This window comes from Pleurodeles waltl, chromosome 7 (assembly GCF_031143425.1).
Source record: "Pleurodeles waltl isolate 20211129_DDA chromosome 7, aPleWal1.hap1.20221129, whole genome shotgun sequence".
Taxonomy (NCBI): Eukaryota; Metazoa; Chordata; class Amphibia; order Caudata; family Salamandridae; genus Pleurodeles; species Pleurodeles waltl.
Genome location: NC_090446.1, coordinates 314,243,846 through 315,397,278, shown reverse-complemented (window position 1 = coordinate 315,397,278; position 1,153,433 = coordinate 314,243,846). Strand labels below are relative to the sequence as shown.

The window sequence follows — 1,153,433 nt, the reverse complement described above, 5'->3', positions numbered from 1 at the left end:
TCTCAACCAATTTTGGACTGTCAATGTGGCCAAACTTCCCTATTGGCAATGTACTCATTCTCTTCGTCACTGAAGCATTCCTCTTACACATATGTACAATGCAATGTATCCCCCATGGACTCTGTCTGTACATTCTATGGCTCTGATAAAATGTTGGGGTTGTTGAACTGAGGACTGCCACTTACAACCTACTCCTATGCTCACTTGTAAATAAAATCACTTCCCGCATACAGCTTGTTGTATATCTGTTAGTGATCGGATGGAGTAGACCATGTTTGATGTGCTGGCCCAATAGACTCTACATATCCTCAAAATGGGCTTGTGTATAATAGAACCATTACAAAATTAGCACAGAGCAAGAGCCAAAATATATATGTGTACTATATGTGCATCGGAACTAGCATGTATCAAGGTCACAAGCATGAAGTTCTACAAGTAACAATCTGTCACTGGTCAGACCAAAGTATTTGACTGCCCCGGTGGCACACTTAATAATTGATACTAGCCCTCAATCTACTGTGATGTGACAATAAATTGGTGCAAGGGAGTGTGTGTAAGTTTCTGGGAACAGTGCCTGAGCCAACACATCCTTGATTGCGCACTATTGCATCACTTATTTGTTGTTACATACCAAGTAGCTGCACTTACGCCCACAGTACAACAGTTGGATCAGTACCTGTATGTGGCCAGTTGTCCATTCACGGCAAGAATGCCACTTTTTGTGAACAACCATGTTGGACACCCTTAAGTTATTCCATTACAAACTTACCAGTATTTAGTCCTTTGGGGCTTCACCCAATTAACCATGCATACAAGTACTGTCATGGAAACACACATCATGGGCTTAATCCAGGATTTGCATATTTGACAGCTGTTACATTGTTAGTAATGAAGAAGTATTGAAAGTTAATAACTGTTCTTTATTATTAACTCTATTCTCACATACAAATCTAAAACAAAACTAACCTACTCTACATTAAAACCTAAGTTAACTATGCCTGACTTAACCTATGCTAACTAATCTGTCCTAACTTAACAAATAACCTACCTATTCTTAACTTATCAATATCCACACATAGACCATATCAGATCTCTTAAACATCAACCCCCACCCCCCTTAATACACAATAAGATAGAAGACAAATATACTTTAGACCTATACATAAACTAAACATTGAAACCTAAATATCACATTTCCTATATATTTTTTAAAACAATGTATTATTTTTTTACACAGAAACTAAATATCAACACCCCACCCACCCATATGAAACATGAAAAGCCAAAAAATCTTTACAAGCTACCTAGCCCATCCCTAATCTAATACCTACACTCAGTTATGCTAAAATCCCATTAAAAAAAGGGGGGTATGTGCAACATGTCAAAGTTGTCTACAATTGCTCTAAAATCATGTCCACCAATTTTTGCTGTTTGTCCTTTTTCTGTAATACTGTTTCCACCTGATGTTGTAGGCCTGCCATTCTCCTCTTTATGTCCTCATTGTGAGTGTTGGCCTGCTGGTCAACACTGGAACTGGCCATTGATATCGGTTGGACTCTCTGTGGTGCAAACGGTGGCTGTACAGTTGAGGGCCCAGGTACAGTCCCAAGATCTCTGAAAAGTGTTTCATCTCCCCCTACACTAGTGCATGCCTTCTATGCCACTTGGTGGTGACATCCAAAACCCGGCAGCCTTGCATTTCTCCAATTTCCTCCCCATTTTGCAGAAGGCCTGGCTTACATGAAAAATGTGGCAGTACCTCTCCAACCTCAGGCAATATGCTTTTTTCTGCTCTTGGGTCATGTTGTCTGTTGGAGAGGAAGAACATACGTATCCAACCAAGTTGAGGTTGTCTCCATTGTCATCAATTACATGCATGAAGAAGTATTGGCAGCACAAGTCGCGTATCCAGAGCAAAAAAGGACTCCTATGTAAAGACTCATGAACAACCGTCATAAGAAGCATGCCATTCTCCTAAACTTAAAATGTTAAAGTTCTAATGTCTTGCTCTTGTAAGTATATGAAATGGTGTGTCTGGCCCAAAAAATTTATACACATGAAATTATTATCAATGATGCTTTATACACATGGAATTGTGCACATAATACATCATGGTACTCTCTGAAAGAGGATTTAAAATGGGCCAGTCACCTATGTGAAATGAGTAAAGTTTTGCAAGTACACATGTCATGCCTCAGCAAAGTGTCACTGTAATTGGAAAGACACAAGCCCACAAACATTGCAGCACTGACTGACTCTGTGCCAGGTACTTCTAACATAGTGTGACTAGCCAACCCCAAATCAACAGATCTGCTGGGCACTCTTCCAATATTGACTTATGGACATACTTGGAACACTTTCACATAGATCACATAATGAAATTCCAACATTGGTATGTGTTCCTTTACATCTCCAAGTGTCTGTCCACACAGATCTGTACATGATGACTAATGAAATCAACTAATAATGAAATATTAATGTACTAATGTATAATTCTGTATTAGCATTAAGAGTTATATGTTAAGGTTTTTGCTGAAATTACTTACTAGGCCTTAGTTAGCATGAGTTGGGCCTAGCTGCCCGGTTTCATATTAAATGTGTTTTTTTAACATGCAATGTGCTGACTTTCTGAAGGACATGTAGTTGTACTTTCCAGAAGCTAGAAAATGAATGTAACCGTAGTAAATTCATTTTCATGAGACTCGACTTGCTCAAGGAGACATTCTTGCCAAATGCAACAGTGTAAACTTGCAACAGGTACAAGGTCGCCTAAACTGGTATGGACAATGCAACTACTGACTGAGCTTCAGAAACTAAAAGTTTGTACCTGACATTTTACCAGTTGGAGACGTCATTTACAGAAGCCAATCAACTACGTGAGAACTGTTATGGGGTGACAATCTTAATGAGACAACATGTAAACTATTGGATGGCGATAGTGGTGCACCAAAAACTTGCCCAATTGGAAATTAGGGGACTGTACAACAAGTTCGATATAACTCTTGGACACGAGGAGAAATGAGCCATTATACGCCATTATTTGCTATTACCCAGCTACTCTGTTACTCTGCTTAAAGACTTTGCTGTTTGATTCTTCAAACCATCCTCACCTTTGCCTTGCCTGATTCATACTTTTCCTCCTTATGAGGGAAGTGTTCCTTATTGCCCGTCTTGCTGAACTTTGCTGTGTTTCCTGGCTGATGGCGAATCAACTGATGTCCTGAGGATGAAGACTTACTCTGTATGCTGACCCATTACAAAGGGTAACTATATGATGATGAAATTGTAATTGTCTGTTTGCCTTTTCTTCTAGGTACCAACTGCTTCTTTTGATAAAGACCATGGTTAGATGTTTTCAAAATTGTTGTTGCTAAATTGTTTTGCATGAAGCCCAACATGCTAATGCTAATTCAAGGTTAGTTAAGGAGTTCACTAAACTGACGCAAGTAGACAAATTACTTAATCTATGCTTTGTTGAATAATGCGTTAATGTTACTCTGCTAAAGTTAACCCATGTTGACGTCGTACTATGTTCTAATGTTTATGATCTTTGCTTTGATTAAATCTTATTCGAGTTGCCATATTGTGACATTGCTAATGTGTTTTATGGTTTTGAGACTAATAAACTTGCTAGTAGATTATAATCAATAGGGAATAAATGTCATAAATTTAACTAAATTCGGTGTGGTTATTCATGACTGATAGGTCATGGTGTGCTTCAATTCTTCCTAATGTCATGGATTAATCTTGATTGATTTGCTATTGTGATTATTGATGAGGTTATTGACATATTGATCGGCATGTTGATTAGTTATCTCGTACTAAGGTGTCTTCAATCAGGGTCAAAAGATTCATTGGCCTAAAACGAGTCCCAGACTAAATAAATTATCTAGAGAGGGATGCGTTATCAGTCCTGGTAGCAGAGGACGGTTTAGGCCCTTTGGGGCCCTAAGACGAGGGACCATTGTTTTAGAATTGTTTTTTTGAGATAATGCAAATTGAAGGTATGATGTGCCCTAAGTCCCAAATGACTTTCCCGGAATCTCGGAGCTTGCCGAAGTGAGTTGGGTATGTTCTCGCCGTTCTAGTGATAGTATGTGTGACGTAGAATTTGCGCTTGCTCAGCTTATGCATATCGCAGGTGAATTGTGAGGTTTGGAAACATTTAGGCCAGGTAATGTTTTAGTAGGAGTGGGCGTACTCCGCAGTATGAGAGTAGTGAAGTCGGCGAACTTCATGTGAGTGTGGAGCTTTGTGCTATAAAATTGTCCACGTGGTTGTTGATGATGTACGGACCCGGCGTGGTCTAAGACTCCGGAGTATATTGATAAGTGTATGAGACACTTGGTTTATGTTGTAATTTGTGCGGTTTAATAGGTCAATCGGGCGTGGTTGACAAGTCGAGTTTGAGTCAAAGAGTGTGAGTGAAACCTTCGATGGAGATTTGGCAAGTTCTAAAGTGTACTAGAATGAACCATTGACAAGTCGAGAGTAGGATTTTGCGGGTCTAATTCTGCTTGCGAGTGCGGGATCTGAGAAGGAGAGAGTAGCGGCCGAGGCTTCAAGTGAAATCTCTGTAAAGTTCAGAAGTGATTGTGTTCCCCTTCCTGTAGTAAACCGGCAAATTTGAGATTTTTGTTAAGGTGCTCGCAATATATTGCATTAGTTCTGTGCGGATCTAGAGTAAGGAAGACCAGCCACAAGACCTTGTCAGCGGCAGTATGTGTGAGTGTGACATCATTGGAGCCGCGCTGGGATAGGTCAGTTGTCGAGAGGGGTCGCGCACGGATTGGCAGCCGTCTGTGAGAGGCAATTGGTTGAGAAGGTAGGCGAAGAGTGTTCTGGGAATTAAAGTCCTAAACAAAATAAAGGACGCAAAAATGAAGTTTTTCAAGGCTTTAAAGAGTGCTTTGAGGGGAGATACATACGTTACTGCGAGTGTTGGGGAGCCTACACTGCCAGAGGATACTCCGGCTTCTGCCATAATGGAGGAGCAGGGAGTAGCACCATGCCTTTGGCTAAAGCAATGGTGCAAAATGACAGAAAAGGAAGGATATTTGGTGTTTCCGGAGCACGGAACGTTCAATATAAGGATTCTGGAAAATTTGCAGAGGGTGTTAAATGAGCAGAAGCCGCCTCTGAGACCAGCTCAGTTTGAGGTGTTAGCAATTTGGGAACTGGCGGCAATTCAGAAACAGCGGCAAAAATTTGAGAGGAGAATGAGGAAAGCAGAAAAGACTAGTGGAAGCTAGATGGGATATTGAGACCAGGATGTGGAGAAGGGAAATAATAGACGGAGTTAGGATGTTTCCGGCAATAACCCAAGAAGCCGAAACACTGGGAAGAAAGGCAACTTGTGAAACAGACAAGGGGTCTAGTAAGCGGAAGGAGACTCAGAAGTCTTGGGTAGATGCAGATGATTCAGATGATGATGAATTTCTTAATCAGTTGTTACATGATCGACCACCACCATATGCCATAAACGACAACAGACCGGGTACTAGTGCAGATCCTGTAAATACGACACAAAATGAGGGAACCACAAGCGCAACACAGGGAAATAATGTTATCACATCAGCCCCGATACAGAATGGTGCTAGTGTATCCACCACACCAGAGACACAGATACAGTTGCAGCCGCCACCAATTCAGAGGCTTTACCCTGATGTCCCAGTATTAGAGACGACTACGAGTTTGATGGTGCCACCTGATCCAGTGTACGCAAGATCAAAATTAGTGCAGATTGAGCCAACTCCACAATTGCTGCTGCAGCAACATGGGGTCCCAAATTACACTTCGGTCACAGGACCGCAGTCAGTTACAGCACCTATGATGAATCAAGGTATGGGAGTTAATGCTCCACCGGGATTGGGAAACGGACAGGCACCAGCTGCTATATCATTGCCGATTACCGTTGGTCCGCCAGTACCATTGTATGCGCAGGCAAAGCCTAGTGTATGTGACCAAGGAGTAATGACTCAAGAGATGATAAGAGGAGGGTTCACAGGAAATTCCCAAGGGACGACACTGGGAGAACAGACAGTCGAGGGATCTAGGTCCTTGTTGGACTTCAGTCCGATTGGGGTTCCTTTAGAGACAATGAGACAAGCAGGTTTGGGTATGCTGACTCCACAGGTAATGAGTGCAAACACCTCACAGACACGGATGGTACAGGCTAGAAATATCTTGTTGCAAGGCTTAACCGTGCAACAGTTGAATGAATGGTTAGACAGGCTTAACACACCACAGACTACTCCTGCGACAGCAGAGCGATCATAGAGAGAGGAATACCAGAATTTTGTGAGATTGGGCGTAGAAGCAACAGAGCTAGTTGAAGGGACTATGGGAGTGAACAGATTGGAATCATACACTGAAGCAGAACTGAGATATCTGTGCCCAAAAATAACAAAAGAAGTGAGTAAGGTGCAGCAGAGGTTAGCGAACTTGGCAGATAAATATGGTATAGACTTAGACAACACTAAGCATCTGAAGAGGAGTTACAGGTTAGACTTTGATCATATGAGGTCTACTGGAATGAAGGCACACCTCAAAGAGATACTACAGAGTGCTCAGGTTTGGGGAGCATTAGAGAAGTGGGAAGGCAGATGGGCAAAGAAAAGAGATAAGAGGAAAAGTGACTGCCTGGAACCGCAGCATGCGAAAGCTGCACCAGACACGGGAACAATAAAGATGTTACCGATGAGAGAGACTGCTGGAGGGGTTCTAGTTCATGAACATGGTCTAGAGGTGATATTCTGTCATTCACAAATGATTCTCCCAGGTTGAGGGAAAAGCCAATAGAGTGGTATCAGCAGGCAGACCGGTTTGTGAGGCTTGCGAAGTGTCTCTTGGAAGACTTGAGCACATTGTTTGAGATTATAGTTCCAGCTGATTTGTGGCTTGAGTGCAAGAGGGGTGTGGATTGGCCGACAGAAAAACCGGCAAGGGACAAGATTCCCGGAGCACCGTCTCCTGAAGTAATGAGGTATTACTATAAGGTGATTGAGTTTTTGAAGGAGAAGGTGTTGCCGAAAGTTACTGATTGGCAGAAAATTGATCGGACGGCACATGAGGGCAAAGAGTCAATACATGCTTACTAGGAGAGGTTGTTAAAGGCATTCAAACACTACAGTGGCACAGAGGTCATAGAACCCGAAAGACATGAATCATCTTGTGTTCAGGTTTGTTGAAGGACTGCGGCCGGAAATTAGCCAGATGATTAAGAGTCATTTGATCTGTTGGCAAGCCAAACCGATTGATGAAGTGTTGCAGTATGCGAAATACTTTAGTGATGAGATTGAATTGAAGCAGAAAAAGCTGAAAGAGAAGGTAATGGTAATTCAGATTAAGGCAGCTCAGGCAGGGATGCAGGGAAATGGAGTACAGCAACCTCATGGAAACTGAATGTTTCAGGCGCAACCAAGAGGTCGGGGAGGTTTTGTGAACCGTGGTCCAGACTTGAATACTGTTGTGGTTCAAAATGATGTGCAAGGGATGAAAAAGATGTTACCATGCCATGGGTGCGGGGGTGTGGGACACTGGAAGCGGGAGTGCCCAATGATGGTGCAGGTTGGTGTTGTTCAACAAAGCAATGATGTCGATACATTTCAAAATGTGAGGGGTCCAAGAATGAGGGGTCCAAATCCGAACTTTCCAGAATAACATGGTACAGATGCAGGTTCTCCAGCCCATGCAACAGATGCAAATGCCACGTGTACAACCAGTGCAGGTGCAGCAAGTGCAACAGCAGGTTCCCATGGTACCTAGACAGCAAATGCAGTTGCCTTTAGCTCCGATGGGACAGCAACAGGTGATGCTTCCTCAACAGGTCACAGGCCAAACGATGAGTCAAAATAATACAGTACAACAGTTCCCATTGCGTGGTGAGAATGGAATAAACGATGAATGGTCGGATGATTGTTCAGATAGTGAGGTGTGCAGGCTTGCAGCATCCCTAGGAGTAGATCAGAGGGGACCTTACGTGCAATGGAAGGTGATGGGTCACAAGGTTTTGTTTCTGGTTGATACAGGAGCTACACGCTCTACAGTCAGAAGTGCAGAGGTTCCAAAATTGCCACTTTCGAGGCGGACCAAAAAGGTGGTAGGAGTAGCAAATCAGCTCTTGACAAATCCGATTACAGATCCGGTCCAAGTTGAGATTGGTACCTTTCAGGGATTGCACCGGTTTGTAGTTTGTGATTCAAGTCCCGCATCCCTACTGGGAAGAGTTTTACTGTGTAAAACGAGGTGTTCGATCACCTGTTCCAATGAAGGGATTGAGGTGCAGACAAACAGTGACGATAAAGGAGACGATGGTCAGATCTCAGAGATGGAGACCACAGATGAGGAGTACCCTTTGATGAGCTTCTTCCCGATGTTCACAGTGACCGATTTGCCAACCGAATTACAGGGGACAGTGACAGAGAAAGTGTGGGACCTGCAGGAAAGGAAGTGGGACTGGTAAAAGGAGTAGAACCAGTCAAGGTAGATGTGAAGCCAAATGCCGTGTTTCCCCAGGTACCGCAGTACCACATGGCACAAGATGTCCTCATACATGTGACGCAGATAATTGCAGATTTTGTCAAGCAAGGGGTCCTGAAAGAAGTAATGAGCAGCCCATGTAATTCACCAATTATGGGCCTGAGAAAGCCTTGTGGGAAAGTTCGAATTGTTCAAGACCTGAGAAAAATTAATGAGATAGTGGTAAAATGTTGCCCTATAGTGCCAAATCCATCCGTGATTATGTTCCAAGTTCCATGTGATGCAGAGTGGTTCACAGTTGTGGACTTGTCCCAAGCGTTCTTTTCGGTGCCTCTTCATGAGGATAGCCAATTTCTCTTCAGTTTCAAATTCCTGGACAAGGTTTACAGTTGGTGTTGAATTCCTCAAGGGTTTTCAGAATCACCTTCCATCTTCAATCAGATATTGAAAAAGGACTTGGAAGCATTAGAATTGCCTTTTAATTCGCATCTAGTACAGTACATTGATGACTTGCTGATCGCGTCCAAAACGAAAGATGACTGCAGGTATGATACTATTGCCTTACTGAATCATTTGGGAAAGAACGGACATAAAGGGGGTCATTCTGAGTTTGGCTGGCGGCGGGCGCCGCCAGCCAAACGGGAACCGGCAGAATACCGCTGCGCGGTCAAAAGACCGCCGCGGTTATTCTGAGTTTCCCGCTGGGCGGGTGGGTGACCACCAGAAGGCCGCCTGCCCGCCCGCCCAGCGGGAAACCCCTTCCCACGAGGAAGCCGGCTCCGAATGGAGCCGGCGGAGTGGGAAGGGTGCGACGGGTGCAGTTGCACCCGTCGCTTTTCAGTGTCTGCTATGCAGACACTGAAAATCTTAGTGGGGCCCTGTTAGGGGGCCCCACGACATCCGTTACCGCCAGCCAGGTTCTGGCGGTCAAAACCGCCAGAACCAGGCTGGCAGTAAGGGGGTCGGAATCCCCATGGCGGCGCTGCCTGCAGCGCCGCCATGGAGGATTCCCCAGGGCAGCAGAAAACCGGCGGGACACCGCCGGTTTTCCGTTTCTGATCGCAGCTGTACCGCCGCGGTCAGAATGCCCATGGGAGCACCGCCAGCCTGTTGGCGGTGCTCCCGCGGTCGTTGGCCCTGGCGGTCCATGACCGCCAGGGTCAGAATGACCCCCAAAGTGTCCCCAAGGAAGCTACAGTGCTGTCAAAACGAGGTGAAGTACTTAGGTCACCTGATTGAAAAGGGGTCAAGGAGAATATCCAAAGAAAAAGCGACAGCCATACTGCAGATGAATCCCCCGACATCCAAAAGAGACGTGAGGATGTTTTTGGGAATGGTGGGCTACTGTCGCCAGTGGATTCCCAACTTCTCGATTATCTCTAAGCCTTTGCTGAGGTTGACTGTCAAGGAGATTAAGGATGGTCAGGGTACTCTAACTATGTCCGAGAAAGAGATGAGGGCATTCATTGAACTGAGAGAGTGCATATGCAGGGCTCCAGCTTTAGGTATGCCTGACTACACAAAGCCATTTGTATTGTTTTTTCATGAACTTGATGCTTGTTCTTTGTCTGTCCTGACACAGGTCGATGGAGGTGCAAACTACCCAGTAGCATATTTTTCAGCTACTTTGGACCCAGTCGCAGCATCCTTACCGGGTTGTTTGTGTGCAGTTGCAGCAGTTGGTCAAAGCCTTACTCAATGTGAAGGTATAGTGATGGGACATCCCTTAACAGTAATAGTCGCACATTCAGTCGAAATACTACTTACCCGAACCAAGACGCAGCATATGACAAATGCTCGCCTGACCAAATATAAGACGATTATACTGGGGTCACCTAATATGTCTTTGAAACGATGTACTGTGTTGAACCCGGCAACTTTGCTTCCTAATGAGAATACAGATGTTGATGATGCTGAGGAGGTAGAACATGATTTTATTTTTGTCCTCATTCACTTGTCCAGCCTCTCAATGAGGGAGATCAGTTCAAATAACAAACAATCTCCCCCTAGAGACTCTTGTCTAGGACAACCGGCGTCTCTGATTAGCAGAGCCTCACCGGCCTGCCTTCAAAGCTGCCGGGAACCCGCATTGACGTAATCACAGGACAATACTTCCGTTTAGCGATTCCAACCAACTGTTCAGTGGGTCCCAAAATTTGTGCTTTTTGTTTGATTCTTTATCCCTTACATCCAAAGTTAAATTATATATTAACGAATCCTTCCACTCTATCGCCGTCGGGGGAGAAGCACTTATCCATTTCTTACATATCTCCCGCCTTGCTAACAGCATCATATAGAAAAGTAGTGTAGCATCATCTTTTGTTTTAATTCCTGGAGTCCAATTGACAACCAAAAATAACTAAGGAGGGGCTTACCTGGTACTCTAGGGGTATAATTCTGTTCACTATCTCACCAACCTCTTTCCAGAACAAACTGAGCTGGGGACACTCCGAAAACATGAGGATGTTGCTTGCTCGATCCTTGCCGCACTTTTTGCAGCTAACCGGGGTTAATTCTCCATCCACCGTTTCCATCAATGTCCAATACCATTTTGCTACTTCTTTCTTTCCCACAGGGTCTTGAAATAATAGTTCTTCCAATTCATTGGAGCCGCCCACCTTTTCCTTGACACTCTTCAGCCAACTCCATATTTGCAAGTATTTAAATTTGGAAAGATGTCCATCTACCGTTATATTAAGATCCTCACAGGGGAGTAGCTCCCCGTCAATACAAAACTGTCCCCATTGCACCAGCCCAGCCTCCTTCAGAGGTTTAGCCAAAATGTCTCTTGTCCATTCTGGTGAGCCCCGAGCATCCCAGAGAGGCGCATATTTACTATAAAACGGTAGCTTGGTAGCCCTCCTTAGGTCATACCAGATATTAGCAGAGTCTTGCAATATTTTAAACCTCACCTTTTTAAAATATCCCGAAATTTATAAAGGAACCCTGACTGTGTGTCATAATTGGATTCCATCATAACTTTAAGGACCTGCCCCAAATCTGAAATCTTTGACACATTCAATGCCCCCCTCATGTTCTTAATGAAGACCACCCAGGCATAATATTGAAGATCAGGCAGAGATAACCCTCCCTTCTCCTTCCTCCGTATCAATTTCTTCCATGCAATTCGCGCACCTTTGGAGGCCCAAATAAAACTACTAATTCTACTTTGTAATTTACCCAACCATTCTTTCTTATATTTCAATGGGACCGCATTGAAAATAAATAATAACTTTGGTAATATCGTCATCTTCACTAGATTAACACTCCCATAAATAGTAAGAGGTAGACTAATCCAACTCTTCATTAATTTGCTTACATCTGACATAACTCTAAAAAAATTAACCTCTGCTATTTTGTCTATATCTTGTGTGATCACGATGCCCAGATATTTCAATTGCTTCTTAATTAAAACACTCTCCTCTCGCATATTCCAAGTCATAATTTCAGTCTTTTCCTTATTAACCGCATATCCAGCAATTTCCCCAAATTCCCTTGTCAGTTCTTCCAAAACCGGTAGGGTTTGCTGCAGGCTCGCTGTATACACCATCAGGTCATCTGCAAACAAAGCAATTTTCCTACCCCAAGCCCCACCCCGAAACGGGATTATCTTCTGTTCTCTTCTAATCTTGCAAGCCAAGGGTTCAGTATATATGTTAAATAGCAGTGGTGATAATGGACAACCCTGTCTAGTTCCCCTCCCAAATTTAAAGGGGCGCGTTAAAGTACCGTTGACCAGGATTTTTGCCTCCGCATTCTGATATATTATCTGCAATGCCCTAGCAAATTTCTCTCCCAAATTAAGGGGCATATTTATACTCCGTTTGCGCCGAATTAGCGTCGTTTTTTTCGACGCAAATTCGGCGCAAAACTAACGCCATATTTATACTTTGGCGTTAGACGCGTCTAGCGCCAAAGTATGAGGAAAGAGCGTCATTTTTTTGTGTGAACGCCTTCCTTGCGTTAATGAGATGCAAGGTAGGCGTTCCCGTCTAAAAAAATGACTGCGCCGCAAATGCGTCGTATTTATACTCCCGGGCAAAAATGACGCCCGGGAGTGGGCAGGGCAAAAAACCCCGCATTTGCGCCGGATTTTAGCGCCTGGGTCAGGGCAGGCGTTAAGGGACCTGTGGGCTCAAAATGAGCCCACAGCTGCCCTCCCATGCCCCCAGGGACCCCCCTGCCACCCTTGCCCACCCCAGGAGGACACCCAAGGATGGAGGGACCCACCCCAGGGACATTCAGGTAAGTTCAGGTAAGTATAATTTTATTTTTTTAAATATTTTTTTTGGCATAGGGGGGCCTGATTTGTGCCCCCCTACATGCCTCAATGCCCAATGACCATGCCCAGGGGACATAAGTCCCCTGGGCATGGCCATTGGGCAAGGGGGCATGACTCCTGTCTTTACTAAGACAGGAGTCATGTAAATGGCGTCTGGGCATCGTTAAAAATGGCGCAAATCGGGTGGAGGCGATTTTTTGCGTCAACCTGACTTGCACCATTTTTAAGACGCCCTAGCGCCATTTTTCCCAACGCCGGCGCTGCCTGGTGTACGTGGTTTTTTTCCACGCACACCAGGCAGCGCCGGTCTGCTTGCGCCGGCTAACGCCATTCAATAAATACGGCGCCAGCATGGCGCTTCAGAATGGCGTTAGCCGGCGAAAAAAATTTTGACGCTAAACTGCGTTAGCGCAGTTTAGCGTCAAAAAGTATAAATACGGGCCTAAGAGCCTCACCCAAAGACCCAAATAGACCCAGTTAACTTTATCAAAAGCTTTTGTAGCATCGATCATTACTAAGGCCAAAGGCTCCTTGTATACTTTAGCCATGTCTATGGAGCCTATCAGGCACTGAGTCAGCTCTTGCATGTATCTCCCCTTAATGAAACCTTTCTGATCTTCCTGAATCAATTTACCTAAGGCTCCCCCCAATCTCTTTGCCAGAACTTTTGTAAATATTTTATAATCACAATTTAGTAGAGAGATTGTCCTGTACGAATCACAACTTTTTGGGTCCTTTTGTGGTTTTAAAATCAGGGTAATAATGGCCTCCTTCAAAGAAGCGGGACATGTACCCCCCTCCAACAAGAAATCATTACATAACTCAGTTAGGAATGTTATTATACTACCTCCTAGAGCTCTATAAACCTCAAAAGGTAATCCTTCTGGCCCAGGGGCTTTCGCCAACTTCCCTGCCTGTATACACTGCTCCACTTTTCCTTGCCCAAATGGGATCATTCAAAACTTTATTATCCTCCTCCTCCAGGGCCACTAAGTCTAAGTCCCTCAACCATTCTTTAACTTTCTCTGGAGACCCTTCTAAGTCTTCTGTATATAGCTCCTTAAAGTGATTTTGAAAGATCTCCCGGATCTTGTCGTTACTATTAGAAACGAGGCCTGACTCTTTATCCAGAATCCTAACTACATTAATCCTACCTAAATTTGTGCTTATTTTCCAGGCCAACAATTTCCCACAATTCTCACCATACTCAAAGTGGGCAGATCTATTTGCCTCGCACCTTGCCTTAATCCTTTTGTCCAGCACTACTAGGATTTCATACCTTAACTTTTGATGTAATTTAGCAAGTTTCCCAATTTTTTCCTCTTCTTCAGGAGCTAGATCTATCAGCTCCTGCTCCACTTGTTGTATGCACCCTTCCAACCAACTGATTTCTTCCTTATGCTCTTTCCTTTTAACCCAGGCTGCTCTTATCAGTCTACCTCTCAGGAAAGCCTTAAAAGTATCCCACACCATAACAAGTGACGATGACCCCACATTAAACTTGAAAAACTCCTCTGCATCTGCTCTTATTCCTGCAACTATGCCATTGTCTAATAATAAAGTTCTATCTAACGTCCACCTATCCTGGGCAACTCTACCTTTTAACCGAACGCTCAAACTGACTGCAGAGTGGTCCGATAGGTGAACTCCAACATGAGCTATTTCCCCTACGCAGTCTCTTATCCTCTCATCTACCAAACCATAATCTATTCTTGATTGATGCCTATATTTTTTATTATTGTATGTATATCCCCGTTTTAATCCCATCCTTTCCCTCCATACATCGTGTAAGCCCAACTGCGACATCATAGTTAGTAGACGGGAGCGCATCTTTTGATTAAATATCGATCTACTACAAGAGGATCTGTCAAGTTGATAACTTAACATAACATTAAAATCGCCCATCCCTATTATTGGATCTGGAAATTGAATCAACTGCTGAAATAGATCCTTCAAAGGTGCAGGGTCATCTTTATTAGGCCCATAATAAGCGACCAGAGTAAACGTTGAATCGAACGCTACCAATTTTCCGATAACCCACCTTCCAGCCTTATCGACTGGTCCACACTGGAAGGAAATCCTAGGGTGTTTTTTAATTATAATAGCCACCCCTTTACTTCCGCCGGCCTGAGTAGTACTCGAAATCTGCTGTGCCCACCTACATGGTCTAAACACCTTAATGCATTCTTCATTAGACAGATGTGTTTCCTGCAAAACCAACACGTTAAATTGTGCATCCCTGAAATATTGCAGCAATCTTTTTTGCCTCTTTACTACCCGAAGACCATTGATATTCCAGGACAAAAGTCTCAGCTCATTCTCATCCATCATCCGAACCACGAAAGAATCTACTGAATGAGGACATATTTTTGTTGATTTTTCCCCCATGCTCCCCACCCTGTGATTACCCCCATCTTCCCCCTCCACCCCTGATCTAACCCCCACCTCCATCCCCTCCCCCTACTCCCTAGGAGAACCCACCCTATTCCTAATCTAGGGGAAAACGTCTCAGGAGGGCTCCCCAGACCCGTAAATTTAATTGTGAGAAAGGAAAAAAAAAAAACTCACATCCCCCCCTACCTTAGTCTCTTTTTTCCAAAGTTTTGATCAGCTCATCTACCTCTTTACAGTCTCAAAAATTATGCATTTTGTTACTCGCCATTACCTTCAAAGTGGCTGGGAATTTTAATTGGGCGGTGGCGCCAAACCCCTTTAAAACCTCAATTCTTCCCCCCGAGTTCCCATTGCTTATTTAAAGTCACACTTGATAAGTCTGACCTGATCTCAAAGTTCGTAGCTTACACAGTTAACAAACTCTTTTTTAGTGCGGCAGACAGAATACGCTCCTTAATCGCATACGTCTGAAAGCAAACCAGGATTTTCCTGGCCTTATCCTTAGTGGGCAATTTCTGAAACGGGTCCCTGTGCACCCTTTGAATATCTCTCGCGATGGCATCTTCTGTATCTTCAACCTGTACTTCTTGTTTGATCAGACGAACTATGAACCCTTTCAGGTCCCCCCCTTCCATACCTTCTGGTAACTTTAAGAATCTCAGATTATTCCTTCTCTGATTATTCTCTAGAGATTCCAATTCAATAAAACACTTTCTTCTCCTGTTCTTAACCTCTGTATTTCCACCTTGCTTTTTTCCACAGCCCTCCAACTTCTTCCTCTAGGGCGGCCGTCCTACCTGCCAATTCGTCTATCTTTTCCCCAAGGGTCTCACACAGACCTCTTATCTCCTTCTGGTTAGCATTCAAAGTCTCAAAACCACCCCTGACCTCCAGCGAGAGTGCTATCAGCATTCCTGTTGTTCCAAGGGTTCCTCTGCCGACACCCGCTCATGCCCTTCTGTGCCCCGGGGAGGAATTCTCAGGGGGACCTCACGTCTCTGATCCACCAGCTGGTGCCCCGAAACCAAACCGAGCTGCTGATTACCCCCTCTAGGCCCTGGTACATCATTTGTGTCAGATTCCTGCAATCCACCATTATGCACACCATTAGTACAATGGACCACCGCTCCTTGCCCTGGGGGGCCAGGGACATCCAACTCGCCCCCATGTGCTTCTTCCAGCGCTCGAAACATATTCGGGCTACACTGAATTTGCCCAATTCGAGTTGCCCCATCTTCCAAAACTGCCCCTTGTCCAGGTTCACTCCCCTCCATACTTAGGGTACTGGGTAAGACTCTGAAATATGTTTTTAAAGAGGGAGTAATTCTGCGCTCTTTATTCAATAAATTCCCTCCTTTTAAACTCGGGAGGACCTTTTCACTCCTTCTGTCGTTGCGCCTGATGTGACTCTCTTGTTCCGAAAAACTTCCCCCAGTATTCAGGTCTTCCCCCTTGGACCCCAAAATCCTCTTGCCGCTCCTAAGAGAGTATACTATGTCAGGTTTACTTACTCCTGTCGCCCCTCCCGCTATATTTCCTGTCTTTTTACTCACCCCCCTAGGGCCATGCATTCCGATGTAATTAGATTTTTTTAAACTCTATTCCTTCATGCATGGCCCTAAGTGGGGCAGTACTACAATTGGGGGGGGGGCGCATTACCTTTCCTGCCAGTCTCCTCTACCAGCCAGGGATGTGAAGTTTCTGCAAAATCACCCACCTCTAGGGTGGCACCGCGACTTGTGCTGCCTCTGCCGCCTCTTCCCCAGAGGGGTTTCCTAATCACTGCCTCCCTGCCACGCTGAAGCTCCCATGCAGCCCGGGACCACAGAGCCGGCGCCGCCTTGCTCAGGCTTCCTCCGTGCCGGACCCCCTCCACCTCGGCCCATCCGTTGAAATTCCGGTAAGGAGAGAAGGACTGCAGAACTAGCGCGTTTTCTGCGCGTTATTTTCCTTATTTCCCCATGCGATATAATAAGACAGGGTCGGGCCCTGAGATCCTCCCGCGGCCCGCGTGCTAGCCGTCCGCCATGTTCTCCTCACCGAGGTAGAACATGATTGTCTTGAGGTAACCGAACTGTGCACCAAACCGAGACCTGACATTAAAGATACCCAATTGGAAGAAAATGATTACATTATCTTTTTTGATGGTTCATGTCTGAGAGACTCAGTAGGAGTACTGAGGGCCGGATACTCTGTGTGTACAATTACCGGTATCTTGGAAGCGTCTTGGCTTGAAAGGGTGTATTCTGCTCAAGTGGCTGAATTGGTTGCTCTTACTAGGGCATGCCATGCCGCTGACAAATTGAACGTCACTATTTATACTGACAGCAGATACAGATTTGGGATTGTCCATGATTTTGGCCAGCTATGTTCACAGAGGGGTTTCATGACCTCTTCTGGTTCTCCAGTGAAAAATGGTGAAAGAATTAAGGAGTTGGGGCTCGCGATTCAGTTACCTCTTAAAATTGCCGTGGTGAAATGCAGTGCTCATGTTAAATCGCAAGACTTTGTGTCAATGGGAAACGGATATGCAGATCAAGTCGCAAGGTTTTGTGCATTGAACTGTATATCGTTTAGGGTTCAGTGGGAATTGTTACCCGAAACTGAAAATGAAACATGCACAGGTTATGCATTGAGGGTGGTTGACACAATGGAAGAGTTAAAATTGTTGCAGGGACGTGCCAGCAAAGATGAGAAACACTCTTGGCTCAAAATGCAATGCGTACAAAGACCTGATGATTTGTGGGTTTCAGATGAGGGGAAAATGGTTTTGCCAAACAGTCTTTTGTCACAATTTGTAAGGTTTTACCATGGTCAAGCACATATTGGGAGAGACGCCATGATCAGGTTGTTCAAAGTCGATTGGTTTGATCCAAAATTCAGACAAGCAGCAGAAGTAATCTGTCACAGGTGCATCATCTGTCAGCAGATGAATGCGGGGAAAGGGACCGTGGTGAATTTGAGCCACATTGGGAGAGCAGGAGGTCCATTTAGCAGGATGCAGATGGATTTTATCGAGATGCCTGTGTGTGGAGGTCTGATATACGTGTTGGTGATTGTGTGCATTTTTTGTCACTGGATTGAAGCTTACCCTACACATAGGAATAACAGTCTCACAGTAGCGAAGTTGCTGCTTAGGGAGTTGATACCACGTTTCGGATTTCCGATCTCATTAGAATCAGATAGGGAAAGTCACTTCAACAACAAGGTGGCTAAGCTTTTGTGTGCCGCACTGAACATTGAACAGAAGCTGCATTGTAGCTACCGTCCTGAAGCCTCAGGACTAGTGGAACAGATGAATGGTACCTTGAAGTCGAGAATGGCAAAAATGTGTGCAGCTACAAATCTGAAATGGCCAGATGCATTGCCCTTAGTGCTAATGTCAATGAGAAATACACCCAACAAGAAAACAGAACTGTCTCCTCATGAAATTCTCATGGGCGAGCCATGAGATTGCCCGCAGTGCCTGCAAATACTCTTGTGAATATCACGGATGATATGGTGGTGGACTACTGCAAGGGTCTGGCTGACGTGGTCCCCTCTTTCTCTCACCAGGTGGAAGCAACCACACTGCCACCGATAAATGATCCAGGTCACAATCTGAAAGCCGGTGACTGAGTTGTTGTCAAGAAACACGCGAGGAAGTGGTGTTTGGAGCCACGTTGGAAGGGGCCGTATCAAGTGATACTGACAACTACTACTGCTGTGAAATGTGCAGGACTTCCAAACTGGATACATGCCAGTCACACAAAGAAGGTGACGTGTCCAACTGATGAGGAACTTGAGTGGTCAAAAATAACAGCTACAGAGAAGGAAGTCCCATGGCCGGAGAGTAATCAAAGGGGAACTGAGACTGAAGGAAAGCCTGTTGAGGACAGCTTGGTCACTCAACCAGCAAACAAGATCTAGAGGGGTGACGGGGAGCCTATCTCAACTGAGGCACCAGGAGGACCGACACAAAGAGAGGTTCTCCCAGAAGCAGATGGATTTGGGTTTGAAGTTGAACCCCTGACAGACCCGGAAGGCGAAGGAGGTGAAACAGAGGGAAGTCAAAGTGTTCAGACTTTCCTGAGCCGCTTGCAGATCCATCAAGAGAAAACACCATAGCGCAATAGAAGGGCATTGACCAGCATCCGGAAAAGCAGAGCGGTAGGAGATCGCTTAAAGGAGATAAATGGCCAGAGTCGCAAGCTGCGAAAGAGAAAGTGGTCATACATGAAACAATAGAGGAAGAAGTTGATACTACGAGGAAAGAAGATCTCAGTGAGGGAGAAGTGCAGGGTGATCTCAAACTGAAAAGAAAGAGAATTGCAAACAGAAGATACTCAGGTCCTGAATGGGCTTATGCAACAACAGCTGAGTGGCAACAAGAGTTCTTGGCATTCTGTTTTGATCGAGAGGTGCCAGCTCAATATTATGGCACTTGAAGTTGATCACAAATAAAAGAGACTGTGTTAAGCTGAAATTGAATTAAGAAAGATCCTGAGAAAAGAGACTGATAAATTACCGGATATGAGACTGTTAACCCAATTTAATTTTGAAAAACGATTGTGACAAGCTGCTAGCCTGATTTGACAAAGATCCTGGGAGTGAGTGAAACGCTGTAAATACTTGCTATAAGAAAGACTTTGCTTAAAGAAAAGAAAGAAAAAAAAAAGAGCTTTAGACCTTCCTCAGTTGATTGTTTGCCTTTATATTGTTCTGCTTTCCGATTATTTACGGATCATGACTAACACTAGAGAAAATAATAAGGGGAATAGGATTTGTAGATGGTTGGGTATTATTTTGGGTGTTGTGTGTGCGATAGTTATAATAGCTGTGATTGTGGGAATGCCATTGGTGCATAAGAGTGAGACTAACAATGCTACGATTCCTGAGACTGCTACACTAACACCATGGGAGAGGGTTGAGCAGGATACGAAATATTTGCATGAGGGAACTAACACAACAGGGGAACTATCTACTAATGTTTTCTATCGCTTGTTGAATGAGTATGTTGAAACAATGGATGCAAAAATTGTTATGTGTGCATGAAAATTCCTTCGTCAGTACAAGAAGGGGTTACCTATCATAGTTTGCCATTAACCTACGGGATAAGTTGTAGCTTGTTATTTACAAGGCTTTATCAACAAGAATATATTCAGTACTTCTATTCTAATCTAGATGTAGTGTTTTCTCTTGTGCCTATAAATGAATATTTGAGTAAGATAGCTAGAGATCATAGTACAAAAATAGTTAGGGGTTTCTTTGAGCCCACACTGACGTTTGGTACAGCGTATGCGCATCGCAATAATCTAACCTGCTTACTAACGCCTATAGAGAAGAGCTTCTTAGATTACACTGATGATAGAAGAAAAGCGTTAAAGGAAAAGCTAGAAAAGGGATTAGAGAAGCTGACATTTGCAAATGATTATGCTTATAGTGCAATAAAGACACAAGGCAAATTAGCTATAGATGCATTACACGTAGGAAAGCTTTGTATATATAGGGCAAAATCTGACCATGACACTTTATTTTTGGGAACGAGTGAGTGCAGACATGTGTTTTTGTTTCAGAGTAAGTGGACGTTCATGTTAAATGGACAGGATCCAGCGATCCCGGGGATCTATTACATATGTGGACTTAATGCTTATTACCGTCTTCCAAAGGGATGGTATGGGACATGTTATTTGGGAATAGTTTTTCCAAAGATGTACCAGTTTGATGACTTAAGGAAGTTTCCTAAAATGTCTGAATTACATCATACTAGACAGAAAAGAGAGACAGCTGCTGCTGTTGTGGGTGATATATTTGGAGCAATAATTCCTTCAGTGGGAGTTATCTTAAACTCCATAAAGATTAGAAAGTTGTCTACTATTGTGGATAAAATGCTGACGAACTTCACAGGGGCTATACTCCTGATGGATACTGAACTTGCTGCGGAGAGGGCTATGGCTCTTCAAAACTGGCTTGCTTTAGACATTCTTTTAGCGAAAAGTAGCCGAGTCTGTAAGATGATTAGTGAGCTCCACTGTTGTGCTTTTATTCCAGATAATAGCAATAAGATTAGAAGTATGCTTACTAACCGAACAAGAGATAGTACAGATTTGAAGGAGCTGAAAGAACCTGGAGTTTGGGAAAAGGTTGGAAAGGGACTTGCTAAAGTGGGAAGTTGGTTTAGTAGTATTTGGCATGGGATATTGGGAAAATTAATATGGGGAATACTGATTGTTTTAGCTTGTTTATTTGGACTATGGTTATGATCTAAAATTGGTAAAAGGATTAAAGCAAAATTGGCAAAACATAATGCGAGGAGGGAAGAAAAGGGAGAAAATATTCAAAGCAAAATATGAAAAGTAAAAAATGGGGGAAGAGATTGAAATGAACGAACTAAGAAAGTGAAATGTTGTGAAGGGAAAGGATTTGTGTGATGACAAGTGTCATCAGAGGAGGGATTGATGGAGTGTGATTAAAATCTACTAATTAACATGAAATGTTTACGAATTAATGAATAATGATGCCGCATAGAAAATGTATTAATGTGTTTTACTAAACGTGTGTTTGAAGTGTGCCCACGGGTAGTGGCCACCAATATATACGATGACTACTGAAATTGACTAATAATGAAATATTAATGTACTAATGTATAATTCTGTATTAGCATTAAGAATTATATGTTAAGGTTTTTGCTGAAATTACTTACTAGGCCTTAGTTAGCATGAGTCAGGGCCTAGCTGCCCGGTTTCATATTAAGTGTGTTTTTCTAACGTACAATGTGCTGTTTTGCTGAAGGACATGTAGTTGTACTTTTCCAGAAGCTAGAAGATGAATGTAACCGTAGTAGATTCGTTCTCATGAGACTCGACTTGCTCAAGGAGAGATTCTTGTCAAATGCAACAGTGTAAACTTGCAACAGGTACAAGGTCGCCTAAACTGGTATGGACAATGGAACTACTGACTGAGCTTGAGAAACTAAGTTTGTACCTGACATTTTACCTGTTGGAGACGTCAATTACAGAAGCCAATCAACTACGTGAGAACTGTTATGGGGTGACAATCTAAATGAGACGACAAGTAAACTATTGGATGGCGATAGTGGTGCGCCAAAAACTTGCCCAATTGGAAATTAGGGGACTGTACAACAAGTTCGATATAACTCTTGGACACGAGGAGAAATGAGCCATTATAAGCCATTATTTGCTATTACACAGCCATTCTGTTACTCTTCTTAAAGACTTTGCTGTTTGATTCTTCAAACCATCCTCACCTTTGCCTTGCCTGATTCATACTTTTCCTCCTTATGAAGGAAGTGTACCTTATTGCCTGTCTTGCTGAACTTTGCTGTGTTTCCTGGCTGATGGTGAATCAACTGATGTCCTGAGGACGAAGACTGACTCTGTATGCTGACCCATTATGGAAGGTAACTATATGATGATGAAATTGTAATTGTCTGTATGCCTTTTCTTCTAGGTACCAACTGCTTCTTTTGATAGAGACAATAGTTAGATGTTTTCTAAATTTTTTTTGCTAAATTGTTTTGCATGAAGCCCAACATGCTAATGCTAATTCGAGGTTAGTTAAGGAATTCACTAAACTGACGCAAATAGACAAATGACTGAATCTATGCTTTGTTGAATAATCCGTTAATGTTACTCTGCTAAAGTTAACCCATGTTGACGTCGTACTATGTTCTAATGTTTATGATCTTTGCTTTGATGAAATCTTATTCGAGTTGCCATATTGTGACATAGCTGATGTGTTTTATGGTTTTGAGACTAATAAACTTGCTAGTAGATTGTAATCAATAGGGAATAAATGTCATAAATGTTATTAAATTCGGTGTGGTTATTCATGACTGACAGGTCATGGTGTGCTTCAATTCTTCCTAATGTCATTGATTAATCTTGATTGATTTGCTATTGTGATTATTGATGAGGTTATTGACATATTGATCGGCATGTTGATTTGTTATCTCGTCCTAAGGTGTCTTCACTCACGGTCAAAAGATTCATTGGCCTAAAACGAGTCCCAGACTAAATAAATTATCTAGAAAGGGACGCGTTATCAGTACTAACGTTGTTTAGGCAGTGAACGACTGGTACATGTATAAATCTCAGAACAATTTGCATTTTGAGTGGCATGAATGTCTGACATGCCTTCTATCAATCAGACTTTACCATACAATATTTATGCTACTTATTTCGGGTAACATGTTGTCACCTACTTTCCATACTATGTGTGACATACTTACGAACTAATGCACATGTGTTGATATCTAGGGCAGGTGATGGTACATGTACCATAAACATCAACAATCATCAATAAACAATGAGGACACTCACTGGTAGCATCAGGTACCCAGAAGGTGTCCACCTCGCCATGGGTGGAGTGATCAGGTCCCCTTAAAAGACAGAAAAGGTGCAATGCTCTGTGAATGCTGAACATCTACACTATATACATATGGAGCACAGTACATTGACTACACTAATGCCTGGTATTGCCAGTACATTGGACATGTACCATAGAGCTAATTTTGGATGTCCAGATAATGGATGTATGTTTGCCATGTTGATTAACTTTAAGTGATACCTGGAATCTCACATATGAGGTGCACAGCATGCAGACAGGGTACAAGATGAACCTCGCTTGGTACATGTGTAAGGGTAACTTGATTTGATGGTGATGTGAACAAGCCAGTTTGACTGACCAAACTCTTCATAGAATGATGATGCTTAGGCCTTCTCAAGTCAGTACATGATCTTCACTGTGATACACAAATCAGACAATAACCATGCTTATTAGTCTTCTTCACTTAGCTCCATAAATGTAAACAGTGCACTGTGAATAATCAATGCTCATTCCAGCCCTGTATAGGCTCCTAATGGAATCATAAACACTACTCGTAATATACATATACATTTTTGAATTTGGGGCATCCAAACATCCTGTCTAACCTGTGGCATGATGACATGTGAGTGTGCTCCCCAGCAACAAGCATGCAAGCTGGCCCCCACACTTTTGAGTCAGTAATGACCTACCAGACTGGGTGAAAATGCTCCCTGAACAGTTTTAGATGTCTCAAATAGCACCAATGGGCCTAGACTTCAGAGCATGATCTGTTTATGCAATTGTAATGCCACAGTGAACAGGCCCTGTGGAATGTTATGTCCGTCAGAGTTATGGCGTGTCATGACATCCCAACCAAAATAAATATCTCACCCTTCCTGACAAATATTTAGGGGTGTATTTACAAGCCCCTGTGCACTGCTGGAAAATCACTTTTAATTACGATCTGGCAGAGCGCACTGCAGTGCTACATCTATAAGGCCACGTCAAGCCACCCTGCATAGTTTTTCATGGCCTAGTAGATACAAAGTGACGCAATGCAGTGCAGTTTGCAGCGTTGCCGCAAACTGCAATAGAAAGCTATGTCATGGGTGTTATAATGGGTGTTCCCAAGTAACACCCATGGGATTTGAGCCATTACCTGATTTACAACATGTGGTCAACTTAAGAATGCATCAAAAGTCTATGCCTCCCCAGAGGAGGCATAAGGGAAGTGTAAGCAGGAGAAATAACATATTTTCAAATGTAATGTGTGCTGCATTCTGCAACACAAACAGTATGAGGAAATCACCTCCATTGATTATTTTGTGAAGGGAGGTGTCCCTTCCTGCACAAAAACAATCATACCTACGATGCTGACACCATTGCACCATGGTGCAAGATTGCCTGCATTGGCACATGGAAACCTATTGGGCGTGAGTGCTGTGGAAGAGAACATGAATGAGCCATATCTTAGCGATAAGGAACATTCCTAGTCTATTCTTCTGATGCAGGACAGTGCAGCATGAATGCTTGCAGCGCTGCCTTGCACCAAAAACTGTACTTAATTATTTTTTTACCTTTTTGCAAAAGACACAAAGTTACAAACTCAGGCTATTTAGGGACTTAGCAGTAGGTCCACCAACTTCGATAACAAGGTGATCAAGGAGATCCCCTTCTTGGCTGACAATGTTTACCCAACAGTGTTTGAGTTGGTGGATTCTCGGCTGTACATTGAAGATCTGTGACATTTGGTACTGACCTTGGCCGGAAGTTGTCCTCTCTCTTGTGTTGGGTAGCTTTTGCTAACCCATTCTCCAGTGCCTATCGTGTTGGGCAATTAGTGAATCAGCAACCACAGAAGGCCCCCGAACTCCTCCTCAGATACGTTTTTTGCTTTGGCCTTTCATGACATATCAAATAAGAAAACCCCCACCCTAAACCCACAACAAACAAGAATCTGACCCTTTCCCCTTTCCCTAAAACTACAAAACCCCTAAATGGACAGACACTTGACAAGGGTAGGTTGCTCCCCCTGCAGCTGCTGCTCCTCCAGCTCCTCCAGGTTCCTGAGTTCCTGAGACCCACCTCACAGTAAGTACCCCCCTTCTATCTTCTGTCTTCGGCTCCTCTGCCTCCTCCGTCTTCTTCTCCCCGCGCCTGCCCTCCTGCTCTTGCCTCATCCCCCTCCCTCACTCGCCTCCCCCTCTCCATCACCCCTACCTACCCCGTTCGCTATCTACCTCCCTCACTCCTCCTATCTACCTATCTCTCTATCTACCTATCTCTCTATCTATTTCTCTATCTATCTATTTCTCTATCTATCTACTTTCTCTATCTATTTCTCTATCTCCCCCCTTCCAGCCACCCCCTCTATTACCTATCTTCCTATCCTCTCACTCTACCTCTCACCCTCACCCACCTCTACAACCCCCCCTCCCCTATCTTCACAACCCTACTCATATCTCTCTCCCTAATCTCCTAAACCTCCTAACACTCACCCCCCTCCACCCTTAAACCCCCCTCCCCCAGCTCTTCTCACTCTACCTATCCCCCCCCTCCCTCGCGCTTTCCCGCTGCGACCTCCTGCACGCCCCCGCCCCCCAGCTCCCATTCGACCCCAGCTGACCCCTCCTACCTCATATGGCGGCCGCTGCGCGACAGTGGTAGCGACCCTTGACCCAAGGGTAGGTTGCTCCCCCTGCCACTGCAGCTCCTCCAGCTCCTCCAGGTTCCTGAATTCCTGAGACCCACCTCACAGTAAGTACCCCCCACCTCCCTGCCCCTTGCCCTGCCCCGCGCTACTCACCCTCTCTCCTGCTCCTGCTTCATTTCTTCTTTTCTTCTTCTCTGTTCTTCCTCCTCGCTCCTCCTCTGTAATCTTCTTCTGTACTCTTCTTTTCCCCGTCTGCTCTCTTCTTCGGGGTGCTTCTCTGCCTCTCCTGTTCGCCTCTCTTCTTCTTCATCTTCTTCTGTGGTCTTCTGCTTGTCTTCTGCCTTCTGTTCTTCGTATCTTCATCTGTGATCTTCTGGACTCCTGTTCTTCTGTTCTTCTGTTCTTCTTTTCTTCCGGTCTTCCGGTCTTCTGTTCTCCTGTTCTTCTGTTCTTCTGTTCTTCCGGTCTTCTGTTCTTCTGTTCTTCTGTTCTTCCGGTCTTCTGTTCTCCTGTTCTTCTGTTCTTCTGTTCTTCCGGTCTTCCGGTCTTCTGTTCTCCTGGTCTTCTGTTCTCCTGTTCTTCTGTTCTTCCGGTCTTCTGTTTTTCTGTCTTCTGTCTTCTGTCTTCTATCTTCTGTCTTCGGCTCCTCTGCCTCCTCCGTCTTCTTCTCCCCGCGCCTGCCCTCCTGCTCTTGCCTCATCCCCCTCCCTCACTCGCCTCCCCCTCTCCATCACCCCTACCTACCCCGTTCGCTATCTACCTCACTCACTCCTCCTATCTACCTATCTCTCTATCTACCTACCTATCTCTCTATCTATCTATTTCTCTATCTATCTATTTCTCTATCTATCTACTTTCTCTATCTATTTCTCTATCTCCCCCCTTCCCGCCACCCCCTCTATTACCTATCTTCCTATCCTCTCACTCTACCTCTCACCCTCACCCACCTCTACAACCCCCCCTCCCCTATCTTCACAACCCTACTCATATCTCTCTCCCTAATCTCCTAAACCTCCTAACACTCACCCCCCTCCACCCTTAAACCCCCCTCCCCCAGCTCTTCTCACTCTACCTGTCCCCCCTCCCTCGCGCTTTCCCGCCGCGACCTCCTGCACGCCCCGCCCCCCCAGCTCCCATTCGACCCCAGCTGACCCCTCCTACCTCATATGGCAGCCGCTGCTCGACAGTGGTAGCGACCCTTGACCCAAGGGTAGGTTGCTCCCCCTGCCGCTGCAGCTCCTCCAGCTCCTCCAGGTTCCTGAGTTCCTGAGACCCACCTCACAGTAAGTACCCCCCACCTCCCTGCCCCTCGCCCTGCCCCGCGCTACTCACCCTCTCTCCTGCTCCTGCTTCATTTCTTCTTTTCTTCTTCTCTGTTCTTCCTCCTCGCTCCTCCTCTGTAATCTTCTTCTGTACTCTTCTTTTCCCCGTCTGCTCTCTTCTTTTGGGTGCTTCTCTGCCTCTCCTGTTCGCCTCTCTTCTTCTTCATCTTCTTCTGTGGTCTTCTGCCTATCTTCTGCCTTCTGTTCTTCGTATCTTCATCTGTGATCTTCTGGACTCCTGTTCTTCTGTTCTTCTGTTCTTCTGTTCTTCCGGTCTTCCGGCTTCTGTTCTTCTGTTCTTCCGGTCTTCTGTTCTCCTGTTCTTCTGTTCTTCCGGTCTTCTGTTCTCCTGTTCTTCTGTTCTCCTGTTCTTCTGTTCTTCCGGTCTTCTGTTCTTCTGTCTTCGGCTCCTCTGCCTCCCCCGTCTTCTTCTCCCCGCGCCTGCCCTCCTGCTCCTGCCTCATCCCCCTCCCTCACTCGCCTCCCCCTCTCCATCACCCCTACCTACCCCGTTCGCTATCTACCTCCCTCACTCCTCCTATCTACCTATCTCTCTATCTACCTATCTCTCTATCTATCTATTTCTCTATCTATCTATTTCTCTATCTATCTACTTTCTCTATCTATTTCTCTATCTCTCCCCCCTCCCGCCACCCCCTCTATTACCTATCTTCCTATCCTCTCACTCTACCTCTCACCCTCACCCACCTCTACAACCCCCCCTCCCCTATCTTCACAACCCTACTCCTATCTCTCTCCCTAATCTCCTAAACCTCCTAACACTCACCCCCCTCCACCCTTAAATCCCCCTCCCCAGCTCTTCTCACTCTACCTGTCCCCCCCTCCCTCGCGCTTTCCCGCCGTGACCTCCAGTACGCCCCCGTCCCCAGCTCCCATTCGACACCAGCTGACCCCTCCCCCTCCCTCCTACCTCATATGGCTGCCGCTGCGCGACCGCGCCGCTGGCGCGCCAGAGGCAAGCCCGTCCGCACCTGGCCCGCGCCCAGCGCCACGACCCCTGGTCCCCAGCTCTCCCAAGCCCCGCTGATCCGCTACGACCCCACCACCCTCCACGCCCTCAACCCAGGGCACTCCAACACCTGCTTCCAAGCTCACCCCAAACGCACCCATGGACCCTTTGCCTGCAACTCCTGCAAACGCATCTTCCACCACGCAACTACCACGACCACAAGCCCACACGCCATCAACCACCTCAAGTGCATCCTGGTCAACGCTCATTCCGTCCACAAGCACGCCGTTGAACTCTGGGACCTCCTGGACTCCACAGCACCGGACGTCGCCTTCATCACGGAGACCTGGATGAACGCCTCCTCTGCTCCAGACATCGCCACCGCCATCCCCGAAGGCTACAAGATCTCCAGAAAAGACCGCACCAACCAAGTAGGAGGAGGTATCGCCATCGTCTTCAAAGACTCCATCAGCGTCACCACCTCCACCGAAGACACCCCTCTCGCCGCTGAACACCTGCATTTTCAGATTCGCACCGACCCCAGGACCACCCTCAGAGGATCCCTCGTCTACCGTCCTCCCGGACCGCACGCCCCTTTCAGCGACGCCATCGCCGACTTCATCTCCCCGCACGCCCTCGCCTCGCCGGACTACATCCTCCTAGGCGACCTCAACTTCCATCTGGAACAAAACAACGACCCCTACACCACCACCCTGCTCGACAACCTCGCCAACCTCGGCCTCAAGCAACTGGTGAACACCGCCACCCACATCGCCGGACACACGCTTGACCCCATCTTCTCCGCCAGCAAACACGTCTTCTTCAGCCACACCTCCGCTCTACACTGGACCGACCACAACTGTGTACATTTCACATTCCGACGCGAGACCTGCCACCTCCGCACTCAACCCATCCCTCTTCGACAGTGGAACAAAATCCCTGAAGAGCAACTCTTCTCCGCACTCGCCGCCAACCAACCCACCCTCACCACCGACCCCAACGACGCAGCCCTCAGCCTCACGAACTGGATCTCCAACTGCGCAGACAACCTTGCTCCCCTCAAACGCACGCATCGACAGGCCAACACCAAAAAACCTCTCTGGTTCTCTGACACCCTCAAAGAATCGAAGAAAACTTGTTGCGCCCTCGAGAAGGCCTGGCCCAAGGACCACACCGCTGACAACATGACCGCCCTCAAGAACGCTACCCGCGAACACCACCACCTGATCCGCGCTGCCAAAAGGAACTTTTTTACCGACAGACTGGACAAAAATAGCCACAACAGCAGAGAACTTTTTAGCATCGTCAAGGAGTTCTCCAACCCCAACGCCAACGCCGTCACACCCTCACAAGATCTGTGCAACTCCCTCGCCATCTTCTTCCATCGCAAGATCAGCGACCTCCACAACAGCTTCGGACACCAGACCCAACCAAGCATCACCGAACCCACACCTCCGACCATCACCCTCAACGACTGGACCCACATCAACACCGAAGAAACCAAAACCACCATGAACTCGATCCACTCTGGCGCTCCATCGGACCCCTGCCCTCACTTCATCTTCAATAAAGCCGACGACATCATCGCCCCGCACCTCCAGGCCGTCATCAACTCCTCTTTTTCTTCTGCTACCTTCCCCGAATGCTGGAAACACGCCGAAGTCAACGCACCACTAAAGAAACCTACGGCTGACCCGAGCGACCTGAAAAACTTCCGCCCCATCTCGCTCCTCCCCTTCCCCGCCAAGGTAATAGAGAAGGCCGTCAACAAACAGCTGACCACCTTCCTGGAAGACAACAACCTGCTCGACCCTTCACAAACCGGATTCCGAACCAACCACACCACTGAAACCGCCCTCATCTCAGTCACAGACGACATCAGAACCCTGATGGACAACGGTGAAACATTCGCCCTCATCCTCCTCGACCTCTCGGCTGCCTTCGACACCGTCTGCCACCGCACCATAATAACCCGCCTCCGCTCCACCGGGATCCAAGGCCAGGCCCTGGACTGGATCGCCTCCTTCCTCTGAAACCGATCCCAAAGAGTCTACCTCCCTCTGTTTCGCTCAGACCCCACCGAGATCATCTGCGGCGTACCTCAAGGCTCATCACTCAGCCCGACAGTCTTTAATGTCTACATGAGCCCCCTCGCCGACATCGTACGCAAGCACGACATCATCATCACCTCCTACGCCGACAACACCCAACTTATACTCTCCCTCACCAAGGACCCCGCCAGCGCCAACACCAACCTACAAGAGGGCATGAAGGACGTCGCAGATTGGATGAGGCTCAGCCGCCTAAAGCTGAACTCTGACAAAACAGAAGTCCTCATCCTCGGCAACACCCCGTCCGCTTGGGACGACTCCTGGTGGCCCACGGCCCTCGGCACCGCACCGACCCCCGCAAACCACACCCGCAACCTCGGCTTCATCTTGGACCCTCTTCTCACCATGACCAAGCAAGTCAACGCCGTGTCCTCCGCCTGCTTCCTCACCCTCCGCATGCTCCGCAAGATCTTCCGCTGGATCCCCGCCGACACTAGAAAAACCGTGACCCACGCCCTCGTCACGAGCCGCCTGGACTACGGCAACACCCTCTATGCTGGGACCACCGCCAAGCTCCAAAAACACCTGCAACGTATTCAAAACGCCTCGGCCCGCCTCATCCTCGACGTACCCCGCAACAGCCACATCTCCGCACACCTGAGACACCTGCATTGGCTCCCAGTCAGCAAAAGGATCACCTTCCGACTTCTCACCCACGCACACAAAGCCCTCCACAACAAGGGACCGGATTACCTCAACCGTCGCCTCAGCTTCTACGCCGCTCTACGGCGGGTGGGAGGTCCTTCTCCTTCCTGGCAGCCAAGACCTGGAACTCCCTCCCCACCAGCCTCAGGACCACCCAGGACCACTCCGCATTCCGGAGACTCCTAAAAACCTGGCTCTTCGAGCAGCAGTAACCTCCCCCCCGCCTTTTTTCCCCTAGTGCCTTGAGACCCGCACGGGTGAATAGCGCGCTTTATAAATATTAATGATTTGATTTGATTTGAAGACTGAACAGAACAACACACAATTACACCAATGACAGTAAACATACACAACAAGGACAGCCGAAAAAAACATAGGACAAAAAACACACCATTTCCAGAAAGCACACACCAAACACCTCCACTTCAGCCAGCACAGAGTCAAAGACTCTAATTGAAAGTGAAAGCAACTTCACACTTCCTGGTTTCAGCACGGCTGAGACATTATGGGGGTAATTCTGACCCTGGCGGTCTACGACCGCCAGGGCCAAGAACGACGGAAGCACCGCCAACAGGCTGGCGGTGCTTCCTTGCCCATTCTGACCGTGGCGGTAAAGCCGCGGTCAGAAAACCGGGGCCGGCGGTTTCCCGCCGATTTAGCCCCGGTTGGGCGAATCCGCCATGGCAGCGCTGCAAGCAGCGCTGCCATGGGGATTCTGACCCCCTTCCCGCCAGCCTGTTTCTGGCGGTTGTCACTGCCAGGAAGAGGCTGGTGGGAACGGGTGTCCTGGGGCCCCTGGGGGCCCCTGCACTGCCCATGCCACTGGCATGGGCAGTGCAGGGGCCCCCTAACAGGGCCCCAGCCAGCATTTCCCTGTCTGCCTAGCAGACAGTGAAAAGCGCGATGGGTGCAACTGCACCCGTCGCACGGCCGCAACACCGCCGGCTCCATTTGGAGCCGGCTCCTGTGTTGCAGCCCTCCTTCCCGCTGGGCCGGCGGGCGCTAACATAGTTAGCGCCGGCCGGCCCAGCGGGAAGGTCTGAATGCCGTCAGCGGTCTTTTGACCGCGTAGCGGCCAATAGGCGGTTCCCGCCTGGCGGGCGGCGACCGCCGCCCGCCAGAGTAGGAATGAGGGCCTATATACCTTTCTGGGTGAATGTGTCATATTGTCTAATGAAGCATCACTTTTCCTACTGGTACGTCAAGTTTTGGAAAGAAGCATCACTTTTTCAAACACAAGCATCCAAAGCATCATGTTATCTCATAAAGCTTCAAATTTCCAACTCAGCCATCAAAAACATCATGTTTGGGATATGACATCACATTTCCAAGTCAACCATCTGAAACATCACATTTCGGGAATAAGGGTCACTTTTCGAACCCAAACATCAAGAGTGTCATGTTTCATGATAAAGCCTCACATTTCCTACACAAGCATCAAAAGCATCACTTCCTTTCAAAAAGCATCACTTTTCTACTAAAGTGTTGTTTTTATGACATATTGCTTGTTAAATCACCTCTGTGGTATTTACATTTTTCTTTTTGTTTCTTGCTCAATACCTCTTTATTGACATTCTTTTAGACTTGGGCTGTGTTGCATGTGTATGTTGACTTCACGCAGGTATGTGCTTCCTTGCGTTCATGGTTCAGACACTAAGGGGGTCATTCCGATCCCGGCGGGCGGCGGGCGCTGCCCGCTGGGCGGAGACCGCCAAAAGACCGTACCGCGGTCAAATGACCGTGGCGGTCATTTTGACTTTCCCGCTGGGCAGGCGGGCGACCGCCAAAATGCTGCCCTCCCGCCCAGCGGGAAAGCCCCAGCAACGATGAAGCCGGCTCCGAATGGAGCCGGCAGAGTTGCTGGTGTGCGACGGGTGCAGTGGCACCCGTCGCAATTTTCAGTGTCTGCTTTGCGGACACTGAAAATCTTAATGGGGCCCTGTTAGGGGCCCCTGCAGTGCCCATGCCAGTAGCATGGGCACTGCAGGGGCCCCCAGGGGCCCCACGACACCCGTTCCCGCCAGCCTCTTCCTGGCGGTGTAAACCGCCAGGAACAGGCTGGCGGGAAGGGGGTCGGAATCCCCACGGTGGCGCTGCTTGCAGCGCCACCGTGGAGGATTCCCTGGGGCAGGGGAAAACCGGCGGGAAACCGCTGGTTTCCCTTTTCTGACCGCGGCTTTACCACCGCGGTCAGAATTGCCCCTGAAGCATCACCAGCCTGTTGGCGGTGCTTCCTCCGTCCCCGGCCCTGGCGGTCCATGACCGCCAGGGTCGGAATGACCCCCTAAGACAGGCAAGATATTGTTGTGACATGCACAGATTTGTTGTCTTCTTTGCATAACTTAACTATATTGTATCTTTTGTGTATGTATTATGCTTGCCTTGATGTAGGTCTCTGCATAGTATGCATCCTTGGTTCACATATGAGGACCTCATATGACCCCAAATGCAAATGGCCTCCTTATAGTAAAATGTGAAAGTGGCCACATTGGAAGATCTCACTTTATGTCTGCATTACAGATAAAGTTATGAGGTTTTGCAGCACTCATAGAAAGAGGAAAAAACCTCCATTAATTGTGTCCCTTCCTGCACAAAACAAATGTGCCAACAATGCACATACCATGGTGCAAGGGTGCCTGCATTTGCGCTATGCACCAATTTGTGCACCTGTGCAGTCAAAAAGGACAGGAATGCACAGTATCTCATTATTACGGTGCAATCCTGCCCTTTTTTGATGCAGGGTAGCATAGCAAGAAGCTTTCTGGCACTGCCCTCTACCAAAATGTTGTAAATGAAGCCCTTTGTGGGATACCACGCACAGATATGTCCATTGGGTTATTCCACATTTGCTGTTGTTGGGTTAGTCCTGTACTTCATATGTACTTTCCAACCAGTAGGCCGTTCCCATAAGGGCCATTCTGGAATTTCTCATCAATGATAAAGTGATGGAAGAAGTATGCATCATGAACGCGCCCAGGAAATTGGACCAGGACGGTAGTAAGGAGACCACAATGAGCCACGATGGCCTGGACATTCATGGAGTGGGTGTGTTTTCAGTTCCAGTATGTGTGATGTAGCTGCTGAGGGAACAAGTTGCATGTGTGTGCAGTCAATGGCACACAGCATATATGGGAAGCTGGTGATAATTTAAAATCCTTGTATGATCTCCAACTGTAGCTGTTGTGTGTTGGGGAAGAGGCGGTACTACAGTGTTAAGGATATGATGGCATCCAGGACAGTGATGAGGAAAGCAGAAAAGGATGGTTGCGGGAAACCACCCACTGTGGCTGTGGTGTCCTGGAAAGAATTAAATGTCAACGTGTGGAGTACAGCCATGAGCTTCACTTGTGGTGGATGTTGGTGGACCACCCAGTTGGTGTTTAGAGCCTAGGTGCTATTTATGAAACAACTGGATGATTGATTGCCTCCATAGCCAGTAGTGGATGATGACCTCATCCTCCCTTAGGTCAAGGATGCTAACCCACTATCGATATATGTGCTCCTTTGCCCTGCACTGTATTTGTGGTGAGGGGGTTGGAGGAGGTACATGTGGTTGGTGTGGCGGGAGTTGTGGTCTTTTCCGTGCCACTCCCAGATTCAAAATGCAGAGCTCCATGTTGTCGTTGAGCTTACCAGACTGTTTTGTCTGAGTTCTCTTTATGTTCCATTGCCAACGCATCATTTTCTACGCCTGCATTACCGATGAACAGGTTTTTTGACACTTTTGTTCAATTGCGGTAAACCCCCATTCAATGTATCACTTTTGAGTTTCCTTGTAAATATTCATGCATTGTTTTTGTGAGGAAATTTATGTAGGAACACCTACCTTGCATACATTAATACTTACGTGAGGCAGCTGATCAAGCTCAGGAAACGTCCGACGCAGGTCAACTAAACGTGATGCAAAAACCTAGATGCATCACCTTGTAAATATGGAATACTGACTGCGCCACCAGTGCCACAAACATTTTGATGCATTGGAGAAATAAGCTCCGTGTTAATAAACCCCTTAGATGGGCTGTTTCCGAGGAGCAGAGGCTGTGATTTTGTGACTCGCAGAAGCTGCAAGTACAAAACGGTTTCATATACCAGGCCATAAACCCATTAATTCCCAAAGAACATGTAATATTGTATTTTTGTTCAATAGTATTATGTCATGTTGTTACACTAGTGAAAGAAATGGGTCTGTACAAACCATCAGTCCTCAAAAAAGGATTTATTAACATGTTTATATGACAACTAATTCCTCACAAGAATGTCCCAGCTGTCACAACCGAACCTTCAGCCATCCCATGTTCAAATCTTGTGGCAGGAAAAACCAACATAAGGGAACTGTAGGGGGCAGGGAAAGGAAAAAGGAAAGAAAAGAAAGCAAGAAGAACATAAATGCCATGGAAAACAATGCAGAATATAACACATTGTCCTTCGTTAATTAGAACAACAAGCACTCAATCTTCAAATAAAACTTTCTTGGTTCTTGATGCAAACTTCACCTTGTCAGTCAATGTGTTTCCTTCCATGCTAGATGCAGCACCTCACAGGAGGTTCTCTTACCATCACTCCAACCACCAGTCTAGTTTACACTTGCATAGATACCCTTCTCTAGGAATTCCTACATGAATTATATTCACCTGGGGGGATGGCATGAAACACGTGCATGAATTACATGATTGCTAAAGGCAGGAGGTTCAGTCTCTCTAACTCCAAACACAAGCCCAGTGTGCATCTGTCCAAATACCCCTGTTCATTAACTCACAATGGAAGTGTACTCACCTGGGAGGATAACTTATGTATATTGTGTGTGGTACATGAAGAAACATGACTATAAATACCAAGAGGGCCAGTCCTTGTAACTCCAATCACCAGGCCAGTGTCCATTTACCATTATGCTTTTGTCTGTGAACTCAAAAATGAAGTTTACTCACCTGGGAGGTACCAAGACACAGATCATGGAACAGGAACACTAAGGCCCTCATTCTGACCTTGGCGGGCGGCGGAGGCCGCCCGCCAAAGTCCCGCCGTCAGGTTACCGTTCCGCGGTCGAAAGACCGCGGCGGTAATTCTGACTTTCCCGCTGGGCTGGCGGGCGGTCTCCTTCAGACCGCCAGCCAGCCCAGCGGGAAAGAGGCTTCCACGATGAAGCCGGCTCGGAATCGAGCCGGCGGAGTGGAAGCTGTGCGACGGGTGCAGTTGCACCCGTCGCGTATTTCACTGTCTGCGCAGCAGACAGTGAAATACATGTAGGGGCCCTCTTACGGGGGCCCCTGCAATGCCCATGCCAGTGGCATGGGCACTGCAGGGGCCCCCAGGGGCCCCGCGACCCCCCCTACCGCCATCCGGATCTCGGCGGTCCGACCGCCGGGATCTGGATGGCGGTAGGGGGGGTCAGAATCCCCGCGGCGGTGCAGCAAGCTGCGCCGCCGCGGAGGATTCAATGGGGCCGCGGTACACTGGCGGGACCCCGCCAGTGGTGCCGGTCCGACCGCGGCTTTACCGCCGCGGTCGGAATCCCCATTGGAGCACCGCCGGCTTGTCGGCGGTGCTCCCGCGGTCCTCCGCCCTGGCGGTCAAAGACCGCCAGGGTCAGAATGAGGGCCTAAGTGATGTGGCTAAACATCTAGATTCATCTTGAGAAGCTAAGCCATGATTAAATTATTGTGGACAGGAAGGGCAGCTTAACCTTTGTGCAACACAATAAAAGAACCCAAGGCCTCAAGATTTATCACCTGAATTGTATTAGCAGAAGACGCATTCACAATGCACTGACCACATGATGACTCCAACCACATATGTAACAAAGAACTGGGTCTACCTGCATAATAGTCAACCAGGTCCGAAAATGATCAAAGCCACATCCTGCCCAGCTACTGTTTTGCCTGCACTGGTGGTAGAATATAAGTATCTGCCCATCCTCCCAAGTACTAACAAACTCCTAAATTCTGCAGCTGGTTGACTGAAATGGAATTGGTATGTTTCACAAATGTCAGGTCATTATAATTGATAGCATGTGTACCTGTCACATAAGGAAAACCTGCATATCCAGTGTGTACAAAGCCTTTGTGTGAGAAAAGGCATCTTTTTGACAAGGTTAGCCCCCACTTTTTGCCTGATGTTTGATGTAGCCTAGAAATTGTAGGGCCCAGGGCCCCTGCTAACCAGGTTCCCTGGGCAAACGTTCTTTCCCTAAAACTGTTATGATGCATTGGCACAATTGGAAACACCCTTAGCTACCACTATAAGTACCTAGTAAAAGGACATTTAGGTACCCAGGGCATGAGGGACTTTGGGTAGGCCCCTGAGGACAGCAGCACAGATGGAGCCTCCCTCTACGGCCATGCATCCAGATGTACCCAGCACTGCCATTGCAGGTTGAGTGTCCTGGTGCAAATCTAAAACAAAACCTTGACATGGCACCCTCCCTGTGTGCCCTTTCCACCATGCACTGCATTTACCCTGGGTAAGACACCCCTGTGGCATGCCTTACAGCCCTAAGGCACGGTGCACCACATTATATGTGAGGGTATAGTTGCATGATCAATATGTCCCCACTGTGTCTTTGCCACACCTGGGACATAGTGAGTGAACAGAGCAGCCATTCTAATTAATGTGCTGGACACTGGTCAACACTAGTTTCCCAGGTACACAATGGCCACTCTGCACCTTGGGTTGTTGGGTATCAAGCAACTCTGAATGATAAATCCAAACTTGTACAAGTATTAGATTTATCCTTAAATGTACCCACTGGCCACCTCAGAGGTGCCTCCTGCAAAAACTAACTACCCTGGCATGGTTGCTGACTGGTTCTATCCAGCCTGCCACCTCCAGAAACACAATCTACAAACTTGGTGAAAGCCCTGTCTCTCTGCTTTGTAAATCAAAGCCTTGCCTGGGTGGAGGTGCTAACACCCCCACCCTCAGGAATCTGCACTGCCCTGGTATAGAGCTTCAAAGGGCTTGTCACCTTTGAAACTCATCTCCCAACCCTCCTGCTAGCAGCAGATGGTCTGCCCCTTTGCAAACCCCCACTTTTGGTGGGGGCAAAGGCGGGAAAAAACAAAAAGGGTAGGAGGAGTGGCCCCACCTGGCATACACCAGCCCTAAGGTGTTGCCTGCGAGGTGGACGCTCCATTTCATTTTCTTCCATCTTAGATAGAAGCAGAAAAGCCAATCAGGGTTAGGGAAGAGACCCTTCTATAGGAGGTGGTCATTGTAGTGGGTGTAGCCACTCAAAGGTAAGTGTCCCATTGAACACTAATAGGTTCCCCCATAAAACATCCACTATATTCAGTAATCAGTGGGCATCCCTAAACCAATCACTGGTTTTGTATGTATTTTTAAAGGTGGCTTTCTATTTTTTCCTATGGTGCGTAATTACGCACAAAAAGACTATGGGGGTCATTACGACCTCGGCGGTCTTTTTGCAAGACCGCTGAGGGACCGCCGTGCGGAAGATCGCCTGTGCAGGCGGTTTGCCGCTCGGCGTATTATGACTGTTGGCTGCTCTCCGTCGTTATTCCGATGGAGAGCCACCAACAGCCATACTTGCGGGCGGCGGGGAAGTGGAGGTTGCTCCACCTCCACCGCCACGCCAACAGAACACCGCCCAGCGAATCACGTCCTGTGATTCGCCCTGGCAGTGTTCTGTTGACGGTGTGGTGTCAGCAGAGCTGCCCCCATGGTTCCCGTCCCCACCTGGAGGATCGACGGACCAGGTAAGTCGATCGTCCATTAGGGGAGGCGGGTGTGGAGATGTTGTGTGTTGTGTGCGTGCATGGGGGTGTGCATCTGTGTATGTAGAGGGGGTGTGTGAGTGCGTGTATGCTTGCGGGGGTGTTGTGTGTATGGGAATGAGTGCGTGTATGGCTGTGTGTATGTCTGTATGGATGTGTGCGTGTATGTTTGAATGTGGGTGTGCGTGTCTGACTGTGTGTGTGGATGTAGGCATGTATGTCAGGGTGTGTGCGTTTGTGTGTTGGTGGTGCCTGCATGTGTGTCGGTTGTGTGTGAGTAATGTTATGTTGGGTTCGGGTGGGGAGGGGGGCCCTGCCACCTTTGGGGGGTGGCAGGGGTGGTGGGGGGTGTAGGGGAGGGAGTCGGGTGGGGGTGGGGGGTGGGGGAGACCCCTATCAATGCCAGGGAAGGAATTCCCTGGCACTGATAGTGCTTACCGCCATGGATTTCATGGCGGTTGAAACCGCTGGAAATCAACGGTGGTAAGCCGGGTCCAAATACCGCCGGCGGTATACTGACGGCCGCCGGGCTGGAGACCCAGGTCTCCAGCACGGTGGTCGTCTCCGCCCTGGCGGGCGGGACGGAGAACCGGCGGATGACCATGGCAGTAACCGCCATGGTCATAATACACCAAGGTAAGACCGCCAGCCTGTTGGCGGCCTTACCGTCGGTTCTCCGCCATCCGCCAGGGTTGTAATGACCCCCTATTTTTATTAAGCCTCAAAAATTCATATCTCCAAAAGTACTTAACCAATTTTGATAATCTTGGTCTTAAAATGTATATAAAAATGTGAAGTATTTTTATAAATTAGTCTCAAAATATTCCTTCGAATGTATGAGTTGCATGATTGATACTGTGAGTCTAAAAAATGCTTTGCACTTCTCCAAGATTGGCCTAACGTCTTAACCAAGCTACCATAAAAATTAGAGCATCACATGATCTAGTGTCTACCTCTGTAAACCAACACGTGGTTCCCTGGACCCCTGCACAGTGTGCCTAGCTTTGCACACTAAAGAGGGCCAGCCTCCTCTACTTTGCTAAATGTCACTGTAAACTATTGAAGGTAGATGTCACAATATAACCATTAACATTGTATCTTTCACATCAACAGATCGAGCTGACACTGGGAACACTGAGTCCACTGAAGAGACTGCGTCTACTCCCATGGATGAAGCCCTTACTGATGACAATAGTCCTGGACGTCTGGATGTTGAGAACAGTTATGGCCCATCAGGGCAACTTGGTCAGATGACATCAGTGAGCCTCACCGTGACCAAATCGAGTCCTCCCAGCCCAGTTTCATAAACATTGCAGGCAGCCGATTGCCTCCCAACCTGAGTCCCTAGGACAGTGACAACCATCTCATGCCCTCCAGTCCAGGATCCTGAGTCAAAGCAACACATCTCTGACAATGATGGTCCTGGAACTAGTGTTAGGGGCAATCTGTGGCAAGGGCACAGGCACAGGCACATGGGGGGTAGAGTGAGTGAGAGGGATGTTGAGGGCCAGCGGCATGAGGCCACTGGGGATGGTCCTGGTCAGGACACCTTCAGCCAAGTCTTGGGAGCCTATCAAGAATCCCAAGGCAAAGTCAGGGAAAAGAAGCAGCTGCAGAGGGACTTCCATCTTTAGTCACTGGAAAAGTGAAAGGCACCCAACACCATCCTGGCCTCCCCATAGGGGTGTTCAGGGTGATAAGCAATATCCTGAGCAGGGACTGTGAGCAACAGCACACCCCTTCCTTTGGCGAAGCAACACCAGTCCCTTCAACATACGTGGCAACCACAGGAAGGGAGGCATGTCAGGGGAAGGACCCACCTGAGATGCCCCTGTCTTTGTAGCAGCAGAACCCCTCCCCCCCCACCAGAAGCAGGGACATCAAGGAGAGAATCCAGGAGCATCAGATGACAAGACACCAACCACTGCCTTCAAGTAACCTCTTCCAGAAGGAACTACTTTGTATGCCACATATTCACTCTGTTGACTCGTCTTAAACCACCTTCCATTTTCTATGGTAGTAGGAGACTGGACGTTGGACTTAAAATGTTGTGGCATCTGCTAAAATGATTACATTCACCATGACTGATCCCTTAACTTTCCTTTTGTATTGCATCTCATTATTATTTCCTGCACCTATGTCAATAAACTCACCTATCAGAAAATCAGTGCCTGCTTGCTTCTGTTCCACATTTTGAAATGTAGAGATGTAAGCCTATGTGAATCGCATGAGGAAGACACAAGATGGTAATGGAAGGAGGGATATGTCACAAGTAGTGTCATGCTGATGATTAGTAGCAACACACTGATTTCAGTGTCTGGTCACACAAAACAGTTTATTACACTGTACAGCACATAGGCTGTAAAAATGTCTGAACTGTCATAGCCAGGAATGGCTGATCCATATTGAGTTTGGATAGATATAACAAGGTACAGTCCCCCAGACCACAGAAGAAAGGGCTTTGTCAGACCTCATCCCATAAAATAGGCTAACAGACAAGTGGATGTTGTCACCAGCTTTTGCCTTATCACATACCAAAACCAGATTTACTTACATCACATAAACCTTGGCACAGCCAGAGGGCAGTACAACAGCCCCTGATCATAGATCCATCCTATTACAATGACCAAGCATCTGGTGGTATGACACAAACCTGTTTCAGTGTTGTGGCAGAGGCACTGGGGCCTGCAATGAGGAAACGCATCTACAGCTACAAACAGGTCATACAAGATCACTGTCAACACAATGTGAAGGGTGAATGCATAGATTACACTTTATGACAACATATGTAAAGGCCACATGATCAGACACATGAGACAATTGGCCCAACACACCACATCAAACAAGTATGTTGTGCCCTTCAGACTTCCACCCACACACTGTCCTAGCTACCTTGGCACATAACTCATTCGCCCTAAATCTGTGACCAACATTACCTGGATCAATCCATGTCTACTTCCTATGTCAGACCAGCAACAGATGCCTGTTGTCACACCTCTAAAATACCAACATGAAGATGTCATGGTGAAGGTACCTGGATAAAAAGCAATACAAGGAGTTTAGACTTGAAAATGATACCTATGGCCAAAACCTCATATCAAACATCAGTAGATCCACTTACATTGCAACATGGCTGACACAAACGAAGCAGCTAATCAAGGTAGTGAAATGTTCAAGTCTGACTTAGCATGCATCCTTTGGCTATATACTGCAAAGCATTAGGTCACCAGTATTGCTGTCTTGTCCAGTATTGTTGTATTGTTGTCTTGTCCAGACACCTAAATCTGGCCTTCAGGAACCCAAAAGCCTGCTCCACGACATGCCATGTTCTTCGATGGGCATCATTGAAGTGGACTTCCCCTGGTGTAGATGGGTTCCTCAGTGGTGGCAACAACCATCGACGGTTTGAGTATGCAGAGTCCCCTGATATGGAACGGGACATGTGCAGCTATGAGTGCCTCTCATTGGAATAGTTGCAGCAGACACTGCGCACACACAAACAGGACATATGTGACTTACCAACCATCTAGGCCCTCTCTGGGTACAGTTGTGACATCAGTTGGGGGATTGTGCTGTTCCACTTAATGAAGGCATCAGGAACTGAACCCAGATAACAGGCACAGACCTGTGTCATGTAGAGATCCATCAAACACACAACTTGGACATTGATGGAATGGAAGGTCTTTCTGTTGTGGTATACTTGGTCATTGCCATGCGGTGGGACCAAGGCAACATCTGTGGTACTTGTTCATTGCCATGCAGTGGGACCAAGGCTACATCTCTGCCATCAATGGCTCCCATCACATGTGGGATGTGTGCCAAACCATAGACTTCAGCCTTCACATGGGCAAAATCCTCACGTTGAGGAAACCGGATATAGCTATCCAGGTGTTTTAACATTGCTGAGAGAAAATCCTTCAAAACCAAACTGAACATAGGCTGGGACACCCCAGCAGATAGGGCAATTGTATTTTGGAAGGACTCTGTGGACAGTGAGTGCAACATTGTCATTACTTGTGCAATGGGTGGTATGCTTGTTGGATTAATAATGGATGACATCAGATCTGGCTCCCACTGACGACATAAGTCCACAATAGTTTGCTAACTCGGGCGATAGATCTGGATGATGTGGCGTTCTTGTATGATCTGAAGGTCTTGCAGTGGATGATAGACAGGAGGCTGTCTGATCCTCCCAGATGTGTGTCAATAATGAAATGTGACAAGGTGTGGACATGATACACAGTACACATCACAGCTGATAATCACACAGATGTCATATGTTACCCCCTTGCTTTGCCATGCACGTGTACACAGGTGAGTGGTGCGCTTTACAAATGCTTTGATTGATCAACAATTTGTGTATTACAAATGCCAACCGGACTGTGACTAGATATCCCAAGCGTTAAAATGACCTTTGACGGGGGGCTGTGCCCAAGTGCAGATTGCCATATGTGCCTAGCAAGGTACAACAATGGTATTTGAGTAGTAGGACCTACATGGTAAGACAAAACCAGAAGTTTTTAATGGCAAAAACAACATTTTCAGAGGTGCAACGTTTTTTTAGATGCCTAAAACACATTCCAGGGCTCTACAATGGCGGCTGTCTGATCTATTCCACTTGACATTAGGAACCACCCGAAACTGCCGGCAGAATTCCTCACGGCAGTTGCAACCATGGTAGACACAGCCATAGGCTAACATTATTACCAGTGGGAGTCGCAAGCCTATGTCTGTGTCCGCCGCCAGTGACAACCATGTATGTGGCAGATGTGACTCTGTACTTCACCATATATTCCCTCCTCAAAGGCTGGATTGTTCACATGAGTGCCAGAATGTAAACTTGAGGCCTTTTAGGTGCAGTCAGTGTGGCATCAATGGGAGAGTCTTTGTGCATGTGTTTGTGTTCAGTGCCAGATGTTGACTTCTAATACATGATGGTGTGTGTGTTTCAAGTGTTCCCTGATCCCATCCAGTGTTTGATGCAGATAACTAGGTGAGGTGACATTACAACCATCCACAGACATCTCTTACCTCATGAATGTTGTAATGTGAGACAACATGTATGTGCATGGCAACAGGAGCTGTGTATGCATGTTTCATGTGTCAGTAGTGTGTAAAGTGAGCTATGTGTACGTTGCCATAGAGATTTCTTCACACATCTGCCCTTACTAGACTGTTGTTAAGAAGACACGTCATCACTCTCAATGGCCTTAAGGTTTCCATATACACGCCACTTGCCAAACTGCTGCTGGCTACATGATGTGCTGTCATGCATGGAAGTGATGGAAATAGAGTGTGATGTAGGTTCTGTTTGCTCAGCCTACAGAGACCAGGACCTGTGACATGTATCTCACAGTATGAGTCCAAGTCTAGGCTGGTGTCGAGTCACTTTTGCTGTGCAACTGTGGCACTGTACCCACTCTCTGTATCACAACAGGTCCTGTCATGTGGACAAATGTAGGCTCTGTGCTAACATGCATTTTATTGAGGCTCTCTCCTTTGATAAGATTGTAAATGGTTCTAGAGGAGAGTTACTGATCTGTGACTTATGTGCACTTGGCAACATTGTCAATGTGTGACTCTGACCGCTGACAGGTCCCTTAGTCCCACAGCCAGGTTGTCACCTTCACACAGGTCACACATGTCTTGTGCAGGGTCATTGCATTATTGACATTCCCAAAGTGCAAACAGTGTGTTGTTTCCAGGGAACTCATGATATGTGACTCAGTAGTTTAGTCACTTTGCAAAAAATGGACAATCTGTGCCTATGTTATTTTGAATGCAAACTATGTAATATGGACACATATGTCCAAAAGTGTGTTCTGTGTTAATAAGTCACACATAGCCGCACCCCCTGAAGTGGCATGAGTCTGACATTGCACTTGCACATGTCCACACTTGGACAAGCAAGACTCTTTCAGTACCTACCATGTCAGCCCCTTCATTGTTACTCATGTTTAATGTTTGAGATTGTAATATTTCTGTAGCCTGTATGGACAGTATGCAGAGAATCATTCTCACAAACCGTGAGTGCGTTTTGATGCATTTATGCCTTAGGAGATCATCCTTCTGAAGCCACAGAGGTGTGATGTGTCTCATAGTTTCTCAGATCTCAGATTGCAAGAGCTTGTCCCACAAGATCTCAGTTGACCTACCTAATCAGTGCAGGACCTGAGCAGGGTTGTGTGTTGGTCTGCAGATTGGGAAGAGTTTGTAGCCATGTCCCTGTACTCAATGGCTAGTATGGGCCACCCTTGGGCAGTATGGGCAAAACAGAATGTTCTTAGCAGGTGTACTGGCATATATGTAACTCAGCCATTTTGGATGAGACTTGTGGACATAATTTATTTTGCATCTATGAAGGTCCAGGCCCATCAGAAGAAAGGGATATACTGTCCACAAGCACGCCGTAGAACTGTGGGACCTAGTCACCTCATCATCCCCAGATGTCGCCTTCCCCACCGAAACCTGAATGAATCCCTCCTCGGAACCAGACATCACCATAGCCATCCCCAAAGGCTATAAGATCAACCGCAGAGACCGCACCAACAGACCGGGAGGAGGAATCGCCATAGTCCACAAGAACACCATCAGAATCTCAACTAACACCAATGACACCCTCAATGCTACCGAACACCTACTCTTCCAGATTCTCATCAACACCAACACCACCCTCAGAAGAAACCTTGTCTACAGGCCCCCAGGGCCCAGACCACAGTTCAGTGACTCCATCGCTGACATAATCAGCACCCAGGCCCTTGCCTCTACAGATTACATTCTCTTCAGCGACTTGAGTTTTCACCTCGAGAATGCCAACGACAGCAACTCCACCACTCTGATCGACAACCTCGCTAACCTCAGTCTCAAACAACTGGTCACGACACCCACCCACTCCGCCAGCCACACGCTCAACCCTGTTTTCACCGCCAGCATCCACGTCACCTTCAGCCATACCACAGAACTCCACTGGATCGACCACCGCTGCGTCCACTTCACCCTCCAGAAACCCACCACTCACTGGCCACTCACTACCGCCCACGACAGATCCCCCGCCGCAGGTGGAACAAGATCTCGGAAGACCAGCTGATCTCCACCCTAACCCAGACCCCACCACCTAGCACCACCGACCCCAACACAGCCGCCCTCAACCTCAGACATTGGCTAGATGACTGCGCCAACACCCTTCCTCCGCACAGGAAACCCTCCAACAACCGCACCATCACCAAAGCTATCTGGTTCTTTGCCTCCAAGCAAGAGTGCTGGAAAATCAAGAAGAAGTGGCGCCACGAACCAACAGAGAGCAACCACATCGCCCTCAAGACAGCCATCCACGAACACCACCAGCTCATCCGAACCACCAAAAGATCCTTCTACAAAGATCGCATCGACAACAACGCCCACAACAGCAAAGAGCTCTTCAGCATCGTCAAAGAACTCACCAACCCCAGGTCATGCTCCATCTACCCCCCTCCATCGCAAGACCTCTGCGACTCCCTCGCCACCTTTTTCCATCGCAAGATCATGGAAATCTGCGACAGCTTCAACTCCTCGCCCCCCACTACCACCACGGCCACCACCAACCCCAACGCACCCAGCCACCCCAACCTCTTGCTCTCCTGGACCCACATCAACGACGAGGACACCATCAAAACCATGAGCACCATCCACTCCGGATCTCCCTCCGACCCCTGCCCCCACCATGTCTTCAACAAAGGGAACCCCATCATCGCCCCCCAACTCCGTACTCCCAGCTCCATATGATCATCAATAGCTCCTTCGAGACTGCCACCTTCCCGAAGAGCTGGAAGCACGCCGGAGTCAACGCCCTGCTAAAGAAACCCAAAGAGGACCCTGAAGACCTCAAGACTTACCAAACCATCTCCCTCCTCCCCTTTGCTTGGTGAAGGTCAACGAGAAGATTATCAATGGCCAACTGACCTGCTTCCTGGAGGACAACAACACGCTGGACATCTCCCAATCCGAATTCCGTAGGAACCACAGCACTGAGACCGCCCTCATTGCCGCAACGACGACATCAGGACCATGCTCGACAAAGGCAAAATTGCGGCCCTCATCCTCCTGGACCTCTCGGCTGCTTTGACACCATCTGCCACCACACCCTCTGTACTCACCTCTACGATGCTGGGATCCGCCACAAGACCCTGGACTGGTTCATATCCTTCCTCTCCGGCAGAACTCAGAGAGTCTACCTCCCTCCCTTCCTGTCGGGAGCCACCAAAACCATCTGCTGCGTTCCCCAAGGGTCTTCCCTCAGCCCAACTCTTTTTAAGATCTACATGGCACCGCTTGCCAACATCATCCGATCCCACAACCTGAACATTGTCTCCAACGCCGACGACACCCAGCTGATCCTCTCACTCACCAACCTCCACAATGGACTGCATGCCATCGCCAACTGGACGGAGAAGAACAGCCTGAAACTTAACTCGGACAAGGCAGAGATCCTCATCCTCTTCTCCTAGCGCTCTGCATGAGATGACTCCTGGTGGCCAGCCACCCTAGGAACCGCACCAACACCCACCACCCACGCATGCAACCTAGGTTTCATCCTAGACTCATCGCTCACCATGACCCAGCAAGTCAACGCTGTCTCATCTTCCTGCTTCAACACCCTCCGCATGCTTCGCAAGTTCTTCAGATGGATCCCCACCGAAACAAGAGGGACGGTCACCCACGCCCTCGTCAGCAGCAGACTGGACTATGGCAATGTGCTCTACGCAGGAACCACAGCCAAGCTCCAGAAGAATCTACAACGTATACAGAACACCTCCGCATGTCTCATCCTTAACATCCCACGCCATGACCACATCTCAGCCCACCTCAGAGACCTTCCTCATCCACGCCCACAAAGCTCTTCTCAACACGGGCCCGGCCTACCTCAACGAGCAACTCACCTTCCACTCTCCCACCCGCCAACTAAGCTCCGCCAACCTTGCCCTCGCCTCTATCCCTCACATCCATCGAACTACAGCCAGCAGCAGATCCTTCTCCCACCTGGAACACCCTCCCTGCCCACCTACATCAGACCCAGGACCGCCTGACCTTCAGGAAACGCCTCAAAACCTGGTTATTCGAGCAGCAGAAGTCCTTCCCTCCCCCTTTCAGTGCCTTGAGACCCTAGCAGGTGAGTAGTGCGCTTTAGAAATGTTTGATTGTTGTTCTTGATACATGGAGAGCCATCGACAAAAAGGTGTGGACCCTAGAGGTCCACAGCCAGCAGAGCGCCCACTGTCGCAAGAGGTGGGAGGACCTGCGATGCTGGGCCCAGAAGATCGCAGATGCCCAGCTGGGGCTGTCCTCTCAACATGGGTGGGGTACCTGTCAGACAATGCCCCCCCCCCCAATGGCCCACATTCTGGTGGTGGACTATCTGGAGCTGGATGTGTAGCACAGGAGCCACAAGGAGGTGAGTAAACAGCAAATCCCTGCCTGTCCCATTGCCAGGTGATTGACTGAGGTTCTGGCTGCTCCCCCTGACAATTAGGGACGAGCCATGTGTCACACAGTAGATGGGAAACTGTTTGTGTTGACATTTAATGTATATGAAACTGATGTGCCTTGCCTTTTGGACCTGGGACCAGGACAAAACTGGGGGGGAATCTTCAAACCACTTGATCTGCAGGGACCACACATGGCTGTTTACAGTGATCATTCATGTACTGTTTGCAGTTGTAGTGAATGCAATTTCTATACAAAAGATCACTACTTCTAAATGGTGCAGGCCAAAGGTAGGTATGTGATAGATCATTGTCCTCTGCCGTGTGGCTGGGTTTATGTGTATGCAGACATCTGCCACCCAGAAGCTAGTTATCATCAGTATATGATGGGTGCTGGTGTCTCACTGCAGTCTGTGATGTGTAGGTGTCCATCATACATGTGACACGGCTAACATGGCTAATTGTTTGCAGCTATAGCAAACTACTTTCCCTTGGTAACTGGGGAATGTCTATTGCCATGAAAGATGTGCCATCACTGTTGCCTACATTCCTTGTGCCTACAGGTCAGCATGTGTCCCTTTCTCTTATGTAGGTATGTGTAGGCTACAGTTCCATGCATAGTCTACCTCTGTTGATGGGATGATGTCTGTCTTTCCTCTCATATATGTGCATGTCCAACTGTTTGTGAAATATCACTTTTACAATGGGGTGCATTTCATGTTGTGCCCCAGACAGGAGTGTGTCACCATTGTTTATTTTCTGATAGATACCTTTGTGTGTCATAGTGTGTCATTTGGCATGTAGGCAGTAGCAATAAACGTCATAACAGATAGGCCCAGAGTGTGGAACCACTTTGTGTTTATCCATGTCTTGATGTGGAATCATGTGGAAAAGTGCACTGCACATGTGTAATGGTTACAGATTGTGCCCTGACTGTTGGCATGCATCATGGAGTGACTTGCAGTGATGTTGACATCACATGTGTATGGGTACAGACATTCATTCCCAGACAAACACCAGGGTTGGCATGTCCAAGATGTGTATGGTGATGTTGCTTCTCAATGGGCAACAGGTTGAGGGCCTTCTATTAGTCCTTGCAAATTCTGTGTCTCTTCAACATGCAAAGGACAGATGGCTTCTACAGAAGAAGCACTCAGAAAAAGTCATTGTTATGGGTGTCAGACATTAGTGGTGACTATCCTGCGGTTTGCTGATTCATTGTTATATTGTCATATTGGATATGATGTCAACAGTGTTCCTTTCAATGCCACGGGGGAGACTGGAACATCATCTTCATCATCGGATTCTTCCACCAGTGGCCACTCCCTAGTGGTGACAGACCCATTGGGGCACCCCCAGTACCCTCTTTGTCCACCACCCCCTGTTCTATCACCACTCTCCCTGTTGCTCCCCACCAAGTTGGCCGTGCCCGCTCTCCTGCGCCACAGGCACCTCTGCCCCACCCAGTTACCCCTGCTGCCCTTTAATGCAGAGGCTATTGACCTTCAGAGGATGATCTCTGTGGGTCAGTCAGCAATTGTGAATGCCATCCAGGGATTGGTCCCACAACTCCAACAAACCAACGCATTCTTGGAACGCATTCATGTGAAATGGTTGGCCTACAGAGATCTTTTCAGGCTCTAGCTGACTCAGTGATGGCAGCCGGTCCCCACCACCTTCCATCCCCTCTCCAACTCCCTCTTCCCAAATCCAAATCCCTCCTCCCCTTACCTACCTAAGACACACAACAGATTTGCAGACATTCACCTCAACACCCAAGAGTAGCTCACACAAACACAATCACCACAAAGCACACTGGCCTACAGACAGAACAACATTCACTACTTCCCTGGACCCTCCCACCACCCCTAGCATCACAGACACAACATCAAGCACACCCACAGGCACAACACCAACAGTCACTGACACACTCACTGCACCCATCAAACCCACAGACAGCACCCAGCAGTCCTGCAGACATCCACCAGAAGCACCACACTTGCAGACACCTCAACTAGAGACACACATACATTCACCACATCCAGCCAACCCACAGTCACCACCCTAGCTGACACACACACACATCCACCACTCCCACATACCCCCGCACCTATACCTCCCAACTCCTCTAGACACACAAACACCCACACTCACCCACTCAACAGACACCCACGACACACAAGCATACCTCGCAAAAGCACGCACCAATGACATCCACAACATCACAGCCTTCAACCACTCCCACCACTCCCAGCATCATAGACACAATATCAAGCACACCCACAGGCACAACACCAACAGTCACTGACACACCCACTACACCCATCAAACCTGCAGACACCAGCCCAGCAGTCCCGCAGACATCCACCAGAAGCACCACATCCACAGACACCACAACTACAGACACACATATGTCTACCACATCCAGCCAACCCACAGTCACCACCCCAACAGACACATACACATCCACCTCTCCCACATACCCCAGCACCTACACCTCCCATCCCACCAAGACACACAAATGCCCACACTCACCCACCCAACAGACACCCACGACACACAAACATACCTCGCAGAAGCACGCACCCATGGCATCCACAACAACACAGCCTACAACCACTCTCTCAAACTCCAAATTCTGACTTTGTTCTGATGACTGTCCCCATGTGACAAAGAAACTTTTTTGTGTAACCTTAAACTTTGCCTAGTTACCCCCCTCCCAGAACCAGAAGGACCTCTCCCAGCTCTCAGGCCATCCCTTGCACCTCCAAGGCCTTCCCTGCCCCCCCACAAGTAGCCATACCTCCACCCAACAAGGATAAGCCCACTCTCTCATGGAGATGACCACCCCTCCCAAGACCAAGTCCTAACCCCGCTCCCAAATCTTATCCTCCCAACCCCCTCACTCCCAGATAATCCTGAGGTGCCTACATGCCTGCCACCTTGATGCCCCTTCATGTGGAGGATCCAGGGCAGTAAATGGAGTCAAGTGTTGGCACAGTACTGTGCACTTTAATAAATTGATTGTGTGGCAATGACTTTGGACATTTTCCTTTTTGTTATTGCAATAAACCCGAAGAGTTGTCTTGTTTTGGATACACATTTGTCATGCAACTCCTTTTCTAGCTTTATGTTCTTCCTGAGTGACTTTGGCTGTGTGCCTCCAGTTGTATGTGTTTCAGCCTGCTTGCTGCTCCATGTGCCGTTGTTTGCAGTATGTGACTTTGCAGCCAGTGCTGGTGTCCCCCAAGAAAAGTGTAAATATGTTTCTATAAGTATGTGTGTTTAAATGCAATGGTGATATCATAGCATTGTGTACAGTCTGGTATATAAGTGTGTCTTTTTGTGTTGTCTCATGTGGCCATGTATGGTGTTAGACTTGTCCCCTGATACGGCTAATTTTTTCATGTGATGTGTGTGTTTGTGCAGACATGGAGTGAGTTAAGTTGTGCTAGCTGTGTTTGAATTAGACTGTCCATGCGTTCATTTAGGTGTGTCTCCCTTGCAGCTAGTTCCTGTAGAACTACCCCATACGTTAGGAATTGTATGTTCTTTGTTGACTTGCCCTTCCCCATTGTGCAGATGTGCATGAAATCTGGGTTTAGTATTGTTTGCCCCTGATACCCATGTAGGGCCATTTCCTGCACATGTTGTTTGAGAGCCCTGTTCAATGTGATATTTGTTCCACTGAAGTCTCTTTCCCTGGATGTCCCAGATGGCCCCATCACAATTCTGCAGGTATAGTTGACATTGTGTTTTTTGTCTATTTGTCGCTCTGTGTTTTGTGCATGCTATTGTTCTTCCATTGTGCTGTGATGTATGCGATGTGTGTGTCCATTGCAGGGGTGTTTAATGGTGGTGTTGTTTGTGTTTTATGCCACATCAATACATAGGTGTGTTGTAAGTCCATGGACAGTGTGGAATATGGGTGTGTGAGTTGTATTTGTATATGTGCTGTAGGTGTGTTGTTGTTGATGTGTGTGACAATGTTGTGTAGACTTCAGTCTCCCTGTGCCTGAGCTGTGTGGCTGTGTGTATTTGTGTAGTGTTGCAGAGCAGTTTGAGTGTGCTGCCTTAAGGGGGCATATTGTGACTTTGTATGTGTCAGCGTTCATGTATGTTAATGAGTGTGTATAGGTTGAGACTTGTACCTGCTGCCCATGGCGTGCCCTCCATGTTGTGTAAGCTGGTGCTACAAGCTGTTTTCAAGGTTAATGATACAGGTAGGTGTATGCACTTATGTTGTTGGCATCCATGGCAGCATGGATTTTGTTGTCCTTCAATAATCAGCAGCAACAGCATGAGGTTTGTGAAGGGCTCCATGGTGGCACCGGATGTGTAAGGCTGTCCTTTATAGTGTCCGTTCCCACCAGCATGTACGGTGTGCAACCTCATAATGAATCCGGCGGAAACACAGGCTCCGCCGACCTTTTCGTGCTTCCTTGTTGCCATGGTAGGCTGTGCTGCCTGGTGGTGCCAGCGGATCCCTGGCAGTCTTTTGTTGGTATGACCCCCAAACTCGTAATACCAATGACGGGCAGACCACCAACTCCACCATGGTGGTCCCAGGACTGCCAAACTCGTAATTAGCCCCTTAATGTCCCCTGCCACTTATAGAGTCTAGTAACTATCACCAAATTCTAGGGGTCTTATCATGAATTTGGAGGTATTGTCACTGCCGTCACTGCAGTGGCGGAAACTCCAACCGCTGGATAGGAGGTCCGCCAGTCGAATTATAATGGTGGCGGTTTGCTGAACTAGAGACAGCCAGCATCCAGCTGACCTTGCCAACCATTTACCAACCGCCTTGATGGCTGCTGGGGAAAGGCAGCTTTCAGAGGGCAGTACAGACAAGGGTACCGCCGTCCACATTATGATGTGCTTTTCCGCAGAGCTGACTGGGGTTTGGAGACCGCCTACTTCAGGATGGCCGAATCAAAGGAAATGGGGTCCTAGCTCCATCATTTCCTTTTTTTCCTTCAGTCTCTGACATGGACCCCTTCATCCAACACCCCCCTCACAGCAGCAATGTCACCCCAAAAAAGAAAAAAATATATGTTATTGTATTGTTTTTCATTTCTTTTTCATTTTCCTGCCACTGACTGGACTGGTCATATATGGCCCAGACTCCAGCAATGGAATGGTACTTGTACAAAGTATTTTTACACACATGAGATGCATATGTGTACATTTTGGAATCATTTAGTCAAAATGTACACACTTGCCTCGACACATATGGAAAATATTCCTTGTATGGCTGACCATATCCCCCTCCGGTCCACCACCATCAGATGGCCTGCCGCTGGGCCAGCAGTAACGATGTAATACGGTGGATGGGAGCCTGCCGACTCAGCAGTCTTCTTGGGACCGCTGTGTTGCAGTGGGAAGACAGACAAACTCTTAAGCAGGAAAAAAACTGCCTGATAAAAAAAAAATTATAACCGTTAAAGCAGCACAAGGAAATCAACTGTTTAAAAACAAATACAAAACAAACAATTGACATTTTGGCTTTTATTTTGGAAACCAAATTGTAGCAACAGATTTCCATGCAGGCAAGGCAATGGAGAGTAGCTGGACATGTTCCAAACACTGCACAAGGCTGTTATTTCTTGGCATTCCAAGAAGTAAAGCAGCAGAATTTCTCAGCACTCTAAAACCATTCTTAGTTCGATAATGAGACAAGCTGCAAGTCTCTAAAAAAGAGGTATATCCTCAATAAGCAACCCACTGCACAAAGAACATCAATTTTGTGGTGTACCTCTCAGGCACCACCTAATGCCAGCCATCTCCAAAGAACACAGGGCCTGATTACGACCTTGGCGGAGAGGATTACTTCACCCCAAATGTGACGGATATCCCGTACGTCATATTACAAGTTCCATTATGTTCTATGGAACTTGTAAAATGGCGGGTGAGATATCTGTCACGTTTGGGACGGAGTAATCCTCTCCGCCAAGGTCGTAATCAGGCCCATAAGGTTTAAAGGAGCCATTGTAGATGTAGCAGAATTAATCAGGTAGGTTGAACTTGAGGAACAGTGCAAAATGTGTGCTATGAATCAAGAGCTGCATTTCAACTCTTGTCCCCATTCTCTCCACCTCTCCCTCTCTGGTGACCTGTCTGATGTTCTGTGATTTTGGATATATCAATTAAATACATGCAGGAAGATACCAAAGCATGCTAATTAGGGTGTAATTTAGTGGTAGTTTCTACCACAGGTTTTCAAATGAAATTATAGAATTTGAAAGTGTCGCGTGGGCTCTCATTCTTCTAAATGAGACTACTGGATTTCTAGGCAGCAGGATCTATAACAGTGTGGGGGACTGAGTCTGACCCACGTGTAAAGAACTCTGTCACCCTAAATCCGGTTTTTGCTCCGGCTAACTAGCAGTGCCTCATTTCTCCCATGTGGAAGGAATGATTTGGCAGCCGAGCGCATGACATCTTTGGAACTTCTCAGGGAAGTCATGGTTACTCAGATCCAAACCAACTCTCTTATTTCCAATATGATCTCATATACAAATGACAAAGACAGTATAAGTTTTATATAATGTTTTAATAAAACAACTGTATTTTAGATATTAAGGCGTGAGCCGCAATAACCAGAACGATACAACACAGTAGGATTGTAATAGTTACCAGGAGAGTAAAACATAAAAACAAAGCTATCATATTGTCAAACAGTTTCTACTCTCCCTCTGCTTGTTCTATCTAGAGCACAGCATGTTAAGCTTCTAGTTTGCCTATAAGAATCACTATGGGGATATCAGCCCTCATACCTGAGCAAAGACCTGTGATCTTGGTTCAGCATCTGCAACGAGGCAGTCAACGTCAAGTTGTGGTTCCCTGGTCGGAATCTCCCTCTTGCGTGTATTGGGACAAGGAAGTGATTTTATAACTAACATGTCAACGTGATCACAAAATGTCCCTATGCAGGAATGCCAAGTCTAAACTCTTACCACGTCTATCGGCAATGTACCAGACTGTATCCTTGACTGAAGCACAGAGTAAATATGTTATGGAGATCTCCAGTGCTGAAGTATGCAAAACAGTGTGATATGAATAAAAAACAACACCGTAGAACTGGCTATTTGAAAAATAACAGTACGAAGCCTAATAAAAAGCATGTAGAGCAGAATGCACAGAGGCTCTAAGCTGTCAGCAAATGAATAAAATATATTCAGGGCAAAATGCACAAAGGCCTAAAGCCTGAAGCTAAAGCGCAATGAATACGTAAAACTAACCACACTACACCCTCCCCTTGTCGGTAGCAAGTGGTTCCAATAATATAAAAGGATGCCCTAAATATAAACAATATCTAAAACAAATATTTCGACAAGGTGAGAAGACAACAAAGTCATAAATTTAGGTAACATGTGAGCATAAAACCAAATTCAATAAAGTGTCAATTTCGTAAAAATCCAATCGTCAGACAGAAGCAATAGAACGCAGGAGTTCCTCCACTTCGATATATGTCAATATCGGAAGATCCACGCCACAAAGTACCATGGAGCAGGTGTGATCCAAAGCCCCAAAACCAGTCAGGGCGGCACCCCGTGCAGGGCCTATGAAAGAGACAATACCATCTTCCTCCAGGAAGGGAATCTCATAAACTGCCTCACGAAGCAAGCGCATCCGTAGTGCACAAGTCTGGGAATGAACCCTAATCGGGAACATCAACAGATCAGTATCGACCATTGGAGGGCGCTGCAATGAGAGACAGAGAGCCAGTGCATGTTCAAACGAGCACCAAAGGCATCGAAACACGGGTTGCACACAATCCAAAACCGGTCTGAATGACAGAGACCAGTCGCACTCCAAATGTCCCAGGAGTGTCGCTCCAAAATGCTGCATCATGCGTTCACGACACAGCTGCGCTGATGGGAGCAGCAGTACAGGATCTCGTCGTGACGGGACAGCCATTGCGAAAAAATAGCAACAACAGCAAGACTCCAGCCAACAAAGCCAAAGTAATCGGGAAACCCCAAAAAATGCTTCCGAAAATAGAATGTATAGCCGAAGGTATCAAACCGAATATGGAAGAGAAGGTATGAGCAAAACCAACACCAACGACTTTGAAAAAATGTGCAATACCAGCGGTGCTGGATGCATTAAATATACGTCCCACAAGTTCACCGAAGTGATTCGGAAAGTTAGTATTCAAAAGGGACTGTATCTCAGCTGATGACCTTGCCACCTGAAGTGCGTAGGTCTCGCTAGCAGATGTAAGGGCCACATGCTTTTGAAACAATAAAGCTTTTAGCCGACTCAACTTGTCGAAATCAACCTTGGAAGTAGCAATATGAGGCCAGATGTCTGCTACCTCCCTAAATTGAGTGGGCGGAAACAACACATTCCCGCAGCACGTAACGGCCTTGTTGACAATGACGATGTAAACTATTCCGGCACGCATGCCACAGCAGCGTTCGCTGTTAAGAACAATGTAACTGCCGTTAGAAAGCACCTGGAAAGTGTTTTTAATAACCGGGACTGGAACTCCCTTCAGATAACAAGCTAAGTTAGCAATCGAAGCGTTACACACCCCGTGCAAGGACAGCTGTTTACAAACCATTGAATGGCTGACAGAAGCTTCGCATTCGCTGCCGCTAAGAAAAACCTCTTTCAAACCATTAACACATCTGTACTGAAAGGGAAGGTCCCATACCTCGTGTATGTAACTGTCTCCCAATAGTTCATATCTACCCACCGGAATGTGCTTCAAACACGAAGTAAATTCCAAAGTAAAGATAGGCAAATTAATAACCCCATGGATCAACCATTCAGCTGACGGAATCTCAGCTACTGTGAAAGGCAGTTTCTCTAATTTCTCAATATTTAACATAACATATGTTGCTTACTTTTTAGCCATCAGTTGTTGTTGACGAGTTAAATTAAAAGAGATAAAGATCTCTCTGGCACGAACGTGCTGCCATGGAACGCGACCCGCCTTCAAGGTCTGAAGAGTCCAACCCAGCTGCATGATGGACCGCGTCTGACTCTGCCCATGATATAAAGAAGACATGTCCGATTTAATAATGTCAATGGCAGAGGAAACAATGCTGTCAATCGTGTAAACACGTTCAGAAAGGGTATGCATGCCATTATCTACAACAGACAAAGGTGGTCATTCTGACCTCGGCGGTAAAAGGCGCCTACCGCCGGTCAGAAATCCTCCATAATCCCGCCGCGGTCGCGGAAACCCGCCACGGTCATTCTGACCCGCAGAAGGCAAACCTCCGAAAATCCGACAGCCACAACAGACCGCCAGACCAGCGATCGGCGGAAAAGTGGAGGTGACAAAACCTCCACCGTCACGCCAACAGAAATGCGCCCATGCCATTACGACCCACGAATCCACGCGGCGGTCATTCAAACGCGGTATTCCATTGGCGGGACACACCGCCGCGGTCAGAATACACACAAACGAACAAAACTCAGCCACATTGGATGATTTGAATTCCACACACCTGATACACATACACACACCACTCCCACACACACAATACAATATAAAACACACACCCACATCACCCACAAACCCCTACGCTTAAAAATTCTGAAAGAAGGCCAGAGCGAGACACCACCATCCACAAACTAGCAGCCACAGCCACTCCACACCATCACCCACACACTATCCACACACAAAACAACACACACCACCACACTCAACACACTTAACTACACATACTCCACCCCACACATCATACACACCACCCCATGGCACCCCAAAGACACCCCCGCTTCTCAGACGAAGAACTCAGGGTCATGGTGGAGGAAATCGTTCGGGTAGAGCCCCAGCTGTTCGGCACACAGATACAATACACCAGCATTGCCCGGAGGACGGAGCTATGGCAGAGGATTGTCGACAGGGTCAACGCTGTGGGACAGCACCCCAGAAATCAGGAAGACATCAGGAAGCGATGGAACGACCTACGGGGGAAGGTGCGTTCCATGGTATCCAGGTACAACATCGCCGTGCAGAAGACTGGCGGAGGACCCCCACCTCAACCCCCACAATTTACAACATGGGAGGAGGAAGTCTTGAACATCCTGCATCCTGACGGCCTCGCAGGAGTCGGCGGAGGAATGGATACTGGTAAGTTGAAGCTTCACTACTGCTTCCCCCCCACCTGCATGCCAAATCATACCCCAACCCTCACCCCCATCCTCGAACCCCACCCTCACCCCCACCCCCATCCTCACCCCCACCCTCACCCCCACCACCATCCTCACCCCCACCACCATCCTCACCCCCACCCCCAGCACACCTATTCCCTGCCAATGTCTCACCATCACAACCCACACATCCCAAAACCTAGGCCTGCATGCGTCCACTAAGCATGGACACCCATCACCAAAGCATGCCCAATGCATATACACATCCCCCCCACAAGCCACCCTCACCAAAGCCCCCACACACGAATGCCAGCACTTGGGGACACGGGAACCCACAGATACACCCATATGCCACACATTGAAACTATAACCATACCTCTATACCCCTGCAGGACCCGACCGTCAACACACCGCCGCGGAGGGCCCAGAATTCTCCACACCCCCCACCCAAGAGGCCGTCAGCGATGACAGCAGCTCTGTCGACCTGGACACCGATGACCAGCCCGGACCATCGGGGACCTCTGGACAGTCGGTTCCCCTCACACAGGCCCAGGCCACTACGGACCCAAACCCCTCTGGGAACACCAGCACAGCTCCCACCCAGCGGGCCCATGCCTCTGTCTCCAGGGCGCGTCAATCTGCGGTGTGTCTACCACCACAGGGCACCCAGGATAACCCACCACCCCAACAACAACAGGGACCTGGGGGCAGTGGTAGTGGGCACACCGGCCAGGGGGCAGAGGCCCAGGGAAACAGGGCAACTCGGAGGGCAGCTGTGCGACAGGGGGGGGACGGGCCCAGGGAACCCACTCTCCACGAGGCCCTCACCACCATCATGGGAGCATACAACCGCTCCCAGGAGACGATGGCGACGGTACTGGCCCGGTTCCAGGAGATCCAGGTACTGCAGGAGGAACACTATCGGGGGTACAGGGAGGACATCAGAGCCCTCACCTCCACCCTGGTTACCATGGTAGGGCTGCTGCAGGACCTCGTCAACACCAGGACGGACACTCAACAACACCCAAGGGCCCCTGCCACTAGCCTGGACCAAGAACAGCCAACCACCTCCGCCGGCGCTAGTGGACAGGAGGCCCCCGCACAGCAGCAGCCCACCAGACCCCCACCTCCTGCAGGAGAAGAACCACCCCGCAAGAGGGCCCTGAGATCTCGCAAGAAGACAGAGTAGGATGTCAAGACCCCCGCCAGCAATGGATACCACCTGATGTCATCCCACTGTCCCACATTGTCACCCTGTCCATCCTTGAACTGCCCATGCTCCATCTCTCCACAGGCCTCTGGACAATGCACCTGTGTGACTGTTACTCTGGACTCTGCCATGGACATTCCTTCACCATAGCCCCCACCCACTTGAAACCACCCATCCCATTTTGAGCACTTAAATAAACACCTATTTTGCACAAAACTATCTGGAGTCTGGCTGTGATTTCAATATATTGTAATTGACATGACAGTGCAAATATGTCCTTGTACATAGTGAAGTCAACAAACAGCTGCCACAAAGCTGTAGTCCATGGGGAAACGAAGCACAGGACTCGTAGTGGGGACCCCAGATCTGAAATAGGGAGGGAAAAGCCACAACTCAGTCATCATACACTGGGGCAAATAGACAGGCAGCAGAGATGCAGGAGAGTAGTTCACATTTACTAAATTATCTTTGAATTGTTACCTGTGTCCTATTGGAAGTACTGTTCAATGATTCTGTCCCTGTTGTCTGTTTCAGCCCCGTTGTCTTCCTCCTCGTCACTCTCCTCAGGTTCCACCGCTGCCACAACACCACCGTCTCGACCATCCTCCTGCAGGAAAGGCACCTGGCGGCGCAAAGCCAGGTTGTGAAGCATGCAGCAGGCCACGATGATGTGACACACCTTCTTAGGTGAGTACATTAGGGATCCACCTGTCATATGCAGGCACCGAAACCTGGCCTTTAGGAGGCCAAAGGTGCGTTCGATCACCCTCCTAGTACGCCCATGGGCCTCATTGTACCGTTCCTCTGCCCTGGTCCGGGGATTCCTTACTGGGGTCAGTAGCCACGACAGGTTGGGGTACCCAGAGTCCCCCAATAGCCATACACGGTGTCTCTCTAGCTGTTCCATCACGTAAGGGATGCTGCTATTCCTCAGGATGTAGGCGTCATGCACTGACCCAGGGAATTTGGCATTTACATGCGAGATGTACTGGTCAGCCAAACACACCACCTGGATGTTCATTGAATGGTAACTTTTTCTGTTCCTGTACACCTGCTCCCTGTCTCTTGGGGGAACCAAAGCCACATGGGTCCCATCAATGGCACCAATGACGTTGGGAATATGTCCAAGGGTGTAGAAATCACCCTTCACTGCAGCCAATTCGCCCACCTCAGGGAAAATGATGTAGCTCCTCACGTATTTCATCAGGGCAGACAACACTCTGGATAACACCTTCGAAAACATGGGCTGAGACATCCCAGAAGCAATTCCCACTGTTGTCTGAAATGAACCACTTGCCAAGAAATGGAGTACTGACATGACCTGCACCAGAGGGGGAATCCCTGTGGGTTGGCGGATGGGGGACATCAGGTCGGGCTCCAGCTGGGCACACAGTTCATGTATAGTGGCACGGTTAAGACGGTAGGTCAGGATAATGTGGCGTTCTTCCATTGTCGACAGGTCCACCAGCGGTCGGTACACGGGAGGATTCATCCGTCTCCTCGCCAAACCCAGCGGACGGTGCCTAGGAAGGACAACATGGAGCACACAGTCAAGCAACCCACAGGTACGTACTCACAGCTAGCACAGTAAACGATTCTCTATGCAGTGAATGGCGTGTCTGAGTGGCTATGCAAGGCCTAGGCCTGTGTGACGCAGTTGAAATTGAGCCATGTGGGCCCTGGAAATGGCGGCTGCCTGACCTGTGAAGTGTGACAATGGGATGTGAGGTCAATGCGCTGGCGTGGCACACCGCGGCGGGCGGCGGGCGAAGACCGCGGCGGGAAGCCGCATTGGTTAACATTGAAGCCTATGGGTTTCAGGAGCCAATGGCGAAGGGCGCCGGCGGTGGCGGGACGCACCGCCGCGGTACGCACCGCCGCGGACGTGACCGCCATTTTCTATCTACTTATCCACTTGCGACTTGAACTTTCACAGGAGAGGACCTATACTGCAAGTGTTGCTGTGACCTCGGTCTGGAAGGGACAATGGCTGCTGCGCCTGGGGAAAGGGCCCCTGCCTTCACTGGAGAGGAGTTGGAGAAACTTGTGGATGGGGTCCTCCCCCAGTATGCGCTACTCTACGGTCCTCCAGACCAACAAGTGAGTTTAATTCAATCTGGATTTGGGGCCACTGGCTGGCTTGGGGGCCTGGCGGGGGGGCCTGGCGGGGATGGGGGGCATGTTGGGCCTGGCGGGGGGCATGGCGGGGGGCATGGCGGGGATGGGGGGGCATGTTGGGGCTGGCGGGGGGCATGGCGGGGGCCTGGCGGGGATGGGGGGCATGTTGGGCCTGGCGGGGGGCCTGGCGGGGATGGGGGGCATGTTGGGCCTGGCGGGGGGCATGGCGGGGGGCATGGCGGGGATGGGGGGGCATGTTGGGGCTGGCGGGGGCCTGGCGGGGATGGGGGGCATGTTGGGCCTGGTGGGGGGCATGGCGGGGGGCATGGCGGGGATGGGGGGGCATGTTGGGCCTGGCGGGGGGCATGGCGGGGGCATGGCGGGGATGGGGGGGCATGTTGGGCCTGGCGGGGGGCCTGGCGGGGATGGGGGGCATGTTGGGCCTGGCGGGGGGCATGGCGGGGATGGGGGGGCATGTTGGGGCTGGCGGGGGGCCTGGCGGGGATGGGGGGCATGTTGGGCCTGGTGGGGGGCATGGCGGGGGGTATGGGGGGATGGGGGGCATGTTGGGGCTGGAGGGGGGCCTGGCGGGGATGGGGGGCATGTTGGGCCTGGCGGGGGGCCTGGCGGGGGGCCTGGCGGGGATGGGGGGCGTTGGGCCACTGGCAACGAAAATGCAGACAAACTTGAACGTGGTATTTCTCCCTCCCTGTACGTGTCACATAGGTCCGCGCCCATGAGAAGATCGGGATTTGGCGTGCCATAGCTAAGGAAGTCCGGACCCTGGGGGTCCACCATCGACGGGGCACCCACTGCCGCAAGAGGTGGGAGGACATCCGCCGCGGGACCAAGAAGACCGCCGAGTCTCTGCTGGGGATGGCCTCCCAACGTAGGCGGGGTGCCTGCCGTCAACTGACCCCCCTGATGTTCCGGATCCTGGCGGTGGCCTACCCTGATTTGGATGTGCGCGTGAGGGCAGCACAGCAGACACAAGGGGGTGAGTACAAGCATTATCTACTCTGTTGTCGCGCAGTGGAGGTGTCTGGGTGGGGGAGGAGGGCTGTGGGTCCCCCTAGGCCAGGGCGATATCTGTAGGCTGGGCACCCCCGTAAGCCCCTGTGTCCCCAGCCACCACCCTCAGTAGTTTGTCAGTACAGCCATCCCTGGGCCGTGTCATCCATGGGTGCAGTTGTCAACTCTAGGCGTGTAGGGCATGTTCCACGGAATGCGTAGCGGACCCCAAGTGCGCAACTTAGTGCAGGGGGCATCTGTGTCTGTCATGTCCGCTAACTGTACCGGAGATCCATGTACTCAATATCCCTTTATTTCTCTCTCCCCCCCCTTTTTGTTTGTCTTTCTGTGCTTGTGTGCATCAGCATCATCAGGCGGAGGAGAAGTGGCATCGGGGCAGGAGGGAGCTGCATCTCACATGGCCCAGGAGGGCCATGCCACAGAGTCAGACTGGACCAGTGAGACGGAGGGCGAGGGGAGCTCCACAACGGGGACGACTGGACCCTGCAGCGACACGGACACGTCCTCGGAAGGGAGCTCCCTTGCGGGGGTGGCACCATCCGTGCCCCCCGCCATTACAGGTACAGCCGCCACCCAGCGCACCATCTCCGCCCTCCCAGCAGCCCCTCAGCGTTCGCCCCGTGCCCGCTCTGCCAGGAAGCCGGGCATCTCCTTCGCCCCAGGCACCTCAGGCCCTGCCCCTGTTACCCCCGCTGCCCTCAGTGAGGAGGTCATTGACCTCCTCCGAACGCTCATTGTTGGGCAGACTACCCTTTTGAATGCCATCCAGGGGGTGGAGAGGGAGGTTCATCGCAGCAATGCGTACCTGGAGGGCATTCATTCGGGTCAGGCTGCCCATCAGCGATCGTTCCAGGCTCTGGCCTCAGCACTGACGGCAGCCATTGTCCCTGTCTCCTGCCTCCCTCTACTAACTCCCTCCTCCCAGTCTCCTGTTCCTCTGCCTGTCCCACCCACACCATCAGACCAGCCTGCATACACCTCAACACCCAAGAGAAGCTCATCCAAACATAAGCACCACAGATCACGCAGACATTCACACACGCAACATTCCGATGCAGACATGCCAACAGTCACTACCACCTCTGTGACCCCCACCTCCTCGTCTCCCTCCTCCCTCCCTGTGACGTCTACACTCACACCTCCATTCACCTCACCATCAGCCAGTGTTTCCATCACCAGCACACCCTCCACTCCAGTCCGCACACGTGCAGTCACCACCCCCACTGCCATTTACACGTCCCCTGTGTCCTCTCCCACTGTGTCTGTCACCCCCTCTTCCACACCACACAAACGCAGCCACCCACCCACCCAACAGCCATCCACCTCACGACAGCCTATCCCTCCTGCACCTGCACCCAAAGACAGCAAACGTGACTCACCTACAACCACATCCTCTCCCTCCACTCCCATTCCCACTGTACCTACCACTCTCCATTGTCCCAAGAAACTCTTCCTCGCCACTGCTAACTTCTTTCCTGACCCTGAGCCCCCCCCTCCTTCTCGTCGGGGTAAGAAGAGCACCTCAGCCACCACCAGCCCTGCAGCCCCCTTGACAAGGGTGCAGGGGTATTGGAGCCCACCAGCCCGCATGTCTGGATCTTCGCCCAGCAGCAAGGGGACAGCCAGCCCCCCCCCTGGGAAGAGGAGCAGAAGGCGGAAGGGGCGCCGCAGGAGCCCGGCTTCTACATCCCCCCCGGACACCACCCAGAGACAGTCACCAGCCACAGCTCCAAAGGGAGGAAAGGGCCACAGACTCCCGACTAAGGAGGGCAAGGGCAGCAAGTCGGAGAGGTCAGACAGCAGGCCTGCTGCCCAGGAGGAGCCCACCACCCCCATAGCCGCTGCCCAGGGAGGACCCAGCCCAGCTGGCCAGGAGGGCCCCACCACCCACAGCCCAGGTGGGCATTGAAGGAGCACCATCCCCGCTGCCCAGGAGGGCACCACCAGGCAATGAGCAGTTGGCCATAGACCGGCCGCCGTCTCAAGCCCCGCTGAACAGGGCCCCGCCGTCTCAAGCACCGCTCCGCTGGGCCCCGCCGTCTCCAGCACCGCTGAACTGGGCCCCGCCGTCTCAAGAACCGCTGAACTGGGCCCCGCCGTCTCAAGAACCGCTGAACTGGGCCCCGCCGTCTCAAGAACCGCTGAACTGGGCCCCGCCGTCTCAAGAACCGCTCCGCTGGGCCCCGGCGTCTCAAGAACCGCTGAACTGGGCCCCGCCGTCTCCAGCACCGCTGAACTGGGCCCCGCCGTCTCAAGAACCGCTGAACTGGGCCCCGCCGTCTCAAGAACCGCTGAACTGGGCCCCGCCGTCTCAAGAACCGCTGAACTGGGCCCCGCCGTCTCCAGCACCGCTGAACTGGGCCCCGCCGTCTCAAGAACCGCTGAACTGGGCCCGCCGTCTCAAGAACCGCTCCGCTGGGCCCCGCCGTCTCAAGAACCGCTGAACTAGGCCCCGCCGTCTCAAGAACCGCTGAACTGGGCCCCGCCGTCTCAAGAACCGCTGAACTGGGCCCCGCCGTCTCCAGCACCGCTGAACTGGGCCCCGCCGTCTCAAGAACCGCTGAACTGGGCCCCGCCGTCTCAAGAACCGCTGAACTGGGCCCCGCCGTCTCAAGAACCGCTGAACTGGGCCCCGCCGTCTCCAGCACCGCTGAACTGGGCCCCGCCGTCTCAAGAACCGCTGAACTGGGCCCGCCGTCTCAAGAACCGCTGATCTGGGCCCCGCCGTCTCAAGAACCGCTGAACTGGGCCCCGCCGTCTCCAGCACCGCTAAACTGGGCCCCGCCGTCTCAAGAACCGCTGAACTGGGCCCCGCCGTCTCAAGAACCGCTCCGCTGGTCCCCGCCGTCTCAAGAACCGCTGAACTGGGCCCCGCCGTCTCAAGAACCGCTGAACTGGGCCCCGCCGTCTCAAGAACCGCTGAACTGGGCCCTGCCGTCTCCAGCACCGCTGAACTGGGCCCCGCCGTCTCAAGAACCGCTGAACTGGGCCCCGCCGTCTCAAGAACCGCTGAACTGGGCCCCGCCGTCTCAAGAACCGCTGAACTGGGCCCTTCAAGGCAAGACCCGCTGAACTGGGCCCTTCAAGGCAAGAGGCGCTGAACTGGGCCCTTCAAGGCAAGAAGCGCTGAACTGGGCCCTTCCAGGCAAGAACCGCTGGCCCTTTGGCAGACGTGGCAGGGCAGGATCTATCTCGGGCAGGGCTGCAGGATGTCCTCTGGCCACCATGCCTCCTCCAGTGGCAGTGGGGTCTGTTATGGACTGTTTGGACTGTGGCTTTGCACTCCCCAGGATGGCCCAGTGGGCAGGCCACCCACTGTATGGACTGTATGGACTGTGGCTTTGCACTCCCCAGGATGGCCCAGTGGGCAGGCCACCCACTGTATGGACTGTATGGACTGTGGCTTTGCACTCCCCAGGATGGCCCAGTGGGCAGGCCACCCACTGTATGGACTGTATGGACTGTGGCTTTGCACTCCCCAGGATGGCCCAGTGGTCATGGAGTCCCCTTGTGGATCTGGCGTCGTGTACCCAAGTTGCTGAGGTGCCCCCCCTTCCCTTCCCCCTGAGGTGCCTGTCCTATTTTCTTTCTGATGCCCCTGCAGTGTTCTCTCCGTGGAGTTCTTGTCGTGGGACTGGGCCTTGCCCCTTTGCACAGGACCCCTGTGGTCCACGGACAGTGGTTGGACTACATTTAGTAGCTGTATATATTTTGTACATAGTTTATTTATTTATTGGGATTACTGCTGTCCATATTTCAATATATCTGCCCGTTTATGATCTCTTCTTTTGGTCTTTGCATTATTTCGGGGGGGGGGGGTTTGTGGGTTGTGACAGTGATCTGTGGGAATGCATTGATGTGTGTGTTGTAGTGGGTATGGGTGGGTGGGTGTGTGCCGGTAATCTTTTCCCTCCCCTGTGTCGTAGGTGCAGTACTCACCGATGTCTTCCGCGCCGCCGGGCGTGCTCCTGGTATATGAGCAGGTATAGGAGTGCGGGGATGACCTGCAACTCGGGTTCCATACTGCCGGAATCTCGCGTGGAGTGCGTAGAGGTGAGCGTTTTCCCGTTCGTAGTCTGTTTCCGCCGTGTTTTTATCGGCGGTGCTCCCGCCCCGGAAAAGGTGGCGGATTGGTGGGTCGTGATAGGGTGGGCGGTACATTGTCTGCCGCCTGGCTGTTGGCGGGGACCGCCGCGCTGTTTGTTTGTTCCGCCGTGGCGGGCGGAGTGTTAATGCGGCGGGCTGTGTTGGCGGTTCCCGCCAGGGTCAGAATTGCATATTTTGGACTGCCGGCCTGTTGGCGGCTTGGCCGCCGCATTATCACCGACCGCCAGGGTCAGAATGAGGGCCAAAGTCTGCATCAGATTTTTTTGATCAATCTGCCTCAAACGGGCTGCAGCTTCTTGTTGTGAAAGCTTCCAAATCTCATTATAAACCTCGTATAAGAACCTTTTCTTCCGTGGTACTCTGGGACCTGACAAAAAATCTTGTAAATCAGTATTATTAGACAGTAACATGAGATGTGACTTAACTGCATCCAGCGTGGATGACTTCAACCATTGCTGACAAAGCTTCCCCACACTGTAAGTAGTTATAATATCAGCATGTTCTGGTGAAACGTAACGAGGGTCCGCCCTACTAGTCCTGAACCCCCCTGAAGAGGTGACAAAACGTTGATGACACTTATTAGTGTCTACAGGCCATAATAACCACCCGCCTGGATGTAACGATGAAGTGTTAAGCGTACCATTCTGGACCCAATGTGTAAAGTCACTGAAAGTAGCATTCACATAGTGCTGCCAATTTTTTAATTTAGAAGGGACAGGTATACTAGGCAAAGTTATCATGCCCAGTAAAATATGCACATTTTTCATAATACGTTTTTGAACTCCCTTGCTGAGGAGTCGAGCAATGTTCCCATTGCACATAATTAAACATGGACTTAGGGCTACTAACTTTATGAATAAAATGGTGTCCATAATAGTTGTAACAAAACATGTCACCATGATTATCTCTAAACTGGTAAGCATCTTCATCATCATAGACAGTATAATATTGCAAATCCGTTAGCATAGAATCTACTGTCTTCACATCCCAATCATCAGAAACAATGCCAGGTATAACAATATCATTCATTGATAATTTGAGGACATACGGTATTTGAATCAATTCAGTGGGACCATATATTTCAAACATTACTTTATCCCACACAATTCCATCCGGAACTGGTATAGCAGAAATGTTCACTGTGGACAAGTCTCTTCGAACCATATGAGACGAAAAATGTGGTTTTAACACAGTCTCCACGTGCTCAATGTCAGATCGATCAGGAAGAAAATGACCATGTATTATCAGAAAAAAAGTAACCACAAATCCCAACCATAATAAAATAGTCATCACGGCCAAAAACAGCCAAAAATAGTTCCAAGGAAAAACAAAATATGTTTGTTTAAGCCATCCCAGCAGCCGTCGTGGACCGTGGACAGAAGACATCGAAGACAAGGAGCCGGACCCATCATTATCAGCGTCGTTGAAGCAGCCAGAAGCAGTTCTAGCAAAAGGTGCAACTGTGAACGAAGAAGCAGACGGAGGCTCTCGCCGTGGCACGCTATAAACCACATGTTCAGAAACGTCAGTAGAACGTACAACAATTTGATCACAAGATTCCATATTAATCGCCGTCGGTGGAACAATCACAAGATCATCATCCACCCTCTCCAAGCTCGGAGAGGAAACAGTGTCGGTGAATATCACCTGCAGCGGGACTTCTTCCCCAGTAGTGAGAGGGATTCCGGAACTACTGGGTGTCCCTCTTGGTCTGCTGTGCAGAATCGGCCACATGTTGTAACTTGACATTATCAATGGAAACAAAGCGATTTCCTTTGGCCCCTCGCAGCGGCGGTAAAATCACAGTTCTCGTGCCGCTCACCCCCAACACAGGGACAGGTTCTCGATAAGAAGGACCAAATTATTTTTTAACTGCGACCTTTTCACGCACCAGATCCCCAATCCTGGGTATCCAACCAGTAGGTGTTACTGGCTCATCCTTAATTCCTGAGGAGGCAGCACTGGCAGAAGAGTTAACTTCACGGAATTGTTGTAAATCCTGCAAAACAGTGACACAATCATTTATGTCAAAGGGCGTATCTGCCGCCTCCACACCAGGACCATCTAGATCAGGAACATACATTCGTGTTCCAAACAGGCACTCATATGAAGTACGACCCCCCAGTGACCTTCTAGGCAAGTTATTAAGTGCTCTCTGTACTCCATATAGGTGGGCTAGCCAACCACGACCCGTACCTATAACTCTGGCCGTTAAGGACTGCTTTAAATCACGATTTAAACGCTCCACAACAGAATTTCCCTCGGGATGAAATGGAGACGAGAATTGGAGTTGGACCCCCAACGAAGCCATGGTGTCCCTGAATGCCTTAGAGGCAAAGCAGGGCCCTGGTCAGAATGAAAAGCCGCAACTGCAAATATATCGACAAAGATGCGCAAATCTTTAATAACAGTGCGAGCGTCAGCCGAGCGTTGTGGCCATACCCATACAAATCTGGAGCACGAATCTACAGCCACCAATATATACTTGTATGCACTATCTGGCGTCAGTGGACCACAATGATCCAAGTACACACACTGTAATGGTTTGTTTGAAATCAGAAGGGGCGTCTGCTGCGGGCGTCTAACCGACGATGCCTTAATTTGTTGACAAATGTCACAACAAAGGACATACTGCTTCGTCTCTTTATAGAGACCAGGCCACCAGTAACGAGCCTGTAAAAGTGAAATTGTGGCAGCCACCCCAGCATGTGCAGAAGCCACCCCCTCATGGGCTGCAGAAATCAATCGAGGTCTCTCTATTTTATTCGGAATTTCACGTACACCAATGCCTGGAATTGTAACAGTAGCATTTAGCGCACTATTCAAGCAGTAACTATATTTTGAAGGAAATCCTTTAGGAAAGGGCGTGCCATCAGCAGTAGCTTTTATGGCAGCTGATATTTCTGTGTCTGGTTTGGAACTCGAACGAGTCACTGCGGCCACAGTGGCGACAGCCACTGCCGATTTCGCGGCTTCATCAGCCAAAGTATTCCCAGCAACGTGTATTCCAACGCGCTGGTGTCCAAGTGTATGCACAACATGGACTCTAGGAAGCGTTTCCTTCAGATCCGCAACCTTACCCCACAACATTTTATGCTTAATGGTGTTGCCTTTAGAATCTCTGAACCCATTCATCTTCCAATAGTGTAAATATTCGTTGAAAGACTGCACACAGTAGTAGGAGTCACAGACCAGCAAGGTTAAAAGTGCCGGATCCGCATGCTCCAACGCTAACAATAGAGCTTTGAGCTCAGCCAGCTGTGCCGTGCAATCTCCCAAGGTTTTAGCATAAGTATGTCGGGGGCAGAACACTTCCCCCTCCATAGTGCCGCTCACCACCGCACATGCAGCAGAATACTGTTGTTTAGTCCCAACCGCTGGTTGCGCAGAGCCATCTGTATACATGACCACTTCATATTGGTCAATAGGCAATGTACCAGCAGGAACAGGGTATTCTATTTCGTATTGAAGAAATTCTTGAGTCTGCAGTTTAGGGTCAAATACATAATCTACATCAGTGGCTGTCAAAGACGTAGCCCATTGTATCCATCGCGGGTGTAAAGCTTTCGAATTAGGAACACTCGCTTTTGTAACAGCCTCTAAGGCCGGAACCGGGGAAACGACAACTATGCGTTGACCCTGGGCCAGCGGTCTTTCTTTAATAACAGCCATCTGTACTGCAGTGAGAATCTTCTCAGTTTGTGCAAAACGTTGCTCTGCAGCTGAATACAAGTGAGACTTGTATGCAATCGGGACAGTCTCCCCTTCATTAAAGGTGACATAAGTAAACCCAACAGCCCCAGGTATCACCCTGATCACTAAATGTGTCTTATTGTCCCGTGTGTGTAAGTGTTTAACTGCTAAGAGATCACTCTGCAATTCTCGCAGTATGTGTGTATGTTCAATCGTCCAAAGTTTACTCGAAAAATTCGGGCGAATCAACTCGTATAAGGGTTTTATACGCGTTGCATAATCAGGAATGTAAGTTCTGCCAAAATTCAGAAACCCCAACAATGACTGGAGCTTCCGAACCGTATTAGGAGGCTGCAATAAAGCACATTTCTCCCAAAAATGTGGCGCTAAGCTCTTGCCCTCACTCGACAACTCATATCCCAGGAAAATGACGCTGAGGAAGGCAATCTTTGATTTCTTAAAATTAAACTTATAGCCAATATTAGCAAACCCCACAACAATGCGCGATACGCGCCTTAGATGTTGCAGAATCTCATCATCTGTCAGATATATGTCATCAACATATGATAATGCTTCAGGGTCGAACTCATGCAGCAGTTCAGTTGCACGAGCCGAAAACAGTCCTGGGCTATTCTTATACCCCTGAGGCAAACGACAAAAAAATTTCTGAGAGCCAAACGCACTGAAACAGGTATAGTCCCGACTCTCGGGCGCTATATTCTGGCAGAAAAATCCATTCGAGATATCTAATGTTGTCTTGTATTTTTTACGCACTATATTATTCATAAGCGCTGCGCTGTGTGAATTCTGTATTGCATATGTGCGTGTATGACTATTTAAATGTCGGTAATCCACCACTATCCTATATGAATGGTCCGGTTTAGCAACCGGAAACAAGGGATTATTCATCGGCGAGACACAGGGCTCAATTACACCCTGATACTCCAATTCTGTAAGAATTTGTCTAACCGATGCCCTAGCTTCAAATTTGATAGGATATTGCGGTTGTGGCTGAGGTTCGCCCTTTATCGGTATTACATGATAAGGTGATTGTCTGTCCCACACCACGTTATTTCTATACAAGGCGGGAGCCTGTGCTAGAGCCCATGATTTACTATAGGACTCTGCGAGTTCTCTCGGAACAAGTGGTGAGAAGGAAGGTGTAATAACCTCCTCCCCAACTGGACAGTCGCGAACAAAGTCAGGTGGCCAATCTTGTTCGGCCAACAGAACATCATATGATTTTACCACATGGTCCCAAAAAATTGCGTTTATAATACGGTCAATGTCCCCCTCCAATCGCAGAGTTACTTCATATACTCTATCAGGATCAGAGACTCGCATATCCGCCGTTTCGACTTGTATGAAGTCATCAGTTGCTTTCACCTCCAGATGCTCTAGAAGACTCCGGCGAACTATTGTGACCTCTGCCGCGCTGTCTAACAGTGCTAACGCCCATGTCTTGTTCGTCAAGAGAACTCTCTTCTTGAGCGGCATGTCTAACTGAGACTGCTGCCACCTTCTTCTTTTTGAATTGCTGTTTCTGTTGCAGCGGTTTCTCTTCTTGTTTAATAGAAACCTCCGCTGAGCGTTGTGAATCCTGTCTCGGTTTCACGTACTCCGTCCTCCGCTCTGACCTCTCTTTTCCGAGGAGTCCTGAAAGGAACGAGATTGGCGTGTATCAGTATATTGATATCTATCAGGCGTCTTCAAAGTATCCCTATTCCTGAGATTATACTTATTCTGTGGGGTCTCCGGTTGCGGAGACTGCCCATCATCCTTCTTAGGTGTTTGCTGTTTCTTTTCCCAGCGCTTTTTCGAACCCTCAGGTTGTTGCTGTTTAGCATTATCTTTATTATTTTTACCCTGTAACTGGTGTTATTGTGGTCTAGCCCCTAAGCTATCACGACCAATACTAGAATATGTTTCCGCTATTATTCTCGGAAGCTCCCGCTCCTGTTGAAGCAGCGGAACATCCCGAAGACTCATACGCACTGCTAGTGCTACTGCCTCTCCTTTGAGATTACTCAAAATAATAGAAGAAACTGTGGCAAAATTGCCCAGCAACTGCATGCCCAAATCCAAGGCAGGGGCAGCCCCATATTCATCCTGAATCTGTTTAAGTACGTCTGGTAAATTAGCTAATGTCGGTGTACCGTGTGCCGTAGTGTAGAGCGCGGCAAACACCGTGCCCCAGGTATTACAAAGGTCCACCGGAGGAACCATCCCGTACGGCAAACACATCGTCAAAATTCTATGTTTATCCTGAGGTCCCGTATGGGGAAATACTGCCTCCAGCGTATTAATTTTTTGCGCCAGCCAAGAGGGAGTTTCCTCTCGTTTAGCCGGTACTTTACCCATAACTCAGTGTACAGTGGCCGGATTAAGACCCGGAACCACCGCCTGTGGGTGCGCTGGAGCAGCACGCGCTGCATTCGTATTTAATGTCTGCATCACAAACTGAACTAATCGTCTATATGTAGCCGTTAATTCTGTATATAAACGACGAACTTCAACCACTGCCAATTGAGCAACCGCAGGATGTGGTGTATATGTAGCCAATAAAGGCCAGGTAGGACCATCATTACTCAGTGGCCCTAACCTTACTTGTGCTTTTGTGTGTGGGAGGGCGCTATCAAGCCAATTATGGTGTTCTTGATAAGATAGAGGTATTTCTAAATAAGCGTAAGCCCTGTATTGTCCAGGGACATTCGCAACTGTGTATTCGTGAAAAGTATTTGTTCCCCCATCCACTGCTGGAAAAGCGACCCAAGAATAAAAAAGTTCCGTTCTATAGGCTGCATGGGCGTCCACCACAAAAGTGACTGGACCCCCCTGGACTGTCAGTCCATGTGTCAATAGATGTCCCGTGAGCGGATGTCGCATATTAATTGCTATGTTCACTACATTAGGATTCGCCATTTTATTAAAAAACAGCTGCAGGTCAGAGAAGGCACACCAATATCGGGGTTTTTTCCTTTCAAAGTTCAAGCTTGAACAACCAACCACTAAGCAATAGGAAGCACCTATGCCGTGGCGGCGGAAACCCTCAGCCCCACGGACGTCTCCGTATACGGAACCGAGTAGTCAAAATATATATGAGACCAAGAGAGTCAGTCGGACCTAATCATTAGAGCCAGACCAAACGTTGGTGGCGCCATGTCGCGTGGGCTCTCATTCTTCTAAATGAGACTACTGGATTTCTAGGCAGCAGGATCTATAACGGTGTGGGGGACTGAGTCTGACCCACGTGTAAAGAACTCTGTCACCCTAAATCCGGTTTTTGCTCCGGCTAACTAGCAGTGCCTCATTTCTCCCATGTGGAAGGAATGATTTGGCAGCCGAGCGCATGACATCTTTGGAACTTCTCAGGGAAGTCGTGGTTACTCAGATCCAAACCAACTCTCTTATTTCCAATATGATCTCATATACAAATGACAAAGACAGTATAAGTTTTATATAATGTTTTAATAAAATGACTGTATTTTAGATATTAAGGCGTGAGCCGCAATAACCAGAACGATACAACACAGTAGGATTGTAATAGTTACCAGGAGTGTAAAACATAAAAACAAAGCTATCATATTGTCAAACAGTTTCTACTCTCCCTCTGCTTGTTCTATCTAGAGCACAGCATGTTAAGCTTCTAGTTTGCCTATTAGAATCACTATGGGGATATCAGCCCTCATACCTGAGCAAAGACCTGTGATCTTGGTTCAGCATCTGCAACGAGGCAGTCAACGTCAAGTTGTGGTTCCCTGGTCGGAATCTCCCTCCTGCGTGTATTGGGACAAGGAAGTGATTTTATAACTAACATGTCAACGTGATCACAAAATGTCCCTATGCAGGAATGCCAAGTCTAAACTCTTACCACGTCTATCGGCAATGTACCAGACTGTATCCTTGACTGAAGCACAGAGTAAATATGTTATGGAGAACTCCAGTGCTGAAGTATGCAAAACAGTGTGATATGAATAAAAAACAACACCGTAGAACTGGCTATTTGAAAAATAACAGTACGAAGCCTAATAAAAAGCATGTAGAGCAGAGTGCACAGAGGCTCTAAGCTGTCAGCAAATGAATAAAATATATTCAGGGCAAAATGCACAAAGGCCTAAAGCCTGAAGCTAAAGCGCAATGAATACGTAAAACTAATCACACTACAAAAGTGAAGCCTGAGTTGTCCATGAGAACAACTGGATCCTTAAGGAGAATAACTACATATTGATGCAATTTCTAAAGCACAGGAAACTCCTTAGATGTTATAATCTGGAGACAACAATCAGCCTAGTAGCTCGACCATGGTTAGACTGAACATCAAACAAGAACATGCACTAGTTGTATTGCCTCTCCTGCAGTATCTGGTCATTGAGGACTGGAATCAGTGCCGGAATGGGGAACTGAAAGGAGCCCTGGAAAAAATACTCTAACCAGCCCCTCTCCAATCACCTACTCACGGAACCTCCCTCTTTGCATCCTTCCATCCATCCATACATTCTCTTGCGCTCTCTCTCCATGTGTCCACTCTCTCTTTGCCCCCTCAGATCACCTTTTCTCTACCTTACCTATCTTTCACACTCTCTTGAAGCCTCCTGTGGTATTGCCAGTCGCACTTCGTAGTGTTAGAAGGGGTGGGTGGCACGCACACGGGGGTATTAAAAAAAGGAAAATAAACTTATCCACTCCTCTGCTGGCAGCAACAGGCTCCCATCCTGCCCTGTGTCCAATCCTGACGCTGCCCAAAGCACCGTCAGGATTGGCTGGGAGCGCCCAGCCAGGGCACTCCCAGGCAGAGTAGAAGCCTGTTGCTGGGCTGGAAAAAAGCCCTGTGTGCATGTGTGTTTGACCGGCCTGAGACGGCCAGCCAAACACACATGCACTCTGACGGGGAGTGCTCAGCACTCCACCTCACAATTGTAACCCCAGGGGCCCGTCCCTTTACATGGAAACAATAATAAACACTGTTTATTATTGTTTCCTTATAAAGGTTTTGCAGCTGCCGCTGCTGGTGGGGTGGGTGATACTTCTACACCCTCATAGAGCAGCAACCCTTGCGTATTGCAAGGGAGTTGCCCGCTGAGCTGTGAAGAGTGTGCTTTTAAAAAGACATTCAGAAAAATAAATTGCAGTACCTGAAGTCTGTGTACTGAAATCTATATTTTGGAAGCACCTTTTTATCTGAAAATATTTGCGCACATTTTGCAGCAGCCTATCTTACACTGTATGTAATGCAATTTTCTAAAAAATTACTTACATATTCACAGTACGTTCTGTCACAGACTGGGACCTCAAAGCACCAAACATAAACAAGTCTCTGTTCTTCTCTGCCCCAATCAGGATTCATTTTCCATTGAATAACTTAACCAGCATTTATTTTTCATTTAAGCTGTGTGTTATTTATACGTAGTTACCTGAGTGAAAGACCGAAAAAATGACAAAATATTTTTGGGCATATTTACAAGCCCCCCGCAACACCTTGAGCTTCCATAGCATAATTATTTTTTACCTTAACCCCTTCATTGCCAGGCTTTTTGCCCTCAGGTAACGAGCCTTTTTTTGGCTATTTGGGGCAGTTCACGCTTAGGCCCTCATAACATTTTGTCCACATAAGCTACTCATGCCAAATTTGCGTCTTTTTTTCCCAACATCTTAGGGATTCTAGAGGTACCCAGAGTTTGTGAGTTTCCTTGGAGGAGACCAAGAAATTAGGTAAAAACAGCTAACATTTCCATTTTTTTTTAAATGGGAAAAAAGGGCTACAGAAAAAAGCTTGTGTTTTTTTTTTTTCCTGAAATGGGTTTGCGGTACTAATATCAACATCTTCCCAGCTTTCAGGAACAAGCAGACTTATATCAGAAAACTACATTTTTCAACACAATTTTGGCATTTGACTGGGACATACCCCATTTTCACAACTTTTTGTGCTTTCATCCTCCTTCCAGTTAGTGACAGACATGGGTATGAAACCAATGCTGGATCCTGAACAGCTAAACATTTCTGAAAAGGAGATAAAATTCTGAGTTCAGCAGGGGTCATTTGTGTAACTCATTCAAGGTTTTCTTAAAGAGAGTAACAGCAAAAAAAAAAAATAATAATTGAGGTAAAAGAAAAAGCCATTTCTGTCCACCTTTTCTTCTATAACTTTCTACAGCTATGGAAGATTTTTTAAAGCAATATACCGTTACATCTGCTGGACTCTTCTGGTTGTGGGGATATATAGGGCTTGTCGGTTCATCAAGAACCCTAGGTACCCAGAGCCAATAAAGGAGCTGCACCTTGCAATGGGTTTACATTGTTTACCAGGTTTACAGCAATTCATTTGGTGAAATATAAAGAGTGAAAAATAGGTGTCAAGGAAACCTTTGTATTTCCAAAATGGGCACAAGATAAGGTGCTGAGAAGCAGTGGTTATTTGCACATCTCTGAACTCCGGGGTCCCATTACTAGCATGTGAATTACAAGGCATTTCTCAAATAGACATCTTTTTTACACACTGTTGTACATTTGGAAGGAAACAATGTAGAGAATGACAAGGGGCAATAACACTTGTTCTTCTATTCTGTGTTCCCTCAAGTCTCCCAATAAAAATGGTACTTCACTTGTGTGGGTAGGCCTAATGCTCGCGACAGGAAACGCAACATGAACACATCACATTTTTACATTAAACCTGACTTGTTTTTTGGAAAGTGCCTAACTGAGGGTGTTGGCCTCTAGTTCAGCTGGCACCTAGGGAAACCTACCAAACCTGTTCATTTTTGAAGACTAGACACCTAGGCGAATCCAGGATGGGGTGACTTGTGGGGATCTCACCAGGTTCTGTTACCCAGAATCCTTTGCAAACCTCAAAATTTAGCAAAAAAAACACTTTTTCCTCACATTTCGGTGATAGAAAGTTCTGGAATCTGAGAGGAGACACAAATTTCCTTCCACCCAGCATTCTCCCAAGTCTCCCAATAAAAATAGTACCTCACTTGTGTGGATAGACCTAGTGCTCGTGATAGGAAATGCTCCAAAACACAACATGGACACATCACATTTTCCCGAAGAAAACTGACCTGTTTTTTGCAAAGTGCCTAGCTGTGGATGTTGGCCTCTAGCTCATCTGGCACCTAGAAAAACCTATCAAACCTGGACATTTATGAAAACTAGATATTTAAGGGAACCCAGGATGGGGTAACTTGTGGCGCTCTCATCCGGTTCTGTTACCCAGAATCCTTAGCAAACCTCACAATTTAGCAAAAAAATACTTTTTCCTCACATTTCAGTGATGAAATGTTATGGAATCTGAGGGGAGCCACAAACTTCCTTCTACCCAACATTCCCCCATGTCTCCTGATAAAAATGGTACTTCACTTGTGAGGGTAGGTCAGTATCCGCAACAAGAACTGCCCCAAAACACTATATGACACATCAAAATTATCAAACACAAAACTACCTGTTTTTGTGGGGGCACGTACGTTTTTGGTCGTGGGCTCAGCAGCCATCTATGTCAACTTACCAAACCCAGATATTTCTGAAAGCTAGACACCCAAAGGAGTCCAGGGAGGTGTGACTTGAGTGAATCTCCCAGTGTTTTCTTACCCAGTATCATCAGCAAACCTCAAATTTATCTAAAGAAAATCACATTTTCCCCACATTTCTATGTGAGATCACCGCACTGGCACACATTTCTTACCACCATTCCCCTCAGTCTCACAATAAAAATGATACCTCACTTGTGTAGGTGGGCCAAGTGCCTGTGATAGGGAAGAGCCAAAAACATGTTGAAATTGAGGGGGATCTAAACACAACGGGAGAGGAGTGGAGAGAGATTTGAGACCCGGTATTGCCTCCCCTGAGTGCACTCCAAACACACAAAGAGTATGGGGTATCACATAGGTACAAAATAAAGTTAGATTGTCCTAGACCATCTGTGTATCCCGGGATTGTCCCTCTGCGCTTTTGACATAACTGTTCGGATGTAATGAATTACACCAAACATGCAGACAGATTGTCAAACAAACTCTTTGAGAGAAACTACCCGGCCCATCTCATCAGGAGAGCCGAAATGAGGACATGCAATGACAACAGAGACCAGCTCTTAGAATTATCACGAATAATGCAAAAGAAAGAGCAAGTCATTTGCGTGACCACTTTCATCCCCTTATCAAACAAAATCCAGAAGATAATAAGGGAAGATTGGAAAATCCTGATTTCAGAAGGACTTCCCTTAGATCAACTTTTACATGCCTTCAAGAGAGCAATCAGCATACGAGACATGGTGGTACACACACGACCCCAGATGAGGACACCAGCAAACAAACAATTGACCTTGTGGCAACTGCCTCCCCTTCAGGATACCATCCATGTGGGAAATGTAGTGTTTGTCAGTTCGCATGCAAAATAACTACTCTAGATTTAGGTTTAAAAACCCCTTGGGAATGTAAATCACTCACGAATTGCAACAGCAAAAATGTCCCTGTCTGTTAAAATACACTGGGATGATGATGAGGAGAGTCGGAACTCGCATATGTGAACACAGATGCACCATCCGCGGCAAACGTGATGCCACGAAACTCACCAGCCACTTCATCGGAGCAACCACTCCCTGAACATTACACAGGTGGTTGATGAGGTGATTTTAGATTTTCCATAGTACAACTGGATCCCGATCCTATCCAGATAATATTTATCTCTGTACTTCATCCAAGTTCTTTTAAAGTCCAGGATACACAGACGGTCCAGGACAATTTAAGTTTATTTTGTACCTACGTGATACCCCATACTCTTTGTGTATTTTGGAATTGTGTGCGGACCAAAGCGGGTCCAAAAGGGCAGTTTGAAAAAAAAAAGTTTTTAGGCTGACAAGTGGGGCAGAATTTTTATCGGTATAGATGCAACAATGCTGGGTGGTCGGAATTTTGTGGATTCCTGCAGAACCGCAAGGTTCCATCACAAAAATGTGGGGAAAATGTGTGATTTCAAGTAAAGTTGGAGGTTTGCAGGGCATTGTGGGTAAGAAAATGGTGCAGATGCATGTAAAGCATACCACTCTGGACTCACCCAGATGTTTCATTTTCAGATGTGTCTAGGTCTCGTAGATTTTTCTACATGGCAGTGTCCCAAAATCCAAAAAGTGCAGCCCTCACCATTCCAAGTGGGATGATTTTGAGAGTTAGACAAGCTCTCATGGCCCAAATGTAAAACCAAAACCCAAAATAATCAAATGTCCTCTTGATTGCCGTTCGGATAAGATCTTTTAGTGTGTGGGGGAGAGCTGAAAGACTTTTACTTTTACCCCCTTCAGTTGTGGTGGGGCATAACCATGCCCAAACTGGTTGGTAGCCACCACCCCACTATTTTATTTTTAATTCCCTGGCTTCTAGTAGGCTTTCTGCCCCCTCCCTGGGGAATGGATCGCAGGTAATTTCCCCATCTGCCCACTGGTGGACACAACAACTTTGTCCCCATTTATTTGGTGTGGGGGTATTGCCATACCCCTACCCTCTTTTTTTAAAATAATTCTTCCCTGGTGTCTGGTGGGCTTTCTGTGGGCTTTCTGTGCCCCTTGGGGGCAGATGGGCCTTACAGAAATGGGCAACAGTATTGTGCCCCCATGGGAAGCGACCCTTGGCCAAGGAGCTGCCCCCCCCAAACCAAACACACACACACCAATCTTATGTGCCTAAGTGGTTTCTGCCCCACCCCCCCCCGGGGGCAGATCGGCCTAAATAGAAATAGGCCGATCTGCCCCAAAGGTGACAGAAATTACCTAAAATAAATTCACCCCCAGGGGAGTGATCCTTGCCTAAGCTGTCTCTCTCCACCAGTAAAAAAAAAAAAAAAAAAAAAATCCCTGGTGCCTAGTGGTTTCTGCCCCCTTGGGGGCAGATCGGCCTAATTAAAATAGACAGATCTGCCCCCAAGGGAGACAGAAATGGCCTATAATAATTTGCCCCAGGGGAGCGACCCTTGCCTAAGGTACTTGAGGGATCTCAGGCACCTGAGGGGTTAAGGCGGCACTAAGGTGGCTTTTCCTTCATGCTGCATTTACAAAGTGGCGCATGCTTGCATTGTGCCCCTTTGTAACCCCTAGCGCCACATTATGCCTGCCTCGGGCATTATGCCTGCCCTTTTGCTTTACAGCAACGCATTTGACCCCGCCAACTCTCCTCACCCCCTTTGTGCGCAGCATCAAAGTTCTCATGTTTTTTTTAATACATTTTGACCGCTAGTTTCTGCTATGAAATTACCCATTTTATGCACGGGTCTGAAAATTCTCATATTGCAATCTGCAAACATTGCTTCTGCAGTTATAAAAAATTCCCTCTCCACCGTTACAGGTAAACTAGGCCGTATTATAGCACCGATGACCTCCTTGATAGAAATAACCTGATTGACAACAAAGTAATGTGAAATTCTGTCGACGCGTGTCTAAAAGACTGCCCGAGGTGGAACATGCTCCACCAAGCCCTGAGAGTGAACTCCCCCGCCGCCTGTTTCACAATGACAATACTCTTAAGCAGTCCCAACGGAGAACACTGGAGATGAGTATTTAATATTCTCTTTATCGAATGAGAATAATAATATTGTCAAGGCGATAAAAGACAGGGCTTCATTTGTATGTAAAACAGCTGCCCCTATCAGGCGACTTTATCTCTGTCTTCACTCCCAGCTACAAAGATGTGTGATTCATTGCCCAAGGGGCCTTAATACATCTTTCCCAATTCATGCATTTTTTCCATTAACCTGTGTACTCTCGCCTTGTTCAACATGGCGGGAAAAAGCGATACACTGTTATTTTTGTCCATACCCAAGCTTCAAAGGCGGAGACAATCTTTTAGCTTATAAAGTTTGGAACAGAGCTGCAGTGAACTTGATTTGAAGATGTGAAATGCAGGAATTCCGATCTCCTCGTACGGAATGTGTATATATATTTCGAGTTCGTTATTAAGCTATACAGTGCTGTACTTTGATTTTTTTAAAATGTTTTTGCTGCCTTTCGTCCTTTCAACCTTGGGTTTTGAAAATTACAGTGCTAACTTAAAACTAAGTTCTACTATATCTGTTTGTGGGAAGCATGAGTTTAGACCTGTTGAAATTTATCAGGGGAAAATTGTGGGGAAGCGGATATTATTATAAAATTCACACAATTCACTCTACCTTCTTTAAGCTTTCTGATTTTCCCCTCCAACGTTTTAGCCTCTCTACCATACACATACACACTCCTTAAGCTGAGCTGGTGGTTGAGCTGGTGGTTGTCGGTGCGGGTCACGGGCACTCATTTTTGGGGCTGGTGGCCACACTGGCACTCATTATTTGAAACTGTCATTTATTTTTCCTCATACAACAGGGTGGACCCGCCTAAAGACCCCTGTCCCCACCAGGAAGATGTTTCCCAATATGATGATGGCGCTCGTGCCTGTAACCAGCCAGGGTGGCGCTGAGCTCTGCACCGCCTGGCTTACCACAACCCCACTTTCCGCTACCCTTTTCATGGCGGGGACTCTGCCATTAAAAGGCTGGTGGAAATCCAGTTCCTGCGGCCCCACGTGCTAAGCCCATGTCCCCCCGGCCCAGCACCATCAGAATGCACACTGTTAGCTCTGGGGGTACATTGTAATTCACTCGGCAAGGACATCACAGCCATGGCAGTGGCGTCCTCCCCTTAAGTTTGTCAGTCCCGCTGTGGGACCACAAAATTCATAATGAGGCCCATAGTTTGTATAAGGATATAATAATTTATTAACATGTTTAGTTAAATTTCCATGTTCACATGAACAATAAGGTTGTTATTTTTGATGGGTGAGAAACCCATTACCTAATGCTGTAATGTAGAACATGACCATGAACTGTTTTTGTTTGGGATTAAGCGAATGATGGGAAGCATACATCAACTCACTAAATGTAACCACAATGTCTCTTGTTAGAAGTTTAATAATTGAGAATCATTGTCTTCAGACTGCTTAGACGATAGAAGCTTTCCTATTCCTGTGATGACAGCGCTGCCAGACTGGATGAACTGCTGAGAGATTCCAACAAGTTGTAGAGAACTGCTGTTATGAGAAATCATATAAGTGCTTGTTCCTAGAGTAGATACTACTTCTTCACTTGAGGCCCTTCACTTCAGATCTATTCTGCCCCAGACTTTTTTCTGACGCATCTCAGATTCAGTCTGAGAGACCCTTTATTTCCCCTACCTGAATCTATGTTGCTCTGATACTCTACAGAGTTTCTTGAACCTCTCTTTATGGGAAGTTCTGCTTCATTAATTTGAGATTTTATGCTAAAACTTCATGCTTTCACCTCCCGAATTTAGAGTTCTTTATCAGTTGGGAATGATGCTTTTCTCTCATTCTCTACAACTTAGAATAGGGATTTTTCCTTTATGCAACTCACTTTTTACATTTACTCTGAAATTAATTATTTGTATTGATTAATTGACTGGGTTTCTCTTATGATGAGTAATAAAGATATACCTACTAAAGATTTTAAATAAAGCTTTGAAACTCATACCAACTCTCATCATTGACTCCCAAAGATACTCCTTCAATATACTGGAGTAAAACACATATATGAAGGTATGCAAAAATATAAAATTGAATTAATTATTTCTAGTCTCTAAAAACCTCATGGTTTATTTTGCAAATTCCTCAGAGTAAACTCAACAGAATTTAAATGTGATCCAGTTTAAAATATAGCAGAGGGCTATATGCAGACATTCAAAAGAACATATTAGCTGTCTGCATAAGTACCATAATTTAAAGGATGATGCCCGACATTTACTTTCCATATGACTAGGAATTGGAACAAATGTTTTAGACATTTGGGACTAGATGTGAGAAGCCTTTTTGCAGTCCCAAACAGACCAATTTACGGAGTCGGGACATTTGCAAACGCCAACAGGCTTTTTCTAATGTATCAAACCCAACTTGTGATTCAGTAACCCATTACTGCATCACAATTCGGGTTTGTGACCTACTAACTATTCAATATTTAGAAGGGGCCTGTTTAGGGCGACCCTTCTAAATACCATTTTGAGTTGTATTGTCAAAATTTGGTGCAAACAAAATGCAGTCTCAAAATATTTGTAATTTACCACCAACACAAATGGGAAGGGGTCGCCTAGGGATTCCTTCCCTTTTGAAAGTGTTTTAAAAAATATTTTTTAAGAGCAGGCAGTTGTCCCACAGACCACTGCCTACCCTTAAAAAATAAGAAGAAAACATTTCATTTTTTATTTTTAAACATATCCTGTTATCGTTTTGGGAAAATTGGATGCATAAAAAGAATGTTTTTTTTTTTTTTAAACCAATCGCTGACATGGTGGTCTGCTGTTATGACATAGAATCATAGATGGATACAAATTGCGGCCTACTTCAATTATATTCATGAAGTAGGTCGAATTGTGACTCACTATGAATCAGTAATTTGCAAAATGACCTATTAGTGCACAGCTCACTTTGCTAATTACCACAGTGGTCACAAAAGTACTGGACGCAAACTGTAACCAGCATGTTGTGACCAATTGTATGTATATCTGCCCCTAGGTGCTTTGCATCTTCCTGGGAAGAAGATTTTTGTAGACAGAAGTGATGGTCACCCATCTATGAATTAAATTGTAAAGGTACATTAAGATTCAATCTTGACATTAACAATGATGAGTAGAGCAGTATCCATTTAGTTTGAAAAAGGCCTACCAGATAGAGCTTGACTGATTTATGAAACTTTAGAAGAGGCATCTTTCAATCACTATTCTGTCTGAAATGCAGGTTGAGTGAATGCAGAAACCTCCAATACCACCAATGCTGCCTTTGTGTGCCAAGGCTGGGAGTGGTGGAGAGCAGCTCATACAATGCAGGGCAGTTGGGATCTGAGAAGGATGTAGCATTGGGGAGAGAGCAAGAAGATGCACACACTCCAATGGAGTGCTGAAAGAAACTAAATAAGGAGTTCATTGGTGTGAGCCATGGGAGGATGCAGGTTACCCAGTCAAAAGGATGGTAAAAATGCTATGATCCAGGGAGGGATAAAAACACAAAGAGAATGGAGAGAAGCAAACAAATGAGACTGCCAAGAATGGAAAAGTGATAAGCAATGGGTTGACTCAAATCCCACTCTAAGCACTGGCATTGTCCACAATAGACAGGGCCCATGGAATTATGTGGAACAGGAGGGTCAAATTATGTGGCAGGGTTGAGTAAATTATGCAGCAAGAAAAGGCACATTATGTGGCATAATGCAGCACATTTTGTGATAGCATTACTTCATTATTTTGTAATTTGTATGCTTGTTAACACAATCTGACTATTGCTTGAACCTCATTAGTACAAGTTTACATCCCAAATAGAGCAATAGACAACAGAAAGATGACCAGCCAACCTTTGGAAAGTTCTTTCTACTGCACGGGATATTTGTCACTGCATTTTTAATAACCTTTGAACCGTTTGAGCTAGAAACATTTTTTGTTGAAGTCTGCAGGCTGTGGCAAATGCAGCAAATCAATGATTATGTGAAAAATGAAACAGCAGCACAATCACACAATTCCAGTGGCCCTGTTGTGTAAAGAACTTGTTAAACCTTCCATTCACATTACTTTGTTTAATCTCTTGGGTAATACTGCAGTAAACTGTGTTTAAAGCTGGACTTTCTCCTTTTCCATTTGTTACACCTGTTTGTAGGCAATATAAATGACAACTAGTATGGAAAATGTTGCTTTTGAATCAAGTTAGCGCACCCACAGATCCCTAAAGCCATCTAAAATATCAAACTATACTTGAAATACGTGACCTGGTATATCACTGTATATGCCTGTATTAGCCATCTGAGCTAGGATGTTTACTTAGCAACCAGCAGATAATGAGGGGCACTGAAATTATGTGGCAGATGAGGACCAAATTATGCCACAGGGCTGAATAAATTATGTTGCACAAAACAGCAAATGATGTGGTGTAATGTGGCACATATTATGATGGTATTACTTCATTATTTTTTCTTTTATATACTTGTTAACACTAGCTGGGTATTAGTTGCAACGCAGTAGTACCATTTTATCTACATGGATAACTGCTTTTATTACAGAGATCCTTCATAAATGTATAAATTGTAATCCTTCTAATGTAGCACAGTGAGCTATGAAGGGAATATGACTCCCACACCCAAATATAGTAATAAGCAACAGAAAGGTCATCTAAAAGCTGTCTGGAGGTGAGGCATAAAAAGACACACTTGCTTCATCAGCAAACCTCCTCCAATACCAAGAAAATTCCTATAGCAGAAATTGCCTCAAAACTCTCCAGCAGCTCGCCAAAAGGTATTGTCAACTCAGAGGAAAGCACCTTCAAGTTTTTAAGGCATTTTGCTCTGAAATTATTTAGGTAAAAAATATACTGCTTTTAAAATCCATTAGGATGTTAATATACCTGCTGTGCAGATTTATGTTGAACAGTATAATACTGGTAAAATATCTCAGGTGGTAAACGCATCTGCTAGACTGATCTGTTTTGCATTGTCTTCTCATAGGTTTGAACAATTAAATAGCTCAGAGAGTAGATGTGTATGTTGCAGAAATTTACATGCAATAGTAAGGTAACATTTCTATTTGACATCAGATAGGTGGGTAAGCCTGTTATTGCGTCTGTTGTAGAGATCTGTATTTACAACACGTCATGTGGTATAATCAATAAGAATTACTGAATTATGTACCCACTTAAGATACCTGGAAAGCATAAATTTGAATCCTTGAAGATTTTAGCTCAATATTTAAATTTTTTGAGTTGATAAAATGGGTTGGAGTGGATAGTAATACATACTTTGGGTCTCATCTACAAGGAAATGGCACAGCGCGGTGCTGCTCATTCTTGCTGCGCTGAGCGGCGTCATTTCCAACACTCAGGGATTAGCTGTATTTTTAAAGAATACGGCGCATCTCCATGTTTTTCCCTGCACCAGTGCTAAAGTAGCTGCATAGTGCCAATGCACCCACCCTTGCACCATTGTGCAAGGATGGCTCCGTTATGGAGGAGATTGTTTTGTGTGGAAAGGGACACCTCCCTGTACAAAAACAATCTTTAGTGGCAATTTGGTCCTTCTACATAGCTGCAGAATGCAACACACATAGAAAGAGCAAAAATGTGTGAAGAAATAAAAGTATTCTCCTCATTGTGCCACTCTAACGCCTTCCCTGGGGAGGCGTAAGTTTTTGGTGCTGCCCCAGGTTTCAATTTCTCGTAAATCTGAGTCAGTGTCAAAAAGCAATGGGTGTTGTGTGGTTACACCGATTGGATGCCACTTAGCCACAGAAAACTGCGTAGAGCGGCCCATATCCACAAGTCTGTGTTAAGCGAGGAAAAATGGCTTAACGCTGCCTTGTAGATATGATGCACTGCACAGCGCCACCGGAGAATTGCAAAAAGTGACCCTAAATGTTGTAACCTTTCACTTTGAAGTTTGTGCTATACTATTTAGTTGTTAATGCAAATAGAAACAGAGACATACCTAACATTCTGACAGAACCCTTACAAATTCAGAAAACGTTTATCAAAAATACTTTTGAAACTCACTTTTTTCTTGGAAATTTGTAAAGGGACGTCAGAGTTTATCTTTGTTTTTAACTGAATATTTCAGCTGTGTTCCTTTTGACTCCCAGCAGGACACTTAACCTACACATGCGGAATCAGTGAGTGTCTGCAATGTCTGCCTTGTACTGCTGGGGCGTGCCTCCTGTGCAGGTTCTATCTATGCACAGCAAAGGAAACTAGAAATACACGTATCCTACCAAGGGGCCTTGAGACACTACAGAGGCATTTTGAAAGATCCAATGGGAGGACTCTGGATCCTAGTCTAGATAAAGATTAGCGGCCAGAAAAGGAATCAGCTGGTTTAATGCTGGACTACACTGACTGCACGTTTAAACATCTTTGGTCGTAGGATACAACGCAGCTCTTAAGCTCCTTAAGTCTATGCCTTAGAAGTTGATCACATACAGTTTTTGTCTTTATTTTCTGGGACATGTAGTACTAATTATTTAGTTACAAAATAAGAACTACGAGTCTTCAAATGCAAAGCAAAACCCTGGACTAGATGATCTACTACCTATAGACCTTGCAAACTTGGGACATCTGGCACAAACTGACCGAAGACTCAATGCACAATAAAACGGACCCCGTCTTCTCTTCCTTCTGACTAATTGGTACCGCCTTCTCCTCTAAAAGTAGTGAAGAGGCACCATCCACTTTCTCCATCCTTCAATTCACTTGTGACTTGACAGAGTTTGAATTCCATCACAACGCCTAATAAGAACAGGCACTTGTCTAGCCCCAGGCTATTATCAGTGACATGAAATATATCCTTTTAAAAATATGTAAAGTGAAAAAATAAAAATAATAAAAAATTGAGTTTACACTTCATATTACTGGTGGTGCAGGTCAAAAGTCAAAATCTGCCATCTTTGGGCAGGAAGAACTGGAAGAATAGGGTCTGAGGAAAATGTTTCATATGTTTCATAATTAAAACAAAATGTCAAAAAGCTGTTATATACCGAATAAAAAGGATCCCACAGGAGCCGGGATTATGGGAGAACTGGTGCCTCTACCATACAGGAACAGAAACCACAGCAGTGGGAATAAAACCGGAAGTAAAATGCAGTGGCATATTTTGCTGACTAGGACAGAGACTGAAACTCCATATTCATCCCACTGTCATTATGTAACATACTGTACTACCTGTATCTAGGTATGATGAAACCATGAAAGCTTGATTTTAAGTGCTATATAGGATAAAATACAAGCAACAGTGCCTTATATAGATATTGCAAGTCACAGCGGACTTCTGTGACTATATAGCGGAACGAGGCAGAATGCAGAGTTCCCTTACAAGGTCATGATTTTCCGAGATGACTTTCAACATCCTTATAATGTTTGCAAGGGATACTTTAATTCTTATAATCCGTGGTTACTCCAAGACTCATCCCACACACCACTTAAATCCTTGGTGTTGAGTTGTTTCGTATGAAAGCGATAGGATGTTTGTGACAATGAAGAATAAAAAGCAGAATATCTAATGACATCAAAGAACAGATGTTTGTGGCAAAAAATGTTATAAACAGTTCAATACAAGACAGACTTAAAAATTATGCTGTAGTTTAGGATGTATAGAAACAAGCAGAACAATTCTATAATTCGTATAACTACCTACAGTGTGGAAAAAATGAGCATGTTGCTAGAACTAGCTGTCACTGTTCATCTAGAAAAATAGAACAGAAAAAATAGCAAAGTATCACTGCTTTCATTGTGCTCAGTGACCAGTCTTTCCCCAGAGCTGCTAGTGCTGGCATCACGCATTATGACATTAGAACTCAACTGTAATACGTTGTTAGAGTTAATCACATACACTATTTCTTTATTACAGGCAACTAGAGATGTCAGAAGTAATAAGGAAATTAGAGACGGGCTTTTATACGGGGATAGCAGACTCCGATGTATTGTAATATTTCGCTCACAACATTAAAGGATGATTTTCCTGATTATGTTAAAGGTATCCTATGGGCAATGGCTAGCGTGCCACCTAGATAGTCTATGCTTCCGGCAACCCTGCCCATCACCTTTTAGGTACACTATGGCCCAGGTACCTAGAGATTATTCTGATCACAATTTGCACAACATTAAAATTGTGCTCTATCACTTGTGCCCTTTTACAGATTAAAATATTGTGGCACCAATGGTTGTTCTGTATCCAAAGACAATACAAATGTGTCAATAAACACCTTCACTCTGTGGTATCATTGGCCCCTCTGCTCTCTCCAATGTGGCGCCTTTATATGGTCCTTGATTACAACTTAAATTCAGTGCTTAATATGTGCTTGTTGTTTCCGGTGCTGAGCACCGGGACTTATTGAAGGAAGAGAAAACAAAAAAAGCGTCACAAAGGTGGAAAGCAGAAAGCTGCTAGAGTGAGCTGAAGGGGCAGGGAGTGGCTGTAAATAGATTGAAGAGCCCCGAGATGGCTTCAGGATTACGCTGCTTCAGTATTCCATGCCCGCACATTTAAATGCAGCAGCCGCGTGTTTAAGAAAAGGGTTTTACGCTCCGGCACCTTTTTGTTTACAAATTAAGCACTGCTTAAAATCCACTTAGCACACTTATCATCAGGACAAAGTTGTTACATCTAACCTTCTGACTGCAGAAACAACAGATTTGATTTTTCTGGCCAGAAAACCTGCTTTTGGATAGGGCTTATTAGTAGTTCTGATCTAGTCCCAGCCTCTACATGACAAGGTACACGCAGCAAATAATGATTGTCCTTGCCAGGCAATATCCACTTCTACCATTTCCCAACCTCCTCCTACCCGACCTCACACAGGAGATCTCACTTACATTTACCACCTACTTAGGGTGCAAGTCCTAAAATAAGAAGTAGGGGAACTAACCAAGTTAGGAGGTATGCAAGTGACATCATGGCACATCACTTCACAGTGTGTGACATTGTGGCGCATGACATTGCACGTAGCATCACAGGAAGTGGCATCACAACTCATGACCTTACAGGAAATGATATCAAAATAAGTTACATCAGATCTTAAGACCTCATACATATGTTTAGCAGGACTATCATGAGTACATTTGAATGCATTACAATATTAAACAAATGAGATTTTGAATCTGGGTTGTGCGAAAAAAGTGATGCATTTGTTTTTTAAAATTCTGCCACAAAAATTGGCAACAGGGAGGAACATAGAAGTAAATCTGTTCTGTTTAATTGGCTGCAAATTTTGAACTTTAAAACATCTTATGGGGTTAAGGCATTTGCTACAGAGATCTTTGTAGGCCCAATAAATATGAGGAAATTATAATAATGGTAAGATAACCGTGGAAGTTATCACATTTGCTGGAGAAACCTGTATTTCGTCTAGTCTCAGTTTTTAATCAAAGTAGAATTGAGGGTTGATATGTATTCCACAAAACACCTCATGTAACACGCAGAGGGCAGATTTTTAGTTTATTTATTTAGGTAAGAGGGTCACTGCTTTTAACTCAGGTAATCTTTCATCACTTTCAGGTTATAGGTTGTAATCCTTCTAATATAGCACAGTGAGCTATGAAGGACGCATGACTGTTACACCCTGTAGCTCTCACTGTCTCGTGCAACACATCCTGTACATTGATTTACATGCACATGATTTATTGTCAATGTTTAATGTGTACGTATGCTGTAAAGCAATCCGATACCCTGCATTGGGATGAGCAGCGCAAAAAAAACAAAAAAACTGTGGTATTTGAATTTTTATTTGTGTAAATACTGGGACAGACCACACATCTGCCATTCCTACAGAGCATGCATTTCTCTTATACACAGGGACTGAAAATAGTCAAATGCATGCCTCGCTTAAGTAGTTGTGAAGTACTAACAAGCTCTGCACCTTTGTTTCTACTCCTTTGCATGTGGGTGTAGATGTGAGGGTCCAGAAAGCTCCCAGCAATTATACTGAAACAAAAGGAGACCTGATGGACCCTTGAATTTGACCTTTGCTTTAGGCCCAGCTGGAATTTAAAATAACAAAGCCACCTCGCATGCACATTGGTGCTCAGAACAAAAAAAGACAATGCTCAGGTCCCGCTGAATGTGTCTAAAAATTACAATGGGTTGAGTTCAGCGTATTTCTGCAAAGTCCACCTTATTGGCAGGGTAGAAGGCATCTGACCTGTGAAAAGAGTGAGTAAAAGCTGTCTTCAGGTTTACCCTCAACTTGTGCCGTGCACCTACTTAAAGTAACAATGTTTGTGTTACACTTCAGGATCAGGAACGCTATGTGGAATTCCTATCTATCTATCTATCTATCTATCTATCTATCTATCTATCTATCTATCTATCTATCTATCTATCTATCTATCTATCTATCTATCAAACCAATCAGTGTACACGTGTACGTATGTCTCTATTTCATTTCTTTACACTGTTCTGCGACTGTAGTTCACCTCACTATTGCTATAGAACCTCTTTTACCTCTCTCACTTTTGTGTTATCCTTCAGCCCTCTTTATTCTCCTTGTAAACTATATCCCGTTTAAATTATTTAGAAGTTCCGAGAACAAAATGAATAATTGTACATGGTCTTGCTTGCTTCCCGCCTGTAGGACGCCTGTTAGAAGCAGATTTTTTCTTCACCAACTAGATAGATACAAACATTGAATACAACCCGACATTCTAGCTGCAGATTACCCCTTAACCTTCCAAGATAGGAGAGGGTGGTACAATAAATAGCACCTTGTTGTTGAAGGTCCAATAATGCTCAAAAGGATAATTCACAAAACATCCTTATGTCTTATTAGAAAAGTAGAACTCTAGATCACCACCAGTCATGAGTCGCCTTGTCGCGTGGCACAGATAATAGCTTTTAATTAATATATAACCCATTAGTTACTCATTTTATTAGTCTCCGAAGGAAGAAGGTTTGTCAGGACACACCAGAAGTCGAATCTTTGACCTTCATGTTGCATATAGATGTTTACAATAGATGCATTAATTAATTGGCGCCTGTTACTGGCTTGTATCAATTGTTATCAAATGGGCTGCGCTTGGATGGCACAGATGAGAAATTCCCACCCGATTCATGCTAAACAGCCACTGCAAGAGCGAACTACGTTCATCAGCTACGCGTCCCTCTGTAATCCAGATAAAATGAGTATATAATGGTGGCGAGTAAACCTTGGTAAGAAGAATAAACATGCCTGTCATTTCACATTCTCATTCTCCTCTTTCTGTTCACAATAATCACCATCATTAGCCCCTCTTTTGTTCATCCTCTTACTGCTGAGGTGTGAGATGGGCTGGTGTCAGCTCTGCATCTCAGATAAAAAGCACAACCAATCCTCACTGCAATCGTGTCTCATTCTCTCTGTCAGTGTGAAGGACTGCATCAACTAGAGCCGTGTGCGGAACCTTGGTGCAAACTGTAACACCCTGTGCTCGAGGAACCCGATATATGAATTGTCGATACAGCATAAGCGAGCACAGCTAATCCTACATTTGATCATATTATTCCATACATGAAGAACCTTTACAGGCATCCAGTGGAATCAATGATAGGTTGTATGTCGCATTATTGAGGTCATTAATATCATAAACATTAAATAGCAGAGTTGAAAGATTATGCATCTGGTTCTCCACATGTGTATGTGTTAAAAGGACAGAGATAAGAGAGGGATGGATATAATCTAGGAGTGTACTTAAAATAATGAATTATTAACTATTGCACTGCTTCAGCTCTGCACAGTTTCTATGCAATGCCGCGTGGTGCGCTAAGGGGCAGTGTTAATGGCTGCGGAGAAATCCAAGAGGGCGAGATCTGCCATAAATACAGACCAAGCATGTTGAGATTTGTAGAATAAGTCTTGGACATGATCGAAGTGATTGTGTTCTTCAAGCAACTGTGAAAGTTTTTAGTTGACAATGCACGATACCCGTTACAGAGAATAGGACCACGGAGATGAGATCATAGTTAGCAAAGATGGAACAAGTGTCAAAGAGAGACTTGAAGGTGGGGAGTTTAGTAAGAAACTAAGCGCTGAAAAGGAAGTGTGTAGAAAGGCGGCTTTATGTTCCAGGGATTAATAACAGCAGGCACATGAAAGCTGATCAGTGATCGAATATTCTCAGTCATAGAGTTGCATGATGTGATGCTCAGACTGTGTGGATCAAAGCTATACTGCATCCCACGTTAGTCCGATAAGTGACAAAACCTCCTTAGTGGGGTTCGGTACACCATAAACAGGATGTATTAGAGCTCAGAGTGGAACTTTTAGATTGCAGTTTCCGAGAATGTGGTAGTAACAAAACAAGTGACTTTGTCAACTAGACTGTATATTTGCATCGACAGTGAGTTCCTCAGCATACAACTCTGCCTTAGGTATGGATTATTTTTAAAGGAACCTTCTGTTTAAAGAATTCTCTGTTGCCCCTGAGACCATGTTCTGAGTTTTAGTTTTTGAAGCTAGAGAGTCAAAATGGAAGTTGATAAAGGGAAATAAAGATCGGGCTTAATTGCTTTACATGTAAGTTGGTCAACAATACATCTGGGGTTGAAAGACATTAGAATAAGCACTAGTGTCAGAAGAAAGGATGACTGATACCTGATTGAGGATAACAAATGGATGGAATGAATGCTGGAATTAACCTCATCTACTGGCTCAGGCCTCATTCCACTGCACTGCGCCACTCTAGACAGAGACCAGGCATCTGCAACTCCCTTTTAATCCTGTTCCTAAAAGGAACAGTCCATTTTAAGATGACAGGCCAGGTCCCCTCCAGGCACTATCATAAGCACCCATGGACCGATTTTAACTTACTTGGGGGCTCATTTATTCAGTAATGTTCAGCTTAAGCCCTATGGACAGTGACATAGGGCCTGTGTATGCACATTACTCCTGCACTTATGAAATTTACTTCGACAAACAACAAAGTGATGGAAGGAGTGTTTGAATATTGAGAACTAGAATGCAGCTGCTTGAAATTACAGGTGGCTGAGATTAACAAAATAATTACACCCATCACTTTGTTGTTTTCTCACTTAATTGAGTGCAGGCAGAGTTGCTGCAAAACATCTGCTTTTAATTAAAAAAAACAAGGTCGAACTCCAGCACTGGTGCATAGGTCAATGGGATGGGAATGCCAGGGCTGACTGTAAGAATGTCAGCTGAAGAAAAAATTACTTCCAGCATTATGGCCTATCTGATGAATGTGACCGAGAGTGTTTTTTATAACTGCTAATGACGAACAGACATGCTGGAGCAAGGAGACCTCTGAGTAATACCTGACTTGAGCCAACAAATTAAAGTGTCACGGTAATAGGAATTTAGCATCTTATAGAATGAAGGTTTAGCCAAGGATGTATCAAACCTGCTAAATAACCTGAGGTCTCAAACAATAGAAAGTAGGATCTGTTGCAATTAAGCGTAACCAGTTTCTTTGTCTATCATAATCACTTAACACTTATGGGTTAAATGCTGGGAGTCCAAGTAGCGAAATATCAAATACTTTGTTAATTACGATGGCAAGAATACACTTGCAGTGTGATGTGTTCTCCCAGTGAGTGTTTTTGTAAAAGACAGGGTCCACCACTTGGGCATCTAGGCCTGACAACTGATGGTGTCCAAAATTTGCTTTTGCATAGTTACATAAAAATCTCAGGGGAATTACGTGAAATTACACATAATTACCCAAAATGCAAATGCATCATTTAGTATTTATTTTGGTGCACCATGTGTCATTGTGTCAATTTTTGGATGCGAGCATGCATTTCACTCTACAAACATAGCACAAGAAACATCCTTGTCATGACTGACAGCAACTCATTTTGATTATTAGCGTAACTCTTTGGGTTGCGTATTTTTTAAGTGTCTTCTGACATTTGTTTCTGTTGATGCATCAGTCAGTTAAACCTAAGGGGCCCAAAATGCAACAACTTTTTCTCTTTATAATATGGACAGGATACCATTTGCTAAAATTGTATACATTTCAAAATTGTGTATGGCTCATAATGAGTTACTGCATAATATGTTATCAAAGGCAGCCTATTGCAGATATTTAATAGTCTCTTGTCTTTTTGTATGTAAACCATATTGCATTTGGCCTTCACAAATTTGCCCTGTGAGGTCTTACTATTGCATTGCACCACCAGCACAAACTCTTTACATTGTGAATTATAACCCTTAACTCAATTTGAATGCATTCCACAGTTTGGTCCCATAATTGTTTTCTAATTCTTTTACTCAGTACACGTGGGGTTACATTTTCTTAATTGTGCTTATTTTTTGTTTGCCAAATATCCATATTTTTTTTCCAGAAATACCAGTAGTCCCTCCAGCCCAGCCCTCCACCCACCCCCACCTCGGTGAACAACTGTTACTTGATGAATTTTAAGAACACTGGTTCTTAGAGTTATATTGTCTAAATGTTCTACTATTCTGTGTTTCTACATTTCGCCTAATAACCACAGTACCCCACTTGTGTGGGAGGGCCTATCACCAACGACAGGAAATGCTTAAAACACAGTATATAGGCATTAATCCACCTTTTTTGTTGAAGTTTGTTGATGTGAGTAGCTGTTCAATTTAACCCAGGTTCGACCACCATGGAAACCTATCAAGCACAGACATGTCTGAAAACTAATCACTCTGGGGTGTCAGGGGAAGCATGACTTGCATGGATCTAGCTACGTTTTCAAACCTACAATGTCCTACAATCCTTGAACATTGTCTAAAACCACACTCTTTCTTCACACTTCTATGAGGGAAGGTTCCAGAATTTGTGGGGGTCTACAAAAGTCCTCCTACCTAACACTCTGACAAATCTCCAAGCGCCCAGTGATCTAGTGGGCTTTCAGCAGATTGGGAGTAAACAACTAGTTTTTCAAAAGTCAGAAGTGAGCAAAGGCCCATGCCTAGAGGCATACCCTTCCCTAAAACAGTAAACCCAACAATTTATTGGTGATTTTGTGAACTTTCTGCCATCCAAGGGGACAGTATAGGGATTAATCCCCCCTTTGATGCTACGCCACAGGAGGAAAAAGACTGTTATGGACAGAGATGGTAGGAGCACAGGTTCATGCCTTGAGGGGCCGCACACTTATACAAACAATAAACACAACAACTCCTTGGTGGTCTAGTGTGATCTCAGCCACCTCTGTTGAGTAAATACCTCCTAGCCATCTTCGGGGAGGCATAAAGACAGTGGCGCCTCGTGGGTGGGGGTACAGGTCCATGCTCAGGGGGCATTCGCACTAAACAGTGTCCTGGGTGTCTACTGGATTGTCCTGACTTTCATTTTAGAAAAGAAAATGTTTCTGGTATTTAGTCCAGAAATACCGTTTACATCCACCACACTATGAATTTAGTACTGTAGACCTAAACGGGTCATCAACACACTAAAGTGGATATACTTACTCACTACAATGTCATTGAAAGCGATCTGTCCTTAAGCCCCACTCTGAGTAAGGGTTTGGCAGCTTGGTACTGACTGGCCACTAAATGTGCATGTGCACAAGTATGTAAGATTGCACCCTTGTACAGCTGATTTTCATGCAAGAATTATAATTGCTCGGAAATGCAGATAAAAGTTAAGTTGGCCGTGCCTGCGGTATCTCTACTAATGCTCAAGTCTGCAGCCTACTTCATACATAGGCATTCCCTAAACTACTTGGCACAGGCTGGGACAAGGTCACTGAGTCTCACTGACACCACTAATCTGTGGTACAAGTGGAAATGTTTGGGGCTAAGAAAAGTCACTGAGGCCGTTTTATCAATCACATAAAAGGAGGAATCCTTCTGATTGTGTAACCGTTGGAAATTGACTGGTCTGGGGTTGCTTGTGCAACCTTTTCTGTGAATCCTGTCACACCTTAAATGGATAAGACTATTCCTAAGCATCGGGCCCTTTGCTCACTGTGCCATAAGATCCATGATATTCTTCACTAACGAGGACTAATAAGGCCAAAACCAGTCTGGGGTTGCTAGTGTTCCCTTCTGGAGGTTGCCTCGTCTGGCAGTTCGGGTGAACTGTTCCAAGGAGGACCAGGGTAAGTATTGATTTTGCATAAAGTAGGCATTTGTCTAGAGTGCACAAGGGACAAAAAACAGTGGGTTGGAATGGTACCCCAAAGGATTGGCAGTGGTTAGACTTTTTTGAAAGTATTTGTCCAAATAACTTTTGTGTGGTTGAGCCAGCATTCATAAACATGGAAGTGTCTTGGAGCTTGAATGAAGTAGCATAACACATCCAGCCAAGACTAATATGGTCCTAAGAAAAAGCAGGTGTGTGAGTCAGTCAGAAGAGATAGTACATAAATATAATGCAAGTGAATTCCAAAGCAAATGCATCACCTTCCAAGACCTCGGTTTTGTTTGGCTTTACCTAGAGCATATAGCTGCTCTACCAAACCCAGATCTACCTCAAACAGATTTTGAAAGCACCCACCAATGACACACGTCCACCCAAATGAATGATGAGCTTCGTTTCTCTAGTGTATTAATAAAATCGTAAGACTCCAGTATGGATGAGTTTGGTTCACTGTAGATGCTCAATACAAGGCAGAAAAGTGTCGGTCCCCATATTGAAGGATAGATCTATGGCACTATAAAGAGGGAGATGGATTCATTAGATCCAGTTTCAAAATATAACTTAAACCATAAAAAGGCAAGGGTGGACATCCCAGCAAGCTAATGCTGGTCCAACAATGCAGAAAGATCAATGGCGTCAAATGACACTAACAGATTGAGAAAAATTATGGTCCAACAAATCGATTGTCTCTTTCTATTGTGAGTACCTCCAGGGCCAGGGCTACCAGGAAGACCTAACTGCATGCTACACCAGGTGGAAGTTTTTACACATATTTACAATTTTTACAATGTTTACAGTTTTGTGTATGTACTTTGAGGCGGTAAGAATAGATAAGGTTAGTAGGTCATGTGGTCATTTTCTAAAACCTTTGATTAAGTGAAGTGGAGTCAGACTAATCTGATGATGGAGAGACTAGCCACAATTTGAATGTATGTTATGGTATTGGTGTCTACCTAGCGTACATTCTATTGTTGAAGTGCCTTAAGTCAGTGACCTTTTCAATTGGTTCAAACCGTACAGATGCGTTGGTGACTCTAAAAAGACATTTGGGGTGTGGAAGACAAGTCACAAGTGGGGAGTTAAGCAAGGCAGATCCAACCTTATTAGTACTAGTCTTTCACAGGCACTAACATACGGATTTCTATACAACTCTGGTTCTGTGGATGCTCCCACTTAACTCCCTTACCTGGGAAATATTCCATGATGTAAAACTTCTTTGATCTTCCCTTCCCCTACGCCAATGAAAGTGTCTTCCCTGGGACTTTCCAAGTCAACCGTGGACTTAGTGCCAATATCCTGGCAAGTATGGGACACAGCAGGCTTTAGCAGTGACATTTGGCATTAGGGAGTCTGAAAGCTGAAGTAGACAGAAGGGCTACCAATGTGTTCAAGACCTGACTTTCTCTGGCGCACACACTGTATGAGTGTACCATAGAGGCTGCTCTTTATATATTGATACCTTCAGGTATTCCGGGCCATTAATTTGTCTTTTCATCATGGAGCCTATGCTGATGCTACAGATTGTAATGGGAAGTTGTCCAAAATCACACTGCCAGCATGCTGCCAACTGGGGACCAGGGCTGCTTTCCCTTCAGTGAAGAAATATTGTCTCCCTAGCGCGCTGAATGCTGCTTATCTGGCAATATGCTCTCCCTCCACCTGCCACATGCCGATTTCATTGACGAGGAGCCTGATTCTTCCAGCACTACTAGACAGTGGCCAGTAAATGTCAGGAAGCCATGCTTCCTCTATTTCGTGCTCTCTGCCCTTCTTTACCTTTGCTACGTTCTCCAAATTCCCTGGTTGGATCGGTTTTCTCCAGAGAGATTGTCGTTCTAGGAACATGTTGAACATTGCATATATAAACACTATGAAAATAATTCAGATGTACTGTTCTGTCTAGGAAGGAAAACTGCTATTTTCAGATGGTAATCTTAATATCCACATTAAGATGTTCCATTCATTTTAGAATACGATGTTATACTTTCTGTGCACTTGCACATGCTAAACATGGAGCGTCAGTCAGAAGGAAGGCTCAAAAAGACGCACATTCGGTGCTTAACCCATGGTGGTATTCAAACCATGAACTGAAATCCTGGCAACGCAGACTCACCTGTTTGTGCAGCCCTAGAAACGGCAAATGTGTGGTATGAAGTAAGTGTTGTGTCAATAACAGGTTATTGTCATAATTGTAGGAAATTCCAAGCCTATAGCAATTCAAAACTGATATAACCAGCTCAATGATGTACAATAAATTAATATAGAAGGACCATTTCACAAAGGTACTTAAGTGTAGTAAAGTTATAAGTGCAGAGTCTCTGCACATGTGGCAAAGTCTCCACACTCGCGACAGAACCTCCGCAGTCAGGTGGAATCTCCCCATGGTGTGCTCGTAAATTCACTACATGTAAGTATCTTTGTGAATGGGGCCACAGAGCACAATTTTGCTACCATTTTAAAAGGAAGCAGTCAGGGGCATATTTATACTTGGTTTGCTCTGAATTAGCGTCATTTTTTTAATGTTAATTCAGTGCAAACCTAACTCCATATTTATAAGTTATGGAGTTAACGTAATTTTTGGGACGTTGAAACCTATCTTGCGTCAATGAGATGCAAGGTAGGCGTTCTAGTGCAGAAAATGACGAAATGGCCTTAATGCCATATATTTATCCCCCATGCTAAATTCAAGCATGGGAGAATGGGGGCCTTAAATAATGGGGCTAAGCTTGCTTAGCACCATTATTTAATGTCTGGGTATGGGCAGGCGTTAAGGGAATTTGTGGGCATGTTTCCATGGTCAGAGACCATGGAAAGTGCCCACAGGTGACCTTTCCTGTCACCAGGGACACCACCACCCACCCCCACCCACACCAGAGGGACACCACAGAATGGGGGACCCATCCCAGGTCCCGATAAGTATATATTTTGTTTTTTTTCCCCTCTCTGGGCCCTAACCTGGGGCCCCCTGCATCGCACTGGGCCCAATGGCCATGCCCAGGGAATATTTGTCCCCATGGCATGGCCATTGGGGTGGTGGGCATGACTCCTGTGTTTACTAAGACAGGAGCCATGTCCATGGGGGTTGTGTGCCAGGAAACAACGTTACTCTGCTTAGAGGCATTTTTTTGCCTCTAAAGAGTGTTGGGCCATAATTCAGCGCACAACCTCCGGTTCCCCCTACGCCTCCCCCACCCAGTTTGCATCATTTACAATGACACTAACCGGGCATTACTGCCAGCTAGCTCCATTCTATAAATATGGCGCCTGGCCGGCATTCAGGGATGGCTCTAGCCGGCGCTATACTTTTACACACAAAACTGCACAAACGCAGTTTTGGGTGTAAAAGTATAAATATGGGCCGAAATCTTTCTGTGCTATGGAGTAAGTCTTTGAGTAAGTGTATGAGTAAAGCTGGAGTCCCAGGCTCCATGCTTAATATAATTAAAGATCTTTACTCTGGCAATTGTGCCAAAGTACGATGGGGCCCGGCAGGTAATCTGACTCCAGCATTCCCCACTGTTCGCAGTGTGAGGCAGGGTTGTGTTCTTGCGCCCACCCTGTTTCTCCTATTTATCAATGCTTGTATTCCCTACCTTTTGGATTGTCCTGGTGATGCCCCCAGTATGGGTGGGCAGAAGTTCCCATGTCTTCTATTTGCTGATGATACCTTGCTACTTTCTCGAACAGCCATGGGCCTTTCAAGCTTGCTTGCAAGGTTCATGGAGTTCTGCAAGGATCATGGTCTGGAAATCAACTCAGCAAAAACTAAATACATGGTGTTTGGGGACAAATAGCAGAAAATGAAGAGACCTGTTTACTTAGAAGGCGTTTCCTTGTAAAGAATGGGCACTTTTGATTATCTAGGCATAAAATTAGAAGATTCACACTATTGGCACCCCCATCGCCAGAAAACATTAATGTGCCTGAAGCAAAGGGCAGGTGGCATCGTGAGATTTGCAACCAGATCCCCCAGTTTTGCTATGACTCCTGCTCTTGAAATATATAAATCACAAGCCGGTGGGGGGGCTCTGTATTGTGCTGAGCTATGGGGTCATTGCAATCTGGAGAATCTGGTCAGGACGGAAAACCAGCTTTTGAAGATGCTGTTAAAAGTTCCTTCTAGCACTCCATCTCTGCCTATCTGAATTGATCTAAATCTTTTTTCCAATCAACCAGATTGCTGCTTTAAGGCCTCTTCTGTTTTGGATTCAGCTATGGTCATCAGATGCCCTCATTCCATTCAGATGTGGGCTGTTCAATCTGGTGGGCCCCAACCTCAATACTAAAATTAATTGGTGTGTCTATGTTGAACAGTCTCTATTGCATCTTGGTGTGGGGTCCTATTGGAAGGATCCCTCTTCTATTCCCAAAAATGCTGTTCAGACAAGGACGCTTTCTTGCTCAAAGTTCAAACTGTTCAATTGGCCGATGTGCCGTTCTCTATGTCTGATAGCTTTTTGCAATTTAAATGTCACTATGAGTTTGAGCCCTTCATGGATGCAGCACTTTCTCCATCCGCATGTGCCCTTTTTATTAGATTTAGATTAGGGTCCCTCCCTCTGTGTTCTCTAACTTATAAATGGTCTAATTCCATCAATAAGTCTAAGTTATGCCGATAGGATGTAAGAACGAAGAGTCTGTCCTACACGTCCTTTTTCAATGTCGTGCATATGACAAACAGAGGGCCTATTGGATTAGTCCCCTATGCAAACAAATGGGTTTTAGGAACTGTTTATTTGCCGAGAGAATTTTCAAATCTGATTCATCTGTTCATATATATTCTATCCTGTGGCAACATTTTTTTAATCAATATGGCGTTTTAGACTAGCAATTTTAAAGAATAAGATTGGGTAGCTGTTTTTAGATTTAGATCTCTTTATGTATATTTATTGTATTTTGGCGTATGATTAGCTTGACATTTTGTGGGACTGGAGGTGTTGTTTTTTTATATTATTGGAGAAATAAATCTTTTTTATGTCTATTTTACCATGGTTTTAACACTTTTCTTTTTAATGTCTCCTACTCATTTACTGCGTATTTTCTCTTATAACCTCTTTTTCGTATTGTTATGTATTGCACTTTTATGGAATGTTTTCTCTTACCGAAAAAAAGTAAAATGATGATGATGATGAAGTCTTTGCCATAGCTCTGGTGTTGTTTGTTAGCGCTGCTTTTTTACATAGCTCTTCAGTATTTATTTCACACTGTTCTGAGGTAAGTCTTTCACTCTGCTCGTGGATAAGTATTTCACAGTGTTCTTTGGCAGGGCTGGCCTTCAGCATGGGTAAGCTGGGCCAAGACCCAGGGCGCCAATTTTCTGAGGGGCACATGGAGCTGTGAGAATTAAGGTTATGCCAGCAGCCGTGCCCTTCTCATCTTGCTCCAGCTTTGCCTTTGTCCCTGCCTATTCGTTTCTGTTTCAATTTGCCAGTTTAAAGTGGTTTTATTCCTTCATTATCATACCATCAGTGATGGTTTTAACACCCTTTTAGCCCCCTTTATTGCCCTCCCTTCGGCCTCTGACCCCTGCTGACACACATCAAGAAAACCATCATTGCAGTGAGGCAGCTAAGCTATTCATGATGTTTTGTGACCTGGCGGATGTTTGTGTTCAGGGATCAGTCACTGCTCATCGTAGTACTGACCAGTGAAAACAAAAGGTATCCCCTCCTACCTCATTTAATCCACTGCCATCAATAAGGGCGCCTTTCTCTCTGTCCATGTCCAGGGCACTATCTTAGCAAAGGCCAGCTCTGTTCTTTGGTAAGTTTTTCCCACTGCCTTGTGGTAAGTGTTTTGCAGCACTCTTGGGAAGTGCTTTTCTAGGGTAAGTCTTTTGCAGTTTCAGGAGGTGATTCTAAAGCATTTTTCTGTGGTAATGAGTTAGCAGTGTTCTTGGTAAAGTCTTTTGCAGTGCTGTGCAGTAAACCTTTTAAGGTGCAGAAAGGTAAGTCTTTTTCAATCAGGGTTAGACTGATCTATAGGGTACCAAGAAGTTCTGAAGTGCTGGTCTAAGAGATCAGTGTGTTGGCCAGTTGTTTGGCTGTTTGTGAGTCTGTTTTCTGGTCTGCTGGGCCAGTGTTTTTAGGATCGAGCCTGCGAGGGCATGCGTTAGCGCATGCATCTTGCTTGCAGGACTCTCTTATGTTCAGTAAGGGGTTTGGAGCCCACCTGTCGCTCACCATTTGTTGGTTTGTGGGGCACTCTTTTTTACAGCCATGTAATTTGTCGAGGTTCACCTGGCATAATTTCCCTTTCTCTGTTTGGAGCAGGGATCTAGCACTAGTTGATTCAACTTAATTAGTGTCCGTCAGTTGCTCCTGACGTGATCTAGGTACTATTTGTTCTTTTTAACTTCTAGTGCCCTGCAAACAGAGGGCATGGGACCGGCAAAAACATGCCCAGCAGTACAAACAAAATTGCAAAGTTTTATTTTTTAAAGCTATCTTTCTTTCATTTTGCCAAACATCTTTTCTCAATTTCCACTCATGTTTTCTTTTGCTTTTGCTCGTGGGCGCTGTTGTTAAAAGTTGACAATTAACTTGTTCTAAATATGCGAGACCTATTGCATTGCAAATGCTTGTATTGTTGACGTCCTAGATTTTAAAAGGAACACTGCCTGCAACAAACACAACTCTGTGTAGTCTTAAATTCCCTGCAAACCACTGATACATCTGTCTTTACAAGTTCAAAACTACTCCAGTTTGCAAGCATGGCCCACTTTTGTTAACTAATTCACTAATGTGTAATCTGCTGCCCCGGCCTATTTTCTGTCCCATTCCGACCTTCTTTTCGATATTCTGCAGTCTTTTGCAGGTAGGCATCAGTGATAACTGTTTTGCAATGCTCTGGGGTAGCTCTTTAACAGTTATGTTCACTAAGGAACAGATGTGTTAAGGTTCACATTTAGGAATACCAAATAGTGATTTTTACCGAATCCCTAACTGGGATTCGCAAAATGCGATGTAACAACACCATCGCAGATTTTTTTGTGATTCCTTGAAATTCGCAATCACAAATAGCAAGTACCAAATAGCGATTCGGTAAAATAGTGAATCGGTATTTGGAAATTGCAAATTGTGATTCCTGGATTCAGGGGAAGCTTGATGACATCCCAACCAGGAAGAGGGTCAGTGCATGCTTTTTCCAGAAGCCTGAGCCACAGGAGCAGGCAAAGAGACCCAGCACAGCACCAGGGAGCCACTCAGGAGAGTCAGCCAAGACCAGAAAAAACAATGGCCACTGATGGGAATGGGAAGGACACAGGAGAGAGAAAGAGAAAACTGAAATTCAGTGAGCAGGAATTAGAGGTGCTCACAGAGGAGATGGTCAAGAACCATAACCAGTTATTTTGCAAACACTCACTACAGGTCCCAGAAAGTAAGAAGAGGGAAATGTGGACTGACATCCAGACTAAAATATGCGTGGTGGGTGTTGTGCAGTGTTCTATCGAGGAGATACACAAGCGCTGGAACGACTTGCAATCATGTGCCAAAGAGAGGATAGCAAGCAGGCTGAAGGAGGAAAGGAGCACCGTAGGAGGACCACCCACCCAGACATCGTCCACCCTCATGGAAGACATGGTGGAGTCAACACCTCTGCCTGAAGCAGTTAGTGGGGTAATTGACATTGACACCTCAGGCACAGCCAGCACCAGGAAAGATAAGGGCAGTAATGATTTGAATCACCATATGTGCATGTACAAATGCACCTTAGAAAATTGCAATGGCACTATGCACAGTGATACGTAGTCCATGCCACATATTCCATTCAACACAGCAATGTCTTATGGGAGTGGTAGTCCATACCCCAAAAGTTAATCTACTACATAAATAGCAATATAGTGTAAAACCAAACAGAGAAATGACACAAGAGACAATTAGAGACACTATGCCAGGGAAATGTTTATCATGAAAGTAACTGTAAGATTACAAATCCAAGGTGAACATCATGAATGACATGCTGCGCATTGTTGTTGCAGCTGTTCCGGGCCCTAACACAGCAGAAAGAGGAAAAGGGGGGAATGACAAAAGTCAGCCACAGTCAGATTCAAACACCAGTGAGTCCATCGTACATGCACCGACTACACACAGGGCAATAGTGCTATCCCTCCCTGAGTTTATTCTGGACTTCGATGTATGGCAGGAAGAAGTACCCAAACCACCTTTAGAGGTTAGAAGCACTGACAGACAGCAGTTCCTGTTTCAGTGTCAGTCAATTCCCCTCAGGAGGTGTCATGAAGAAGGCAGAGAGTGCACAGAGGAAGGTGAGGGCCCATCATTGTTCGGTGGCCTTGAGGCATCCATGATGAAAGTGCAGCACCTGCAATGTAAGCACATGAGATCAATGCACAGGCAGTTGGTGTCTCTCAGTAAAAACATGTGCAAGCTGCATGAGGGACAGAAATCTACAGCAGAAAACATAAGGGAGATGACAAATGCCATTAAGGAACTCTGCACTGTAATGCAGCAGGAGCATGTCCCCACCGTAGGAGCCATTACCAATTGATGGTTAAGTTGGATGCGTTCAGCAGATCTGTCATTCGGCTCACTGCCACAACTGCTTTGGTGTCACAACGTGCTGTGGGCATGCAAGTGGAAATGGGACGTTGTACGAGGACTGGTGCAAGTCACAAATGTATTGGAGACAATGCAGACAGCCTGGAGTTCTACAAACAGCGAACTGGGTGGTGGGGGTAGTGAGGAGCTCTCGCTAGCCTCAGCAGTGTCACAGCTCATGTGATGGATCCTAGGCGTCACAGTTCCAGACACAGTACTGTCTCTGAACACGCAACAAGAGTTGCCACTGAGCCCACTGAGCGTTCAAGTGGAGTGCGTGGATTTAAAAAGTAATGTGGAGAAGGACAGGGGACTTGCATATCATGTAGCAATGTATTGATACTGTGATGTCAATAGTGTCACACTGTAATTGGGACCTCCTTGTGTATTTTGTCTGGCTATGTCCTATTCACACATATATTTCCTGAAGTTAAGGCAATAAATGTGATACCTACAGAAATAAATGAAAGTAGACGTGGTGTTGTCATTACTTACATCAGAAATAGTTGTGTGTAATCTCAGCACCTCTTTGCCTGCCCTCTACTGCACTGGTTCTGTCTGCTGGGTGAAGGGGTGGCAAGGGGTCATCATCCTCATTGGAGTTCGGCTCTGTGGGTTACACTGGCATGCCTCTTGTCATTGCGATGTTGTGCAACATTGCACATGTGGCTACAATTTTGCAGGTGGTTTCCGGACTATATTGCAGTGCCCCCCCACTCTTGGGCAGGCATCGGAAATGACTGTTCAGCAGGACAGAGGTCCTCTCAATCGCGTTATGTGTTCTCATGTGTGCTGCATTGTAACTCCTTTTACTTGGCATGGCAGGATTGAGGTAGGGTTTCAAGATGAAGGACTGCACTGCCTTAGCACTGTCTCCTAGAATGACAGAAGAGTAAAATAAGTTATTGTTAACTGTGACATCACATAGACGTTATGCAACATTGTTCACTGTTACATTACTAAGTAGGTATCCTTCGCCAAACTCCCCTGCAAGAAGTCTTGTGTGTATTCCACCGTATCTGAAGATGTATGAATCATGCGTGCTACCTGGGTATCTGGCCAAAAGATCAGTTATTATGTTGGAAGCATTGCATATGACCTGGATGTTCAGAAGAATGTGTACTCTTCCTATTCCGATATACATACTCTGTGGCAGATGGTGGACAGATTGCTACATGTGTCCCATCAATGGAGCCAATGACATGTGGAAATTGGGCTTCCTGGTAGAAATCAGATTTGTTTTTTTGCAAATCCTGTGGGCTGTTGGGGAATTTTATGTGCAGATGGATTTTGGTTAACATTGCATTTAGGAATGCATTAAAGAAGCGTGAAACCGCACTTTGAGATACACCTCCAGCTGCTGCTATGACCCCTTGATAGCTTCCTGAGGCTAGGAGGTGCAGGGAGCATAATACCTGCACATGAGTAGGCATGGCATTGGTTCTGTGTGTGTGTCGCTGCAGTTGGGGTTGTAAATCAACTATTAAGTCAACTATTAAGGCAGAGTTCAACCTTTACTTGTCAAAAATCTCCTCCTCTGTCTGTTCAAATAGGGTAATGATTACTCTAAAAATGCGCTCCTGTCTCCTCCTTCCTCTCCTCAAACCTGCCAGGATCCTCATCCACCTCGCCATGACGTAGAGTGCAGCCATTGTTGAAAAGAGCTGATGCATTCTGGGCCTCTTCATTTAGGTTGCGCCTGTTTACCACTTGATTTCAATTTGTGGTAAATTACACACGCAAAAAACAATTTACGACTAATCGCAATTTGAAAATGCTTGATACATGGAATTGTGATTTGGTATTTGCGAATCGCAGTCTGCAAATCGCAATATATAGTCGCAATTTTAAGGAATTGCTATTTTAGCGATTCCTCAAATTGCACTGTGAATGCCTTTCATACATCGTGAAAGGTGATTTTGCATTCGCAAACGGTGGAATTTACAGGTTTGCACCCTTTGCGAATGCAAAATCATTTGATACATCTGGCCCTAAGTCCGTTGCTATGCATAGAGGTAATTGTTTTGCAGTGCTCTACAGTAAGTTGTTGCCCCTGCTCGGTGGTGGCACTTTTGCAGTGCTCTGTAGTCTTTCAGTTTTCTGTTGCATGTCTTTGACAGTTGTGGTGTAGGTCAGTCTTTCACAGTCATCTTACGTCAGATTTTCCAGTCTGTGTTATCTCTTTTACGAATCTATGTCATTTGTCTTCTGAAGGCCCCCAAGGTCAGTCTCTCACAGCGCGCTGTGGCATGTCGCTGTGCACTGTACCAAGCCTTTCCAGAGCTTCGTGTTAAGTTTTTGGCAGTGTACTGAGGTACATCTTTCACAGGTCCCTGGAATTAGTCTTTCTCATGCTCTGTGGTTATTCATATTACTGCACCATGGCCTTTTGCACATTCTTGTTGTAAGTCTTTAGCATTGCTCCATGGTGGGGTAGTCTCAATCAGGGGTGGCTCTCTGCTAAGGCGGAGGAGCATCGCCCCACTGTGTTTTCCAAAAAGGAAAAAGGAAATTATAATAACGTACATTACATGCTTATCATTTTATTTTTCCTTGTTGGGCGGGTTGGGGCGGCGCTAGGGTGGCGGGAGGGGGCCTGAGGAGGTCTATGTGCACACAAAGTGCGCATGTCTTTTTGGACGGAAGTGTTCGGCCGTCCAAAAAGACATGCACCCTGTGCATGTTCTCTACCTTGCTGTATATCACAGCCGGTTAGAGAACATGCACATGCTCTCACTCCCAGTCTGAGCGGTGAAGAAAGCAGCTCAGACCAATCTCGACGCTGCTTTCAGCAGCATCGTGATTGGCTGGCGGCCTGTGCAGCTTGAAAGAGGAAGAGGACGGAGAGGAAACAAATGCATCTCCCCTTGAAGGTAAGTGTTTTTTTTTTATCTAAGTAATGTTTTTAACCCCCCCTTCCTTTTGTGCCCTGTCCTGCCCCACCATCCCTTGTTCAGTGGTGGGTGCCACTGGTCTCAATATAATAAAACACAGCTTCCAAAACAAAGCACCACTTTGTAGACCCTAACAATAAAACACTAGCATTGTGCAGTGTGGGGGCCCTTTTTTACCCTTGTACAACTCAAGGACTTTAATGCACCATGTCTAACTACTGTCTCCCCACAGTCACACACACCAACTATCACCCATCCAAACTCCGGCTGTTCTCTTTGCATCAGGTTTAGCATGCATCTTTTCATGATCTCGATGGCTGACTTCTTTCATTGCCTGCCAGCAGAGGTCACTACTGGTTCCATCAGAGCTTCATACTTTACTTCCTGTACCCCCGTGTAGTGACCTGATGAGTTCTGTTGCTCCTTTACTCCTCTCATTTAGGGTTGGCACTTTTGCTACAAAAATAATTACTGCCCATTTACTTATAATCCAGTTTTAACTAGAAACTTGCATTTAGGCAGCATTTACAATTTATATTCAGGCAGATGTAGAGAGGGGGCAGGGAGAAAATACATGAAATTATTTAATAAAAATATAAAAACTTACTTTAACTCGTCGCTCCTCCGTCACAGGCTGCAGGCACAGGTGCCCAGCCTGCCCCACGCCAGCAGCATCAGGATTGGCTGGGAGTGTCCAGCCAGGGCGCTCCCAGGCAGACTGGGGGCCTGTGCAGGCTCTCTCCAGCCTGGCAACACAGTTGCCGAGCTTGAGACAGCCTAATGAGCAAATGTGTTTGGCCGGCCCATGACGGCCGGCCAAAGACACATGCACTCTGAGGGGGAGTGCTGAGCACTCTCCCTTAGTGCACATCACCCGTGGCCCCGCTCATTTCAGAATGTAGGGATAATAAATATAGTTTATTATCATTTTGTTCTGAAAGGTTTGCAGCTTCTGCTGCTGGCGGGGGCGACGCTCCTCCGCCCATATGGAGGAGACTCCCATGGGACTGGGCTGCTCCAAGTGACACAGAGAGTTGGGGACTTGCCCTCACACAGGAGGCACTAGATCTCGGGATGCTCCTCTGCCAGAGGCCAACCCTCATTCCTTCTGGCAGAGTATATTGTCTCTGCCTGATTTCACAAAGCCCCTCTGGGCATGTGTCAGAGCGAGAGAGCTCGACGTCAGCTTATCACCTATCTACACCTAATTACAAAAAGTGCAAAATCTTACCATGTTTTAGAAAAATAATTTAAGTATAAAATAAATGAAAAGTGCACCCACGAGAAAGATGGATTGAAAAAGGGAAGGGGGTTGGAGAGAGGATGGATAGCTGGAGAGACAGACTGAGACAGGATAACACAAATGCAGATTCAGAATGAGTGACAACTGTGTTTTTGGAATATATGGGGAAAACATAGGTCAAAGTTCCAAAAATATAGTTTTATAATCACATTAACCAACGCAGTAATGTCATTGTTGCCCAAGTTCTACATTTACATCACCTGCAACAAAATGCAGCCTGACAGGGCCTTTGCTCAGAGGCTTAATGAACCTATGGCAGAGGGAAGACATGAATGAAAAGGAGGAGAGTGGTCTTGCTTGGTGACTGGTTTGAGAGCAGATAAAACTGGGAGGAAGCATTGAGTGAGGTGCAGCCACTGGAGACAAGCAGTGGTTTGTAACTTTGACAGATCACTCTGCAGTTCACATATAAGAAACAGAGATTGTCCTGGCATCCAGAAATAACAATGTGCTGTGCCCTGTAAGCGGGACCACTGAAATTATCAGGCAGAGCCAAATTATGTGGCAGATTTGACTAACTTCAAGGGTCTAATGTAAGCGTGGCTTACTCCACTGTTGAATAAACAGTTAAAGGGAAGATAGTCACACAGCAGTTGGTGAGACAGTAAGGGCCTTATTTAGTCCTTGGAGGACTGGTTACTCCCTCACAAGGGTGACAAATTTCCGGTACACCGAAATATAAATCCAATTATAGCCTATGGTATTTATAGTTCACCGGACAGGAAATCGTTCACCGTTGTGAAAGAGATACCCATCCACCAAGAACTAAGGCCCTGATTACGAGTACCGTGTTCCTAAGACCGACATACCCGTGGTTGTGGTCTGACCGTTGCATTCTTGGCGGTCTGTACTTCAGATTAGGATTCTGGCGGTCGGATCATGGCAAGACTGCTGTCACTGTTAGGGTCATTAATCCCAAAGTGTTGGCGGCGGTGCTAGTCGTAGTCAAGCCAGGAAGTGCCAATTTCGGCACCACCGTGCTGTTCATGACTTGCCTTTCCACCTGCTTTTCCATGGCGGGGATCCTGCCATGAAAACGCCAGCAGAAAGGCAGAGACGGAGCCACATTGGGGCTCCTGCACTGCCTATGTCCATGTCATGCACAGTGCAGAGGCCCCACTGTCAGCACACTTGGAATGGTGACAGTGCACATTCTGAGTGTGCTGGCGGCACCAATAGTGAGATGGCTCCCTGAAAGCCAAAGCCAAGGCAGCCGTACTATTTCTGCTGGCCAGCACAGTGGGGTGCTCATGATATGGCAGTGGAGAGGCCTCTGGCTTGATCCTCCCCACTGCCGTATTTGGGGTCTGGCCGTCTGACCACCTATATCGTAATCAGGCCCTAAGGGCCTGATTTAGAATATCATCCCATAGGAAATAATGGGATTCATATTTAAGCGGTTGAAATATCCATCATCTTTGTGACAGTTACCCTTCTACTGAAATCTAAATCAAGCCCTAAATGAGGCCATAAGTCTCTTTTTCCGAGAGCAGTAGTGAATTCTGATCCATGCCTAAAGAGGAGTTTGTGCAGGGATCAATATTTTGAATTTTGCAGTAAACATTGCACACACACAATTTTCCATTGACTATTTTTAGCTGGTCCACATTTGTGAGGGAAAATGTTTGAAAAAATTAATTATTGGTGGCAATGCACCTATGTCCGCAAAGAAATCCTTATTTGTAATCAGATGTATATCCTGCACCCAGTAAATAATTAGCCTGGGAAACAGGTATGCTTTATGTGGTAAATAGCCCACCAAATTTCACAAAACTCAGACTCAATGGTCTAAGAAGGGTCTAAGATATCTATAACCTACTTGGTAAACAAGCATGATTTAAACCATAAGCATGTCAGGTGACTACTCTTCTTGATCTGAAAGGCAGCCTTTGAAGGTTGATAAGTGTGGTGCAGTCTTGGAATTGGCTAATCCTCCTGTCCTTGGCTTTCAATATGATGGAAGATGAGGTCTTGTTCCTCAGGCTTTAGAAGAGGATAGGTTTTTTGGAAGATATCTGGATTACATCTTCATGGTTGCCAAGTACCATTCAACAGAGATTAGATTAACGCATTTGAGTAATGGTGTCAGCATCAACGCTCAAAAATGGATAGTCAAGCATTTCTAGCTCCTAACAGCATGAAGAGGCATTGCAGAAGCTCTCTGGGATATTGATATTTAAGAAAAGCAGACAGCACACTTTGTGTGTACTGTTGCCTCAGGCAATAAGGATCCGGGTCCAGGTTGTTGAGAAGTGACTTTGTGACTTCCAATTTCCTCAGTCTTTGGAGGGCCCATCTTCCTCTATTAACTGTGGCTTTTCTTGCACCACAAGTTCCCTTGTGGAGACGGCAAGTTTAGGAGAGGAGCTGGGCACAATTCTACCAATAAGAGGTCACAATGGGAGAAGAATATTCTTCCTGATCCTAGAGAACGTCATCCCTTACTCTTCAGCAAATCTGGAAACCTTAAAGGTCTTCATGTAATGTCAGGTCCATTCTCAAACATGTGACTCAACTCTGGGAATTTTTATCGACTCATCAACCAGATATCTGTTTAATCAGCAAAACATGGCTCCACCCCCTAGCCCTTCTGTGCATCACCATGGAAGTGATACACGGCTATCGCCTTTTTGGATTTCTTAAAGGTTGTGATCATCTACCCCTTTCTCTCAGAGTGGGTGGAGACGTGTGTCTTTAAGATGTAGACGCCTTCTGGAGATTTCTGGAAGGGTGCCTTAGTTTACTGTCCTAAAGGCTCCAAGAAAAACTTCAGTCATATGTTGGTGGAACTCCTTGCCCCGCATGCCCTTACTATGAAAATGTCCTTTTGGTGGGTCATTTTAACTAATCTAATGTTTACCAAATCTCAGCCACTGAACACAGATTCATCTCAGCTTTAAGGTTCGACTGACCACTATTCTATTAGCTTTCAACTTCCGAGGTCCGCTGGGTATCAAGAGTATAGGTGGGTGGGCAGAAGAATATTTGGACACTGGAAACGAGTAAGCCCCCCACTCACTTTTAAAACAGCTTTTCATTCTCCTGAGATAAATAATGGTGATGACATAAACACTGCCTAATAGAGTACCAAATCTCCCTCCTGCATGCCTTTGGCCCCAAAAAACAGCGCATCTCCAAACCCAATAGACACCATGCCGCTTGCTATTCAGAGGAGTTGGGGAATAAAAAAATGTCCAGTACAGGACTGGAAAGGAGATTACGTATGACCAAATCCCCCCTGATAAAAAAGGAATACAAACTAGCACTTGCCATTTATCATAGGAATATCAGAGAAGCATGCAGACTTCACATTATTAACAGGATAAAAAGGCAGCAATTCTGCCAAAGAACTATTTAAATAGCTTAATGAACTCACCAAGCCTTTAGCCTGCAAATCAGCTGTTCCTGCTTCACAAGAATTATATGAGACACTTGCTGAACACTTTGATGGGAAAATCGCTAAAATATATATTAGAATGTTCCCATCTCATTAGTGGAACCTGTTGACTCACCCAACTATAATTCTCCACCTACAAACCTCCATGCACTGGTAGAGAAGTTTGCAGCCATCTCCCAAGAGCAACTGCAGGATATTCTAAACAAAGTCAAATCCGGCTCCACCTCAAACCACTGCCCTTCTCACATAGCACGCACTTTGTCAGCATTATTAGCACCTTCCATCACCTCTTTATTTAACCTATCATTGAACTCAGAAAAATTGCAGGTGAACTGGAAATCAGTATGTGTTACGGCAGGGCAATGCTGGCCCCAACAAATTGCCAACTACAGGACCATTTTGTTCCTTCCCCTTTTGGGTAAGGTTTTGGAGGGTCTTGTTAATAAACAACTTTCTTCTTATATGGAGACCGCCTTGGTACAGTAGTTGATTCCATCAGACTTTTATTGGATGCTGACACTCCGGCCATGCAGGTTTTACTTGATTTGTCAGCTGCATTCAGTACAGTCTCTCGTTCCCTCCTGGTTTGAATATTCTATGAGATAGGTATTTACAGAAAGGCTTTGGACTAGTTCAAAGATATAAAGATATTTTGGAAAATAGGACCCAGGTGATCCACTTTACCCTTTTAAAATGTGAACTATGTCCATGGACAACAGGGTCCTTTAAGGCCCTCCCTGAGCCCCACTCTCTTTGACATCAATGTGGCCCCCCTTGCTCAGATTGTTAAATCCTACTGCTTTGACCTAATATCTTATACAGACGATTCCCAATTAATTATCTAATTTGGGCAAGATCCAGAGAACACTAAAATCAGATTTCTTGACTGCATGAGGAAGATAGCCACTTGGATGACTCTCAACTGTATGCAACTGGATGAAGTCAAGACAGATGCTCTACTGATTGACAATAAAAAGGTCTTCCAGTCCGAAGACTGGTGGCCTTCTGAGTTTTTGCAATAGGTCCTCCACGTGGACTCATCTTGGGCACAGGAATCAGCATCCAATAAGATTTCCACACACCTATCAGGTTTGCAACTATTCTAGATTTTCTCAGAGAATAAACATGACCATCTTGATGAATTCATACAGTTCCAACAAAATATTAATTTTTTTAATTGATTGCAACTTCAGGATCCTTTCTCATGGTACACAGGATGAGTTGAACAATTCTCACACAAAATTAATAAGGCTCCCTGTCTTGTTTGACAGCTGGACCAAATATTGTTACTTTGTTGATATCAAAACATGGTCTCAGTCTTTAATACAATAGGACATTCAACATCATGTCAGCATCCTAAGAAATAATTCAGGTCAGAGGGAAACAGAATGAACCAGTATTTTTCCTCTCTGGTGCAAAAATGCATCTTCAGGCCTAGTCCAGCTAAGAAAGCCTAAGTACATTCTAATGCAATTTAATGTGTATAAATCCAATTGTGCACCTCACAATTTGAAATCAACTATGCAAAGCAAATTATTTAATTGCAACCATTGTTTACGACATATTAGAACACAGTTTAAACACGCATTATTTTCTGCGCACATGTAACTCACGTCAATAAACTAATTTCAATTAATCTAAGTACGATTATTTCATGTTGATTTAACACTCATAATATACTTCCTTTTGACTGTTTCTCTAAAAATAGTACTTTCAATACTAATTTTTCAATATTAATTCATATCAGTAGCTCACTCTAATATGATTGCACAATATTTTTCATGTTAAAATAAAATGTCAAATATGAGTGAACCCACATTGTTCATAATTTGAACATGCACATTTTACATTTTGTGTTAATTTCTCTATTAGGCTTTTAAATGAAGGTTTACAAGTCACCATATGCTAACGTCTAGGCCACAAGTATATTAGTAAAATTTGATCTCTATCAGTCCCTCCTCTGTAGGCAATATATGCCGCTACAATAGGGCATTCTAATTTACAATGACACAACTCAAAATCTTGTAGTCTGACAACGCAGAGGTCTAGGTCTGTGATAATTATCAATTCTCATCATGGTCTGGTAATATCAGTTTCTCATATTTTCCATTTCCATTTCTTCCCCTCCTCTGACTATTCTGTACTCTTTCTCTCCTCCAGAAATTGTAACACTTGTAAAAGCCACATGCACAAATCATGAATACTATCACAATCAATAAAGGTTTCAGGATCATTTTCAGAAATCCATTTCCCAAATTTACAATCCAAGATCCTACTTTGGAGAATCCTTCACCTACTTTTTCCCCAAATATTGGTCTCTTCCAAGTCATTCATTTTTTAGACTTGTCAGATAGAAAGGTATCTCCTTATCTCCTTACTACTATCAGTTATGTAAGTACAGTAGTGTTGCATTTCTAAAACTCAACAGACCCCACCTTCCTTTGCTAAAAGTATGTCTAACGCAAAAGACGATTCTGCAAAACCATTGATCTTACCACAGTCATATGTTGTGCCAAACGTTAGTGTAGGTTCAAATAACCCACCTACTATATCTATGTTCTTAGCTTTTGCAATGCTGCTCAAATGTTGATTAATGGGAATAAACAAGAAAACAAGATTGAAGTTGAATAAAAATACTGAATGCACTCTTGATTGTAAAACTTGTTAACAATAGACTGCAACTAATGCCATACGTTAGTGGTAAGCTGTGATGGGTGATTCTTTCTTGTGTTGATGAAGAAATTTGCGTACCACGTAACAAATACACACATTCACTGTATCCACATACTCATACAGCAGACTATAACAAACATTGGAAGACAAATCTCCCTTTGTGTCATCTAAATGAAGCAATCCCTCATCCTTATTTAACTTATCCTGCTTGGATAGTGTTATTCCCTGCACTGGAGTTGCTATGCTTTGCATCTCTCCTTTCATTGAAACACTCATTCCTGCAATCAATAAGATGAAGGCAAGTATATATACTATACTTAAACCAATGCACACATATTTACATTTACTGCATTCACCCCGTCCTGGGTTCAGGGCTTCTGTAGAATCACAAAAGTAAAAGTAAAAACTAAGTTCAAAAGCAAAAGCGAACAAAAATCAATTCCAAATCATCTTTTCAAAATGTCTTTTTGCACTTATTTACAACAATTCTTGGCCATCTAGGAAGTTCATCAAGTTTTAAACTAAATGGTTTTCATAAATAGTTCAGAATGTTCGTCTTCAATATATCATAGTCTGATGATCACACCTTGTTACTTCCAATGCGTAATGTCTCTGTTGATCAATTGGCAAGGTTATTTCAAAACTCAGTCCAAATGTGATTTCAAGTTCCAGAATGCTTAACTGAAATCTCAAGGTCAAAACAAAAGGCCATACATTTGTTTTCCCATTTGTTTGCAACAAGATAGATCCATTCTGGTGAAGAGTATTTGTGGCTTAGCACTCTTTTCCTTTTTTGTTCTCCTCCAGGCACAAACTTCATTTTCACTCTGAATTGACTTGTCAGCTGCTTCTGTTATTGTTGGGAGTTTATCAGTAACCATTTCAGTTGCAGATACAGGCCATTCATCTCCTTTTACAGTTCTCAGTTCAAGTGCGACTGGACTTACAACATTTGCTGTGTTGGCAGGAGTCAGGTGGCTTTGACTTTGCTCACCTGCACTCTTATCTGCATTCGGAATACTTCAATTTTCACCATTTTCCACAAGCTCTGCTTCAGCCATTTGTTCATTCCTCACATCTTTTTCAATCTGAACAATTTCTTCTTCTTCTTCTGTTATCACTCTTACGGGATCAGACCCTGTGTTTCCAAGAGGACGTGGAACTTTGCGTGTGGGGCTTGAAAGAATCCAGTTCGGAAGACCAGAACACTTCACAACTGTTGCCGTCACCAAGAAGACTTGATACGGTCCTTTCCAGCTTGGCTCTAGGCAAGTCTTCCTCACATGCTTTCCTATAAGTACCCACTCTCCAGCCTTCTAGCTGTGGCACTGTTTCTGAGAAGTTTGAACTGTTTCTGCTTCAACCTGATGAGATAAAGATCGAACCACAACAGCCAGACCTCTGCAATAATCCAGCACTAAGTAATCTGTTATGCTCACAAGTATATTTGCAGGCACTGTTGGTAGCCTCACTGCATGCCCCATAGGGATGTCATGTGGTGACAGTTGTGTCTTCCCGTCAGGGATGCTATGGATGCTCTTCAGGACAAGTGGTAATGCATCAGGCCATTTCAACGTTCCAGAGGCACAAACCTTTGCCAATCGAGCTTTCAGTGTTCCTTTCATTTGTTCCACCAATCCAGATGCCTCTAGTCGGTAACTGCAGTGCAATTTCTATTCAATGTTCAGTGCTGCACACAACAACTTTATGATCTCATTATAAAAATTAGTTCCTCGATCTGATTCCAAAAATGTTGGGAAAATAAACCTTGGTATTAGTTCCCTAAGCAGCAGCTTTGCTATAGTAAGACTTTCCTTCCTACATGTTGGATAGGCCTCTATCTAGTGGGAAAACACGCACACAATTATCAACACATACTTCAATCCATTACAAGCAGGCATCTCAATACAATTAAGTTGTATTCTGTTAAATTGAACTCTTGATCTGCCTATGTGGCTTAAATTAACTACATTGTGCTTTCTTCCATTCATCTGTTGACATGGAACACATCTGTGACATACCACTTCTGCAATCAACCTAAATCTGGGGTTGTACCATGTCTGTTTAAATGTGCAAATCATTGCATCTTTGCCGAGATAAACTTGACCATGATAATATCTAGCCAAAGAGCTCAACAAACAATCTTGCAATACAACTTTCCCTTCATTTAGAATCCAGACATCATCTTCCTCCCTTTGTACACAACCTGATCTACTCCAGCTTCTGTATTCTTCCTCTGTTGCCTCTTCCTGCAATCTTTTAATTTCATCCCAGATATCAACCACTGATATCAAGAAATTGTGATTTGTCTCAACGGTGTCACTTCCACCACCCTACTCTTCAATGAAGGTGACGCAATGGAGTACACAATATCTGGCAATTTGGTCAGCATAGACATTACCTAACAAGACATAGGCCCTCATTATGACATTGGCGGTGAGTGATAAAGTGGCGGTAATACTGCCAACAGGCTGGCGGTAATTACTGTCAAATTATGACCATAGCGGTGGGAACTCCCATAGACAGCCATTATACCACACCAACCGGCAGGACGTTAACACCACTGACACCACATGGTTGGAGCCGTCAACAGGCAGGCGAAAGACTAAGTACCGCCCACCATCTCATTACCCAGGAAATCGCCATGATTTCTGGGGGCGGTACCAATGCCATCAAAAGCCTGGCGGAAACAGAACACAGAAGACCAAAGACTCACTATCAGACACACAGGGAAGAACAATGTCGCTGTGGAACCGAAACTGCAAGTCTTCCAGATGCTAATTAATGTCATGCGCTACCTGGAACACCAACGCCGATGAAGACGACGACGGTGAGTACAGCCACTCAGCACACAAGGTAGGGAGGGAGGAAAAGGAGAGTGACACACACACACGCACAACCCACACACACCATACACACAACCGGCTGCAGACGAAAAACAATGGCACACGGCACACAGCAGAATAACGCAAGGACAACAAGAAGGCATGAATGAGAATGTATTGATTGTAACAGCTACCAAAATAACCAATTGTATGAAAAACAGATATGATCAAATGTATGCAAAGGGCCACTGCCCAGTCCAAAATACTAAGGGCCCACATGGCCAAGGGCACAGTCCAGGGCCCAACTCGAATCCTGACTTCCTCAGGATAGAACTCTGCAGAGGCATCAGTTTGCAAGTGGGCAGGCACCTCAGGGGGATGGGGAGTGGGGGCACCTCAGCAGAATATGGGAAAAAGCCCACTGGTTCTGGAGGGGGCTCCATGTCCATGTCTCTCTGTTGGGGAGTGCAAGGCCACAGTCTCTCAGGTGGGTGACTTTCCCACTAGTTCTGGAGGGGGCTCCATGCCCACATCTCTGTGCTGGGGAGTGTAAGGCCACAGTCTCTGGAGTGGGTGACTTTCCCACTGGTTCTGGAGGGGGCTCCCTGCCCATATCTCTGTGCTGAGGAGTCCAAGGCCAGAGTCTCAGGAGTGGGTGACTTTCCCACTGGTTCTGGAGGGGGCTCCATGCCCATTTGCCTATTCTGGGGAGTACAAGGCCACAGTCTCTCAGGTGGGTGATTTTCCCACTGGTTCTGGAGGGGGTTCCATGCCCATATGTCTGTGCTGGGGAGTGCAAGGCCAGAGTCTCTGGAGTGGGTGACTTTCCCACTGGTTCCGGAAGGGGCTCCATGTCCATTTACCTATGCTGGGGAGTGAAAGGCCACAGTCTCACAGGTGGGGGACTTTCCCACTGTTTCTGGAGGGGGGCCCTTGTACAGCAGTCCCTGGAGGGCGGACTACATGGTTTCCACTGGTGGTGCTGGCTGTACTGTCATCTGGAGCTGAGGGCTGTACTGTGTCAGTAGGTGAAGGTGCCTCCTGGGCAGCCTCTGCTGGAGGTGAGGGCTGCACTGTCTCAGCAGATGAAGGTGACTCTTGGGCAGCCTCGGCAGGAGGAGTAGGCTGTACTTCCTCAGCTGGCTGTGAGGGCCCTGTGACCACTGGTGGTGGCGGTGGTAGCGTCACCCTGACAGCCTAAGCTGGAGGGAAAGGCTGCACTGTGTTAGCAGGTGAAGATGCCTCCTGAGCAGCCTCTGCTGGAGGTGAGGGCTGCACTGTCTCAGCAGGTGAAGGTGACTCCTGGGCAGCCTCTGCAGAAGGGGCAGGCTGCACTTCCTTAGCTGGCGGTGAAGGCATCGTGACCACTGGTGGTGGTGGTTGAGTTGTCACCCTCACAGCCTCCGCTGTAGTCGAGGGCTTCTTCCCCTTCATGGCAGGAGGTGTTGGATCCTAACCTTTCCTGGCAGGGGTTGAGGGCTTCTTCCCCTTCATGGCAGCATGTGTGGGCTCCTTAGCCTTCCTGGCTGGTGGAGTAGGATCCTTCAACGACTTGCCACCATGACTAGTCCACTATCCGTGTGGACTGTTTGGCTGAGGTGCTGGGATGGGTCGTTGGGACCCTGCTCTTACGTGCAAGAGGTGGAGGGGGAGGGGAGAGGTCAAGTGGGGCAAGGAAAAGCTTCTTAGTGATGGTGGGGTGGGATGAGGGAGGAGGGATAGGAGTGGAGGTTGAGTGAGTGGTTGTTGGAGGTGTTTCTCTGCTGGATTTGGGTGCAGGTGCATGGGCAGTATACTGATGTGAGGTGGATGGCTGTTGGGTGTGTGAGTGCTTGTGTTTGTTTTCTTTAGAAGGGGCAGGGACAGACAGGGTAGGAAAGGACACAGGGAACATGTGCATGGATGCTGTGGAGGTGCCTGCTAGTGAGGTGTGTGATGCTTGGTATGGTGATGCTGGTGGTGGATGTTGATGCAGTGCATGCAGGTGTGAGTGTGAACGTGACTGTGAGGGAGATGGAGGAGGAGGAGGAGGAGGGGGTGACAGTGGAGGCAGTGGATGTGGTTGTGTCTGCAACTGTCTGGTGTTTGCGTCTGTGATTGTGGGATGAAGTGTGGTGCCTTTGTTTGACTGTGCCACTCTTGGGTGTTGTCTTGTGTGCATGCTAGTCTGTATGTGTGCATGGGATGGGTTGAGGTTGAAGAGACTGGGACTGGGAAGTGATAGTTGGAGGGGGGACTTTCGGAACAGGGACAATGGCTGCCATCAGAGAGGAGGCCAGAGCCTGAATCGATCTCTGTTGGGCCGCCAATCCACCATGGATGCCCTCCAGGAATGTATTGCATTGCATTGCTGCATCTGGGATGCCAGCCCCTAGATGGCATGCACAATGGTTGACTACCTTACAGAGATGGATCTCAGGAGGTCAATAGCCTCCTCACTCAGGGCAGCAGGGCTCACTGGGGCAGGGCCTGATGTGCCTGGGGTGAAGGATATGCCCACCCTCCTGGGTGAGTGGGCACGGGCAACTCACTGAGGGGCTACTTGTTGGGTCTGTGTTGTCACCTCCTGCCTCAGCCGTGGTGCTCCCCTCTCCCTCCGTCCCATTGGTTCACTTGGCTTCGGTGGACTCTGCCTCCAGGATCCTGTGGGATGCAGCTCCGTCTGTTGCTGGTGCCCCTGGTCCTCCACCAGATGATGCTAATGCACACATGGACAGGATGACAGTATAAAAAAGGGGGGAGAGAGAAAAAGGAAATACTTGTTCAATTACTGCACGAACATCACAGTTGGCATACACAGCCCTGTCACACACAGGGATCAGGATTGACCATTATGCATTGCACTGCCAGTGATTTGGCTAGATGCCACGGCAATATGAGGGCCACACACCGCCACACCCCTCCTGGGACCCACAAAGCCCGGACTGACATGGAATGCTAACAAGCTAGGTTACCTGCTTTTGCCACACACCCATTACCATTGGCCTGGATCACGCTGCAATGTCTGACCTGGCATTAAGGGGCACCCACTAACTCACACCCACCACCCAGATCCCATGCCACCTACCAATTATTGTAGTAATGCCCACTGTACTCACCCACTGTACTCACCCGCTTGTGGCTGCTGTGATGTCTTCAAGCGCCCATCCAGCTCTATGTAGGCCACCACCAGTATGCAGGCCACCGGTTGGGTCAGGTTCTGATGGGCACCCCTTCCTCGATGGAAGACCATCCCCAGCTGGGCCTCCGCTGTCTTCCATGCCCAGCGTCTCATGTCCTCCCACTGTTTCTGACACTGTGTGCTCTGCCTGCCATAGACCCCCAGGGTCCACACATCCTTTGCAATGGCATGCCATAATCCCTTCTTTTGATGGGTGCTGATCTGCAGAGGTAATGCAGACAGGAGGACACCATTAAACATGCAATCCAGCCTGTCACACATTTGGCCCACCAATCCCGTTTCCGTCACCATTGGCACACACATCAGCCCGCGGCCACCATGTACACCACCACATTACACCCCCCTGATGATACAATGCATGCACACACATCTCCATGCAGCCTTCTCACATGCCTCATGCCCAAGGTGTACCACCCTGTTGGTCTGGAGGACCATACAGCAGTCCGTACTGGGGTAGGACCTCATCCACCAATCACTCCAACTCCTCTGAAGTAAAGGCAGGGGCCCTTTCCCCGGTCACACGGGCCATGGTAGGTTCCAGACACAGATCACAGCAGCACACACAGTGGAGGTGTTCTCCTGTTAAAGGTCAGGAAACAAGTGAGGAATCAGATAGAAAATGGCGGTCATGTCCACGGCAGTGTACACCGCCACCGACGGCGCTGATCTCTATTGCCCATTGTACTCCATAGAGCCCCATATTATCCAATAAGGAATTGCATGATGGGGCAAGACCGCCTTCCGCCACGACACCCAATGTCGGCGGAATTACCTCACTTCCACCTGTCTCTGCATTCAGGAGAGGCGGTCGACATTTCATGGTGGACTACAGTCATATCAACCTTAACTGCGTCACAGCCTAGATTAACACATACCTCGCCATTCCTACTGTCCCATCACATAAATGCACTATGTGCACTGAGGTTGTGGTTCCATTGTTCATATTGTGACAGCCTACTCACTCTTGTGTCCCTTAGATACCTACCGCTGTGGATGAATAAGAGGAGGAGACAAACCCCCGTGCACAGACCCTTTGTGGACTTGGCTACACTGGAGGACAGGCACATTATATTCACCTATAGACTGGACAGGACCACAATCACAGAGCTGTATGCCCAATTGGAGTCTGACCTGATATCTGCTATCCGTCATCCGACTGGGATCCCCTTTCTTGTGCAAGTGCTATCAGTGTTCCATTTCCTGGCAACTGGTTCTTTCCAAGTGACAGTGGGCTTGGCAGCAGGAATGTCACAGCCAATGGTTTCAATGGTGCTGGCAAGTGTTTTGACTGCCCTGGTGAAACACTTGTGCAGCTACATAGCTTTCCCCCAGGCAGAAGATGTGGCCACTGTGAAGGCGGATTCTATGCAATGAGACGTATCCCCAATATTGTAGGGGTGATTGACGGGACACATATTGCATTAGTCCCCACCCCGCCAAATAAACAGGTGTTCAGGAATCATAAGATTTTCCACTCCCTGAATGTGAAAATGTGTGCCTGGCAGACCAGTACATCTCCCACGTCACTGCTAAGTATCCTGGGTTGGTGCATGACGCCTTTGTCCTGAGGAATAGCAGCGTCCCAGATGTGATGGCCCAACTACAGAGGCACAGGGTGTGACTAATAGGTGAGCCATGGTCGACACACACTGTATGTTAGAGTATGCCTTCTACTGTCATCCCCATAGCATTGTGTGAGGCTAAATGTCGTCTCTCAATACTTGCAGGTGACTCTGGCTACCCAAACCTATTGTGGCTGCCGACCCCTGTGAGGAATGCCATGACAAGGGCTAAGGAACATTATAATGAGGCACATGGGCGAACCAGAAGGATCACCGAGAGGACTTTTGGGCTCCTGAAGGCGAGGTTCAGGTGCCTCCATCTGACAGGTGGGTCCCTGTGCTACTCACCAGGGAAGGTCTGCTAGATAGTAGTGGCATGCTGCATGTTACACAACCTGGCCCTCAGATGACATGTACCTTTTCTGTAGGAGGAGGAGACTGGAGATGCCCCTGTGGCAGCAGTTAACCCTGAGGACAGTGAGGATGAGGAGGATGAGGATGATAACCAAACATCAGGTATACTTCAATACTTCCAATGACACACAGGTGAGACAGTGCAATTGACCATTCCTGTGACTATTGATGTTTTCTGTGTGGCTGTAGCATGATGGCATTAACTTCCATCGCATCTCAACTTACTGTCGCCTATGGCTTGTCACTTTACAGATGTTGGTGAGATAACAACTGTGTACTGATGTGATTAGTACAGGCAGCTACAGGTCATTTTTTCTATTATCTCACAGTGTTCAGATCATTTGCCCTAAATGTGACTGTTTCCATAGATTCTATAAACGCACATTTTTAACACATAAAATAATAGTAGTTAAGCTGTGTTCAAGGGTGTTTATTGTAGTGCTATGAAATTGAGGGAAAAGTGTAATGGAATGGATTGATGATGGAGGAAAGCCCAGGGTATTGTTCCAGTCTGTTTGTAGCACAGGCCCAGTGTCCAAGGGGCCACAGGAAGGGGATCAAAGGCAGTTCAAAGTGGACAAGGTGACAGAGTGTGACACAAGGGGGACAATCAGGAGAGCCTAATTTCCTGGTGTTGGTCTTGGCAAGTGTCTCTGGCTTCAGTCTGGGTCACAGGGAATGTTTTGCTGGGTGGTTCACCTTCTGTAGGTGGAGAGGTGCTGGTGGCCTGTGGGTCCTGTGGTGGGGCATGCTGCCCACTAGCTGCAGCGGAAGTGGAGGGCTGGTCAATGGACTGGCTAGTGGTAGGGGCTCGCTGGTGTGCTGTTGCTTCCCTCATGATGGTGGCCATGTCTGCCAGCACCCCTGCTATGGAGATCAAGGTAGTGTTGATGGCCTGCAAGTCCTCCCTGATCCCCAGATGCTGTTCCTCTCCGCCCCCTGTTATCCTGCATGTTGTCATGGATCTGACCCATCATATCCTGGGAATGTTGGTAGGCTCCCAGGATTTCAGTGAGTGCCTCCTGGAGAGTCGGTTCCCAGGGCCTGTCCTCCCCTATGTGCACAGTGGAGTGATGGAAGTGAGGGTGAGGGTGTGTGATGGGATGCAGGTATGGGGGGGTGATAAGTAGTAAATATTGACTCACGAGTGTCCAGTCCTACGGCTACTCCAGTGAGTCACTCAGGATGCAGTATTGCCAAGACTTGCTCCTCCCATGCTGTGAGCTGTGGGGGAGTAGGTGGGGGTCCACTGCCAATCCTCTGTATGGCGAGCTGATGCCTTGCTGCCACAGAGCGTACCTTTCCCCGTAGGTCGTTCCACCTCTTCCTGATGTCATCCCTTGTTCTTGGGTGCTGTCCCATGGCGTTCACCCTGTCCACGATTCTCCACTATAGCTCCATCTTCCTTGCAATGGATATTTGCTGTACCTGTGCTCCAAACAGCTGTGGCTCTACCCTGATAATTTTCTCCACCATGACCCTTAACTCCTCATCAGTGAAATGGGAGTGCCTTTGTGGGGACATCGGTGTTGTGTGGTGTGTGTGGTCAGAGTGTGTTGAGTAATGTGGTGGTGTGTGTGATGTGAGGTGTGTGAGGGGTATATGGGTGTATGTGGTGTGTGTCTCTAGTTGTCTCTGTGCTCGTTGTGTCAATCTCCTGGCAGTAATTGTTGTTCATAAAGGGTTGTGGGTAATGTGGGTGTGTGTCTTATGGTGCTGTAGGTGGGTGGGTGTGGTGTGTGTATGAGTGTCAGGTGTGTGTTTTTAGTATTGGCCAATGTAGTATTGCTTTGTATGTGGGTGGCATGCACCGCCAATGGTTTACTGCTGTTGAAAGTCTGCCATGGTGTTTGGTGAGTCATAATGTGGTGGGCATTGTTTTGTTGGCGTAACCGTGTGGGTGTTGGTACTGCCACTTTAGCACTGACCTTTAGGCTGGCAGATTTGTGTTTGTATCTGTATTCTGTTGGACTGGTGTGCATGTGTCATAATATGGGGAACGGATATTCGCCACTGTGGCGGTATGTTGGTGGCGGTCACCGTGGCGGTAAGTGGGATTTACAGCCAATGTCATAATGAGGGCAATATTAATTTGACCTTTGGTGGGCTGTGCACTTTACAACCACAATTTTCTCACGTAACTTCAGTGCATTCAGTAAACTATGAAGTCTCTCACAATTTTGAATGGGTGATCCTGAAGAGATCATAAAACCTCACTGGCGCCATAACTGCCCTAAGTTGTGAAAAATACCATGTACATACTGGCTATCTATTGATATTGCCACTTTCAGCTGCTCAGATACCCAGCATGCTCTTGGAAAGGCAACTAATTCAGCTACTTGTGCAGAAATGAGATCTTGAAGCCATGAAGCTTCGACTACTCCTGAGATGGTGCAGGCTACATAACCAGCTCTCAGTGTACCCTTGTCTCTTAAACAGGAGCCAACAACAAATACAACTTGGTCATTCTCCTCTAAAGAAGTATCCTGAATATCAGATCTGGGTTTGGTGCATAGCTCAGTCACATCGAGGCAGTCATGTTCCACTTCATTAACATCATTTGCATTATCAACATTAACAGGTAATAATGCTGCTGGGTTCGGTCGAACACTTCTTGATTGGCACATTGGGTGAACAATGAATTAATAACTCATAAGTTAGGTTTTTGTTTGGGTCAAAAGGACATCAACCGAATGTGGGACATAAACAGTTAAAGGGTGTCCCATCGGAACACCTTCACACTGACTGATGCTTGTACTAGGGCAAACCACAGCTTTTCAACAGCCTGGCAAAGCTGCAGCGACAGGATCCAATGTGGTGGAATAGGTCTGTTTGTCCCTCCATGCACCTGTGTCAAAACAGAGAGAGCACATCCATCACGTTCATGACAAATAACTAAAAAGCTTTTAGTGTAATGAGACATTCCCAAAGCTGGAGCCCTACCCAAACTCTCTCTCCACCCAGTGAAAGCTTTCATGTATTCTTCATCAAAGGTAAGTTAGCTTCTGCAGAGGTTTGGAAATTACTAATAAATTTGGGGTCCATTGGCGACAATAGCTCACCATGCCTAAAAACGTTTTGATATCTCTATGTGTAACTGGAGTATTCAACTGCAAACTAGCTGCAACTCTCTCTGGACACTTTCCTCGCACCTTTCTCAGTTTGGTGACCTAAATATCCTGCTTCCTTCTGGAAATTTCATCCAAATGAATCAACACTGCTATGGTATCTTGTCTACAAGTTTCTTGTGTATTACAAACAACCATCAGATCATCAATGTATTGCACTAAAGCAGACTGAAATGACATGTTTAAGGACTATAAATTATTTTTCAACATCTAATTAAAAATGGACGGTCATTCTGAAAACTTCCATGGAGTATGGCACCATGATTACACACGGGTGCCGAATTTGAATGAGAAAAGTAACTGATTATCCTCAAGCAAGGGCATGGAAAAGGGCGCTTGTGACAAATCAATTAAAGAAAACCATTCTACTTGACATGGGATCTGGAATAAAATCACAGCTGGTTTCGGTACCACAGGACAACAGGATACCACAATTTTGTTCACCTTTCTCAAATCCTGTACTATGTGGCATTTCCCACTTGGCTTTTGCAATCCCATAATTGGAGAATTGCATGGGCTACTACTCATCAAAACTCCCTGCTCGACAAAGTCTGTAATTATTGGAGTAATTCCCAATGTCACTTCTGAGGTCATGTTATATTGTGGCATTCTGGTAAAGACTGCATTTGGCTTCATGGTTACTTTTACTGGAAAAGGGCTTATTAGGGATTTCTGCAGATCTGACAATGGAATGAGCTGTTCCAGTATTAATCAGAAATGAAGCATTGTCACCCATAACACTTGCATTTACATAAGGGCCATGCTGATCTACCCCCATTGAGGCAGCCACCACACATGCTTCCTCTTCTGAACTCTCACTTAAATATTCCTCACTCACTTCATCTTCACTGAAATCCATCAATGGGTATTGTGTGATTAACTGATTTACATTTGCATTTGCTCTTTGGTTTGCATTCTGCAGGGGAACCATTTCCTTTTGCTATGCCTTCAGAGTTTGAGGAATCTGTATTTGTTGTGGAGCTTGAAGTTGCTATTGGGAAAACTGTACTTGTTGTTGGAGAACTTGCATTTTTACTGCTCCAGTAGCAACATTCATGTTTTGAATTCAGGGCACTTGAACTCTTTTGATTTTGAAAGTGACTGTTGTCAACCATCTGCACAACACCACCACCTTGCACCAAATTATGTACATTATTATATGGACACTCCCATTTTCAGTGTCTGACATTGCCGCATGCATGACAAGGAAGCACATTCTTCATATTTTGAACATCGGCCACATTAACATTCTGATCTACTCGAATTCCATGACCTTTACCTCTGAACTGACGCACCATATTGCTCTGCTGTTGTGCTCCCTGCGTTCCTCCTATGTTTGCCATTCCTTGTGATCCCTGCATACATGCTGCTTGGGCAGACTTAACTTGCATCACCATTGCCTTCTCCCTTAACCTTTTCTGCTTCAATTCAATTTCATCACTGCAGTATTTTGTGCACTGCAGTGCTTGATTAATTGGTTTTCCCTGCCAGCAAATCAAATGATTCTGAATCATATTGCTAACTTCAGACTTCAAACCTTGAACAACTCTTAACACAAAATGAATAATATCCCTCAGTTCAATAATCTCTGTGCGACTGTATTGTTTATATGCTTGCAACAATCTCTCATAATAAGCATGAACAGACTCCATTGTCTCCTGAGCTGTCCTGTCAATCCTCTGCCAATCAACTTCTTTGGGGGAACCTCTAGTTTTCAAAAACTCAATCACCTTCTAGTAGCTTTTCATCATCTCTTCAGATGGCGCACCTGCTACTGCATCCTTTAGCGGCTTATGCATTGGACAATCAACACTCCGCTTACACTCAACCCACAAACCTGCTGGAACCACAATTTCAAATAAAGTGTTCAAATCTTCCCACAAACAATTTGCAAGTTTAACAAACCTCTCCATCTGCTGGTACCATTCCACTGGTTTCTTCCTCAACCTTGGGCAATCATTTGTGAATGACAATATGTCACTTCTACTCCATGGACCATGAACAAAATTCCCTCCCAGAATTTCTCTCTTTGGCATCATTTTTACAGCTCCCTCAGCCTGCTGTACACAATTTGAAGATGTAGTCAGCTTTTTCTTCCATTCTGTTTTCTTTGCCCATTTGCCTCCCCATTTATCTAATGGTCCCCATGCCTGGATGCTCTGAATCAATTCCTTAATGTGAATTTTCATAACAGGTGATCTCATGTTTGCAATGTCTCTAGAATCGAATTCTAACCTGTAACTTATTTTTAACTGTTTTGATTTATTCGTCCCAAATTCATACCTTTCTGCCAAATCAGCTAATTTACAAAAGATCTGTCCTGCTCAAGGTGTAAGAACCTTTCACATGAATTGCAATTTGTTTTCTCTGTAAGAATCTAATCTGTCTAATACAAGTGTTCCTTCAATCAATTCATTCAATTCCAATTTTATTCTAACCGTGTTCAATGTCTTCTCTCCTTCTGGCGTGTTTCCTGAAACTGATATTCCACTTAGACTATCTAACCAGTCAGTTAGTTGTTGAGCTGTCAATCCTTGTAAACTAATATTGTTATTACTATCTCAAGATAATCTGTGGAATATTATATAGAGTTCTCATGGCCAGCACAGATGACCCCACTGAACATGGGGGACATGTCATATCAGCCAACGGACCTACTTTATCATACGTCTAGTTCGAACCAAAATAATTAATAGGAGTCATGACTGGCTAGGTAGTGCTCAGTTTCTCCATCTTCACATTAGTTCCAAAAGGAGAAGTCATTACTGATAATTGTTTTGGAATCTGGGGACCACCCTTGCCATCACCCTGGGCATACAATGGGACAACTGGACCTATTGTCACAGAAAGTGATACAGACTCTTGTTGTACACTCAGGATTCACCTAATACCATCCAACAACTCACACACTCAAGGAATCTACTGGTATTGTCAACAGTGCTCAATCAACCAACTCCCTACTGCAGACAATAAATTAACTAAGTGTCTCTATACACTTGTGAGGTACTCCGAAGTCTTCAGCCACACAGGACCCATACACAACAACAACCATGTAAGCAATTTGTAGCACAAAGCGCAACATTTACTTGGAGTACGCAAACTCCCCACTCTCTTACTTGGAGTACGCAAACTCCCTACTCATTTACTTGGAGTATGCAACCTCGCTACTCACTTCATACATTTCATTTCACAACAGTTTAACAAAGAGCATTGCAAGTGCAAACCCTACTTAAAACTCACACTGTACACTTATATCACAATGCTGGAACATCATCAACCCCAATACTTCAGCAAGAACAACTCAAAATGTGGGCAAAATACAATTCCCCTCCTCATAAGGCACAAACCTAACTCTGCTACCAAAACTGCTGGAGTGCCCACAGAGGTCTTCTTCCTGCCTCGAGTTCAGAAACCCCAAGCACTATAGTGAGACACAATACCTCATCTCACTACTAGAAGTTGACTGGATCTTGGGTCTCAGTGATGAGTATGGTAAGTGGATTCATTCAATTTAAACCAGCAACATGAGATGAACATAAACATTTTAAACACCATGACCAGATTAATCAAGAACAACCTCCAAACTGAATAAAGATTCAAAGTTTTACTACAACCACAAAGCTAGTGTAACGTAAATGGTGCATAGGACTAAATTGTAAACATACATGAAAACCATAAGCTGACCAAAACATCTAAAGAGATTAAGCCTACCAAGCATCCACACTGTTAAACACTCCTGAAGAATAACACAAATTAACAAGACTATGATATGCACATTAAAGTCAGATTTCAAAGGAGATGATGGTGACAACAGTAAATCATAAAACCTCAGTTAATAACATTTAGGGTCTCATTATGACCCTGGCAGTCTTGAGACCTCCAGGGTGGCGGTGGCCATCTGACTTCCACATTATGACCTTGACAGTTGCACCATGGTTGGACCGCCAGCACCGCCAGTTTTCTCCCACAGGAGAGACTGGCGGTGCCGGCAGTCACAATCCGCTGTAGCACCGCCATGTAAAGGCTGGTGGAGATGAGGTGCAGGGGGCCCAAGTGGGCCCCAGCAAAGCTCATGCACTTGACATGGGCAGTGCAGGGGCCCCCATGGCCAGTCCCATCACTTTGTTCACTGTCTGCTTTGCAAGTCTACTTTGCAGACAGTGAGCAGCGCAACAGGTGCTGGTGCACCCCACGCATTGCAGCATTGCTGCTGGCTCAATTATGTGCTGGCGTCAATGTTGTAGGCTGTTTCCCACTGGGCCAGCGGGCAAAAATTGTGTTTCCCAGTGGGAAACTCCCAATGGGGCCCGCAGGAAGGTGGCCTCACTGGCAGCAACCAGACCACGGTAGTTTGGTGGATGGCCTTTTCCAGCCTTCGTTTCCAGATCTGGGCCATCCTTATCTCTCGCATGAATTTGGAGTTACATGTGTGGTAACAGGCTATCACATGTGGGCAAAACAAAAAGAAAGACAACAATAATTTGGAAAGTCATCTAACTAAGGTAACTCACTCTAAAAATACACCGGTGTAATTAACTAAGCTGAAAAGGAAACAAGAAACCACATTTAGTTTATACCTCTTCCCATAGGACAGCATGCAGGAATGTTTCATCAAGCAAAGCATTCACCTTTGCGCATCATCAGTAGATAGCAGCATCAGAACAGTGCAGAACACGGGCTGCACATAGGGTGGGTCAGCAGTTCAGAACTGGTTGGGCATATTAGTACTGAACAGCATAAACACATTGGGCACTTAGAAAAGATAACTCTAATTCTTCAGAAGACATCTAAGGATCATAGGGTTTAAAGAGAAGAGAGAGAGAGCAGCACCAAGTCCAAGATCACCAGCAAGTCAAGACTGACTCAAAGTTTCAAAAGTCTCTCCCTAACTAGAAATGTCCATGGGGTACAGGTTTGCAATTAGTCCTCCAGGTGGGCTCATCTTGCGCACAAGAATCAACATCCAATAAGATCACCACATACCCATCAGCAACTATTCTGGATCTTCTCAGAGAATATGCATGATCATCTTGATGAATTCATACAGTTCTGCCAAAATATTACATTTTCTAATTGATTGCAACTTCAGGATCCTTTCCCACGGTGCACAGGATGAGTTGAAAAATTTGCACACAAAATTAATAGCTTGTTTGACAGCTAGAACAAATATTGCTACTATGTTGACATCGAAACATCTTCTCAGTCTTTAATACAATAGAACATTCAACGTCAGGAACCTAGAAAATAATTCAGGTCAGTGGGAAACTGAATGATCAAGTAATTTTTCTTTACTGCTGCAACAATGAATCTTCAGGCGAAGTCCAGCTAAGAAAGCCTAAGCACACTCTAATGCAATTATATACGTATAAAACCTATTGCACACCTTACAATTTGAAATCAACCATGCAAAGCAAATTGTTTAATTACAACCATTTATACGACACATTAGAACACGGTTTAAACGTGTAATTATTTTCTGCACATGTAACTCACTTCAATAAACTCATTGAAATTTATTATGAGTGATTGATTCATGTTCATTTAACGCTCATAATACACTTCCTTTCTACTGTTTCTCTAAAAATAATACTGTCAATAATAATTCATACCAGTAGCTCACTCTAATATGAATACAATATTTTTCATGTTAAAACACGATGTCAAATGAGAGTGGAGCCACATTGTCCACCATATTTCAAACATGCACATTTTGCATTTTGTGTTAATTTCTCTGTTAGGCTTTTAAATGAAGGTTTATAAGTTATGGTATGCTAACTTCTATGCCACTAATATAGTAATAAAATGTGATCTCTACCCCCCACCTTTGGAAAAAGCTCCCCCACTGCATTTGTTCTTGTTCTGACTTTGGTCGGTTTAAAAAACTTCTGAAGACTTGGCTCTTTTGATTAGTCATCCTGTCTTGGTTATGTGGAGCGGCAAGATACCCCTTTGGGAGTAAGTCATTTGCTCTACACTAAGTGCTTATGAAAGGTGCCCCCAGCCTGCCCATAAGACACAAAACCTCAGCTTGGCAGACAGTAACTGGGTAATATTTGACTCCCGGCACAGATGAGTTAGTGCAACGTTGGAAAGATTACTTTTTAACTTAAGACGCATCCTGTTACAACCCCATTGCTCGGTTTTACTTGTGAGAATGTGAATCTCGAATTATCCCATGCTTAGCAGCAGAATGTCACTCATAAATGCACAGAAAAAATCAAAATGACACACACATGCAAGGTGAAAACTTAGCAGCTATGCATATTGCCTAGCAAACATTACAATAAAACAGAGAATTCTTGGTACAAAAGATAAGATGAAATCATAAAACACCCCAGGCTCGCCATTGACACTAATTCCCTAAATTATATACATGAAAGCTTTGCATGATTTGCAAGTAAACAAAGGTGTCAGATGATACGTTCATTCTAATGATGTACAGTTAATGTTCAGGTTTTAGAAAGCATACAATAAGCTTTGAGATCGTGAATGTTCAAAGTGGGACTGTTAGTAGCTTTAGGAAGAGGAAAAGACTGGCACAGACTGTCAGCACAACAGAGCTACCTTGGCAAAGCTAGTCTCAAACTTCAATTGCATGAAAAATGACAACACTATTCTGTCACACTAAATAAAAGCAATTGGTCTCACCTTTTACCTTTGGCAGAGATCACATTGGCCTATGTGATGGCATATACACTGGTTATTTTTTTTTTATTCTACGATGGAGATGCCAACCTAGGAGAGGAAAATTATTTAAAAAAATAAATAAATAAAGCATTGTCAGTGGCATCAAGTCTGGCTTTAAAATAATGGAGAATGGTAATCTTAACTATTACAAGCAGATTGCATGGGAATTGCTATGTATTTATGTAGAAACAAAGAACTGTACGATAATATTGGTTAAGGTTAAATGGTCTGTTGATAGTTGCACTGTCAAGCCAGACCTAAAAACCCATGTAGGTTAGTGACTATATCCCTCTGATCTGTGCTTCTGGCAGAGAAAAACACCATTAATTATCTAGTTATCTAAGACAATTGAAAGTTCAACCCCAGGCATCTGGATAAATAAACAAAATGATCACAGGTGTGTGAAGAGCCTGCATTTTTTGTGGAAGCCCACAATAACTGTCCAATGAGAAAACATGTACTCTGAGCTCGCCAAAGCTCCTCTCCTGCTGTTCTCATATAATTGTCTGGCGGCAGCTCCGCTGTCAAGCCAGACTGTAAAAATTAAGATCATTGCTCACAAAGGAGGATCAGCTCAAACAAATAACAGAAAACCTGCTTATTTAATAACAATAACACTAGCAAAAATTACACTAGCTAGAAGAAAATGAGAAGGTAATAGCTCACAGTGCCATCAATGCCTTCAGCACTGAATGTAATGAATTGATGACGAGTGCCCACAAAAAACAATCACATGGCATTAAAAAAAAAAAAAAAAATCATAATTATGCCGAGAAGGTGGTTAGTGAAGTAGCAAGAATGGAGCAGATATCTCTAACCTGGAGCAGGCTTGGGGTCCCCAGCTAAAGAGCTGAGGGCAATCCACGGTCACAACATATTAAACCATCCATATTCTAGGTCAGTTTTAAGTGCATAATACGGTGCTGACACTGGTGCACTTTATGAAATTTGAGTGACGCTTTAGGGTAGTTCATAAGGTGTGACATCGACCCCACAATGTAGATCGGTCACTATATTGAGGACAAAAGATTGAAAAAAAGTACTGTCATATGAGTAAGACCAGATTTTATATATCAAACTGTACATATTTGTACCTAGGTGGAACATATATTTCCAAGGTATGTAGATGTGGTGCTAGAAATAGTAAATCTATACTTACTATACATACCCAACTTTCAATATTTTGTCCCTCGAAATTCTGTAACTGATATTCTTGCACAATGATAATATGTTGGTTGATATTCAGTGTTACAATCGTTCATATGTCACTTTTCACGAATAAGAAAGTTGTGGGGGTAATTCTATGGGCATATAAGGCAGCTGCTGTTATTTCTCACCTGATCAGTTACTATGGCTGCAACGTCACGGAAGCGCTCAATAAATGATATAAAATGAAACCAAGTGAAAAACATATCAAAAGACTTTGTCAGTGCTTTCCAGCAGAATTGAATGAACCATCTTCTTCAGTTTTTCATCTTGAGGAATAGTCGTTGCCTAATTTACTTGTCCCCTGAAGGCTGCAGAAAACATTTAAAAGAGAAAATTAGATTTTCGCATGTTAACTTCCGTAGTAGAGAAACCCGTTATAATCCTATCTTGCGAGGAGGGGGAAGAGGCGGGAGTGGGATGAAGGAGAGAAAGCTTCATGATATGATATGGTACCTTGCACACAGTAACACTTGCAGAGTAAATTGGGGCTACAAGGGACACTTCTGGCTTACATCGAATTTAAATATTCATTCAGAGCATTGTTTTACCGGAGGCTTTCTATAATTCGTTATTAGGACCATGACCCGTGCGTTGTGTTCATTTTCGCTAGCAGTCCTGATTCTCTGTAGCCAGTATGTTACAATAAACAGCCCCTCATGTGCTAACCACCCACTCAACACAGACAATTCTGTTAAATATAAACTTTTAACAAACTGTTCCTAAACCAGCTAAACTAACATATGTCTAGCATATAGGGCCAAATGTATCAAACATTTTTGCGATCAGGCCATTTGCGGTCGCAAAAATGCATTTTGGTATGTCTCAAGTCCAATTTGTGATTCAGTAACTTGTTACCTTATCGTAGATTGGATTTGCGACTACATACCAATTTGGTATTAGATAGGGCATGTCAAGGGCGTCCCTTCCTAATACCGAATCGCAGAGGTACGTATGATTGTTTTGTGACCGTGAATGCTGTCGCAAAACAATCACAGTTACCACCAACTTCAAATTAGCGGTAACGCATTCGCAAAGGGGGAAGGGTCCCCAAGGGACACCTTCCACTTTGTGAATGCATGCAAAAACATTTTTTAGGCAAGGCCTTAAAAAAATGTAAAGAAAACTTTGGAATTTTCTTTTTTAAATGCATCCGGTTTTCCTTTAAGGAAACGGGATGTATTTAAAAAGAAAGATTGCTTTATTTAAAAGCAATCACAGACATGGTGGTTTGCTGAGCCCAGCAAGCCACCATCACTGTGATTGTAGCCATTCGCAATGGGTCGCAAATTGCGACCTAACTCATGAATAATAATGAGGCAGGTCCATTTGCGAGCCCTTGCGAATCTCTATATGAAACCATTCCAGTAGAGATTACTTAATTGCAGTTCTCAAAAAAATCACAATTTGGTAATCACTATTGGAATTAATGGTACATTTGGCCCATAGTCCCTTAGCAATATCCTCTACCAACATTTGGTTTAGTGTAGCTTCACAGAGGTGAGACTAAATCACTATTTAGATGATGCAGTGGTTAGGATGGTCTGTGTATTTCAGGTAACTTTTAAATGTTTTGAAAAAATAAGAGAAGTAGCCTATAAATTCTTTGTTGTATTAGCACTAGTTTACAGTTTAGAAGACATTTAGCTCAGGGCCTGATGGCGCAACTATGAGACTGCGATATACTCTTAGTAAACTTGAGCCTGACAGCTGTAAGACCACACAGACTCTTGAATAAATGTTACTAATTCAAACATTAAAACATTATTGTATTTCTTTGACTCTCCAATAAACTTATGATTCAAAAATGGGAATGTTTTACAAGAATGGAAAACACCGAGAGAGTTCCTTTGGCCAACTCCGTCCATACTTAGTGAAAAACGTGTCAGCAGTACCCAACCAACAATCTTTGAAGGAACATTCATTGTAAGTGGTTAGGTAACTTTGTAAAACAAAGACTAGAATGCAAAATGAACACAGGATAACTTTAAGAGTGCTCTCCTTGCATTAATTTAGAGAAATACAAACAATGTATGTACGACATACAGATTAAGATATATCATGTTAATGAATTTAGGTACCACTTGCCTGATTTTTTCAAAATGTGTAAGCGTTCAAAACACATTTCCCGATAAGGCTACCAAAAGACACTGAGTGATTTCAAATGGGTTAGTCAAATTAAAAGGACTTATTAGCAAATGAATACATTTTTCCAGAGCGCTTCACAGTAAAACAAATCTTTCCTTCTGTAATGTTGCAGATTTTCGTGGATATTGGCATTTACTTACATGCTGTTGTGGGCATCTTGAAGTGATTATAGATTGTGAGCTGAGAGATGATGGAGATGATGGTGAAAGTGATAAGCTCTGACTTGAGTGGGTTCAATGCATATTCAATATATTAAATTGTATCAGCAACATACTTTACAATAATATAAAAGTACACATCATGAAAGATTCAAACAAATCACAATAGCCCCATAGTCACAGTTTGAAATACAATAGCAGCAGTCTCTCTATTCATAAAAAATCACATATTCCCAAACAATTAAATATAAATGATTGATTTAAGAATGACTGCCTCCCACAAAGAGGGGCAGCTCTTTGTCAGTGTCTGTCCTCTACTCGTGGGGGAACTCGAAGGCAAAGCGCTTGTGCTCCCAGTATTTTGTATTGGCAGTAATAACTCACAAAGATACCAGGACTTTTAAAGGAGAAGGAGGGACCGTAACGTTAGCGGGGGCAGACCTTATTTCATCATACCGTTATCGCCTAGGGCCCTATTAGAATTTATAAAATTTTGAAAGTTTAAAAAAAACAGCGACCCCTAGTTTGGCTGGGAGTTCCCTTAGCCTGGGCCAAGTGGCCCATATATATGAGGCGACCAGGTTATGGTCGCTCATAGTACCCAGCCTTGCGCAAAGTGTGAGTGCAGTTTTCGTGGAATTTACTCCACTAGCCTTAAAAAGAGGGAGAAGCCACCAAGAGAAGCCACCAACACCTTGCCTCATCAAATTTCTTACAGGCCAGGGTGAAATGAGCCACATTTTCCACCTCCCCAGGGGTGCAGTCACAAAACTCCAAACCTTCTGTCAGCCTACGAGTGCGGACCAGATATCCTCCTAAGGACAACACTTCCACCTGTATTTCATATAGAGGGTCCGCTTCAATTACGGATACAGCATGTCCAAGTATGCTTGGGGAGCTGGGTCATAGACTTTGTTAAAATAGTAGTGCTTGATTGAATGAGGCCTGAGTTCCTGATACATCCTCGTCTTACTGAGTTCCCAGTATCGATCTCTTATCTGGCTCACCATATCTTTGGTAACTCTACCTGGATCCTCCCACAAATGCTTCAACCGGAGGTTCTCCAGAGTCTTTTTAACATAAGCTCCCCAGGAACACCTCCAAGGACCATCATACGAGATGACTTCCTCTAAAGTTTCTAAATACACAGCTGCCCTAGGTTTGCGCACTACTCTCGTCCAGTATAATATTGGCCTTATAGCTTCAAGTTCTGAAATCGATGTCCAATTTAGTTCTGCATAGAGAGCTTTGAGGGGGGTTCCTGGTCCCAGCCCCAGTAAAGTTCTAATGAAGTTATTCTCAGCAACCTGCAGCACTCTAACGTTCATTAATCCCCAGAGTTCTGCTCCATAGAGTGCAGCAGCCACTGCTTTTCTAGCATATATCTACAGGATGATACTAGCACTATGGCCTCCAGCTTTTTGCTTAAATCTCAATATTGCCCCAGCCGCTTGTTTAAGGGCTATGGCTGCAATCCGGACTTTGCAGTCCCAACTTAAGTTCTCAGAAAACTGCACCGTTAGATAATCAAAGAGCTTGATAACCTCAATTGGGGCCTGGTTAATCATCAACTTTCTCCGTAGGCTAAGGGAGGGCCACAAAGTCATCCCTATGGTCTTCATGGAATTAATAGTTAATGATTTTCCCTCACAGTATTCCACAAAGCGGGCAAGGAGCCTACGGACTGCATTTTCAGTGTGTGCCATAAGAACTGCATTGTCCGCGAACAACAATATTTGCACCCTCCTACCCGCTACAGTGGGGACATCTATCTGCACCCCTAAAAGGATTTGGGTCACATCATAAAAAAAGGCTAAACAGTAGGGGTGCCAGGATGCAGCCCTGCCGTATGCCCTTTCATACGTGTAAAGGGTCTGTACATCCCCCACCTATCCCATACCTTACAGTAGCCATGTTGTCCGAATGCAAAGATGCTATAGCTTTCACTAGGGAGGCATCAGCCCCCAAACTGAACAGTGATCTCCATAGTTTACCCCTATCTACTGAATCAAAGGCGGCTTTCAGATCTATAAAGACCAGATATAACAAGCACTTCTTGATTACAGTAAATTTACACGAGATCAGGTAGAGATGAATGATCTGGTTGATGGTTCCAATTCGGGAACGAAAACCCACTTGCGCTTCTGATAACACACCCTGGGCGTCATCCCACCCCTGGAGGCGATTGAGCAGAACTTTCCCTAGGACCTTCCCAGCCCCGTCAAGCAAAGAGATAGGCCAGTAATTAGCAGGGCACCCTCTGTCACACTTCTTATAAATCGGAACAATAACGGCAGGGCGCCAGTACTGCGGTACTATATTCCTCTCCAAGGCTGCATTAAACACCTTGGTGAGTATTTTGTCTCAATAAGGGGATGCCTCATGGTAAAGGTCCACCGGCACCATATCTGGGCCCGGGGCCCTATTCCTCTTCATTGCTCCCAGTGCTTTAATTACCTCTGGGATTAAAATTCTTATCTCACAAAGGGCAGTAGGAGGGGCAGCAGCCACGGGGGTATTGTATAAAGTACTAAAGTAATCAACCCAGGCAATGGGCCTATGCAAGTTTCTACAACAGTGGCTGCCACCTTCTCCACTCTTGCCACCAATGCCCAGAACCTTTTAGGGTCGTGGTCAGCGGTAGTTTCTTTAAGTTCAGTCCAGTGTTTACTTTGATACATCTGTTTCTTAGTTGCCAATAAATTCTTATAGCCCATTCTATGTGCTCTAAATTTCTCTTCGGCAGTAGCACTATCATGGCGCCGGGATAGGGCAAGTGAGACCTCTCTTTTCACCATTATACACTCCTCGTCAAACCAGCGTTTGCGACCCATCTGCCCTTTTCTACCAATATCACAAGCCTTAGATGTTGCATGTTTGGACTACAAGGCCCTCAACTCCCCTATCATTGTGTCATAATCCGCCAGGATAATGCAGCTGACAGTGGGCAAAGCATCTGAGATAAATTGGCCATAATCAGCCAATATGAGTTGGGGGAGGTCCTGCAGGTACTTTCCCTCATCCCACCATATTCTATTTCTGCAATTGGTCAGGACAATCTCCCTCTCATAAAACCCTGGTGCCTACCCCATCATATTACAAAGCCCCAAAACATTTAGCCTCATGCTGAGAGCAAGTGGGTTGTGATCACTTTCTACCCTACTAACCACAGCCATATCAAGGATAGCTGACCATGCTTCCTCATTGACAATAACATAATCGATGACAGATTGAGATCTGCCATTGTCAAAGGTTACCTTTGCAGCACTATCTGACTTGGGGCGGCCATTAATAAAGCGAAGGCGGTTGTTGAGCATAAGGTCAGTGAAGGCCTCAGCTTTTTTTGTAGACTTTGGACAATTCATTGCTGTCTCCGGGATTCCCATACACCGATCTTCTGTCACAATTTCACTGCTATTAATGGCATCACAAGCTGATGTAGGAATGTCTCCACATACCAGTATCACATCCCTATCGCTATCATGACCCCTTGGTGTTTTATCATTTGCAGTACCTCTTCTAATTTTGCCAATGTATGAGGAGCATTCTTCCCAGATTACCTGTCCCTTCGGGGACCATCCCGGGGGGATACATACATTCAAGATATCCAGTACACTCCCTTTATCCCTTGCTGCCCAAGGTCTCACATGTTGGATATCAGCATGAGCCAGCAGGTGTAGCACATCTATTTGTTCTATTTTGCAGTTTAGCCTGCCACACTGTTTGTGCAATTATCTGGCCAAGGGTAGTAAACTTGATCTGAAATCTGTTTATTATTTCCCGCAGACTTGAGTGTGTTGATGGGGAAGCCATTTCATTAAAACATGGTACAGTCTACCAGGTGGTTTGGGATGTCTTTGGTGAGGGGTTTGTGCGTGACTGATGAAAACAGAAATAGCACAATGATTTAAATTGGATTGGTGTGCGACAACTGATGAGGGGAATGGAAATAATAACAAAGGGAAGGGGTGTTGTTTGCATGGTATGAAGGATTGTGTGTGCACTTAGTGATCCAAGGGTGTCTAGGTGATGGAAGGGTGTGGTTTGAATTGTTTAGCTGTGTTGTTTATTGGTACATCAAAATCCAAGAGGTAGACAGTGTTGCTGTGATTGAAAGATGGGCTGGTCATGGATTTAGTGAACTCATTAATGACATTTTTGCTGGTTCCAGAATGTCCACAGATTAGATTAACATTGTTGGTTTGTTCTATAGAGAATGCAAGTTAGCCAATATATTGAGATGTATATCCAGATAAGTATCGATGTGAGTGTAAGCTATTTCTTTTTAGTGCCAAAGACATCAGGAAGTTATGCTCTGGTTGTGTAAGCACCGCTGGCTGTGTGCCAACCAGCAGAGTGATCGTGTAATTGCATACATGCAACGGTTTGTTTGATAGATGTATTTGTATGGTGATAGGGTGAATGTGGATGAGGTTGCTGATGTTGGAGTGCAGTGTGGGTTTGGAATTGGGATATGTTTTTATAATGGGCTGACTACTGGAAATGTGTGTTGTGTGCCTGGGATCTGACACTTGATTGTGCCTTTGTGACTTTCCTGTGGTTCAGGATTCAGAGGCTCTGGCCCTATTCCCTTCCAAACCCCAACAATACCAAACAGGAATTACTCTTGAGGTCGTCTGTCCCTTGCTTCACATGCCTGGCCATGGCAATCATGGATGAATCCTAGGTATTTGTCCTTTGCAGAAGGATTAGAAAACCTACTGCTAGGGCCCAATTTGTGTGGTTCTGATGGAGAGTCATTTTGTTTGTTTTGTACTGAAAGATGGTAAAATATGATGCATCTTGGTATTGGAGTGGTTGGAATACTGAGCTGATGAGTCCTCAATAGTTTGTGGAGATGCTGGAATGCACAGGTATATGTCCTGTTTTGAACAGCAGGAAAACCAATTTGTTGGGTTCCCATTTGATGTGGAGCTACTGGGGCGTGGGTAAATCATGTTGCTGCCCCCTGATTGGTTGTGGAGCTAATGAGAATCATATGCTGGCTGTCTAATAATTGTTTGCACCTATAAACTCATCAGTGCCTTTGTATGTTTTAGGACATTAAGGGGGTCATTCCAACCCTGGCGGTCATCGACCTCCAGGGTGGAGGACCACGGAAGCACCGCCAACAGGCTGGCGGTGCTTCCCTGCCCATTCTGACCGTGGCGGTAAAGCCACGGTCAGAAAAGGGGATCCGGCGGTTTCCTGCCGGATTTCCCCTGTCTGGGCTGAATCTCCCTGGCGGCACTGCAAGCAGCGCCGCCATGGAGATTCCAACCCCCTTCCCGCCACCCTGTTTCTGGCGGTTTTTACCGCTAGGAACAGGATGGCGGGAACAGATGTCGTGGGGCCCCCTAACAGGGTCCCAGCATGATTTTCACTGTCTGCTTAGCAGACAGTGAAAATCGCGACGGGTGCAACTGCACCCGTCGCACCCCTGCAACACCGCCGGCTCCATTCGGAGCCGGCTTCTGTGTTGCAGGGCCTTTCCCGCTGGGCCGGCGGGCGCTCCTTTGGCGGGCGCCCGCCGGCCCAGCAGGAAAGCCAGAATGGCCTCCGCGGTCTTTTGACCGCGGAGCAGCCAAATGGCAGTGACCGCATGGCGGGCGGCTACCGCCGCCCGCCGCGGTCAGAATGACCGCCTAAGTAGCTTGCCCCGAATAACAGGAAGTTGAACCAGCTCTGAGAGTCAAACCTTGTTCCCCAGTGCCAAAGGTGACTGCTCGAGCCATAACGCCACATCCTTTCCCTGTGTCGTTGTGACTTCATGTATTGTTCTATCCAAGCCCCACTGCGACTCTTCCATCCATTAACCCAACACTTGGTTGCTGGTTCTGAGAGATATTTGTTCCATTATACTGCATCTTGTAGTGTCTTGCATTCGTCTACCCATGCACTTAGCATCCTCTATGGCATCCATTATCTTACACATATGTTGTCGTACTCATCAGAAAGTCTGCCATATCCATAACTTTGCATCTTTGTATCTTTGTGGCACCGCAAATTATTTTATGTTTGTTTCCAACATTTCCGGGCATACATGTTACCCTCAAGACCACTGACATTATCCGGCAATTAATGCTCAAGTAATGCGCCATGGTTGACTAAATTATGCAGTAATAAAGAGCAAATTATGTGGCATGATGCAGTACATTTTGTGGCAGTGTTATTTCAGTATTTTGGTGAGTTAACACACAATAATAATGTATTAAACAAATGTGTCCCCTCCTTAGTACCAGTTTCACACCAAAATAAAACAATCAGCAAAACAATACCAGTCAACTTTTGCAAATGATCTTCTATTGCATGGCACAACGTGTGGCACGTTTTCTTAGTAGCTTTTGACCTGTTTGAGGTAAAAAAACACGTTTTTAGCTGAACTCTCTAGATTTTAACTAGAGGATGAAATATTTGGCAAATGTGGTAAATTCAAAATGATTGCATAATATACAGAATCTCAAGATCCCTTTGGCCTTGCTTATAATTAGGCTCATTTATGTTTGTAAACCACTAAGCAGTGCCTCTTAGTCTCCAATAGATTGTGTGTAGAGTTTGTTGCTTAGTTTGTGTTGCATGCTGGTAGCTCCTACAAAGATGCAGGCCATCACCTTTGTGGAGTCGAACCACAAGCCATTTAAGCTATGTGCCCTCACCTCTACTTAAGTCCGTGACTGGGTCCATTTATATTAAAACAGGACATCGTGGCTATTTTCCTTACAAGCGAAAAGGAAAAGAAAGGTTATGTGATTGTGAGAGCAGAATTTCAACTTTGTTTTCTAAAACATCTAAACTGCTAAAGCCATCATATTTAAATAAAGAAGAAATTACCATTTGTTTTGAGACCACAAGTTAATAAATATGTGAAGACATTAAGACATTTTGACTTATTTGTTAAACGAAATTATAAATCACGAAATTGGTAAAAAGAGATTGTTGGCAATGACTTATCATAGTAAGTGCATGATAAAAATGCCTTTCAACAACGTTTATGCAAAACTCAGTGACGTTCTAAATGCTCAATTCACAGGACTGTGAAAGATGTGCAAATCTCTCAACTATTTTTGCAAAAACGCAAGATAACAAATCTGCAATATTTTGGGGGAGAAAACTGAACAAATTAGTTCGTTGAAGATTTATTTTTAGGAATAAGTGGCATATCCTAAAAAAAGAATTTAATTTCAAAATTCAGAATTCAAGCAAAAGTTAACACAGGCTTAACTGAGCTGAAACCTGAAACCCTTATCCAGTCAAAAAAATCAAGGTTTCTAAATTACATATCAGTCATACATCGCCCATTGACATTTTGCAAAACAAATACATTTAGAAATAAGGTTTACCAAGATGCGAAATGATTATTCAAAGATGAAACTGATGATAATTAAAAAGGAATACATTGAAGTTTTACATGAAAAACAGAGTGGAAGTCAGGACAACCGAATCAGATGAATTGAGTCACATAGGGTCCCATTGCTTAGAAGCAAAATAAGGGCCTGATTTAAGAAAAGTGGCGCTGCACCCAGTGCTGCGCCACTTTTTCTGTGCCACTTAGTGCCCCCATAACGCCACCCTGTGTGCACCGTATCTCAGATATGGTGCGCCATGGCAGTAGTTAGAGAACTAGCGTCAGAATTTTTTATGATAGTTCGGAGCTTTGCAGGATTAGCATAAAAAATGTTGACGGCAATCCTGCAAAGCCTTTGAGGCCCATTGTAAACAACAGTGTGCTTCCTTTTAACACCTGTTCTGAGCAGGAGTTAAAAGTGCCAAAATAAATGACACAAAGAGGTCTCTTAGATTTCTTTGTGCCATTTTCTAGACCCCCCTAATGGAGAACGCCCCCTTTGAATACTGTTAGAAAATGGGGTATTGGTAAGGGCAGGTAAGTACCTACACTTAGCAATAGGCCACTAACCTCCACTTAGGTCCATTTAGGTCTCTATAAATCAAACCCAGTTCAACCCTTGGTAGCTTGTCAACGAGCGACAAGGCTTAAATTAGGAGACGTGTAAAGCATTTAAAAATCACAAAACAGTAAATAAGTAAAACACAAAACAAGATAAAAATCCAATACAAATTAATAAACATATATTATATTTTTATCTTTAAAATGACACCAAAACAATTAAAATCGGATTAGGGGAACCGGAGATATGAATTTTTAAAGAATTCCTGTTTTATAGCACATGGAAATGAAAAGCGCCAATCTGGTCACCTGGTCGCACCTCGACCTGGGCAGAGTCAAAGTTTGAGGCCAACTGCGATAGAGCACTGCTTAGCTACAGCTTGCGGGAGGCCTCAGTCAAAGGTTCACCTTCGGACTTAGTCGTTTTCTTGAAGGTTTTCTTCAGCGGGACCAAGTCGCCAATCCAATCCAATCCAACCTCCTGGAACTCTTCCTCGGATGCGCATTGCGGGAGCCCTCAGTGGAGATTTTTACCTTCGGCATAGTCGTTTTTTCTAGATGAAAATCCTTTGACGGGGGCAAACCTAAATCTTGATCCGATGTCCCTGGAGCCCTCTTCGGATACACTGCCTGGGAGGTCCCGGTCAACTTTCTATGTTTGGACTTAGTCACTTTTTCAGAGATTTTCTTCACCAGGACAAACCTGCAAGTCAGGCCGGGTCGCGGTTGAGGCAAGCCGGCTAGAGTTTCTGCAGCAGGTCGGTCCCTTTAAGGAGCTTTTTTCCAAAAGTTCTCCAAACTTCTGGATCTTCTACCAGATGTTCTTTTAAGGTTCTTTTGAGGTCCACAGCTCACCCCAAGGTTCCAGAAGCTTTGAGATGCTTATTGAGGGTGTGGGCTACAACTCACAGAATGCACCTGATGCAAACTCCAAATTGGCTACTGGACAGTGGTCAGCAGGTCAGTTTCTTCAGGAGTTGGAGCAGGGGACTCTGGTTAGCAATTATTCACCTTTAGCAAACAGGGACTCCGTCCTTGAACCAGTTGAATTCAGTCAAAGTCCTTCTTGTGGTGGAGCCCAAGAGTGCAGATGGTGCAGTCCTTCAGAGTGCAGTGTCCAGGTGCAGGTCAGGGGTCTAGCAGGGCAGTCCTTCTTCTTCTGTAGTTCTTCCTTGTTGGAATCTGGTAAGGATCTGAGGTGTGGGTGTGGGGCTGCCAGTTTTATCCTTGCTCCTGGGTGAAAAACAGGGGGTCCTGGTTCTCCAATCAGGTGCAGGGTCCTTCCCCTTGTGATGACCAATGCCTGGGAAGTGTGCCAAAAATAAATCCCAGGGAGCAACATTCCTCAAAAATCCATCATGGCTGAAAGTGATTTTTGGAAATTCCATCTGGCTGAGCCCACCCACCAGTGTGGCTAAATATCTTAAACAGACCCTTCTCCTGCCCTCTCCTAATCTAATTGGGGGGTCACCTAATTATCTGGGTTTGCAGGATATGAGGGAGGTGCTGGGTTGCTCCAAATGTCCTTCTCTGCCTTTGAAGACCAGTTTGGCAGCCCTCCCCCCTTCCTGCCTTTCCATCTGCTGAGGGAAGACCTCCTCCCCCAGGCTCAACTCATTATGTTTAGCCCAGGCTACTTCATACCTCATCAAGATAGCCTGGCCAGGCTGCCAGAGGCTGGCCAATCAGAGCAAAGCACTACAGGGCTTAAGTTGGCAACTTTTTAGGTAAAGTTTAAAACTCTTTACCTGAACAAGTTATATTAAATCCAACAATTGTAAGTTGTGGGGTTTATTATAACAATTCATTTGATACCAAACTTGATATATCTGTCACTTAATGGGACTTTATGCATTAAAATAAAGTCTCCTCATTCTAGCCTATGGAGGTCATTCACTACAATGAGGGAAAAACGAAATTGGCTGTTTTACCTCACCAAGGCTTTTAAAACTATTTTTATAAGGTTCCAAAGTCGAATTTGAATGTAAAATTTATTTAAAAGCAGCCAGCAAGGCAGGTCTACATTTAATAGGCACTGGGCACCTTAGCAGTGCACCTATGGGTGCACTACCTATGCTGGGGTCCCTAAAGCTACATGCCATACCATATACTAGGGACCTTTGGGTAGGTTAATATAGCCAATTATAATTAGCCTAATTTGCATACTGATTTTATACAGATCTCAGGCCCTGGGTCTGGTTAGCAATACCCAAGACACCACCAGAGTCAGGAAAACACCAACAAAAAGTGAAAAATGGGAGAAGTTAGGGGGCCCCTGCAATCAGTCCTGTTTTCTCAGACATACATTATGCCTGACAAGGGCATAATGTAGCACAAAGGGTCACAAAGTGGTGCAAGGCATGCATTGTGCCACTTTGTAAATCTGGCATGGCGATTTTGATCTCGGTGGGCCACATGAGCGTAAAAGAAATGACGCTTTGTGGCACATGAAGAAGCAAGGGCTCTTAAATCTGCCCCTAAATATTTTACTCTCCTTTTTTGGCTTGTAGCTTTGATTCATAACTCTGCTTTCTTCCCTTCCCATTGGGGTCCAGGACTGAAAGATAGGAAAGGCATGGTCAGTGATGCTGAAACAATCTTCACAGTAGGGTTGCTGCAATTAGTGTTTTATTACTGCAATCATAGGGATTGTGAAAAATCCAAACAAATGTGTCACACCCTTTCAGCCGAAGAGTGGTAAGGATGTGAAATGTTGTCAGTGGTGTGTTGATTAGTAGTAGGGAACTCGTTACAGCTAGCACATTTGGAGTAGAAATGATCAAAAAAAATTCACAACAATAATAATGTGAAGAGATCGGGTTTCAGCTAATATTTATCATTTGTGCTACATCAAGAAAAGTGTCATATTTGTTTGGATCCAATAGAAATCTTTGTTTCCATCATATTTCAGAATTACAAATAAATGTGTTTCATTTGTGCTTTCCTAATTGCTGATCATTTTTTAATTATGAGACCAGCTTATTTACAGGGATTTGATTTGACATCCTACAGCTTTTTTTTTTCCTTTAAACATATTTTTATTGAGGTCATAAGTGAGACACAGTAATACGCAATACAATAAATTCCATCAGTTGGCAGTGGGAAGGTGAGGAAGCATAACAATCGTAGGAATGTAACTGGGTGCATCACATAAAATGCAACAAGGAACATAAGAAAAAACTAAAAAATGAAACCTAAGCATCCTATATTGTAGGGCCCCTACAAAAGGCTTTCACAGCATCCCAAACCATAAGAATAGACGTCAAACCCAGATTACACTCCAAGAAAAAGCTGGCTTTCTTAACCATAGTATAACTAAATGCTTCCTCTAAAAGGAATTTCTGATCAAACGTCCAAGATTTTGAATTTAGTAGAGAACCCTTAGCCTGAATAAAAAGGGACAATGAATTGTGGTCTGATATAACTCTAGGGTTCAGAGAGATACTAATATGGGATATGAGGGAGTTGCTAGCAAGGAACATATCTATCCGGGAAAAAGACTTGTGAGAAGCAGAAAAGTATATAAACCCATGTTCTTTCATCCGTGGGTGTCGACAGAAATCTACCAGAGCATAGGATTCCATCATTAGCCACAAGGCAGCCCTGGTCAATTTCTTTAAGCAATAGATAGTCCCCCGGTGGAGTTATCCCGGACCTCAATAGGAAGAGTCCACGCGTAGGTTGAGAGTGACGTTAAAGTCACCACAAATTATCAATAGTTGTGACCATTGATGTAACTCAGGCAACAGACTATTAAAGACCACAGGGTCTTCAATATTGACCCCACAGAGTACACATAACGTGAAGTGAAGTTAGCCCATTTGAACCTTTGCAACGAGCCATCATCCACCCACATCTATGCTGTGGCCTTTGAGTACCCGGCTCTTATGCCGAGCCATTAGGGCCATCTCTCTCTGGAAAGAAGTACAACAGGCTGAGACTAAGACCTGGCACCCAAGGTCATCCAAGAGAGAGTCCTGTGTATTCAGGAGATGAGTTTCCTGTTCACCAACTAATTGGGATGAAGATAGTGTAGCTCCTCTTTTATTAATTTACACTTGTGAGATGCCTTCAAACCATTGCTATTCCAAGAAAGAATGTGAATCCACTGATCAAGACCGCCCACCTAGCTCAACCTTGACATACTCAAACGGACATCCAGCAACCCTATTAGGTAATAAGAAATCATTCTTGATCCCAACTTTCCCGACCACAAGTGATAACATAGGGCTTCATTTTAGTTTTTTTGCACAACATCCCCCCAAAGCCCATCCCCAAAAAAAAATCCAAATGAAGGGAAAAGCGGTCCAAAAGCCTCTCCCTGCCCCAACACCACCCCCTCCCCAGACCCCAGATTCCCAAAGGGGGAACCCGACCCTCCCCCCTGAAATATGCACCATTGAAAAAAGAACCCTAACCCCCATCCTTTATGATTATTAATTATCACAGATCAAAGCTGGTGGCAGCACAGGAGGGCTAGCACACCCTGGTCAGCACATAATCAATAGCACAGAAAAAAAGTAATCAGTAATAGCCACCAGACAATAATAATATGTGCAGTTGTAGAAGTGCTATCATATGCTAAATGCATTTTTGATAAGCGAATAAAGTACTGCTGTCCCGTTCAATAGCAGAGAAAATAGAAGAATAAGGGGTGCAGCCAATACCAACGAGAGAGAGAGAGAGAGAGAGAGAGAGAGAGGAAGGGGAAATAGAGGAGAATATAGAAAGAAGAGAACTCAGCCCACTAAGCCCCACCGAACCTCTCTACCTAGGTGCAGAAATAGGCACAAGCCAATTTAAAAAATATGACAAAAGGATTTACCCAACACTAAACTCCTGTTGACACAAGCCAACCCATTGAACCCCTCCTGACCACATACAATACATAAACCAGGCGGCAGTAGTAAACAGCACTAATTATTTAAGCCGAATCAGAACGTGGCAAGCATGAGGGAGTCCCTCTCATCCACTGGACTGCCATTTCAATAACAACTCCTGGGCTTTCGGACCCTTGTAGCAGAAAAAAGTGTGGCCCTGCAGATGGATCTGCAAGGTTGCCAGTTCCATTAGCAAGACCGCTGTGCCAAACGTTTGGAGTGCTGAGATATGCTCCTGAAGCTGCTATCATCTCACAACTGTTTGGTGGCAAAAATGAGAGCTGACAACAAATTCTACCCACAGGCTTTGACTAGGAGGTAAGGAGTAGCAGCTCCATAATCTCTTGTTACAGGATGACATCCCCTATATATATCATGATTGCCTGCAGATAACAAGAGGGCTTGCTGGGTAGTTTAAAGAAAAATTGATGAGCCCTCTGAATCATGCAATCCATGTCCCAGTCGCTCAAAGCAAGATGTGCATCTTGAAGCAGGTTCACAACAAACCCCCTGCGGTTGTCTCCTTCTGTGCCTCCTAGAATGCCTCGGACAAGGAGAGGGTTCCTGCATCACCTGTTCTCCAGGTCTTCCAGCCTGGCTGAAAACGTAGTAAACTGTGAGTCCTGCTGGGCAGTCTTCGAGCTATTTTCTTCCACCACCTTTGAGAGGGCTGATTGAGATGATTCTACTGTGACCACTCGGGATTGTAAAATGTCAATATTTTTTGTGAGTTTGCAAAGGACCACTTGTGTTTTCAAATGAGCAGCCTTCAATGGCAGTGTCATTCCTGTACTCTTCCCAGCTTGAGGAACAGACAATTCATATATATTTGACAACTCTGTCTCCTGTACAGCAGGGAGATTATCTGTAAGAGTGATACACTCCTTGTTGTCTGTATGGGGCACCACTAGGGAGGGAAAAGAAGAAACTTGTGTTGTCACCTGGGCTTGAGCTAGGGCCTGGACAGCGCTCACTTTTCCCCATGAGCCAACATTGCTGATCATGATGGTAGCCCCAGAAGACGAGAGAGGAGTGATGAAAGAATTCAATATCTACGGTGATCGAGGGGCAACCCTGCACTTCCTTAAACCGCTCACTCCGGGTGGTGTGGTATCCTCAGATGGATTCTCCCTCATTTCTCCCTTCTCGACTGGTGCCAGGTCTGTGTTCGAATCAGACATCTGCTGCAAATGTTAGTGTCTGAAGTCCCCTTGCCCCCCTGAAGCCCACTGCGATTGCTGTAGGTGCCCTCGCTCTTTCTGCCGGACAGCAGACTCTTCTTCTCTGCCCTTGAAGCCATCTGAGACCTTGTAGTGTCCAGCCATCCTCCTATCCTCCTCTCTTTGCTCCACCCAGCTGGCATCTTCCCCCAATACCAGTGTGCTACAGAACCAACTCTGAGCAAAAGTAATAAAAGTTTAAAGGCTGGGATCACCTCTCCCTGCCACAAATTCGGAAATTACCCAACTAGCATAGAACTTATGAGAAAAGTGAAAATAATAGGACTCCAGAATGCAACAGTGTATCCATCAGGAGCCTGAATATGTGTCTGAGCGAACAGTCATCTGCTGCACAGAGAGGACTTGAAACAACAGCAGAATAGCAGCTACAGCAGAGGATAATCAACTTCTTCCCTCTCATGTAAGATTGCCTGCAGTTGAGGCGGAGCCTGGAATCACTGGCCTGATGAATGTGGACTCCCCTCCAGTATCGAACATGCATGAGCAGGCATGGGACCCAATCGACTGATCTTCCAAGTGAGCACCGAGGCCCACCGTCCTGTGATGACACAGCCCGAGCTGCCATTTTCCCTCAGTGCCCCCTACAGCTCTTCTCTTCACCTCCTGTACCTCATCAAGAGTGTCACCTGAGCCACTTTTACAAAATCCTCTTACTTTGCAGTCAGAGAAATAAAAGTAAATACGTTTCAAAATATTTGTCAGAAGACATAGCCTGACATTTGACCTTTTTCTTCTAACACAGCACAAATGTGACAAGATAGACACTAATTTCAAAGGCATCTTTATTGCTCATTTCCCTTCTGAAATCCAGCATGATTACTTTTGTGGGTGCTACCGCACCCCTTCGGTCCCCCCGCCCAACTTCCAGAGCATATGACCATGTTGTACTCAGACCTCTATTCTAGATGGCTACTAGGGATAATGATTACTGCAGGTGTGTGACTGCCATATCAGCACCAATGAAAGATGTTGTTGTCATTGTTGCACATGTTGGGCTCCATCTCACCTGCAGAGGTTCTAACTCTATAATGCAATGGTGAGGTGTTGGTTGGGAGGGGTGATCTTTAACTTCTGGGTCCTGGAAGCCTGCTCCTGCTCAGAGTTACTTCCTTGGACTAATTTTGAGAAAGTTGCTGGCTTGTCAACTGATGCCTCAATGCAACTTTTGCTTTCTTCTCCCTCTTCTTCCACTTCTGGCCTTGCTGAGGAGCTCCGGTGCAGTTTTATCATTGACTATGGCCTAACTTTTGGCATCAGAATAGCTTGCTAGTGGAATTATGCGGCAACGGATGACTAATTTATGGGAAGAGTTTAACTAAAATATGTGATATAACGTTGCACATTTTGAGGCAGAATTACTTAGCCCCTGTGTCATTTTAACATACATTAATGCTCAGAACAAATGTTTCACCTCATAATTAAACATTGTATTTCATAATACAGTGATCAGCAATTGAAACGTGACTGGTTAAAGTTTGCAAACGGTCTTCCACTGCGAGAAACGGCATGTGGCGCTTTTCCTGTTAAGTTGTGTTGGAGTGTAGCTTTTAGAATCAAAATTAACATGAAATGGTCGCAAATTAATGTATAATGATGCCGCATAGAAAATGTATTAATGCACTTTTTACTAAACGCGTGTGAAATGTGCCCACGGGGAGTGGCCACCAATGTATACGATGATTAATGAAATTGACTTATAAAGAATTATTAATATACTAATGTATGATTCTGTATTAGCATTGAAAGTTATATGTAAAAGTTTGCTAAATTATTCACTAGGCCTAGTTAGCATGAGTCGGGACCTAGCTGCCCGGTTTCATATTAAATGTGTTTTTCTAACATGCAATGTGCTGACTTGCTGAAGGACATGTAGCCGTACTTTTCCAGAAGTTAGAAGATGTGTGTAATCATAGTAAAATTCTTTCTCATCAGACCCAACTTGCTCAAGGAGGCATTCCTGCCGAATGCAACAGTGTAAACTTGCAACAGGTACAAGGTCGCCTGAACTGGTAAAGACAATGGAACTACTGAATGAGCTTGAGTGAATAAAAACTTGTACCTGACATTCTACTCGTTGGAGACGTCAATTACAGGAGCCAATAAACTACGTGAGCACTGTTCTATAGTGACAATCTTAATGGGGTGAATACTTGATTATTGGATGGAGATAATGATGCACCAAAAGTTACCCAATTGGAAATTAGGGGACTGTACGACAAGAATTGATATAACCCTTTGACACAAGGAGAAATCAGCCATTCCATGCTACCTTCTTGCCATAACGTGCCTTTTGCTATAGACACTTTGTCACTCTTACTTAAAGACTTGCTGTTTGATTCCTCAAACCATCCTTATCTTTGTCCTGCCCGATTCATACTTTTCCTCCTTATGAGGGAGGTATTCCTTATTGCCTGTCTTGCTGAACTTTGCTGTGTTTCCTGGTTGATGGTGAATCAACTGATGTCCTGAGGACGAAGACTGACTCTTTACGGAGGGTAACTATATGATAATGAAATTGTAATTGTCTGTTTGCCTTTCCTTTCTAGGTACCAACTGCTCTTTTGATAGAGACCATAGTTAGATGTTTTCTAAATTTGTGTTGCTAAATTGTTTTGCATGAAGCCCAACGTGCTAATGCTAATTCGAGGTTAGTTACGGAGTTCACTAAGACGGACACAAATAGACAAATGACTGAATCTATATTTTGTTGAATAATGCGTTAATGACACTCTGCTAAAGTAATCCATGTTGACGTTGTCCTTTGTCCTAATGTTTATGATTTTTGCTTTGTTGAAATCCTATTCGAGTTGCCATATTGTGACAGTGCTAATGTGTTTTACGGTTTTGAGACTAATAAGCCTGCTGGTAGAGTGTAATCAATAGGGAATAAATATAATAACTCTTACAAATCTCATGTGTTTTTTTTCCATGACTGAGAGGTCATGGTGTGTTCCGATTCTTACTAATGTTATTAACTAGTTTGATTGATTTGTTATTGTGAATGTTGATGAAGTTATCAATCTATTAGCTGACATGCTGATTAGTTATCTCGTCTTAAGGTGTCTCCAATCAGGGTCAAAAGATTCATTGGCCTAAAACGTGTCCCAGACAAATTAAATTATCTAAGACGGGACGCGTTATCAGTTGTGACCCGATGGTTATTGAAAAGCATTTTTTCGAATGCCACTAATTATGCAGTAGGTGGTCGATTATTTGTAAAGTGCAGGCACAGAACAAAATATTCAAAGAAGCCCTGCCATTTAGAAACATGAGCATTAACAGAGGGGCCGTAGCCTGACTCACTCTTCTTACTTTACTTCGTGGGATAGTGGCCAAGACTGTTTTTATTATTTTAGTTCATTTTTGCTATGACTATGATTGCACTGTTTCTTTATACTCATGTCATCTTGCTTTTGCTAGCTTTGTGTACTTTCTAAACAACCATAAAATATTTTCCACTATCTCATTAGTTATACCCAGCGCTTTGTTTGAAATGCTACAGAAAATTAAATAAATCAAATGAACCCAACTAGTTGCTTTCTGTCCCTCCAACAGTCTAGTGTCTGGGTGTAAAAATTAAATATTGGCATCCCATCTCGGCCCATCCTGCCAACTCATAGAGAGTTTGCTCATGTTTTTCAACATAGGGAAATGCATGTCACTTTGTTGTGTGATTTTCTAATATACAGTCGGACTCGGGGAGAAATTTGCTTTGTATGTTCTAAGTATCTTAGAGAAGGGAGAGTCATTTGGCGAGATATCTCAGTCTCTCTATTTTCAACGAAAGTTGTTTAACCCCTTGGCTACTGGGCCCTCCCCCGCTCTAGGGCTGAGCCCTTTTTTGGCTATTTGGGGTAGTTCGCACTTAGGCCTTCATAACTTATTGTCCACATAAACTATCCACGCCAAATTTATGTCCTTTTTTCCAACATCCTAGGGATTCAAAAGGTACCTAGAGTTTGTGGGTTCCCCTGGAGGAGACCAAGAAATTTGCCAAAATTCAGCGAAAATATTGTTTTTTAAAACAAAATGGGAAAAAAGGGCTGCCGAAGGAGGCTTGTTTTTCCCCCCTGAAAATGGCATCACAAAGGGTTTATGGTGCTAAAATCACCATCTTTCCAGCTTTCAGGAACAGGCAGACTTGAATCAGAAAAACACATTTTTCAACACAATTTTGGCATTTTACTGGGACATACCCCATTTCCACTATTTCTTGTGCTTTCAGCCTCCTTCCAGTTAGTGACAGGAATGGGTGTGAAACCACTGCTGGATCCCAGAAACCTAAACATTTCTGAAAAGTAGACAATATTCTGAATTCAGCAAGGGGTCATTTGTGTAGATCCTACAAGGTTTTCCTACAGAAAGTAACAGCTTGAATAAAAGATATTGAAATTGAGGTAAACAAAACAGCAATTTCTCTCAATGTTTTACTCTGTAATTTTTTCCTGCAATGTCAGATTTTTTAAAGCAACATACCGTTACATCTGCTGGACTCTTTTGGTTGCCTGGATATATATGGCCTGTAGGTTCATCAAGATCCCTAGGTACCCAGAGCCAATAAATGAGCTGCACCCTGCAATGGGTTTTCATTCTCCACTGGGTATACAGCAATTCATTTGCTGAAATATAAAGAGTGAAAAATAGGTATCAAGAGAACCTTTGCATTTCCAAAATGGGCACAAGATAAGGTGTTGAGAAGCAGTTACTTGTACATATCTGAATTCCGGGGTGCCCATATTAGCATGTGAATTACAGGGCATTTCTCTAATAGACATCTTTTTTACATACTGGCTTACGTTTGGAAGGAAACAATGTAGAGAAAAACAAGGGGCAATAACACTTGTTCTGCTATTCTGATTTTCCCTAAGTCTCCCAATAAAAATGGTACCTCACTTGCGTGGGTAGGCCTAATGCCTGGAACAGGAAACGCAACATGGACATATCACATTTTTACATTGAAAACTGTTATGTTTTTTGGAAAGTGCCCAGCTGTGGATTTTGGCCTCTAGCTCAGCCGGCACCTAGGGGAAACCTACCAAACCTGTGCATTTTTAAAAACTAGACAACTAGGGGAATCCAAGATGGGGTGACTTGTGGGGCTCTCACCAGGTTCTGTTACCCAGAATCCTTTGCAAACCTCAATATTTGGCAAAAAAAACACTTTTTCCTCACATTTCGGTGACAGAAAGTTTTGGAATCTGAGAGGAGCTACAAATTTCCTTCCACCCAGCATTTCCCTAACTCTCCTGATAAAAATGGTACCTCACTTGTGTGGGTAGGCCTAGTACCCGCGACAGGAAATGCCTCAAAACACAACGTGGACACATCACTTTTTCCCAAAGAAAACAGAGCTGTTTTTTGCAAAGTGCCTAGCTGTGGATTTTGGCCTCTGGCTCAACCGGCACCTATGGAAACCTACCAAACCTGTGCATTTTTGAAAACTAGACACCCAGGGGAATCCAAGATGGGGTGACTTGTGGGGCTTTCACCAGGTTCTGTTACCCAGAGCCCTTTGCAAACCTCAATATTTGGCGAAAAAAACCACTTTTTCCTAACATTTTGGTGATAGAAAGTACTGGAATCTGAGACGCGCCACAAAATTCCTTCCACCCAGCGTTCCCCCAAGCCTCCTGATAAAAATGGTACCTCACTTGTGTGGGTAGGCCTAGTGCCTGCGACAGGAATAGATATCACAATGGTCAATGTTGGTCCTTACATGAGGGCATCTGTTGACCCTGGGATGATCCATTCCTGACGCAGACACTAGGTACAGGCACTCAAGTGGGGTAGCATTTTTATCAGGACAGGTGAGGAAACACTGTGTGAAAGAATTTTGTGGATCCCAGCATATTCCTGTAGTTTGCGTGACAGACATGCAAGAAAAAATAGAGTTTTTATTCAACATTTCACTTTGGGGAATCCACACAAGTGAAACCTCTGCGGACTCCCCTGGATGTCTATTTTCCAGAAATGTCTGGGTTTGGTATGTTTCCCTATATGGCCACCAAGCCCAGGACTAAAAACATAGGTGCCTGCCTTACAAAACCAGTTTGTTTTGTGATAGATAATTTTGATGTCTCCACAATACGATTTGGATGGTGGAATTTGGTGCTGAACTAAATTGGGGAGCTCCCAAGAGAGCACTCTCTCTGTGCTTGCCGCCTCATGCACCTGCTCTCTGGGTTGGGCTAACCCACTATTGTCCCGCTGCACAGACCATGCTTGCGAAGGGACAACAGGACTGTCTCTCATCACCTCCCTCATAATCACTGGAAGAGGAGTTATCGAATGGGACTCCTCCGACTGAAAAATCACTCCCAGAGTCTGCATCATTGCCAATCCCTCAGATGCTGTCTCAGTATCTGCTGTCTCAGTCTCTGATCCTACATCAGAGCTGTCCTCTATAACCCGAGTTAGGGCTTGAGCAGCAGTCATCCAACGAGATGCCATCTCTGCTACTGGCTAAACTGTCGCTCCAAAACACTAGCCTATGTAGACAGTCACAAAATTGCTGGTGAGTGTGTGTGTGATACCCCTCAACAGTAGAGGCCACCTTACCTTCGCTTCTTCCCTCAGTCAGCAAGTTCTCTCAAGACACTTAAAAAAACAAAAAAAGACACACTATTACAGTGGTTCCCTACCTTTTGACTTCTGTGGACCCCCACATCATCATTACTGGAACACGGGGACCCCAACTGAATCATTGGAATCCAGCCCCCCCCACTGAGTCATTACTGAAAGCTGGGGACCTAATCTGATAATGTTATTTAATTTTCCAAGCAGTCACGGACCCCTTGAGGAGGGTTTGCGGACCCCCACGGGCCCCCGGACCACAGGTTGGGAACCACTGCACTATTACATCACCTTGTCACATACCAATCGTCACAGTCCTTAGTGCCTCTAGCACCCAGTCCAACAATTATTATTGGTTCTCCCACTCCCATTACCTCCTCCTCAGATTCCCTCACTCCACCAAGCAAAAGTGCATTTCATCTCTCCATAGCTCCCCTCTCACATACATTGCATTTGCATTGTAGTGCAGCTTTACTAATCCACTTAGTTATTCACATATAATACAGTTTTGATCCTTTCGGTAGACATATCAATCTGCGCTACTTTATGGCATCAAAACTGCCACTAGACAAAAGTCAGATCCTTTTCTAACTGAAACATAATCAGAGGAGTTACTTGACTTTTTTATTACTGCCTAAAAGCTGCAGTTGAAACGCGTCAGTTGTAGTATGTGCATTGCTTTCAAGACGCAAGCTGCAACTGCAAGAGAACATGTGACGAATATATATATATATACGTAAAGAGATCACTTTTATACTTGGGTGTGGTTTTCCTGGGGGCAGGACACACACGTTGACAAAAGTGATCGCTATATATATTTCTATAGACATATCTAGATAGATATATCTATCTGAATAGATAGATATATCTATATATAGATAGACATATTTATACAGAGATAGACCTATCTATTTATAGATAGGTATACATACAGTATATATATATATATATATATATATATATATAAATATATATATATCATTTTTTTTGTAAACAGCTGTATGGTTCCCTTGGGGGCCATTGTGACCCCCAGGGAAACCATTTAGCTGTTAATAAAAAAATATTGCCTCCACTGGGGGTCGCCCTGCCCACGGATGACTCCCCGTCCATTTAATTTTGTTTTAAAATTGTTTTTTTGTGTCATTTTTGCACCCCTGTGGGGGTGCGATGGAGTGCGTCTTCCGTGTCTCCTGGGGTATTTTTAAATAAAAAAATAGATTTTTTGAACCCCTCCCTGTTGTCGGCCACTGGTCGTGCCCCGCACCAGGGAGGTAGTGTAGCATCGGCCAGTGGCCGATGCCCATACTAAAGCGGTTAACAGTCATCATTTTGTCACCATCATAAGTCACTGTATAATATCAATGCTGGCAAAGCTTAAGAAAAAAAAGAGTATTTGCTATGACACTCGATGCAGCATTAAACTCTTCAGGTGGATTGGCAAGGAAACCCTGACCACCAGGGACCCTCTGTGCAAGCCCCCACACACTGTCCTAGAACTCCAATCTCTCCAACACATTCTCTTCATATCTTTTAGTCAATAGCAGTTTACGAGTTCCAGGGTTCTGTGGAGTTTACAGGCTTTTTCACTGCTTTCCGTCGTATCACTTCACAATGTGGCAAAGTAAATCCGGCTCCAAGTTAGGAAGCACGCATGTGTGGGGATCTGGGAAAGAAGCTGGAAGTCAGGCAGCGAGGTGCGAGGATGTGCCAAGGGTTTTACAGTGGCAACAAGGGCAGGCAAACACGTGTGCTGTCCGATCACCGTAGTGGCTGACATCTAACGCACCCTGCTCTGTACATCCTGTCTACATGAATGTCTGCAGATGACAAACAAGTTTCTTCATGCACAAAATTGGACAGTCTTTAGCACCTGTGATTGTTGCTGCTCAAGAAAAGCTGTCTTTGGGAGAGCCCCAGCCTTTCAATCTAGCTGATAACAACAACCTTTGTCCCAGATGGTGTTGCTGGATAAAAGACTTCAGCTTATACTCCATCGCTCATCGCATTGAGAATGATAAAACACCTAGGTGGACATTCTAAGTTTGGCGGGCGGTGGTCGCCGCCCGCCAAACTTACGCTGCCAATTGGCCGCTCCGCGGTCAAAAGACCGCGGGGGCCATTCAGACTTTCCCGCTGGGCCGGCGGGCGCCCGCCAAGGGAGCACCCGACGGCCCAGCGGGAAAGGCCCTGCAACACAGAAGCCGGCTCCGAATGGAGCCGGCGGTGTTGCAGGGGTGCGACGGGTGCAGTTGCACCCGTTGCGATTTTCACTGTCTGCTATGCAGACAGAGAAAATCATGCTGGGGCCCTGTTAGGGGGCCCCTGCACTGCCCATGCCAGTGGCATGGGCAGTGCCGGGGCCCCCAGGGGCCCCACGACACCCGTTCCCGCCATCCTGTTCCTGGCGATAAAAACCGCCAGAAACAGGCTGGCGGGAAGGGGGCTCGGAATCCCCATGCAGCGCCTCCATGGAGGTTCAGCCCAGCCAGGGGAAATCCGGCGGGAAACCGCTGGATGCCCTTTTCTGACCGCGGCGGTAGAATGGGCAGGAAAGCACCGCCAGCCTGTTGGCGGTGCTTTCTGTCGTTCACGGCCCTGGCGGGTTTTACCGCCAGGGTCGGAATGACCCCCCGAATTTGTTAAGATGCACTGAATAAGGCTCAAAACCTGTGGCATCAACTACCAATTAGAGGCAATGGAGTGATCAGCATAAGAGGGTGTAAAACAGCTTGAAGATGTACTCTCTGCCTGAAAAGAATATTGACTATGAAAGTTACTTATTTCACTCGACTAAACAGAAGCCAAGTGAGGCAATCGGCTCTTTTGTCACCAGACTTAAGGAACATGTACAACATGACACTTCAAAGATAATAATAGAGAAGAGGCCTTCAGGTCACAATTCATTGGAGTATGTGAATGTGCTGTTTTTAGACGGGAGCTATTCCAAAAACCATTAAAACTAGATGACTAGATGCCATTGTCAGGACTTCCCACAGAGTTGAATACTAACCTGAAGTCATAAGTTGACCTAAGATCAATCCTGAAGTACAGGAGTCAGTACATTGCATTGAAACGTGTTTTCCAGAGAGCAAAGCCAACTGCACCTACTCCATGTTTGGATTTAGCTTTCTACATGCTGGAAGCTCCCCTACAGCTGAGGACATGTGCCACAACTGATCATCAAACGTACCCGTTTGAGGATCCACAGAAGCCACAGCGAGAACAAGCTAGTAATGTATGACCCAGCCATAGCCATGACCACTTCGAGCCTACCAACTCACCTAGTAAGTCACTTCACTTCACTTTCACAAATCTTTATTCGGATAACAATCCATAAAATATATTATAAAAAAGAAAATTGAAGATTGCCTCACTTTACAATGAATTTAACATATTCAAATATCAGTTCAAATTTAAAGATCTCTGTCTGTCGATAGACCATTTACATGGAGGCAAGCGGAGTTAAAGTGAAAGCTGAGTTAAAGTGCAAAAAAAGAAGAACCAACAAAAGTTTCATGTATTAACATCATTAACTTTGTACCAATATCTTATAATATCAGTGCCTCCAATTACATTTTGATGCATAGACCACAGGCCTTAATATTAATCAGTCAAACCTTCTGGAACCAAGAAAAAATGAATGAAGAAAGGTATATTCGCCATACAGTACATTAGACACCATCAGGAAAGACTTCTCATAACAAAAAACAAGAAAGTGTGCAAAAATGCAAACGGGCTACATTCTGTAAGCATATCCTTATAGTCAATACTCGTGCTATAGCAATAATTAGTATCTATAAAACTAATCTTAAAGCTTCATACCATTATAAAGAGATGGTGTATGCAGTAAACAAGATTTGTAGGCCCTCCAGGAAACAAAATCAATTTCACAGTGTTGGAAGGTGGATTATTAGTAGGGGTAAGTATGCACCTACCACTAGCAATAAGGCCATCAATGCATTGTAAGGTACAGTCAAGGTCTCAGTACATTAGCTCCTGGCTCAACCCTTGGTAGCTGGCTGCGATCAGGCAGGCTTAACTCAGGAGACAGGTATGTATAGCATTTAAACCAATACATTAAATAGGTAAGAAAGAACACACAATAAAAATCCCACACCAATTTATAAAAATAGCGAATATTGTTATCTTTAAAATGGCAGCACAATGTCAAAAATCCAATATAGGGAACCCGAGATTCGATTTTTTTTAGAATAAATAAAAAAAAAGTGGTTTATAGTCCTTAAAAGCCAGTAGGGCCAACCAGGGACATCGGGTTGGACTAGACTGGTAGCAAGTCACAAATTGAGGCGGACCGCCCTAAAGCCATGCTCGGATACACTTAGCGGGTGCCCTCGGTCAAAATTTTACCTTTGGACTTAGAAACTTTTCTGGAGGATTTTTCTCTTGACGTAGTGCTCTTCTGCAAGCCGATTTCAGTGCAACATCATTGGATTGCTTTTCTGCGAGGCCCCGGTCCAACCCAGAAGTCTTGAGCTCCAGAGTTTTCAGCAGGATGAACCTGAAATTCATGCATGGTCGCGGTTGAAGGTAGTCGACTTGACTATCGATGGCGGGTCTGTCCACTTACGGAGCTTTTTCCTAAAGTTGCTCCAAACTCCTCCAAATTTCTGTAACTTGTTCCTGAAGTTCCCCTTGAGGGTTCAAAGTGTCCAAAACACAAATCCAAGGGTCTAGCAGCTCTGAGATGCTCCTTGGAAGTTTGGAACTACAATTTCCACAATGCATCTGGACAAATCTTCAAAGTCCACTGGACGCACCCCACACTGGGGGCTTCTTGTGGGAAATGGTGCAGGGAAGCTCTGTTAACCTGATGCTTTCAGGGAATCCACTCCTTATTCCCTTTGGAAGCAAGTCAAAGTCCTCAGGGCTGTAGTTCCCAGTGTGCAGCAGGAGCAGTCCTTCAGAGTGCAGTCCTTTGGCATGCAGACCAAGGTTCCAGCAGGGCCATCCTTCTTCTCCTGGTAGTTTCAGGCAGCAGATATGAGTTGCTATGCAGCTCTCACATATTTATTCAATGATCTAGGAGAACAAGCAGAGAGGCACTCCAGTCCAATGAGATGCAGGGTGTCACCCAAAAGCATGACAGCTTCCTCCAAAGTGTGCCATAATCTTGTCCCACAAAGCACTTTAAAAATCCAAAATGGAGGATTCTTATCCAGGAGCACAAGGCCTCGCTGAACAAACCTACGGTGTGGCTCATTTCCATTAACACTCTGCCTCCAGACCATCTGAAAACTCCATTCCTGGGCCTGCAATCTGATTGGGGGCATAGGAGGAGAAGTAGACCTGGATGGCATTCCTTAATGTCCTGTTCCCTTTGAAGCTCAGTTTGATTTATCCAGCCCCCTTTCTGGTCTTTGCTCTGCAGCTGTGTAGCTCTCCCCACAAGTTAACCTCTGCTCAATGGAGGCCACTTATCACCACATAAAAGCAGTTTGGCTAAGCCTGCTAAGGCTGGCCAATCAGGAGAAACTGTTAGAAAGCCGGATTTTGGCTCATAGAAAAGAAAGTCCTATAACTTCTCCTGTATTAGTTATGATAAATGCAACAGTGGCAAGTTGTTACATTTATCATTAACAATCTATTGAGTCCTTAAATGACATTTCTAGCTCCTTCATGCAATATTCATACTTAGATGACATATTCCAATGTTAGTCTATAAATAGAAGTATCTACAATGTGGAAACATGAAATGGGCAGTTTTTCCCCATCAGAATGTATAAAACATGTTTTATAATGTCCCTGTTTATAGTTACATGGCACCCCACCCCTAGGGGCACCTAGGTGAGACCTCAGAGGTGACATATGTAATGATAAGGTGTTGCATAGGAACTCATTATTCTAATGAGACTACTGGATTTGAGCAGCAAAATCGCCTGTAGTCTTAACCCACTACAGGTGACACCTGTCACTCTAATCCGTGTTTTGCTCCAGCTAACTAGCAGTGCCTCATCTCTACCCAAGAGCAGGGATGATTGGGCAGCTAAGCACATGACACTATTGATTCCTCTGGGAAATCGTGGTCACTCAGATCTCATCCGTTTCTCTCAATTACATTGGTCTCACATATACAATGACAAACAGAGGCAGTATATGTTTCAATAAAGTTTTATTGAAGCAACTGCATCTTAAATAGCAAAGCATGTACTGCAATAACCAGGACGATAAAGCATGGCAGGATTAAAATTGTGAGAGAGTTAAGGATAGAAATAACGCTACTATGTTGTCCATAAAGTCAATAGACTAACTCCTACCTAGGCTACAATAGAGCACAGCATGTTAAGCTCTAATTCTGCCCTTAAGGTTCCCCTGCGAAGACATCATCCCCCATACCTGAGCAAAGGCCTAAAATCTGCATAAGCAGCTGTAGCGAAGAGTTTAGAAATCAGCATACAGTCGTGGTCATCTGGCTAGTATCTCCCTCTAACATGTATGGGACAAGGAGTGTTCTTATAATAAAACAGCTGATGTTCTGAGAAAATGTCCCTATGTAAGGATGTGTATATCTGTATGAATGCCACAGACAAAGCGTTACCACGTTTTACTGGCAACCTATCTTACTGCAGCCTTTGAAGAAGCACAGAGTGAACAAGAATGTCTTGTTAAGAACTTAGTGCTGGCCTAAGCAAAGAACAGCTAGACAGAGAGAAATAAAACAAGACCACAAAAGTGTCTATTGTTAAAATAATAAACAAAGCTGAATAAAATATATCTAGGTTAAAGTGCACAGCGGCAGGCCTAGTGTGCTGAAATAACATGCATGGAGCTAAAACTGAAATCTCTACACAACACCCTCCACTTGCCAGTTTAAAGGTGGTTCAAAGCCTAATTATATTTAAAAGCTATTAAAACTCAACCTGAGATAAATATAAAAATATCAATAATGACAAGTTAAAGGGACACTTGAGCGTATATAAAAGGACAATTTAAAATGTGAACTTGTGGTATAAAATAGCCGAATTTCAAGAGTAAGAATAATGTTGGAAGTTGCGCATTGAATCCAGGATAATTGAAGACAGGAAATCTTCCACTTGTGTTAAAGTAGGAAATGCATCTCCAAGAAGGACCAAGAAGCATTCGTGTTCCATAGCCTGAGCTTCAGCCGAGGCAGCAGCATTCCGTGGTGTGCCCAATAATGAGTTCAGAGCCACATCCTCCAGAAAGGGCAACTCATAAGCAGCTACCCGTAGCAAACGCACCCTCAACATGCATGTCCGGTAATGAACCCTTAGTGAGAACATCAACACATCAGTGTATAATGAAAGCAAGCGCTGCGTAGAAAGACAAACTTTCAGTGCATGTTCAAACGAGCACCAGAGGCACTGAAACACGGGCTGCACACAATGCAAAACCAGTCTGAATGACAGAGACGAGTCACACTCCAACTGCTCCAGGAGTGTTGCTCCGAAGTACTGCATCATGCGTTCACAACACAGCTGCACTGATGGAAGCGCTTTCATTCATTCATCCTCTTTGTTGCGGCGGGACAGCCATTCCGCAGAAAAAGTAGCAATAGCAAAATGCCACCTATTATAGCCAAAGTTATTGAAAATCCCCCGAAAATACTGAAGAATATTGAGTGGATGGCTGATGGTATTAAACCAAAAATGTAGGAGAAGATGTGAATGAAACCAGAACCAACAGCCTTAAAGAAATTTGCAGTTCCAGTAGTACTGGATGCATTAAATATTTGTCCCACAAGCTCACCAAAGTGTCTCGGAAAGTTGGTACTTAAAAGGGACTGTATCTCTACTGATGACCTCGCCACCTGAAGTGTGTAGGTCTCACATGCAGATGTGAGCACCACATGTTTTTGGAACAATAAAGCCTTGATTCGGCTCAACTTGTCAAAATTCACATTAGTAGTAGCAAAACAGGGCCAAATGTCAGCTACCTCTTTTTGTCTAGTGGGAGGAAAAAGTACGTTCCCGCCGCATGTAACAATCTTAGAGACCGAAACAACATAAACTATTCCGGCTCGCATCCCACAACAGTCTTCACTATTAAGGAGAACATAACTGCCATTTGAAAGCACCTGGAACGCAGGTCTAATCAAGGGGACTGGAACTTCCTTGAGATGACAAGCCAAGTTTGCTGCCAAAGCATTACACACCCCGTGCAAGGACAGCTGTTTACAAACCATCGAATTGCTGACAGAAGTCTCGTGTTCACTACTGCTAAGAAAGACCTCTTTCATGCCACTGACACATTGCTCCCACACCTCATGGATAAAACTATCTCCCAGTCTTTCATATCTGCCTACCAGAATGTGTTTTAAGCAGGACGTGAATTGAAGTGTTGAAATAGGCAGATTAATGACCCCGTGCATTAACCATTCACCAGATGGTATTTCAGCCACAGAAAAGGCAACTTTTCTTACATTTCGATGTTTAGCATGACATAAGTTGCTTCTTTCTTAGCCAATAGTTGTTGTTGCTGCGTTAAGTTGAATGTGGAAAACATATCCCTTGCGCAAATGTGTTGCCAGGGAATGTGACCTGCCTTCAATGTTTGAAGTGTCCAACCCAACTGCATAATGGACCTGAGTTGACTCTGCCCATAGTGTAAAGAAGACATATCACTTTGTATTATGTCTATTGCAGAAGAGACAATGGTTTTCAGGGAGTATATCCGGTAAGACAGGGTATTAATCCCATTATCTACAACAGCTAATGCCTTCTGTAAGTTTTCCTGGTCTATTTCCCTTAACCGGGCAGCGTCTTCTTGTTGGGAAAGCTTCCAAATTTCATTATATACTTCTTATACGAAGTGCTTTCTGCGTTGTTTCCTGGGGTCTAACAGGAAATCCTGTAAGTCAGTGTTATTAGACAGGAGTCTAAGGTGTTCTCTAACCGCATCAAGTGAGGAACTCTTCAACCATTGCTGGCATAGTTTTCCTATACTGTATGTTGTTACTATACCTGCATGTTCAGATGATACATATCAAGGGTCCGGCCTACCAGTTCTAAAGCCCTCTGTGGAGTTTATAAAACGTTTATGACAACCATTTGTCTCTATTGACCATTATAACCACCCGCCAGGGCGTGACAGTGAAGCATTAAACGTACCATTCTGGACCCATTCATGGAGCTGATCCTCATATACATTTGCATATTTTTGCCATTTGTGAAATTTTGCAGGGACAGGAATACTGGGCGCATTCGATTCCTTAATCTTTGCTAAGCCTAAACAACTTGTTTGTTGTACAGTTTCATTTAAAAATATCATTTGAACAGGTATCAGGCATGCTCTAAATAAAACTTTCTTACCCAAAATTCATAGCCTTCTATAGTCAACCGGGAAACAGAGGAATTGATTAAATAAATTTTGTGTCTGTCAATAATATGTATACATTTTCCATCAATGGCAATTTAAAATAATATGACTCAGCATTTTTAGCATTGTGCCCAGAAAAATATGCAGACTTTTCATAATATGTTTTAGAACTCCCCTGTGGTGGAGTCGGACAATGTTCTCATTTTCTATAATTAAAAATAGTTTATGGGATACTTGCTCTGTGAATGAAATGGTGCCCATAATAATTATAGCAAAACATATCTCCATAATTCTCTATAGATTGGTAAACATCTTCGTTTTCAAATACAGTATAATACTGCTATTCAGTAATCATGGAATCAACTGTTTTCACATCCCAGTCATCAAAAACAAGTCCGGTATTATTACATTGTTCATTGACAGTTTAAACACATATGGTATTTGAATGGCCTCTGACGGGCAGTATATATAAAATGGTACTTTATCCTAAACAACCCCATTAGGAATTGGTATAGCGGGAATGTTGACAAAGGACAAGTCTCTGCTGATCATGTTAGAAGAAAAATTGGGTTTTAGGACCTCATCCACCAGTTCAACTGTTGATCCTTCAGGAAGAAAATGACCATGTATTTATAAAAAGAATGTTATGACAAACCCAATCCAAAGGAGGAAAGCTAGTACAGCTAAAGAAAGCCACAGATAGTTACACGGAATAATAAAGTAATTTGTTTTAAGCCAGTGTCTCAGCTTACGTGGTCTTGACAGTTCAGATGTAGAAGAGGCGAATGAGTCCGAAAAGGTATCGTTGATGTCGCAAAATATCCAAAAGCAGTTCGTGCAAAAGCTGGAGCCATGTTTGTAAGTGAAGAACCAGTGGGTGTTTACCGCTGTGGTTCAGGATAAATGCCGCCATCCATCTGTGTTGAAGTTGTGTCAAATCAATCAATTATTTCTTTATTGGTTGTTGAAACGGATGTCAGTGGAACCAATGCAAGATAATTTTCCACCCTCCCCAAGCTCGGGGAGGTGTCAGTGTTGCTGCTAACAACTTTTAGAGGAACTTCTTGACCAGTAGTGAGAGGGATTCGGAAACTACTGGCTGTTCCTCTTGGTCTGCTGTGCAGGATTGGCCACATGGTGTAACTTGACATCGTCGATAGATACAAAGCGGTTTTCTTTTGCACAAGCCAACAGTGATAGAATTACAATTCTGGTACAGTACATTCCCAAGACTGAGACCGGTGCACGATAAGGACCAAACTCCTTTTTCACAGTGACTTTTTCACATACTAGATCCCAAACTTTAGGAATCCAGCGTGTAGGCGTTACAAGTACATCCTTAATTCCTGTGGAGGCAGCACTGGCAGAGGCGTTGTCATCATCGAACTGTTGTAATTCCTGTATGACAGTGACACGTTCATTTATGTCAAAGGATGTTTCTGCTGCCTCCACGCCAGGACCATCAAGATCTAGAACATACATTTAAGTCCTGAACAGGCACTCATATGAAGTACGTCCCTCCCAGGGACCTTCTAGGCAGATTGTTAAGTGCTCTCTGGACTCCATACAGGTGGTTAAGTCAACTACAACCTGTACTTAAGACTCTGGCTGTTAATGACTGCTTTAAATCATGGTTTAGTCACTTCACAACACTATTTCCTTCAGGATGAAATGAAGACGAGTAATGGAGTTGGACCCCTAACAAACCCATGGTGTCCCTGAATGCCCTTGAGGCAAAAGTAGGGACCTGGTCCGAGTGGAAAGCCGCAACTGCATATGTACCAAAAAAGACTTGCAAATCTTTTAAAACAGTCTGAGCGTCAGCCGAGCGTTGTGGCCACATCCATAGAAATCTGGAGCAGGAGCCAGCAGCGACTAAAATATATTTGTATGCACTATCCGGTGTTAGGGGACCACAATGGTCCAAGTACACAAATTGTAACAGTTTGTTTGAAATTAGGAGGGGTGTCTGCGGTGGGCATTTAGCAGTGGAAACCTTAATTTGTTGACAGATGTCACAGCAGAGGACTACTGCATGGCCTGTTTGTATATACCTGGCAACCAATTACGTGCTTACAACAATGAAATTGTAGCTGCCACACCAGCGTGGGCAGATGTTACCCTCTCATGTGCTGCTTTAATCAACTCTGATTTCATATCCTTGTTAGGAATTGATCGAACCCCTACACCTGATATTTTTACCTCAACATTTAGGCAGCCTCCCATTCGGTAGGAATATTTAGCAGGAAATGCTTTTGGGTAGGGCGTGCCTTCAGCCATAGCTTTCACGGCAGCCCATATGTCATCGTCCGGTTTCGCACCTAAGCGGGTTACTGCCGCAACAGTGGCTGTAGCTACTGCTGACATTGCGGCTTCATCAGCCAGTGTATTTCCAGCAACGTTTGTTTGTAACTTTGGGTCAAGGATGTAATCTACATCAGTGGCTGTCAGAGAAGTTGCCCATTGAATCCATCATGGATATAATGCTTTGGCATTTGGAACGCTGGCTTTGGTAACAGCCTCAAGGGCTGGAATAGGGGAAACAATAATAATGCGTTTGCCTTGGTCTCAGGGTCTTTCTTTAATGACAGCCACCTGGACAGCAGTGAGAATTGTCTCAGTGGGAGCAAAGCGTTGTTCTGCTGCTGAGTACAAATGTGATTTGTATGCAATCGGGACTTTCTCACTCTCATTGAAAGTTACATAGGGGAAACCAATGGCACCAGCAATTACTCTGATGACCAGATGTTTTTTGTTGTCCCTTGTGTTGAGGTGTTGTGTTTCAAGCATGTCTGTTTGCAAAGCTGTGAGAATGTGTGTGTTCGATTGTCCAAAGTTTACTTGAAAAGTCAGGATGTGTCAAGTCATATAATGGTTTTATGCGTGATGCATAATCAGGAATGTAAGTTCTATCAAAATGTAGGGAACCCAGTAGAGATTGGAGCTTTTTAATGGTATTTGGAGGTTGTAATTGTGTGCATTTTTCCAAGGCCCTGGACTGGATCGCTTCCTTCGTCTCCAATCGCTCCCAAAGAGTCTACCTCCCACCTTTTCGCTCAGACCCCACCGAGATCATTTGCAGCATCCCACAAGGCTCCTCGCTCAGCCCGACACTCTTCAATGTCTACATGAGCCCCCTCGCCGACATCGTACGCAAACACAGCATCATCATCACCTCCTACGCCGACGACACTCAACTGATACTTTCCCTCACCAAGGACCCCACCAGCGCCAAGACCAACCTGCAAGATGGAATGAAAGACGTCGCAGATTGGATGAAACTCAGCCGTCTGAAACTGAACTCAGACAAAACGGAAGTCCTCATCCTCGGTAACACCCCGACCGCCTGGGATGACTCCTGGTGGCCCACGGCCCTTGGCACCGCACCGACCCCGTCAGACCACGCACGCAACCTCGGCTTCATCTTGGACCCACTTCTCACCATGACCAAACAAGTCAACGCCGTATCATCCTCCTGCTTCCTCACCCTCCGCATGCTCCGAAAGATCTTCCGTTGGATCCCCGCCGACACCAGAAAGACCGTGACCCACGTCCTCGTCACGAGCCGCCTGGACTACGGCAACACCCTATACGCAGGAACCACCGCTAAACTCCAGAAACGTCTGCAACGTATTCAAAACGCCTCCACCCGCCTCATCCTCAACATACCCCGCAACAGCCACATCTCTGCACACCTGAGACACCTGCACTGGCTTCCCGTCAGCAAAAGGATCACCTTCCGTCTCCTCACCCACGCACACAAAGCACTCCACAACAAGGGACCAGAATACCTCAACCGTCGCCTCAGCTTCTACGCTCCCACCCGTCTTCTCCGCTCCACCAGCCTCGCTCTCGCCACCGTCCCTCGCATACGCCGCTCCACGGCGGGTGGGAGGTCCTTCTCCTACCTGGCGGCCAAGACTTGGAACACCCTCCCCACCTTCCTCAGGACCACCCAGGACTACTCCGCATTCCGGAGACTACTCAAGACCTGGCTCTTCGAGCAGCAGTAACTCCTTCCACCTAGCTCCTTGAGACCCGCACGGGTGAGTAGCGCGCTTTATAAATGTTAATGATTTGAAGAATTGTGGTGCTAGGCTATTTCCTTCTCTCATATCCCAGAAACAGGACGCTAAGGAAGGCTGTTTTTGTTTTTTTAAATTGAATTTGTAGCCAAACTCAGCAAATCCTACAACAATGTGGGCTACCCGTCTTAAGCGTTGTAGTTGATCACCCGTGACATTGATATCATCTACATAGGACAATGCTTCAGGGTAAATGTTGTGCAATATTGAAGTCACACGAGCTGCGAACAGTCCTGGACTGTTCTTCTAACCCTGGGGTAAACAACAGAATTTTTTCTGGGAGCCTGGTGTGCTGAAACCTGTTAAGTCTCTACTCTCAGGCTCTATATTTTGGTAGAAGAAACCATTGGAAATATCAAGGGTTGTTTTGTATTTTTTGCGCACTATGTTGTTCATGAGTGCTCTGCTATGTGAGTTCTGTATAGCATATGTGTGTTTATGACTGTTTAAGTGTCTGTATTCTAAGACTATTCGGTACGAATGATCCGGTTTAGCTACTGGGAATAAGGGATTATTCATAGGTGAGACACAAGTTTTGATTATGCCCTGGTACTCCAATTGTGTGAGGATTTCCCTCAATGGTTTTATTGGATATTGGGGTTGAGGTTGGGATTGATTTTTAATAGGTATTACATGGTAGGGAGAATCTTTATCCCATCCTATGTGGTTGTGATATAATACAGGTGCCTGCGCCAATGCCCAATCAATGGCATAGGATTCAGCGAGCTCCGCGGGAATAAGGGGTGAGAAAGAAGGTTTAATAACATCTTCTCCATATGGGTATGTACGGACAAATTCAGGTGGGCAATCCTGTTCGGCCAGTAAAATATCATACATGTTTACAACGCAATCCCAAAAGATTGCGTCTATTGTGCGCTGTATGTCTCCTTCTAACTGTAACGTTACTATGTACACCCTATCAGGCTTGGACACACGCATGTCCGCATTTTCTACCTGTACGAAGTCATTAGTTGCTTTCACCTCCAGGTGCTCTAGAAGACTCCGGCGAACTATTGTGACCTCTGCTGCGCTGTCTAACAGTTCTAGTGCCCATTTCTTGTTCTTCAAGAGAGCCCTCTTCTTGAGTGGCATGTTGAACTGCAACCGCTGTTTTTCTTTTTTTAAATGGGGTTTTTGTTGGGGAAGTTTCTCTTCTTTTTAACAGAAACTTTGGTTGAGCATTGTGATTCCTGTTTCGGTTTCACGTACTCAGTTCTCCGCTCTGACCACCCACTTCTCTCACTGCGTTTTTCCAATGAGTCCTGAAAGGAACGACATTGGCGTGTATCAGTATATTGATATCTGTCAGGCGTTTTTATGTTATCTGTATTTCTGAGATTATATCTATTCTGTGGGGTCTCCGTTTGTGGAGATTCACCCCTTTCTTTCTTTGTCTGTTGTTTTTTATCCCAGCGTTTCTTATTACCCTCAGGAGCTTGCCTGGTAGAATCTTTATTAGATTTACCTTGAAATTGTGGTTTTGTTGGTCTGGCCCTAAGAGTATCTCGACCAATACCAGAGGAGGTCTCCGCAATAATCTTTGACAGCACGCATTCTTGATCCTGCGGCAGAACGTCCTGGAGCCGCATGTGCACCGCCAATGCGACCGCTTCCCCTTTAAGGTTACTTAAAATCATTTAGGATACTGTGGCAAAGTTGCCCATTAATTGCATCCTGAAGTCTAGGGCCGGGGCAGCCCCATATTTATTTTGAATTTGTTTCAACACTTCCGGTAAATTGGCAAGTGTTGTGTACTGTGTGCAGTAGTATAGAGTGTGGCAAACACAGTGCCCCATGTATTACAGTTGTCTACTGTGGGAACCATCCCAAATGGCAAGCACATAGTTAATATTCTGTGTTTCTCCTGAGGTCCGGTATGGAGAAATACTGCTTCTAGCGCGTTTAGTTTTTGAGCTAACCAAAACGCAATTTCTTCTTGTTTGGACGGTACTTTACCCATGATCGAGTATACAGTCGTAGGGTTAATGCCTGGCTTTACTGCATGTGGTTGCGCCGGAGCAGCACATGCTGGGTTTGTGTTTAATGTTTGCATTACAAACTGTACTAACCGCCTGTGTATTGTCATCAGATCAGTGTATAAGCGACAGACTTCAGCTACCGTTAGGTTCGCTGCAGCAGGGTGTGGTGTATAAGTGCCAATAAAGGCCAGGTAGGACCATCATTACTTAGATGATCTAACCTAATGTGTAAAATTGTGTGGGGTAGGGGGCCATCAAGCCAATTATTATGTTCTTGATAAGATAGAGGTATTTTTAAATATGCATTCGCTCTGTATTGTGCAGGTATGTTTGCAGGTATACAGTGATGAAATGCATTTGTGTTCCCATCAACTGCTGGAAATGTGACCCAAGAATAAAAAAGTTCTGTTCTGTAGGCTGCATGAGCCTCAACAACAAATGTGACTGGACCCCCCGGGCCATTAGGCCATGTGCCAGTAGATGGGTAGTAAGGGGTGCTCTCATCTTAACTGCAATTGCTACCTGTTGTGCATTCGCCAAAATTAATGGTTAATTTGTTCAGAGATAATCACACCACATGGGGATTATCCTTTTAGAGTTCAAGCTTGAAAACCTATAGCTTTGGGCGTGGCCGGGCCACGAAACAAGATGGCCGCTTAGAGCGAGAGCTCCGCGCCGAGGCGGTCCCGGAGGGGCGACGGGGGTGAGAAGACAGCCGGACAACACACCGGGTTCGGTGCCCCTCCACCCCTACAACAGCGGCGACACGGAACCATGTCCGGGGACCCCGTAGGAGCGGGACGCAAGGCAGGAAACTCGCGACTCGCCCCAGGCCGATAAGGCCTGGAAAAAGGGGGCGGAGTCGCGTCTTCGGAAGACCGCGGACGGCATGCCCGTAGCAGCAAGGAGCAAGCTGAACAGGCCGCAGGGACTGCGGGAGTCGTGACGACCCGCATCCATCTCCCTACAACGCCAACAAACACCCGTGGACCTTCCCCCCCCCCCAACAGGGAGACGGGAAGACACAGCAAAGGGGTGCGGCCCCTTCGACAGCCGGGAGAGAAACCCAAAGAGAGGTAGGATCGAATCTCTTCAAAATAAGAACGGCATCGCCGGAGGCAGAGGCACGACTTCTCTCCTCTTTTCCATCACAGAGGGACAACAAAAACCCTCCCGCTGAGATAATAAACGTTCTCCCCCCCCCCTCCAGACAACTAATACTGAGGAGGGCAGAGGGGCACGACGGGAGGCACGTGGGGGCGAGGGGACGAGAGGGGTGAGCGACTGGGGGGGCACCGGGGATGAGGAGAGCCAAGAGAATAGAGATACAGGAGAAGGGAGTGGACTGACACCAGTGTAAGCCACCGAACACCTATATCCTTATCGGAATCTACGGAGGGAATCTCGGGCCCCACGTGGTCAGACTCTGTAGACAATTGAGGCGATGCCCGGCAACAAACCGAACCATAAACCTGTCAGCAAGCCTGCACGACAACTATTATTCTCAGAAGCGCTACAACACAAACGCCTAACCCCCACGAAGATAAACCCTCAAACATCGCCACCTTTAAACGAGTTCACCACGATGCCTGATAAAGATCAATCCACGACTATGGACAGGATACTACAAGAGATCACCACCGTCAGCCGCCGCATAGAGGGGATGGACGCCTCTATAACTTCATTGACACTAGAAACCAAATCCATGCGATCTGACATTGCCGGCTTTCAATCTAGAGTGACAGGACTAGAACAACGCATGGGATCACTAGAGACGCAGATTAACACGTCTCAGGTGCGAGAACAAGACTTCATCTACCTCAGGAGCAAACTAACGGACATGGAGGACAGGAGCCGGAGAGACAATATCCGCATACTTGGGATCCCGGAAAACAAAGAAGGCTCGGATATGCAGACTTTTCTGACCTCCACTCTTCCAAAAATGATTCCATTGGACTTTGACCCGCCGCTAGAATTCCAACGGGCACACAGGATAGGCCCAAAACGCTCTGACAACTCCTCAAGGCCCCGCCCAATCATCGCATGCTTGCTGCGGCATAATCAAACCCGACAAATACTCCAAGTAGCACGCAACCACGGCCCTTTCCGAATAGACCAGCACGAGATCCGAATAACCGCCGATTACTCCAAGGAAACCAACGAACGTAGAAAGGCTTTCCTAGCCCTACGACCCCGGCTTCGCAAACTAGAGATGAAATACGGTCTCTTTGACCCTGCAAGAATGTGGGTTACAAAAAATGGAGTATCCAAGGACTTTTATAACCCCGACGAATTGAGACTCTTCCTTGACTCTTTCCAATCCCAGCCTATGGACTCTTACAACACAGACAGTGAGCATGTCATTGCAGGAGGCAGTGATAGGGCCGAAACCCCCCACTTGGGAATAGAACAGGTGAAGACGGCTCTACACGACACCGGAGCCAGTCATAGAGGTAGAGACATGGAGAGACTAACTAGATCATATGATGACAGGGGTCAGATTTTACACGCAGTAGTAACCCACACCCAATTATCGGAAAGAGACAAATCCCGCTCCCCTTTAAAGCCTACAACTGGGTCTTCTTGAGAAGGTAACGCGACAAGACGACTTATGGGACTATCGCCAGAGAGTCGAAAATAACAACTATAGACTCCGCGGAAGGATGAGTACCTTTCCAAATCATATGTGTATTACTATTGTAATTGTCTAAGACTGCTAGTATCAAAGTTAAAACCAGATACATGAAAAATATATGCTCTTTATGACTAGAGCCGAGGCCCTATAATGGAAACTACCAGTAAATCGTTATTTGCCCTCAGTACACAACAGATGACGATTACTAGAACAGGGATCAGACCCCACCAACTCACTGTATGTTGAATAAGGGCCCGGTCCCGACCCTATAACCCTATAACAAGGTAACAAGGTAACAGGGGCATTAAACAGATAACAAAAAATAAACACTAATTAACTATCATGGAACTTACCTTACATTCCACACACTACGAAGTATCTCATGGTAGTAAACAACAAAGTATGTGAAACTTTCCTAATACACACCACACTCGACCAGCGCCGACATTAGACCCGTTTAGCCCCCATTATCACCCCAAGGGATGGGACTAGACAACGTAAAGATAAATTAATTCCAATACAGGGACACACAATACGATATAACCTGAAACATATCAAAGCTCCCACTACTTGACTTTACCTTATTCTACAATAAGAAACTGGGGAAAAAAAATAGAACACGAGGACATAATACAACATAATACCGCATAACAAAGCGAAATATTAGGACATTCTACACTGCCACTCCACACCACATTATAACATCACAATGTAAATTATAAACTATTAGCTATTCTTTTCCCCAGATGTTCGTACCTACCCCCATCCTAATCATTATTACTATCTTAAACTATCACCAACAACAGAACGACTATGATGGTGGCACATACCAAGCAAGACCTTAGTAGGTCAGTATTATGATGTAATAATACACGGCAAGGAGTTAGTAATAGGATGAGATACGCACTATCCTCGCGTAACCCGGGGCTCAGCTACACTCATTACCTATCCTACGATTAATAGAGAGACGTTTGGCATAATGGCTCCTAACATGATAATGTGATAAGATGCCAGGATATGTTATGTTGATCAACCTAATATGTCATTGAACAGTTGTAAGGCGAGATGAGACGAGGCAGTGTTATAGTTGAAAAGAAATGCTCAGGAAGTATTATATTATACTGTATATTGGTATCTTTATGTACCCATGCATACGCGAGAACTATAATACTCGGTTTGAGCTCTCTCCCCCCCCCTTCCTCTGCCCTGCCCCCCCTCCCCTCGCCAGCCGGTCTCGGTCTTTCTGTCTGCCCAGTCCCTACTTTAATTTACGACCCTATCTTATGAACTCCTAAACACCCTACGATACCATACAACATCAAGTACTAGGCACAACATCCTAAACACCATACCCCATCAACACCCGACACCCCCTCCCTCCTCTCCAGCGCCGCTCAGGTACTATAATTATTAACCGATCATTACTTCTGCCAATATACACTTTAGTTATATAACTAATACACTAGCCACTAACCACCGATGAACAGACCCACTTCCCGATACATAAACATAAGCACTGCTGTGTGCCCCCCCCCACCCCTCCTTATCACCGACATATCGATAACTGGCTGTCTGCTGTTTCCCCCCTTCGCCCCCCCCGATCGAGACCGCCCGACGGCACAAGAGCTCCGAGAGAAATCGGTCCCGCCGTTTACAGACCTAACGAACGAAGGAGGTTGGACTCCTAACCTCCCTCATCCCTACCCTTCTCCACTTCTTCCCCCAAATTGCACGCTCTCTTGCTATACTCTCAATCTCAACTTCAGCACACGCATCCATCCCTTCCCCCCCCTTCTCCCTCTTTTCTTCTCCCTCTCATTTCTCCTTGCCTTCTTTTTCCCTCATATTTCCCCTCCATCTGGCTCTCGTCCTACTTATATTACCTCTCTTCCTTCACCCTCTCCTCTCTCTTCTCTTTCTTCTCCAGAGGATTCCCTTGGCCTCCACCAGCTCCTAACCCCCGTATAAAATAAAATAAAATAAAACACCGTATCATATCGAAACACAACTCCCACTCTAACTACTAAGTCAATATCTCCCACAGGGTGCTTACTTACTCACAATTATCCAATATGTCGAAGCCCCACCCTCAAGCGACGCGACCATTACGCATACTCTCTTGGAATGTACACGGCATGACGAGCTATGTTAAGCGGAAAAAGATACTGTCCTATTTTCAATCCAAAAAAACAGATATAGCCCTGATTCAAGAGACACACCTTGACACTCTGGAATCCAGTAAACTTAAACGGGATTGGGTAGGGAGGGTTGCCTTCAGCTGCCGTCCAACGAGTCAGGAATCTGGAAGTAACGGACCCCGCAAATGTGGAGTGGCGATACTAGTGCGTAAATCCCTCCCGGTCACTATCATTAAAACCTGGAATGATACGGAAGGAAGGTATATATTTGCTAAATTAAAACTAGGGGACACTGTTTTATGCGTGGGATCCGTTTACGCACCAACCGGCCCAAAACGCCCATTCCTTCTACAGCTAAATCGCCTCCTGACAGAAATCGGAACGACTCGATACATAATCGGGGGAGATTGGAATCTCGTCCAAGACGCCATAATGGATAGGACAGGCCCTGTCGATGTATGTAACAATCACGACAGAGCGCTTCTGACAGACCTGACCACTGACGTCGGTCTGGTGGACTGCTGGAGAATACAACACCCGAAAGATAAGGAATATACTTTCTTATCCACCGTCCATGGCACCCAATCGCGTCTGGATTATTTCTTAGTATCACACACTGTAATCCCTCATATACAAGACACCTGTATCCTAGACAGTGGGCTCTCAGATCACTCCCCAATACTAATCCGGATCCAGGTGGGACTCTCCTTCTCTGGTCGTAAACCATGGCGATTGGCTGTACACAGATATCGCGCTCCACAAGGGAAGGAACAATTAAAAGCTCATGTAACCACATACATGGCCGAGAATTCAGGCACTGTATCCTCAAAAAGGATCCTATGGGCGGCAGCAAAAGCAACCCTACGAGGGAATATGATGCGAGATGCAGCACTGGCCAACAAAGACAGAATAGCCCGCCAAACCACCTTAGAGACCATGATACGGGACCTCACTAAACAATATACCGCCCAACCATCCCCTAGGCTGCGACACGCCTTAGAACAGGCCCGCATGGCACACAATGAACTCTATACATCTCAGGCGGAATACGCACTGCAAAAATTGCGAGGCCGCCATTACGAACAAGGGGAAAAAGCAGGTCGCCTCCTAGCGGCGCAGCTCCGACAAAGAGAGGCAGCCTCTGCCATTGCGGCCATAACATCTTCTTCAGGAACAGTGCTAACTCGCCCACAAGACATTGTAAACGAGTTCGCCAAGTACTACCGACATTTGTACACTCCTGAAACAACGACAGATCAAACACAAATGGAGACATTCCTTGCCGCGGCCAATCTACCCCGTCTGTCTGAGGCAGGCAGGGCCCTCTTGGACGGTAACATAAGCAAAGAAGAGATAACCCAAGTTATAACAAGCCTCCCCTACCATAAATCACCAGGAGAGGACGGATTCCCTGCGGAATTCTATAAATGGGCTGGGGAGGAGGCAATAACCGCAGTACATGAAGCACTGACGGAAGCATGTCAAGAAGGCTCCCTGGGCGCTCTATCCAATAAAGCCACGATTGTCATCTTGCCTAAGCCAGGGAGGGACCCCCTTCTTTGCGGCAGTTACCGTCCTATCTCCCTTTTGAATGGGGATGTCAAACTCCTAGCCAGTGTTCTAGCAGCGCGGCTCCGCAAGGTGATACCATCGTTGATTCACAATACCCAAGTAGGATTTGTACCAGGCCGTACCTCCAGAAATCATATGCGAACTCTTTGCCATACACTGTTAGAATCCATACAATTACCTGACGAAGCCCTAGCCCTGTCCCTAGACGCGGAGAAAGCATTCGACCGCATTGAGTGGCCCTACCTATTCACAACCATGAAGCATTTTGGCCTGGGGGAACAATTTATCTCTAAAGTACGTTTATTATATGACCACCCCACAGCACAGGTTAACTGTGGGGGCATCATGTCAGACCCATTCCCTATCGGAAGGGGCACACGCCAGGGATGCCCCTTGTTGCCACTTCTATTTTTATTGGCCATGGAACCCCTAGCTGCCACCATACGAAATTCTCACCAAATAAAAGGGATCCATATCACCGGGGGCATATCCAAAATATATCTCTACGCAGACGACATTCTGTTAACAATGTCCGATCTAGAAACCTCGCTCCCAGCACTACTTTCCACTATAGAAGACTTTGCATCCCTATCCGGATATCGGGTAAACTGGGATAAAAGTGAGGCACTACCATTATCCCGCATAACGACGAGGGCAGCGATACATGGCCTTCAATTCAAATGGACCCCGACCCGCCTTAAATATTTAGGAACGTTTATTAACAGAGGTCTAGAACATATGGTCAGGGACAACATAGACCCCCTTATATCTAAAATGAAACAAGACTTTGCCAAATGGTCCCTACTAGGCCTGTCCATGTGGGGCAGGACACAGGCGGTCAGAATGGTCACCTTACCACGCTTCACATACGTGTTAGGCATGCTTCCCCTACAGATACCTCTTTCCTCACTCCGATTAATAGACGCATCCATAAGGGCCTTCGTCTGGGGCTCCTCACGCCCAAGACTGAAACCTGCAATAATACTGGCACGACGGCTCTACGGAGGATTAGGACTACCCTCGGTAGAACAATACTCTCTGGCCCTCCAACTCTCACAGCTAATATATACGCTTCCGGATATAGCCGATCCACCGCAATGGGTGATCACAGAGAAACTCCTATATGGACAGTATACGGAGATGGGAGCAACATACGCCGACCACGTTCCCTTAACTAACCCCATCCTCAAGGCTACAAACACAGCGTGGTGCAGAGCCCATCGACTACTAGGAGTACACCCCTCCCTGCATACTCAGGCTCCCATAGCAGGGAATAAAAGCATTAAAATAGGAGGGACTATTCTCAGATGGCCCCAATGGTCCGACGCAGGTATTCACAATATATCTCACATAATAGATGGAGATAGCTTCCGCATATTCGCCTCCCTCCAGGAAGAATTCGGTATCCAAAGTAACCAGGAGTGGCGATATCTACAGCTCAAACACTGTATGCGGAGAACATTAGGAACCCCCCCGTGGCTGCTCAAAACCTCACCCATCGTCACCTATCTTCAGAAATGGGGCCGACAAAAAGGCGTCTTGGCTGGCCTCTATGCCGAATTAACTAACCACCTTTACTCTCAGCCTTTACTTGAACGACTACGCTTAAAGTGGCAGGACATACTAGAGATAACCTACACGGACGAAGAATGGCCAGACATACTAGAAGCCCTCGACAGGGGCGTACGTGAAGCACGCCTGAAATTTTGCCTATTTAAAATCCTTCAGGGATGGTACTGGACCCCCGTTAAACTTTTCAGGGCAGGGTTGATACCTCACGCGAACTGTTGGAGATGCACAGAGCCATATTGCGACCAACTTCATATCTTATGCCACTGCCCCACGGTACAGTCACTATGGGACGCGGTACGCCTCGCCTTATCGGACTTCATACAGATACCAAAACCGACCCCACCAGCATTTATCATTCTACATGACATTAGCCCGTATCCCTCCCTATCGCGGGCACATAAACGATTAATCCATACGGCGCTAGCCACGGCCAAAATATGCATACTCCGGCACTGGAGATCTAGCATTGCCCCCACACCCATGGAATGGATGACGGCCATGTATCAAACGGCTACCCATGAACGAGTGATTTATAACCTACAGGACCAAGCAGAACAGTTTGAGGAGGTCTGGCGCCCATTCTTGAAGAGACCATGAAGCGGCTGGTGGATGACCAACGGATGATCAATGTTCAATGATCAATGATTAGGGAATATTGATTACCAATCACCCTCTGAGAATCCTAGACTCCGGAAACACATTTAATCTCTATTGCCCCCTCTCTCTCTCCCTAACTACTCTATCCTCTCTTCTCTCTCTCTTTTTTCTCTCTCTTTATCAATCCACAGGCCTCTAATTTTGTCACATGCCCGAGACCCTGAACTACCCAACATAGTAATACAAGTCGCTTCCTAACACAAACAAGGACTGAGAAATCAACTCATATAAGATGTAGACACTCTCTAACCGACCTTACCATACCTATCATACATATTATCTACCCCTAGATAATAACTTGCTACAGACGGAGAAGTACAGAACGATCTACTCTTAGGCCTGAACAAGCTAGTCTCAGGATACAAAGACCCCCTGCCTACCTCGAGTCTCTTCATTCTACATTCCCCCGTGATTACCTTTCCTCTTTCTCCCTCTTTCTTTCCCTTCCCTCCCCCTCCCCATTTCATATGACTATTTTGCCTCTCCCCTATACCAAGACCAACCCCTCCTACACAACCCTATCCTCGCTCCCCCTCCCTTTACCACCCCCCTCACCTGTTTTCCACTCTTCTTCAAAATAAGGGTACACAACTCAACTATGCCACTGGGAATTTTTACTTACCTGACAGTACATGTATATATGCTTACAATGGAAATAATTGTGGTAAACGAACAAAAACAATGTTTTGAAAGCTAAACAGTTTGTTTATATGCTGTATGTACCGCCTTATATATTCTTAATAAAACTTTTGAAACTTAAAAAAAAAAAAAAAAAAAAAAAACCTATAGCTTTAGTTAGGTATTCCCTACTTAGCTGAGGAGGAAATCCTCAATACCACGGACATCTCCGTATATAGTTCGGAGGTGTCTTTCTATGTAGTGAGACAGAGATACTCAGGAGGACCTAAAAATTAGAGCCTGGCCAAATGTTGGCGGTGCCATGTCGCATAGGCTCTCATTATTCTAATGAGACAACTGGATTTGAGTGGCAGAATTGCCTGCGGTGTGGGAGAGTGAGTCTTAACCCACTACAGGTGACACCTGTCGCCCTAATCCAGGTCTTGCTCTGGTTAACCAACAGTGCCTCATCTCTACCAAAGAGCAGGGATGATTGGGCAGCCAAACACATGACACAATTTATTCCTCAGGAAAATCATGATCACTCAGATCTAATCTGTTTCTCTCAATTACATTGGTCTCACATATTCCATGACAAACAGAGGCAGTATATGTTTCTATAAATTTTTAATGAAGCAACTGCATCTTAGATAGCAAAGCATGTACTGCACTAGCCATGACCATAAATCATGACAGGATTAAAATTGTGACAAGGAGAGGAAAGCATAGAAATAACGCTACCATGTTGCAACTAAAGTCAATAGACTAACTCCTACCTAGGCAACAATAGAGCACAGCATGTTAAGCTCTAATTCTGTCCTTCAGGTTCCCCTGGTCCCCCATACCTGAGCAAAGGCTTGATATCTGCATAAGCAGCTGTAGTGAAGCGTTCAGCAATCAGCATACAGTCGTGGTCATCTGTCTGGAATCTCCCGCTAATGTGTCTGGGACAAGGACATCTTTTCATAATAAAATAGCCGATGTTCTGAGAAAATGTCCCTATGTAAGGATGTGTATATTTCTATGAATGCCAGAGACAAAGCGTTACCACATTTAACCGGCAACTTATCTTACTGTAGCCTTGAAAGAAGCACAGAGTGAACAAGAATGTCTTGTTTAAGAACTTTTTGCAGGCCTAAGCCAAGAACAGCTAGATTGAGAGAAATAAAACAAGACCACAAAAGTGTCTATTGTTCAAATAATAAAAAAAGCTAAATAAAATATATCTAGGTTAAAGTGCACAGCGGCAAGCCTAGTGTTCTAAAATAACGTGCATGGAGCTAAAACTAAAATCTCTTTACAACAAAGGTAGATTACTTCTTTGGAAGCATCTTTAATTCCAACATCGAATTTGCATATATTTTAAAGACAGTGTGCAAAGCTGTACCGCCTTCAAAAATGACAACAGGCAACACAGCAGTGCACATTCCAGTGCAGAAAATCTAGTCGGCCTAGAAACCCCCCTCCCCTATTAAATACTATGGACATATGTGTAGTTTGAATTCCCCTTGCCTTATTCTATACTAGGGACTTACAAGGGTCTGTCATTGCCAATTGTAATTATACCTAATTACCATTATACCTTTTTCATCAGAGAACTAGCCCTGGGCCTGGTTAGCAAAGCCCAGGGCGCAGTCAGAGTCAGTAACCACCAGAAAAGATGGGGATGAACAGGGCTAAAAGAATGACTTTCTCACACAAATAATCAAGACATAGATACATATAGTACATTATTGAAATCTAAAATATTTCCTAAAATGTAAAAACTAAACACAGAGTCAAATTCATATGCCTAATTGATCTTGTAGGTTAAGGCCTCTAATTGTGAATACACTTTCCTCCTACTGATAGCAGTTGGCTCATGAACAGATACTGCATGGCATAGGCCTACTCTATCAAGTTTACAGATAAAGCTTAATGCATCTTTTTGATAAAATAAATATTTTCATTTTAAAAAGGGTAATCAAATTTGTTTCCTAGTGTCCTTATAAAAGTTACAAAAGAGGATAAACTGCAAAGTTGACTGAAGAGATTTGCCATCACATGGACATTTGAGTATCTTTGGGGCCCAAGTTTCTATTTTAGGGAAAGCTACCATAAAGTGCAGGGTCCCTGTCCATATCCCAACAAGGTCAAATCTGTGTTATATATTGGGAACAATTAACAAACAACTTTGGGGTTCTTGCTCTATCGGTCCCACACAATATCTTCTCATGGTAGTCTTAGCACATTCACTAGTTTCTCTTGCAGTCTCCCCAATCCCTGAGGGTCGCTTTGTTAGCGCGTCAGACCTTAATAAGTACATTTACAAGGAGACACAAATAGGTCGATGAACCTTTTGACTCGGAATTAGGAAGTTCTTACTATATCTCCAGTACATAATCAATAATCGAAACACTATAATCAATAATCATTAGTAATCAATAAAATCAATAATCAATGGAGTCAGTAATTGTCAGGCACCATGACTTTTCAGCCATGAATAACCACACCTTCAATAAATGGTTAGCAAGTTTATTTCCCTAAATTAACAACGCTAAGGTCATGTAGCTTAATCTCAAAATCAGATGAAACACATATAAAAACAATACTGGTTGTGCAAAGAGGCAGAAGAAACACAATCTAATCAAAGCTTGAACCACAACACATTCTATAGCTACAGTGCAAATCAATAGCAGAGTCAGCTGCAACAAAGATATAACATACATGGAATTCAGCAAGGTAATTCATTCATAATTAGTCCGTCATTTATGAGGATACTTAACTAACACAAGATTACCATCAACATGTTGGGCTTCATGCAAAACAATTTTAGAAATACAAATTTAGAAAAAGATCTAACTATGGATCTTTCAAAACAGCGTGGTTGGTACCTAGAAAGAAAAAGCATAAAATGCATAACAGTCACGTTTCATCATATCTACCTATCCTCGGTATGGATCAGCAAAGCAAAATCAGTCTTAGTCCTCAGGTCATCAATCGATCAGCAAAGATTAAGGGCCTCATTACGACCCTGGCGGCCGGCGGTAAGCTGGCGGTAACACCAGCTATTATGACCGTGGCGCAATAGTCACGGCCGGCCCCTCCACTATACCGGCAGGCTTTTGCCTGGCAGTCATAATCCCCAGGGCAGCGTGCACCGCTGACCTTGGGATTATGAGTCCCGGACCGCCAGCCTGGCCACGGCAATAAACACCGCCATGGAAAGGCTGGTGGTAAGGGGGCCTTGGGGTGCCCCTGGGGGCCCCTGCACTGCCCATGCACTTGGCACAGCCCCATCGCGCATTTCACTGCCCGAATTTCGGGCAGTGAAATGTGCGACGGGTGCTACTGCACCCGCTGCACATCAGCATTGCCGCCGGCTCTATTACAAGCTGGCAGCAATGTTGATGTGACTTTTTCGCTGGGCCAGCGGACGGTAACACTGTTACACTGTTACCATCCACTGGCCCAGCGGAAAAGTCCAAACAGGGAGCCAGAAATACCACCAGCAATGGTGGTATTCTGGTGCCCGCAGCTTCAGCGGTCTTCTGTGAAGACCACCGAAGTTGTAATGAGGGCTTAGGTCTCTAGTCTCAAATCGGAAGAAGGTCTCTAATCGAAATAGGTCTCTCAAAATCTGCATCTCTCTGAATAATATCACGTTGTTATATCAAATTCACCTAAACTATCCCCTAATTCCTTATTGGTCAGCTAATCGTACGTTTATACTTTACCCAATAATATTTCTATACCAAATCTATGAATTCTAATATTTCACTCCTCACATGCAGTTGATTGATCCACTTTACTATGTTCTCATCATCCGGCTCGTCAGGTAACAATATTGTTGCATCTTCAGCTCCAGTCAGAATCTTCATTGTTCTTGTCCTGGGAAAGTCAGTCTCACACACATTACACTAGCAGGAACATCATCTCCTTGCAGTCAGTTCTCATGGAAAGCTTCTGTTAAGCACTTTTAGCAAGACAATGGACATTTCAAATTTTAATTCACCCTGTCAGCATTTTTATTAAATGATAAGAAATACAGCTTCTGCATGAAGCCTGGCAAAATAAGCCAAGACACTCGCTAAGTTAAGGCCTACAATTAATAGCTAAAACATACTTCATAACTCTTAATATGACATATTACTCTATTAATCTAGTACATTTTCGATATTTCACATGTGGTAATCACTAATTAGTGTATTTTGTGGATATTGGTGGCCATTATTTGAGGTCACATTTTCAAATGTGTGCATTATTTTTCTATGTCAATTCATTTTCTACATAAACTCAGTATTCAATTGATAATTAAAACACCTGCACTAGCAGCTTTCACTTTTTTCTTACTATAATGTAAGAAACTAACAGTGTCTTCAATGCCAATGTTCACATCCAACTACTTTAGAAGGCTGTTCACATATGCTAACCAGGGGATTTCGCTCTGTACTCAAGAGTTAAGCAGTCTACTATGATTTCTTTGGTAAACCTAGTACCAACTTTGCACCAGATACTATGACACAGTTTGATCAGGCTTGTGTAGATGCTATCTTCTGTATAAAGGACAGCAAGCTCCTTATGTACAATGGAAGATGAAGCTGAGCTAGGCACTGCCAATAGTCTGCACAAGAAGAGATTCTCATGGGTCTGTAATAGTGAGCAATTTGTCAATCCTCACAATGGGGCCCCATAGCTGGCACTAGTTAAATATTTAGGGCCAGATGTATCAAACATTTTTGTGCTCGCAAACAGCCCAACAGGCCATTTGCGATAGTAAAAGTGCATTTTGGTATGTATCAAATCCAATTTGTGATTCGGTAACTTGTTACCGAAATGCAGATTGCATTTGCGACTATATACCGATTCGGTATTAGGAAGGGGTGTGTCAAGGGCGTCCCTTTCTAGCACTGAATCGCAGAGGTACGTAGGATTGTTTCGTGACCGTGAATGCAGTCGCAAAACAATCGCAGTTACCATCGATTTGAACTTGGTGGTAACCCATTCTCAAAGGGAAGGGGTCCCTTAGGGACCCCTTCCCCTTTGTGAATGCATGTGAAAACATTTTTCAAGAGCAGGCAATGGTCCAGTGGACCACTGCCTACTCTTAAAAAATGGAAAGAAAACTCTTCATTTTTCTTTTTTAAACGCATCCCGTTTTCCTCTAAGGAAAATGGGCTGCATTTAAAAAAAATGATTGCTTTATTTAAAAGCAATCACAGACATGGTGGTCTGCGCCGAGCCCAGCACGTCACCATACCTGTGATTATAGCCATTCGCAATTGGTCGCAAATTGCGACCTACCTCATGAGTAGAGGTAGGTCCATTTGCGAGCCCTTGCGAATCGCTATATGAAACTCGTGGAGTTTCATACATTCCAATAGTGATTACTTAATTGTGATTCACAAATAAAAACACAATTTGGTACTCGCTATTGAAAATAATGACACATCTGGCCCTTAGTCTTGTACTTCATATGGATCTCTCTGATTTGCTTATTTCCTATTTTGAAAGCAAATCTAAAGATGGCTTCTAGTGATCTCAGAAATTTTAATTTGCCCTTTTCCATCTGTGTGCCCTGTGTCCATAAGTAGAGAATTGTATCACTAGATAGGTGAAGATATACATTTCAGCAAAGGCCTCCACTTTAATGTAATGAATTCTCTTTTTAGCATTCCCTTTTCCACATACCATTATGTAAGTGTTCTTAAGATTAAGCTTGAAATAATTTTCCTCCATATACGCTGCAAAGTTGTCAGTCAGGCCTGGAGGCCCTTAGCAGTTCTGGATAACAGAACCACATTGTCTGCGTATAGGAGGCCGAGAATTGGTCACTTGTCAATCTTGAGAGTATCAGTATTCAGTTTTTGCAATGTCTCATCTACCTTGTTAGTATAAAGCGAAAAACAAGGGTGGGTCAAGAACACAACCTTGTCTAACCCCAAGTGTGACCTTAAATCGTGATGTACATTTACCTCCTATCCCATGTCATATCCAAGCGAACAGACAGTCATAAGGTTGTGACAGGTAGATGATAATCTTTTTAAGGACTGTTAGACCTGCATCTTTTGGCATGTTTCACCTGTCTTTTTGCCTTCTGACCTCCTGTTTTCAAGGTATGCTGAACTCTGTTTTTTCTGGTTTGTTGTCTCTGTGCACTTTACCACTGCTGATCAGTGCTAAAGTGCAAGTGCTCCCTATGTAAATTGTACTGGTGATTGGTTTATCCATGGTGGGCATAGTTGATTTACTGGTAAGCCCCTAGTAAAGTGCACCAGAGGTGTCCAGGGCCTGTGAATCAAACGCTTTTAGTGGGCCTAAAGCACTGATTGTGCTACTCACATGAGTAGCCTTGTGAACATGTCTCAGACCTGACACTGCAGTGCCTGTGTGTGCAGTTTTAAGCTGACAATTTGACCTGGAAAGTGCACCCACTTGCCAGGTCCAAACCTTCGCTTTTACTACATGTAAGACACCCCTAAGGTAGGCCCTAGATATACCCTGGGCACGGTGCTGTGCAATGGGAGCAGATAGATATGGAATTTGAGGTCTCTGGACTCATACCTTTTGGTAAAGTTGTTTTATATTGTCAGTTTGTAAATGCCACTTTTAGAAAGTGGGCATTTTCTTGCTTAAACCAATCTGTGCCTCTGCCTGCTTGTGCATTCCACGTCTGGGTCTGACTGACAGTGGGGCTGTTGTGAATTCCCTCTAGACAGTGACAAAGAGGGAGCTGGAGTGTATCCTGGATATCCTGAAGAGTCCCCTTAGCTAGAGTGAGAAGGGAGGAGCTGACATTTACACCTGGAAGGGCTGTGCCTGCCTCACATAATGCAGTCTCCAACCCCCTGAAGTGTGTCTGGGGCCAGGCCTAGACAAGGCGGGATTTTGTGAACAACAGAGACTTTCCTTTCCAGAAAGGAACCTCTGCCAAGGAGAAGAGCTGGAGGATGAGTACTGCCTCTTTGCTGTGTGTGCTTTGCTGGGTCGGCCTGCAGCTGTTGCTGCAGCCTTAAAGAGGGCAAAGACTGGAATTTGCTGTGGATCCTGCTTGTGAAGTTTCTCCGAGGGCTTGGAGTAGAGCTTGCCTCCTGTTGGAAGTCTCAGGGATATAAAACACTTCATCTTCCTCTGCCTAGAGCACTGGGAACTGTGTGCTTTGTACGGCAACAGATGAAAAACTACTGCGACGCCGTCAACGATGCCACTGACTGCACCTGACGCTGCACCATGGAGCCGTGTACCACATCGCACCGCAACTCACACTGATACCTCCACCTGGCATTGTCACGGAGACCTGGGGGCCCTTTACTCCGCATTGCCTTGCCCATATTGCAGCCTTTGCATCCCCAACAACAACACCGCTGCCAGCACCATGGCCTGTAGACACCTCTGGTGAGGTACACAAAGCACTGTCCTATCCCGCACACAGCTCCGGTCCACCAACGCCAGCGCCACTAACTCCAGCATCATCAACAGACGCTCCTGTCTGCACCAAGCCCTGCGGGCGCGGCACTGAGCCCGCCTGCGCCGCACCGCCACCTTGGGCCTACCAACGACAGTGCTTCAGCAACGATGATGTCGCTGCCTGCACCATGACCTGGAGACACCGTATGTCGCACCGCCCTGCTTCACACTGCAGCCCTGGTCTCACTGATGCCGCAAGATACTGTCACCAAGCCGCTACCTGCACCTTGACCTGTGGGCACTGCAGGTCACACCGTCCGGCTTTGCTCCTCAGCCCCAACGCCATCCACGCCAGCACTCCTGACTTCGTCATCAGCCCAGAGTTCGTTCTACAATGCGTGTGACTTAAAGGACCTGACGAACCCCGCACCGACCTCCAGAACCGACACCTGGGACACGAGCGACATTGCACTCCAGATCTCATCAGGAGGATCACGACGCTCTACATTTCCAAGGTACTGTTTGCGGGTCTTCCCGACACCGTAGCGGCCGTCCTGAACTGTTGGATTTGTTGTTCATGACACCATGATAGCCCCAGACGGAGCTATTGACTTCAAGGAACTGTATTTTTAAGTTCATTCTTGCAAAATCTATATTACTGTATGTTGGATTTTCCTCATTTTGGTCTTGTTTTACACAGATAAATACTGGGTATTTTCCAAAGCTGTTGTGGAGTCCTTCTGTAGTGTGTTATGTGCAAATGCTTTACACATTGCTTCTGAGATAAGCCTGACTGCTTGGGCCAAGCTACCAAGGGGATGAGCAGGGAATATCTGAGCTGGGTATCTCCCTTATCCAGAGGGTCCCAACTTGGACAGGGTGCAAACCGACTGACAACTAGAGACCCCATTTCTTACACTGGTTGTCAGCGGTGAGGATAGGACTTGCATTTGCACTTGATCTGCAGTGATTGGTCTACACTACTACCATATCGCAGACCACTATGTACCACATATGGGTTTCTGGTTTTGGACTTTTCCTTTTATCTATTTTTGGTCTGGAGTTCAAGTTGAGCTACATACTACATCATGTCTCAGACAAAAGCATCTTCAGTTACATCCCTGGATTTGGTTTTTGAGGATGATAGGTTGGAAAACTTACACCGTGAAGGAACTGAAGTCAGTTTGCAAAAGCCTCAAAGTCGAAGTTAGAGGCCTCACCAAGAAGGAGGAGCTACAAAAGGGCCCGAGGGCCAGGGTAGCAGCCAGAAATGCCAGTGGGCATTCTGAGGGTCTGACTGGGGAGACTGTGGCAAATCCAAGGAAAGATGTGCTGAAGGTGCAAGAGGTGTGTTGTAAGGTAGTTAATGTATTAGTGATGTTCATTAATGGCTAATAGTGTATTATTACCTTTTATAGTATAAGTCATTTTAGCAGTTATATTATTCTAGTATTTATGTATTATTATTCATTACTATGTATTAGTACATTATAAGGTTAAGAATGGTATATCCCTCCTCCCCGTGGAAGGTTGGTATATGGAACATTCGGGTTGGGATGGGATGCTGCAATAGAATGTTGGTGAAGAGCAGGAGGGAAGCTGGAAGAGGGATGTTGGAGATAACTGTATGAAGGCTGAACAGTGGAGATGAAATAAAGTCTGAAACTGGAAGTTAAGTACAGCGTGTGGTGGACTTTATAATACTGGCGACGAGGAGTGCGAAAGGGGGCACCATCATCTCCACCCCTTGTGATGTACCTATTCATGCCTTCAATACCAGTTAGTGAACTTTAAGCCTACTATCCTACCAATAATTATTTAGCTGCATATGGGGGAAGATAACTTATAATTTTAACGGAAGGATAATTTTTCATCATTGCCTCTATTTAACTACTGCTCATAATGTTAACGGAAGGATAATCTTCGGCCCTGCAGTGTTCAACCCCAGTGCTCCAGTGGTGAAACGGACTCTGTGTGACCAGTGTGGGGCATTAAAGGAACGGTTGTGGCTTGACAGCCTGTCACACGCTGACAGGCACAGCACAACGCACATAGGATTTCCCTACGACCGGTCGATTTCAAATGCGCTGACAGGCGCAACACAATAATCGTCTGTCTACACGCAGACAGACACAGCCTATCTATCTCAGCGGCCTGTCAACTTATTACACGCTGACAGGCACAGCTTTACGGACGTTGTTTTTCTTTCCCAACGCGCCGTCAAACACGGCGTTCGGACAGCGTTCGGTCAACGGCCGATTAAGCTCCCAACGCGCCGCGTTCTGTCAGCGGCCAGCCAAGTTGCGACGCGCTGACTGGCACAGCACATCGAAGGTTGGAGTTGAACACACGGCATTCTGCGTTAAGTCTTCATTCTGGGAAGCCTGTCCGCGCTGGTTGACACAGCATAACGAACAATTCGGTAGGCATCTAGTTTTTCAAACACGACGCTTCTTTTCAAACAGTCCATTTGTGAAAGCCTGTCAGATTAATACACGCTGACAGGCACAGCACAAGAATAGTTCATTTGGGGAAGCCTGTCAGATTAATACACGCTGACAGGCACAGCACAAGAACAGTTCTTTTGGGGAAGCCTGTCAGATTAATACACGCTGACAGGCACAGCACGGTGAACATTCAAGAATTTTTGCCCCACTTGTTCTTAGGTCACTTATGCTGCAGTATTTAGGCATTTTTGGATTGATTTATTAATGAGTTCGTTTCTCTGAAGTGTAAAACTGAATTAATAATTACCAATTTTTCAATTTCCATTGTAATTCAATTTTGCTTTGTATTTCCCTGTTGTGATAATATTAGTAATTGTGTGTTTCTTACTTTATCTTCTAAGTGTAATGATGGCTGCAGCTGGTATGTCCCAACCAATTCCCTTCCTGAATGATATGGGGGAACCCAATATTCCGTGGAAGGATTGGTTTAAAATTTTTTAATCCTATCTCATAGCCATTGGAGGGGACAAATTTAACCCGATTAGGAAGCAACATATTTTGCTTCATAATTTAGGAACCCATGGAAGGAAAATTTATGATTCTCTTCCAGATCCCAATAATGCTGAGGGGTTGGCACAGGATGAATATGTAACTACATGTTTGAAACTAGAGAAACAGTTTGGAGACCGTGTTAATGTGGTCCTGTAGCGACACAAGTTCTTTTCTAGATGTCAAGGCAAGCAAGAGAGCGTCACCAACTATATTGCCGCACTCAGAGGACTCTGTACGCTATGTGATTTTGGAGAACTCAATGACTCTCTCATTAGAGACCAGTTGGTCCGGTGTACCAATAATGCTAAAATTCAGGAGAAGCTTCTGCAAAGACAACCGAACCTACAGGAAGCCATTTAGATTGCAAAATCTATAGAACACACGGAAATCTGCCTGCAAGAAATTAGACACACGCCTGTTGAGGAACATATTAACGAAATCTCAAGTGACCTCAGAGAAGATAAGATACTGAAAATTAGAAGTAAAGACAAATCACCCCAGCTGCATGGTAATAATAAGCCTAACCTTACTTGTTTCCGTTGTGGTAGCAGTAACCACTTGGCTAATTCCACTCAGTGCCAAGCCAGATCTGCAGTGTGCAGACAATGTAATAAAAGGGGCCACTTTGCAAGAGTATGCAAGGACACATTTAGGCTGATGGATAATAAAAAGCAAGAAGAGTCCTCCCAGTTAATCAAGAAGATTATATTGCAAGTAGAGTCTGATAATAGTAACTCCAATCGTTATCCAGAATGTACCATAACCATTAATAACAGGGCGATTAGGGTATATGCTGATTCATGCTCCACTTTTACCATTATCAATTCTCAGAACCTTAAGGTGATTGAAAAGGAAAATGGTATTGATTTATCTATAGCTGACATTTATCCCAAAGGGTATAACAGGGATCCCATTTATCTAAAGGGGATGTTCACAGGTATTATTTCTTTCAAAGGACGCTCCACCGTTGGTAAAATTTATGTGGTGGAAGATGGTTCCAGTTTGCTGGGGTGGCAACACCAAAAAGAACTGGGGATAAAGCTTGACCCTAATAATCTGGATCAAGTGATTTGTGTGGAGAGTCTTAATAGTGGTGAACCTTTTATACGTGAATTCCCAGAAATCTTCTCTGGTAAACTAGGGCTGTTGAAGAATTTTCAGCATAAAATTAAGATTAAACCTAGAGCTAAAGCGGTCGCCCACAAGACGAGACCAATTCCTCACCTGCTAAAGAATGCAGTCAAGGAAGAATTAAACAGGTTGGAAAATCTAGGGATTATACAACCAGTGGATTGTTCAGAATGGTTGGCCCCCATTGTGGTTGCAAAAAAAAGTAACGGTAAAGATATCAGATTATGTGTTGACTTGAGGGATTTGAACAGGAACATTTGGGTGGAAAGATACCCCCTTCCTAGAATCCACGAAGTTCTTAGTACGATGGGCAAAGCTGCATATTTTTCAGTTCTCGACCTTTCAAATGCATACCACCAAATTGAATTACATCCTGACTCTAAGTGGCTTACAGCGTTTACCACCCCGTTTGGCTCCTTCATGTTCAACAGGATGCCCTTTGGGCTCACTTCAGCAGCCGCTGTCTTTCAGAAAGTTATGCAAAATATCCTGGGCGACTTACCTAACACCTTATGTTTCCAGGATGATGTTCTAGTCTATGGGGTCACGGAAGAAGAGCACAATGAGAGGTTAAGAGCGGTGCTCCTGAAATTGAAGATGGCGGGACTCACACTTAGAAGTGAAAAATGTCAATTGGGGGTGGGTTCGGTAGAGTATTTAGGTCATATAATCTCCAAAGATGGGTTCAAACCGAAGTTCTCCCTGGTGGATGTGGTGAAAAAAGCTAATCCCCCAAAAAATAAGGATGAGTTACGATCATTTCTGGGGTTGGCGGAATTCATGTCCAAATATGTTAAAAAATGTTCATCCATTTCGCATAAACTCAGAGAGTTGTGAAAAAATCATGCACCTTTTATCTGGTTGGAGGACCATAACAGTGCTTTTGAGCAAATTAAATTAGCCATAGTAGAAGCTCCTCATTTGAGTAATTTTGATCATAACAGAAAGACAATTCTCACGACGGACGCCAGCAAACTAGGATTGGGCGCCGCCCTATCCCAAATAGTAGACGGGGAAGAAAGAATAATTGCTTTTGCATCCAAGGCCCTTAATGATGCCGAATCAAACTACTCAGTTATCGAAAGAGAGGCCTTGGCGGTTTTCTGGGCCGTAAAACATTTTAAGTTCTTTCTGTGGGGTACCCAATTCATCTTAAGAACCGACCATAAACCCCTGGCATATGTGTTCTCCACCAAGGGATTCAGCAACAGCACCCCAATAATAGCCAGGTGGATATTAGGACTCGAAAACTTTTGCTTCAATGTAGAGTACATTCCTGGTAATAAAAACACTACAGCTGATTTCCTTTCCAGATCCCCTATGAACACAAAAGAGGAGGTGGAAACTAACGAAACTCCAATACTTCTAGTGGATCTGCCTTCCATTAGCAATAGTGAATGGGAGCTAGCGTATAAACAAGACGACACCTTATCTGTGTTAAAAGAAAGGGCCAAAGAAGGGTGGCCATTATTAAAAAAAGATTTAGAAGAATCCATTAAGGATTTTTGGGAAGTAAGATTGGAAATAAATGAAAAGAATAATTTTATTCTCCGTAATGATAAAATCATACCCCCTCAAAGTCTTAGATTAAAAATAATCAAACTTGCCCACGAGGGCCATTTAGGTCGCAGTCTCACTAAAGCCAGAATCAGAGAGTGCTTTTGGTTCCCCAGTATGGATTCCTTAATTGAGAATGAAGTTAAAAAATGTTCAATCTGTTCTGCTAGTGACAAATCTAAAATGGTCCGCAAAACGCCTATCTCTCCGGTTCAAGTCCCCAATAAACCATGGATAAAATTAGCTTTTGACATCATCGGGCCCCTGAATTATTCAGGTCTTCAAAAAAGATTTGCTTTAGTCCTTATTGATTACCATTCCCATTGGATATCCACAAAATTCGTAAACCAAATCACTACAAATTCTGTCATTTCCTTCCTTAAAGACATCTTTGCTGTAGAAGGTATTCCCGAAACACTGGTTACAGACAACGGGGTACAACTTACATCCATAATGATGAAGCAATTCCTGGACTTAGTGGGGATTAAACATTTCACCACTGCCTTGTATTGCCCTAGGGCAAATGGCCTGGCTGAACGCACCAATCGAATGATTAAGGAGTGCATCCAATTGGCCTCCATTAACCATGTAAATGTAGAGGATGCGGGAAGGGAGATGTTGTGGGCTTACCACACTACTCCAAATTCTATTACCAAGATTTCCCCGTTTATTGCGTTACGTGGCAGAACACCCTGCACCAAATTTTTCCCATCCTGGCTGGGTGGAGGTAACAAAAACGGAAAGATATTGTCTTACAGTAGTACAAAAGTAAGGATGCATCAGGACAAGCATAAACAAAGATATGACATGAAGTATGGGACCAGGGTGCAAAATTGGAAGGTGGAGATCAAGTATTAGTATGTAGACCATTTGGTCTGACAAGGTCGTGTGTGAAAGACACTAAGGCCCTCATTCTGACCCTGGCGGTCAAAGACCGCCAGGGCGGAGGACCGCGGGAGCACCGCCGACAGGCCGGCGGTGCTCCAATGGGGATTCCGACCGCGGCGGTAAAGCCGCGGTCGGACTGGCACCACTGGCGGGCTCCCGCCAGTGTACCGCCGCCCCATTGAATCCTCCACGGCGGCGCAGCTTGCTGCACCGCCGCGGGGATTCCGACCCCCCCTACCGCCATCCAGATCCCGGCAGTCCGACCGCCGGGATCCGGATGGCGGTAGGGGGGGTCGCGGGGCCCCTGGGGGCCCCTGCAGTGCCCATGCCACTGGCATGGGCATTGCAGGGGCCCCCGTAAGAGGGCCCCTACATGTATTTCACTGTCTGCTGCGCAGACAGTGAAATACGCGACGGGTGCAACTGCACCCGTCGCACAGCTTCCACTCCGCCGGCTCGATTCCGAGCCGGCTTCATCGTGGAAGCCTCTTTCCCGCTGGGCTGGCGGGCGGTCTGAAGGCGACCGCCCGCCAGCCCAGCGGGAAAGTCAGAATTACCGCCGCGGTCTTTCGACCGCGGAACGGTAACCTGACGGCGGGACTTTGGCGGGCGGCCTCCGCCGCCCGCCAAGGTCAGAATGAGGGCCTAAATTTGCAGGTCCTTTCTATATAACCAAAATAAGGAGAAATGTTGTGGTTTTAAATAATGGTCAATGCTGGAGTTTGGATAGAATTGTTAAATTCTCCAATCATAACTAGAGGTCACCCTTACTGAAATCCCTCAGTGGTTAGATAGCATTCTGCACCTTTAACTGTCTCCTAGTTTACTTCTAGGGGACAATCAGATTTTCTGTAAATATATATATTTTTTGTTTTTTTTGTTCTCTTTCTTTCTCTCCGTTCTATTATCTTTTCCAAGGTACCCCCTCTCTTAATCGTTATTATTGTGGGGAAGATGTGTTGTAAGGTAGTTAATGTATTAGTGATGTTCATTAATGGCTAATAGTGTATTATTACCTTTTATAGTATAAGTCATTTTAGCAGTTATATTATTCTAGTATTTGTAGGAGGCTGGACTGGCTTGTAGTGAGTACCAAGGGGTACTTGCACCTTGCACCAGGCCCAGTTATCCCTTATTAGTGTATAGGGTGTCTAGCAGCTTAGGCTGATAGATAATGGTAGCTTAGCAGAGCAGCTTAGGCTGAACTAGGAGACGTGTGAAGCTACTACAGTACCACTTAGTGTCATATGCACAATATCATAAGAAAACACAATACACAGTTATACTAAAAATAAAGGTACTTTATTTTTATGACAATATGCCAAAGTATCTTAGAGTGTACCCTCAGTGAGAGGATAGGAAATATACACAAGATATATATACACAATAGCAAAAATATGCAGTATAGTCTTAGAAAACAGTGCAAACAATGTATAGTTACAATAGGATGCAATGGGGAAACATAGGGATAGGGGCAACACAAACCATATACTCCAGAAGTGGAATGCGAACCACGAATGGACCCCAAACCTATGTGACCTTGTAGAGGGTCGCTGGGACTATTAGAAAATAGTGAGAGTTAGAAAAATAACCCTCCCCAAGACCCTGAAAAGTGAGTGCAAAGTGCACTAAAGTTCCCCTAAGGACAAAATAGTCGTGTTAGAGGGAAAATGCAAGGAAAACACAAATCAGCAATGCAACAACGATGGATTCCTGACTGAGGGTACCTGTGGAACAAGGGGACCAAGTCCAAAAGTCACAAGCAACTCGGAGATGGGCAGATGCCCAAGAAATGCCAGCGGTTGGTGCAAAGAAGCTCTTACTAGGCTGAAGAACTGTGAATACTGCAGGAACGACAAGGGCTAGAGACTTCCCCTTTGGAGGATGGATCCCCCACGCCTTGGAGAGTCGTGCAAAAGTGTTTTCCCGCCGGGTGGACGCCAACAAGCCTTGCTACACGCAAATCGTGTGTTTGGCGTTTTTGGACGCTGCTGGGGCCCAGGAGGGACCAGGAGGTCGCAAATTGGACCTGAAGAGAGAGGGGACGTCGAGCAAGACAAAGAGCCCTCACTGAAGCAGGTAGCTCCCGGAGAAGTGCCAGAAACCGGCACTACGAGGATGCGTGAAGCGGTGCTCGCCGAAGTTGCACAAAGGAGTCCCACGTCGCCGGAGACCAACTTAGAAAGTCGTGCAATGCAGGTTAGAGTGCCGTGGACCCAGGCTTGGCTGTGCACGAAGGATTTCCGCCGGAAGTGCACAGGGGCCGGAGTAGCTTGCAAAGTCGCGGTTCCAAGCAATGCAGCCCAGCGAGGTGAGGCAAGGACTTACCTCCACCAAACTTGGGCTGAAGAGTCACTGGACTGTGGGGGTCACTTGGACGGTGTCGCTGGATTCGAGGGACCTCGCTCGTCGTGCTGAGAGGAGACCCAAGGGACCGGTAATGCAGCTTTTTGGTGCCTGCGTTTGCAGGGGGAAGATTCCGTCGACCCACGGGAGATTTCTTCGGAGCTTCTGGTGCAGAGAGGAGGCAGACTACCCCCACAGCATGCACAAGCAGGAAAACAGTCGAGAAGGCGGCAGGATCAGCGTTACAGAGTTGCAGTAGTCGTCTTTGCTACTATGTTGCAGGTTTGCAGGCTTCCAGCGCGGTCAGCGGTCGTTTCCTTATCAGAAGGTGAAGAGGGAGATGCAGAGGAACTCGGCTGAGCTCATGCATTCGTTATCTAAAGTTTCCCCAGAGACAGAGACCCTAAATAGCCAGAAAAGAGGGTTTGGCTACCTAGGAGAGAGGAAAGGCTACTAACACCTGAAGGAGCCTATCAGCAGGAGTCTCTGACGTCACCTGGTGGCACTGGCCACTCAGAGCAGTCCAGTGTGCCAGCAGCACCTCTGTTTCCAAGATGGCAGAGGTCTGGAGCACACTGGAGGAGCTCTGGACACCTCCCAGGGGAGGTGCAGGTCAGGGGAGTGGTCACTCCCCTTTCCTTTGTCCAGTTTCGCGCCAGAGCAGGGGCTAAGGGGTCCCTGAACCGGTGTAGACTGGCTTATGCAGAATTGGGCACATCTGTGCCCAACAAAGCATTTCCAGAGGCTGGGGGAGGCTACTCCTCCCCTGCCTTCACACCATTTTCCAAAGGGAGAGGGTGTCACACCCTCTCTCAGAGGAAGTTCTTTGTTCTGCCATCCTGGGCCAGGCCTGGCTGGACCCCAGGAGGGCAGCTGCCTGTCTGAGGGGTTGGCAGCAGCAGCAGCTGCACTGAAACCCCAGGAAGGGCAGTCTGGCAGTACCAGGGTCTGTGCTACAGACCACTGGGATCATGGATTTGTACCAACAATGCCAGGATGGCATAGAGGGGGCAATTCCATGATCATAGACATGTTACATGGCCATATTCGGAGTTACCATGGTGAAGCTACATATAGGTAGTGACCTATATGTAGTGCACGCGTGTAATGGTGTCCCCGCACTCACAAAGTTCAGTGAATTGGTTCTGAACAATGTGGGGGCACCTTGGCTAGTGCCATGGTGCCCTCACACTAAGTAACTTTGCACCTAACCTTTACCAGGTAAAGGTTAGACATATAGGTGACTTATAAGTTACTTAAGTGCAGTGTAAAATGGCTGTGAAATAACGTGGACGTTATTTCACTCAGGCTGCAGTGGCAGGCCTGTGTAAGAATTGTCAGAGCTCCCTATGGGTGGCAAAAGAAATGCTGCAGCCCATAGGGATCTCCTGGAACCCCAATACCCTGGGTACCTCAGTACCATATACTAGGGAATTATAAGGGTGTTCCAGTAAGCCAATGTAAATTGGTAAAATTGGTCACTAGCCTGTTAGTGACAATTTGAAAGTAATGAGAGAGCATAACCACTGAGGTTCTGGTTAGCAGAGCCTCAGTGAGACAGTTAGGCACCACACAGGGAACATATACATGCACACCTATGAGCACTGGGGCCCTGTGTGACAGGGTCCCAGTGACACATACATATAGGCCACAAACCTATGAGCACTGGGGTCCTGACTAGCAGGATCCCAGTGACACATAACAACCATACTGAAAACATGGTGTTTTCACTATGAGCACTGAGGCCTGGCTATCAGGATCCCAGTGAGACAGTGAAAACAGTGACAAACACCCTGACATACACTCACAAACAGGCCAAAAGTGGGGGTAACAAGGCTAGAAAGAGGCTACCTTCTCACACAACCCCCCCCAAACGAAGGACAATAAGGCTAACCTTGGCCAGTTGAGACTTTATTGTCTAAGTGGTGATAAGTAGAGAGTAGCTCTGCAATAGACTGGTTACTCCCTTTATCATCCACTATATGGTTACTTCCCTGTGGGGATGTAAACCACCCTGTTTGAAGTTTTTTAGCTAAGCAACAATGTGAAGATGTATTTTCAGAGTTTCTATCAGTAAGTTTTAGTTTAGAGCAGTCGGAATTGTCCACTGAACCTATTTGTAGTGATGGAAATGCCAGACAGGGATGCTGTCTCAGAAAAGCCATAGCTGGGCAAAAACTTTGTCCATCTGGCTGGAAGAGAGAACAGGGATGCTGTTTCTCTTGAGTTGGAGCAGGGCAGGGATGCTGTCCTATGAGCTCCACACTAGGGCAGGGATGCTGTCCTAAGTGTTGTGAGGTAGTGCAGGGTTTCTGCACTAACGTTTCTCTGGGAGGGTTGGAGGGATGCTCCATGTTAACTAAAATGGTGCTGTTTTTCTCACCAATGTTAGTTATCCCACAGAGAGGTACTTCCACCTCAGGGAGTCCAGCTTTGCCAGCTGATGATTCCCTTGGAACAGGTGCCACCCCAGGAGAGGTTTCTCCCACCACAGGAATAGTATCCTGAATGGTAGGGTGGTTAGGGGATACTGTGATACCCTTTTTACCTGTTGATGGAGAGGGATCCTGAGTTTTCAGGCCTTCTCTCCTTTGCTTTTTCATTTCACTTGAAATGAGAGGGAACAATTCCTCAGGGATGCCCAGCATGGCTGCATGGGCATAAAACTCTACATCAGCCCAACCTGAGGCCTCTAGGTCATTACCTAAGAGACAGTCTACAGGTAAGCTAGGTGATACCACCACCTGCTTAGGGCCAGTAACTCCACCCCAACTAAACTGAATTATAGCTAAGGGAAGAAACTTAGTGGAGTTATGGACATCAATAATCTTATACTGTTGTCCAATGATGTGTTGTTCAGGAGGCACTAGGTTTTCAGTCACCAAAGTGAAACTGGCACCTGTGTCCCTGTAGGCCAAGGCCTCAACACCATTTATTGAAACTGTCTGCCTGTACTTATCCATTGTAAGGGGACAAGCAGCCAGTGTGGCAAGGCCAATGCCACTAGGTGTGACAGAAACTGTCTTGGGACTGATGACATCAGTTTCCACTATGGACCCATAAGTGAACCCAACTACACCCTTTGCTTGACTGTTGCCAGCAGTCCCACCACTAGTACCACTACTGCTAGGGGCACTAGAGCTTGATGTATTAGTGGTGGTAGGCTCAGGGGGTTTACCTGGACAGGACTTATCCCCTGGCCTATGGCCTCTGTTTTTACACACAAAGCACCAAGGCTTTTTAATGTGTGCAGGTTGGGAAGAAGAGGAAGAATTTGTTTTATCCCCACCCTCTGAAGAGTGTTTAAGATTTGAAGTGGGATCTTTGGTTTTACCCTTATCCCCATGCTTATCTTGAGATTTTTCACCATCTTTCTTCTTATTGCCATCTTTGTCACCCCCTGTATGAACTTTTCTGTTCACCCTTGTTCTGACCCATTTGTCTGCCTTCTTTCCCAATTCTTGGGGAGAGGTCAGATCAGAGTCTACCAGGTACTGGTGCAACAAATCAGACACACAATTATTAAGAATATGCTCTCTCAGGATCAAGTTATACAGGCTGTCATAATCAGTAACTTTACTGCCATGTAACCACCCCTCCAAGGCCTTCACTGCCTGGTCAATGAAATCAACCCAGTCTTGTGAAGACTCCTTTTTGGTATCTCTGAACTTTATCCTGTACTGTTCAGTGGTTAAGCCATAACCATCCAGGAGTGCATTCTTAAGAACTTGGAAATTGTTAGCATCATTTTCTTTTACAGTAAGGAGCCTATCCCTACCTTTTCCAGTGAATGATAGCCATAGGATAGCAGCCCACTGCTTTTGAGGGACATCCTGTACAGCACAGGCCCTCTCAAGTGCAGCAAACCACTTGTTAATGTCATCCCCCTCCTTGTAAGGGGGAACTATCTTATGCAGATTCCTGGAATCATGCTCTTTTGCAGGATGACTATGGGGAATACTGCTGCTGCCACCATGGGTATCTAAACCCATTTTCTGTCTTTCCCTCTCTATTTCTAAAGACTGTCTATCCAAATCCAGCTGTTGCTTCTTGAGCTTCAGTCTGGTTTGTTCCACTCTCAATCTATTGAGCTCCCTTTCTAACAATCTGTCATCAGGGTGGGTGGGAGGGACATTTCTAGATACAGAGGTATGATGGGAATGAACAGAAGGAGACCTGTCCCTTACCAAGGGCACCCTAACAGCTTGGCTACCAGCATAATGTGAGAGCACATCATCAGTATGATGTGATTCAACCTCTGTACCAACTATGCTAGACTGTCTAGTAATGGGCAGGCTGAGAAGTTTCTTTCCTGAACCTTTTCCTGGGGGGGTCCCTGGATCAGATTGAGAACCATTAGCTACTTTTTCTACAGATTGGGCACTTATGGCCTTATCCTGTACTCTAAGCATATTAATTAACAGTTCTAAGGAAGGATTCTTCCCTACACTCAAACCTCTCTCTATGCAGAGACTCCTTGCTCCTTTCCAGCTAAGGTGATCATATGCAAGTTTGGACAGTTCAACTTTTTGGCCTGTGCCAGACATTTTTAGAGAGAGTTAAAGTGATAGACAAAGAGAAAAAAGTTTTCAGAACTTTTTGGAAAGACAGAAAAAAAAACTTTTTAAACTTTTAAGAACTTTTTGAAAGTTTAGAAGTACTTTTCAGCACTTAGAAAAGAGTGAAAAGAGGAAATGCAAAACTTTTTGGCTATGTGTATATACACTGACCTTGTTTTGTATATTTTTCTATTATGAAAAGTACAATGACAAGAGTGGTAAGTAGTCTCAAAGCACTTATCCCACCGCTGCACAACCAATGTAGGAGGCTGGACTGGCTTGTAGTGAGTACCAAGGGGTACTTGCACCTTGCACCAGGCCCAGTTATCCCTTATTAGTGTATAGAGTGTCTAGCAGCTTAGGCTGATAGATAATGGTAGCTTAGCAGAGCAGCTTAGGCTGAACTAGGAGACGTGTGAAGCTACTACAGTACCACTTAGTGTCATATGCACAATATCATAAGAAAACACAATACACAGTTATACTAAAAATAAAGGTACTTTATTTTTATGACAATATGCCAAAGTATCTTAGAGTGTACCCTCAGTGAGAGGATAGGAAATATACACAAGATATATATACACAATAGCAAAAATATGCAGTATAGTCTTAGAAAACAGTGCAAACAATGTATAGTTACAATAGGATGCAATGGGGAAACATAGGGATAGGGGCAACACAAACCATATACTCCAGAAGTGGAATGCGAACCACGAATGGACCCCAAACCTATGTGACCTTGTAGAGGGTCGCTGGGACTATTAGAAAATAGTGAGAGTTAGAAAAATAACCCTCCCCAAGACCCTGAAAAGTGAGTGCAAAGTGCACTAAAGTTCCCCTAAGGACAAAATAGTCGTGTTAGAGGGAAAATGCAAGGAAAACACAAATCAGCAATGCAACAACGATGGATTCCTGACTGAGGGTACCTGTGGAACAAGGGGACCAAGTCCAAAAGTCACAAGCAACTCGGAGATGGGCAGATGCCCAAGAAATGCCAGCGGTTGGTGCAAAGAAGCTCTTACTAGGCTGAAGAACTGTGAATACTGCAGGAACGACAAGGGCTAGAGACTTCCCCTTTGGAGGATGGATCCCCCACGCCTTGGAGAGTCGTGCAGAAGTGTTTTCCCGCCGGATGGACGCCAACAAGCCTTGCTACACGCAAATCGTGCATTTGGCGTTTTTGGACGCTGCTGGGGCCCAGGAGGGACCAGGAGGTCGCAAATTGGACCTGAAGAGAGAGGGGACGTCGAGCAAGACAAAGAGCCCTCACTGAAGCAGGTAGCACCCGGAGAAGTGCCAGAAACCGGCACTACGAGGATGCGTGAAGCGGTGCTCGCCGAAGTTGCACAAAGGAGTCCCACGTCGCCGGAGACCAACTTAGAAAGTCGTGCAATGCAGGTTAGAGTGCCGTGGACCCAGGCTTGGCTGTGCACGAAGGATTTCCGCCGGAAGTGCACAGGGGCCGGAGTAGCTTGCAAAGTCGCGGTTCCCAGCAATGCAGCCCAGCGAGGTGAGGCAAGGACTTACCTCCACCAAACTTGGGCTGAAGAGTCACTGGACTGTGGGGGTCACTTGGACGGTGTCGCTGGATTCGAGGGACCTCGCTCGTCGTGCTGAGAGGAGACCCAAGGGACCGGTAATGCAGCTTTTTGGTGCCTGCGTTTGCAGGGGGAAGATTCCGTCGACCCACGGGAGATTTCTTCGGAGCTTCTGGTGCAGAGAGGAGGCAGACTACCCCCACAGCATGCACAAGCAGGAAAACAGTCGAGAAGGCGGCAGGATCAGCGTTACAGAGTTGCAGTAGTCGTCTTTGCTACTATGTTGCAGGTTTGCAGGCTTCCAGCGCGGTCAGCGGTCGTTTCCTTATCAGAAGGTGAAGAGGGAGATGCAGAGGAACTCGGCTGAGCTCATGCATTCGTTATCTAAAGTTTCCCCAGAGACAGAGACCCTAAATAGCCAGAAAAGAGGGTTTGGCTACCTAGGAGAGAGGAAAGGCTACTAACACCTGAAGGAGCCTATCAGCAGGAGTCTCTGACGTCACCTGGTGGCACTGGCCACTCAGAGCAGTCCAGTGTGCCAGCAGCACCTCTGTTTCCAAGATGGCAGAGGTCTGGAGCACACTGGAGGAGCTCTGGACACCTCCCAGGGGAGGTGCAGGTCAGGGGAGTGGTCACTCCCCTTTCCTTTGTCCAGTTTCGCGCCAGAGCAGGGGCTAAGGGGTCCCTGAACCGGTGTAGACTGGCTTATGCAGAATTGGGCACATCTGTGCCCAACAAAGCATTTCCAGAGGCTGGGGGATGCTACTCCTCCCCTGCCTTCACACCATTTTCCAAAGGGAGAGGGTGTCACACCCTCTCTCAGAGGAAGTTCTTTGTTCTGCCATCCTGGGCCAGGCCTGGCTGGACCCCAGGAGGGCAGCTGCCTGTCTGAGGGGTTGGCAGCAGCAGCAGCTGCACTGAAACCCCAGGAAGGGCAGTCTGGCAGTACCAGGGTCTGTGCTACAGACCACTGGGATCATGGATTTGTACCAACAATGCCAGGATGGCATAGAGGGGGCAATTCCATGATCATAGACATGTTACATGGCCATATTCGGAGTTACCATGGTGAAGCTACATATAGGTAGTGACCTATATGTAGTGCACGCGTGTAATGGTGTCCCCGCACTCACAAAGTTCAGTGAATTGGTTCTGAACAATGTGGGGGCACCTTGGCTAGTGCCATGGTGCCCTCACACTAAGTAACTTTGCACCTAACCTTTACCAGGTAAAGGTTAGACATATAGGTGACTTATAAGTTACTTAAGTGCAGTGTAAAATGGCTGTGAAATAACGTGGACGTTATTTCACTCAGGCTGCAGTGGCAGGCCTGTGTAAGAATTGTCAGAGCTCCCTATGGGTGGCAAAAGAAATGCTGCAGCCCATAGGGATCTCCTGGAACCCCAATACCCTGGGTACCTCAGTACCATATACTAGGGAATTATAAGGGTGTTCCAGTAAGCCAATGTAAATTGGTAAAATTGGTCACTAGCCTGTTAGTGACAATTTGAAAGTAATGAGAGAGCATAACCACTGAGGTTCTGGTTAGCAGAGCCTCAGTGAGACAGTTAGGCACCACACAGGGAACATATACATGCACACCTATGAGCACTGGGGCCCTGTGTGACAGGGTCCCAGTGACACATACATATAGGCCACAAACCTATGAGCACTGGGGTCCTGACTAGCAGGATCCCAGTGACACATAACAACCATACTGAAAACATGGTGTTTTCACTATGAGCACTGAGGCCTGGCTATCAGGATCCCAGTGAGACAGTGAAAACAGTGACAAACACCCTGACATACACTCACAAACAGGCCAAAAGTGGGGGTAACAAGGCTAGAAAGAGGCTACCTTCTCACACAACCCCCCCCAAACGAAGGACAATAAGGCTAACCTTGGCCAGTTGAGACTTTATTGTCTAAGTGGTGATAAGTAGAGAGTAGCTCTGCAATAGACTGGTTACTCCCTTTATCATCCACTATATGGTTACTTCCCTGTGGGGATGTAAACCACCCTGTTTGAAGTTTTTTAGCTAAGCAACAATGTGAAGATGTATTTTCAGAGTTTCTATCAGTAAGTTTTAGTTTAGAGCAGTCGGAATTGTCCACTGAACCTATTTGTAGTGATGGAAATGCCAGACAGGGATGCTGTCTCAGAAAAGCCATAGCTGGGCAAAAACTTTGTCCATCTGGCTGGAAGAGAGAACAGGGATGCTGTTTCTCTTGAGTTGGAGCAGGGCAGGGATGCTGTCCTATGAGCTCCACACTAGGGCAGGGATGCTGTCCTAAGTGTTGTGAGGTAGTGCAGGGTTTCTGCACTAACGTTTCTCTGGGAGGGTTGGAGGGATGCTCCATGTTAACTAAAATGGTGCTGTTTTTCTCACCAATGTTAGTTATCCCACAGAGAGGTACTTCCACCTCAGGGAGTCCAGCTTTGCCAGCTGATGATTCCCTTGGAACAGGTGCCACCCCAGGAGAGGTTTCTCCCACCACAGGAATAGTATCCTGAATGGTAGGGTGGTTAGGGGATACTGTGATACCCTTTTTACCTGTTGATGGAGAGGGATCCTGAGTTTTCAGGCCTTCTCTCCTTTGCTTTTTCATTTCACTTGAAATGAGAGGGAACAATTCCTCAGGGATGCCCAGCATGGCTGCATGGGCATAAAACTCTACATCAGCCCAACCTGAGGCCTCTAGGTCATTACCTAAGAGACAGTCTACAGGTAAGCTAGGTGATACCACCACCTGCTTAGGGCCAGTAACTCCACCCCAACTAAACTGAATTATAGCTAAGGGAAGAAACTTAGTGGAGTTATGGACATCAATAATCTTATACTGTTGTCCAATGATGTGTTGTTCAGGAGGCACTAGGTTTTCAGTCACCAAAGTGAAACTGGCACCTGTGTCCCTGTAGGCCAAGGCCTCAACACCATTTATTGAAACTGTCTGCCTGTACTTATCCATTGTAAGGGGACAAGCAGCCAGTGTGGCAAGGCCAATGCCACTAGGTGTGACAGAAACTGTCTTGGGACTGATGACATCAGTTTCCACTATGGACCCATAAGTGAACCCAACTACACCCTTTGCTTGACTGTTGCCAGCAGTCCCACCACTAGTACCACTACTGCTAGGGGCACTAGAGCTTGATGTATTAGTGGTGGTAGGCTCAGGGGGTTTACCTGGACAGGACTTATCCCCTGGCCTATGGCCTCTGTTTTTACACACAAAGCACCAAGGCTTTTTAATGTGTGCAGGTTGGGAAGAAGAGGAAGAATTTGTTTTATCCCCACCCTCTGAAGAGTGTTTAAGATTTGAAGTGGGATCTTTGGTTTTACCCTTATCCCCATGCTTATCTTGAGATTTTTCACCATCTTTCTTCTTATTGCCATCTTTGTCACCCCCTGTATGAACTTTTCTGTTCACCCTTGTTCTGACCCATTTGTCTGCCTTCTTTCCCAATTCTTGGGGAGAGGTCAGATCAGAGTCTACCAGGTACTGGTGCAACAAATCAGACACACAATTATTAAGAATATGCTCTCTCAGGATCAAGTTATACAGGCTGTCATAATCAGTAACTTTACTGCCATGTAACCACCCCTCCAAGGCCTTCACTGCCTGGTCAATGAAATCAACCCAGTCTTGTGAAGACTCCTTTTTGGTATCTCTGAACTTTATCCTGTACTGTTCAGTGGTTAAGCCATAACCATCCAGGAGTGCATTCTTAAGAACTTGGAAATTGTTAGCATCATTTTCTTTTACAGTAAGGAGCCTATCCCTACCTTTTCCAGTGAATGATAGCCATAGGATAGCAGCCCACTGCTTTTGAGGGACATCCTGTACAGCACAGGCCCTCTCAAGTGCAGCAAACCACTTGTTAATGTCATCCCCCTCCTTGTAAGGGGGAACTATCTTATGCAGATTCCTGGAATCATGCTCTTTTGCATGATGACTATGGGGAATACTGCTGCTGCCACCATGGGTATCTAAACCCATTTTCTGTCTTTCCCTCTCTATTTCTAAAGACTGTCTATCCAAATCCAGCTGTTGCTTCTTGAGCTTCAGTCTGGTTTGTTCCACTCTCAATCTATTGAGCTCCCTTTCTAACAATCTGTCATCAGGGTGGGTGGGAGGGACATTTCTAGATACAGAGGTATGATGGGAATGAACAGAAGGAGACCTGTCCCTTACCAAGGGCACCCTAACAGCTTGGCTACCAGCATAATGTGAGAGCACATCATCAGTATGATGTGATTCAACCTCTGTACCAACTATGCTAGACTGTCTAGTAATGGGCAGGCTGAGAAGTTTCTTTCCTGAACCTTTTCCTGGGGGGGTCCCTGGATCAGATTGAGAACCATTAGCTACTTTTTCTACAGATTGGGCACTTATGGCCTTATCCTGTACTCTAAGCATATTAATTAACAGTTCTAAGGAAGGATTCTTCCCTACACTCAAACCTCTCTCTATGCAGAGACTCCTTGCTCCTTTCCAGCTAAGGTGATCATATGCAAGTTTGGACAGTTCAACTTTTTGGCCTGTGCCAGACATTTTTAGAGAGAGTTAAAGTGATAGACAAAGAGAAAAAAGTTTTCAGAACTTTTTGGAAAGACAGAAAAAAAAACTTTTTAAACTTTTAAGAACTTTTTGAAAGTTTAGAAGTACTTTTCAGCACTTAGAAAAGAGTGAAAAGAGGAAATGCAAAACTTTTTGGCTATGTGTATATACACTGACCTTGTTTTGTATATTTTTCTCTTATGAAAAGTACAATGACAAGAGTGGTAAGTAGTCTCAAAGCACTTATCCCACCGCTGCACAACCAATGTAGGAGGCTGGACTGGCTTGTAGTGAGTACCAAGGGGTACTTGCACCTTGCACCAGGCCCAGTTATCCCTTATTAGTGTATAGGGTGTCTAGCAGCTTAGGCTGATAGATAATGGTAGCTTAGCAGAGCAGCTTAGGCTGAACTAGGAGACGTGTGAAGCTACTACAGTACCACTTAGTGTCATATGCACAATATCATAAGAAAACACAATACACAGTTATACTAAAAATAAAGGTACTTTATTTTTATGACAATATGCCAAAGTATCTTAGAGTGTACCCTCAGTGAGAGGATAGGAAATATACACAAGATATATATACACAATAGCAAAAATATGCAGTATAGTCTTAGAAAACAGTGCAAACAATGTATAGTTACAATAGGATGCAATGGGGAAACATAGGGATAGGGGCAACACAAACCATATACTCCAGAAGTGGAATGCGAACCACGAATGGACCCCAAACCTATGTGACCTTGTAGAGGGTCGCTGGGACTATTAGAAAATAGTGAGAGTTAGAAAAATAACCCTCCCCAAGACCCTGAAAAGTGAGTGCAAAGTGCACTAAAGTTCCCCTAAGGACAAAATAGTCGTGTTAGAGGGAAAATGCAAGGAAAACACAAATCAGCAATGCAACAACGATGGATTCCTGACTGAGGGTACCTGTGGAACAAGGGGACCAAGTCCAAAAGTCACAAGCAACTCGGAGATGGGCAGATGCCCAAGAAATGCCAGCGGTTGGTGCAAAGAAGCTCTTACTAGGCTGAAGAACTGTAAATACTGCAGGAACGACAAGGGCTAGAGACTTCCCCTTTGGAGGATGGATCCCCCACGCCTTGGAGAGTCGTGCAGAAGTGTTTTCCCGCCGGATGGACGCCAACAAGCCTTGCTACACGCAAATCGTGCGTTTGGCGTTTTTGGACGCTGCTGGGGCCCAGGAGGGACCAGGAGGTCGCAAATTGGACCTGAAGAGAGAGGGGACGTCGAGCAAGACAAAGAGCCCTCACTGAAGCACGTAGCTCCCGGAGAAGTGCCAGAAACCGGCACTACGAGGATGCGTGAAACAGTGCTCGCCGAAGTTGCACAAAGGAGTCCCACGTCGCCGGAGACCAACTTAGAAAGTCGTGCAATGCAGGTTAGAGTGCCGTGGACCCAGGCTTGGCTGTGCACGAAGGATTTCCGCCGGAAGTGCACAGGGGCTGGAGTAGCTTGCAAAGTCGCGGTTCCCAGCAATGCAGCCCAGCGAGGTGAGGCAAGGACTTACCTCCACCAAACTTGGGCTGAAGAGTCACTGGACTGTGGGGGTCACTTGGACGGTGTCGCTGGATTCGAGGGACCTCGCTCGTTGTGCTGAGAGGAGACCCAAGGGACCGGTAATGCAGCTTTTTGGTGCCTGCGTTTGCAGGGGGAAGATTCCGTCGACCCACGGGAGATTTCTTCGGAGCTTCTGGTGCAGAGAGGAGGCAGACTACCCCCACAGCATGCACAAGCAGGAAAACAGTCGAGAAGGCGGCAGGATCAGCGTTACAGAGTTGCAGTAGTCGTCTTTGCTACTATGTTGCAGGTTTGCAGGCTTCCAGCGCGGTCAGCGGTCGTTTCCTTATCAGAAGGTGAAGAGGGAGATGCAGAGGAACTCGGCTGAGCTCATGCATTCGTTATCTAAAGTTTCCCCAGAGACAGAGACCCTAAATAGCCAGAAAAGAGGGTTTGGCTACCTAGGAGAGAGGAAAGGCTACTAACACCTGAAGGAGCCTATCAGCAGGAGTCTCTGACGTCACCTGGTGGCACTGGCCACTCAGAGCAGTCCAGTGTGCCAGCAGCACCTCTGTTTCCAAGATGGCAGAGGTCTGGAGCACACTGGAGGAGCTCTGGACACCTCCCAGGGGAGGTGCAGGTCAGGGGAGTGGTCACTCCCCTTTCCTTTGTCCAGTTTCGCGCCAGAGCAGGGGCTAAGGGGTCCCTGAACCGGTGTAGACTGGCTTATGCAGAATTGGGCACATCTGTGCCCAACAAAGCATTTCCAGAGGCTGGGGGAGGCTACTCCTCCCCTGCCTTCACACCATTTTCCAAAGGGAGAGGGTGTCACACCCTCTCTCAGAGGAAGTTCTTTGTTCTGCCATCCTGGGCCAGGCCTGGCTGGACCCCAGGAGGGCAGCTGCCTGTCTGAGGGGTTGGCAGCAGCAGCAGCTGCACTGAAACCCCAGGAAGGGCAGTCTGGCAGTACCAGGGTCTGTGCTACAGACCACTGGGATCATGGATTTGTACCAACAATGCCAGGATGGCATAGAGGGGCAATTCCATGATCATAGACATGTTACATGGCCATATTCGGAGTTACCATGGTGAAGCTACATATAGGTAGTGACCTATATGTAGTGCACGCGTGTAATGGTGTCCCCGCACTCACAAAGTTCAGTGAATTGGTTCTGAACAATGTGGGGGCACCTTGGCTAGTGCCATGGTGCCCTCACACTAAGTAACTTTGCACCTAACCTTTACCAGGTAAAGGTTAGACATATAGGTGACTTATAAGTTACTTAAGTGCAGTGTAAAATGGCTGTGAAATAACGTGGACGTTATTTCACTCAGGCTGCAGTGGCAGGCCTGTGTAAGAATTGTCAGAGCTCCCTCTGGGTGGCAAAAGAAATGCTGCAGCCCATAGGGATCTCCTGGAACCCCAATACCCTGGGTACCTCAGTACCATATACTAGGGAATTATAAGGGTGTTCCAGTAAGCCAATGTAAATTGGTAAAATTGGTCACTAGCCTGTTAGTGACAATTTGAAAGTAATGAGAGAGCATAACCACTGAGGTTCTGGTTAGCAGAGCCTCAGTGAGACAGTTAGGCACCACACAGGGAACATATACATGCACACCTATGAGCACTGGGGCCCTGTGTGACAGGGTCCCAGTGACACATACATATAGGCCACAAACCTATGAGCACTGGGGTCCTGACTAGCAGGATCCCAGTGACACATAACAACCATACTGAAAACATGGTGTTTTCACTATGAGCACTGAGGCCTGGCTATCAGGATCCCAGTGAGACAGTGAAAACAGTGACAAACACCCTGACATACACTCACAAACAGGCCAAAAGTGGGGGTAACAAGGCTAGAAAGAGGCTACCTTCTCACAGTATTTATGTATTATTATTCATTACTATGTATTAGTACAATATAAGGTTAAGAATGGTATATCCCTCCTCCCCGTGGAAGGTTGGTATATGGAACATTCGGGTTGGGATGGGAGGCTGCAATAGAATGTTGGTGAAGAGCAGGAGGGAAGCTGGAAGAGGGATGTTGGAGATAACTGTATGAAGGCTGAGCAGTGGAGATGAAATAAAGTCTGAAACTGGAAGTTAAGTACAGCGTGTGGTAGACTTTATAATAAGGTGCCAGTGGGGGAGGTACCTTCTTGGCCAGGCAGCAGTAGTATTTCAAAGGGCTTGACTCGAGAAGAGATGGAAGACAGTAGAGAAGCCAGCAGACATCAGATAGAGTTGGAGAGGCTAAAAATGGAGGAGAAGAAAAAGCTCTTAGATCATGAGATCGGAGTAAAGGAGCTGGATCAGAGGAGTAGATCCAGCAGCGATGGTGTCAACAATACCTCAGTGCAGTCAGATAGGATAGTCCACATTCCCAAGAATGTAGGAAGAGACTACAAGAAGGGAGATGATATCCGAGGTGGTTTCAGGGGTATGAGGTATCTATCCACATAAATGGGGTCCCTGAGCAGGAGCAGGAGTGTGGAACCTCTTCACAGAAGAGGGGAGGGACACTTGGTTAGCTCTGGGTAAGGGGTAAAACCTCATCTATTCTGTCTTGAAGAAGGCCCTTCTCACCAGGTATGGTCTCACGCCTGACAAGTACAGGGATCAGCTTAGGGGGTGTAATAAAACTGATTCACAGACCTGGTTGCAGGGCACTGGATGGTTGGGTGAAGGGCGGTAACGGCACAGATTTTCAGGGGCTGTACAACTTAATTGCATGGGAGCACTTGTCTAGTCTTTGTTTTGCAGCGCTGCACCAGCACTTGTCTGATAGTAAGCTGACTGTCCCAGGAAGCTTGCTATGGAGGCAGAGCGCTGGGTGAGTAGCAGGGTCCACAAGAAGGTTTATGGGGAGTCTCTGCCAAAGGAGCAACAGAGTGAAGGGGAAAAGGGGAAACAAAAGTAGTTCTCCAAAGGGCCCCAATCTAGTACCTAGGGTAAGAATTCCCACCCCCCAGGCGATTAAAAACCATCCCAGCGGTGGACAGACCAAGTGTTTAGCAAGTGTAGTGCTTGGGGAGGAGTTGGTCCCAGATGGGTGTGGGGAACCAATCGAGATGACCCTTGTCTCACTAGGAGACGATGAGATGGTCCAGAGAAACCTAATGACTGATGACACTAAAAAATGCAGGCAATAGGTGCCCATCGATAGTCCATTGTGTATTCCAGCAAGTAGTTGCAGTGGACAACTCAGAGCACCAGAGTAAGGTGCACATGTTCCCTTTGAGTTAGGGGGGTCTCATGTTCCTTGCAGGTAGCTGTGAGTCCAACTATGCCGGTCAACTGTCTGCTGGGCAACAACCTGGAGACTTCTGTCTGGAGCTCAGGTCCACTTGGGGATGTTGGGGTTGCCAGAGTGGGCGTGTGTGACCACTCGGTCAATGGCAACCAGTCAGAGTGATCAGAAGGACCTGGAGCCCGAAACAGTGGCCCAGGTGCCTGCCAAGAGAAAGGGCAAGGGGCTTGGGAAAACCGCCCCTAAAGTTCCCACGGTCCGGGAAGAGACTGACCTCAAGGAGGGCGCCCTGGCACCTACAGGGAAACAAGTGGCTGAACTGGGAGACCTACCTGACCTGACCCATGAAAAGCAAGAAGGGGATCCCATCAGGGAGAAGTTCTGTGCAGAGCAGAAGGTGCAACTTACTCTCATAGGACTTAGGCAGCAGACCAAGACCAGACAGTTGGTGCTTAGCCCATGGATCACCTGATCAATTAGGAGAATGGTCTCCTGTAAAGCACGCCTAAGGCTACTGAGCCTAGGGCAGCCTGTGTGCTGGTGGTAGCCCAGCGCTTCAGAGCCCTCCAACTGGATTTGACTCATGATATGCCTCTGGAAGGACATTTGGGGCAGGGCAAGACCTTTGACAAGCTTGTCACCCACTCCTATTGGCCCCAAATGAGACAAAATAAAGATGCTTTCTGTAGGACCTGCCAAACTTGCCAAGCAAGTGGTACAAGTGAAGGGAAATGTAAAGCTCCCCTTCAACCCTTTCCTGTCATGAGAACCCCGTTTGAGCAGGTGGACATTGACATAGTAGGGCCTCTGGACCCCAAGACAGACTTGGGCAACAGGTTCCATGCCACCTGGTACCCTGAAGCTATCCCTCTGAGGACAGTACGGTGCCCGTTGTGGCCCAGGAATTGATGGAGATCTTTACCTGAGTGGATTTTCCAAAGGAGATGGTATCTGACCGGGTTACCAACTTTATGTCCATGTACATAAATGCCCTGTGGAAGGAATGTGGGGTCAGCTACAAGTTCACCACTCCTTACTATCCTCAAAGTAACGAGTTGGTTGAAAGATTCAACAGGACCTTGAAAGGCATGATTGGGTGTCTGTCAGTCTCCATGAGGCGTAAGTGGGACGTCCTCGTGCCATGCCTTTGTTTTGCCTACGGAGAAGTACCACATAAGGGGGTTAGCTTTAGCCCCTTTGAGCTGTTGTATGGGCACTCGGTCAGAGGAGCTCTGACTCTGGTGAAAGAGGGCTGGGAGCAATCCCCTAGGATGTTACCCCAGGAAGTACTTAGTTTCATGATGGCCTTCAGAAAACAGACTGCTTGCTCCAGGAAGCTCACTCAACAGAAGCTAGAGGCAAGCCAGGAAACCAGGAAATGCTGGTACGACCAGAATACCACTTTGGTGGAATTTCAGCCTGGCCAGAAAATATTGGTCATGGCCCCAGTAGAGCCGTGTGGTCTACAGGACAAGAGACAGGGCCTTTTGAGATGAAGGAGTGCAAGAGTGATGTCACCTACTTAGTGAACTTGCAGACTCAAAGGAACCCCTTGAGGGTCCTACATGTGAACCGCCTAAAACCCCGCTTTGAGAGGTCTGAGTTAACCATGCTTCTGGCTACAGATGATGGGTGGAAGAGGAGAGTGAACCTCTCTCTGACTTCCTGTCTGCCAGGGAGCAGGATGTGTCAGTAGAAGGTGCGGTCCTCTCCCTTTCTCTGACTCTAGAGCAGCAGAGTGACTGTCGCCAGTTACTAGGACAATTTTCAGCTCTGTTCTCACTCACTCTAGGGGTCACCCATCTATACACGCATGATGTGGACATTGGCGATAGCCTGCCTGAGAAACACAAGGTTTACAGGTTAGCTGACAGAGTGAAGGCCAGCATCAAAGATGAAGTATCCAAGATGTTGGCTTTAGGTGTGATTGAGCACTCCAGCATCACTTTGTCCAGGCCAGTGGCTTTGGTACCTGAGGCTGCGGCACCTTGTGACACACCAGAACTTTGATTCTGTGTGGACCACCGTGGGCTCAATGCCGTCACCAAAACAGACACCCACCTCATCCCCAGAGCTGATGAGTTCATTGATTGATTGGGGACTTCCAATTTCCTCAGCATGTATGATTTAATGTCTGGCTACTTGAAGATTGCCTTAACTGATGGGGCCAAGAAGAAGTTGGCGTTCTCAGCGCCATAGGGGCACTTACATTTCTGGGTCATGCCCTTTGGATTGAAGAACTCACCTGCTGCCTTCCAGAGGTTGGTCAATCAGGTCCTGCCTAGGCTTGAAAATGTCATTGCCGCCTACCTTGATGACATTGCTGTTTTCAGTGCCAGTTGGGAGGATCACTTGCACCATCTCTGGAAAGTTTTGAGGGCACTGCAAGCCACAGGCCTCACTCTCAAGGCCAGTAAGTGCCAGATAGGGCAGGCATCAGTGGTGTACTTGGGACACCAGGTAGGAAGCGGCCAGATGGCACCCCTACAACCCAAGATTGATGCCATTTGGGCTTGGGCACCCCCCCAACCCTATCAGAGATGAGAGCCTTCTTAGGCTCCACCAGGTACTACAGGAGATTTGTCAAGTGGTATGGCACCACTGTTGACCCCTTGGCAGAGCTGACTTCCAAGAAGCAGCTGAGACAGGTGATCTAGACGGAGGGATGCCAAACTGCGTTTGACACCCTGAAGGAGGCCATGTGCATTGCGCCTGTGCTGCTGGCCCCTGACTTCTCCAAGGAGACTGTGGTACAGACAGATGCTTCAGAGCATGGTGTGGGAGTGGTATTTTCATAGCTGAATGAAGAGGGCCTAGACCAGCCTCTAGTCTTCCTTAGCAGGAGACTACTTCCCAGGGAACAGAAGTGGAGTGCAATTGAAAGGGAATCTTTTGCTGTGGTCTGCGTGCTGAAGAAGCTAAGACTCTACTTGTTTGGGTCTCACTTCCTGGTTCAGACCGACCACAGGCCTCTCAGATGGTTAATACAGATAAGGAGTGAGAACCCAAAACTGTTGAGGTGGTCCATTTCCCTACAGGGGATGGACTTTACAGTGGATAAATGTCAGATAAATATTGGCTATTTTTCTAAACTGGTGTGGAGTACTTTTATGGTGTTTTCATTGTATTTCTGTGCTTGTGTACAAATAGTTTACACATCGCCTCTGAGATAAGCCTGACTGCTCATGCCAAGCTACCCAGTGGGGTGATCAGGTGTTATTTTAGCCGTGTGGCTCCCTATCCTTGACTAGAGTGAGGGTCCCTACTTGGACAAGGTGCAAACCACTGCCAGCTAGAGACCCCATTTCTAACAAGTGTCTAGGGAGGAACATTAAATTTAAAGGTGTCTAATGGCACCTCGCCAGGGCCAGGTGCCTTCCCACTGGAGCATTTTTCTAATGTTTTGATTACTTCTTCTAAACTGAGTGGTGTTAAATCTGAGCGGTGAGCACTGTGAAACCATCATCATTAGAATAAAAAATCCCACCATAATGCTTCAGCTAATCCGTTGGACTAGGGCCTCCGCACAGGGGATGTCTGATACTGTAAAACTATTCTTCTTTTATCAATGGTCTATTTATAAAAGCTTCTCAAGGATTTTACCTCTTCTCTATTTCTTGGCATGACTTTTAGGGTTTTTTTAGGGTTCAAGCTCGCTTTTGAGTAACAATGGTCAAACCAGCCCGTATTCTATTTAGTAGTGTCCTTGCCGGGGACTTATCCTAAACTGCAGTGGTGATTTTGCAAAAGGCAGCTACAAGGGAGGTGGGTTGGTTTTTCCTTCCTACTTTATTTATCGCCTCTTCACAGTGGTTATGGGAAAAATGAGGATGGACATTTCCATGTTCGTCCAAATAGCCACAAGTCTTTCCTGCTAAAGCATCACGTTTATTAGTCTCCAGCCTATATATAAATGCAAGCATACTTGATGCAATTAACAAAAATCTCCTGCTCCCTTGCCAGGTCATCAATTACTCAGCTTCTAGTGCTATAAAAAATATTATACAAAATTTAGTAAAACAATATTCCATTTTTCGTCAGTTTGGAACAATAGAAGCTGAAAATATGCCGAACTAGTATAGGTGTTCTTTAGGGTCAATAGGATTTTATTGAATACCAGGACAGCTAAGCCTCCTTTTGCTCTTCCAATATTTGAAGGTGTAGTTGGTGTTATAATTGAGGCGTACCCTTCAACATGGAAGTCCTTCAACTGCCAGGATTCCTGCTAGCATATCAGATGGGAAGTTTTTATGGTATTCAGCCATTTCTCATTCTCAAGTTTATTTCTAACCCCAGCAACTTTCCATGACGTAATGGCAAGTTTTGTACCCTGATAGGTTGTACAGAGCGACTCAGTTCTGATTAGTGCCAGGGGGTCACTACCATCATTCAAGATGGTATTCTGTTCTGGTGAGGGGATCTCCTGCAGTCAGTCATGCTCACTACAGCTTCTGCGTGCAGGAAATCTATTAAAAGTAGGTTGGGAGGTCCAAATTAGGTTTTGGTGTAAAATGCATGTGGACACAGTGGGTTTGTAAAAGAACCCAAGTGGTACTGCTGTGATTACCCCTAGTTGACAATGTCTCAGTTGTTGCCTGTAATAGAGGTCATTGAAAAGGGATTCTACCACAGGTGGTGAATGAAAATTTACAACAGCATAATATCCCTGGCCTATCTTTCTAGCAAAGTCTACCAAGGTCACTCATCGTACTATTATTATTTACTGATATAGAAAATTTGTGTCACAGATTTGATTTGAAACCAATGTACAACCTTGTTTTTAAATCTCTTTAGGTCTTCGATACATGTTGCACCAGCTTTGAAACACCTTTCAGAATATTACCATACAGTGTGGAGTTCAGCAATAGATGCAAAGTGTCTTGAGCAGGCTCTGAAGGTCTTGAGTAAGTTATTCCTTATGGTCTATGCGAGAAGCCTCTTGTGTACATGGAATTAACTTTCCCCGAGTGTGTTCCAAGGTGGATGAGGCAGTTAATTTGGGACACAACAGATCACACACAGTCTGTTTACAAGGTCCTCTTTTAAGTAATTAAGAGCTAGGGCATAAGGAAGTTGGTACAACTGTTAGGATTGGAGCGTTATTCTTGTAAAGGTCTATAAAATCATTGACATCTTTCTCTACTGAAGATACACTTTGCTTTGCCACTTTTATATCTAGTACAAGTTTGCTTTCAATAGTATCCATTTTGGCATGTACCTTTTTCAAAATACCCTTTATATTTTTATTTTTATTTAAAGCTTTGTCACTGTCCATCCCTTGAGTGATATTGCTCTTACTAATAGTTCTTATAGAGTTACAGGTATTCTTCGGCCTAACAATCATAGGTTCCAGTGGTTGTCTGCTTTTCTTTGCTGGTGGGAATCAAATCTTTCCTGCATTATAGTTCAGATATCTCCAGAGGAGTATTTAAAACACATGGCAGCCAAGCAGGATTATTTATTACCATTTATGTCTTAGCTCATGAACTGCTAGGGCGTCCTTCTAAGATGTCATTCTCATCCCTGTTATCCTCAATGGCATTGCAAAAAGCTGTCTTTTATGCAGCCAACCAGTCCCCAGCACTAATAATATTGCTATTTATTAGGCCCATAGCATTCAAGAGGTAGTTTGTGATGGAATTACCTGGTTCCCGGGCTTTGCATCATTCCCTAGTGGGTCTGATATAAGTTTCTGCTTGCTCATAATAATTCTGTATGTGCTGACAAAATCGGGAAAAACAAAAAAAAAGCCTTATTACCAGCTTTGAGTCCTTGGGCCAAGGGGGGGCCCTACCCGGCCTCGTTCGGCTGTGGACGGTTGCCCATGGGCCTGCTATTAGCCCAGTCCTTGCCCGGACGCATCCCCCCACGTCCCACACTGTGGGAGGTGGTGCTATGAGCGCAATAGCCATCTAGCCCCACCCTTCCTTGGACCGAGTCCCATCCCAGCCTAATGGCAAGTTTATCTGGAATAATGTGGGCAGGAAACTGCTTGTAGAAACACTGCCGGGTGGGGCACGGCTTTGAGCCCACTAGCTGACTAGCCCTGCCACTTCTGGGCATGATGCAGCTGGTGGGCAAAGTCCCATCGCAGCCTAATGGCAAGATTATGTGGATGATGCAGATAGGGAACTGCTTGTAGAAACGCACGCACTGCGGGATGCTGGTGGTTTGAGAGTGATAGTTCGCTAGCTCCACCCCTCCTGGGCATGATGCAGTTGGGGAACGAAGTCCCACCCTAGGCTAATGGCAAGTTCATGTGAAATGATGCAGGCAGGGTACTTCTTGTAGAACCACCCATGCTGTGGGATGCTGGTGGTACTTTGAGTGTGATAGCTGCCTAGCCCGTTGCTTCTGGGCATGATGCAGCTGGGGGAGAAAGTCCCACCCTACCCTAATAGCAAATTTGTGTGGAATGATGTTGGCAGGGAATTGTTTGTAAAAAGCTAGCAAGTCAAAGCGTGCCACTGTCCTTGCCAAACAGTCAGAGAAGTGGCTATGTGAACAAGATCTTCATCGTCCTTGGAGTTGGTGACAATGACTCTGAACACTACTGCAAAGCCAGGGTCTTCTCCATTCAGGGATGTGTTCTAACTGAATATAACAAAGGACAGTGGGAACCTATTATAAATATAAACATCAACTAAGCTTCCATTTCTATTCATGTCATCGAGGGTGCCACTATAATTTTTATGATCAAAACTGCCTATGCCAAATAGCCATGCAGGTCAATCCTCCCAGATACTGATGTGCACATCAACGCATACGGCTCAAGGAAATCCTTTCAAGTGTCTGGGAGTATTTTACACTCAACTTACGCATGATGTGGATGTCCTCAAGACCAGGGTAGATTGCAGATGCCACAGCAGGCATAGGTTGTCTTATTGGGTTTTACATCAGCACTCAAACTAGGGCTTATCTAAGTCCTAAATTGAATAGTTGATACAATCTCAGTTACTGAGAAGTGACATTGGGAACCGTTTTCCAGTTTTGTTCCAAGGCACTGGAAAAATTAAAAATCACCTAATTCGACTTTGCATAGATAAAACTGCCCAGTCAGTGACTCAGCACTTCTGAGACATGTATTTCACCAAACAGAAACAGTTTGAAGACGAACTCCAAAACATATTCAAGCAGGACATCATGGAACCAGTAAAATAGCAAATGCTCTGAGTGTCATTGTTCTACTACCAAAATGACAAGCAGGAGCAAAATCCACATATGTGTGGATATGTGCCAACCCAGACAAGCCATCCCCTGGGCATGGTCATTGGGCATAGTGGCATGTAGGGGGGCACAAATCAGGCCCCCCTATGCCACAAAAAAAAATACAAAAAAATACCTACCTGGACTTACCTTTATGTCCCTGGGGTGGCTCCCTCCAGCCTTGGGTGTCCTCCTGGGGTGGGCAAGGGTGGCAGGGGGTGTCCCTGGGGGCAGGGGAGGGCACCTCTGGGCTCATTCTGAGCCCACAGGTCCCTTAACGCCTGCCCTGACCCAGGCGCTAAAATCCGGCGCTAATGCGTTTTTTTTTGACCCGCCCACTCCCGGGCGTAATTTTTGCCCGGGAGTATAAATCCGACGCAATAGCATCGGAGTCATTTTTTAAGACGGGAACGCCTACCTTGCATATCATTAACGCAAGGAAGGTGTTCACGGAAAAAAATGACGCTAACTCCATGAACTTTGGCGCTAGACGCGTCTAACGCCAAAGTATAAATATGGAGTTAGTTTTGCGTCGAATTTGCGTAAAAAAAAACTACGCAAATTCGTCGCAAACAGAGTATAAATATGCCCCTAAGAGTCTGCCTGACTCTCAGTTTGAGGCCCTCCACCAACCACACACTCATGCCTGCGCCTCATCCCTGGTTGTCTAGTGGCCATCGGCATGTAAGTAACTCTCTCTATTTCTCCTTTACTCCTGCTTCTATACTTCTGCTTTTACTTTCACTTGTTTTTACTTTTGGCTCCTTCCATCCCGTTTTTCTTTTTCTGTCCTTTCCTTGACCCTCTCCCACCAGTACCGCTCCTGCCCTTGCGGCCCTGCTCCCTTCCCCGTGAAGCGCCTTACCCGCTCTCCTGCCTCCCAGCTGAACGGACCCCCCACCCCCTCCCCTTCTTAATGGTGGCCATGACGTGGCTGTGCACAGTGAGCGCGCCGTTGGCGCACTAAAGGCAAGCCGTCTGTACCCGTAACTGCCCGGACTGCACCCAGCACCAGGAACCCTGGATCTCCAACAAGCCATCTTGGCCAGCATCCATTACGACGCCGTGACCCTCCACCGCCTCAACACTGGACATCTCACTGACTGCTGCACCACATCCCCCAAGTACACCAATGGACCTGTTTCGTGCAGGAACTGCAACTTCAGTGCTGGCCACAACTAGCAGAAGGTACTCCCCCCACCCAAAAACACCAACACCCACCATAACCCAATTAACTGCCTCCTCCTGAGCATCCGCTCCCTTCACAAGCACGCCACCGAACTCTGGGATTTGATCGACACCGCCCCACCGGACAGTGCCTTCCTTACCGAGACCTGGACCAGGCCCACCTCGGGACCAGACATCGCCATCACCATCCCAGATGGATATAGCATCCTAAAGAGGGACCAGCCCTCCCGCCCAGGTGGAGGATTTGCCATTGTATGCAAGTCCTCACTACGTATCAAGGCCAACTCAGATGAATGTTGCACCACCATAGAACACCTTCAATTCCTGGTCCACACCGACCACAACTCCTCCATCCACGGCACCTTGGTCTACAGACCACTCGGCCCCCACACAGTATTTATTGACAAAATTGTAGACACCACCACCACCCAGACCATGACATCCGTCAACTACCTCCTTCTCGCTGACCTGAATTTCCACCTCGAGGACCGCAACGATCCAAACACCACCACTCTACTCGACAACCTCGCCACCCTCAGCCTCGGACAGCTGATTATCATGCCCACGCACATCGCAGGACACACACTGGACCCCATCTTCACCTCAAGCAACCGGATTACCATTGAGACCATCTCCACCCCAGACTGGACTGACCACCACTGCCTACACTTCACCATCACCGCACCCAGTAGCCGCATCTGCGCCCCCAGAAACTCCCACAGTAAATGGAATGAAATAACCAATGAGCAACTCACCACAACTCTCGCCAAATCTCTCCTGCCTCTCTCCGATGACGCCAACACTGCAGTGTGCAAACTCAACGCATAGATCACCGAATGCACCAACACTCTAGCTCCCCTCCGTCTTATATCGTCCAAGTGCATACCAAAGAAAGCCCGCTGGTTTACCACCGAACTCCAAGAATCCAAACACACCCTCAGGCACCTAGAAAAAAATGGAGGAATAGCCAAACCAGAGAAGACCTCCCCTCCTTCAGAGCCCCAACCGCCATCCACTGATGACACATCAAGAACACAAGAAAGAACACACTGTGGGAACGCATCAACTCCTCCACATACAACATGAAGGAACTTTTCTCAGTCCTCGAGTTCATGAATCCCCCCCTCTGAAGCCACCAGCATCCCCCGTCGCACGACCTCTGTGGCAAACTCGCAACCTTCTTCCACTGCAAGATCCAAGACATCTACGACAGCTTCCTCCAGGAAAACCAACCCAACACCAGAACCTATGACTGACTCACCACCCCAGAACCAACCCAGACCATCCACAGCTGGTCCACGCTCACCACAGAGGAAATAGAAAGCATCATGAACAGCACCCACTCCCGACCCCCCATGGACCCTTTGCCGCACCACATCTACGTCAGAGCCAGCACATCCATTGCCCCTGAGCTCCAGAACATGATAAACTGCTCCATCAACACTGGCACTTTCCCTGTCGACTGGAAACATGCAGAAGTACGCCCCTCCAGAAGAAACCCTCAGCCGACCCATCAGAACTTAAGAACTTCCGGCCCACCTCGCTGCTACCCTACCCGGCCAAAGTACTGTAGAAAGCCATCAACACACAACTATGAAATTTCATTGAGGTCAACAACTATATGGACAGCTCCCAGTCTGGGTTCCGCAGCAACCACAGCATGGAGACAGCTCTTCTTGCAGCTACTGATGACATCCAATCACTTCTAGATGTGGCCACACCACATCACTTATACTACTCGACCTCTCAGCAGCCTTCGACACGGTCTCCTGCAACACACTATGCTCCAGACTCCATGACGTAGGAATCTGCGGAACAGCCCTGAAATGGATCCACTCCTTCCTCTCCAGACGGACTCAAGGGTCAGGCTCCCTCCCTACACATCGAAATCCACAGGAGTCAGCTATGGAGTTCCCCAATGATCCTCTCTGAGTCCAACTTTTTTCAACATCTACATGACCCCACTCACTGCCATCGTCAGAAGCCATGGAATGAACATCGTGTCATATACCGATGACACACAACTCATCTTTTCCCTCACCGAAGACCCTGACACGGCTAATAGGAACTTACACTTGGGAGGGGAAGCTGTCACCACCTGGATGTGAGAAAGCTGCCTCAAGGTCAACTATGACAAAACAGAGCTCATTATTTTCAGAAATGCCACCTCAGCATGGGACATCTGTTCCTTACGGTTGCAGAGGAGGTAATGTGGCATCAGTGGCGAAGTATAAATTTCTTACAAAAAAGCAGGGTCGATGAATCCAGTAGGTCAAGGCAAGAGGCATCAACTTTGCGGTGTTGTTCTCACACCACAGGACCACAGGTGTTGTGGCAGAGTCGGAGTCAGGTGTTACAGGCATCAATGACACAGCACTTGGGACTCACACTGTGGCAGGACTTCAGAGGTGCTGCGGTGGCGTCAGGACTGCAGCATCGTCGCATTTGGTGCACTCAGTGTGGACCACGCAGGCAGAGGCATGGAGACATCCGCATTGGTGCCACGGAACTCTGGGATTTGATCGACACTCCCTGAACGGACATTGCCTTCCTTACTGAGACCTGGACTAACCCCTCCTCGCGACCAGACATCGCCATCCCGAATCACAAAGATATCATACATATGCTGTGAATAAACAGTTAAACATATTGTTACATTTACTAAAATGAATTATGTTAACAATCTAAACTAAAAATGGCCACTCAAAATCAAACTGAACAAAAGAAAAGAATGGGTGATAATTAGTACTTCACGCTATTTCAAGTGCAATAAAATAAGAAATTTACCCTGTGCTACATAGTGTCGTAAACGTGGCAGTTCTCATGCATTTGAGGATTGGAGTCATGTCGCCTCTATATATACTTTGAAACTACTGGTGAAAATGGATTAAATTATGATTACATTGTTGGAAGGCTGTGTGTCCTGGGACTGGTGTGCTTTTCATGAACTGGCTATCTTTTGGCACTTTCGAAAAGTGGCATTTTTGGACTTACACTTTAAAATTAAACTTCATTGAAAGATGTAATTTTAAATTGTGAGTTCAGCGCCCTCAAACTCCATATCTTTATCTTCTCCCAAATGGAAATTACACTTAAAAGGTATTTCAAGGCAATCCCCATGTTACCCCCTGTGTGAGATAGGCCTTGCAATAGGGAAAAAGAATTTAGCATTTAGCAGAATGTATTTCACTATCAGGCCATGTAAAACACACAGACACTGCAGGCACGGGTCTAAGACATGTTTGCAGGGCTACTCGTGTGCGTGGTACAATCAGTGCTGTGGACCCACCAGTATCATTTTAGTTACATGCCCTGGGCACACCTGGTGCACTATGCTAGGGACTTACTGGTAAATCAAATATGCCAATCATGGATGAACCAGTCACCAATACCTTTTAGCTTGAGACAATATGCACTTTAGCACTGGTCAGCAGTTAAAAAGTTCCCAGGGTCCTAAAGCCAGCAAATGGGATCGAAAACAGGGGGTCAGAAACTAAAAGACTGGGGGTAATCCTGCAAAGGGGCCATTTCCAACAATACTTTACTTCGTTCTCTCTCACTCCTTCATCCACATCGGGTCCAGTGAAGCCTCACCTCCCCAACTCCGTGCAATATCTTTGTTTCCTCGTTTTCCAAGGTACTGTACCTGGGATCCTTACAACTCTGTAACTGGCCTGCAATCCCACATGGGTGGGGTCAGACTCTTGGGAACAACTCTGTCAAGATGTTGTGATGGGCCCAGTTGAAGCTATTGTGTTTCTAAGAAATATACTGAGATTTAATCTTTGAAAATTCAAATCTTTGCATGCGTGTGTTGGAGCTTAGTCATTTTGGTCTGTTTTACTCTGATAAATATTGGCTATCTTTCTAAACTGGTGTGGAATACTTTTGTGGTGTTATCACTGTGTTACTGTTTGTACAAATACTTTACACATTGCCATTGAGATAAGCCTGACTGCTCTTGGCAAACTACCAAAGGGGTGAGCAGGTGTTATCTTAGCTGTGTGATTCTCTTACCCTGACTAGAGTGATGGTCCCTATTAGGGCAGGGTACTAACCATTGCCAACTAGAGACTCCATTTCTAAAAACGTATGATGGAACTTTAAACAATAAAATGTATGGTAGAACATCAAGCAATAAAAATGGGTCTAGTCGGTGGCTAGGCATGCATGTCTGCTCTGAGTGGAAGCAAATTGTTAAGGTGCATCTTCTTATTCAGAAGAAGTTCTTTAATGTATCATGGACTGAAAACAAATGCAAACAGCAGGAGGCATCCAGCATCTGTCTATTGATTGATGCCAGATTACTGAGCTGTACATGATTCGTAAAGCATTTTGTTTATGGACTATGGGCGGGAAAAGGTAAAAAACGATGTAGAGGGAGGGGGCGGGCCGCAGAGACGCAGCGGTGGGAAAAGGCAAAAAACAATGTGGAGGGAGGGGGTCGGGGCCACAGGGACGCAGCGGCGGGAAAAGGCAAAAAATTATGTTGAGGGAGGGGGGCGGGGATGCAGGGACGCAGCGGCGGGGAACACCAAGGTGGGGAACACCAGGCAGGACCAAACGGATAAGGAGTAGCGGAGGAAACCGGCACGCAGTGCGGGGGAGCGACCTGCCTGAAGCAGGGTCAAGGGCCGCTTCACATAAACATCTGTTGATTCAGAGGATGTTCTTTAATGTACCATTGACTGAAAAAAATGTAAACAGCAGGAGACATCCAGCATCTGTCTATGGACTGATGCCAGATTACTGAACTCTACATTATTCGTAAATAATTTTATTTATGTGCTATACCAGTCATCTGCCAGCAGCCAATGATTGAAAAGATTGAGAGTGATTGAAAAGATGACCATATGATTGCTCAGGTAACAGAAATCTGAGGAGCTATCTCGTATACCAATCATAGTAGGTCCCTATTTTAGGATCATTCTATATTGCTACTGACAGCCGATCAGAAATTCTGTAGTTAACCCATTCTCCACTAGACTGCTTCTTTTTAAATCAAGGAATGCGGAGCCAGTCCAAAAACAGCAGTTTCTCTGTTTTCACTGTTCGTTCATTAAATTCATCCATTTTCACAGGCTTGTATTCTTTGAGAAAGGAAGGGCAACAAGCACAGTTGCTCTCCATGGAGTAAAAGGGAGAGAGCAGACATGTTCCATACTTACAAAGAAATAGAGCATTTCTGCTCTCTCCATGCACTATCACACTGTGTGCTGCCTAGCACCAACACAGAAACCCTTGCACCATGGATCACGGGTGTGCCTACATTACATGCAGATTATTTTTATGCACGGAGGGACACCTTCCTGCACAAATCAAACCTTAGAGTATTTTTTATCTTTGTATATGTGCTGCAGAATGCAGAAAGCATGGAAATAAGAAATATCAAGAAGTAAAGATATTCTACTCTCTACACTTCACTGGGGATAGCATAGCATTTTTACACATGATTTTCTAGCTTTATCAAATCTGAGAATGAGCCCAAATCCATGGGTGGATGCATGGGAAAGCCTATACTCCACCCATGGAACGCCTTCCAAGTTGGAATGTAAAGTAACGCAGTAGAAGCAGCTGTTTTGTGTTACATATCTCTACAAAGTCACAGAAGGTGGTGCAAATTGCCTTGCATAGCTTTGAAAAACTTACTGAAGCAGTTGCATTATCCTTGTGTGACCCAGGGACAAAACAAAGGCTAGATAAATCTGGGATGACGCTTCTCTATAACTCAGATGCTTCCATGCATCCTCCTGGTTGCACACCCGTTAGACGATACCAATTATATTATTAGTCTAGCCTAGCTACTGAGAGTGTCATATGATGAGATATGAACAAAAGAAATGAAACACAGCCATGATTATTAACTAAAGACCAATGGGCTGCATATGTTGGCACACATATATTAATTACTATAAGGAAATGCTTCTTTTTGCATGTTCACCCACACATTTTTGGACTGATGCTGTGAGTTTTCAACTCTGAGAGTGTCCGAAAGCCTGCTGACCAGATCGCAGCCCATCTCAATGACAGTGTTTGGAACCCATACTAAGTATATGTCAAATTAGATACACCCAACTGACAAGGCCTGACTTACTTAGTCCACTCAGGGCTGCAGCACTGTTTGTGCCACCCTTCATGTGACAAAACACAAAATGTCTAACAGTCTGCCACTGCAGACTGGAAGGAGAGTGTTTTGACTCAGTTTGACTTTGCCATTTAAACCAATGGCAAAGCCAAGCTGCCCCATAACATAATACGTAAGTCTCCCCTATGGAAGGCCTATGACGCCCTATAACAGGGAGCTGTATTTTGTTAAGAGAGGCATATATATTTTGATATGTCTCGACAGCAACACTTCCAAATAGTCATTTTTTTATGGGTATAGTTCATAGCCCCTTTAGTTAATACAGGGTTACCGGATGAAATCCCCACCCGGCTAACTTTTGACTGAGACTACCAATATGAGGTATCAAACTAATCGTGACATTAAATATGATCTGATGCTCAGGTCGAAATTAATGTCACTTTTAATAGTGGCAATATCAGAAAAACAGTGGTTCTTATTGGAATTATAAATTTAAATTTGATGAAATAATAGGCACAGTTGCAGGTTAAGATTTGAAAAATGAAGATAAGGAAGGTGACATAAAGTAGTCAAACATAGGTTATGACAAAAAATAATAAACTGTATTTTTCAATGTAAATGCAGAACGTGCATAGTGTCTCGTGCGAAACGGAGCCCAAAAACAGACCAAGAAGGACAATACAATTAATCAAACAATACAAAAACGAAGAAACAGGTTTTCAAACTCTAACAAATGATCAAATTGATCATTTAGCTCTCAAAAGCAAGCCCTTTTAGCAATCAAGTCAGATAATTGTTTTGTTAGAGAATGTCAATGGCACTTTGGCCCCCTTTGTGATTCGGGGTCTCATCAGGGCCTTATGATATTGGGGGACAACTGATGGAATCACAGAAAAAAACAAAGAGAGTGCACACCACCAAAGTGGTAAGTAATATGAAGAGGTTTTCACATGGGGTACTGCGAGCGGGAACCCCAGGGAGATGGAGACTTATGTCTGATATTAAGGTAATAGGTGCCATGTACCATGGTGGGAGTACAGGGGTTAGCAATGATGTATTGCTTGAGTGCCGTGCTGCCTGGAACAATCCAAATAGTGAGCAAGGTGGGCTGCAAGAATCAAGCCTCTCCGCCACTGTTAATGTTTGCCAGTTTTTTGAAAAGTGACCATTCTGTCGTCTGCTCGCCCAGCAGCCTCACAAAGGCACACACATACAGAAAGCTTTCTGCCAACCTGGGGAGACGTGAGGACAAAGGCAGTGCTGCAGCAGCGAGGTATCACATCCTCTTCCACATGGCACTCAGGGGATTAGCGTGGAGGCATGCTTCAGAGGGGAAACCACCATTAATTGGACAATCGGCCCAACACCCATGAGCAGGATTCTTTTTGTCCTTCGAGACAGTAGGTAGACATGACCAGAGATGGGAAACTCACCCACAAACCGGCTCAACTGTCTGCATGTCGTCCCCAGGTAGCCACAGTAGTGTGGACTACCTTGCTCCTCATGACCGAGGAAGGGTTGTGCTGTCTTGAAGGGGGCAAGAATGTGACATTCTGGGATATCCAGACGCATACATCAAAGTAAAGTTGTCACTAGGTAGGAGGAGACCCAGTAGCCCATTGGCTAGAGACTGCGTGGTCCCCTCTGGCCTCATTCCTGGGATAAATATGGCACCTCTGGCACATTGACCCTCAGTACTCACTGGACCTGGAAAGAGAAAAAGAACACTCTGCACCCACTGGGAGTGCACAAAGGGAGGCTGCAATGCCGGCTTGATTCCACCTGCTGCACTTTGGGCTAGTGGAGTTTGGAGCCTTTTCTGTGTGTGTAGCTCAGAGAAATGCTAATACCCAGCCCAGTCCAAAGCAGAGACTACAAGTGTCATTTGGCCTAGCCCCCCCCCCCCCCAGAAGAGCACTGAGGACAAAAAGCTGAAGGAGACCACGTTGCAGCTCTGGCAGCCACTGTAGAAGTCCTGCTGCTACCGGACACCCGGCACCCTTAAGGACTATTCAGAGGTAGCCAAAAGGTACAGTCATGTCTGCTGGATGTGTAAGGGTTGGTTTTGACCAAGAGGGACACCAGCCCCCACCAAAGATTTGCACCATGATTGCTGTGTTGCAAAAGTGCAAGGTCTGCAACCCTGCAAAAAGGAGCTTGTGGGACCACAAAATCCATGACCAAAGTCACCTTCACTCACCTGTAGACTGAGGACTCAACAGTACCTCACCCCCCATGGACCCCACAGCATCCGGAGAATCTTTGAGCATGTATGAGTATGCATCCCTCAGAATCAGAAACACTCCATTATCGTCTATGGCGGTCATCCTGTAAAGTTTGGAACTTCCTCTACAAATTCTCTGGGGGCCAGGTAACTGTCCAAAGTATCCCCACTGGCCTCCTGGACCTCTGTCCTGCCCGACTTGGTTACCCAACTCAAGCCGGAATTACCAAACTAACTTTTCCAAACTTTTCAAAAGTTTCTAAAGTTTTTGTTGACCAATGCTTATATATATCTACAGAACCCGCCCGTGGATTTTGATGATCAAGGTCTTTAAAGATACATAAAAATAGAATCTATTTTTCTAACCTGGTGTCTTGTTTCTTTCTTGCCATGTGACTTTCTTATTCTGTTGATTAATGCTGCTAAATGCTTTACTCGTTGTTCCATTGCTAAGCCTTCAAGCTTGCAGCCAAAGAGATCCAGGGTTAAGCTTAAAGGTTAGCAAATGTACCTGACTAGACCCAAGATGGGTTTTGCGAGTGTACTGCATCGTAGGGCTCCGCAGCCATACCATATAACACACCCCAAAACCTCACAATTATGGTGCAATTAAGTACATTTTTGCATTCTTTGAGATACATCATGATACAAAATTAAAAAACAAAATCATGTATGCAATGTAAGAAGCAATAAAAGCATCTAAATGTATGACATTATAGTACATACTTTAGCACATGTTTCAATCTTGATGCGTCATGCAGTTTACATTGTGTGTGTGGGAGAGATCCAAAGCATTTGGTAGATAAATGACTTGCTGTAGAGAAACGAATCAGTGATAGGAAGTAATTACAATGAGCAGTACTACATCAAAATTAATCCTTGTAGGGCCAGCTCATCCACAGCCCAGAGGGCATAATGTATTGAATAAGTCCAAGTTTCCTTAAGCTTATGTGGTCAGGTTGATGTGAACATGGTGAGTGAGGCAAGAGTTGTAAATATAGCTTTTTGTAAGATTAATTTGACCCAGGTGTGATTCTCCAAATGTTCCTTAGTTAACACTTTATCTCAACATATTTCTTGTTTGTTTTGCACCAATTCATTGTTCCTAATGGACGGGTGACTGACCAGGTGTAATTATACTTCTAACATATTGAAGCCATTGGACTGTCAGGGATATGTACATTTGGTGAATAGTTGTGTGTTTCCAGCAATGCTCCAGTATAGCGGAAGGATGCTGCTGAACCCTGTGTTGGAAAATTCAAGGTCATTCATGATTGAGCAAGCAACCAAAGGACAGTAGCACACACTTCACAGAGTCAGTAGACTGGGCACAGCATGCGGTCACAGACGGCATTAATCATTGCTCAGGTCAGTTTATCAAATATTGCTTTGTTCCTCCAAGCTTTATGGCAGCAGTTTCAGTAGCAAGCTAATACCATTATTACAGCATTTGTGTGATTTTTAGATGGAATGCAGATTCAACACCCTTACCATTCCATCTGCAATTGTACTGAAACATATGAATGTTAACTGTGTGTAATTCATTCTAAATGTTAGATAGTGGAAGGTAAACCATGTGGAGTTATTTGGGTACAACCGAAAAATTGAATATGTTAACTTCATTTGGCATTGTGATGCCTACTGAGAGTTTCCAATATGCCAGACAGCTTCCACTCAGCTGTCTATTGGCTATGGATTGCTTGAGACAGTTCTCGTAATCAATGACAATGTCTCTTACCTTGTCAAAATGGACTTCAGCTCATCATTCACAATGCCCAAAAGTATTGTTCAATAAACTCTAGACAACACTGGAAGCTCTCTGGTTATGTGGTGATGAAGCTTGTGTAGGAATATTACATAGGCAGCAGCTATCAGTAGGTCATAATATCTTGTGTTACAAGAGCCATTGAGACAATGCTGGGGAACACTATATCCATGTGATCTTTTTCTTTCAAGACAACCTTTTCTGATGTGCGATGGCAGAGGTAGATTTTTTCTGAGCACACTTAGGACAGAACCCCGAAAACCTTTTGCCATGGATATATTGTCTTGCAGAATAATATGGAGATCATGTTCTAGGTTGTCACTGACCACATATCACCATTGATGTTTGCAGACCATGCGGAGATGCTCCTCAGATTGCACTTATTGTCACCATGAATGAAATGTGGATTATTCTACCTTCTTGGTGATAGATCCTACATTCACTGTATGTATGTTCTCTTCCTTGCCAGGGTTCAAGTTTCAGGGTGAATGATAAATGAATCATCATAGCTATCAAAATCGAAAGAGTCAGCTGTGGCAAGGTCAGCCACATATTCCAAAGTACAACTAGTAATATCAGACCTGTAAAGACAATCAGTGACAATGCTGGGGAGCTTGCACATCCGACAGCGGCCAAATTTAAGGGGGTTAGGTATTCTCACAAAGTACTTTGGTAGTGCCCCATGATAATGATCACAGGTGCTCCCATGGTACAAATCACTCTGCCATGGTTGGTGAAAACAGCTCGGTCTGGAAAACCAAGATGGAAAACTAACTTTCGAACCTACCAAAGCACACTGAAAATAGTGTGTAAAAAGCCCAAAGTCACACATTCATGCCTCTTTCTTTGAAGTGCCAGAAAAGTACAAATAAGTATTGACAGAGCCCTCACAAAATAGCAGCCAGCATGTGTTTCATCCCATGGACTTTATCAAGGCTGAGATCATTAACAGATTATCAGAAAACAGGAATTGCATAGTTTCAAAATTAGTTGTATAATGAGAGATGGATGACCATGATGTGCCTAGAACTTGTGTTAAACAATCGTGTGGAAACCTCCTCTCAAGTAAATGTATGGCAAAAGTGGCATCTAGCACTGCATCATCTCAGTCCTGTGGAAACTGGGGTCGAAATGTAAATATTGGACATTACATGTGTAACCTTAGAGTGAATTGCTGAGTTTCAAGTGAGAGAGATGCCCATGATAAGCATCGTACTGAGCAATGAATGAGAAGCAAACTTGTCTCATAGGAAATTAGACTTATAACATACTATTTTCACTGTGCTTCAGTATCTTCAAATATTAATATTAGCCCATTGGATGCCCACCTCCATGACTCAGCTGCCCGCAGCCTGTACATCATTGCATTGTCCAAGAGAGGAGAGGAAACATTGGCTTCATCTCAGTTTGAATCAGCAAAGTAATCTCTGTTGCAAGGTTTACACAAAGAGTTCATAGCTCAATAAAAATTTGGATGCTTGGGACCATTTGAAGAATCTTTATTTCGCAGCAATTCTTTATGAATGCAAAGTTTGATAAATGGACATTCATCATAGCTATTTTCCAAATATTTTTAGTATTATTTTTATTAGACCTATTTATATATTTTCTGAACAGATAACCACTGATGCTACTTTTAAGTGGGAAGGTGGAAGGTACATGTCTTTTTAATCAGGTTATAGTTTGAAATAGTTATTCCATGGTATTTGTTTTACCATTTTCTGCAGAAAACTTGATTGCAGAATTGCAAGTCTTCGGGCCCAAATCATAATATTCATTGATATTCACAAAGGTAAGTTATGAGTAGTATCTTTGCACCCACATTTGGGGCAGAGACTTCGTACCGGTACAGAATGTCCACACTTGGGGCAGAGATTCAGCTCAGGGCTGAGTAATTGTAATTACAACCACCTTCAAACAATTACATACCAAGGGCACCTGCAAATTAAAGGATTAGGATATCCCTTAGTTATTTTTAACCTCACTCCACACCAGCTTACTTACACTTTCACACTGTGCATTGCACCTCACTCTTCACATCAGCGATATACAAAAGAACTCCAACAAAGAGTCCCCCTGTTGGGCCCATTGGGCATTTCAGCACTGGTCCAATGAGGAGCTGCCCGATGATGAAGCATGACACCCATTTGGGTGTGTGAGGACTCTTGCTCCTGAACAATCATATCTTTTGATCTGGTGTCTCATGTTACTTCTTTTCAGGTTATTTCTTCTCTGTTTTCTTAGGAACTGCATACTCCTCTTGTTAATACTGTCTGATTGAGGGCAACTATGCTGGTCCTTTATTTTCTCTAGCCCCTCCCTTTTATATTCTGAACAGAATGTGTTCGGTAATATGTGAAGAATTAAACAATGATGTAAAATGCTAAATGTGTATGATACACTGCAAATGTGGCTATGGAATTCAGTCCTAGATGTGCAAAGATACATAGTAAGTTAGACTCTCATGTGCCTCATTTTGTGTATTGCACTACAAGTCCCAGAATCCTTTGTGACAGAAATGGTAATATCCAGTTTCTCAGTTACAAACAGTGGCCCATCACTGCTGGTGAATTCATTTCTTACTGGTAAATGACACTAGAGCATGTGCTTAAGTTAGTAACCATCACTGTTGTCTTGTAAATGCTATTGAGTAAATATGTGAATTGTTGTACATAGTAATCATTTGTTGGTATCATCTGTTGACTTCTCATTTCTGTTGTCACATACAGCCAGAGGAGATTTACCCACTGGAGCAGAGGCTCCTTCACTTGTAGGGAGGCAATGGCATAGGGGTACATCAGCCCATTCCACTAGAACAAACTGGTACCTGCATATGACCTGAAGAGGGTCCCTTCTACTACACTGTGATTCAACAACCCATATATATTTCACAGGGATTTCATTAATAGTCTCAAACGTAAACTGAAATAGGAAATGTGTTAACTTCAATATGAACTAAATATACTCATATCAATTTAGGTCCTGTGACGTTGGCCAGTAAAATATCATCTCCAGTACTCTCTGCTCCACGGATGGGTGTGACATCTGATCAGGCACCACACACTGGGCGGATGGAAGACCATGATAAGTACACTTAAAAAGGAATTTACAAAAATGTCATGCTCCTAACTATTGGATATGTCAGTAGTATGTGGTGTGTGTCTCATATCCCTGTTATCTCTCATTTCCCTTTGCTACTTCATAACACATTGGGTAATGAAAGAATCAGTCTACATTTATGCAAATTCATATAGCATGTACCAATTTGCCTTTATTGTCTCATCTAAAGAAGGATAGCATAACTGGCTTGAAAGTCTATATGATGAATACTCTCAAACATTTTCCCAGGGGTAAATATGCATGGTCAGTGATGTGGCTGATGCCCACACAGATGTCAGCAGGGTGGTGGTTGGTGTTTGGGGGGGTGGAGGGGTTTGGCAATAGGTAGGGGTAGGTGAAGCAAAGCATATACATCTGGTGGATGAACAGCACAACATGAAACCTGAAGATGTGTGGTTTATCTCTATTTCCCCACATGACCAAAATTTGTAATCATAGGCAATTGTTTCATTTCATTTTCTCACCTCTTTCATCATGATTACACATCAGGGAACCTTGAAATACATGGCTTCAGGAAGTGTGCCTTTTGGATATAAAACAATGATGTTGTTTATGTTTAATAGGAACACAGGGCACCCAAAGAGAGGTCATTACAACTGATTAACCTCTTACTTCACTATTGACAATGCAGTCATGGGGGTGGGAGAGTTAAACAACAAATGATACTAAATTCATCTTGAAAAACTATCCCTTTTAAAGACTACTCTGAAATGCACCAATATAATCTGATGTACTAAGGTGAAACAGTGTTGCATGTCAATGAATTTCCCTGTTAGAATATTGAAGATACTTTTTTATAGTTTTGCACATATACTGCAAGACGTCTTTACAAGTAAAAGTGTTTCTAACATTAAGCGATGCAGGACTCCCCAGTTACTTCCTTTCTTTAACCTAAATATACCTTCACATACATGTTTCCCTGTGTATTTCACATTCCTGCACAAATGCAATCCTGCATGCAATGCAGACACCCTTGCACCATGGTGCAAGGGTGGCTGTTTTGGCACTTGGCAGCCCATTGTGCACCAGCACAGGGGGAAATGACAGGAATGTGCCATATGCCTTAGATGTGGTGCATTCATTGACATTTCCCAAAGACATAGTGAAAAACAGCAAGGTGACTTGCTGCGCAGCACTGCACCACTCTTTAGTAAACCAGCCCCCCCACCAAGCTCATAACACTGCCTGATGCTCCCATGTCATGTCTATAAAGGCCGTTGTCGAACATACAGTCTGCCACACAGCAAACCTCCTGTAACCAATGGGGATCGAGTTCTTGTTTGGAGTATAGGTAGCTCAAAAATCTAAGGTTGATATTTAGTTGTACAATTTTCAGTTTCACAAATGCTTGTAGGTTTCCTTCTTGTACACAATGCCAAATGTCACTGACTCTATGCAAAGACAGCAATCCCTGTGACACTCAGTGCGGAGAAAGTTCAAGATGTCTATAATCCAGTAAGATCACACAAATTAATTAACATGCTCTCCCAACAGGCAAAGGAGCAATTTGCAACTTTGTCAACACTATACACTGACATGGACACAAAATCTGTAGCAGAACCTAACTTTTGAAACTTGAAAACATGTGTTTTTGTCAACCTATACGTATGGCTTACAGAGAAGTCTCAGGATGGAGTTTATGGACAGAGCGTTATATGTGAACCAATTATCATTGACAACAGACTATGCAACCACATAAAGTCTGTAACACAACTAGTGGCTCAAGAGAAATAAGTGTCAACCAACTGGTCACGCACCTGCATACCCTGCCCTCTAGTAGGTACAATGGTCCTGCTCCCTGGATTCAGACCTAGGCCAGGGTTCAGATGTATGTGTGAACCCTGATGTACCGCAATTATGTGTAAGACACAACAGGATACTATTATCTTGCACACAACTTCAGGGGAGTACAGCAGCAAGACCCTGTACAGTCAAGACATCTCAAACGCAACTATAGGTGCCTAAAAGTTTGCTCAATTACAGTTTGTGTCCATATGTGTGCCATATTGAACCTCTGCTGAGGTACAATGATTGCACATCTGTATGGTTTGGGGAAATGACCAGAGAGAGCATATGAAGCATCACCTGCGGAAGAAAAGGTTTTTTGGTGCATGTCCCTGTTGCATATAATAAATGACCAAGATATAAAATGGTACATGCAGTGTCTGTTGGCATCATGTATGACTTGCAAAAAAATTTAAATTCTGATGGATATGTATTAAAACAATTTTACACATATGCTAGCGTGTCTGTAGTTTGAATACTTACGCAAAAGCCACATGTTTCCAAATTCTCCCACTGACTGCCGATGGGCCAGAGGTGACCTGCGGAATATGTAACTATCATGTGTGTTACCTAGGAATACTGCATGCACATCTGTAAATCAGCCCACTGGCATCACACACACCCTGCACATCGATGGAATGCCAGCAGTGTCTGTTGCAGAAGATGTGGGCATTGTGGTGAGGTGGCTGAAGTGCCCAATGAGTGAAATCAATTGCACCAGCCACACTTGGAAAGCTGGATAAGTTGTAAAAATCCCTGGCAAATGATTGCTTTGCTGCCAGTGAATGGGGCATATATATGTACTGATGCACTCTCCTATTTATGTAGCTCGGTACCTGATGCAAACATGAACACTGGCTTGCTTGAGATACAACCACAATATCACGGGACACCCTCTGCAATGAGCCAGTGGCAAGGAAACAGAAAACTTCTAGGCTCTTGACATAGGTTGGGAGGGCGGGGGAGCGGCAGATAACAGAATCATGATCCTGCTCCCACTCAGAAACCATCTCCAAGATGACAAAAGGGAGAAAACGGAATCAGGACCTGACATTTTGGCTGGACGTCCGAAGGAGGTTAATCCTTTGCCTGAAGGTCATCTCTGCTCTTCTCCTCCTTCTCCTCACATCATTCTGTTGCATGACCAGGGGCACCTACCAAACACATTCAGTGACATGTTGTAAGGTCTGAAAGGGTTTGTGTGTAACAGCTATGTATTTATGTCTGCATCCAGGCTGTGTTTGGCGAACAATGCCCCCCCAATCACCCCTGGGTGGTGCGATGGTAAGCACTAACCCAAATGTGTGTGTATGGTGTGTTGGGTAGAAATGTAAGAATCTGATGTTTGTTCATAGATTTAGAGTGGTATATTACATTCACAATTTGACTATTTGTGGAAGACTTTACATGACCCATTATTGTGGGCTACAAGTGAAACTCTAGAGAAGATGTTTTTTTGAATTTATAACGTTTTTCAACATTCTTGTAGTGGTGTGTGTTTTACCACTAGAATACACACCCTACACATCCACATATGTTACAGCCCAGCACCTAAATGTAGCTATTTCATATTGGCAGGGATGTATTATGTGCTATTTTGGTTGTACATCTAGAGATTTTTGTGTTGTGGCCAGAGTGCTGAATCTCCGCCATAGTGCCTAGATTCCACCCCAAGTGTGGACGTAAAGATACTACACGTAACTTATCTTTGTGAATATAAAAAATTCATAAACTTTCACTTTATGGTCTAAGTTTACCTTTGTGAGCCAGGCTATTTATGTTTAATGAGCATGCTATTCCTATAGAAGAACAGCATAGCAATAGAAGCAGTTACTCTCATTTGAGTACAGAAGGGGAGACCCATTCAGACGTAGATCCACTTAAGCAATATATGCATCATACAGTTCTCAATATTCCATCTGCCTCTAAATTTGGTATGCACCAAGCCTTCCAGTACCCACACTGGACACTCCCTACTATGTCTATTATCAAATGACATTCAATATACCCTTATTTTACATTGAAACGGTCACACACTAAACGTTATTGGTCTGCAAATAAAACAACGGGCCAACCCATTTGTAAACAAGTAACCTGCCCTGATTTTCCAACACTTTGACTTTGTCAGACTAGTGATTACTTTTGCAAACGTCATACTTTGAAACTTGCAACCTTGATACACTCCCCTTGTTCCAGCGTCCAAGATAATATCTCAGAGAACGTTTGGAGGTTAATGGCGGTTAGCAGTGATTAGGGGTGACACGTCACAGGGTAGTGACCTCAGTTTGTTCAATCAGTTATTGGATGATTTCTATTTTCATTTTTCTCAGGCCACTAATCTATTAACTTCTAGGCATTTACTTTCGTGATGGTTATATACATGTTGGTTTTGCAAAGGTAGGTCGAATTACTGCGGATGTATCATTGTGCGAGGACATCAGTTTACTCAGAATGTTAGTTGAAAACAGGTATCTTTAAATATGCGAACCACTGAGGTGGATGTTCTGAATACATAAAAGCAGCAGAGAAATGAATATTGTACTAAATTGTGCACTGCAATATGCAGTTGGCTTGCTTCTTACTGTATTACCATTTTGTAGCATCAACAGATAATAGCTGACAAAATGAAAATACATTCATATGAAATATGTTAGCATCTTCGCTGCCTTTAATCTGCTCAAGAGCATCAATACTGCATGTTATTCAAGGCACCCTGGCATCATTGTCGCTTCCTCATTACATGAAGCAAATGGCATAGCAACCTTTTAATAACCATTGTTAACAAACACGAAATATGTATTTTAATATAAATACTTAAATTACTTGTTTTCTAATTCGTTCTGTGTAATTAATTTTCTCTTTTGATTATTATATGCCGCATTGCTAAATAGAATAATTTATGAACAATTTGGTATGTCCTGCAGTAATAAAACAACACCTCATGTTCAGAATGGTTTGTTATTAATAAAGTGTCATAATATTGTAATTATATACTGTATTTTATAGCGCTGACTACCCCTGAGGTATATTGAAGAGCTTTGTGTAGCACACTACTTTGGAACTCAAGATTAGATGTAAATAGTAATATGTGCTTCATTTTATCTTGTAGGTTTAGTTATCATAAGTTTGTTAAGGTTGTGATATTGCTATCACATGCATTTACTCTAGTATTTTGAATAGGGGGAGATTAATTGCCGTGATTTAGTAAGGGAAATATGTGAGATGATATTGAGAGTGGTTGACACGTTAGTTAGATGAATTGGAAAGGAGGTGTAAAGAGTTTGGAGGACTGGGGCGTCCAAAATAGTCAGAAAGGTTTGGGATGAGTCAGAGTGTGAAGGGACAGGCAGGGTTGGAAGTTTTCTTTAAAAGCTACAAAAATAATATATACATGAATCCAGAGACACCCGCACTTCTACATATATACATAGAAAAAACAGACTTTCTATCAATCACTGATAAAGGTGAAACAGGGCTGAAATTACATACTGAGCATGGTAGACAGAGAGCCATAATACACAAAAAGTGCTAACCATAGTGCAGGAATGAACACTGACAGTTCACACTTGTGCAAAGCAGAGTGCATTTGTGAAAGACAGGGCCATGGTTTGAAACGGTTGCTTCATCTTTCATTGTAGATGGACTATTCTCAGTTTGAAGATGGGGAACGTGTGAACAGCATCCTGTTGCAAGCTAGTGCGGTATTAAACACATGCCTGCAGTCAGATGCATGGGGAGATCACTCTGACCCTCACGCCTTCTTCACTAGGGGTACTCTAAGCATTCACTTGGGGGAACACTGTGTTTAATCTCTTTGCAGTGCATCTCCCGACAGCTTCTTTGGCTCTATGCCCATATCTATAATGAGGCAGATGAGCAAAGGCAGACTGTTCCCTTATTTGCATGAGGCCACGCCCTATTGTGACTGCACAGGTCCCCCATAAGTGCCTGAGTTCATAGATGGCACACACAAATGTCCAGTGTGCCCCCAGGCACTTTCTGTAATATGGCCTCAAGTATTTTAGTACTGCTAGCCCTGTCTGCAGCCTTGAATACCTTTTCCTACCAGGTCCTACTGTCTCACTTCAAACTTCCCAGTTCTGCATAGGCATCATCCATTCTGTTTTAAATTGCCTCACCTCATAACTTTCTGCCATAACGCAATGTGTAAAGATGTAATACTCGAGTTGTCCATAAATCACTGTCTCAGGGAATTCTTCAGAGTACTGTTCTTGGTCCCATGAGCCACTGGGATGTCATTTCAGTCAACAAGACATTGTAATCCAACAATGGCCTGAAGCCACGCAACCATACCTCAAAGTTTCATCATCTAATGCCGTTCTTAAATTCAGATCAGGTCTATATCTCATTCGAGCATGGATGTCTGCAGTATATTTGAAACTCAATCCAACAAAGATTGAATTTACCAGTATTAATAGAGGAGCCTCCAACCTCTCATACAGAAGTGGTTCAACAGAATCAACATAGATCGATGTGTCCTACACCTCTCATCTTTCATTAAATTCCTGTAGTTCCTCAAAGTCACTCATCTTTGACTTTCAGGGATCACATCATGAAAAACACACAAACCGCTGTATTCCAACATCTGGTGGCATGTACATTAATATTAGCACATCACTTGCCAGGTCGAGAATCCAAAAAAGTTTCAGAACAAATACACACTGCATCACGATAATGGACCAGGTCTACGGAATGTCCCCTCTGCAAACAAGACCCTTTCTTTTACTGGTTTAATCATGGAAAGGTCTCAAAACACACTTCATTGCGTTATTACTTCCATCCTGCATAGTATACCTTCTTTCTCATCTCTCCCTCTTATCCCCACTGAGAAACAGCTGTCGGTGTTCATTTTTGCATGCATCAATCTAAGTTCTCATTGCAAATCTACCTGCATGTTTTCTCTTTTCATCTGGATCGTTTTACTAGGTGCATTCTGCTGCTGCCCTACAGGGCAAGATTCGAACCTTTTAAATATCCCAAATAACTTCAAAGCATAGAATTCATTATGTTCTTTCTGTGCAAAATACCATGATCATTAGTCTAGTTTATCCTTGAGCATTACGAAAATGGGGTTACAGCCAAATATTCTGGATCTGCATTGCCTAGAGAGGAAAACATGTGAAATGGAACTTGTAAAATACATGCAATATTTAAAAAATCTGGATGCATCAAGTCGCTTTATGAGCTATCGGTATAATATTGCTTGAGAGTTTGCTTGAAGAAAAACATTGCTACATTTAAAAACTTTCTAGCTTTAAAAAGCTCTATAAATCCCACATTTCATAATCAAAATAGACCACAATATAGGGCTATAATGATAATGAGTGAGTCCTTTTTTTAAAGCAGGTTAGCTGGAACCTCACTGCATCAATTGCCTTCTTTAGCCAGCATGGAGGCATACCCTTCTCCTCCCTTTCTTCTCTTGTTTAAACCACCACACTCCAAAACATAGCACTTGTGTGATTTAAGGTCTGAGAGGTGCTTTGTCCCACATTCCTCTTGTAAATAAAATGGCGTCATCAAACCAACATTGTATCTCCTACAAAGGAGTGGGTTGGATATATCCAACCGCTATATAAAACACCACCCCCTAAAATGACCCATAGCAGGATAAACTCAAGAAATACGGGCGAGAAAGCATGATCAGAGAAACAAGTGGCACAGTAGGGGAAGATTATGTCAGAGCCAGTTACATCAACGAATGCTTCAAGTATGATGGTCTACAAAGCCAAAGAAACAGTGATGGGACCATGGGAAAGGGGGAGCATATGCAACTGAGGGCCTGGGCCCCCCACCCCCCACGAGAGCAGCAGCCAACATCCCACCATAACCAGCGTCACACACTTGCTAAGTAATGTAAGAGGCTCCCGAAACAAATGGTGCACCTGCTGCTCTTTCCAAATCAGAAGCCACTCTGTGGGCCCGCACTTTAACATCTGTTTACACTAACTGTCTTTGCACAGGCTCGGATCCGGACAGCTGGAGGTGGTCCATTTAAGTTCCAATATATGAGAAGGGCTGCCACTAATTACCAAGTAATAATGAAATTATTACACTTTTAGATGCAGAGGGGAAAGGATATGCTTGACTCCTGAATGAAGAACTCGAAGCAACTGATCACCTGGTTCCAAGCGGGTTTCCAAAGAAACTGCCATGTTGAGGGATAGTCTGCTGACCTTGATCTGTTTATTAGAGTACTCTACCCAACCAAATGTGGTGCCACTATATGCAGTGTTTATTGACTTCACTAACGCCTTCAACAATGTGCCAAGAGTGGACTTGTGGGCCAAGCTCAATGGCTGAGGAATTACACCTTGTCTCCTAAAAACTTTGGAGTCCTTATATGGCGAGACTTGAAAATCAAGCTGGCAACGAACTGGTCAACTTCAAGAAAAATCTATACTGACAAAGGCCTTAAAAACGGGTGCGTTCTCGCTCCTTTATCATGTAACCTCTTTATATCAGATTTGGAAAGTAATCTGACTAATTCTAGATCATAGCCCCCACACCGACCTAATAAGAAAGTCCAAACACTTCAATTTGTGGGTGACATGATTGTACTCGAGCATACCCAACTGGGCCTACAATGCACTCTTACTTCCTTGGCTCGATATTACAACATCAACTCAATCAAGAATAACTTGAGTCAAATGAAAATAATTATATTTGGCAAGAAACTAATTGAAAAGCGTGCTTGTTATGTGCAGGGTGAGAAATTGGAGAAGATGGGAGTGGATTTCGAGGAAAGTGGCAGCAAAAGGGTACAAGAGGAGGCTGCAAAGTCCTCTGCCAAGCATTTATTTTGTGCAATGGGGCAGCTAAAAAGGAACCTGGCTTGCCCTAGCCCCAACCGCTGCTAACTGTGGTGGCCACCAAAGTGATGCCTGTACTAGCTTATGGCACCATAATGGTTAAAGATCATCTTTGCAAATTATTAGATAAGCAGCAATGTGCTAAATAAAGAAACTTGCTTGCCCTCCCTGAGTGCACCAGCCAATCGCAGATCATGCTGGAATTTAACATCTGGAAGCAAAACTTAGTACTGCTTGCAAAATGACTAGCTACTGCCTAAAAGTAGGGCTCACAATAAGGAGAATGGCTGAACTCGCAATGAAAAATGAAAAAGCCCTATTGGAAGCACAAAATCTAAAGAACCTAGAATGTAATAAGCATGGCAGCTGGGCTATGGAACTAAGGGCCTTATTTATACTTTTTGTTGCAAAACTGCACTAACGCAGTTTTCCACCAAAAAGTTTTGCACCGGCTTGCACCATTTTTTAGCACCAGCTGGGCACCATATTTATGGAATGGTGCAAGCCCGTGCAAAGGGTAGTCTTGCTTAAAAAAAATGACGTTAGGCAGGCTTGAGTCAAAATAAATGACTCTAACCAGATTAGCTTCATTTTTTGACGTTAAGGGGCATATTTATACTCTGTTTGCACTGAATTAGCGTCATTTGTTTTTAACTCTAATTCAGTGTAAAACTAACTCCATATTTATACTTTGGTGCTAGACCCGTCTAGCGCCAAATTTAAGGAGTTAAAGTAATTTTTTGGAAGTGGAAACCTACCTTGCCTTAATGAGATGCAAGGTAGGCGTTCCCATGCAAAAAAATGACCCTATGGCCGTAACGCCATATTTATATTCCCATGCAAAAATGGTGCAACGGAGGGAGGAGGGGTCAAAAAATGGGGCAAAGCTTGCTTTGCCCCATTTTTTAAAGCCTGGGTCAGGGTAGGCGTTAGGGGACCTTTGGACCTATTTCCATGGTGGAACACCATGGAAAAAGCCCACAGGTGCCCTCCCCAGGCCCCAGTGGCACCCCCACCCACACCAGAGGGACTGCGGAGGAAGGGGACCCCATCCCAGGTATTTACAGGTAAGATTGCATTTTATTTTTGAAAGTGCCATAGGGGGCCCTGAAATGGGCCCCCATACATGGCACAGGGAGCAATGGCCATGCCCCTGTCCTCTGTGCTGGCCATTGGGGTGGTGGGCATGACTCCTGCCTTTTCTAAGGCAGGAGTCATGTGGCATGGTAGGTTTAGCACCATAAAATGATGCTAATCTGGTTAGAGTAATTTTTTTTTAACTCTAACCTGCTTAAAGTCATTTTTTGGTGCAAAACCCTCTTCTTCTATACTGCCAGCTCCACCCGACTAAAGTCATATTTTTTTACTCTAGCCTACCCTTTGCACCAGCTTGCACCATTCCATAAATATGGTGCCTGGCTGGTGCACAGAAATGGTGCTAGCGGTGCAAAACTTTTTGGTGCAAAACTGAGTTGGTGTAGTTTTGCAGCAAAAAGTATAAATAAGGGCCAATATTTTGTACGTTTGCGCCATTTTGCATCAAAAAATTAAGATAATGTGGCGCAAAAAAAGTATAAATCAGGGCCTTGGTGCTAGACGGGTCTAGCACGAAAGTATAAATATGGAGTTAGATTTGCACCGAATTAGAGTAGAAAAAATTACGCTAATTCGGTGCAAACAGAGTATAAATATGCCGCAGAGTATAAATATGCCCCTGAATATGGCGTTAAGGCCATAGAGTCATTTTTTGCACGGGAATGCCTACCGTGCATCTCATTAAGGCAAGGTAGGTCTCCACTTGAAAAAAAATACTTTAACTCCATAAATTTGGCGCTAGAGGGGTCTAGCACCAAAGTATAAATATGGAGTTAGTTTTGCACCGAATTAGAGTTAAAAAAAAGGACACTAATTCGATGCAAACAGGGTATAAATATGCCCCTGAGTTTTCCCCTCCCTACTAGGGCAAAAATAAGTCTCATGAGATTGCCATTCGCTTGATACCCTTAAGGTGGTACTGGTTTGGACGCCGGAATGAAGAAACAAATAAGCAGTGCAAACTGTTCATCAGATCAGAAGAATCCCTGACGCACATGATTTGCCCCCCGTGACAGTCTAATGCCACTGAGGAAGTTCTCATTTCGGTGAGTGTTTTGCGGTTCAAACGTTCAAGCCTGCAGGAGTGCCATTATCTACTGCTTAAAAGGTTAATAAAGCCAGCTCTCAAACTGCCTCATATGATATATATGAGCGGTGACAGATCAGCACAAAATAGCAGGCTAGACTGATACTGATGTCTCTGAGGAGAAAACAGGAAGGGAGACGGCCTGCTACTTGATCATAATTTTCAACTCTCCAGGCATTCTACAAAAAGGTGTTCTGAAGGTGCTTAGAGGGATGGTGTGTACAATATTTACTGTAAGCTGCCTTTGGGTAAGGGAAGGGCTAGGAATCTCTTGTGACGCAATAGTGGGATGATGACTATACTTAACATAGGTTGATTAGGTGCTGGGCACGTGCGAGGCATCTCGGAGTGCAATACCGGGGTTAAGTGCAATATTATTGAGGTCTAATTCCCGTCCCATGGGTCATAAGTGCAATAATGCGACTAGGTACAATATTATTGAGGTTTAATCCTCCTCCCATGGGTCAGAAGGAGAGCAGTCTACAAAGGGGAGAAAGTTTTTTTAGACTAAAGATTGTTCATAAATTAAATGAAATATGGTAATAAAATTGCATAGATTGTACCTTTATATTCGCAAGAGTTGTGGATGGGCGTATATGTATATCCTTTTTACTGTAATGGTACTAATTAATCAAACAGTCAATACATTTGTTTGTTTTGCTTGAGACTTTCCTTGATGAAAAAATACTGCTACATTTGATATCTTTTTCTAGCTTTAAGAAGTGCCGTTAATCCCACTTTTTGTACTCAAAATAGCTCCCGATATAGGGCTACACTAATAATGAAGGAGTCTTTTTTTAAAGCAGGCTAAACGAAACCACTCTTCATCCATTGTCTTCTTTAGCCACCGTGGAGGCATACTCTTCTTCTCCGTTCTACTCGTGTTTAAACCAATACACTCCAAAGTATCATCACCAAAACATTGTTTGTGCGATCTCAATTCATTCCTCTTATGAATAAAATAACGTGATCAAACCAACATTGTATCACCTACATACCCACTACTGGATCATCACATTATCCTGATTAGAAGAGCTTTTCTCTCAGGCATTGATTACAGTAAGAGTGTCTTCCTGAACCTTCCTGTCCAAAATGTGAACAATCTCCAGGAGGGCATAAATTGCCTCAGACTGGGATAATGCAAATAGACAACATTGTATCAGCTCTGGTTTCACTCCAATGACTCCGCCGCTAGTGGCCAGTGGCCAGGAAGCCCCGCCACAGGACTCAATGATAGCAGTGGTCACCAACCTGTGGTCCGGGTGCCGCTGAGGGTCCGCGAACCCTCCTCAGAGGGTCTGCGAATGCTTAGAAAAAATAAATATTATTAAGAGATCAAGGCCCTCATTATGACCCAGGTGGTAAATCCTGCTTACCGTCACGCTGACGGCCACCAGCTTAATGCTGCGGCGGCGGATATCCGCTCACCATATTATGACACACACACACCAATATGACAGAATGCAGCCACAGACACAAACCGGCCAGCCCAAAGGTCAGTGATAAAGTGGCGGTACCAAATCCCACACCGTTACGCCAACAGAACAATGCCCACTGCATCCTGACCCACTAATCACTACAGCGGACATTCAATGGCGGTAAACCATTGGTGGTACATACCGCCGCCGTAACAATGGACACCCACAGACAAAACACCACCATATTGGACAATTCAAACAACACACACCTGACACCCATATGCACACCACACCCACACCACTATAAAACTCACACCCACATTATCCACAACCCTTTACGATTACAAATCATTGGCACCAGACTCACACCAAGACCACTGCCACAATTACATACACACACCACATACACCCATACATCCCTCACGCACCCTACTTCACACACCCCAACAAATTACCAAACACACCCTCACCAACACACATCACAGAACACCCATGGCACCACAAAGGCACCCCTGTTTCACTGAGGAGGAGTTGAGGGTCATGGTGGAGGAAATTGTCAGGGTAAAGCCACAACTATTTGGAGCACAGGTGCAGCAGATATCAAAAGCCAGGAAGATAGAGCTATGGCTGAGAATCGTGGTCAGGGTCAACGTTGTAGGACAGCACCCCAGAACAAGGGATGACATCAGGAAGAGGTAGAACGAGCTATGGGAGAAGGTACGTTTCACAGCAGCAAGACACCAGCTCGCTATCCAGAGGACTGACGGTGGACCCCCACCTTCTCCCCCACAACTCACAGCATGGGAGGAGCAAGTCACAGCTCTGCATGGACACCCATCACAAAAGCATGCACAGCATAGAGAACTAACGATCCCACCATACACTAACATACACAAGTAAAAGCTGTCAGGGCAACACCAACCATAGAGGGGAAGCCAGGGATGTCCAATATGTCATACACATGAAGCATAATACATCATTTACATCCCCACATGTACCCCGGCCAATGTTACCACAGAGGAGGTGTCAGAACTATCCAGTCCCCCAACTGAAGAGGCCCACAGTGATGACAGTAACTCTGGTCTTCAGGATCTGGACGATCTGCCTGGCCCATCAGGGACCACTGGACCGCCAGTTACCGAAGCCCAGTCACAGACCACGAGAGAGCCTCCCCCATCAGGACCCAAACCTCTGTCCCCGGGACACGTCAATCAGCAGTGTGCTCACCTGTACAGGGACCCAAGGCCACACTTCGCCCCCAAGACAATCAGGGACCTGGGGTCAGTGGAAGTGGGAACACGGTTCAGGAGACAGAGGCACAAGCCAACCGGGACACTGGGAGGACTGCTGTGTACCAGGGGGAGGACAGGACCAGGGAATCGACTTTCCAGGAGGCGCTTTCCGAGATCCTCGGAGCCTATCAACATTCCCAGGACACGATGGGCCAGATCCTAGACAAAGTGCAGGAGAACAGACGGCTGCAGGAGGGACAGTATCAGGGGATCAGGGAGGACCTGCAGGCAACAACACCCTGATCTCCATAGCAGGGGTGCTGGCAGACATGGCCAACATTATGAAGGAGGCAGTGTCACACCAGCGGGCGCCTGCCACTAGCCAGTCATCTGAACAGCCTTCCACTTCCCCTGCCGCTAGTGGCCAGGAAGCCCCGCCACAGGATTCACAGTCCACCAGCACCCCTCTCCCTGTAGAAGGTGAACCACCCCTCAAACGTTCCCTGTGATCTAGACAGAAGCAGATGCACTTGCCAAGACCCTTGCCAGGAAATGAGACTCTCTTGATTGCCCCTCTTAAGTCCCACTCAGTCACCCTGTCCACCTTGAACTGCCATTGCTGCCCTTCCTTTGTCTCCTTGGACAATGCACCTGTGATACGAAAAGACTGAAACAATATCCTGGACTTTCCTCCATCATCACCCTATCCTATTTTACTTCCCCCTCTAAATATTAGCACTACAATAAATATCCTTTGATATAAATCGATTTTGGGTATGTCATGTATTTCAAATATGTTTTGATTGAAACAATTACAACCAGTGCAAATGAACTGTACATAGTATGAGCATAGAATCAATGACTTGTAGCTGGCTGTTGTGATCACACCAGCAGTATTTGTCAAATCACCAACATCTGCAAAATGAATAGCCAGAGGTAACAGTAAGTGGGCAAAGAAGCAGGAAATACCAGCATGCCAATGCCACACAGAATACAACCAAAGTCATTGAAATGTAAAGTTGCATTGTCTCACCTGTTTCATTGGAAGTACTGACGCATTACAGATGTTCTATTGTCCACAGCCTCATCTTCTGCCACCTCATCCTCACTGTCCACAGGGCCACTGATGCCACAGGGGCATCTCCAGTCTCCTCCTCCTGCAGAAAAGGGACATGGCATCAGAGGGCCAGGTTGTGCAACATGCAGCATGACACCACTATCTGGCAGACCTTCTTGGGTGAGTAGCACAGAGATCCACCTGTCAGATGGAGGCACTAGAACCTGGACTTCATGAGGCCAAAGGTCCTTTCAATGATCCTTCTGGTTCGCCCATGTGCCTCATTATAACTTTCTTCTGCCCTTGTCCTGGCATTCCTCACAGGGGTCGGCAGCCATAATAGGTTTGGGTAACCTGAGTCACCTGCAAATATTGAGGGACAACATTTAGCCACACACTATCCTATATGGCCTACACCATAGGCAAACACCAACATGTACTGGGTAGGAACCAGGGCTCACCTATTAGCCACACCCTGTGCCACTGTAGTTGGGCCATCACATTTGGGATGCTGCTATTCCTTAGGATAAAGGCATCATGCACTGACCCTGGATACTTAGCACTGACGTGGGAGATATACTGGTCCGCCAAGCACACCATCGGCACATTTATAGAGTGGAAATTCTTACGATTCCTGAACACCTGTACATTCTGGTGGGGGGGGGGGATGCAATATGTGTCCTGTCAATTGCCCCAATTATGTTGGGGATATGTCCCATTGCATAAAACCCGGCCTTCACAGTAGCCAAATCCTCAACTTGGGGGAATGCAATGTAGCTGCACATGTGTTTTATCAGGGCAGACAACACTCTTGCCAGCACTATAGAAAACATTGTCTGAGACATTCCTGCTGCCAAGCCCATTGTCACTTGGAAAGAACCAGTTGCCAGGAAATGGAGAACTGATAGCACTTGCATAAGAGGGGGGATCCCAGTGGGCTGATGGATAGCAGATATCAAGTCTGGGTCCAATTGGCACACAGCTCTGTGATTGTGGCCCTGTCCAGTCCATAGGTGAGTATTATGTGCCCGTCCTCCAGTGTATCCAAGTCCACTAGGGGTCTATACACGGGGGTATGTCTCCATCTCTTATTCATCTGCAGTGGTAGGTATCTAAGGGACAAAAGAGTGAGGAGGCTGTCACAAACTAAACAATGGAGCCACAAGAGTAGTCCGCAATCTGCAAACATGTAATAGGGCAGTGCAATTTGTCAAGTATGTGCCTATTTATCCTGTGATGCGCCATTATTCCATAGGCCTGACTACCCCCCCAAAATGGCGTCCACCTGGCCTGTGTGGACGGAGAGGTGGGAAAGAGGTAATGCCGCTGATGTTGTGCGCCGTGGTGGTAGGCAGTCGTGAACCGTTGTGCAATTCCTTGTTGGTTATTATTGGGCCCTATGGGGTACAGTGGCCATTGGGGGTCTACGCCGGCAGAGGTGGTATGCACCGCAGCGGACGTGACCGACATTTTCTATCTGATTCCTCACTTGCCTCCTGACCTTCCATAGGAGAGGACTTACACTGCATGTGCTGCTGTGACCTGTGTATGGAATCTACCATGGCCCGTGTGACCGGGGAAAGGACCCCAAACTTCACTTCAGAGGAATTGGAGGGATTGGTGGATGGAGTCCTACCCCAGTATGGACTGCTGTGTGGGCCTCCAGACCAACAGGTGAGTACACTGTGGGCACGATGCACATGGCATGAATGCATGGAGTTGTGTGTGAAGGCATCGTGTAAAGGGGGATGTCCTCTTGGCGGTTTACACATTGTGTGCTGGGCTATGTGTGTGCCAATGGTGATGGAAACGGGTTTGGCGGGTCATTTGTGTTACTGGCTGGACTGTTTGTCTAATGGTGTTCTCCTCTTTGTATTGCCTCTGCAGGTCAGCACCCATCAAAAGAAGGGTATATGGCGTGCCATTGCCAAGGAGGTGCGGGCCCTGGGGGTCTATGGCAGGCGGAGCAACCACTGTCGCAAACGGTGGGAGGACCTGAGACGCTGGGCACGGAATATCGCAGAGGCCCAGTTGGGGATGGCCTCCCAATGAGGAAGGGGTGCCTGTCGGACCCTGACCCCCCTGATGGCCCGCATACTGGGGGTGACCTATCCAGAGCTGGATGGGCGCTTGAGGGCATCACAGCAGCTACAAGGGGGTGGGTAGAGTGGCCATCATTGAAGGAAATAGTTGGAGGGGTGATATCCGGATGGTGGGTGGGTGTCAGTGAGTGCCCCAGGCCAGGCCAGACATAGCAGTGTAGGTCCTCTGGTGGCTAAGGGTCTGAAGAGGAAATACTGCCTATCTAGCTGGTTAGCATCCATTACTGGTCAGGGCTGCGTGGGTCCCAGGTGTGCTGAAGTTGGCGGTGTGTGCTCCTCCTCATGCCTTGGTGGCTAACAATATCACTGGTAGTACAATGCATAGTGCATAGGCCTGTCCCCTGTGTGTGAGGGTGCTGTGTACGCCAACCGTGGTGTTGGTGCAGTCATTGATGCAGTGTATCCTTTGTCTCTCTCCCCCCTGTTTTGTCATCCTGTCCTTATGTGCATTAGCATCATCTGGCGGAGGGGTAGGAGCACCGGCAATGGAGGGAGCTGCACCCAGAGGACCCAGGTGGCAAGAGTCCACCGAAGCTGAGGGCACCAGAGGGACGGAGGGTAAGGGGAGCACCACTGCGGAGACTGGAGGGGACAATACAGACTCAGATACCTCCTCCGATGGGAGCTCCCTAGTGGTGGCGGACACTTCTGTGCCCACACCAGCCACAGGTACCACCTGTGCCAGCACCACCCTCCGAGCAGCCCCTCAGCGGTTGTCTGTGCCTGCTCACCTAGGAGGGTGGGTGTCTCCTTCGCCCCAGGCACCTCAGGCCCTGCCCCAGTGAGCCCTGCTGCCCTGAGCAAGGAGGCTATTGACCGCCTGAGATCCATCTCTGTACGGCAATCAACCTTTATGAATGCCATCCAGGGGCTGGCAGCCCAGATGCAGCAATCTAATGCATGTGTGGAGGGCATTCACAGTTGATTGGCGGCCCAACAAAGATTGATCCAGGCTCTGGCCTCCTCTCTGATGGCAGCCGTTGTCCCTGTTTCTACTGTCCCCCCTCCAACTTCCACTTCCCAGTCCCATTCCCCTCAACCCCAATCCATCCCAAGCACACAGCCAGATGAGCATGCAAGCAAGACAACACCCAAGAGTGTCACAGGCAAACACAAGCACCACACTTCCTCCCACAGGCACTCACACAAACACTATTCGTTTGCCGGCACAACAACATCTACTATCGCCATTGTCTCCTCCTCCTCCTCCACCTCCTACCTAGTTACGTCCACATTCACAGCTGCATGCACTACATCATCATCCACTACCGGCATCATCACCACACCAAGGAGAACACCTGACTCACTGGCAGACACCTCCACAACATCCATGCATACATCCCCTGTGTCCTCTCCCACTGTATCTGTCCCCCGCTCCTAGAGTACAAAAACACAAGCACTCAGACACCCAACAGCCATCCACCTCACAACAACATACCACCCATGCACCTGTATCAAAATCCAGCAGACAAACACCTCCAACAACCACTCCCTCATCCTCAACTCCTGTTACTTCTCCCTCTTCCCACCCCAATGTCCCTAAGAAGCTTTTCCTTTCCATGATTGACCTCTTCCCTCCCCCCTCCCCCCTTCCCGTCCTGCACATATGGCCAGGGTATCAAGGACCCAGCCAAGCACCTCAGCCAAACAGTCCATGGGCCCCATTCCAGTAGTGCCTACTTGTGGTGGAAAGGATTCCAGGCCAAAACTACTGAAGGGACAGGAGCCTGCACCAGCCAGCAAGAAGGGGAAGGAGGCTGCACCAGCCAGCAAGAAGGGGGAGGAGCTTGCACCAGCCAGCAAGAAGGAGAAGGAGCCTGCACCAGCCAACAAGAAAGGGAAGGAGCCTGCACTAGCAGCAGTCACAGAGCCCCCACAGCCACCCGTGGTTGTGCAGCCTTTGAGAATGCAGGAGCTGAGCAGGAGACTCCCACGACCACCACCACAGTGCAACCATCGGAGGGTTCAGGGGCTGAGCAGAAGCCTCCCCCAACCACCACCACAGTGCAGCCATAGGAGGGTGTAGGGGCTGAGCAGAAGCCTCCCACAACCACCACCACAGTGCAGCCATCGGAGGGTGCAGGGGCTGAGCAGGAGCCTTCCACAATCACCCCCACAGTGCAGCCATCACCGCCGGCGAATGCCATATGGTCCTGCCTCCATGGGCTGCTCTGCGGTGTGCCACCACCAGAACCAGTGGGCAAGTCACCCACTCGAGAGACTGTGGCCTTGCACTCCCCAGGACCAAGCACAGGGCATGTTGCCCCCTCGAGGACCAGTGGGAAAGACACCCACTTGAGAGACTGCGGCCTTGCACTCCCCAGGACCAAGCACAGGGCATCTTGCCCCCTCCAGAACCTGTGGGTAAGACACCCACTTCAGAGTCTGTGGCCTTGCACTCCCCAGAACCAAGCACAGGGTATTATGCCACCCCAGAACCAGTGGGAAAACACCCACTTGATAGACTGTGGCCTTGTACTCCCCAGGACAAAGCAATGGGCATGTTGCTGCCTCCAGAACCAGTGGCCTTTTTTCCACATCCGGCTGAGGTGTCCCCATTCCCGTCTTTTGCCAACTGATGCCCTAGCAGTGCTCGCTCCGTATTGGTGCAGGGATCTAGTGGGGCCTTGGACTTTGCCCTTTGGCCATGTGGCCCCTTTGAACTTTGACCTGGGCAGTGTCCCTTTTTTGTACATTTGTACATATATGTTGCATTGCCACATCGACTTATTACTTTTTATGTTGATCTTTTTTGGGACAAATTGTTTTCTTGTGCAGTTGGTTGTGTGTATGGTGTGTGTGTGTGGGGTGTGTGATGTGTGTGTGTGTGTGTCACTGTTGTTTTCCTCCCCCCCCTTGTGTGCTAGGCAGCTGTACTCACCATCCTCGTCTTTGCCGGCGTTCGTGTTCATGGTGGAGCATGACGTAGAAGATCATCTGAAAAACTTGCAGTTCAGGTTCCATGGCGGTGGGGTTCTTCCCTGTGTCTCCAATGGTGAGTCCTTTGACTTCTGTGCTCTGTTTTTGCCAGGCTTTTGATGGCGTTGGTATCGCCATGAAAAGGTGGAGGTTTGCTATGTCATAATATGGTGGGCGGAACTTTGTCTTCCGCCTGGCTGTAGGCAGCTACCGCCGTGGTGGCTGTTGTTTCTGCCCTGGCGGTCGGTGTGGTACATTGGCTGTCTTTCAGAGATATCACTGCCATGGTCATAATTTGGCAATAGTTACCTCCAGCCTGTTGGCGGTATTACTGCCACTTTATCACCAACCACCAGGGTCGTAACGGGGGCCTAAGTCCCCAGCTTTCAGTAATGACTCAGTAGGTGGGCAACGGATTCCAATAATGATTCAGTGGGGGTCCCTGGGTTCTAGGAATGATAAAGTGGGGCTCCAGAGACATCAAAAGGTTGCAAACCACTGACTCATAGGAATGAAAAGATGAAAGCAATAAACTTGAGGTCTGCTTCAGAAAGACAAATTTACATGTGCAGATGTACACACTTGTAAAAATACTTTTAGGTGTAAATCTACATTTCTTTGATACTAACCATTTCCGTATGTAGATTTTTACCGACTTGCAGATTTACATGTTTCCTCCCCCAATGTTCAGGAGGTGAAGACATCTAAAACTGAATTTACAAGTTTAAAGTTAGCACTAATATTGTTTCACTTTTAAGCGACAAGCTACACCACCAGGGTGACATATCTGCAGAGCAAAAAATAGGGAAAAATAGTAAAGTTTGATAATGCTTAAAAATATGAAAAATATTTTAAGGTACAAAAAAACGTAAATTGTGTAAAATAAATATTAAATAAGTATATTAATTTAATTTAGAAATAGAGTTTAATTAAAATAAAAATAGTATTCATAAGGTAAATTAATATAATGCTCACCTTCACTAACATTTTAATATTTCATTCACATTTATTAATTTTTCTCAATAGTTAATTGATTTGCATTAATTTACTATTTTGTAGTTCTAAAAATATGATTTAATAATTACTTGTTTTAAAATGTTAAACTCATTTTTAACTTAATCTAACTTTTATAACACTAAAAACAATTATACACATTTAATTTAAAAATCGAAATAATATAATTTATATACTATTATTTCATATAGAGTCTTGTATTACATTTCATGCCTCTATTATTTTATGTGGGTTTGAGTTGCAGTACCGTGAGCGGCCAGGTGTGGTGCTGGGTGCACTGCAAGGCTGAGCTGGAGAACCTTTTCAAGTGTTTTGGAAAGAAATCTGCCACAGTAAAAGCTGATTGGATGTAGTCGCCATCGATTTCAGCCAATGTCCTATACTAAATGAGGTCCTTACACGGCAAAGCTACTCCTGAGATTACACAATTTTAAAGACTCACAGCAGAGATATCACTGGATTTATACATGCCTTACACAGTTACGTCATAGACAGAAGAGCCATCTATCCAACAGTTTTCATGCTATTACATATTCTCTAAAGACAATCAATCAATAAGTCAGTCATAAGATTTATAAAGCGCACTAATCACCCGTTAGGGTCTCAAGGCGCTGGGGGAGGGAAGCTACTGGTCATAAAGCCATGTCTTTAGGTGTTCCCTGAAAGTTAAGAGGTCTTGGGTATGGCGAAGGTGGAGCGGTAGGGAGTTCCAGGTCTTGGCGGACAGGTAGGAGAAGGATCTTCCTCCGGCGGTTGTGCGGCGGATGTGGAGAATGGAGGCGAGGGCGAGGCTGGCGGAGCGAAGGTTGCGGGTGGGGGTGTGGAAGGTGAGTCTTTCGTTGAGGTAGGCTGGGCCTGTGTTGTGGAGGGCCTTGTGTGCGTGGATGAGGAGTTTGAAGGTGATCCTCTTTGGTATTGGTAGCCAGTGTAAGTCTCAGAGGTGGGGGGTGATGTGGTAGCGGCGTGGGACGTCCAGAATGAGTCGGGCGGATGCGTTCTGGATTCTTTGCAGCTTTGTTTGGAGTTTGGTTGTTGTTCCTGCATATAGGGCCTTTCCATAGTCCAGTCGGCTGCTGACCAGGGTGTGGGTGACCGTTTTCCTGGCTTCTACGGGAATCCACTTGAAGATTTTGCGGAGCATGCGGAGGGTGTTGTAGCAAGAAGAGGAGATGGCGTTGACCTGCTGAGTCATGCTGAGTGTGGAATCCAAGATGAATCCCAGATTACATGCGTGGGTGGTGGGAGGTGGTGCAGATCCTAGGGAGGTGGGCGACCAGGAGTCGTTCCAAGCTGAGGGGTTGGCTCCGAAGATGAGGATCTCTGTTTTGTCTGTGTTTAATTTAATTTGAGGCGGCTGGCTTCGATCCAGCTGGCGATGGCTTGTAGTCCGTTGTGGATGTTGTTTTTTGCAGCTGTAGGGTCTTTTGTGAGGGAGAGGATTAGCTGAGTGTCGTCTGCGTAGGAAATTATGTTGATGTGGTGTGTTTGTGCGATGTTGGCGAGTGGGGCCATGTACACGCTGAAGAGCGTGGGGCTGAGTGACAAGCTTTGGAGGACTCCACAGAGGATTCTGGAGGCTTCTGATAGGAACGGTGGAAGTCGGACTCTCTGGGTTCTGCCTGAAAGAAATTATGAGATCCAGTCGAGTACTTTATCGTGGATTCCGGCATTATGGAGGCGTGTGCGGAGAGTCCGATGACATACTGTGTCGAAGGCTGCGGAGAGGTCTATGAGGATGAGTGCTGCTGTTTCTCCTTTGTCGAGCATGGTCCTGATGTCGTCTGTGGCAGCGATGAGTGCAGTCGCTGTGCTGTGGTGTTTGCGGAATCCGGATTGGGAGGTGTCAAGTGCTTTGTTGTCTTCCAGGAATTGGGATAGTTGGCTGTTCACGATTTTTTCGATTACTTTGGCTGGGAATGGGAGGAGGGAGATTGGTCGGTAGTTCTTTGGGTCATCTGTGTCTGCCTTGGGTTTTTTCAGCAGGGCGTTGACTTCTGCGTGCTTCCAGCTTTCTTGGAAGGTGGCTGACTTGAAGGAGCTGTTGATGGTGTTGCAGAGGTGGGGAGCGATGATATTTGCTTTATTGAAGATATGGTGTGGGCAGGGGTCCGATGGTGATCCGGAGTGAATGGAGGCCATGGTGTTGGCGGTGTCTTCTTTGTTGATGTGGGTCCAGGTGTGGAGGAGGTGGGTGTTGCTTGGGGGGTTGGGTTCGTGGGTGTTTGTAGTCAGCTGGGGGGTCTGGGTGTTGAGCTGTTGTGGATTTCTTCTATCATTCGACGGAAGTGGGTTGCAAGTGAGTTGCAGAACTCCTGTGATGGCGGGGGTTCGTTGGAGCAAGTCTTGGGAGTGGAGTGCTCTTTGATGATGCCGAAGAGCTCTTTACTGTTGTGAGCGTTGGTGTCAATGCGGTTTTTAAAGTGGGTCCTTTTGGTGATGAGGATCAGTTGGTGATGTTTGAGTATGGCATCCTTGAACGCAATCTGGTTGGAGTTTGTAGGTTCGCTGTGCCAGGTTTTTTCCATTCTGCAGCATAGCCGTTTGGATTCCTGTAGGTCTGGGGTGAACCATCTGGCCTTGATTCTGTGGAGGGTGTTTTTTTTTTTTTTGAGCGGTGCAAGGGTGTTGGTGCAGTCCTCTATCCAGCGATTCAGGTTGGTGGCGGCTGTGTTGGGGTCTGTGGTCTCCGGGGTGGGTCCTGGGCGAGTGTGGAAATCAGTTGATCCGTTGATATTTTGCTCCAGTTGCGTTGGGGGGTTGTGTGCTGTGGTGGTGGGTGACTGGCTTCTGGTAGGAGAAGTGGATGCAGCGGTGGTCTGTCCAGCTGAGTTCGGTCGTGTGGCTGATATAGACGTGGTTGCTGGCTGAGAAGACGGGATCGAGTGTGTGGCCTGCGGAGTAGGTGGCTGAACTTACGAGTTGTCTGAGGCCGAGGTTGGTGAGGTTGTCTAGCAAGTTGGTGGTGTTGGCGTTGTTGTTTTCAACTGAAAGTTCAGATCGCCGAGGAGGATGTACTCTGTGGAGTCTAGGGTGCTGGTACTGACAATGTCGGCGATGGCTTCGCAGAATTCCCAGGGCCTGGGGGTCTATAGATCAGAGTTCCTTTGAGGGTGGTGTTGGCGTTGATGTGAATACTGAAGTGGAGGTGCTCAGCGAGGTTGAGGGTGTCATGGGTGCTGCTCGAGACTCTGATGGTGCTTTTGTGGACTATGGCGAATCCTCCTCCTGGTTTGTTGGTGCGGTCTCTTCTGGTGATTTTGTAGCCTTCAGGGATGGCTATGGCTATGTCGGGTTCTGAGGCCGAGTGTGTCCAGGTTTCGGTTAGGAAGGCAATGTCCGGTGAGGTTGAGGTCAGTAGGTCCCAGAGTTCAATTGCGTGTTTGTGGATAGAGCGGATGTTGAGTAGGATGCAGCTGATGTGGTTGTCAGCAGGTCTAATGTGGTGCTTTAGGCTGCAGGTGAAGCGGCAGGCTTGACAGGAGAAAGGTCCATTGGTGTTCTTTGGGGAGGACAGGAAGCAGGTGGAGTGGCGTCCTGGATTGATGGCATGGAGGTCGCTGGCAGTATAGTGGCGTGGGGAGGTGTGGGGGCCTTGCGGGCCAGGGGGAGTGGCGCTGGGCACCGTCCAGGGGCGGACGGGCGCAGACGGGTTTGCCTTTGGCTCGCCTTCGGCGCGCCAGTGGCGCATCCGTGCCGCGGCTGCCATAAGAGGGGAGGTGGGAGGGAGTGGAAGCTGGGAGGAGGGAGGGCTGGGCAAATCGGAAGGCTGGGGGGGTGGGGCTGCAGGGTTCAGCGGCGGGAAAGACGAAGGAGAAGAGGTGGGGGGAGAGGGGCAGGCCCGCGGGGACGCAGCGGCAGGGTTTTGGGGAAAAGAAAACGGATGAAGCCCAGGAGGCTAAAAGCTCAAAATAAAACAATAAGAACAAACCAGCAGAGTGGAGGCGGCGCGTGGCGGTGGCGAGAGGAGCAACCTGCCTGCTGCAAGCAGTGTCAGGGGTCGCTCCTGTTACCGCGCCATGGCTGCCATAAGAGGGGAGGTGGGAGGGAGTGGCAGCTGGGAGGTGGGAGGGCTGGGTGAATGGGAAGGCTGGGGGGGTGGGGCTGCAGGGTTCAGCGGCGGGAAAGGCGAAGGAGAAGAGGTGGGGGAGGGGGGCAGGGACACAGCGGCAGGGTTTTGGGGAAAAGAAAACAGACTAAGCCCAGGAGGCTAAAAGCTCAAAATAAAACAATAAGAACGAACCAGCAGAGTGGAGGCGCAGCTGGGCGTTGGCGAGAGGAGCGACCTGCCTGCTGGAAGCAGGGTCAAGGGTCGCTCCTGTTACCGCGCCGTGGCTGCCATAACATGGGATGGAGTGGCAGCTGGGAGGAGGGAGGGCTGGGCGAATGGGAAGGCTGGGGGCGTGGGGCCGCAGGGTTCAGCGGTGGAAAAGGTGAATGAGAAGAGGTGGGGGAGGGGGGAGGGGTCGCGGTGACGCAGCAGCAGGGTTTTGGGGAAAAGAAAACGTACGAAGCCCAGGAGGCTAAAAGCTCAAAATAAAACAATAAGAACAAACCAGCAGAGTGGAGGCGGCGCGGGGCGGCGGCGAGAGGAGCGACCTGCCTGCTGGAAGCAGGGTCAAGGGTCGCTCCTGTTGCCGCGCCAAGGCTGCCATAAGAGGGGAGGTGGGAGGGAGTGGCAGCTGGGAGGAGGGAGGGCTGGGCGAATGGGAAGGCTGGGGGGATGGGTCCCCAGGGTTCAGAGGCGGTAAAGGAGAAGAGGTTGGGGAGGGGGCGGGGCCGCGGGACACAGCGGCAGGGTTTTGGGGAAAAGAAAACGGACGCAGCCAAGGAGGCTAAAAGCTCAAATTAAAACAATAAGAAGAAACCAGCAGAGTGGAGGCGGCGCAGGGCAGTGGCGAGAGGAGCGACCTGCCTGCTGGAAGACAGACATGTTTCAGGTCACAAATATCTCACACAGTCCTACAACCTATGAATGGTATCCACTGTATGATACTCCAGTGGGAATGAGGAAAATGGGCATTGGGGCACTGAAGTCTTGGAAACAAGGTGTACCTGAGTAAACCAGCACTGCCTAGGTAGTGTGCCTTTCCAAAATCACAAAGCAACCTTTGGGAGGTAACCTCCCGACACCAGGTGTGGTTGAAAACACTGCTTGAAACCCCTTCTATACAAGCCTTTCCAGCTGTCCTTAGAGTTCATCGTGTAAAGGCTCTACACCCGGTGAGCATGTGTAGAGTATAAATACCGCATGATACCCAGTGGCTCTGATACCGTGCGACCAAATTGGCACCATGTTAGTCGGAATACCTAATTACATATTCAAATTTGCGGCCTTAGTAGATCTACAGAGCGAAGAGATAATGATTCTGTTGGCCACCAAAGCTGAGAGGTGGAAGCTGCCGGCTCCCTGACATTTCACGGAGACCCCAGGAGCTCAGCCATGCCTAGCCGCAGGTGCCTGTAATTACTGCTCAGGCAGGCGGATACCTGCAGCTGCCAGCACTCCTGTGATTGTTCTCCTTCTGCACAGCGCAGCACACTGAACTTCATGCCGCCACAGCTGGAGATCAAACGCGGCTTCCTGATTCCTGCCTCCCATTACAACATAACCTTTCTTGTTTTCAATGTTCTCCCCTAGTGCTGAAGTCAATTATGAGTGGAAGTCAAGTACATTTGCATTCTTTCCAAATATCCAATTTTGTGTTGTTAAAAGTATTTAATCGCCCCTGAGCGGGGACGTGTCGCAGTGTTGAAAAGCGCACAGATGTGTGAAGAGACTGAGGGATTCTGTGTGGCTATAGAAATGTAGATTTTGACTGGGCTGTGTGAATCAAGTTCTCCGTTCCCTGTTAGTCTGCCGGAACCATCGCGGCGCAAAACTATTGAAGGTTTTATCGTAATGTTATTTGAAGCCATTGAGGGACGTTTCAAAGCACCTGTCGAGTAAGGCTATAAGTCTCACATACGTCTGTATAAAACGAGATGTACTCTTCAATATGTTTCTTACTAACACAAGGTTAGGATTGTCGCTTGACTTCGTGTCTTTTAGTAGGTTTCAAATATTCCAGTGCAAGCTTTCTTTTTACAAATCGCTCTAATCGTGAACTGTAGCTCCGCTCAGGTGACCCAGGAGGAATAATAAATAATCTGACTTTGACTGTTACATAATACTGCACATCTCACTTGTGATGTTTCTAACCATTGCATATAACAGTTGATGCAATTCTCCAATCGAATGGTACTTGGTTTACCGACTTTACAAGTATGCAACACTAAGGTGATAAGGGAAATGCACGTGTGACCTGCAGATCACTGCAAGCTACAGTGGTGAACATACAGCTCACTGAGCTATCAAATCGGCTTGCTGAGTCTGTTTTTCATAGATTATTACATGAAAGCCGAAGACTGGAAGTAGAGGTCGTTGATGACATGGAGTGCACAGACAGCCTTACTAGAACCCTCACTCTTTTATATTCAGATAAGGAGACTGTAAACAGAAGGCAGGAATGTCGTGTAATACACAAACATGAGAACAAGGTGGCTTGCAAGGAAAGAACATTAGGTGGCAAGGAGTCAAGATTGTCTCTATAAGGAACAAACGTTGCCCCCATTCTTGAAGGTGAGTGAGCTGTGTGACAAGATGAGATGTCCTGAAGCTGGATAGGCTGGATGGATAAGGAATGCTGCAAACTTTGGGACTGAGAGATGTCAAGTGGTCGCCCATCCTTACGTCCGCAGCTTAAATGTAGGTAGTAGAATGGTCCCATAAACAAGATCTACTAGCACTAATGTGGAGAAGAATTTCGAAGAGATAAAGGTAGAAAGCCTTCAGATAGATATTTGCAGCTGCTATATTGAGAGCCACCACAATCATCAATGGCCATGGTAACTGGGGCTCCTCTGCCACCTGCATGAGAACAGGCAGGGAGACTAAGATGGTGGCCAAGAGGAGAAGTGGAAGCCCAGACTAAAGAAATACATGAACACTTTTTTCTAGGCAATGCACAGCTTTCTCCCTCATATTGCCAAGATTATATCCAAGAATCAGGTGATGAATTGTAACGATTGTTAAAATCAGTACATCAAAATACAGGAAAGTAAAACAATCACCAACAATATAGCCTCAGGCCCTAGACAGAAAACAACAATGCACCAATCAACTGTTAGACCTGGCATAATTGGCGTGGTCTCCCCTAACTTTTTGCCTCTGTTTCCCAGGTTGTTGCTGTGTGCTGGATTTTTGCTGTTTTTTAAATTCTGTGCACTTTCCCACTGCTGTCTAGCGCTAAAGTGCAAGTACTCCCTATGTGAAATTATATGTTTAATTGGATTTCCATGATTGTCATATTTGATTTACTAGTAAGTCCCTAGTAAAGTCAACTAGAGGTGCCAAGGGCCTGTAAATCAAATGCTACTAGTGGGCCTACAGCACTGATTGTGCCACCCATATGAGTAGCCCTGTGAACGTAGCTCAGACCTGCCACTGCAGTGTCTGTGTGTGCAGTACCCACTTGCCAGGCCTAAACCTTTCCTTTTTATATATGTAAGGCACCCCTAAGGTAGGCCCTAGGTAACCCCAAGGGCAGTATGCAGTGTATGTTAAAAGTAGGACATGTACTTGGGTGCTATTACACGTCCTAACAGTGAAATACTGCCAAATGTGTTTTGCCATGTTGCAAGGCCTATCTCTCTCATAGGGTAACATGGGGACTGCCTTTAAATATTTAAATATCCTTAAAGTGCAGTTTCCCTTTGAGAACTGATAGAGTTGTGGAGTCTGGGGTCTCTGAACTCACAATTTAAAAATACATCTTTTAGTGAAGGCAGTTTTTAGATTGTTAGTTTGAGAATGCCACTTTTAGAAAGTAGGTATTTTCTTGCTTAAACCATTCTGTGACTCTCCCTGTTTGTGGATTCCCTGTCTTGGTCAGACTGACAGTTGGGCTGTTTGTGAATCTCCTCTAGACAGTGACACAACGGGAGCGAGGGTGTAGCCTGCATAGCCTGATGAGCCATCTGGGCTAGAGGCTAGATTGGAGGGAGGAGTGGTCACTTACACCTGAATGGGCTGTTCCTGCCTTCACACAATGCAGTCTCCAACCCCGTGGTGTGTGTCTGAGGCCTGACCGGGGCAAGGCAGGATCCAGTAAATAACAGAGACTTTTCTTTGAACTTGGGCAACTTCAAAGGCAGAAAGGGGCATAAGCAGGGGCAGCTCCTCTGTTCGGGCCAGAAAACCTTTACCAGACACTGATAATAAACTGAGTTTATTAACGTTTTCTGGTAAAGGGGCGGGCCATGGGGATGACGAGCAGCCAGCCGGCCAAACATACATGCACTGTAGGGTTTCTCCAGCCCAGCAACACATTTACGAGGCTGGAGAGAGCCTGCACAGGCTCCCAGTCTAGCTGGGAGCAACCAGCCAGCCAATCCTAACGAGACTTTGAACAGCATCAGGAATGGCCACAGGGCAAACTGGAAGACTGTGCCTGCCTGCAGCGACGGAGGAGAGGAGCAGCGTTGTGGCAAGGGAAGATAAGTGTTTTAAAAAAAATTCAATTAATGTTTATTCCCCCCTGCCACCTTTCCCCCGTGCCGCCCCACCCCTTCCGCACCCCTCAAGCTGCTACTGGGTATAAGTATTAGACCCAAAACCCCAGACTTTAGATTTCTTCAAGATTTGCTTCTGGAACCAAGAAGAATCTCTGCTGAGGACAAGAGCTGAAGAGTTGAGGGGAAGTGCTGCCCCTGCCTGTGACAGTGCGTTGTTGGGCTATCCTGCAGTTGCTGCTTCTGCCTGAGAAAGGGCTCAAAGGCCAAACTTTGTGGTGTACTCCTGCATCAGAATAATCTTCAAGGGCTTGGACAGAGCTTGTCCGCTGTTCTGAAGTCTCAGAGCCATCAAAAACTTCCTCTGCCAGCACCTGGACTCTCTGCTGAGACTCCTACCCTACCAAGTGGTGCCTAATCCAGTCCCTGAGCCCGTGAAAGGAGAAGCTGGTGGAAAACCTAGAAGATCCAAGGAAACCATCTTCAGACGACTCCGGGCTGACGTCACTGCTGAATTCTCTGGCTCCGCCTGCAACCAAAGCGGTGGTCCTTGCTGGTGTGCGACTACCCTGCATGCCCCACACCGATGCAGCCTAGCTGAAGTCCGTGACATAGTGGAAGTCGCCGACCCACTTCATGACTGCCGGATGCTGACTCTGCCGGAATTGCGCAGATCCTACACTTTGCACCAACACCTCCTCACCTCCACTGCTTCGCAGTAAGGACCCAATGCCTCTTCGTGAAACCTCTACTCTTTTGCTCCACAGCACCAGAACAAACGCTGCCTCGGATCCAGGGATGCCTCCATTCCAGACTCCATGCACCAGCTTGTTTTCTCATTTTCACAAAGTACTGTACCTGCAAGTCAGTGTGAATCCGTGACCGGCGCCATTGGCGTTGGATTGTTGGAAACGACTCTGTTACAATGCTGTGACATCACCTAATCGAAGCATTTGTGTTTCTAAGCGCTATATTGAAGTTTAATCTTAAAAAAATCAGAACTTTGCCCTTGTATGTTGGATTTTTTTTGTTTTGGTCTTCTTTTGCTCAGATAAATATTGCCTATTTTTCTAACCTGGTGTTGAGTCATTTTGTAGTGTTTTCACTGTATTACTTTGTGTGTTAGCACAGATACTTTATATATTGTCTCTGGATTAAGCCTTACTGCTCATGGCAAGCTACCAAGGGGGTCAGCGGGGGTTAACTGGGTGTGTTTCTCTTTTGCCCTAACTAGAATGAGGGTCCTTGCTTGGACAGGGGGTAACCTGACTGCCAACCAAAGACCCCATTTCTAACGATCAGTGGTGAGGATTGAATTTGTAGTTGTACTTGACATACAGTGATTAAGTGTACACTATTATTTTCAGCGCAGACCATTACGTAACCACATACCACTTGTTTTTGTGATTTTGCTTTTTTTCTATTTTTGGACTTTATCTGCTTCCATTTTTTGACTTTTTGAACTTCTCACTGGAAACTCTTTGTTCTGCCTTAGAACTTTGCACTTTTGATGTGACGTAATGTCGCACTCTGGAGATGCACTAGCTAGAGCTGTTTATGAGTTGGAGAAGCTGGAGAGTTATACAGTTTCCCAACTGAAACAATTCAGGAAGGATCTTGCCTATCCCATTTGGAGCTCCGCCAGGAAGGAGGAACCGCAAAAGGCACTGAGGGCCTGGGTGACACCCAAGGAGGTTGGGGGGCACACAGGTGACGAGATTGAGGGTGAGAAGGGGCAAGACAGCCATGAGAGCATAGTAGAGGTACCTGTACTGCCTAGGGGGAGGGTCTCCAGGGTGGGTAGCAGCGTGTCATCAAAGGGTCTGACTCCTGAAAAGTTGCGGGACAGACAGGCCGAGAGAATGCACAAATTTGAGTTGGAGAAGCTCAAACTGGAGATTGAGGAAAGGAGGCTGGCCATTGAAGAGAAGAAGATGCTCCTGGCCCTTGAGCTTAGTTTGAGGGAACTAGATCAGAGGAGCCAGTCTAGTAGAGATGGTGGTAGGAGTACCACAGTGCAGCCAGAGAGAAGTGTGCACATAACTAAAGACCTAGTGAAGGATTATAAGAGGGAGGATGATATGTACTTGTGGTTTAAGGGGTATGAGTCGGCTCTCCCTGAAGCACAATGGGGGCGGGTCTGTGGGAGCACTTTGAGGTAGAGTGGAGGGATACTCTGACATCCTTGGGGATCCTCAGAGACTCTCCTACATTATCATGAAGGATGCCTTACTCAAAAAGTATAGTCTCACCCCTGAGCAGCATAAGCACAAGTTTCGGTCCTACAAGAAGAAGGAATCCCAAACATAGTTAGAATATGTTGAATCTTTCTGCAGGTCACTGGATGGTTGGGTGAAGGACAGTCAGGTTACAACTTATGAGGGGCTTTACAACTTAATTGTTTGGAAGCACTTGTACAGTCTTTGTTTTCCAGAGCTGTACCATCACCTGATTGACAGCAAGTTGACTGAACACAGGAAGCTTGCACAGGAAGCAGACTGTTCAGAGAGCACAAGGGTCCAAAGGGGGGAGACCAGGCCAAGGAAAGGCAGGTCTCTCTCAGAGCAAGTGGGGGGATAAGGGTAAAGAGGGGTTGTTCTCTAAAGGTCCAAACTTAGTTCCCAGGGTAAGGACTTCCAGCTCCCAGTTGAAAAGAAGTCATGGTTTTCAAAAGGGAAACCTACAGAGTGGAGTCCCTGCATGTGATATGCATATGACCAGGTGGGTCATGTGAGTGGGGATCCCAAATGCCCCAAGTGGACACCGCACCCGCAGGTGCTCAGCCACAGTGTTTAGTCAGTGTAGAGCTTGGGGAGGAATTGGTTCCAGGTGGGTGGGAGCCAGCTGAGATTTCCCTTGTTTTACTAGGGGACAGTGAGATGGTCCAGAGAACCTTGTGCCTGAAATCACTAAAAAATACAGGCAGTGGGTGACCATCAATGGAGAGAGGGTGGAGACTCTGAAAGACACAGGAGCCAGTGTGTGTGACTACTGTTAGAAGTTACCTGGTGTCTGAGAAAGCGGGTAGTTCCACATGCACTTCACCAAGTGATTGCGGTAGACAACTAAGAGCACCTGTGCAGAGCGCTGCAGGTTCACTTTGAATGGGGGGCTCAGGTGCCATGAGAGTAGCTGTGAGTCCAACCATGACTGTAGATTGTCTGCTTGGCAATGACCTGGAGGATTCCCCTTGGAAGGAGGTGAAACACGGTCTCACTTGGAGATGTTGGGTCTGCCTGGGTGAGTTTGTGTGTCCATCCGGTCAATGGCAGCCCATCAGGTTGATCAGAAGACACTGGAGTCTGAAAGAGTGGTCCAGGTGTCTGCCAGAAAGAGGAAGGGCAATGGGAATGGGAAACCCGCTCCAAAAGTTCCCACAGTCTGTGAGGAGGCTGAACCTGAGGGGGATGCCCCGGGCCTACTGGGGAACAGGTGTGTTAGAAATGGGGTATTTGGTTGGCAGTCAGGTTACACCCTGTCCAAACAAGGACCCTCACTTTAGTCAGGGTAAAGGAGAATCACCCTTAATTAACCCCCGTGTACCCCTTCGTAGCTTGGCACGAGCAGGCAGGCTTACCTTCAGAAGGAATATGTAAAGTATTTGTATCAACACACATAGTAACTCAGTGAAAACAATACAAAATGACACAATACAGGTTTTGTAAAATAGGCAATATTTATCTAAACAAAACAAGACCAAAATGATAAAAAATCAACATTTACAAGTCAAGTTATGAAGTTTCAAAAGAATAAGGGCCATATTTATACTTTTTGACGCAAAACTGCGCTAACGCAGTTTTGCGTAAAAAAAATTAGCGCCGGCTAACGCCATTCTGAAGCGCCATGCGGGCGCCGTATTTAATCAATGACGTTAGCCGGCGTTAGCCGCCGGCGCTGCCTGGTGTGTGTGGAAAAAAACGACGTACACCAGGCAGCGCCGGCGTAGGGGGATATGGGGCTTGGGCGTCAAAAAATGGGGCAAGTCAGGTTGAGGCAAATTTTTCGCCTCAACCCGATTTGCGCCATTTTTTTTCACTCCCAACCCCCATAGAAATGACTCCTGTCTTAGCAAAGACAGGAGTCATGCCCCCTTGCCCAATGGCCATGCCCAGGGGACTTATGTCCCCTGGGCATGGTCATTGGGCATAGTGGCATATAGGGGGGCACAAATCAGGCCCCCCTATGCCACAAAAAAAAAAAAAAAAACCACTTACCTGAACTTACCTTAATGTCCCTGGGATGGGTCCCTCCAGCCTTGGGTGTCCTCCTGGGGTGGGCAAGGGTGACAGGGGGTGTCCCTGGGGGCATTGGAGGGCACCTCTGGGCTCCTTCAGAGCCCACAGGTCCCTTAACGCCTGCCATTTGCAGGCGCTAAAAAACAGCGCAAAAGCGGCCGTACGTCATTTTTTTTTACCTGCCCACTCCCGGGCGTGAATTTTGCCCGGGTGTGTAAATACTGCGCACATGCCTCGGAGTCAATTTTTTAGACGTGAACGCCTACCTTGCATCTCATTAACGTAAAGTAGGTGTCCACGCTAAAAAATTACGCAAACTCCATGGACTTTGGCGCTAGACGCGTCTAACGCCAAAGTATAAATATGGAGTTAGTTTTGCGTCGGAATTGCGTAAAAAAAAATGACGCAATTCCGGCGCAAACGGAGTATAAATATGCCCCTAAGAGTCTTAATCCTTAGAAAACAGTGGGAACGCGGTTAGCACTTAAAAGTACCTGGGTAGCGTTGAAATAAAGCAGCACGAGTGAGTATGCATCGAAAAAGGTCAGCAATGCGTCAACTTCTCACTCACAAGCAAGAGCGTGAGTCATTCCTCCTCCGGTCGGGTCAGCGTCCATAATTTCATTTCTCCCGCAAGAGAGCAATGCATCGATCTGGACAGGCACCTCGGGTCCGGGTAGGCTTTGCATTGCTTTTCACGCTCATCGAAGTTGCATTGAAAATCCGGTCACACGGCATCACAAAACTGCCCTGCATAGGGTTTGTATCATTATCAGCCTCTGTTAGTGGGTGTTGCACATCATTTCTCCAGCCTGTTGCGTCGATCTTCCAGCTGCAATGCAGATGGAGCATTGATTTCAGCTGTAAAGCCAGATGCGTGTCATTTATCATCCGCATCATGGAATGTGCATCGAAAAGTTCCCCGCACAGCGGTCTGTGCGTGGATTTCCAGTTCTTGTCTGCCAGCTTCACCTTTCAAGGGCCCAGAAACTGGATAGGGCACCACTTGGCAGGGCAGAAGTCTCAGCAGAGAGTCCAGGTGCTTGCAGGTGAAGCCTTTGATGGCCCTGAGACTTCGACAACAGTTCACTCAGTTCAAGCCCTTGGAGATTCTTCTCTAGCAGGAGTGCACAACAAAGTACAGTCTTTGTCCCCTTTCACAGACAGACTCAGCAACTGCAGGATAGCCCAACAAACCACAGGCAGGGGAAGCACTTCTCCTCAACTCTTCAGCTATTCTCCTTGGCAGAGGTTCCTCTTGATTCCAGAAGTGATCTAATTTTCAGGGGTTTTGGGTGCCCTTCTTATACCCCTTTCTGCCTTTGAAGTAGGCCTACTTCAAAGACAAGTTTCTGTTGTTTTCAAGATCCTGCCTTGCTGAGGCAAGGCCCCAGACATACACCAGGGGATTGGAGACTGCATTGTGTGAGGACAGGCACAACCCACTCACATTACCACTCCTCCCTCCACTCTAGCCTCTAGCCCAGATGGCTCTTCAGGATATGCAGGCTACACCCTAGATCCCTTTGTGTCCCTGTGTAGAGGAGATTCACAAACAGCCCAGACAGGGAATCCACAAACAGACAGAGTCACAGAATGGTTTAAGGAAGAAAATGCCTACTTGCTAAAAGTGGCATTTTCAAACTACCAATCTAAAAGCCACCTTCACTAAAAGATGTACTTTTAAATTGTGAGTTCAGAGACCCCAAACTCCAGACCTCTATCTGCTCTCAAAGGGAAACTACACTTCAAGGATATTGAAAGGCAGTCTCCATGTTAACCTATGAGAGAGATAGTCCTTGCAACAGTGAAAAACGAATGTGGCAGTATTTCACTGTTAGGGCATGTAAAATACATGTAAAACACACACAAGTACTTGTAACATACACAGCACCCTGCCCATGGGACTACCTAGGGCCTCTCTTACGGGCACCTTACATGTATAAAAAGGGAAGGTTTAGGGTTGGCAATTGGGTACACTTGCCAGGTCGAATTGGTAGTTTAGAACTGTACACACAGTCACTGCAGTGGCAGGTCTGAGCCATGTTTGCAGGGCTACTCATGTGGGTGGCACAATCAGTGCTGTAGGCCCACTAGTAGCGTTTGATTTGCATGCCCTGGGCATATCTAGTGCACTTTACTAGGGACCTACTAGTAAATCAAATATGCCAATCATAGAAAGCCAATTACACATTCAACTTCACATAGGGTGTACTTGCACTTTAGCACTGGTCAGCAGTGATAAAGTGCCCAGAGTATCACAAACAGCCAAAACAGAGTCCAGCACACTGCAACAACCGGGGAAGCAGAGGCAAAACGTTTGTGGAGACTACATCAAAGATGCCAGGTCTAACATGTGTCCCCTCCAGCTGAAAGTGTGGAGAACTACCCAACCTCACCCACTCAGCCTCGCGGAAGTTCTTAAATAAGCTCATTTTTATCACCACAGATCTTGTCATTTTAAGTGGTAGTCTATATTTATTTTTGTGCTTTCTACCTACTTGCAGTTTGTCAGGGAAAGAGGACTAAAACCTATGGGTGAAGCTGAAAAGCTGTACCCTTTTGAGAAATAGAAAAGAAATTAGAATTTAGCAAAGGTCACCTTGCATGGTTTCCCAAAAGAAACCAAGGGGGTCATTACAACCCTGGCAGATAGCGGAGAACCGTCGGTAAGATCGCCAACAGGCTGGCGGTCTTACTTTGGTGTATTATGACCATGGCGGTTACCGCCATGGTCATCCGCCGGTTCTCCGTTCCGCCCGCCAGGGCGGAGATGGCCGCCGGGCTGGAGACCTGGGTCTCCAGCCTGGCGGCCGTCACTATACCGCTGGCGGTATTCGGACCTGGCTTACCGCCGTGGATTTCCTGCGATTTGAACCGCCATAAAATCCATGGCGGTAAGCACTATCAGTGCCAGGGAATTCCTTCCCTGGCACTGATAGGGGTCTCCCACACCCCCCACCCCCACCCGACTCCCTCCCCTACACCCCCCACAATCTCCTGTTACCCCCAAAGGTGGCAGGGTCCCCCTCCCCACCCCGACCCCCCACATAACATTACTCACACACACCCGACACGCATGCAGGCACCACCAACACACACACGCACACACCCCGACATACATGCCTACATCCACACACACACAGTCAGACATGCACACCCACATTCAAACATACACGCACACATCCCTACAGGCATACCCACAGACATACACGCACTCATTCCCATACACACAACAACCCCGCAAGCACACACGCACTCACACACCCCCTCTACATACACACACACACACACCCATGCACCCACACAACACACAACACCCCCCCACTCACCTCCCCTAACGGACGATCGACTTACCTGTTCCGTCGATCCTCCGGGAGGGGACGGGAGCCATGGGGGCAGCTCCGCCAACACCACACCGCCAACAGAACACCGCCCCGGGGAATCACAGGACGTGATTCGCTGGGCGGTGTTCTGTTGGCATGGCGGTTGAGGTGGAGCAACCTCCACTTCCCTGCCGCCCACAAGTATGGCTGTGGGCGGCTCTCCGTCAGAATAACGACGGAGAGCATCCAACAGTCATAATACGCCGAGCGGCAAACCGCCTGCACAGGCGGTCTTCCGCACGGCGGTCCCTCGACGGTCTTGCAAAAAGACCGCCGAGGTTGTAATGACCCCCCAAACGTTGAAGTAAAAAACTAGTGAAAGTAGACAAGAAAAAGTACATAATGGTACAATTTTTCCATATGCTTTTTTTGCGCCGATGTCCAAATTACTAAGAAAACATTCTGTTACATCCTTCTCACTCTTCCAGTTACAGGGATGTATTGTGTTTGCTGGTTCTCCTAAAACATGCAATACCCAGAGCCATCAACTCAGATACAGCTTACATTTATTTCTCATTATGTACCCACCATGCAACAGTTCATAAGGTTAAATCTTATGGATGAAAAATAGGTATGAGAAAAAGCTATGGGGGTCATTCTGACCTCGGCGGTAAAAGGCCCTTACCGCCGGTCAGAAGACCGCCATAACACCGCCGCGGTTAACCGCCACGGTCATTCTGACCCACAACGGCCAAACCTCCAAAATTCCGTCCACCACTGCAGCCCGCCACATCAGCGGGCAGCGATAAACTGGAGATGACCAAACCTCCACCGTCACGGCAACAGAAATACGCCCATGCCATTACGACCCACGAATCCACACGGCGGTCATTCAAACGCGGTATTCCATTGGCGGTACACACCGCGGCAGTCAGAATACACACACATCACCAAAACACAGCCACATTGGACAATTTGAAATACACACACCTGATACACATACACACACCACTCCCACACAATCAACCAACTATAAAACACACACCCACATCACCCACAAACCCCTGCGACCATAATTACTGAGAGAAGGAGAGAGAGACACAGCAGACAATCCAAAGCAAGACACACTGAGGCACACTACACCATCACACACACCACATAGTAGCACAAAGCACCACTCACCAACATACTCATCATCACATACACCACCCCACACCTCACCCACACCACCCCATGGCACCCCAAAGGCACCCACGCTTTTCGGACCAAGAACTCCGGGTCATGGTGGAGGAAATCCTAAGACTGGAACCCCAGCTCTTCGGCTCGCAGGTGCAGCACACCAGTATAGCTAGGAAGGCGGAGCTATGGCAGCGGATCGTGGACAGGGTCAACGCGGTGGGACAGCATCCCAGGAATAGGGAGGACATACGCAAAAGATGGAACGACCTACGGGGGAAGGTCCGATCGATGGTCGCCAGGCACAACATCGCGGTCCAGAAGACTGGCGGCGGACCCCCACCCACCCCTCCCGAATTCACATCGTGGGAGCAAGACGTCTTGAACATCCTGCATCCTCAGGGCCTCGCAGGAGTAGCCGGAGGAATGGACTCTGGTAAGTCCAATCTCAACTACTATATCCCCCCCATCCCACCAGCATGCCAACCCACACCCCCACCCTCATCTCCAACCCCCCAGCACACATCCTCCCTGACAATGTCTCACCAGCACAACCCACCCATCCCAACACCAAATCCTGCATGCCAACACAAATCATGGGCACCCATCACCTAAGCATGAGCACTGCACTAACCCCCCCCCCACTAACTACCCCCACAACACCTCCCTCAAGGGAATGCCTGCACTGGGGGACAAGGGCACCCATAACACGCACGCTATTGTACACACAGAAACAATAACCAAACTCTCTTACCCCATGCAGGACCCGAACGACAACACACCAGCCAGGAGGGTCCAGAAGTGTCCATCCCACCACCGTAACAGGCCCACACTGAGGATAGCAGCTCTGTCGACAGTGAACCTGATGACCAGCCCGGACCATCGGGGACCTCTGGGCAGTCGGTTCCCCTCAGGCAGCCACAGGCCACACCAGACCCGACCCCCTCTGCCAACACCAGCACAGCTCCCACCCAGCGGGCCCATGCCTCTGTCTCTAGGACAGCTCAATCAGCGGTGTGTCTGCCACTACAGGGCACCCAGGCTAACCCAACACCCCAACAACAACAGGGACCTGGGGGCAGTGGTAGCGGGCACACCGTCCAGGGGACAGAGGCCGGGGGAAACCGGGCAGCTCGGAGGGCTGCTGTGCGACAGGGGGGGGAGGAGAGGCCCAGGGAACCCACTCTCCAAGAGGCCCTCACCACCATCATGGGGGCATACCACCACTCCCAAGAAACGATGGCGACGGTACTGGCCAGGTTCACTGAGATCCAGGCACAGCAGGAGGAACGCTACATGGGGTTCAGGGAGGAGCTGAGAATCATCGGGACCGCAATGGGGACCATCGTCCTGGCCCTCCACAGGATAGAGGACGCGTTGCGGGACCATGGTGCACCACACAGGGCCCCTGTCACTAGCCCGGACCAGGAACAGCCTACCACCTCCGCCGGCGCTAGTGGACAGGAGGTCCCAACACCTCGACAGCCCCCCAGAACCCCACCTCCTGCTGAAGAACAACCACCCCGTAAGAGGAGCCTGAGACCAAAAAAAAAGACAGAGTAGGATGTCAAGACCCCCGCCAGCAGGACATACCCCCTCAAGTCTTCCCACTGTCCCACATTGCCACCCTGTCCAACCATGAACTGCCTATGCTCCATCCTTCCACAGGCTAAAGGACAATGCACCTGTGAGACTGAGAACTGGACTCTGCCATTGATATTCCTCCACCCCCACCCATCACCCTTAGAATCACATGTACCGATATCTAGCACTGTAAATAAATCACATTTTGCACACAAATCTGTTTTGAGTCATGCTGTATTATTGACAAATGTATTACATATTACTGTTCGATTTCTGTTCTGTCAATTAGTTATGACAACATACCAATGTCAATACGCTGTATTTCATGGGCGAACCAAGCAGAAGTCAGGTACTGAGTCAGACAGCACTGAGAAGGGAAGGGAAAGGCAAAAATTCATGAAAAACATCTGTGGGGAACTACAGAAAGTACAGATGCAGGAGGCTATAAGCAATTGTGAAATGGCGTGGGTGATTCTTACCTGTGTGTTACTGGAAATACTGTTGTATCACTCTGTCCCTATTGTCTGTGTCGTCCTCAGAGTCTTCCTCCTCTTCACTCTCCACAGGCTCCACGGCTTCTACAACACCACCATCTGGACCATCCTCCTGCAGGAAAGGCACCTGGCGTCGCAAAGCCAGGTTGTGGAGCATACAGCACGCCACGATGATATGGCACACCTTCTTTGGTGAGTACATTAGGGATCCACCTGTCATATGCAGGCACCTAAACCTGGCCTTCAGGAGCCCAAAGGTTCGCTCAATCACCCTCCTAGTACGCCCATGGGCCTCATTGTACCGTTCCTCTGCCCTGGTCCTGGGATTCCTCACTGGGGTCAATAGCCACGGCAGGTTGGGGTAACCAGAGTCACCTATTAGCCACACACGCTGTCTCTGTAGCTGTTCCATCACATAGGGAATGCTGCTATTTCGCATAACATACGCGTCATGCACTGACCCTGGAAACTTGGCATTTACATGGGAGATGTACTGGTCAGCCAAACAGACCACCTGGATATTCATTGAATGGTAATTCTTCCTGTTCCTGTACACCTGTTCATCGTCATTTGGGGGGACTAAAGCCACATGGGTCCCATCAATTGCACCAATGATGTTGGGGATGTGTCCAAGGGCATAGAAATCAGCTTTCACTGTAGGCAAATCACCCTCCTCTGGGAAAATGATGTAGCTCCGCATGAGTTTCATCAGGGCAGACAACACTCTGGATAAGATCTTGGAAAACATAGGCTGAGACATCCCAGATGACATTGCCACTGTTGTCTGGAATGAGCCAGTTGCAAAGAAATGGAGGACAGACAGAACCTGCACTAGAGGGGGAATTCCTGTGGGTTGGCGGATGGGGGACATCAGGGCTGGCTCCAGCTGGGCACACAGTTCATGGATGGAGGCTCGGTCAAGTCGGTATCGTAGTATTATGTTGCGTTCTTCCATTGTGGACAGGTCCACCAGCGGCCGGTACACGCGAGGATTCCTCCTTCTCATCGCTAGTCCCAGCGGACGGTGCCTAGGAAGGAGAATATGGAGTACAGAGTCAATCCACTCACAGGTACGTACAACACAGCTTGCACAGTACAGGTAAATGTATGGTTTGATATGTTTGTATGTGTGCCATTGCAAGGCCTAGGCCTGTGTGACGCATTAGAAATTAAGCCATGTGGGCCCTTGAAATGGCCGATGCCTGACCTGTGAAGTGGGACAATGGGATGTGAGGTCACTGCGCTGGCGGGGCGCACCGTGGCGGTAGGCGGTCGAAGACCGCTGTGCGAAGACGCATTGGTTAACATTGAAGCCTATGGGTTTCAGGAGCCAATGACGATGTGCGCCGGCGGTCGCGGGACGCACCGCCGCGGTACGCACCGCCGCGGGCGTGACCGCCATTTTCTATCTGCTCAATCATTCTAGACCTGATCATCCACAGGAGAGGACCTATACTGCAAGTGCTGCTGTGAACTCGGTCTGGAAGTGACAATGGCTGCTGCTACTGGTGAAAGGGCCCCCGCCTTCAGTTCAGAAGAGTTGGAGAAGCTCGTGGACGGGGTCCTCCCCCAGTATGCGCAACTCTACAGTCCTCCAGACCAACATGTGAGTACACTCAGTGCACATTGAATGGGTTATGCCTGTGTGGAGGGGGGGGATGTAAGTTGGTGGGGTGTGGAGGGAATGGGGAGTGCAACGCACGACAGATAAGAGAATGGGAACCATGACAAGGTTGGGGAGGGGGGGGCATGTACTCCAAACATGCAGATATGTGACGGTTTCTCTTTCCCACCCTGTACATGTCAAACAGGTGAGCGCCCACCAGAAAATCGATATTTGGCGTGCCATCGCCGCGGAAGTCCGGAACTTGGGGGTCCACAACAGACGGGGCACCCACTGCCGCAAGAGGTGGGAGGACATCCGCCGCGGAACGAGGAAGACCGCAGAAACACTGCTGGGGATGGCCTCCTGACCTAGGAGGGGTGCCAGTCGCACCATGACCCCCCTGATGTCCCGGATCCTGGCGGTGGCCTACCCTAATTTGGATGGGCGCTTGAGGACAGCACAGCAGACACAAGGGGATGAGTATCTGCACATTCTCCTATCTGTATGCGCATTGGAGGCGTCTGGGTGGGGGAGGAGGGCTGTGGGTGACATTAGGCCCGGGCGCTCTCTGTAGTGTAGTCCGCTCCCTTAGGCATGGCCCTGTGCCCCCGCCCCCCACCTCTGTAGGGTGCCAAGTGCAGCTACCCATGCTCCAGCATCACACATGTGCGCGTGTGTTGTCCCTAGACCTGTTTGCCTAGTCAGAAGTACTGAGTAGTGTACCCCAAGTTCGCGACTTAGTGCACGAGGCACCTGTGTCTGTCCTCTCCGCAAAGGGTATTGCTAAGGCATGCACTCAACTTTGTTTAATTTCTCCCCCCACCCTAAATCTTTGTCTTCTTGTGTTTTAGCATCATCAGGCGGAGGAGATTTGGCGTCGGAGCAGGAGGGAGCTGCAGGTCACCAGGCCCCGGTGGGCACTGACACAGACACCGAGGGCACCAGTGATCCGGAGGGCGAGGGGAGCACCACAACGGGGGCCGGTGGAGACACCAGCGACACGGACATGTCCTCGTTTGGGAGCTCCCTAGCGGGGGCGGCACCATCTGTGCCCCCCGCAACAACAGGTACAGCCGCCACTCAGCGCACCAGCACCGCCCTCCCAGCAGCCCCTCAGTCTTCGCTCCGTGGCCGCTCGGCCAGGAAGGCGCGCGTCTCCTTTGCCCCAGGCACCTCAGCCCCTGCCTCTGTTACCCCTGCTGCCCTCAGTGCGGAGCTCATTGACCTGGTGAGGACGCTCATTGTTGGGCAGACTACCCTTCTGAATGCCATCCAGGGGTGGAAAGGGAGGTGCATCGGAGCAATGCCTACCTGGAGGGCATTCATTCGGGTCAGGCTGCCCATCAACGAGCGTTCACTGCTCTGGCCTCAGCACTGACGGCAGCCATTGTCCCTGTCTCCAGTCTCCCTCTTCTATCTGCCTCCACCCTTTCTCTGTCTCCTGTACCTCAACCTATCCCATCCACACCATCAGACCAGCCTGCACACACCTCAACACCCAAGGCCAGCTCATCCAAACATAAGCACCACAGAAAACACAAGCATTCACCCAAGCAACACACAGATGCAGACATATCAACAGTCACTACCACCTCTGTGTCCCCGTCCTCCTCGTCTCCCTCCTCCCTCCCTGTGACGTCTACACTCACACCTGCATGCACCCCAACATCAGCCAGTTCTTCCACCACCAGCAAACCCTCCACTACAGTCCGCACATCTGCAGTCACCACCCCCACTGGCATTTACACGTCCCCTGTGTCCTCTCCCACTGTGTCTGTCACCCCCTCTTCCAAGACACATAAACGCAGGCAGACACCCAAACAACAGCCAACCACCTCACCACAGCCTATGTCCCAGTCACCTGCACCCAAGGACAGCACACCTGGCTCTCATACAACCACATCCTCTTCCTCCACTTCTCTCACCACTACTCCTACCCCTTACCTTGGTCCCAAGAAAAATTACCTCTCCAGTTTTGACCTCTTTCCCTCCCCCGACCCACCCCCTCCAACTGGGAAAAGTCCCAAGGGCACCTCAGCCACCACCAGCCCAACTACTACAGTGCAAGTGGTGCATGGCATGTGGAGTCCACCCTTTGGCGGCAGTAACACTTCGGTGAGCAGCAAGGGGACAGCCAGCCCCCCCCCCAGGCAAGAGGACCCGGAAATTGAAGGGCCGCCGTGAGCGGACAGAGACGGCTGCCCCCAAGGAGGTGACTCCGGCCACTTCACCGGCCACAGCAGCCAGGGGAGGCAAGGGCCCGAGAGCCCCATCTAAGGAGCGGAAGGACAGCAGGGCGGAGAGGACAACCACCAGGAGCGCGGAGCAGGAGGGCCCCACAAGCCCCATCCCGGCTGCAAGGGACGACACCAAAGGGCCCAGGACTCACTCCCCGAAGGGGCCTGACACAGCACGGTCGGAGGGCGACTGAGCAGGGTGTCCAGGCCAGGTATGACTCCCTTGACATACTGCAAGAGCACCGCTGAACAGGGCCCCGCCGTGAAGACAGGTACCGCTGAACAGGGCCCCGCCGTGCAGAGGAGCACCGCTGAACAGGGCCCCGCCGTGAAGACGGTACCGCTGAACAGGGCCCCGCCGTGCAGAAGAGCACCGCTGAACAGGGCCCCGCCGTGCAGAGGAGCACCGCTGAACAGGGCCCCGCCGTGAAGACACGTACCGCTGAACAGGGCCCCGCCGTGAAGACACGTACCGCTGAACAGGGCCCCGCCGTGCAGAAGAGCACCGCTGAACAGGGCCCCGCCGTGAAGACAGGTACCGCTGAACAAGGCCCCGCCGTGAAGACAGGTACCGCTGCACAGGGCCCCGCCGTCTCAAGCACCGCTCCGCTGGGCCCTTCCTGTCAAGCACCGCTCCGCTGGGCCCTTCCTGTCAAGCACCACTCCGCTGGGCCCTTCCTGTCAAGCACCGCTCCGCTTGGCCCCGCCGTCTCAAGCACCGCTCCACTGGGCCCTTCCTGTCAAGCACCGCTCCGCTGGGCCCTTCCTGTCAAGCACCGCTCCGCTGGGCCCCGCCGTCTCAAGCACCGCTCCGCTGGGCCCTTCCTGTCAAGCACCGCTCCGCTGGGCCCTTCCTGTCAAGCACCGCTCCGCTGGGCCCCACCGTCTCAAGCACCGCTCCGCTGGGCCCTTCCTGTCAAGCACCGCTCCGCTGGGCCCTTCCTGTCAAGCACCGCTCCGCTGGGCCCTTCCTGTCAAGCACCGCTCCGCTGGGCCCTTCCTGTCAAGCACCGCTCCGCTGGGCCCCGCCGTCTCAAGCACCGCTCCGCTGGGCCCTTCCTGTCAAGCACCGCTCCGCTGGGCCCTTCCTGTCAAGCACCGCTCCGCTGGGCCCTTCCTGTCAAGCAACGCTCCGCTGGGCCCTTCCTGTCAAGCACCGCTCCGCTGGGCCCCGCCGTCTCAAGCACCGCTCCGCTGGGCCCCGCCGTCTCAAGCACCGCTCCGCTGGGCCCTTCCTGTCAAGCACCGCTCCGCTGGGACCTTCCTGTCAAGCACCGCTCCGCTGGGCCCTTCCTGTCAAGCACCGCTCCGCTGGGCCCTTCCTGTCAAGCACCGCTCCGCTGGGCCCCGCCGTCTCAAGCACCGCTCCGCTGGGCCCTTCCTGTCAAGCACCGCTCCGCTGGGCCCCGCCGTCTCAAGCACCGCTCCGCTGGGCCCTTCCTGTCAAGCACCGCTCCGCTGGGCCATTCCTGTCAAGCACCGCTCCGCTGGGCCCCGCCGTCTCAAGCACCGCTCCGCTGGGCCCTTCCTGTCAAGCACCGCTCCGCTGGGCCCCGCCGTCTCAAGCACCGCTCCGCTGGGCCCTTCCTGTCAAGCACCGCTCCGCTAGGCCCTTCCTGTCAAGCACCGCTCCGCTGGGCCCCGCCGTCTCAAGCACCGCTCCGCTGGGCCCCGCCGTCTCAAGCACCGCTCCGCTGGGCCCCGCAGTCTCAAGCACCGCTCCGCTGGACATCGCCATGTCATGCACCGCTGCGCTGGGTCCCGCCGTCTCAGGCACCGCTCCGCTGGGCCCCGCCGTCTCAAGCACCGCTCCGCTGGGCCCCGCCGTCTCAAGCACCGCTCCGCTGGACATCGCCATGTCATGCACCGCTGCGCTGGGTCCCGCCGTCTCAGGCACTGTTTATGGTTCACTGTGCCCACCATGCCTCCTCCTTGACCAGTGGACTCTGTAATCCACCTGAGAGACTGTGGCTTTGCACTCCCCAGGATGGTCCAGTGGGCAATCCACCCACTGTAGAGACTTGAGAGACTGTGGCTTTGCACTCCCCAGGATGGTCCAGTGGGCAACCCACCCACTGCAGAGACTTGAGAGACTGTGGCTTTGCACTCCCCAGGATGGCACAGTGGGCAACCCACCCACTGCAGAGACTTGAGAGACTGTGGCTTTGCACTCCCCAGGATGGTACAGTGGGCATGGTGGCTCCTCGTGGATCTGGCGTCGTGGACTCATGTGGCTGTGGTGGCCCCCCCTTCCCTTCCCCCTGAGGTGCCTGTAGTTTTGACATCGGATGCCCCTGCAGTGTTCTCTCCAAAGGACTCAGGTCTCGAGTGTGGGCCTTGCCCTTGTTTCGCAGAACCTTGGCCCACGGACATGTTAGATTCGTAGGATGAGCAGGACTTGTTACTTCAGTGATACACTGATGTGTATATCTTTTTGGTTTTTGTAAATATTTTTCACGGTTGCTCAATTATTTCCAGGTGCTTTTTTTGTACATGAAAATGTATTCCAAATTTGGTTGTGTCATTGTATTTTTAAAGGGTGTTTGTGTGGTGTCACTGTGACTTCCTGCTCTGCATTGGTGTGTACATATTGGAATTGAGTCCAAAATCTGAGTCTGGGAATGTGGGTATTCATATGATTCTAAATTTGGGGGAACCATAATATCATTTGATTCAGAGAGCAAACTATGTCCATCCTTGCACACTGACTTCCCTTTAGAAACCTAAAGCGGAGCAAAATTTAATAGAGGATAACACATTTTATAGTTTTCTGTGTTCCCACACATCCTCTCAATAAAAACAGTACCCTACTTATGTGAGTAGGCTACTCACCTGTGACTAAAAGACCCAGAAATCTCAAGGAGAAGAGATCAAGAGTTTTCTTTCAATTTTTCAGGGGTTGTGGATAGCTCAGTACTTGGGGCCGGGGTGTCAAGAGCCATTGCACTAAACTGATTCTTTGTGTGAGGGCGACACATATCTTCTGCTGCTGTAGCCTAGCTCCAACTCCCTCTCCCAGCTGGAGGTGTCCGTCAAAGGTTTTTGCTAACGGCTCAGGCTAACCAACCAAGGGAAAGGAAGTATGGAAGATTGGGAGAAGGATGTGGTTGTGTGGGTTTATCACAGGCCATTGTCCTGTTTTTTGATTGTTCTCTATCAGGATTTTCAAAATGTCTCACTCCAGTCCTGCCGTCGAGTTGAATGTACCTCAACTTTTGTGTTAGGTGTCAGCAAAAAAATATTAGCTATTCTCTAGTCTACTCCTAGCCCTATTATAAGTATGTCAAGCTGAATTGTTTACTTTACAAACTTGACACTACCCTGTTTACAACTCTTTCCATGCCTTCAAATTGTTGTTCTTTGGAATGTGTTCCTTACAACGGAGAAAATAGTGTATGGATAATAGATATTCTTCACATTCCCTTGGAAATAAATCCCCTCTTGTGTGCCTTTCATCCTTGCTTACGTGTTTACTACCCTTCTTTTTCTGAACTACAAAGCCACAAGTCTGTCAAGACATGATTAACGGTCCTCGGTTAATTTCAACCCAGATGGCTTATTTTTGACACTTCCATTAGCCTTAGGTTTTTTGTTTCACCTTGTAACTTTCCCATTAACCATCCTTATGAAGCACATAACAAGTGTAGAAAGGTTATTCATTTTTGACCAACAAATGCAGAAACTTTGCTTATACTAAAGCATTAACTAATCGCATGCTGCCTTTCCAATTCCTTTTGACGGGCTTTTAATTATACTTATCAAACATGCAGTCTTAGGCCTTCATTATGACATTGGCAGTAAATCCTGCTTACCACCACGCTGACGGCTGCCAACTTACCACCGCGGATATCCGTTCACCATATTATGACACACATACACCAATCTGACAGAATTCAGCCACACACACAAATTCGCCACTCCAAAAGTCAGTGATAAAGTGGCAGTATCAAAACCCACACTGTTACGCCAACAGAACAACGCCCACCACATTATGACCCACGAATCACCACAGTGGCATTCAATGGCAGTAAACCATTGGCTGTACATACCGCCAAGCTCAGAATGGACAGCCACAGACAAAACAACACTACATTGGCCAATACCAAACACATACACCTGACATCCTTACACACACCACATCCACACACCCACAACACTATAAAACACACACCCACATTACGCACAACCCTTTACCATTTCAAACCATTGCCAGCAGAGAGACACCAAGACACTGACGCAACTAGAGTCACACACTATTCACACCTATACACCACTCACACACCCCACATCACACACCCAAACACATTACCCAACACATCCTCACCAACAAACTTCACACAACACCCATGGCACCACAAAGACACCCCCGTTTCACAGAGGAGGAGCTAAGGGTCATGGTGGAGGAAATTATCAGGGAAGAGCCATAGTTATTTGGAGCACAGGTGCAGCAGATATCCATTGCCAGGAAGATGGAGCTATGGCGGATAATCGTGGACAGGGTCAACGCTGTGGGACAGCACCCAAGAACTAGGTATGACATCAGGAAGAGATGGAACGACCTACGGGGGAAGGTACGTTCCATTGCAGCAAGACACCAGCTCGCTGTACAGAGGACTGGCAGTGGACTCCCACCTCCTCCCCCACAGCTAACAGCATGGGAGGAGCAAGTCTTGGCAATCCTGCAACCTGAGGGCCTGGCCGGAGTAGGGGGAGGACTGGACTCCGGTACGTCAAGTCTTTACTACTACTACCCCCCTACCTGCATGCCATCACATATCCGCACCCTCACCCTCACTCCCATCACTCCACCACTTCCCACACACCCCACCATCACATCTCACTCATCCCAATGCCACGCCCTGCATGCTCTACCAATGCCAGGACACCACTCACAGCCCTGCATGGACACTCATCACTAAAGCATGCACACTATAGAGAACTAACTATCCCACCATACACTAACATACACAAGTGAAAGATGCCAGGGCAAATCCAACCGAAGAGGCCAAGCCACAGATGCACAATATGTCAGAAACAGAAACCATAACACATCATTTACATCCCCACAGGTACCCCAGCCAATGTCAGCGGAGAGGAGGTGCCAGCACTATCCAGTCCCCTAACTGAAGAGGCCCACAGTAATGACTGCAACTCTGGTCTTCAGGATCTGGATGGCCAACCTTGCCCATCAGGGACCTCTGGACAGCCGGTTACCCAGTCCCAGTCACACACCACCACAGAGCCTCCCCCATCAGGAAACACCACCACACAACGTTCTCAGGACACGCCAATCAGCAGTGTGTCCACCTCTACATGGACCACAGGCCACACCTCATACCCAAGACAATCAGGGGCATGAGGTCAGTGGCAGTGGGCACACGGTTCAGGGGACAGAGGCACAGGACAACAGGGAAACTGGAAGGACTGCTGTGCGCCAGGGGGAGGATAGGCCCAGGGAACTGACTCTCCAGTAGGCACTTGCAGAGATCATGGGAGCCTATCAACATTCCCAGGACATGATGGGCCAGATCCTAGACAATGTGTAGGAGAACAGGCAGCTGCAAGAGGGACAGAACCAGGGGATCAGGGAGGACTTGCATGCCATCAACAACACCCTGATCTCCATAGCAGGGGTGCTGGCAGACATGGTCAATATCATGAGGGAGGCAGTCTCACAACAGCGGGCCCCTGCCCCTAGCCAGACATCTGAACAGCCTTCCACATCCTCTGCCGCTAGTGGACAGGAGGCCTCGCCACATGACTCACAGGCCACCATCACCCCTCCCCCTGCAGAAGGAGAACCACCCCACAAACACTCCCTGCGATCCAGACAGAAGCCAAAGACACTTGCCAAGACCTCCGCCAGGAAATGAGACTCTCCTGATTGTCACCCTTGTGTCCCACCCTGTCATCCTGTCCACCTTGAGCTGCCATTGCTCCACTTCCTATGTTCCCTTGGACAATGCACCCGTGCTACATCAGACTGGAACAATACCCTAGACTTTCCTTCATCATCACCCCATCCCATTGCACTCCCCCCTAAATATTTTAGCACTTCAATAAACACCCTTGAAAAAAAAGAAGTTTGGAGTATGTCATGTATCTCAAATATGTATTTATTGAAACAGGTACAAACATTGCAAATCAACTGGACAGAAAGTGAGTATAGATTAATGACCTGTAACTGGCTGTAGTGATCACCACAGAAGTATAGGTGAGCTCCCCAACATCTGCAAAATGAATTGCCAGAGGGAATAGTAAGTGGGCATAGAAGTGGGAAATAACAACATGCCATTGCCACACAAATGCAAATATATTTCATTGAAATGTGAAGTAACACTGTCCTACCTGTGTGTCTTTGGAAGTATTGTCTGATCACAGATGTTCTATTGTCCTCATACTCATCCTCCACCTCCTCATCCTCACTGTCCACAGGGTCCACAGCTGGCATACGGGCATTTCCAGCCTCCTCCTCCTGCAGAATGGGACATGGAGTCTGAGGGCCAGGCTATGCAACATGCAGCATGCCTCCACTATCTGGAAGACCTTCTTGGGTGAGTAGCACAGGGATCAACCAGTCAGATGGAGGCACCGGAACCTGGCCTTCAGTAGGCCAAAGATCCTTTCAATTCTCCTTCTAGGTTGCCCATGTGCCTCATTATAAAGTTATTCTGCCCTTGTCCTGGCATTCTTCACACAGGTGAGCAACCATGATAGGTTTGGGTAACCAGAGTCACCTGCAAATATTGAGGAACAACATTTAGCCACACACTGTCCCATATGGCCCACACCATACCCATACACCAACATCTACTGAGTGGAGACAAGGGCTCACCTATTAGCCATACCCTGTGCCTCTGTAGTTGGCCCATCACATTTGGGATGCTGTTATTCCTCAGAACAAAGGCTTCATGCACCAACCCAGGATACTTAGCATTGATGTGGGAGATGTACTGGTCCACAAGGCACACCATCTGAACATTCATAGAGTGGAAACTCTTCCGATTCCTGAACACCTGTTCATTCTGGCAGGGGGGAGAAATGCAATATGTGTTCCATCAATTGCCCCAATTATGTTGGGGATATGTCCTATTGCATAGAGCTTGACCTTCACTGTGGCAAAATCTTCAAAGTGGGGGAAAACAATGTAGCTGCACATGTGTTTTATCAGGGCAGACAACACTCTCGTCAGCACTATTGACAACATTGGCTATGACATTCCTGCTGCCAAGCCCACTGTCACTTGGAAAGAACCAGTTGCCAATAAATTGAGCACTGATAGCACTTTCACAAGAGGGGGGTTCCCAGTGGGGTGACAGATACCAGATATCAGGTCAGATTCCAATTGGGCACAAAGTTCTGTGATTGTGGCCCTGTCCAGTCTATAGGTGAGGATAATGTTCCTGTCCTCCAGTTTTGCCAAGTCCACCAGGGGTCTGTACACGGGGGTATGTCTCCATCTCCTATTCATCCACAGCGGTAGCAATCTAAAGGACAAAAGAGTGAGGAGCCGGTCACAAACTGAACAATGGTGCTACAACACAACTTTGCATCCTGTAAACTTCTAATGGGTCATTGTTATGTGTCCAGTATGTCCTGATATCTCCTGTGATGCAGCATTATTACAGGGCCTGCCCCCCCTCCCCCAAAATGGCGTCCGCCTATCCTGTGTGGAGGGGCAGGTGGAAGTGAGGTAATTCCGCTGACATTGTGCACCTTTGCGGGAGGCAGTTAGGAACCACCATGCAACTGCATGTGCTGCTGTGACCTGTGTCTGGAACCTACCAAGGCCTGTGTGACCGGGGAAGGGGCACTATCCTTCACTTCAGAGGAGTTAGAGAGACTGGTGGATGGGGTCCTACCCCAGTACGGACTGCTGTATGGGCCTCCAGACCAACAGGTGAGTACACTGTTGGCACAATGCATGTGTCATGAGTGCATGGAGTTGTGTGTGTGAAGGCCTCGTGCAAGGGGATGGATGGATATCCTCTGGGTGGTCTACAGGTTGTGTGCTGGGCCATGTGTGTGTAAATGGTGATGGAAACGGGTATGGTGGGCCACATGTTTAACAGGCAGGACTGTTTGTCTAAATCTATTTTTCTGTGTCTATTGCCTCTGCAGGTCAGTGCCCATCAAAAGAAGGGTATATGGTGTGCCATCGCCAAGGAGTTGTGGACCCTGGGGGTCTATGGCAGGTGGAGCACCCACTTTGGAAATGGTGGGAGGCAATGAGATGCTGGGCACGGAAGATGGCAGAGGCCCAGCTGGGGATGGCCTCCCAACGAGGGAGGGGTGCCCGTAGAACCCTGACACCCCTGATGACCCACATACTGGCTGTGACCTATCCAGCGCTGGATGGGTGCTTGAGGGCATCACAGCAGCCACAAGGGGGTGAATACAGTGCTTATCATTGCAAATTATGCATGGTAGGGTGGAAGCTGGGTGGGGGATGTGATGTCAGAAAGTGCTCCTAGGCCAGGCCTCACATTGCAGCGTAGGTCCCCTGGTGGCCAGGGTTCAGAAGGGAAAATCTTGCAACCTAGCTCGTAGGCATCCACTACTGGTCAGGGCTGCGTGGGTCCCAGGTGTACTGCCCCTCCCCATGGCTTGGCCGCTAACTATTTCTCTGGTAGTGCAATGGCACATTGCGTTGGGTTGTTTCCTGTGTTTGATGGTGCTGTGCGCGCCAACGGTGGTGTTGGTGCAGCCATTGACCAAGTGTATCCTTTGTCTCTTCTCCCCCCCTTTTTGTTTTGTCATCCTGTCCTTATGTCCATTAGCATCATCTGGTGGAGGAGCAGAGGCACGGGTGACGGAAGGAGCCAGGAGGCAGAGTCCACCGACGCTGAGGGCACCAGTGGAACGGAGGGCGAAGGGAGCACTACAGCAGGGACTGGAGGGGACAGTTCAGACACAGATACCTCCTCTGATGGAAGCTCCCTGGTGGTGGCGGACACTTCTGTGACCACCCCTGCTACATGTACAACTGCCATCCCCATACCAGCAGCGCCCTCCCAGCAGCCCCTCAGCGAGTTGCCCATGCCCGCTCACCAAGGAGGGTGGGCATCTACTTCACCCCAGGCACCTCAGGCCCTGCCCAGTTAGCCCTACTGCATAAAGTGTGGAGGCTATTGACCTCCTGAGGTCCATCTCTGTAGGGCAGTCAACCATTGTGAATGCCATCCAGGGGCTGGCAGCCCAGATGCAACAATCTAATGAATTCCTGGAGGGCATTCACACTGGCTTGGATCGATTCAGGCTCTGGCCTCTTCTCTGATGGCAGCCATTGTCCCTGTTCCTACTGTCTCCCCTCTAACTTCCACTGCCGAGTCCCATTCCCCTCAACCCCAACCCATCGCAAGCATATATACAGACAAGCATGCACACAAACAACACAAAAGGATGATGGACAGAGTGCTGAACAATGCAAACACTCACCACCAGTCACAGACCTGGGTTTAATCCATCGTTCTTTTGCTCACCATGCCACCCCAGTTTGGACCCACCCATATGCAAATTAGTTTTGACCCTGTTCCCCCTGGGAACAGTCCAGCCCGAACTACCAGGTCAGGTCCTCACTGGAGCAGAAACAAGCCTCCTGGGACTGGTTTCAGGGTATCATCCTTCATCATCCAGGCTAGCTTGAATCCAGTGGCACAGTGAACAAGGGACCCACGTCTGGGCATACCCTTCCCACTTAGGGCAACTTTAGCAACACAAAAGGATGATGAATGGAGTGCTGAACAATGCAAACATTCACCCCCAGTCACAGATCTGGGTTTAATTCATTGTTCTTTTGTTCACCATGCCACCCCAGTTTGGACCCAGCCATATGCAAATCAGTTAGGACCCGTCTGAACTAGCCTGGCTGATGAAAAGTGATACCCTGAAACTGGTCCCAGGATGACTGTTTGAAAAGTTTCAACAGCCGTCCATCATTTTTTTTTTTTGGTGATGTTGCTTTGTGCCCCCCAAGTGGCAGGGGTATGCCCAGATGTGGGTCCCTTGCTCGCCGCGCCACTGAATTCAAGCTAGCCTGGCTGATGAAGGATGATACCCTGAAACCGGTCCCAGGATGCTTTTTTCTTGTCCAGGGAAGATCTGGTCTAGCAGTTTTGGCTGGGCTGTTCCCATGAGGAACAAGGTCAAGACTGATTTGCATATGGGTGGGTCCAAACTGGAGTGACATAGCGAGCAAAAATAACGATGAATTAAACCTAGATCTGTGACTGGGGGTGACTGTTTGAAAAGTTTCAACACTCCGTCCATCATTTTATTTTGTTTTGTGATGTTGCTTTGTGCGTCCTAAGTGGCAGGGTATGCCCATACGTGGGTCCCTTGCTCAGTGCGCTGCTGGATTCAAGCTAGCCTGGCTGATGAAGGGTGATACCCTGAAACCGGTCGCAGGATGCTTGTTTCCCGTCCAGGCAGGACCTGGTCTAGAGGTTCAGGCTGGACTGTTCCCATGGGAAACAGGGTCAAGACTGATTTGCATATTGCTGGGTCCAAACAGGGGTGACGTGGCAAGCAAAATAATGATGGATTTAACCCAGATCTGTGACTAGGGGTGACTGTTTGAAAAGTTTCAACACTCCGTCCATCATTTTATTTTGTTTTGTGATGTTGCTTTGTGCGCCCTATGTGACAGGGGTATGCCCAGACGTGGGTCCCTTGCTTCCTGCGCCACTGGATTCAAGTTAGCCTGGCTGATGAAGGATGATACCCTGAAACCAGTCCCAGGATGATTGTTTCCTGTCCAGGCAGGACCTGGCCTAGCAGCTTGGGCAGGACTGTTTCCATGGGGAACAGGGTCAAGACTGATTTGTATATGGCTGGGTCCAAATTAGGGTGAGGTGGCGAGCAAAATAACAATGGATTAAACCCAGAACTGTGACTGGGGGTGACTATTTGAAAAGTTATAACACTCCGTCCATCATTTTATTTTGTTTTGTGATGTTGCTTTGTGTACCCTAAGTGGCAGAGTATGCCCAGACGTGGGTCCCTTGCTCGGTGCGCTGCTAGATTCAAGCTAGCCTGGCTGATGAAGGATGATACCCTGAAACCAGTCCCAGGATGCTTGTTTCCTGTCCAGGGAGGACCTGGCCTAGCAGTTTGGGCAGGACTGTTTCCATGGGGAACAGGGTCAAGACTGATTTGCATATGGCTGGGTCCAAACCAGGGTGACGTGGCAAGCAACATAACAATGGATTAAACCCAGATCTGTGACTGGGGCTGACTGTATGAAAAGTTTCAACACTCCGTCCTTCATTTTATTTTGTTTTGTGATGTTGAGCATGCACACAAGACAACGTCCAAGAGTGTCACTGGCAAACACAAGCACCACACTTCATCCCAAAGGCACTCACACAAACACCATCCAGATGCAGACACCACAGCATCCACTATTTCCAATGTATCTCTCTCCACCTCCACCACCCACCCAGTTCCATCCACACACACACCTGCATGCAATACATCATCGCCCATTACCAGCATCAGCACACCAAGCAGAACACACACCTCACTGGCAGAAACCTCCACAACAGCCATGCACACGTCCACTGTGTCCTCTCCCACTGTGTCTGACCCCACCCAAAGTACACAAACGCAAGCACTCAGACACCCAACAGCCAACCACCTCACAACACCATACAGCCCATGCACCTGCATCCAAAAGCAGCAGACAGACACCTGCAACAACCACTCCCTCATCCTCCACTCCCATTCCTTCTTCCTCTTCCCACCCCAATGTCCCCAAAAAACTGTTCCTATCCACCATTGACCTCTTCCCTGCACCTCCCCCCGTCCTGCATGTATGCCCAGGTTAGGAAGAACCCAGCCAAGCACCTCAGCTACACAGTCCACGGGCCCAGTCATCACCAAACCCACTCATGGTGGAAAGGGATCCAGGCCACATGTCCAACCAGCCTCCAGGGAAAGGAGCCTGCCCCAGCAGGCAAGAAGGGAAAGGACCCTGGCTCAGCTGGCAGGAGGACCAAGGAGCCTGCCCCAGCAGGCAATAAGGGAAAGGAGTCTGGCAGAGCTGGCAGGAAGACTAAGGGGCCTGGACCTGGAACTGTGACGGAGCCCCCACCACCAACCATGGTTGTGCAGCTGTCCGAGGTTGCAGGGGATGGGCAGGAGCCTCCCCCACCAGCAGCACCACCACTATGCAGCCGTCCGAGCTTGCAGGGGATCGGCAGGAGCCTCCTCCCACAAGCAGCACCACCACTGTGCAGCAGTCACCGACGGCGGACGGTATGTAATCCTGCCTCCATGGGCTGCTGTACGGCCTGCCCGCTCCAAAAACAGTGGGCAAGACACCCACCTGAGAGACTGTGGCTTTTTTCACCCCAGGATCAAGCACAGGGCAGGTTGCCCCCTCCAGAACCAGTGGGTATGACACCCACTCGCAAGACTGTGGCCCATCACTCCCCAGGATCAAGCACATGGCAGGTTGCCCCCTTCATGAACCGGTGCGTATGACACCCACTCCAGAGACTGTGGCCCATCACTCCCCAGGATCAAGCACAGGGGAAGCTGCCCCCTCCAGAACCAGTGGGTATGACACCCACTTGCAAGACTGTGGCCCATCACTCCACAGGATCAAGCACAGGGCATGTCACCCCCTCCTGAACCAGTGGGTATGACACCCACATGTGAGACTGTGACCTTGCACTCCCCAGGACCAAGCACAGGGCATGTTGCCCCCTCCAGAACCAGTGGTCTTGTTACATCTCCCGGCTAAGGTGCCCCCTGTCACCCGTCCCCCTGAGGTGCCTGCCTGTTTACAAAACGATGCCCCTGCAGTGTTCTCACCGTGTTGAAGCAGGTGACATGTGTGGCTTTGGACTTTGGCCTGTGGCCATGTGGCCTATGCAAATTGTTGACTGGGCTGTGTCCCTTTTTCTGTACATATGTATATATCTATTACCTTGCCTAACTTATTTTTCATACTGTGTTGATCTCATTACATTCAGTTTTGCGAAATCATTTTGTCCTTCCATTATTCATCTGAGTGACGGGGTAAAATTATTTTTGTAATGCAGCTGGCTGTGTGTATGGTGTGTGTGTGTGTGGGGTGTGTGTTGTGCGTCTGTGTGTCACTGTTGTTTTCCTCTCCCCTCCCTTGTGTGCTATGTGGCTGAACTCACCGTCGTCATCTTCGCCAGCGTTGGTGTTCGTGGTGGAGCAGAACGTGGAAGATCATGGGGAAGACATGCAGTTCAGGTTCCATGGTAGTGTGGTTGTTCCCTGTGTCTCCAATGGTGAGTCCTTTCCCTTCTGAGGTCAGTTTCCGCCAGGTTCTGATGTCGGTGGTACAGCCACAGAAAAGGTGGCGGTTTCAAGGGTCTTAATATGGTGTGAGGAACATTGAGTTCTGCCTGGCTGTAGGTGGCTACCACGAGTGGGTGTCATACCCACTGGTTCTGGAGGGGGCAACCTGCCCTGTGCTTGATCCTGGGGAGTGATGGGCCACAGTCTCTGGATTGGGTGTCATACCCACTGGTTCTGGAGTGGGCAACATGCCCTGTGCTTGGTCCTGGGGAGTGCAAGGTCACAGTCCCACATGTGGGTGTCATACCCACTGGTTCTGGAGGGTGCAACATGCTCTGGGGTCGGTGTGGTACATTTCCTGTCTATCAGAGATCTTTCCGCCATGGTCATAATTCGGCCTGTTGGCGCTATTACTGCCACTTTAACACCAACCATCAGGGTCGTAATGAGGGCCTTAATATTGTTGTATTTTGTTCTTTGCAGGACAGTAACCAGATGAATTGTCTCCACTGAAAACCGATGCCACTAACATTCTGCCCTAGTGCTTCCGCCCTACCATGAAGATTTCTTATATTCCTTTTTTATCTTACAGATCTTGTCTTCTTTTTCTTTACAGGCCGGAGTCATAGGCCTACTGGAGGCTGCTAGGAACGGAAACAGGTAAGTGTAATTAAATTGAGATGAGTGATGCATGAGGAGGTTCCTCTCCTCCAAGTGTCTGCATTTTACTTGGATTGGAAAAGGGGGGCATAGTTTGTTTTCCCTAACTTCACCCATGACCCTCGAACTTGAATGTGTGTGTTGTTGTCTTTCTGCCTTTGAATTTAAATATGCACATTGCACCCCACTTTGTGACACTGGCTGCCTTCACAAATGGCGAGTCATATAACGGAGTATTGTTCCAATATGCATTGACACTGTTTTCCACAGATTGATGACAATGGATCCTGACACAGGGTTGGCCATAATCAGGAAAACCTAACAACCTCAGACATTGCTAAAAAAAAATAAACACAAGAAGAGTCCCACATGGTGAGCCTTTTGTGGATCCCACAACTCTTGCTTACACAGAATTCCCTCTATACATTCACCCTTTGCTAAAATCACAGAATGTCCTTACATTTCTGGGGGGGAAAGTTCTAGAATATGTCAAACACTCTATCACCCAGTATTTTCACACTTCTCTTGATAAAAAACATACCCCCATTGGGTGGTGGGATTTCTTACTCACAATAAGAAAGGCCTTATATTCCAAGGTGGAGACTGTACCATCTTCCTCAGCCTGGCTAAACCCCAATGATTACGCTACACACGAAGCTGTAAATCACACGTCTTTATTCCTCTTTGTGCACCTGGGAACTCCAACATTCTAAGCCAAGCCTTCATTACATTCTATTCTAGCGATGACATCACACTGCTACGAAATCTATTCAGAGCCAAAAGGGTTCTGTCATAAAACATGCAAGATACTACATCTCCCCCTCTGTTAAATTAATAATTCCAATCTTTTACAAAATAAGTAAACACACACATATGTATATAAGAACTTGTATAAATATATCTCTTCAATCTACCTTTTTGGTGCTTTGATCATTCAACCAGATTTGGTTACTGGAAGCTGGAAGCTGTCATCTTCAGTGTGAAATTGCATAAAATGGTAAAGACGTAGCAACAGTTACAGAGTTTTTCAGGGTTAGTCTTTCACTATTTTGAGTTGAGACCGATGAATCACAGGCCTAAACTGAGTCTCTATTAACAGACTTTCCAGGGTGCTGGGTAGTTATCATGTATTCCTTGGTAGACATCACTTGGAAAGGTTCAGCATGGTGAGCACCAAATCTCCTATTCTAAACAAGATATTATTTGCATGTCATTCATTTTCTGCTTGTTAACCAAATCCCTTGTACGAATCATGTTCTGGCTTTTGTCTCTCTTGTTAGTCCATTGAGGTAATTGGTTGTCATTGCTCTCACGAACATCAAAGTTGCAAGGCTTTCATCTGTGGTCAAGTCGAGTCTTGAAGCATAAGCTTGTAGAGTTCAATTTAGTAATGTTTTCAAACTGAGTTTTCCATGAGTTGCCCTCTGTACTGCTTTCTTTAGCAGACTCATAAAATGCTCAACAAGCCCATTGGCCTACGGCCACAACGTTGTACTCTTTTGATGCTTTGTGTTCAGATGCTCCAGTAATTCTTTAAGGGACAGATGTAGGAAAGTCTGAGTTTGCGACTTGCGAATTGCGAGTCTGAGTGACTCAAAATTTGCGACTCGCAAACCTGGATGCAGGATGGTGTCCCTGACACCATCTGTGAATCGTAAGTGGGTCGCAAAGACCAACCTCATTAATATTAATGAGGTGGGTCGCAATTTGCGACCCCCTTGCGATTCGCAGCACTCCCAGGGATGGTGGCCTGCTGGAGACAGCAGACCACCGTGTCTGTGACTGCTTTTTAATAAAGCAGTTTTTGTTTTTGTATTGCAGCCTGTTTTCCTTAAAGGAAAACGAGTTGCAATACAAACAAAAAAATGAAACGTTTTTGTTTCATTTTTTCAGAGCAGGCAGTGGTCCATAGGACCACTGCCTGCTCTGAAATTTTTTTACAGGGCCATTTACAAAGGGGAAGGGGTCCCATGGGGACCCCTTCCCTTTTGCGAATGGGTTACCACCAGTGTGACACTGGTGGTAACTGCGAATTGCTTTGCGACTGCGTTCGCGGCCACAAAGCAATTCTACATTGCGATGCGAATCGCAAAAGGAAGGGGAACATCCCTTCCTATTTGCGAGTTGCATTCCATTTTGCGAGTCGGTATGCGAGTTGCATACTTTGGGAGTCCTGACATGTTCGGACTATTCTCAGTATCATTGGTAGAAAGGTAGTTGCATAAATGACAGGCTCTGAGATCCTTTTCAACTCTTTCATCTAACTACGGAAACCAAACTCTTTTAGTAGCAATGACACCACAATGTCCTTTGTGTGCCACTTCAATTACTTTCTGTCACAGACTCACTGGAATAAGGATTCTGAACCTTTGCAATATAACTCCTTCCTGAGTTATAGACAAATCATCTTTGACATTTTTGTATTTTTGATATTCACCATCATTGGTGAGGGATTGAATGTGTCTGTTCTATGACTGATGTGTAAATATGACTTTTACCTTCAGCAGGTCACTTTTATGGCCTGTGGCAGTTAAAATCTGGGCTAAAGAGATAGTAGCTGGTGTGTTTGACTTGGTGATGAAAATTAATTTAGGCTTCAGCCGTCTTGGATAGAATACCTTGACCTTGTATAGGCACTCTTGAAAAGTAGTTAGCAGAATTCTGATCTTTTCCTGGACAATGCACAATTGTATAATCGCATTCCTTCAATCAGAGTCCCATCATTCTATGCAAGGAGGCATACTGACTTTTGGTTTGCCAAACATAGTCAGTAAATCTTGTTAATCAATTACCAACATAAAAGGCTTTCCTTACATGAATACATGGATATGTTCACAAGCGCATGCAAGGGCCAAACTTTCTTTGTCAGGTTGTGAGTGAGCATGTTCTGTTTGGGACAAACTTCTGCTAGCAAAGGCCACAATATGCCATTGAGCATTTGGGCGTCCACTGTGCTGTGCAAGGATAGTGCCTAACCCAACCAGGCAAGAGTCAACTACAACCTCTGTATTATGTTTTGGATTGAAGTATACCATTTCAGTAGCATTTTCAATGGCATGTTTGATTCTCTTGAAACCTCTCTCCCATTCTTGTGACTATTGAAAAGAAGCATTTTCGTTATCAACTCTAATAATGGAGCATTAACAGTGACAAAGTCTTGTATTTACCTTGAAAATAACCGGCCATGCCATTGAAACATCTTGTGGGTGATTAGCATTTGACAGAGCTTGTACTTTTGCAGGATCAGGTGTCAGAAAAGATATGGCCAAATAATTAAAATGTTGTCTCGCTGAACTCACTCTTGTCTGCATTCAAAGCCAATCCTGCATCACTGAGTAAATGACATACTTGTGTGAGAACTCTATCATGCTCCTTTTCTGTAGCACCAAAAATATATCGAATTGAATATTGTCATTACTATAACTAAATGCATTCGCAACAGATTGTATGATACAGCAAATTACATCTTGAAAATGGTCTGCAACAGATGACATACCGAAACTAAGGGCCTGATTTAGATATTCTCAGATGAGTTACTCTGTCACAACGGTGATGGGTATCCCATCCACCAATATCTTTAACCTGTAGGATTTAGTGGGATTTAGATATTGGCACACAGGATATCCATCACTGTTGTGACGGAGTAACTCGCCTGCCCATATCTAAATCTGGCCCTAAGTCTTCTGTATCAAAACAAACCAATATGTGTAGAAAAGGTTGTAATGTACCCACAACTTTCTTTACGTTCTACCTAATGAACAGCTTTTTTTAGTCAAAGTGAGAGAAGACCTTTGCACCATTCAACTGCATTATCGTGTCAGTAATCTGTGGACCTGGATATCAATATTGTTCAATTGCTTTGTTTGCTGGACACGTCAATGCAGATGTGAACAGATTCTTCACTGTACTTTTTGGGCACTACTGCTATGGGAGAAACTCCTATTGTTGGACCATTGGAGTGCTCCATAATGTAATACACAGAAATAAATCACACATCAGCAGCTGTTTTGAGACTTAGTAAACTGGTAGTTGTTGATGTACCTTGAAGCACATGGATCGGGGCTTATACCTTCAGTTCACTGTCACTACAAATGAACCTTGACTATCGTCATGGATGCAGCCTAAGAATACACTTTGGTCTTCGATTGTACAAGCCACAGTAATGGAGACAGTTCATTGTGTTTCACTTCAGGCATTATGTTTATCAATGCACCACTGTCAATAATGAAAGGTACTGAATAACTATTTAATTTCATTACAATCTTTACACAGTATTTGTACGATTTTGCTGCTTTGGCATGTCAGCTTTTCTTTGACTGACATTTTGCTTCATATGAGACCAGTCCAACATGCATACATTTCTTTGCGGTACAATCACTTTCTTCACTTTCACACCTGTTTGATCTCTGCCTTGCAACACTTCTGTTCACAATTTTCTTTGGCGAGCTATAATTAACTTTGATTGTGCTTTGTAAACCTAGTTGCATCCTCCTTCAGCAATAACGCTTCATACTATGTATAACTATATTTTGTGTGGCAGCACAGTACTTTTTAGTATGGCCTTGGTTGTAGTTTTTTGTCCAATGATGAATAGACCTCCTATTGAGGTTTTCTTTACATTAATATGCTTCACACCGGCTGGAGTTGTGCTTTGACTCCAAATATGCCAACTTTCAACTTGACACTTCAACTAAGTCACACATGGCACGCATGAGCAGTTTGCTTGGACCATGGCAAACTCTCTGGGAGAGCACAGTTCTTTTTTTGGATTACTTACCCACCATATAGTCACCAGTTGTAGCGTCTTCCCCAGCCTGGGTACCCACCAATGACTATGCCAAACATGGAGATACAAATCACACATCTTTATTCCTCTACATGTACCTGTGAACTCCAAAATTCTAAACCAAGCTCTCATTACCTTCTATTCTAGTGATTACATCACACTGCTATGGATTCCATTCTGTGCAAAAGGGTTTGTTCTTGAAACTTGCAAGGCACTACAGAGACATCAAGATTGTTCCTTGGAATTTCAATCTTGTAATTTAATTCTTTCAGGGGATGTGAGGAGCAGTTAAATTTGGGTCCTGGTTCAAAGGGCAGCTCACAATATTTCTGAAAACTAGACACCTTGAGATGTCCAGCACGGTCTGGTTTTCATGAGAACCATTACTTCCTCTCACAAATGTCAAACTTTGACTAAAAGCACAGAATTGTCTCCAATTTCTTTGAAGAAAAGTTCTGGGATCTGTGGGGATTGGCTAAAGCCTTTTCTGGCATTCCCATGCTTCTCACAAAGCGGTATCCCAAATGTGTGGATGGCCGTGTTGCCTGTGACAGGATCCAGTGAAAACATGAAATATGTGAAGTAATTGTTAAAGTTTTGGTCTTTTCCTATGACATCCATTATGTCCACACACACACAAAAAGGGGTGGGGCAATATTTGTATTAGGAAATGTGTGAGAACACTGGAGTCCAACTTTGACAACTGGCTCAAAGTGTCTGAGAGTCCTGTCACATGAATATGGGAAGAATAATGTTTGTTGCCCTACATTTTGCATTCACAGGGCGTTCTGTGAAAGAAAACCTGCAGGGACCCACACTAGCCATACCACTCTGATTTACCAATGTCTCTAGGTTTCAGAAATGCCCACAGCTGGTAGGGTTCCCAGGGTGGATGCTGATCCCACCCCGAAATATTGCAGTCACTTCATGTGGAAAGAGAGAAGCAAGTCGCTGTTTTAGACATGTTTTTGACATTTACATGTAATTGTGGGTGAGAAACATGTTCAGATCCATGCAGGTTACACCGCTGTAGATTATGCTGGGCCTCTAGGTTTCAGAAATGCCCAGGACTGTTAGGGTCCCATTGTAGCGGTAGACCCACAGTCTTCATTCTGAGGCCATACTCCATTAAAAGTTATCGGAAATTAGGATTTCTTTGGGTGTAGTTTTGAAATATGGTTTGGGAGAAAAGGGGTAAACCCCTTCTTCTGCCTCATCCTGGGAGTGGAAATACTGTCAGGTGCCTGGGGTGAGGACAGTTTAGTGCCTCACCACATGCAATTGTTAAAATACTGTTGTGCTAAATTTACAAAATAAGGGCTCCTGTTATAGATGTTCTTTCTCATTTGCCTAGAATAAGCAGTTGCAGTAAAATCTGTCGTTAAAATAAAAATGCACTTCTATATGAAAATTATGGCTTTTAATCTTTATTAAGAAAGGCAAGGGATGTTCTCATTTGCTTTTTGACTAGATTTAGGAGCTTACTCTCTCCTGAGTAGCTACCGCACTATTCCTATAGACATTCTGCCATTGTCGCAAACCTCTGTTGCTATTTCTGGGCAGCATGCAGCTGAGCATTATACACCTCAGGAATGCAAGTATATTTCAACATGCTTATTTCTATTGCATAGGTTAACTCTTGTGAGTTCTTTTCAGCAATAATGACAGATAATTGACAATTATTGTTACCCAACTTAATGGTACTGATTTGTTTGAACTTGGAAGAATTAGTAAAGTCAAAAGGATTTGAACCTGTGGCCAAGGGTTTAACTGCAGATCTCTGTGGTGAATGCATTATTGCACTGATCCGCTATCTGGCAATGAACCATAATGAACTTCTGCTCCTTGTAGAAGCATTATAACACAAGCCAGGAGAAAATCCTCAATTTGGCAATGGCACAGTTTGTTGACTACATTTCGATCCACTATAATTGAAGGATCATCATCAGGACATAAGTCAACATCGACCCAAAATAGTAATTTAATGGTATCATAAACAATTTTCAATTTGGAGGTGATGCAGGTCAATTGGTCCAGGAAAGCACGCAGTCAGCAGTTTGGGTGGTCAGTATGTGATCCTGTCGGGGTGGGCCAGAAAAAAGGTGCCCCACCTCAATTTTGCTGAAGCAGCAACTTATAGGTGTCCTGAAAAAAACAGATTCCTGTAGTAGATGTAAACAGAGATAAGGGAAAACTCGTCTAATGCCTCACACCATGTGGGTGACAAAGAACGCTAGTGGAATTAGCACTTTCCCCTACCGATGCGCCTGCATCCCCTCCATATCGAGAAGTTTTTGTTCAATACCAATTAGTTACAAACTCGGGCTGACAATGACTTAACTCCTAATGATGAACCTTCATTTATAGTGGATCCAAACAGTGTCAACAACAGTGTGAACCCTACTACATGGCAATAATTCCAAACACAGAGGCTCTATATACTTACTCTGAGGACTGTCATACAAACATATCATACTCTACACATATGTATTGCTGTTGTCTGAGCACCGAGAACATTTTATTACCTCACTGTGACTCTTGTACAAAAATTGGTTGTATTATATTACTTATGGTTAAAACATTCATATATAGTTGATCATAGATATTTTTGATATGTTTGAGTATCACTATTATCATGTGGGTCACCTTTCATGAGAGATCATTACTTACCCCTTTCCCTACGTAATCCAGGGCTTCCCCTGTGCTATAGCAAAGACAATTAAAATGTTATCATAAAAAAGCCTTTGCATGTATGTGTAGTAGAACACTATGGTTGTATTTATAACAAGTATAAAATAATTTGAGGTTTTAATGCACATCAAAGGAAAATGTGATAATTATTGGTGCGTAGAAAATGGACTATTGGCTGTGAATGTGTTGCCCAGAGACAGTTCAAACACATAGAGCTGACTAGAAAACAATAACAAATAGAAAAAGGAACAAAAGTAAAGTATTGGCCAAGTGCCCTAACACAAACGTGCACGTCTTCTTAAGCAAATATGCACGTGTAAATCATTCTCAGTGCAAGAGAGACACTGGCTGAAGTGGAGCGACCCCTCTTTCCCATAATGAGTAAAGAGTTAGTGGGAAGCAAACTGTGAAAGATCAATGGATGAAGAAAGCTGACCCGATGCCCCTCTGTGTCTGTGTATATATGTAATTTTTAATAATGTTTTATTATATGAGGGTTGTAAATATCTAAAGATGTCTCCAAGCCACTCCTAAAAAATAGACGGTGGTGCAAGGGTAAGGTGATATGTAAGAAACATGACATAATTAAATGAAGGTTCAAAACCTGTAAGTGGTGCTTTACAGAACCTCGATAACAGGTTCATTTAGCTGCAGAAAAGCACCGCATAGATTAACTCGACTAGTTTTTTACACTTACTGCTTTAAATTGAAACACGTCATCCCGAGCCACTGCACATCGCATATGCAAATAAAATACAGACCAGGGAAGCGGAAAGTGTGTTCGATAGCAAAGCGTTTCAATGCCTGATTGGGCTGAGCGCTGTAGAAATCCACAATACAATACTATATTAGCAATGGTATACAAATACCTCTGGCTGGTGAGAGGAAAAGCACTTTAACACAAATTCAGCTGCAGGGAGGGGGTGGGGGAGTACCTATCTACAAAATGCAGTCATTAGTCGGCCGCCGCCGCAAAACAAGCACCATACCTTAGTTGTCCTAGTGTACATGGTTATTGCCAGTGGTAGAAAAGAAGACTGGCGTAAAGCGCGTGTACATACACTATGCTCATTAAACGCTGATAACCTTAAATTGAGACACATGGGTAACATTAATGCATCTTGTGTAATTTGAGAAAACAGAATCAACTACTACACATAAGTTTGCTATGTTGCAGTACATGTACTCCATCCCAGTATTGGGGAGAGTCAAGCAACACATATGGCCAACTACTGGTAATGAAACTCACTCCCATAGAAAACAATGGATTCAGTCAATGACACTAACAACTCAGAGAAATATATATATATATATATGTTAACGCATCCCTTTATGATAATTTATTACACATCAGGACTCTTTTTAGGCCAATTAATCTTTTGACCCAGTTGAGAGACACCTTAGGACGAGATAGCTAATCAATATGTCAATCAATATGTCAATAATGTCATCAATATTTATCACAACAATACATTTCACTTTAGTCAAAGTCATTAACCAAATTCAAAATACTACCATGACTTTTCAGTCATGAATGACCACACCAGTTTAGTAGAATTTTATGGATTTTATTCCCTATTAGTTACAATTCTAGAAGCAGGTGTGTTAATCTCAAAACCAAGAAACATAATAACATAGTCACGATATGGCAACTTTGATAAGATTTCATTAAGGCAAGAATCACAAACATCAAAACATAACACAGCGTGAACATAAATCAGTTTAGTAGAATGTCAATAACGCGTCGGTTCAACAAAGCATAGAATCAGTAGATTGTCTATTTGCGTCAGTTTTAGTGAACCCCTGTCCTAACCACTGATTAGCATTAGCATGTAGGGCTTCATGCAAAACAATTTGGAACACCAATTTGGAAAACATCTAGCTACGGTCTCTGTCAAAAGTAAGTAGTTGGTACCTAGAAAGGAAAAGCAAGCAGACAAATCACAATTGTATTGTCATAGTTACCCTCCAAGGTTTAGGCCAGCACTCAGGTTCGGTCTTCGTCTTCAGGACATCAGTCTAATCGCCATCAGTCAGAATTCTGCACCAGGGCAAAAGAGGCACTTCCCTCATAAGGAGGTAAAGTGTAAAATGGGCAATCTAAGGACGAGAATGGTTCTAAGCAACCCAATAAGTCACCAAACAGATTGACAAAGTTTCTGGATAAAATCAATAGCATTCCCTACCTAATTCTAAGTGGCTCCCGTATCATGGGTTTTTATCCCTATTTCGTTGTACATTCCCCTAAAATTCTATTGGATCTTAGTTATACCCCAATATCTTTATCCAATTGGGAACCGGATTATGTCATTAATCTTTCACCCCATATTATTTTACAAGCCTTTCATTGGTTCACATGATTGGCGTCTTCGGAGGTAGCACGTCCGGTATGATTTCATCCTTCTCTAATTCTTTGCACATCTTTGGTCAGTAGCTCCATTGTCTTCACCGGTTTGAACGACCTTGTACATTACATTGATCTACACTGTTGCATTTTGATTGGCAATTTCTACAAGCAATGAGGATTTCATGGGAACAGATCTACTATGGTTACATTCAGCTTCTAGTTTTGAAGAAAACAAGGGGTCATGTCCTTTTGCGAGTCAGCACACAGCAAGATAGTCAAAATAGTTTAATATGAGAGCCAAGCAGCTAAGCTTCGGCTCATGCTAACTTAAGGCCTACAAGGATTTCAGGACAAATTCAATAACGTAATCATTAATAACTAGTACAAAACCACACTCTAATATCATATTTTATCAATATTAGTCATTTCTATTAGTTCTCATATACGTTGGCGGCCACTCCCCGTGGTCACATTTCAGGTGCACAGTTAAACAAAATACATTAATACAATTACTTAAGCGGCATTATCACTAGTTCATAAGCATTTCATGTTAATATAGATTATGTAAGCTAAGCTCTCTCATATATATATATATATATATATATGTACATATATATATATATATATACTGTATATCACAAAGAAAGAAAAACCGCTGCACTCCCAGAGACTGCAAATAGACTCGTCATTTATTCACAATGATAAGGTAAATCTTGATGTTAGTTTAAAGTTCAGTCCAGCACCACAATGCGTTTCAAATTATTTTTCTTTTTCAAGTGGTTATCGCTTTCATAAACTGGCGGCATATGAAATCCACAGAGTTTCTCCATGTACCAACAAGTGAGGCACTGTTCCAATATTAATGTCATGCATGCATGTCAATCTGACTCAAAAAGTCATTGTTTTTCAAAAAAGATCCGTAGAATCTCCTTCTCCGAAATCTCGGCATCCAAGCTTAATCCGTCTTTCAGACCCTCCGTGCCTTCAATACATACACTCCGTGAAACACTTCCTGCACGCCTTCCTGCTAGAATTCTGCCGTCATGATTAGGTAAGCGGCATTCTGGTATTTATAGTTCACTTTTCACCTGTACGCAATCAGGGCACTTCTCCCATTAATTGCTCGCATGTAGATGATTTTAACAGTCATATATGTTGATAACTCTGGGTATATTCATGCTCATAGCATACTTGCTGATATAAAATGTAATCTTCCAAACTCAACAGTCTCAAAACATCATCCCTATGAGCATGAAAGAATATTAATTCCCCACGCGATATAAATGCCACGTGCAAATATCCTTCACCAACTGCGAAAGCCTTGAATGCTCTTGGTTTAAATGAGCCCAATAACAAAGTTCTTATTCGCTTTACCAAATGGAATAAACTGTAGTGAATAAACAGGCTCCGGACCCTTGTGGGCCACATCAGCAAATTGGGGTAAAAAATAAGGCCACTAACTCACCCTCTTATCCAGTGGATTAGTGCCTGAAGTGGAGAAAGCATCAAGCGCTGATAGAAGTCGACTCTTTGTCATTTATCTTCTAGTGTTTAGTACACACGCAGTGGATAAGTATCTCCTTGCAGACTCCCAAATTGAAACCCCTAGCCAGGCACAGCCGGGATATATATATATATATATATATAGATGCAAAAAAAATAGAGAACTCTGAGTAGTTCCCAAGTTTAGGTGGAGAGCAGCTCTAGTAAGGAGCACCCTGTGACACCAGCAACACTGTAGATTTTCTCACCTCAAATGTCTGTTTTTCTAGCAAAGTTTTTAAGCATAGAATCAGCACATTGCTATCCATGCCGAGCTAGAGAGGGACAAAGGCCTTCATTACAACCCTAGCGGTCAGTGATAAAGTGGCGGTAATACCACCAAGAAGCCGGCTGTAAAAAAAAATTGAATTATGACCACGGCGGAAACTGCCAACACAGACAGCCACTTTAACACACGACTGCCACGGCGGTAGCAACATGCACCGCAAGGGTAACTGCCAACAGCCAGGCACAAGACAAGGTTCCGCCCACTGTATTGTGAGACAGGAAACCGCCACCTTTTCTGGGGTGGTACCAACGACAACAAAAGCACGACGGAAACAGATCTCAGAAGTTAAAGGACTCACCTCTGGAGACTCAGGGAACAACCATGACGCCATGGAGCACGAACTGCAGATCTTCCCATGCTGGGCTACCTCCTCCTACACCAGGAATACCAATGCCAGCGACGACGACCACGGTGAGTACTGCCGCCTAGCACACAGGGGAGGGGGAGGAAAAAGAGAGTGACACACACACACAACACACAACACCCCACCCCCAACACCATACACCAAAACAGATGCAGAAACATTACATATAAACCCGGTACCCCTCAGGAATAATGCAAGGGCAAAAGAAAGTGATTAAAATGAGGGTAATAAGATCAAAATCCAGCAAAACGTCCTAAAAATTCAAAACAGTATTTACATATATACAAATGGAGGGACACTGCCCAGTCCATAATGTCCGTGGGCCACAGGGCCACATCACATAGGCCAAGGCCCCATTTTACTCCTGCGTCCACACAGAGAGAACACTGCTGGGGCATCAGGTCAAAAATATACAGGGACCTCAGGGGGACCGGGAATGGGGGAGCACCTCAGCCGGAAGATGGTACAACAACACTGGTCCTGGAGGGGACTACATGCCCTGTATGAAGTCCTGCGGAGTGCAAGGCCACAGTCTCTCAAGTGGGTGGTTTGCCCACTGCTTGCTCCTGGGGAGTGCAAGGCCACAGTTTCTCAAGTGGGTGGTTTGCCCACTGCTTGGTGCTGGGTAGTGCAAGGCCACAGTCTCTCAAGTGGGTGCTTTGCCCACTGCTTGGTCCTGGGGAGTGCAAGGCCAGTCTCTCAAGTGGTTGGTTTGCCCACTGCTTGCTCCTGGGGAGTGCAAGGCCACAGTCTCTCAAGTAGATGGCTTCTTCTACTGTTTCTGGAGGGGGCCTTGTGCCCTGTGTTCTTCATCCTGGCAAGGAGGGGGTGAGTGGATGGCTTCTCCACTGGTTCTGGAGGGGGCCTTGTGTCCTGTGTGCTTCATCCTGGCAAGGAGGGGGTGAGTGGATGCCTTCTTCAACTGGTTCTGGAGGGGGCCTTGTGGCCTGTTTGCTTCATCCTGGCAAGGAGGGGGTGAGTGGATGCCTTCTACCACTGGTTCTGGAGGGGGCCTTGTGCCCTGTGATGCAGATCTTTGGGAGTTCAAGGTCACAGTCTCTCACCTGGGTGTCAGACCCACAAGATTTGCAGTGGGGAGGATGCATAACACTCCATGGAGGCAGGACTACAGTCCATCCGCCACCGGCGACTGCTGCACAGTGGCGGTGCTGGTGTTGGTGCTGCCAGTGGTGGGGGGAGGCTCCAGCCCTTCCCCAGAAGCCTCGGACGGCTGCCCACTGAGGCTGCTGCCAGTGGTGCTGGTGGTGGTGCTGATGGCAGTGCAGGTGTTGGTGCTGCCAGTGGTGGGGGGAGGCTCCAGCCCTTCCCCTGCAGCCTCAGACGGCTTCCCACTGGGGCTGCTGCTGCTGCCAGTGGTGCTGGCGGTGGTGCTTGTGGCGGTGCTGATTGCGGTGCAGGTGGCGGTGCTGCCAGTGGGGGGGAGGCTCCAGCCCTTCCCCTGCAGCCTCGGATGGCTGAGGCGTCATTGTTGGTGGTGGGGGGTCAGATTCTATCACAGCACCAGGCCTCATGTGCCTCCTGCGTGCAGGAGCAGGCCTTTTGCACTTGCCCTTGCCATGTAGTGGTGCCTCCTTGCCCTTGCTGTGTGGTGGTGCCTCCTTGCCTTGTGGTGGTGCCTCCTTAGCCTTGCCCTTGCCGCATGGTGGTGCACCCTTGCCCTTGTCATGTGGTGGGGCCTCCTTGGCAGCTGGTGGTACATCCTTGCCCTTCCCCTTGGCAGCTGGTGCAGTACACTGCCAGTGCTGATGGGTGTCTCTTTGGAGCCTCTGACACCTGCAGTAGGTGAGGTGGATTGCTGTTGGGTGTCTCAGTGCTTGCGTTTGTGTTCTTTGGGAGGAGGGGGCTCAGACAAGGTGGGAAAGGACACAGAGGACGTGTGCATGGATGTGGGGTGGTGACTGCCAGTGAGGGGAGTGTAGCGATAGGCTTGATGGTGGTGGAGGAAGTGGAGGAAGTGGGTGTGGATGTAGTGCATGCAGGTGTGAGTGTAGACGCTACTGGGAGGGAGGTGAATGATGAGGAGGAGGGGGTCACAGTGGAGGCAGTAGATGATGATATGTCTGCATGTGGATGGTGTTTGTGTAAGTGCCTGTGGGATGATGTGTGGTGCTTGTGTTTACCTGAGGCATTCATGTGTGGAACTGGGTAGAGGTAGTTGGAGGGTGGAGGCTAGAGACAGTAACAATGGTTGCCATCAGGGAGGGGGCCGGAGCCTGGAATGATCTCTGTTGGGCCGCCACGCCAGAGTGAATGCCCTCCAGGAAAGCATTTGTATGTTGCAAATGCCCTGCCAGGCCCTGGATGGCATTCACTATGGTTGACTGCCCAACAGAGATAGATCAATAGCCTCCGTACGCAGGGCCACAGTGGTGCTCCCCTCGCCCTCTGTCCCACTGGTGCCCTCACCGTTGGTGGATTCGGCCTCCTGTGGGATGCAGCTCCCTCCGTTGCCAGTGCCTCTGCTCCTCCGCCAGATTATGCTAATGTACAGAATGACAGGGTGACGAAACAAAAAGGGGGGAGAGGAGACAGAGGATACACTTGGTCAATGCCAGCAACTACACCAACGTTGGCATACACAACACGCAGGGGACAGCCCTACGCACTAGGCGATGCACTACCAGTCACAATGCTAGTCACCAGGCCATGGACAGTAATACCTAATACCAGTTGCAGCACACATGAGACCCAGAGAGCCCTGCCCAGTTGTGGATGCCCACTGGCTTGTTTGGAGGTGGAGTTCATCAGCCCCTGCCCAACATGGTACCTACCCTGCAATGGCCGGCCTGGCCTAGGGGCACCAACAGGTGCACATCCTACACCCAGAGACCACCCCACCACGTGCAAGTACTGTACTGGGAACTGTACTCACCCCCATGTGGCTGCTGTGATGCCCTTAAGTGCCCATCCAGCTCCGCATAGGCCACCGCCGGTATGCGGAACATCAGGGGGGTCAGGGTTCGACAGGCACCCCATCCTCATTGGGAGGCTATCCCCAGCTGGGCCTCCGCCGTCTTCCTTGCCCAGTGTCTCAGGTCCTCCCACTGTTTGCGACAGTGGATGCTCTGCATGCTGTAGAACCCCAGGGTCCTCACGTCCTTGGCGATGGCACGCCATATACCCTTTTTCTGATGGGCGATGACCTGCAAAAATAAACATACAGAAAGGTATCAGTCATATCGTCCGGCCTGTTACACTCATGGCCCACCATATCCCTCCCATCCCCTTATGAATAGACATTGCCCACAATACATGCAGCACGCTGCCCAGGACCGCTCAACCACCCCCCCTTACATGAGGCCCTCACATTCAGCACTCCAAGCATTCATGCCCCATGCATCGTGCTCACAGTGTACTCACCTGTTGGTCTGGAGGCCCATACAGCATTCAGTACTGTGGTAGGACCCCATCCATTATTCTCTCCAACTCCGCAGCGGTGAAGGCAGGGCCCCTTTTCCCAGTGACTCGAGCCATGGTCACTTCCAGACACTGGTCACAGCAGCACTTGCAGTGTAGGTCCTCTCCTGTTCAAGGTCAGGTAGCAAGTGAGTGAACAGATAGGAAATGGCAGTCACGTCCGTGGCAGTGCGTACTGTCACCATCGGTGTACATCACCATTGGCTACTGTAACCCATAGGGCCCAATGTTAACCAATGAAGAGTTGCACAGCGGTACTCAACCGCCTCCTGTAATGGCACACAATGTCAGCATCATTACCTCATTTCCACCTGCCCATCCACATATGACAGGCATCTGCCATTTAAGAAGGCGCAGGCGATGGCACCTAACTGCGTCACAGCAGACATAGGCACATTTTGGACCTAAACATCAACATATTGTTTCTGTCACAATATGCAATGCATTGTACATGTAGGAAATGTGGGGAACTGACCAGCTGCTCATTGTTTTGCCCCCTAGATTACAACCGCTGAGGATGAATAGGAGATGGAGACATCCCCCCTATCTACAGGCCCCTGGCGGACTTGGCAACAATGGAGGACAGGCACATTATCCTCACCTACAGACTTGATAGGGCCACAATCTAAGAGCTGTGTGCCCAATTGGAGCCAGACATGATCTCAGCTATCCGTCAGCCCATTGGGATCCCCCCTCTTGTGCAAGTTCTATCTGTGCTCCATTTCTTGGCAAGTGGCTCCTTCCAAGTGACAGTGGCCTTGGCAGCAGGAATGTCACAGCCAATGTTCTCAAACGTGCTGACCAGAGAGTTGTGTGCCCTCATGAAACACATGCACAGCTACATTGTTTTCCCCCAGGTGGTGGATTTGGCCACAGTGAAAGCTGATTTCTATGGAATGGGACATATCCCCAACATTATTGGGGCAATAGATGGTGCACATATTGCATTTGCCCCCCCCCCGGAGAAAATAACAGGTGTTCAGAAATCAAAAGAGCTTTCACTCTATGAATGTGCAGATAGTGTGCCTGGTGGACCAGTACATCTCCCATGTGAATGCAAAGTATCCTGGGTCTGTGCATGATGCCTTTATCCTGAGGAATAGCAGCATCCCATATGTGATGGATCAACTCCAGGGGCACCGGGTGTGGCTAATAGGTGAGCCCATGGTCCCGACCCACTGTATGTTGGTATATGGGTGTGGGGTTGGCCCTAAGGGTTAGTGTCTGGCTAACAAGTATCCCTCGATATTTGCAGGTGACTCTGGTTACCCCAACCTCTCATGGCTACTGACCCCTGTGAGAAATCCCAGGACAAGGGCAGAGGAACGTTACAATGAGGCACATGGGTGAACAAGAAGAATTATAGAGCGAACCTTTGGCCTCTTGAAGGCCCGGTTTCAGTGCCTCCATCTAACAGGTTGTTCCCTGTGCTACCCACCCAAGAAGGTGTGCCAGATCATCGTGGCAGGTTTCATGTTGCACAACCTTGCCTTACATCGCCAGGTGCCTTTTATGCAGGAGGATGAGGCTGGAGATGGGCGTGTGGCTGCAGTGGAGCCTGTGGACAGTGATGAAGAGGAGGCAGAGGATGAGGATGTGGACAACAGAACATCAATCATTCAACAGTTCTTCCAGTGACACAGAGGTAACACACTGTAATTTCACCTTCCATTGTAGTTTTGTATTGTATATTTTCACAGGCAGGCTGCTGTTCCCACTTCTATGTCCACTTACTGTACCCTTTGACATGTCTATTCACAGATATCTGTGCCCCACTCTGGCTCTTGGTGGATTGACTGCAGCCGACTACAGGACATACCTATGAATACATAACTGTACTGTCTAATTGCAATGTCTACAGATTGTTAAACAAATACATACTTAAATCTTTTGACATACTCCATACTTGTATTTTTTCAAAGAGTGTTTACTGAGAAGTAAATGGGGAGGTGTAATGGGCTTGGGTGATGGTGGAGGAAAGTCCAGGATAGAGTCTAGTCTATTTGTACCACAGGTGCATTGTCCAATGGGGCATATGAAGGGGAGCAATGGCAGTTCAAGGTGGACCGGGTAACAGAGTGGGATACAAGGGTGACAATCAGGAGAGTCTTATTTCCTGGTGGGGGACTTGGCACTGTTCTCTGGCTTCTGCCTGGATCGCAGGGAACGTTTGCAGGGTGGTTCTCCTTCTGCAGGGGTAGGGGTGCTGGTGACCTGTTGTTCCTGTGGAGGGGCCTCCTGTCCACTAGCATCAGCGGAGGTGGAGTGCTGTTCATTGGTGTGGCTAGTGTCAGGGGCCCATTGGTGTGCCACAAACCTCCCTCATGGTGTTGGCCATGTCTGCCATCACCCCTGCAATGGTGACCTGGTTGGTGTGGGTGTCCCTCAGATCCTCCCTGATCCCCAGGTACTGTCCATCGTGCAGCCACTGGGTCTCCTGCAACTTGGCCAGTATCTGGCCCATTGTCTCCTGGGAATGATGGTATGCTCCCATGATGTTGGTGAGTGCCTCGTGGAAAGTCGGTTCCCTGGGCCTGTCCTCCCCTGTCGCACAGCAGTCCTCCTAGCTTCCCTGTTGTCCTGTGTCTCTGTCCCCTGAACCGTGTGCCCACTGCCACTGGACCAGGTCCCTGTTCCTCCTGTGTTTGTGGGGTGTCCTGGGGTCCTTGTAGTGGTGGACACACTGCTGACTGACGTGTCCTGGGGACAGAGGTATGGGCCGGCTGGGTAGGTGTTTTGCTGGTGTTTCCTGAGGGGGGAGGCTCTGTGGTGGTGTGAGAGTGTGCCTGGGTAACCGACCGTCCGGAGGTCCCGGATGGGCCAGGTTGGTCAACCAGATCCATGTGCGCTGAGCTACTGTCATCACTGTGGGTCTCTTCTGGGCGGGGGACTGTTTGTTGCTGGAACCTCCTCTCTGGTGACGTTGAGTGTGGGACCTGTGGAGATGTAAATGCAGTATTATTGTTTCTGCGTTTCACATCTTGTGCATGGGTGTGTTGGCCTCTATGGTTGTGACTGCCCTGTCAGCTTTGGCTTGTGTAAGTAGTTATTTTGTGGGCTAGGTGATTCTCTCTAGTGCCATGCTGTGGTGATGGGTGTCCATGCAGGGCTGTGAGTGGTGTCCATGCATTGTTGTTGCATGCAGTGCTGGGTATTGGGATTGGTGGGTTGTGATGGTGGGGTGTGTGTGAGGTGGTGGAGTGATGGGAGTGAGGGTAAGGGTGGGGGTATGTGATGGCATGCAAGAAGGGGGATGATAGTAATAGAGATTTGACGTACCAGAGTCCAGTCCTCCTGCTATTCCTGCCAGGGCCTCAGGATGCAGTATTGCCAAGACTTGGTCCTCCCATGTTGTTATTTGTAGAGGAGGAGGTGGGGGTCCACTGCCAGTCTTCTGCACAGCTATCTGGTGTCTTGCAACCACGGAACGCACCTTCCCCCGTTGGTCGTTCCACCTCTTCCTGATGTCATCCCTTGTTCTGGGGGCTGTCCCACGGCATTGACCCTGTCCACGATCCTCCACCATAGCTCCATCCATGGATGTCTGCTGCACCTGTGATCCAAATAGTTGTGGCTCTACCCGGATGATTTCCTCCACCATGACCCTTAGCTCCTCCTCAGAAAATCTGGGTTGCCTTTATGGTGCCATGGGTGTAGTGTGAGTGGTGTGTGTAAGGGTGTGTGGAGAGATGTGTTGGGGTGTGTGATGTGAGGTGCGTGGATGGTGAATGGGTGATGGTGTTCTGTGGCTCTAGTTGTGTGGGTGCTCTTGCTGTATCTCTCTCTAGTGGCAATTTTTGTTAGTCGTAAAGGGTTGTGGTTACTGTGGGTGTGTGTTTTATATTGATGTGGGTGTGTAGGTGTGATGTGTGTATGTGTGTCAGGTGTGTGTAGTTTGAATTGTCCAATGTACTGTTGTTTTGTATGTGTGTGTGTATTTTGAGCGCAGCGGTATGTACCACCAATGGTTTACCACGGTTGAATGTCCGCCGCGGTGATTCGTCATAATGCTGTGGGCATAGTTCTGTTGGCATAACTGTGTGGGTTTTGCTACCTCCAGTTTATCACTGACCTTTGGTCTGGAGGACTTGTGCGTGTGTCTGTATAGTGACGGATGGTTATGTGTGTGTCATAATATGGGTAGCGGTATACCGCCGCGGTCTCTGTATGTTGGCTTCAGTCGGCATGGCGGTAAGCGGGACTTACCGCAAACGTCATAATGAGGGCCAAAGTCTTTTGCCATTTGTAGAGCAAAGTCTTTAAGCATAAGTTTGACACAGTGTCAACCTTGCCAAGCTGTAAAATGACAAAAGCCATTTACCACTCCAGGCACAATATTGCAGCTTTGGACTGGTAAAATACCATCCAAACTAACCGGGAATGAGTAAAAGCAACCCCTGAATGATAGTGAAAAACATGTCAGGGGTTGCTTTTACTGTGTCAAACCTATGCTTAAAGAAAAGGCCTACTCACTACCCCCTCCTTAGAATTCTGCCTTGGAGGAGATGGGGCACCTGATGTCTAATAAAGCTTGTGGTGGAGGGCCACACAGCTCCGATCACCTTTTTTGTTCAATTTGGCCCAGGGGATGTGGCCCCTAGGGCCTAGTAAGGCTCAGAGAGGGGAACTCTAGGTAATATAGGACACATTTGAAATTACAATGCACAAATACTATTTGTAACAAAAATGGAATGTGTTAGAGGATATTTAATTACTTACGGTGGTAAGGCAGTTTATGGAACTGTACTTACTATGTTATTATTTTAGGTGTATAAGACACAGGAGCCGTTATATAATAAAAAGCTTTTCATTAAACCTGTACCGTTTTGACAGATTGTGATTTACATACTAAATAACAGTAAGTACTGAGTAATAAGCATAAGCAGGTTTGACATTTTAAGACGGCAGCCACCTTTCATTGTAATATGTGTACATTTTTTGTTAGTCCGTTATTTATGTTTTTGTTACAAATAGTATTTATTATGCAAAGTAACCAGCCATCCCATCCGTGATCAAAGCTACGGCTGAAATGCGTTGGGAGGAAGTATTGTTTCACTAAAAGGAAAATATGCAATTTCAAATGTGTCCGAGCATTTTCGTCTGATATTGAGGATTTTGTGTGAGATTTGTTTGGATTTCCGGGTCCACGCTCAGACCACCACTACTGCAAGCCTCTGGATTCAGGTATCTGGGTTTATTTATATATAGTGTGTCGTAATGCCATAAAGGATCCATAGAGTCCTTCTACTGCATCTCACTCATGGATGCAGTTAGGGCCTTTGTACTGCTAAACCTATCCTGGACCCCTCTGAAGGAGAAGTACGCTTACCATATGATATGATGTGCAAGTACGCTTTGATCAGCAAAAGGCGCTTAGAAAACACCTAAGGCAGCTGAACTTCATGAGGTCATAAACCAATACAAAACATCTAAAATAAATAAGAATTTCATTATCGACAAACATCTTGCACACAAGCTGAAGTGATGTTTAAGTATTGAACATATATATGCAAAACAGAGGAGAGAACTCTGGGTAGTTCCCAAGTTTAGGTGGAGAGCAGCTCCAGGAAGGAGCACCCTGCAACACCTGCGACACTCTAGATTTGCTCACCTCAATTGTCTGTTTTCTTGCAAAGGGAAGGACTTTTGTCATTTAACCACTCGGCAAGGATGGCACTGGGCCAATCCTATGCTTAAAGATTTTGCTGTGCCTTTATATGTTTAAAATGTAAGCCCTAACTATAACGTTTCTTTGTTTTTTTGAAGTAAATATATATATATGTGTGTATATATATATATATAATATATATATATATACATATATATATATATATATATATATATATATATATATATATATATATATGTATATTACCTACTGCAGTAGGTAGTTATACTTAGGACCATGTTTCCATAGATAAAGCATTTATTGACATCCCTATATATTTGGGACAGTTTGACGAATCTTCACAAAATCTTCCAAAGAAAAGTGTCCCGGTGAATTTTTTGCGCACGGAAAGTTTTTAAGTAACCATGAAGAGGTGGGCTGAGAATAAGGGGGGTGAGGGTCAAAAAATTTATGTTTCCCATCTTAACTCACATAGGAGCTTTGAACATGACTACAGCCCGTACCACTGGGTGGAATTGCACCAAATTTGGCAAAAAACTCGATTTTGTTCTGCAGATTGTGCTTTTGGTTATTTGGTGTAAATCGTTCAGTATTTTATGAGATATTAAAGAAAATCCAAATTGGTATATATATGAGGTCGCAAATAGTTTGTGACTATTTGCAGATTTTTGCAAATGCACCAGCGAATAGAAGGACTGTAATTGGCTGACCACAACCTGAACAGAAATTTGTGGATGCCATTTTAAGGTCCCGGGATTCAATCCCTAGGGGGTGAAAAACAAAATGAAAAATAGCATAAACGGTCAGGGTGGAGGTACCCTGAACCCAAGAGTGTCATATAGTGGGTGTTTGAGGGTCAAATTATGGGTTTTAAATGATTTCACTTCGCCATGTGTGATATTGGCGAATAATCAAGATTAATCAAGAATAATCACAAGAAAACAAAAAAAGTTTTGAAAAATTCACAGACTCATTCATACACTAATTCATTCACTCATAGATGTACTTAGAGACTCATGTGCTCACTATCACACATACTCAGACACTCTTGCACCCACTCAGACTCACTCATAGACTACCACATCCACTTTCAGACCAACTATCATATATTCAGTGACAGAGACAGGCCCTGTGGCCAGTCCCCTCTGTGCACAGACAAAGGCTGTGTGAAGTACATGGTTGGGTGGTTATAAGGACTTGGCTGCAGGGCCTGACTGCAGTCCAGGCCCTGCGGCCAACCCCTGCTGTGCACAGGTGAAGGCCGTAAGTGGTACTGGTTGGATTAATATATAGTAATTAAAAATACATTATGTTTAAAAAACACAGAAATTCATTAAAAAAACAAAGGTTTAAGGGACATTATAGTTAGTTTCTGAATTTGTACAAAACCATAGAAAGTCAGCAGTTATGGTCAGAATTATTTCAAGTAAGTATAACTCGCTCCCTAAGGTAACTATAACTTGCACCTTCGCCATGCACAGCTAATTACTCCACACATTATATCACTGATGACTTCTTCTGCGGCATCTTTGATATTATTACAGCAACATTTGCAATATAAATACTGATGAAAAAACTGTGCATGGAGAGGGCGCAAGTTTTAGTTACCTTAGGACACGAGTTCTAGTTACTTAAAATAACTCTAACTCTGCTGAATTTCTATTGTTTTGTATGTATAAGTAAATTCTGAATCTAATTATACTGTCACTGTAACATTTATTTTTTTCGGTGAATATATATATATATATATCACAAACAAATCCCCCAATCCCCTCTCCTCCAAACCCGAAACTGGGGGTCCGCATGAAGAACACAAGTGGCGCAGTTTCAGTCGGGTCGTGAAATTAATTTACTCTTCAATATTACATATAAACAGAAAGGGTAACAGCTGACTCATGCATTTTGGCCGTAGCCTTCCATGGGGTCATAAAGTATGTGCACAGACAAACCCTTGTTAAAGGGTCCCATCTCCAGTTCCTTTGCTAGTTAAGAAAACCTATTGGCAACCTGGCATCATGCCATCATACATTAATTTCCAACAACCTTCTTGTTTTTCCAATTAGATATTTCCATTTATGATCAGGAACACTCCACGTTCTGGGGAATTGTAACTCCCTCACAACCACACCTTGTGAGTTCACATCCTTCTGACACCCAGGAGGCTCCTGAGCCCCCTTGTCTGGTCAGGTGCCCTTGTGCTCTCTCCCATTATCTAGTGCAACATGCACTTCTCAAGGGATAACCATTCTGACACTGTACATGTAGTTCTCCAAAGAGATCCCTGAACAAATGCCGGTAAAAGTGCATCATCATAACAGTAAAGGTTCCATTGTTACATATGTAATCCATTTTATCATACGATGCTTTAGATCCTCTACCATTTAACTTTCCACTATTGCACACAGTATTCTGATAACGTGCATATGCATACATGGTTTCATAAAGTGCATGTGCATGTAGTACACTCTTGAGCCCTCTCATTTGGTAAAGTACCTAGGTGCTCTCTCCCATTATCTAGTGCAACTTGCACTTCTGAGGTGATGATCATTCCAATACAGCATGTATGATTCCCCAAAGAGGTCCCTAAACCAATACTGGTACAATGTGCATCATCATAATAGTCACATAACACCTCCTACTAATGCACGCAATATTTTAATAAAGTGCTTATGCATAATGCATGCATGCAGTAGACTCGTAATGTTAGAGTGTCATTGGAACTGTATATGGTTTCACCTATTGGGCATGGTCGATTTAAATTGACATTTAACTTTAACTTTAACTTTCTTGACTCTCCATTGGTTTCTATTTTAATTTATTCAACTGTATGTTCCAGAATGCCTCATTATGGGCTCACTGTGGTAGTAGTATTTAATGAATATCAAAAAAGCACTCATCAGCCGTGAACAAGACTCTTCGGAGTTGAAACACGTTTGTGTTTGTTGGAGTGGATTAAACACTGCAAATTTTTCAGGAGAAACGGAATGCAGTAGTTTCTTTTCGTTGGAATTATAATTTGAGGATTAGTCTACCTCCTGCCACTAGCACCGGCAGCTTGTGTGCACCATTTGTGATTTATGACCAATTGCTTAAAAAAAAAATATATGTATGTATATATATACATATATGGTCTCTAGTTGAAATAGAGACCACAATTCTAGTCAGGGTTAGTCACACACAATCCAAATTATCCTGGGGGGGGCGGGTCTGTGGAAGCATTTTGTGGTAGAGTGGAGGGATACTCTGACATCCTTAGGGGATCCTCAGGGACTCACCCACACCATAATGAAGGATGCCCTACTCACAAGATATGGTCTGACCAATGAGCAGTGTAAGGAAAAGGTTAGGTCCTACAGAAAGAAAGAGTCCCAAGCTTGGTTGGAGTGTGTAGATTCTATTTGCAGATCACTGGATGATTTGGTGAAGGGCAGTAAGACGACAACGTATGAGGGGTGTTAGAAATTGGGTCTTTGGTTGGCAGTCAGGTTACCCCCTCACCAGGATCCTCACTCTAGTCAGGGTAAGTCACACACAATCCAAATTATCCTGTGCCCACCTTCTGGTAGCTTGGCACTGAGCAGTCAGGCTTTGCTTAGAAGGCAATATGTAAAGTATTTGTGGAATAAATCATGCAATAATACAGTGAAAGCACCAAAAAAATACACCATACAAGTTTAGAAAAATATCAGATATTTATCTGGTTAAATTATGTCAAAACTATCAAGTTTCAATAAGCACAATTTGAGATATCACCTTTGTAAGTTAAAAAAAAGTCTTAAATCTTAAAAATCAACAGTTGTCTCTTATTTACACAAATTTGCATCAAAATTACCACACACGGAGACCACAGAGGAGGAGATGCATGAAAAAATAAGTTGTGCGTTGAATTTTCTGACGTGGCACAGACGATGCATTGTTTCTTTCCACGCTGGAGGGGGCTTTGCATCGATTTCTGGTGCACAGTTTGGTTCCTCACTATGATGCATGATCTTTGGATGCCCAGGGGCGATGCAGAGAAAAATCCTAGGTGTGCTGGAAGAAGTCACAGGTTTTGCGTCAATCCAGTAGGCAATGCGTCTAATTTTCTGTCGCACGGCAGGTGCTGCTTCAATTCTTCACTCAGAATGTTGGGCTGATTCGTTCCGGCTCGGCTGTGCGTTGAATTTCCAGCCTCAATGCAGGTGCTGCGTTGATCTTCGCTCAGGAATTTGGACTGCATCATTCTGGTTTGGCTGTGCAGCGATTTTTTCGTCACAGGGCAGGCTGTGTGTCGTTTTCGGCAGGCTGTGCGTCACTTTTCAGCAAACAAGGAGTTTCCTTGAAGAGATGAAGTCTTTCAGAAAATAGGAGGCAAGCTCAATCCAAGCCCTTGGAGAGCACTTCACAGCAAAGTCAGAGGCTAGCAAGGCAGCAGTCCTTCACAGCAAGGCAGTCCAGGTAGGTTCTTTGGGCAGCCATGCAGTTCCTCTTGACAGATTTCAGGTTCAAGTCCAGAGGTGTCTGATTTGGTGGGGTCAGGACCCAGTTAATATATATCCCAAAATGCCTTTGAAGGCGGGGAGACTTCAAAGAGTGATCTTGAAGTGCACAAGGTCCTCTTTGCCATAGTCCCAGTAGGGGGTTTGGCAGTCCATTGTGTGAGGGCAGGCCACTAGTCTTTGAAATGTAAGTGTCAGGCCCTCCACCCTTACCCCATGAAGACCCATTCAGTATGCAGATGAATGCAGGTTTGTCTGAGTGTCCTGTGTTTGTGGTTGTCTGGGTGGAATGCACACGGGAGCTGTCAGCCCAGTCGTGGATGGGAGACAGGCTGTACGGCACAGATGGATTTTAGTGCAGAGAGAGAGACTCGCTTTCTAAAAGTGGCATTTCTAAAATAGTAATATACAATCCAACCTCACCAATGAGCAGGAGTTTCTATAATTCTGGCCATACTAAACATGACCAGTTTACCCCTTTGTGATCAGAATCTACCACTCAAACAGTATGTGAGGGCAGACCTAATGCTAGCCTATGAAAGGAGCAGGCCTCACAGCAGTGGAAAAAGAAGTAGGGGTTTTCCACTACCAGGACGAATAAAACACACATGTATATGTCCTGCCTTTCACCTACATAGCACCCTGCCCTTTGGGTTACCTAGGGTCTACCTTAGGGGTGACTTACATATAGAAAAAGGGGGTTTTAAGGCTTGGCAAGTACTTTTAAATGACAAGTCGAAGTGGGAGTGAAACTGCACAAACAGGCCTTTCAGTGGCAGGCCTGAGACATGGTTCAGCAGCTACTTATGTGGGTGCCACAACAACCAGTGCTGCAGGCCCACTAGTAGTATTCAATTTACAGGCCCTAGGCACATGTAGTGCACTTTACAACAGATGTACAAGTAAATTAAATATGCCAATTGAGTATGAGCCAATGTTAACATGTTTTTTAGGGAGAGAGCATATGCACTTTAGCACTGGTTAGCAGTGGTAAAGTGTCCAGAGTCCTAAAGCCAGCAAAAATGAAGTCAGAAAAAGTGGAGGAGGAAGGCAAAAAGTTTGGGGGTGACCCTGCAGAGAGGCCATTTCCAACATATCCCCCTTCCAGTCTAAAGCCAGGATAGGCTAATCAATACTTTGATGGACTTCCCTGCTTAAGGCAATAGAACATGGACAATGACCCACTATTGCAGGGGCACTTGCCAGTTCTATGCCTTTCTGAACTCAGTTGGGCTTTTCAGTCTATATTCTCTGGGGCCACTGAACTGACCCATGGGGAACCCTTTTCCTCATCCGGGGACCCCATCTGTGAAGCTCCTAACCTTAATATGCTCACAGATGCATCTCAGTAGGCAGGCAGTACCACCATGGCCAACAAAGTCATGTGGCCCATTCCACTCCTTGGGTCTGACTTCTATCCCTAACCCAGGGACAACTCTATTCACAAGCACAGTAACCAACAGAGACCGCTGACAGCTGTCAGAATCAAGAGCCAGGCCACATGCCATCCTCTCTTAAGTAAGTGCCTTGAGTGGGGCCATTGGGTAAGCTTCTCCACCACTCTTGAAGCTGGCAGGGACTTCCCTATGGGATCCTTAGGTTTCCCTGACGTCCGAGGTATCTCAGAATGGGGGGGCAGTAGCCCCAGAAGTTTTACACCCTACTTCCATTCTACCTCCCTCCCATTCAGGGGTGGTACCCTGACATTGGTCAATCAACCCAGGGTCTGTACCCTGAGGTTGAACAGGGGGAGTCCTCCCTCACCTTGCCCCTACATCTGGGCTTCCATACCGTCTTCTGGGGAGTAGTACTGGCAAGCAACTGAACTGTCAGGGTACCCTGAGGGGTCACCCCTCTCAGTTCTCCTGACAGTGTGTATATATATATATATATATATATATATATATATATATTATTTTTTTCCCTGAAAAAAACAAAGGTTACAGGGATGTTGTTGTTTGGTTCTTGTTTCACATGCACAAAACTATTGACACTAGTTGCCTGAGCTTACTATAACTTACGCACCTTCAATACATTGCTTATGACCTCACCTATTACATCACTCAAAGCATGGTCAGTAACATCACTGATGACATCACTGATGGCATGTCAAATAACATCCCTCACACTCACTGGATGATGTAATCAGTGATGTTATCAATTATTTCATTTGAGATGAAATTATTGTTGTCATCAGTGATGTCACTGACCATGTCATGAGTAATGTAGTATGTGAGGTCATAGGCAGTGTTTGTGGGGCAATAAGTTATAGTTAGCTCAGGTAACGATACCTGCTGAACGTCTATGCTTTTGTGAGTGTAAAATCTGAACCTAACTATTACATTCCTGTAACCTGTGTTTTTCAGGGAATTTCAAACAGCTTCCAACAGGAACAGGGTTCCCAGCGGTCTGGTGGTAGATGGCGGTCCTATCTACTAGGGCAGCACTGCAAGCAGCTTTGCCCTGGGGATTACAACCTTGTTCTTCAGCAGCCATTTCATGGCGGTCCATAAAATGGCTGGCGGAGAACGGGTGCAGGGGGCCCCAGAGGGGCCCCTGCACTGCCCATGCACTTGGTATGGGCAGTTCATGGGCCCCCTGGCCAGCACCCTCATAATGTTGACTGTCTGTTTTGCTGGCGCACCCTGCATCCTAGAGCATTGCTCCCGGCTCGATTACGAGATGGAGACAATGATGTAGGCTGTTTCCCACTGCTTCCTGCTAGGCCTGCAAGGGGAAACTTAGGTTTCCAGCCGCTGACCTAGCGGGAAACCCTTAATGGGCCCAGTGGGGAGGTAGCCAGTATGAAGGCAATCTGCCCGTCGGAAGTTCAGCGAATGATGTAAACTGTCCACCAAACTCATAATCAGGTCAGAAGTGTTGAAAAATGGGCATTTGTAACATTTTCATTTGTAATTGAATGGCCAATACACAGAAGCTAAATGCCATTATATCTGCTCAACACTCCTGGTTGTGGGGATATATAGGGTTTGCGGGTTTTCCGATAACTCAAGTACCCAGAACCAATAACTGAGCTGCACCTTGCAATATTTTTCCATGGTGTACTGAGTATAGGGCAATTATTATAGTAAAAAATAGGTATCAAGGAAACCAATGTATTTCCAAAATGGCCACAAGATATGGGATTAAAAGCAGGGGTTATTGGCACAACTCTGAATTTGTGGGTACCCATACTAGCATGTGAATTAGAGAGTATTTCTCAAAATGACTTCCTTTTTACACATTGTCTTAAATTTGGAAGGTATAAAAGCAGAGGAATATAATTCAGAACAACACTTGTCCTACTTTTCGGTGTTGTCCTAAGGCTCCTGATAAAAATTGTACCTCACTCATGTGTGTTAGACCTTCTCCCTGCAACAGGAAACAGCCCAAAATACAAAATATCGTTACATCACATTTTTCCACTGAAAACTGACTTGTTTGCAAAGTGAGTAGCTGTGGTTTTTGGGCCCTAGCTCAGCCGACACCTAGGGAAACGTAGCAAGCCTGTAAATTTTTTAAATACTAGACACCTAGGGGAATCCAGGATGGGATGACTTGCATGGATCTCACCAGATTGTTTTACCCCTGAAACCTTTGCTAATTTCAAACTTTGACTAAATAAACACATATTCCTCAAATTTCTGTGATGCAAAGATCTAGAATCTGCATGGAGCCCCAAAACTCCTTCCACCTGTCCCTCTATCTAGTGTGCAAAGCTAGGCAACCACACATTCATTTACAGGGGTAGAAACTAGATCATCTAATGCTTTACTTTTTAAGGCAGCTTGGTTGAGCAGTTAGGCTAATCTTGGAGAAGTGCAAAGCATTTGTTGTACTCACAGTATCAACCTTACAACTCACACACTCAAAGGAAGAACTTGAGACCAATTTATAAAAATACTTCAGATTGTTATGTAATTTTTAAGATCAAGATTGACAAAAGTGGTTAAGTACTTTTTGAGAAACACATTTTTGAAGTTTGATAAAAATAGTCTTTTTGTGTGCAAATCAATTGATCACATTTAAAAATACCTGTAAAATGGTACAGTTGGTTTACCAAGTTCTCCTTTCGCAGGTTGGTCAAGGTCATCGGTGGGCACACTGTGCCAGCTGGAGAAGGTTTGGGCAGCTCCCGGTTCCTACGGGAGCAGCGATGGGAGGTCTCTGGAGCTGGTGCAGGGCCACTTGGAAAAGCACTGCACAGGTAAGTTTAAAGATGATTCCTTGAGGTCTCATTGAGGTTGCAAGGGGTGGCGGACCCTTAGGGCCAGAAGGTTCTTCGTTGCAGGGCACAGGGTGGCCGGGTGTATAGTGAATCGGTGAGCCAGGAGGTGTGCACAAGGATGCCACAAGAATGCCATCTGGAGCAACGGTCATTTGCGGGACAACAGGGGCACTCTGGTGGGAGGTCCAGGGTGTTCCTGAAGTCCCTTCACTTGGGTCGGGTTCCCGGTTGTCCGTGTTTCATTGGGTCCTGCTGCACCTTCTGGTTCAGGAGTTAGCAGCTGGTCAGTGAAGTGACCCTCACTGGCTTACTGGTTTCTTGCTGTTGTAGAGTGGTACCTCCACTCTGGAGGGAGTTCTTTGGCAATTTTCAAACCCTGAAGGTCCTCTGGGGTTCTTTATGTTTTTTCCAGTTGTCCAGCAGCCTCTCCGCAATTGTTGGGTCCTGGGTGCAGCAGGGAGGATTTGGTGCCTTTTCATTGAAGGCCTAGTGCAAGCAACAGGAAATGGCCCAAAATGCACCATGAACACCTCATATTTTGCCACTGAGTAGGTTTTTGCAACGTGGGTAACTGCAATTTATGGGTCATAGCTCCACTGGCACCAAGAGAAACTGAGAAAACCTGTACTTTTTTAAAAACTAGACACCTAGGGGAATGCAGGATGGGTGACATGGATGGCTCCCACCAGGTTGTTCTACCAGAATACCTTGCAAACCTCAAATGATGACTAAAAACACACATTTTCTCAATCGACAAGGAATCTACAAACATTCTACCACCCAGCATTGCCCCACTTCTGCACTTATGTGGCTGGGTATGGTACCAGTGACAGGAACGGATCACACCAAGGACAATGGGAGCCCTTGCGTGGGAACTCCCAGTGATCTCAGTTGGATCCGTTCCTACATACAGTGGGATTTCTGCATTCACTTCTTGGGGCAGATCAGGGATAATTACCCTGTCAGTACCCAGGTGACAGATAGACTGTTTCCCCATTTTAATGGGGATGAGGGACTGGCCTTGCATATCCTGGGCAGCCCCCTCCACAAAAATGTTTTAAAAAAGTAACCACTGGTGTCCAGTGGGTTTTCTGCCCCTCCTGGGGGGAGGCAGATTGGGGTAATTCGGGGTATATTTTTGAGGGCTAAAACACTGTTTCCATATTTTGCCCATGATGAACAACTCTCTACCCCTACAATTAAAAAAAGGAATCCTTGGAATCTAGTGGACTCTTTAGCCCAGAGGAAGGCAGATGGGTGCAATTTCCCCCATATACCCTGAGGGGAAGGACAGAAAGTCTGTTTTCTCTTTTGTGGGAGTGGGGGCATGGCTATGCCAATGCTGGGCAGACCCCACCTCTACAATAAAAATTAGTAATTCCTGGGGACTAGTGAGCTTTCTTACCCCACTGGAGGGCAGTAAGACTGTGGACCTAATATTATGGGGGTGGTGTCATCACCATGCCCATGCTGGACAGCCCTCACCCTTACAATTACAAAATGTAATCCCTGGTATCTAGTGGGCTTTCTGCCCCTGAGGGTGCAGATGGGATAATTGCCCCATTTGCTCCTCGGGGGCAGAAAGACTGTTTCCCTTTTATAGGGGGGTAGGAGCATGGCCATCCCATGCTCAGCCGCCCCACACCTACAATTAAAAAAGAATCCCTGTTATCTAGTGGACTTTCTGCCCAGAGGAGGCAGATGGGGTATTTCCCCCCATCTGCCACTCGGGGGCAGGAAGACTGTTTCCATTTTTTGTGGGGGTAGGGGCATGGTCATGCCCATGCTGGGCAACCCCCACCCCTACAATGTAAAAAATATGTAATCTCTGGTATCTTGTGAGCTTTCTGCCCCAATAAGGGCCAGATGGGGAACATTTCCCCAACTGTCCTCTTGGGGACCAGAAAGACTGTTTTCCTTTTTTCAGGGGTTCAGGACATGGTCCTACCCACACAATTAATCCTTGGTATCTTGTAGGCTTTCTGCGCCCCTTCCCCCAAGGGAGAAGATGGGATAATTTCCCCACCTGCCCCCCCCAATGGGGACAGAAATACTGTTTCTACTTTTTTTGGGAGGGCAGGGGCATGGCATGCCTAGGCTGGGAAGTACCACCCCTACTATGTTGTTCAAAGGTAACCTCTGGTGTCTAGTGGGTTTCTGTGCTCTTAGAGGGGCAGATGGTGGTAATTGCCCCATTTACCTCCCAGGGCAGGACAGAAAGACTGTAATATTAAACGTTTTTAAAGGGGAGCACAAGCCATTGCCCAAGGAGCTGCTCCTCTGGTGTCTAGTGAGTGGATTCCTGCTTGGGGATTGCCCTCCAGTGGTGATCCCCAAGCAGTGATCCACTAGTGAAAGGTACCATTGGAAAGGGTAGTTTCTCCCCCTCCAATGATATCTCCCCCATCTGAATCAGTGCTCAGAGGGCTGTGATAGCCCCCCCGAGAACCAATATAGTGAAAGTGGAATGAGCCGATCAGCTCATTTCACTTTTATTTTCATTTAAATGATAAAGCTCTTACCCAGCTCCCAAGGCTATTTTCAGTTAGAGGAAATCCCTCTGATTCCTGCACCAGCGGGAGTTAGTGCCACATGTGCCAGGACAGCTCTGAGCCATCCTCGCACATGAGCCAGTGACAGTGACTACTCCGATTCGTCCTCAGCATTGAACCGGTTGAAATTAATTCCTAACTATAACGTGACTGTAACCTTTGATTTTTCTGTAAATTTCCCTTTTTTAAAAATTATAAATAGTACACAATTTCACCTGCAAGGTCAACTTAGTAATATAATTTTTTTACAACTTTATAAATACATTTTATTTTCACTTTTATTATTATTATACATTTTAAAAGTAACAAATCACAATATAAGGTTATCTAAGTTATGTAGTGTTTCTGTAAATGCAAAAAAAGATTTTCTATCTTTTTTTAATCATTTTATTGATCTGTGGACCACTGCGAATTCGACAAGGGAACCCACATGGGTACTCTATGGTTATTCTTTCCTGTGAAAAACTATAGCGGACCTGCAAATCTGGATGCATGGATTTGTCAAAATGTTAAAAAAACAGATAAATATTATACACAGGCCAAAAAATCATCAGATGAAACAAGTCCCTACATTACGAGTTTGGAAGCCTATGTGTGTTTTAAAACATACTCAATTCTTTAACAGTTTGGTGGATCTACAGATCCATGGGCTGTATCCGCAGACCTGCTGTGATGCCTGGAACATACCCAAAGCTCAATTTCTGATTAACTATATTAAGTCCCTACCCTTGCACACTGCAAACCACTCCCTAACTTACTCATTTGGCTTTCAGATATCTACAGTGAATACTGGAATCCACTCTGTTATTTTGCATTCCTGCAAAACTCCTCACTTTCAGGGAAGGTATATCTTCTTCAGAGGGACGGAGAGATCCTGAACCTGTAGAAGATTAGAAAGAGAACATGCCACCAACCAAAAAAGAATTGGATGTCTGGAAACACTTCTGTATTCCATCTGGCAAGAAAAAGGTGGTAGTGAAAATTATACAGTGCAAAACCTGTTCAATTAAGTTGTCACGCAGAAGGGGGAGGAAATATTTGCATGGAACATCTTCTATATGGAACCACTTCAAGACAATACATCAGTGAACGAGCAATCACATAATGGGGGAGAAGTTGGCACATCAACATCAGCAGGAACATCTGCAGAAACATCAGCACCACAATAAATGATCACCATCCCTGTTTTTCTGAGAAAGTGTCTCACACAGTGATTCACTGTGGCAAATGTCATATGCCAGGGGGTTTGAACATGTCTTTCGTGGCTGCCTATATGAATGCTGTCAATAAGTGGATCTATGGGTAGGTAAGTAGCTATATGGGTCTATTAGTAGGTATGCAAGTGGATATGTGAATGAGTGTGTGTGTTTGTAGAGAGGCACTCTAGTCTACAGACCACCAGGAACGCACCCCCAACTTCTGCAGAGCCATCCCAGACCTCATCGCCCCTTTCGCAATTGAATCCAGGCACTACATCATCCTAGGGGCTGTCAACTTCCACGTTGATGATCCCAGCAACTCCAATACCACAGATCTCCAGAAGAACATGGGCAACATGAGCCTCAAGCAGGTTGTCACTGACACTAACCACATCGCAGGACACACGTTCTACCCCATTTTTACCCTCCAGCAACAGAGTCAGGTAAAACCATGCCACACAACTCACCTGGAGCAACCACTAGAACGTCTACTTCACCATATCAGGACCCACCGATTCCAGCTACATTCCCCCAGATCTACATGCAGAGACTGGAAAAAAAGGTATCAGAAGACCAATGGTACAATTTTCTTCACTCCTATCTCCCAGATTCTGCACACGGCCCAGAACAAACAGCAAAAAACTTCTCCAACTGGATCATGGAATGAGCTGACACCATCGCCCCCACCATGACAACCAAGGCCAAAGAACCAATCAAAATAGTAAGCTGGTTCACCAGAGAACTGCACACCACCAAAAGCAACTATTGGCAGGTAGAAAGAAACTGGTGCCTCATCAAAAAGACAGAAGACCTAATCACCGTCAAGACCGCTTTTAACCAGCACCACTGCCTCATGAAAGACACCAAAAAGAATGCCCTATCAGACCACAAAGAAGCCAGCACCAACCACAGCAAGAAACCTTTCACCATTGTGAAATAATTCTCCAATCCCACAGCCACCAAGAACAACATTACACCTTCACACGAATTGTGTGACAGACTTGCCGACTCCTTCCATGACAAGATCTCAGCCATCTACGAGAACTTCAAACACCAACTCGAAGCTGTCAACCAGCTCATACATATGAACACAATTCATGAACACCTGCTCACCCACTGGGATCTCCTCACCATGCAAGACACCATCTCCATCATGAACTCCGTGCACTCAAGAGCACCGACGGACCCCTGTCCCCACCACGATTTCAACTTTGGAAGTAAGATAATTGGCAATAAGCTCAGAAAGATGCTGAACACCTCCATCACCCCAGCCTCCTCCCCTGAGGAATGCAAACATGCTGAAGTGAGGCCCCTTCTGAAAAAAACTTCTCCTGGCCCAGCCAAACCAAAGAACTACTAACCCCTCTCACTACTTCCCTATTCAGCAAAAGTCCTTGAGAAAGCAATCAACCGGCAACTCTCCTAAAACCTTAACGTCCTGGACCTCTGGACTCCTCCCACTCCAGATTTTGATCTAACCACAGCACTGAGACAGTACTGATTGTAGCCACCAATGACATCAGAGCCCTCCTGAACCACTGAGAAATTGCAGTCCTCATTCTCCTGGACCTTTCTACCATGTTTGACACCGTCTTCCATCACATCCTAATCAACACACTCCACCACAAGAATATCCAGGGAGATGTCCTTCAATGGATCACAACACACCTCACTGTTAGAACCCAAAGGATCTAGCTCCCACTATTCACCACGCAGCCCAAGAAGATCATTTGCGGAGTCCCCCAAGGATCATCCCTCAGCCCCACCCTCTTCAACACCTACATGACCCCCCCCGGCTGACACCGTCAGATCACAATGACTCAACATCATCTCCTATGCTGACAACATCCGACTCATCTTCTCACTGTCCAAACACCCCTCCACCACTAAAGCCATCTTTCACAGATGAGTGAAGAACATCGCAGACTGGATAAAGGACAACTGACTCAAACTCAACATGGTCAAGACAGAAGTTCTCATCTTCAGAAATCACTCCTTGCCATGGAACGACCGAAGGTGGTCCGTGGAACTCGGCCCACCCCCACCCCAACAGACCATGCACGTCATCATCCTGAATAGAAACTATTCATGAAGAAAAAAGTCAATGCAGTCTCATCGAGCTACTCCCATACCCTCCGCATGCTACGTAAGATCTACAGGTGGGTCACACTCAACATAAGGAAGACCGTCACGCAGGCCTTCATCACTAATAGATTGGACTACGGACACACACTCTACATAAGAATCACTATGGGCCTCCTGAAGAGACTCCAGACAATACAAAACGCAGCAGCAAGACTAATTTTCCACCTCTCTAGGAGGACCCACATCACACCCCATCTCAAGAAGTTACAAAGACTCCCGATTTAATAGAGATGCTAGTGCAAGGTGCTGACCCACACCTACAAAGCCTTGCATGATGAAGGACCAGCAAACCTCAACAAGTGCCTCACCTTCCACCAATCGACCATACAACTTCAATCTCCTTTCCTCTCCATTGCAGATATCTCATGGATCCCCCTCACCAACTGTGGTGAGCACTCTTTCTCACTCTTGGCGTCCAAGGCATGGAACAACCTCCCACTGTACCTCAGGACCTCACCGTCTCTCCCGGAAACCTGATTGTTTGAATGTTCAAATAACCACTCAGCAGCCATTATCTCCGGAACCTCAAGACCCTCATGGGTGATTTGCCATGCTCTATAAGTATTGATTGATTGTAGAAGTGTGCCTGGATGTGAGAGTGGCTCCTTGGGAGTCTGAGGCCCTGGCAGCCGAGGGTGACATATATCTGCCATAGTAACAGTTCAAAGGTGGTGGTCAGATGGCCTTCAGGGAGGGGATGTTCCTTGTTCACTTTCTTTTCTTTCTCTGAGCTTACATCTATACTATTCATGCCAGGATTTCCTAGGACCTGGACTCTGGGTGGTGGGATGGGCAGTTGAAGCTCGTGTTTTTCTCTTTTTCAGGATTGTGTGGTTGATTTTTGTCTCTTTTCAGTTTCTGCAATAGGGTTGACTTTATTCATGACTGATTGTATGTATCAAGTGCAAGATTTGACCATGTTGACCGTGATATGGTTCACTCTACACAAGATTTGTTTTTGTCTTCTATGTTTTATTTCCTCTCCTGTGTTGGTTATTACATTTTTCAAATTGTATTTGAGCTCCTCATCTTTGCCATGAATTATTTCCACAAAGTCTTTTGCAGACATATTTTGCACTCCTGTTTTAAGAATATGGTTAAAAGCATATGACAGTCCAGACAATTCACTTTTAAATACCAAATGGAATACCTATGGAATAATGTGTTGAAATCTAGGGTCCCCTGAATATAATCTTGTTGACCTCAGCTGCAGGGATTTGCACAAGCGGTCATCATACCCTTCACCTACTCCAAAAAATTGTTGAGGAAAACAGAGAGCTTCTGAACATTTTTCCACACTCATTGGAGTGTCTTTAGCTTGTTTCATCTAATACAGTTCAATTGCATTCAAATCCCCCATATCCTCTTTTGAATCCAATGGATGGATACTGTAATGCCTATATTTCTTCAGATGTACCTCTATCTACTTTTTCAAACTGTCCACTTAAAGGCAACATTTGTCCCTCCATGCAACTTGCGCCACCATCTACATCTTTATAGTACACATTGGCCCTCATTACAAGCCTGGCGGTCGGTGTTAAAGTGGTGGTAATACCGGCAACAGGCCAGCGGAAAAAAAAATTGGATTACGACCACGGCGGAAACCGCTAACATAGACAGCCACTTTAACACTCCGACCGCCACGGCGGTACAGACAAACAGCATGGCGGTCACCACCAACAGTCAGGCGGAAGACAATGTACTGCCCACACTAATATGACAGGCCAATACGCCACCTTTCCCGGGGCGGATTCAACGCAAACAAAAACACGTCGGAAACAGGACTTGGAAGGAGTAACACTCACCTCTACACAACCCACGAGGAACCAGAACGCCATGGAGCCAGAACTTCAAATACTACCTGCGATTGTCTTCTTGCTCCTCTACCAGGAGCATGACCGACGGTGGCAACGACCACGGTGAGTACTGCACCTACAACACAGGGGAGGAGGGAGGGAAAAGAGAGTGACACACACAGGCAATACGCAACTCTCCCACCCCCACCCTCACCCACTACAACACACACACCAATACATGCTGAAACATTACATTTACACCCACCAACCCCCCCTGGAAGAACGTAATGACAAAAGGAAACGAGTTGAACTATTGTAATAATGTAAAATCCATTAGTCAAAATTCTATATACACTATAAACAAATATGTACACAAAGAATTCAAGTACAGGTACTGCACCAATATAGTCCGTAAACACTGGGCCCAAAATGCATGGGTGAGGCCCACACAAGATACCCGATCGAAACGGAGAGAACACTGCAGGGGCATCAGATCGAACAAAAACAGGCACCTCAGGGGGAAGGGAAGGTGGGGCACCTCAGCCAGATGAGTGCACGACGCCAGCTCCACGAGGGGGCTCCATGCCCACTGCTTTATCCTGGGGAGTGCAAAGCCACAGTCTCTCAAGTCTCTCCAGTGGGTGGTTTGCCTACTGCTTTATCCTGGGGAGTGCAAAGCCACAGTCTCTCAAGTCTCTCAAGTGGGTGGGTTGCTTACTGCTTTATCCTGGGGAGTGCAAACCCACAGTCTACCAAGTCTCTCCAGTGTGTGGTTTGCCCACTGCTTTATCCTGGGAGTGCAAAGCCACAGTCTCTCAAGTCTCTCCAGTGGTTGGGTTGCCCACTGCTTTATCCTGGGGAGTGCAAAGCCACAGTCTCTCAAGTCTCTCCAGTGGGTGGTTTTCCCACTTGTTTTATCCTGGGTAGTGCAAAGCCACAGTCTCTCAAGTCTCTCCAGTGGGTGGTTTGCCCACTGCTTTATCCTGGGGAGTGCAAAGCCACAGTCTCCCAAGTCTCTCAAGTGGGTGGGTTGCCCACTGCTTTATCCTGGGGAGTGCAAAGCCACAGTCTCTCAAGTCTCTCCAGTGGGTGGGTTGCCTACTGCTTTATCCTGGGAGTGCAAAGCCACAGTCTCTCAAGTGGATGTCTTTCACCACTGGTTCTGGAGGGGGCTTTGTGTCCAGAGTGCTTCATCCTGCCAAGGACTGAGGTAGTGGAAGTGACAGTCCACTGACAGTGGGGCAACATGGAAGCTGCCCAGGCCCCTGGAACTGACCACCAGCCTCGTACGAATGACCACCTGGGATGGCAGCCATGTCTGCGGTGGTGCCTCTGGCTCATCATGTGGCTTGGCCGCTGGCGGTGCTGGCAGCGGGCTCAGTAGCGGCGGTGCTTGCGGCAGTCATTGGGAAGTGGTGCTGGTGGCAGACTCACTGACCTCAGTGCTCACGGCAGTCATTGGGCAACGGTGCTGGTGGCAGGCTCACTGACCTCGGTGCTGGCGGCGGTGTCATGAGCGGCAGTGTTGGTGGAGGGGCTTACTGACCTCGGTGCTGGCGGCGGTGTCATGAGCAGCGGTGCTGGTGGGGGGGCTCACTGACCTCGGTGCTGGCGGCGGTGTCATGAGCGGCGGTGCTTGCGGCAGGCTCACTGACCGCGGTGCTGCTGAAGAGCACAGTGTCTGTGGGGCTGGTGAAGGGCTCAGTATCTTGGGTGCCGGTGGCGGTCTTGTCCGCCGTGCAGGTTGGCGGTGACTTTGACTTGAGTTTCTTTTTGAGGCCCTTCACCACCTTGGATAGTGGCGCAGCTGTCGTGCCACTCCCAACTGTTGTCTTGGCTGAGCCCTTGGTGGCAGGTGTTTTGGCCTTCCGGGATGTGGGCAACTTCTTCTATTTTGGTGGTGGGGGAATATCCTTGGCCTCGCTCCTTGGCACACTCCAGAATCCGATTACTGCTGGCACCACTGTGCCCGGTGATGTGGTGGCTGAGGTGCTGGGTTGGGACCTGGAATGGCAGGCCCTAGGGGACGGATGGGGCGGGGGAGGTGAAGTGAAGAGGTCAAGGTTTGACAGGAAAAGTTTTTTAGACACACTGGGACGGGTAGATGGAGGGGGTTTGGGAGTGGTGGAAGAGGTAGTGGTTGTAGGAGGTGGTCGTCTGCTGACTTTGGGTGAAGGTGAATGGGCTGGAGGCTGTCGTGAGGTGGATGGCTGTTGGGTGGGTGTGTGACTGCGTTTGTGTACTTTGGGAGGAGGTCTCACAGACACACTGGTAGAGGACACAGGGGATGTGTGAATGGTAGTGGGGGTGATGATTGCACGTGAGTGGTGTGTGGTGATGGGTGTGCTGGTGATGGAGGTAGTGGCTGAGGATGTAGAGCATGGAGGTGTGAGTGGAGACATGACAGGGAGGGAGGAGGGAGACGTGGAGGAGGGGGACCCAGTGGAGGCAGTGGATGTTGGTATGTGTGCATGGGTATGATGCTTGTGTGAGTGCCTGTGGGATGTGTGGTGCTAATGTTTGCCAGAGCTACCCTTGTGTGTTGAGGTGTGTGCATGCTGGTCTGATGGTATGCTTGGGATAGGCTGAGGTACAGGGGATTGGGTCTGGGTGGAGGAAGTTGGAGAGGGAGGTTGGACACAGGGACAATGGCTGCCATCAGTGCTGAGGCCAGAGTCGCAAATGCTCGCTGTTGGGCTGCCTGGCCAGAATGAATGCCCTCCAGGTATGCATTTGTCTGTTGCAACTGCCTCTCTACACCGTGGATGGCATTCAGAATGGTAGACTGCCCAACAGTGAGGGATCTGAGGAGGTCAATGGCCTCCTCACTGAGGGCAGCAGGTCTGACTGGGGCAGGGCCTGAGGTGCCTGGGGCAAAAGAGATGCCCACCCTGCTGAGTGAGCAGCTACGGGGCACATGCTGAGGGGCTACTGGGAGGGTGGTGCTGGTAGGGGGTGGCGGCTGTACCTGTAGATGTGGGGGGCACAGAGGGGCCCGCCACCACAAGGGAGCTCCCATCAGAGGAGGAGTCGGTGTCGCTGGTCTATGCTCCTGTCCCCGCTGTGGAGCTCCCCTCGCCCTCTGTCCCACTGGTGAATTCTGACTCCTTAGTCTCGCCCTCCAGGGCCATGTGGGATGCAGCTCCCTCCTGCTCCGGTGGCACAGTTCCTCCACCTGATGATGCTAATGCACACAAGAACAGGGAGACCACAAAAAGGTGGGGAAAGAAAGTAGAAAGACATTTTCAGTACATGCAATACCGCTACAGTTGGCGGACACTACAGACACAGCAGCCCTCTGCACTACGCCATGCACTTAGAGTTCCCTAATTCATCATAGGGACATGGGGTACATGGCCTATGCCCGATAGCTGCACACATGGAAGTCACAGGAGCCTGACTGGGTGTAGATGGCTCTTACTACTGGTGGGGTGCCACTTAGCCTGCCTCACAAAGGGTCGTTGCCTACAAAGCTCGCCCTAGCCTAGGGGAACCCAAAGCCCACCTCCCCCACCCAGACACCTCCAATGCGCGCTGAGTCAGATGGATGTGACTGTACTCACCCCCTTGTGGCTGCTGTGATGTCCTCAAGCGTCCATCCAACTCTGGATACGCCACCGCCAGGATCCGGCACATCAGGGGGGTTATGGTGCGACAGGCACCCCTCCAACGTTTGGAGGCCATCCCCAGCTGGGCCTCGGCCGTCTTCTTGCTCCAGCGGCGAATGTCCTCCCATCTTTTACAGCAGTGGGTGCTCCGTCTGTGCTGGATCCCCAGGGTCCGGACGTCCTTGACGATGGCATGCCAAATATCCTTCTTCTGGTGGGCGCTGACCTAGAGGAATAGTACAGGGGAAAAGATAAAACATTAACCGTCCGGACTGTCACAGTCATTGGCCAACGTTCCCACCTTGCCCTGACACAAATACACTCACCGTCGGATCATGCTTGTCTCATCCCCCCCATCTCCCATCCACACCACTCCAAACAGCCATTGCCCATGCAGCATGCTCATAGTGTACTCACCTATTGGTCTGGACGACCGTAGAGTAGCGTGTACTGGGGGAGGACCCCATCCACTAGTTTGTCCAACTCCTCTGATGTGATGGCAGGGGCCCTTTCCCCAGACATATGAGCCATCATCGCTTCCAGACTGAGGTCACAGCAGCACTTGCAGTGTAGGTCCTCTCCTGTCGAAAATCAGGTATCAAGTGAGTGAACAGACAGAAAATGGCAGTCACATCCGCGGCGGTGCGTACCGTCATCATTGGCTCCTGGGACCCATAGGATCCAATGTTAACCAATGCAGGATTGCGCCACGGTCTTCGACCGCCTACCGCGATGGTGTACAACGCCAGCGCAGTTACATCATATCCCCTTGTCCCACATTACAGGTCAGGCAGCCGCCATTTCAGGGGGCCACATGGCATTAATTTTAAATGCGACACACATATCTGGGCCTTGCATACACACTAAGACAGGCACATTGCAGATTGACAAATGTGTGCAATAAAGTTGTTTTTTTAGTACCTCAGTGTTGGCTGACAGTCTGATCGCTGTTCTCATCCATAGAGCACGTCCGCTGGGGCAGGTGAGGAGATGGCGGCATCCTCCGGTGTACAGACCGCTGGTGGACCTGCCGACAACGGAAGAGCGACATGTAATAGTTACCTACAGACTTGATCGTGCCACAATCCAGGAACTGTGTGCCCAGTTGGAGCCAGACCTGATGTCAGATATCCGCCATCCCACAGGAATCCCCCCTCTATTGCAGGTCCTGTCAGTACTCCATTTTCTGGCAAGTGGGTCTTTTCAAACAACAGTGGCCATAGCATCAGGGATGTCCCAGCCTATGTTCTCAAACATGTTGCCCAGAGTGTTGTCTGCCCTGCTGAAACACATGCGGAGCTATATCGTATTCCCTCAGGTGGAGGATTTGCCTACAGTGAAAGGTGACTTCTATGCCCTGGGACATATTTCCAACATCATAGGTGCCATTGATGGGACACATGTGGCCTTGGTACCCCCCGCAGGAGTGAACAGGTGTACAGAAACTGGAAGAGCTACCATTCTATGAATGTGCAGATGGTGTGTTTGGCAGACCAGTACATCTCCCATGTGTTCTGCTTTCCTACTTATCTCATATCAGAGCTTACAGAACCTCTCTGGAATGCACTTCTGAGTTCAAAGAAGACCTTTATTGTTGTTAATTCTTCCCCACCCACAAGTTCTTGAGAGACGAATTAATAGATTTCAAGCACAAAAGTAGTTGCAGCAAGAAAACAAAATATATCACAGTACTTCTCAGTTGCAATGTACACAGCATATATATATACCTTTATATGATTATGGTAGCAAAGCATAAAAATTAAAATTCATCACCGTATGAGCAAGTAGGACCTATCTTCAGCTTCATCTTTCTGGGGTCTGCAAGTTGATGACTCCGGTCAACTGCGAGAAAGAGATTATCTACCCACACGGGAGACTGGAAACTGGCGCCTAATTCCAGCCTGAAGTCAAGCAGATTCGAATCTAACTCACTGTAGCCCAGAGTCAGCCTTACAAAAGCGTGCCCCCTCCTCTCAGACTCGGGAAAACTACGCAAGCCTTTGGAGACTGGCCAGATCTCCTAGACTTCTCCTCTTCCCAAGCCTGAGCAGAAAGGAAAAACCAAATGTACTCTCTCTTATCAGGTCTAGTCTGGTGTGAAGAAAACAGCTTGGTTCATCTTGTGGAAAAACACAGTTTGGAAGAATACAGACGTCTGCGATGTTTCAACTGCAATGTCTAACTCCACGTTAAAGCCAATAGGCAGCTAACCTAAATATCAAATGTAATGTCTAATATCATGTCAAAGCCAATAGGCAGCTGAGCTCAATACAAAATGTAATGTCTAATATCATGTCAAAGCCAATAGGCAGCTAAGCTGAATACAAAATGTAATGTCTAATATCATGTCAAAGCCAATAGGCAGCTAAGCTGAATACAGAATGTAATGTCTAATATCATGTCAAAGCCAATAGGTGGCTAAACTGAACAAAACATTTAGGGGGTCATTTTGACCCTGGCGGCCGGCGGTAAGGTGGCGGGAACACCGCCAACAGGCTGGCGGTGTCCCGCCAGCTATTATGACCGTGGCGCAAAAGCCACGGCCATACCGCCGGCCCCTCCAATTTACCGCCAGGTCTCCGCCTGGCGGTCATAATCCCCAGGGCAGCGGTGCAAGCACCGCTGCGCTGGGGATTATGAGTCCCCGACCGCCAGCCTGTCCGTGGCGGTAAACACCGCCATGGAAAGGCTGGCGGTAAGGGGACTTGTGGTGCCCCTGGGGGCCCCTACACTGCCCATGCACTTGGCATGGGCAGTGCAGGGGCCCCCAGGCATAGCCCCGTCGCACATTTCACTGCCCGAATTTCGGGCAGTGAAATGTGTGACGGGTGCTACTGCACCCGCTGCACATCAGCATTGCCGCCGGCTCCATTACGAGCCGGCAGCAATGTTGATGTGACATTTCCGCTGGGCCAGCGGACGGTAACACTGTTACCGTCCGCTGGCCCAGCGGAAATGTCATAATAGGGAGGCAGGAATACCGCCGGCAATGGCGGTATTCTGTCTCCCGCGGTCTCAGCGGTCTTCTAGGAAGACCGCCGAGGTCGTAATGACCCCCCTAATGTGCTACTGGTGAACATTGAGCAACTAATATGCGCAGTGGTGAAACACAAAGTCATTGGTCAAACACAATTAATAGCATCACACCATGTGAACGCCAAGTTTCCTGGCTCAGTGCATGACGCTTACATTCTGAGGAATAGCAACATCCCTTATGTGATGGGGCAACTCCAAAGGCACCGTGTGTGGCTATTAGGTGAGGACAAGGACCCTATACAGTGGGAATAGTTGGCTGGGTCTGGGGTTGTACCTGAGGGTTAGTGTGTGTCTAACATTTGTCCCTCGACATTTGTAGGTGACTCTGGCTACCCCTACCTGTCATGGCTACTGACCCCAGTGAGGAATCCCAGGTCAAGGGTAGAGGAACGCTACAATGAGGCACCGGGGCGAACTAGGAGGATCATAGAGAGGACCTTCGGCCTCCTGAAGACCAGGTTCTGGTGCCTCCATATGACAAGTGGTTCCCTATACTACTCACCAAAGAATGTGTGCCTGATCATCGTGGCCTGCTGTATAATGCACAACTTGGCTTTGCGATGACAGGTGCCTTTTCTGCAGGAAGATGGTCCCGAAGGAGGTCTTGTGGCAGCTGTGGAGCCTGTGGACAGTGAAGAAGAGGAGGCAGAAGAAGAGGACATAGACAACAGAAACACTATGATCCAGCAATACTTCCAGTGAGTCACAGGTAAGAAGACATCACTGCCTCCTACATCTGATAAAATTGTTCGACCTATCATCCGTCTGTCACTTCCACCCAGTGTATGGACCCTGATTTGTCACTTTGCCTTTCGATTTCACAGATGTGGGTCCCACTGTGTGACCTCTGCTATGTTACCTCATGGACTAGAGCTGTGTGACATAGGTATGTTGACAATACAATGGACATTGCTATTTCCCTCAGTTATTGCAAATACACATTTGTGAAAGCACAGACTGACTCCAGATTGTTTTGTGATTCAAGGTTGTTTATTTAAGTGCTACATAGTGGAGGGGGTTGTAAAATGGGCAGGGGTGATGGTGGAGGAATGTCCATGGCAGAGTCCAGCCTATTTGTCTCACAGGTGCATTGTCCAAAGGGGCATAGGAATTGAAGCTAGGGCAGTTTAAGGATGGACAGGGTGACAAAGTGGGACAGAAGGATGACATTCAGGGTGGTCTCATTTCTTGGCGGGGGTCTTGGCATTGTTCTCTGTCGTTGTACTGGATCTCAGGGACCGCTTGCGGGGTGGTTCTCCATCTGCAGGGGGTGGGGTGCTGGTGTCGTGGTCCTGTGGCTGTGCCTCCTGTCCACTAGCGCTGGCGGAGGTGGTGGGCAGTTCATCATCCAGGCTAGTGTCAGGGGCCCCTTGTTGTGCCACAGTGTCCCTCCTGGTGTTCACAAGGTCCATCAGCACCCCTACAATGGTGCCTAGGGTGGTGTTGATGGATTTGAGTTCCTCCCTGAACCCCAAATACTGTTCCTCCTGCAGCCGCTGGGTCTCCTGAAACTTGGCCAGTATCTTTGCCATCGTTTCCTGGGAATGATGGTACGCTCCCATGATGTTGGAGAAGGCCTCGTGGAGAGTGGGTTCCCTGGGCCTGTCCTCCCTGTGTTGCACAGCAGACCTCCCAGTTCCCCGGTTTTCCTGTGCCTCTGTCCCCTGAACAGTGTGCCCACTGCCACTGCCCCCAGGTCCCTGCTGTTCTTGGGGAGTGGGTTTGCTTGGGTTCCCTGTAGTGGTGGACACACTGCTGCTTGACAGGTCCTGGGGACAGAGGTATTGGCCCGCTGGGTGGGTGCTGTGATGGTGTTTCCTGAGGGGGTAGGCGATGTGGTGGCCTGTGATTGTGTCAGGGGAACCGACTGTCCCGAGGTCCCAGATGGGTCTGGCTGGTCATCTAGATCCAGTTGGACAGAGCTGCTGTCATCACTGTGGGCCTCTTCTGTGGGGGGAGTGGACATGTCTGGATCCTCCTGTCCGGTGACGTTGGGTGGGGGTCCTGCAGGGGTGTAAAGGCATAATTATTGCATCTGTGTGTGCCATGGTGTGCAATGGGTGGGTGACCCTGTACCCCAGTGCTTCCATTCTTGTGTAGGACCTTGTGTGATATTTGTTTATGGGTCTGTGTGGGTATCTGTAGTGGACATGCATTGGTGATGGGTGTCCATGCTTTGTTGCTGCATGCAGGGCTTGGTGTTGGGATGTGTGGTTTGTGATAGTGGGACATATGTGAGGAGTTGGAGTGATGGGGGTGAGGGCGAGGGTGGGGGTATCTGATAGCATGCAGGTAGGTTGGGGGATGAAGTAGTTAAAGATTAGACTTACCAGAGTCCATTCCTCCAGCTACTCCTGCGAGGCCCTCAGGATGCAGTATAGCCAAGACCTGCTCCTCCCATGTTATTAGTTGTGGGGGAGGAGGTGGGGGTCCGCTGCCAGTCCTCTGAACCGCAATGTGGTGTCTTGAGACCACGGAACGCACCTTCCCCCGTAGGTCGTTCCACCTCTTCCTGATGTCATCCCTAGCTCTTGGGTGCAGTCCCACTGCGTTGACCCTGTCCACGATTCTGCTCCATAGCTCCATCTTCCTAGCAATGGAGGTGTGCTGCACCTGTGATTCGAATAGCTGTGGCTCTTCCCGGATGATTTCCTCCACCATGACCCTGAGCTCCTCCTCAGAAAACCTGGGGTGTCTTTGCAATGCCATGGGGTGGTGTGGGCGATGTGTGAGGTGGTGTGTGTTGTGATGTGTGGGGTGATGTTTAGGGATGTGTGGTGTTTTGTGCGTGGATGTGTATGTGTGATGGTGTTGTGTGCCTCTGTATTCTGGTGTGGTCTTTGCTTTGCTGTCTCTCTGCTTCTTCCAAATTGTTCGTTGTAAGGGTTTGTGGGTAATGTGGGTGGGTGTTTTATATTGGATTGTGTGTGTTCACGTGGTGTGTGTATGTGTATCAGGTGTGTGTATTTGGAATTGTCCAATATGGTAGTGTTTTGTAAATGTGTGTGTATTTTGAGCGCTGCAGTGTGTACCGCCAATGGAATACCCAATACAGGGCTTTTCACAAAATAAAGCCTTGTAAGTAGATTTCTCATTTTTGAATGATGAACAGCCAACATTCTTAAAATGAGGAAAAGTACTTTCGCACATTTTCCTGGATAGATGTGCTAGTGAATGTCCTTGTAAATTAGAATATTTCTGGACTTTGCATGGATCTAATACTTACAACATTGCAATTTTCTGCTTCGCACTCCTATCTAGAAATTCAATTAGATACATTTATGATATGTCAATTGATTCTTGGTGAACACTACAAATACTACTGCAGTCCCATTTATACACATGGGCATGTCTACTCCTTCCTTGTACCTCTTCAGCTATCTCTTCCTCTATATTTCTAGGAACCATCCCCTCTTTTGCAATGAGAGAACCATCTTTTACAGCACATCATCGGCCAGTTGCTTCAAATGTGTGTACTAATACATTTTCTTGAAAGTAGTTTTTTTTGTTAAAGAAAGCCTCTGTACTAGAGTATGCTTCAATTCTCCTATGAAAATTGCTATTATTAATAAGCCATTTTTGGCTTCTTTTCTTCATAGACAACATTGTTATATTCAGTGTTCTCATTCTGTTTAGTATCAAGATAAATAGTTTGCTCTTCACGGCAAATGCTTTATCAAACACATCCTCAATTTGTTGCTTTTGCTTCAATACTGCCCTTTTCTTTTTAAACTATTTCATGTTTCATACCATATTAAGCGTTACCCTACCGCTAAACATTCTCATTCATGTTTCTTAAAGTTGTTTATGTCTCCTTGTCAAACTAGCTTTTTCTCATAATATTTCTCACTTTCAAAATGACTTACTCTTTCTCCTTTGTGAGCTAATTTTAAACCTCGTAGCTTTTCCACTGTTTGCATTTTTCTACAGACTGTAAGAAACTCCTTAGTTCTCTTACCAGCAGCTTGTTTTTTTCAGAATGTTTGCCTCATCGTGTCCCTTTTCTCTCTTAGATTTAAGGAGCTAGTATTCCTTCTTCTTTTTTAGTCTTCTTTGTGTCTATCTCTGCATTGTAAATCCTACTCTTTAAATGCAAGTAGATATCTGAAAAGCAAATATAGAATATACTTAACGTTATTTTACGTACTGTTATATTATGTACTATAATCAGGTGAGTAGCCACATATGTGGTTATGTCAGTGTGTTAGAAACTGTGTAAATGTCTCAGTATGGGTGTATACATTTGTATATGAGTTACTGTAATGATCATCTAGACATAATAAATACAAAGGGGCTAATTTACAAGTGCCTTGCGCCACCAGTGGGTCACTTTTTGCCATATAAAAAGTGACGCCCCCATGGGGCTTGTAAATAAGCCCCAAAGCGTATTTTCAGAGCCAACTTTTTTCTCAAACACTGGTTTATTTCGTTTTTAAATCAAAAGCACACATTCAACACAAAACAGCAACATGTTTTGGCTGTGAGCCGGATCTGTGGATCTGTTCCCAACCAAAAGCATTAATTTAAAACAACAACTTATTTAATGCAGTGGGCATGTGAGTGACTGTATGGGTGTGTGAGAGAGAATAGAAGTGGCTGTATCAGTGTGTGAGTGGGTGTGTGAGTGGCTGTATGGATCTGTGAGCGGGTGCGAGAGTGATTGTGTAAGTCTGTCGATGGGTACCTGAGTACTTATGTGGGTCTATGAGTGGGTATGTGGTTGGCTGCATGGGTGCCTGAATGGGTGTGTGAGTGGCTGCATGGGTGTTTGAGTGGGTATGCAAGTGTGTGAGTGAATAATTTTGTGGGAATGTGACTGGGTGCCTGAATGGTTGTGTGGGTCTGTCACTGGGTGTGTAGGTCTGTGAGTGGGTATGTGAGTGTGTCAATGGGTATGTGAATGGGTTTGTAAGTGACTCTATGGGCCAAAATGGGTGTGTGAATGGCTGTTGGTCAGCGAATGGGTATGTGAGTGTGTCAGTGGGTATGTGAGTGGGTGTGTGAGTGGCTGTATTGGTCTGTGAGTGGGTGTGTGAGTGTTTATATGGGTGTCTTAGTGGGTGTGAGTAATTGTGTGCATGTGTAACTGGGTGTGTGAGTGGGTGTATGAGTGGCTATGTGGATCTCTCAGTGGGTGTTCAACTGGTTTTGTGGGTCTGTAAATGGGCGTATGAGTGACTGTGTGGGTATGTTAGTAGGTGTGTGAGTGGGTTTGTGAGTGGATGTCTCAATAATTGTGTGCCTGTGGGTGGGTGGGTGGTTGTGTGAGTGGGTGTATGAGTCCATGAATGGGTTTTTGGTGTTTGAGTGGCTGTATGGTAGTCTGCGTGGGTTTCTGAGTAATTATGTTGGACTGTGAGTGGGAGTGGTTTTGTGGGTCTGTGAGAGGGTGTTTTGTGGCTGTGTGGGTCTGTGAGTGTGATGTGAGTGTGCCAGTGAATATGTAAGTGAGTGTCTGAGTGGCTGTAACAGTGTGTGAGTGGGTGTGTCAGTGATTGTTTGGGTCTGTGAATGGGTGTGCTAATGGCTGTGTGGATCTGTGAGTGTGTCAGTGAGTATATGACTGGGTGTGTGAGTGGTTGCATGGGTATGCAAAAAGGTTTATTAGTGATTGTATGGGTCTGTGAGTAGATGTGTGAGTGGGTATGTGAGTGGTTGTCAGAGTAATTGTGTAAGTCTGGGTATGTGTGTGTTAGGATTTGGGTAAGTCAGGTACACACTAAAAGGTAACCTGTGCTCACCCTCTGGGAGCTTGGCACAGATCAGTTAGGCTTATTTAAAGAGGCAATGTGTGTAGTATGTGTGCAACACACACACCGTAACACAATGAAAACACCTCAGGAAGACTCCACCCCAGGTTAGAAAAATAGATTATGATTTTATAAATAATTCAAGACCAAACAACAAAAATCCAATGACTAGAAGTATAGTTATGAATTTTTAAAGAATAAAACGTTTTGTAACCCTTAGAAGCTCTAAGCGTCAATGAGGTTATCTAGTCAGAGCCACATAGGCCCGGAGAGTAGAGTACCTTGTCCCTGGTTGCAAACACAAAATGCAGGGTCAAAGCATTGGTAGATGAGTCTATGTAAATCCTGCAGTCAAGGGATGCATTGATTTTTCCCACACGTTGATGCTGATGCATTGGTTTCTGAAGATGAGCGTTGATGCCGCGATGCATTGATTCCGAAGCCGATGCTCCTGCTTTCTCCATTCTATTGAAGGCATGCATTGATTGTCCTTAAATGATGCAGTGATTTCAGTGCTGTACGTTTGCCAATGGGTCAGGAGCCACCTCCTGTAAGCAGGGGATGCATTCCACAATGCTGCAGTTCCAGAGATGCTGCTCGGGCCCCAGAGCAATGCTCCGATTTTAATCCAGCAATAGGGTTGATGCATAGTTTGCAGCTTCCAGCGGGAAAGAGATGCCTCGATTCCACTGGTGCAAGTATCTGGGTCCACCTGCAGTGAACCAAGCACAGGAGCAAGGGTGGAGATGTTGATATTGCGGAGTCTCTAGCAAGAGGGGGCAAAGCCAACAAGCCCTTGGAGATCACTCTGAGTAGCAAGGCAGAGTCGAGTTCTCCCTCAGCATTGTCAGAGAGCAGCTCGCAGCAAGACAGCACAGGAGAAAAGCTGTCCTTCCACGTCAGCAGTCCAACAGGATAACAGTCCTTGATGCAGCACAGCAGTTCACCTGATTTGGTGGGGTCAAGGACCAAGTACTTATGCCTAAATGTTCCTTTGAAGTGGGGTGACTTCAAAGAACCATCTTTGAAGTGCACAAGTATCCTTTCATCCACAGCTCTAGCTCCAGACTATCAGTTGGGGGTAAAAGGCCCTTTGTGTGGGGACAGACACTGCCTGGTATAAATGTCAGGCCTCCCCTCTCATCCTGCCCAGGACGAGCCATCCGAATGCAGATGAGTTCTCAGATACACTTAACCTTCCTATGTTTGTGGCTGTCTGGAAGGAATGCACAAAGTGTAGCTGTCTCCCACATCAGATGTGTATAAAAGACAAGATGCAGGCACAAAGACCTGTAATAGCAGAGAAATATCCACTTTGTAACAGTGGCACTTCTGAAATAGTAATGTTAAATCCGGCTTAACTGGTAAAGAGGATTTATCATCACAATTCCAAAGATGTGAAATATGACACAGCTACTCCTTTCTAATCCGAAATTGCATTTTAAAAGTGTATTAAGTAATCCCCAATGGTAACCTGCAAGAGGAGTAGGCCTTTCAGTAGTTAAAAACAAATGTGGGTGTTTTTCACTACTAGGAGATTGAAAACCTAAAATTACATGCCCTTCCTTTTTCTTACACAGCACCCTGCTCTATGGGCTACCTAAGGCCAACATTAGGGGTAACTTATGTATAATAAAAGGGGAGTTTAAGGTTTGACAACTTTTGATGACCTGGATACAGATTTACTAATTAAGTGGGAGGAAGAATTACGATCAAATTCATTTAAACTCATGGATATTCTTATTGAAAATGCAGACAGGAAAGTGGTCAAGCTACAGGACGATATTACTAGTTTGGAACAGGAGATTAGGGAACTCAAGCTACCAGAGGCAACGGAAAAAAATTATAAGATTCTTAATGAGGTAATAAATAAAGTACAAGGGGAGGTTTAACAATGAAAAGAGAGAAAATTAAAAAGGGATGAACAAAATTATGTTAATGGAAGGGTGTTTACACTCTCCAGGAAATATCATACGAAATGTAGGTACTAGGATACAATCTACAACTTCAATAAACTCTGCCTCCACATCTCAGAGTATACCATCAAATAGTGATAGCGAAGTAGAGAGGAGGGGAGAAAGTTCTAGAAAAAGAACTGATCTAAATAAACATTCTTTTTTACAAGAAATGTGGAGGATCAAACAGGGCAATTGGGAGCAAAACATGAAGAGAGACAGAGAAAGAAAACCCGAAGGGGCAGATGAGGAAGAGGTACAAGACCCAATACTGGGAATGAGGACCAGATCATGGGACAAGAAGAGGCCATAGAATCCCATTCACAATCGAACAATGTGCTCAATCTGTCCAAGGTCACACTTACGGCAGACATGGTGACACTTTTAAACAGAGGATTGGGATTCTGCCCCACTAGTTTAGGTGACATTTGTCAATCTAAAATTGACCTATTTACGTTCACAAGGAAACTGAAATTGAAAAAGCATTTTCATCATATGAACTCAGACAGGAGTTTGTCTACAGTACCGGTGAGCACAACTAGACATAGTGAGCTATCTATTCAGGATATCCATGACACAATGACACTATTATCTATTACAAACTATAAGGACTCAACCGTCACAATATCTTGGATTCTAAGTAATCTCAATATAGCATCGGATGCACACAGTAACAGTGGTTTGAAAATGAAATCAAGATTGACCCCGAGAATCGCGACAGACAATAATATTGATGTTTTTTATAAAATAGTGTGTGATGATGTGGATAAATATTCGAATAAACTGATTAAATACAGGCACAAATGTAAAACCAATTTGAATCCAGGGGAATTACCTGCTTTGAAGACTTTAAGAGATGATGAACACATCATTATTAGACAAGCGGACAAAGGGGGTAGCATCGTGATAATGGATCACGAGGTCTATGATACTGAGACATGCCAACAATTGAATAATGATGAATGTTATGAGAAAATGCATGCTAATCCGGTACATCAATTGATTACCAAAATTAACAACAAACTAAAACTTTGGCATGGAACAGGTTTAATTAATGATGATGAACTTTCGTACCTATTGGTGGACCTCCCAAGGTATCCATGTTTATACACACTTCCCAAGGTACACAAACAATCCCCCTTCCCCCCAGGAAGACCAATAGTGTCGGGAATCGGTGGACCAACTGAACGACTATCACTATTTGTTGACACTTACATACGACTGTTGGTCGCTAATCTTCCATCATTTATCAGAGACACTAAACATATTCTGAGCATACTGAGGGACATATCATGGGAACCCAATATGCTAATGGTAACACTGGATGTGGTATCACTCTATACCAGCATTAGACATGAATTTGGCATACCGGCAGTCAGACATTTTCTACATATCAGATCGGCAAGTTTGTTGGAACATACTGAGATGCTATTGGATATGATCGAATTGATTCTGGATCATAACTACTTTTTGTTTAATAAACAGTGGTTTAGGCAGAAACAGGGAGTAGCCATGGTATCTAGGTTTTCCCCTTCATATCCCAATCTCTTCATGGGATGGTTGGAGAAAGAGTGGATTTGGGGGAGGGGAGTGGCAGAATGGCAACCACACATCTTGTATTGGGGACCATTTACTGATGATTGCTTCATGCTATGGACCGGGAACATTGTACAATTGGAGGATTTTTGTAGATATTTGAACAGAAATACTGTGAATATTAAATTCACATACTAATCCAGTTCGACCCATATGGAGTTTCTAGATGTTGAGTTCTATATAGAAAATGACAGAATGGAAAGCAGACTTTATCGCAAACCGACATCATGTAACTCTATTCTTCATGTGACCAGTGTACATCCCTCGCACCAACTGGAAGCTATACCTGTGAGAGAAATGATTAGGGCGAGAAGAAATTGTAGTAATGATGCTGAATTTTGAAAATGTATTTAGGACATGGGTGGCCGTTTTGCGCTATGGGGGTACAAGAAACATAACATCACATTGGCCCAACAGAGGGCAATGAGGACACCAAGAGAAGAAAACTAGAACTTCGGGATCACACAACAGGTAAGAAGAGTAGGGAACAAGTAAGGATTATATTGGACTACTCAGAACAGTCAAGAGTTTTACTTAAAGCTATCAGAAAACATTGGGGAATTTTACAAAAGGATACGGTGATTAGACAGTATGTTAAGGAAGGACCTGTGACAACATTCAGGAGAGGGAAAACCCTTAACCTGTTCTGTGCCTTGGACGAGATGATCTCGTCCAAGGCTACAGTTCCCCTGTGCCTTGGACGAGATCATCTCGTCCATGGCACAGGGGAACTTGGGGGCACGCTAGCGCGCCCCCCGTGCACCCCCCTTCCCCCCCCAGGCGGGGATGGAAGGGGAAGACCTTCCCCTTCCACCCCCGCCCCCCCCCACGGCAATCCGATGACGTCAGCGCGCGCTCAGCGCGCTGACGTCATCGAGTGTTGCCGGCGCGCTGGAAGCCATTTGCTTCCAGCGCGTCTTCGGAGCAGGAGCTCTAAGGTGAGTCCTCTCCGTTTTTGGGGGGCGGGGGGTTTGAGAAAACAGACATGGGGGGAAAGGAAAGGGTTTTTCCTTTCCCCCTGTGTCTGTTTTCTCAAGATTCCTGCTCCACGATCGCGGGCAGGGCCCGCGATCGTGGAGCAGGAATCTCCACTAGCCACCAGGGATTTTCTGTTTGACTAAATTTGGGGGCGACCCCTTGGGCAAGGGTCGCCCCCCCCGGGGGCAATTTTTATTTGGATTTCGCCCCCCCCCCCTGGGGGCAGATCGGCCGTTTTTTCGGCGGATCTGCTCCCAGGGGGGGGGCGAAAACCACTAGACACCAGGGATGTATTGTTTTATGTTTGTTTTTGGGGGCGACCCCTTGGGCAAGGGTCGCCCCCCCCGGGGGCAATTTTTATTTGTATTTCGCCCCCCCCTGGGGGCAGATCGGCCGTTTTTTCGGCGGATCTGCCCCCAGGGGGGGGCGAAAACCACTAGACACCAGGGATATCGTTTTTTGTGTGTGTTTTTGGGGGCGACCCCTTGGGCAAGGGTCGCCCCCCCCCGGGGGCAATTTTTATTTGTATTTCGCCCCCCCCTGGGGGCAGATTCGCCGATTTTTCGGCGGATCTGCCCCCAGGGGGGGGCGAAAACCACTAGACACCAGGGATATATTTTTTTATGTTTGTTTTTGGGGGCGACCCCTTGGGCAAGGGTCGCCCCCCCCCCCCCCGGGGCAATTTTTATTTGTATTTCGCCCCCCCCTGGGGGCAGATCGGCCGTTTTTTCGGCGGATCTGCCCCCAGGGGGGGGCGAAAACCACTAGACACCAGGGATATCGTTTTTTGTGTGTGTTTTTGGGGGCGACCCCTTGGGGAAGGGTCGCCCCCTGAAAGGGGGCACAGAGGTGTTGCCCATTTCTGCCCCCCTTGGGGTCCGATTGGCCAATTCTTTTACGCCCATCTACCCCGAGGGGGGCAGGATCCACTTAGGTACCAGGGACAACTTCTAAGTTCTTGGTGGTGGGGTGTTTGTCAACTGGCAAAGTATTTGTATTTGTGATTATAACAATTTATTTCTTCTTTTTCTTCTAGTTCAACGCTTTTGCTTCCTTTGCTGTGGATCTTTGAGGTTTTGGCAGTAGTTGTCCAGTGGTTTGCATAGTTGCATGTTTTAGGTAAGTGAACGCAATTTACTCCAAAGGAGTATTGTTGACATGTTTGTAGGTGGTGTACTAAATGCAGTATTGTGTGTTTGACATTGTCCTTAGATTTGAGCACAGTGGTGTTTGTGTTGTCATATGTCTAAATTGCTTTTTTCTTTTTTCTTTTTAGTGGGATATCATTGGTGATTGCAGAGTAGTTGCTTGGTGAGTAGCTATTTCAGGCAACTGTGTGGTATAGTTTTTTGCAGTACATAACTCTTTGTGATAAAGCTACACTTTGTTCATTACTTATTTTAGTGCTAGTTGTTGTTGGCAATCCATTTGTTGTTAGGATCATGGCTAGCCGCAAAGTGACCGCTCAGCAGGTTGTTCGCATGCTCTTTGAGTCGTCTTCAGACCATGATTACGACACTGACTCTGCATCTGAGGCAGAGGAGGAAGCAGGAGATTCTGGAAGTGAGTTTTCAGTCCAAGAGCATTCTTCTGATGAGGAAGCTACTCTCAGTGCAGATGAAGGGCCTGTGTTAGAGGAGGACATTGATGTGCCAAGAGTGCAGCAGCCTGGGGCTGCAGGGTTTCCCATTGGAAGACCTGACACCTGGATTGCCCCAAACATGGAGCAGCCACAGTTACCTGCATTTACTGGTCTCCCAGGGTGTAGAGTTAATACGGAAAACTTTCTGCCTGTCCAATTCTTTCACTTGTTTATGGACGATGTATTTTTGGAAGAGATTGTGGAGCAGACAAATGTGTATGCAGAGCAATATTTGCGGGACAACGCTGCCAGACTTAAGCCTCAGTCTAGAGCTACTCATTGGGTTCCCACATATCTGGAAGAGATGAAAAGGTTTTTAGGTTTGACTTTTTTGATGGGGTTGATCAGGAAGCCGTCACTGGCTTCTTATTGGTCTACTAGTCCCTTGATGGCAACTGCTATATTTCCTGCAACTATGACACGTAATCGGTATTTGCTTCTTCTTCGTATGCTGCATTTTGTAGACAATGCTTTAGCCTTGCCACGAGATCACCCTGATTGTGACCGCCTTTTTAAGATTAGGCCTGTCCTTGATCATTTTGTGGATCGGTTTTCAGAGGTCTATGTTCCAGGCAAAGAGATAAGTGTGGACGAGTCTTTGGTCCTTTTCAAGGGGCGTTTAGTTTTTAAGCAGTACATCCCTAGTAAGAGGGCACGGTATGGGATTAAATTGTATCTGCTGTCAGAAAGCAGTACAGGATATGTTTATAATTTCCGGGTCTACACTGGTAGGGATTCCAGTATTGACCCTCCTGGTTGTCCGGCCACTTTTGGAGTTAGCGGAAAAATTGTGTGGGAACTTGCTAGACGGCTGTTTAACAAAGGTCACCATTTGTACGTAGATAATTTCTACACTGGAGTGCAGTTGTTCAAGGAGTTGTTTAGGGTGGACACTGTTGCTTGTGGCACAATCCGTTCTAACCGCAAAGGCTATCCAAGGGAGCTTGTCTGTAAAAAACTTGAGAGGGGACAGTGCAGTGCCTTGCGGAATAATGAGCTGTTAGCTATGAAATTTTCAGACAGGAGGGATGTGTACATGCTATCGACCATCCACGATGAGAGTACTTCCCCTGTGGCTGTTTGGGGTCAGGTTGCGGAAGTGCGCAAACCTGCGTGCATTTTGGACTACAATAGGCACATGGGTGGTGTTGATAGAGAAGATCAGAGGTTGGAACCTTACACTGCTCTTCGTAAGTCGTATGTGTGGTATAAAAAGTTGGCCCTACATTTATTTCATTTGGCAACTTTTAATGCCTTTATTGTATACAAGGATTGTTCACCTGAGTCAAGGATGACTTTTGTTAAATTTCAGGAGTCGGTGATAGAAAGCCTTATTGTGGTGGAACCGGCAAGAGTTCCTAGAGTAGAAGTGGTGGAGGATGTGGCTAGATTGAAAGATCGGCACTTTCCAGATCACATTCCTCCCACTCCCAAAAAAGACATGCCCACAAAGAAATGTAGAGTATGTGCCCGGAGATCAATCCGGAGGGAGAGCCGGATGTACTGCCCCGAATGCCCTTCAAAGCCTGGGCTGTGTGTGCCCAGCTGTTTTAGAAGTTACCACACAAGGAAAAACTTTTGGGAAATACCGTGAGCGTAAGCTGTCTGTTTTATATTTTCATATGTTTCACGGTTGGCATCTGTCGTGTATTTAGTTTGAGGTTTTGTGTTTGTAGTTTAGTGCCTATTTTATAATTAGTAGTTTATTTGTTGTTTATAAATTAAAAAAAGTGATTGCGGTGTGCGTGGGGTGGCGCTTGGCTGGCGGTGTGCGTGGGGTGGCGCTTGGCTGGCGGTGTGCGTGGGGTGGCGCTTGGCTGGCGGTGCCAGCCAAACGGCAGTCCACACTCCCATCAGCTGGTGTGATTCTTGTATCAGGCATGTGGGCGTATGTAAGTGATGGGCCCTTGAGTGGCGCGGTCTGTCGATGTGAGTGTTGTAATGTGCTGGGCCCGTGGCTGGCGGTGTGAATGGTCTTGTGCGTGTCATGTATGAAAGGTGTGTGAATGGACTGTAAAGCGGTTGGTGCCTTGTCACGGCTTTACAGCTCACGAGCTGCGAGTCATTGGTTCACTTTTTTGCCTTTCAGTTATTAGCAGTGCATTTCATTTTTGTGAAATCTCTTGTTAATAAAATTTGATCCACTGAACCATCACTCACCCTCGTGCCAAATCCAACCAGTATGTGTTGTAAAAAATGACAAAACCTGCTCCGCTGTAATCAGGCGTCGCAGCACACCTGTGACACGCTAGGTGCCTCGGGTGGGACCCCGATGATGAAGCATGCCACCAACTTGGTTGGTGGGTGAGGGGTCTTCTTCACATAACCTAAGTGTGTTTCTTTTCACTATTTTAGTGTTTGGCACATAACGGACGTATGTGCACACATCAAAATGATATATTGCAAAAATACCTCTCCCTTCTATCTCTTCAGGTTTTGGGCCTTATTCTGTTGCAGGCACCTGGCCCACCCACACAAGTGAGGTATCATTTTTATCGGGAGACTTGGGGGAATGGTGGGTGGAAGGAAATTTGTGGCTCCTCTCAGATTCCAGAACTTTCTGCCACAGAAATGAGAGGAAAAAGTGTTTTTTTGGCCAAATTTTGAGGTTTGCAAAGGATTCTGGGTAACAAAACCTGGTCCGAGCCCCGCAAGTCACCCCTCCTTGGATTCCCCTAGGTCTCTAGTTTTCAGAAATGCACAGGTTTGGTAGGTTTCCCTAGGTGCCGGCTGAGCTACAGGCCAAAATCCACAGGTAGGCACTGTTTTCTTCAAAAATTTTGGTTGTGTCCACGTTGCGCTTTGGGGCGTTTCCTGTCGCGGGCGCTAGGCCTACCCACGCAAGTGAGGTATCATTTTTATCGGGAGACGTGGGGGAACGCTGGGTGGAAGGAAATTTGTGGCTCCTCTCAGATTCCAGAACTTTCTGCCACAGAAATGTGAGGAACATGTGTTTTTTTAGCCAATTTTTGAGGTTTGCAAAGGATTCTGGGTAACAGAACCAGGTCCGAGCCCCGCCAGTCACCCCTCCTTGGATTCCCCTAGGTCTCTAGTTTTCAGAAATGTACAGGTTTGGTAGGTTTCCCTAGGTGGCGGCTGAGCTAGAGGCCAAAATCTACAGGTAGTCACTTTGCTAAAAACAGCTCTGTTTTCTGTGATATGTCCACGTTGTGTTTTGGGGCATATCCTGTCGCGGGCGCTAGGCCTACCCACGCAAGTGAGGTATCATTTTTATCGGGAGACGTGGGGGAACGCTGGGTGGAAGGAAATTTGTGGCTCCTCTCAGATTCCAGAACTTTCTGCCACAGAAATGTGAGGAACATGTGTTTTTTTAGCCAATTTTTTAGGTTTGCAAAGGATTCTGGGTAACAGAACCAGGTCCGAGCCCCGCCAGTCACCCCTCCTTGGATTCCCCTAGGTCTCTAGTTTTCAGAAATGTACAGGTTTGGTAGGTTTCCCTAGGTGGCGGCTGAGCTAGAGGCCAAAATCTACAGGTAGTCACTTTGCTAAAAACAGCTCTGTTTTCTGTGATATGTCCACGTTGTGTTTTGGGGCATATCTTGTCGCGGGCGCTAGGCCTACCCACGCAAGTGAGGTATCATTTTTATTGGGAGACGTGGGGGAACGCTGGGTGGAAGGAAATTTGTGGCTCCTCTCAGATTCCAGAACTTTCTGCAACAGAAATGTGAGGAACATGTGTTTTTTTAGCCAATTTTTTAGGTTTGCAAAGGATTCTGGGTAACAGAACCAGGTCCGAGCCCCGCCAGTCACCCCACCTTGGATTCCCCATGGTCTCTAGTTTTCAGAAATGTACAGGTTTGGTAGGTTTCCCTAGGTGGCGGCTGAGCTAGAGGCCAAAATCTACAGGTAGTCACTTTGCTAAAAACAGCTCTGTTTTCTGTGATATGTCCACGTTGTGTTTTGGGGCATATCCTGTCGCGGGCGCTAGGCCTACCCACGCAAGTGAGGTATCATTTTTATCGGGAGACGTGGGGGAACGCTGGGTGGAAGGAAATTTGTGGCTCCTCTCAGATTCCAGAACTTTCTGCCACAGAAATGTAAGGAACATGTGTTTTTTTAGCCAATTTTTTAGGTTTGCAAAGGATTCTGGGTAACAGAACCAGGTCCGAGCCCCGCCAGTCACCCCTCCTTGGATTCCCCTAGGTCTCTAGTTTTCAGAAATGTACAGGTTTGGTAGGTTTCCCTAGGTGGCGGCTGAGCTAGAGGCCAAAATCTACAGGTAGTCACTTTGCTAAAAACAGCTCTGTTTTCTGTGATATGTCCACGTTGTGTTTTGGGGCATATCTTGTCGCGGGCGCTAGGCCTACCCACGCAAGTGAGGTATCATTTTTATCGGGAGACGTGGGGGAACGCTGGGTGGAAGGAAATTTGTGGCTCCTCTCAGATTCCAGAACTTTCTGCAACAGAAATGTGAGGAACATGTGTTTTTTTAGCCAATTTTTTAGGTTTGCAAAGGATTCTGGGTAACAGAACCAGGTCCGAGCCCCGCCAGTCACCCCACCTTGGATTCCCCATGGTCTCTAGTTTTCAGAAATGTACAGGTTTGGTAGGTTTCCCTAGGTGGCGGCTGAGCTAGAGGCCAAAATCTACAGGTAGTCACTTTGCTAAAAACAGCTCTGTTTTCTGTGATATGTCCACGTTGTGTTTTGGGGCATATCCTGTCGCGGGCGCTAGGCCTACCCATGCAAGTGAGGTATCATTTTTATCGGGAGACGTGGGGGAACGCTGGGTGGAAGGAAATTTGTGGCTCCTCTCAGATTCCAGAACTTTCTGCCACAGAAATGTGAGGAACATGTGTTTTTTTAGCCAATTTTTGAGGTTTGCAAAGGATTCTGGGTAACAGAACCAGGTCCGAGCCCCGCCAGTCACCCCACCTTGGATTCCCCTAGGTCTCTAGTTTTCAGAAATGTACAGGTTTGGTAGGTTTCCCTAGGTGGCGGCTGAGCTAGAGGCCAAAATCTACAGGTAGTCACTTTGCTAAAAACAGCTCTGTTTTCTGTGATATGTCCACGTTGTGTTTTGGGGCATATCCTGTCGCGGGCGCTAGGCCTACCCACGCAAGTGAGGTATCATTTTTATCGGGAGACGTGGGGGAACGCTGGGTGGAAGGAAATTTGTGGCTCCTCTCAGATTCCAGAACTTTCTGCCACAGAAATGTGAGGAACATGTGTTTTTTTAGCCAATTTTTTAGGTTTGCAAAGGATTCTGGGTAACAGAACCAGGTCCGAGCCCCGCCAGTCACCCCTCCTTGGATTCCCCTAGGTCTCTAGTTTTCAGAAATGTACAGGTTTGGTAGGTTTCCCTAGGTGGCGGCTGAGCTAGAGGCCAAAATCTACAGGTAGTCACTTTGCTAAAAACAGCTCTGTTTTCTGTGATATGTCCACGTTGTGTTTTGGGGCATATCTTGTCGCGGGCGCTAGGCCTACCCACGCAAGTGAGGTATCATTTTTATCGGGAGACGTGGGGGAACGCTGGGTGGAAGGAAATTTGTGGCTCCTCTCAGATTCCAGAACTTTCTGCAACAGAAATGTGAGGAACATGTGTTTTTTTAGCCAATTTTTTAGGTTTGCAAAGGATTCTGGGTAACAGAACCAGGTCCGAGCCCCGCCAGTCACCCCACCTTGGATTCCCCTAGGTCTCTAGTTTTCAGAAATGTACAGGTTTGGTAGGTTTCCCTAGGTGGCGGCTGAGCTAGAGGCCAAAATCTACAGGTAGTCACTTTGCTAAAAACAGCTCTGTTTTCTGTGATATGTCCACGTTGTGTTTTGGGGCATATCCTGTCGCGGGCGCTAGGCCTACCCACGCAAGTGAGGTATCATTTTTATCGGGCGACGTGGGGGAACGCTGGGTGGAAGGAAATTTGTGGCTCCTCTCAGATTCCAGAACTTTCTGCCACAGAAATGTGAGGAACATGTGTTTTTTTAGCCAATTTTTTAGGTTTGCAAAGGATTCTGGGTAACAGAACCAGGTCCGAGCCCCGCCAGTCACCCCTCCTTGGATTCCCCTAGGTCTCTAGTTTTCAGAAATGTACAGGTTTGGTAGGTTTCCCTAGGTGGCGGCTGAGCTAGAGGCCAAAATCTACAGGTAGTCACTTTGCTAAAAACAGCTCTGTTTTCTGTGATATGTCCACGTTGTGTTTTGGGGCATATCCTGTCGCGGGCGCTAGGCCTACCCACACAAGTGAGGTATCGTTTTTATCGGGAGACGTGGGGGAACGCTGGGTGGAAGGAAATTTGTGGCTCCTCTCAGATTCCAGAACTTTCTGCCACAGAAATGTGTGGAACATGTGTTTTTTTAGCTAAATTTTGAGGTTTGCAAAGGATTCTGGGTAACAGAACCTGGTCCGAGCCACACAAGTCACCCCTCCTTGGATTCCCCTAGGTCTCTAGTTTTCAGAAATGCACAGGTTTGGTAGGTTTCCCTAGGTGGCGGCTGAGCTAGAGGCCAAAATCTACAGGTAGTCACTTTGCTAAAAACAGCTCTGTTTTCTGTGATTTGTCCACGTTGTGTTTTGGGGCATATCCTGTCGCGGGCGCTAGGCCTACCCACACAAGTGAGGTACCATTTTTATCGGGAGACTTGGGGGAACATAGATTAGCAAAACAAGTACTATTGCCCCTTGTCTTTCTCTACATTTTTTCCTTCCAAATATAGGAGTGTGTGTAAAAAAGACATCTATTTGAGAAATTCCCTGTAATTCACGTGCTACTATGGTCACCCCGGAATTCAGAGATGTGCAAATAACCACTGCTCCTCAACACCTTATCTTGTGCCCTTTTTGGAAATGCAAAGGTTTTCTTGATAGCAATTTTTTACTCCTTATATTTCAGCAAATGAATTGCTGTATACCCGGTATAGAATGAAAACGCACTGCAGGGTGCAGCTCATTTATTGGCTCTGGGTTCCTCGGGTTCTTGATGAACCTACAAACCCTATATATCCCCGCAACCAGAGGAGTCCAGCAGACGTAACGGTATATTGCTTTCGATAATCTGACATTGCAGGGAAAAGTTACAGAGTAAAACGTAGAGAAAAATTTATGTTTTTTTCACCTCAATTTCAATATTTTTCTTTTTCAGCTGTTATTTTCTGTAGGAAACCCTTGTAGGATCTACACAAATGACCCCTTGCTGAATTCAGAATTTTGTCTACTTTTCAGAAATGTTTAGGTTTCTGGGATCCAGCATTGGTTTCATGACCATTCCTGTCACTGACTGGAAGGAGGCTGAAAGCACAAAAAATTGCACAAATGGGGTATGCCCCAGTAAAATGCCACAATTGTGTTGAAAAATTGGGTTTTCTGATTCAAGTCTGCCTGTTCCTGAAAGCTGGGAAGCTGCTGAGTTTAGCACCACAAACTCTTTGTTGATGCCATTTTCAGGGGAAAAACCACAAGCCTCCTTCTGCAGCCACTTTTTCCAATTTTTTTGAAAAAAACGAAAATTTCACTGTATTTTGGCCAATTTCTTGGCCTCCTTCAGGGGAACCCACAAAGTCTGGGTACCTTTAGAATCCCTAGGATGTTGGAAAAAAAGGACGCAAATTTGGCTTGGTTAGCTTATGTGGACAAAAAGTTATGAGGGCCTAAGCGCGAACTGCCCCGAATAGGCAAAAAAAGGCCTGGCACAGGAGGGGGAAAAGGCCTGGCAGCGAAGGGGTTAACAATCTATTGTGTCCCAGTTACCCCACCCCACGAACAAAGGATAACTGGTTAAAGACACAGCATAGGGGCTCATTTAGATGTGGTACTTGTGGAGTTTGTAGATGGTCATGGCATAGCAAAAAGTACTTTGTGACTGACAATGGGCAGAGATACAACATACAAACATTTATTAATTGCAACGCTAATTTTGTGGTATATGCTTTGACATGTAAATGTGAAAAGACTTATATAGGTAGCACCATTCGTTCCTTGAAAACAAGAATTGCTGAACATTATAGGGTGATTAGACAACATGACGAACATTATCCTATTTCACTACATATGGAAACATGTAAAGCGCAGAATGCACACAAGGAAGTTAAATTCTATGGTATAGAACATGGGTACTCACAAACTTTTTCTCGGGGGCCAAAATTGCAGTATGGTTTGCGGCCGAGGGCCGCACTGAAGTGACAGTGGGGGGCGGGGCTTAGAGGGGGCGGGGCTTAGAGGGAGAACAACCACCCCACCCCCTTTTTCAAAACAATGCTAAACAATGCCATCTGCACACAGCGCCATCTGCTCCCACCCCTACCCCAGTAACACACACAGCGCCATCTGCACACAGCGCCATCTGCTCCCACCCCTAGCCCAGTAACACACACTGCGCCATCTACACACAGCGCCATCTGCTCTCACCCCTACCCCAGTAACACACACTGCGCCATCTGCACACAGCGCCATCTGTTCCCACCCCTACCCAGTAACACACACAGCGCCATCTGCACACAGCGCCATCTGCTCCCACCCCTACCCCAGTAACACACACAGCGCCATCTGCTCTCACCCCTACCCCAGTAACACACACAGCGCCATCTGCTCTCACCCCTACCCCAGTAACACACACTGCGCCATCTGCTCTCACCCCTACCCAGTAACACACACAGCGCCATCTGCTCCCACCCCTACCCCAGTAACACACACAGCGCCATCTGCTCTCACCCCTACCCCAGTAACACACACTGCGCCATCTGCACACAGCGCCATCTGCTCTCACCCCTACCCCAGTAACACACACTGCACCATCTGCACACAGCGCCATCTGCTCCCACCCCTACCCCAGTAACACACACAGCGCCATCTGCTCTCACCCCTACCCCAGTAACACACACTGCGCCATCTGCACACAGCGCCATCTGCTCTCACCCCACCCCAGTAACACACACACACAGCGCACACACACAGGGCCATCTGCTCCCACCCCTACCCCAGTAACACACACAGCGCCATCTGCTCTCACCCCTACCCCAGTAACACACACTGCGCCATCTGCACACAGCGCCATCTGCTCTCACCCCACCCCAGTAACACACACACAGCGCACACACACAGCGCCATCTGCTCCCACCCCTACCCCAGTAACACACACAGCGCCATCTGCTCTCACCCCTACCCCAGTAACACACACTGCGCCATCTGCACACAGCGCCATCTGCTCTCACCCCACCCCAGTAACACACACACACAGCGCAATCTGCTCTCATGCCTACCCGAGTAACACACACTACATTAAAAACAAATAAATAAATAACCAAAGAGCCTTACCTGACTCAAAGCACTGTGAAGATGCCACAAATGTGGAACAGCAGGCAGGCAGGCGGGCAGCAGACGTGGAGCCGGTGACAGGAAGCAGACGACCAAAGCCCCGTAAAAGTTAGCTGCAAGCGCTGACTTTTATGGTGCTTTGGCTTCCAGGATCGTCAGGGCAACGCCATAAACAATGGCCGCCGTATGTAAACATAGAGGAGGGCCGCGGGAGCATGCTCCCGCGGCCCTCTTCTATGTTTACATACTGCTGCCATTATGATATGGCGTTTGGCGTAGGTCTCGCGGGCCGCCAACCTAGGTCCGTGGGGCCGCTGGCGGCCCGCGGACCGTACTTTGAGTACCGTTGGTATAGAACATGTCCAGACCAACCCCCGTGGGGGGTAATAGAGAGCCATTTCTTAGGAGGAGAGAGTCTATCTGGGTTATGCGATTTAATGCAGTTAATACAGGTCTCAATACGGATCATGAACTAGAATATTTTTTAGGAAGTGATTAATATGCATTGTATATTAACATATATTAATTCAATAGAAATACAGCATTTATTATATTTCTGGAATCTCTCGGGTTGATGGGATGCACATATATGCATGTGATTGGCCATTGATCACTTGGATGGGATGACATAATTAGAGGACTATTACACGTGGTTTTACTACTTGCCGCCACTTTGGTCACGATATATTAGCTAAAAATATAATGATCAAATATCTATTGAAGTTATCTTATGTGGAACAAGGCATAGTGAGAAGGTTAATATTATCCACACCATGCCGGGGTCATGTGGACGTGCGTATTCAACAGCGCTTTTACCCGTCCTAATTGTTCGGAAAGAATAGCCCGTCCAGAAAAGAAATAATGCCTAACTGGAGAGGGGCGTTTGGGACATGAGAATACGGTTTTGTACATGGCGGGAACACTGGGACATGCTGTATTCAATAGCGCATTTACTGGTTCAGCTGCTCAGAAAGAATGATATATCCAATATACATTTTTCTGACTGGATCAAGACATAGCGAACGTGTCAATACGATCTAAGTATGATCTGTAACATGGCCGAAACACTGGGATGCGCTTTACTTGGTGGCGCCTTCACTCGTTCTAGTTGTTCAGGAAGAATAGTCCGTTCTCTATGTTTGTAAACTGAGATATTTAGTGAACGACGACAGTCGATTGTCAGCATGCACGCTGAAAGAAGGCCGTCCACACAATCGCAGCAGTTACGAATGGAGATTACAAGTAAGTCTGAGAGGAAGCAGTCAATCTTACACTTTACTTCAAGGTAATATTTTACGGGAGGCTAACTTCCTACTGTGGTTTTATTCCAGACCCAGAATATAATTAGATGACAAAAGCAGTGGTAAGCATTACTTTTCTGAGTGGCACACATGGGGATTAGCAATAACAATATACTTCTATGTTTATGTACCGGGCACACGCTCTACAGTTTACTTTTCACTGCGGTTTTATTCCAGACCGTGATAAATAATAAGACGACGAAAGCAGTAGTGAGCATACCTTGTCTGAGTTGCACATATGAGGATTAGTAATAGTAAGAGACTCCTTTTTATACATCAGGTATACGTTTCATTCTATTTTTCCTCGTCCAATTTAGGATTTGACAACATAAACAAGTTATACTGGAAAGGGAATCCGAAATTTTGGGGATACAATTTGACAGGTATAGGGGAATCTGTACTTACCTGATCTATTAACTTTAATAACTAATCTTAATGTCAGGTTTTCATCACTTGCTTATCAGTGGATCCTGTTAACACTCGGTAATAGTACCAGCACTAATTTTGGGCACCTAATGTTAAATATAAGTAGCTGTGCTAAATATGTATGATTAATAATGGATTAACAATAACTTACGTTATTAGTATCCCAACTTTAACAACTTGTCTCACATGATGGCCAATGCACAATCTACTGTAGTCATTCAGAAGATTCCACTTTGGTTGTTTTGTGGAGCACCATATATTATTAACCATGTATAAATCATAAAAACGTAACATGGATTAGTGAGGCAAACATTGTTTATTGTTTACAGCCTGTGAAAGCCTTGAAAAAGTCTTGGGGTAACGACCCCTGACGAAACAGGTGTTGGCTATGGATCTGAAATGACGTGGAATGAACACTTTTGGACACAACAACGGAATAAGAATTGTGGATGTGTGCCTGTTCTTGTATATATTTGCTGTTTTTGTGGGTTCAGGGTGGTTCCCCAACAGTGCACCATCCAATGAATGTATACTGCTTAATATACTGATTTACAGACAGGAAACTATTGAGATTGTGAGCGCCAATACCCAATCAACCACCTTCTTCTCATACATTTACTAAAGTTTGACAAAGGGTTTTAACTGTCTAGTCGTAGTACCAATAAAACTGCACGCCCAGGCTATGCAATGGCAGGCCAGAGACATGTTTAAAGGTGTACCTGTGAGGGTGGCACAAGCAGTGATGCAGGCCCACTAGTAGTCTTTAATTTGCAGGCTCTGGGTATATGTTATAGCATTTTACAAGGGACGTACAAGCAAACCAAATGTGCCAATAGTTTTACATCAATGTTACCATGTTTAGGGGACTGAGAAGCACATTCATTTTAGCACTGGCCAGCAGTGGTAAAATACTCAGGGTCCTAAGGCTAACAAAAAGATTCAGCAAGAAGATTAGGCAAGTGGGCAAAAGGATTGGACAATGCCACTCTAAGGCTGAGATGTATGACAGTGTGTGAGTGGCTGTATAGGTGTGTGACTGGATGCATGAGTGGTTCTATGGGTGTCTGATTGGGTTTCATAGTAATTGTGTGGGTCTGTGAGTGGGTGTGCATGTGGTTTTGTGGGTCTGTAAGTGGGTGTGTTAGTGACTCTGTGGGTCTGTGACTGGGTAGGTTAGTATGTCAGTGTTTATGGTATGTGAGTGAGTGTGTGAGTGAGTGGCTGTATTGGTGTCTGAATGGGTGTGTCAGTGGCTGTATGGGTCTGTGAGATGTTGTGTAAGTGGCTCTGTGGGTCTGTGAGTGGGTGTGTGAGTGTATAAGTGGGTGTGTGAGTGGCTGCATTTATATGTAAATGGGTGTGTGAGTGGCTATATGGGCCCGTGAATGGGTGAGTAATAGTGTGGCCCTATGAGCGGGTGTGTGAGTGGCTGTATGGTTCTCTGTGTGTGTGAGTAGCCATATGGTTGTATGAGTGGGTGTGCGAGTGGCTGTATGGGTCTGTGAGTTGGTGAGGGAATAGCTGTGTGGATCTGTGAGTGGGTATGTGAGTGTGAGTGAGTTTGTGAATGTGTTTCCGAGTAATTGTGTGGATCTGTGAGTAGGTGTGAGAATGGTTAAGTGGGTCTGTGAGTGGGTATGCAAGTGACTGTGTGGGCCTCTGAGTGGATGTATGAGTGTGTCAGTGGACATATGCCTGGGTGTGTGAGTGATTGTACTGGTGTGTGAGGGTGTGTGTGAGTGGCTTTTAGGGTCTGTGAGTAGGTGTAAGAGTGATTGTGTGGAGGTGTGAGTGAGTGTTAGAGTGGGTCTGTGAGTGAGTGTATGTGTTTTTGTCTTATTAGGTCTGGATCTACAGATCCGTCATGGATTTACCCAGGATGCCACACTGAGCGCCTTGATGGATCCGCAGATCACATGTGTGCAAAAAAATGTTTTATCAATTTCTTCCTCATGAGGGGTCCCTTACTGAACCTTGTATCAGACCTATGGAGTCCGGGTACTTCTACCCTCACCCCTTCATTCAATTTGATGTTTTATTTTTGCTACCTGGTACCTAGTCCTGTTATGTACAATGGCGGCCACAACTTTTCTGTCAGGTTGAGGCCAGCCAATCATGGCATTGCTGTTGGCACCTGGATCCGTGGATCTGCCACGTTGGATCCATGTCCCTCGATATACATAAATATTTTTTCTTTAATAACTCTACAACTACTGAATGGATTTACACCAAATTACAAAAAATACTCTTTCTTGACCAAGATCTAGCTTTGCCAAATTTGGTGTAATTCCGTACAACGGTTTGGGCTGTAGTCCTGTAAGTAAGCTATGCTACACTATATTTCACCAATATAGTGTACTACATTGTATTTTTTCATTTTTAGATATTTCTGTTTTTGTATTTATACCTGTAAGTACTACAGTAATGTATAGGTACGAGTGCAATGTTGCATAAACATTTTTTATAAATATATAGAAAAATGTTCATGTATTTTCCTTCCCATTACCACTCTAATAAAGTGTAAATAGTTAGTGATAAAAAGAAAACCTAGTACTTACCTACAGCAGTTAAGGTCCTAACCCAGAACACAGGCAATGTGTGGTGGAAACTACATGGCTGCATTTTACTTTTGTAAACACAGCCATTGGTCAATCTATAGTGCCTTGTGATGGGCATATACAGTGGTATGCTGCAAAGTTACCGTGGAATACTGCTCACAATATATAGCTAAGAGCTTGATTTGGATATTAACGGAGGGGTTACATCGGTACAATGGTGACGGTTATCCCGTCCGCCGAAATCTATATCCCATAGAATATAATGGGATTTAGATTTCAACAGACAAGCTATCCGTCACTGTTGTGATGGAGTAACCTGTCTGCTAATATCTAAATCAGGCTAGAAGTGTATTCTCACTTATAACATTAATAGTACTTAACCAATTTAAACCTAATACCAAAAATTACCTTTCCACCCAATAATATATGTTGCTGCCACATTTCATCTGCATCTGTTCAGCCACATTCACAATACATCTCTTTAAACTAGACTCTACTACTTTACAAGCCACTCCACTCTACGCCACTCCACTATATACCACTACTCTTTATGCCACTCTACTCTACTTTAATTGACTCTGCATGTCGCCACTCTATGCCACTCCACTTATAGCTATTCTAATCTATGCCAGCCAAATCTGTCCATTCCAATGTATGACACTTCACTGTACGCCAATACACTGTTTGTTACTCTACTCAATGCCGCTCCACTGTACACCACTCCACTTTGTTGCCACTCCACTCTATGCCACTCCACTCTACATCACTCCAAGCGAATCTATTCCACTCTTTGCCACTCCACTGTATACAACTCCACTCTTTGCCACTCCACTCTGTACTATTCTGCAGTATGCCACCCCAATCAACACCACTGTACCCTACGCCACTCCACTGTACATCAATGCAATTTACATACTGAAACAGTACCCTGCCAACCATTATACCATAGAATCTACAGTACTCTACACCCCTCTATTCTATGCCACTCAATTGTACGCTACTGCAGTTTCTGCTACTCTATTTACTCCATGCCACTCCATTAAATGCCAAACGATGCTACGCAATTCAGCTCTATTCCAATCCAATTTACTCCACTTGCACTGTTCCCTATTCCACTCTATGCTACTCCACTCTATTCCACTCTACGCCACTCCACTGTACACAACTCCACTCTTTGCCACTCCACTCTACACTGCTCTACTGTATGCCACCCCAATCAACACCACTGTACTGTACGCCACTCCACTGTACACCACTGCACTTTACCCATTGTAAAATAAAAAGGTCATGGCAAACATCGAAACGCCAACACCATCACAATCCATCCATCGCTGCAGGTCCTCAAAGGCTAAAAATACCTCAAGGTCTGTACTCCCGCTAGATCAGAAACCTGCTTGTTTTTGAGCTTGTATCTAATTTACCACTATATATCTTCACATCTGAAACATCACAGACCTTTCAAGTAGTTTGGCTGTGTGAAGCAGCAGGAAAAAGGTGGCAGACGTTTTTAGGCTCTCTTCGCTCATAGATAGGATTTTTAGGAGAAAGGAAACAGTTCAACTTCCCAGTGCTTAATTTGTCAATTAACAAGTGCCAAATACAAAATGTTGCTCAGTACCCTGCTGCTAACAAAGGTTAGGATGCTGAATATCAACGCTGCCTTTTTGATCCACCACTCTACACTTTCTGCTTCTTTATCTCACTCTTGAAGGTTATTTTCCATCCCTGATTTCTCCATTTATCACTGTTTTTTGGTTTTTCTCTTCTTCCTCCATTCCTCCTTTTGTATTTTTTACTTTCTTGATCTGGATTAAAGTCTGATGAGGAAAAATAAATGCCAGTCCCCAAAAATGAGTGTCATTGGGGCCTATGACAACCACCAGCTCAAAATAGGACTGCCACTTCCCAGTTAGCTGGAGCAACCCTCTGCTCAGGGCAACAATTAAATACCACGGTCAGCTGAGGTTGTTGTCCCTTGTTTAGGGAACTGTGCTTTGCATGGATCATTGTGAGACCCTGAAGGCCTCTGCCCTTCATGATCTTGGGGACGTTAAGTGGTCGCTGCTGCAAGAATGATGTCAATGTGGTAGTGTGGCATGGTAACAAAGACAGGCTTGTCATCTCCATTGGGAAAATGATTACTTCCTTTTCTATTAATGATCTCGTGCCTGCTACTAATTGAAAAAAGGCAGATAGTTGAGAGTTCTGTAGATTGGAGACCCTTCAATGCCGCTGCGTTGCAATAAGAAGACATACAATTGCTTTAGTATGTCTTTTTAGCCTGCTATTTCATAAATCGTGCCCTATGTCTCGAAATATTTCTTATTTTCACCTTTAGAAGTGCAAACCTCATGTAACATTTGTATTTAGTACTCTGGTGTAAATTAAGCCATGATATATCCTGAAATACCTATGAAACTGAAAATAAAGAGTCAAGTAAAATAAAGGGGAATGTGGCATGACGTATAGTAGTGGCCGTCTTCTATGCACAGAGCCAGGCTTTCTGAAGCAGGAAAGATGAGGCTAAAACCCTAGTTTGCTCATGCATACACAATGGAGACCAGCAAGTTCAGGCACAACAGTCTCACTCAACGTATCATCTAACGTTTCTTCTTAAGCAGAGTGTTTCTTGTAAGAGCAGCCCTGCTTGAATACATAGTTGCTGTGTCTTGTCCAGCAGCCGCTCGATGACCTAATATGATGGATATGAGGGCATGATCCAATGAGGAATGCTCCTTTCTTTCACTAATGTTCCACCATATTTATATTTATGTGTTGTTTTTCATCCTGCTTCTTCTGCTGGACCAGGTAGTGGGACTGGCACTACGAGGCTCAAGGCATTCTTAAGCTTATTGAAGTTCATTATTGCTGAACTTTTTTTTACTCACACCATTGTATTTAAGAGCTTGTATACTTTAGAGAAGCTCTGAACAGGTGTGGTACCAAAATGTTGCTGTCAGAGTATTAAGACATAAACTTTGCATAATAGATATTGCCTACAAAAATATTTCCCATTGGAGTTGACAAAGGGATGATTTTTTTAAAGTTATTCTTAGGAGTCTATATATATGTTAGACAATATTTCAGAATATAATACATTGATATTTAACCTCTTGACAGTGTGGCATAGGTAACTCAGGGGAGAAAATACTTGAACAGGCATAATTCTGGTTCTGCTTTTCTTGATTATTCCTCTTTTCTCGAAAGGATTTTATCCGGAGCGTCATTAATCTAACCTCTAACAATGATGCCTTTAGTTTAACTTCTAGAGAGTGAAAGATGGGAAGATTTCATTTATTAAACGTCTTCTAATTTAACTGGTATCTGGAAAATCAACCAAACTCTTCGATTTCCTGTTGAATAGTACAGAGTGCCTCCATAGAGGGGAATGCATGCATTGTGACTTTACCATCAAACACCAATATTTTCTTCCTCGAATCCTTAGTTTTACCAGTTTTATGTCGTCATAATGTTTATAGCATATCAGCAGTCCATAAATAAAGCAATATTGCACAACTTCAATAAGCAGCTGATAGATGTAAACAATTTTAGATATTCCTCTATATTACTTTTCTTAATTCAGCAACCATGCAATGAAAGGAAGCATTAGAATTTTAGGAATGCTTATATTTGTATATTTGTATGTGTTTTTTCTGTATCACAAACCTATCCAAAATGCATCTCAGTGCTCTATTGGGTCAAAGACAACCATATAGTAAGCGTGAAGCTGGTTTGATGACTGTGATGTTGTGTTCTTTAATGATGTGCATCCTTATTTCTTTCCTAAATTGGAGCGACCTTTGAGGTGGACCTGAAGAATAAAGGAATGCTGTTAGAGATCCTGGGTCCCTAGATGCTTTGGATATTCTCACACTTCTTGGCCTGAGGTCAGATGATGCTCCAGCTATATGTATGCCAAGAACCACTGGAGATGTGGAGCTTGTCCGCAAAATAAACTGGGTTGCTGGGTTGTTGGTCACGATGTATTTGTAAATGATGCAACTGGTTTTGAAGATGATAAATGATGAAGTGTGAGATAAAGCCAGACTGGTAGTCATGCAAGAGATGATTAGCATTAATATGACCTTGGAGTTGAAAATAGGCTTCCTGCACGAGGAGCTTCCTGATGAATGGTAGCTAAGTGATAGTCTGGTAGATAGTGAGGTCATCAGTGTATAGTGTAGTTTTTTTTAGGAGTGGAAGGGGTTCTGGGAAAATGCAGCATCCCCGGAGAGAACTTTGATGAAGTTTGGGTGTGTGGAGTCCAGAAGGGGAGATAGACCAGAAGGGGGATAGCCCTGAGCATTATTAAAAACATCAGTTGCTGAAGTCCTATTTTTTGGAACAGTGACATGCAAAAAAAAGATGAAGTGACACTGTGCAGACTGTTGGACATGTACTTTTAGGTTTTACATGTTGTGATAGTGAAAAACTACCACTTTTGTTTCACTATTGCAAAGACTACATCTCCTATAGGGCAACATTGGGCTACCTTATTACTTTTAATAAATGTTTTTTGAGTACTTGCAATTTATAACCTGATTTAATGTTAAATTCAGATTTTTTTCTTACAATTCTGAAAATGCCACTTTTAGAAAGTTGGCACTTTCTTGTTGTAACCAGTTAGTGCCTGCAGTTTGTTCCTGGGTCACATGACTAGGTGCAGCTAAGAGTTGGTCTTGGTGTATAACTTCTACACAGTGAGACAAAGGGGAAATAAATGTTTGCAGGATGGGCCATGTCTGAATTGATAAAGGGACAAAGCTGTCAAACAGTCACCTACCACACTTAAACAGCACAAAGACTCTGCCTCAGCACGCTCACATAAGATTTCCCACTAGTCTATTATGCCCTCAGACAAAATGATGCCAGGGCAGGGAGGCAGGAAATTCCAAGAGCAAGCAGAAGACTCTAGAAGCTTCTGCCGCTTTAAAGCTGGTACCAAATACTAATATTGGACCCTCAGACCCAACTCTTCAGTACATATCTGGACCTGTGGAAGACTCAGAAAAAGAACTACTGTGCTACTTTGCTGCAAGAATGACTGCTACATTGTTGCACAGCTGGTGCTTTGCTTCCTTAAAGAGACAAAAAGACCAGCAACTTCAATCCAGGACCATCAGGGTGACTCCAAGGGCTAGTTGGCTTGCCTTCTGATGAGAGCCTCAAGGACAGAAAAGGCTCCAACCACCTTGAACCTTGCACCTGGACTCTCTCTGTTGTGAGTCATGCCCCCCCAAGTGGTGCCACCTCAATTCTGGACCCTTGGATGAAGGTCTGAGGTTGTTCTTCTAGTCGAAACTGTGGTCCCAGAAGAACTGACCCCAACCAAATACTTGGGTCCTCCTCAGGGTGCCATCATCAGACTATCACACCAATGACTGTCTTATTTTTTTAACCTAAAATAGTATTGTAAGAATAGTAAAAAGACCATTGTTATCGAATGATGGCTTCCTGAGGAGACCCCTAAAATCTGGCTGGGGTTGAAACGTCGAAAAAAATATTCCCCAATGGTTGAAGTCTAAAATAAAACCAGGAGGATGGCCATATTCATTTAGGCCCCTTATTTCCAAATCTAAAGGCATAGCCAACCATGGGTTGTTTCAGTGTTGTTTGTTTTTTGGATTACTCTTAGTTAAATGTCTCACTGTACACTGTGTCGTCTGCACGATAGATTCAATTGATTACAATTTGAACCTGATGAGCATAGATATGTATGAAGGTAATAAATAAACGATTGAAACTTACCTGGTCCTGCTTTTCACTGTCCCTTTCTAAATAAGCACATTTCATTTGTGGACAATATATGCGTGATAGCAAATGTGATGAAACACCAAATTAGTTTTTTATTTTCAGCAAAAGTCAGTAATGGAGAGAACTTCTAATCCACATATGAGAACTGTCATCCCAAAAGAGTCCCTCGCGACACCTTGTATTCTTTGAAAATGTTTCAAAAACACAGCCTGACAACCGTTTTTGGTCACAGAACCCAAACTCCCAAAGCTGAAGTTTGTTTTTCTAAACAAACAAAAATGATGGTCCTGAGGTGCAGGGGGAGTTCTCTGGTCCAGTTTAGGGCCTTTCTGCAGTGTCCCTGCCTGAGTACACAGAGCGTCTATTGCAGATATGCGTATGAAAAATAAGTGCCTTTCCTTCACTTCAATAGGGCAGTGCGGTCACTGTTATAAACCAGCAGTCCTCTTGGGCGCAGGCCGCTGAGTCCAGGGTCACCATTGGCGAAGCACGAAGCACAGCGGATTCCTCTTATCTAAGTGGTGCGGGGTAATTGCGGGTTTTGCAGGTACCAAAGGTAATTGGTTTACTGTGTTCCGTTCACGCTGCCAAACCTTAGTTTTTTCAACATTAATGTTTTTCGGTGGGATTATTTTACTCTGTACATTATGCTGATTTCCCTCTGCATATGGTATTTAGCAAAAAAAAATCCCTAAAATAACGGCACTGTATACAGTGATTTCTTCAGCACGTTTGGTCAACAGATGAGCACAATATTTGATTATTTACTACATATTGCTTGCACTAAGAGAAAATAATTGCGAACAGATGATTCCCCTCACTGTAGAACGTTATAGTAATCGATACATCAGGGACAAGTAGCCATTATCAATACTGTGAAGATGAACAGGCACTCGAGTAAACTCATTTGAAGGGAAGTCGCGTCCACAGTGTCATGAGACGCAATACTTTCCGTTATCTGCCTCTTATTGTCACATCCAATGGACAATGTACGACACACAAATAAACAGAGATAGACGTGAAATAGACGTTTCCCGTGTTCGGTTTGCTTAAAGGGGAATTCGATCGGCTAAAAAATACAGCCCTTCATCATTTGGAATATTTGCAAAACAGCAGAGAGTGGAAAAGGCATCTCTCTCTAACCAGATCAGACATGGCATCCTAAATGCAATACTCCTCCAAGCACAGCTTGGAAACGGCAATGTTGACAAAAATACACTGCTGTTGTACGCTGCAATATGGAACAGATGTATTTTCCCTGGCAGCACCAGCTGGACTTGTCATGCCAGTAAATTGCAATTGTGATGTATTGTATTGTAGTGCCCAGTAGTAACGCAGCCTGAGCCGAAGGAACATGAGAAAGAATTGCCAATGAGGCAGAATTCCTGGAGCTGGAGGAAGACGTCTGCATTGCTGTTCAAAATCACAAGCTGGGTTCCATTAGATTCCCCTTAGATCTCAACCCAGTGCCCATCAGTCCGTCAAAAACCTGCTTTTATTTAGCTGAAGCAGTCTCAGAGCCACTCCCTCCCACCAGTGGGCCTCTACTTAAGAGAGAAATCTCTCACTTTCACTGACGTGCTGCTCATGGAAATTCACAGCACCCTGTTTGCTTCATCCTTTTCCCCCAACCAGGTGGGGCGGACGCACTCTATGGTGCTTCGAGTGGGTCTTTTAAAGCAGCCGGGGACAATTTCTTTCTTTGGTGCTCGCATTCAGTCTTCTGCATTCTGTCGATTTTTTGTTTTTACAAGGCCTGGTTTGTCATTGAAAAAGCATGGAATAATGTTTTTTTGGCAACAGGCCTTTAGATACAGTTCTTCTGAATATGTTTAACCTGCTTACACCAAGGGGCAGCATTTCGGAGTTCCAAGGTCCCAGGGCTGCAATATTCTATCTGTGCTAATCCAGTGGCCTATCTAGGGTGCAACCAAGATTGAAAATCGAGCCTCTCAGTTGGACGAATCCACATCCGACCTTCGTTCTACGTTTCTCAGATTTCTCCATTCGACCACTAATGATAGTTACCTGTCCAATCAGGATTTTTAGTTATGCGGCAACTCTGCATGCTGTGTTGCTGCACCTTCAGGGTTTCTGAGGGCATATTTTCCAGAAACAACCCAGTAAATATGTCCCAACGAAAAGCCAGAGATATGGGAATTACGTGCCAAAATTGATGCTCAATTTCTTCGTCAGTTCCCCAAACAATGGGGAGCACCTCAGGATCGTCCATTAATAGAGCTTGTAGATATTATCACATCCTATGATAAAGGCAGCTCTTGGTACAGGGTTGCTGCATTGGAAATCCTGCTTAGGCCTAAATGAGGGCCTTAGGCTGGCATGCATCAGTCGCATAACTCAACATGCCTAGTGGCAGCTGTGGGGTACTTGGTGTGCCGCGGAAAACCAAAAGCATTTTTTGAGACAAGATACCAGAGCACCTGACAACCTGGGCCCATATTACAGATAGAGCGCACTTTCCTTGTTTGCACCGCAGTGCACCTTAAAGCAGGTGTGCCAGGTGCAAACATGGAAAGTGCGCCCTATCAGGAAGAATGCGCTACACCCAGGGCAACGTATTCAAGAGAAATACAGAGCAGCTGTTTGAAAGCAGTCCTATGTTTCACTGTGCAGGCAGCAACCCACCTGCACTTTTAAAAGGGATTAGAGACTCCCTTGCAGGTGGGTGCAGTAAGTGACTGCACCCACCTGCAAAGGGATGTCAGGGGTGTCCATGGGAACCCCTTTTATTCTTTTAGAGGGCTGCATTTAGAAGGAGCACTGAAAGTGAGCCACCTTTTTGTGACACACTTTCAATGCACCTTTTAAAGGTATGTTTGCCTCTGCATCCATGTAAGTAATACAATGTGGGTGCAGAGACAAAGAGTTTCCCTCATTTGCATGGGGCCACAACCCCTACCCAAATGAGGGAATACCTTTTAAAGATAGCATTAGTGCTATATGTGCAACAGGGCTATCTGTATTACAGCAGGGGCCACACAAACATTTGCAGCCCCTTCTGTAATACCAAAGTTTCCGGTGGCACAGAAAGTAGGTGCAAATGCCCTTTGTAATCATGCCCCTGGTACCTTGGCTGCCTTAGAGCACTGGAGTGTATATTACTTATTGTTTCCTCCTTTTTCACACTGCCAGGATGCCCTGCTCACTTTGGGCTTATGTTTTTTTTCTCAGACTGGCTCTGGATGGCCCTGGATGGCCACAATGCCCTGATTGAGCTGATTCCACTGACTAGTTCACTTCTGTCAGGCATGATACTGCGCCTAACAGGGTCCATATTAGAAAGTGCTGCATGAGACCAGTGGGTGTTTCTGCCCACTTCTTCTGCCCCAGGACGTTTTATTATTACAGAAGGGGCCACAGATGCTTCTGCACCTCCTTCTGTAATATAAATTATGTTGTGCCATTTTGCACCTGTGCATTAGTGCATTCTCTCATTTGCTTGGAGATGTTGGCCACGCAAATGGAAGAATAATTTTGCCTCTGAGACTGAGGCCCTCATTACGAGTTTGGCAGTCTTTGGGCAAGATTGCCATGGAAAATTCCGCCACCATCCCGCCAGTGTTGGCTGCACAGTGACCGCCATATTACGAGTTACAAGCACCAAGCTGACGAAACACAGCCATAAATCCAACACCGCCAGTGCCACTGATGGCAAAAGAGCGACTATCCAGCTGCTGGGCCCGCCATGCCATATTGGCCACCATATTTTGAGTCGGAATACAGTACATCGGAACATTCACAGCAGTAAATCATTGGCTGCGCACACCGCGGCGGGCTAGAAAATCACTGCCAATAGAAGGCAACACCAGATTGGACAGTTTGAATACCCCAGACCTGAAACACATACACATACTACACACACCTGTCCACTGCACCATAAAACACACTCACTCTCACCCCCTCCAACCCTTGCAAATACTACCACGACCCAAAGATATACGACCCATGAACAACTGCACATTCACCACTGAATACACAAGGTACACGCACCTCCACAACTTGTCACGACACAAGCTCCCACGTTTCACAGACAATGAGTTGTGGGCCCTGGTGGACAAGATTGTCAGAGTAGAGCCACAACTGATAGGAGCACAAGTCCAGCAAACATCAATGGCCAGGAAAACCAAGCTATGCCAGAGGATCATCAACAGGGTTAATGCAGTCTGCAGCTACCCACGCACAAGGGAGGACATCAGAAAGAGGTGGAATGGCCTCAGGGGGAAGGTCCGTTCCATGGCGTCCAGGCACAACATCTCCCTCAACAAGACTGGCGGTGGACCCCCACCTCCTCCACTTGACTTGACAACCTGAGAGGAGAAGGTCTTTGACATCATGCATTCTAAGGGCCTGACTGGAATCATTGGAGGGATAAATACTGGTAAGGAACCTACACCACACCTGAGCCCTAACCACTCCAGCCCTGCATGCCTACCAAGCACCTACCACTCCCCATCATATCACAAATCACAAGAATGCACCCCCCACTATCACCCCACCTTCCAACTCAGCATTCCACACCACCCCTCTCCCACCATCCACACACCCACCCCGCACAATGCACACAAAACATTCACTATGTCCTCAATTACCACTCCCACAATTCATCACCAGGCATGCCGGATCCGAGTCACACTCACACCTCACAATGGTGCACCTGCATGGACATTCATCCCACAGCCCACCCAGACTGCTAGCCAACACCACCTCACTACTTATGCCAATTACAGCAATGTCAAACAGCAAAGCCACAACTACAGTTGATATGACAAGCATTGCCCAAAGACCATTTACCATACAGTGTCAGCATTGCTGCAAATGTCATTTCCATCCCTGAGTAAAGATTCCACAAACTGCAAGTGGCACACCATGACACTAAAACAACATTGCCACGTATTAACTCTCATCCTTCCCATCCACAGATAACCCTGCTACTGCCATCCAGCAGAGGGGGACAGGGTCAGACAGCCCTCCCCAGATGAAGGCCCCAGTAGATGTCTGGAGGACGACTAATTGCCTGTGCCTTCTGGGGTGACTGGCCAGTCTACCCGCAGCAGCCCCAACCTAGACACCTTGGACTCACCCTCCCGTGTGGCTACAACACCACAGCTAGCCCCTCCTTCCCAAACCTGTGCATCAGAGGCCACTCAATTAGATGTGTGCCCCACAGTACAGGGGCCTGGGTCAAGGGCCCACGCACCAGACAATGAAGGCCTTGGTGCTACTGGGCGTGGGCACACTGTGCCAGAGGCACAGGCACAGGGGGGCAGGGCTAGTGGGAGGGGATCTGTGGTCTAAGGGAGTGGGCAGCAACTACATCAGACTGGCCAGGAGGCCCTCACCCACATCCTGGGTGCATACCACCAAACCCAGGATACCATGGCCCTGATCCTCACTACCCTGCAGGAGACCTAGAGGCTACACAGGGAGAACCATCAGGAGGTCTGGCAGCAGTGGCAGACCCACAATGCTACCATGACCTCCAGAACAGGGGTGTTGATGGAACTTACCTCCATCCTGCATCAGTCTACCTCCCACCAGTAGGCCCCTACCATTAGCCAGATCACATCTGAGCCCTCCACCTCAGCCATAACCAGTGGAAGGTAGGCCCTGCCACAGGACACCGTCACCTTTTCTCCTGTAGCTGAGGAGCACCCACGCAAGTGAGGACGTCCAACCAAACATCCAGCCTCTACTGATGCCAAGACCAAGACCACTGCCAGGAAGTGAGTCACTTCAGAACATACCCCCTTGTGTGTCACAGAGACACCCTGTTGACTGTCCACTGCCATAACTCCATTTTCACATGGCCATCATACTGGACTCCGACTCCCCATAGGTGATCCCACTCACCATGACCGCACTCATCAGCCCTTGCACTTGTATTGTTAAAACAAATACCTTTGAGCACAGTTTCTGTCTACGTCTTTACCTACCATGAGTACAAAATATGCACCCATCACATATGTAATAGGAAGACCATTGACTTACCAATTTATGTGACAGTGCCAGAAGGGGGAGCAATTATTTACACATTCTGTAATAAAGTTAACAGCACCATATCTAAAGTAATGGGTTCACCCTACACCCACATTGAACACACAACCCTGGTAGCAGCCCTGCGCACGGCACACATTGCTACTAGTTACATATCATGGCTTAGACACACACCGGTATGTCTGTGGAAGTATTGTTGTATCGTCTCTGCTCCGGAATCAGCTGCATCCTCGTCATCCTCCTCCTCATCACTCCCTGTGTCTCCTTCACCAGCCACTGGCATACCTGCACCCTCCTCAGCATCCAGTAATGGGATGTGACGTCTGAGAACCAAATTGTATGACATGCAGCACTCTACAATGATCTGGCACACTTTTGCTGGTCTGTACAGTAGGTCCCTCCAATAAGGTGCAGGTACCTGAATCTGGCTTTCAGTACTCCAAAGGTATGTTCTATTACCTGTCTGAACCTTCCATGGGCCTCATTGAAATGGTTTTCTGCTGCTGGAGTCAGGTGCCTGAGAGGTGTCAGTAGCCATGGCAGGCTGGGATAACCAGAGTCTCCTGTGAGCACAGAGGTAATAGGCATATTGAAAACTGTAGGTAAATCTGGAAGGTGGTGTAGAGTGTGCAGTATACAGAGGCATAAGTATGATATAATACATACCAACGAGCCAGGAACGACCCCTTTGCAGTGGTGCCATCAGGCGTGGAATGCTACTGTTCCGCAGTATGTAAGCATCATGCACTGACCCTGGGAAACGGGCAGTAACTTGAGTGATGTAGAGGTCTGCAAGACATACGACCTGAACATTGGTTGAGTAGAAGTTTTTGCGATTCCTAAACACCTGTTCACTCCTCCTGGGTGCACCAGGGCAATGTGGATCCCATCAATAGCCCTGATCACATGTGGCACATGTGCTACAGTTTAGAAGGCTGCTTTCACAGTGGGCAAATGGGGGAACCTGATATAGCTGCCAATATCTTTGAGTAGGGCACATACGACGTTCAAGACGTTACTGAAAATGGGCTGGGGCATTCCGGCAGCCCAGCCCACTGTTATTGGGAAAGACCCTGAGGCAAGGAAGTGGAGGACTGCCAACACCTGTACTGTGGGTGTGCTGCCATTGGGATGACGAATACCAGGCTGCAGAGCTGGCTCCAATGGCCTTACAAGCCCCATGATGGTCTGACGGTTTAGCCGATAGCACTGGATGATGTGTCTCTCTTCAGGGGTGGCAAGATCGATCAGGGGCCTGTAGACAGGAGCATTCCTTACCATCATTCTTCCACCATACCTGGAAATATGAGGGAGTGGCAATCATTATGTGCATAAAGGACTGTGTGGACGCAGTGGAGCTGTGCACAGGTCACTATTTAACACCTTTGACGCACCTCATTAACCCACACTGTACACATTGCAGTAGTAAAATGGCAGCCGCCTGTCCTGCATTCAGAGGACAGATGGAAGTGAGCGAATCCCACCGGCGTAAGACATCATGGTGATAGGCGGTCGCTACTGCTGTGCAACTCCTCATTGGTTAGCATGGTTGCCTATGGGAGACAAGAGCCAATGGCGATCACCGCCGGCACTGAAGGTGATGTCCGCAGCTGCCGTGACCATGATTTCATGTGCTCATGTACACATGACTCCTGGCAATCATGCTGAGAAGACCTCTAATACGTGTGCTGCTGTGTTCTGCCACTGGTAGCCAAGATGCCACATGCTGCAGGGGATAGGGCCCCAGCCTTCTCACAGAAAGAACTTGAGAAGCTTGTGGAGGGTGTCCCATCCCTGTATGCCCAGTTGTATGGGGCACCAAGGCAGCAGGTGAGGGCACTATGATTGTACTGTCTGTGAGTAGTTTGATTGTGGATGGGGGCCTTGGGATGAGGATCAGTGACTTGTGGAAGGACCTGGCTGTTCAGGGGATGTGTTGTGTCCAATGCACTCCCTAACATGCCATGCTACATGACTGTCTCCTTTTTTCCGTGTCATCCATGCAGGTGAGCACTCATCAGAAGAAGGGTATCTGGCATGCCATGGCCAAGCAAGTGCAGACCCTGGGGGTCCATGCCCTGCGGAGCACCCACTGCAGGAAGCGGTAGGAGGACCTGAGACGCGGGGTGAGGTAGACCGGTGAGGCCCAGCTGGGGATGTCATCCCAACTAGGGATGGGTGCCCTTCGGACCCTGGCCCCCCCTTATGTCCTACATTTTGGCGGTGGTGTACCCTGAGGTGGATGGGTACTTGAGAGCAGCACAGCAGCCACAAGAGGATGAGTTCACATTTGTACTTAGGTTATGTGGTGAGTGATAGGTGCAGCCTGTGCAGCCTGTGCAGTGTGTGAAGGCTGTGAAATGTGTGCTAGGTGGCTACTGTTGGACTAGGCTTGGGGCACATAGAGCCCGGATGTGCTAAATACAAGTGCTCATATGCCGTGCAGGATGTGAGATGTGCAGGATGTGAGTTGAGGTTGACTTGATCCATGAGCCAAAGGGGAGGGCCAGGCATGTTTTGAGGGTATGGCTTTCATCCTGTACAGGATACATTGTGTGTCAGCTTGAGTGTAACTTATGTGCATGACTAAGGTGACACGCATGGGCTGTCATTGCAGTGGCATGTGTGTGTGAAGGCATGGCGTGTAATGACATGGCACTAGAGTATGTTGTAGTGACTTGTGTGTGGCTGTTGTGCTGGCATTGACCACTTTCTCCCTGTTTCTCTTCCCCCCACCCTGTCTCTCACTGTCCCAACATCCCTCCCTCTCCTCCTCTGTCTTTAAGTGCAACAGCATCATCTGGCGAAGGAGAAGGGGCACCAGCGAGTGGGGAAGCTGCATCCCACGGTACCGAGGTGACTGAGACCAGCGGAGCCAAGGGGACCAATGGGATGGAGGGCAAGTGGAGCACCACAGGGGGGACAGGAACATCTACACCATCAACTGATTCTTCCTCTGATGGTGACTCCATGGTGGTGGCGGAACCTTCAGGCCCTGTGCCTGTGCACCATCCCTGTCTGCCACCCCTCGTACCAGCACCACTCTCCCTGTAGCTCTCCATCCAGTACCCAGTTGCCCGTGCCCACTCACCCAGGAGGGTGGGCATCTCCTTCTTCCCAGGCACCTCTGCCCCTGCCCCAGTCAGCCCTGCTGCCCTCAATGAGGAGGCTATTGCCCTCCTGAGGTCCATCTCTTTTGGGCAGGCAACCATTGTGAATGCCATTCAGGGACTGGAATGCCAGATGCAACAGTTCAATGCCTTCCTGGAAGGCATTCACAGTACCCTCTCTGCCCTTCAGTAATCGTTTCAGGCTCAGGCCTCATCATGGACAGCATCCAGTGTTCCATCTTCTTCCATCTCCCTCCAACTACCTGTTCCCACTCCCACATCCCTCTCCCATTTCCCATCCAAAGCACACTTTCATGCCAGCATGAATCCTCTTCAACAGACCCACAGCATAAGGACATTCACATGCACCACAAACGCCACCACTGTCAAGCACACACCCACCATTCAGACACACACACAACAACATCCACCACCTATCCTGACTTCCCCACCGCCTCCCCCTCACAGTCACATCGCCACTTACACCTGCACACACCACATCATCAGTCCCAGGACCAGGCACATGTGCTGTCACTGTCACTGCCGCTGTCACCACAACAGCAGACCCCAATACAAGCACCCCATAAACCACATCTGCACGCACCACAACAGTCAACACAACCACATGCAGCACATTCACCCTACCTACACACACCACTCCAACATTCACTCACACATCCCCCAGCCATCTCCCTGTGTCTCCTCCACTCCTGCTCCCACTACACCTTTATGCCCACATTCATCCACCCAACACACACCCAGCACACACATATCATACACCCACGCACCAGCACCCAAACCACATCCACGTACACACCTGTCAACCATCCCCTCTCCCTCCACTCTCAAACGCCTTACCCATGACCTACCCGCTGCACCTAAGAAAAGATTCCTGCATGAGTTTTCCCTGTTCTCGTCCCCTGGTCCAGTTCCTGTTCCCCCCAAACGCCCTGCTACCCTTCCCAGTGCCCTGCCTTTCACCTCCCTGTCCTTCTCTGGGCTCGGCCATGCCCCGCAGTCAGCAGTCTGCACTGCTGCCACAACAGGCACACCTGCCCCTCACACCTCCTGCCCTGATGGCACTCCATCTGGGTCTGCTGCTGTTGTGGCCTCCACCGCCATGCCACCTAAGAAGGCAGGAAAGAGGGGCACGGCTCAGGCCCCCCCCCCCCCGAAAGCAGGACAGTAAGGGGGGAAGCCTAATAAGAAGAGGAAGGACCCCGCATACAAACCCTGATCACCCTCTACCCCCTCCTCCCTGAGGTGCCTGCATGCCCCATTGATGCCCCTGCCCTGTGGAGGTTTGCAGATTGCAGTCAGGAGTCAAGTTTGGCAGTCCTCACATGCCCAGTGTGCCCGGGACATTTGGACACTGATGCACTGGCCCTTGTAGCATTTTGTACACAGTTTTTGTCATGACATATTTGTTATTTCCAATAACATTTTTCTACAATGGCACCATTGGTGTCAATGCTACATTGCTTGTTCTGGCTTTCCTTGTACATGTATGTATGATGACTGTGCATTTGTGCGTGTGTGTGTACTAATGTCCTTCCCTCTAGTGTGTGCTAGGCTGGGGTACTTACGGCAGGTGTCTATGTTGGTGTCTCTGATCTTGGATGTCTATGGGCAGCAGGAGCATTGGAAAGACTTGCAATTCATGTGACATGGCTCCTACGGACGTGCCTGTGTTCCAGAAGGTGAATGCTTCTTTTTATGTTGTTTGTTTCCGCCATGGTTTTCACAGCAGTTGCACCGCCCCGGAAGTTCTGGCGGTGTGCAAGCTCCTAATACAGTGTGTGGAAACTGTCTGACTGCCGGCCTGAAGAGGCCTTCTGCTGGCAACAGCAGTCCATCCACAATGGCAGCCCGGATGGAAACTTGACTGTGTCCTGCAGGTGCCTTCCCAGTACTCGTAATATGATGGTCTATGCCGCCGGGCCTGCAGCAGTGCGACCACCATCTTTACCGCAGCGGTCCACTGACTGCCAAACTCGTAATGAGGGTCTGAGTCCTATTACTGATGGGGTAACACTTTGTCAGGAGACGTTCTGATTGTAAACCTCCTAGAAAATTACAAATATTCAGTTGGTTGGCCAGATGTCTGCACTTAGATCCATCAACCTTCCTGAGGCACTAATCAAGAACAGACATACTGCAGGACCTTCCTAAAAACATGCTCACCTTTACAACAGAAACTGCTGATCCTTAAACTGTCTCTTAGTGGCAATGCTCAAGAAGTACTCAGCAGGTCTTTGGTAACATGCACCTCATGGAAACTCAAAGGTAGCCTGCTTCTCCCCCTCTCATTTGATCACCAGCCATCAGCCACAGGAGTGCAGTAAATATGCTTGCATTGTTAGGAGAAGCAATAGCCTTCTTGTACCTCGCTAAGCCAGAAACCATCCACAATGGATTTCACTAGTTTCAGCACTCTGGCTCTTATCATTCACAGAGTTTTGCTAACATACATGTGCGTCACATCCACTCAACACACACACACACAACAAACATACATGATATCAGTGCAAGAGTCTGGGAAGTGCAACCTTACATGAGTGAGTTCAGAAGACCACTCTCACCTCATAGATGTAAAAATGTCAAATCAAGAATGATTCCTAACACTGGGTATGCTGCCAACTCTGTTTTATGCAACTAACACCAGGAGGTGGACACTGTGCAGGATCCAGGGACCACACATTGGTTTCCCGGAGAAAAAACTAGATCACCTAGTGCTCTAATTTTTAAGTTAGCTTGGTCAAGCAGTTAGACCAATCTTGGAAAAGTGCAAAACATTTGTTGTACTCACACTATCAATCATGCAGCTCACACTTTCGAAGGAATAACTCTCGACCAATTTATAAAAATACTTCAGATTTTTATGTAATCTTATCGAGCAAGATTATAAAAATTTGTTAAGTACATGTTGAGATATGGATTTTTGAAGTTTAAGAAAAATAATATTTTTGTGCGTAATTACGCACCATGGGAATCAATGGAAAGTCACCTTTAAAAAATACATATAAAATCACTCAGTTTCTTTATCAAGTTCTTCTCCAGCAGGTTGGTTGAGGTCTTCGGTGGGCACACTGTGCCAGCTGGAGAAGTTCAGGTGGCTCCTGGTTCCGGCGGGAGCAGCAATGGAAAGTCTTTGGAGCTGGTGCAGGGCACTGTGAGGGACCACTTGGAAAAGCACTGCACAGATAAGTTTAGAGGTGGTGCTTTGGGGTCCACTTGGAGTATCAATGTTGCAAGGGGTTCAGGACCCTTAGGGCACAGCAGGTTCCTTGTTGCAGGGCAGAGGGCGGATGGGTGCAGAGCGAATCAGTCAGCCAGGAGCTGTGTGCAAAGATGCCTTTTGGATCTGGAGGTAAGTCACTTCAAGTGTAGTTTGCAGGTCAAAGGGGGCACTCTGGCAGGAGGTCTGGGGTGTTCCTAAAGTCTCTTAACTGAGGCCTCCTCCTGGTCCTTTTTCAGCCCCGGGCTGGTTTTCCTGGTGTCCGATGTCAGCTGACCAGTACCCAGCGTATTGGTACAGTTCAACCACTGAAGAGCTCGGTGCCACCAAGCTTGGCATACTTTCAGGGTTTGTCCTCATGGTCATTGAAGTGTTATTGTGTGTGGCTACAGTTTCCAGTTCAGGAGTTAGCAACCATTCAGTGAAGTGACCCTCACTATGTTGCTGGTTTCTCCTTTGTTGCAGAGTCGGACCTCCACTGCAGAGGGAGTTCATGGGCAATTAGCAAAGCCTCGTCCCTTTCACAGAGCCACTAGTCTTGCTCCATAATTTTGTCTGAACTCTCAGACTAGACAGTCCACGGGTGGTACCTACTGTTCACTGTGGCAAAGATCTGTGTCCTATACCACTGGAGAGCACCACAAAGACTGACACATCATGAATAGCTTATCATAATGTACAAAACAGCCACATTCAAGTGTTTAATTTACAGATTACAAGACAAGGCCGACATCTCCCTCATATTTGGGAACCTTTCCTAACTGATGGGACCCCCCACTGTGAATTGAGTGTTGCCATATGTTATCGCAAAGGGAACTACCGGATGTTTTGGCTTCTTTCCAAACCTATCCTCCTCACTCCCCTCATCTGCCCTCGCCCCTTACTCTCTGGCCCCTTCACCACAGTTTATTGGTCACTGTTTGTGAGGGCTGGCTCAACTGGCTCCTGGCTATTGGTCGTCTCTGTTCATCCGCTATTTATCTTTTAAAGAGGGGGTGCTACTGCAGTCTTTGATGAGATATTACCCTGTGTCAAACTGCCCCAATTATGATTAGGGTTCAATTTTGGTTTCACTGATGCTCCTTTTTGTTTCTTGTGTTTCATAGTTTAATGAGAAAGCTGTGCCTTCCTTTTCTACTTCTATGTGCTGTACCAAGTTTTGTGTCCTGCATTGTTGTACCACTGCAGATGGTCGTAACAGTCTATTTGTTTGCCTTGTAAACTGGTGGGTAAAATTGAACATATTGTATTATTTTTCTACTATTGTATTTGTTTATTTTTTAATTGTATGAGTTTTGGGATTTGTAGGGGAAACATGTGTAAAGTGCGCCTGCACATAATCAATGCCTATGTCATTAATTCATATAATGGACCATAGACATCCGGTGAACTCCTAGAGGAGGGGGAGGGCACTCAAACTGTATTGCTTCACTGACAATTGTAGATGAGATTACAATCCTATAACTGTATACCAATCTGAACAGTGTAGTATCCTGTTTTGCTGTGAGATTAAAGCACTTTCTTTTCAGGTGCGTGGTCTGGCCATGAGCGAAGATGGCCACTTGGTGATCAAGCTCCTAATGCCAGTGTGAAGAGACTGTAGCCTCCAATTACCTCCTTGAAGGAGACTGGAATGTGGCCTGCAATGCAGTGCTCAATTGCACTGGGACTCTAGACCTTAGCAACAATGCTGACAGGGCTCTCCTAGGAGACATTCTGACGGATCACGGTCCGGCGGACCATTAGCATCTCTCCCATCCGGAAGACCCTTAATATACCTTCTTGTCACCGGTCAACAGAGCTCAATCTGGTCAGACTACTTTCTGGCCTCCCACTGGACAGTAGCCTTTGAAAGGAAGTCCCGGATCATAGAGGCTGCTCTCTCAGACCATTCCCCTGTCCTCCTTGCTTTGGACCTGGGACTTATCACCCCAGGACTTAAACCATGGTGCCTGAACATTTTATGGCACCGCACACCCCAAGACAAAGCCTAATTGACCATCCATACCTCCAAGGAAGAGTATGCTCTTCAACAGCTGAAGGGACACCATTATGAGCAGGAGAGAAGGCAGGCCACCTTTTGGCGACACAATTGCAGCAACAGTAGGTGGGGCTAGCCATCCCATTTATAAAAACAGCAGATGTCACTGTCCTTACCTGCCCCCAAGATATTGTCTGCATATTAGCAGAATTTTAGCCGACCCTCCACAACATGGAGACGGAAGATGATCCCGCCTGACACAAGTTTTTTCTTGATGGCAAACCCATACCCAGACTTAATGATGATGGCAGGAATTTAATAGAGGAAGAAATCAGAAAAACAGAGATCACCAGGCTTTCTCTAGACTCCCATATCATAAGACCCAATGTTAAGATGGATTCCTTGCAGAATTTTATAAATGGAGAGGTGAGGTGTTGTATGACAGAACCATGCATGGCAGAACCATGTGCGGCTTAACAACGCGGTCAGAACCACGACCGCGCGTTAATAATGCATGCCTTTCATTGTAAGAACATGCTCAGTAAAGGTATGCATGGTTGTGTGATACACCCACCCCAAACCCCTTGCTACTGCCCTAAATCCTAAAACCTACTCTGCTCTGTCCTAAAAACTACACCAACCCCCGCCCCACCCTAAAAGCTACCATACCCTGTCCTAAAGCCTACCCTACCCTGTCCTAAAATCTACCCTGCCCCCCTGCCCCACCGTAAGCCCTACCCTGTCCTAAAACCTACCCCACACTGTCCTAAAAACTACCAACCCCTGCCCTAAACCCAAAAACCTAGCCTGTCTGAAAAACTACCCCACCCTGTCCTTAAAACTACCCCGATCCCACGCCCCCACCCTAAACTCTACCCTACCCTAAAAATGTCCCCGCCACACACTAAACGCTAAGACCTACCCAGTGCTAAAAACAACCGCACCCTGTCCTAAAAACTACCCCGACCCTCCGCCCTGCCCTAAACCCTAAAACCTGCCCTGTCTTAAAAACGAACCCAACCTGCCCTAAAAGCTACCCAGACCCCCACCCGCAAACCCTAAAACTTACCCTGTCTCGAAAAGTACTCCACCCTGTCCTAAAAACGACTGGATCCCCCGCACTTTCCTAAACCCTAAAACCTGCTCTGTCCTAAAAACTACCTCAACCACCATACCTTAAACCATAAAAACGACCATGCCCTTCCTTAAAACCTACCCTGCCCTGTCCTAAAACTACCCCTACCCCACTCGCCTCAACCCTAAAACCTACCCTGTCCTAAAAACTACTCCGCCCTGTCCTAAAAGCTACCCTGCCCCCCCGGCTCCACCCTAAAAGCTACCCCACCTTGTCCTATAATCAAACCCACTCTGTTCTAAAAACTACCCGATCCCCCACCCCTACCCTGCCCTAAACCCTAAAACCTATCCTAAGAACTACCCCACCATCTCCTAAAAAAACTACCTGACACTCCACCCCTGCTCTAAAACCTACACTGCCCTGTCCTAAAAACTACCCCACCCTAAACCCAAAAAACTACCCTAAACCTATGCCACTCTGTCCCAAAAACTACCCCAACCCCATCTATGAACCCTGAAACCTTCCCTGTCCTAAAAACTACCCCACCCTTTCCTAAAAATGACCCCGACCACCTCCCCCGCCCTGAAACCTAAACCCTATCTCGCCTTGTCCTAAAAACGACCCCAACTCCAACCCAGCCTAAACCCTACAACCTACTCTGTCCTAAAATCTCCCTCACCCTGTCCTAAAAACTATCCTGCCCCCCTGCCCCATGCTAGACCATACAACCTACCCTACCCTGTCCTAAACACTACCCTGACCTCCCACTCTAAACACTAAAACCTACCCAATCCTAAAAACTCCCCCACTGTGTCCTTAAAACTACCCCAACTCTCAGCCCCCACCCTAAGCCCTAAAACCTATCCTGTCCTAAAAAACTACCCCACACTGTTGTCAAAACTACCTCAATACCCGCCCTAAACCTGAAAACCTACCCTGTCCTAAAAACTACCCCACCCTGCCTAAAAACTACCCTGATCCCCTGCCCCTACCCTAAACTCTACCCTGACCTGTCCTAAAAACTACCCCGCCCCACCCTAAACCCTTAGAACTACCCTGTCCTAAGAACTACCCCACCCTGTCGTAAAATCTACCCAAAACCCCCACCTCACCATAATCCCTAAAACCTACCCTGACCTAAAAACTACTCCACCCTGTCCTAAAAACTACCCTGACCCACACCCCAAACCCTACAACCTACCCTATCCTAAAAACGACCCCTCCCTGTCCTAAAACTGCCCTGACCCCCTGCTCTAAACCCTAAAACTTGCCCTGTCCTAAAAACTACCCCAACATGTCCTAAAAACTACCCTGACCCCCTGCTCTTAACCCCAAAACCTATCCTGTCCTAAAAAGTACCCCGACTCCTCCCCACCCTAAACCCTAACACCTACACTGCCCTGTCCCAAAAACTACCCTGACCCACCGCCCCACCCTAAAACCTACCCCAGCCTGCCCTAAAAACTATGCCACCCTGTCCTAAAAACGTCCCTGCGCCCGCCCCAGCCCTGAACCCTAAAACCTACCCTATCATGTCCTAAAAACTACCCAGGCCCCTCACACCTGCCCAGAACTCTAAAATCTACCCCACCCTGTCCTTAAAAATGCCCCACCAGCTCCGGCCCCACTTACCCAGCTGCTGTGTTCCTCTTCAGGCTGTTCCTCCTGTGTTCCCCTTTGTGAATGGGGGAGCCAAAATGTTTTCAGAGCAGGTAGTGCCCACGCTGAAAAAATTAAAAGAAAACTTTTCATTTTTATTTTCGAAATGCATTCTGTTTTCCTCTAAGGAAAACAGCTGCTTTTAAAAAATGCTTTATTTAAAAAGCCCTGAGACTTCAAAACAGGAAGCAAGCTGTTGTAATTTAAGTCTATGAGTGCCTTTGTGTTTAAAAAGTTAATTTCCATTATATGAGTGCCTTTGTCTGTGTGTAAATATGTCATTGCCATGAAATGAATTCGGCACACAGCTGTGGCACAAAAATTATATTTAAACACGTGCAGTCTTATCAGCTTCAAAATGTGGCTTTTCACTCTTGATTAACTCTTAAAGTACAACATGTCGTAAATAATAGCTTTTAACACAGTTGTGCTTTTAAATGCATGAAACCAATTATACAACTATTCTCAGTGTGGTGTGACTCCTAAACAATATTCATTTTTATAGTTTAATCTAACTAGACCAGTGCACTGGTTTGCCAAAAATGAGATATTCGCAAATCTCTTAGAAATACTATAATAGAAAGGCAGAGCTACAAGCCAGGGCAAGATTGTGGCTCAGTGATCGAGCTCACGCCAGGGCGTGCAGACCGGGCCCTCTTCCGCTGTCTTTTGGGGGAACTACCATCACATATGTGGTTCCCTGCTTCCCAGATATCCCTTGCCAACTCTGGATCCTGAACAGGGACAATTACTTGGGTTGCAATGCCAGTCTTCAGGAGCCACGGCAGGCAGGAGCAGAGGCTGCCATTACACCGCCAGCTCAGTGGAGATCTTGACACACTCAAGACCACATTCTCAAAGATGCCAGAAAACACCTGGCGGATATCCAGAACATCCGTCAAGACATCACCTCTTTCAACACCAGGCTGACTGCAGTGGAGTCCCATCTCGACCAAATTGATGAGCAGATCACTGCCTCCAATGACTGGGAGCAAAATCACTCGCACTTCCAATGGAAACTTGTGTCCTGCAGGGACAACATCAGGATCTCGAGTGCCGGAGAAAGAAGATAGAAACAACAGCTTGGGCTTTCTAGCCCAGTTCCTGCCTGAATTGACTGTCTTGTCCTTCAACCGCTCCCCTAGAGTTTCAGAGGACTCGCAGGATCTGTCTATGCCACCCACTACCCAAAGATGGCCAGAGGCAGATCATTGACTGCTTTTTACATCACCAGCAGGCCTGTCAACTGATCAAAGTAGCAAAAACGCATGGCCCCTTTCTCCATGATGGGCATAAGATCTTCCTGTCCCAGGACTTCTCCCTGGAACCCCAGGCTATTCTCAGACATTTCTTCACCTACATCTTTGCCTCTGGCAACTCAGTATTCACTATGGCCTCTTGGACCCAGCCGTCATGAGGATTACACATACCAACAAAACAACAGAGTTTACTGACCCAGGCCAACTGGAGGGATACTTGGTAGAGGTCAAGCCCACAGGCATGGATCATGAGTCCTTACCAGTCTCGTTGGATGCCCCACCAATGCCTCTTCCCCTGACCCCCTGGGGCCCACTGTGAAAGAATGCCAACACTTGCAGGAGGTCACCAGACAGTGACCAAAGGGTTCAAAGACTCATCCCCACCATAAGAAAACACACCCTATGACTTCTCCCTCTCCTGAATCTCTGTGAGCTAGGTCAGTTTACACTACCCTACTACACAACACCCTGTCACCAGATGTGCCCTGCAGCCCACTGATCCTCAAACATACCCACTTGTTGCATGTTTCAGGTTGTCCTCAGTCTACCTAAATGCCCCCTGTTCTAGACCTCGTACATGGCGACCCTCACACCCTCCAATCATCACTCTCTGCATACCATTACTGCTCTGGGGACCCAGTTCTCCATGCCTCTTAGCCCTCGCCCTCCCTCTGGCCCATTCAAAGTTACTTCATCCCTCACTGAAGGCTGGTTCAGCCACAGCTGCATGTAGTGCCTCTTTTCTCCCCCAGCCCCCTCCTCCCCACTTATCCACTAGGTGCCCAGCCCTCTTTTTCCCCATTTTCTTTCTTACCCTCCTGTGAGAATCTATGGCCTCACCCCATCCCCTCAACGTAATCCACCTGACTGGCTAGTCTCCCTCATTATATCTGTTAGACATGAGGTATTTTGTTGGCAGTTAGGTTACCCCCTATCCAAGCAAGGACCCTCACTCTTGTCAGGGCAACAGAGAAACACACCTAGTTAACTCCCACTCACTCCCTTGGTAGCTTGGCACAAACAAGCAGGCTTAACTCAGAAGCAATGTGTAAAGTATTTGTACCAACGCACATGGTAATACATTGAAAACACTACAAAATGGACGCCACACCAGTTTAGAAAAATAGGCAATCAAAATCAAACAAGACCAAAATGATAAAAATCCAACATATACAAGTTAACTATGCATTTTCAATTTATTAAGAGTCACTCTATAGAAAAAAATGGAAAGGATGATTTAGAACAAAGTACCTGGTTTCCGTCAAAAATAAAGCCACAGAGAAAAGTGTGCATTGGAAAAGTCAGCGATGCTTCGATTCCTTCCTCACAAGGGGGGCAGTGTGTTGTTTGTTCTCTGGTCTGGTCAGCAATGCGTTATTTTTATCCCTCGCAAGAGAGCAATGCATCGATTTCCAGATGGGGCCCTTTGGATCTGCACAGAGTTTGGATGACTTTGAATCCCAGGAACTATGCGTGAAAAATCTGGTCACACTGTGTTAGAAAACTGCACTGTGTTGGGTTTTCGCCATTATCAGCAGCTGCAAGCGGGTGTTGCGTGTCGTTTCACCAACTGCAATGCATCGATTTTAGCCACGAAGCTGGCAACGTGTTGTTTATCAGCCACTTTGCAGATGGTGCATCAAAAATGTCCCTGCACAGCGTTCTGTGCATGGATTTTCAGAACTTTTTCTGCCAACCTCACCTTTCAAGGACTGGATAGGGTGCAACTTGGCAGGGCAGGAGTCTCAGCAGAGAGTCCAGGTGCTAGCAGAGGAAGTCTTTGATGGCCCTGAGACTTCTAAACAGGAGGCAAGCTTAGTTCAAACTCTTGGAGATTCTTCTCAAGCAGAATGCACAACAAAGTCCAGTCTTTGTCCCCTTTCACAGGCAGAAGCAGCAACTGTAGAATGGCCCAACAAAGTGCAGTCACGGGCAGGGGAAGCACTTCTCCTCAGCTCTTCAGCTCTTCTCCTTGGCAGAGGTTCCTGCTGAATCAATAAATGATCTAATTTTCATGGGTCTTGGGTCCAATAGTCATACCCCTTTCTTCCTTTAAAGTTAGCAAACTTCAAAGTGGAGTTTCTCTTGTTTGCAAGACCCTGCCTTACCCAGGCCAGGCCCCAGACACACACCACGAGGTTGGAGACTGCATTGTGAGAGGGCAGGCACAGCCCATTCAGGTGTAAGTGACCACTCCTCCCTCCACTCTAGCTAAGATGGTTCATCAGGACATCAGAATATGCAGGGTACACCCCAGCTCCCTTTGTCTCACTGCCTAGAGGTCTAGAGGGGATTCAAAAACAGCCCAATTTTCCTTTCAAACTGACCCAGACAGGGAATCCACAAAGAGGCAAAGTCACAGAACGGTTTAAGCAAGAAAAGGCATCCTTTCTCAAAGTGGCATTTTCAATTAACGATCTAAAAACAAACTTCACTAAAAGATGCATTTTTAAATTGTGAGTTCAGAGACCCCAAACTCCACATTTCTATCTGCTCCCAAAGGGAATCTGCACTTTAATAATACTTAAAGGCAGCCCCCATGTTAACCTAAGAGAGAGATTGGCCCATTCTACAGTGAAAACCGAATTTAGCAGTATTTCACTGTTAGGACATGTAAGCACATCAGTACATGTCCAACCTTTAATATACACTGCACCCTGCCGATGGGGCTACCTAGGGCCTAACTTAGGGGTGCCTTATATGTATAAAAAGGGAAGGTTTAGGCCTAGCAAGTGGGTACACTTGCCAGGGTGAATTAGCAGTTCAAAACTGCACACACAGACACTGCAGTGGCAGGCCTGAGCCATGTTTACAGGGCTACTAATGTGGGTGGCATAATCAGTGCTGCAGGCCCACTAGTAGCATTTGATGTACAGGCCCTGGGCATTTCTAGTGCACTTTACTAGGTACTTACTAGTAAATCAAATATGTCAATCATGGAAAGTCAATTACACATACATTTTACACAGGAGCACGTGCACTTTAGCACTGGTTAGCAGTGGTAAAGTGCCCTGATTATCAAAAACAGCAAAAACAAAGTCCAGCACACATCAGCATCCTGGGAAGCAGAGGCAAAAAGTTAGGGGAGACCAATGAAGCCAAGTCTAACATGTGTCCCACCCAGGTGAAAGTGGGGAGAAACTACCCAACCTCATGGGAGTTCTCATCACTAAGGTGGAAGAATCAGGACAGACCATCAGCATTGCCATGTTCTTTGCCAGGGCAGTGTTCTACCATAAAGGCCATCCCCTGGAGGGAAATGGACTGCCTCAACATTTTTGAATTCTCACCCGTCATCTGTATGAGGGGCCTGTGGTCTGTCCAAACCCCAAACCATAGGGTCTTAGTTTCTTCAGCACCCAGACCACAGCAAAAGCTTCACACTCAGTTACATTCCACCTACGCTCAGTGGGGAACAACTTCCTGCTAATGAAGGCTACGTGTTGATCTAGGCCCTCTTCTTTTCACTGTGATTACACTGCTCCTATACAATGCTCTGAAGCATCTCTTTGAACAACAAACTCATTGGAGAAATCAGGTGTCTTCAGCACAGGTGCTGTGCACATGGCTGCCTTTTGGGCATCAAAATCTGTATTTTAAGACTCAATCCAGATCACCTTCTTTGGTTACTTCTTGAATCCAACTCATTCAAGGGAGCAGCAATGGTGGCTTACCTCTTGACAAACATCCTGTAATGGCCAGTGAAGCCCAAAAAGGCCTTCACTGCTGTCTGGGACTTGGGAGGCTCCCACGCCAGAATGGTGTCAATTTTTGTCTGTAGGGGTGCGACCTGGCCATTCCCCATTTGGTGTCCCACGTGCACCACTGAACCCTGCCCTATTTGGCACTTAGTAGCCTCAATAGTGAGGCCTGCCTTTTGAAGGACCTCCAACACTGTGCAGAGGTTCTGCAAGTGTTCCTTCCAAGTAGAACTGAACACAGCAATGTTGTCCAGGTAGGCTGCACTGAAATCATCCAGTCCAGCCAACTCCTGGTTTTCCAACCTCTGAAAGGTGGCAGGGGCATTTTTCATCCCAAAAGCCATCACTTTAAACTGGTAGTGCCCATCTAGGATACAAATGCTGACCTCTCTTTGCCCTCCTCAGTTAAGGCAATATGCCAATTCTCAGACGTCAAGTCAAAAGTGCTAAGGTATTTGACAGCTCCCAATTGATCAATGATCTCATCAGCTCAGGGAATGGGGTGCGCGTCAGTCTTAGTGACCGCATTGAGACCCCATAATCCACACAGAACCAGAGTTCTGGTGTGGCACCAGGAGCAGCAGCCTTTGTGACCAAGACCACTGGACTGGCCCAAAGACTACTGGAAAACTTAATTACCCCTAGGGTTAACATCTCTGATACCTCATCTTTGATGCTAGCCCTGACATTGTCAGTCACTCTGTAAACCTTCTGTTTACCAGTGTCATCAACATGTGTACAGAAGTGTGTGACCCCTGGGATCAAGGAAAATAGGGAGGCAAACTGACTCAACACCTGGCAACAGTCCCTCTGTTGTTCTGAGGTTAGGGAGGGGGAGAGGTTCACACCCTCCACTGACCCATCCTTCTCCTTAGCAGACCGGAGGTCAGGAAGAGGCTCACTCTCTTCCTCCACCCCATCATCTGTTGCTAGGAGCACTTTCAATTCAGTTTGCTCAAGGGGTGGCTTGAGGCAGTTCACATGCAGGACCCTCAAGGGGTTCCTGGGAGTCCGCAGGTTCACCAGGAAGGTGACTTTGCTCTTGCGCTCCACCATGTCAAGTGGCCCAGTCGACTTGTCCTGGTGCACCCTAGGCTCTACTGGCACCATCACCCGCACTTTCTCGACAGGATGAAACTCGACCAGAGTGGCATTCTGGTCATACCAGCGTTTCATGCCTTCCTGGCTGGATTCTAGGTTCTCTTGTGCAACAGCTCTGAAGTGGACAGTCTGGTTCCTAAAAGCCAGCATGTAACTGAATACATTCTGGGGGGGGGGGTTCCTGAGGGCTTTCTCCAAGACCTCCATTACCAGACTCAAAGGTCCTCTGACAGGTGGCCATACAGTGGCTCAAAAGCACTAAATCCAAGCCCTTTTTGAGGCCCCTCCCTATAGGCGAACAGAAGGCATGCAATAGGACGTTCCACTTACGCCTCAAGGGCTCTGACAGGCCCATGATCATGCCTTTCAAGGTGCAGTTTAATCTTTCAACCAGACCATTGCTTTGGGGGTGGTAAAGAGTGGTGAACGTATATATCACCTCACACTCCTTCCACAAAGACTTCATATAAGTAGATATGAAGTTTGTACCCCTGTCAGATACCACGTCCTTGGGGAACCCTATATGGGCAAAAAGAAAACATAAAAACACATCCCACCACAGGGGCGGTGACTGACCTCAGAGAAATGACTTCTGGGTACCAGGTGGCATGGTTCACCAGAACCAGGATAAACCTGTTGCCCATGGCTGCCTTGCGATCCAGAGGCCCCACAATGTCAATACCAACCCTTTCAAAGGGGATACTAACTACAGGAAAGATTTGGAGGGGAGCCTTGCATTGCTCCCACTCTTGCTACTTGCAGGATGAGTTTGGCAAGACCTACAGTGTGCATCTGAGTGCCTGCACATTTTGGGCCAGTAAAAGTGGGTGACAAGCTTGTCAAAGGTCTTGCCTTGCCCAAAATGTCCAGCTAAAGGCACATCATGAGCAAAACCCAGTAGGAAGGCTCCGAAGCACTGGGGTACCACCAGCACACGGGCTGACCCAGGCTCAGCAACCTTAGACTCACTATAAAGGAGGCCGTCCTCCCAATAGATCAGGTATGATACTGGCTCTATGCCAGGTGCCTGGTCTGCAGTCTGCTGTTGCAAGCCCTCCAGAGTAAGGCATACTTTCTGTGCCTCACAGGATGTCTCCCTGGTGGGCCCCCCTTCCTGCTGCCTCTGTGACAGCTAAGGGACCACCCCCAGTTCAGCCACCTGTTCCTCTGCAGGCTCTGAGGGGTCACCCTCAGGTTCAGCATCCTCCTGGATCATGGGAACTTCTGGGGCCAGTTTCCCAAGTCCCTTGCCCTTCCTCCTGCTGGCAGAGCCCGGGCCACTGGTCCAGGGGCTTCTGACCACCCTGGTGGGCTGCCATTGACCGGGAATACACACACACATCCACCGAGGCAAACACATCTCCAAGTGTGACCTGTGTTCCATCTCCTTCCAAGGTGAATCTTCCGGGTCACTGGCAAGCAAACAATCTACAGGGATGGTTGGACTCACAGTTACTTTCAAGGAACCTGAGACCCCCCCCCTTTCAAAGGAAACCTGTGCCACTGTGCACTGGCGCTCTGAGTTGTCCACTGCAACTAATTTGTGAAGTACAAGGGGATCTATTTGCTTTTCAGACACCAGGTGACTCCTCACTGTAGTCACACTGGCTCCTGTGTGTCTCAGAGCCTCCACCCTCTGTCCATTGATGGTCACCCACTGCCTGTATGTCTTAGTATTTTCAGGCACAAGGGTTCCCTTGACCATCTCACTGCCCCCTGGTGAGACAAGGGTCATTTCAGCTGGCTCCGACCCACCTGGAACCAGCTCCTCCCCCAGCGCTACAATAGCCAAAACCTGTGACTGAGCACAAGTGGGTGCTGGTGTTCCCTTGTGACATTTGGGACATTTGGGATCCCCTCTGACATGACCCGCCTGGTCACATGCATAACACTTGCAGGGGACCCCCTCCACCAGTTTCCCTTTTTTCTCATTGGGGGGGCTGGGAATCCTTACCCCGGGAACTAGGTTGGGGCCCTTTGGAGAACTCTCCCTGTTTACTTTTCCCTGCCTTTCTTCTGCGAGGGCCCTGCTCACGCTTGACATGGTCTCCCCCATACCTCTTTTGGATCCTGGTACTCTCCCAACGGTCCGCTTCATGTGCAAGCTGCCAGGGGTCAGTCAGCTTGCTGTCAGTTAGTGCTGGCGCAGCTCTTTAAAACAAAGACTGTACAAGTGCTCCCAAGCAATTACATTGTAAAGCTCCTTGTTGGAAATGGCCTTTCTGCAGGGTGATCCCCAGACTTTTTGCCTTCCTCCTTCTCTTTTTCTGACCTCATTTTTGCTGACTTTAGGACTCTGCGCACTTTACCACTGCTAATAAGTGCTAAAGTGCATTTGCTCTCACCTTAAAACATGGTAACATTGGATCATACTCAATTGGACTATTTAATTTACTTATAAGACCCTAGTAGAGTGCAGTATATGTGCCCAGGGCCTGTAGATTAAGTGCTACTAGTGGGCCCACAGCACTGATTGTACCACCCACTTAAGTAGCCCTTTAACCTTGTCTCAGGCCTGCCATTGCAAGGCCTGTGGGTGCAGTTTCACTGGCAGTTCGACTTGGCATTTAAATGTACTTGCCAAGCCTAAAACACCCCTTTTTCTACATATAAGACACCCCTAATGTATGCCCTAGCTAACCCATAGGGCAGGGTGCTGTGTAGGCAAAAGGCAGGACATGTACCTATGTAGTTTACATGTCCTGGTAGTGTAAAACTCCTAAATTTGTTTTAACACTGCTGTGAGACCTGCTCCCTTCATCGGCTAACATTGGGGCTGCCCTCATACATTGTTGATCTGAAAGGAATAGGAAGGTCATATGGCAAGAATGGTGATATAAAATCCTGCTGACTGGTGAAGTTGGATTTAATATTACTATTTTAGAAATGCCACTTTTAGAAAGTGAGCGTTTCTCTGCACTTAAATCTTTCTGTGCCTTCCAATCCACGTCTGGCTGGGTTTAATTCACAGCTCCTTGTGCATTCACTCAGACACTTCCTGGAGAAGAAAACTGGAACCAGAACCTCCATCCTGCCAAGATGAACTGCCTGGCTACCCAAAGGACTCACCTGACTGCTTTCTGTGAAGAACTGCTGCCTTGCTGGTGCCCTGCTGCCTTGCTGCTCTCTGGCTGTGGTGAAGAAGTGCTCTCCAAGGGCTTGGATAGAGCTTGTCTCCTGTTCCCTGAAGTCTCAGGACCAAAAAGACTTCTCTCTTGCAACTGGACTCCTTGTGCGGTGAAAAATTGATGCCCAGCCTGCTAAAAATTATGCACAGCCTGCCCTACGGTGAGAAATTCACCTCACGCTGAACCAAAACGATGCAGCGCGACTTCACACGGAGAAATCACAGTGGCACCTGCGTTGCGACCGGAACTTCGACGCATGGCCCACCGGATCGATGCACAGCTGACCTGGGATGACGCAGCCAGACTTCCAGAGGGGAATCGACAGAGCGCCTGCCGACCGGAAGAAAATTCCACACAACGCCCACTGGATCGCCGCGGTGCTTGTGACTTCGCTCCACAAGCCCAGGATTCCACGCACAGATCCTGGGGCGTCTGAAAACCCCACAACCCGAAGAGGATTTATGACCGAGCACCGGAAATCGATGCACAGCTGTCCCTGCGTGGAAACTAAACAACGCATCTCTGTGTGTGTGGCCCGAGAAATCAACGCTGCTCCTCCTCTGCGGCCCTTTGCAGAGAATTTTTCACGCGAACCAGGTACTTTGTGCTTGAAAGAGACTTTGTTTGCTTTAAAAAGACTTAAGACACTTTATATTACTTTTCAGTGATCGCTCTACATTTACTTATTGCATCTTTGACTGTTTTGACCTGCAAATATCCAGATAAATATTATATACTTTTCTAAACACTGTGTGGTGTATTTTTGTGGCGCTATATTGTGTTATTGTATGATTTATTGCACAAATACTTTACACATTGCCTTCTAAGTTAAGCCTGACTGCTCAGTGCCAAGCTACCAGAGGGTGGGCAAAGGATAATTTGTATTGTGTGTGACTTACCCTGACTAGAGTGAGGGTCCTTATTTGGACAGGGGGTAACCTGACTGCCAACCAAAGACACAATTTCTAACACCCCTCATACGTTGTTGTCTTACTGCCCTTCACCCAATCATCCAGTGACCTGCAAATAGAATCTACACACTCCAACCAAGCTTGGGACTCTTTCTTTCTGTAGGACCTAAACTTTTCCTTATACTGCTCATTGGTCAGACCATATCTTGTGAGTAGGGCATCCTTCATTATGGTGTGGGTGAGTCCCTGAGGATCCCCTAAGGATGCCAGAGTATCCTTCCCCTCTACCACAAAATGCTTCCACAGACCTGCCCCCCAATGTGCTTCAGGGACCATGTTCATATGGAGAGCAGACTCATACCCCTTGAACCACAAGTATATGTCATCCTCCCTCTTATAGTCCTTCACTAAGTCTTTAGGAATGTGTACCCTTCTCTCAGGCTGCACTGACGTACTCTCAGGCTGGACTGACTCCACTGATCCAGCTCCCTCAAACTGAGCTCGTGAGCCAGCACTAACTTTTTCTATTCAATGGCCAGTTTACGTCCTTCCATCTCCATTCTGAGCCTCTGGAGTCCCATCTGGTGACTCCTCTCTGCCTGTCTATCCTGTAACTCCACAGAAATAAAACCCTTGGATGACACACTGCTACCTACCCTGAAGACTCTCCCCCCAGGCATAATAGAGGCATCCACTACACTGTTGTGTATACTCTACACTTCCACATCCTCCTCCTCAGTGTGCCCTGAGGCTCCTTGGCTGTCACCCAGGCCCTCAGTGACTTTGGCAGCTCCTTCTTCCTGGTGGAGCTCTTAACGGGACAGGCAAGATCCTTACACAACTATTTCAATTGAGCAACTGTGTAACTTTCCAGTTTCCCTAGTTCATGAACAGCTCCAGCTAGTGCATCTCCAGATAGAGACAAGATGGCAAATAAAAAGTGCAAAGTTCCAAGGCAGAATAAAAGTTTCCAATGAGAAGTTCAAGAATCAATAAAAAGATCACCAAAAATATGGAAGCAGGAAAAAGTCCAAAGAGAGCAAAAGTAAAAACAAGTAGTATGTGGTCACGTAATGGCCTGCACTGGTAGCAGTAGTGTAGACTTAATCACTTTATGTCAAATGCAAATACAAGTTCAGTCCTCACAATTGATCACCAATGTTAAAAATGGTGGCTTTGGTTGGCAGTCAGGTTACTCCCTTTCCAAGCAAGGACTCACACTCTAGCAAGGGCAAAGGAGATACACACATGGTTAACCCCATTTAACCCCTTGGAAGGTTGGCACGGGCAGGCAGGCTTAACTCAGAATCAATATGTAAAGTATTTGTACCAACACACACAGTAATACAGAGAAAACACTACAAAATGGACACCACAACAGTTTAGAAAAATAGATAATTTTTTATCTAAAGCAAACAAGACCAAAACAACAAAAATCCAACATACACAAGTTAAAATATGAATTTTCAAAAGAATAAGAGTCTTACTCCATAGAAAACAATGGAAACAATGGAAATGATGTTTTGCACAAAGTACCTGGTTTGTGTCAAAAATAAAGCCGCACGGGTGAGCGTGTGTCAGAAAAGTCAGAGATTCATCGATTCATTCCTCGCAAGAGAGGCTGTGCGTTGTTTCTTCTCCAGTCGGTTCGGTGATATTTTGTTTTTCCCCCTTGCAAGAGAGTGATGCGTCAATTTCCAGACAGGCCACCTCAGATCCGCACAGTCGGGATGACTTTGATGCCCAGGGACAATGCGTGGAAAATCTTGTCGCATGGTGTTAGAAAACTGTGCTGCGTGAGGTTTGTGTCATTATCAGCAGCCGAAAGTGGGTGTTGCGTGTTGTTTCTCCAGCCGTAAAATGTTGCTTCCCAGCCGCAAGGCAGGCAGGGCATCTATTTTCAGCCGCAAAGCCAGCGACAATTTGTTTATCAGCTGCGTTGCAGATGGTGTGTCAAAAATGTCCCCGCATGGTGTTCTGTGCGTGGATTTTTAGCTTTTGTTCTACCAACTTCACCTTTCAAGGGCCCAGGGACTGGATAGGGCACCACTTGGCAGGGCAAGAGTCTCAGCAGAGAGTCCAGGTGCTTGCAGAGGAAGTCTTTGATGGCCTTAAGACTTCAAAACAGGAGGCCAGCTCAGTTCAGGCCCTTGGAGATTCTTCTCAAGCAGGAATGCACAACAAAGTCCAGTCCTTGTCCCCTTTCACAGGCAGTAGCAGCAACTGCAGGATGACCCACAAAGCACAGTCACAGGCAGGGGCAGCACTTCTCCTCAGCTCGTCAGCTCTTCTCCTTGGCATAGATTCCTCTTGAATCCAGAAGTGATCACATTTTCAGGGGTTTGGGGTCCAATACTTATACCCCTTTCTGCCTTTGAAGTTAGCAAACTTCAAAGGTGATTATCTCTTGTATGCAAGATCCTGCCTTGCCCAGACCAGGCCCCAGGCACACACCAGGGGGTTGGGGACTGCACTGTGAGAGGGCAGGCACACCCCATTCAGTTGTAAGTGACCACTCCTACCTCCACTCTAGCACAAATGGCACATCAAGATATTCAGGCTACACCCAAGCTCCCTTTGTCTCACTATCTAGAGGGGATTTACAAACAGCACAACTGTCAAACTGACCCAGATAGGAAATCCACAAACAGGCAGAGTCGCAGAATGGTTTAAGCAAGAAAAGGCCTACTTTCTAAAAGTGGCTTTTTCACACTAACAATCTAAAAACCAAATTCACTAAAAGGTGTAATTTTAAATTGTGAGTTCAAAGACCCCAAACTTCAAATTTGTATCTCCTCTCAAAGGGAATCTGCACTTTAATAATTTTTAAAGGCAGCTCCCATGTTAACCTATGAGAGAGATAAGCTTTGTAACAGTGAAAACTGATTTTAGCAGTATTTTACTGTTAGCACATGTAAAACACATCAGAACATGTCCCACCTTCAATATACACTGCACCCTTCCCATGGAGCTACCTAGGGCATACCTTAGGGGTGCCTTACGTGTATAAGAAGGGAAAGTTCAGGCCTGGCAAGTAGGTACACTTGCCAGGTCAAATTGGCAGTTTAAAACTGCACACACAGACACTGCAGTGGCAGGCCTGAGCCATGTTCACAGGGCTACTGATGCAGGTGGTACAATCAGTGCTGCAAGCCACTAGTAGCATTTGATTTACAGGCCCTGGGCACCTCTAGTGCACTTTACTAGGGACTTACTAGTAAATCAATATGCCAATCATAGATAAGCCAAATACACATGCATTTTACACAGGAGCACTTGCACTTTCGCACTGGTTAGCAGTAGTAACGTGCCCAGAGTATCAAAAACAGCAGAAACAGAGTACAGCACACATCAACAACCTGGGAAGCAAAGGCAATAGGTTAGGGGAGACCACACCAAGGATGCCAAATCTAACAATATCAAATGTCAGAAGATATTTACCTACACCTGGACCCTTCAGGCAGACATTGTTCTTCTTCAAGAGGAATGCAAAACAGACAGAGAGTCTGAAGCACCGAGGGGAACGGATGGGCCAGGATTACTATGCATACAATGTCAGGGCAGGCCCAGTCTGCCAAGACTGACCACAGAGTGGAGTCGCCATTTTACTCGTTAAATACCTACCAGCCAAGATCCTCCTGATCTAGTGAGATCCACATGGTCTTTTTTCCTCATTACAGGCTCCCTCTATGACAAGGTCTTTTTCTTTGGATCCATCTATGCTCCATCCTCCTCTAGTTTTCCACCTGGTGGATGCCAACATGCTTCTCTGCGCAGTATCGGATAATGACGTGATTCAGCTCTACCTCAACCTCTCTCCCCCCTCCGATTTGGTGACTCAACCATTTGCACTACAAAACTCAAGCAGACAACGAGCGCCTGAGCTCTTATCTCTACTCTTTCCTAGATATCAACAAGGGATCTGTAGACTCCTGAGCACCCTCTGGGCAGTGGGCAAGGCAACTGTTCAGGGAAACCTGATGTTGGACTCCTCCCAGAGGAAATGAGAGTCCTCACTCGAGCAGATCCAATTGGAACCCATACTCGCCTCTCTTAGTGCCCAATACTCCCAATCCTCCATGAGGGCCATGTTACAAGCCCTAATACAGGCTAAATATGAACACAGTGCACACTCCATTCATCTCACACAGAAATGGCCCTGTTCTGTCTTGGCCGTCTTGGAGTCCTTCCAGTCCTATTACAAAACCCTCTACTGCGAAGAGCTAGTGTGCATTCCTGATGGCACTGAGGGCTTCTTGGCCTGTAACATGGTAACATGCTCCCTTGCCTTATGGCCGAACATGGCCAAGTACTGGAAACAGATTTCACCCTGCAAGAGATTCTAGAGACGATTTATGATCTCCTGTATGGCAAGGCCCCAGGGTTAGATGGTTACCCATCTGTATTCTACAAAGCCTATAAGGACGTGGTATCTCCCTTAGATCCATTAAACTGTTCTAGCTAGTTCCTAATTTATTTCGTAAATGTTAGCACGAAGATTTACACTGAGGTGCTGGCCAATAGGCTAAAAGAGGTGATACCTTCTTTGGTCCACAGGGAATAAGTTCAGTTTGTACCCGACCGTACCTCATCATCCCATCTGTGCCTTCTATCCCACATCCTGTGAAGGGTCAGTGAGGATGAGGATGAAGATGAGAATCTGGCAGTATCCCTAGACCCAGAAAAGGCTTTCTACAGGGTTGAACGGGACTCCCTTTTCCATGTGTTGCAACACTGTGGTCTGGGCCCACTATTCCTGGCACATGTTTGGTGGCTGTAATTCTACCCCACAGCCATAGTCACTTGCAATGGCGATACCTCCACCCACTTTGAGGACCATTGGGGCTTACATCAGAGCTGTCCTCTACCCGCTCTACCTTTTATCTTTGCCCTAGAACTCTTGGCTATCTCCATCCCCAACTCTTCTGATATACGTGGGATTTCCCTCCCCAGTGGAGCTTACAAGCTGACTCTATATGACAATGAACTCCTGGTTTCACTTACTTAACCGGCTGTCTCCCTGTAGGCCCTCGTCTAACGATTCTCTCACTTTTCCCTAATCTCCAGGTATAGGATAAACTGGGGTAAGAGTGAGGCTTTCCCCCTTACGACCTCCACACTCCCAATGGTCCTTGCGGGCCTCCCTTTTTATTGGCACCTCTTCTCCATTCGATACCTTGGCACAGATGAGATGCGCAGTCTCACCACATGGTGAAGCATAACCGAGACCCTATCCACTTCTTTAGTCCGACATAGCACTGGTCGCAGCTAGGCTTCTCTCTTTCGGGTACCATGCAGGTTTTGAAGATGAGCATGATGCCCCACCTGAACTATATGTTTCACAGGCTCCCCTTGTGCGTCCTGGCTTGTCTGATGGCAGCCTTGGAGAAAATTCTGAAAACCTTTTTGTGGGATGGTAAGAAACCACAACTAAATTTGGACAAACTCCCTGCGGCCAATGAACAGGGAGGCCTCCATTTACCAAACATTCAATGCTACTGGCTGGCATCCAAACTGGCTCCCCTTAAGTACGTTATTTTTAACACCCTAGAAAGGCCCAGCAGGGTGCCACTGAAAGCCCCCCTCCTGGGCGAACTCCAGGGCCTTCATCTACTACACACAGGTACCACCCCGAAGACGTTTACTTCACACCCGGTTCTAGTGACCTCTCTCCACTCGTGGCGGAATTGGAAACCAATTACTGGGGTTTGGAACCCCACTGTCCAGATTTTAAGACTCTGGAGTTACTTCACCTATCGTATCTGGTTCAGGAGGGGACAAGAAGTCGGTGGCAAGACATTTTTGGTTCTACCAATGTCTGCAAATGTCTGCAACACTGCCTCTGCCAGGCCCTGGGCTTTCCTCCAACGGAACTGCCCTCCTCTACACTACTGGCCTGCCTACAGAAATGGGATAACCACAAGGGGGCAGTTTCCAGGCTATACTGGATCCTGGTAGACCACCTCTATTCCACAACCCTGATCCACTCCCTTTCGGTGTAGTGGGCTGACCAATTGTGTCTTTAATACCCGGAAGCTGCCTGTGGGAGCCTGCTTGCGGATCTTGATTGCTACCTCCAGGAGGCTCTCATCAAATTCAGCTACTTTAAAGTGCCCCACCATTGGCTTTGGTCACCACTGCACCTCCGTAGGTCATCTCTTCTCTCATCGACCATTTGCTGGAGGCATGGTTCCCTGGATGGCAATATTGTCCACCTTTTCTGGGATTGCCCTGTGGAGAGGCCCTATGGGTCCTCAGTCATCCTCACCATCAAACAAACAGTGCCTCTTGCTCGTGTTTTGAAACCCCAGACAGTTATCTTGCATTATTTTGCTTAATGTCCAGCCATCACGAATCATAAGCCCAGGTGGTTGGTCTTGGCCCTGGCAACTTCTAAGATCTGCTTCCAGAGACATTGCAGGGTGCCAGCCTGCTCAACCTCAGAGGAATGGTTGTATGAGTGATTTCAGGTGTCTGCTTACGAACGGATAATTGCCAGACTCACTGACTACTACAATAGGTGTCTGGACATTTGGGGGAGAGCTTTTCTTCACAGCCACTGAACACCACCCCTTTCACCCCCAAACCTCACTCTTCCCTCCCTTCACTGGCATGTTCCACTGCTGTCCACCCCAGACTGGACTTCTTGTGCCTGATCTCCCCCCTCCAAGCTGCCTGATTAATTTAATGGCCTGGACCTTGCTCACCCTGGCCCTCAACCACCCCCATCCCCTTTGCTCACCACCCTCCCAGGCCCCAACCTCTTTTGTACCACCCATCTTCTGCAAGGGCAATCAGCAGGTCAATCCCATTCTTGGCTAATGTGTGACTGAGTGCTGACGCCCTCCCTGCCTCAGGTCTGTCTGTCTGCCTTTTCAGTACTCCTAAGGAGGGTCACACAGGCCCCATCTTTTGGCCCTCCTACCTGCCCACCCCCACCTCAAACGACATATTAAGAGCCCACATTATGGCACCCCACCCCACACACACACACGCCCATCTCTTCCACCTCATCCTCTCCTATTTTCCTCTTCACCCAGCCCCTCGGCACTGGTTACCTTGAGGTTGGCGGATCCCCATGTTTGGCTTTCTTCCTCTCTGCTGCGTTATGACTGAGGGTCTGTACCCCACCTGCCACGCCCCACCCCATTCAATAATTTTCCTAAACCTGGTGTTGTTGGGGACTCTTCCAGTGGTTTGCGTTATGCTCCCTGGCACGGAGGTTATTTGTGCTTACATTATGTATCATTCCTCTTTTGTCAATAAATAAGATTTTGACAAAAAAAACGAAATTTTAGAATAGGTACTATACTTGTTTAATAATTTCGTTCTCTGATTACTAGCGTTGTATGCATTTGTACAACTGGTTCCTGGACTTTACCCAGCCCGGGAACTCTGCCGGTGCCCAAAAAACGGAAGCTTTCTGTGCTCTTCCAAGGCCAAGATGCTGTTTCTTTGTATAGGTCTGCTTCCACTCCTGGCTCCATTTCAACTGTAAGTTCAACCAAGCGCAGTTTGACAACCTGCTCAAAAACAAAGAGTTCACCTCATGTGAATTGCATGTTTTTTATATGCAAAAAGAAGCCTGTCACGCCTACAGAAGCCAACGGTAACTCACGATCTTGTGCATGGATGTGACCAGCAACCTATCTAAAGTTTATTTGAAATACTTATTTCTCAGCAATGACTGAACCACTTATCATGACAGAAATAACAACCTTTTCATCTCTATTTGAGTATTATAATAACACGTATTAGACCGTTCTAACAAAATAATTTTTAGATCACATCACAAAATATTGTCAACCAGTGTAAAACATATCTGCACACACCATGCTTCCTGACATATAGTAACAGTTGTATATAATTGATTCACTTTAAATACAACAGCATATTTTAAGGACGCTGCACTTCAGCAAATGTTGCACCCTTAAGTCATTTTAGACTTGTATGCACTAAAACAAAACAAATTAAGTTAAACACAAAATTAAATACAATGATACTATTACTTACAGGTAATCTTCATTACTCCAAAAACCGCATATCTTGTATTAGTGCTCTACCCAGGCCCACGTGCCCTAGCCAAAACCAATCAAAACAAACCTCAGTGCTAAATTCCTCTTACCCCCCTTTCCTTATCTCCAATCACCTTTCACTAATCCATTGATAAAAGGGCATGGAGCCCAAAAAACATCCTATACATCCCCTAGCCAAAGAACCAGGGGACCAGGTTTTGATCAGTGAAGGAACAGGGAGGGCAGGATGTAAGTATTAGTACAAAAATAGGGTATTTGGATTAATAAAGATTATCTGTAAGTAATAGAATCATCACCTCCTTAACCCCATTTCTCATCCCAATACTTACTTACAGGAGGATATACCAAAGCAAAAAGGAACAACCTGAACTCGCCTGAAGAAGAACGCATAGGCTCCTGGACATGGCTTAATTTTATTGCAAACCAGATGGGCTTCAGACAGGAGATTGTTCATTTAGAAACATCAGCCAAAACACTAGACCCGAAAGCCGAGGAATCACTAACATCCCTGTAATGTGAAACAAAGATAGAGGGAGAAGGCCAAGTTGCTGCCCGACAGATGTCCAAAATGGAAAGAGTCTGAGCCTCTGCTCTGGAAGCTGTTGTGAACATGGTAGACCATCCCTGTACACCACCTGTGAGACATACATGCTGTGAGTCATAGGCCAGGACAGTCAAAGACCATATCCACTGACTCTAAGTGGGCGTAGAAGCAAAATACACCAGAGTTTACAAACAAGCTCTCACACTGACGAAAGCCCATGGTGCAAGATAAATAGATCTTCACAACCCTTAATACATCCAAAGTGTGTAAGGCTTCCTCCTCAGGAGTAGAAGGCTATGGAAAGAAAGAGGGAAAAGTTATCTTTTGGTGCTTGTGAAAAGAAGACACCACTTTGGGAATTAACCCAGGTCCCAACCTCACAACAAGTTTGTCAGAGAACAACTGCAAATATGGAAGGCAAATAGATAAAGACCCCATCTCACACAACCTCTGTGAAGAAGTGATGGAAACCAGGAAAAACACCTTCAAAGAAAAGAACTTCAAACTCACACTTTCCATGGGCTCAAAGGAGAAGGCTGTAGGGTCATAAGTGCCTAAGGCAGATCCCAAGCAGGTGCTTATGACCTAGTATGAGGTTTCAGCAAAGGAAACCCCTTAAGAAGGCGAGAACCAAAAGAAGTAGTTCAGTCTCACCGTTAGAGAGCAAATCGTCCTAATAACAGCCCATTGCACAAGCACAGTAGAGACCATCAAGCCCTTCCAGGAGCCCTCCTGTAGAAACTGCAGGCTTCCAGGAGGAAGGACAATTGGTAGGATCTAGAGATCTGTCCTTACACCACTTGAAAAAGGAAGACCAATGATGATAATAAGTTTTCCTGGTAGACCCACTCCTAGAGTTCTAGATGGAGACTGACACAGGAGAGGACATACCTTGCAACATTAAACCCCTCCTTTCAAAAGCCATACCGTCAGACACATCTGCTGGCAAGTGACAGAGAGAAGAATGAGAGTCCGAAGAGAAGACAGGCTGAACACGATGATCCATTCTGGTGCAGTCTCCACCAGCCTCACTAGAGGAAACCAGCCCGTCTGTGGTCAAAATGAGGCAACTAGAATGAGACATATCTCCTTTCTTCAAAGCCTGGTCAAGAGTTTGGAAATTGGAGGAAACAGAGGAAAGATATACAGAATTAGGGGAGGCCAGAACAGAGCATCCACCACCCAACACCCAGGTTCCGGGGACCTGGAAAAAAATCTGGGAAGCAGGGAATTCTCCACTGATGCAAACAGGTTTACCTGAGGAGTGCCAAAATGCTGGCATAGTTGGGTGAAAATTCAAGGAGCCCAGCCGAATTTGAAAGAAGATGGAAAAACATGGCTGAGCCTGTTGGCTTGCATGTTGTATTCCCCCCAGATATACATGGCAGAGAGGGACGGGAGATGAATTCTGTCCAACTCACAACCTGAAAGGCCAGGGAGGCCAGAGACAGAGACTCTGTGCCTGATTGCTTGTTTATGTAGGACTTGGCAACAGTATTTTCCATTCATATCACAACCACCTGACGAGAGCCCAAGGGGGAGAAATTAAGAAGAGCCAGAGAAATTGCTGTCAACTTTCTCCAGTTCAATGTGAGCCTTCTCTCCTGAGATGACTACTGCCCCTGAATGCAGAGGCTGTCCAAAATTGCCCCCCACCCCAGCCTGCTGGCATGTGTGATGATAACCCGGGAAGGTGGGGGGAAAGAGGGAACCCTCAGCCAAATTCATGGGATCAAGCCACCATTCCATCAGCTGCCAGATGTGGGGAGAGACGGGCACCAGGGAATCTAGTGGGTGAATGCCTGGCTTGCAATGGGAAAGTAGATGGCATACTGGAGGTCCCAGGTGAATCCCTGCTCAAGGGATAACAAATATGCAAGCTACTTGAAAGAAAAAGTAAGATAAATGCACCCCGTACCTAAAAGAATCAGGAATCAACCAAGAGCAGTATCAAATACATACCATGTGACCCTGAAGACTTAGCCATTCCTGGGTGGTTGCCACATCGGCCTGGCCCAGGGCCATCAACAGATCACGCAACACCTGTGGCCTGTCTGGAGGAAGACTGGCCATGCCCACAGCTGTCTGGAAATGAGCCCCGATGAAGTGCAGATCCTGTGTGGGGGTAAGATGCAATTTCTCTCAATTCACAAGCGGGCTAAATCCCTCCAGAGACTGTCACACAAGCCCAAGCTGGGACTGTAGAACAGACAGCACTGTATCATGTAGAAGCCAACCATCCAGGTAGGGATGATTCATCACGTCCAGACCATGAAGATAAGCCACCATGGGGCCATGACTTTGGTGAACACTCTGGGAGAGGTAGCAAGGCTGAAGGGAAGGACCCTGAACTGCCAGTGGAGACTGCCCACACAAAAGCGAAGAAACTGTTGATGGGACTAAGAAATGGGAATGTGCAGATATTCATCTCTTAAGTCCAAGTAGGCCAGCCATTCGCCTGTGTGGTTCAGAGAGATGATGCATTGTAGAGTTCCCATTTTCAAATGATGCTTCTTCAGGAAGAGATCAGACGCTTCAGACTGAAAATGAGGCTGACCTTCCATGCAGGCTTCAGAACCAGGAAGACCATAGAGTAGAAACCCTCCCCTTGCTGACCTGCCGAAACTAGCACCACAGCACGTTTCTAGATGATGGCCACAATCTCCTGAGAAATAACCAGAAGGTCTAATGATGTTGAGAGAGACTCCACTGGGCCTAACTGGGGAGGATAGCCATCGAAATCGAGGGCATAGCCTTCCGACATGATCTGCAATACCCAGGCATCTGAAACATGTTTTTGTCAAGTTGCAAGCAAAAAGAAAAGATGACCTCCAACCGGGAGGGGGAAATAGTCAGTAACGCTTCCCTCCTTTGGGAGCAGGTTGAGACTGAGGTTTGGAGAACAGATGAGCAGGGAGAAGGAAGACAGCTTTGGCTTGCCATGAAAATGCCCTGAGAATCTTCAGGAGCACTTCATATGTGGCACCTTCCAGGAGGAGTAATCTCATTGCTGAAAACAAAAAAGATGGGCATGCTTCTGATTATTGAATGCCTTATGGAGCATAACCTCTAGATCATCTCCAAATAGATGGCTACCAGTGAAGGGCATATGTAAAAAAAAACACTTCTGAGCTGATTACAGTCTCTCAAATACACATGGCAACAAGCTGAAACTGGAGAAGCTATGGCAGAAGCTGAAGCCTTCAAAACATCACAGGAAAGATAAGCCAAAAACCTTGCTTGAGTCTCCAGATTAGTATAGCATAGTCAAAGACTGAAAGCCCTTAGCTAGGGATTGAGAGGTGTGGACTGCATAAATGGCGTCAAGGAAGCCTCCACTCGTTGATCAACAAAATCAGAAATAGGAACCTACTCAGACATAATAGAAGGATGACCACCCAAATGGGAAAGCAGGGGATCCATTTTCAGTGAGGATGGAAATTCAACATGACCTTTGGCCAGAGGATAAAGGTGAGTCAGGAACATAGGCTCTTAGGATCCTTCAGTTCATGAAGAAGAAGATCCAAAAACTCCTTGTTGACAGACAAGCAAGTACGAGGTGAGAATTAAGCTGTTGAAAAAGACCTGAACTAGGACCTGGGGCGTCATCCTCTATAGGGATGTTCAGATTGTCACCCAGATATGTGAAGAGGTCCAAATGATCCTACTTCTGAAGTAATTTGGACCTGGGCATTGCCTCAGCCACCAGAGACTCATCTTCCTCATTATACTCTGGAGAAGACCACAAAGAAGAAGAGGAGGGAGAAGACACCACCAAAGAAGAAACAAAAGACATAGGAGAACAGGGAGTGTAACGAGATCCCCCAGTGTTCTTGGACCTCCGAAATTCCTCTGACAGTGAAGACATCAGGAGCTGGAAATGTTCATCAGAAACAACAACAACAGTTGCCTCCACAGTAGTAGGAACCCTGAAAAAGACACATAATTCATATTATTTTATAAATGTGTCAATTTCCCTGTTGTTTGTTTCATTTTTTTCATAAAACACAGGGAAAAACAGGGAGATCTCATGGGGTGGGCTGTTCAACATAAAAGCATGATTGTAAAATCAGGCCACAAACCCACCACCAACCCCAGAGCGTCAGAAAAGTCTAACACTAAGGCAGATCTCCTGCCACAAGGTGGAGATCAGCCCCATGCCTGCCCTTCTTTCTCCCCTCCTGAATAGCACTAGAACAATAAAGGCATTTAGATGCTCATTTTCTGTGTTCCATGATGAACTGAAATGGAGAAGGAAACAAAGCCACTTAAGATCTCCCAGGACCAAGTAGGCTAAACCAGTGCCTGAAAGAAAAAAGAGACAACAACCCTCCAGTTGTCACAAAACAAAAATATATATTAGGGCAAAAACTAGCAGGAGAAGACTCCCAAGAAGAAAGACAAAATGGGAGAGCAACCATTAGAAACAACAGTTGCCTCCACAGTAGTAGGAACCCTGAAAAAGACACATAATTCATATTATTTTATAAATGTGTCAATTTCCCTGTTGTTTGTTTCATTTTTTTCATAAAACACAGGGAAAAACAGGGAGATCTCATGGGGTGGGCTGTTCAACATAAAAGCATGATTGTAAAATCAGGCCACAAACCCACCACCAACCCCAGAGCGTCAGAAAAGTCTAACACTAAGGCAGATCTCCTGCCACAAGGTGGAGTCAAGACACATGACAGCTCCGACAGAGAGAGCACAGTAAATAGGAAGTGCCACTCATCGAGTGAAGACATCCAAAGCAGCAGGCACCGCATGCATGAACAGGCAAGTGTGCGGTGCAAAAAACTAAGGCCCTCATTACAACCCTGATGGTTGTAGAGGAGGAGTGGCGGTAATACAGCAAACAGGCCGGCGGTAAAAAAAATTAAATTACAAGCATGGCGGTGACCCCCATGCAAAACCGCCTCTTCTCCACTCCAACCATCAGGGTGGTAAAGACCGCTGGACTGGAGACTTCGGTATCCAGCCCGGCGGCCGTCACTACACCGCCGGTGGTATCATGACCCCTCATACTGCCATGGATTTCGTGGGGTTCTGTGCTGCCGCAAAATCCATGGTGGTAGGCACTATCAGTGCCAGGGAATACGTTCCTTGGCACTGATAGGGGTCTCCCCACCCCTCTCTAGAGTCCTCCCCCAAACCTACGACCCCCCTACCACACCCCAAAAGTGGTAGGACCGCTCAACATTGACACACACACCCCCCTACATGCACACCGCACACTCACACAACTACACATACACATAGACATACACACAGACATTTTCCATACACACCCCCGCATGCATACACGCTCTCACACAACGCCTCTACACACTTACATGCACACCTCCATGCACGCACACAACACCCCCTCACCCCCCTCCCCTAACGTACGATCACCTTACCTGGTTCGCTGATCCTCCAGGAGGGAACAGGATCAATGGGGGCTGCTCTGCCACCAGCTCCCCGTCACCAGAACACTGCCACACCGAATCCTGGGAGTGATTTGGTGGGCGGTGTTCTGATGACGTGGCGGTGGAGGGGGAACAGCCTCCACTTCACCACGACCGCCAATATGGCTGCTGGTGGCTCTCCATCTGGAAAAGGCAGAGGGCTGCCAACAGTCATGATATGCTGTGCGGAAAACTGCCTGCACTGGCGGTCTTCAGCACGGCAGTACCTCGGCGGTCTTGTAAAAAGACCGCCAAGGTCAAAATGAGGCCCTAAACGTGGGTGAAAAGGAGCCCTGAGGCCCTGCGCACATATGCAGAGAAGCGCTCGGTGTCAAAAAAGCTCAAACATGCAGTTGTAGGCTGGCCTGGTTTGTAGTGGGTACCAAAGGTACTTACACCTTATACCAGGTCCAGTTATCCCTTATTAGTGAAATGTAGTCAGTGTATAGAAGCCAGGCTGTCTAGAGAAGTGGTTCCCAACCTGTGGGCCGGGGACCCTTGGGGGTCCGCAAAGCCTCCTCAGGGGGTCCGCGGCTGCTTAAAAAATGTAACGATATTAGGTCCCAGCTATCAGTAATGAGTCCTTGGGGGTCCCCATGTTCCAATAATGATTCAGTGGGGGTCCCCGGGCTCCCGTATTGATAAAATGGGGGTCCACAGAAGTCAAAAGGTTGGGAACCACTGGTCTAGAGGTAGCTGCAGGCAGAGCAGCCAAGGCTGAACTAGGAGACATGCAAAGCTCTTGCAATGCCACTGTGGTCACACAGTGCTCACACACATTAAAGACAATACTCAGTGTTACAAAAATAAAGGTACTTTATTTTAGTGACACATTGCCAAAAATACTTTGGAGACTATACTCCCTTAGGAGGTAAGTAAATTACACAATATATACACTAGTAACCAGAAACAGGTAAGTAAATAGTCAGAAAACAGTGCAAACAGCGAAAATCACAATGGGTTGCAATGGGCCTGGGGGAACACAAACCATATACTAACATAGTGGAATGCACCTCGGCAAGTGTAGTGTGTAGACGGGTTCTGGGAGTGTATGAAAACACCAAAGGTAAGTAATGTACCCCACCCCAGAGCCCAGGAAAACAGGAGTAAATCACAGTAAGTTTCCTGAAATACACAAGAAGTTGTGATAAAAGATTATGCAAGAACCAGAAGAGACTGCAAGACACTAACAATGGATTCCTGGACCTGAAGACCTGTGGAAGAAGGGGACCAAGTCCAAGAAGCACTGAAGAGTCCAGGGAGCACAGGAGCCCCTGCTAGCCTGGATGAAGGTGCAAAAGAAGAACCACCGGGGAGAAGACAAAGTCAGTATTGCACCAAAGAAGACAGATGCGGGTTCCTGGTTGGTGCAGAAATGTCTCACGCCAGATGGATGAATGCAGTCTGGTTTGTGTCGCTGGATTCCGTCAACAAGCCTAGGCACATGCAAAGAACGTGGATAGCATAAAATGGAGCTTCCCGGGACCAGGAAGGACCTGGTGGCCTCTACCCAGGAGGGGGGAAATGGAGGGGGCTCTCAGCAACTCAGACAGCCCTCAGAAGACCAGGCAGTGTTCACAGGAGTCCCACAGCACAGGGACAAAGAAGGTGCAAATGGACGCCCACACAGCACCACACAAAGGATTCCCACATGGCAGGAGAACCACTCAGGAAGCTGTGCGCCACTGGATGGAGTACTGGGGGCCTAATCTGTGCTGTGCACAAAGAACTTCTTGGAAGGTCACACACAAGCCTTGGACTCCTAGTCACGTGATACATGGGGCTACTGTCTTGCATGGGGAGGCAAGCTCTTAACTCTCCAAAGTTAGACAGCTGGACTTGTGGCTGGATCCACACCTGTTGTCTGGAGGGGGGACCAAAGCCACCGGTCATCGCTGCAGAGAGGTGCCTGCTGAAGCAGGGAAGTGATGCCATCACTCCATGGGAGATTCCTTTGGTTCTTCTGGTGCAGGCTGAAGACAAGCAGTCCTCAGAGGATGCATGACCTGGAAACTGTTGCAGTTGCTGGCAGGAACCGAAGATACAATGTTGCAGAAGTAATTTTTGCTTCTTTGTTGCAGTTTTGGAGAGTTACTGGAGTGGTCAGCGGCTGTTCCATCAGTAGAAGATGAAGTAAAGGATGTAGAGGATTCCTGCTGGAGTCTTGCAATCTGAATCTGAAGAAACACTCAGAGGAGAAACCCTAAATAGCCCTGAAAGGGGGATTGGTCACCTAATCAGGTCAGCACCTATCAAGAGCCGTCTCTGTTGTCACCTGTTGGCACTGGCCACTCAGATGCCCCCAGAGTGCCCCACCACCTTGGAATCCAAGATGGTAAAACCCAGGGACACTCTGGAGCAGCTCTGGGCACCACCCCTGGGGTGGTGATGGACAGGGGAGTGGTCTCTCCCTTTTTTGTTGACCAGTTTCATGCCAAAGCAGGGACTGGGGGTCTCTGATCGGTGTAGACTGGATTATGCAAAGAGGGCACCATCTGTACCCTTCAAAGCATTTCCAGAGGCTCTGGGAGGATACCCCTCCCATGCCTGTAACACCTCTTTCCAAAGGGAAAGGGTGTAACACCCCTTTCCCAAAGGAAATGCTTTGTTCTGCCTTCCTGGGCTTGAGCTGCTGAAGCCCCAGGAGGGCAGAAGCCTGTCTGTGAGGTGACAGCAGCTGGGGCCGCCTTGGAAACCTCAGAAGCCTGATATGACAGTACTGAGGGTCCACTATGAAGCCCCCAGAGTGCATGGGATTGTGCAACCAATACTGTAATCAGTATTGAGGTACAATGCCCAGTTGTTAGACACCGTACATGGCCATGTTCGGGGTTATCAGTGTGAAGATGGACATAGGTATTGACCTATGTCCAGTGCATGCGTAAAATGTCATCCCTGCACTCACAAAGTCTGGCGAAATGGGCCTGGACGACGTGGGAGCACCTCTGCTAGTGCAGGGGTGCCCTCACACACAGGTACTTTGCATCCACCCTTCAAGGTTGGAAGACCTGATATATAGGTGACTTTTAAGTTACCTGGTGCAGTGAAAATGGCTGTTAAATAGTGCATGCACTATTTCACACCAGCTACAATGGCAGTCCTATAGAAGCCTTTGCATGGGCTCCCTGTGGGTGGCAAAAGAAATGCTGCAGCCCATAGGGATACCCTGGAATCAGAATGCCCTGGGTACCTAGGTGCCAAATATTAGGGACTTATAAGGGAGGACCAGTATGCCAATTTGGAGTGGTATACTGAGTTACCAATATGTAAGGACAAATTTGGAAGCAGTGAGAGAGCTTGAGCACTGGGGTCCTGATTAGCAAGACTTGAGTGACAATTTAGAAAACAGTGAAACATTCTGACAATCAGGCCATAAACCATAAGCACTGGGGTCCTGAATAGCAGGATCCCAGTGACACAGTCAAAAACACACTGACATCAGGCAGAAATTGGGGGTAAAATGCCAAAAGAGGGTACTTTCCTACACATACCAAAAACACCGAACCGTCAATGGTGGGCAACAACATCCTAGGTGAAGCAAAGACGCTGGGAAAAGCACCACAAGCTGAACACCTGAGAAAACAGGTAAGCCTTTATGAGACTGCCTCAGAGTATGGCATGTACCCAAAGCAAATTATCCCCAATGCTCATGGCAGCACTGTCACCCAAAACAGCTAGTAACGAGGAGGGCCCAGCCAACCCATACACTAGGGGCGACAGGCACGATCGAACCCTAACCTAAGGCACAGTGCCCAGCACAGCACCTACTACCAGGTAGACAACATAAAGGGGGAGACAAGAACCCATTCCCAAGAAGCCCAGCCTCCCAGGGATTAGCTAGTGGAAAAGGCTCACAGGACCACAAGTGGAACGCAGAGCAGATGAAGAAAACCGGAGGCTTTCTGGGCTCAATGCCCTTTTGTGACCCTATTGGTGGAAGGTGATTGGAGAATAGGAAGGGGTGGGGGTAGCACTGAACCTTATTTTGATTGTTTGTGGCTAAGGCACATGGACCAGGGTAGAGGTGGAACATCACATGTCAGTAAGTATTGGGATGAGAAATTGGGTCAAGGAGGTAATGATCTCTGGAAGGCTTGGCATGGGAAAACTATGCAGGTCTCTCTAGTATGTGTTTGAGGCATGCCCAGTGTTTTCTTCTAGTAAACTCAATATGTGAATGAATTGGATATGCTCCATGTTCTTGCTGCACTGTTTTTCAGTGGCCTCAAGCACTGCTGATAGAGTGATGCGTAACCTCCGAGTAGGGTGGTTACTATCTTTATTTTAGGATTTGAAGACACTAGTGCTGCAATAGCATGATTCTAGCTCAGGGCACAAACCTGTGGTAAACTGTGTACTGTATTTCCATATAAATGTCTATGCAATTATCAAAAAATAGGATCCCTTTCCTAACATTGTGTGTGTCAAGGGCCATTCACATAACAGTAAGTTTCCTACATTATGTCATTTTTGTGAGGTATCACTGGCCCATTTACTGGCCTTTGCATGGCAATTTGTAAATTGTATAACAAAACGTCTAAAAATTCAGTAGTTTCTTGTATTGGCAAAAGCACAGCCTCATATGACAGTATTGACCACAAGACCAATCTAATAGAAAGCCTACTGCCTAGAAGAAGCTGGGAACCTCTGTTTATCTGTGTATCATATTGTTAACATCTCTTTCCTACTTATTAAGAAGTACATGTCTCACTCGTCTTTGAATATATAACAATTGCTGAACATGGAAAGTATTAAGTTTTATTTACTCTGTCATGCCTGATCTGAGTTTCTAACCTTGACTAACTCCTTGAGTAATACTTGACTGTGCTGCTTTGGTGCTTTTTTCTGCATATTATATTGAGTATTAGGTATTAAGATGATTATAAGATTTATTGTCTATGCTTCAATATGTACACATTGTTTGTTCTACATTCTGGAATGTTTGATTGGACTCAGGAGCAATGACTCTATTCACCTTTGGGCGCTGAAACTGATGAGATGTTCTTGGTCTTGGGCTTTCTTCTCCTGAAAAAATACTTTTTCTTACCTGCTTCTCCCTGGAGTTATTCGCCCACATATTAATGACGAAAAGTAAAACACAAGCCCAATAGCCCAGAACATTCCTGGAATGTAATACTGTGCTCCTGCAGAGTTTAGCATTCTTGCAGTACTGGCGATGGGGACCGTCATATCTGCCTGACATCTGTAATTGTTGTCCTGCACTTAGGAAAGCAGTTTGGAGGCATTTGATAGATGGTGGATGAACATGCATTTGACCTGTTTTCAATGTTGTTACACACTCACACTCCCAGCATGATATTTGGAAGGCTGATCTTGCACTAGGTGATTGTGACCTATTGCTTCGCTGGTGCGCACATGAAGTAAGTCGCCTAACTATGATGAGCTAGGTGCTCGTGACCTTTGCTCCAAATGCGCTGGTACTTACACTTAGGAAGTCACCTGACTATTGTTCTATGTGTGTGCTTCACATCCAGGTACGTCCTTCTGTAGTGCTGGTTCCTGGGTTGCGTCCTAAGTTACTACGCAAACATTGTGATTACATTTTCAGCAGACATTTTCAGAAAAGAAACAGTGGAACTGAGTTTCTTCAGGTTAGTGTGGGTTATCGTCTGAAAGTACTGTATTTTTTTTCCAGGTGTATTTTTCATTGTTTGTTGCCTATGACAATGGAGAATATAAGGTTTATTTTTTCATTGTTTTACTCATGGCAAATTCTCATCCAATAGCTGAACCACCACCTTTTCTCCAGAGTTAGAACCTGTGCATAAGGTTGCAATTTTATTTAACAGTCTTCACAACCCAGGACAAGAAGTTTTTGATAATATCTCAGTTATGGATCCTCTTAGTGGTCAGTCTGGTGATGATGGCAGTTGGGATCAATACAAAGAAGCCATTCCACAACTTTATAAACAGTATTCGGAAGGAGCAAGTATAATGCTTGAGAGGCATCACTTTTTCACACTTCAAAAAAATTATGGATCAAAATATGGAAGAGTATGTGTCAGCACTGAGACTTTTGGCTTTGACATGTGAATTTGGATATAATGGAAGTTTGGACAATCTTTGGTAGCAAGTGTTTTCCAAAGGTTAATTGACAATCTTTTAATGATGTTAAGGGCGTTCAAGAGTATCCGGAGGACTTTCTTATTTTTGCAGACAGTATAGAGAAGCACACAAAATTTTACAAAAAGTGTTCACTGTTTTATCTCAAACTGGTGTGGCCATCAGATGCAGCAAGTGCACATTTGCTACACAAGAACTAGAATATTTGGGATATGCAATTTCTGCTTGTGGGATCAAACCAACATTTTGTCTCAACAAAGCAATCAGAGATGTGCTACCACCCTTTTTGGGAATATAAAAAAACTCTTTGTGAATGTGCCTGCATTGAACACTTTCCAGGTTGGAGCTAAATGTTTCATCATGGTTGATGCCAGACTTAATGGCCTTGGAGCAACGCTAGTTCAGTGGGTGTCAGGTAAAGAAAAAACCATAGCTTTCTTCTTCAGGCTATTGAAACAATCGGAGCCACGTTACATCATCATACGGAGGGAGATGTTAGTCTCTACTTGGGCTATCCAAAAATTCAGGACATACACATGAGATAGGTGTAGGCTACAAACCCTAGTCAATATCCTTGATGGTAATGGTTCCAAAAAAGCATCAGCTAGACTTGCAATATTGTTGTCTAAATTGCAGGAATATAGTTTTGACATGAAGTATCGACCTGGAGGTAAAGATTTATATGCAGTTTGCTTGTCCTGCGAGGCGTTGGAAGAAGATGTGATGCAGAAGTGCAATTTTGATGACACAAAGGTGGTCATTCTGACCCTGGCGGTCTTTGACCGCCAGGGCGGAGGACCGCGGGAGCACCGCCGACAGGCCGGCGGTGCTCCAATGGGGATTCCGACCGCGGCGGTAAAGCCGCGGTCGGACCGGCACCACTGGCGGGGTCCCGCCAGTGTACCGCCGCCCCATTGAATCCTCCGCGGCGGCGCAGCTTGCTGCACCGCCGCGGGGATTCCGACCCCCCCTACCGCCATCCAGATCCCGCCGGTCGGACCGCCGGGATCCGGATGGCGGTAGGGGGGGTCGCGGGGCCCCTGGGGGCCCCTGCAGTGCCCATGCCACTGGCATGGGCATTGCAGGGGCCCCCGTAAGAGGGCCCCTACATGTATTTCACTGTCTGCTGCGCAGACAGTGAAATACGCGACGGGTGCAACTGCACCCGTCGCACAGCTTCCACTCCGCCGGCTCGATTCCGAGCCGGCTTCATCGTGGAAGCCTCTTTCCCGCTGGGCTGGCCGCCCGCCAAGGTCAGAATGAGGGCCAAAATGTATTATGGCAGCAATAGATGCTTACAATGAGTATGTATTGAAGATCTCTGAAGATGGATGGAATAATGCTTACATGTGTGATGAACAATTTGTCCAAGTTAAACCAATTATCATTAATGGCTGTCCAGAAAGTAGAAATTTAATTTGAAAATGTTTTCTCATATTTCTCATGAGTTGTCTGTTGTTAGGAACATGATTATGAAACACAAACTATTTGTATCTCCAGTAGAGTCAAGAAAAGATCTCATCTTGATAGCTCATGAGGGTCCTTTGGGTGCCACTAGGACATCCAAATGCTTAAAATAATACTATTGGTGGTCATACTTCAGTTTTCAGGTAGAAGCTGTCATCAATGGTTTTATGAAAGTTTTATTTCCGACAAACATTACAGAACTTTTGACACTTCTTTGAGTTTAGTTCCCTTTCTAGCATCGCCAAAGTTGGTTTAGATTTTTTCAGGTCCTTACTTGGTGTTGCCAGGTAAAATGAGGTAATTAATTCTACTTATTGATTGTCATTCAAAATGGATTTGTTTTGCTTATGTTGATGCTCCCAGCAACAAAAACACTGTTGGATTTTTGGAAAAATTACTCTTATTGGAGGGTTCTCCAAATAGATTGTAACAGACAATGGTACGTATGTTCTGTTGAATCAAATGTGCACGTTTGTAAAAGCATATGATGTAAAACATTTGAAAGTGGCTTTGTATTCACCTAATTCGAATGATCTGGTGGAGAGAGCAAACAGATTTATGAAAGAGGGTATTCAGACAGCATTGTCTTCAGGTCAGGAGGTACTAGAGTTTCTTTAACAACAAGGTGTGGAGTTCTAAACTTTCTCCTCACCACATCACTTGGGGGGCACCTTTCAATCTTCTTAGGAGTAGGAATTCACAGGAATCTGTGTCCTGAATTGCTGAAATTGAAAGTGAATTTACAGTTGGAAAGAGCAGATGATGGTGAGATGCATTTGAATGTGTTAATGAAACATATGATAGTGAAACATAACTTTAATCAAATTGACAATTTCAGGAGTTGTGTTGATGATTGGGTATTGACTGGAAACCCAAAAAGGTAGAGAAGGGAGAGTTTACATTTTCTCTACCTGTTCAAGTGGTAAAGGTAAGCGAAGGTCAGTTTTTCTTGATGGCAAAGGATAGTAAAACAAAAGAAACGTAGTCAAAAGCAGCTGTAAATCAGAAATAAGGAAAATGGTGACATTGATTATGATCTATTTGGTTATGACAGTCATATTGCTGAAGGGTACAATATAAGGCAATACCTGGGAGAGAAGTTGCAGAGTACACCTTCTATGCGTGTTAGTAACACATATGATAATATGTTTGGGTCTCCAAAAATTTCCAATAATGTAAATGTAGGTCCTTGTGCAGATAATGTTAATGAAATGCTTCAATGGGGTGGGTCTAAGGTGATGAAGTTGCGCAATGATAGCAGACCACCATTTGATTTTGATTTGATTTTTAAGTTTAAATAGTGCTCGATTGCCTGAAGGCATCTTGGCACTGGCGCAAGAGGAACATGAACAGGATAAGAGACCTCATTAGTGAAGATCTAAGTCTTAAGGGATTTCCTAAATGACAATAAGTTTGGACAATTCTTTAAGTTCATTGGAAGGGAGTTCTACAGGTTTGCTGTTCTGAAGAAGAAGCTTCTGCCTCCCCGGGAAGCTTGTTTGGCATTGGGCAGCACAAGATGCTTGGCTTCCGCAGATCAGAGCTTCCAAGAGGGTGTGTACCAGATTAATCTGTCCTGGATGTATCTGAGGCTAATATTATGCAAAGTCTTAAAAGCTATACAAAGAACTTTAAATTCTATTCTCTTTGCCACAGGAAGCTAATGAAGCTTGCCTATGGCTTGAAATACAGAGTAACATTTTAGAATCTTCATCAGGAGCCAAGCTGGTGCGTTCTGTAGCATCTGGAGTTTAAGAAGAAGCCTTTTGTTAATGCCCTTAATTAGACCATTGCGGTAGTCCATTTTAGTTAGGACAACAGTGGTGACTATTGTTTTTTTGGAGATCAGGGGGAATAAAAGGACAGATTTTCCTAATTATCTTTAAAGTGTGAAATACTGATGAGACCAACATATTGATCTAAGCTTCGAAGTTGAATTTATTTTCATATACTATCCCAAGTTCTTCACCATTTTGTGAGGCCACCAATTTGGAGCCTACAATGAGTTGTCAGTGCCTAGGAGATGAACCTAGGCAGTTTAGGCTCATACAGACACTTATCTGAGACACACAAGAGCTGAATCTACAGGCATTGTCATCTGGGTTTTCTGGAAACTGAACCAAAATATGTGTAACACTGGCATATGATACCACTGAAAATCTGAATGATTTTATAAATCTTGCTGAAGGTGTGTTTTAAAGATGTAAAGATTAAAGAGTGTGGGGCTCAGCGAGGATCTCTGCAGCGCATATGGTAGGCAAAAGAGACAAATTACTCCAGGGCAACATGTTGCACTCTTTCTGTGAGGAATGATTTTATTAGGCTGAGGGCAAGACCCCTCGTCCCAATTTGGAGAGCCAGTCAATCAATATTGTGTAATTGGCGGTATCAAAGTCTGCTGAAAGGTTAAATAAAATGAGTGCAGCCTTCATTTAAAATGGATCTCAATTCCTCTGATGCTGCTATCAGTGCTGTCTCTGTACTATGAGATTTTCAGAATCAATATTGTGTACTGTCCAGCAAATTATTGGCGTTAATGAAGGTCATATATTCCATGTTTAAAGCGTTCTCCAATAACTGCTAGAAAAGGGAGCCTGGAAATAGGTCCATAACTGCTAGGCTCTTGAGAATTCATGTGAGTTTTTTTCATTAGAGGTAAGATAGAAAGATTCTTCCACTCCAAAGGGAAGCAACCAGTGTTAATTATTTCACTGAAAATAGGTGTCAATTGACTGCTTAAGATATCCAGGACAAGATGCATAATCTTAGGGCAAGAGGGGTCTAATAGAGATCCCGACTCGTGGATTTTTTGGATTAAGAACCTGTTCTGTGCATAGTGATGAGAACTTATCAAAAGCTGTCACTGAAGGTTGCAGACTGCTATCTAGCGGGGAAATATGCATTAGATTTCTGACAAAGATTCAGATAGAACAGAATGTAGAGCAGATGAGCTAACTAAAAAGAAGCACACTTCTTCTTTTTTCCTATTTTCTTGCATTATTCCTCTTGAAAGATAAAGACATCCAACCTTGGCAGATCACAGCAGCAACTGCAATCTGCCTTACAGACTATTCAATAGTTCTAAATTCTCAACCCTGTTGCAAGGCAGTCTCCCAACCTTCTTCACAATATACATTCTAAATGTAACATATCTTCCCCCTTATAACTTGATAAACAACATAAGCATAGAAAAACAAAATCCTATAGAAAATGGAACACAAGCTCAAATGAACTATGTACAAAACAAACAAACAAAATTATTTACTCAAATGAGCTATGTACAACGAACAAACAAACAACATTCTTTAGTAATCTTTATAGCAACACTATTCTGTGTAGTAATCCTTCAAATATCCCGGCCTTTTAACCATCCTTTTTTATGGACTCAACCTTCCTGACAATGTCTTATTTACCGCTTCTGACTGTTCCTGGTGCGTCCTCAACCACAGTCTCATCTCTTGATCACTACATTTAACCACACTACCCACATTCCATCTCCTGCTATTGTCCAAATCCACACTATACCTTCTCACTCCCACTACACGTTTAGGATCTGACCATTTGGACAAACCCTTCTTCGTACCATGCACCAATTTGGTACGTACTCAATCACCAACACCATCCTGCACACCCTTATCTTATCCTTCAACCTTCCATCATACTTTCCTTGCATTCTTTTCACTCGACGCAGCAAACCCTTTCCATCCACACTTTTCCTACCTGCTCTTCCCATCCACCCTGGTACAACCTTAGTACATGGTTTCCTGCCCTTCAATAACATAAACAGCGTTTCCAACGTCAAGGAATGGGGTGTTGTACGATAACTCCACAAATTCTTTCATTCTGTCTTCCAATCTAAACCATTTTGAAGTGACAATTGAATATTTTCCCCCAACACTCTGTTAAATCTTTCCACTAAACCATTCTCTCTTGGATGTGCTACTGCAGTTCTAACATGTTTAACCCCACAACCAATTAAATACTCCTCAAATTCACTTGAATTGAATTGTGGTCCATTACTCGTCACCAATTCTGCAGGATAACCTTCCCTTCTCCAAACCTCCTCACGAAACGCGATAATCATGGACGACCTAATATCTTTCACTACACTGACCTCCGGCCACTTGGATTGATAATCCACCATGACAATCGCAAAATCCCTTCCATTACCAACCAAATCAAATGGGCCGCAAACACCCATTCCTACCCTCTGCCAAGGGTCTGACAGAAAAAGAACAGGAATAACTGGTGTCTTCTCACTCACATGCGTCTTGTCACTTTGCGCACAACACAAACAATTCCTTACATACCTCTCCACATCTTTATCCATGCCTGGCCACCATAAATCTTGTCTCGCTTTCCTTTTCATGCCAGACATTCCTCCATGTCCATCATGCAACATTCCCAGAACATCCTGTCTCAATTTAAATGGTACAACCAATTTGTCTCCTCTTCTCAACATACCATCTTGCACTGATAACTCTGACCACACATTCTTAAAATTAATTACCAATCCAGTTTCTTCCCCTACCTCTGACCACCTTTTGCACACATTATTTATTACACTTTGCAGCTCATTATCATCTTGTACAGCTGTTTTCCACACATTTTCACTAATGGCCTTGTCATTTTTGTATTGTAAACTTTCTACCAACCATTCCTCATCCTCCTCATCAGACTTAATTTCAACTGGTAATCTCGATAAGCAACCAGGGTTTACATTTGCAACACCAGGCACATACTTCACATTAAACGTGTATTCTGACAATCTATACAACCATCTTGCAATTCTTGATGATGTACGGCCTGCACCCTTTGTAGTGAAGAAATCCACTAATGGTTTATGATCCGTGCGCAACACGAATCTTCTCCCCCAAACATAATTTCTAAAATATTGTATTCCCCACCACCAAGCTAGAGCGTCCTTTTCAATCACTGAATACGATGTCTCCGCGCCCTTCAATGTTCGTGATGCAAATGCTATTACATGTTCTTTTCCATTGTGAATCTGCATTAATACTGCTCCTAATCCATTCATACTATCATCTATTGAAACTATAGTGTGGTCTTGTACCACAAATGGTTTCAACTCAACTGCATCAATAATACATTTTTTGAGTTTAAGAAAAGTTTGTTGACATTCACTCGACCAAATATACTGCAGATTTTTCTTCAATAAAAAGCGCAACGGTTGTGCCAAATCTGCAACATTTTATACAAATTTAGCATAATATTCTGCCAAACCTAGAAAAGACCTTAACTGATCCTTATTCTCAGGTCTGGGTGCTTGTTCAATGGCCTCCATTAAATTTCTCTTAGGTTTTATTCCTTCCCAAGATATTGTATGACCCAAATATTCCACACTCTGACGAGCAAACTTGGACTTCAAATGTTAGTCCTGCACTCTCCAGTATCTGATACACCTTCCTCAAAACACAATCATGTTCCTTCACATTTTCGCCCCACTCCAGCACATCGTCTTGGAAACACCTCACATGTTCCAAATGACCTAATAGACTCTGCATAGCTCTTTGGAACACTGCTGACGCCGATGCTAGACAAAATAGCATTAAATGAATCTAAACGCTCTTTCTGGTGTGATGAAAGATGTTAAGTGCTTAGATTCCGGATGCAGTAAAATCTGGTGGTATGCACTTGACATATCTAAGGTTGAACATATCCTACCACCCCTAACTCCAGCTAACAACTCATTTTTATTGGGGATAGGGTGCATGTCCACCCATATGTTGTCATTCAAATCCCTTAAGTCCACACACATTCTAATCCTTCCATTTGGTTTAGGAGCTAAAACAACTGGGCTTAACCATTCTGAAGACTCAATTTTTTCTATCACACCTAACTCCAACAGTTGTGTAAGTTCCTCTCTCAAAGCATCTTTCAGGACCATAGGTACACTTCTTACTTTATGCACTCTTGGTACCGCCCCCTCCTTCAAAACAATTTTGTGTTGGAACATCCTCAAACAACTCAGTTTATTATTGAATAAGTTAGGAAACTCCACCTTCCATTTTTCTGCTTCATCCCGCTCTACAGTCAAAACTTGCTCCTCATTGTTGGGATCCAATAATATCTTTAACGCTTTTTGTTCCTTCCAGCCTAGCAAACAACTACCACTTTCCACTACATACACCCAACACTCAGTCTCCCTTTGCTTAAAAAACACCTTTCCCCGGAAACAACCCATGATGGATATTCTGTTACCACCATATCCCACCAATTCAACTTCAGAGTTGGATAAATCACATCGTCCCAACTTGACCCATGTTGTTTTATCAATAAGTGTATAAGGGGAACACAAATCTGCCCACATTTTAAATACAATCTCATTCACACTGATTTTACACTTCTGAGGACTGTACTGATCTTGTTCAAGTTCACAAACCTTGTTTTCTTGTCCCTGCACACATGCAGAACTGTCATTAAGCTTGAGTACCTCTATTCGATTTCCAACATCCTCATTCTCTTCAGAGATATTTTGTTCCTGAATTTTATCACACAAACAATTCACACTCTTTTTCTTATATTAACCATTCTTTTGATTGCATACCTTAGACAAATGACCCACTTTGTTACACAGAAAACACTTGGCTTCTTTTGCAGGACAACTGGTAGCAAAAGCCAAATGTTTCATACTTCCACATCTAAAACATTTCTTTTTCCCATTCACCTTACTGCTAGTCTTGTGTTTCACAACATTAACCAATTGTCCCAACACATCCTCCGTATTATTATTACTCAATTCTTTAACATATCTCAAAGTATCTTCCACACGATTTGCTATTGTTATAACCTCATCTAAAGATGGGTCCTTCAAACTCAATAATTTCTCTTGGATACGTAGACTTTTAGTGCTATTGATCAAGTGTTCCCTAATGATCTCCTCATGCAAGTCTTCAAACTTGCATGTAATTGCTAGCATTCGTAGCACACTGACAAAGTGATCAATAGATGCATGCGGGGCTTGTGCCCTGGAGAAAAATTTATGACGCTCTACCACAATACTTAACTTGCGTCCAAAATTATTTTCCAAATCACATTTGTATATAAATCCTCTTCATTGCCTTCTTCATCCGATCCTCCACTCTCATTCACAACTATATTTTCATAAGGTAGCGTTTTCAAAACTTTCCTCCCTTCAACCACCAGAATATGTTTCAATAATGCTAACTTACTTTTTGCCGTAAAAATAGCTCCACCCAGCGCTTCTAAATATGTTTCAAAAGCCTCTTGCAAATCATCCCAAGACATACATGGTTCACCTGGAACAGGCAAAAATGTGGATGGAGGTGCTATTGCTTGCATGGTAAAACCTAAAACCACAGTTCTTAATATTGTACACTTATCACCCCAAACTCTCTAAATTCGACCAAAATAACAAACTAATACAATAAAAGTAGTCACCGTTGTACATATGCTTCCATGTTGAAGAGAAAACACATATTCAAAACGTCAATGTCCCCAAAAAAAAAATTAAAAGTACATTTACCAACTTCTGTTCAATCCAAGAAGTAGAAAAACAAACAAAACAAATGCAACATGAATACCCAAACTGTCATTTCACTCCTTCTTCTTTTTCTTCCTATCTGTGGACCCACAGCACTGGTTCGGAAGACGCAACACGCTGAGGTGAAATCGTGCCGCCTTAGCACTATATCAATAATGCTGCCAAATCACAAGATAAAGCTTACTCGTTCCTTGGGCACTAACACGTTTGCTGCTGCGTTGCCGCTGCCCTGACGCGTGAAATCACAGCATCTCTCCAAGTTTAAGACTTGTTACTATGGTGCTGATGCGTTGCTGTGATGCTGACGCCCAACGAGATTACGTGCGTGCGTGCAGTCACCACTTCCTAGTTGCCATGGCGCTGACATGAGTGTTGCTGTGCCGTGTGTGCTGATGAGGAAAGAAACACTGCTCGTTCTGCCAGAATTCTCACGCTGTTCAAAGTTCAACAATACCTGCAACATCGCTAACGTTTGGTATGTTATCGGCATGAGCCGCTGATTCCCATTGTTCTTCACTTTACTCTTTTTGCTCGGTACAATAGTATTCATCCCCTCTGCTCATCCAATCCATTGTGTGCACGTCATTCGTCTTGGTACATACGAATGACCGTCACTGTAGGTCGCCACACTTAACCAAACAGGCACAAATTGGTTGCAAATGCTCAGTCATCCAATAAAGGCGTATGCCTCACTATTTAAGTGCCATTGTCAACATCCATTCAAATGTACTTGCACAGACATACTGCTGCTGTAACTGAAGTTTCCTTTTCTGTATTCCACCTCAACAGATTGTGGCCTTCATTTGAATTCTGCCAGGGTCATCCACAGATTTACATCCCATCCGGCCACCAATAAAAAGAAGCACACTTCTTCTTTTTTCCTATTTTCTTGCTCTCCTCTTGAAAGATAGAGACATCCAACTCTGGCAGATCACAGCAGCAACTGCGATCTACCTTACAGACTATTCCATAGTTCTAAATTCTCAACCCTGTTGCCAGGCAGCCTCCCAACCTTCTTCACAATATACATTCTAAATACAACACTAACATTCTTCCAGGCTCTGCCTTTAGTGCTCTAAGGATTTATGCCCCTACAGAGTGGAGGTGAGGGTAGGCTAAGATTGGACATTACAGCATTATGATCAGGCCATCTCAGTGGGAAAGAATCTTTCACCTGGAGGTACGGATTGCCGGAAAAAGTGCCATCCAGTGTATACCCTGCCCAATGCGTGGGATGTTTGACAACTGATGCAGGTCTAAGCTATACACTATGATAACGCGTCCGTCTATGTTAATTTATACACATTAGGACTCGTTTTAGGCCGATGAATCTTTGGACCCAGTGGTGAGACACCGTAAGACGAGGTAACTGATCAATATATCAAGCAATATATCAATAATATTGTCAACATATATCACCACAATATATCTCAATTTAGACATTGGTTAAAATTGTCGGCGCAATCATGACCTTTCAGTCATGAATAACCACACCTTGTTAGAAGTTTTGGGAATTTTATTTCCTACTGATTACAATCTAATAGCAAATGTATTAATCTCAACACCAAAAAGCAAAAGAGCATAGTCACGATATGGCAACTGTGATAAGATTTCAACAATGTAAAGATCAGAACCATTGAGACACTAATATAAGAGATACACAAGTCAGAATGTGTAGAACATCATATAAGCCCAGTTCAGCATAGCACCACGTCAGTCACTTCAGTCAAGATGAAATGCCTCATCTAACCACAATTAGCATCAGCATGTTGGACTTCATGCAAAACAATTTAGAACATCAATTTGGAAAACATCTAACTAAGGTCTCTAATCAAAAATGCACAGCAGTTGGTACCTAGAAAGAAAAGGCAAATAAATGAATTTCAATAGCAACAACATAATTTACCCTCCTCGGAATAGGTCAGCATACAGGATCAGTCTTCGTCTTCAGGACATCAGTTAGATCGCCGTCAGTCTATCTAGTCTATGGGCAGGGGACACTTCCCTCATAAGGAAGAAAGTGTAATGGGGCAGTCTATGGGTGAGGATAGTTTTGTCTAAGTCTCAAATCACCAAATAGAGTGACAGAGTTTCTGGATGCAATCGATATCATTCCCTACCTAATGCTCTCGAGTCTCCTGTGTCATGAGTTTTTAGCCCTTTTTCGTAATACATTCCCCCAAAATTCTATTGGATAGTCACTACACCCCACTATCTGTAACCTATCAAATTGTACATTAAGTAATGCACTTGTCATTTCTCGATAGCTTATAACGTTTCGATTGGTCTTCATAATTGACGTTTTTTGTAGGTGGCACATCCGGGGTTACTTCATTTTCTGGCACGTTCTTCGGGTCAAGAGCTCTCTTTTCCGTGGTTCAATGTCCTTGAAAGTGTCCATATTTTGTTGCAAAGCATATAAATTTATACTAAAGCAGCTAGCATGCGGATGAGAAAAACTAGCAATGTTACATAAAACGGAGAAAAGAACAATTGCTGGGTCATGGCATTTTGCGAGTCAGCACACTAGAGAAACAGAAAAATATGCTTTAATATGAGAGCTACACAGCTAGTTTTCAACTCATGCTAATTTAAGGCTTATGGATGCTAATAAATGCAATATTCGTACGTTAGCATTCAATTAATCATAATACAATTAATCATTTCTTATAGTTGATATTAGTTTATGCATACGATAATTCTCTACGTTTAAAATACGTTTCAATGAATAATATTATTAATGCAGCATTGTTAAATATAAGCATTTCACATCTAAATATATAATATTTAAACTACGCTATCTCAGTCCCTCCTCTGATGACGCTCGTCATTACACAATCTTTTTCTTTGGTCTTAATTTTTCACTTTGCGCATAATACGCATTTCAACATCTTGCCCTTTATGTGAGCTTTCCCATATTTCATTGAACATTTTCTCTCTCTCACTTTCTTCATTTTGTCGGGCTCTTTTAGTCCAATTTCTTTTTACTTTGTCATTGATTTTACATGCCCCCCATAATCCTAATAGACAAACCAAAACAATTAATAGACCCATCATAATTTTTGCAAGTACCCCATTCCAAATGTTGGTAAACCAGCTTCCCACTCGGGCAATTCCTTTCCCAAATTTCTCCCAAACACCAGGGGCCAGATGTAGAAAAGAAACATTTTGCGACTTGCAAATAGCGAGTCATAGCGACTTGCTATTTGCAACTCGCAAAATGTTATGCAGTACGGTGTCTCAGACACCGACTGCGACTCGCTATGGGGTCGCAATGACCCACCTCATGAATATTCATGAGGTGGGTCGCAAATTGCGGCCCCATAGCGAGTCAAGGCACTCGCAAACATGGAGGCCTGCTGTAGTCAGCAGACCTCCGTGTTCGTGACCGCTTTAAATAAAGCAGTTTTTTTTTTTTTAAGTGTAGCCCGTTTTCCTTAAAGGAAAACAAGCTGCACTTAAAAAATAAAATGAAACCTTTAGTTTCGGTATTTTTTCAGGGCAGGGAGTGGTCCCTTGGACCACTCCCTGCCCTGAAAAAATATTTTTGGGTCCATTCACAAAGTGGAAGGGGTCCCATGGGGACCCCTTCCAATTTGCGAGTGGGTTACCATCCAGTTCAAGTGGATGGTAACTGCGACTCCATTTGCGACCGCGTACGCGGTCGCAAATGGAATTGCATCCCACTGCGAGTCGCAAATAGGAAGGGAACACCCCTTCCTATTTGCGAGTCGGAAATGCATTTTGCGAGTCGGTCCTGACTCGCAAAAAGCATTTCTGCATAGGAAACTCACATTTGCGACTCGCAAACGGCAATTTTTGCCGTTTGCGAATCGCAAATCGTTTCCTACATCTGGCCACAGGTTCTTTCAGATCCTTCAAGTCTGTGCTATCTCTAGTAAGGTTAGTAAGCATGCTTCTAATTTTCTTACAGTTATCTGGTATGAATGAGCAACAATGACGCTCATTAAGCATTTTGCAGACACCTCCACTCTTTGCTAAAAGAATGTCTAAAGCATGCCGATTTTGCAGAGTCATAGCTCTTTCTGCAGCAAGTTCAGTATCCATCAGGAGTGTAGCTCCTGTATAATTTGTCAGCATGTTATCCACTATAGTAGACAAATTTTGAATTTTGATAGAATTCAAGATAACCCCTACTGATGGGATTATGGCTCCAAATATATCACCAATGACAGCCGCCACTGATTCTCGTTTTTGTCTAGAATGTTGCAATTCAGACATTTTAGGTATTTGTTTTAAGTCATCAATCTGGTATATCTTTGGGAATACTATTCCCAAATAACATGTCCCATACCATCCCTTAGGGAGACGGTAATATGCATTTAATCCACAGATATAATAGATTCCAGGGATCGCTGGATCTTGTCCATTCAACATAAAGGTCCATTTACTCTGGAAAAAAAACACATGCCTGCATTCACTCCTACCCACAAACAAATTGTCTTGATCAGATTTTGGTCTATATATACAAAGCCTTCCTACGTGTAATGCGTCTACAGCTAATTTGCCTTGCGTTTTGTTTGCAGTGTAAGCATAATCATTTGCATAAGTACGCTTCTCTAATCCTTTTTCTAATCTTTCTTTCAGTGCTTTGCGTCTATCATCTGTGTGATCTAAAAAGCTTTTCTCTACCGGAGACAATAAGCAAGTCAGATTGTTGCGATGTGCATAAGCAGTTCCAAATGTAAGCGCTGACTCAAAGAATCCTCTAACTATTTTTATATCATGCTCTTTAGCTAATTTATTAAAAAAATCAATCACAGGCACAAAGGAAAACACAACATCCAAGTTTGAATAAAAGTATTGCACATGCTCTTGATTATAGAATCTTGTTAATAGCAAGCTGCAACTAATTCCATAAGTAAGAGGGAGGCTATGAAAAGTAACTCCCTCCTGTACAGATGAAGGAATTTTAGTACATACATAACAATCTTTCGCATCCATGGTTTCCACATATTCATTTAGTAAGTGATAGAAGCCATTAGTAGAAAGCTCCCCTTTTGCATTAGTTCCCTCATGCATATGTCTTGCATCTTGCTCAAATCTCTCCCACAGTGATAGTTTAGTAGTGGTAGTTTCAGGTTTCGAAGTTGCATTAATAGTTTCTTTCTCTCTCCATGGCATTCCCACAATCACTCCCAAAATCATTATTGCACATACAACACCTATTATAATACCTAACCAACCACACACCCTACTCCCTTTGCTACTATTTCTATTGTAAGCCATGTTTGTATAGAATCAGAATAGCAGATCAACAATCAACTCAATGATAAACTCTTTACGTATTTTACAGCGTCTTCACTCACTCCAGGACCCCCTTTTTTCGATTCCGGTTAGCAGCTTGTCGTAATCAGGTTTCTTTAAAAGTCAAGTTTGGTTTTAGAGTCACTTTCAGTAGTTTTCCAGAGTCTCTTTCTCTTTTCAGCTTTCACGAATTCGATTTTAGCCTAGTTTCCCCTTTGAATATTTTCAGGTACCGTAGTATTGGCCTGGTACTTCTCGATCAAAACAGAATGCTAAGAATTCTTGTTGCCATTCAGATGTTGTAGCATACGCCCATTCAGGACCTGTATATCTTCTGTTCGCGATTCTTTTTCTCTTTAACCTTCGTTCAACTTGTTGTTCTCCTTCACTCAGATCATCTGCTTGTGAAGTATCACTTTCTTCTATTATTGTGTCATTTGATACCTCTCTTATTTTAGGATATGACTTGTCTGGCCAATTATCGCCTTTATGCGTCTTGGTCCGATGTTTTCCTTCAGGACGTTGGACAGCACCCTCCTCTTGTGATATGGTGTTTTCTCTTGACGGACCTGCAACTGGTTCGGGAGACTCAGACACGTTTTGATTTGTATCTACACTTTCTCCTTCTCTTTCGTCCTCTGATTCTATGTTGGGTTCGGACTCTAACCCGTACTCGTCTACTTCTGGGAGAACTTCTCCTTGTCTTAGTTCTCCTGCTGCCTCGACTGAGATAGGCACTCTGTCACCTCTCTCGAACTCATTGACAGCTTGAGGGACAAGGCTGTTCTCAGTGGGCACTTCAGTAGTCTCAGTTACTTCTTGACTGATCTCTGACTCTGAGACTTCTCTTCCTCACGTTGCTGTACCGGAAACTTCAAGTTCCTCCTCAACAGGACACGTTACCTTTTTCGTGTGACTGGCGTTTATCCAGTTGGGAACCCCGGCACACTTCACAGCAGTGGTAGTTGTCAATATTACTTGATACGGCCCCTTCCAACGCGGCTCAAGACACGATTTTCTCACGTGTTTCTTGACAACCACCCAATCTCCAGCTTGCAGAGAGTGACCTGGATCGCCAATCGGTGGCAACGTGTTAGCTTCCACCTGGTGAGAAAAAGAGCGAATTACATCAGCCAAACCTTTGCAGTAATCCAACACCATATCATCTGTAATATTCACTAGTGCATTTGTAGGTACTGCTGGTAATCTCATAGCTCTGCCCATGAGAATTTCGTGGGGAGATAATCCCGTCTTCTTGTCTGGGGTATTTCTCATAGTCATCAGCACTAGAGGTAAGGCGTCTGGCCACTTCATGTTTGTAGCTGCACACATTTTTGCCATTCTTGATTTTAAAGTACCATTCATCTGCTCAACTAGTCCTGATGCTTCAGGGCGATAGCTACAATGCAGATTTTGTTCAATGTTGAGTGCGGCACATAGAAGTTTAATCACCTCATTGTCGAAATGTCTCCCCCTATCTGATTCTATAGAAACCGGAAACCCGAATCTTGGTATCAGCTCCCTGAGTAGTAGTTTTGCAACTGTAAGACTGTCATTCCTACGTGTGGGATATGCCTCAATCCAATGACTGAAAACACACACAATCACCAACACGTACTTCAATCCTCCACAAACAGGCATTTATATAAAATCCATTTGCATTTTGTTGAATGGACCTCCAGCTCTCCCAATGTGGCTCAAAGTTACCACAGTTCCTTTTCCAGCATTCATCTGTTGACAGATGACGCACCTGTGGCAAGTAATTTCTGCGGCATGTCTGAATTTTGGGTTAAACCAATCAATCTTGAAGGACCTGATCATGGCATCTCTTCCCAGATGTGCCTGTCCATGATAGAGTCGGGCAAACTGTGATAAAAGACTATTTGGCAGAACCAATTTTCCCTCTTCTGAAACCCATAGATCATCTGCCCTTTGTATACATTGCATTCTCTGCCAGGAACGTTTTTCTTTTTTGCTAGCACGACTTGTAATGTTTTCAGTTTGTCTAAGGTATCAACCACTCGTAATGCTAGACTTAAACTTGTGTCATTTTCAGTTTGTGGTAACAATTCCCACTGCTCTTTAAACGATATACAGTTCAATGCACAAAATCTTGCGACTTGATCTGCATAGCTGTTTCCCATAGACACAAAATCTTGTGATCTGGTGTGAGCACTGCACTTTACCACAGCAACTTCGAGAGGTAACTGAATCGCATGTAACAAATCTCTTGTTTGTTCACCGTTTTTCACAGGAGAACCAGAGGAGGTCATGAAACCCCTCTGTGACCAAAGTTGGCCAAAATCATGCACAATTCCAAATCCATATCTGCTGTCAGTATAGATAGTGACTTTCAAATTTACAGCTGCGTGGCATGCCTTAGTAAGAGCTATTAATTCTGCCACTTGTGCAGAAAACACTTTCTCGAGCCAGGAGGCTTCGACAATGCCAGTTATGGTACATACTGCGTAACCAGCTCTCAATGTTCCTGCTGAATCTCTTAGACAGGACCCATCAACAAACATAATGCAGTTATTTTCTTTTAACTGGGTATCCTGTATGTCTGGGTGAGGTTTGTTACAGAGTTCAGTCACTTCAAGACAATCATGTTCAAATTCTTCCCCATCTTTGATTTCAGTATTTTCATTGGGAGGTAAGGTTGCCGGGTTCAGCACAGTGCATCTCTTTAGTGTGACATTTGGTGACCTCAGTATAATCGTCTCATATCTAGTGAGGCGTACATTTGTCATGTGTTGTGTCTTAGTTCGTGTCAACAGAATTTCAACTGAATGTGGAACCATTACTGTCAGAGGGTATCCCATGACTATGCCTTCACATTGTGAAAGGCTTTGACCAACTGCTGCAACTGCCCGCAAACAACCCGGTAAGGCTGCTGCGACAGGGTCCAAGGTAGCTGAAAAATATGCTACAGGGCGATTTGCATCTCCGTGGACCTGTGTTAAAACAGACAAAGAACAAGCATCACGTTCATGACAAAACAACAGGAAAGGTTTCTCGTAGTCAGGCATTCCCAATGCTGGTGCCCTGCACATGCATTCTTTTAATTCTACAAATGATTCAAGCTCCTCTTTTGTCAGAGCTATTGTGTATGGCTCATCCTTGACTTCTTTTCCTGTCAGTTTTATTAAAGGCTTTGAGATGATTGAGAAGTTGGGTATCCACTGGCGACAGTAGCCCACCATTCCCAAAAACATCCTGACATCTCTTTTTGTTGTTGGAGGATTCATCTGCAAAACAGCTGTTATTCTTTCCTTTGATATTTTTCGAGACCCTTTCTCAATCAAATGTCCCAAGTATTTCACTTCTTTTTGACAGTATTGTAACTTTCTGGGTGACACCTTGTGTCCATTCTTTCCCAGATGATTCAATAATGCAATGGTATCATATTTACAACTATCTCTGGTTTTGGATGCAATTAGCAAATCATCAATATACTGCACGAGAGTCGAATTAAAAGGCAGCACAAGAGGTTCCAAGTCCTTCTTCAATATTTGACTGAAGATGGGTGGTGACTCTGAGAACCCTTGAGGAATTCTGCACCAACTGTACACCTTGTCCAAAAATTTGAAACTGAACAAAAATTGGCTGTCCTCATGAAGGGGTATCGAAAAGAATGCTTGTGATAGGTCTACCACAGTAAATCATTCAGCATCACAAGGAACCTGGAACATTATTACAGCTGGGTTAGGTACCACAGGGCAGCATTTTATCACAATTTCATATATTTTCCTCAAGTCCTGCACAATTCGAACTTTTCCACAGGGCTTCTTTAAACCCATTATGGGAGAGTTACACGGACTGCTCAAGACTTCTTTCAGGACTCCCTTTCTGAGAAAATCTGCGATTATTTGTGACACCTCAATGAGGACGTCTTGGGTCATGTGGTATTGTGACACTTGTGGGAACACTGCATTCGGCTTTATCTGAACCTTGACTGGTTCTACTCCTTTTATCAATCCTACATCTTTCCCAGTCAAATCCCACACTTTCTCTGTCACGGTCCCTTGTAGTTCGACAGGGAGGTCGATCAAAGTATGCATCGGAAACAAAGTAATCAAAGGGTAGTCTTCATTTATCTCTCCTCCTTCCTCTATCAATTGACTCTCATCTCCCTCATCGTCACTATTTGTCTGAACTTCTATTCCATTGTTGGAACAGGTAATTGAACATTTTGTCTTACACAGTAAGTCCCTTCCTAGTAACGATACTGGACTTGAATCGCATACAACAAATCTATGCAGCCCTTGAAAGTTGCCAATTTCAACCTGCACCAGATCAGTAATCGGATTAGTCAGGTACTGATTTGCCACACCAACCACTCGTATAGTACGCCCTGAGAGAGGTAATCTCGGGACTTCTGCACTTCGAACTGTAGAGCGTGTAGCTCCTGTGTCAACCGAAAATGAAACCTTATAGCCCATTACTTTTCCCTCTACGTATGGGCCTCTCTGATCTACCTCTAGGGATGCTGCAAGCCTGCACTCTTCACTGTCTGAGCTGTCATCTGACGAATCCTCATTCATGCCATTTTCACCTCGTAATGGGTATTGTTGCACAGTATTACTTTGATTGGTTACCTGGCCTGTGACCTGCTGAGGAAGCATCACCTGTTGCTGTCCCATCGGAGCCATTGGTAATTGCATTTGCTGTCTAGGCACCATGGGAATCTGCTGTTGTGCTGCTTGCATTTGTACTGATTGAAAACGCGGCATTTGCATCTGCTGCATGGGCTGTACCCCTTGCATTTGTACCAAATTATTCTGAAAATTCGGGTTTTGATGTCTCACTTTTGGACCACGCAAATTTTGTAATGTACCAACATTAATGCCCTGCTGAACTGCACCATCCTGCACCATATTCGGACACTCCCGTTTCCAATGCCCCACGCCCCCGCACGCGTGACATGGTGACATCTTTTTCACTCCTTGACCGTCATTTTGAATAACGACATTATTCATATCCGAACCACGGTTCACAAACCCTCGACCTCTGCCTCTTGGTTGAGCCTGAAACACACCATTCATTTGCGGTTGTTGTTGTATCATCTGCTGAACTCCATTTCCCTGTATTCCTGCCTGTGCAGCCCTTATCTGCATCACCATTACCTTTTCTTTCAACTTTTTCTGCTTCAACTCAATTTCGTCACAACAGTATTTTGCGTACTGCAACACCTCATCAATCGGTTTAGCTTGCCAACAAATCAAATGATTCTTAATCATTTGGCTAACCTCTGGTCTCAACCCTTCAACGAATCTAAACACAAGGTGATTCATGTCCTTCGGTTCGATAGTCTCAGTACCACTGTAATGTTTGAATGCTTTCAACAACCTCTCGTAGTAAGCATGTATTGACTCCTTAACCTCTTGAGAGGTCCGGTCGAATTTCTGCCAATCGGTCACCTTCGGCGACACCTTTTGTTTCAAAAACTCAATTACTTTATGATAATATTTCATCACCTCTTCTGAAGGTGCTCCAGTCACCTTATCTCTTGCCGGCTCTTTCGTTGGCCAATCTACCCCTCTCTTGCACTCGAGCCACAAATCCGGTGGAACAATGATCTCAAACAAAGTATTCAAGTCTTCCCAGAGACACTTTGCAAGCTTCACGAACCTGTCCGTTTGTTGATACCACTCAATCGCTTCTCTCTCAATCTAGGATAATCGTTCGTAAAAGATAAAATATCTCCTCTAGACCACAGCACATGTACTAGAACACCACCAGCTGTCTCTCTCATAGGTAAGATTTTTACCGATCCCAGGTCAGGTGACGTCCTAACTTCATTGGACCCTAGACTATCTCCCTTTCCTTTATCTCTTTTCTTTGCCCATCGGCCTTCCCATTTCTCCAATGCACCCCAAATTTGTGCACTTTGCAACAGTTCTTTCAGATGTGCCTTCATGCCTGCAGATCTCATGTGTTCAAAATCTTTGGAGTCAAAATCTAATCTGTAATTTCTTTTCAAATGCTTAGTGTTTCCGATATCAATATTATATTTATCTGCCAAATTCGCTAATCTCTGATGTACTTTGCCTACCTCTTTGGTAATCTTGGGACATAAGTACCTCAATTCTGCCTCAGTGTATGATTCCAACCTATTTACTCCCATTGTCCCTTCCACTAACTCGGCAGCTTCTGCCCCTAGTCGTACAAAATTCTTTCTTTCTCAGGTTCAATGGTAGTCATTGCAGTCTTTTGTGAGGTACAAGTTGTCTATAACCACTCATTTAACTGCTGTACCATAAAACCCTGCAGTGAAATATTCCCTGCATGTATTATTGGGGTGTGTGAGGTATTTGTGCTCATAGTTTGGGGAGTTAAAACTCCTAACCCTTCTTGACGCATCACTTCGAGAGGTGCCCCTACCGGACTAAGGTCCATTAAAGATCTCGGTGGCTCATTTGCCTGTTCTCCAGGGGCCATTATCTGGGGTGTTCTCATAGGCCCTCCTCTTATTGCTTCCTGAGTCATCACTCCCTGATCACACATCCCTGATTTACCTTGTGCATACAATGGTACGGGGGACCAACAGTAATGGGTAACGATATAGCGGCAGGTGCCTGACCTGGAACCAGACCTCTTGGGGCTTCAACACCATAGGTCTGCTCCAGTGTACCCAGTACAGGTACTAACGGTGGTCCCGCTACAGGGTTATACCCTGGTATTAGCTGTGGGGGTTGAGACGTTAGCTTCAGAGTCGATTCAATCTGTATTAACTTTGGCTTTGTGTATATCGGGTCTGGCGGCACTATCAAGTTTGTAGTAGTCTCAAGTACTGGAACATCAGGGTAGATTCTCTTTATCTGCGGTGGAGGCTGCAACTGTATCGGCAAGTCTGGTGCAGTGGGTACACTGACACCATTCTGTAGCAAAGCTGTATCGCTAGTCTGTACTGTATCAGTAACTCCCTTTTCTTGCGTCTGGTTCCCAGGATCCAAGCTACTACTTGGAGTATTGTCACTCACCGCATATGGTGGCGGACGATCATGTAACAATCTATCCATAAATTCCTCATCATCTGAATCATCTTCCTCTTCCCAGGACCTTTTATTTTCTTTAGTTTTGCCTGAATCTTTGTCGGTTTTACAGGAGGCTTTCTTTCCCTGTGTCTCTTCTCCCTGGGTTATTGCTGGGAATAACTTCAACCCATCTACGATTCCCTTCTCCACATTTTGCTCTCGTTGTCCCACCTAGCCTCTGCATATGATTTTTCTGCCCTTTTCAGCCTTCTCTGAAACCTTTCTTGTCTATGTTTAAGGGCCATCAAGTCCCAAATCGCCAAAGCCTCGTACTGTGCCGGTCTCGGAGGTGGTTTCTGTGTACTTAACATCCACCTCAGATTTTCTAGTACCTTTGGGTTAAATGTCCCATGCTCTGGAAACGCTAAACACCCTTATTTTTCTGTTAATTTACGCCACTGTTTCATCCATAAACAAGGTGCGACACCTTTCTCTTCCATAACCATATAAGCCGGAGTACCCTCAGGTGGTGTAGGTTCTCCATCGGTTGCAACAATATACACATCTCCCTTTAGAGCGCTCTTAAATGCTTTGACAAAATTCATTTTCGCGATCTCTTATTTTATTTGATCAGAAATGGCTTAGTTCCCAGGACACTCTTTGCCCGCCCTTTCTCAACCTATTGCCTCTCACGGACGGCAGCCAATCCAATCCGTGCGTGACCCCTCTCGACATCTGACCTATCTCAGCGCGGCACCACTGATGTCACATTCACACACACAGCAGCTGACAAAGTCTTGCGGCTTGTCCGCTCTTCACTGACCCCTACAACTCACACAAACTAATGCAAATTATTGCGAGCACCTTAAAATGACAACACAAATCTGCTGGTTTACTACAGGAAGGATAACACATTCGCTTCGGAACTTTACAGAGATTTCACTTGAAGCCTCTGCCGCTACTCTCTCCTTCTCAGTCCCCACATACGCAAGCAGAATTCGACCCGCAAATTCTACTCTCGACTTGTCAATGACTCCTTCCAGTGCACTTTAGAATTTGTCAAATCTCCATCGAAGATTTCATACATGCATTATAACTCAAACTCGACTTGTCAACCACACCCGATTGACCTATTAAACCGCACAGATTACAACATAAACCACATTTATCATCATACTCCGGAGTCTTAGACCTCGACAGGTCCGCACATGACAACCAACCATGTGGATAATTTTTGAGCAACAAGCGCTACATTCACATGAAGTACGCCGACTTCCCTACTCTCATACTGTGGAGTACGCCCCACTCCAGCTAAACAACACTTAGGGGGTCATTCCGACCCCGGCGGTCAAGGACCGCCGGGGCCGGGGACGCGGGAGCACCGCCAACAGGCTGGCGGTGCCCCGCAGGGCATTCTGATCGCGGCGGTTTGGCCGCGGTCAGACCAGGAAAACCGGCGGTCTCCCGCCGGTTTTCCGCTGCCCTGGGAATCCCCCATGGCGGCGCAGCTTGCGGCGCCGCCATGGGGGATTCCGACCCCCTCACCGCCATCCTGTTCCTGGCGGTTTCGACCGCCAGGAACAGGATGGCGGTGAGGGGTGTCGTGGGGCCCCTGGTGGCCCCTGCAGTGCCCATGCCAATGGCATGGGCACTGCAGGGGCCCCCGTAAGAGGGCCCCACTTTGAATTCCAGTGTCTGCTCAGCAGACACTGGAATTCGCGACGAGTGCAACTGCACCCGTCGCACCTTCCCACTCCGCCGGCTCCATTCGGAGCTGGCTTCCTCGTGGGAAGGGGTTTCCCGCTGGGCTGGCGGGCGGCCTTCTGGCGGTCGCCCGCCAGCCCAGCGGTAAAGCCAGAATGGCGGTTCCCTCCAGGTGGGCGGCTCCGGCCGGCCGCCGGGGTCTGAATTACCCCCTTAGTTTGGCCTAAATACACACAAATTTTTCACAACCACCTGCAAGACGCATAAGCTTAGGCAAGCGCAAAGACCCTAACCACGCACACTATGACGCCGAGAACATTCCCAACTCATTTAGGCAGGCTCCGAGATCCCGGGAAAGCCATGGCGAACTTAGCAACCCATCATCTCTCCAAATTGCATTATCACAGAAAAACAAATTAAACAATGAAACTCCGTCCTAGGGCCCCCAAGGGCCAAACCATCGCTCTGCTACCAGAACTGATAACACATCCTTCTACGTTAATTTATACACATTAGGACTTGTTTTAGGCCGATGAATCTTTGGACCCAGTGATGAGACACCGTAAGACGAGGTAACTGATCAATATATCAAGCAATATATCAATAATATTGTCAACATATATCACCACAATATATCTCAATTTAGACATTGGTTAAAACTGTCGGCGCAATCATGACCTTTCAGTCATGAATAACCACACCTTGTTAGAAGTTTTGTGAATTTTATTCCCTATTGATTACAATCTAATAGCAAATGTATTAATCTCAAAACCAAAAAGCAAAAGAGCATAGTCACGATATAGCAACTGTGATAAGATTTCAACAATGTAAAGATCAGAACCATTGAGACACTAATATAAGAGATACACAAGTCAGAATGTATAGAACATCATATAAGCCCAGTTCAGCATAGCACCACGTCAGTCACGTCAGTCATGTCAGTCAAGATGAAATGCCTCATCTAACCACAATTAGCATCAGCATGTTGTGCTTCATGCAAAACAATTTAGAACATCAATTTGGAAAACATCTAACTAAGGTCTCTAATCAAAAATGCACAGAAGTTGGTACCTACAAAGAAAAGGCAAATAAATTAATTTCAATAGCAACAACATAATTTACCCTCCTCGGAATAGGTCAGCATACAGGATCAGTCTTCGTCTTCAGGGCATCAGTTAGATCGCCGTCAGTCTATCTAGTCTATGGGCAGGGGACACTTCCCTCATAAGGAAGAAAGTGTAATGGGGCAGTCTATGGGTGAGGATAGTTGGCGGTGAGGGGGTCGGAATTCCCATGGCGGATTCCCATGGGCAGCGGAAAGTCGGCAGGACACCGCCGACTTTCCGTTTCTGGCCGCGGCTGTACCGCCGCGGTCAGAATGCCCGGCAGTGCACCGCCAGCCTGTTGCCGGTGCTACCGCCGACCCCGGCCCCGGCGGTCTCGGAATGACCCCCTATGTGATGTATTTAGTTATTTGTGCAAATTTGTACAAAGCAATTTCCGTTGTGCATATTCTTTGGCATTGTGTTTTTATGTTATTTATTTTGTGTGTTCAAAAGGGGGAGCTGGTGTTATATTGGGGGTTAAGTATTAAAGTGGTTATAGGATTTGCTGTCTATGCCTAAATATGTAAAAATTGATTGTTGTGCATTCTTGAATGTTTGATCGGATGAAGGAGTCGCAGCTTCATTTGCCGTTGGACTCCGGATTTGATCGAAGGATCCTGGTCATGGGCTTTCTTCTCCTAAATAAATTACTTTTTAACCTGTTTGTTCCTGGGTTTATTCATCCACAATACCTCTACCAGAGGTCTATATGAGCAGAAACTACTGTGCATGGCGTTTCCACTCCAATGCTAATTTTACTTATGTAAACACGGTTCAATATTTCTTGAAAAAGGAAAACACATTCACAAAAAGTAAGGAAATGGCAACAAATTTTTATCGACCTCTTTTCCACAAACCTTCAAGTTGGAGTACATGCTCTCCATGTTTTATGACCCTTTTTTATTGTATTAAGAGTGATTAATAATCTCTTACTCACTCTTGATGCAATCAAAAAATGGTATCGATTTTGGGTCCCTCCTGAAGCAGCTACTGAATCTCCTCAATGGCTGGTGCAGGCACACGAATACGCCAGTGAAATTCCAGCCCTAGCCTTGTGGCCCCTGCATGCCTCAGTTCCTCTCCATCCATGACATCATAGAGCATCACAGCTAAAGGTAGCCAGGAGTGCAGCAGGCATAAGCCCTGCAGTGTCTGGCTACACGCCGGTCACCTGGTCACCCTACCTTTTCCCAACTCATCACAGACTGGAGAAATGGTGGTGTGAAAGAGCAAAGAATGAACCCTTGTAGCTGCAACTGTGCAGGTTAGAGTTTTAAGTTTCATACTCCACTGCTGGTTGAAGCAAGAAGGAGCAGGATCGAAATGGGACTTGCACAGGCAGCAAGATAGGTAAAAGAACTATTAAATGTGCTGTGTATGTGTGAACATGCATGTGTGTGTGTGTGTGTGGGTGTGTTTGCGAGAGAGAGAGTCAGTGAAGGAGTGAATCAAAGTGAGCGAGAATACGTGAAAGGGAGTGTGAGAATGAATGTGAGTGATGGAAAATTGACAGTTATTGTAACTAAGAGTTACTGTGGGTGATGTAGGAGGCTGGCTTTCTCTATATAGTGTACAAAAAAGAAGTGCATCATACAGAGAGTCCAAGTAACCCCAAGAATCCAGAGATAAAAAACAGACCACCTAAAGCTCTGTTTTCGTGGTAGTGTAGGCGAGCACTTAGGCTTATCATGGAGGTGTGCTAAGCATTTTTTGTACTGACAGTATCAATAAATGTGGACACACACTCAGAAGAATAACTCAGGACCAATTTACAAAAATACCTCAGATTTTTATGAATTTTTTAAGACCAAGATCATCAGCATACGGTAAGTACTTCTTTTTTTATAATTTTTCAAAGTTGAGCAAAAATAGGACCCTCTGACCCCCACATTATGACCTTGGTGGTCAGACCACCAAAAGACTGCCATCTCGGCCACGATCTTTGATCCTGATGGGATGACTGTGGGCGTGGTTGTAATCAGCCATGGGTGGTGCTGAAATCAGCGCCGTTGTCCTGATTACAACCATGTTCCTTGCCAGACTTTTCATGGCAACATTTTTGCGGGAAGTGCAGGGTCCCCTCCAGCACCATTGGAATGAGCACTATCTGCTTTGCAGGTGTAGAATGGAGAAGGGGACCACTTGGAAACACAGTGCACAGATGGACTTTAAGGTACATCCGGTGGGTCCCCTTGGAATGTAGAGTTCGCAAGAGGTATCGGACCCCTTGAGCACTGCTGGTTTTCCAATGCAGGGGCCAGGGAGGCTGGGTGCATTGCAGTTAGGTCAGCCAAGGGTCGTGCATCAGGGTGTCCTTGGAGCCAGATGCAGGTCACTTGGAGGGTAGTTTTTGGGTCAGCAGGGCAACTACAGGGGTTGGTCCTTGGGAATCCTGTTGTCCCTCAACTGGTGCTTGCTTCAAAGCGTCCGGAGTGGACTTTCCTTATGGGTGGAACGTCTCAGGCCCTTAAAGTCGCAGTGCCAACAAACTTGGCACACTGGTAAGTTTTGGCCTTCATGTCTGCTGGGTTTGGGTCATTGTTCAGTGGCCAGTCAGTGAACTGGACATCACAGGTGACTTGCTTGCAGGTTGCAGTTGAGTTATACCTTCACTATGAGGGAGGTTCATGGCAATTTACAGAAGGCTGGAGGTGCTCTGGGGGTTTTTAGAGTCCTTCAGCTTTCCAGACGACACCTCAGTGGAGATTGGCGAGTCCTAGGAGCAGCAGGCAGGGTTTGGTGCCTTTTTCTTCTTGCAGCCGGACTTCAGTTCTCGTGTCTCGTGTCTTCTTTGTTCCTGGTGTTCTTGTGTCCATTGATTCTGATCTGTAGGTCTACGGGTGCCCACTAAATGCTGCATTTAGTGGGCATTAGGGGGAGTTCCTGGTAGGGACCAGTGGGCCTCCTACTTTAGGGTGGCTACACCCACTATGTGACCACTTCCTGTGGGAAGGAGTCACATCCCTAAACCTGAATGGCTATTTTCCTACCATTCAAGATGGAGGAAAATGAAATGGAGTGGTCACCTCGCCTGCCACACCTGAGGGTTGGTGCAGGCTGGGGAAGGCCATCCTACTTTGCTAAGTTTTCCCACTGGTTTTCCTGCTCAAAGTAGGGAAAAAATGATTGGGCGGCCATCTGCTACTAGCAGCAGAGTCAGAGATCAGATTTTAAAGGCTGCAAAGTCTTTGAAGCTGACTGCTGGTGCATGGTGCCTGCTCAGGCGAGAAAGTGTAACACCTCCATCCAGAAAAGACTTTGGGCCTCATTACGACCCTGGCGGTCATGAGACTGCCGGGCCGTGGTGGAGGTCGGACCGCCGCCAAAGTAGGGGTCCAGCCTTCCCATTGTGACCGTGGCAAAGCCACTGCGGTCGGACCACCAACACCTTCAGGTTGTCGCCAGCCGACAGCTTGGAGCTCTCAGCGAGTCCCCTTTCTGCCAGCCTTTGCATGGCCTGGCCATGAAAAGGCTGGTGGAATGGTGGTGCTGGGGCCCCGTGGGGTTCCTGAAATGCCTATGCACTTGGCATTGTTAGTGCAAAGGCCCCATGGACAGCCCCATCTTGCTTTCCACTGCCAGAATTACAGGCAGTGGAAAGCACAATGGGTGCTTCTGCATCTGCCGCACTGCCACATTTCCGCTGGCTCGATTACGACCCAGCATCAATGTTAAGGCCCTCTTCACCGCAGGGCCTTCCGGCGGAAACGCTGTTTCCACCGGAAGGCCCTGTGGTAAACTCGCAATAGGGCCAGCGGTGTTCTGCCTGCACTGGTGGTCAGTTGGTGGAACGAGTTTGGCAGGCGGCTCTCACCCCAGGAGGCCAGACTTCCGTCTGGTGGTGGCAGGCTGGTAAAAACCAGTCAGCAACCATGCCAGGGCTGGTAGGTTTTGCAGTGCGCACCTCTAAGGTACCCTCTGGGTACATTTAATAATAAATACAACACTGTCATCAGCGTGGGTTTAATATTCTGAGTTGTTTGATGCCAAACAACCCACTAGAAAGGGAGGCCATAATGTAGCTGGGGAACTCATAAGGAACAGTGTCCTGCACATGTATTTGCAATGACTGCATACTTTCTATGTCTCAAGGTTCTGTAAAGACACTGTTGGAGCATATTTGCTCATGCACACATATGCCCTGACATGCATTATAGTGCACCCTGACTTAGAGCAGTAAGGGCTACCAGAGGGGTGACTTACCCTAGTGCATGCAATGTTAGTGGACCTGGCAGTCTTGGTGAGTGCCATGTCAAGTTTGCAACTTTACATGCACCTTGTAACACACTTGCAATGGCAGTCTGCATGAGGCTAGCGTGGGGCCTCTCAGAGTGGCACACTTGGTGCTGCAGCCTTGGGCGGCTCGATTCAGTGCCCATGCCCTAGCTACCAGGTACCATCTACTAGGGACTTACAAGGGTGGCTGAAGTGCTAAACATAGTACAGTTTTGGTGAAAGAGATCTGGCACTAGAATGCTGCTTAGCAGGGGCCCAGGGCACTTACAGTTTGAAACCACATCATTCTGAAACTCACAGGAGGCACTGTTTCAGAAACTATAAACACCAGAACAGGGTTAACCTGTCCAAAGACCACTGTCTGGCAACTCCCAATTTACATTTACTCAGCTGGTGGGATACCATTTGTCAGATGTGGGAAGTAGAGGGAGTGACATGACTACTAAGGCCAAGATGGTCCTGTGTTTGTAAAACCTACCATCAGCCAAGTGTCCTCTTGTCCAAAGACCATTGTTTGTGAACTCACAATTGAAGTGGACTCTCCTGGGAGGATAACATTTGGATAGTGTGTGTAGTCCAGGGAGTTATATGACTGCAACTCCCAGCAGCCCTTGGGTCTGAAACTCCAAACTCCAGAACAGGGTTCACTGGCCCAAATACATCTGTTTGTAATCTCTCCAATGCACTTCACTCACTGGGGAGTATACCATTTATCAGGTGTTGGGAACTAGAGGGAGTGCCATGTCTGCAACTCCCAGCAGGCACTGTATCTGTAACACCAAACACCTGCACAGTGTACTCTTGTCCAAGGACCCCTTTGTCTTAACTCTCAATTGAAGTGTACTCACCTGGGATGATACCATTTGTATACTATGTGTAGTACAGGGAGTTACATGGCTACAACTCCCAAGAGGCCCTGTTTCTGCAACTCCAAACACTAGCCCGCTGTTCTCTTGTCCAAAGGCCCCTGTGTCATAACTCTCAATTGAAGTGTACTCCCCTAGGAGGATGATATTTGTATAGTGTATGTACATGACTGAAACTCCCAGGAGGCTCTGTTACTGTCACTCCAAACACCAGTCCAGAGTCCTGTCCTCCAAAGACTCCTGTCTGGTAACTCACACATGAAGTGCACCGGGGATAATATTTGTATTGTGTGTATAGTACAGGGACTGACATGACTCTAACTCCTAACAGGCCCTGTTTCTGTAACTCCAAACTCAAGCACAGTGGTCACTTGCCCATATACCGCTGTTTGTCAACTCACAAATGAAGATCACTCACCTGGAGGGAGAACATTGGAAAAGTGGGTGAACTAGATGGAATAACCTGACTGTATCTTACAGGAGGCACTGTTTCAGCAACTCAAAACACCAGAACAGTGTTCATTTGTCGAAAGACCCATGTTTGACAACCCTCAATGTAAGTTTCCTCAGCTGGGAGGATACTATTTGTATGGTGTGTGTAGTAGAGAGGGTGACATGACTGCCCAGGCCTGGAGGGTCCACCACTGTTACTTCACTCACCAGTTCAGTTTCCTCTCCTTCCAGTGCTTTATTTGTAAATAAAAACGTGCTAGTGCCCAAAGCCCTCCTCTTAAACATGCAGCTGGTGCAAATAAATGTGCGAACACAGAATACTGAGGCAGTGTAATCCTGAAGCCACCTTGGGCCTCTTTAATCCATTTACAGCCACTCCCTGCCCTCTCAGCTCACTCTTGCAGCTTTCTGATTTCTCCTCTTGTGACCCATTTTCATTTTTCTCTTCCTCCATCTTGCCCATGTGTCTTTTGCTCACAGTAAATGCTTGAGGCAGAAAAATAAGTGCCAGCCCTCTAAAATAAGTGCTGGTGCTCAGCTCACTGTCTCCTCCAAAGAATCCTGTTTGTTAACTCACAAATGAAGTGTAGTCACCAGGGGATAGCATTTGCATAGGTTGTGAGGTACAGGGACTGACATGACTGCTAAGGCTAGCAGGCCCTGTTTCTGAAACTCCAAACAGCAGCATAGTGTTCTCTTGTCCAAAGATCCCTGTTTATCAACTCCCAAATTATGTTTACTCACCTGGAGGATAACATTGTTCAAATGTGTGTAATAGCGAGAGTGACCTGACTGCAACTCCCAGCAGACCCTGTTTCTGGAACTCCAACCACCAGCACAGTGGCCACATGTCCCAATACATCTGTTAGTGAAGTTTCCCTTTTTTTGGTGCAAGCAAGTTGGGTAGGCCTCGTCTTGGCAGGATGGGAGAGGAGGAGCTGGGTGGCTTTATTTGGCTGGTGTGCCTCTTCCTACAGTTAAAGATGGAGGCAGGTGGTCGTGTGATACAGGGCTATCACACAGAGGCATGGAGGCTCCAGTGGGCAAAGGTGTTGTACCATCTCAAGAGAATCGACAACACACGGTGCAATGACCACCAGTTGGGCTGACCTTGTTGCCAGGGAGCAAGACCTGCTGGACCCCCTGGGGATTGTGATTGGTGGCCCTGTTGGTGAGTACAAATCAGAGTAATGTGCACATTTAAATGCTCTGTAGTGAAAGTAGCTGATTTGTTCATATGCTGCAGGCAATGTTTTTGGGCATGTGGAATGCTAGTTAAACATAGTGGGCCATATTTCTACTTCATTATCACCGCATTTCCGTCATGTTTTGAAGCAAGAGCGGCGCAAACGTACAAAATACAATTATATTTTGTACGTTTGCGCTGACTTTATGTCAAAAAGCAGCACAGATGTGGTGCAAATAATGTATAAATATGGGCCACAGTTGCCTGTGAGATATACAATATTTCCTACACATTACCGTCATTTGTTGACGCAACAGCTAGACTAACTTTCAAAACACAACAGGAGCCTGTAAATTAGTGCTGGTTTCACGTCAATTGATGATGCCAATGTGGCTCTAACATATGTTTCATGCATGGTCTGTGAGTGTGTCAGGAAACACATGTTTTAAATCCAGATTTTTACAGGTAATAGAGTGTTCCTCAATGTTTTGTGATACATGTCTGAACTGGATTCGGACACGTACGTAACAAGGTATAGCTGACCTCAGGTAACATCTTAGACTGATATTTGGAGTTTGTAGTGCCACATTTAAATTCTGGATGGATGGCAAAAGGTATGCACATGGGTTCATGTCTCTATGGTGTGTGCAATCTACCATAGCTGTGGCACATCAAATGAAGAGAATGATACAAATTGAGGGCTAACAACTGTCCCTGGCCCTCTCTACGTTGTACCTGTGTGTCTTAAATTGGTCTTAGTCACAATGTCTGGGTGACTGGTATTGCAGTCCTCACGGAAAGTGGCTTGGCATGTCTCTCATGGATACACGTGATGAGAGGAATACACTCCATGAATTAGTCTACTAACTAATGAAGGAGCATGTTTGCCACCACATGATAGTTAGAGCCACTGCATGTGTGCAGATATGTGTGTCTCACTCACTGGAGTCCCTGGGTCTGTACATGTTTGCAGTGGTATGTAGGATGTAGTATCATCATGTCTGAGAGGCTTGACTATCTGAGTTAATGTTACACATAGTATTTGTATTTGGAAGTGTTGTGCAGTGCACAGACATTGAGCACATTTCTCCCTTCCATGCCTTACAGGTGGACCCGCACCCTACACTATCGGAGAGGTGGCTCGATTTGCAGACCCAGACATCTCCAGTAAGTGTTGATATTTCTGTTCTGTGTTGTGTTTGCTGATGATGTGTGATTGACTCCTGTGTGTTGTACACATAGCAAGGTGTGATGCGCTGGTCAATGATCGGTTTTGTTCCTCGAGTGGAGTATCATGTTTTCCCCATCTTTGAGTTGGCCAATCATTAGCATATTGTCATAATTTGGGATTGTAGGTCAGTCCTGTAGGCACGGCAATGTGAATAGGGATAAAATTTAATATCAGAAAATTTAGCAGTGGACCATACTAGTGATTTAGTCATCAAGTCAGACCCTGATTCTCCCAGCATAGGGATACCAAAGTCTTCAGCTTCCTTATTCACTAATGAACAGGTTTGACTGTATGTTTAACTTCCTAGCAGCATGTAGTTCCACATGCTGTGCTACGAGTATAAGGCACTTGAGTACAATGGCCTAGGTATGCATGCAGCTCATGGCCAGAGGTGTGCTTGCATCTATCTGCTTGTTGTAAGTCATGGGTTACTGGTAGGAAATGATGTTGACAATGGTCTGCATTTCCAAAGATAAGTGTTGATGAGATTGTCCAAGGTTTGGGTGTATCCTAGTTGGGCTTCCTCCTTACCTGTGGTGTGCTGGCCAAACCCATGTACAGCTGTCCAAAGCCTCCTGGGTGTCCTTGTTGTTTGAAATCATTTGTTGCTTGTCCATCTTCCCATTCAGGCACAGGCGTAGGGTTGTGAATAATGTATCTAGGACTGATGATCCAAGTTTAGTACACAGACATGTAAATCTGTAAATCACTTGTCCAAACCTAGGATACCCACTCATGATTAGCAACAGCATTCTATCCTGGCAATTCCATTTACAACTCGCAGATCTTGTGGCCCTAGATTGTCATCAAGGACATAGTAATTTGTTGGCCTGTCAGTGGTGGAGGATTTGCAGCATGATTTTTACCTGAGAAATGGCTGAACAATGATGCCAAAGTCAATCCAGTTGTTACCCATCTTTTAGGGTTTTGCTGTGCTGTTTGATGATAGGGCATGTGTAGGCTGGTTTGGCATGTACTGCCTCAGGGACAATCAGTGATCTGTATGATGATATGGGCTGTTTCAGGTACATTAGATGTATTATCTGATTTATTTCTGGAGCCATTTCACACAATGAAGTACCTAATGTTTGGTTTTCTATTTGTCTTAAGAGTTGCCAATATGACTCCCATCCAGATTCGAGAGTTTCAGCGCAGGGCGATGCGTTACCGCCACATTCTGGATGTGGAGTCTGGGTTCCGCAACATGGCAAGGCGTCATCGCCATGAAAGAGCCTCCGGAGTGTGGAGGGCATTTGCGCAAGGGGGACCTTCCGTGTCCACAACAACCATCAGCACCACCACTACCACCCAGATGGCACCAACATTAGTAGGCACCTTTGCTGGACCATCAACATCCACAGCTCCAGGACCTTTCACAGCACCACCTGCACCTCCTCCTACAGACATGGCACTTACAAGGGCCCATACTTCCTCCACTGGCACCCAGACCACCCCTGCTGCAGTCATAGACCCTGCAGCTTTTCACCAGATACAACGGAACGTGGACCGTGTATTGCGGAAAATGACCACGCTGCAGCAGGAGGTGGCACAAGTGAATCAGAGGGTGCATGCCATCAAAAAGACCCTGCGGAGGGCCAACTTGTAAACCTTATACTCAGCCAGGATTCCCTCCCCTCCCTCCTCTTTCCTAGTTCTTTAAATTAGTGGGTTTAGTTGTCTTAGTGTTAGGTTAGTATAGGCTTTTAGTTTAGTTAGTAGTAGTATGTATGATACTTTTTTTAACTGTTTTTTATTATGTGTGTGGGTGGGTAGGGGACGATGTTTTTAAAAAACACAAAAGAAAATATATGATATAAAAAACAAAAACCCCCAAAATATATATTTGTTTAGTATAAGATAGTATGTGTTTAGGTTAGTATATGTTGTCCTCTGTGTGTCCCGACTTATAAGAGGGGTGGGGTTTTGATGTTTAGATTGTTTTGTTAAATGCGATAAGTAAGTTTAGCTAAGGTTAATTAGGGACAGTTGTGGGTAAGGTGTAGTTAGAGTAGTTTAGGTTAGGTAAGGTGTTTCCACTGGTTTTAGATTCTGTTTTTACTGTTTAATAAATGTCTAGGTAACCCTTTACAGTATGTGTCAAATGCTTGTAGATCAGGGCCTTGGCATGAGTGAACAGTGGCTCTTGTGTGTGTGTATTAGCTTTTGTGTCCCATGCTGCAACCAAATCCCAACTGAGCTGTTACATTGGCATCTACACCAAAGCTACTTAGCTAAGATTCGGTCATCCATTGCACCCACCACTCACGGTTACTGTGGATCCCAAAGTGTGGTTAATTTGTGATGTATGTTTTCAATGTCACATACTTTGCTACCAGATTTGGTATTGAAGACACTCTGTTAAGTCTGCCTGCAGCCTGATGTCCAAGCAAATCCTTATAAGGTGAGTGGTAGTATGCTCTCATGTAGTATGGTTTACATAACTTACACCTATTATTTGTTACAATGTTCAGCCCGGTGACTTATTTGTATGAAAACTCATACACATCCATTCATGCTGTATGGTGTGTGTTAGGTAAAAGTTGGGGCAAATGTCACATACGTAAGTTTTGGCTTGCAGAAAAAAAATTAAGGAACTATTTTCTGGCTTAGACATCCCTTGAGGAGGCGTTATTCTGTCCAACACAGCATTATGGTGTATAGTTTCTATTTTCCTCTGAAATAACCCTCAGGAAGGGAAGATAATTGTGCAATCCAGACCACTGTGCATAATTATCAGCCAACATTCGTTCAGGTCAGGTGTACGGACAATCAATGATTATTAACCTGAGGTTAACATCACTGATGGCCATTACGGTTGATGTGTCATATTACACAGAGACAAAGCTGTTGTGTAAGTGCTATTTATTTTAAAGTGCTGTAGTGCTATATGTACATTGTCCATGATTGTGAGCCCACTAGTGTGACATCTTTCATTGTGAACCTACACAAGTGCAAAAGGACATGGCATTGGACATGCTGGAGTGAAGTGTCAGACAGTGCAGAGGGACAGGATTTGCCAATGAGGTAGAGAGAGACAATCACAGGGCAGGGTGACAAGATAAACAACCGGCTGAAGGACAGTGCTTGAGTACGGTTGTTGCAAGACTGGCATGTTACAAAGCACTGACCTTGGTAATAGGTGGCCACAGTGCTTAATTTGTAAATAAAAATGGTGCAGGTGCACAAAGCCTGCGCCTGAAGCCATCTTGGGCCTCTTCAATCCATGTAAAGCCACTGCCTGCCCCTTCAGCTCACTCTTCCAGCTTTCTACTTTCTCCCTTTGTGACGCTTTTTCATTTTTCTCTTCCTCCGTCTTTCCCATATGTGTCTTTTGCTCGCAGCAAATGCTTAAGGCAGAAGAATAAGCACCTCAAAAATAAGTGCCGGTGCTCAGCACCTGAAACAAAAAGCACAAATTAAGCACTGGGTGGCCATGTGGCAGGGACAAGTGCTACCTTACTGGTGAAGGTGATCTGTTCCACGTCTTAATCTTCTGATGTATGTGTTGTCTCCTCTGCCCTTGGTGGTGGTGGTTGTAAAGGGGCAACACACACCTCAGTGTTTGAAGATGTGGAGTTAGATATCCCGGTAGCTTCCATCTGTGGGGCTCTTAAGGGCAGTACTGCAGCAAGGAGGAGCTGCTAGTTCTTAAGAATAGCAGCCACATCACGGTGGTAGGCAGCCAGGTCGGCCCTGAGGGGTTCAATATTGCATTTGTGCACGCATTGACAGGATTATTGTTGTAGGTGTTGGGTCAACTCTATTACAGCTGTGCTGATTTCCTTCAACCTTTTTTCAAGTTCCTGCAAGATTGTTGTTCGCCCTTGCATAGCTGCTGCCTGTTCTTCAGTTGACATCATACACAAACGCACCCCCTCGAGTCTGGCTGCCATAGTTTGCATCCCCACCCGCACCTCCTTGGCCAGCTCCCGCTGTACTCCAACTACAGTTCGCTCAAAGCTGGTGCCAGGGTCGTCAGAGTCCTCAGCTGTGATGGAGCCGGCAGGTCGTACAATTGGGGTGGTGGGTGGGTCCTCTGTGATGGCTGCTAGTTCTGTGCTCCTCCTTGTGACTGAAGGTGGGGTCTGGAGGGTTCCAGTGACATCTTGGAGGGTCTGCTGGCTGATGTTTGTCAGCTCGTCATCCTTGTCATCAGGGTAGTCCTGGACAGGCATATCCGCAGGAGAGCCATCATCCTCTGCAATGAGATATGGTACGATTAGTGTGTCTGTGTTGTGGCATTTGTATTGTGACATGCCTGCCTTCCGATTATTTTCACATTGTGATCTTGGTTCCTGTTCATTGTTCCTGTCTTTAATATTAGCATTCTCCCAGGCCTATGCCCCACCTGCATGTCACATGTATTGTGGTCAGTTTGTGAACTTGTCAGCATCACATCCTCTAGGTGTTGGTTTTGGCAAATTTGTGAATTGCCACCTTCTTGTCCTACTCAACCCTCCGTCTACTTCCATTCTCATGGTGAGGCCTCTCACTGGCTGTGGGTGTTCTGATGGGATTAGCACCACACTTAACAATCTGGAACTGCCCCAGTCTCTGATCTTTCACATTCACCTATATGTTGTTGAGATCTAGCATATACTATGTATAGCAATGGTATGGCACAATATGGATGTCAGCATTGGTAATGTGTACTGCCGATGTTGGGGAATGTGTGGTACATTGGATTGCAATGATTGTCCTAGCAGTGTTTAATTTCCTCTTCTGACTGTGCGGGTGTATTTCTGTAACCAGTTACATATGTCCTCCCCCTCAATGCTGTTGTCTGAGCAGTATGACATTTGGGATGTTGCATGGTGTCATTGGAGCTAATGTGACCCAGGCACAGGGTGGACTCTGACATATACAGCATGTGTATGACATTAGTGCTGTGTACCTCCTAATGTTTATGACAATTGCTGATGTTTGCAGCAACCATGGACAATCACAGTTGACAGGATTGGAACATTTGTATTGATTTCAGGGGATTGATAACGTTGTCATCTTGAACCCACTAATTTGGGTGTGTTTGATCCATGGGGACGTTACTGCCATTAGCTACTTGACCTGCACACACAGCTGAGGTGGTAGTGGCAACTGTTGTCAATGTTACATTCCACTTGCAGATACGGCCAGAGTTTGTTAATTGGGCTTAGTTAATGTAGGGAGAATACCGGCTGACGTGTGAGGGGCTGCCAGTTTAACGTTGTATCATACCCTCCTGACCTGACTTTACCTTTCCAACATCCTTGGCATGGCAGCATACCCCCATGCAAAGGTTGTTGGTGTAGTGTAGTATTGTGCCCCAGGTTTCCTCTGTACAGCCCATGCCCCCGTGCCAGGCCCCTTTACCCATGCCACTCCCTGAATATCATGACTTAGATGCATTGTGTAGTAGGTATGTCCACCCCCCTGCTTACAGTTAACATTTGTGCATTTTAATTCCCCATGCAACTTACTCTGCATCTGTGTTGTCTCCTGGTAGTCTGCGCTGTCCTGTCCTTGAGTCCCTGTGACGATCTCATCAGGGATGACGGCTGTGACCATCTCCTCCATGTGGTCCAGGGCCTCCTGCGGTGCTGGACTCCCATCTCCAGTCTGCAGTGCTGCCGTCCTGTTCCTGGCCATCTTTTCTTTTGTCCTGTGCTTGCAGTCAGGCCAGCGTTTCTTGCACTCGATGACTGTTGTCCGTATTCTGCCACACTGTTGATCTTGTCAACAATTTGTTGCCATATTGCCTCTCTCCTACTAATTGGCAACTTTGAGGTGACAAACAGTTGGTGCTGGTGTTCTGTCAACTCTTTCACCAGAATTTCCTGCTCCTCTGCACTGAAGCAACACTTTCTTTTCTTCTTCTCCCTGCCCTGGGCCTTGTGTGGGTCCTCGTGGCTGGTTCCTGGTCTGTTGTCATCTTCCTGGGGTCTGTGCAAGCATCTAGGATCCATTTTGGCTCTCCTTACCACATTTTGCTATGTTTGTGCCGCTTTTTGATGAAATTGCATAAAAAAATGGCGCGTATCCGGTTTATAACGTCGTAAACCGGCTCACAGTCATTTTCGCCTCGTTAACGTCGTTTTCCTTTACGGCCTGATGCATTGGTTTGAGCAAAAAAAAATGACTCACGCCTGTGGTTTGGGCCACTGTGCGTCAAAGTGTAAATTTGACCCTGCACAGCGCAACGAAATGGCATTAGCCGGCGGTTAAATCTTTGACGCAAAACTGCGTTGCCTCAGTTTTGCCTCAAAATGTATAAATATGGCCCTCTGTGTGCAAAGGAGTGATCCCAAAGGCCTAAAGATGCATCACCAGAATGGTATTGGTAGCAGACACATTCACAATGCACTGATCACAGGATGACTCCAATCACATGTACAACAAACTCCTGGGTCTGCCTGCATCACAATCAACTAGACCTCAAAATGGCCAAACACTTATCTTGTCTAGACACTGGTTTGCCTCCACTGGTGGCGAGATGGCATTCTCAGGCCACCCACCCAAGTGCTAATGATTTCCACATTTTATCAGCTGCTTGCCTTAGATTGATATGGCATAGTTCACAAATGGCAGGTATGGCATAGTTCACAAATGGCAGGTCAATACCACCAATATCATGGGTACTTGCCACAATAGGATTAACTGCAAAATAACTTTGTACAAGGTCTATGCTTAATGTAACAGTAAAGGTAGATGTCACAATACAAACAGTAATTTTGTATCTTTCACATCAACAGACTGAGCTGCCACTGGGAACAGAAGCCACAGAAGAGACTGACACTACCCCCCTGGATAAAGCCTTCAGTGAAGAAGACACTCCTGGACTTCTGGATATGGAGGTAGGTTCTGGTCAGACACCAATAGTGAGTCTCACTGTGGCCACATCAACACCTCCCAACCCGGTTGCCTCAACATCACATCGCTATGATGAGGGCACGGCCCATTGTGGGTAGGATGTGTGGGAGGGATGCTGTGAGCCAGCTAGGTGACGCCACTGGGGCTGCTCCTGGCCAGGACATAATCAGCCACATCTTGGTGGTCTAGCAGGAGTCCCAAGGCGTGATTGGCCAGGGCTTTAACTGCCATGCATAGAAACATGCGAGAACAGATGGAAGCCCCCAAAAACACCAACATGGCCTCCCTGACAGGAGTGATGAGGGACATTCACACTGTCCTGAGCAGGGCTATTTCAAACCGTTGCCCCCCTTCCTTTGGCTCATCAACACCAGGCACATCTACCTCAGTGCCAGCCACTAAAAGGGAGGACCTGTCAGAGGAAGAACCTCCCACAGACACCACAGCCTCCATAGCAGTAGATCCCCACCACCACGCAAGCGGGGACGTCTGGCAAAGAATCCCGGAGGTGCGGATGGCAAGACATCCACCACTCCAGAAAGTGACCTCTTCCTAAAGGAACTCCTTTGTGTTCCACATAGTCACTCTGTTACCTGATCCTGAACAACCTATCAGTTCCAATGTGAAGAGTATTCTGGACTTTGGACTCCCAATGGTGCGGCATCAGCTCCAATGATTACATTCACCATGACTGACACCTTCACTTTATTATTGTTCTTCTTTTCTGTCGAAATGTTAATTACTGCATCAGCAGTGTAATGAATTCACCCATCACAAACTTATTGTCTGCTTGCTTAATTTCAACATTTTATTATGTAGAGATGTAAGACCATGTGAACCATATGATGAAGACATAACTTACTTGTACAAGGTGGAATACGTTACAGGTACACAGTGTCCTGCTCACGATTACAAACATTACACACAAACCCACACGTGCAAGTGTCTGGTCACACCAAATATTTTATTCCAGTGTACAGCACATAGGCTGTCCATATAGCTGGACCTTTTTGACACAATAATGTAGGACTTACATTGAGTCAAAGTACATATTCAAGGGTTCAGCCCCCCAGACCATGGAAGGGGGAGATTTGTCAGACAATGCCTGTAGAATAGGCAAACATTAAAGTGAATTATATCAGCAGCTTGAGCCTTATCACATACCACATCAAAGTAATCCAACATCACATAATCCAAGATACTGACAGATGGCAGTACAAAAGTCCATGATCATGGGCCCATCATAGCCCAATGACCATGCATCTGGCAGTATGACACACACATATGTCAGTGTTGTAGCACAGGCACTGTGGCCTGCAATGATGAAACACATCTACATTTACATATAGGTCATACAAGAAACATGTATGGCCAAAGTGAATGCTGAATGACTTGCTCGCAATTGATGACTACATATTTCATGCCCACATGATGACACACATGATACAATCGGCCCAACACAGCACACAACACAAGTCCAATGTGTACTTCTGACATTCCTCACAAACACTGTGCAAGCTGCCTTGGCACAGGTCTCATACATCCCAAATCCATGACCTACATTACCTGAAACAATCCATTTCTACTTTGTGTGTCAGAACAGCATCAGATACCTGTCAATGTTACAACTCTGACATGCCCACATGAGGTTGTCATGGTGAAAGTACCTGTACAAAGACAAAACAAGGAGTATATGCTTGAAAACATATCCATTGTGCAAATCACATAGCAAGCAACTAGAAATGTAATTACATTGCAAAGAAACTGACACAAACAAAGCAACATCATCACGGAGGGGATATGTCAAAGGGTAAAGCTTCAAGCATTCTTTGGCTGAATATTGTAGAGTATCAGCTCCTTAGTTGTTGCTAAAACACTCACCTCCACACATTCTCCCAACTAAAGTTCATTGCACAGTCAAAGTCTTTGCATCAGATGACATATTTCCACTCATGAAAGGTAGCTGTTGATGAGATCTTCCAGCAAGTAAGCTCCTTCCTTTTTACCACTGTCATCCTCACTTGGCATTGCAGTATTCTCACCCAGTAGCACTGCAGGCTCCCCCTCCTATGGGAGGTATGGGATACTCCTCTGCACGGTGATGTTGTGAAGCATGCAGGATGCCACAGTGATCTAACACAGTTTTCCAGGTGTGTGGAGGAGGGCTACTCCCAGACTTGTCCAGACACCTAAATATGGCATTTAGAAGTCCAAACGCCCGCTCCACTAACTGATGTGTTCTTCCATGGCCCTCCATGAAGCAGACTCCCCCTGGCATAGTTGGATTCTTTGGTGGCACCAACAACCAAGGATGGTTTGGATACGCAGAGTCTCCTGTTAAGTTATGGGACATATGTGCAACAATGAACCACTCACTTCATGACTGTAGCACAAGACATTGCACACACACAAACAGGACAGATGTGACTTATAAACCAGCGAAGCCTTCTCTGGGTACATTTGTGACATCAGCTGGGGTGTGGTGCTTTTCTACATTATGAAGGAATCACGGGCAGAACCTGGATAACAGGGACACACATGTGAAATGTAGAGATTTGGCAAACAGACAACTGGCATGTTGATGGAATGGAAGTTCTTTCTCCTACAATAAGCTTGTTCATTGGCCTGTGGTGGGACCAACCCAGCATGTGTGCCATCAATGGCCCCCACCACATATGGGATGCTTGCAAAACCCTAAAAGTCAGCCTTCACATGGACTACATCCTCATGTAGGGGTAACCAGATATAGCTGTCAAGGTCTTTCAACATTGCTGAGAGGACATCCTTCAAAACCAGACTGAATATAGGTTGGGACATATCAGCAGATAGGGCCACTTTTTGTTGGAGGGACCCTGTGGCCAGGAAGTGCAATACTGACGTGTTTGTACAATGAGTGGTATGATGGTTGAATAACTAATAGCTGGCATCAGATCTGGCTCCAACTGACAACATATGTCCACTATTGTTTGCCTATTCAGGCGGTAATACATTATTATGTGCCTTTGGTCCATGGTCTGAAGGTCTGGCTGTGGACAGTGGACAGGAGGTTGTCACATCCTCCCTCTCCCTGGGCACCAATGTATGACAAGAAATAATTTGTAACATTAGTCGGTGTGTCCACAGCAACATACGTAAGGTATGTCAATGATCTCGTGTGACAAGGCATTTCTGACTGGATAGACATGGCAACCAGTATACATCACAGCTCCAAATCACACAAGGGTCACGTGCCACCCATGGGTTTCCACGTGTTCACAACATGTATATAGACAAAACTCAAAGATGTGCAACACAATTGCCCCTCTAAATGTGACTGCATATCCCGACCCCCAAAATGTCTGTTCCTACTGTTAAGTGCCTTCTGTGCCCTGCAACATACTACAATGGTGTTTGAGTAGTAAGACCTACATAACAAGAAAGGATAAGGATTTTTGCAGGTGTGATGCAGTTTCTAAATCCCAATACAGCACTTCAGGCTTCCTGACCTACTCCACTGGACATTAGGAACCGCTTGCGACTGCCGGCGGAAATCGTCATAGTGGTAGGCGGTTGCATCTGCAGAGGACACAGCCAAAGGCTAACATTGTTGCCAGTGATGGTCGTGTGTCAATGATTTGTTTGCCAGCAGTGGCGGCCACATCCATGACGGACGTGACTGTTATGTTCTCCAGATTTACTCACTTGATTCCATACATTGCTGCCAGCAACACCTCCACAACCTCAGCTGCTGTGTGCCGCCTCTGGAAGCAATCATGCCACGTCCAGCGGGTGATAGGGCCCCTGCCTTCTCACCAGAGGAGCTGGAGAGGCTGGTTACTGAGATCCTACCCCTGTATGGACTGCTCTATGGCTTATCAGAGGAGCAAGTAAGTCCCTCATGTGCACAATTTTCTTTGTAGTTCACCATTCTTTCCCTCCTCACAGGCTAGAATGTGCCCATGTGTGCCAGTTAGACCTCTTGTGTGCCTGTTGCTGCATTCTGTGTGGCATCAATGGAATGGACACTGTGCAGGTGTTGGTTGTCAGTGTCATATGTTGAGTTCAGTCACATTGTGCTGTGTGAGGTTTTTGGGCTCCTAGATCATCCTTGTGTTGCATGCACATAACTATTTAAGGAGCCATTACTTCCATCCATTGACATCTCTTTCCTCATGATTATTGTAAATGTCAAACAACAAGTATGTAAATGACAGCATGAGCTGTGTATGCATCTCATTTGAGAGTCATGTGAACAATGTGTATAATGCCACAGATGTTTCAAACCACGCCTGGCCTTGGTAAACTCTGCCCTTCAAGTTGCCACACATACCACATGGCAAATTGTTGTTAGCTACATGATGTATTGTCATGCATGGAAGTGATGGGAATGGAGTGTCATGTAGGTTCTGTCAGCTCAGCCTGCAGAAACCAGGGCCTGTCACATGTATCTCCCAGTATGGGACCTAGTCTAGGATGTGGGAGAGTCACTGTGGCTGTGCAACTGAGGCACTGTTCCAATCCCTGTATCCCAGCAGATTCTGTCTGTCAAGTGGCCAATATGATGCTTTGGTGGCAAGACCTGCCCTGAATACCTCATTCCTTTGACTAGATTAGGAATGGGTACAGAGGTAAATCATTAATCTAGTCCATGTGTACGTCAATGTGTGTCTTAGACTCATGATACATCCCTAACTCCCACAGCTCTGTTGTCACCTTCACACAGTTCATAGTTGTCCTGTACAGGCATTTTGCATAAATGACAGTCCCACAGTGTATATAGGGGAGGCCATGATATGTGACTCAGTAGCTTGGTCACACAGCACAAACTGTACAATGCATGCCTTTGTTTGTTGTATGCCATCTCTGTTTGACATGTACATATGTCCAAAGGAGTGTTCTGTGGTGCTGGTACATAACACAGTACCCAACCATTCTGAAGTGGTATGAGTCTGCATTTGTTGAGCCACATGTAAATAAATGGACAGGGAAGATACTTTCCTTACCTACAATTCCAGCCCCTTGATTGTTACTCATGTGTAATGTTGAAGTTTGTACTCTAGCAGTTGCCTGTAGGGACTGTATGCAGTGAGTCATTCTCACAGATTGTGAATGCCTTGGTCCATTCATGCCTAAAGAGTTTACTCTTCAGAAGCCACAGAGGTGTGTAGTGTTTTATTGTGGATTGCATCATAGTACAGTTTGCAAGAGCATGGGCTACCTGATGTCAATAAGCTTGATTAGTCGTAGTAGGTCATGAGCAGGGTAGTGGGTCAGTCTGCAGATGCAAATTCATATGTCTGTAGTCAGGTCCCTGTACTTACTGGCTTGTGTGTTTCACACTTGGGGAGTATTAACAAATTGAAAAGTCCTAGCTTGGTGTTACTGACATGTATGTGACTCAATCATTTGTGGTGAAACTTGTGATCATAATCTCTTGATTTGTCTTTTACATCCATGCAGTTCAACACCAATCAGAAAAAGGAACAATGGAGAGCCATCGCCAAGAAGGTGCTGACATAAGGGGTCCACAGACATTGGAGAGCCCTCTGCCGCAAGAGTAAGGAGGACCTGAGATGCTGGGACTGTAAGATTGCAGAGGTCCATCTGGGGATGCTCTGCCAACTTGGGCAGGGTGCCCTTGAGACTATGACCCTACTAATGGCCGCATTCTGGGGGTGGCCTATCCAGACCTTGATAGCCATTTGAGGGCAGCACAGCAGCCACAAGGGGTTGAATACAAGGCATTTTCCTGCCTGTCACATTGCCAAGTGAATATGCTAGGTTCTGCAGCTCCCCCTGATGGTTAGGGATGAGCTATGTGTAATACAGCAGATGAGTGATTGTGTAGACATGTCATGTGCTGTATACTTCTTATTGGCCGAGGGACCTAGGACACAACTGTGTACAATCCACAAACAACTTACTCTCCAGGAACGAAATATGGCTGTGTAGTGATCAATCAAGTACTGTTTGTTGTTATAGTGGGAGAAAATTCCATGCAAAAGACCACTACTCATCAGTGTTACAGGCCAAGGGTATGGAAGTGATGGATCAATGTCCTCAGCCATGTGTTTGGGTAAAGAGTATTTTGGTATCTGCCTCCTAGAGGCTACTTGTCTTCAGCGTGTGACAGGTGCTGGTGTCTCACTACAGTCGGTAATGTGAATATGGCCATTATACATGTGACAGAACATACTTTGGGGGTGATTCTGACTCCGGCGGTCAGAGACCGCCGGGGCCAGGGTCGGCGGGAGCACCGCCGACAGGCCGGCGGTGCCCCGCAGGGCATTCTGACCGCGGCGGTTCGGCCACGGTCAGATGCGGAAAACCGGCGGTCTCCCGCTGGTTTTCCGCTGCCCATGTGAATCCTCCATGGCGGCGGAGCGCGCTCCGCCGCCATGGGGATTCTGACACCCCCTACCGCCATCCTGTTCCTGGCGGGTCTCCCGCCAGGAACAGGATGGCGGTAGGGGGTGCCGCGGGGCCCCTGGGGGCCCCTGCAGTGCCCATGCCAATGGCATGGGCACTGCAGGGGCCCCCATAAGAGGGCCCCACTTCGTATTTCAGTGTCTGCTATGCAGACACTGAAATACGCGACCGGTGCCAATGCACCCGTCGCACCTTCCCACTCCGCCGGCTCAATTCTGAGCTGGCGTCCTCGTGGGAAGGATGATTTGCCCTGGGCTGGCGGGCGGCCTTTTGGCGGTCGCCCGCCAGCCCAGGGCAAATCCCAAAATACCCTCAGCGGTCTTTCGACCGCGGAGCGGTATTTTGGTGGGGGAAGTCTGGCGGGCGGCCTCCGCCGCCCGCCAGACTTAGAATGACCCCCTTTGTTCTTTGGGTGTAGATACCGATCAATACCTTCCCTTGGCAAGTGGGGAATGTCCATTGACATGATTTATGTGCCATCATTGTCACCAACATTCCTTTTGCCTTCATGTCAGCATGTGTCCCTTTCTCATTTACAAAACGTTTGTAAGCTGCTCTTTTATTCATGATCTTCCTGTGTTGATGGGATGATGTCTGTATTCCCTCACATATATGTGCATGGCAACCTGTTGGTGGAATAAGACTTTTACAAAGAGGTTATATTTCATGTTGTGCCACATACAGGAGTGTGCCACCATTGTTTATTGGCTGACACATACCTTCATAGATCATAGCATGTCATTTGGCATGTACAACTGCAGTAGCGATGAGGGACATGACAGGTAGGCCTAGAGATATTAGCCACAATGTACCTTTCTGTGCCATCGATGTAGAATAATGTATCAAAGTGCTTAGCACATGTGAAATGGGTAATGTTTGTAACCTGACTGTTGGCATGCATCATGGAATGACTTGCAGTTATGTTGAAATTGCATGTGTTTGCGCACAACCATTCATCCATAGACATCTGTGTCTCCATGACCATAATGGATACAATGATGTAGCTTCCAATTGTGCAACTTGTTGAGTGTCTTCAACAAGTACTTGCAAATCTCTGGGCCTTTTCAACATCCAAGGGACTAATGGTGTCTACCAATGCACTCAGAGTATACCATTGCAAGGGGTGCCAAACATTAGTGGTGATTTCCCTGGGGTTTGCTGATTTACTGTGTTGTGGAGGTTAGAGACATATCTCCTTGACATCTTACAGATGATGTTTACATTGTCCATTTGCATGCCAAATGTGTGGCCTATCTGAGCAACATTAGTACTACTTCCATGACTTCACTGGAACAAATATCACTTGGTGAATTTTGCATTGTAGAACTGCTTCCAGTGTGACATGAGTATTTCCAGTTACACTTCTCCAGCCTATTGGGATTTTGTCAGCAACATGGCGGAATTATAAAGCATCATTTCTTATTGTTGGGTCATGATGTATGTGACAAATAGATGTATGTATGACCTTTTGTGGGACCTATGGGACTGCAATTGGCATTGGCCTACTATTGCATGACAATAGGTAACTGAGGTATGCTCCATGGGGCGAAGCATTGAGGGTGATGAGGTCTCCTACAAGTTCAATGGTTACTGTATTTGCACAACTTCAGTCATGCAATTGTAGTTGTTTGATATCCTGATTTTCCTGTGGGCAACCTGTGACAGTTCCAATTGCACACATGCACATGGTATGGCACATGTATGGCCCACTTAGGTGGAGTTTGTAGCTGGGTCCTACTTGACATCATGGTAACGTTTGCTAACCAAAGCTGTTGTTCATGTGTGGTAATGGACATGTGATGACCCTATTTCTCTTTGTATTTGCAGCATCAGCCCAGGTAAGCAAAGGAGACAGGGCACAGCCGAGTGAGAATGCATCTGGCCATGGGACCTCGGGTCAAGACCACTGACAAAGAGGTACCCATTGGCCTGGCAGATGAGGGGAGTGCCACGGGGAAGACTGGAACAAAATCATCTTCATCATCAGAATCTTCCTCCAGTGGACACTACCTAGTGGTGGCAGACCCACCGATTCATAGAACTGTACCATCTTTGTCTACCACCCCCATTCCATCACTGCCCTCCCTGTTGCTCACTACCCAGTTGGCCATGCCCACTCACCCAAAAGGGTGGGTGTTTTCTTTGCCACAGGCACCTCCACCACAGCCCCTGTTACCCCTGCTGCACTGAGTGAGAAGGCTATTGATCTTGCAAGGAGTATCTCTGTCGGTCAGACAGCCATTGTGAATCATCCAGGACTCAGCAACCCAACTGCGGTGGATAAATGCATTCCTGGAAGGTATTCATGGTGCAATGTCTGGCCTACAGAGACCTTTTCAGGCTATGGCCTCCACACGGATGGCAGCCAGTCACTCCCCACCTTACATCTCCCCTCCACCTCCCTCTTCCCAATCCAAAACCCCCATTCCCCTACCTACCTCAAGCACACAGACTGTATCCGCACACATCCTCCTCAACACACAAGAGCAGCACACATAGACACAAGCATCACAAAACACACCGGCACACAAGCAGACATGCACCCACACACACAACATCAGTCACCACCAACCCATACATGATATCAAGCATCACCACAGCCACCACACCCAGCATTCTCATAGACAATGAATCAATCAATCAATCAGGGATTTGTAGAGTGCGGCTATTCACCTGTCAGAGTCTCAAGGCGCTGGGGGAGGACGGGGGTGCTAAGGATCAGTCGAAGAGCCAGGTCTTGACATTCTTCCTGAACTGAGACAGGGTGGGAGATTTCCTGAGGTGGATGGGGAGGATGTTCCAGGTCTTGGTGGCGTTGTGGGAGAAGGATCTTCATCTGGCTGAGGTTGAGGTAGGCTGGTCCGGCGTCATGTAGGGCCTGTACGTGTGAGTCAGGAGCTTGAAGATGATTCTCTTGTCGATAGGCAACCAGTGTAGTCTCTTAGGAGGACGGAGGTGTGTCTGTGTCGTGGGATGTTCTTGATGAGATGGGCAGAGGCGTTCTGGATGCATTATAGTCTTTTCCGGGTCTTGGCGGTGGTTTCGACGTAGAGAACATTGCAGTAGTCTAGGCGGCTGCCGGCAAGGGCCTGGGTGACTGTCCTTCTGTCTTCAGTGGGGATCCACTTGTAGATTTTTCGAAGCATGCGCAGGCTTTGGAAGCAACCCGAGGAGATTGTGCTCACCTGTCGGTCCATTGAGAGCGATGAGTCTAAGATGATGCCATGGTTGCAGGCGTGGTCGGTGGGGGCGTTTCTGAGGGCGGTGGGTCACCAGGACTCATTCCAGGCAGATGGTGTGGAGCAGAGGATGAGGACTTCTGTTTTGTCCGAGTTCAGTTTGAGGCAACTATCTTTCAGCCAGGCGGCGACTGCTTTCATTCCTTTGTGGAAACTAATTTTGGCAGTGGTCGGGTTGTTGGTGAGGGAGACTATCAGTTGGGTTTGGTCAGTGTCGGAGATGATGTTGAGTGCGTGGCTCCTGACGATGGCGGCTAGTGGGGTCATGTAGAGGTTGAAGAGGGTGGGACTCAGTGAGGATCCTTCGGGGATGCCGCAGCTGATCTTTGTGGCTTCCGAGAGAAAGGGGGGAGTCGGACCCACTGTGTTCTGTGGGTGAGGAATGAGGAGAGCCATTGCAGTGCTGAGTCTCGGATGCCAGCGTTGTGGAGATGGGTGCGTAGTGTGTTGTGGGAGACCACCCAAACTGACAGACACACACATCCACCACAACCACCATACCCACAGACACCATTCAAACAGACACACAGACATCCACCACATCCAGCATACCCGCAGACACCACCTCAACAGTTACACACACATCCACCACTCCATCACCCAGCACCTCAACTTTCCAGCCCACCAAGACAAACGCTTACACTCATCCACTCAACAGATATCACCCAAACACAAGCATACCTCCCAAATGCATAAACCCACGACATCCACACCAGCACAGCAGACAACCATTCCCTCAACCTCCAAATCCCCACCCCCTTCTGCTGACCGTCAATGTGTTTCTAAGAAAGTTTTTTTATTTGACCTTGTCTTTTCCCCTGTTCCTTCCACCCTCTGATCAAAAACCCAAGAGGCCGACCCAACTCCCAACCCACCATTCCACCTCCAAGTCATCCCCTGTCACACCTGCCAAGCAAGCACCCATACTTCTCCCCCAAGAAGAAGCCCACCAGTCCTAAGAAGCAGTCCACCCCTACCGAACCCAACCCCATCCTTTCCAAATCCACCCCCCTAAAGATGACCCCTGAGGTACATGCCCGCCCACTTGATGCCCCTTCCTGTGGAGGTTCCCTGGCACTCCTAGGACCACCAGACTCGTGGTGGCAGTCAGACAGCCACGGCTGTGGCGGTCTGACAGTCACAGCTGTAGAGGAGCACCACATTACAACCTTGGCAGTCTCACCACCAGAGGACCGCCGTCCCTGCCAGGACCTCTGATTCCAACAGGATGAGGACGGTTCTTGGTTGCAATCAGCAAGGATGGCGCTAAAGTCAGCGCCGCCCTGCTGATAGCAACCTTGTTCTACAGCCATTAAGAGGCTGCCGGAGAACAAGTTCAAGTGCATGGGGGGCCTCAGGGTGGCCCTGCATTGCCCATGCCCAGGGCATGGGCAGTGCAGTGATCCCCCTGTCCAGCACCCTTCAAATAGCATTTTAAGGGTGCTGGAGCCCCCTGAGTGCGGCAGCATTGTCTCCGGCTTTATTATGAGCCTGTGCCAATGCTGCTGCACCTTTCCCACTGGGGTGAGGTTTCTGCCGGTCAGCCCACTGGGAAAATTGTAATGGGACCGGCAGGGAGGTCACCAGCACCATAGCGGCCTCCTCTTTGAGAGTCTGGCGGACAGATATTTCAGTCCGTCAAACTCATAATCAGCTCGTAAATCAATTTGGGGAAGGTGTTAGGCTAAACTAAAGGGATAACATTTAATATTCGCACTCCAATCTAGAAGAGTTTGAGTAAGGCACTGGACACTAAAGAGAGATATTTACTATTTCTAATCCAATCTAAACCAATTTGAGGATGGCATTGGACTAAAGAGTTGAAAAGTAATATTCCCACTCTAATCTAACCATATTAAGGAAGAATTTAGACACTAGAGGGGTGACATTTACTATTCCCACTCCAATCTAATCCAATTTCAGGAAGGCATTGGACATCAAAGAAGTGAGATCTACAATATCTACTCAATCTAACCATATTTGGGGGTTGGAAACTAAAGGGGAGATATTTACTATTCCCATTCCAATCTAAAGGTCTCATTACAAGTCTGGTGGTCCAAGGACTGCCAGACTTGTGATGGTGGTCGGACCGCCGCACTCCAGGTAGAACAACCACCACGTTACACCCTGGTGGTCGGACCGCCTAGGGACATCCGTCACCTCCGGGAGCAAGGTTTCCAATAGGCTGATGATGGGCAGACTCATAGTCAGCCTCTGCGGTGCTGAACTCAGCGCTGATGGCTGATCATGACTCCTGTTTCTGCCAGCCTTTTCAAGGGAGGGACACCACCATAGCATAGAAAAGTTGGTAGAAACACAGTGCCAGGGGATACAGGGCGGCCACTGCTCAGCAACCTTAGAATGCACACAGTCTGCTATGGCAGACAGTGTGTATTCTGTAGACTTCTGTGTGATGGCATTGCCCTCGGCTCAATTAGGAGTCAAGGCCAATGCCACTGCATGGTTTCCACCGAGCTGCTCAATGGAAACCTCAGTTTTCTGATGTTTTTGCCTGTCACCCCAGAGGAAACCACGTAATTGGCCTGGGGAGAGACCTCCAGCCCTGCAACGGTCTCCTCTCCACAGGATTGGCGGGCCAACGATGGGTCCGCCAGACTCGTAATGAGGCACTAAAACAATATGAGGAATGCATTGGACACTAATGGAGTAAAATCTACTATTTCTACTCCAATATAACCATATTGAAGAAGGATATGGATGCTAAAAGGGTAACATTTACTATTCACACTCCACTTTAATTCAATTTGAGGAAGGCATTGGGCACTAAAGTGGTGACATTTACTATTCCCACTCCAACCTAAGTCTACTTGAAGAAGGTAGTGGGCGCCAAAGGATTTAAATTTACAATATCCATGTTGGAAAATAGCTCTCTCTGAATGGATCATCCCCAGAATGTTTGCCTGCCTCCTCCTTTTTTTCTGACCTTGTTTTTCTTGGCTTCAGTACTCTGGGCACTTTACTACTGGCAACCAGTGCTAAATGGCATGTGCTCGCTGCTTAAAACATGGTAACAGTGGTTTATCCACAATTGGCATATTTGTTTACTTATAAGTCCCTAGTAAAGCGCACTATATGTGCCCAGTGCCATCAAATGCTACTAGTGGGCCTTTACACACTGGTTGTGCCACCCAGAGGGAGAAGCCCTTTAAACATGTCTCAGGCCTGCCACTGCAGAGCCTGTGTGTGCAGTTTGACTGCCACTTCAACTTGGCTTTTAAAACCCCTTGCCAAGCCTTCAACTCCCCTCTTACTACATATAGGTCACCCCTAAAGTAGGCTCTGTGAAGCAAATAGGGCAGGCTGCTTTGTTACTTAAAGGTAGAATATGTATTTTTAAGTTTTACATGTCCTGGTAGTGAAACTCCCCCAGTCAATTTTCAGTACTGTGAGGCCTACCCCTGTCAAAGGTTAACATTGGAAATTCTTTATTACACTTTTAAGTTGTAATTTCTGATGGAAAAGGAGTAGCTGTGTCATGTTTCATACCTTTGGAATGGTAATGATAAGTTCCCTTTACTAGTAAAGTCAGAGTTAACCTTAGCCTTTTTTAAATGCCACTTTTAGAAAGTGGACATTTCTCTGCTCTTACAGCTCTGCATACCTGCAGCCTGTCTCCAAATACACGTCTGGGGTGGGTGACAGCTACACTTTGTGCATTCCCTCTAGACAGCCACAAACACTGGAAGGTTAGGTGTGTCTAAATACTCATCTGCATTCTGATGGCTCTTCCTGGGCAGAAAATGCAGGAGGGGCTGATACACCTGAACAGGCAGTGCCTGTCCTCGCACAAAGGGCTGATTACCCCCTACTGATAGTCGGGAGCCAGGGCTGAGGGAAAAAGTATACTTGTGCGCTTCAAAGACTCTTCTTTGAGAATCACGCACGCTTCAAAGGCACATGTTTATAAATACTGGGTCTCTGACCCCACCAAGTCAGATGCTTCTGGACCTACAACTGCACTCTGTCAGAAGGACAAAGGATGCTGCATCATGGTCTGTCACTCTGCTGAACAATTGAACTGGAAGGGCTGTATTTTTTGCTGTGCTGCCCTGCTGTCTACTGCTCTCTGACCTTGCTGATGGAGAGCTAGGATCTGACTTGCACACTAAAGTGATCTCCAAGGGCTTGTTGGCTTGCCTCCTATTGCTAGAGACTCAGCATATCAAAGTCTGCACCCTGGCTCCTGTTCCTGGTTCACTGGAAGTGGACCCAAATACTTGCACCAGCGAAATCGCTGCATCTCCTGCCTTCTGCAAGTGGCAGCCAACGCATCAACTCAGTTGCAGGAGTAGAAGCAGCACAACACATTCTGAACCAGCTCTTCGCCATCGCATTGTCGCCGCATCACAACCACTGTATTGCTACCACTAGTGAAGGAAAATCGGCACAACCCTTCAGTGCATGGAGAAACCCAGTGCATTGGCCTCAGAAGCAATGCAGCGACATCGCATCAAAACCACAGCACATATTCCACTCCTATAGGAAGATTGAAGCATCCCTTAAAAGCATGGAGAAACCCAGCACATTAGCTTTGTAACTGACATACCGCAGCACCAGAGATTCGTCTTTGGAAACCAGCGCAGTCTCAGCACTGCGTGAGGAACATCAGCGCATCTTGTGACTGCGACGAGGAGTAAGGTACTTTGCTCAGTGGGCCCTTTGTGGTTCCTATAGATGGCCTGCACTCTATCACAGGCAGCCTGAACTATTGACTTTGTCCCGGCCCAGTGCAACATCAAGTAACCCCTAAAGCGTAATTTGTTTCTATGCGCTAGAACTCGTTTATTCTTCTAAAATTCATATCTCGACTTCTATCATTTGGATTTTTGTCATTTTGATCTTCATTTATTTATAAAATTATTGTCTATTTTCTAACTTGGTGTAGAGTATGTGCCGTTTTCATTGTGGTACTGTCTGTGTGTGTGCATGTATGTGTGTGTGTGTGTGTTGCACAAATACTTTACACATTGCATCTTTAGAAAAGCTTGCCTGCTCTGTGCCAAGATGCCTGAGGGTGAGCTCAGGTTATCTTTCAGTGTGTATCTGGCTGACTCCGACTAGAGTGGAGGTCCCTGATTGGAGTGGGTGCATACTCCTGACAACCAGGGACCCCTTTTCTAACAATCCACTGCAATGTAAAACTTTTTAAACAAAGTAATACAAATCAAGTGTTTAAAATATACAATTAATACTCCATACTTACACACATTTTTTACTATAAATTGAAAAGTAATTTAATCTCAAAACACAATAGCCAAAACTATCAATCTAAATATACATATTTAAATATTAAAAAATACAAAATAATTCAGGTTGATTAATAAATGATATATTTAAATAAATATTTATTACCATTCTTAAACTATAAAACATAAAATAAAAAATTAAATCATAATCCAAAATTAACAACCATAAAATAAAAATGATTTACATGCATTTTATATGTAAAAAAATATACAGGTATTTTAAATATATAGTTACAATTTTAAAACAAGCAAAACAACATTCCTACAATTCAATATCATTTTTTACAAAATGTATACATTCTAAACATTTTATAAAAATGCTTTAAAAATGTTACTTCATTAACAAATTTGTGTTATTTTTATATTGTTTTTAAATGTATTTGTTTTTATTTTATTTTTTGATGTAAAAATACATTTGCATTAATATTAAATTCAAATATATTAAAAATGTTAATATAACCAAGTGCATTTTAAGATTCTAAATTAATAATTTACATATCATTACAATTATGAACATAAAATTTAGTTTATAATATACATGTTCAAAAAAATCTTACCACCCTCATCCCCTAAAAACGCAATGTGGTACTGCTAAAAAAGTATTAAACAATTATTTATATATATATATATATGTGTCAGTTCACTAAAAATACAAATTTCAACAATTTCATATCATAAATTATTTTACTAAACACAAATAAAACAATAAATATGTACAATCAAACACACTAGTAAATTACATACTAATTAACACTTACAAATTATATTACATGCAACAATATTTACTGCATCGATTTTTTTTACAACGATATTAAAACAATACTAAAAATGATATTATTACCTTTGATATTCCTATCAATGATATTTTTGATATCCTGATATTGTTGGCACAATAATTTTGTATCATGATATTTTTCACCGATATTTTGTCCAAACACCCCTGTTAGTTATCTGTAAAAGAGTTAGTTTTTGTGACAACATTTCTATTGCAAAACAGTGATACATTGAATAGAATTTGGAAGGGGCACCTAAAAAATGCCCCTTGCAGATACAAAATCAGTATCTATTTGGAATCCCATTTTAGGAGTCCAAAAACCTTTTGTAACTCTTAAAATATGAATAGTAAATAAGAAAAAGCATTTTAACTGTTGCAAATGATGAAGTGACACATTTCCAACCATTGAAATGCTTAGTGTATCTGGCCATAAAGGCCTTGCTTAGGGTGTGGTGGAAGGTAGGAAGGCCATAAGACTGTGGTTTTCCTGCCTCCCTAAACCCTTGGTTCTCCAGCTATATTTAGCGAAAGAGACGTAACCCCAGACCCAGCCATTTGTCCACCACTGTACATCAGCTTGCAGTGATGACAAAGTGGTCGTCACTGACTTTCCCTGTGAGTGTCCGCTCTGTGAGGCATATTGAAAGCAGGCAGGGAAAGTGATAAGTGTGATCATTTGTAGCCATTTATCTTTAGTTCAGAGAAAACAAACTCCCACATTGGGATGACTCCGCCTTAGTGATGGCTCTCCTCACATCAGAAAGATCCATGCTAGTAAACGTGTGGATTTCCCAAAATCCACAGAACATCTTCTGCCAGAGTGGAGGAGTTCATGGTCTCTGCCCCACTGCTTGGATGGGAGGACAGCTGCCAAAGCCGAATTAGGCCCCAAACATTTATGGTCTAGGGAGTGGCTCTGGAGCAGGTGAGCAACCAGCATTGGAAAGTTGGAGATGGGCAGCATAGTAAGCTTTCTGGATATGGTATAGCAAGTTCATATGAGGTAAATAAGCTTTAATACATTGTCTTGTATAACACAAGTTGCCAAATGAATCCCATCTGAAAACTCCCAGGGGCATAAATACAAGAACTGACTGTGTTACGGCAGCGATACATGAACGTAACGTGCTTCGGTACAATAGTTTCTTACATTATTGATGCATTGTATTTACAACACAGCACACCATGGTGTAACCTCCCAAGGTGTGTCAGAAAAAATGAGGTGCCTGTGGGAGGAATGTTGCAAGGAAAACTTATGCATGTGCTGCAAAAATGCCGAATGACTGATTTGGGGCAAGTAAAGTAAGGCAATTCAGCCGAGTGTCACTTTTGAGTACATAATGCGTCAGAAATCCTTCAAAAAGTGACACATCTAAAAAAATGTTTTCTCCAATTACAGGGAAATATGGATCAGGCAGCTGCAGCCAGGGTAACAAGCATGGGTGTGTTTGGCCCAATACATAGCTCACAAATACACGCAGCTATGTTCAGCAGTTGGAAGTAGTGAATGTAAATGTAGGCTTTGACATCATGTGAGGCAATGTATGATCAAGCTTCCATCTGTGTGTGACAGTAAGTGGAGTCACTGAGCCTAAATGAGGATTACTAGAGGAGCCATGTAAACGTTTAAGTGAGTGGGGATGAGCCTAACAATGTGTCATACTCAGCAAATGATGAAATGGGCTAAGCGTCAGTGCTGTCTTTCTAGTTTTACTGTGCATACCCCCTGAAAGTTTGCATACACTGGCCACTGTTTAGACAGATAGCACACTCATGGTAAGTACATACACTTACACATTCCTGCTGCGTAGCAGGTTGCTAGCTGAGTAGAGTTGTGTGGATGCATGGCCAATACAAACTTCAGTCACATGAATTCACAGTGTGAATGACAGACAGCAAAACAAGGCAGACTGCCATTATGTAGCATTTGTAAGGCTGACAGCATGATCAAATTGAATATATCAACAAACCCTGTTCACTTTCACAAGAGCTGTGGCCTGAGTAGTGCAACATGATGCCAGGGTGTCTGCATTGGCAGTAAGCTGAAATTTGTGTGCCAGCGCAGAGGGGAAGGACATAACTGCACCCTATCTTGTTGACAGTGCATTTCTGCCTTTTCAATGTGGTGCAGGATCGAGCAGCAAGGTCACTTGCTGCACTGCCCTGCACCACAGGGATTGTACATATGCCTCTGTATGTCAAAAAAATAGCTACTGTCAACATCCAGCATTGGTCAACATTGATATATATACGTTTTTATTGTAGATGGAGAAACAACTCCTCATGCCCAACTGCCTATCCAGGAAGACCAACTGCTGCCAGTGACATCCTGCCCCCAGTGGCGATAACACCTCCCAGCAAATTCTGGATTACATTGTCTCACCTTCTCCAGGAGTTTGAGGGGCTGTCAGTGTCACTGGGTCTCCAGGGAAACTATCTACCATTGAACTGACCCCATCTGCAAGTTCCAGCCCAGCTCTGGACTACGAGGACCAACAGGTGGTATTTCAATGCCAAGCAATTGGAGTCCAGCGGCAGACGAGGTGCGGGCAGGGATGAAAACCATTGCAGGCATCCTAGAGGGAGTCTGTAGATGCCTAAGGCAACTCCAGAGAGTGGAATAGCCCCTGGCTGACTTTCCTGGTGTTACGAGACAGAGGCAACAACAAGGGCCCTACCAATGTGACACCAGTGATGTTGCCACTCAACTAGGGGTGATTAGCATCATCCTCCAATTCCTGGAGTGGAAGCAGGATTCCTACATTACAATAATGGGGGTCTTCCACAGTGATGTTCTTGCTGTACTGATAAGCCAGTGGGTCCTTCTCAGCACTATGCTGCCTTCCTTTTTGGCTCAGGCAAATGAGGCTGGGGACAGGGGATCGACATCTTCAGCCTTTGATATGTTTCAGATGCCGCCTGCAAAACCCTCAGGGGAGGCATAGCACACATCATTCTCCACTTTCAGGCAAGGAACTTCCCATTACCTTTGCCTGTGGCCCTTGTTCAGTTTCTGACCCAAAACATCCTTGATTACTAGCAATTGTCTGACACAATCATCCATATAATACACACACACAGTGCAAAAGTATGAAAATACATGTTTTCGGCTGTGTTTCCATTCACAGCAAGAGTGAGACTTAAAGCTGTACAGTCATGTTTGACAATCCCTCAAGTGACATCATTGGACATTCTCCATAGGTGTCTCACCTAGTCACACATGTAAACAAACACTGCATTGAAACCCCACAGCATGTGCCTAACACAACCTAACAATATATGTCAACTCTTACGCTGTAAATCATGAAGCAGTTGTGAAAGTAGAAAACATAGGGCCATATTTACAAGAAATGATGCATTGCTGAGTTGCGTCAGCAATGCGTCAAAAAAACTTGCACTCTGGTACGATAAAATCCTATGTCATGGATACGTCGTATTTACAATATGGCGCAGCATGTTGTAAGAATCCCACTATCATAAAAAAACTGACGCATCTGGGTGCAACACGTTGATGCAAAATCTGAAACTATCTGCAAAAGTGAAGCAAGGCTGCCTTGCGGCACGTAAAGTGACACAAATTGGCACTGCATCACTTTTGAGTGTGGAATGCATAAAAAAAATACAAAATATGATCCTTCATGAAAAAAAATGCCACACTTCACTGAAGGCAGTCATGGACCAGGCAGTAGCACCAGGGACAAAAACCCTAGCACCAGCCAGGATGTCCAGACAGACTCTCAGAGGAAGAGGAGGAGGAAGTGTAGCTTCAGTGAAGAGAAGAATGGCGTCATGATCACTGAAGTGACAGAGTACAAACACTGCCTATTTGTCACCTCAAAATTGCCAATAGGGAGGAAATAGGCCATCGTGGAGAGAGTCAACAACATGGGACAAGTGAGAAGGACCATTACTGATTGCAAGAAGCACTGGCACGATTATAAGCACCGGACAAAGGAGAAACTGGCAAAGAATTTCAAGGCAGCGATGCAGACCCATAGGAGGGAGCACGGCATCCCAAAAGGAGCTGGATGTCTTGGAGGAGCGGGTGGCAGCTGTCTTCCCAGACAAGTTGGTGGCTGGAGTTCCCGGACAAGACAGTGCAGGACAAAAGGAACTGCACCGCACAGGGTACATATCCATAAGAGGCAATGGGTGTAATAAATGTAAGGTATGCACTTCTGCTAGCTATGTCCCAATGCTATGCTATGCTGAGTGCAGTGCATAGGGCAGGAGTCTTGATCATGTCCTGTCAAATGCCACTCAAAGGTGACTCACACTGCCCAGTAAAGGTTGCACAGTCCAGACAGGCTCTGTCACATGTACCCATAAAATTTTGAAAGTGCAGCACCAGTCCATCCCAACTTGTGGATTCTGGTACATGTAGTGCAATGCACAAAATGAGTTGACAAAACTACCTGTCATATTTACAAGCTGCCAGTGCTGCCAGTGCATCTCTTTTCGATGCACTGACAGCACAGGCTTCAGGATCATATCTACAAGGCCACTCAAAGCCACTTTGCATGGATTTCATGGCCTTGTAGAAACTGAGTAAGGCAACGCAGCACAAGTCACTGCGTTGCCTCACTCTGCATCCAAGAGGAATTTCATGGGTGTTGCGGTTGCTTTTCCCAACCAGCACCCATGGCTAATTATTTATAAGGATTTGGAAACTTGGGAGGGTGTCAAAAACCGACACCCCCTCAGGGGAGGCACAAGGGTGGTGCAATGATGAGAATTACCTTAATTTATCCTTGTTTCTCATTTTTCTATGTGTGCTGCAAGATGCAGCACACATAGAAAGAGAAAAATGCCTCTCTGGATTGCTTTTGTACAGGAAGGTGGCCCTTCCTGCACCGCCACAACGGAGACACACTAACACCATGGATCAAGGGTGTCTGTGTGTCAGGGATGAATAGTTTTGGGCAGGAAGGAGACCTTTCTGCACAAACACAGTCATGTTAGGTTCTCTCCACTTCCAATGTGTGTGGCAGGTTGCAGCACACATGCAAAAATAATTAAAACTAGGATAATAAATGATACAACTCCTTTCTATTGGTCACCTGGGGAAGTGTCACACTTATTGGCAATACCAGAGTCACAAAAGCTTGTAAGTGATGTCTGTGTAGATGGAACTGCCACAATATCTGAGTGGGGAGACATTGCATATCAAGTATAACATAATGGATATATGTCCTGAAAGGTAAAATAAACAATACACATGCACTGCTGTGTCTGACAGTATCATACTTGTCTTTCAGCAGGGAACAGATGACAGAGAATAGGGCACTTGTGTGCTATGTGGTCCTGGATGAAGATGTAGCATCAGGCAGCAGGGAGTCTGACGATAATAATGTCACATTGCCATATATTTCCCGGTTAGATCATGTGAAACATGGATCGGTCAGGGGACATGTCAAAAGAGTCATCCAACACAAAGGGCAGGAGTCAATGATATTTGGATACTTAGGTGGGTGCTATCAGCCATGTTGCAAAAGCAGTTACCATGTCACCATTTCCAGCACTACTACCATGTGGGGTACAGCTTGGACTATAATCCATAATAAAAGGCAAACATGTCAGTATATTGGACATGGATGTTGGTGTTGTAGGTACAAGATAATCAATGTATGACATCACTGTGTGGTAGTAAGTTGTGTCCCTGGCCCAAAGTGAGGAGTTGTAGAAGAGGCATGTACATGTCCAAGTGAATAGACTTCAGTTGAAAGATGTGCCTCCCTAAGCTGATACTCAAATCTTCCCAGTATCAACTCGGATGACTGTCAGTGCTAGCAAACTACCTAGTGTGACATTTTGCATTAGCTTTGATTTTGTACAAAGTGGCCACTATCCACAGCAATGGCCATCAAAAATGTTTGCAAGTATCACAAGTTTGGAGACAGAAATAGGTACTACATACCCACACACCTTTCTGCAGGCTATCCCATTTCTAATGTGTGTAGGGTTGTGCAGGATAAATGTAACAAATTCAAATCTTGAACACATGAATACATATTGTGCATGGTAGACAGCACAACAAAGCAGAGTCTCATAGAGTACAGTTAGAAAGCCAGATGGCTGGTTCATAAAAACATCATGAGCAGAGCCACATCACATGCACAGGAACAGTTGGATGAATAGTGGCACAGGGAATGCAGCAACCCTAGGGAATAGGCGCAATCCACACAATAGTGGGGTCAACATGTCATAACACATTCATTATAGGCATCATGTCAACCAATGCAAATCAACTTGACAGACGTGGACAAGAACTGTTTACACACGTCCAGGAATTGTGGGCCCAGTGACCTGTGCAACAATGTTGCAGTATGTGCCATTAGCCTAAAAATCTGTCTGGTCACACAGTGGTTGTAGTGATAATGCACAGGTACTGCCTTATGAAAGACAATTGCGGTGCAACTTGGCCTCAAAGACTGTGTAACAGACATCCCATGCAATAACGTTGTCTTGAAAGTCAAACATTAGCACGTACGATTGTCAAACAGTTTAGCAATGTCGACATCTCACAAAGGACACCCTTAACATTGCTTTCTCCCATTACAGAGGATGTAGCTATACCTTGTTGGAAAATGGGTTATTGGTAGGGCAGGTAGGTACATACACCTAGCAACAAGCCACTAACCTCCACATAGGTACAGTTAGGTCTCAGTAAATTAATCCCAGCTCAACACTTGGTAGCTTGGCAACGAGCGTCAAGGCTTAACTTAGGAGACAAAGTGTAAAGCATTCAAATATCACAAAACAGTAATTAAATAAAACACAGGAAACAGTTTAAAAATCCAAAACCAATTTATAAAAATAGTTTATATTTTTATCTTTAAAATGACACAAAAACTATTAAAATCGGTTCAGGGGAACCGGAGATATGAATTTTTAAAGAATTATTACTTTTCTAGCGCTTAGAAACAAAAAGCGCCAATCGGGTCATCTGGTTGCACCTCGACCGGGGCAAAGTCAAACTTTCAGGCCGACCGCGATGGAGCCCTGCTCGGCTACAGGTCGCGGGAGGCCTCGGTTAAAAAGTTACCTTCTGACTTAGTCTTTATTTTGAAGTTTTTCTTCACCGGGACGAACCTGCCAGTTGAATCCGACCTCCTGGAGCCCTTGTCCGGATACGCGATGTGGGTTTCCTCGGTGGAGACTTTTACCTTCGGACTTAGTCGTTTTTTCGAGATGAAAATCCTTCGACCGGGGTAAACCTGGATCTTGATCCGACGTCCATGGAGCCCTTCTCGGATACGATGGCTGGGAGGTCCCGGTCAACTTTTTACGTTCGGACGTAGTCTCTTTTTTGGATGTTTTTCTTTACCGGGACGAACCACGAAGTCAGGCCGGGTCGCGGTTGAGGCAAGCCGGCTAGAATTTCCGCGGCGGGTCGGTCCCTCTCTGGAGCTTTTTTCCAAAAATTCTCAAATCTTTTCCAAACTTCTGGGGCTTCACCCAGATGTTCTTTTAAAGTTCTTTTGGGGTCCACAGCTCGCCCCAAGGGTCCAGAAGTTCTGTGATGGTCCTTGGGGGGTGCGGACTTCAACTCCCAGAATGCACCTGGCGCAAACTCCTTTTTGGCCACTGGACAGTGGTCAGCTGGTCGCTTTCTTCAGGAGTTGGTGTAGGGGACTCTGGTTAGCAATTTTTCACCTGTAGCAAACAGGGAGTCCCTCCTTGAACCAGTTGAAGCCAGGCAAAGTCCTTCTTGTGGTGAAGCCCAAGTGTGCAGCTGGTGCAGTCCTTCTGAGTGCAGGGTCCAGGTGCAGGCCAGGGGTCCAGCAGGGCAGTCCTTCTTCTTCTTTAGTTCCTTTCTTGTTGAATTCTGGAGGGGATCTGAGGTGTGGGTGCAGGGCTGCCAGTTTTATCCTTGCTCCTGGGTGAAAAGCAGGGTGCCCTGGTTCTCCAATCAGGGACAGGGTCGTCCCCCTGTGATGACCACTTCCTGGGAAGTGTGGCAAAAATCCATCCCAGAAGGCAACAGTCTCTAAATATCCAACATGGATGAATCTGATTTTTGGAGGTTACATCTGGCTGAGCCCACCCACTGGTGTGGCTAAAAATCATAAACACACCCCTCTCCTGCCTTCTCCTAATCTAATCAAGGGGGCACCTAGCTGTCTGGGGTTGCAGGATGTGGGGGTGTTGCTGGGTGCTGCAAATGTCCTGCTCTGCCTTTGAAGACCAATTTGGCAGCCCTCCCCCTTCCTGCCTCACCATCTGCTGAGGGGAGATTCTCTCCCCCAAGCACATTCCTTTGTGTGAAGCCAGGCCACTTCACACCTAATCAAGGCAGCCTGGCAGAAGCTGCTGCAGACTGGCCAATCAGAGCACAGCAGCAAAAACAATGCAGAGCTGAAATTGGCAACTTTTTAGGTAAAGTCTAAACTTTTTACCTGAACAAGTTATATTAAATCCAACAACTGGAAGTTGTGGGATTTATTACAACAATCAATTTGATACCAAATTCTTGGTATGTAACATTTAAGGAGACTTTAAAATTTAAAATAAAGTCTGCCCATTCTAGCCTATGAAGGCCATTTACTTCAATGAGGGAAAAACGAATTTGGCTGTTTTTACCTCACCAGGGCTTATAAATCTATTTCTATAAAGTCCCTGCTTATAGTTACATGGCACCCAGCCCTAGGGGCACATAGGGCACACCTTAGGGGTGACTTATATGTAAAAATAAGGTAGTTTAAGACTTTGGAAGTACCTTTAATTCCAAAGTCGAATTTGCATATAACTTTAATTTAAAAGCAGCCAGTAAGGCAGGCTTGCTTTTAAAATGACACTGGGCACCTCAGCAGTGCACCTAGGTGTGCACCACCTATGCTGTGGTCCCTAAACCTACATGCCCTACCATATACTAGGGACTTATAGGTAGGTTAACTTAGCCAATTATAATTAGCCTAATTTGCATATCCATTTTACACAGAGCACAGGCCCTGGGACTGGTTAGCAGTACCCAGGGCACCATCAAGGTCAGGAAAACACCAGCAAAAAGAGGAAAATGGGGGCAAAAAGTTATGGGGCCTCTGCAATCAGCCCTGTTTTCTCACACACCTCATGAGCAGCTCCCTGTCCGGGATGATGACCTGGCTGAGGATGACAGCCTGCCCACACTTGTTGGGAAATCCTAGGTTCCCTTGCGACACCATTTCTGGTTGCTGGAAGGGGTCTCCAGAGAATCCACACAGCACACAACAAACACCACCTGCAACACCACCCCTAGCCCGCGACTCTGGGGACCTACACGTAGAATTTCAATGTCTGGTGGTAGATGTGGTGTGGGTGGGGATGGAGACCATGGCAGGCACCTTAAAGACAATCCTTAAGTGCCTACACCTTGGCTGTAATGCAAGGTACACAGCAAACACCACCTGCAACACCACCCCTAGCCCTCGACTCTGAGGACCCACAAGTAGAATTTCAATGTCTGGTGGTAGACGTGGTGTGGGTGGGGATAGAGACAATGGTAGGAACCTTAGAGGCGGTCCATAGCTGCCTACACCCTGACTGCAATACAAGGCACCTATACTCCGCATTGTGGACTTCAACAGTCACTAGCTGATATCGCTGGTGTCATGAGGCAGAGGCATGAACAACTGCCCTGCCAAAGTGGCACCAGAGAGATTGTCACACAGCTGGGGGCTATTTCTAAGATCCAGGAGTCCATGAAGCAGAAGCAGGACACATACATAGGCACTTTAGGTGGTTGTCACTGCAACCTTGGTGTTGTGTTGGCAAACCAGCAGACCCTTCTCAGTGTTCTGCTGCCTTACCTCTTGGCACAGAGAAATGCTGCTGCAGACTGGGAAACCACGTCTTCTGCCCCTGATGTGTGTGCCTCCTTTGCGATCACCTCCATCTCCTACAACACCCCCTTAATGGAAGCAACACACACATCAGAGTAGGAAGATGTGAACTTCACCTGTTTCCAACATAAAACTGCCCGGTAGCAGTTTTCTGTGCCAAGATGCCATTTCCTCCTTTGCTCTGTGCTCATGGCTATGCCAGTAAACTTCAAAACTGGTAATGATCTCAATTTGCTGCCCCACTTGTTGACCTCAGCCATGTGTGTAGTCTCAATGTGGCCTTCCCTACTGACAATGTGGTCATGTTCCATATCACTGAACCACTCCTCTACTCCCCATGGCACATGTAGGGGTTCATCCATGGACTCTGTCTGGACATTCTAAGGCCAAAAGATGTGGCAGGTTGTTGCTGCAACAACTGTGCCTGTAATTTAAACAATATTGCACATGCAAATAAATGCACTGACTCTAAGCTGTGTGTTGTATGTCTGTAGGAGTATGTAGTAAATAGAAGTATTGTGTGAAAAAGAAATAAAAAACTCAGCAAAGGGACACAAGTGTAATGGTGCCATGGACAAAGTTCCACTGTCTGAGGGAAATCGCTCATGTGAACCATATGTGTCTGCAGACCAGCATGTAGTCACCCATGGTCCCAAGCATGAAGTGCAACATGTAACATGTTATCAATGTAGAGGGTGAATGAAGTCACAGTACTGGTGGGGACTCCATCTGTGGACACTAGGCTACAAACCAGAGTGCTATGACAAGCAAATGACCAAAGGCTCAGTGTGCCATGCCCTGCAAAACAATGTGTGTGACTACGGAGTGCCCGGATTGCTGACAATGGTACAAAGTTTGCAAAGTACATATATTGTGCGACAACTTTGGGTACCTGATATGGGAAGGACACATTTCTGGACACATTGCTACATAGACTTAACATGTGCCAGGTATGAGATCTCAGAATGGAGGGTGGCTAGCTAACTCACATCACACAGAGAGGTCAGAAACAACTCCTATATGAAGTGATGTAACCCCATGGTGGACCATGCCACGGATCATTACATACAGCCAATGTAATAGCATGTGTCCTGTACACAGCCTAGTGTCTGTCCCTAGGTGTCAGATATTAATGTCACCTTGCTGCACCTCAGCACTCAGCACATCCATGTGATCGGTGTGTGCATGCATGTTCTACATCGCATCAGCCCAGGTGTCTTGTGATGTAATTAGCAATTGCTGTCCAAAGTGTGGTCCTGGTTGGGACAAATAGCAAAGAGTATCATGTGCAACACACTCTGAAGGTGGAATAGGCAATGGCATGCTGTATAAACAAGCTGTGCAGACATGCCTCTGGTCAGACACACCTAGTCATTTCAGAAAAGAAGACAGGGCAAAGGTATGTTCATGTATCCACAATGGAGTATGGTCCATTAGACAACATGAGCGGGACCTTCAAATCCCTTACTATGGGGGTCATTCTGACTTCGGTGGGCGGCGGAGGCCGCCCGCCAAAGTTCCCCCGACAGAATATCGCAGCGCGGTCAAAAGACCGCCGCGGTAATTCTGAGTTTCCCGCTGGGCCGGTGGGCGACCGCCAGAAGGCCGCCCGCCCGCCCAGTGGGAAACCCCCTTCCACGAGGATGCCGGCTCCGAATGGAGCCGGCGGAGTGGAAAGGGTGCGACGGGTGCAGTTGCACCCGTCGCGATTTTCAGTGTCTGCTATGCAGACACTGAAAATCTTTGTGGGGCCCTGTTAGGGGGCCCCTGCAGTGCCCATGCCATTGGCATGGGCACTGCAGGGGCCCCCAGGGGCCCCACGACACCCGTTCCCGCCAGCAAGGTTCTGGCGGTCAAAACCTGCAGCGCCGCCATGGAGGATTCCTCAGGCCAGGGGAAAACCGGCGGGAAACCGCCGGTTTCCCTTTTCTGACCGCGGCTTTACCGCCGCGGTCAGAATTGGCCTGGATGCACCGCCAGCCTGTTGGCGGTGCATCCGCGGTCCCCGGCCCTGGCGGTCTATGACCGCCAGGGTCGGAATGACCCCCTAGGTGTGGAATGGTGACACCTGTGCTTCATACACTAAACAGTTTCATGACAAGCCCCTGTGTTACACCAGAACCTCACTTTTAGTGACGGACCTGTGGCACACTCATCAGGGCCATTTTTACCAGCGCACCTAAAGTCATGGCTTTCCACGTTCTGCTAAAGATAGCCTATATACTTCCTGCCTTCACTGTTTCCTCCCCTCCTGTGTGGACTAGCCAGACAAGTTAAACAGAGAATGCAATATTATCAACTATGTTCGAACTGAGCATCTGACATGATTTGGAAGTGTTACCAATCCCAATCATGTTCACCTAAGAATCCATAACAACATGTTTTCACGGATTATGGCATTTTGGTCATAACTCCTTTGTCAGCTCACCTATCATGTGGTCCATCAGATATTGGCAATATATTTTATCTGACAATAGTCAGATGCAACTGCACATGCAACAAATCAAATATATCTTTCAGAGCTGACCTTCAAATGACATATGTTTACTTTGTGTGTGGGATGCACATTGAACCTGGCATTGCACACATGTAGGAAAGTACCATCTTTCTTGGCATGTTACCCCCACTTTCTGCCTGATTGTTAGTGTGTTTTGACTGCGTCACTGGGGTCCTGCTAGCCTGGACCCCAGTGCTTATGGTTTGTGGCCTACATGTCAGTATGTTTTATTGTTTTGTCAGTATGCTTAACTGTGTCACTGGAGTCCTGCTAATCAGAACTCCAGAGCTTATGCTCTCTCTGTTTCCAAATTTGTCACTATAGTGTAGGGACTACTTATTTCACTCCAGATTGGCGTACTGGACCCCCCTTATAAGTCCCTAGTATATCGTACCTAGGTACCCAGGGCATTGGGGTTCTAGGAGATCCTTATGGGCTGCAGCATTTCTTTTGCCACCCATAAGGAGCTCAGACAAACATTTCTTCAGGACTGCCATTGCAGCCTGATTGAAATAGTGTAAGTACTATTTCACAGCCATTTTCACTGCGCCAGGTCACTTATAAGTCACCTATATAACTAACCTTCAGGCCCTGAAGGCTGAGTGCATAGTACCTGTGTGTGAGGGCACCCCTGCACTAGCAGAGGTGCCCCACATCATCCAGGCCCAGTTTCCCGGACTTCTTTAGTGCGGGGATGCCATTATAAGTGTGTACTACATATAGGTCAATTATACATGTAGCTTCACAATGGTAACCCCAATTATGGCCATGTGAGTTGTCTAGGAACTGGAAATTGTATCCCCAATCCAATTCTGCTATTGGGGGTGCAATTCTATGCACCCTGGGGGGGCCACATGGACCCCCAGTACTGTCAAACCAGCTCTCAGAGGTTTCCAATGCATCCCCAGCTGCTGCCACCTAACAGACAGGCTTCTGCCCTCCTGGGGCTTGAGCAGCTCAATCCCGGGAAGACAGAACAATGCATTTCTTTTAGGAGAGGGGTGTTACACCCTCTCCCTTTGGAAATAAGTGGTATAGGCACGGGAGAGGTATCCTCCCAGAGCCTCTGGAAGTGCTTTGAAGGGCACAGATGGTGCCCTCCTTGCTTAATCCAGCCTACACCAGTTCAGGGACCCCCAGTCCCTGCTCTGGCACGAAACTGGACAAAGGAAGGGATGGTGCCCAGAGCTCCTCCAGAGCGTCCTTGGGTTCTGCCATCTTGTTTTCAGGATAGTCAGGGAACTCTGGGAGCATCTGAGTGGCCAGTGCCAACAGGTGAGACATAAGAGATTCCTCCTAATGGTTAGGTGACCAATCCCTCCCTCGGGGTTATTTAGGGTCTCTCCTCTGGGTGTTTCCTCAGATTCGGTTCTACAACCTCTGCTTCACCTTCTACTGTCGGATCAGCCGCAGAACTGCTCCAGGAACTCTACAACTGCAACAAAGTATCAAAGAAGTCTACTGCAACTCTGTAACGTCAGATTCAGTTTCTAGCACATGCTCTCTCTGAGGACTGCCTGTCTTCATCTTGCACCAGAAGGACAGAAGGAATCTCCCGTGGAGTGACCACCTCTCTGCAGCGATGACTGGTACTCTGTGTCCCCTCTTCTGACGACGAGCGTGGATCCTGGAACACAGGTGGTGGACTGAAGTGACTCTGACTGTCCAAAGGTCCAACTGTCCAAATTTGGTGGAGTTAAGAGCTTGCCTCCCCGAGCCAGACAGCACCCCTGTGCACTACGAGCTTTGCAGCTCCTAGGGCTTCTGTGCGCTTCTCCAAGGAATCCTTCATGCACAGCATAGCCCATGTCCTCAGCACTCTATACTGTGATGCTCAGCTTCCTGAGTTGTTCTCCAGCGGCGTGTGATCCCTTGGTGTAGTGCTGCAATGGCAGTGATTTGCAACCCCTTTGTCCTCATGTCCTGGGACTCCTCTGGGTGCTGCCTGGTCTTCTGAGGGCTCTCTAAAATGCTGAGAGCCCCCTCTGTCTCCTCAGTCTGAGTTGAGACCCCCAGGTTCCTTCTGGATCCAGGTAGCACCTTTTCCTGGCAAACGTGCCTCTTGTGTGAGCCAAGGCTTGTTGGCAGAATCCAACGACAAAAACCAGCCTGCATACGTCTACTCAACATGGGGCATCTCTTGCACCAAGCAGGAATCCGCAGCTGTCTTCTTTAGTGCATTTCTGACTTTTTCTTCTAACCAGGGAGTCCACTTTTGCACCTTCATCTGGGTTAGCAAGGGGCTCCTGTTATTCATGGACTCTCCAGCTGGTCTTGGACGTGGTCTCCTCTCTCCGCAGGTCTTCAGGTCCAGGAATCCATTGTTGGTGTCATGCAGTCTTGCTTGGTTTTTGCATAATTCTTTATCATGACTTCTAGTGTGTTCTGAGGAAACTTGCTGTACTTTACTCCTGTTTTCCTGGGCTCTGGGGTGGGGTACTTTACTTACCTTTGGTGTTTTCCTACACTCCCAGCACCCCTCTACACACTACTCTTCTCTAGGTGGGAAATCGACATTTGCATTCCACTATTTTAGTATATGGTTTGTGTTCCCTCTAGGCCCATTATAACCTACTGTGATTTTCAATATTTGCACTATTTTTGAATGTTTACTTAACCTGATTTTGGTTATTAGTGTATATTTTGTGTATAATATTTACCTCCTAAGGGATTATAGCCTCTAAGATATTTTGGCCTTTGTCACTAAAATAAAGTACCTTTATTTTTGGTAACACTGAGGCCCTCATTACAACATTGGCCGTAAATGTCGCCTACCGCTGTGCTGACGGCCGCCAACATACCGTGACCACAGCTTTGTACCGCTACAGGTATTATGACCCACACAGAGAAATCTGCCACTATACAGACACCCACACAAGACCGCCAGACCAAAGGTCAGTGATAAACTGGTGGTACCAAAACCCACGCCGTTTCGCCAACAGGAATACAACCACAGTATCAGGACCCACGAATCACCGGAGCGGTCTTTCAACTGTGGTAAACCATTGGCGGTACACACCACCATGCTCATAATACACACAGACTTACAAAACTCCACCACATTGGACAATTCAAACTACACACACCTGACACACATACACACACCACACCCACACACCCACACCACTATAAAACACCCACCCACAACCCTTTCAATGAAAAACAGATAGCTAACAGAGAGAGAGACAAGCCAGGAGCATCCACTCAATCTGAGCCACAGAACACCATCACCCATACACCATCCACGCACCTCACATCACACACTACAACACATCACCCCACACATCCTCACACATACCACTCACACCACATTCATGACACCCCAAAGGCACCCCAAAGACACCCCAGGTTTTCAGAGGAGGAGCTAAGGGTCATGGTAGAGGAAATCATCCGGGTAGAGCCGCAGCCATTCGGATCACAGGTGCAGCAGAGGTCCATTGCAAGGAAGATGGAGCTATGGCGGAGAGTCGTGGACAGGGTCAGCACCGTGGGACAGCACCCCAGAACAAGGGATGACATCAGGAAGAGGTGGAATGACCTACGGTGGAAGGTGCATTCTGTGGTTGCAAGATAACAGGTAGCCGTACAGAGGACTGGCGGTGGACCCCCACCTCCTCCCCTACAACTAACAACATGGGAGGAGCAAGTCTTGGCAATAATGCATCCCGAGGACCTCGCAGGAGTAGCAGGAGGACTGGATTCTGGTAAGGAAAATCTTTACTACTATATCCCCCAACGTACCTGCATGCCATCACAAACTCCTACCCCTACCCTCACCCCCATCACTCCATCACCTCACAAATACCCCACTATCACAACCCACCCATCCCAATACCAAGCCCCGCATGCAACACCTTTGCATGGATACCCATCACAGACCTGCATGGACACCCATCACTAAAGCATGCCATTAGAGAGAATCACCTAGCCTACAAAATCACCACGCACACAAGGCAAAGCTGACAGGGTCATCACAACCATACAGGGAAACACACCCATGGCACACGCAGATACAATAACACTGCATTTACATCCCCACAGGACCCCCACTCAACGTCACCTGAAAGGAGGTGCCACCAACATCCAGTCCCCCACAGAAGAGGCCCCCAGTGATGGTAGCAGCTCTGCAAGTCTCGATCACGATGACCAACCTGGCCCATCAGGGACCTCTGGACAGTCGGGTACCCAGGCACAGTCCATTACCACCACAGACCCTCCCCCCTCAGGAAACACTAGCACAGCACCCACCCAGCAGGCCCATACCACTGTCCCCAGGACACATCCCCTGTCCACCACTACAGGGATGCCAGGCAACCGCACAAACCCAAGACAATCAGGGACCTGGGGTCAGTGGCAGTGGGCACACGGTTCAGGAGACAGAGGCACAGGACAACAGGGATGCTGGGAGGACTGCTGTGCGACAGGGGGAGGACAGGCCCAGGGAACCCACTCTCCACGAGGCACTTGCAGGGATCCTGGGAGCATACCACCATTTCCAGGAGACCTTCGGCCGGATACTGGCCAAGTTGCAGGAGACCCGGCGGCTGCAGAGGGTAAGTACCTGGGGATCAGGGAGGACCTGAAGGACATCAACACCAACCTGGTCACCATTGCAGGGGTGCTGACTGACATGGTCAACACCATGAGGGAGGCAGTGGCACACCAACGGGCCCCTGACACTAGCCACACCAAAGAACAGCCCTCCACCTCCGCCGGCGCTAGTGGAGAGGAGCTCCGCCACTGGAACAACAGGACACCAGCACCCCACCCCCGGCAGAGGGAGAACCTCCCCCCAAACGGTCCTTGTGATCCAGGCAGAAGACAGAGAAAATTGCCAAGACACCCCCCCCCAGGAAATAAGACTCTCCTGATTGTCACCCTTGTGTCCCACTCTGTCACCCTGTCCACTTTGAACTGCCATTGCTACCCTTCCTATGCCCCATTGGACAATGCACCTGTGATACAAAGAGACTGGACTCTAATTGGACATTTCTCCACCATCACCCAAGCCCATTGCACATGTCCCTCAACCTCTTAGCACTTCAATAAACACACTTGCAACAAAGACAAATCTGGAGTTTGTCAATTGATTGAAAAATGTATTAGTTCAACAATCTGTAAACATTGCAATTCATATGCACAGTTTTATATAAATTGGCATGACCTGTAGTGGGCAGCAGTAAACACGCCAGGAGCGAGAGTGAGGCACAGAGATCTGAAAATAGAGATGCCAAAGGGCACAGTAAGTGGCCATAGACTTAGGGAAATCATGCAGCCATGTTCAATGTCCAACACAAAACTGCAATGTAAAGTGAAGTTACAGTGTCTTGCCTGTATGAGAGAACGTCTGTTGTCCACATCTTCATCCTCTGCCTCCTCTTCCTCACTGTCCACAGGCTTCACCGCTGCCACAATACTCATCCTCCTGCAGAAAAGGCACCTGGCGTCTCAAGGCCATGTTGTGCAACATGCAACATGCAACGATGATCTGGCACACCTTCTTGTATGAGTAGCACAGAGATCCACCATTCAGATGGAGGCACCTGAACCTGGACTTCAGGAGGCCGAAGGTTCTTTCAATTATCCACCTTGTTTGCCCATGTGTCTCACTGTAACGTTCCTCAGCCCTTGTCCTGGCATTCCTCACTGGGGTCAGTAGCCATGAGAGGTTGGGATAACCAGAGTCACCTGCAAATATCGAGGGATACCTGTTAGCCACACACTCACTCTTAGGGACAACCTCATACCCATACACCAATATATACTGGGTGGGGACCTTGGGCTCACCTATTAGCCACACCTGGTGCCTCTGGAGTTGAGCCATCCATATGGGATGCTGCTATTCCTCAAGATAAAGGCATCAGACACAGAGCCAGGACACTTGGCATTCACATGGGAGATGTACTGGTCCGCCAAACACACCATCTGACCATCTGCACATTCAGAGAGTGATAGCTTTTTCTATTCCTGAACACTTGTTCATTTCTCCGGGGATGGGGGGGACAAATGCTACATGGGTACCATCAATGGCACCAATGATGTTGGGGATATGTCCCAGGGCATAAAAGTCAGCCTTCACTGTGACCAAATCCTTCACCTGCTGGAATATGATGTAGCTGAGCATGTGTTTCAGCAGGGCAGACAACACTCTGGTCAACACGTTGGAGAACATTGGCTGAGACATCCCTGATGCCATGGCCACTGTTGTTTGGAAGGAACCACTTGCCAGGAAATGGAGAACTGAAGGGACCTGCACTAGAAGGGGGATACCTGTGGGGTGGTGGATAGCTGAAATCAGGTCTGACTCCAATTGGGCACACAGTTCTTGGATTGTGGCCCAATCAAGTCTGTAGGTTAGGATAATATGTCTGTCCTCCATTGTCGCAAGGTCCACCAGGGGTCTGTACACTGGAGGATGTTACCATTTCATATTCATCTTCAGTGGTTAAAGTCTAGGGAGGAAAACGGTGAGAAGAGGGTCATATTCACACATAATAACACATAGGCCCTCATTCTGACCCTGGCGGTCCTAAACCGCCAGGGCCACGGGCAACGGAAGCACCGCCAACAGGCTGGCGGTGCTTCAGTGCCCATTCTGACCGTGGCGGTAAAGCCGCAGTCAGAAAAGGGGATCTGGCGGTTTCCCGCCAGATTTCCCCTGGCTGGGATGAATCTCCATGGCGGTGCTGCAAGCAGAGCCGCCATGGAGATTCCGACCCCCTTCCCGCCACCCTGTTTCTAGCGGTTTTTACCACCAGGAACAGGATGGCGGAACGGGTGTCATGGGGCCCCTGGGGGCCCCTGCACTGCCCACCCCTCACAGGGCCCCAGCATGATTTTCACTGTCTGCATAGCACCCGTCGCACCCCTGCAACACCGCCGGCTTCTGTGTTGCAGGGCCTTTCCCGCTGGGCCGGCGGGCGCTTCCTTGGCGGGCGGGCGCCCGCCGGCCCAGCGGGAAAGTCTGAATGGCCCCGCGGTCATTCGGGTCGCCGCCCGCCAAACTCAGAATGACCCCCATAATAATGATGCATATCTTCATTTACAGAACCAGTATGTGAATCCGAGAGTCAGTTGATGTGCCAATGTCTGCTGTGACACAGTTAGGTGCCATGGCCTGTGCCCCCCTGAAATGGCGGCTGCCTGACCTGTGAGGAGGGACAAGTGGAAATGAGGTAATTTCACTGGCGTTGTGCACTGTTGCGGTCGGCAGTCGATGACTGCCGCGCAACTTCGCATTGGTTAACATTAGGCCCTGTGGGTTCCAGGAGCCAATGTCGATGTACGCCGGCGGTGACAGTACGCACCGCTGCGGACGTGACTGCCATTCACTCACTTGCAACCTGACCTTCAACAGGAGAGGACCTACACTGCAAGTGCTGCTGTGACCAGTGTCTGGAAGCGACAATGGCTCATGTGTCTGGGGAAAGGGCCCCTGCCTTCACTTCAGAGGAGTTGGAGAGACTGGTGGGCGGGGTCCTACCCCAGTACACTTTACTTCATGGTCCTCCAGACAAACAGGTGAGTACACTGTGAGCATGATGAGTGGGCCATGAATGTATGTAGTGCTGTGTGTGTAAGCCACATGTATTGGGGGGCTGAGGTGTCCTGGACAGAGGGCTGCATGTATGGTGGCCAATGTATGTGCATAAGGGGATGCGAGGGATATGGTGGGCCATGAGTATGACAGTCCAGACGGTATGACTAATCCCTTTTCTCCTGTCTTTTTCCTGCAGGTCAACGCCCATCAGAAAAAGGGTATTTGGCGTGCCACCGCCAAGGAGGTGCGGACCCTGGGGGTCTTTGACAGGCGAGCACCCACTGCGGCAAACGGTGGGAGGACCTGCACCGCTGGGCAAGCAAGACGGCAGAGGCCCAGCTGGGGCTGGCCTCCCAATGAGGAAAGGGTGCTCGTCATACCCTGACCCCCCTGACGTTCCGCATCTTGGCGGTGGCCTATCCAGAATTGGATGGGCGCTTGAGGGCATCACAGCAGCAACAAGGGGGTGAGTACAAATTCAGAATCATGACTTTGCGTGCGTTAAGGTGTTACCTGGGTGGGGATGTGGACTTTGGGTGCCCCTAGGCCAGGGTGAACTGGCAGAGTAGGGCCCTTGTTGGGCAGGCTCTGAAGCACTCCAACCCCAATAGTGTTAGTGGGCATCTACTACTGGGCAGGGTCCTGTGGGTTTCAGATGTGCATCTCATGGCGTTAGGCATTGTACCCCATGGGCTGGTGACTAGCTGTGTAACTGGTGGTGCATGGCCTAGTGCATAGGACAGCTCCCTGTGTGTTATGTACGCCAACAGTAGTGGTGTTGCTGGCATTGACCAAGTGTATCCTCTGTCTCACCCCCCACTTTTTGTTTTGTCACCCTGTCCTTGTGTGCATTAGCATCATCTGGCGGAGGAGGCGAGGCAACGGCGACAGAGGGAGCTGCATCCCACATGGGTGCATCCCACATGGGAGGCTGAATCCACTGAGGATGAGGGCACCAGTGGGACGGAGGGCGACGGGAGCACCATGACGGAGACAGGAGGGAATACTACAGACAGCGACTCCTTCTCCGATGAAAGCTCCCTGGCAGTGGCAGACATCTCTGTGCCCACCCCAACAACAGGTACAGCCGCCACCCCCCTCCACCAGCGCTGCCCTCCCAGCAGCCCCTCAGCATGTTTCCCTTGCCTGCTCACCCAGGAGGGTGGGCATCTCCTTTGCCCCAGGCACCTCGGGCCCTGCCCCAGTCAGCCCTGCTGCCCTCAGTGAGGAGGCTATTGACCTCCTGAGATCCCTCACTGTTGGGCAGTCAACCATTCCGAATGCCATCTAGGGTGTCGAGAGGCATTTGCAACAAACAAATGCATACCTAGCGGGCATTCACTCTGGCGTGGCGGCCCAACAGAGAGCATTTCAGGCTCTGACCTCAGCACTGATGGCAGCCATTGTCCCTTTTTACAGCCTCCCCATCCAACTTCCTCTACCCAGTCCCAATCCCCTCAAGCCCAGCCTATCCCAAGCACAGCTTCAGACCAGCGTTCACCCAAATCAACACACAGAAGTAGCTCAGGCAAACACAAGAACCTCACTTCATCTCACAGGCACTCACACAATCACCATCCTCATGCAGACGCACCAACATCCACTGCCTCCTCTGTGTCCCCCTCCTCCTCCTCGTCCACCTCCCTCCCAGTTGCATTTCCACTCACACCTGTATGCACTACAGCCTCATCTACTACCTCCATCACCAGCACACCCATCACTACACACCTCTCACTGGCAGTCAACACCCCCACATCCATGCACACGTCCCCTGTGTCCCCTCCCACTGTGTCTGTGGCCCCCCCTCCCAAAGTACACAAACGCAAGCACACACACACCCGACAGCCATCCACCTCCCAACAGCATCCAGTTCATGCATCTGCACCCAAACACAGCGGATTGACACCTCCTACAAACCACTCCCTCTTCCTCCACTCCCAAACCTCACCCTCTTTCCGCCCCAATGTCCCTAAGAAGCACCCACTTAAGAGACTGTGGCTTTGCGCTCCCCAGGACCAAGCAGTGGGCAACCCACCCACTTGAGAGACTTGAGAGACTGTGGCTTTGCACTCACCACGACAAAGCAGTGGACAAACCACCCACTTAAGTGACTTGAGAGACTGTGGCTTTGCACTCCCCAAGACCAAGCAGTGGGCAAACCACCCACTTGAGAGACTTGAGAGACTGTGGCTTTGCACTACCCAGGACGAAACAGTGGGCATGGAGCCCCATCCAGGAGTGGTGGCGTAGTACCACCTTCCGGCTGAGGTGCCCCCATTCCCCCCTCCCTTTGAGGTGCCTGTGTGTTTTCGACCTAATACCCCTGCAGTGTTCTCTCAGTTGTGAGCCAGGAGTCAAGTGTGGGCTTGGCCTATGTGTTATAGCCCAGTGGGCCACGGACTATTTTTGTGTAGACATTGTCCCTCAAGTCTGTAGGAGGCTGGCCTGGCTTATAGTGGGTACCAATGATACTTATACCTTGGCCAGGTCTAGTTATCCCTTATTAGTAGATAAGAAGTATTCTAGCAGCTTAGGCTGATAGACGTAGCTATAGCAGAGCAGCTTAGGCTGAACTAGGAGACATGCAAAGCTCCTACTATGCCACTTATATCATATAGGTACTATATCATAAGAAAGACAATACTCAGAGTTACTAAAAATAAAGGTACTTTATTTTAGTGACAATGTGCCAAAAATATCTCAGAGGATATACTCCCTTAGGAGGTAAGTAAAATACACAAAATATACACACAAACCAAAATCAGGTAGGTAAAACAGTCAGAAAGTAATGCAAACACTGTAGAATGCAGTAGGATGCAATAGGCCTAGGGACAACACAAACCATATACTAAGAAAGTGGAATGCGACCCACAAATGGACCCCTAGGCAAGTGTAGTGTGTAGAGGGTCACTAGGAGTGTAAGAAAACACTAAGGGTTTCCAAGATGCCCCACCTCGAGACCCTGGAAAGTATGAGTAAAGTACTACTATTTCCCCAGAAACACACTAAAGTCGTGATAGAGGATTTTGCAAAGACCACAACAGACTGCAAAGCACAGAAGACGGATTCCTGGACCAGAGGACCTGAAAAGGAAGGGTACCAAGTCCAAGAGTCGCGAAAGTGTCCGGGGGGGGCAGGAGCCCACTAACTCCCGGATGAAGGTGCAAAATGGCTGCCTCCAGATGGAAGAAGCTGAAGATTCTGTAACAACGAAAGATGCTAGGAACTTCTCCTTTGTTCAGAAGATGTCCCATGGCGTGCTGGAGGATGCAGAGTTGTTTCCTTGGCAAACTACCGCAAACAAGCCTTGCTAGCTGTAAAAGTCACAGTTAAAGAAAAAGGGTACTGCCCGGGCCCAGGAAGGACCAGGATATCGCCACTTGGGATGGGAGGCAGAGGGGGCCCTCAGCAATGTAGAGAGCCCAAGCACAAGCAGGAAGCACCTGCAGAAGTCCTTGAACATGGGTTCAAGAAGTCTGAACACAGCAGTCATCACAACACTGCAGAAGAGGGTCCCACAACACCAGATATCATCTCAGGGAGCTGAGCATTGCAGGACAGAGTGCTGGGGTCCTAGGCTTGGCTGTGCATGCAGGATTTTGTGGAAATGTGCACAGACGTCCTTGTAGCTGCAGTTCACGTGGTGCACAGGATTACTGTCTGGAGAGGGGAGACAAGGACTTACCTCCTCCAAAATTGGACAGTTTGACCACTGGACAGTCTGGATCACTTGAGTCCACCACCTGTGTACCAAGAGCAATGCTCATCAGGATGAGAGGGGTCTCAGAGCACCAGTGACCCTGAAGTCTGGTGCCTGCTGAAGCAGGGGGAAGATTCTGTCGACTCAGGGAGATTTCTTCATGGCTTCCAGTGCAGGATGAAGGCAGGCAGCCCCCAAAGCATGCACCACCAGGAAACAGTTGAGAAAGTCGTCAGGATTAGGCGCTACAATGTTGCTGGTAGTCTTCTTGCTACTTTGTTGCAGTTTTGTAGGCGTCCAGGAGCAGTCAGCAGTCGATCCTTGGCAGAAGTCAAAGAGGGAGGTGAGGAGGAACTCTGGTGAATTCTTGAAAGTCGTTATCTGAGGAAAAGCCCACTGGAGAGACCCTAAATAGCCTTCAGAGGAGGAATGGCCACCTAGTCAGGTAAGCACCTATCAGGAGGGGTCTCTGACTTCACCTGCTGGCCCTGGCCACTCAGAGGCCTCCAGAGTGCCCTCATACCTCTGGATCCAAGATGGCAGAGGTCTGGGACACACTGGAGGAGCTCTGGGCACCACCCCAGGGGTGGTGATTGACAGGGAGTGGTCACTCCCCTTTCCTTTGTCCAGTTTCGCACCAGAGCAGGGACTGGGGGTTCCCTAAACCGGTTTAGACTGGCTTATGCAAGGAGGGCACCATCTGTGACCTTCAAAGCATTTCCAGAGGCTGGGGAGGCTACCCCTCCCCAGCCTTTACACCTATTTTCAAAGGGAGAGGGTGTACCACCCTCTCTCAGAGGAAATTCTTTGTTCTGCCTTCCTGGGACTGGGCTCCCAGACCCCAGGAGGGCAGAACCCTGTCTGTGGGGTGGCAGCAGCGGTAGCTGCAGAGAAAACCCCATAGAGCTGGTTTGGCAGTACCCGGGGTCCATAGTGGAGCTCTGGGGATGCATGGGATTTGCACCCCAATACCAGATTTGGGATGGGGGGACAATTCCATGATCTTAGACATGTTACATGGCCATATTCAGAGTTACCATTGTGAAGCTACATATAGGTATTGACCTATATGTAGTGCAGGCGTGTATTGGTGTCCCTGCACTCACAAAGTCTGGGGAAATGTTCCTGAACTATGTGGGGGCACCTTTGCTAGTGCAAGGGTGCCCTCATGCTTAGGAACTTTGCACCTAACCTTCAGCAAGTGAAGATTAGACATATAGGTGACTTATAAGTTACTTAAATGCAGTGAAAATGGCTGTGAAATAACGTGTGCGTTATTTCACTCAGGCTGCAGTGGCAGTCCTGTGTAAAGGTTTGTCTGAGCTCCCTATGGGTGGCAAAAGAAATGCTGCAGCCCATAGGGATCCCCTGGAACCCTAATACCCTGGGTACCTAGGTACCATATACTAGGGAATTATAAGGGTGTTCCAGTGTGCCAATTGAGATTGGTAAAAGTGGTCACTAGCCTATAGTGACAAATTTAAAGGCAGAGAGAGCATAAGCACTGAGGCTCTGAGTAGCAGAGCCACAGTGACACAGTTAGTCACTACGCAGGTATGCACATTCAGGCCACAAACTATGAGCACTGGGGTCCTGGCTAGCAGGATCCCAGTGAGACAGGCAAAAACAAACATACATACATGTAAAAATGTGGGTAACATGCCAGGAAAGATGATACTTTCCTACAATTTTGTTTATAGTGTATATATTATACATACTGTTTATTTATTTATGAACGTTTTTCTCTAAATTTCTAATATTACACTCATTTGACTCCATTCCTTTTGTCCTTGCATTATTCCAGAGGGTTAGGGGATGTATATGTAATGTTGTTGCATGTGTTTGCGTGTATGGTGTTCGGGTGAGGGTGTGGGTGGGGGTGTTGCATGTGTGTGTCACTCTCTTTTTCCTCCCCCCTCCCCTGTATACTAAGTGCAGTACTCACTGTGGTCGTTGTCGCCGGCATTGGTAATTCTGGTAGATGAGAAGATATACCAGCATGGGTAACACCTGTAGTTCGGGCTCCATGGCGTTCTGGTTCTACCTTGAGTATCGAGAGGTGAGTGGTTTCCCTTCAAAGTACTGTTTCCGCCGTGCTTTTGATGGGGTTGGCACCGCCCCTGAAAAGCTGGCGGATGGCCGGGTTTTAATGGGGTGGGAGGTACATTGTCTTCCACCTGGCTGTTGGCGGTGACCACTGCGGTGTTTGTTGCTACCACCGTGGCAGTTGGAGTGTTAAAGTGACTGTATCTGTTGGCGGTTTCCGCCGTGGTCATGATTCCATTTTTGTTACCGCCAGCCTGTTGGCGGGATTACCGCCGCTTTAACACCGACCGCCAGGGTTGTAATGAGTGCCTGAGTATTGACTTTCTTGTGTGTGTATTCTGTGTGACTACAGTGGTATTGCAAGAGCTTTGCATGTCTCCTAGTTCAGCCTTGGCTGCTCTGCCTACAGCTACTTCTAGGCACTGCCTACATTTCACTAATAAGGGATAACTGGACCTGGTATAAGGTATAAGTGCCTTAGGTACCCACTACAAACCAGGACAGCCTCCTACATTGGTGTTGCAGCGGTGGGATAAATACTTGCAATTGCTTTATCACTCTGCCACTAGTGCTTTCCACAAGAAAGTGTACTCTTCACTTAGAGCTATACATAAGTATACCTAGCAGTCTCACTTGCATTCTAAAAATTCTTAAAACTTCTAAATGTTAGATAAAGTAGGACTTTTTCTTTTCTCAACTTTACTGTAACTTTTTCTATCACTATGTCTTCCTCTGAGGCCACCGCTAGGGTTATCAAAACTACTTAATAGAACCTTAACTTTAATAGTTTGAGGGGGCTTTGCTTGGAGAGAAGCCTAGGGATTGGGAAGAACCCTAACAAAGATTTCCTCTTGAACCTCCTCCTCCAGAACAGTCTGGTCATCACGTAGAAGAGGAGTTGGAAGGAGATTCTAACCAGGTAAATTCAGGAGAGGGTCTTGAAGATCCAGGAGAGGGGCCCTTCCACAGACCTTTCCACTAACAAACCTCCTAGTGTAGCTGGTAGTGGGAAGGGGTCACACTTAGGTAGGATTCCCTACACACTTAGGGCCAGATACATCAAAAATCCGATTTGGATTTCTTAAATAGCTAATTTTAAGAAATCGCTATTTCAGAAATGCAAAACGGGATGTATGAATTTTGCGATTCAGTAATGGCGGTTTCTTAAAATTCGTAAACGCTATTACCGAATCGCAAATAAAGAATGGGTCTCCATTCAACCCTGTGGGCCTGTAGGCCCATAGGTACGAATGGTTTTGCATTTCCCAATTTGTGAATTCCAGTTAGGAATTCGCAAATTAAGTAATGCAAACCCCAGGGTGGGGGGGCCTAAGGCCCCCTCTGATGCACCCCAAAAAAATATTTGCAGACATGTGAAGCACACACATGCCTTAGGGGTATGTGTGCGCTACATGTCAATTTTGAAAATGCATTTATAATGCATTTTTTAAATTTGCACATGATTACCACCAAATTTTAACTTGTGGTAATTGCATTTTCCTAAATGCCTAATTCACATCAAGGAAATGCTTCATACATGTGCTTTGAAAATAGCAAATAGGAATTCTCTATTTGCGATTTCCTATTTAGAGACGTTTGATACATGTGGCCCTTGGAGGCCAGGTAGCTAGGGTTACACAAGTTAGGAAAAGGTCCACCTCTGCTCACTCCCATGTCACTTCAGACTCAGAAGTGCTAAACACATCCAACCTTGAGGACAAATCCTTAGATTGGGAACTCAGAAAGCTGAGTTCGGAGGAGGCCAGACTGAGCCTGCAACAGCAACAGTTGGCCTTAGCTATGGAATCCCTAGCTGTGGGAAGGGTAAGCCAGGGATTGGGGTTAGTTCCCTATGGTGGCAGCAGAAACAGCAGTTTCAGAAGCTATGGTGTTAGAGAGAACACTTTTGACTCTAGAAACTTGCACAAGATTGTTCCCCCTTACAAGGAGGGGGATGACATGCTGCAGTTGAGAAGGACTGTAAACTTCAGAGGGTCTCTCAGGTACAGTGGGCTGCTATTCTGTGGTTGCCTTCTCTGGCAAGGGGAGAGATAGGCTCCTTACTGTCAAAGAAGATGATTCAGATAGTTACAATGTTTTGAAGACAGCACTCTTGGATTGATTTGCCTGAACCACTGAACAATATAGGATTAAGTTCAGAGAAACCAGAAAAGAGTCTTGATTAGATGGGATAGACTTTGTGGACTGTTCAGTGGAGGCCTTAGAATATTGGTTGCATGGCAGTAAGGTGTCTGATTATGAGGGTCTATATACTCCAATCATGAGAGAGCATATTCTTAACATTTGTGTGTCTGCTTTGGTGCACCAGTATATTGTGGACTGAGATCTGACCTCTCCCCAAGAATTGGGAAAGAAGGCAGACAAATGGGTCAGAACAAGGGTGAGCAGAAAAGCTCATACAGGGGGTGACAAGGACAAGAAGAAGAAGGATGGTAAGTCACATGACAAGGGTGGAGACAAAGATAAAAAGTCAGAGTCTTCATCAGGCCCACAAAAGTCCTCTGGGGTGGTGGGTCCAAATCCTCTTTCAACCATAAAAAAAGCCTAGGTGTTATTTGTGTAAAAGCAAAGGCCATTGGGTTAGTGACCCCACATGTTCCAAGAGGAAAACCGAACCTCCCACCAACACAACCCCCACTGCTTCCTCCAGTGCCCCTAGTAATAGCAATGGTGGTGGGAAAAACCTTCAAATAGCTAATCTAGGAGTGTATCTGGTCTCACTTTTGGTAATGTAGTGGGGGTTGGTCTAGTTAGGGAGACCACTGAGGCTGTTTTAGTCTCTGATGGTGGCATTGACCTTGCCACCTTAGTTGCTTGTCCCCTTAATATGGATAAGTACAAGCAACTACCCCTAAAAATGCTGTTCAGGTTGAGGCCTACAGGGACACCGGTGCCAGTGGCACTATGGTGATGGAAAAACTGGTAGCCCCTCAGCAACACCTACTTAGTCATCAGTATAATTTTACTGACACCCATAACAACACTGTTAGCCACCCCATGGCTGTTGTGAATCTCAACTAGAGGGGGGTTACTAGTCCTAAACAAGTTGTGGTATCCACTGACCTACCTGTAGAATGTCTACTGGGCAATGATTTGGAGACCTCAGCTTGGGCTGAAGTAGAGTTGGAGGCCCAGGCAGCAATGCTGGGTATCCCAGGGCACATCTTTTCTCTTACCAGGGCTCAGGCCAAGAAGCAGAGGGGACATGGAAACTTTTATCCTGGAATAATGGACCAAGTGCTCCCAAAAACTAGGGATAGAAAGGGCAAACCCTTGTCCACTATCCCTCCCTCTACAGAAGATTCCCCTATTGATGAGGAGGAGTCAATTCCTCGTGCAGAACCTACACCAGAGGAGCTTCAGGCTAACACAGCTTAACTCTTGGGTGCAGGGGGGCCTGCCAGGGAGGAACTCAGTGTGGCACAGCAGACCTGTCCCATACTAGAGGGTATAAGACAGCAAGCTGTCAAACAAGAAGCTGGGGATCTCAGTGACTCACATAGAGTTTATTGGGAGAACAATCTCCTTTATACTGAGGCAAAGGACCCAAAACTTGGTGCAACCAGGAGACCGGTCATTCCCTTGCAGTATAGGGAATTCTTCCTAACTCTGGCACATTATATTCCCCTGGCTTGACATCAGGGGCAAAGTAAGACCTGGGACAGACTTGTCCCTCACTTGCACTGGCCTCACGTCAGAAGACACAAAAGAGTTTTGTCGCTCATATGTCACTTGCCAGGCCGGTGGCAAAACTGGTGGCACCCCAAAGGCCCCCTTAATCCGACTGCCTGTGGTTGGGGTGCCCTTTGAAAGGGTAGGCATTTATCATTGTTGGGTCCCTTGAGCATCCAACTGCTTCTGGAAACAGATTTATCTTAGTGGTAGTGGACCATGCCACAAGATACCCAGAAGCCATATCCTTAAAGACCACTACTGCTCCTGCAGTGGCAAAGGCCCTCCTGGGAATATGTTCTAGGGTGGGATTCCCTAAAGAGGCAGTATCAGACAGGGGTAGTAACTTGGACTGGTTGAGAGATTTCACAAAACTCTCAAAGGCATCATCATGGGACTCTCTAACAAACTCAGTAGGAGATGGGATGTCCTCCTGCCATGCCTCCTTTTTGCCTAGAGGGAGGTACCCCAGAAAGGAGTGGAATACAGCCCGTTTGAGCTCCTTTTTGGTCCACCTGTTAGGGGTCCACTTGCACTTGTCAAAGATGGGTGGGAACAACCCTTGAAGCCCCATAAACAATAAATTGTGGATTATGTGCTTGTCCTAAGATCTAGAATGGCTGAGTACATGAAAAAGGTGACTAAAAACCTTCAGGTCAGCTAAGAGCTCCAAAAGCAATGGCATGATCAGAAGGCTGTCGTGACAGAGTACCACCTAGGACAGAAGGTGTAGGTATTGGAGCCTGTGGCACCAAGAGCACTCCAAGACAAATGGAGTGTTCCACATCTCAAGGTGGAAAAGAAGGGGGAGGTCACCTATCTGGTGGACTAAGGCACTCCAAGAAGCCCTCTAAGGGTACTTCATGTGAAAAGCCTGAAACCCTACTATGATAGGACAGACTCAACCCTAATTATGGCCACTGAAGAGGGGCAGGAAGAAGAGAGTGACCCTCTCCCTGACCTCTTCCCCATCACTGCTTCTGATGGCTTAGTGGAGGGGGTTTTCCTTGCAGACTGCCTTACAGCAGAGCAAAAGGAGGACTGCTAGAACATTCCTAGACCACTTCTCTGAACTCTTTTCACTCACACCTGGTCAGACTACTTGGTTTGAACATACTAGTGATACTGGTGACAGTTTGCTGTCAAAAGTAAGATTTATAGGCAGCCTGACCATGTCAGAGACTGTATTAAATCTGAGGTTCAGAAGATGTTGGATCTAGGAGTAACTGAGCACTCAGACAGCCCAAGGACCAGCCCAGTGGTGCTTGTCTCCAAACCTCACAGTCAAAATGGAAAAAAGGGAAACAAGGTTTTGTGTAGACTACAAGGGCTCAATACAGTTACAAAAACATATCATCACCCTATACCCAGGGCAGATGAGCTAATATTTACATTGGCATCTGACAAATATTTGAGCACCTTTGACTTGATTGCAGGATATTGGCAGATCAAGCTATCAGAGGATGCTAAACCAAAAACTGCATTTTCAACCACTGGAGGGAATTATTAATTTACAGTTATGCCCTTTGGTCTGAAAAATGCACCTGCCACTTTCCAAAGGCTGGTTACCACAGTCCTCCAAGATCTGGAAGCATTCAGTGCAGCATATCTAGATGATATGGCTGTATTTAGCTCCACCGGGGATGACCACCTGGTCCATCTGTGGAAAGTTTTGGAGGCCCTGCAAAAGGCAGGCCTCACTGTCAAGGTTTCTAAATGCCAGATAGGGCAGGGGAAAGTGGTTTATCTGGGACACATAGTTTTTGGGGAACAGATTGAACCACTACAGGGGAGGATCCAGACTATTTTAGACTTGCCCCCCCTACTACTTAGACCAAAGTCAGAGCCTTTCTTGGTCTCACTGGGTATTACAGGAGGCCGATTAAGAACTATGACTCCTTTGTTGTCCCTCTAAGAAAATCCCTAAGACGTTATTATGGACAGCCAGCTGTTAAAAAGCTTTTGAGGAGATTAAGCAGGCTATGTGTACTGCATCTGTCCTAAAAAAACAAATTACTCTAAAACGTTCATTGTCCAGACAGATGCTTCTGAACTGGTGGTTGGGGCAGTGTTATCACAACTAAACTCAGAGGGCCAGGATCAATCTATTGCTTTTATCAGTAGGAGGTTGACCCCTACTCTAAAGCGTTGGTCAGCCATAAAGATGGAGGCCTTTACTGAGGTCTGGGCCCTGAAGAAGCTGAGACCATACTTATTTCGACTCACTTCATAGTTCCAACAGACCACAAACCTCTCTTATGGTTAAAACATGTGACAGGAGAAAACCCTAGATTGTTGAGGTGGTCCATTTCCCTACAGGGGATGGACTTTACAGTGGAACATAGACCTGGGAGTAACCACTCCAATACAGATGGACTCTCCAGATATTTCCACTTAGACAATGAGGACTCATCTGGGCATGGTTAGCCTTATTGCCCCTCATTTGGGGGGGTTGTGTAGGAAAGAGCCATCTTTCTTGGCATGTTACCCTCACTTTCTGCCTGATTGTCAATGTGTTTTGACTGTGCCACTGGGATCCTGCTAGTCAGGACCCCAGTGCTCATTGCTTGTGGCCTACATGTCAAAATGTTTTATTGTTTTGTAAGTTTGCTTTACTGTGTCACTGGAGTCCTGCGAATCAGAACTCCAGTGCTTATGTTCTCTCTGTTTCCAAGTGTGTCACTATAGTCTAGTGCCTACTTATTGCACTCCAGATTGGCATACTGGACCCTCCTTATAAGTCCCTAGTATATGGTACCTAGATAACCAGGGCATTGGGGTTCCAGGAGATCCCTACGGGCTGCAGCATTGTATTGCCACGCATAAGTAGCTCATACAAGCACTTCTTCAGGACTGCCATTGCAGCCTGAGTGAAATAGTGTAAGCCCTATTTCCCAGCAATTTTCACTGCCCCAGGTCACTTATAAGTCACCTATATATCTAACCTTCAGACCCTGAAGGCTATGTACATAGTACCTGTGTGAGAGCACCCCTGCACCAGCCCCACCATCATCCAGGCCCATTTTCCATAGAACCACTGGCACAGTTATTGAGGCAAGAGGGCGAAACATGGGGCATTGAAATAGATCATGCACAACACATAGTTTCATTATACGCAGACTATATTATATTATATATTAAAGATTTGAACCAAAATCCTAACAAAGCGGAGTATATATTTGAAGAATTCATGCCCCTGTCTGGACTGGCCATAAACTATAACAAATCCGTAGCTTTCTCATTCTATGAGCCACACAGAGACAGCACGTTACCATTTGGAGATCACCAACTACAAGTTGCAATGGACACTTTCCGATATCTTGGGATTCAAATATATCGCACTCCAGAAGACCTCCTGGAAGGTAACCTGAAAAGAGCCCTCTCCTCACTTAAAACACAGATCCAATTCTTGATTACGTTGCCAATATCAATTGCGGGAAGGTTGGCACTAGCCAAAATGGTGGCACAACCCCACCTACTATACTACTTCACCAACCTACCAGTGAAAGTTCCAGAATCATATTTTAAACTACTCAACTCTATGTTGCTGGAACTTATATGGGGGAAAGGACGACGCAGAATAAGCCTGGCCAAATTACAGTTGCCCAGTAGAACAGGGAGGGATGAACGCACCAGACTTTAAGGCTTACTGCATAGCTGGGCAGCTCCATTGGTTGGCGTGCTGGCTTAGCGGCTGAAACCTACAAGAAATAAACTACAATCAACAGATGCTAGACAGGGGTAATCTGCACTCCTTGTTATGCCCCGGAACCCTTATTCAGGGACACAACCCTCTGTTGTTGAAAATAGCACTTCAATATTGGCAACTGGCACTTCGATACACCTCTGGCACGATCCCCTATTCTCCCAATATCCCACTGTTGGGATTACCAGTAACCATAGGTAATCTAACCCCTGCACAACTACAAAAATGGGCACAGGAAGGCGTAGAGTTCATAGGTGCTTTGTTTAAAGACCAACGTTTACTAACACACACTGACTACTTCCATGAACACAACCTATCAACCTCACTTTTCCTCCTACATGCTAGTATTATACATTACGTCACTAAATACTGGGCCCCGAATAACACAGAACCACCTACACAGGCACTGGTACACTCAATATGTACTATAGGCCAAGGGACACATATGGTCAAATGGCTGTATAAAGGACTGTAAACTCACCTATCTAAACCTCTGACGGAATTAAAAATCTAATGGGAAACAGACGTGGGAAGAGAGTTATCAGAAGAGGAGTGGACTAACATACTAAACTACCCAAGCCAAATATCCCGTAATACAAGATTTAAATTCATTCAATATGCTATACTCCACAGAGCATATCTTACCCTACACAGACTACATATCATATACCAAGAACTGCCCTCAACGTGCCCTAGATGCAGAGAGGAGGAAGCGGGACTCACACACATGCTCTGGAATTGCCATGCCATCTCTGAATACTGGGAAAATATAACCAACTCCCTAAATACACTAGCAGGGAAGACTATATACTGTAAAATGGAGACATGTATACTGGGAATGCTCCCGCGTCCCCCAAAAAAGAAAGTTCTCCCTAGATGGATAAACATAGCACTCCTATTGGCTAAACGCCTACTGACTAGGAGATGGAAAGCCACGAAAGCACCCACTGTGAGCCAATGGAGGGCGGAAGTTATAGAATGGGGTAAAGCAGAAGGAGTTGCCCTTAGAAGAGAAGAAAATGCCGGATGGAGGAAATAACCAACAGCTCAGGAATGGGATGAATTAGTAGAAAAATTCACATCGTTGAATAAAGATGAACATGACAAGGATGCATCCCAATGATACCCATAAGATAATAATCACTAAGTACATACTAAAATCGACGAAACACTCCCACCACCCCCCAGAAATTTTCTTTCACCTACATCAATAATGCACAATAATTGACAACAGTCAAGAATGTAGCGATAGAAGACGTATCCTCAACACCAAGATGTCTGATTAATGGTCAATAGTTGGTAGTTAAGAATAATGGTCGATGTCAAGAACACAAGGTGACATAAAAACTTGAAAACGCCAACCCGATAATGCACGTAGCCCACCATACCGTATATGACATACTGAACGAGACAGTTTAAAGACAAAAGAGTCGATATGTAAAGACACACAGGGGCATATTTATACTCCGTTTGCGCCAAATTTGCGTCGTTTTTTTCGACGCAAATTCGACGCAAAACTAACTCCATATTTATACTTTGGCGTTAGACGCGTCTAGCACCAAAGTATGAGGAATGAGCGTCATTGTTTTGCGTGAACGCCTTCCTTGCGTTAATGAGATGCAAGGTAGGCGTTCCCGCCTAAAAAAACGACTGCGACGCAAATGCGTCGTATTTATACTCCTGGGCAAAAATCACGCCCGGGAGTGGGCGGGGCAAAAAACCCCGCATTTGCGCCTCTTTTTAACGCCTGGGTCAGGGCAGGCGTTAAGGGACCTGTGGGCTCAAAATGAGCCCACAGCTGCCCTCCCATGCCCCCAGGGACCCCCCCTGCCACCCTTGCCCACCCCAGGAGGACACCCAATGATGGAGGGACCCATCCCAGGGACATTCAGGTAAGTTCAGGTAAGTATAATTTAATGTAATTGTTTAATTTTTTTTGGGCATAGGGGGGCCTGATTTGTGCCCCCCTACATGCCACAATGCCCAATGACCATGCCCAGGGGACATATGTCCCCTGGGCATGGCCATTGGGCAAGGGGGCATGACTCCTGTCTTTACTAAGACAGGAGTCATGTAAATGGCGTCTGGGCGTCGTTAAAAATGGCGCAAATCGGGTGGAGGCGATTTTTTTGCCTCTACCTGACTTGCCCCATTTTAAGACGCCCTAACGCCATTTTCCCCAACGCCGGCGCTGCCTGGTGTACGTGGTTTTTTTCCACGCACACCAGGCAGCGCCGGTCTGCTAGCGCCGGCTAACGCCATTCAATAAATACGGAGCCCGCATGGCGCTTCAGAATGGCGTTAGCCGGCGCTAATCTTTTTGGCGCAAAACTGCGATAGCGCAGTTTTGCGTCAAAAAGTATAAATATGGCCCACAGAATGTAATAGCATAAAAATTGGTTAAAAATACATATGTAAAACCATATATGCCTTATGTGCTCTCCATTGTTTCTTCTGTTTATGAAAACAATAAAATATGTTTTAAAAAAAATATACATTCCAGGCCCATTTTCCAGGACTATGTGAGTGCAGGGACGCCATTATAAGTGTGCACTACATATAGGTCAATACATATATGTAGCTTCACAATGGTAACCCCGAATATGGTGTCTAGGAACTGGAAATTGTACCCCCAATCCAATTCTAGTATTGGGGAGCCAGTTCCATGCACCCACCATGGACCTCCAGTACTGCCAAACCAGCTCTCTGAAGTTTCCACTGCAGGCTCCTCACAGTAAGGCTTCTGCCCTCCTGGGGGTTGAGCAGCTCAATACCAGGAAGGCAGAACACTGCATTTCTTTTAGGAAAGGGGTGTTACACCCTTTTCCACTGGAAAAAGGTGTTACAGGCATGGGAGGGGTATCCTCCCAAAGCCTCTGGAAATGCATTGAAGGGCACAGATGTTGCCCTCCTTGCATTATCCAGCCTACACCGGTTCAGGGACCCCCAGTCCCTGTTCTGGCGCAAAACCTGACAAAGGAAGGGGGAGTGACCACCCCCCTGTCCATCACCACCCCAGGGGTTGGTGCCTAGAGCTCCTCTAGAGTGTCCCTGGGATCTGCCATCTCGTTTTCAGGATGGCCAGGGAACTCTCTGAGCATCTGATTGGCCAGTGCCAGCAGGTGATGTCAGAGACCCATCCTGATAGGTGCTTACCTGGTTAGGTGACCAATTTCCCCCCTCAGGGTTACTTAGGGTCTCTCCTATGAGTGTTTCCTCAGATTTGGTTTTGCAAGGCTCCAGCAGGAATCTTCTGCAACCTCTGCTTCACCTTCTACCGTTGGCTCAACCAAAGAACTGCTCAAGAAACTCTACAACTGCAACAAATTATCCAAGAAGGCTACTGCAACTCTGTAACTTCAGCTCCTGCCAGCAACTGCACCGGTTTCCAGGTCATGCACGCTCCAAGGACTGCCTGTCTTCATCCTGCACCAGAAGGACCGAAGGAATCTCCCGTGGAGTGATGGAGTCACTTCCCTGCTTCAGTAGGCACCTCTCTGCAGCGATGACTGGTACCTCTCCTGGAGACGAGCGTGGATCCTGGAACACAGGTGGTGGACCGAAGTGACCCTGACTGTCCAAAGGTCCAACAAATTATCCAAGAAGACTACTGCAACTCTATAACTTCAGCCCCTGCCAGCAACTGCACCAGTTTCCAGGTCATGCACGCTCCAAGGACTGCCTGTCTTCATCCTGCACCAGAAGGAGCGAAGGAATCTTCCGTGGAGTGACGGAGGCACTTCCCTGCATCAGTAGGCACCTCTCTGCAGTGACCACTCGTACCTCTCCTGACGCCGAGCGTGGATCCTGGAACACAGGTGGTGCATGACCCTGACTGTCCAAAGGTCCAACTGTCCATATCTGGTGGAGGTAAGAGCTTGCCTCCCCAAGCCAGACAGTACCCCTGTGCACTTCATGCTTTACAGGTCCTAGGGCTTCTGCGCACTTCTCCAAGGAATCCTTTGTGCACAGCATAGTCCAGGTCCCCAGCACTCTATCCTGTGATGCTCAGCTCCCTGTGTTGTTCTCCTGTGGTGTGGGATCCCTATGTGTAGTGCTGTGATGACTACGATTTGCAACTCCTATGTCCCCATGTCCTGGGACTCCTGTGGGCAATGCCTGTCCTTTTGAGGGCTCGCTGACATGCTGAAAGCCTCCTCTGTCTCCTCAGTCTGAGTTGAGACCCCTAGGTCCCTCCTGGATCCAGGTAGCGCCTTTCCTTCCAAAAGCATCTTTTGTGTGAGCCAATGCTTGTTGGCGGAGCCCAATGACAAAAACCAGCCTGCATACATCTACTCGACGTGGGGCATCTCTTACACCAAGCCGGAACCCACAGCTGTCTTCTTTGGTGCATTTCTGACTTTTTCTTCTAACTGGAGAATCCACTTTTGCCCCTTCGTCTGGGATAGCAGGGACTCCTATTACTCCTGGACTCTGGTCTTGGACTTAGTGTCCTCTCTCCGCAGATCTTCAGGTCCAGGAATCCATCATTGGTGTCTTGCAGTCTTGCTTGTTTTTTTGCATAATTGTTATTACGACTTTTAGTGTGCTCTGAGGAAACTTGCTGTACTTTAGTCCTGCTTTCCTGGGCTGTGGGGTGGGGTACTTTACTTACCTTTGGTGTTTTCTTACACTCCCAGCGCCCCTCTGAACACTACTCTTGCCTAGGTGGGAAATCAACATTCGCATTCCACTATTTTAGTATATGGTTTGTGTTGCCCCAGGCCCATTGTAACCTATGGTGATTTTCACTATTTATTTACTTACCTGATTTTGGTTACTAGTGTATATGTTGTGTATAATACTTACATCCTAAGGGAGTATAGCCTCTAAGATATTTTTGGCCTTGTGTCACTACAATAAAGTAACTTTATTTTTGGTAACACTGAGTATTGACTCTATTGTGCGTGAGTACTGTGTGACTATAGTGGTTTTGCAAGAGCTTTGCATGTCTCCTTGTTCAGCCTTGGCTGCTCTGCCTACAGCTACCTCTAGACAGCCTGGCTTCTAGACACTGCCTACATTTCACTAATAAGGGATATCTGGACCTGGTATAAGGTGTAAGTACCTTAGGTACCCACTACAAACCAGGCTAGCCTCCTCCAACACAGCATCCTACATCACACACAATCCTTGCACTACACAATAAGCATTGAGGATGACAATCACTGGGAATATGTGGGTTCTTAAAACTGTCAATTGCGCCGATTGTGTATGGATCGGGTCCATCTACAAGACTATGATTGCCGAACAAATACACTGTAGGCAAGTGAAACAAGTGAAGCACAGTACAGATGACTAGCAATTGGCTATGTAAGTCTTCAGGTTTTAATGAATCAAAATGCATAGTTGACATGTCTTTATGACACACATTGGTAAGGCAGATGAAAGTTGACACTTTTGATGAGCCACAACATGCATCTGGTGGCCAGATTGTGGTATCAGTTGAAATACCTCACTACTCCAAAATCTCCCAAGGAAAGCTGACTTTCATGTCTCTGGGGACCTAAAGAACTCACATATGGCACTCTGCAAGTTATTTAAATCCCTGTGCCTTTCTCATATCTTTACATGTCCATAACTCTGTTATACACATCACACAGTGTCCATCCTTATTCCTTAACTTAGCTGACATCAGTATCTGTCAGTGCTGCATTGTACCAGAGATTTTTCATCTATGTCCTGTGAAGCCTCAAAGATGATATTTTGAATGTTGAACACCAACATGTATGAACTACTTTCAGATGTGTCTAATATAGCCTGTCAGACATCGGGACAAAGTTACATGTGAGAGGGGTCCCCTGGAACATACATTTGGACTCCTTTATAAGAGGTATGAACAACTGGAGTATCAATTATGAGAGGCACTCCAATGGCTCAGAACTCACAGTCATGTCTGTGAGACTATGCCAGGCCTCCCTCCATTGATGGCTTGGCATGCAATCTGGGATATGGAGTGAGGCAAGGTAGTGCAGAGCACAGCATAGCCATATTCTACATCAAGGAGTCATACCTTTACCATTGTAATTGATGCCCCACTGAACAGGAATGTGCTTCCGAAACAATGTGAAGCATGCAAGGCCTCTTCACAGGGTCCCTACTCAGGGAAAGCATAACGAGGAGGATCATCAACATTTGTCTTTGTTGTTTGCAATGCACACATTGCAAAGGCAAACATCTCCATTGAATGCCTTTATGCGGGCAGGTGTCCCTTACTGTCCAAATACAATAGTGTCAACAATGTAGACACACCTGTACCATGGTTGCAAGGATAACTGGGTTTGCACATTGTGCGGCAGCGCAGGTGAAGAGGACAGAAATGTTCATATGTAATATATATGGTGCATTCCTGCCCTTTTGTTTTGGTGCAAGGCAGCACAGCAAGACGCCTTGTGGCACTGTTCTGCGCAAGAAAATGGCAAATGTGCCCCATAGTTTAGTAGGGGCATGACTCCCTTGTGCAAATGCGTACTTGGAGCACTTAAACTATAAATCCACTCATACATATGCAAATGAAACACAGGGAGGTAATCACCAAATATCTGAACTTAACAACTTGTTCACTGACTTGGATGCGAAGGTAGCTCAGCAGGTCATGCTCATAGCTGACCATATCTGCCCAGCGATGTTTTAGTTGCTGGAGCAACCACTCAATGTTGAACATGCGAAGCATGTGTTGCCGCACCTTCTCCCACCTGTTCCTGCACTCCTGTGTGGGGTAGCCTTTTATCATCCGTCCACCACTGGCTATCATGTTTCGCAGATTGTGTGTCAGAAGCTGCAGGAAACCTCTGAACTCCTGGGCATTCATGTTCTTTGCCCTTCCCTTTCCATATTTTGCCCTGTCAAAATCACAAAATGACCTGAACAGTACCTAATGACCCCAACAAACCCAGAACTACTCTTAAGTACAGTCAAACTTCAAAAGACAGACACCCAACAATACACAGCACAAAACAATACTTGACACAATTACAAGACAAAATATAAAACTTTAGGGACAGAACAGTGACAGCACACACTACAACACTAGCAATACAAAACCGTGGCACTCTCCAGCATAGCCAAAATACACCCTCTGCTAAGCACATACAGAAAGCCTTTGAGAAAAAACGAAACTAACTCCTCAGTTCCTGGTTTGCAGCATGCCAGAGCCATTGCATCATTTCCTGGGTGGATGCGTCACATTTTCAGGTAATGTGTCATTTGTTTTCACACATCCAATGGATACATGGCCAATGCATGAACTTTGCACAAGGCCTGTGTTGGACCTGGCCCTTTTACAGGGTCATTCCACAGACTTTTTGCTTTTTGCTTCCTTATTTTTCTGACCTTTGTTGGCTGACGTTTTGACTCTGAGCACTTTTTCACTGCTAACCAGTGCTAAAGTGCATGTGCAGTCCCTTACAAAATTGGTATGATTGGATTATACCTAATTGGCCTATTTAATTTACCTATAAGTCCCTTGTAAAGTGGTATCCCTATACCCAGGGCCTGTAAATTAAATGCTACTAGTGGGCCTGCAGCGCTGCTTGCGCCACCCACTGAAGTAGCCTGTCAAACCTATCTAAGGCCTGCTAGCGCAGGGCCTGTGTGCGCAGTTTCCTGCCACAGGGACCTGACATCTAAATTTACTTGCCAGGCCCAGAGCTCCCCTTTTAGTACATGTAAGTCACCCCTAAGGTAAGCCCTAGCTTGCCTTTTGGGCAGGGTGCCATGTATGTAGAAGGCAGGTCATGTGCCATGTTGTGTGGCCTGTCCTGGTAGTGACAAACATCCTAACTTGGTGTCTGCTGTGAGTGCTGCCTCCTCATAGGACTGCATTGGAAATGCCCTGCTTTATGTGTAAGGGGTATTGTCTGATTTATGAGGGGTAGCGTAGGCATGTTTGATATGGTTGTGATAGTGGTGAGGAATGCTGCTTACTCTTGTAGGTGTATTTTTTATTACTATCACAGAAATGCCACTTCTAGAAAGTGCACATTTATCTGTGCTTATGACTTTGGGGTTTCGCAGATTGTCTCCAATCCTCGTCTGGGCAGACTGACAGTTGGGGCTTTGTGCTTACTTCTCAGACAGCCGGAACACAGGGAGGATGGAGGTGTCACAGAGGTGTATCTACATATTGTAAAGCCTTCCTGGGCTGAGAGAAGGGAGAGGCGGGGCACACCTGCATTTGTAAAGAATGTGCCCTGGCCTCACATATTAGGGTCGTTAACCCACCACTGATGTTTGGAACCTGTGCTGAAAGGAGAGAGGGGGCACTCCCAGAACCAGTTGTAACTGTCTGGAACCTCCTCTCCCTACTATTGTAAAGCACACTGTAAACCCAGTATAAGTACAGGGGAATTTTCCCCACATTTTGAACACTCTTGTAACTTGAAACTGGACACAGAAAGCTGATGAATGGACTCACCAGGAAACCACCTTGGACTGCTGCTGCTGTGCTGACCTGTGACCTGCCTGGTCACTAGTAGGAACTGCCACCATCTGCACCCCTTGTGCTGGCCTGTAGCTAGGCCCACCAGCCCTGTGCTTTTCCTTGTTATTTTGCTGTTCCCAGGGGCAGGGTGCTGTGGCCCCTGACCCCTGCAGAGATCTCTACAGCGTTGCCTTAGCGCTTGGGAAAAGTGCTCTCTCTTAGAATTGCTGCAGAGGACCACCGCCGCAGCCCGGGCTTCAGATTGGCCTGGCGCTTTAAAAACGCTTTATTGCTGCTCCCCGAATCACCGCCGCAGCCCGGGGAAGTTATTTTGGTAAATCGTGAGTGTAGCGCGCTTACTGGTGCCCCCAGGGCACAAAGAAAACCTTCTTCTCTTCATCGGGGGCAAGCGTGCTCCTATTGGTGCCCCCGGGCGAGGACCACTCCGTGGAGCACCCCCAGGGCACCGGTAGGCCCTGCCTTGGGCCAGGACGTCGTTGACCGTGGGAGGGAGAGGAGGACGCCTCTCCCTCGCCTGTGGAAGTCCCGGAGGACTTTCCTTTGTCATGCGGGCCAGGCGGTAGCCTCACCGGAGGCTCACCCGGACACCCGGCTCCCTGGTTGGCCCCCTCGTGGGCCAGTGACATTTTTGTAGGAGTCGCTCCCCGTGTAAGGGCCAACGGAGGCCCAGGGAGACGCCAGGAGTTTGCGGGTCCCTGGAGGGGCCTGTTTTCAAATCGGAGGGGGTGCGTGGCACCCCCCTCCTTCCTCAAAGGATTTCCCTGACTCGAGCCCCCTTTATGAGGGCCGGTGGAGGCCTAGGGAGGCCCCCGGTAATCCGGGTCCCCAGATGGGCCCATTAACAGGATTGAGGAGGTGCGTGCCGCCCTCTTCTCCTTCAAAGGAAATCCGAGGCCCCTGTTTTGTGCATAGGAGCGCCGGGGGCCCCACTGTTTGCCTTCTAGACACTGGAGGTGCCTTCATCCAACCAGGTACTGTTTAAAGGACCAATATAGTTGCAATCCAAAGTTCTTTCTACCAACTTATGTTGATTCACATATTACCTACCTGCGTTTGATGTTTTTACATATGGGCTAATGTTTCTTTTATGAGTATGACAAGCTGATATGTAATTATATGACTTGTGAGATATTCTCTAATGTTCCTTTTATGGGTACTTAGGAATTGTTCATGACAAGTGCATATAACTTTTACTGTAATTCCTGACTACTGCTTATGTTGCAGAATCCTGAGTACCTACGTGTTCTAATGTGACAACTGCGTAATCTTGCAGAGTATTAGTAAATTGTGTAACGATCTGACAACTGCTAAAGTAGCAGGGTATTACTTATGTGTAATGTTGGTCTAATTATGTTTTGTACAATACAGATTATTTTTACATAGCTCAGTGTTGTGTTTACTTTGTGGTGTACATTTTGTGTCAAGTGTGTTGTGTGTTGTGCAAACGCTTTACACATTGCCTCTGGGATAGGCCTGACTGCTCGTGCCAAGCTACCAAGGAGGTGAGCAGGGGTTATCTTGGACGTGCAACTCCCTTGCCCTGACTAGAGTGGGTACGTTCTGCCTGGCTGAGGTGCATACCCTAGCCAACCAGAAACCCCATTTCTAACAGCCTGATATAGCACCATGTGGTAATTCTGACGCATCTGCTAGGATGCTTCAGATCTGCATGATATGCTTGCTGCAAAAATGCATGCATTACATGAATTCGTGTATTTTTTGATGAAATGGTGCAAATGTGTGTTTTACAGTTTATTGTGCGATGAAATGCATGCAAACAAGTTCATAGTTCAGTGTATTGCATAAGACTGTTGGAGAGGACATGCTTGGTGTATATGAATGTGTGGGCTGTGCATGTTGAGAGTGCACATATGTGTGAGTAATTGCATCACTGTAAAGTCAATAAGGGGCTTATCTCTAAGCCCTTTAGCGCAGGGCAGCACAGCATGTGGTCTAGCTGTGCTGCCCTGAACCACAGGGAATGGATAGAAATGTGCCATACCTACAAGATATGATCCATTTTTATACTCTCCACCTGTACTGGCGCAGAATGAGCTTTATAGCGCAGAAGCAGGTACGCTTGCACTATGTTGCAAGGATGTCTGCATCGCAGACAGAATTATTTCTGTGCAGAAAGGGATACCTTCTTAGACAAAAAGATTCCATGGAGGCTTAGTTTACTTTCTAGGTGTGCTCCAGAATGGAGCACACATAGAAAGAGGAGAACTATGTGAATTTCAGATATCTCTAATCTTTACACCTCACCTGGGTAGGCATGAGATTGTGATGCATTTTCTGGATTACAGTTTCTTGAAAATCTGGGGATGCATCAGAAGCCATGAGTGTTGCGTGGGTATACACAGCGTAGTGCTCATGGCATGCCTCCTTGATGCAGAGTAAGGCAAGGCTTGCGCTGTGTTGCCTTACACCACATGTATAAAGCCATGGAAAGCCACACAAAGTGCCTTTGCGTGGCCTCATAGATATAGACATGCACAATGCACCATCGGTGCATCACAAAATATGACACACCGGCAGTGCAGGGGGCTTGCAAATAAGCCCCTATCTATATTTGACAATTCTTCAAATTGACTAACCACACTGCTTATAAGAGGGGCATACTGCATTATCTCTGAAAATTCACACATTTTTACATTTGAAGTAAGGTCAGGGTTGGGCAGAGTTGCATTTCCCTGGTGGCTGCACAGTGAAGTGTTATGCAGAGCTTTTTTTTAGAGCACCTCCATTTTGCACTGTGCAAGCCTCACTGAGCTGCCATGTCATGGGCGATCACAGATCCCCTTGCAGGCTAATCTTTGACACTATGCATAGCAGCAAAGCAAGTTGATGTCGTGTGTTTCAGGAATTCACCATGGGCATGAAGAAATGGCTGTTTCGCTGGGTATCCCTGCGTGAAAGCAGTGAAGGCAGACTGGCACCAACACAGGTATCCTTTCAACATGGTTCACACAATTTTTTATGTGGAGGACGCACACAAGAGGTGTCAGTTTGCCCATTCCCTGGCTTTTGTGTTGGAATTTGTTTTTTGGGCCAATCGATATATAACATTAGTAGTGCAATCTTGACAGATTGTTAAGCAATTAAGGCAGTAATTTAATACATTTCTTAACATTATGCTGTTCATATTGACAGATCCAGTCTCAGAGGAAACCTGGTTCCATATTTAAGGAAACTTAGCTTTGCCTTAGCAGCATTTATTTAGGAGTAAAAGTGGCACTAACCTAGCCCTATATTTATATTTTGTTACTAGGCCTGTCTTGCAACAAAATATTAGAATTTGCGTAATTTTTTGGAAGTGCTACCCCACCTTGTGTTGTTTAGTGAAAATGATATACAAGGTAGGCAATCCCTTCCAAAAAATTACGCTAGTCCTCCAGTGCCATATTTACTGCCTGATGCAAAAACAATTCACATTTAGGAAGTGGTCTCAAAAATAACACTCAGTTCGATTAGCGTCAAATTTTAATGCCTGGTCAGACCAGGAGTTAAAATGAGGCCCACATATTTCTACATAAGGAAAACACACAGATGGAGCATTGACAACCCCCTGGACAACATGGAACTGATAATGCTCCAGCTTGGGACACTCCGTAGAGCAAAGCAATGACAACAGGTCCTACCAGCACCACCACAGCAACCCCAAACACCACCACCACAGCAATCGCAAAGGCAGCACAGAAGGCGGGAGAGGATATTTCGACAGAGCACAACCATCCTTGCGCTCAGGGAACAAGATGTCATCAGAACCTACCGTTTGAAGTGGGAGACCATTGTACGCCTGTTGCACCACATTGCACCAGGCGTTACTGCAAGGGTGGAAACTCCATCAACTTTTCCACCCATGGCCAAACGCCTGGCTGTCCTCCATGTGCTGGCGTCAGGATAGTTCCAGACAACTGGCACACAAGTGGGTGGTATCTCCCAGCCAACCTTCTTGGCCTTCCTTCCAAAGGTTCTGGACGAAATCATCCACCTCACACCCCACCAACTGCAGCAGGAGATCAAGCAACAGCTTGTGTGTGCTGGTGGGAAGAAAAGGACAGAGTGCCATGCCAACCTCACACTGCCTGTGTCATAGGTAAGTCACCCCTCTAGCAGGCCTAACAGCCCTAAGGCAGGGTGCACTATACCACAGGTGAGGGCATATGTGCATGAGCACTATGCCCCTACAGTGTCTAAGCAAAACCTTAGACATTGTAAGTGCAGGTAGCCATAAGAGTATATGGTCTGGGAGTTTGTCAAACACGAACTCCACAGTACCATAATGGCTACACTGAAAACTGGGACGTTTGGTAGCAAACTTCTCAGCACATAAAATGCACACTGATGCCAGTTTACAATTTATTGTAAAATACACCCAGAGGGCATCTTAGAGATGCCCCCTGAAAACATACCCGACTTCCAATGTAGGCTGACCAGTTTCTGCCAGCCTGCCACCTACCAGACATGTTGCTGTCCACATGGGGAGAGTGCCTTTGTCACTCTGTGGCCAGGAACAAAGCCTGTACTGGGTGGAGGTGCTTCTCACCTCCCCACGCAGGAACTGTAACACCTGGCGGTGAGCCTCAAAGGCTCATCCCTTTTGTTACAACGCCCCAGGGCATCCCAGCTAGTGGAGATGCCCGCCCCTCCAGCCACTGCCCCCACTTTTGGCGGCAAGGCTGGAGGAGATAATGAGAAAAACAAGGAGGAGTCACCCACCAGTCAGGACAGCCCCTAAGGTGTCCTGAGCTGAGGTGACCCCTGCCTTGAGAAATCCTCCATCTTGAGTTTGGAGGGTTCCCCCAATAGGATTAGGGATGTGCCCCCCTTCCCACAGGGAGGAGGCACAAAGAGGGTGTAGCCACCCTCAAGGACAGTAGCCATTGGCTACTTGCCCTCCCAGACCTAAACACCCCCCTAAATTCAGTATTTAGGGGCACCCCAGAACTTGGGAAACTAGATTCCTGCAACCTTAACAAGAAGAAGGACTGCTGACCTGAAGCCCTGCAGAGAAGACGGAAACGACAACTGCTTTGGCCCCAGCCCTACCGGATTGTCTCCCAACTTCGAAGAAAACTGCAACAGCGATGCATCCAACAGGGACCAGCGACCTCTGAAGCCTCAGAGGACTGCCCTGCACCCAAGGACCAAGAAACTCCTGTGAACAGCGGCTCTGTTAAAAAACCTGCAACTTCTTTGCAACAAAGAAGCAACTTTAAAGACTTCACGTTTCCCGCCGGAAGCGTGAGACTTCCCACTCTGCACCCGACGCCCCCGGCTCAACCTGCGGAAAACCAAAACCTCAGGGAGGAATCCCCGGTGACTGCGAGCCCATGAGTAACCAGAGACGGCCCTCCTGAGCCTCCACAGCGACGCCTGCAGAGAGAATCCAGAGGCTCCCCCTGATGACTGCGACTGCCTGTAACAAGGGACCCGACGCCTGGAACCAACACTGCACCCGCAGCCCACAGGACCTGAAGGAACCGAACTCCAGTGCAGGAGTGACCCCCAAGTGACCCTCTGCCTAGCCCAGGTGGTGGCTGCCCCAGGAGCCCCCCTGTGCCTGCCTGCATCGTTGAAGGGACCCCCAGGTCCCTCTATTACTTCCTATCTAACGCCTGTTTGCACACTGCACCCGGCCGTCCCTCTGCCGCTGAGGGTGTACTTTGTGTGCTTTCTTGTGTCCCCCCCGGTGCCCTACAAAACCCCCCTGGTCTGCCCCCGAGGATGCGGGTACTTACCTGCTGGCACACTGGAACCCGGGCACCCTTGTTCTCCATTGAAGCCTCTGTGTTTTGGGCACCTCTTTGACCGCTGCACCTGACCGGTCCTGAGCTGCTGGTGTGGTAACTTTGGGGTTGCCTTGAACCCCCAACGGTGGGCTACCTATGCCCCAACTTTGAGACTTGTAAGTGTTTTACTTACCTTCAAAACTAACCTTTACTTACCTCCCCCAGGAACTGTTGATTTTTGCAGTGTCCACTTTTGAAATAGCTTATTGCCATTTTTACAAAGGCTGTACATGATATTGTGTTCATTCAAATTTCCTAAAGTATCTAAGTGAAGTACCTTACATTTAAAGTGTTTGATGAAAATCTTGAACCTGTGTTTCTTAAAATAAAGTAAGAAAATATATTTTTCAATATAAAAACCTATTGGCCTGGAGTAAGGCTTTGAGTGTGTGTTCCTCATTTATTGCCTGTGTGTGTACAACAAATGCTTAACACTACCCTCTGATAAGCCTACTGCTCGACCACACTACCACAAAATAGAGCATTAGAATTATCTATTTTTGCCACTATCTTACCTCTAAGGGGAACCCTTGGACTCTGTGCACACTATTTCTCACTTTGAAATAGTATATACAGAGCCAACTTCCTCTAGAATGCCATAGTTGGACTCTGTACGAGTATTGAGAACATACCTGAAGATTTCATGTACAGTACATAAGGAGCCATTCAAAACTATGGTGTGCCCCATCCTAACGCATGCTCTGTGCAGGTGTTGAAAGTGTCTGTAATAAATCATGTCTATGGTCCTTGGAGAATCCTGTGCACCAATTTTTCTTGTCCTCCTATTGTGTGAATCTCACCCTTGTACGTATGATGGCTGGTACAGGCATAATCTGCCAGAAAGGGTCACTACGTGTCACACTGCATGCGTGTAACATGGTGGCCTGAGTTTGGCCTTGTAGGGTTACCATAGTGTCAATACAAATTACGCTATTGTGGTGCAAGGAGGTGGTAGGTTCCACTAACATTAGGACACAGCCTCAAATATGTACAACACAACACACAATTTGTATGGTCAAACTGTCAGTGCAAATTAAATTTGACAATCACCTGGTCCCTTAGCCACAACCCATGATAGTAATGTCCACTACCACACACCACAATGAAACAATTCAACAGCACAGGAACACACACAATACCAGATGCAAGTCTGAGTCACAACTCCACCTAAAACTAACATCTGCCGTGGCACAAATGACACCACAAATATGCATGACAGGCACATATTCTCACATCCCTTTGCAGCTGACCAAGGTTATAGCATCCAGCCATGGGTGTAACTCCTTTTGGCAACCCGATAATGGAGAAAGAGCGGTCACACAATGAAGGGCATAGAAGGACACAAAGGGGGTCATTCTGACCGCCAGGGTCAACGACCGCGGGAGCACCGCCAACAGGCTGGCGGTGCTCCCAAGGGCATTCTGACCGCGGCGGTATGGCCGCGGTCAGAAACGGAAAACCGGCGGTCTCCCGCCGGTTTTCCGCTGCCCTGAGGAATCCTCCATGGCGGCGCAGCTTGCTGAGTCGCCATGGGGATTCTGACCCCCTCACCGCCATCCTGTTCCTGGCGGTTGTGACCGCCAGGAACAGGATGGCGGTGAGGTGTGTCGTGGGGCCCCCGTAAGAGGGCCCCTAAAAGATTTTCAGTGTCTGCCATGCAGGCACTGAAAATCACGACGGGTGCTACTGCACCCGTCGCACCCTTCCCACTCCGCCGGCTCCATTCGGAGCCGGCTTCCTCGTGGGAAGGGGTTTCCCGCTGGGCTGGCGGGCGGCCTTCTGGCGGTCGCCCGCCAGCCCAGCGGGAAACACAGAATAACCGCGGCGGTCTTCTGACCGCGTAGCGGTATTCTGTTGGAGGAACTTTGGCGGGCGGCCTCCGCCGCCCGCCAAAGTTAGAATCACCCCCAAAATGTGGTGGAGAGGACTTTAGGGCTCCTGAAGTCAAGGTTCAGGTGCCTGGCCCTGATAGGAGAAAACTTGTTGCATGTACCTGCCCTCGTATGCAAGATGATCCTTCTATGTGTAATTTTGCTTAACATATGTATTCAGACTAATGCCCCCTGGGATGAACTGGTAGATATCCCCAATGAGGAGGAGGATGATAAATATCACCATTAAATGACTTTGCACCAGATTGTCCATTGTGTACTCATTCTCTGCTACACATACCATTGGAAAGTTTCTCTTATCTCAGAGAGTAGGAAAAAAAACACAACAGTTACAAAGAATGTTGTAACATAGATTGTGATGTAAAAGGCTCTAGAACCGCCATGCCGCACAACAGCCTCACATAACTCATGCTCATGTGGCACTTGAAGGCCTAGATCCGTGCACCAGAAATACTAAGTGGTGTAATATAGGCATTGCACCAATTCTGACTCCTTGCACCACATAATTGCTATGCAAGGCAAGATGTATGCAAGGGGGATGTACATACATTACGGGCTGTTTCAAAATCATGTACTTGAAAATAAGGAACTAAACTGTGTCATATCTCAGGCGGGTTATGCCAGCACTGCGCAGGTGTGACAAGGGGGATCACCATTGGTAGAAATGGACCATAAAGGACTGGTCAGCGTAAGGGACAAGTCAAGTCAAAAGCTTGACCCTAACCCTGCACTGTATATCAATGGTGTTACGTACTGTGAGCTCTACTGGCCCCAACCCTGCCACATGGTGTGCTGTCTCTCAAATATAGCCCACACATGTTGGGTGTGGACTGCACTAAGGGTTGCAAGACAAGAGGAGTAGCAATGGTTGCTAATCCACTCTTCACACATATGCCCCATAGCCAGGAATGATTGATAAATGGGAAAATGCACCACCACATGAATGTATGGGTAGAATGTAGGCAGAGTCTGTGGCGGTTCCAATGTACATTCTTAGACACATGTCACACAATTGTGTTGTCTTGAAATATGCCTGCAGCTAATCTGGAAATACATGTGGAGACTGATGTACCAGTGTATGGCATAGATAGGAAAGGGTTAGCAATTACCTACAATGGTTGATATGGGTCTGCAAGGTAACCCAGTATAGCCTGTATGATACCATCACACACCACATATGAAAACACACCTTTCATTGACAGTCACATGCCTGCCTAAAATGTCTAGGTCTCCCAAATGCCAAACTGGTTTACATGTAAGTATAGCAATGTCCAAACATGTCACAGAACGATCCTAAAATGTGTTGGTGAAGAAGGAGACAGAAATGTTGCATGTGGCAAATCAAATAATCATAGCTGAGATGACTTCACACACTAACAAGATACACTCATGGTGAAAGTGACATAGATTGTGGAATACAAATGTGAATGCATGCCCATGTACACCAAAGGATGAGAAAGAACAGCTGAGAGTCTCCCTCAGACACTTGGAGATACAACATGGGGAGGTAACTTGGACAATAAGTTAATGCTGTGGCTGGTGTACGGTCATATTTGTGTGTGTAAGTTATATAATCTAGCAAAGCCTGGAAATGGGAGGGATACTATCACATAGCCAGTGGAAGAAGATGTGTACATCTTCAAAGTACATGTATATATATATGTAGCATCCTGTCCATGTATGACCGGACAATGTTGCAATAGAAGATGTGTACAAAGGGTAAGCAGCCAAAGAATGGCAGCAATGTAGGACCAAATCAATTCCAAAGAAGATATGCTGTTAATGTTGGAGAAAGTACACATATAGACCAATACCGACTGTGCCACACAACAATGTTACCATGTGATCACCCTACATATAGTCACAGAGGATGACTAGGTCAGTACATAACACATTCATGTTTCCAACAACAACAATGTAGTTGCCCATCGCATTCTATTGTGACAGAAGGTAGTGACAGATGACATATTCTGTCCCCTGGGTTAGAAAACATAAACATAAACAAGTTACAAGTTCTGAGTGGAGAAGTGTGGCACAATGGTTAGAGCGGCAGACCCTGAAACAGAGATCTGGCTCAAGACCAGGGTTCAAGTCCTGCTTCGGCAGGTCTTGGGCTCAATTCCCTTGGACCAGATAATTCTCGCCTCTGTGCCTAATCTAATTAATGAGTCCCACTCTGCAACTCTGGGCAATAGCTTGCTTAATCTCCACAATGGCCCCAACAGCGCTTGGATGCCTGGCTTCACCCTGGGGGTGCCCAGGAGTGGGCACCTCACAGGGAAAAGCCAGGAGGGGTTCCATAGCGGTATGAGTACAGCGCCTTGAGACCCTAACGGGTGAATAGTGCGCTATACAAGTGCAAAGTTTACAGTTCTCAACTCACATGTACCACTTCAATGGTACAAGCCAGGTATTGTGTATTGGAGTACGCACAAAAGTCAACTTTCCACTAATGAAAATGTATATGTATAACATGATCATACATAGACTTAAATGACCTTCAGATATGGTCCCATATAGGGAAACATAGGTGGCACTGATACAAATACACAGCCATTAAACTATGGTCAACATATGTCCATGCTGGAAGATAGATTTGTGAGGTTTCCTGTCAGAGTCACCAGATCCTTGGGGCCTGCGCACGTTCCCAACATGTCCACCACTGAACATCTCCAAGACTCTGATAGATGAATCACAGAGGCTAAGAGAGTTCAAGAGGGGAAGAGGGGATTAGGAAGGGGACAGCTGGGAAGGAGACCTGTAGGAAGCAAAAGTTAAAACAACACAACATCAGATTCAAAACCACATTTAGACTCATGAAACCTCTCTGTTGGGTCTAGGGTTCAATGATACTTGGAACATGAAATAATACTCTATTGAGTCCAGAGTTCTATGACACTCAGAACATAAATTTATATTCTGTGTAACCTAAAATTCAGTGATACTTGAAACATGAAATAAACACACTGTTGAACCTAGAGTTCAGTGATACTTGAAACATGAAATAAAACACTCTGTTGAGTCTAGAGTTCAGTGGTACTTGAAAACATGAAATGAAACACTCTGTTGAGTCTAGAGTTCAGTGATACTTGAAACATGGAATTATATCTAAAACTAAGCAAACATGAAATGGTCTAGAACTAGACTCTGAGTACACCTTACTAAATCTATGTACCTGAAAAAGAATCAAAAATGGTTACTGCACTGTTTCATATCGAATTTTCATGAATTGAAAACATACTGTTCTAGAGATACTAGAACCTTCCTGAAATATTGTCCCAAAACAAACGCAGCCTCATTACCTGAGGATAAGACTCTCAAAACATTCCTTGTAAGATAATAGGAATTGTACTAGAAACCCTACATGCACATAGAATACAATATCCAGAATTCTAGCACAATAGAACATTAGAATGTCAGAACATAGATTGCGCACATTGCAGATTTCTACAAGAGTCCTGTAAATGTCATGAAATAGTTGCGCACAATGAATAACAAGAATTAAGCACAGGAAACAAATTGCACGTTATACCGATTTGCAGGCAGCTTTGTAAATGCCAGAAAAATTGTTGCGCGCAATGAATATCTTGATTTATACAGAAGTAAAGAATCGCGCTTCTTGCCGATTCAAATGCTACATGGAAAATGTCAGAAAAGGGTTGCGCACAATGAATTCCAAGGGTTAATCACGAAAAGCGAATCGCGCGTCTTTCCGATTCGAATGCAACCTTGTAAATGTCAGAGAATGGTTGCGTACAATGAATATCATGAATTGTACATGAGTAAAGAATCGCACGTCTTGCCGATTCGAAAGCAACCCTGTGAACAACGAAAATGGTTGCGTGCAATGAATTCCAAGGGTTAAACACGAAAAGCGAATCGCGCGTCTTGCCGATTCGAATGCCACCATAAAACTGCCAAGGAATGGTAGAGCACATTGAATATCATGAAGTACGCACAAGGAAGAATCGTGCTTCTTGCCGATTCGAATGCCACCATGAAACTGCCCAGGAAATGGTAGCGCACAATGAGCATCAAGAGTTAAATCGCTAGGAAACGAATCGCGCGTCTTGCCGATTCGAAGGCCACCATGTAAATGTAAAAAATTGTAGCACACAATGAATATCACGGGTTAAACACGAAAAGCGAATCGCACGTCTTGCCGATTCAAATGCCACCATAAAACTGCCAAGGAATGGTAGCGCACATTGAATATCATGAAGTACACAAAAGGAAAGAATCGCGCTTCTTGCCAATTCGAATGTCACCATATGAATGCCTGGAAATGGTAAAGCACAATGAATAACATGAATTTAACACGAGTGAAGAATTGCACGTTTAGCTGATTCCAATGTAAGTATGTGAATGCCCAATAAACATCAAGTGCACTTTCACACACACAAGAATCAAAAGATTTAGCACGAAGAATTAAGGCCCCCAAGAATCCGAGCGTCATTGATAAGGAGTCGGGGCCCAGCCCGACCTCCGTCTTACCGCCCTAATTAAGGATCACCAAAGTAGTATGAAGGACAGAGGCCTGGAGGATCAAAGTAGGCCACCGGAACAGGAGCTCAGGAAGTTGCTGCTGCTCTGCACTGGGACCTCTGAATAGTGAGCACGTGGAGCTGGGCTGGCTCCCTTTTATAGAGTTTTGGCCCAGCCCACAACCACACCCAGGCATGCTGCAGGGAAAGCTTCTAGAAGGCCCTGGAAATGGACCACACCATGACACTCTGAAAGCCTGCAGCAATACATTGTAAATGAACAGTATTTACAAGAACATTAAATATAAGTCTTCAGGATTAAACTCAGCAATGCAAAAGGTTAAACAACAGCATATCAACATAATGCATGAATTACGTCATATCATATGTGCTGGGTTTTTGCATCCCAGTCGCCCGTAGAGCACGCACTGGCCAGATGTTGACAGTAATCCCCTCTCCCAGGAGTGCTCTAGGGCCTGGTTTATCTGGTTTTTGGCGATAAAAACGCCTTACTAATTGTAGAACATGAATGCCAAAAGCGGAGTTCCATGAATCTCTCTTAGGACCATGATTTTTCAGAGAGAGCTGCATTTTATAGAGTATTGGATTGCCCTGTTGAATGACGGTGTAAGGACTGGTGAACTTGGGACTAAATACATGTCTTTTCTTGAATTCAATATGTCATGTAGAAAGCTTCATTCTATCATTAATTTTATCTTGAGGTCCTTCACAGTGTTTCTTGCTGTGATATTGTACACGCTTTTGTCTGTCTATATTGTGGTGTGATAACACGCCACCACTTGCTCCATAGGAAGCTTTTTTTTCACCTGTAGCTGGATGATCAAGATCAGGATGAGTCAAGACTGAGACGGTGAAGAAGTTTTCTTTTTCCGCATCCTTGGTTGTGTGGGCTTGTTGAGGATCTGTACTACTGGATGTCTTAAGAGAGTTTTCTGTGACAAGGATAATTTCAGCCCCTGTACATGATATGCTTTGTGAAGGCACAGTCAATTCCTTGGTAGTGACTATGGCTAACGGAGATTCCCTCAGATTGAGAACATTTAGGCCCGTATTTATACTCCGTTTGCGCCGAATTAGCATCGTTTTTTTCGACGCAAATTCGGCGCAAAACTAACGCCATATTTATACTTTGGCGTTAGACGCGTCTAGCACCAAAGTATGGGCAAATAGCGTCATTTTTTTGTGTGAAAGCCTTCCTTGCGTTAATGAGATGCAAGGAAGGCGTTCCCGTCTAAAAAAATGACGACGACGCAAATGCGTCGTATTTATACTCCCGGGCAAAAATCACGCCCGGGAGGTGGCGGGTCAAAAAAACCCGCATTTGCGCCACTATTTAACGCCTGGGTCAGGGTAGGCGTTAAGGGGCCTGTGGGCTCAAAATGAGCCCACAGGTGCCCTCCCCTGCCCCCAGGGACCCCCCCTGCCACCCCTGCCCACCCCAGGAGGACACCCAAGGATGGAGGGACCCACCCCAGGGACATTCAGGTAAGTTCAGGTAAGTATAATTTTTTATATTTTTTTATTTTTTTTGGGTGGCATAGGGGGGCCTTATTTGTGCCCCCCTACATGCCACTATGCCCAATGACCATGCCCAGGGGACATAAGTCCCCTGGGCATGGCCATTGGGCAAGGGGGCATGACTCCTGTCTTTACTAAGACAGGAGTCATTTAAATGGCGTCTGGGCGTCGAAAATAAGGGCGCAAATCGGGTTGAGGCGATTTTTGTGCCTCAACCTGACTTGCCCCATTTTAAGACGCCCTAACGCCATTTTCCCCCTACGCCGCTGCTGCCTGGTCTACGTGTTTTTTTTCCACGCACACCAGGCAGCGCCGGTCTGCTAGCGCCGGCTAACGCCATTCCATAAATACGGCGCCCGCATGGCGCTTCAGAATGGCGTTAGACGGCGCTAAATTTTTTGACGCTAAACTGCGTTAGCGCAGTTTAGCGTCAAAAAGTATAAATATGGGCCTTAAAGTTCTAAGACATCTTGTCTTACAAAGGGATGACTGGAATATTATCTTTCTTTCCTCCCAGTCGATTTGAGGATTATGATGACTCAACCAGGGCATTCCGAGGATGATTCCATACTGGGGAGCATGGATGACATCAAAGGTGGCTAACTCGACGTGTTTAGTGTCATAATTTTATCCATTACAAGTTATTGACAAGGGCATGGTTTGTAAAATTACTGGACTTCCAGTCAGGAGTTTGCCATCTGTGATCTCTACTAACCCCGGTGTTTTCGTTCTCTCACACGGGATCCCCCATGCTTCCACCAATTGAGTGTCTATGAAATTCTCAGTAGCTCCTGAGGCCACTAAAGCTTCTCTTAAGTAGGTGTGTCCTTTTACTTGACTTTCTAAGTTCAATTTCAAATACCGTGATTTTCTTGACGGTGGTGTCTCTTTCTGAGAAAGGTCTGAGGTGACTCCCAAGACGAGACCTTCCTTACTCTCTAGGGTTTTTAGTTTTGTCTCACCCTTTTTGGCAACAGCAAATCTGCTCTGTAGTTTTACTGGACACTCTTTGATAAAATGACCTTCCTGGCCACAATACAAACATTGTCTCCTTTTCCGACGTAGGTCTTTCTCGGCAGTCGTTAAGGACCGTCTGATAGTTCCAATTTCCATTGGTTCCTCATGGTTTTCTTCTTGAGATTGTGATTCTCTGTTATCATGAACACGGCAGGAATTGTTCTCAGTTCTTTTGCGTGTCCCCTTTCCTTCTGCCAAACGATGATCAAGCCTCAAGAAAAGGTTTATTAATTCTTGACAGTCTGTAGGTTGCGGGTCGATTTGCGCTAAAATATCTTTTAGCTCCTCCTTGAGTCCCTTGCAAAACAAGGCCGCTTGTTTTTCTTCAGGCCAGGATGTCTCAGCGACCAGCCGATTAAAGTTGGCTAAATATGACACTAAGGCGGTCACACCGCCGAGGGACCGCCGTGCTGAAGACCGCTAGTGGTGGCGGTTGTCCGCTCGGCGTATTATGACTGTTGGCAGCTCTCTGTCCTTTTTCAGATGGAGAGCCGCCAACAGCCATACTGGCAGGCGGCGGGGAAGTGGAGGTTGCTCCACCTCCACCGCCACGTCAACAGAACACCGCCCACCGAATCACGTCCTGTGATTCGGCGTGGCGGTGTTCTGTTGACGGTGTGGTGTCGGCGGAGAAGCCCCCATGGCTCCCGTCCCCTCCAGGAGGATCGTCGGACCAGGTAAGTCGATCGTCCGTGAGGGGAGGGGGGTGGTGGGGTGTTGTGTGTTGGGTGCGTGCATGGGGGTATGCATGTGTGTATGTAGTGGGGATGTGTGAGTGCCTGTCTGCTTGCGGGGGTGTTGTGAGTATGGGAATGAGTGCGTGTATGTCTGTAGGTATGTCTGTATGGTTGTGTGCGTGTATGTTTGAATGTGGGTGTGCGTGTCTGACTGTGTGTGTGGATGTTGGCATGTATGTCGGTGTGTGTGCGTGTATGTGTGTTGGTGGTGCCTGCGTGCGTGTCGTGTGTGCATGAGTGCTGTGATGTTGGGGGTCGGGGTGGGGAGGGGGGGTCCTGCCACCTTTGGGGGGTGGCAGGGGTGGTGGGGGGTGTAGGGGAGGGAGTCGGGTGGTGGTGGGGTGTGGGGGAGACCCCTCTCAGTGACAGGGAAGGGATTTCCTGGCACTGATAGTGCTTACCGCCATGAACTTCATGACGGTTTCAAACCGCATGAAATCCATGGCTGTCAGCCGGGTCCAAATACCGTCTGTTCCCCGTTCCGCCCGCCGGGCTGGAGACCCAGGTCTCCAGCCTGGCGGGCAGAACGGAGAACCGGCGGATGACCATGGCGGTAACCGCCATGGTCATAATTCCCAAAAAAAGACCGCCAGTCTGTTGGGGGTCTTACCGCCTCTTCTCCGCCTTCCGCCAGGGTCATAATGACCCCCTAATTCCTAGATAACCTGTCGTAAGTCTAGTAATTCTCGATCTGCCGACAATGTTACAGTTCTGCGATCAAATACTCGTTCAAATTCCAGAACAAAATTTTTCCAGTTGTAAAGCAGGGAACTGTCTTTACGCTCAAGAGGAATTGCCCAGGTGGCTGCGTCCCCAGTCAGGTATGATAACAAGAAAGCCACCCTGGATTGGGCATCAGGGAAAACATTTGGTCGACGGTAAAGTGCAATTCTACTTGCATCAGAAAGGATTGGGCTTTCAAAGGATCACCTGAGAACCGTTCTGGAGGAGCCAGAGGAATGGCTGAGGGAACGTTGAGAGAAATGTTCGTTGGAGGGTGACATCTTGTATCTTGCGTAGGAGGACCCTGCTCAATCTTTCCCACTCTTTCCTGCAACTGACTCAATCTCTCAGCTAAGTTGACTGTTATATTCCTTGATGACACTACCTCTGCTTGGAGCTGCGAAATAACCTTGACTAGCTCGTCCAGTGTAGCCATGTTGAGAACATACAAAAACCAGGAGGATAATAATTTGTGGGCTCACTATTCTGTCAGAGTCACCAGATCCTCGGGGTCTGCGCACGTTCCCAACACGTCCACCACTGAACAGCTCCAAGACTCTGATAGATGAATCACAGAGGCTAAGAGAGTTCAAGAGGGGAAGAGGGGATTAGGAAGGGGGCAGCTGGGAAGGAGACCTGTAGGAAGCAAAAGTTAAAACAACACAACATCAGATTCAAAACCACATTTAGACTCATGAAACCTCTCTGTTGGATCTAGGGTTCAATGATACTTGGAACATGAAATAATACTCTATTGAGTCCAGAGTTCTATGACACTCGGAACATAAATTAATATTCTGTGTAACCTAAAATTCTGTGATACTTGAAACATGAAATAAAACACTCTGTTGAGTCTAGAGTTCGGTGATGCTTAAAACATGAAATAAAACACACTGTTGAGTCTAGAGTTCAGTGATACTTGAAAACATGAAATGAAACACTCTGTTGAGTCTAGAGTTCAGTGATACTTGAAACATGGAATAATATCTAAAACTGAGCAAACATGAAATGGTCTAGAACTAGACTCTGAGTAGACCTTACTAAATCCAGGTACTTGAAAAAGAATCAAAAATGGTTAGTACACTGTTTCATATGGAATTTTCATGAATTGAAAACATAGGCCCTCATTCTGACCTTGGCGGGCGGCGGAGGCCGCCCGCCAAAGTCCCGCCGTCAGGTTACCGTTCCGCGGTCGAAAGACCGCGGCGGTAATTCTGACTTTCCCGCTGGGCTGGCGGGCGGTCTCCTTCAGACCGCCAGCCAGCCCAGCGGGAAAGAGGCTTCCACGATGAAGCCGGCTCGGAATCGAGCCGGCGGAGTGGAAGCTGTGCGACGGGTGCAGTTGCACCCGTCGCGTATTTCACTGTCTGCGCAGCAGACAGTGAAATACATTTAGGGGACCTCTTACGGGGGCCCCTGCAATGCCCATGCCAGTGGCATGGGCACTGCAGGGGCCCCCAGGGGCCCCGCGACCCCCCCTACCGCCATCCGGATCTCGGCGGTCCGACCGCCGGGATCTGGATGGCGGTAGGGGGGGTCAGAATCCCCGCGGCGGTGCAGCAAGCTGCGCCGCCGCGGAGGATTCAATGGGGCCGCGGTACACTGGCGGGACCCCGCCAGTGGTGCCGGTCCGACCGCGGCTTTACCGCCGCGGTCGGAATCCCCATTGAAGCACCGCCGGCTTGTCGGCGGTGCTCCCGCGGTCCTCCGCCCTGGCGGTCAAAGACCGCCAGGGTCAGAATGAGGGCCATACTGTTCTAGAGATACTAGAACCTTCCTGAAATAATGTCCCAAAACAAACACAGCCTCATTACCTGAGGATAAGACTCTCCAAACATTCCTTGTAAGATAATAGGAATTGTACTAGAAACCCTACATGCACATAGAATACAATATCCAGAATTGTAGCACAATCGACCTTTAGAATGTCAGAACATAGATTGCGCACATCGCGGATTTCCACAAGAGTCCTGTTAATGTCATGAAATAGTTGCGCACAATGAATAACAAGAATTAAGCACAGGAAACAAATTGCGCGTTATACCGATTTGCAGGCAGCTTTGTAAATGCCAGAAAAATGGTTGCGCACAATTAATATCTTGATTTATACAGAAGTAAAGAATCGCGCTTCTTGCCGATTCAAATGCAACATGGAAAATGTCAGAAAAAGGTTGTGCACAATGAATACCAAGGGTTAATCACGAAAAGCAAATCGCGCGTCTTGCCGATTCTAATGCAACCTTGTAAATGTCAGAGAATGGTTGCGTACAATGAATATCATGAATTGTACATGAGTAAAGAATAGCACGTCTTGCCGATTCGAAAGCAACCCAGTGAATAACAGAAAATGGTTGCAGACAATGAATACCAAGAGTTAAACACGAAAAGCAAATTGCGCGTCTTGCCAATTCGAATGCCACCATAAAACTGCCAAGGAATGGTAGCGCACATTGAATATCATGAAGTACGCACAAGGAAAGAATTGCGCTTCTTGTCGATTTGAATGCCACCATGAAACTGCCCAGGAAATGGTAGTGCACAATGAGCATCAAGAGTTAAATCGCTAGGAAACTAATCGCGCGTCTTGCCGATTCGAAGGCCACCATGTAAATGTCAAAAATGGTAGCGCACAATGAATACCAAGGGTTAAACACGAAAAGCGAATTGCACGTCTTGCCGATTCAAATGCCACCATAAAACTGCCAAGGAATGTTAGCGCACATTGAATATCATGAAGTACACATAAGGAAAGAATTGCGCTTCTTGCCGATTCGAATGTCACCATATGAATGCCTGGAAATGGTAACGCACAATGAATAACATGAATTTAACATGAGGGAAGAATAGCGCATTTAGCGGATTCCAATGTAAGCATGTGAATGCCCAATAAACATCAAGCGCACTTTCACACACACAAGAATCAAAAGATTTAGCATGAAGAATTAAGGCCCCCAAGAATTAGAGCGTCATTGATACGGAGTCGGGGGCCGAGCCCGACCTCCGTCTTACCGCCCTGATTAAGGATCACCAAAGTAGTATGAAGGGCAGAGGCCTGGAGGATCAAAGTAGGCCACCGGAACAGGAGCTCAGGAAGTTGCTGCTGCTCTGCACCGGGACCTCTGAATAGTGAACACGTGGAGCTGGGCTGGCTCCCTTTTATAGAGTTTTGGCCCAGCCCACAAACACACCCAGGCATGCTGCAGGGAACGCTTCTAGAAGGCCCTGGAAAGGGACCACACCCTGACACACTCTGAAAGCATGCAGCAATACATTGTAAATGAACAATAAGTCTTCAGGATTAAACTCTGCAATGCAAAAGGTTAAACAACAGCATATCAACATAATGCATGAATTACGTCATCTCATACGTGCTGGGTTTTTGCATCCCATAGAGCGGGCACTGCCCAGATGTTGACACTTCCTATCCCATTAACACACGCTTTGTCAATCTTTACACATATTACACTACGCATATCTTTCCACACATACATTACATATCAACCTTCACTGCCACATGTCAGTACACCATCTCCTGCATCATAGATGCATAGAGAACCATATGTTAAATGTGTAGCATAGCATCATTTACCATGAACCATACAACACACCACAGTGTGGACACACATGCACTTACATTCCTTTGGGTTATGTGAAATCAGCCCAGCTCTAGTCCACTGCATCCTCTGAGTACGATTTGTCGAGGGTATCACATGCATGAACATGTATTTGTGAAACATACAGTTGTAAATCAGACATGACAATGTGGTAGACCCACAATTATGTGTTACATCACATATGTACACTCCCAGCACAACTCTGGTAACATGTATGTGGAAAAGGTTTGGCAACACATGCACATATGTAAACAGTATCAGTCATCGCATGCATCACACACACATACAAACATATGGTACATTCTAATGTTACCCTTACATATATGAATGCACATGCACACACAGGTAGCTGTATCATACTGACTACATACATGCATAGCCTCTGTAACAAGTTATGTGAATCTGGGTGCACTGTCAGCCTTTCCAACAAAATCCACGCATCCCTGTTATGCATCAACATTTTTGAAACCAAACAAACAATACTCCATACTTTGCCAATCAAAAGAATTACGCCTAGTGGACAGGCCTTGTCAGCCTTCCTGGGCACAAATACCACACATGGCCGTCATGTGTCAAATGTTTTCATGCAAATGCCACTACTCCATACTTCCCTAATCATCAAAATAACTCCTGGCCTCTGTGCGTCAATCGCAAGTCGACAGGCCTCATCAGCCTTCATGGGGGAAACAAATATGCATGACCGTAATGAATTTAAAAAAAGATGCATATCAGAAAACATGTTGCACATGCCCAGGAAGTGATGAAACAGGACTTCCTTGCTGCAAACATGGTACAGTGATTTCACTTTCACTTTTACTTTACAGACTTTTTGTCTGTGATTGTGAGAGGCTGTGTGGAGCTGGTGCTAGTCAGAGTGGTGGTTTTTCAGAGTTTTGTGCTGTGTCATTTTGTCATTTTGCTGAGTCTTGTGTAGTGTTTTTGTCCTGTCATAGTAATTGTTTTGTCAGGTATTTGTCTTGGGAAAGCGTTGTCTGTTGTGTTAATTGGGGTTAGGTGGGGTAGTGTTTGATTATTTTGGGGGCTATTTTATCTGCAATGAAGGGAAACTGCAATATGTCATAAAAGGGGAGAGCACAAAGGATGAGCCGATATGAACTGGAAGGGTTCGTCTGGCTAGTCAAACACTACCTCCCCATGGTGTTCCGTATGGGTGGCCTGGTCACCAAGGGCTACCCATCGGAGGCAAGTAAGCTGCGGATGGGCAAAGTGCTCCACCACCTACGGCGGATCTTTGGTGTTGTGTGTACCAACCATCAAATCAAACACCGCTAGGCAGACCTCATTGCACGAAAGCAAGATATACTGGATCACCCGATGATTTGGATTGGTGGACGTAAGGTTGACTGCAGCATGTTTTGTCAAGGGTCAAGACAGGAAGTTTTATGTCTTAAGTAAATGGCATTTAAGAGAGCTTAGCTATGTACTGGGTGCAGACAAATTGCACATTCCTCTTTGTGTATATTCTGTATCACATATACCCCTTAAAGTGTCAAATATCAGACACACGTGTTAGTGGTGCAAGGGTACTTGTTTCATAAGCACAAAAGTACATGTCCATCATGGTCATTTCAACTGTGTAAATGAGGTAAGTACAGTTGAAGTGATCGGAAACATGATGCAGGAGTATTGTCAGTCATGGGTGTGTGCCGAGAGTCAAGTATGTGCAGAGTGACATGACTGTTATACAGATGTAAGCATGAGTGATTGCCTCATGATGCTACATCTGTGTCTAATATTTGTATAGGTAATGTTGCCAATGGAGGAAACTACTACCTAACTATATGTCAAAAACTTGACAAGTGCAAGCACTGTGGCAATGTGAAAGGCTAGTGCCTCATGACGGCAGAACCAGGCCTGATGAATGGAAGCTGTGTATTTCTGCTGTAGGTGGCACCCAAAAATATAGCTCAACATCAACTTGGTTACACTGTTCCTTTATTGCAGTCAACTTATATATCTGCCTAAGGCTGGTTGATTGCATGACTGTTCCCTTGTGATCAAGAAGCCAATTTCCACTTTGCACATCTAGCATATTCATTTATGGTGCCAAACCTGCCAAGTACAATCGTATTGACAGGGTTTCCAACATCAGTGTCCTGACATACACCATGATGTGCAATATGTTACATATGGCACGCATATGATGGAGGTATGTGCTGGTGCTATGTGATTGAAAACAGGCAAGCACCTGAGTGGTTGGCTGCTTCTTCACATAGAACAACTACAAGAGTCAACGCTTTAGCCAATGGCCCATATCCTGTCCCTCTATATTGTTTTATATATATATATATATATATATATATATATATATATATATATATATATATATAGATATACATATATATACAGATATATGTATATGACTCACAAATGCCAGACACCAGAGGCTGCTGTAACGGTGACGGTTCAAGCGTGGATCTGGCTCTCCACAAATATTCCAACAATTTATCCATATAATATATCGAAGAACACTCGGACAACAAAATGAAGTCCTAAAAAAATATATGCTTTAATACCAAATGCCTCCTCACATACAACGCGTTTCAGCCGTAGCCTTGTTCACGTATAGGCTGGTACTTTGCTGCACATATTAAATACCCATACCAAACATCAAACACAAAGAAAGGACTACACAGCACAATAACTTGCAATCCACAGACAACATGGGTGCCATATTTAAACGTCCAGGTATGCATCTTATAGTATGTGCAACTTATATAAATATATATGTCAGGGTAATATTTCTATTTATATTTAAAAATAGAATTAATACAATTCCTAATACCATTCCAATAATGTAAAATAATCCAATTATATAAATTAAATCGAAACCTCCACACTAAGGTGGTCATTCTGACCTCGGCGGTAAAAGGCCCTTACCGCTGGTCAGAAGTCCGCCATTCTACCGCCGCGGCCGCGGTAAACCGCCACGGTCATTCTGACCACCAACCGTGAAACCGCCAAAAACCCGACATCCAAGGAAGGCCGCCTCATCAGCGGGCCGCGGAAAACTGGAGATGACCAATCCTCCACCGTCACGCCAACACAAACACGCCCATGCCATTCTGACCCACGAATCCACGCGGCGGTCTTTCAACCGCGGTATTCCATTGGCGGTACACACCGCCGCGCTCAAAATACACACACAGCTCCAAAACACAGCCACATTGGACAATTTGAAATACACACACCTGACACACATACAAACAACACTCCCACACATCCAATCAACTATAAAACACACACCCACATCACCCACAAACCCCCACTAGTTGGAAATCGGAGAGAAGGCGATAGAGATAGAGATAGAGAGAGCGAGCACAGCAATCGAAAACCCCAACACACACAGGAACCCAACTTCATCACCCACACCACATTTACGCACACATCACCACATATCACCACGCACATCACCACAAACACCACCCCACACCTCATCCACACCACCCCATGGCACCCCAAAGACACCCCAGGTTCTCGGACCAAGAACTCAGGGTCATGGTGGAGGAAATTATAAGGGTTGAGCCCCAGCTCTTCGGCACACAGGTGCAGCACACCACTATAGCAAGGAAGGCTGAGCTATGGCAAAGGATCGTAGACAGGGTCAACACTGTGGGACAGCATTCCAGAAATCGGGAAGATATCAGAAAGCGATGGAACGACCTACGGGGGAAGGTGCGCTCGATGGTGTCGCGACACAACATCGCTGTGCAGAAGACTGGCGGCGGGCCCCCACCCACTCCACCCCAATTCACAGCATGGGAGCAAGAGGTAGTAAACATCCTGCATCCTGATGGCCTCGCTGGAGTACACGGAGGAATGGACTCTGGTAAGTCGAATCTCAACTACTTCACCCCCCCCAACCACCAGCATGCCAACCCCCCCCCCTTACCCCCAATCTCAACCCCCCAGCACACAACCTCCCTGCCAATGTCTCACCAGCACAACCCACCCTAAACAACACCAACCCCTGAATGCCAACACAAACCATAGACAGCCACCACCAAAGCATGACCATTGCACATACCCATACACCCCCCCCCCCCACCACCCTCACAACACCTCCCACAAGGGAATGCCAGCACTGGGGGACAAGGGCACTCAAAATGCACGCCATGGCACACACAGAAACAATAACCATACTCCTTTACCCCTGCAGGGCCCGAACGCCAACACACCGCCACGGAGGGTCCAGATTTGTCCATCCCACCCCCAGAACAGGCCCCCAGCGAGGACAGCAGCTCTGTCGACCTAGAACCTGATGACCAGCCCGGACCATCGGGGACCTCTGGACTGTCGGTTCCCCACACACAGACACAGGCCACAGCAGACCCAACCCCCTCTGGGAACACCAGCACAGCTCCCACCCAGCGGGCCCATGCCTCTGTCTCGCGGACGCGTCAATCAGCGGTGTGTCCGCCACTACAGGGCACCCAGGCTGACCCAACACCCCAACAACAACAGGGACCTGGGGGCAGTGGTAGTGGGCACACCGTCCAGGGGACAGAGGCCCGGGGAAACAGGGCAACTGGGAGGGCTGCTGTGCGACAGGGGGGGGAGGACAGGCCCAGGGAACCCACTCTCCAAGAGGCCCTCACCACCATCATGGGAGCATACCATCACTCCCAGGAGACGATGGCGACGGTACTGGCCAGGTTCACCGAGATCCAGACACAGCAGGAGGAACGGTACATGGGGTTCATCAATGAACTCAGGAACATCGCTACCGCTATGGGGACCATAGTCCAGGCCCTCAACCGGATAGAAACCACATTGCGGGACCATGTGGCACCACAAAGGGCCCCTGTCACTAGCCAGGAACAGCCTACCACCTCCGCCAGCGCTAGTGGTCAGGAGGCCCCCACAGAACGACGGCCCACCAGAACCCCACCTCCTGCTGAACAACAACCACCCCGCAAGAGGAACCTGAGATCTCACAGGAAGACAGAGTAGGATGCCAAGACCCCTGCCAGCATAAGATACCCCCTGATGTCATCCCACTGTCCCACAGTGTCACCCTGTCCAACCTTGAACTGCCCCTGCTCCATCCTTCCACAGGCATATGGAAAATGCACCTGTGAAACTGAGAACTGGGCTCTGCCATGGACATAACTCCACCCTCACCCATCACCGTTTTAATATCATGTACCAATATCTAGCACTAAAAATAAATCACTCATTGCACTGAAATCATTCAGGAGTCAGCCTGTATTATTTACAAATGTATAACACATTACTGATCAATAATGTTCTGTTATTTTTGTGATGACAACATACCGATGCCAATAAGCATTAGTCCATGGGCTAACCAAGCAGAAGTCACGCAGTGGGTCATACAGCAGTGAAAAGGGAAGGGAAAATCAAACATCAGTATAAATGAACTGGGGGGAAATACACAAAGTAAAGATGCAGGGGGCTTTCAGTAAATGTTAAATGGCGTGGGTGATTCTTACCTGTGTGCTACTGAAAATACTGTTGGATAACTCTGTCCCTGTTGTCTGGGTCGTCCTCTTCGTCTTCCTCCTCTTCACTCTCCGCAGGCTCCACAGCTGCTTCAACACCACCATCTGGACCATCCTCCTGCAGGAAAGGCACCTGACGTCGCAATGCCAGATTGTGAAGCATACAGCAGGCCACGATGATCTGGCACACCTTCTTTGGTGAGTACATCAGGGATCCCCCTGTCATATGCAGGCACCTAAACCTGGCCGTCAGGAGGCCAAAGGTTCTTTCTATGATCCTCCTAGTTTGCCCATGGGCCTCATTGTACCGTTCCTCTGCCCTGGTCCGGGGATTCCTCACTGGGGTCAATAGCCAAGGCAGGTTGGGGTAATCAGAGTCACCAATTAGCCACACACGTTGTCTCTGTAGCTGTTCCATCACATAAGGGATGCTGCTATCACGCATCACATACGCGTCATGCACTGACCCAGGAAACTTGGCATTCACATGGGAGATGTACTGGTCAGCCAAACAGACCACCTGGACGTTCATAGAATGGTAACTTTTCCTGTTTCTGTACACCTGCTCTTCGTCTTTTGGGGGTACTAAAGCCACATGGGTCCCATCAATGGCACCAATTATGTTGGGGATATGTCCAAGGGCATAAAAATCACCCTTCACAGTGGCCGAATCAACCTCCTCAGGGAATACAATGTAGCTCCGCATGTGTTTCGTCAGGGCAGACAACACTCTAGACAAAATTTTTGAAAACATAGGCTGAGACATTCCAGATGACATGGCCACTGTTGTCTGGAATGAGCCACTTGCCAAAAAATGGAGGACTGACAGAACCTGCACTAGAGGGGGAATTCCTGTGGGTTGGCGGATGGGGGACATCAGGGCTGGCTCCAGCTGGGCACACAGTTCATGTATAGTGGCTCGGTCAAGTCGGTATCGTAGTATGATATGGCGTTCTTCCATTGTCGACAGGTCCACCAGCGGCGGTACACGCAAGGATTCATCCTTCTCCTCGCAAGTCCCAGCGGACGGTGCCTAGGAAGGACAACATGGAGCACAGAGTCAAGCAAATCACAGGTACGTTCACCACAGCATGCCGAGCACACGATTATCTATGTATTGAAAGGCGTGTATGTGTGGCAATGCAAGGCCTAGGCCTGTGTGACGCAGTACAAATTATGCCATGTGGGCCCTTGAAATGGCGGCTGCCTGACCTGTGAAGTGGGACAATGGGATGTGAGGTCAATGCGCTGGCGTGGCACACCGTGGCGGTAGGCGGTCGAAGACCGCTATACGAAGCCGCATTGGCTAACATTGAAGCCTATGGGTTTCAGGAGCCAATGACGAGGTGCGCCGGCGGTCGCGGTACGCACCGCTGCGGTACGCACCGCCACGGGCGTGACCGCCATTTTCTATCTGCTTAATCACTCGAGACCTGATCATCCACAGGAGAGGACCTATACTGTAAGTGCTGCTGTGACCTCGGTCTGGAAGTGACAATGGCTGCTGCGACTGGGGAAAGGGCCCCTGCCTTCACGTCTGAGGAGTTGGAGAAACTTGTGGATGGGGTCCTCCCCCAGTATGCGTTACTCTACGGTCCTCCAGACCAACAGGTAAGTACACTGGGTGCACATTGAAAGGGCTATGCCTGTGTGGAGTGGGGTGGATGTAAGTTGGTGGGGTGGGGGGCGAATGAGGAGTGCAACGCACGACAGATGAGAGCATGTGCCATATGGCAAGGTTGGGGAGGGGGGGCCAATCACATCTAACATGCAGAAAATTTATGAATTTTTCCTTCCCACCCTGTACATGTCAAATAGGTCAGCGCCCATCAGAAAGTGGACATTTGGCGTGCCATCGCCAAGGAAGTCCGGGCCCTGGGGAGGACATCCGCCGCGGGACCAGGAAGACCGCCGAGTCACTGCTGGGGATGGCCTCCCAACCTAGGAGGGGTGCCAGTCGTACCCTGACCCACCTGATGTCCCGGATCCTGGCGGTGGCCTACCCTGATTTGGATGGGCGCTTGAGGACATCACAGCAGACACAAGGGGGTGAGTATCAGCACATTCTGCTATCCCTCTGCGCAGTGGAGGCGTCTGGGTGGGGGAGGAGGGTTGTTGGTGACATTAGGCCAGGGCGCTTTCTGTAGTGTAGTCCTCTCCTTTAGGCATGGCCCTGTGCTCCCGGCCCCCACCTCTGTAGGGTGACAAGTACAGCAATCGATGGTCCAGCATCACACATGTGCGCGTTTGTCGTCTCTAGACCTGTTGTCCTAGTCAGAAGTACTGAGTACTGTACCCCGAATGCGCGGCTTAGTGCACGAGGGTCCTGTGTCTGTCCTCTCTGCCAACGGTGTTGACATTGCATGCACTCAACCTGGTCTTCGTTTTTCTCCCCCCACCCTTCTTCTTCATCTTCTTGTGCATGTGTGCATTAGCATCATCAGGCGGAGGAGAATTGGCATCGGAGCACGAGGGAGCTGCAAGTCACAAGGCCCCGGTGGGCCCAGGAACAGACAACGAGGGCACCAGTGATCCGGAGGGCGAGGGGAGCACCACAACGGGGACCGGTGGTGACACCAGCGACACCGACACGTCCTCGGATGGGAGCTCCCTAGCGGTGGCGGCAACATCCGGGCCCCCCGCCTCTACAGGTACAGCCGCCACCCAGCGCACCAGCCCCGCCCTCCCAGCAGCCCCTCAGCCTACGCTCCGTGCCCGCTCGCCCAGGAAGGCGGGCGTCTCCTTCGCCCCAGGCACCTCAGCCCCTGCCCCTGTCACCCCTGCTGCCCTCAGTGAGGAGGTCATTGACCTCCTTCAGACCATCATTGTTGGGCAGACTACCCTTTTGAATGCCATCCAGGGGGTAGAAAGGGAGGTGCATCGGAGCAATGCCTACCTGGAGGGCATTCATTCGGGTCAGGCTGCCCATCAACGATCGTTCAATGCTCTGGCCTCAGCACTGACGGCAGCCATTGTCCCTGTTTCCAGCCTCCCTCTTCTGACTGCCTCCACCCTGTCTCTGTCTCCTGTTCCTCAGCCTATCCCATCCACACCATCAGACCAGCCTGCACACACTTCAACGCCAAGGGCAGCTCATCCAGACACAAGCACCTCAGAACCCACAAGCATTCACGCAAGCAACACCCAGATGCAGACATTCCAACAGTCACTACCACCTCTGTGTCCCCCTCCTCCTCGTCTCCCTCCTCCCTCCCTGTGACGTCTACACTCACACCTGCATGCACACCACCATCAGCCAGTGCTTCCATCACCAGCACACCCTCCAGTACAGTCCGCACACGTGCAGTCACCACCCCCACTACCATTTACACATCCCCTGTGTCCTCTCCCACTGTGTCTGTCACCCCCTCTTCCAAGACACACAAACGCAGGCAGACACCCACCCAACAGCCATCCACCTCACGACAGCCTCCAGCACAAGCAACTGCACCCAAAGACAGCACACCTGACTCTCCTACAACCACATCCTCTTCCTCCACTCCCATCACCACTTCTCCTACCCTTTACCTTGGTCCTAAAAAACTTTTCCTCGCTAATCTTAACCTCTTTCCCTCCCCTGACCCACCCCCTCCATCTGCAAAGAGTCCCAAGAGCACCTCAGCCACCACCAGCCCAGCTTCGAGTGTCACTGTGGTGCATGGGTTCTGGAGTCCACCCTTTGCCAGCAGTGACACTTCAATCAGCAGAAGGGGACAGCCAGCCCCCCCCCAGGCAAGAGGACCAGGAAACTAAAGGGCCGCCATGAGAGGACTGACACGGCTGCCCCCAAGGAGCAAAGTTCGCCCTCTTCACCAGCCACAACATCTAGGGGAGGCAAGGGCCCGAGAGCCCCATCTAGGGAGCGAAAGGGCAGCAGGGCGGAGAAGTCAGCCAGCAGGAGCGCGGAGCAGGAGGGCCCCACAAGCCCCATCCCGGGTGTTAGGGAGGACACCAAAGGGCCCAGGACTCCGTCACCGAAGGGTCCAGCAACAGCACGGTCGTAGGGCGACTGAGCAGGGAGTCCAGGCCAGGTCTGGCTCCCTTGACTTACTGGACGAGCTCCGTTGAAGAGGGCCCCGCCGTGCAGAAGAGCACCGCTGAACAGGGCCCCGCCGTGCAGAAGAGCACCGCTGAAGAGGGCCCCGCCGTGCAGAAGAGCACCGCTGAAGAGGGCCCGCCGTGCAGAAGAGCACCGCTGAACAGGGCCCCGCCGTGCAGAAGAGCACCGCTGAACAGGGCCCCGTCGTGCAGAAGAGCACCGCTGAAGAGGGCCCTGCCGTGCAGAAGAGCACCGCTGAACAGGGCCCCGCCGTGCAGAAGAGCACGGCTGAACAGGGCCCCGCTGTGCAGAAGAGCACCGCTGAACAGGGCCCCGCCGTGCAGAAGAGCACCGCTGAAGAGGGCCCCGCCGTGCAGAAGAGCACCGCTGAAGAGGGCCCCGCCGTGCAGAAGAGCACCGCTGAAGAGGGCCCCGCCGTGCAGAAGAGCACCGCTGAACAGGGCCCCGCCGTGCAGAAGAGCACCGCTGAACAGGGCCCCGCCGTGCAGAAGAGCACCGCTGAACAGGGCCCCGCCGTGCAGAAGAGCACCGCTGAACAGGGCCCTTCATGTCAAGCACCGCCCCGCTGGGCCCTTCCTGTCAAGCACCGCTCCGCTGGGCCCTTCCTGTCAAGCACCGCTCCGCTGGGCCCTTCCTGTCAAGCACCGCTCCGCTGGGCCCCGCCGTCTCAAGCACCGCTCCGCTGGGCACCGCCGTCTCAAGCACCGCTCCGCTGGGCCCTTCCTGTCAAGCACCGCTCCACTGGGCCCTTCCTGTCAAGCACCGCTCCGCTGGGCCCCGCCGTCTCAGGCACCGCTCCGCTGGGCCCTTCCTGTCAAGCACCGCTCCGCTGGGCCCTTCCTGTCAAGCACCGCTCCGCTGAGCCCTTTCTGTCAAGCACCGCTCCGCTGGGCACCGCCGTCTCAAGCACTGCTCCGCTGGGCCCTTCCTGTCAAGCACCGCTCCGCTGGGCCCTTCCTGTCAAGCACCGCTCCGCTGGGCCCCGCCGTCTCAAGCACCGCTCCGCTGGGCCCTTCCTGTCAAGCACCGCTCCGCTGGGCCCTTCCTGTCAAGCACCGCTCCACTGGGCCCTTCCTGTCAAGCACCGCTCCGCTGGGCCCCGCCGTCTCAAGCACCGCTCCGCTGGGCCCTTCCTGCATGCACTGTTAACGGTTCACTGTGCCCACCATGCCTCCTCCTTGACCAGTGGAGACTGTAATCCACCTGATGGACTGTGGCTTTGCACTCCCCAGGATGGAACAGTGGGCAACACACCTACTGTAGAGACTTGAGAGACTGTGGCTTTGCACTCCCCAGGATGGCACAGTAGGCATGGTGGCCCCTTTGTGGATCTGGCGTCGTGGACTCATGTGGCTGTGGTGCCCCCCCCTTCCCTTCCCCCTGAGGTGCCTGTAGTTTTTTCATCAGATGCCCCTGCAGTGTTCTCTCCAAAGGACTCAGGTCTCCTGTGTGGGCTTTGCCCTTGTGTTGTTACACTTTGGCCCACGGACACTTCGATTTTCTTTTGATGTGCAGGACTAATTGCCTCGGTTATCCATTGCACTGTATATAGAATTATTTTGATATTGATTTTTTGGCTAGTTGACCAATACTTTTCAGAGCCTATTTTGTACATAAATTTTTATTCACAATTTAATTATGTCTTTGCATTTTTCAGGGGGGTTTGGGTGGTGTCACTGTGACTTGTTGCTCTGCATTGGTGTGTACATAGTTTGGGGGGGTAGGGGTCGCATATGTGTGTGCCGTAAGCTTTCCTCCTCCCCCCTCCCGTGTGTCGTAGGTGCAGTACTCACCGTTGTCGTCTGCGCTGGCGTTCGTACTCGTGGTAGATGAGCAGGTAGACGAGAGCAGGTAGGATGTTTAATTCGGGTTCCATGCTGTCCTTCCTCGTGGAGTGCGTAGAGGTGAGCGTTTTCCCGTTCGTAGTCTGTTTCCGCCGTGTTTTTATCGGCGGGGCTCCCGCCCCGGAAAAGGTGGCGGATTGGTGAGTTATGATACTGTGGGCGGTACATTGTCTGCCGCCTGTCTGTTGGCGGTGACCGCCGCGCTGTTTGTCTGTACCGCCGTGGCGGGCGGAGTGTTAATGTGGCGGGCTGTGTTGGCGGTTCCATTTTTTGGACCGTCAGCCTGTTGGCGGGTTGGCCGCCGCTTTATCACCGACCGCCAGGGTTAGAATCACCCCCTAAATCTGCTACCTGGATCGCTAAATAGCATCGCCTGTCTCTCTGATTCTCTCTGATTCTGTGATGCCAGTACAAATATTACTCAACAACAACATACTTATGACATACCACCAATATTCCATATTAACATGTGAGCTAACCCCAGTCCAACACATATACATATATAAATACCCAATCTATAAAATACCTAAATACCAAACAAATATTAAATACAAAATAGCACCAGCAACTCATTTTATCCCAAATGTACATTCATTTCCTCGCTTGAATTAAGACCCATAGGGCTCATGGTGTGGAGCCTGATTATCATCTTGGATTCCAGAATCTTCATTTTTCTCTCTCTATTACCACCCCGAGCAGTAGACTTGATCTGATCAATGACGCAAAACTTAGCAGCCGCTCATCCCCATTGTGTTTCTCATGGAAATGTCTTGCTGCCAGGATAATTACGATCATAATTACGAATGGCTCTAATATGCTCCAGAACCCTTTTCTTTGCTTTGTGTATTGTACTGCCCACATACAGTTTCTTGCACGGGCATCTCAAACAATATATAGAAAAATTTGTATTGCAATTATAGTGACCTTGAATTTGATGGATCCAATGTCCATTATCACCAATTACTTCAAAGCAATTTTCACTGTACCTACACACTTTACAGTGTTTGCAACAAAAAAAACCAACCGGGTTTTTTGATGTTGATACACTCTCAAGGCCACTTATGACCATGTTGTGACTTAAATCATCACGTAATGATCTATTCTTACGAAAGGTAGCCAGAGGCATATCAGTTATGACATTACTTAGAGTAGAGTCTGTGTGTAATATATGCCAACTCTTATTTAAAATCTGTCTGATAGTCTGCGATTGATTAGAATATGTGGTAATAAATCTAACATTCTGCTCAGTACTATCTGTTTCTAAACTAGGGTACAACAAGTCATCCCTCTCTCTATTATCTGCCTTTGTTTTAGCTTGTAGGATAACCTTACTATTATACCCTCTCTCTTGAAATCTCCTACACATGCTTTCACTTTCTTTCTGGTAATCTTCCCACGTACTACAAATCCTACGGGCTCTCAAAAATTCACCAAAAGGTATACTAGCAATGAGCTTGGGTGACTGCGCACTTTGAGCATTTAATAGGCTGTTCCCAGCCGTAGTTTTTTTATGTAATTTAGTCCACAACGATTCCCCATGGACCAACACTTCTACATCCAAAAATTGAATTTGTTTCTAACTATGCTGTTCACTCAGGTGCAAATTATAGTTGTTCACATTCAAAGTTGCCACAAAGCTCATTGCTGACTCCTCATCTCCTTTCCAGATCACAAAGATGTCGTCTATATATCGACACCACAAGACAACATTCTTTTCGTACTCTGGTATATTGGTGGATACCTGTTCTTCCCACCAACCCATAACCAAATTCGCATAACTAGGTGCGAAGCATGTCCCCATCGCTGTACTTTGGATCTGTCTGTACAGCTTATCATCAAATAGAAAAAAGTTGTTATTGAGACAATAACTGATCATATCACAGATCATCTCTGTATTCTTGTTCTTGGAGGACGGTTCGCACATGCCAAGGGATATCGACAATAGAGCTGGGTACTGGCCACTACAGGCGAGTGAAAATACTAACGTGTAAGTACTGCACTTTATTTGATTAGCGAACTGTTGTCAATGAACTAAAACTGCATGCTTTAAATAACCGTACCAAACATTTATGAAATTATACCAACTAGAGTATTAAAACGCAATGTGTTTAATCTCTCGGGACTGTGACCCGTTGGAGTAGAAGTATTAGTGATTGTATCCATTAAGTGGAACTATATCAATGCGTGTAACTAACAATTAATGTGTGGAAGAATACCGTCACCGGCAGTTACTTGCCGTTGGAAAGACGGATGCAGGGCATGTACATTCTGGTGAGCAACACTCTGCATTAATGTACAGATCAAGTTGGTATATTGGAGTGGTATTGTTTAATAAGGTGCAATATACCAATTCTACAGTCTGTTCCAAGCAGCCGTTTGAGTGACAGCTCTTATAATTTTTGGGATCAGTCATGTGGTGATTGATTGGATTGAGGAAAACTTGCGGAGGTGGAGTGGGCCTTAGGTATATTGTGCCCACATTTGGTGGTCCATTATTACTAACATACTAATATCAAGATGTCCTCCTCTCTTGAGGTTCGTCAAAAAGAGAAATACAGCAAACACTTTTTTGCTCATATGGCAGACCCTAAGGGAGGAATTGAAGGTCATGCGAATGTTGGCTCATAACTCAAGCTGCAATTACTTTATGAGAAGATGGAAAAACTATCTAGAAAAGAGATCTCTAAATGGTGGGAGATTGAATCTACAAAGGTATATTGATCTGGAAGGAGTGCCTAGGGGTCTGAGGATCCATACTATACCTACATATGAAGACCCAGATCGGGACATGTTAGAGGAGTGGGCTGAGAACTCTAAAGTTAGTTCACTCAATATGATGAAGATCCTGATCAAATAAGCATCCAAAGATAGAAAAAAGGTCTTGGATGAGATTGAGAAAGTGTCTACGGAGATTTTATCTTTGACATTTGAAGATGCTTTGGAAGAATTCAAGAAAAATTTGGAGAAAAAACTGAGTAGATTTGTAGAAGATATTGGGGGTCATTACAACCCTGGCGGTCAAAGACCGCCAGGGCTGTTCTGGAGGAAGCACCGGCAACAGGCTGGCGGTGCTTCACAGGGGATTACGACTGCGGCGGAAGCGCCGCGGTCGCACCGCCGGGATCGGCAGTTTCCCGCCACTTTAGTCCCGGCTGGAGTAATCCTCAGCGCTGCCCAGGGGATTACTAGTCTCCCTCCTGCCAGCCTTTTCATGGCGGTGTAAGGCTGGTGGAAAGGGGAGTCACAGGGCCCCTGTGGGCCCCTACACTGCCCAAGCCACTGGCATGGGCAGTGCAGGGGCCCCCTGCCACAGTCCCGTGCAGCTTTTCACTGTCTGCTATGCAGACAGTGAAAAGCGCGACGGATGCAACTGCACCCGTCGCACGGCCGCAACACCCCACCTCTATTTGGAGCCGGCTCCTGTGTTGTGTCCGAGATCCCCGCTGGGCTGGCGGGCAGAAACCAGGTTTCCACCCACCGGCTCAGCGAGTATCTCCTGATGACCGCGGCAGGGGTGCAGCCGCATTGGTGGCCACCCAGTGGTCAGACCTTGGCGAGCGGCTTCAGCTGCCCGCCAAGGTCGTAATGAGGGCCATTATGTCTAAAAAACAACTTAAATTTATCCGTGATTTTAAGAACTATCAATCAGGCAGGATCCTTACGTTTCATCGTAAAAATGACTACATCTATGCGGAGAATGACAAAGAACTACCGGTTGAGAAGAATAGTGGGGAACTCATGTCAGAGGTGGAAGAGAGTGATGTATCAGATGGCAATCAGTCTGATGTGTCAGATTCCCTTTTAGATAAAGGATCTGGTTTGGATAAGAGTTTGAACAGGTCTAATTTTTTGAAACAATTTCGCCTTCTAAATAAAGGAAGGACAGACCAAAGAAAAAAGCATTTCCCCAAAGAGGCAGGGGTAGGGAAACAAGAGGCAGAGGAAGAGGAACCGGGCAGCAAAGATACGAGCAAGGAAAAGAAGAGATCAGACAAACAGGTGCTACAACAAGAGCTCGCAAAGTGATATGAAGACGGTGGTTAATCTGTCCTCGAGAGTATTAACTGAACAAGAATAGAGCGTTGGGTTTGTCTTTCTGCCCTAGGCGTGATTTTGATTATGTACAGACAAGAATTGATCTTTTCCACCTGGTTAGGAAATTGAAGTTGAAAAAATTGTACCATACGAGGGTTACACAAGAAGCACATGATGTGGGTGAACAACATGTCAGTACATCAAACATCTCTGATGTAGAGTTATTACATACATTATCCTTGTTGCATGATGGAGTTATAGCCCATGAGGATCCGATATTGAATTTAGCGGATTTGGGTATTGAATTGGATAGACCTTGTCCTACCACATTCAAACCTAAATCAGTTTTTCTACCTGCTATTCAATGTGAAGCTATTGATGTCTTTTAAAGGGATGTTATCAAACAATTGAAGAAGATCAGATATCAAGTCAATAACAGTAGACAACATAATTTGACGGACTTGCAGAAAAAGGCATTACAAGGGTTAAAGAATGATCGGAGTATTGTAAACAGACAGTCAGATAAAGGAGGCAATGTTGTTGTCCTAGACAAAGATGCCTATCTAGCCGAAGGATGGAGGCAAGTGAATGATTGTACATGCTATACACCAGTGAAACTAATTGATGTTAAAGAATCTAACACTAGGTACTCTGATATGCTGATTGATTGGCGGGATAGAGGTCTGTTGAATTGGGAGGAATTCCAATTCTTGAAATGTGACTCTACTGTGATACCCATTCTATATCTCTTACCGAAGTTACATAAAAACAATGTTAACCCCCAGGTAGACCCATAGGGGCATATTTATACTCCGTTTGCGCCGAAATTGCGTCGTTTTTTTTGACGCAATTTAGACGCAAAACTAACTCCATATTTATACTTTGGCGTTAGACGCGTCTAGCGCCAAAGTCCATGGAGTTAGCGTCATTTTTTAGCGTGGACACCTACTTTGCGTTAATTATATGCAAGGTAGGCGTTCCCGTCTAAAATATCGACTCCGAGGCATGTGCGGGGGATTTATACTCCCGGGCAAAAATCACGCCCGGGAGTGGGCGGGTAAAAAAAAATGACGTACGCCCGCTTTTGCGCCGTTTTTTAGCGCCTGCAAAAGGCAGGCGTTAAGGGACCTGTGGGCTCTGAAGGAGCCCAGAGGTGCCCCCCCATGCCCCCAGGGACACCCCCTGTCACTCATGCCCACCCCAGGAGGACACCCAAGGCTGGAGGGACCCATCCCGGGGACATTAAGGTAAGTTCAGGTAAGTGTTTTTTTTAAAAAAAAATTGTGGCATAGGGGGGCCTGATTTGTGCCCCCCTACATGCCACTATGCCCAATGACCATGCCCAGGGGACAGAAGTCCCCTGGGCATGGCCATTGGGCAAGGGGGCATGACTCCTGTCTTTGCTAAGACAGGAGTCATTTCTATGGGGGTTGGGAGTGAAAAAAAATGGCGCAAATCGGGTTGAGGCGAAAAAATCGCCTCAACCTGACTTGCCCCATTTCTTGACGCCCAAGCTCCATATCCCCCTACGCCGGCGCTGCCTGGTGTACGTCGTTTTTTTTAACGCACACCGCCGGCTAACGTCATTCAATAAATACAGCGCCCGCATGGCGCTTCAGAATGGCGTTAGCCGGCGCTAATTTTTTTGACGCAAAACTGCGTTGGCGCAGTTTTGCGTCAAAAAGTATAAATATGGGCCATAGTATCTGCTATAGGCTCATTGCTGGAAAACACTTCGAGATACATAGATTATTTTTTTAGACCATTTGTAGAGAGTCTTCCATCATATATAAAGGACACGACCCAGTTTTTAAAAATGATTGACGGCACCCAATGGGAAGATGATTATCTTCTTTTAACTATAGATGTTACTAGTTTATACACGTGCATTCAACATGATCTAGGATTACTATCTATTGGACATTTCTTAAGAGCAAGATCACTCTCTTAGTTAATGCGTACAGAGATGATCTGTGATATGATCAGTTAGTGTCTCAATAACAACTTTTTTTCTATTTGATGATAAGCTGTACAGACAGATCCAAGGTACAGCGATGGGGACATGCTTCGCACCTAGTTATGCGAATTTGGTTATGGGGTGGTGGGAAGTACTGGTATCCACCAATATCCCAGAGTACGATAAGAATGTTGTCTTGTGGTGTCGATATATAGACAACATCTTTGTGATCTGGAAAGGAGATGAGGAGTCAGCAATGAGCTTTGTGGCTACTTTGAATATGAACAACTATAATTTGCACCTGAGTGAACAGCATAGTGAGAAACAAAATACATTTTTGGATGTAGAAGTGTTGGTCCATGGGGAATCGTTTAGGATTAAATTACATAGAAAAACTACTGCTGGGAACAGCCTATTAAATGCTCACAGTGCGCATCCACCCAAGCTCATTGCTAGTATACCTTTTGGTGAGTTCTTGAGAGCCCGTAGGATTTGTAGTACATGGGAAGATTACCAGAAAGAAAACGAAAGCATGTGTAGGAGATTTCAAGAGAGAGGGTATAATAGTAAGGTTATCCTACAAGCAAAAAGAAAGGCAGATAATATAGAGAGGGGTGACTTGTTGTACCCTAGGTTAGAAACAGATAGTACTGAGCAGAATGTTAGATTTATTACCACATATTCTAATCAATCGCAGACTATCAGGCAGATTTTAAATAAGAGTTGGCATAATTACACACAGACTCTACTCTAAGTAATGTCATAACTGATATGCCTCTGGTTACCTTTCGTAAGAATAGATCGTTACGTGATGATTTAAGTCGCAATATGGTCATAAGTGGCCTTGAGAGTGTATCAACATCAAAAAACCCAGTTGGGTTTTTCTGTTGAAAACACTGTAAAGCTTGTAGGTACAGTGACAATTGCTTTGAAGTAATTGGTGATAATGAACATTGGATCCATCAAATTCGAGGTCACTATAATTGTAATACAGATTTTTTTTATATATTGTCTGAGATGCCCGTGCAAGAAACTGTACAATACACAAAGCAAAGAAAAGGGTTCTGGAGCATATTAGAGCCATTCATAATTATGATCGTGATTATCTGGTAGCAAGACATTTCCATGAGAAACACAATGGGGATGAGCGGCTGCTAAGTTTTGCGGTCACTGATCAGATCAAGTCTATTGCTCGGGGTGGTAATAGAGAGAGAAAAATGAAGATTCTGGAACCCAAGATGATAATCAGGCTCAACACCATGAGCCCTATGGGTCTTAATTCAAGCGAGGAAATGAATGGACTTTTGGGATAAAATGGGTTGCTGGTGCTATTTTGTATTTAATATTTGTTTGGTATTTAGGTATTTTATAGATTGGGTATTTATATATGTATATGTGTTGGACTGGGGTTAGCTCACATGTTAATATGGAATATTGGTGGTATGTCATAAGTATGTTGTTGTTGAGTAATATTTGTACTGGCATCACAGAATCAGAGAGACAGGCGATGCTATTTAGCGATCCAGGTAGCAGATTTAGTGTGGAGGTTTTGATTTAATTGATATCATTGGATTATTTTACATTATTGGAATGGTATTAGGAATTGTGTTAATTCTATTTTCAAATATAAATAGAAATATTACTGTGACATATATATTTATATAAGTTACACATACTACAAGATGCATACCTGGACGTTTAAATATGGCGCTCATGTTGTCTGTGGATTGCAATTTATTGTGCTGTGTAGTCCTTTGTTTGTGTTTGATGTATGGTATGGGTATTTTAAATGTGTAGCAAAGTACCAGCCTATACGTGAACAAGGCTCCGGCTGAAACGCGTTGTATGTGAGGAGGCATTTGGTATTAAAACATATTGGCCCTCATTCTGACCTTGGCGGTCGGTGGAGAGGCGGCGGTCTGACCGCGAACAGACCAGCGGCCAAAAAAATGGCATTCTGACCGCGGCGGTCACCGCCGTGATCGACCGCCACTTCCCCACTCCGACAGCCACGGCGGTCATGACCGACGGGCTGGAGTCTGCGCACTCCGGTCCGGCGGTCGACCCAAGACCGCCAACGGTATTATGACCCTGCTTACTGCCGCGGTTTCTGGCGGTCGGGGACCGCCATGCGAACCATGGCGGTAGGCACTATCGGGGCCAGGGAATTCCTTCCCTGGCACTGATAGGGGTCTCCCCCACCCCCCACTGCCCCCCCGAGTCCTCCCCCCACACCCTCCACCCCCCTTCCACCCCCCAGAGGTGGTACGAACCCCCTCCCCACCCCCACCCCGACATGCACATACACGCACCCCGAAATGCACACACCCCCAACATGCACATATACACACCCCCTACACACACACATACACAACGGGGACACATACCCGCACACATACATGCCGACATGCGCACCCGCCGAACTACACACATTGCCCATAGGCACAGCAGCACTCCCCGCCCGCATGTACGCACTCACACACCCCCTCTACACACTCACACGCACACCCCCATGCACGCACACATCACACAACACCCCCCCACCCCCTCCCCTCACGGACGATCAACTTACCTTGTGCGTTGGTCCTCCGGGAGGCGACAGGAGCCATGGGGAGGTGACCGCCAACAGAAGACCGCCAACAGAAGACCGCCACACAGAAATGTGGGTCGTAATTCTGTGGGCGGTGTTCTGCTGGCGTGGCGGTGGAGGTTGACCAGTCTCCACCTTCCCGCCGACCGCCAGTGTGGCTGCTGGCGGTTTTCCGGCGGAACGCTCCCAGCGGTCGGAATGCGCACAGCGGCATACCGCCGCGGTCGGCGGTCTTCACCGCGGCGGTAACTCGGCGGTCTTGCGAAAAGACCGCCAAGGTCAGAATGACCCCCATATTTTCTTTGGACTTCATTTTGTTGTCCAAGTGTTCTTCGATATATTATCTGGAGAAATTGTTGGAATATATATATATATATATATATATATACATATATATATATATGTATATATATATATATATATATATATATATATATCTAAAACATGTACATATGTCTGCCACCCAAAACTGTGCATGTTTTTGTGTGGGAATAAAACCCAGTAAAACTGATTACATTATACAACGGGAGAAGGGAAGGAACTGGGAGGCTGTGCATTAACAGTATTTTGCAATACTTCAATGACTTGAAATTGCAAGCCTTGTCCTGCTCAGGTTTGTCCAACCTCACCATAATGGCTGCCATGTCCCTCCTCATCTCTGCCTCAAAGTTTGAGGATGTGGCTGCTGAAGGTGGCTGTTGTGGTGGCTGTGTAGGAACAGGTGCTGTTGATCTGGAGGGGGTTGGACCACATGAGGCCCCCACTGACCCCTGATGTTGTGTCCGATGTGCCCTGTACAGTTGCGGCTTGTTTCGGAGGTGGTCCATGTGGAAAGGCAGGCCAAACCGTTAAAGAGTTTTCCTGCCGATACCTACTGGCATTCAACTGGTACCTTGCCTGTACTCCCATGATGTGGCAGAAATGCTCTGCCCTCTTATCAAGAGCACACTTCTGTGCTGTGGTCACAGTGGCAGCTAAAACATGAGGAGAACATGTCATCAAATACTACATTGGGTAGAGGCAGAACAAACATGCAATGTACACAACATCCTCAGATGACACATGCTGTCCACCAGACAGTCTACAACAATGTTAACAGGAAGAATAGGCACTGGGAATTCTAACGAATGCCAATGCATCATTCATGTGTCCTTGGGTTAAGACCGGCTCAGAGCAGGCATTACAAGGGGGCACACCACTGCTTACAATGGATCCCTATGTACAGTTCAGGGTTAGTGCTCATATAGTTTGCCCTAAACCTGAACAGTACATCTGTTGCTGCCTGCCATGGTCTCCATCCCCACCTGCACCTGCTTGGCCAGCTCCCGCTGGACTCCCTCCACTGTCCTCTGAAAGGTGATGTCTGGGTCCTCGGAGTCCAGGGCTGTGGCAAGACTGGTTGGTGCTGTGTGTTGGTAGTTGGGTTGCTAATGTGGCGACCCCACAGCAATGCTGTGTGTCCTCCCAGCGACTGGAGGTGGTGTCTGGAGGGAACCTAGGACATCCAGGAGAGTCTCTTCATTGATGGTCAGCAGCTGGTCATCCATGTTGTTGTAAATTCCAAGACAGACAGGTCAGCAGGAGGTAAGTCATCATTCTCTGCAAAGAGATAATGAAATGGCAATCTTTGAGTGTAGTGGCTGTAGACATAGATCATCATTTACTTGCTACTAGAGGCACAGTGCCATGTTACAGACCCCAGGTTGTAGTTGTTAATTATAAATCGCATTGTGCATCACACATGGGGCAACCTTTCAAGGTATTTTGAGTATTGATCCCACACCACCATATTCCTTGGAGGCCCCTCACCCCAGCCACTGACACCATGGCAGCATGTCATTTACCTTCCTATTCACCATGCTGGACATACCCACAGCAGTGTAATGAGTGTTGTGACTATTTTGGTGCTTAGCTTTTCTGCATTGGCACCATCAATTATGGCACTAGTGCAGCAAAGCACAGGGAGATCGATTGCTTACAATGCTTGTGTTGCTTTGTCATCTGCCTTTAGCAGGCCCCACACATGTACTAATTGGATAGCACAGTGCCAACATTATGGATTGTCAGCCCCATTAGTCCATCCCTCTTTACATTAGGGACATTTCCTTGCATACAGCATATTTGCCACAGGCATATGTTGGAGTAAGGATGTACAATGTGGATCAATGCATGCATTTTGAGAATTTGTTAATGTGTCACGAGGGGAATGGGCAGCTTGGATCCACATGGGCAACTTTTTGTATGATGTTGCTGTTGCATTAGAGGCTAGTGACATTGTGCCCTTTGTGCATCATCGATGACACTTGTACCTGTTCATATGCATGAAGATATCCCTTTATGTACAACACAAACCATTCACACAACACAGACAACCTTGTTACATGGTGAAATTGAAGCTACTTGAACAGCACCACAAATGATGATCACAGATACGCCGCTGCATATGTTTTATGAGTTCATTTTCGTGCCCACTCCCAAATGGCGCATGGAGTTGTGTGAGAGTTGATTTTGGGCTACCCTATGCAGGCAGCATTCCACATGTTGCACACTGAGGCCCTGATTTTTTTTAAGTGGCGCAGCTCGGTGCAGTGGCAGTAATAGTTGCGCCGCACAGTGCCACTTTTGAAATGCATGGGAGTGCCATATTTTCTGGAATACGGCACACCCCTGCATTACCCCCAGCACCTGCGCAGATTGGTTCTCTGTGCACAAAAGCAGGCATTCTTGCAGAAAAGTGCAAGGGCCCTGATTTGAGGGGATAGATTGTTTATATGCAGCAAGGTGTTCTTTCCTGCACATAAATAATCTATTATGGGAAGGTGGAATTTCTATGTGTGCTGCAGGATGCAGCACACATGAGAAGGGCAATGACACAAGGAGGATGGAAAGCATTTTGCCTTGTTCCATCCTGACACCACCCCTGGGGTGGTGTTGACTTTAATCACAGTCTCTAGTAAACATGTTGTCTTGGATCTGGGGCAACAACAATATGAAATGGGTGTTTGTTGTGGCACAGCCACAGCCCCACTAATCGCACGCCCCTTCCAAGCAAAGTGCTACGTGCGTAGGGGCCATATTTACAAGGTGGTGTTAAGCCACAGTGAGTGGTTTAAGACCAGGTTGTGTATATGTCGGAATGCATAGCGCCGCCAGAGCATTACTAAAAGTGCGGCTCGAGTGGAGATGGGGACCTTTTGATTCTTGCCCTTTGTGTCACATTGCAACCCTTTTGCATGCATTCAGTGTGTCCTACGTTCCTCCCCTTTCTGCCATTTGTGAGATTCCAGATAGTATCCCCCTGCAACTTACCCTGCATTTGTGATAGTTCTTGGTAGTTTGCGCTGTCCTGTCCTGCGATTCCAGTGACCAGCTCCTCCGGGATGAATGCTGCCACTATCTCTTCCTGCTCATCTAGGGCCTCCTGGGGTGCAGGACTTCCACCTCGAGTCTGCAGGGCTGCCTTTCAGTTCTTGGCCAGTTTCTCCTTAGTTCTGCGTTTGCAGTCATGCCAGCTCTTCTTGTAGTCAGTAACAGTTCTCTTCTCCTCTGCCATGCTGTCAACTTTATCTACTATTGCCTGCCATATAGATCTCTCCTACCTATTGGCAATTTGGAGGTTATGAAGAGCTGGTGTTGATGCTTGTCACCTATCTGACCAAGATGTCACTCTCCTACTCACTAAAGGAACACTTCTGCCCTCTCTTCTCCTTCTCCTGGCACCTTGCTGGCCCCTCCTGGCTGGTACATGGCTGACTAGGATCTCCATGTGGTCTTTCCTAGCTTGCATTCTTCATCTTGTCATCCTGATTGATTTTTCTTGGCCGGACGTTTTTTTCTACACTAATCCTGTTTAATATGGTTCAACCATTTTGCGTCAAAAAACGTGCCGCAAAACGTTCTAACACCACCTTTGCAGCATTAGCATAATATTTACCTACAGCATGTTGCACAGATTAGAATCATTTTTTTTACACTAACTATTCCTTAGCACCATCATGAGTTAATTTATAAATATGGTGCACAATGGACTCTAGGGAACGGCATTAGCTTGCGGTCATTTTATTGATGAACAAGTGCGCTAGCGCAGTTGTGCATCATTTTTCTTAAATATGGACCTGGGTTTCTTGAATATTGTCTTGCACAGGACTCTCACCCATGCTGGTTGTGCAATGAAAGGCAAGCCTTCATAGCTGTGAGTAAACTCATGATCATTGGGAAACGCAAGGAAGCGTGAGGCACGGCATCCCTTGAGTTGGGCTGCATTGCCTTACTCCATGTCTAGAAGGCCATGTAAAGCCATGCAAAGTGGCTTTCCTTGGCCCTGTACATATAGGCCTGCATCCTGCGCCATCAGTGCGTTAAAAAAAAAGTGTCACACCAGTGGCACAAGCCGCTTGTAAATATGGCTATTTGTATGTGTGCTGCAGAATGCAGTACACATATGAAGAGTACATACCGATACATATGAAATTATGCTGTCCTTGTTACACCTCCCCTAGGGAGGCATATATATGGGGATACTATGCAGATGACCATGCACATCAGGAAATGTTGCATGGATGACCTCAACAGGAGGCCCATGTAACAAACCCTTTTGATGCAGAATAAGGTATGGCAACACTTGGCACTACCATGTCTTTGTCCATATGTATGAGGCTGTTTTGTGCAAGCCACTCACCTGAATTCAAGGCGTTCCGATGGGGTGATGACAATTCCCCAATTCCGGTGGGGACTAACATGACCGTGTTGAAGAGTACATTGCCCTCTCCAGGTCTTCAAGGGGAAGGGGGTTTTGGGAAAAGAAAAAGAGAAAATACCAGCTTCTGCTTCGTGGACTGCACAATCTGGCTGCTGGACCATGAACTGCATGTCATGTTGGGCGCCAAGACTTCTGATTTCTCAAAATACTGGGTTCTTGGTTTTTTAAGATTATGGGCTGCAAAAGAATTAATTGATTAATACATTGAACTTGCATAAACTATTGTACATTGCACAATGTCAGTTATTGTTGATGCATTTTGCATACTTTTTCATAAGGCTGAACAAGTCTCTTTCTCTTTTTTGCAATACTTTCAGAGTCTCTGGAGCAATGCCCAAACTCAAAAACAATCAACTTGACTAAAGAGCTTCTTTGTGTTCTGGAGTAATCTCTTGCCAATAATAGTTCTGATAAACTTGTTCTATTTCCAGTCTCCTGATTCTCAGGGGATCGCTTGATACAGGAAATATGTTTTTCCTTAATGTCTGTTTAGTGGTATCTTGGATTCCCACCCAAATGATAAATCAGGCTAGTTCTTATCGTCATGTTTTGTTTCATCTAAGAGATTATTCTTTCTTTACTTGAAATGAAGTTACTTGCTTGAAATCTTCAGAAGAACCCAAACTGTTTTTTTTCACCTTTCTTATTTTTGTTCTTTTAAAGCAAATACACGATCATCAGCAAGGCACAAGAGGAGAGTGGGACTCCACAGGAAGCCAACAGGAGGGCGAGAATCACAGGAACTTGACTGGAGGCTGTCGGGAGGATGAGAAATGCTGGAACTCGACACTGGTCAGAGAACAAAGAACACTGGAACTTGACTGAAGGCAGGCTGAATAACAAGGAACTTGACTTGCACTGGAACTCGACTGGAGGTAGGCTGGAGGACAACGAACTCAACTTGACTGGAAACAGGTGAGCAGAGCAATAGGTACGAAGCCAAGCAAGGCCTCAGACTCACAAGCATCCTTAAAGAATAAAATGTGCACAGGTGCCTTTTGGCAGTTGACTGCTTGTTATGGAAAAGAGCAATTATCCTCCTGATTGTGGAACATGTTCAATACAGCTCACATTGTGAAGAGCACATGTTTTGGCAGTTACATTTGGAGCAGGTGGAATACAATGTGCATAATCAACAAGCATTGGTTTTAATAAATGAGACATTTAACAAGCATTGGTTATTGCAAACATAATAATCAAAGTTTTAATGAATATACCCAAATAAGTCTGAATGTTGCAAGCAACAGCATCTTACTGTATCCAAGCTCTTGGATGTACTAGTGTACCAAGAACAGAGGCCATGCCAAGGCACACAGGCTGACATTGCATAGCATCAGATGTATGATTGGAATACGGTGGCTCACCAGAGCATCATGGAAATAGGCACCTTAGCAGTACATGTTTTTTGTACATGAGGACAACAGTAGTTTTGACATGTGTGATTTATAGGGTTATATTGTACATGCGCCATGTGTCATTTAAGAAGTATGGGGCACACACCTGTTACATATGCACTGTCTCTCTCACCCAACCCAAATATCTCTAAATTGAGCAAAATGATTGACTGTAATAAGGTGATTCATGTGTTTGAGTACTTACCAAACAGTAGGTTATTCCCATATCTCCCCCTCTGGAAGTGTTAGTTGAGGATGGAATGTCTGAAGACGTATGAATCATGAGCATTTCCAGGGTACTTTGCCAGCACGGTTATGTACATCCTCAGATGGTCCACAATTCCCTGCACATTGACTAAAAATGTGTGCTTCTGGCTTCTAAACAGGTGGGATTTAGCAGTAGGAGGCTGCAGGTAAAAATGGGTGCAGTCCACTTCCCCCAACACTTGTGGAAAGCCTGCAATGGCATAGAAGCCCTGCTTATTTTAATATATATAACATTGTTTCGGGTGAGTGTTGGGGAATACTGAGGTATGATGCTTATGATCGCATCAACGATGGGCAGGAGAAATGCAGAAAATGATAGCTGTGAGATTCCTACCACTCGGGCTGTGGTGGTTTGGAATGAACCAGATACCAGCATGTGCAATACAGCCATCAGCTTAGCCTGCAGAGGGATGTTGGTGGACCTTTGTGATATTGTCTGCAGCCTTGGTGAAATCTGGACAATGAACTGCCTCCTGAGCCTATAGTAGGTGAGGACCTCCTTCTCCTCCCTAAGGTCAATGAGGGTAGTCCTCTGGCGGTACATATTCTCCCTTCTGCACTGTCTCTGTGGTGGTGGTGGTGAAGGTGATGGTGGCTGTATTCCTCTTGGTGCTCCAAAGCTGGAGGATTAGTAGCTCCATGGCATAGCTGAGCTTATTATAATGTTTTGGGTATGTTTTGCTTATGTGCCAGTGCCAATGTGTTATTTTTACACCTGGGTTGCCGATGCACAGGGATTTTTACGCATTTTGGAGTAGGTGTGTCATTTTCCAGTGATATGTCACTTTCCCAACTTCTTGTAAATATGGATGCTCCAATTCTGTGTGAGTATTTAAGTGAAAACACTACCGACGCAGCTGGTAGTTGAGCAAGTAAAAACTGTTGCAGGCCAGGGAAACTGATGCATCTCACCAAATGTGTCACCTAGTAAGTATAAAGCAGTGAATGCGCTGCCACTTTGTAAAAAAAATGACTCAGCACAGCGCAAGCTCCTTGTAAACATATGGCATAGTTTATTAATATCTATATAAAAACTATAAAATATGAAACTAACCACACTATCCTATCTAACCTATTACTAAACTAACCTATGCTAACTAACCTACACTAACTTATTTAAAATCTACCTTAGTCTACCTAACCTTAACTTATACTACTATATACACATAAACCACACACTCCCTTAACTTACATTTTCACATGATACCAACATTGGCTACACCTATACACAAACTACATAATAATTGAAACCTAAACAAAAATATATTTTTTATATTTTTGATTTTGTTGATTTTTTTCTTTTTTCAGCATATCCTTAACATGAACCCCACCTACTTAACAACCCACATACCCATATCCCCACCTAACAACAAAACACTAAGAAAATTGAATAAATTACTATTCCTAAACTAAACTAATCTATCTCTATGCTAAACACTATCCTAAAGTATGCTAACATAATAATATATAAAACAACACATTAAAACAGGCGAAGGGCGGACAGGCGAGGTGAGGCCTATATCTGTACAGCAATCTGGTTCATGGACTGCTGATTCGTGTTCACCATCCTCACCGGTTGATCCATCTTGAGCTCCATGCCAGCCACACATGTTTTAATTTCTGCTAGGTTATTAAGGGCCTGCTGTTCAAATGCAGATTGCTGTCCTGGAGTTGTTGTCGGGGGCTGTGGTACCTTTGTTGTCTATCCTGTTGATGTGCCATGAACCGCTGCAGCTCCCCAACTATGGGGTGCATTGCCTTCCTGGATGGTGCCTACCATTTCTGATCCTTGGTGCCCCTGACGTCCAGAGATCCATGTCCTGGCTGCTTTGCCCTCAACATACATACGCCTATCTATCAATAGGCCCGGAAACATGCCTGAGGTGGTGGTATCGTTCAAGAAGGATCCAACATGCCTTTTCCTTGCCAGGCATCATGTTGTCTGTTGTAGAGGAAGGACATATGTATCAGACAAAGCTGAACATGTACATATTGTAATCAATAATAGGCTTAAGTTACCAAAAACATCACATGTGGCATGTCCTGCCAATAAATTACATTTTGTAATCTAAAAATGACAAAGGCCCTCATTATGACCCTGGCTGTCTGAAGACTGCCAGGGCCAAGTTGGCGGTCTCCCTGCTGACGCACCAGTGGGCAGACCCCCACAGTATGAGTGTGGCGGGTTGGCCTCTGCCAACCCACCAAATCTCCGCCTATACCGCCAGGGTGGTTGGACAGCGGGGCAGAGATGAGCATCTCTGACCTGGCGGTCCAATGAAGACCACCAGCAGTATTAAGAGTCAGCCTTCCACCAAGGAAAGGCTACCTATGACAGGAAATTTCTTTCCTGTCACCGGCAAACAACTCCCCCCTGCGATCCCAATAACCCCCAAACCCCCTCCAAACCAGAACCCCACCCCCCTTCCAGAACAGCACCCCATCCTCTCAACCCCTCTGCCAGAACAGCACCCCCATGCCCCCTTCCAGAACAGCACCCCCTCCTCCCACCCCCTTCTACAACAGCACCCCCAACACCCCCTGTCAGAACAGCACGCCCCTCCCCACATACATGCACACACATGCGCACCCTGCATACACTCATTTACCAACACTTAGATACACGCAATCACCCACACGTATCCATATACGCATTCACTCACACATCCATACAAGCATTCATACAAACATTCCAACATGCACTCACTTCAACAATCATACTCGCATTCACATACCCATAGACACACGCATACACACACGCATTCAACCCCATACACACACGCATTCAAACACACATGCATACACACATGCATTCAAACACCCATACACACATCCATTCATACACACAGACAACACCCACTCACAGGACACCGCCAGGCAGTATTGCATGTCGTAATATGGCTGGTCGAGTCCTTTAGTGGGGAGGGGCCAGTGATGGAACCAACATGTGCCTCCGACCGCCAGCACGACTACTGGAGAATTTCCACCCAAATTGTGGCAGAAATCCTTCAGTACTCATAATATGGTGTCGGAAGACTGCCAGCACTGGCGGTCTTCTTCAGCCTGTGGCTTTGTCGGTCTTCTGAAAAGACCGCAAAGTCATAATTTCGGCCAAAGCCTCATTAGAAACATATAATTCTCCTTATGTAACAATGCATAGGTACTCATATATCGGGATTGTAGATATATGAAATGACAGTATATGCCCAAATATATGTATATACATAATAATACTCGGACTGATTAGGAACTGTGATACAGTGTACACATGGAATGGCATCTAGCTACTCCCTCTCTCGGTTTTCTTTAAGCAGCATGCAAAAGGGTTACAAAATAGATATTCTCTGTTTATACTGGCCTGTTTGACACATCTCCAATACTGACTCGAAGAAATACATGGAAGCCTATTACTTGGCTCACGTAATGAAATTCAAGCAATACCATGTGACCCTATACATATCCTAGTGTCTTTCCATGCATTTCAGTTTGGAATGTTACCTTGATGCACATAAACGTAACCCACATCCTTGTGATGAGTATCTGCATGAATGATGTAGCTCTAACATGTATGAGTATCTTGTGCTGTACCCTTCACATATTTGCCAAAAAATTATCAAGGGTGACAGTTTGTAGGGGGGACCAGCATGGGTAACACCACCAGTAGTTGAACTGTGTAATGGGCTGTATGCTAACAACACAATACTGTTATGCATGTGCTTCTTTATACATTGGCCTTATACTTCCCAAAATACTGCAATTGGACATTGGGCAATTGAGGATAGAGTCAGGTCTTTAACTGCATTACTATTGTGTACTGATTACATGTGCCATATCTAGACATACCTATACTATCTGCACTGAGGTAGAAATCCTCACATCCTGTTTGGACCTGCCATACAAAATGACCATACATTGCCATGTGCACAACTACACTATGCAGCAGGCAGGCAGATTGAATTTGACCAGTGCAAAAGCATATACATGAAGACTGTCTCTCCAAAATTATTAAAACCTGCATGGCTTGTTGGAAATTGCCCCTCTGCCACTCCTTCTCACATATCACTGATATGCAGCAATCTTAGAGATGCTCCGGTATCCATGATGCTGGACGACAGTTGCCACATATCATGTGAAATGTGTTCTAAGAGGTGAACCCAAGTAAATTATTGCTATTGACAATCATACACAATCCTTAAGGAGCACAGTAAACATTCAGCTGACACTCACTGGTAGCATTTGATCCCTGAGGTTTCCACATCAGCAGTTGTGTATGATTCCGGTCCTCCTACAAGACAAAAACATGGTACATCGTTCTGTGAATTTAGAATGCGTACACTGAGTACATTGACTTCACATGTGTCTATTAAAGACTGCATGTTGGACATGTAGTAAATGGCAAAGTCGGCATGTCTTAATGATGAATATAGGTACCATGTTGCAGTGTTTACAGATCATGTCAGAGAAATCACGCCTCAGGTGCACAGAGTGCAAAGTTCAAAAGCATCCTTCAATACTACATGGTGAAAGGGTACCTGCCTTTGATGGTTATATTGATGGTTATATGAACAGAATAAATTGACAGACCACACTCAGCAAGTTATCAATTGTGCTGGCACTTTCTCAAATCAGTCCATTTTCTGACCAATGTTACACACATCAGACAGTAGCCATGCTTGTTTTTTCTTCTCACTTATTACATGTTGTTGCTGCACAGTAAATAAACATTGACCATTCATGCTCTGCACATGCTCTTAAAGGAAATGTGATCATTTAAAAAAAAAAAAAATGTGGCCTGATGATATGTGAGTGTGCTCCTCTGCGATGAACATGGCAGGTGGACCCCACAGTGTGGAGTCAGTAGTGACTTAGCAGGCCAGGTGACAACACTCCCCGCAAAGTGTTGAATGAGCCCCCAAGCACCTCCGTGCCTTTCCTGCACTTTATGGTCTGTTAGTGCTTGCTAGATCACTGTGAACCTGCCTCTGTGTTTTAAAAAAAAAAAAATTATTAACAGAGTTAGTCTGCAGCATTGCATACTAACCCAAAAGCATACATGGCCATGCGAGTTGTAAAAACAATAACATATTTTTGCTAAAGACACATAGCTACAACTCATGTTATACATGTACTTACCAACAGGCTCATCAACTTCCAGTCCGAGATGATCAATGAGATCTGTGTCCCGGATGACCACAGCTTCCCATCTGTGCTTGAGTTGATGGATAGTCCTTTCTAATCTAAAGATACGGCTTGTGTGTAGGCTCACCTTCTCCCACCGCTGATTCTTCACTCGAGGAGGGTAACCCTGGCTCACCCTACCCCCTGTGGCGATCATGTTCAGCAGGTAGTGAACTAGGAGCCAAGGAGGCCACCAAACACCCTCTCTGACAGATTGTTGGATCTGCCCCTCCCCAACACATCCCTCACCAATCAAAACACCCTTACCTAAAACTAAACGTAATAAAAAATGTACCCCTAAACTACAAACCCCTTAAAAGACAAACAACCAACAATACAGTGCACAAAACAATACAAAATACAATTACAATACACAAACAATGCTTTTGAGACACAGCAGGGGCTGCATGATTTATGCAAAAAACATGACAATGCATAGTGCATTATTTTTGACATCTTGGAGTGATGCATGGCGCCAGTTGAAATGCTTCAGGCAAAAGGCTAATGCTTAGGCTTTCATTGATGCAACTAGCCTATTGTGTCTGGTAATTGTAATTGTAATTGTAATCGTATTTATATAGCGCTTACTACCCCTGACGAGGCGTCGAAGCGCTTTTCGATGAGTAGCATGCTACTCCGGTACCCAACAAGAATTAGTGATGGATTAGTATAATTTAATAAGGAGTACAGTTTTAGTATTATTATGAGTTAATTTGAGTTGCGGATATGAGAGTTTGTTAGTTAGATTGACTGGAGTAATGGAGGGGTGGAGGAGGAAAGAAATCCAGAAGTGTTAATTGGGAGTTTATCCTTCATTTACTCAATCCAAAGGCTTGAGATGAATAAAAGGGGGGCGGAGGGGAAAGAGGATGGGGAAGGGTTAGGGAGAGCATAGTAGCAGGGTGAGATGAATGCAGGAGAATTTAGTAGGGTTGTGTGGGAGGTCACAGAGGTAGAGTGAGGTTTGGTGAGTTAGATGTGGTGGTGGAGGGATGAGCTTAGGCAGAGCTATTTAGGAGATGAAAGTGGTCGAAGGGATTTGGGATGAGTCCGAGTGAGAATGGAGGATAGTTTGATAGAGACATGACATAAGAGTGATGAGTAGATAAGTGTGATAAAAAGAGAGCAGAAATTCATAGAAACATGCCAGGCACAGAAACAACATATACACATACATACACATATATATATATATTTATACACACACACACATGACTATACACACACATCTGGACATACAATACATAATTAGAATCATGGGTAAAAAATACTTGGTCGTCCTTCCATCATCCTGGTAAAAGGCGGGAACTCCCCCACCTACCTCGAGGGTGGACGGGGCGTGGCCCAGCGGGCGGAGCCCACAGGTGCTCCACAAAGGGAGAAACCCTCCACTCTGTGTCTCCAGCAGAGGAAGACAGAAACCGCGCGTGCCAGTCAGACACAGACCACGCTCCAGCACATCATCAGCTCACCTCCAGGAAGGATTCCAGATCCCCTCCGCCATGGGATCTCTGAGCGCACAGGCCCGCCCCGCCCCATCCCTGCTAAGCCCAAGAGCCAGGGTGGCCCGTCCTTTCCAGAAGGTGAGCTTCAACCGCGGCATCTGCCGAGTCCACATTGTACATTAGGGTACGTGATGGGCCACGGGGGCAAAACGTCTTCAGCAACCTTGTGTGCCCCCGGCAATGTCATTGCCACTAGTGCGTCCCCGCGGAGATGTCCTCGCGCCCCTGCGCATCAACAACGCACCACGCGAGTCGGCGGCAAACGCAGTGGGGTCGCCTTGGAAAGCTGTCCATCATCCTGGCAAGAGGCGGGAATTCCCCTACCTACTTCGAGGGTGGACGGGGCGTGGCTCAGCGGGCGGAGCTTACAGGTGCTCCACGAAGGGAGAACCTTCTACTCTGTGTCTCCCAGAGAGGAAGACAGAAACCGCGCGTCACAGTCAGACACAGACCACGCTCCAGCACACCATCAGTTCACCTCCAGGAAGGACTCCAGATCTTCCTCTGCTATGGGATCTCTGAGCGCACAGCCGTGCTTCATCCTTGCCAAGCCCAAGAGCCAGGGTGGCTTGTCCTTTCCAGAAGCTGAGCTTCGACTGCGGCACCTGCTACGATTATGATTGTAAGTGCTTCCTTTGAGGTTTAGTTTCTGTAAAATGAGCATCGTGGCCTACCCAGCCGGAGTATTTTCTACGAGTATGTCAGTAAGCGTTACCTAGCATGTTTTATACGCCCCGTTTATATTGTACACTAAGGGTACGTGATGGGCCACGGGGTAAACGTCTCCAGTAACCTTGTGTGCCTTTGGCAGTGTGATTGTTACTAGTGCGTCTTTGTGGAGATGTCCTCGTGCTTCTGCGCATCAACAACACACCACCGGAATCGGCGGTAAACGCATTGGGGTCGTTTTGGGAAAGCTGTCCATCATCCTGGTAAGAGGCGGGAATTCCTTTACTTACTTCGAGGGTGGACGGGACGTGGCTCAGCGGGCGGAGCTTACAGGTGTTTTATAAAGGGAGAACCTTCTACTCTGTGTCTCCAGGAGAGGAAGATAGAAACCGCGCGTCACAGTCAGATACTGATTACGCTCCAGTACATCATCAGTTCACCTCCAGGAAGGATTCTACATCATTTCTGCTATGGGATCTCTGAGCGCAGAGCCTTCCTTCAAGAGTTACGGTGGCTTGTCCTTTCCAGAAGATGAGCTTCAACTGCGGCACCTGCTACGTTTATATTTGGAAGTGCTTCTTTTGAGGTTTAATTTCTGTAAAAATGCGCATCGTGGCCTACCCAACCGGGGTATTTTCTACGAGTATGTCAGTAAGCGTTACCTAGCATGTTTTATACGCCCCGTTTATATTGTACACTAAGGTTACGTGATGGGCCACGGGGTAAACGTCTCCAGCAACCTTGTGTGCCTTTGGCAATGTTATTGTTACTAGTGCGTCTTTGTGGAGATGTCCTCGTGCTTCTGAGCATCAACAACGCACCACCGGAATCGGCGGTAAACGCAGTGGGGTCGTTTTGGGAAAGCTGTCCATCATCCTGGTAAGAGGCGGGAATTCCTTTACCTACTTCGAGGGTGGACGGGGCGTGGCTCAGCGGGCGGATATTACAGGTGCTTTATGAAGGGAGAACCTTCTACTCTGTGTCTCTCGGAGAGGAAGATAGAAACCGCGCGTCACGGTCAGATACAGATTACGCTCCAGTACATCATCAGTTCACCTCCAGGAAGGATTCTAGATCATTTCAGCTATGGGATCTCTGAGCGCACAGCCGTGCTTTATCTTTGCCAAGCCCAAGAGTTAGGGTGGCTTGTCCTTTCCTGAAGCTGAGCTTCAACTACGGCACCTGCTACGATTATAATTGCAAGTGCTTCCTTTGAGGTTTAGCCTCTGTAAAATGAGCATCGTGGCCTACCCAACCAGGGTATTTTCTACGACTATGTTAGTAAGCGTAACCTAGCATGTTTTATATGCCCAGTTTATATTGTACACTAAGGGTACGTGATGGGCCACGGGATAAACGTCTCCAGAAACCTTGTTTTCCTTTGGCAATGCGATTGTTACTAGTGCGTCTTTGTGGAGATGTCCTCGTGCTTCTGAGCATCAACAGCACCACCGGAATCGGCGGTAAACGCATTGGGGTCGTTTTGGAAAAGCTGTCCATCATCCTGGTAAGAGGCGGGAATTCCTTTACTTACTTCGAGGGTGGACGGGACGTGGCTCAGCGGGCGGAGCTTACAGGTGTTTTATAAAGGGAGAACCTTCTACTCTGTGTCTCCAGGAGAGGAAGATAGAAACCGCGCGTCACAGTCAGATACTGATTACGCTCCAGTACATCATCAGTTCACCTCCAGGAAGGATTCTAGATCTTTTCTGCTATGGGATCTCTGAGCGCAGAGCCTTCCTTCATCTTTGCCCAGCCCAAGAGTTACGGTGGCTTGTCCTTTCCAGAAGCTGAGCTTCAACTGCGGCACCTGCTACGTTTATATTTGGAAGTGCTTCTTTTGAGGTTTAGTTTCTGTAAAAATGCGCATCGTGGCCTACCCAACCGGGGTATTTTCTACGAGTATGTCAGTAAGCGTTACCTAGCATGTTTTATACGCCCCGTTTATATTGTACACTAAGGTTACGTGATGGGCCACGGGGTAAACGTCTCCAGCAACCTTGTGTGCCTTTGGCAATGTTATTGTTACTAGTGCGTCTTTGTGGAGATGTCCTCGTGCTTCTGAGCATCAACAACGCACCACCGGAATCGGCGGTAAACGCAGTGGGGTCGTTTTGGGAAAGCTGTCCATCATCCTGGTAAGAGGCGGGAATTCCTTTACCTACTTCGAGGGTGGACGGGGCGTGGCTCAGCGGGCGGATATTACAGGTGCTTTATGAAGGGAGAACCTTCTACTCTGTGTCTCTCGGAGAGGAAGATAGAAACCGCGCGTCACGGCCAGATACAGATTACGCTCCAGTACATCATCAGTTCACCTCCAGGAAGGATTCTAGATCATTTCTGCTATGGGATCTCTGAGCGCACAGCCGTGCTTTATCTTTGCCAAGCCCAAGAGTTAGGGTGGCTTGTCCTTTCCTGAAGCTGAGCTTCAACTGTGGCACCTGCTACGATTATAATTGCAAGTGCTTCCTTTGAGGTTTAGCCTCTGTAAAATGAGCATCGTGGCCTACCCAACCAGAGTATTTTCTACGAGTATGTTAGTAAGCGTAACCTAGCATGTTTTATACGCCCAGTTTATATTGTACACTAAGGGTACGTGATGGGCCACGGGGAAAACGTCTCCAGCAACCTTGTGTTCCTTGTGGTACTGTGCAGTGAATTGTGCGATGCAGGTAAACAGTCCCAGGGATCAGTTATGTTGGCCAAATATTCTGAGCTGACATGCTTGATAACTTGGAATGTGCTGCATGTGTATGTTAACAGTGCACTTATATGTGACTCATAGAATTAATGGTGCAAGTGTGATGATTTCCAAGTAGATATATATTTAATATTACCATGCATCATATTGTTTGGCAACGGAGAGGGCTTCTGTGAACTTAGAATGTGGTTAAGCATTCACACAGATGGTAATCTGTGCATTTTCTGACACATTATGCCACTCTAACCTGGAATGCGTCAATGCACGCGACCTTGGTAGAAGTGATATTGCATGTTGTTAGAAATGGAGTCTTTGGTTGGCAGTCACTTTGCACACTGTCCAAGCAGGGAACTTCACTCTAGTCAGGGCAAGGGAGACACACACTTAACTGCTGCTCATCTCCTTGGCAGCTTGGCTCAAGCAATCAGGCTTATCTCAGAGGTAATGTGTAAAGTATTTGTACCAACACACACAGTAATACAGTGAAAATACTGCAAAATGGACACCACACCAATTTAGAAAAATAGGCAATATTTATCTAAATCAAAGAAGACCAAAATGACAAACATTCAACATACACAAGTCAAGATATGAATTGTCAAAAGAATAAGAGTCTTATCCATAGAAAACAATGGAAACATTGATTTTACACAAAGTCTCTGGTTTGCGTCAAAAATAAAGACCCACGGGTGAGCGTACGATGGAAACCTCAGAGATGTGTTGATTCCTTACTCGCAAGTGAGGCCTTGAGTCATTTCTTCTCTGATCAAGGTTGGCAATGCATTATTTTTCTCTCCTGCAAGAGAGTGATACGTCGATTTCCAGACAGGGCAACTTGGATCCATGCACGCCTGTTTTGATTTTTGACTCCCAGCGATGATGTGTGAAAAATCCAATCACACGGTGTTAGAAAACTACGCTACGTGGGGTTTGCGGCATTATCAGCAGCTGCAAGCAAGTGTTGCGTCGTTTCTCCAGCCGCGATGCATTGATCTCCCAGTTGCGATGCAGGTGGAGAGTCTATTTTAGCCGTGAAACGGGTGGCGAGTCATTTTTGAGCCGATTTGCAGGGGGTGGTTTGAAATTTTCCCCACACTGTGTTCTGTGCGTGGATTTCAGTCCTTGTTCTGCAAACTTTACCTCTCAAGGCCCCAGGTACTGGATAAGGCACCAATTGGCAGGGCAGGAGTCTCAGCAGAGAGTCCAGGTGCTGGCAGAGGAAGTCCTTGATGGCCCTGAGACTTCAAAACAGGAGGCAAGCTCAGCCCAAGCCCTTGGAGATTCTTCACAAGCATGAATATACCACAAAGTCCAGTCTTTGTTCTCTTTCAGGTAGAAGCAGCAACTGCAGGCAAACCTAGCAAAGCACACTCACAGGTAAAGGGGCAGTATTTCTCCTCCAGCTCTTCAGCTCTTCTCCTTGCAGAGGCTCCTCCTGACTCCAGAAGTAACATAAAAATCTGGGGTTTTGGGTCTACCACTTATACCCCTTTCTTCCTTTGAAGTAGGCAAACCTCAAAGGAAAATGTTTGTTGTTCACAAGATCCTCCCTTGCCCAGGGCTGGCTCCTGATTCACACCAGGGGATTAGATACTGTATTGTGTGAGGGCAGGCACAGCCCATTCAGGTGCAAGTGACCACTCCTCCCTCCACTCTAGCCCAGATGGCTCATCAGGACATGCAGGCTACAACCCAGCACCTTTTGTGTCACTGTCTAGAGGGGATTCACAAACAGCCCAGCTGTCAGTCTGACCCAGACTGGAATACACAAGCAGGCAGAGTCATGGAATGGTTTAAGCAAGGAAATGTCCACTTTCTAAAAGTGGCATTTTCAAACAAACAATTTAAAACCAAACTTTACCAAAAGCTGTATTTTTAAATTGTGAGTTCAGAGACCCGATACTCCCTATCTTTATCTGCTCTCAAAAGGGAACTGCACTTTTAGGATATTTAAAGGCAACCCCTATGTTAACCTATGAGAGAGATAGGCCTTGCAACAGTGAAAACTGAATTTGTCAGTATTTCACTGTTAGGACATGTAAAATACATCAGTACATATCCCACGTTTAACATACACTGCACCATGCCCATGGGGCTACCTAGGGCCTATCTTAGGGGTGCCTTACTTGTACAAAAAGGGAAGGTTCGGGCCTGGCAAGGGGGTACACTTGCCAGGTTGAATTGGCAGGTTGAAACTGCACACACAGATACTGCAGTGGCAGGCCTGAGCCATGTTTACAGGACTACTAATGTGGGTGGTACAATCAGTGCTGCAGGCCCACTAGTAGCATTTGATTTACAGGCCCTGGGTACCTCTAGTGCACTTTAGTAGGGACTTACTAATAAATCAAAAAAGCCAATCATGGAAAAGCCAGTTACAAATACATTTTACACAGGAGCAGTTGCACTTTAGCACTGGTTAGCAGTGGTAATGTGCCCAAAGTGACAAAAACAGCAACAACAGTAAATCAAATATGCCAATCATGGATAACCCAATCACCAATACAAATTAAACACAGAGCATAGGCACTTTAGTACTGGTTAGCAGTGCCAAGAGTCCTAAAGCCAACAAAAATTGGTCAGAAAAAATAGGAGAAAGGAGGCAGACAGTTTGGGGATGACCCGGCAAAAAGGGCCAGGTCCAACTCATGTAGTCACACCTTCACATCTATCGAGTTTATTTAATCACTTTGTGTCCTGTTTTTACTAATACACATAGATGGAGCTGTAGAAGTGACAGCATTGTTTGTGTCAGAGTGAGACACACCAACACAGTTGCATACATTCCTGCAGGTAACAGTTGCATCCTTGCCCAGTGGTGCAAGTGTGTCAGCACTGGGCCTAGGTAGCCAATCATGCGCCGTCTCAGTTAAGGACTCTACATTTCTATGTGTTATATGAGATCACACAATGATTTTGCTATGTGCTTGCAAACATTGATGTAGTATATGGTGACTATATGGTTTGCACATCATATATGCCTCTGTTCACTGACAATTGAATATTAGTTCATTATACTGGCCTCCACAAGTATAAGGCAGCACAGACAGCTAGATGTAAACACACACACACAGTCATTGCACACTGTTTATATATACACTCCCTTTGGATTGTATTAGGATGTCTGATGGTCAGTACACTGTAGCAGCTCACATATTCACAACATGTCCACACTATCTCATGTTGCTAACTTTTTTGGTGTATGTCTCCTCCAAACACATGATTCTGCCACATATTGATTATAGGTTTAATTATTTGGATCAAGATGATGTTGTGATGGGGTGAGTGTCATACTCAGCAAGATCCCTTTGGAATAGGCCTTAATCTAGTTGAGGATATGTGAGTGTTGTGATGTTTACAGTGATTGAGATATGGAATCAGTAACACAAAGGTAGTGTACAAATATGTATTTACATTTTACAGACATCAGTCCCTAAATCAATCAAGTCCATCCCAACACAGAAAGTTTATGAAAAATAAAATTTCAACAATGTTGTTGCAGCCCGTATCCCGGCAATTGAATGTTCAATTTCTCATCTGTCTTCATCCTCAGCCTCATCCATTGCTTTAGGCTCCTCAGGGGGCACATCCCATGGTACATTAGTCCTTACACATATATTATGAAGTATACAGCAAACCAGGATTATTTTGCACACCATTGGTTGGGGAGTAAAGCAACCTGCCGCTCAACATGTCCAGGCAGTGGAGGCGAGACTTCAGGACCTCAAAAGTATGCTTCACAATATCCCTGATCTTGCCCAGTGCTTGGTTATAGTTGGGTTGTGCCTCTAACTGGAGATGTGCAAATTGGGTCATGACCCATAGCTGCATACCATATCCTTGGTCAGCTGAAAAGACAAGAAAAGAAACATCACTCAATGCTCTTGATGATTAATTGACCCACATTCAAGTACATGTCTGTTATGTGTACCGAATGACTCATACACATTTCTGCCAGTATGGAGACTACACTGACATTGGATGGCACGCATACTCTTTCATATTTGTTATTACTGACACTATACTACACTTATCTCACACTTCTCTATTGTATTGGCTTGAGACTATACTTGGCATTTCTGACCTTATATGTGTATTATTTTTAATTAGTTATCTGGTGCAGATGATGTGGTCCCATTTATTCACACAGATTTAGATGTGACAGTAGTAGTCACCATTGTTGATTGACTAGTGCCATGGATAGATTAGCGAGTGCATGCCAGTGTGGGACATCATTGTCTACACATTGCAGTGCATTGTGTCCACTATATTGACTGGACACAAGGGCCCAGATATTTAGAAATGTTGCACTGTACAGTGCAACAAGTAAATTATCAACACTGCACTGCCTGAGTAAGGGCAGTGCAGGGCATATTTTAGGAAACACAGCACAGTCCTTAGTTTTAAAGCTGCAATGGCACACAATAGGCTGTGTAGTGCCAAGATAGGCACAATTGCAACATTGTGAATGTGTGGCTGTATTTCCTGTGAGATGTACTTTGTTCATGGGGGCTACCTTCCTGCAGAACATGAACACTTGGAGGCCTGATAGTGTATGTCTCTGTGCCATGGATGCACTACACGTAGGTGGCAAGAGTGTTTAGGATGACCTAAGTATTTTTTCCATGATATACATGACCTGGCGAGGGCAATTGATTTGAGACGTTGGATACATGGCATGCCTCATTACCATGGGAGTTACATGTGGACATACATACAACAGACATGGAAGCCCTTCCTTGCACAGAGTGATGCAACACTGCATTTTTCTAAGCTTTGTATTGCTTGGGATCTTTCCTCCACTGAAAGGCACCCACAGTGTCTTAACAAGTCTGAACATGTGTGACTTGTGGGGTTGCATTGCCCATGTGCCATAATGTATGGTACAAGTATGATGCACACTCCTCCAACATATACACTGTCTAAGTCATCAAACACAGAGATGTCTGTTTTATCATATATTATGTACTATTCTGAGGTATGTTATGCACTTACCAACCAGTAGACCATTCCCATATCTCCCATTCTAGAAGCGCTCATTGATAATGGAGTGCCTGAAGATGTAGGCATCATAAACACTTCCAGGGTACTTTGCCATCACATTGACGAACATCCTCGGACAGTCCACTATTCCCTGTACGTTTATTGAGTAGGTGTGCTTCCTATTGTGGTACAGGTGGGATGTTACAGCAGGAGGCACCAGTTGCACATGTGTGCAATCCATTGCCCCTCAAGACATGGGAAGCCACCTATGGCATAAAAGCTTTGCTTGGTGTCCAGTTGTTGCTGTGTCTTGGGGAACATGATATACTGGGGTGTCAAGCTCATGATGGCATCGAGGATGGAGGGTAGGAATGCTGAAAAAGATAGCTGGGAGAGTCGTGTCACTCTGGCTCTGGTGGTCTGAAATGACCCAAATGTCAGCACGTGAAGGACTGCCATCAGCTTGACCCGTGGAAGGATGTTGGTGTGCCTCTGCGATGTTTTCTGAAACCTTGGTGCAATCTGGTTAGAAGCTATATGATGGACTCCCTCCTGAGCCTGTAGTAGGTGATGACTTCCTCTTCCCTGAGGTCAATTCCATTAGTCATTTGGCAGTATATACACTCCCTTCTCCTGCGCTGCCTATATGGTTGTGGTGGAGGAGGTGGTGGTGGTCTTCTCCCTACTACAACTGAAGTATTACCGTCCCCTTGGTGTAAGTTAAACTTGCCAAAGTGATTTGGATATGTTTTGATTATATACCACTGCAAATGCATTAGTTCTACTCCTGGGTTGCCGATGCGCTGGAATTTTTATGCATTTCAGGCTCTGCATGCCGCTTGCAGATGATGCATCACTTTTCCATAAACTTGCAAATATCACTGCGTTGGTTCTGCATTGGATTTTATGAAGGAAAGCCTACCTTGCAATTGTTTAAAGTTGTGTGACGCAACCAGTTAAGGAGCAGGAAAATTCTGAGCAGGCCTCCAGAAAGTGATGCATTGGGCCTAATGAGTCACTTTGAAAATATGGAGCAAGAAATGTGCTGCTGGAGCGTCAAAAGAAATGATGCAATGGTGGCACAAGCTTCTTGGAAATATGCCCCCCAGTGTATCAGTAGACAATGGAAATGTATGTAACACAGAGAAAAAGAGTGCTTGTCAGGATCACACAATGTGATGAAGTAGGACAAGCCAGGATTGAAGGTTTAGCCCATATTTATGGGCTTTAGACGCAGGACAGCGCAGCAAGTCACCGTGCTGCGCTGTTGGAAAATGGGTTATTGGTAAGGGCAGGTAGGTACCTACACCTAGCAACAAGCCACTAACCTCCACTTAGGTCCAGTTAGGTCTCAGTAAATTAACCCCAGCTCAACCCTTGGTAGCTTGGCAACGAGCGTCAAGGCTTAATTTAGGAGACAGTGTGTAAAGCATTCAAATATCACAAAACAGTAATTAAATAAAACACAGGAAACAGTTCAAAAATGCAAAACCAATTTATAAAAATAGTTTATATTTTTATCTTTAAAATGACACAAAAACGAATAAAATCGGATAAAGGGAACCGGAGATATGAATTTTTAAAGAATTATTATTTTTCTAGCGCTTAGAAACAAAAAGCGCCAATCGGGTCATCTGGTTGCACCTCGACCGGGGCAAAGTCAAACTTTCAGGCCGACCGCGATGGAGCCCTGCTCGGCTACAGGTCGCGGGAGGCCTCGGTTAAAAAGTTACCTTCTGACTTAGTCTTTATTTTGAAGATTTTCTTCAGCGGGACGAACCTGCCAGTCCTATCTGACCTCCTGGAGCCCTTCTCCGGATACGCGATGCTGGATTCCTCGGTGGAGATTTTTACCTTCGGACTTAGTCGTTTTTTCAAGGTGAAAATCCTTCGACCGGGGTAAACCTGGATCTTGATCCGACGTCCATGGAGCCCTTCTCGGATACGATGGCTGGGAGGTCCCGGTCAACTTTTTACCTTCGGACTTAGTCTCTTTTTCGGAGATTTTTCTTTACCGGGACGAACCACCAAATCAGGCCGGGTCGCGGTTGAGGCAAGCCGGCTAGAATTTCCGCGGCGGGTCGGTCCCTCTATGGAGCTTTTTTACAAAAATTCTCAAATCTTCTCCAAACTTCCGGGGCTTCACCCAGATGTTCTTTTAAGGTTCTTTTGGGGTCCACAGCTCACCCCAAGGGTCCAGAAGTTCTGAGATGGTCCTTGGGGGGTGCGGACTACCACTCCCAGAATGCACCTGGCGCAAACTCCTTTTTGGCCACTGGACAGTGGTCAGCTGGTCACTTTCTTCAGGAGTTGGTGCAGGGGACTCTGGATAGCAATTTTTCACCTGTAGCAAACAGAGAGTCCCTCCTTGAACCAGTTGAAGCCAGGCAAAGTCCTTCTTGTGGTGAAGCCCAAGTGTGCAGCTGGTGCAGTCCTTCTGAGTGCAGGTTCCAGGTGCAGGCCAGGGGTCCAGCAGGGCAGTCCTTCTTCTCCTTTAGTTCTTTTCTTGTTGAAATCTGGTGGGGATCTGAGGTGTGGGTGCAGGTCTGCCAGTTTTATCCTTGCTCCTGGGTGAAAAGCAGGGGGTTCCTGGTTCTCCAATCAGGGGCAGGGTCCTTCCCCCTGCGATGACCACTTCCTGGGAAGTGTGGCAATAATCCATCCCAGAGGGCAACATTCTCTAAAAATCCAACATGGCTGAATCTGATTTTTGGAGGTTACATCTGGCTGAGCCCACCCACTGGTGTGGCTAAAAATCATAAACACACCCCTCTCCTGCCCTCTCCTAATCTAATCAAGGGGGCACCTAGTTATCTGGGGTTGCAGGATGTGGGGGTGTTGCTGGTTGCTCCAAATGTCCTTCTCTGCCTTTGAAGACCAGTTTGGCAGCCCTCCCCCTTCCTGCCTCACCATCTGCTGAGGGGAGATTCTCTCCCACAGGCACATTCCTTTGTGTGAAGCCAGGCCACTTCACACCTCATCAAGGCAGCTTGGCTAAGCTGCTACAGGCTGGCCAATCAGAGCACAGCAGCAAAAACAATGCAGGGCTGAAATTGGCAACTTTTTAGGTAAAGTCTAAAACTCTTTACCTGAACAAGTTATATTAAATCCAACAACTGGAAGTTGTGGGATTTATTACAACAATTAATTTGATACCAAATTCTTGGTATGCATCTTTTAAAGAGACTTTAAAATTTAAAACAAAGTCTCCCCATTCTAGCCTATGAAGGCCATTTACTACAATGAGGGAAAAACGAATTTGGCTGTTTTTACCTCACCAGGGCTTATAAAACTATTTTTATAAAGTCCCTGCTTATAGTTACATGGCACCCAGCCCTAGGGGCACATAGGGCACACCTTAGGGGTGACTTATATGTAAAAATAAGGTAGTTTAAGACTTTGGAACTACTTTTAATTCCAAAGTCGAATTTGCATATAACTTTAATTTAAAAGCAGCCAGCAAGGCAGGCCTGCCTTTAAAATGACACTGGGCACCTCAGCAGTGCACCTATGGGTGCACTACCTATGATGTGGTCCCTAAACCTACATGCCCTACCATATACTAGGGACTTATAGGTAGGTTAACTTAGCCAATTATAATTAGCCTAATTTGCATATTGATTTTACACAGAGCACAGGCCCTGGGACTGGTTAGCAGTACCCAGGGCACCATCAGTCAGGAAAACACCAGCAAAAAGTGGAAAATGGGGGCAAAAAGTTAGGGGGCCTCTGCAATCAGCCCTGTTTTCTCACATGCGCTGTCCTGCGTCAATGGGAAATGCAGGATTGCGCCATATTTAAGCCAAATGACTACTGTGCTATCCTGCTGTGCTAGTGCCAATGTAGGCACCCTTGCACCAACATGCAAGGGTGTCTGCCTTGTAAGCAGTATTGTTTTTGTGCACAAAGGGGCACCTTCCTTTTCAAAAACAATCCTGGGAGGTTTATTCTTCTTTCTGTAGAAAGAGGAAAATCAAGGAGAAATTAAGATATTTCTCCTTGTTGCACCTCCCCTGGAAAGGCGTAAGGTTTTGGTGCATCCCCAGGTTTACAAGCTCTTGTAAATCTGCGGATATGTCAAAATCCATGGATGCTGCGTGGAAGCACCCACCGCAATGCCCTTGGAATGCCTCCTTTGTGAAGAGTAAGGTAATGCAGCGATTTGCACTGCCCTGCTTTTCTCCATATCTATGAGGACATTCAAAGTCACGCAAAGCTGCATTGAGTGGTCTTATAGATATGAGTGCAAGGTTCGCGCCACTGTTGCGTCACAAAAAGTGATGCAACATTGGCACAAGGGGCTCATAAATATGCCCATTAGTGCTGGTGCTGAAGTGTGTAACTTAGCCACAAAATGTCATCTTCTATGAAGTAAACCTTTGAATGAATCACTAATGCCAACCCAGACACTTTAACAGAGAATTTGCCTGTTAGAAATCTTTTGGAAATTCACAGAATGATGGGAAAATTGTATCTGCTATTTTTCACATGTTGATAGCTCAGTTTTAATAGTACAATTCTGAAAAACATTGCCATTCTAGAACTTCAAATTTACAATACTAGGTCCAAACACAGGTCATACAAAGGTAGGTAAAGTGGTAATGACAGAAGCTGCATGGCACCAAAACAAGTAGACCGTGATTACAGCTCCACGTTTAATTAGCACATTCTGTGAATGATGACAAAAAACTTACTTTTCTTACTTCCTAGATACATTTAAGCATCTTTTGTGTCGTCTCTCCATCTTCCTCTCTTGCTCTTTTTCCTCTCTTTCTAACTCTGTTGCTCTCATCCTCTTTCACTCTCCTTCTAACCTTCCTTTCCACACTGCCCCTCTTGAGGGCTCTGCCTCCCTCTCCAATTCCTCTCTCTCTGTCTCTCCTGCTTTCTTTGCTTGTCGCCCTCTCTTAAATTCCTTACTATCTCTTATAAATTCCTTACAAGCCCTCTACTTCGTTCCCACCTACATTTTATCCCTCATGGTCTCCGTTTTTGTGCTTTTATCTTTTTATGTTCCCACCTTTTCCCTGGTGCGCCCTTACAGCTTTCTCTTTTCATCGTCATGATTAACCCATATAGCTGTTTCTCTTTACATCATAATTTATAAAACGCCCCCATCCAGCCCCAGCACATTGCACACTTACAGCTCTCTTTCTCTGACAGTAATGAATCAACAATACAAGAGCGTCTCCCTTTTCACTCCGCATCTGAACACAGAGCGTGACCAGAAGCAGACACTGTAATTTCACAAGTGAGCCCCTGAAATGAGTTCCTAAATCCCACGGTGGCCGCCTGCCCTGGTGTTACGTGGCGACGGATAGCAAGGAGGGATTGACTGCCTGACCCTCCCCATCTGCACCAGGACGACAGTCTGGGAAAGGCTCCAATACAAATATCTTATTGCTCTGAGGTTTTTATTCTGTCACGGGGGATCACGGAACATTCATTGCTACAAGTCTTCAGGAGTTCTACGTCACACACAGTTCCAGAGTACATTTCCTCTCACCATGTGTAGTGCATCTGACTAACCGCTGGATTTCGCCCTTCGATTTCGCCCTTCGGTTTTCGGTACTCCCATAGACACTAACACATGATTATGACTTTTAAGAGACAATACTAAAAGACAATTGCATTGCTCATTAACATTAACACTATGCCAGTGGCTGCTGCAAGGAAGGTGTGGGGGGGGGTGGAGGGGGACCAATAATGATAATAACAAAATTACTTTCCGCCTCAGTGTTCTGCCGCTCCCACTGCTGCCGCCGCTCCTGCCCCTCCTGCTGCCTCAATTATTCTTGTCTTCTTCCTCCTCTCCCCACCCAATTCAGGCTCTTCTCTCACGCTGTTGCCATAAATACAACTGTTAGTGCTCTAGTTGTTCTTTACCACACTCTGGGATTGCTGCAATAGAACACAAGAGAATCAAATGATGGGCTGCTCCAACTGGAAGTACATGTTTTACTGAGAATGTCCGATTTCATTCTTATATGGCTGAGAAAGATGGTGTGAATTTACAGAAAATATGTTCTCCTTTTAGCTTCTGTAGCACCTTCATTACCCTCTATGGGAAAATCAAGAGAAAACTGTTTTCTATCAAACATGATTCATGAAATCCTAGCAGAAGGTTTTTTCACAGGGTAAAATCACATTAGAAGACACCACATTTCCTAAAATGAGTATGGTACCATCAACAAATGATTTATATTGTAACTAAAATCTGTTATAACCCTTTATATGTGTTGGAAGGTGGGTCATTAGTTGTGTGGCCTGCACAAGTAACGAGTCCGCACACGGTCGCCACTGGGAACCAAACACCCCATTGTAGCGCTTGACTCTCATAGGGTAGCGTTTCAGAGCAGTCTAAGGCTTACTCAAGGGAGGTGGTGTGGGCTAGTAATCCCCATTCACAAGCACGCAAGCATGACTCTTAATAAATGAATGTCCAGTCTGTGCTTTTTCTTTTGATAGAGTAAAAGTACATTTATTATTCACACACACACACTACTCCATACTATGCAACAATCTACAAATATATACAAAGTGATAAAATCACTCTGGACCAACAGTATGTAATCGTTCAGGTCTCCTTAAGGGAGAATATAATCCAACAACCCACATGGCAACACAATCCCAGTGCCCCCCTTTGCGACATTTGAACATTCTGACAGTATTCAACAGTACAGTGCAGTGATGACACCTACATTTGTGAATAAATACTTTCATCCTGCCAAGATGTGACTATCAGTATCATTATTCAAATTAACATACTCAGAGAACATAAGAGACCCATTTCTAGCATTCTAACCATCAGGATTATTTTTAGATTACTTTTGGATAACTATTAATGAACCATAAAATAACAGTAAAATACATGGGGCCATACCAACCTACACCTATGGTAGGCACCCCTTGCACAAACAGGAACAAAAGTTCACGGAAGATTGTGCTTCAAACATCCCTCTAACCCTGGAGGGGTTATCTCTCAGGTGTCCCACCCTACCTAGGGTGGGGACACCAACAGATGTTGGGGGGAGGCTGCGCTGCTCCTGCAGTTCCCCCTGTCTCCAAGTTCTCAGTTGGTGGTGGCCCCCATCTCAATGGGACCACAACAGGCATTTTAAGGGCTCAAAAAGCAGCCCCTGCCCCGCAAAGCATGCTGGGGCGGCTGCATAAATGATGAGCGGCTCTCCCGCTGCGAGGGGAGAGCCGCGATTCCTTTTCTTTTCCTTTTTGCCCTTTTGCTTTAGCTTTTTGGGGGTGCCGGTCCCACCCGGCCACCCCTCACACCAAAACAAGGATCCCTCGTGGGAGGGCGGCTCAGGGAGCCCACCACTGGCCGCCCCCGCCGGCTCCCCGCACGGCCAGCACCTCCGGGTGCTGCCGCAGGAGCCGGCTTGCTGACTTCGAGTCTGCCCGCTCCAGCGGACAGACTCGGGATGCTGGCGGCCGCTGGGGCCCCACGGGGGAGTGCAGCGGCACTCCCCCTTCCTGCTGGCATCTTCGGGGCCCCGGGATGGGGTCCTGGGCCCCTCCTCCTCACGACGGGGAGCGCAACGGCGCTCCCCGGAGTCCTCCTCTTTCTCGGGGCCCCGGGATGGGGTCCGGGGCCCCTCTCCTTCATAGGGGGGAGCGCGACGGCGCTCCCCAGGCCCTCTTCTGTGCGGGGCCCCAGGATGGAGTCCGGGGCCCCTCCGGCCATATTCACAGGGAGCGTGACGGCGCTCCCCGACTTTTCTTCGGCTGGGGGTGCGCGACGGCGCACCCCCACTCCCGCCTCTTCTCGGGGCCCCGGGATGGGGTCCGGGGCCCCTTTGGACCTTCTTCACGGGGAGCGCGACGGCGCTCCCCGACTTCTCTTCTGCTGGGGGGTGCGCGACGGCGCCCCCCCATTCACCTTTCTTCACGGGGAGCGCGACGGCGCTCCCCGGCAGGTCTTCGCATGTGCTCTGAAAGTCTCAGCCCCTCCTACCTGACATTCCTCGCAGGGCTTCTCCAGCCTGCTCCTGGCACGGAATGACAGCTGGCTGATTGATGCTATGCCCTGCTCCAGCAACTGGACAGAGCAGTAATTGGCCCTAATCCTGAGCTGAGGCAGAGAAAGATGACATCCCTGGATGACCCATAAGTTGTACAACTATGCTCCTGTAACCTACTGCATCATTCTTTACTTACAGGTTACAGTGTACTTTGGTGTGACTCTGGTCTCGGTGGACCCCAGATAACTGGAGTTGCACCCTAGGCCCTCCTTTCCCATTGACATTCAATGGAGTATCCCCCCAATGCAAATACCTTAAGCACCCTGACATTGGCATTGAACTGGGTGTCCCTACAGTGAAAAGACAGTAAGCACACTGACTCTCCCTCACATGTATACACCCCTCTCATGAGACCTACTCCAGGTCACCACCCACTCTGCATAGTTCCTCCTGCACCAGGACTATCTAAGCGCAGTTCTAGGGCTGCGCACACTAGGAATCCTCCTCCCACAGCCCTCACATGGGTGCACATGCATGCGCACACATGATCACATGTAACCTGCCTGGGGCCTCCTGCCTTGCTGCGCCACAGCAGCCTTTCCTTAGCACGGCGACACCAGCGGTAACCACGTGCAGTCCATTTTACCATGTGTTTATTGTGCGGTAGTCGCCTCATAGGAGGCTTCCTCACAGTAAACAGTCAAAAACCAGGTGGTCAAAAATCGAAAAATCAGGGCAGTCCTGATGGTCAGAACCGTCCTCTAACAATATGTTTTCCATTTTGTGAGCCTCAAAAACTGCCATTCACTGCAATGCATTTCAATGGGGTGCTAGCATGTATATTGGGCCCAAGATGGCTCCTAGGCCCATATTTATACTTTTTGACGCTAAACTGCGCTAACGCAGTTTAGCGTCAAAAAATTTAGCGCCGTCTAACGCCATTCTGAAGCGCCATGCGGGCGCCGTATTTATGGAATGGCGTTAGCCGGCGCTAGCAGACCGGCGCTGCCTGGTGTGCGTGGAAAAAAACCACGTAGACCAGGCAGCGCCGGCGTAGGGGGAAAATGGCGTTAGGGCGTCTTAAAATGGGGCAAGTCAGGTTGAGGCAAAAAAATCGCCTCAACCCGATTTGCGCCATTATTTTCGCCGCCCAGACGCCATTTAAATGACTCCTGTCTTAGTAAAGACAGGAGTCATGCCCCCTTGCCCAATGGCCATGCCCAGGGGACTTATGTCCCCTGGGCATGGTCATTGGGCATAGTGGCATGTAGGGGGGCACAAATAAGGCCCCCCTATGCCACCCAAAAAAAATTAAAAAATATAAAAAATTATACTTACCTGAACTTACCTGAATGTCCCTGGGGTGGGTCCCTCCATCCTTGGGTGTCCTCCTGGGGTGGGCAGGGGTGGCAGGGGGGGTCCCTGGGGGCAGGGGAGGGCACCTGTGGGCTCATTTTGAGCCCACAGGCCCCTTAACGCCTACCCTGACCCAGGCGTTAAATAGTGGCGCAAATGCAGGGTTTTTTGACCCGCCACCTCCCGGGCGTGACTTTTGCCCGGGAGTATAAATACGACGCATTTGCGTCGCCGTCATTTTTTTAGACGGGAACGCCTTCCTTGCATCTCATTAACGCAAGGAAGGCGTTCACGCAAAAAAATGACGCTATTTGCCCATACTTTGGCGCTAGACGCGTCTAACGCCAAAGTATAAATATGGCGTTAGTTTTGCGCCGAATTTGCGTCGAAAAAAACGACGCTAATTCGGCGCAAACGGAGTATAAATACGGGCCCTAGTACTTCCTGGTTGCAGTGCAGACAGCCAATCAGATCTCACCATGAGATGTGTGCTTAGGCTCCCATCTGATAGCCATATTTCTTATTCCTTTAGTAACTCCAACAATACTGAACAGATTTACACCAAATCTGCTCACCAAGATCTAGCTTCCTGCCACATTTGGGGTAATTCTGTTTAGCGGTTAGGGCTGTAGTCGTGTCTAAAGACCCTGTGGAAAAATACATGGGGAAAATGTGTTTGGGGTCCCGCCCTTTTTCTCAGACCCCACCTGACGAATCACCCTGGAAGTTTCAACACATCAGTTGAACTGACAATCATACTAGTTTCTAAAAATTTCCTGAAGATATGTCAAACTGCTTCACAGTTTTTGGCACAACAAAAAACACTTTTCGAGAGAAACTATGTCCTATCTATGTATATTAATATATTACATATGTGATATATATATATATATATATAATATATATATATATATATATATTTATCCATCAGTTCATTCTCCATCCTCTGGGAGTGCCCAACCCTGCAGGGCGGCCTCAGTTCGTGGGGGACAGAGCATCCCGTGTAAAATCAAACATCCAACAGAAACACTGAAGCTTGATTCAACAAAGACCACAGCTTTTATTTCAAGTGGCAGCATTTCGTTTCTTTTTCCTGACACATTTCGGCTGTTCTAATCAGTCTTTTTCACAGGTGAGCCTTCTTAATATGCAAATATTCTTACTTCAGCACATGACTTCCCGTTTACAAGTCCCACAATGCATTTAGTTTAAAGTTATTTATTCCTATATTTATGCTTTGTAGCGTTTCTCATTTCAATAATTTTTAGATGCATAATCGAGTACTTTAATTTCCATCGTCTTGTGCAAAGTGTAATACAATTTTATGACAAGACCGGAGTCTCCTATTATGCTTTCTTTTCCTGCTTTATTTTAACAGCAGCCAAGAAAAAACACCAATCCCAAAGGTTTGCGTAACAGGCAACCAATGGGAGAACGAGAATAATAAACTAACCAATCATGACACTATACACGATAAGATATATCAATCCTGACTGCAGGCAGCCCTCTTTTCTTGCTGCTCGCAGTCAAGATAAGTATATCTTTTGGTGCTCTGTATAATTCATGGTATTTGTTTATAATTTACTGTGTTTAAACCTTAGTTTTAATGTTTGTCAGTGTGTAACGTAGTGAGCGCGTTTGCGCTTTCCTTATCTAAAGTGAAAGACTTCTTAACTCCACTTATTCGCGCGCGCGGCGCAAAGCGTTTTCCCAACATTTCCCTTGCTCGCGTAGCCGCGTTAACGTTCTATTGTGAACGCCGGCTGACGCGAGTTGTGTCTCACCTGTAATCTTTCTCTCGCTCCGTTTCCGAGCGCAGCTAACTTGAAGCGCTCTTCAGCCAATTCTATTTTTGTCTCTCTGACGCAGCCGACGGCGGTCGAAAGCCTCATTTCGGTCTCTAACTGTTCAGGCTGGCTCAACTGCTTACTCTGCCACTTCCTTGTAAAGCGTGGCTTTAGCGTTTCTGCCTCTCGGTTGGCAGCTACTTGGTGAGTCACAGTTTCTTTTTCTCAAGCCCTCCCCCTCAGATTTTTTTTAACCCCTTATTTACCAGTTTTGTGCTCTTCCCCACAGTAAAATGGATTTCTCAGATTTCTTCTCAACACATGAAGACTCTGAAGAGGTTTTTTCGCCCAACTTAAATAATTTTATACAGTCTTCAGTTAAAAAAGCAGTTTCTGCTTCTATGGTAAAAAGTTCCAAGCAAATTCAGAATACTGTGTCTTCCTGTCTCTCCCAATCACATTTGGCCCATTCTGCGGGGGAAAGCAGAAAGCGCAAAGCCGCGGAGGCTTCTACTTCTAATCAAGCAAATGCCTCTTCTGCGCTAACGGACTGTGAGTCAAACTCACTTAGGATAGAGGGCGAAGCTCCTCACAGGCCTCCTATTACGGAGGGGAATAAGTCTATGGGTACGAAAAGTAAAGCTAAAACAAAAAACTTGTCTAAGACTCATAAGATTGTGATTGAGGATATTAGAGACACAGATGACGATGGGGAAGGCATTGATTCTAATACAGACAATGAGGATACTAACACCTCTGATTTTTGGATTGGGCCTCCTCCCAAAAAGACAAAATCAGCATCAGCTGATCAAGCACACTCCCCCCTGCTGGATTCCGATGGCAATCCCATGTTTGATCCTAGCTTAATTCATCACCCAAATTCTACTGAATGGCTACCTTCTGAGCATGTTTCTAATTATATTTTAGCCAAACTACATCTTCCCCTAGATAAGCAAGTACGGGCCAAATTAAGTTCTGAGTGTCCCAGGCCCTCCCTTCCCCTACACATTACTGCCACTCCCTCTATAGATCCGTCATTACTAACCTTTTTCTCTAAATTCGGGAAAGATCCCCGCAAAGGGGTAGACAGAGCCTGGGCCTTCTGCCAGGATAAGGTTCTTGGTATGGTCGGTCCCTTAGCCCGCATTTTTGATTTAGCAGAGTCCGCAAGAATCAATGACGAGCCTATAGATCCTGAGGAATTGTCCCTCTGGATTCAGAATGCTTTCTGTTTGCTTGGCAACGCAAACTCGGCTATGACGCATGAACGTCGAAAAGGACTTTTACTTAAGCTAGATCCTAAGCTAGCGAATCTGGCAGCTATGGATCCAGGATCTAAAGCTGACGGCTTGCTCTTTGGGGAATCATTTATCAAAGAGTTGAGTAAATACGTTACCACCTTTGCCTCACTGGACAAAGCGCAGCAGTTTCTTAAAAAGGTTTTCAACACACGGGTTTTTGCCAGGGCTGGTAGAGGAAGAGGCCGCTCCACCGGCCGGTCCTTCAGGAATCAAGGCTTCAGAGGGTCCTACAATTACCAACAACAATAATTTTGGCCGCAATTCTACCCCCAGCGTTCCAGAGGGTTCAGAGGCAGAAACCAACGCAAGTCCTATAACAACTCAGGTAAGCCAATTTTCTGGCCATCTTTCTGTAGGGGGGCGTCTAAAGTTTTTTCTTCACAAATGGAAAGAGATTATCTCAGATCCTTGGGTTCTCAACACCGTCAAAGGCTACTTAATAGAGTTTTACGAGACTCCCTTCCAACCTTCTCCCCTTCCTCCTCTCATCTTTGCAGAGGAGATGTCAAATCTCATCTCTGACGAGATTCGAGATCTCCTTCAAAAACGAGCTATCCAACCAGCTCGTCCTCTTCAATCCAGTTTTATAAGCCCCTTGTTTTTAGTAATCAGGAAAAACAAAAAAATCAGACCAGTCATCAACCTCAGACAATTCAATCAATTTGTTGTTTATCGACATTTCAAGATGGAAACAATTCTTCATCTAAGGGACTCGCTTCTTCTGAACGACTGGATGGTCCGTCTGGACCTTCAGGATGCCTACTTAACAGTACCTATTCATTATTCTCACAGAAAGTTTCTACAGTTTCACTGGCAACATCAAACCTATCAATTCACTTGCCTGCCCTTCGGGCTTTCATCGGCCCCTTGGTGTTTCACCAAGTTAATGAAACCTATTGTAGCTCTTCTCCAATCTCAAGGTTTCAGAATGATAATCTATCTGGACGATATCCTACTCATGCATCAAGACATCACTATTCTTCGGTCTCAACTGTCCTACACTATATCCCTCCTTTCAGATCTAGGTTTTATAATCAACAACGAGAAATCAATATTTGCTCCGTCACAGACCATGGAGTTCCTAGGTTTTCTAGTCAACTCCTCTCAAGGCCTTCGACAACTCCCGGATTAAAAAATAAAAGGCATCAAATCAGAGATGACCCTATCTGTACAGCAGACTTTTCTCTCCCTAAGGACTCTTGCAAGGATTGTAGGTCTTCTTTCTTCCTCGATTCAGGCAATATCTCCAGGCCCTCTCCACTATCGGGCTCTTCAGAGTTTAAAGATTCGCCCTCTGCGCAAAGGTCTTGCTTATTCAGATTTCATCCCCCTCGATCTCGAATCCCATACAGAACTTCAATGGTGGCTAGACCATCTAGAAGCCTGGAATGGCAGGACCATCTTTGCCTCAGCCCCAGATCTTGTCTTAGAATCCGATGCAAGCCTAACAAGTTGGGGCGCAAGGTGTGGTCAAATATCGACTGGAGGCACATGGTCTCTTCAGGAGTCTTCATTGCACATCAACTATTTAGAGATGCTTGCAGGCTCCTTTGCAATCAGAAGCTTCACCAAAAACAGAGTCCACTGTTCCGTACTGCTGCGTATGGACAACCTCACGGCAGTCAAATACATCAATCATCTCGGCGGTACCAAATCCAAACCGCTAGCAGAACTAGCCAAAGATTTCTGGGAATTCTGCCTCCACCGAAAAATTTCAGTTCGAGAAGAATACTTGCCAGGTTCGCTCAATTCAGTTGCAGATTGGTATTCGCGTCATCTTTCCGACTCCAGCGACTGGAAACTTCACTCTTTGATCTTCAACTCTCTTCATCGCAAATGGGGTCCTTTCCTTATGGACCTCTTCGCATCCCGTCTAAATACTCAACTTCCTCATTTCTTCAGCTGGAGACCAGATCCTCAAGCCTTAGCGACCGATGCATTTCTTCAACAGTGGCCCCATTCAATAAACTATGCCTTTCCTCCTTTCATCATGATAAACAGAGTACTCGCTCATCTTCGACGTCAAAAAGCCACAGTAGTTCTAGTTGTTCCGTTGTGGCAATCTCAAGTGTGGTATCCCCCCTTCTCGAATTATCAATCGACTTCCAGGTACTTCTGCCCTCCTTCCCTTCTCTCCTTCTCAATCCACAAGGTCTCCCTCACGATCTCATACTCAACAAATCCCTTCTCCTATCTGCCTGGAAAGTTTCAGGTCTTCCTCATCTTATCCAGGAATTTCACTCGAGGCTTCAACCTACATCAACAATTCCTGGGCTCCAGGCACTTCCAAGGCTTATAAATCAGCTTGGTCCATCTGGTCTATCTGGTGTCTGGGAAAAGCGTGTGATCCCTTTTCAGCAGATCTTAGTCTGATAGCAAATTTCCTTGCCTCTCAGGCTAGTGCAGGAAAATCTTACAGGACCATTAACTTATATAGGTCAGCTATCTCCCTCCATCATCTGTTTATAAACGGGAAACCCTGTAGGGGAACATCCTATCATTTGTTGTCTTTTGAAAGAGGTAAAATTCTCCAACCCTCCCCTTCCCAAAAATACGGCTCTATGGGATGTAAATCTCGTTTTACAAATGTTCCTATCCTGGCAGGATAATAACTTATTGTCTTTGAAAATGCTTTCCGCTAAACTAACAATGTTACTTTGTCTAGTATCTATCAAACGTTTCTCCGATGTCAAAGCCTTGGATATTTCGGATCCTCACTTTACTCCTACAGGTGTACTGTTCAATGTGTCTCGTTGTACTAAAACCAATATTACTTCTGTTTTCTATCCATTCTTTCCTAATTATCCAAAACTATGCGTGGGAAACTGTTTAAAGATTTATGAACAAAATACGGCCGATCTTAGAACATCTTCTGCCTTCCAACTTTTAGTTTCCTTCAGGAAACCTTAGAAACCGATATCTTCTCCTACCTTGGCTCATTGGGTTAAATGGGTAATGTCACTAGCTGGCATCGATACATCAAAATTTGGAGCCCATTCTGCTAGAGGGACTATGGCGTCAAAAGCCTTTTGGGCTGGATCACGTTTGGAAGATATTCTAATATCGGCTCATTGGTCAAATGATTTTATTTTTCGTACATTTTATTGTAAACCCGTTAATACAGCAACTTCTGTAGTAATTAACATGCTTTAAACAAGCATAATAGGAGCCACCGGTCTTGTCATAAAATGTAGATTTTCCAAGTAATTTATGATGGAAAGGCTTAATTTTATTAAAGAGACGGAGGCGAGTATTATCCCACCGCTTACTGTACTACTGTTGTTCTTTTTTCCCACCCTTTTTAGTTGCTACCAACTCTCCAGTGTCTACTTCGAACTAAATCATCAGATGCCGTTTCTACTCAAAGTATTCCTTCATTCCAATCATCACCGAATCTGGATTCCTCTGTTAACTATCCTGTCAAGTGTTACTCCTCGACTACTCTGGACAGAATTCAAGACTTATTTGCATTTGTTCAGGCAATATGTTTAATTTGTTGTATTTTACCTTTATTTAAATCATTCTCTTGACTGTCTCGCAGTTGAAAAGAGGGCTGCCTGCAGTCAGGATTGGTATATCTTATCGTGTATAGTGTCATGATTGGTTAGTTTATAATTCTCATTCTCCCATTGGTTGCCTGTTACGCAAACCTTTGAGATTGGTATTTTTTCTCGGCTGCTGTTATAATAAAGCAGGAAAAGAAAGCATAATACTCGCCTCTGTGTCTTTAATAAAATTAAGACTTTCCATCATAAATTACTTGAAAAATCTACATTTATTCTCATATTCCTTGTTGATTAGCCACCACAGTCATGATATTTCTTAAAGCCTTGGTATGGCTGAGTCATCGACAGAAGACAAATACCTCTGCCGTCTCCCTTGCTCACCTCCGTGCCTCCAAATCTCTGGTTCAATCCATTTTATGGCATGTAGGAAAGCGGGTCATGCTCCCACAATAAATCCATCAGTTCATTCTCCATCCTCTGGGAGCCCCCAACCCTGCAGGGCGGTCTCAGTTCGCGGGGGACAGAGCATCCCGTGTAAAATCAAACATCCAACAGAAACACTTAAGCCTGATTCAACAAACACCACAGCTTTTATTTCAAGTGGCAGCATTTCATTTATTTTTCCTGACTCGTTTCGGCTGTTCTAATCAGCCTTGTTCACAGGTGAGCCTTATTAATATCCAAATATTCTTACTTCAGCACATGACTTCCCGTATACAAGTCCCACAATGCATCTATTTTAAAGTTTTTTATTCCTATATTTATGCTTTGTAGTGTTTCTCATTTCAATCATTTTTTAAATGCTTAATCGAGTACTTTAATTTCCATCGTCTTGTGCAAAGTGTAATACAATTAATTCTCACAATCCTTGTTGATTACCCACCACAGTCATGATATTTCTTAAAGCCTTGGTATGGCTGAGTCATCCACAAAAGACAAATACCTCTGCCGTCTTCCTTGCTCACCTCCGTGCCTCCAAATCTCTGGTTCAATCCATTTCATGGCATGTAGGAAAGTGGGTCATGATCCCCCAATAAATCCATCAGTTCATTCTCCATCCACTGGGAGCCCCCAACCCTGCAGGGCGGCCTCAGTTCGCGGGGGACAGAGCATCCCATGTAAAGTCAAACATCCAACAGAAACACTGAAGCCTGATTAAACAAAGACCACAGCTTTTATTCCAAGTGGCAGCATTTTGTTTCTTTTTCCTGCCTTGTTCACTGGTGAGCCTTATTAATATACAAATATTCTTACTTCAGCACATGACTTCCCGTATTCAAGTCATAATCAAGTACTTTAATTTCCGCTTGTAATTCTTTTTCTTTTTTTTAAACGAATCACGTGCTCCCACGGTTTGTTATCCTAATGCCCCTGGGTGGGCCTAGACCCAGGGGCTTTTTTAAAAAAAGCAGGGGGGCTCCTGCTTCCCCAGGGACCACCACATCCAATGCGTGATGTCTTAATTAATTGTGGGGAGCCCTGTGGTCACTGCAGCCCTGGGGACCACCACCCCCGGGGCAAAATGTTATTTGGAGCTGGGGGCACGTGTCCCCCGCTGCCCCGGGACCACCACCCCCCGGGTCAAATGTTTACAAAAGGAAACGGGGTCCCTATGGGAACCCTGTTCCCAGGGGACCACCACTCTCCAAGGCTAAGTTCTCGTTGGAGGGGGGCTGCGCAACCCCGCTCGTGGAGCCACTGATGGCCCTAGGGACCACCATTGCCTAGGGCCGGCTCCTGCTATGTCCCGGGAGTGTCAACCCCCTGGACATAGCTGTTTGCTGTGGCTTGGCTGCAGCACTGCAGCTGCAACCAAGCCACAACAAGCACTTCAGGTTTTGACAGCGGGCCATGCACTGCAAATTACCCCACAAATTACAGCAATCATGACATCTTTCAAAGCATCATTGATCATATCAATGTAATATTTGCAGTAAAATATTTGACAAAAAAACTGTGCATGCCGGGCGCAAGTTATCGTTACCTAAGGGAATGAGTTATAATTACTTGAGGTAACTCTAACTATAACTGGTGAATTTCTATGGTTTTGTACATTTAAAAAGTGAGCCTAACTATAACTTCCCTGTAACCTTTGGTTTTTAAGTAGATTTCAATGGTTTTTTTTAAATTCTATTTTGTACAATAACGTTCCTGTAACCTTTGGTTTTTTCATTGAATATATATAGATATATTTAATCATATATAGATATATCGATATATATACATTTACATACATATATTTTCAATTAATTGCATATTAACACACACACAATCAAACATACAAAAACTCCTAAATCCTGAAAACTTTGGCAAAAGGGAGGCGGAATAGTTGTTGGAGCATTGTAAATTTTAGGAATGCTTATGGTGCACCAGAGGTTAGCATTTTTTATCTTTTATGTCCACATTTAAGAGCCTAACTTAGAGCAGAGTTCCACTGACACGTATTTTAAAAAAGGTGCACATTTATATTTGATTGGGCACATTGTGCGTACCCGAACTGATAATGTGCTAACATGATTTAAAACAACGTTGAAATATATTTTAATCAATAGAGTAATAATGACTAGTAGACATGTATTTTATTTATGCTGTTTGATGATTTATTAGTATAGAGTTACATGTGTGCAGAAAAATAAATGCACATTTCTGTCACACTTAATATGATGCCTTGTTTGCATATTATGTGCGTTTTTATTAATGGTAATATTAGTGCATTATATTTCTTGTGTTAGCATAACTAGGCTTGAAGCTGTCATATTGCAGTCACTTAGATTTGTTGAATTATTTCTTTCTCTCTAACACAAATGTTTCCACTAGGTTGTTTCACATGATTAGTAAAGAGCCCTATTGTATTATGTGCAAGTTTTACATTGCAGTGTCCTTAAATGTTTCAACATTGGAACATAGTGGCTGAAAGGAGAGTAGTACTATTGTTTTAAAGATTTGTTCTCATAAGAAAGGAGAAAATCATCTTGTGCCATGGGAAGGAACGTGGATTGCAACAAGTGATGTACACATTGTTAAATTATTGGAGTCAGATGAAAAGAGAGATGACTTCACACCAAGCCTTGGAGAGTTTCCTAATGTTTCAAATTTGATTTCTGTCATAACTTTGATTGGACATTGCCCCTTTTGAATAATGCGGACTCATTGAACTGACCAATCGAACTGTTTTGAGTATTCTCAATTTGGGAAGGACATACCAGGTCTGAGGCAGTCTCCTTTTAAACCTTGTTTTTAACTTGTCCCCTTCAATGTTTCCTGTTTACCATGTGCAGCTTGTGTTCTGCACTTTCCCCCTGATGGTGCTTTTAACAGATTTTGCTGACGATTTACATACTTTGCTGATTAAACTGAATTGAATGCTCAACATAGGAGAGGTATATCCTTATGCAATGTTTTTCCCGAAATCGGCTTAGAAATTAGCATGCTGACACTTGTCTTTTAATTTTCATAGTCAGATTAACTTTGTCCGAGTTAGATGCTTTTCCAAATAATTTTTGTCTGTTCTTTTTTACTTTTGCTTGCATTAGTAGCCTGTTCCCACACATGCTTGTGCTGATTTGATTAGTAGTAGGGAGGACATATGTCCCAATCCATGAATTCTGAATCTGTGCATCTGATTAGACTATTTTCTTTACAGATCGTGAAACATGTTTCTGTCTCACAAGTGATTGCTTTATTAATATGTATTATTTTCCTTCAATGACTAATGGTGTTGATGCTTTTGTCAAAGGGGTCCCCTTAACACTGATAGACTAGTGTCATCATTTTGACGCTCATCTAGCAATGTTAAGTTTACTCACCACAACAGCATCAGAATTTCTTATGCTGTTGTGGACACTTTGTGCCATAGAGCACAGTATTGTAAATACAGAGCTCCAATGGCATTAATTTGGGGGGGGGGGGGCAGGGTGCCGCAAGAAAACTGGCACATCGATCACAATGCACCATTTTCTTGTAAATGAGCCCCATGGTGTTATCATTTGTTGTTTGAAATTGAGTTGATTGTGCTTGGTTACCACACTCTTCAGGGGGTCAAAACATCCCATTGACTGCAGGAAAGAAACTAAGGGGCAGATTTATGAAAAGTGGCGCTGCAGCTGGTGTAGCGCCACTTTTCTTGCACCCCCTAATGCCACCATGTGTGCGTCATATTTAAAATACAGCGCACCATGGTGGTAGTTAGGGAACTAGCATCATATATTTTTTATGCTAGTTCAGCACATTGCAGGACTAGGGCCAAATATGTTGATGCTAATCCTGCAAAGCATCCAAACACCCATTGAAAGCAATAGGGGCCTCCTTTCAATGTCTGCTCTGAGCAGGCATTGAAAATCCCAGAGAAAATGAAGCAACGAAATCTATTATATCTCTTTGCTCCATTTTTACTCCCCCCCCTAATGGGGAAACACCCCCTTGCAAAGAATGTGGCTCAAGGGGATACAAAGTGGCGTAATGCATATTATAGTAAAAAAACTGGTGCTAATATGGCGTTGGAATGGTGCTACACCCTCTTGAATCTGGGCCTAAGTTTTTTTCAAATCCTGTGAAAGATGAGCAAAATGTGTTAACAAACCTGAGGGAGCAAGCTCAGTCACAAATTAATCAGCAACCAGTCATCTGAAGAACAAAAAGACACCATTCACACAAAAGTGTATTACCTGCAACCCTTTATGACTTGTTTCCACTTCATAGCCTTGATCAATCTGCGAGGCAAAAACATGTCATGGAGTGTTGCAGCTAATAAACTTTTTGAATTCTTACTTTCAAGCCCTGCCTTGTGTGAACACTGTCTTCTTGATTTTTGGATGACTGGTTGCTGGTCTGATCAATAATTTTACTGCAGATGTTACAGTGACATTATCAATGATGTTATCAAAGATGTCCTAAGTGCTGTAATTTGTGGGGTAATTAGCAGTGCATGGTGAGGGCGCAAGTGTAAGTTACTGTAGGAGGCAGGCCTGGTTTGTAATGGGTACCAAAGGTACTTACACCTTATACGAGGTCCAGTTATCCCTTATTAGTGAAATGTAGTCAGTGTCTAAAAGACAGGCTGTCTAGAGGTAGCTGTAGGCAGAGCAGCCAAGGCTAAACTAGGAGACATGCAAAGCTCGTGCAATACCACTGTAGTCACACAGTACCTACACACATAAAAGACAATACCCAGTGTTACAAAAATAAAGGTACTTTATTTTAGTCACACAATGCCAGAAATACTTTGGAGAGTATACTCCCTTAGAAGGTAAGTTAATTGCACAACATATACACTAGTAACCAAAAACAGGTAAGTACAGAGTAGGAAAACAGTGCAAATATTGATAATCACAATAGGTTGCAATGGGCCTAGGGGGAACACAAACCATCTCTTAAAATAGTGGAATGCAAAAGTCGGTTTCCCACCTAGGCAAGTTTAGTGTGTAGAAGGGCACTGGGAGTGTAAGGAAACATCAAAGGTAAGTAATGTACTCCACCCCAGAGCCCAGGAAAGCAGTAGTAAAACACAGCAAGTTTCCTTAGACACACTAGAAGTCGTGATAGAAGATAATGCAAGAACCAGAAGAGACTGCAAGACACCAAAGATGGATTCCTGGACCTGAAGACCTTTGGAAGAAGGGAACCAAGTCCAAGAAGCACTCAAGAGTCCAGGGAGAACAGGAGCCCCTGCTAACCCGGATGAAGGTGCAAAAGAAGAACTACAGGTGAGAAGACAAAGTCAGTATTGCACCAAAGAAGACAGATGCGAGTTCCTGGTTGGTGTATAGGATGTCCCACACCAGATGGATGAATACAGTCTGGTTTGGGTCGCTGGATTTCGCCAACAAGCCTTGGCACACGCAAAGCTTGCTGTTAGCGGAAAGTGGCGCTGCCCGGGACCAGGAGGGTCCTGTTGGTCTCTACCCAGGAGGCGAAGACAGAGGAGGCTCTCAGCAAATCAGACAGCCCTCAGAAGACCAGGCAGCATGCACAGGAGTCCCACAGCATGGGGACAAAGGAGGTGCAAATGGAGGCCCACGCAGCACAACACATAGGATTCCCACGCTGTCGGAGAACCACTAAGGAAGCTGTGCGTCGCAGGATGAAGTGCTGGGGGCCTAAGCTGTGCTGTGCACGAAGAACTTCTTGGAAGGACACACACAAGCCTTGGCAACTGCAAGTCACGCGGTGCACAGGGATACTGTCTCTTACCTCCACCAAAGTTGGACAGCTGGACGTTGGGACTGTAGGAGTCACTTTAGTCTACCACTCGTGTTGCTGGATCCACACCTTTCATCTGGAGAGGGGACCCAAGCCACAATTCATCACTGCAGAGAGGTGCCTGCTGAAGCAGGGAAGTGACTCCATCACTCCAAGGGAGATTCCTGGTTTGTCTGGTGCAGGCTGAAGACAGGCAGTCCTCTGAGGATTCACGACCTGGAAACCGTTGCAATTCCTGGGAGTAGCTGAAGATACAATGATGCAGAAGTCATCTTAGCTTCTTTGTTGCAGTTCTGTAGAGTTCCTGGAGCAGTCAGCTGTTGATCTGTTGGCAGAAGTTGAAGTAAAAGATGCAGATGCTTCCTGCTAGAGTCTTGCAATGCGAATCTGAAGAAACCCCCAGAGGAGAGACCCTAAATAGCCCTGAGAGGGGGATTGGTCACTTTACCTGGTAAGCACCAATCAGGAGGGGTCTCCGATGTCACCTGTTGGCACTGGCCACTCAGATGCTCCCAGAGTGCCCCACCAACTTGGAATCCAAGATGACAAAACCCAGGAACACTCTGGAGGAGCTCTGGGTACTGTGCCTGGGGTGGTGATGGACAGGGGAGTAGTCACTCCCCTTTCCTTTGCCCAGTTTCGCACCAGAGCAGGGACTGGGGGTCCCTGAACTGGTGTAGACTGGATTATGCAAGGTGGGCACCATCTATACCCTTCAAAGCTTTTTCAGAGGCTATGGGAGGATACCTCTCCCATGCCTCAAACACCTATTTCCAGTGGGAGAGGGTGTAACACTGTGAGAAAGTAGCCTCTTTCTAGCCTTATTACCCCCACTTTTTGCCTGTTTGTGAGTATATCTCAGGTGTTTTCACTGTCCCACTGGGATCCTGCTAGCCAGGGCCCAGTGCTCATAGTGAAAACCCTATGTTTTCAGTATGTTTGTTATGTGTCACTGGGACCCTGCTAGTCAGGACCCCAGTGCTCATAAGTTTGTGGCCTATATGTATGTGTTCCCTGTGTGATGCCTAACTGTCTCACTGAGGCTCTGCTAACCAGAACCTCAGTGGTTATGCTCTCTCTGTATAAATTGTCACTAACAGGCTAGTGACCAATTTCACCAATTCATATTGGCATACTGGAACACCCTTAAAATTCCCTAGTATATGGTACTGAGGTAACCAGGGTATTGGGGTTCCAGGAGATCCCTATGGGCTGCAGCATTTCTTTTGCCACCCATAGGGAGCTCTGACAATTCTTACACAGGCCTGCCACTGCAGCCTGAGTGAAATAACGCCCAAGTTATTTCACAGCCATTTTCCACTGCACTTAAGTAACTTATAAGTCACCTATATGTCTAACCTTTACCTGGTAAAGGTTGGGTGCTAAGTTACTTTGTGTGTGGGCACCCTGGCACTAGCCAAGGTGCCCCCACATTGTTCAGGGCAAATTCCCCGGACTTTGTGAGTGCGGGGACACCATTACACGCGTGCACTACACATAGGTCACTACCTATGTGTAGCTTCACAATGGTAACTCTGAACATGGCCAGTAACATGTCTAAGATCATGGAATTGCCCCCCCCAATGCCATCCTGGTGTTGGGGAGACAATCCCATGATTCACCGGGTCTCTAGCACAGACCCGGGTACTGCCAAACTGCCTTTTCTGGGGTTTCACTGCAGCTGCTGCTGCTGCCAACCCCTCAGACAGGTTTCTGCCCCCCTGGGGTCCAGCCAGACTGGCCCAGGAAGGCAGAACAAAGGACTTCCTCAGAGAGAGGGTGTTACACCCTCTCCCTTTGGAAAAAGGTGTTAGGGCTGGGCAGGAGTAGCCTCCCCCAGCCTCTGGAAATGCTTTCATGGGCACAGATGGTGCCCATTTCTGCATAAGCCAGTCTACACCGGTTCAGGGATCCCCCAGCCCTGCTCTGGCGTGAAACTGGACAAAGGAAAGGGGAGTGACCACTCCCCTGACCTGCACCTCCCCTGGGAGGTGCCCAGAGCTCCTCCAGTGTGCTCCAGACCTCTGCCATCTTGGAAACAGAGGTGCTGCTGGCACACTGGACTGCTCTGAGTGGCCAGGGCCAGCAGGTGACGTCAGAGACTCCTTCTGATAGGCTCCTTCAGGTGTTGCTAGCCTATCCTCTCTCCTAGGTAGCCAAACCTTCTTTTCTGGCTATTTAGGGTCTCTGCTTTGGGGAATTCTTTAGATAATGAATGCAAGAGCTCATCAGAGTTCCTCTGCATCTCTCTCTTCACCTTCTGCCAAGGAATCGACTGCTGACCGCGCTGGAAGCCTGCAAAACTGCAACAAAGTAGCAAAGACGACTACTGCGACATTGTAACGCTGATCCTGCCGCCTTCTCTACTGTTTTCCTGGTGGTGCATGCTGTGGGGGTAGTCTGCCTCCTCTATGCACTAGGAGCTCCGAAGAAATCTCCCGTGGGTCGACTGAATCTTCCCCCTGAAACCGCAGGCACCAAAGAACTGCTTCACCGGTCCTCTGGGTCTCCTCTCAGCACGACAAGTGAGGTCCCTTGAACTCAGCAACTCTGTCCAAGTGACTCCCACAGTCCAGTGACTCTTCAGTCCAAGTTTGGTGGAGGTAAGTCCTTGCCTCCCCACGCTAGACTGCATTGCTGGGAACCACGTGTTTTGCAGCTACTCCGGCTCCTGTGCACTCTTCCAGGGTTTCCTTTGTGCACAGCCAAGCCTGGGTCCCCGGCACTCTAACCTGGATTGCACGACCTCCTGAGTTGTCCTCCGGCTTCGTGGGACCCTCTTGTGCAACTTCGGGTGAGCTCCAGTTCACTCCACTTTGTAGTGCCTGTTCCGGCACTTCTGCGGGTGCTGCCTGCTTCTGAGTGGGCTCTTTGTCTTGCTGGATGCCCCCTCTTTCTCCTCACGCAATTGGCGACATCCTGGTCCCTCTTGGGCCACAGCAGCATCCAAAAACCCTAACCGCGACCCTTGCAGCTAGCAAGGCTTCTTTGTGGTCTTTCTGCGTGAAAACACCTCTGCACAACTCTTCTCGACGTGGAACATCCATCCTCCAAAGGGGAAGTTTCTAGCCCTTGTCGTTCTTGCAGAATCCAGAGCTTCTACCATCCAGTGGCAGCTTCTTTGCACCCACAGCTGGCATTTCCTGGGCATCTGCCCACTCCCGACTTGATCGTGACTTTTGGACTTGGTCCCCTTGTTCCACAGGTACTCTCGTCTGGAAATCCATGTTGCATTGCTGATGTTGGTCTTTCTTGCAGAATTCCCCTATCACGACTTCTGTGCTCTCTGGGGAACTTAGGTGCACTTTGCACCCACTTTTCAGGGTCTTGGGGTGGGCTATTTTTCTAACCCTCACTGTTTTCTTACAGTCCCAGCGACCCTCTACAAGCTCACATAGGTTTGGGGTCCATATGTTATTCGCATTCCAATTTTGGAGTATATGGTTTGTGTTGCCCCTATACCTATGTGCTCCCATTGCAATCTATTGTGACTATACATTGCTTGCACTGTTTTCTATTGCTATTACTGCATATTTTTGGTGTTGTGTACCTATATCTTGTGTATATTTGCTATCCTCATACTGAGGGTACTCACTGAGATACTTTGGCATATTGTCATAAAAATAAAGTACCTTTATTTTTAGTATATCTGTGTATTGTGTTTTCTTATGATATTGTGCATATGACACTTGTGGTACTGTAGGAGCTTCACTCGTCTCCTAGTTCAGCCTAAGCTGCTCTGCTAAGCTACCATTTTCTATCAGCCTAAGCTGCTATACACCCCTCTACACTAATAAGGGATACCTGGACCTGGTGCACGGTGTAAGTACTCCTTGGTACTCACTACAAGCCAGGCCAGCCTCCTACAAACACCCCTCTCCTAAAGGAAATGCAGTGTTCTGCCTTCCTGTGATGAGCTGCTCAACACCGAGGAGAGCAGAAACCTGTCTGTTAGGTGGCAGCAGCTGGGGTTGCAGTGGAAACCTCAGAAGGCTGGTATGGCAGTACTGGGGGTCCTCTGTGGAGCCCCCAGAGTGCATGGGATTGTGCAACCAATACTGGAATCAGTATTGGGGTACAATTCCCAGTTGTTAGACACCTTACTTGGTCATATTCAGAGTTACCATTGTGAAGCTGTGCCTAGGTAGTGACCTATGTACAGTGCGCACTTAAAATGGCATCCCTGCACTCACAAAATCTGGGAAAATGGGCCTGGACGACACACAGGAACTTTGCACCCAGCATTCATAGTTGGAAGACCTGATATATAGGTGACTTATAAATGACCTAGTGCAGTGAAAACGGCTGTGAAATAGTGCATGCACTATTTCACACAGGCTGCAATGGCAGTCCTGTAGAAGCCTTTGTATGGTTTCCTTCTGGGTGGCAAAAGAAATGCTGCAGCCCAGAGGGATTCCCTGGAACCCTAATGCCCTGGATATCTAGGTACCATATACTAGGGGCTTACAAAGGGGACCAGTATGCCAAATTGGAGTGAAATACTGAGTCACTAGAATGTAGTGACAAATTTAGAAACAGAGAGAGCATGAGCACTGGAGTTCTGATTAGCAGGACTCCAGTGACAATTTAGAAAACAGCAAAACACACTGACAAGCAGGCCATAAACCATAAGCATTGGGGTCCTGACTAGCAGGTTCCAAGTGACACAGTCAAAAACACATTGAAATCAGGCAGAAATTGGGGGTAACATGCCAAAAAGAGGTTACTTTCCTACAGTTACCTTAGGGCATGTGTTATAGTTACTTGAGATAACTCTAACCGTGACAGGTGACTTTCTATGGTTTTGTGCGTTTAAAATGTGAGCCTAACCATAGCATCCCTGTAATCTAAGTGAATTTCTACTTGTTTTAAATTCTGTTTACAATCTTTAATGTTCCTGTCATCTTTGATTTTTGCAGTGAATTTCTATGTTTTTTTAAAACTTATAGTAATTTTTATTACTATTTGTTAATCCAACCACCACTCCGCAGGGCCAACCACCTAAAAGCACCCAACTTTGTGTCAGAGGCCAACCCCTATAAGCAGCCAATCTTGCGCCGTGCACCGCCTTTGGCTGTGCACGGCGGGGGTTGGCTGCTAGGCCAGGGTTGCAGCCAGACTCTGCAGCCAAACTCCCTATCCACCCAGCCCTTTGGCCATGTGCGGCTGCATTTTGCTGCAACCTGTCTCTCTGGGTGTGAGAATAGATGTGATAGGGTGTATTGGGGTGAGAGTGGCTGTGAAACTGTCTGTCTGGTTGTGAAAGTGGGTGCATCAGTGTCTTGGTGGGTGTGTGAGTGCCTGTGTAGGTCTGTGAGTGGGTGCGTAAGGGTTTCAGTGGATCTATGAGTGGGTGTGTGAGAGTCTGAGTGGGTCTGTAAGTGGGTACGTGAGTGTTTGAGTGGGTCTGTGAGTGGGTGCGTGAATGTCTGAGTGGACCTTTGAGTGGATGTCTGAGTGGGTTTGGGTGTGTGAGTGTGAGAGAGAGATAGAAAAGGAAAAATTGATAGAGAAAGAAAGTGAGAGGGGGAGAGATAGAGGGATTTTTAGGCTTTGATGGATGATATACTTAGAATTAGATATTTCGGGACAAATTGAAAAGAAAAAATTATTTGTCAATTAAAAAGAGTGAGATCATCTTTCAGTATGAACCTTTTAAACTTTTGAAGTTTAAATGAAATTAAAAAAGAAAAATGACAAGGACACACAAGGAGTAGAGCCCTCAATTTTCAGTGTGAGGGCATGCAACCTTAACCTTTATGCCATAGGTGACTCCTTACTGTGATGCTTCCAGACATACACATGACAGTCAACCTATGCATGTAATTGGAAAGAAAAGTAAATGTTCCATCACTAGGAAACTTTAACTTTAACTTTAACAGTCAAAACACTACTAAATAAATAAACACACTGCCAAGCGATAACAGGATTTGAACCTTCAGCCTACTGAGTGACAGTAAAAGACCTTCACCATTAGGCCATAAGCGACTCTGTTCTGCTCTGCATTCAAGCATAACTATAACATTTGTCCCAAACATCTTGCTAGTTTGACGCTTTGAAGTAATTGCATGAAGAGAACATTACAATGAAAATATCTCTCTCTCTCTGAGAGGGAAAGATAGAGTGACAAGACTGCGGGTGGAGCCTTTAGGCCCCTTTGGTCCTAGCCTGCTCCTAAGTCCAGCGGGAGTCTTCATTGCCCCCCCAAGCAGGAAGATGCTTTTAATAGCAGCTCCCTGCTTGTGGAAGCAACGTTTTCATTTGTCTTGCCCGCACCCATATTTGCGTGCAGGGAAGACAAATTAAAACTCTGCTTTCTGCAAGTGAGAGCTGTTTGATAGCTCTAACTTGCAGGAAGCGGACTTTGTTTGCTTTTTTTGATGGGAACTGTTAGCCCTAAAAAAAAAAGTGCCCCGTGATTCTTGTTGTGCATGGAAAGTTTCAAGGTGATCAGTCAAGTGGTGGCAGTCCTCAGGGCCATCATTGGCTCCATGAGGGGGGCTGCGTGGCCCCCCTCCAACTGTAAATTAAGCCCTGGGGAGGTGACGGTCCAGAGGGCTGTGGGGATCAAAACAGATGCCCCTTTTTTTATGTTTGCTCCAGGGAGGTGGTGGTTCCCAGGGCTGTGGGAGGCCACAAGGCCCCCCACACTGAAATAGAATGAAGTCCCAGGGAGGTGGCGGTCCCTGGGGATGTAGGAAGGCCACGCACTGCCCCCCGCATTCAAACTGAATCAAACCCTGGGGAGGTGGTGGTCCCAGGGGCTGCAGGGGGATGTGCGCCCCCCTCACACATTCAAACAGAATCAACTCCGGGGGAGGTGGCAGTCCCTGGAGCTGTAGGGGAGGTCATGCAGCCCCCCCACATTAAATGAAAAATAAGCCCCAGGGAGGTGGCGGTCCCTGGGGCACTTAAAAGCCCAGAAGGGGGGCCCCAGGTGCCCCCTCCTTACTTTTTACTTTGCCCCTGAGGCCTGCCTCACCCAGGGGCTTAAAAAAACTAGCCTGGGTGCCGGTGCTTTTATTTTTTATTTTTTTGCCACAAATTAGTGAATATCGCATTTTTGCAGCAAAATAAAAAACAAAAAAAAATGCATTTTTGTGCCCTGGTGGGGTCCAGCACCAGAGCTCAAGGTTTCTCTACCCTTTTTTTCAAACGTATGTTTTAGGGGCTCAGCAGAAGCCGTGTGCCAAGATGGCTGCCAACACTTCCTAGTTAAAGTGTTGGCAGTCAATCAGAGCTATGCATTTCCCTGCATGAGCTCGCCATTATTTGTGAGTTGTCGCTGCCAGAGATATACAAATTTGGAGTTTCCTAAATTTCTCAAAAATTACTGAATGGATATGCCCCAAATAAGCGAAAGCATAATCTGCGTATCAAAAGCTAACTTTCTGCCAAATTCGGTCTAATTCCATCCAATTGTTCGGGCTGTAGTTGTCTCTTAAGGTCCTATGGGAATTAACAAGGGAAACACAACATTTTTTGACCCCCCTTTTTCTCAGCCCTCGCTTGACGGATCACCCTGAAACTTTCCCTGTGCAACAAGAATCACAAGAGCACTTTTTTGGAAAATTTCATGAAGATTCATCAAACGGTGCCAAAGATATATGCAAGTCAAAAAAAGCTTTTTCTACAGACATTTGAGGTGAGCAAATCTAAAGTGTTGCTGGTGTTGCAGAGTGCACCTTACTGGAGCTTCTCTCCACCTAAACCTGGGTTTACTTCACTTTACTCTTCTTTTTTTGCGTAATTTATTTGTCTTTCTAACCCTGAAGGGGCTTTGTTTCGACTTATACGGGTGCTCCTTTGTGTCTGGACAAAGCTAAACCCCTCTGAAGAGCTATAATGATAGCGAAGCACCTGTCAGGGGTTGCTTTTACTCATTCCAGGTTGGCTTGCATGGTATTTTACTAGTCTATAGCTATAATACTGTACCTGGAGTAGTGAATGGCTTTTGTCATTTTACATCTTATTGAGGCTGGCACTGTGTCAGTCCTATGCTTAAAGATTTTGCTGTACCAATGGCAAAAGACTTTGGTGGTCACTACAACCCTGGCGGTCGGTGTTAAAGCGGCGGTAAAACCACCAACAGCCCGGCGGAAAAAAATATGGAATTATGACCGTGGCGGAAACCGCCAACATAGACAGCCACTTTAACACTCCGACCGCCAAGGCGGTACAAACAAACACCGCAGCGGTAACCGCCAACAGACAGGCAGAGGAGAATGTACCGCCTACAGAATTGCAACAGGCCAATCCGCCACCTTTTCCGGGGCGGATTCACCGCAAACAAAAACACGGCGGAAACAGGACTTGGAATGGAAAACGCTCACCTCTACACACCCCACGAGGAACTGGACGCCATGGAGCCGGAACTCCAAATTCTACCTGCCATTCTCTTCCTGCTCCTCTACCTGGAGCACGAACGCTGGCGGCGAAGACCACGGTGAGTACTGCACCTACGACACAGGGGAGGGAAAAAACAGTGACACACACAAGCAACTCGCAAAACCCCAACCACCACCCTCACCCACGACAACACGCACACCAATACATCATGATACATTACAGTTACACCCCCTAAACCCCCCTGGGAGAATGCAAGGACAAAAGGAAATGAGTCGAATGATAGTAATATATTCAAATACAGTAATCAAAAATATATCGAGATATAAAGATATGTACACGATAAACAAATATATATACCAAGAATACAAGTCCAAGGTATTCCACCATCATAATTTGTGGACCACTGGGCCCAAAAGGCATGGGTGAGGCCCACACTCAATACCCAATCAAAACGGAGAGAACACTGCTGGGGCATCAGATAGAAAAAAAACAGGCACCTCAGGGGGAAGGCGGGGGGGGGAGCACCTCAGCCGGATGAGTGCACGACGCCAGCTCCAAGTGGGGGCTCCATGCCCACTGTTCAATCCTGGGGAGTGCAAAGCCACAGTCTCTCAAGTCTCTACAGTGGGTGGTTTGCCCACTTTTCAATCCTGGGGAGTGCAAAGCCACAGTCTCTCAAGTCTCTACAGTGGGTGGTTTGCACACTGTTCAATCCTGGGGAGTGCAAAGCCACAGTCTCTCAACTCTCTACAGTGGGTGGTTTGCCCACTGTTCAATCCTGGGGAGTGCAAAGCCACAGTCTCTCAAGTCTCTACAGTGGGTGGTTTGACCACTGTTCAATCCTGGGAAGTGCAAAGCCACAGTCTCACAAGTGGATAACAGTCTCCACTGGTTCTGGAGGGGGCTTTGTGCCCAGAGTGCTCCTTCCTGCCAAGGACAGAGGTAGTGGATGCCTTTCTCCACTGGTTCTGTAGGGGGCTTTGTGCCCAGAGTGCTTCATCCTGCCAAGGACTGAGGTAGTGGATGTCTTTCTCCACTGGTTCTGGAGGGGGCTTTGTGTCCAGAGTGCTTCATCCTGCCAAGGACTTAGGTAGTGGATGTGATACTCCACTGGTTCTGGAGGGGGCTTTTTGCCCAGAGTGCTTCATCCTGCCAAGGACTGAGGTAGTGGATGTGATACTCACTGGTTCTGGAGGGGGCTTTGTGCCTAGAGTGCTTCTTCCTGCCAAAGACTGAGGTAGTGGATGCCTTTCTCCACTGGTTCTGGAGGGGGCTTTGTGCCCAAAGTGCTTCATCCTGCCAAAGACTGAGGTAGTGGATGTGATACTCCACTGGTTCTGTAGGGGGCTTGGTGCCCAGAGTGCTTCATCCTGCCCGTGGCGGCCTCAGTAGCGTCGGAATCATTGGTGCTCGCTGGCCTGCGGTGCTGCTGGGGGTGGTGTCCTGGGCAGCGGTGCTGCTGGCGGCGGTGTCCTGGGCAGTGGTGCTGCTTGCGGTGGTGTCCTGGGCAGCGGTGCTGCTGGCGGCGGTGTCCTTGGCAGCGGTACTGGTGGCGGTCTTGTCCGCCGTTCAGATTTTCCCAGAATTGCCGGTTTTACTGTGCCCCTTCCCCACCTTGGATGGTGGCGCAGCTGTCTCCACACTCCCAACTGTACCCCTGGGAGCGGCTTTGGTAGCTGATTTCTTTCCCCTCTCCTGCCGGGCACTGGCCAACTTTTTATGCTTCACAGGTGGGGGACTGTCCGTGCTCTAGCTCCTTGCCACACTGGCTGCCCTGCTGCCTGGCGCACTCCAGAAGCCGGTTACTACTGGCACCACTGGTCCCGCCGATGTTGTGGCTGAGATGCTGGGTTGGGACCTGGAGAGGCGGGCCCTAGGAGACTGAAGGGGTGGGGGAGGTGAGGGAAAGAGGTCAAGGTTGGACAGGAAAAGTTTTTTGGACACACTGGGAGGGGTAGCTGGAGGGGGTTTGGGAGTGGAGGAAGAGGTAGTGGTTGTAGGAGGTGTACGTTTGGTGACTTTGGGTGAAGGTGCATGGGCTGGAGGCTGTCGTGAGGTGGATGGCTGTTGGGTGGGTGTGTGACTGCGTTTGTGTACCGTGGGAGGTGGCCTCACAGACACTCTGGGAGAGGACACAGGGGACGTGTGAATGGTAGTGGGGGTGGTGACTGCACGTGAGCGGGTGTGGTGGTGGGTGTGCTGATGATGGACGTAGTGGCTGAGGATGTAGTGCATGCAGGTGTGAGTGGAGACGAGGCAGGGAGGGAGGAGGGAGATGAGGAGGAGGGGGACACAGTGGAGGCAGTGGATGTTGGTGTGTCTGCATTTGTCTGATGCTTGCGTGAGTGCCTGTGGGATGTGTGGTGCTTATGTTTGCCAGAGCTTCCCTTGTGTGTTGAGGTGTGTGCATGCTGCTCTGATGGTGTGCTTGGGATAGGCTGAGGTACAGGGGTTTGGGTCTGGGTGGAGGAAGTTGGAGGGGGGAGGCTAGAGACAGGGACAATGGCTGCCATCAGTGCTGAGGCCAGACTCTGAAAAGCTCGCTGATGGGCTGCCTGACAAGAGTGAATGCCCTCCAGGTATGCATTGGTTTGTTGCAACTGCCTCTCTACACCCTGGATGGCATTCAAAATGGTAGACTGCCCAAGAGTGAGGGACCTGAGGAGGTCAATGGCCTCCTCACTGAGGGCAGCAGGGGTGACTGGGGCAGGGGCTGAGGTGCCTGGGGCGAAGGAGATGCCCACCCTCCTGGGTGAGCGGGCACGGGACACACGCTGAGGGGCTGCTGGGAGGGCGGTGCTGGTAGGGGGGTGGCGGCTGTACCTGTAGATGCGGAGGGCACAGATGGGCCCGCCACCGCAAGGGAGCTCCCATCAGAGGAGGAGTCCGTCTCGCTGGTGCCAGCTCCTGTCTCCGCCGTGGAGCTCCCCTCGCCCTCTGTCACACTGGTGAATTCAGACTCCGTAGTGTCGCCCTCCAGGGCCATGTGGGATGCAGCTCCCTCCTGCTCCGGTGCCACTGCTCCTCTGCCTGATGATGCTAATGCACACAAGCACAGGGAGACCACAAAAAGGGGGGGAAACAGAAGAAAGACATGTTGATTGGATGCAATACCACTACCATTGGCGGACACTACAGACACAGAAGCCCCCTGCACTACACCGCGCACTTGGAGTTCCATATTCAATCCCAGGGACATGGGATACAAGGTTACGGCCGATTGCTGCACACATGGATGTCACAGGAGCCGGAAAAGGTGTAGTTGGCACTGTACACACGTGGTGTGGGGTGCCACAGGGCCTGCCTTAAGAAGGGTCCTTGCCTACTAAACTCGCCCTGGCCTAGGGGAATCCACAGCTCACCTCCCCTACCCAGACACCTCCAATGCGCACAGAATCTGCAGAATGAGAGTGTACTCACCCCCTGGTGGCTGCTGTGATGCCCTCAAGCGCCCATCCAACTCTGGGTACGCCACCGCCAGAATCCTGAACATCAGAGGGTCATGGTGCGACGGGCACCCCTCCCACGTTGGGAGGCCATCCCCAGCTGTGCCTCCGCCGTCTTCTTGCTCCAGCGGCGAATGTCCTCCCATCTTTTCCGGCAGTGGGGGCTCCTTCTGTGGTGGACCCCCAGGGTCCGGACTTCCTTGGCAATGGCACGCCAAATGTCCTTCTGGTGGTCTCTGACCTACAGGAATAGTACAGGGGAAAAAGAGAAGTTATTACTGTCCCACTGTCACAGTCATTGGCCCGCATCCCTACCCTTGCCATGACGCACATGCGCTCACCGTCGTTTCATGCATGCCTCATTCTCACCCCCCCCATCTTTCATCCACACCACTCCAAACAGGCATTGCCCATACAGCATGCTCACAGTGTACTTACTTGTTTGTCTGGAGGACTGTAGAGTAGCGTGTACTGGGGGAGGACTCCATCCACGACTTTCTCCAACTCCTCCGTGCTGAAGGCAGGGGCCCTTTCCCCAGACACACAAGCCATTGTCTCTTCCAGACTGAGGTCACATCAGCACTTGCAGTGTAGGTCCTCTCCTGTTGAAGATCAGGTATCAAGTGAGTGAACAGAGAGAAAATGGCGGTCACGTCCGCGGCGGTGCGTACCGCCACCACCGGCGTACATCGTCATTGGCTCCTGGGACCCATAGGGCCCGATGTTAACCAATGCAGGATTGTGCTGCGGTCTTCGACTGCCTACCGCGACGGTGTACAACGCCAGCGCAGTTACCTCATATCCCCTTCTCCCACTTTACAGGTCAGGCAGCCGCCATTTCATGGGCCCACATGGCATTATTTTGGACTGCGTCACACATATCTAGGCCTTGCCTAAACACTCATACCGGCATATGTCGATTTGCTAATATTTTCAGAGTAAGCTGTGTTTACGTACCTCAGAGTTGGTTGACTCTCTGCTCGCTGTTCTCCTCCATAGGCACCGTCCGCTGGGGCATGTGAGGAGATGGTGGCATCCTCCGGTGTATAGACCGCTGGTGGACCTGTGGACAATGGAGGAGCGACATGTGATCATCACCTACAGACTTGATCGTGCCACAGTCCAGGAACTGTGTGCCCATTTGTAGCCAGACCTGATGTCAGCTATCCGCCATCCCACAGGAATCCCCCCTCAAGTGCAGGTGATGTCAGTACTCCATTTCCTAGCAAGTGGGTCATTTCAAACTACAGTGGCCATAGCATCAGGGATGTCCCAGCCTGTGTTTTCCAACGTGTTGTCCAGAGTGTTGTCTGCCCTGCTGAAACACATGCGCAGCTACATCAGTTTCCCTCAGGTGGAGGATTTGCCTACAGTGAAAGGTGACTTTTATGCCCTGGGACATAACCCCAACATCATAGGTGCCATTGATGGGACACATGTGGCCTTGGTCCCCCGCCGCAGGAGTGAACAGGTGTACAGAAACTGCAAGAGTTACCATTCGATGAATGTGCAGATGGTGTGTTTGGCAGACCAGTACATCTCCCATGTGAATGCCAAATTCCCTGGCTCAGTGCATGACACTTGCATTTGGAGGAATAGCAGCATCCCTTATGTGATGGGGCAAATCCAGAGGCACCGTGTGTGGCTATTAGGTGAGGAAATGGACATAATACAGTGTGAATAGTTGTCTGGGTATGGGGTTGTCCCTAAGGGTTAGTGTGTGTCTAACAGTTGTCCCTCGACATTTGCAGGTGACTCTGGTTACCCCAACCTGTCATGGCTACTGACCCAAGTGAGGAATCCCAAGACAAGGGCAGAGGAACGCTACAATGAGGCCTATGGGCGAACTAGGAGGATTATAGGGCGGACCTTCGGCCTCCTGAAGGCCAGGTTCCAGTGCCTCCATATGACAGATGGTTCCCTATTCTACTCACCAAAGAAGGTATGCCAGATCATCTTGGCCTGCTGTATGCTTCACAACTTGGCTTTGCGACGACAGGTGCCTTTTCTGCAGGAGGATGGTCCTGATGGAGGTGTTGTGGCAGCTGTGGAGCCTGTGGACAGTGGAGACGAGGAAGCAGAAGAAGCGGAAATAGACAACAGGAACACAGTGATCCTGCAATACTTCCAGTGAGACACAGGTAAGTAGACAACACTGCCTGCTACATGTGATTTCATTCTGCTACCTCTCTACTGTCTGTCATTTTTACCCAGTGTATGGTCACTGAGTTGTCACTTTCCTTTACGATTTCACAGATGTGAGTCCCACTGTGTGACATCTGCTTTGTTTCCGCATGGACTAGAGCTGCGTGACATAGGTATGTTGACATTACATTTGATATAGCATTTTGCCACTGTAATTGCTAATACACAATTTCGAATTCACAGACAGACTCCTGATTGTTTTGTGATTTAAGGGTGTTTATTTAAGTGCTCAATATTGGAGGGTGTTGTAAAATGATCAGGGGTGATGGTGGAGGAATGTCCATGGCAGAGTCCATTCTATTAGTCTCACAGGTGCATTGTCCGAAGGGGCATAGGAAGTGGAGCTGGGGCAGTTGTTGGATGGACAGGGTGACAAAGTGGGACAGAAGGATGACATTCAGGGTGGTCTCATTTCTTGGCGGGGGTCTTGGCATTGTTCTCTGTCTTTGTCCTGGATCTCAGGGACCATTTGCGGGGTGGTTCTCCCTCTGCAGGGGGTGGGGTGCTGGTGTCGTGGTCCTGTGGCGGTGCCTCCTGTCCACTAGCACCGGCGGAGGTGGTGGGCAGTTCATCGTCCAGGCTAGTGTCAGGGGCCCCTTGTTGTGCCACAGTGTCCCTCCTGGTGTTCACGAGTTGCTTCAGCACCCCCACTATGGTGCCCAGGGTGGAATTGATGGATTTGAGTTCCTCCCTGAACCCCAAATACAGTTCCTCCTGCAGCCGCTGGGTCTCCTGGAACTTGGCCAGTACCGTTGCCATTGTCTCCTGGGAATGGTGGTAGGCTCCCATGATGTTGGAGAGTGCCTCATGGAGAGTGGGTTCCCTGGGCCTGTCCTCCCCCTGTCGCACAGCAGCCCTCCCAGTTCCCCTGTGTTCCGGGCCTCTGTCCCCTGAACCGTGTGCCCACTACCACTGCCCCCAGGTCCCTGGTGTTGTTGGGGTGGTGGGTTAGCCTGGGTTCCCTGTAGTGGTGGACACACTGCTGCTTGACGTGTCCTGGGTACAGAGGTATGGGCCCGCTGGGTGGGTGCTGAGCTGGTGTTTCCAGAGGGGGGAAGCTCTGTAATGGTCTGTGCCAGTGTGAGGGGAATTGACTGTCCCGAGGTCCCAGATGGGCCGGGCTTGTCATCTTGATCTAGTTGGACAGAGCTGCTGTCATCACTGTGGGCCTCTTCTGTGGATGGAGTGGACACATCTGGACCCTCCTGTCCGGTGATGTTGGGTAGAGGTCTTTCAGGGGTGTAAAAGCATGATTATTACATCTGTGTGTGCCATGGTGTGCAATGGGTGGGTGACCGTGTACCCCAGTGCTTGCATTCCTGTGTAGGACCTTGTGTGATGATGGTTTAGGGGGGTGTATGGGTATGTGCAGTGGCCATGCTTTGGTGATGGGTGTCCATGCTTTCGTGTTACATGCAGGGCTTGGGGTTGGGATGTGTGGTTTGTGATATTGGGACATGTGTGAGGAGTTGGAGTGATGGGGGTGAGGGCGAGGGTGGGGGAATGTGATGACATGCAGGTAGGGTGAGGTATGAAATAGTGAAAGATTTGCCTTACCAGAGTCCATTCCTCCAGCTACTCCTGCAAGGCCCTCAGGATGCAGTATAGCCAAGACCTGCTCCTCCCAAGTTGTTAGTTCTGGGGGAGGAGGTGGGGGTCCGCCGCCAGTCCTCTGAACCGCGATGTGGTGTCTTGAGACCACGGAACGCACCTTCCCCTGTAGGTCGTTCCACCTCTTCCTGATGTCATCCCGTGTTCTGGGGTGCTGTCCCACTGCGTTGACCCTGTCCACGATTCTTCGCCAAAGCTCCATCTTCCTAGCTAAGGTGGTGTGCTGCACCTGTGATCCGAATAGCTGTGGCTCCACCCATATGATTTCCTGCACCATGACCCTGAGCTCCTCCTCAGAGAACCTGGGGAGTCTTTGCGGGGCCATGGGGTGGTGTGGGTGATGTGTGGGGTGGTGTGTGTTGTGATGTGTGGGGTAAGATTTAAAGGTGTGTTGTGTGAGGTGTTTGGATGTTGTGTGCGTGATGGTGTTGAGTGCCTCTGAATGCTAGTGTTGTTTCTGGTGGTGTCTCTCTCTGGCCTTCAGTTGCAATTGTGGTAGTAAGGGTTTGTGGGTGATGTGGGTGTGTGTTTTATATTGTATTGGGTGTGTGTGGGAGTGGTGTGTGTATGTGTATGTGTATCACGTGTGTGTATTTCGATTTGTGTAATGTGGATGTGTTTTGTAAATGTGTGTGTATTTTGAGTGCGGCGGTGTGTATCGCCAATGGAATACCGTGTTTGAAAGACCGCCGCATGGAGTCGTGGGTCGTGATAGTGTGGGCGTATTCCTGTTGGTATGACGGTGGAGGTTTTGTTATCACCAGTTTATCACTGACCTTTGGTGTGGCGGACTTGTGTGGGTGTCTGGAATTTGGCGGATTGCGGGCTGTGGGTCAAAATGACCGTGGCGGAATTCCGCAGCGGTGTGTTGGCGGTCTTCTGCACGGCGGTAAGCGGCTTTTACCGCCAATGTTGTAATGACCCCCTTTGTCCCTATCTAGCTCGGAGAGCAGTGTGCTGATCTTATGTTTAAAAACTTTGCTAGATAAACAGACATTTGAGGTCAGTAAATCTAGAGTGTCACTGGTGTTGCTGAGTGCTCCTTACTGGAGCTGCTCTTCACATAAACTTGGGACCTATCTAGAGTTCTCTTTTCCATATATATATATATATATATATATATATATATATATATATATTCTGTTGTACAATCATCAGAGTATAGTAACCAAAATAAATAAAAGATTTGTCTGATAAAAATATGGGCTTGGTGTACAAGGCATTTTTCTATGTACAAAAGGTAAAATGTGACTCGGTAACCAGTTACCGACTTACATTTTACTTTTGTGATTCGGTATTAGGAAGTGGCATGTTTAGGACACCCCTTCCTAATACCAAATGGCAGTGATATGTATGAATGTTTTGCAACTGGAATGCAGTCACAAAACAATCAAAATTTACTGACCCAAGAACCCGTTCCCCTTTCTGAATATGGGTGCAAACATCTTTTAAGAGCAGGCAGTGGTCCATGGGACCACTTTTAAAAAATGCCTGCTCTTAAAAAATGGACAGAAAACTTTTCATTTTTGTTTTTTTAATGCATCCCATTTTCCTTTGCTGGATTACAAGAAAAATGCTTTATTTAAAAAGCAATGCAGTGGCGGCCTGTAATTTTAGAGTAGGGGTGTGGGCAAGACACACAGGCAAACATGCGCACTCATACTCATTCATATACACAAGCAGGCACACATACATCCATTCACAAGACTCATAATCAAATATTCAAACATACATGCATGCACCAAACATTCATTTAAAAAAAAAACGCAAACACACACTTACATTCAGCTCTGCCTCAGAGGTCCCAGTGGGGGTTGGGACTGCTGCCTTCCCTGTCTGGTTAACCTAAGGTAAGCCAATGAGGGAAGGCAGTATTCCCAACTCGTCACAGAGTGGGATGGGGCAGTGAAACTGCTGACCTCACCCCACTCTGTGATGAGGTGTTACTGATTGACATTTAGCCCTAGGTGCTTCATGGCTTAAAATTGAAGCGCCCAGTTCCGAAGCAATCGGCGACGTTTCCCCTCATCATAAGGGGGAGGGCCTCAGGGCACCTTAGCTAGGCTGAAGTGGTCACAGGACTGTGACTTCTTCAGCCCAGCAAAGTTCAGCTGAGACAACCGGGAGCCTGCGCAAATGGAACATGTCTAGTTCCTAGCTGCCTGACCTGAAAATGAAGAATGTCTGTCAGGCTGACCTTTGCTCAGCCTGACAGACACTCTTCTTGAAGGGCAAAAGGGATGCAATCACAGACACGGTGGTCTACTGATCCCTGCTGATCCCTGCATGCCCCTATCCTTGTGATTGTGTTCATTCCCAAATGGGTCACAAATTGAGACCTGCCTCAAAAATATTAATGAGGCAGGTCCCTTGTGGCCCATTCGGGAATCACAAACAGTGTCTGAGACTAATAGCGAATCTCAGAAATTTGCTATTAGGAAATCACAAACTACTTTTTTTTGTACATCTGGACCACAGTGTCCTACATATCATTGGCAAAAATATCACCCTTTCTGGAGCTAATAATGAATTGCTTACTGTTGCTCCTGTCTGTTACAAAATTCTTCAGTCCTCATTTAAGGGAAAGTGGCAAGAAACTGAGGGAACATTTTATAGACAGTGATTGTAACTCAAGAACCTACACAGCTTGTTCATTGTGAAACAATTAGAAGATTAAAGCATGTAACACATGTATGCCTTTTTGTTGCATAGGTATTTTAGTGACACACTATTATTTTATGTTATTTTATTGGATTATTTAATGTACTTGCAATAGAAAGGATTTTGCTTCACAAAGCTTCTTTATTTTGGAGCAATTTTGTGACACAATTGACATTGAAAATATGAAGTGCTATACATAGAACATTACTGGATGTGAAAATGTCTATATTATACCTAGTTAGAATTTCACTAAGAGGAAGATAAAGTAATGTGCCCAGAAGTACATGAATTTGGGGTAGTGATATAACCCAGATCTTCAGTTTACAAAGTAAGCAACTTTCTATAAGACTTTTATATAACAGTATTTAGTGACGCAAACCATAATGTTGGCATTCGCTCTAAATAAGACATACATAACTCACAGGAATATGAAACCATAAAGCTCTATGCAGTACTGTAGTAAAACTGGACAAGTTAACTTTAATTGCTGACATTGCTATTTCCCTGTGAACAAAATAAAATCATCTTTACATTAAGGTAAATTTCAAATTTGGCATGCCAAAATTACAAAAGACATTGGCCAAGGGCCCAACTCACACTTTAGAGTTTTCAGTAAGTGGTACAATGCACACATGTAAAGTGGTAGATTAAAAAAGTGGTCTCAATCTATATTTTGCTGAAACCAAAGTTTTACAGACCAAGGCCACAGATTTACAAGATTCTGGTGCATCAGAACGGATTCACCAGATTTCTGGCGTCCCGCCACCGGCACCTAACGACACCATGGGTGCGCCATATTTACAATATGGTGCACCATGGCGCAAGTTATGCCAATAGCATCAAAATTGTTGACGCTATTGTGGCTCTTTTGACGATAGTGCAGCAAAGTGCAAGGTGGTCCATTGATTTCAATGGATGCGTCCTTTTAACATCTGCTTTGAGCAGGCATTAAAAAACACCAAAAATGGTGCAATGAAATCTTTCAGATTTCATTGCGCCATTTTTTAGGTCCTCCTAATGTCAGAACGCCCCCTTGCATACATTATGCCTGGTGCAGGCATATTGTGGCTCAAGGGATTGCAAAGCGGCGTGGCACAATGCATGCATGTATTGCGCCATTTTGTAAATATGGTGCAATGATTTTTGCCTTGTTGAGCCACATTAGTGTAAAAAAATTACACTAATGTGGTGGACAGAGGCGCTAGAGCCTTGTAAATCTGGCCCCATATTTCTTGTCCAGCGACTTTTTGGGAGGACCCCATGTGTTCTTTGATCTACATTATAATTTTGTGATTTATGGTTTTTGGGGTTGGTGCTGATTTGTGGTAGGTAGTACTTTTTGTACGGGTTACCCGTCAGGCCAGTCCTAGTGGGAAGATATCTCAGTAACTGAGCGCACAATAAATTTTGAAAATTATAATCATCATCATGACCTGTACTGGCATTTGGGCCATGCTCTGCATACTGCTGCCGGTTAAACAGAATAAGTATATCCTAATTAAGAAGACCAATGAAATCAGCTTGAATTACTTTTTTCCCCTTCACTTTACTTTTTTTCTAATGACATAGAATCCAACACTCATCTTTTGTATACCAGGAAAGAATCGTTTAAGCTTTTATTCCTTTTTCCAATAGACATTGTCTATTTCAGTGTGCCCTGTGAACGTGACAGTTCCCGATAGCAACATCTCTCCACTGCCAAGCACGACACCATTAGCCCTGCTGCTTCTTTTTCTTCACACTACAGTGTGTTGATGAAAAACATCAATAAGAGAGGAAGTGGTTTGTTGGCACGTTAGTTTCCATAGGGGTTGAGGGGCATATTTATACTCCATTTGCGCCGGAATTGCGTCGTTTTTTTTTACGCAATTTCGACGCAAAACTAACTCCATATTTATACTTTGCCGTTAGACGCGTCTAGCGCCAAAGTCCATGGAGTTAGCGTCATTTTTTAGCGTGGACACCTACTTTGCGTTAATTATATGCAAGGTAGGCGTTCCCGTCTAAAAAATCGACTCCGAGGCATGTGCGTCGGATTTATACTCCCGGGCAAAATTCACGCCCGGGAGTGGGCGGGTCAAAAAAAATGACGTACTGCCGCTTTTGCGCCGTTTTTTAGCGCCTGCAAAAGGCAGGCGTTAAGGGACCTGTGGGCTCTAAAGGAGCCCAGAGGTGCTCTCCCATGCCCCCAGGGACACCCCCTGTCACCCTTGCCCACCCCAGGAGGACACCCAAGGCTGGAGGGACCCATCCCAGGGACATTAAGGTAAGTTCAGGTAAGTGTTTTTTTATTTATTTTTTGTGGCATAGGGGGGCCTGATTTGTGCCCCCCTACATGCCACTATGTCCAATGACCATGCCCAGGGGACAGAAGTCCCCTGGGCATGGCCATTGGGCAAGGGGGCATGACTCCTGTCTTTGCTAAGACAGGAGTCATTTCTATGGGGTTTGGGAGTGAAAAAAAATGGCGCAAATCGGGTTGAGGCGAAAAAATTTCCTCAACCGGACTTGCCCCATTTCTGGACGCCCAAGCCCCATATCCCCCTACGCCGGCACTGCCTGGTGTACGTCGTTTTTTTTAACGCACACCAGACGGCGCCGGCGGCTAACGCCGTCTAATGTCATTCAATAAATACGGCGCCCGCATGGCGCTTCAGAATGGCATTAGCCGGCGCTAATTTTTTTGACGCAAAACTGCGTTAGCGCAGTTTTGCGTCAGAAAGTATAAATATGGGCCTAAGTTCCTTAGTGGTCTTTTTATGCTTCTTTCACTAATATTGACACACTCTTCAACTGCAGCAAAGCTTTGAAAATAGTGGGTCTGGAGCAAACAAAAAAGAATTTCAGCTACAGAAGCTTGATTTCTACACTGGCGTTTCTAAATTATAAAAATGCACGCATTTTTACATTCACATAATACTTGTTTGATAGTCATTCATAGACACATTCACACCTTTGTGCAAAAAAAAGCTCCCACGTTAAATAAGCAAACAGCATGTTCTTCAGCCACGGCCTAAGCTGGAAGCACTCTCATAATCCTCACAGAGTAAAGTCACAAACTACCAGAAGCTTCCCTACACCCCTCACATATCAACATTCTAGTACTACCCACAGCACTCACACATGCATAAGAATAGCAGTCACAAACTACAGCAAGTTTTGGCAAAGCCGATAGTTCTCATCTATGAGAGCTACTGGTTTTGGCAGTGTTTTGTAGCCATGCTGTACATCAGTGCAGATGCTTTGCAATGTGGCTAAAACTAATTCTAAAAAGTGCTAGTGCACTCTTATAAAGCATTGGCTGCATCATTCTTCTTTTGTGTTATTAAATTTAGACATGCTGCACAGCGGTCACACTGCTAGACTGCATGGCTACAAATCATTGCCAAAGTCAGTAATACCTATGTTGCGTGGTAGCAGAGCCAATAGTTTCAAAGGCGAGCCAATAGTCTCAAAGGAAATGCTTGTTAGTTCTCGGCACAACACCTCTGTGATTCTCAACAAATCAGTTAATCTCCCCATAATTGAAACCCGAAAAAAGCATGACGTTTGTCAAAAAGTCAAATTGCATAAAGAAAGCAATTGCACGTATGTCTATGTCTTAGTGAAAATACATTAGGAGCACATCACATATATTGTCACAATATGAGCAGACATCTGTTGCCACAATAAACACCCATTTCAAAGGAGAAAATGGCTTCTTTGAAGTGTGTGTGGCATAGTAAAACATAGCTACAAATGGCAAGAGGAATAACAAGGACGACGGTAAAAGAAGAAATAAAAGTAGTGCATCAATCACAGCATGATCAGTGGAAGGATAACAATCAAGCTGAAGCAATCAGATCTTGGTCCATGCTCAAGACTAAATAAGAGGAAGTGAAGTCAGCACATGCTAGTCATTTATTAGGCTGCAAAGAAGAGTCATAATAAAGCCAACAAATGTTGGGCAATGAGTGGGCTGCAAGCCCCTTGTTGCATACAATACATCTCACAAATGAGATAGCATGCAGCTCATTTGCTGTCGCAGGTGAGACCTAACAAGCACGTATACACCCCTGACATGATAGTGATCACACAATAACAAATGCACTATAGGACATATGTATACTTTTTGATGCAAAACTGTGCTAACGCAGTTTTGCATCAAAAAGTTTTGCGCCGGCTTGGGCCATTCTACAGCGCCAGCCGGGTGCCATATTTAAGGAATGGTGCAAGCCAGCGTTAAGCTTGGCCTAGCTTCAAAATAAAAGACGCTAGCTGGGTGGGGGTGGTGGTAGACGAGATGGAGGTTGAATGTCAAATAATGAAGCTAGGCTAGTCAGTGGCATAAAAAATGCTGCTAACCAGTCTAGAGTCATTTTTTGATGCACTACCATCCATAACACATGACTCCTGTCTTATAAAAGACAAAAGTCATGCCCACCACCCCAATGGCCAGCATAGGGGACCAGTGTCCACTGGGCATGGCCATTCCACCCAGTGCTATGGAGGGGGCCCCATGTCAGGGCCCCCAGTGGCACCTAAAAATATTTTACAAATACTTACCTATACTTACCCTACTTACCTGGGATGGGGTTCCCCCATCTTCTAGTGTCCCTCTGGTGTGCGTAGGGTTGTTCCTAGGGCTTGGGGTGGGCACCTGTGAGCCCATTCCATGGCGTTTAGCCATGGAAATGGGTCCACAGGTCCCCTAACACCTGGCCTGACCTAGGCGATAAATAATGGCGCTAAGCAAGCTTAATGCCATTATTTGGGTCTGCCTCTCACCCGTGCGTCATTTTAGCACGGGAATAAATATGGCACTATGGGGAAAGCGTCATTTTTTTGGATGGAAATGCCTATTTTGCATCTCAGTGACACAAGGTGGGTTCACGCATCCATAAAATTCTGATAACTCCAATATTTTAATGCTAGACGGGTCTAGGGTCAAAATATAAATATGGAGTTAGGTTTGCACCATTTTTGTGTCAAAAAGCAGGACACACAAATGGCACAGAGTATAAATATGCCCCTATATGTCTGACACTACAGACGGAATACTCATACCTCTCACACATTATGGAAGAACTCTATCAGTCATACATTACTGACAACAATGTCACACCCCTCACAGACTAGAAATCATGTTCTACTGGAAGAATCATCACATCTCTCACATGATAGTAGGAATGGCAATAGCTATGGCTAATAACTGGATGTCCAGCTTCATAAATTAGTGAGCTGTGTGTGAGATATAGTGAATGGGCAACAGCGTGAAAGCAAAAATTAGTTAATGGGTGAATGAATAGAAACACAATTAAAAAGATGAGTGTCTGAGTACATGGTTGATGAAGGGCTCAGTGCATGGATGGTTGGATTAGTGATTGTATGGATGGAATCATCCAAATATTTTCAGTTATAATCAGAACTATTGCTGTGCCAAAACATGTTTTTAGTGAAGAGAAAAATAGTAGGGGAGAAAAAAAAGTCAAAATAACACAACATTCCTATTTTTTGATCATATTCTAAAAGGGAACACAAGGTAATGTGTAGTGGCCACTATAGCATTACCAGATGGCTCCATGTTACCCAGGATGCAGTCAGTCTACTTATTGATCATATTTGTGAATGTGCATACACTCTTTAGCTAAGCAATGTGTGGTAACACAAATCACTCTGGTTCTTACAACATTTCTCACTCACATATTATCATGAATATTTTGGGAATACGAGCTTTGTTTCCCGTTTCTTTTTACCTCTCGTAAAGGGCACCTTTTGCCTGAAGAGGCTGTAAGGAAAGTTCCAGTGAGGACTTATTCAAGTGTACACAGTTTGTTGTCTTCATTATGTTTACTTTCCTAATGGTTGCTTTCACAAAATGCAATAACTATAATAAATACACTCATGCTAGAAATATTCTGTACCAGAGTGGACTATACTTTGCATTTATAGAATAAAAATATGAGTGTTTGTATACTGACTTCAGGGATGCGGAATGAGCACTTACCTACAAATTCCCTGCTGTGCCAGGGAAGATTACATGTCCCTTTGCTTACCCTGGTTATGTACTAGAAAATGGAGGCCTATAAGTCCTGTTAAAAGCTAAACCTGTACACAGGGAAGCTAATCGGATATAAGCCAAATCTGGCATTCTGTGGTCCCACTAAGTAGTTGTGACTCTTTCTCAGCATAATGAGGCACAACCTCTCATATGATCGCTGTTGTAGGCCATTTGGGACTGTGCTAGACATTTTGGACTGTGTTTGCCCCTGTTCTTGGGCCTTTGAGGCTGTAACTGTGAATTTAAGACGGTGCTCTTACATTTAGGTCTGAGGCTTGGCTTTTGAGAATCATAGTGGATTATTATGAAATATGATATCCTTGTGTCTTCCTCCATCAAAACACCACTGAAGTATGAAAGCCTATCTCTGAATGGGAGACAGAAAATACAACTAGCTTGCCGCCCTGACTACATGGGTGGTGAATTCTATGACCCGAATTTAAGAAAAGTGGTGCTGCATCCAATGCAGAGCCACTTTTCTTGTGCCCCTTAGCATCCCTCTACCGCGACCATGTGTGCGTGTATTTAATATATGGCGCACCATGGCACAGGGTAGGGGCAATAGCGTCAAAATTTATGTCACTATTGATGTACTGTGCAAGATTAGCATCAAAACTGTGATGCTAATCCTGCAGAGTGCATATAGGCCCATTGAAAACATGGGTTTGCCCTCTTTTAACACCTGCTCTGTGCAGGAGTTAAAGATAGCTGCTAAAAATGGTGCAGTGGAATTTCTCAGATTCCTCTGCACTATTTTCGCAGTCCCCCTAATGGGGAAATGCCCCCTTGCATACATTATGCATGGCGCAGACATAATGTGGCACCAGGGGTTACAAAGTTGCACAATGCATGCATTGCTCCTCTTTGTATGTATGGCATGGAAAATTTGGACATGTTGGGCCACATTAGCATCATAAAAAATTATGCTAATATGGTGCAAAAAGGCGCTAGGCCCTCTTAAATCTGGGCCTATATCTGCCTAACTTGGAGCCAAGAACTAAGAGGCGGCTAGTTTGGCTGTGTTTTTGTCTTCTTCCTTTGCCTCTGACAGTCAAGCATTTCAAGAGATTTGCATATGGGTTACCAATGAGTTTCAGGACCTATTCCTCCCCTCATCAGCGTGCTGCTCCCTAAATTTTGAATACAGTAGCCTGGGGCAGGATGGGCTGTGGTTGGGGCAGCCAAGAGTTATCACTATGCATTCCCCTCTTTAATTGAACAGTGTTGGAAAATGGGTTATTGGTAAGGGCAGGTAAGTACCTACACTTAGCAATAGGCCACTAACCTCCACTTCGGTTCAGTTAGGTCTCAGCAAATTAAACCCAACTCAACCCTTGGTAGCTTGGCAACAAGGGACAAGGCTTAACTTAGGAGACAAAGCATAAAGCATTCAAATATTACAAAATAGTATAAACCGTTTAAAAATCCAAAATCAATTTATAAAAATTGATTATATTTTTATCTTTAAAATGACACCAAAACGAATCAAATCGGATAAAGGGAACCGGAGATATGAATTTTTTAAAGAATTAATGCTTTCTAGCACATAGAAGCAACTAGCGCTTAATGGGTTAAAAAGGCCACATTGGAAAGGAACAAAGTCCAGAGTTCAGGCCACCCATGAGGTAACAGTGTCACACTTACTTTCAGAAGTGTTTGATTCAGAAAAGTGTTCAACAGTACCAGCCAAGGGTTCAGAGGCTCTGGTGTGCCCCTTGGGGCCTGGGACTACAACTCCCACAATGCACCTCTTCAACTTATGGAGTTGCTCCAAACGTCTCCAAACTTCTGGATCTTCTTCCAGAGGTCCTTTTTGTGTCCTTGAAGTGTCCACAACTTGATCCAAGGTTCCAGAAGTTGGGACTACAATTCCCAGAATGCACCTGGTCAGAATCCTCAAATGGCCACTGGATGCTGGTCAGCTGGGCTCTGCTTGCAGGACTTGATGCGGGGGACTCTGGGCAGCTCCTTTGTACCTGTAGCAAACAGGGAGTCCCTTCTTGAAGTAGTAGAAGACAGGTAAAGTCCTTTTAGTGGTGAAGCCCAAGTGTGCAGCTGGTGCAGTCCTCCAGAGTGCAGTGTCCAGGTGGAGGTCAGGGGTCCAGCAGGGCAGTCTTTCTTCTCCTGTAGTTCTTCCTTGTTGGAATCTGATAGGGATCTGAAGTGTGGGTGCAGGTCTGACAGTTTTATCCTTGCTCCTGGGTGAAAAACAGGGGGGTCCTGGTTCTCCAATCAGGGGCAGGGTCCTTCCCCCTGTGATGACCACTTCCTGGGAAGTGTGGCAAAAAACAATCCCAGGGAGCAACATTCCTCAAAAATCCATCATGGCTGAAAGTGATTTTTGGAGGTTACATCTGGCTGAGCCCATCCAGTGGGGTGGCTAAAAATCCTAAACACACCCCTCTCCTGCCCTCTCCTAATCTAATCAAGGGGGCACTTAATTGTCTGGGTTTGGAGGATGTGAGGGTGTTGCTGGGTTGCTCCAAATGTCCTTCTCTGCCTTTGAAGACCAGTTTGGCAGCCCTACCCCTTCTTGCTTCCCCATCTGCTGAGGGGGAGATCTCCTCCCCCAGGCACATCTCTTTGAGTGGAGCCAGGCCACTTCACACCTCATCAAGGCAGCCTGGCCAGGCTGCCAGAGACTGACCAATCAGAGCAAAGCAGCAAAAACACTGCAGGGCTGAAGTTGGCAACTTTTCAGGTAAAGTTTAAAACTCTTTACCTCAACAAGTTATATTAAATCCCACAACTGGAAGTTGTGGGATTTATTATAACAATTAATTTGATACCAAACTTATGCCATCTGTTCCTTGAGGGGATTTTTAAAATTAAAATAAAGTCTCCCCATTCTAGCCTATGGAGGCCATTCACTACAATGAGGGAAAAACAAATTTGGCTGTTTTACCTCACCAGGGCTTATAAAACTATTTTTATAAGGTCCTGCTTACAGTTACCTGGCACCCAGCCCTAGGGGTACATAGGGCACACCTTAGGGGTGACTTATATGTAAAAATAAGTTAGTTTAAGACTTTGGAACTACTTTTAATTCCAAAGTCGAATTTGCATATAACTTTAATTTAAAAGCAGCCAGCAAGGCAGGCTTGCCTTTAAAATGACACTGGGCACCTCAGCAGTGCACACTACCTACGCTGGGGTCCCTAAACCTACATGCCCTACCATATACTAGGGACTTATAGGTAGGTTGACTTAGCCAATTATAATTAGCCTAATTTGCATACTAAGTTTACACAGAGCACAGGCCCTGGGACTGGTTAGCAGTACCAAGGGCACCATCACGATCAGGAAAACACAAGCAAAAAGTGGAAAATGGGGGCAAAAAGTTAGGGGACCTCTGCAATCAGCCCTATTCTCTCACACACAGGAGAAGGAATGAGCGATTATATGTCATCTTCACAGTGGCGAATGCCATAGCAAGGATACCAGGAGCCCTAATCAAACACAAATAAGGCCACCACTGTCTCCTCTAGATCAGGCAAAGGTAGTCGTTCTTAGGCCACAGAGGGCCCCTCATAACAGTGGACTTGGTCTCTTTGATTTTGCAGTGTTTCACAAATGAATTCTTGCCTTGCATCCTACACACAGTTCCCGTCATAGCATTCACTGCTCTCTGATGGGGTATTTCGTCCAGATACACTCCTTAGTTTTTAAGTTGAGAAACTGGGGTTGAATTCAACAGTTCTGCAAGGGTTCTTGATTTCAGTCATATGTGAGATATTTGTGATTTTTCCACGATTGACACAAACTTAAGTTGTTTCGCACATAGGAATTTGACCCTTTTGGAGTCGTGTACATTTGTTTGCATGCCATTATTCTGGTTTCATTATAATTGTTAGATGTCTGACCAATTTCAATACTCTTTTGAGGTATTACAGTGGAAATATGAGAGAAGTGTAGTTTAAATGTCCTGCTACCCATCTGTGTTTAGGCTCTGAATTAATACATGCCAGAACAAATGCATCTTGTTGCGGTCATTGCCATGCCCCTGCCGGTGTGGCGTTGACTGCACCATATACACACTTCGGCCCTGATTTATACTTTTTGGAGCAAAACTGCACCAACTCAGTTTTGCACCAAAATGTTTATCACCGGCTTGCACCATTTCTGTGCACCAGCCAGGCACCATATTCATGCTTTGGTGCAAGCCGGTGCAAAGGGTAGGCAAGCGGCAAAAAAATTACTTTAGTCGGGTTGAGCTGGCAGTACCGAAGAAGGGGTTTTTGCACCAAAAAATGATGTTAGGCAGGTTAGAGTTAAAAAAACAATTACTCTAACCTGCCTAGAGTCATTTTCTGATGCAAAACCATCCATACCACATGACTGCTGTCTTAGAAAAGACAGGAGTCATGCCCACCACCCCAATGGCCAGCAGAGGGGACCAGGGTCCCCTGGGCATGGCCATTGCACCAAGTGCCATGTAGGGGGCCCATTTCAGGGCCCCCAATGGCACTTTAAAAAAGAAAATAAAATACTTACCTGGGATGGGGGTCCCCCATCCTCTGCTGTTCCTCTGGTATGGGTGGGGGTGTCCCTGGGGCCTGGGGAAGGCACCTTTGGGCTGATTCCATGGTGTTCCACCATGGAAATAGGCCCACAGGTCCCCTAACGCCTGCCCTGACCAGGCGTTATAAAATGGGGCAAAGCAAGCCTTGCACCATTTTTTGGCCCCTCCTCTCTCCCATGCACTATTTTTGCACAGGATTATAAATATGGCGTTAAGGCCATAGAGTCATTTTTTGCACGGGAACGCCTACCTTACATCTCATTATGGCAAGGTAGGTTTCCACTTCCAAAAAGTGCCTTTAACTCCATAAATTTGGCACTAGATGGGTCTAGCACCAAAGTATAAATATGGAGTTAGTTTTGCACCGAATTAGAGTAAAAAAAAATGACGCTAATTCGGTGCAAACAGAGTATAAAAATGCCCCTTCCTCTGTAAGTGCTCTACATTTGGTTGCGTTTAAAGGAATGTACTTGCACTCAGCCTGAAGGAACAGCGCACAACAGGCATCTTGTCCTCTTTCCCCCACCCCCACAAGGCTCCAGTGACGTCCTTCATCAGCAGAGACAGCTTTAAATTGATTTCAGTCAGTGAAAGACCTTTTCACTGCTGGGCGTTGTGCGAGGCGGCTGTAATGGAGAATGTCACTTCCTATTTCTACCTCTGACACTGAGGGATTGACTTGGGAAAGCCACGGCCTGTGGACGGTTATTGCAGGCCCTGAATTTGCAGGGGTTAAGCAAGCGGAAAGGCGCGAGGACGGAGATCCAGGTCAAGTTGTGTCAACGATAAACAATGTCAATTCGCTAGGCATGGAGGCAAGGGAGTAGCTAGAAAATGAAAATACCCCCCTCCTCAACTTCTAACTAAATCTTTAATGGCACACAGTGAACAAAGCGACCCTTAGTAGAATAGTTCTATCGACCCATCTGTCCATTTACCTCCCCACCCTTCCATTCACCCTCCATTCTTGCATCCTTTCCTCTGTCCATCCTGCCATCATTTCACGCTTCTGTCTAGCCTTTCACCGTTCCATTAATTTGTTGACACATTTAGTCATCCTGTTACTCAACCATTCATCCACAATTCTATCCAATACATTCCATCCATCAATGTGTCCGTTCATCTATCATTTCGTCCATCCTAGCCCCCTTTATTCCTTTGTTATTCTCACCCTTGCTTCCATCCTTCATTCCATCTATCCTTTCACTCATCCTTCCTTGTTTCTTTTCTTTATGTCTTGGTTCCTTTCACATTATCTTACTTTCATCCTTTTCTTCACCTTGCATCCTTTCCACTTTCATCCCCCAACCTTCCTTCTTTTTTTTTCTCATTTTCTCCCTTAACTTTCTCTCTCCTTTTGTTCTGTTTGCTGCGTCTCCTTTTTCTATGTTTTCATCATTTCTTTCTCCCTCTCCTTAAATGAACTTGATTCACAGAGCGGCCCTTGACCTTAGTGTAAGCCCCTATTTAGTATTCCCTTGATAGGCTTTTATAATCTTTTGTCTTCAGAATCCAAAATAAAACTAATAAACAGTTCAATGGGTCATTTTCTGAGACAAACGGGCCCAGTGGCAACTCCCACTTTAGCTGCTAAAGCGGGTGTTCACAACGTCGCTGCAAGAGGTGTCACAAGACTTGGTCTCACAACCTAGGAGGGTGAAACAAAAGCTACTTCCCTTTCAGAATTTTGCCACTCAGGATCCACGATGAGCTGCCTCATATGTTGCCATGAACCTCCTGCAAACAGGTTCTCTGGACACTCCGCTTCTAAGGAACTACGTGATGACGAGGCTGGAGAAACATAGAACCGACATATTGTCAATCGCAGCAGAAAGGTATGTGGTGCTCTCCTGCACCATATTCTACCTGGACTTTGTCAGTCATGATTTTCAGAGTGTTAGAGTTTCCCAAGCTCTGTGAGTACACAAGAGTGAAAGTACCTGAAGATGGGCCCATGAACCTCATGAACATCGGCGCTCCATGAAGCTCTAAGGCACTGTTAAGAGAGAGCGAGGCAGTGAGGACAGACACGTGCCATAGAACGCAAAAACTGAGAGTGATACTATCATCATCTGTGATGCTCAACATACACCTTGGCCAGTGCCATCAATATCCATGCACAGGTCATGGAACATGGTGAAACTCCTAGCACATTACCCGAGCATTTCATCATGAGAGTAACATCTCTCATTACAATTGCAACGAGGATTGCATTGCAAATGTGCCACTCTTCATTACCAATTAACTCTTGCTACAAAGTGCATTTAACTCACCTAATCACCCATGTCCAAGGCCCTGTATATGCGGTGTGACACTCCTCTTTACCAAAGGACATGGGATGCCTAGACCGGGGTTACACATCCACACTGATGCAACTGCCAATGCATAAACAGATCCTCCCACATCGAAAGCACATCTCTCTTTTTTCTACTGCACGGATAGACCGCATTGATGCACCAGTTTTCTAGCACCAGCCCCAGACCTCTTAACGACGCCATGGTAGCACTGTATTTATGATACAGTGCTCGAAGGCATACGATTCCACAGATGCGTCCGAAATGCTGGCGCATCTGTTGACTGAAAAGTGGTGCAGTACTAGCATTGGTAATCTGGCTCTACTCCAGCAATGTGAGGAGGAACCAATGTTACAAAGCCCAGAATCACTTTAACGGCTGATCTTAGCAGGAGTAAATAAAGTGATGCTGTGAAGGTATAGAATGGCGCAGTGAAATGTAGTACATTTCACTGGGCCAGTTCTGATTACTTTTAACGTTGGAACACCCACTCTGCATAAATTATACCTGGTGCAGGTATAATATGGCACAGGTCTTTACAAATTGGCACAATGGCCCCATTGCGCCAGTTTGCAAATGTGGCGTAGTGTAGGGGACTGCTTGCGCCGCCGCATTGTCACAAAAAAGTGACGCTACGATGGCACAAAGGTCTTGTAAATATGCCCCTGTTTATCTCAGAGCAAATATTCAATAAGCCCTAGATCACAACGTGTCCCTTTCGAACAAATGAAATCTCCATTCCCTAGGACTTAAATGAGACACCTTAACGCAAGCAGCAACCTATAAGGTACATCTGGGTGTTAACTGTGTCTGTGGGAGATAACTAACCTTGTGGATCTTGTAATTTTTTTTCTGGATTTGTATAGAATTGTTGCTGGAAAATTGGAATGTGTCAAGCACTGCTCACAGTTTTGAAAAGTTCAAAATGACAATTTGACGATGTGTAACTCAAAGCTGTAAGGGGTTTACGCATTTCCTTTGGTGACAGTAGTTATTGTTTTTAATTGTCGAACTGTCAGTTTGCAAAGTGCCATTTTCCTTTTGTAGAGCTACCTTTGTAATAGTTGTATATGTCAACAACTGGAGAATAATTTGTATGTTGACTGTATGAGTTAGGAGATTACATGGTCGCACCAAGTGGTTTAGGAAGGGTGTATTTATTCTATTTGATTTGGTGACTGGGTACTCCTGGCCGGATGGATGAATACTTATTCTATGTTCAAGAGGGATGTTCTACTTCAGGGTTGTGAGGAGTTCCTCTTGTTTTGTGCCTGGGTTGGGTGGCAAGATGTTTCGCAATGAGTAGTTGGTTCTGGCATAGTGGAGCAATGTGTGTGACGTTCCAGGTGGATTTTCCATTGACTGGACAGGTGGTTTAGTCTTAATGTTGTTTTTGAGTAGATGGCATTAAAGAATGCTATCTTGGTTTTCTTATATATAGTGTGGTTTGCAGAGTTTTGTACTAGGTAAAAAGAAGGGTTGCAGTCAGGTGGTCAACAGTATAGGTTAGTTCTGATTAAACTGTATTCCTATGTGAAGATGGTTTGTTATTAAATGTACACAGTGAGCAATATGAAGTGGTTTGTCCTTGATTGTGCAATTCAAAGTATGTTTTCCTGGTTCAAGTGATAGGATGTGTATTGCAGGACAGGGAACTATGTGCCATGATTGTCTGTGGGCCAGCGGTTTCTCACCCCCTCACAAATCTCTCTATGAAGAGGGGATGGAATTTTGTTTTGTGCAAAGCTTATCTCAACAATTTGCACCATTCATTTGTGGCACTTTACTGACATATATAACGAAAAGAAGGCAGGTCTTTAGAACAGTAGAGTTGTTTCTTTGTTTTTTTTATATGTCCTGTATAAGGTTCTGTTAGACTTTTCATCCTTGGCGTGGTCTCCCTTAACTTTTTGCCTCTGTTCCCCAGGTTATTGATGTGTGCTGGACTCTGATTTTGCTGTTTATATTACTCTGGGCACTTTACCACTGCTAACCAGTGCTAAAGTACAAGTGCTCCTGTTTAAAATGTGTATGTAATTGGTTCTCCATGATTGGCATATTTGTTTTACTGTTAAGTCCCTAGTAAAGTGCACTAGAGGTGCCCTGGGCCTGTAAATCAAATGTTACTAGTGGGCTTGCAGCACTGGTTGTGCCACCCACACAAGTAACCCTGTAATCATGTCTCAGACCTGCCACTGCAGTGTCTGTGTGTGTATTTTTACACTGTAAATTCGACTTGGCAAGTGTACCCACTTGCCAGGCCTAAATCTTCCCTTTTCTTACATGTAAAGCACCCCTAAGGTAGGCCCTAGGTATCCCCAAGGGCAGGGTGCAGTGTATGGATGAGGTAGGACATATAGGCCCTCATTCTGACCCTGGCGGTCTTTGACCGCCAGGGCGGAGGACCGCGGGAGCACCGCCGACAAGCCGGCGGTGCTTCAATGGGGATTCCGACCGCGGCGGTAAAGCCGCGGTCGGACCGGCACCACTGGCGGGGTCCCGCCAGTGTCCCGCGGCCCCATTGAATCCTCCGCGGCGGCGCAGCTTGCTGCACCGCCGCGGGGATTCTGACCCCCCCTACCGCCATCCAGATCCCGGCGGTCGGACCGCCGAGATCCGGATGGCGGTAGGGGGGGTCGCGGGGCCCCTGGGGGCCCCTGCAGTGCCCATGCCACTGGCATGGGCATTGCAGGGGCCCCCGTAAGAGGGCCCCTACATGTATTTCACTGTCTGCTGCGCAGACAGTGAAATACGCGACGGGTGCAACTGCACCCGTCGCACAGCTTCCACTCCGCCGGCTCGATTCCGAGCCGGCTTCATCGTGGAAGCCTCTTTCCCGCTGGGCTGGCTGGCGGTCTGAACGAGACCGCCCGCCAGCCCAGCGGGAAAGTCAGAATTACCGCCGCGGTCTTTCGACCGCGGAACGGTAACCTGACGGCGGGACTTTGGCGGGCGGCCTCCGCCGCCCGCCAAGGTCAGAATGAGGGCCATAGTAATGTGGTTTATATGTCCTGACAGTGAAATACTGCCAATTTCGTTTTTCACTGTTGCAAGGCCTGTCTCTCTCATAGGATAATATGGGGGTTACCTTTAAATATGATTAAAGTGTAGATTCCCCTAGAGAGTAGATGGACATGTGGAGTTTGGGGTCCCCGAACTCACAATTTAAAAATACATCTTTTAGTAAAGTTGGTTTTGAGATTGTGTGTTTGAAAATGACACTTTTAGAAAGTGAGAATTTTCTTCCTTAAACCATTCTGTGACTCTGCCTTGTTTGTGGATTCCCTGTCTGGGTCAGTTTGACAGTTGGGTTGTTTTTCACCTCACACTAGACAGTGACACAAAGGGAGCTGGGGTGTAGCCTGAATTTCGTAATTAGCCATCTCTGCTATGAGGGAGGGGTGGAGTGGTCACTCTCATCTGAAAGGACTGTGCCTGCCTCTGACAATGCAGACTCCAATCCCCTGGTGTGTGTCTGAGGCCTTGCCTGGGCAAGGCAGGATTTCACAAGTAGGTGTGAGTCCCCGTTGAAGAAAGGTGACTTCAAAGACTAAAATGGGTATAAGAAGGGCACCCAAATCTACAGACTTTAGAAACACTTCTGGAACCAAGAGAAACGTCTGCCTGGAGAAGAGCTGAATAGCTGAGGAAGAAGAGCTGCCTTGCCTGTGTCTGTGCTTTGTGGAGCTATCCTGCAGTTGCTGCTTCTGCCAGAGTAAGAGGGCAAAGACTGGACTTTGTGTGCCTTCCATCTTGAGAAGAAATCTCCAAGGGCTTGATCTCGAGCTTGCCTCCTGTTGTTTGAAGTCTCAGGGACAGCAAAGACTTCTCTCTGCCAGCACCTGGAGTCTCTGGAGAGACTTCTACTCTGCCCTGTGGTGCCCATCCAGTTCCTGGGACCCTGAAAGGAGAAGCTTGCAGCCTAAAGACAAGAAAATCCACGCACAGAGCGCCGTGCGGGGAAAAGATTGACGCAAATCTGATCTGCGGCTGAAAAAACGACGCGCCGCCGGCTCCGCAGCTGAGAAACGACGCTCGCAGGAAACGCGACCGAAAAATCGACGCACGGAGCAGGAGAAACGACGTGCAGCATCGCTGACGGAGGCTGGGAGATCACAACCTGCGCTGCGGGAATTTCAGATCATCGTGCGGCTGGATTTTTGACTCAAGTACCACCGTACGGAGGTATTTTTGACGCACACCCGCCCATGCGGGGTTATTTTTGACGCACACCAGGTACATTTTTACTCTAGCAGCGCTAGTGTGTTTTTAAAACTACTTAAAGACTCTTTTTGATTTTTAATTGATAACTTGACTTGTGTATGGTGGATTTTTGTCGTTTTGGTCTTGTTTTGTTTAGATAAATATTTCCTATTTTTCTAAACTGGTGTTGTGTCATTTTGTAGTGTTTTCATTAAGTTACTATGTGTGTTGGTACAAATACTTTACACCTAGCACTCTGAAGTTAAGCCTACTGCTCTGCCAAGCTACCAAGGGGGTAAGCAGGGGCTAGCTGAGGGTGATTCTCTTTTACCCTGACTAGAGTGAGGGTCCTTGCTTGAACAGAGGGTAACCTGACTGTCAACCAAAGACCCCATTTCTAACATTGGTGATCAGCGGTTGGGATCTGGACTTGCATTTGTACTTGACATACAGTAATTAAGTGTACACTACTGTTTGAGTTCAGACCACTACGTGACCACATACTACTAGTCTTGTGATTTTTTTTTTTTTTTCTATTTGGACTGTTTTTGCTCTGCATTCAGTTTCTTTTTTCGCTGATCCTGTGATTGACTTTTCTGGAACTTCATTTGAGAACTTGCTTTTCTGTTTTTGGAACTTTGCACTTTTTTTAACCTCTCATCATGTCTCAGTCTGGAGATGCCCTAGCTGGAGCTGCTTTTGATTTGGAGAATTTGGAGAGCTACACAGTGGCTCAGTTGAAGAAGTTTTGTAGTAATGTTGGCTGTCCCATTAAGAGCTCATACAGGAAGGATGAGCTGCAAAAGGCGCTGAGGGCGTGGGTGACAGCCAAAGCAGCTAAGGGGCACACAGATGAGCCAGAGGGGGAGGAGGAGTTGCAAGTCACTCATACTGATGTAGTGGGTGGGCCTGTTATGTCTCAGGAGAGAGTCTCCACGGCAGGTAGCAGTGTGTCCTCCAAGGGTCTGACACCTGAAGAGTTACAGGACAGACAGGCAGAGAGGGAGTACCAATTGGAGCTGAAAAAGCTCAGTCTAGAGATGGAACAGAGAAGGCTGGCCATTGGGGAAAGGAAGTTAGCAATGGCTCATGAGCTCAGTTTAAAAGAGATAGATCAGAGGAGTCAGTCCAGTAGGGATGGTGGCAGCAATCCTACAGTGCAGCCTGAGAGAAGGGTACACATCTCAAAAGACCTTGTGAGGGATTATAAGAGGGAGGATGATATCTACTTGTGGTTCAAGGGTTATGAGTCAGCTCTCCACATGAACCTGGTCCCTGAAGCTCATTGGGGGGCAGCCCTGTGGAAGCATTTTGAGGCAGAGGGGAGGGACACACTGACAGCCTTAGGGGATGCTCAGGGTCTCACCTACCCTGTCATGAAGGAGGCCTTACTCACCAGGTATGGTCTCACCCCAGAGCAGTACAAGGAGAAGTTTAGATCCTACAAGAGAATAGAATCCCAAACATAGTTGGAATGTGTTGATTCTTTTTGCAGGTCACTGGATGGTTGGGTGAAGGGCAGTAAGGTAAACACGTATGAGGGGCTTTACAATTTAATTGCTTGGGAGCACTTGTACAGTTTATGTTTTCCAGAGCTGCGCCAGCACCTTATTGACAGCAAGCTGACTGACCCCAGGAAGCTTGTGCAGGAAGCTGACCGCTGGGAGAGCACCAGGGTCCAAAAGAGGTATGGGGGAGACCACGCCAAGGGTGGGCAGGGTCCCTCTCAGAAGAAAGGGGGGGTAAGGGCAAACAGGGGGAGTTCTCTAAAGGGCCCCAAACGGATTCCCAGGGTAAGGATTCCCAACCCCCCAGTGAAAAGAAGCCATGGTTCTCCAAAGGGAAGCCAGTGGCAGGTGGTCCCCCACGTAAGTGTTATGCATGTGACCAGGTGGGTCATGTGAGGGGGGACCCCAAATGCCCCAAAAGTACAACGGCACCCACTGGTGCACCGTCCCAGGCTTTTGGCTAGTGTAGCACTTGGGGAGGAGTTGGTTTCAGGTGGGTGGGAACCAGCAGAAATGACCCTTGTCTCACTAGGGGACAGTGAGATGGTCCAGAGAAACCTAGTGCCTGATAACACTAAGAAGTACAGGCAATGGGTGACCATCAGTGGACAGAGGGTGGAGGCTCTGAGAGACACAGGAACCAGTGTGACTACAGTGAGGAGTCACCTGGTGTCTGAAGAGCAGATTGATCCCCGGGTACTTCACCAAGTAGTTGCGGTAGACAACTCTGAGTGCCTCTGCAGAGTGGCGCAGGTTCCCTTTGAATGGGGGGGGTCTCAGGTTCCTGGAAAGTAGCTGTGAGTCCAACCATGCCTGTTGATTATTTGCTAGGCAACGACCTGGAGGATTCCCCTTGGAAGGAGGTGGAACACAGGTCTCACTTGGAGATGTTGGGTCTGCCTGGGTGGGTATGCGTATCCACCCGGTCTATGGCAGCCAATCAGGGTAGTCAAGAGCCCCTGGAGCCTGAAACAGTGGCCCAGGGGACCGCCAAGAAGAGGATGGGCAGGGGGCGCGGGAAACCGGCCCCAGAGGTTCCCACGGTCCGGGAGGAGGCAGAGCCTGAGGGTGACGCCCCGGAACCTACAGGGGAGCAGGTGGTTGAACTGGGGGAGGTCCCTGAGCTGTCACAGTGGCAGCAGGAAGGGGGACCCACCAGGGAAGCATTCTGCACAGCGCAGCAGGAGTGCCCTACTCTTGAGGGGCTGCGGCAGCAGGCTGCAGCCCACGCGGCTGGCAAGGCGCCAGGTACTCACCTGATATATTGGGAGGATGGCCTCCTGTATAGTGAGCCTAAGGTTCCTGAGCCTGGGTCAGCTCGTATGCTGGTGGTACCCCAGTGCTTTAGGGCCTTCCTACTGGGTTTGGCTCATGATGTGCCTTTGGCAGGACATCTAGGGCAGGACAAGACCTATAAGAGGCTTGTCTCCCACTTTTACTGGCCCTTGATGCACAAGCAGTCAGCTGCTTATTGTAGGTCTTGTCAGACTTATCAGGCAAGTGGCAAGAGTGGGGGGAAATACAAAGCTCCCCTCCAACCTTTACCTATAGTCAGTACCCCCTTTGAACGATTAGGAATTGACATTGTGGGGCCTCTGGACCCCAAGACAGCCATGGGCAACAGGTTCATCCTGGTCTTGGTGGACCATGCCACACGGTACCCAGAAGCCATTCCTCTAAGGACGGTCACTGCCCCGTGGTGGGACGTGCCTTGATGGAAGTTTTTACCCGCATGGGGTTCCCCAAGGAAGTGGTATCTAATAGAGGTACAAACTTCATATCCACTTATATGAAGTCTCTGTGGAAGGTGTGTTGGGTAACCTACAAGTTCACCACACCTTACCACCCCCAAAGTAATGGTCTGGTTGAGAGATTCACCCGCACCTTGAAAGGCATGATTCAGGGCCTGTCAGAGCCCTTGAGGCGTAAGTGGGACGTCCTCTTGCCATACCTTCTGTTCGCTTACAGGGAGGTGCCTCATAAGGGACATGGCTTTAGCCCCTTTGAGCCTATCTATGGCCACCCTGTGAGGGGACCGCTCAGTCTGGTGAAGGAGGCTTTGGAGAAAGCTCCTAGTAAACCACCCCAGGATGTATTTAGCTATATGCTGGCACTAAGAAACCAGACTGCCCGCTTCAGGAGTCTCGCTCAGGAGAACCTGGAAGCAAGCCAGGAGGATATGAAACGGTGGTACGACCAGAATGCCACTCTGGTTGAGTTTCAGCCTGGACAAAAAGTGTGGGTCATGGCACCAGTGGAGCCTAGGGCTCTCCAAGATAAGTGGACTGGGCCATTTGAGGTGGTGGAAAGAAAGAGTGAAGTCACCTATCTGGTGGACTTACAATCCCCCAGGAACCCTTTGAGGGTCCTACATGTCAACCGCCTCAAACCACACTTTGAGCGAACTGAGCTGTCAATGCTCCTAGCGACAGATGATGGGGTTGAGGAGGAGAGTGAGCCTCTTCCTGACCTCCTGTCTGCAGGAGAGAAAGATGGGTCTGTGGAGGGAGTGATCCTCTCCCCCTCCCTGACTGAGGAACAGCAGAGGGACTGTCGCCACGTGTTGGGACAATTCGCCTCACTGTTTTCCCTGATCCCAGGGGTCACACACCTGTGCACACATGATGTGGACACTGGGGACAGTACACCGGTTAAACACAAGGTTTACAGGGTGACTGACAGGGTCAGGGCTTGAATTAAGGAGGAAGTCTCCAAAATGTTAACCCTAGGGGTTATTGAGCACTCCAGCAGTCCTTGGGCCAGCCCAGTGGTATTGGTCCCAAAAGCTGCTGCTCCTGGTGTCACTCCAGAACTTAGGTTCTGTGTGGACTACCGGGGCCTCAATGCGGTCAGCAAGACTGACGCACACCCCATCCCCCGAGCTGATGAGCTCATTGATCGGTTGGGAGCTGCCAAGTACCTCAGTACGTTTGATTTAACATCTGGGTACTGGCAGATTGCCTTAAGTGAGGGGGCAAAGGAGAGGTCAGCATTCTCTACCCCAGATGGGCACTTCCACTTCAACGTGATGCCCTTTGGGATGAAGAATGCCCCTGCCACCTTTCAGAGGTTGGTCAACCAGGTGTTGGCAGGACTGGATGAGTTCAGTGCCGCCTACCTGGATGACATTGCTGTGTTTAGTTCCACATGGGAGGAACACCTGCAACACCTCTGGAGAGTGTTAGAGGCCCTGCAGAAGGCAGGCCTCACTATTAAGGCGAGCAAGTGCCAAATAGGGCAGGGTTCTGTGGTGTACTTAGGACACCAGGTGGGGAGTGGCCAGGTGTCACACCTACAGCCTAAGATTGACACGATTCTGGCTTGGGAGCCTCCAAAGACCCAGACTGAAGTGAGAGCCTTTTTAGGTCTCACAGGATATTACAGGAAGGGATATGGTACCATTGTTACCCCCTTAACTGAGTTGACTTCTAAGAAGCAACCCAAGAAAGTGATTTGGACAGAGGCTTGCCAGAACGCTTTTGATGCCCTGAAGGCTGCCATGTGCACAGCACCTGTGCTGAAGGCACCTGACTACTCCAAGGAGTTTGTTGTGCAAACAGATGCCTCAGAGCATGGTATTGGAGCAGTACTCTCACAGCTTAATGAAGAGGGCCTAGATCAACCCGTAGCCTTCATTAGCAGGAGGTTACTACCCAGGGAACGTAGGTGGAGTGCCATAGAACACGAAGCGTTTGCTGTGGTCTGGGCACTGAAGAAGCTAAGACCCTACTTGTTTAGGACACCCTTCCGAGTTCAGACCGACCACAGCCCACTCAGATGGTCAAAGCAGATGAGGGGTGAGAATCCAAAACTGTTGAGGTGGTCCATTTCCCTGCAGGGGATGGACTTTACGGTGGAACACCGTCCTGGTACAGAGTACGCCAATGCTGATGGTTTGTCCAGGTTCTTCCGCCTTAGTGATGAGAACTCCCATGAGGTTGGGTAGTTGCTCCCCACTTTTAGCTGGGGGGACACGTGTTAGACTTTTCATCCTTGGTGTGGTCTCCCTTAACTTTTTGCCTCTGTTCCCCAGGTTATTGATGTGTGCTGGACTCTGATTTTGCTGTTTTTATTACTCTGGGCACTTTACCACTGCTAACCAGTGCTAAAGTGCAAGTGCTCCTGTTTAAAATGTGTATGTAATTGGTTCTCCATGATTGGCATATTTGTTTTACTTTTAACTCCCTAGTAAAGTGCACTAGAGGTGCCCAGGGCCTGTAAATCAAATGTTACTAGTGGGCCTGCAGCACTGGTTGTGCCACCCACACAAGTAACCAGGTAATCATGTCTCAGACCTGCCACTGCAGTGTCTGTGTGTGTATTTTTACACTGTAAATTTGACTTGGCAAGTGTACCCACTTGCCAGGCCTAAACCTTCCCTTTTCTTACATGTAAGGCACCCCTAAGGTAGGCCCTAGGTAGCCCCAAGGGCAGGGTGCAGTGTATGGATAAGGTAGGACATATAGGGGGTCATTCTGACCTCAGCGGTAAAAGTCGCATACCGCCGGCCAGAAGACTGCCATAACACCGCCGCGGCCGCGGTAAACCGCCACGGTCATTCTGACCCGCAACTGGCAAACCGCCAAAAACCCGACATCCACAAAAGTCCGCCACACCAAAGGTCAGCGGGAAACTGGCGATGACCAAACCTCCACCGTCACGCCAACAGAAATACGCCCATACCATTCCGACCCACAAATCCCTGCAGCGGTCTTTCAACCGCGGTATTCCATTGGCGGTACACACCGCCGCGCTCAAAATACACACACCTTTACAAAACACTACCACATTGGATAATTCAAAATACACACACCTGAGACACATACACACACCACACACACACAACACAATATAAATATAAAACACACACCCACATCACCCACAAACCCCTACGACCACAATTGCGAGTGAAGGACAGATAGAGAGAGCACAGCATAGAGTACACCATCACACAGAGGCAAATCACAACATCATCCACACAATTTCCACGCACAAAACACTATACACCACCACACCCACCACACTCTACAACACATACACCACCCCTCACCTCAACCACACCACCCCATGGCACCCCAAAGACACCCCAGGTTCTCTGACGCAGAACTCAGGGTCATGGTGGAGGAAATAGTTTGTGTAGAGCCCCAGCTCTTCGGGGCACAGGTGCAGCACACCACCATTGCCAGGAAGATGAAGCTATGGCAAAGAATAGTGGACATGGTCAATGCTGTGGGACAGCATCCACGCAATCGGGAGGACATCAGGAAGCGGTGGAACGACCTACGGGGGAAGGTGCGTTCCATGGTATCAAGGCACAACATTGCGGTGCAGAAGACTGGCGGCGGACCCCCACCTACTCCTCCAGAATTCACAACATGGGAGGAGGAAGTCTTGCACATCCTGCATCCTGAGGGCCTCTCAGGAGTAGGCGGAGGAATGGACTCTGGTAAGTCAAATCTTCACTACTTCATTCCCCCCACCCCACCTGCATGCCAAATCATACCCCCACCCTCACCCCCACCCCCATCACACCAACTCCTTGCAAATGGCTCACCATCACATCCCACCCATCCCAAAACCTAGCCCTGCGTGCGTCCCCAAAGCATGGACACCCATCCCCAAAGCATGCCCACTGCACACACTCATCACCCCCACAAGCCACCGTCACAAAAGCCCCCACAAGGGAATGCCAGCACTGGGGGACACGGCCACCCACCCATTACAAGAAATGCCACACACAGAAGCAATAACCAAACTCTTATACCCCTGCAGGACCCGAACGCCACCACACCGCCACGGAGGGTCCAGAGATGTCCATCCCACCCCCAGAAGAGGCCCCTAGTGATGACAGCAGCTCTGTCTCCCTGGACCCTGATGACCAGCCCGGCCCATTGGGGACCTCGGGACAGTCGGTTCCCCACAGACAGCCACAGGCTACACCAGACCTAACCCCCTCTGGGAACACCAGCACAGCTCCCACCCAGGGGGCCCATGCCTGTTTCTCCAGGACACGTCAATCAGCGGTGTGTCCACCACTACAGGGCACCCAGGTTGACCCACCACCCCAACAACAACAGGGACCTGGGGGCGGTGGTAGTGGGCACACCGTCCAGGGGACAGAGGCCCAGGGAAACAGGGCAACTGGGAGGGCTGCTGTGCGACAGGGGGGGGACAGGCCCAGGGAACCGACTCTCCAAGAGGCCCTCTCCTCCATCATGGAAGCATACCACCACTCCCAGGAGACGATGGCTAAGGTACTGGCCAGGTTCCAGGAGATCCAGGTCATGCAGGAGCAACAGTACATGGGGTTCAGAGAGGAACTGAGGAACATTAGTTCCGCAATGGGGACCATCGTCCTGGCCCTAACTCAGATAGTCACTACATTGCGGGACCATGTGGCACCACAAAGGGCCCCTGTCACTAGCCTGGACCAGGAACCGCCTACCACCTCCGCCGGCGCTAGTGGACAGGAGGCCCCCACACAACGACGGGCCACCAGAACCCCACCTCCTGCAGAAGAAGAACCACCCCGCAAGCGGAACCTGAGATCTCACAAGAAGACAGAGTAGGATTGCAAGACCCCCGCCAGCAAACGATACCCCCTGATGTCATCCCACTGTCCCACATTGTCACCCTGTCCAACCTTGAACTGCCCCTGCTCCATCCTTCCACAGGCATATGGACAATGCACCTGTGCGACTGAGAACTGGACTCTGCCATGGACATTACTCCACCATCACCCATCCCCGTTTTACAATCATGTTCCTTAAATTTAGCACTTTCATTAAATCACTTCTTGCACTAAAAAAATCTGGAGTCTGCTTGTATTTTGAACAAATGTATTAGACATAACGGTGCCAAAATGTTCAGTTACATTGTGATGACAACATACCACTGTCACACAGCTGTAGTCCATGGGCAAACAAAGCAGAGGTCACCCAGTGGGGCCCACAGCTCTGAAAACGGAAGGGAAAGTCACAACTCAGTTAACAGGAACTGGGGGGGAACTCAGACAGTAGAGAGGCAGGAGACTTTAAGTAAATGTAAAATGGCGTGGTTGATTCGTACCTGTGTGCTACTGAAAATACTGTTGTATCACTGTGTCCCTGTTGTCTGTGTCGTCCCCGTCGTCTTCCTCCTCTTCACTCTCCACAGGCTCCACAGCTGCTACAACACCACCATCTGGGCCATCCTCCTGCAGGAAAGGCACCTGGAGTCGCAAAGCCAGGTTGTGAAGCATACAGCAGGCCACAATGATATGGCACACCTTCTTTGGTGAGTACATTAGGGATCCACCTGTCATATGCAGACACCTAAACCTGGCATTCAGGAGGCCGAAGGTTCTTTCTATAATCCTCCTAGTTCGCCCATGGGCCTCATTGTACCGTTCCTCTGCCCTTGTCCTGGGATTCCTCACTGGGGTAAGTAGCCACGAGAGGTTGGGGTAACCAGAGTCACCTATTAGCCACACACGGTGTCTCTGTAGCTGTTCCATCACATAAAGGATGCTGCTATTTCGCATGATGTACGCGTCATGCACAGACCCAGGGAACTTGGCATTTACATGGGAGATGTACTGGTCAGCCAAACAGACCACCTGGACATTCATCGAATGATAACTTTTTCTGTTCCTGTACACCTGCTCACTTCCACTGGGGGGAACCAAGACCACATGGGTCCCATCAATGGCACCAATGATGTTGGGGATATGTCCAAGGGCATAGAAATCACCCTTCACTGTAGCCAAATCGCCCACCTCAGGGAAAACAATGTAGCTCCGCATGTATTTCATCAGGGCAGACAACACTCTGGACAAAACCTTAGAAAACATAGGCTGAGACATCCCTGATGATATGGCCACTGTTGTTTGGGATGATCCACTTGCCAAAAAATGGAGTACTGACAGAACCTGCACCAGAGGGGGAATCCCTGTGGGTTGGCGAATGGGGGACATCAGGTCTGGCTCCAGCTGGGCACACAGTTCCTGTATAGTGGTTCGGTCAAGTCTGTATGTCAGTATGACATGTCGTTCTTCCATTGTCGACAGGTCCACCAGCAGTCTGTACACTGGAGGATTCCTCCATCTCCTCGCAAGTCCCAGCGGACGGTGCCTAGGAAGGACAACATGGAGCACAGAGTAAAGCAACCCACAGGTACGTAACCACAGCTTGCACAAAACACGATTCGCTATGCATTGAATGGCTTGTATGAGTGGCAATGCAAGGCCTAGGCCTGTGTGACGCAGTAGAAATTAAGCCATGTGGGCCCTTGAAATGGCGGCTGCCTGACCTGTGAAGTGTGAAAATGGGATGTGAGGTCAATGCGCTGGTGTGGCACACCGTGGCGTCAGGCGGTCGAAGACCGCGGCGCAAAGCAGCATTGGTTAACATTGAACCCTATGGGTCTCAGGAGCCAATGACGATGTGCGCCGGCGGTCGCGGTACGCACCGCCGCGGTACGCACCGCTGCGGGCGTGACCGCCATTTTCTAACTGCTTAATCACTCGAGACCTGATCATCCACAGGAGAGGACCTATACTGCAAGTGCTGCTGTGACCTCGGTCTGGGAGATACAATGGCTGCTGTGACTGGGGAAAGGGCCCCTGCCTTCACATCTGAGGAATTGGAGAAACTTGTGGATGGGGTCCTCCCCCAGTATGCGCTACTCTATGGTCCTCCAGACCAACAGATAAGTACACAGGGAGCACGTAGTATGGGCTATGCCTGTGTTGAGTGGGGTGGGTGTAAGATGGTGGGGAGGGGTGCGAATGGGGAGTGCAACGCACGACAGATGAGAGCATGTGCCACATGGCAAGGTTGGGGAGGGGGGGGCACTCACATCGACCATGCAGGAAAGTGATGATATTTCTTGTTCCATCCTGTCCATGTCACATAGGTCAGCGCCCATCAGAAGATCGACAATTGGCGTGCCATCGCCCAGGACGTCCGGGCCCTGGGGGTCCACAACAGACGGGGCACCCACTGCCGCAAGAGGTGGGAGGACATCCGCCGCGGGAGCACAAAGACCGCGGAGGCTCTGCTGGGGATGGCCTCCCAACCTAGGAGGGGTGCCACACGGCAATTGACCCCCCTGATATCCCGGATCCTGGCGGTGGCCTACCCCGATTTGGATGGGCGCATGAGGACATCACAGCAGACACAAGGGGGTGAGTATCAGCACATTCTGCTATATTAGCGCACAGTGGAGGTGTCTGGGTGGGGGAGGAGGGCTGTGGCTATCTCTAGGCCAGGGCGCTTTATGTAGGCTAGGCCCCTCCGTTAGGCATGGCCATGTGCCCCCGCCCCCCACCTCTGTAGGGTGCTAAGTACAGATATCCATGGTTGGGCCTCACCTATGTGTGCATTTGTCATCCATTGACTTGTAGGCCAAGTCACAATAATTGAGTAGTGTACCCTGAGTGCGCGGCGTAGTGCAGGGGGCTTCTGTGTCTGTCCTCTCCGCCAACGGTGCCGCCACTGCATGCACTCAACATGTCTTTCTTTCTTCTCCCCCCCCTTTTTTTGGTTTTCCTGCTCATGTGTGCATTAGCATCATCAGGCGGAGGAGAAGTGGCATCGGCGCACGAGGGAGCTGCATCTCACATGGCCCCGGAGGGCCATGCAACCGACTCAGAGTACACCAGTGAGACGGAGGGCGAGGGGGGCTCCACAACGGGGACCCCTGGAGACGTCAGCGACACTGACACGTCTCCGGAAGGGAGCTCCCTTGTGGTGGCGGCACCACCCGTGCCCACCGCAACGACAGGTACAGCCGCCACCCAGCGCACCAGCCCCGCCCTCCCAGCAGCCCCTCAGCGTTCGCCCCGTGCCCGCTCGGACAGAAAGCCGGGCATCTCCTTCGCCCCTGGCACCTCAGGTCCTGCCCCAGTTACCCCTGCTGCCCTCAGTGCGGAGATCATTGACCTCCTCCAGACGCTCATTGTTGGGCAGTCTACCCTTTTGAATGCCATCCAGGGGGTAGAAAGGGAGGTGCATCGGAGCAATGCATACCTGGAGGGCATTCATTCGGGTCAGGCTGCCCATCAGCGATCGTTCAACGCTCTGGCCTCAGCACTGACGGCAGCAATTGTCCCTGTGTCTAGCCTCCCCCCTCCAACTTCCTCAACCCAGTCCCACTCCCCTGTTCCTCTGCCTATCCCAGACACACCTGCAGCTCATCCAGACATAAGCACCACAGATCACACAAGCATTCACCCAAGCAACATCCACATGCAGACATGCCAACAGCCACTGCCTCCTCTGTGTCCCCCTCCTCCTCGTCTCCCTCCTCCCTCCCTGTGACGTCTCCACTCACACCTGCATGCACACCACCATCAGCCAGTACGTCCATCACCACCACACCCACAAGAACAGTCCGCACACGTTCAGTCACCACCCCCACTGCCATTTACACGTCCCCTGTGTCTTCTCCCACTGTGTCTGTCACCCCCTCTTCCAAACCACACAAACGCAGGCAGTCACCCACCCAACAGCCATCCACCTCACGACAGCCTCCGTCACAAGCACCTGCACCCAAAGACAGCACACTTGACTCTCCTACAACCACATCCTCTCCCTCCACTCCCATACCCACTGCACCTACCCTTCCCATTGCTCCTAAAAAGTTGTTCCTCTCCAAAATTAACCTCTTTGCATCACCTGACCCATCCCCTCCATCTCGTAAGAGTCCAAACAGCACCTCAGCCACCACAAGCCCTGCACCTACTAGGACCATCGTTCCGGGCTATTGGAGTCCACCAGCTCCTAGGGCAGGAACATCGGCCAGCAGCAAGGGGACAGCCAGCCCACCCCCTGGGAAAAAAACCAAAAAATGGAAGGGCCGGCGCGACAGGCCTGAGACGGCTGCCCCCAAGGACACCACCCTTGCACCGTCACCTGGCCCATCCACAAAGGGAGGCAAGGGCCCCAGAGATTCCGCCAAGGGGGGCAAGGGCAGCAGGGCGGACAAGTCCGGCAGCAGGTGAGCTGCCCAGGAGGGCCCCACCAGCCCCATTTGGGGTGTGACGGAGGACACCCAGGGGCCCAGGAGTCCTGCACAGGAGGGCCCCGCAAGCGATAGGTCGGATGGCGACTGAGCGGGAATGATTGCCCAGATCTGGTTCACTAGGAACACAAGACAAGCACCGCTGAACAGGGCCCCGCCAAGAGAAGCACCGCTGAACAGGGCCCCGCCGTGAGAAGCACCGCTGAACAGGGCCCCGCCGTGAGAAGCACTGCTCCGCTGGGCCCTTCCAGTCAGGCACCGCTCTGCTGGGCCCTTCCTGTCAAGCACCACTCCGCTAGGCCCTTCATCTCAAGCACCGCTCCGCTGGGCCCCGCCGTCTCTGCACCACTCCGCTGGGCCCTTCAAGTCAAGCACCTCTCCGCTGGGCCCTTCATCTCAAGCACCGCTCCGCTGGGCCCTTCCTGTCAAGCACGGCTCCGCTGGGCCTTTCATCTCAAGCACCGCTCCGCTGGGCCCTGCCGTCTCTGCACCACTCCGCTGGGCCCTTCAAGTCAAGCACCGCTCCGCTGGGCCCTTCATCTCAAGCACCGCTCCGCTGGGCCCTTCATCTCAAGCACCGCTCCGCTGGGCCCTTCATCTCAAGCACCGCTCCGCTGGGCCCTTCCTCTCAAGCACCGCTCCGCTGGGCCCTTCATCTCAAGCACCGCTCCGCTGGGCCCTTCATCTCAAGCACTGCTCCGCTGGGCCCTTCATCTCAAGCACCGCTCCGCTGGGCCCTTCATCTCAAGCACCGCTCTGCTGGGCCCTTCATCTCAAGCATCCCCTCCGCTGGGCCCTTCCTGTCAAGCACCGTTCCGCTGGGCCCTTCATCTCAAGCATCCCCTCCGCTGGGCCCTTCATCTCAAGCACCGCTCCGCTGGGCCCTTCATCTCAAGCACCGCTCCGCTGGGCCCTTCATCTCAAGCACCGCTCCGCTGGGCCCTTCATCTCAAGCACCGCTCCGCTGGGCCCTTCCTCTCAAGCACCGCTCCGATGGGCCCCGCCGTCTCTGCACCGCTACGCTGGGCCCTTCAAGTCAAGCACCGCTCCGCTGGGCCCTTCCTCTCAAGCACCACTCCGCTGGGCCCCGCCGTCTCTGCACCACTCCGCTGGGCCCTTCAAGTCAAGCACCGCTCCGCTGGGCCCTTCCTGTCAAGCACCGCTCCGCTGGGCCCTTCCTCTCAAGCACCGCTCCGCTGGGCCCTTCAAGTCAAGCACCGCTCCGCTGGGCCCTTCATCTCAAGCACCGCTCCGCTGGGCCCTTCCTGTCAAGCACCCCTCCGCTGGGCCCTTCATCTCAAGCACCGCTCCGCTGGGCCCTTCATCTCAAGCACCGCTCCGCTGGGCCCTTCATCTCAAGCACCGCTCCGCTGGGCCCTTCCTGTCAAGCACCGCTCTGCTGGGCCCTTCATCTCAAGCACCGCTCCGCTGGGCCCTTCATCTCAAGCACCGCTCCGCTGGGCCCTTCATCTCAAGCACCGCTCCGCTGGACCCTTCCTCTTAAGCACCGCTCCGCTGGGCCCCGCCGTCTCTGCACCGCTCCGCTGGGCCCTTCAAGTCAAGCACCGCTCCGCTGGGCCCTTCCTCTCAAGCACCGCTCCGCTGGGCCCCGTCATCTCTGCACCGCTCCGCTGGGCCCTTCAAGTCAAGCACCGCTCCGCTGGGCCCTTCCTGTCAAGCACTGCTCCGCTGGGCCCTTCCTCTCAAGCACCGCTCCGCTGGGCCCTTCAAGTCAAGCACCGCTCCGCTGGGCCCTTCATCTCAAGCACCGCTCCGCTGGGCCCTTCATCTCAAGCACCGCTCCGCTGGGCCCTTCATCTCAAGCACCGCTCCGCTGGGCCCTTCCTCTCAAGCACCGCTCCGCTGGGTCCTTCATCTCTAGCACCGCTCCGCTGGGCCCTTCATCTCAAGCACCGCTCCGCTGGGCCCTTCATCTCAAGCACCGCTCCGCTGGGCCCTTCATCTCAAGCACCGCTCCGCTAGGCCCTTCCTGTCAAGCACTGCTCCGCTGGGCCCTTCCTGTCAAGCACCGCTCCGCTGGGCCCCGCCGTCTCTGTCCGCTCCGCTGGGCCCTTCAAGTCAAGCACCGCTCCGCTGGGCCCTTCCTCTCAAGCACCGCTCCGCTGGGCCCTTCATCTCAAGCACCGCTGGCCCATTGGCAGGGCCGGACCTGTGTCGGGCAGGGCTTCACGAAGCACTCTGGGCACCATGCCTCCTCCATAACCAGTGGAGTCTGTAATCCACCAGATGGACTGTGGCTTTGCACTCCCCAGGATGGTACAGTGGGCAACCCACCCACTGTAGAGACTTGAGAGACTGTGGCTTTGCACTCCCCAGGATGGTACAGTGGGCAACCCACCCACTGTAGAGACTTGAGAGACTGTGGCTTTGCACTCCCCAGGATGGTACAGTGGGCATGGAGGCCCCTCGTGGATCTGGCGTCGTGGACTCATGTGGCTGAGGTGCCCCTCCTTCCCTTCCCCCTGAGGTGCCTGTGGTTTTATTATCTGATGCCCCAGCAGTGTTCTCTCCACTGGAATCGGGTCTCGTGTGTGGGCTTTGCCCATGTGTTAATGCACATTGGCCCACAAACAATGGCATGTACCCAATATGTGCCGGACTTTTGGACTATGTATACATTGTTCATGTTGTGATTTATTTATTAAAAATATCTCATATTTCACTTAAGTTCAAATATGCTTTAATATACTTCTATTTTAATGATCATTTTATTTTGTCTTTGAATTATTCCGTGGGGTTTGGGGGGTGTAAATCTGACTTGTTGCTCTGCTTTAGTGTGTGGGGATTTGGGGGGGGGTGGGTGTGTCGCGTATGTGTGTGCCCGTTACCTTTTCTCCTCCCCCCTCCCCTGTGTCGTAGGTGCAGTACTCACCGTTGTCTCCTGCGGCGGCGTTTGTGCTTCTGGTAGAGGAGCAGGTAGACAATCGCTGGTAGGATGTTTAATTCGGATTCCATGCTGTCCAGATTGCTCGTGGAGTGTATGAAGGTGAGCGTTTTCCCATTCGTGGTCTGTTTCCGCCGTGTTTTTATCGGCGGGGCTCCCGCCCCGGAAAAGGTGGCAGATTGGTGGGTCGTGATAGGGTGGGCGGTACATTGTCTGCCGCCTATCTGTTGGCGGTGATCGCCGTGCTGTTTGTGTGCCCCGCCGTGGCGGTCGGAGTGTTAAAGTGGCGGGCTGTGTTGGCGGTTCCCGCCAGGGTCAGAATTCCATTTTTTTTACCGCCTGCCTGTTGGCGGGTTGGCCGCCGCTTTAATACCGACCGCCAGGGTCAGAATGACCCCCATAGTAATGTGGTTTATATGTCCTGACAGTGAAATACTGCCAATTTCGTTTTTCACTGTTGCAAGGCCTGTCTCTCTCATAGGATAATATGGGGGCTACCTTTAAATATGATTAAAGTGTAGATTCCCCTAGAGAGTAGATGGACATATGGAGTTTGGGGTCCTTGAACTCACAATTTAAAAATACATCTTTTAGTAAAGTTGGTTTTGAGATTGTGTGTTTGAAAATGACACTTTTAGAAAGTGGGCATTTTCTTGCTTAAACCATTCTGTGACTCTGCCTTGTTTGTGGATTTCCTGTCTGGGTCAGTTTGACAGTTGGGTTGTTTTTCACCTCACACTAGACAGTGACACAAAGGGAGCTGGGGTGTAGCCTGCATTTCCTAATTAGCCATCTATGCTAGGAGGGAGGGGTGGAGTGGTCACTCTCATCTGAAAGGACTGTTCCTGCCTCTGATAATGCAGACTCCAACCCCCTGGTGTGTGTCTGAGGCCTTGCCTGGGCAAGGCAGGATTTCACAAGTAGGTGTGAGTCCCCTTTGAAGAAAGGTGACTTCAAAGACTAAAATGGGTATAAGAAGGGCACCCAAATCTACGGACTTTAGAAACACTTCTGGAACCAAGAGGAACCTCTGCCTGGAGAAGAGCTGAATAGCTGAGGAAGAAGAGCTGCCCTGCCTGTGACTGTGCTTTATGGAGCTATCCTGCAGTTGCTGCTTCTGCCAGAGTAAGAGGGCAAAGACTGGACTTTGTGTGCCTTCCATCTTGAGAAGAAATCTCCAAGGGCTTGATCTCGAGCTTGCCTCCTGTTGTTTAAAGTCTCAGGGACAGCAAAGACTTCTGTCTGCCAGCACCTGGAGTCTCTGGAGAGACTCCTACTCTGCCCTGTGGTGCCCATCCAGTTCCTGGGACCTTGAAAGGAGAAGCTGGCAGCCTAAAGACAAGAAAATCCATGCACAGAGCGCCGTGCGGGGAAAAGATTGACGCAAATCCGATCTGCGGCTGAAAAAATGACGCGCTGCCGGCTCCGCAGCTGAGAAACGACGCTCGCAGGAAACGCAACGGAAAAATCGACGCAGGGAGCAGGAGAAACAACGTGCAGCATCGCTGACTGAGGCTGGGAGATCACAACCTGCGCTGCGGGATTTTCGGATCATCGTGCAGCTGGATTTTTGACTCAAGTAGCGCCATGCAGAGTTATTTTTGACGCACACCCGCCCATGCGGGGTTATTTTTGACGCACACCAGGTACATTTTCACCCTAGCAGCGCTTGTGTGTTTTTAAAACTACTTAAAGACTCTTTTTGATTTTTAATTGATAACTTGACTTGTGTATGGTGGATTTTTGTCGTTTTGGTCTTGTTTTGTTTAGATAAATATTTCCTATTTTTCTAAACTGGTGTTGTGTCATTTTGTAGTGTTTTCATTAAGTTACTGTGTGTGTTGATACAAATACTTTACACCTAGCACTCTGAAGTTAAGCCTACTGCTCTGCCAAGCTACCAAGGGGGTAAGCAGGGGCTAGCTGAGGGTGATTCTCTTTTACCCTGACTAGAGTGAGGGTCCTTGCTTGAACAGAGGGTAACCTGACTGTCAACCAAAGACCCCATTTCTAACAGGTTCTTTTACCTTTTATTCATCCATTGTCTGATCTGAGCCTAACGTTGACTGTGATATTACATTGAGTTAAGCATTTCAATACAAAATATCACTGGTAGCTCAGCCAATGTACTTCATTTCTGGCCAGCATCACAACTGCTGTTTCTTTGCCAGAGCCATGTACAACTCTGCCACTGATACTCCTCGGCTGGAAGAAATATTTTGTCAATTACATCTACCTATTGTCAAAACGTAGATAATAAACAACAGTTTTTACTAAATCTACCGAACAGGACCCAACCCTAAAAGACGTGAAGAGTAGCAGTTGATAAGCAGAGATGTAAAACAAATAGACCACAAACCAGCAGCTGTACCTGGATTGCCCTTCAGCAGAACGCATTATTTAGTGGTATGCCTTGTTCCTGGTTGCATAAAGTCACTGGATTCCTAAATTAAAATGTCTACTCTCTTTCCTCAGCTGCAAATAGGTGTGTTCTCTGGGATAAATGCGACCTCTCTGACTACAGGTGAGGCACTACGGCCCAGATTTATACTTTCTGATGGAAAACTGCGCAAATGCAGTTTTGCGTCTAAAAGCTTAGCGCTGGCTAGTGCAATTTTTTTCGCATTGTCTGGGTATCAAATTAATACCATGTCACAAGACGGCGCTAAAAACTGGTTAGAGTCAAAATTGTTGACGTTACCCATTGCGCCTTGTCATATGGCAAAATGACGTTAACGCCGCAAAAATGACTATAGCCTGTTTTACGGCACGTAAATTTGTTGCAAAACGGATATGCAACATTTTTAATCGCATTAGCGTCAACTTCAGATACTAATGGAGAAAACAATGCAAAGGAGAGGTAAAATGGACCCAGAAAGCCAGGAGAGACCCCAGGGTGACCCCATTCAACCAGGAACCAGCCAGGAGGACACACACAAGTCACAGGGGAGGGAGAAAAAAAGTGTTGTTTTAGTGTGAAGGAGCATGAAATACTTGTGAGAGAGGTAACAGAACACCATCATCAACTCTTCATCACCTCCAAACTGCCAATTGGCAGGAGAGAGGCAATCTGGCAGCAGATAGTTGACAAGATCAACAGTGTGGCAGTGACAGAGGTGAGTAGAACAGTAACTGAGTGCAAGAAATGCTGCATGCTTGCAAGTGAAGGACAAAGTAGAAAATGTCAAGGAACAGGAAGGCAGCACTGCAAAATGGTGGTGGAAGTCCAACACCACAAGAGGACCTGGACGAGATGGAGGAGGTGGTTGCAGCGGTCATCCCAGAGGACTTGGTCACTGGAATCGGAGGACAGGACAGCGCAGACTACCATGAAACACCACAAATGCAGGGTAAGTTGCAGAGGGGAAAATAATGCAAAATTGTCAACTGCAAGAAGGGGGAGGAACATGAGGCACACTCAATGCATGTCAAAGGAGCACAGAGGGACACATTGCACATGAATCAAATTGCACCATTCAAACGTAACCAACACATGTACACACACCCTGGTAGTGCCATACCCACAACTACTCTGACACAACAGATACACAACCTGGACATATGTCAATCACCAGGGCTAAATACCTACATGTACATATGCAGCACATAGGGTGGAAGGCATGTCTAATGACTGTGTCTCTGGTTGTTTCATCACATCATCCCTTGCATATAGTCAAACAAACCCTACCAGCATGACCAAGACATCAGAGACAAGGAAGTCAGTCAATATCGCTCCTGGGGTAACGTCATGTTGGTGTCCCTTGCAGTAACACCTTGCAACTGCCTTGTCTCATTGCCAAAACACATGTGTGCTGCATCTTACAGCACACAATTCATTGCAACCTTTCCCCACAGTACCCAGACATGTGCCGGTAGCACCATTACCCCACACACTAACAACATATCCACTTAAGGCAGCCACCACTCCATCATGCAGTAAAGGATGCCCCTCTGGGTGTAGGGAAACGTAATCTGGGCAGGTGCTGGGGGAATAGCAGAGTGGTCCTGTATTACAGGAAACATGCCACTACCCAGTGTAACTAAACTGGTGTAGTGTGGGGCACACATTTTGACGCAGATCAGAACTGTGCCACTAAAGAAAATATGGACTACAGATGGCTGAGCTCACAACTACTCTGACACAGCCATGTGAGACACATAGGAATATGGAAATACCCACACAAATACATCACATGACTATGAACATAATGATGTACAATTTCACATTGATGCGTGGGGGATGGTGTATGGGCAAGTCTGGTGTTGGTAGGACTGCCAGTGCAGTGTACCCTTTGCGGTTGGCAGTATGAGTTACAGGTTGGGATGGTTGAGGGAAATCTGTCTGCTCATGGTAGCTCTGTGGGGCAGTTACCACACCATTTTTGATGGATCAAATAGAGTCAATGCCAGTCGTGGGGTGCATTGGGTGTGACAGGACATGCTGCTCTTAGGCCTGCAAATCAGGCAAATCAGGCAGTGGAAAGAGCAAAGGCCCCTGCTCTGGCCATGCCAGGTGCGTGGGCTGAGCAGGGGCACCCTGGGGCACACCACAACCCATCACCAGCACCTATTGCATGGGGGTGTCACCACCATGCAAAGGCTGGTGGAAAAGCGAGAACATACCTGGAGGGTACACTGATCGTAATACTGGTCTGGTGTCACAAGACAGATGGCATTGCCAGTCTGTAAGCTGCTGGCAAGCTGCCAGTACCAGGCCATTGGCCCATTCCCCATGGACAACATGTGCCACTACCACCTGCGCTGTTGGGGGTGGTCATATAGACAATGTTAGTCAGGTGGTCATAAGACTGCCGGACTTGTAATGAGGCTCCAGGTATGCACCAGAATGACTACCTGCAAAATCACCATCAAACTAGCTTGAGGCCTTGACCTAAGTTCAACTTTAGTTAACTAGCTATGTCCATTAATTATTTTACCATCAGGCACTGTCATGTAGAAAATTATGTACACAGCAACAAATGATACCCATGCTGGCCCTCCCTGGGTCCACCCCTGTGTTGGTGTCAAGTTAGCTGCACTGCCACAGTGCTGCATCTCTTGCATCATAGTGCAAGGATGGCTGCATTGAGGGGGAGACCATGGTTGTGTAGGAAGGAGCACCTTCCAGCAGAGGCAGAAACTGAAATGGAAATCTCCTAGGTCCATGTGTGCTGTGCAATGTAGCACAGATACACAGACATCAACATGAGGAGCAATCAAAGGAAACAGCAGCATAGTGTCCTGGCAATGCCATCCCTGGGGTGGTGTAAGGTATCAGTACTGCCCGGGTGGCTGTGTAACATGTAAGACTGGGTCAGCGGCATATTGCAATGTGTGTTGCTGTGGCTTGACCACTGCAACACCCATTGAAAGGCCCTACCATGCAAATAGGGGCATAGGAAGAGTCCTCAAGAACAAGATGGTGTCAAGCCACCAAAAGGATTTACATCACACTTAGTAGATATGACGCAGCCAATTGCACCACCTGAGCTTCCCCTCATGTGACACCCAGGTGGGGCAAAGGGCGGATAGACTGCAACCATGATGTACAGGAACAATGTTTGGGAAGTAAGATGACAATAAGCCTCCGACAGCAAGTCAGTGACATGAGATATCAACCTCCACAACATTGAAAGATTGATTTTACCCCATCTCTTTGCAGAGGATGATGGCTCTCCTGCTGATCTGCCTGCCCAAGAGTACCCCGGTGACCTGGATGACCAGCTGACAACCATCAGCCAAGAGACTCTCCTAAAAGTTCTGGTATTCCTCCAGACACCACCCGAGTTGCACGGAGGACAAATGATGTAGCAGCCATCCCAGATGCCCCACTCAACACCGCAATAGTACAACCCGCTAGCACTGACACAGCTGAGGACTCCGAGGACCCAGGTACCAGCTTTCAGAGGACAGTGGTAGGAGTCCAGCGGGAGCTGGACAAACAGGTGTGGGTGGGGATGGAGACTGTGGCAGCCGGACTAGAGGGAATGCGCACGTGCCTTGTTATGGCCAATGAACATACTGCAGCCAAATGAGGCAAACACTCCCCAATGCATGCAGTCCAGCAGTGTCTGAGGGACATAGCTGCAGCCATGAGGGAGAGGCCACAACAACTGCCCTCCCAAACCAGCAGCAGCATGATTGAGAACAAGCTGGACTCCATGCACCGGGAAGTGGCCTTCCTCAGGGCAGACATGGCTGTCTACCACTGGTATGTTGCTGCTATCCTGAAAAAAACAGCAGCTCCTACTTGCTGCAGTAATGCTGTATGTTTTTCCACAAATGGCAGCTGCTGGGAATTGGGATTTCATATCTTCAACCACTGAAGTGTGTGTGACCCGCCTCTACCTCTCCACCACTACCATGAAGGGCAGAGGAGACACCATACACATTGGAGGATGAAGATGTGGAACAGATCAGCTTCACTCATAAGAGTTCCCGGTAGCACCAGCCCATGCCACAATGGCTGGGTTCTCCTTTGTCCTGTGCTTGAGATCATGCCAGTGTTAGCACAGTTGGATATGTGCACTCCTCAACCACACACTGTTGACATGTCTGCTATGGACTGTCATTGTCTCTCACTTAACAATTTGCAATTTTTGTTCCTCCGCACTTAACAACACTTCACCCAAGCATGTCCCATGACATTTCCCTCAACCCTGGCCTTGTGTTGTGTCACAGTTGAATGGATTTCACAAATGGGGTCACTGACCTGGACATTGTAAATATCGCACTACAACACTTGTAAATACACACCTCCTACACAAACAGCATGTCTTTGTGTATTGTGACTGCTAGAAATTGAGTCTTTGGTTGGCAGTCAGGTTACCTCCTTTCCAAGCAAGGACCCTCACTCTAGTCACACACAATCCACATTATCCTGTGCCCACCCTCTGGTAGCTTGGCACTGAGCAGTCAGGCTTAACTTAGAAGGCAATGTGTAAAGTATTTGTGCAATAAATCATACAATAGCACATAATAGCACCACAGAAATACACCACACAGTGTTTAGAAAAATAGATAATATTTATCTGGATATTTGCAGGTCAAAATGACCAAAGATGCAATAAGTAAATGTAGAGATATCACTGAAAAGTGATATAATGGTGGTCATTCTGACCCTGGCGGTCTTTGACCGCCAGGGCGGAGGACCGCGGGAGCACCGCCGACAGGCCGGCGGTGCTCCAATGGGGATTCCGACCGCGGCGGTAAAGCCGCGGTCGGACCGGCACCACTGGCGGGGTCCCGCCAGTGTACCGCGGCCCCATTGAATCATCTGCGGCGGCGCAGCTTGCTGCACCGCCGCGGGGATTCCGACCCCCCCTACCGCCATCCAGATCCCGGCGGTCGGACCGCCGAGATCCGGATGGCGGTAGGGGGGGTCGCGGGGCCCCTGGGGGCCCCTGCAGTGCCCATGCCACTGGCATGGGCATTGCAGGGGCCCCCGTAAGAGGGCCCCTACATGTATTTCACTGTCTGCTGCGCAGACAGTGAAATACGCGACGGGTGCAACTGCACCCGTCGCACAGCTTCCACTCCGCCGGCTCGATTCCGAGCCGGCTTCATCGTGGAAGCCTCTTTCCCGCTGGGCTGGCTGGCGGTCTGAAGGCGACCGCCCGCCAGCCCAGCGGGAAAGTCAGAATTACCGCCGCGGTCTTTCGACCGCGGAACGGTAACCTGACGGCGGGACTTTGGCGGGCGGCCTCCGCCGCCCGCCAAGGTCAGAATGAGGGCCAATGTGTCTTAAGTCTCTTTAAAGCAAACAAAGTCTCTTTTAAGCACAAAAGTACCTGGTTTGTGTAAAAAAATCTCCGCAATGGGCCGCAGAGGAGGAGAAGCGTGGCAACGATGGGGGTGTGCGTCGATTTCTAGGGCCGCACATGGTGATGCGTCATTTAGTTTCCACGCAGGGACGGCTTTGCGTCAATTTCTGGCTCTCGGTCATGGATCCTCCTCAGGTTGCGGGGTTTTCAGATGCTCCGGGGTCTGTGCGTGGAATCCTGGCTTGCGGAGCGAAGTCACTAGCGCTGCATCATTCCGGTGGGTGTTGCGTGGAAGTTTCTTCCGCACAGCAGGCGCTGCATCGATCTTCTCCTTGCGAAGTCGGGCTGCGTCGTTCCGGTTCGGCGTGCAGGGAATTTCTCACCACGGGGCAGGCTGTGCATCGGTTTTAGCAAGCTGTGTGTCTAATTCTTGCTGCACAAGGAGTCCAGTTGCAAAAGATAAGTCTTTTTGTCCTGAGACTTCAGGGAACAGGAGGCAAGCTCTATCCAAGCCCTTGAAGAGCACTTCTACACCACAGCCAGGGAGCAGCAAGGCAGCAGGGCAACAGCAAGGCAACAGTCTTTCACAGAAAGCACACAGGTGAGTCCTTTGGGCAGCCAGGCAGTTCTTCTTGGCAGGATTCAGGTTCAGGTTACAAGTTTCTCCAGGAAGTGTCTGCGTTGGAAGAGGCAAAGGCCCTGTTTATATACCCAAATGTGCCTTTGAAGTCGGGGTGACTTCAAAGAGTGGCTTAGAAGTGCACCAGGTCCCCTTTCAGTTCAATCCTGTCTGCCAGGGTCCCAGTAGGGGGTGTGGCAGTCCTGTGTGGGAGCGCAGGCCCTCCACCCTCCCAGCCCAGGGAGACCCATTCAAAATGCAGATGTATGCAAGTGAGGCTGAGTATCCTGTGTTTGGGGTGTGTCTGAGTGAATGCACAAGGAGTTGTCAACTAAACCCAGCCAGACGTGGATTGTAAGGCACAGAAAGATTTAAGTGCAGAGAAATGCTCACTTTCTAAAAGTGACATTTCTAAAATAGAAATATTAAATTCAACTTCACCAGTCAGCAAGATTTTATATCACCATTCTGGCCATACTAAATATGACCTTCCTACTCCTTTCAGATCAGCAGCTACCACTCAAACAATATATGAGGACAGCCCCAAAGCTAGTCTATGAAGGGAGCAGGCCTCACAGCAGTGTAGAAATGAATTTGGGAGTTGTACACTACCAGGACATGTAAACTACATAGGTACATGTCCTGCCTCTTGCCTACACAGCACCCTGCCCTATGGGTTACCTAAGGCAGTTGTTCCCAACCTGTGGTCCGCGGACCCCCAGGGTCCGTGACACATTCCCAGGGGGTCCGCAGGCCTGGGCTGGGAGGAAGGCACTTCTCCAGCTGGTGCGTGCATGTTTTCATATTTATTACTTCCTTTGTTGAGCAGTTTTAAATGCACTGCAAAGCTCCTTGTACTGCAAAAATAAAACCATCAAGCTAACTCAAGTGATTAATGTGTCTGCTGGCGAGAGAGAGGAGTTTTGTGTAGTGGCAGTTTTGACTCAAAAGTAGCGCAGATGGTTAACATGCCTGCTGCAAAGAATGTGTATTATGCCAAGAACAGTATTTTATGTGCATGCACAGTGGGTTACTTCTTTTGTCACAGAGAATATTTTGTTACTGTGCAGTTCAGAATCCTAATCTAGCACAGTGAGCTGTGAACTGCCATTAAAGAGCTGCTTGCAAACCGCATGGCACAAATTAGAAAGTTGTTTTTTTCCTAGTCTTTCATATTCCTTATGCTGCTAAAAAAGGTTTGCTTGTGTAGAAATACATGCTTATTGCTAATGCAGTACTTAATTTGTGCTTGTTGTTTCCGGCACTTTTTTTTGAGGGCCGAAGCTTATTCTTCTGCCTCAAGCATTTGCTGCGAGCAAAAGACACATATGGGAAAGACGGAGGAAGGGTAAAAACGAAAAAGCGTCACAGAGGGAGAAAATAGAAAGCTGCTAGAATGAGCTGAAGTGGCAGGGAGTGACTTTATATGGATTGAAGAGGCCCGAGATGGCTTCAGGATTATGCTGCCTCAGTATTCCGTGTTCCCACATTTTATTGCAGCAGCCGCATGTTTAAGAGGATAGCTTTGGGCACCGGCACACTTTTATTTACAAATTAAGCACTGTGCTAATGTCATCGCTAATCACTGTGCTGTGTTCTGAATCCTAAGTTTGTGCTTCTCCGGAACAAGCACTCTTAGGAAATGCCTACCAGTGTGGATGACATGTGAATCCTACACCTTGTATTCCCCTGTTAAGTGCCCTGACACCCTACAGTGGTATGAGAGATGCAATAAAACAAATTAAGTACATGTGACAGAGAGGCTAGGGAGAGATGAGAGGCCCTTATGGTTTACTTCCTTTCCCCCTCTTTTATTTATGTGAAAAAGCTTTCTTAGATCCTGCATACCTAAAAAATAAAAACAGAAATCGCTCCAGAATGATAGAATCTGACCTGAGGATTCACCGTTCCTAAATAAAACCAAACATTAAAAAGGTAGTTGCCGATATGCAGCGCCAACCTTCCCAATAAAATGTTTTGATTTTTGCATATTTTTTCAATATAAAATAATTTTATCTTTAGTAATTTGAGTATTTATTTGGTGTGTACTTGTTATATTGTTTTGTGAATTACTGTTTTAATGTTTGAAAATTAAATTGTACAAATTGCAGGGGGTCCCTGGCTTCCAGTACTGATTCATTGGGGGTCCTCAGGAGTCAAAAGGTTGGCAACCACTGCCCTAGGACATACCTTAGGGGTGTCTTATACAGTATGTAGACAAAAGGGAGGTTTAGGCTTGGCAAGTACTTTTAAATGCCAAGTCGAATTGGCAGTGAAACTGCACACACAGGCCTTGCAATGGCAGGCCTGAGACAAGGTTAAGAGGCTACTTAAGTGGGTGGCACAACCAGTGCTGCAGGCCCACTAGTAGCATTTAATCTACAGGCCCTGGACACATATAGTGCACAGTACTAGGGACTTATAAGTAAATTAAATAGTCCAATTGGGTATGATCCAATGTTACCATGTTTAGAGGGAGAGAGCATATGCACTTTAGCACTAGTTAGCAGTGATAAAGTGCGCAGAGTCTAAAAACCAGCAAAAACGGTGTCCAAAACGTGGAGGGAGGCAGGCAAAAAGTGAAAGGTGACCACCCTAAGGCTGTCAGATCTAACATGTGTGCCCCCCAGCTGAAAGTGGGGAGAGCTACCCAACCTCCTGGGAGCTCTCATCGCTAAGGCAGAAGTATCTGGAGAGACCATCAGTGTTGGCGTGGTCAATCCCCTGGCAATGCTCCACCGTAAATTCCATCCCATGTAGGGAAATTGACCACCTCAAAAGTTTTGGATTCTCACCCCTCATCTGCCTGATCCATCTGAGGGGCCTGTGGTCTGTCTGAACCCGGAAGTGAGTCCAAAACAGGTAGGGTCTTAACTTCTTCAGTGCCCATACCACAGCAAATGCTTCTCTCTCAATAGCACTCCACCTCTGTTCCTGTGGTAATAGCCTTCTGTTAGTAAAGGCTACTGGTTGGCCTCAGCCCTCCTCATCTAGCTGTGCTAGAACAGCCCCTATGCCATGCTCTGAAGCGTCTGTCTGCACAATAAATTCCTGGGAGTAGTCAGGGGCCTTGAGCACGGGGGCCGTGCACATGGCTTCCTTCAGAGAATCAAAGGCTTTCTGACAAGCCCCTGTCCAATTCACCAACCTAGGTTGTTTCTTGGAAGGGAGTTCTGTCAAGGGTGACACAATGGTACCATAGCCCTTGACGAATCTGCAGTAGTATCCAGTGAGGCCTAAACATGCTCTCACTTCAGTCTGTGTTCTAGGTGGTTTCCAGGCCTTGATAGTGGTCTGGAATGGCTGCACCTTGCCACCACCTACAAGGTGTCCCAAGGTACACCACGGAACCCTGCCCAATCTGGCAATTACTAGCCTTGGTGGTCAGGCCTGCCTGTTGCAGAGCCTGAAGCACCTCCTTGAGGGAGAGCAGCTGTTCCTCCCAGCTGGAACTGTAGACAGCGATGTCATCCAGGTAGCTGCACAGTAGGCATCCTTGCCAGCTAGGACCCTGTTAACCAACTGTTGGAAGGTAGCGGGTGCATTTTTCAAACCAAATGGCCTCACCCGGAACTGGTAATAGCCATCAGGTGTAGAAAATGCTGATCTCTCTTTGGTCCCCTCAGTCAGGGTGATCTGCCAGTACTCTGAAGTAAGATCAAACGTGCTCAGGAACTTGGCAGCGCCTAGTCTGTCAATGAGCTCATCAGCTCGGGGGATGGGGTGAGCATCAGTCCATGTGACTCAGTTGAGACCCCGGTAGTCCACACAGAACCTGAGTTCTGGCTCCGCACCGGGGGCAGTGGCCTTAGGAACCATCACCACAGGGCTGGCCCAGGGACTACTGGATTTCTCAATAACCCCTAAAGTCAACATCTTGGAGACCTCCTACTTGATGCTGGCCTTCACCTTATCCGATAACCCGTACGTTTTGTTCTTCACAGGGGGACTGTCACTCGTGTCAATGTCATGAACACATAGGTGGGTCAGTCCAGGAGTAAGGGAGAACAGGGAGGAGAACTGCTCTAACAGCTCATAGCAGTCTCCACTCTGCTTTAGAGTCAGGGAGTCAGAGAGAATGACACCCTCCACTGACCAATCACCTTCTTTGGTAGAGAGGAGGTCGGGGAGAGGTTCACTCTCCTCTTCCATGCCCTCATCTGTGACCAGGAGCATACTGATCTCAGTCCTCTCAAAGTGAGGTTTGAGCCTGTTGTGATGGAGGACCCTTAGGGGGTGCCTATGGGGTCTTGAGGTCCACTAGGTAAGTGGCCTCCCCTTTACGCTCCTTGATCTCAAAGGAGCCAGTCCAGCGGTCCTGGAGAGCCCTGGGCTCTACTGGCTCCATCACCCAAACCTTGTCTCCACGTAAGAACTCAACCAGAGTGGTCTTCTGGTCACACCACTCCTTCATCACCTCTTGACTGGCCTCGAGGTTACTCTTGGCCTGCTTCCAGAAGCGTTGGGTTTGGTTGAGGAGGGCCAACATGTAGCTGACCACATCCTGGGGAGGTGTCTTGGGAGCTTTCTCCCAGCCCTCTTTAACAGTGCTTAGAGGTCCCCTGACAGGGTGACCATAGAGAAGTTCAAAGGGGCTGAACCCCACCCCTTTCTGGGGCACCTCTCTGTAAGCAAACAATGGGCATGGTAAGAGGATGTCCCACTTATGCCTCATGGCTTCAGTCAGGCCATTAATCATGCCCTTCAGGGTCTTGTTGAATCTCTCTCAACAAGCCCATTGGATTGAGGATGATAAGGGGTGGTAAACCGGTAGGTCACCCCTTATCACACAAGGGGTCCAGTCGCAAGAGAGAAATATTTTTGGTCCTGAGATTTCAGGGAACAGGAGGCTAGCTATATCCAAGCCCTTCGAGAACACTTCTTCACCACAGCCATGGAGCAGCAAGGCAGCAGGGCAACAGCAAGGCAGCAGTCCTTCACAGAAAGCAGTCAGGTGAGTCCTTTGGGCGGCCAGGCAGTTCTTCTTGGCAGGATGCAGGTTCTGGTTAGATGTTTCTTCTACAGGAAGTGTCTGATTTGGAAGTGGCAGAGGCCCTGTTTGTATATCCAAATGTGCCTTTGAAGTGGGGGAGACTTCAAAGAGTGGCTTAGAAGTGCACCAGGCCACTTTTAAGTTCAATCCTGCCTGCCAGGGTCCCAGTAGGGTGTGTGGCAGTCCTTTCTATGAGAGCAGGCCCTCTATCCTCCTAGCCCAGGAAGACCGATTCAAAATGGAGATATATGCAAGTGAGGCTGAGTATCCTGTGTTTGGGGTGTGTCTGAGTGAATGCACAAGGAGCTGTCAACTAAACCCAGCCAGACGTGGATTGTAAGACACAGAAAGATTTAAGTGCAGAGAAATGCTCACTTTCTAAAAGTGACATTTCTAAAATAGTAATATTAAATCCAACTTCACCAGTCAGCATGATTTTATATCACCATTCTGGCCATATTAAATATGACCTTCCTACTCCTTTCAGATCAGCAGCTACCACTCAAACAATATATGAGGACAGCACCAATGTTAGCCTATAAAAGGAGCAGGCCTCACAACAGTGTAAAAACGAATTTGGGAGTTTTACACTACCAGGACATGTAAACTACATAGGTACATGTCCTGCCTTTTGCCTACACAGCACCCTGTCCTATGGGTTACCTAGGGCATACCTTAGGGGTGTCTTATATGTAGAAAAAGGGGAGTTTTAGGCTTGGCAAGTACTTTTAAATGCCAAGTCTAATTGGCAGTGAAACTGCACACACAGGCCTTGCAATGGCAGGCCTGAGACAAGGTTATGGGGCTACTTAAGTGGCTGGCACAACCAGTGCTGCAGGCCCACTAGTAGTATTTAATCTACAGGCCCTGGGCATATATAGTGCACAGTACTAGGGATTTATAAGTACATTAAATAGTCCAATTTGGTATGATCCAATGCTACCATGTTTAAAGGGAGAGAGCATATGCACTTTAGCACTGGTTAGCAGTGGTAAAGTGTGCAGAGTCTAAAAACCAGCAAAACAGTGTCCAAAACGTGGAGGAAGGCAGGCAAAACATTAGGGGTGACCACCCAAAGGCTGTCAGGACTAACAGTGACCCATCTACTAAGTTTAGTAATTGTGATGTGTGTATCCATGTCATTGGTCACAGAATATCAGTACAAGAGTGCAGGACTGTGGGGCACGAAGATACACACAAGGTCCCTAACATGACAAATGTTTATGCTGGTCTCATCCCCTACAAGCAATTCACTGAGTATGTCACAAATGAAGAACACATGTATGCTTCACTCACTATATCTGGCAGGAATGGCTGTAAAACTGTTCTAGGGCAATATCGACAGCTAGGAGTACCAGTAGAACACATTGGTGTGATACAGAGGTACCTAACCTCATTAGTGATTTCCACCTGTCAGTTTTCCAGGATAGAGTTCCAATTTAGGTTGTTGTCAGATGTGCCACAATTCCTGACATTTCTACACAGGACCCCAACACTGACAGCTGAAGTACCACACCTACCTGTCAAATATAAAGTAAACATAGTCATCTTGAGTGGTGGGTACACTAGATGGCAAATGCATGGACAAGTAGGTGTGTTATTGCTGCCAATGTGACAGCTCAGTTGTCAATAGGTCTTCACATGCCAAGAAACGTATTCGAAGGCAGGACAGAATCCCTAGGCCAGCACACAATTTGCACTGTGCACTCATGTGAAGACCCAGAGACACAAGCATATAACACAAAGGGCCTGATTCTAACTTTGGAGGACGGTGTTAAACCGTCCCAAAAGTGGCGGATATACCACCTACCGTATTACGAGTCCATTATATCCTATGGAACTCGTAATACGGTAGGTGGTATATCCGCCACTTTTGGGACGGTTTAACACCGTCCTCCAAAGTTAGAATCAGGCCCAAAATGTGTAGTAGTATGCAAAAATGTTTAATACAATTTCAACTACCCTAAAAAATAAATAAAACCTACCCTATCCTAAACTAACCTATTCTAACTATACTTATCCAACAACTAACGCTATCTACCCTATGTTAAACTTAACTTACACATTTAACACCACACTCTAAACATTGGCCCCCCACCCCTGTTTAGTTACAAGACACATACAGGACAACATATATTAATACTACACATATACTAACTAATCCTAAACAAATATATTTTTATTTGTAAATGTTTTAGAATATTTGTTTTCATTTTTATTAAAGAAAACACCTGGATACTCCAACATGACCCAACACCCACCCACCCACCCACTAATTAACACATAATAAGTTTAAAAAAAACACCCCCAAATACACTTATCTTATATAATCTACATACCTACACTAACCTAACACTAACTCCCTAAATCCCACAGTAAAATATTTTAGAACATCAGAAGGGAGGGGCCAGAACTTGGAGGTGGCAGATCACAGCAGAGTCAAAGTTTTGCCTTCTTTAGTTTTAAATAAAATGTATTTTAACATCTTAGCATTAGCGGCTACCTCTTCCTCCAAGCTGTCCAAATGTTTTAGTACGAGGGATATGTCCCTCTGCAGATCCTGCAGCAACTGTGTGACAATGGAAGCTGGTGGTGTGGGCTGTTGCGCTGATGTGGTTAGAGTTGCAGTTGATGTTGTGGGTGTGGTGCCAGCTGTGCCCCCCTGCAATACTGATGAGCTAGGAGTCTGCTCAGCCTTCTTAGGCAGTGAAGGGGCCCCTTGTGGGAATGCCTACCATTCCCCTGTTACCTTTTCTGCATGGAAGCGGTGAGCCATGCGTCTAAACCCAGACTCCACTGGCAGGATGTGGTGGTACCTCACTGCCCTCTTCTGAAAAGCACACCGCTCATCATTGGTCATGATAGTTTAGGAGTGCTGCCAACTAGGAAGCCAGTAGCCATAGGTCTATCACATCTACATTCTTGTGTCCAGGTGTAGACACCCATAAATACCGGATCTGCCACTACTATGCCTTTCACACCCACTTCCATGCCAGCACATGTTTGGCCTTGACCAGGCAAGCCAATTACATTCCACAAAAGTGAAACATACAAGGAGTGCAAAGGACGGGCCAACATGCTGGGGGACAATTGCCAGCACAGTCCTCCATCTTCATGACAATACAGGACTGCACTAAATTAGGTTCAATTTGGTGCATCCCTGTGTTGTGAGAATGATGGAGTGTGCAACTGCCAATTTACTCACAGCATTGCACTCTGTCATTCTTAATCACATATGGCCCTACCTGTAGCTTGTCACCACCTTATGTACACGATTCTGGTCATTGTGCAGCACGAGCCTCACAAGTCGTGACCCTCTGGTGGTGCTTGGGGATCTTTAAAATGGGCCATAATGTCACCATCCAGCCTACTTTGATATCTGATCATTGGACAGCTTATCACATCTGGCATTGAATTCAACACACATGACTCACTCACACCAAACCCTGGATTACTTCACAGGACACACATTATCATACTTACTGGATACATCTGGGTCTTCAAAACGTGCCGGTTCACCAATTGTGTACGGGGCTGGTCTACCTGTAAGACATGAATGGTAAACCATGCTTAGTGTCAAATCATAGTCACTGAGAATGGACAATAAATTTCAGTGTGAACTAGTTGAGAGGAATGAGCTAGTCATTCTAGTGTAAATCGGTGCAACAGACACACCACTACGATCACACACTGACACAGACACTCAGGTGAGTTAGAAACACACCTCTGTACACTAGCACGGGGCCAGAGACTTCTGTAGTGCTACACCCTGCAAAATTCATATGTGGCATTGTCATGCAGCTGTCTGTGGGCACGGCACCTCCATTGCCAAATGGGACTGTTTGATCATGTCTTTTCCATATGAGGGCCATGCTACGGTGGTAGCAGTGGCAGGACCATTGTCACACCCATGGCATTTCTGCCTGCAACAGATGTAGGTAACAACTATGTCATCATCATAGCTCACAGAGACGCTAATACTCTAGGAATGTGTAGGTTTTGCAAGGTGTTGGGGATTTGCATTACACACCCTGCAATGAACAGAGTTAAATGTGTGCCATCACAAGAAAGACACCCTTAAGGAATGGCAATGGCTGTGGACTCATGTGCAGTTGCCTTGTCTACCTGCAAATTGTCTGCATTGCAACATGTATATATTACAAATACTGGTTGGCCCACCATTGTTGCCATTGTACACTATTGTCAATCCATTGAGGGAGAAGTACATGGGCATTGACATAGCGTTCAACACAGACACACTTGCACTGTGGTCAGAGGATGCATCTGGAGCTGCAGGTTGGTGAGTGATGTGGCAGAGATGGAGATATGCAGTGTTGCCTCTTACTGTCAGTGAGGAGCTGTAGACCAGTGGAACAGACTCTGCACATGTGTGTGGTAAGGGGCTGGTAGAGGCAGTCTATGACAGAACATGAACTAGAACATGGAACTGCCAGTAGTCTCTTCCCAATTCATGTTCAATCTCCCTTACATAGCCTTGTCCAATGACACAAAGGGGCCAATAGGACAACAGTGGTGCAGCACCTGGGACTTGAGTAATGAAAAGTGAGAGCTGCCTTTGCATCATTTTCCAACACATATCAACTCTAATTTACAAATAATGTGTTTAAGATTAATTTTGTGCTGCTAATGCATCACACAATGATGCACAGGTGGTGCTACCCTCTCATAATTCCAGCCCCTAGAGCTGCCTCACATGATGTGTGCCTCTAGGTACACCCCTGACAGCGCCATGTTTGGGCCATCTACACAAAATGGCACAACATGGTATAAGGGGGAGTTGTGTAATAAAAACATGACACTACCCTGGCGCTTTTCAAGACTTATAACTCAGGTACTCAATCTTGTCCTGCAAGGCAGCCAGAAGAGTTTTGAGATAGAAATGCGACTCAATTGAAAGTCTGCTATGATCATGCATTGATTACTCTATGACTGATGTGGCAAAGTTGTCTAATGGTACCAAAAGCCCCGTATACCTTGCCCCCTAAGGTGGGTAAACCCCCTTTGCTTACATAATTGCTGGAGCAGGGTAATGTGCATGAAATGTTGACAAAGTTGCACTATGCATGCATTGCTGCACTTTGGTGACACAATCCATGGAAAATATGGTAGGCTGGCAATGCCTTGGCGTTTCATACATGATACTATGCTGGGGCACAGGTGACGCTATGGGCTCTGAAATGTGTGCCTTTGTGATGGTTGTGCAGGACCCATCAGACATCTGACCTACATTGGTATCATTGCTGGACATGTGAACTCCAGGCCTGAGATGGCGCAGATACTCTTCATACTGGTTGCATACAACCTTTCCACAAGCATTGCATGCAGCACTCCAATTCATCTGCTACTGTCATTCAAGAGCAGTGAATAGTCAATTGTATGCCAATGGGAGACTCACCAACAGTTCTGCCGATCTCGATCCCAAGGTGATTGAGCAAATCCTGCTCCCTGGCCCCAGATCTGCCCAGCGATGCTTCAGCTGGTGCTCATTCCTACCAGTCTTGTAAATGCGCTTCAGGTGGTGGAGGACCTTACCCCACTGCAGCCTCTTAGCCTTGGTCTGGTAGCCAAGGATCACCCGGCCACCCATCTCAACCAACAGTGGCAGGTAGCCTGATACCCGCTATACAAAACCACCAAGCTCATCTGCTGACATTCCAGTCATCCTGCCCTTTCCAGACATGACAACTGATGGTCAGAGTTGACCCCAAAAAAGTCAAAATAAAAGTATAAACGGAAACTTAACCCCACTAACTTATCCCAACTATCCCAAATAACTAACAACCCCGGACAGACACCCCACAGTACAAATACAAAACTGGACAAAAACTAGACAAAACCACAAGTACAGGGACAAAATACATACAAATTTCGACTGGACACGACACAAGGGACACCACAAAGTTCCAAACACAACCAAGACTCAACCACCAGCTCCAATACACAACCACACAGTCACAAAGGCACAGACTGGAAAAAGAAAATGAAACTGCAACCACTGAACCATTGACTGTAGACAGGATTTCCTATTACATCACTTCCTGTCCCCGTGTGTCACGTTTTTCAGTTATGCTTGTTTTAATTTAACAGATTTGACATTTGGGTAGTTTTTTTAGACACATAACGATGTGCGTCATTTACATTGATGCATGACCGATATGCAGCGATTTCGCCAATGGCTGTATGAAGAGGAGTGTGAACGTAGAATTCACGCTAAGGGCCCATGTGTCATTTTCTTTGCATTTGTAGATGTTTTAGACACATTTGCGTCATATCGTTTGGCTCATTTCCTGATTGTGTGTTTTTTTGCTTTGCCCTTAGATGCACCCTGATTCACCATACTCATGACATGGGCTGTGCTGCAATGTGGCAGATAGGATATGGCCACATTTGGTAGTCCACGCAACAATATGGTAAGTGTGTGATTGGTCTGTTACACCAATGTGTGTGTTACGCAGTCAATAGCATGCAAATTTTTGCACGTCATGCATATATATGCATGTGTGACAACAGTGTATCCACATATGTTTGGCATTCAGTACAATGTGATAGTTCTGAAATTTGATTGTGTACAGTGTATTGGTATGTGATGTGTGAGGTTGTCATACACAGCATACAATTTAAAGCTGCATACGCAGGTCAGGCATTGTTGATGATGGGCGCACTATTGCTACATAGGAAATGTGACCCTATATCTGTCTCCATATTTGGACTTGGAATTTATGGAGAGCTGTGTGAAGACAGCAGATTGACTGACATGTGTACATCTTTGGTACATAATGTGTATGACACACTCTGCCTACATTCCAACCAGAATATGGTTGGATCGCATATTTTGGATTTCACTCATTGCATTTACCAATGGTTGTTATTTTTGTATAGTGGACCTGCAGCTCTAGTTGCATATGTTCTCATCCATACTAATGTGCATACCACAGATGTGTCCGTGCAATGAGTGAGGTCATGTTTACCCTATGTCAAGGTTGTGCCCCATGGCAATGGCAGGACAGATTACCATGGATAGACTGTGCAGTCTCAACTTTTTCCACTGGTTAATATCCCTGGGCAAATCATGAAGACCATAGTTACCAATGATGTCCACCCCTCGTCACACATGTTCCATGCAGCCATTGCAACCCTCACACTGAGTTGTGACAGTGTTCAGTTCCAACATGACTTAATTTCTATTTTTCAACATCCCCAACCTCATTTGTGGGCCCCTTGCATACATCCTATTGGGACATGATGCAGTTAGGTGTGATGAGCTATTGATTTGCAAGTTGTCAATGTGAATGTACAAAATATGTTGTGGTCCATGGATTGTGTCCTTCAGTTGTCACATACCACTGATAAGGCTGTAAGTGATGTGTGTGATGGTGGCAGTACAATGCAACACATCACATATGATGCCACGACATCACTTGTCAGATTAGTAACTGTGACATACTCCCTAAGGTTAGACTCACATTCCTATAGTATATGTAGTGGAGATTGAATAGACCAAAGCAGGATTGGTTGTACATGTGAAGTGTTTATTTACAAATGTAACATGGTGATTCCAGTGGTTCTTATGTTTAAGAGTTGTCTACAATATGCTGTCTCCAGCGTACCCCAGCAGCTGTATTGTGCTATTCCCCCTTCATATCGTCAGCATCATTCTCCGCCTCCTCCTCAGGCAGGTCAGAAACCTGGTCATACATTGGGACGTTTATTTGCACACATATGTTGTGGAGGATGGCACATGTGAAGATAATTTTCCATACAATGGGTGGGGCATAAATGAGGCTGCCTCTTGTCAGGTCCAGGCATCTGAATCTGGATTTCAGGATGCCAAATGCCCTTTCCACCACATTGCCTGTCTGACGGTGTCCCTCATTGTGGGCATGCTCTGCTGCTGTGTTTGGGTTTGCAAATGTGGTCATCAGCCACGGCTGTATTCTGTAACCCTGATCCGCTGCAAAGGATAAAAGATGTCAGTTGTTAAAGCTTGCAACAGGTTTAGAATGTAGCATGGCAATTGTCAATTGGAGTTGGTTGTGACTCAGACATGTTTGTGGTATGGTGTGAGTTTCTGGCCTTTTGCTAAGTTTTACTAGCACTGTGTTGTTGGGCATAGCAGTCTTAGGAATTGGTTCAAGGACCTGGGACATATAATTTGGATTCCTAACTGATGTTCAGTATGTATGTGCCATGTGTTGTGTAGTGCATCTTTGTAGTAGTGTGCTATCACTAGTGGGGATATGACACATCCTTGCAACACAATGGGGTCAGATGAAGTGAAACATGGTAGCGCCTTACAAAGCCTGGACATACCAGCCTTTCTGTGTGTGCAGCAGTATGCAACATGCATAGGTGGCACATTCATATGAGGTAAAATAGCAGTTATTTTCCTTATTGCAACTTGCAACCACCAACGATGGGGTGGTGTTTGATATTGGCAATGCCTCAGGTTTTAGGTGACACCTACATTTGAGTCAGCGTCATCATGCTATGTATCTTGTGGTGGCAACGCACATTGCATGCACCTTCCACACAAAGTGCTCCATGGGAGGGGAGCCCTATTTACAATGTGGCTTCAAATCACAAAAGAGTGGTCATCCGCCAACTTGTACATACAGTGCAGGCCATGACATCTTGAGTGGCAGCTGATGTTTGTGCCAGCCATCAGGTGTCTAAGGGTGCGTTTCTCATTGTTTCTGGATGATCAACATTACTACCCTTGTCTCTCCTATCTTCCAATACATGATTCAGCATGTATACTGTCAACACATGCACAGTCTAGACTATGGGATTGGGCACAGCTACTTTGCAAATATGTCCCTTAGCTTGGTGCATGTAAGGTCAGTGATGCCCTAAATACTCCTACAGGGTCCCAAAATAGCATCCATGATCTGCGCTGTCTAAGAGTGACTCTGTCCAATGGTGGGCCGATTATTGTATATGGTACAGACATGATGGTGTTGTGGGTCAGTCAGTGGTGCATGTGAGGTGGCACTACAGTAGGTGTGGTGCCACTTTCACAAATCTGGCACCTGATATGTGATGGTCGGTATATTGTATTCCTATGTGTGTGGCCCAATGCATCAGGCAGATGTATATGCACACTACAGGTAAGTCAGGTATGTGTTGATGAGATGTAGTTGGTATTGGCACCAGTTGTCTGGCATTGGATGTTTGTGCTGGCAGAGACTTGCACTGCATGATTTAATGGTCTGTGCCTCTGTGACTTTCTTTACATGAGCATGGTGTAAGCCGTTGACATTTCTGTGCTATTCTTTGTTTGGTGTAATGTGTGTGTGAAGTGTATGTAGTAGCCAACCTGTGGGTACTTGTAGTGGTTTGTGGATATCTTCTGTTAGCAAGGGGTACATATATCCACCTGTTATTCAGGTGGCGTGCCTGTCAAGTTGTGGGTGTGTTACATACATGTGAGTGTATGTGTTTGTGCTGTGCACTGATTGTGCTTTACTGCAGCATCATGCATTTGTATTGTTACCTGCACATCTATGTAACCCTGGCCATGTGTTTGTGAAGTGGTGTATGTCTTGTGTGTCCTACACGGTTCGTGTGTTTTGTGTATATTGCTAGGTTTATTGACTTACCCACTAGTAGGTCATTGCCATATTGGCCATCCTGGAAGTGTTCCTTGATCCTGGGTGCCTGATTATGTAGGCATCATGGACGCTACCAGGATACGTGGCTAAAATGTTTGTAAATAGTCCACGGTGGTCCACAATGGCCTGCACATTAATGGAATGCGAATGCTCCAGGTTTCTGTATAAATGTTCTTTTGCTGCAGGCGGGACAAGTCGGACATGTGTGCAGGCCATTGCACCCAGCACATGTGTGAAGCCAGAAAATTGGTAAAATCCCTGTTTTATCTCCTGCTCCATTTGCTGGGTGTTGGGGAAGCAGATGTGGCGCGGTGTCAGAGAGATGATTGCGTCTAACACCTTCAGCATGAAGACCGAGAAAGACAGCTGTGACACTTCAGCAACCAGTGCACCCATTGTCTGGAATGAGCCACTTGTTAGCATATGCAGGACAGCTAGCAGCTTTGTGACAGGCGGTATATTATGTGGTGTCTGCAGGCTGGCTATGATCTGTGGCTCAATGTGGTGCAGCAGACATAGATTGGCTTGACGGTTGAGTCAGTATGTCCTAATGAGGTCTTTTTCCCTGAGGCCAATGAGGGTTGCCTGTTCCTGAATATCATCTCCTGCCTTCTGAGTCGCCTTTGTGTGTGGCGTAGTGGTGGTGGTTGCTGTTGTGGTTGTTGTCCTCTGCGTTGCCTCCCGAGCTGGAGCAGTAACACTTCCATCTTGTCCTTTGGGATGCCAATGTTGCTTCTGTGTGTTTTCCTTATGTAGTGGTGTGTTGGACTCATTTTAATGCCTCATCTGACTCAGGCGTTACAATTTGATGTGAATCTGGGTTAACGTCCTTTTTTGGGTTTGCCTCCCACCTGTGTGTCATTTTTGAACGGTTGGATAAATATGGCGCTAGGGGCTTAGAGTCATTTTTAGGACGGGAACACCTACCTTGCATCTCATTGATGCAAGGTGGTTTCACACATCCAGAAAATGACGGTAACTCCAGTATTTTTACGCTAGATGAGTTTAGCGGCAAAATATAAATATGGAGTTAAGTTTGCGAAATGATTCTATTTCAGTGCAAACTGAGTATAAATTTGGGCCTAAATTCTGATAAGTGCAGTAAACTACCAAGTTTCTTGGTCATCAACGGAGCCTCCCCAATAAATACGGTCTTACCCGGTAAAATTCAGCAGATCAAATGTGCCAAATTCACCAGCGGAAAATGGCAAGTATATACAAACAAATGACAAATTTGATGCATTAAGCACCGAATACTGAAATGAGTGTGCTTAGCACCGAATAATATGTTACATCCCATTTTCCATTGGAAAAACTCTGTATAGTACTTATTTACCCCACCAGGTAAATAACTAAGTCAGTGCATTTCATGACCAGAGCCTAAATGGCTTTACTTGCTTGCATTTAGCATTTTACACCTGCTATATCATTCAAATATGAGCTCTATCTAGGGAAAAAGTGTGTTTCCTTTTTTAGGGTCAAGCGCGCAAAGCCCTTTGTCCCTGTTGTTATCTCTCTACAAGCTTGTAACCACACCCATCAGTATGGTTGGTTCGTGGGCTTGCTTTTTAAAATTTGCTTGACTTGATTAGTGAAAGGCATGTATACATCATGCCTTTTCCGGTGTTTAGCCCTCCTCGAGCGCACCTATCAGCTACTGAAAATATACGAGGCTCCATGTTTTCTATTTGGTTTCTGGATTACGTTTTCCATTTATTTCGTAGGCAGCGCGATCTCCCTGGGCCGTAGTCAAGCGATTGCATGACATCGACCCTGTTACACAGATAATTGCACGTTTGCCGGTTACACAGATAATTGCACTTTTGCAGGTTACATGGATGATTGCACTTTTGCCGTTACATGGTTAATTGCACTTTTGCCGCTATGTTTCACTGCGACCGAACGTCTGTTTCCTTTTCTGTGTCTCCTTCACTCTACTGGCGACCGCTGGCTCGCTTATGTGAAACTGTTTTACTTTTCATTACAGTTTATGTGGCAAGAAAAGTCCAGTTAGGAGTTTACAACGCTAATAGCTATAACTCATTTAAATATGGCATCTTTTGTGCGCCGAGCAGTCCTGGAAATTCATAAAGAGTCTATATTTGAATCCGCATTTATTGTTCTTACATTAATATCAGTGATATGATCAGTAACCCCTGGGTACTCAGGTGTTTACAAACAATGGGATAGGAGGCAATATACCGTAGGAAGGCATTTTGACTTTCAATTAGTTAAGGTTACCTGGAGGTGTTTCTGTTGTTCATTGGTTGCAGAACCCCAGTAACTATAGACTCTCTTGTTTTTGACTGGGGCAATGCTTGCCAGTTTCTCATGTCTTTTTTTTTTTTTAAATATATTTTTATTAACATTTTGTTTTTACACGGTTTCATATTCGTTCATTTTACATGCATTTTTTGCTTATATTGTTATATTCTTTTTTGTACTCATTGTTTGCACTCTTTATTATCGTTGGTCTTAATGATTTATATTCCATAAATTGTGCACATTTACTTTGTTAATGTATATTTCCTTTCTGTAATTCGCTGTGCTGTGTATTCAACAATCAACCAACAAACTTGGACCCCTTCTTCCTTGTAACTTGGGAGAGTGGTGCTCGGGACTAGATACAGGAAGGTAAGGGTGGTGGGAGGAGAAGCGGAAGGTGAGGGGGAGGGAAACCCGAGGTGTGCGATGTACAATTTCTGTTGACACTCGTATTGAGCTAGTTGGAGGTAGGGAAAGGAGGAAGGGGAGAAAAAAGAAAATCAAAGGACCACAAACGGTCAACTTTACGGCTTCGTGCAAATGGCTTTTGTGGTTGCTAGCTTGAAGGTACTGTAATGTGCTCATTTTTGGGTGAGGGAAGATGGCAATCCAGGGCGCACCGGCGCACCGTGGAGGTGGCGGGTCACTCACGTTGCTTACTATTATTGTCAGTGGTTCAGGGGTCAGGGATCCAACTATCCTCCCACCTTTACTCTTGGTGCGATCTATGTGCGGTTTGGGTCTGATTTTGGGTGCCTGTCTATGTGCTTCCACCATTTGGTTCCATCCTCGGTGTGGATTGAGTTGCACTGGTTTCTCCTACTGGGCTTGCCAGCCTCCTATTTATACTTTCCCAGTTCGTCATTAAATTCTCCCACTCCGGGGAACCTGGCGAATATTTCTGGCTTCTTCTGCTTTTAGGACCTGCAGTTCAGCTCTAGACCATGTTGATATATCCCTTTTCCAGTCAGACAATGGAAGGTGATCCGTGGCCTTCCAGCCCCTCGAGATTAGTCTCTTATAAAGGACCAAGGAAAGGTCCAAAAAGCGCCCCTCCACTTTTCCGCAGAGCGCAGCTGGTCTGAGGCCCAGCAGGCACAGTTCAGGGGTGGGTCTCAACTCAGTTTCAAACAATTCAGACAGGGTGGGCAATATTTCCCTACAGCCCGTCTGGAACGCTGGGCAGGTCCAAACCATGTGGTCAAAATCTGCCCCTCCTCCTCCACATCTCGGGCAATTCCCCAAAGCCCCTCCATATATACGGAACAGTCTGTGAGGCGTGAGGTAGGTTCTGTGCAAATAATTATACTGAATGTATCTTAGCCGTGCATTACGTGATATTTTCCGGGAGTAGGCCAGTGTTCTCCTCCATTCTGAGTCAGTTAGTTCCCGCCCAATTGTGCCCTCCCACCTTCCTCTCAGCGACCGTAATGGGTCCAATGCTGCCTCAACTTGGGCCCGATATATTTTAGTGATCAGATGTGATTCCTCCCCTAATGTCAACAGCTAGTGCAGGACCTCGTGTATGGTAGGCTCCGTGTTCACTGTGCCCCAGTGGGTCTTAAGAGTATGTATTAGCCTCCCATAAAGCAGGAACTGCCCCCCGGGAACCCCCTCCTCCGTTAATTCAGCAAATCCCCTCAGCACTCCCTCCTTGAAGAGTCCTCCCACTACTCCTATTCTAGTTGACAACCAGGGGCCAAGTCCGGTGTTTCCCGGCCCTCTCCCCCTGGGTTCTATGGCAAGCACCGCCAGTGGCAAAGCTGGGGAATACGGGGGGCCCACTCCCGCCCTCTTCATGCATCTTTTCCAGCATGCCAGCGCCACTTTTATCATTATATTGTTCCCAGGGGGGGTTATCTTTCTGTTTGTCATGCATGTCGCAATCCACACAGTGTCTATTGCTCCTTGGGCTGTATATAAATCCAGTTGGCCCTGGCCCGCAAGCCAGCCGGGTATCCACTGTAATTGGGATGCCAAATAGTATGCCTCAAAGTCGAGGGCTCCCAGGCCACCCGCGTTGGGTGGTCTGCAGATAGTTGTAAGTGTAGTTCGCCTGCGCCCATTGTCCCATATTAGTTCTCTGAGAATTGCATTCAGGTCGCGGAACCATGTTCGGGGTATTAGCAGTGGCAAGTTGGCAAAGTAGTAGAGAAGTCGGGGGAGCATGATCATCTTGGAGAGCGCCACCCTGGCCATCACCGACAGCTTCAGAGAGCGCCAAAATTCTACCGAGGGTCTCAGGGATCGGAGCGCATTAACAAGGTTGCCCTCTCGTAAGTCTCCCACGTCATGATAGATCTGGATCCCCAGGTATCTAAATGTCCGTGGGGCCCATTTCAGGTCTGTTGGGCATGTTGCAGGACAACTATATCCAGGCACCAGGGGGAACACATATGTTTTATTACGGTTAAGTCGTAATCCTGACACTTCTCCAAACTCCTCCAGGGCGTTCAGGGCCCAGGGGAGACCACTCGCCCCATCTCTAAGATAGATCAAGATGTCATCTGCATATAGCGATATAATGTGATCAGTTGGTCCCCACTGAATCCCTCTGTCAGCTCCCTCCCCTCGTACCCAGGCCGCCAGGGGCTCCATCGCCAGAGCGAACAACAATGGGGATACGGGGCATCCCTGTCTGGTTCCTCGGTGCACTGGGTAGGCACCAGAGATTGTCCTACCTGTCTTGACCCTTGCCAGCGGGGATGAGTATAACAGGTCCACCCATTCGACCCAGCCCTCACCCAGACTCATCTTTAACATTGTCGCCCTCAGGTAGTCCCACCTAATTGAGTCGAAGGCCTTTTCAAAGTCCACTGCTAGCAAGGTCCCGGTTGGCGGCTTCGATTCACTGAGCATATGTATGATAGAGAAAATACGCCTAAGGTTTAGGGAGGTGCTGCGACCAGGTATGAAACCGTTCTGGTCAGGATGTATCAGGGTGGGCATAAGGGGCAACAGCCGGTTGGCCAGGATCTTACTGAGGATCTTAAAGTCGCTATTTAGCATTGATAGTGGGTGATAGTCTGTCACTGATGCCTTCTTGCTATTTGTTTTAGGAAGTGGCACTACCAATGCCTCACGCAATGTGCGTGGGAGTTCTCCGTTCTTTGCCGATTCCGTATACCCAATATCAGTCTGGGGACTAGTAAGGTTTTATACTTTTTATAAAAGTCCATTGGAAGACCATCTGTACCAGGGGTCTTCCCAGGGGCCAACTGTGCAATCGCCTCAACCGTCTCATCCGCAGTCACTGGGCCCCCCAAGCCGACCCTGCCCTCTGGGCTCAATACCGGTAAAGGTATCCGAGTTAGGAAATTGTCGAGGGTCCCCCTCTCCATGTCTGTGGGCCTCCTATATAGGTGTGTATAGTAATCTCTAAATGCGTCGTTAATGGATTCTGGGCTAAGTCTGCGTGTTCCTCCCCTGTCTAATACACTTGCAATAGGGTCACTATCTCTGTTCGGGCGCACCAACCATGCCAATAGTCTACCAGATCTTCCCTCCTCTGACTGTATGGATGCCAAGTATCTTTGCATACTATGGCATCTAAGTCGCTCTTCAGCCTGGAAGTGCTCTCTACGTGCACGATCGTACTCTTCATCCACTTGCCCTGCAGAGCCCTGTCTCAGCTCCCCCTCATGTATGACCCTCTCCAGCGCGTTTAATTCTCTCTCAAGCGTACGTTTTATCCCCACTGACTGTCCAAGACAGTGACCCCGCGTCCCCACTTTGAGTGTCTCCCACTCTATGCCTCTGGAGGAAGTGGATCCCTGGTTAGTTTCTATATGTTCTGTTAGGTAGCATCTTAATTCCTCCCTGTATGCCTGATCTTCAAGTGCTGTCTGGAGCATTCTCCATGATGGTATGGGGGGTCTGTCCTGTGATACTCTCAATGTCAGTAATAGAGGGTTGTGATCTGATATTGTGCGGACAAGGTATTCAGCATGGGTCACTCTACGAGCCAGTCCCGCAGTGCAAACTATCCTATCGATTCTGGTGTGTACCTGGTGAAGACCCGAATAAAACGAATAGTCCCTGGTCGCTGGGTGTTGTAACCGCCAAGCATCTACCAGCCCCCAGGCGTCTAGCCACCCAACTAATTTTTTTGCTGTTTTGGTTGATGTTGCTCCCTGTAGTGGGGGGGTAGATCTATCTAGGTCAGTGTCGAGCATTGCGTTGAAGTCTCCACCTATTAGTACTTCCCCTGTGTGTTGACGAGTAAGGTGCCTAGACAGGTTCGTCATAAATGTTGTTTGGTCCTGGTTGGGGGCGTATATAGAACTCAGGGTCAACTGGAGCCCCTGTAATCTCCCTTCTAATATGACAAACCTTCCCTCATTGTCAATGTTGGAGGAATCAATCGTGAAGGGGACCCCCGCCCTAATCCAAATCAGGACTCCACTTGCGTAAACTGAATATTCTGACGGCAAACACCTGTCCCCTCCATCTCCGCCTTAGTTTCTCTCCCTCTCCGAATGCGACGTGGGTTTCCTGTAGCATAGCTATCTGCACCCCTCTCCTTTTTAGAAAGGAAAGGATTCTATGTCTCTTAGCAGGAGTACCCATCTCCCTGACATTCCAAGTTATGATATTGTAGTTCGCCATCCTATTCTCAAGGCCTGTTGTATGCAGGGTCGGCACGCCCAAGGCCCCGATCGATTCCCCCACAAGTTTGTACCTTCCTCATGCTCGTACCATTTCGCACGTGTAGCCGATATAACTAGTAACTGCAAACCCCAACTCCCCATCCCCAGGGCGCCTCCGGAACTGTAGGCTGCCCAATAAGTTCTGCAACACTGCAAATTATTCAAACACATCACCGCAATACTCGCCAGTCAGGACTGACAGGCAAGAGGCAGGTCCGGGGGAGCGGTCAGGTCCGGAGGGGCCATTTCGCTTCTTATCTTGTCTCGCCTTTCAGCGCTGGTGCGGGCACGATCTATGCAAGTTCGTCAGCGGTCTGCGGGGTCACTCTTGGTGCGTAGGTCGAGTCCCCAGAGCCGCCGGGCGAGGACACAACCGTATCATCCGATTCTTCTTCAGAGATCTCCCGGGGCGGCGACTCTCCACCCACCTTGGCCGCTGCCTCCAGGGCCTCTCTCTTGCCAGTTTCCCTCTGTGTCCGCATTGATGTTAGCCTCTGGCGGTCTCTGAGTCTTTTCCCCTTCGAGGCCCGCCGGGTCCCGCTCGCCCCGCTGTTCTCCGGTGCTGGTCGCGTCGGCCGTGTCCCCGATCTTTCGAGCCATTCCCATGCCTCCTCTGGAGTTTGGAAAAACATGGTCTTCCCCTCCGCAATCACTCGTAGTCTTGCTGGGTAGAGCAGCGAGTACTTTATCCCCTCTTCTCGCAAGGTTCTTTTAACGGCTAGGAAGGAGGCGCGCTTGTTTTGGACCTCCAAGGTGAAGTCAGGGAATAATGTCGCTTCGCCATTGGCTACTTTAAACGGGCCCGTTTCCCTGGCTTTCTGCAAGAGGATGTCTCTGTCCCTGTAGTGCAGGAGTCTAGCTATTACTGCTCGCGGTGGCCTGCCAGGAGCCAGCGGTCTAGCCGGTACACGGTGTGCTCGCTCCAGTGAGTAGAAGGGGGTCAGACATCCTGGTGCGACAACTGCGCTTAGCCATTTCTCCAGAAACTCCACCATATTCGGCCCCTCGGCCCCTTCAGGGAGGCCCACCACGCGAATGTTATTCCTCCTATTTCTGCCTTCTGTGTCTTCAGCACGCTGTTCAAGCTTCGCCACTCTGCCAACCAAGGAGGTCACCTCCGCTGATACATCATCTTGTTTTGGGACTACTTCCGCTAGCGTTGCCTCCGCTTCTTTTACTCTGTCAGCCAATTTGTGATGATCAGCTCTCAGGAGGCCCACCTCTATCGCCACCTGATTGATGTCGCACTGTAATGTGGATTTGGTGTCCTCAATCGCACCCAGTATTTTGTCAAGAGTGTCTTGCATTTTGCTTTGCGACTGGCTTTGCGTGGACCGTTCATTTTCCCCAGTGGTGCATGTGCCGGAGGGTCCATGGTTTTGCTCTTATGTTTGCCCTTGGGGGGCATTGGCCAGGCAGGTAGGGGCGACTCAATGAGGCTAGCGCCCAGTGCGCTTAGGCCCAGATCCACCAGCGGCCCCCCGCGGACCGAACGATCGTGAGTGCGCCGTGCTCAGACCCCCGGTCGCGCCACATCTACTCCATAGGCAAGAAACCAGTTTTGGGCTAAACCGGGGCTGGCATGCTTTTGTAGATTTGCGTTGTTGTGCGTATAAGTGATTGGTTCAGCAAGGCCTTCCGGTTGGGATTGGTCCGGTCAACCAAAGGGGGCTCCGCACCCGGGAACAAGGGCACCCGGCCCCCAACACTGGTAGATGACAGCAGATGGTGCAAGGCGATTCCCCGTTGTCTCGCCCCACAAAGGACAATCAGTACTCATCCTGGGGTGCCCTGAGCGTAGTAAGCCCCGTCGTCGGCATCCGGGGGCTCCCGGGCAGCAGACACCAGGGCTCCGGTCATGCGTTCTCCAGGGGGGCGCATCCAAAGTGGACTCCTCACTGGGCAGCTCCGGGGGGCCCCCCGTCTCCGCGTCTCTCCGTTGTGCGTAGTCCCTCAGTCAGGGGGCATCAGGCTCCGCCTCCCGAGCAGAAGGCCGATCCGCCGCCAGCGGGTGCCCCCAGCAAGAGCTCCAGCCTGCACCCCCCCTTCAGGGTGGGCCCGCATTCAAGGCCAGCACCGGGCGCTGCGTACCGCTCAATCTGGGGCTGCGGCCGCAACCCGGCGGCGAACCACGTGGGTCCAGGCCCGCACCGGGGCGCACGAGTCCACCGGAGGCCGCCCCCGGGGCCGCAGCCGCACTCAAGCCGCTCCGGTCGCGTCGGCCGCTCACCTGCAATGCACCAACATGGGAAGCCCCCCGGCACAGCGCGCCCCGGCCCCGCCCGCCGGCCCGGCTGCGGCCTCCTTGCAGCCCCGAACAGCCCCAGTCACTCGGGGGCCCGCTCCAGGGGGGCAAGACCGCACCTCCGCGGCCCCCCCGTCCACAGCAGTCGTCCCACTCCGCTCTGGACACAGGACCGCCTGCCTCAGCGCGTCCAGGGACCGATTTAAAGTCGGCCCCTCCGGAGCCGATCCGTTAAGCGTGCGCCATGCTCGGCTCCGTGGCCACGCCCCTCTCCCAGTTTCTCATGTCTTTGATGTGCAGATGCGTGTGCTGAGCAAAGCATTTATCTGTTGCACACCCCGCAGAGGAGACATTGAGTTCACATTTTCCTGCCACCCCACTCCGAATGCTCGTTGTAACATCTTTTGATGCACATTGACATGGCTTTCACCGTATTTGCATAAAAGGTGAAAATGCTTTGCTTGGATTTTAGTGGCTCACAGCACGGCTGGTTAGTTAAAGCTCATTGCTCAAATTATCTTATGTGAACAAAGTGAAACATGTAGATATGTTTTCTAGCTGGCGTGTCATTATAAATCAACATGTGCTTGAATAGCAAAGGATGAGGCACTGTGTAATTCCTGCTAAATAGGCACGTCTGTCAAATCTTCACAAAGTGGCCCCACAATCACTGCGGTAATTGCAGGTCTTATATTGGACATTATTGCCACACAGATGCTAATGTATAATTCTTCCTCTATAATAATGGTGGTGCCTCTTTATATTTTACATGCGTTACTGGCACTCTGTTCACCCTTGGGTAATGCTTGCCTTCCACTACTCTTGACATACTGTTTACATTCCTGGCATGGTACTACTGAAGCATGGTGTAATGCTTGCTGTAGCCTAGGTAAGCATGATGCTGTCCACCACTTCTGTAATCCTTGGCATAATGTTGGCCTCCTTAGCATAACCATGACAACCTACAGAGTAATGATTGCACTTAAAAAATATTGGTAATTTAACTACATTGTGGGGGCCCTTGGCATCCCTGGTATAAAGCTTGCACTGACAGGTCAGAAGCTATTCTTTGCCTAATAGTGCCTGCCCACATAATAACACTAGCACTAGCATGCCTAGTGCTGTCAACTTCAAAATCGTGTTTTTCATTTAAGTAGAAAACATTTGATTTGGGAAAATTTGGGTTATTTAGCAAAATCCTGTATTCTATAGCAAAACATGCAATTTAAGAAACTTGAAAAGTCAATAGATTTGCATCATATATTTAGATCTGATAGTTCATGTTAGACTTGGCATCCTTTGCGTGGTCTCCCCTACCTTTTTGCCTCTTTTTCCCAGGTTATTCATGTGTGCTGAACTCTGTTTTTGCTGTTTCTGTTACTTTGGGCACTTTACCACTGCTATCCAGTGCTAAAGTGCAAGTGCTTCTATGTAAAATGTATGTGTAATTGGCTTTCCATGATTGGCATATTTGATTTACTAGTAAGTCCCTAGTACAGTGCACTAGAGGTGCCCAGAGCCTGTAAATCAAATGCTACTAGTGGGCCTGCAGAACTGGTTGTCCCACCCACGAGTAGCCCTGCAAAAATGTCTCAGACCTGCCACTGCAGTGTTTGTGTGTGCAGTTCTAAGCTGCCAGTTCAACTTGGCTAGTGTACCCACTTGCCAGGCCTAAACCTTCCCTTTTCTTTCATGTAAGGCACCCCTAAGGCAGGCCCTAGGTAGCCCTTTTGGCAGGGTGCAATTTATGTTAAAGGTGGGACATGTACTTATGTGTTTTACATGTCCTAACAGTGAAATACTGCCAAATTCAGTTTTCACTTTTACAAGGCCTATCTCTCATAGGTTAACATGGTGGCTCCCGTTAAATGTTATTAAAGTGCAGATTCCCTTTGGGAGCAGATAGAAAAATTGAGTTTAGGGTCTCTGAGCTCACATTTTAAAAATACATCATTAAGGGCCAGATGTATCATACAACCGATTTGTGTTTCTCAAATAGCGATTTTTAAGAAATCGCTATTTCAGAAATGCAAAAAGGTATGTATGATTTTTGCGATTCGGTAATAGCTATTTCTTAAAAATCGCAAATGCTATTACCGAATCGCAAATAGAGAATCTGTCCCCATTCGCACCTATAGGCCTGTTGGCCCATATCTGCGAATTTTTTGCATTTCCAAAATTGCGATTTCTTAACCAGAAATCGCACTTTTGGAAATGCAAAACCCCAGGGTGCTGGGGGCCTAAGGCCCCCTCTGCTGCACCCCAACATTTTTTGGGGGGACATGTAAGGTGCACACATGCCAAAAGGGCATGTGTGCTTTACATGTTCATTTTAAAAATGCAATTTAAATGCATTTTTTTATTTTGCACATGGATACCACCAGGTTCAACCTGGTGGTAAATAGCGATTCCTAAATGCCCAAATCGCATTTAGGAATGGCTTCATACATGTGCTAAGAAATCGCAAATAAGGAATCCTTATTTGCGATTTCTTATTTAGAGAGTCGCAATTTGCGACTCTCTAAACAGTGTCGCAATTTGAAGGAATCGCTATTTTTTCGATTCCTTAAAATTGCGTTCAGAATGTCTTTCATACATTCTGAACTGGCTTTTTGCATTCGCAAACGGGTATTCGCACCGTTTGTGAATGCAAAAAACCTTGATACATCTGGCCCTTAGTGAAGTTGGTTTTAGATTGTGTGTTTGAAAATGCCACTCTTAGAAAGTAGGCATTTTCTTGCTTAAACCATTCTGAGACTCTGTCTGTTTGTGGATTTCCTGTCTGGGTCAGTTTGACAGTTGGGCTGTTTGCACCTCTCCTCTCGACAGGGACACAAAGGGTGCTAGGGTGTAGCCTCCATATCCTGATGAGCAATCTGTGCTAGAGTTGAGGGAGGAGTGGTCACTTACACCTGAAAGGGCTGTGCCTGCCCTCTCACAAGGCAGTCTCCGACCCCCTGGTGTGTGTCTGGGGCCTGGCCTGGGCAAGGCAGGATCTTGTGAACAACACAGACTTTCCTTTGAAGTTTGCCTACTTCAAAGGCAGAAAGGGGTATAAGTAGTGGACCCAAAACCCCATTCCTTAGATTTCTTCAAGATCACTTCTGGAATCAAGAGGAACCTCTTCCAAGGAGAAAACCTGAAGAGATGAGGAGCAATGCTGCCCCAGCCTGTGACTGTGCTTTGTTGGACTATCCAGGCTGCTTCTGCCTGTTGTGCATGCTTGAGAAGAATCTCCAAGGGCTTGAACTGAGCTTGTCTCCTGTTGTTGAAGTCTCAGGGCCATCAAAGACTTCCCCTGCCAGCACCTGGACTCTCTGCTGAGACTCCTGCCCCACCAAGTGGTGACCTATCCAGCCCCTGAGCCCTTGAGAGGTGAAGCTGGCAGACAAGAACTGAAAATCCACGCACCGAACGCCGTGCTGGGAAATTTACGTTGCACCTTCTGCAATTCGGCTGATAAACAACACACCTCCAGCTTTGAGGCTGAAATCGACACTCCATCTGCATCGCGCCTGGGAGATGGACACAACGTGGCTGGAGTAACAATGCGCAAAACCCACTTGCGGAGGCTGATAACAACGTAAACCCTACGCAGTGTGGTTTTCTGAAACTGTACAACTGAATTTTCTAGGTGTTGTCCCTGGGGGTCAAAGTCATCCCAACACCGCGAGGATCCAATGTGCCCCGTCCAGAAATCGACACACATCTCTCTTTTGCGAGGGAGAAAAATGACACATCGTTGACCTGACCGGAGAAGGAAACGATGCACGGCCTTTTACAAGAAGCATGTCTACATACAAAATAGTTCCCTCCCTTGTGAGGGGCTACTATGGCAATGTTATGTTTTTTGAGACTAAAACAATTTTTTTTGCTTTTAGCCAGTGCTTTTTTTTAAAAATAGGCAATGTCACAGCAGCTTCCCCAACAATAAAGTTTTACAAAAAACATGGATTAATTTAAAAAAATGCAAAGCTAAAAGGCTGGCAGCTGATCCCAGACCTATTGGCTTTGCCAATGCTTATTGTAAGACTAAGGAAACCACTAAACCCTCTCTAGCTATTCAGAAGATACTCACCTGTCAATGCGCTGCCAAGATAGCTCAGTTACTAAAGTGCTTGCTTTTCAGCTCTCTCTGCCCTTTACAGTTAACCTCTTTAGTGCGGGCGTCAGCCACACCAGGGAGGGGGTTAAAAAATCCTCAGGTGCTTCACACCCGAGGTTTTTTTTAAATCAAAAAATATCCCGGGAGACACGGCGCGCTGATGTCACTGTTTTGTTTTCTCCATCGGAGCAGAAAGCGGCATCCTTCCTGAATCGTTTTCCTGGGCCTCGATCACGGAGGGCCGGGAAACCCCACTAGACACCAGGGACTTCACTTGGTGGGGTCGGCAAACGGGCCACCCCACCCTGGGGGCATATTTATAAAAACAAAATGTAGGTGTCCCCTGCGGGGGCACGATCACGCATGATCGCATCCCCCAGGGGCTTAATTTAAAAAAGATCAAAAAAGAAATTGACAGGGTGCCGTCCGTGAGCAGGGCAACCCCCTGTGGGGTCAATAATCTTTTTTAGTAGTATGGTTTTCCTACCGGACCTACATATAAAAGTGATCTATCTCTCTCTCTCTCTCTCTCTCTCTCTATATATATATATATATATATATATAGAATGTATGTCGGAACAACGCATGCTGGACCCATGCATGCCTGAACAGCGTGGTCGTAATAAACAAATGCATTGTTACCACTAATGCCTTTACCACGAATGCCTTAACAACGATTAGAGAACGGCATGCATGGTTCCAGCATGTGACCCCCCTGGCCCCCCACCCCTAAAACCACCCCAACCCCCACCCCTGCCCCTAAAACTACCCCAGCCCACCTCTAAAAATACTGCGACCCCCACCCCGCCCCTAAAACCTAAAACCATCCCAACTCCCCACCCCTAAATTTATGCGACTCCCCACCCTGTCCCTTAAACCACCCCAACCCCCCCACCCTGCCCCTAAAACCTAAACTACCCAACCCCCTACCTCTACCCCTAAAACCTAAAACCACCCCAACCCCCTACCCCGCCCTAAAACCTAAACTACCTCAACCCCCACCCCGCCCCTAAAACCTAAAACCACTCCAACCCCCACCCCTGCCCCTAAAGCCTAAAATCACCCCAGCCCCCACCCCCACCCCTAAAACCTAAACCCCCGGATCCGCCACTCCCGCCCCTAAAACTAAAAATACCCCGAACCCCTACCCCTGCCCCTAAACCTAAAAATGCCCGACCACCCCTCCCCGCCCCTAAACCTAAACTACCCTGACCCTCACCTCCAAAAACTAAAAATGCCACACCCGCCCTGCCCCACCCCTAAGCCTAAAAAACGCCGACCACCCATCCCCTAAAACTAAAAATACCCCGACCCCCCTCCCCGGGCCCTTAACCTAAAACACCCCGACCCCCCACCCCCTAAAACTAAAAATACCCCGACCCCCCACCCCACCCCTAAAATAGCCCCAGCCCCACTTACCTGATCATGTCGTCCTCCTCAGCCGACTCCCTTCTTCTGTGCCTTAACCACGCATGTGCGTGGTTCAGGCCCCGAACAAGAAAGTCGTGGTTAACGAAAGCGTTGTTCTGCTTTCGTTGTCCACAACTTCATTGTTTGGGAGGCTGCTTCCCATATATATATATACCAGAAGATGAAGGATCACAAGAAAACAACAGCCAGCCATGTCTCCCAGGCCACACTAAACTCAGCATCATGTACAGCCAAGCAATCAGAATAAGACGCCTCTGCAGCAATGAAGACACTTGTAAAGACCATCTACAGAAGCTTGTTCTTTTATTTAAAAAGCAAGGCTATCCTCTGCATATCATTCTGCAACAAATTGACAAGTCTTTGCAGTTACCCAGGGAAGTACTTATTTGGAATACCAACAGAAGAAACAAAAGTGATAGAATCCCATTTATGGTTGACTATCATGCATCAGCTCCCAACTACAGAAATATATTACAAACACCTTTTCCCTTACTATCCACATGTGAAATATTGTAAAAGCTTTTTCCAAAAACTCTAGTCATTGCTTACCGCAGCGCTTCCAATTTAGGATCGCTTATTGTGAGAGCTGAACTTAAGCAAGCTGTAACAAATGCAGGAGTTCATTGATTCACACTCATTTCTGAAGAAAAGGGTGTAAATTAATAACGTTTATGCAAAAGCTTACTTAAACATCATTTCCCATGACACTGGCTGCTTAAACTGCATTGTGCAGTTACCTGGCATGTAAGATTAAGACATTAGAAACATTTTAGAAAGATTTTGTGTTACCCTTCAAAATATTTTTCAGAACAAGTCTTACTATCTATACCCACATGTTAAATTGTTGAGTAATGTGGACATGATTTTATGCTTTCAGCAGCACTTAGGGCCAGAGGTATCAAAGAATTTTGCATTCGCAAACGGTGTGAATTGAAAAATTTGGCCATTTGCGAATGCAAAATCACCTTTCTGAAAGTAAGAAAGGCATTCACAGTGCAATTTTAAGGAATCGCTAAAATAGCGATTCCTTAAAATTGCGACCCCATTTAGAAAATCGCAAATTGCGATTCTCTAAATAAGAAATCGCAAATAAGGAATCCTTATTTGCGATTTCTTAAGCACATGTATGAAGCAATTCCTTAATGCGAATTGGGCATTAAGGAATCACTATTACCACCAAGTTGAACTTGGTGGTAACCATGTGCAAATTTTAAAAATGCATTAAAAATGCATTTTTAAAATTGACATGTAATGCACACATGCCCTTTTGGCATGTGTGCACCTTACATGTCTTCCAAAATTGTTTTGGGGTGCAGCAGAGGGGGCCTTAGGCCCCCAGCACCATGGAGTTTGCATTTCCCAAATTGCGAATTCCAGTTAGGAATTCGCAATTTGGGAAATGCAAAAAATTTGCAAATATGGGCCGAGGGGCCCATAGGTGCGAATGGGGGCTGTATCTTAATTTGCGATTCGGTAATAGCATTTGCGATTTTTAAGAAATCGCTATTACCAAATCGCAAATATGATACATAGCATTTTGCGACTCAGAAATAGCGATTTCTTAAAAATCGCTATTTCCGAATTGCAAAAGGCTTTTTTGATACATCTGTCCATTAGACCTGTAGATTTTAGACACAGTAACTTATATGTGCTAAAAAGTAAAGGGATGCCTCTACAAATGTCTGTATATCATTACTAAACTCAAACTAAGGCCTTCATTTAGAGTTGGCTAATAAATTTCAATTTCTGCTGTAACGTCTTTTATCGCACCCGATAATTATTTATCAAGTGTGATAAACATTGCACTTAACACACTAATGAGGGCCTATGTGGGTTTTCACATATACACCTAAATTTCACCCGCCACCTTCTCTGGCCTACTTCCAGGAAGACTCGATGGTGCAACGAAAATTAAAATAGGTTGCTGCATAATCTAGTCATCGGTGATTAGACATTGACCCTCGTTACGAGATAAGGGCAGTGCTTAATTTGTAAATAGAAAAGTGCTGGTGCTCAGAGCTCTCTTCTGAAACGCACGGCTGCTGCAGTTAAATGTGTGAGCACGGAATACTGAGGCAGTGTAATCCTGAAGCCATCTCGGGCCTCTTCAATCCATTTAAAGCCACTCCCAGCGCTTCAGCTCACTCTTGCAGCTTTCTGCTTTCTCCCTTTGTGACGTTTTTTCGTTTTTCCCTTTCTCAGTCTTTCCCATATGTGTCTTTTGCTCTCAGCAAATGCTTGAGGCAGAAGACTAAGCCCCGGTCCTCAAAAATAAGTGCTGGTGCTCAGCACCGGCAACAACAAGCACAAATTAAGCACTGGATAAGGGCTAATTTCGGACCTCTGTGCAAAAACAACTTCGGACAGGGAATAGAAGAGTGAGTTGTGTGGTCATCATCACGCCCTCCCCCTGATAAATTCCGACAGGTCAAACCTGTTGAAATTTGAAGGGGAAATCCCCAGAAAAAGGGAAAACTGAGGTATTCGGCGTGTTGAAAACTGACATATAACGCTCCGTCTTCCTTTTAAAAACTAACGACAGTAGGGGCCATATTTATACTCTGTTTGCGCCGGATTTGCGTCGTTTTTTTTTACGCAAATTCGACGCAAAACGAACTCCATATTTATACTTTGTCGTTAGACGCATCTAGTGCCAAAGTTCATGGAGTTTGCGTCATTTTTTAGCGTGGACACCTTCCTTGCGTTAATGATATGCAAGGTAGGCGTTCCCGTCTAAAAAATGACTCTGAGGCATGTGCTCCGTATTTATACTCCCGGGCAAAAATGACGCCCGGGAGTGGGCGGGTCCAAAAAAATGACGTCCAGCCTCTTTTGCGTCGTTTTTTAGCGCCTGGTCAGGGCAGGCGTTAAGGGACCTGTGGGCTCGGAAGGAGCCCAGAGGTGCCCTCCCATGCCCCCAGAGACACCCCCTGCCACCCTTGCCCACCCCAGGAGGACGCTCAAGGATGGAGGGACCCACCCCTGGGACATTAAGGTAAGTGCTGGTAAGTATTTTTTTTTTTTTGTTGTGGCATGGGGGGCCTGATTTGTGCCCCCCTACATGCCACTATGCCCAATGACCATGCCCAGGGGACATAAGTCCCCTGGGCATGGCCATTGGGCAAGGGGACATGACTCCTGTCTTTGCTAAGACAGGAGTCATTTGAATGGGGGTTGGGAGTAAAAAAAAATGGCACAAATCGGGTTGAGGCGAAAATTTTGCCTCAGCCTGACTTGCCCCATTTTTTGGCGCCCAAGCTCCATTTTCCCCTACGCCGGCGCTGCCTGGTGTAAGTCATTTTTTTTCACGCACACCAGGCAGCTCCGTCGGCTAACGCCGGCTAACGTCATTGAATAAATACGGCGCCCGCCTGGCGCTTCAGAATGGTGTTAGCCGGCTTTAACTTTTTTGACGCACAACTGCGTTGGCGCAGTTGTGTGTCAAAAAGTATAAATATGGCCCTAGGTATTTACCACGTGGTAAATACCTCATCCTGGGATATTGGTCATTACCACGTGTGGTAAATACACCACTCTATTTTGACAAACTCGTAATGAGGGGCGTGCAGTTTAGCATTTTATGCACTTCCAGGCGTTTCTCTCTTTGTGACTCAATAGTAAACTACACAGGTTACCTTTCTCCTTGTGAAAATTAGATTTACACATGGAGAATCCTAGTTAAACTAGGCCCTGAATATCTGCAGTCGTGCAAATCAAAACACCGGTACATCCATGCGGTTCTGATAGTACACCGCAATCTTGTATTGTCGATCCCCAACCATCACCTAAACTTTAACATCAAAACGTGAAAGAGAACAGGCTGACAATTTCTATATTCAATAGAAAAAAATTGCTGTCGTCAAAAAAATTAATATATCAATGAATTATTTTTGTTGCCTTACGAACACATTAATACTACAATTTATTTTGCAGACTTCGTCCTTTTTTATGCATGCTCTGTGTGTTTTACTGTAACTTGTGCAGTTGTTGGGGCTGCCATTGTACACTTATGACTGCAAATATATGTGCAGGTGCATGAAAAATTCATTAATACATGAAATTATTTTTTTTCTAAGAAATAAACTCTGAGACCATTTCTGTTCCTGATTTCAGCAGGCATAAGCGTGCGAGTCATAAAATTGAAATACTAAAAATATTCATGAAAATTGCATTTAATATACATTTATGCCACGGAGGAAAGAAGTTTATCATACAAGCGCAGAATTAGTTTGTCTCACTCAACTGTGCATGTATTTCTTTATATGGGTCAGCATTGTCAACGACACTGAGGTGCGTGGGAGGGTGCAGACATCTGGTAAACACCATTTTTGTGACTGAATCATTTTTGCACAGATTATCATTGGACACACGCTGTTGTTGACTATTCTTACTGTTGTCCTGTATGCTACTGGAAATACGTTTATGTTCCTTGGACAGGAATTGTTTGGCTTTCACTGTTTAGTTGAAAATCTTTAGAACTTTTTCATTGTTTTTTGTAGCCGGGGCACTGTAGTAACTGCTGTCTTTTATGGCCTTCTTAACAAGCGAACCAATCATTTGAACCACAGGATCTGATTTATAAATTGTGCTAACATTATCACAATTGATAATTACTGGATGTGATAAAGTCCAACCCTTAGCAACTTTACCCTGGCATTTTTCCACAGGTTAAACCTTTGAAAAGATTCCCAGAGTATTACTGGCATGAGGATTTCGGTGATGAAAGCAACACAATCTGGATTTTGTGCCTGATTTGAAGTTCAAAGCGTGTAATTGGAGGTAGTTAATTCACTCAAAGAATTCCGAACCCCGGTTATCAGATTTCAATGAGCATGATAATTCTTTCATCTTTATGCAGGGAAGTTATATTTAGGAAATGTAACAATGAATACTCTGTTGGGGTCCTAGTAATGGATGCAGTATTCTTGCATACTCTGTAGTTGGTTGGTTCTGTCAGAGGTTCTTGTGCTCATGTGCTCTCATTGTAACTTTGTCTTGATGGCAGCAGCTTCCGAGACTCTAGCAGAGTGACCCAGTCATGTCCAGTCAATGAACTATCCACCTTGAACATGACAGATATATTCCTCCATTATGCCAGAAATACAACGGAACCAAATACTTATTGTGTAATAGCCCAACCCAGGCACAACACAAGAGGAACTCCAAATGTCCTTGAAGTAGAACATCCCCATTAAACAGTGAAAGATAAAGTGATTAACACAAGATCTTACAATGTTGTTCAAGTTCGGTGACTGAACTATAAACTCAAGACTTATGGTGCCAATTCTAAAACTTGGAAACAAAGCTACGACCCCTTCCACATGTAGATTCCGCATAACGATTACCCTAAGTGCCTGAAAAAATGCCATGTCTTTATTCTTTTAGAGGATGCAGTGTTCTTACTATCACCCTGAGTATATTTAGAAATATGTTCTTGCCGTTATTGTGAGTATATTTCGAGTAATGTTGTGTCATGACTCATAAAATGTGACATTATTTTCTGGCTCATGTATTTCTGGCTTTGCCTTGTTAAGGTTCTGGGGTGCCAATCAATCAATTGTTAAATCAAGAACAAATGTTTAAAAAAACATGGGGGCAATAACTTACAAAGATAGATAAGTAAAATATGGAAGGAGTAATGACTAGCCTACAGAAACAAGACCGAGGGTAAGGAGTGCTACAGAGGTCATCATGTAAATAAATAAATAAAAGCAAAAAGACTGAAGAGGGAGTTCCTTTAAAGCACAGAAAAACTAGATTAGCATCAAATTAAAATAATGTAATTATTCTGATAATAATGCAAAAATAATTAGGACCATGGGGAATCCTACGTTAATTAACCCTAAATTAATCCCCTGGCATTTAAACCCTAAGAACTTAATGGCTCTTATATTATCACATGGATCCAATTGTCCCGGATATCTGTGGATATGCTATTTTGTGATTCTGATGACCATGCACAGGACTATTAGAGAAAGCATTGCTTCTCTGAGTGTGCTGGTATCTTGTGTCAAAGCAACGTTTTCCTTGTTGCACAGCACCTTTTTGTATATACAGTCTTGTGGACCTGCTGGAAGTGATACTGTTCACTGTCACTGAATATCTTTGTTTATTTAGGGTAGGAGATTTGTCAAATGTGACTGTGGCCCCCCAAAACACTAACTATCTATGTGTATTCTATCAAGTTGCTTTGTTGTAGGTTGCACTGTTCTTACTTTGAAACTGTGAAGATAAGTGTAGGTTTGGGCAATGGGAGCAGAGAGGCCATAGCCTTGCTGTAACATTGTGTTGAGCTCCACAAGTCCCAAACAGTCTGATTCGCTGAGGTTAACTGATTCCTGCAAATAATCCAGGCTCACTAATGGAAGGCTTGGAAGAATAGAAAGAGGTCTTCACACTAGAAAATGCATATGGTGAGCTTATGACTACTGGTTCAGCCACAACACATTTCAGAGATAAAACACTTACCTCAATCAGGTGAGTCTGATCTTTATCAGAGAACTACATTTCCTATAGACTCTGAATGAGAAGTTAAAAGATATCTATTGCCTATTTGGATAGTGTTGGTGATATGTTGAGTTTGGGATGTTAGCAGTGTCAATCGTGTGAAAGTAATTAAAAGGTATATCCAGTAGTTAAGTGAGGAGTTTCAATTGAGCATGTCAAGTATCACAAGTTTCTTTCTACTTAAATCAAATACAAGCTCTGTGGATTTTAAGACTTTGGGCTTGATTTAGAATTTGGCGGATGGATTAATCCATTACAGTATTGACAGCTATTCCTTCCACAATATTACAAGCGAAATACATAATTTGGCGCTTCTAATAAGGCATACAGGATACCTGTCATGTTTGATCTGGAGTAACCTGACCATCAAACTTTAAATCAGGATTTTTATATTCAATGGTGCACTTTTATTTCCTTTAGGTAAGATGACTGGAAAAAATGCTAACATGAATATAATGCTTGTGAATGAGAAATCCTTCTTCCAACAGACCATGATTAAGTGTGCCTTTACATTTTGTACCGAGGCCAGCAATAGCAATTAAGGAATTACTCACCATTGAAATTTGGATAATGGAGTCTATGTAACACAATCATATTTTGATTGATTCATTTTGTTTATTGTGTCTTTTCTATTGTATTTTCAAACATAACCTTTTACTGTATAAAGTGTATTCCCTGCATGTAGTTTTATTTAACTGAACACAAAAACATTACTGTAAACACAACGAAAAAGAAAAAAACTTAGCATAAAACATAAATTCCAGGTAAGAATTACATGATAACTTAGCACAATTGTATTATTTTATTATTATATTGTTATTTTGTTGCATTTTGTTTTTGTGTTGTGCTAAGGCTTTTTTTGGTGTATTGTAGTGTTGTTTTTTTATTTTGTTACTTTGTTGTGTTGTTATATCGTTGCTGTATTATTTTGATATATTTTGTGTTGTGCACGTGTTCATGTATTATGGGTGTTGTGATGCTCTGTGTTTTTTTGTACCTTTTAGTTGTATTGCTGTGTGTATTTCTGTGTTGTTGTGATGTTTTTATGCAGCGTAAATCTGTTTTAGGTTGTTATTTTGTGTTGTTTTGTTTTTTTTCTCTGCCAGTGTATTAGTGTGGTTTCTTTAATTAAATGAGGTGCTAAGTCGTGGTGGTGCTTTTGTATCATCACTGCTGTGCCCCAACCACAGACTGTTTGCTTACATTTGCACATTTCTTTTATTACACAAATTACTACTGTTGCACATATATTTTAATGATACAGTGGTAAGAGGTTTTAGTCCGAAAATTGTGCTATTTACAACCAAAGAAGGAAACGTAGAAACACTGACAAAAAATGCCTGTGTGACATTGTCTCAGGTGTGCAGTGTAGAAAAGTGGTGTGAACAAGGCAAACAATGTATTTTTCTCAGGCCCGAAAAGCAAGATTGTGTGCTTCCTGAAGAGGTTAAAGCTCAATGTTGTCAAAAGTAATTGGATATTTCCAGCTTCGTTCTGGTTCGGGTATCATTCCCCACAAGGTGACACTGAATATTTGCTCACCGAGACTCACTAAGGTCCATCGAAAGCAACAATGCAATTGCTGTGTCCATAAGTAATAGTTGTTAAGGCATGTCCAGATTATGCTCATTGTTGGCCTTCTCATTTTTCACGCCATTGTTAGCCAATGTGCCTATTCTATTGATGGTTGCAGCTCCCTCCAGGTGACGCAATTCTCAATCTCCACAAATACAAAATGCCACTTCTTGTTTATATTGGCAGTAACTAGACTTTTCCAGAGTCTGTCTTTATCAAGGGAGATTCCCTTACCGTTGACTAAAGCTTCTCTCTTTCGAAGGTGAAACGGGCCCATTTCCTCAAGCATGAAATCCTGGTTTCCTCATCGCTTTAGTCCTTTAGTGAGATGGCATTGGTGGACGCAATGGTGCTGTTGGAAAGGCACAATTCCTGGGGGCCATCGTTTGCTCATCGAAAGACACAGGCCGTGCTACCATCAGCTTCTTTTGAGAATGACATGCCCTTCTAGTCGCCTTTAGTAACTGTGGCCAACGCCATGCCCGATCAGGACATTCTGCAGACTCGTATCACGATTGGCAGTAGCACACCTCAAGGACGTGTCTTTTGACTTTTCACATGTTTTTGCTCTCTGTTAGAAATGGGGTCTTTGGTTGACAGTCAGGTTACCCCCTGTTCAAGCAAGGACCCTCACTCTAGTTAGGATAAAAGAGAATCACCCTCAGCTAACCCCTGCTTACCCCCTTGGTAGCTTGGCAGAGCAGTAGGCTTAACCTCAGAGTGCTGGGCGTAAAGTATTTGTACCAACACACACAGCAACTTAATGAAAACACTACAAAATGACACAACACCAGTTTAGAAAAATAGGAAATATTTATCTAGACAAAACAAGACCAAAACGACAAAAATCCAACATACACAAGTCAAGTTATGATTTTTTAAAGGTTTAAAAATAAAAAGAGTCTTTAGGTAGTTGTAACAACACACTAGCGCTGCTAGCGTGTAAATGTACCTGGTTTGCGTCAAAAATAACCCCGCACGGGCGGTGTGCGTCGAAAATAACCCTGCACGGTTATATGCGTCGAAAACAGCTCGGCACGGCGAGGCGCGTCGAAAAAGCCAGCCACGCGACGGTCCGAAAGTCCCGCGGCGCTGGTTGCGATCTCTCAGCCTTCGTCAGCGATGCTGCGCGTCGTTTCTCCTGCTCCGGGCGTCGATTCTCCGGTCGCGTTTCCTGCGGCGTCGTTTCTCAGCTGCGGAGCCGGCGTCGCGTCGTTTTCTCAGCCGCGATCGGATTCGCGTCGATCTTTTCTCCGCACGGCGCTCGGTGCGTGTATTTTGGTCCTTAGGCTGCCAGCCTCTCCTTTCAGGGTCCCAGGAACTGGAAGGGCACCACAGAGCAGAGTAGGGGTCTCTCCAGAGACTCCAGGTGCTGGCAGGAAGAAGTCTTTGCTATCCCTGAGACTTCAACAACAGGAGGCAAGCTCTACATCAAGCCCTTGGAGATTTCTTCTTCAAGATGGAAGGCACACAAAGTCCAGTCTTTGCCCTCTTACTCAGGCAGAAGCAGCACTGCAGGAAAGCTCCACAAAGCACAGTCACAGGCAGGGCAGCACTTGTTCCTCAGCGATCAGCTCTTCTCCAGGCAGAGGTTCCTCTTGATTCCAGAAGTGTTTCTAAAGTTTGTAAGTTTGGGTGCCCTTCTGTAGGAAGTTGGCTCTGTATGTGCTATTTCAAAGTAAGGAATAGCATGCACAGAGTCCAAGGGTTCCCCTTAGAGGTAAAATAGTGGTAAAAATAGATAATACTAATGCTCTATTTTGTGGTAGTGTGGTCGAGCAGTAGGCTTATCCAAGGAGTAGTGTTAAGCATTTGTTGTACATACACATAGACAATAAATGAGGTACACACACTCAGAGACAAATCCAGCCAATAGGTTTTTATATAGAAAAAATATCTTTTCTTAGTTTATTTTAAGAACCACAGGTTCAAATTCTACATGTAATATCTCATTCGAAAGGTATTGCAGGTAAGTACTTTAGGAACTTCAAATCATCAAAATTGCATGTATACTTTTCAAGTTATTCACAAATAGCTGTTTTAAAAGTGGACACTTAGTGCAATTTTCACAGTTCCTAGGGGAGGTAAGTTTTTGTTAGTTTTACCAGGTAAGTAAGACACTTACAGGGTTCAGTTCTTGGTCCAAGGTAGCCCACCGTTGGGGGTTCAGAGCAACCCCAAAGTCACCACACCAGCAGCTCAGGGCCGGTCAGGTGCAGAGTTCAAAGTGGTGCCCAAAACACATAGGCTAGAATGGAGAGAAGGGGGTGCCCCGGTTCCGGTCTGCTTGCAGGTAAGTACCCGCGTCTTCGGAGGGCAGACCAGGGGGGTTTTGTAGGGCACCGGGGGGGACACAAGCCCACACAGAAATTTCACCCTCAGCGGCGCGGGGGCGGCCGGGTGCAGTGTAGAAACAAGCGTCGGGTTTTCAATGTTAGTCTATGAGAGATCTCGGGATCTCTTCAGCGCTGCAGGCAGGCAAGGGGGGGATTCCTCGGGGAAACCTCCACTTGGGCGAGGGAGAGGGACTCCTGGGGGTCACTCCTCCAGTGAAAGTCCGGTCCTTCAGGTCCTGGGGGCTGCGGGTGCAGGGTCTCTCCCAGGCGTCGGGACTTTAGGTTCAAAGAGTCGCGGTCAGGGGAAGCCTCGGGATTCCCTCTGCAGGCGGCGCTGTGGGGGCTCAGGGGGGACAGGTTTTGGTACTCACAGTATCAGAGTAGTCCTGGGGTCCCTCCTGAGGTGTTGGATCGCCACCAGCCGAGTCGGGGTCGCCGGGTGCAGTGTTGCAAGTCTCACGCTTCTTGCGGGGAGCTTGCAGGGTTCTTTGGAGCTGCTGGAAACAAAGTTGCAGCTTTTCTTGGAGCAGGTCCGCTGTCCTCGGGAGTTTCTTGTCTTTTCGAAGCAGGGGCAGTCCTCAGAGGATGTCGAGGTCGCTGGTCCCTTTGGAAGGCGTCGCTGGAGCAGGATCTTTGGAAGGCAGGAGACAGGCCGGTGAGTTTCTGGAGCCAAGGCAGTTGTCGTCTTCTGGTCTTCCGCTGCAGGGGTTTTCAGCTAGGCAGTCCTTCTTCTTGTAGTTGCAGGAATCTAATTTTCTAGGGTTCAGGGTAGCCCTTAAATACTAAATTTAAGGGCGTGTTTAGGTCTGGGGGGTTAGTAGCCAATGGCTACTAGCCCTGAGGGTGGGTACACCCTCTTTGTGCCTCCTCCCAAGGGGAGGGGGTCACAATCCTAACCCTATTGGGGGAATCCTCCATCTGCAAGATGGAGGATTTCTAAAAGTCAGAGTCACCTCAGCTCAGGACACCTTAGGGGCTGTCCTGACTGGCCAGTGACTCCTCCTTGTTTTTCTCATTATTTTCTCCGGCCTTGCCGCCAAAAGTGGGGCCTGGCCGGAGGGGGCGGGCAACTCCACTAGCTGGAGTGTCCTGCTGGGTTGGCACAAAGGAGGTGAGCCTTTGAGGCTCACCGCCAGGTGTGACAATTCCTGCCTGGGGGAGGTGTTAGCATCTCCACCCAGTGCAGGCTTTGTTACTGGCCTCAGAGTGACAAAGGCACTCTCCCCATGGGGCCAGCAACATGTCTCGGTTTGTGGCAGGCTGCTAAAACTAGTCAGCCTACACAGATAGTCGGTTAAGTTTCAGGGGGCACCTCTAAGGTGCCCTCTGGGGTGTATTTTACAATAAAATGTACACTGGCATCAGTGTGCATTTATTGTGCTGAGAAGTTTGATACCAAACTTCCCAGTTTTCAGTGTAGCCATTATGGTGCTGTGGAGTTCGCGTAAAACAGACTCCCAGACCATATACTCTTATGGCTACCCTGCACTTACAATGTCTAAGGTTTTGCTTAGACACTGTAGGGGCACAGTGCTCATGCACTGGTACCCTCACCTATGGTATAGTGCACCCTGCCTTAGGGCTGTAAGGCCTGCTAGAGGGGTGTCTTACCTATACTGCATAGGCAGTGAGAGGCTGGCATGGCACCCTGAGGGGAGTGCCATGTCGACTTACTCATTTTGTTCTCACCAGCACACACAGGCTTGTAAGCAGTGTGTCTGTGCTGAGTGAGGGGTCTCTAGGGTGGCATAAGACATGCTGCAGCCCTTAGAGACCTTTCTTGGCATCAGGGCCCTTGGTACTAGAAGTACCAGTTACAAGGGACTTATCTGAATGCCAGGGTGTGCCAATTGTGGATACAATGGTACATTTTAGGTGAAGGAACACTGGTGCTGGGGCCTGGTTAGCAGGGTCCCAGCACACTTCTCAGTCAAGTCAGCATCAGTATCAGGCAAAAAGTGGGGGGTAACTGCAACATGGAGCCATTTCTTTACACAAGCCCCCCCCAGCCCACAGGCCAGGAGACTCAGCCAACGCTGGAAGAGTCTTCCTAGTCTGTCAGGCGAGGAAGAGTAGAGGAAATGGCTGGTTTGTTGCAGGGCCTACTCTGCCTTACATCCTCCTGTTCAGGTCATTCCCTCTGGGGAACTGACCCACTTCCACAGTGATAGGACCTAGTCTGAACTGCCTCTTGTCTGTGCTTTTTATGTCTTCACCCATTCTCTCTATTTTGAGGTCAGAGGTATCCACCTCTGCTAATCTTATCTTAGCCAAGGTCACCCCTAGCTTACCCAAAGAGGTTACCCAGAGCTGGAGTAACCCCACCATGACCAACAGGGTCAGGGGGCCTAACTTGTTATTTGGCATGGGGTCAGACCACCATGCCAAGGATAGTGCAGCCATAAAGGCTAACACCCAGCAGAGGCCACTGACAGCTGTCAGTGCCCAGAACCACACCTTTAGCTCTTCACCTAAAAGGGAAGGGGCTAAGTTACAGGCTTCTTTGGGTTCAGGTTGCCTGTCTGCTGTATTGGAGTGGGGGGTTACCACATCTTGTAGTGAACACCCTTCTTCCACTCTTTCTTCTGTTAGCTGAGGAGCCACCCACTCAGGTTTAACAGTTGCCTGACTAGCCAGGACTTCTTGTGGGTCAGGTTGGACTTTATCAGGGCCATTTTTGGAGTTCTCCCCTACTGGAGCAGAATCTCCCTGGCTTGCTGTAACCTTGGCTAAAGGTTGTCCACCCTTCCTACTCTGTTTTCTTTTCTTCTTCTTCTGGGGCCTGCTTGCATTTACTGCAGAGGCAGGACTTCCAGAAACCTTGGGAGAGGACTGGCACTGGACCAGTTCCTCTCTTGAGCTCTGACTAACCTCTGGGTAGTCATTTCCAAGGAGACAATCAAGGGGGAGGTCTGTACTGACTACTACCCTTCTCCAGCTAAGAGTGCCACCCACTTCTATGGGCACTAAAGCCACAGGCCTCTTAGTGACCCTGTCTAGGCTAACTCTTACCCTGGCAGTCTCACCTGGGATGTACTGGTTCGAGAGCACCAGCCTGTCATGCACAATAGTGTGACTGGCACAAGTGTCTCTCAGGGCAGTGGTTGGGATTCCATTCACCAGTAGGTGGTGGAAGTGTCTACTTCCCTCTGGAATCTCCAACTCACCTGTTGGGCCCTGTTTCCAGTTGAAGGCTATGAAGACCTCCTCATCTGAGGAGTCATCTCCCATGGCTACACTGGTTACCCCTGGAATTTTGTTCTGGGGTTTGTTTTTGGGACAAGAAGTGTCCTTGGTGTGGTGCCCAAACTGTTTACAGTTGTGGCACCATGCCTTAGTGGCATCCCAGTTCTTACCCTGGTACCCACCTTTGTTTTGGGTTGTGTCTTGGGGCCCACCCACCTGTTCTGGTTTTTGGGGGCCTACAGAGGACTCTTTTTCTTTGTTTCTAGTGTCACCCACTTTCTCCTGGGGAGTTTTTGTAACCCCTTTCTTTTGGTCACCCCCAGTGGAAGTTTTGGTTACCCTAGTCTTGACCCAGTGGTCTGCCTTCTTTCCCAATTCTTGGGGAGAAATTGGACCTAGGTCTACCAGATACTGATGCAACTTTTCATTGAAGCAGTTACTTAAAATGTGTTCTTTCATAAACAAATTATAAAGCCCAACATAGTTACACACTTCATTTCCAGTTAACCAACCATCTAGTGTTTTTACTGAGTAGTCTACAAAATCAACCCAGGTCTGACTCGAGGATTTTTGAGCCCCCCTGAATCTAATTCTATACTCCTCAGTGGAGAATCCAAAGCCCTCAATCAGGGTACCCTTCATGAGGTCATAAGATTCTGCATCTTTTCCAGAGAGTGTGAGGAGTCTATCCCTACACTTTCCAGTGAACATTTCCCAAAGGAGAGCACCCCAGTGAGATCTGTTTACTTTTCTGGTTACACAAGCCCTCTCAAAAGCTGTGAACCATTTGGTGATGTCATCACCATCTTCATATTTTGTTACAATCCCTTTGGGGATTTTTAGGATGTCAGGAGAATCTCTGACCCTATTTAAGTTGCTGCCACCATCGATGGGACCTAGGCCCATCTCTTTTCTTTCCCTTTCTATGGCTAGGAGCTGCTTTTCCAAAGCCAATCTTTTGACCATCCTGGCTAACAGGGGGTCATCTTCACTGGAGTTATCCTCAGTGATTTCAGAGGTGTTGGTCTCTCCTGTGAGGGAACCAGCATCTCTGACTATTATTTTTGGAGTCAGGGTTTGAGGGACCCTGTTCTCCCTAGATAGGACTGGTAGGGGGGAATTTTCCTCCAAGTCACTATCCTCTTCCTCTGAGTTGCTACCCTCAGAGGGGTTGGCCTTTTCAAACTCTGCCAAAAGCTCCTGGAGCTGTATTTTGGTAGGTTTGGGGCCCATTGTTATTTTCTTTATTTTACAGAGTGACCTTAGCTCCCTCATCTTAAGATGGAGGTAAGGTGTGGTGTCGAGTTCCACCACAGTCACATCTGTGCTAGACATTTTGCTTCTAAAAGTTGGAATACTTTTTAAGAATCTACAACTGGTTCTAGAATCTAATTCAAACTTTTACAAACTTTTAAACTCTAAAAGAAATGCTAAACAGGATCTAACACAAGGCCCTAGCAGGTCTTTTAAGAATTTAGAAAACTTTTCAAATTGCAAAAATCAATTTCTAATGACAATTTTGGAATTTGTCGTGTGATCAGGTATTGGCTGAGTAGTCCAGCAAATGCAAAGTCTTGTACCCCACCGCTGATCCACCAATGTAGGAAGTTGGCTCTGTATGTGCTATTTCAAAGTAAGGAATAGCATGCACAGAGTCCAAGGGTTCCCCTTAGAGGTAAAATAGTGGTAAAAATAGATAATACTAATGCTCTATTTTGTGGTAGTGTGGTCGAGCAGTAGGCTTATCCAAGGAGTAGTGTTAAGCATTTGTTGTACATACACATAGACAATAAATGAGGTACACACACTCAGAGACAAATCCAGCCAATAGGTTTTTATATAGAAAAAATATCTTTTCTTAGTTTATTTTAAGAACCACAGGTTCAAATTCTACATGTAATATCTCATTCGAAAGGTATTGCAGGTAAGTACTTTAGGAACTTCAAATCATCAAAATTGCATGTATACTTTTCAAGTTATTCACAAATAGCTGTTTTAAAAGTGGACACTTAGTGCAATTTTCACAGTTCCTAGGGGAGGTAAGTTTTTGTTAGTTTTACCAGGTAAGTAAGACACTTACAGGGTTCAGTTCTTGGTCCAAGGTAGCCCACCGTTGGGGGTTCAGAGCAACCCCAAAGTCACCACACCAGCAGCTCAGGGCCGGTCAGGTGCAGAGTTCAAAGTGGTGCCCAAAACACATAGGCTAGAATGGAGAGAAGGGGGTGCCCCGGTTCCGGTCTGCTTGCAGGTAAGTACCCGCGTCTTCGGAGGGCAGACCAGGGGGGTTTTGTAGGGCACCGGGGGGGACACAAGCCCACACAGAAATTTCACCCTCAGCGGCGCGGGGGCGGCCGGGTGCAGTGTAGAAACAAGCGTCGGGTTTTCAATGTTAGTCTATGAGAGATCTCGGGATCTCTTCAGCGCTGCAGGCAGGCAAGGGGGGGATTCCTCGGGGAAACCTCCACTTGGGCGAGGGAGAGGGACTCCTGGGGGTCACTCCTCCAGTGAAAGTCCGGTCCTTCAGGTCCTGGGGGCTGCGGGTGCAGGGTCTCTCCCAGGCGTCGGGACTTTAGGTTCAAAGAGTCGCGGTCAGGGGAAGCCTCGGGATTCCCTCTGCAGGCGGCGCTGTGGGGGCTCAGGGGGGACAGGTTTTGGTACTCACAGTATCAGAGTAGTCCTGGGGTCCCTCCTGAGGTGTTGGATCGCCACCAGCCGAGTCGGGGTCGCCGGGTGCAGTGTTGCAAGTCTCACGCTTCTTGCGGGGAGCTTGCAGGGTTCTTTGGAGCTGCTGGAAACAAAGTTGCAGCTTTTCTTGGAGCAGGTCCGCTGTCCTCGGGAGTTTCTTGTCTTTTCGAAGCAGGGGCAGTCCTCAGAGGATGTCGAGGTCGCTGGTCCCTTTGGAAGGCGTCGCTGGAGCAGGATCTTTGGAAGGCAGGAGACAGGCCGGTGAGTTTCTGGAGCCAAGGCAGTTGTCGTCTTCTGGTCTTCCGCTGCAGGGGTTTTCAGCTAGGCAGTCCTTCTTCTTGTAGTTGCAGGAATCTAATTTTCTAGGGTTCAGGGTAGCCCTTAAATACTAAATTTAAGGGCGTGTTTAGGTCTGGGGGGTTAGTAGCCAATGGCTACTAGCCCTGAGGGTGGGTACACCCTCTTTGTGCCTCCTCCCAAGGGGAGGGGGTCACAATCCTAACCCTATTGGGGGAATCCTCCATCTGCAAGATGGAGGATTTCTAAAAGTCAGAGTCACCTCAGCTCAGGACACCTTAGGGGCTGTCCTGACTGGCCAGTGACTCCTCCTTGTTTTTCTCATTATTTTCTCCGGCCTTGCCGCCAAAAGTGGGGCCTGGCCGGAGGGGGCGGGCAACTCCACTAGCTGGAGTGTCCTGCTGGGTTGGCACAAAGGAGGTGAGCCTTTGAGGCTCACCGCCAGGTGTGACAATTCCTGCCTGGGGGAGGTGTTAGCATCTCCACCCAGTGCAGGCTTTGTTACTGGCCTCAGAGTGACAAAGGCACTCTCCCCATGGGGCCAGCAACATGTCTCGGTTTGTGGCAGGCTGCTAAAACTAGTCAGCCTACACAGATAGTCGGTTAAGTTTCAGGGGGCACCTCTAAGGTGCCCTCTGGGGTGTATTTTACAATAAAATGTACACTGGCATCAGTGTGCATTTATTGTGCTGAGAAGTTTGATACCAAACTTCCCAGTTTTCAGTGTAGCCATTATGGTGCTGTGGAGTTCGTGTAAAACAGACTCCCAGACCATATACTCTTATGGCTACCCTGCACTTACAATGTCTAAGGTTTTGCTTAGACACTGTAGGGGCACAGTGCTCATGCACTGGTACCCTCACCTATGGTATAGTGCACCCTGCCTTAGGGCTGTAAGGCCTGCTAGAGGGGTGTCTTACCTATACTGCATAGGCAGTGAGAGGCTGGCATGGCACCCTGAGGGGAGTGCCATGTCGACTTACTCATTTTGTTCTCACCAGCACACACAGGCTTGTAAGCAGTGTGTCTGTGCTGAGTGAGGGGTCTCTAGGGTGGCATAAGACATGCTGCAGCCCTTAGAGACCTTTCTTGGCATCAGGGCCCTTGGTACTAGAAGTACCAGTTACAAGGGACTTATCTGAATGCCAGGGTGTGCCAATTGTGGATACAATGGTACATTTTAGGTGAAGGAACACTGGTGCTGGGGCCTGGTTAGCAGGGTCCCAGCACACTTCTCAGTCAAGTCAGCATCAGTATCAGGCAAAAAGTGGGGGGTAACTGCAACATGGAGCCATTTCTTTACACCTTCTTATACCCATTTTAGTCTTTGAAGTCACCTTCCTTCAAAGGGGACTCACACCTTCTTGTGAAATCCTGCCTTGCCCAGGCAAGGCCTCAGACACACACCAGGGGGCTGGAGACAGCATTGTCAGAGGCAGGCACAGTCCTTTCAGATGAGAGTGACCACTCCACCCCTCCCTCCTAGCAGAGATGGCTAATCAGGAAATGCAGATCACACCCCAGCTCCCTTTGTGTCACTGTCTGGTGTGAGGTGAAAAACAACCCAACTGTCAAACTGACCCAGACAGGGAATCCACAAACAAGGCAGAGTCACAGAATGGTTTAAGCAAGAAAATGCTCACTTTCTAAAAGTGGCATTTCCAACCTCACAATCTTAAAATCAACTTTACTAGAAGATGTATTTTTAAATTGTGAGTTCAGGGATCCCAAACTCCACATGTCCATCTACTCTCTAGGGGAATCTACACTTTAATCATATTTAAAGGTAGCCCCCATATTATCCTATGAGAGAGAGACAGACCTTGCAACAGTGAAAACGAAATTGGCAGTATTTCACTGTCAGGACATATAAACCACATTACTATATGTCCTACCTTATCCATACACTGCACCCTGCCCTTGGGGCTACCTAGGGCCTACCTTAGGGGTGCCTTACATGTAAGGAAAGGGAAGGTTTAGGCCTGGCAAGTGGGTACACTTGCCAAGTCGAATTTACAGTGTAAAAATACACATACAGACACTGCAGTGGCAGGTCTGAGACATGATTACAGAGCTACTTATGTGGGTGGCACAACCAGTGCTGCAGGCCCACTAGTAGCATTTGATTTACAGGCCCTGGCACCTCTAGTGCACCTTACTAGGGACTTACTAGTAAATCAAATATGCCAATCATGGATAAACCACTTACATACAATTTAAACAGGAGAGCATATGCACTTTAGCACTGGTTAGCAGTGGTAAAGTGCTCAGAGTTGAAAAGCCAACAGCAACATGTCAGAAAAATATAGGAGGCAGGAGGCAAAAAAGTCTGGGGATGACCCTGCATAAGCAAAAGTCCAACACGACCCCCTACCAGCCTAAAGCCAGGGGAGAACAATCAATACCTTGATGTACTTCCCTGATTGGGGCGATAGAACAAGGACCCAGGCCCACAACAGCAGGGGCATGTTCCAGTTCTACGCCTTCCTGACTCCAGTTGGATCCCTCTGTCCATACTCTCAGGGCCCACTAAGCTAACCCATGGGGAACCCTTCTCCACATCTACAGACACCATCTGTGCAACACCTAACTTTACTTTGCTCACAGATGTATTGCAATGGGCAGATAGTACCACCAGGGCCAACACAGTGGTGTTGCCCACTCCACCCCCGGGGTGTGACTCTCGTCCTCCCCCCCCCAGGGGCAACTCTGTCCACCAGGACAGCAAGCCACAGTGGCCCCAGACAACTGTCAGGGATGAGAGCCCGACCTCAGGCCTCTCTAACCACTGTGACTGTGGAGAGTGGGGGGTGGTAGCCCCAGGTGCCTGGCACCCTTTGACCACTCTCTCTTCCACCAGGTCAGGGATGTTAACCTGACCCTGGTCCTCCCCTCTGGGGCTCTGTACCCTCCCTGCAGAAGCGGCACCCCCAGAGTCAAAAACTGTCAGGGTGCTTGTAGAAGCAGTCCTGCACAATTCTTCCATCAGTGCAGGGATGTTAACCTGCCACTGATCCTCCAACCTGGGGTCTGTACCTTCAGGTTGGACCAGGGCCAGGGGTGAGGCTTCCCTCCCCCTGCCCTCTCTTCTGGGGTCCTGAACCACCCCACTAGGAGCGGCCCCCCCAGAAGACAACATGGTAGGGGCACTGTTAGCAGTAGCCCCTTCCTCCAGGTCAGGGGGGACACCCTTAACCTGGCCTCCCAATCCAGGGCCTGTACCCACAGACTGGATCACTGCCTGGCAAACCAGGACTTCTTGGGGGGCATACCTACCCCCTACCAGGTCAGAGTTTACCCTCTGAACCTGGTCATCCAACCCAGGGTCACCACCCTGCGGTTGAACCACTGCCTGGCACACCAGGACTTCCTTGGGAGCACACTTACCCCCCATCAGGTCAGAGTTTACCCCCTGAACCTGATCATTCAACCCAGAGTCACCACCCTGCGGTTGAACCATTGCCTGGCACACCAGGACTTCCAGGGGGGCACACTTACCCCCCTCAAGGGACACACTGTCCCGAAGGGCCACACAAGAGTCTGGCTGGCGCAGGTCTCCTGACCTCTGCCCATCTGACAGAGCCTGGATTCCCCCCAACCCAGAAATGGTCTCACCAAGGTCATTCATGGGGGGCTCTGCTCTCAGAGCTGACCCCTGACCCTCCAGGTTCTCCACTGGGGTCCGCAACCCCCTCTCAACCCTCTGTCTGGACTTCTGCACCCCCTCACTAGGAGTGGTACTGCCAGACACCAGAACTGGTGGGACGCTGGCTACAGCGGCCCCCCCAAGTTCTCCTGACACTGTGGGGTCTCCCTCAACAGATGGCCCTATGGTACAGGCTAGGCTCCCCTCCTGGTGTTCCCGCAGGGAACCCTCCAGGACCTGGGACCGGATCTCGGGCACCTTGGGCCTCAACCCATCCCCATTCCCTCTCCTCTGAGACTGGACATGGGGTCCCTCACCCATCCCACTACACTGGGACCTACCTGGGACACTACAATCCTTCCCTACCTCACCTGGTTGGGAACTACCTAGACCACTCCTCTCAGGAGCACCCCCAAATGCCTCTTCAGACTCTCTGGTACTCACCCAGAAGTCTGCCTCCATTGTAAGCTCCCTGGGGTCAGAGAACTCACACTCCACCTGGTGTTGGCATAGCTCTGGAAAATAAGGACTAGACATATGCTCTCCAGCAATTACATCACTCAGCCCCTCACATGAATTAACCAAAGTACCCTTCACCCAACCATCCAGTGACTCTGCTTTGACAAAGCACCCCACATCACCCTCCTGAGACTGGTGAGACAGTACCTGACTGTCCCTGACACTCAACCCACACTCTTCTGGGATGTCTTCACACTCCATAACCAGGACTTCTACTTGGGGGGAACCCCTCTCCCTGTCACTCTCAACTAGAGTCAGTAGAGTGTCCCTCCCACCAGTAGGAATATGACTCCCCATGCCAGTTCCCCAATCCACCTCAGGGACCCTGTGCATCACTGGAGCTACCTCATACCCCTGAACCTCCTGGCGTGTGTTAACTCCCTCCTTCAAGTAGGGCACCACCTCTCTGGGCATGTGCACTTCTGCAGCATCACTGGATATACAATTGTTGCTGCCACCATTCCAGCTGGACTCAGCCCTCATGACTTCCAGCTCTTTCAATTTAAGCTCGTAAGCATAAATCATTTTTTTAATCTCTAAGTTCCTCCTCCTTTCTTCCAACTCTTCCCACTTGTCATACTCCCTTTGCATCCTCAACTTTTCTGCCTCCAACCGGCGAACCCTTTCTGCCTGTCTGTCCTGTAACTCTTCAGGAGTCAGACCCTTGGGTGACACCCTGCCATCCCTCCTGGGGACCCTCCCCCCAGGCGTAACAGGTACCTCCACTACACCACTGTGTATCCTCTGCACTTCCCCACCCACATTCTCCTCCTCTGTGTGCCCTCCAGCCTTCTTGATTGTCACCTCGGCCCTCTGTGCCTGTTGCAGCTCCCCCTCCCTGGTGGAGCTCTCAGTGGGACAGTCAAGATCTTTAAGGAACTGTTTCAATTGAGCAACTGAGTACTCCTTCAGTTTCTCCATTTCAAACACAGCTCCAGCTGTTGCATCTCCAGATTGAGACATGATGGTCACAAGTGCAAAGTTCCAAAGGCAGAAAAAAATAATTTCCCAATGAAGTAAAAAGAATCAGTCAAGGGATCAGCAAAATCATGGAAGTAGAATAAAAAGAGTCCTTAAGAGAAAAATCAAAAGATCACCAAACAAGTAGTATGTGGTCACGTAGTGGTCTGAGATCAAAACAGTAGTGTACACTCAATTACTGTATGTCAAGTACAAATACAAGTCCAAATCCCGACCGCTGGTCACCAATGTTAGAAATGGGGTCTTTGGTTGACAGTCAGGTTACCCCCTGTTCAAGCAAGGACCCTCACTCTAGTTAGGATAAAAGAGAATCACCCTCAGCTAACCCCTGCTTACCCCCTTGGTAGCTTGGCAGAGCAGTAGGCTTAACCTCAGAGTGCTGGGCGTAAAGTATTTGTACCAACACACACAGCAACTTAATGAAAACACTACAAAATGACACAACACCAGTTTAGAAAAATAGGAAATATTTATCTAGACAAAACAAGACCAAAACGACAAAAATCCAACATACACAAGTCAAGTTATGATTTTTTAAAGGTTTAAAAATAAAAAGAGTCTTTAGGTAGTTGTAACAACACACTAGCGCTGCTAGCGTGTAAATGTACCTGGTTTGCGTCAAAAATAACCCCGCACGGGCGGTGTGCGTCGAAAATAACCCTGCACGGTTATATGCGTCGAAAACAGCTCGGCACGGCGAGGCGCGTCGAAAAAGCCAGCCACGCGACGGTCCGAAAGTCCCGCGGCGCTGGTTGCGATCTCTCAGCCTTCGTCAGCGATGCTGCGCGTCGTTTCTCCTGCTCCGGGCGTCGATTCTCCGGTCGCGTTTCCTGCGGCGTCGTTTCTCAGCTGCGGAGCCGGCGTCGCGTCGTTTTCTCAGCCGCGATCGGATTCGCGTCGATCTTTTCTCCGCACGGCGCTCGGTGCGTGTATTTTGGTCCTTAGGCTGCCAGCCTCTCCTTTCAGGGTCCCAGGAACTGGAAGGGCACCACAGAGCAGAGTAGGGGTCTCTCCAGAGACTCCAGGTGCTGGCAGGAAGAAGTCTTTGCTATCCCTGAGACTTCAACAACAGGAGGCAAGCTCTACATCAAGCCCTTGGAGATTTCTTCTTCAAGATGGAAGGCACACAAAGTCCAGTCTTTGCCCTCTTACTCAGGCAGAAGCAGCACTGCAGGAAAGCTCCACAAAGCACAGTCACAGGCAGGGCAGCACTTGTTCCTCAGCGATCAGCTCTTCTCCAGGCAGAGGTTCCTCTTGATTCCAGAAGTGTTTCTAAAGTTTGTAAGTTTGGGTGCCCTTCTTATACCCATTTTAGTCTTTGAAGTCACCTTCCTTCAAAGGGGACTCACACCTTCTTGTGAAATCCTGCCTTGCCCAGGCAAGGCCTCAGACACACACCAGGGGGCTGGAGACAGCATTGTCAGAGGCAGGCACAGTCCTTTCAGATGAGAGTGACCACTCCACCCCTCCCTCCTAGCAGAGATGGCTAATCAGGAAATGCAGATCACACCCCAGCTCCCTTTGTGTCACTGTCTGGTGTGAGGTGAAAAACAACCCAACTGTCAAACTGACCCAGACAGGGAATCCACAAACAAGGCAGAGTCACAGAATGGTTTAAGCAAGAAAATGCTCACTTTCTAAAAGTGGCATTTCCAACCTCACAATCTTAAAATCAACTTTACTAGAAGATGTATTTTTAAATTGTGAGTTCAGGGATCCCAAACTCCACATGTCCATCTACTCTCTAGGGGAATCTACACTTTAATCATATTTAAAGGTAGCCCCCATATTATCCTATGAGAGAGAGACAGACCTTGCAACAGTGAAAACGAAATTGGCAGTATTTCACTGTCAGGACATATAAACCACATTACTATATGTCCTACCTTATCCATACACTGCACCCTGCCCTTGGGGCTACCTAGGGCCTACCTTAGGGGTGCCTTACATGTAAGGAAAGGGAAGGTTTAGGCCTGGCAAGTGGGTACACTTGCCAAGTCGAATTTACAGTGTAAAAATACACATACAGACACTGCAGTGGCAGGTCTGAGACATGATTACAGAGCTACTTATGTGGGTGGCACAACCAGTGCTGCAGGCCCACTAGTAGCATTTGATTTACAGGCCCTGGCACCTCTAGTGCACCTTACTAGGGACTTACTAGTAAATCAAATATGCCAATCATGGATAAACCACTTACATACAATTTAAACAGGAGAGCATATGCACTTTAGCACTGGTTAGCAGTGGTAAAGTGCTCAGAGTTGAAAAGCCAACAGCAACATGTCAGAAAAATATAGGAGGCAGGAGGCAAAAAAGTCTGGGGATGACCCTGCATAAGCAAAAGTCCAACACTCTCTTTTTCCCTTTTATCTGAGTTTATGAAACATCTGCTGTTAATAAATGACTTTCTTTTGGTTGGCTTAATCTTTTCTGTCCTCTGCTTCAATAAGCAGCGTTCCTCTCTCCGGCTTGGCGCTGCTGTCGCTTAGAAATTGGTTCGCGCCGGGAAAAATAAAACATGGCGGCCCGTATTTATACTTTTTTTAGCGCCGCATTTGCGCCGCTTTTTGGCGCAAGACGGCGCAAACCTACAAAATACAGGGCCGTATTTATACTCTGGTTGCGCCGAATTTGCGTCGTTTTTTTCGACGCAAATTCGACGCTAAACTAACGCCAACTAACGCCATATTTATACTATGGCGTTAGACGCTTCGGGCGCCAAAGTGCCCGGAGTGGGCGTCATTTTTTAGCGTGAACCCCTTCCTTGCGTTAATGATATGCAAGGGAGGCGTTCCCGTCTTAAAAAATGACTCCCAGGCCTTTACGTGGTATTTATACTCCCGGGCAAAAATGACGCCCGGGAGTGGGCGTGGCCAAAAACGGCGCATTTGCGCCGCTTTTTAACGCCTGGGTCAGGCATGGCGTTAAGGGACAAGTGGGCTCAAAATGAGCCCAGAGTGCCCTCCCCTGCCCCCAGGGACCCCCCCTGCCACCCTTGCCCACCCCAGGAGGACACCCAAGGACGGAGGGACCCATCCCATGGACATTAAGGTAAGTTCAGGTAAGTATTTTTTTTTTTAATTTTTGTGGCATAGGGGGGCCTGATTTGTGCCCCCCTACATGCCACTATGCCCAATGACCATGCCCAGGGGACATAAGTCCCCTGGGCATGGCCATTGGGCAAGGGGGCATGACTCCTATCTTTACAATGATAGGAGTCATGTTGATGGGGGATGGGCGTTGTTAAAAAATGGCGCAAGTCGGGTTAAGACGATTTTTTTGCCTCAACCTGACTTGCCCCATTTTAAGACGCCCTAACGTCATTTTTGCCCAACGCCGGCGCTGCCTGGTCTACGTGGTTTTTTTCCACGTACACCAGGCAGCGCCGGTCTGCTTGCGCCGGCTAACGCCATTCCATAAATACGGCGCCCGCATGGCGCTTCAGAATGGCGTTAGACGGCGCTAAATTTTTTGACGCTAAACTGCGTTAGCGCAGTTTTGCGTCAAAAAGTATAAATATGGCCCACAATGGTATTTTGCAAGTTTGCGCCGTTTTTGCGTCAAAAAACGACGCAAATGCGGCGCAAAAAAAGTATAAATACGGCAGTGTTCTCCTCCATACCGCCCCCACTTTTTAGCTCTCCTGACATCTGAGGTCCATGAGGGGAAGTCAAATTTACCAGGTCATCTTTGTCTACAGGGCAATCATTTTTTTGAAGCACATTTTGTGGCTTATGCCTAAGGAAACACCGTCATCAAAAATTCTGCAAACTCCCCTTGTTCTTTTGGAATGCTTCATCCAGTTATCACCAGTAGGTACTGTAACTGCATATAACAAGAGTATGAGTTTAATAAAAGCAAGTTTCCGCGTGACTTAATACGTCCCAGTATCATAACTCAAATGGATAAGTCGTACCAAGTCGAAGCATCATATCTGAGCTCTAATTTCTGTTTTCATGCACATGAAGATATTCTGTATTGAAGGGCAAATCGTTTTATCTGTAAAGTTGTGAAACAGAGCAGAGTTTGCAACTGCAGTGGCCTGTTATCACCGTTGTGTCTTTTGATGTGTACATTAATTCAATGTTGTATGTGGCCAAACTCATTTGAGTGGTCTCCATTGAGAGGTAGGATCTTTCGAAAAACCCGCTTGTGTCAGTCTCTTTCTGTCCCAGTGTATGGGTCATGTGTATTGGGTTTGTTTTCCCCTGTCAGCCCCAGCTGTGTATTGATACTTCTATTTCAGATTGTTTTCATTTGATTGCTCACAGCTTTTAGCAGTCAGTTGCTCCTTGTCTGTGGCTCAGCTGGATGTCTTTCCTGTACTCCCAGTGAAACCCATCGATTCTTCCGTGTACCTTTAATACACCAGCCGTCGGCGCTTCCTTTCACGAACAGCGAGTGCCAGTTGAGCATCTGAGCCCATAACCGGGCCGTACCTGGAATTGCCCGGTTCTTCTATGCTACAGTTTCCGCAGTCATTCTTTTAGCGACCTTTCACCGGACCGGACAGCATTTGGACGCGCAGCTGATTAAGAAATGCCTCCTTTTACCCTTGAGGGCACTGTTCTCCAGCAACACGCTTTTTGGCAAGTACCACCGCCAATGAAGTGCTTTGGGCCGTATTTATACTCCGTTTGCGCCGAATTTGCGTCGTTTTTTTCGACGCAAATTCGACGCTAAACTAACGCCAACTAACGCCATATTTATACTATGGCGTTAGAGGCGAATAGCGCCAAAGTTCCCGGAATGTGCGTCATTTTTTAGCGTGAACCCCTTCCTTGCGTTAATGATATGCAAGGGAGGCGTTCCCGTCTAAAAAATGACTCCCAGGCCTTTACGTGGTATTTATACTCCCGGGCAAAAGAGACGCCCGGGAGTGGGCGTGGCTAAAAACGGCGCATTTGCGCCGCTTTTTAACGCCTGGGTCAGGCATGGCGTTAAGGGACAAGTGGGCTCAAAATGAGCCCAGAGTGCCCTCCCCTGCCCCCAGGGACCCCCCCTGCCACCCTTGCCCACCCCAGGAGGACACCCAAGGCTGGAGGGACCCACCCCAGGGACATTCAGGTAAGTTCAGGTAAGTATTTTTTTTTTTTTTTAAATAATTTTTTTTGGCATAGGGGGGCCTGATTTGTGCCCCCCTACATGCCACTATGCCCAATGACCATGCCCAGGGGACAGAAGTCCCCTGGGCATGGCCATTGGGCAAGGGGGCATGACTCCTATCTTTACAATGATAGGAGTCATGTTGATGGGGGATGGGCGTCGTTAAAAAATGGCGCAAGTCGGGTTAAGATGATTTTTTCGACGTAACCTGACTTGCCCCATTTTAAGATGCCCATACGCCATTTTCCCCCTACGCCGGCGCTGTCTGGTCTACGTGGTTTTTTCCCACGCAAACCAGGCAGCGCCGGTCTGATTGCGCCGTCTAACGCCATTCCATAAATACGGCGCCCGCATGGCGCTTCAGAATGGCGTTAGACGGCGCAAAACTTTTTGACGCTAAACTGCGTTAGCGCAGTTTAGCGTCAAAAAGTATAAATATGGGCCTTTGTTCTATAGTGCGGTTCAATGTCACACCCCACTAACATTTCTGCCTTATGTCTTCAAGACATTTTGGTTTATGGTTAAGTGGATATTTACGCTATGGTACTATGTACAACCTGTAACAAGTCAGTGTGATTTTACCACAATCACAGTGATACACACACCTCAACAAATACAGACTGGTTCACTGTGGTGTGTGATTTAAGATGATACACGCACATTTGCATTTGAATGTGCGTCACTAAACCTGAAACAGTGTCCTTCATGATTTTGATAAACTTATGAGCGGAATGCTGGCCAGTTTCTTAGCAGGTTCTCTTTTATGATGAGCGTTAAAGATGTAAAAGATTGTATGTTAAGCTGGCCCTTGGCAAGGGATTGGACAAAGAGAGATTGTCCAGAGCATTCACTTAGTGTTTCTACTATCAGTTTTGGTTCATCGTAAGGTAGGTCGATGACGTATGCCAGAGTTCTGCAAAGTCGGTCCTGGAGAGCTGGGTCCCTGCCAGATTTTTAGCATATCCACAGTTAGAAAAAAGATGTTTCAGAAATCTACAGTTTTCTAAATGTGGATATGCCAAAAATCTGGCATGGACCCGGCTCTCCAGGATCAACTTTGCAGAACCCTGACGTATGCAATCCCGTGATGCCTTCAGTTTAATGACTCAGAGTTCCAAATTGAATCACAAGCCACCTTTGCAGATGAGAGATTTCTATGACCCCTTTGTTTCTCCTGGTAGGAGGTTTCAATGTAAGTGAGTGTAGGCTGATCCCAGTAGAGATAAAATCCGCTGAGAGGTTAAAAGGTTTCCTATGATATGTTTTCTGTGAGCTCTCCTCTTTTTATTTGGTTGAACCTAGAAAGTGCGCATTCACTGTCTGCAAGACCTGTTGGAATGAGTAAAGGACTTTCCTCCCACCTGTCACTGCCGGCAGCTTACCATAGGTTGAAAGCAGGGTTGCTCTTGTTTTGCTGCATCCTAATGGTTTGGCAGCCCAATGTCACCTCCTTTTCTTGGCTGAGGAGCACCGGCCAAGTACAGTTTATTTACGGCTGGATTGTTTTTCTGTTGTTTGGATGGACTATTCTTTTTAATTGTTTCCTGCCTCTCGTGTTTGTCAGTAAGCACACGTGGTCACGTGCAGCTGGTTTTCCATGTTTGCCCTTCACTTGGTCCTTAATCAGTAAGTACATGTGGTTGTTTCTTATGTGTGTGTTTGTTTTTTACATTTGTTGTGGCTTTATACACCATGAAATCGACCCATGTAATAAATCCTAAACAGAGGCTCTCCATGCATTGCAGGAGAGCCGATACTACAATATTCACTGTACTTGGGGAAACTCACCCCGTAATGCTTTGCAAGCTCCTTTTACAACACTTTTTTGGCCATAACTCAGCCTGTGGTGGTCCTAGGACAATGGAACCACCACCAAAACATTCAGAACAATGTGCTCTTTCTGTTCATGTTATGTTGTCTGGGTCACACTAGGTTAGAGGGGGCCCCAAAATCATAACTTCCTCCACCATTCACTGTATATTTAAACTCTCTCATAGCTGGAACTTTTTTTTTTTTATAGCAGAGAGGAGCTTGTGTTAGGGCCCTGCCAGGTCTACAAATGTGTAGTGCACTATGCTTTAGAAGGACTGAAAGATGATAACTGTTCCAAAGCACAACTACCTCAGACAGAAGCTACTCTGTGACACTGTAGTCTGAGTGCTTTTGGCTCCACAGGGACATCTAGCCACCACCAGTGGTACTTCACCTTTTGCTGGTGACTCTCCAGGGACATCTAGCCACGACCAGTGGTACAGCACCTTCTGCTGTTGACTATACAGGGGCTGTTCAGACCATTACAGTCCAATGTCAAAACACAGTTTATTTCTTTTAAAGTTTTAATATGCTGAATGGCTAAATATTATAAGGTCCCTAAGGCGAAATTGTCATTATCATTTACAATGCCAACTGCTCTAACTCTCAATAATACAAGACCTATTGCATTGCAACTGCTTGTTCCTTTTGTGTCTCTCCCTTGGCTCATGGCAGCTGTCAAGCTTTGAATTGGCTCGCTTATGTCAACTGTTGTGCTTTTCATTTTTTATTTATGTGGCAAGTAAAGTCCAGTTAGGAATTTACAACACTAATAGCTTTAGCATGTTCCTCTTTGCCAATACTTGTTTTGTTACCGCAGCTGATGCAGCCTCATAGGCTTCAAATATAAACACAATGGCTCATTCATTGTCTCTGAAAGAATAGCAACAAGCCAGCGAGTATGCTTTGAGGTAGGCATATAAAAAATCCTCTTCTTGGGTGGCACCAGTCCTCACAAAAGCCCGTGTGAGACACCATTCAAAATCTGAGGAATTAAAGGAGCCAGCATTACGATTTGAGCAGGAGAAACAATTGTGGTGCAGCTTTTCTTGTCACATGACCTACGACTTAATTTCCATACACATAATTCTGTGTCACTTCTGAGTCCTCCTGTTGTTTCTTATTGTGGCAACAAGTGTTTTATCAATGTACTGGAGTATAACACTTATTATAGCGCGGTTCGTGGCGGCAGGAGGCGGCACCAATTTCATTCAGGGCAGGAGCCCTTTAAACTTTCAGCAGCGCTCCCGCCTCGCGGGAAGCGCGGTACGTGGCGGCAGGAGGAGGCACCAATTTCATTCAGGGCAGGAGCCCTTTAAACTTTCAGCAGCGCTCCCGCCTCGCGGGAAGCGCGGTTCGTGGCGGCAGGAGGCAGCACCAATTCCATTCAGGGCAGGAGCCCTTTAAACTTTCAGCAGCGCTCCCGCCGCGCGGGAAGCGCGGTTCGTGGCGGCAGGAGGCAGCACCAATTCCATTCAGGGCAGGAGCCCTTTAAACTTTCAGCAGCGCTCCTGCCTCGCGGGAAGCGTGGTTCGTGGCGGCAGGAGGCGGCACCAATTTCATTCAGGGCAGGAGCCCTTTAAACTTTCAGCAGCGCTCCCGCCTTGCGGGACGCGCGCGGGTGGCGCCCGGGTGAAGCCCGGGTCAAGGGCGGGTCCGTCCTGCGCCCGTCATCGTCCGAAAGAGGCTGGGCTGGGCCACCCCTCTTTCGTTTACAGTAAGGAGTGACTGCTCAAATCCATTTTAATTTTCTGGTACATAATTTGGAGTCTCTTTTTGCTTCTAGTGGACTTTTAAAAGCCTATTTAGTACCATCTTGTTTGTTTCCACGCTGCTGCATTGTTCTCAGTATTGTTACTACAGGGCAGGAAAAAAGGAGCCCTATCTGGGCCTCGGGGGGGTGTTGGCAGTAGCAGACAGGGTTATGGCACCACCACATTAGACTCCTTTCTTGCAAGAGCCGTTGGGGTTGTTACAAAAGAAATTGATTTGGCAGAGAGGAGGTTATCCATGGAATTGGAAGATTGGCACCAGGCCCCAACAGAAAATGGCCCTTGTGAGGCCGCGGCTGTGGAGGTGGACTATCTGGGGATGGGGCAAGGTGCTGGTATGGCTGATGCTGAGCCTGTTCAGGCTGAGCCAATAGAGTCAACAGAGGATCCTGGGGGCCATGGCCCCTCTAGAAGAAGTAAAAGACTTCTATTGTCTTCTCCTCCGGCCTGTCCTGTGGAAAATTGTAGCCCTCCCCCGAGGAAAAAAAAAGCCTTAAAAAAACTGATACCAAAGACTAAAACACCTCTCCTGGAGCTCCCTAAGGGTGCGAGCAGTGATGTTTCACCTTGTCAGCACTTGGGGCACGACACAACTAATATACTGACTAAATTTCGGGAGATTATTCAGGAGCTTTTGTCTCCCGTGGTGGCGAAACTATCTGCCATAGAAAAAACAGTATCCCTGATTTGTGCGCAAGGAGGTCAAGGAAGCCAGGGTGTTGGTAGAAGTGGGGCTTCGACGAGGCATCCCTGTGCCAGTAAGGAGTTGTCCTTCCCAGACGTAGCCGCAGGACTCTTGGGGCCCATGGAAAAATCATCTTACCTTTTGGTGAATCCTGTAAATAATGAGGGTCAGGGTGCCTGTGCTGAAACTGCTCCGACTGCACCAACCTCTTTATTGAGGTCAGAGAGGTCAGGCAATATGTTTAGCTGCAGTAGACAGCCTGATACGGACTCTGTGGCAGCTGGGGGGGGTGGCCAACTGCTGTCTGGAAATGACAATCTGAACCAGCCAACGGCCAGGCCTTCCCCGGCTTGTTTGGATCTCCCCCCCTGCATGTGCTGGTAGTGCTGACGAATGTGCCCGCTCTTGTTTATGGGGCAACTGAGTCTACAAACCAACTCATAAATAAGGTTGGACATTGGCTGAGCAAAACTTGTGATTTTTCATGTAAGGACTTCAAGGATATCCTGTTTGCCAGAAGAATTGGGTGGGTCGGTCCTAAAAATAAGATGGGGAAGGACGACTGTATTATTATAAATGTCAGATTTCCCGCCCTGACTAAAAGGCTTCCCTCTAGCCATCGGTCTCCTGTACCTAGTGCAGGTTCTATGGGTATGGTTCCCTTGGGCTATTTCTATGATCACATGCAAGTGTGTACTGGGGTCTCTTCTGGATCTGGTAGGAACCCCCCCGGGACAATTCAGCCTGCAGGCACATAGTAGAAGAACCAATAGCAACCTATCCCTGGAAGGGGTGGATTGACAATGCGCCAAGGCACTGGCTATACAAGAAGAGGTGCCCCCACAGTGTAATCTTATCTCATGGAATATTGCGGGCTATGACGCTAAGCTATCTGATCAAGCATGGGTTGGGTGTGTGGCTAACTAGGATGTTATCATGCTTCAGGAAACTTGGTCAGCGGGACTGGCTGTGTGGGATGGGTATGACAGATATGCAATTCCAGCTGTACAGTCTCTTGGTGGTCGCTCAAAAGGTGGCCTGGTTACACTAATTCGCCTCTCTAAGATAGTGGGTGCTTTCCACATTAACTGTAACCATCAAGGTATATTGCTGGTATGGGTACTCTTCTCCAATTATTTTAATGTATTATTGGTCAACTTTTATAATGCTGTGTGGGATATGGGGTGCCAAATTGGGGCCCTGTTCTCCATTCTTAAGATTATGAAATATAGAATGGAGAAGGTGGGATTGGAATTTCGTGCCATCATCTCTGGGGACTTTAATGCCAAGTTGGGCCGGTCCAGTACTGTGGTTAATCCCTTCATCCGTGACTGCGAGGTCTATTCAGCGCAGGGTCCGCAGGACTCTAGAGGCAGAGATCTACTAAAGGAACTCGGGGAGATGGGCCTCTTGAATTTCTATGATATTGAAGCAGTAGGCACTCACCAACTTCCAACCTATGTCGGAAGAGGGTCTGGATCCACCATCGACTATATTTTTGTGTCCCCTCCTATGAGAGACTTGGTGATTGGGGGTAAAGTGTTAGGCGAATGCTTTAGCGATCATAATCCCCTTATATTGTCCTTTAAACTCCCTGGGGCGTTTCGCTTACTAGGACGAGGCAGGCCTGTAACGGTGGTGACAAAGGACCAGGGTAGGCGGCTTGGGTGGAAGCAAGTAGACCACCAAAAAGTTGTGGGAAGGGTTGTGGGGGATAACCTACATCTATTTATGGAAATACTCCTGACAGAAGCGCCAAATCCCATGACTGTTATAGATGCGATAACAGTAGTATATGCAGCAGTCAGAGACTGTCTCTTTTTAGTAGGCAACCACCCTAATAAACGTAAATGTGGCTGGTACGACAAAGCCTGCTATGATGCAAGGGCAAATTTAAAGATGGCTACCAAGACCCACCCTAGAGATTGGGTTCTCGTAAAAGAAGCGAGAATAAGGTATAAAAGGACCCTGAGGGATAGTAAGCTAAAATATAAAGATAAAGCCTGGGAAGAGTTAGAGCCGGGTTACATCTTTGAAAGACCCCGGCCTGTTTTGGAAGGTGGTGAATAGAGGTTCCTTTGAAACAGAAACCTCTGAGGGCCTTGGATGTAATATAGCCCCGGAGGCCTGGGTAACTCATTTCTGTAGTATATTTGAGGGTACCCCCCTAAGAAATATGCGGGAGAGTGTGTATGATGTGGCTCCTAACCTAGCAATCAGATTCTCACTACAGGAGGTTATTGATGCAATACAGAGTTGTGCGCATAATAAAGCTCCGGGCCTGGACTCGATCCCGATGGACCTGTATAAAGCTAACCCTCAGTTATGGGCACCCATTCTCCTAAATGTTCTCAATGCAGCCGTAACTGTGGGCATCCCTGCCTCTTGGAGATTGGCATGCATAGTCCCAGTGTTTAAAAAGGGTGATCGAAATGATCCTAAGTCTTATCGCCCTATTTCACTGCTGGATTCCTCTGTGAAGATTCTGGGACGGATTATCCTAGGGCGTCTGGAGGCCTGGATGATAGGAAATGATATTTTAAGTTGGGATCAGTATGGCTTCAGGGAAGGCCTCGGCACGCAAGAACAGTGTCTCAATTTACTGATGATAATCAACAAATACATGCAGGCCAGGAAAGGTACCCTTTATCTTTCTTTTATGGACCTCAGCTGTGCTTTTGATAAAGTGAACCGGTTTTTATTATGGGAGAGGCTAATTCAGTTAGGGTTGGACCCTATTATTGTAGAGCTTCTCCGATATCTCCATTCAGGGACAGTAGCAAATGTGAGGGTGGGCCCAAATGGGGAATGCTCGGAGGCTTTAAAGCTTTCAAGGGGTGTGCGCCAGGGGTGTGTCTTTGCCCCTACCTTGTTCCTTCTATATACAAATGGACTGACAGATTTTCTGATGGAACACTGCAGGGATGTCCCGAAGGTGAAGGGTATTGATATCCCTGTGCTGACGTACGCAGATGACGCGGTCCTTATGGCCCGCACGATGAATGGTCTCCGAGAATTAGTTAGAGCTTACGTTGTCTTTATGTCAGCTTTGGGACTGGAGGTCAATTTTAAGAAGTCGCACTTTATGGTTTGTGGTAAACCTATGAGTAGGGTGGGGGAGCTAAGGGTGGAGGATCAAGTTATTAGCAGAGTCCACGAGTTCCCATACTTAGGGGTCATTTTTGATGAGAAAGGATCTTGGAAACCCTGTATTGCTAGAAGGATTGTGCTTTTTCATGCAACAGTTGGTGCAACCTTTGACTTTGCGGCTAGGGTAGGTAGCAAACCGATCAAACCCCTGCTTGAAATCTTTAGGCGGAAATGCCTACCTGTCCTTCTGTATGGTTCAGCACTTTGGGGGTTTAGGGATACCCGAGCCCTTATGGTGGAAGAAAATCGTTTCTGTAGAAGGCTTCTGGGTGTTGGTCAAAATATTCCTGGATTTTGCCTTCACCTGGAACTGGACCTTGAGTATGTACAGGACACTACCCAGCTGTCTCCCCTTTTGTTATGGATTTCAGTTTGGAGTAACGAACATGCTTCTCTTAATAGGGATATCCTAAGGGATTGTTTGGCCTGCGACAATGTAAAGCATATTCCCTGGCTGTCGTACATAAGGAAGATGGCACATGACCTGGGGCGGCCTGAATTGTTTGATTATCCTGAGGACCTGACTAGCTACGATAAGAAATGGGTTAGGGATAACTTTCAGAGAATCCAGGAGACCAAGAGGGAGGGGGAGGCTCTAAGGAAAAAATCGATCAGGGAATTAATAATGCTAAAGATGTGGGTGGGTCCTGAGCGATATCTCTTAGAAATCAAGGATGTGAGGGAAAGGTCTCTCATAACTCGATTTCGCTTGGGGATCATTAGAAGTAATTTGTGCTTCCCCCTAGGTCAGTATGGGGAGAAATGTATTAGACCCTGCCCCTGTGATGGGGTGTCCCATCAGACTTTGATCCATTTTACACTGTTCTGTGTCTTTTATGCACCATTTAGAACCCGATTCCTACTACTGCTCCTTAGGCCCAAGGGTTTTGTGCAATACCGTCCTGCTTTCATGTGGCTGCAAATGGCCTCAGATGTACTGGTATGGAAGGGCCTGGGATCATTCCTGAAGGGAGCTACTACTTGGCGCAAAAATGTAGAATTTTTAGAATGATCTCATTTATTTTTCTTCAGTTTTTATAAATGAGGTTTTTATCTTCTTCTGTTTTTTATTTTTATTTATATATATATATATATATATATATATATATATATATATATATATATATATATATATATATATATATATTTATATGTACATGTTTTTATGATGGGTGCTTTTATTATACATGGTTTTTATTGGTATTCTTATAATGTTTTGTTGATTATGTGTTGTAATGGATGAATTTTTTTATACCGAATAAAGCTTCTTCTTCTTCACTTATTATAAATAGGTTTTATTTTAAAGAGTTTTCTAGGATGAACTTAGTAAACTAAATCACCCTTACAGTTTGTGGAATGGTGTTTCCTGGTGCCACTGGTGGCGGCCATGAAACGTATACTTTGGTTTCTCTTCAAACCGAATAAATCTTTCACCTTTTACTAAAGATTGATATGGAGAGGGACATTTAAGGGTTTCGCTCAATTTTTGAAAGCCTTGTAAAGTGCATGGTTACCCTTATTTGGTAAACAAAAGTATAACTATATAGTAGACAGTTAGATTATTTTCTGGTTCCTCAAGTGAGAAAACATTTTTTGTAATCTTTAGGGGAGTGATTCTCACTGTGACACGGTTAACCTATTGCCCCATTTGTCCAATCTGGGTTTTATTTCTGGACCGGCTCTTGCTTCTCCTTTCTCATTGATTATTGAGATTTTATTCAAATCCCCTCTGTGACTTAATTGGAAAGATGTGTTAAAGTATATATATATATATATATATATATATATATATATATATATATATATATATATATATATATATATATATATATATATATATATATATATGTGTCTATGTGTGCATATGTATATATATACATACATACATATATATATATATATATATATATAAATCTTCAACAGATGGACAGGTGGCCATCTGACGGCTGCACCAATCCCGTTAATCAGATCCCAGTTATCGAAACAAACTCATATCCAGCAAGCTCGAATTCAGTTCGTTAATTTATTTCCTTATGCAGGTAACACAGAGTCCTGAAATGTGATGTCAACGCATTTCGGCAGAACGCCTTCTACTGGACAAATCTGGCTACAAAGCCGGCATCATTTAAGAGCAAGTTAAAAAGTCCTTCATTTATTTCCATAACAACCTAGTGTGATCTAAAGCAGCGGCCATCTTAAAACATGCAAAGATCTATATTTAAATTCCACAATTGGTAAAAGAATCACCTACATCCATTGAAAAGCTATAAATAATTTAAATTATTGAGACATATATATCTTGTATATGTCACATAAGAAAACCCAAATAAACAATACATATCATTGATTCATTCTGATATCGATCGTAGGTTAACTGTTCAATAATTGATAATACATGTTAATTCATCATTAGAGCCACAGTTATCAGTTGGTCCAATCGACCTACATTCAATCAAATTGATCAAATATTATTTAGAGTATGTTTTTAGGTTAAGTTTCTATGGAATCTGTTCTTCTCTACAGGTATGTAAGTATTTATTTATGGCTTTCTCAATTTATAGACACCATCAGCTTGTCACAAATTTTATAAATATTACAAAATGTTAAGAGCTAATACAATGAATTAATTATTACACATGAATCAATCCTAAAAATAGATAGAATTATAAAAGGTTAGCTATAAACAATTATTAAAGAGTTATTAGAGGATTATTAAAGAATTAATTAATTAATTAATCATAAAAAAACCTTATTATATCATACAAAGATTTCTCAATATATAATTTTTTATGTATAACAACAATCAATTACATTGTGTTTATATTCAAAACCTCTTCTGTGTCATCAACGCGACCTCATATTAATAGTATGTTGCAATATCTAAATAACTTTCAATAAAATATGATCTATGATCTTGTGTTATAATAATTCGATTAGTAATTGGCCTACTGTTTCTTTTTTCTTTTTAGTTTTTTTATATATATAGCCAATTGGTGCCATACATCAAAATCATATTTGATTGTGTTATAATATCTAAATATATCTCTAATACCTGTATACTTTGGAGTAATTCTTCTCTGTCCTTATCTATATAATAAGTGGCTTTATAAATGCATGTAATTAATCCGTATTTAAGCAGGGCCTAAGCTTAAAGTGCAAAGTACTAAGTGATAAAATAGTGATATGTGCAAAATATGCATGTAAAGTGCAACTAAGTGTTAGAGAACTATGGTATTACTTAAAACATTTTTTGTTTGTTTCTTTCTCTTTAATCCTATATCCTATATGTATATATATGTTAATTCAATTTTCTGCATTTTTTAAGTTACAAGGAAGGTATAATCCTAAAACCAATTACAAAAAGCGACATATATAATCATGAAAATAACCATTTTTCTACAGAATTCCTAAAACTTCAATTGGGGATAAAAATAAGTATAAATTCATAAATTGTTACCCCTTTAGAAAAAGATTTTTTGTGGTTATAGTCTTCTCATCTACATTCATAGACATAGTAATCGTAAGATGATATCGCATTCACAATTATGTTTACAGAGTTAAAAGACATTCAGAATCTTTTTCTAATCTTTTTTTAAGTTCAAGGTAAGTGCAATTGATGGTTATAGTGTCATCTGAGATGGACATATAGCTCAGCATCAAGATTGTGTCCCCAAGGAGATTCAGAGCCTAATAATAAGATCATCTTTGATTCCATTTGTCTGAGCTCTAATGTTCTATTTCCAGCTCTAGGATTGTTTTTAATGGATTTAATACCATAAAAAGATAACGTACTACAATCTCCTTTGTGTATGTCCCAAAAATGTTTAGCCAAAGGATACGTTCTATCTTGTTTTTTTATGGCTCTGAAATGTTGTAGGAATCTGACTTTCAACTTGTGGATAGTGCTCCCAATGTATTTTTTATGACACCCACATTCAATAACATAGATCACAAATTCCGTGTCGCATGTGATTCGGTCTTTAATCTCACACTGGCGACCGTCAAAAGTTTGATACTTTTGCATGTTGAGAGCATACTTACAGGCCTTACAGTGGCCACATTTCCAAAATCCCAAACTTTTGTGGCTCAACCAGGATATATTAGCTTTCATCGAAAAATAGCTTCTGGTCAAATAGTCTCCCAGTGAGCGCGCTTTACGAAAAGTTATAGACAGATGTGTACCTATGTTATCCCTAATGATGGGATAATTCTGTAAAATGTGCCAATTTTTTTGAAGTATAGTTCTTAATTGATCATGTTGTTGCTTATACTGAAAGAATATTCTAGGTGATGATTGTTTAAGCTCACTGCTAGTTACTGTGTTGTTAAAAAGTAACTCATCTCTACTTTTGTTTTTGACCCTGTGCTGTGCATCCATCAACATTTTAGGAGGATAACCTCTACTTAAAAATCTTTCCACCATTGCCCTGGCTTCCAAATCATATCTGTTCTCATCCGAACATATTCTGAGAGCCCGCAGTAACTGGCTATAGGGTATACTCCATTTTAATGCCATGGGATGCCCACTGTTGGCATGTAATATGGAGTTGCAGGCCGTGGGTTTGCGATATATAGTTGTCTCTAGATGATCATTTTCCACTTTCAGTAGAACATCTAAAAATTCACTAGTGTCTCTGCTGAAAGTGGCTTCCAAATAGATGTTAAATTGATTATTATTTAGTACATTTATGTATTCCAACAATAGTTGTTCTGTACCATCCCAGATAATAAACAGATCATCGATATAGCGCACCCACAGTACCACTCTATCCATGTAGATGTTGTTAATCTCAGACCATGCCACCTCCTTCTCCCACCAGTCCATATATAAATTGGCATATGTGGGAGCGAAGGACGCCCCCATAGCTGTCCCTTGTTTTTGTAGAAAGCATTCATTATCAAAAAGGAACAATTTATGAGTTAAGCAAAATTGTAGCATGGATAAGAGCATATTAGTATGCTCGAGAAATGTAATAGGTCGTGTCTGTAAAAAATACCTGCATGCCTGTAACCCATACTGGTGTTTAATGGAAGTATACAAAGATGCCACATCCATGGTGACCAACAAGTAGTCTTTATGCCATGGGATGTCGTGTATCTTGGCCAGAAAATCATTGGTGTCATGTAGATACGAGGATAGTTCAGTGACAAAAGTACACAAAAACAGGTCTAAATACCGTGAGGTGTTTTCAAGCAGCGACTGATTCATGCTAACTATTGGTCTACCTGGGGGATGTGTTTTCTTCTTGTGGATTTTAGGCAAAAAATAAATACATGGGATTTTAGGATGGTCAATTTTCAATTACATAAACTCATCATAATCCATCAGTTGCTTGGTATACCACTCTTTGAGCATCTCATGATATATCGCTTGATACTGAGTTACAGGATTGATCGACAGTTTATCATAGTGATCTGTGTTCATCAGTTGGCGGTATGCTTCTTTAGTGTAATCATTTGTATCCATAATAACGATATTACCACCCTTGTCTGAGGGTTTGATGACAATAGAGGAGTTGGATCTCAGCATATTTAAGTCTTTCCAATCTTGTTGAGAAAAATTGGATCTATTCATCATTCTCGGTGTCTTCGATGAGCCTTGTCTGCGAAATTTATCAATATCATTAATCACTAGTTCGTGAAATGTATCTATCAGATTTCCACTGGGTAATGGAGGATTAAATCTACTCGACAATTTTAGATGGCTATTATCATAAAGATTAGTTACAAATCCCATCTCGTTGAGTATGTTAGTACTGTTGTTTGTATCATCATGTATAGAGCATCCAACTTCATTACTCTCACTGGCTAGATCATTAATAGCCATCAGTTGTGAGCTATCCGCAATATTGAATCCAGAGACTGCAGACCTCAAGTTGACATTCTCTGCCATTCGATTTATGTCTTTGTTGGAAAAATGTTTGATTAGACGTAATTTGCGAACAAATTTATAAAGTTCAATTCGAGTGTTGACATAGTCCCACTGAATGTTTGGACAGAAACTTAGTCCTAAATCAATTATATGTAGTTGATTATCTGTAAAGGTGCTGTGGGAGATATTTACAACAGTGCTCAAATGATTCAATTTGCTGGCAGGTATGGGGTTCAGTTCTAATTTAATTATTGATTGCTTCTTCTTCTTACCCCGCCTCGTCTTCCGCTTCCTCTGCCACGCCTGCGGTTTTGACCAAGGGGTGGCATGACCATTTGCATGAGACGCATTTCCCCCTGAAAATCCAGCTTGTTTCGTGGTATCTCATCTGCAGAGGACTCTATCCCTGAGCTGTCATCAGCGGATATATGTTGTACAGCACCATCAGCCCCACTCTTGTATACATCTTTGGTTCTTGCAGTATCATATTTTCGAGCAAACGTGTAGATTCTTCCATGCTCATAATCCATCTTATCTCTATTGAACTTATGTGCTTTGCGTGATTTAATTTCTTTTTCCTTGTATTTGATCCGTTCTTCCATTTTGGCTAGCTGATTGGAAACTTCTTGTTGATTGGACATCTTTTCTAAATCTTTGGTTAGTTGTTCAATCTTAGTGATTTGTTACTCCATTCGTCTTTTGGCTTGGGTGATTTAAGTTCCCATAAGTTTAGTTGAGCAGTCTGCTGTTTGCATTCTCCATTCCTCCAGTAGATCTGGATCCATGTCGCCTAGAGTGGGTAAAATTAAAATGCGTAGACCTCAAGGTACCCTATCACTTTCGATGTATTTGGTTAATGAGGTCATTTCCCACCATTTTTTAAGCTCAGAGATACGTGCTTTCTCTAATTGGCTTATGATGCTGGAGGTAGTTTGTATCTGAACCCCCGGTATATTTATATATATATTTCTATGTACGTATATTTATATCATGCCATGGTCTAAGGGCCGACTTTGAAACTGGTGAATAAAGTTTGAATCCACCACAATTAACCTTCTTCATTCCTGGGAAAATCACTTAATCAACCCTTACAGTTTGCGGAACGGTGCTTCCTGGTGCCACTGGCGGCAGCCATGAAACGTATAATTTGGTTTCTCTTCAAACCGAATAAATCTTTCACCTTTTACTAAAGATTTCTACGGAGAGGGACATTTAAGAGTTTCGCTCAATTTTTGAAAGCCTTGTCAAGTGCAGGATTATCCTTATTTAGTAAACAAAATTATAACTATATAGTCAACAGTTTGATTATTTGCTGGTTCCTCAAGTGAGAAAACATTCTTTTGTAATCTTTTGGGGAGTGATTCTTGCTGTGACACGGTTAACCTACACCCCCATTTGTCCAATCTGGGTTTTATTTCTGAATCGGCTCTTTCTTCTCCTTTCTCATTGATTATTGAGATTTTAGTCAAATCCCCTCTGTGACTTAATTGGAAAGATGTGTTAAAGTATACATTTACAAACATGTATATATATATATATATATATATATATATATATATATATATATATAAATATATATATATATAGATATAGATAGATATATCTATATCTATATCTATATATATGTTAGAAATGGGGTTTTTGGTTGGCAGTCAGGTTACCCCCTGTCCAAGCAAAAGCCCTCACTCTAGTCAGGGTAAGTCACACACAATCCAAGATTATCCTGTGCCCACCCTCTGGTAGCTTGGCACAAGCAGTCTGGCTTAACTTAGAAGGCAATGTGTAAAGTATTTGTGCAATAAATCATACAATACCACCATATAACACCACAAAAATACACCACACAGTGTTTAGAAAAATATATAATATTTATCAGGATAATTGTAGGTCAAAACGAATAAAGTTGCAATGTGAATTTGTAGAGATATCACAGAAAAGTGATATAAAGTGTCTTAAGTCTTTAAAAAGCAAACAAAGTCTCTTTCAAGCACAAAGTACCTGGTTTGGAGTGGAAAATCTCCTCAGAGGGCCACAGAAGAAGAGATACGTGGAAAAAGGGTGTGTGCGTCGATTTCTCCCCAGCACACACGGACTTGCGTCGTTATTTTTCACGCGGGGAAGTCGTGCGTCATTTTCCGGCACACGGACAGTCTCTTTCTGTAGATCGTGGGGATTACCAGATGTCCCGGGTCTGTGCGTGGATTCTCCTGCTTGTTTACCGGCTGCGCGTCGTTCTGCGGGGCTGTGCGTCGAAGTTTCGCTCTCACGGCAGGCGTCGCGTCGATTTCTCCTCTGGAGGTCGGGCGGCCTTGTCCTTGCGAGGCCGTGCTTCTAAGTTCCGGTCGTACCGAAGGCGTCGCGTCGATCAGCGTTGGTGTGCAGCGTTTTTCTTGCAGCGGAACTGTGTGAAGCTGTGCTTCAAACATTTTGGCGCACGAAGCGTCCAAGTGAAAAAGAGAAGTCTTTTTGGTCCTGAGACTTAAGGGAACAGGAGGCAAGCTCTATCCAAGCCCTTGGAGAGCACTTTTACAGCCAGACAAGAGTTCAGCAAGGCAGCAGGGCAACAGCAAGGCAGCAGTCCTTTGTAGAAAGCAGTCAGGTTAGTCCTTTAGGCAGCCAGGCAGTTCTTCTTGGCAGTATGCAGGTTCTGGTTCAGGTTTCTTCTCCAGCAAGTGTCTGATGAGGTAGGGCAGAGGCCCTGTTTTATACCCAAATGTGCCTTTGGAGTGGGGGAGACTTCAAAGAGTGGCTAAGAAGTGCACCAGGTCCCCTTTCAGTTCAATCCTGTCTGCCAGGGTCCCAGTAGGGGGTGTGGCAGTCCTTTGTGTGAGAGCAGGCCCTCCACCCTCCCAGCCCAGGAAGACCCATTCAAAATGCAGATGTATGCAAGTGAGGCTGAGTACCCTGCGTTTGGGGTGTGTCTGAGTGAATGCACAAGGAGCTGTCAACTAAGCCCAGCCAGACGTGGATTGTAAGGCACAGAAGGATTTAAGTGCAAAGAAATGCTCACTTTCTAAAAGTGGCATTTCTAGAATAGTAATATTAAATCCAACTGCACCAGTCAGCAGGATTTCATATTACCATTCTGGCCATACTAAATATGACCTTCCTACTCCTTTCAGATCAGCAGCTACCACTTCAATACTGTATTAGGGCAGCCCCAATGTTAGCCTATGAAGGGAGCAGGCCTCACAGTAGTGCAAAAATGAATTTAGGAGTTTTGCACTACCAGGACATGTAAACTACACAGGTACATGTCCTGCCCTTCGCTCACACAGCACCCTGCTCTAGGGGTTACCTAGGGCACACATTAGAGGTGACTTATATGTGGAGAAAGGGGAGGTTTAGGCTTGGCAAGAACTTTTAAATGCCAAGTCGAGGTGACAGTGAAACTGCACACACAGGCCTTGCAGTGGCAGCCCTGAGACAAGGTAAAGGGGCTACTTAAGTGGTTGGCACAACCAGTGCTGCAGGCCCACTAGTAGCATTTAATCTACAGGCCCTAGGCACATAGAGTGCACATTACTAGGGACTTATAAGTAAATTAAATAGTCCAATCAGGTATGATTCAAGGTTACCATGTTTTAAGGGAGAGAGCATATGCACTTTAGCACTGGTTAGCAGTGGTAAAGCGCGCAGAGTCTAAAAGCCAGCAAAAACAGTGTCCAAAAAGTGGAGGGAGGCAGGCAAAAAGTTAGGGGTGACCACCCTAAGGCTGTCAGGTCTAACAATATATATATATTTATATATAGATTTATACATACACATATATATATATATACATATATACATACATATATATATATACACATATATACATATATACATACATATATATGTACACATATATACTGTATATACACACACATATATATGTATTTCACACACACACACACACACACACACACATATATATATATATACGTGCATATGTATATATATATATATATATATATATATATATATATATATATATATATATATAAATTTATATCATGCCATGGTCTAAGGGCCGACATTGAAATTGGTGAAAAATGTTTGAATCCACCACAATTAACCTTTTTCATTCCTGGGAAAATCACTTAATCAACCGGTGCCTAAAAACTACAAGCAATAGCAAAGCCAATAGGTCATGCTTATGCAATATCTATTGGCTTTGTCTATGCTATTCCTTTGCCATGTACTGCAGTGTGGCTGCTATGCAAAATGGCTGACAGTAAAAAAAAAAAGTGCTATGTGCGGTTAACGCTTGCTCCATCATAGGGCTTTTTTCATTTTTTTTTATTTTGAACAATGCTTCACAGCAGCCGCGCAGCTGAACAACTTGGCAAAAGATATTGACAAAGCCAATAGGTCTCGCACAGGTGAGACCTATTGGCTTTATCAATGCTTTGGGAAAAAAAGCGATATGATGAAGCTAGCACTGGACATGTCAAACTTATTCATTAGGCAGAGCATGCTAGCACTTTGACCTGTTGTAATCTATCTGTGGGCTTTTAACCACGCCCACCGCACGCCCATCACTATCACTCATTCATGGGTTTGCCTTTCAAAAGTCCTTTGATATCCTTGACAAATGCTTTACATTTGTCCCTTCTTGTCCCTTCTTGGGGCGGTTTTGTTACCTTCTTTGGCAGGGACCCTGTTACATGAATAATTGCATGTTTGCTGATACATTTGACTACGAGAAAACGTATTTTTCCTTTTGTGTCTCTCCTTTGCGCTCATGCTCATGGCGGCTGTGGAGCTTTGAATCGGCTTGCTTATAGCAAGTGTTTTAGTTTTCATTTTCAATAGATGTGGCAAGTAAAGTCCAGTTAGGAATTTACAATGCTAATAGCTCCAAGTCGAGCAAACGCGAGACTCATTGCATCGCAAATGCTTGTTAAATTTGTGTTTATGGTCCTTCATGTGCATGTGTGTGTGTGAGTGTGTGCTCTTGTGTGTGTGTGTGTGTGTGCATGTATAAAATGAGTTTTGCGGTCATTTCTTTTGTTGTTGGTGTTTGTACATTTGATGCTGTGAAGAGGAAGGAATTCTGGATTTGTTTCCTACTCGGTTTGTGCTAGGTATATAGAATTCTCTTCTAGATTATTTGCTTTTGGATTTGTAAAAGTTCTAGAAGTCAGTTGCTCCTTGCCTCTGGCTGTCACAACCATTGTAATGTGGCTTGAAGTAAAGCAAGGTTAATCCCTTCTTCTCTCCTTGTAGGTAATTATACTCCCCGTAACACCCTCCAGGAGAATAGGGGGGACGTTTTTCAAAAAGGCATAGAAGAAGTGAGGGATTATTGAGAGAGTTATGATGATACTCATTTCCCACAAGTTGGTTGCTAAAAGAACTAGACTGAACTTTTTAAAGTACAGGGTGGCACAGCATTGCAGAAGCACACTACCACCCATTGTCAAGCAAGGAAACTGAAGAAAGTGAGTATTGAGTAATAATATAGTTCTGTTATGGATAAGAAAGATGACAAACTTGTGATGTTGTTTAGCCATGTGAGGGTAGGTTTCCCTGTTACTAACATCCTGGCAAACCTGGAAACTTGCCCTAGAACCATAGATGACTTGCATACCTTTCCACCAGCAGGTAGAATTGTAGTTGGAAATCCAAAAAGGGGAAATCTGAAGCCAGGTTCATAAAAGCAAGTTGGCAATCATCAATGCCTAATCATAGGGGAAATCAGGAATGAGTACAAAAACTATAATCAAGTCAAATAAAGAATGCAGTCCAAGACAGAACAAGGGTCAGTACAGGGAATAGGGAGGAAGGAAACCAAGGGAACCTATAAAGTGGAAAAGCAATAAAGGGGAGCAAAGAGAATTATCGGCACAATCTAGAGGAAGAGTCAAAACAACCAATGTTGCTAGATATAGGGCCTGGTTTGGATCTCAGCTGAAGGGTTACTCCTTCACACCAATGATGGATATCCTGTCCGCCAAAATCTAAATGCCATAGAAAACAATGGCATTTAGATTTTGGTGGACTTGACATCCATTAAAGTTGCAACAAAGTAATCCCTTTGCTAACATCTACAGTAAATCAGTCCCATAGTCTTCAACATCTACTAACATTTTATAGGCATATACCCTCTCAAGCCGGGTAATAAACCACCATTTCTCAGGTGCCTTGGATAGCATGTTTCATGCCCAACCCTAGAAGCTAATGCCGTCCCTGACTGTAGTCTATACTTTCCATTCTTCCATCTCCTCCATGTGATATATTTCCTTACTGTCTTATGTGGTGTCTCATTCAGAAACCTAACAGTGACTGAGTTGGATGTTTTTCATGTGCTCCTATCAAAACCTAGATATTTTTCTATGTACCTGTGGCCCGGAGCTTCCTTTAAGTGCGTCACAACATTAGTGTGTTGCCAGAATTCTTCATGAAACGACTCTGGGGACAGACTTTTTCTCTTCCTACTTCTTCATCAATACCTGGAGATCACAGAGTTGGTGATAGGGAGGGCTCTGGGAATGCCAATTGCGGAAAGACACATTTACACAAGACCAAAGGGATAGTGGGAACAAGAGGGTTTAGACTGAAGTCCATCCTGGGATCCTGAAGGACAAATTTGGGAAGCAAGGCCAAGGGTGCCATTATTTTCGGTCTGAAATTAGGGAGTTAGGATTGCTCCTTTGGTGACTCCCACTCAGCTTCTATGACATAATATCATTAACAAAAATATTGTAATAATAAATATAATAAAAAATATTAAGATCATCAACATAGTCTTGACATACTTAAGGGCAGATTTATGAAAAGTGGTGCTGCACCTAGTGCAGCGCCACTTTTCTTGCACCCCTTAGCGTCCCCCAATGCCACCATGTGTGTGCCATATTTAAAATACAGCACACCATGGCGGTTGTCAGGGAGACTAGCATCATAATGTTTTACGCTAGTCCAGCGCTTTGTAGGATTAGCATTAAAAATTATGATGCTAATCCTGCAAAGCACCCAGAGGCCCATTGAACACAATGAGATCCTCTGTTTAATGCCTGCTTTTAGCAGGCAATAAAAAATGCCAAATAAATGAACCAAAGAAAAAGCATTTTTTCAGCCACCCTAATGCCAAAACGCCCTCCTTGCCCTCCTGGTGCAGGAAAAATGTGGCGCAAGGGGTTACAAAGTGGCGCAATGCTTGCATTGCACCACTTTGTAAATATGGTGCAGCATTTTTGGCCTTCCAACGCCACAATAGCATAAAAAAATGATGCTAATGTGGCATTGGAATGGCACTAGGTCCACATAAACCTGGACCTTACTATGTAAAGTACAAAAACACGTTTACAAAAATATAGTCAACCAAAATATCATCATTACATAGATAAGTAAGAACAGTCTTAAAATATTTGACATTATATTAACTTTCAAAAAGTATATTAACTTAAAAAAGACATTTACAAAAAATACATGTAGTGTAAAATACATGTAAATTTTTTTTATAGCTTAAACACCTTTGCTGCCAGGCCAGTTACCCCGCAGGTGCCAGGCCTTTTTTTGGCTATTTGGGCAGTATGCACTTAGGCCCTCATAACTTTGTGTCCACATACGCTACCAATGCCACATTTGCACCATATTTTCCCAACATCCTAGGGATTCTAGAGGTACCCAGAGTTTGTGGGTTCCCCTGAAGGAGACCAATAAATTAGCCAAAATACAGCGAAAACCTTTTTTTTTTTTTAAAGGACTGCAGAAGAAGGCTGGTGTTTTTTTTCTTCTGAAAATGGCATCAGCAAAAGGTTTGTGGTGCTCAAATCACCATCTTCCCAGCTTTCAGGAACAGGCAGACTTGAATCAGAAGACCACAGGCCATATTTATACTTTTTGACGCAATACTGCACTAACGCAGTGTTGCGTCAAAAAATTTAACGCGGGCTAACCCCATTCCAACGCGCCAGCCGGGCGGCATATTTATGGAATGACGCTAGCCGGCGCTGCTGCCTGGTGAGTGTAAAAAAAAATGACACGAACCGGGCAGCGTCAAAAAATGGTGCAAGTCAGGTTAGAGGGGTCTAGCATCAAAGTATAAATATGGAGTTAGCTTTGCGTTGGATTTGCGTAAAAAAAAACGACGCAAATCCAGCGCAAACAGAGTATAAATATGCCCCCACATTTTTCAACACAATGTTGGCATTTTACTGGGACATAGCCCAATTTTACTATATTTTGTGCTTTTAGACTCCTTCAAGTTAGTGACAGAAATGAGTGTGAAACCAATGCTGGATCCCAGAAAGCAAAACATTTCTGAAAAGTAGACAAAATTATGAATTCAGCCAGAGGTCATTTGTGTAGATAGATCCTACATGATTTTCCTATAGAAAGTAACAGATGAAATAAAAAAATATTGAAATTGAGGTAAAAAACTGCCATTTTTCCCCACGTTTTAACTTTTTCCAGTGATGTCAGATTTTCAAAAACAATATACCGTTACGTCTGCTGGACGCTTATGGTTCTGGGGATATATAGGGCTTGTAGGTTCATCAAGAACCCTAGTTCCCCAGAGCCAATAAATGAGCTGCACCTTGCAATGGGTTTTCATTGTATACTGGGTTTACAGCAATTCATTTGCTGAAATATAAAGATGTGAAAAACAGGTGTCAAGGAAACCTTTTCCAAAATGTGCAGAAGGTCTTGAGAAGCAGTGGTTATTTGCACATCTTTGAATTCCGGGGTGCCCATACTAGCATGTGCATTACAGGGCATTTCTCAAATAGAGAATATACTGTCTGACATTTGGAAGGAAAAAATTTAGAGAAAGACAAGGGGCAGTAACACTTGTTTTGCTATCCTGTGTTCCCCCAAGTCTCCCGATAAAAATGGTACCTCACTTGTGTGAATAGGCTTATAGCCCACAACAGGAAATGCCCCAAAACACAACGTGGACACATCACATTTTCCCAAAGAAAACAGAGCAGTTTTTTGCAAAGTGCCTAGCTGTGGATTTTGGCCTCTAGCTCAACCGGCACCTAAGGAAACCTACCAAACCTATGCATTTTTGAAAACTAGACAACTAGGGGAATCCAAGATGGGGTGATTTGTAGGGCTCTCACCAGGATCTGTTATTCAGAATCCTTTGCAAACCTCATCATTTGGCCAATAAAACACTTTTTCCTCACATTTTGGTAACAGAAAGTTCTGGAATCTGAGAGGAGCCACAAATTTCCTTCCATCCAGCGTTTCCCCAAGTCTCCCGATAAAAATGGTACCTCACTTGTGTGGGAAGGCCTAGTGCCCGCGAAAGAAAATGCCCCAAAACACTAGCTTGACACATCAAAATGATCAAATACAAAACTACCTGTTTTTGCAGAGCCATCTGCGTTTTTAGTCCTGGGCTCAGCAGCCATATAGGGAAACCTACCAAACCCAAACATTTCTGAAAACTAGACACCCAAGGGAGTCCAGGGAGGTGTGACTTGCTTGGATCCCCCAGTGTTTGTTTACTCAGAATCCTCAGCAAAGCTCAAATTAGCAAAAAAAAACAAATTTCTCCCACATTTCTGTGTGGGATCACTGCACCGGGACAAATTTCCTACTACCCAATGTTCCCCTCTGTCTCCTCACTTGTGTAGGTGGGCCAAGTGCCTGTGACAGGGAAGAGCCAAAAACATGTAGAAATTGAGGGGGAACCAAAGTGGATCTAAAAGGGCAGTTTGAAAAAAAGTATTTTTAGGCTGACAAGTGGGGCAGAATTTTTATCGGTATGGATGCAACAATGCTGGATTCCTGCAGATTATGGAAGGTTCCATCACAAAAATGTGTGATTTCCAGCAAAATTGGAGGTTTACATGGCATTGTGAGTAAGAAAATGGTGCAGGGTGCGTGTGAAGCACACCACCTTGGACTCACCCAGATGTTTCGTTTTCCGATGTGTCTAGGTCTTGTGGATTTTTCTACATGGCAGCATCCCAAAGTCCAAAAAGGTGCAGCTCTCACAATTCCAAGTGGGCCTATTTTGAGAGTTAGCCAAGATCTCAAGGCCCAAATGGAAAACTAAATCCCAAAAAAATCAAATGTCCTCTTGATTGCAGTGGGATAATATGTTTTAGTGTGCAGGGGAGATCTGAAAGACTGTTACCCCCTTCAGTTGGGGTGGAGGCAAAACCATGCCCTTACTAGCTGGTAGCCACCAGCTAACTATTTTTTAAAATTCCCTGGCATCTAGTATACTTTCTTCCCTCCCTGGGGAGTGGATCGGGTGTAATTGCCCCATCTGCCGACTGGTGGGCAGAACAACGTTCTCCCCAATTATTTGGGGTGGGGGTATGGCCATACCCTCACCCTCTTTTGTTGAAAAAAAATCTTCTCTAGTGTCTGGGGGGCTGATGAGCCTTACAAAAATAGGCCAATCTGCCCCCAAATGGGGCAGAAATGGCCTAAAATAAATTTGCCCCCAGAGGAGCGACCCTTGCATGAAATTGGCAGAAAAAAATACCTGGTGTCTAGTGGGGGACAGATTGGCCTAATAAAAATAGGTCAATCTGCCCCCAAGGGGTCGCTCCCCTTAGCAATTTAAACAAATAAAAAAAAACAATCCCTGGTGTCTAGTGGCTTCTGCCCCCACTGGGGGCAGATCGGCCTAACCAATATAGGCAGATCTACCCCCATGGAGGGCAGAAAAGGCCTAATAAAACAATTGCCCCCTGGGGAGCGACCCTTCCCAAAGAGGTCGCTCCCCGTATGCCAAGTTCATTAAAAAAAAAAAACAATCTCTAGTATCTAGTGCTCGGCCAAATCAATATAAGACTATCTGCCCCCAGGGGGCAGATACGTCTAATAAAAATTATTGCCCCCTGGGGAGCGACCCTTGGCTAAGGGGTCACTCCCCTTATGCCAATTTCATTAAAAAAATTCTGGTGTCTAGTGGCTTCTGCCCCCCCGGGTGGCAGATCGGCCTAATCAATATAGGCCCATCTTCCCCTAGGGGGGCAGAATAAGCCTAATAAAATTATTGCCCCCTGGGGAGCGACCCTTGCCCAAGGGATTGCTCCCCTTCTGAAACAAATAAAAAAAAAAAAGAAAAAATCAATCCCTTGGGTCTAGAGGCTTCTGCCCCTCCAGGGGCAGATCGGACTAATCAATATAGACCGATCTGCCCCCGGGGGCAGAAAAGGCCTAATAATAAAATGCCCCCCCCCGGGGAGCGACCCTTGCCAAAGGGGTCACTCCCCTTATGTCAGTTTCATAAAAAAAAAAAAACCTGGTATCTAGTGGCTTCTGCCCCCCCCCCCCGGGCAGGTCAGCCTAATCAATATAGGCGGTTATGTCCCCGGGGGGGCAGAAATGGCCTGACAATATAATGCCCCCCGGGGAGCAACCCTTGCCCATGGGGTCACTCCCATTTATATGTAACTAATAAAAAATGAACTCCCTGATGTGATCGGGCAGCAGAAATGCTCAGAATGACATTGAAAGAAAGGAAAAGCCTTTTCTTTCTTTCAATATCTCTGCCTTCCCCCTCCTCCCAAGCTGAAGAGAAATGCTTAGCTTGCTTCCAGCACAATGGGAGGTGGCCTCTGATGAGGTCGGTACGTGATCGCGTGCTGACATCATCAGACGCCACTGGGGGGGGGATCCACCGTGGGCCCAGTGCAGGAGGAGCTGGTCTCTTCCCCGGCAGTCAGGAACCGTGGCTGAGGGCGAGACCATCTAGTCCAAGGCACCGTAGGGGTTAAAATAAATGAAAAAATGATAAACACACTATGTAAACAAATACGATTAATAAATAAATTAAATAAATAAATAAACTTATATGATAAAATATCAATACTAGTTAAATTAATTACAAAACATTACCTATTAAAACATTATCAAAATAGATATATGCAATAAAATTAGTAAGTTGTTAAAATAAAAACTACATTAAAAAATATGATCCACACATTTAAAAACATAACAATAAAAATTGACTTTAAATCACAAAAGTATAGTTAAAAATTAAAAGACATTAAAAAAAAATGCAAACCAAAAAATAATTTCACAACAAAAAATAACAAAACATCATCCGCTACAAACAAAAGCTGGTGATAAATATATACAATATGAATCCAAAGATTAAATAATAGCAATTCTAATCCTAGGGTAAAACAATGAAAAAGAATGCCAATAAAATAAAGGGCATTCTAACTTTATTCACACAAAAAGAAAAAAAAACATAAATAACATTTTTAAAACAGCCAAATTACTACTACAACATCAAGAACTTTATAAAATGTTTTAGACTTGGGGTGGTGGGCCGTTTTACTTATTTACATGCTAACCCAAGCAACAGTAGGGAAAATGTTGGTTTTTGGTGGGGTCAAATTTACTATTTCCAGTCAGGCCTAAGAAACAGTATGGAACGTATTGGACTTTGGAGAAGGCACATTTATTGTTCCTGCACCAACCTAACCAGCAATATGGGAAGTGTTGGACCGTTCAGGGTTTAAGCTTACTATTTTCATTTTGACCTAAGTAACAGTAGAATAAGTATTAGACATTTGATTGGGGATAATAAATAGGGCCCAATCCAACCTAAGCAACAATATGACAAGTGTTGGTATTTTAAGGGGTTAGATTTTCTATTCCCTATCCTAAATTAAAAAAAAAAACAGATATTTAAATGTAGATTAAAAATATAAACGATTTAAAAAATATATATAATGATATTATTACAAATGAAGATAACATTAAAATTTATGGTTATAAGAAAAATAAAATCATGTACAGAAATTATCAATTAAAAACTCTTCCCCTACATCAACAAAACTCACAAAAAATATATACTAATAGAAACCAAAAAGCAAAAAAAAGTAATTAAATAAATTACAAATAAATGACAATATAATAGAGTGAATTACCATATAAAAGTATTAAAACATTATACATTGAATGAATGAAATAAATAATTAAAGCCATTTCATTTTGTACATAATCACTATTCAAATTAATCAATGAACACTTAAAAAAGTTAGTAACCTTCAAAATAAATAATATTAATTTGCAAATAAAAAATGTAAATAATTAATAATCAAATTATCAAATAAATATTTATAAAATAATTCATCTATTTATAACATTAAAACATATATAATAAAATAATTCCTGTCCTACTCCACTACCAACCTAAGATGCCACAAAAGCCTAATACAAATGATACCAGAAAACAATAAATAATTCACAATATAAAATAAAAATACAAATACCAATTGTATGAAACACTAGGGACCTGATTACAATTTTTACAGTCAGAAAACCTGACCGCCAAACCCATGGTGAGGAGACCACCGCGGACCTAGCGGTCTCCCCACCTGCCCTATTACGAGTTTTCCACTGGGCTGACCAGCAGAAATTAAGATTTCTGCCAGGCAGCCCAGTGGAAAATGTGCTGCCGCATTGTACTTGGCTACACATGGAGTCGAGTCTAATGCAGTCGCACAGGGGGCTGACCAGCACTTTCAGGATGCACACTGACACCCAGCACTTGTTTTCCGCCAGCCTTTTCATGGCGGTTGAACCGCTATGAAGAGGCTGGTGGAGAACATGGTTGTAATCAGCAGGATTGTGCTGGTTTCAGCACCCCCTTGGCTGATCCCAACCAAGATCGCCGTCAGTCAGTCAGGATCAGAGATCCTGGCGGAGACAGCTGTCCCCTGGCAGTCTGATGGTCAGGGTCGTAATGTGGGGATGGGACCACCACTACCGCAGCGGTCCAACTGCCACCGAAAGTCTAGCAGTCTTGAGACTCATAATCATGCCCTAAATTACAAAACTTTAAATTGACTTCATCAATTAGTGTAAACAATCAATCTCATTAAGGATAATTTAAGAAAATTCAAGTAAAACTACAATATGTTTAAATATATTACCTAACAAAAACCAAAAAAAACTCCAACTTAAAAATTAACATTAATATTATAATAATTTATAACTCAGAAAAGTAATACAACATAGCAAACTAATGAATAAAACAATATCACATCCAACGTTACTAATTAAAATGGTGCGAAACACTTTAAACACTTTAAACACATTAAAAAAAGGATATTTGTATCTCCAGTATTATGTCCCACGATTTTCTTGACATTACAATATTTCTTTACATGAGATTTGTGTCTGACTGTATGGTTGTAATGATATCAAGGTTGTGCTCCGAGAAGTTGTCTATTCTCAATGCAGGTTGTGAGGGTCACACTCATAGTTAATTAGAGATTCAATTAAGAGAGAGAAGCCGAAGGCTGAGGCAGAACAGGGCCAATCCAAACGACTTACTATCCAATCCCTTTGCTCCTTAAGATACCTCCTTCTCCCCCATATAAGTTGCCTGTTGTCTGTCATCTCTCCATTTCAAAGGTTTTTCAAAGACTGAAGTTAGCCGAAAGATGCCCTGGCAATGGGGCACCTGAAGTAGTAGGAGCAGACCCTCCCCAGGGGCAAAAATTACAAAGGAAGGTTGCATAGGTAGGTGTCTCAGGTCCCTTGTCTCTCAAAACTGTGAGTACGTGCACATGGGCTTAACGTCACTAGACTATTTCAACTTTATAACTAGGCTTGCTTGTGAGAATATCTTAAACAGTAATATCATCTGAAATAAATAATGTGTTACAAAATAATGTAATGAAGCTCCAAAGTCAGTCAAGTGAATCAGAGCACGAGCTTTATTGCAATGAGACCTCAGCCACTGTCTGCTAGGACCAGCTGCCACATGAAGAACCTCTCAGGACCAGAATTCAAATATCCTGAGTATTCCATTGTCAGTGTTCTAAGACTTCTGCACTTTTCAAATAAATACCCCTAACAGGACAGCAGGTGACAATATATAATGGAGATAGACAAAGAATGTGTTGGAATTAAGGACCCGAAGAAAAGGCCCATAGTAAGAATTTGGAAAATTATTTAGGAACCTATTCACAAAGAAGCTAGTGACAAGAGAATTAAATACAGCCAGATATCATGAAAAGATTAAAACTGGCTGCACAACCTCTCTTAGATATCTGGTCTTCCATGTTTTCCATACAAACTTCCTCTGCATTCCCTCCTTACCCAAAGGCCCATGTCTCCATGATCCCTGTGCCAATCCGGAAGTTTCTTTTCCGCATTGCTAATCTCCATTTCCCACTACCATTTGAAAACCATGGACACATGAAATGCTGGCTCACATTCCAAATTGTGTTATCATTTGTTTTGATGCCATTTTTAACAGCTGATAATCCTCATGGAATGCAAAAATTTGGACCAGGGTGCAACACCCACAGGCATTAATATATAATGGGTTTTTTTCATAGTATCCTTCCTGTCATACACATCTTTATTTTTCTCTCAATATCTTTCTACGTGCATCATGATCTGAGATACACTGCACACTTTTTGGATCAGGACATCCAACCAGGTGATAGCCATGTCCCCAGCTTCTTTGCCTTACATGGTTCAAAAGGAGAATTAGCAGTGGTAAAATTCGGGGTACACCGTGGATGCAATAAATTCCTTTTTAATTCAACCTTCCATGGCATCTCATTTGCACTTGAAATTTGTGTGCTTTCTTTCAAAGTCTTGTTTCAGAATCAGCCACCAATTAGTTTTAGAATGATAAAAAAACACAACAAAAAGAAAGATACCTCTCAACTTTCTTTGAGCAAAATGTAACTCCATTATCAGAGATATTTGAGGAAGACTCTGCTCTGAAATATGCATTTCTTTGATCACCTCGATAATAAGTATGCAAGATCAAACTGAGAAGCAGTAGAATGTTTCAATGTTTTCCCAAAGTACTAACTAAATCTTTGGAGACCTCTCAAGCGGCGTCAGGGAGATGTCTTTTCTGAATGAGAGGTCTGCTCAGTCGCAAATCACTTTATCCACCATCAGGTCCATACCAAGCCACCAGAAGTCGGATTGCATCCACTCTTTCGTCATCACAATACTAAAACAAAATGACCAACATGTCCCAAATGCACAATCTTATCTTCTAGAGTACCTACAGGAACAACGTTTATGCCTCTGAAAAGAAGTCAGAGTCGTTCACTGAGTTCCTTCCTCATGCTTCCAAATGGCCTCAGTTCTAATCTTTCTTCCTTTCACCCCAACTCTCTCTCAACTTTATCATCATCTCTATTGAACATGAATCTTTCTCCATTTCCTGCTTCAGTTCTTCTTCTGTGACAACACCTTCAGAAATGGTGCACACACTCACTCTGACTCGTTCCCTCATGTTGAGTGTCGTCCATTCAGTACACCTGGAATTTTGATTTTTGGATCACCCCATTTTTGACTTTTTACAGTGGGTGTGTCTCACTACATGTATCTCACTCACAGTAATCACATGGTAGAGGGACTGCAGTGTTTTCCACCAGTGTCTGCCTTTAAGATACGGCCACTGCTATGTAGCAAGAGTAAGGGACACTTGACTGGTATACATGAACACCTGTGCACACGCGCGTGCACACGTGTGCGGGCTGTACATGGGAGACTACTGTAGAGCGAAGCCCGGTTATTACCAGCAGGTGGACTAGCACAACGGGGATGGAGCAGGATTAGCTATTCACCTGGGATAGGCCTTATAATGCTGGCGTACACTAATACGGAAAGTAAGGGTGATTTACTTTTTGTTTCTAGTAACACTTTATTATACATATAGGGAGAGAACTGCCTTAAAGTGCAGTTTCGCTTCCCTTTGGCATACAGAGACCATTGGCGTTTTGAACTGGACTGCAACCTGTGTGAGAAAATCAAATCTGTAATGTCCCAAATTATATCTGTGCACTATATTGTTCATCCAGGGTAGTCATATTTCTCTGGTTCAGCTCAGGATCAGAGCCCAGGTCTTTTGTCACCCAGACATTATTGTGTGCCAGTGAATGGTGAATACTGGCCCATACCACCTCCCCCAAGTAGGCCTAGGATTACTCTGCCTTGCTACTCTGAAAGGGTCACGTGCTACAATGGGGTGCTTTGTTCCCAGTAGGGGAAATTGTAGACCTATTACTTGTGTAGGCCATGCAACTAATAACCCAATTTTCTTCACCTCTGTCTACCACTGATCCTCCGTGTCGACTGGATGAGTCTTGTCAAGCACAAAGTTACTCTATTCTGGAAGGAGAAATGTACTCTACAGCAAACTTAAACACTGGACATCAATGATCCAGCGCCTTATCCAAAGAGAAACTGCAACCAGACCTCATTCACTTAATCAATAAATCTTTATTTAATTCTTATAAAACAACCATAAAAGTACAAATTGCAAAGTATACAATATCAGGGCAATGGCATCTCAAAACTGTATAAAAAAAAATAAAAGAGCATGTTATTAAGATAACAGCAAATGTCAAAAACATGGCAAGAGTGGACTGTAGACTTTAGTCCTGATAGCATTGTAGAAAATATAGTGCAGATCAGAATCTAGCAATTCCATTAATCTTCAATAGATATAGAAGTTAAAAACCTATATGTGAAAAAAATTGCAAACAAAAATGAAATGTATAAACTCAGAGGTGAAGGTTCAACATTTGGGTAAAAATAAATTAACGTTTTTTAAACTGACCCTGCAGAAAAGAGAGATAACTTTGTAGTTTTTTTAGGCTACATCTTGGTCTCTCTAACTGTTGACAAGTATGTCTCCATACCCAACAACTTCTGCAGGCCAACCCAGCAAAGCACAATCACAGGCAAAGGGGCAGTACTCCTGCTCCAGCTCTTCTCCTTGGCTGAGGTTCCTCTTGGTTCCAGAAGTAAGCTGATTTTCAGGGGTAATAGGTCCAATACTTATACCCATTTCTGCCTTTGAAGTAGGCTTACTTCAAAGGAAAGTCTCTGTTGTTTACAAGATCCCTGCCTTGCCCAGGCCACAGACACACACCATGGGGTTGAAGACTGCATTGTGTGAGGGCCGACACAGCCCATTCAGGTGTACATGACCAATCCTCCCCTCCCCTCCAAGCACAGATGGATCATCAGGATATGCAGGCCACACCCTAGCTCCCTTTATTTCACTGTCTAGAGGAGATGTGCAAGCAGCCCAGCTGTCAAATTGACCCAGACAGGGATTCCACAAACAGGCAGAGTCACAAGAAGATGTCTACTTTCTAAAAGTGCCATTTTCAAACTAACAAACAAAAAAACAACTTCACTAAAAGATGTATTTGACAATTGTGAGTTCAGAGACCCTAAACTCAATAATTCTATATGCTCCCAAAGGTAATCTGCATTTCATGTTATTTAAAGGCAACCCCCATGTCAACTAATGAGAGAGATAGGCCTTGAAACAGTCAAGACTGAATTTAGCACTACTTCACTGTTAACACACATGAGTACATGTCCCAACTTTAACATACACTGCACCCTGCCCATGGGGCTATCTAGGGCCTATCTTACGGGTATCTTACATGTATAAAAAGGGAAGTTTTAAGCCTGGCAAGTGGGCAAGCTTCCTAAGTCGAATTGGCAGTTTAAAACTGTAGACACAGACACTGCAGTGGCAAGGCTGAGCCATGTTTATAGGGCTACTTAGGTGGGTGGCACAACAAGTGCTGCGAGCCCACTAGTAGCTTTTGATTTACAGGCCCTGGGTACCTCTAGTGCACTTTACTAGGGACCTACTAGTAAAGCAAATATGCCAATCATGGATAAGCCAATTTACACATACATTTTACATAGGAGCACTTGCATTTTAGCACTGGTTAGCAGTGGTAAAGTGCCCAGAGTATCAAAAACAGCAAAAACAAAGTACAGCACACATCAACAACCTTGGAAACCATGGTATAAAGATAGAGGAGACCACACCAAGGATGCCAAGTCTAACTTGTCTTAGCCTCTTATTGTCTTCACTGTATGTATTCCCAAAGACAAGTGCATCATCTTAGCACTCAACACCATTAATACTCTCAGGTAAGAATTCCATCACTCTCTGGAATGCAGCTGAAGCTGGGGGAAATCCAATAGGCAGACATAAAAACGTAAAAGCATCCATAGGATTGATGAACAAGGTGAGTTCCTGGGACTTCTCATGCAACTGTTCTTGGTGGAAGGTGAATGCTAATTTGAGGGTAATGACAATTTTACCACTGCCTAATGTTGACATCTCAGAAATTTGAGGAGGGAGATGACTATTAACTCCTACTTATCAATTCACTGTACTTAGGTTGATGTATAAAGAGTACTTACCCCTTGATTTCTTCATCATGACTATGGAAGCTAACTCCTCATCTTCTCTGTTGGAGCAGCAAGTCTCTTTCTAATAAACTTCTCGTATTCCTCTTTTGCTTCAGCCTGTAATCCAACTGACACCCTTTGCCCTTTAAATGCCACTGGAACTGCACAAACACTTAGCTTCATTTTGAGTACTATGGTTTTAGGCAACCCATAGTCTCACTAAAAACATCTGGAAAAACCCCATAGCTTCAAACACCTCTCACCCATTTCATGCATCTACACTTACAGCTTAACATAGGGGGTCATTCTGACCCCGGCGGTAAGAACCGGCGGGCCGGGGTCGGCGGTAGCACTGCCAACAGGCTGGCGGTGCTCCGCCGGGCATTCTGACCGCGGCGGTACAGCCGCGGCCAGAAGCGGAAAGCCGGCGGTGTACCGCCGACTTTCCGCTGGGGTGTTGTGGGCCCCCGTAAGAGGGCCCCACTTTGTATTTCAGTGTCTGCTTTGCAGACACTGAAATACGCGACGGGTGCCACTGCACCCATCGCACATCCTCCACTCCGCCGGCTCCATTCGGAGCCGGCATCCTCATGGAGGGGTGTTTCCCACTGGGCTGGCGGGCGGCCTTTTGGCCGTCGCCCGCCAGCCCAGTGGGAAACCCAGAATGACCGCCGCGGTCTTTTGACCGCGGTACAGTCTTCTGGCGGTTCCCTCCAGGCGGGCGGCTCCCGCCGCCCGCCGGGGTCAGAATGACCCCCATAGTGTCTAAATAAACACCCATATATTTTGGTTGCGGCCTGCCAAGGATATCATCCCCTACAACAGGCATATAGATGGTCCCTCTGTGACTCTGTCTTTGAAGTCAATTGTTTCACAGAGACACCCAGCATTTCAATCACTTGGCCACTATCATGTCCAGGTTTCTCATCCAGTGGTTGTAGCCTATTCCAATCACCATGTAAACAATCAAACTTTGTCTCTGAAACAATCATTAGGAGAGAGCATGAGTCACACAACACGTCAGCACTCTATTTGTACACCACCTCCAGATCATATAGACTGCCTCAAGTCTTCCTGCCTAGCTGAAACACCACAACCCCGCACATTTCATGGACTACAGGAGGTCTGCGGCTTCTGAGGAGGAAGCATTTCACAAAAACTGCCTTTGTTAACATTGGTTGCAAATCACTTTTAGAGCAGGGAAATCTTAATGATGTGTCCCCTTTACCCAAAATGTCAGCATCATCCCTTACACTTTAAATCTCCCTCCATTGCATTCAAACACTTAACATCTTTCAGCAGTTGTATTTGTGGCATCCCAATACCACTTTTGCGTATTTCACCCATATACACCAACAAATGCTCAACCCGTTTGTCATTTGTCATCACCTCAGACAGGGTACGTTTGTGGGGTGATATTTTTATAGATAATATTTGGTACATGATATTTAAGGTGAGAGTACATTCTGACAAAGATAATCTGGTCCCACAACAGTTTTGATGGCAGTTTGCAACAACAGCCATGGTGCAGGTTGCATAGTTAAATAATCATTTAGTGCATTTAAAATCCAGATAGTCATTGCTTAGATGTTCGAAAAATGAAAAACAAGTTTTTTGTTCCCTTGTTTGACATTGGAGCAGAAAAAAGTGAGTTCTTAAGCAGATGCTCTGGCGGTTGCTCATTTACCACCACACCTTGGTCTCTGGGGCCCTGTGCATTAGCAATTATGGTCTTTCCTCTCCTGCCTTCTCCCATCTGCTCATCGGTCTCTGCAGATCCAAGGTTAGTGAGTTTGTTGGGCACACTTGTGTCACCAATCACCACCTCTGCTGTCAGCTGCTGATCTCGGCACACCAACAGCTGACAGGGGAGTGTAGTCCACACTGGCAACCACTCTCAAGCAGTTCCTGTTGGCTTGGTGGTCACTTTTCACCCCGAAAGTGAGAGCAGAGAGCAGGTCTTCTGTTTGGGAGACAGTGAGAAGGCCCAGAGAGTGGCATGTTAGTTTGCTACACTATCCTCAAGGCTCTTCCCAGGGCTAAGAACTATGATAACACAAAATGACACAGTATAGCTTCTAAAGATTTTTCCTTGTGCTAATTTTTGTGACTAGTTCAAGTGATCCAATAATTCTACTCACCAAGAGCCATACAGAATTATAGACATTAATAAGAAAGCAGTTAAATAGTAAAACAGAATGTAAGTCTAGTCACACTTAAATGGGATGTTATCCTGGTTGTAGGTCAAACAGTTAAAATGACACTGTCTAATGATAGGCTGATAACACTTAAAAAAGAATAATGGCCTTAAATTTATAGTAGTACAGGAATTCAGTATCAGGCTAGTTGTAGCCTTGGGTCTCTCTTGGTATAGAACACATTCTAAATCTAGTCTTCTCAGGAAAAAGCATTTTGTTTGGCTGATTTCTGATCAGCAAAAAAGGAAAAATGGGATAAGTTATAATTAAATGCTTGAGAGGAGCATGTGACACCAACTCCTTGCAATTAGATACAAATGTAAGCTTGCATTCAAATAGGTTGAATCTCCCCTTCATAATTGGACCCAAACCGCTTTGGGTACTTTTGTGTCTTTGAGAGCTGACCTATCTCTGGTATTCCAAAGGGATATCTGCTTCCTCCTCTTTTTATTATATAACTCACCCTTTTTTTAAGCGTTTTAGTATGAGCAGTTTGGCATTCACTGATAATCCGACCATACCCAAGTCTAAATAAAGTGGTACGTGGTGGAGCTACAGAATCTCCTGCTAAATTAATAGATCTTCATGCACCACATTTTACACAAAATAACATCACAATAGAGCTCAGCTTGTTTAGAAGAAAGGGATACAAATATTCAAATCCTCTTCTGATTAGCAAACTGTTTGGGCTCTCTTTTCTGTTTTGTGGAAAAGTAAATAACCTTGGATTTCATTTTGACACTGCTGTCCCTCTGAGCACAGATTGACCATGCAGTATTGAGCATCTCTCAACAGTTGAAGAACTGCTCTCTTCATTCTCTCCCTAGTTGCAAAGCCATGTACATAGGAGTCTCAGTCAACTCTCATATAGTCTCTTGCAATAGTCCATATACTGTTTTATCTTCCTACCAAAGTCAGTGCTTACAGGGTTTTTGATTGTAGGACTTTGGAGAAGGGGCCATGTTACTAATTTTGTTTCTCTTAAATTCAGTGTTGCTTTCTGTCCATAGGAAAGACTATTAATGACATTATTTTGGCTCACTCTTTTCAATTCATCCTAAATTTGTGACCTTCCACCTACCACCTTTCCTTTCCAATATCCTCCTTGTGTAACCTTCTCCTTTCTATAGCCTCTGCTTCCTGGCTAACCCACACCAGCCAGCAGGAGGCACCAAATTCAGTGATAAGATGAATATTGAAAACATTTCTCTTGTTGTTCGAGAGGCTGCTTTGATCTTGAATGAATGGTAACCACCAAATTCTGAAATAACTACTTCACGGTGAACAACCTAAAGTTTTCCTTAAAACTGCAAACTGTTCTTCTAAAAATCCGTTCTCCTGGTGTTTTGGAGATAAGATCTTAGAAAATAAAACACCCGTCCCCAACTTGTTTAATTCTATAGTTAGTAAACAACACTAGCGATTCAGATCATTGCTTAAAGTGGAATATGGCAATTAAATGGGGGTGTAAGGCCTCTGGTCATAGTTTTTGATATGCAAATTCCCTTGAACACAATCCTCCAATTGACTAGGAGGTCAAGTAATTCCACCATTGATTGAGACATGTTTTCCTGTCTCTTGGCATTGATCAAGAGATATGTGCTGATTATAAATTAACTTAATAGATATGTAGGTAGCCCTCATCACAGGCTGTTATATCCAGATTTAAGGGTGCAACAAGATCCATAATGTAAACTGAAAGCAATAACCTTAACCTAAGCTTTAATTTCTCAACCTCTTTCATCCATCTGAGGATGGAACTTGGGGTACAATGTAACAGCATCTAGAACCACATAAACCCTTTATGTAGTGGGTCTGCAGATGGCCTAACAAGCATACAGATTGCTTCTGTAGAGGGTCTATGACGTGGATAGTCTAGGGAAGCATTGCTGGACAGTCCCAGAACGAATTTAAATAATATTGGTATTTTCATAGAATTGGTACCCTCAAGTATAGCATTAATTACCAATTAATAATTAAAATGGGTGGGTTCAAATGTCCTGGTGCAGCAGGAATATTATCTCACTAACTACGATCCTGACCTAAAACTACGCCTTTACCATTTCACACACAAACCTATCTTAGCATTCCAGGTCACAATAGTCATGACATAAACAACATTAAAAATAAAAATTATGTTATAGTGCATCCATATTTAATTTTGAACATGACACAATGACAAGAGCTTATAGTGTGAATTAGACAGAAAAGACATTGTTGACAAAATTACAATGGAATCATAAAGAGATTAATACAACATATTGTGCTATATTATTTTTCATAACTCAACTTGATTTCAATAACAATTCAAATACATTGGTAATTCCACACAGGTTTCTATGCTTTAAGCAATTTTTCATTTTAATGTTTATCTACAACTATATAACTGTTCTTAAATATAAAATATTATTATCCTTGCAAACCACGGCTCTATGTAAAACATGAATGCAAACCTGTTTAAGTGTAATACAGGGATCCAGCTAATCACTTGAGCTCATAGGTTGAAAAATACAATGTTACAATTAACACTGCTAATTAGTGAGTAATCATGAATGTTGCTACGCGATGGTAAGTATGAAGGGTTATTCATTTCGGCAAGCGAATTCTACTCTTTGATAACCTCAAAACAACAACTGTGTGGCTCCCCTGTATTTGACTGTATACATTTATTCATTAGTAATTATGTCCAATACAATGTAGCATTTGGTCTCAAAGTGTCTATTCAAATAAAGGTGCAAAGATACCTTTTTGTTTCCTTAGAACACTGAAATGTTGGGGGATACAGTAAAGAAAACAGAACACCAGAAAGCCATCAATAGATTATCTGCTTCAACATTTCATTGCTTGTTTTTCTGTTTTTTCGAGGTTAGTTTAGAACATTGTATCCTCTGTGGTTTGATATAATGCAGTTATAGCTCATAAACGGCCGGCTACAACGAACATAGGCACTCACCTGTATTTCGGGTCAGTGACTTTCTTTAATGACAGGTAAGGCAGCAGGCTATATTGCTCCAGTAAATACTGGCCCTTGAACAAAGGTTAAGCAAAATAAAAAACTAATGGAACCAATTAATAAAAATGGGAATTACACTTTCTAAAAATAATCATGCCTTAATCTAAACACGTAAGTAATGAAATGTGGTTCATAAAACAAGTTGAACCTTTAAACCAGAAAAACAATGTTTCTGTAACAGTGTGATTTGCCTTCTGGGAAATATATAGGTTTAGTTTACTCTTTCAATAACAGCCCGCTGTCTCACTCTACTGCAAAGCTTTAGAAAACTGTCATTTTTTTGTCAAAGTAATTAGTCTCTCTAAGTGTAATGGATTAATCTGTTTCAATAACGCCATCTATGTGCTTTCACCTCCTATGTGTTCAGTTACATATCACAGTTTTTTTTAAAAAGAGGCTTTGCAGGATGTGAATTGCAGGGTATCTATTTACTTCTCACTGCATTTTACTCTGTTTTCTGTTAATGTTCAAGATGAACAACTGTAACTAAACAAATAGGGGAATAAATAAAACGTTTTCCATGCATACGCATGTCTGACTGACACTAAGATAACTGACACTAAGATACAGAAAGACCTTGATGCAAATTTGCCATTTCTCTCTGATTTGAGCAGCAGACAGGATTTAAAGGCCAAATTCAGCATAACAAATGTGCGAAAACGCAGACCCACTGATTCCTACTGATTCCTACAACATTATTCAACCCGATTGGGTGTGGGGCAGAGGTCAATTGGCCACCAGGCAAAGGCTTTCCTCCTGAGGATCACTACTTCAGTTTTATCTGTGTTGAGTTTGAGGAAGTTGGATTGCATAACAGCGTGATTGTTGTGTTTTCAATGCATTAGAGGTAGTGAAGACAGGGCTGAGGGTGTGTCTGGCAGAGTGAGTGGGTCCAGTGACCTATTGTGTCAATCCCAGCTTCCTTAGTCCTGTTGTATTGTGTTGTTCTTGTCTTCCAGGTGGAAGCTGAAGTCTCCTAGTTAGATGTAATTGTTGGAGTGAATGGTGAAAGGAGAGATGAAGTCTGCCACGTTGTCAGAGAATGGGGTCCCGAGGGAGGGAGGAATGAGGAGTCCCCCCCGGGGTCTTTGGGGAGAGTGGTACGGCTCACGACGTGGTTGGGGGTCTTGGGCGTCTTTTTGGTTGGCGGGTGGGGGGTTATATATACGGACATTTTGCGCTCACTGCACCATTTTGTTGAAGGTGACCCGGTGGCCGGAGCGCTTATTCAGCAGGGTTGTCAGTCTTTTGGTGGCAGGCTTTAGTTCTCTAGCATGGAGAATAGCCATAAAAAATAAATAAAAAAAAACAAAGGGAAGAGGAAAGAGAGCATAGGGAATCAGGCAAGGAGGAAGTGCGATATATAAATATATTCCGGTCGGTGAGTACAGGCAGTAAAGTAAGGGAAGGATTACCTTGTGAGGATGGCGGATGAAAAAGTCCAAAAAGCATTGGCTCTGCTGGAGCAGGCCGGGCGCATGGACATAGTGCGGCTGGAGGCGTTGGGGCTGCTGCACCCGCCGCGCAGAGCGTCGGCTGGAGTTGCGGCAGCGGTTATGGCGTGCTAGCCGCCGCGTGCTGCCAGGACGGTTGCGCAGCTGAAGAGGGGTGGGCGGTGCAAGGGAGGGCCTGGGAGGAAGGGTGCAGCCTGGGCGGTGGGAGGCAGAGTGCAGGTGGGGCCGGAGTGGGCAGGCCCAAAAGGGAATCCCCGGCAGCCGGAGCGTTCGCGTACCGAACTCAGTGAGAGGGCCGGGGTGAAGGGACATGAGCCGGGCGCGTTCTGCGCGGCACGCCCAGATGAGGGTAGGGAAGGGAAAACAGGTCATAGCGGCTTGAAGAAGAAAAAAACCACCAGCCAGCCCCTGCAACAGGGAACTGGAGTGGGTAAAGACCCCAAGAAGGGGCGGGGGGAGTGACCACGGGGGGCAGGGTATATGGAGGAGCGTCGCATATGGGATTGTTCTGTGCTTCCGGAAACAGGCACAGTTAAACAGCACGCAAACGGTGAGTTGGAGTGGGATAGAGTTGCCAGGTCCAGGAAAAGGACTCTAAGGTGCCACTTTCAAAGAAATGGTCCACCATTTTACAGTAGAGTGGGAGTGAGGAAGAGGAGGATGGTGTTTCAGGGGTGGAAGAAGGGCAGGACGAGGAGGACCCCCTAACTAGTTTTACTATCAAGGTGCCAATGCGAGTTTACGGGGCTCAGGCACATAGGCGGTGGGAGTGGTGTGGGAGGGACCAGACGAGGGGGAGCGGGCAGGGGGAGATGGGGGGACATCAGAGGGGGAGTGTGAGGAGGCCTTTTTACAACCCGGAACATCGGACCTTTGTTGGCAGGAGGTTTTGGATTTTGACGACGCAGAACCAGGCAAGCAGGCTGCGTTTCGGGAACCCTGGCGGGAAGAGAAGGCGGGGCCCAGGGCGGCCTGCCAGATAGCATCAGCAGGAGTGTGGAGAGGATAGCGCAAGGCTGCGGATGCTTCCGCTGGGCGGTGTAGTGGAAAGAGTTTGACGCAAGCCGCGGTGCCGCACAGGGGGAGCAGCATCCGGGCCCATCAGGTACACAGAGGGCGAGAGGGTGTTTTTCTGAAGGCTGCGCTGTATGTGGAGGCTTGGACAGGGAAGTCGAGCATGAACAGGAAGTGAGGAGGGGTGAAAGGTCAGAGGGGAGTAGTGTTGAGGAAGTGGAGCTGGTGGAAGGTAGTGACGAACAGGAGTGGTGGGAGTGCGGCAAGGGTGGAGGGTCGCTAATGATGTCATTCAGTCGTTGCAGAGTGGAAAGCAGTTCCAGGTGAAGCCTGCTGGAAGGGGGAGAGTTGGACCTCGTCGGAGAAGCGGAAGGCTCATGAGCGGCCCCTGTAAGGTAAGAGGTTGACAAGTTCGATGGTTTCAGTGGCGACTGAGGCGAGAGAAGAGTGCGGTGCGATTGTTGAAGGGCATGTACATGCAGGATGCAGGAATGGCAACTGAGGGTGAGGAAGTTAAAAGCAGTTCAGGGGACGGACTGAAGGTGGTCAGCACGACGGACGGACAGACGAATAGCGACAGCCTAAAGGCGGCGCAGACGAAAGACTCTGCAAAAGGAGAAAAGGAGGTTGAGCCGGCCCCTAAAAGGGTTAGATTACATACAGGGGCACCGCAAAACCGCTGGGGCTCATTTGATGCAGGCGACAAAAGACAACATTTGGAAAGGCGAGTATAATGACGTTTTGAAGTTGCTGCACCGGGAGGTTCGGGCGAAGTAGGGCTCCAAAGAAGAGGAGTGGGAGCTTTCAAAGAGGCCCAAGGTACGTCAATATCGAAAATTGGACAGCGGCCTTTTTGATTTTTGCCAGCGTCTATTGTGAGCGATTTCCGGAGAGGGCCGTGGCGTTATTTAAGTACATGGACATTATACGTAAGGCCCAGCTCAATTATGGTGGTTATGCCTGGCGGCAATATAATGAGGAATTTAGGGCTCTCCTGGCCGCGGACCCGGAGGTAAAGTGGGAGGAGATTGACTCTGATTTATGGCAGCACACTATGGGTCCAGCGAAGTTCGGAAAGACTGTTTTCATGGCCAGTTGTCTGCCTATCACTTATCGGCCCTTTCGGGAGCGCCCCACCCAAGGGGTGGGGACCGGGTGGTCTAACCAAGCTAACTCCAACTCTACTGGTACAGGACGATCCGGCGCATGCTGGGAATACAACATGGGAATATGTTCCCGCGAATATTGTAAATTTCGGCACAAGTGTTCCAAGTGCACTGGCCGTCACCCCCTCATACATTGCACGGGGCAGCAAAGTGCCTCAACCTCTGGAGCAGCGCAAGGACAGGCTGTTGGTGGGGGCAGTCTACTGGCAACGGAGGCAGGGATGGACAGAGATTTAGTCAAGGTGTTGCGGGAAAAAGCTCTTACTCTGGTTGATGTGGACAGACTAGCGCTTCGCTTAGCGGGCTATGACAAAAGGACTGACGCTGTCTTGCTGATATGGGGTTTCCGATTCGGTTTTCGCCTGGGATACGCGGTTCCGCGGGTGCGGCGGTGGGCGGAGAATCTTCGGTCAGTGCGGGGAAAAGAAGAGCTGGTGCGTAAAAAATTGGAGAAAGAAGTGAGAGAAGGTCGAACGGCTGGCCCTTTTTCAGATTGGCCGAAGCAGAATCTCATTGTGTCTCCAATTGGGGTAGTGCCCAAGAATAAGAATGGGCAATTTAGGTTGATCCATCATCTGTCGTGGGCGGAGGGATCGTCCGTTAATGATTTCATTCCAGATGGCGTGGCCAAAATGTCTTACGCGTCAGTGGATGTAGCAATTGACGTGGTGGAACAGCTTGGGCAAGGAGCATTGATGGCAAAGGCAGACATCAAGTCAGCTTTTCGACTACTGTCTGTCCATCTTGATGATTTTGAGCTGTTGGGGATCCAGTTTCAAGGGACCTGGTATGTGAACAAAGCACTTCCAATGGGCTGCTCCAGTTCTTGTGCACTTTTTGAGTGCTTTAGTACTGCTTTGCAATTGATATTCACGCGGATAACGGGACACAAGCAGGTGACACATTACTTAGATGGTTTTTTTCTTTGCGGCTCCGGCGGGCAGCCCGCATTGTGCGGTGGTGCTGGGACAGTTTGAGGAGATCAGGAGAGACCTCGGTGTGCCCTTGGCTCCTAAAAAGACTATGGGGCCATGTATGGCGCTGTCATTCTTGGGTATTGAACTGGATACTGTATCGGAAATAGCTCGACTGCCGGACTCCAAAAAGTTTGACATGGTGCAGAGAATTTATGTCATGTTGAGGAAGAATAAGGTCACAGTACACAACATTCAGGTGCTGCTGGGGCACTTAAATTTTGCCTGTCGAGTGGCACGAGCAGAGAGGACCTTTTGTAGGAGGTTGGCTTTAGGGCTGGCTGGGCAGTCGCTCCCTCATCATCATGTGCGGCTGAAAGTGGGTGTGCATGAGGATTTGCGGATGTGGAACACATTTTTGGACACCTTTAATGGGATCCCCTTGACAGCTTGGCAAGACTGCGAGTGGGATGTACAGATATTTTCGGATGCAGCAGGGGCAGCGGGTTTTGGTTTCTATTGGGAGGGGTGATGGTGTGTGGAGGTATGGCCAACTGAATGGAAGAATGTATAGCGTTCTTGGAGCGTATCTGAATTATTGGGTTTGGCAGGAAACCTGGGCATTCAATGGCATGAGGTGCACATTAGTGGCAAGGGCATAGGGTTGCAGATTAAGAGTTCTAAGACTGACCAAAAAGGGGTAGCTGCTGTGGTTTTCATGCCACGATATCCTGATGTGGCGATTTGCCCACGGTTCTTGGGTTAACAGTTGAGGAAGGCAGTCAGGGCTGGAGGGGGCACAGTGTTTTGGCACAATGATGGGAGCAGGGTGAAGGCGCCCCAGTTACTAGCAGTAATGCACAAAGGTCTGGCGTCCTTTGGTTTTGATGCAGCACATTTTGGTACTCATTCTTTTCGGATCGGGGTTGCTACGGAAGCTGGGAGGAACGGTTGGGGCAGGGAAGATTTGATGTCATTGGGGAGATGGAGGTCAGATTGCTTTAAGTGCTACGTGCGGGGGGAGTTTTTGGCATAACAGAGTATTTTGGGTAACTTGAGTAAGTATATGTGTATTCATTTTCTTTTTTTTTAACACGTGTGGTGCTGGGTCCTGAGGCGGAGTACATTTCCATTTGTTTGGTCGGACATTCCTTAGTAAAATGGGCTCAGTGCCAGGCCCATAGGACTGTTATAGGGGAAAATATAGGTTTTGACCCAGCCCGCTATCACGTGCACTGGTTTGGCAAAGGGGGAATGCGCTGGGGCGAACTCTTGCCTCACTTGAAAACCACGGCAGTGCGTGGGCAGTGCCCGGAAGTGTTGTTCATCCATTTAGGGGAAAAGGATCTAGTGTCTACGACGGGGCTTAATGTCCTGAAGAACATGAAGCGGGATTTGCAGGTTATTGCGACGTAGTGGAAGGGTTGCCACGTTGTCTTTATGGCTTTTGTCCAGCTTTCGGTTTGGATGGTGCCAGGAAGCCGGGGGCGATAGAGAGGGCGAGGCGTAAGTTGAACAAGGAAATTAGGTGTTTTTGCATGCAGACAGGTTTGTCATTTTTGGAGCACACGGATTTGCACTTTGAAGACGCAGAATTTTTTAGAGACGATGGGGTGCATCTATCCTTTAAGGGAATGGAGTTATATCTTCTGCAGCTTAATAAGCAGCTGAAAGCGCTGTTGTAGGAGGCCTAGCTTGGGGGCAGCAGAAAAAGTTGGGGCCTTTTTTTGGTGGCGGTGAGAGCTTCATGGCAGGTAATGAAACTCGTGTGGAGGATGGAGTTGACAGGGCAATTCAAGTATTATAGGGGGGGGACTAGCATTGGGTAGTGACGGCCAGGCAGAGAGCTTGACATTAGCGGACAGGATCAAATGAAGCGGGTAGGACGGGATGGGAAAATTAGGTAGATGAGAGTGGTAAAAAAGGGAAGGCAGGACGAGATTTTAGGGAGGGGGGGGGTAGCGGAGGGTGAAGGAAAATGGATAGGTGTTTTCCATGTCTAGTGAGGCTTTAGTTTTGTGAGGCACAGGCCAAGATGGTTAATTGTTAGGTGCACCTGTTCCATTAAAGCGGCCTTTTTCACACAATAAACAAGTTGTGGTGTTGTTCACTCCTTCCCAATGGGGTCCCAGGGGGGGGAGGAGGAACAAGGAGTTCCCCCCGGGGTCTTTAGGGAGGGTGGTACGGCATGCGATGTAGTTGGGCGTCTTGGGCATCTTTTTGGTTGGCAGGGTTGGGTTATATATATGGACGTTTTGCGCTCATGGCCACCATTTTGTAGAAGGTGACCCGTTGGCCAGAACGCTTATTCAGCAGGGTTGTCAGTCTTTCCCACCCTCCCTCCCATTAATTCGGCAGGGCAGGGGTTGTTTTTTCTCATAGCAGGTTGGCTTTTTCAGAGCAGGTGCCTGTAGTTGTGGGGGGGTTCAGGTTGTCGCTTGTAGCAGGTGCGGGGGAAGTGGTGAGAGCTTCATGTCAGGTAATGAAACTCATGCGGAGGACGGAGATGGCAGGGCAATTCAGGTATTATGGGGGGGGAGGAGCATTGGGTAGCGATGGCCAGGCAGGGAGCTTGACATTAGCGGACAGGATCAGATGAAGCAGGTAGGACGGGAAAATTAGGTAGAAGAGAGTGGTTAAAAAGGGAAGGCAGGACGAGATTATAGGGAGGGGGAGGTTGGGGTAGGTGAGGGGGAAGGAAAATGGATAGGTGTTTTCCATGTCTGGTGAGGCTTTAGTTTTGGGAGGCACAGGCCAAGGTTGGTTAATTGTTAGGTGCCCCTGTTCCATTAAAGCGGCCTTTTTCACACAACAAACAAGTCATGGTGTTGTTCACTCCTTCCCAATATGTGGTCTTGAGGACTCATGGTCAGTAGTAGGACCGGGCGTAACTCATGTTTATCCACATATCTCAGATACATCAAATTCCCTAATAAATCTGTGAGTTTTTGTGTCACTACGCTAGAAGAGTAATTATTATTGTTATTATCATTATTAATATTAAATTATTCTGTAGTGCATAGCTACTCCCAGAGGTTTCCCAGCACTTTCGAGTACAGACAGAGCAGCTACAGGAGAAGAGCTAAAACAATCAGGTATTCTGTTCCTTACGAAAGCTAAATAAGGAAGCACAACATTTCAAGGACTCAGGGAAAGAGTTCCATAGCCTGTGCCCCAGTAGAGGAAAAGAGCGGCAATCTATCTGGGTGCTTTTGATTCTCAGGTCTGTGAAATATGCATTCATACATTTATTTCTATTTCTTAGCATAAAAATGCCCCCTTGCATCCAAAATAGATGCATTTTGTGCTAAGAAATAGCACTAAATGCAGCAGAACATGATTAGCGAGCATGGACGGCTGCTCGTGCTCTCTAAAAGTGGTCTTGCAGTAGGATTTCTTTCCTCTAAATTATGAGAGCAGGAGTAATAATGTAATTTTTGGTAATTCCACTTCAAAGAGTACCTTTGAATGACCCAAATTACTCCAGTCACTTCAGTGTAATTGAAATTCTGCTTAATCTTAGTCGGTAGACAAGGGTATTGCTCAATGTGTATGTTGTTCCTGCTCATAGCTTGAAATGTTGGTACTGGAAGTAGCTAAATGCGGTCTCCAAGGCTGTAGTGTAGTTTAAGGATTCTTTGAATATTATTGCAAATCCTGGTTTATGTTGGTGGTCCTGATTTGTTCAGTCATGAAAGTACTAAATTGTATGTACTATGGACCTCACAGTATAGTATGACCATCAGCAGTATGATATTACTTTTATGCTTTGGAAGTACATTTATATAAGTTCCACTCTGTCTGTGTCAGTTTTCCACAGACTCCACTATGATACTTCTGATGTAGAGTTAAATGACTCAACAGAATGTGAATAACAAGTTTTCTTCATTTCCTAAAATTAATACTTTACCTTGTATGTTCATTTTTATACGTTGAATTTCCAACATCCTCCACCAAATGCTAACAATAACTTAAGAATATAAAAAATTCACAGTTTATCCATGACTGATTATGGCACTTCACTCTGAAAACCGGGAAGCTTACAAATATGAAGGGCTAGGATTTTACCTCCCTCTCATATCTTTTGAGCTGTGTAAAACCAAATAATGATTTGGTGAAACTATTTGACGAGCATGATATTTCTGGGTCAGGGACAATAAAGGAGTCACCACTTTATCTCCATCAGGGACTATACCACGCAGCAGACTTGTGAGCTAGAGGTAATCGGAGCTTTTGGAATTTCCAATTCAAAAGAAATAATTTTCAATGAGACAAACACAATGAATTCTGGATATTCTCCTCTCCAAAGCTCAGTGTCTGTCTTACTGATCCTGAGCGTTTGAATCTTTTTTTGCTTTTTCAAATTTTGCTTTTCTCATTCTTCTTTTTAATTAGTTTCTTTTTTCTCAGATTTTTTATAAGAATTTAAGAGCAGGTATGACTAGATGTACCCATGCAGTAAGTGTGATTGTTCCATAGAATATCCTGTCTTGTATTTTACTTAATGTGTAGAGTATTAATTAATGTCTTACAATCTTATCTTAATGCTAATGACCAAGCTGTGAATTTAAGTATTGCCTTCTGGGTACAATTTATAACATGTCATGCAGTTGTTACATCTGGTGTTGTTGAGAATAGCTTTTTTATGAGCATCTTTAGCAAGTTAATATACCTGATGTGTCAGTTGATGAGCATACTATGAAGCTGCAGTCTAGTGTTTATAAAATGTTGCTTCTAAAATTCTTGATGCGTTCTTAGCTGCATATGTCATCACCTAACACATTTATAATGTTCAGTTACAAGTTGCCTAGAAGAGAGTTAGAGTTCAGTTACTTATTGATATTTAATATGTGTGTTCCAATTCTGCACTTACGTCTTCATTTGAACTCCACAAATACTTTAAGTATGTCCCCTATGAAGCTTCCATTTCGAGTAATTCAAAAGCACAGGTCCACTCATTATTCGGGTTTTCCACAAATTTTGTATTCCAACTTTTATTTATCTCAACTTCACAATATCAATGACCAACACATCCTCAAGATTACTAGATGTGTAGTAAAGAATAGTATATCTATAATTAACTGTATATGCTTTCCTTGATGAAATGTAGGTAGCAATATTCTGAAGTCAATATAGGTGTAAGTTGATATTATTGAGCACAGTATTTTTGCATAAAAGAATAAATGGGGAGCATGCCACAACCACACATAGTATTAGATGTATCTTGTAGATTTATTTTAGTTCACTTTTATACATCTAACAAAGTAGGATTTTTGGCTTTGTAATTTGAATATGGCGAGTCTCTGATAAGAGTGGTGTAGTGGGAGAAAAACGATGGTCAGCACACACCCTGAGCAGTCACTGCTGCCTGAAATTAATTCTAGAACTGCTTCAATCACCTAGTTAGTTTGTTTTAGCAGTAGGTGTCCTGAGTGCAACAGGAATGCCCAGACATGTGCACCATGTTCACTGTGCCACGTCTTAAACTGTAGCTCACTGACAAGATCTTAGTATGCTGAAACTTGTCTGGGGTTGCTTGTATTCCTGTTTGGTGGAACCTGGTTTGGAAGTTTGGACTGGATTGATCCCAGTTTGGTGAAGGACCAAGACTAAGTTGCAAAATGCAGTCTCTATGTAAAGTAGCAGAGTGGATGAAAAATGATGGTCAGGATCTTGATCTCAAGAAATCACCAGTGACAGAGATTAACTTAATCATTCCTTCCATCACTGTGTTGTTTGTTGCAGTAGAGGCTATAAGTGTGAAGGGTGGATGTAGACATGTGTCCCTTGCATCCTGTGCCACAATACTCAGATTATACCTCACTAATGAGGCCTACGTTTTATGAGACTGCTATGTGTTTACCTGGTCTGACAGTTTGGTCTGCACTGTTTCTATCAACACGGACCACATAACTCAATCTATACCTCACTGACGAGGCCAAACTAGGCCAAAACCAGTCTGAGGTTGCCTCTGTTTTTCTTTAGAGTACCTGGCAGTTTGGGTTGGACTGTTTCTGGTCACTCCCAAACTTTTTGGACAGATACTGGTGGTTACTAACTCTTTGCTGTGCCCTGTGTACTGCTTAGCAGTCCCAGGGCAAGTGCTCTGTGTAAAGTGGATATGCAAATTAGGCTAATTATAATTGGCAATATTAACCTACCTATAAGTCCCTAGTATATGGTAGGGTATGTAGGTTTTGTGGACCCCAGCATAGGTAGTGCACCCATAGGTGCACTGCTGAGGTGCCCTGTGTAATTTTAAAGGCAGGTCTGCCTTGCTGGCTGCTTTTAAATTAAAGTTACATGCAAATTCGACTTTGGAATTAAAAGTACTTCCAAAGTCTCAAACTACCTTATTTTTACATATAAGTCACCCCTAAGGTGTGCCGTATGTGCCCTTAGGGTTGGGTGCCATGTAACTACAAGCAGGGACCTTATAAAAATAGTTTTATAAGCCCTGTTGAGGTAAAAAGCCAAATTTGTTTTCCCTTACTGCAGTAAATAGCCTCCATAGGCTTGTTTGTTGGATTTAATATAACTTGTTTAAGTAACGAGTTTTAAACTTTATATAAAAAGTTGCCAACTTCAGTTCTGTAGTGTTTTGCTGCTTTGCTCTGATTGGCCAGCCTCTTGATGAGGTGTGAAGTGGCCTGGGCTCAACACAAAGAGATGTGCACGGATCTCTTTGTGCACGGGGAGGAGATCTTCCCTCAGCAGATGGGGAAGTAGGAAGGGAAGAGGGCTGCCAAACTGGTCCTCAAAGGCAGGGAAGGACTTTTGGAGCAACCCAGCACCCCCTCACATCCTGCAAACCCAGACAATTAGGTGCCCCCTTGATTAGGAGAGGGCAGGAGAGGGGTGTATTTAGGATTTTGAGCCACACCAGTGGGTGGGCGCAGCCAGATGTAACCTCCAAAAATCATTTTCAGCCATGATGGATTTTTTTAAACATTTTTTTTTTATTGTCCTCATACACCCCTGATTGAAGCAGACGGTCACACTCACATATAGAGATAAGTAACACCGGGGGGGGTGGGTCTCTCTCACTTGGTCTCAATACCAGTCCGTTTGAGAGTTGAGTTGACCTATCCTTTAATCATCGGACAGTATTTAGATTAATAACGATATTCTATCAAACAATGTTGTCCTGTACACCATTGTCCCATATTCATGACCATACCTCCACCTTTCCTTCCCTATTTAAATCCTATTTACCTCCTGCCTAGAGATCCTATTGAGTGCATCAAACCAATTCATGTATGAATGGGTGGGAAGAGGATTTCCACTTAGAACATATTTCCCTCCTAGCCAAAATTATCGCATAACAAATTAATATCTTCTTCACCCTCCCCTTTACTTCACCTTCTTTCAGAACACTAAAAATTACCAAGGGGGGAAATCTGTTGCTCCACAACATTCGTGATGACCTTGCAAACTTTTGCCCAAAAACTTTGTATCAATGGGCAGTCCCAAAACATGTGGATGTCTGAAGCTTTCGGTAAACCACATTATGCACAATGAACTGGGTCCCCTCCTCTCATCTTCAAGAGCTTCGGTGGGGTAACAAAGACCCTATGCAAAGTAAAGAGATGGTTCCTCAATAGAGATGCTAATTTGACTTCCTTATATACAATACGCATTGAATTTCCCACCAACTTTGTATTTGATCCGCATACATAACTTCCCCCCAAAGGGAGTACGGCAAGTTGAAATCCCCATCCTGCGCCTCCACCAAAACCCAATACCAACTAGAGACCTTCCTTACCCTCGCCTGGTTATTTATTATATTGTCTACAAACTGGATTTCAGCCCCCAACCTAGCTGTAACCTTCTGGGACCAACTCCTCAGTTGTATGTACTTCATCCTAGACAATTTTCCACCAGTCCGTTCTATAAAGTCTTACCAAGAAGTGGTGGTGCCGGTCCGACCGCGGCTTTACCGCCGCGGTCGGAATCCCCATTGGAGCACCGCCGGACTGTCGGCGGTGCTCCCGCGGTCCTCCGCCCTGGCGGTCAAAGACCGCCAGGGTCAGAATGACCACCATAGTGTCTGATCTATTTGTGACTGGAGAACTAACTAGACATTTTCTTTTTGGTTCAATGCATCTCTTGCAAGACTATTATATGCGCTGGACATTCCCTCAGCAACAACAACATTTTTCTTGCCCTAGCCTTCTCCCTTAAACCATTAACATTCCAGGACATTATTTGAATTAAACCCGCCCCCTCCCCCTGACCCTCTATAAACCTATACACTTATACATAAGTGACCCAAGGTGCATAAGGACGTGTTATAGCTTCCTCCCAACCAACCCACCTTCGGTGCAACCCCCATCCCCCTAACCCCCACTGTGACCCCTCTTTGCCCTGGGGGAACCCACCATCCCATCCCAGGGGAACCCCCCCATCCTATTAAAAGACCCTTGGGTCTCATTCAGAGCTCCTTTGAGCATCCCAGCGTAGCCTGCACAGTGTCACCCTTTTTTATACCACCTAGTATTTCATCTGCTAAAGCAGGATCTCTAATATTGTACATTTTATTATTATACATTACACGCAAAGTTGCTGGGAATTTAAGTTGAGCTACTTCAGCTACACTTTTAAATTCTTCCAATTGTTTTCCCAGCTCCCACTGCCTATTTAATGTTACACTAGATAAGTCTGACCTAATCTCGAATGAGAACTCCTCAACTTTCAAGGGTCCCAGCCCCAATGCCTACACCAATATTTTCTCCTTCAACTGATAGGTCTGAAAGTTAACCAAAATCTTCTGCGGCTTCTTCTTATTAAGAACTCTCCTGAACGGATCGCTATGGCTCCTCTGAATATCTTTTTTGATCTCCGCTTCACTTTCCTCCACAGGCACTGATTTTTTTATAAGAGAAGCAACCTATTTGTTTAGGTCATCTCCTTCCACACCTTCAAGCACCCTTAAAATCCTTAGATTGTTCTTCCTTGAAGAATTTTCCAGATGTTCCAATTTCTCATGTAGATTACGTTCACTTTCCTTTAGTAGTTTAATTTCCTCCTTGTTCTTACTCATTTCTCCTTTAATGGTCTCCATTGACTCTTCAAGGGCTTGGGTCCTGAGGGCCAGAAGATCAAACTTTTTTTCCAAGGACTCACAAGCCGACCTGATCTCTCCTTGATTTGCTTCTGAGACTGCAAACCCCTTAGATATATTTTCTGTGAGTGCCAGGAACATACTATCCAATTTCTCGGGCTCGGATTGCTCAGCCAGACCTAAGTTACCCTGAGAGGTGGGAGATCCCATTCCCCCGAGAGCCCCCCAGGGTTGGAATGATTAGACAATTCCAACTCTTCCATAATGACCGTACCTCCCCCCTGGCTATTGCAACAAGATCCAACCTGAGATAACTCCTCAGGACCGAGGGGTATAATACCCTCCTTCGCCATGCCCCCTTCTTGTGGGAATGGAACCACCTGACCCATCTGCTCCATCTGGCCACTAGAGGTAGAGATTACTGATAGAAGACCCCTGAAGTATGCCCACACAGAGGGGGGGGGGCACTTTGACTTTGCCAATGCTTGTTTTCTGTCATAAATTGGCTTTCCTCAAATTCCACCCAAACTCCTCACTGGCAGGGCCTTTAGTCTGACGTCTATCTTCCTCCTCCCCACCTTCTCCTCCTAAAGGTAAACTTAAGTCTTTAATTTTTGTTTTGTTAATAAATAGGCCCTTTTTATGGACATCTTTCTTACCTCTGTCTGAAATGGAGCCTCTTACCACCTTTTAGGAAGAGAGATGCCCGCTCATTTCTGCAGACGTCCTCTTGTCAGGATCGTTTTGCTCCACTCCGGCCTTGCAGGTCGCCACCTGCTCAGCAATCCGACTGGTGCTGACTCTTCCTGTGCTCCCCCGGGGGGGGGAACACACGATGCTGCCTAACGGCTCCTCCGGAGCTCCAGGGCGGCACGCGCCCAACCCGCGGCTCCATCAGAGTCACCGCCATCCATCTTCGTGGGGCTGAAGCCCCCACACATGAGCCTACACCATTGCTGCACCTTCGCCAGAGGGTGAAAAAAGACTGCGCTCAGCGTCCACTGGTGAGCTCAGGTAGGACGCTAAGCATGCGGCGTGCCTGCCACCCGCCATGTTCCCCCTTCTAACGGCTCCTGTAAAAAGTCCATGATGGATTTTTGAGGAATGTTCCTCCCTGGGATTGATTTTTGCCACACTTCCCAGGAAGTGGCCATCACCAGGGGAAGGACCCTGCACCTGATTGGAGAACCACGACCACCCTGTTTTTCACCCAGGAGGAAGGATAAAACTGGCAGACCTGCACCCAGACCTCAGATCTCTACCAGATCCCTACAAGGAAGAACCACAGGAGAAGAAGGACTGACCTGCCGGACCCCTGACCTGCACCTGGACACTGCACTCTGGAGGACTGCACAAGCTGCACACTTGGGCTTCACCACAAGAAGGGCTTTACCTGGCTTCAACTGGTTCACGGAGGGACTCTCTGTGTGCTACAGGTGAAAAATTGCTAACCAGAGTCCCCTGCACCAACTCCTGAAGAAACTGACCACATGACCACTGTCCGGTCGCCAAATTGGAGTTTGCGCCAGGTGCATTCTGGGAGTTGTAGTCTGCACCCTCAAGGTGCATCTCAGAGCTTCTGAAGCCTTGAGGTGAGATGTGGACACCAAAGGATCCTTAAAAGAGCATCTGGAAGAAGATCCAGAAGTTTGGAGAAGTTTTGAGAACTTTTGGAAAAAAGCTCCATAAAGGGACCGACCTGCCATGGCAACTCTAGCCCGCTTGCCTCAATCGCGACCCGGCCTGACTTGCAGGTTCATCCCGGTGAAGAAAATCTCAGAAAAAGTGACTAAGTCCGAACGTAGAACGTTGACCGTGACCTCCCAGGCATTGTATCCAAAGAGGGCTCTAGGGACGTCAAATCAAGATTCAGGTTTGCCCCGTTAAAGGATTTTCATTTTTTTAAAATGACTAAGGCCGAAGGTAAAAATCTCCACTGAAGGCTCCCACAAAGCGTATCCGAAGAAGAGTTCAAGGAGGTCGGATTGGACTGGCGACTTGGTCCCACTGAAGAAAATCTCCAGAAAAAAGGCTAAGTCCTAAGGTAAACCTTTGACCAAGGCCTCCCGTGGGCTGGAGCTCAGCAGGGCTCCATTGCGGTCAGCCTTAAACTTTGACTTTGACTTTGCCCCAGTCGAGGTGTGACCAGATGACCAGATTAGCACTATTCGTTTCTAAGTGCTAAAAAGCCTTAATTCTTTAAAAATTCATATCTCTGGTTCCCTTTATCCGATTTTGTTTGTTTATTCATTTTAAAGTTACAATTATTTCCTATTTTCTATAAATTGATTTTGGATTTTTAAACAGTTTCCTGTGTTTTATTTAACTGTTTTCTGATATTTGAATGCTTTACGCTTTGTCTCCTAAGCTAAACCTTGTCGCTAGTTACCAAGGTACCAAGGGTTCAGCTGTGTTTAATTTATAGAGACCTGACTTGACCTAAGTGGAGATTAGTGGCCTATTGCTAAGTGTAGGTACTGACCTGCCCTTACCAATAACCCATTTTCCAACAGTTCCCATTAGTGCATCACCAAGTCTGTCAGGAGTGGGCTTGAGAATGAAAAGCGAAGGTCATGAATGTGGCCCCAAGAAATCGCCAGCACTGACATTAATTCAAACTTTTCTGCCATCACTTAATAGTTTGTGGCATTTGTTACAATGTGCTGCATGCTTATACAAAAGTTCCCTGAATGTCAGTAAGTAATAATGCAAGTATACAAAATAGGGACTCTGTCTGTGTCATACTGCTAAAGAATGCTCAAACATGCATTAGTCTTATGGAGTTTCTTCAAGACCGGACTGTCCATTCCAGGCATTATGCATTTCCCCAGAGGCTAGAAAGGAGGGGGCCAGTTTTGTTCCTAGGAGCCGGTTTTGTGATTGGGGACAGTTTATGGCTGAGCTGGAGGAAACTTTGTTGTGCAAATTGTTATTGGTTTAAAAGCGCCTGCTGCAGTGTTTCCTTTATATCCAGCAGTTTTCAGGCAACAAAAAAATATCAAGATACCTCTGATGAATGCTGTTTCTGCTTCAGGGGGCTCACAGTTTTGTCTTGTGACAGTTGTTACTCAACTAAAGTAGTGCAGAGGGTTAACATGGCTGCTGCAAAGAAAGTCTATCATACATATCACAAACTATATTTTATGTGGCTAGCTGAGTGGGGTACTGCTTTTGTCAAAGAGATTATTTTGTTACTTGCAGTTCATAAGCTACATTCCTAATATAACACAGTAAGATATGTACTGCCATCAAAGAGCTGCATGCAAACTGCATGATATAAGCTAGAAGGTTATGTTTTTTCCCAGTCTTTTATTATCGTAATGTTGCTAAAAAGGGTTTGTTTGGTTAGAAATAAAGTATTGGTAAAACCAGCCCCAACAAGTGTCTCACCTTTTAATTCCTGAATTTGTGCTGCTCCAGACCAACCTCTCTTAAAAATGCCTATCCGCATAGATTACATTTGAATCCTACACCTTGTTGACACCTTTGCCTATTGTAACATTTTCTGCATACTGATTTAAACACATGATTCATGGCTATGTATGTGTGTGTGATGTTAAATGATTTGACACCCTGAACTTTTATGAGAGGTCCTATAAAACAAATAAATATACATGTGCCCCCTTCATTTTTATATTCTCCTAAATAATGTCTTTGGGTATGGCTGGGTATCCTGGTGCACCTAAGGACATCATTTACTATGCTTTAAAAGGTAATACAAATAAATATATAATGAAAAATGTGTTGTAAAAGGCACATTTTTTGCATTTTGTTTCCTTAATTGTCTTGGGGGAATTCCCCAAATCTCCCTTCTAGTGGTTGCTTGCTATGCTCGCTCCATATGCACCACATGGGAAATGGTCTGACAAAATTTGCCAGAGCTGCTTTGGGTTCCCTGTCCAGCTCTCAGTTTCTTATTCTCCTGATGACAGAGACGTGACCTAGAGGTTTAGCAGAACTGCTACTTTTAGGGAAAACGTGGCTGATTCCCAAAAGGGAGAGCCCATCTGCAATGCCACAAGGAAGCTGAAAAATAAAGGGATGAAATGACACCCATATAAATATCCGGTTATTAAGACTGATTGAACCATTTTCATCCATTAGTTTTTTGCTGTCTAAGTGAGTCCTCCCAGGTCAGGGAGATATGCCAAAGCTGGTTTCCACAGTGCCATTGTTCCACTGGGACTCCAGCAACATCTCATACATGAGACCCAACAAACACAAAAACCATCAGAGGTTGGTAGTGTCACCGGCAAAGACAGGACAATACCAAGCTGTTCAGGCTGAAATTCTCTAAATAGGTCGTAGCCGTCACTGATTGGCATATGGTTATTCCCCTGCTGTAATGACTTATGAACTAAAAAAGGATGAACAGGGATGCTACCTCGAGACTTCCCAGTGGTGAAGATTGATTGAAGAATTTTCATCCATTATGTTGATCCTATCTAACCATGCAAATAGTGCCATAAGGTTGCTTAAAAGTGGCCCCCAATAAACAAAACCTGCTTCTCGTGTATCAGCTTTTGATATTTTGGAAAGGAATTTATGTTGGAGCGAAACATCAGCTTTCGATTTTCAGTTCTCTACCACCTCCTCAAAGGAAATAGCATGTGTTTTACAAAGTAGATGCTGACCATGAACGAGAGCTTCCCCTTTGTGAATGTGGGATGAGTCAGTGGTGGAATATTTCAGGTCTAGAGCAACATTGCATATTACCCAAATGTCATTCACATAATGCATATTTTTTCATTGCAGCAATATCACAGACTTTACATCTGCAAAACCACATCTGTAATGCACATCTATAGTCAGAAATGACTTTCTGTCTCACAGTCAGTACTTTGCAACACATTGTTATTACAAAAGTGAAGGACATTTAAGGGAAGTCACCTACTTATGAATTGTAAACACCTATCAATGTTTTGCAACTACAGTTTTAAATAAAAACTACTGATGCCATACCACTTCCACAAAGAAAATGATATTGGATTCACAAAACAGGTATTGGTACAAATGGTATTGGATTCACAGAACAGGTCCCCAGGCCAGCTTTCATCCCTGCTGTCATGCCCGCACACAGTTCTGTCACAGCACTTCACTCTGCTGCCTCTGCCTGCCATCTTCTCCTTGTTACATCCCTTTTCAATCGCACCCTTTGCCACACTGTCTAATATCCTATTTGCCTCTCTTTCCTTAATCGCATCTTTGCCCTTCCTTACTCAATCTCCTCTTTACCACTTTTGTTACTCTTTTACCCCTTTCTGACCGTTTCTGTTGCCCCTCCGTCCATTTTTGCCTTTGAGCTCCCCTCTCCTGTTCCCAATGCTGCTTGCATCTTCCCGCCTTCTGCTTGCCCTGCCCACCACAACCTAGCACTCCTCCCACACCCCAGGACCTACTTAATGGAGGTCGCAGTGCAACCCCATTGACCAGGTTCACAGGCCAGCTCTCACATCTGCTATCAGGACCCGGCAAAGCTCTACACAGCACCTTAACTCCCTACTGCCTCTGCTGCCTCTGCCTTCTCCTAGTTGCCCCCTTTTTCAATCTCCTCTTTGCCACGCTCGTTAATCTCTGCTTTGCCTCTCTTTCTTAATTTCCTCTTTATCTCTGTGCCTCTCTTTCCTTAATCTCCTCTTTGCCTCCCTTTCCTTGCTCTCCTCTTTGCCACTTTCGTTATTCTTGTCTTTTGCCTCATTCCACATGTATCTGCTGCAGCTTCTGCCATTTTTGTCTTCATGCCCCCCATTCTTGTTTCTTGCTGCTGCTCCCACCTGTGTCTTCTTGCCTCCCTGTAGCTTCACTCACCACCACCCAGTACCCCTAATACCTCCCACCTCCCAGGATCTACCCACTGGAGGCTGCAGTGTGGCTGCACAGAAGGTGCACCAAAGACAAGTGCCCGGACCTTGTTTAGAGCTGGGGACCCCTGCCCCCGCCACCTTGGTTCACCACTGCCAAACTCTGTGCCCTGTATCCTGGACTCCTCAGCAATCACTGCTACCATGCCTCCCTTCACTCTACTGCAGGGCCTTTCACCTGCAGTCACTGCACCTTCAACTGCTGCAATGACTCACCCATCAGTACGCTGCCCACCTCCAAGCAGATCACACACCAGACCGCACAAGCATTGCAACAACTCACCTGCATCCTCCAAAACATGCACTCACTCTGCAAACACAGCATCGAGTTGTGGGAAGTCATCACCATCCTTGCCCGATGTCGTCTTCCTCAATGAGGCCCGACTATTGCCACAGCAACACCCAACAGGTACAAGATCACACACCTTGTTCACATCAACAAACTCGGAGGAAGGATTGCCATCATCCACAAAGAAACAATCCAGTGCACCACCACGAAAGACAGTGCCAACCCAGCCATGGAACACCTCAACTTCAAACTGCAAACAGATGGAAAGTCCACTATCAGAGGCACCCTTGCCTGCAGACCCCCAGGTCCATGCAACAGCTTCTGCAACATCATCGCCAACTTCATAGATCTGCATGACTACATCTTCCTCAGCGACCTCAACCTCCAGCTTGATGACCTCAATGACAACAACACTGCCAACCTCCTCAATAGCATGATTCACATTGGACTCAGCCAACTCATCAATGACCCCATTCATGCCACAGGACACACGCAGGACGCCATCTTCACCTCCAGCAAACGGGTCAAGCACAGCTAAACTCACCTGGACTGGCCATTCCATCATCCATTTCAACATCTCCAAAACTCATGCTGCCACTCCCATGCCACCCAGCACTCTCCAACTCAGCTGAGGCAAAAGTATCAAAGACCCAATGGATGGACGTCCTCGACACATCCAGCCCTGACATAGCCACAAACTAGGACCAGGTTGTCAAGAACATCAACATCTGGCTCATCAACTACATGGACAGCAGCATCCCTATCAGGACCGAGAGACACAGGAGATCATCAAAACTAGATGGTACACCAAAGAACTGAGAACAGCAAAATGTGACTGCAAGCGTCTGGAAAGAAGATGGAGTGAAAGCAAGGACACCTCCTAAAGGACCACCTTTAAGACCTCAGTACCCTCTACCACCAACTGCTGAGGGAGAAGAAGAATGCCCTAACCACATGCATCAAATACAGCTCCAACAATAGCAAAGGACTCTTCAACATCGTCAGGGAGTTCTCAAACCGCAAAGCCACAGAAAACAGCACCACCCACTCGCAAGAACTCTGTGACATCCTCCCCAACTTCTTTCATGACATGATCACCACCATCTACAAAAATTTTGAGCCTCAGCCCAAGTCTACAGACTTCCTCAACCCTCACTCCCTCACCGCAACAAGCACTGACGACCTGCTGACCACATAGAACCAGCTCACCCACCAGGGCACTCAGGATCTCCCACACACCCTTGCTCACACCATATATTCAACCTTGGGAGCCACAGGATCAGCCATGAACATACCGCCATGTTCAACACCTCATTAACCATGCCCACCTTCCCCAAAGTCTAGAAAAACCCTGAGATCAAACTGCTACTCTAGAAACTGTTGGCTGACTCTAACAAACTCAAAAAATACTACCCCATCTCCCTGCTCTCCATCTTGGCCAAGGTCCTGAAGAAGGCCATTAAGAAGCAACTCACAAAATATCTGGAGTAGAACCATCTTCATGACACCTTGCAGTCTGGATTCAGCAGGAACCACAGCAGACTGATCACTGCTACAGGTGACAACCAAGCATCCAAGCCCTCCTCGACCACACCCAACCATATTCCAGCACACGCTTACTCAAGGCTGAACCACTTTGGAATCCAAAGGGCCGTACTCAGATGTATTGGCTCCTTCATCTCTGGAAGAACACAAAAGGTCTGTCTCTCTGAACCCAAGGACATCATCTGCAGCATCCCAAGGCTCCTTCATCATCCCCTCCCTCTTCAATATCTTCATGGCACCCTCGGGCAACATCGTCAGATTGCACAGATTTAAAATAACATTCTATGCAGGTGACAGTCAAATCAACCTCTCCCTCTCCTAAGATCCCACTGCCACCAGAACCAACTTCCACAGGTGCATGACAAGCATGGCAACTGGATGAAGGACAACTGCTTGAAGCTAAGCATGGACAATATAGAAGCACTGATTTTCAAACAACAACACCACTCCCTGGAATGACTCCTGGTGGCTCTGAGAACTAGGACTTTAAACCACACTGACATACCATGGCAGAAACCTCAGCATTATCCTGGACAGCAAACTGACCATGAAGTCCCAGATCAATGCAGTCTCATCTGCCAGCTTCCTCATAATGTATGTGCTATGAGCAATCTTCAAATGGCTCCTCCAGGCACAAGATGCACCATCAAATAGGAACTGTGCACCAGTAAACTGGACTATGGTGACGCTGTCTACTCAGGGATCACCACACACCTCCTGCAGAGACTCCAAATCAAACAGAATCCTGCAAACAGACTCATCCTTGACCTGCCTTGATGAACCCACATCACGCCCCACCTCAGAAAACTCCACTGGCTTACCCTACAGAGGAGATGCTAATTCAAGTTGATGATTTACACATACAAAGCACAATACAACCAGGGAACCTCCAACATCAACCACCACCTGAGCTTCCTACAACCTTCCAGACAGCTGCACTCCACATGTCTCTCACTTGCCCCATCCCCTGCATTCACCAAAGTAGAAGCAGAGTGCACTCCTTCTCCTGGCTGAGAAGACTTGGAATGACCTCCCCCTGAAGCTACATACCTCTTCCTCTCTTGTGGAATTCAGAAGGGCACTCAAGACCTGGCTGTTTGATTGAGCCCCTCAGGCTCACAAGTACCTGGAAACCCTCCTTGGGCAAAGTCCAGAGTTAGCCCATGCTGCTGACGTACTCAGCTTTTCAGGCAACTCCACATCCTTCCAACCTGAATGCAAGAAAGAGTTGAGTTGTGTTCATCATGGACTACACAACATTTTGTTCTGCAGAACATGTTTCCAAAAAGAAAAAATCTACATAGCAGATACTAACTTTTTCAAGCATTCTTGAGTTATTAGGGGGAATAATTTATACTTAACATAGAAGAGTGTGTGAACTATGTACACTTGCGTGTTGTGCTTCAGAAAATGGCCTATCTGAAAGTATATAGGCCCTCATTCTGACCCTGGCGGTCGGTGATAAAGCGGCGGCCAAGCCGCCAACAGGCCGGCGGTCTAAAATATGCAATTCTGACCCTGGCGGGAACCGCCAACACAGCCCGCCGTATTAACACTCCGCCCGCCACGGCGGTACAAACAAACAGCGCGGCGGTCCCCGCCAACAGCCAGGCGGCAGACAATGTACCGCCCACCCTATCACGACCCACCAATCCGCCACCTTTTCCGGGGCGGGAGCACCGCCGATAAGAACACGGCGGAAACAGACTACGAACGGGAAAACGCTCACCTCTACGCACTCCACGCGAGATTCCGGCAGTATGGAACCAGAGTTGCAGGTCATCCCCGCACTCCTATACCTGCTCATATACCAGGAGCACGCCCGGCGGCGCGGAAGACATCGGTGAGTACTGCACCTACGACACAAGGGAGGGAAAAGATTACCGGCACACACCCACCCACCCACACCCACTACAACACACACATCAATGCATTCCCATAGATCACTGTCACAACCCACAAACCACCCCCCTCCGAAATAATGCAAAGACCAAAATAAGAGATCATAAACGGGCAGATATATTGAAATATGTACACCAGTAATCCCAATAAATAAATAAACTATGTACAAAATATACACAGCTACTAAATGTAGTCCAACCACTGTCCGTGGATCACAGGGGTCCTGTGCAAAGGGGCAAGGCCCAGTCCCACGACAAGAACTCCACGGAGAGAACACTGCAGGGGCATCAGAAAGAAAATAGGACAGGCACCTCAGGGGGAAGGGAAGGGGGGGCACCTCAGCCACTTGAGTACACGACGCCAAATCCACGAGGGGACTCCATGACCACTGGGCCATCCTGGGGAGTGCTAAGCCACAGTCCAAACAGTCCATACAGTGGGTGGCCTGCCCACTGGGCCATCCTGGGGAGTGCAAAGCCACAGTCCATACAGTCCATACAGTGGGTGGCCTGCCCACTGGGCCATCCTGGGGAGTGCAAAGCCACAGTCCATACAGTCCATACAGTGGGTGGCCTGCCCACTGGGCCATCCTGGGGAGTGCAAAGCCACTGTCCATACAGTCCATACAGTGGGTGGCCTGCCCACTGGGCCATCCTGGGGAGAGCAAAGCCACAGTCCAAACAGTCCATACAGTGGGTGGCCTGCCCACTGGGCCATTCTGGGGAGTGCAAAGCCACAGTCCATACAGTCCATACAGTGGGTGGCCTGCCCACTGGGCCATTCTGGGGAGTGCAAAGCCACTGTCCATACAGTCCATACAGTGGGTGGCCTGCCCACTGGGCCATCCTGGGGAGAGCAAAGCCACAGTCCAAACAGTCCATACAGTGGGTGGCCTGCCCACTGGGCCATTCTGGGGAGTGCAAAGCCACAGTCCATACAGTCCATACAGTGGGTGGCCTGCCCACTGGGCCATTCTGGGGAGTGCAAAGCCACAGTCCATACAGTCCATACAGTGGGTGGCCTGCCCACTGGGCCATACAGTGGGTGGCCTGCCCACTGGGCCATCCTGGGGAGTGCAAAGCCACGGTCCATACAGTCCATAACAGACCCCACTGCCACTGGAGGAGGCAAGTTGGCCAGAGGACATCCTGCAGCCCTGCCCGAGATAGATCCTGCCCTGCCACGTCTGCCAAAGGGCCAGCGGTTCTTGCCTTGAAGGGCCCAGTTCAGCGGTTCTTGAGACGGCGGGGCCCAGTTCAGCGGTTCTTGAGACGGCGGGCCCAGTTCAGCGCTCCTTGCCTTGAAGGGCCCAGTTCAGCGGTTCTTGAGACGGCGGGGCCCAGTTCAGCGCTCCTTGCCTTGAAGGGCCCAGTTCAGCGGTTCTTGAGACGGCGGGGCCCAGCGGAGCGGTTCTTGAGACGGCGGGGCCCAGTTCAGCGGTTCTTGAGACGGCGGGGCCCAGTTCAGCGCTCCTTGCCTTGAAGGGCCCAGTTCAGCGGTTCTTGAGACGGCGGGGCCCAGCGGAGCGGTGCTTGAGACGGCGGGGCCCAGCGGAGCGGTGCTTGAGACGGCGGGGCCCAGCGGAGCGGTTCTTGAGACGGCGGGGCCCAGTTCAGCGCTCCTTGCCTTGAAGGGCCCAGTTCAGCGGTTCTTGAGACGGCGGGGCCCAGTTCAGCGCTCCTTGCCTTGAAGGACCCAGTTCAGCGGTTCTTGAGACAGCGGGGCCCAGTTCAGCGGTTCTTGAGACGGCGGGGCCCAGTTCAGCGCTCCTTGCCTTGAAGGGCCCAGTTCAGCGGTTCTTGAGACGGCGGGGCCCAGCGGAGCGGTGCTTGAGACGGCGGGGCCCAGCGGAGCGGTGCTTGAGACGGCGGGGCCCAGCGGAGCGGTTCTTGAGACGGCGGGGCCCAGTTCAGCGCTCCTTGCCTTGAAGGGCCCAGTTCAGCGGTTCTTGAGACGGCGGGGCCCAGCGGAGCGGTGCTTGAGACGGCGGGCCCAGTTCAGCGGTTCTTGAGACGGCGGGGCCCAGTTCAGCGGTTCTGGAGACGGCGGGCCCAGTTCAGCGCTCCTTGCCTTGAAGGGCCCAGTTCAGCGGTTCTTGAGACGGCGGGGCCCAGCGGAGCGGTTCTTGAGACGGCGGGGCCCAGTTCAGCGCTCCTTGCCTTGAAGGGCCCAGTTCAGCGGTTCTTGAGACGGCGGGGCCCAGTTCAGCGCTCCTTGCCTTGAAGGGCCCAGTTCAGCGGTTCTTGAGACGGCGGGGCCCAGTTCAGCGGTTCTGGAGACGGCGGCCGGTCTATGGCCAACTGCTCATTGCCTGGTGGTGCCCTCCTGGGCAGCGGGGATGGTGCTCCTTCAATGCCCACCTGGGCTGTGGGTGGTGGGGCCCTCCTGGCCAGCTGGGCTGGGTCCTCCCTGGGCAGCGGCTATGGGGGTGGTGGGCTCTCCCGGGGCAGCTGTGCCGGTTCCTCCCGGGGCAGCGGCTATGGGGGTTGTGGGCTCCTCCTGGGCAGCAGGCCTGCTGCCTGACCTCTCCGACTTGCTGCCCTTGCCCTCCTTAGTCGTGGGCCTGTGGCCCTTTCCTCCCTTTGGAGCTGTGGCTGGTGACTTTCTCTAGGTGGTGTCCGGGGGGGATGTAGAAGGCGGGCTCCTGCGGCGCCCCTTCCGCCTTCTGCTCCTCTTCCCAGGGGGTGGGCTGGCTGTCCCCTTGCTGCTGGGCGAAGATCCAGACATGCGGGCTGGCGGGCTCCAATACCCCTGCACCCTTGTCAAGGGGGCTGCAGGGCTGGTGGTGGCTGAGGTGCTCTTCTTACCCCGACGAGAAGGAGAGGGGGGCTCAGGGTCAGGAAAGAAGTTAGTAGTGGCGAGGAAGAGTTTCTTGGGACAATGGAGAGTGGTAGGTACAGTGGGAATGGGAGTGGAGGGAGAGGATGTGGTTGTAGGTGAGTCACGTTTGCTGTCTTTGGGTGCAGGTGCAGGAGGGATAGGCTGTCGTGAGGTGGATGGCTGTTGGGTGGGTGGGTGGCTGCGTTTGTGTGGTGTGGAAGAGGGGGTGACAGACACAGTGGGAGAGGACACAGGGGACGTGTAAATGGCAGTGGGGGTGGTGACTGCACGTGTGCGGACTGGAGTGGAGGGTGTGCTGGTGATGGAAACACTGGCTGATGGTGAGGTGAATGGAGGTGTGAGTGTAGACGTCACAGGGAGGGAGGAGGGAGACGAGGAGGTGGGGGTCACAGAGGTGGTAGTGACTGTTGGCATGTCTGCATCGGAATGTTGTGTGTGTGAATGTCTGCGTGATCTGTGGTGCTTATGTTTGGATGAGCTTCTCTTGGGTGTTGAGGTGTGTGCAGGCTGGTCTGATGGTGTGGGTGGGACAGGCAGAGGAACAGGAGACTGGGAGGAGGGAGTTAGTAGAGGGAGGCAGGAGACAGGGACAATGGCTGCCGTCAGTGCTGAGGCCAGAGCCTGGAACGATCGCTGATGGGCAGCCTGACCCGAATGAATGCCCTCCAGGTACGCATTGCTGCGATTAACCTACCTCTCCACCCCCTGGATGGCATTCAAAAGGGTAGTCTGCCCAACAATGAGCGTTCAGAGGAGGTCAATGACCTCCTCACTGAGGGCAGCGGGGGTAACAGGGGCAGGGCCTGAGGTGCCTGGGGCGAAGGAGATGCCCGGCTTCCTGGCAGAGCGGGCACGGGGCGAACGCTGAGGGGCTGCTGGGAGGGCGGAGATGGTGCGCTGGGTGGCGGCTGTACCTGTAATGGCGGGGGGCACGGATGGTGCCACCCCCGCAAGGGAGCCCCCTTCCGATGACGTGTCCGTGTCGCTGCAGGGTCCAGTCGTCCCCGTCGTGGAGCTCCCCTCGCCCTCCGTCTCACTGGTCCAGTCTGACTCTGTGGCATGGCCCTCCTGGGCCATGTGAGATGCAGATCCCTCCGGCCCCGATGCCACTTCTCCTCCGCCTGATGATGCTGATGCACACAAGCACAGAAAGACAAACAAAAAGGGGGGGGGAGAGAGAAATAAAGGGATATTGAGTACATGGATCTCCGGTACAGTTAGCGGACATGACAGACACAGATGCCCCCTGCACTAAGTTGCGCACTTGGGGTCCGCTACGCATTCCGTGGAACATGCCCTACACGCCTAGAGTTGACAACTGCACCCATGGATGACACGGCCCAGGGATGGCTGTACTGACAAACTACTGAGGGTGGTGGCTGGGGACACAGGGGCTTACGGGGGTGCCCAGCCTACAGATATCGCCCTGGCCTAGGGACACCCCCAGCCCTCCTCCCCCACCCAGACACCTCCACTGCGCGACAACAGAGTAGATAATGCTTGTACTCACCCCCTTGTGTCTGCTGTGCTGCCCTCACGCGCCCATCCAAATCAGGGTAGGCCACCGCCAGGATCCGGAACATCAGAGGGCTCAGTTGACGGCAGGCACCCCGCCTACGTTGGGAGGCCATCCCCAGCAGAGACTCGGCGGTCTTCTTGGTCCCGCGGCGGATGTCCTCCCACCTCTTGCGGCAGTGGGTGCCCCGTCGATGGTGGACCCCCAGGGTCCGGACTTCCTTGGCGATGGCACGCCAAATCCCGATCTTCTCATGGGCGCGGACCTATGTGACACGTACAGGGAGGGAGAAATACCAAGTTCAAGTTTGTCGGCATTTTCCTTGCCAGTGGCCCAACGCCCCCCATCCCCGCCAGGCCCCCCGCCATGCCCCCCGCCAGGCCCAACATGCCCCCCATCCCCGCCAGGCCCCCCGCCAGGCCCAACATGCCCCCCATCCCCGCCAGGCCCCCCGCCATGCCCCCCGCCAGGCCCAACATGCCCCCCATCCCCGCCATGCCCCCCGCCAGGCCCAACATGCCCCCCATCCCCACCAGGCCCCCCGCCATGCCCCCCGCCAGGCCCAACATGCCCCCCATCCCCGCCAGGCCCCCCGCCATGCCCCCCGCCAGGCCCAACATGCCCCCCATCCCCGCCATGCCCCCCGCCAGGCCCAACATGCCCCCCATCCCCGCCAGGCCCCCCGCCAGGCCCAACATGCCACCCATCCCCGCCAGGCCCCCCGCCATGCCCCCGCCAGGCCCAACATGCCCCCCATCCCCGCCAGGCCCCCCGCCAGGCCCAACATGCCCCCCATCCCCGCCAGGCCCCCCGCCATGCCCCCCGCCAGGCCCAACATGCCCCCCATCCCCGCCAGGCCCCCCGCCAGGCCCCCCGCCAGGCCCAACATGCCCCCCATCCCCACCAGGCCCCCCGCCAGGCCCCCAAGCCAGCCAGTGGCCCCAAATCCAGATTGAATTAAACTCACTTGTTGGTCTGGAGGACCGTAGAGTAGCGCATACTGGGGGAGGACCCCATCCACAAGTTTCTCCAACTCCTCTCCAGTGAAGGCAGGGGCCCTTTCCCCAGGCGCAGCAGCCATTGTCCCTTCCAGACCGAGGTCACAGCAACACTTGCAGTATAGGTCCTCTCCTGTGAAAGTTCAAGTCGCAAGTGGATAAGTAGATAGAAAATGGCGGTCACGTCCGCGGCGGTGCGTACCGCGGCGGTGCGTCCCGCCACCGCCGGCGCCCTTCGCCATTGGCTCCTGAAACCCATAGGCTTCAAAGTTAACCAATGCGGCTTCGCGCCGCGGTCTTCGCCCGCCGCGGTGTGCCACGCCAGCGCATTGACCTCACATCCCATTGTCACACTTCACAGGTCAGGCAGCTGCCATTTCCAGGGCCCACATGGCTCAATTTCAACTGCGTCACACAGGCCTAGGCCTTGCATAGCCACTCAGACACGCCATTCACTGCATAGAGAATCGTTTACTGTGCAAGCTGTGAGTACGTACCTGTGGGTTGCTTGACTCTGTGCTCCATGTTGTCCTTCCTAGGCACCGTCCGCTGGGTTGGGCGAGGAGACGGATGAATCCTCCCGTGTACCGACCGCTGGTGGACCTGTCGACAATGGAAGAACGCCACATTATCCTGACCTACCGTCTTAACCGTGCCACTATCCATGAACTGTGTGCCCAGCTGGAGCCCGACCTGATGTCCCCCATCCGCCAACCCACAGGGATTCCCCCTCTGGTGCAGGTCATGTCAGTACTCCATTTCTTGGCAAGTGGGTCATTTCAGACAACAGTGGGAATTGCTTCTGGGATGTCTCAGCCCATGTTTTCGAAGGTGTTATCCAGAGTGTTGTCTGCCCTGATGAAATCCGTGAGGAGCTACATCATTTTCCCTGAGGTGGGCGAATTGGCTACAGTGAAGGGTGATTTCTACGCCCTTGGACATATTCCCAACGTCATTGGTGCCATTGATGGGACCCATGTGGCTTTGGTTCCCCCAAGAGACAGGGAGCAGGTGTACAGGAACAGAAAAAATTACCATTCAATGAACATCCAGGTGGTGTGTTTGGCTGACCAGTACATCTTGCATGTAAATGCCAAATTCCCAGGGTCAGTGCATGACGCCTACATCCTAAGGAATAGCAGCATCCCTTACGTGATGGAACAGCTACAGAGACACCGTGTATGGCTAGTGGGGGACTCTGGGTACCCCAACCTGTCGTGGCTACTGACCCCAGTAAGGAATCCCCGGACCAGGGCAGAGGAACGGTACAATGAGCCCCATGGGCGTACTAGGAGGGTGATCGAACGCACCTTTGGCCTCCTAAAGGCCAGGTTTAGGTGCCTGCATATGACAGGTGGATCCCTAATGTACTCACCTAAGAAGGTGTGTCACATCATCGTGGCCTGCTGCATGCTTCACAACCTGGCTTTGCGCCGCCAGGTGCCTTTCCTGCAGGAGGATGGTCGAGACGGTGGTGTTGTGGCAGCGGTGGAACCTGAGGAGAGTGACGAGGAGGAAGACGACGGGGCTGAAATAGACAACAGGGACAGAATCATTGAACAGTACTTCCAATAGGACACAGGTAACATTTCAAAGTTAATTTAGTAAATGTGAACTACTCTCCTGCATCTCTGCTGCCTGTCCATTTGCCCCAGTGTATGATGACTGAGTTGTGGCTTTTCCCTCCCTATTTCAGATCTGAGGTCCCCACTACGAGTCCTGTGCTTCGTTTCCCCATGGACTACAGCTTTGTCGCAGCTGTTTGTTGACTTCACCATGTACAAGGACATATTTGCACTGTCATGTCAATTACAATATATTGAAATCACAGCCAGACTCCAGATAGTTTTGTGCAAAATAGGTGTTTATTTAAGTGCTCAAAATGGGATGGGTGGTTTCAAGTGGGTGGGGGCTATGGTGAAGGAATGTCCATGGCAGAGTCCAGAGTAACAGTCACACAGGTGCATTGTCCAGAGGCCTGTGGAGAGATGGAGCATGGGCAGTTCAAGGATGGACAGGGTGACAATGTGGGACAGTGGGATGACATCAGGTGGTATCCATTGCTGGCGGGGGTCTTGACATCCTACTCTGTCTTCTTGAGAGATCTCAGGGCCCTCTTGCGGGGTGGTTCTTCTCCTGCAGGAGGTGGGGGTCTGGTGGGCTGCTGCTGTGCGGGGGCCTCCTGTCCACTAGCGCCGGCGGAGGTGGTTGGCTGTTCTTGGTCCAGGCTAGTGGCAGGGGCCCTTGGGTGTTGTTGAGTGTCCGCCCTGGTGTTGACGAGGTCCTGCAGCAGCCCTACCATGGTAACCAGGGTGGTGTTGATGGCTCTGATGTCCTCCCTGTACCCCCGATAGTGTTCCTCCTGCAGTACCTGGATCTCCTGGAACCGGGCCAGTACCGTCGCCATCGTCTCCTGGGAGCGGTTGTATGCTCCCATGATGGTGGTGAGGACCTCGTGGAGAGTGGGTTCCCTGGGCCCGTCCCCCCCCTGTCGCACAGCTGCCCTCCGAGTTGCCCTGTTTCCCTGGGCCTCTGCCCCCTGGCCGGTGTGCCCACTACCACTGCCCCCAGGTCCCTGTTGTTGTTGGGGTGGTGGGTTATCCTGGGTGCCCTGTAGTGGTAGACACACCGCAGATTGACGCGCCCTGGAGACAGAGGCATGGGCCCGCTGGGTGGGAGCTGTGCTGGTGTTCCCAGAGGGGTTTGGGTCTGTAGTGGCCTGGGCCTGTGTGAGGGGAACCGACTGTCCAGAGGTCCCCGATGGTTCGGGCTGGTCATCGGTGTCCAGGTCGACAGAGCTGCTGTCATCGCTGACGGCCTCTTGGGTGGGGGGTGTGGAGAATTCTGGCCCCTCCGCCGCGGTGTGTTGACGGTCGGGTCCTGCAGGGGTATAGAGGTATGGTTATAGTTTCAATGTGTGGCATATGGGTTTATCTATGGGTTCTCGTGTCCCCAAGTGCTGGCATTCGTGTGTGGGGGCTTTGGTGAGGGTGGCTTGTGGGGGGATGTGTATATGCATTGGGCATGCTTTGGTGATGGGTGTCCATGCTTAGTGGACGCATGCAGGCCTAGGTTTTGGGATGTGTGGGTTGTGATGGTGAGACATTGGCGGGGAATAGGTGTGCTGGGGGTGGGGGTGAGGATGGTGGTGGGGGTGAGGATGGTGGTGGGGGTGGGGGTGAGGGTGGGGTTCGAGGATGGGGGTGAGGGTTGGGGTATGATTTGGCATGCAGGTGGGGGGGAAGCAGTAGTGAAGCTTCAACTTACCAGTATCCATTCCTCCGCTGACTCCTGCGAGGCCGTCAGGATGCAGGATGTTCAAGACTTCCTCCTCCCATGATGTTAATTGTGGGGGTTGAGGTGGGGGTCCTCCGCCAGTCTTCTGCACGGCGATGTTGTGCCTGGATACCATGGAACGCACCTTCCCCCGTAGGTCGTTCCATCGCTTCCTGATGTCTTCCCGATTTCTGGGGTGCTGTCCCACAGCGTTGACCCTGTCGACAATCCTCTGCCATAGCTCCGTCCTCCGGGCAATGCTGGTGTATTGTATCTGTGTGCCGAACAGCTGGGGCTCTACCCGAACGATTTCCTCCACCATGACCCTGAGTTCTTCGTCTGTGAAGCGGGGTTGTCTTTGGGGTGCCATGGGGTGGTGTGTATGATGTGTGGGGTGGAGTATGTGTAGTTAAGTGTGTTGAGTGTGGTGGTGTGTGTTGTTTTGTGTGTGGATAGTGTGTGGGTGATGGTGTTGAGTGGCTGTGGCTGTTAGTTTGTGGATGCTGGTGTCTCGCTCTGGCCTTCTTTCAGAATTTTTTTGCGTAGGGGTTTGTGGGTGATGTGGGTGGGTGTTTTATATTGTATTGTGTGTGTGGGAGTGGTGTGTGTATGTGTATCAGGTGTGTGGGATTCAAATCGTCCAATGTGGCTGAGTTTTGTTCGTTTGTGTGTATTCTGACCGCGGCAGTGTGTCCCGCCAATGGAATACCGCGTTTGAATGACCGCCGCGTGGATTCGTGGGTCGTAATGGCATGGGCGTATTTCTGTTGGCGTGGCGGTGGAGGTTTTGTCACCTCCACCTTTCCGCCGACCGCTGGTCTGGCGGTCGGTTGTGGCTGTCGGATTTTCGGAGGTTTGCCTTCTGCGGGTCAGAATGACCGTGGCGGGTTTCCGCGGCCGCGGCGGGGTTATGGCGGTCTTCTGACCGGCGGTAAGTGCATTTTACCGCCGGGGTCAGAATGACCACCATAGTTTACAGTATGGAGGGTGCAAGTAGTATGCTCTTTAGTACATACAGATCTTGTTTTTTAATAAGTAGTATATTTTTGACAACAGTTGCATACAATGTACACTGCAAATGAAGATTATTTTGAATACTCTGTGGTGTATTTCCCATGAGAATTGCACTGTTTGCAAACAATGTGATGTAGAATTAACTCTGTTCAAAGAGGGAAACACTGTTTCAGTACTCATTTCGCTATTTGTTTGATACAGATAAAAGGTGTCCACAGTAGTGCATTTGTTTTTAAATTGGTCTTCACAATTTAGCTTTCAATGACTAGTTGTATAGATACTGAACAACTTGTAATGAGGGTTTCACATATATCTGTGGTTGATTGATAAGGTGAAGCATGCTTTGTGTACAATGTATGGTATAGGGTCAATGTTCCATATAATTACTACTTTCAACACCTAAGGGAGTTGTTTCTCTGCTTGTAGAAATATTACCTGATCTTTTCCTGAGCTAGGGCTATTTTGTACTTACCATCAGACCTGTATGGAGGAAAATAAAGTCTAAATTATGTCATCATTGATGTCATCAGTGATGTTATCAGTGCTGTCATTTGAGATATCAGTGATGTATTCATTGATGTAATTTGAGTAGTCATCAGTGACATCATAAATGATGTCATAGAACATGTCATGAGTATGTCGTATGTGAGGTCATAAGCAGTGCATTGTGGCGGCACAATTTATAGTTCCTGCTACTAACTATACTTGGTGAATTTCTGTGTTTACTTTTAGTTCAAAGCTTTAATGTTTTTACTGAGAATATTACCTAACTATAACGTTACTTTAACGTTTTTTTCTTTCAGTAAATTTCTAAGGCTTTTTCTTAAAAATCGAAAACAGATATTTTTACTACACCGAAATATAACTTTTACTTCATCCTTTAGTTTTTTCAGTGACTTTCTAGTATTTCTTTTAAAATATATATATATATATATTTATAAATACATAGAAACTAACTACTCCAACAATGTTTTGTATCTCACATATTCAGAAATATTCCCATTACTGTTTTCAGTCTCTGTAGCTATCTTTACGTAAACATCAAATTTATTTTTCAAACAGACACATCAGTTTTTCCTATATAGTAAACTATGGCCCTCAACACAACTTTGGTGGTACGAGGACCTCCAAAGCTTTGATGGTGGTTGTACCGCCGCACTCCTGGCAGTCTGTCTGCCAGATTACGACCTCGGTTTTAGGACTGCCAGAGGACTGCCACCAGTGCCAGGATCATGGATCTCAGTGGTGTGGCAGCGGTTGGAGTCATGGTCAGCCACAGGGGTGCTGAGTTTGCCACCGTTGTTCTGATCACAAGTCCTTTTCACCAGCCTTTTCATGGCAGGGTCCCAGCCAGGCAGGCAGAAAGGCATGCTAGGGGCCACAGTGCCCTTCCTGCACTCCCCACGACCTGTCTTGGGTGGTGCAGGACCCCTCTGCCCAGCACTCTCTGAATGCGCACTGTCTGCTACAGCAGTGTGCATTTGTGGGTGCTGGGGGCCCCCGTGCAATGGTAGTGGCCTCCACTCCATGAGGAGCCGAGGCCAATGCCACCACTCTCTTTCCACTGGTCAGCCCAGTGAAAACATCGCAATAGGGCCAGAGGGGGGGACCAACAGCTCCGCAGCAGTCACCTCCCCATGGGGCTGGCAGGATGGTGGTTGGCCCACCAGCCTTGTAATGAGGCCCTCTGTATTTTCCCTATGTACATTCATTTTTAAGGTGTGTGATCGCTCTCGCGGGTTACTCGCTGGTAGCTTGCGGTTTGACTTTTGAGATCATCGAGTTCTAAATTTCATTCTAATCTGTTGTACATAGTTCTTTTTTAAATGGTCAGTTATTTTTGAATGCTAATCTTTAGTGATAAAATCAGTACTGTATCTACAAGTATACTGTATTATTTATTTTGTTTAAAAACGTACAGCTCTCGCAAGACAATCGCTGGAGCTGAGCACACAGTCCCCTGCATAGACTATGAGGGGGCTGTTCTCCCTTGTCTGTATCTTTTGATCCACTTCCAAGATCATACATTTGAAATTAAGTTCAGAACAGTGTATTTTGGTAGTTCTGAATAAAGTAAGACATGAGAAGTGTTGTTTAAGGTACATAAACAGTTGATGTAATGTTGTATTTAAGATATAAAGAAAATTCTCTGTTTTTACAGTCTTGCACAAGGCTCGTGAGAGGAAAGACATCCCAAGGAAGGAATGTAATGGTCTATATGGATGTCTTGATTTAGGAAAGTGTGACCGGATGGTAGGGAAAGAATCACTCCGACAGAGTTCCAAGTGTGAAAACAAAGAGGTTTTATTGGAATAATATGGATGAAGCAAGTGCAGGTACGTGGTTATGGTCATTAATAGCTGGGTATAAGGTGGTGAGGGGTTGTCTGTAGTCAGGTCTTCACTCTCCTCTTCTCTGTTCCACTTCCGTAGGGATTCCCCGGGAGGTACATGCAGAAAGAAGAGAACAGAAGTGGTAAGTGGACTAGGTATTTCTGTCATATGGTAAGTATTGAGTTTCTTTTCCTTTTATCCTCACTTTCTATTCCTGATACTAGTCATTCCAGTGTTTTTTATGTTTAACATCCTTTCTTAGTATGGTTTTGTTCTCTCCCCCTCTATAGTGCTCGTGATCCTGTGCGCGATGACTTTGGTGCTTTAGACTCTTATTGTACTCTACGGTGTTAGTGGTAAGTGTTTTTTCAGCCCTCCCTTCGTTTCACTCCTTCTACCCTTGTTGTGCTGTGTTTGTGCCCTCGTTCGTCTCTCTCTCTCTCTCTCTCTCTCCCCGCTGTTACTCAGGTTCAGGCTCGTGATCCCACGCACCTGTACTGCCACGCTTCTTCGGAAGCGTGGCGGGATGCAGCAGCTCGTCCTCCCAGTCTCTGGGCTTCAGGGTGTCCAATGCTCGTCTCCAGCCGTCACCGCCAGGATACGAGTGCTCCACCTGCCTCCGTGTAGTCCTTTGGCTCCGTCCTCCGCTCCCGACGTCTGTATGGTTGCCGTCCGTCTCCTCGTTTTGATGGTATTTCACTGGTCCTCGATCGCCTCTAACTCCTTCCTCACAAACCCCGGACACCGTAAACTCCGGTAGCGGCGATTTTAACTTCCTGACATCCCGCCGCTTGAAAGCATCCAGCCAATCACGGGACGGTAAACTGGGCTGCCTGGGCCCACCAGTGGCAGTGTCAGCACAAGTGAAGTCCGAGTACTGGCGAACAGGTTCCAGCCCGTCACATACACTCCCCCTAGAGAGCGGCCTGTCGAGCCGCTCAGAGATCGGATAGCGGGAGAGAAAATCCTCAGTCACCATTTGTTTTCCAGGCAGATGTTGAATCTGAAATGAGAAAGGCTGTAGGGAAAGAAACCACTGGAGAACGCGGGAGTTAGTGTCCTTATTATGGGCGAGCCATGTAAGAGGAGCGTGATCAGTGATGAGGGTAAAGGTTCTGCCAGATAGATAGTATCGGAGAGATTCCACAGCCCATTTTATTGCCAGGCATTCTTTCTCAATAATCGGATAATGTGTCTCACGGAGCAGTAATTTCCGGCTGATGTAGAGAATGGGGTGAGTTGTCCCATCCTCTTTGGGTTGTGACAATACAGCCCCAAGGCCCACGTCGGAGGCATCAGTGAGTAACAGAAAGGGCTTTTTGAAATCAGGACAACATAATACAGGTTCAGAAATAAGAGCAGCTTTAAGACGGTTAAAGCTTCGCAGCGCAGTCACTGAAGAGGACCCTAGGGTGTTGGGATAGGATTTCTTTAACAATTCCGTAAGGGGTTCTGCTACTGTGGAGAAGTGAGGAATGAAACGTCTATAGTAACCCACCAATCCCAGAAAAGCCCTAACATCTTTCTTCTTTTTAGGGAACGTCATATTGGAGATAGCTTCTACCTTTTCGACTTGGGGAAAGATCTTACCACCCCCTACAACGTAACCCAGATATCTGATGCTCGTTTGGCCTCGTCGGCATTTCTCAGGATTGGCAGTTTGCTGTGCATTTCGTAAAGCCTGTAAAATGGTATTGCGATGGGTCATGTGTTCTTCCCAGGTATTGCTATAGATAACAATGTCATCCAGATAGGCTGCGGCATACTGTCTAAAAGGTCGTAAGATTTCGTCCATGAGTCTTTGGAAGGTGGCAGGAGCTCTGTGGAGCCCAAAAGGGAGGACTGTAAAGTGGTACAATCCCGAAGGGGTAGCAAACGCAGTTTTCTCTTTATCTTCTTTTCTTAAGGGTATCTGCCAGTACCCCTTAGTAAGATCTAGGGTGGATAAGTATTTGGCCTGACCCAGTCTCTCAATCAGTTCATCAATTCTCGGCATAGGATATGCATCAAAATAGGTTACATTATTGACCCCCCTATAGTCTACGCAAAACCTGGTACTGCCGTCTGGCTTAGGTACCAATACGACAGGCAAACACAATGGACTGGTTGACGGTTCTATAATTCCTGCTGGTAACATGGCTTGGACTTCTTTTTCGATAATCGTCTGTTTGGCTTCAGGGATGTGGTATGGTCTCTGGGGTGAACCGTATTTGTTTTAAGGCGGATGGGATGCTGGACTAGGGGGGTGCTCCCTGGATATTTGGAGAAGACATCATGATTGTGTCGTACTAGGTGAGTTAGTTGGTTGTGATAAGACCCAGTAAGTTCGGGATTGATCCAGGGTAAGGACTGGTTAGGGAGTTAGGTTCGGTTAGGGTGGGGTGAGGAATGCCTTCATTAACGTCAGTATTGATGTACTGGATGTTATGGTCCTCTGTAGGATCTAACCATTTTTTAAGCAGGTTAATGTGATAAATCTGTTCCCTGCCACTTCCTTGGGGTATGGCCAATTTGTAAGTGGTAGGGTAAATCTGAGCTGTCACTTCAAATGGCCATTGCCATCGGGCCAACAACTTATTATCTGTACTAGGGAGTAACACCAGTGCTTTGTCTCCTACTGTCAAGGTTCGTACTGTGCTTCGGGTATCATATAGTCTTTTCTGTTTATCCTGGGCCTCCCGCAAAGCAGTATGGGCTTCTTCCCATACCGTATGTAAAGTCTCTCTTAACTCCCGGGTATAGGTTAGCAAATCTTTTACTTCTTCCTCCGTATCCTCCCATTGTTCGGCTAACATATCCAACAATGTACGAGGTTGGCGGGCGAACAGTAATTCGAATGGGCTGTGACCTAGGGACGCCTGTACATGTGTACGGATGGCATATAAGACTAACGGTAAACTTTTCTCCCAATCTTTGCCCGCGTCTGATATACTTTTTCTGAGGAGGGATTTAATCGTTTTATTGTATCTTTCGACCAGTCCATCGGTTTGCGGATGGTAGACTGAGGTACAAATTTGTTTGACCCCTAATAAGTGGCATACTTCTGCCATCAGTCGGGACATAAATGGGGTCCCTTGGTCTGTCAATATTTCTTTCGGGAAACCCACCCTCGAAAAAAACTCAATCATTGCTTGGGCAATGGTTTTTGTGTGTATACTGGGAAGAGCTATGGCCTCCGGATACCGTGTAGCATAATCTACCAACACAAGGACGTATTGTCTACCCTGAGTGGAGGGCGTGAGGGGGCCAATGAGATCCATCCCAACTCGGGTAAAGGGGATATCAATAATCGGAAGGGGTTGGAGTGGAGCAGGGATTTGGAAAGAAGGGTTGTATATTTGGCATTTGGGACATTCCGCACAATGTCTACGTATTTCACCATAAACCCCTGGCCAATAAAACCATCTAAGTACTGCCTCTTCAGTTTTCTCCCTTCCCAAGTGTCCTTCCCCGTTATCCCCATGTGCTAGTTGTAATACTTGTTGACGATGACTTTTGGGTACCACTAACTGAAGGTCATTTCCCCGAGTGGGTGTGGGATTGCGATACAGTAATTGGTTACGAATTATGAATCTGGGACCTACCCCTTGTATTGCCCCAGACTGCGCCTGCTGCCATGCATGTTTTAAGGAGGGATCCTCATTCTGATTCCGCCGGAAATCTCCTGTAATCGTACAAATTCTCCCAGACAGAGTAGAATCTTCATCGGACGGGAGGTTTTGCAAATATGAGTGTCTTTGCTCTCTTTTTTGCCTTTTACTGAGGGTAACTCGTATCCTTCCTGGTCCCTCCGTCATGTCTCCTTCGGGTGCTTCCGCCCACCAAGACGTCAGCATGTGTTCTTGCCCTGCTCGCTCCTATAAGGAGGAAAAATCCACATAGTCAGTACCAAGGATTATGTCCTTCTCTAGTTTGGAGAGTACCCCGACTCTGAGGTCTTCTGACCACTCTCTCCATTGCAATTTTATTGTAGCTAAGGGATAGTACCGCTGATCTCCATGTACACATGTGATAAGGACTTGTTGCCCTTTTTCTATTTGTCCTGGCAATACTAGATTTCCTCTTATCACGCTTTGACTACAACCGGAGTCAATGAGGGCTGTTATTTTCACATTATTGATGACAATGGGGAGGATATATTTGGGTTTGTCTCCTCCAGACCAGAACACCCTTCCCTTAGACAGCCCTATCTCCATGGGTTCTTCGGTTTCCTTCTTATGCGGACAATTATGGGCAATATGTCCCCACTCCGAACAACTGTAGCATTGGGGTCCAGGGCCCGCATTTCCGGGTAGCCCTGGGCCTGTTGCGGATGATCTATCGGTACCATGTGTCAATTAAGGTTGCTGGAGATTATTTCTCGATATAGTTGGTCGCATAGGAGGGGGGGAACCCGACTAGTGGTAGCACGGAAGTCTGAACCTCTATGATAGGCACAGGCAAGATCTACCGCAGTTTCATTCGTAGCCCGGGATGTTGTCTTACCCAGTTCCTGGTGGTGGGTGGTAAAGCATCAAAATACTGTTCTAATACTATGACATTAAACATATCTTCTTTTGTGTTTTCCGTGGGTTGTAACCACCTCCCGGCAGCATGTGGAACTCGGTAATATAAGGTGCGGGGGTTCTCCTGATGCTGCCATTTCATCTGTCTAAACTTGGTACGATAACTTTCAGTATCTAAGCCCACTCGTTCTAGAATAGTCTTTTTAATGTCCTTATACGGCAAGGTACCACTTGGATTAATGGCTTGGTATGTGGTTTGTAATTGTCCAGTGAGCAGGGGGGCGATGTACTGACCCCATTTGTCCTCAGGCTAGTTAGCGGTGCTGGCCACTCTTTCAAAGTTTGTGAAAAAAGAGTCCGGATCTTCCTGCTCCTGATACTTTTGTAACACACTTCTGGGCACCGTAGGATGTACTTTATTATGAGCAATGGTATCAGTTAGCTTGCCTAATGCGGTTTCATGTACCAGCTGATTATTGGCCATAATCGTTGCCTGGCTTTTAAGTGCGGTCTGCAACGCCTCTCTTTCTTCTTTGGCTTCTTGCATTTGTTGCTCCCATATCAATTGAAGATGCCGTTGCCCCTCAGCCAACTGGGCGATAAAATCAGCTCTTGTCGTTTTCTCCTCCATGGTGGCGGTTTCCTTCAAATCCCACTTCTGACACCACTTGTGACCGGATGGTAGGGAAGGAATCACTCCGACAGAGTTCCAAGGGTGAAAACAAAGAGGTTTTCTTGGAATAATATGGATGAAGCAAGTGCAGGTACGTGGTTATGGTCATTAATTGCTGGGTATAAGGTGGTGAGGGGTTGTCTGAAGTCAGGTCTTCACTCTCCTCTTCTGTGTTCCACTTCCGTAGGGATTCCCCGGGAGGTACATGCAGAAAGAAGAGAACAGAAGTGGTAAGTGGACTAGGTATTTCTGTCATATGGTAAGTATTGAGTTTCTTTTCCTTTTATCCTCATTTTCTATTCCTGATACGAGTCATTCCAGTGTTTTTTTATGTTTAACATCCTTTCTTACTATGGTTTTGTTCTCTCCCCCTCTATAGTGCTCGTGATCCTGTGCGCGATGACTTTGGTGCTTTAGACTCTTATTGTACTCTACGGTGTTAGTGGTAAGTGTTTTTTCAGCCCTCCACCTCCCTTTCTTTCACTCCTTCTCCCCTTGTTGTGCTGTGTTTGTGCCCTCGTTCAACTCTCTCTATCTCTCTCTCTCTCTCCCCGCTGTTACTCAGGTTCAGGCTCGTGATCCCACGCACCTGTACTGCCACGCTTCTCCGGAAGCGTGGCGGGATGCAGCAGCTCGTCCTCCCGGTCTCTGGGCTTCAGGATGTCCGATGCTCGTCTCCAGCCATCACCGCCAGGATACGAGTGCTCCACCTGCCTCTGTGTAGTCCTTTGGCTCCGTCCTCCACTCCAGATGTCTGTATGGTTGCCGTCTGTCTCCTCGTTTTGATGGTATTTCACTGGTCCTTGAACGCCTCTAACTCCTTCCTCACAAACCCCGGACACCGTAAACTCCGGTAGTGGCGATTTTAACTTCCTGACATCCCGCCGCTTGAAAGCGTCCAGCCAATCACGGGACGGTAAACTGGGCTGCCTGGGCCCACCAGTGGCAGTGTCAGCACAAGTGAAGTCTGAGTACTGGCGAACAGGTTCCAGCCCGTCAAAGAAAGAAAGAGTCCTTCTTTGTTTCTTCATTTGGCTATTTGGTTTTCCTTTGATTACACCTTTTTTGTCTCACTCCGACTTTGCTGATTTTCAGTGATTCGAATGTCATCCTCTCATTTAGATGAAAACCCTACTCCTGTCCCTGCAACTCAGCCACCTCAGCCACGCAAGGAGTCCTTGGTATGGCATTTTCTAAAATGAGGCCTGGTAGGAAAATAGGTGATATGTAAAATGTTCAAAAAGAAGTTCAGCAGGGTAACAAGAACAAGCAATATAGTATGAGCACCACCGGAATGTGGCAACACTTGAGGGCTAAGCACCCTCAACGCCTTGCTCAGGCTGAGTTAACACGTGCTAAGGAACTTGCTACAGAACTTGATAAGTCCTCAGGGGCGTCTACATCTTTTCAACCTAGTGAGACTGTGCCTGCCAAGGTATTCACAGCTCAAGCATATATTAACCCTGCATATCTGAACAAAGCCCTTTTTGCTTCATATGCAAACAGATTATCTTTTCTTTTGAGAAAATAAGGATGCACAGGACAGGCTTGTCCACAATCATAAATGCCCACCTAGGCAATAGTTTTTTAACCATTTTTTCCTACTTTTTCTCTTCTTTGTTTATGAAGGAGATTTTTTTTTCGTTTAGTCCCAACGTCTTGTTTTTTGTAACCTTTAAAAAAAGAATACAAAAAAGTTAAAAATTTTAGAAAAACAAAAAATACTATTGTCAAAAAATCTTAATTGTAAAAAGCTTTTTTTTCAGAGCTACTTTCATTACGTATACTGTTTGTACTATGCTTCCCTTTTTTTACTCTTCTTGATGGCTCTCGCAAGACACTCACAAGAGCCAGGCGCACAGTCCTACATGCCCCCGCGAGAGAGCAGTGTTTGCTGTTTTATGCTCATGAGTGTCTCAGAAGAGTGTACTTTCATAATGGAATTTGCATTTTCACTGAAGATATCCTGTGAAATATGTATAATGTATATGCACAATTGTTTAGCTACCCCTCCACTTTTGTTTTCTGTGTTCCCGCCAGACTCTTACAAGATCATAAAAAGACTTTAGAGCAAATGTGTAAGTTCTCCTTCATTACAATAGCTATCCCTTATAATCTCCACTACTAGATTAAGGGGAGAGTATGACGTCTCGGCTGAGGCCTTGCATGAAGATAATAGGGGCAGTTTTCCCGATGCACCACTTTTTCTGTGTCCCCCTTGTTCGCCCTAACGGCACCATGGTTGTGCCGTATTTACAATATGGAGCACCATGATGGCTGATACCACAACAGCATCAACAATTTTTATGCTGTTGGGCGCTTTACTGCACTAGTGTCAGAAATGTTGACACTAGTGCAGCAAAGCACAGGGAGGCTATAGATCATTATGGTTGCATCACTTTAACGCCTGCCCTGATAAGGTTTTAAAAATGATGGAAAAAATGGCTTTGAGAAATCTTGTTAAATTCACTGCGCCATTTTTTCAGGCTTTTCTGTGTGGGTGAGCCCCCCTTGCATACATTGTACCTGGCGCAGGCATATTGTGGCACAAGGGATTACAAAGTGGAGCAATGTATGCATTGGGCCACTTTGTAAATATGGCACGGGGGAATGGACACCTTAACACCACCTTAACATCTTAAAAAGGACACTAAGGTGGTTTTAAGGCAGCACTAGGGGCTTGTAAATCTAACTCTTAGTGTGTAGAGTAGCATGTAAACAGACACTGCCTTTCCATTCAGACCTCACCCAGGCTCAGTAGCATGCCTCCCCACTGACATCTCTTTCCAGGGAAATAACCATATTTATTAGTGTGTGAGAATGCATTTCCCTGCCCACTCACAGTTCTCCCTATCATGACAGATATATACAGTAGTATAAAGGGAAAAATTGTCTTCTGCACTAACGCTTAGCTCTAGGACCACTTGGATGTACAGTATAGCGTAGTAAACCAGTGACCTCTGTTCTCATACCTTTCCTTAGAACTAATTCAATATACTGCGCTTTCTGGGAAGGGAGTCATCTCTCTGCTAACACATTTTCCCAGGGTAAGAGGTGACTCTAGTATGGTCTGAGAGAAATGCATCTCTCTACTCATACCTATTCTCATGCTAACAGGTATGCATAGTAGACCGTGGGAAGAAATTTAGTGGTTCCTGACACTAGTCTCTTCCATGATAACTCTGCGTAGTATAGTGTGTTGAGAGACTGGTCTCGCCACTGTGATGTGTCTCTTACATAATCCATGTGCAAATTAGCCTGTGAAAAGCGCTTACCTTTGTGGTCACACCTCTTCCAAGTATGACGGAAGTACAAGTAAAGTTAAATAATTGACCCCTCTATTACCAATTTTCTGTAAGGTAAAAGATATACATAGTATAATTGAGATACATATCCTTGCACTAGCATAGTCACAGTCCCAGATCATTGTACTGACAGTTTTACTGAATTTTGCAACACCATATAAACTTGAAATTTCTAATAAATTATTAAGGAAACTGATCCAAAGTATTTTTTTTATTATGATAACAAAACAATTTAATAATAATTCAAAACTACAATTCCCTTAACAAACATTATAAACATCTATAACATGGAAAAATACAACTTTAAAATACATAGGGCCAAATCTACAAGACAGTGGTTTATTGGTCCCGGTGCGCCACTTTTCTTGCGCCTCTCCTGCCTCACTTAATGACACCATGATTGCACTGTAATTACAATAAAGCATGCCATGTGGCTTGTTTCCAGAACAGTGTCATAATTTATGACGCTATTGTGTTGCTTTGCTGGATTAGCGCCATAAAATATGGAGCTAGTGCAGCAAAGCACTAGGGAGGCCCTTAGGTTACTATGGGCCTGTCACTTTAATGCCTGCCCCAAGCAGGCATTAAAAATGATGGAAAAAATGTTGCAGTGAAATCTTGTAGATTTCACTTCACCATTTTTTACATTCTCCCAGCGTGGGAATGCCTGGCGCAGGTATTATGAGGCGCAATGGGTTACAAAGTGGTGCAATGCCAGCATTGAGACACTTTGTAAATATGGCTCAGGAAAATGGCTTCCTTAATGCCACATTAACATAAAAAAATTACACTGGTGTGGTGCAAGGAGGTGCAAGAGTCTTGTTAATCTGGCCCATAATATTTTTTGTGATGCTCACAACCAGCTCCTACCCCCACCCCTTTTTCACTTTATTTGCCAACTGGACTTTGACGTAGGTAGCACTTCTTTATCAGGCTTTTAGCCACCTTTGTTATTATAACAAAACAGTATCATAATATTTCAAAACTACAGTTCCATTAACAAACAATGTAAATAATTATAACATGAAAACATACAACTTTAACCACTTCTGTGCCTTGGACGAGATGATCTCGTCCAAGGCTACAGTTCCCCTGTGCCTTGGACGACATCATCTCGTCCATGGCACAGGGGAACTTGGGGGCGCGCTAGCGCCCCCCCTGTGCACCCCCCTCCCCCCCATGTCGGGGATGGAAGGGGAAGACCTTCCCCTTCCACCAAACGACCCCCCCCACCCCCCCCTGAGACGTCAGCGCACGCATGCGCGCTGATTAGTCACAGGGGCTTCCAGCGCGATTGAAAAAGAAATGCAAAAGCATTTCTCTTTCAATCACTTGGGAGGCCCGGAGGGGCTTCAAAGGGAAGGAAAAGTATTTCCTTCCCTTTGAAGTCTCTCCGAGGGTTTCAAAAGCCGGATTGCTTGCAATCCGGCTTTTGAAACCCCACTAGACACCAGGGATTTTTTTTTTTTTATTGTTATTGACAAAAGGGAGCGACCCCTTGGGCAAGGGTCACTCCCAGGGGGGGCATATTTTCGGGAAGGCCTTTTCTGCCCCCCCCTGGGGGCAGATCGGCCTATTATCAGGCCGATCTGCCCCCAGGGGGGGCAGAAACCTCTAGGCACCAGGGACCATTTTTTTTTTTTTTTATGTTTTTTTTTTTTTGGGTGGGGAGCGACCCCTTAGGCAAGGGTCGCTCCCCTTGGGGGATAATTATATTTTGGCCATTTCGGCCCCCCTTGGGGGCAGATTGGCCTATTTTGATGAGGCCAATCTGCCCCCAAGGGGGGTAGAAACCACTAGACACCAGGGAGTTTTTTCTTTGCGTGAATTTCACGCAAAGGGAGCGACCCCTTAGGCAAGGGTCGCTCCCTGGGGGGGAGGGCAATTTATTTTAGGACATTTTTTTTGTGTTTTTTTTTTTTGTTGTTTCTTTTTTTAGAGATGGGGAGCGACCCATCAGGCAAGGGTCGCTCCCCTGGGGGGCAAATTGTATTTAGACCATTTCTGCCCCCCTGGGGCCAGATTGGTCGATTTTAGGTCAATCTGCCCCCAAGGGTGCAGAAACCACCAGGCACCGGGGATTTGTTTTGTGGCGCCAATGTCACGCAGGGGGAGCGACCCCGTAGGCAAGGGTCGCTCCGGGGGGGGTGGGGGCTAAGGGGGGGGCAAATTTATTTTAGGCCATTTCTGCCCCCCCTGGGGGCAGATCGGCCTATTATTAGGCCGAACTGCCCCTAGGGGGGGGCAGAACCCTCAGGGCACCAGGGCAAATTTTTTTGTTGTGTTTTCTTTTTGTTTGTTTGTTTTTTTCGAGATGGGGAGCGACCCATCAGGCAAGGGTCACTCCCCTGGGGGGCAAATTGTATTTAGACCACTTCTGCCCCCCTGGGGGCAGATTGGCCAATTTTAGGTCAATCTGCCCCCAAGGGGGCAGAAACCACTAGGCACCGGGGATTTGTTTTTTGGTGCCAATGTCACGCAGGGGGAGCGACCCCGTAGGCAAGGGTCGCTCCCGGGGAGGGCCTGGGGGGGCAAATTTATTTTAGCCCATTTCTGCCCCCCCGGGGGGCAGATCGGCCTATTATTAGGCCGAACTGCCCCCAGTGGGGCACAACCCTCTAGGCACCAGGGCAAATTTTTTTGTTGTGTTTTTGTTTTTTGTTGTTGTTTTTTTCGAGATGGGGAGCGACCCATCAGGCAAGGGTCGCTCCCCTGGGGGGCAAATTGTATTTAGGCCATTTCTGCCCCCCTTGGGGGCAGATTGGCCGATTTTAGGTCAATCTGCCCCCAAGGGGGCAGAAACCACTAGGCACCTGGGATTTGTTTTTTGGCGCCAATGTCACGCAGGGGGAGCGACCCCGTAGGCAAGGGTCGCTCCGGGGGGGGGATTGGGGGGGGCGAATTTATTTTAGCCCATTTCCTCCCCCCCCGGGGGGCAGATCGGCCTATTATTAGGCCGAACTGCCCCCAGGGGGGGCAGAACCCTCAGGGCACCAGGGCAAATTTTTTTGTTGTGTTTTTTTTTTTTCGAGATGGGGAGCGACCCATCAGGCAAGGGTCGCTCCCCTGGGGGGCAAATTGTATTTAGGCCATTTCTGCCCCACTGGGGGCAGATTGGCCGACTTTAGGTCAATCTGCCCCCAAGGGGGCAGAAACCACTAGGCACCTGGGATTTGTTTTTTGGTGCCAATGTCACGCAGGGGGAGCGACCCCGAAGGCAAGGGTCGCTCCCGGGGGGGGTGGGGGCAAATTTATTTTAGGGCATTTCTGCCCCCCCCCCTCCCGGGGCCGGCTGAGCTAGAGGCCAAACTCCACAGGTAGGCACTTTGCAAAAAACACCTCTGTTTTCTGTGAAAAAATATGTTCTGTCCACGTTGTGTTTTGGGCCATTTCCTTTCGTGGGCGCTAGGCCTACCCACAGAAGTGAGGTACCATTTTTATTGAGAGACTTAGGGGAACGCTGGGTGGAAGGAAATTTGTGGCTCCTCTCAGATTCCAGAACTTTCTGCCACTGAAATGTGAGGAACATGTGTTTTTTTAGCCACATTTTGAGGTTTGCAAAGGATTCTGGGTAACAGAACCTGGTCCGAGCCCCGCAAGTCACCCCTCCTTGGATTCCCCTAGGTCTCTAGTTTTCAGAAATGCACAGGTTTGGTAGGTTTCCCTAGGTGCCGGCTGAGCTACAGGCCAAAATCCACAGGTAGGCACTGTTTTCTTTCAAAAAATGGGATGTGTCCACGTTGCGCTTTGGGGTGTTTCCTGTCGCCGGCGCTAGGCCTACCCACGCAAGTGAGGTATCATTTTTATCTGGAGACTTGGGGGAACGCTGGGTGGAAGGAAATTTGTGGCTCCTCTCAGATTCCAGAACTTTCTGCCACAGAAATGTGAGGAACATGTGTTTTTTTAGCCAAATTTTGAGGTTTGCAAAGGATTCTGGGTAACAGAACCTGGTCCGAGCCCCGCAAGTCACCCCTCCTTGGTTTTCCCTAGGTCTCTAGTTTTCAGAAATGCACAGGTTTGGTAGGTTTCCCTAGGTGCCGGCTGAGCTAGAGGCCAAAATCTACAGGTAGGCACTTCGCAAAAAACACCTCTGTTTCCTTCCAAAATTTTGGACGGGTCCACGTTGCGCTTTGGGGCGTTTCCTGTCACCGGCGCTAGGCCTATCCACGCAAGTGAGGTATCATTTTTATCGGGAGACTTGGGGGAACGCTGGGTGGAAGGAAATTTGTGGCTCCTCTCAGATTCCAGAACTTTCTGCCACAGAAATGTGAGGAACATGTGTTTTTTTAGCCAAATTTTGAGGTTTGCAAAGGATTCTGGGTAACAGAACCTGGTCCGAGCCCCGCAAGTCACCCCATCTTGGATTCCCCTAGGTCTCTAGTTTTCAGAAATGCACAGGTTTGGTAGGTTTCCCTAGGTGCCGGCTGAGCTAGAGGCCAAAATCTACAGGTAGGCACTTCGCAAAAAACACCTCTGTTTCCTCCAAAATTTTGGACGTGTCCACGTTGCGCTTTGGGGTGTTTCCTGTCGCCGGCGCTAGGCCTACCCACGCAAGTGAGGTATCATTTTTATCTGGAGACTTGGGGGAACGCTGGGTGGAAGGAAATGTGTGGCTCCTCTCAGATTCCAGAACTTTCTGCCACAGAAATGTGAGGAACATGTGTTTTTTTAGCCAAATTTTGAGGTTTGCAAAGGATTCTGGGTAACAGAACCTGGTCCGAGCCCCGCAAGTCACCCCTCCTTGGTTTTCCCTAGGTCTCTAGTTTTCAGAAATGCACAGGTTTGGTAGGTTTCCCTAGGTGCCGGCTGAGCTAGAGGCCAAAATCTACAGGTAGGCACTTCGCAAAAAACACCTCTGTTTCCTTCCAAAATTTTGGACGGGTCCACGTTGCGCTTTGGGGCGTTTCCTGTCACCGGCGCTAGGCCTACCCACAGAAGTGAGGTACCATTTTTATCGGGAGACTTAGGGGAACGCTGGGTGGAAGGAAATTTGTGGCTCCTCTCAGATTCCAGAACTTTCTGCCACAGAAATGTGAGGAACATGTGTTTTTTTAGCCAAATTTTGAGGTTTGCAAAGGATTCTGGGTAACAGAACCTGGTCCGAGCCCCGCAAGTCACCCCTCCTTGGATTCCCCTAGGTCTCTAGTTTTCAGAAATGCACAGGTTTGGTAGGTTTCCCTAGGTGCCGGCTGAGCTAGAGGCCAAAATCTACAGGTAGGCACTTCGCAAACAACACCTCTGTTTTCTTCCAAAATTTTGGATGTGTCCACGTTGCGCTTTGGGGTGTTTCCTGTCGCCGGCGCTAGGCCTATCCACGCAAGTGAGGTATCATTTTTATTGGGAGACTTGGGGGAACGCTGGGTGGAAGGAAATTTCTGGCTCCTCTCAGATTCCAGAACTTTCTGCCACAGAAATGTGAGGAACATGTGTTTTTTTAGCCAAATTTTGAGGTTTGCAAAGGATTCTGGGTAACAGAACCTGGTCCGAGCCCCGCAAGTCACCCCTCCTTGGATTCCCCTAGGTCTCTAGTTTTCAGAAATGCACAGGTTTGGTAGGTTTCCCTAGGTGCCGGCTGAGCTAGAGGCCAAAATCTACAGGTAGGCACTTCGCAAACAACACCTCTGTTTTCTTCCAAAATTTTGGATGTGTCCACGTTGCGCTTTGGGGTGTTTCCTGTCGCCGGCGCTAGGCCTATCCACGCAAGTGAGGTATCATTTTTATCGGGAGACTTGGGGGAACGCTGGGTGGAAGGAAATTTGTGGCTCCTCTCAGATTCCAGAACTTTCTGCCACAGAAATGTGAGGAACATGTGTTTTTTTAGCCAAATTTTGAGGTTTGCAAAGGATTCTGGGTAACAGAACCTGGTCCGAGCCCCGCAAGTCACCCCATCTTGGATTCCCCTAGGTCTCTAGTTTTCAGAAATGCACAGGTTTGGTAGGTTTCCCTAGGTGCCGGCTGAGCTAGAGGCCAAAATCTACAGGTAGGCACTTCGCAAAAAACACCTCTGTTTCCTCCAAAATTTTGGACGTGTCCACGTTGCGCTTTGGGGTGTTTCCTGTCGCCGGCGCTAGGCCTACCCACGCAAGTGAGGTATCATTTTTATCTGGAGACTTGGGGGAACGCTGGGTGGAAGGAAATGTGTGGCTCCTCTCAGATTCCAGAACTTTCTGCCACAGAAATGTGAGGAACATGTGTTTTTTTAGCCAAATTTTGAGGTTTGCAAAGGATTCTGGGTAACAGAACCTTGTCCGAGCCCCGCAAGTCACCCCTCCTTGGTTTTCCCTAGGTCTCTAGTTTTCAGAAATGCACAGGTTTGGTAGGTTTCCCTAGGTGCCGGCTGAGCTAGAGGCCAAAATCTACAGGTAGGCACTTCGCAAAAAACACCTCTGTTTCCTTCCAAAATTTTGGACGGGTCCACGTTGCGCTTTGGGGTGTTTCCTGTCACCGGCGCTAGGCCTACCCACGCAAGTGAGGTATCATTTTTATCGGGAGACTTGGGGGAACGCTGGGTGGAAGGAAATTTGTGGCTCCTCTCAGATGCCAGAACTTTCTGCCACAGAAATGTGAGGAACATGTGTTTTTTTAGCCAAATTTTGAGGTTTGCAAAGGATTCTGGGTAACAGAACCTGGTCCGAGCCCCGCAAGTCACCCCTCCTTGGATTCCCCTAGGTCTCTAGTTTTCAGAAATGCACAGGTTTGGTAGGTTTCCCTAGGTGCCGGCTGAGCTAGAGGCCAAAATCTACAGGTAGGCACTTCGCAAACAACACCTCTGTTTTCTTCCAAAATTTTGGATGTGTCCACGTTGCGCTTTGGGGTGTTTCCTGTCGCCGGCGCTAGGCCTATCCACGCAAGTGAGGTATCATTTTTTCAATTTTTTTTGAAAAAAACGAAATTTTCACTGTATTTTGGCCAATTTCTTGGCCTCCTTCAAGGGAACCCACAAAGTCTGGGTACCTCTAGAATCCCTAGGATGTTGGAAAAAAAGGACGCAAATTTGGCTTGGTTAGCTTATGTGGACAAAAAGTTATGAGGGCCTAAGCGCGAACTGCCCCAAATAGGCAAAAAAAGGCCTGGCATAGGAGGGGGAAAAGGCCTGGCAGCGAAGGGGTTAAAATACATAGGCCCAAATCTACAAAAAAAGTGGTTCATCGGTCCCGGTGCACCACTTATCTTGTGCCGCCCCTGCCCCAACTAATGACACCATGATTTCACAGTATTTACAATAAAGCGCACCATGGGGCTCATTTCCATAACAGTGTCATAATTTATGAGGCTATTGTGGTGCTTTTCTCGATTAGCGCCATAAAATATGGAGCTATTGCAGCAAAGCACTAGGGATGCCCTTAGTTTACTATGGGCCTGTCACTTTAATGCCTGCCCCAAGCAGGCATTACAAATGAAAGAAAAATATTGCCGTGAAATCTTGTAGAGTCTTTAGATGCTTGCTGTGTTATGGCAGGTAAGGTGGCCATAAAGTCTTAGCAAAGCAGCATATCTATATATACAGTTCACAAAGTCCAGAGTTAGCTTGTGCTGCTGAAGTACTTAACTATTCAGGTGACTTTACATCCTTCCAACCTGAATAAATTGTGCCTAAAGAGGTATTTTTTACTGAACAGCACAATAATACTGCTTGTCCTAACAAGGCACTTCTTTGCTGCTTCTGTATACAGATCATTATTTTCTCAAAGACAAATTTCTAGGCCTGTGCAGGGAGCTCCGCTCCACTGGTGGTGCTAATGGAGTTTTTAGAACTCTGCGTTCCGCTTGGAGCATGGAGTTATCCAAGAAACTCTGCTAGCCCCATCAGCCGAGCAGAGCTCACCCGGTGTGCGCTGCAGTCCAGTATCGGCTGCACAGTGCAAGAGCAGTCTGTGCTTGCGCTGTGCAGCCTATAACTTGACTGCAGTGCACACCAGAGCACAGAGGGAGGCAGCTGCTGTGGAGAAAGACTCGTCCCTGTTGGACGACTAGAAGAGGAGGACCCCTGGGAAGACCCAGCTAAGTCCTTATCTCTTACTCTCTTTTGTTGTTGTTTGTGCACACTGATGCACAAACAAGGACTGAAACAGCAGTTTTCACTGCATACCCATCTGGCCTGAATACAGGCCAGGGCAGTAGGAAGTGACAGCTGCCGTTTCAGGCCTCTTGTGCACCGGCCTATGTGTCCACTGCACACGGGGCACGCTGGTGCACAACAGGCCTAGCAACTTTCACTGCCTATGACCCTGGACCTGAATTCAGGAAAAAGCTGTAGACAGCGAAAGAAAGCTACAGTTTCAGGCCTCTCATGCACCGGCCAATGCACACAGGGCAGACCGGTGCACAAGAGGCCTGAAACAGCAGCTTTCACTGCTTTATACCCTCCTAAATGCACCTGATCTCGGATGCGCTAAGCAGGGTTGGTTCCTGACTGACCAGGCCTGACCCTGGTTAGCTCTTCCAAGATGGGAGCATTCAGGAGTACTCTGCAGGTCACAGAACTCGGCCTCTGTGGAATTCCACTGTGTTTTCTTTGGACTCTGTGGAATTCCTCAGAGCAGGATTCTGTTTACTCTGCCCAGTCCTACAAATTTTCATTTTTCTCCTAAAAAAGACGAAAGAACCAAAAAGATAAAAGTTACATACATCAATAATTGATAACAGTGATACATCAGTATTTTTTCTAAACATTTCTCTGTTTTCACCCACAATTACAAGCATACAGGCTAGGGTATAGATATACTGCAGGGTCAGCTCAGACATCTTCCCAGAATAGCACATGTGCAAATTAGGTGTGGGTATAGATTGCTCTCACTGCTCATACCTCTCGTCAGGATAATGAGTGTTATTGGCAGGGTATAAAAAGGAGTATCCTCTCTGTTGACAACTGTCTCTTGGACAATCAGTATGCATATTTTAATGTAAAGACACACTCACCTCTCTCACAGACACTTCCTTTTGTGGACAGACTTTGTAGCAAAGTGTACACAATGACAGACCTCTGCGCTCTAACGCCTCTCCAGGGTGACAAGCACATATACTGTACTAGGATGTGCAAAAGAACTGCCATCTCCACCAGCTGACAGCAGTAAGTAGTAAACTATGAGGATGCATTCGCCTCTGTGCCAAATCCTCTCTCTTGTGTAAATAAATCTTTAAGAAGCACTAATATCCCTATGGTACCTTATGCATACATATACACCAAGCAGCAAAGTTACAGTTCTTGAAAATGGAACTGTCACTCTAAATCAACATTGCAAGACGTAATAATATTAAAACTTTTAAAGGCTATTACGGAAAGAAATCGGTAGCGACGTTAAACATTCTATTGAAAAAAAACAATTTAACAACATTACAAACAACAACTACATTAATAAACTACAACAACAACTGTAAAACAAACACAATAACAAACTTAACTGATCTATAATATTATCTCCTCACTCCGATCACCAGGCACCAACTTCTCATACCCTTTTTCTTCATTTGCCTACTGGATTTTGATGTACATAAATCCTCTTTTCCTTTATTTCAGCCACCTTAGCCTGCCAAACAATATCTCCTTTAATAATCTTTTTCTGGCAGGCTAGGTGGCAAAAGAGTGAGATCAAATAAAATAGAATTTGCAAAAAGGAGATCACCCAGAAAATTAGAAACAACCAAGGTGTTAAATCAATTATAGGAATGTATAACTATTGTAGATGCGGTCATTCTAAAAGGGCAGCTAAGACAAACTTAGATTGTGCAGCCAAAGTATACAGTTCATCACCTGCGTACACATTGTTTCTACTAGCTGATACAACCACTCCCCAGATACTTACTGTTCAAGCAGATAACAACTCTCCATTTGTAAATGAAGCACTTTTTGCTCTTTAAGTAAGCAGGTCATTTTCTCATCAAAAACAAGTAGAACTACACGAAACAGGTTTCTCTAAAGGTACAAATTTGGCCGTAGGCAGTAACAACAAAATCAGTTGTGCAATTATTGTTTTTCCTGACATTCCACACAGTTAGTGTTTCTTCTTTCTTCCAAAGTGAACACTTATTTTCCCCCTCTATACATTGTGTGACTTGATACTTCTGTTTTTCAAAATGTTGTTTTCCACTTCCACCAAAAAAAGACAATATAACCACAAAATCTAAAGTAATATACTGATCAATACTAGCTAACAGTGATACATCACAATATATATACTCCAAAGGTTTTTTAGATTTTTCACTCACAATCACAAAGTTATATGCACTGTACTACTAACTTCACATTATTTCTGTTGAAGAATTCAACACCCCCAGCCAGTGTATTTTTGTACAAGTATAGAGCCTCATTATGAGTTCTATGGATGGGAAACCTGTCTGCCGAACTTCTGCCCAGCGGGAAATTAGCAGCAGTGTTGTCGCAGGCTCATAATCGAGCCAGGGGCAATGCTACTGTCGCAGGGGCCACCAGCCACCTTGCAATGCTCACCATCCACACAGCAGACAGTGAGCATTGCTGGGGTGCTGGGCAGAGGAACCCCTGCACTGCCCATGCCAAGTGCACGGACAGTGCAGGGGCCCCTCATGGCCCTCTGCACCTGTTCTCTGGAGCCTTTTTCATGGCAGTGATACTGCCATGAAAAAGCAGGCAGAGAACCAGGTGGTAATCAGCAAGGCAGCACTGCATGCAGGGCTGCTCTGGCTGATCCTGACCTCCGCCACAGTCAGCCCTTCACAATCACTCATCCCGGCAGAGACGGCGGTACTAGGGTGGTCTGACTGCCAGGGTTGTAATGTAGCATTCGTACCACCACGGTAGAGGCAGTTCTGTCCCCACCACAAGGCTGGCGGTCTGAAGCCCTCCAGCCTCATAATCAGGCCCATAGTTCCATAACAGTTTCTAAAGTAATACATTTCTCTAGACACACCTTTCCTAACAGTGAGCACAGTGTTTAACTTTAGAAATAACAATATCTCCACTCAAACCTTTCATAGGGATAAAATATGTATAAAGTAATGTTAATAAAAACACTAAACCTATTTTTAGTAGATTGCATATTCCTTCCTTGTTTTATATTTTCAGAAACAATGCTTCTTTTACTTATTACTACATGCAGATTGGGCATTTAATTCTTTTACGCAATGTTCAACACTCGATAAAAAGCTCTCTACATTCTAAACTCTACCTTTCACAACTTATATCAAAAACATGCACTTTTACAGACAGCCTTTGACTCACTAAAACCTTGTATAGAATAAGTTTACCAAAAGTATTGTACTTGCTGACACTACTCACTTAAAGCATTTTCTTATATGCAGCTGAAGACACCAGTCTGCCTAAGTTCCAAATTCAGTTACATCTATTATGTACAACTCTTACAGGCTTCCTTCTCCTCCAAAGCACCTAGAACAATGTGAACTGTCTCTGGATCTGCACCCAATCACCTCATAGCACTTCTTCAAACATGTAATAAAAACAATAACTATTGGCTGAGCTGTGGCCCTTTTTTTACTACTTCTACCCATTACAATCTCTCAAGAATATTGCAGGACTGTGAAACACCTTGTGGCAGGGTCAGTCATTTTCCACCAGGATCTTAAGAGCTTCCCATTGGATTGCATGTGTCCATGCAGAAAGATTCACTCCCTTAAGCTTGTGAGCTACTCTTGCAAACACCTTCTGGGATTGCAACAAATTTCTAAGTAAATAGGACTGCGTGGGACAGAATATCCTCTCCACTGAGACCTATCTCTTGCATGACAAGTGTGTGTAGTAGGGTATGGGGAAAGACTGGGGTCTCCTTACAGATCTCTGTCTCCTATGACAGGTGTACATAATAGTGTGCATGGAGGGACTGACCTCTCCACTGAGACCCCTAGCTTTAATGACAGGTGTGATGAGAGACTGTCCTCTTCCCTTAGACCTCTCTCTTACGTGAGAGGTGTGCACACTAGGGCATCTGCATGCACTGCCCTCTCTTTCCACATGTCTTTGTGAGAATACAGGAGTATCTACTAAGATTTATACGTGGACTTTCCCCTCCTTCCAAACCTCTCTCTCAGTTGTGAATGTAGAGAGACTGTCTCTCCATTAAGTCCTTTCTCTCACATGATGAGTGTACATGTTTGGACGTGTACATGGACTGGCCTCTTCTGTCTGACCTCTGTTTCAGATGATGAGTGTGCATAGTAGGGTGTGTACTTGAACTAGCGTCTCCACCCAGACCTCTCTCTCAGATAACAGGTGTGTGTAGTAGGGTGTGTGGAGAGACATTGGTCTCTCCAGTGAGACCTCTGTCCCAGATGAGGGTATGTACATGGACTAGCCTCTCCAGTCAGACCACTCTCTCAGATGACAGGTGTGTGTATTAGGCTGTATACATGGACTGGCTTTTTCAGTCACAACTCTATCTCAGTTGACAGCTGTGCCTTTCCAATGAGCCCTGTCTCTTAGATGGCAGGAGTGTATAGTATGTTCTGTCCAGGGACTGTCCTCCCTTCTACACCCCCCTCTCTGAGAGTGCATAGTAAGGTGTGGGAAGAGACTATACCATACTCACAACTCTTACAAAGCTGATGGGTGTAAATAATACACTCTGACAAACACCATCTCCAGTAATATACTTTCCTACAGTAGAAAGTGTGCATACTACAGAGTATTCAAAGAACACCTTTCTACTGTTCACGAACCTGCAAGAGTATTGCAGATCGTAATTTGTTTTGAAAATAGGAATTAAGCATCTACTCATCACAGTACTTATCTCTTATATACTTCCTCTCAAAAACAATGACTACAATATGTATTCCTACTAAAGCAGTGTATTCAAAACTCATCTACTCCTTTTTACTATTCACAATCCTGCAAGAATCCCACAAAATCATAACACTGAGTTAAAACAATATACATTTCGTTTTTATCACAGTTATCCCTTAGACACCTCCTCTCTAAATCTCGGAGGACAGCATGCCTTTCTCCTTCCCCCTTATGAAGCTTTTTTACTTCATTTCTACATCACCTCAAATTTTTCACAGTAAACAGTAATGACCCCCATTTGATTTCTAACATTCCAACAGCCAGCCAATTAGAGTGCTCGCTGTCACAAAACAAGCGGGTGCTTCTCGCTCCTGTGAGAGAATGAAGGCTCATGGGAAAAACTGACCTCTTTGACCAATCACAGGCTTCATTTTTAAGTCTGTGCTCCCACAGGAGTATTACAGGAATCTCGAGAGCCCAAACATCCAAATATACAATTAGTTTTGACCCTTAATATCTCAAAAACTACTCAATAGATTTACACAAAATCACAAAAAACACAAAAAGAGCAAAGTGCGTACCACAATCTGGCTTCCTGTTGAATTTTGTATAATTCTGTTCAGCAGCTTTTGCTGTAGCAGTGTCTAAAGAAGTCTATGGAAAATGCATGGGGCTGTTACTCCTCGGGACCCCCTATTTTCTCGACCCCCCATTTAAGGGATCACCCTGAACCTTTCCAGGAAGGAACTGAGGTGGATTAACTTTTTTGCTAATATCTTTAGCCCTGTTTGATCAATCTACCTATAATTGGTGAATTTCAGTGTTTTTATTAGTTGAAATATTCTGTTTTAACTGACATTTTCACCTTACTATAGTGTCACTGTATCCTTTATCATTTTCAATGTAAATATATATTGGCCATGAGTGGCGTGGGGTTGGGCCCGGCCCTTGTCGGTAGCCCCGGCCTGCACCCCAAGAACCCTACCTCCTGCAGCACACTGCCTTCTTTTTGTGCGGAGTGTGCAATTGATCTTGCAGGGCCTGATTGCACTCAGGCAGACTTACTGACTTTTTCAAAGAGTCACAACACCATAATATAAAAAGCGGGTTTATTGGCTTTGTTTAACATTGTTTTTGTAATTGCATTTTCATTGGATGAAAAATGTTGATAGAAATCATGATGAATTTATTTGTTTTTAACGAGAAAAAAAACAAATCAATATGTCTCTGAGTCTTTCTTTTAATATTTTTCAACCCACCAAATGAAATGATAAAAACAACTACAAGAGGAATTTGAACTCCACCTGAAGAGCATAAAGATACGGCTAGGTGTTTTAAAAAAATATTAATTCTTCTAAGGCCAGGACACCCATGGCACCAACTGGCTCCGCTGGTGCGAGCCGCCCATTTTTATTATAGGTGGATGCCCCGGTGCCCACCTGTGGGGCCCACTATTTTGGATACATTGAGGTCTGCGGGAGAAAGGAGAGACCCAGCCAGCTCCCCTGCCAACACCATTCTTTCCTTTGCTCCTGCCTAGCATTTTGTATCTGCTCCCACTAGGTGGGATCACACATCTATTCTCTGCCTGGGAGAGTGCAGCTAGGGAATGCCTGCACTCTCCAGGCATAACCAACAGTTTTATTACATTGACTTTATGTTCCAATTCCTTTCCAAATTTATTTCGCCCTGGGAATCCTTAGCTCAACCAGAGATCCCCGTTAACCAACTTTATGGTATTGGTAACTGTAGATAGGCCTTGTATCATAAAACTTGCAAAGTGGAAAATATTGTTTGCTTTCGCCTAGCATGTTGATTCACTAAAGAATATGGGGGTCATTCCAACCCTGGCGGTCGGTGTTAAAGCGGCGGCCAACCCGCCAACAGGCAGGCGGTGCAAAAAATAGAATTCTGACCCTGGCGGAAACCGCCAACAGAGACCGCCACTTTAACACTCCGACCGCCACGGCGGGACAAACAAACAGTGCGGCGGTCACCGCCAACAGACAGGCTGGAGACAATGTACCGCCCACCCTATCACAACTCACCAATCCGCCACCTTTTCCGGGGCGGGAGCCCCGCCGATAAAAACACGGCGGAAACAGACTACGAACGGGAAAACGCTCAACTCTACACACTCCACGAGGAATCTGGACAGCATGGAACCCGAATTACACATCCTACCAGCTATTGTCTACCTGCTCCTCTACCAGGAGCACGAACGCCGCCGCAGGAGACAATGGTGAGTACTGCACCTACGACACAGGGGAGAGGGGGGAGAAAAGATTACGGGCACACACATACGCGACACACCCACCCTCACCCACAACTACCTACACATCAATGCAGAGCAACAACTCAGAGTGCCAACCCCCAAGCCCCCCGGAAGAATGCAAAGACAAAATAAAATGATCATGAAATTCAAAATATAATGTAAGGCTACGTAAAACTTTTTTTCAAACATCTATAACTTTATACACATATGTAAATTGTCCTGTCCAAATTGGGTTTCAGTCATTGTACGTGGGCCGATGGGCCTCAACACATGGGCAAAGCCCACACAGGAGACCCGAAGCCATTGGAGAGAACACTGCAGGGGCATCAGATAGAAAAACTACAGGCACCTCAGGGGGAAGGGAAGGGGAGGCACCTCAGCCAGATGAGTCCACGACGCCAGATCCACGAGGGGCCTCCATGCCCACTGTGCCATCCTGGGGAGTGCAAAGCCACAGTCTCACAAGTCTCTACAGTGGGTGGATTTCCCACTGTGCCATCCTGGGGAGTGCAAAGCCACAGTCTCACAAGTCTCTACAGTGGGTGGATTGCCCACTGTGCCATCCTGGGGAGTGCAAAGCCACAGTCTCTCAAGTGGATTACAGACTCCACTGGTACTGGAGGAGGCATGGTGCCCAGAGTGCATCGTGCAGCCCTGCCCGACACAGATCCGGGCCTGCCCCTTCTGCCAATGGGCCAGCGGTGCTTGAGACGGCGGTGCCCAGCGGAGCGGTGTTTGAGATGAAGGGCCCAGCGGAGCGGTGTTTGAGATGAAGGGCCCAGCGGAGCGGTGCTTGAGACGGCGGTGCCCAGCGGAGCGTGCTTGAGATGAAGGGCCCAGCGGAGCGGTGCTTGAGATGAAGGGCCCGGCGGAGCGGTGCTTGAGATGAAGGGCCCGGCGGAGCGGTGCTTGGGATGAAGGGCCCGGCGGAGCGGTGCTTGAGATGAAGGGCCCAGCGGAGCGGTGCTTGAGACGGCAGTGCCCAGCGGAGCGGTGCTTGAGATGAAGGGCCCGGCGGAGCGGTGCTTGAGATGAAGGGCCCAGCGGAGCGGTGCTTGAGACGGCGGTGCCCAGCGGAGCGGTGCTTGAGATGAAGGGCCCAGCGGAGCGGTGCTTGAGATGAAGGGCCCGGCGGAGCGGTGCTTGAGATGAAGGGCCCGGCGAAGCGGTGCTTGAGATGAAGGGCCCGGCGGAGCGGTGCTTGAGATGAAGGGCCCGGCGGAGCGGTGCTTGAGATGAAGGGCCCGGCGGAGCGGTGCTTGAGATGAAGGGCCCGGCGGAGCGGTGCTTGAGATGAAGGGCCCGGCGGAGCGGTGCTTGAAATGAAGGGCCCGGCGGAGCGGTGCTTGAGATGAAGGGCCCAGCGGAGCGGTGCTTGAGATGAAGGGCCCAGCGGAGCGGTGCTTGAGACGGCGGTGCCCAGCGGAGCGGTGCTTGAGATGAAGGGCCCAGCGGAGCGGTGCTTGAGATGAAGGGCCCAGCGGAGCGGTGCTTGAGACGGCGGTGCCCAGCGGAGCGGTGCTTGAGATGAAGGGCCCAGCGGAGCGGTGCTTGAGATGAAGGGCCCGGCGGAGCGGTGCTTGAGATGAAGGGCCCAGCGGAGCGGTGCTTGAGATGAAGGGCCAAGCGGAGCGGTGCTTGAGATGAAGGGCCCAGCGGAGCGGTGCTTGAGATGAAGGGCCCTGTTCAGCGGTGCTTGTCTTGAAGTGCCCTGTTCAGCGGTTCTTGACACGGCGGTGGCCTGTTCAGCGGTGCTTGTCTTGAAGGGCCCTGTTCAGCGGTGCTTGTCTTGAAGGGCCCTGTTCAGCGGTTCTTGACACGGCGGTGGCCTGTTCAGCGGTGCTTGTCTTGAAGGGCCCTGTTCAGCGGTGCTTGTCTTGAAGGGCCCTGTTCAGCGGTGCTTGTCTTGAAGGGCCCTGTTCAGCGGTTCTTGACACGGCGGTGGCCTGTTCAGCGGTGCTTGTCTTGAAGGGCCCTGTTCAGCGGTGCTTGTCTTGAAGGGCCCTGTTCAGCGGTGCTTCTCTTGAAGGGCCCTGTTCAGCGGTTCTTGACATGTGTCTCCAGGGCACCATATCCGGCCAATACATGGAGTTCACTCGCCATACGACTTCTCGCTTCCGGGACCCTCCTGTGCTGGAGTCCCGGGCCCGTGGGTGTCCTCCTTCACACCCGTAATGGGGCTGGTGGGGCCCTCCTGGGCAGCTCGCCTGCTGCCGGATTTGTCAGCTGTGCTGCCCTTGCCATCCTTCCGTCATTCTCTGTGGCCCTTGCCTCCCTTTGTAGATGTGCCAGGTGGCACCCCACATCCTGACGGTGCCAGGGTAGTGCCTTTGGAGGCTGCTGTCTCTGGCCTCTCGCGCCGGGCCTTGCCTTTCTTGGTTTTCTTCCCAGGGGGTGGGCTGGCTGTCCCTTTACTGCTGGCCGATGTTGCTGCCCTTGAAGGTGGTGGACTCCAATATCCCTGTACTATGGACCTTGTAGGTCCAGGGGTTGTGGTGGCTGAGGTGCTGATTGGACTCTTACGAGATGGAGGGGGTGGGTCAGGTGATGGAAAGAGGTTAATTTTGGACAGGAAAAACTTTTTAGGAGCAGTGGGAAGGGTAGGTGCAGTGGGTATGGGAGTGGAGGAAGAGGATGTGGTTGTAGGAGAGTCAAGTGTGGTGTCTTTGGGTGCAGGTGCTTGTGACGGAGGCTGTCGTGAGGTGGATGGCTGTTGGGTGGGTGGCTGCCTGCGTTTGTGTGGTTTGGAAGAGGGGGTGACAGACACACTGGGAGAGGACACAGGGGACGTGTAAATGGCAGTGGGGGTGGTGACTGCACGTGTGCGGAGTGTTCTGGTGGGTGTGCTGGTGATGGACGTAGTGGCTGATGATGTGCATGCAAGTGTGAGTGGAGACGTCACAGGGAGGAAGGAGGGAGACGAGGAGGAGGGGGACACAGAGGAGGCAGTGGCTGTTGGTATGTCTGCATGTGGCTGTTGCTTGTGTGAATGCTTGTGTGATTTGTGGTGCTTATGTCTGGATGAGCTGGCCTTGGGTGTTGAGGTGTGTGCAGGCTGGTCTGTAGGTGTGTCTGGGATAGGCAGAGGAACAGGGGAGTGGGACTGGGTGGAGGAAGTTGGAGGAGGGAGGCAGGAGACAGGGACAATGGCTGCCGTCAGTGCTGAGGCCAGAGCGTTGAACGATCGCTGATGGGCAGCCTGACCCGAATGAATGCCCTCCAGGTATGCATTGCTCCGGTGCACCTCCCTTTCAACCCCTGGATGGCATTCAAAAGGGTAGACTGCCCAACAATGAGCGTCCTGAGGAGGTCAATGACCTCCTCACTGAGGGCAGCAGGGGTAACTGGGGCAGGGCCTGAGGTGCCTGGGGCGAAGGAGATGCCCGCCTTCGTGTACGAGCGGGCACGGGGCGATCGCAGAGGGGCTGCTGGGAGGGCGGAGCTGGTGCGCTGGGTGGCGGCTGTACCTGTTGTTGCGGTGGGCACGGATGTTGCCGCCACCACTAGGGAGCTCCCTTCCGAGGACGTGTTTGTGTCGCTGATGTCTCCACGTGTCCCCGTTGTGGAGCTCCCCTCGCCCTCCGTCTCACTGGTGAACTCAGAGTCGGTTGCATGGCCCTCCAGGGCCATGTGAGATGCAGCTCCCTCGTGTTCCGATGCCACTTCTCCTCCGCCTGATGATGCTAATGCACACATGAACAGGAAGAGCAGCAAAAAAGGGGGGGGGGAAATGAAGACAGGTTGAGTGCATCCATTGGCAACACCGTTGGCGGAGAGGACAGACACAGAAGCCCCCTGCACTACGCCGCTCACTTGGGGTACAATACTCAATCATTGGGACTTGGCCTACAAGCCTATGGACGACAACTGCACACATAGGTGACACAGGGCCATGGATAGCTGTACTTGGCACCCTACAGAGGTGGGGGCGGGGGCACAGGGCCATGCCTTACGGAGGGGCCTAGCCTACAGAAATCGCCCTGGCCTAGGGATACCTACAGCCCTCCTCCCCAACCCAGACACCTCCACTGCACGCTAAGATAGCAGAATGTGCTGGTACTCACCCCCTTGTGTCTGCTGTGATGTCCTCACGCGCCCATCCAAATCTGGGTAGGCCACCGCCAGGATCCGAGACATCAGGGGGGTCAATTGACGAGTGGCACCCCTCCTACGTTGGGAGGCCATCCCCAGCAGAGCCTCCGCGGTCTTCCTGCTCCCGCGGCAGATGTCCTCCCACCTCTTGCGGCAGTGGGTGCCCCGTCTGTTGTGGACCCCCAGGGTCCGGACGTCCTTGGCGATGGCACGCCAAATGTCGATTTTCTGATGGGCGCTGACCTATGTGACATGTACAGGGGGAGAAAAAACATTATTATGATTTTCTGCATGCTCGATGTGAGTGGCCCCCCATCCCCACCCTTGCCATGTGGCACACACTCTCATCCGTCGTTTGATGCATGCCTCAATCGCTCCCCTCCCCACCATCTTTCATCCACCCGACTCAACACAGGCATTGCCCCCAAAGCATGCTCCCAGTGTACTTACCTGTTGGTCTGGAGGACCGTAGAGTAGTGCATACTGGGGGAGGACCCCATCCACGAGTTTCTCCAATTCTTCAGAAGTGAAGGCAGGGGCCCTTTCCCCAGTCGCAGCAGCCATTGTATCTTCCAGACCGAGCTCACAGCAGCACTTGCAGTATAGGTCCTCTCCTGTGGATGATCAGGTCTCGAGTGATTAAGCAGATAGAAAATGGCAGTCACGTCCGCAGCGGTACGTACCGCGGCGGTGCGTCCCGCGACCGCCAGCGCACTTCGTCATTGGCTCCTGAAACGCATAGGGTTCAATGTTAACCAATGCGGCTTTACGCTGCGGTCTTCGACCGCCACGGTGTGCCACGCCAGCGCATTGACCTCACATCCCATTGTCGCACTTCACAGGTCAGGCAGCCGCCATTTCAAGGGCCCACATGGCTTAATTTCTACTTCGTCACACATGCCTAGGCCTTGCATCGACACTCATACAAGCCATTTAATGCATATAGAATTGTGTACTGTGCAAGCTGTGGGAACTTACCTGTGGGTTGATTGACTCTGTGCTCGCTGTTGTCCTTCCTAGGCACCGTCCGCTGGGACTTGCGAGGAGATGGAGGAATGTTCCCGTGTACAGACCGCTGGTGGACCTGTCGACAATGGAGGAACGACATGTCATTCTGACATACAGGCTTGACCGAGCCACTCTACATGAACTGTGTGCCCAGCTGGAGGCAGACCTGATGTCACCCATCCGCCAACCCACAGGGATCCCCCCTCTAGTGCAGGTGCTGTCAGTACTCCATTTCTTAGCAAGTGGGTCCTTTCAAACAACAGTGGCCATTTCATCAGGGATGTCTCAGCCTATGTTTTCCAAGGTGTTGTCCAGAGTGTTGTCTGCCCTGCTCAAACACATGCGGAGATACATTGTTTTCCCTGAGGTGGGGGATTTGCCTACAGTGAACGGTGATTTCTATGCCCTTGGACATATTCCCAACATCATTGGTGCCATTGATGGGACACATGTGGCTTTGGTACCCCCCAGTGAAAGTGAACAGGTGTACAGGAACAGAAAAAGTTATCATTCCATGAATGTCCAGGTGGTCTGTTTGGCTGACCAGTACATCTCCCGTGTAAATGCCAAGTTCACTGGGTCAGTGCATGACGCGTACATCATGCGAAATAGCAGCATCCCTTATGTGATGGAACAACTACGGAGACACCGTGTGTGGCTAATTGGTGACTCAGGTTACCCCAACCTGTCGTGGTTACTGACCCCAGTGAGGAGTCCCAGGACAAGGGCAGAGGAACGCTACAATGAGGCCCATGGGGGAACTAGGAGGATTATAGAAAGAACCTTCGGCCTCCTGAAGGCCAGGTTTAGGTGCCTGCGTATGACAGGTGGATCCCTAATGTACTCACCAAAGAAGGTGTGCCAGATCATCGTGGCCTGCTGTATGCTTCACAACCTGGCATTGCGACGCCAGGTGCCTTTTCTGCAGGAGGATGGTCCAGATGGTGTTGTTGAAGCAGCTGTGGAGCCTGCGGAGAGTGAAGAGGAAGAAGACGAAGAGGAAGACAAAGACAACAGGGACACAGTGATACAGCAGTATTTTCAATAACACACAGGTAAGAATCAACACCGGCATTTTACATTTACTTACAGTCTCCTGCCTCTCTACTGCCTGTCCTTTTCACCCAGTGGATGCTAACAGAGTTGTGACTTTCCCTTCCAATTTCAGAGAAGTGGGCCCCACTGCGTGACCTCTGCTTTGTTTGCCCATGGACTACAGCTGTGTGACAGTGGTATGTTGTCATCACAATGTAACTGGTCATTTTTGCACGTTTATATCTAATACATATTTTCAACAAAAAAAGGCAGACTCCAGATTATTTGTGTGCAATAAGTGTGTTTATTAAAGTGCTAAATTGTGGGACATGGTTGAAAATCGGTGATGGGTGATGGTGGAGGAATGTCCATGGCAGAGGCCAGATTCTCAGTCTCACAGGTGCATTGTCCATATGCCTGTGGAAGGTGGAGCAGGGGCAGATTAAGGTTGGACAGGGTGACAATGTGGGACAGTGGGATGACATCAGGGGCTATCCTTTCCTGGTGGGGGTCTTGGCATCCTACTCTGTCTTCTTCCTAGATCTCAGGCCCCACTTGCGGGGTGGTTCTTCTTCTGCAGGAGGTGGGGTTCTGGTGGCAGGTTGTTGCTGTGTCGGGCCTCCTGTCCACTAGCGCCGGCGGAGGTGGTAGGCTGTTCCTGGTCCATGCTAGTGACAGGGGCCCTTTGTGGTGCCACATGGTCCCGCAATGTGGTGACAATCTGGTTGAGAGCCACAACGATGGTGCCCATTGCGGAACTAATGTTTCTCAGTTCTTCCCTGAACCCCATAAACTGTTCCTCCTGCAGTACCTGGATCTCCTGGAACCTGGCCAGGACCGTCGCCATCGTCTCCTGGGAGTGGTGGTATGCTCCCATGATGGAGGTGAGGGCCTCGTGGAGAGTGGGTTCCCTGGGCCTGTCCCCCCCCTGTCGCACAGCAGCCCTCCCAGTTCCCCTGTTTCCCTGGGCCTCTGTCCCCTGGACCGTGGGCCCACTACCACTGCCCCCAGGTCCCTGTTGTTGTTGGGGTGGTGGGTTAACCTGGGTGCCCTGTAGTGGTGGACACACCGCTGATTGACGTGTCCTGGAGACAGAGGCATGGGCCCGCTGGGTGGGTGCTGTGCTGGTGTTCCCAGAGGGGGGTAGGTCTGCTGTAGCCTGTGGCTGTCTGAGGGGAACCGACTGTCCCGAGGTCCCCGATGGGCCGGGCTGGTCATCTGGGTCCAGGGAGACAGATCTGCTGTCATCACTGGGGGCCTCTTCTGGGGGTGAGATGGACATTTCTGGACCCTCCTGGGCGGTGTGGTGGCGTTCGGGTCCTGCAGGGGTATAAGAGTATGGTTATTGCTTCTGTGTGTGCCATTTCGTGCAATGGGTGGGTGCCTGTGTACCCCAGTGCTGGCATTCCTTTGTGGGGGCTGTTGTGACGGCGGTTTGTGGGGGAGATGGGTATGTGCAGTGGGCATGCTTAGGTGATGGCTGTCGATGGTTTGGGGTGGCATGCAGGGTTTGGTGTTGGGATGGGTGGGTTGTGATGATGAGACATTAGCAATGAGGATGTGTGATGGGGGTGGGGGGGAGGATGGGGTTTTGATTTGGCATGCCAGTGGGTGGGGGGGGATGAAGTAGTTGAGATTCGACTTACCAGAGTCCATTCCTCCACCTACTCCTGCGAGGCCCTCAGGATGCAGGATGTTCAAGACCTGTTCCTCCCATTTTGTAAATTCTGGGGGTTGAGGTGGGGGTCCGCCGCCAGTCCGCTGCACCGTGATGTTGTGCCTGGATACCATGGAACGCACCTTCCCCCGTAGGTCGTTCCACTGCTTCCTGATGTCGTCCCAATTTCGTGGATGCTGTCCCACAGCGTTGACCCTGTCCACTATTCTTTGCCATAGCTCCATCTTCCTGGCAATGGTGGTGTGCTGCACCTGTGTCCCGAAAAGCTGGGGCTGTACCCGAACTATTTCCTCCACCATGACCCTGAGTTCTGCGTCTGAGAACCTGGGGTGTCTTTGGGGTGCCATGGGGTGGTGTGGATGAGGTGTGGGGTGGTGTTTGCGGTGATGAGTGTGGTGAGTGTAGTGGTGTGTGGTGTTTTGTGCGTGGTTGTTGTGTGGGTGATGGTGTAGTGTACCTCTGTGTGATGGTGTTCTCTATTCTGTGCTGTCTCTCTCTGGGCTTCTTCTCTGATTTGTGGTCGTAGGGGTTTGTGGGTGATGTGGGTGTGTGTTTTATAGTTAATTGGGTGTGTGGGAGTGTTTTGTGTATGTGTCTCAGGTGTGTGTATTTCAAATTGTCCAATGTGGCTGTATTTTGGAGCTGTATGTGTATTTTGAGCGCAGCGGTGTGTACCGCCAATGGAATACCGCGGTTGAAAGACTGCCGCATGGATTCGTAGGTCGTAATGGCATGGGCGTTTTTCTGTTGGCGTGACGGTGGAGGTTTGGTCTTCGCCAGTTTAACGCTGGCTGTTGGTGTGGCGGACTTTTGTTGATGTCGGGTTTTTGGCGGTTTGCCTCTTGAGGGTCAGAATGACCGTGGCGGTTTACCGCGACCGCCGCGGTGTTGTGGTGGCCTTCTGACCGACGGTAAGCGCCTTTTACCGCCGAGGTCAGAATGACCCCCTATATGTGGATCATACAACAGGAAAAAATACTATATCCAATCACTCCTCTTCATGAATGATATTTCCATTGTCTGTAAGTTAAATCCAACCTGAAATTAGCTTTCCCAAGACCAACCAAACTGCCCTATTACTGCTTCCAAATTGCAGATAATGCATGTCTCTTAAATAGGGGTGAGCAATAAATGTCACTCCATTGGTGGAATTAGCTGAATTTTGGCCACTCCACATTTTGCTTGCAACGTGGAGTTCCTAACAAGTTCTGCCAACCACTGCATAGCTGAGTATTTTCTTTTGTGTAGCTCACCAATTGTATGGTGATGAGTGTGAATGATAAATGGCATCCTCTAGCATGATTGTCTGGTGCTAAGAGAGATTTTCTCACTGTGCACAGTCACAGACGATCATGATCGTTTGAGATGAGAAAGCTGTTGCTGAAGTAGAAAATCTACTTGAGCAGCAGTGCCTTATGGTGTGCTGTGTCATCCATTCAAGCTGATTTTGCAACACGGAATAAGCTTCCAGTGCTGCGCATCAGTGAAACAGCACGATGTGCCAATTTCTGCCCAATCAGGGAACTTCCCGGAATCTTGCAGCGTTTTCATGTAACTGCATGGAACTCCACAGAGTGAGACTCTGTGAGATCTGCCCTCTCCTACTCTTAAATCTTGACTGCCACTGTAGTTACCACCACCTTTACACATGGCTTAACTGGAATCAAAAAGTTTGACTTAGAAGAACAGTTGTCTTAGAAGAGGGATAGTAGATGGGCCCAGAGAGGGTTTTAGCAGAATCGTAGCATAGGTATCATTCCACAGAGCAGGTATTTTTACATCTTGAGAATATAGAACTTCAATGAAGTTAGGTCACATTGACTTGCAAGGTGTAATTTATTTGCTACTTGGAAGCCTCCCACCCCCACCAGAGCTGCCAAATGCTGCTCTTGTCAATTTCCAAGTCTAGTTAAGATTTAATTTCCTGTGTCTTCTTCCACCATCCTACACTTTCTATTTCTCTATCTAATTCCTGCAGATTCTTTTCAATTCCCTGCTATTTCCTTTTGACATTGTTTTCTTCTCTTCAGCCTTCCTTCTTCCTCCTCACTGTTTCACTTTCTTATTTCTTCCTTCTTTTTTTCTGCCTTCCTCTCACTTGTTCTAGGTCGAATTCTGATGTGGATGCAGACAAACAAGTCCTACTCCCCAAACTTGAGTACATGTACGCAGCATACTTCTCTCAGCAAAAATATATACACACACACACATATATATATATATATATAGGAAGTGCTCTGTTTCGCTACACCATCAATCACACTGTTTCCCTGCATCAAATTGCAGACTTCATTCACTAAACAAAATGTTCTTTACAAACCTGGGCCCATATGAGCATATTACAGAAATGGTGCACTTTACATGCACGTGCACTGGGTGCAAACATGGAAAGTGGTTCCCTATCAGAAAGAATGTGCTGCCCTCGGGTCAGCCGCAAACTCTTTTTTCTCCCATCGCAAAGTATTCAAGAGAAATACGAAGCAGCTGTTTAAAAGCTGTCTTGTGGTTCTCTGTGCTGGTGGCAACATGCCTGCACTTTTAAAAGGAATTAGAGATCCCCTTGAAGGTGGTGCAGGAAGTGACTGCATCCACCTGCAAGGGGATGTCTGGGGGCCCATGGGACACCCTTTCATCCCTTTAGAGGGCTGCATTTAGAAGGCACACTGATAGTGTACCACCTTTTTTCAATGTGCCTTCTAAGGGCATGTGTGCCTCTAAATGCACGTCAGTAATGTGGCATGGGTGCAGTGGCACAGAGATACCCTGATTTGCATGGGACCACTCCCCCATGCAAATCAGGGAACACCCTCTAATCATAGCGCTGGCGCTATAAGTGCGCCAAAGCTATGTGTATTATCGAAGGGGCCGCACAAGCATTTACAGCCCCTTCTGTAATACCAAAGTGTCGAGCGGTGCACAAAGCGGGCACAAATGCCCATTGCGTCCCCCAGGGTACTTGTGTAATACAGCCCCTGGTGACTAGATATGGGAACGTTTTTCACAACCCTAGAAGAGAGTCAACTTGAACATAACCTTCTCCTTTGCAGGGGACAAGATAGTAGCAATTTGAAAAAAGAATATTATCTACGACAATATTTCACAATTAAATAATAATTAGACGTGGCAAGGATTTTAACCAGGGTGCTTAAAACATTACAAAGTTTCAAATTATCCATGCAGGGGTTTCATTGAGCGTGAAATGTGAAAGTAACTAATGAAATACATAAGGGGATGGTTAGTGTCTGACATTTTTAGTATACAAAGTTCGGTTGATTTACACTTGCAATACCGCTTTCCAGTCTAATTAAAATATGGAGAAGCGAAAAAGCCCCGACTTCTAAAAACGCACTCCTGGATTTAGGCTAGGATAATAACTCTTATAATATATTGTGCTTAGAACTATCATCTTTTTGTTGTTTCCAGCGGTAAAAGTAAAGCGTTACTATTAATACGATTTCTAGGATTCAATATAGGGGTCCCAGAAGAACAAAGGACTGAGGTCGCCTTTCCATGACCAGACCTTAGATAATATAACAAACCTTAACTTAAAACCTTTTTCTGTGATTTCTTTGAAAACTGTGCTTCTCTCCCAAATTGAAGACATACAAGACCTCAACAGCTTTGCGGATAGAAACAACAGAAAATAGGCAGAGGTGACATTGTTATCACAGGCAGAATCATTATCTAGGTTTTTTTAAGCTAGTAACATTAGGACTAACTTTCATAACTTGCTTTCTGTCCTTGATTTCTACATCCTCAGTAGGGCAGAAAAGGCTGATGAGGGATCTAGAAAATATTATTTGTGGAACGTAATTATTGCATTTACCTGCGCAAACTAAATACGTTTTTTAACTCACTGTAGGAAAGTACTCTCTTTTTGGCATGGTTACCCCCACTTTTTGCCAGCTGTCAGTACGCTTTGACTGTTTTCACTGGAATCCTGCTAACCAGGACCCCAGTGATTGTGCTCTCTCCCTCTAAATTTGGTTGCTTAGGACTTTGCACACCCCACAATTAGCATATAGGTGCCCCCCCTTTAAGTCCCTAGTATATGGTACTTAGGTACCCAGGACATTGAGGCACCAGGGGTTCCACGTGGACTGCAGCATGTTTTGTGCCACCCATGGAAGCCCGTAGAAAATGTTTCTGCAGGCCTAACATTGCAGCCTGCATGAAAAGATGTATGCACCTTTTCACTATAAGTCACCCCTATGGTAGGTCCTCCTAGCCCAGGTGGCAGGGTGCAGGTACATGTGTATAAGGGCACCCATGCATGAGCAAAGGTGCCCCTGTGAGCTCCAGCTCCATTACACTGGACTTCGTAAGTGCGTGGAAGCCATTTTACCCGTGTACTGGACCTGTGTTCAGCTACATAATGGTAACTCCGAACCTGAGCAAAGATATGTCAGAATCATGCCTCAATAAGGTTGCCAGTATTAGTTGCATGATTCCATGCACTCTGGGGCTCCTTAGATGACCCCCAGCATTGTTCCAGACAGGTTTTTGCCTTCTTGCTGCTCGACCAGCTCAAGCAGAGGAAGGCAGAAGAAAGGATTTCCTGTGGGAGAGGGAGGTAACACCCTCTCCCTTGGAAATAGGTGTTACGTGGCTTGGGAGGGATAGCCTCTCCAAGCCAATGGTATGCTTTGAAGGGCACATACAAGTCGAGAGACCCTCATTCCCTGTTCTGGTGCAAAACTAGACAAAGGAAAGGGGAGTGACCACTCCCCTGTCCATCTCCACCATAGAGCTCCTCCAGGTAGCCACTCAATTCTGCCATCTTGAATCCAAAGTGCGCAGAGGCCCCTGGGAGCATGTGAGTGCCAGGTCAGGCAGGTGATGTCATAGCCCCCTCTTGATAGGTGCTCACCCTGCTGGGTGACCAATCTTCCTTCCTGGGTTATTTAGGATCTCCCTCTTGGGTGGGTCCTCAGATTCAAGATGCAAGATTCCAGCAGGGCACCTCTGCATCATTTACTTCATCTTCTGGCCACTGGGGCTGCAACTGGACCCTTAATCTGCCACTACAGTGATGACTCCACTCTGCAACACTGTTTGTCTAGCTCCTTCCAGCAACTGCAATATTTGCCTTGCTGTGCATCCTCTAAAGGTGTCTAGTCTTCAGCCTGCACAAGAAGCAAGACGGAGCCTCCCTTGGAGTGAAGAAGTCACTCCCCTGCCTCCACAGGCACCAACTGCAATGACGACCGGCTGCGTGGATCTTATCTCCTCCGGAGCTGCCTGGATCCTGCATCACAGGTGGTGGTCTGAAATAGTCCACTTGGTCCTGTCTCACGGCTGTCCAACTTGGGAGATGATAAGCCCTTTTTTCTCCTTGTAGGACAGTACCCCATTGCACTGCAACTCTTGCAGTTGCCAAGGCTTGTTTGCTCCTCCTCCAAGGGATCTTCAGGCCCGTGTAGCTCCAGTCCCAAGCACCTCTCCCTGCAAAGCACAGCCTCCTGCCTGCCGCTCCAACAAAGTGGGACACCCCTCCAGATGTGCTGAGTGGGTCTCACAGTGGACCCTGTGGCTGCTGCCAGTGAGTTGCATGTGGGGGATGCCTCCTCTTCTTGTGACTCTCCCAGCTGCTGAGGTTCACCCCCTCCTTGGGTTGAGACCCCTAAACCTTGCTGGTCCTCTGCAGTCTTGCAAAACTTTTTCTCAGTCTCCTGCATTTGCCAAGGCTTGTTGGTGGTTTTTCAGTACCACTAACTGACTGCATCATGACCGCCGACGTGGGACATCACTTGCATCACTCCTGGGACTCCTTGGCTCCTGTTCTGCACTGCTGACCTTCTTCATCCACCATCGACTTGGTCCTGCACCTACAGAAGGGTGGGTAGTGGCTCCTGCCACAACTGCATACTCAAACTCAAACTGGACTTGGTTCCCTTTCTTTGCAGGTCCTCTGCTGTCAGGATCCACATTGGTTGGGTCTTGCATAATCCTTTTCCAAAGTCCTCCTGTTGGTTGTGGGGAAAACCAGGTACTTACCTCTGCTCTCCAGGTCACTGAGGGGGCACTCTGGTACTCAACTCTTGGAGTCCCTAGTTCCTCCAGCTCCTTTCTACTGATTCCACTTCCTTGGCTGGTGGGACTGCCTCTCACATCCCATTTTTTTTAGTATATAGTGTTGTGTAGCCATTTTAGTTATAGCTCCATGCACGTTAGTTTAATACATTAGGCCACTGTTCACCTTGACCTAGAGATATTTTATTCAGCTTTGCATTGTTATTTTTACAATAACCAGTTTTACGGTCTAGTTTTAATTTCTTCTATCTAACTGTTTTTGCTTAGCCCAGCACTGTGTTCTCAAACAACACATTCTTGATCACTCTGTGCTTCAGTCAAGGCTACAGTTTGGTACATTGCCGGTAAATGTGGTAGAAGTTTAGTCTCCAACATTCGTAGAAAATACACATCCTTACGTAGGGACATTTTCTTAGAACATCAGCTATGTTATTATAAAAACACTTCCTAGTCCCATTACATGTCAAGAGGGAGAGTCCAGCCAGGGAACCACAACTGTATGCTGAATGCTTCGCTGCAGATGCTAACACAGACTAAAGGCCTTTTCTCAGGTATGAGCGTTGATGTCCTCCCGGGGGAACCTGAAAGGCAGGATTAGAGTTTAACATGCTGTGCTCAAAATATGATTTAGATAGAAAATAGTCCATCAATTCTAGTGACAATATGATAGCATTATTCTTATGCTTCACTCTCATCGTCACCATTTTAATATTGTTGTGTTGTGTTGTTCTGGTTATTGCAGCTCACGCTTTGCTATCTAGGATGCAGTCGTTTTATTAAACTAATCTTTAAAACTTATACTGCTTTTATTGTCATTTATATATGGGACCGAATTGTGAATGAGAGAACCGGATGCGACCTGAGTGACCACGACTTCCCTGAGAAGTATGATATGTCATGCGCTCGGCTGCCCAATCATCTCTACCTTTCGGGAGAGATGAGTCACTGCTAGTTACCCGGAGCAAAACCCGGATTTGGAGCAACAGGTGTCACCCACCGTGGGTCAGACTCAGTCCCCCACACTGTGGACCATCTTGCTGCTCAAAATCCAGTAGTCTCACTAGAATAATGAGAGCCTATGCGACATGGCACTGCCAACGTTTGGTCAGGCTCTAATTTTCTGGTCCCCGGAGTATCTCTGTCTCATATATAATGACTCCTCAATACCATATGCAGAGACGTCCGTGGTATTGAGGATTTCCACCACAGCTGTAAAGGTAATCCTATTACAACTGGCGGTTGTTCAAGCTTGAACTTTAAAAGGAAACCCCATTTTGGCGTGCCTTCTCTGACTCATAGCCAGCCATTGCACAGTTAATGCCCTCCAGGAATGCATGGCTTTGTTGGACCTTGGTTGCAAGTTCCCGGATTGCATTCACGATGGTGGACTGACCCACAGAGATGCTTCTCAGGAGGTCAATAGCCTCCTCACGGACAGCAGCAGAGGGAACAGGGGCTGGGGTAGAGGTGCCTGTGGCAAAGGAGACACCCACCCTCTTCTGTGAGTGTGCACAGCCAACTGGGTGGGGAGCTATATGGAGGGTGGTGATAGAACAGGAGGTGGTGGACAAAGATGGTACTGGAGTGGTCTCCGATGAGTCCATCACCACTAGGCGTGACACCTGGAGGAGGTTTCCCTTGAATGTCATGTGTGTTTGTATGCTATGTCTGCTGCCAAATGTGATGATGCCCCGGACTCATGTTTGCACACGTGTCACAATTCCTTCCAGGAGGCTCTTCCTACCCAAACTGTCCCTTGTTGTTGACACCAATGAGGAACCTGACTACACCCTCAGTGAGGCCCATGGAAGGACATGGTATGTCATGGAGTGGGCTTTTGGGCTTCTGAAGGCAAGATTCTGAATCATTGATAAGTCTGTTGGAGCCCTCCTCTACTCACCCGCTAAAGTGTGCCAGATCATTGTGGCCCGCTGCACGCTCAACAACCTTGCTCTGAGGCAACAGTTCCATACATCTAAGTTGAGGGAGAGCTAGCAGTTTACTGGATGAGAATGCAGAAATGCCAAGTGAGGATGATAGTTATGAGGATGAAGGTGAGACATGCAGGAAGATCTCATCAATCAGTTCACCTGAGTGTAAGTATGTGATGCTCTATACTTTCACTGACTCCGTGGGGTAGTGCGGGGGTCAGTATTGGTTGAGAAGGGTCTCTGTGTGACCATCAGGCAGATAATGTGATGCTTTTCAGTTTACAGCTCAGGCTTTCAGGCAAGTTTAGACTTGGAGTTGTGACTCTCATGAGGATCTCCTTCATTTGGGGCAGTCAAAATGCACAATCTGAGAAACAACAATGGCCCTCATTATGAACATGGCGGTCCGTTCCGCTCTGCCGGCAGTGGCGGTAGAAACCGCCAACAGAGGAGTGGGCCGGACCGCCAAATAATGAACCAAACGAAACACGCGCACCACCCACTGCCAGGAAAGGAGTCCCACTGACGATGGCAGAGTCCGCCCACAGGCCGTCAGAAAGGCCCAACCCGCCCATCAAATTATGAACCACCATTCCACTGCCTGTTCCGGGGCGGGAACCACCGCCACACAAAGCCAAGCGGAAAAGAAACAAATGGAAGGAAAGACTCACTGGAGTTCCACAATACGTGCAGCGGCAGCCATGGACAGAGAGCTGCTGATCAAGCCAGCCTTGCTCCTTGCCATGTATCTACACGACTGAGACCGCTGACGAAGACGACGATGGTAAGTACTGCAACCTATGACACAAGGGAGGAAAGGGGAAAGTTATATACCCACCCAATCCACCCACTCTGCAATGTCCCCGCAACTCTTCCCAGCAGCACAAGTCAGACACCCCATACTAAGAGGCATGCACCCGACTGAAGGCCACTGCAACTTGACCATAGTACATACAATAGCCCCACACCCATAAAAAATTAAAACAAACACCAGGGTGGAATTTCGTGCAGCCCAAACAGAGGCCACACAGAAACTTTAATTTGTAACTCACTGAGCAAAAAAGTGCCAACAGGGCCAATAGGCCAGTCCATAAAAAGCTAATTGTCCTTGGCATCAACTGGCCACACCTGACTCCCACAAGTGCTGGGCACTCCACAGAACGGGGCACCATATGGGGATCCAGGCACCTCAAGGAAGGGGAGCCGGAGGGGTGGGGGTAGGGATTTCCGACAGGGGTGGGACTTAGACTTGCATGAGGATGTTGGAGGGGGGGTGGGCTTCTCCTTTGAAGGGGGTTGGGCTGTTTGGCTCTGGTGGAGCTGGATGCCTTAGGCTCTGAGCGGGCCTTCTTCTTCACCGGAGAAGGGGCACAGGAATGGGAAGGCTGGACTGGGGTGGGCTGTGATGTGGAAGAAGCGGAAAGGGCAAGGAGGTGGGCACGTTTTGGGACAAGACGGGGTGGGACATTGGGTTGGAACAGGTCTGCACGGAAGAGGAAAAGTTTCTTGGGAACAAGTGGGGTGGGCGTGGATGAGGGCGTGGGAGCAGAGGCAGAAGGAGTTGATGTATGGGGTGTAGGTGTGCGTGTAGTGGGTGCAGGTGGCTGCTCAGTATGCTGTGGTGTGGTGGATGTCTGATGGGTGGGTGTCTTGGTGCGTTTGAGTGTTTTGGGAGGTGGGGGTGGACACAGTGGGAGAAGACAGACAGCTAGTGTGGATGTATGTTGGGTGGGTGTCTGCAAGTCTGGTGAGTGTGCTGCATGTGTCAACTACAGTAGAGGTGGTGAGTGCAGGTGTGGTTTATGGGGTGCATGTATGGCTGTCTGCTATTGTGGTGAGTGCAGAAAGAGGAGCAGTAACAGTGAGTGGAAGTGCAGTGCATGAGGTTGTGGATGTAGAGGGGACAGACAGGGAGGCGGAAGAGGCGGGGGGAAGTGGACATTGTTGAGTGTGCAGGTGTCTGTTGCCTGTGTGAATGCTTGTGGTGGGAGGTGTGGTGCTTGTGTTTGGAAGTGTCCTTCTTGTGTGTTGATGTGCCTGTAAGCGGGTCTGATTGTGTGCTTTGGACGGGTGAAGGGAGTGGGTGCTGGAAGGGGTAGAGGAGGTTGGAGGGGGGACGGAATGGCCAGGGAAACTGGCTGCCGTCCAAGAGGAGACCAGAGCCTGAAATGATCTCTTGTAGGGCAGACACAGCACCGTAAATGCCATCCAGATAGGCATTGGTCTGCTGCACCTCAAAAGCCAGACCCTGGATGGCATTGACAATGGTTGTCTGCCCTACAGAGATGGTTCTCAGGAGGTCAATAGCCTCCTCTGTGAGGGCAGCAGGGCTGACCTGGCAGGGGAGGAGGTGCCTGGGGCGAAGGAGATGCCCACCTTTCTGGGTGGGCAGGCACAGGCAACTCGGTGGGGAGCAGAAGGGAGGGCGCTGATGGTATGGGTGGTGGCGGAAGATCTCACGGTAGTGGTGTGTCCACTAGAGTCCACCACTGCCAGAGGACCCCCATCAGAGGAGGTCTTAGAGTCACTGCCTCCTGTGTAGTAGCCTCCCCCGTGGAAGTCCCCTTGCCCTCCCACCCACTGGTCCCCTGGGCGTCCATTGTCTCTGCCTCGGAGGATCCGTGGGCCGCTGCCTCCCCACTTGCCGGTGCCTCAGGTCCCTCACCTGAAGTTGATGCTGTACCAAACAAACACAAGAGAACAGGGATGGGGAGACAAAACAGGAGAGACACTTGGAAATAGCTGAATGCTGATACACAATGGCCAGACATACACCTACCCAGAAGACACACCCAACAGGCAGCACTGTACACTATGCCCATGGCCATGGCCCTGAATACTGATCAGTATACTGACCTACACCCATCCCCTGAAATTGTATTGGAGCTGAGGTAGGTGAAACCTGACAGGGACACCCCTACTCCCTTTGGGGAACGGACAGTAGATGGACACCATTCAAATTCCCTGCTCTAAGCACCATGAGCCCTATCGAACACAGGCTGAAGTATGGTCTGTGAGTACTCACCCCCTTGTGACTGCTGGGCAGCCTTCAGCACCCAGCCAGGTCTGGGTACGCCACCACCAGGATCCTTCGCATGAGGGGGGTCAGTGCCAGACGGGCACCCCTTCCACTTTGGGAGGACATCCCCAGCTGGGCCTCAGTGATCTTCGGCATCCAGCGCCACAGGTCCTCCCACCTCTTTCGACAGTGGGTGCTTCGCCAGTTGTAGACCCCCAGAGTCCGTACCTCCTTGGCGATGGCATGCCAATGTGCCCTCTTCTGGTGGGCGCTGACGCAGAAATAGAACACAGAGGTCAGGCACCTGCACAATGGCAACAGATGGCAGATTGCCAAACATAGGACAGACCGTACCCTCAGACATGCAGGACAGTGGCACGCAGCATTCCATGCACCAAGGCCCATCCTGGCTCACAGGAGCACACATCTGTGCAATCCACTCCATCCATTACTCACACAGTGTCCCCCAAACCCGGACTCACCTGTACCTTTGGTCGGCCATAGAGTCTGTCATACAGGGGCAGGACCCCTTCCACTAGTTTTTCCAGTTCTTCCTCGGTGAAGGCCGGGGCCCTTTCCCCTTCACCACGAGGAACATTCATAGCCAGATGCAGACCAGAGCAGTACACAGAGTGAGTACCTGTCCGCACAAGATCAGGGAGCCAAGTGATCAAACGATGACAAACGTGCGTACGTTCCGCGGCGGTATGCACCGTCACCGCCGGCGGTGATCATGATACACCAGAATTCACCATTGGCATCCATGTTAGCCAATGAGGGTGCAAACAGCGGTCAACACCACCGTACGCTGTGACGTCAACCGCTAGCAGCATTAGGTCACTTCCACAACGAATGGGAATGACTACAATGGACAGACATTTTACCATCACCTACACATCTTGAAATTCATAATACTCACAATGCTGGGCCTACTAGCAATATGAAGCACCTAGGCCTCTATCCATTGAGTATATAGTCACACATGATTTACTCTGTCCCCTCCTAGTGATGCACATGTACATCTGTCAGGTTGCAGTTATTGTACAGACACTACTATGAACAATGCACTGCATGTATTTAGCAAATATGCCAATGTACGTGTGCACATCACTCTTTTTTCTTACCCCTCATAGGTACCGACCCTTGTGGCGAGGAAGGGCACCATCGGTGTGCAGACCACTTGTGGATATGGGGACCATGGTGGAGCGTCAGATCATTATTACTTACAGACTCACACGTGCAACTGTTCAGGACCTGTGTGCATTACTGGATCCTGCACTGACCCCCGGAAATCGTAATCAGCTTGCCATTCCAACTGAGAAACTCCATTTTCTGGCCAAAGGCTCATTTCAAGTGACAGAGGGCATGGATGCTGGTTTCTCAGAGCCAACGTTCAGCCAGGTACTGACAAGGTTTCTGAATGCATTTGTACAACATCTGCAGTCCTATGTGCTATTTCCCCAAAGTGCTGACCTCCCTGCCTCAAATCTGACTTCTATGCCTTTGCAAACATTCCCCATGTCATAGGTGCCATCAATGGCACCCACATAGCTGTCATCCCCCCAAGAGTGAGTGAACAGGTGTACAGAAACAGGAAGAACTTTCACTCCATGAACCTCCAATTGGTATGTACTGCAGACTAGTACATTACCCACGTGAATGCCATGTTTCCGGGTTCAGTCCATGATTCATTTGCTTTGAGGAACAGTAGTGTGCCACAGAAGATGGAACAACTACAAGAGGACAGAGGGTGGATCATAGGTAAGTTTGTGTTAGAAATGGGGTTCTTGGTTGGCAGTGAGGTTACCCTCTGTCCAAACAAGAACCCTCACTCTAGTCAGAGTAAGTCACACACAATCCAAAATTATCCTGTGCCAACCCTCTGGTAGCTTGGCACGAGCAGTCAGGCTTAACTTAGAAGGCAATGTGTAAAGTATTTGTGCAATAAATCATACAATAACACAACATAGCACCACAAAAATACACCACACAGTGTGTAGAAAAATATATACTATTTATCAGGATAATTGTAGGTCAAAATGAATAAAGATGCAATGTGAAATTGTAGAGATATCACTGAAAAGTGATATAAAGTGTCTTAAGTCTTTAAAAAGCAAACAAAGTCTCTTTCAAGCACAAAGTACCTGGTTTAAAGTGGAAAATCTCTGCAAAGGGTCACAGAAGAAGAGATACTTTGAAAAATGGTGTGTGCGTCGATTTCTCCCCTGCACATACAGGCCTGCGTCATTATTTTTCATGTGGGGAAGTCGTGCGTCGTTTTCCGGCGCGCGGACAGTCTCTTTCTGTGGGTCGCGGGATTACCAGATGTCCCAGGGTCTGTGCGTGGATTCTTCAGCTTGTTTTCTGGCTGCGCGTCATTCCGGGAGGCTGTGCGTGGAATTCTCAGTCTCACGGCAGGCATCGTGTCGATTTCCCCTCTGGAAGTCAGGTGGCGTTGTCCTTGTGAGGCCGTGCGTCAAATTTCCGGTCGTCCCGAAGGTGTTGCGTTGATCAGCGCCGGTGTGCGGCGATTCTCTCGCCGCGGAGCAAGCTGTGCGGCAAAAGTTTCGGCACACCAAGAGTCCAAATGCAAAAGAGAAGTCTTTTTGGTCCTGAGACTTCAGGGAACAGGAGGCAAGCTCTATCCAATCCCTTGGAGAGCACTTTTACAGCCAGACAAGAGTTCAGCAAGGCAGCAGGGCAACAGCAAGGCAGCTGTCCTTTGTAGAAAGCAGTCAGGTGAGTCCTTTAGTCAGCCAGGCAGTTCTTCTTGGCAGGATGCAGGTTCTGGTTCAGGTTTCTTCTCCAGCAAGTGTCTGATGAGATAGGGCAGAGGCCCTGTTTTATACCCAAATGTGCCTTTGAAGTGGGGGAGACTTCAAAGAATGGCTAAGAAGTGCACCAGGTCCCCTTTCAGTGCAATCCTGTCTGCCAGGGTCCCAGTAGGGGGTGTGGCAGTCCTTTGTGTGAGAGCAGGCCCTCCACCCTCCCAGCTCAGGAAGACCCATTCAAAATGCAGATGTATGCAAGTGAGGCTGAGTACCCTGTGTTTGGGATGTGTCTGAGTGAATGCACAAGGAGCTGTCAACCAAGCCCAACCAAACGTGGATTGTAAGGCACAGAAAGATTTAAGTGCAAAGAAAGGCTCACTTTCTAAAAGTGGCATTTCTAGAATAGTAATATTAGATCCAACTTCACCAGTCAGCAGGACTTGGTATTACCATTCGGGCCATACTAAATATGACCTTCCTACTCCTTTCAAATCAGCAGCTACCACTTCAATACTGTATGAGGGCAGCCCCGATGTTAGCCTATGAAGGGAGCAGGCCTCACAGTAGTGCAAAAACAAATTTAGGTGTTTTACACTACCAGGACATGCAAACTACACAGGTACATGTACTGCCTTTCACCCACACAGCACCCTCCTCTAGGGGTTACCTATGACACACATTAGAGGTGACTTATATGTGGAGTAAGGGGAGGTTTAGGTTTGGCAAGTACTTTTAAATGCCAAGTCGAGGTGACAGTGAAACTGCACACACAGGCCTTGCAATGGCAGGCCTGAGACAAGGTAAAGGGGCTACTTAAGTGGGTGGCACAACCAGTGCTGCAGGCCCACTAGTCGCATTTAATCTACAGGCCCTAGGCACTTATAGTGCACATTACTAGGGACTTATAAGTAAATTAAATAGTCCAATCAGGTATGATCCATGGGTACCATGTTTAAAGGGAGAGAGCATATGCACTTTAGCACTGGTTAGCAGTGGTAAAGTGCGCAGAGTCTAAAAGCCAGCAAAAACAGTGTCCAAAAAGTGGAGGGAGGCAGGAAAAAAGTTAGGGCTGACCACCCTAAGGCTGTCAGGTCTAACATGTGTCCCCCCCAGCTGAAAGTGGGGAGAGCTACCCGACCTCCTGGGAGCTCTCATCGCTAAGGCAGAAGTATCTGGAGAGACCATCAGCATTGGCGTGGTCAACCCCTGGGCGATGCTCCACCGTAAAGTCCATCCCCTGTAGGGAAATGGACAACCTCAAGAGTTTTGGATTCTCACCCCTCATCTGCATGAGCCATCTGAGGGGCCTGTGGTCTGTCTGAACCCGGAAGTGAGTCCCAAACAGGTAGGGTCTTAGCTTCTTCAGTGCCCAGACCACAGCAAATGCTTCTCTTTCAATAGCACTCCACCTTTGTTCCCGTGGTAATAGTCTTCTACTAATAAAGACAACTGGTTGGTCTGAGCCCTCCTCACTTAGCTGTGCTAGAACAGTCCCTATGCCATGCTCTGAAGCGTCTGTCTGCACAATAAATTCCTGGGAGTAGTCAGGGGCCTTGAGCATGGGGGCCGTGCACATGGCTTCCTTTAGAGAATCGAAGGCTTTCTGGCAAGCCTCTGTCCAGTTCACCAACCTAGGTTGTTTCTTGGAAGTGAGTTCTGTCAAGGGGGACACAATGGTACCATAGCCCTTGACGAATCTGCTGTAGTATCCAGTGAGGCCCAAAAAGGCTCTCACTTCAGTCTGTGTTCTAGGTGGTTGCCAGGCCTTGATAGTTTCAATCTTGGCCTGGAGTGGCGCACCTTGCCACCACCTACTAGGGGTCCCAAGTACACCACAGAACCCTGCCCAATCTGGCACTTACTAGCCTTGATAGTCAGGCCTGCCTGTTGCAGAGCCTGAAGCACCTCCTTGAGGTGGAGCAGGTGTTACTCCCAGCTGGAACTCTAGACAGCTATGTCCTCCAGGTAAGCTGCACAGTAGGCATCTTTATCAGCTAGGACCCCGCTAACCAAGCGTTGGAAGGTAGCGGGGGCATTTTTCAGTCCAAATGGCATCACCTGGAATTGGTAATGGCCATCAGGGGTTGAAAATGCTGATCTTTCTTTAGCCCCCTCAGTCAGGCCGATCTGCCAGTACCCTGAAGTAAGATCGAACGTACTCAGGAACTTGGCAGCACCGAGTCTGTCAACGAGCTCATCAGCTCGGGGGATGGGGTGAGCATCAGTCCGGGTGACTGAGTTGAGACCCCGGTAGTCCACACAGAACCGGAGTTCTGGCTTCGCACCTGGGGCAGTAGCCTTAGGAACCAATACCACCAGGCTGGCCCAGGGACTACTGGATTTCTCAATATCCCCTAAAGTCAACATCTTGGAGACCTCCTCGTTGATGCTGGTCTTCACCTTATCCAATAACCTGTAAATGTTGTTCTTCACAGGGGGACTGTCACCTGTGTCAATGTCATGAACACAGAGGTGGGTCAGTCCAGGAGTAAGGGAGAACAGGGGGGAGAACTGCTCTAACAGCTCATAGCAGTCTCCTCTCTGGGTTAGAGTCAGGGAGTCAGAGAGAATGACACCCCCCACTGACCCATCCCCTTCTTTGACAGAGAGGAGGTCGGGGACAGGTTCACTCTCCTCTTCCATGCCCTCATCTGTGACCAGGAGCATACTGACCTCAGACCTCTCAAAGTGAGGTTTGAGCCGGTTGTGATGGAGGACCCTTAGGGGGTGCCTAGGGGTCTTGAGGTCCTCTAGCTAAGTGGCCTCCCCTTTACGCTCCTTGATCTCAAAGGGGCCAGTCCAGCGGTCCTGGAGAGCCCTGGGCTCTACTGGCTCCATCACCCAAACTTTGTCTCCAGGTGAGAACTCAACCAGAGTGGTCTTCCGGTCATACCACTCCTTCATCACCTCTTGACTGGCCTCGAGGTTACTCTGGGTCTGCTTCCAGAAGCGTTGGGTTTGGTTGCGGAGGGCCAGCATGTAGCTGACCACATTCTGGGAGGTGACGTGGGAGCTTTCTCCCAGCCCTCCTTCACAATGCTTAGGGGTCCCCTGACTTGGCGACCATAGAGAAGCTCAAAGGGGCTGAACCCCACCCCTTTCTGGGGTACCTCTCTGTAAGCAAACAACAGGCAGGGTAGGAGGACGTCCCACTTACGCCTAATGGCCCCAGTCAGGCCACTAATCATGCCTTTCAGGGTCTTGTTGAATCTCTCAACAAGCCAATTGGATTGAGGAAGGTAAGGGGTGGTAAACCAGTAGGTCACCCCACACTCATCCCACATGGACTTTATGTATGCAGACATGAAGTTCGTGCCCCTGTCAGACACAACCTCCTTAGGGAATCCCACATGGGTAAATATTCCCAACAGGGCTCTGATTACCACCGGTGCAGTCACTGTTCTCAGAGGGATTACTTCTGGATAGCGGGTGGCATGGTCCACCAAAACCAGGATAAACCTGTTGTCCAAGGCAGTTTGGGGGTCCAAGGGACCAACAATGTCGATGCCCACCCTTTCAAAGGGGGTGCCAATGACTGGGAGCGGGAGCAGGGGAGCCTTAAGCCGTTTCCCTGTCTTCCCACTAGCTTAGCAGGTGGGGCAAGCTCTGCAGAAGTTATCTGAGGCTGTCCTCATTCTGGGCCAATGGAAGTGGGTGTCAAGCCTGTTAAAGGTCTTGTCTTGGCCCAGGTGTCCTGCCAGGGGGATGTCGTGAGCCAGACCCAGTAGGAAGTTCCAGTAACACTGGGGGACCACCAGCACACGGGCTGCCCCAGGACCTGGAACCTTACGCTCACTGTAAATGAGATCATTCTCCCAGTAAATATGGTGAGTGCCAGAGGCGTCACCTGCTGCTTGGCCTGTGGCTTGTTGCCTTAGACCCTCAAGGGCGGGGCATTCCTTCTGCGCCTTTCAGAATTCTGCTCTGGTTGCCCCTCCCTCTACTTGCCAGCCAGCAAGTTCAGGTAGGTTACCCAGGTCAGCTATGTCCTCCCCAGAGGGCTCAGGGGCCTCCTCCTACTCAGGGGCCTCGTCCACCACTGTGGGAACACTTGAGGCGGGTTTCCCATGCCTCTTGCCCTTCCTTTTTGCAGCTGTCTGGGCCATTTTTCCAGACTCCAGATGCCCTTGACTCCCTTACCGAGCAGCCATGGACCGTGTGGTCATGCAGACCCACTCAGGTAACCCTAACATCTCCAGGTGAGATCTGAGCTCTACTTCTTTCCAAGCAGTATGCTCAAGATCATTGCCTAACAGACACTCTAAAGGCATGGCAGGACTCACAGCTACTTTCAGAGTACCAGAGCCCCCCCCCACTCAAAAGGAACCAGAGCCACCTGTAGGTGACTCTCACGATTGTCAGCGACTATGACCTGGTGGAATGTATTAGGGACTATCTGCTCTGTTGACACCAGCTGACTCTTGATAGTAGTCATGCTGGCTCCTGTGTCACGCAGAGCCTCCACCTTTCTCCCATCAATGGTGACCCACTGCCTGTACTTGGAAGTATTTTGGGGCATGTGGGCTTTGGGCACCATTTCTCTTTCTCCCAGGGACACTAGGGAAATCTCTACCTGCTCCCCAAAGCTATCTGGGTCCATCTCCCCCCGAGCGCTACACTAGTCAACCAAGGGGTCTGTCCAGTAGTGGACGGTGCCCTCTTGGAGCACTGGGGGTCACCTTTATATTGACCATACTGGTAGCACTCTAAGCATTTGGGGTTGGATCTCCCTGATTTATCATAAGTCCCTGGATTTTTCCCAAATCTGGAAAAGGAATGGTTGCCACCCCCTCCCTGGGAATTCTTTTGGGGGCCTATGGAGAGTTCCTTATCTGTCAGTTTATCTCCCCCTCTTTCTTCTGTTGGGAACTCTGACCACCTTTGTGGGTGTCCCCCCCAGGTACCTTTCTGGACACTCTGGTGCTAACCCAGAGGACCGCCTCCTCAGCAAGCTTCCTGGGATCAGTCAGCTTACTATCTACCAAGTGCTGGCGCAACTCTGGAAAAGTATTATTGAGCATATGCTCTCTCAGAATCAAGTCATATAACCCTTTATAAATATCTACTTTGTTGCCCCGCACCCATCCATTCGGTGCCTTACTGGAAAAATCAAAGAAATCTTCCCCTGTTTGTGTGGTTTGTTTGGTGCTGTCCCTGAACCTCTGATGGTATCCCACAGGGGTCAGCCCAAACTTGGCAAGTAAAGTGGCTTTCTGAAGTGGGTATGTGTTTTGATCAGGTTGATCCAATGTGAGAAGTGTGTCCCTCCCCAATGGCGGCACTTAACCCCATATAGCTACCCCCCATTGGCCTTCAGGAACCTCATGAGCCCTTAGTGCAACTTCATAAGCAGCTAACCATTTATCTATGTCATCTCCCACCACAAAACTGGGCACCACATTTTTGGGTATACGAACCTTCTTTTCTCCAGCAGGTCCTGTCTGTATGCTGCCACCATTATTGCTGGATTCAGACCGTCTCGCCTTGATCTCCAGCTCCTTCAGACTCAGTTCATGAGCCAAAAATAGTTTATTTTCAGCCAAAGCTCTTTCAGCTTCCACCTGTTTGGCTGCTCTTTCAGCCTCAGCTTGTTTGGCTTCTCTCTCTGGCCTCTTGTCTTCCTGTTGGGCCTCAATTTTCAGTTTTGCCATTTGCAATTGGAACTCCCTTTCTTCTCTCCTTTCCTCTGCGGTCAGGCTTTGCACAGAGACACTACTCCCTGGTCTGGAAGGAGGCACAATTGCAGTGGTAACATCATCCACTGATAGCAATAAATCCTCTGAGGGGCCATTTTCCGGCTCCTCTTCCTCATCATCCTCCTCTAAATGGGCTTCTGCCCAGGCCCTGAGCGCCAGTTGAAAGTCCTCCTTTTTGGAGGCCCCTTGGGTGGGTACTCTCATCACCCTGCAGAACCCTCTTAGCTGTTTGACCGTATATGTATCCAACAGGGCTAGGTCAAAGTCTCCTACTTGAGACCCAGTCAGAGATGTTGAGTGAGGATTTAGTTTTTGAAAATTGTCAGGAAAAACGAATTTGCAAAACAAGAGATACAAATCAAGTTGACCTTCAACTGTGGGTAGGTAGTGAAATACTTAGCTACTGTATGTCACTACACAAATACAAGTCCTATCCTCACCGCTGATCACCAATGTTAGAAATGGGGTTCTTGGTTGGCAGTCAAGTTACCCTCTGTCCAAGCAAGAACCCTCACTCTAGTCAGGGTAAGTCACACACAATCCAAAATTATCCTGTGCCCACCCTCTGGTAGCTTGGTACGAGCAGTCAGGTGTAACTTAGAAGGCAATGTGTAAAGTATTTGTGCAATAAATCATACAATAACACAATATAGCACCACAAAAATACACCAATGTGTTTAGAAAAATATATAATATTTATCAGGATAATTGTAGGTCAAAATGAAGAAAGATGCAATGTGAAACTGTAGAGATATCACTGAAAAGTGATATAAAGGGGGTCATTCTGACCCTGGCGGTCGGCGGTGAAGCGGCGGTAAGACCGCCAACAGGCTGGCGGTCTTTTTTCATGTATTCTGACCATGGCGGTTACCGCCATGGTCAGCCGCCGCTTCACCGTTCCGACCGCCACGGCGGTAACGACCGCCGGGCTGGAGACCTGGGTCTCCAGGCCGGCGGTCGTCACATACCGCCGGCGGTATTCCAACCCGCCTGACCCCGGCTTACCGCCATGGATTTCATGCGGTTGGGGACCGCCATGCAATCCATGGCGGTAAGCATTATCAGTGCCGGGGAATCCCTTCCCTGGCACTGATAGGGGTCTCCCCCACCCCCAACCCCCACCCCGACTCCCTCCCCTACCCCCCCCACCACCCCTGCCACCCCCAAAAGGTTGCAGGACCCCCGTCCCCCACCCCGATCCCCAACATATACACACACATACACACATACAGGCACGCACCCATGCACATACACACACCCCCGCATTCATGCACGCATCCATGAACATACACACATCCCCCCGCATTCATGCACGCATCCATGCACATACACACACCCCCCGCATTCATGCACGCATTCACACGCCCCCTCAATATACACATACGCACACCCCCATGCACGCACACAACTCACAACACCTCCCCACCCCCCTTCCCTAGCGGACGATCACCTTACCTGTTCCTGGTGATCCTCCGGGAGGGAACGGGCAGCTCCGCCGTCACCGCCACGCCAACAGAACACCGCCCAGCGAATCACGACCTGTGATTCACTGGGCAGTGTTCTGTTGGCGTGGCGGTGGAGGTGGAGCTACCTCCACTTCCCCGCCTGCCGCCAGTATGGCTGTTGGCGGCTCTTCGTCCGGAAACGGGCGGAGCGCTGCCAAAAGTCAGAATGGCCCATGCAGAAGACCGCCAGCACTGGCGGTCTTCCGTACGGCAGTCCCTCAGCGGTCTATTGAAAAGACCGCCGAGGTCGGAATGACCCCCAAAGTGTCTTAAGTCTTTAAAAAGCAAACAAAGTCTCTTTCAAGCACAAAGTACCTGGTTTAAAGTGGAAAATCTCCGCAAAGGGCTGCAGAAGAAGAGATACGTGGAAAAATGGTGTGTGCGTCGATTTCTCCCCTGCACACACGGACTTGCGTCATTATTTTTCACGTGGGGAAGTCGTGCATCGTTTTCCGGCGCACGGACAGTCTCTTTCTGTGGGTCGCGGGATTACCAGATGTCCCGGGGTCTGTGCGTGGATTCTTCGGCTTGTTTTCCAGCTGCGCATAGTTCCAGAATTCTTGGTCTCACTGCAGGCATCGCGTCGATTTCCCCTCTGGAAGTCGGGCGGCGTTGTCCTTGTGAGGCCGTGCGTCGAAGTTCCGTTCGCCCCGAAGGTGTTGCGTCGATCAGCGTCGGTGTGCGGCGATTTTCTCGCCGCGGAGCAAGCTGTGCGTCGAAATCTTCGTGCACGAAGAGTCCAAATGAAAAAGAGAAGTATTTTTGGTTCTGAGACTTCAGGGAACAGGAGGCAAGCTCTATCCAAGCCCTTGGAGAGCACTTTTACAGCCAGACAGGAGTTCAGCAAGGCAGCAGGGCAACAGCAAGGCAGCAGTCCTTTGTAGAAAGCAGTCAAGTGAGTCCTTTAGGCAGCCAGGCAGTTCTTCTTGGCAGGATGCAGGTTCTGGTTCAGGTTTCTTCTCCAGCAAGTGTCTGATGAGGTAGGGCAGAGGCCCTGTTTTATACCCAAATGTGCCTTTGAAGTGGGGGAGTCTTCAAAGAATGGCTAAGAAGTGCACCGGGTCCCCTTTCAGTGCAATCCTGTCTGCCAGGGTCCCAGTAGGGGGTGTGGCAGTCCTTTGTGTGAGAGCAGGCCCTCCACCCTCCCAGCCAACGAAGACCCATTCAAAATGCAGATGTATGCAAGTGAGGCTGAGTACCCTGTGTTTGGGATGTGTCTGAGTGAATGCACAAGGGGCTGTCAACCAAGCCCAACCAAAAGTGGATTGTAAGGCACAGAAAGATTTAAGTGCAAAGAAAGGCTCACTTTCTAAAAGTGGCATTTCTAGAATAGTAACATTAAATCCAACTTCCCCAGTCAGCAGGACTTGGTATTACCATTGTGGCCATACTAAATATGACCTTCCGACTCCTTTCAGATCAGCAGCTACCACTTCAATACTGTATGAGGGCAGCCCCAATGTTAGCCTATGAAGGGAGCAGGCCTCATAGTAGTTCAAAAACTAATTTAGGAGTTTTACACTACCAGGACATATAAACTACACAGGTACATGTCCTGCCTTTCACCCACACAGCACCCTGCTCTAGGGGTTACCTAGGGCACACATTAGAGGTGACTTATATGTGGAGAAAGGGGAGGTTTAGGCTTGGCAAGTACTTTTAAATGCCAAGTCGAGGTGACAGTGAAACTGCACACACAGGCCTTGCAATGGCAGGCCTGAGACAAGGTAAAGGGGCTACTTAAGTGGGTGGCACAACCAATGCTGCAGGCCCACTAGTAGCATTTAATCTACAGGCCCTAGGCACATATAGTGCATATTACTAGGGACTTATAAGTAAATTAAATAGTCCAATCAGGTATGATCCAAGGTTATCATGTTTAAAGGGAGAGAGCATATGCACTTTAGCACTGGTTAGCAGTGGTAAAGTGCGCAGAGTCTAAAAGCCAGCAAAAACAGTGTCCAAAAAGTGGAGGGAGGCAGGCAAAAAGTTAGGGGTGAGCATCCTAAGGCTGTCAGGTCTAACAGTTTGCCCGTCACTAACTGACACATTGCATAAAAACAGCCTGTCTGACTAAGGGACATTACAATGACGACTCTGTATTGAGCATTTCTCTAGGTGATTCTGGCTAATCAAACTTGTGTTGGCTCCTGACACCAGTGCGGAATCCCAGGACAGCTGTAGAGAGGAAATACAATGAGGCCCATGGACGTACTAGGAGTGTGATAGAGCGTACTATAGGCCTCCTGAAGGCTAGATTCCGGTGTCTACATAACTCTGGGGGTTCCCTGGCCTATGGGCCTGATAAGGTGTGTAGAATAGTGGTGGCCTGCTGCATGCTGCACAACGTGGCTGTGAGACATTCTATCCCCCTTTTGGATGTGGAGGGTGCTATAGGTCCTGATAAGTTACCTCAGAGCGGTGAGGAGAGTGATGGTAAGGATGAGGAAGGGGAAGATGTCTATTCCAGGAACCAACTGATACAACTCTACTTCCAATAACTGTGTGAGACTTAAGCCTGTAATTGTGGTTAGTTACTGATACTGTAAGAGTGCCATGTCATATGGGGGGATTGGTCATGATAGGCGAGACATGGACATCTGCAGCATGTTACAGACAGACAATATATGCATTCCCTCCTTGCATAATTTGAAACAGACATTACCACCACCAAGCACAAATTGACAATAAAGTTGTTCCCTGCCAGTTGCATCCATACTCCACTTTGTTCAACATTGAAGTCAGGGGACACTGTTACAGGTGAGAAATGTTGTTTATTGGTTGGATACAGTGGAATGTGCTATGTACAGTGATGGAAGTCGTAAGGGTTTGGTGTCCTCAAAACCGACTTGGTGGCAGCCCTGTTGGATGTCATAGGTGGGTCCTATTTGTAGTATAGTACTTCATTTAGCCCTCAGCTAAGTGTAGTTGGTGAATGGTTGGGATGGTTGCTTTGCAGTAGTAGCAGTGTCAATTGTTGGAGTTTGGCTTGTTCTTAGCTGGGTTTCCAGTGCCATATCTTGGCCTGAGACTACATTTGGGCGCCTGGTGTGGAGCTTCTTGGGGTGGCATGGTTGGCCCTTGTGATTCCTGGGAGGGTATTTCCTGTGCTGTTTCTGCTGCTTGGGTCATCTGTTGCTGGTTGTCCAGGGCTGTTCTGGGGCCTCTTGTCCAGTGTCGGTGTCCGACTGTTTGTTGACCAACTGCAGCAGTGCTCCAGCAATGGTGGCCATTGTGGCATTGTGTTCTTTCCACTGCTCCACGACCTGTTGGTGTTGTTCCAGCTGCATCCTCTGACTTTGCTCCAGGGTGGACACAATCTGTGCCAACCTGTCTTGGGTATGTTGGTAGGCCCCCAATACCTCTGCAATGACGTCCTGGGCTGCTGCATCCATCCGGTAGCCTACCCCCTGACCCACTGGGGCACTTGACCTTGCTCCGGCCCCCTGTGCCTGTGTCCCCTGCGCAGGTCTTGAGGTGCCACTTGTACTGGGGCCCTCGCCTTCCTGCATGTTGGGAGTGGGAGACTGTGGCCTCTGTAGCTGTGTTCCACCTGTCTGTGCCCTGGGTCCACTGGTGTGGGTACGCCTCCCCTGGCCTGCTGGTCTTGACTGGGTGTTAGGGGTGACAGTGTTTGCCTGGGCGGGGCTGCTCCATGGTGAGCATCCAGGGCTGTGTGAGGGGCCTGCCTGCTCATCAGTGTCCAGGGGTCCTTCGCCAAGGGCTTGTGATGTGCCTCTGTCTCTTGGAGTGCTGTGGCACTCCTTGTCCCCTCCATTAGGGTTGCATGGGTGGTGGTGCCTGTTGGGGGACATAGACATGTCTGTTACATATGCATGAGGGTTTGAGGTGTACAGAAGTGTGCAATTTTGTGCTGGTGTGACTTTCAGTGGCCTTCCAGGGTGTGAGGTGGACATTGCATTTAGTGGCAGTGGTGGAGTTACATTGTGGTGGGGGTTATTATTCCATTGTGGGTACATGCAGAGGTGGGTGGCTGTGCACAACAGGAGTGATGTGGGCCAGGTAGTGATTGGTGGGTAATGCAGGGTGGTGGATATGGTGGGAAATAGCTGGGTGGGGTGTTGGTCTAGGTGGGTGTGGGTGGGGTATGGTGGTGCATGCATTGGAGATGTGTTGTATATGGTGTAATTGTAGATTACTTACCCGAGTCCATTCCTGCAGTGAGTCCCTCTGGGTGCAGGATGGCGAGTACCTTCTCCTCCCAGCCGGTGTAGTCGGATGGTGTTGGTGGCAGTCCTCCCCCTGTCTTCTGCACTGCGATGTGGTGCCTGGATGCCATGGCTCTGACCTTCCCCTGCAGGTCGTTCCATCTCTTGCGGATGTCGTCCCTGGTGCGTGGCTGGTGTCCCACTGCATTCACCCTGTTGACAATGGTCTGCTACAGCTCCAATTTCCATGCAATGCGTGTGTGCTGCACCTCGGACCCGAATATTTGTGGCTCCACCTTCAGGATCTTGTCCCCCATGGTCCTTAGCTCCCTTTCGGTGAAGCGTGGATTTTTTTTGGGGGGGACATGGTGAGGGTGGTGGATGGCGTCAGGACTGGGAACGGGGTATGGGTGCTCCTGTGTGGCTCGATATGCATGTCCTGTCTGCTGGCGTTCTCTGTCTGGCTCTGGTACTCTCCATCATCTGGTTTCATTGCAAGGGATTGTGGAGTGTGTCTGGGGTGTTTTATGGTGTTCTGGATGTGTGTCAGGTGTGTGGGTGATAGGCCTAGCCAATGTGTGCACTTGTTGCTGTTGGGCCCACTTGCCGCCCGTGACCGTCGCAGCCGCCATTGGTCGTCCGGCCTCCACTGTCCACCGAGATGATTTGTGCATCATTATTTGGAGGGCGGGATGTGATTGTGCTTGGCGGTGGCAGGGTAGGGTGGGCCGGGATTCCCACCGACAGGGTCCTGGCGGGGAGTGGTGGTCTGGGAATTTTTGGCAGGGTTGAGTTTTTCTATCATTATATGGTGGGTTTCCATTCCCCGCCGCTGGCATTCTGTTCACCGCCGACACAGCGGTCAGCGGTCTTTCCCGCCATGTTCATAATGAGCACCAATATTTGGAACAGATTTTCTAGTTTATGTAAGCATTTTCCTGCCTAAACCCCTTATTTATCACTTTTTCCTTCCAGGTCTCTTCACAATGCCATCCTCATGTGGACATTTCTGAGTTGTGTCAATCGCAGGTGGCTTTAGCTGTTGTGACAAATGAAGTGAACATGGATTGATCCAGGTTCCGTGTGACATATTTTTGGAGTGTATGAGTTCCATGGCCAGGCTGTCAGGACAATGGGATGGCAGAGATCTGTGTTACACAATAGACCTGTTGTCATGTATGTGGGTCCAATGGTGTCATGTGTGTGATCATATGTCTTTGACATGTCATCCTGTGCAATAATTCACTCAACCTTCAAATTGTATTGACAATGATCCTATTTGACTTGTATGTAGCTGTCATTGTGTTCCCTCATTTCAGGCCACTGTGCATGTGTGTCAACACTGGCATAGGTGAGTAACATGCCTACAGATGCCTGACTGTTTTTAGTGGATGTTTCTCTGATTACAGACTGTTGTATTGTTTTCTGATGTATTATGGGGTATGTTGATTTGGTAGGCATGGTATAGGTACATAATAGGGGTTAAGCAGATGGCAATTTCCACTAATCTGTTAGGCTATTTTAAGGGACACGGCCTGGCATGTCCCTTACTTCAGTGGTCAGTGGGATGTTATTTGCTGACACCTAGGCAGAAGCAATAAATGTTTAGACATACATGACTATGACAGTCCTGGCATTTGGTCAGCCTATGTAAGGCACAGTGTAATAAATAGAGATTGGTAATTGCCCACTTGTGTCATTGTGTTGCTAGTGAACCCCGGCATGCCACTACCTGTGACATGTCCCTCCTACATTTCCTTCTTATGAGTTAATCATGAGCATGAAATATATTTTAAATGTAACTATTCACATTAATGAAAAATCAAACATAGATGGTGTATTAGTTGTGCTGATTGTCATGTGCACAGGAGATTAGGATGAATGTGAGCAAAGAAACGATTTTCAGGCAAGGGATCAGTCATGGTGGATGTTGTCATTTGAGTAGCTGCTGCAATATTTTAACTCCCAGGACCAGTGTCCTAATATCCTGGAAAATAGGAAAGTGGTTGTAGAAAATTCAGCAGGGTGCATCTGAGGCAGAAACAAGGGAATCTATCAGTTGGGGGTTACTTCCTGGCACTGGTTGTTATCTTGCCATCTGCGCCTCCTGGTTGTTTGGGTGGATGTCCACGCTTGCGGGGAGTTCTTCAGCTACAGAGGCAGGGGTGTCTGAGGCATGTCCTTCCCCTGACAGAGCCTCTAATCCACTGGCTGCCACAGATGTTGAAGGGGCTGGTTTAACTTGGCCAATGGAGGGGTTTTGGTGTTGTCTCTCAGCACCCCTGTTAGGGAGACCATGTGGGCATTATGGGCCTCCCACTGTTGCCAGACTTCCTGGTGGTTGTCTCCCTGCAGCTGCTTAATCTCCACAATTATGGCAAGTACCTGGCCCATCAAGCCTTGGGATTGTTGGTAGGCACCCGCAGACTTGCGAGATAGTGTCCTGGCCAGAAGTATCCCTAGCAGCCTCATGCCGCTGGCCCACACCATCCCTCCCACAACCCTTACCCACATGCCTGCACCCTTGGCAATGTTTTCCCACTGCCACTGATGCCAGGTCCATCATTGTCACGGATTTCGAGTTGTGACTCCGATACCTGGACTGGGGGAACATGATGGTTTGTACTGCACTTGAGGCACAGGTTAGGGGGTGACTAGTTGCCTAGGATGTAGATACAACACGGCCAGGAGGAGTCAATGTGGGCAGGCTGCCAAGATGGGATAGAGCTGTCCTCAACATCCCCACATCCAGGAGTGCTCTCCTCACTGAGGGCTTCATCCGGGGGGATTGGTTGTTTCAGGAGTGCTTTCCATGGTCCTAGTTGCAGGTAGACCTGTTGAGGATGTGAAACAGACATTTACAGGTTACAATGTAACATGTAGTACCAATTTTGACAGGTAGTTACGCTTTGGGCCATATACAGATTGGCTTTGCTTGATCCCCATATGTGACACCTGCTTTCAATTACGTAGACATGACATATGGGGTACAGACAATTCCATTTTAAGCCACAAGATATCAGAATATCTTGACACTTGGATGTGTGTTCATTGACTCATATCTTGGCAGCAATGTAGCATTATATGTTTCATGGTACCTCTCAGTTAGCAATACTTCATTGTTGAGTTAACTGACAGCTTCACAATGTCATGGGGACACTGACCTGGCCATCAGATTTGGAGTAACCATTTTACCTGGCCAAATGTGACAGGTTACACCAACTACATCACACTGCATATATGTGAGATCTCCCCAGGTGAGTCAAGTCCAATAGGTGATGAGAGGTAGAAGGGACAGAGTAACAGAGGACACAGGTGTAGCTGTGTGTGAGGGGTATGCCAGTGGCAGCTGTCCTTGGCATTGCTGTCAATAGCTGTCCTATGCCAACAGACCATACAGTTGTTATCCTCCAGGTGAGTATAGGTGATGAGAGGCAGAAGGGAGGTTTTATCAGAGGACTCAGTTGTAGCTGTGGGTTAGTGGTTTTGTATTAGCAGATGTCCATAGCATTGCTGTCATTTTCACAGACTATACAATGGTGGACCATTCAGGTGAGTATACTCCATTGTTTAGTTTACATGCACAGCTATTTTCATTATGGTGCACTGTTTTGGTTTTCTTAATGGTCGAACAGTGCCTGCTGGGAGTTGTCCCTATATTAGCCACACCATACACAGATTCTGTGCCCCCAGGTAAGTTAACTTCACATGTGAGATGCCAGGCAGGGGTATTTGGACAGTTGGACACAGGAGTGGTGAGTGGTGTGACAGTGAAAGTGGCAAAAGGTGATCAATGAGCATGCATGACAATATATTTGGTGGCATTACTGATGTAGTTACTTACCCAACTAAACTCCGCCAGGTATTCCTGTTGAGCCCTCAGGATGCAGAAGGGCCAAGTCTTTCTCCTCCCATGATGTGAACTGTGGGGGAGGAGGTAGAGGACCACCCCCAGTCTTAAGGACTGCGAGCTGGTACCTGGCTGACATGGAACGCACCTCCCCCCTGAGGTCGATCCACCTCTACCTGATGTCATTCACCCTGTCGACACTTCTTTGCCACATTTCCATTTTTCTCGCAATTGCGGTCTGCTGGACTTGGGCTCCAAATAAGTGTAGCTCTACTCTGATAATTCTATCCACCATGACTCTTAACGTGTCATTTGCGAAATGGGGATGTTATTGTGGTGACGTTGGTTGTGGTGGACAACACAAAAAAAGGATGATGTGGTGTAGGTGCTGTGTAGTGATAGGGTGAGGGTTAGAAAATTATTTGTAGAGGTGATATTTGTGTGGTTGGTGTGTTGTGAGGATGCAGGATATGTGTTATGTGAAAGTTGGAGGGGAGCTAATCTATGGTACTGTGGCTCTGATTTTGGGCTCTGGCTTCTATGTGTGGCATTGTAGGTGCAAAGGATTGTGGTGTATGAAAGGGTGTGTTTAATAGTGCAGTTTGTAGGTGTGTCTGGTGTGTGAATGTGTGTCAGCTGTGTGGATTTTGAAACCATTAAATGTGGTGTTGTGTATTACTGTAGTGACCACCGACCACCGTGGTTCACGCCACCAATGGAAGACCACCATGGAAGAACCACCATTGTGATTTGTGAGTTGTAATAGGTTTGGTGGTTGGCTGACGGGCTGATGGACAGACCATCTATTTTCTTGCCCTCCTGAGTCCTGGAGGTGTTGGGTTTTTGCCTGTGTTTTGGCGGTCCTGGCTGTGCAACTCGTAATACGACGGTCTATGAGACCACCAAAATGGCAGTCGTTTGGTGGCCGCTAAATGGGAGTCTGGTGGTCAGACCACCAAACTCGTAATGAGGCTGTTAGTTTTTGCTAGTTTTACGACTATGTGCACTTCATCTCTGCTTACCAGTGCTAAAGGGCTTGTGCTCTCTGCTTAAAACACAGTAAGATTGACTAATCCCCAATTGTCACATTTAATCTTCCTATAAGACCCTAATAAAATGGCACTATCTGTGCTTAAGGTCTGTAAATTAAATGCTACAAGTGGACCTGTACCACTGATTGTGTCATCCACATAAGTAGCACTTTAAATATGTCGCAGGACTTCGATTGCAGCCTGTGTGTGCAGTTTAAAATTTCTGTTTAGACCTGGCAGATTAAACATTATACAGTCCCAAACCTTCCTTTTTAATACATTTAGGTCACTCCTAATTTAGGCCCTGGACAGCCCAGAGGGCCGAATGCGTTGTATTTAAAAAATTGGACATGTACTATTGAGCTATACATGTCCTGGCAATGAAAAACTCTAAAATGTGTTTCTCATTGCTGCAAGTCCTACCTCTCCTAAAGGATAACAATGAAGTTACTTTATTGCCTTTATCAGTGTAATTTCCAAATGGGAACACGTGATCAGTTCATATTTGCTTTCTTTGAAATTGTAATGATAAATCCTAACTTATAGTAAAGTTGGAATTCAAATTACACCTATTAAAATGCCACTTTTTGAAAATTGGCATTTTCCTACCTTAGCTGTTTGGTACCTGAGGCCTGTCTCTGGGTCATATGAGTAGGTGTCATTGACAATCGGGCTTTCTGTATTCCTCCAAAACAGCCATACACAATTGGGAGCTAAGATGTGCCTGAGTGAGCCATCACTGGCAGGATGGAAGGGTGGAGCTGGATCCACCCCCACTTAAATTTGAAAAGGCTGTGTTCAGTGACCACACAAAGGGCTGCCTACCCCCTGTAGCTAGTCTGGAGCTAGTGTAGAGAAGGCAGGGCATCTGCACATAAAGTCCTGACTCTTGAAGCTTCTCCCACCTTCAAAGGCACAACTGCATATAAATACTGAACCTCAGACACTTCTGGACCTGTGGATACTCTGCTAGGAAGAATGACTGCCACTCCGCAGGACTGCTGATCTAAAGGATTATTGCTCTGCTGACCTGCTGCCTACTTTCCTTTTGCCTGGGTGAGAATAACTGGATCTGCATCTCTTAAACCCCAGAACTCAGAGTGATTCCAAGAGCTAGTTGGTTGGCTTCCTGTTCTGAAGACCCAGGAACACAACAGGCTCCCAACAACCTTGCACATGCACCTGGACTCTGCCACCTGTCAGTCTACCCTGTTAAATGGTGCCATCCCAGGACTGGAACCTTGGAAGTGGGCTTATGGTGTTCTTGCAGCCTCAGTGGATTCAGCAGAACTGACACACAGATTCAGCTCCTCTGCTGCATAGTGCAAACATGAGCAGAACTGAAGGATCACTGCTGCTACATGGATTGGACCTGTCGCAAAGACCTGTATTGCCGCAGCAGCCCCATAGGAACCACCACAGCACTTATGTATCCCTGGTGCATGGCCTTACATTCCTCATCAAAGGAAGCCTCAACAAGGATGCCAGACTTCGCATCGCAGCCTCACAGCTCGTCACACCTTATCAACAGAATCCTCCACAACAACACAGGCACGCTCATCGCAGGCTCAGCGCACCTCAGAACCAATACATCACTTCCGCTCTGTGATGTATCTTCGATGGGGTTCCTTGCAATGCTCTGCAGACTAGGATTTAAGGTACTCTGTTTGTTCAGCGGACCTAACTGGGTGGCTGCATCCAGGCTGTGCTCCATTGCAGTCTGTCTGAAATTTCGACTTTGTCTTGGTCTGTGCGACCAGATATCCACACTTGGCGCTTTCTGGTTTTTGGCTCTCTTTACACTAAAATTTTTTAAATTGCAAATCTTTGATTCTACAATTTGGATTTTGTAATTTTTGGTCTTGTTTTACTTATCAAAGAAATTTCTGTTTTTCTAACTTTCACAAGGGAACATTTTTTTGTGGTGTTTTCTCTTTATTACTATGTGACATGTTGCACAAATACATTACACATTGTTTCAAAGGTAAGCCTGACGTTTGTGTTCCAAGCAATCAGGGGATTGATTACAAGTTAATTTGGGGTTTGCTTGTCCCTTACGTTGACAAGGAGTGTGCTGCTTGACCATGGCTCACACCTCAGTCAACTAACAACCCAGTTTCTTACATTGTCTTGTGTTTCTGAGCATAGATTTTCCAAGTTAATGTACTTGTTACTGACAGCACAGTGTTAGAAAAAAACAAAGGCATGGACTCAGTCTGCATCCGTACACTGCTGAAAACAGGATCAGGCTACAGACTAGAATGCTTAATCAGAAGAAAGCACAAACAGAGTGTATGGTGGAGAAGGCTCCTAAAATTGTGGATGTCAGCAGAAACCTACTATCATGAGGAAAATGAAACACCAAAGAAGCAAATTCAAATGTTGCTCCAGAAACACTCTAGCCAAAGCTAGGACAGAATTTCAGAAGGAACACCAAGTAGGCAGGAACATGACAACCAAAGCCCAAATCCACCAGTCCTCTCAAAAAGAGCATGAATTACTTTGCTATTGTCACACGCAAATACCACCGCCAACCCTATCTCAGAAGGAATGGTGTGGGTAAAGGAAAGCCAGCTTACAATTGCATGAGACAAGCAGATAATGAAGGCTGCAAAATTCATATAAACCTTAACAGGCAATAAGAGGAGCGCAAGAGGGAGGTCACAATTAGGCACCAACAACACAGGGCAAGGGAACAGTGCACCACCCCAAGCCAGGCACTAAGTCCTACCTGAAGTGAAGGTCCAGAAGCAAGATAAAAAAGCTGCTTAGAGATGACAGAACAGTGAGAAAAAGGGAGCCCAAAACCAAAGTGGCTGATACAACAGGAACAAACCCATGGATGGTCTGAGCAGGCATAAGACACTCAAAAATGGTGTGTACGAATACTCTCCTCAGTAAAAACTATTCATAGGGAACACATGGACAGCAGGGTAAAGCTCCCCAAAGGCACAAGTGCCCCCACACCCAGACAAGTGTCAGAACTGGCATGGAGCACAGTTCATATCAATACCGTGATAAAACAATTTGGGGAGCCATGGGTGTAACGGACACCCCCACAACCCCTAAAATGCCGGAGGGCACACAGTGTTCTATATATGAAGAGGGAGCCCCTTCAACCTGTCTGTCTAATGTCTAGGGTTCACTCGTAAAGTTGCTGCAGTATTCAGCCTGTTCTGTGTCGACACAGGCTGACTAAGAAGTGAAGATAAACAAAATAATAATGTTTGCTTCTCTTTCACTCCAAGCCTGCCAGGTCCCTTCACAAGAGCAGATAAGCGTCACACAGAACTTATTGGGGCAGAGATAAGGTTGCTACCTTTCCAGGAGAAAAATACGGCCATCTGTTCACAATTTAACATTCTGCAAAGGCCCCCAAAATGATTCTTAAATAGAACTTTATTAAATCATCCTTTATTCATTGTAATATGGGTTTTCTGTCGTTGCTTATTTAAAGTTCCAATCAGGGTTCAATAGGGCAGCTGCAGAACACACATAAAGTGTTTTCTTCCTGTCTGTTTAACCCCTTCTGTACCCAGGACGTAATGGTTACGTCGTGAGGCACAGTGCTGCTGTGCCCAGGACGTAACCATTACGTCCTGTGCACAGAGCCCAGAGGTAGCGCTAGCGCTCCCTCTGTGGTGTTCCCCCCCAAGTCAGGGATGGAAGGGGAAGCCCTTCCCTTCCCACCCCCGACCCCCCCCCCCAACCTCCCCTGTGACGTCAGCTTAGTCACAGGGTCTCCCCCATCGCGCTGGAAGCAGAGCTTCCAGCGCGATTGAAAGAGAAATGCTTTGCATTTCTCTTTCAGTTCCATGGGGGAGGCCCCGAGAGGCTTCAAAGGGAAGGAAATGTATTTCCTTCCCTATGAAGTCTCTCACAGGGTTTCAAAAGCCGGATTGCTTGCAATCCGGCTTTTGAAACCCCACTAGACACCAGGGATTTTTTTTTTTTTTCTTTTTCTGAAACTGTCAAAAGGGAGCGACCCCTTGGGCAAGGGTCGCTCCCAGGGGGGGCATTTTTTTGGGAAGGCCTTTTCTGCCCCCCCTGGGGGCAGATCGGCCTATTATTAGGCCGATCTGACCCCAGGGGGTGCAGAAACCTCTAGGCACCAGGGAGCTTTTTTTTTTTTTTTTGTGATGTTTTCTTTTTTTTTTTTAGGTGGGGAGCGACCCCTTAGGCAAGGGTCGCTCCCCTGTGGGGCAATATATATTTAGGCAGATTGGCCTATTTTGAAGGCGCCAATGTCACGTAGGGGGACCGACCCCGTAGGCAAGGGTCGCTCCTGGGCAGGGGGGGTGGGGGGTCAAATTTATTTTAGGGCATTTCTGCCCCCCCTGGGGCCGGCTGAGCTAGTGGCCAAAATCCACAGGTAGGCACTTTGCAAAAAACACCTCTGTTTTCTGTGAAAAAATATGTTGTGTCCACGTTCTGTTTTGGCCCATTTCCTTTCGTGGGCGCTAGGCCTACCCACACAAGTGAGGTATCATTTTTATCGAGAGACTTAGGGGAACGCTGGGTGGAAGGAAATTTGTGGCTCCTCTCAGATTCCAGAACTTTCTGCCATAGAAATGTGAGGAACATGTGTTTTTTTAGCCAAATTTTGAGGTTTGCAAAGGATTCTGGGTAACAGAACCTGGTCCGAGCCACACGAGTCACCCCATCTTGGATTCCCCTAGGTCTCTAGTTTTCAGAAATGCACAGGTTTGGTAGGTTTCCCAAGGTGCCGGCTGAGCTAGAGGCCAAAATCTACAGGTAGGCACTTTGCTAAAAACAGCTCTGTTTTCTGTGATGTGTCCATGTTGTGTTTTGGGGCATATCCTGTAGCGGGCGCTAGGCCTACCCACACAAGTGAGGTATCATTTTTATCGGGAGACTTAGGGGAACATATAATAGCAAAACAAGTGTTATTGCCCCTTGTCTTTCTCTACATTTTTCCCTTCCAAATGTAAGACAGTGTGTAAAAAAGACGTCTATTTGAGAAATGCCCTGTAATTCACATGCTAGTATGGGCACCCCGGAATCCAGAGATGTGCAAATAACCACTGCTTCTCAACACCTTATCTTGTGCCCATTTTGGAAATACAAAGGTTTTCTTGATAGCTATTTTTTACTCTTTATATTTCAGCAAATGAATTGCTGTATACCCGGCATAGAATGAAAACCCACTGCAGGGTGCAGGTCATTTATTGGCTCTGGGTACCTAGAGTTCTTGATGAACCTACAAGCCCTATATATCCCCGCAACCAGAAGAGTCCAGCAGACGTAACGGTATATTGCTTTCGAAAATCTGACATTGCAGGAAAAAGTTACAGAGTAAAACGTAAAGAAAAATTTATGTTTTTTTCACCTCAATTTCAATATTTTTCTTTTTCAGTTGTTATTTTCTGTAGGAAACCCTTGTAGGATCTACACAAATTACCCCTTTCTGAATTCAGAATTTTGTCTACTTTTCAGAAATGTTGCGGTTTCTGGGATCCAGTGTTGGTTTCATGCCCATTTCTGTCACTGACTGGAAGGAGGCTGAAAGCACAAAAATCGTAAAAATGGGGTATGTCCCAGTAAAATGCCAAAATTGTGTTAAAAAATTGGGTTTTCTGATTCAAGTCTGCCTGTTCCTGAAAGCTGGGAAGCTGGTGAATTTAGCACTGCAAACCCTTTGTTGATGCCCTTTTCAGGGAAAAAACCACAAGCCGTCTTCTGCAGCCCATTTTTCCAATTTGTTTTGAAAAAAACGAAATTCTCACTGTTTTTTGGCTAATTTCTTGGCGTCCTTCTGGGGAACCCATAAAGTCTGGGTACCTCTAGAATCCCTAGGATGTTGGAAAAAAAGGACGCAAATTTGGCGTGGGTAGCTTATGTGAACCAAAAGTTATGAGGGTCTAAGCGCGAACTGCTCCAAATAGACAAAAAAAGGCTCGGCACTGGAGGGGGAAAAGGCCTGGCAGCGAAGGGGTTAAAGTATGTACTGCTAAAGAGAAAAATACCAACCTGTTTTTTTAATTGTTTTACCTGTGTGGATATTAAAATACTAATCCTCAGGTTCATTTAAAACCAGTTAGGTACCAATCCTTGGTAATAGGATTTGTGCAACTCCAGAAACATAATTAAGACTCTGCTCAGAGGTAGTGGCTGGTAAAAAATATAGATAGAATGTTGAATGAGCAGTGAAGGATGTGACGAGGTGATTGCACATGGGTGATTGTGATGGGTGAGCGCTAAGGAAGTGAACCCCTTTTGCAAAACACCAACACCAGCCTTTTTTCTCAATTACTATTACAACTGTGCCTCGCACAGGGATCTTGTTTTGTTAACGGTCTGCTAATAGGGGACAGGGATAGTATTTTTTTTAAATAGTTTAATGCAGGCATGGTGTCATCTGCATATGCAATAAACCAAAGGGAGGTTGTGTGAGGACGTACTTTATTTCAATTCATGCAGTCACATTGAAATTCTTGATTATGACAAGATATGGACTGAATACTCTGATTTGTGGCGTGAGTGAATTTTGCCCTAATCGATAATGGAAACACGATTTATTGATGACTAAAGAGACATTTGTTTTCCTGCCAGTTACCAGTTTCAGCATGATTTATTCCCATGCCTTCATGCATATTGCTGCAGATCACTAATGAAAGGATGATGTCTTCACTTGCTGTACTATTGGGAATATAGGCCCTCATTACAACTCTGGTGGTCGGTGATAAAGCGGCGGTAATACTGCCAACAAGCTGGCGGTAAAAAAAATGGGATAACGACCACGGAGGAAACCGCCTACATAGACAGCCACTTTAACACACCGAACGCCACGGTGGTAGCAACAAACACCGAGGCGGTCACCACCAACAGACAGGCAGAAGACAATGTACTGCCCACCCTATCACATCCCGCCAATCCGCCAGCATTTTCAGGGTGGTACCAACGCCATCAAAAGCATGGTGGAAACAGAACACAGAAGGGAAACCACTCACCTCTCGACAACCAAGGAAGAACCAGGATGCCATGGAGCCCAAGCTGCAGGTCCTGCCGATGCTGGTCTACCTCCTCATACACAACGGATATCAAAGGCGGCGGCGACGACCACAGTGAGTTCTGCACCTAGCACACAGGGGAGGAGGGGAGGAAAAAGAGTGTGACACACACACACACGCAGCACGCAACACCCCCACCCTCACCCACAACACCATACACACAAAAACATGCATCAACATTACATTTACACCCCTTAACCCCCTAGACGAAAACAAGGACAAAAGGATTTGAGTTCAAACAGTGATATTTTGAAATATGCAGATATAGTTCACGATTTGAAAAACAGCATATACAAATATTTACAATATGTTCAGAAGGCCATTGCAAATGCCCATGGTCCACTGGGCCAAAAAATCATGGGCGAAGCCCACACTTGACTCCTGCCTCAAAACGGAGAGAAGACTGCAGGGGCATCAAGTTGTAAACACACAGGCACCTCAGGGGGAAGGGGGGCACCTCAGCAGGAAGATGGTACTACGCCACTGCTCCTCGAGGGGGCAACATGCCCACAGCGATGTCCTGGGGAGTGCAAAGCCACAGTCTCTCAAGTCTCTCCAGTGGGTGGTTTGCCCACTGCTTGGTCCTGAGGAGTGCAAAACCACAGTCTCTCAAGTGGATGGCTTCTCCACTGGTTCTGGAGGGGGTCTTTTTGCCCAGTCTGCTTCATCCTGCCAAGGATAATGATAGTGGATGCTTTTCTCCACTGGTTCTGGAGGGGGCATTGCGCCCAGTGATGCTGCACTTGGGGCGTGCAGTTCACATTCCCTCACCTGGGTGTCTGAGACACGAGATTTGCAGGGAATAGGTAGCATGATACTCCTTGGAGGCAAGCCAGACTCCATCCTGCAGTGACTAAGGCTGCAAACTGGTGGTAGTGCCGGTGCTGGTGGGGGTGCTTAAAGTGGTGGTGGGAAGCTCCAGGCCATCTCCTGCAGCCTCGGACACCTGCCCTCTGGGGATGCTGCTGCTGACAGTTGTGGCAGCACAGGCTGGGCATGTGGCGGTGCAGATGGTGGTGCAGGTGGTGGTGCTTGCGGCGGTGTCTGCAGCGGGGATGCTGCCAGGGCTGGGCGTGGTGCAGGTGCTGGTAGTGGTGGAGGGAGACACCAGGTCGTCTCCTGCAGACTCGGACGGCTGCCCACTGGGGATGATGATGCTGACAGTTGTTGTGGCAGCGGCAGTGCAGGTGGCAGTGCAGGTGGAGGTGCAGATGACAGTGCAGATGGCGGTGCTGCCATGGAACAGGTTGCGGGGCTGTCGGTACAGATGGTGGGCACCAGTCCCTCACCTGGAGCCTCAGAGGACTGAAGTGCCTTGCCTTGGGTTTTCTTCCCCATCTTGGCAGATGCTGCTGGGACCTTGGCACTGACAGCTTGAGTTTTGGAGGAGGCCTTGCTGGGTGGGTCGTGCTTCTTGGCCGTGCTGCATGCTGGCCCCTTCTTCACCTTGTTAGGTGGCGGAATGAGTTGGTCCTTTGCAGGTGTCAGTGGCACACTGGCTGCCCTGACGGGTGCCCCCTATGATCCTCTGGGCATTGCAGGTACCACAGCATCTGCCGACTTGGTGGCTAAGGTGCTGGCCTGGGATCTGGACACCCTGGCCCGAGGAGAAGGATGGGGGGGGTGGCGTAGGGAAGAGGTCAGTGTTTGACACGAAAAGTTTTTTAGACACACTAGGATGGAAAGATGGAGAGGGTTTGGGAGTGGAGGAAGAGGGAGTGGTTGTTGGAGGTGTACGCCTGCTGAGTTTGGGTGAAGGTGCCTGGGCTGGATGCTGTTGTGAGATGGATGGCTGTTGGGTGGGTGCTTGTGTTTGTGTACTTTGGGAGGTGGTGTCACAGACACACTGGGGGAGGACTCAGGGGATGTGTGCATGGTTGTGGGGGTGGTGACTGCTCATGAGGGTTGTGTTGTGATGGGCGTGCTGATGATGGAGGTAGTGGATGAAGATGTAGTGCATGCAGGTGTGAGTGTAAACGCTACTGGGAGGGAGGTGGACGAGGAGGAGGAGGGGGACACGCTGGAGGCAGTGGATGTTGGTGTGTTCCCATGGGCATGGTGCTTGTGTGAGTGCCTGTGAGATGAAGTGTGGTGCTTATGTTTGCCTGAGCCACTTTTGTGTGGTGATTCGGGTGCATGCTGGTCTGAAGGTGTGCTTGGGATAGGCTGAGGTATAGGGGATTGGGTCTGGGTAGTTGAAGTTAGAGGGGGAGGATGGACACAGGGACAATGGCTGCCATCAGCACTGAGGCCAGAGCCTGAAATGCTCTCTGTTCGGCTGCCACGCCAGAGAGAATGCCCTCCAGGTATGCATTTGTTTGTTGCAAATAACTCTCAACACCTTGGATGGCATTCAGAATGGTTGACTGCCCAACAGTGAGGGATCTCAGGAGGTCAATAGCCTTCTCACTGAGGGCAGCAGGGCTGACTGGGGCAGGGCCTGAGGTGCCTGGGGAGAAGGAGATGCCCACCCTCCTGAGTGAACGGGCACGGGAAACACGCTAAGGGGCTGCTGGGAGGGCGGTGCTGGTAGGGAGGTGGCAGCTGTACCTGTTGTTGGGATGGGCACAGAGGTGTCTGCCACCACCAGGGAGCTGCCATCGGAGGAGGTGTCGCTGCCTGTGCTCCCCTCGCCCTCCATCCCACTGGTGCCTTCAACCTAGGTGGATTCTGCCTCCAGGCCCATGTGGGATACAGCTCCCTCCGCTGCCGGTGCCTCTGCTCCTCCGCCAGATGATGCTAATGCCCACAAGCACAGGGCAAGAGAAAAAAGAGGAGGTGGGAGAGGCAGAGGATACTCTTGGTCAATGCCAGCAACACCACTACCATTGGCGTACACAACACACAGGGAGCCGCCCTATGCACTCGGCCATGACCAACCATTTACTGAGACAGTCACCAGCCCATGGGGTACAATGCCTAGTGCCAGCATCTGCACACCTGAAACCCACAGGACCCTGCACAGTAGTAGATGGCCACTTACACCATTGGGGTAGGAGTGCGCCAGAGCCTGCCCAACAAGGGACATACCCTTCCATGATCGTCCTGGCCTAGGGGCACCCACAGCCCAAATCCCCAACCAGCTACCTCCTAAAGCACGCAAAGTCAGCTTTCAGAATCTGTACTTACCCCGTTGTGGTTGTTGTGATGCCCTCAAGTACCCATCCAACTTGGATAGGCCACCACCAGGATGAGGAACATCAGGGGGGTCATGGTGCAACGGGCACCCCTTCCATGTTGGGAGGCCATCCCCAGCTGGGCCTCCGCTGTTTGCTTGGTCCAGCGGTGCAGGTCCTCCCATCTCTTGCGGCAGTGGGTGCTCCGCCTGTGATAGCCCCCCAGGGTCCGCACCTCCTTGGCGATGGCACACCAAATACCCTTTTTCTGGTGAGCGCTGACCTGGAGGGAAAAGACAGTAGAAAAGTAATTTACTCACCTGTCGGCATACTCATTGCCCACCAGTTACCACCCAAGCCCTGATACACATACACTGACCACCTCTCATGCAGCACTCAGGCCAGGACGCCTCAGCACCCCCAACATGTGGCTTACATCCACATCACTCAAAACATGCATTGCCCACACATCATGGTCATAGTGTACTCACCTGTTTGTCTGGAGGATTGTAGAGTAATGTGTACTGGGGTAGGTCCCCATCCGCTAGTCTCTCCAATTCCTCAGAATTGAAGGCAGGGGCCCTTTCCCCAGACACTGTAGCCATTGTCACTTCCAGACACAGGTCACAGCAGCACTTGCAGTGTAGATACTCACCTATTGAAGGTCAGGTGGCAAGTGAGTGAATAGTTCGAAAATGTCAGTGACGTCCGCGGCGGTGCGTACCATCACAGCCGGCGTACATCGCCATTGGCTCCTGGAAACCATAGGGCCTAATAATAACCAATGCAAATCTGCGCGGCAGTCATCGACCGCCTACCGCGACAGCGCACAACACCAGCGCACTTACCTCATTTCCACTTGTCCCCCCTCACAGGTCAGGCAGCCACCATTTCAGGGGTGCACAGGGCATGGCACCTAACTGCATCACAGCAGACATTGGCATATCAATTGACTCTCGAGTTCACATACTGTTTCTGTAAAGTAAACAAACCACATTAGTACAATATATGTGGAAATAGGACTCTCTGCTCACCCCTCTCTTCCATAGGCTTCAACCGCTGAGGCAGCATATGAGATGGTGGCATCCTCCGGTGTACAGACACCTGGTGGACCTGTCAGCAATGGAGGACAGACATGTTATCATCACATACAGAATTGATCGTGCTACAATCCAGGAACTGTGTGCCCAATTGGAGCTAGACTTGATGCAGCTATCCGCCAGCCCACAGGTATCCCCCCTCTAGTGCAGGTCCTGTCAGAGCTCCATTTCCTGGCAAGTGCTTCCTTTCAAACTACAGTGGCCATGGCATCAGGGATGTCCCAGCTAATGTTCTCCAACGTGTTGACCAGAGTGTTGTCTGCCCTGCTGAAACACATGCACAGCTACATCGTGTTCCCCCAGGTGGATGAATTTGCCACAGTGAAGGCTGACTTTTACGCCCTGGGATATATCCCCAACAACATTGGTGCCATTGATGGTACACATGTGGCATTTGTCCCACCACCAGAGAAATGAACAGGTTTACAGGAATAGAAAAAGCTATAACTCGATGAATGTGCAGGTGTGTTTGGCGGACCAGTACATCTCCCATGTGAATGCCAAATATCCTGGCTCTGTGCATGACGCCTTTATCTTGAGGAATAGCAGCATCCCATATGTGATGGGTCAACTCCAGAGGCACTGGGTGTGGCTAATAGGTGAGTCAAAGGTCCCCACTGAGTATCAGTTGGTGTCTGGGTATGGGATTGCCCCTAAGGGTTAGTTTGTATCTAACAGTTGTCACCCGAAATTTGCAGGTGACTCTGGTCACCCCAACCTCTCATGCCTACTGACCCCAGTGAGGAATGCCAGGACAAGAGCAGAGGAACATTACAATGAGGCTCATGGGCATACAAGGAGGATAATTGAGAGAACCTTCAGCCTCCTGAAGCCCAAGTTCCGGTGCCTCCATCTGACAGGTGGCTCCCTGTACTACTCACCCAAGAAGGTGTGCCAGATCATCGTTGCATGTTGCATTTTGCACAACCTGGCCTAGAGACGCCAGGTGCCTTTTCTGCAAGAGGATGTTCTTGGATGGTCTTGTGGCAGTGGTGGAGCCTGTGGATAGTAATGAAGAGGAGGCAGAGGAAGAAGATGTTGACAACTGAACAAATATAATACAGCAGTACTTCCAGTGACACACAGGTAAGAAACTATAACTTAACTTAACATTTCAGTAACTGTTGGACATTGCACATGGCAGCCTCTTACCCTATGGCCACTGACTGTTCCCTTTGGATTCTCTATTTTCAGATCTGTGTGCCCCATTCTGGCTCCTGCTATATGTACTGCTGCCCATCAAAGGTCACCCTGTAGTAGAGTTCACTTTACATATACGTTGCAATGCTTTGGAAATGTTGTACTGATACATTTGAGATTCATTACACTGACTCCAGTATGGTATTTGTTTCAAGGGTTATTATTTATGTGCCAATAAGTATAGGGGTATGTGCATGGGGCTGGGGTGATGGTGGAGGAATGTCCAGTTAGAGTCCAGTCTCTTGGTATCACAGGTGCATTGTCCAAGGGGGCATAGGAAAGGGAGCAATGGCAGTTCAAGGTGGACAGGGTAACAGAGTGGGACAGAAGGGTGACTATCAGGAGAGTCCTATTTCCTTGCGGTGGTCTTGGCAATGTTCTCTGTCTTCTGCCTGGATCGCAGGGACCGTTTGTGGGGTGGTTCTGCAGGTGGTGGGGTGCTGGTGGCCGGTTGTTCCAGTGGTGGGGCCTCCTGTCCACTAAGTCTGGCAGAGGTGGAGGGCTGTTCATCGGTATGGCTAGTGTCAGGGGCCTGTTGTTGTGCCATTGCCTCCCTCATGGTCTTGCCCATGTCAGCCAGCACCCCTGCAGTGGTGACCAGGATGGTGTATATTTTTGTTAGGTCCGCCCTGATCCCCAGGTACTGTCCCTCCTGCAGCTGCTGGGTCTCCTGCAACTTGGCCCGTACCTGGCCCATGGTCTCCTGGGAATGGTGGTATGCTCCCTGGATGCTTGAGAGTGCCTCGTGGAGAGTGGATTCCCTGGGTCTCTCCTCCCCCTGACGACAGCAGTCCTCCCAGCTTCCCTGTTGTCCTGTGCCTCTGTCCCCTGAACCGTGTGCCCACTGCCACTGACCCCAGGTCCCTGATGGTCCTCGGTTTGTGGAGTTGCCTGGGGTCCCTATAGTGGTGGACACACTGCTGATTAACGTGTCCTGGGGACAGTGGCATGGGCCCACTGGGTGGGTACTGTGCTGATGTTTCCTGAGGGGGGCGGCTCGGTTTTGGGTTGGAACTGTGGCAGGGGACCCGACTATCCTGAGGCCCCTAAAGGTCCAGGTTGGTCATCCTGATCCAGGCGTACAGAGCTGCTGTCGGCACTGTGGGTCTCTTCAGTGGGGACTGGATGTAGCTGCCACCTCCTCTCCAGTGACGTTGAGTAGGGGTCCTGTTGGGATGCAAATGCATTGTTAATGTATCTGCGTGTGCCATCTTGTACATGGGTGTGTTTCCCTGTATGATTGTGCTTTCCCTGTTAGCTTGGCCTTGTGTGGTTAGTGAATTTGTGGGCTGGCTGAGTCTCCCTACTAGCCATGCGTTGGTGATGGGTGTCTATGCTGGTCTGTGGGTGGTGTCCATGCATTGTTGTTGCATGCAGGGCTTGGTCTTGGGATAGGTGGGTTGTGATGGTGGGGTAAATGTGAGGTGATGGAGTGATGGGGATGAGGGTAGGGTTAGTTTGTTATGGCATGCAGGTAGGGAGGGGGGATAATGTAGTTAAGATTTGACTTACCAGAATCCAGTCCTCCTGCTACTTGTGCGAGGACCTCAGGATGCATGATCGCCAAGACTTGCTCCTCCCATTTTGTTAGTTTTGGGGGAGGAGGTGGGGGTCCATTGCCAGTCCGCTGTCCAGCAATATGGTGTCTTGCAACAACAGAGCGCACCTTCCCCCGTAGGTCATTCCACCTCTTCCGGATGTCACCCCTAGTTCTGAGGTGCTGGCCCACGGCGTTGACCCTGTCCACGATTTTCCGCCATAGCTTCATCTTCCTTGCAATGGACGTCTGCTGCACCTGTGAACCGAATAGCTGTGGCTCTCTCCCAATGATTTCCTCCACCATGACCCTTAGCTCCTCCTCAGAAAACCTGGGGTGTCTTTGGGGTTCCATGGATGTAGTGTCAGTGATATGTATGAGGACGTGTGGGGTGATGTGTTGTGGTGTATGCTGTGATGTGCGTGAATGGTGTATGGGTGAGGGTGTTCTGTGCCTCTGATTGAGTGGGTGCTCCCTGCTTGTCTCTATGTGCTTGGTCTCTTTTTTTTCACTGTAAGGGGTTTTGGGTAATGTGGGTGTGTGTTTTATATTGGATTGGGTGTGTGGGTGTGTGGGTGTGTGGGTGTGTTGTGTGTGTATGTGTGTCAGGTGTGTGTATTTTGAATTCTCCAATGTGGTGTAGTTTTGTATGTGTGCGTGTAATTTGAGCGCAGCGGTGTGTACCACCAATGGTTCCACCAATGGTTTACCGCGATTGAAAGACCGCTGTGGTGATTTGTGGGGCGTGATCCTGTTGGAGTAACGGTGTGGTTTTTGCTATCGCCAGTTTATCACTGACCTTTGGTCTGGCGGACTTGTGTGGGCGTCAGTATTGGGGCGGATTTCTATGTGTGGGTCCTAATACCCGTGGCGGATTACTGCTGCGCTCACCGTATGTTGGCGGCCTTCAGCACGGCCGTAGGCGGAATATACCACCAGGGTTGTAATGAGGGCCAGAGTCTTTCCTGGTGATGATCACAAAAGCCCTGATTAACACCACCTGAGCTTTACTAGGTTTTATGATTTATTCAAGCTGGTTACCAGTGAGGCAGGAAATTTATGTCAATATTTTTGTTGTGGGGTACACACGATCATAGATGAAAGACTATTGGTGCATTTGCTGATATGCTGCTGCTCACCACTATTGGGAACAACATATTTTTATACTAATCACAACTGAGGCCGTTATTTATCCCTTCTTACATTGTTTTGGCATGGTTTCTACATTTAAGGACGCAGGTATATCAGGGGAACTCATAGCAACATAAAAATATTCAGATTTTTACATACAGAAGTCTCCTTTCAGAACTCTGATAGACTTCCAGCAGTCACCTCTCCCTTGTGATCTTACTACCGTGGACAATGGCCCTCCCTAAATATTTCACTCACTGACAATCTGGTATTTATTAATCCAGTTTGATAAATTATTTGGTAAACTAGTATTTCTAGTGACATTTTTTGTTTCTGACTTCAGGACCGCTGCAGCTCGAAGCACAGGAATAACAAACAATTGTGCTATATGATCAATATTGTTTGGTGTCAGAGATGTTACTACAACACTGTTAGTCGTATTTGCTATTTAGCAGACAGAATACTCAAGAAAATGTGATGGATATCCAGTCTGCTTTTTTGGAAGTGCTGTTTGTTATAATGCACTTATAATACAGTATACAGGTTGTCCACCACGTTAGTGACAGAGTATTCATCCTCCAAACTCTAAAAAAGACCCTTAGAGTTGATTGCAATATTTTGTTTGAAAAGTTTTTCAAGTGTACTGGCCTCATATCAACTGAAAAAACAGGTGGAAACATACTGAGAAAACAGACGGAAATGGTGTGGTGATATGGTCTACTCTATGTTATTCATCATTCCAGATGTGAACATTGAATTGCCTGGAAAGGGAACGGCAATGCTAGATGGTTAACCCTAAAAGAAAGTGGTGTATTACCATGCCTTGTTACTGGCCCACCTGTAATCAGGTCGTTAGTTACTAGCAAGGAACTTTATACAGAGAGGTCATTATTATCCTATTCTGTACTATAACACAGGCACCATCAGGACTCTACAGGCCATTACATCACAATGTATTGCTCCACTCAGTGGTCCACGGACCTGATCTGCATCTGCCTTAATTTAACGTCCTAACACACCTCCATACAAGCCATCTGGCCAAGTTGTGTGTGCTGTACTTGTACATCACATCTTCATACAACCCAGTTCTTCCACCGACACACTTCTCTCTACCTTACTTCTGAAAGGAATTACAGAGTTTTTTCAAGAAATATAGTGGCAGAAAGTAATAGAGCTACTACACTGCAGCTTCCTACATTATGAGAAGAGATAAAATGCCACCAGTGAGTAAAGTGCAACAACAATAAGATGATGGAATGCTTGATTTAATTTCAGCCACTTGCAATTGCTCATGGAGTATCCCAATCCATCATTTTGTGCCCACCATGACACCTCAGTTTGGACCCCGCCATATGCACATCAGTCCTGATCCTGTTCCATGGGAACGATCCAGCCCAAACTGCCATGCCAGATCATCCCTGAAAAGGAATACAAACAGCCTAGGACCGGTTTAGCCCTGATAAGGGCTCATCAGCCAGGTATATCTTGATTCCAGTGGCACAGTGAGCATGGGACCCTTTACTCTGCTAAGGTGCATCACACACCCTTTTCACATAAAGGATACATTACAACCAACACCCTTTCAACTATACACTCAAAAGGTACTGTTAGCATATCAGACTTCATTAAGTGAACTTACAAGGGAGACGCGAATAGGCCGATGAACCTTTTGACTTGCTTCAAGGTTTTCCCACCATATATCCTGTACCAACACAAATCAATGGCAATAATCAATCAATAACATCAATAATCAATAGGAGCCAGTAATGTACACACCATGACCTTGCAGTCATGAATAGCCACACCTTTATGTAAAAGTTGGAATGTTTAATTCCCTATATTAACAATGCTAATGTCACGTATCTTAATCTCAAAACCAAATCATAAACATACAACAATACTGGCAGACCAAAGTGGCGAAAGAATTGCAATCTAATCAAAGCTTGAGTTACTACACATTCTAAGGTTACAGTACAAATTAATAGCAAGAATAACTGTGCAAATGATATTACATAGATTTAGATTTCAGCAAAGGAAAGACATCAACTGTTATTACATGTAATGAACTTCATCAGTGAGTACCCTAACTAACATCAGATTAGCATAGCATGTTTGGGCTTCATGCAAAACAAGTTAGTCACACAAATTTGGAAAAACATCTAACTATGGCTATGTCAAAATAGCAGTTGGGACCTAGAAACAAAAGCAAATAGACATAGCAATCTGTAAAGTCACTATATACCTGTCCTCAATAAGGTTCAGCAAGCTCTTACAGTCTTCGTTAACAGGACATCAGTTCGGTCAGCAATACATCAGGATTCAGCATCAAAGTTCAGAAAAACAAAGTCTCTCTAAGCAGTTCGAAAGAATATAGCTAAACTCTCAAGAAGAAAAGGGAGAATGGTGTATCTCCTCTCGGTGCAGTCTGGCTAAGTTAGATTTCCCAAAACAACTTCCCACATCCTAATTGGTCAGGGGATTTCATGTTCGCACTTAGTCCAATGAAATTAAGCCCTCAAATCTTCAATTTTACTGGTGCATGGTTCACATGTCATTGATTGGCTCCTCTTCTCCCGCTCGCGTCATTCGGCTCGTCAAATATCAATATTGTTGCAGCTTATACTCCAGTCAGTACGTTCATTGTCTTCTCCTGTGAAAGTTAGTCTTACAAGCATTACATTAAACATTGTTACACCAGCAAGTACATCATCTTCTAGCAAGCAGTTTCTCATGAGAACTAACTTCAGCTACCAGCACATGGACAGTACAGTGGAAAATCATAATTTAAATCTCAAGGCATCCATTTTACAAAGCGCCTAAGAAATGCAGCTTGACATGCAGCCGTGCAACTAGGTCAAAACCTCGCTAAGTTAAGACCTACAATTAATAAAGCGAATACATAATGCATAACCCTTAATATGACATACTCTGACATTATTCAAACATGAGCTCAACACTTTGTGAACATTGGCATCCACTCTGGTGGGCATGCCTTCAAAGGTGTGCATTATTTTTCTCTAAGTTAGCACATTTTCTATGCACGTCTTACACTCAAAATACATGATTATTCATTAATAAACTCATTAATAATTTCTGCGTTAACAGTACCCAGGAACCTAAAGAAAACCAGACTGCTTACATAATCTCATCAAGGCTACGGAGAAATATATGAACTATGCTTAGGTAGTAGGTACATACTCAACAATCAAACAACGCTTTTGATTTTTCGAGGAGTATGTAAACAGTCATGTACATGCCAGTACAATGCGACAGTTTCCCTTCTCTATTATGTGCAGTGCTCTCTGTCTTTCCAAATAGGTTCGCACCATGCAATTGCTCATCGGGTCGTGCAGTGACAGAAAATAGGTCTGGGCACCAAAATAAAACTAGTCCCAATTGGCGAACTAGATATCTAAAAAGTGTCTCATATTTGGATTGAAGGGCAGTTTGAAACGCAGTGCATGTGCTTTGCAAGGTATGGGAGACTAGATGCTAGTGTGCTTATTGCATGCAATGATTGTGGTAATTTCGAGGAACATTAACAGTAAATTCCCGCCCACGAAACAATCAAAAAAGTCCACAAACAGTAAAAAATTAAAGCTTGCCACACACTGATCTGTCAGACCAGCCCTTCTGTCACTGTCAGGCTGCCTTATAGGCCAGTCCGACCCTGTTCATAGATGCGTACCTACACGCAACACAGACTATTGAAGTATTCCTTTATCACGGCAGGCTTGCTATATTTTGAAAGTAGCATTTGCCTGCTTAAATCACACGTCTTTGCCATCGTGCTATCCTCAGCTAGGACTAGTTTTACGCCTGACCAGCTGGCGCAAAACTTTCAGCGTGGGCCATTTCACACCCTTGACAGGTGCTCTTTCTGGTGACCTCTGACGGACTTCCTTTCTCCAACCTCTTCCGTATTTGCATATAAATTGCCCTATAATGAATTTTCGTTTTCCTTAGTGGTTTATGCTAATGAGCTGGCATAAAGGGCACCTGTCTGAAATTAATAACGCTTCGGGGCAAGTAGAGAATTCAGGGACATGGTTCCAGGGAGAGAGACGCACAACAAACATTTCAGCCACTTTCAAGATTAGGGACTTCATTTTAGACAGCACCTGCCACGCCAGTGGTGATCTAACGTTTCTCATAGAAACTATGCAAAGTACTTTTTAGAATGAGACCTAGCAGGTTTTATAGAACTTATATCCCAAAGGCCTCATATTTTTCATTTTTGGCAAAACCCACTGAGGTATTCCAGGCGCTTTGGAATGCCAGAGTGGGCTCCAGGTAACCTGAAGCTGGTAGGTGAAGTGTGTGCCTTAACTGAAAAACGCTACCGTAATTCTATTAGAAAGCATCGTTAACCTGCGGACACCAGCTTTATTTTAGTGGCCTTTTTTGGGGCTCCAAGAAGTTTAATAGCCCTAATTTCACCAACTACACTCAAATACACGTGCACTGCCCAGTGCCTGATTCGTAGATGAAAAAATGCAGAAAGACCAACGTTTTGCTCAGAAGCGTGAGGCAAGTGTAAGTGTTGGTGTGCTGAATACACAGGCTCTGGAGTCTTAATTCCACCTCGTGCAGCTTTCATCGTCCACTCTACACGCCCTGTCCCTTTATTCCACTCTTTAAGTTTCTTTTTCATCTATGCTTTCTTACTTTGTCACTGCTTTTCTATTTTCCTCATCGTCCTTCTTTTCCCCTTTTTTATTTTTCTTTCTCTTGCTCTGGGTCAAAGTGCAATTAGTAAAAATAAGTGCTGGTCCCCAAAAATGAGTACCCGTGGGCCCCGCTTGCAACCACCAGTTCAAATAAAGAGTTGGCATTAACGTATCTGTTTCAAGCGCCTACACCACACATACTTGCTGAGCTTAAAATCGAGTCAAAAGTACTAATCAGTGCTCCCATATAAGGCATCATGGTTGACCTAGAAAATAACCCTATTCCAGAGGTGTTAAATATGTTAAAATTTTTACAAACAGCTGCATCATTTTCCCTCAAACAATACCACCATGTCTATTGCCAATACTTGGTAGTTCTTGCAATTATCCATAATGGAATATAGTCATCAACTTTCATAAAAAGTCCTTAAGTATTTTGCACTGTTATGCAGACTTCAGTCACGTCACTTATGTATTTGTTGCATAAGCAAGCGGTCTTGATCTTTTGACGAATGAGCCCTTGCAGCACCTTTGTAAACCTACACTGGCCATGCTAATATGTCTGGGTTTAATGTGCTAGCACGTGAAACTTGAAGACATTATGGCCGGACAAAAAACAAAAGGTGGCTCCATTAAAGGCCACCATGTCTTTGACACGATTGATTCCATTTCAATCTTTCTCTAGTTTCTGTGACTTAAAAAAAGAAGGACCACAATGAAGAGTCCCTTAGCAACCGGCCTTCTCTTGACTAATGAAAGTATGATAAATTGCTGGGTGGGAATGGCGAGCAGGAAGAGCAAGGAGCACACATGGAAATAAGGCCCAAGAGGGAGATATGTGAGTGCAGCAGACAAGAGGAAAGAAGGTTCGCACAGGGGTAGAAGGGGTGAGAGGAAGATACAAGATGGTTTGGTGAACGATGTGCACACAGTGAAAGAGGGTGAGGAGGGGACAGAATAGAGGAGGAATGGAAGAGACAAGGCAGTCACATGGGTGTGACCAGCAGAAGTAAACAGAGAGGGCTTTACTTGTAAAGCAGTCCCTAATGCAGGCCACCGCAAGCACTCAAGAGAATTAAGACATGTAAATGCAAACAGCCAATTGCATCACGTCAGAAATGAATTCTCCACTGAGCTGATCCAAGATGTGATTGACAATGCCTTTTTTGAAAGAGACTGGTGCAAAATAGCTAATGGTTAGAAGGTACAGACCCAAATCAAAATCTATTCATGTAAGCAGTTTGTCAAAACCCATACCGAAAAATGGCAAACTCAAACTTTTGCTTATGAAATATTTTGGACGTTGATAAAATACTAAAGTACTTTGTTTGATGATAAGGTTGTATTTTACTGTTTTATCATTGCATTTGTACACTGCTTGATATCAATGTCGAGTCAACAAAGCGCTTTTATGTTAAAGAATGTTTCTTTTCACAATATAGTTGTGTACTTCTAAAGCCAACAGGCCTGATTCCATACTTAGGCCACATGGGCATTTGCATATATTCTCATCATGTATTAATGTTCAGAACCCCCCAAAATGAGCGTGGCAGCACAACAGCTATGCCAGTGACACTAAGGGGCATATTTACACTTTTTAATGCAAAACTGCAATAATGCAGTTTTGCATCAAAAAGTGTAGTGCTAGCTTGCGCCATTCTAAAGCACCAGCCAGGCACCATATTTAAGGAATGGCACAAGCTGGCGCTAAGCTTGGGCTAGCGTCAAAATTAAAGACGCTAACCGGGTGGGTGTGGCGGTAGAGGAGATGGAGGTTGAGCATCAAACAATGACGCTAGGCTGGTTACAGGCAAGAAAAAATCAGTTAACCAGCCTAGCGTCATTTCCTGATGGACAACCATCCATAACACATGACTCTTGTCTTGTAAAAGACAGGAGTCATGTCCACCACCCCAATAGCCAGAACAGGGGACCAGTGTCCCCTGGGCATGGCCATTGCACCCAGTGCCATGCAGAAGGCCCATGTGAGGGGCCCCAATGGCACTTAAACATTTTTGAACAATTACTTACCTATACTTACCCTGCTTTCGTGGGATGGGGTCCCTCATCCTCTGATGTCCCTCTGGTGCGGGAGGGGGTGTTCCTGGAGTTTGGAGTGGGCACCTGTGGGCCCATTCCATGGTGTTTAGCCTTGGAAATGGGTCCACAGGTCCCCTAATGAGTAGTCTGACCCAGGTGTTAAATAATGGTGCTTAGCAAGCAAAACACCATTATTTGGGTCCTCCGCCCACCCGTGCTTCATTTTAGCACGGGGAGATAAATATGGCGCCATGAGGATAGCGTCATTATTTTTGGATGGGAACACATACCTTGCATCTCATTGACGATAGGTTGGTTCACGCATCCAAAAATGACGATAACTCCAATATTTTGATGCTAGATGGATCTAGCATCAAAATATAAATATGGAGTTAAGTTTGCACCATTTTTGCGTCCACAAAAACATATTGCACAAAAGGCACAAATACAGTATAAATATGCCCCTTATGGCCTTAGGTAAACAGTACTGACTTTTGAATAAAGACTTGCTCTGCACGAAGGTGAGAATGCATGGGTGCAGCATGCATGGGTGCAGCATGGGTGCAGGAGGGTGGAGCAGTTTATGAGATGTCCCATCTCTCATGTTTGATATGAGATTCTCTTCTTCCAATTCAGATAACTTAACATCTGTCAATGTTTTGTGGAAAAAGAGTGGAGTATTTCTATAGCACTGGATCTGTGTGTCTGCATTTCAGCTCTACATTTGTTTTTTCATGTACAGCCTTGCTACCTGCAGATATAAATTTGAGACCTCCCACCCCTGGTACCCAGCTCTATGCATAAATTACCATAAAGAAATGAGGAAAGGTAATTGAAGAAGACAGCCTTAACCTATACAAGTGGTCTGGATTTTTAGAGAGAAAAAATGTATGTAAAAGGAAGTGTGTGTGTGATATTAGTTGTTAAAGACCGAGGGCCTTATTTGTTTTTTGGCAAATGGCCCGTTCTCCGCCAGGGCGACTGAGTAAATTACCCCAGTCCCCTAAACAAGATGCAGCCTGCCAAAGTTTGAAATGCCTGTTATCCTGGCAGACATTGCAAGAATTGACTAAGACCTCTGTCAAGGCAGTTCCTGCCAATGCATTTTAACCATGACAGATGGCTCCATCAAAAATGCGGAACTGTCCATCAATGTTACAGTTGTTTTAATTTTCAAAAAAAGAAAATCCCAAAACATTATTTTATTTTTGAAAATAAAAAAAACAATGTGCCATTGTCCTTGGAGGAGCTGAGCTCTTTTTTATGCCTCTTACCGCCAGATTTTTCCTGATGATGACAGGCATTGAAAATATGTCAGTCCATCTAAATTGGGCTGGTGGACATGTAGCCAAAACACTGCAGGCCCTTACAGCATCAGGTCATTGCAGAAGTTTGACCACGGAAGAGGCCGAGTATCCTCTTCCTTCGTCAAACTGTGGTCTGCCAGCATTTAAATCAGGTGGGCAGACCATAGTTCTGACGGGGAGGGAACTCCGTCAAAGATGCGACTGAATTTCCTCCCCACCGTCATATAAATCTGGCCCAGACTTTGTGAAAAATATACTTCTTGTGTTATGTAATGATCAAGTAGACAAACTCGGAAAAAATGCAGGCTTCCCTATTTGAGGATGTTATGGGCCAGATGTATCAAAGCTTTTTGCATTCGCAAATGGTGTGAATGCCCGTTTGTGAATGCAAAAAGCCATTTCAGAATGTATCAAAGGCATTCTGAATGCAATTTTAAGGAATCGCTAAAATAGCGATTCCTTGAAATTGCGACCCTGTTTAGAGAGTCGCAAATTGCAACTCTCTAAATTAGAAATCGTAAATAAGGATTCCTTATTTGCAATTTCTAAAGCACATGCAAGAAGCAATTCCTTAATGCGAATTGGGCATTAAGGAATCGCTATTACCACCAAGTTGAACTTGGTGGTAACCATGTGCAAATTTTAAAAATGCATTTAAATAGCATTTTTAAAATGTACATGTAAAGCACACATGCCCTTTTGGCATGTGTGCACCTTACATGTTGTAAAAAAAATGTTTTCGGGTGCAGCAGAGGGGGCCTTAGGCCCCCAGCAACCTGGACTTTGCATTTCCCAAAATTGCGAATTCCAGTTAGGAATTCGCAGTGTGGGACATGCAAAATATTCGCAAATAAGGGCTGACAGGCCCATAGATGCGAATGGGGGCCGTATCGCAATTTACGATTCGGTAATAGCATTTGCGATTTTTAAGAAATCGCTATTACCGAATCGCAAATGTGATACATTGCATTTTGCGAATCAGAAATTGCGATTTCTTAAAAATCGCTATTTCCGATTCGCAAAATGCATTCTTGATACATCTTGCCCTATGTTCTTTGGGACAAATCACTGTCTAGCTGTGCTTTGATGCCTGTGTCTGCAAAGGCATGGTAATCTTAGAAATTTGTGAGCATTGGCTCTTACAACTACCAGGGAATTTGTTTTCTTTTCTTGGTGGCAGAGTCTAATCAGAAGACAAGAACTAAATGGTCATGAAATCTCAAATCCAAGTTTGCAGCGTGGTAAACAATAACACTTTGCATTCAGGCTCCAAGACATTTACTGGAACATTAGTGATTCCTCTAAGAAAGGAAAAATTACTTGTGATAGGTTAGTAACAACACTTCTTAGCATCATGTTAATGCTTCCATATAAACGCCAGCAACATTTCTAGTCAGAGACGTGATGCTTTTTAATGGTTCAGCGCTTGCACTTATTGGACGAAATTATGCACCTTTAATGGCTGCCACACGTGTTAAATCTAATTCATTTGCACTGCTCTGCAAAGCCGATTTTCTATCATTGGGAGTACAAGTTGCTATTTAAACTTTGTTCTGGTACACTTTTTGCATTACAAATGTGCTTTTCTTTCCTCCGCACCAGTGCTTCCGATTGTTTGCAAACAGTGGCACTGATTTATGGGCTTTTGGCACAGAGCAGCACAGCAAGTCTCCTTGCTGCACTGTGTCAAAGGGAAAGGGCAGGAATGTGCTGTATCTATGCAGTACAGTGCAATCCTATCCTTTTCCACTGCCATTTTGGCTGCCTAACCCCAACGCAGGCACCCTTGTACCATGATGCGAGGTGTCTGCATTAAAGGTGGGATTGTTTTTGTGCAGGAAGGGGCACCCTCCTGCTAAAAACAATCCTGGGAGGCTTTTAACTCTATATGTGTGCATTCTGCAGCACTCATAGAAAGAGGGAAAAGCGAGATGAAATAAAAATATTTCTGCTCGTTTCACCTCCACTGAGGAGACATGAGGTTTTGGCGCACACCAGGTTGACAGGCTCTTGTAAATCTGTGGACGCATCACAATCCATGAGTGTTGTGTGGGAACACCCACCACAACACTCATGGAACGCCTCCCTAATGCAGAGTAAGCAATTTGCACTGCCTTGCCTTACTCCATATCTATGAGGCCATTCAAAGCCACACAAAGTGGCTTTGTGTGGCTTCATATATATGGTTAAAAGGTTTAGGCCACCATTGCATTACTAAGAGTGACACAAGCCTCTCGTAAATATGCTCCATAATTCTTAGACAACCATAATAATGTGTGGGTGAAATAAGATTTTTTGCAGAAGCGGTAAGAAAATGAAGCACAAATATGCAACGATAACTTTGCTGTATCTCACTAGAAAATTGAATGTGAGGACATGCCTCACATTAAAAAACCATGTCAGATATATACGGGTGGCCTCAAAGTCATTTGTAGCCCCAATCAGATATCAGTGATATATTTTCTGCCTGTGCAGTCAATGAACAGAACATGAATATGGCGAAATATCACACCTGTGAAATTCTCAGAATCTCACATTTTTTGCATTGTTGGGACAGAAGTGTCATCTGCTTGGTAAGGGATGTGTACACCTGCCCTGAGTGTGTATCCTGACATAGGCCTGTCTCACAAATTGTGGTTTTGTTGAAACTGGAGGAGCACCCGCAGGGTACCCTCATAGTGGTGGAAGGCTACTGCCTTCACCAGGAGTTAAGCAACTTGAGTGCAGTGGTGGCGGTGTATCGTGTAGTAATCAATATCTCTGAACTGGACTATTTTACCCTGTATCACTGGGAGAAGGCTTACAGACTCACTCACCTTTGTAAAAGTTCTGTTTATATTTGCTTAACTGATCCCTTGGCCTACATTAGGTATATGCGAATTGCTACATAGCACAAGAGTAGTGACTCTATACTGTCTGTATGTGTGTCTGCCAAGGATACAATACAGTGTTGGAGCAGTACTGTGCTGTGCATTTGAGGTTAGTGCCCATGTACTGGGTGAATGTATGCTTGTGAGGAATGCATTTCATGAGAGGTGTAGTGCTGTGCGCATGTGCAATATGTGAAGGGTGAAGTGTTGTGCATTGTGCACATGGTCTGCGTTTGTGCTGGCAGTGTGCTTGGTTAAGTATAAAAAATCTTCAGTGCAGAGCAATGAGTGCCAACTGAGTGTGTGTGCTGAATGTATGTGTACTTGTACAGGTACAATGCATTGAGGTACCAATGCTGGACAGTGAGTTGCTGTAAATATACACTGAGTAAGTGTCCCTGCAATGGTATATAGCACGGAGAACTCTGGGTTTAATTTTGGAGGGCTGATATATGCCTGGTGAAGAAATGAGGAGGAGAGGAATCCCCCCAAACAGATTTCTGTATTGCTTCATTCCTGAGAGCTGAGTCGGACACATATTGGAGAAGAAAAGGAAGAGACTCCATTTACAGATCAAAATACGTACATAAACAATCAAACCCCTCAACGCAGACATCCTTGCACAATGGTGCAAGGATGCCTCCATTGGTGAAAGGCAGCTAAATTTAGCACCAGTGCAGGGGGAAAAGCAGGGGTGCACCGTATTCAAGTAAATACAGCACATCCCTCCGTTCCTAAAGTGATGTAGCGCATCGCGGCGCTGTGCCACTTTTTAGTAAATCTGGTTCTAAATTGCATTTTGGTGTCTGAAAATAGACTAGAAGAAGCGACGGTTAAGACCCCAAACCTTGCCATCTGCCAAGTAGCCATATGGGCTGTGTGACAAGGGGAAGTGCTGCAAAACGTCTCCATGTGACCACAAATGGAGGCAATGCCCTACTAATCTCACTGCTGGGTGAGGGGACATCACCAAGGAAAACCAAGACCATCTGTTCTGGGGCACAACTAGCTTGGTAGGTAAATACATTTTTTAATGCAGATTATTATAAACCATTGTAATATAGACAGCAAAAATAAATTATGTTTGACATCCTTAAAATAATAGACCATTCAGTAAATTGTTGAAAAATACTTGAAACAAATCCAGGACTAAAAGTTAACAACATTAAAAGGCGATTACAGAGAAAGGCAATGACATGAACGGCAATTTTCCAAAATACAGGATAGTGCAAAAACTGTTTTTTTTTACTTCTCAGGGGTTGCTTAATGTGGAGGCAGCTTTTTCACTTGCAACAAAATCTTTGCTGCCCTGCAAAAAAGGTGAATATCATTTAAGCACCATTTCTGCCGAGCAGCAGGATCTAATCTGAAGAGCCCTCAAATCAGAACATAGCAGTTTTTGTGTAAGATGAGTTACAACTGGACAGTACACAAAAAGTATAATAAGCTTTCTTCAGTGTAACCACATAAGCAGCATGACAAATCTGGCTGGGATACTTCAAGCAGGGATCTGATCTTTTGATGGGAAGGCACCCAGATGAAATAAAATAAATGATTGTTGAATGGCCGCTGCAATGTGATTTGCAAGATATGGTTGTGAACTCCAGGTGGTGTAAGATTGAAGAACTGTCCATCCTGTCTGTTGCTGGTGCTTTCCACTTTATCAGTGGACTAGGGGAGGAGTTTAACTTCTATGTTAGTAGTTTTTGTTTTTAAAAGCTATAAAGTCAAGCTTTAGGTTCCAGGCATTGACCAAATTTAAGGTGCTTAGAGTTAGCTGAAGAACTGAAGTCCAGAAATGTTTTTGGTTGGTCTACCTCTTCATTTCCAACCAGAACAGGGCAGCAAATGTGTCCAGAGGGGAAGAGCTGAGCTTACAATGTAATTTTATAATGGCAGCCATCCTGTCTATGGCTTGATGAAACAGGCCAAACTCCAGTATCACCTGTGATTGAGAAACACGTTGAGGGAGCAGGAAAATACTTCTAAACAGAGCAGATCGGAGCTGGTTTAGAGTGGATGCAATGCCCCACTTAAATAATTCACAACAATACCAAAGTGAGGGGAGAAACCTTTCCCCAATTGCCTGGAGTAGGTAATGCTATGATGTGCTTCCAATCTTTTTTTGTAACATGTTGAAAGTGAATCATAGGTTATTTGCCAAGGCGCTTCTTTGGATTAGATGCTCCTTGAATATAATCTGGTGTCAATTGCCACCCCCAGGTACTTGTATGATTTTACCAATTGTAAGCTATGTCCAGCTCTTTCCACTTGAACCTGGGATGATTTGCTCTGGGGGTGCATGGATAAACAGATTACTTTTGCTTTGGCATGATTAAGTTCCAGCCTCAGCGTTTGAATGTATTGGACCAAATTGGTAATTAGATAGTGAAGACCCATCAGAGTCTGACTAACTAAATTGATGTTGTCTTCATGTTGTAGATAACGTAGTGTTTGTTCACTAATTTAGGAGGATCACCTGCTGCTTCCACTAGCCGTGCATCTAGATCTGCCATATAGATGTTGAATAAGCAGGGGACGAGCACGCACCCCAGCTTTAGAATAGTTTTTGTGGGGATCTTGTGGGTGGTTCTGTCACCATTGCAGATTTTGACTTGTAAGCTGGTATCTGAATACTGATTGGTTACACCTCTAATTGTTTTGATGGTACACTCCAACTGGCCATTTTTACCCAAAGGCACTTTCGGTACCCTGTCAAATACCATTTTCAAATCAACAAAACATGCATAGTGCTTTGTACGTTTATTTGTTGCTTTTTCTACAAGAAGACAGACCACGAGAAGGTTGTCCATTGTGTACATGCCACCTCTAAAGCCTGTCTGCATTTTCAGGATGATGTTTGTTGTGGATGCCCAAGCTTCGAAGTCTTCTAAAAGGTGGGAGGTGAATAGCTTGGCCTCGACATAGATAAAAGCAATCACTCTATAGTTCCTTAGATCAGTTTGTGCACTTCATTAGAAGAACTGGTGTAGAATACTTCCCCTCCAAGAATCCAGAATTATGTTTCTACTGACGGCTTGGTTGAATAACGAAGATATGTAGCCCAGTAGTGATGGTCCTGCTTACACAAGGCATTTGGAAGGCTATTCGGGCCTGGAGCCCTTTCTGATGTCAGCCTCTTAGGTGTATGCCAGACGTGCAAGACATTCAGCCATGGGCTTTCAAGTGATTTGGATGGAGGAGCTTCTGAGAGAGGGCAATTCAAATTCACTGTGGTGTCAGAAAAATACCCTGAGTGTACAGCTATTATGTAGGTTATCCCGCCAGCTTCAGAGATGCCGGCATTGTGATTTCAAAATAAGCAGTTGGTGAATGTGTTAATTTCAGCCTAAAGCTGCTTACTATTTTTCTGTTGACTTGTATGGAGAAGCACTAGCCATATGTTCAAATGATAGGATTCTTTTGCTGTCCAAATGGCATTTTTGTAAGTAAGCCTCAATGATGCAATCCGGATCTTTGGGTCTAATGTCTGAAGTCTTCTAATTTCCCAGTTTACCTCTCTTCTTATGATAAGAGTAAAGTGGTGAACCAGACTGCCCCTTTCTGAATAGTTTTGGTACATTGAATGGAAATGAACAAGAAGGTAGCAATGAACACCGTTATCAAAGACTCCCAGGCTGGTGGCAGTGTTATCCTTTGAATGGAGGTTGATAGTGACCTAACCATAGATGGAAAGTCCATAATTGTCTCAGCCACAAATCAATTCCAAGTAAGGCATTTCAAATTGTAGGCACTGGGTGTCATGAGCAAATCATGTGTGTACGGAATTCTAGGTGGGAAGGGCAGTAGCTCCACCTACTGAGGGAAGTGGTCACTCGCCACCCTTGTAGCTATACTATAATGAGTAATCATTGAAAACAGCTCTTTATCTACAAAGGTGTTGTCCATAATAGCATTTGTTTTGTGTGGCAGCCTGGTGAAAGCATCCAGTTGGTCCTGGGCAGGCAGCCATTAAGTGAAAAAGGCACATATTCTCTAGTGCTGTAACACATGCTTTTCCACGTTGATCAGATCTGGTGTGAGTTGACATTACTGCTAGTAATGTTTGAGTAAGGCTGGCTAGACTCTGTAGATATGGCTGTAATCTGGTTTGAAATAAATGCATATTAAAATCCCCTGACAAGGCCAATCATGCTTAGGGAAATGTTCATTGTAAAGATTTAAGTAATGCCATTAATGATACAATCTTTCCAGCTTTGCTCTTCTTACTGGGATGAAAGTATACATTTCAAATTAAAAGACTGAAATCATTGTGTAATGTTAGCCAGGCTGAGAGTTTAACACATTGTGCCAATTTTAGACCCACGTCAATGTGTTCTTGTGACCACTGGAGATGAGTTCTGATGTAGATGGAAAGGCCTCCACTAACTCTCCCTGCCTTGTTTGACTTTAATGCTGCAAGTAGGAATTCTTTAAATCAAGTGACTGTGATTGGATTTTGTGATCTGGTTTCAGGTAGTAATAAAATGTCAAAGTTTTGGAGGTAACTGGTGAAGTCATTCACCCCCACTTTACTGCTGAGGCCATTCACGTTCCAGGAGCACAATGTCAGGGGATGGTGACCTTGACTAATATCACCATGTTTTTGGATTCATGCATCCCTCTTATCTCCTGGGACAAGGTCCTGCTGTATTTGTATGGAGACATATCTTGTGTGGTTCACAGCTCCAGGCGCAATGGCTTGCTGGATGCTTAGATTCTGCAGACTGTGTATCAATTTGTCTGTGAGGACTCTTGCTCCCCTTAACTCCCTTTAACTCCTCACTGATGGATATTGCTCCCTTCAGTTGTGGAAGGAGGGGAATGAGCTCTGGGTTTGGCCTTCTTAACTCAATGCCCCATTCATCGAAATACTCCCTATATTGCCATACTTTTGTGGCAATGTTTGAGTTAAGGCATGTGACTACTGTTATTTCTCTGCCCAGAGTGAATGGGTTGGGTTTAAATTCTACTCTTTCAATGTGCTGAGTTTGTAAATATTTAAGGTTGTCTAGCGTGTTTGCTAGGTTTAAAAGAGCACTCCTGTTTAAAACGTTGCACCGCCCCCGTACTGAATTGTGGGATTAATTCAAGCATCGCTAAGTCATTTTCAGCGTTAACTTTGAATTGTGAGGCATGTCCTTGACCAAAACATGTGAAAGGCCATACTGAATGGTCTTGACATGATGGTAACTGATTTGGTATCTCTGTATAAGGTGATGATGTACTGGGTTAGTCCGGGCCAAGTGACTGTGTGGCCTTTCTTGAGTTCAAAGGTAATATGTGCCTTGACAAAAGTTGGATTGGGTTGAGCTTTTAATTGTGGGGCCTTGCATGAATACCCTGGCTGGGGGCACTTGCTCAATCCCTGGAGGACCTGATGAAAAAACGTTATGAAGGGATCCTTGTGGACTTCCAAAAGAAGGAGATACTTGGCTTGACCAATCCCTGGTAGTTACTGAAGATTTGTACAATAACCTTGTTCACTTCTTGCTGTAGTATCCCTGGTAGTAAGTGCTAGATTTGTACTATAACCTTGCTCACTTTTTGCAGTAGTATGGAGTGATTCCAAAGAATGCAATGTTTTGATGCTGTTAGAGGTAGTTGAGGGTTTGTTTGGCCTTGTGCCAGTGGAACTGGTGAACTTGTCTTGATCAAGATTTGCAGGTCCTGGTGTTTTGTAATCAGAGTGATTAGATCCTTTCATCTGAGTGTCTTTATAAGTCCCTTCTTTTAATACAAATAATGGGTAAGGGGGAATTATCCCCTGTTGATGCTTACCTTCCTTCAAGGACTGTACGTTGCCACATCTGGTATTTATATTGGTGATGTGAGATACACTTTGAGCAGCTGACCTTTTCTGCTTGTTGTACCTGGCTTTCCTGAGTAATTTGTGATCTTTTTTGGTCGAAGGAGATCATTTCTGGTCTGGCTGTGTGGCAAGCCCTGTCGGTGACTACTTGAACTGTGTTACTCCAAACTGTGATACTTTGGGGGACAGATTTACCTCCTCTACAACATCATGGTCCTCCCTGCAGTGGAGCTTAGGTAAAGATGCCTGCTTGAGTTCATCCTTCGGGCTTAAGAGCAATTGATCATCCCGGGCCCTTTTCACCCAGCGATGAAGAGTGAGATCCGACTCAAAGAGGGCTGCTGTTTAAACTGTGGTAGCTGTTGTCGGAAGATTGGGAAATTTAACTTCCCCTAAAATGGATTTTAAATGTTCCAGGTTTGTGGAGCATTGGCATGAATGAAATGATGTTGCAGGGTCTTCTTGCACTCCCGTGATCAAACTGTTTATGCCCTGAAGGTTTTGATTGAGGCCAATAACACTTTTTTTGCAATTCATAGGGAATATACATCAGGATATTCTTAATCTTATGCCACAGATAAAAGCTGGAAGACACTAGTTTATTTATTTGTGCATTAAAGGACAAACCTGCATAAAATAGGATACCTATATTTTTCACTGTAGATACTGGAGTAGGACCCAAGAATAGAGGACACCAATCCTGATTCCACCAGGGTGGATCTTTTCCAAACATAAGTACCTCTGTTTTGGATGGGTTAATCATCAAACAGGTTTGACTCATCCAATTTACAATAGCCTTCATACAGCTGTAGAATCTCTGTGCTGTGTCTTTGATATTGTTGGCAATAGAGACAACAAGCCAAGTATCATCAGTATAAGAAATGGGGGAAAAAACAAATGATCGAATAAGTTGTGACAAATGCACCACATAGATATTAAACCCTGTGGCACTCCAGATGGCAAGGTAAACATTGTAGATTTGGAATCTCCCACAGCTACAAATTGTTCTCTCTGAGAAAGGAAAGAGAAAAACAGCTGTAGGGTCGATACTTCATTCCCCATTTCTTCTAGTCGGGCGATAAGGATAAAGATCGAGTTGTTTGTCAAGTTTTTTTCAAATGAAATGATAGGGCCAAAGAAGTCACCTCCATTGTGTTCAACAGGGGGCCCCACAAAGGGTCTGGCACAAATTTGTTGTTTTCTGTGGCAGAGTTAGAACCTGAAGGTAACATCTATGTGCCATTAGATTTGTTAGAGGGTGGACTTATGATGTGGTCTAGTTGCTCTGCCTGCCCCTCAATACTGGATTTGCCCAGAGGGCCATTTTTGGACCGGATTATAAGGTTTCCCTGCTGAAGTCTAATCAGACAAAGCAGAGCAGTATGATCGTATTTAGGGCCTGATTTGGCTGTGATATTATGCCTGTCCATGACGCCTTCACAGATCTCATTGAAGGGGCTCAATAAAGAAATCTTGCCACATTATTGATATCTCTAGTGTCCCTTCAGGTCATTCAGTGCTCTGACGATGGTCTGTGTCGTGAAGCAAGGTTTCCCAAGAATTTGACGTTTCTTCCTGAGTAACTTTTACTGGTAAGGAAATTGTTTGTGATTCCGTCAGCAATGGTCCTGTTCAGTTGCATGCACTTGCACTTCAACAAGAAGAAAATGTGACTTAATTGGATTGTTAGGCATCTTCTTGGTTGTGAGCAAAGGTGTGTGAGGCCTTGTGGTCACACTGCCTTGAGCCAGTGGTATTGTATCCATTGGGGACTTTAAAAAGTCTGTGATTTCCGCTATCCTATGTCCATTTGGCACATAGGGGTGGCTGCTGTAATTTGTGTGGCCTCACTTTTGCAAAAAGATTTAGATGTGGGTGAATACGTTATTAATTCAGAGTTTGTCGATTTTACCTTCTCCTTAACTCCACATTTCTTGACTGGTTTGGCTGAACCACAGACCTCGCTGGATCTCATATTTGTAGGGAATTAAGGATAGCAGCTGCTAGATCTCTGTCATTGTTTTATGATCAGCAGCTGATCAGTGGCAGAACCTAATTGAATAACTCTCCTGCTGTCACCTTCTGTCATTGTGTCATCTTCCGTACCTCCTGTGCCTCTTATGCCCTCAGATTCCTGCATGGGGCACTTCCTTGTGGGAAAATAGGCTCTGACAAAGACTGAAGCAAACAAATTCAGTGCAAGAGAACTAAAAGGCTGATGGTGGAGCCTTGCAGTAGCTTTGAAGCAAGAGAGAGTGTGTGGCGCATTGGTAAGTCTGCCTTTGTTAGCTGCACAAGGGTGGGCTGGTACTTGGTCCTGTGTCGCAAAGGCACACGCCTCACTGGCCTAATGATGGCCTCCTGCATGCCTACCAACTGTGGGCCATGGCTCTAAAGCCTTGCTGCCATTCACAACTTGCTTAGTCCCCCCTTACAGCTTGCTTGAATAGATTGGTATTCTTGTGCTGTGTATCAGAGCACAGGTTCAGCATTTGCTCTGATGATTCCTCAGATGAGGGTGAGGATGGAGCTGTGGCAGAGACTGAGCAGTCAGCGATCGAGATCAAATACTTGGCTAAAGCAGGTTGGAGATACCTTAAACTGCCCTTAGGCGGACCTGAGTTCACCCCTGCTGACCCTGACTTGTTGCTGAACGGATTGGAGCAGATTCACCCAGTTCACTGTAGACCGCACGGAGTCGTTGAAGCTCCCGAAGGTGCTGCTGAAGGTACTTCTGAAGGAGCACAAGTGCCTGCCTACTTGCCAAGATCAGTGTACCCTGTGAGGAGGAGGAGAGAGTTGGGAGATCTAGTATGGAGCCTACCGGGCTTTAAAATTTATTTAAGGCCATTTCTGCCCCCCCCTGGGGGCAGATCGGCCTAACATTAGGCCGAACTGCCCCCAGGGGGGGGCAGAACCCTCAGGGCACCAGGGCAAATTTTTTTGTTGTGTTTTTTTTTTGTTTGTTTGTTTTTTTCGAGATGGGGAGCGACCCATCAGGCAAGGGTCGCTCCCCTGGGAGGCAAATTGTATTTAGGCCATTTCTGCCCCCCTTGGGGCAGATTGGCCGATTTTAGGTCAATCTGCCCCCAAGGGGGCAGAAACCACTAGGCACCTGGGATTTGTTTTTTGGCGCCAATGTCACGCAGGGGGAGCGACCCCGTAGGCAAGGGTCGCTCCGGGGGGGGGGGCTGGGGGGGATTTATTTTAGGCCATTTCGGCCCCCCCGGGGGCAGATCGGCCTATTAATAGGCTGAACTGCCCCCAGGGGGGGGGGCAGAACCCTCTAGGCGCCAGGGCAAATTTTTTTTTTGTGTTTTTTTTTTTTTGTTGTTTCTTTTTTTAGAGATGGGGAGCGACCCATCAGGCAACGGTCGCTCCCCTGGGGGGCAAATTGTATTTAGACCATTTCTGCCCCCCTTGGGTGCAGATTGGCAGATTTTAGGTCAATCTGCCCCCAAGGGGGCAGAAACCACTAGGCCCCCGGGGATTTGTTTTTTGGCGCCAATGTCACGCAGGGGGAGCGACCCCTTAGGCAAGGGTCGCTCCCGGGGGGGGTGGGGGCTGGGGGGGGCAAATTTATTTTAGGGCATTTCTGCCCCCCCCCTCCCGGGGCCGGCTGAGCTAGAGGCCAAACTCCACAGGTAGGCTCTTTGCAAAAAACACCTCTGTTTTCTGTGAAAAAATATGTTCTGTCCACGTTGTGTTTTGGGCCATTTCCTTTCGGGGGCGCTAGGCCTACCCACAGAAGTGAGGTACCATTTATATTGAGAGACTTAGGGGAACGCTGGGTGGAAGGAAAGTTGTGGCTCCTCTCAGATTCCAGAACTTTATGCCACAGAAATGTGAGGAACATGTGTTTTTTTAGCCACATTTTGAGGTTTGCAAAGGATTCTGGGTAACAGAACCTGGTCCGAGCCCCGCAAGTCACCCCATCTTGGATTCCCCTAGGTCTCTAGTTTTCAGATATGCACAGGTTTGGTAGGTTTCCCTAGGTGCCGGGTGAGCTACAGGCCAAAATCCACAGGTAGGCACTGTTTTCTTTCAAAAAATGGGATGTGTCCACGTTGCGTTTTGGGGCGTTTCCTGTTGCGGGCGCTAGGCCTACCCACGCAAGTGAGGTATCATTTTTATCGGGAGACTTGGGGGAACGCTGGGTGGAAGGAAATTTGTAGCTCCTCTCAGATTCCAGAACTTTCTGCCACAAAAATGTGAGGAGCATGTGTTTTCATAGCCAAATTTTGAGGTTTGCAAAGGATTCTGGGTAACAGAACCTGGTCCGAGCCCCGCAAGTCACCCCTCCTTGGATTCCCCTAGGTCTCTAGTTTTCAGAAATGCACAGGTTTGGTAGGTTTCCCTAGGTGCCGGCTGAGCTAGAGGCCAAAATCTACAGGTAGGCACTTCGCAAAAAACACCTCTGTTTTTTTCCAAAATTTAGGATGTGTCCACGTTGCGCTTTGGGGTGTTTCCTGTCGCCGGCGCTAGGCCTACCCACGCAAGTGAGGTATCATTTTTATCGGGAGACTTGGGGGAACGCTGGTTGGAAGGAAATTTGTAGCTCCTCTCAGATTCCAGAACTTTCTGCCACAGAAATGTGAGGAACATGTGTTTTTTTAGCCAAATTTTGAGGTTTGCAAAGGATTCTGGGTAACAGAATCTGGTCCGAGCCCCGCAAGTCACCCCTCCTTGGATTCCCCTAGGTCTCTAGTTTTCAGAAATGCACAGGTTTGGTAGGTTTCCCTAGGTGCCGGCTGAGCTAGAGGCCAAAATCTACAGGTAGGCACTTCGCAAAAAACACCTCTGTTTTTTTCCAAAATTTAGGATGTGTCCACGTTGCGCTTTGGGGTGTTTCCTGTCACCGGCGCTAGGCCTACCCACGCAAGTGAGGTATCATTTTTATCGGGAGACTTGGGGGAACGCTGGGTAGAAGGAAATTTGTAGCTCCTCTCAGATTCCAGAACTTTCTGCCACAGAAATGTGAGGAGCATGTGTTTTTTTAGCCAAATTTTGAGGTTTGCAAAGGATTCTGGGTAACAGAACCTGGTCCGAGCCCCGCAAGTCACCCCTCCTTGGATTCCCCTAGGTCTCTAGTTTTCAGAAATGCACAGGTTTGGTAGGTTTCCCTAGGTGCCGGCTGAGCTAGAGGCCAAAATCTACAGGTAGGCACTTCGCAAAAAACACCTCTGTTTTCTTCCAAAATTTTGGATGAGTACATGTTGCGCTTTGGGGTGTTTCCTGTCGCCGGCGCTAGGCCTACCCACGCAAGTGAGGTATCATTTTTATCGGGAGACTTGGGGGAACGCTGGGTGGAAGGAAATTTGTAGCTCCTCTCAGATTCCAGAACTTTCTGCCACAGAAATGTGAGGAACATGTGTTTTTTTAGCCAAATTTTGAGGTTTGCAAAGGATTCTGGGTAACAGAACCTGGTCCGAGCCCCGCAAGTCACCCCTCCTTGGATTCCCCTAGGTCTCTAGTTTTCAGAAATGCACAGGTTTGGTAGGTTTCCCTAGGTGCCGGCTGAGCTAGAGGCCAAAATCTACAGGTAGGCACTTCGCAAAAAACACCTCTGTTTTTTTCCAAAATTTAGGATGTGTCCACGTTGCGCTTTGGGGTGTTTCCTGTCACCGGCGCTAGGCCTACCCACGCAAGTGAGGTATCATTTTTATCGGGAGACTTGGGGGAACGCTGGGTGGAAGGAAATTTGTAGCTCCTCTCAAATTCCAGAACTTTCTGCCACAGAAATGTGAGGAGCATGTGTTTTTTTAGCCATATTTTGAGGTTTGCAAAGGATTCTGGGTAACAGAACCTGGTCCGAGCCCCGCAAGTCACCCCTCCTTGGATTCCCCTAGGTCTCTAGTTTTCAGAAATGCATAGGTTTGGTAGGTTTCCCTAGGTGCCGGCTGAGCTAGAGGCCAAAATCTACAGGTAGGCACTTCGCAAAAAACACCTCTGTTTTCTTCCAAAATTTTGGATGTGTCCAGGTTGTGCTTTGGGGTGTTTCCTGTCGCCAGCGCTAGGCCTACCCATGCAAGTGAGGTATCATTTTTATTGGGAGACTTGGGGGAATGCTGGGTTGAAGGAAATTTGTAGCTCCTCTCAGATTCCAGAACTTTCTGCCACAGAAATGTGAGGGACATGTGTTTTTTTAGCCAAATTTTGAGGTTTGCAAAGGATTCTGGGTAACAGAATCTGGTCCGAGCCCCGCAAGTCACCCCTCCTTGGATTCCCCTAGGTCTCTAGTTTTCAGAAATGCACAGGTTTGGTAGGTTTCCCTAGGTGCCGGCTGAGCTAGAGGCCAAAATCTACAGGTAGGCACTTCGCAAAAAACACCTCTGTTTTTTTCCAAAATTTAGGATGTGTCCACGTTGCGCTTTGGGGTGTTTCCTGTCACCGGCGCTAGGCCTACCCACGCAAGTGAGGTATCATTTTTATCGGGAGACTTGGGGGAACGCTGGGTAGAAGGAAATTTGTAGCTCCTCTCAGATTCCAGAACTTTCTGCCACAGAAATGTGAGGAGCATGTGTTTTTTTAGCCAAATTTTGAGGTTTGCAAAGGATTCTGGGTAACAGAACCTGGTCCGAGCCCCGCAAGTCACCCCTCCTTGGATTCCCCTAGGTCTCTAGTTTTCAGAAATGCACAGGTTTGGTAGGTTTCCCTAGGTGCCGGCTGAGCTAGAGGCCAAAATCTACAGGTAGGCACTTCGCAAAAAACACCTCTGTTTTCTTCCAAAATTTTGGATGAGTACATGTTGCGCTTTGGGGTGTTTCCTGTCGCCGGCGCTAGGCCTACCCACGCAAGTGAGGTATCATTTTTATCGGGAGACTTGGGGGAACGCTGGGTGGAAGGAAATTTGTAGCTCCTCTCAGATTCCAGAACTTTCTGCCACAGAAATGTGAGGAACATGTGTTTTTTTAGCCAAATTTTGAGGTTTGCAAAGGATTCTGGGTAACAGAACCTGGTCCGAGCCCCGCAAGTCACCCCTCCTTGGATTCCCCTAGGTCTCTAGTTTTCAGAAATGCACAGGTTTGGTAGGTTTCCCTAGGTGCCGGCTGAGCTAGAGGCCAAAATCTACAGGTAGGCACTTCGCAAAAAACACCTCTGTTTTTTTCCAAAATTTAGGATGTGTCCACGTTGCGCTTTGGGGTGTTTCCTGTCACCGGCGCTAGGCCTACCCACGCAAGTGAGGTATCATTTTTATCGGGAGACTTGGGGGAACGCTGGGTGGAAGGAAATTTGTAGCTCCTCTCAAATTCCAGAACTTTCTGCCACAGAAATGTGAGGAGCATGTGTTTTTTTAGCCATATTTTGAGGTTTGCAAAGGATTCTGGGTAACAGAACCTGGTCCGAGCCCCGCAAGTCACCCCTCCTTGGATTCCCCTAGGTCTCTAGTTTTCAGAAATGCATAGGTTTGGTAGGTTTCCCTAGGTGCCGGCTGAGCTAGAGGCCAAAATCTACAGGTAGGCACTTCGCAAAAAACACCTCTGTTTTCTTCCAAAATTTTGGATGTGTCCAGGTTGTGCTTTGGGGTGTTTCCTGTCGCCAGCGCTAGGCCTACCCATGCAAGTGAGGTATCATTTTTATTGGGAGACTTGGGGGAATGCTGGGTTGAAGGAAATTTGTAGCTCCTCTCAGATTCCAGAACTTTCTGCCACAGAAATGTGAGGGACATGTGTTTTTTTAGCCAAATTTTGAGGTTTGCAAAGGATTCTGGGTAACAGAACCTGGTCCGAGCCCCGCAAGTCACCCCTCCTTGGATTCCCCTAGGTCTCTAGTTTTCAGAAATACACAGGTTTGGTAGGTTTCCCTAGGTGCCGGCTGAGCTAGAGGCCAAAATCTACAGGTAGGCACTTCGCAAAAAACACCTCTGTTTTCTCCCAAAATTTAGGATGTGTCCACGTTGCGCTTTGGGGTGTTTCCTGTCGCCGGCGCTAGGCCTACCCACGCAAGTGAGGTATCATTTTTATCGGGAGACTTGGGGGAACGCTGGGTGGAAGGAAATTTGTAGCTCCTCTCAGATTTCAGAACTTTCTGCCACAGAAATGTGAGGAACATGTGTTTTTTTAGCCAAATTTTGAGGTTTGCAAAGGATTCTGGGTAACAGAACCTGGTCCGAGCCCCGCAAGTCACCCCTCCTTGGATTCCCCTAGGTCTCTAGTTTTCAGAAATGCACAGGTTTGGTAGGTTTCCCTAGTTGCCGGCTGAGCTAGAGGCCAAAATCTACAGGTAGGCACTTCGCAAAAAACACCTATGTTTTTTTCCAAAATTTAGGATGTGTTCACTTTGCGCTTTGGGGTGTTTCCTGTCACCGGCGCTAGGCCTACCCACGCAAGTGAGGTATCATTTTTATCGGGAGACTTGGGGGAACGCTGGGTGGAAGGAAATTTGTAGCTCCTCTCAGATTCCAGAACTTTCTGCCACAGAAATGTGAGGAACATGTGTTTTTTTAGCCAAATTTTGAGGTTTGCAAAGGATTCTGGGTAACAGAACCTGGTCCGAGCCCCGCAAGTCACCCCTCCTTGGATTCCCCTAGGTCTCTAGTTTTCAGAAATGCTACAGGTTTGGTAGGTTTCCCTCGGTGCCGGCTGAGCTAGAGGCCAAAATCTACAGGTAGGCACTTCGCAAAAAACACCTCTGTTTTCTTCCAAAATTTTGGATGTGTCCACGTTGCGCTTTGGGGTGTTTCCTGTCGCCGGCGCTAGGCCTACCCACGCAAGTGAGGTATCATTTTTATCGGGAGACTTTGGGGAATGCTGGGTGGAAGGAAATTTGTAGCTCCTCTCAGATTCCAGAACTTTCTGCCACAGAAATGTGAGGGACATGTGGTTTTTTAGCCAAATTTTGAGGTTTGCAAAGGATTCTGGGTAACAGAACCTGGTCCGAGCCCCGCAAGTCACCCCTCCTTGGATTCCCCTAGGTCTCTAGTTTTCAGAAATGCACAGGTTTGGTAGGTTTCCCTAGGTGCCGGCTGAGCTAGAGGCCAAAATCTACAGGTAGGCACTTCGCAAAATACACCTCTGTTTTTTTCCAAAATTTAGGATGTGTCCACGTTGCGCTTTGGGGTGTTTCCTGTCGCCGGCGCTACGCCTACCCACGCAAGTGAGGTATCATTTTTATCGGGAGACTTGGGGGAATGCTGGGTGGAAGGAAATTTGTAGCTCCTCTCAGATTCCAGAACTTTCTGCCACAGAAATGTGAGGGACATGTGTTTTTTTAGCCAAATTTTGAGGTTTGCAAAGGATTCTGGGTAACAGAACCTGGTCCGAGCCCCGCAAGTCACCCCTCCTTGGATTCCTCTAGGTCTCTAGTTTTCAGAAATGCACAGGTTTGGTAGGTTTCCCTAGGTGCCGGCTGAGCTAGAGGCCAAAATCTACAGGTAGGCACTTCGCAAAAAACACCTCTGTTTTTTTCCAAAATTTAGGATGTGTCCACGTTGCGCTTTGGGGTGTTTCCTGTCGCCGGCGCTAGGCCTACCCACGCAAGTGAGGTATCATTTTTATCGGGAGACTTGGGGGAACGCTGGGTGGAAGGAAATTTGTAGCTCCTCTCAGATTCCAGAACTTTCTGCCACAGAAATGTGAGGAGCATGTGTTTTTTTAGCCAAATTTTGAGGTTTGCAAAGGATTCTGGGTAACAGAACCTGGTCCGAGCCCCGCAAGTCACCCCTCCTTGGATTCCCCTAGGTCTCTAGTTTTCAGAAATGCACAGGTGTAGTAGGTTTCCCTAGGTGCCGGCTGAGCTAGAGGCCAAAATCTACAGGTAGGCACTTCGCAAAAAACACCTCTGTTTTCTCCCAAAATTTAGGATGTGTCCGCGTTGCGCTTTGGGGTGTTTCCTGTCACCGGCGCTAGGCCTACCCACGCAAGTGAGGTATCATTTTTATCGGGAGACTTGGGGGAACGCTGGGTGGAAGGAAATTTGTAGCTCCTCTCAGATTCCAGAACTTTCTACCACAGAAATGTGAGGAACATGTGTTTTTTTAGCCAAATTTTGAGGTTTGCAAAGGATTCTGGGTAACAGAACCTGGTCCGAGCCCCGCAAGTCACCCCTCCTTGGATTCCCCTAGGTCTCTAGTTTTCAGAAATGCACAGGTTTGGTAGGTTTCCCTAGGTGCCGGCTGAGCTAGAGGCCAAAATCTACAGGTAGGCACTTCGCAAAAAACACCTCTGTTTTTTTCCAAAATTTAGGATGTGTCCACGTTGCGCTTTGGGGTGTTTCCTGTCGCCGGCGCTAGGCCTACCCACGCAAGTGAGGTATCATTTTTATCGGGAGACTTGGAGGAACGCTGGGTGGAGGGAAATTTGTAGCTCCTCTCAGATTCCAGAACTTTCTGCCACAGAAATGTGAGGAACATGTGTTTTTTTAGCCAAATTTTGAGGTTTGCAAAGGATTCTGGGTAACAGAACCTGGTCCGAGCCCCGCAAGTCACCCCTCCTTGGATTCCCCTAGGTCTCTAGTTTTCAGAAATGCACAGGTTTGGTAGGTTTCCCTAGGTGCCGGCTGAGCTAGAGGCCAAAATCTACAGGTAGGCACTTCGCAAAAAACACCTCTGTTTTCTTCCAAAATTTTGGATGTGTCCACGTTGCGCTTTGGGGTGTTTCCTGTCGCCGGGGCTAGGCCTACCCACGCAAGTGAGGTATCATTTTTATCGGGAGACTTGGGGGAATGCTGGGTGGAAGGAAATTTGTAGCTCCTCTCAGATTCCAGAACTTTCTGCCACAGAAATCTGAGGGACATGTGTTTTTTTAGCCAAATTTTGAGGTTTGCAAAGGATTCTGGGTAACAGAACCTGGTCCGAGCCCCGCAAGTCACCCCTCCTTGGATTCCCCTAGGTCTCTAGTTTTCAGAAATGCACAGGTTTGGTAGGTTTCCCTAGGTGCCGGCTGAGCTAGAGGCCAAAATCTACAGGTAGGCACTTCGCAAAAAACACCTCTGTTTTCTCCCAAAATTTAGGATGTGTCCACGTTGCGCTTTGGGGTGTTTCCTGTCGCCGGCGCTAGGCCTACCCACGCAAGTGAGGTATCATTTTTATCGGGAGGCTTGGGGGAACGCTGGGTGGAAGGAAATTTGTAGCTCCTCTCAGATTCCAGAACTTTCTGCCACAGAAATGTGAGGAACATGTGTTTTTTTAGCCAAATTTTGAGGTTTGCAAAGGATTCTGGGTAACAGAACCTGGTCCGAGCCCCGCAAGTCACCCCTCCTTGGATTCCCCTAGGTCTCTAGTTTTCAGAAATGCACAGGTTTGGTATGTTTCCCTAGGTGCCGGCTGAGCTAGAGGCCAAAATCTACAGGTAGGCACTTTGCAAAAAACACCTCTGTTTTTTTCCAAAATTTAGGATGTGTCCACGTTGCGCTTTGGGGTGTTTCCTGTCGCCGGCGCTAGGCCTACCCACGCAAGTGAGGTATCATTTTTATCGGGAGACTTGGGGGAACGCTGGGTGGAAGGAAATTTGTAGCTCCTCTCAGATTCCAGAACTTTCTGCCACAGAAATGTGAGGAGCATGTGTTTTTTTAGCCAAATTTTGAGGTTTGCAAAGGATTCTGGGTAACAGAACCTGGTCCGAGCCCCGCAAGTCACCCCTCCTTGGATTCCCCTAGGTCTCTAGTTTTCAGAAATGCACAGGTGTAGTAGGTTTCCCTAGGTGCCGGCTGAGCTAGAGGCCAAAATCTACAGGTAGGCACTTCGCAAAAAACACCTCTGTTTTCTCCCAAAATTTAGGATGTGTCCGCGTTGCGCTTTGGGGTGTTTCCTGTCGCCGGCGCTAGGCCTACCCATGCAAGTGAGGTATCATTTTTATCGGGAGACTTGGGGGAACGCTGGGTGGAAGGAAATTTGTAGCTCCTCTCAGATTCCAGAACTTTCTACCACAGAAATGTGAGGAACATGTGTTTTTTTAGCCAAATTTTGAGGTTTGCAAAGGATTCTGGGTAACAGAACCTGGTCCGAGCCCCGCAAGTCACCCCTCCTTGGATTCCCCTAGGTCTCTAGTTTTCAGAAATGCACAGGTTTGGTAGGTTTCCCTAGGTGCCGGCTGAGCTAGAGGCCAAAATCTACAGGTAGGCACTTCGCAAAAAACACCTCTGTTTTTTTCCAAAATTTAGGATGTGTCCACGTTGCGCTTTGGGGTGTTTCCTGTCGCCGGCGCTAGGCCTACCCACGCAAGTGAGGTATCATTTTTATCGGGAGACTTGGAGGAACGCTGGGTGGAGGGAAATTTGTAGCTCCTCTCAGATTCCAGAACTTTCTGCCACAGAAATGTGAGGAACATGTGTTTTTTTAGCCAAATTTTGAGGTTTGCAAAGGATTCTGGGTAACAGAACCTGGTCCGAGCCCCGCAAGTCACCCCTCCTTGGATTCCCCTAGGTCTCTAGTTTTCAGAAATGCACAGGTTTGGTAGGTTTCCCTAGGTGCCGGCTGAGCTAGAGGCCAAAATCTACAGGTAGGCACTTCGCAAAAAACACCTCTGTTTTCTTCCAAAATTTTGGATGTGTCCACGTTGCGCTTTGGGGTGTTTCCTGTCGCCGGGGCTAGGCCTACCCACGCAAGTGAGGTATCATTTTTATCGGGAGACTTGGGGGAATGCTGGGTGGAAGGAAATTTGTAGCTCCTCTCAGATTCCAGAACTTTCTGCCACAGAAATCTGAGGGACATGTGTTTTTTTAGCCAAATTTTGAGGTTTGCAAAGGATTCTGGGTAACAGAACCTGGTCCGAGCCCCGCAAGTCACCCCTCCTTGGATTCCCCTAGGTCTCTAGTTTTCAGAAATGCACAGGTTTGGTAGGTTTCCCTAGGTGCCGGCTGAGCTAGAGGCCAAAATCTACAGGTAGGCACTTCGCAAAAAACACCTCTGTTTTCTCCCAAAATTTAGGATGTGTCCACGTTGCGCTTTGGGGTGTTTCCTGTCGCCGGCGCTAGGCCTACCCACGCAAGTGAGGTATCATTTTTATCGGGAGGCTTGGGGGAACGCTGGGTGGAAGGAAATTTGTAGCTCCTCTCAGATTCCAGAACTTTCTGCCACAGAAATGTGAGGAACATGTGTTTTTTTAGCCAAATTTTGAGGTTTGCAAAGGATTCTGGGTAACAGAACCTGGTCCGAGCCCCGCAAGTCACCCCTCCTTGGATTCCCCTAGGTCTCTAGTTTTCAGAAATGCACAGGTTTGGTATGTTTCCCTAGGTGCCGGCTGAGCTAGAGGCCAAAATCTACAGGTAGGCACTTTGCAAAAAACACCTCTGTTTTTTTCCAAAATTTAGGATGTGTCCACGTTGCGCTTTGGGGTGTTTCCTGTCGCCGGCGCTAGGCCTACCCACGCAAGTGAGGTATCATTTTTATCGGGAGACTTGGGGGAACGCTGGGTGGAAGGAAATTTGTAACTCCTCTCAGATTCCAGAACTTTCTGCCACAGAAATGTGAGGAGCATGTGTTTTTTTAGCCAAATTTTGAGGTTTGCAAAGGATTCTGGGTAACAGAACCTGGTCCGAGCCCCGCAAGTCACCCCTCCTTGGATTCCCCTAGGTCTCTAGTTTTCAGAAATGCACAGGTTTGGTAGGTTTCCCTAGGTGCCGGCTGAGCTAGAGGCCAAAATCTACAGGTAGGCACTTCGCAAAAAACACCTCTGTTTTTTTCCAAAATTTAGGATGTGTCCACGTTGCGCTTTGGGGTGTTTCCTGTCACCGGCGCTAGGCCTACCCACGCAAGTGAGGTATCATTTTTATCGGGAGACTTGGGGGAACGCTGGGTGGAAGGAAATTTGTAGCTCCTCTCAGATTCCAGAACTTTCTGCCACAGAAATGTGAGGAACATGTGTTTTTTTAGCCAAATTTTGAGGTTTGCAAAGGATTCTGGGTAACAGAACCTGGTCCGAGCCCCGCAAGTCACCCCTCCTTGGATTCCCCTAGGTCTCTAGTTTTCAGAAATGCATAGGTTTGGTAGGTTTCCCTAGGTGCCGGGTGAGCTAGAGGCCAAAATCTACAGGTAGGCACTTCGCAAAAAACACCTCTGTTTTCTTCCAAAATTTTGGATGTGTCCACGTTGCGCTTTGGGGTGTTTCCTGTCGCCGGCGCTAGGCCTACCCACGCAAGTGAGGTATCATTTTTATTGGGAGACTTGGGGGAATGCTGGGTGGAAGGAAATTTGTAGCTCCTCTCAGATTCCAGAACTTTCTGCCACAGAAATGTGAGGAGCATGTGTTTTTTTAGCCAAATTTTGAGGTTTGCAAAGGATTCTGGGTAACAGAACCTGGTCCGAGCCCCGCAAGTCACCCCTCCTTGGATTCCCCTAGGTCTCTAGTTTTCAGAAATGCACAGGTGTAGAAGGTTTCCCTAGGTGCCGGCTGAGCTAGAGGCCAAAATCTACAGGTAGGCACTTCGCAAAAAACACCTCTGTTTTCTCCCAAAATTTAGGATGTGTCCGCGTTGCGCTTTGGGGTGTTTCCTGTCGCCGGCGCTAGGCCTACCCACGCAAGTGAGGTATCATTTTTATCGGGAGACTTGGGGGAACGCTGGGTGGAAGGAAATTTGTAGCTCCTCTCAGATTCCAGAACTTTCTACCACAGAAATGTGAGGAACATGTGTTTTTTTAGCCAAATTTTGAGGTTTGCAAAGGATTCTGGGTAACAGAACCTGGTCCGAGCCCCGCAAGTCACCCCTCCTTGGATTCCCCTAGGTCTCTAGTTTTCAGAAATGCACAGGTTTGGTAGGTTTCCCTAGGTGCCGGCTGAGCTAGAGGCCAAAATCTACAGGTAGGCACTTCGCAAAAAACACCTCTGTTTTTTTCCAAAATTTAGGATGTGTCCACGTTGCGCTTTGGGGTGTTTCCTGTCGCCGGCGCTAGGCCTACCCACGCAAGTGAGGTATCATTTTTATCGGGAGACTTGGAGGAACGCTGGGTGGAGGGAAATTTGTAGCTCCTCTCAGATTCCAGAACTTTCTGCCACAGAAATGTGAGGAACATGTGTTTTTTTTTTTATCCAAATTTTGAGGTTTGCAAAGGATTCTGGGTAACAGAACCTGGTCCGAGCCCCGCAAGTCACCCCTCCTTGGATTCCCCTAGGTCTCTAGTTTTCAGAAATGCACAGGTTTGGTAGGTTTCCCTAGGTGCCGGCTGAGCTAGAGGCCAAAATCTACAGGTAGGCACTTCGCAAAAAACACCTCTGTTTTCTTCCAAAATTTTGGATGTGTCCACGTTGCGCTTTGGGGTGTTTCCTGTCGCCGGGGCTAGGCCTACCCACGCAAGTGAGGTATCATTTTTATCGGGAGACTTGGGGGAATGCTGGGTGGAAGGAAATTTGTAGCTCCTCTCAGATTCCAGAACTTTCTGCCACAGAAATCTGAGGGACATGTGTTTTTTTAGCCAAATTTTGAGGTTTGCAAAGGATTCTGGGTAACAGAACCTGGTCCGAGCCCCGCAAGTCACCCCTCCTTGGATTCCCCTAGGTCTCTAGTTTTCAGAAATGCACAGGTTTGGTAGGTTTCCCTAGGTGCCGGCTGAGCTAGAGGCCAAAATCTACAGGTAGGCACTTCGCAAAAAACACCTCTGTTTTCTCCCAAAATTTAGGATGTGTCCACGTTGCGCTTTGGGGTGTTTCCTGTCGCCGGCGCTAGGCCTACCCACGCAAGTGAGGTATCATTTTTATCGGGAGGCTTGGGGGAACGCTGGGTGGAAGGAAATTTGTAGCTCCTCTCAGATTCCAGAACTTTCTGCCACAGAAATGTGAGGAACATGTGTTTTTTTAGCCAAATTTTGAGGTTTGCAAAGGATTCTGGGTAACAGAACCTGGTCCGAGCCCCGCAAGTCACCCCTCCTTGGATTCCCCTAGGTCTCTAGTTTTCAGAAATGCACAGGTTTGGTATGTTTCCCTAGGTGCCGGCTGAGCTAGAGGCCAAAATCTACAGGTAGGCACTTTGCAAAAAACACCTCTGTTTTTTTCCAAAATTTAGGATGTGTCCACGTTGCGCTTTGGGGTGTTTCCTGTCGCCGGCGCTAGGCCTACCCACGCAAGTGAGGTATCATTTTTATCGGGAGACTTGGGGGAACGCTGGGTGGAAGGAAATTTGTAACTCCTCTCAGATTCCAGAACTTTCTGCCACAGAAATGTGAGGAGCATGTGTTTTTTTAGCCAAATTTTGAGGTTTGCAAAGGATTCTGGGTAACAGAACCTGGTCCGAGCCCCGCAAGTCACCCCTCCTTGGATTCCCCTAGGTCTCTAGTTTTCAGAAATGCACAGGTTTGGTAGGTTTCCCTAGGTGCCAGCTGAGCTAGAGGCCAAAATCTACAGGTAGGCACTTCGCAAAAAACACCTCTGTTTTTTTCCAAAATTTAGGATGTGTCCACGTTGCGCTTTGGGGTGTTTCCTGTCACCGGCGCTAGGCCTACCCACGCAAGTGAGGTATCATTTTTATCGGGAGACTTGGGGGAACGCTGGGTGGAAGGAAATTTGTAGCTCCTCTCAGATTCCAGAACTTTCTGCCACAGAAATGTGAGGAACATGTGTTTTTTTAGCCAAATTTTGAGGTTTGCAAAGGATTCTGGGTAACAGAACCTGGTCCGAGCCCCGCAAGTCACCCCTCCTTGGATTCCCCTAGGTCTCTAGTTTTCAGAAATGCATAGGTTTGGTAGGTTTCCCTAGGTGCCGGGTGAGCTAGAGGCCAAAATCTACAGGTAGGCACTTCGCAAAAAACACCTCTGTTTTCATCCAAAATTTTGGATGTGTCCAGGTTGCGCTTTGGGGTGTTTCCTGTCGCCGGCGCTAGGCCTACCCACGCAAGTGAGGTATCATTTTTATTGGGAGACTTGGGGGAATGCTGGGTGGAAGGAAATTTGTAGCTCCTCTCAGATTCCAGAACTTTCTGCCACAGAAATGTGAGGGACATGTGTTTTTTTAGCCAAATTTTGAGGTTTGCAAAGGATTCTGGGTAACAGAACCTGGTCCGAGCCCCGCAAGTCACCCCTCCTTGGATTCCCCTAGGTCTCTAGTTTTCAGAAATACACAGGTTTGGTAGGTTTCCCTAGGTGCCGGCTGAGCTAGAGGCCAAAATCTACAGGTAGGCACTTCGCAAAAAACACCTCTGTTTTCTCCCAAAATTTAGGATGTGTCCACGTTGCGCTTTGGGGTGTTTCCTGTCGCCGGCGCTAGGCCTACCCACGCAAGTGAGGTATCATTTTTATCGGGAGACTTGGGGGAACGCTGGGTGGAAGGAAATTTGTAGCTCCTCTCAGATTTCAGAACTTTCTGCCACAGAAATGTGAGGAACATGTGTTTTTTTAGCCAAATTTTGAGGTTTGCAAAGGATTCTGGGTAACAGAACCTGGTCCGAGCCCCGCAAGTCACCCCTCCTTGGATTCCCCTAGGTCTCTAGTTTTCAGAAATGCACAGGTTTGGTAGGTTTCCCTAGTTGCCGGCTGAGCTAGACGCCAAAATCTACAGGTAGGCACTTCGCAAAAAACACCTCTGTTTTTTTCCAAAATTTAGGATGTGTCCACGTTGCGCTTTGGGGTGTTTCCTGTCACCGGCGCTAGGCCTACCCACGCAAGTGAGGTATCATTTTTATCGGGAGACTTGGGGGAACGCTGGGTGGAAGGAAATTTGTAGCTCCTCTCAGATTCCAGAACTTTCTGCCACAGAAATGAGAGGAACATGTGTTTTTTTAGCCAAATTTTGAGGTTTGCAAAGGATTCTGGGTAACAGAACCTGGTCCGAGCCCCGCAAGTCACCCCTCCTTGGATTCCCCTAGGTCTCTAGTTTTCAGAAATGCACAGGTTTTGTAGGTTTCCCTAGGTGCCGGCTGAGCTAGAGGCCAAAATCTACAGGTAGGCACTTCGCAAAAAACACCTCTGTTTTCTTCAAAAATTTTGGATGTGTCCACGTTGCGCTTTGGGGTGTTTCCTGTCGCCGGCGCTAGGCCTACCCACGCAAGTGAGGTATCATTTTTATCGGGAGACTTGGGGGAATGCTGGGTGGAAGGAAATTTGTAGCTCCTCTCAGATTCCAGAACTTTCTGCCACAGAAATGTGAGGGACATGTGTTTTTTTAGCCAAATTTTGAGGTTTGCAAAGGATTCTGGGTAACAGAACCTGGTCCGAGCCCCGCAAGTCACCCCTCCTTGGATTCCCCTAGGTCTCTAGTTTTCAGAAATGCACAGGTTTGGTAGGTTTCCCTAGGTGCCGGCTGAGCTAGAGGCCAAAATCTACAGGTAGGCACTTCGCAAAATACACCTCTGTTTTTTTCCAAAATTTTGGATGTGTCCACGTTGCGCTTTGGGGTGTTTCCTGTCGCCGGCGCTAGGCCTACCCACGCAAGTGAGGTATCATTTTTATCGGGAGACTTGGGGGAACGCTGGGTGGAAGGAAATTTGTAGCTCCTCTCAGATTCCAGAACTTTCTGCCACAGAAATTTGAGGGACATGTGTTTTTTTAGCCAAATTTTGAGGTTTGCAAAGGATTCTGGGTAACAGAACCTGGTCCGAGCCCCGCAAGTCACCCCTCCTTGGATTCCCCTAGGTCTCTAGTTTTCAGAAATACACAGGTTTGGTAGGTTTCCCTAGGTGCCGGCTGAGCTAGAGGCCAAAATCTACAGGTAGGCACTTCGCAAAAAACACCTCTGTTTTCTCCCAAAATTTAGGATGTGTCCACGTTGCGCTTTGGGGTGTTTCCTGTCGCCGGCGCTAGGCCTACCCACGCAAGTGAGGTATCATTTTTATCGGGAGACTTGGGGGAATGCTGGGTGGAAGGAAATTTGTAGCTCCTCTCAGATTCCAGAACTTTCTGCCACAGAAATTTGAGGGACATGTGTTTTTTTAGCCAAATTTTGAGGTTTGCAAAGGATTCTGGGTAACAGAACCTGGTCCGAGCCCCGCAAGTCACCCCTCCTTGGATTCCCCTAGGTCTCTAGTTTTCAGAAATACACAGGTTTGGTAGGTTTCCCTAGGTGCCGGCTGAGCTAGAGGCCAAAATCTACAGGTAGGCACTTCGCAAAAAACACCTCTGTTTTTTCCCAAAATTTAGGATGTGTCCACGTTGCGCTTTGGGGTGTTTCCTGTCACCGGCGCTAGGCCTACCCACGCAAGTGAGGTATCATTTTTATCGGGAGACTTGGGGGAACGCTGGGTGGAAGGAAATTTGTAGCTCCTCTCAGATTCCAGAACTTTCTGCCACAGAAATGTGAGGAACATGTGTTTTTTTAGCCAAATTTTGAGGTTTGCAAAGGATTCTGGGTAACAGAACCTGGTCCGAGCCCCGCAAGTCACCCCTCCTTGGATTCCCCTAGGTCTCTAGTTTTCAGAAATGCACAGGTTTGGTAGGTTTCCCTAGGTGCCGGCTGAGCTAGAGGCCAAAATCTACAGGTAGGCACTTCGCAAAAAACACCTCTGTTTTCTTCCAAAATTTTGGATGTGTCCACGTTGCGCTTTGGGGTGTTTCCTGTCGCCGGCGCTAGGCCTACCCACGCAAGTGAGGTATCATTTTTATCGGGAGACTTGGGGGAATGCTGGGTGGAAGGAAATTTGTAGCTCTTCTCAGATTCCAGAACTTTCTGCCACAGAAATGTGAGGGACATGTGTTTTTTTAGCCAAATTTTGAGGTTTGCAAAGGATTCTGGGTAACAGAACCTGGTCCGAGCCCCGCAAGTCACCCCTCCTTGGATTCCCCTAGGTCTCTAGTTTTCAGAAATGCACAGGTTTGGTAGGTTTCCCTAGGTGCCGGCTGAGCTAGAGGCCAAAATCTACAGGTAGGCACTTCGCAAAATACACCTCTGTTTTTTTCCAAAATTTTGGATGTGTCCACGTTGCGCTTTGGGGTGTTTCCTGTCGCCGGCGCTAGGCCTACCCACGCAAGTGAGGTATCATTTTTATCGGGAGACTTGGGGGAACGCTGGGTGGAAGGAAATTTGTAGCTCCTCTCAGATTCCAGAACTTTCTGCCACAGAAATTTGAGGGACATGTGTTTTTTTAGCCAAATTTTGAGGTTTGCAAAGGATTCTGGGTAACAGAACCTGGTCCGAGCCCCGCAAGTCACCCCTCCTTGGATTCCCCTAGGTCTCTAGTTTTCAGAAATACACAGGTTTGGTAGGTTTCCCTAGGTGCCGGCTGAGCTAGAGGCCAAAATCTACAGGTAGGCACTTCGCAAAAAACACCTCTGTTTTCTCCCAAAATTTAGGATGTGTCCACGTTGCGCTTTGGGGTGTTTCCTGTCGCCGGCGCTAGGCCTACCCACGCAAGTGAGGTATCATTTTTATCGGGAGACTTGGGGGAATGCTGGGTGGAAGGAAATTTGTAGCTCCTCTCAGATTCCAGAACTTTCTGCCACAGAAATTTGAGGGACATGTGTTTTTTTAGCCAAATTTTGAGGTTTGCAAAGGATTCTGGGTAACAGAACCTGGTCCGAGCCCCGCAAGTCACCCCTCCTTGGATTCCCCTAGGTCTCTAGTTTTCAGAAATACACAGGTTTGGTAGGTTTCCCTAGGTGCCGGCTGAGCTAGAGGCCAAAATCTACAGGTAGGCACTTCGCAAAAAACACCTCTGTTTTTTCCCAAAATTTAGGATGTGTCCACGTTGCGCTTTGGGGTGTTTCCTGTCACCGGCGCTAGGCCTACCCACGCAAGTGAGGTATCATTTTTATCGGGAGACTTGGGGGAACGCTGGGTGGAAGGAAATTTGTAGCTCCTCTCAGATTCCAGAACTTTCTGCCACAGAAATGTGAGGAACATGTGTTTTTTTAGCCAAATTTTGAGGTTTGCAAAGGATTCTGGGTAACAGAACCTGGTCCGAGCCCCGCAAGTCACCCCTCCTTGGATTCCCCTAGGTCTCTAGTTTTCAGAAATGCACAGGTTTGGTAGGTTTCCCTAGGTGCCGGCTGAGCTAGAGGCCAAAATCTACAGGTAGGCACTTCGCAAAAAACACCTCTGTTTTCTTCCAAAATTTTGGATGTGTCCACGTTGCGCTTTGGGGTGTTTCCTGTCGCCGGCGCTAGGCCTACCCACGCAAGTGAGGTATCATTTTTATCGGGAGACTTGGGGGAATGCTGGGTGGAAGGAAATTTGTAGCTCTTCTCAGATTCCAGAACTTTCTGCCACAGAAATGTGAGGGACATGTGTTTTTTTAGCCAAATTTTGAGGTTTGCAAAGGATTCTGGGTAACAGAACCTGGTCCGAGCCCCGCAAGTCACCCCTCCTTGGATTCCCCTAGGTCTCTAGTTTTCAGAAATGCACAGGTTTGGTAGGTTTCCCTAGGTGCCGGCTGAGCTAGAGGCCAAAATCTACAGGTAGGCACTTCGCAAAAAACACCTCTGTTTTTTTCCAAAATTTAGGATGTGTCCACGTTGCGCTTTGGGGTGTTTCCTGTCACCGGCGCTAGGCCTACCCACGCAAGTGAGGTATCATTTTTATCGGGAGACTTGGGGGAACGCTGGGTGGAAGGAAATTTGTAGCTCCTCTCAGATTCCAGAACTTTCTGCCACAGAAATGTGAGGAGCATGTGTTTTTTTAGCCAAATTTTGAGGTTTGCAAAGGATTCTGGGTAACAGAACCTGGTCCGAGCCCCGCAAGTCACCCCTCCTTGAATTCCCCTAGGTCTCTAGTTTTCAGAAATGCACAGGTTTAGTAGGTTTCCCTAGGTGCCGGCTGAGCTAGAGGCCAAAATCTACAGGTAGGCACTTCGCAAAAAACTCCTCTGTTTTCTCCCAAAATTTAGGATGTGTCCGCGTTGCGCTTTGGGGTGTTTCCTGTCGCCGGCGCTAGGCCTACCCACGCAAGTGAGGTATCATTTTTATCTGGAGACTTGGGGGAACGCTGGGTGGAAGGAAATTTGTAGCTCCTCTCAGATTCCAGAACTTTCTACCACAGAAATGTGAGGAACATGTGTTTTTTTAGCCAAATTTTGAGGTTTGCAAAGGATTCTGGGTAACAGAACCTGGTCCGAGCCCCGCAAGTCACCCCTCCTTGGATTCCCCTAGGTCTCTAGTTTTCAGAAATACACAGGTTTGGTAGGTTTCCCTAGGTGCCGGCTGAGCTAGAGGCCAAAATCTACAGGTAGGCACTTCGCAAAAAACACCTCTGTTTTTTCCCAAAATTTAGGATGTGTCCACGTTGCGCTTTGGGGTGTTTCCTGTCACCGGCGCTAGGCCTACCCACGCAAGTGAGGTATCATTTTTATCGGGAGACTTGGGGGAACGCTGGGAGGAAGGAAATTTGTAGCTCCTCTCAGATTCCAGAACTTTCTGCCACAGAAATGTGAGGAACATGTGTTTTTTTAGCCAAATTTTGAGGTTTGCAAAGGATTCTGGGTAACAGAACCTGGTCCGAGCCCCGCAAGTCACCCCTCCTTGGATTCCCCTAGGTCTCTAGTTTTCAGAAATGCACAGGTTTGGTAGGTTTCCCTAGGTGCCGGCTGAGCTAGAGGCCAAAATCTACAGGTAGGCACTTCGCAAAAAAACCTCTGTTTTCTTCCAAAATTTTGGATGTGTCCACGTTGCGCTTTGGGGGGTTTCCTGTCGCCGGCGCTAGGCCTACCCACGCAAGTGAGGTATCATTTTTATCGGGAGACTTGGGGGAATGCTGGGTGGAAGGAAATTTGTAGCTCCTCTCAGATTCCTGAACTTTCTGCCACAGAAATGTGAGGGACATGTGTTTTTTTAGCCAAATTTTGAGGTTTGCAAAGGATTCTGGGTAACAGAACCTGGTCCGAGCCCCGCAAGTCACCCCTCCTTGGATTCCCCTAGGTCTCTAGTTTTCAGAAATGCACAGGTTTGGTAGGTTTCCCTAGGTGCCGGCTGAGCTAGAGGCCAAACTCTACAGGTAGGCACTTCGCAAAAAACACCTCTGTTTTTTTCCAAAATTTAGGATGTGTCCACGTTGCGCTTTGGGGTGTTTCCTGTCGCCGGCGCTAGGCCTACCCACGCAAGTGAGGTATCATTTTTATCGGGAGACTTGGGGGAACGCTGGGGGAAGGAAATTTGTAGCTCCTCTCAGATTCCAGAACTTTCTGCCACAGAAATGTGAGGAGCATGTGTTTTTTTAGCCAAATTTTGAGGTTTGCAAAGGATTCTGGGTAACAGAACCTGGTTCGAGCCCCGCAAGTCACCCCTCCTTGGATTCCCCTAGGTCTCTAGTTTTCAGAAATGCACAGGTTTAGTAGGTTTCCCTAGGTGCCGGCTGAGCTAGAGGCCAAAATCTACAGGTAGGCACTTCGCAAAAAACACCTCTGTTTTCTCCCAAAATTTATGATGTGTCCGCGTTGCGCTTTGGGGTGGTTCCTGTCGCCGGCGCTAGGCCTACCCACGCAAGTGAGGTATCATTTTTATCGGGAGACTTGGGGGAACGCTGGGTGGAAGGAAATTTGTAGCTCCTCTCAGATTCCAGAACTTTCTACCACAGAAATGTGAGGAACATGTGTTTTTTTAGCCAAATTTTGAGGTTTGCAAAGGATTCTGGGTAACAGAACCTGGTCCGAGCCCCGCAAGTCACCCCTCCTTGGATTCCCCTAGGTCTCTAGTTTTCAGAAATGCACAGGTTTGGTAGGTTTCCCTAGGTGCCGGCTGAGCTAGAGGCCAAAATCTACAGGTAGGCACTTCGCAAAAAACACCTCTGTTTTTTTCCAAAATTTAGGATGTGTCCACGTTGCGCTTTGGGGTGTTTCCTGTCGCCGGCGCTAGGCCTACCCACGCAAGTGAGGTATCATTTTTATCGGGAGACTTGGGGGAACGCTGGGTGGAAGGAAATTTGTAGCTCCTCTCAGATTCCAGAACTTTCTGCCACAGAAATTTGAGGAACATGTGTTTTTTTAGCCAAATTTTGAGGTTTGCAAAGGATTCTGGGTAACAGAACATGGTCCACGCCCCGCAAGTCACCCCTCCTTGGATTCCCCTAGGTCTCTAGTTTTCAGAAATGCACAGGTTTGGTAGGTTTCCCTAGGTGCCGGCTGAGCTAGAGGCCAAAATCTACAGGTAGGCACTTCGCAAAAAACACCTCTGTTTTCTTCCAAAATTTTGGATGTGTCCACGTTGCGCTTTGGGGTGTTTCCTGTCGCCGGGGCTAGGCCTACCCACGCAAGTGAGGTATCATTTTTATCGGGAGACTTGGGGGAATGCTGGGTGGAAGGAGATTTGTAGCTCCTCTCAGATTCCAGAACTTTCTGCCACAGAAATCTGAGGGACATGTGTTTTTTTAGCCAAATTTTGAGGTTTGCAAAGGATTCTGGGTAACAGAACCTGGTCCGAGCCCCGCAAGTCACCCCTCCTTGGATTCCCCTAGGTCTCTAGTTTTCAGAAATGCACAGGTTTGGTAGGTTTCCCAAGGTGCCGGCTGAGCTAGAGGCCAAAATCTACAGGTAGGCACTTCGCAAAAAACACCTCTGTTTTCTTCCAAAATTTTGGATGTGTCCACGTTGCGCTTTGGGGTGTTTCCTGTCGCCGGCGCTAGGCCTACCCACGCAAGTGAGGTATCATTTTTATCGGGAGACTTGGGGGAACGCTGGGTGGAAGGAAATTTGTAGCTCCTCTCAGATTCCAGAACTTTCTGCCACAGAAATGTGAGGGACATGTTTTTTTTAGCCAAATTTTGAGGTTTGCAAAGGATTCTGGGTAACAGAACCTGGTCCGAGCCCCGCAAGTCACCCCTCCTTGGATTCCTCTAGGTCTCTAGTTTTCAGAAATGCACAGGTTTGGTAGGTTTCCCTAGGTGCCGGCTGAGCTAGAGGCCAAAATCTACAGGTAGGCACTTCGCAAAAAACACCTCTGTTTTCTTCCAAAATTTTGGATGTGTCCACGTTGCGCTTTGGGGTGTTTCCTGTCGCCGGCGCTAGGCCTACCCACGCAAGTGAGGTATCATTTTTATCGGGAGACTTGGGGGAATGCTGGGTGGAAGGAAATTTGTAGCTCCTCTCAGATTCCAGAACTTTCTGCCACAGAAATTTGAGGGACATGTGTTTTTTTAGCCAAATTTTGAGGTTTGCAAAGGATTCTGGGTAACAGAACCTGGTCCGAGCCCCGCAAGTCACCCCTCCTTGGATTCCCCTAGGTCTCTAGTTTTCAGAAATACACAGGTTTGGTAGGTTTCCCTAGGTGCCGGCTGAGCTAGAGGCCAAAATCTACAGGTAGGCACTTCGCAAAAAACACCTCTGTTTTCTCCCAAAATTTAGGATGTGTCCACGTTGCGCTTTGGGGTGTTTCCTGTCGCCGGCGCTAGGCCTACCCACGCAACTGAGGTATCATTTTTATCGGGAGACTTGGGGGAACGCTGGGTGGAAGGAAATTTGTAGCTCCTCTCAGATTTCAGAACTTTCTGCCACAGAAATGTGAGGAACATGTGTTTTTTTAGCCAAATTTTGAGGTTTGCAAAGGATTCTGGGTAACAGAACCTGGTCCGAGCCCCGCAAGTCACCCCTCCTTGGATTACCCTAGGTCTCTAGTTTTCAGAAATGCACAGGTTTGGTAGGTTTCCCTAGGTACCGGCTGAGCTAGAGGCCAAAATCTACAGGTAGACACTTCGCAAAAAACACCTCTGTTTTTTCCCAAAATTTAGGATGTTTCCACGTTGCGCTTTGGGGTGTTTCCTGTCACCGGCGCTAGGCCTACCCATGCAAGTGAGGTATCATTTTTATCGGGAGACTTGGGGGAACGCTGGGTGGAAGGAAATTTGTAGCTCCTCTCAGATTCCAGAACTTTCTGCCACAGAAATATGAGGAACATGTGTTTTTTTAGCCAAATTTTGAGGTTTGCAAAGGATTCTGGGTAACAGAACCTGGTCCGAGCCCCGCAAGTCACCCCTCCTTGGATTCCCCTAGGTCTCTAGTTTTCAGAAATGCACAGGTTTGGTAGGTTTCCCTAGGTGCCGGCTGAGCTAGAGGCCAAAATCTACAGGTAGGCACTTCGCAAAAAACACCTCTGTTTTCTTCCAAAATTTTGGATGTGTCCACGTTGCGCTTTGGGGTGTTTCCTGTCGCCGGCGCTAGGCCTACCCACGCAAGTGAGGTATCATTTTTATCGGGAGACTTGGGGGAACGCTGGGTGGAAGGAAATTTGTAGCTCCTCTCAGATTCCAGAACTTTCTACCACAGAAATGTGTGGAACATGTGTTTTTTTAGCCAAATTTTGAGGTTTGCAAAGGATTCTGGGTAACAGAACCTGGTCCGAGCCCCGCAAGTCACCCCTCCTTGGATTCCCCTAGGTCTCTAGTTTTCAGAAATGCACAGGTTTGGTAGGTTTCCCTAGGTGCCGGCTGAGCTAGAGGCCAAAATCTACAGGTAGGCACTTCGCAAAAAACACCTCTGTTTTTTTCCAAAATTTAGGATGTGTCCACGTTGCGCTTTGGGGTGTTTCCTGTCGCCGGCGCTAGGCCTACCCACGCAAGTGAGGTATCATTTTTATCGGGAGACTTGGGGGAACGCTGGGTGGAAGGAAATTTGTAGCTCCTCTCAGATTCCAGAACTTTCTGCCACAGAAATGTGAGGAACATGTGTTTTTTTAGCCAAATTTTGAGGTTTGCAAAGGATTCTGGGTAACAGAACCTGGTCCGAGCCCCGCAAGTCACCCCTCCTTGGATTTCCCTAAGTCTCTAGTTTTCAGAAATGCACAGGTTTGGTAGGTTTCCCTAGGTGCCGGCTGAGCTAGAGGCCAACATCTACAGGTAGGCACTTCGCAAAAAACACCTCTGTTTTTTTCCAAAATTTAGGATGTGTCCACGTTGCGCTTTGGGGTGTTTCCTGTCACCGGCGCTAGGCCTACCCACGCATGTGAGGTATCATTTTTATCAGGAGACTTGGGGGAACGCTGGGTGGAGGGAAATTTGTAGCTCCTCTCAGATTCCAGAACTTTCTGCCACAGAAATGTGAGGAACATGTGTTTTTTTAGCCAAATTTTGAGGTTTGCAAAGGATTCTGGGTAACAGAACCTGGTCCACGCCCCGCAAGTCACCCCTCCTTGGATTCCCCTAGGTCTCTAGTTTTCAGAAATGCACAGGTTTGGTAGGTTTCCCTAGGTGCCGGCTGAGCTAGAGGTCAAAATCTACAGGTAGGCACTTCGCAAAAAACACCTCTGTTTTCTTCCAAAATTTTGGATGTGTCCACGTTGCGCTTTGGGGTGTTTCCTGTCGCCGGGGCTAGGCCTACCCACGCAAGTGAGGTATCATTTTTATCGGGAGACTTGGGGGAATGCTGGGTGGAAGGAAATTTGTAGCTCCTCTCAGATTCCAGAACTTTCTGCCACAGAAATCTGAGGGACATGTGTTTTTTTAGCCAAATTTTGAGGTTTGCAAAGGATTCTGGGTAACAGAACCTGGTCCGAGCCCCGCAAGTAACCCCTCCTTGGATTCCCCTAGGTCTCTAGTTTTCAGAAATGCACAGGTTTGGTACGTTTCCCTAGGTGCCGGCTGAGCTAGAGGCCAAAATCTACAGGTAGGCACTTCGCAAAAAACACCTCTGTTTTCTTCCAAAATTTTGGATGTGTCCACGTTGCGCTTTGGGGTGTTTCCTGTCGCCGGCGCTAGGCCTACCCACGCAAGTGAGGTATCATTTTTATCGGGAGACTTGGGGGAACGCTGGGTGGAAGGAAATTTGTAGCTCCTCTCAGATTCCAGAACTTTCTGCCACAGAAATGTGAGGGACATGTTTTTTTTAGCCAAATTTTGAGGTTTGCAAAGGATTCTGGGTAACAGAACCTGGTCCGAGCCCCGCAAGTCACCCCTCCTTGGATTCCTCTAGGTCTCTAGTTTTCAGAAATGCACAGGTTTGGTAGGTTTCCCTAGGTGCCGGCTGAGCTAGAGGCCAAAATCTACAGGTAGGCACTTCGCAAAAAACACCTCTGTTTTCTTCCAAAATTTTGGATGTGTCCACGTTGCGCTTTGGGGTGTTTCCTGTCGCCGGCGCTAGGCCTACCCACGCAAGTGAGGTATCATTTTTATCGGGAGACTTGGGGGAATGCTGGGTGGAAGGAAATTTGTAGCTCCTCCCAGATTCCAGAACTTTCTGCCACCGAAATTTGAGGGACATGTGTTTTTTTAGCCAAATTTTGAGGTTTGCAAAGGATTCTGGGTAACAGAACCTGGTCCGAGCCCCGCAAGTCACCCCTCCTTGGATTCCCCTAGGTCTCTAGTTTTCAGAAATGCACAGGTTTGGTAGGTTTCCCTAGGTACCGGCTGAGCTAGAGGCCAAAATCTACAGGTAGACACTTCGCAAAAAACACCTCTGTTTTTTCCCAAAATTTAGGATGTGTCCACGTTGCGCTTTGGGGTGTTTCCTGTCACCGGCGCTAGGCCTACCCATGCAAGTGAGGTATCATTTTTATCGGGAGACTTGGGGGAACGCTGGGTGGAAGGAAATTTGTAGCTCCTCTCAGATTCCAGAACTTTCTGCCACAGAAATATGAGGAACATGTGTTTTTTTAGCCAAATTTTGAGGTTTGCAAAGGATTCTGGGTAACAGAACCTGGTCCGAGCCCCGCAAGTCACCCCTCCTTGGATTTCCCTAAGTCTCTAGTTTTCAGAAATGCACAGGTTTGGTAGGTTTCCCTAGGTGCCGGCTGAGCTAGAGGCCAACATCTACAGGTAGGCACTTCGCAAAAAACACCTCTGTTTTTTTCCAAAATTTAGGATGTGTCCACGTTGCGCTTTGGGGTGTTTCCTGTCACCGGCGCTAGGCCTACCCACGCATGTGAGGTATCATTTTTATCAGGAGACTTGGGGGAACGCTGGGTGGAGGGAAATTTGTAGCTCCTCTCAGATTCCAGAACTTTCTGCCACAGAAATGTGAGGAACATGTGTTTTTTTAGCCAAATTTTGAGGTTTGCAAAGGATTCTGGGTAACAGAACCTGGTCCACGCCCCGCAAGTCACCCCTCCTTGGATTCCCCTAGGTCTCTAGTTTTCAGAAATGCACAGGTTTGGTAGGTTTCCCTAGGTGCCGGCTGAGCTAGAGGCCAAAATCTACAGGTAGGCACTTCGCAAAAAACACCTCTGTTTTCTTCCAAAATTTTGGATGTGTCCACGTTGCGCTTTGGGGTGTTTCCTGTCGCCGGGGCTAGGCCTACCCACGCAAGTGAGGTATCATTTTTATCGGGAGACTTGGGGGAATGCTGGGTGGAAGGAAATTTGTAGCTCCTCTCAGATTCCAGAACTTTCTGCCACAGAAATCTGAGGGACATGTGTTTTTTTAGCCAAATTTTGAGGTTTGCAAAGGATTCTGGGTAACAGAACCTGGTCCGAGCCCCGCAAGTAACCCCTCCTTGGATTCCCCTAGGTCTCTAGTTTTCAGAAATGCACAGGTTTGGTACGTTTCCCTAGGTGCCGGCTGAGCTAGAGGCCAAAATCTACAGGTAGGCACTTCGCAAAAAACACCTCTGTTTTCTTCCAAAATTTTGGATGTGTCCACGTTGCGCTTTGGGGTGTTTCCTGTCGCCGGCGCTAGGCCTACCCACGCAAGTGAGGTATCATTTTTATCGGGAGACTTGGGGGAACGCTGGGTGGAAGGAAATTTGTAGCTCCTCTCAGATTCCAGAACTTTCTGCCACAGAAATGTGAGGGACATGTTTTTTTTAGCCAAATTTTGAGGTTTGCAAAGGATTCTGGGTAACAGAACCTGGTCCGAGCCCCGCAAGTCACCCCTCCTTGGATTCCTCTAGGTCTCTAGTTTTCAGAAATGCACAGGTTTGGTAGGTTTCCCTAGGTGCCGGCTGAGCTAGAGGCCAAAATCTACAGGTAGGCACTTCGCAAAAAACACCTCTGTTTTCTTCCAAAATTTTGGATGTGTCCACGTTGCGCTTTGGGGTGTTTCCTGTCGCCGGCGCTAGGCCTACCCACGCAAGTGAGGTATCATTTTTATCGGGAGACTTGGGGGAATGCTGGGTGGAAGGAAATTTGTAGCTCCTCTCAGATTCCAGAACTTTCTGCCACAGAAATTTGAGGGACATGTGTTTTTTTAGCCAAATTTTGAGGTTTGCAAAGGATTCTGGGTAACAGAACCTGGTCCGAGCCCCGCAAGTCACCCCTCCTTGGATTCCCCTAGGTCTCTAGTTTTCAGAAATACACAGGTTTGGTAGGTTTCCCTAGGTGCCGGCTGAGCTAGAGGCCAAAATCTACAGGTAGGCACTTCGCAAAAAACACCTCTGTTTTCTCCCAAAATTTAGGATGTGTCCACGTTGCGCTTTGGGGTGTTTCCTGTCGCCGGCGCTAGGCCTACCCACGCAACTGAGGTATCATTTTTATCGGGAGACTTGGGGGAACGCTGGGTGGAAGGAAATTTGTAGCTCCTCTCAGATTTCAGAACTTTCTGCCACAGAAATGTGAGGGACATGTTTTTTTTAGCCAAATTTTGAGGTTTGCAAAGGATTCTGGGTAACAGAACCTGGTCCGAGCCCCGCAAGTCACCCCTCCTTGGATTCCTCTAGGTCTCTAGTTTTCAGAAATGCACAGGTTTGGTAGGTTTCCCTAGGTACCGGCTGAGCTAGAGGCCAAAATCTACAGGTAGACACTTCGCAAAAAACACCTCTGTTTTTTCCCAAAATTTAGGATGTTTCCACGTTGCGCTTTGGGGTGTTTCCTGTCACCGGCGCTAGGCCTACCCATGCAAGTGAGGTATCATTTTTATCGGGAGACTTGGGGGAACGCTGGGTGGAAGGAAATTTGTAGCTCCTCTCAGATTCCAGAACTTTCTGCCACAGAAATATGAGGAACATGTGTTTTTTTAGCCAAATTTTGAGGTTTGCAAAGGATTCTGGGTAACAGAACCTGGTCCGAGCCCCGCAAGTCACCCCTCCTTGGATTCCCCTAGGTCTCTAGTTTTCAGAAATGCACAGGTTTGGTAGGTTTCCCTAGGTGCCGGCTGAGCTAGAGGCCAAAATCTACAGGTAGGCACTTCGCAAAAAACACCTCTGTTTTCTTCCAAAATTTTGGATGTGTCCACGTTGCGCTTTGGGGTGTTTCCTGTCGCCGGCGCTAGGCCTACCCACGCAAGTGAGGTATCATTTTTATCGGGAGACTTGGGGGAACGCTGGGTGGAAGGAAATTTGTAGCTCCTCTCAGATTCCAGAACTTTCTACCACAGAAATGTGTGGAACATGTGTTTTTTTAGCCAAATTTTGAGGTTTGCAAAGGATTCTGGGTAACAGAACCTGGTCCGAGCCCCGCAAGTCACCCCTCCTTGGATTCCCCTAGGTCTCTAGTTTTCAGAAATGCACAGGTTTGGTAGGTTTCCCTAGGTGCCGGCTGAGCTAGAGGCCAAAATCTACAGGTAGGCACTTCGCAAAAAACACCTCTGTTTTTTTCCAAAATTTAGGATGTGTCCACGTTGCGCTTTGGGGTGTTTCCTGTCGCCGGCGCTAGGCCTACCCACGCAAGTGAGGTATCATTTTTATCGGGAGACTTGGGGGAACGCTGGGTGGAAGGAAATTTGTAGCTCCTCTCAGATTCCAGAACTTTCTGCCACAGAAATGTGAGGAACATGTGTTTTTTTAGCCAAATTTTGAGGTTTGCAAAGGATTCTGGGTAACAGAACCTGGTCCGAGCCCCGCAAGTCACCCCTCCTTGGATTTCCCTAAGTCTCTAGTTTTCAGAAATGCACAGGTTTGGTAGGTTTCCCTAGGTGCCGGCTGAGCTAGAGGCCAACATCTACAGGTAGGCACTTCGCAAAAAACACCTCTGTTTTTTTCCAAAATTTAGGATGTGTCCACGTTGCGCTTTGGGGTGTTTCCTGTCACCGGCGCTAGGCCTACCCACGCATGTGAGGTATCATTTTTATCAGGAGACTTGGGGGAACGCTGGGTGGAGGGAAATTTGTAGCTCCTCTCAGATTCCAGAACTTTCTGCCACAGAAATGTGAGGAACATGTGTTTTTTTAGCCAAATTTTGAGGTTTGCAAAGGATTCTGGGTAACAGAACCTGGTCCACGCCCCGCAAGTCACCCCTCCTTGGATTCCCCTAGGTCTCTAGTTTTCAGAAATGCACAGGTTTGGTAGGTTTCCCTAGGTGCCGGCTGAGCTAGAGGTCAAAATCTACAGGTAGGCACTTCGCAAAAAACACCTCTGTTTTCTTCCAAAATTTTGGATGTGTCCACGTTGCGCTTTGGGGTGTTTCCTGTCGCCGGGGCTAGGCCTACCCACGCAAGTGAGGTATCATTTTTATCGGGAGACTTGGGGGAATGCTGGGTGGAAGGAAATTTGTAGCTCCTCTCAGATTCCAGAACTTTCTGCCACAGAAATCTGAGGGACATGTGTTTTTTTAGCCAAATTTTGAGGTTTGCAAAGGATTCTGGGTAACAGAACCTGGTCCGAGCCCCGCAAGTAACCCCTCCTTGGATTCCCCTAGGTCTCTAGTTTTCAGAAATGCACAGGTTTGGTACGTTTCCCTAGGTGCCGGCTGAGCTAGAGGCCAAAATCTACAGGTAGGCACTTCGCAAAAAACACCTCTGTTTTCTTCCAAAATTTTGGATGTGTCCACGTTGCGCTTTGGGGTGTTTCCTGTCGCCGGCGCTAGGCCTACCCACGCAAGTGAGGTATCATTTTTATCGGGAGACTTGGGGGAACGCTGGGTGGAAGGAAATTTGTAGCTCCTCTCAGATTCCAGAACTTTCTGCCACAGAAATGTGAGGGACATGTTTTTTTTAGCCAAATTTTGAGGTTTGCAAAGGATTCTGGGTAACAGAACCTGGTCCGAGCCCCGCAAGTCACCCCTCCTTGGATTCCTCTAGGTCTCTAGTTTTCAGAAATGCACAGGTTTGGTAGGTTTCCCTAGGTGCCGGCTGAGCTAGAGGCCAAAATCTACAGGTAGGCACTTCGCAAAAAACACCTCTGTTTTCTTCCAAAATTTTGGATGTGTCCACGTTGCGCTTTGGGGTGTTTCCTGTCGCCGGCGCTAGGCCTACCCACGCAAGTGAGGTATCATTTTTATCGGGAGACTTGGGGGAATGCTGGGTGGAAGGAAATTTGTAGCTCCTCCCAGATTCCAGAACTTTCTGCCACAGAAATTTGAGGGACATGTGTTTTTTTAGCCAAATTTTGAGGTTTGCAAAGGATTCTGGGTAACAGAACCTGGTCCGAGCCCCGCAAGTCACCCCTCCTTGGATTCCCCTAGGTCTCTAGTTTTCAGAAATGCACAGGTTTGGTAGGTTTCCCTAGGTACCGGCTGAGCTAGAGGCCAAAATCTACAGGTAGACACTTCGCAAAAAACACCTCTGTTTTTTCCCAAAATTTAGGATGTGTCCACGTTGCGCTTTGGGGTGTTTCCTGTCACCGGCGCTAGGCCTACCCATGCAAGTGAGGTATCATTTTTATCGGGAGACTTGGGGGAACGCTGGGTGGAAGGAAATTTGTAGCTCCTCTCAGATTCCAGAACTTTCTGCCACAGAAATATGAGGAACATGTGTTTTTTTAGCCAAATTTTGAGGTTTGCAAAGGATTCTGGGTAACAGAACCTGGTCCGAGCCCCGCAAGTCACCCCTCCTTGGATTTCCCTAAGTCTCTAGTTTTCAGAAATGCACAGGTTTGGTAGGTTTCCCTAGGTGCCGGCTGAGCTAGAGGCCAACATCTACAGGTAGGCACTTCGCAAAAAACACCTCTGTTTTTTTCCAAAATTTAGGATGTGTCCACGTTGCGCTTTGGGGTGTTTCCTGTCACCGGCGCTAGGCCTACCCACGCATGTGAGGTATCATTTTTATCAGGAGACTTGGGGGAACGCTGGGTGGAGGGAAATTTGTAGCTCCTCTCAGATTCCAGAACTTTCTGCCACAGAAATGTGAGGAACATGTGTTTTTTTAGCCAAATTTTGAGGTTTGCAAAGGATTCTGGGTAACAGAACCTGGTCCACGCCCCGCAAGTCACCCCTCCTTGGATTCCCCTAGGTCTCTAGTTTTCAGAAATGCACAGGTTTGGTAGGTTTCCCTAGGTGCCGGCTGAGCTAGAGGCCAAAATCTACAGGTAGGCACTTCGCAAAAAACACCTCTGTTTTCTTCCAAAATTTTGGATGTGTCCACGTTGCGCTTTGGGGTGTTTCCTGTCGCCGGGGCTAGGCCTACCCACGCAAGTGAGGTATCATTTTTATCGGGAGACTTGGGGGAATGCTGGGTGGAAGGAAATTTGTAGCTCCTCTCAGATTCCAGAACTTTCTGCCACAGAAATCTGAGGGACATGTGTTTTTTTAGCCAAATTTTGAGGTTTGCAAAGGATTCTGGGTAACAGAACCTGGTCCGAGCCCCGCAAGTAACCCCTCCTTGGATTCCCCTAGGTCTCTAGTTTTCAGAAATGCACAGGTTTGGTACGTTTCCCTAGGTGCCGGCTGAGCTAGAGGCCAAAATCTACAGGTAGGCACTTCGCAAAAAACACCTCTGTTTTCTTCCAAAATTTTGGATGTGTCCACGTTGCGCTTTGGGGTGTTTCCTGTCGCCGGCGCTAGGCCTACCCACGCAAGTGAGGTATCATTTTTATCGGGAGACTTGGGGGAACGCTGGGTGGAAGGAAATTTGTAGCTCCTCTCAGATTCCAGAACTTTCTGCCACAGAAATGTGAGGGACATGTTTTTTTTAGCCAAATTTTGAGGTTTGCAAAGGATTCTGGGTAACAGAACCTGGTCCGAGCCCCGCAAGTCACCCCTCCTTGGATTCCTCTAGGTCTCTAGTTTTCAGAAATGCACAGGTTTGGTAGGTTTCCCTAGGTGCCGGCTGAGCTAGAGGCCAAAATCTACAGGTAGGCACTTCGCAAAAAACACCTCTGTTTTCTTCCAAAATTTTGGATGTGTCCACGTTGCGCTTTGGGGTGTTTCCTGTCGCCGGCGCTAGGCCTACCCACGCAAGTGAGGTATCATTTTTATCGGGAGACTTGGGGGAATGCTGGGTGGAAGGAAATTTGTAGCTCCTCTCAGATTCCAGAACTTTCTGCCACAGAAATTTGAGGGACATGTGTTTTTTTAGCCAAATTTTGAGGTTTGCAAAGGATTCTGGGTAACAGAACCTGGTCCGAGCCCCGCAAGTCACCCCTCCTTGGATTCCCCTAGGTCTCTAGTTTTCAGAAATACACAGGTTTGGTAGGTTTCCCTAGGTGCCGGCTGAGCTAGAGGCCAAAATCTACAGGTAGGCACTTCGCAAAAAACACCTCTGTTTTCTCCCAAAATTTAGGATGTGTCCACGTTGCGCTTTGGGGTGTTTCCTGTCGCCGGCGCTAGGCCTACCCACGCAACTGAGGTATCATTTTTATCGGGAGACTTGGGGGAACGCTGGGTGGAAGGAAATTTGTAGCTCCTCTCAGATTTCAGAACTTTCTGCCACAGAAATGTGAGGAACATGTGTTTTTTAGCCAAATTTTGAGGTTTGCAAAGGATTCTGGGTAACAGAACCTGGTCCGAGCCCCGCAAGTCACCCCTCCTTGGATTACCCTAGGTCTCTAGTTTTCAGAAATGCACAGGTTTGGTAGGTTTCCCTAGGTACCGGCTGAGCTAGAGGCCAAAATCTACAGGTAGACACTTCGCAAAAAACACCTCTGTTTTTTCCCAAAATTTAGGATGTGTCCACGTTGCGCTTTGGGGTGTTTCCTGTCACCGGCGCTAGGCCTACCCACGCAAGTGAGGTATCATTTTTATCGGGAGACTTGGGGGAACGCTGGGTGGAAGGAAATTTGTAGCTCCTCTCAGATTCCAGAACTTTCTGCCACAGAAATATGAGGAACATGTGTTTTTTTAGCCAAATTTTGAGGTTTGCAAAGGATTCTGGGTAACAGAACCTGGTCCGAGCCCCGCAAGTCACCCCTCCTTGGATTCCCCTAGGTCTCTAGTTTTCAGAAATGCACAGGTTTGGTAGGTTTCCCTAGGTGCCGGCTGAGCTAGAGGCCAAAATCTACAGGTAGGCACTTCGCAAAAAACACCTCTGTTTTCTTCCAAAATTTTGGATGTGTCCACGTTGCGCTTTGGGGTGTTTCCTGTCGCCGGCGCTAGCCCTACCCACGCAAGTGAGGTATCATTTTTATCGGGAGACTTGGGGGAACGCTGGGTGGAAGGAAATTTGTAGCTCCTCTCAGATTCCAGAACTTTCTACCACAGAAATGTGTGGAACATGTGTTTTTTTAGCCAAATTTTGAGGTTTGCAAAGGATTCTGGGTAACAGAACCTGGTCCGAGCCCCGCAAGTCACCCCTCCTTGGATTCCCCTAGGTCTCTAGTTTTCAGAAATGCACAGGTTTGGTAGGTTTCCCTAGGTGCCGGCTGAGCTAGAGGCCAAAATCTACAGGTAGGCACTTCGCAAAAAACACCTCTGTTTTTTTCCAAAATTTAGGATGTGTCCACGTTGCGCTTTGGGGTGTTTCCTGTCGCCGGCGCTAGGCCTACCCACGCAAGTGAGGTATCATTTTTATCGGGAGACTTGGGGGAACGCTGGGTGGAAGGAAATTTGTAGCTCCTCTCAGATTCCAGAACTTTCTGCCACAGAAATGTGAGGAACATGTGTTTTTTTAGCCAAATTTTGAGGTTTGCAAAGGATTCTGGGTAACAGAACCTGGTCCGAGCCCCGCAAGTCACCCCTCCTTGGATTCCCCTAAGTCTCTAGTTTTCAGAAATGCACAGGTTTGGTAGGTTTCCCTAGGTGCCGGCTGAGCTAGAGGCCAACATCTACAGGTAGGCACTTCGCAAAAAACACCTCTGTTTTTTTCCAAAATTTAGGATGTGTCCACGTTGCGCTTTGGGGTGTTTCCTGTCACCGGCGCTAGGCCTACCCACGCATGTGAGGTATCATTTTTATCAGGAGACTTGGGGGAACGCTGGGTGGAGGGAAATTTGTAGCTCCTCTCAGATTCCAGAACTTTCTGCCACAGAAATGTGAGGAACATGTGTTTTTTTAGCCAAATTTTGAGGTTTGCAAAGGATTCTGGGTAACAGAACCTGGTCCACGCCCCGCAAGTCACCCCTCCTTGGATTCCCCTAGGTCTCTAGTTTTCAGAAATGCACAGGTTTGGTAGGTTTCCCTAGGTGCCGGCTGAGCTAGAGGCCAAAATCTACAGGTAGGCACTTCGCAAAAAACACCTCTGTTTTCTTCCAAAATTTTGGATGTGTCCACGTTGCGCTTTGGGGTGTTTCCTGTCGCCGGGGCTAGGCCTACCCACGCAAGTGAGGTATCATTTTTATCGGGAGACTTGGGGGAATGCTGGGTGGAAGGAAATTTGTAGCTCCTCTCAGATTCCAGAACTTTCTGCCACAGAAATCTGAGGGACATGTGTTTTTTTAGCCAAATTTTGAGGTTTGCAAAGGATTCTGGGTAACAGAACCTGGTCCGAGCCCCGCAAGTAACCCCTCCTTGGATTCCCCTAGGTCTCTAGTTTTCAGAAATGCACAGGTTTGGTACGTTTCCCTAGGTGCCGGCTGAGCTAGAGGCCAAAATCTACAGGTAGGCACTTCGCAAAAAACACCTCTGTTTTCTCCCAAAATTTAGGATGTGTCCACGTTGCGCTTTGGGGTGTTTCCTGTCGCCGGCGCTAGGCCTACCCACGCAAGTGAGGTATCATTTTTATCGGGAGACTTGGGGGAACGCTGGGTGGAAGGAAATTTGTAGCTCCTCTCAGATTCCAGAACTTTCTGCCACAGAAATGTGAGGGACATGTGTTTTTTGAGCCAAATTTTGAGGTTTGCAAAGGATTCTGGGTAACAGAACCTGGTCCGAGCCCCGCAAGTCACCCCTCCTTGGATTCCTCTAGGTCTCTAGTTTTCAGAAATGCACAGGTTTGGTAGGTTTCCCTAGGTGCCGGCTGAGCTAGAGGCCAAAATCTACAGGTAGGCACTTCGCAAAAAACACCTCTGTTTTCTTCCAAAATTTTGGATGTGTCCACGTTGCGCTTTGGGGTGTTTCCTGTCGCCGGCGCTAGGCCTACCCACGCAAGTGAGGTATCATTTTTATCGGGAGACTTGGGGGAACGCTGGGTGGAAGGAAATTTGTAGCTCCTCTCAGATTCCAGAACTTTCTGCCACAGAAATGTGAGGGACATGTGTTTTTTTAGCCAAATTTTGAGGTTTGCAAAGGATTCTGGGTAACAGAACCTGGTCCGAGCCCCGCAAGTCACCCCTCCTTGGATTCCTCTAGGTCTCTAGTTTTCAGAAATGCACAGGTTTGGTAGGTTTCCCTAGGTGCCGGCTGAGCTAGAGGCCAAAATCTACAGGTAGGCACTTCGCAAAAAACACCTCTGTTTTCTTCCAAAATTTTGGATGTGTCCACGTTGCGCTTTGGGGTGTTTCCTGTCGCCGGCGCTAGGCCTACCCACGCAAGTGAGGTATCATTTTTATCGGGAGACTTGGGGGAATGCTGGGTGGAAGGAAATTTGTAGCTCCTCTCAGATTCCAGAACTTTCTGCCACAGAAATTTGAGGGACATGTGTTTTTTTAGCCAAATTTTGAGGTTTGCAAAGGATTCTGGGTAACAGAACCTGGTCCGAGCCCCGCAAGTCACCCCTCCTTGGATTCCCCTAGGTCTCTAGTTTTCAGAAATACACAGGTTTGGTAGGTTTCCCTAGGTGCCGGCTGAGCTAGAGGCCAAAATCTACAGGTAGGCACTTCGCAAAAAACACCTCTGTTTTCTCCCAAAATTTAGGATGTGTCCACGTTGCGCTTTGGGGTGTTTCCTGTCGCCGGCGCTAGGCCTACCCACGCAAGTGAGGTATCATTTTTATCGGGAGACTTGGGGGAACGCTGGGTGGAAGGAAATTTGTAGCTCCTCTCAGATTTCAGAACTTTCTGCCACAGAAATGTGAGGAACATGTGTTTTTTTAGCCAAATTTTGAGGTTTGCAAAGGATTCTGGGTAACAGAACCTGGTCCGAGCCCCGCAAGTCACCCCTCCTTGGATTCCCCTAGGTCTCTAGTTTTCAGAAATGCACAGGTTTGGTAGGTTTCCCTAGGTGCCGGCTGAGCTAGAGGCCAAAATCTACAGGTAGACACTTCGCAAAAAACACCTCTGTTTTTTCCCAAAATTTAGGATGTGTCCACGTTGCGCTTTGGGGTGTTTCCTGTCACCGGCGCTAGGCCTACCCACGCAAGTGAGGTATCATTTTTATCGGGAGACTTGGGGGAACGCTGGGTGGAAGGAAATTTGTAGCTCCTCTCAGATTCCAGAACTTTCTGCCACAGAAATGTGAGGAACATGTGTTTTTTTAGCCAAATTTTGAGGTTTGCAAAGGATTCTGGGTAACAGAACCTGGTCCGAGCCCCGCAAGTCACCCCTTCTTGGATTCCCCTAGGTCTCTAGTTTTCAGAAATGCACAGGTTTGGTAGGTTTCCCTAGGTGCCGGCTGAGCTAGAGGCCAAAATCTACAGGTAGGCACTTCGCAAAAAACACCTCTGTTTTCTTCCAAAATTTTGGATGTGTCCACGTTGCGCTTTGGGGTGTTTCCTGTCGCCGGCGCTAGGCCTACCCACGTAAGTGAGGTATCATTTTTATCGGGAGACTTGGGGGAATGCTGGGTGGAAGGAAATTTGTAGCTCCTCTCAGATTCCAGAACTTTCTGCCACAGAAATGTGAGGGACATGTGTTTTTTTAGCCAAATTTTGAGGTTTGCAAAGGATTCTGGGTAACAGAACCTGGTCCGAGCCCCGCAAGTCACCCCTCCTTGGATTCCCCTAGGTCTCTAGTTTTCAGAAATGCATAGGTTTGGTAGGTTTCCCTAGGTGCCGGCTGAGCTAGAGGCCAAAATCTACAGGTAGGCACTTCGCAAAAAACACCTCTGTTTTTTTCCAAAATTTAGGATGTGTCCACGTTGCGCTTTGGGGTGTTTCCTGTCGCCGGCGCTAGGCCTACCCACGCAAGTGAGGTATCGTTTTTATCGGGAGACTTGGGGGAACGCTGGGTGGAAGGAAATTTGTAGCTCCTCTCAGATTCCAGAACTTTCTGCCACAGAAATGTGAGGAGCATGTGTTTTTTTAGCCAAATTTTGAGGTTTGCAAAGGATTCTGGGTAACAGAACCTGGTCCGAGCCCCGCAAGTCACCCCTCCTTGGATTCCCCTAGGTCTCTAGTTTTCAGAAATGCACAGGTTTGGTAGGTTTCCCTAGGTGCCGGCTGAGCTAGAGGCCAAAATCTACAGGTAGGCACTTCGCAAAAAACACCTCTGTTTTCTCCCAAAATTTAGGATGTGTCCGCGTTGCGCTTTGGGGTGTTTCCTGTCGCCGGCGCTAGGCCTACCCACGCAAGTGAGGTATCATTTTTATCGGGAGACTTGGGGGAACGCTGGGTGGAAGGAAATTTGTAGCTCCTCTCCGATTCGAGAACTTTCTACCACAGAAATGTGAGGAACATGTGTTTTTTTAGCCAAATTTTGAGGTTTGCAAAGGATTCTGGGTAACAGAACCTGGTCCGAGCCCCGCAAGTCACCCCTCCTTGGATTCCCCTAGGTCTCTACTTTTCAGAAATACACAGGTTTGGTAGGTTTCCCTAGGTGCCGGCTGAGCTAGAGGCCAAAATCTACAGGTAGGCACTTCGCAAAAAACACCTCTGTTTTCTTCCAAAATTTTGGATGTGTCCACGTTGCGCTTTGGGGTGTTTCCTGTCGCCGGCGCTAGGCCTACCCACGCAAGTGAGGTATCATTTTTATCGGGAGACTTGGGGGAATGCTGGGTGGAAGGAAATTTGTAGCTCCTCTCAGATTCCAGAACTTTCTGCCACAGAAATGTGAGGGACATGTGTTTTTTTAGCCAAATTTTGAGGTTTGCAAAGGATTCTGGGTAACAGAACCTGGTCCGAGCCCCGCAAGTCACCCCTCCTTGGATTCCCCTAGGTCTCTAGTTTTCAGAAATGCACAGGTTTGGTAGGTTTCCCTAGGTGCCGGCTGAGCTAGAGGCCAAAATCTACAGGTAGGCACTTCGCAAAAAACACCTCTGTTTTTTTCCAAAATTTAGGATGTGTCCACGTTGCGCTTTGGGGTGTTTCCTGTCGCCGGCGCTAGGCCTACCCACGCAAGTGAGGTATCATTTTTATCGGGAGACTTGGGGGAACGCTGGGTGGAAGGAAATTTGTAGCTCCTCTCAGATTCCAGAACTTTCTGCCACAGAAATGTGAGGAGCATATGTTTTTTTAGCCAAATTTTGAGGTTTGCAAAGGATTCTGGGTAACAGAACCTGGTCCGAGCCCCGCAAGTCACCCCTCCTTGGATTCCCCTAGGTCTCTAGTTTTCAGAAATGCACAGGTTTAGTAGGTTTCCCTAGGTGCCGGCTGAGCTAGAGGCCAAAATCTACAGGTAGGCACTTCGCAAAAAACACCTCTGTTTTCTCCCAAAATTTAGGATGTGTCCGCGTTGCGCTTTGGGGTGTTTCCTGTCGCCGGCGCTAGGCCTACCCACGCAAGTGAGGTATCATTTTTATCGGGAGACTTGGGGGAACGCTGGGTGGAAGGAAATTTGTAGCTCCTCTCAGATTCCAGAACTTTCTACCACAGAAATGTGAGGAACATGTGTTTTTTTAGCCAAATTTTGAGGTTTGCAAAGGATTCTGGGTAACAGAACCTGGTCCGAGCCCCGCAAGTCACCCCTCCTTGGATTCCCCTAGGTCTCTAGTTTTCAGAAATGCACAGGTTTGGTAGGTTTCCCTAGGTGCCGGCTGAGCTAGAGGCCAAAATCTACAGGTAGGCACTTCGCAAAAAACACCTCTGTTTTTTTCCAAAATTTAGGATGTGTCCACGTTGCGCTTTGGGGTGTTTCCTGTCGCCGGCGCTAGGCCTACCCACGCAAGTGAGGTATCATTTTTATCGGGAGACTTGGGGGAACGCTGGGTGGAAGGAAATTTGTAGCTCCTCTTAGATTCCAGAACTTTCTGCCACAGAAATGTGAGGAACATGTGTTTTTTTAGCCAAATTTTGAGGTTTGCAAAGGATTCTGGGTAACAGAACCTGGTCCGAGCCCCGCAAGTCACCCCTCCTTGGATTCCCCTAGGTCTCTAGTTTTCAGAAATGCACAGGTTTGGTAGGTTTCCCTAGGTGCCGGCTGAGCTAGAGGCCAACATCTACAGGTAGGCACTTCGCAAAAAAACACCTCTGTTTTTTTCCAAAATTTAGGATGTGTCCACGTTGCGCTTTGGGGTGTTTCCTGTCACCGGCGCTAGGCCTACCCACGCAAGTGAGGTATCATTTTTATCAGGAGACTTGGGGGAACGCTGGGTGGAGGGAAATTTGTAGCTCCTCTCAGATTCCAGAACTTTCTGCCACAGAAATGTGAGGAACATGTGTTTTTTTAGCCAAATTTTGAGGTTTGCAAAGCATTCTGGGTAACAGAACCTGGTCCGAGCCCCGCAAGTCACCCCTCCTTGGATTCCCCTAGGTCTCTAGTTTTCAGAAATGCACAGGTTTGGTAGGTTTCCCTAGGTGCCGGCTGAGCTAGAGGCCAAAATCTACAGGTAGGCACTTCGCAAAAAACACCTCTGTTTTCTTCCAAAATTATGGATGTGTCCACGTTGCGCTTTGGGGTGTTTCCTGTCGCCGGGGCTAGGCCTACCCACGCAAGTGAGGTATCATTTTTATCGGGAGACTTGGGGGAATGCTGGGTGGAAGGAAATTTGTAGCTCCTCTCAGATTCCAGAACTTTCTGCCACAGAAATCTGAGGGACATGTGTTTTTTTAGCCAAATTTTGAGGTTTGCAAAGGATTCTGGGTAACAGAACCTGGTCCGAGCCCCGCAAGTCACCCCTCCTTGGATTCCCCTAGGTCTCTAGTTTTCAGAAATGCACAGGTTTGGTAGGTTTCCCTAGGTGCCGGCTGAGCTAGAGGCCAAAATCTACAGGTAGGCACTTCGCAAAAAACACCTCTGTTTTCTCCCAAAATTTAGGATGTCTCCACGTTGCGCTTTGGGGTGTTTCCTGTCGCCGGCGCTAGGCCTACCCACGCAAGTGAGGTATCATTTTTATCGGGAGGCTTGGGGTAACGCTGGGTGGAAGGAAATTTGTAGCTCCTCTCAGATTCCAGAACTTTCTGCCACAAATGTGAGGAACTTGTGTTTTTTTAGCCAAATTTTGAGGTTTGCAAAGGATTCTGGGTAACAGAACCTGGTCCGAGCCCCGCAAGTCACCCCTCCTTGGATTCCCCTAGGTCTCTAGTTTTCAGAAATGCACAGGTTTGGTAGGTTTCCCTAGGTGCCGGCTGAGCTAGAGGCCAAAATCTACAGGTAGGCACTTCGCAAAAAACACCTCTGTTTTTTTCCAAAATTTAGGATGTGTCCACGTTGCGCTTTGGGGTGTTTCCTGTCGCCGGCGCTAGGCCTACCCACGCAAGTGAGGTATCATTTTTATCGGGAGACTTGGGGGAATGCTGGGTGGAAGGAAATTTGTAGCTCCTCTCAGATTCCAGAACTTTCTGCCACAGAAATGTGAGGAGCATGTGTTTTTTTAGCCAAATTTTGAGGTTTGCAAAGGATTCTGGGTAACAGAACCTGGTCCGAGCCCCGCAAGTCACCCCTCCTTGGATTCCCCTAGGTCTCTAGTTTTCAGAAATGCACAGGTTTGGTAGGTTTCCCTAGGTGCCGGCTGAGCTAGAGGCCAAAATCTACAGGTAGGCACTTCGCAAAAAACACCTCTGTTTTCTCCCAAAATTTAGGATGTGTCCGCGTTGCGCTTTGGGGTGTTTCCTGTCACCGGCGCTAGGCCTACCCACGCAAGTGAGGTATCATTTTTATCGGGAGAATTGGGGGAACGCTGGGTGGAAGGAAATTTGTAGCTCCTCTCAGATTCCAGAACTTTCTGCCACAGAAATGTGAGGGACATGTGTTTTTTTAGCCAAATTTTGAGGTTTGCAAAGGATTCTGGGTAACAGAACCTGGTCCGAGCCCCGCAAGTCACCCCTCCTTGGATTCCCCTAGGTCTCTAGTTTTCAGAAATGCACAGGTTTGGTATGTTTCCCTAGGTGCCGGCTGAGCTAGAGGCCAAAATCTACAGGTAGGCACTTCGCAAAAAACACCTCTGTTTTTTTCCAAAATTTAGGATGTGTCCACGTTGCGCTTTGGGGTGTTTCCTGTCGCCGGCACTAGGCCTACCCACGCAAGTGAGGTATCATTTTTATCGGGAGACTTGGGGGAACGCTGGGTGGAAGGAAATTTGTAGCTCCTCTCAGATTCCAGAACTTTCTGCCACAGAAATGTGAGGAGCATGTGTTTTTTTAGCCAAATTTTGAGGTTTGCAAAGGATTCTAGGTAACAGAACCTGGTCCGAGCCCCGCAAGTCACCCCTCCTTGGATTCCCCTAGGTCTCTAGTTTTCAGAAATACACAGGTTTGGTAGGTTTCCCTAGGTGCCGGCTGAGCTAGAGGCCAAAATCTACAGGTAGGCACTTCGCAAAAAACACCTCTGTTTTTTTCCAAAATTTAGGATGTGTCCACATTGCGCTTTGGGGTGTTTCCTGTCGCCGGCGCTAGGCCTACCCACGCAAGTGAGGTATCATTTTTATCGGGAGACTTGGGGGAACGCTGGGTGGAAGGAAATTTGTAGCTCCTCTCAGATTCCAGAACTTTCTGCCACAGAAATGTGAGGAACATGTGTTTTTTTAGCCAAATTTTGATGTTTGCAAAGGATTCTGGGTAACAGAACCTGGTCCGAGCCCCGCAAGTCACCCCTCCTTGGATTCCCCTAGGTCTCTAGTTTTCAGAAATGCACAGGTGTGGTAGGTTTCCCTAGGTGCCGGCTGAGCTAGAGGCCAACATCTACAGGTAGGCACTTCGCAAAAAACACCTCTGTTTTTTTCCAAAATTTAGGATGTGTCCACGTTGTGCTTTGGGGTGTTTCCTGTCACCGGCGCTAGGCCTACCCACGCAAGTGAGGTATCATTTTTATCAGGAGACTTGGGGGAACGCTGGGTGGAGGGAAATTTGTAGCTCCTCTCAGATTCCAGAACTTTCTGCCACAGAAATGTGAGGAACATGTGTTTTTTTAGCCAAATTTTGAGGTTTGCAAAGGATTCTGGGTAACAGAACCTGGTCCGAGCCCCGCAAGTCACCCCTCCTTGGATTCCCCTAGGTCTCTAGTTTTCAGAAATGCACAGGTTTAGTAGGTTTCCCTAGGTGCCGGCTGAGCTAGAGGCCAAAATCTACAGGTAGGCACTTCGCAAAAAACACCTCTGTTTTCTCCCAAAATTTAGGATGTGTCCGCGTTGCGCTTTGGGGTGTTTCCTGTCGCCGGCGCTAGGCCTACCCACGCAAGTGAGGTATCATTTTTATCGGGAGACTTGGGGGAACGCTGGGTGGAAGGAAATTTGTAGCTCCTCTCAGATTCCAGAACTTTCTACCACAGAAATGTGAGGAACATGTGTTTTTTTAGCCAAATTTTGAGGTTTGCAAAGGATTCTGGGTAACAGAACCTGGTCCGAGCCCCGCAAGTCACCCCTCCTTGGATTCCCCTAGGTCTCTAGTTTTCAGAAATGCACAGGTTTGGTAGGTTTCCCTGGGTGCCGGCTGAGCTAGAGGCCAAAATCTACAGGTAGGCACTTCGCAAAAAACACCTCTGTTTTTTTCCAAAATTTAGGATGTGTCCACGTTGCGCTTTGGGGTGTTTCCTGTCGCCGGCGCTAGGCCTACCCACGCAAGTGAGGTATCATTTTTATCGGGAGACTTGGGGGAACGCTGGGTGGAAGGAAATTTGTAGCTCCTCTCAGATTCCAGAACTTTCTGCCACAGAAATGTGAGGAACATGTGTTTTTTTAGCCAAATTTTGAGGTTTGCAAAGGATTCTGGGTAACAGAACCTGGTCCGAGCCCCGCAAGTCACCCCTCCTTGGATTCCCCTAGGTCTCTAGTTTTCAGAAATGCACAGGTTTGGTAGGTTTCCCTAGGTGCCGGCTGAGCTAGAGTCCAACATCTACAGGTAGGCACTTCGCAAAAAACACCTCTGTTTTTTTCCAAAATTTAGGATGTGTCCACGTTGCGCTTTGGGGTGTTTCCTGTCACCGGCGCTAGGCCTACCCACGCAAGTGAGGTATCATTTTTATCAGGAGACTTGGGGGAACGCTGGGTGGAGGGAAATTTGTAGCTCCTCTCAGATTCCAGAACTTTCTGCCACAGAAATGTGAGGAACATGTGTTTTTTTAGCCAAATTTTGAGGTTTGCAAAGGATTCTGGGTAACAGAACCTGGTCCGAGCCCCGCAAGTCACCCCTCCTTGGATTCCCCTAGGTCTCTAGTTTTCAGAAATGCACAGGTTTGGTAGGTTTCCCTAGGTGCCGGCTGAGCTAGAGGCCAAAATCTACAGGTAGGCACTTCGCAAAAAACACCTCTGTTTTCTTCCAAAATTTTGGATGTGTCCACGTTGCGCTTTGGGGTGTTTCCTGTCGCCGGGGCTAGGCCTACCCACGCAAGTGAGGTATCATTTTTATCGGGAGACTTGGGGGAATGCTGGGTGGAAGGAAATTTGTAGCTCCTCTCAGATTCCAGAACTTTCTGCCACAGAAATCTGAGGGACATGTGTTTTTTTAGCCAAATTTTGAGGTTTGCAAAGGATTCTGGGTAACAGAACCTGGTCCGAGCCCCGCAAGTCACCCCTCCTTGGATTCCCCTAGGTCTCTAGTTTTCAGAAATGCACAGGTTTGGTAGGTTTCCCTAGGTGCCGGCTGAGCTAGAGGCCAAAATCTACAGGTAGGCACTTCGCAAAAAACACCTCTGTTTTCTCCCAAAATTTAGGATGTGTCCGCGTTGCGCTTTGGGGTGTTTCCTGTCGCCGGCGCTAGGCCTACCCACGCAAGTGAGGTATCATTTTTATCGGGAGACTTGGGGGAACGCTGGGTGGAAGGAAATTTGTAGCTCCTCTCAGATTCCAGAACTTTCTGCCACAGAAATGTGAGGAGCATGTGTTTTTTTAGCCAAATTTAGAGGTTTGCAAAGGATTCTAGGTAACAGAACCTGGTCCGAGCCCCGCAAGTCACCCCTCCTTGGATTCCCCTAGGTCTCTAGTTTTCAGAAATGCACAGGTTTGGTAGGTTTCCCTAGGTGCCGGCTGAGCTAGAGGCCAAAATCTACAGGTAGGCACTTCGCAAAAAACACCTCTGTTTTTTTCCAAAATTTAGGATGTGTCCACATTGCGCTTTGGGGTGTTTCCTGTCGCCGGCGCTAGGCCTACCCACGCAAGTGAGGTATCATTTTTATCGGGAGACTTGGGGGAACGCTGGGTGGAAGGAAATTTGTAGCTCCTCTCAGATTCCAGAACTTTCTGCCACAGAAATGTGAGGAACATGTGTTTTTTTAGCCAAATTTTGAGGTTTGCAAAGGATTCTGGGTAACAGAACCTGGTCCGAGCCCCGCAAGTCACCCCTCCTTGGATTCCCCTAGGTCTCTAGTTTTCAGAAATGCACAGGTGTGGTAGGTTTCCCTAGGTGCCGGCTGAGCTAGAGGCCAACATCTACAGGTAGGCACTTCGCAAAAAACACCTCTGTTTTTTTCCAAAATTTAGGATGTGTCCACGTTGCGCTTTGGGGTGTTTCCTGTCACCGGCGCTAGGCCTACCCACGCAAGTGAGGTATCATTTTTATCAGGAGACTTGGGGGAACGCTGGGTGGAGGGAAATTTGTAGCTCCTCTCAGATTCCAGAACTTTCTGCCACAGAAATGTGAGGGACATGTGTTTTTTTAGCCAAATTTTGAGGTTTGCAAAGGATTCTGGGTAACAGAACCTGGTCCGAGTCCCGCAAGTCACCCCTCCTTGGATTCCCCTAGGTCTCTAGTTTTCAGAAATGCACAGGTTTGGTAGGTTTCCCTAGGTGCCGGCTGAGCTAGAGGCCAAAATCTACAGGTAGGCACTTCGCAAAAAACACCTCTGTTTGCTTCCCAAATTTTGGATGTGTCCACGTTGCGCTTTGGGGTGTTTCCTGTCGCCGGGGCTAGGCCTACCCACGCAAGTGAGGTATCATTTTTATCGGGAGACTTGGGGGAATGCTGGGTGGAAGGAAATTTGTAGCTCCTCTCAGATTCCAGAACTTTCTGCCACAGAAATCTGAGGGACATGTGTTTTTTTGGCCAAATTTTGAGGTTTGCAAAGGATTCTGGGTAACAGAACCTGGTCCGAGCCCCGCAAGTCACCCCTCCTTGGATTCCCCTAGGTCTCTAGTTTTCAGAAATGCACAGGTTTGGTAGGTTTCCCTAGGTGCCGGCTGAGCTAGAGGCCAAAATCTACAGGTAGGCACTTCCAAAAAACACCTCTGTTTTCTCCCAAAATTTAGCATGTGTCCACGTTGCGCTTTGGGGTGTTTCCTGTCGCCGGCGCTAGGCCTACCCACGCAAGTGAGGTATCATTTTTATCGGGAGACTTGGGGGAACGCTGGGTGGAAGGAAATTTGTAGCTCCTCTCAGATTCCAGAACTTTCTGCCACAGAAATGTGAGGAACATGTGTTTTTTTAGCCAAATTTTGAGGTTTGCAAAGGATTCTGGGTAACAGAACCTGGTCCGAGCCCCGCAAGTCACCCCTCCTTGGATTCCCCTAGGTCTCTAGTTTTCAGAAATGCACAGGTTTGGTAGGTTTCCCTAGGTGCCGGCTGAGCTAGAGGCCAAAATCTACAGGTAGGCACTTCGCAAAAAACACCTCTGTTTTCTTCCAAAATTTTGGATGTGTCCACGTTGCGCTTTGGGGTGTTTCCTGTCGCCGGCGCTAGGCCTACCCACGCAAGTGAGGTATCATTTTTATCGGGAGACTTGGGGGAACGCTGGGTGGAAGGAAATTTGTAGCTCCTCTCAGATTCCAGAACTTTCTGCCACAGAAATATGAGGAGCATGTGTTTTTTTAGCCAAATTTTGAGGTTTGCAAAGGATTCTGGGTAACAGAACCTGGTCCGAGCCCCGCAAGTCACCCCTCCTTGGATTCCCCTAGGTCTCTAGTTTTCAGAAATGCACAGGTTTGGTAGGTTTCCCTAGGTGCCGCCTGAGCTAGAGGCCAAAATCTACAGGTAGGCACTTCGCAAAAAACACCTCTGTTTTTTTCCAAAATTTAGGATGTGTCCACGTTGCGCTTTGGGGTGTTTCCTGTCGCCGGCGCTAGGCCTACCCACGCAAGTGAGGTATCATTTTTATCGGGAGACTTGGGGGAACGCTGGGTGGAAGGAAATTTGTAGCTCCTCTCAGATTCCAGAACTTTCTGCCACAGAAATGTGAGGAGCATGTGTTTTTTTAGCCAAATTTTGAGGTTTGCAAAGGATTCTGGGTAACAGAACCTGGTCCGAGCCCCGCAAGTCACCCCTCCTTGGATTCCCCTAGGTCTCTAGTTTTCAGAAATGCACAGGTTTGGTAGGTTTCCCTAGGTGCCGGCTGAGCTAGAGGCCAAAATCTACAGGTAGGCACTTCGCAAAAAAACACCTCTGTTTTCTCCCAAAATTTAGGATGTGTCCGCGTTGCGCTTTGGGGTGTTTCCTGTCGCCGGCGCTAGGCCTACCCACGCAAGTGAGGTATCATTTTTATCGGGAGACTTGGGGGAACGCTGGGTGGAAGGAAATTTGTAGCTCCTCTCCGATTCCAGAACTTTCTACCACAGAAATGTGAGGAACATGTGTTTTTTTAGCCAAATTTTGAGGTTTGCAAAGGATTCTGGGTAACAGAACCTGGTCCGAGCCCCGCAAGTCACCCCTCCTTGGATTCCCCTAGGTCTCTACTTTTCAGAAATACACAGGTTTGGTAGGTTTCCCTAGGTGCCGGCTGAGCTAGAGGCCAAAATCTACAGGTAGGCACTTCGCAAAAAACACCTCTGTTTTTTTCCAAAATTTAGGATGTGTCCACATTGCGCTTTGGGGTGTTTCCTGTCGCCGGCGCTAGGCCTACCCACGCAAGTGAGGTATCATTTTTATCGGGAGACTTGGGGGAACGCTGGGTGGAAGGAAATTTGTAGCTCCTCTCAGATTCCAGAACTTTCTGCCACAGAAATGTGAGGAACATGTGTTTTTTTAGCCAAATTTTGAGGTTTGCAAAGGATTCTGGGTAACAGAACCTGGTCCGAGCCCCGCAAGTCACCCCTCCTTGGATTCCCCTAGGTCTCTAGTTTTCAGAAATGCACAGGTGTGGTAGGTTTCCCTAGGTGCCGGCTGAGCTAGAGGCCAACATCTACAGGTAGGCACTTCGCAAAAAACACCTCTGTTTTTTTCCAAAATTTAGGATGTGTCCACGTTGCGCTTTGGGGTGTTTCCTGTCACCGGCGCTAGGCCTACCCACGCAAGTGAGGTATCATTTTTATCAGGAGACTTGGGGGAACGCTGGGTGGAGGGAAATTTGTAGCTCCTCTCAGATTCCAGAACTTTCTGCCACAGAAATGTGAGGAACATGTGTTTTTTTAGCCAAATTTTGAGGTTTGCAAAGGATTCTGGGTAACAGAACCTGGTCCGAGCCCCGCAAGTCACCCCTCCTTGGATTCCCCTAGGTCTCTAGTTTTCAGAAATGCACAGGTTTAGTAGGTTTCCCGAGGTGCCGGCTGAGCTAGAGGCCAAAATCTACAGGTAGGCACTTCGCAAAAAACACCTCTGTTTTCTCCCAAAATTTAGGATGTGTCCGCGTTGCGCTTTGGGGTGTTTCCTGTCGCCGGCGCTAGGCCTACCCACGCAAGTGAGGTATCATTTTTATCGGGAGACTTGGGGGAACGCTGGGTGGAAGGAAATTTGTAGCTCCTCTCAGATTCCAGAACTTTCTACCACAGAAATGTGAGGAACATGTGTTTTTTTAGCCAAATTTTGAGGTTTGCAAAGGATTCTGGGTAACAGAACCTGGTCCGAGCCCCGCAAGTCACCCCTCCTTGGATTCCCCTAGGTCTCTAGTTTTCAGAAATGCACAGGTTTGGTAGGTTTCCCTGGGTGCCGGCTGAGCTAGAGGCCAAAATCTACAGGTAGGCACTTCGCAAAAAACACCTCTGTTTTTTTCCAAAATTTAGGATGTGTCCACGTTGCGCTTTGGGGTGTTTCCTGTCGCCGGCGCTAGGCCTACCCACGCAAGTGAGGTATCATTTTTATCGGGAGACTTGGGGGAACGCTGGGTGGAAGGAAATTTGTAGCTCCTCTCAGATTCCAGAACTTTCTGCCACAGAAATGTGAGGAACATGTGTTTTTTTAGCCAAATTTTGAGGTTTGCAAAGGATTCTGGGTAACAGAACCTGGTCCGAGCCCCGCAAGTCACCCCTCCTTGGATTCCCCTAGGTCTCTAGTTTTCAGAAATGCACAGGTTTGGTAGGTTTCCCTAGGTGCCGGCTGAGCTAGAGGCCAACATCTACAGGTAGGCACTTCGCAAAAAACACCTCTGGTTTTTTCCAAAATTTAGGATGTGTCCACGTTGCGCTTTGGGGTGTTTCCTGTCACCGGCGCTAGGCCTACCCACGCAAGTGAGGTATCATTTTTATCAGGAGACTTGGGGGAACGCTGGGTGGAAGGAAATTTGTAGCTCCTCTCAGATTCCAGAACTTTCTGCCACAGAAATGTGAGGAACATGTGTTTTTTTAGCCAAATTTTGAGGTTTGCAAAGGATTCTGGGTAACAGAACCTGGTCCGAGCCCCGCAAGTCACCCCTCCTTGGATTCCCCTAGGTCTCTAGTTTTCAGAAATGCACAGGTTTGGTAGGTTTCCCTAGGTGCCGGCTGAGCTAGAGGCCAAAATCTACAGGTAGGCACTTCGCAAAAAACACCTCTGTTTTCTTCCAAAATTTTGGATGTGTCCACGTTGCGCTTTGGGGTGTTTCCTGTCGCCGGCGCTAGGCCTACCCACGCAAGTGAGGTATCATTTTTATCGGGAGACTTGGGGGAACGCTGGGTGGAAGGAAATTTGTAGCTCCTCTCAGATTCCAGAACTTTCTGCCACAGAAATATGAGGAGCATGTGTTTTTTTAGCCAAATTTTGAGGTTTGCAAAGGATTCTGGGTAACAGAACCTGGTCCGAGCCCCACAAGTCACCCCTCCTTGGATTCCCCTAGGTCTCTAGTTTTCAGAAATGCACAGGTTTGGTAGGTTTCCCTAGGTGCCGCCTGAGCTAGAGGCCAAAATCTACAGGTAGGCACTTCGCAAAAAACACCTCTGTTTTTTTCCAAAATTTAGGATGTGTCCACGTTGCGCTTTGGGGTGTTTCCTGTCGCCGGCGCTAGGCCTACCCACGCAAGTGAGGTATCATTTTTATCGGGAGACTTGGGGGAACGCTGGGTGGAAGGAAATTTGTAGCTCCTCTCAGATTCCAGAACTTTCTGCCACAGAAATGTGAGGAGCATGTGTTTTTTTAGCCAAATTTTGAGGTTTGCAAAGGATTCTGGGTAACAGAACCTGGTCCGAGCCCCGCAAGTCACCCCTCCTTGGATTCCCCTAGGTCTCTAGTTTTCAGAAATGCACAGGTTTGGTAGGTTTCCCTAGGTGCCGGCTGAGCTAGAGGCCAAAATCTACAGGTAGGCACTTCGCAAAAAACACCTCTGTTTTCTCCCAAAATTTAGGATGTGTCCGCGTTGCGCTTTGGGGTGTTTCCTGTCGCCGGCGCTAGGCCTACCCACGCAAGTGAGGTATCATTTTTATCGGGAGACTTGGGGGAACGCTGGGTGGAAGGAAATTTGTAGCTCCTCTCCGATTCCAGAACTTTCTACCACAGAAATGTGAGGAACATGTGTTTTTTTAGCCAAATTTTGAGGTTTGCAAAGGATTCTGGGTAACAGAACCTGGTCCGAGCCCCGCAAGTCACCCCTCCTTGGATTCCCCTAGGTCTCTACTTTTCAGAAATACACAGGTTTGGTAGGTTTCCCTAGGTGCCGGCTGAGCTAGAGGCCAAAATCTACAGGTAGGCACTTCGCAAAAAACACCTCTGTTTTTTTCCAAAATTTAGGATGTGTCCACATTGCGCTTTGGGGTGTTTCCTGTCGCCGGCGCTAGGCCTACCCACGCAAGTGAGGTATCATTTTTATCGGGAGACTTGGGGGAACGCTGGGTGGAAGGAAATTTGTAGCTCCTCTCAGATTCCAGAACTTTCTGCCACAGAAATGTGAGGAACATGTGTTTTTTTAGCCAAATTTTGAGGTTTGCAAAGGATTCTGGGTAACAGAACCTGGTCCGAGCCCCGCAAGTCACCCCTCCTTGGATTCCCCTAGGTCTCTAGTTTTCAGAAATGCACAGGTGTGGTAGGTTTCCCTAGGTGCCGGCTGAGCTAGAGGCCAACATCTACAGGTAGGCACTTCGCAAAAAACACCTCTGTTTTTTTCCAAAATTTAGGATGTGTCCACGTTGCGCTTTGGGGTGTTTCCTGTCACCGGCGCTAGGCCTACCCACGCAAGTGAGGTATCATTTTTATCAGGAGACTTGGGGGAACGCTGGGTGGGGGGAAATTTGTAGCTCCTCTCAGATTCCAGAACTTTCTGCCACAGAAATGTGAGGAACATGTGTTTTTTTAGCCAAATTTTGAGGTTTGCAAAGGATTCTGGGTAACAGAACCTGGTCCGAGCCCCGCAAGTCACCCCTCCTTGGATTCCCCTAGGTCTCTAGTTTTCAGAAATGCACAGGTTTAGTAGGTTTCCCGAGGTGCCGGCTGAGCTAGAGGCCAAAATCTACAGGTAGGCACTTCGCAAAAAACACCTCTGTTTTCTCTCAAAATTTAGGATGTGTCCGCGTTGCGCTTTGGGGTGTTTCCTGTCGCCGGCGCTAGGCCTACCCACGCAAGTGAGGTATCATTTTTATCGGGAGACTTGGGGGAACGCTGGGTGGAAGGAAATTTGTAGCTCCTCTCAGATTCCAGAACTTTCTACCACAGAAATGTGAGGAACATGTGTTTTTTTAGCCAAATTTTGAGGTTTGCAAAGGATTCTGGGTAACAGAACCTGGTCCGAGCCCCGCAAGTCACCCCTCCTTGGATTCCCCTAGGTCTCTAGTTTTCAGAAATGCACAGGTTTGGTAGGTTTCCCTGGGTGCCGGCTGAGCTAGAGGCCAATATCTACAGGTAGGCACTTCGCAAAAAACACCTCTGTTTTTTTCCAAAATTTAGGATGTGTCCACGTTGCGCTTTGGGGTGTTTCCTGTCGCCGGCGCTAGGCCTACCCACGCAAGTGAGGTATCATTTTTATCGGGAGACTTGGGGGAACGCTGGGTGGAAGGAAATTTGTAGCTCCTCTCAGATTCCAGAACTTTCTGCCACAGAAATGTGAGGAACATGTGTTTTTTTAGCCAAATTTTGAGGTTTGCAAAGGATTCTGGGTAACAGAACCTGGTCCGAGTCCCGCAAGTCACCCCTCCTTGGATTCCCCTAGGTCTCTAGTTTTCAGAAATGCACAGGTTTGGTAGGTTTCCCTAGGTGCCGGCTGAGCTAGAGGCCAACATCTACAGGTAGGCACTTCGCAAAAAACACCTCTGGTTTTTTCCAAAATTTAGGATGTGTCCACGTTGCGCTTTGGGGTGTTTCCTGTCACCGGCGCTAGGCCTACCCACGCAAGTGAGGTATCATTTTTATCAGGAGACTTGGGGGAACGCTGGGTGGAGGGAAATTTGTAGCTCCTCTCAGATTCCAGAACTTTCTGCCACAGAAATGTGAGGAACATATGTTTTTTTAGCCAAATTTTGAGGTTTGCAAAGGATTCTGGGTAACAGAACCTGGTCCGAGCCCCGCAAGTCACCCCTCCTTGGATTCCCCTAGGTCTCTAGTTTTCAGAAATGCACAGGTTTGGTAGGTTTCCCTAGGTGCCGGCTGAGCTAGAGGCCAAAATCTACAGGTAGGCACTTCGCAAAAAACACCTCTGTTTTCTTCCAAAATTTTGGATGTGTCCACGTTGCGCTTTGGGGTGTTTCATGTCGCCGGGGCTAGGCCTACCCACGCAAGTGAGGTATCATTTTTATCGGGAGACTTGGGGGAATGCTGGGTGGAAGGAAATTTGTAGCTCCTCTCAGATTCCAGAACTTTCTGCCACAGAAATCTGAGGGACATGTGTTTTTTTAGCCAAATTTTGAGGTTTGCAAAGGATTCTGGGTAACAGAACCTGGTCCGAGCCCCGCAAGTCACCCCTCCTTGGATTCCCCTAGGTCTCTAGTTTTCAGAAATGCACAGGTTTGGTAGGTTTCCCTAGGTGCCGGCTGAGCTAGAGGCCAAAATCTACAGGTAGGCACTTCGCAAAAAACACCTCTATTTTCTCCCAAAATTTAGGATGTGTCCACGTTGCGCTTTGGGGTGTTTCCTGTCGCCGGCGCTAGGCCTACCCACGCAAGTGAGGTATCATTTTTATCGGGAGGCTTGGGGGAACGCTGGGTGGAAGGAAATTTGTAGCTCCTCTCAGATTCCAGAACTTTCTGCCACAGAAATGTGAGGAACATGTGTTTTTTTAGCCAAATTTTGAGGTTTGCAAAGGATTCTGGGTAACAGAACCTGGTCCGAGCCCCGCAAGTCACCCCTCCTTGGATTCCCCTAGGTCTCTAGTTTTCAGAAATGCACAGGTTTGGTAGGTTTCCCTAGGTGCCGGCTGAGCTAGAGGCCAAAATCTACAGGTAGGCACTTCGCAAAAAACACCTCTGTTTTTTTCCAAAATTTAGGATGTGTCCACGTTGCGCTTTGGGGTGTTTCCTGTCGCCGGCGCTAGGCCTACCCACGCAAGTGAGGTATCATTTTTATCGGGAGACTTGGGGGAACGCTGGGTGGAAGGAAATTTGTAGCTCCTCTCAGATTCCAGAACTTTCTGCCACAGAAATGTGAGGAGCATATGTTTTTTTAGCCAAATTTTGAGGTTTGCAAAGGATTCTGGGTAACAGAACCTGGTCCGAGCCCCGCAAGTCACCCCTCCTTGGATTCCCCTAGGTCTCTAGTTTTCAGAAATGCACAGGTTTAGTAGGTTTCCCTAGGTGCCGGCTGAGCTAGAGGCCAAAATCTACAGGTAGGCACTTCGCAAAAAACACCTCTGTTTTCTCCCAAAATTTAGGATGTGTCCGCGTTGCGCTTTGGGGTGTTTCCTGTCGCCGGCGCTAGGCCTACCCACGCAAGTGAGGTATCATTTTTATCGGGAGACTTGGGGGAACGCTGGGTGGAAGGAAATTTGTAGCTCCTCTCAGATTCCAGAACTTTCTACCACAGAAATGTGAGGAACATGTGTTTTTTTAGCCAAATTTTGAGGTTTGCAAAGGATTCTGGGTAACAGAACCTGGTCCGAGCCCCGCAAGTCACCCCTCCTTGGATTCCCCTAGGTCTCTAGTTTTCAGAAATGCACAGGTTTGGTAGGTTTCCCTAGGTGCCGGCTGAGCTAGAGGCCAAAATCTACAGGTAGGCACTTCGCAAAAAACACCTCTGTTTTTTTCCAAAATTTAGGATGTGTCCACGTTGCGCTTTGGGGTGTTTCCTGTCGCCGGCGCTAGGCCTACCCACGCAAGTGAGGTATCATTTTTATCGGGAGACTTGGGGGAACGCTGGGTGGAAGGAAATTTGTAGCTCCTCTTAGATTCCAGAACTTTCTGCCACAGAAATGTGAGGAACATGTGTTTTTTTAGCCAAATTTTGAGGTTTGCAAAGGATTCTGGGTAACAGAACCTGGTCCGAGCCCCGCAAGTCACCCCTCCTTGGATTCCCCTAGGTCTCTAGTTTTCAGAAATGCACAGGTTTGGTAGGTTTCCCTAGGTGCCGGCTGAGCTAGAGGCCAACATCTACAGGTAGGCACTTCGCAAAAAAACACCTCTGTTTTTTTCCAAAATTTAGGATGTGTCCACGTTGCGCTTTGGGGTGTTTCCTGTCACCGGCGCTAGGCCTACCCACGCAAGTGAGGTATCATTTTTATCAGGAGACTTGGGGGAACGCTGGGTGGAGGGAAATTTGTAGCTCCTCTCAGATTCCAGAACTTTCTGCCACAGAAATGTGAGGAACATGTGTTTTTTTAGCCAAATTTTGAGGTTTGCAAAGCATTCTGGGTAACAGAACCTGGTCCGAGCCCCGCAAGTCACCCCTCCTTGGATTCCCCTAGGTCTCTAGTTTTCAGAAATGCACAGGTTTGGTAGGTTTCCCTAGGTGCCGGCTGAGCTAGAGGCCAAAATCTACAGGTAGGCACTTCGCAAAAAACACCTCTGTTTTCTTCCAAAATTATGGATGTGTCCACGTTGCGCTTTGGGGTGTTTCCTGTCGCCGGGGCTAGGCCTACCCACGCAAGTGAGGTATCATTTTTATCGGGAGACTTGGGGGAATGCTGGGTGGAAGGAAATTTGTAGCTCCTCTCAGATTCCAGAACTTTCTGCCACAGAAATCTGAGGGACATGTGTTTTTTTAGCCAAATTTTGAGGTTTGCAAAGGATTCTGGGTAACAGAACCTGGTCCGAGCCCCGCAAGTCACCCCTCCTTGGATTCCCCTAGGTCTCTAGTTTTCAGAAATGCACAGGTTTGGTAGGTTTCCCTAGGTGCCGGCTGAGCTAGAGGCCAAAATCTACAGGTAGGCACTTCGCAAAAAACACCTCTGTTTTCTCCCAAAATTTAGGATGTCTCCACGTTGCGCTTTGGGGTGTTTCCTGTCGCCGGCGCTAGGCCTACCCACGCAAGTGAGGTATCATTTTTATCGGGAGGCTTGGGGTAACGCTGGGTGGAAGGAAATTTGTAGCTCCTCTCAGATTCCAGAACTTTCTGCCACAAATGTGAGGAACATGTGTTTTTTTAGCCAAATTTTAAGGTTTGCAAAGGATTCTGGGTAACAGAACCTGGTCCGAGCCCCGCAAGTCACCCCTCCTTGGATTCCCCTAGGTCTCTAGTTTTCAGAAATGCACAGGTTTGGTAGGTTTCCCTAGGTGCCGGCTGAGCTAGAGGCCAAAATCTACAGGTAGGCACTTCGCAAAAAACACCTCTGTTTTCTTCCAAAATTATGGATGTGTCCACGTTGCGCTTTGGGGTGTTTCCTGTCGCCGGGGCTAGGCCTACCCACGCAAGTGAGGTATCATTTTTATCGGGAGACTTGGGGGAATGCTGGGTGGAAGGAAATTTGTAGCTCCTCTCAGATTCCAGAACTTTCTGCCACAGAAATCTGAGGGACATGTGTTTTTTTAGCCAAATTTTGAGGTTTGCAAAGGATTCTGGGTAACAGAACCTGGTCCGAGCCCCGCAAGTCACCCCTCCTTGGATTCCCCTAGGTCTCTAGTTTTCAGAAATGCACAGGTTTGGTAGGTTTCCCTAGGTGCCGGCTGAGCTAGAGGCCAAAATCTACAGGTAGGCACTTCGCAAAAAACACCTCTGTTTTCTCCCAAAATTTAGGATGTGTCCGCGTTGCGCTTTGGGGTGTTTCCTGTCACCGGCGCTAGGCCTACCCACGCAAGTGAGGTATCATTTTTATCGGGAGAATTGGGGGAACGCTGGGTGGAAGGAAATTTGTAGCTCCTCTCAGATTCCAGAACTTTCTGCCACAGAAATGTGAGGGACATGTGTTTTTTTAGCCAAATTTTGAGGTTTGCAAAGGATTCTGGGTAACAGAACCTGGTCCGAGCCCCGCAAGTCACCCCTCCTTGGATTCCCCTAGGTCTCTAGTTTTCAGAAATGCACAGGTTTGGTATGTTTCCCTAGGTGCCGGCTGAGCTAGAGGCCAAAATCTACAGGTAGGCACTTCGCAAAAAACACCTCTGTTTTTTTCCAAAATTTAGGATGTGTCCACGTTGCGCTTTGGGGTGTTTCCTGTCGCCGGCACTAGGCCTACCCACGCAAGTGAGGTATCATTTTTATCGGGAGACTTGGGGGAACGCTGGGTGGAAGGAAATTTGTAGCTCCTCTCAGATTCCAGAACTTTCTGCCACAGAAATGTGAGGAGCATGTGTTTTTTTAGCCAAATTTTGAGGTTTGCAAAGGATTCTAGGTAACAGAACCTGGTCCGAGCCCCGCAAGTCACCCCTCCTTGGATTCCCCTAGGTCTCTAGTTTTCAGAAATACACAGGTTTGGTAGGTTTCCCTAGGTGCCGGCTGAGCTAGAGGCCAAAATCTACAGGTAGGCACTTCGCAAAAAACACCTCTGTTTTTTTCCAAAATTTAGGATGTGTCCACATTGCGCTTTGGGGTGTTTCCTGTCGCCGGCGCTAGGCCTACCCACGCAAGTGAGGTATCATTTTTATCGGGAGACTTGGGGGAACGCTGGGTGGAAGGAAATTTGTAGCTCATCTCAGATTCCAGAACTTTCTGCCACAGAAATGTGAGGAACATGTGTTTTTTTAGCCAAATTTTGATGTTTGCAAAGGATTCTGGGTAACAGAACCTGGTCCGAGCCCCGCAAGTCACCCCTCCTTGGATTCCCCTAGGTCTCTAGTTTTCAGAAATGCACAGGTGTGGTAGGTTTCCCTAGGTGCCGGCTGAGCTAGAGGCCAACATCTACAGGTAGGCACTTCGCAAAAAACACCTCTGTTTTTTTCCAAAATTTAGGATGTGTCCACGTTGTGCTTTGGGGTGTTTCCTGTCACCGGCGCTAGGCCTACCCACGCAAGTGAGGTATCATTTTTATCAGGAGACTTGGGGGAACGCTGGGTGGAGGGAAATTTGTAGCTCCTCTCAGATTCCAGAACTTTCTGCCACAGAAATGTGAGGAACATGTGTTTTTTTAGCCAAATTTTGAGGTTTGCAAAGGATTCTGGGTAACAGAACCTGGTCCGAGCCCCGCAAGTCACCCCTCCTTGGATTCCCCTAGGTCTCTAGTTTTCAGAAATGCACAGGTTTAGTAGGTTTCCCTAGGTGCCGGCTGAGCTAGAGGCCAAAATCTACAGGTAGGCACTTCGCAAAAAACACCTCTGTTTTCTCCCAAAATTTAGGATGTGTCCGCGTTGCGCTTTGGGGTGTTTCCTGTCGCCGGCGCTAGGCCTACCCACGCAAGTGAGGTATCATTTTTATCGGGAGACTTGGGGGAACGCTGGGTGGAAGGAAATTTGTAGCTCCTCTCAGATTCCAGAACTTTCTACCACAGAAATGTGAGGAACATGTGTTTTTTTAGCCAAATTTTGAGGTTTGCAAAGGATTCTGGGTAACAGAACCTGGTCCGAGCCCCGCAAGTCACCCCTCCTTGGATTCCCCTAGGTCTCTAGTTTTCAGAAATGCACAGGTTTGGTAGGTTTCCCTGGGTGCCGGCTGAGCTAGAGGCCAAAATCTACAGGTAGGCACTTCGCAAAAAACACCTCTGTTTTTTTCCAAAATTTAGGATGTGTCCACGTTGCGCTTTGGGGTGTTTCCTGTCGCCGGCGCTAGGCCTACCCACGCAAGTGAGGTATCATTTTTATCGGGAGACTTGGGGGAACGCTGGGTGGAAGGAAATTTGTAGCTCCTCTCAGATTCCAGAACTTTCTGCCACAGAAATGTGAGGAACATGTGTTTTTTTAGCCAAATTTTGAGGTTTGCAAAGGATTCTGGGTAACAGAACCTGGTCCGAGCCCCGCAAGTCACCCCTCCTTGGATTCCCCTAGGTCTCTAGTTTTCAGAAATGCACAGGTTTGGTAGGTTTCCCTAGGTGCCGGCTGAGCTAGAGTCCAACATCTACAGGTAGGCACTTCGCAAAAAACACCTCTGTTTTTTTCCAAAATTTAGGATGTGTCCACGTTGCGCTTTGGGGTGTTTCCTGTCACCGGCGCTAGGCCTACCCACGCAAGTGAGGTATCATTTTTATCAGGAGACTTGGGGGAACGCTGGGTGGAGGGAAATTTGTAGCTCCTCTCAGATTCCAGAACTTTCTGCCACAGAAATGTGAGGAACATGTGTTTTTTTAGCCAAATTTTGAGGTTTGCAAAGGATTCTGGGTAACAGAACCTGGTCCGAGCCCCGCAAGTCACCCCTCCTTGGATTCCCCTAGGTCTCTAGTTTTCAGAAATGCACAGGTTTGGTAGGTTTCCCTAGGTGCCGGCTGAGCTAGAGGCCAAAATCTACAGGTAGGCACTTCGCAAAAAACACCTCTGTTTTCTTCCAAAATTTTGGATGTGTCCACGTTGCGCTTTGGGGTGTTTCCTGTCGCCGGGGCTAGGCCTACCCACGCAAGTGAGGTATCATTTTTATCGGGAGACTTGGGGGAATGCTGGGTGGAAGGAAATTTGTAGCTCCTCTCAGATTCCAGAACTTTCTGCCACAGAAATCTGAGGGACATGTGTTTTTTTAGCCAAATTTTGAGGTTTGCAAAGGATTCTGGGTAACAGAACCTGGTCCGAGCCCCGCAAGTCACCCCTCCTTGGATTCCCCTAGGTCTCTAGTTTTCAGAAATGCACAGGTTTGGTAGGTTTCCCTAGGTGCCGGCTGAGCTAGAGGCCAAAATCTACAGGTAGGCACTTCGCAAAAAACACCTCTGTTTTCTCCCAAAATTTAGGATGTGTCCGCGTTGCGCTTTGGGGTGTTTCCTGTCGCCGGCGCTAGGCCTACCCACGCAAGTGAGGTATCATTTTTATCGGGAGACTTGGGGGAACGCTGGGTGGAAGGAAATTTGTAGCTCCTCTCAGATTCCAGAACTTTCTGCCACAGAAATGTGAGGGACATCTGTTTTTTTAGCCAAATTTTGAGGTTTGCAAAGGATTCTGGGTAACAGAACCTGGTCCGAGCCCCGCAAGTCACCCCTCCTTGGATTCCCCTAGGTCTCTAGTTTTCAGAAATGCACAGGTTTGGTATGTTTCCCTAGGTGCCGGCTGAGCTAGAGGCCAAAATCTACAGGTAGGCACTTCGCAAAAAACACCTCTGTTTTTTTCCAAAATTTTGGATGTGTCCACGTTGCGCTTTGGGGTGTTTCCTGTCGCCGGCACTAGGCCTACCCACGCAAGTGAGGTATCATTTTTATCGGGAGACTTGGGGGAACGCTGGGTGGAAGGAAATTTGTAGCTCCTCTCAGATTCCAGAACTTTCTGCCACAGAAATGTGAGGAGCATGTGTTTTTTTAGCCAAATTTAGAGGTTTGCAAAGGATTCTAGGTAACAGAACCTGGTCCGAGCCCCGCAAGTCACCCCTCCTTGGATTCCCCTAGGTCTCTAGTTTTCAGAAATGCACAGGTTTGGTAGGTTTCCCTAGGTGCCGGCTGAGCTAGAGGCCAAAATCTACAGGTAGGCACTTCGCAAAAAACACCTCTGTTTTTTTCCAAAATTTAGGATGTGTCCACATTGCGCTTTGGGGTGTTTCCTGTCGCCGGCGCTAGGCCTACCCACGCAAGTGAGGTATCATTTTTATCGGGAGACTTGGGGGAACGCTGGGTGGAAGGAAATTTGTAGCTCCTCTCAGATTCCAGAACTTTCTGCCACAGAAATGTGAGGAACATGTGTTTTTTTAGCCAAATTTTGAGGTTTGCAAAGGATTCTGGGTAACAGAACCTGGTCCGAGCCCCGCAAGTCACCCCTCCTTGGATTCCCCTAGGTCTCTAGTTTTCAGAAATGCACAGGTGTGGTAGGTTTCCCTAGGTGCCGGCTGAGCTAGAGGCCAACATCTACAGGTAGGCACTTCGCAAAAAACACCTCTGTTTTTTTCCAAAATTTAGGATGTGTCCACGTTGCGCTTTGGGGTGTTTCCTGTCACCGGCGCTAGGCCTACCCACGCAAGTGAGGTATCATTTTTATCGGGAGACTTGGGGGAACGCTGGGTGGAAGGAAATTTGTAGCTCCTCTCAGATTCCAGAACTTTCTGCCACAGAAATGTGAGGAGCATGTGTTTTTTTAGCCAAATTTTGAGGTTTGCAAAGGATTCTGGGTAACAGAACCTGGTCCGAGCCCCGCAAGTCACCCCTCCTTGGATTCCCCTAGGTCTCTAGTTTTCAGAAATGCACAGGTTTGGTAGGTTTCCCTAGGTGCCGGCTGAGCTAGAGGCCAAAATCTACAGGTAGGCACTTCGCAAAAAACACCTCTGTTTTCTCCCAAAATTTAGGATGTGTCCGCGTTGCGCTTTGGGGTGTTTCCTGTCGCCGGCGCTAGGCCTACCCACGCAAGTGAGGTATCATTTTTATCGGGAGACTTGGGGGAACGCTGGGTGGAAGGAAATTTGTAGCTCCTCTCCGATTCCAGAACTTTCTACCACAGAAATGTGAGGAACATGTGTTTTTTTAGCCAAATTTTGAGGTTTGCAAAGGATTCTGGGTAACAGAACCTGGTCCGAGCCCCGCAAGTCACCCCTCCTTGGATTCCCCTAGGTCTCTACTTTTCAGAAATACACAGGTTTGGTAGGTTTCCCTAGGTGCCGGCTGAGCTAGAGGCCAAAATCTACAGGTAGGCACTTCGCAAAAAACACCTCTGTTTTTTTCCAAAATTTAGGATGTGTCCACATTGCGCTTTGGGGTGTTTCCTGTCGCCGGCGCTAGGCCTACCCACGCAAGTGAGGTATCATTTTTATCGGGAGACTTGGGGGAACGCTGGGTGGAAGGAAATTTGTAGCTCCTCTCAGATTCCAGAACTTTCTGCCACAGAAATGTGAGGAACATGTGTTTTTTTAGCCAAATTTTGAGGTTTGCAAAGGATTCTGGGTAACAGAACCTGGTCCGAGCCCCGCAAGTCACCCCTCCTTGGATTCCCCTAGGTCTCTAGTTTTCAGAAATGCACAGGTGTGGTAGGTTTCCCTAGGTGCCGGCTGAGCTAGAGGCCAACATCTACAGGTAGGCACTTCGCAAAAAACACCTCTGTTTTTTTCCAAAATTTAGGATGTGTCCACGTTGCGCTTTGGGGTGTTTCCTGTCACCGGCGCTAGGCCTACCCACGCAAGTGAGGTATCATTTTTATCAGGAGACTTGGGGGAACGCTGGGTGGAGGGAAATTTGTAGCTCCTCTCAGATTCCAGAACTTTCTGCCACAGAAATGTGAGGAACATGTGTTTTTTTAGCCAAATTTTGAGGTTTGCAAAGGATTCTGGGTAACAGAACCTGGTCCGAGCCCCGCAAGTCACCCCTCCTTGGATTCCCCTAGGTCTCTAGTTTTCAGAAATGCACAGGTTTAGTAGGTTTCCCGAGGTGCCGGCTGAGCTAGAGGCCAAAATCTACAGGTAGGCACTTCGCAAAAAACACCTCTGTTTTCTCCCAAAATTTAGGATGTGTCCGCGTTGCGCTTTGGGGTGTTTCCTGTCGCCGGCGCTAGGCCTACCCACGCAAGTGAGGTATCATTTTTATCGGGAGACTTGGGGGAACGCTGGGTGGAAGGAAATTTGTAGCTCCTCTCAGATTCCAGAACTTTCTACCACAGAAATGTGAGGAACATGTGTTTTTTTAGCCAAATTTTGAGGTTTGCAAAGGATTCTGGGTAACAGAACCTGGTCCGAGCCCCGCAAGTCACCCCTCCTTGGATTCCCCTAGGTCTCTAGTTTTCAGAAATGCACAGGTTTGGTAGGTTTCCCTGGGTGCCGGCTGAGCTAGAGGCCAAAATCTACAGGTAGGCACTTCGCAAAAAACACCTCTGTTTTTTTCCAAAATTTAGGATGTGTCCACGTTGCGCTTTGGGGTGTTTCCTGTCGCCGGCGCTAGGCCTACCCACGCAAGTGAGGTATCATTTTTATCGGGAGACTTGGGGGAACGCTGGGTGGAAGGAAATTTGTAGCTCCTCTCAGATTCCAGAACTTTCTGCCACAGAAATGTGAGGAACATGTGTTTTTTTAGCCAAATTTTGAGGTTTGCAAAGGATTCTGGGTAACAGAACCTGGTCCGAGCCCCGCAAGTCACCCCTCCTTGGATTCCCCTAGGTCTCTAGTTTTCAGAAATGCACAGGTTTGGTAGGTTTCCCTAGGTGCCGGCTGAGCTAGAGGCCAACATCTACAGGTAGGCACTTCGCAAAAAACACCTCTGGTTTTTTCCAAAATTTAGGATGTGTCCACGTTGCGCTTTGGGGTGTTTCCTGTCACCGGCGCTAGGCCTACCCACGCAAGTGAGGTATCATTTTTATCAGGAGACTTGGGGGAACGCTGGGTGGAAGGAAATTTGTAGCTCCTCTCAGATTCCAGAACTTTCTGCCACAGAAATGTGAGGAACATGTGTTTTTTTAGCCAAATTTTGAGGTTTGCAAAGGATTCTGGGTAACAGAACCTGGTCCGAGCCCCGCAAGTCACCCCTCCTTGGATTCCCCTAGGTCTCTAGTTTTCAGAAATGCACAGGTTTGGTAGGTTTCCCTAGGTGCCGGCTGAGCTAGAGGCCAAAATCTACAGGTAGGCACTTCGCAAAAAACACCTCTGTTTTCTTCCAAAATTTTGGATGTGTCCACGTTGCGCTTTGGGGTGTTTCCTGTCGCCGGCGCTAGGCCTACCCACGCAAGTGAGGTATCATTTTTATCGGGAGACTTGGGGGAACGCTGGGTGGAAGGAAATTTGTAGCTCCTCTCAGATTCCAGAACTTTCTGCCACAGAAATATGAGGAGCATGTGTTTTTTTTAGCCAAATTTTGAGGTTTGCAAAGGATTCTGGGTAACAGAACCTGGTCCGAGCCCCACAAGTCACCCCTCCTTGGATTCCCCTAGGTCTCTAGTTTTCAGAAATGCACAGGTTTGGTAGGTTTCCCTAGGTGCCGCCTGAGCTAGAGGCCAAAATCTACAGGTAGGCACTTCGCAAAAAACACCTCTGTTTTTTTCCAAAATTTAGGATGTGTCCACGTTGCGCTTTGGGGTGTTTCCTGTCGCCGGCGCTAGGCCTACCCACGCAAGTGAGGTATCATTTTTATCGGGAGACTTGGGGGAACGCTGGGTGGAAGGAAATTTGTAGCTCCTCTCAGATTCCAGAACTTTCTGCCACAGAAATGTGAGGAGCATGTGTTTTTTTAGCCAAATTTTGAGGTTTGCAAAGGATTCTGGGTAACAGAACCTGGTCCGAGCCCCGCAAGTCACCCCTCCTTGGATTCCCCTAGGTCTCTAGTTTTCAGAAATGCACAGGTTTGGTAGGTTTCCCTAGGTGCCGGCTGAGCTAGAGGCCAAAATCTACAGGTAGGCACTTCGCAAAAAACACCTCTGTTTTCTCCCAAAATTTAGGATGTGTCCGCGTTGCGCTTTGGGGTGTTTCCTGTCGCCGGCGCTAGGCCTACCCACGCAAGTGAGGTATCATTTTTATCGGGAGACTTGGGGGAACGCTGGGTGGAAGGAAATTTGTAGCTCCTCTCCGATTCCAGAACTTTCTACCACAGAAATGTGAGGAACATGTGTTTTTTTAGCCAAATTTTGAGGTTTGCAAAGGATTCTGGGTAACAGAACCTGGTCCGAGCCCCGCAAGTCACCCCTCCTTGGATTCCCCTAGGTCTCTACTTTTCAGAAATACACAGGTTTGGTAGGTTTCCCTAGGTGCCGGCTGAGCTAGAGGCCAAAATCTACAGGTAGGCACTTCGCAAAAAACACCTCTGTTTTTTTCCAAAATTTAGGATGTGTCCACATTGCGCTTTGGGGTGTTTCCTGTCGCCGGCGCTAGGCCTACCCACGCAAGTGAGGTATCATTTTTATCGGGAGACTTGGGGGAACGCTGGGTGGAAGGAAATTTGTAGCTCCTCTCAGATTCCAGAACTTTCTGCCACAGAAATGTGAGGAACATGTGTTTTTTTAGCCAAATTTTGAGGTTTGCAAAGGATTCTGGGTAACAGAACCTGGTCCGAGCCCCGCAAGTCACCCCTCCTTGGATTCCCCTAGGTCTCTAGTTTTCAGAAATGCACAGGTGTGGTAGGTTTCCCTAGGTGCCGGCTGAGCTAGAGGCCAACATCTACAGGTAGGCACTTCGCAAAAAACACCTCTGTTTTTTTCCAAAATTTAGGATGTGTCCACGTTGCGCTTTGGGGTGTTTCCTGTCACCGGCGCTAGGCCTACCCACGCAAGTGAGGTATCATTTTTATCAGGAGACTTGGGGGAACGCTGGGTGGGGGGAAATTTGTAGCTCCTCTCAGATTCCAGAACTTTCTGCCACAGAAATGTGAGGAACATGTGTTTTTTTAGCCAAATTTTGAGGTTTGCAAAGGATTCTGGGTAACAGAACCTGGTCCGAGCCCCGCAAGTCACCCCTCCTTGGATTCCCCTAGGTCTCTAGTTTTCAGAAATGCACAGGTTTAGTAGGTTTCCCGAGGTGCCGGCTGAGCTAGAGGCCAAAATCTACAGGTAGGCACTTCGCAAAAAACACCTCTGTTTTCTCTCAAAATTTAGGATGTGTCCGCGTTGCGCTTTGGGGTGTTTCCTGTCGCCGGCGCTAGGCCTACCCACGCAAGTGAGGTATCATTTTTATCGGGAGACTTGGGGGAACGCTGGGTGGAAGGAAATTTGTAGCTCCTCTCAGATTCCAGAACTTTCTACCACAGAAATGTGAGGAACATGTGTTTTTTTAGCCAAATTTTGAGGTTTGCAAAGGATTCTGGGTAACAGAACCTGGTCCGAGCCCCGCAAGTCACCCCTCCTTGGATTCCCCTAGGTCTCTAGTTTTCAGAAATGCACAGGTTTGGTAGGTTTCCCTGGGTGCCGGCTGAGCTAGAGGCCAATATCTACAGGTAGGCACTTCGCAAAAAACACCTCTGTTTTTTTCCAAAATTTAGGATGTGTCCACGTTGCGCTTTGGGGTGTTTCCTGTCGCCGGCGCTAGGCCTACCCACGCAAGTGAGGTATCATTTTTATCGGGAGACTTGGGGGAACGCTGGGTGGAAGGAAATTTGTAGCTCCTCTCAGATTCCAGAACTTTCTGCCACAGAAATGTGAGGAACATGTGTTTTTTTAGCCAAATTTTGAGGTTTGCAAAGGATTCTGGGTAACAGAACCTGGTCCGAGCCCCGCAAGTCACCCCTCCTTGGATTCCCCTAGGTCTCTAGTTTTCAGAAATGCACAGGTTTGGTAGGTTTCCCTAGGTGCCGGCTGAGCTAGAGGCCAACATCTACAGGTAGGCACTTCGCAAAAAACACCTCTGGTTTTTTCCAAAATTTAGGATGTGTCCACGTTGCGCTTTGGGGTGTTTCCTGTCACCGGCGCTAGGCCTACCCACGCAAGTGAGGTATCATTTTTATCAGGAGACTTGGGGGAACGCTGGGTGGAGGGAAATTTGTAGCTCCTCTCAGATTCCAGAACTTTCTGCCACAGAAATGTGAGGAACATATGTTTTTTTAGCCAAATTTTGAGGTTTGCAAAGGATTCTGGGTAACAGAACCTGGTCCGAGCCCCGCAAGTCACCCCTCCTTGGATTCCCCTAGGTCTCTAGTTTTCAGAAATGCACAGGTTTGGTAGGTTTCCCTAGGTGCCGGCTGAGCTAGAGGCCAAAATCTACAGGTAGGCACTTCGCAAAAAACACCTCTGTTTTCTTCCAAAATTTTGGATGTGTCCACGTTGCGCTTTGGGGTGTTTCATGTCGCCGGGGCTAGGCCTACCCACGCAAGTGAGGTATCATTTTTATCGGGAGACTTGGGGGAATGCTGGGTGGAAGGAAATTTGTAGCTCCTCTCAGATTCCAGAACTTTCTGCCACAGAAATCTGAGGGACATGTGTTTTTTTAGCCAAATTTTGAGGTTTGCAAAGGATTCTGGGTAACAGAACCTGGTCCGAGCCCCGCAAGTCACCCCTCCTTGGATTCCCCTAGGTCTCTAGTTTTCAGAAATGCACAGGTTTGGTAGGTTTCCCTAGGTGCCGGCTGAGCTAGAGGCCAAAATCTACAGGTAGGCACTTCGCAAAAAACACCTCTATTTTCTCCCAAAATTTAGGATGTGTCCACGTTGCGCTTTGGGGTGTTTCCTGTCGCCGGCGCTAGGCCTACCCACGCAAGTGAGGTATCATTTTTATCGGGAGGCTTGGGGGAACGCTGGGTGGAAGGAAATTTGTAGCTCCTCTCAGATTCCAGAACTTTCTGCCACAGAAATGTGAGGAACATGTGTTTTTTTAGCCAAATTTTGAGGTTTGCAAAGGATTCTGGGTAACAGAACCTGGTCCGAGCCCCGCAAGTCACCCCTCCTTGGATTCCCCTAGGTCTCTAGTTTTCAGAAATGCACAGGTTTGGTAGGTTTCCCTAGGTGCCGGCTGAGCTAGAGGCCAAAATCTACAGGTAGGCACTTCGCAAAAAACACCTCTGTTTTCTCCCAAAATTTAGGATGTGTCCGCGTTGCGCTTTGGGGTGTTTCCTGTCACCGGCGCTAGGCCTACCCACGCAAGTGAGGTATCATTTTTATCGGGAGAATTGGGGGAACGCTGGGTGGAAGGAAATTTGTAGCTCCTCTCAGATTCCAGAACTTTCTGCCACAGAAATGTGAGGGACATGTGTTTTTTTAGCCAAATTTTGAGGTTTGCAAAGGATTCTGGGTAACAGAACCTGGTCCGAGCCCCGCAAGTCACCCCTCCTTGGATTCCCCTAGGTCTCTAGTTTTCAGAAATGCACAGGTTTGGTATGTTTCCCTAGGTGCCGGCTGAGCTAGAGGCCAAAATCTACAGGTAGGCACTTCGCAAAAAACACCTCTGTTTTTTTCCAAAATTTAGGATGTGTCCACGTTGCGCTTTGGGGTGTTTCCTGTCGCCGGCACTAGGCCTACCCACGCAAGTGAGGTATCATTTTTATCGGGAGACTTGGGGGAACGCTGGGTGGAAGGAAATTTGTAGCTCCTCTCAGATTCCAGAACTTTCTGCCACAGAAATGTGAGGAGCATGTGTTTTTTTAGCCAAATTTTGAGGTTTGCAAAGGATTCTAGGTAACAGAACCTGGTCCGAGCCCCGCAAGTCACCCCTCCTTGGATTCCCCTAGGTCTCTAGTTTTCAGAAATACACAGGTTTGGTAGGTTTCCCTAGGTGCCGGCTGAGCTAGAGGCCAAAATCTACAGGTAGGCACTTCGCAAAAAACACCTCTGTTTTTTTCCAAAATTTAGGATGTGTCCACATTGCGCTTTGGGGTGTTTCCTGTCGCCGGCGCTAGGCCTACCCACGCAAGTGAGGTATCATTTTTATCGGGAGACTTGGGGGAACGCTGGGTGGAAGGAAATTTGTAGCTCCTCTCAGATTCCAGAACTTTCTGCCACAGAAATGTGAGGAACATGTGTTTTTTTAGCCAAATTTTGAGGTTTGCAAAGGATTCTGGGTAACAGAACCTGGTCCGAGCCCCGCAAGTCACCCCTCCTTGGATTCCCCTAGGTCTCTAGTTTTCAGAAATGCACAGGTGTGGTAGGTTTCCCTAGGTGCCGGCTGAGCTAGAGGCCAACATCTACAGGTAGGCACTTCGCAAAAAACACCTCTGTTTTTTTCCAAAATTTAGGATGTGTCCACGTTGCGCTTTGGGGTGTTTCCTGTCACCGGCGCTAGGCCTACCCACGCAAGTGAGGTATCATTTTTATCAGGAGACTTGGGGGAACGCTGGGTGGAGGGAAATTTGTAGCTCCTCTCAGATTCCAGAACTTTCTGCCACAGAAATGTGAGGAACATGTGTTTTTTTAGCCAAATTTTGAGGTTTGCAAAGGATTCTGGGTAACAGAACCTGGTCCGAGCCCCGCAAGTCACCCCTCCTTGGATTCCCCTAGGTCTCTAGTTTTCAGAAATGCACAGGTTTAGTAGGTTTCCCTAGGTGCCGGCTGAGCTAGAGGCCAAAATCTACAGGTAGGCACTTCGCAAAAAACACCTCTGTTTTCTCCCAAAATTTAGGATGTGTCCGCGTTGCGCTTTGGGGTGTTTCCTGTCGCCGGCGCTAGGCCTACCCACGCAAGTGAGGTATCATTTTTATCGGGAGACTTGGGGGAACGCTGGGTGGAAGGAAATTTGTAGCTCCTCTCAGATTCCAGAACTTTCTACCACAGAAATGTGAGGAACATGTGTTTTTTTAGCCAAATTTTGAGGTTTGCAAAGGATTCTGGGTAACAGAACCTGGTCCGAGCCCCGCAAGTCACCCCTCCTTGGATTCCCCTAGGTCTCTAGTTTTCAGAAATGCACAGGTTTGGTAGGTTTCCCTGGGTGCCGGCTGAGCTAGAGGCCAAAATCTACAGGTAGGCACTTCGCAAAAAACACCTCTGTTTTTTTCCAAAATTTACGATGTGTCCACGTTGCGCTTTGGGGTGTTTCCTGTCGCCGGCGCTAGGCCTACCCACGCAAGTGAGGTATCATTTTTATCGGGAGACTTGGGGGAACGCTGGGTGGAAGGAAATTTGTAGCTCCTCTCAGATTCCAGAACTTTCTGCCACAGAAATGTGAGGAACATGTGTTTTTTTAGCCAAATTTTGAGGTTTGCAAAGGATTCTGGGTAACAGAACCTGGTCCGAGCCCCGCAAGTCACCCCTCCTTGGATTCCCCTAGGTCTCTAGTTTTCAGAAATGCACAGGTTTGGTAGGTTTCCCTAGGTGCCGGCTGAGCTAGAGTCCAACATCTACAGGTAGGCACTTCGCAAAAAACACCTCTGTTTTTTTCCAAAATTTAGGATGTGTCCACGTTGCGCTTTGGGGTGTTTCCTGTCACCGGCGCTAGGCCTACCCACGCAAGTGAGGTATCATTTTTATCAGGAGACTTGGGGGAACGCTGGGTGGAGGGAAATTTGTAGCTCCTCTCAGATTCCAGAACTTTCTGCCACAGAAATGTGAGGAACATGTGTTTTTTTAGCCAAATTTTGAGGTTTGCAAAGGATTCTGGGTAACAGAACCTGGTCCGAGCCCCGCAAGTCACCCCTCCTTGGATTCCCCTATGTCTCTAGTTTTCAGAAATGCACAGGTTTGGTAGGTTTCCCTAGGTGCCGGCTGAGCTAGAGGCCAAAATCTACAGGTAGGCACTTCGCAAAAAACACCTCTGTTTTCTTCCAAAATTTTGGATGTGTCCACGTTGCGCTTTGGGGTGTTTCCTGTCGCCGGGGCTAGGCCTACCCACGCAAGTGAGGTATCATTTTTATCGGGAGACTTGGGGGAATGCTGGGTGGAAGGAAATTTGTAGCTCCTCTCAGATTCCAGAACTTTCTGCCACAGAAATCTGAGGGACATGTGTTTTTTTAGCCAAATTTTGAGGTTTGCAAAGGATTCTGGGTAACAGAACCTGGTCCGAGCCCCGCAAGTCACCCCTCCTTGGATTCCCCTAGGTCTCTAGTTTTCAGAAATGCACAGGTTTGGTAGGTTTCCCTAGGTGCCGGCTGAGCTAGAGGCCAAAATCTACAGGTAGGCACTTCGCAAAAAACACCTCTGTTTTCTCCCAAAATTTAGGATGTGTCCACGTTGCGCTTTGGGGTGTTTCCTGTCGCCGGCGCTAGGCCTACCCACGCAAGTGAGGTATCATTTTTATCGGGAGGCTTGGGGGAACACTGGGTGGAAGGAAATTTGTAGCTCCTCTCAGATTCCAGAACTTTCTGCCACAGAAATGTGAGGAACATGTGTTTTTTTAGCCAAATTTTGAGGTTTGCAAAGGATTCTGGGTAACAGAACCTGGTCCGAGCCCCGCAAGTCACCCCTCCTTGGATTCCCCTAGGTCTCTAGTTTTCAGAAATGCACAGGTTTGGTAGGTTTCCCTAGGTGCCGGCCGAGCTAGAGGCCAAAATCTACAGGTAGGCACTTCGCAAAAAACACCTCTGTTTTTTTCCAAAATTTAGGATGTGTCCACGTTGCGCTTTGGGGTGTTTCCTGTCGCCGGCGCTAGGCCTACCCACGCAAGTGAGGTATCATTTTTATCGGGAGACTTGGGGGAATGCTGGGTGGAAGGAAATTTGTAGCTCCTCTCAGATTCCAGAACTTTCTGCCATAGAAATGTGAGGAGCATGTGTTTTTTTAGCCAAATTTTGAGGTTTGCAAAGGATTCTGGGTAACAGAACCTGGTCCGAGCCCCGCAAGTCACCCCTCCTTGGATTCCCCTAGGTCTCTAGTTTTCAGAAATGCACAGGTTTGGTAGGTTTCCCTTGGTGCCGGCTGAGCTAGAGGCCAAAATCTACAGGTAGGCACTTCGCAAAAAACACCTCTGTTTTCTCCCAAAATTTAGGATGTGTCCGCGTTGCGCTTTGGGGTGTTTCCTGTCGCCGGCGCTAGGCCTACCCACGCAAGTGAGGTATCATTTTTATCGGGAGACTTGGGGGAACGCTGGGTGGAAGGAAATTTGTAGCTCCTCTCAGATTCCAGAACTTTCTGCCACAGAAATGTGAGGGACATCTGTTTTTTTAGCCAAATTTTGAGGTTTGCAAAGGATTCTGGGTAACAGAACCTGGTCCGAGCCCCGCAAGTCACCCCTCCTTGGATTCCCCTAGGTCTCTAGTTTTCAGAAATGCACAGGTTTGGTATGTTTCCCTAGGTGCCGGCTGAGCTAGAGGCCAAAATCTACAGGTAGGCACTTCGCAAAAAACACCTCTGTTTTTTTCCAAAATTTAGGATGTGTCCACGTTGCGCTTTGGGGTGTTTCCTGTCGCCGGCACTAGGCCTACCCACGCAAGTGAGGTATCATTTTTATCGGGAGACTTGGGGGAACGCTGGGTGGAAGGAAATTTGTAGCTCCTCTCAGATTCCAGAACTTTCTGCCACAGAAATGTGAGGAGCATGTGTTTTTTTAGCCAAATTTTGAGGTTTGCAAAGGATTCTAGGTAACAGAACCTGGTCCGAGCCCCGCAAGTCACCCCTCCTTGGATTCCCCTAGGTCTCTAGTTTTCAGAAATGCACAGGTTTGGTAGGTTTCCCTAGGTGCCGGCTGAGCTAGAGGCCAAAATCTACAGGTAGGCACTTCGCAAAAAACACCTCTGTTTTTTTCCAAAATTTAGGATGTGTCCACATTGCGCTTTGGGGTGTTTCCTGTCGCCGGCGCTAGGCCTACCCACGCAAGTGAGGTATCATTTTTATCGGGAGACTTGGGGGAACGCTGGGTGGAAGGAAATTTGTAGCTCCTCTCAGATTCCAGAACTTTCTGCCACAGAAATGTGAGGAACATGTGTTTTTTTAGCCAAATTTTGAGGTTTGCAAAGGATTCTGGGTAACAGAACCTGGTCCGAGCCCCGCAAGTCACCCCTCCTTGGATTCCCCTAGGTCTCTAGTTTTCAGAAATGCACAGGTGTGGTAGGTTTCCCTAGGTGCCGGCTGAGCTAGAGGCCAAAATCTACAGGTAGGCACTTCGCAAAAAACACCTCTGTTTTTTTCCAAAATTTAGGATGTGTCCACGTTGCGCTTTGGGGTGTTTCCTGTCACCGGCGCTAGGCCTACCCACGCAAGTGAGGTATCATTTTTATCAGGAGACTTGGGGGAACGCTGGGTGGAGGGAAATTTGTAGCTCCTCTCAGATTCCAGAACTTTCTGCCACAGAAATGTGAGGGACATGTGTTTTTTTAGCCAAATTTTGAGGTTTGCAAAGGATTCTGGGTAACAGAACCTGGTCCGAGTCCCGCAAGTCACCCCTCCTTGGATTCCCCTAGGTCTCTAGTTTTCAGAAATGCACAGGTTTGGTAGGTTTCCCTAGGTGCCGGCTGAGCTAGAGGCCAAAATCTACAGGTAGGCACTTCGCAAAAAACACCTCTGTTTTTTTCCAAAATTTAGGATGTGTCCACGTTGCGCTTTGGGGTGTTTCCTGTCGCCGGCACTAGGCCTACCCACGCAAGTGAGGTATCATTTTTATCGGGAGACTTGGGGGAACGCTGGGTGGAAGGAAATTTGTAGCTCCTCTCAGATTCCAGAACTTTCTGCCACAGAAATGTGAGGAGCATGTGTTTTTTTAGCCAAATTTTGAGGTTTGCAAAGGATTCTAGGTAACAGAACCTGGTCCGAGCCCCGCAAGTCACCCCTCCTTGGATTCCCCTAGGTCTCTAGTTTTCAGAAATGCACAGGTTTGGTAGGTTTCCCTAGGTGCCGGCTGAGCTAGAGGCCAAAATCTACAGGTAGGCACTTCGCAAAAAACACCTCTGTTTTTTTCCAAAATTTAGGATGTGTCCACATTGCGCTTTGGGGTGTTTCCTGTCGCCGGCGCTAGGCCTACCCACGCAAGTGAGGTATCATTTTTATCGGGAGACTTGGGGGAACGCTGGGTGGAAGGAAATTTGTAGCTCCTCTCAGATTCCAGAACTTTCTGCCACAGAAATGTGAGGAACATGTGTTTTTTTAGCCAAATTTTGAGGTTTGCAAAGGATTCTGGGTAACAGAACCTGGTCCGAGCCCCGCAAGTCACCCCTCCTTGGATTCCCCTAGGTCTCTAGTTTTCAGAAATGCACAGGTGTGGTAGGTTTCCCTAGGTGCCGGCTGAGCTAGAGGCCAAAATCTACAGGTAGGCACTTCGCAAAAAACACCTCTGTTTTTTTCCAAAATTTAGGATGTGTCCACGTTGCGCTTTGGGGTGTTTCCTGTCACCGGCGCTAGGCCTACCCACGCAAGTGAGGTATCATTTTTATCAGGAGACTTGGGGGAACGCTGGGTGGAGGGAAATTTGTAGCTCCTCTCAGATTCCAGAACTTTCTGCCACAGAAATGTGAGGGACATGTGTTTTTTTAGCCAAATTTTGAGGTTTGCAAAGGATTCTGGGTAACAGAACCTGGTCCGAGTCCCGCAAGTCACCCCTCCTTGGATTCCCCTAGGTCTCTAGTTTTCAGAAATGCACAGGTTTGGTAGGTTTCCCTAGGTGCCGGCTGAGCTAGAGGCCAAAATCTACAGGTAGGCACTTCGCAAAAAACACCTCTGTTTGCTTCCCAAATTTTGGATGTGTCCACGTTGCGCTTTGGGGTGTTTCCTGTCGCCGGGGCTAGGCCTACCCACGCAAGTGAGGTATCATTTTTATCGGGAGACTTGGGGGAATGCTGGGTGGAAGGAAATTTGTAGCTCCTCTCAGATTCCAGAACTTTCTGCCACAGAAATCTGAGGGACATGTGTTTTTTTGGCCAAATTTTGAGGTTTGCAAAGGATTCTGGGTAACAGAACCTGGTCCGAGCCCCGCAAGTCACCCCTCCTTGGATTCCCCTAGGTCTCTAGTTTTCAGAAATGCACAGGTTTGGTAGGTTTCCCTAGGTGCCGGCTGAGCTAGAGGCCAAAATCTACAGGTAGGCACTTCCAAAAAACACCTCTGTTTTCTCCCAAAATTTAGGATGTGTCCACGTTGCGCTTTGGCGTGTTTCCTGTCGCCGGCGCTAGGCCTACCCACGCAAGTGAGGTATCATTTTTATCGGGAGACTTGGGGGAACGCTGGGTGGAAGGAAATTTGTAGCTCCTCTCAGATTCCAGAACTTTCTGCCACAGAAATGTGAGGAACATGTGTTTTTTTAGCCAAATTTTGAGGTTTGCAAAGGATTCTGGGTAACAGAACCTGGTCCGAGCCCCGCAAGTCACCCCTCCTTGGATTCCCCTAGGTCTCTAGTTTTCAGAAATGCACAGGTTTGGTAGGTTTCCCTAGGTGCCGGCTGAGCTAGAGGCCAAAATCTACAGGTAGGCACTTCGCAAAAAACACCTCTGTTTTCTTCCAAAATTTTGGATGTGTCCACGTTGCGCTTTGGGGTGTTTCCTGTCGCCGGCGCTAGGCCTACCCACGCAAGTGAGGTATCATTTTTATCGGGAGACTTGGGGGAACGCTGGGTGGAAGGAAATTTGTAGCTCCTCTCAGATTCCAGAACTTTCTGCCACAGAAATGTGAGGAGCATGTGTTTTTTTAGCCAAATTTTGAGGTTTGCAAAGGATTCTGGGTAACAGAACCTGGTCCGAGCCCCGCAAGTCACCCCTCCTTGGATTCCCCTAGGTCTCTAGTTTTCAGAAATGCACAGGTTTGGTATGTTTCCCTAGGTGCCGGCTGAGCTAGAGGCCAAAATCTACAGGTAGGCACTTCGCAAAAAACACCTCTGTTTTTTTCCAAAATTTAGGATGTGTCCACGTTGCGCTTTGGGGTGTTTCCTGTCGCCGGCACTAGGCCTACCCACGCAAGTGAGGTATCATTTTTATCGGGAGACTTGGGGGAACGCTCGGTGGAAGGAAATTTGTAGCTCCTCTCAGATTCCAGAACTTTCTGCCACAGAAATGTGAGGAGCATGTGTTTTTTTAGCCAAATTTTGAGGTTTGCAAAGGATTCTAGGTAACAGAACCTGGTCCGAGCCCCGCAAGTCACCCCTCCTTGGATTCCCCTAGGTCTCTAGTTTTCAGAAATGCACAGGTTTGGTAGGTTTCCCTAGGTGCCGGCTGAGCTAGAGGCCAAAATCTACAGGTAGGCACTTCGCAAAAAACACCTCTGTTTTTTTCCAAAATTTAGGATGTGTCCACATTGCGCTTTGGGGTGTTTCCTGTCGCCGGCGCTAGGCCTACCCACGCAAGTGAGGTATCATTTTTATCGGGAGACTTGGGGGAACGCTGGGTGGAAGGAAATTTGTAGCTCCTCTCAGATTCCAGAACTTTCTGCCACAGAAATGTGAGGAACATGTGTTTTTTTAGCCAAATTTTGAGGTTTGCAAAGGATTCTGGGTAACAGAACCTGGTCCGAGCCCCGCAAGTCACCCCTCCTTGGATTCCCCTAGGTCTCTAGTTTTCAGAAATGCACAGGTGTGGTAGGTTTCCCTAGGTGCCGGCTGAGCTAGAGGCCAACATCTACAGGTAGGCACTTCGCAAAAAACACCTCTGTTTTTTTCCAAAATTTAGGATGTGTCCACGTTGCGCTTTGGGGTGTTTCCTGTCACCGGCGCTAGGCCTACCCACGCAAGTGAGGTATCATTTTTATCAGGAGACTTGGGGGAACGCTGGGTGGAGGGAAATTTGTAGCTCCTCTCAGATTCCAGAACTTTCTGCCACAGAAATGTGAGGGACATGTGTTTTTTTAGCCAAATTTTGAGGTTTGCAAAGGATTCTGGGTAACAGAACCTGGTCCGAGTCCCGCAAGTCACCCCTCCTTGGATTCCCCTAGGTCTCTAGTTTTCAGAAATGCACAGGTTTGGTAGGTTTCCCTAGGTGCCGGCTGAGCTAGAGGCCAAAATCTACAGGTAGGCACTTCGCAAAAAACACCTCTGTTTGCTTCCCAAATTTTGGATGTGTCCACGTTGCGCTTTGGGGTGTTTCCTGTCGCCGGGGCTAGGCCTACCCACGCAAGTGAGGTATCATTTTTATCGGGAGACTTGGGGGAATGCTGGGTGGAAGGAAATTTGTAGCTCCTCTCAGATTCCAGAACTTTCTGCCACAGAAATCTGAGGGACATGTGTTTTTTTGGCCAAATTTTGAGGTTTGCAAAGGATTCTGGGTAACAGAACCTGGTCCGAGCCCCGCAAGTCACCCCTCCTTGGATTCCCCTAGGTCTCTAGTTTTCAGAAATGCACAGGTTTGGTAGGTTTCCCTAGGTGCCGGCTGAGCTAGAGGCCAAAATCTACAGGTAGGCACTTCCAAAAAACACCTCTGTTTTCTCCCAAAATTTAGGATGTGTCCACGTTGCGCTTTGGCGTGTTTCCTGTCGCCGGCGCTAGGCCTACCCACGCAAGTGAGGTATCATTTTTATCGGGAGACTTGGGGGAACGCTGGGTGGAAGGAAATTTGTAGCTCCTCTCAGATTCCAGAACTTTCTGCCACAGAAATGTGAGGAACATGTGTTTTTTTAGCCAAATTTTGAGGTTTGCAAAGGATTCTGGGTAACAGAACCTGGTCCGAGCCCCGCAAGTCACCCCTCCTTGGATTCCCCTAGGTCTCTAGTTTTCAGAAATGCACAGGTTTGGTAGGTTTCCCTAGGTGCCGGCTGAGCTAGAGGCCAAAATCTACAGGTAGGCACTTCGCAAAAAACACCTCTGTTTTCTTCCAAAATTTTGGATGTGTCCACGTTGCGCTTTGGGGTGTTTCCTGTCGCCGGCGCTAGGCCTACCCACGCAAGTGAGGTATCATTTTTATCGGGAGACTTGGGGGAACGCTGGGTGGAAGGAAATTTGTAGCTCCTCTCAGATTCCAGAACTTTCTGCCACAGAAATGTGAGGAGCATGTGTTTTTTTAGCCAAATTTTGAGGTTTGCAAAGGATTCTGGGTAACAGAACCTGGTCCGAGCCCCGCAAGTCACCCCTCCTTGGATTCCCCTAGGTCTCTAGTTTTCAGAAATGCACAGGTTTGGTAGGTTTCCCTAGGTGCCGCCTGAGCTAGAGGCCAAAATCTACAGGTAGGCACTTCGCAAAAAACACCTCTGTTTTTTTCCAAAATTTAGGATGTGTCCACGTTGCGCTTTGGGGTGTTTCCTGTCGCCGGCGCTAGGCCTACCCACGCAAGTGAGGTATCATTTTTATCGGGAGACTTGGGGGAACGCTGGGTGGAAGGAAATTTGTAGCTCCTCTCAGATTCCAGAACTTTCTGCCACAGAAATGTGAGGAGCATGTGTTTTTTTAGCCAAATTTTGAGGTTTGCAAAGGATTCTGGGTAACAGAACCTGGTCCGAGCCCCGCAAGTCACCCCTCCTTGGATTCCCCTAGGTCTCTAGTTTTCAGAAATGCACAGGTTTGGTAGGTTTCCCTAGGTGCCGGCTGAGCTAGAGGCCAAAATCTACAGGTAGGCACTTCGCAAAAAACACCTCTGTTTTCTCCCAAAATTTAGGATGTGTCCGCGTTGCGCTTTGGGGTGTTTCCTGTCGCCGGCGCTAGGCCTACCCACGCAAGTGAGGTATCATTTTTATCGGGAGACTTGGGGGAACGCTGGGTGGAAGGAAATTTGTAGCTCCTCTCCGATTCCAGAACTTTCTACCACAGAAATGTGAGGAACATGTGTTTTTTTAGCCAAATTTTGAGGTTTGCAAAGGATTCTGGGTAACAGAACCTGGTCCGAGCCCCGCAAGTCACCCCTCCTTGGATTCCCCTAGGTCTCTACTTTTCAGAAATACACAGGTTTGGTAGGTTTCCCTAGGTGCCGGCTGAGCTAGAGGCCAAAATCTACAGGTAGGCACTTCGCAAAAAACACCTCTGTTTTTTTCCAAAATTTAGGATGTGTCCACATTGCGCTTTGGGGTGTTTCCTGTCGCCGGCGCTAGGCCTACCCACGCAAGTGAGGTATCATTTTTATCGGGAGACTTGGGGGAACGCTGGGTGGAAGGAAATTTGTAGCTCCTCTCAGATTCCAGAACTTTCTGCCACAGAAATGTGAGGAACATGTGTTTTTTTAGCCAAATTTTGAGGTTTGCAAAGGATTCTGGGTAACAGAACCTGGTCCGAGCCCCGCAAGTCACCCCTCCTTGGATTCCCCTAGGTCTCTAGTTTTCAGAAATGCACAGGTGTGGTAGGTTTCCCTAGGTGCCGGCTGAGCTAGAGGCCAACATCTACAGGTAGGCACTTCGCAAAAAACACCTCTGTTTTTTTCCAAAATTTAGGATGTGTCCACGTTGCGCTTTGGGGTGTTTCCTGTCACCGGCGCTAGGCCTACCCACGCAAGTGAGGTATCATTTTTATCAGGAGACTTGGGGGAACGCTGGGTGGAGGGAAATTTGTAGCTCCTCTCAGATTCCAGAACTTTCTGCCACAGAAATGTGAGGAACATGTGTTTTTTTAGCCAAATTTTGAGGTTTGCAAAGGATTCTGGGTAACAGAACCTGGTCCGAGCCCCGCAAGTCACCCCTCCTTGGATTCCCCTAGGTCTCTAGTTTTCAGAAATGCACAGGTTTAGTAGGTTTCCCGAGGTGCCGGCTGAGCTAGAGGCCAAAATCTACAGGTAGGCACTTCGCAAAAAACACCTCTGTTTTCTCCCAAAATTTAGGATGTGTCCGCGTTGCGCTTTGGGGTGTTTCCTGTCGCCGGCGCTAGGCCTACCCACGCAAGTGAGGTATCATTTTTATCGGGAGACTTGGGGGAACGCTGGGTGGAAGGAAATTTGTAGCTCCTCTCAGATTCCAGAACTTTCTACCACAGAAATGTGAGGAACATGTGTTTTTTTAGCCAAATTTTGAGGTTTGCAAAGGATTCTGGGTAACAGAACCTGGTCCGAGCCCCGCAAGTCACCCCTCCTTGGATTCCCCTAGGTCTCTAGTTTTCAGAAATGCACAGGTTTGGTAGGTTTCCCTGGGTGCCGGCTGAGCTAGAGGCCAAAATCTACAGGTAGGCACTTCGCAAAAAACACCTCTGTTTTTTTCCAAAATTTAGGATGTGTCCACGTTGCGCTTTGGGGTGTTTCCTGTCGCCGGCGCTAGGCCTACCCACGCAAGTGAGGTATCATTTTTATCGGGAGACTTGGGGGAACGCTGGGTGGAAGGAAATTTGTAGCTCCTCTCAGATTCCAGAACTTTCTGCCACAGAAATGTGAGGAACATGTGTTTTTTTAGCCAAATTTTGAGGTTTGCAAAGGATTCTGGGTAACAGAACCTGGTCCGAGCCCCGCAAGTCACCCCTCCTTGGATTCCCCTAGGTCTCTAGTTTTCAGAAATGCACAGGTTTGGTAGGTTTCCCTAGGTGCCGGCTGAGCTAGAGGCCAACATCTACAGGTAGGCACTTCGCAAAAAACACCTCTGGTTTTTTCCAAAATTTAGGATGTGTCCACGTTGCGCTTTGGGGTGTTTCCTGTCACCGGCGCTAGGCCTACCCACGCAAGTGAGGTATCATTTTTATCAGGAGACTTGGGGGAACGCTGGGTGGAGGGAAATTTGTAGCTCCTCTCAGATTCCAGAACTTTCTGCCACAGAAATGTGAGGAACATATGTTTTTTTAGCCAAATTTTGAGGTTTGCAAAGGATTCTGGGTAACAGAACCTGGTCCGAGCCCCGCAAGTCACCCCTCCTTGGATTCCCCTAGGTCTCTAGTTTTCAGAAATGCACAGGTTTGGTAGGTTTCCCTAGGTGCCGGCTGAGCTAGAGGCCAAAATCTACAGGTAGGCACTTCGCAAAAAACACCTCTGTTTTCTTCCAAAATTTTGGATGTGTCCACGTTGCGCTTTGGGGTGTTTCCTGTCGCCGGGGCTAGGCCTACCCACGCAAGTGAGGTATCATTTTTATCGGGAGACTTGGGGGAATGCTGGGTGGAAGGAAATTTGTAGCTCCTCTCAGATTCCAGAACTTTCTGCCACAGAAATCTGAGGGACATGTGTTTTTTTAGCCAAATTTTGAGGTTTGCAAAGGATTCTGGGTAACAGAACCTGGTCCGAGCCCCGCAAGTCACCCCTCCTTGGATTCCCCTAGGTCTCTAGTTTTCAGAAATGCACAGGTTTGGTAGGTTTCCCTAGGTGCCGGCTGAGCTAGAGGCCAAAATCTACAGGTAGGCACTTCGCAAAAAACACCTCTATTTTCTCCCAAAATTTAGGATGTGTCCACGTTGCGCTTTGGGGTGTTTCCTGTCGCCGGCGCTAGGCCTACCCACGCAAGTGAGGTATCATTTTTATCGGGAGGCTTGGGGGAACGCTGGGTGGAAGGAAATTTGTAGCTCCTCTCAGATTCCAGAACTTTCTGCCACAGAAATGTGAGGAACATGTGTTTTTTTAGCCAAATTTTGAGGTTTGCAAAGGATTCTGGGTAACAGAACCTGGTCCGAGCCCCGCAAGTCACCCCTCCTTGGATTCCCCTAGATCTCTAGTTTTCAGAAATGCACAGGTTTGGTAGGTTTCCCTAGGTGCCGGCTGAGCTAGAGGCCAAAATCTACAGGTAGGCACTTCGCAAAAAACACCTCTGTTTTTTTCCAAAATTTAGGATGTGTCCACGTTGCGCTTTGGGGTGTTTCCTGTCGCCGGCGCTAGGCCTACCCACGCAAGTGAGGTATCATTTTTATCGGGAGACTTGGGGGAATGCTGGGTGGAAGGAAATTTGTAGCTCCTCTCAGATTCCAGAACTTTCTGCCACAGAAATGTGAGGAGCATGTGTTTTTTTAGCCAAATTTTGAGGTTTGCAAAGGGTTCTGGGTAACAGAACCTGGTCCGAGCCCCGCAAGTCACCCCTCCTTGGATTCCCCTAGGTCTCTAGTTTTCAGAAATGCACAGGTTTGGTAGGTTTCCCTAGGTGCCGGCTGAGCTAGAGGCCAAAATCTACAAGTAGGCACTTCGCAAAAAACACCTCTGTTTTCTCCCAAAATTTAGGATGTGTCCGCGTTGCGCTTTGGGGTGTTTCCTGTCGCCGGCGCTAGGCCTACCCACGCAAGTGAGGTATCATTTTTATCGGGAGACTTGGGGGAACGCTGGGTGGAAGGAAATTTGTAGCTCCTCTCAGATTCCAGAACTTTCTGCCACAGAAATGTGAGGGACATGTGTTTTTTTAGCCAAATTTTGAGGTTTGCAAAGGATTCTGGGTAACAGAACCTGGTCCGAGCCCCGCAAGTCACCCCTCCTTGGATTCCCCTAGGTCTCTAGTTTTCAGAAATGCACAGGTTTGGTATGTTTCCCTAGGTGCCGGCTGAGCTAGAGGCCAAAATCTACAGGTAGGCACTTCGCAAAAAACACCTCTGTTTTTTTCCAAAATTTAGGATGTGTCCACGTTGCGCTTTGGGGTGTTTCCTGTCGCCGGCACTAGGCCTACCCACGCAAGTGAGGTATCATTTTTATCGGGAGACTTGGGGGAACGCTGGGTGGAAGGAAATTTGTAGCTCCTCTCAGATTCCAGAACTTTCTGCCACAGAAATGTGAGGAGCATGTGTTTTTTTAGCCAAATTTTGAGGTTTGCAAAGGATTCTAGGTAACAGAACCTGGTCCGAGCCCCGCAAGTCACCCCTCCTTGGATTCCCCTAGGTCTCTAGTTTTCAGAAATGCACAGGTTTGGTAGGTTTCCCTAGGTGCCGGCTGAGCTAGAGGCCAAAATCTACAGGTAGGCACTTCGCAAAAAACACCTCTGTTTTTTTCCAAAATTTAGGATGTGTCCGCGTTGCGCTTTGGGGTGTTTCCTGTCGCCGGCGCTAGGCCTACCCACGCAAGTGAGGTATCATTTTTATCGGGAGGCTTGGGGGAACGCTGGGTGGAAGGAAATTTGTAGCTCCTCTCAGATTCCAGAACTTTCTGCCACAGAAATGTGAGGAACATGTGTTTTTTTAGCCAAATTTTGAGGTTTGCAAAGGATTCTGGGTAACAGAACCTGGTCCGAGCCCCGCAAGTCACCCCTCCTTGGATTCCCCTAGGTCTCTAGTTTTCAGAAATGCACAGGTTTGGTAGGTTTCCCTAGGTGCCGGCTGAGCTAGAGGCCAAAATCTACAGGTAGGCACTTCGCAAAAAACACCTCTGTTTTTTTCCAAAATTTAGGATGTGTCCACGTTGCGCTTTGGGGTGTTTCCTGTCGCCGGCGCTAGGCCTACCCACGCAAGTGAGGTATCATTTTTATCGGGAGACTTGGGGGAATGCTGGGTGGAAGGAAATTTGTAGCTCCTCTCAGATTCCAGAACTTTCTGCCACAGAAATGTGAGGAGCATGTGTTTTTTTAGCCAAATTTTGAGGTTTGCAAAGGGTTCTGGGTAACAGAACCTGGTCCGAGCCCCGCAAGTCACCCCTCCTTGGATTCCCCTAGGTCTCTAGTTTTCAGAAATGCACAGGTTTGGTAGGTTTCCCTAGGTGCCGGCTGAGCTAGAGGCCAAAATCTACAAGTAGGCACTTCGCAAAAAACACCTCTGTTTTCTCCCAAAATTTAGGATGTGTCCGCGTTGCGCTTTGGGGTGTTTCCTGTCGCCGGCGCTAGGCCTACCCACGCAAGTGAGGTATCATTTTTATCGGGAGACTTGGGGGAACGCTGGGTGGAAGGAAATTTGTAGCTCCTCTCAGATTCCAGAACTTTCTGCCACAGAAATGTGAGGGACATGTGTTTTTTTAGCCAAATTTTGAGGTTTGCAAAGGATTCTGGGTAACAGAACCTGGTCCGAGCCCCGCAAGTCACCCCTCCTTGGATTCCCCTAGGTCTCTAGTTTTCAGAAATGCACAGGTTTGGTAGGTTTCCCTAGGTGCCGGCTGAGCTAGAGGCCAAAATCTACAGGTAGGCACTTCGCAAAAAACACCTCTGTTTTTTTCCAAAATTTAGGATGTGTCCACGTTGCGCTTTGGGGTGTTTCCTGTCGCCGGCACTAGGCCTACCCACGCAAGTGAGGTATCATTTTTATCGGGAGACTTGGGGGAACGCTGGGTGGAAGGAAATTTGTAGCTCCTCTCAGATTCCAGAACTTTCTGCCACAGAAATGTGAGGAGCATGTGTTTTTTTAGCCAAATTTTGAGGTTTGCAAAGGATTCTAGGTAACAGAACCTGGTCCGAGCCCCGCAAGTCACCCCTCCTTGGATTCCCCTAGGTCTCTAGTTTTCAGAAATGCACAGGTTTGGTAGGTTTCCCTAGGTGCCGGCTGAGCTAGAGGCCAAAATCTACAGGTAGGCACTTCGCAAAAAACACCTCTGTTTTTTTCCAAAATTTAGGATGTGTCCACATTGCGCTTTGGGGTGTTTCCTGTCGCCGGCGCTAGGCCTACCCACGCAAGTGAGGTATCATTTTTATCGGGAGACTTGGGGGAACGCTGGGTGGAAGGAAATTTGTAGCTCCTCTCAGATTCCAGAACTTTCTGCCACAGAAATGTGAGGAACATGTGTTTTTTTAGCCAAATTTTGAGGTTTGCAAAGGATTCTGGGTAACAGAACCTGGTCCGAGCCCCGCAAGTCACCCCTCCTTGGATTCCCCTAGGTCTCTAGTTTTCAGAAATGCACAGGTGTGGTAGGTTTCCCTAGGTGCCGGCTGAGCTAGAGGCCAACATCTACAGGTAGGCACTTCGCAAAAAACACCTCTGTTTTTTTCCAAAATTTAGGATGTGTCCACGTTGCGCTTTGGGGTGTTTCCTGTCACCGGCGCTAGACCTACCCACGCAAGTGAGGTATCATTTTTATCAGGAGACTTGGGGGAACGCTGGGTGGAGGGAAATTTGTAGCTCCTCTCAGATTCCAGAACTTTCTGCCACAGAAATGTGAGGGACATGTGTTTTTTTAGCCAAATTTTGAGGTTTGCAAAGGATTCTGGATAACAGAACCTGGTCCGAGTCCCGCAAGTCACCCCTCCTTGGATTCCCCTAGGTCTCTAGTTTTCAGAAATGCACAGGTTTGGTAGGTTTCCCTAGGTGCCGGCTGAGCTAGAGGCCAAAATCTACAGGTAGGCACTTCGCAAAAAACACCTCTGTTTGCTTCCCAAATTTTGGATGTGTCCACGTTGCGCTTTGGGGTGTTTCCTGTCGCCGGGGCTAGGCCTACCCACGCAAGTGAGGTATCATTTTTATCGGGAGACTTGGGGGAATGCTGGGTGGAAGGAAATTTGTAGCTCCTCTCAGATTCCAGAACTTTCTGCCACAGAAATCTGAGGGACATGTGTTTTTTTGGCCAAATTTTGAGGTTTGCAAAGGATTCTGGGTAACAGAACCTGGTCCGAGCCCCGCAAGTCACCCCTCCTTGGATTCCCCTAGGTCTCTAGTTTTCAGAAATGCACAGGTTTGGTAGGTTTCCCTAGGTGCCGGCTGAGCTAGAGGCCAAAATCTACAGGTAGGCACTTCCAAAAAACACCTCTGTTTTCTCCCAAAATTTAGGATGTGTCCACGTTGCGCTTTGGCGTGTTTCCTGTCGCCGGCGCTAGGCCTACCCACGCAAGTGAGGTATCATTTTTATCGGGAGACTTGGGGGAATGCTGGGTGGAAGGAAATTTGTAGCTCCTCTCAGATTCCAGAACTTTCTGCCACAGAAATGTGAGGAACATGTGTTTTTTTAGCCAAATTTTGAGGTTTGCAAAGGATTCTGGGTAACAGAACCTGGTCCGAGCCCCGCAAGTCACCCCTCCTTGGATTCCCCTAGGTCTCTAGTTTTCAGAAATGCACAGGTTTGGTAGGTTTCCCTAGGTGCCGGCTGAGCTAGAGGCCAAAATCTACAGGTAGGCACTTCGCAAAAAACACCTCTGTTTTCTTCCAAAATTTTGGATGTGTCCACGTTGCGCTTTGGGGTGTTTCCTGTCGCCGGCGCTAGGCCTACCCACGCAAGTGAGGTATCATTTTTATCGGGAGACTTGGGGGAACGCTGGGTGGAAGGAAATTTGTAGCTCCTCTCAGATTCCAGAACTTTCTGCCACAGAAATGTGAGGAGCATGTGTTTTTTTAGCCAAATTTTGAGGTTTGCAAAGGATTCTGGGTAACAGAACCTGGTCCGAGCCCCGCAAGTCACCCCTCCTTGGATTCCCCTAGGTCTCTAGTTTTCAGAAATGCACAGGTTTGGTAGGTTTCCCTAGGTGCCGCCTGAGCTAGAGGCCAAAATCTACAGGTAGGCACTTCGCAAAAAACACCTCTGTTTTTTTCCAAAATTTAGGATGTGTCCACGTTGCGCTTTGGGGTGTTTCCTGTCGCCGGCGCTAGGCCTACCCACGCAAGTGAGGTATCATTTTTATCGGGAGACTTGGGGGAATGCTGGGTGGAAGGAAATTTGTAGCTCCTCTCAGATTCCAGAACTTTCTGCCACAGAAATGTGAGGAGCATGTGTTTTTTTAGCCAAATTTTGAGGTTTGCAAAGGGTTCTGGGTAACAGAACCTGGTCCGAGCCCCGCAAGTCACCCCTCCTTGGATTCCCCTAGGTCTCTAGTTTTCAGAAATGCACAGGTTTGGTAGGTTTCCCTAGGTGCCGGCTGAGCTAGAGGCCAAAATCTACAGATAGGCACTTCGCAAAAAACACCTCTGTTTTCTCCCAAAATTTAGGATGTGTCCGCGTTGCGCTTTGGGGCGTTTCCTGTCGCCGGCGCTAGGCCTACCCACGCAAGTGAGGTATCATTTTTATCGGGAGACTTGGGGGAACGCTGGGTGGAAGGAAATTTGTAGCTCCTCTCAGATTCCAGAACTTTCTGCCACAGAAATGTGAGGAACATGTGTTTTTTTAGCCAAATTTTGAGGTTTGCAAAGGATTCTGGGTAACAGAACCTGGTCCGAGCCCCGCAAGTCACCCCTCCTTGGATTCCCCTAGGTCTCTAGTTTTCAGAAATGCACAGGTGTGGTAGGTTTCCCTAGGTGCCGGCTGAGCTAGAGGCCAACATCTACAGGTAGGCACTTCGCAAAAAACACCTCTGTTTTTTTCCAAAATTTAGGATGTGTCCACGTTGCGCTTTGGGGTGTTTCCTGTCACCGGCGCTAGGCCTACCCACGCAAGTGAGGTATCATTTTTATCAGGAGACTTGGGGGAACGCTGGGTGGAGGGAAATTTGTAGCTCCTCTCAGATTCCAGAACTTTCTGCCACAGAAATGTGAGGAACATGTGTTTTTTTAGCCAAATTTTGAGGTTTGCAAAGGATTCTGGGTAACAGAACCTGGTCCGAGCCCCGCAAGTCACCCCTCCTTGGATTCCCCTAGGTCTCTAGTTTTCAGAAATGCACAGGTTTAGTAGGTTTCCCGAGGTGCCGGCTGAGCTAGAGGCCAAAATCTACAGGTAGGCACTTCGCAAAAAACACCTCTGTTTTCTCCCAAAATTTAGGATGTGTCCGCGTTGCGCTTTGGGGTGTTTCGTGTCGCCGGCGCTAGGCCTACCCACGCAAGTGAGGTATCATTTTTATCGGGAGACTTGGGGGAACGCTGGGTGGAAGGAAATTTGTAGCTCCTCTCAGATTCCAGAACTTTCTGCCACAGAAATGTGAGGAACATGTGTTTTTTTAGCCAAATTTTGAGGTTTGCAAAGGATTCTGGGTAACAGAACCTGGTCCGAGCCCCGCAAGTCACCCCTCCTTGGATTCCCCTAGGTCTCTAGTTTTCAGAAATGCACAGGTTTGGTAGGTTTCCCTAGGTGCCGGCTGAGCTAGAGGCCAACATCTACAGGTAGGCACTTCGCAAAAAACTCCTCTGGTTTTTTCCAAAATTTAGGATGTGTCCACGTTGCGCTTTGGGGTGTTTCCTGTCACCGGCGCTAGGCCTACCCACGCAAGTGAGGTATCATTTTTATCAGGAGACTTGGGGGAACGCTGGGTGGAGGGAAATTTGTAGCTCCTCTCAGATTCCAGAACTTTCTGCCACAGAAATGTGAGGAACATATGTTTTTTTAGCCAAATTTTGAGGTTTGCAAAGGATTCTGGGTAACAGAACCTGGTCCGAGCCCCGCAAGTCACCCCTCCTTGGATTCCCCTAGGTCTCTAGTTTTCAGAAATGCACAGGTTTGGTAGGTTTCCCTAGGTGCCGGCTGAGCTAGAGGCCAAAATCTACAGGTAGGCACTTCGCAAAAAACACCTCTGTTTTCTTCCAAAATTTTGGATGTGTCCACGTTGCGCTTTGGGGTGTTTCCTGTCGCCGGGGCTAGGCCTACACACGCAAGTGAGGTATCATTTTTATCGGGAGACTTGGGGGAATGCTGGGTGGAAGGAAATTTGTAGCTCCTCTCAGATTCCAGAACTTTCTGCCACAGAAATCTGAGGGACATGTGTTTTTTTAGCCAAATTTTGAGGTTTGCAAAGGATTCTGGGTAACAGAACCTGGTCCGAGCCCCGCAAGTCACCCCTCCTTGGATTCCCCTAGGTCTCTAGTTTTCAGAAATGCACAGGTTTGGTAGGTTTCCCTAGGTGCCGGCTGAGCTAGAGGCCAAAATCTACAGGTAGGCACTTCGCAAAAAACACCTCTATTTTCTCCCAAAATTTAGGATGTGTCCACGTTGCGCTTTGGGGTGTTTCCTGTCGCCGGCGCTAGGCCTACCCACGCAAGTGAGGTATCATTTTTATCGGGAGGCTTGGGGGAACGCTGGGTGGAAGGAAATTTGTAGCTCCTCTCAGATTCCAGAACTTTCTGCCACAGAAATGTGAGGAACATGTGTTTTTTTAGCCAAATTTTGAGGTTTGCAAAGGATTCTGGGTAACAGAACCTGGTCCGAGCCCCGCAAGTCACCCCTCCTTGGATTCCCCTAGGTCTCTAGTTTTCAGAAATGCACAGGTTTGGTAGGTTTCCCTAGGTGCCGGCTGAGCTAGAGGCGAAAATCTACAGGTAGGCACTTCGCAAAAAACACCTCTGTTTTTTTCCAAAATTTAGGATGTGTCCACGTTGCGCTTTGGGGTGTTTCCTGTCGCCGGCGCTAGGCCTACCCACGCAAGTGAGGTATCATTTTTATCGGGAGACTTGGGGGAATGCTGGGTGGAAGGAAATTTGTAGCTCCTCTCAGATTCCAGAACTTTCTGCCACAGAAATGTGAGGAGCATGTGTTTTTTTAGCCAAATTTTGAGGTTTGCAAAGGGTTCTGGGTAACAGAACCTGGTCCGAGCCCCGCAAGTCACCCCTCCTTGGATTCCCCTAGGTCTCTAGTTTTCAGAAATGCACAGGTTTGGTAGGTTTCCCTAGGTGCCGGCTGAGCTAGAGGCCAAAATCTACAGGTAGGCACTTCGCAAAAAACACCTCTGTTTTCTCCCAAAATTTAGGATGTGTCCGCGTTGCGCTTTGGGGTGTTTCCTGTCGCCGGCGCTAGGCCTACCCACGCAAGTGAGGTATCATTTTTATCGGGAGACTTGGGGGAACGCTGGGTGGAAGGAAATTTGTAGCTCCTCTCAGATTCCAGAACTTTCTGCCACAGAAATGTGAGGGACATGTGTTTTTTTAGCCAAATTTTGAGGTTTGCAAAGGATTCTGGGTAACAGAACCTGGTCCGAGCCCCGCAAGTCACCCCTCCTTGGATTCCCCTAGGTCTCTAGTTTTCAGAAATGCACAGGTTTGGTATGTTTCCCTAGGTGCCGGCTGAGCTAGAGGCCAAAATCTACAGGTAGGCACTTCGCAAAAAACACCTCTGTTTTTTTCCAAAATTTAGGATGTGTCCACGTTGCGCTTTGGGGTGTTTCCAGTCGCCGGCACTAGGCCTACCCACGCAAGTGAGGTATCATTTTTATCGGGAGACTTGGGGGAACGCTGGGTGGAAGGAAATTTGTAGCTCCTCTCAGATTCCAGAACTTTCTGCCACAGAAATGTGAGGAGCATGTGTTTTTTTAGCCAAATTTTGAGGTTTGCAAAGGATTCTAGGTAACAGAACCTGGTCCGAGCCCTGCAAGTCACCCCTCCTTGGATTCCCCTAGGTCTCTAGTTTTCAGAAATGCACAGGTTTGGTAGGTTTCCCTAGGTGCCGGCTGAGCTAGAGGCCAAAATCTACAGGTAGGTACTTCGCAAAAAACACCTCTGTTTTTTTCCAAAATTTAGGATGTGTCCACATTGCGCTTTGGGGTGTTTCCTGTCGCCGGCGCTAGGCCTACCCACGCAAGTGAGGTATCATGTTTATCGGGAGACTTGGGGGAACGCTGGGTGGAAGGAAATTTGTAGCTCCTCTCAGATTCCAGAACTTTCTGCCACAAATGTGAGGAACATGTGTTTTTTTAGCCAAATTTTGAGGTTTGCAAAGGATTCTGGGTAACAGAACCTGGTCCGAGTCCCGCAAGTCACCCCTCCTTGGATTCCCCTAGGTCTCTAGTTTTCAGAAATGCACAGGTTTGGTAGGTTTCCCTAGGTGCCGGCTGAGCTAGAGGCCAAAATCTACAGGTAGGCACTTCGCAAAAAACACCTCTGTTTTCTCCCAAAATTTAGGATGTGTCCACTTTGCGCTTTGGGGTGTTTCCTGTCGCCGGCGCTAGGCCTACCCACGCAAGTGAGGTATCATTTTTATCGGGAGGCTTGGGGGAACGCTGGGTGGAAGGAAATTTGTAGCTCCTCTCAGATTCCAGAACTTTCTGCCACAGAAATGTGAGGAACATGTGTTTTTTTAGCCAAATTTTGAGGTTTGCAAAGGATTCTGGGTAACAGAACCTGGTCCGAGCCCCGCAAGTCACCCCTCCTTGGATTCCCCTAGGTCTCTAGTTTTCAGAAATGCACAGGTTTGGTAGGTTTCCCTAGGTGCCGGCTGAGCTAGAGGCCAAAATCTACAGGTAGGCACTTCGCAAAAAACACCTCTGTTTTTTTCCAAAATTTAGGATGTGTCCACGTTGCGCTTTGGGGTGTTTCCTGTCGCCGGCGCTAGGCCTACCCACGCAAGTGAGGTATCATTTTTATCAGGAGACTTGGGGGAATGCTGGGTGGAAGGAAATTTGTAGCTCCTCTCAGATTCCAGAACTTTCTGCCACAGAAATGTGAGGAGCATGTGTTTTTTTAGCCAAAGTTTGAGGTTTGCAAAGGATTCTGGGTAACAGAACCTGGTCCGAGCCCCGCAAGTCACCCCTCCTTGGATTCCCCTAGGTCTCTAGTTTTCAGAAATGCACAGGTTTGGTAGGTTTCCCTTGGTGCCGGCTGAGCTAGAGGCCAAAATCTACAGGTAGGCACTTCGCAAAAAACACCTCTGTTTTCTCCCAAAATTTAGGATGTGTCCGCGTTGCGCTTTGGGGTGTTTCCTGTCGCCGGCGCTAGGCCTACCCACGCAAGTGAGGTATCATTTTTATCGGGAGACTTGGGGGAACGCTGGGTGGAAGGAAATTTGTAGCTCCTCTCAGATTCCAGAACTTTCTGCCACAGAAATGTGAGGGACATGTGTTTTTTTAGCCAAATTTTGAGGTTTGCAAAGGATTCTGGGTAACAGAACCTGGTCCGAGCCCCGCAAGTCACCCCTCCTTGGATTCCCCTAGGTCTCTAGTTTTCAGAAATGCACAGGTTTGGTATGTTTCCCTAGGTGCCGGCTGAGCTAGAGGCCAAAATCTACAGGTAGGCACTTCGCAAAAAACACCTCTGTTTTTTTCCAAAATTTAGGATGTGTCCACGTTGCGCTTTGGGGTGTTTCCTGTCGCCGGCACTAGGCCTACCCACGCAAGTGAGGTATCATTTTTATCGGGAGACTTGGGGGAACGCTGGGTGGAAGGAAATTTGTAGCTCCTCTCAGATTCCAGAACTTTCTGCCACAGAAATGTGAGGAGCATGTGTTTTTTTAGCCAAATTTTGAGGTTTGCAAAGGATTCTAGGTAACAGAACCTGGTCCGAGCCCCGCAAGTCACCCCTCCTTGGATTCCCCTAGGTCTCTAGTTTTCAGAAATGCACAGGTTTGGTATGTTTCCCTAGGTGCCGGCTGAGCTAGAGGCCAAAATCTACAGGTAGGCACTTCGCAAAAAACACCTCTGTTTTTTTCCAAAATTTAGGATGTGTCCACGTTGCGCTTTGGGGTGTTTCCTGTCGCCGGCACTAGGCCTACCCACGCAAGTGAGGTATCATTTTTATCGGGAGACTTGGGGGAACGCTGGGTGGAAGGAAATTTGTAGCTCCTCTCAGATTCCAGAACTTTCTGCCACAGAAATGTGAGGAACATGTGTTTTTTTAGCCAAATTTTGAGGTTTGCAAAGGATTCTGGGTAACAGAACCTGGTCCGAGCCCCGCAAGTCACCCCTCCTTGGATTCCCCTAGGTCTCTAGTTTTCAGAAATGCACAGGTTTGGTAGGTTTCCCTAGGTGCCGGCTGAGCTAGAGGCCAAAATCTACAGGTAGGCACTTCGCAAAAAACACCTCTGTTTTTTTCCAAAATTTAGGATGTGTCCACGTTGCGCTTTGGGGTGTTTCCTGTCGCCGGCGCTAGGCCTACCCACGCAAGTGAGGTATCATTTTTATCGGGAGACTTGGGGGAATGCTGGGTGGAAGGAAATTTGTAGCTCCTCTCAGATTCCAGAACTTTCTGCCACAGAAATGTGAGGAGCATGTGTTTTTTTAGCCAAAGTTTGAGGTTTGCAAAGGATTCTGGGTAACAGAACCTGGTCCGAGCCCCGCAAGTCACCCCTCCTTGGATTCCCCTAGGTCTCTAGTTTTCAGAAATGCACAGGTTTGGTAGGTTTCCCTTGGTGCCGGCTGAGCTAGAGGCCAAAATCTACAGGTAGGCACTTCGCAAAAAACACCTCTGTTTTCTCCCAAAATTTAGGATGTGTCCGCGTTGCGCTTTGGGGTGTTTCCTGTCGCCGGCGCTAGGCCTACCCACGCAAGTGAGGTATCATTTTTATCGGGAGACTTGGGGGAACGCTGGGTGGAAGGAAATTTGTAGCTCCTCTCAGATTCCAGAACTTTCTGCCACAGAAATGTGAGGGACATGTGTTTTTTTAGCCAAATTTTGAGGTTTGCAAAGGATTCTGGGTAACAGAACCTGGTCCGAGCCCCGCAAGTCACCCCTCCTTGGATTCCCCTAGGTCTCTAGTTTTCAGAAATGCACAGGTTTGGTATGTTTCCCTAGGTGCCGGCTGAGCTAGAGGCCAAAATCTACAGGTAGGCACTTCGCAAAAAACACCTCTGTTTTTTTCCAAAATTTAGGATGTGTCCACGTTGCGCTTTGGGGTGTTTCCTGTCGCCGGCACTAGGCCTACCCACGCAAGTGAGGTATCATTTTTATCGGGAGACTTGGGGGAACGCTGGGTGGAAGGAAATTTGTAGCTCCTCTCAGATTCCAGAACTTTCTGCCACAGAAATGTGAGGAGCATGTGTTTTTTTAGCCAAATTTTGAGGTTTGCAAAGGATTCTAGGTAACAGAACCTGGTCCGAGCCCCGCAAGTCACCCCTCCTTGGATTCCCCTAGGTCTCTAGTTTTCAGAAATGCACAGGTTTGGTAGGTTTCCCTAGGTGCCGGCTGAGCTAGAGGCCAAAATCTACAGGTAGGCACTTCGCAAAAAACACCTCTGTTTTTTTCCAAAATTTAGGATGTGTCCACATTGCGCTTTGGGGTGTTTCCTGTCGCCGGCGCTAGGCCTACCCACGCAAGTGAGGTATCATTTTTATCGGGAGACTTGGGGGAACGCTGGGTGGAAGGAAATTTGTAGCTCCTCTCAGATTCCAGAACTTTCTGCCACAGAAATGTGAGGAACATGTGTTTTTTTAGCCAAATTTTGAGGTTTGCAAAGGATTCTGGGTAACAGAACCTGGTCCGAGCCCCGCAAGTCACCCCTCCTTGGATTCCCCTAGGTCTCTAGTTTTCAGAAATGCACAGGTGTGGTAGGTTTCCCTAGGTGCCGGCTGAGCTAGAGGCCAACATCTACAGGTAGGCACTTCGCAAAAAACACCTCTGTTTTTTTCCAAAATTTAGGATGTGTCCACGTTGCGCTTTGGGGTGTTTCCTGTCACCGGCGCTAGGCCTACCCATGCAAGTGAGGTATCATTTTTATCAGGAGACTTGGGGGAACGCTGGGTGGAGGGAAATTTGTAGCTCCTCTCAGATTCCAGAACTTTCTGCCACAGAAATGTGAGGAACATGTGTTTTTTTAGCCAAATTTTGAGGTTTGCAAAGGATTCTGGGTAACAGAACCTGGTCCGAGCCCCGCAAGTCACCCCTCCTTGGATTCCCCTAGGTCTCTAGTTTTCAGAAATGCACAGGTTTGGTAGGTTTCCCTAGGTGCCGGCTGAGCTAGAGGCCAAAATCTACAGGTAGGCACTTCGCAAAAAACACCTCGGTTTGCTTCCCAAATTTTGGATGTGTCCACGTTGCGCTTTGGGGTGTTTCCTGTCGCCGGCACTAGGCCTACCCACGCAAGTGAGGTATCATTTTTATCGGGAGACTTGGGGGAACGCTGGGTGGAAGGAAATTTGTAGCTCCTCTCAGATTCCAGAACTTTCTGCCACAGAAATGTGAGGAGCATGTGTTTTTTTAGCCAAATTTTGAGGTTTGCAAAGGATTCTAGGTAACAGAACCTGGTCCGCGCCACGCAAGTCACCCCTCCTTGGATTCCCCTAGGTCTCTAGTTTTCAGAAATGCACAGGTTTGGTAGGTTTCCCTAGGTGCCGGCTGAGCTAGAGGCCAAAATCTACAGGTAGGCACTTCGCAAAAAACACCTCTGTTTTTTTCCAAAATTTAGGATGAATCCACATTGCGCTTTGGGGTGTTTCCTGTCGCCGGCGCTAGGCCTACCCACGCAAGTGAGGTATCATTTTTATCGGGAGACTTGGGGGAACGCTGGGTGGAAGGAAATTTGTAGCTCCTCTCAGATTCCAGAACTTTCTGCCACAGAAATGTGAGGAACATGTGTTTTTTTAGCCAAATTTTGAGGTTTGCAAAGGATTCTGGGTAACAGAACCTGGTCCGAGCCCCGCAAGTCACCCCTCCTTGGATTCCCCTAGGTCTCTAGTTTTCAGAAATGCACAGGTGTGGTAGGTTTCCCTAGGTGCCGGCTGAGCTAGAGGCCAACATCTACAGGTAGGCACTTCGCAAAAAACACCTCTGTTTTTTTCCAAAATTTAGGATGTGTCCACGTTGCGCTTTGGGGTGTTTCCTGTCACCGGCGCTAGGCCTACCCACGCAAGTGAGGTATCATTTTTATCAGGAGACTTGGGGGAACGCTGGGTGGAGGGAAATTTGTAGCTCCTCTCAGATTCCAGAACTTTCTGCCACAGAAATGTGAGGAACATGTGTTTTTTAAGCCAAATTTTGAGGTTTGCAAAGGATTCTGGGTAACAGAACCTGGTCCGAGCCCCGCAAGTCACCCCTCCTTGGATTCCCCTAGGTCTCTAGTTTTCAGAAATGCACAGGTTTGGTAGGTTTCCCTAGGTGCCGGCTGAGCTAGAGGCCAAAATCTACAGGTAGGCACTTCGCAAAAAACACCTCTGTTTGCTTCCCAAATTTTGGATGTGTCCACGTTGCGCTTTGGGGTGTTTCCTGTCGCCGGGGCTAGGCCTACCCATGCAAGTGAGGTATCATTTTTATCGGGAGACTTGGGGGAATGCTGGGTGGAAGGAAATTTGTAGCTCCTCTCAGATTCCAGAACTTTCTGCCACAGAAATCTGAGGGACATGTGTTTTTTTAGCCAAATTTTGAGGTTTGCAAAGGATTCTGGGTAACAGAACCTGGTCCGAGCCCCGCAAGTCACCCCTCCTTGGATTCCCCTAGGTCTCTAGTTTTCAGAAATGCTCAGGTTTGGTAGGTTTCCCTACGTGCCGGCTGAGCTAGAGGCCAAAATCTACAGGTAGGCACTTCCAAAAAACACCTCTGTTTTCTCCCAAAATTTAGGATGTGTCCACGTTGCGCTTTGGGGTGTTTCCTGTTGCCGGCGCTAGGCCTACCCACGCAAGTGAGGTATCATTTTTATCGGGAGACTTGGGGGAACGCTGGGTGGAAGGAAATTTGTAGCTCCTCTCAGATTCCAGAACTTTCTGCCACAGAAATGTGAGGAACATGTGTTTTTTTAGCCAAATTTTGAGGTTTGCAAAGGATTCTGGGTAACAGAACCTGGTCCGAGCCCCGCAAGTCACCCCTCCTTGGATTCCCCTAGGTCTCTAGTTTTCAGAAATGCACAGGTTTGGTAGGTTTCCCTAGGTGCCGGCTGAGCTAGAGGCCAAAATCTACAGGTAGGCACTTCGCAAAAAACACCTCTGTTTTCTTCCAAAATTTTGGATGTGTCCACGTTGCGCTTTGGGGTGTTTCCTGTCGCCGGGGCTAGGCCTACCCACGCAAGTGAGGTATCATTTTTATCGGGAGACTTGGGGGAATGCTGGGTGGAAGGAAATTTGTAGCTCCTCTCAGATTCCAGAACTTTCTGCCACAGAAATCTGAGGGACATGTGTTTTTTTAGCCAAATTTTGAGGTTTGCAAAGGATTCTGGGTAACAGAACCTGGTCCGAGCCCCGCAAGTCACCCCTCCTTGGATTCCCCTAGGTCTCTAGTTTTCAGAAATGCACAGGTTTGGTAGGTTTCCCTAGGTGCCGGCTGAGCTAGAGGCCAAAATCTACAGGTAGGCACTTCGCAAAAAACACCTCTGTTTTCTCCCAAAATTTAGGATGTGTCCACGTTGCGCTTTGGGGTGTTTCCTGTCGCCGGCGCTAGGCCTACCCACGCAAGTGAGGTATCATTTTTATCGGGAGGCTTGGGGGAACGCTGGGTGGAAGGAAATTTGTAGCTCCTCTCAGATTCCAGAACTTTCTGCCACAGAAATGTGAGGAACATGTGTTTTTTTAGCCAAATTTTGAGGTTTGCAAAGGATTCTGGGTAACAGAACCTGGTCCGAGCCCCGCAAGTCACCCCTCCTTGGATTCCCCTAGGTCTCTAGTTTTCAGAAATGCACAGGTTTGGTAGGTTTCCCTAGGTGCCGGCTGAGCTAGAGGCGAAAATCTACAGGTAGGCACTTCGCAAAAAACACCTCTGTTTTTTTCCAAAATTTAGGATGTGTCCACGTTGCGCTTTGGGGTGTTTCCTGTCGCCGGCGCTAGGCCTACCCACGCAAGTGAGGTATCATTTTTATCGGGAGACTTGGGGGAATGCTGGGTGGAAGGAAATTTGTAGCTCCTCTCAGATTCCAGAACTTTCTGCCACAGAAATGTGAGGAGCATGTGTTTTTTTAGCCAAATTTTGAGGTTTGCAAAGGGTTCTGGGTAACAGAACCTGGTCCGAGCCCCGCAAGTCACCCCTCCTTGGATTCCCCTAGGTCTCTAGTTTTCAGAAATGCACAGGTTTGGTAGGTTTCCCTAGGTGCCGGCTGAGCTAGAGGCCAAAATCTACAGGTAGGCACTTCGCAAAAAACACCTCTGTTTTCTCCCAAAATTTAGGATGTGTCCGCGTTGCGCTTTGGGGTGTTTCCTGTCGCCGGCGCTAGGCCTACCCACGCAAGTGAGGTATCATTTTTATCGGGAGACTTGGGGGAACGCTGGGTGGAAGGAAATTTGTAGCTCCTCTCAGATTCCAGAACTTTCTGCCACAGAAATGTGAGGGACATGTGTTTTTTTAGCCAAATTTTGAGGTTTGCAAAGGATTCTGGGTAACAGAACCTGGTCCGAGCCCCGCAAGTCACCCCTCCTTGGATTCCCCTAGGTCTCTAGTTTTCAGAAATGCACAGGTTTGGTATGTTTCCCTAGGTGCCGGCTGAGCTAGAGGCCAAAATCTACAGGTAGGCACTTCGCAAAAAACACCTCTGTTTTTTTCCAAAATTTAGGATGTGTCCACGTTGCGCTTTGGGGTGTTTCCAGTCGCCGGCACTAGGCCTACCCACGCAAGTGAGGTATCATTTTTATCGGGAGACTTGGGGGAACGCTGGGTGGAAGGAAATTTGTAGCTCCTCTCAGATTCCAGAACTTTCTGCCACAGAAATGTGAGGAGCATGTGTTTTTTTAGCCAAATTTTGAGGTTTGCAAAGGATTCTAGGTAACAGAACCTGGTCCGAGCCCTGCAAGTCACCCCTCCTTGGATTCCCCTAGGTCTCTAGTTTTCAGAAATGCACAGGTTTGGTAGGTTTCCCTAGGTGCCGGCTGAGCTAGAGGCCAAAATCTACAGGTAGGTACTTCGCAAAAAACACCTCTGTTTTTTTCCAAAATTTAGGATGTGTCCACATTGCGCTTTGGGGTGTTTCCTGTCGCCGGCGCTAGGCCTACCCACGCAAGTGAGGTATCATGTTTATCGGGAGACTTGGGGGAACGCTGGGTGGAAGGAAATTTGTAGCTCCTCTCAGATTCCAGAACTTTCTGCCACAAATGTGAGGAACATGTGTTTTTTTAGCCAAATTTTGAGGTTTGCAAAGGATTCTGGGTAACAGAACCTGGTCCGAGTCCCGCAAGTCACCCCTCCTTGGATTCCCCTAGGTCTCTAGTTTTCAGAAATGCACAGGTTTGGTAGGTTTCCCTAGGTGCCGGCTGAGCTAGAGGCCAAAATCTACAGGTAGGCACTTCGCAAAAAACACCTCTGTTTTCTCCCAAAATTTAGGATGTGTCCACTTTGCGCTTTGGGGTGTTTCCTGTCGCCGGCGCTAGGCCTACCCACGCAAGTGAGGTATCATTTTTATCGGGAGGCTTGGGGGAACGCTGGGTGGAAGGAAATTTGTAGCTCCTCTCAGATTCCAGAACTTTCTGCCACAGAAATGTGAGGAACATGTGTTTTTTTAGCCAAATTTTGAGGTTTGCAAAGGATTCTGGGTAACAGAACCTGGTCCGAGCCCCGCAAGTCACCCCTCCTTGGATTCCCCTAGGTCTCTAGTTTTCAGAAATGCACAGGTTTGGTAGGTTTCCCTAGGTGCCGGCTGAGCTAGAGGCCAAAATCTACAGGTAGGCACTTCGCAAAAAACACCTCTGTTTTTTTCCAAAATTTAGGATGTGTCCACGTTGCGCTTTGGGGTGTTTCCTGTCGCCGGCGCTAGGCCTACCCACGCAAGTGAGGTATCATTTTTATCGGGAGAATTGGGGGAATGCTGGGTGGAAGGAAATTTGTAGCTCCTCTCAGATTCCAGAACTTTCTGCCACAGAAATGTGAGGAGCATGTGTTTTTTTAGCCAAAGTTTGAGGTTTGCAAAGGATTCTGGGTAACAGAACCTGGTCCGAGCCCCGCAAGTCACCCCTCCTTGGATTCCCCTAGGTCTCTAGTTTTCAGAAATGCACAGGTTTGGTAGGTTTCCCTTGGTGCCGGCTGAGCTAGAGGCCAAAATCTACAGGTAGGCACTTCGCAAAAAACACCTCTGTTTTCTCCCAAAATTTAGGATGTGTCCGCGTTGCGCTTTGGGGTGTTTCCTGTCGCCGGCGCTAGGCCTACCCACGCAAGTGAGGTATCATTTTTATCGGGAGACTTGGGGGAACGCTGGGTGGAAGGAAATTTGTAGCTCCTCTCAGATTCCAGAACTTTCTGCCACAGAAATGTGAGGGACATGTGTTTTTTTAGCCAAATTTTGAGGTTTGCAAAGGATTCTGGGTAACAGAACCTGGTCCGAGCCCCGCAAGTCACCCCTCCTTGGATTCCCCTAGGTCTCTAGTTTTCAGAAATGCACAGGTTTGGTATGTTTCCCTAGGTGCCGGCTGAGCTAGAGGCCAAAATCTACAGGTAGGCACTTCGCAAAAAACACCTCTGTTTTTTTCCAAAATTTAGGATGTGTCCACGTTGCGCTTTGGGGTGTTTCCTGTCGCCGGCACTAGGCCTACCCACGCAAGTGAGGTATCATTTTTATCGGGAGACTTGGGGGAACGCTGGGTGGAAGGAAATTTGTAGCTCCTCTCAGATTCCAGAACTTTCTGCCACAGAAATGTGAGGAGCATGTGTTTTTTTAGCCAAATTTTGAGGTTTGCAAAGGATTCTAGGTAACAGAACCTGGTCCGAGCCCCGCAAGTCACCCCTCCTTGGATTCCCCTAGGTCTCTAGTTTTCAGAAATGCACAGGTTTGGTATGTTTCCCTAGGTGCCGGCTGAGCTAGAGGCCAAAATCTACAGGTAGGCACTTCGCAAAAAACACCTCTGTTTTTTTCCAAAATTTAGGATGTGTCCACGTTGCGCTTTGGGGTGTTTCCTGTCGCCGGCACTAGGCCTACCCACGCAAGTGAGGTATCATTTTTATCGGGAGACTTGGGGGAACGCTGGGTGGAAGGAAATTTGTAGCTCCTCTCAGATTCCAGAACTTTCTGCCACAGAAATGTGAGGAACATGTGTTTTTTTAGCCAAATTTTGAGGTTTGCAAAGGATTCTGGGTAACAGAACCTGGTCCGAGCCCCGCAAGTCACCCCTCCTTGGATTCCCCTAGGTCTCTAGTTTTCAGAAATGCACAGGTTTGGTAGGTTTCCCTAGGTGCCGGCTGAGCTAGAGGCCAAAATCTACAGGTAGGCACTTCGCAAAAAACACCTCTGTTTTTTTCCAAAATTTAGGATGTGTCCACGTTGCGCTTTGGGGTGTTTCCTGTCGCCGGCGCTAGGCCTACCCACGCAAGTGAGGTATCATTTTTATCGGGAGACTTGGGGGAATGCTGGGTGGAAGGAAATTTGTAGCTCCTCTCAGATTCCAGAACTTTCTGCCACAGAAATGTGAGGAGCATGTGTTTTTTTAGCCAAAGTTTGAGGTTTGCAAAGGATTCTGGGTAACAGAACCTGGTCCGAGCCCCGCAAGTCACCCCTCCTTGGATTCCCCTAGGTCTCTAGTTTTCAGAAATGCACAGGTTTGGTAGGTTTCCCTTGGTGCCGGCTGAGCTAGAGGCCAAAATCTACAGGTAGGCACTTCGCAAAAAACACCTCTGTTTTCTCCCAAAATTTAGGATGTGTCCGCGTTGCGCTTTGGGGTGTTTCCTGTCGCCGGCGCTAGGCCTACCCACGCAAGTGAGGTATCATTTTTATCGGGAGACTTGGGGGAACGCTGGGTGGAAGGAAATTTGTAGCTCCTCTCAGATTCCAGAACTTTCTGCCACAGAAATGTGAGGGACATGTGTTTTTTTAGCCAAATTTTGAGGTTTGCAAAGGATTCTGGGTAACAGAACCTGGTCCGAGCCCCGCAAGTCACCCCTCCTTGGATTCCCCTAGGTCTCTAGTTTTCAGAAATGCACAGGTTTGGTATGTTTCCCTAGGTGCCGGCTGAGCTAGAGGCCAAAATCTACAGGTAGGCACTTCGCAAAAAACACCTCTGTTTTTTTCCAAAATTTAGGATGTGTCCACGTTGCGCTTTGGGGTGTTTCCTGTCGCCGGCACTAGGCCTACCCACGCAAGTGAGGTATCATTTTTATCGGGAGACTTGGGGGAACGCTGGGTGGAAGGAAATTTGTAGCTCCTCTCAGATTCCAGAACTTTCTGCCACAGAAATGTGAGGAGCATGTGTTTTTTTAGCCAAATTTTGAGGTTTGCAAAGGATTCTAGGTAACAGAACCTGGTCCGAGCCCCGCAAGTCACCCCTCCTTGGATTCCCCTAGGTCTCTAGTTTTCAGAAATGCACAGGTTTGGTAGGTTTCCCTAGGTGCCGGCTGAGCTAGAGGCCAAAATCTACAGGTAGGCACTTCGCAAAAAACACCTCTGTTTTTTTCCAAAATTTAGGATGTGTCCACATTGCGCTTTGGGGTGTTTCCTGTCGCCGGCGCTAGGCCTACCCACGCAAGTGAGGTATCATTTTTATCGGGAGACTTGGGGGAACGCTGGGTGGAAGGAAATTTGTAGCTCCTCTCAGATTCCAGAACTTTCTGCCACAGAAATGTGAGGAACATGTGTTTTTTTAGCCAAATTTTGAGGTTTGCAAAGGATTCTGGGTAACAGAACCTGGTCCGAGCCCCGCAAGTCACCCCTCCTTGGATTCCCCTAGGTCTCTAGTTTTCAGAAATGCACAGGTGTGGTAGGTTTCCCTAGGTGCCGGCTGAGCTAGAGGCCAACATCTACAGGTAGGCACTTCGCAAAAAACACCTCTGTTTTTTTCCAAAATTTAGGATGTGTCCACGTTGCGCTTTGGGGTGTTTCCTGTCACCGGCGCTAGGCCTACCCATGCAAGTGAGGTATCATTTTTATCAGGAGACTTGGGGGAACGCTGGGTGGAGGGAAATTTGTAGCTCCTCTCAGATTCCAGAACTTTCTGCCACAGAAATGTGAGGAACATGTGTTTTTTTAGCCAAATTTTGAGGTTTGCAAAGGATTCTGGGTAACAGAACCTGGTCCGAGCCCCGCAAGTCACCCCTCCTTGGATTCCCCTAGGTCTCTAGTTTTCAGAAATGCACAGGTTTGGTAGGTTTCCCTAGGTGCCGGCTGAGCTAGAGGCCAAAATCTACAGGTAGGCACTTCGCAAAAAACACCTCGGTTTGCTTCCCAAATTTTGGATGTGTCCACGTTGCGCTTTGGGGTGTTTCCTGTCGCCGGCACTAGGCCTACCCACGCAAGTGAGGTATCATTTTTATCGGGAGACTTGGGGGAACGCTGGGTGGAAGGAAATTTGTAGCTCCTCTCAGATTCCAGAACTTTCTGCCACAGAAATGTGAGGAGCATGTGTTTTTTTAGCCAAATTTTGAGGTTTGCAAAGGATTCTAGGTAACAGAACCTGGTCCGCGCCACGCAAGTCACCCCTCCTTGGATTCCCCTAGGTCTCTAGTTTTCAGAAATGCACAGGTTTGGTAGGTTTCCCTAGGTGCCGGCTGAGCTAGAGGCCAAAATCTACAGGTAGGCACTTCGCAAAAAACACCTCTGTTTTTTTCCAAAATTTAGGATGAATCCACATTGCGCTTTGGGGTGTTTCCTGTCGCCGGCGCTAGGCCTACCCACGCAAGTGAGGTATCATTTTTATCGGGAGACTTGGGGGAACGCTGGGTGGAAGGAAATTTGTAGCTCCTCTCAGATTCCAGAACTTTCTGCCACAGAAATGTGAGGAACATGTGTTTTTTTAGCCAAATTTTGAGGTTTGCAAAGGATTCTGGGTAACAGAACCTGGTCCGAGCCCCGCAAGTCACCCCTCCTTGGATTCCCCTAGGTCTCTAGTTTTCAGAAATGCACAGGTGTGGTAGGTTTCCCTAGGTGCCGGCTGAGCTAGAGGCCAACATCTACAGGTAGGCACTTCGCAAAAAACACCTCTGTTTTTTTCCAAAATTTAGGATGTGTCCACGTTGCGCTTTGGGGTGTTTCCTGTCACCGGCGCTAGGCCTACCCACGCAAGTGAGGTATCATTTTTATCAGGAGACTTGGGGGAACGCTGGGTGGAGGGAAATTTGTAGCTCCTCTCAGATTCCAGAACTTTCTGCCACAGAAATGTGAGGAACATGTGTTTTTTAAGCCAAATTTTGAGGTTTGCAAAGGATTCTGGGTAACAGAACCTGGTCCGAGCCCCGCAAGTCACCCCTCCTTGGATTCCCCTAGGTCTCTAGTTTTCAGAAATGCACAGGTTTGGTAGGTTTCCCTAGGTGCCGGCTGAGCTAGAGGCCAAAATCTACAGGTAGGCACTTCGCAAAAAACACCTCTGTTTTTTTCCAAAATTTAGGATGTGTCCACATTGCGCTTTGGGGTGTTTCCTGTCGCCGGCGCTAGGCCTACCCACGCAAGTGAGGTATCATTTTTATCGGGAGACTTGGGGGAACGCTGGGTGGAAGGAAATTTGTAGCTCCTCTCAGATTCCAGAACTTTCTGCCACAGAAATGTGAGGAACATGTGTTTTTTTAGCCAAATTTTGAGGTTTGCAAAGGATTCTGGGTAACAGAACCTGGTCCGAGCCCCGCAAGTCACCCCTCCTTGGATTCCCCTAGGTCTCTAGTTTTCAGAAATGCACAGGTGTGGTAGGTTTCCCTAGGTGCCGGCTGAGCTAGAGGCCAACATCTACAGGTAGGCACTTCGCAAAAAACACCTCTGTTTTTTTCCAAAATTTAGGATGTGTCCACGTTGCGCTTTGGGGTGTTTCCTGTCACCGGCGCTAGGCCTACCCATGCAAGTGAGGTATCATTTTTATCAGGAGACTTGGGGGAACGCTGGGTGGAGGGAAATTTGTAGCTCCTCTCAGATTCCAGAACTTTCTGCCACAGAAATGTGAGGAACATGTGTTTTTTTAGCCAAATTTTGAGGTTTGCAAAGGATTCTGGGTAACAGAACCTGGTCCGAGCCCCGCAAGTCACCCCTCCTTGGATTCCCCTAGGTCTCTAGTTTTCAGAAATGCACAGGTTTGGTAGGTTTCCCTAGGTGCCGGCTGAGCTAGAGGCCAAAATCTACAGGTAGGCACTTCGCAAAAAACACCTCGGTTTGCTTCCCAAATTTTGGATGTGTCCACGTTGCGCTTTGGGGTGTTTCCTGTCGCCGGCACTAGGCCTACCCACGCAAGTGAGGTATCATTTTTATCGGGAGACTTGGGGGAACGCTGGGTGGAAGGAAATTTGTAGCTCCTCTCAGATTCCAGAACTTTCTGCCACAGAAATGTGAGGAGCATGTGTTTTTTTAGCCAAATTTTGAGGTTTGCAAAGGATTCTAGGTAACAGAACCTGGTCCGCGCCACGCAAGTCACCCCTCCTTGGATTCCCCTAGGTCTCTAGTTTTCAGAAATGCACAGGTTTGGTAGGTTTCCCTAGGTGCCGGCTGAGCTAGAGGCCAAAATCTACAGGTAGGCACTTCGCAAAAAACACCTCTGTTTTTTTCCAAAATTTAGGATGAATCCACATTGCGCTTTGGGGTGTTTCCTGTCGCCGGCGCTAGGCCTACCCACGCAAGTGAGGTATCATTTTTATCGGGAGACTTGGGGGAACGCTGGGTGGAAGGAAATTTGTAGCTCCTCTCAGATTCCAGAACTTTCTGCCACAGAAATGTGAGGAACATGTGTTTTTTTAGCCAAATTTTGAGGTTTGCAAAGGATTCTGGGTAACAGAACCTGGTCCGAGCCCCGCAAGTCACCCCTCCTTGGATTCCCCTAGGTCTCTAGTTTTCAGAAATGCACAGGTGTGGTAGGTTTCCCTAGGTGCCGGCTGAGCTAGAGGCCAACATCTACAGGTAGGCACTTCGCAAAAAACACCTCTGTTTTTTTCCAAAATTTAGGATGTGTCCACGTTGCGCTTTGGGGTGTTTCCTGTCACCGGCGCTAGGCCTACCCACGCAAGTGAGGTATCATTTTTATCAGGAGACTTGGGGGAACGCTGGGTGGAGGGAAATTTGTAGCTCCTCTCAGATTCCAGAACTTTCTGCCACAGAAATGTGAGGAACATGTGTTTTTTAAGCCAAATTTTGAGGTTTGCAAAGGATTCTGGGTAACAGAACCTGGTCCGAGCCCCGCAAGTCACCCCTCCTTGGATTCCCCTAGGTCTCTAGTTTTCAGAAATGCACAGGTTTGGTAGGTTTCCCTAGGTGCCGGCTGAGCTAGAGGCCAAAATCTACAGGTAGGCACTTCGCAAAAAACACCTCTGTTTGCTTCCCAAATTTTGGATGTGTCCACGTTGCGCTTTGGGGTGTTTCCTGTCGCCGGGGCTAGGCCTACCCATGCAAGTGAGGTATCATTTTTATCGGGAGACTTGGGGGAATGCTGGGTGGAAGGAAATTTGTAGCTCCTCTCAGATTCCAGAACTTTCTGCCACAGAAATCTGAGGGACATGTGTTTTTTTAGCCAAATTTTGAGGTTTGCAAAGGATTCTGGGTAACAGAACCTGGTCCGAGCCCCGCAAGTCACCCCTCCTTGGATTCCCCTAGGTCTCTAGTTTTCAGAAATGCTCAGGTTTGGTAGGTTTCCCTACGTGCCGGCTGAGCTAGAGGCCAAAATCTACAGGTAGGCACTTCCAAAAAACACCTCTGTTTTCTCCCAAAATTTAGGATGTGTCCACGTTGCGCTTTGGGGTGTTTCCTGTTGCCGGCGCTAGGCCTACCCACGCAAGTGAGGTATCATTTTTATCGGGAGACTTGGGGGAACGCTGGGTGGAAGGAAATTTGTAGCTCCTCTCAGATTCCAGAACTTTCTGCCACAGAAATGTGAGGAACATGTGTTTTTTTAGCCAAATTTTGAGGTTTGCAAAGGATTCTGGGTAACAGAACCTGGTCCGAGCCCCGCAAGTCACCCCTCCTTGGATTCCCCTAGGTCTCTAGTTTTCAGAAATGCACAGGTTTGGTAGGTTTCCCTAGGTGCCGGCTGAGCTAGAGGCCAAAATCTACAGGTAGGCACTTCGCAAAAAACACCTCTGTTTTCTTCCAAAATTTTGGATGTGTCCACGTTGCGCTTTGGGGTGTTTCCTGTCGCCGGCGCTAGGCCTACCCACGCAAGTGAGGTATCATTTTTATCGGGAGACTTGGGGGAACGCTGGGTGGAAGGAAATTTGTAGCTCCTCTCAGATTCCAGAACTTTCTGCCACAGAAATGTGAGGAGCATGTGTTTTTTTAGCCAAATTTTGAGGTTTGCAAAGGATTCTGGGTAACAGAACCTGGTCCGAGCCCCGCAAGTCACCCCTCCTTGGATTCCCCTAGGTCTCTAGTTTTCAGAAATGCACAGGTTTGGTAGGTTTCCCTAGGTGCCGGCTGAGCTAGAGGCCAAAATCTACAGGTAGGCACTTCGCAAAAAACACCTCTGTTTTCTTCCAAAATTTTGGATGTGTCCACGTTGCGCTTTGGGGTGTTTCCTGTCGCCGGGGCTAGGCCTACCCACGCAAGTGAGGTATCATTTTTATCGGGAGACTTGGGGGAATGCTGGGTGGAAGGAAATTTGTAGCTCCTCTCAGATTCCAGAACTTTCTGCCACAGAAATCTGAGGGACATGTGTTTTTTTAGCCAAATTTTGAGGTTTGCAAAGGATTCTGGGTAACAGAACCTGGTCCGAGCCCCGCAAGTCACCCCTCCTTGGATTCCCCTAGGTCTCTAGTTTTCAGAAATGCACAGGTTTGGTAGGTTTCCCTAGGTGCCGGCTGAGCTAGAGGCCAAAATCTACAGGTAGGCACTTCGCAAAAAACACCTCTGTTTTCTCCCAAAATTTAGGATGTGTCCACGTTGCGCTTTGGGGTGTTTCCTGTCGCCGGCGCTAGGCCTACCCACGCAAGTGAGGTATCATTTTTATCGGGAGGCTTGGGGGAACGCTGGGTGGAAGGAAATTTGTAGCTCCTCTCAGATTCCAGAACTTTCTGCCACAGAAATGTGAGGAACATGTGTTTTTTTAGCCAAATTTTGAGGTTTGCAAAGGATTCTGGGTAACAGAACCTGGTCCGAGCCCCGCAAGTCACCCCTCCTTGGATTCCCCTAGGTCTCTAGTTTTCAGAAATGCACAGGTTTGGTAGGTTTCCCTAGGTGCCGGCTGAGCTAGAGGCCAAAATCTACAGGTAGGCACTTCGCAAAAAACACCTCTGTTTTTTTCCAAAATTTAGGATGTGTCCACGTTGCGCTTTGGGGTGTTTCCTGTCGCCGGCGCTAGGCCTACCCACGCAAGTGAGGTATCATTTTTATCGGGAGACTTGGGGGAACGCTGAGTGGAAGGAAATTTGTAGCTCCTCTCAGATTCCAGAACTTTCTGCCACAGAAATGTGAGGAGCATGTGTTTTTTTAGCCAAATTTTGAGGTTTGCAAAGGATTCTGGGTAACAGAACCTGGTCCGAGCCCCGCAAGTCACCCCTCCTTGGATTCCCCTAGGTCTCTAGTTTTCAGAAATGCACAGGTTTGGTAGGTTTCCCTTGGTGCCGGCTGAGCTAGAGGCCAAAATCTACAGGTAGGCACTTCGCAAAAAACACCTCTGTTTTCTCCCAAAATTTAGGATGTGTCCGCGTTGCGCTTTGGGGTGTTTCCTGTCGCCGGCGCTAGGCCTACCCACGCAAGTGAGGTATCATTTTTATCGGGAGACTTGGGGGAACGCTGGGTGGAAGGAAATTTGTAGCTCCTCTCAGATTCCAGAACTTTCTGCCACAGAAATGTGAGGGACATGTGTTTTTTTAGCCAAATTTTGAGGTTTGCAAAGGATTCTGGGTAACAGAACCTGGTCCGAGCCCCGCAAGTCACCCCTCCTTGGATTCCCCTAGGTCTCTAGTTTTCAGAAATGCACAGGTTTGGTAGGTTTCCCTTGGTGCCGGCTGAGCTAGAGGCCAAAATCTACAGGTAGGCACTTCGCAAAAAACACCTCTGTTTTCTCCCAAAATTTAGGATGTGTCCGCGTTGCGCTTTGGGGTGTTTCCTGTCGCCGGCGCTAGGCCTACCCACGCAAGTGAGGTATCATTTTTATCGGGAGACTTGGGGGAACGCTGGGTGGAAGGAAATTTGTAGCTCCTCTCAGATTCCAGAACTTTCTGCCACAGAAATCTGAGGGACATGTGTTTTTTTAGCCAAATTTTGAGGTTTGCAAAGGATTCTGGGTAACAGAACCTGGTCCGAGCCCCGCAAGTCACCCCTCCTTGGATTCCCCTAGGTCTCTAGTTTTCAGAAATGCTCAGGTTTGGTAGGTTTCCCTAGGTGCCGGCTGAGCTAGAGGCCAAAATCTACAGGTAGGCACTTCCAAAAAACACCTCTGTTTTCTCCCAAAATTTAGGATGTGTCCACGTTGCGCTTTGGGGTGTTTCCTGTCGCCGGCGCTAGGCCTACCCACGCAAGTGAGGTATCATTTTTATCGGGAGACTTGTGGGAACGCTGGGTGGAAGGAAATTTGTAGCTCCTCTCAGATTCCAGAACTTTCTGCCACAGAAATGTGAGGAACATGTGTTTTTTTAGCCAAATTTTGAGGTTTGCAAAGGATTCTGGGTAACCGAACCTGGTCCGAGCCCCGCAAGTCACCCCTCCTTGGATTCCCCTAGGTCTCTAGTTTTCAGAAATGCACAGGTTTGGTAGGTTTCCCTAGGTGCCGGCTGAGCTAGAGGCCAAAATCTACAGGTAGGCACTTCGCAAAAAACACCTCTGTTTTCTTCCAAAATTTTGGATGTGTCCACGTTGCGCTTTGGGGTGTTTCCTGTCGCCGGCGCTAGGCCTACCCACGCAAGTGAGGTATCATTTTTATCGGGAGACTTGGGGGAACGCTGGGTGGAAGGAAATTTGTAGCTCCTCTCAGATTCCAGAACTTTCTGCCACAGAAATGTGAGGAGCATGTGTTTTTTTAGCCAAATTTTGAGGTTTGCAAAGGATTCTGGGTAACAGAACCTGGTCCGAGCCCCGCAAGTCACCCCTCCTTGGATTCCCCTAGGTCTCTAGTTTTCAGAAATGCACAGGTTTGGTAGGTTTCCCTAGGTGCCGGCTGAGCTAGAGGCCAAAATCTACAGGTAGGCACTTCGCAAAAAACACCTCTGTTTTCTTCCAAAATTTTGGATGTGTCCACGTTGCGCTTTGGGGTGTTTCCTGTCGCCGGGGCTAGGCCTACCCACGCAAGTGAGGTATCATTTTTATCGGGAGACTTGGGGGAATGCTGGGTGGAAGGAAATTTGTAGCTCCTCTCAGATTCCAGAACTTTCTGCCACAGAAATCTGAGGGACATGTGTTTTTTTAGCCAAATTTTGAGGTTTGCAAAGGATTCTGGGTAACAGAACCTGGTCCGAGCCCCGCAAGTCACCCCTCCTTGGATTCCCCTAGGTCTCTAGTTTTCAGAAATGCACAGGTTTGGTAGGTTTCCCTAGGTGCCGGCTGAGCTAGAGGCCAAAATCTACAGGTAGGCACTTCGCAAAAAACACCTCTGTTTTCTCCCAAAATTTAGGATGTGTCCACGTTGCGCTTTGGGGTGTTTCCTGTCGCCGGCGCTAGGCCTACCCACGCAAGTGAGGTATCATTTTTATCGGGAGGCTTGGGGGAACGCTGGGTGGAAGGAAATTTATAGCTCCTCTCAGATTCCAGAACTTTCTGCCACAGAAATGTGAGGGACATGTGTTTTTTTAGCCAAATTTTGAGGTTTGCAAAGGATTCTGGGTAACAGAACCTGGTCCGAGCCCCGCAAGTCACCCCTCCTTGGATTCCCCTAGGTCTCTAGTTTTCAGAAATGCACAGGTTTGGTAGGTTTCCCTAGGTGCCGGCTGAGCTAGAGGCCAAAATCTACAGGTAGGCACTTCGCAAAAAACACCTCTGTTTTTTTCCAAAATTTAGGATGTGTCCACGTTGCGCTTTGGGGTGTTTCCTGTCGCCGGCGCTAGGCCTACCCACGCAAGTGAGGTATCATTTTTATCGGGAGACTTGGGGGAACGCTGGGTGGAAGGAAATTTGTAGCTCCTCTCAGATTCCAGAACTTTCTGCCACAGAAATGTGAGGAGCATGTGTTTTTTTAGCCAAATTTTGAGGTTTGCAAAGGATTCTGGGTAACAGAACCTGGTCCGAGCCCCGCAAGTCACCCCTCCTTGGATTCCCCTAGGTCTCTAGTTTTCAGAAATGCACAGGTTTGGTAGGTTTCCCTTGGTGCCGGCTGAGCTAGAGGCCAAAATCTACAGGTAGGCACTTCGCAAAAAACACCTCTGTTTTCTCCCAAAATTTAGGATGTGTCCGCGTTGCGCTTTGGGGTGTTTCCTGTCGCCGGCGCTAGGCCTACCCACGCAAGTGAGGTATCATTTTTATCGGGAGACTTGGGGGAACGCTGGGTGGAAGGAAATTTGTAGCTCCTCTCAGATTCCAGAACTTTCTGCCACAGAAATGTGAGGGACATGTGTTTTTTTAGCCAAATTTTGAGGTTTGCAAAGGATTCTGGGTAAAAGAACCTGGTCCGAGCCCCGCAAGTCACCCCTCCTTGGATTCCCCTAGGTCTCTAGTTTTCAGAAATGCACAGGTTTGGTATGTTTCCCTAGGTGCCGGCTGAGCTAGAGGCCAAAATCTACAGGTAGGCACTTCGCAAAAAACACCTCTGTTTTTTTCCAAAATTTAGGATGTGTCCACGTTGCACTTTGGGGTGTTTCCTGTCGCCGGCACTAGGCCTACCCACGCAAGTGAGGTATCATTTTTATCGGGAGACTTGGGGGAACGCTGGGTGGAAGGAAATTTGTAGCTCCTCTCAGATTCCAGAACTTTCTGCCACAGAAATGTGAGGAGCATGTGTTTTTTTAGCCAAATTTTGAGGTTTGCAAAGGATTCTAGGTAACAGAACCTGGTCCGAGCCCCGCAAGTCACCCCTCCTTGGATTCCCCTAGGTCTCTAGTTTTCAGAAATGCACAGGTTTGGTAGGTTTCCCTAGGTGCTGGCTGAGCTAGAGGCCAAAATCTACAGGTAGGCACTTCGCAAAAAACACCTCTGTTTTTTTCCAAAATTTAGGATGTGTCCACATTGCGCTTTGGGGTGTTTCCTGTCGCCGGCGCTAGGCCTACCCACGCAAGTGAGGTATCATTTTTATCGGGAGACTTGGGGGAACGCTGGGTGGAAGGAAATTTGTAGCTCCTCTCAGATTCCAGAACTTTCTGCCACAGAAATGAGAGGAACATGTGTTTTTTTAGCCTAATTTTGAGGTTTGCAAAGGATTCTGGGTAACAGAACCTGGTCCGAGCCCCGCAAGTCACCCCTCCTTGGATTCCCCTAGGTCTCTAGTTTTCAGAAATGCACAGGTGTGGTAGGTTTCCCTAGGTGCCGGCTGAGCTAGAGGCCAACATCTACAGGTAGGCACTTCGCAAAAAACACCTCTGTTTTTTTCCAAAATTTAGGATGTGTCCACGTTGCGCTTTGGGGTGTTTCCTGTCACCAGCGCTAGGCCTACCCACGCAAGTGAGGTATCATTTTTATCAGGAGACTTGGGGGAACGCTGGGTGGAGGGAAATTTGTAGCTCCTCTCAGATTCCAGAACTTTCTGCCACAGAAATGTGAGGGACATGTGTTTTTTTAGCCAAATTTTGAGGTTTGCAAAGGATTCTGGGTAACAGAACCTGGTCCGAGCCCCGCAAGTCACCCCTCCTTGGATTCCCCTAGGTCTCTAGTTTTCAGAAATGCACAGGTTTGGTAGGTTTCCCTAGGTGCCGGCTGAGCTAGAGGCCAAAATCTACAGGTAGGCACTTCGCAAAAAACACCTCTGTTTGCTTCCCAAATTTTGGATGTGTCCACGTTGCGCTTTGGGGTGTTTCCTGTCGCCGGGGCTAGGCCTACCCACGCAAGTGAGGTATCATTTTTATCGGGAGACTTGGGGGAATGCTGGGTGGAAGGAAATTTGTAGCTCCTCTCAGATTCCAGAACTTTCTGCCACAGAAATCTGAGGGACATGTGTTTTTTTAGCCAAATTTTGAGGTTTGCAAAGGATTCTGGGTAACAGAACCTGGTCCGAGCACCGCAAGTCACCCCTCCTTGGATTCCCCTAGGTCTCTAGTTTTCAGAAATGCACAGGTTTGGTAGGTTTCCCTAGGTGCCGGCTGAGCTAGAGGCCAAAATCTACAGGTAGGCACTTCCAAAAAACACCTCTGTTTTCTCCCAAAATTTAGGATGTGTCCACGTTGCGCTTTGGGGTGTTTCCTGTCGCCGGCGCTAGGCCTACCCACGCAAGTGAGGTATCATTTTTATCGGGAGACTTGGGGGAACGCTGGGTGGAAGGAAATATGTAGCTCCTCTCAGATTCCAGAACTTTCTGCCACAGAAATGTGAGGAACATGTGTTTTTTTAGCCAAATTTTGAGGTTTGCAAAGGATTCTGGGTAACAGAACCTGGTCCGAGCCCCGCAAGTCACCCCTCCTTGGATTCCCCTAGGTCTCTAGTGTTCAGAAATGCACAGGTTTGGTAGGTTTCCCTAGGTGCCGGCTGAGCTAGAGGCCAAAATCTACAGGTAGGCACTTCGCAAAAAACACCTCTGTTTTCTTCCAAAATTTTGGATGTGTCCATGTTGCGCTTTGGGGTGTTTCCTGTCGCCGGCGCTAGGCCTACCCACGCAAGTGAGGTATCATTTTTATCGGGAGACTTGGGGGAACGCTGGGTGGAAGGAAATTTGTAGCTCCTCTCAGATTCCAGAACTTTCTGCCACAGAAATGTGAGGAGCATGTGTTTTTTTAGCCAAATTTTGAGGTTTGCAAAGGATTCTGGGTAACAGAACCTGGTCCGAGCCCCGCAAGTCACCCCTCCTTGGATTCCCCTAGGTCTCTAGTTTTCAGAAATGCACAGGTTTGGTAGGTTTCCCTAGGTGCCGCCTGAGCTCGAGGCCAAAATCTACAGGTAGGCACTTCGCAAAAAACACCTCTGTTTTTTTCCAAAATTTAGGATGTGTCCACGTTGCGCTTTGGGGTGTTTCCTGTCGCCGGCGCTAGGCCTACCCACGCAAGTGAGGTATCATTTTTATCGGGAGACTTGGGGGAACGCTGGGTGGAAGGAAATTTGTAGCTCCTCTCAGATTCCAGAACTTTCTGCCACAGAAATGTGAGGAGCATGTGTTTTTTTAGCCAAATTTTGAGGTTTGCAAAGGATTCTGGGTAACAGAACCTGGTCCGAGCCCCGCAAGTCACCCCTCCTTGGATTCCCCTAGGTCTCTAGTTTTCAGAAATGCACAGGTTTGGTAGGTTTCCCTAGGTGCCGGCTGAGCTAGAGGCCAAAATCTACAGGTAGGCACTTCGCAAAAAACACCTCTGTTTTCTCCCAAAATTTAGGATGTGTCCGCGTTGCGCTTTGGGGTGTTTCCTGTCGCCGGCGCTAGGCCTACCCACGCAAGTGAGGTATCATTTTTATCGGGAGACTTGGGGGAACGCTGGGTGGAAGGAAATTTGTAGCTCCTCTCCGATTCCAGAACTTTCTACCACAGAAATGTGAGGAACATGTGTTTTTTTAGCCAAATTTTGAGGTTTGCAAAGGATTCTGGGTAACAGAACCTGGTCCGAGCCCCGCAAGTCACCCCTCCTTGGATTCCCCTAGGTCTCTACTTTTCAGAAATACACAGGTTTGGTAGGTTTCCCTAGGTGCCGGCTGAGCTAGAGGCCAAAATCTACAGGTAGGCACTTCGCAAAAAACACCTCTGTTTTTTTCCAAAATTTAGGATGTGTCCACATTGCGCTTTGGGGTGTTTCCTGTCGCCGGCGCTAGGCCTACCCACGCAAGTGAGGTATCATTTTTATCGGGAGACTTGGGGGAACGCTGGGTGGCAGGAAATTTGTAGCTCCTCTCAGATTCCAGAACTTTCTGCCACAGAAATGTGAGGAACATGTGTTTTTTTAGCCAAATTTTGAGGTTTGCAAAGGATTCTGGGTAACAGAACCTGGTCCGAGCCCCGCAAGTCACCCCTCCTTGGATTCCCCTAGGTCTCTAGTTTTCAGAAATGCACAGGTGTGGTAGGTTTCCCTAGGTGCCGGCTGAGCTAGAGGCCAACATCTACAGGTAGGCACTTCGCAAAAAACACCTCTGTTTTTTTCCAAAATTTAGGATGTGTCCACGTTGCGCTTTGGGGTGTTTCCTGTCACCGGCGCTAGGCCTACCCACGCAAGTGAGGTATCATTTTTATCAGGAGACTTGGGGGAACGCTGGGTGGAGGGAAATTTGTAGCTCCTCTCAGATTCCAGAACTTTCTGCCACAGAAATGTGAGGAACATGTGTTTTTTTAGCCAAATTTTGAGGTTTGCAAAGGATTCTGGGTAACAGAACCTGGTCCGAGCCCCGCAAGTCACCCCTCCTTGGATTCCCCTAGGTCTCTAGTTTTCAGAAATGCACAGGTTTAGTAGGTTTCCCGAGGTGCCGCCTGAGCTAGAGGCCAAAATCTACAGGTAGGCACTTCGCAAAAAACACCTCTGTTTTCTCCCAAAATTTAGGATGTGTCCGCGTTGCGCTTTGGGGTGTTTCCTGTCGCCGGCGCTAGGCCTACCCACGCAAGTGAGGTATCATTTTTATCGGGAGACTTGGGGGAACGCTGGGTGGAAGGAAATTTGTAGCTCCTCTCAGATTCCAGAACTTTCTACCACAGAAATGTGAGGAACATGTGTTTTTTTAGCCAAATTTTGAGGTTTGCAAAGGATTCTGGGTAACAGAACCTGGTCCGAGCCCCGCAAGTCACCCCTCCTTGGATTCCCCTAGGTCTCTAGTTTTCAGAAATGCACAGGTTTGGTAGGTTTCCCTTGGTGCCGGCTGAGCTAGAGGCCAAAATCTACAGGTAGGCACTTCGCAAAAAACACCTCTGTTTTTTTCCAAAATTTAGGATGTGTCCACGTTGCGCTTTGGGGTGTTTCCTGTCGCCGGCGCTAGGCCTACCCACGCAAGTGAGGTATCATTTTTATCGGGAGACTTGGGGGAACGCTGGGTGGAAGGAAATTTGTAGCTCCTCTCAGATTCCAGAGCTTTCTGCCACAGAAATGTGAGGAACATGTGTTTTTTTAGCCAAATTTTGAGGTTTGCAAAGGATTCTGGGTAACAGAACCTGGTCCGAGCCCCGCAAGTCACCCCTCCTTGGATTCCCCTAGGTCTCTAGTTTTCAGAAATGCACAGGTTTGGTAGGTTTCCCTAGGTGCCGGCTGAGCTAGAGGCCAACATCTACAGGTAGGCACTTCGCAAAAAACACCTCTGTTTTTTTCCAAAATTTAGGATGTGTCCACGTTGCGCTTTGGGGTGTTTCCTGTCGCCGGCGCTAGGCCTACCCACGCAAGTGAGGTATCATTTTTATCGGGAGACTTGGGGGAACGCTGGGTGGAAGGAAATTTGTAGCTCCTCTCAGATTCCAGAGCTTTCTGCCACAGAAATGTGAGGAACATGTGTTTTTTTAGCCAAATTTTGAGGTTTGCAAAGGATTCTGGGTAACAGAACCTGGTCCGAGCCCCGCAAGTCACCCCTCCTTGGATTCCCCTAGGTCTCTAGTTTTCAGAAATGCACAGGTTTGGTAGGTTTCCCTAGGTGCCGGCTGAGCTAGAGGCCAACATCTACAGGTAGGCACTTCGCAAAAAACACCTCTGGTTTTTTCCAAAATTTAGGATGTGTCCACGTTGCGCTTTGGGGTGTTTCCTGTCACCGGCGCTAGGCCTACCCACGCAAGTGAGGTATCATTTTTATCAGGAGACTTGGGGGAACGCTGGGTGGAGGGAAATTTGTAGCTCCTCTCAGATTCCAGAACTTTCTGCCACAGAAATGTGAGGAACATATGTTTTTTTAGCCAAATTTTGAGGTTTGCAAAGGATTCTGGGTAACAGAACCTGGTCCGAGCCCCACAAGTCACCCCTCCTTGGATTCCCCTAGGTCTCTAGTTTTCAGAAATGCACAGGTTTGGTAGGTTTCCCTAGGTGCCGGCTGAGCTAGAGGCCAAAATCTACAGGTAGGCACTTCGCAAAAAACACCTCTGTTTTCTTCCAAAATTTTGGATGTGTCCACGTTGCGCTTTGGGGTGTTTCCTGTCGCCGGGGCTAGGCCTACCCACGCAAGTGAGGTATCATTTTTATCGGGAGACTTGGGGGAATGCTGGGTAGAAGGAAATTTGTAGCTCCTCTCAGATTCCAGAACTTTCTGCCACAGAAATCTGAGGGACATGTGTTTTTTTAGCCAAATTTTGAGGTTTGCAAAGGATTCTGGGTAACAGAACCTGGTCCGAGCCCCGCAAGTCACCCCTCCTTGGATTCCCCTAGGTCTCTAGTTTTCAGAAATGCACAGGTTTGGTAGGTTTCCCTAGGTGCCGGCTGAGCTAGAGGCCAAAATCTACAGGTAGGCACTTCGCAAAAAACACCTCTGTTTTCTCCCAAAATTTAGGATGTGTCCACGTTGCGCTTTGGGGTGTTTCCTGTCGCCGGCGCTAGGCCTACCCACGCAAGTGAGGTATCATTTTTATCGGGAGGCTTGGGGGAACGCTGGGTGGAAGGAAATTTGTAGCTCCTCTCAGATTCCAGAACTTTCTGCCACAGAAATGTGAGGAACATGTGTTTTTTTAGCCAAATTTTGAGGTTTGCAAAGGATTCTGGGTAACAGAACCTGGTCCGAGCCCCGCAAGTCACCCCTCCTTGGATTCCCCTAGGTCTCTAGTTTTCAGAAATGCACAGGTTTGGTAGGTTTCCCTAGGTGCCGGCTGAGCTAGAGGCCAAAATCTACAGGTAGGCACTTCGCAAAAAACACCTCTGTTTTTTTCCAAAATTTAGGATGTGTCCACGTTGCGCTTTGGGGTGTTTCCTGTCGCCGGCGCTAGGCCTACCCACGCAAGTGAGGTATCATTTTTATCGGGAGACTTGGGGGAATGCTGGGTGGAAGGAAATTTGTAGCTCCTCTCAGATTCCAGAACTTTCTGCCACAGAAATGTGAGGAGCATGTGTTTTTTTAGCCAAATTTTGAGGTTTGCAAAGGATTCTGGGTAACAGAACCTGGTCCGAGCCCCGCAAGTCACCCCTCCTTGGATTCCCCTAGGTCTCTAGTTTTCAGAAATGCACAGGTTTGGTAGGTTTCCCTAGGTGCCGGCTGAGCTAGAGGCCAAAATCTACAGGTAGGCACTTCGCAAAAAACACCTCTGTTTTCTCCCAAAATTTAGGATGTGTCCGCGTTGCGCTTTGGGGTGTTTCCTGTCGCCGGCGCTAGGCCTACCCACGCAAGTGAGGTATCATTTTTATCGGGAGACTTGGGGGAACGCTGGGTGGAAGGAAATTTGTAGCTCCTCTCAGATTCCAGAACTTTCTGCCACAGAAATGTGAGGGACATGTGTTTTTTTAGCCAAATTTTGAGGTTTGCAAAGGATTCTGGGTAACAGAACCTGGTCCGAGCCCCGCAAGTCACCCCTCCTTGGATTCCCCTAGGTCTCTAGTTTTCAGAAATGCACAGGTTTGGTATGTTTCCCTAGGTGCCGGCTGAGCTAGAGGCCAAAATCTACAGGTAGGCACTTCGCAAAAAACACCTCTGTTTTTTTCCAAAATTTAGGATGTGTCCACGTTGCGCTTTGGGGTGTTTCCTGTCGCCGGCACTAGGCCTACCCACGCAAGTGAGGTATCATTTTTATCGGGAGACTTGGGGGAACGCTGGGTGGAAGGAAATTTGTAGCTCCTCTCAGATTCCAGAACTTTCTGCCACAGAAATGTGAGGAGCATGTGTTTTTTTAGCCAAATTTTGAGGTTTGCAAAGGATTCTAGGTAACAGAACCTGGTCCGAGCCCCGCAAGTCACCCCTCCTTGGATTCCCCTAGGTCTCTAGTTTTCAGAAATGCACAGGTTTGGTAGGTTTCCCTAGGTGCCGGCTGAGCTAGAGGCCAAAATCTACAGGTAGGCACTTCGCAAAAAACACCTCTGTTTTTTTCCAAAATTTAGGATGTGTCCACATTGCGCTTTGGGGTGTTTCCTGTCGCCGGCGCTAGGCCTACCCACGCAAGTGAGGTATCATTTTTATCGGGAGACTTGGGGGAACGCTGGGTGGAAGGAAATTTGTAGCTCCTCTCAGATTCCAGAACTTTCTGCCACAGAAATGTGAGGAACATGTGTTTTTTTAGCCAAATTTTGAGGTTTGCAAAGGATTCTGGGTAACAGAACCTGGTCCGAGCCCCGCAAGTCACCCCTCCTTGGATTCCCCTAGGTCTCTAGTTTTCAGAAATGCACAGGTTTGGTAGGTTTCCCTAGGTGCCGGCTGACCTAGAGGCCAAAATCTACAGGTAGGCACTTCGCAAAAAACACCTCTGTTTTCTCCCAAAATTTAGGATGTGTCCACGTTGCGCTTTGGGGTGTTTCCTGTCGCCGGCGCTAGGCCTACCCACGCAAGTGAGGTATCATTTTTATCGGGAGGCTTGGGGGAACGCTGGGTGAAAGGAGATTTGTAGCTCCTCTCAGATTCCAGAACTTTCTGCCACAGAAATGTGAGGAACATGTGTTTTTTTAGCCAAATTTTGAGGTTTGCAAAGGATTCTGGGTAACAGAACCTGGTCCGAGCCCCGCAAGTCACCCCTCCTTGGATTCCCCTAGGTCTCTAGTTTTCAGAAATGCACAGGTTTGGTAGGTTTCCCTAGGTGCCGGCTGAGCTAGAGGCCAAAATCTACAGGTAGGCACTTCGCAAAAAACACCTCTGTTTTTTTCCAAAATTTAGGATGTGTCCACGTTGCGCTTTGGGGTGTTTCCTGTCGCCGGCGCTAGGCCTACCCACGCAAGTGAGGTATCATTTTTATCGGGAGACTTGGGGGAATGCTGGGTGGAAGGAAATTTGTAGCTCCTCTCAGATTCCAGAACTTTCTGCCACAGAAATGTGAGGAGCATGTGTTTTTTTAGCCAAATTTTGAGGTTTGCAAAGGATTCTGGGTAACAGAACCTGGTCCGAGCCCCGCAAGTCACCCCTCCTTGGATTCCCCTAGGTCTCTAGTTTTCAGAAATGCACAGGTTTGGTAGGTTTCCCTTGGTGCCGGCTGAGCTAGAGGCCAAAATCTACAGGTAGGCACTTCGCAAAAAACACCTCTGTTTTCTCCCAAAATTTAGGATGTGTCCGCGTTGCGCTTTGGGGTGTTTCCTGTCGCCGGCGCTAGGCCTACCCACGCAAGTGAGGTATCATTTTTATCGGGAGACTTGGGGGAACGCTGGGTGGAAGGAAATTTGTAGCTCCTCTCAGATTCCAGAACTTTCTGCCACAGAAATGTGAGGGACATGTGTTTTTTTAGCCAAATTTTGAGGTTTGCAAAGGATTCTGGGTAACAGAACCTGGTCCGAGCCCCGCAAGTCACCCCTCCTTGGATTCCCCTAGGTCTCTAGTTTTCAGAAATGCACAGGTTTGGTATGTTTCCCTAGGTGCCGGCTGAGCTAGAGGCCAAAATCTACAGGTAGGCACTTCGCAAAAAACACCTCTGTTTTTTTCCAAAATTTAGGATGTGTCCACGTTGCGCTTTGGGGTGTTTCCTGTCGCCGGCACTAGGCCTACCCACGCAAGTGAGGTATCATTTTTATCGGGAGACTTGGGGGAACGCTGGGTGGAAGGAAATTTGTAGCTCCTCTCAGATTCCAGAACTTTCTGCCACAGAAATGTGAGGAGCATGTGTTTTTTTAGCCAAATTTTGAGGTTTGCAAAGGATTCTAGGTAACAGAACCTGGTCCGAGCCCCGCAAGTCACCCCTCCTTGGATTCCCCTAGGTCTCTAGTTTTCAGAAATGCACAGGTTTGGTAGGTTTCCCTAGGTGCTGGCTGAGCTAGAGGCCAAAATCTACAGGTAGGCACTTCGCAAAAAACACCTCTGTTTTTTTCCAAAATTTAGGATGTGTCCACATTGCGCTTTGGGGTGTTTCCTGTCGCCGGCGCTAGGCCTACCCACGCAAGTGAGGTATCATTTTTATCGGGAGACTTGGGGGAACGCTGGGTGGAAGGAAATTTGTAGCTCCTCTCAGATTCCAGAACTTTCTGCCACAGAAATGTGAGGAACATGTGTTTTTTTAGCCAAATTTTGAGGTTTGCAAAGGATTCTGGGTAACAGAACCTGGTCCGAGCCCCGCAAGTCACCCCTCCTTGGATTCCCCTAGGTCTCTAGTTTTCAGAAATGCACAGGTGTGGTAGGTTTCCCTAGGTGCCGGCTGAGCTAGAGGCCAACATCTACAGGTAGGCACTTCGCAAAAAACACCTCTGTTTTTTTCCAAAATTTAGGATGTGTCCACGTTGCGCTTTGGGGTGTTTCCTGTCACCGGCGCTAGGCCTACCCATGCAAGTGAGGTATCATTTTTATCAGGAGACTTGGGGGAACGCTGGGTGGAGGGAAATTTGTAGCTCCTCTCAGATTCCAGAACTTTCTGCCACAGAAATGTGAGGAACATGTGTTTTTTTAGCCAAATTTTGAGGTTTGCAAAGGATTCTGGGTAACAGAACCTGGTCCGAGCCCCGCAAGTCACCCCTCCTTGGATTCCCCTAGGTCTCTAGTTTTCAGAAATGCACAGGTTTGGTAGGTTTCCCTAGGTGCCGGCTGAGCTAGAGGCCAAAATCTACAGGTAGGCACTTCGCAAAAAACACCTCTGTTTGCTTCCCAAATTTTGGATGTGTCCACGTTGCGCTTTGGGGTGTTTCCTGTCGCCGGCGCTAGGCCTACCCACGCAAGTGAGGTATCATTTTTATCGGGAGGCTTGGGGGAACGCTGGGTGGAAGGAAATTTGTAGCTCCTCTCAGATTCCAGAACTTTCTGCCACAGAAATGTGAGGAACATGTGTTTTTTTAGCCAAATTTTGAGGTTTGCAAAGGATTCTGGGTAACAGAACCTGGTCCGAGCCCCGCAAGTCACCCCTCCTTGGATTCCCCTAGGTCTCTAGTTTTCAGAAATGCACAGGTTTGGTAGGTTTCCCTAGGTGCCGGCTGAGCTAGAGGCCAAAATCTACAGGTAGGCACTTCGCAAAAAACACCTCTGTTTTTTTCCAAAATTTAGGATGTGTCCACGTTGCGCTTTGGGGTGTTTCCTGTCGCCGGCGCTAGGCCTACCCACGCAAGTGAGGTATCATTTTTATCGGGAGACTTGGGGGAATGCTGGGTGGAAGGAAATTTGTAGCTCCTCTCAGATTCCAGAACTTTCTGCCACAGAAATGTGAGGAGCATGTGTTTTTTTAGCCAAATTTTGAGGTTTGCAAAGGATTCTGGGTAACAGAACCTGGTCCGAGCCCCGCAAGTCACCCCTCCTTGGATTCCCCTAGGTCTCTAGTTTTCAGAAATGCACAGGTTTGGTAGGTTTCCCTAGGTGCCGGCTGAGCTAGAGGCCAAAATCTACAGGTAGGCACTTCGCAAAAAACACCTCTGTTTTCTCCCAAAATTTAGGATGTGTCCGCGTTGCGCTTTGGGGTGTTTCCTGTCGCCGGCGCTAGGCCTACCCACGCAAGTGAGGTATCATTTTTATCGGGAGACTTGGGGGAACGCTGGGTGGAAGGAAATTTGTAGCTCCTCTCAGATTCCAGAACTTTCTGCCACAGAAATGTGAGGGACATGTGTTTTTTTAGCCAAATTTTGAGGTTTGCAAAGGATTCTGGGTAACAGAACCTGGTCCGAGCCCCGCAAGTCACCCCTCCTTGGATTCCCCTAGGTCTCTAGTTTTCAGAAATGCACAGGTTTGGTATGTTTCCCTAGGTGCCGGCTGAGCTAGAGGCCAAAATCTACAGGTAGGCACTTCGCAAAAAACACCTCTGTTTTTTTCCAAAATTTAGGATGTGTCCACGTTGCGCTTTGGGGTGTTTCCTGTCGCCGGCACTAGGCCTACCCACGCAAGTGAGGTATCATTTTTATCGGGAGACTTGGGGGAACGCTGGGTGGAAGGAAATTTGTAGCTCCTCTCAGATTCCAGAACTTTCTGCCACAGAAATGTGAGGAGCATGTGTTTTTTTAGCCAAATTTTGAGGTTTGCAAAGGATTCTAGGTAACAGAACCTGGTCCGAGCCCCGCAAGTCACCCCTCCTTGGATTCCCCTAGGTCTCTAGTTTTCAGAAATGCACAGGTTTGGTAGGTTTCCCTAGGTGCCGGCTGAGCTAGAGGCCAAAATCTACAGGTAGGCACTTCGCAAAAAACACCTCTGTTTTTTTCCAAAATTTAGGATGTGTCCACATTGCGCTTTGGGGTGTTTCCTGTCGCCGGCGCTAGGCCTACCCACGCAAGTGAGGTATCATTTTTATCGGGAGACTTGGGGGAACGCTGGGTGGAAGGAAATTTGTAGCTCCTCTCAGATTCCAGAACTTTCTGCCACAGAAATGTGAGGAACATGTGTTTTTTTAGCCAAATTTTGAGGTTTGCAAAGGATTCTGGGTAACAGAACCTGGTCCGAGCCCCGCAAGTCACCCCTCCTTGGATTCCCCTCGGTCTCTAGTTTTCAGAAATGCACAGGTTTGGTAGGTTTCCCTAGGTGCCGGCTGACCTAGAGGCCAAAATCTACAGGTAGGCACTTCGCAAAAAACACCTCTGTTTTCTCCCAAAATTTAGGATGTGTCCACGTTGCGCTTTGGGGTGTTTCCTGTCGCCGGCGCTAGGCCTACCCACGCAAGTGAGGTATCATTTTTATCGGGAGGCTTGGGGGAACGCTGGGTGGAAGGAAATTTGTAGCTCCTCTCAGATTCCAGAACTTTCTGCCACAGAAATGTGAGGAACATGTGTTTTTTTAGCCAAATTTTGAGGTTTGCAAAGGATTCTGGGTAACAGAACCTGGTCCGAGCCCCGCAAGTCACCCCTCCTTGGATTCCCCTAGGTCTCTAGTTTTCAGAAATGCACAGGTTTGGTAGGTTTCCCTAGGTGCCGGCTGAGCTAGAGGCCAAAATCTACAGGTAGGCACTTCGCAAAAAACACCTCTGTTTTCTTCCAAAATTTTGGATGTGTCCACGTTGCGCTTTGGGGTGTTTCCTGTCGCCGGGGCTAGGCCTACACACGCAAGTGAGGTATCATTTTTATCGGGAGACTTGGGGGAATGCTGGGTGGAAGGAAATTTGTAGCTCCTCTCAGATTCCAGAACTTTCTGCCACAGAAATCTGAGGGACATGTGTTTTTTTAGCCAAATTTTGAGGTTTGCAAAGGATTCTGGGTAACAGAACCTGGTCCGAGCCCCGCAAGTCACCCCTCCTTGGATTCCCCTAGGTCTCTAGTTTTCAGAAATGCACAGGTTTGGTATGTTTCCCTAGGTGCCGGCTGAGCTAGAGGCCAAAATCTACAGGTAGGCACTTCGCAAAAAACACCTCTGTTTTTTTCCAAAATTTAGGATGTGTCCACGTTGCGCTTTGGGGTGTTTCCTGTCGCCGGCACTAGGCCTACCCACGCAAGTGAGGTATCATTTTTATCGGGAGACTTGGGGGAACGCTGGGTGGAAGGAAATTTGTAGCTCCTCTCAGATTCCAGAACTTTCTGCCACAGAAATGTGAGGAGCATGTGTTTTTTTAGCCAAATTTTGAGGTTTGCAAAGGATTCTAGGTAACAGAACCTGGTCCGAGCCCCGCAAGTCACCCCTCCTTGGATTCCCCTAGGTCTCTAGTTTTCAGAAATGCACAGGTTTGGTAGGTTTCCCTAGGTGCCGGCTGAGCTAGAGGCCAAAATCTACAGGTAGGCACTTCGCAAAAAACACCTCTGTTTTTTTCCAAAATTTAGGATGTGTCCACATTGCGCTTTGGGGTGTTTCCTGTCGCCGGCGCTAGGCCTACCCACGCAAGTGAGGTATCATTTTTATCGGGAGACTTGGGGGAACGCTGGGTGGAAGGAAATTTGTAGCTCCTCTCAGATTCCAGAACTTTCTGCCACAGAAATGTGAGGAACATGTGTTTTTTTAGCCAAATTTTGAGGTTTGCAAAGGATTCTGGGTAACAGAACCTGGTCCGAGCCCCGCAAGTCACCCCTCCTTGGATTCCCCTAGGTCTCTAGTTTTCAGAAATGCACAGGTTTGGTAGGTTTCCCTAGGTGCCGGCTGACCTAGAGGCCAAAATCTACAGGTAGGCACTTCGCAAAAAACACCTCTGTTTTCTCCCAAAATTTAGGATGTGTCCACGTTGCGCTTTGGGGTGTTTCCTGTCGCCGGCGCTAGGCCTACCCACGCAAGTGAGGTATCATTTTTATCGGGAGGCTTGGGGGAACGCTGGGTGGAAGGAAATTTGTAGCTCCTCTCAGATTCCAGAACTTTCTGCCACAGAAATGTGAGGAACATGTGTTTTTTTAGCCAAATTTTGAGGTTTGCAAAGGATTCTGGGTAACAGAACCTGGTCCGAGCCCCGCAAGTCACCCCTCCTTGGATTCCCCTAGGTCTCTAGTTTTCAGAAATGCACAGGTTTGGTAGGTTTCCCTAGGTGCCGGCTGAGCTAGAGGCCAAAATCTACAGGTAGGCACTTCGCAAAAAACACCTCTGTTTTTTTCCAAAATTTAGGATGTGTCCACGTTGCGCTTTGGGGTGTTTCCTGTCGCCGGCGCTAGGCCTACCCACGCAAGTGAGGTATCATTTTTATCGGGAGACTTGGGGGAATGCTGGGTGGAAGGAAATTTGTAGCTCCTCTCAGATTCCAGAACTTTCTGCCACAGAAATGTGAGGAGCATGTGTTTTTTTAGCCAAATTTTGAGGTTTGCAAAGGATTCTGGGTAACAGAACCTGGTCCGAGCCCCGCAAGTCACCCCTCCTTGGATTCCCCTAGGTCTCTAGTTTTCAGAAATGCACAGGTTTGGTAGGTTTCCCTTGGTGCCGGCTGAGCTAGAGGCCAAAATCTACAGGTAGGCACTTCGCAAAAAACACCTCTGTTTTCTCCCAAAATTTAGGATGTGTCCGCGTTGCGCTTTGGGGTGTTTCCTGTCGCCGGCGCTAGGCCTACCCACGGAAGTGAGGTATCATTTTTATCGGGAGACTTGGGGGAACGCTGGGTGGAAGGAAATTTGTAGCTCCTCTCAGATTCCAGAACTTTCTGCCACAGAAATGTGAGGGACATGTGTTTTTTTAGCCAAATTTTGAGGTTTGCAAAGGATTCTGGGTAACAGAACCTGGTCCGAGCCCCGCAAGTCACCCCTCCTTGGATTCCCCTAGGTCTCTAGTTTTCAGAAATGCACAGGTTTGGTATGTTTCCCTAGGTGCCGGCTGAGCTAGAGGCCAAAATCTACAGGTAGGCACTTCGCAAAAAACACCTCTGTTTTTTTCCAAAATTTAGGATGTGTCCACGTTGCGCTTTGGGGTGTTTCCTGTCGCCGGCACTAGGCCTACCCACGCAAGTGAGGTATCATTTTTATCGGGAGACTTGGGGGAACGCTGGGTGGAAGGAAATTTGTAGCTCCTCTCAGATTCCAGAACTTTCTGCCACAGAAATGTGAGGAGCATGTGTTTTTTTAGCCAAATTTTGAGGTTTGCAAAGGATTCTAGGTAACAGAACCTGGTCCGAGCCCCGCAAGTCACCCCTCCTTGGATTCCCCTAGGTCTCTAGTTTTCAGAAATGCACAGGTTTGGTAGGTTTCCCTAGGTGCCGGCTGAGCTAGAGGCCAAAATCTACAGGTAGGCACTTCGCAAAAAACACCTCTGTTTTTTTCCTAAATTTAGGATGTGTCCACATTGCGCTTTGGGGTGTTTCCTGTCGCCGGCGCTAGGCCTACCCACGCAAGTGAGGTATCATTTTTATCGGGAGACTTGGGGGAACGCTGGGTGGAAGGAAATTTGTAGCTCCTCTCAGATTCCAGAACTTTCTGCCACAGAAATGTGAGGAACATGTGTTTTTTTAGCCAAATTTTGAGGTTTGCAAAGGATTCTGGGTAACAGAACCTGGTCCGAGCCCCGCAAGTCACCCCTCCTTGGATTCCCCTAGGTCTCTAGTTTTCAGAAATGCACAGGTGTGGTAGGTTTCCCTAGGTGCCGGCTGAGCTAGAGGCCAACATCTACAGGTAGGCACTTCGCAAAAAACACCTCTGTTTTTTTCCAAAATTTAGGATGTGTCCACGTTGCGCTTTGGGGTGTTTCCTGTCACCGGCGCTAGGCCTACCCATGCAAGTGAGGTATCATTTTTATCAGGAGACTTGGGGGAACGCTGGGTGGAGGGAAATTTGTAGCTCCTCTCAGATTCCAGAACTTTCTGCCACAGAAATGTGAGGAACATGTGTTTTTTTAGCCAAATTTTGAGGTTTGCAAAGGATTCTGGGTAACAGAACCTGGTCCGAGCCCCGCAAGTCACCCCTCCTTGGATTCCCCTAGGTCTCTAGTTTTCAGAAATGCACAGGTTTGGTAGGTTTCCCTAGGTGCCGGCTGAGCTAGAGGCCAAAATCTACAGGTAGGCACTTCGCAAAAAACACCTCTGTTTGCTTCCCAAATTTTGGATGTGTCCACGTTGCGCTTTGGGGTGTTTCCTGTCGCCGGCACTAGGCCTACCCACGCAAGTGAGGTATCATTTTTATCGGGAGACTTGGGGGAACGCTGGGTGGAAGGAAATTTGTAGCTCCTCTCAGATTCCAGAACTTTCTGCCACAGAAATGTGAGGAGCATGTGTTTTTTTAGCCAAATTTTGAGGTTTGCAAAGGATTCTAGGTAACAGAACCTGGTCCGAGCCCCGCAAGTCACCCCTCCTTGGATTCCCCTAGGTCTCTAGTTTTCAGAAATGCACAGGTTTGGTAGGTTTCCCTAGGTGCCGGCTGAGCTAGAGGCCAAAATCTACAGGTAGGCACTTCGCAAAAAACACCTCTGTTTTTTTCCAAAATTTAGGATGTGTCCACATTGCGCTTTGGGGTGTTTCCTGTCGCCGGCGCTAGGCCTACCCACGCAAGTGAGGTATCATTTTTATCGGGAGACTTGGGGGAACGCTGGGTGGAAGGAAATTTGTAGCTCCTCTCAGATTCCAGAACTTTCTGCCACAGAAATGTGAGGAACATGTGTTTTTTTAGCCAAATTTTGAGGTTTGCAAAGGATTCTGGGTAACAGAACCTGGTCCGAGCCCCGCAAGTCACCCCTCCTTGGATTCCCCTAGGTCTCTAGTTTTCAGAAATGCACAGGTGTGGTAGGTTTCCCTAGGTGCCGGCTGAGCTAGAGGCCAACATCTACAGGTAGGCACTTCGCAAAAAACACCTCTGTTTTTTTCCAAAATTTAGGATGTGTCCACGTTGCGCTTTGGGGTGTTTCCTGTCACCGGCGCTAGGCCTACCCACGCAAGTGAGGTATCATTTTTATCAGGAGACTTGGGGGAACGCTGGGTGGAGGGAAATTTGTAGCTCCTCTCAGATTCCAGAACTTTCTGCCACAGAAATGTGAGGAACATGTGTTTTTTTAGCCAAATTTTGAGGTTTGCAAAGGATTCTGGGTAACAGAACCTGGTCCGAGCCCCGCAAGTCACCCCTCCTTGGATTCCCCTAGGTCTCTAGTTTTCAGAAATGCACAGGTTTGGTAGGTTTCCCTAGGTGCCGGCTGAGCTAGGAGCCAAAATCTACAGGTAGGCACTTCGCAAAAAACACCTCTGTTTGCTTCCCAAATTTTGGATGTGTCCACGTTGCGCTTTGGGGTGTTTCCTGTCGCCGGGGCTAGGCCTACCCACGCAAGTGAGGTATCATTTTTATCGGGAGACTTGGGGGAATGCTGGGTGGAAGGAAATTTGTAGCTCCTCTCAGATTCCAGAACTTTCTGCCACAGAAATCTGAGGGACATGTGTTTTTTTAGCCAAATTTTGAGGTTTGCAAAGGATTCTGGGTAACAGAACCTGGTCCGAGCCCCGCAAGTCACCCCTCCTTGGATTCCCCTAGGTCTCTAGTTTTCAGAAATGCACAGGTTTGGTAGGTTTCCCTAGGTGCCGGCTGAGCTAGAGGCCAAAATCTACAGGTAGGCACTTCGCAAAAAACACCTCTGTTTTCTCCCAAAATTTAGGATGTGTCCACGTTGCGCTTTGGGGTGTTTCCTGTCGCCGGCGCTAGGCCTACCCACGCAAGTGAGGTATCATTTTTATCGGGAGGCTTGGGGGAACGCTGGGTGGAAGGAAATTTGTAGCTCCTCTCAGATTCCAGAACTTTCTGCCACAGAAATGTGAGGAACATGTGTTTTTTTAGCCAAATTTTGAGGTTTGCAAAGGATTCTGGGTAACAGAACCTGGTCCGAGCCCCGCAAGTCACCCCTCCTTGGATTCCCCTAGGTCTCTAGTTTTCAGAAATGCACAGGTTTGGTAGGTTTCCCTAGGTGCCGGCTGAGCTAGAGGCCAAAATCTACAGGTAGGCACTTCGCAAAAAACACCTCTGTTTTTTTCCAAAATTTAGGATGTGTCCACGTTGCGCTTTGGGGTGTTTCCTGTCGCCGGCGCTAGGCCTACCCACGCAAGTGAGGTATCATTTTTATCGGGAGACTTGGGGGAACGCTGGGTGGAAGGAAATTTGTAGCTCCTCTCAGATTCCAGAACTTTCTGCCACAGAAATGTGAGGAGCATGTGTTTTTTTAGCCAAATTTTGAGGTTTGCAAAGGATTCTGGGTAACAGAACCTGGTCCGAGCCCCGCAAGTCACCCCTCCTTGGATTCCCCTAGGTCTCTAGTTTTCAGAAATGCACAGGTTTGGTAGGTTTCCCTAGGTGCCGGCTGAGCTAGAGGCCAAAATCTACAGGTAGGCACTTCGCAAAAAACACCTCTGTTTTTTTCCAAAATTTAGGATGTGTCCACATTGCGCTTTGGGGTGTTTTCTGTCGCCGGCGCTAGGCCTACCCACGCAAGTGAGGTATCATTTTTATCGGGAGGCTTGGGGGAACGCTGGGTGGAAGGAAATTTGTAGCTCCTCTCAGATTCCAGAACTTTCTGCCACAGAAATGTGAGGAACATGTGTTTTTTTAGCCAAATTTTGAGGTTTGCAAAGGATTCTGGGTAACAGAACCTGGTCCGAGCCCCGCAAGTCACCCCTCCTTGGATTCCCCTAGGTCTCTAGTTTTCAGAAATGCACAGGTGTGGTAGGTTTCCCTAGGTGCCGGCTGAGCTAGAGGCCAACATCTACAGGTAGGCACTTCGCAAAAAACACCTCTGTTTTTTTCCAAAATTTAGGATGTGTCCACGTTGCGCTTTGGGGTGTTTCCTGTCACCGGCGCTAGGCCTACCCACGCAAGTGAGGTATCATTTTTATCAGGAGACTTGGGGGAACGCTGGGTGGAGGGAAATTTGTAGCTCCTCTCAGATTCCAGAACTTTCTGCCACAGAAATGTGAGGAACATGTGTTTTTTTAGCCAAATTTTGAGGTTTGCAAAGGATTCTGGGTAACAGAACCTGGTCCGAGCCCCGCAAGTCACCCCTCCTTGGATTCCCCTAGGTCTCTAGTTTTCAGAAATGCACAGGTTTGGTAGGTTTCCCTAGGTGCCGGCTGAGCTAGAGGCCAAAATCTACAGGTAGGCACTTCGCAAAAAACACCTCTGTTTTCTTCCAAAATTTTGGATGTGTCCACGTTGCGCTTTGGGGTGTTTCCTGTCGCCGGCGCTAGGCCCACCCACGCAAGTGAGGTATCATTTTTATCGGGAGACTTGGGGGAACGCTGGGTGGAAGGAAATTTGTAGCTCCTCTCAGATTCGAGAACTTTCTGCCACAGAAATGTGAGGAGCATGTGTTTTTTTAGCCAAATTTTGAGGTTTGCAAAGGATTCTGGGTAACAGAACCTGGTCCGAGCCCCGCAAGTCACCCCTCCTTGGATTCCCCTAGGTCTCTAGTTTTCAGAAATGCACAGGTTTGGTAGGTTTCCCTAGGTGCCGGCTGAGCTAGAGGCCAAAATCTACAGGTAGGCACTTCGCAAAAAACACCTCTGTTTGCTTCCCAAATTTTGGATGTGTCCACGTTGCGCTTTGGGGTGTTTCCTGTCGCCGGCACTAGGCCTACCCACGCAAGTGAGGTATCATTTTTATCGGGAGACTTGGGGGAACGCTGGGTGGAAGGAAATTTGTAGCTCCTCTCAGATTCCAGAACTTTCTGCCACAGAAATGTGAGGAGCATGTGTTTTTTTAGCCAAATTTTGAGGTTTGCAAAGGATTCTAGGTAACAGAACCTGGTCCGAGCCCCGCAAGTCACCCCTCCTTGGATTCCCCTAGGTCTCTAGTTTTCAGAAATGCACAGGTTTGGTAGGTTTCCCTAGGTGCCGGCTGAGCTAGAGGCCAAAATCTACAGGTAGGCACTTCGCAAAAAACACCTCTGTTTTTTTCCAAAATTTAGGATGTGTCCACATTGCGCTTTGGGGTGTTTCCTGTCGCCGGCGCTAGGCCTACCCACGCAAGTGAGGTATCATTTTTATCGGGAGACTTGGGGGAACGCTGGGTGGAAGGAAATTTGTAGCTCCTCTCAGATTCCAGAACTTTCTGCCACAGAAATGTGAGGAACATGTGTTTTTTTAGCCAAATTTTGAGGTTTGCAAAGGATTCTGGGTAACAGAACCTGGTCCGAGCCCCGCAAGTCACCCCTCCTTGGATTCCCCTAGGTCTCTAGTTTTCAGAAATGCACAGGTGTGGTAGGTTTCCCTAGGTGCCGGCTGAGCTAGAGGCCAACATCTACAGGTAGGCACTTCGCAAAAAACACCTCTGTTTTTTTCCAAAATTTAGGATGTGTCCACGTTGCGCTTTGGGGTGTTTCCTGTCACCGGCGCTAGGCCTACCCACGCAAGTGAGGTATCATTTTTATCAGGAGACTTGGGGGAACGCTGGGTGGAGGGAAATTTGTAGCTCCTCTCAGATTCCAGAACTTTCTGCCACAGAAATGTGAGGAACATGTGTTTTTTTAGCCAAATTTTGAGGTTTGCAAAGGATTCTGGGTAACAGAACCTGGTCCGAGCCCCGCAAGTCACCCCTCCTTGGATTCCCCTAGGTCTCTAGTTTTCAGAAATGCACAGGTTTGGTAGGTTTCCCTAGGTGCCGGCTGAGCTAGGAGCCAAAATCTACAGGTAGGCACTTCGCAAAAAACACCTCTGTTTGCTTCCCAAATTTTGGATGTGTCCACGTTGCGCTTTGGGGTGTTTCCTGTCGCCGGGGCTAGGCCTACCCACGCAAGTGAGGTATCATTTTTATCGGGAGACTTGGGGGAATGCTGGGTGGAAGGAAATTTGTAGCTCCTCTCAGATTCCAGAACTTTCTGCCACAGAAATCTGAGGGACATGTGTTTTTTTAGCCAAATTTTGAGGTTTGCAAAGGATTCTGGGTAACAGAACCTGGTCCGAGCCCCGCAAGTCACCCCTCCTTGGATTCCCCTAGGTCTCTAGTTTTCAGAAATGCACAGGTTTGGTAGGTTTCCCTAGGTGCCGGCTGAGCTAGAGGCCAAAATCTACAGGTAGGCACTTCCAAAAAACACCTCTGTTTTCTCCCAAAATTTAGGATGTGTCCACGTTGCGCTTTGGGGTGTTTCCTGTCGCCGGCGCTAGGCCTACCCACGCAAGTGAGGTATCATTTTTATCGGGAGACTTGGGGGAACGCTGGGTGGAAGGAAATTTGTAGCTCCTCTCAGATTCCAGAACTTTCTGCCACAGAAATGTGAGGAACATGTGTTTTTTTAGCCAAATTTTGAGGTTTGCAAAGGATTCTGGGTAACAGAACCTGGTCCGAGCCCCGCAAGTCACCCCTCCTTGGATTCCCCTAGGTCTCTAGTTTTCAGAAATGCACAGGTTTGGTAGGTTTCCCTAGGTGCCGGCTGAGCTAGAGGCCAAAATCTACAGGTAGGCACTTCGCAAAAAACACCTCTTTTTTCTCCCAAAATTTAGGATGTGTCCACGTTGCGCTTTGGGGTGTTTCCTGTCGCCGGCGCTAGGCCTACCCACGCAAGTGAGGTATCATTTTTATCGGGAGGCTTGGGGGAACGCTGGGTGGAAGGAAATTTGTAGCTCCTCTCAGATTCCAGAACTTTCTGCCACAGAAATGTGAGGAACATGTGTTTTTTTAGCCAAATTTTGAGGTTTGCAAAGGATTCTGGGTAACAGAACCTGGTCCGAGCCCCGCAAGTCACCCCTCCTTGGATTCCCCTAGGTCTCTAGTTTTCAGAAATGCACAGGTTTGGTAGGTTTCCCTAGGTGCCGGCTGAGCTAGAGGCCAAAATCTACAGGTAGGCACTTCGCAAAAAACACCTCTGTTTTTTTCCAAAATTTAGGATGTGTCCACGTTGCGCTTTGGGGTGTTTCCTGTCGCCGGCGCTAGGCCTACCCACGCAAGTGAGGTATCATTTTTATCGGGAGACTTGGGGGAACGCTGGGTGGAAGGAAATTTGTAGCTCCTCTCAGATTCCAGAACTTTCTGCCACAGAAATGTGAGGAGCATGTGTTTTTTTAGCCAAATTTTGAGGTTTGCAAAGGATTCTGGGTAACAGAACCTGGTCCGAGCCCCGCAAGTCACCCCTCCTTGGATTCCCCTAGGTCTCTAGTTTTCAGAAATGCACAGGTTTGGTAGGTTTCCCTAGGTGCCGGCTGAGCTAGAGGCCAAAATCTACAGGTAGGCACTTCGCAAAAAACACCTCTGTTTTTTTCCAAAATTTAGGATGTGTCCACATTGCGCTTTGGGGTGTTTCCTGTCGCCGGCGCTAGGCCTACCCACGCAAGTGAGGTATCATTTTTATCGGGAGGCTTGGGGGAACGCTGGGTGGAAGGAAATTTGTAGCTCCTCTCAGATTCCAGAACTTTCTGCCACAGAAATGTGAGGAACATGTGTTTTTTTAGCCAAATTTTGAGGTTTGCAAAGGATTCTGGGTAACAGAACCTGGTCCGAGCCCCGCAAGTCACCCCTCCTTGGATTCCCCTAGGTCTCTAGTTTTCAGAAATGCACAGGTGTGGTAGGTTTCCCTAGGTGCCGGCTGAGCTAGAGGCCAACATCTACAGGTAGGCACTTCGCAAAAAACACCTCTGTTTTTTTCCAAAATTTAGGATGTGTCCACGTTGCGCTTTGGGGTGTTTCCTGTCACCGGCGCTAGGCCTACCCACGCAAGTGAGGTATCATTTTTATCAGGAGACTTGGGGGAACGCTGGGTGGAGGGAAATTTGTAGCTCCTCTCAGATTCCAGAACTTTCTGCCACAGAAATGTGAGGAACATGTGTTTTTTTAGCCAAATTTTGAGGTTTGCAAAGGATTCTGGGTAACAGAACCTGGTCCGAGCCCCGCAAGTCACCCCTCCTTGGATTCCCCTAGGTCTCTAGTTTTCAGAAATGCACAGGTTTGGTAGGTTTCCCTAGGTGCCGGCTGAGCTAGAGGCCAAAATCTACAGGTAGGCACTTCGCAAAAAACACCTCTGTTTTCTTCCAAAATTTTGGATGTGTCCACGTTGCGCTTTGGGGTGTTTCCTGTCGCCGGCGCTAGGCCCACCCACGCAAGTGAGGTATCATTTTTATCGGGAGACTTGGGGGAACGCTGGGTGGAAGGAAATTTGTAGCTCCTCTCAGATTCCAGAACTTTCTGCCACAGAAATGTGAGGAGCATGTGTTTTTTTAGCCAAATTTTGAGGTTTGCAAAGGATTCTGGGTAACAGAACCTGGTCCGAGCCCCGCAAGTCACCCCTCCTTGGATTCCCCTAGGTCTCTAGTTTTCAGAAATGCACAGGTTTGGTAGGTTTCCCTAGGTGCCGCCTGAGCTAGAGGCCAAAATCTACAGGTAGGCACTTCGCAAAAAACACCTCTGTTTTTTTCCAAAATTTAGGATGTGTCCACGTTGCGCTTTGGGGTGTTTCCTGTCGCCGGCGCTAGGCCTACCCACGCAAGTGAGGTATCATTTTTATCGGGAGACTTGGGGGAACGCTGGGTGGAAGGAAATTTGTAGCTCCTCTCAGATTCCAGAACTTTCTGCCACAGAAATGTGAGGAGCATGTGTTTTTTTAGCCAAATTTTGAGGTTTGCAAAGGATTCTGGGTAACAGAACCTGGTCCGAGCCCCGCAAGTCACCCCTCCTTGGATTCCCCTCGGTCTCTAGTTTTCAGAAATGCACAGGTTTGGTAGGTTTCCCTAGGTGCCGGCTGAGCTAGAGGCCAAAATCTACAGGTAGGCACTTCGCAAAAAACACCTCTGTTTTCTCCCAAAATTTAGGATGTGTCCGCGTTGCGCTTTGGGGTGTTTCCTGTCGCCGGCGCTAGGCCTACCCACGCAAGTGAGGTTTCATTTTTATCGGGAGACTTGGGGGAACGCTGGGTGGAAGGAAATTTGTAGCTCCTCTCCGATTCCTGAACTTTCTACCACAGAAATGTGAGGAACATGTGTTTTTTTAGCCAAAGTTTGAGGTTTGCAAAGGATTCTGGGTAACAGAACTTGGTCCGAGCCCCGCAAGTCACCCCTCTTGGATTCCCCTAGGTCTCTACTTTTCAGAAATACACAGGTTTGGTAGGTTTCCCTAGGTGCCGGCTGAGCTATAGGCCAAAATCTACAGGTAGGCACTTCGCAAAAAACACCTCTCTTTTCTTCCAAAATTTTGGATGTGTCCACGTTGCGCTTTGGGGTGTTTCCTGTCGCCGGCGCTAGGCCTACCCACGCAAGTGAGGTATCATTTTTATCGGGAGACTTGGGGGAATGCTGGGTGGAAGGAAATTTGTAGCTCCTCTCAGATTCCAGAACTTTCTGCCACAGAAATGTGAGGGACATGTGTTTTTTTAGCCAAATTTTGAGGTTTGCAAAGGATTCTGGGTAACAGAACCTGGTCCGAGCCCCGCAAGTCACCCCTCCTTGGATTCCCCTAGGTCTCTAGTTTTCAGAAATGCACAGGTTTGGTAGGTTTCCCTAGGTGCCGGCTGAGCTAGAGGCCAAAATCTACAGGTAGGCACTTCGCAAAAAACACCTCTTTTTTCTCCCAAAATTTAGGATGTGTCCACGTTGCGCTTTGGGGTGTTTCCTGTCGCCGGCGCTAGGCCTACCCACGCAAGTGAGGTATCATTTTTATCGGGAGGCTTGGGGGAACGCTGGGTGGAAGGAAATTTGTAGCTCCTCTCAGATTCCAGAACTTTCTGCCACAGAAATGTGAGGAACATGTGTTTTTTTAGCCAAATTTTGAGGTTTGCAAAGGATTCTGGGTAACAGAACCTGGTCCGAGCCCCGCAAGTCACCCCTCCTTGGATTCCCCTAGGTCTCTAGTTTTCAGAAATGCACAGGTTTGGTAGGTTTCCCTAGGTGCCGGCTGAGCTAGAGGCCAAAATCTACAGGTAGGCACTTCGCAAAAAACACCTCTGTTTTTTTCCAAAATTTAGGATGTGTCCACGTTGCGCTTTGGGGTGTTTCCTGTCGCCGGCGCTAGGCCTACCCACGCAAGTGAGGTATCATTTTTATCGGGAGACTTGGGGGAACGCTGGGTGGAAGGAAATTTGTAGCTCCTCTCAGATTCCAGAACTTTCTGCCACAGAAATGTGAGGAGCATGTGTTTTTTTAGCCAAATTTTGAGGTTTGCAAAGGATTCTGGGTAACAGAACCTGGTCCGAGCCCCGCAAGTCACCCCTCCTTGGATTCCCCTAGGTCTCTAGTTTTCAGAAATGCACAGGTTTGGTAGGTTTCCCTAGGTGCCGGCTGAGCTAGAGGCCAAAATCTACAGGTAGGCACTTCGCAAAAAACACCTCTGTTTTTTTCCAAAATTTAGGATGTGTCCACATTGCGCTTTGGGGTGTTTCCTGTCGCCGGCGCTAGGCCTACCCACGCAAGTGAGGTATCATTTTTATCGGGAGGCTTGGGGGAACGCTGGGTGGAAGGAAATTTGTAGCTCCTCTCAGATTCCAGAACTTTCTGCCACAGAAATGTGAGGAACATGTGTTTTTTTAGCCAAATTTTGAGGTTTGCAAAGGATTCTGGGTAACAGAACCTGGTCCGAGCCCCGCAAGTCACCCCTCCTTGGATTCCCCTAGGTCTCTAGTTTTCAGAAATGCACAGGTGTGGTAGGTTTCCCTAGGTGCCGGCTGAGCTAGAGGCCAACATCTACAGGTAGGCACTTCGCAAAAAACACCTCTGTTTTTTTCCAAAATTTAGGATGTGTCCACGTTGCGCTTTGGGGTGTTTCCTGTCACCGGCGCTAGGCCTACCCACGCAAGTGAGGTATCATTTTTATCAGGAGACTTGGGGGAACGCTGGGTGGAGGGAAATTTGTAGCTCCTCTCAGATTCCAGAACTTTCTGCCACAGAAATGTGAGGAACATGTGTTTTTTTAGCCAAATTTTGAGGTTTGCAAAGGATTCTGGGTAACAGAACCTGGTCCGAGCCCCGCAAGTCACCCCTCCTTGGATTCCCCTAGGTCTCTAGTTTTCAGAAATGCACAGGTTTGGTAGGTTTCCCTAGGTGCCGGCTGAGCTAGAGGCCAAAATCTACAGGTAGGCACTTCGCAAAAAACACCTCTGTTTTCTTCCAAAATTTTGGATGTGTCCACGTTGCGCTTTGGGGTGTTTCCTGTCGCCGGCGCTAGGCCCACCCACGCAAGTGAGGTATCATTTTTATCGGGAGACTTGGGGGAACGCTGGGTGGAAGGAAATTTGTAGCTCCTCTCAGATTCCAGAACTTTCTGCCACAGAAATGTGAGGAGCATGTGTTTTTTTAGCCAAATTTTGAGGTTTGCAAAGGATTCTGGGTAACAGAACCTGGTCCGAGCCCCGCAAGTCACCCCTCCTTGGATTCCCCTAGGTCTCTAGTTTTCAGAAATGCACAGGTTTGGTAGGTTTCCCTAGGTGCCGCCTGAGCTAGAGGCCAAAATCTACAGGTAGGCACTTCGCAAAAAACACCTCTGTTTTTTTCCAAAATTTAGGATGTGTCCACGTTGCGCTTTGGGGTGTTTCCTGTCGCCGGCGCTAGGCCTACCCACGCAAGTGAGGTATCATTTTTATCGGGAGACTTGGGGGAACGCTGGGTGGAAGGAAATTTGTAGCTCCTCTCAGATTCCAGAACTTTCTGCCACAGAAATGTGAGGAGCATGTGTTTTTTTAGCCAAATTTTGAGGTTTGCAAAGGATTCTGGGTAACAGAACCTGGTCCGAGCCCCGCAAGTCACCCCTCCTTGGATTCCCCTCGGTCTCTAGTTTTCAGAAATGCACAGGTTTGGTAGGTTTCCCTAGGTGCCGGCTGAGCTAGAGGCCAAAATCTACAGGTAGGCACTTCGCAAAAAACACCTCTGTTTTCTCCCAAAATTTAGGATGTGTCCGCGTTGCGCTTTGGGGTGTTTCCTGTCGCCGGCGCTAGGCCTACCCACGCAAGTGAGGTTTCATTTTTATCGGGAGACTTGGGGGAACGCTGGGTGGAAGGAAATTTGTAGCTCCTCTCCGATTCCTGAACTTTCTACCACAGAAATGTGAGGAACATGTGTTTTTTTAGCCAAAGTTTGAGGTTTGCAAAGGATTCTGGGTAACAGAACTTGGTCCGAGCCCCGCAAGTCACCCCTCTTGGATTCCCCTAGGTCTCTACTTTTCAGAAATACACAGGTTTGGTAGGTTTCCCTAGGTGCCGGCTGAGCTATAGGCCAAAATCTACAGGTAGGCACTTCGCAAAAAACACCTCTCTTTTCTTCCAAAATTTTGGATGTGTCCACGTTGCGCTTTGGGGTGTTTCCTGTCGCCGGCGCTAGGCCTACCCACGCAAGTGAGGTATCATTTTTATCGGGAGACTTGGGGGAATGCTGGGTGGAAGGAAATTTGTAGCTCCTCTCAGATTCCAGAACTTTCTGCCACAGAAATGTGAGGGACATGTGTTTTTTTAGCCAAATTTTGAGGTTTGCAAAGGATTCTGGGTAACAGAACCTGGTCCGAGCCCCGCAAGTCACCCCTCCTTGGATTCCCCTAGGTCTCTAGTTTTCAGAAATGCACAGGTTTGGTAGGTTTCCCTAGGTGCCGGCTGAGCTAGAGGCAAAAATCTACAGGTAGGCACTTCGCAAAAAACACCTCTGTTTTTTTCCAAAATTTAGGATGTGTCCACGTTGCGCTTTGGGGTGTTTCCTGTCGCCGGCGCTAGGCCTACCCACGCAAGTGAGGTATCATTTTTATCGGGAGACTTGGGGGAACGCTGGGTGGAAGGAAATTTGTAGCTCCTCTCAGATTCCAGAACTTTCTGCCACAGAAATGTGAGGAGCATGTGTTTTTTTAGCCAAATTTTGAGGTTTGCAAAGGATTCTGGGTAACAGAACCTGGTCCGAGCCCCGCAAGTCACCCCTCCTTGGATTCCCCTAGGTCTCTAGTTTTCAGAAATGCACAGGTTTAGTAGGTTTCCCTAGGTGCCGGCTGAGCTAGAGGCCAAAATCTACAGGTAGGCACTTCGCAAAAAACACCTCTGTTTTCTCCCAAAATTTAGGATGTGTCCGCGTTGCGCTTTGGGGTGTTTCCTGTCGCCGGCGCTAGGCCTACCCACGCAAGTGAGGTATCATTTTTATCGGGAGACTTGGGGGAACGCTGGGTGGAAGGAAATTTGTAGCTCCTCTCAGATTCCAGAACTTTCTACCTCAGAAATGTGAGGAACATGTGTTTTTTTAGCCAAATTTTGAGGTTTGCAAAGGATTCTGGGTAACAGAACCTGGTCCGAGCCCCGCAAGTCACCCCTCCTTGGATTCCCCTAGGTCTCTAGTTTTCAGAAATGCACAGGTTTGGTAGGTTTCCCTAGGTGCCGGCTGAGCTAGAGGCCAAAATCTACAGGTAGGCACTTCGCAAAAAACACCTCTGTTTTTTTCCAAAATTTAGGATGTGTCCACGTTGCGCTTTGGGGTGTTTCCTGTCGCCGGCGCTAGGCCTACCCACGCAAGTGAGGTATCATTTTTATCGGGAGACTTGGGGGAACGCTGGGTGGAAGGAAATTTGTAGCTCCTCTCAGATTCCAGAACTTTCTGCCACAGAAATGTGAGGAACATGTGTTTTTTTAGCCAAATTTTGAGGTTTGCAAAGGATTCTGGGTAACAGAACCTGGTCCGAGCCCCGCAAGTCACCCCTCCTTGGATTCCCCTAGGTCTCTAGTTTTCAGAAATTCACAGGTTTGGTAGGTTTCCCTAGGTGCCGGCTGAGCTAGAGGCCAACATCTACAGGTAGGCACTTCGCAAAAAACACCTCTGTTTTTTTCCAAAATTTAGGATGTGTCCACGTTGCGCTTTGGGGTGTTTCCTGTCACCGGCGCTAGGCCTACCCACGCAAGTGAGGTATCATTTTTATCAGGAGACTTGGGGGAACGCTGGGTGGAGGGAAATTTGTAGCTCCTCTCAGATTCCAGAACTTTCTGCCACAGAAATGTGAGGAACATGTGTTTTTTTAGCCAAATTTTGAGGTTTGCAAAGGATTCTGGGTAACAGAACCTGGTCCGAGCCCCGCAAGTCACCCCTCCTTGGATTCCCCTAGGTCTCTAGTTCTCAGAAATGCACAGGTTTGGTAGGTTTCCCTAGGTGCCGGCTGAGCTAGAGGCCAAAATCTACAGGTAGGCACTTCGCAAAAAACACCTCTGTTTTCTTCCAAAATTTTGGATGTGTCCACGTTGCGCTTTGGGGTGTTTCCTGTCGCCGGGGCTAGGCCTACCCACGCAAGTGAGGTATCATTTTTATCGGGAGACTTGGGGGAATGCTGGGTGGAAGGAAATTTGTAGCTCCTCTCAGATTCCAGAACTTTCTGCCACAGAAATCTGAGGGACATGTGTTTTTTTAGCCAAATTTTGAGGTTTGCAAAGGATTCTGGGTAACAGAACCTGGTCCGAGCCCCGCAAGTCACCCCTCCTTGGATTCCCCTAGGTCTCTAGTTTTCAGAAATGCACAGGTTTGGTAGGTTTCCCTAGGTGCCGGCTGAGCTAGAGGCCAAAATCTACAGGTAGGCACTTCCAAAAAACACCTCTGTTTTCTCCCAAAATTTAGGATGTGTCCACGTTGCGCTTTGGGGTGTTTCCTGTCGCCGGCGCTAGGCCTACCCACGCAAGTGAGGTATCATTTTTATCGGGAGACTTGGGGGAACGCTGGGTGGAAGGAAATTTGTAGCTCCTCTCAGATTCCAGAACTTTCTGCCACAGAAATGTGAGGAACATGTGTTTTTTTAGCCAAATTTTGAGGTTTGCAAAGGATTCTGGGTAACAGAACCTGGTCCGAGCCCCGCAAGTCACCCCTCCTTGGATTCCCCTAGGTCTCTAGTTTTCAGAAATGCACAGGTTTGGTAGGTTTCCCTAGGTGCCGGCTGAGCTAGAGGCCAAAATCTACAGGTAGGCACTTCGCAAAAAACACCTCTTTTTTCTCCCAAAATTTAGGATGTGTCCACGTTGCGCTTTGGGGTGTTTCCTGTCGCCGGCGCTAGGCCTACCCACGCAAGTGAGGTATCATTTTTATCGGGAGGCTTGGGGGAACGCTGGGTGGAAGGAAATTTGTAGCTCCTCTCAGATTCCAGAACTTTCTGCCACAGAAATGTGAGGAACATGTGTTTTTTTAGCCAAATTTTGAGGTTTGCAAAGGATTCTGGGTAACAGAACCTGGTCCGAGCCCCGCAAGTCACCCCTCCTTGGATTCCCCTAGGTCTCTAGTTTTCAGAAATGCACAGGTTTGGTAGGTTTCCCTAGGTGCCGGCTGAGCTAGAGGCCAAAATCTACAGGTAGGCACTTCGCAAAAAACACCTCTGTTTTTTTCCAAAATTTAGGATGTGTCCACGTTGCGCTTTGGGGTGTTTCCTGTCGCCGGCGCTAGGCCTACCCACGCAAGTGAGGTATCATTTTTATCGGGAGACTTGGGGGAACGCTGGGTGGAAGGAAATTTGTAGCTCCTCTCAGATTCCAGAACTTTCTGCCACAGAAATGTGAGGAGCATGTGTTTTTTTAGCCAAATTTTGAGGTTTGCAAAGGATTCTGGGTAACAGAACCTGGTCCGAGCCCCGCAAGTCACCCCTCCTTGGATTCCCCTAGGTCTCTAGTTTTCAGAAATGCACAGGTTTGGTAGGTTTCCCTAGGTGCCGGCTGAGCTAGAGGCCAAAATCTACAGGTAGGCACTTCGCAAAAAACACCTCTGTTTTTTTCCAAAATTTAGGATGTGTCCACATTGCGCTTTGGGGTGTTTCCTGTCGCCGGCGCTAGGCCTACCCACGCAAGTGAGGTATCATTTTTATCGGGAGGCTTGGGGGAACGCTGGGTGGAAGGAAATTTGTAGCTCCTCTCAGATTCCAGAACTTTCTGCCACAGAAATGTGAGGAACATGTGTTTTTTTAGCCAAATTTTGAGGTTTGCAAAGGATTCTGGGTAACAGAACCTGGTCCGAGCCCCGCAAGTCACCCCTCCTTGGATTCCCCTAGGTCTCTAGTTTTCAGAAATGCACAGGTGTGGTAGGTTTCCCTAGGTGCCGGCTGAGCTAGAGGCCAACATCTACAGGTAGGCACTTCGCAAAAAACACCTCTGTTTTTTTCCAAAATTTAGGATGTGTCCACGTTGCGCTTTGGGGTGTTTCCTGTCACCGGCGCTAGGCCTACCCACGCAAGTGAGGTATCATTTTTATCAGGAGACTTGGGGGAACGCTGGGTGGAGGGAAATTTGTAGCTCCTCTCAGATTCCAGAACTTTCTGCCACAGAAATGTGAGGAACATGTGTTTTTTTTAGCCAAATTTTGAGGTTTGCAAAGGATTCTGGGTAACAGAACCTGGTCCGAGCCCCGCAAGTCACCCCTCCTTGGATTCCCCTAGGTCTCTAGTTTTCAGAAATGCACAGGTTTGGTAGGTTTCCCTAGGTGCCGGCTGAGCTAGAGGCCAAAATCTACAGGTAGGCACTTCGCAAAAAACACCTCTGTTTTCTTCCAAAATTTTGGATGTGTCCACGTTGCGCTTTGGGGTGTTTCCTGTCGCCGGCGCTAGGCCCACCCACGCAAGTGAGGTATCATTTTTATCGGGAGACTTGGGGGAACGCTGGGTGGAAGGAAATTTGTAGCTCCTCTCAGATTCCAGAACTTTCTGCCACAGAAATGTGAGGAGCATGTGTTTTTTTAGCCAAATTTTGAGGTTTGCAAAGGATTCTGGGTAACAGAACCTGGTCCGAGCCCCGCAAGTCACCCCTCCTTGGATTCCCCTAGGTCTCTAGTTTTCAGAAATGCACAGGTTTGGTAGGTTTCCCTAGGTGCCGCCTGAGCTAGAGGCCAAAATCTACAGGTAGGCACTTCGCAAAAAACACCTCTGTTTTTTTCCAAAATTTAGGATGTGTCCACGTTGCGCTTTGGGGTGTTTCCTGTCGCCGGCGCTAGGCCTACCCACGCAAGTGAGGTATCATTTTTATCGGGAGACTTGGGGGAACGCTGGGTGGAAGGAAATTTGTAGCTCCTCTCAGATTCCAGAACTTTCTGCCACAGAAATGTGAGGAGCATGTGTTTTTTTAGCCAAATTTTGAGGTTTGCAAAGGATTCTGGGTAACAGAACCTGGTCCGAGCCCCGCAAGTCACCCCTCCTTGGATTCCCCTCGGTCTCTAGTTTTCAGAAATGCACAGGTTTGGTAGGTTTCCCTAGGTGCCGGCTGAGCTAGAGGCCAAAATCTACAGGTAGGCACTTCGCAAAAAACACCTCTGTTTTCTCCCAAAATTTAGGATGTGTCCGCGTTGCGCTTTGGGGTGTTTCCTGTCGCCGGCGCTAGGCCTACCCACGCAAGTGAGGTTTCATTTTTATCGGGAGACTTGGGGGAACGCTGGGTGGAAGGAAATTTGTAGCTCCTCTCCGATTCCTGAACTTTCTACCACAGAAATGTGAGGAACATGTGTTTTTTTAGCCAAAGTTTGAGGTTTGCAAAGGATTCTGGGTAACAGAACTTGGTCCGAGCCCCGCAAGTCACCCCTCTTGGATTCCCCTAGGTCTCTACTTTTCAGAAATACACAGGTTTGGTAGGTTTCCCTAGGTGCCGGCTGAGCTATAGGCCAAAATCTACAGGTAGGCACTTCGCAAAAAACACCTCTCTTTTCTTCCAAAATTTTGGATGTGTCCACGTTGCGCTTTGGGGTGTTTCCTGTCGCCGGCGCTAGGCCTACCCACGCAAGTGAGGTATCATTTTTATCGGGAGACTTGGGGGAATGCTGGGTGGAAGGAAATTTGTAGCTCCTCTCAGATTCCAGAACTTTCTGCCACAGAAATGTGAGGGACATGTGTTTTTTTAGCCAAATTTTGAGGTTTGCAAAGGATTCTGGGTAACAGAACCTGGTCCGAGCCCCGCAAGTCACCCCTCCTTGGATTCCCCTAGGTCTCTAGTTTTCAGAAATGCACAGGTTTGGTAGGTTTCCCTAGGTGCCGGCTGAGCTAGAGGCCAAAATCTACAGGTAGGCACTTCGCAAAAAACACCTCTTTTTTCTCCCAAAATTTAGGATGTGTCCACGTTGCGCTTTGGGGTGTTTCCTGTCGCCGGCGCTAGGCCTACCCACGCAAGTGAGGTATCATTTTTATCGGGAGGCTTGGGGGAACGCTGGGTGGAAGGAAATTTGTAGCTCCTCTCAGATTCCAGAACTTTCTGCCACAGAAATGTGAGGAACATGTGTTTTTTTAGCCAAATTTTGAGGTTTGCAAAGGATTCTGGGTAACAGAACCTGGTCCGAGCCCCGCAAGTCACCCCTCCTTGGATTCCCCTAGGTCTCTAGTTTTCAGAAATGCACAGGTTTGGTAGGTTTCCCTAGGTGCCGGCTGAGCTAGAGGCCAAAATCTACAGGTAGGCACTTCGCAAAAAACACCTCTGTTTTTTTCCAAAATTTAGGATGTGTCCACGTTGCGCTTTGGGGTGTTTCCTGTCGCCGGCGCTAGGCCTACCCACGCAAGTGAGGTATCATTTTTATCGGGAGACTTGGGGGAACGCTGGGTGGAAGGAAATTTGTAGCTCCTCTCAGATTCCAGAACTTTCTGCCACAGAAATGTGAGGAGCATGTGTTTTTTTAGCCAAATTTTGAGGTTTGCAAAGGATTCTGGGTAACAGAACCTGGTCCGAGCCCCGCAAGTCACCCCTCCTTGGATTCCCCTAGGTCTCTAGTTTTCAGAAATGCACAGGTTTGGTAGGTTTCCCTAGGTGCCGGCTGAGCTAGAGGCCAAAATCTACAGGTAGGCACTTCGCAAAAAACACCTCTGTTTTTTTCCAAAATTTAGGATGTGTCCACATTGCGCTTTGGGGTGTTTCCTGTCGCCGGCGCTAGGCCTACCCACGCAAGTGAGGTATCATTTTTATCGGGAGGCTTGGGGGAACGCTGGGTGGAAGGAAATTTGTAGCTCCTCTCAGATTCCAGAACTTTCTGCCACAGAAATGTGAGGAACATGTGTTTTTTTAGCCAAATTTTGAGGTTTGCAAAGGATTCTGGGTAACAGAACCTGGTCCGAGCCCCGCAAGTCACCCCTCCTTGGATTCCCCTAGGTCTCTAGTTTTCAGAAATGCACAGGTGTGGTAGGTTTCCCTAGGTGCCGGCTGAGCTAGAGGCCAACATCTACAGGTAGGCACTTCGCAAAAAACACCTCTGTTTTTTTCCAAAATTTAGGATGTGTCCACGTTGCGCTTTGGGGTGTTTCCTGTCACCGGCGCTAGGCCTACCCACGCAAGTGAGGTATCATTTTTATCAGGAGACTTGGGGGAACGCTGGGTGGAGGGAAATTTGTAGCTCCTCTCAGATTCCAGAACTTTCTGCCACAGAAATGTGAGGAACATGTGTTTTTTTAGCCAAATTTTGAGGTTTGCAAAGGATTCTGGGTAACAGAACCTGGTCCGAGCCCCGCAAGTCACCCCTCCTTGGATTCCCCTAGGTCTCTAGTTTTCAGAAATGCACAGGTTTGGTAGGTTTCCCTAGGTGCCGGCTGAGCTAGAGGCCAAAATCTACAGGTAGGCACTTCGCAAAAAACACCTCTGTTTTCTTCCAAAATTTTGGATGTGTCCACGTTGCGCTTTGGGGTGTTTCCTGTCGCCGGCGCTAGGCCCACCCACGCAAGTGAGGTATCATTTTTATCGGGAGACTTGGGGGAACGCTGGGTGGAAGGAAATTTGTAGCTCCTCTCAGATTCCAGAACTTTCTGCCACAGAAATGTGAGGAGCATGTGTTTTTTTAGCCAAATTTTGAGGTTTGCAAAGGATTCTGGGTAACAGAACCTGGTCCGAGCCCCGCAAGTCACCCCTCCTTGGATTCCCCTAGGTCTCTAGTTTTCAGAAATGCACAGGTTTGGTAGGTTTCCCTAGGTGCCGCCTGAGCTAGAGGCCAAAATCTACAGGTAGGCACTTCGCAAAAAACACCTCTGTTTTTTTCCAAAATTTAGGATGTGTCCACGTTGCGCTTTGGGGTGTTTCCTGTCGCCGGCGCTAGGCCTACCCACGCAAGTGAGGTATCATTTTTATCGGGAGACTTGGGGGAACGCTGGGTGGAAGGAAATTTGTAGCTCCTCTCAGATTCCAGAACTTTCTGCCACAGAAATGTGAGGAGCATGTGTTTTTTTAGCCAAATTTTGAGGTTTGCAAAGGATTCTGGGTAACAGAACCTGGTCCGAGCCCCGCAAGTCACCCCTCCTTGGATTCCCCTCGGTCTCTAGTTTTCAGAAATGCACAGGTTTGGTAGGTTTCCCTAGGTGCCGGCTGAGCTAGAGGCCAAAATCTACAGGTAGGCACTTCGCAAAAAACACCTCTGTTTTCTCCCAAAATTTAGGATGTGTCCGCGTTGCGCTTTGGGGTGTTTCCTGTCGCCGGCGCTAGGCCTACCCACGCAAGTGAGGTTTCATTTTTATCGGGAGACTTGGGGGAACGCTGGGTGGAAGGAAATTTGTAGCTCCTCTCCGATTCCTGAACTTTCTACCACAGAAATGTGAGGAACATGTGTTTTTTTAGCCAAAGTTTGAGGTTTGCAAAGGATTCTGGGTAACAGAACTTGGTCCGAGCCCCGCAAGTCACCCCTCTTGGATTCCCCTAGGTCTCTACTTTTCAGAAATACACAGGTTTGGTAGGTTTCCCTAGGTGCCGGCTGAGCTATAGGCCAAAATCTACAGGTAGGCACTTCGCAAAAAACACCTCTCTTTTCTTCCAAAATTTTGGATGTGTCCACGTTGCGCTTTGGGGTGTTTCCTGTCGCCGGCGCTAGGCCTACCCACGCAAGTGAGGTATCATTTTTATCGGGAGACTTGGGGGAATGCTGGGTGGAAGGAAATTTGTAGCTCCTCTCAGATTCCAGAACTTTCTGCCACAGAAATGTGAGGGACATGTGTTTTTTTAGCCAAATTTTGAGGTTTGCAAAGGATTCTGGGTAACAGAACCTGGTCCGAGCCCCGCAAGTCACCCCTCCTTGGATTCCCCTAGGTCTCTAGTTTTCAGAAATGCACAGGTTTGGTAGGTTTCCCTAGGTGCCGGCTGAGCTAGAGGCAAAAATCTACAGGTAGGCACTTCGCAAAAAACACCTCTGTTTTTTTCCAAAATTTAGGATGTGTCCACGTTGCGCTTTGGGGTGTTTCCTGTCGCCGGCGCTAGGCCTACCCACGCAAGTGAGGTATCATTTTTATCGGGAGACTTGGGGGAACGCTGGGTGGAAGGAAATTTGTAGCTCCTCTCAGATTCCAGAACTTTCTGCCACAGAAATGTGAGGAGCATGTGTTTTTTTAGCCAAATTTTGAGGTTTGCAAAGGATTCTGGGTAACAGAACCTGGTCCGAGCCCCGCAAGTCACCCCTCCTTGGATTCCCCTAGGTCTCTAGTTTTCAGAAATGCACAGGTTTAGTAGGTTTCCCTAGGTGCCGGCTGAGCTAGAGGCCAAAATCTACAGGTAGGCACTTCGCAAAAAACACCTCTGTTTTCTCCCAAAATTTAGGATGTGTCCGCGTTGCGCTTTGGGGTGTTTCCTGTCGCCGGCGCTAGGCCTACCCACGCAAGTGAGGTATCATTTTTATCGGGAGACTTGGGGGAACGCTGGGTGGAAGGAAATTTGTAGCTCCTCTCAGATTCCAGAACTTTCTACCTCAGAAATGTGAGGAACATGTGTTTTTTTAGCCAAATTTTGAGGTTTGCAAAGGATTCTGGGTAACAGAACCTGGTCCGAGCCCCGCAAGTCACCCCTCCTTGGATTCCCCTAGGTCTCTAGTTTTCAGAAATGCACAGGTTTGGTAGGTTTCCCTAGGTGCCGGCTGAGCTAGAGGCCAAAATCTACAGGTAGGCACTTCGCAAAAAACACCTCTGTTTTTTTCCAAAATTTAGGATGTGTCCACGTTGCGCTTTGGGGTGTTTCCTGTCGCCGGCGCTAGGCCTACCCACGCAAGTGAGGTATCATTTTTATCGGGAGACTTGGGGGAACGCTGGGTGGAAGGAAATTTGTAGCTCCTCTCAGATTCCAGAACTTTCTGCCACAGAAATGTGAGGAACATGTGTTTTTTTAGCCAAATTTTGAGGTTTGCAAAGGATTCTGGGTAACAGAACCTGGTCCGAGCCCCGCAAGTCACCCCTCCTTGGATTCCCCTAGGTCTCTAGTTTTCAGAAATTCACAGGTTTGGTAGGTTTCCCTAGGTGCCGGCTGAGCTAGAGGCCAACATCTACAGGTAGGCACTTCGCAAAAAACACCTCTGTTTTTTTCCAAAATTTAGGATGTGTCCACGTTGCGCTTTGGGGTGTTTCCTGTCACCGGCGCTAGGCCTACCCACGCAAGTGAGGTATCATTTTTATCAGGAGACTTGGGGGAACGCTGGGTGGAGGGAAATTTGTAGCTCCTCTCAGATTCCAGAACTTTCTGCCACAGAAATGTGAGGAACATGTGTTTTTTTAGCCAAATTTTGAGGTTTGCAAAGGATTCTGGGTAACAGAACCTGGTCCGAGCCCCGCAAGTCACCCCTCCTTGGATTCCCCTAGGTCTCTAGTTCTCAGAAATGCACAGGTTTGGTAGGTTTCCCTAGGTGCCGGCTGAGCTAGAGGCCAAAATCTACAGGTAGGCACTTCGCAAAAAACACCTCTGTTTTCTTCCAAAATTTTGGATGTGTCCACGTTGCGCTTTGGGGTGTTTCCTGTCGCCGGGGCTAGGCCTACCCACGCAAGTGAGGTATCATTTTTATCGGGAGACTTGGGGGAATGCTGGGTGGAAGGAAATTTGTAGCTCCTCTCAGATTCCAGAACTTTCTGCCACAGAAATCTGAGGGACATGTGTTTTTTTAGCCAAATTTTGAGGTTTGCAAAGGATTCTGGGTAACAGAACCTGGTCCGAGCCCCGCAAGTCACCCCTCCTTGGATTCCCCTAGGTCTCTAGTTTTCAGAAATGCACAGGTTTGGTAGGTTTCCCTAGGTGCCGGCTGAGCTAGAGGCCAAAATCTACAGGTAGGCACTTCGCAAAAAACACCTCTGTTTTCTCCCAAAATTTAGGATGTGTCCACGTTGCGCTTTGGGGTGTTTCCTGTCGCCGGCGCTAGGCCTACCCACGCAAGTGAGGTATCATTTTTATCGGGAGGCTTGGGGGAACGCTGGGTGGAAGGAAATTTGTAGCTCCTCTCAGATTCCAGAACTTTCTGCCACAGAAATGTGAGGAACATGTGTTTTTTTAGCCAAATTTTGAGGTTTGCAAAGGATTCTGGGTAACAGAACCTGGTCCGAGCCCCGCAAGTCACTCCTCCTTGGATTCCCCTAGGTCTCTAGTTTTCAGAAATGCACAGGTTTGGTAGGTTTCCCTAGGTGCCGGCTGAGCTAGAGGCCAAAATCTACAGGTAGGCACTTCGCAAAAAACACCTCTGTTTTTTTCCAAAATTTAGGATGTGTCCACGTTGCGCTTTGGGGTGTTTCCTGTCGCCGGCGCTAGGCCTACCCACGCAAGTGAGGTATCATTTTTATTGGGAGACTTGGGGGAATGCTGGGTGGAAGGAAATTTGTAGCTCCTCTCAGATTCCAGAACTTTCTGCCACAGAAATGTGAGGAGCATGTGTTTTTTTAGCCAAATTTTGAGGTTTGCAAAGGATTCTGGGTAACAGAACCTGGTCCGAGCCCCGCAAGTCACCCCTCCTTGGATTCCCCTAGGTCTCTAGTTTTCAGAAATGCACAGGTTTGGTAGGTTTCCCTAGGTGCCGGCTGAGCTAGAGGCCAAAATCTACAGGTAGGCACTTCGCAAAAAACACCTCTGTTTTCTCCCAAAATTTAGGATGTGTCCGCGTTGCGCTTTGGGGTGTTTCCTGTCGCCGGCGCTAGGCCTACCCACGCAAGTGAGGTATCATTTTTATCGGGAGACTTGGGGGAACGCTGGGTGGAAGGAAATTTGTAGCTCCTCTCAGATTCCAGAACTTTCTGCCACAGAAATGTGAGGGACATGTGTTTTTTTAGCCAAATTTTGAGGTTTGCAAAGGATTCTGGGTAACAGAACCTGGTCCGAGCCCCGCAAGTCACCCCTCCTTGGATTCCCCTAGGTCTCTAGTTTTCAGAAATGCACAGGTTTGGTATGTTTCCCTAGGTGCCGGCTGAGCTAGAGGCCAAAATCTACAGGTAGGCACTTCGCAAAAAACACCTCTGTTTTTTTCCAAAATTTAGTATGTGTCCACGTTGCGCTTTGGGGTGTTTCCTGTCGCCGGCGCTAGGCCTACCCACGCAAGTGAGGTATCATTTTTATCGGGAGACTTGGGGGAACGCTGGGTGGAAGGAAATTTGTAGCTCCTCTCAGATTCCAGAACTTTCTGCCACAGAAATGTGAGGAGCATGTGTTTTTTTAGCCAAATTTTGAGGTTTGCAAAGGATTCTAGGTAACAGAACCTGGTCCGAGCCCCGCAAGTCACCCCTCCTTGGATTCCCCTAGGTCTCTAGTTTTCAGAAATGCACAGGTTTGGTAGGTTTCCCTAGGTGCCGGCTGAGCTAGAGGCCAAAATCTACAGGTAGGCACTTCGCAAAAAACACCTCTGTTTTTTTCCAAAATTTAGGATGTGTCCACATTGCGCTTTGGGGTGTTTCCTGTCGCCGGCGCTAGGCCTACCCACACAAGTGAGGTATCATTTTTATCGGGAGACTTGGGGGAATGCTGGGTGGAAGGAAATTTGTAGCTCCTCTCAGATTCCAGAACTTTCTGCCACAGAAATCTGAGGGACATGTGTTTTTTTAGCCAAATTTTGAGGTTTGCAAAGGATTCTGGGTAACAGAACCTGGTCCGAGCCCCGCAAGTCACCCCTCCTTGGATTCCCCTAGGTCTCTAGTTTTCAGAAATGCACAGGTTTGGTAGGTTTCCCTAGGTGCCGGCTGAGCTAGAGGCCAAAATCTACAGGTAGGCACTTCCAAAAAACAACTCTGTTTTCTCCCAAAATTTAGGATGTGTCCACGTTGCGCTTTGGGGTGTTTCCTGTCGCCGGCGCTAGGCCTACCCACGCAAGTGAGGTATCATTTTTATCGGGAGACTTGGGGGAACGCTGGGTGGAAGGAAATTTGTAGCTCCTCTCAGATTCCAGAACTTTCTGCCACAGAAATGTGAGGAACATGTGTTTTTTTAGCCAAATTTTGAGGTTTGCAAAGGATTCTGGGTAACAGCTGGTCCGAGCCCCGCAAGTCACCCCTCCTTGGATTCCCCTAGGTCTCTAGTTTTCAGAAATGCACAGGTTTGGTAGGTTTCCCTAGGTGCCGGCTGAGCTAGAGGCCAAAATCTACAGGTAGGCACTTCGCAAAAAACACCTCTGTTTTCTTCCAAAATTTTGGATGTGTCCACGTTGCGCTTTGGGGTGTTTCCTGTCGCCGGCGCTAGGCCTACCCACGCAAGTGAGGTATCATTTTTATCGGGAGACTTGGGGGAATGCTGGGTGGAAGGAAATTTGTAGCTCCTCTCAGATTCCAGAACTTTCTGCCACAGAAATATGAGGGACATGTGTTTTTTTAGCCAAATTTTGAGGTTTGCAAAGGATTCTGGGTAACAGAACCTGGTCCGAGCCCCGCAAGTCACCCCTCCTTGGATTCCCCTAGGTCTCTAGTTTTCAGAAATGCACAGGTTTGGTAGGTTTCCCTAGGTGCCGGCTGAGCTAGAGGCCAATACCTACAGGTAGGCACTTCGCAAAAAACACCTCTGTTTTTTTCTAAAATTTAGGATGTGTCCACGTTGCGCTTTGGGGTGTTTCCTGTCGCCGGCGCTAGGCCTATCCACGCAAGTGAGGTATCATTTTTATCGGGAGACTTGGGGGAACGCTGGGTGGAAGGAAATTTGTAGCTCCTCTCAGATTCCAGAACTTTCTGCCACAGAAATGTGAGGAGCATGTGTTTTTTTAGCCAAATTTTGAGGTTTGCAAAGGATTCTGGGTAACAGAACCTGGTCCGAGCCCCGCAAGTCACCCCTCCTTGGATTCCCCTAGGTCTCTAGTTTTCAGAAATGCACAGGTTTGGTAGGTTTCCCTAGGTGCCGGCTGAGCTAGAGGCCAAAATCTACAGGTAGGCACTTCGCAAAAAACACCTCTGTTTTCTCCCAAAATTTAGGATGTGTCCGCGTTGCGCTTTGGGGTGTTTCCTGTCGCCGGCGCTAGGCCTACCCACGCAAGTGAGGTATCATTTTTATCGGGAGACTTGGGGGAACGCTGGGTGGAAGGAAATTTGTAGCTCCTCTCAGATTCCAGAACTTTCTACCACAGAAATGTGAGGAACATGTGTTTTTTTAGCCAAATTTTGAGGTTTGCAAAGGATTCTGGGTAACAGAACCTGGTCCGAGCCCCGCAAGTCACCCCTCCTTGGATTCCCCTAGGTCTCTAGTTTTCAGAAATGCACAGGTTTGGTATGTTTCCCTAGGTGCCGGCTGAGCTAGAGGCCAAAATCTACAGGTAGGCACTTCGCAAAAAACACCTCTGTTTTTTTCCAAAATTTAGGATGTGTCCACGTTGCGCTTTGGGGTGTTTCCTGTCGCCGGCGCTCGGCCTACCCACGCAAGTGAGGTATCATTTTTATCGGGAGACTTGGGGGAACGCTGGGTGGAAGGAAATTTGTAGCTCCTCTCAGATTCCAGAACTTTCTGCCACAGAAATGTGAGGAACATGTGTTTTTTTAGCCAAATTTTGAGGTTTGCAAAGGATTCTGGGTAACAGAACCTGGTCCGAGCCCCGCAAGTCACCCCTCCTTGGATTCCCCTAGGTCTCTAGTTTTCAGAAATGCACAGGTTTGGTAGGTTTCCCTAGGTGCCGGCTGAGCTAGAGGCCAAAATCTACAGGTAGGCACTTCGCAAAAAACACCTCTGTTTTTTTCCAAAATTTAGGATGTGTCCACGTTGCGCTTTGGGGTGTTTCCTGTCGCCGGCGCTAGGCCTACCCACGCAAGTGAGGTATCATTTTTATCGGGAGACTTGGGGGAACGCTGGGTGGAAGGAAATTTGTAGCTCCTCTCAGATTCCAGAACTTTCTGCCACAGAAATGTGAGGAGCATGTGTTTTTTTAGCCAAATTTTGAGGTTTGCAAAGGATTCTGGGTAACAGAACCTGGTCCGAGCCCCGCAAGTCACCCCTCCTTGGATTCCCCTAGGTCTCTAGTTTTCAGAAATGCACAGGTTTGGTAGGTTTCCCTAGGTGCCGGCTGAGCTAGAGGCCAAAATCTACAGGTAGGCACTTCGCAAAAAACACCTCTGTTTTCTCCCAAAATTTAGGATGTGTCCGCGTTGCGCTTTGGGGTGTTTCCTGTCGCCGGCGCTAGGCCTACCCACGCAAGTGAGGTATCATTTTTATCGGGAGACTTGGGGGAACGCTGGGTGGAAGGAAATGTGTAGCTCCTCTCCGATTCCAGAACTTTCTACCACAGAAATGTGAGGAACATGTGTTTTTTTAGCCAAATTTTGAGGTTTGCAAAGGATTCTGGGTAACAGAACCTGGTCCGAGCCCCGCAAGTCACCCCTCCTTGGATTCCCCTAGGTCTCTACTTTTCAGAAATGCACAGGTTTGGTAGGTTTCCCTAGTTGCCGGCTGAGCTAGAGGCCAAAATCTACAGGTAGGCACTTCGCAAAAAACACCTCTGTTTTCTTCCAAAATTTTGGATGTGTCCACGTTGCGCTTTGGGGTGTTTCCTGTCGCCGGCGCTAGGCCTACCCACGCAAGTGAGGTATCATTTTTATCGGGAGACTTGGGGGAATGCTGGGTGGAAGGAAATTTGTAGCTCCTCTCAGATTCCAGAACTTTCTGCCACAGAAATGTGAGGGACATGTGTTTTTTTAGCCAAATTTTGAGGTTTGCAAAGGATTCTGGGTAACAGAACCTGGTCCGAGCCCCGCAAGTCACCCCTCCTTGGATTCCCATAGGTCTCTAGTTTTCAGAAATGCACAGGTTTGGTAGGTCTCCCTAGGTGCCGGCTGAGCTAGAGGCCAAAATCTACAGGTAGGCACTTCGCAAAAAACACCTCTGTTTTTTTCCAAAATTTAGGATGTGTCCACGTTGCGGTTAGGGGTGTTTCCTGTCGCCGGCGCTAGGCCTACCCACGCAAGTGAGGTATCATTTTTATCGGGAGACTTGGGGGAACGCTGGGTGGAAGGAAATTTGTAGCTCCTCTCAGATTCCAGAACTTTCTGCCACAGAAATGTGAGGAGCATGTGTTTTTTTAGCCAAATTTTGAGGTTTGCAAAGGATTCTGGGTAACAGAACCTGGTCCGAGCCCCGCAAGTCACCCCTCCTTGGATTCCCCTAGGTCTCTAGTTTTCAGAAATGCACAGGTTTAGTAGGTTTCCCTAGGTGCCGGCTGAGCTAGAGGCCAAAATCTACAGGTAGGCACTTCGCAAAAAACACCTCTGTTTTCTCCCAAAATTTAGGATGTGTCCGCGTTGCGCTTTGGGGTGTTTCCTGTCGCCGGCGCTAGGCCTACCCACGCAAGTGAGGTATCATTTTTATCGGGAGACTTGGGGGAACGCTGGGTGGAAGGAAATTTGTAGCTCCTCTCAGATTCCAGAACTTTCTACCACAGAAATGTGAGGAACATGTGTTTTTTTAGCCAAATTTTGAGGTTTGCAAAGGATTCTGGGTAACAGAACCTGGTCCGAGCCCCGCAAGTCACCCCTCCTTGGATTCCCCTAGGTCTCTAGTTTTCAGAAATGCACAGGTTTGGTAGGTTTCCCTAGGTGCCGGCTGAGCTAGAGGCCAAAATCTACAGGTAGGCACTTCGCAAAAAACACCTCTGTTTTTTTCCAAAATTTAGGATGTGTCCACGTTGCGCTTTGGGGTGTTTCCTGTCGCCGGCGCTAGGCCTACCCACGCAAGTGAGGTATCATTTTTATCGGGAGACTTGGGGGAACGCTGGGTGGAAGGAAATTTGTAGCTCCTCTCAGATTCCAGAACTTTCTGCCACAGAAATGTGAGGAACATGTGTTTTTTTAGCCAAATTTTGAGGTTTGCAAAGGATTCTGGGTAACAGAACCTGGTCCGAGCCCCGCAAGTCACCCCTCCTTGGATTCCCCTAGGTCTCTAGTTTTCAGAAATGCACAGGTTTGGTAGGTTTCCCTAGGTGCCGGCTGAGCTAGAGGCCAACATCTACAGGTAGGCACTTCGCAAAAAACACCTCTGTTTTTTTCCAAAATTTAGGATGTGTCCACGTTGCGCTTTGGGGTGTTTCCTGTCACCGGCGCTAGGCCTACCCACGCAAGTGAGGTATCATTTTTATCAGGAGACTTGGGGGAACGATGGGTGGAGGGAAATTTGTAGCTCCTCTCAGATTCCAGAACTTTCTGCCACAGAAATGTGAGGAACATGTGTTTTTTTAGCCAAATTTTGAGGTTTGCAAAGGATTCTGGGTAACAGAACCTGGTCCGAGCCCCGCAAGTCACCCCTCCTTGGATTCCCCTAGGTCTCTAGTTTTCAGAAATGCACAGGTTTGGTAGGTTTCCCTAGGTGCGGCTGAGCTAGAGGCCAAAATCTACAGGTAGGCACTTCGCAAAAAACACCTCTGTTTTCTTCCAAAATTTTGGATGTGTCCACGTTGCGCTTTGGGGTGTTTCCTGTCGCCGGGGCTAGGCCAACCCACGCAAGTGAGGTATCATTTTTATCGGGAGACTTGGGGGAATGCTGGGTGGAAGGAAATTTGTAGCTCCTCTCAGATTCCAGAACTTTCTGCCACAGAAATCTGAGGGACATGTGTTTTTTTAGCCAAATTTTGAGGTTTGCAAAGGATTCTGGGTAACAGAACCTGGTCCGAGCCCCGCAAGTCACCCCTCCTTGGATTCCCCTAGGTCTCTAGTTTTCAGAAATGCACAGGTTTGGTAGGTTTCCCTAGGTGCCGGCTGAGCTAGAGGCCAAAATCTACAGGTAGGCACTGCGCAAAAAACACCTCTGTTTTCTCCCAAAATTTAGGATGTGTCCACGTTGCGCTTTGGGGTGTTTCCTGTTGCCGGCGCTAGGCCTACCCACGCAAGTGAGGTATCATTTTTATCGGGAGGCTTGGGGGAACGCTGGGTGGAAGGAAATTTGTAGCTCCTCTCAGATTCCAGAACTTTCTGCCACAGAAATGTGAGGAACATGTGTTTTTTTAGCCAAATTTTGAGGTTTGCAAAGGATTCTGGGTAACAGAACCTGGTCCGAGCCCCGCAAGTCACCCCTCCTTGGATTCCCCTAGGTCTCTAGTTTTCAGAAATGCACAGGTTTGGTAGGTTTCCCTAGGTGCCGGCTGAGCTAGAGGCCAAAATCTACAGGTAGGCACTTCGCAAAAAACACCTCTGTTTTTTTCCAAAATTTAGGATGTGTCCACGTTGCGCTTTGGGGTGTTTCCTGTCGCCGGCGCTAGGCCTACCCACGCAAGTGAGGTATCATTTTTATCGGGAGACTTGGGGGAATGCTGGGTGGAAGGAAATTTGTAGCTCCTCTCAGATTCCAGAACTTTCTGCCACAGAAATGTGAGGGACATGTGTTTTTTTAGCCAAATTTTGAGGTTTGCAAAGGATTCTGGGTAACAGAACCTGGTCTGAGCCCCGCAAGTCACCCCTCCTTGGATTCCCCTAGGTCTCTAGTTTTCAGAAATGCACAGGTTTGGTATGTTTCCCTAGGTGCCGGCTGAGCTAGAGGCCAAAATCTACAGGTAGGCACTTCGCAAAAAACACCTCTGTTTTTTTCCAAAATTTAGGATGTGTCCACGTTGCGCTTTGGGGTGTTTCCTGTCGCCGGCGCTAGGCCTACCCACGCAAGTGAGGTATCATTTTTATCGGGAGACTTGGGGGAACGCTGGGTGGAAGGAAATTTGTAGCTCCTCTCAGATTCCAGAACTTTCTGCCACAGAAATGTGAGGAGCATGTGTTTTTTTAGCCAAATTTTGAGGTTTGCAAAGGATTCTAGGTAACAGAACCTGGTCCGAGCCCCGCAAGTCACCCCTCCTTGGATTCCCCTAGGTCTCTAGTTTTCAGAAATGCACAGGTTTGGTAGGTTTCCCTAGGTGCCGGCTGAGCTAGAGGCCAAAATCTACAGGTAGGCACTTCGCAAAAAACACCTCTGTTTTTTTCCAAAATTTAGGATGTGTCCACATTGCGCTTTGGGGTGTTTCCTGTCGCCGGCGCTAGGCCTACCCACGCAAGTGAGGTATCATTTTTATCGGGAGACTTGGGGGAATGCTGGGTGGAAGGAAATTTGTAGCTCCTCTCAGATTCCAGAACTTTCTGCCACAGAAATGTGAGGGACATGTGTTTTTTTAGCCAAATTTTGAGGTTTGCAAAGGATTCTGGGTAACAGAACCTGGTCCGAGCCCCGCAAGTCACCCCTCCTTGGATTCCCCTAGGTCTCTAGTTTTCAGAAATGCACAGGTTTGGTAGGTTTCCCTAGGTGCCGGCTGAGCTAGAGGCCAAAATCTACAGGTAGGCACTTCCAAAAAACACCTCTGTTTTCTCCCAAAATTTAGGATGTGTCCACGTTGCGCTTTGGGGTGTTTCCTGTCGCCGGCGCTAGGCCTACCCACGCAAGTGAGGTATCATTTTTATCGGGAGACTTGGGGGAACGCTGGGTGGAAGGAAATTTGTAGCTACTCTCAGATTCCAGAAATTTCTGCCACAGAAATGTGAGGAACATGTGTTTTTTTAGCCAAATTTTGAGGTTTGCAAAGGATTCTGGGTAACAGCTGGTCCGAGCCCCGCAAGTCACCCCTCCTTGGATTCCCCTAGGTCTCTAGTTTTCAGAAATGCACAGGTTTGGTAGGTTTCCCTAGGTGCCGGCTGAGCTAGAGGCCAAAATCTACAGGTAGGCACTTCGCAAAAAACACCTCTGTTTTCTCCCAAAATTTAGGATGTGTCCGCGTTGCGCTTTGGGGTGTTTCCTGTCGCCGGCGCTAGGCCTACCCACGCAAGTGAGGTATCATTTTTATCGGGAGACTTGGGGGAACACTGGGTGGAAGGAAATTTGTAGCTCCTCTCCGATTCCAGAACTTTCTACCACAGAAATGTGAGGAACATGTGTTTTTTTAGCCAAATTTTGAGGTTTGCAAAGGATTCTGGGTAACAGAACTTGGTCCGAGCCCCGCAAGTCACCCCTCCTTGGATTCCCCTAGGTCTCTACTTTTCAGAAATACACAGGTTTGGTAGGTTTCCCTAGGTGCCGGCTGAGCTATAGGCCAAAATCTACAGGTAGGCACTTCGCAAAAAACACCTCTCTTTTCTTCCAAAATTTTGGATGTGTCCACGTTGCGCTTTGGGGTGTTTCCTGTCGCCGGCGCTAGGCCTACCCACGCAAGTGAGGTATCATTTTTATCGGGAGACTTGGGGGAATGCTGGGTGGAAGGAAATTTGTAGCTCCTCTCAGATTCCAGAACTTTCTGCCACAGAAATGTGAGGGACATGTGTTTTTTTAGCCAAATTTTGAGGTTTGCAAAGGATTCTGGGTAACAGAACCTGGTCCGAGCCCCGCAAGTCACCCCTCCTTGGATTCCCCTAGGTCTCTAGTTTTCAGAAATGCACAGGTTTGGTAGGTTTCCCTAGGTGCCGGCTGAGCTAGAGGCAAAAATCTACAGGTAGGCACTTCGCAAAAAACACCTCTGTTTTTTTCCAAAATTTAGGATGTGTCCACGTTGCGCTTTGGGGTGTTTCCTGTCGCCGGCGCTAGGCCTACCCACGCAAGTGAGGTATCATTTTTATCGGGAGACTTGGGGGAACGCTGGGTGGAAGGAAATTTGTAGCTCCTCTCAGATTCCAGAACTTTCTGCCACAGAAATGTGAGGAGCATGTGTTTTTTTAGCCAAATTTTGAGGTTTGCAAAGGATTCTGGGTAACAGAACCTGGTCCGAGCCCCGCAAGTCACCCCTCCTTGGATTCCCCTAGGTCTCTAGTTTTCAGAAATGCACAGGTTTAGTAGGTTTCCCTAGGTGCCGGCTGAGCTAGAGGCCAAAATCTACAGGTAGGCACTTCGCAAAAAACACCTCTGTTTTCTCCCAAAATTTAGGATGTGTCCGCGTTGCGCTTTGGGGTGTTTCCTGTCGCCGGCGCTAGGCCTACCCACGCAAGTGAGGTATCATTTTTATCGGGAGACTTGGGGGAACGCTGGGTGGAAGGAAATTTGTAGCTCCTCTCAGATTCCAGAACTTTCTACCACAGAAATGTGAGGAACATGTGTTTTTTTAGCCAAATTTTGAGGTTTGCAAAGGATTCTGGGTAACAGAACCTGGTCCGAGCCCCGCAAGTCACCCCTCCTTGGATTCCCCTAGGTCTCTAGTTTTCAGAAATGCACAGGTTTGGTAGGTTTCCCTAGGTGCCGGCTGAGCTAGAGGCCAAAATCTACAGGTAGGCACTTCGCAAAAAACACCTCTGTTTTTTTCCAAAATTTAGGATGTGTCCACGTTGCGCTTTGGGGTGTTTCCTGTCGCCGGCGCTAGGCCTACCCACGCAAGTGAGGTATCATTTTTATCGGGAGACTTGGGGGAACGCTGGGTGGAAGGAAATTTGTAGCTCCTCTCAGATTCCAGAACTTTCTGCCACAGAAATGTGAGGAACATGTGTTTTTTTAGCCAAATTTTGAGGTTTGCAAAGGATTCTGGGTAACAGAACCTGGTCCGAGCCCCGCAAGTCACCCCTCCTTGGATTCCCCTAGGTCTCTAGTTTTCAGAAATGCACAGGTTTGGTAGGTTTCCCTAGGTGCCGGCTGAGCTAGAGGCCAACATCTACAGGTAGGCACTTCGCAAAAAACACCTCTGTTTTTTTCCAAAATTTAGGATGTGTCCACGTTGCGCTTTGGGGTGTTTCCTGTCACCGGCGCTAGGCCTACCCACGCAAGTGAGGTATCATTTTTATCAGGAGACTTGGGGGAACGCTGGGTGGAGGGAAATTTGTAGCTCCTCTCAGATTCCAGAACTTTCTGCCACAGAAATGTGAGGAACATGTGTTTTTTTAGCCAAATTTTGAGGTTTGCAAAGGATTCTGGGTAACAGAACCTGGTCCGAGCCCCGCAAGTCACCCCTCCTTGGATTCCCCTAGGTCTCTAGTTTTCAGAAATGCACAGGTTTGGTAGGTTTCCCTAGGTGCCGGCTGAGCTAGAGGCCAAAATCTACAGGTAGGCACTTCGCAAAAAACACCTCTGTTTTCTTCCAAAATTTTGGATGTGTCCACGTTGCGCTTTGGGGTGTTTCCTGTCGCCGGGGCTATGCCTACCCACGCAAGTGAGGTATCATTTTTATCGGGAGACTTGGGGGAATGCTGGGTGGAAGGAAATTTGTAGCTCCTCTCAGATTCCAGAACTTTCTGCCACAGAAATCTGAGGGACATGTGTTTTTTTAGCCAAATTTTGAGGTTTGCAAAGGATTCTGGGTAACAGAACCTGGTCCGAGCCCCGCAAGTCACCCCTCCTTGGATTCCACTAGGTCTCTAGTTTTCAGAAATGCACAGGTTTGGTAGGTTTCCCTAGGTGCCGGCTGAGCTAGAGGCCAAAATCTACAGGTAGGCACTTCGCAAAAAACACCTCTGTTTTCTCCCAAAATTTAGGATGTGTCCACGTTGCGCTTTGTGGTGTTTCCTGTCGCCGGCGCTAGGCCTACCCACGCAAGTGAGGTATCATTTTTATCGGGAGGCTTGGGGGAACGCTGGGTGGAAGGAAATTTGTAGCTCCTCTCAGATTCCAGAACTTTCTGCCACAGAAATGTGAGGAACATGTGTTTTTTTAGCCAAATTTTGATGTTTGCAAAGGATTCTGGGTAACAGAACCTGGTCCGAGCCCCGCAAGTCACCCCTCCTTGGATTCCCCTAGGTCTCTAGTTTTCAGAAATGCACAGGTTTGGTAGGTTTCCCTAGGTGCCGGCTGAGCTAGAGGCCAAAATCTACAGGTAGGCACTTCGCAAAAAACACCTCTGAATTTTTTCCAAAATTTAGGATGTGTCCACGTTGCGCTTTGGGGTGTTTCCTGTCGCCGGCGCTAGGCCTACCCACGCAAGTGAGGTATCATTTTTATCGGGAGACTTGGGGGAATGCTGGGTGGAAGGAAATTTGTAGCTCCTCTCAGATTCCAGAACTTTCTGCCACAGAAATGTGAGGAGCATGTGTTTTTTTAGCCAAATTTTGAGGTTTGCAAAGGATTCTGGGTAACAGAACCTGGTCCGAGCCCCGCAAGTCACCCCTCCTTGGATTCCCCTAGGTCTCTAGTTTTCAGAAATGCACAGGTTTGATAGGTTTCCCTAGGTGCCGGCTGAGCTAGAGGCCAAAATCTACAGGTAGGCACTTCGCAAAAAACACCTCTGTTTTCTCCCAAAATTTAGGATGTGTCCGCGTTGCGCTTTGGGGTGTTTCCTGTCGCCGGCGCTAGGCCTACCCACGCAAGTGAGGTATCATTTTTATCGGGAGACTTGGGGGAACGCTGGGTGGAAGGAAATTTGTAGCTCCTCTCAGATTCCAGAACTTTCTGCCACAGAAATGTGAGGGACATGTGTTTTTTTAGCCAAATTTTGACGTTTGCAAAGGATTCTGGGTAACAGAACCTGGTCCGAGCCCCGCAAGTCACCCCTCCTTGGATTCCCCTAGGTCTCTAGTTTTCAGAAATGCACAGGTTTGGTATGTTTCCCTAGGTGCCGGCTGAGCTAGAGGCCAAAATCTACAGGTAGGCACTTCGCAAAAAACACCTCTGTTTTCTCCCAAAATTTAGGATGTGTCCACGTTGCGCTTTGGGGTGTTTCCTGTCGCCGGCGCTAGGCCTACCCACGCAAGTGAGGTATCATTTTTATCGGGAGACTTGGGGGAACGCTGGGTGGAAGGAAATTTGTAGCTCCTCTCAGATTCCAGAACTTTCTGCCACAGAAATGTGAGGAGCATGTGTTTTTTTAGCCAAATTTTGAGGTTTGCAAAGGATTCTAGGTAACAGAACCTGGTCCGAGCCCCGCAAGTCACCCCTCCTTGGATTCCCCTAGGTCTCTAGTTTTCAGAAATGCACAGGTTTGGTAGGTTTCCCTAGGTGCCGGCTGAGCTAGAGGCCAAAATCTACAGGTAGGCACTTCCAAAAAACACCTCTGTTTTCTCCCAAAATTTAGGATGTGTCCACGTTGCGCTTTGGGGTGTTTCCTGTCGCCGGCGCTAGGCCTACCCACGCAAGTGAGGTATCATTTTTATCGGGAGACTTGGGGGAACGCTGGGTGGAAGGAAATTTGTAGCTCCTCTCAGATTCCAGAACTTTCTGCCACAGAAATGTGAGGAACATGTGTTTTTTTAGCCAAATTTTGAGGTTTGCAAAGGATTCTGGGTAACAGCTGGTCCGAGCCCCGCAAGTCACCCCTCCTTGGATTCCCCTAGGTCTCTAGTTTTCAGAAATGCACAGGTTTGGTAGGTTTCCCTAGGTGCCGGCTGAGCTAGAGGCCAAAATCTACAGGTAGGCACTTCGCAAAAAACACCTCTGTTTTCTTCCAAAATTTTGGATGTGTCCACGTTGCGCTTTGGGGTGTTTCCTGTCGCCGGCGCTAGGCCTACCCACGCAAGTGAGGTATCATTTTTATCGGGAGACTTGGGGGAATGCTGGGTGGAAGGAAATTTGTAGCTCCTCTCAGATTCCAGAACTTTCTGCCACAGAAATGTGAGGGACATGTGTTTTTTTAGCCAAATTTTGAGGTTTGCAAAGGATTCTGGGTAACAGAACCTGGTCCGAGCCCCGCAAGTCACCCCTCCTTGGATTCCCCTAGGTCTCTAGTTTTCAGAAATGCACAGGTTTGGTAGGTTTCCCTAGGTGCCGGCTGAGCTAGAGGCCAATACCTACAGGTAGGCACTTCGCAAAAAACACCTCTGTTTTTTTCTAAAATTTAGGATGTGTCCACGTTGCGCTTTGGGGTGTTTCCTGTCGCCGGCGCTAGGCCTATCCACGCAAGTGAGGTATCATTTTTATCGGGAGACTTGGGGGAACGCTGGGTGGAAGGAAATTTGTAGCTCCTCTCAGATTCCAGAACTTTCTGCCACAGAAATGTGAGGAGCATGTGTTTTTTTAGCCAAATTTTGAGGTTTGCAAAGGATTCTGGGTAACAGAACCTGGTCCGAGCCCCGCAAGTCACCCCTCCTTGGATTCCCCTAGGTCTCTAGTTTTCAGAAATGCACAGGTTTGGTAGGTTTCCCTAGGTGCCGGCTGAGCTAGAGGCCAAAATCTACAGGTAGGCACTTCGCAAAAAACACCTCTGTTTTCTCCCAAAATTTAGGATGTGTCCGCGTTGCGCTTTGGGGTGTTTCCTGTCGCCGGCGCTAGGCCTACCCACGCAAGTGAGGTATCATTTTTATCGGGAGACTTGGGGGAACGCTGGGTGGAAGGAAATTTGTAGCTCCTCTCAGATTCCAGAACTTTCTACCACAGAAATGTGAGGAACATGTGTTTTTTTAGCCAAATTTTGAGGTTTGCAAAGGATTCTGGGTAACAGAACCTGGTCCGAGCCCCGCAAGTCACCCCTCCTTGGATTCCCCTAGGTCTCTAGTTTTCAGAAATGCACAGGTTTGGTATGTTTCCCTAGGTGCCGGCTGAGCTAGAGGCCAAAATCTACAGGTAGGCACTTCGCAAAAAACACCTCTGTTTTTTTCCAAAATTTAGGATGTGTCCACGTTGCGCTTTGGGGTGTTTCCTGTCGCCGGCGCTCGGCCTACCCACGCAAGTGAGGTATCATTTTTATCGGGAGACTTGGGGAACGCTGGGTGGAAGGAAATTTGTAGCTCCTCTCAGATTCCAGAACTTTCTGCCACAGAAATGTGAGGAACATGTGTTTTTTTAGCCAAATTTTGAGGTTTGCAAAGGATTCTGGGTAACAGAACCTGGTCCGAGCCCCGCAAGTCACCCCTCCTTGGATTCCCCTAGGTCTCTAGTTTTCAGAAATGCACAGGTTTGGTAGGTTTCCCTAGGTGCCGGCTGAGCTAGAGGCCAAAATCTACAGGTAGGCACTTCGCAAAAAACACCTCTGTTTTTTTCCAAAATTTAGGATGTGTCCACGTTGCGCTTTGGGGTGTTTCCTGTCGCCGGCGCTAGGCCTACCCACGCAAGTGAGGTATCATTTTTATCGGGAGACTTGGGGGAACGCTGGGTGGAAGGAAATTTGTAGCTCCTCTCAGATTCCAGAACTTTCTGCCACAGAAATGTGAGGAGCATGTGTTTTTTTAGCCAAATTTTGAGGTTTGCAAAGGATTCTGGGTAACAGAACCTGGTCCGAGCCCCGCAAGTCACCCCTCCTTGGATTCCCCTAGGTCTCTAGTTTTCAGAAATGCACAGGTTTGGTAGGTTTCCCTAGGTGCCGGCTGAGCTAGAGGCCAAAATCTACAGGTAGGCACTTCGCAAAAAACACCTCTGTTTTCTCCCAAAATTTAGGATGTGTCCGCGTTGCGCTTTGGGGTGTTTCCTGTCGCCGGCGCTAGGCCTACCCACGCAAGTGAGGTATCATTTTTATCGGGAGACTTGGGGGAACGCTGGGTGGAAGGAAATGTGTAGCTCCTCTCCGATTCCAGAACTTTCTACCACAGAAATGTGAGGAACATGTGTTTTTTTAGCCAAATTTTGAGGTTTGCAAAGGATTCTGGGTAACAGAACCTGGTCCGAGCCCCGCAAGTCACCCCTCCTTGGATTCCCCTAGGTCTCTACTTTTCAGAAATGCACAGGTTTGGTAGGTTTCCCTAGTTGCCGGCTGAGCTAGAGGCCAAAATCTACAGGTAGGCACTTCGCAAAAAACACCTCTGTTTTTTTCCAAAATTTAGGATGTGTCCACGTTGCGCTTAGGGGTGTTTCCTGTCGCCGGCGCTAGGCCTACCCACGCAAGTGAGGTATCATTTTTATCGGGAGACTTGGGGGAACGCTGGGTGGAAGGAAATTTGTAGCTCCTCTCAGATTCCAGAACTTTCTACCACAGAAATGTGAGGAACATGTGTTTTTTTAGCCAAATTTTGAGGTTTGCAAAGGATTCTGGGTAACAGAACCTGGTCCGAGCCCCGCAAGTCACCCCTCCTTGGATTCCCCTAGGTCTCTAGTTTTCAGAAATGCACAGGTTTGGTAGGTTTCCCTAGGTGCCGGCTGAGCTAGAGGCCAAAATCTACAGGTAGGCACTTCGCAAAAAACACCTCTGTTTTTTTCCAAAATTTAGGATGAGTCCACGTTGCGCTTTGGGGTGTTTCCTGTCGCCGGCGCTAGGCCTACCCACGCAAGTGAGGTATCATTTTTATCGGGAGACTTGGGGGAACGCTGGGTGGAAGGAAATTTGTAGCTCCTCTCAGATTCCAGAACTTTCTGCCACAGAAATGTGAGGAACAATTGTTTTTTTAGCCAAATTTTGAGGTTTGCAAAGGATTCTGGGTAACAGAACCTGGTCCGAGCCCCGCAAGTCACCCCTCCTTGGATTCCCCTAGGTCTCTAGTTTTCAGAAATGCACAGGTTTGGTAGGTTTCCCTAGGTGCCGGCTGAGCTAGAGGCCAACATCTACAGGTAGGCACTTCGCAAAAAACACCTCTGTTTTTTTCCAAAATTTAGGATGTGTCCACGTTGCGCTTTGGGGTGTTTCCTGTCACCGGCGCTAGGCCTACCCACGCAAGTGAGGTATCATTTTTATCAGGAGACTTGGGGGAACGATGGGTGGAGGGAAATTTGTAGCTCCTCTCAGATTCCAGAACTTTCTGCCACAGAAATGTGAGGAACATGTGTTTTTTTAGCCAAATTTTGAGGTTTGCAAAGGATTCTGGGTAACAGAACCTGGTCCGAGCCCCGCAAGTCACCCCTCCTTGGATTCCCCTAGGTCTCTAGTTTTCAGAAATGCACAGGTTTGGTAGGTTTCCCTAGGTGCCGGCTGAGCTAGAGGCCAAAATCTACAGGTAGGCACTTCGCAAAAAACACCTCTGTTTTCTTCCAAAATTTTGGATGTGTCCACGTTGCGCTTTGGGGTGTTTCCTGTCGCCGGGGCTAGGCCAACCCACGCAAGTGAGGTATCATTTTTATCGGGAGACTTGGGGGAATGCTGGGTGGAAGGAAATTTGTAGCTCCTCTCAGATTCCAGAACTTTCTGCCACAGAAATCTGAGGGACATGTGTTTTTTTAGCCAAATTTTGAGGTTTGCAAAGGATTCTGGGTAACAGAACCTGGTCCGAGCCCCGCAAGTCACCCCTCCTTGGATTCCCCTAGGTCTCTAGTTTTCAGAAATGCACAGGTTTGGTAGGTTTCCCTAGGTGCCGGCTGAGCTAGAGGCCAAAATCTACAGGTAGGCACTGCGCAAAAAACACCTCTGTTTTCTCCCAAAATTTAGGATGTGTCCACGTTGCGCTTTGGGGTGTTTCCTGTTGCCGGCGCTAGGCCTACCCACGCAAGTGAGGTATCATTTTTATCGGGAGGCTTGGGGGAACGCTGGGTGGAAGGAAATTTGTAGCTCCTCTCAGATTCCAGAACTTTCTGCCACAGAAATGTGAGGAACATGTGTTTTTTTAGCCAAATTTTGAGGTTTGCAAAGGATTCTGGGTAACAGCTGGTCCGAGCCCCGCAAGTCACCCCTCCTTGGATTCCCCTAGGTCTCTAGTTTTCAGAAATGCACAGGTTTGGTAGGTTTCCCTAGGTGCCGGCTGAGCTAGAGGCCAAAATCTACAGGTAGGCACTTCGCAAAAAACACCTCTGTTTTCTTCCAAAATTTTGGATGTGTCCACGTTGCGCTTTGGGGTGTTTCCTGTCGCCGGCGCTAGGCCTACCCACGCAAGTGAGGTATCATTTTTATCGGGAGACTTGGGGGAATGCTGGGTGGAAGGAAATTTGTAGCTCCTCTCAGATTCCAGAACTTTCTGCCACAGAAATGTGAGGGACATGTGTTTTTTTAGCCAAATTTTGAGGTTTGCAAAGGATTCTGGGTAACAGAACCTGGTCCGAGCCCCGCAAGTCACCCCTCCTTGGATTCCCCTAGGTCTCTAGTTTTCAGAAATGCACAGGTTTGGTAGGTTTCCCTAGGTGCCGGCTGAGCTAGAGGCCAATACCTACAGGTAGGCACTTCGCAAAAAACACCTCTGTTTTTTTCTAAAATTTAGGATGTGTCCACGTTGCGCTTTGGGGTGTTTCCTGTCGCCGGCGCTAGGCCTATCCACGCAAGTGAGGTATCATTTTTATCGGGAGACTTGGGGGAACGCTGGGTGGAAGGAAATTTGTAGCTCCTCTCAGATTCCAGAACTTTCTGCCACAGAAATGTGAGGAGCATGTGTTTTTTTAGCCAAATTTTGAGGTTTGCAAAGGATTCTGGGTAACAGAACCTGGTCCGAGCCCCGCAAGTCACCCCTCCTTGGATTCCCCTAGGTCTCTAGTTTTCAGAAATGCACAGGTTTGGTAGGTTTCCCTAGGTGCCGGCTGAGCTAGAGGCCAAAATCTACAGGTAGGCACTTCGCAAAAAACACCTCTGTTTTCTCCCAAAATTTAGGATGTGTCCGCGTTGCGCTTTGGGGTGTTTCCTGTCGCCGGCGCTAGGCCTACCCACGCAAGTGAGGTATCATTTTTATCGGGAGACTTGGGGGAACGCTGGGTGGAAGGAAATTTGTAGCTCCTCTCAGATTCCAGAACTTTCTACCACAGAAATGTGAGGAACATGTGTTTTTTTAGCCAAATTTTGAGGTTTGCAAAGGATTCTGGGTAACAGAACCTGGTCCGAGCCCCGCAAGTCACCCCTCCTTGGATTCCCCTAGGTCTCTAGTTTTCAGAAATGCACAGGTTTGGTATGTTTCCCTAGGTGCCGGCTGAGCTAGAGGCCAAAATCTACAGGTAGGCACTTCGCAAAAAACACCTCTGTTTTTTTCCAAAATTTAGGATGTGTCCACGTTGCGCTTTGGGGTGTTTCCTGTCGCCGGCGCTCGGCCTACCCACGCAAGTGAGGTATCATTTTTATCGGGAGACTTGGGGAACGCTGGGTGGAAGGAAATTTGTAGCTCCTCTCAGATTCCAGAACTTTCTGCCACAGAAATGTGAGGAACATGTGTTTTTTTAGCCAAATTTTGAGGTTTGCAAAGGATTCTGGGTAACAGAACCTGGTCCGAGCCCCGCAAGTCACCCCTCCTTGGATTCCCCTAGGTCTCTAGTTTTCAGAAATGCACAGGTTTGGTAGGTTTCCCTAGGTGCCGGCTGAGCTAGAGGCCAAAATCTACAGGTAGGCACTTCGCAAAAAACACCTCTGTTTTTTTCCAAAATTTAGGATGTGTCCACGTTGCGCTTTGGGGTGTTTCCTGTCGCCGGCGCTAGGCCTACCCACGCAAGTGAGGTATCATTTTTATCGGGAGACTTGGGGGAACGCTGGGTGGAAGGAAATTTGTAGCTCCTCTCAGATTCCAGAACTTTCTGCCACAGAAATGTGAGGAGCATGTGTTTTTTTAGCCAAATTTTGAGGTTTGCAAAGGATTCTGGGTAACAGAACCTGGTCCGAGCCCCGCAAGTCACCCCTCCTTGGATTCCCCTAGGTCTCTAGTTTTCAGAAATGCACAGGTTTGGTAGGTTTCCCTAGGTGCCGGCTGAGCTAGAGGCCAAAATCTACAGGTAGGCACTTCGCAAAAAACACCTCTGTTTTCTCCCAAAATTTAGGATGTGTCCGCGTTGCGCTTTGGGGTGTTTCCTGTCGCCGGCGCTAGGCCTACCCACGCAAGTGAGGTATCATTTTTATCGGGAGACTTGGGGGAACGCTGGGTGGAAGGAAATGTGTAGCTCCTCTCCGATTCCAGAACTTTCTACCACAGAAATGTGAGGAACATGTGTTTTTTTAGCCAAATTTTGAGGTTTGCAAAGGATTCTGGGTAACAGAACCTGGTCCGAGCCCCGCAAGTCACCCCTCCTTGGATTCCCCTAGGTCTCTACTTTTCAGAAATGCACAGGTTTGGTAGGTTTCCCTAGTTGCCGGCTGAGCTAGAGGCCAAAATCTACAGGTAGGCACTTCGCAAAAAACACCTCTGTTTTTTTCCAAAATTTAGGATGTGTCCACGTTGCGCTTAGGGGTGTTTCCTGTCGCCGGCGCTAGGCCTACCCACGCAAGTGAGGTATCATTTTTATCGGGAGACTTGGGGGAACGCTGGGTGGAAGGAAATTTGTAGCTCCTCTCAGATTCCAGAACTTTCTACCACAGAAATGTGAGGAACATGTGTTTTTTTAGCCAAATTTTGAGGTTTGCAAAGGATTCTGGGTAACAGAACCTGGTCCGAGCCCCGCAAGTCACCCCTCCTTGGATTCCCCTAGGTCTCTAGTTTTCAGAAATGCACAGGTTTGGTAGGTTTCCCTAGGTGCCGGCTGAGCTAGAGGCCAAAATCTACAGGTAGGCACTTCGCAAAAAACACCTCTGTTTTTTTCCAAAATTTAGGATGAGTCCACGTTGCGCTTTGGGGTGTTTCCTGTCGCCGGCGCTAGGCCTACCCACGCAAGTGAGGTATCATTTTTATCGGGAGACTTGGGGGAACGCTGGGTGGAAGGAAATTTGTAGCTCCTCTCAGATTCCAGAACTTTCTGCCACAGAAATGTGAGGAACAATTGTTTTTTTAGCCAAATTTTGAGGTTTGCAAAGGATTCTGGGTAACAGAACCTGGTCCGAGCCCCGCAAGTCACCCCTCCTTGGATTCCCCTAGGTCTCTAGTTTTCAGAAATGCACAGGTTTGGTAGGTTTCCCTAGGTGCCGGCTGAGCTAGAGGCCAACATCTACAGGTAGGCACTTCGCAAAAAACACCTCTGTTTTTTTCCAAAATTTAGGATGTGTCCACGTTGCGCTTTGGGGTGTTTCCTGTCACCGGCGCTAGGCCTACCCACGCAAGTGAGGTATCATTTTTATCAGGAGACTTGGGGGAACGATGGGTGGAGGGAAATTTGTAGCTCCTCTCAGATTCCAGAACTTTCTGCCACAGAAATGTGAGGAACATGTGTTTTTTTAGCCAAATTTTGAGGTTTGCAAAGGATTCTGGGTAACAGAACCTGGTCCGAGCCCCGCAAGTCACCCCTCCTTGGATTCCCCTAGGTCTCTAGTTTTCAGAAATGCACAGGTTTGGTAGGTTTCCCTAGGTGCCGGCTGAGCTAGAGGCCAAAATCTACAGGTAGGCACTTCGCAAAAAACACCTCTGTTTTCTTCCAAAATTTTGGATGTGTCCACGTTGCGCTTTGGGGTGTTTCCTGTCGCCGGGGCTAGGCCAACCCACGCAAGTGAGGTATCATTTTTATCGGGAGACTTGGGGGAATGCTGGGTGGAAGGAAATTTGTAGCTCCTCTCAGATTCCAGAACTTTCTGCCACAGAAATCTGAGGGACATGTGTTTTTTTAGCCAAATTTTGAGGTTTGCAAAGGATTCTGGGTAACAGAACCTGGTCCGAGCCCCGCAAGTCACCCCTCCTTGGATTCCCCTAGGTCTCTAGTTTTCAGAAATGCACAGGTTTGGTAGGTTTCCCTAGGTGCCGGCTGAGCTAGAGGCCAAAATCTACAGGTAGGCACTGCGCAAAAAACACCTCTGTTTTCTCCCAAAATTTAGGATGTGTCCACGTTGCGCTTTGGGGTGTTTCCTGTTGCCGGCGCTAGGCCTACCCACGCAAGTGAGGTATCATTTTTATCGGGAGGCTTGGGGGAACGCTGGGTGGAAGGAAATTTGTAGCTCCTCTCAGATTCCAGAACTTTCTGCCACAGAAATGTGAGGAACATGTGTTTTTTTAGCCAAATTTTGAGGTTTGCAAAGGATTCTGGGTAACAGAACCTGGTCCGAGCCCCGCAAGTCACCCCTCCTTGGATTCCCCTAGGTCTCTAGTTTTCAGAAATGCACAGGTTTGGTAGGTTTCCCTAGGTGCCGGCTGAGCTAGAGGCCAAAATCTACAGGTAGGCACTTCGCAAAAAACACCTCTGTTTTTTTCCAAAATTTAGGATGTGTCCACGTTGCGCTTTGGGGTGTTTCCTGTCGCCGGCGCTAGGCCTACCCACGCAAGTGAGGTATCATTTTTATCGGGAGACTTGGGGGAATGCTGGGTGGAAGGAAATTTGTAGCTCCTCTCAGATTCCAGAACTTTCTGCCACAGAAATGTGAGGAGCATGTGTTTTTTTAGCCAAATTTTGAGGTTTGCAAAGGATTCTGGGTAACAGAACCTGGTCCGAGCCCCGCAAGTCACCCCTCCTTGGATTCCCCTAGGTCTCTAGTTTTCAGAAATGCACAGGTTTGGTAGGTTTCCCTAGGTGCCGGCTGAGCTAGAGGCCAAAATCTACAGGTAGGCACTTCGCAAAAAACACCTCTGTTTTCTCCCAAAATTTAGGATGTGTCCGCGTTGCGCTTTGGGGTGTTTCCTGTCGCCGGCGCTAGGCCTACCCACGCAAGTGAGGTATCATTTTTATCGGGAGACTTGGGGGAACGCTGGGTGGAAGGAAATTTGTAGCTCCTCTCAGATTCCAGAACTTTCTGCCACAGAAATGTGAGGGACATGTGTTTTTTTAGCCAAATTTTGAGGTTTGCAAAGGATTCTGGGTAACAGAACCTGGTCCGAGCCCCGCAAGTCACCCCTCCTTGGATTCCCCTAGGTCTCTAGTTTTCAGAAATGCACAGGTTTGGTATGTTTCCCTAGGTGCCGGCTGAGCTAGAGGCCAAAATCTACAGGTAGGCACTTCGCAAAAAACACCTCTGTTTTTTTCCAAAATTTAGGATGTGTCCACGTTGCGCTTTGGGGTGTTTCCTGTCGCCGGCGCTAGGCCTACCCACGCAAGTGAGGTATCATTTTTATCGGGAGACTTGGGGGAACGCTGGGTGGAAGGAAATTTGTAGCTCCTCTCAGATTCCAGAACTTTCTGCCACAGAAATGCGAGGAGCATGTGTTTTTTTAGCCAAATTTTGAGGTTTGCAAAGGATTCTAGGTAACAGAACCTGGTCCGAGCCCCGCAAGTCACCCCTCCTTGGATTCCCCTAGGTCTCTAGTTTTCAGAAATGCACAGGTTTGGTAGGTTTCCCTAGGTGCCGGCTGAGCTAGAGGCCAAAATCTACAGGTAGGCACTTCGCAAAAAACACCTCTGTTTTCTTCCAAAATTTTGGATGTGTCCACGTTGCGCTTTGGGGTGTTTCCTGTCGCCGGCGCTAGGCCTACCCACGCAAGTGAGGTATCATTTTTATCGGGAGACTTGGGGGAATGCTGGGTGGAAGGAAATTTGTAGCTCCTCTCAGATTCCAGAACTTTCTGCCACAGAAATGTGAGGGACATGTGTTTTTTTAGCCACATTTTGAGGTTTGCAAAGGATTCTGGGTAACAGAACCTGGTCCGAGCCCCGCAAGTCACCCCTCCTTGGATTCCCCTAGGTCTCTGGTTTTCAGAAATGCACAGGTTTGGTAGGTTTCCCTAGGTGCCGGCTGAGCTAGAGGCCAATACCTACAGGTAGGCACTTCGCAAAAAACACCTCTGTTTTTTTCTAAAATTTAGGATGTGTCCACGTTGCGCTTTGGGGTGTTTCCTGTCGCCGGCGCTAGGCCTATCCACGCAAGTGAGGTATCATTTTTATCGGGAGACTTGGGGGAATGCTGGGTGGAAGGGAATTTGTAGCTCCTCTCAGATTCCAGAACTTTCTACCACAGAAATGTGAGGAACATGTGTTTTTTTAGCCACATTTTGAGGTTTGCAAAGGATTCTGGGTAACAGAACCTGGTCCGAGCCCCGCAAGTCACCCCTCCTTGGATTCCCCTAGGTCTCTAGTTTTCAGAAATGCACAGGTTTGGTATGTTTCCCTAGGTGCCGGCTGAGCTAGAGGCCAAAATCTACAGGTAGGCACTTCGCAAAAAACACCTCTGTTTTTTTCCAAAATTTAGGATGTGTCCACGTTGCGCTTTGGGGTGTTTCCTGTCGCCGGCGCTCGGCCTACCCACGCAAGTGAGGTATCATTTTTATCGGGAGACTTGGGGGAACGCTGGGTGGAAGGAAATTTGTAGCTCCTCTCAGATTCCAGAACTTTCTGCCACAGAAATGTGAGGAACATGTGTTTTTTTAGCCAAATTTTGAGGTTTGCAAAGGATTCTGGGTAACAGAACCTGGTCCGAGCCCCGCAAGTCACCCCTCCTTGGATTCCCCTAGGTCTCTAGTTTTCAGAAATGCACAGGTTTGGTAGGTTTCCCTAGGTGCCGGCTGAGCTAGAGGCCAAAATCTACAGGTAGGCACTTCGCAAAAAACACCTCTGTTTTTTTCCAAAATTTAGGATGTGTCCACGTTGCGCTTTGGGGTGTTTCCTGTCGCCGGCGCTAGGCCTACCCACGCAAGTGAGGTATCATTTTTATCGGGAGACTTGGGGGAACGCTGGGTGGAAGGAAATTTGTAGCTCCTCTCAGATTCCAGAACTTTCTGCCACAGAAATGTGAGGAGCATGTGTTTTTTTAGCCAAATTTTGAGGTTTGCAAAGGATTCTGGGTAACAGAACCTGGTCCGAGCCCCGCAAGTCACCCCTCCTTGGATTCCCCTAGGTCTCTAGTTTTCAGAAATGCACAGGTTTGGTAGGTTTCCCTAGGTGCCGGCTGAGCTAGAGGCCAAAATCTACAGGTAGGCACTTCGCAAAAAACACCTCTGTTTTCTCCCAAAATTTAGGATGTGTCCGCGTTGCGCTTTGGGGTGTTTCCTGTCGCCGGCGCTAGGCCTACCCACGCAAGTGAGGTATCATTTTTATCGGGAGACTTGGGGGAACGCTGGGTGGAAGGAAATGTGTAGCTCCTCTCCGATTCCAGAACTTTCTACCACAGAAATGTGAGGAACATGTGTTTTTTTAGCCAAATTTTGAGGTTTGCAAAGGATTCTGGGTAACAGAACCTGGTCCGAGCCCCGCAAGTCACCCCTCCTTGGATTCCCCTAGGTCTCTACTTTTCAGAAATGCACAGGTTTGGTAGGTTTCCCTAGTTGCCGGCTGAGCTAGAGGCCAAAATCTACAGGTAGGCACTTCGCAAAAAACACCTCTGTTTTCTTCCAAAATTTTGGAAGTCCACGTTGCGCTTTGGGGGGTTTCCTGTCGCCGGCGCTAGGCCTACCCACGCAAGTGAGGTATCATTTTTATCGGGAGACTTGGGGGAATGCTGGGTGGAAGGAAATTTGTAGCTCCTCTCAGATTCCAGAACTTTCTGCCACAGAAATGTGAGGGACATGTGTTTTTTTAGCCAAATTTTGAGGTTAGCAAAGGATTCTGGGTAACAGAACCTGGTCCGAGCCCCGCAAGTCACCCCTCCTTGGATTCCCATAGGTCTCTAGTTTTCAGAAATGCACAGGTTTGGTAGGTTTACCTAGGTGCCGGCTGAGCTAGAGGCCAAAATCTACAGGTAGGCACTTCGCAAAAAACACCTCTGTTTTTTTCCAAAATTTAGGATGTGTTCACGTTGCGCTTTGGGGTGTTTCCTGTCGCCGGCGCTAGGCCTACCCACGCAAGTGAGGTATCATTTTTATCGGGAGACTTGGGGGAACGCTGGGTGGAAGGAAATTTGTAGCTCCTCTCAGATTCCAGAACTTTCTGCCACAGAAATGTGAGGAACATGTGTTTTTTTAGCCAAATTTTGAGGTTTGCAAAGGATTCTGGGTAACAGAACCTGGTCCGAGCCCCGCAAGTCACCCCTCCTTGGATTCCCCTAGGTCTCTAGTTTTCAGAAATGCACAGGTTTGGTAGGTTTCCCTAGGTGCCGGCTGAGCTAGAGGCCAACATCTACAGGTAGGCACTTCGCAAAAAACACCTCTGTTTTTTTCCAAAATTTAGGATGTGTCCACGTTGCGCTTTGGGGTGTTTCCTGTCACCGGCGCTAGGCCTACCCACGCAAGTGAGGTATCATTTTTATCAGGAGACTTGGGGGAACGATGGGTGGAGGGAAATTTGTAGCTCCTCTCAGATTCCAGAACTTTCTGCCACAGAAATGTGAGGAACATGTGTTTTTTTAGCCAAATTGTGAGGTTTGCAAAGGATTCTGGGTAACAGAACCTGGTCCGAGCCCCGCAAGTCACCCCTCCTTGGATTCCCCTAGGTCTCTAGTTTTCAGAAATGCACAGGTTTGGTAGGTTTCCCTAGGTGCCGGCTGAGCTAGAGGCCAAAATCTACAGGTAGGCACTTCGCAAAAAACACCTCTGTTTTCTTCCAAAATTTTGGATGTGTCCACGTTGCGCTTTGGGGTGTTTCCTGTCGCCGGGGCTAGGCCAACCCACGCAAGTGAGGTATCATTTTTATCGGGAGACTTGGGGGAATGCTGGGTGGAAGGAAATTTGTAGCTCCTCTCAGATTCCAGAACTTTCTGCCACAGAAATCTGAGGGACATGTGTTTTTTTAGCCAAATTTTGAGGTTTGCAAAGGATTCTGGGTAACAGAACCTGGTCCGAGCCCCGCAAGTCACCCCTCCTTGGATTCCCCTAGGTCTCTAGTTTTCAGAAATGCAGAGGTTTGGTAGGTTTCCCTAGGTGCCGGCTGAGCTAGAGGCCAAAATCTACAGGTAGGCACTTCGCAAAAAACACCTCTGTTTTCTCCCAAAATTTAGGATGTGTCCACGTTGCGCTTTGGGGTGTTTCCTGTTGCCGGCGCTAGGCCTACCCACGCAAGTGAGGTATCATTTTTATCGGGAGACTTGGGGGAACGCTGGGTGGAAGGAAATTTGTAGCTCCTCTCAGATTCCAGAACTTTCTGCCCCAGAAATGTGAGGAACATGTGTTTTTTTAGCCAAATTTTGAGGTTTGCAAAGGATTCTGGGTAACAGCTGGTCCGAGCCCCGCAAGTCACCCCTCCTTGGATTCCCCTAGGTCTCTAGTTTTCAGAAATGCACAGGTTTGGTAGGTTTCCCTAGGTGCCGGCTGAGCTAGAGGCCAAAATCTACAGGTAGGCACTTCGCAAAAAACACCTCTGTTTTCTTCCAAAATTTTGGATGTGTCCACGTTGCGCTTTGGGGTGTTTCCTGTCGCCGGCGCTAGGCCTACCCACGCAAGTGAGGTATCATTTTTATCGGGAGACTTGGGGGAATGCTGGGTGGAAGGAAATTTGTAGCTCCTCTCAGATTCCAGAACTTTCTGCCACAGAAATGTGAGGGACATGTGTTTTTTTAGCCACATTTTGAGGTTTGCAAAGGATTCTGGGTAACAGAACCTGGTCCGAGCCCCGCAAGTCACCCCTCCTTGGATTCCCCTAGGTCTCTGGTTTTCAGAAATGCACAGGTTTGGTAGGTTTCCCTAGGTGCCGGCTGAGCTAGAGGCCAATACCTACAGGTAGGCACTTCGCAAAAAACACCTCTGTTTTTTTCTAAAATTTAGGATGTGTCCACGTTGCGCTTTGGGGTGTTTCCTGTCGCCGGCGCTAGGCCTATCCACGCAAGTGAGGTATCATTTTTATCGGGAGACTTGGGGGAACGCTGGGTGGAAGGGAATTTGTAGCTCCTCTCAGATTCCAGAACTTTCTACCACAGAAATGTGAGGAACATGTGTTTTTTTAGCCACATTTTGAGGTTTGCAAAGGATTCTGGGTAACAGAACCTGGTCCGAGCCCCGCAAGTCACCCCTCCTTGGATTCCCCTAGGTCTCTAGTTTTCAGAAATGCACAGGTTTGGTATGTTTCCCTAGGTGCCGGCTGAGCTAGAGGCCAAAATCTACAGGTAGGCACTTCGCAAAAAACACCTCTGTTTTTTTCCAAAATTTAGGATGTGTCCACGTTGCGCTTTGGGGTGTTTCCTGTCGCCGGCGCTCGGCCTACCCACGCAAGTGAGGTATCATTTTTATCGGGAGACTTGGGGGAACGCTGGGTGGAAGGAAATTTGTAGCTCCTCTCAGATTCCAGAACTTTCTGCCACAGAAATGTGAGGAACATGTGTTTTTTTAGCCAAATTTTGAGGTTTGCAAAGGATTCTGGGTAACAGAACCTGGTCCGAGCCCCGCAAGTCACCCCTCCTTGGATTCCCCTAGGTCTCTAGTTTTCAGAAATGCACAGGTTTGGTAGGTTTCCCTAGGTGCCGGCTGAGCTAGAGGCCAAAATCTACAGGTAGGCACTTCGCAAAAAACACCTCTGTTTTTTTCCAAAATTTAGGATGTGTCCACGTTGCGCTTTGGGGTGTTTCCTGTCGCCGGCGCTAGGCCTACCCACGCAAGTGAGGTATCATTTTTATCGGGAGACTTGGGGGAACGCTGGGTGGAAGGAAATTTGTAGCTCCTCTCAGATTCCAGAACTTTCTGCCACAGAAATGTGAGGAGCATGTGTTTTTTTAGCCAAATTTTGAGGTTTGCAAAGGATTCTGGGTAACAGAACCTGGTCCGAGCCCCGCAAGTCACCCCTCCTTGGATTCCCCTAGGTCTCTAGTTTTCAGAAATGCACAGGTTTGGTAGGTTTCCCTAGGTGCCGGCTGAGCTAGAGGCCAAAATCTACAGGTAGGCACTTCGCAAAAAACACCTCTGTTTTCTCCCAAAATTTAGGATGTGTCCGCGTTGCGCTTTGGGGTGTTTCCTGTCGCCGGCGCTAGGCCTACCCACGCAAGTGAGGTATCATTTTTATCGGGAGACTTGGGGGAACGCTGGGTGGAAGGAAATGTGTAGCTCCTCTCCGATTCCAGAACTTTCTACCACAGAAATGTGAGGAACATGTGTTTTTTTAGCCAAATTTTGAGGTTTGCAAAGGATTCTGGGTAACAGAACCTGGTCCGAGCCCCGCAAGTCACCCCTCCTTGGATTCCCCTAGGTCTCTACTTTTCAGAAATGCACAGGTTTGGTAGGTTTCCCTAGTTGCCGGCTGAGCTAGAGGCCAAAATCTACAGGTAGGCACTTCGCAAAAAACACCTCTGTTTTCTTCCAAAATTTTGGATGTGTCCACGTTGCGCTTTGGGGTGTTTCCTGTCGCCGGCGCTAGGCCTACCCACGCAAGTGAGGTATCATTTTTATCGGGAGACTTGGGGGAATGCTGGGTGGAAGGAAATTTGTAGCTCCTCTCAGATTCCAGAACTTTCTGCCACAGAAATGTGAGGGACATGTGTTTTTTTAGCCAAATTTTGAGGTTTGCAAAGGATTCTGGGTAACAGAACCTGGTCCGAGCCCCGCAAGTCACCCCTCCTTGGATTCCCATAGGTCTCTAGTTTTCAGAAATGCACAGGTTTGGTAGGTCTCCCTAGGTGCCGGCTGAGCTAGAGGCCAAAATCTACAGGTAGGCACTTCGCAAAAAACACCTCTGTTTTTTTCCAAAATTTAGGATGTGTCCACGTTGCGCTTAGGGGTGTTTCCTGTCGCCGGCGCTAGGCCTACCCACGCAAGTGAGGTATCATTTTTATCGGGAGACTTGGGGGAACGCTGGGTGGAAGGAAATTTGTAGCTCCTCTCAGATTCCAGAACTTTCTACCACAGAAATGTGAGGAACATGTGTTTTTTTAGCCAAATTTTGAGGTTTGCAAAGGATTCTGGGTAACAGAACCTGGTCCGAGCCCCGCAAGTCACCCCTCCTTGGATTCCCCTAGGTCTCTAGTTTTCAGAAATGCACAGGTTTGGTAGGTTTCCCTAGGTGCCGGCTGAGCTAGAGGCCAAAATCTACAGGTAGGCACTTCGCAAAAAACACCTCTGTTTTTTTCCAAAATTTAGGATGAGTCCACGTTGCGCTTTGGGGTGTTTCCTGTCGCCGGCGCTAGGCCTACCCACGCAAGTGAGGTATCATTTTTATCGGGAGACTTGGGGGAACGCTGGGTGGAAGGAAATTTGTAGCTCCTCTCAGATTCCAGAACTTTCTGCCACAGAAATGTGAGGAACAATTGTTTTTTTAGCCAAATTTTGAGGTTTGCAAAGGATTCTGGGTAACAGAACCTGGTCCGAGCCCCGCAAGTCACCCCTCCTTGGATTCCCCTAGGTCTCTAGTTTTCAGAAATGCACAGGTTTGGTAGGTTTCCCTAGGTGCCGGCTGAGCTAGAGGCCAACATCTACAGGTAGGCACTTCGCAAAAAACACCTCTGTTTTTTTCCAAAATTTAGGATGTGTCCACGTTGCGCTTTGGGGTGTTTCCTGTCACCGGCGCTAGGCCTACCCACGCAAGTGAGGTATCATTTTTATCAGGAGACTTGGGGGAACGATGGGTGGAGGGAAATTTGTAGCTCCTCTCAGATTCCAGAACTTTCTGCCACAGAAATGTGAGGAACATGTGTTTTTTTAGCCAAATTTTGAGGTTTGCAAAGGATTCTGGGTAACAGAACCTGGTCCGAGCCCCGCAAGTCACCCCTCCTTGGATTCCCCTAGGTCTCTAGTTTTCAGAAATGCACAGGTTTGGTAGGTTTCCCTAGGTGCCGGCTGAGCTAGAGGCCAAAATCTACAGGTAGGCACTGCGCAAAAAACACCTCTGTTTTCTCCCAAAATTTAGGATGTGTCCACGTTGCGCTTTGGGGTGTTTCCTGTTGCCGGCGCTAGGCCTACCCACGCAAGTGAGGTATCATTTTTATCGGGAGGCTTGGGGGAACGCTGGGTGGAAGGAAATTTGTAGCTCCTCTCAGATTCCAGAACTTTCTGCCACAGAAATGTGAGGAACATGTGTTTTTTTAGCCAAATTTTGAGGTTTGCAAAGGATTCTGGGTAACAGAACCTGGTCCGAGCCCCGCAAGTCACCCCTCCTTGGATTCCCCTAGGTCTCTAGTTTTCAGAAATGCACAGGTTTGGTAGGTTTCCCTAGGTGCCGGCTGAGCTAGAGGCCAAAATCTACAGGTAGGCACTTCGCAAAAAACACCTCTGTTTTTTTCCAAAATTTAGGATGTGTCCACGTTGCGCTTTGGGGTGTTTCCTGTCGCCGGCGCTAGGCCTACCCACGCAAGTGAGGTATCATTTTTATCGGGAGACTTGGGGGAATGCTGGGTGGAAGGAAATTTGTAGCTCCTCTCAGATTCCAGAACTTTCTGCCACAGAAATGTGAGGAGCATGTGTTTTTTTAGCCAAATTTTGAGGTTTGCAAAGGATTCTGGGTAACAGAACCTGGTCCGAGCCCCGCAAGTCACCCCTCCTTGGATTCCCCTAGGTCTCTAGTTTTCAGAAATGCACAGGTTTGGTAGGTTTCCCTAGGTGCCGGCTGAGCTAGAGGCCAAAATCTACAGGTAGGCACTTCGCAAAAAACACCTCTGTTTTCTCCCAAAATTTAGGATGTGTCCGCGTTGCGCTTTGGGGTGTTTCCTGTCGCCGGCGCTAGGCCTACCCACGCAAGTGAGGTATCATTTTTATCGGGAGACTTGGGGGAACGCTGGGTGGAAGGAAATTTGTAGCTCCTCTCAGATTCCAGATCTTTCTGCCACAGAAATGTGAGGGACATGTGTTTTTTTAGCCAAATTTTGAGGTTTGCAAAGGATTCTGGGTAACAGAACCTGGTCCGAGCCCCGCAAGTCACCCCTCCTTGGATTCCCCTAGGTCTCTAGTTTTCAGAAATGCACAGGTTTGGTATGTTTCCCTAGGTGCCGGCTGAGCTAGAGGCCAAAATCTACAGGTAGGCACTTCGCAAAAAACACCTCTGTTTTTTTCCAAAATTTAGGATGTGTCCACGTTGCGCTTTGGGGTGTTTCCTGTCGCCGGCGCTAGGCCTACCCACGCAAGTGAGGTATCATTTTTATCGGGAGACTTGGGGGAACGCTGGGTGGAAGGAAATTTGTAGCTCCTCTCAGATTCCAGAACTTTCTGCCACAGAAATGCGAGGAGCATGTGTTTTTTTAGCCAAATTTTGAGGTTTGCAAAGGATTCTAGGTAACAGAACCTGGTCCGAGCCCCGCAAGTCACCCCTCCTTGGATTCCCCTAGGTCTCTAGTTTTCAGAAATGCACAGGTTTGGTAGGTTTCCCTAGGTGCCGGCTGAGCTAGAGGCCAAAATCTACAGGTAGGCACTTCGCAAAAAACACCTCTGTTTTTTTCCAAAATTTAGGATGTGTCCACATTGCGCTTTGGGGTGTTTCCTGTCGCCGGCGCTAGGCCTACCCACGCAAGTGAGGTATCATTTTTATCGGGAGACTTGGGGGAATGCTGGGTGGAAGGAAATTTGTAGCTCCTCTCAGATTCCAGAACTTTCTGCCACAGAAATGTGAGGGACATGTGTTTTTTTAGCCAAATTTTGAGGTTTGCAAAGGATTCTGGGTAACAGAACCTGGTCCGAGCCCCGCAAGTCACCCCTCCTTGGATTCCCCTAGGTCTCTAGTTTTCAGAAATGCACAGGTTTGGTAGGTTTCCCTAGGTGCCGGCTGAGCTAGAGGCCAAAATCTACAGGTAGGCACTTCCAAAAAACACCTCTGTTTTCTCCCAAAATTTAGGATGTGTCCACGTTGCGCTTTGGGGTGTTTCCTGTCGCCGGCGCTAGGCCTACCCACGCAAGTGAGGTATCATTTTTATCGGGAGACTTGGGGGAACGCTGGGTGGAAGGAAATTTGTAGCTCCTCTCAGATTCCAGAACTTTCTGCCCCAGAAATGTGAGGAACATGTGTTTTTTTAGCCAAATTTTGAGGTTTGCAAAGGATTCTGGGTAACAGCTGGTCCGAGCCCCGCAAGTCACCCCTCCTTGGATTCCCCTAGGTCTCTAGTTTTCAGAAATGCACAGGTTTGGTAGGTTTCCCTAGGTGCCGGCTGAGCTAGAGGCCAAAATCTACAGGTAGGCACTTCGCAAAAAACACCTCTGTTTTCTTCCAAAATTTTGGATGTGTCCACGTTGCGCTTTGGGGTGTTTCCTGTCGCCGGCGCTAGGCCTACCCACGCAAGTGAGGTATCATTTTTATCGGGAGACTTGGGGGAATGCTGGGTGGAAGGAAATTTGTAGCTCCTCTCAGATTCCAGAACTTTCTGCCACAGAAATGTGAGGGACATGTGTTTTTTTAGCCACATTTTGAGGTTTGCAAAGGATTCTGGGTAACAGAACCTGGTCCGAGCCCCGCAAGTCACCCCTCCTTGGATTCCCCTAGGTCTCTGGTTTTCAGAAATGCACAGGTTTGGTAGGTTTCCCTAGGTGCCGGCTGAGCTAGAGGCCAATACCTACAGGTAGGCACTTCGCAAAAAACACCTCTGTTTTTTTCTAAAATTTAGGATGTGTCCACGTTGCGCTTTGGGGTGTTTCCTGTCGCCGGCGCTAGGCCTATCCACGCAAGTGAGGTATCATTTTTATCGGGAGACTTGGGGGAACGCTGGGTGGAAGGGAATTTGTAGCTCCTCTCAGATTCCAGAACTTTCTACCACAGAAATGTGAGGAACATGTGTTTTTTTAGCCACATTTTGAGGTTTGCAAAGGATTCTGGGTAACAGAACCTGGTCCGAGCCCCGCAAGTCACCCCTCCTTGGATTCCCCTAGGTCTCTAGTTTTCAGAAATGCACAGGTTTGGTATGTTTCCCTAGGTGCCGGCTGAGCTAGAGGCCAAAATCTACAGGTAGGCACTTCGCAAAAAACACCTCTGTTTTTTTCCAAAATTTAGGATGTGTCCACGTTGCGCTTTGGGGTGTTTCCTGTCGCCGGCGCTCGGCCTACCCACGCAAGTGAGGTATCATTTTTATCGGGAGACTTGGGGGAACGCTGGGTGGAAGGAAATTTGTAGCTCCTCTCAGATTCCAGAACTTTCTGCCACAGAAATGTGAGGAACATGTGTTTTTTTAGCCAAATTTTGAGGTTTGCAAAGGATTCTGGGTAACAGAACCTGGTCCGAGCCCCGCAAGTCACCCCTCCTTGGATTCCCCTAGGTCTCTAGTTTTCAGAAATGCACAGGTTTGGTAGGTTTCCCTAGGTGCCGGCTGAGCTAGAGGCCAAAATCTACAGGTAGGCACTTCGCAAAAAACACCTCTGTTTTTTTCCAAAATTTAGGATGTGTCCACGTTGCGCTTTGGGGTGTTTCCTGTCGCCGGTGCTAGGCCTACCCACGCAAGTGAGGTATCATTTTTATCGGGAGACTTGGGGGAACGCTGGGTGGAAGGAAATTTGTAGCTCCTCTCAGATTCCAGAACTTTCTGCCACAGAAATGTGAGGAGCATGTGTTTTTTTAGCCAAATTTTGAGGTTTGCAAAGGATTCTGGGTAACAGAACCTGGTCCGAGCCCCGCAAGTCACCCCTCCTTGGATTCCCCTAGGTCTCTAGTTTTCAGAAATGCACAGGTTTGGTAGGTTTCCCTAGGTGCCGGCTGAGCTAGAGGCCAAAATCTACAGGTAGGCACTTCGCAAAAAACACCTCTGTTTTCTCCCAAAATTTAGGATGTGTCCGCGTTGCGCTTTGGGGTGTTTCCTGTCGCCGGCGCTAGGCCTACCCACGCAAGTGAGGTATCATTTTTATCGGGAGACTTGGGGGAACGCTGGGTGGAAGGAAATGTGTAGCTCCTCTCCGATTCCAGAACTTTCTACCACAGAAATGTGAGGAACATGTGTTTTTTTAGCCAAATTTTGAGGTTTGCAAAGGATTCTGGGTAACAGAACCTGGTCCGAGCCCCGCAAGTCACCCCTCCTTGGATTCCCCTAGGTCTCTACTTTTCAGAAATGCACAGGTTTGGTAGGTTTCCCTAGTTGCCGGCTGAGCTAGAGGCCAAAATCTACAGGTAGGCACTTCGCAAAAAACACCTCTGTTTTCTTCCAAAATTTTGGAAGTCCACGTTGCGCTTTGGGGGGTTTCCTGTCGCCGGCGCTAGGCCTACCCACGCAAGTGAGGTATCATTTTTATCGGGAGACTTGGGGGAATGCTGGGTGGAAGGAAATTTGTAGCTCCTCTCAGATTCCAGAACTTTCTGCCACAGAAATGTGAGGGACATGTGTTTTTTTAGCCAAATTTTGAGGTTAGCAAAGGATTCTGGGTAACAGAACCTGGTCCGAGCCCCGCAAGTCACCCCTCCTTGGATTCCCATAGGTCTCTAGTTTTCAGAAATGCACAGGTTTGGTAGGTTTACCTAGGTGCCGGCTGAGCTAGAGGCCAAAATCTACAGGTAGGCACTTCGCAAAAAACACCTCTGTTTTTTTCCAAAATTTAGGATGTGTTCACGTTGCGCTTTGGGGTGTTTCCTGTCGCCGGCGCTAGGCCTACCCACGCAAGTGAGGTATCATTTTTATCGGGAGACTTGGGGGAACGCTGGGTGGAAGGAAATTTGTAGCTCCTCTCAGATTCCAGAACTTTCTGCCACAGAAATGTGAGGAACATGTGTTTTTTTAGCCAAATTTTGAGGTTTGCAAAGGATTCTGGGTAACAGAACCTGGTCCGAGCCCCGCAAGTCACCCCTCCTTGGATTCCCCTAGGTCTCTACTTTTCAGAAATGCACAGGTTTGGTAGGTTTCCCTAGTTGCCGGCTGAGCTAGAGGCCAAAATCTACAGGTAGGCACTTCGCAAAAAACACCTCTGTTTTCTTCCAAAATTTTGGAAGTCCACGTTGCGCTTTGGGGGGTTTCCTGTCGCCGGCGCTAGGCCTACCCACGCAAGTGAGGTATCATTTTTATCGGGAGACTTGGGGGAATGCTGGGTGGAAGGAAATTTGTAGCTCCTCTCAGATTCCAGAACTTTCTGCCACAGAAATGTGAGGGACATGTGTTTTTTTAGCCAAATTTTGAGGTTAGCAAAGGATTCTGGGTAACAGAACCTGGTCCGAGCCCCGCAAGTCACCCCTCCTTGGATTCCCATAGGTCTCTAGTTTTCAGAAATGCACAGGTTTGGTAGGTTTACCTAGGTGCCGGCTGAGCTAGAGGCCAAAATCTACAGGTAGGCACTTCGCAAAAAACACCTCTGTTTTTTTCCAAAATTTAGGATGTGTTCACGTTGCGCTTTGGGGTGTTTCCTGTCGCCGGCGCTAGGCCTACCCACGCAAGTGAGGTATCATTTTTATCGGGAGACTTGGGGGAACGCTGGGTGGAAGGAAATTTGTAGCTCCTCTCAGATTCCAGAACTTTCTGCCACAGAAATGTGAGGAACATGTGTTTTTTTAGCCAAATTTTGAGGTTTGCAAAGGATTCTGGGTAACAGAACCTGGTCCGAGCCCCGCAAGTCACCCCTCCTTGGATTCCCCTAGGTCTCTAGTTTTCAGAAATGCACAGGTTTGGTAGGTTTCCCTAGGTGCCGGCTGAGCTAGAGGCCAACATCTACAGGTAGGCACTTCGCAAAAAACACCTCTGTTTTTTTCCAAAATTTAGGATGTGTCCACGTTGCGCTTTGGGGTGTTTCCTGTCACCGGCGCTAGGCCTACCCACGCAAGTGAGGTATCATTTTTATCAGGAGACTTGGGGGAACGATGGGTGGAGGGAAATTTGTAGCTCCTCTCAGATTCCAGAACTTTCTGCCACAGAAATGTGAGGAACATGTGTTTTTTTAGCCAAATTGTGAGGTTTGCAAAGGATTCTGGGTAACAGAACCTGGTCCGAGCCCCGCAAGTCACCCCTCCTTGGATTCCCCTAGGTCTCTAGTTTTCAGAAATGCACAGGTTTGGTAGGTTTCCCTAGGTGCCGGCTGAGCTAGAGGCCAAAATCTACAGGTAGGCACTTCGCAAAAAACACCTCTGTTTTCTTCCAAAATTTTGGATGTGTCCACGTTGCGCTTTGGGGTGTTTCCTGTCGCCGGGGCTAGGCCAACCCACGCAAGTGAGGTATCATTTTTATCGGGAGACTTGGGGGAATGCTGGGTGGAAGGAAATTTGTAGCTCCTCTCAGATTCCAGAACTTTCTGCCACAGAAATCTGAGGGACATGTGTTTTTTTAGCCAAATTTTGAGGTTTGCAAAGGATTCTGGGTAACAGAACCTGGTCCGAGCCCCGCAAGTCACCCCTCCTTGGATTCCCCTAGGTCTCTAGTTTTCAGAAATGCAGAGGTTTGGTAGGTTTCCCTAGGTGCCGGCTGAGCTAGAGGCCAAAATCTACAGGTAGGCACTTCGCAAAAAACACCTCTGTTTTCTCCCAAAATTTAGGATGTGTCCACGTTGCGCTTTGGGGTGTTTCCTGTTGCCGGCGCTAGGCCTACCCACGCAAGTGAGGTATCATTTTTATCGGGAGACTTGGGGGAACGCTGGGTGGAAGGAAATTTGTAGCTCCTCTCAGATTCCAGAACTTTCTGCCCCAGAAATGTGAGGAACATGTGTTTTTTTAGCCAAATTTTGAGGTTTGCAAAGGATTCTGGGTAACAGCTGGTCCGAGCCCCGCAAGTCACCCCTCCTTGGATTCCCCTAGGTCTCTAGTTTTCAGAAATGCACAGGTTTGGTAGGTTTCCCTAGGTGCCGGCTGAGCTAGAGGCCAAAATCTACAGGTAGGCACTTCGCAAAAAACACCTGTTTTCTTCCAAAATTTTGGATGTGTCCACGTTGCGCTTTGGGGTGTTTCCTGTCGCCGGCGCTAGGCCTACCCACGCAAGTGAGGTATCATTTTTATCGGGAGACTTGGGGGAATGCTGGGTGGAAGGAAATTTGTAGCTCCTCTCAGATTCCAGAACTTTCTGCCACAGAAATGTGAGGGACATGTGTTTTTTTAGCCACATTTTGAGGTTTGCAAAGGATTCTGGGTAACAGAACCTGGTCCGAGCCCCGCAAGTCACCCCTCCTTGGATTCCCCTAGGTCTCTGGTTTTCAGAAATGCACAGGTTTGGTAGGTTTCCCTAGGTGCCGGCTGAGCTAGAGGCCAATACCTACAGGTAGGCACTTCGCAAAAAACACCTCTGTTTTTTTCTAAAATTTAGGATGTGTCCACGTTGCGCTTTGGGGTGTTTCCTGTCGCCGGCGCTAGGCCTATCCACGCAAGTGAGGTATCATTTTTATCGGGAGACTTGGGGGAACGCTGGGTGGAAGGGAATTTGTAGCTCCTCTCAGATTCCAGAACTTTCTACCACAGAAATGTGAGGAACATGTGTTTTTTTAGCCACATTTTGAGGTTTGCAAAGGATTCTGGGTAACAGAACCTGGTCCGAGCCCCACAAGTCACCCCTCCTTGGATTCCCCTAGGTCTCTAGTTTTCAGAAATGCACAGGTTTGGTATGTTTCCCTAGGTGCCGGCTGAGCTAGAGGCCAAAATCTACAGGTAGGCACTTCGCAAAAAACACCTCTGTTTTTTTCCAAAATTTAGGATGTGTCCACGTTGCGCTTTGGGGTGTTTCCTGTCGCCGGCGCTCGGCCTACCCACGCAAGTGAGGTATCATTTTTATCGGGAGACTTGGGGGAACGCTGGGTGGAAGGAAATTTGTAGCTCCTCTCAGATTCCAGAACTTTCTGCCACAGAAATGTGAGGAACATGTGTTTTTTTAGCCAAATTTTGAGGTTTGCAAAGGATTCTGGGTAACAGAACCTGGTCCGAGCCCCGCAAGTCACCCCTCCTTGGATTCCCCTAGGTCTCTAGTTTTCAGAAATGCACAGGTTTGGTAGGTTTCCCTAGGTGCCGGCTGAGCTAGAGGCCAAAATCTACAGGTAGGCACTTCGCAAAAAACACCTCTGTTTTTTTCCAAAATTTAGGATGTGTCCACGTTGCGCTTTGGGGTGTTTCCTGTCGCCGGCGCTAGGCCTACCCACGCAAGTGAGGTATCATTTTTATCGGGAGACTTGGGGGAACGCTGGGTGGAAGGAAATTTGTAGCTCCTCTCAGATTCCAGAACTTTCTGCCACAGAAATGTGAGGAGCATGTGTTTTTTTAGCCAAATTTTGAGGTTTGCAAAGGATTCTGGGTAACAGAACCTGGTCCGAGCCCCGCAAGTCACCCCTCCTTGGATTCCCCTAGGTCTCTAGTTTTCAGAAATGCACAGGTTTGGTAGGTTTCCCTAGGTGCCGGCTGAGCTAGAGGCCAAAATCTACAGGTAGGCACTTCGCAAAAAACACCTCTGTTTTCTCCCAAAATTTAGGATGTGTCCGCGTTGCGCTTTGGGGTGTTTCCTGTCGCCGGCGCTAGGCCTACCCACGCAAGTGAGGTATCATTTTTATCGGGAGACTTGGGGGAACGCTGGGTGGAAGGAAATGTGTAGCTCCTCTCCGATTCCAGAACTTTCTACCACAGAAATGTGAGGAACATGTGTTTTTTTAGCCAAATTTTGAGGTTTGCAAAGGATTCTGGGTAACAGAACCTGGTCCGAGCCCCGCAAGTCACCCCTCCTTGGATTCCCCTAGGTCTCTACTTTTCAGAAATGCACAGGTTTGGTAGGTTTCCCTAGTTGCCGGCTGAGCTAGAGGCCAAAATCTACAGGTAGGCACTTCGCAAAAAACACCTCTGTTTTCTTCCAAAATTTTGGAAGTCCACGTTGCGCTTTGGGGGGTTTCCTGTCGCCGGCGCTAGGCCTACCCACGCAAGTGAGGTATCATTTTTATCGGGAGACTTGGGGGAATGCTGGGTGGAAGGAAATTTGTAGCTCCTCTCAGATTCCAGAACTTTCTGCCACAGAAATGTGAGGGACATGTGTTTTTTTAGCCAAATTTTGAGGTTAGCAAAGGATTCTGGGTAACAGAACCTGGTCCGAGCCCCGCAAGTCACCCCTCCTTGGATTCCCATAGGTCTCTAGTTTTCAGAAATGCACAGGTTTGGTAGGTTTACCTAGGTGCCGGCTGAGCTAGAGGCCAAAATCTACAGGTAGGCACTTCGCAAAAAACACCTCTGTTTTTTTCCAAAATTTAGGATGTGTTCACGTTGCGCTTTGGGGTGTTTCCTGTCGCCGGCGCTAGGCCTACCCACGCAAGTGAGGTATCATTTTTATCGGGAGACTTGGGGGAACGCTGGGTGGAAGGAAATTTGTAGCTCCTCTCAGATTCCAGAACTTTCTGCCACAGAAATGTGAGGAACATGTGTTTTTTTAGCCAAATTTTGAGGTTTGCAAAGGATTCTGGGTAACAGAACCTGGTCCGAGCCCCGCAAGTCACCCCTCCTTGGATTCCCCTAGGTCTCTAGTTTTCAGAAATGCACAGGTTTGGTAGGTTTCCCTAGGTGCCGGCTGAGCTAGAGGCCAACATCTACAGGTAGGCACTTCGCAAAAAACACCTCTGTTTTTTTCCAAAATTTAGGATGTGTCCACGTTGCGCTTTGGGGTGTTTCCTGTCACCGGCGCTAGGCCTACCCACGCAAGTGAGGTATCATTTTTATCAGGAGACTTGGGGGAACGATGGGTGGAGGGAAATTTGTAGCTCCTCTCAGATTCCAGAACTTTCTGCCACAGAAATGTGAGGAACATGTGTTTTTTTAGCCAAATTGTGAGGTTTGCAAAGGATTCTGGGTAACAGAACCTGGTCCGAGCCCCGCAAGTCACCCCTCCTTGGATTCCCCTAGGTCTCTAGTTTTCAGAAATGCACAGGTTTGGTAGGTTTCCCTAGGTGCCGGCTGAGCTAGAGGCCAAAATCTACAGGTAGGCACTTCGCAAAAAACACCTCTGTTTTCTTCCAAAATTTTGGATGTGTCCACGTTGCGCTTTGGGGTGTTTCCTGTCGCCGGGGCTAGGCCAACCCACGCAAGTGAGGTATCATTTTTATCGGGAGACTTGGGGGAATGCTGGGTGGAAGGAAATTTGTAGCTCCTCTCAGATTCCAGAACTTTCTGCCACAGAAATCTGAGGGACATGTGTTTTTTTAGCCAAATTTTGAGGTTTGCAAAGGATTCTGGGTAACAGAACCTGGTCCGAGCCCCGCAAGTCACCCCTCCTTGGATTCCCCTAGGTCTCTAGTTTTCAGAAATGCAGAGGTTTGGTAGGTTTCCCTAGGTGCCGGCTGAGCTAGAGGCCAAAATCTACAGGTAGGCACTTCGCAAAAAACACCTCTGTTTTCTCCCAAAATTTAGGATGTGTCCACGTTGCGCTTTGGGGTGTTTCCTGTTGCCGGCGCTAGGCCTACCCACGCAAGTGAGGTATCATTTTTATCGGGAGACTTGGGGGAACGCTGGGTGGAAGGAAATTTGTAGCTCCTCTCAGATTCCAGAACTTTCTGCCACAGAAATGTGAGGAGCATGTGTTTTTTTAGCCAAATTTTGAGGTTTGCAAAGGATTCTGGGTAACAGAACCTGGTCCGAGCCCCGCAAGTCACCCCTCCTTGGATTCCCCTAGGTCTCTAGTTTTCAGAAATGCACAGGTTTGGTAGGTTTCCCTAGGTGCCGGCTGAGCTAGAGGCCAAAATCTACAGGTAGGCACTTCGCAAAAAACACCTCTGTTTGCTTCCCAAATTTTGGATGTGTCCACGTTGCGCTTTGGGGTGTTTCCTGTCGCCGGGGCTAGGCCTACCCACGCAAGTGAGGTATCATTTTTATCGGGAGACTTGGGGGAATGCTGGGTGGAAGGAAATTTGTAGCTCCTCTCAGATTCCAGAACTTTCTGCCACAGAAATGTGAGGGACATGTGTTTTTTTAGCCAAATTTTGAGGTTTGCAAGGGATTCTGGGTAACAGAACCTGGTCCGAGCCCCGCAAGTCACCCCTCCTTGGATTCCCCTAGGTCTCTAGTTTTCAGAAATGCACAGGTTTGGTAGGTTTCCCTAGGTGCTGGCTGAGCTAGAGGCCAAAATCTACAGGTAGGCACTTCCAAAAAACACCTCTGTTTTCTCCCAAAATTTAGGATGTGTCCACGTTGCGCTTTGGGGTGTTTCCTGTCGCCGGCGCTAGGCCTACCCACGCAAGTGAGGTATCATTTTTATCGGGAGACTTGGGGGAACGCTGGGTGGAAGGAAATTTGTAGCTCCTCTCAGATTCCAGAACTTTCTGCCACAGAAATGTGAGGAACATGTGTTTTTTTAGCCAAATTTTGAGGTTTGCAAAGGATTCTGGGTAACAGAACCTGGTCCGAGCCCCGCAAGTCACCCCTCCTTGGATTCCCCTAGGTCTCTAGTTTTCAGAAATGCACAGGTTTGGTAGGTTTCCCTAGGTGCCGGCTGAGCTAGAGGCCAAAATCTACAGGTAGGCACTTCGCAAAAAACACCTCTGTTTTCTTCCAAAATTTTGGATGTGTCCACGTTGCGCTTTGGGGTGTTTCCTGTCGCCGGCGCTAGGCCTACCCACGCAAGTGAGGTATCATTTTTATCGGGAGACTTGGGGGAATGCTGGGTGGAAGGAAATTTGTAGCTCCTCTCAGATTCCAGAACTTTCTGCCACAGAAATGTGAGGGACATGTGTTTTTTTAGCCAAATTTTGAGGTTTGCAAAGGATTCTGGGTAACAGAACCTGGTCCGAGCCCCGCAAGTCACCCCTCCTTGGATTCCCCTAGGTCTCTAGTTTTCAGAAATGCACAGGTTTGGTAAGTTTCCCTAGGTGCCGGCTGAGCTAGAGGCCAATACCTACAGGTAGGCACTTCGCAAAAAACACCTCTGTTTTTTTCCAAAATTTAGGATGTGTCCACGTTGCGCTTTGGGGTGTTTCCTGTCGCCGGCGCTAGGCCTACCCACGCAAGTGAGGTATCATTTTTATCGGGAGACTTGGGGGAACGCTGGGTGGAAGGAAATTTGTAGCTCCTCTCAGATTCCAGAACTTTCTGCCACAGAAATGTGAGGAGCATGTGTTTTTTTAGCCAAATTTTGAGGTTTGCAAAGGATTTTGGGTAACAGAACCTGGTCCGAGCCCCGCAAGTCACCCCTCCTTGGATTCCTCTAGGTCTCTAGTTTTCAGAAATGCACAGGTTTGGTAGGTTTCCCTAGGTGCCGGCTGAGCTAGAGGCCAAAATCTACAGGTAGGCACTTTGCAAAAAACACCTCTGTTTTCTCCCAAAATTTAGGATGTGTCCGCGTTGCGCTTTGGGGTGTTTCCTGTCGCCGGCGCTCGGCCTACCCACGCAAGTGAGGTATCATTTTTATCGGGAGACTTGGGGGAACGCTGGGTGGAAGGAAATTTGTAGCTCCTCTCAGATTTCAGAACTTTCTGCCACAGAAATGTGAGGAACATGTGTTTTTTTAGCCAAATTTTGAGGTTTGCAAAGGATTCTGGGTAACAGAACCTGGTCCGAGCCCCGCAAGTCACCCCTCCTTGGATTCCCCTAGGTCTCTAGTTTTCAGAAATGCACAGGTTTGGTAGGTTTCCCTAGGTGCCGGCTGAGCTAGAGGCCAAAATCTACAGGTAGGCACTTCGCAAAAAACACCTCTGTTTTTTTCCCAAATTTAGGATGTGTCCACGTTGCGCTTTGGGGTGTTTCCTGTCACCGGCGCTAGGCCTACCCACGCAAGTGAGGTATCATTTTTATCGGGAGACTTGGGGGAACGCTGGGTGGAAGGAAATTTGTAGCTCCTCTCAAATTCCAGAACTTTCTGCCACAGAAATGTGAGGAGCATGTGTTTTTTTAGCCAAATTTTGAGGTTTGCAAAGGATTCTGGGTAACAGAACCTGGTCCGAGCCCCGCAAGTCACCCCTCCTTGGATTCCCAGGTCTCTAGTTTTCAGAAATGCACAGGTTTGGTAGGTTTCCCTAGGTGCCGGCTGAGCTAGAGGCCAAAATCTACAGGTAGGCACTTCGCAAAAAACACCTCTGTTTTCTTCCAAAATTTTGGATGTGTCCACGTTGCGCTTTGGGGTGTTTCCTGTCGCTGGCGCTAGGCCTACCCACGCAAGTGAGGTATCATTTTTATCGGGAGACTTGGGGGAATGCTGGGTGGAAGGAAATTTGTAGCTCCTCTCAGATTCCAGAACTTTCTGCCACAGAAATGTGAGGGACATGTGTTTTTTTAGCCAAATTTTGAGGTTTGCAAAGGATTCTGGGTAACAGAACCTGGTCCGAGCCCCGCAAGTCACCCCTCCTTGGATTCCCCTAGGTCTCTAGTTTTCAGAAATGCACAGGTTTGGTAGGTTTCCCTAGGTGCCGGCTGAGCTAGAGGCCAAAATCTACAGGTAGGCACTTCGCAAAAAACACCTCTGTTTTTTTCCAAAATTTAGGATGTGTCCACGTTGCGCTTTGGGGTGTTTCCTGTCGCCGGCGCTAGGCCTACCCACGCAAGTGAGGTATCATTTTTATCGGGAGACTTGGGGGAACGCTGGGTGGAAGGAAATTTGTAGCTCCTCTCAGATTCCAGAACTTTCTGCCACAGAAATGTGAGGAGCATGTGTTTTTTTAGCCAAATTTTGAGGTTTGCAAAGGATTCTGGGTAACAGAACCTGGTCCGAGCCCCGCAAGTCACCCCTCCTTGGATTCCCCTAGGTCTCTAGTTTTCAGAAATGCACAGGTTTGGTAGGTTTCCATAGGCGCCGGCTGAGCTAGAGGCCAAAATCTACAGGTAGGCACTTCGCAAAAAACACCTCTGTTTTCTCCCAAAATTTAGGATGTGTCCGCGTTGCGCTTTGGGGTGTTTCCTGTCGCCGGCGCTCGGCCTACCCACGCAAGTGAGGTATCATTTTTATCGGGAGACTTGGGGGAACGCTGGGTGGAAGGAAATTTGTAGCTCCTCTCAGATTTCAGAACTTTCTGCCACAGAAATGTGAGGAACATGTGTTTTTTTAGCCAAATTTTGAGGTTTGCAAAGGATTCTGGGTAACAGAACCTGGTCCGAGCCCCGCAAGTCACCCCTCCTTGGATTCCCCTAGGTCTCTAGTTTTCAGAAATGCACAGGTTTGGTAGGTTTCCCTAGGTGCCGGCTGAGCTAGAGGCCAAAATCTACAGGTAGGCACTTCGCAAAAAACACCTCTGTTTTTTTCCAAAATTTAGGATGTGTCCACGTTGCGCTTTGGGGTGTTTCCTGTCGCCGGCGCTAGGCCTACCCACGCAAGTGAGGTATCATTTTTATCGGGAGACTTGGGGGAACGCTGGGTGGAAGGAAATTTGTAGCTCCTCTCAGATTCCAGAACTTTCTGCCACAGAAATGTGAGGAGCATGTGTTTTTTTAGCCAAATTTTGAGGTTTGCAAAGGATTCTGGGTAACAGAACCTGGTCCGAGCCCCGCAAGTCACCCCTCCTTGGATTCCCCTAGGTCTCTAGTTTTCAGAAATGCACAGGTTTGGTAGGTTTCCCTAGGTGCCGGCTGAGCTAGAGGCCAAAATCTACAGGTAGGCACTTCGCAAAAAACACCTCTGTTTTCTTCCAAAATTTTGGATGTGTCCACGTTGCGCTTTGGGGTGTTTCCTGTCGCCGGCGCTAGGCCTACCCACGCAAGTGAGGTATCATTTTTATCGGGAGACTTGGGGGAATGCTGGGTGGAAGGAAATTTGTAGCTCCTCTCAGATTCCAGAACTTTCTGCCACAGAAATGTGAGGGACATGTGTTTTTTTAGCCAAATTTTGAGGTTTGCAAAGGATTCTGGGTAACAGAACCTGGTCCGAGCCCCGCAAGTCACCCCTCCTTGGATTCCCCAAGGTCTCTAGTTTTCAGAAATGCACAGGTTTGGTAAGTTTCCCTAGGTGCCGGCTGAGCTAGAGGCCAATACCTACAGGTAGGCACTTCGCAAAAAACACCTCTGTTTTTTTCCAAAATTTAGGATGTGTCCACGTTGCGCTTTGGGGTGTTTCCTGTCGCCGGCGCTAGGCCTACCCACGCAAGTGAGGTATCATTTTTATCGGGAGACTTGGGGGAACGCTGGGTGGAAGGAAATTTGTAGCTCCTCTCAGATTCCAGAACTTTCTGCCACAGAAATGTGAGGAGCATGTGTTTTTTTAGCCAAATTTTGAGGTTTGCAAAGGATTCTGGGTAACAGAACCTGGTCCGAGCCCCGCAAGTCACCCCTCCTTGGATTCCTCTAGGTCTCTAGTTTTCAGAAATGCACAGGTTTGGTAGGTTTCCCTAGGTGCCGGCTGAGCTAGAGGCCAAAAGCTACAGGTAGGCACTTTGCAAAAAACACCTCTGTTTTCTCCCAAAATTTAGGATGTGTCCGCGTTGCGCTTTGGGGTGTTTCCTGTCGCCGGCGCTCGGCCTACCCACGCAAGTGAGGTATCATTTTTATCGGGAGACTTGGGGGAATGCTGGGTGGAAGGAAATTTGTAGCTCCTCTCAGATTCCAGAACTTTCTGCCACAGAAATGTGAGGGACATGTGTTTTTTTAGCCAAATTTTGAGGTTTGCAAGGGATTCTGGGTAACAGAACCTGGTCTGAGCCCCGCAAGTCACCCCTCCTTGGATTCCCCTAGGTCTCTAGTTTTCAGAAATGCACAGGTTTGGTAGGTTTCCCTAGGTGCCGGCTGAGCTAGAGGCCAAAATCTACAGGTAGGCACTTCCAAAAAACACCTCTGTTTTCTCCCAAAATTTAGGATGTGTCCACGTTGCGCTTTGGGGTGTTTCCTGTCGCCGGCGCTAGGCCTACCCACGCAAGTGAGGTATCATTTTTATCGGGAGACTTGGGGGAACGCTGGGTGGAAGGAAATTTGTAGCTCCTCTCAGATTCCAGAACTTTCTGCCACAGAAATGTGAGGAACATGTGTTTTTTTAGCCAAATTTTGAGGTTTGCAAAGGATTCTGGGTAACAGAACCTGGTCCGAGCCCCGCAAGTCACCCCTCCTTGGATTCCCCTAGGTCTCTAGTTTTCAGAAATGCACAGGTTTGGTAGGTTTCCCTAGGTGCCGGCTGAGCTAGAGGCCAAAATCTACAGGTAGGCACTTCGCAAAAAACACCTCTGTTTTCTTCCAAAATTTTGGATGTGTCCACGTTGCGCTTTGGGGTGTTTCCTGTCGCCGGCGCTAGGCCTACCCACGCAAGTGAGGTATCATTTTTATCGGGAGACTTGGGGGAATGCTGGGTGGAAGGAAATTTGTAGCTCCTCTCAGATTCCAGAACTTTCTGCCACAGAAATCTGAGGGACATGTGTTTTTTTAGCCAAATTTTGAGGTTTGCAAAGGATTCTGGGTAACAGAACCTGGTCCGAGCCCCGCAAGTCACCCCTCCTTGGATTCCCCTAGGTCTCTAGTTTTCAGAAATGCACAGGTTTGGTAAGTTTCCCTAGGTGCCGGCTGAGCTAGAGGCCAATACCTACAGGTAGGCACTTCGCAAAAAACACCTCTGTTTTTTTCCAAAATTTAGGATGTGTCCACGTTGCGCTTTGGGGTGTTTCCTGTCGCCGGCGCTAGGCCTACCCACGCAAGTGAGGCATCATTTTCATCGGGAGACTTGGGGGAACGCTGGGTGGAAGGAAATTTGTAGCTCCTCTCAGATTCCAGAACTTTCTGCCACAGAAATGTGAGGAGCATGTGTTTTTTTAGCCAAATTTTGAGGTTTGCAAAGGATTCTGGGTAACAGAACCTGGTCCGAGCCCCGCAAGTCACCCCTCCTTGGATTCCCCTAGGTCTCTAGTTTTCAGAAATGCACAGGTTTGGTAGGTTTCCCTAGGTGCCGGCTGAGCTAGAGGCCAAAATCTACAGGTAGGCACTTCGCAAAAAACACCTCTGTTTTCTCCCAAAATTTAGGATGTGTCCGCGTTGCGCTTTGGGGTGTTTCCTGTCGCCGGCGCTCGGCCTACCCACGCAAGTGAGGTATCATTTTTATCGGGAGACTTGGGGGAACGCTGGGTGGAAGGAAATTTGTAGCTCCTCTCAGATTTCAGAACTTTCTGCCACAGAAATGTGAGGAACATGTGTTTTTTTAGCCAAATTTTGAGGTTTGCAAAGGATTCTGGGTAACAGAACCTGGTCCGAGCCCCGCAAGTCACCCCTCCTTGGATTCCCCTAGGTCTCTAGTTTTCAGAAATGCACAGGTTTGGTAGGTTTCCCTAGGCGCCGGCTGAGCTAGAGGCCAAAATCTACAGGTAGGCACTTCGCAAAAAACACCTCTGTTTTCTCCCAAAATTTAGGATGTGTCCGCGTTGCGCTTTGGGGTGTTTCCTGTCGCCGGCGCTCGGCCTACCCACGCAAGTGAGGTATCATTTTTATCGGGAGACTTGGGGGAACGCTGGGTGGAAGGAAATTTGTAGCTCCTCTCAGATTTCAGAACTTTCTGCCACAGAAATGTGAGGAACATGTGTTTTTTTAGCCAAATTTTGAGGTTTGCAAAGGATTCTGGGTAACAGAACCTGGTCCGAGCCCCGCAAGTCACCCCTCCTTGGATTCCCCTAGGTCTCTAGTTTTCAGAAATGCACAGGTTTGGTAGGTTTCCCTAGGTGCCGGCTGAGCTAGAGGCCAAAATCTACAGGTAGGCACTACGCAAAAAACACCTCTGTTTTTTTCCAAAATTTAGGATGTGTCCACGTTGCGCTTTGGGGTGTTTCCTGTCACCGGCGCTAGGCCTACCCACGCAAGTGAGGTATCATTTTTATCGGGAGACTTGGGGGAACGCTGGGTGGAAGGAAATTTGTAGCTCCTCTCAGATTCCAGAACTTTCTGCCACAGAAATGTGAGGAACATGTGTTTTTTTAGCCAAATTTTGAGGTTTGCAAAGGATTCTGGGTAACAGAACCTGGTCCGAGCCCCGCAAGTCACCCCTCCTTGGATTCCCACGTCTCTAGTTTTCAGAAATGCACAGGTTTGGTAGGTTTCCCTAGGTGCCGGCTGAGCTAGAGGCCAAAATCTACAGGTAGGCACTTCGCAAAAAACACCTCTGTTTTCTTCCAAAATTTTGGATGTGTCCACGTTGCGCTTTGGGGTGTTTCCTGTCGCCGGCGCTAGGCCTACCCACGCAAGTGAGGTATCATTTTTATCGGGAGACTTGGGGGAATGCTGGGTGGAAGGAAATTTGTAGCTCCTCTCAGATTCCAGAACTTTCTGCCACAGAAATGTGAGGGACATGTGTTTTTTTAGCCAAATTTTGAGGTTTGCAAAGGATTCTGGGTAACAGAACCTGGTCCGAGCCCCGCAAGTCACCCCTCCTTGGATTCCCCTAGGTCTCTAGTTTTCAGAAATGCACAGGTTTGGTAGGTTTCCCTAGGTGCCGGCTGAGCTAGAGGCCAAAATCTACAGGTAGGCACTTCGCAAAAAACACCTCTGTTTTTTTCCAAAATTTAGGATGTGTCCACGTTGCGCTTTGGGGTGTTTCCTGTCACCGGCGCTAGGCCTACCCACGCAAGTGAGGTATCATTTTTATCGGGAGACTTGGGGGAACGCTGGGTGGAAGGAAATTTGTAGCTCCTCTCAGATTCCAGAACTTTCTGCCACAGAAATGTGAGGAACATGTGTTTTTTTAGCCAAATTTTGAGGTTTGCAAAGGATTCTGGGTAACAGAACCTGGTCCGAGCCCCGCAAGTCACCCCTCCTTGGATTCCCAGGTCTCTAGTTTTCAGAAATGCACAGGTTTGGTAGGTTTCCCTAGGTGCCGGCTGAGCTAGAGGCCAAAATCTACAGGTAGGCACTTCGCAAAAAACACCTCTGTTTTCTTCCAAAATTTTGGATGTGTCCACGTTGCGCTTTGGGGTGTTTCCTGTCGCCGGCGCTAGGCCTACCCACGCAAGTGAGGTATCATTTTTATCGGGAGACTTGGGGGAATGCTGGGTGGAAGGAAATTTGTAGCTCCTCTCAGATTCCAGAACTTTCTGCCACAGAAATGTGAGGGACATGTGTTTTTTTAGCCAAATTTTGAGGTTTGCAAAGGATTCTGGGTAACAGAACCTGGTCCGAGCCCCGCAAGTCACCCCTCCTTGGATTCCCCTAGGTCTCTAGTTTTCAGAAATGCACAGGTTTGGTAGGTTTCCCTAGGTGCCGGCTGAGCTAGAGGCCAAAATCTACAGGTAGGCACTTCGCAAAAAACACCTCTGTTTTTTTCCAAAATTTAGGATGTGTCCACGTTGCGCTTTGGGGTGTTTCCTGTCGCCGGCGCTAGGCCTACCCACGCAAGTGAGGTATCATTTTTATCGGGAGACTTGGGGGAACGCTGGGTGGAAGGAAATTTGTAGCTCCTCTCAGATTCCAGAACTTTCTGCCACAGAAATGTGAGGAGCATGTGTTTTTTTAGCCAAATTTTGAGGTTTGCAAAGGATTCTGGGTAACAGAACCTGGTCCGAGCCCCGCAAGTCACCCCTCCTTGGATTCCCCTAGGTCTCTAGTTTTCAGAAATGCACAGGTTTGGTAGGTTTCCCTAGGTGCCGGCCTAGCTAGAGGCCAAAATCTACAGGTAGGCACTTCGCAAAAAACACCTCTGTTTTCTCCCAAAATTTAGGATGTGTCCGCGTTGCGCTTTGGGGTGTTTCCTGTCGCCGGCGCTAGGCCTACCCACGCAAGTGAGGTATCATTTTTATCGGGAGACTTGGGGGAATGCTGGGTGGAAGGAAATTTGTAGCTCCTCTCAGATTCCAGAACTTTCTGCCACAGAAATGTGAGGGACATGTGTTTTTTTAGCCAAATTTTGAGGTTTGCAAAGGATTCTGGGTAACAGAACCTGGTCCGAGCCCCGCAAGTCACCCCTCCTTGGATTCCCCTAGGTCTCTAGTTTTCAGAAATGCACAGGTTTGGTAGGTTTCCCTAGGTGCCGGCTGAGCTAGAGGCCAAAATCTACAGGTAGGCACTTCGCAAAAAACACCTCTGTTTTCTCCCAAAATTTAGGATGTGTCCGCGTTGCGCTTTGGGGTGTTTCCTGTCGCCGGCGCTCGGCCTACCCACGCAAGTGAGGTATCATTTTTATCGGGAGACTTGGGGGAACGCTGGGTGGAAGGAAATTTGTAGCTCCTCTCAGATTTCAGAACTTTCTGCCACAGAAATGTGAGGAACATGTGTTTTTTTAGCCAAATTTTGAGGTTTGCAAAGGATTCTGGGTAACAGAACCTGGTCCGAGCCCCGCAAGTCACCCCTCCTTGGATTCCCCTAGGTCTCTAGTTTTCAGAAATGCACAGGTTTGGTAGGTTTCCCTAGGCGCCGGCTGAGCTAGAGGCCAAAATCTACAGGTAGGCACTTCGCAAAAAACACCTCTGTTTTCTCCCAAAATTTAGGATGTGTCCGCGTTGCGCTTTGGGGTGTTTCCTGTCGCCGGCGCTCGGCCTACCCACGCAAGTGAGGTATCATTTTTATCGGGAGACTTGGGGGAACGCTGGGTGGAAGGAAATTTGTAGCTCCTCTCAGATTTCAGAACTTTCTGCCACAGAAATGTGAGGAACATGTGTTTTTTTAGCCAAATTTTGAGGTTTGCAAAGGATTCTGGGTAACAGAACCTGGTCGGAGCCCCGCAAGTCACCCCTCCTTGGATTCCCCTAGGTCTCTAGTTTTCAGAAATGCACAGGTTTGGTAGGTTTCCCTAGGTGCCGGCTGAGCTAGAGGCCAAAATCTACAGGTAGGCACTACGCAAAAAACACCTCTGTTTTTTTCCAAAATTTAGGATGTGTCCACGTTGCGCTTTGGGGTGTTTCCTGTCACCGGCGCTAGGCCTACCCACGCAAGTGAGGTATCATTTTTATCGGGAGACTTGGGGGAACGCTGGGTGGAAGGAAATTTGTAGCTCCTCTCAGATTCCAGAACTTTCTGCCACAGAAATGTGAGGAACATGTGTTTTTTTAGCCAAATTTTGAGGTTTGCAAAGGATTCTGGGTAACAGAACCTGGTCCGAGCCCCGCAAGTCACCCCTCCTTGGATTCCCAGGTCTCTAGTTTTCAGAAATGCACAGGTTTGGTAGGTTTCCCTAGGTGCCGGCTGAGCTAGAGGCCAAAATCTACAGGTAGGCACTTCGCAAAAAACACCTCTGTTTTCTTCCAAAATTTTGGATGTGTCCACGTTGCGCTTTGGGGTGTTTCCTGTCGCCGGCGCTAGGCCTACCCACGCAAGTGAGGTATCATTTTTATCGGGAGACTTGGGGGAATGCTGGGTGGAAGGAAATTTGTAGCTCCTCTCAGATTCCAGAACTTTCTGCCACAGAAATGTGAGGGACATGTGTTTTTTTAGCCAAATTTTGAGGTTTGCAAAGGATTCTGGGTAACAGAACCTGGTCCGAGCCCCGCAAGTCACCCCTCCTTGGATTCCCCTAGGTCTCTAGTTTTCAGAAATGCACAGGTTTGGTAGGTTTCCCTAGGTGCCGGCTGAGCTAGAGGCCAAAATCTACAGGTAGGCACTTCGCAAAAAACACCTCTGTTTTTTTCCAAAATTTAGGATGTGTCCACGTTGCGCTTTGGGGTGTTTCCTGTCACCGGCGCTAGGCCTACCCACGCAAGTGAGGTATCATTTTTATCGGGAGACTTGGGGGAACGCTGGGTGGAAGGAAATTTGTAGCTCCTCTCAGATTCCAGAACTTTCTGCCACAGAAATGTGAGGAACATGTGTTTTTTTAGCCAAATTTTGAGGTTTGCAAAGGATTCTGGGTAACAGAACCTGGTCCGAGCCCCGCAAGTCACCCCTCCTTGGATTCCCAGGTCTCTAGTTTTCAGAAATGCACAGGTTTGGTAGGTTTCCCTAGGTGCCGGCTGAGCTAGAGGCCAAAATCTACAGGTAGGCACTTCGCAAAAAACACCTCTGTTTTCTTCCAAAATTTTGGATGTGTCCACGTTGCGCTTTGGGGTGTTTCCTGTCGCCGGCGCTAGGCCTACCCACGCAAGTGAGGTATCATTTTTATCGGGAGACTTGGGGGAATGCTGGGTGGAAGGAAATTTGTAGCTCCTCTCAGATTCCAGAACTTTCTGCCACAGAAATGTGAGGGACATGTGTTTTTTTAGCCAAATTTTGAGGTTTGCAAAGGATTCTGGGTAACAGAACCTGGTCCGAGCCCCGCAAGTCACCCCTCCTTGGATTCCCCTAGGTCTCTAGTTTTCAGAAATGCACAGGTTTGGTAGGTTTCCCTAGGTGCCGGCTGAGCTAGAGGCCAAAATCTACAGGTAGGCACTTCGCAAAAAACACCTCTGTTTTTTTCCAAAATTTAGGATGTGTCCACGTTGCGCTTTGGGGTGTTTCCTGTCGCCGGCGCTAGGCCTACCCACGCAAGTGAGGTATCATTTTTATCGGGAGACTTGGGGGAACGCTGGGTGGAAGGAAATTTGTAGCTCCTCTCAGATTCCAGAACTTTCTGCCACAGAAATGTGAGGAGCATGTGTTTTTTTAGCCAAATTTTGAGGTTTGCAAAGGATTCTGGGTAACAGAACCTGGTCCGAGCCCCGCAAGTCACCCCTCCTTGGATTCCCCTAGGTCTCTAGTTTTCAGAAATGCACAGGTTTGGTAGGTTTCCCTAGGTGCCGGCCTAGCTAGAGGCCAAAATCTACAGGTAGGCACTTCGCAAAAAACACCTCTGTTTTCTCCCAAAATTTAGGATGTGTCCGCGTTGCGCTTTGGGGTGTTTCCTGTCGCCGGCGCTAGGCCTACCCACGCAAGTGAGGTATCATTTTTATCGGGAGACTTGGGGGAATGCTGGGTGGAAGGAAATTTGTAGCTCCTCTCAGATTCCAGAACTTTCTGCCACAGAAATGTGAGGGACATGTGTTTTTTTAGCCAAATTTTGAGGTTTGCAAAGGATTCTGGGTAACAGAACCTGGTCCGAGCCCCGCAAGTCACCCCTCCTTGGATTCCCCTAGGTCTCTAGTTTTCAGAAATGCACAGGTTTGGTAGGTTTCCCTAGGTGCCGGCTGAGCTAGAGGCCAAAATCTACAGGTAGGCACTTCGCAAAAAACACCTCTGTTTTTTTCCAAAATTTAGGATGTGTCCACGTTGCGCTTTGGGGTGTTTCCTGTCGCCGGCGCTAGGCCTACCCACGCAAGTGAGGTATCATTTTTATCGGGAGACTTGGGGGAACGCTGGGTGGAAGGAAATTTGTAGCTCCTCTCAGATTCCAGAACTTTCTGCCACAGAAATGTGAGGAGCATGTGTTTTTTTAGCCAAATTTTGAGGTTTGCAAAGGATTCTGGGTAACAGAACCTGGTCCGAGCCCCGCAAGTCACCCCTCCTTGGATTCCCCTAGGTCTCTAGTTTTCAGAAATGCACAGGTTTGGTAGGTTTCCCTAGGTGCCGGCCTAGCTAGAGGCCAAAATCTACAGGTAGGCACTTCGCAAAAAACACCTCTGTTTTCTCCCAAAATTTAGGATGTGTCCGCGTTGCGCTTTGGGGTGTTTCCTGTCGCCGGCGCTAGGCCTACCCACGCAAGTGAGGTATCATTTTTATCGGGAGACTTGGGGGAACGCTGGGTGGAAGGAAATTTGTAGCTCCTCTCAGATTCCAGAACTTTCTACCACAGAAATGTGAGGAACATGTGTTTTTTTAGCCAAATTTTGAGGTTTGCAAAGGATTCTGGGTAACAGAACCTGGTCCGAGCCCCGCAAGTCACCCCTCCTTGGATTCCCCTAGGTCTCTAGTTTTCAGAAATGCACAGGTTTGGTAGGTTTCCCTAGGTGCCGGCTGAGCTAGAGGCTAAAATCTACAGGTAGGCACTTCGCAAAATACACCTCTGTTTTCTCCCAAAATTTAGGATGTGTCCGCGTTGCGCTTTGGGGTGTTTCCTGTCGCCGGCGCTAGGCCTACCCACGCAAGTGAGGTATCATTTTTATCGGGAGACTTGGGGGAACGCTGGGTGGAAGGAAATTCGTAGCTCCTCTCAGATTCCAGAACTTTCTAAAACAGAAATGTGAGGAACATGTGTTTTTTTAGCCAAATTTTGAGGTTTGCAAAGGATTCTGGGTAACAGAACCTGGTCCGAGCCCCGCAAGTCACCCCTCCTTGGATTCCCCTAGGTCTCTAGTTTTCAGAAATGCACAGGTTTGGTAGGTTTCCCTAGGTGCCGGCTGAGCTAGAGGCCAAAATCTACAGGTAGGCACTTCGCAAAAAACACCTCTGTTTTTTTCCAAAATTTAGGATGTGTCCACGTTGCGCTTTGGGGTGTTTCCTGTCGCCGGCGCTAGGCCTACCCACGCAAGTGAGGTATCATTTTTATCGGGAGACTTGGGGGAACGCTGGGTGGAAGGAAATTTGTAGCTCCTCTCAGATTCCAGAACTTTCTGCCACAGAAATGTGAGGAACATGTGTTTTTTTAGCCAAATTTTGAGGTTTACAAAGGATTCTGGGTAACAGAACCTGGTCCGAGCCCCGCAAGTCACCCCTCCTTGGATTACCCTAGGTCTCTAGTTTTCAGAAATGCACAGGTTTGGTAGGTTTCCCTAGGTGCCGGCTGAGCTAGAGGCCAACATCTACAGGTAGGCACTTCGCAAAAAACACCTCTGTTTTTTCCCAAAATTTAGGATGTGTCCACGTTGCGCTTTGGGGTGTTTCCTGTCACCGGCGCTAGGCCTACCCACGCAAGTGAGGTATCATTTTTATCGGGAGACTTGGGGGAACGCTGGGTGGAGGGAAATTTGTAGCTCCTCTCAGATTCCAGAACTTTCTGCCACAGAAATGTGAGGAACATGTGTTTTTTTAACCAAATTTTGAGGTTTGCAAAGGATTCTGGGTAACAGAACCTGGTCCGAGCCCCGCAAGTCACCCCTCCTTGGATTCCCCTAGGTCTCTAGTTTTCAGAAATGCACAGGTTTGGTAGGTTTCCCTAGGTGCCGGCTGAGCTAGAGGCCAAAATCTACAGGTAGGCACTTCGCAAAAAACACCTCTGTTTTCTTCCAAAATTTTGGATGTGTCCACGTTGTGCTTTGGGGTGTTTCCTGTCACCGGGGCTAGGCCTACCCACGCAAGTGAGGTATCATTTTTATCGGGAGACTTGGGGGAATGCTGGGTGGAAGGAAATTTGTAGCTCCTCTCAGATTCCAGAACTTTCTGCCACAGAAATGTGAGGGACATGTGTTTTTTAGCCACATTTTGAGGTTTGCAAAGGATTCTGGGTAACAGAACCTGGTCCGAGCCCCGCAAGTCACCCCTCCTTGGATTCCCCTAGGTCTCTAGTTTTCAGAAATGCACAGGTTTGGTAGGTTTCCCTAGGTGCCAGCTGAGCTAAAGGCCTAAATCTACAGGTAGGCACTTCGCAAAAAACACCTCTGTTTTCTCCCAAAATTTAGGATGTGTCCACGTTGCGCTTTGGGGTGTTTCCTGTCGCCGGCGCTAGGCCTACCCACGCAAGTGAGGTATCATTTTTATCGGGAGACTTGGGGGAACGCTGGGTGGAAGGAAATTTGTAGCTCCTCTCAGATTCCAGAACTTTCTGCCACAGAAATGTGAGGAACATGTGTTTTTTTAGCCAAATTTTGAGGTTTACAAAGGATTCTGGGTAACAGAACCTGGTCCGAGCCCCGCAAGTCACCCCTCCTTGGATTACCCTAGGTCTCTAGTTTTCAGAAATGCACAGGTTTGGTAGGTTTCCCTAGGTGCCGGCTGAGCTAGAGGCCAACATCTACAGGTAGGCACTTCGCAAAAAACACCTCTGTTTTTTTCCAAAATTTAGGATGTGTCCACGTTGCGCTTTGGGGTGTTTCCTGTCACCGGCGCTAGGCCTACCCACGCAAGTGAGGTATCATTTTTATCGGGAGACTTGGGGGAACGCTGGGTGGAGGGAAATTTGTAGCTCCTCTCAGATTCCAGAACTTTCTGCCACAGAAATGTGAGGAACATGTGTTTTTTTAGCCAAATTTTGAGGTTTGCAAAGGATTCTGGGTAACAGAACCTGGTCCGAGCCCCGCAAGTCACCCCTCCTTGGATTCCCCTAGGTCTCTAGTTTTCAGAAATGCACAGGTTTGGTAGGTTTCCCTAGGTGCCGGCTGAGCTAGAGGCCAAAATCTACAGGTAGGCACTTCGCAAAAAACACCTCTGTTTTCTTCCAAAATTTTGGATGTGTCCACGTTGCGCTTTGGGGTGTTTCCTGTCACCGGGGCTAGGCCTACCCACGCAAGTGAGGTATCATTTTTATCGGGAGACTTGGGGGAATGCTGGGTGGAAGGAAATTTGTAGCTCCTCTCAGATTCCAGAACTTTCTGCCACAGAAATGTGAGGGACATGTGTTTTTTTAGCCAAATTTTGAGGTTTGCAAAGGATTCTGGGTAACAGAACCTGGTCCGAGCCCCGCAAGTCACCCCTCCTTGGATTCCCCTAGGTCTCTAGTTTTCAGAAATGCACAGGTTTGGTAGGTTTCCCTAGGTGCCGGCTGAGCTAAAGGCCTAAATCTACAGGTAGGCACTTCGCAAAAAACACCTCTGTTTTCTCCCAAAATTTAGGATGTGTCCACGTTGCGCTTTGGGGTGTTTCCTGTCGCCGGCGCTAGGCCTACCCACGCAAGTGAGGTATCATTTTTATCGGGAGACTTGGGGGAACGCTGGGTGGAAGGAAATTTGTAGCTCCTCTCAGATTCCAGAACTTTCTGCCACAGAAATGTGAGGAACATGTGTTTTTTTAGCCAAATTTTGAGGTTTGCAAAGGATTCTGGGTAACAGAACCTGGTCCGAGCCCCGCAAGTCACCCCTCCTTGGATTCCCCTAGGTCTCTAGTTTTCAGAAATGCACAGGTTTGGTAGGTTTCCCTTGGTGCCGGCTGAGCTAGAGGCCAAAATCTACAGGTAGGCACTTCGCAAAAAACACCTCTGTTTTCTTCCAAAATTTTGGATGTGTCCACGTTGCGCTTTGGGGTGTTTCCTGTCGCCGGCGCTAGGCCTACCCACGCAAGTGAGGTATCATTTTTATCGGGAGACTTGGGGGAATGCTGGGTGGAAGGAAATTTGTAGCTCCTCTCAGATTCCAGAACTTTCTGCCACAGAAATGTGAGGGACATGTGTTTTTTTAGCCAAATTTTGAGGTTTGCAAAGGATTCTGGGTAACAGAACCTGGTCCGAGCCCCGCAAGTCACCCCTCCTTGGATTCCCCTAGGTCTCTAGTTTTCAGAAATGCACAGGTTTGGTAGGTTTCCCTAGGTGCCGGCTGAGCTAGAGGCCAATACCTACAGGTAGGCACTTCGCAAATTTAGGATGTGTCCACGTTGCGCTTTGGGGTGTTTCCTGTCGCCGGCGCTAGGCCTACCCACGCAAGTGAGGTATCATTTTTATCGGGAGACTTGGGGGAACGCTGGGTGGAAGGAAATTTGTAGCTCCTCTCAGATTCCAGAACTTTCTGCCACAGAAATGTGAGGAGCATGTGTTTTTTTAGCCAAATTTTGAGGTTTGCAAAGGATTCTGGGTAACAGAACCTGGTCCGAGCCCCGCAAGTCACCCCTCCTTGGATTCCCCTAGGTCTCTAGTTTTCAGAAATGCACAGGTTTGGTAGGTTTCCCTAGGTGCCGGCTGAGCTAGAGGCCAAAATCTACAGGTAGGCACTTCGCAAAAAACACCTCTGTTTTCTCCCAAAATTTAGGATGTGTCCGCGTTGCGCTTTGGGGTGTTTCCTGTCGCCGGCGCTAGGCCTACCCACGCAAGTGAGGTATCATTTTTATCGGGAGACTTGGGGGAACGCTGGGTGGAAGGAAATTTGTAGCTCCTCTCAGATTCCAGAACTTTCTACCACAGAAATGTGAGGAACATGTGTTTTTTTAGCCAAATTTTGAGGTTTGCAAAGGATTCTGGGTAACAGAACCTGGTCCGAGCCCCACAAGTCACCCCTCCTTGGATTCCCCTAGGTCTCTAGTTTTCAGAAATGCACAGGTTTGGTAGGTTTCCCTAGGTGCCGGCTGAGCTAGAGGCCAAAATCTACAGGTAGGCACTTCGCAAAAAACACCTCTGTTTTCTTCCAAAATTTTGGATGTGTCCACGTTGCGCTTCGGGGTGTTTCCTGTCGCCGGGGCTAGGCCTACCCACGCAAGTGAGGTATCATTTTTATCGGGAGACTTGGGGGAATGCTGGGTGGAAGGAAATTTGTAGCTCCTCTCAGATTCCAGAACTTTCTGCCACAGAAATGTGAGGGACATGTGTTTTTTTAGCCAAATTTTGAGGTTTGCAAAGGATTCTGGGTAACAGAACCTGGTCCGAGCCCCGCAAGTCACCCCTCCTTGGATTCCCCTAGGTCTCTAGTTTTCAGAAATGCACAGGTTTGGTAGGTTTCCCTAGGTGCCGGCTGAGCTAGAGGCCAATACCTACAGGTAGGCACTTCGCAAAAAACACCTCTGTTTTTTTCCAAAATTTAGGATGTGTCCACGTTGCGCTTTGGGGTGTTTCCTGTCGCCGGCGCTAGGCCTACCCACGCAAGTGAGGTATCATTTTTATCGGGAGACTTGGGGGAACGCTGGGTGGAAGGAAATTTGTAGCTCCTCTCAGATTCCAGAACTTTCTGCCACAGAAATGTGAGGAGCATGTGTTTTTTTAGCCAAATTTTGAGGTTTGCAAAGGATTCTGGGTAACAGAACCTGGTCCGAGCCCCGCAAGTCACCCCTCCTTGGATTCCCCTAGGTCTCTAGTTTTCAGAAATGCACAGGTTTGGTAGGTTTCCCTAGGTGCCGGCTGAGCTAAAGGCCTAAATCTACAGGTAGGCACTTCGCAAAAAACACCTCTGTTTTCTCCCAAAATTTAGGATGTGTCCACGTTGCGCTTTGGGGTGTTTCCTGTCGCCGGCGCTAGGCCTACCCACGCAAGTGAGGTATCATTTTTATCGGGAGACTTGGGGGAACGCTGGGTGGAAGGAAATTTGTAGCTCCTCTCAGATTCCAGAACTTTCTGCCACAGAAATGTGAGGAACATGTGTTTTTTTAGCCAAATTTTGAGGTTTGCAAAGGATTCTGGGTAACAGAACCTGGTCCGAGCCCCGCAAGTCACCCCTCCTTGGATTCCCCTAGGTCTCTAGTTTTCAGAAATGCACAGGTTTGGTAGGTTTCCCTTGGTGCCGGCTGAGCTAGAGGCCAAAATCTACAGGTAGGCACTTCGCAAAAAACACCTCTGTTTTCTTCCAAAATTTTGGATGTGTCCACGTTGCGCTTTGGGGTGTTTCCTGTCGCCGGCGCTAGGCCTACCCACGCAAGTGAGGTATCATTTTTATCGGGAGACTTGGGGGAATGCTGGGTGGAAGGAAATTTGTAGCTCCTCTCAGATTCCAGAACTTTCTGCCACAGAAATGTGAGGGACATGTGTTTTTTTAGCCAAATTTTGAGGTTTGCAATGGATTCTGGGTAACAGAACCTGGTCCGAGCCCCGCAAGTCACCCCTCCTTGGATTCCCCTAGGTCTCTAGTTTTCAGAAATGCACAGGTTTGGTAGGTTTCCCTAGGTGCCGGCTGAGCTAGAGGCCAATACCTACAGGTAGGCACTTTGCAAAAAACACATCTGTTTTTTTCCAAAATTTAGGATGTGTCCACGTTGCGCTTTGGGGTGTTTCCTGTCGCCGGCGCTAGGCCTACCCACGCAAGTGAGGTATCATTTTTATCGGGAGACTTGGGGGAACGCTGGGTGGAAGGAAATTTGTAGCTCCTCTCAGATTCCAGAACTTTCTGCCACAGAAATGTGAGGAGCATGTGTTTTTTTAGCCAAATTTTGAGGTTTGCAAAGGATTCTGGGTAACAGAACCTGGTCCGAGCCCCGCAAGTCACCCCTCCTTGGATTCCCCTAGGTCTCTAGTTTTCAGAAATGCACAGGTTTGGTAGGTTTCCCTAGGTGCCGGCTGAGCTAGAGGCCAAAATCTACAGGTAGGCACTTCGCAAAAAACACCTCTGTTTTCTCCCAAAATTTAGGATGTGTCCGCGTTGCGCTTTGGGGTGTTTCCTGTCGCCGGCGCTAGGCCTACCCACGCAAGTGAGGTATCATTTTTATCGGGAGACTTGGGGGAACGCTGAGTGGAAGGAAATTTGTAGCTCCTCTCAGATTCCAGAACTTTCTACCACAGAAATGTGAGGAACATGTGTTTTTTTAGCCAAATTTTGAGGTTTGCAAAGGATTCTGGGTAACAGAACCTGGTCCGAGCCCCACAAGTCACCCCTCCTTGGATTCCCCTAGGTCTCTAGTTTTCAGAAATGCACAGGTTTGGTAGGTTTCCCTAGGTGCCGGCTGAGCTAGAGGCCAAAATCTACAGGTAGGCACTTCGCAAAAAACACCTCTGTTTTCTTCCAAAGTTTTGGATGTGTCCACGTTGCGCTTTGGGGTGTTTCCTGTCGCCGGGGCTAGGCCTACCCACGCAAGTGAGGTATCATTTTTATCGGGAGACTTGGGGGAATGCTGGGTGGAAGGAAATTTGTAGCTCCTCTCAGATTCCAGAACTTTCTGCCACAGAAATGTGAGGGACATGTGTTTTTTTAGCCAAATTTTGAGGTTTGCAAAGGATTCTGGGTAACAGAACCTGGTCCGAGCCCCGCAAGTCACCCCTCCTTGGATTCCCCTAGGTCTCTAGTTTTCAGAAATGCACAGGTTTGGTAGGTTTCCCTAGGTGCCGGCTGAGCTAGAGGCCAATACCTACAGGTAGGCACTTCGCAAAAAACACCTCTGTTTTTTTCCAAAATTTAGGATGTGTCCACGTTGCGCTTTGGGGTGTTTCCTGTCGCCGGCGCTAGGCCTACCCACGCAAGTGAGGTATCATTTTTATCGGGAGACTTGGGGGAACGCTGGGTGGAAGGAAATTTGTAGCTCCTCTTAGATTCCAGAACTTTCTGCCACAGAAATGTGAGGAGCATGTGTTTTTTTAGCCAAATTTTGAGGTTTGCAAAGGATTCTGGGTAACAGAACCTGGTCCGAGCCCCGCAAGTCACCCCTCCTTGGATTCCCCTAGGTCTCTAGTTTTCAGAAATGCACAGGTTTGGTAGGTTTCCCTAGGTGCCGGCTGAGCTAGAGGCCAAAATCTACAGGTAGGCACTTCGCAAAAAACACCTCTGTTTTCTCCCAAAATTTAGGATGTGTCCGCGTTGCGCTTTGGGGTGTTTCCTGTCGCCGGCGCTAGGCCTACCCACGCAAGTGAGGTATCATTTTTATCGGGAGACTTGGGGGAACGCTGGGTGGAAGGAAATTTGTAGCTCCTCTCAGATTCCAGAACTTTCTACCACAGAAATGTGAGGAACATGTGTTTTTTTAGCCAAATTTTGAGGTTTGCAAAGGATTCTGGGTAACAGAACCTGGTCCGAGCCCCGCAAGTCACCCCTCCTTGGATTCCCCTAGGTCTCTAGTTTTCAGAAATGCACAGGTTTGGTAGGTTTCCCTAGGTGCCGGCTGAGCTAGAGGCCAAAATCTACAGGTAGGCACTTCGCAAAAAACACCTCTGTTTTTTTCCAAAATTTAGGATGTGTCCACGTTGCGCTTTGGGGTGTTTCCTGTCACCGGCGCTAGGCCTACCCACGCAAGTGAGGTATCATTTTTATCGGGAGACTTGGGGGAACGCTGGGTGGAAGGAAATTTGTAGCTCCTCTCAGATTCCAGAACTTTGTGCCACAGAAATGTGAAGAACATGTGTTTTTTTAGCCAAATTTTGAGGTTTGCAAAGGATTCTGGGTAACAGAACCTGGTCCGAGCCCCACAAGTCACCCCTCCTTGGATTCCCCTAGGTCTCTAGTTTTCAGAAATGCACAGGTTTGGTAGGTTTCCCTAGGTGCCGGCTGAGCTAGAGGCCAAAATCTACAGGTAGGCACTTCGCAAAAAACACCTCTGTTTTTTTCCAAAATTTAGGATGTGTCCACGTTGCGCTTTGGGGTGTTTCCTGTCGCCGGCGCTAGGCCTACCCACGCAAGTGAGGTATCATTTTTATCGGGAGACTTGGGGGAACGCTGGGTGGAAGGAAATTAGTAGCTCCTCTCAGATTCCAGAACTTTCTGCCACAGAAATGTGAGGAGCATGTGTTTTTTTAGCCAAATTTTGAGGTTTGCAAAGGATTCTGGGTAACAGAACCTGGTCCGAGCCCCGCAAGTCACCCCTCCTTGGATTCCCCTAGGTCTCTAGTTTTCAGAAATGCACAGGTTTGGTAGGTTTCCCTAGGTGCCGGCTGAGCTAGAGGCCAAAATCTACAGGTAGGCACTTCGCAAAAAACACCTCTGTTTTCTCCCAAAATTTAGGATGTGTCCGCGTTGCGCTTTGGGGTGTTTCCTGTCGCCGGCGCTAGGCCTACCCACGCAAGTGAGGTATCATTTTTATCGGGAGACTTGGGGGAACGCTGGGTGGAAGGAAATTTGTAGCTCCTCTCAGATTCCAGAACTTTCTACCACAGAAATGTGAGGAACATGTGTTTTTTTAGCCAAATTTTGAGGTTTGCAAAGGATTCTGGGTAACAGAACCTGGTCCGAGCCCCGCAAGTCACCCCTCCTTGGATTCCCCTAGGTCTCTAGTTTTCAGAAATGCACAGGTTTGGTAGGTTTCCCTAGGTGCCGGCTGAGGTAGAGGCCAAAATCTACAGGTAGGCACTTCGCAAAAAACACCTCTTTTTTTTTCCAAAATTTAGGATGTGTCCACGTTGCGCTTTGGGGTGTTTCCTGTCGCCGGCGCTAGGCCTACCCACGCAAGTGAGGTATCATTTTTATCGGGAGACTTGGGGGAACGCTGGGTGGAAGGAAATTTGTAGCTCCTCTCAGATTCCAGAACTTTCTGCCACAGAAATGTGAGGAACATGTGTTTTTTTAGCCAAATTTTGAGGTTTGCAAAGGATTCTGGGTAACAGAACCTGGTCCGAGCCCCGCAAGTCACCCCTTCTTGGATTCCCCTAGGTCTCTAGTTTTCAGAAATGCACAGGTTTGGTAGGTTTCCCTAGGTGCCGGCTGAGCTAGAGGCCAAAATCTACAGGTAGGCACTTCGCAAAAAACACCTCTGTTTTTTTCCAAAATTTAGGATGTGTCCACGTTGCGCTTTGGGGTGTTTCCTGTCACCGGCGCTAGGCCTACCCACGCAAGTGAGGTATCATTTTTATCGGGAGACTTGGGGGAACGCTGGGTGGAAGGAAATTTGTAGCTCCTCTCAGATTCCAGAACTTTCTGCCACAGAAATGTGAGGAACATGTGTTTTTTTAGCCAAATTTTGAGGTTTGCAAAGGATTCTGGGTAACAGAACCTGGTCCGAGCCCCGCAAGTCACCCCTCCTTGGATTCCCCTAGGTCTCTAGTTTTCAGAAATGCACAGGTTTGGTAGGTTTCCCTAGGTGCCGGCTGAGCTAGAGGCCAAAATCTACAGGTAGGCACTTCGCAAAAAACACCTCTGTTTTCTCCCAAAATTTAGGATGTGTCCGCATTGCGCTTTGGGGTGTTTCCCGTCGCCGGCGCTAGGCCTGACCACGCAAGTGAGGTGTCATTTTTATCGGGAGACTTAGGGGAACGCTGGGTGGAAGGAAATTTGTAGCTCCTCTCAGATTCCAGAACTTTCTGCCACAGAAATGTGAGGAACATGTGTTTTTTTAGCCAAATTTTGAGGTTTGCAAAGGATTCTGGGTAACAGAACCTGGTCCGAGCCCCGCAAGTCACCCCTCCTTGGATTCCCCTAGGTCTCTAGTTTTCAGAAATGCACAGGTTTGGTAGGTTTCCCTACTAGGTGCCGGCTGAGCTAGAGGCCAAAATCCACAGGTATGCACTTCGCAAAAAACACCTCTGTTTTTTTCCAAAATTTAGGATGTGTCCACGTTGCGCTTTGGGGTGTTTCCTGTCGCCGGCGCTAGGCCTACCCACGCAAGTGAGGTATCATTTTTATCGGGAGACTTGGGGGAACGCTGGGTGGAAGGAAATTTGTAGCTCCTCTCAGATTCCAGAACTTTCTGCCACAGAAATGTGAGGAACATGTGTTTTTTTAGCCAAATTTTGAGGTTTGCAAAGGATTCTGGGTAACAGAACCTGGTCCGAGCCCCGCAAGTCACCCCTCCTTGGATTCCCCTAGGTCTCTAGTTTTCAGAAATGCACAGGTCTGGTAGGTTTCCCTAGGTGCCGGCTGAGCTAGAGGCCAAAATCTACAGGTAGGCACTTCGCAAAAAACACCTCTGTTTTTTTCCAAAATTTAGGATGTGTCCACGTTGCGCTTTGGGGTGTTTCCTGTCACCGGCGCTAGGCCTACCCATGCAAGTGAGGTATCATTTTTATCGGGAGACTTGGGGGAACGCTGGGTGGAAGGAAATTTGTAGCTCCTCTCAGATTCCAGAACTGTCTGCCACAGAAATGTGAGGAACATGTGTTTTTTTAGCCAAATTTTGAGGTTTACAAAGGATTCTGGGTAACAGAACCTGGTCCGAGCCCCGCAAGTCACCCCTCCTTGGATTCCCCTAGGTCTCTAGTTTTCAGAAATGCACAGGTTTGGTAGGTTTCCCTAGGTGCCGGCTGAGCTAGAGGCCAAAATCTACAGGTAGGCACTTCGCAAAAAACACCTCTGTTTTCTCCCAAAATTTTGGATGTGTCCACGTTGTGCTTTGGGGCGTTTCCTGTCGCGGGCGCTAGGCCTACCCACATAAGTGAGGTATCATTTTTATCGGGAGACTTGGGGGAACATAGATTAGCAAAACAAGTGCTATTGCCCCTTGTCTTTCTCTACATTTTTTCCTTCCAAATATAGGAGAGTATGTAAAAAAGACATCTATTTGAGAAATTCCCTATAATTCACATGCTTGTATGGTCACCCCGGAATTCAGAGATGTGCAAATAACCACTGCTCCTCAGCACCTTATCTTGTGCCCTTTTTGGAAATGCAAAGGTTTTCTTGATAGCAATTTTTTACTCTTTATATTTCAGCAAATGAATTGCTGTATACCCGGTATAGAATGAAAACGCACTGCAGGGTGCAGCTCATTTATTGGCTCTGGGTTCCTCGGGTTCTTGATGAACCTACAAGCCCTATATATCCCCGCAACCAGAGGAGTCCAGCAGACGTAACAGTATATTGCTTTCCATAATCTGACATTGCAGGGAAAAGTTACAGAGTAAAACGTAGAGAAATTTTTTTTTTTTTTTCACCTCAATTTCAATATTTTTCTTTTTCAGCTGTTATTTTCTGTAGGAAACCCTTGTAGGATCTACACAAATGACCCCTTGCTGAATTCAGAATGTTGTCTACTTTTCAGTAATGGTAAGGTTTCTGGGGCCTGCATTGGTTTCATGCCCATTCCTGTCACTGACTGGAAGGAGGCTGAAAGCACAAAAAATTGCAAAACTGGGGTATGCCCCAGTAAAATGCCAAAATTGTGTTGAAACATTGGGTGTTCTGATTCATGTCTGCCTGTTCCTGAAAGCTAGGAAGCTGCTGAGTTTAGCACTGCAAACCCTTTGTTGGTGCCATTTTCAGGGGGAAATCCACAAGCCTTCTTCTGCAGGCACTTTTTCCAATTTTTTTTGAAAAAAACGAAATTTTCACTGTATTTTGGCCAATTTCTTGGCCTCCTTCAAGGGAACCCACAAAGTCTGGGTACCTCTAGAATTCCTAGGATGTTGGAAAAAAAGGACGCAAATTTGGCTTGGTTAGCTTATGTGGACAAAAAGTTATGAGGGCCTAAGCGCGAACTGCCCCAAATAGGCAAAAAAAGGCCTGGCACAGGAGGGGGAAAAGGCCTGGCAGCGAAGGGGTTAACCAAGCGTTGCATGAGTTGAAATGTCCTATTGTTCGAGAATGATACTAATATCTGGTCTTTCCTCGAGGATGGAAGTAAAAGTAACAGAGAAAGTTTCTTCCTGAGAACAAGATATGAGAGAGACTGATGAGACAATGGAGTTACAGACGAGATGGAAGGAGTGTGTATCCACCGAAAGAAAATAAATAAATGTTATAGTTAGCCTAGGTTTGTCAAGTTTAGGTCATCAATTTAGTTGTCGATTGGCTGAAATGAAATCACCCCATCGACAGAGCAATTAGGAGTTGATTAGATTTTAGTATATTAATCGATGGAGACTAATTAGAGAATTGGAATGAGCGTATGAGTAGATCGTGGAGAGTAGGAGTGGTTGTTCTTCGAGAGCAGACGAGTTTTGAGATTAGTTGTCGTTAGGCCCAAACTTCTGATGAGATGGCTGATAGTTTCCTCAAGTGGAAGCTGATGATTTGCTGTTACTACTTATGTGGTAATGTATGTCATTAAATCTGAATTGTGTCTCACTTGCTTTTCAGGTACCAACTGCAACCAATGATTATACTACTGCACATTAATAGTTTTTTACATGACATAATCAAGTTGAGAGTTCTCTAAATTTGTGTTACTAAATTCTTTTCAATTGAAGCCCAACAGTAATGTTAATCTGTGGCTAGTTAGTCAGGGAATTAATCACTTTGATATGTTTATAATCTGGTTTGAAATCATTTTGATGCTGAACTAATGCATACTCTACCATTATTACCAGTTTTTGTAATATTAATAAGTGTGATTCTTTTGGAGATAATTTTTTAATTGTATTAATTAAATTGAGATATATATGTAATTTTAATCAGCCGCTATTGATCTTATACGCTTATCATTTGTGTTTGAGAGTTATCTTCGTGACCTTTGCATTGTTAATACAGGGAAATAAATCTATGAATTCTTGATACTAAACTGGTGTGGCTATTGACGGAAGCTTTATAATATTGAAAGTTATTGTTTTGTTATTGATTTATTGGTCACCACAATTCCCATTGGTGACATCCCCTCAAACCTATGTCGCTTCGATCCATCGTCCTCTAGCGCAGGATCTATTATTCAGTATTGATAAAAGTTAGGATCTTGTGGCGCGCTCACAGCGATGCGTTGGGTGCTGTGCAGCCTCACTGTGGTGATCCTGTAAGCCAGAGGGGGCCACCAGTAGAGTTATTACTTTGAGAAGTACTATCTTCTTCTAGGTAGTTGTGTCTGTGTGGAAGGAGCCTACACCTGTATTATCCCATACAGTGACAACCCTATATGCAAGGAGGGGCTTCGGAGACCAATGTTGCTGAAGGATTTAGGCCGCCGCCTGAAGGAGAGACTGAGGCTAAGTTTAGTGGGTTGGGTCTGCACGTCAAGGGAAATGCCCCTGATTACCTGCCTGCTGAGAACACTGTGGATTATGATGTCGCACCCTCACTGGTTCCAGTCGGGAGCTGATGGAAGAGTTCAACCTACACCCCTCCTTGTAAAGTCAAGTTACCTAGACTTTGTAAGAGAACCCCTCTCAAGAGAGAGAGCTTGCACCACAGGCAGTCTGACTTCGAGCACAGCAGAACTGCACTGCAGCCACCTCCTGCACTGCTGCAGGAGTGGGTAAAATCTGAACTGCGTCACCTTCACAAATCCTTGGCGTTCAGATGGAGAATTAACAACTAAGAAGCCTCTATTTCTTAGTCCTGAAGTATTTGCTATGTATTCAATTACACACTGTCTTATGACAGATAGCTTTGTTTGGCAAACGTCTGCTAAGAACTATGTTTATTATTCCGTTTTCTGAATTCACGTTTAGAATATTTTGTCATTTAACTAATGATATACTGATACTCTTACCAAACACAGCTGACTGTTTTTCTAACACATACATAAACATGTACATGTACAAATATCTCAAAATATATATCAGCAATGTGGAAAGTAAAATCAAGGGACTTAAGTCAGGCAATGACAATGGCCAGGATTCCACTCTAAATATTGCTAAAGCACCAATGATGCTTGTAATCTTTTTGGGCATTTTGCATCTTTGAAAGACCCTAAATGCAGAACCAATCGTTAATTTAGTTGGTTGTCACTTTTTAGGTCTAGTTTAAGAACAGATTTGGATCTGCCCAACAGTGTATATATATCTCTCACCTCATTGTATTTGCTTTCTGGTTTCTCTTTCTACCTCCTGTGGAGCCCTTCTATGATTTGCACGTGGGGCTAGTCTTTGGGTGCTTAATATGATTTGAATGAGGGTCTATTTTGAATATTAAAAGTGCACTACAAATAATACATTATATCATTTTTTGTCTCAGACATCCATTGTATGGAGAATGTAATCTGTTTTAGCTTTGCTTTACCGCAGAATATTTACTAATGTTTTAGCCATGTCTCAAAACTAAGCTTATAGGCGGTAGCAATGCCTGTCCAATATTATAACAGCAGTACTTATTAATGTATAAGAGGTCATCAACAGGTCATGCTGTCGAACTATACAGCTTGACAATTATTTGTACACACAATTAATATCATGCTGAAGATCAAAAAGTCAAAAATGCAAACATAGTTACAGCTGACAAATGTTTAACATATTTTCCTTATGTTAATGAGCTACAACTAAAGTTGATTGAAAAGCTGCTATGTTTCACATGTCAATAAAGAAAAAAATTACTCAGATCTGTCTAAATAGTTGTCATCAACAAAGTCATCCTATTATATGATGTTCTTTTTATCTGTGAGCTATATAATTCTGTGAATAGTGACAACACTGAACGAACATTGTCAAAATTGGTCTGGGTTTGGGTGCCAGCCATTTAACTTTAGCAATGCTTGCTTTGTTTAGTAATTGGTTTTGGAAAAACCTTATATTTGAGTAAGCTGCCGGGCACAGGTCAATCTGAAAAAGAAGGCTAAAAATATTTTTCACACCTCGAAATGCTCACCTTGCCACATTAGTTCCTGACACTGAAGTGAACTATGGTCCTAATTTACAAGGTGCTAGCGGCACACTGCACCACTGGAGCATCTGTTATTTTTTTGTGCTCTGGTGGCGCAGTGTGCCAGTCCATATTTACAAGGCCATGCAAAGCCACCTTGCGTGGCTTTTCATGGCCTTCTTAATATGTATCCCATTAAAGCATTACACTGCGTGAAAGGGGGGTTCCATGGGTTTTGCTTGGGGTGTTCCAATGCATGGAACCTGGAAGAATGTGACACTGTCCCAGATTTACATGCCTGGGAATACATAAGATTCCTACAGCACTGAGGGGTGGCGTAAGAGTGACGCAACAGGGAGAAATATCTTTTATTTCTCCCCATGTTTTCCTCTTTCTATATGTGCTGCATCACGTAGATGAAAACACATCCCCACAAAGCAGGCACACTTGCGGGTACAGGGTGGTGCAGCAAGACACGGGTGTAGGAAGTTGGCTCTGTATGTGCTATTTCAAAGTAAGGAATAGCATGCACAGAGTCCAAGGGTTCCCCTTAGAGGTTAAATAGTGGTAAAAATAGATAATACTAATGCTCTATTTTGTGGTAGTGTGGTCGAGCAGTAGGCTTATCCAAGGAGTAGTGTTAAGCATTTGTTGTACATACACATAGACAATAAATGAGGTACACACACTCAGAGACAAATCCAGCCAATAGGTTTGTGTATAGAAAAATATCTTTTCTTAGTTTATTTTAAGAACCACAGGTTCAAATTTAACATGTAATATCTCATTCGAAAGGTATTGCAGGTAAGTACTTTAGGAACTTCAAATCATCAAAATTGCATGTATACTTTTCAAGTTATTGACAAATAGCTGTTTTAAAAGTGGACACAGTGCAATTTTCACAGTTCCTGGGGGAGGTAAGTTTTTGTTAGTTTTACCAGGTAAGTAGGACACTTACAGGGTTCAGTTCTTGGTCCAAGGTAGCCCACCGTTGGGGGTTCAGAGCAACCCCAAAGTCGCCACACCAGCAGCTCAGGGCCGGTCAGGTGCAGAGTTCCAAGTGGTGCCCAAAACACATAGGCTAGAATGGAGAGAAGGGGGTGCCCTGGTTCCGGTCTGCTTGCAGGTAAGTACCCGCGTCTTCGGAGGGCAGACCAGAGGGGTTTTGTAGGGCACCGGGGGGGACACAAGTCCACACAGAAATTTCACCCTCAGCAGCGCGGGGGCGGCCGGGTGCAGTGTAGAAACAAGCGTCGGGTTCGCAATGTTAGTCTATGAGAGATCTCGGGATCTCTTCAGCGCTGCAGGCAGGCAAGGGGGGGATTCCTCGGGGAAACCTCCACTTGGGCAAGGGAGAGGGACTCCTGGGGGTCGCTTCTCCAGTGAAAGTCCGGTCCTTCAGGTCCTGGGGGCTGCGGGTGCAGGGTCTCTCCCAGGCGTCGGGACTTTAGGTTCAAAGAGTCGCGGTCAGGGGAAGCCTCGGGATTCCCTCTGCAGGCGGCGCTGTGGGGGCTCAGGGGGGACAGGTTTTGGTACTCACAGTCGTAGAGTAGTCCGGGGGTCCTCCCTGAGGTGTTGGTTCTCCACCAGCCGAGTCGGGGTCGCCGGGTGCAGTGTTGCAAGTCTCACGCTTCTTGCGGGGAGCTTGCAGGGTTCTTTCAAGGCTGCTGGAAACAAAGTTGCAGCCTTTCTTGGAGCAGGTCCGCTGTCCTCGGGAGTTTCTTGTCTTTTCGAAGCAGGGGCAGTCCTCAGAGGATGTCGAGGTCGCTGGTCCCTTTGGAAGGCGTCGCTGGAGCAGGATCTTTGGAAGGCAGGAGACAGGCCGGTGAGTTTCTGGAGCCAAGGCAGTTGTCGTCTTCTGGTCTTCCTCTGCAGGGGTTTTCAGCTAGGCAGTCCTTCTTCTTGTAGTTGCAGGAATCTAATTTTCTAGGGTTCAGGGTAGCCCTTAAATACTAAATTTAAGGGCGTGTTTAGGTCTGGGGGGTTAGTAGCCAATGGCTACTAGCCCTGAGGGTGGGTACACCCTCTTTGTGCATCCTCCCAAGGGGAGGGGGTCACAATCCTAACCCTATTGGGGGAATCCTCCATCTGCAAGATGGAGGATCTCTAAAAGTTAGAGTCACTTCAGCTCAGGACACCTTAGGGGCTGTCCTGACTGGCCAGTGACTCCTCCTTGTTTTTCTCATTATTTTCTCCGGCCTTGCCGCCAAAAGTGGGGCCTGGCCGGAGGGGGCGGGCAACTCCACTAGCTGGAGTGTCCTGCTGGGTTGGCACAAAGGAGGTGAGCCTTTGAGGCTCACCGCCAGGTGTGACAATTCCTGCCTGGGGGAGGTGTTAGCATCTCCACCCAGTGCAGGCTTTGTTACTGGCCTCAGAGTGACAAAGGCACTCTCCCCATGGGGCCAGCAACATGTCTCGGTTTGTGGCAGGCTGCTAAAACTAGTCAGCCTACACAGACAGTCGGTTAAGTTTCAGGGGGCACCTCTAAGGTGCCCTCTGTGGTGTATTTTACAATAAAATGTACACTGGCATCAGTGTGCATTTATTGTGCTGAGAAGTTTGATACCAAACTTCCCAGTTTTCAGTGTAGCCATTATGGTGCTGTGGAGTTCGTGTTTGACAAACTCCCAGACCATATACTCTTATGGCTACCCTGCACTTACAATGTCTAAGGTTTTGTTTAGACACTGTAGGGGTACCATGCTCATGCACTGGTACCCTCACCTATGGTATAGTGCACCCTGCCTTAGGGCTGTAAGGCCTGCTAGAGGGGTGTCTTACCTATACTGCATAGGCAGTGAGAGGCTGGCATGGCACCCTGAGGGGAGTGCCATGTCGACTTACTCGTTTTGTTCTCACTAGCACCCACAAGCTGGCAAGCAGTGTGTCTGTGCTGAGTGAGAGGTCTCCAGGGTGGCATAAGACATGCTGCAGCCCTTAGAGACCTTCCTTGGCATCAGGGCCCTTGGTACTAGAAGTACCAGTTACAAGGGACTTATCTGGATGCCAGGGTCTGCCAATTGTGGATACAAAAGTACAGGTTAGGGAAAGAACACTGGTGCTGGGGCCTGGTTAGCAGGCCTCAGCACACTTTCAATTGTAAACATAGCATCAGCAAAGGCAAAAAGTCAGGGGGCAACCATGCCAAGGAGGCATTTCCTTACACAACCCCCCCCCCAAACGAAAGAGGATGAGACTAACCTTTCCCAAGAGAGTCTTCATTTTCTAAGTGGAAGAACCTGGAAAGGCCATCTGCATTGGCATGGGCAGTCCCAGGTCTGTGTTCCACTATAAAGTCCATTCCCTGTAGGGAGATGGACCACCTCAACAGTTTAGGGTTTTCACCTTTCATTTGCATCAGCCATTTGAGAGGTCTGTGGTCAGTTTGAACTAGGAAGTGAGTCCCAAAGAGGTATGGTCTCAGCTTCTTCAGGGACCAAACCACAGCAAAGGCCTCCCTCTCAATGGCACTCCAACGCTGCTCCCTGGGGAGTAACCTCCTGCTAATGAAAGCAACAGGCTGGTCAAGGCCATCATCATTTGTTTGGGACAAAACTGCCCCTATCCCATGTTCAGAGGCATCAGTCTGCACAATGAACTGCTTAGAATAATCTGGAGCTTTTAGAACTGGTGCTGAGCACATTGCCTGTTTCAGGGTGTCAAAGGCCTGTTGGCATTCCACAGTCCAGTTCACTTTCTTGGGCATTTTCTTGGAGGTGAGTTCAGTGAGGGCTGTCACAATGGATCCATATCCCTTCACAAACCTCCTGTAATACCCAGTCAAGCCAAGGAATGCCCTGACTTGAGTCTGGGTTTTTGGAGCTACCCAGTCCAGAATAGTCTGGATCTTGGGTTGGAGTGGCTGAACTTGGCCTCCACCTACAAGGTGGCCCAAGTAAACCACAGTTCCCTGCCCTATCTGGCATTTGGATGCCTTGATAGAGAGGCCTGCAGATTGCAGAGCCTTCAAAACCTTCTTCAGGTGGACCAGGTGATCCTGCCAGGTGGAGCTGAAGACAGCAATATCATCAAGATAAGCTGTGCTAAAGGACTCCAAGCCAGCAAGGACTTGATTCACCAACCTTTGGAAGGTGGCAGGGGCATTCTTTAAACCAAAGGGCATAACAGTAAACTGATAATGCCCATCAGGTGTGGAGAATGCTGTCTTTTCTTTTGCTCCAGGTGCCATTTTTATTTGCCAGTACCCTGCTGTCAAGTCAAAGGTACTTAGGAATTTGGCAGCACCTAATTTATCAATGAGCTCATCAGCTCTTGGAATTGGATGGGCATCTGTCTTGGTGACAGAGTTGAGCCCTCTGTAGTCCACACAAAACCTCATCTCTTTCTTTCCATCTTTGGTGTGAGGTTTGGGGACTAAGACCACTGGGCTAGCCCAGGGACTGTCAGAGCGCTCAATAACTCCCAATTCCAGCATCTTGTGGACTTCCACCTTGATGCTTTCCTTAACATGGTCAGACTGTCTAAAGATTTTGTTTTTGACAGGCATGCTGTCTCCTGTGTCCACATCATGGGTACACAGGTGTGTCTGACCAGGGGTTAAGGAGAAGAGTTCAGGAAACTGTTGTAGGACTCTCCTACAATCAGCTTGCTGTTGGCCAGAGAGGGTGTCTGAGTAGATCACTCCATCTACTGTGCCATCTTTTGGGTCTGATGACAGAAGATCAGGGAGAGGTTCACTCTCTGCCTCCTGATCCTCATCTGTTACCATTAACAGATTCACATCAGCCCTGTCGTGGAAGAGCTTAAGGCGGTTCACATGGATCACCCTCTTGGGGCTCCTGCTTGTGCCCAGGTCCACCAGGTAGGTGACCTGACTCTTCCTCTCTAGCACTGGGTAAGGGCCACTCCATTTGTCCTGGAGTGCCCTGGGAGCCACAGGCTCCAGAACCCAGACTTTCTGCCCTGGTTGGAACTCAACCAGTGCAGCCTTTTGGTCATACCAAAACTTCTGGAGCTGTTGGCTGGCCTCAAGGTTTTTGGTTGCCTTTTCCATGTACTCTGCCATTCTAGAGCGAAGGCCAAGTACATAGTCCACTATGTCCTGTTTAGGCTCATGGAGAGGTCTCTCCCAGCCTTCTTTAACAAGGGCAAGTGGTCCCCTTACAGGATGTCCAAACAGAAGTTCAAAGGGTGAGAATCCTACTCCCTTCTGTGGCACCTCTCTGTAAGCGAAAAGCAGACATGGCAAGAGGACATCCCATCTCCTTTTGAGTTTTTCTGGGAGCCCCATGATCATGCCTTTTAATGTCTTGTTGAATCTCTCAACCAAGCCATTAGTTTGTGGATGGTATGGTGTAGTGAATTTATAAGTCACTCCACACTCATTCCACATGTGCTTTAGGTATGCTGACATGAAGTTGGTACCTCTGTCAGACACCACCTCCTTAGGGAAACCCACTCTGGTAAAGATACCAATGAGGGCCTTGGCTACTGCAGGGGCAGTAGTCGACCTAAGGGGAATAGCTTCAGGATACCTGGTAGCATGATCCACTACTACCAGGATATACATATTTCCTGAGGCGGTGGGAGGTTCTAGTGGACCAACTATGTCCACACCCACTCTTTCAAAGGGAACCCCCACCACTGGAAGTGGAATGAGGGGGGCCTTTGGATGCCCACCTGTCTTACCACTGGCTTGACAGGTGGGGCAGGAGAGGCAAAACTCCTTAACCATGTTGGACATATTGGGCCAGTAGAAGTGGTTGACTAACCTCTCCCACGTCTTGGTTTGTCCCAAATGTCCAGCAAGGGGAATGTCATGGGCCAATGTTAGGATGAACTTCCTGAACAGCTGAGGCACTACCACTCTCCTAGTGGCACCAGGTTTGGGGTCTCTGGCCTCAGTGTACAGGAGTCCATCTTCCCAATAGACCCTATGCGTTCCATTTTTCTTGCCTTTGGACTCTTCAGCAGCATGCTGCCTAAGGCCTTCAAGAGAGGGACAGGTTTCTTGTCCCTTACACAGCTCCTCCCTTGAGGGTCCCCCTGGGCCCAAGAGCTCAACCTGATAAGGTTCAAGCTCCAAAGGCTCAGTTCCCTCAGAGGGCAGAACTTCTTCCTGAGAAGAGAGGTTCCCTTTCTTTTGCTGTGTTGCAGTTGGTTTCCCAACTGACTTTCCTTTCCTCTTGGTAGGCTGGGCCATTCTTCCAGACTCCAGCTCTACTTGTTCACCCTGTGCCTTGCACTGTGCTCTTGTTTTCACACACACCAGTTCAGGGATACCCAGCATTGCTGCATGGGTTTTTAGTTCTACCTCAGCCCATGCTGAGGACTCCAGGTCATTTCCAAGCAGACAGTCCACTGGGATATTTGAGGAGACCACCACCTGTTTCAGGCCATTGACCCCTCCCCATTCTAAAGTAACCATTGCCATGGGATGTACTTTTCTCTGATTGTCAGCGTTGGTGACTGTGTAAGTTTTTCCAGTCAGGTATTGGCCAGGGGAAACCAGTTTCTCTGTCACCATGGTGACACTGGCACCTGTATCCCTCAGGCCCTCTATTCTAGTCCCATTAATTAAGAGTTGCTGTCTGTATTCTTGCATGTTAGGCGGCCAGACAGCTAGTGTGGCTAAATCCACCCCACCCTCAGAAACTAGAGTAGCTTCAGTGTGGACCCTGATTTGCTCTGGGCACACTGTTGATCCCACTTGGAGACTAGCCATACCAGTGTTACCTGGATGGGAGTTTGGAGTGGAACCTTTCTTGGGACAGGCCTTGTCTCCAGTTTGGTGTCCATGCTGTTTACAGCTATGACACCAGGCCTTTTTGGGATCAAAGTTTTTACCCTTGTACCCATTGTTTTGTGAAGAGGCTCTGGGCCCACCCTCCTGTGCAGGTTTTTGGGGGCCTGTAGAAGACTCTTTACTATTTTTAGTTTTGGTTGTCTCATCACTCTTCCCCTGGGGAGTCTTTGTGACCCCTTTCTTTTGGTCACCCCCTGTTGAAGTCTTGGACACCCTTGTCTTGACCCAATGGTCCGCCTTCTTTCCCAATTCTTGGGGAGAAATTGGTCCTAGGTCTACCAGATGCTGATGCAGTTTATCATTGAAACAATTACTTAACAGGTGTTCTTTCACAAATAAATTGTACAGCCCATCATAATTACTTACACCACTGCCTTGAATCCAACCATCTAGTGTTTTCACTGAGTAGTCAACAAAGTCAACCCAGGTCTGGCTCGAGGATTTTTGAGCCCCCCTGAACCTAATCCTGTACTCCTCAGTGGAGAATCCAAAGCCCTCAATCAGGGTACCCTTCATGAGGTCATAAGATTCTGCATCTGGTCCAGAGAGTGTGAGGAGTCTATCCCTACACTTTCCTGTGAACATTTCCCAAAGGAGAGCACCCCAGTGAGATCTGTTCACTTTTCTGGTTACACAAGCCCTCTCAAAAGCTGTGAACCATTTGGTGATGTCATCACCATCTTCATATTTAGTTACAATCCCTTTAGGGATTTTCAACATGTCAGGAGAATCTCTGACCCTATTTATGTTGCTGCCACCATTGATGGGTCCTAGGCCCATCTCTTGTCTTTCCCTCTCTATGGCTAGGATCTGTCTTTCCAAAGCCAATCTTTTGGCCATCCTGGCTAACTGGATGTCCTCTTCACTGGAGTTATCCTCAGTGATTTCAGAGGTGTTGGTCTCTCCTGTGAGGGAACCAGCATCTCTGACTATTATTTTTGGAGTCAGGGTTTGAGAGACCCTGTTCTCCCTAGATAGGACTGGTAGGGGGGAATTGTCCTCCAAGTCACTATCCTCTTCCTCTGAGTTGCCACCCTCAGAGGGGTTGGCCTTTTCAAACTCTGCCAAAAGCTCCTGGAGCTGTATTTTGGTAGGTTTGGGGCCCATTGTTATTTTCTTTATTTTACAGAGTGACCTTAGCTCCCTCATCTTAAGATGGAGGTAAGGTGTGGTGTCGAGTTCCACCACAGTCACATCTGTGCTAGACATTTTGCTTCTAAAAGTTGGAATACTTTTTAAGAATCTACAACTGGTTCTAGAATCTAATTCAAACTTTTACAAACTTTTAAACTCTAAAAGAAATGCTAAACAGGGACTTAACACACAAGGCCCTAGCAGGACTTTTAAGAATTTAGAAAAATTTCAAATTGCAAAAATGAATTTCTAATGACAATTTTGGAATTTGTCGTGTGATCAGGTATTGGCTGAGTAGTCCAGCAAATGCAAAGTCTTGTACCCCACCGCTGATCCACCAATGTAGGAAGTTGGCTCTGTATGTGCTATTTCAAAGTAAGGAATAGCATGCACAGAGTCCAAGGGTTCCCCTTAGAGATAAAATAGTGGTAAAAATAGATAATACTAATGCTCTATTTTGTGGTAGTGTGGTCGAGCAGTAGGCTTATCCAAGGAGTAGTGTTAAGCATTTGTTGTACATACACATAGACAATAAATGAGGTACACACACTCAGAGACAAATCCAGCCAATAGGTTTGTGTATAGAAAAATATCTTTTCTTAGTTTATTTTAAGAACCACAGGTTCAAATTTAACATGTAATATCTCATTCGAAAGGTATTGCAGGTAAGTACTTTAGGAACTTCAAATCATCAAAATTGCATGTATACTTTTCAAGTTATTGACAAATAGCTGTTTTAAAAGTGGACACAGTGCAATTTTCACAGTTCCTGGGGGAGGTAAGTTTTTGTTAGTTTTACCAGGTAAGTAGGACACTTACAGGGTTCAGTTCTTGGTCCAAGGTAGCCCACCGTTGGGGGTTCAGAGCAACCCCAAAGTCGCCACACCAGCAGCTCAGGGCCGGTCAGGTGCAGAGTTCCAAGTGGTGCCCAAAACACATAGGCTAGAATGGAGAGAAGGGGGTGCCCTGGTTCCGGTCTGCTTGCAGGTAAGTACCCGCGTCTTCGGAGGGCAGACCAGAGGGGTTTTGTAGGGCACCGGGGGGGACACAAGTCCACACAGAAATTTCACCCTCAGCAGCGCGGGGGCGGCCGGGTGCAGTGTAGAAACAAGCGTCGGGTTCGCAATGTTAGTCTATGAGAGATCTCGGGATCTCTTCAGCGCTGCAGGCAGGCAAGGGGGGGATTCCTCGGGGAAACCTCCACTTGGGCAAGGGAGAGGGACTCCTGGGGGTCGCTTCTCCAGTGAAAGTCCGGTCCTTCAGGTCCTGGGGGCTGCGGGTGCAGGGTCTCTCCCAGGCGTCGGGACTTTAGGTTCAAAGAGTCGCGGTCAGGGGAAGCCTCGGGATTCCCTCTGCAGGCGGCGCTGTGGGGGCTCAGGGGGGACAGGTTTTGGTACTCACAGTCGTAGAGAAGTCCGGGGGTCCTCCCTGAGGTGTTGGTTCTCCACCAGCCGAGTCGGGGTCGCCGGGTGCAGTGTTGCAAGTCTCACGCTTCTTGCGGGGAGCTTGCAGGGTTCTTTCAAGGCTGCTGGAAACAAAGTTGCAGCCTTTCTTGGAGCAGGTCCGCTGTCCTCGGGAGTTTCTTGTCTTTTCGAAGCAGGGGCAGTCCTCAGAGGATGTCGAGGTCGCTGGTCCCTTTGGAAGGCGTCGCTGGAGCAGGATCTTTGGAAGGCAGGAGACAGGCCGGTGAGTTTCTGGAGCCAAGGCAGTTGTCGTCTTCTGGTCTTCCTCTGCAGGGGTTTTCAGCTAGGCAGTCCTTCTTCTTGTAGTTGCAGGAATCTAATTTTCTAGGGTTCAGGGTAGCCCTTAAATACTAAATTTAAGGGCGTGTTTAGGTCTGGGGGGTTAGTAGCCAATGGCTACTAGCCCTGAGGGTGGGTACACCCTCTTTGTGCATCCTCCCAAGGGGAGGGGGTCACAATCCTAACCCTATTGGGGGAATCCTCCATCTGCAAGATGGAGGATCTCTAAAAGTTAGAGTCACTTCAGCTCAGGACACCTTAGGGGCTGTCCTGACTGGCCAGTGACTCCTCCTTGTTTTTCTCATTATTTTCTCCGGCCTTGCCGCCAAAAGTGGGGCCTGGCCGGAGGGGGCGGGCAACTCCACTAGCTGGAGTGTCCTGCTGGGTTGGCACAAAGGAGGTGAGCCTTTGAGGCTCACCGCCAGGTGTGACAATTCCTGCCTGGGGGAGGTGTTAGCATCTCCACCCAGTGCAGGCTTTGTTACTGGCCTCAGAGTGACAAAGGCACTCTCCCCATGGGGCCAGCAACATGTCTCGGTTTGTGGCAGGCTGCTAAAACTAGTCAGCCTACACAGACAGTCGGTTAAGTTTCAGGGGGCACCTCTAAGGTGCCCTCTGTGGTGTATTTTACAATAAAATGTACACTGGCATCAGTGTGCATTTATTGTGCTGAGAAGTTTGATACCAAACTTCCCAGTTTTCAGTGTAGCCATTATGGTGCTGTGGAGTTCGTGTTTGACAAACTCCCAGACCATATACTCTTATGGCTACCCTGCACTTACAATGTCTAAGGTTTTGTTTAGACACTGTAGGGGTACCATGCTCATGCACTGGTACCCTCACCTATGGTATAGTGCACCCTGCCTTAGGGCTGTAAGGCCTGCTAGAGGGGTGTCTTACCTATACTGCATAGGCAGTGAGAGGCTGGCATGGCACCCTGAGGGGAGTGCCATGTCGACTTACTCGTTTTGTTCTCACTAGCACCCACAAGCTGGCAAGCAGTGTGTCTGTGCTGAGTGAGAGGTCTCCAGGGTGGCATAAGACATGCTGCAGCCCTTAGAGACCTTCCTTGGCATCAGGGCCCTTGGTACTAGAAGTACCAGTTACAAGGGACTTATCTGGATGCCAGGGTCTGCCAATTGTGGATACAAAAGTACAGGTTAGGGAAAGAACACTGGTGCTGGGGCCTGGTTAGCAGGCCTCAGCACACTTTCAATTGTAAACATAGCATCAGCAAAGGCAAAAAGTCAGGGGGCAACCATGCCAAGGAGGCATTTCCTTACAACGGGCCTTGTAAATGAGGCCCTACTTTGTTTCTGGCTATGCAACCTGTGCAAGACCAGAACTTTTGTTAAATCTGATGGTCTTGGCTAACGCCAGACCGAAAAATGCAACTTCACAATTTTCTTTCAGATCTTCTTTGTAGTGCTGATAGTAGACAGTCACCATACAATGTCAATAAAGCCTGTTTTGTGTAATCTGCAGGTTTACTTTGCAGATGCAGCAAAGGTCTCAGAACATGTTGCTTAAGTGTGTTTGTGGTTTACCCTACCAAGAGAACGTTACATTTATCTGTACTTTGAGAAATTGGGGTTGATAACTTGGCACAGACAGTCAGGCTTAACATAGAGGCAATGTGTGAGGTATAATATGCAGTACATAAACAGTAATGAAGTGAAGACATAACACAAGAAAGACCTCCACACCAATTTACAAAAATAGGGTCAAATTTAATAAATTACTTGACACCAAATGGACAAAAATCCAATCTGTATAGCTTATTACATGTAATGCACTAAACCAATGTTATCCTACAAGAGAGGTCAGCCTTGCAGAAGTGAAAAAGAAATTTAAGAGTTTTTTACTGCTAGGACATGTAAAAGTTACAAATATGAGTTAAACATTTTACTTACACTGTACCATGCCCTGTGGGCTGTTTAAGGACTACCCTAGGAGTGGCTGATATGTATTAAAATAGAGGTTTGGGTCTACCAAAGGGTTTACTTGGTCAGGTCAAATGGCAGTCAAACCTGCACACACATGATGCAGTGGCAGGTCTGAGTCATGTTTAAAGGCTACTTTAGTGGGTGGTACAACCAAAGTAGCAGGCCCATTAGTATCATTTAATTTACTGGCCCTGTGAACAAGTAGTACCACTTTTCGAGGGAGTACAAGCAAATTAAATGAGCCAATTGGGTGTAAGCCCATTTCATTGTGTTTAAAGAAGAGAACGTAAATACTTCAGAGCTAGCTATCAGTGGTAAAGAGTGCGGAGTCGTAAAGTCCACCAAAGCAAATTCAGCAAAAGATTTTGGGAGAAGACTACCCTAAGGTTGATAGGTCTAACATATTACACAACAAAAAAGTCTACATGCCTAAAAAGATTATGGCCCTCATTACAACATTGGTGGTAAATCCCGCTTACCACCGTGCAGAAGATCGCCAACATACTGCTGCGGAGGCGGAATTCTGCTACAGCTATTACGACCCACAGCTCAGTATCTGCCAAAATCCAGACACCCACACAAGTCCGCCACACCAAAGGTCAGTGATAAACTGGCGATAACAAAACCGACACCGTCACATCAACAGGAATACGCCCACACTATCACGACCCACGAATCCACACAGCGGTCTTTCAACCGTGGTATTCCGTTGGCGGTACACACCGCCGCGCTCAAAATACACATACATTTACAAAACACAACCACATTGGACAATTAGAAATACACACACCTGATACACATACACACACCACTCACACACACCCAATCCAATATAAAACACACACCCACATCACCCACAAACCCTTACTACCAAAATTGCGAAAGAAGGCCAGAGAGAGACACCACCAGAAACAACACTAGCATCCACAGACATACAACATCATCACTCACACAACATCCATGCACCTCAGACAACACACACAAACACATCCCCTCACACATCACAACAGACACCACCCCACACATCACCCACACCACATCATGGCACCTCAACAACACCCCAGGTTCTCTGAGGAGGAGCTCAGGGTCATGGTGGAGGAAATCGTCCAGGTAGAGCCACAGCTATTCGGATCACAAGTGCAGCACACCTCCATTGCTAGGAAGATGGAGCTATGGCGCAGAATCGTCGACAGGGACAACGCAGTGGGACAGCATCCAAGAACACAGGATGATATCAGGAAGAGGTGGAACGACCTACGGGGGAAGGTGCGTTCCATGGTCTCAAGACACCAGATTGCAGTACAGAGGACTGGCGGTGGACCCCCACCTCCTCCCCCACAACTAACAACATGGGAGGAGCAAGTCTTAGCAATACTCCATCCTTAGGGCCTCACAGGAGTAGCAGGAGGAATGGACTCTGGTAAGTCAAATCTTCACTATTATATCCCCCACCCTACTTGCATGTCATCACATACCCCCACCCTCACCCTCACCCCATCACTCCAACACCTCACATATGTCCCACTATCACAAACCACCCATCCCAACACCAAGCCCTGCATGCAACACCAAAGCATGGACACCCATGACCAAAGCATGTCCACTACAGATACCCACACAGACCCCAAACCAAATATCACACAAGGACCTAGACAAGAATGCAAGCACTGGAGTACAGGGTCACTCACCCATTGCACATGATGGCACACACAGATGCAATAATCATGCCTTTACACTGCTGCAGGACCCCTACCCAACGTCACTGGACAGGAGGTTCCAGACATGTCCACTCCCCCCACAGAAGAGGCCCACAGTGATGACAGCAGCTCTGAACAAATGGATCAAGATGACCAGCCCGGCTCATCTGGGACCTCGGGACAGTCAGTTCCCCTGACACTGGCACAAGCCACAACAGAGCCTCCCCCCTCAGGAAATACCAGCACAGCACCCACCCAGTAGGCCCATCCCTCTGTCCCCAGGACACGTCAAGCAGCAGTGTGTCTACCACTACAGGGAACCCAGGCAAACCCACCAACCCAAGAAAATCAGGGACCTGGGGGCAGTGGCAGTGGGCACACGGTTTAGGGGACTGAGGCACAGGAAAACAGGGGAACTGGGAGGACTGCTGCGTGACGGGAAGGACAGGCTCAGGGAACCCACTCTCCAGGAGGTCCTCTCCAACATCATGGGAGCGTATCATCATTCCCAGGAGACGATGGCAACGGTACTGGCCAACTTTCATGAGACTCAGCAGCTGCAGGAGGAACACTATCTGGGGATCAGGGAGGAACTCAAGCCCATCAACACCACCCTGGTCACCATTGTAGGGGTGCTTCAGGACCTTGTCAACACCAGGAGGGACACTGTGGCACAACAAGGGGCCCCTGACACTAGCCTGGATGATGAACAGCTCACCACCTCCACCTGTGCTAGTGGACCGGAGGCACCGCCACAGGACCACGACACCAGCACCCCACCCCCTGCAGATGGAGAACGACCCCGCAACCGGTCCCTGAGATCCAGGAACAAGACAGAGAACAGTGCCAAGACCCCCACCAGGAAATGAGACTCCCCCTGAATGTCATCCTTCTGTCCCACTTGGTCACCCTGTCCATCCTTAAACTGCCCTAGCTCCACTTCCTATGCCCCTTTGGACAATGCACCTGTGAAACAAATAGACAGGACTCTGCCATGGACATTCCTCCACCATCACCCCTGACCAATTTACAACCCCCTCCACTTATTTGCACAAAAATAAACACACATCAATCACAAAGCAATCTGGAGTCAGTCTGTGTTTTCACAAATGTGTATTTACAATAACTATGGAATATAGCAATGTCAATTTTATTGTCAACATACCAATGTAACACAGCTGTAGTCCATGAGGAAATATAGCAGAGGTCACACAGTGGGACCCACATCTGTTAAATGGAAAGCAAAGTGACAAGTCAGGGTCCATACACTGGGTGAAAGTGACAGACTTATGATAGTTCAAACAATGGTATGAGATGTGCGAGGCAGTGATATCTTCTTACCTGTGTCTCACTGGAAGTATTGCTGGATAATGTTGTTTCTGTTGATATCTTCTTCTTCTGCCTCCTCTTCGTCACTGTCCACAGGCCCCACAGCTGCCACAAGACCTCCAGATGGACCATCCTCCTGCAGAAAAGGCACCTGTTGTTGCAAAGCCAGGTTGTGCAACATACAGCAGGCCACAATGATCTGGCACACCTTCTTTGGTGAGTAGTAGAGAGAACCACCTGTCATATGGAGGCACCGGAACCTGGCCTTCAGGAGGCCGAAGGTTCTTTCTATAATCCTCCTAGTTCGCCCATGTGCCTCATTGTAGCATTCCTCTGCCCTTGTCCTGGGATTTCTCACTGGGGTCAGTAGCCATGACAGGTTGGGGTACCCAGGGTCACCTGCAAATGTCGAGGGACAACTGTTAGACACACACTAACCGTAGGGACAATCCCAGACCCAGACAACTATTCACAGGATATAGGGTCCTTGTCCTCACCTATTAGTCACACACGGTGCCTCTGAAGTTGCCCCATCACATAAGGGATGCTTCTATTCCTCAGAATGTAAGCGTCATGCACTGAGCCAGGAAACTTGGCATTCACATGGGAGATGTACTGGTTGGCCAAACACACCATCTGCATATTCATTGAATGGTAGCTCTTCCTGTTTCTGTACACCTGTTCACTCCTGCGGGGGGTACTAAGGCCACATGTGTCCCATCAATGCCGCCTATGATGTTGGGGATATGTCCCAGGGCATAGAAGTCACCTTTCACTGTAGGCAAATCCTCCACCTGAGGGAAAATGATGTAGCTGCTCATGTGTTTCAGCAGGGCAGACAACACTCTGGACAACACGTTAGAGAACATTGGCTGAGACATCCCTGATGCAATGGCCACTGTTGTTTGAAAAGACCCACTTGCCAGGAAATGGAGTACTGACAGGACCTGCACTAGAGGGGGGATCCCTGTTGGATGGCGGATAGATGACATCAGGCCTGGCTCCAACTGGGGACACAGTTCATGGATTGTTGCACGATCAAGTTTGTAGGTGACTTTTACATGTCTCTCTTCTATTGTCGACTGGTCCACCAGTGGTCTTTACACCGGAGGATGCCGCCATCTCATCACCTGCCCCAGCAGATGTGCCCAATGGACTAGAACAGCGAGCAGAGAGTCAGCCAACACTGAGGTATCACAATATGTCATTAGCACACATTTATTAATCCGCAATGTGCCTGTTACTGTGTGTATGCAAGGCCTACATAGGTGTGGCGCAGTTATTATTATTGCCGTGGGACAAGGGGATATGGGGTAACTGCGCTGGTGTTCTACACTGTCACGGTAGGCGGTCGAAGACAGCGGAGCAATCCTGCATTGGTTAACATTGGACCCTATGGGTCCGAGGAGCCAATGATGATATACGCCGGCGGTGACGGTACGCACCGCCAAAGACGTGACCGCCATTTTCTCTCTGTTCACTCACTTGATATCTGACCTTCAACAGGAGAGGACCTTCACTGCAAGTGCTGCTGTGACCTCTGGAAGCGACGATGGCTCATGTGTCTGGGGAAAGGGCCCCTGCCTTCACTTTGGAGGAGTTGGAGAAGTTAGTGGATGGGGACCTCCCCCAGTACACGATTGTCTACGGTCCTCCAGACAAACAGGTGAGTACACTGTGAGCATGCTGCATGAGCAAAGCCTGTTTGGAGTGGTGTGGATGGAAGATACATTGGGGGGGACTGAGCCCTGCATGAGCGGACAGTGAGTGTCCGTGCATCAGGGCAAGGGTGGGAACATGGGCCAATGACTATGACGGTCTGGACGGTGAAAGATTTACCTTTTCCTCTGAAATATTCCTCTAGGTCAGCGCCCACCAGAAGAAGGATATTAGGCGTGCCATTGCCAGGGAAGTCCAGACCCTGTGGGTCCACCACAGATGGAGCACCCACTGCCAGAAAAGATGGGAGGACATTCGCCGCTGGAGCAAGAAGACGGCGGAGGCCCAGCTGGGGATGGCCTCCCAACGTGGGAGGGGTGCCCATCGCACCATGACCCCCCTGATATTCTGGATCCTGGCAGTGGCGTATCTGGAGTTGGATGGGCGCTTGAGGGCATCACAGCAGCCACAAGGGGGTGAGTACAGTCACATTCATCTGACTCTATGCGCATTACGAGGTGTCTGGGTGGGGGAAGTGGGCAGTAGGTTCCCCTAGGCCAGGGCGAAGTTGGTAAGCAAGGTCCCTTGTGAGGCAAGCTATGTGGCACCCCATCCCCACCAGTGGGTGGTAAGAGCCATCTACACCTAGTCAGGGTCCTGTGAATTCCATGTGTGCAGCAATCGGGCATAGGCCTTGTACCCCATGTCCCTGTGAATAATCTAGGAACTGTTAGTGCATGGAGTAGTGCAGAGGTCTGTTGTGTCTGTAGTGTCCGCCAACGGTAGTGGTATTGCATGCACTGAACATGTCTTTCTTCTGTCTTCCCCCCCTTTCTGTGGTCTCCCTGTTCTTGTGTGCAATAGCATCATCAGGCGGAGGAGCAGTGGCACCGGAGCAGGAGGGAGCTGCATCCCACTTATCCCTGAAGGGCAAAACAATGGAGTCTGAAGCCACCAGTGGGACAGAGGGCGAGGGGAGCTCCACGGCGGGGACAGGAGCAGAGACCAGCGACAGCGACTCCTCCTCTGAAGGGAGCTCCCTTGTGGTGGCGGGCCACTCTGTGCCCCCTGCATCCACAGGTACAACCGCCACCCCCCTAAAAGCACCGCCCTCCCAGCAGCCCCTCAGTGTGTGTCCCGTGCCCGCTCACACAGGAGGGTGGGCATCTCCTTCGCCCGAGGCACCTCAGGCCCTGCCCCAGTCAGCCCTGCTGCCCTCAGTGAGGAGGCTATTGACCTCCTGAGATCCCTCACTGTTGGACAGTCTACCATTCTGAATGCCATCCAGGGTGTTGAGAGGCATTTGCAACAAACAAATGCATACCTGGAGGGCATTCATTCTGGCCAGGCAGCCCAACAGAGAGCATTTCAGGCTCTGCCCACAGCACTGATGGCAGCCATTGTCCCTGTGTCCAGCCTCCTCCCTCCAACTTCCTCCACCTAGACCCAATCCCCTGTACCTCAGCCTATCCCAAGCACACCATCAGACCAGCATGCACACACCTCAACACACAAAAGTGGCTCAGGCAAACATAAGCACCACACATCCCACAGGCACTCACACAAGCATCATACCCATGCAGACATACGAACATCCACTGCCTCCACTGTGTCCCCCTCCTCCATGTCTCCCTCCTCCCTCCCTCCCAGTCTCATCTCCACTCATACCTGCATGCACTACATCTTCAGCCACTACCTCCATCACCAGCACGCCCATCACCACACACCGCTCATGTGCACTCACCACCCCCACTACCATTCACACATCCCCTATGTCCTCTACCAGTGTGTCTGTGACCCGTCCTCCCAAAGTACACAAACACAGGCACACACCCACCCAACAGCCATCCACCTCACAACAGCCTCCAGCCCATGCACCTTCACCCAAATTCAGCAGACGTACACCTCCTACAACCACTACCTCTTCCTCCACTCCCAAACCCCCTCCATCTACCCGTCCCAGTGTGTCTAAAAAACGTTTCCTACTAATATTGACCTCTTCCCTACACCTCCCCAACCCGCCCGTCCACTAGGGCCAGGCTTTCCAGATCCCAACCCAGCACCTCAGCCACCACATCACCAGGCACAGTGGTGCCAGCAACTGCGGGCTATTGGAGTGTGCCAACCATCAGGGCTGCCAGTGTGCATCCGAGTGAGGGCAAGGACATTCCGCCACCTGCAAAACTTAAAAAGTTGCCCACATCCCGGAGAGAGAAGCAGAAAACACCTGCCACCAAGGGCTCAAGGAAAACGAAAGGGGATAGTGGCAAGACAGCTGCGCCACCATTCAAGGTGGGGAAGGGCCAGGAAGTGCAGGGCAGGTCAGGAGAGGGCATGGTGACACCGATTGAGGGACCAGTGTCACAACTTCTGTCCACGTCGACGCCAACCTGTGCGGCGGAGAAGACTGCCACCTGCACCGCCATCTGCACAGCCACAGAGCCTGCCACCAGCACCGCTGTCATTGAGCCCGCCACCAGCACAGCAGTCACTGAGCCCACCACCAGCACCGCAGTCACTGAGCCCGCCACCAGCACTGCCGCCAGCACCGCCGCAACAGAGCCCGCCGGCAGCACCGCTCCCACAGAGCCTGCCGCCACACTGCTGCCACACAGCCCGTCGCAAGCACCGCTGCCACAGAGCCTGCCGTAAGCACCGCTGCCACAGAGCACGCAGCTAGCACTGCTCCCACAGAGCCCGCCGCCAGCACCGCTGCCACAGGGCCTGCCGTAAGCACCACTGCCACAGAGCCCGCCGCCAGCACCACTGCCACAGAGCCCTCCGCCACCACCACTGCGACTGACACCGCCGCAAGCACCGCCAGCGGCCCCGCGACATCCTGAGCCAGAGGCACCACAGCAGACATGGCTGCCAGCCCCAGTGGTCAGTCTTCCGAGGCTGGTGGTGAGTTCCAGGAGCCTGAGCAGCTTCAATGATGCATCACTTTCAGTGGAGAGATATGTCCACTACCTCTGTCCTTGGCAGGATGAAGCACTCTGGGCACCAAGCACCCTCCAGAACCAGTGGAGAAAGACATCCACTACCTCAGTCCTTGGCAGGATGAAGCACTCTGGGCACCAAGCCCCCTCCAGAACCAATGGAGATTCACATCCACTTGAGAGACTGTGGCTTTGCACTCCCCATGATAAAGCAGTGGGCAAACCACCCACTGGAGAGACTTGAGAGACTGTGGCTTTGCACTCCCCAGGATACAGCAGTGGGCAAACCACCCACTGAAAAGACTTGAGAGACTGTGGCTTTGCACTGCCCAGGATACAGCAGTTGGCAAACCACCCACTGGAAAGACTTGAGAGACTGCGGCTTTGCACTCCCCAGGATACAGCAGTGGGCAAACCACCCACTGGAAAGACTTGAGAGACTGTGGCTTTGCACTCCCCAGGATACAGCAGTTGGCAAACCACCCTCTGGAAAGACTTGAGAAACTGTGGCTTTGCACTTCCCAGGATAAAACATTGGGCATGGAGCCCCCTCGTGGAGCAGTGGCGTTGTGCGTTCATCAGGCTTAGGTGCGCCCCCCCATCCCCTTGAGGTGCCTGTTTATTTTCCATCTGATGCCCCTCCAGTGTTCTCTCCGTTTGGAGTCAGGTAGTGAGTGTGGGCCTCGCCCATGCATTTTTGGCCCAGTGGTCCACGGGCAATGATTGGTGCACTATCCCGACTTGTGTAGTTGGTGTACATAATTGTGTATACTGTATTTAGAGTTTTGACTACTGGATTTTTCTTGATTACAATCGTTCAAATCAATTCCTTTCGTCCCTGCGTTATTGAAGGGGGGTTCAGGGGGTGTATATGTAATGTTGCAGCATGTGTTTGTGTGTATGGTGTTGTGGGTGAGGGTGGGGGAGTTGCGTGTTGCGTGTGTGTGTCACTCTCTTTTCCCTCCCCTCCTCCCCTGTGTTGTAGGTGCAGTACTTACCGTGGTCATTGCCGCCATCTCTGGAGCTCCTGATAGAGGAGCAGGAGAGGATCGCTGGCAGGATCTGCAGTTCTGGCTCCATGGCGTCCTGGTTCCTCGTGGGGTGTGGAGAGGTGAGTGATTTCCCCTTCTGTGTACTGTTTCCGCCGTGTTTTTGATCGCGTTGGTTCTGCCCCGGAAAAGGTGGCGGATTGGCATCTTGTGATAGGGTGGGCGGTACACTGTCTTCTGCCTGTCTGTTGGCGGTTCCTGCTGCGCTGTTTGTTTGTACCGCCGTGGCGGTCGGAGTGTTAAAGTGGCTGTCTATGTTGGCAGTTTCCGCTGTGGTCGTAATCCCATTTTTTTTTCCGCTGGCCTGTTGGCAGTATTTCCGCCGCTTTAACACCCACCGCCAGGGTTGTAATGAGGGCCTGTGTTCTTCTCTAGAGATACAATGAAGGAGGTTCTGCTATTACCCAACATTTGCATCATGTGCTAAATGAGAAAATTGTATATAACTTTGTGTAAGTAACTAATTTGCCCGCCATAACATTTATAGTATAAATTCATTAAATATGTCATGTCCATGTTTCGAAAAATGTTCTAACATTTTGATGTAACAATCCATACTTATACCTGCTATGAGCACGGTCACAAAAGAGTTTCCAAGCAGCTGTGCCACCTTCTTCAATAGTAAAAGAGAACATAGCCAAAGATCATCACAGAGCAGGAAGGTATCTTTAAATGAAAAAAAAGGATTCAGGTGAATTCTAAGAATGCTCTGGATAATATGGAGAGCTCTCATACAACCTAGCTACAGGTCATAGCAGTACCGTCAAAACAGTCGACGAAATTATGAAAAAAAAGTCTGACGATAAAAGGCAACTTATTACAGCATCAATTCATACTTTATGTTTGACTTTTTAACATAGTTCATGCTGGTCGTCACAGCTTTTAAAGGGTTAACAAGAAAGCGATAGATGAGTGACTCTGGCAACAGGTTCCTGGAAAGAACAAGTGGGGCACAACTCAGAAAATCAAAGTAATTTTACCAATGATGGAACAATGCAAATACAGGTACAACAAAATTCCTGAACTCATTTTGGTGCGTCTAGGATAATTCTCTCATCTAAAAAATGCATGCATTATACACATGATCTACCATGAATCTAAACACTGAGACGTGCATGTAATAAATGTGTTCTTTTGCCTTTTCAGAGGTACTATTCATTTGGAATATTGTCTAGACGGGCTATAAAGCGATTGATGCTTGTATTGTCTGAGCCGAGCAACACCCATTGCTTTTATGAAAGCAAAAAATAGTTGCGAAAGAACCCTAAAGCCCACATTGAACAATATTGTTTTTGAAACTCAGCATATATTTATGAAATTACTGAAAAACGGCATCTTATCAAAGGTAACATTAATTGCATCATCAGTAATGCTAACTCATATTTAAAAAAGATGACAATGGCAATACACTCATGTCAGCAATCTCTGGGCCCTCAACCACTCGGTTCCATATTGTTACTTTACAATGGTTGGTATTACCCTCTTCCTAAAAACCTTACCAGAATGAAATGGCATTACCAGGCTAGACCTCAAAGACGTATATTTCACGATTCTCTTGTCATATATCACCTGTCTCTACTAGATTTTCTTTGGAGTAGAAGTCAAAGGCAGTTCTCTTTTAGACCTGAATCTTTTTACCAACCTAAAGGTTTAGCCATTGGCTTGACTCCAAGGTCATGGTGGCACCTTATAGTCTACCAGGACAATAACCTCATTATTGCTCAATCCAATTTGGAATCTTTTCACATACCAACGTGACAATTTTGTTCTTTTTATGCGTGGATTTTATGGTCAACTTCAAGAAGTCAGCCACCCTTTGTCAAATAGATGATACATTTCTTGAATTTCTCATTTCTTTCTGCCCTGTGTCAGTAGAGTCTATCTCTACTGCAGAAGACTAGGCCAATTTCAATTGTCCTTGAGGCCTCTTCAGACTCTCTCATTGATCTGTGTCATATTCTTTTTATTGTCAATCCATGCTATTTTTCATGATGCTTTGTCCTGTTGGGAATTCCAGCACATCAAGGACCCATCTTGAACAATGTTTTTCTTCTGACAGCTACTTGTCCCCCGTTCATGTTTGAAATGGATGGGATTTTTTTTTAAGCATCCCTTAACTTCATTATGGAAGCAATGACCAGTTAGGAATGCGGGGGTACTCATTTTGCATCCTTAGCAACACACTAAACACATCATGACATTTGAGCTTCTTTATGGCTTACATAATCAAGGTTATGACTGAACAATGTCTCGGAAGTCCTTTATGTGAACTACTTGGAGGTCCTAAATCCAAAGTTCAGGAACACAATTCAAGGAAGTTCGGTCTACGCTGTATGGAGAGATAACCTTGTCTCCAAGCAGAACGTATTTTCAATCTCAAGAATCTACTCTACCTTTCTCTGAGACAGTAGCAATTGGATACTGGACAGTCAGGTATTTTGATAATTTCAGAGGTTCCTCTTTTCTTCATCTTATTTTTGGCTGCAACTCTAGACACCTTTCTTCGGTATTAGACTGTCCTTAGTACTTTCCCTGTTCCTCCGACTGAACATACATAATGATGGGAAAGGGATCAGATCCATTCCAGAAAACTTGACCTTCTATTTAATCTTTTGAGGTCTCATTCATGCCTTTACACTTTCTTGGATATATCTCTCAGCAGAGTCCTTGAATGATCAATTTCTGCTCTCCCTGAACATTCTGAACGGTCTCAGTCAGGAAGGCCGAGGGTTTGCTTCTTTAAAGTCAACAACTAGAGCTGTTGGCCTAAAATATTCCCAGTCTTCTAGTTTCAATCTCTGATTTCCAGCTGAGAATTCATTACAGAATCCTAGGTCTCTGTAACTCTCAAATGCTATAAATCAGCTTGAATAGTTTTAGTTAACCGGTATTTTGGCAAGGGGTTTGGATTCCCTCTGAGCATCTTTAAACTCTATTATTATTTTTTAAACTGGCTCCATCTGCTTTTACTGGTGACAGTCTAGTGGAAAGGACAGACTAGTGGCTCACTTTGGGATTATAAATTACGTCTTTTTTCGTTCTACTAGCCAGCTGGCCTCTTGACTAGACTGTTGACTTTAAATTAACGTCTTTGAAGTTGACAGCTCTTCTCTGGCTTCCTTTTCTACCACGGGACCTCTAAAATGGCTCTTTTAAAAGTTAGGTCTAGTTTCATTACTCCTCAATCCATCGCTTTTTTCGCCTCAAGACATACAAATAACTCTCCTCATCTAGTTTATGACCATCGTTTCCTAACAACTCATCCTTGTACATTGTCCAAGGCCTTCAAATTCATAAGCAAAGAGCTGGAACAATGAGGTCCACTTCTAAGTTTGTGACATCGCTCTGAATTCCATTCTAAGCAGTTTTAGTAGGAGCAGTATCCCACATTATGCACATGCATCTGTAATTACTTAGTGCTGATTAGGTTAATTCTAGGTATCCTTCACTGGTGCTACGGCTGGAAAAACATTATATTATGCTCTAGTTTGCAAGATGTTCTAAAGACGGAAGAATGGACTTCTACCTTCAAGGCATTGTATTTAAGCGCTATCGAAAACTGCAAATGTTGCTGCACGTACCTTGAATGAAAATGTGCCCAGAATTGGGTAGGAAATCATAATCTTAAGAAAGATTTATACTACAAAACTAAGGGGCATATTTATACTCTACTCTGCTTGCGCCGAATGTGCGTCAAAAAATTTGACGCACATTCGGCGCAAACCCTGCCCCATATTTATACTTTGACGCCCGACACCGCGGACGTCAAAATCCCACCATGTGCGTCATTTTGTGGAAGGGGGAACCTGCCTTGCGTTAAATATAGGCAAGGTAGGCGCTCCCTTCCAAAAAATGACTTTAAGGCCTGTGCGCCTTATTTATACTCTGCCGTCATTTTGACGCACAGGAGGAGGTGGGCCTTACAAAACGGCGCACAGCCTGATGGGCACCGTTTTTTAATGCCTGGGTCAGGGCAGGCGTTAAGGGAACTACTGTGGGCTCAGAAGGATCCCAGAGGTGCCCCCCCTTACCCCTAGGGACATCCCCTGCCACCCTTGCCCACTCCAGGAGGACACCCAAGGATGGAGGGACAAATCCCAGGGAAGCAAAGGTAAGTTTTGGTAAGTATTTTGTTTAATTTTTTTAAGTGGCATAGAGGGGCCTGATTTGTGCCCCCCTACATGCCACTATGCCCAATGACCATGCCCAGGGGACATAAGTCCCCTGGGTATGGCCACTGGGCAAGGGGGCATGACTCCTGTCTTTGCTATGACAGGAGTCATGTCAATGGGGATTGTGCATCAAAAAAAATGGCGCAAGTCTGGTGTGAGGCCTGATTTTTGCCTCAGACCTGACTTGCACCATTTTTTGACGCACAACCCCCATTTTCCCATACGCCGGCGCTGCCTGGTGTGAGTCATTTTTTTTACGCGTATCAGTCCGCAGCGCCAGCTAACGTCATTCCATAAATAAGGCACCCGCATGGCGTGTTGGAATGGCGTTAGCCGGCAGTAAAATGTTTGACGCACAACTGCGTTGGCACAGTTGTGCGTCAAAAAGTATAAATATGGCCCTAGGAGGCTAATATTTTCTATTTTACAACTCATCTATATTGTTCCACATTTCCTCTTTTCATTCGCACCTACCTGAACTTTGGGGCGGGGGCATCCACTGTAGAGAAAAAAAAAGTCTCTAACAGTCGTGCACCACTAACAACTATTAACAATAGGCATTTTAGCAGGTCCCTGTGATTGCTGTGATGTCGGCTAGGACTTTGAAATACTATTACAAATAGTAACCGTTAGCCTATGTTCTTATGTTCTCCTGGTTTCCCTTTCAGCCACATAGCAATCCCTTCTGCAAGCTTCTCAGCAAAAAAGCAGAGAGACCTTCTTAATGCATGCTGGATGCGGGTTATGTCATCTTCAGTGTAACCTGTTTCATCCAAAAGCTGCTGCTGGCTGTCAAACAAGAAAGGAACGTTGCTTAATATGATACTCTGTGTCTTTTTAAAATTATGATTTCCTACACAGTATTTTGAAGACACACATTTCTTGGAGTATGGAAATTAGCATCTGTTTCAACTTTATCAATCAATAAATAACAAATCTGTTGTCAAACCCTACTGAAACTGTGTAACGGGGGGCTAGCAATTCTGTCTTACAAAACCTAACTCGCCAGGGAAAATGGTGTAAACAAACTTAATGACTAAACCTAGATTGTGTTTTAATGTACGGTACCAGCACATCTCAGCAGGGTTGTTATTCTTTTAATAGAGTAGTGCCAGCACTTCTCAGTATGGTTCCAATGTTTTTATAGCTCATGATCATCATTTCTCTGAAGAGAAGGGATGCGTTTTAATGGGACAGCACTTAGACATATAAGTGGCAGTGCTATAATTCTAATGACACATTAACATAATCTATAAGGAGGACTACCATAACTGTTTAATTTGGAACTACTTGCTCTTCTTGGTAGGACAGCTGTTCTTAAAATGAGAGAGTAAAGGCATTTCCCATCACGAATGATTTACATATAAACTAGCCAAGGCCACACCGATTCCTCTCTTTTTTGAGTCACCACTATATACAAACAGAGCCTATTGGGTGCAAAGAGATCAGGAGGTCAACCAGCACGTTCCCCTTTTTTAAAAGAAAAACTTACACAATTAACACTAAAATGATCTCGCATCACACCCTATTTTCATACATCAATATCACAATAAGTCATAATTGAGTCATCTCTCCAAACACAAAACGTATTCCAAAATCCAGTGATTTAAATCTGCAATCTTCTTTTATTGCTTAACTAGGTCCACAAGACACGTTTCCTATATATGTTCGTAATCATATCTGACTTGCAGCCAGACAATCTCGCATGTGTTCGTTATCATAGAATACTTGTAGCCAAACTGCCAACGCGTTTCGTTCTATGTGAACTTAATCAGGGCGACAATAGAAATATATACCCCATTTTCCATTCAATATTAACATTCTTTTGCACACTTTATTAAGGTATTAAATGTTCACACTCTTAAACCCTTATTCATACATATACCAGTTGCTTATTTTTCATCACTGTAATCATTGGTCCATTCAATATATATCTGTCCCCCTAGCACATTAGTGCATAATACTTTCATAATTACTTGCTTATAGGCTTTTGATGATGTTGCTAAAAGCTGGCACTGCTTGATACTACCAATGGTGAGCCTGAAGCATTAATGACAACAATCAGTTCTTCACATTCTGAAAGCAGTAAACATTTATGTTGTTATATTAATAACTGTAAGTAAGATATAGACTTGACTTCTGCCATTATCAAGCAATGGTTGGCTTTAGACCAGGCTTGGTTCTTACAGGGAGAAATAATAGAGGGACTGGGAAAAACTCATGGTCCAGCACACACTCGCTAACATAATTATGATCAAACACAGTGTGCTGTTTCTATCCTATCCTAGGTTAACACCATTTGTGCACCTTGGTAGTTAGGCAGTCATTGAGAGTGCTTTACTTATCGGAGCAAGAGCTCCCACCCACCCAAAAGGGTGCCATGCTTCATGCATGGACTAACTTGTCATTGGGCCGGTGCTGCCATTCCCATTGGGCCCTAAGCAGAGGCCCCTTGCTGGAGATCTTTTTTTCCATCTGCTGTGAGTGAGACTGCGTGTAAATCAGGAGCTGTTGCTAGCTGAATATGTAGATTAGTAAAGCTGAGGATAAAATGAATTAAGGTACCGGTCCAAGAGTACTTTATTCCGGGGTTCCCTGTTAAAGAATAAAGACATTTTAGGGATATACCAGGAAATTACCTTCATTACTATCCTGTTAATCGATCAGCATGTTTCTTGCTCTTTTTGGTATTTGCAGATCTAGGGCAAGACCCCAGAATCCAAATCTACATGTGGTGCGATCCCATTTCAATTCAGAATGTGCACCCACAACAATGATTCACCAAATATATATTCACAAAGGTTAAAACTTCCACCTTTGTAAAGAGATAATCCCAAACACTAAAACCGACCTGAACCATATAGAAAATAACATATAAAGATGTTACAAAATAAGGGAGATCCATATCACAGACCAGAGACCTATCACATAATTGCCCTTATGGATAAGGCTCTCTAGTAACATCTCACAAATCTCACATGAAAAGTGGCACACCAATGTGCTGCCCTTCACACATGACATTCACAAAGCTATTATGTGACCAGTTTCCATGTTTTTCCACATCCTCAAATTAATGGGTGAATCAGCTTTACCAGTCCACATATTCAGCTGACAACAGCTCCTGACTTACACACAGTCTCAGTCAAGGCAAACTGAGAAAAAGATCTCTCACCAAAGAGCCCCTGTTTAGGGCCCTGTTAGGCAATGCCACCCTGTTTTGTAGCTATTTTAGTTATAGCTCCATGCACGTTAGTTTAACACACTAGGCCGCTGTGCACTTTGACCTAGATATATTTTGTTCGGCTTAGTATTGTTATTTTTACAATAACCAGTTTTACGGTCTTGATTTATTTTCATCTATCTAACTGTTTTTGCTTAGCCTAGCACTGTGTTCTCAAACAAGACATTCTTGATCACTTTGTTCTTCAGTCAGGGCTACAGTTTGGTACTTTGCTGGTGAATGTGGAAGAAGTTTAGTCTCCAACATTCGTAGAAATTACACATCCTTACGTAGGGACATTTTCTTAGAACATCAGCTGTGTTATTATAAAAACACTTCCAAGTCCCTTTACACGTTAAGAGGGAGATTCGAGCCAGGGAACCACAACTGTATTCGATTGCTTAATGCTTTGCTGCAGATGCAAATGCAGACTACAGGCCTTTGCTCAGGTATGAGGGTCGATGTCCTCCCAGGGGAACCTGAAAGGCAGAATTAGAGCTTAACATGCTGTGCTCCAATTATGACTTAGAAAGGAAATAGTCCATAAAAAACCGGATGCGACTTGAGTGACCACGACTTCCCTGAGAAGCCTAATATGTCATGCGCTAGGCTGCCTATTCATCCCTATCTTTTGGTAGAGACAAGGCACTGCTAGTTAGCCGGAGCAAAACCCGGATTTAGAGCGACAGGTGTCACCCACAGTGGGTCAGGCTCAGTCTCCCACCCCATGGACGATCTTGCTGCTCAAAATCCAGTAGTCTCATTAGAATAATGAGAGCCTACGTGACAACCCCAGCCCAAAGAGAAGCTAATCTGATGAAGCATGACACCCTTTTGGTAGGAGAGGGCACACCACCTTCACTCCAAGCTCTGGTTCTAACCGATCTAGTATTCAAATACCAACATTTCATAAATAGTCCTGCACTGTAGTCTAGAAGACAGCAGCCACATATCAACGACAATACACAGAAACCCAATCTTCTACCACAATGTCCTCCTTAGGTAAATAATATTACGCTTAACAGCCCCAATTCACAAAGGTAAACTTAGGTGTTTAGTCTAAGCTTAGACCAAAAGACCAAACGTCTAAGTTTATGACTTTGGGAATTCACAAAGGACATTTATGAGTAGTATCATTACGTCCGCACTCGGAGGGAGATTACCCTCCCCCATACTCAACCACCCCCCCAGAGTGTGGACATAAAGATGATACTCATAAATGCCTTGAGAATTACCAAAGTCATACATTTAGACGTTTGCTCTACGTTTAGACCAAATGCCTAAGATTACCTTTGTGAAAAGGGCCCCAAATTCTTTTTTTTATTTATTTTTTTTATCTGTTTTCAGGTTCTGATGTGATAGTAACAGAAGTTTAAATTGGATAACAATGTGACCAGTTGAGTACTTCCACAGTATCTTTCAATTTTGTGTATTTATCCTGACTAAAGTTCAGGTTGAACACATGGCCTGCTATGTGTGTGTGGCATGTGACCCATTGGATAAGATAATTGGTCTTCATAGTGTTGAGGAGTTCTTTAGTGATAGGATTCTCAAAACATTCTCGCAAATATTTAAATCACCCATATCATTTGAGCATGCATAGTTAATTATTTTCTCCATTCAAATAATTCCCTGTCTAGGTCGGTATGTTAAAACACAACATAGATGATTATTCTTACTAATCTCTAAAAATAAGGTTTCATTTTCCTTAAATTGTTCGAGAGGTTTCATATCTATCTCAATGGATTTATTAGAAATATGGAAGCGATTCCTCACCTCTTTTCCACCTTGTAGTGAAAGCACCGGATTTTACATTTTTAGGAAGCTAGGTCCTATAATTTTAAAAAAATTGAATTAGCTGATAACCATGTTTCAGTCTGAAATGACATTCATTCTTCATCACCCTCTATCATCATTTTATGCTGTGCTTTGTTAGTTTTGCATAGTCTAGCATTCAGTCATCCTATTTCTGTTTTTGCTTGTTATAGACTTTTGCTTTATCAATTCAGTGAGGAGAAGTCATTTTTTCTAGTGGGATTAGGAAGCAGAAAATTGTCCTCCTGTAATTTTAAAATTGTCTTGGTTTATTATTGTTTAAACAGGGGAGACTAATGAGAGAACAAACTCATCCATAAATGATTTGTTAGTGGTGCGTGATGACTGCAGGACATCGAGGCAGTCCGTCAGACACAATCGGGCATGGACAGGCACAGATGGGTTTGTTTAAGGTGTATCTGCTGTGCTCATCCTCACCATAGCCCCCATTAAATGGTCAATGTCCTTAGGGAGCCAATGCGGATAAAGGAAGTAGCTCATGTGACCCCCGCCAGGTGAAGTCAGGCCAAAGTAAAAGTGTACAGAGTAATTAAACTGCAAACCAAGATTAAACAAAAATTTTAAAAAGTCAAGTAAATATAAGTGAGGCCAAGCAACCTTGTGAATAAACAAACACACTGTAAAAGAAAATATAATTACAATTTTGAATAAACGATAAAAATGTTTTTAAAAGTCCCTGAAAAATGAAAACTATATAAATAGCTTATAATATATATGTGATATCTCGAGACAAACATTCACAAGTTCTCCCAAAAAACTGAAATATTATACTTACAAGACATGAACCTAGAAAACCTATGAAAAGTTTTGAAAAATCCAAAGGTTACATAGTTGTTATACCTAAGAAGATAAATGTTGAAAAACCTTGGAAATTCACAGAAAAAAACAAAGGTTACAGGGATGTTATAGTCAGGAAATAGAATTTAAAAAACCTTGGAAATTCACAGAAAGGACACAAAGGTTACAGGGACATTATAGTCAGGCTCAGATTTTACTGTTAAAATGCCATTGTAATTCAGTAGTTATAGTTACCTGAGCTAACTATAACTTAAGCCCCTGCTATGCATGCTCATTACATGGTCAGTGACATCATTGATGACATCACCAATGACATCTCAAATGACATCACTGATTACATCACCCACTGAACCACTCAGACCCCCTGTAACCTCTAATACACATACTAACATACCCACACAACTACTGACATACCCATTCAGAGACCCATACAACCACTCACACACCCACTCACACACCCAATTATTCAACCATACAACACTTAATCAGCCATTCACTCACTCATACAACCTCTTAACACAGTCATACACTGAGCCATACACCTAACCACACAACAACTGACACACCCATGCAACCATGTACATCCCCATTCATACATACATACAACCACTTACACACCCAACTAGTTATCAATACAACTACTCACACAGTCACTCTCTAATACAACCACTCACACACCAACTCATTTAACCAAACATCCACTCAAACAGCTACTCAGTCAAGCCATACTCCCACTCAGACACTCACTCACCCACCCAGGAGGCTCTGACACACCAACTCACCCAGCCATTGAGCCACCGACACAGCCACTCAGTCACTGATGCAGCCACTCACACACCCATGCACCCACCCATACAGCCACTCACACAGCCATTCATAGAGGCACCCACACTGCCGCTCAGTCAATGATGCAGCCACTCACACACCCACTCCCACACTAATACAGACAGTCATACAGCCACTCAGATGACATATGTAGACGTATGACAATGTAGAAACATCTGAAGCCTATACATAAAAATTAATATCAAAGAATGATGCGTGAGGGAGAAACAAGTGCTCGCCCTTCCATAATGGGAGTAAATCTATCAGCACCTTTCACCTCAGCTACAATAACAGTGTCAACTGTGTGTCCTAATTTGGAGCACATAATTACTCACTATTTGTGGTGCTGCATGCCAGTTGGCTTAAATACTACAACTGTGGCACAATATTTCACTTAGAAAACATGTTGGTATACTTTCATGTTGTTTTATAGCAGTTGGGTACCTCTTTTTTGGTACATTATTTAAAAAAAAAAAAAAAAACAGTTAAAAAAGGTTCTTTTTAGAACCACACAAACTATTTAAAAAAGAGCTGTGTTTGACCTTTTATTCCTTTATTGTATATATAATGTATTACTGTGTGCAACGATGTGTCAGTGTATGTATCTGTCTGTGCCTGGGTGTGTCAGTGTATGTATGAATGTGTCCCTGGGTGTCATAGTGTATGAAGGAGTGTGATCGTGGGTGTCGCAGTGTATGCATCAGTGTGTGGCTAGGTGTGTCAGTGTATGTATGAGTCTGCCACTAGGTGTCTCAGTGTATGCATAAGAGTGTGCCATGGTGTGACAGCGCACATATGAGTGTGCGCCTGGGTGTGTCAGGGTATGCATCACTGTGTGCCTGGGTGTGTCAGTGAATGTATGTGTGCGTCTCAGGCTGTCTTAGTATAGGGGCTAGTGTGTGTGTGGGTGTGTCAGTGTATGCATAAGTGTGTTCCTGGGTGTCTTAGTATATGAAAAAGTCAGCGACTGGGTGTGAGAGTGTATGTCTGGGTATGAGACTGGGTGTGAGAGTGACTGTCTGGGTGTGAGAGTGTCTGGGTGAGAGTGGGTATCAGAGTGTCTGTCTGGCTGTGACAGAGGGTTTGAGAGTGAGTGTGACTGTGCCTATGTGTGAAAGTGTCTGTATGGTGTGAGAGTGGGTGTGAGAGTGTCTGTCTGGGTGTGAGATTGGTTGTGAGAGTGTTTTGGGGTGAGAGTGAGTGTGAGAGTGTCTGAATGTGAGAGTGCATGTAAAAGTGTCTGTCTGGGTGTGATAGTGGGTATGCGAGTGTCTGGGTGTGAGAGTAGGTGTGAAAGTGTCTGGGTCTCAATGCGGTTGTGAGAGTGTCTGTCTGGGTGTGAGATTGTCTGGGGTGAGAGTGAGTGTGAGAGTATCTGGATGTGAGGGTGCGTGTGAAAGTGCCTGCCTGGGTGTGAGAGCAGGTGTGAGAGTGTCTGCCTCTGAGAGTGGGTGTGAGAGTGTCTGTCTGTGTGTGAGTGTCTGATTGTGAGTGGATCTGAGAGTATCTGTTTGAGTGTGAAAGTGAGTGTAAGAGTATCTGTCCGGGTGTGAGAGTGGGTGTTAGAATGTCTATCTGAGTGTGAGAGTGAGTGTGAGAGTGTCTGTCTGGATATGTGAGTGGGTGTGAGAGTATCTCCAGGGATGCCTGAGTGGGTGTGTGAGTATATATATATATATATATATATATATATATATATATATATATATATTTACGTTTCTCGATATCCTCAGGCCTTCCCGTGTATTTACACTGGATACTGTGCTCCATGGGTGAACCCATCGATCTTGAAAAACATTTTTAAAAAAGTTTCTAGGCATTTTCAGCCCATCATTTACTGTTTTCCTCATGTATATCAACCTTCTGGGGCCAGGGAACCTCCACCCTGACCTCGTAATATGCATTTCAGCCCTGGGGACCATTTCCTGATTTTGCAACCTCAACTTCCCTGTCAAGTTGCATACAGCCAACAGGGGGTAACCTGACTGTCAACCAAAGACCCCATTTCTAACAACTCGTGAATCTGTGGATCCATTTCAAATGGGTCCACTGAGGATCCGCGACACCATATATCTATATCTTTTTTTGCTTTAATATCCCTAAAACTAATGAATGGACTTACACCAAATAACAAAAAGCACACTTTCTGAGCCAACAGCTAGCTTTCTGCCTAATTTGATGTAATTCTATCCAGCAGTTTGTGCTGTAGTTGTGTTCAAAATCCCTATGGTAATTAACATGGGAAACACACTTTTGTTATCTCCATTTCTTTTGGCCCCCGCTTGATGAGTCACCCCGAAACCCACCATGCACAGTAAGACACAGTAAGACATTTGGTGAAGATTTGTCAAACTGTCCCAAAGTTACAGGCAAGTCAAAAATGCTCTTCCTATGGAAACTAGCTCCTAACTAGAACTATTTACTGGCAACCTGTCAGTAGGCAGTAGGTATATATATATATATATATATATATATACATATATATATATATATATATATATATATATATATATATATATATATATATATAAAAAAAACAAAGGTTACACGTACAGGGTACCTTCACCCTGACCCCTTATGACACTTACATTTTGTATTTTCACCCCAGGGCACCATTTCCTGTGACATAAAATGGTGGCCGCAACTTTCTAGTCAGGTTGTGGCCAGCCAATTACAGTGCTTCTATTTACTCATGCATTTGTGAAAATCTGTGAATATTTGTGATATATCTTACAAAAAAATGTTATTGGAGAGGGTCCCCAAGTCTGAAAATAGAAATGATAAGTGATATAAGGGGTCAGGTGGCGGTACCCTGACCCCAGAGGTGTGACATAGGGGTGTTTTAGGGTGAAATTATTTGGTTAAAATTATTTTTATTCATCAAGCATGATATCCTTGAATATCATAGAATATCCTTGAATATTCGAGGATATTCCATCACGGACTCATTCATACACTAATTCATTCACTCACACATGCACACAGAGACTCTGGTGCCCACTCATACATCTACTCAGACACTCAGACACCCATGCAGACCCACTCATAGACTCACACATCCACTTTCAGACCCACTCAGACACTCATGCACCCACTCACAGATCCACTGAGAGAGACTGGGCCAGTGGCCAACCCCCCGCTGCGCAGAGCCAAAGGCACAGGGTTGGTTGGTAATCAGGACATGGCTGCAGGCCAGCCCCTGGGGCCATCTCCCACCGTGCATGGTGGTTGGATTAACAGTAATTATGTTTTAAAAAACGGAGAAATTCACTGAAAACAACAAAGGTCACAGGGACGTTATATTAAAGTTCTGAATTTAATCATACAAAACCATAGAAATTCAGCAATTAAAGTTAGTTATTTCAAGTAACTATAACTCGCAGCCTAGGGTAACTATTAGTCGCACCTTTGCCATGCAAACAAAGCCAAACCCTCATAGTGGAAGGATCAGCAATGAGTCCAAGTTGTGTACGGTGTAAGAGATAGCTTTAGTGTGATGGCTTCTGCTTTACTGAGTACTGAAAGTCTAACACGTTTGGTCAAGGGGGTGTAATGAAAATAGGGAGGTCCCAAAACGAACTTGAAATCCAGTGCATTTTACATAGAATTTTGTATTTCACATAGCGAGAAAACAGCCAGTCAGATTTTGCTGAAATTTTACAGTGTTAGATACTAGGGTGCACAGATGATTCTTTTGGTTACTGCAGATAAGTAGAGTAAGTAGCAAAGATTGCCTTTCATTTACTGTGGCCTTCATATATAACACAATCCTACTAAAAGTAGCAAGGGAGCCAACAACAATAAACTAAACTGCATATATAAAGTTTCACATTTACTACATGAACAACCTAAAGACCTATTTATTACTACATGCTAATGAAAAGCATTAAACAAATTCATAACATATAGATTATATCTTATTCTACATATGTGTACTTTCCATGCAAACCATCTTCCTTATGCACCTCTCTGCAACAAAATGAAAAATTGCTCTAGCAGTGAGCCACGCAAACTATTATTAGGAGGATATGGTAAATGGGCACTAGGAAAAAACTAATATCTTAATTTAATAACAATAACAATGATTGCCTTTCACTGACCTAGGCCTTCATATGTAGTTCAATCCTACTAAAAATAGCAAGGAAGCCCAAAGAATAAACTAGACTGCATATATAAAGTTTCAGATTTGCTGCACGAACAACTGAAATGCCCATTTATGGTTACATGCTTATGTCAACCATTAAACAAATACATACCAAATAAAATAAAGAAGAAAGTAATCATATTATATCTGATTGCTGCTCTGAAGTTATAGTTCATATTTCCAAGATAGGAATTCCCTGGATATTAGCTCCCTAATAACATTAGACCCGTTTGACAAATCAAACCTTCCATTTGTATAGCATTTTGTACATTTTGACAAGATGTACATTTTTGTGGTGAATCCTTAAGGGAGTGCAAAGACAAAATATGGTCTCAAAATGCATTTTTCCACCAATGTATTTTCCATACATTATTTTATTTGACGTACTGTGAAAACATCTGAACGGATTTACATGATATTTGGCAGTATTATACATTCTGGTGCAGTGATGTTTTTCTGCGTATTGCACTTAAATGGAGTACTTTTTTAAATTATAAGGGATTTAAACATATTGATATCTGTCAACACTGTACTTTCACAGAATTTCACAACAATTTGTGAAACAACTGTGATACACAGACCTGCCAAGTACGATGCATCTGGGGTTAGACTAGCACATTTTAGCATGGTGTCTGCATCACCACCCTAAGACACATTAGCCAGGCTTTTGTAGCACACTGATCACCACTGTGAGGCGCAATCAACAAAGCACTGCATTTAAGCAGCGAGCATTGCACTGCCAGTAAGTGCACTCTGTGCTGTCTATCTGCTGTTTTAAATAGTGTACCAGACCTCTTTATTTGTGAATGCCCAGCAATAATAGTCAACACAGAGCAATGAAGTATTAAGCTTTTAGTGCCACAGGACCAATGCCAATGACAGTGAGTCTCATAAAGCTGGCGAGTGGTGTAAACAAATTCAATGGGGACCGCTAGTGGTTGCCCTCACATGGATCCCGGGGTGGTGCCTTGGCTGTTGTTTTCCAGCAAGACTTCCAGTGCTACCACATTCTGTGGTAATGCTGGTGTATAATTGGTGCCTCCCACGGAAAGTGGCAGCTCTGATTTTCCATGCAGCACCCACTGCCTGCAGAGTGCTACTTTGTGAGATCCACGCAAAAGTCTGTGCTGCTTAATGCTGCAGAGGAGGTCACCCTCTGGCCCACTGGCAGAATGTTTTCCTGATCTGCTGGATGGGGGAGTGTAAACAATTCACCTGCTGCCCTCCACGTTTGTTCGGAGTCGGGTGCAGACAGACTTCTGTTCGGTACAGGCAAGCTCTGCACTGTCTGAGTCATTAAAAGTTCAAAAGTTTCAAGTTTAAAAGTCCAGAAACAGACTATGCTGTCAATGACATTCAGCTTCTTACTTCATAAGTACATAAACGTGCTTAAACTATGATTTGGAGGGAGTTTTTTGAGTTTCTATAATCTCTTCATAAGAGATATGCATCCATTGTAAGAAGGTAAAATATATTTGTCTGTTAGAAATGGGGTTTCTGGTTGGCGGTAGGTCTGCACTCTATTCAAGCAGGGACCCTCACTCTAGTAAGGGTAAAGGAGAATCACATCTGGTTAACCCCCACTCACCCCCTGGGTAGCTTGGCACAAGCAGAAAGGCTTAACCCCAGAAGCAATGTGTAAAGTATTTGTACCAACACACAAAGTAATACAGTGAAAACACTACAAAATGGACACCACGCCAGTTTAGAAAAATAGGTAATATTTATCTAAATCAAACAAAATCAAAACAACAGACATCCAACATACACAAGTCAGACATTAATTTTAAAAAGAATAAGAATATTAATCCATAGAAAACAGTGAGAATGCTGTTGCTACACAAAAGTACCTGGTTTGCGTCAAATATGAAGCTGCACGGGCGAATGTTCGTCGGAAAAGTCAGCAATGTGTCAATTACTTATTGGCAAGTGAGGCCGTGTCATTTTTCTCCCTTGCAAGAGAGCAATGAGTCGATTTCCAGACGAGCACCTCAGGTCCAGGCAGTTTTTGCATTGATTTTTCACGCCCAGTGATGTTGCGTTTGAAATCCGGTTGCACGGTGTCAGGAAACCAGGCTGCATGGGGTTTGCGTCGTTATCAGCAGCCGCTAGTGGGTGTTGAGCGTTGTTTCTCCATATGTGATGCGTCGATCTTCCAGACGTGATGCAGGCGGAGCACTGAATTCAGCCGCAAGGCCGGTGTCGCATCGTTTATCAGCCACTTTGCGGATGGTGAGTCAAAAATGTTCCAGCAGGGTTGTCTTTGTGTGGTTTTTAATCCTTTTCCACCACATTCACCTTTCAAGGGCCCAGGGATTGGATGGGGCACCACTTGGTAGGGCAGGGGTCTCACCAGAGATTCCAGGTGCTGACAGAGAAAGTCTTTGATGGCCCTGAGACTTCAAAAAGAGGAGGCAAGCTCAACTCAACCCCTTGGAAGGTCTTCTCAAGCAGGAATGCACAACAAAGTCCAGTCTTTTCCCCCTTTCATAGGCAGAAGCAGCAACTGCAGGATAACCCAACAAAGCACAGTCACAGGCAGGGATAACAATTCTCCTCAGCTCTTCAGCTCTTCTCCTTGGCAGAGGTTCCTCTTGAATCCTTGAAGAATTCTGACTTTCAGGGGTTTGGGGTCCAATACTTATACCCCTTTCTGCCTTTGAAGTTGACAAACTTCAAAGAAAAGTCTCTCTTGTTTGCAAGATCCTGCCTTGCCCAGGCCAGGCTTCAGACTCACTCCAGGGGGTTGGAGACTGCATATTGAGAGGGCAGGCACAGCCCATTCAGGTGTAAGTGACCACTCCTCACTCAACTCTAGCTCAGATGGCCCATCAAGATATGCAGGCTACACCCCAGTTCCCTTTGTCTCAGTGTCTAGAGGGGATTCCCAAATAGCCCAACTCTCAGTCTGACACAGACAGAGAATTCACAAACAGGCAGAGTCACACAATGGTTTAAGCAGGAAAATGCCCACTTTCTAAAAGTGGCATGTTCAAACTGACAATTCAAAACCCAAATTTACCAAAAGATGTATTTTTAAATTGTGAGTCCAGGGACACCAAACTTCCTATTTCCATCTGCTCCCAAATGGAATCTGCATTTAAAAGTCATTTTACAGCTGCCCACATGTTAACCTATAGGATAGATAGGCCTTGTAACAGTGAAATCTGTTTTTAGCAGTATTTCACTGTTAGGACATTTAAACACATCTCTACATGTTCCACCTTATAATATACACTGCAGCCTGCCCATGGGGCTACTCAGGGCCTACTTTAGAGGTGCCTGACATACAGAAAAAGGAAAGGTTTAGGCCTGGCAAGTGGTGCACTTGCCAGGTTGAATTGGCAGTTTACAACTGCACACACAGACACTGCAGTGGGAAGTCTGAGCCATGTTTACAGGGCTACTCTTGTGGGTGGCACAACCAGTGCTGAAGGCCCACTAGTACCATTTGATTTACAGGCCCGGGGCACCCCTCGTGCACTTTACTAGGGACTTACTAGTAAATCGAATATGCCAATCAAGAATAAGCCAATTACACATACAATGTATACAGGAGCACTTGAACTTTAGCACTGGTCAGCAGTGGTAAAGTGTCCAGAGTACCAAAAACAGCAAAAGAATAGTCAAAACATGATAAGCAGAGGCATAAAAACAGGGGAGACCACGCCAAGGATGCCTGCCAGGTCCAACACTGTCTATATCAACAATTCACAAATAACTATTTATACAGCAATAATAGTACAATCTGTCCAAAATAACTCTTTTCAGAAAGCCTAAATATGAAAAAATGGAGAACAAAATAGAAAAATTCCAAACCTAACCAGTGCAGTCTGCCTGCAGCTCCATGATGGAAGAAGTATAACTTGTGACCTGCGAGAAGCAAAAGGATCCCTCATGCATAAGCATTGACTGACTGAGAGGTCTACATAAAATGCAAACCTGTGATCTGTGTGTTAAACTTTGTGCTTTGCAGCAGGCCCATTAACCCTCCATGCTGTTTTAAGTTGATTCAAATTCCTGACTAGTTCAAATAGAGGTTTTGCCATTAAGTGCCAATTGAGTAGTTTAGTGTCAATTATTTTTACTTATTTAGTGGTTTTCAGCAGTTTCAGGGCAAATCTAGGGACTTTTATTGTTTAAATTGGTAATTTCTGATATTCATCCCTTTAAATTGACTTTATTGCTTCCTTTAATTCATGAGAACGTGTAACTTGAAGTGTCACACATTTGGAAGTAGCATGTCACCCATACGTACACTGGAACCATAAAAATGTCACACAGGGGCGGTGTTATAACTTGGCAGCTATGGGTACATGGCCTTAAACTTATTTAAAAATATATATACAAATATATAAATATTTTTTTTCTTACCCATTACACTTAAAAAAGTGGTAATAGGTATGGACCTACCACTTACATGTATTCAAGGCCCTAAGACTGAGCACAGAAACAGTGGAGTAAAAAAAAAAAAGACTGCCTTTTCACTCTACAAAAACATCCATTACCCTATTATATACTGACATGTCATTGCCATGTACCATGGTATACCGTAAGGTTAATGTTGTATACCATGGCCCAAAATATAACTAAGACCTAGCTCTATTATTGGATTGTGGTACTGTTGAAGCGGATTTGCTAATTAAGAAAATTATAAATGATTCATATGTTGTTACGAATAAGAAAATGCATAGAGAAATTAATCGTAGAAAAATAATGTGTATGTTTGAAAAATGTGCCCTCGGGGTATGGTCAGTCACCATGTGTACTAAAATGACTGAAAATTTGCAAAATAATGAAAATACATGAGAAAAATGTATTAATATGTCATAATGAGACGCATAACCTCTTTTTTATATTATTAGGTTAGCTGAACTAAAGGCCTAGTTCCACTGGGCCTCACACACTCTGAACATGGAGAAACCAGACGCCTTGCAAAGGACTGGAAATCGTGGACTGCAGCCTTGACCCGTTCGAAGTTCAAGTTACTTGCCTAGAATTTTCTGCAATGTACCGGCGGACAGGAGATGATAAAGACAATTTGATACAATTATGTGTAGATCAGGCTAAATGTACTTTCCGAGGATTTGAACAATAGAAGCACTGACTGGAGAGCCAAGTGCAACAATTTTGATACCTGAAGGGGCGGATGATGAGGGCATCGCATGAAGAACCAATCCGTTTCTTGTGACTTGGAATTTATGAAAATTAGTAGATTTGGTAAACAAAAACGATAGGTTAGAGTCATATCTGCTGACTGACTAATTAGCAATTAGGGGGATGGACTGGGAGACCCCAATAAAAAGTCATGACAAGGAGTGAGGAATCAGAATTGTGGGGAGAAAATTGATGACGTCAGGAGAAGCTGTCCGATGTGCTGATATTGGGTTCATACTCTGTAAACCTGATCCGTAGCTGACTGATTGATGACCAGAAGGCGAAGACTGACTTGTTGCTGATCGATCTTGGATAGGTAGCTATGAAAATGTGACAGATTATTTTTATGCCTTTTCTTCTAGGTACCAACTGCGCTGTTTATAGAGATTCTCACTTAGGTAGATTTTTCCAAATTAATGTTTTCTCTAAATTGTTTTCGCATGAAGACCCCCCATGCTAATGCTAATCTTGGTTAGGTGGGCTGCTAGAGGTGACGTTGACTGTGACAAATGACTGACGATCTTAATTGCTGAATTACATTATTAATGCTGGTATTCATAGCTTATGGTATTTCATTGTTGCATATGTCTTCTTTAAGAAATAATGTCTTTTAACTAATGAATTAATAAAGAGTTGATTTGAATAAAGTTGAACTAACAGAGGATTTTGATTTGGAAGCAATAGGGAAATTAAAATTGTTAACTCTTATTCTGAGTGGTGGGTATTTTTGATTAGTATTGTTTAACGTCGTGTTTTTGATAGAGTGCTTCCTTGATTATTGATGTTAGTTATTGATTCAATGGTCACTGCATGACTAAGATACTCCATGTGATTCAAAAGATTCATCAACCTATATGCATCCCCTTGTAAGTTTACTTACTAAGGACCAGGTGCGCTAGCAGTTTTTGGTAGCAGCTTGATGGTTTGTTTCGTTGGGGACTAGTTATGTTGTGATTATTGGTTATAGTAGTAGTTTAGGTTAGGACTAGTTGTTCATATTTTTATGAGGTTTGAATTTTGTTTTTCTGAAATGGCAATTGTAGCAAAGATTATGTCCCCATAAGCCCAGAAATGACTTTCCCAGTTCCTGTATCCTGTTAGTGGAGTTGGGTATGTTCTCGGCGTGTTTTGAGATAGTGTGAAAGTGGTAGGTTGCGCATGCACAGGCTTAAGCAAACTGCAGGTGAATTGTGATGTATGTATGGTAAGTAGGGAGTCTGCGTACTCCAGATGAGGATTTGTAGGAATGTGCGTACTCCGTAGTATGAGAGTAGGAAAGTCGCCGAACTTCACATGTGTGTGGCGCTTTGTGCTAAAAAATAATCCACGTGCTTGTTGGTGTTGTACGGACCATGAGTGGTCTAAGACTCCGAAGTATATTGATAAGTGTAGGAGACACTTGGGTATATGTTGCACTTTGCCTGGTTTAGTAGGTTGATCAGGCTTGGTCAACAAGCCGGTGTGTGTGATAAATGAGTCAAAGAAATTTCGATTGAGAATTAGCGAGTTGTATGTGCACCAGGACAGACCCATTGATCAGTTGAGAGTAAAAATTTGCGGGTCAAATTTTGCTTGCGAATGTAGGAGACTGAGAAAGAAGAATAGCTGCATGAGCAAAAAGAGCCATTAGTGAAAATCCGTAAAGTCTACAAAGTGGTTGTGTCCCTTCCTGTAGTAAAGCAGCAGGTTTGTTTTAGTTATTGGCTTTTGGTAAGTGCCCACAATAATTTGCATTAGTTGTGTGAGTTGAGTTTAGGAGGACGAGCCGCAAGACTTTGTCAGCCAGTGTGTGTGAGTGTGATGTCAGGTTGTGCTGCGCTGGGATAGGTTGGTTAGTGAGAAGAGTCGCGAGTGGATTGGCAGCAGGGAATCTTGGGAGTAAAAGTAATTCCATTATTGAATTGAAGTAAACAGAACAGATAAAATGAAGTTTTTCAATGCATTCAGAAGTGGGATGAAGGGTGATTCTTACATTAAGGCGTCAGTGGGGGAGCCAACACCACCGGAAAATTCTCCAGCTTACATTGTGATGGAGGAGCGAGGTATAGCACTGTGTATTGTGGTTGAAGCAGTGGAGTAAGCTAACCAAGAAGCAAAGGTCCTTAGCATTTCCGGAGCATGGGACGTTTAATTTGAGAATATTGGACCAATTGCGAATGGCAGCATTATATGAGATGAAAGTGTTACAGAGACTAGCACAGTTTGAGGCTTCTGGGGTATGGGAACTGGTGGCTAGATAGCACCAAGAAATGAAGTTCAAAAGGAGAATGAAGCGAGTAGAGAAATCTTTAGCTGAAGCTAGATGGGATTGGGAACAGTAGAGATGGAGACACTACATGTTGCTAAGTTATTTCCAGCCATTACGGAGGAAGATGAGGCAGAGAAGGAGGATGGTGCTAAAGAGGACGAAAGTGCAGGAAAAAAAAAAAGAGAAAGTCCTATGTTGATGATGAAGATTCTGATGTTGAGGATCTCATTACGCAGTTGTTAAGAGATCGACCTCTATCTTTAATGACCTATTGAGGGGGTCCAGGCACTAGTGCAACTACAGCTGCTCCAGCACAAGTACAGGGAGCTGAGGGAGCAGTCCAGGAAGGGGTAGTACAGAGTACACCTAATGCAGGAACTACTACTGTGGTTCAAGGGCAGATGCATCCACCTTTGATACAGAGAATTTATCCAGATGTACCAGTTCTTGAGGCAGTCTCGAACATAATGGTGCTGAGGGAGCAAGCGCTTCCAAAGCCAATGCTGGTTCAGACAGAACCAACACCAATGTTATTGCCTTCAGCACAGGTGCAGGGTTTGCTAAAAGTTACACCAATGACAGAAACACAGTCAGATATTACACCAGTCATGAACCAGGCAATGGGGGTAACATTCCACAGGGTGCAAGTGTTAGGGCAGCTTCAAATGCACTATCGCTACCAATTACTATTGGTCCAGCTGGACCCTTATTTGAACAAAAAAAATAAAACACAGGAGAGCAGAATGAAATATCACAGAGTAGGGGAGTGAGTGATCCTGTGCAGATGATGTCATCCGCAGGACAGACTTTTAATTGATCTAGACCTTTAATGGATCTTAGTCCACTTGTAGCGCTTCCAGATGCAGTGAATGGCCCGAATGAGAGTCAGAGTTTGAAACTTTTGGCACCGCAAGCTTCAGGTGCAGTGGTGCAGCAGCTCCCAGTGCGAAATGCTAGTAACATTTCATTACAGGAATTGTCAGCTCAGCAGTTGAGTGAATGGTCAGACAGTCTAAACACTCCTCAAAATGCATCCAAGGGGTGAAGAGCAGATACATCATGTAAGGTTGAATATAGAAGCAACCGAACTAGTTGAGGTAACAATGGGTGTGAACAGACTGCAATCTTACACTGAAGAAGAGCTGAGGTATTTGTGCCCAAAGATTACGAGGAAAGTGAGTAAAATACATCAGAAATTGGCAGAGCTAGCAGAAAAACATGACATCGAATTGAGAAAACGAAGCATTTGAAATGCAGTTACAGATTAGATTTCGAGGCAAAGGATTCCGAACATATGAGATCAGCAGGAATGAAGGTGCATTGAGGAAATTGTTGCAGAGTGCTCAGATTTGGGGAGCATTAGAGAAGTGGGAAGGTAGATGGACAAAGAAAAAAGATAAGCTGAAGCGGGATTCACAAGAAGCGTCTGAGGAAGTTCAAAGAGAAAGGGAATCAGTAAAGATGCTTCAGATGAGAGAGATTCTAGGAGGGCAGTTTGTTCATGTCCCATGGCACAGGAGTGATATATTGTAATTTACAAATGATTACCCAAAATTGAGAGAGAAGCCGATCGAGTGGTATCAGCAGACAGATAGATTTGGAAAACTTTCTAAATGTCTGTGGGAAGACTTGAATACACTATTTGAGATAGTCGTACCAGCTGACTTATGGGTTGAGTGTAAGAAAGCAGTGGACTGGCCAACAAATAAACCAGAAAGGGACAATAAAGTCATGGGTACACCTTCACCTGAAGTAATGAAAAATTACTATAAAGTGATTGAGTTTCTGAAGACAAAAATTTCTACTAAAAATATCGATTGTCAAAGGTTTGACAGAACGGTCCAAGAGTCTAAAGAGTCAATACATACTTATTATGAGAGATTGTTAAAAGCATTCAAGGTGTACAGTGGCAAGGAATCGATTGAGCCGAAAGACATGTTGCATTTTGTGCTCAGATTTGTGGAAGGGTTGAGACCAGAAGAAGGGCAGATGATTAAGAGGCATTTGATTTGCTGGCAGGCAAAACCAATTGATGAGGTATTGCAATATGAAAAATACTGTAGTGACAAGATTGAATTAAATCAGAAAAAGTTGAAGGAGAAAGCGATGGTGATGCAAATAAAGGCAGCTCAAACAGGAGTGCAGGGAGCTATAGTACCGCCTATGCCCCGCAGTAGAGAGCTGTTATGTTTCAGCCTCAAGTGAGAAGTAGAGGACGTGGAGTTGACATGATGTGTAGTCCGGAGTTAGGGACTGTAGTTGTTCAGAATGACATGCAGGGAATGAAAAAGATGTTGCCATGTCATTTGTGCAGAAACGTGGTACACTGGAAGTGGGAGTGTCGGTTGAAGGTGCAGGATGGTACATTTCAAACTGTGAAAGCCCCAGGAATTAAAGGATTTATTCCTAACATTCAGAGCCGAGGACAGAATTTCTTACTGGTACAGCAAATGCAGGTGCCATGCGCACAATTAACCCAATTGCAACCAGTACAGCAGCAGGTTCCCATGGTACCTCGACAGCAAATGCAGATACCTCAAGCCCCGATGGAGCAGCAACAGGTGATGCTTACTTAGCAGGTCACAGGTCAGAGACAAGACTGTAGTAATAACACAGTGCACCAATTTCCATTTTATAGTGAGGATGAAATAAACGAAGAAGGATGAGTGATAGTTCGGATGAAGGAGCTTGTATTCTTGCAGCTTTCCTAGAAGTAGATCAGAGAGTACCTTTTGTGAAGGGAAAAGTGATGGGATACAAGGTCTCATTCTTAGTGGATACAGGAGCCACACACTCTCGACAGTGAGAAGTATAGAAGTCCCAAATTTACCTCTTTCAGGCAGGACGGTTCAAGTTGTGGGAGTGGAAAATAGACAGTTGACAAACCCAATCACAGAATCAGTGCAGGTTGAAATTGGAAATTACCAGGGACTACATAGATTTGTGGTGTGTGATTTGAGTCCTGTATCCCTATTGGGAAGAGACTTACTGTGTAAGACAAGATGCTCCATAAATTGTTCAGACACTGGAATAGAAGTTCAATTAGTGATGATTAGGAAGAACAGGTGACTGAAATGATGGATAACAATGGCAATGGAGAATACCCATTGATTGAATTTTTTCCGATGTTTACTGTGAAAGAATTGCATGCAGACTTGCAGGGAACAGTGAAAGAGGAGGTCTGGGATCTAATAGGGAAAGAAGTAGGTCTGATTTAGGGAGTGGAGCCGACTTAGGTCACTCTGAAGCCCAATACAGTATTTCCGCAGCTTCCACAGTATAACATGCCACAAGATGTTCTAATGAAGGTGGAACAAATAATTTGAGACTTTCTAAAAAAATAAGTTTTAAAAAGAAGAAGTATTTAGCAGCCCGTGTAATTCACCAATAATGGGTTTAAAGAAGCCATGTGGGAAAGTGCGTGTTGTGCAGGACTTGCGAAAAGTGAATGATTTGGTGGTTAAATGTTGTCTAGTGGTGCCAAATACAGCAGTGATACTGTTTCAGATTCATTGCGATGCAGAGTGGTTCACAGTGGCAGATCTGTCACAAGCTTTCTTTTCTGTGCCTCTTCATGAGGATAGTCAGTTTCTTTTTAGTTTCAAATTCCTAGACAGTGTCTACAGTTGGTCCAGGCTTCCACAAGGGTATACGGAGTCACCATCTCTGTTTAATCAGATCTTGAAAAAGAACCTGGAATCATTGGAATTGCCATACCAATCGACTTTAGTACAGTACATTGGTGATTTGCTGATTGCATCCAGAACAAGGGACGAGGGTAAACATGACTTGATTGCCCTATTGAACCATTTTGGAGAATTTGGACATAAGGCTTCACCTGTGAAATTGCAGTATTTCCAAAAATCAGTAAAATACCTGGGACACCAGATTGAGAAGGGATCAAGGAGAATTTCTAGGGAGAGAATTACCATGATTCTGCAGAGAGGTCCTCCCACTTCTCATAGAGTTGTCAGGATGTTTCTGGGAATGGTGGGGTACTGTAGGCAGTGGATTCCGAATTTTGCTGAGATTGCTAATCCTTTGCAGCAGTTGTCACATAAAGAAGTTACAGATCCAATTACCCTCGATGAAGATCAGATGAGGCATTCACTGAATTGAGAAAGAGTTTGTACAGAGCTCCAGCATTGGAAATGCCTGTGTTAGACCTGACAGCCTTAGGATGGTGACCCCTAACTTTTTGCCTGCCTCCCTCCACTTTTTGGACACAGTTTTTGCTGTTTTTTAGACTCTGCACACTTTACCACTGCTAACCAGTGCTAAAGTGCATATGCTCTCTCCTTTAAACATGGTCACATTGGATCATACCCAATTGGACTATTTAATTTACTTATAAGTCCCTAGTACTATGCACTATATGTGCCCAGGGCCTGTAGATTAAGGCCCATATTTATACTTTTTGACGCAAAACTGCGCTAACGCAGTTTTGCGTCCAAAAAATTAGCGCCGGCTAACGCCATTCTGAAGCGCCATGCGGGCGCCGTATTTATTGAATGACGTTAGCCGGCGTTAGCCGCCGGCCCCGTCTGGTGTGCGTTAAAAAAAACGACGTACACCAGGCAGCGCCGGCGTAGGGGAAAGTGGAGCTTGGGCATCAAGAAATGGGGCAAGTCAGGTTGAGGCAATTTTTTAGCCTCAACCCGATTTGCGCCATTTGTTTTCACTCCCAACCCCCATAGAAATGACGCCTGTCTTAGCAAAGACAGGAGTCATGCCCCCTTGCCCAATGGCCATGCCCAGGGGACTTCTGTCCCCTGGGCATGGTCATTGGGCATAGTGGCATGTAGGGGGGCACAAATCAGGCCCCCCTATGCCACAATTTTTTTTTTTTAAAAACACTTACCTGAACTTACCTTAATGTCCCTGGGATGGGTCCCTCCAGCCTTGGGTGTCCTCCTGGGGTGGGCAAGGGTGACAGGGGGTGTCCCTGGGGGCATGGGAGGGCACCTCTGGGCTCCTTCAGAGCCCACAGGTCCCTTAACGCCTGCCTTTTGCAGGCGCTAAAAAACGGCGCAAAAGCGGTTGTACGTCATTTATTTTGACCCGCCCACTCCCGGGCGTGAATTTTGCCCAGGAGTATAAATCCGACGCACATGCCTTGGAGTCAATTTTTTAGACGTGAACGTCTACCTTGAATCTCATTAACGCAAAGTAGGTGTCCACGCTAAAAAATGACGCAAACTCCATGGACTTTGACGCTAGACGCGTCTAACGCCAAAGTATAAATATGGAGTTAGTTTTGCGTCGAAATTGCGTCAAAAAAAACGACGCAATTCCGGCGCAAACAGAGTATAAATATGCCCCTAAATGCTACTAGTAGGCCTGCAGCACTGGTTGTGCCACCCACTTTAGTAGCCCCTTTACCTTGTCTCAGTCCTGCGATTGCAAGGCCTGTGTGTGCACTTTCACTGCCAATTCGACCTGGCATTTAAAAGTACTTGCCAAGCCTAAAACTCCCTTTTTTCTACACATAAGACACCCCTAAGGTATGTCCAAGGTAATCCATAGGGCAGGGTGCTGTGTAGGCAAAAGGCAGGACATGTACCTATATAGTTTGCATATCCTGGTAGTGTAAGACTCCCAAATTCGTTTTTACACTGCTGTGAGGCCTGCTCCCTTCATGGGCTAACACTGGGGCTGTCCTCATATATTGTTTGAGTGGTAGCTTCTGCTCTGAAAGGAGTAGGAATGTCATATTTAGTATGGCCAGAATGGTGATATAAAATCCTGCTGACTGGTGAAGCTGGATTTAATATTACTATTTTAGAAATGTCAGTTTTAGAAAGTGAGCATTTCTCTGCGCTTAAATCTTTCTGTGCCTTGCAATCCACATCTGGCTGGGTTTAGCTGACAGCTACTTGTGCATTCACTCAGACACATCCAAAACACAGGATACTCAGCCTCACTTGCATACATCTGCATTTTGAATGGGTCTTCCGGGGCTGGGAGGGTGGAGGTCCTGCTCTCACACAAAGGACTGCCGCACCCCCTACTGGGACCCTGGCAGACAGGATTGAACTGAAAGGGGACCTGGTGCACTTCTAAGCCACTCTTTGAAGTCTCTCCCACTTGAAAGGCACATTTGGGTATATAAACAGGGCCCGTGCCCCTTCCAACTCAGACACTTCCTGGAGAAGAAACTTGTAACCAGAACCTGCATCTTGCCAAGAAGAACTGCCTGGCTGCCCAAAGGACTCACCTGACTGCTTTCTGTGAAGGACTGCTGCCTTGCTGTTGCCCTGCTGCCTTGCTGCTCCCTGGCTGTGGTGAAGAAGTGCTCTCCAAGGGCTTGGATAGAGCTTGCCTCCTGTTCCCTGAAGTCTCAGGACCAAAAAGACTTCTCTCTGGCAACTGGACTCCTTTTGCAGCAAAAACTTGACGTACAGCAAGCGAAACATGACGCAGAGCCTGCCTGCGGTGAGAAATTCACTGCACGCCAAACCAGAACGACGCAGCCCGACTTCGCAAGGAGAAGATAGACATGGCGCCTGCGTTGCGACCGGAACTTCGGCGCATGGCCCACCAGATTGACGCACAGCTGTCCTGGGACGACGCGGCCTGACTTCCAGAGGGGAAATCGACGCAGTGCCTGCCGTGCAGAAGAAATTTCTACGCAACGCCCACTGGAACGATGCAGCATTTGTGACTCCGCTCCACAAGCCCAGGATTCCACGCAAAGACCCCGGGGCGTCTGAAAACCCCGCAACCCAAAGAGGATCCACGACCGTGCACCGGAAATCAACGCACAGTCGTCCCTGCATGGAAACTAAATGACGCATCACTGTGTGCGGCCAGAGAAATCGACGCACACCCCCTTTGTTTCCACGCTTCTCCTCCTCCTCTGCAGCCCATTACAGAGATTTTTCACGCGAACCAGGTACTTTGTGCTAAAAAGAGACTTTAGGGGTCATTACAACATTGGCGGTAAAAGGCGCTTACCGCCGTGCAGAAGACCGCCAAAACACCGCCGGGCAGGGATTTCCGCCACAGCTATAATGACCCACATCTCGGAATCCGCCAAAATTCAGACACCCACAAAAGACCGCCACACCAAAGGTCAGTGATAAACTGGCGAAAACAAAACCACCACCGTCACACCAACAGAAACACGCCCATGCTATCACGACACATGAATCCACGCGGCTTTCTTTCAACCACGGTATTCCATTGGCGGTACACACCGCCGCGCTCAAAATACACACACATCTCCAAAAACCGCCACATTGGACAATTCAAAATACACACACCTGATACACACACCACTCCCACACACTCAACACTATATAAAACACACACCCACATCACCCACAAACCCCTACGACCAAAAATTAGAGACGAAGGCGACAGAGAGAGCACAGCAATAGACAACCCCACCACACAGAGGCACACCACACCATCACCCACACAACATTACACGCACAATACACCACACACCACTACACATCACCACACACATCAACACTTACACCACCCACACCACCTCATGTCACGCCAAAGACACCCCAGGTTTTCCGAGGAGGAGCTCAGGGTCATGGTGGAGGAAATCCTACGGGTAGAGCCACAGCTATTTGGCTCACAGGTATAGCACACATCCATAGCCAGGAAGATGGAGCTATGGCAAAGAATCGTGGACAGGGTCAACGCTATGGGACAGCATCCAAGAAATCAGGAGGACATCAGGAAGAGGTGGAACGACCTACGGGGGAAGGTGCGTTCAGTGGTCTCCAGGCACAACATCGCGGTACAGCGGACTGGCGGCGGACCCCCAACTCCTCCCCCACAACTAACAACATGGGAGGAGCAGGTCTTGACCATCATGCATCCAGAGGGCCTCGGAGGAGTCGGTGGAGGAATGGACACTGGTAAGTTAAATCTCAACTATTATACCCCCCACCCTACCTGCATGCCATCACACACCCCACTCTCTCCCCCTCCCTATCACTCCAACTCCTCACTAATGTACTCATAACACAAACCACACATCCCAACACCAAGCCCTGCATGACACAACTAAGCATGGTCACCCCTCACTAAAGCATGCTCACTGCACATACCCAGAACAACCCCCTAACCATCATCACACAAACCCACACACAGGAATGCTTGCACTGGGGTACACAAACACCCACCCATTGCACACCATTACTCACACACATGCACTAATCATGCTCTTATATCCCTGCAGGACCACTACGGAACGTCACCACACCGGAGGGTCCAGACAACTCCACTCCACCCACAGAAGAGGCCCACAGTGACGACAGCAGCTCTGCCCTACTGGATCCTGATGACAAGCCCGGACCATCGGGGGCCTCGGGACAGTTGGTTCCCCTCACACAGGCACAGCCCAACACTGACCTTCCACCCTCTGGTAACACCAGCACAGCACCCACCCAGCGGGCCCAAACCTCCGTACCCAGGACACATCAATCAGCGGTGTGTCCACCACTACAGGGAAGCCAGGATAACCCACCACCCCAACAACAACAGGGACCTGGGGGCAGTTTTAGTGGGCACACGGTCCAGGGGACAGAGGCACAGGAACACACGGGAACTGGGAGGGCTGCTGTGCAACAGGGGGCGGACAGGCCAAGGGAACCCACCCTCCACGAGGCCCTCTCCTCCATCATTGGAGCATACCACCACTCCCAGGAGACGATGGCGACGGTACTGGCCAAGTTTCAGGAGACCCAGTGCCTGCAGGACGAACTGTATTTCGGGTTCAGGGAGGAGCTCAGAACCATCAGCTCCACCCTGGGCACCATCGTAGGGGTGCTGATGGACATACAAAAGACCATGAGGGACACCGTGGCACTCCAAGGGGCCCCTGACACTAGCATGGATGATGAACTGCCCACCACCTCCGCCGGCGCTAGTGGACAGGAGGCACTGCCACAGGACCACCACACCAGCACCCCACCCCCTGCAGACGGACAACCACCCCGCAAGCGGTCCCTGAGATCCAGGAACAGGACAGAGCAAGATGGCAAGACCCCATGGAAATGATACCACCCTGATTGACCTCCCCCTGTCTCACTTTGTTACCCTGTCCGGATTGGAACTGCCCCATCTCCACTTCCTATGCCCATATGGGCAGTGCACCTGTGTGACTAATGGACTGGACTCTGCCATGGACAATCCTCCACTGTCCCCCATCACCATTTCACTACCCCCCTCCATTTTTGAGCACTGAAATAAACACCCTTGAACCACAAAACAATCTGGAGTCAGTCTGTGATTTTTTAAATATGTATAATCGATGACATTGTCAAAATGCTTTCAATTTTAATAGCCAACATACTTATGTCACACATCACAAGTCCTTGAAGGATGCAAGCAGATGACACACGTTGCTAACCACACCTGTGAAACTGTAATGGAAAGGTACAACTCAGTGACCAAATACTGCTATGAAATGACAGACAGGATAGAGGTAGAAGTGTGAAAGTGATTGTAATGGTAAAAAGAAAACTGTTCTCACCTGTGTGTCACTGGAAATATTGCCGTATGACTGACTCCCTGTTGTCTATGTCTTCTTCCTCAGCGTCCCCCTCATTACTGTCCACAGGCTCCACAGGCTCCACAGCTGCCACAACACCGCCATCTGGACCATCCTCCTGCAGAAAAGGCACCTGGCGTCGCAAAGCAAGATTGTGAAGCATCGAGCAGGCGATGATGATCTGGCACACCTTCCTTGGTGAGTAGAATAAGGAACCACCTGTCATATGGAGGCACCTGAACCTGGCCTTCAGGAGGCCGAAGGTGCGTTCGATCACCTTCCTAGTCCGCCAATGGGCCTCATTGTAGCGTTCCTCTGCCCTGGTCCTGGGATTCCTCACTGGGGTCAATAGCCAGGACAGGTTGGGGTAACCAGAGTCCCCCAATAGCCACACACGGTGCCTCTGGAGTTGACCCATCATATAAGGGATGCTGCTATTGCGCAGGATGTAAGCGTCATGCACTGAGCCAGGGAACATAGCATTTACCTGCGAGAGTACTGGTCTGCCAAACATACCATCTGTACATTCATGGAATGATAACTCTTCCGGTTCTTGTACACCTGTTCACTCCTGTGGGGGGGGGACCAGAGCTACATGGGTTCCATCGATAGCACCTATGATGTTGGGGATATGTCCAAGGGCATAGAAGTCACCTTTCACTGTTGGCAAATCCTGCACCTGAGGGAAAGCGATGTAGCTCCTTATGTGTTTCAGCAGGGCAGACAACACTCTGGACAACACGTTGGAAAACATAGGCTGGGACATCCCTGATGCCATGGCCACTGTTGTCTGAAATGATCCACTTGCAAGGAAATGGAGCACTGACAGCACCTGCACTTGAGGGGGGATTCCTGTGGGATGGCGGATTGGTTACATCAGGTCTGGCTCCAACTGGGTACACAGTTCCTGGATTGTGGCACGGTCAAACCTGTAGGTGATGAGTAAATGTCGCTCCTCCATTGTCAACAGGTCCACCAGCGGTCGGTACACCGGAGGATTCCGCCATCTTCTCAAATGTCCAAGATGACGGTGCCTAGGAAGGACAACAGCGACCACAGAGTCACCAAAATCCCAGGTATGTACCCACAGATACACAGAACACGACACCAAAGACAAAAATCTTCCTGTATGTGTGTCGAGTGTAGGCCCAGGTATGTGTGACGCAGTTGCAAATGAAGCCATGTGGGCCCCTGAAATGGCGGCTGCCTGACCTCTAAACTGGGACAGTGGGATGTGAGGTAACTGCGCTGGCATTGTACATCGTCGCGGTAGGCGGTCGAAGACCGCGGCGCAATGCTGCATTGGTTAACATTGGACCCTATGGGTCCCAGGAGCCAATGATGAAGTGTGTCGGCGGTGATGATACGCACCGCCGTGGACGTCACCGCCGCAGACGTGACCGCCATTTTCTATCTGTTCAATCACTTGATACCTGATCTTCGAAAGGAGAGGACCTACACTGCAAGTGCTGCTGTGACCTCGGTCTGGAAGAGACAATGGCTGCTGCATCTGGGGAAAGGGCCCCTGCCTTCACTGCTCAGGAGTTGGACAAGCTCGTGGACGGGGTCCTCCCCCAGTACACGCTACTCTACGGTCCTCCAGACCAACAGGTAAGTACACAGGGAGCACGTTGTATGGGCTATGCCTGGGTGGTGAGGGCTGGTTGTAAGAGGGAAGGGGGCAGAGTGCAGTGAACATGGACTGTGAATGCATGTGCCACATGGCAAGGGCAGGGATGTGGGCTACTCACTTCGACGGTGCTCTTGCTAATGACTTCTCTTCTTCCCCTGTGCATGTCATGTAGGTCAGCGCCCACCAGAAGAAGGACATTTGGCGTGCCATCGCCAAGGACGTCCGGACCCTGGGGGTCCACCAGAGATGGGGCACCCACTGCCGTAAAAGATGGGAGGACATTCGCCGCTGGAGCAAGAAGACGGCGGAGGCTCAGCTGGGGATGGCCTCCCAACGTGGGAGGGGTGCCCGTCGCACCATGACCCCCCTGATGTTACAGATCCTGGCGGTGGCCTACCCGGAGTTGGATGGGCGCCTGAGGGCATCACAGCAGGCACAAGAGGGCGAGTACACAATCATTCTGGGGACTTTGCGCGCAGTTGAGGGGTCTAGTTGTGGGAGGAGGGCTGTGGGTTTCCCTATGCCAGGGCGACTTCCATAGGCGAGGCCCCTCAGTAATGCAGGCCATGTGGCACTCCACCACACCGGAATAGAGTGCCAAGTACCGGTATACATGCCCCTGTGGCATCCATGTGTGCAGATGTCCACCATAGCCATGTAGGCCATATCCCAGGAATTGTATCTGTAGAGGCCAGGAGCACGGCGTAGTGCAGGGGGCTGCTGTGTCTGTATTGTCCGCCAACGGTAGCGGTATGCCATGCACTCAACCTGTCTTTCTTCTGTCGTTCCCCCCCCTTTTTCTGCTCTCCATGTTCTTTTGTGCATCAGCATCATCAGGCGGATGTACAGTGGCGCCTGAGCACGAGGGAGCTGCATCCCACATGGCCATGGAGGGCCACACCACGGACTCAGAAAGCATCAGTGGGACGGAGGGCGAGGGGAGCTTCACGTCGAGCACCGGATCACCAACCAGCGACACGGACTCGTCCGCCGATGGGAGCTCCCTTGTGGTGGCGCACCATCTGTGCCCCCCACTTCTACAGGTACAGCCGCCACCTCCCCTACCAGCACCGCCCTCCCAGAAGCCCCTCAGTGTTCGCCCCGTGCCCGCTCACCCAGGAGGGTGGGCATCACCTTCGCCCCAGGCACCTCAGCCCCTGCCCCTGTCACCCCTGCTGCCCTCAGTGAGGAGGCCATTGACCTCCTCAGGTCACTTACTGTTGGGCAGTCTACCATTGTGAATGCCATCCAGGGTGTAGAAAGGGAGTTGCAACATGGTAATGCATTCCTGGAGGGCATTCATTCTGGTCAGGCTGCCCTTCATCGAACCCTGCAATCTTTGGCCTCAGCACTGATGGCAGCCATTGTCCCTGTGTCTAGCCTCCCCCCTCCAACTTCCTCCACCCAGACCCAATCCCCTGTACCCCAGCCTATCCCAAGCACACCAACAGACAAGCCTGCACACACCTCAACACACAAAAGTAGCTCAAGCAAACATAGGCACCACACATCCCACAGGCACTCACACAAGCATCACCCACATACAGACACAGCAACATCCCCTGCCTCCACTGTGTCCCCCTCCTCATCGTCTCCCTCCTCCCTCCCAGTGTCGTCTACACTCTCACCTGCATGCTCTACATCTACAGGCACTAGGACTCACACCAGAACATCCAGCACCACACCCCGCTCACCTGCACTCACCACCCCCACTCCCATTTACACGTCCCCTGTGTCCTCTCCTGGTGTGTCTGTGATGCCCCCTCCCAAAGTACACAAACGCGGGCACCCACACACCCAACATCCATCCACCTCACGACAACCTCCAGTACCTGCACCTGCACCCAAAACACCTAAAGTGACACCTCCTACAACCACCTCCTCTTCCTCCACTCCCAGACCCCCTCCAGCTACCCATCCCAGTGTTCGCCATAAACTCTCCCTCAGCAACGTTGACCTCTTTGCCCCCATCCCCACCCCTCCAATTCATAAGTCCCGTAGTAGCACCTCAGCCAAAAAGACTCCAGTACCAGTGGTGCGTGTTACAGGTGTGTGGAGTGCACCGGCCACCAGGACAGGCAGTGTGACACGGAGCCAAGGCACTGCCAGTCCACCCCCTGTAAAGCACCTAACGTTGGAAAGTGGTCGACGAGACAGGGTGAAGACTCCAGGCGGCAAAACTTCTCATAAGGGTCCCAGGGAGATTGCAGAGTCAGCTGTGACTCCTCCAAAGGTGGTGAAGTGCCAGAGGAAGTCTGCACAGTCTAGTGAGAGCAGCACGGCGGAGAAGGGTGCCATCCTCCCCGGCGGCCGGGACACCACCGCCAGCACCGTCGTCACTGGTCAGGAGACCACCGCCAGAGTCATTGCCCAGGAGGGCACGAGTATCGTCACTGGTCAGGAGACCACCGCCAGAGTCATTGCCCAGGAGGGCACGAGTATCATCACTGGTCAGGAGACCACCGCCAGAGTCAGTGCCCAGGAGGGCCCCGGCTGCCACAGCCCCGCTGGAAAATGAGGGACCGTCATGCCACACACCAATGCACAGGTCAGTGACTGCCATGGCAAAGCACCCCTGAACAAGGGAATCACCGCCATGGTGAAGACCGCTGAACAGGGCACAGCACCGCTGAACAGGGCAGAGAACAGCTGAACAGATCAGAGACCGCCATAGCAAAGCACCGCTGAACAAGGGAATCACCGCCATGGTGAAGACCGCTGAACAGGGCACAGCACCGCTGAACAGGGCAGAGAACCGCTGAACAGATCAGAGACCGCCATGGCATAGCACCGCTGAACAAGGAAAGACCGCCACATCAAGCATCGTTATCCCATGTACAGATGGGACTGTGACGGTACAGGAACCGTCACGGAGAGCTAAATACAGTGTGGGCACCATTCCCCCTCCAGAACCGTTGGCTACTGTTATCCACTTGAGAGACTGTGGCTTTGCACTCCCCAGGATTGTTCAGTGGGCAACCCATCCACTGTATAGACTTGAGAGTCTGTGGCTTTGCACTCCCCAGGATTGTTCAGTGGGCAACCCACACACTGTATAGACTTGAGAGACTGTGGCTTTGCACTCCCCAGGATTGTTCAGTGGGCAACCCACCCACTGTATAGACTTGAGAGACTGTGGCTTTGCACTCCCCAGGATTGTTCAGTGGGCAACCCACCCACTGTATAGACTTGAGAGACTGTGGCTTTGCACTCCACAGGATTGCTCAGTGGGCAACCCACCCACTGTAGAGATTTGAGAGACTGTGGCTTTGCACTCCCCAGGATACATCAATGGGCATGGAGCCCCGTCGTGGATCTGGCGTGGTGCTGTAATCCGGCTGAGGTGCCCCCCCTTCCCTTCCCCCTGAGATGGCTGTTGTATTTCTATCTGATGCCCCAGCAGTGTTCTCTCCGTTTGTGGACAGGTATCTATTGTGGCCCTCTCCCATGCATTTTTGGCCCAGTGGTGCACGGACATTGATATGTGCATACCTGCACTGCTTCTCGTAATGTATATACTTTCGAATGTGTATATATATATATATCTGTATATATTTGGTAACTGTATTTTGATACATTACAATTTTTCGACTGATTTCCTTTGGTCTTTGCATTCTTCCGGGGGGTTTGTGGGTTGTTACTGTGATGTTTTGACATGCATTGGTGTGTGTGTTATTTTGTGCGAGGGTGGGGGTGGGGGTGGGTGTTTTGCGTGTGTGTGTCCCAGACTTTTGCCTCCCCCCTTCCCTATGTCGTAGGTGCAGTACTCACCGTTGTCTTTGCCGCCGCCGTTGCTGGTGTTCATAAATGAGCAGTAAGACTAGGGCAGGTAGGATTTGTAATTCCGGCTCCATGGTGTCCTCCTTCCTCGTGGAGTATGTTGAGGTGAGCGTTTTCCCATTGTAAAAGGTGTTTCCGCCGTGTTTTTATCCACGGTGATTCCGCCCCGGAAAAGGTGGCGGATTGGCGGGTTGTGATACTGTGTGCGGTACATTGTCCTCCGCCTGTCTGTTGGCGGTGACCGCCGCGCTGCTTGTCTGTACCGCCGTGGCGGTCGGAGTGTTAAAGTGGCTGTCTATGTTGGCGATTTCCGCCACGGTCATGATTCCCTTTTTTTGTCTGCCGGCCTGTTTGCGGTATTACCGCACCTTTAACACCATCCGCCAGGGTTGTAATGACCACCTTTGTTTGCTTTGAAAAGACATAAGACCCTTTCTAGCACTTTTCAGTGATATCTCTACATTTACTTATTGCATATTTGTTAGTTTTGACCTGCAAATATCCAGATAAATATTATATATTTTTCTAAACACTGTGTGGTGTATTTTTGGGGTGCTATATTGTGTTATTGTATGATTTATTGCACAAATACTTTACACATTGCCTTCTAAGTTCAGCCTGACTGCTCAGTGCTAAGCTATTTGGATTGTGTGTGACTTACCCTGACTAGAGTGAGGGTCCTTACTTGGACAAGGGGGTAACCTGACTGCCAACGAAAGACCCAATTTCTAACACTGGTTATCAGCGGTGAGAATAGGACTTGTATTTGTACAGTGACATACAGTAGCTAAGTATTTCACTGCCTACTCAGAATTGAAGGTCAGCTTGATTTTTATCTTTTTTCCTGCAATTTTGTTTTTCCTGTCAATTTTTTTACCAAAATCCTCAATCGACATGTCTCAGGCTGGGTCTCAAGCAGGAGATTTTGACCTAGCCCTGTTGGAGATATACACTTTCAAACAGCTGAAAGGGTTCTGCAGGGATATGGGAGTACCCACCCAAGGTGCCTCCAGAAAGGAGGAATTTCAAAAGGCGCTGAGGCCCTGGGCAGAAGCCCATTCAGAGGAGGATGCTGAGGAGGAGGTGCCAGAAGATGGCACCCCCAGAGGATGTTTGGCCATCAGTGGATGTTACCACTGCAACTGTGCCCCCTGCCAAATCAGGGAGCAGTGTCTCTGGTCAAAGCCTGACTGCAGAGGAAAGGAGAGAAGAGAGAGAGTTTCAGTTGCAAATGGCAAGGCTAAAAATTGAGGCTCAACATGTTGAAGGGAGGGCAGAGAGAGAAGCCAAGCAAGATGAGGCTGAAAGAACAGCCAAACAGATTGAAGCTGAAAGAGCTGAAGCTGCAGCTGAGAGAGCCTTGGCTGAGAAAAAACTATTGTTGGCTCATGAACTGAGTCTCAAGGAGCTGGAGATCAAGGCGAGGCAGTCTGAGTCCAGCAGTAATGGTGACAGCATACAGGCAGGACCTGCTGGAGAAACGAAGGTTTGCATACCCAAAAATGTGGTGCCCAGTTTTGT

At 47.2% G+C, this 1,153,433-nt stretch overlaps 1 long non-coding RNA gene and 2 other non-coding genes across 4 annotated transcripts; all 3 read left to right on the top strand.

Moving 5' to 3' along the window:
* The first annotated feature begins 360,007 nt into the window (after positions 1 to 360,007).
* LOC138304060 (uncharacterized) lies at positions 360,008 to 1,135,390 on the top strand. 2 transcript variants are annotated; one of them, XR_011205492.1, is made up of 3 exons: positions 360,008 to 360,083; positions 665,985 to 666,076; positions 1,134,443 to 1,135,390. It is a non-coding gene; the product is annotated as an uncharacterized lncRNA (long non-coding RNA). The 2 variants fall into 2 exon arrangements; XR_011205491.1 differs by lacking the exons at positions 665,985 to 666,076; positions 1,134,443 to 1,135,390 and adding exons at positions 360,173 to 360,204; positions 360,898 to 368,843 and having other exon boundaries at positions 360,022 to 360,083.
* Positions 719,629 to 719,744, top strand: LOC138247494 (U5 spliceosomal RNA). The gene has a single exon (XR_011194531.1). It is a non-coding gene; the product is annotated as a U5 spliceosomal RNA (small nuclear RNA).
* Positions 725,247 to 725,362, top strand: LOC138247490 (U5 spliceosomal RNA). The gene has a single exon (XR_011194528.1). It is a non-coding gene; the product is annotated as a U5 spliceosomal RNA (small nuclear RNA).
* Positions 1,135,391 to 1,153,433: the final 18,043 nt, after the last annotated feature.